General features: G+C 38.4%; 6 protein-coding genes, 6 long non-coding RNA genes, 3 other non-coding genes and 8 pseudogenes across 41 annotated transcripts; 9 read left to right on the top strand and 14 right to left on the bottom strand.

The window, feature by feature from the left end:
• Nucleotides 1–76,562: 76,562 nt before the first annotated feature.
• Nucleotides 76,563–87,808, top strand: LOC143679266 (uncharacterized). The gene is made up of 5 exons (XR_013173620.1): nt 76,563–76,773; nt 82,263–82,686; nt 86,521–86,672; nt 87,415–87,465; nt 87,553–87,808. It is a non-coding gene; the product is annotated as an uncharacterized LOC143679266 (long non-coding RNA).
• LOC143679456 (putative ATP-dependent RNA helicase DDX47) lies at nt 78,387–79,792 on the top strand (annotated as a pseudogene).
• A 49,471-nt stretch (nt 87,809–137,279) lies between the features above and the next one.
• LOC143681939 (U8 small nucleolar RNA) lies at nt 137,280–137,412 on the bottom strand. Its single transcript, XR_013174975.1, has one exon. It is a non-coding gene; the product is annotated as a U8 small nucleolar RNA (small nucleolar RNA).
• Nucleotides 137,413–158,682: 21,270 nt separating this feature from the next.
• On the bottom strand, nt 158,683–244,666 carry LOC143679265 (uncharacterized). Of its 2 annotated transcripts, XR_013173619.1 has the most exons (6): nt 244,428–244,666; nt 215,038–215,354; nt 210,031–210,348; nt 183,351–183,384; nt 180,958–181,059; nt 158,683–159,143 (listed from the first exon to the last, which is right to left on the bottom strand). It is a non-coding gene; the product is annotated as an uncharacterized LOC143679265 (long non-coding RNA). The 2 variants fall into 2 exon arrangements; XR_013173618.1 differs by lacking the exon at nt 183,351–183,384 and having other exon boundaries at nt 244,428–244,664.
• Nucleotides 244,667–257,574: 12,908 nt separating this feature from the next.
• Nucleotides 257,575–292,895, bottom strand: LOC143681305 (uncharacterized). The gene is made up of 3 exons (XR_013174526.1): nt 292,618–292,895; nt 260,513–260,649; nt 257,575–257,750 (listed from the first exon to the last, which is right to left on the bottom strand). It is a non-coding gene; the product is annotated as an uncharacterized LOC143681305 (long non-coding RNA).
• FNDC3A (fibronectin type III domain containing 3A) lies at nt 291,145–545,911 on the top strand. 6 transcript variants are annotated; one of them, XM_077158213.1, is made up of 26 exons: nt 291,145–291,269; nt 371,433–371,570; nt 425,179–425,254; nt 476,302–476,378; nt 488,304–488,541; nt 492,844–493,116; nt 494,885–494,943; nt 499,982–500,139; nt 502,031–502,090; nt 504,632–504,770; nt 508,127–508,180; nt 510,220–510,344; nt 511,126–511,300; nt 512,865–512,951; nt 524,905–525,043; nt 530,710–530,778; nt 531,676–531,794; nt 532,611–532,716; nt 532,803–532,978; nt 534,478–534,591; nt 535,367–535,516; nt 535,607–535,890; nt 535,994–536,206; nt 538,661–538,827; nt 539,752–539,879; nt 545,569–545,911. In XM_077158213.1, exons 2-26 carry the CDS (start codon nt 371,472–371,474, stop codon nt 545,881–545,883), a joined length of 3,600 nt encoding a protein of 1,199 aa, XP_077014328.1. In that variant the 5' UTR covers nt 291,145–291,269; nt 371,433–371,471; the 3' UTR covers nt 545,884–545,911. The 6 variants fall into 6 exon arrangements, with proteins under 6 accessions (XP_077014328.1, XP_077014330.1, XP_077014326.1 ...); XM_077158215.1 differs by lacking the exon at nt 291,145–291,269 and adding an exon at nt 291,801–292,010; XM_077158211.1 differs by lacking the exon at nt 291,145–291,269 and adding an exon at nt 291,801–292,079.
• On the bottom strand, nt 347,676–348,185 carry LOC143681304 (ADP-ribosylation factor 1 pseudogene; annotated as a pseudogene).
• On the bottom strand, nt 506,501–507,957 carry LOC143679445 (26S proteasome non-ATPase regulatory subunit 8 pseudogene; annotated as a pseudogene).
• A 9,456-nt stretch (nt 545,912–555,367) lies between the features above and the next one.
• Nucleotides 555,368–582,532, top strand: LOC143681301 (uncharacterized). Its single transcript, XR_013174525.1, has 3 exons — nt 555,368–555,528; nt 555,831–555,929; nt 581,683–582,532. It is a non-coding gene; the product is annotated as an uncharacterized LOC143681301 (long non-coding RNA).
• Nucleotides 582,533–585,047: 2,515 nt separating this feature from the next.
• On the top strand, nt 585,048–591,450 carry MLNR (motilin receptor). Of its 2 annotated transcripts, XM_077158210.1 has the most exons (4): nt 585,048–585,918; nt 586,684–587,066; nt 587,181–587,644; nt 587,741–591,450. In XM_077158210.1, the coding sequence occupies exons 1-2, from the start codon at nt 585,048–585,050 to the stop codon at nt 586,992–586,994; spliced, it is 1,182 nt and encodes a 393-aa protein (XP_077014325.1). In that variant the 3' UTR covers nt 586,995–587,066; nt 587,181–587,644; nt 587,741–591,450. The 2 variants fall into 2 exon arrangements, with proteins under 2 accessions (XP_077014325.1, XP_077014324.1); XM_077158209.1 differs by having other exon boundaries at nt 587,181–591,450.
• Nucleotides 591,451–617,968: 26,518 nt separating this feature from the next.
• LOC143679263 (uncharacterized) lies at nt 617,969–620,839 on the bottom strand. Its single transcript, XR_013173617.1, has 3 exons — nt 620,650–620,839; nt 619,715–619,952; nt 617,969–618,530 (listed from the first exon to the last, which is right to left on the bottom strand). It is a non-coding gene; the product is annotated as an uncharacterized LOC143679263 (long non-coding RNA).
• A 41-nt stretch (nt 620,840–620,880) lies between these two features.
• CDADC1 (cytidine and dCMP deaminase domain containing 1) lies at nt 620,881–706,969 on the top strand. 5 transcript variants are annotated; one of them, XM_077158207.1, is made up of 10 exons: nt 620,881–621,124; nt 621,830–621,927; nt 633,108–633,182; nt 637,609–637,786; nt 641,734–642,303; nt 647,262–647,311; nt 652,064–652,233; nt 654,138–654,327; nt 706,593–706,676; nt 706,796–706,969. In XM_077158207.1, exons 1-10 carry the CDS (start codon nt 621,034–621,036, stop codon nt 706,811–706,813), a joined length of 1,524 nt encoding a protein of 507 aa, XP_077014322.1. In that variant the 5' UTR covers nt 620,881–621,033; the 3' UTR covers nt 706,814–706,969. The 5 variants fall into 5 exon arrangements, with proteins under 5 accessions (XP_077014322.1, XP_077014320.1, XP_077014321.1 ...); XM_077158205.1 differs by lacking the exons at nt 706,593–706,676; nt 706,796–706,969 and adding exons at nt 664,374–664,434; nt 668,149–668,375; XM_077158206.1 differs by lacking the exons at nt 706,593–706,676; nt 706,796–706,969 and adding exons at nt 664,374–664,434; nt 666,479–666,731.
• LOC143681298 (zinc finger CCCH domain-containing protein 8-like) lies at nt 625,813–628,275 on the top strand (annotated as a pseudogene).
• LOC143681299 (uncharacterized) lies at nt 636,221–648,095 on the bottom strand. 2 transcript variants are annotated; one of them, XR_013174523.1, is made up of 4 exons: nt 647,915–648,095; nt 639,425–639,632; nt 636,505–636,621; nt 636,221–636,425 (listed from the first exon to the last, which is right to left on the bottom strand). It is a non-coding gene; the product is annotated as an uncharacterized LOC143681299 (long non-coding RNA). The 2 variants fall into 2 exon arrangements; XR_013174524.1 differs by having other exon boundaries at nt 639,545–639,632; nt 647,915–648,093.
• Nucleotides 706,970–714,296: 7,327 nt separating the features above from the next.
• LOC143680471 (axin interactor, dorsalization-associated protein pseudogene) lies at nt 714,297–716,054 on the bottom strand (annotated as a pseudogene).
• A 1,217-nt stretch (nt 716,055–717,271) lies between these two features.
• On the bottom strand, nt 717,272–965,087 carry CAB39L (calcium binding protein 39 like). 7 transcript variants are annotated; one of them, XM_077158199.1, is made up of 11 exons: nt 965,011–965,073; nt 857,634–857,751; nt 852,410–852,488; nt 829,291–829,428; nt 821,744–821,908; nt 796,154–796,272; nt 776,741–776,909; nt 759,020–759,079; nt 757,110–757,175; nt 744,659–744,802; nt 717,272–718,387 (listed from the first exon to the last, which is right to left on the bottom strand). In XM_077158199.1, exons 3-11 carry the CDS (start codon nt 852,467–852,469, stop codon nt 718,208–718,210), a joined length of 1,101 nt encoding a protein of 366 aa, XP_077014314.1. In that variant the 5' UTR covers nt 852,470–852,488; nt 857,634–857,751; nt 965,011–965,073; the 3' UTR covers nt 717,272–718,207. The 7 variants fall into 7 exon arrangements, with proteins under 7 accessions (XP_077014314.1, XP_077014313.1, XP_077014315.1 ...); XM_077158198.1 differs by lacking the exon at nt 965,011–965,073 and adding an exon at nt 900,318–900,431; XM_077158200.1 differs by lacking the exon at nt 965,011–965,073 and adding an exon at nt 857,897–858,004.
• LOC143679260 (etoposide-induced protein 2.4 pseudogene) lies at nt 722,233–723,315 on the bottom strand (annotated as a pseudogene).
• On the bottom strand, nt 748,545–753,725 carry LOC143679438 (eukaryotic translation initiation factor 5 pseudogene; annotated as a pseudogene).
• On the bottom strand, nt 891,348–891,484 carry LOC143681955 (small nucleolar RNA SNORA2/SNORA34 family). Its single transcript, XR_013174990.1, has one exon. It is a non-coding gene; the product is annotated as a small nucleolar RNA SNORA2/SNORA34 family (small nucleolar RNA).
• Nucleotides 904,679–904,753, top strand: TRNAS-GCU (transfer RNA serine (anticodon GCU)). The gene has a single exon. It is a non-coding gene; the product is annotated as a tRNA-Ser (tRNA).
• SETDB2 (SET domain bifurcated histone lysine methyltransferase 2) lies at nt 964,400–1,060,330 on the top strand. 2 transcript variants are annotated; one of them, XM_077158188.1, is made up of 22 exons: nt 964,403–964,583; nt 964,920–965,776; nt 973,779–974,127; nt 980,339–980,464; nt 986,544–986,609; nt 990,937–991,033; nt 998,269–998,832; nt 1,001,919–1,002,035; nt 1,002,953–1,003,122; nt 1,004,301–1,004,526; nt 1,005,055–1,005,154; nt 1,006,144–1,006,234; nt 1,032,626–1,032,747; nt 1,038,687–1,038,794; nt 1,041,997–1,042,127; nt 1,043,625–1,043,671; nt 1,045,419–1,045,480; nt 1,046,173–1,046,239; nt 1,054,749–1,054,895; nt 1,056,187–1,056,318; nt 1,057,755–1,057,826; nt 1,058,075–1,060,330. In XM_077158188.1, exons 3-22 carry the CDS (start codon nt 974,112–974,114, stop codon nt 1,058,227–1,058,229), a joined length of 2,616 nt encoding a protein of 871 aa, XP_077014303.1. In that variant the 5' UTR covers nt 964,403–964,583; nt 964,920–965,776; nt 973,779–974,111; the 3' UTR covers nt 1,058,230–1,060,330. The 2 variants fall into 2 exon arrangements, with proteins under 2 accessions (XP_077014302.1, XP_077014303.1); XM_077158187.1 differs by lacking the exons at nt 1,032,626–1,032,747; nt 1,038,687–1,038,794; nt 1,041,997–1,042,127; ... (5 more) ...; nt 1,057,755–1,057,826; nt 1,058,075–1,060,330 and adding exons at nt 1,008,079–1,008,419; nt 1,013,133–1,013,221; nt 1,013,792–1,022,925 and having other exon boundaries at nt 964,400–964,583.
• Nucleotides 1,016,647–1,019,537, bottom strand: LOC143681290 (exportin-2 pseudogene; annotated as a pseudogene).
• RCBTB1 (RCC1 and BTB domain containing protein 1) lies at nt 1,057,118–1,120,315 on the bottom strand. 8 transcript variants are annotated; one of them, XM_077158190.1, is made up of 13 exons: nt 1,120,228–1,120,315; nt 1,119,755–1,119,881; nt 1,100,389–1,100,558; nt 1,099,864–1,100,014; nt 1,090,961–1,091,127; nt 1,087,553–1,087,711; nt 1,086,160–1,086,267; nt 1,085,633–1,085,775; nt 1,083,622–1,083,812; nt 1,071,238–1,071,364; nt 1,069,258–1,069,409; nt 1,068,579–1,068,709; nt 1,057,118–1,062,681 (listed from the first exon to the last, which is right to left on the bottom strand). In XM_077158190.1, the coding sequence occupies exons 3-13, from the start codon at nt 1,100,512–1,100,514 to the stop codon at nt 1,062,541–1,062,543; spliced, it is 1,596 nt and encodes a 531-aa protein (XP_077014305.1). In that variant the 5' UTR covers nt 1,100,515–1,100,558; nt 1,119,755–1,119,881; nt 1,120,228–1,120,315; the 3' UTR covers nt 1,057,118–1,062,540. The 8 variants fall into 8 exon arrangements, with proteins under 8 accessions (XP_077014305.1, XP_077014304.1, XP_077014308.1 ...); XM_077158189.1 differs by having other exon boundaries at nt 1,100,389–1,100,555; XM_077158193.1 differs by having other exon boundaries at nt 1,119,755–1,119,816; nt 1,120,228–1,120,312.
• Between the last annotated feature and the right edge of the window lie 22,340 nt (nt 1,120,316–1,142,655).

Below are 1,142,655 nucleotides of genomic sequence, written 5' to 3'. Positions count from 1 at the left end.
ACACTGGAGACCAGCAGAACTGTCAATATAGTGATTCAGCAGTCATACTCATTTGTTAAACCCTATCTTCTTTGTTATATTCTTCCTTCTCTTTAAATAACATATATACATAAAAGCAACAAATTTCAAAGCACATCACAACAATTACTTGTAGAACAGATTACAGTATTGGGTATGGGTTACAATTCAACAATTTTAGGTTTTTATTTCTAGCTGCAGTATGGTACTGGAGACTAAAAGAAAGATCGGTGTAATGATTCAGCACTCACATCATGTGTTAAACCCGACCTTCTTGGTATAACTCCCCACCATCACCTTTGATCTTTCTATCCCTCTCCCTTTAGGGGTATTTGGGCTATGGCCATTCTAACTTTTTCATATGGGGTAGGGGAATGGAATTAGCTGATGTTCTGGAGAGGCTGGGCCCTCTAGGTTTCAGGACCTATTTGGTCCAGAGACACATTTGGAGGTTGTAGATTTCTGGAAGGTTACCTTAGTGCATGGAAACTGTAGAATCTTATATATTGCTCTAGGTGTTCTTTAGGATTGGCTGGAATGGGTTTTGGTTGGGGTTTGGCAAGTTGTGATAGGTAGCAATGTCTAACTGAAGCTTGCATAAGTGTGACCTACAGAGTAGCCTCTCTACTCTATTTGAACTCTCTCAGTCACTGATACCTTATCTGTTACACTTCTTTTCTTCCTATTTGTTAGAATGGCATTGTTGATCCCATGCGGCCAGGGTCACACTCATCCCTGGGAGTCATCGTCCATGTCACCAGGGAGACTTTCACCCCTGGATCTCATGTCCCATGTAGGGATGAAGGCAATGATTTCACTTGCAGAATTGGGCTTAGAGAGAGTGAGGCCACATTTGAGCAATAAATGAGTTCCTCCTGAATTAACTCTTAGGTAGGCTAAGCTTCTCTGCTACCTACATAAACTTCACAAGAGCAAGCCTCAAGATCAAGGGCATGGCCTATTGATTTGGGTGTCCCTATGGCTTAACACAGTATCAGGGGATTTCTTGATGGTAAAGTTTAATAGTTCCATATTTTTTCTTCCATCCCTCAAGGGACTTTGCCAATCCTTTTTGATTATCTGCTTAATATACTCTAGGATGTATCTAGGCATTACATTAAACTATAAAGGATTAAAGGGCCCTCATTCTTACTCTGGGCTCCCGTGTTTCAGTTTTTCAAATGATCTATCCAGACAGGTTGAGTTAGATTATGTGCTACAGAAAATTTAAGTTTTGGACATAAAAACCTTTCTTCTTTTGGTCTCAAAAAGTAGATGTGGTTCTAGAATACAAACAATGTCTTCCTTACCCTTGTGTTCTGAATTACCTTAATCCCGACCTGATCAGCTTCATTCTGATTTCTAAATACCAGGTTATAAATATATAAAACAGCAACTCAAAATCCAGAAATAATAATTACCACTCTGGACTAAATGTGTCTGCTATAAGAGCTTACAGTCTAGACCTTTGTTTTCTTATAAGCGTTTTCTAAAGGAGACCATACAATGATTGATCTTTTGTTTCTGGCTTATTTCCTCACCAATCATCTCCCAGGTTCATTCCCATCGTTGCATGCCTCATGACTTTGTTCCTTTTTGTTACAGTACAATATTCAGTCATATGTATATATCATGGTTCACCAATCTACTTGTCAGTCAGTGCATCCTTCAGCCACCTCCATTCATTTGACATCATGTATAATGTCCAAAGTCCATCAATACTCTCAATTTTAGATAATTGCATTGTTTCCAAGAGAAAGATAACCAATTAACACACCCTCATCAAATAAAAAATCTAAACCTTTCCTTAACTCTTGCCCCTCTCTCCATTATTTACCCCTGCTGTTACTGTGGTACTGTCAATACCTGTTAAACATAGCCCGTAGCATGTAAAAGCCATTTCCCTCCCATACCCTGAACTTATATACTCTGTACAAGAGTCACACCTTTGCAGTAGTTCATGCAAGAACTTATTTATATTTGTAGTGTTAATTGGTGGAACACATGGCTCTATACAAACCTTTTCAATCATGCTCACCTTCAATATGGTAATATTAGTTATAGACCCACTAGTGAACCACATTCATTTCTATCTATTACATCTGAATTCAACCTCATTAGCTAACTGTTCACCTATTTCTAGCCTCTATGTATTTCTATGTCCCCTATATTCTGTATTATAAGCCTCAGATTTTACCTTTGCTGTAATCATAAAAGTGGAATCATGCTATATCTATCCTTTTATGTCTGGCTTATTTCACTTAACATTATGTCCTAAAGGCGCATTCATCTTGTCATGTGCTTCAGGACATCATTTCATCTTACTGCTGCATAATATTCCATCGTACATATATACCCATTTATTGAAAAGACTATTTTGTCCCAGTTCAATGGATTTGAGAGTCTTGTCAAAGATCAATTGACCATAGATTTGGTGGTCTATTTCTGCACTCTCAATTTGATTCCATTGTTTAATACTTCTATCTTTGTGCCAGTACCATGCCGTTTTGACCACTGTGGCTTTATAATAAGTTTTAAAATCAGGAAGCGTTAATCCTCCCACTTCATTCTTCTTTTTTTTTTAGGGTGCTTTTAGCTATTCACAGTCTCGTACTCTTCCAGATGAATTTGGTAACAAGCTTTTCCAAATCTTGAGAGTAGGTTGTTAGAATTTTGATTGGTACTGCATTGAATCTGTAGATCAGTTTGGGTAGAATTGGCATCTTAAACTACATTTAACCTTCCTATCCATGAACAGGAAATGTCTGCCCACCTATTTAGATCTTCTTTGATCTCTTATGGCAGTGTTACATAGTTTTCTGTGTACAGGTCTTTTATAGCCATAGTTAAGTCCTTAGGTACTTGATTCTTTTGGTTGCTATTTTGAATGGATTTTTTTCCTTACTTGACTCTTCAGTTAGGTCATTGTTTGTGTATAAAAACATCACTGACTTTTTCACATTAATTTTATGTCCCACTACTTTGCTGAACTTGTTATTAGCTCAAGTAACTTAAGGATTTTCTAACTATAGTATCATGTCATCTGCAAACAATGAAAGTTTCACTTTTTCCTTTTCAATTTGGATGCCTTTTATTTCTTTTTCCTGCTTGATTGCTCTAGGTAGAACTTCTAGTACAATATTGGGTAATAGTGGTATCATGGTCAGGTTCATATGTCAACCCAGGTGGTGGTGTCTGGTTGTCTGGTCAGGCAAGTGCTGGCCTGTCTGTTGTTATGAGGACATTTCATGGACTTAAATCATGATCATGTTGGCAGCATCCACAGCTGCTCGCATTTGCAATCAGCTAAGAGGAGTGTCTCCTGCAATGAGTGATCCTTAATCTAATCACCAGAAGGCTTTTAAGGAGGACTCTGAAAGGAAAATCACTCTTCTTGCTTCAGCCAGCCAACCTCTCCTCAGAGTTCTAGGTCAACTGAACAGAAGTCTAAGTCAAATTACAAAAACGAAGAGTCATGTCCCCTTAATCAATTTCCAGACTTGAGACAGTTTACAGACCCAGATCCTCTTGAATGTGCAGGAGGCCAGATCCCTTTGTGGGAGGACCCTCTTACACTGTCACAAAAGATCCCTTTGGGGGAGGACCCTCTTACACTGTCACAAAAGATCCCTTTGGGGGAGGACCCTGTTACACTGTCACAAATTTATACTGTTAATCTTCCTCCAAGCCTTCCCTAAGGAGACCTACAGACTTTTACCAAGTAACTGTATATTGGGGAAAAGGAAATGATCAGATATTTGGGGGATTATTAGACACTGGTTCAGGTGTGACATTAATTGCAGGGGACCCAAAAGGTCACTCTGGTCCAACAGTCAGAGTGGGGGCTTATGGAGGTCAGGTGACTGATGGAGCTTTAGCTCAGGTCCATCTCTCACAGTGGGTCCAATGGGCCCCTGGACCATTCTGTAGTTATTTCCCCAATTCCAGAATGAATAATTTCAATTGACATACTGAGCAACTGGCAGATTCCCATACTGGCACTCTGACTCATGGAGTGAGAGCTATTATGGTAGGAAAGGTTAAGCAGAAGCCACTAGAACTGCCCCTACACAGCAAAATAGTAATTCAGAAGCAATACTCTATTCCTGGAGGGACTGCAGAGATTACTTCCACTCTTAAGGACTTGAAGGATTCAGGGGTGGTGATTCCCACCACATCTCCATTCAACTCTCTTATTTAGCCTGTGCAGAAAACAGATGGGTCTTAGAGGATGATTATCCTCCAAGGAGTGGATTATCGTAAACTCATCCAAGTGGTGACTCCAATTGCAGTTGCTGTTCTGGATGTGGTATCATTGCTTGAACAAAACAACACATCGCCTGGTACCTGGTATGCAGCTATTGATTTGGCAAATGCTTTTTTTTTCTCAATCGCTATTAGTAAGGACCACCACAAATAATTTGCTTTTAGCTGGCAAGGTCAGCAATATTCTTTCACTGTCCTACTCAAACATATATAAACTCTCCAGCCCTATGTCGTAATCTTGTCCACAGGGACCTTGATCATTTCTCCCTCCCACAAGACATCACACTGGTCCATTATATTGCTGATATCATGCTGATTGGACCTAGTGAACAAGACGTAGCAACTACTACTCTAGACTTATTGGTAAGGCATTTGTGTGTCAGAGGATGGGAGATAAATTCAACAAAAACAGAGTGCCCTTGCACCTCAGTGAAATTCCAGTGGTGTGGGGCATGTAGAGATATCCCTTCTAACATAAATAAGTTGCTGTATCTGGCCCCTCCTACAACCAAAAAAGAGGCACAATGCCTAGTTGGTTTCTTTGGATTTGGCCAACAACATGTTTCTCATTTGGGTGTGCTACTCTAGCCCATTTATCAAGTGACCAGAAAAGCAGCTAATTTTGAGTGGGGACCTGAACAAGAGGAGGCTCTGTGACAGGTCCAGGCTGCTGTACCAGCAGCTCTGCCACTTGGACCATATGATCCTGCAAGTGTAATGGTGCTGGAAGTGTCAGTGGCAAATAGAGATGCTGTGTGGAGCCTTTGACAGGCCCTTATAAGAGAATCACAATGTTAGACCATCAGGATTTTGGAGCAAAGCATTACCGTCTGCTGCAGATAACTACTCTTCTTTTGAGAAATAGCTTTTGACCTGCTATTGGGCCTTATTAGAGACTGAACGCTTGACCAGCACTCCATCATAAAATGGAAATGGTATATATGAGATAGGGCCAGAGCAGGTCCTGAAGGCACAAGTTACATGAAGAAGTGACCCAAATGCCCATGGTCTGCACTCTTGCTACATTACCTTCACCTTCCCAGACCAGAGCTATGGCCTCTTGGGGAGTTCCTTACAGTTAGCTGACTGAGGAAGAGAAAACTCAGGCCTGGTTTACAGATGGTTCTGCACAATATGCAGGTACCACCCGAAATGGATAACTGCAGCACCACAACCCCTTTCCAGGGTGCCCCTGAAGGACAGTAGTGAGGGAAATCCTCCCAGGGGGCAGATTCAAGCAGTGCACCTGGTTGTTCATTTTGCTTGGAAGGATAACTGGCCAGAGGTGTGTTTGTATACTGATTCATGGGCTGTTGCTAGTGGTTTGGCTGATGGTCAGGGACTTAGAAAGACCATGATTGGAAAATTGGTGACAAAAGGGTCTGGAGAAGAGGTATGTGGATAGAGATTTCTGAGTGGGCAAAACATGAAGATATTTGTATCCCATGTGAATGCTCAACAGAGGAAGGTTTAAATAATCAAGTGGATAAGGTGACCTGTCCTGTGGACACCAGTCAGCCTCTTTCCGCAGCAACTCCTGCCATTGCCCAATGGGCTCATGAGCAAACAATGAGTGATGCTTAATCTAATCTGTGGAAGGCTTTTAAGGAAGACTCAGAAGAGACCATAACTCTTCTTGCTTCAGCCAGTCAGCCTTTCCTGAGAGTTTATTGAGGACCTTCATTGGAGTTGTCAGCTTGTGGCCTGCCCTACAGATCTTGGACTCTTGCATCCCCATAGTTGCCTAGCCAGCCTCTCCTGAGAGTGTGTTGAGGACCTTCATTGGAGCTGCCAACTTATAGCCTGTCCTACACACCTTGGGTTCTACATCCCCATGGTTAATTGAGACACTTTTATAAATTTTATATTTACAGACATCTCCTGCTGATTCTGTTTCTCTAGAGAACCCTAGCTAATACACGTGGTAACAGAAGGCATCCTTGTCTCATTTCCAATCTTAAGGGGAAGCTTCCAGTCTCTCTCCATTGAATACGATGCTGGCTATGGGTTTTTCATATATGCCTTTTATCATATTGAAGAAATTACCTTTGATTCCTACCTTTTGAAATGTTTTTGTCAGAAAAAGATAATTGAATTTTGACAAATGCTTTTTCAGCATCAATCAAGATGTTCATGTGACTTTTCCCTTTCAATTTGTTAATGTATTATATTATATTAATTAATTTTCTTGAGTCCTGGTATAAACCTCACTTGGTCATGATGAATAATTCTTTTAATGTATTGTTGGATTCAATTTGCTAGTGTTTTGTTGAGAATTTTTTCATCAATGTTCATTAGGGAGATTGGCCTGTAGTTTTCCTTTCTTGTAGCATCTTTACCTGGTTTTGCTGTTAAAGTGATGTTAGCTTCAGAAAATGAGTTAGGTAGTGTTCTTTTTTCTTCAGTTTTTTTTTTGGGGGGGGTACATGGTCTGGGAATCAAACCCGGGTCTCCCACATGGAGGGCGGGCATTTTCACCACTGAACTGCCCATGCATCCGCTCTTCAAGTTTTTAGAAAAGTCTGAGCAAGATTGGTGTTAGTTCTTTTTGGAATGTTTGATAAAATTCCCCTGTGAAGCTGTCTGGCCCTGGGTTTTTCTTTGTAGAAATATTTCTGATGACCGATAGACTCTCTTTACTTGTGATTGGTTTGTTGAGATCTTCTATTTCCTCTTGAGTCAGTATGACTTATTCATGTGTTTCCAGGAATTTGTCTATTTCATCAAAGTTATCTAGTTTGTTGGTCTATAGTTATTCATAGTATCTTCTTCTGATTTTTTTTTTATTCTTTCAGGGTCTGTGTTAATGCACACCCTCTCATTTCTGATTTTGTTTATTTGCATGCTCTCTTTTTTTTCTTTGTCAGCCTTTCTAATGGTCCATTGATTTGATTGTTTTTCTCAAAGAACCAGTTTTTGGTCTTACTGATTCTTTTGTTCTCCCATTCATTTCATTCTGCTTTAATCTTTGTTATTTTTCTTCTTCTATTTGCTTTGCATTTAGTTTGCTGTTCTTTCTCTAGTTCCTCCAAGTAGCAGCTAAGTCCTCAATTTTTGCTCTTTCTTCTTTTCTAATATAAGCATCTAGGGAAATAAATTTCCCTCTCAGCACAGCCATTGCTGCATCCCATAGTTCTGATATGCTGTATTATCATTTTCATTTGTCTACAGGCAGCTACCATTCTTTTGAGTAATTTCTTTTTTGACCCTCTGGTTGTTTAAGAGTATGTTATTTGATCTCCATATATTTGTGGATGTTCTCATTCCTTCTCGGTTACTGATTTCCAGCATCCTTCCGTCGTGATTGGAGGAAGGGCTTTGTATAATTTCAATGTTTTTAAATTTATGAAGACCTGTTTTGTGTCCTGGCATATGATCTATCCTGGAGAATGCCCCATGAGTACTAGAGAAGAATCTATATCTTGGTGTTCTGGAATATAATGACCTGTCTGTGTGTTAGATCTAGTTAACTTATCAAATTACTATCATCTCTATTCCTTACTGATCTTCTGTCTGATTGTTCTATCTATAGAGGAGAGGGGTGTATTGAAATTTCCTATTCTGATTGTTGAAATGTCTATTGCTCCCTTTAGTTTTGCCAATGCGTGTTACATATACTTTGGAGCTCCTTGACTGGGAGCATAAACATTATGATTGTTATTTCTCTTTGGTGAGTTGTTCATTTTATTATATATAGTGTCCTTTTTTTCTCTTATGATGTCTTTACATTTAAAGTCTATTTTGTCTGCCATTAATATAGATACTCCTGCTTTATTTTGGCTACAACTTGCATGGAACATCTTTTTCCATCCTTTCATTTGCAATCTATTTGTATCCCTGTGTCTATGATGAGTCTCTTATAAGCAGCATATAGTCGGATTACGTTTCTTAATCCATTCTGCCAATCGGTATCTTTAAAATTTTTTTTTACATAGGTAGGCACCAGGAAACGAACCTCGGTCTCTGGTATGGCAGGCAAGAGCTATGCCGCTGAGCCACCATTGCCTGCCCAATCTGTATCTTTTAATTAGTGAGTTTAGTCCATTAACATTCAAAGTTATTACTGTAAAGGCATTTCTTGAATTCCCCATCTTATCCTTTGGATTTTATTTGTCAGATCTATATATTCTTTTCCCTCCTTCCCTTTTTATCTTTTATGTTACTGGTACTCTTCAGTTCTGTGCCTTCCTCCAAACCTCCCCCTCCTGTCTTTTTTTCTTTTTTTCAGCCAATAGATCTCCCTTTAGTATTTATTGTAGGATCAGTCTCTTGTTGACTTTCAGCATTTTTTCATCTGTGAAAATTTTAATATCACCCTCAGTTTTGAAGGATAATTTGGCTGGGTACAAGATTCTTGGCTGGAATTTTTCTCTTTCAGGATCTTAAATATGTCATCTTCCCAGAACTCCCAGGCCTGATCTAAAATTAAATTTTTTAATTCAAATTCATTCCTAGTCTTTCAACAAGTGAAGAAAGGAAATGTCACCAGAAATGGAAATTGAATGTCTACAGGAGAAAGGAAAGCAAGAAAGGACTAGACTTACATTTGGGTTCTTGAAGGAAGCCCACCCTGCCCTACCTTAGGAGGGATTCATCTCCTGGGATAAGGGGAATCACTTCCCAGGGTCAAAGTCAGTTTGGTATGTCAGCTAGGGTATTGTTAGTTGCCAGAACAGAAAACTCAACTCCAAGCACCTTAACTATGGAAGGGATTTTACTATCTCATCTAACTGAACTAGGCAGAGAGAGATTGGTCTTCAGGCCATATTCAAGCAGGGCCCCTGTGACATCTTGCTGGCCATGTATTGATTTGGTTCTGTAGCTACTAATAAGCTGGCTGCAAGCAACCTGAGGCAGCATGTGTGCTTCTTTTATCCAGGAGAAGAAAATACACATCTTCTACCCAACCACTCAACAGAAAACCTGGGCTCCGTTTTGGCTGGACCTACCCAGATGGCACACTCACGTCTCAACTGACCTCCCAAGTGAGAAGGGATTGCTCTGACTGGATGAGAAGGACAAGTGTACAACTGGGTTGGGGGTGTGGTGGAGCTAAACCTCAAGTCTCAGGTCTGCTAGCTGAGAGAGGGGTAAAATGGACCTGCAGAGGCATTGAGAGGTGTGGAGGGGAGAGAAGGCTGCCAGTCTACCAGGGATCCTTGCTGAGCTTGGAAGGAAAGGGTGGGCTCTGAGAAGGAAGGGTGAAAGCTGAATTAGGAGCTATATTGTTAAGTCACAGGGGTTTTCAAATGGCAATTAGAAACCTCAACAACTTTCCAAGGGAAAATGGTAAAATAGCCCAGATAAAGTGGCAATAACTGTGAGCAGCTAAGGTCCTTGGGGTGAATGATAACAGCAGGTAGTGAAACAGATCCTGCCAATGATATGAGAATATGAGTTTTGTGTCCTTTAGTGGTCTCTGTGTGTGTGTGTGTGTGTGTGTGTGTGAGAAAGAGAGAGAAAGAGAGAAACAGAGAGACTGTGATTCAGAGAGAGACAAGGAGATAGTGACAGACAGAGACAAAGAGAGAGAGAATGACTTTTTTCAAGAATTTTTCTTTTTTTCGCCAGAGCGAAACCCCTAATTTGGTGAAAAATGTCTTTGGGAAAGGAAACAAACGAACTCTTTATTTATTGAAATGAAACTCAAGAATGTCTCAGGGTTTTAGATATAGCTATTTCTGTTTGAGAGATTAGATATCTCTTTAAACAAGCCGTAAATCATTCAACTGGGAGAAAGGATTTTTATTGTGTAAACCTTGGTAGAATTATGGTACAGGAACTGTGATTTTAAATGGGGCCCTAAGAGGTAAATGCCATTGTATTTTGTAATTATTTTAAAAGACTAATTACATTTACATTTTTACATTTAATTAAGCTTATTTTTTCATTTATTTTCAAATAAAGATGATGATAACAAAAAATGGATCGGAGGGGAGAGCCACAAGACAGATAGCTTTCTATAGAGAATTCTCTCCTGAAATAGAGACCCTCTTGACGTTGAGAGAATAAAAGTAGGGATTGGCATGGGGGTAATCCAGCTGATGTGGTGGTAGGACATTCATACCCAAGGTCATTTCATCTCCCAGTTAAATAGGGACAGATACCAAAGGCTAATAAAGGCCACAGGGAGAAATGTCATGAGAGAGGACTTGTTAAAACGTTAATATGTATTTAAAAGTTCAAATAATTAAAAAGCATATGGTACACTTGAAATTGGTTAAAATGGGAAATTTTGAGTTGTATATATGTTACCACAATTTTAAAAAAGTATATGGCGTGGTCCTTGTATAAGAATCTACAGCAATCAAAGACACAGCTCAAAAACAGAGGTTACTTTGCATGAGGCATTGGAAGGAAAGGCCTCAGAAGGGTTAGCTGCATTAATGTACTGAAGAGGCTGAATTCTAAGCCCAGGGGCCTCCAACTGCTCCAAAGACTCACACACCCCAAGTGTGGCGTAGACATTGCAGAGCCTGTTGGGCATGAAGGGAACATGCAGCCTGGATCACTGATCCGGTGTGGACAGGTGGCTGATGACCAGAAGGGCCTCCCTGATAAGCTGGCTCACACAGGACCTCAAGAATTTTGCATGACTCCCAATTTAGGGGAAATGAAACCAACACATAACTTTTTAACTGGGTAAATTTTACATATCTGTTTAAATCTATTTTAAAAATTTTGTTGTTCATTTTCTCATCATCAGGTTGTGAGAGCTCCTTATCTGTTCTAAATACCAGTTCACAATCAGATATGTGTTGGAAAAACTTTCTCATCAGTGTGACTTGTATTTTCATTTTCTTAAAGTCTTTAAAGGACAGAGTTTAAAATTTTGTTGAAGCCAAATATCTCAATATTTTCTTGAATGATTCATGCTTTTCCTAAGAAATCTTTGCTTAACCTTGAGGTTGCAAGGATTTTCTCCTAGGTTCTTTTTTAGAAGTTAAATAGTTTTGGATTTTACATTTAGGACTATGAGCCATCTTGCATTAGTTTTTGTGAGTGAAGCAATTTAAATGTGAAGGTGTTTTTTGTTGCTATTGTGATTTTGTATATGGAGGGTCAGTTGTTCCAAAAACATTTGTTGAAAACACTTTCCTTTTTTCATCGGATAACTTTGACACTTTTGTCAAAAATCTAACTGGAGGCTTCCAGGAAGATGGTGGAACAGGATAGGTTGAGTTCATCCCTGCTCTGTTAACAACTAGAGAAGTAACAGAAAAATGATTGAGACAGCAGTTTCAGGGTATGAGTAACCAGAGGGACTTCTACACTATATAAGAAGGACCTGGATGAAAAATCAGTGAAATTACAATTGAGAGGATGTGATCTTCAATAGAGTTGTACTCCTGCATGAGGTCCCAGCCTTGGTTTGGCAGGGAATTACTAACAAACCAAGTGCAAAAGGAGACCATCAATGCAAACCCAAGCAACTACAAAATCTTAGATGAGTGAGGGAAATCAACTATCAAAATAACCTTATCAAGATAATCAAATGCCTCAAAGGCAGCAGAAAACCACAAAGCACATGAAGATACAAGAAAATATGGCCCAGCCAAATGACCAAATTAAAACACTGGAGGAGACACAGAATTTAGAACAACTAATCAAAGATGTTCATACAAATCTCCCAAATAAGTTCAGTGGGTGGACTAAAGACATAAAGGAGATCAAGAAGATACTAGAAGAGCAAAAAGAAAAATTTGAAAGAATAAATTGAAAAATGGCAGATCTTATGGAAATAAAAGATAGTAGAGATCGTATTAAAAATATGCTAGAGACACACAACAGCAGATTTGAAGAGGCAGAAGAAAGAACAAGCAAACTAGAGGACAGGAAAACTGAATTCGAATGCACGAAAGAATACATGGTGAAAACAGTGGAAAAATTGGAAGTGGACCTCGGGAAAATGATGAACAACAGGAAGCACACAAATATAAGGATAATTAATGTCCAAGATGGAGAAAGGAAGAATAAAGGGCTAGGAAGATTAGTTGTGGGCATAATGGGGGAAAACTTCCCAAACCTTTTAAAAGACATAAATATGCAAATCAAAGAAGCCCAATGAACTCCAAATAGAATAAATCCAAATAGACTCATTCTGAGACATATACTAATCATACTGTCAAATGCTGAGGAAAGCAGCAAGAGAAAAGTGATTCACCACTTACAATGGAAGCCACTGAAGACTAAGTTTGGACCACTCAACAGGCACTGTGGAGGAAGTTCTGTCAGCTGAAAAAAAAAAAAAGATAGGAGAGAGAGATATGGAGGAGGCTCCAGATTTGAAGATTATTAGTAAAGAGTATTAGTAAGGGTGACTTAAAGGATAAAAAGAGAGAGAAGGAAAAATGTAGATCTGATGAGTAAAAACCAAAGGATAAGATGGTAGATTAAAGAACTGCCTTTACAGTAATAACTTTGAATGTTAATGGACTAAACTTTCAGTTAAAAGATACAGATAGGTAGAATGGATTAAAAAACATGACCCATCTGTGCCAGTTTGAATCTGTTGTGGACCCCAGAAAAGTCATGTCCTTTAATCTTCATTCAATATTGTGGGATGAGAGCTTTTTGATTGTTCCCATGAAAATGTGACTCACCCAATTGTGGGTGGTAACTTTTGATTAGATGACTTCCATGGAGGTATGTCCCCACCCATTCAAACTGTGGTTGCTTACTGTAGCCCTTCAAGAGGGAACTATTTTGGAAAGAGCTACAGAATCCACCAGCCAGGGACCTTTGGAGATGAAGAAGGAGAACACCCCCAGGGGAGCTTCACGAAGCAAGAAGCCTGGAGAGGAAGTTAGTAGTCACCATGTTCACCATGTGCCCTTCCAGTTGAGAGAGAAACACTGAATGTCACTGGCTTTCTGGAACCAAGGTGCCTTTCTCTGGATGCCTTAGATTGAACATTTCTATATCCTTGCTTTAATTTGGACATTTTTGGTGGCCTTAGAACTGTAAACTAGCAACTTATTATATATTCCCCCTTTTAAAAGCCATTCCATTTCTGGTATATTGCATCTTGGCAGCTAGCAAACTAGAACACTATCTATATGCTGTTTACAAGAGATTCATCTTAAACCCAAGGATGCAAATAGATTGAAAGTGAAAGGAAGGAAAAAGATATTCTATGTGTGCTATAACCAAAAGAAAGCAGGAGTAACTATATTAATATCAGACAAAATAGAGTTTAAATACAAAGATCTCATAAGAGACTAGGGAGGACACTACATATTAATAAAAGGAACAATTCACCAATAAATAACAATCATAAATGTTTATGCACCCAATCAAGGGGCTCCAAAGCACACGAGGCAAACATTGGTAAATTGAAGGGAGCAATCGATGTTTCAACAATGATATTCTGAGACTTCAATACATCACTCTCTTCTCTAGATAGAACAACCAAACAGAGAATCAATATGGAAATAGAGAACCTAAACAATGTGATAAACGAATTAGTCCTAACAGCCATATATAGATCTTTACATACCAAAACACCAGGATATACATTTTTCTCTAGTACTCATGGAACATTCTCAAAGATAGATCAAATGCTGGGACACGAAACAGGTCTTAATAAATTTAAAATTGAAATAATTCAAGGAACTTTCTCTGACCATAATGGGATAAAACTGGAAATCAATAACCAGCAAAGAACAAGAACTTTCACAAATATATGGAGAGTAAATAACACACTCTTATATAATCAATGGGTCAAAAAAGAATTGCAAGAGAAACCAGTAAATATTTGGAGATGAATGAAAATAATACAACATAACAGAACTTATGGGATGCAGCAAAGGCAGTGCTGAGAGAAAAATGTATTGTCCTTAGTGCCTATATTTAAAAAAATAAAAGAGCACAATTGAGGACTTAATTGCTTATTGGAGGAACTAGAGAAAGAATAATAAACTAATCCCAAAGTAAATAGAAGGAAATAACAAAGATTTAAGCAGAAATAAACAAACTGGAAAACAATAAAACAATCAAAAGAACCAATAAAATCAAAAGTTGGTTCTTTGAGAAAATCAATGGATCCTAAGCTAGGCTGACAAAGAAAAAAAAAGAGGATACAAATAAGTAAAATAAAAAAAATGAGAGGGGGACATTACCATGGACACTGAAGAAATTTAAAAAATCTTAAGAGGATACTATGAACAACTATATGTCAACAAACTAGACATCTTAGATGAAATGGAAAAATTCCTAGAAACACATGAACAACGCTGATTCAAGAAGAAACACAAGACCTCAACAAACCAATTACTAGTAAAGAGATTCAATCAGTCATCAAAACTTTTCCTACAAAAAAGAAAAATAAAGCCCAGGGCCAGATGGCTTCACAGGAGAATTTTATCAAACATTTCAAAAAGAACTAATACCATTCCTGCTCAAACTGTTCCAAAAAATTGAGGAAAAAGGAACACTACCTCACTCATTGTATAAAGCTAACATTACTCTAATACCAAAACCGGATAAAAAAAGGAAAGCCGCAGGCCAATTTCCATAGTGAATAAAATGCAAAAAATCTCAGTAAAATACTTGCAAACCAAATCCAGTGGCACATTAAAATATTTATACACTATGACCAAGTGGGATTTATTCCAAGCATGCTAGGGTGGTTCAACCAAGAAAATTAATCAACATATTAAGAAGTTGAAAGGGAAAACCACAATTATCTTGATTGACACTGAAAATGCATTTGACAAAATACAGCATCCTTTTCTGATAAAAATATTTCACAAAGTATGAATTAAAGGAAACTTCCTCAATATCATAAAGAGACTATATGAAAAACTCACAACCAGTGTCGTACTCAATGGTGAGAGACTGAAAGCATTCCTCTTTAAGTTCGGGAATGAGACAAGAATGCCCACAGTCACCATTATTATGCAATATTGTGCTAGAAGTTCTAACTAGAGTAATATGGCAATAAAAAGGAATAAGAGCCATCCAAATTGGAAATGAAGTAGTAAAACTTTCTACTATTTGCAGATGACATGATCCTATACTTGGAAAATCCTAAGAAATCTATGATGAAGCTATCTGAGTAAATAAACAAATTCAGCAGAGTGGCAGGATACAAGATTAATGCACAAAAGTCAGTAGTGTTTCTGTACCCAGTTAATGACCTAACTGAGGAAATAATTAAGAAAAAATTCCACTCACAATAGCAACTAAAAGAGTCAAGAACCTAGGAATAAATGCAGCCATGGACATAAAAGACATATAAATAGAAAACTACAAAACATTGCTTAAAGAAATTAATGAAGATCTAAATAAGTGGAAAGACATTCCGTGCTAAAGACAGGAAGGCTAAATATCATTAAGATGTTGATTATACAAATTGATCTACAGATTCAATGCAATACCAATAAAAATTCCAACAACTTACTTTCAAGTCTTCGAATAGCTAGTTATCAAATGCGTTTGTAAAGAAAGGGACCCTGAATAGCCAAAAACATACTAAAAAGTAGAATGAAGTGGAAGAGCTTACACTTCCTGATTATTATAAAGCCATAGTGGTCAAAACAGCATGGTACTGGCACAAAGACAGACATATTGATCAATGGAATCAAATTGATAGTTTAGAAATAGACTCCCAGATCTATGGTCAACTGATCTTCAACAAGGCCCCCCAAATCCACTGAACTTGGGCAGAACAGTCTTTTCAATAAACGCAGCTGGGAGAACTGGATATCCATAGTCAAAGGAATGAAAGAGGACCCCAACCTCACACCATGTACAAAAATTAATTCAAAGTGGATCAAAGACCTAAATATAAAAGCCAGTGCCATAAAAATTCTAGAAGAAAATATAGGGAAACTTATTCAAGACCTAGTAACAGAATATATCTTCTTACATTCAAAGCACAAGCAATGAAAGAAAAAATAGATAAATGGGAACTCCTCAAAATCAAATGCTTCTATGACTCCAGGAACTTTGCCATAAAGCTGAAGAGGCATCCAGCCCAATGGGTAAAATATTTGGAAACCACATATTTGATTAGCATTTCGTAGCCAGTATATATAAAGAAATCATACAACTCTACAACAAAAGAGCAAACAACCCAATTATAAAATGGGCTAAAGATATGAATAGATACATTTCTGAAGAGGAAATACAAATGGCTAAAAAACACATGGTGAGATGTTAATTTTCATTAGCTATAAGAGGAATACAAATCAAAACCACAGTGAGGTATCATCTCACACCTACAAGAATGGCTGCCATTAAACATATAGGAAACTACAAACGTTGGAGAAATTGGGACACTTATGCACTGCTGGTGGGAACGTGTAATGGTACAGTCTCTTTGGAAGGCAGTTTTTCAGTTCCTCAGAAAACTAAATATCAAGTTGCCTTACCACCTGGCAATACCACTGCTCAGTATATATCCAGAAGAGCTGAAAGCAGTGTCATGAACAGGCATTTGTACACTGATGTTCACAGCAGCATTATTCCCAATTTCCAAAAGTCAGAAATAGCCCAACTTCCCATGAACAGAAGAGTGAATAAACAAAATGTGGTATATACATATGTTGAAATATTATGCAGCAGTAAGAAGAAGTAAGGTCCTGAAGCACATGACCACATGGATGAACCTTAAGGACATGATGCTGAGTGAAAAAAGCCAGAAGCAAAAGAATAGATATTGTATGATTTCACTAATATGAGACACTTCAAAAATGTAACCTCAGAGTCTTAAAAATGTAGAATATAGGGAGCCTAAAGATAGATGCTGGAGAAGGGGGAGCAGTTACCTAATATGTCCAGACTAGCTAATGTGCTTGAACTTAAAAGAATGTGAATAGATAGAGGTAATGGGTATTCTTTAGTGGGTTTATAAGTAATTGTGCCATATTGAAGGTAAATATGATTGAAATGGGTTGTACCTCACCAATTAGATCTACAAATACAAAAAAATTCTGGCATGAACTACTTAAAAAGCATGAAACTTTTTACAAAGAGTTAATAATAGAATAGTATTTCATGCTATGGTCCATATTTAATAGGAACACATCACAAGTATCACAGCAATATTGGGGGGGAAGAGTTAAGGGGAGTTTTAGATTTTCTTTGGTGTGGGTGTGTCTGTTATTTTTTTCTTTGGATCAATGAAAATTGTCTAAAATTAAGAGTGATGATGATTGTACAACCAAGGGGGGATACTATGAAACATTGATTGTTTATGTTGGATAAAATTTATGCTATATGACCTTGATCTGCAGATTCAAAATAAATAAACAGAAAGATTCAAGTGGTAGAGAAAATGTAGGGAGAGAGGGATACCTATTCAATGTTGATAGGATAGCAGAACGGGGCAGCCCACCCAGAGGATAATATAGTGGGTTCACAGGAAGCTAACTATAGGGTTACCATGTGATTAGGCAATCCCATTACTGGGGATAGACTCAAAAGAACTAAAAGCAGGGACTTGAATAGACATGTGCACACTGATGTTTATGGTGATATTATTCATGACACCCAATAGAATGAGGTGGCCAAAGAATACACTGACTGAGAAGCAGAAAGGTGAACTGCAGTGTTTATGTATGAAGGAATATTGTGTGGCTATGGAAGGAATGTAGTCATGAGATATGCAACAAGGTGCGTGAAACTTGAGGATATTACATTGAGCAAAATAAGCCAGAAAAAAAAGGACACATACTGTATGGTCTCTTTTACAAAATACTTAAAAAAAAATTGGGGCTTAGTTTGTAAGCTCTTGCAGCAGTCATATTTATTCCTGAGCTTTAAGTGTTATTTCCTAATTCTGCGATGCTTTGATATGTGTGTATAATCTGGTATTTCCCCAGAACTCTGGGTATCTGTGTGACACCTAAGCTGGAGTTCTACAGCTGTGAGAGTCAGCAGTCTTACATACAGGAACTGTTCAAGAAGCTGAAAAGGAGATCTCAATTAGAGATGGGAACAAAGCAAATCTGGTTGGGACTAAGGTAAATCATAATACAGTGTAAAGGATGATATTGTCTGTATTCTAGGATTTTTGAGACCAAAGGAAGAGAGGTTTATTTTGTCCAAAACCTAAATTTTCTGTAGCACACAATTTAACTTAACAAACATGTCTGGCCAGTTAACAGCCTAAACATAGTATCCCCCCTTAGTTGTACAATCATCATCACTCTAGAATTGGGAATGAGGTCTTTCTATTCTGTATAGTTTAATGTAATACCTGGATACATTCCAGAGTATGCTGGGCAGACAATTTAAGAGTATTGGCAAAGTCCCTTGAGAGACTGGGGAAAAAATACAGAACTATTAAACTTTCCCACCTGGGAAATCCCTGATACTCTCTCAACATTAGGGAACCCCAAATTAGTAGGCGAAGCCCTTGATCTTGAGGCTTGCTCTTATGAAACTTATATCTATAATGGAGAAGGTAAGCCTACCTATAATTATGCATAATGGTTACTTCAAGAAAACTTCTTCTGTTGCTCAGATGTGAGGTAAAATCATTACCCTCTCCCCAACATGGAACAAGTCTCCTTGGCAATGTAGGACTCCCAGGGATGAGCCTGGTATTGGCACTGTGGGATTCACAATGCCTACCTAACCGAAAGGTTTGTGATGGTTAGGTTCTGGTGTCAATTTGGCCAAGTGGTGATGCCCAGTTGTCTGGTCAGGCAAGCACTGGCCTAACTGCTGCTGCAAGGATATTTCATGGCTGATTGATAAACCAGAAGGCTGGTGTATTAAACCATCAGTGAGTTGATTGCATTTGTGGCTGATTACATCTGTAACCAACTAAGGCATGTCTCCCACAATGAGATAATACATCAATTGAAGACATTTAAGGAAGGTGAGAGACTCTTTCACTGCTTCTTTAGCCAGTGAGTCACTCCTGTCGAGTTTGTCCAGCCCACTCATTGGAGCTGCCAGCTTCACAGCCTGCCTTACAGACTTTGGACTCTTTCATTCCCACAGTTGTGTGAGACACCTTTATAAATCTCATATTTACAAATCTCTCCTGTTGGTTCTGTTTCTCTAGAGAACCCCGACTAACACAGCTTGCTACTAGGAGTGGTTCTTGAGAAACAAAATCTTAAAGATGGGTTTTTACAATTGGCTTTCTACTCTGGCTAGACTCTGAGGACTAATTACTCTGTTTCCAATGATCAAGATGGCACTGACAGTCCATGGGTGTGAGTTGGCAACAGAGATACTTAAAATATCCCCATTAGATTCTGCTAATTGTACACTCATACGAGGCAAGGCTCTAAGTGAGAGTGTTTTGACACCTTAACGGAGTTTTGTGGAATAATGATATCAGCTGGTTTTTGTTAGATATGCCAGCTACAGTGATGAGGGAAAGGGATGAGTTGAAGGCTTCAAATTTGCAACTTCAGTGCCTTATGAATGATGTAAGAGTTTCCATGTTTGCACTGAAAGAAAAGCTTACTTCCTGTGGTTGCAGACTAGAAAGATCTGAAAACTAGACACAGAGATTCATCATATGAGTAGCAGATTTACAACATAAACTAAAATCTCAGCTTTGCAGGGTGTCTGCTGGTAAAGTAAGGGCTTTGACTGGAAAAGCATAGGATCCCGAAACATGGGATGGAGATATATGACTTGATAATGTTGGCGAAGGGGAGATGGAACTCCCGGAATCTGCTGAGCCTTTGCTGTAGATCTGTAATGCATTTCCCTGGTGAAAATGCTTCCTAACCTCCAGCCTGCCTTGAGGAAACAGATTTGCAGCCATCAGCCTTCCCAGAGGAGTCTGCCATTGAACCTCCACTTAATGCGATTTATCCTTCACTGCCTGTCAACTGCCTGCTAACTCTGTAACCACCTGCCTTGGGGAAACAGCTCTTACTCCTCTGTCTGGACTGACTAATCCTGCTTCACTAGAGGAAAGTGCAATTGATTGACCTGAAGTAACTGGCTTGAAAGACACTTCTATTTCTTTTCATGACCCACCCTACCACCCTTCTTTACTTCAAGACCTATAAGTAGACTAAAGTCCCAACATGTCTCAAGAAGTGAGGTACACAGTATGACCCATGAGGATGTATGCAATACTCCAAAAGAACTGTGTGAGTGTTTCAATCCATATAGACAGAAATCAGAAGACTATGTGTGGGAATGGATATTAGGGGTGTGGGATAATGGTGGATCAAGCAGAATTTATTTATATGGGCCCACTAAGCAGAGATTCTGCATTCAATGTTGTAGTTTGAGGGGTTAGAAAGGGTATTAACAGTTAGTTTGGATGTTTAGCTGAAATATGGGTCCAAAGGTGGCTGACATTACCTGAGGTTGAAATGCCAGAGCTGCCCTGGTATAATGTAGATCAAGGGGATCCAGAGGCTTAGAGAGATTGGAATTTAAAGGTGGATTTATCATAGAAGATCTGCTCACCCACCTTAGGAAAATCTAGAGGACACATCTTTCACCAGAACCTTGAGAAATAAATTCATGAGAATAATAAATAATAAATAAATTCATCCATCATTCTTGAAGAGCACTGTAGTTGTCCTTCTCTGTAGGTCAGATATTATCAAGGGAACTGCTGCCACTGAGCTGGAATCCTTAAACACAATGCAGATGATCAGACCCTGAGTTGAAAGAATCCATGTGGTGACAGTTAATCACCATAGACAAGGTGGGCATGGCTACCATAATGAAGAGCAGACTCAAAGCAGCAGTCAAAATAATCTGACCTGCAGAGACCTGGTGTTAGCTAGTAGATCATGGACAGCATACTGAATTCTTGTTTGAGCTGTGTAAGCAGAATAATTCTAGGTCAAGTGAATAGAAGTCCAATTTGAATTGCAAAAACAGAGAGTCATGGACACTTAATCATTTCCCAGACTTCAGACAGTTTACAGACCCAAATCCCCTCAAATGAGGGGAGGACAGGTATCCTTGGGGAAGGGCCCCTTTATTTTGCCCCAAATTTACACTGTTACCTTCCTCCAAGCCTCCCCAAGGAGACTTATGGCCTTTACCAGTGTGACTGCGCATTGGGGAAAAGGAAATGATCAGTTATTTCAGGGATTATTGAATACTGGCTCAGAAGTGACACTAATTCTGGGAGAACCAAAACATCACTCTGGTCCACCAGAGTAGGGGCTTATGGAGATCAGGTGATTGATGGGGCTTTAGCTCAGGTCCATCTCACAGTGGGTCCCCAGACTCATTCTGTGGTCATTTCCTCAATTCCAGAATGCATAATTGGAATCGACATACTCAACAACTGGCAGAATCTCCACATTGATTTTCTAACTTGTGGAGTGAGGGCATTATCACTCCACGAGTTAGAAAGGCCAAATCAAAGCCACTAGAACTGCTCCTACCTAGCAAAATAGTGATTAAGAAGCAATACTTTTCCTGGAGGGATTGCAGAGATTAATGCCTCTCTTAAGGACTTGAAGGATGCAGGGGTGGTGACTCCCACCACATCCCCTGTTTAGCCTGTGCAGAAAACAGATAGGACTTGGAGGATGGCAGTGAATTATCATAAACTTAACCAGGTGGTGACTCCAGTTGCAGCTGCTGTCCCAGATGTGGTATTATTGCTTGAGCAAATCAACACATCACCTGGTACCTGGTATGCAGCTATTGATCTGGCAAACGTTTTTTTCTCAATAGCTATTAGTAAGGACCACCAGAAACATTTAGTATTCAGCTGGCAAGGCCAGTAGTATAACTTCACTGTCCTGCTCCAGGGGTATACAATTCTCCAGCCCTATGTCACCATCTTGTCCTCAGGGACCTTGATCATTTCTCCCTCCCACAAGACATCACCCTGATTCATTATATTGATGATATCATGTTGATTGGATCTAGTGAACAAGAATTAGCAACTTCTCTAGACTTATTGGTAAGTCATTTGTGGGTCAGGGGATGGGAGATAAATCCAACAAAAATAGAGTGCCCTTGCACCTCAGTGAAATTTCTAGGTGTCCAGTGGTGTAGGGCTATTTTGAGATATCCCTTCTAAGGTGAAGGATAAGCTGTTCCATCTGACCTCTCCTATAATCAAAAAGGAGGTACAATACCTAGTTGGCCTCTTTGGATTTCAGAGACAGCATATTCCTCTTGGGTGTACCACTCCAGCCCATTTACCAAGTGGCCAGAAAAGCTGCTAGTTCTGAGTGGGGGCCCATACAAGAGGAGGCTCTGTGACAGGTCCAGGCTGCTGTGAAAGCTACTCTGTCACTTGGGCTATTTGATCCAGAAGATCCAACAGTGTTGGAAGTGTTAGTGGAAAATCCCTATTTTCTAGATGCTGTCTAGAACCTTTGACAGGTCTCTATAGGAGAATCGCAATGCAGACCCTTAGGATTTTGGAGCAAAGCCTTACCACCCACTGCAGATAACTACTCTCCTTTTGAGAAACAGCTTTTAACCTGCTACTGGAGCTTAGTAGAGACTGTACTTAACCATGGGCCAACAAGTTACATGAGACCTGAGTTGCTTATCATAAGCTGGGTGCTGTCTGACCCACCAAACCATAAAGTTGGACATGCACAGCAGCACTTCATCATAAAATGGAAATGGTATATAAGAGATAGGACTCGAGCAGGTCCTGAAGGCATAAGTAAGTTTCATGAGGAAGTGGCCCAAATGCCATGGTCCCTAACTCCTTCCACATTACCTTCTCTTTCTCAGAACAGAACTATGGCCTCTTGGGGCATTCCTAACAGTGAATTGACTGAGGAAGAGAAAACTCGGGCCTGGTTTGCAGATTGTTCTGCATAATATCAGGGACTACCCAGAAGTGAACAGCTGTAGCATTACACTGCCATTCTGGGATGTCTCAGTGGGTGGAACTTCAAGCAGTGCACTTGTTTGTTCATTTTGCTTGGAAGGAGAACTGGCCACAGGTAGGTTTGTATATTGATTCATGGGCCGTTGCTAATGGTTTGGCTGGATGGTCAAGGACTTCTAAGGAGAATGATTGGAAAATTGGCGACAAGGAGGTCTGGGAAAAAGGTATGTGGATAGACCTTTCTGAGTGGGCAAAGAAATTGAAGATATTTGTGTCCCATGTGAATGCCCACCAGAAGGTAACTTCAGCAAAGGAAGATTTTAATAATCAAGCCATAGTTAGGATTCATGGGTCTAGGAATCAAGGGATGGAAATGGGAGTGGCGCCACTCACTATCACCCCTAGTGATCCAGTAGGACAATTTTTGCTTTCTGTCTCTGAAACTTAAGCTCTGCTGGTCTACAGGTTTTAGTTCCAAAAGGAGGAATGCTCCTTCCAGGAGACACTCAATGATTCCATTGAACTGGAAATTAAGACTACCACCTGGCCACTTTGGGTTCTCATGCCACTGATTCAATAGGCATGAAAGGGGATTGCTATTCTGTCTGGGGTGATTGATCTTTTTTTTCTATCAAGGAGAAATGGGACTGCAACTTCACAGTGGAGGTAAAGAAGAGTTTTCTTGGAAAACAGGAGATCCCCTAGGGCATGTTTTAGTGCTACCATGCCCTGTGATTAAAGTCAATAGAAAACTTCAACAACCCAATCCAGCAGGACTACTAATGTCCCAGAAACTTCAGGAATGAAGGTCTGGGTCACCCCACCTGGAAAGTTGAAGTGCTTGGTGAGGGTAAAGTGAACATGGAATGGGTAGTAGAAGAAGATAGTGATAAATATGAACTATCACCACATGACCAATTACAGAAATGAGGACTGCAATTATATGACTTTCCTCCTTGTTTTATTATGAGCATGTTTGCATTTGTACAAAAGTAAATATCTTTTCTTCTTATCATATAACATAGTTGTATTGTTCATATTATAGTATTTAAGTCATAGGATATGAAGTCTAAGAGTGAATGTTGCCTGAGGACTTGTACCCTATTCTGTAGAGATGTAGTGCATTTTTGGTTGTACACTGGGCAGTTGAGTATTGTTAGGTGAAGCGTATGTCTGTTATTGTGTTCTATTTGGAAATTAAGCATGCTTCATGGTGATGTGTATAGCTGCCAGGTTGACAAAGGGTGGACTGCGATGGTTAGTTTCTCATGTCAACTTGGCCAAATGATTATGCCCAGTTGTCTAGTCAGGCAAGCACTGGCCTGACCATTGTTGCAAGGATATTTCATGGCTGGTTAATAAACCAGAAGAATGGTATATTAAATCATCAGTCAGTTGATTGCATCTGTAGCTGATTACATCTGTGATCACCTAAGGCATGTCTCCCGCAATGATATAATCCAATCAGTTGAAGGTTCTTAAGGGAGAAAAGATACACTTTCATTGTTTTCTTCAGCCAGAAAACCTCTCCTGTGGAGTTCATCCAGCTCCTTCCTTGGAGCTGCCAGCTTCACAGCCTGCCCTACAGATTTTGGATTTTTCCATTCCCACAGTTGTGTGAACTACCTTTATAAATCTCACATTTGCAGTTCTCTCCCATTGGTTGTTTCTCTAGAGTACACAGACTAACACAAGGGGGAAAAGAAATGTAATGAGAGAAGGTATCAGTGACTAAGAGATTCCAAATGGCATCAAGAGGATATTCTGGAGGTTACTTTTACACAAACTTCAGCTAGGTATTATTAATTGTCATTATATGCCAACCCCCAACCAAAAGTATTCCTGTAAACCCTAAATAAATGCAGGACTCTACCTGAGACTTTATAAAAGTCTCATTTATTAAATTTATTTGTAACTTCCAGATAGTTCCTGGGCAACATAATCCCTGAAACCCAGAGTCATCAGTACCTCCAACAGCTTCAAACAGAGCATTTCCCTAGCCAATAATTTTGATACCTCTTTTCAACACGAGGAAGTTGGAACTGCCATTCTGCAAATATCCCTAAAGATTGTGAGAAGGATCAAAGGAGAAGTTGAGGAGTTGTAACAGAGAAGACAGGATTTAACAAATGAGTATGACTGCTGAATCATTATAATGATATTTCTTTTACGTCTCCAGTGTCTTAGAGCAACTAAAAGGAAATACCTGTAATGGTGGAACTGTAACTCATACCATACTTTGAAATTTATTTTAAAACTACTTGTTAAAATGTACTTTGGAATTTATCACTTCTTCATATACATGTTAAGTTTCACAATAAAAATATTTTTAAAATTTCAACTAGAAACAAATATATATGGGTCTCTTTTTGACCAATAAGAGTGGCCTGATGGATTTACTGTTCAAGTAAGTTTCTAAGTCAGGTAGTGTGAGTCCTCCAACTTTGTTTTTCTTCTTTCATATATCTTAATTCCTTTGTTTCTTCATGCTGTATTGTAGATAAATTCTTAATACAATTTTCACCTTCTGTGATTCTCTGCCCTACTGTGTCTGTTTCTGAGCTTATCCAATTAAGAGGTTTTGTTTCTATGACTTTATCCTTTTATCCCCCAAGCTTTCTAATTTGTTCTTTCTCCTATCCAAAAAGTTTTGGCCTCCCCAAATTTTGTTCTATTAAATTAATTTCATTTGAACTTCATTCAGGAGACAATTGTTATCTTCTTGAATGTCTTTCTTTGTTTCAGAGTTGGTCTGCAAACTTATTTCAAGGGGAAGGTGTGTGAGAGAGAGAGAGAGAGAGAGAGAGAGAGAGAGAGAGAGAGAGAGAGAGTGCTTGCTTTGCTTTTTGTTTATGTTGTTTTCTGTCTGTTTTACTCTTTCCTCTATTTGACCCACTCTGTGTAGTCACTACACTCTGTGTAGTGGTTTTACAGTTGAAGTCACGTGGCCTATGGGCTTTCTTTCCACAATCATGTTTTGGAATGACATTTTGGTGAGCATATCCCAAGGCAATATTGGGGATTTTGCAGCTCCAAAAGTCACCAAGGCAGCCAGAGACCAGGCTCTGATTCTGTCTCAAGCTATTTACTGTCTATCACTTCCTGAGGTCCTGACACTACCAGTTCCCTAGCTACAGGCAGTATTGAACAACGTGCTTGAGTTTTAAGTTAATTCTCCTTTTACAAGCTGGAGAAGCATACACATGCAAACATCTATATTGAGCAGTCTTATCCTGTCCACAGCTCAAGTCCCTTTGACCCTACAGGAGTCAAACTCTCAGTTTCCATGATCTATGTCTCCCTTGAGGGATCACTAGTTTGTGTTTCCACTTAATTTCTGGTTTGTAGGGAAGTTTGACTCATTTTTATCCTATTTGTGTCTTTTTGGTTTTCCATTTTTATTTTTGCGTATTAGCATTACAAGTTGGAACAGAAAAGGCCCATTAAAGTCTGATGTTATGGCGCTATTTTGACTAGAAGTTCTTGTCAGTCCTTTATTGGATTGTTAGTCTTCTCTGAGTGCAAGATATTTCATACAAACAAACGTTGTGAATAACACACATGCACAAATTAAATAATAAAATTGTCACTTCTGTCTTACTCCCTATCTTAAGAAACAGAATATCAGTAGTATCAGCATATTATTCTGAATTTTGTTTTAATGACTCTGATTTTATTTATAATTTTACCACTTAAACATATCTCCAAGCAAAAAATTATTTATTTTTGCATGTTTTTCACTTTCTATAAGTGGATTGGTACGGTAACTATTTTTTTCCACTCAGCTTTATGTTTTTTGAGATCTAATCTGATATTGTTGCTTCTAGGAATGTAACACAATTTAATTATTCATACTTGTGTTAATGGAGACATTGTCAGTTTTTTTGCCATTGCAATACTACTATGAATATTCTTGTACAAGTATTTCAGTGCACATAAGTAAAAGCATCCCCAGATTATACATATAGGAATGTGTTCACAATAAACATTTCTAGGTAATGCCCAACTCTTTCCCAAATGTTTTTTTTTCCCCCCAATTCATACCCCCACCTTCAGTATACGGGAACTTCCTGGATCCATCTCTTTGGAAGCAGTTGAGATGGTCAGACTTTTTACCAGTCAACAACTGTGGGTTTCAAGTGAATCTCGTGATTTTCATAAATAAAACTTAAAGAGTCGACCATCAATAAAAAACCTCACTTAAGGACATTCTCAGGTTGTACTTTTGGCAAAACAAAAGTGATAACAGATGGACAGTCTGAAATGTTAGAAGGAATGGTGAGCAAAGATTTGGATAAATATGGACATAAGTCTAGAATTCTCTGTTGATAGCTAGATTGACTGCCTTCTGCATTTGTTTCTGATGAAACTATCCAATTCAGCTATCCAATTGCCATTTCTTTGATAATAAAAGTTATCATCTATTAATGTTAGGCACTCTTCTAGGAAATGAAAGTACCTTTTTCATTTAATGCAAGAAACTGTAAACATTATTAATCCTGTTTTACAGATGTGGCAACTGAGACATAATGAGGTGAAGAAACTTACTGATATAATATGAGCAAAAGACAGAACTGGTATTGAAACCCAGTCAGTACAGTTCCCCAACCCATGCTTTTGTTTACCATGTTTATGCAATACTTGACACTGTACTACATTATACTCTTATCTATTACAGTAAACTATGGTATTATACTGTCTCATTGAAGGGTTCTCTTTTTTTTCTGGTCGACTTTATGATCTTCTCTTGGTCTTTTGTGTTCTGAACTTTTACTCCTGTGTAAAAGTTATGTTGTGCTGAAGTACAGATTTTTTATTTGTCCTGATTTGGATTCATTAAGCTTCAAGGATCTCAGTTTTGATATTTTAACTGTTCTGGAAAATCCTCAATCATCATCTCTTCAAATGTCCCCCTATTATCACCTCTGGCACTTCAATTAGACATATTTTATAACTTCTAATTCTATTACCATATCTTTTAGCTTCATTTATATATTTCCAACTCTTTTTCTCTCTGGGGTGTATTCAGAATAATTTATTCAGATATAAATTTCAGTTTACTAATCTTCTCTTCAGCTGTGTTTAATCCATGCTAAACCCATGTTTTGCAGTTTTCATTTCAATTATTTTAATTTTCATTTCTAGAAAGTATTTTTTTTCAAAGTGACATGGCTGTAATTTATGGTTTCTTACTTTTGATAATATCTTCAAGCCCCCTTTATTTCTTGAAATATACTTATTTTATACTCTGTGTCTGATAATTCTATCATAAACCCTTTGCCAGTCTAATTCTGTGTTTATTCTTTCTATAGACTCTCACCCACAGTGATAAGGGTATTTTTTGAATTCTGGGCCTCTGTTCTTGGGAATTTTAACAATGAGAATTATTCGAATCTTATATTGACTTTCTTGCCAGACTCTTGGGTGAATTATAATCCTGGGACCACATTAAATTAAAGTCACTGCTTGAATTTTTTATATTGCACAGGCTGTGCAAATTTTGACCGAATCTACCTTAAGAATCAGCTTTTAATTCAAAAATTTCAGGCAGACTTCCTTCCCCTGCTACTTGCTACCACAGTCCAGGCAGGCAAGGTTCATTGCTGTTTCTTTCTATATGATAGGTTTGTTGTTCACACACCTTTGTTTTCTTACTGATAGTGGTACCTATAGGGTCCCAGCTTTTTCAGGAGCATATTAGATTGTTTCCAAAAATGGTTACCCTAAACTCTTTCTCACCCTTTAAGTGCATACTGCTGATCATATCAAGAGGTAGACTCTAATTCCCCTCTTCTTGAATAGGGCTGGGTTTAATGATTTGCTTAACCAATAGAATGCAGCAGAATGACATTCTGGGACTTCTGAGGTTAGATTGTAGCAAACCTGTGGCTTCTGCCTCAGCCTGTTAAAATATTGCTCGTGAGATGCTACCTCTTGAAATTCAATACAATACCGTGAGAAGACCAAACTACCTAGAGAGACAACATGAAGATGCTTTGATCAACAGCCTCAGCTGAGGCCAAATGCTAGCTATGTGAGTGAGCCCTCCAGAGTGACAGCCCAGTGAATACTTATATAACTCCAGCTCCAGCCTCTATCTGATCATAATCACAAGTGTCCCCAATAAGAACTGGCCAACTGAGTCTAGTCAACCCATAGAACATGAGAGATAATAGTAAATTGTTCTGAGCTGCTAAGTTTTATGGTGATTTGTTACACAGCAAGGAGTCTTCTGTTAGACTTTCCATCTTGCATGGGATCTAGGTTTTGTTATCACTTTTCCTCACACCAGGAAGGCATCAAAACAGCAACTCACAGTCATGAGAGCTTAGAAAACAAGCAGGGTGAAATTGGTCACCAGTGTTCCCTTACTGCTCAGGGTTCACACTTTTACTTTTTTTTTTTTTTTTAGCCTCTCAGGGTTTTCTTTATTGTGCATTCTGTAGTGCACTTAAAATTAAAATATATACAGTTTTTATCAGTTCAGAATTTGAGGGAATATATTTCTCCATATCATCAAAATTAAAGTCTCTTAGTTTCTTTGTAGAAAGGGAAATGAGGTTCAACATTCTCTGGGATTTTGTATGAAACTGTGGCATGCTTTCCTAGTGAGAATGCCTATCTCTATCCACTCTTCAAACCCTTTCACCTCAGCTTCTGTTTCCAACACTGAACTCAAACTGGCTTTACCAAAGTCATGTGTGATTATGTTATGAAACCTCATGCTGCCCCTCTTAGTCTCATCTTACATGAGCTCGCTAATGCATTAGACCTAAAACACATCCACAAAATACCAAGATATAAGTCAGAAAGCGATGGGCACCATAAGCAAAGGACAGATGAAGTACCATTGGAACACAGAGAATGGAGAACTCCAGTTCAAGTGATAGCTTCATGGAAAAATGGGCTATTTGGCTTGGTTCTTAAAGAACAGGTAGAATTTAGCAAGCAGAGGTTTAAGAAGAAGGACTAGGTAGAGTATTCCATTGGGGGGACATGGCAATGACCCAGATAAAATCTAGTACTTTTCTGAAAATGGTGAGCATTCTGATGTGGACAAGTGGGCTTACAGGCTCCTTCAGGGAGACATGGTGGTATAGAAGGGCTATAAGAGCAGATTGAACTGGATGGTAGAGGATGGCCAGTGACACGCTAAGTACTACAATGAGGAAGCATGGAAGACTCTGAGGGAGTAGTAAAATGTCTGGAGTCATGTGTCAGAGTCACTACTCTGGAAGGAAAGTACTGGCTGGATTTCCAATAAAAATATAGAAGCATGTTCTAAAACGAAACAAAATTTATTCTTGGTTATCTCCACTTGTATATGACTCATTCTCTCTTCCTCTCCACTAGAGGAGATAAGTATAAGTGAATTTTATTAGGGTTACCTGCAAAGAAACGGTGTACATCAATGAGTACCAGAGCCATTCACTGGGAAAAAAATCCGTGACTTTCTTCACTAGTCCTCGGATTGCCTTACTCTGTCTACACTTGAACTTGTGCTTTTCAGTTTGGGCAGAATCAACTCTTCAGTGTACAAAAATAGTCACATCTGAGAATTATTATTGAATATATTTTTGGTCTGGCTTGATGGTCTGTGTTTTCTGAGAGCTTCATTAGTGATTCTGGTGGGGTAGGTTTATATATATATTTATATATATTATATATATTTTTATATATTTTTATATATTTTTTACAAATCTCCACTACCTTCTTTGGAAAAAGATTATTTTTACAAACATTTCTCCATTTCAAATTTAAATATACTTGAAAGCAGCTTTTATCTGTTCTAAGGAAATTATAAAAAAGTATGCTTATACTAGAGAGAGTGTTTCAAAAAGGGATCAAATGAGTAGAAATCTAATCTTTGCTCTGAAATTTTCTGGCCGTCTGACTTTGGGCAAATGACAGCTCTCTTTGCCTTTATTTTTACATCTGTAAAATGGGAATCACAATTCCTGCCTCATCTAGCTTGCAAAGTAGTCATGAGGGCCAAATGATATATTTTAAAAACCCACATCAAATATCTTTGAAATCTATAAAACTCTACAGAAATGAAAGCTATCACATGTTATCAGAAACTTTGTATAGAAAGAGTTTTATCAATCAGATTGCATTTTAAATGCCTTTGGGAAGCTTGATATGCAAGGAAATCATCAGTAAATCTTCATGCAAAAATAATTTTATAATAAGCGTTCTCTAATTTGCCTCTTCTTTACAGTTGAATTTTTTGAGTGTTCTGAAAATAGGACATTCTACTATTCCTACTTAAAAGTTTGCAGCAATTGTAATGAGCCAACACAGGGCTAGACAGAAGGGAGCAGAGAAGTCACATTTGCTCTTGTGATGAGACAGAAGCAACCATCCCTGTACCTCTTTCAAACAGCCCCTTTGGGGTTTCTGTAATAAATGACTACTCCTGTCTGCGTAAGATATGATGTCATGAAAGCCAAATTGGTTATGACTCAGAGCAGATCTGGATCTCTTTAACCTCTTCTTAAATGCAGATATCTATAAAGAGATTCAGTAACTTCTAGTAATATGAATGTAAAGCTATAAATTCCAAAGAGAAAGGCTAGAAATAGGTATGCTAGAAATAGAGTAACCTGAACTTGCATGAACTAAATCCTGGCCACCAACTCTTTAAGGCTGGTTGAAATCCATACCTTCAATGAAAGTTAGGGGTTTCGTTTTGTGTTGGTTTTCATTTTGCCTCAGAGCTGCAAGAAAGAGAGAGCCATAAAATTATGAGAACCAGTTTCTGGTTCGTGATAGTAAGCACAACCAGATCAGGAAAGGAATAGGCAGAGCCAGAGGACGTGGGAGGCTAATTTTAGTGTCATGGAGAGACCTCGGTTTGAACTCTGGCTCCCGAGTTCTTGGCCAAGTAATACAATCTCTCTGAGCCTCAATTTTCTCATCTGTAAAACAAAATATTAGAATCTCCCTTTCAGTGTCATGAAGATGTAATAAGAGAACATTTTAGAACGCTTAGCAAAATGCTGGGCATATATTAGGCACACAATGAATCCGCCTTATTTTAATAGGAGGAACTAGAGGACCCAAAGATTTGAAGTATTATAATAATATAAAATAGCAATGAGAGAGGGCACTAAAAGGCATTCACAGACCAGTGTGTGTGTACCCGTCTGTCTGGCTGGCTGTGGAGGTCCTATTCAGATCAAAAGGGAAATAATATTTCAAACAGTAATCTTGACAACCTCAATAGTCTTTATGAGGTGCTGTGATCTAAATCATCATTTCCATCTGTCCCATCTACACTCAGACAGAGTGACTTTCCAGTAATTTAAAGTTTAGTCCAGTTTGGCTTCCCAGAATGGAAGACTTTGGGTCTATTTGGAGAGTACTACAGAGAAAACTGATCCATATTAATAATTCTATTATTATTATTTTTCTGGTACATTTATAGCTGTAACCCCTGGGTGTGCTGGTTTGAAACTATTATGTTCCCCAGAATAAGTTTCAATTCTGATCCAATCTTGTGGGGCCAGACCTATTGTTGAGGGTGGGAAACTTTGATTGGACTGTTTCCATGGAGATATGACTCACCCGGTGGTGGGTGAGACCTTTTGATTAGATGGAGATGTAACTCCGCCCACTGAAGGCGGGTCTTGATTTGTTTACTGGAGAAATGGGGAAACATTTTGGAGAAATCTCAGAAGCAGACACTTGGAGAGCAGAAGCAACAGAGCCAACACGAGACCCAGAAGTTTGGAGATGAGTTACTAAGTGGGCCAGAACCTGGAGAGAGCCAAGAGAAGCCAAGAAATGAAACCCAGCTCTGAAGAAGCCAAGTGAGGAAGCCTTACAGGAAACAGAGGCTGTAAGCAATGGAGCCCAGGAGCAAGGGCTCAGCAGCTGTCAGCCAGGTGCCTTCCCAGCTGACAGAGGTATTCTGGACAGCATCAGCCTTCCTTGAGTAACAGTAACCTCTTATTGGTCCTTAATTTGAACATTTTCATGGCCGTAGAATTGTAAACTTGTAATGCAATAAATTCCCTTTTAACAGCCATTCCATTTCTGGCATATTGCACTCTGGCAGCTTTAGCAAACCAAACACTGTGTAAACCAGGCATTCTTATAGTCCAGTGATAGTATGGGGTCACATTAAAAAATAACACAGCTTAACAAGCAAAGAGTAATTAGTAACAATTAAAATCTTTATTGCATTCCTTTAAGAAAATGCCCGAGAGACATTTCATTCATAACATGTAGTGAAACTTTTTTCCTGTTGTTTTCCTTTTCATTATCTCAAATACCTGATGTTCTAGTTTGCTAGCTGCCAGAATGCAGCACACCAGAGACAGACTGGCTTTCAATAAAAGGGGATTTATTTAGTTAATGTATAGTTCTTCAGAGGAAAGGCAGCTTTCTTATGTGGGAAGGCACAGGGTGATCTCTGCTGGCCTTCTCTCCAGGCCTCTGGGTTCCAACTTTCCGCAGGGTGATTCCTTTCTGTATCTCCAAAGGCCTGGGCTGAGCTGTGAGTGCTGAGATGAGGTATGCTGAGCTGCTTGGCTGTGCTACGTTGAGCTCTCTCATTTAAGCACCAGCCAATTAAATCAAACATCATTCATTACAGTAGGCACGCCTCCTAGCTGACTGCAGATGTAATCAGCAACAGATGAGGTTCACGTAACATTGGCTCATGGCCCCAGCATTAGAACTAGGCACCTTCACCTGGCCAAGTTGACACCTGAATCTAACTACCACACCTGGCAACTTCTCCAAATCTCCACATGCCTCCCCCTCATCCATAATTTGTTACCCTGAGGTAATGCATAATGCAGGAATCTTATGCATAAATTTATTGAATGGTTAAAATTTCTCGAACATCCAACAACCAACAATCTTCTAAACATTCTCAAACTACTTGTTTAATTAATAAATCAAAATATATACATCTAATAATGGAAAATTCCCCCAAATATTTGAACATTGCAAATGTAATCCAGCACCTTCCAATGTTAATTAAACTCACAAGTAATTATACTAGAGTCTTGTAAATGCTTTAACACCTTAAGAGGGTGCATTTAAAATATTCTAACCTTTATAACCTTATAAAATGATTGGTACATTTACCTTAAACAAGTAACAGATTGTTAATATTATGACCAAAACTCTTCTTTTTAGGGTGTCATGCTCCCAAATGCTTTCACTAATCTTTCACATACATACCTTATTATTTAGAAAGATTTCAGATAAGGGAGACGTACACATTTACCCTTGTATCCTTTTCAGTACAGCACTTTGAGCATTAACGTGCCAGCAAGTATTTATCTAATTGCATTTTACTGTTGGAACTTACCCCAAAGCACTGGCAGTAGCAGTTCCATTGTATAGATGAGGAAATAGTGGAATAAACAAGTTAGAGTGTTTGGAGTGTAGCCACCCCACCCCACCCCACCCCCACTCAGGAATCCTGCAAGCATGGCTGTCCTTCCTAGAAGTCAGAGGGCCCCCGCCTTCCCCGATTTGGTGGCCAGGAAGGCTTTAGCCGGGTCTGCTGGGGCAGTGAGAAACAGCACAGAAAGGAGGCCCTGTAGGGCTGGGTCCCCAGAGCGGCATGGCTCTCCACATCCCCATGGAATGAAGGCAGGAGCCCCTCACCGGGAGGTGCCTGACCTCTCTCGGGCTCTATGGACTCAGAAATTTGGATGTTCCTCAGTGAGAAGCAAGGGAGATGTTGGAAAGCTTTCTCCTTTGTATTCTCCATCTTTTGCACAGCCTTCACTCTGCTTGTTGGGTGGTTTGTAAGTCAACTAATTGAAAACAAGTGTCCATAGAATCCCAGATCCACATCAATTGTGCCCATCTTCAAAACTGGCTCCACTCTTCCGATAACTCTCTAAGAGGCAATGTGAACACAAAGAGCAGTGCCCTCGGAGTCAGAGGTCCTGGCTCAACTTCCAACTGTTTTCCATGGTCCATGAGCTCCCCTGACCTCACTCCTGACCCCCCCCCCCCTTCTCCAGCAACACTGGCTTCCTGTTTCTACTCAAACCCAGCAACCACGCTCCCACCTCAGGGACTTGGCCAGAGCAGCTTCCGCTGCCCGGAATGCTCTCCTCTAGACACTGTACTACACCCTGACTTCATTTAATACTTAACTTTAATGCCACCCCTCCCTGAAAACTCTTCTCTGACCGTCCTACCTGAAATAGCACCTACTCCCACTTCCATCACTGTTTTACTGTTTATCACCCTTTGACATTATTGTGTATATAGATATTTATGGTTTCTTTTCCCTGATAGGTCCTACACTCCACAAGGGTGGGCTTACTTGTTTTGTCTAATGTTATATCCCATATCCAGAACGATGGTCCCTGGAATAAAAGGCACTCCATAGAAATTTTGAATGAACTGAAGACATAATTGAATGGCTGTGAATGAGCGGGGCACTTAGGCTCAGTTTCTCCTTCTTTAACTTGGCTCTTCCTTACTGCTGGCCTGCTTTGGCCATCCTGGCATCTCAGGCTGCTCCGAGGCACCATCACCCTGGAGCATCTGCAGCCGTGCCAGCCATGCCAGCTGGGCCATGCCAGCTGCCACCTTCAGCAGACGATGAGGGGCAGGAATGTTGCCAGGATGTGAAGAGTGCCGGATAGCTCAGCTCCCCAGAAGTGGTGGCTTTTTCATGTGATGGTATATATATACCCCTGCGGGGGCACATGCCCGCTAACATTCTAAAGGCACAGAACAAAACAGGGAGTGGTGGACCAACTGGCCTCCAAAGAGGAGAAGGTGAAAGAGGTTTCCAGAGTCAAAGCACATCTGCTCCAAAAGTCTGCCTAATCCATACCTGCCTCAGGTGAAAGGGTTTCTGGGATCAAAGCAGGAGGCCACAGAAAAACCAAAGGCAACTGAATGGACCCAGATGCCAATGCAGAAAGGAGTTCGAAAGTTCCCTGAGATACGGCTTGCTCACTTCTTTTTCCCCAGGGCCTAGAGCAGTCCCTGACATATCAGAAGAGCTCAGAATATGCGTGATGCATTTAGAGGGCGCAGTGGAGGGCTGTTGTGTGTGTGTGTGTGTGCGTGTGTGTGTGTGTGTGGTGAGACCTAGCAAAGCTGCAAAGGTCATATAGGGGAGGGAGTGAAGCGTTAAATGAAGAGGCCACTCAAGAGATGCCTCTGTGATGGACAGAAAGTCAGACAGCCCAAAGGTCACACACTGGCTATGGGAAACCAGAGAAGTTGCTTAACTCCTTTGTGCCTCATTTTTTTCCATCTGTAAAAATGAGTATAATGCGATTTTCTTTGTAGACTGCATATTATTACTTATAGCCCAGCATGACCCTGGCAGTCGACAGGTATCCAGTGAGTGGTCTCATAACGCACAGAGGAGAGACAATGGAGGCGGGGTCTATGGACAGGTGGGATGGGGGTGCCCAGAGCAGTGAGCCAGCAGGGAAAGGATCAGCTTGTGAGAACAGAAGCTAGAGGAGAAAGGGGGGTTGCAAAAAAAAAAAAAAGAAAAAGAAAAAGAAAAAAAAGCTGGTAGTGTACAAAGGATCAAGGCAAGCGAGCTCTGGAATGCGGGAGGGCCAGCCTCATGGAGAGGAAGGGAGAGGAATCCTGGCCACCTAAATAACAGTCGCTGACTGTGTTACCATGAACACAGCCCCGGATCTGCTGGCCTGAGGGACCCCCCTGCCACCCAACAACACCCAGAGAGGTCTGGGGGGTGGAGGGGCTCCGGGACACAGCAATTCAGCCTCAGAAAGCCCCGAAGGCCCCAGCAGGAGGCAGCGGTTTGTTAACACAAGATTCATCAGGCTCAGGAGACCTGCTGGGGAGGAAATTGAATGAAAAGTAGTAAAGGCATCTCATCCGAAAATCAGGAGGGAAAGGAAACATTTTGGAAGTCATTGAAAGGCAGATCGTATGCTAATTGGAAATAAAATGTTTGGTTAACCAACTGCTCCCAGAGTGACTTCTTGATTTTGGGGTGTTCCAGAGAGGTGTCAACTTGGACTGCGTTAAAATACATAAGGTACAGTAAAACCCATAAAAGGAAGACCTGAGAAGGTGTCATGTGTTTCAATAGTGAGATGCCTGTGCATCACCTGATGGCTAACGGGTTTATCCTCAGTTTTCTCCCCACACTGAGTAAAACCTCTCGGAACCCTAGCTAAGGGCGCAGCCAGAGCTGCAGGCTGGCACCGCTACCCAGAGATCTGGGGTGAGTGTGCTCTTACAGCCTGGCCTCAACTTTCCACTTATAAATCCACAGGAATCAGTGTAATCACGACTGCTTATTAAATGCCCAAGTCAGAACTATTTTCATTAAATACTAAAACGTTATTGCATTTTTCATTCCCATCCTTTTATGAGCATACAGGAAAGCATTCTAGGGGCTACGTGATGTATGATAGCACATCCGATCAAATGCAGAAATGTGACTCTATTTGTTTTCTATTAAGCCAGATATTAAAGAAATTCATAAAGATGTAAAACACTGTTACTCTTCTATTTTTGGGTTTTGAAAATATAATTATTTTTCCTAGAAACATTTTTTCCTTTAACACGTAATAGGCTTATTATTGTTAGAGTGCACTAGCTAATTATATATTTTAATTAGAAATTTTATTGAAAAATGGATTCTAATTTCTAAGGTGGGAAATACTGATAGAACCCACAAGCAAAATCTCTTTCGGATCCTCAATAATTTCTAAGAGCGGAAAGGGGTCTTAAGACTCAGCCAATTGAAAACTGCTGGCTTACTCCAAGCCAGAAAATTTCCTCCCTTCTTACATAATTCATTGTCTTTACTCTCAGAAAAACCTGTAAGAGAGCCCGTCACCCCCACTTTTTTTGAAGGCGTAGTCGTTGGAAAACCCGCACCTCTAATAAGAGACTCAGCTGGGATGCCAGATCTACTTCCCAGTACTGCCTTCTGGCAGCCGCTGTGGCAAAAACAAGTTTTACCTAAGAGAAAGGGAACCACTACAATTAGCGATTTTGCAAGGGGCAAGCTTCACTCTCAGTGTTTTTGGAAAAATATTCTCTATATTACTTTGCCTCAATTTGGTTCAAAAAGAGATTTCCCCATCCCTGTCTCAGCCCCGGGCTGCACTGGCTGTCCCCTATGGAACTTTCTGTGCGTGCTCGGCCAGTTGTTTTTGGAAGATCGGGCCATAAGGGCTGCACAGCGCCCTCTGCTGGCCTCTTCTGTCCAGCCCACTGGTTTTGCAATCCGGCTGTCTCAAGCGCCCCCTTATGGTGATAGTCACTCATGTGCATCTTATAAAGGCTTAGGAATTCCCCCAAGGCAGCAAGTTTTTTGTTTTTGTTTTTTTTTGCATGGGAAGGTACCGGGAATCGAACCTGCCCCGGCATGGCAGACAAGAACTCTGCCTGTTGAGCCACTGTGGCCTGCCCGACAGCCATTCTTTTATCTGAATGTTATTCGGTTGCCTTCAACAGACACTTTCCCTTTGGGCCCTTCCAAGTTCTCAGTTCCAACTTCTCTGCATTATTTCCCACATTCAGAGCTCAGGATGCACTCAAAGAACACCCTCCCCTACTCTTGAGTGTCCTTTGACCAGGAAGCCTGCCATGAGCCTGGCAGTTATGCAAACCTTGAACTGGGTGCTCATTCTTCTACCTGTAATTGGGCAAGTGGCTCAACCTTCCTGACTCCTGTCTTCTCGGTTGTAAAATGGGAATGCTAATAGTTGCCTCATGAGCCTTAAGAGAGAAAATATGGAAGCATGCAAGGTCTAGGCTGGACAATGCTGGTTTTGGGTTCTCCACTTCTGCTCCAAGTGTCAGGACCAGCCCCTCACGGTGCAAGAGGCATCACCCAGGGTGGTCTTAGGTTTCAGGAACCTTCACCACAACCCTGGTTTCCTTCTGGTCTTCAGGTATAGATTCAGCGTCCACCATGCACCAGCCATTTGCATGTTCTCAGAACATAAAACTGGATTAAGTGACAGTCACTTTGGTGAAGGCGCTTATAGTTTACTGCAGTGTTTTCCAACCCTTTTAAGAACTTTTTCCAGATCACTCTTCCCTCAAGGACTTTTGAAAGGTCAAACCGGATCTTTGTACGTGGAGTGCATGTGTCAGACTTCTGATCCATCCCAGGGACTTCAAGACAAGGAGACCTGGTTTGGGTATGCCATAGGGTGCCTCCTGCTTCTCAGCCAGGTGTATTTCTAGTGGAAGAAGTAGGTTCAACAGAGAGTTTTGATAGGCAAAATAATGGCCTCCTGAAGACATCCGCATCCTCATATCTGGAACCTGTGAACAGGTGCTGTCATGTGGCAAAAGGGACTCTGTATTCAGTTAAGGATCTTGAGATGGGTTAGATTATCCTGGATTATTCAGATAGACCTAAGAGACAGAGAGAAGCAGGGGAGTCAGATAAAGAGGAGTGGCAATAGAAGCAGGGCCGTAGACAGGGAGAGATTGGAAGATCCAGTTGTGCAGCTGGCTTTGAAGATGGAGGAAGGGGCTGCAGGCCAAGGAATGCAAGCAGTCTGTAAAGCTCGGAAAGGCAGAGAACAGACTTGCCCCTAGAGTCTCCAGAAGGAACCAGCCTTGTCACCATCTTGTTTTTAGCCCAGTGAGGCTCAATTTGGACTTTGGTCCTCTAGCACTTTAATATAACAATTTTGTGTTTCTTAAAGCCACTCCATTTGTGAAGGTTTGGTACAAGCAGACACAGGAAACTCCTACAGCACAGAGAAGCATAAGCCTCTGGGGCTCAGAGCCCTGCCGGTTGGTCAATAGTGAGGAGAAGCAGAGTCTTTGGGGAGTCGAGGGCCTTGTTGGTCACTGACGGCCTCATCATGGGTGCTTAAGTTGGGGGCGGCTCATGGTCATGTTTGATTAGCTGTGACGGCCACAGACTGAGAAATGAGGTGTCAGCCACCTTGGACTGTGCAAAAGTTCCCAGCTTAGGAAAGGTGTCATGAACGCAGTGAGGCGGCAATGACAGAGATGATGTAATGGAGGGGCCCTGGAGTTCTCAGGATCATAGCAAAGTTTTAGGAGGGAGCAGGCCATTGCCAAATGAGTTGGGTGGGAGGCGGTGGCAGCTGGCATTATGCATCCCAATAAACACACGTTCTTCATCTGGTCCCAGGTCCCTGTGAGTGTGAGTCCACAGTAAATGGGACCTCTTGAAGATGTTGTATTTACTTAAGGTGTGACCCAGTTGAATGCAGGTGGGCTTTAGTCCAGATTACTGGAAGCTTTCCAAAGAGAGCCTGGAAACTAGAAAGGAGATGGGGAGCAGGGATTCAGGCCAAACAAATCCCAAGGACCATCGACAACCAGCAACAGAATGCTAAAGTCTTCCGATGTCTTGATTTTGGGCCACTCCTCACTTTAAAGCCATGAACCAATAAATAGCGGTTGTTAAGCCCAAACCACTGTGCGGTGTTTGTGAAACTGACACTGAGGCACCCTGGTGTCAGAGCAGAGGCAATGATAACATTTATCGAGCATTTTCTGTGTGTCAGGCAAGCACGTACCTTACTGGATCGTCACAGAATTCCAAGAGACAGATATTACTTTAGCCCCACTTTACTTGCGAAGAAACTGCATCTTACAGAGGTTTATTTTTCCCAACAGCAAGTAAAAGATCTTGATTTCTAACCCAGATCTGTCCGCTCAACATTTCCCCCCTCCTCTAACTTCTCTCCCCACCCCACCCCCAAGCAACCGGTACAGAGAACATCAGCTTTAATGAGAACAAGACTTGGGTTCAAATCCTGTTCTACCTCTCTGTGACCTCAGCCTGGTTACTTAACCTCTCTCAACTCTCTCTCTCATTTGAAAATGGAGGAAATAATATTTCTCTTCAGAGGAAGTAGAGAGCAGTAGACAAAAGTCCAGATTGGGAACTTGGCTACAGAATCCTAACTTGGCCTCGTCCAAACCATGTAATGTGAGGCAACAGACTCAATCTCTCCGCATGTTGGTTTGCTCATCTGGAATAAGAGATTAGTATTTTAATATCGTAAGAGGGTTGTGGTGACGGTCAGATGGCATGGTGGGTGGAAAGCGTCCAGTCAGACTTTAGGGCCCTAGTGGGTGGGGTTGGGGTTGTGTCATCTTGCTGGAAAGGGCTAGGGATGCTGGATAACTTGGGGGATCACTGGGAGATGCAAGAGAAGCCGTTGCTTGGAAACTGGGCAGATGCCAGGATCAGGGGCTGCACTTCCGGAAGCCAACAGAAGAGGGAGCTGTGTACACGTCCCCACCACGGCTGGTCCAAGCAGCTTTGGGCAGGGGCACCGGAGACAGTCAGAAGGTCTTGGCCCCCGTCCCTTCCTGGAGTGTGCTGGAGGTAGAGTATCCCTCACACCGTTTGCTAAATCAAGTTGGTATTTTGCATTTCAGCAGTCCTCAAAATGAGGCACCTGTAGCGTCAACGTTATTGTTTTCCTTACGGCAAGGATTAGCACCTTAACCTAAACCTATTTGAAGCGACTGTTCTCATTCATCTAATTTAGTTAATTTTCATCGTTCAAGGGCTTGATAGCTGCTACCTATATCCACTTGGGCAAAAGCTCCATAGAACAATGTCTGTGTTTCCCTCTTGCATTTATTTGCATCCCAAAAGGCTATATTCACTTCTTTTGAGTAAAACTACTCTGTGTATGCCTTGCCATGCTGGCAAATTCTCTGGAGGGAAGAGGAGCCTCTAGCAAAACACGCCCAAGGATTTGTGGCTAATAGATAAACACGAAGAAGACTTTAGTGGATGGGAGAAGGTAGAAGCGCGAAGGCATTTTGTGAAGGAGACAGCACCTTTCCCGTTGGAAAGGCTTCTGACGGTGGGTCTGGGCTGCGGCCCCCCGAGGCCAGGGAACAGGAAGCAGCCCCTACCCTGCCGACAACTACAAGGGCTCTTTCCACTCTGTGGTGCCCATTCCTGAGCTTATTTGTCTGGGAAACCTTGGCAAATGGCTCTTCCGTATTTGTTGTCCGGTGGCCTCAGAGGAAGCCAAGTCTGTGAAGACATTCCTGCCAATTCCAGCTGTTGCAACCCCCCTGTTCAGGGGCACCCCATCTTCAGGACCGACAGTTTGAGGACCCAGCCTGCTGTTTTATTCTTGTACATCAACAAGTCCAGTGATATTTATTCCCAGCCTGCACTGGAGGTTGTGCTAGAAAGTGCTTCAAAACAAAAAGGCAAGCCCTTTGCTGAATTTGTGTGATGTATAATTAGACCCCGATCTATCGCATAATGTATTATTATACATGCCTATAACATTTATGTGTATATTTTCACACATACACACTAATAGACATACATAATTAAGGAGCAATTTCTTTACAACTCTAGAGAAATTTTACTAGCAGCACTGTAATCTGTCATCAGTGCCCTGTTTAGTAATGTTATAATTATAAACTAATACGACTCTGGAATCACCCTGTGCTTTCAAATACCCACCACCCCTGGGTATTGAAGGAGACCCCCCCACACCAGTTTACAAAGCTCTTCCATGCACACTATGTTATTCATTCCTCACACCAGGCTGGTTTTAAAGTGAGGACGTGGAGGCTGAGAGAAAAAATTCAAAATGACAGAAGTATCCAAAAGAGAGCCAGGACTAGCCAGGTCTTCCTAATGAACACTATTTCTTCCATAAGATGTTTAGTCTTTTGGGAGATCTAAAATACTGAGAAATTGTGATGGCCATAAAAAAAAATCACCATTTATTCATTATATACCTTGGGCCTGGCATTAGACTGGCCCCTTCTGTGCATTCCTCATGTAATCTTTAGGCTAAACCCTAAGAGGTGAGGAGCATAATTCTCATGTATCCATGAGGCATCTGAGGTTCAGAGAGGGGAACAAACAAGCCTAAGGCCACACAGCTCACACCCCAAGGAGCCATGTTTGAGCTCAGTTCTATCTGACTCTTTTTGGCTGCTACCTACCTATCAGCCATTTTCACTGTAGTGTGAGTTTAAGTCACTACTGCCACCTTCTGTATAAGTGCTTGCATTTTGCTACATCTCTAATTGCAGAATGAAAGGACTTGTTGCATGTTAATTCCCCGCATCACACCTGCCCCCAAGCATCAGGAAATAATTGTAAGAAAGGTTCTAGAAAGCAATGGACAGCCCATTGCTCTGAAAATCACACCACGGGCTACTGGTGGCAGTGACACAACTTCAAATCTCCACAGAGACCAACCGGCTCACCTCGGAAGTAGCATCAGCAGCACAGTGGAGAAATCAGGAGTTCTAGGAGAAGAACATTTGAGTCCGAGTGGCTCTGTGCTTTAGGGGCTGTGTGACCGTGACCACTTTCTTACCCTCTCTGGGACTCAGCTTCTTTCCTTGGGATGCAGTTAGATAGTTGTGTGTGTTGAATTTCAGGACAAAAAAAGGGAAGCTGTTCTTAGGCATTCTCTTCAAGAAAGTCCAGGCTCCCTTTACCCTTCTCCGAGCGACAATTCTGAGTAACAAACCCATGCTGCTTCTGAAAGGCTTTTGGTACATTGAGGCATCTGCCTCTTCCTACACGAGCTTCCAAGGCTTCAATGGAATGGCTGTTGTTTGCGTTCAGAAATGACAGCTTTTGTCCCACGGGTCCCAATAGCATCAAGAAGGAGACAGGCATCTGGCTGCAGATCCCCAAGGAACTGGGTTATGAGAAACCCTTGGAGTGCATGGGGAGGGTTTTGGGGTTGGATGGAGCTGGACTTGAGGTCCACCTGCCTAGTTTCCCAGCTGTGGTACTGGCCAAGTCCACCTCATCTCTAAGCGTCTCATGAAATGAAGTTCAAAATTTCCACCTCCCAGAGCTCCTAGGAGGATTGCAGACAAAGGGCGTGGTAGACACCGGGTGTTCGGAAAATGTTAGTTCTCCTGTTTGCCTTCCAGTCCTTTCCCTTTCAGGGTCACAGTTAGAGGCATGCCTTTGCAACCCCCCCCTCCCCCGTCCCCCAGGCTGGAGCACATCCATCAAGAGAGGCTGTGTGTGGGTCTCCTTACCGGGCTCTGCCCACTCTGTGCTCACTTTGTTCAGAGACCCCACCCAGACATGCTCTTCCTCTCTGGAATTTACGATCATGCACTAAAAATGGCTGGACCTACACGTATGAATGGGAACAACATCGGGGGCTTCTGTGGCTAAACGAAGGTTCCTGTTTCTTCACCAAGAAGGGACACTGCCCCCGAGGTGTGAAATCCGTACTCCTGGGGGTCCTCGTGTGTCTTAGGCTGTATTTGCCCTCACTGTCTCTGCTGGAATGTCCCCCTTCCTACTTCAGAGCGCTTAATGCCGTTTGCTCATGCAATTGCCGGAGTGCAGTTTTTCTGTTCCACGTCTTTATTAAATTGATTTCAGCCGAAGGCTTTACTTCCCTGGTCTGTGTGCTGCACACGCTGATTGTCAGCATCCCTGCCTGGATGGACACGTAGCTCACTCGGCCACACCTGGCGTTGCCCGAGAAACACTGTTTTAACAATTCCCTGGGGCACAGCCACTAATGGGCATGAGGGCTAAGCAGCTCATATCCAATTTTATATGGCTTCATTAGAGTCTATATGACCTTGGACTGAAGGTTAGAGGCAGAATGAAACATGATGGAACAGTTTGCACCCAGATGGCTTGTCATTCAGGCACCCAAAAGAGCCAGCACAGTCTCCTGAGGTCTGCAGGGTTTGTGCTAGGTAAGGGGGTGGGTACGCATGCATATGCATATATGCATACATATACATGTACACATTCATGTATGTATACACATATGCACACACACACACATATACATATGCATGTACATACATAGACATGTATAGTGAGGTCTCTGCCTTCAGGGAGCCTAGAATGGAGTGGCAGATCCAAGACAAAGTCAGACTGGTCAGTTTTTGCAAGGGGGCAAATAAGAGATAAAGATGCATCAATGTAAGCAATGTAAGCAAAGAAGGTGTGTTAGAACTGAGAAGTAAGTGGGGGGTTTTTCAAAGATCTATAGGAATTGAAGTAGATAGGCTGAACATGGGGGATATTCTAGGCATTAGAAACAGCTCGAGCAAAGCATAGAAGTGGGAATTTGTCCAATGTGTTTTGGGCACTGGGACATGCCAGCCTATTTGGTTGATTCATTTCAGGCCAATAGGGGAAAATAAGTTTGGAAAAATTAATTGTGGGTGGGGGTTGAATTCTAAGCTGAAGAGTAGAGCTTACTTCTTTAGATCGCGAAGTCATTGAAGGTCTTGAGAAGTCAGGCAGTATATTTAAAGTGGTGTTTTCGAGAAATTATTTTGAAGGGGGAGTCATGAAGGAGAAAAGCAGAGACCAGAGAGAGGCAGGGGGGAGTAGTTAGAGGACTATTACAGAGAAGTAGGACATCATAAGAACCTGGAATAGGATTACAGCAGAGGGAAGTGAAACACAAATGGGAAAAAGAGCAGAGAGTGGGCTTACAGGTATAGACAGAAAAAATGATGGTATCATAGGTTGAAGACAGAAAATTAGGAGCCAGTTTGCAGGACCATGTCCTGTCTTCTTAACCAAGTTAAATTTGAGGTCTGGTGAGACAACCAGCAGGTGAAGTGTAAAAATGTCCAGCAAGTCAAGACAGAGCTCATGAAAGAATTCTGTGCAGCAAACACGAGCTAGCATCAGCTGCAGGGAGGGAGAGCTAAAGGTGTGAGGCTTTTCTCTGGACTGTGCGTGCCTGTGTGCAACTTAAGACAGAGGAGAAGACAAGTTGACAAAGTTCTATGAGAGAGCGAAGACCATTGAAGGAGCAGAGTGGGAAAGTCAGGAGGGATGGTGTGCTAGTTTGAAACTGTGATGTACCCCAGAAAAGCCATGTTCTTTTCCTAATCCAAATCTTGTGGGATCAGAACTATTGTTCAGAGTGGAAGCTTTGATTAGTTTGAGTGTGACCTTTTGACTAGATTATCCTCATGGAGATGTGATGCATCAGTTGTGGGTGTGACCTCTTAACTAGATAGACATGGGATCCTGCCCATTTAAGGTGGTTCTTGATTACTTTACTGGAGTCTTTTAAGAAGGGGAACATTTTGGAGACAGCATAGAACCAGGAGACAGCAGAAGCTCAGAGCTGCCACAGACAGAGATGTATGGAGATACAGAAAGAAAACGTCCCCAGGGAAGCTGTTTGAAACCAGAAGCCAAAGACCAGCAGATGCCAGCTGTGTGCCTTCCCAGCTGACAGAGGTGTTTGGACCCATCGGCCTTTCTTGAGTCAAGGTATTTTTCCCTGGATGCCTTAGTTTGGATAGCTTTATGGCCTTAGAACTGTAAACTTGAAACTTAATAAATCCCCTTTATAAAACCAACTTATACTGGCAGCATTAACAAACTAAAACAGATGGAGTGAAGGGAACAGGCCAGGGCATGAATCTTTCAAGGAGGGCTCCACCATAGCAAGGCACCACGGGCCCTTCAGAGGTGGGATAGGCTGGGCTGGGGATGGGGTGGGGGGTAGGTAGGAGAAGGCAGTAAGTAGGGGAAAGGCAGGGTTGCAGAACTATTCCTGCTGTCAAGCTGGCCCCCTAAGAAGGGTGGGCCAAGAGTTGTCGTTTAGGCTGATGCTGACACCGAGTCCTCCAGGGAGGCAGGGTGGCACAGGACTCATATAGTCTGAAGGCTGCATGTGACTTGCCTTCACAGGGTCTTCCCAGGCAGATTGGAGGATGTAGGGGACAGAGTTCAGGGCAGGAGAAGAGCTGTGTGACAGCACAGGGGTCACAAGGCAGTGGCTGTGTACGTTGGTTCTGTAAACCCTAATGGTTCATAGACACAGCTCAGGTGCTGCTCCTGGCTCCCAGCTTCCTCTATCCCATTCAACCTGAGCAGACCCATGCTTTCACGCATTGAATGTTGTGGTAGGATTTCATTTGAGGAAAAATTTCCCCTACTAAAATAAAGCTGGAAAAATCACTGGTGGAAAATCTGACCTACCAGAAATAAAAGCAGCAGCATTCTTCTTGGCAGTGTCAAAAAACTAGAAACACTCTACATGTCTATCAATAAAGAAACAGTTGCATCAGCTGTGATTTAGCTTTGTGCTGGATATTCTGTAGCTGTGAAATGCAAACCATGAGCTTTATGTGTATAAAACTGACCCAAAAGGGACGGATATCTTTGGTCTACGGTCAGAGGGCAGAAGCAAGTTTCAGGATAATGCATGTGGTATAGGTATTTGTAAAACAGTTTTAAAAAAATAAATAAAAAGAATAAAACCACAGAGAAGCAAAAGTCTATGCATTTTTGTATGTGTTGATAGGTAAGATAAGGAAGGTTACATACCAGACTTTTCCTCTTTCCAGGACTGGAGAACAAGAGGTAGATAATTATTACATTTTTTGTAGAGAAACTTCTGCATTGTGCGAATGGTTACTAGGCACCTGCATTTTTCTCTTTCTTCAAATTTTATTTTAAAATAATTATAGATTCCCTGAAAGTTGCAAAAATGGCATGGAGAGGTCCTGTGCTCTCTTTATCCAGCTGCCCTCAGTGGTGGCATCTTACACGACAGCACAGGTTCAAAGCCAGGAAATTGACATTATTCAGACCACACTAATTTTACATGTACTCATTTGGGTGTATGTGCATGTGTATATGTGTGATGGTTAGGTTTATTCGTCAACTTGGCCAGTTACAGTGTCTGGTTGTCTGGTCAAACAAGCACTGGCCTAACTGTTACTGCAAGGACATGTCATGGACTCAAATCATCAGTAAGCTGATTGCATCTATGGCTTATTACATCAACAACCAGCCAAGAAGAGTGTTGTCAGCAATGGAATTGTTGCATCCAATCAGTTGAAGGCTTTAAAAAGAGACAGTGATGACTTCAGTAATTAGAGGAGAAACTTTTCGCCTCTGCTTCAGCCAGCCAGCTTCTCCCGTGGAGTTCATCAAAAACCTTCATCGGAGTTGCCAGCTTGCAGCCTGCCCTATGGAATTTGGACTTGGTGCATCCCCACAGTTGCATGAAAAACTTTGATACAATCTCATAATATTTACAGATATCTCCAGTTGCTTCTGTTTCCCCAGAGAACCCCACTACAGTGTGTATGTGTGCTCACATGGAGTTCTATGCAGTCACCACCACAATCAAGATACACAACAGTTCCATCCCCACAAAGGTGTCCTTGTCTTACCCTCTGCCCTTCTCTCTCCTCACCCCTTTCCCTGCTCCCTAGCAACCAGTAGCTTGTTCACCATTTCTATAATTTTGTCAGTTCAAGAGTGCTATATAAATGGAATCATATAGTATGCAACTTTTTGAGGTTCTACTTTTCTCATTCTGAATAATGCCCTTGAGTTCCAGTCAAGTCGTCGCATATATCAAGAGTTCATTTCTTTTTATTGCTGAGTAGTATATTCTATGGTATGGATGTAATCATCATTTATTGAATCATTAATCCCTCAAAGGACATATGTGTTGTTTCCAATTATTGGTTATTACAAATCAGCTGCTATGAATATTTGTGTACCCATTTTTGTGTGGCCATAAATTTTCATTTCTCGGAAATAAATGCCATGAGTGCGATTGCTGTTCATAAAGCAAGTGTGTGTTCAGTTTTTTTTAAGGAACTGCCAAACTGTTTCCAGGGTGACTGTACCATTTACCTTGATAACTTTTTATATTATCACTATTTTTTATTTTAGCCTTCTAATAGATATGCCATGATGTCTCATTGCGGTTTTAATTTGTGTTTCCGTAACAGCTAATGATGTTGAATGACTTTTCATAGTCTTTTTTACCATCTGTATATCCTCTTCAGTGAAATGTCTGTTCATGTCTTTTTGCCCATTTTTTACTTGGATTTTTTTGGGGGGAGGGGGTGCATGGTCCAGGAATCGAGCTCGGGTTTCCCACATGGAAGGCAAGAATTCTACCACTGAACCACCCGTGCACCCTTAACTGGATTTTTATCATTGACGTTTGAAAGTTCTTTGTATATTCTAGATATGTCTTTTGACAGATATGTGGTTTGCAAGTATTTTCTTCCAGTCTATAATTTTGGGCTTTTGCAGAGCAAAAATGTTTTCATTTTTGATGAAGCCTAATTATCAATTTTTTTCATGTTTTTGGTATAACATAGCCCTAGTTCTTGAAGATTTTCTACTAAACATTTTCTGATTTATACTTAAATCTACAATCCATTTTAAGCTGTTTTTGTACAACATGTGAAGTTTAAGTCAAGATTCCTTTTTTATTTTTCCTTATCTATGGGTGTCCAATTGTTCCAGCACCCGTTTGTTGAAAAGACTATCTTTTTTCCATTAAATTGATTTTGCACCTTTGTCAAAAATAGTTTGGACATATTTGTGTGGGGCTGTCTCTGGGTTATTTATTCTGTTGCATTGATCTGTGCGTCCATCCTTTGCCAACATGGCACTGCCTTAAATACTGTAATGTGTAGTTAGTCTTAAAATTGAGAAGACTGATTCTTTCCTCTTTCCTCTTCTTTTTCAAAGTGGCTTTAGTTATTCTAGTTTCTTTGCTGTTTCATATACATTTTAGAATAAGCTTTTCTATATTTATAAAAAAAATGCTTGGATTTTACAGAATTGCAGTAAAACTACAAATAAGACTGGGGAGAATTGACATCTTTATTATGCTAACTCTCTTTCAATCCATGAACGTGGTATGTCTCTCCATTTATTTAGCTCCTCCTTGAATTAATTTCATTAGCATTTTGTAATTTTCAGGATTCCAGCCCTGTACATGTTTATTATTCCAATAAAATAATTTTTATATCTTTGATGTAGAATATAGATAGATAGAGAGGTTTTTGAAACAGAATCAGATGCCAAAACAAAATGCTATATATTTATCATTTTTACCCAAGGCAGCAAGAAAGAAGGGAAAGAAGTGGGAGTTGCCAAGGCTGAGTCCTGACAGCAGTGACACTGGGTAGCCAGAAACTCCACAGAAGGAGGGAGCCCAGTGTGGAAGGGTCCTGGAAAGGAATGTAGGGAGGTCCCCAGAGGGATTTCACCTACATCAAACAGCTGAAAATGAGGTGTGGAGACCCATGATCTCCCAAGGAAGAGACCCGCAAGTCCTTTTACTGAGTAGATTTCTTGTTTCCTATCCAGTGATCAAAAGTATCCATTGAATAGGGATGCAATCTTGAGATGTATGCTCATGGCAACCTGCTCAGATGTCACCTCCACTGTGCTAAAGTATTCTTCTTAGCCAGACCAGAGTGTCTCTCCCTGCTGTCAAAAAATTGTGGAGGTGAGGAAAGATGAAGAGAGAGTTCAATGACATTCCACTCCCCCAGAGGCAAAGTCACTAAGACACAACATCCAGGTAAATCTGTTGTTGTTCCTTCCACAGGGTGGAGACCCATAGGAGCTAAGATGGGAAGGAGTTATTTGATCTCTCTTACACCTTTGCAAAGATAAAAGTAAAAATGAACTTGAATGTTAAGAGTTTTTGCCTTACATCCTCAGCGTCTCCAGGATCAAACAGAGAGAACTAAACTATCAGAACCTAGAAAAGTATGGATGAAATTGTAATATCCATGAAGAAAAAGACATATCAAATGATATTACACCTGAAAGAAAGAGAATTTTGTTTTCAAGGCAAATATGGTCTTTCATCAGACGGGTATAATTTTCAGTTCTTGTGCCACAAACAGATCACCAAGACGCAATATCGTTTCATTATTGCACAAAGCAATTCCTGTAGAGGAAATGATAGGGTGTGCAGGGCCACATTGGGCTTTTGTTCAGGTTTATGGAATAAGTCAGCATCAAGCGAGCTGACTTTCCAAACTCCAGTGAAAAACCCCTCAAATAAATGGAGTAGACTCTGAGACCAAGAAAGTATAAAATAACACACATCATAAGAGTAAATCACAAGGTTTTACTAGAAAGCTATCTGATACAAATTAGGTAAACCTACATTTGAGACCACTCAAGAGAGTTCAAACATAATATTAGAAGAAACGGGTACACTAACCAGGACAGCCCACAGTTACACACTTGGAAGGGGCCCGGAGGGGACATAGAGTGATTTTGTGGAGTAGGAGAGTGAGCTGGGGGCCACTGGGTGCAGGGTCTTTCTGACTTCCAGTTGGTCTTTCTTAGTTCCCAGGGAAGTCACTGTGAGGAACTGTCCCTAGGCGCATAGTGGGAGAGCAGATGGGCTAGCAGCCCCAAGTTTAATGCGTTCAAGGATTTTAAGGATTTTAGCAATGGGAGATGAGGTCATTTCAAATAGCAAGTTCAAAGCAGAAAAGGAGACAGTGTTATCTTTATCATTTCAATAGGAGAACACAAGTTGAAAGGAGGGGAGGCGCCGCTATCACGTCAGTACTTCAGGTGTGACCCAAAAGGAAGGGAGACAACTTATCTTTCAGTAACAGAATCTAACTGATAAGATTTATAAATGCCCAGGGCTGAAGCTTAGTTAATGACCGACTTCAGATTCTTCCTTAGCATTAGGGCCTTTGCCCGACAAGAAAATGACCAGATAAAATGACTAACAGCTTTTACAGTCACAAAGGCACAAGTTTAGGGCTTTTACAGTCATTTCAGATATCAGGGCAGCTGAATGATAGTTTAGGGATTTCAGATATTCCCCTCTTTCTACTCCAATATCCCAGAAAGCAAAAAGGAATATGATGCAGTAATCAAAATCATCCCTTAAATCCTAATTTCTCAGTTACACTAGGTGTGTAGTAGGAGAGCAGATGACCTAACAGCCCAAAATCTGTCTCCCCAAGCTACAGCAATTCTGATAGTTTTATTAAAGAAACCTATGGGCAAGGTTTAGGATAATGAGCACAGTGGCCCCAAATGATGTAATTAGAGGTGGTCTAGTTATTGAGCATGCGCAGATTGATCGCATGCTTAGTCCTAGAGCGTAGGTACTTGTAAGTTAAAGTCCAAGCTACTGCCCATGTCAGGCAGGCCTACTTCGGTTTGATCCAGTCTTGGTTATCAAGAAAACTGAATGTCGAATGGGTTAGTCCTGCGCTGACCCAAGACCCTTTATTAATAAATATTAGGGGCTGTTTTTAGTGTTTACAAGATTTGATGTCGAAAAACTGGATAACTGGGTACAAATGAAAGTAAGCCACAAGGTTTTTACAGTCACAGGGGCAGAAGATAAGGGCTATACAGTTATTATCAGAGATCAAGGCAGCTGGATTACAATTTGGAGATTTCAGAAATTTCCCTCTTTCTACTCCAATATATCAGAAAGCAAAAAGGAATATCTATAAAAAGATTCAGTAATCAAAAGCATCCCTTAAATCCTGATTTCTCAGTTACACAATGAACTGGAGTTGTACTAGCCCAAGCCTGTAAAAGGGAAGTTATCACAGAGAAACAAAGGGGAATGGAGGCTTCCCAACATCTTATTCTTTAGAGAAGAGCTCCTGATTCCTTTGTACCTGCAAATAATAAGCCTGTTTATCAGATATTTTTTTTAAAAAGAAAGCTTTTGTGTCAAACCAGGTATTCATACAAAACTAAAATTTAGGTTTATCACTGTTAAAATAACATGGGTTGTTTATCTGCCCTTAATGTAAAGTTGTTTTTTTTTTAAAGTTTCTCTTGATCAGTGGAGTACTCTGTCTAGAAAACAAAGATTTTACGTAAGAGTAAGAGCCTTGTTAATGTTTAGGTTGACCTTATCCTTTATTTCAGAAGATGTCTTCTCACTGTTAAGGGAAAAACTGTTACAAAAAATTTGTTCTTTCACCTTGTAAAAGTAAATAGTTCAACCTATTGCTTATGCGGTATTTGGGAAGTTTTGCAGTGGTTAAAAGGAATTTTCTATTCTGTTGCTGGTTAAATTTGTGTAGGTAAAATATATTCCTTAGTCATAGTTTTAGTTATTCTTTAAAAAGATCTTAGAAACAGCCAAATTGTCAGTTGCACTGCTTTGCTCTAATACTTCTGTAAAAGTATATGTAGTCAACTATAGGTCAGAGCTACATCTGTAACAAGGAAATACTTTTAAAGAGGGGCAGGACAAATATATGAATTATATTTTATCTGTCAATTAACATAACTCTGGTAAATGCGTAAAAGTAAATCAGAACAAAATTTCTGCTATGGTGTGTTAATAGAAAACAATTATGTAATGTTTTTATTTCTGAAAGTAGCTTAATTTCAAATGCTTACAAAAATTCAAGCTTAGGTTGTAAGCATTAGTTGTTATCTTTAAATTCTGAGGTGCTTTACTCTCGTATAGCCTAGTAGTTTCCTGAAACTTTAAGGGTGTCTTTGTGACACCGGAGACTCAGATTTGGTTCTCTAGCTCTAGCAGGGCTCCATACAACATCTGCTAAAAAAAAAACTGAAAAAGATCAAACTGATTAAAGAGTTGATGAAACTGATCTGGTTAAAACTAAGGTAAATCAATATACAAGGTTAAAAAAAATGTTGTCTGTATTTTAAAGCTTTAATTTTTGTGTGAGACAAAAAGAAATGTGTTTATTTTGTCCAAAGTTCAAATTTCTGTAATATACTATCTGATTTAATCTGTCTGGTCAGTTAATTTAAACAACATAATCCAGCTTTTTTTTGATACAGACCCTGGAATAAGGAAGAACATCTTAATATTTTGTTCAAGTTAATGTTATAACATAATGCATTTCACAGTCTTTGGGGCAGAAAATGAGGGATGTTTGCAAAGTCCCTTGAGGGACTGGGAAAAATAGAACTATTGAATTTCCCCACCTGGGCAATTCCTGACATTTCCTTAAACAAGAGAGGCTCCCGATTTAATAGGCCAAGACCTCAATCATGAAGTTTGCCCTTATGAAACTTAGTTCTGTAATAGCAAATTGAACATACTTGGAATTAGTGCCTAAGAGTCATCTCCAGAAAATTTCTGCTGTTGCTTAAATGTGGTCTTTCTCTCTAAGCCAAACTCTGACCGCCCCCCCCCCATGGTGTAAGCAAGATATCAGGATTTAAGGGATGATTTTGATTACTGAATCATTATACAGATACTCCTTTTTGCTTCCTGGCATATTGGAGTAGAAGAGAGAAATTCCTGAAATGTCTAAAAATCGTAATCCAGCTGCCTTGATCTCTAGTAATGATTGTATAGCCCTTATCTTCTGTCCCTGAGATTGCAAAAACCTTGTGACTAGCCTTCATTTTTACCCAGTTATCCACTTTTTCAACTGTAGAGTCTGTAATCACTAAAAACAGCCCCTAATGTTTATTAATGAAGGGTCTTGGGTCAGCTCAGAGCTAACCCACCCCAAATCTAAAGTTATCTTGATTACCAAGACTGGGTCTAAGCGAAGTGGGCCTGTCTGACATGTGCAGTAGCTTAAACTTAAACCTACTTCACCAATACCTCATTCTGCCATTTTCTTTCATACGTTCTGTGACGTATGGAACCCATCTGCGCCTGCTCAGTAATCAGATCACTTCTAATGACATCATCTGGGGCCACGGTGCTCATTATCCTAAACTCTGCCCATCTTTTCTCTAAATAAACTACCTGAATTACTGCAGTTTGGGGAGACAGATTTTGGGCCGCTAGGCCATCTCTCCTACTCTGCACCTAGTAATGAACTCTCTCTCTGAGACCCCGGTGTCTCAGGAATTGTGTCATGAGCACACTGGGCAAAAGAATCCATGACCTCTGTCCAGTAATAGAAGGTACCAGCCACCCAACAGAAAGCCTTCTCTTTGCCCCGGGCTATTAAAGCAGTTTCATTTTTCTGTGCCAATACGTTTAATAGGAAAATAAGATCTGTTCCTCCAAATTCGGGCTTTGAGATTGCACCAGAGTAAAACATGCGGTGCTGTGACTTGCCTTGACCATGCAAGGTCAAGCCACCAGGCCCACCCTGCCAGAGCTGGAGCTTTGTAACGTGGCCTTATTATCATATCTTCCATGAGGGGCCAGGTCAGCATTCATTTGTCCATTTCAGAACACAAAAGCGGAAAAAATTATTTTTCTTCGCACCTCCTTCCCAGAACCTCTCTTTTGCAAAGCTGTGTTCTTTTCAGAATAGGGTAGCCAGCATGCTGCCAGGCACAGAAGGAAAAAACAAGCAGCCAAATGAGCCAATTCCTTGGTCTCTCCTGATATGCCCCAGTCCTCAACCCCCACTAGGACCTCTGGTTTCTTATGCCGGCTGCTTATTCTGTCTGAAATGCTCTTCACTGGTCTCTTCCTTCCTTCCACCTCCTAAACTTTCTGTTTTCCCATAAAAATTACCTCAGTCACCTCCTCCAGGAAGTCTACCCTGACTGCCCCAAGGTTACAGAATAAGTTGCTTATATCTATGGGCCCCTGGCATCCTGCGCTCATCCTGCTGTAGCATTTATCAAGCTGTATTGCAATTTCTTGTTTACTCTTCTATTTCCTCCCACTAAGACTATAAGCATCATGAGAGAAGGGTCTGGGTTTGGATCTTGGCTGATAACCAGTGCTGAATTTAGAGCACATTCCTGGCCTGGACAAATGCTGATGCAAGGAGCTGTGGCCGGAAGCTGATGGGTGTAAAGAAGAAAGTTGCATCATTCAGGAGTGGAATGGTCCAGAATTGAGTGGCTGGTGTCAGATAGACTGGGCTAGAACTCCAGATCTGCCACTTACTAGCTAAGTGATTTTAGATCAATGTAAACCTTGTTCCTCTCATTTGTAAAATAACAGCCACAATCATAATAATAAATAATAATTACGATTAGGCAGTTATTGTGATTGTGCCTGCCTCCAGACTGACATCAGGATTAAAGGAGATATTCTAAGTATTTAAAACAGAATTTACATTCTAAAGTCACGATAAATATCGGTCATACACCCTCTCCTCCAATGCCAGCTTTATCCTTCCTCAGATAGGGAGAGTTTTGAAGGGAAAAAACGATTAAAACGTTTAGAAAATCCCGGAACTCCTATTTGATGAAAACAAAATGGACATTTTTTTTTTAAAGGCAGCCTCCGATATGCCGGAAGCAGACAGAGTCACCTTGTTGCAAAGCAGAGTAAAATATGTGTCAGGCTTCCATCCGGAATTACTCACAGAAACGGAAGGTCTCATTTCCAAGGGTGCATTTGAATTGTTTCTTGAGAGTCATTTTTTTAATCAACACAAAAGTGGCCATTAGAGGGCATCAGAGCTGGGGGGTCGATGGAAGCCCCTGGAAGTTTCTTCTGAGGAAAGAGCCTCGGTTCACTGGAAAGCAGAGCTGCTTCCCCCAACAGCTGCTAAAAACACGACGTCTGTCTCAGCTGGGCAGCGTCAGCCCAGAAAATGACAAGGGCTTATGTCAACAACATCTAATTTATAACATCCTTAAGCTCAGTGTAGTACAGGGGATACGGTAGGGCTGAGTGTCACCGTCCAGAAATAAAAAGAATTAAGGTGGTTGGCAAATGAAGACACAGACGTCTATATTTAGGCTCTTGAAATAAATTCGATCCTTAGATAATTAAGTGACATTGCCAGAAGCTTCAGCTGGTTGTGCCCTTCCCGGCTTAAAAGGCTTCACACACCCCTTGGGTTTCTCCTGCAGTGGGGTGGGGGGATGGGAGGGTGGGGGGGTGGGGATGGGGGTTGGGGCTAGGGGGATGGGGGTGGGGGGAGGGAGGTGGGAGTGCTGTCGGATGCCTGGTTTGGAAAAAAAAAATCCAGCCTGTCTACTCTTTTCATTATACAGATTGCAGGAAGTAGAGCTTGAGGAAATCTCTCTAGTGGCCACAAGCAGGAGATAGGGTGACAAAGCCTCCAAGGATTCACGGATTTAAAAAAAAAGACATAGAAACATTGTCATAATAATGATAATGACAATAATAGTTCTTAAAACTCAATGCACACTGAGTTAACTGCCTTATGTACTTTATCACATTTATTCCCTCTATCCTCCCTAAGGGGTAGAAAATATTAGTATTTCTGCTTGACAAATAAGGAAATGGGGGCTCAGAGAGGGCAAGTAATTTGTCTAAAGGTACACAGCTGGAAAATGCTGGAGACAGGAATAGAATCTTCGTTTCCTTGCCTCTCTCACTGGTGTCCAAGAGGACATCTGAGGTGGTTGGCTGGACTCCTGTATGTCCTGGAGTTTTCTTTCTGGTCTCTTCTCCTCCCTGGGAGCAGTTTCCTGGCTGGGCTGGGCTGGACATTCCAGGAGCTGAGGTGTCACGTGAGGCCACACTGAGGTGGGAGAAGGACAGAAGGATAAACAGCAGTAACCCTGGATAAACCAGGCTGGGTCCCCCATGTCTGGTACAAATCAGGGGCATTTGCTATTCCAAGATTGAAGCCTCCAGATTGAAAACTTCCCCAGTCCAAATGGGCTTCCACCTAAGATTGTTAAAATAGAATACTGCTTTTGTGGAAAGCTTTCAGAACCTCTTCCACTCCATCTTTCTCACCGTGCTGAGACTTTGTGAGGGAGACCATAAGACTCTGTCAGGCATTGTGGCAAATTCACCCTTGGAACTCAGATCAAGCAGTGCCTGCCCCATGGAAGCAGCCTGGTGTCTCAGAATTCCGCGCAGCTCTCCTCTCTGCTTTCATAGGATTCTGTCAAAACCAGCACTGGGAAACTTATTTTACTGCATCTTGTCCACTTATCTACCTGCCACACTAGATTATGAGCTCCCTGAGGGCTGGACATGATGTTTTCCTCTTGGGACCCCAGTCCAGCCCAGTGCCTAGCCCAAAAGAGACGCTCAGCGAATGTTTACTGAGTGGACACCAACGTCTTGTTCACTCCCACGTTAGAGAATGGAATGCTTTAAGCCATGCATTGGTTCACATTTGAAAACAGGAGCAAGTTCTACTACTCCCAGTTCTTGGCCCCAGGTCACAGCCCTTCCAAGACAGAGAGAAAGTCTGGTATCACTGGAGCTGCTGAAGAGAAACCTGGGAATAGCATCTGTTTAAGAGCCTCTGGCGCTCCACTGGAGGAACCTGTTCATAGCGGGAGGTTGGGGGAAGTCATCCTTCTGGCCAATTTGTTGCTCAACCTTTGGTTCTAAATAATAGCAAGGGATCCTTCCTGAGAGAGCAGCCCGCAGCTGGTTTGTTTTACTCCTTCATACCTTTTGAGCTATTTGTCTTCCTAAGGCCGCACGGTTTTGGGGTCCCCCCTCTCACATTCCTTTCCCACATGGACTTGGGCATTTATACACCACAGAGACAAAGCATTTCCAAGTCCTGTCAGTGCTCATGGTATCCATTTTGTGCTTTCATGGGCATAAAAATACCAGTCTTATCCAGGTCAGCTTCATTCATATCTCTAGTCTAACTCTGATTCCTTTTTGAACTTTTTAGGAAGTTCCTTTATGCGGTACTGTTGACTTTCATAGTTTCAGAGCTCTAACTCTGAGTCTCAGGTGTCAAATACATACGTGAAGTTTCTGGAAATGACCAGGTTGTATACAAACAGCTCGGTGACATCCCAGGTTATTTTATTTTTTTAAAAACATTTTTTATTGTGAAAAATAACATATATGCAAAAAAGCAATAAATTTCAAAGCATACCGCAACAATTAGTTATAGAACAGATTCCAGCATTTGGTATGGGTTACATTTCCACAATATTAGGTTTTTCCTTCTAGCTGCTCCAAACAGACTGGAGACTACAAGAAATATCATAATAATTCAGCAGTCATACTCATTTGTTAAATCCATAGCTTTTTTTTTTTCCCTTCTTTTTTTGTGAAAAATAACATATATACAAAAAAAGCTATAAATTTCAAAGCACAGCACCACAATTAGTTGTAGAACATATTTCAGAGTTTGGCATGGATTACAATTTCACAATTTTAGGTTTTTACTTCTAGCTGCTCTAAAATGCTGGAGACTGAAAGAGATATCAATTTACTGATTCAGCATTCATATTCGTTTGTTAAATCCTATCTTCTCTGCATAACTCCACCATCACCTTTGATCTTTCCATCCCTCTCTTTAGGGGTATTTGGACTATGGTATTTTTAAATTTTTCATATTGGGACTGTCTGTCACTAATATGGGGTAGGGAGATGGAACTATCTGATGTCCTGGAGAGCTGGGCTAGTTCTAGGACTTATCTGGACCAGGGACCCATATGGAGGGTGTATGTTTCTGGGTCACTCTAGTGCAGGAACCCTTGTGGAATCTTATATAGCCCTAGGTGTTCTTTAGGATTGGCTGAAATGCTCCTGGTTGGGGGTTGGCCCAATAGGTTTGGCCTACTGATTTGGGTATCCCTGATGTTTCACACAGTATCCAGGGTTTCCCCCGTGGTATAAAGTTTAACAGTTCCATAATTTTTCTCCCATCCTTCAAGGGACTTTGCCAATACTTTTTGATTATCTGCTTAATATACTCTAGGATGTATTCCAGGCATTATATTAACTTATACAGGATTAAAGGCTCTCATGCTTATTCTGGGTTCCCTGTGTTTGGATTTAAATGATCGATCCAGATGGGTTGAGTTAGATTATGTGCTACAGAAAACCTAGGTTCTGGACATAATAGAACTTTCTTCCTTTGGTCTCAAAGAGTAGTTGATGTTCTAAAATACAGGCAATGTCTTGCTTACCCCTGTATTCTAATTACCTTGATGCTGACCATTTCAACGTCATTCTTATCGTTAAATACCAGGTTATACATATATAAAACAGCCCTTCAAAATCCAGAAATAGCAATTACCCCTCCGGACTAAATATGACTGTCATAAGAGCTTGCAATCTAGGTCCCAGTGTTCTTATAAGTATTTTCTAAATGAGACCAGACTATATTTGCTCTTTTGTTTCTGGCTTATTTTGTCTCACCAAATGTCCCACGGGAATATATGCTTTTTAAAACATCTATTCTGTTGTTGGTGAACATGTAGGTGTTCCTCAGTTTTTTTCTGTAAACGCAAACTGCAGTGAACTATCTTATTGCACATCTACTTGTACACTTCTGAAAAATGCCTCAACTGGAATTGATGGGTTATTGGCTTGGATCTCTTTGTCTTTACTAGAAATTGCAAAATTGCTATCTAAAGTGGTTGCATCAATTTATACTGCCAATAACAATGGCAATGTTTCCATTTTCTCATGGCCTTGCCTCCTCTTTATGGGAAAAATTTCAAATTTACAGCAAAGTTGCTAAGATAGTACAGTAAACATATGCATATGCCTCATCCAGATTCAACAATTTTTAACATTTAGCTACATTTAACTTTTCCCTGTCTCCAAAATTTTGGCTTTTTACTTTCCCACATTTGAACATGTACATGTATATTGAAATATACATTTCTGAAGAAGAAGGACATTCTATACATAACATATTACAACCCTCTCACTCAGGAAATTGAACACTGATGTAAGTCAGCTATCTAATATACAGTCCAAATTCAAATTTCTCCATTGACCTAATAATGTGCTTTATAGCTTTTATTTCTCCCATTCTAACATCCTGTCAGGGATCATGTATTACTTTTAATTGTCTTGTCTCTTTAGTTTCCTTTAATCTAGGAAGCCCTCTAGTTTATTTTTATTAAAATATTTTTAATTAAAGAAGTTATAGGCTCATAGAAAAAGCATGTGTAAAATATAGTGTTTCCGTATGTACTGCCCCCATTAACACTTTGAATTAGTGTAGTATCTTTATTATAATTAATGAAAGCATATTATAGTTGTACTATTAACTATAGTCCATAATTTACATTAGAGTGTGTTTTTCCCCATATACCACCCTATTATTAATACCTTGCATTAGTGTAGTTCATTTGTTAGAATTCATGAAATAAAATTTTTATAATTGTACTATATACATATAGTCCCACATTTACAATAGGGTTCACTGAATTGTACAGTCCTATGTTTTATATTTAAATTTTTATTCTAGTAACATATACATAACCTACCATTTTTACACTTGCCATGTTGTGCTACCATCACCACCATCCATTTCCAAAACTTTACAATCCATCCAAATAGAAATTCTGTAAAATTTAATTGTTAACTCCCCATTCTTTACCCCAACCCAGCCCCTGGTAACCTATATTCTAGATTCTAACTCTACGAATTTGCTTATGCTAATGATTTCATATCAGTGACATCATACAATATTCACCCTTTTGTGTCTGTCTTATTTCACTAAACATGATGTAAAGGTGCATCCATGTTGTTCCATGAACCAGAACTTCATTCCATTTTAGGGCTGAATGATATTCTATGATATGCATATACCTCATTTTGTTTATCCATTTATTGGTTGATGGACACTTGAGTTGTGTTAAGCTGAAAGCAGACTCTGAAAACCAAGTACAGAAGAAGTTTATTGAGCTAAAGTAGCACGTGTGTGGAGTAGAGCTAAAAAAAAGTTACGCTCAAAGTGTTGTGTTTGGGGAAGCAGTTTCTAAAGGGAGGATGTGGGGGGATGTAGAGGGACAACGCAATTGTGCATTGCAAGGTATGCATGGACTACCTACATGACCTGCTTTGGGGTCATAGTCCATTAATTAGCAGTCTCAAGGTTTGTGGTCATCTAATAAAGATTAGCAGATTGCTGGCATCAGCTTGACTCATTTATCACAGCAAGGGGATCTTTATCAGCACTGCCAGGGATTTTTGGCGTGTCAGCCTGCCTCATTTGCTTTTTTTGTTTCTTCTTTTTAGTTTCCTGGTATTGGTAAAGCTATTTATCATTCCAACTTCACAAGTGCTTCCATCTTTTAGCAATTGTGAATAGTGCTGCTATGAGCAATGGAGGGCAAATATTTGTTTGAGTCCCTGCTTTCAACTCCTTTGGGTATGTACCTTAGAAAGGATTGCTAAGTCATATGGTAATTCTATATTTTGCGTTCAGAGGACCTGCCAGACTGTCTTCCACAGTGGCTGCACCATTTTACATTCCTGCCAGCAATGAAAAAGTCTTCCTATTTCTCCATATCCTCTCCAACACTTGAAATTTTGTGTTTTTGTAGTAGTCATTATAGTGGTTGCGCATTAGCATCTCATGGTTTTGATTTGCATTTCCCTAATAGCTAATGATGTTGAGCATCTCTTGATGTGCTTTTCAGCCATTTGTATGTGCTCTTTGGAGAAATGTTTATTCAAGTCTTTTGCCTATTTTTTAATTGTCATTTTATTGCTGATTAGCAGGATTTCTTTATATATTCTAGATATTGAACCTTTACCAGATATGTGATTTCCAAATATTTTTTCCCATTGAGTAGGTTGTCTTTTCACTTTCTTGATAATGTCCTTTGATGTGCAAATGGTTTTAATTCTGATGAGATCCCATTTATCTATTTTTTTGTTGTTGCCTGTGGTTTGGGTATAATGTCCAAGAAAAACCTTGTCTAACAGAAATCCTGAAGTTCCTTCCCTACATTTTCTTCTAGGATTTTTATAGTCCTGGTTCTTATATTTAGGTTTCTCATTCACTCTGAATTTATTTTTTGTGTATGGTGTGAGATAGGGGTCTTCCTTCATTCCTTTGCTTATGAAATGCAGTTCTCAGCGCCATTCAAATCAGCACAATTCCCAACTGAATGGATTTGGCAGCCTTATCAAAAATCAATTAACTATATACATGAGGGTCTATTTCTGAACTCTCAGTTAGATTCCATCTGTCTATATATTTGTCCTTATACCAGTACCATGCTGTTTTAATCACTGTAGTTTTGTAATAAGCTAGTAGAAAAGATTGAGTCCTCCATCTTAGTTCTTCGTTTTCAAGATAGTTTTTGCTTAGGAGTCCATTAGCCTTCCAAATAAATTTGATAATTGAGTTTTCCATTTCTGCAAAGTAGGCTGTTGGAGTTTTGATTGGAATTGCATTGAATCTGTAAATAATTTGGGGTAGATTTGACATCTTAACAATATTTAATCTTCTAATCCATAAGCATGGTCTTTTCATTTAGTTAGATCTTTGATTTCTTTTAGCAAAGTTTTATAGTTTTCCATGTCTGAGTCCTTTACATCCTACATTAAAGTTATTCATAGATATTTGATTTTTTTAGTTGCTCTTTTAAGTGGAAAATTTTCCTTTATTTCCTCTTCAGATTGCTCATTACTAATGTATAGAAACACTACTGGTTTTGGGGTTTTGATCTTGTACCCTGCCATTTTGCCAAATTTGTTTACTAGCTCTAATAGCTTTGTTGTAGTTTTTTCAGGCTTTCTATATATGGGATCATGTCATCTGCAAATAATGAAAGCTTTAATCCTTCCTTTCCAATTTTGATACTTTTTATTTCTTTACACACACCCCCAGCTCCTCTAGCTAGAAATTCCAGCCCATTGTTGAATAACAGAGGTGAAAGTGGGCATCCTTGCCTTGTTCCAGATCTTGTTCCAGGGGGAAAACTTTCAATCTTTCATCATTGACTATGATAGTAGAAATTGATTTTTCATATATGCCCTTTATCATGCTGAGGAAGTTTTCTTCTACTCTTATTTTTCTAGGTGTTTTTTATCAAGAAAGAATGCTATTGAAAAATGCCTTTTCTGCATCAGTTGAGATGATCATGGGGTTTTACCCATTTGTTTTGTTAATGTGTTGTATTACATTAATTGATTTTCTTATGTTGAAGCAGACTTGCATATCTGGATTAAAATCCACTTGACCATGGTGTATAATTCTTTTAATGTGGTGTTAGACTCAATTTGATAGTATTTTGTTGAGGATTTTTGCATCTATATTAACAAGAAAAAATGGTCTGTAATTCTCTTTCCTTGTAGCATCTTTATTTGGCTTTGTTTTTAGTGTGATTTTGGCTGCACAGAATGAGATAAATAGTGTTCCCTCCTGTTCACTTTTTTGGAAGCATTTGAACAAAATGATATATTTTTTCTTGGATGTTTGTTAGAATTCACATGTGAAGCCATATGATCCTGGGCTTTTTGAGAGTTTTTTGATGACTGATTCAATCTCTTTACTTGTAATTGGGCAATTGAAATACTCCATTCCTTCTAGAGTCAATGTAGATTGTTTTTATGTTTCTGGAAACCCATCTATGTTGTCTAATTTGTTGGCATGTAGTTGTTCATAGTGTCCTCTCATGATCCTTTTCATTTCTGTGGGTTCAGTAATAATGTTCCTCATCTCATTTCTAAGTTTATTTCTTTGCATCTTCTCTTTCCTTTTTCTTTGTTGGTTTAGTTAAGGGTTTGTTGTTGATTTTATTGACCTTTTCAAAGAACCAACTTTTGTTTTTGTTAGTGCTTTCTATTTCATTTACTTCTGTTCTACTCTTTGTTATTTCTTTCCTTTTCCTTGCTTCAGGATTAGTTCGCTGTTATTTTTCTAATTCTTCCAGGTGTAAAGTTAGGTCTTTGATTTTAGCCTTTCTTATTTTTTAATTTAGGGCTATAAATTTCACTCCCAGCACTACCCTTGTTGCAGCCAATAAGTTTTGATATACTGCATTCTTGTTTTCATTTATCTCGAGATATTTACTGATTTCTCTTGTAATTTCTTCTTTGACCTACTTTAAGAGTCTGTAAGCATCCATATATTTGTGGATTTTCCAGTTCTTCCACCTGTTATTGATTTCTTGCTTTATTCCATTATGGTCAGAGAAGATGCTTTGTATAATTTCAATCTTTTGAAATATTGAGACTTGTTTTATAACCCAACATGTGATCTATTCTGGAGAATTATACATGTGTACTTGAAAAGAATGTATATCCTATTGTTCGGGAGTACAGTGGTCTGTGTATGTCTAGTTCATTTATCATATTATTCAAGTTCTCTGTTTCCCCATTGACCTTCTATCTAGATGGTCAATCTATTGATGATAGTAGCACATTGAAGTCTCCAACTATTATTATAGAGTCATCTATTTCTCCCTTCAATTTTGCAGCCTTTGCCCCATGTGTTTTGGGGTACCCTGATTAGGTACATAAATATTTATGATTCTTATTTCTTCTAGGTAGATTGCTTCTTTTATTAAAATATAGTGTCCTTCTTTGTCTCTTGTGACAGCTTTTGACTTAAAGTCTATCGTATCCTATGTTAGTATAGCTACCCTAGCTTTTTTCATTTACTATTTGCATGAAATATCTATTCCCATCCTTTTGCACTCAACCTGTTTGAGTTTTGGGGTCTAAAATGAGTCTCTTGTTGGATTATGCTTTTTCACCCATTCTGCCAATCTGTGTCTTTTGATTGAGAATTTAATCCATTCACATCCAATGTTATTACTGTAAAGACAATACTTACTTCAGTCATCTGTCCTTTGGTTTTTATATGTATATCCTTTTTTGTCTGACTTTTCCTTTATTGCAGTCTTTTTTTTCCTGTTTGGTTGATCTTTTGTGATGTAAATCTAAAACCTATTAGTTTAAAAGGTACCAGCTTAACTTCAATAATATACACATTCTCTGCTCCGCTGTTTCTCTTCTTTGTCCCACATTACCTTTTTGTATTTCCTGTCCATTATGAGGAAATATGATTTTTTCCTTGTTCAATTGTATTCCAACTCTTGTAGAAATTAAAGACTTGTGTATTGAGGATACAGTACTATTGGGTTTTGCATTTACCCTTTTAGTTACCTTTACTGAGGATCTTCACTTCATCACACTCCAAATCACTCTGCCCTGTCTCTTCCCTTCAATCTGAAGAATTCTCTTTAATAATTCTTGTAGAACAGATGTTTTGTTGATGAACTCTTTCAGCTTCTGTTTATCTTTGAATATTTTGAACTCTCCCTCATTTTTGAAGGACAGTTTTGCCATATAAAAAAATCTTGGTTGGTGGTTTTTCTGTTTCAGTACCTTAAATATATCATATGATTGCCTTCTCACCTCTGTGGTTTCTGATGAAAAGTTGGCACTTAGTCTTATGGAAGATCTCTTGTATATGATGAATCACTTTTCTCTTGCTGCTTTCAGAATTCTCTCTTTACCTTTGGTGTTTGACATTCTTATTAGTATGTGTCTCAGAGTAGGTATATTAGGGTTTATTCTGTTTGGAGTACACTGAGCTTCTTGGACATATATATATTTTTGCCTTTCATATAAGTTTGGAAATTTTGGGTCATTATTTCCTCAAATATTCTTTTTGCTCCTTTTCTATTCTTTTCGCCTTCAGGGACACCCATGATGCATATGTTTGTGTTCTTTGTGCTTTCACTCAAATCCCTGAGATATTGCTTAATTTTTTCTATTCTTTTCTCAATTTGTTCTTCTGACTGTATGATTTCAATTGCTCTGTCTTCTAATCCACTGATCCTTTCTTCTGTCTGTTCAAATCTGATCTTCTATACATGTAGTTTATTACTAATCTCCATTATTGTGCCTTTAATCCCCATAATTTCTGTTATATTTCCTTTTAAACTTTGAAATTCTTCTTTATGCTCACACATTGCCTTCTTAATATCTTTTAGCTCTATATCCACATTTTCCTTCATCTCCTTTTATTGGTTTAGGATATTTGTGTGAAATTATGATTAGTTTTTCCAAATTCTTTGTCTTTCTGAAGTTTTAATTTGTTTCCTTATTTGATCATGTCTTCCTGTTTCTTAATACGGCTTGTAATTTTTGCTGATGTCTAGACATCTGATTATCTTGATAAGTTAACTCTAATGATCAGTTTCTTCCTCTTGTCTAGGGCTTCATTTTTGTCTGGTTTTGTGTGAAGGGTCTTCTCTGATGCCTGATCCAATGTCTTGTGTACCTTTAGAGTAGCCTGTATTTCATTGTTCAGATTTTCTCAGCTCTTCTTCGTCTGTTTCTTGCCCTCAATATGTGGTAAATTTTTAAGATTGCACTTTTTGTGTAATTGTTTCACTTCCAGGAGGAAGTTCCCTTTCCCTTGTCCCTTCTTTGGGAATCTTGGTCTGCTCTTTTGTTTTTGTGCCTAATTCTTTTCCCAGCCCCTATAATTTGTTTATATTCCTTTCACTGTGTCCCCTTTTTCTTACACTTTTCAGTTCTGGAACCCATTCTGTCTTCATCATTTCAGTGTCCTCCCCTTTTTATTCCATGAGGCTTTTCTCCCTCTGGTTTCTTTCCTGTTATGGTATCCACTCCAGGGACCCAGGTGGGGTCAATCCAGAAAGGTCTATTTTGCATTTAGATAATCCATTGGACAGAGACTGAATGGAGTGTGCACAGCTCATGCCACAGTTCCACCATGGTATCTCTATTATTTTTCTCCCTGGTGGCACCTTTATATTTGGCACAACTCAGCAGCTTGTGTTCCATCATGGGTCTCTGTGGACTTGGGTCCCTGTGCCACGATATACATGAAGCTTTAATGCACTGCTATGAGTGGCTCTATATTCTGCATCTTTGGCAGGGGGAACCCAAGCTGAGTAGCCTCTGTTTGACTCCCAAACTGCATGGGGCCCCGTGAGGTGGAAGAGTCTGGACTGGTGCATCCAAGATGAAAATCTCCTGCTTGATTTTGGTGACTATTTTTATTTATTTATTTGTTTGTTTGGCATGGGCTGGCTCCAGGAATCGAATCTGGGTTGCTGGCATGGCAGGAGAGAATTCTGCCACTGAACCACCATTGTACCACCCCTGATTTGGGTAATGTATTAGCTAGGGTTCTCTAGAAAAACAGAATCAGCAGGAAATATTTGTAGATAAAAAATGTATAAAAGTGTCTCAGGTAACTGTGAGAACATAAGTCCAAAACCATAGGGCAGGCTGTGAAGCTGACAATTCTGATGAAGGGTCTGGATAAACTCCACAGGAGAGGCTCACTGGCTGAAGCAGGAAGAAGCCTGTCTCTTCTGAATCCTCCTCAAAAGGCTTCCACTGATTAGATTAAGTATCACTCATTGCAGAAGACACTCCCCTTGGCTGATTACAAATGGAATCAGGTGTGGATGCAGCCAACGTGATCATGATTTAATTCTATGAAATATCCTCATAGCAACAAACAGGCCAACACTTGCCCAAGTGGTGCTTGGCACCACCACCTGGCCAAGTTGACACATGAACCTGCCCATGACAGGTGATTTTTTTTTCTTCCATTCAGCACTTGCGGAGGCTTTCTCTAGTCTCTGTTGCCCTTTGGAGTTTCAAGAAAGTGGGATTTGTCCTTTTATTAGTTGATTCTTAGGGGAGACATTTCTAGATGTCTTACATAGTCATGTTTGTGATGTAACTTTCTAGATTTAATTTAATCATGATACTGATATTTTGTATCTTGGCCAACTCTTGAAAATGTCAGAATTTTAAAAAATATTTAATTTTTAGATCAGTTTTTGTTTTACAGAAAGTATAGGGAGTTTCCATATATAAGGCCCTACCTCCACTAACATAGTTTCCCCTTCACTAACATCCTACATTCTTATGGTACAATTGAATCACTTGCCAGTTGTATGATTTAGTTACTTGCCTTCCTGGTGCCTTGATTACCTAGCTATAAACTAGGCACAATAGCAGTGCCTGCCTTGTAGGATTGTTGTGAGAATTGCATAAGCATCTTTTGCACATGGAAAGGACATGTACAATTGTGTTCAAGAAGACGGACTGTTGAAGAGTACACGAATGGCCCAAATTCACCACCTCCTTGTGTTCATACCCATTGGCATGTAACTCTGGAGTTCCTTTCATAGAGATTGTGTCTAAATCCCCACCATTTGATATTAGGCTTTGACCAATAGGATGAGGCAGAAAAGACTTATGCTATGCTAGTGCAAGCCCAGGTCTCAAGGAGTTCTAAATGTTTCCTCTTGTCCTCTTGCAACTCTGCCATCACCAGGAGAACATTCTTGGATGCCCACTGGTCTCAAACAGGGAACACCAAATGTGGAAAAGAGATCATACCTCCTCATCTGGGCCCCAGCTGATTACTGTCATTTCCCCCCACTCAACAGTGGCTAAATATATGCTTATTGATGAATGCTGCCAAGGTTTTGTGATTGCTTGTTATTTAACATTATTATGACCATAGTTAACCGATACTGTATCTTATAAGGATATTATAAAGATTGAATGAACAAATCTCTAAAGTGCTTGGTATATAGTAAGAACTCTGTAAATTTAAGCCATCATTACCAGCTTGAATGATTCAGTGGTGCAGTTAACCGAAATTGTAATGATGGCTTAAATTGCACCACTGAATCATTCAAGCTGGAGACCTGGAACTTGGCACTGAATCTTACATTGTCCCCACTATGTGCAATAATCAAGACCACTAACTCTATTTCCTTGATATTTCTTCCACTTGTTGCTTCTCTCCATCCCTGCTGCCCAGGCTTCTTATTTGGATTACAGCTCCTCTTTTCTTCCTCCGATCCCTTTTCCATGGTACTGCCAGAACAATATTTCTAAAATATTTGATCATGACAGTCTTCATTACCTTTAGAACAATAAACGAATTCTTTAAGATGTTTGACCTTCATGATAGAAGCCCAGTGTACTTCCCCAGCTTTGAGCTTGGTTTCTCACCATCCCCCAAACCATGTTCCTTCCACCACAAACACACATCCATCCAGAAGGCAGTAAAGGGTATAGTTCAAAGCACAGACTTAGGAATTAAAAATGGCTAGAATTAAATCCCAGATCCCCCCACCCACTAGCTGTGTGACTTTAGGCAAGCTCCTTATGCTCCTGTGTCTCAGTTTCTTTATCTCTAAACAGGATAATAATCATCTCTCTTATAACTGTGGAGAACATACATGATAATTCATATATAATGTATGGCTCAAGAAAAGCACTCGGGGCATATTACAGCTAGTCATTAGTTTCTCTTTTCTTTATTTGATAATACATTTGTTGGTTGTGTCTCCAGCATCTTCTTGACTCTTAACAGTGCTGAAATCTCAGCCACAGGGTTTGGGTTGAATTGATCTACCCCAATGGAGGCTCCGCTGACTTAAGCCAGTGAGAGTTTCCCGCTCCCTCAGCCAAGTCAGACAAATGAGAGTCATTTAGGCTTCATTTCAATGGTTCAGTTTGCATTCTTGAAATTCCTTCCTTGCAGATTGTGAAAGAGAATACTTGAAGTCTTGGGAGCCGCGGGCTGGATCTCAGAGGACCTTGGTAAAGCTAGCTCTATGAAGAAGCCTACTGTATGGAGGGCAAAGTGCAGGCATAGAAGGAAACAGAGACTTCCTGATACATGAAGCTCCTAGGTCAAGCCTCACCTGAAGCTAGGACCCTTGACTTCCCATGAGCTCCATTGTTTAGGCCAGTTTTAGATGTTTTGTTTTGTTATTTGCAACATAGAGTACAACATACAGTACCTGAAAATGTAGCCTTGATCTCCTTCTTTTCAGGCCATGCATTGCTCTAAGTGAAGCTGACTCTGTCCTAGGTGGGTAATTAGCATGTCTAGGGCAGTCAACCCTTTAAGACCCTCTTCTCCATGGGCCCCTACTCTATATAGAATTTTTCTAAATGTATTTCTTCAGTGCTCTTTCTCTACAATGATTCTTTCATCTCTATCTGGAACACAGATTTACTCTCCTTATCATCCAGTTTTGAAATTTTATCTAGACAGATTTTTCTCCTTTTTAATCAAAATTCAAGCCAAACGAGGGTGGTCATACGTGCAATGTTGGCTGGGACAGTTCCAGTTTATGCTTTGTTGTCTCAATATTAGTCATATCACCCCTTCACTCTCAAAAGTGTCGTGATTTGGAGAGTAAATTATAGGGTCACCCGAGGTTAAGCTCTTGCTAATGAACTGTCAGCCTCTGCCAAACTCCTTAAGATACCAGCCTTCACCATCGGGCTCACAGTTTCTGAGGGAAAATGCCCAGACCATGGTCCCTCAGAGGCCAGGGCCCCCAAATGCCCATGATGGAAGGGGGTGACCACAGGTGATTTTTGTGAACTGTCTCAAGATGAGCTGCATCTATTACATTTCTCTTTCGGGAACTCAGTATTGGGAAACCAAGCTGCTTGGGTGATGAGGAACATAAAAGAGTGGAACGGCTTGAGGCGAGGTGGCACTCTAGGAACCTGCTCAGGGTCAGCATTCCCCCAGGACAGGGACAGAAAAGGTAGCTCCAGCCAGCACTCCGCACCTGGCTCCCAGAGCTGTGCTGCTGGGGCTGCCACTCACCGTGACACCTTGTGGAGGGCCCCCCTGCAGTGGACAGTGCCCAGCTGACTGTCTTGCTACCTGACATCTTTCCGTTCCAGTTCCAGGAGGTATATATCGCCGTCTGTTCTCAAACTTTGCTGGTTTTTCTCTTTTGATCCTGCGGCCAAGTCACACCTCATGCTGTTTAAATCAGAAACTCTGGGGTGGGCCCTGAATTGCAATATTTTCAAGTGCTCCTGTCAAGTGGACCACCGCGCAGCCAAGTTTGAGAAGCGTGGATTCACCCACCCGTATGTTTGACGTAATTTGAGTGGATCCTGTTGCAACTCAAAGACCCTCAATACATCAATTTTCCCAGTCTTTGACACTTTCCTGTTGTTCTAGATAGCAGAATATGGTCTGCAACAGTCTTTTAATTGACCAGCTGTCATAATTCGCGTCCCGAAAAATCTACTGCACTTTGCCCGATGCTCTAAATAGCAAGGTAGTTAAATTGCTGGCTAATTTAGTGAGCCACTTGAATATCTCTTTGCATGAAAATGAGAATTATGTAAAACAGAATCTTGTTTTTGTTCACCCCTCCTGTATCACTTATCCCCTGCCACCCCTTCCGCCCAAGGCTTCTGTAGCGGGTGAATCATCTCTCAGCTACAACTGGACTGGAGTTTCTTTTAAAAATACACAGTGAAAGTTGATTGTGCATTTTTCTTCTTGTATTTTTTCTTATTGGTTTCAGTCGGCTCATTTTCGACCACGTTTGGCCCCTCTGCCTGAATATAAATATTCCTGTTTCAGCAGCAGCAGCTGGCAGATGCCTGCTGTTTATAAAAGAAGAAAACGGACATAGGAACTGTATCTGGGAAGGGCCATTTTTGAATGACCAATTGATTTGTGCTCTAGAATTTTCTTTACTGAATGGACATGGAAGATCAGACTTCTCTGCCTGCCGGGTGACTTGATCTAATATTCTTCAGAAGGATGGTTGATCATTTGCTGCTCTTAGCAGCATTCCCCAACTCAGAACCTGAGTATGACTTTTAGAAATGAAGTTAAAGGATCTGAATCCAGAGAGTAAAAAAAATCTCTTGTAATCCGCAGTAACAGTTACTTGCATCCAGTCATGGCCTCTGTGATTTGTGTAGTTGTCCCCGTGAAGAGGTAACAGAGAGCAAAGTATGAGCTAAGCATTTTACAGGTGGACTTAAGCCCCTGAGCTCTTTTGTGGAGCTCCTAGCTCCCGTGTGCAATGGACATGAATAAGTCTTGGCTTCTCTAGTGAGTCCGATGCCTGGAGAATTAAGCATGGATGCCAGCCAAAGGACATACTGCGAAAATTCTAGGTCAAGCATTTTAGAGAGGAAAGAGAGATGCTCAGCAGTTTTAGAATACTCCTTGCTCTTTCCACCTGCTCTTTTTGCCTTCTTGGTGAACTCTTCCACATCCTGCAAGATCCAGCCTGAGCAATTCACTATTCATGAAAGCTTCTTTTTCACCTGTGCCCAGAGAAAAACCAACCCCTCCATTGATGGAGGCCTGTACTTAATGTCATCATTGCACTTACCATTCAACTATTGAGGGCACCTGGCTGGGACCTGTCTGTCTTTTTCACTAGGTTGAAAGCTCTTTAAGGATGGCATATTCTCCTTCTGATATGGCCTAAGCAAGTGCCTGCTGGCAAATAGTTGGTGTTCAGTAAATCAAGTGGTGAATTCAGAAGGCCGTGTGACACCACATGGGTAGACAGGAGCTAATATAACTTAAGGCTGAACTCTGCATCCAGCACTTACACACAGTATCTCTTTAAATCTTCCTTTGGACAACCTGATGAAGCAAATAGCAATCTGTAAACACTGAGGCTCCCAGCTTACGAGAGGCAATGCTGGGATTCAACCTTGGGCCTCTCTTACTCCCAATCACACATTCTCTCTCCACACCATGATAGCCTGAATTACACAAAAGTCCTCTTTAAAAATGAAATGATGTATTTCTTTTTCCTTAAATTGAACAAGCGGATGAGCATAATTCACTTCATCCAAAAACTGTCATTCTGAAAATATTAACTGAATTCTAGCTTCTAAGAGGCAAAGCCTTTGAAAAGTGAAGGTATCTTCAAGTGCACAGGCAAGTCGTTTTTTTCAGGAAGAATTTGAGCCTTGCTCGTAGAAGTGTTCCATAGGATCATGAAATTAAAAGCACGGTGGGTTTCTTTAAAAGACTGATTTAGAAATGCAGTCCAGAGTGTGTAGACACCACTGCTCAAAAGCAGACACACCATGCAGTACTACTAATAAAATTATGTCAACCCTGCAAAGTCCATAAAAGAATAACCCCATTGATAGATGAGCTTACAGGGGGGATAGTAGTAGCAGAAAGAGCCACCTTCCTCCAGGGCTTACTGTGTGCAAGACGCAGTGCTAAGCTTACCATGTAGGCCTCTGCTCATTGATTTCCTGCGAGAACCCTGAACCCTCGCATTGCAGATAAAGAAGCAGAGGCTCACGGAGGTTAGGTGACTTTCTCTTGGGTCCACGGCTTGTAAGTGGCTATTTCCATCCCAGCCCGTCTCCGAAACCTCAGTTCTTCCACTAACCCCGAGGGGCAAGCATGGTGGAGGTGTTCACCATGGCAGCCTCTTTAGAGGGCAATTTGTCAGCATCCATTAAAATTTAAATGTGTGTGCCCTTCAACTTGCCAACTCCAATTCTCAGTATCAGCTCCCAAAACATACCTGCACATGGTCACATACAGACACTTCAAAAAGGAAGATTTTTTTTTTTTAATTTGAAGCATTGCATGTGATAGTGAAAAACTGGAACCAGCCTTCAATTTGCTTATGTTCTCTAAAAGGGAAATGGCTTTTTAAAAAATGATAATGTATCCATTCTATGGAATATGGTGCAGCTGTCAAACACTCAAAGTCGTAATGCTGTTATAGTGGTAGCAAGCTGTAGAATGATTCAGTAAAGCACACACCTTAAAACAATAGAATTTATTTTCCAAGTAGATATATATATATAATGCCATGTAAAACACATACCTTAAGATAATAGAATATATTTTATAAGATGTGTGTGTGTACATGTTTATATATGTGTGCAAATGTGTGTTTATATGGAAAATGGATGGAAGAAGAAATGGCCAAAGGATACATATCAACCTGACACCAGTGGTTACCTCTGGGATAAGAATGGGAAAAGGCCAAGATTGGGAAATGGGTGAAGGGGACTTGAGGCTTATTTATAATGCACAGTGGATGCCTGTCCCCCCCGCCTCTCTACCCCCTGGTTCAGTTCCAAATCCAATTCTACCACAACCGCAGCTGATTAGCAGAATCTAAAACCATATCCAGAAGCTTAACTGCAAGGGAGCCTGGGAAATGCTGATATTAGCTTCCCAGCTAATCATGAAATGTTTCTCTTTGACTTTGAAAAGCCCCACTATGAAATAATTTAGATAAACTTTTGGGAACAGAGATATTCATCAGCAAGTTATTTATGACTGTAAAACTGAAAATACTCCAAATATTCAAAATTAGGAGAATAAATAAATTCTGCATGACCTCAAGCTTATGAAAAATAGTGTATATTTATGTACTGAGAAAAAAGTCACAGGCAACATTTCCAAATGTTGCATGTCACTGTTATGGGTATTTTCCCTATAGTTCCTTTCTGAATTTTCTAAATTCTCCACAGAGAGTATGCATTAATTTTATAATCAGAAATAGGGTAAATTTGCTTTTTTAAAAAAATACAAAATAAACACAAAGAACTTCCCTTTCCCATAACCCTCTCTTTCCGGCGCTTTTTATTGAGTTTCATCTCCTTTACAGAACTCATATTCAAGACAGGAAGTTATGTTCTGCTCTGCCTGTTTGCATCTCACTCTCCACATGGGAGAGCATTGTATTCCCGCAGAGGGAAGCTTAACCCTCCCTCCTGCTCCTTGGGGCTCCCTACTCCCAGCTCCCACCCCAACCACCATGAGGGTAAGACTAGGCTATCAGGATTTAGGGCTGGAGAGATTTCATGTGTTGGAGGTTAACTCTCCCAGCAAAGGCATGGGTTCTGGGGGGAACAGGGAAGGGGGGTGGGATACTTGGAGAGGATTGGAAGCAGAGAGCAGCCTGGATCCCACAAATCCCCCTGTTGCTTCCCTAGTCGGGAGGTAGGCAGCTTAGTTTCCTAATTCCTAGCTGCAGAGGCTTTAGGAACCAGATCAAATAGAAGTTGAAAGAGCCTCGGCTATGACATCATAATTATTAGACGCCCATGTCCACCCAACCATAGATTCCTCTGTTACCCACAGAACCCTTCTATCTTCATTCAGGGTCACTAGGCCAGATCCACTGCAACCTGGTAATCCATGCCCAATTGGCCATTGCTAATTTGATCTTTGTGGAGCGAAGATTCATCCGTGGCTGGAGATTCTTGTGATTTTTATGTTTTATTAGAGAAGATGTAGGTTTAAAGAACAATCATGCATGAAATACAAAGTTCCCTTAAACCACCCTATTATGAACACTTTGCATGAGTGTGGTACATTTGCTACCGTTCATGAAAAAACCTATTTCATGATATTCTAGACCCTTGTCTGGGATTTAAAGAGTATCCTGGTACCAGGGGACACAGCCCGGGTCTGAGGGCTGTGTTTCACCCTCAGACAGGAGGTGTTCAGCATCATCCTGAAGAAGGAATTGTTTGTCAAGCACTCACAGAATGCAGCAGCCTCTAGGGGTGTGGAGGATAGGCACACCACACATTAAGGATCTGGAGATCCTGAGATGATAGAGATGCCTGAGATTTAGAAACTAGAACTTGTTGACAAAGAGGCACTGGAAAGGCAAAACAATTTCAGAATGCATTCTGGCAGCAACCCCCATGTAGAATAATGAGCTTGTTGGCTGCCTGTGGGGCTTGCTAGTCCCTGACTGAGCTTAGCCTCTCCAGGTGGTTGTGCAGGAGCCTTGGAGGGTGCCAAGTCTCCAGCCAGCTCGGGCCCCAGAAGGGAAGGTGTGGGGGGAAGATGGAGGCAAGTAACACAGAGGAGCTATGCCATTGCCTGGGGCAGTCAGGGGATCTGAGAGTCGAGCAGCTTAACATCCCCAGCCAGCAAGAAATGGCTACTGTCCAGGAGCCTGGAGGGAGGTGAGAGGCAGGATGAGAGCAGAACAACTGAGCCCTAAGTATTTGTGCTCAACCAGGAGAAAAATCTCAGCAACTCAAGAGAGGGGTACTGCAGAGGTAGAGCGACTGTGACAAGGTACCTGCTCTGTCCATGGACCAACGGAGAGAAAATACTCTTTGCACCAGTCAGGGTTCTCCAGAGAAACAGAACCAATAGGGTGTGTGTGTGTGTGTGTGTGTGTGTGTGTGTCATATAAGAGATTTGTTTTAAGGAATTGTGTGGAATGGCAAGTCTGCGATTCATAGGGCAGGTTGGCAGAAATTCCAGTAAGAATTCCTGTTGAAGTACAGAATTCACAGGGGAAGTCGACAAGCTGGAAATTCCAAGAGCAGTTGATGTTGAAGTCCTGGAGCAGAATTTCCTCATCCTGGAACCCTCAGAACCCTCTTTGTCCTTAAGGCTTCCAAATGATTGGATGGGACCCACCCACAGAGGAGAGAGTATCCTCCTTCATTTAAAAGTCACCTTATTGTCACTGCTAATCCCATCTATGGAAGACCACCACAGTAACATCTAGGCCAGTGTATGACCAAACAACTGAACACATAACCTAGTCAAGTTGACACATAAGATTAACCATCACACTCCCTTACTAACATATCAGGAGCAAAAGGAAGCCCTGTGCTATGGGCTAGAAGGTAAGCTCCACTACCTGCTATTAAGTTCAAGAAAGAGTGACTGTGTATCTTCGCCAATGTGTCTGTAGTCCCAAGACAATGTCTGAATCATCATAGATTCTCAGAAACTATGCATTGACCAAAAGGAGAAACAGATGAAGTAGGAAAACTATAGACATTAAAAGTTAGAAAATCTGCAAGTGGGCATGGTCTGTTTCCTATTTCTCTTTACTCTGCATGATCTGAGTTCCAGGCCCTTTTGAGTATGTGACTTTGAACAACTTATAACTTCTCAGAGCCTGTTTTGTTTTGTTTTCTTCTTCTACTTCATTTGTAAGGTCGAGGTAATAATCCTCCATAGCATTCTTGAACAGATTAAATGAGAAGTGATTTGTAAACTGTAAAGTGCTATACGAATGTTATCTTTAGCTGTTTTTGTGATAATGAAAAGGATGATGATCTTAGGATGATGATCTTAACATTGACATTGATAATGATGGTTTCTTTTAGAAGAAAATGATGTGAAATTGTGATGTGAGCTTTAGAGACGTTCATGTATGGAGCACGGTGGATGTCCTGTTGGAAAGAAAGGTTCTGAGAAGTCAGAGCCCACCAAATGTGAATTTGTTCATGCGTCTTGCATATTTATTTTCTCTGTACGTGTGTTCGTTGTGACCCCTAGATTAGGGGAAGCTCCTTCAAGACAAGGAGTGTCCCTTGCTTCTGTTTGTTCACATACTTTACATGGTACATTGCTTGCAGCAGCAATAAACATTTGTTGGGAAAAAAAAAAGAAAGTATGATTTGATGAAGGTTGGCATAGCTGCAGTGGGCAAAGTGAAATGAGAATATTAGTTGGGCAGAGATTGCTTCCTGAAGGTAATTTGTTCAGGCAGAATCAAAACTGAATTTTGTCACTTCCTGAAATAAACACTCTATTGGCCATCATTGCTCAAAGCAAAGTCCAAGTGTATTATCAGGCACAGGAGGTCCTTCATGAACTGGACCACTGCACCACTAGACTCATCTCCCATAAGTTCCTTCCACACCTGTATATTCTAGTCCTAATTTCTAATGATGCTAAACGTCTTAGAGTCCCTTGGACATGCCAGGTCTTTTCACAGGCTATTTCGTCCCCTGGGCACACATCCTTGGAGATATAGCTTAAACGCTCCCTGTTCTATAAAGTGTTCCCTGATGTTTCCAAGCATTTATTTATTTATAGAGCACATATTTCCTTATCACCTACTATATATCAGTCAGTTTTATGTGCTGGACATAACAGTGAACAAAACAGACAAGGTCTCTGTACTCATGGAGCGTTAATTCTAATGGAAGTATATTAAAAAGAAAATAGATATGTTCTGTTAGGAGGTGATAAATGAGAGTGGCCTGGGGCAGGGGATGAGATTGCCATTTTGTGTAGCATGGTATATCAATGAGGATAGGCTGATAATCCCCCAAACTCTTATTGGTTTATTAATAAATATTTGCTTTTGGCTCATGCTACATAATCAATGAAGGTCACCCTCTGCACTTTGAAGATAGACCCAAATAAATATTTCCAATTGCCATGGTAGAGGCTAAAGAAAATGTGGAGAAGCATGCACCAAGTGTTAAGGCTTTCACTGAAAATGACACATGTAACATCTGTTCACATTGCATTGGTCAAAGCAAGTCAGATGATCACAACTAAGTTAAACAGGACATGGGCAGGTCCGAGGACTTCCCAGCCAATGGTGGAGGAGGAGGAGGAAACTAAAACTTTTAAAGACCTGGGTGTGATAGATGTGTTGTGTGAAGCCTGTGGCCATTTGGGATGGACAGAGCCCACCAAGAAAGACCGAAGCTATTCCTTTGGCCTTACAAGGCTGTGGTATCATTGATCTGGTAGAAAGTGGCTCTGGAAGGCCAGGGGCCTTTACTTTCCCAGTCTGAATGCCCTGCTGGAGATTCCACAGTGTTTTCTGGCCTTAGCTCTCACCCCCATTCGGGAGTTGGCCTTTCAGATCTCTGAGCATGGTGAACACCTGGGGTCCTCTATTGGAGAGTAAAGTGCTGTGATTGTAGGTGGAATTGGTTCAATGTCCCAATCTCTGGCCCTGGTGAAAAAACCATATATAGTCCTCATGACTCCTGGTAAATTGATTGAGCATTTGGAAAATACATAAGATTTCAGCTTGAGAGGTCTCAATACTTGGTCATGGATGAAGCAGACCAAATATTGAATATGGATGTTGAGACTGAGGTTGACAAGATCCGGAAAGTGATTGTCTGAGATCAGAAAACATTTCTCGTCTCTACTACCATGACCAAGTAGGTGCAAAAGCTTTAGGAAACAGCTCTGAAGAACCCCGTGAAATGTGCTGTTTCCTCAAAATACCAGACAGTTGAGAAATTATAGTAATATTATCTTTTTATTCCCTCTACATTCAAGGATACCTGCCTTATTTGTATTCTAAATGAATTGGCTGGAAAATCCTTTATAATATCCTGTAGCACCTGTAAAAATACTCAGAGAACAGCTTTGCTACTATGAAATTTTGGATTCACTGCCGTCCCCTCCATGGACAGATGAGCCAGACCCAGAACCTAGGATCCCTTACTAAGTTCAAGGCAGGGGTTCATTCCTTTCTTCTTGCAACTGGTGTTGCAAACCAAGGTTTAGGTATTCCTCCTTTGGATCATTATCAGCTTTGACTTTCCTACCCATTCTAAGAATTGCATCCATGGAGTAGGTCAAAAGCTCAAGGTGAGCACTCTGGAAAGACTATTACCTTTGTCACATGGTATGATGTGGAACTCTTTCAATGCCTAGAACACTTAATTGGGGAGAAACACCTGCCTTTGCAACACAGGATAAAGCCGTTATCATGCTGACAGAACATGTAACCAAAGCCCAAAGACTGCCCAAATGGAATTAAGGGAGCATGGAGAAAAGAAGAAATGCATGTAGGAGGTTGCTGGGGACAATGATGATACAGAAGGTGTTATTGGTGTCAGTTACAAGCTGGTCGGAGGAAAAATTTTAAAAATGTAAAAGTCATTAATCACTTTTACAGAGACTTGAGTTTAATAGTTTCTGTTCTGTTAAGAAGACTGAAGGAAAAAATGAAACCTTTTCAAACAGAGTTCCTCAGACTGAAATCTCTCAGACTTATGTACAGGATCTGTCCGGCTAATTCAGTAGGAATTCCCCTTTTTCTGTGTGTTGGAATATCATCACTGCAGGACATTTTTTTCTACAGTGGCTGATGTCCACACTATTCATGTTCTTTGGCCTTGATTCCTCATTCATGATGCGAGTAGAACATGTTCTTCTATCACTTCACACAGGTATTTTGCCTTTTTCAGCTACAAGTCAAGGACTAGATTGATGAAGCACATGACCTATAATTATAAAGGAAAGGATCTTCTCCTCCTACCAGATGGTGATGTTAAGCTATCTCAACTTGTGCATTATTAGAGGAGAAGTGAAAAATATTTTTATAAGATTCAAACTCCCTGAGGATCTTGGAGTGGAAGAGAAAGCTCTTATTTAAATAAGTTCTTGCTAATTTATTACAGTGGCAGTTACATGGAAAAATTCATTGATTGCCCTTAATTTAAGATAAACATTATTTATAACTTTAAAAATAAGTAACCAAGAAGTAAGATGGTCTTTGGCTTTGAAAGGGAAGTCCTACTTAAGTGGAAGGAGATTGCTTTTTGTCTTGGGGATGAAGCAAAGCCCATCAGAAAGACTTCAAAGATCTTTTTTGAGATCTCCAAATTAGATCCCAAGATTCACTTCCCTGGCCTCTGGGGATAAGCCTGTGGTTAAGAAGACTGGTTTCTTATGTAGACTCACCTCCCAGATGACTAGAGAAAAGTCAGAATGCATCAGAAGTCTAGGGTAATTTCAAGACCCAATTTCATCCACTTGTCATCAGTGTCCATTGGTTTCAGTCTTCTTTCTTTTGTCCCATTTATTGCATGATTGAACTCAAGAGGTATAGAGCTGGATAGTCACTCAGCGCTTGGGGAGGAGACCTGCATTGACACTGTAGGGGTTGGTTAGGGGAGAGGAGGGCTGGATGGAAACAACTTTGAACAGCCCAGTCTTCTGCTCTGAGGACTTTTGCATATATAAATTGCCTAATAATTTTTGTTAAATGCAACACCTTTATTAGAGGAGAGTGTGTCTGGCATGGCAGGACCAGAGTGAAGAATTTCCAAAGAATTATTAAGATAATTTAAGAAGATTGGGGAGGTTTTTTGGCTGAAGAAAAACTTTTCATATATATCTCAATGGAACATGCATGCTTCAAAGATTGTGCTTCTTAGACGCAAGTATCTGGTGAGAAGTAAAAAGTAGATGTCAGTAAAATTCTTTGTGGTAGTCAGATGTAGACTATTCATTGGAGGATTTTCCTAAATGTAGGAATGATGTGCTTTCCACCACAGATATATCCTAAAAGGGGTACCCATGGATAAGGTATTTACAACTAATTGAAATCTAACACAAGGCTTACTTTATTGTTAATTTGCTCTACATTTGTTTGCTGCTCATTATGATATATGTGAGTGGAGGACAGTTTAGAGGAGCCAGGAGATAATATGATAAAGGAAGGGAGAAAGAAGGTAGAAGAAGAAAGTGGCTAATTGACAAGTGGGGCCATAGTTTTCTGTTGACAGATGATAGGTGATCAATATATGATAGATAAATAGACATAGATGATAGATAGGTATAGATAGATATATAGATAGATATAGATAGATAGATAGATAGATAGATAGATAGATAGATAGATAAATGACAGACAGACAGGCAGACTTCATTCTTAATGGAATATGGCATGTGCTCTGAGATTCTCTAACGTGGTACATATCAGCCTCTAACAGCTGAGGTCATTTGCAAGGAAAGGATGACAGCAGAGGGGCGTCTCTGAGTGTGTTCAGCACTTCTAGTAAGACTATAAAACTATTCATTTTTTTGATGAAGAAAAAAAGACTTGCATGAAGAAAATGACTCCAGATGTGAAACAATTTAGCCTTGCTAGATTAATCAACAGAAATGAGACACAGAGGCTTAGTTGGTAAACCACAAGCCATTTACATACCCCATGGTTTGACTTGAACTTGGAGGGAAGGGGAAAGAAGATGAATTGATGAGGTCATAAAGAAAAAAGTAAAATATTACCCATAATATTGGAGGAGAATATATTAGGGTCCAACATTGAAACTGCTTCCAGGCTCTATTTAAAATTCTTGTACATTTTCTGTCTTAATCTTGTGGCTAAAGCCCTCAAATGTAAATATATACTCTTTCTACCCTTGCCCATATCTATTCCTGAGAACTCAAATTATGTACCAGACACAAATTCATGTAAATTGCAGGTTGTAACTTTTGCTGCTAACAGAAACGATAATATTTAATATCAATCTAGAAAGTTATTCATAGTGAAGGTACCCCCCCCCCCAAATTCTTAATACTATGGAGCTCATTCTTGATTCCTTTCTTTTTTTAGAAAAAAGAAAATTACTCCCTTCTGATGGAAAACAAGACAGCTATGAGGTTTGGTTACATTTCACGGTGATGAGGCTTTTTCTCCTGTCAGCTTCAGCCACGTGGATGAGAAGTTTGCCTTCCTAGTCTTTGTTGAAAGGAAGAAAGGCAGAACCTTTAGCAGGAATGTAGAGAAAATACTAGTCAAGTAAGGAAGTCCTGGGTGTCCCAAGTATGCTGATGCAGAACTCATAGCCAACACAAGCCTGTTTTAGATCTTCAAGTATATTGACAACTGAGGAATTTCTGCACTTTTTCCAAAAAGGAAAGGGTGCAATTTATATCAGGTATCAGCTTCCAGAGACAATTCGGATGTCTTAAAACACATATGGACATGCTTTTATAATTACATTATTTACAATCTTTAGTTGCATCTCACACCCCAGGTAAGTTATAAATTCCTAATTAGAAAGGGTCAACGTGTCTATATTTCAAATACAATTATTGGCATTTAAACAGGGTTAAGTATTTAATAGAAGATTCATATTTGCCTACTGATGTAATTAATTACACCTAGCCTTGTCATATGGAGAGAAGAGCAAAGGTGAAGAACTGCTAAAATACCTTTTATTTGTCCTCTTTAGAGAATGGACAGTAGTTTATGTGCCAGAGAAGCCAGTTTTCTTTTTTTTTTTTGTCTTATTATTCATTTTGTTTTGAAGTGCAACAACATACAAAACCCTGGAAATGTTTCTTGTTTGCTATTCAAAAAGCGAAGTAAGACAAGAAGTCTTTTACATGTCTAAGTTGATGAAAGGGTAGTACAAGCAGTAGGGTCTAAAAATGAAACAGCAATATAAATTATGTGACAATTTCGGTTTAAAAAATAGAGGTGGGTCCTGGAACAGTCAAACGTTGTAAGTCAAAAGCAGACTTTAAAAGGATGAAACCGCATATACGCACAGCATGCAACTGCACAGCCTAGAAGGGTTAGGCTCCTTTTCCCTGAGTACTCAGAAAAAGCCTTTTCAATAAAAGGTATATTTTCATGAGAATTTTGTCCCTGCGGTGATACTTGCGTATGACTACTTGGCATTAAGTCACCTATAAGAAGATGAAAAATTCTCTTACTAGCTGACATTTAAAGTTATCCCAGACTACTGGACCCTTAGAATAACTTCACTGAGATATTAGTCCTAGTATATTTGTGGCGCTTATCACCCAACATTTGGCATCCTCGGCCATGGCAGTGCATCTCGGGGTATAGCTACTTTTTGCTTTCCGGGTATCTATCTCAATTATATAGTGAAATAGCTTGCTGCAAAGGTCCCTGTGCCTATTTTTGACACGAGGCTAGGAATTTGCTACAATTACGAGGCAACACACTGTAGGTACACTGATCTCCCCACTAGGTGAAAGCAAACTACTTCTGGTGTTTTCTGCTTTGGAGGATAGAGATCAATAACTATATACCAGATGCCATGAGCTGTGAATATTTGCTCCAGTAATGAAATATCTGGAAAGGAGTTGTAATTGGAATCACTCCCTGATTTAACTCACAATAAGTTTCTGTCACTATCTGAAACACATCCATTTTTTAAATTTAGAAATGTTCACATACATACGTTCTATATATGATGTACAATCAGTAGCTTACAATATCATCACATAGTTGTATTCCTTACCATGCTCATTTTTAAGAACATTTGCCTGACTCCAGAAAAAGAAATAAAAAGAAAAAATTCATACATAACATACACCTTTCCCCTCCCTTTCATTGACCACTAGTGTTTCCATCTACCCAATTTATTTTGCCCTTTGTACCCCCTATTTATTTGTTTACTTATTCCTTTATTTACTTATTATCCATATGTTTTACTCATCTGTGCATAAAAGGAGCATCAGGCACAAGGTTTTCACAATCACGCAGTCACCTTGTAAACATATCTTTATACAATTGCCTTCAAGAACCTAGGTTACAATACATCCATTTTTAATACTGGCCAAAATGCAAATCAACTAAGAGTATGAAAGTAATCCTATCCTGTGACGGTTAGTTTTACATGTCAACTTGAGTAGGCTGTACTATCCAGTTATTTAATCAAACACTAATTTAGGCTTTGTTGTGAAGGTATTCTGAAGATGTGGGTAACATCTACAATCAGTTGACTAAATAAATAAGATTTCCCTAGATAATGTGGGTGGGCCTCATCCAATCAGTTGAAGGCCTTAAGGGAAAAACTGAAGTTGGCCAAAGAAGGAATATCCTGCTTCGGGACTGCAGCATGAAATCCTGCCTCAGTTGCATATTTGCCAGCCTGTCCTATGGATTTCATACTTGCCAGCCCCTACAACCACTTTAATCCAGTTCTTTGTAATAAATCTCTTAAGATAAATTATCTTATCTCCTGCTGTTTCTGTTTCTCTTGGAGCACCGTGGCTGATGTACTCTTTATATCTTTTCAGGTCCATAATAATGACATTTATCTTTTCAATTTTACCAAGGATGAGGTATTGCTCTTAATTTACTGTGTTGTGAGGGAGAGGAAGAGCCAGGGGCTTCCAAATGACTTTTCCAGCTATAATAATCCTTATTCCATGGCAAGGATCAAATGTGGAGATCACTACAGATTGCAGACTAAATCTGTGCTAATGATACACTCAGAAACTAGGGAAATAGCTGTGGATCTCTGAAATTTGGGTCTCGCTGAGCCCACTGTGAGATGGAACTCAAGTGAAACCCCCATTTATCACATGACCTTCATAAGTCTCAACTCTGATTGTGGATAATATTGGCATTTTGGGTTCCTGGAAACTAGTGTTGCTCAGAGATATTATTCAATACTTCCTGAAAAGATTAAGCATTTCCTTTTCCTCTAGGAAGTGATCACAGGATCCTTTGTAGACGGCAAGCAGGATGATAGAAACAAAGGACATGTGAGATTATTGCATGGTTCTTCCTTACATGGTCCCAACTATCTCCATCCAAGGGCTCTGGGTCTGTAAACTGACAACCTGGGAATCGGATGGGAGTCAGTGACACTGCTGTGGTGATTCAAGCAAGACCTCTGTTCATAATTCCTAGTGTTTTGGGGGTGTTGCAAATTAGGTAGGCTCTTAACAAACTGTTCATTTATATTGATTGTCAAGACCCCAAATCATTAAGATCAAGGGTCCTCAGAGTGTGGTCCCTCAATCAGTAACATTGACATCACCTGGGAACTCCAGATCTACTGTGTAAGAAACTCTGGGAACGGGGTCCAGTCATCTGTGTTTTAGTAATAAACCCTCCAGATGATTCAGCTATCCGTCAAAGTTTGAGAACTATGGAACTGGTCACTTATAAAGACTGTTGCCTGCTAGTTTACCCAGATTTACATCTTGATGCTGGCAATGGAAATTCTGTTTTGTACTTTTCAGATGAACTGACATTTCCCTCACCAATCAATATATTCTCTAATGCATTTGTGAAGGGAGTGCTTTATTGAATTTCTTAGGGAATGTATTTAGAGTGTGGGCGAAGAGGTCACACACTGTAAATCCCCTCCCACATGCCTAATTCTCTCTTTGGTTTTTTTACTGTGTTTTACACTTACCGTGTTTCTGACCTCTTGATTTCAATAAATGAAGGCCATGTTAAATTGAGGTTTTAGTCGCAAACATTTAGAAGCACTTCCCAACTGCTTACACTAGTAGGTTGAATACAGAGTTTCTGCTAAAGGATATTGATTGATAAAATCAGTTGGATCTAAAGTTATGTTTTTCACTCCTTGGTCTAGTCCCCTCAGAATATATTTCTACGAGTATCCACAATATTTGCTTATATAAAGGGGGGAAATTGCATTTGTTTAGTTATGAAAGTATTTTCCTTTTGGGTTGGACTTCATGGGTGGATTCCAGATGCATGCTGGGTTCTCACTCAAGTTTTACATCTGGAGATAATGAGGTATAGGGAAGATGGGATTTAGAAGAATTGTTGACCCTTTCAAGGCAATTACCTTCAACGAAGTCATTTTAAAGTCTTCAAGCAAAATGGGAATGGTGTGATAAGAAAGCAAAGGTTATCTGCTTCTGCTGGCATGGGAGTCTCAGTGGGTCTTGGGGGCTGGATGTGCTCTGAATGAGTGTGCTCCCACATAGCCTCATTCCGGTTTTCAGGGTTGCACTCTTCATATACCGTGACTTCAATTCATGTTATAATTAAAAAGTATTTTAATGTCAAACTTTGAGGGGCTTTGTTTGTTGATTGGTTTGTTGGTTTTTCCTTGTTTGTTTGCCAGATTCCTAATTTTTTGCTCAGCCCTGTGGTTAGAAGAAATGAGATTCGTTTAGCCCCATCATACCTGATCCATGGTCTTCAGAATATGCATTGAGTCAAGAGTTCAGGAATTGGACCTTGCTTTCTCCTTTGAAATTGTCTGGACAATTGGAAGTAAGCTTCCCACCGCTGTACTATTTTTTTTGTGTGTGTGTGTGTGCTTTATGGCGGGGGTCACATTTCATTCTTTTTCCATGTGAGCATCCCGTTTTTGCAGTACCATTTGTTGAATTTTTGTTTGTTTTTTGGAGAAAGTGCATGTGCTGGGAATCAAACCATCTCTCCCACATGGCAGGCAAGAATTCCACCACTGAAGCACCCTTGCATCCCCCTCCCCAGTACTAATTTTTATACCAGTCAGAGTTCTTGCTTGCAAGCAACATCAACCAACTTCAGCAAATTTAAGCAGAAAAATTATTAAGATGTTTCCAGCAGCTGTCCAACTCGTCCAGAGGGCTAAAAAACAAGGTTCAGAGTTACCCAGTCAAGAACAGCAGTCACGGGGTATGAGGGTAGTTCAGTGGTAGAATTCTCGCCTGCCATACAGGAGACCCCATTCGATTCCCAGCCTATGCACTTCCCTAAAAACCAAACAAACAAGCAAACAAACAAAAATTCAACAAATGGTGCTGTGATAATGGGATACTCACACTGAAAAAGAGTGAAAAGTGACCCTGCTATACAGTGTACAAAAAAAAAAAAATCCAAAACACTAACAGTCACGCTTAACAAGGGATCTAGCAAGGGTGCAATAGCAGTGCTTCTGAGCTCAGAATACTGGTGCTGTACCATTGGTATGCCTGGCCCTCTCACTGGGGGCTGCCACTGCTACCTGAGAAAACTGATTCTTTTGCAGATGTTACTGATGCCACCAATGAGGGTTCCCTGTGGTTCCTGTGACTCTGAGGTGGGTACAACCGAGTAGTGGAGCTCAGGTCACATACTTGGTCCCTAGCTGCAAGGGAGGATGGAAATATGAGAATCTGTTTTTCAGCTTTTCAGTAGAAGACGGATTCGTCGAGAAGGTGAATTTCCCCAAGACAGAGATGAGTTTCAGATGCTGGGCAGCCAAAATGTCCACCATAGTGAGCAGCGTGGGATCAAAGCAGAGGAAGTTCAGTTTGAGGATATCAGTTGCCAATGACAGTGGCCTGTGAGGACTAAAGCCTCTATTTCTATCCTCAGAAGGTAGCTACAGTTACGTTGAGGGCATCCCTTGCCCACAACAGTACCGATGGACACTAACAAAGGTCAGTTCTTTGGACTCTTGATTTCTGGGTTTTATGCTATTCATTCATTTTTTCTTTCCTTTTTTTTTTTTTTTGAGTTTAAATATTTATTTTTAAAAATTAGGCAAAACTGAGTATGGAAATTTAATATGGTTTCATAAGCTTTTATAATAATTTTCTGGAGGGAACACTAATGGGGCATGTGTAGGAAAGGCGATGTTTCTATGCTGCAGGTACCAATCCTGGATTTTGAACATCAAATATCATTTCCAGATCATTAAATAAATGGAGGATTACTAATACGAGTAAGAAAGGGAGCCATTTTATTCCCCTCATCTATTTTTTTTTTTTTTTTATTTCTGGCTTTTTTTTTTTTTATTAATTAAAAAAAGAATTAACAAAACAATTAGAAATCATTCCAATCTACATGTACAATCAGTAATTCTTAAACCCCTCATCTATTTTTATTACTTATCTTTATCCTCTTTACTCTTAACTTTGGCAGACTTATGACAACACTCCACATTCATTTTTAATCTATTAGACTAGAGCAGTGTTTCTCACTTGGGGGGCAATTCTGACCCCCGGGGGATATTTGGCATTGTCTGGTGACATTTTTGGTTGTCATAAATGGGGGGATGGTGTCACTGGCATCCGTAGAAGTTACGGATGCTACTAAGCATTCCATAGGACAGGCCTCATGCATGGAATTATCTTAATTATTTAGAATGGATTTTACTTCTTTGACATCCAGGACACCTCACTATCAACTCTATGACTTCCTGTGATGGTGGTTACTATATTGGGCCTTGGAGACCTCTTCTAGTCTTCTCAAATATGATATCAACCCAGATATGTTCAACAGAATAAGAGGAAGTTGTCTACTTAAAAGTTAAAGAGACAGACAATACTTATGAATACAGATGTGAAAATTCTCAACAAAATGCTTGTAAACCAAATCCAACAGTGCAAAACAATTATATACCACAATCAAGTGGGATTTATCCCAGGTATATGAGGGGGCTTCAACCTAACCTAAACAATTAATGTAACACACCACATTAATAGAATTAAGGGGAAAAAATGCATGATCATCTCAATTGATACAGAAAATGCATTTGAAAAGTCCAGCACTGTTTCTTGATAAAAGCACTTAGAAAATTAAGAAGAGAAGGAAATTTCCTCAACATGATAAAGGACATATATGAACAATCCACAGCTAATATCATACTTAATGGTGAAAGATTGAAATCTTTCCCTCCAAGATCAGGAACAAGACAAGGATGCTCACTTTCACTACAATTATTCAACAGTGTACTGGAAGTTCTAACCAGAGCAATTAGGCAAGAAAAAGAAATAAAAGGCATCCAAATTGGAAAAGAAGAAGAAAAAATTTTCCTATTTGCAGATGACAAGATTCTACATAGAGAAAATCCTGAAAAATCCACAACAAGGCTAGATAAGTGGTAATAATTCAGTAAAATGATGGGGTACAAGATCGACATCCCAACATCTGTAATGATTCTATACAGAAGAAGAAATGTTTCTATTCAGAAGAAGAAATCAATACAAATTCCATTTATAATAGCAACTAAAAGAATCAAATATCTAGGTATGAATTTAACCAAGGATGTAAAGATCTTGAACAGAGAAAACTACAAAACATTGCTAAAAGAATCAAAGAAGACCCAAATAAGTTGAAGGATATTTTATGTTCATGGATTGGAAGACCAAAAATTGTTAAGATAAAAGCAATTTTAGATTTAATGTAATACCAACTAAAATTCCAATATTCTTTGCAGAAATAGAAAGGCCAATCATCAATTTATATGGAAGGGTATATACCCAAAATACTGAAAAACAGGGACTAGAACATGTGTTTGTCCACTGATGTTTTTGGCATTATTCACAATTACCAAATGATGGAACCAATCAAAATATCCATTATCTGGTGAATGGATAAACAAAATGTGGTATATACATACCATGGAATATTATTCATCCATAAAATGGAATGAAGTTCTGATACATGCTACAACATGGATGAGCTTTGAAGACATCGTGGTGAGTGAAGTAAGACAGACACAAAAAGGACCAATATTGTATGACCTCACTGATTTGAAACAATTAAAATAAGCAAGCTCATAAAGTCGGAATCTAGAATAAGTTACCTGGTACTGGATGGGATAAGGAATGGGAAGTTAAGGTTTAAAATGTGCAGAGTTCTTATTTGGAATTATGTTTTGATAATGGGTGGTGGTAATGATAGTACAATGTTATGAATGCAATTACGAGCACTGCAATGTATATCTGAATATGATTAAAGGGAGAAATATTAGATTGTATATGTATATAGTAACAGAATAAAATTTTTTTTTAAATCCATGGACCTACACTATACAATGAACCCCAAGTTAAATCATGGACCATTGGTAATATTACAATTATAAACATGTGCTTTCATTAACTGTAACAAATATTCCACACCAATGCAAGGTGTTAATAAAAGAATGGTATATAGAAATCCTATATTTTATACATTGTGTAAACCTACAACTTTGCTAATAAAGAAAAAATAACTATGGAAGGATAGGAATCCTAAATAGCCAAAGCGATCTTGAAAACAATAAGTATGAAGTTGGAGGACTCACACTTCCTGATCTTAAAACTTAATACAGGGCAGGCCACAATGGCTCAGCAGGCAGGGTTCTCACCTGCCATGCCAGAGACCTGGGTTCAATTCCCGGTGCCTGCCCATGAAAAAACAAACAAACAAAAACTTAATACAAATCTACAGCAATCAAAAGAGCATGGTACTGGCAGAAGGACAAACATATAGACCAATGGAATGAAACTGAGAATTCAGAAATTGACCCTCACATTTATGGCTATTTTGGTTTGCTAAAGCTGCCAGAGTCAATATACCAAAAATGGACTGGCTTTTGTTAAGGGGATTTATCAAGTTACAATTCTAAAGCTATGAAAACATCCAAATTAAGGCAACCAAGGAAAGGATACCTTCTTGGGAGAAAGGTTGATTTTCTATGTCTGGGGTTTTTCTGTGTCATTAGAAGGTACATGGTGATGCCTCCTGTCCTCCTCTCCCAATGGTTTCAAATGGCTCTCTCAGCTTCTGGCATCTCCTGGGGCTTCTGGCATCTTCTGCACCTGCAAATGTCTGTCTGCTCTCTGTGTTGGCTCTTTTAAGGATTCCAGTAAAACTAAATAAGACCTATCTTGAATGGGTAGAATCACAACTCCATCTAAACAAAAGGACACACCCACAAATGTGTGGGTTACATGTACATGGAAACAACCTAATCAAAAGATTCCGCCCTACAGTAGGTCTGCCCCATAAACTTGGATTAGGATTAAAAGAACCTAATTTTTCTGGTGTATACGATAGTTTCAAACCAGCACATGGCTAACCACTTTTGGACAAGGGGGAGAAGAATAGTCTTCAATAATTGGTGCTGGGAAAACCAGATCACCATACGCAAAAGAATGACGTGTACCCCATCTCACACCATATGCAAAAACCAACTCAAAATGGATCAAAAACTATAAAACTCCTAGGAGAAAACATAGGGAAGCATCTTTAGGACCTCACATTAGGCAATGGTTTCTTGAACTTTACACCGAAAGCATAAGCAGCCAAAGAAGAAAAAATAGATAAATGGAACATCATCAAAATTAAAAACTTGTTTGCATCGAAGGATATTATTAAGAGAATAAAATAACTTGTGTGTGGGCCATGGTGGCTCAGCAGGCAAGAATGCTTGCCTGCCATGCCAGAGGACCCGGGTTCCATTTCCGGTGCCTGCCTATGTAAAAATAAAATAAAATAAAATAAAAATAATAACAACTTGCGCAATGGGAGAAAATACTTGGAAACCACATATCCAATAAGGATATAATATCCTGAACATATAAAGAAATCCTATAGTGCCACAACAAAAAGACAAACAACCCAATATAAACATGGGCAAAAGACCTCAAAAGACATTTCTCCAAAGAAAATATACAAATGTCCAGGAAGCACATGAAAATATTCTCAACATCATTAGTTATTAGCAAAATGCAAATAAAACCCACAAGATACCATTTCACACCCACTAGAATGGCTACTATTGAAAAAAAGTGTTGGAAAGGATGTGGAGAAATTGGAGCATTCGTGCATGCTGGTGAGCATAATTATGGTGCATTCTCTATCTAGACTGTAGGTTACCAGGGGTTGGGTTGGGGGTAGGGAATGGGGAATTAAGGCTTAAATTACATAGAAGCTCTATTTGGGATGATGGAAATATTTTGGTAATGCATGGTGGTGCTGGTAGCATGACAGTATGAACATAATTAACAGCACTGAATTACATATTTGCATGTGGTTACAAAGGGAAATTTTATGTTACATGTGTGTGACAAGAATACATTTTTTTAAAAAATCCATGGGACAGTATAATACAAACAGCAAACCCTAAGTTAAGCCATAGACTAAAGTTAATAAATATGTTATAAAAATGTTCTTTCATTAATTGTAACAAATGTACCACACTAATGCCAAGTGTTAATGATAGGGCGGTATGCTGGTTTGAATCTATTGTGTACCCAAGAAAAGCCATGTCCTCTAATCCTTATTCAATATTGCTGGGTGGGAGCTTTTTTACTTTTTCATGGAGATATGACCCACCCAATTGTGGGTGGTAACTTTTGATTAGATAGCTTCCATGGAGATGTGTTTCCAACCATTCAAGATGGGGTTTCTTATTGGATCCCTTTAAGAAGGAACCATTTTGGAAAAAGCTACAGAGTCCATACAACCAGAGACCTTTGGAGATGAAGAAGGAAAATGCACTCCCTCACTGGCCCCAGGGAGCTTCATGAAACAAGAAGCCAGGAGAGAAAACTAGCAGATGTCACCATATGCCCTCCCAGCTGAGAGAGAAATCCTGATCTTCACAGGCCTTTCTTGAGTGCAGGTAGCCTCTTCTTGGTGCCTTAATTTGGACATTTTCACATCCTTAGAACCGTAAACTTGCAACTTAATAAATTTCCCTTTTTAAGTGATCAGACATCAAGTCGAGATACGAATGAAACTGATCTGGATAGGACTAAGGCATATCAGAAGACTGGGTAGAGGATGATATCGTCTGTATCTTAAAACTTCAACTTCTGTGTGAGACTAAAGGGAGAATGTTTATTTGGTGCAAAATTTATATTTTGGATAGTGCATTTCCTACTTTAACTTGCATAGTCAGTTTAGTTGAACACTTAAGTACAAGAAATCTTGAATAGGGCATGAAATTTTTTTGGTTTGCCCAGGTTAGTGTGATGCCCCAATAAATCTCAGAGTGATTTGGACAGTGAATAAAGAAGTTTTTGCAAAGTTCCCTTAGGGGAATAGGGAGAAGAGGAGAACGATTCAACTTCTCCATTTGGAGAATTTCTGATACTCCCATAAGCAATAGAGACAACCATATCAATAAGTCAAGCCCCTGATCTTGGGGTTTGCTGCTGTAAAACTTATTCCTGCAAAGGATAGACTAAGCTTACTTAAAATTAGGCCTAAGAGTAACCCCCAGAGAACCTCTTTTGTTGTTCAGATGTGGCCTCTCTCTGTAAGCTGACATGGCAAGTGAACCCACTGTCCTCCCTCTTACGTGGGACATGAGCCCCAGGTGTGTAAATCTCCTTGGCAACATGGGACAGAGATCCCGGGGTGAGCTGGGACCAAGCATCAAGGGATTGAGAAAGCCTTCTTGACCAAAAAGGGGAAGAGAGAAATGAGAAAAAATAAATCAGTGGCTGAGATTTTAAACAGAGTTGAGAGGTTATCCTGGAGGTTATTCTTAGGCATTATATAGATATTCCTTTTCAGTTTATGGTGTATTTGAGTGGCTAAAGGGAAGTACCTGAAACTAGAGAGCTGTGTTCCAGTAGCCTTGTTTCTTGAAGACAATTTTATAAAGATATAATGTTTAAAATGCAACTGTGTGATTGTGAAAACCTTGTGTCTGATGCTCCCTTTATCTAGGGTATAGACAAATGAGTAAAAGCTATGCATAAAAAATATACAAATAATAAGGGGAACAAAAGTTAAAATATATTGGGTAGATGGAAGTACAAATGGTCAATGACAGGGAGATAAGGGGTATGGTATGTATGAGTTTTTTCTTTTTTCATTTCTTTTGCTGGAGTGATGCAAATGTTCTAAAAAATGATCATGGTGATAAATACACAACTATGTGATGCTACTGTGAGCCATTGACTGTACACTATGTATGGAATGTTTGTATATTAAGAATGTTAGTGTTTGCATATTGTTTTATCAATACAAATATTTATATATTTTAAATTGCCCATTTAAAAAACCGTTCTGTTTCTGGTATATCACATTCTGGCAGCTTGCAAACTAGAACAGGTGGTATGTGGGAACCCTGTATTTTATGCGTGATTTTTCTATAAACCCACAACTTCTCTTAAAAAAAAATATCATCAGGAAGAGAAGCTAAAAGATAACTCCATAGTTCTAATTAGAATATGAATTTCATTGTAACTGATTCATTCAGATGAAGGTCCTTTCATTTTCTTATACATTTTTTTACTCTATTTTTAATTGAAGTAGTGCAATGGTAAAAAAAAGAAGAAAAAGTAGTGCTGAGGCTGTACAATGAACATTAATATATATATTTCTAAAGAAAAAAAAAAGCCCGTGAGGATTATCTAGCTCAGCTGTTCTCAACCGGGTACAATCTCCCCCCCTGGGGAATATGTGACAATGTGTAAAACTATTTTTGGTTGTCATATTTGAGGTTGAGGAAGGACAGGTTCAACTGGCATCTTGGGGGTAAGTGGTATGTAGCAAAGAATTTAACCTTGCTGAAAAAAAGGTCTTGTCTTTGCCCTCTGCTTCTCGGAGTTCATGCCTGATAGGACTATTTCTGCCCGGGGGCCTACATCACCAGATACTCTAACGATGTGATTTAGGGTATGTGCGACCATGCCGGGTAGTCTTAGGGTGGGGCTGGCCACACCAGAAAGACCAGCAGTGTGACGTAAGCTGGAAGCTTTGGGCCACGTGTCAAGCTACAGTGGAGGCTGGAGACAGAAATCAGCCACATGGGTAATTAATCACATCCACGTGATGGAGCCCCAGGTAAAACTCTAGACATCTGGGCGCAGGTGAGCTTCCTTAGTGGGGAATACTCTGTGCATGCTGTCACACATCGATGCTGGGAAAATAACATTGTCCTGACATCTCGGGGACGGAACACCAGGATCTCCGCTTTGGTATCTTTCTTGGACTCTGCCCCATGCTCTTTCCCCACTTGGCTGATTTTAATCTGTGTCTTTTCCCTATAATAAACTGTAACTGTGTGAATAACAGCTATCGATGAATTCTGTGAGCCCTTCTAGCAAAGTATCAAACCTGAGAGTGGTTTGGGGAAGTCCCACTCAAACTTCTGATTGGTGTCAGAAGTGGGGATGGTCTAGTGTGGACTCTTCCCCCTAACTTCCTATTTGGCTAACCTTTGCTGGTCATTGTACAATGCACAGTCCAGCTCCACAACAAAGAATTGTCTGATCTGGCCAAAATGTCAGCCAAGTTGAGAAGCACTGATCTAGCCTTACTGAGCTCAGACCGGGGATAGGAGACGAGCCATGTGAAGGGAGAATGGTACCTACAGAACAAGGGGATAAAAACGCAATGCAGGTACTGGTGGGGAGGGAGGGAAGGCAGACTTTGGCCTGGAAATGGTATCCTCACATGGACTCAGAGCCCTATAATCTGAAGGGGATCAGAGGGGTGGGGAAGGCAGCATCAATGAAAAGGGCGAGAGTGCAAAAGTGGATAGGAAAACAGAAGGTCATCCTTACACAACCCATTATTTTGCTCCAGTTTGAAGAAGAGTGGATGGAGGTCTGGAAGCCTGGGAGAGGGCAGAGTTAGGTGAGAAGCCAGCCCTTTGCATGGCAGGTCAGGAAACTCAGTTGACGATGTCCTCTTCTCGGTGACAAAGATGGGGCTGAAATGGTACCTGTGGCATGGATTTCATATTTCTACTCAAGTCAACTCATGCTGATTGAATGTGCACTTGCTTTGTGTCACATGTAATATTAGAGTTGGGGGAATTAAAAACTAAATAAGATATCTCTGCCCCAGGAAGTTCAGGATCCAGAAGAAGAGATAAGGCAAATGTGTATTTCTCAGACACACAGAAATTTTTGCCCCTGAGATACAAAGAGGACCAAGGAGGGCAGGAAAAATGAGGGGGAATACAGTTCTGTGCAGGATAGGCAGAAGGGCAGCTGTGCAAGGAAGGGGAGGTGCTAAGTGAATTCCCTTGCAACTGCATTTGCATAGCAAGCACATGATATTACTTATGTTGTATATTTATTTGGCATAGCTCTATTTGGGATTTAAGAGGATTTTTAAAAGGCTCATACCTCTCTATGGCCCCATCATTGATCTTCCCTGAAGATTCTGTCATGGCTTGTGTGCTGGGCCCAGCCATGACTAGTGGAAGCAACTTACAAGAGCCATATGCAGAAAAGGGGGAGGCTCATCCTCGTAGGAGAAGAAGGGGCTGGGAGGCTCACTTCTTCCACATTGAAAATGACAGCAGGTTTCCGTCACTACTTAGATCACCAGATCAGGGTCACCAGTGTGAAGCTCAGGGATCCTTCTAGATGTCAGAGAGGTGGGGAGGAATCCAAAGTAGACAAGAAACACATGCACCAACGCAGACTCCTACACGTACACACTATTGACCTTTGTCCTGCCTGCATGCCAAGCACTTATCTTCTGAGACACACATTCCCTGGCTCTGAAAGAAGATGGGGTTTGTTAGATTATGTTAGATTATTTTCCAACTTCTTTATTACGTATGAATCCCACTATGAAAACGCAAAAGTCCTTAACCCACAGTTGACAAAACCTTCATCAGTGGGGAGGTCTTCTTCAAAGCAAACTTAGATTTTTGTATTCTGTTTGCATCACGTAGCCTGGGTGAGGCTGCCTTGCTCAGGCTTTCATGCTGTGTAATGCAAAACTCCACGGGTGCTGTTCAAGTTGTGCAATTCAGTGACTTCATCTAACAGAAAGAGCACTTGACGTAGAGAGACGTGGAGAAGGTTTGAGCCTCAGCACTAGCACTTGCCACCTGGGCAGACTAAGACATCTCTTCACTACTCTGTGCCTCAATTTCCTCAGCCAAAAAAAAGGGGGGGGTTCTGTCTACCTCCTACAGGCTTGTTGAGGGACTCAAATAAGGGGAAGCATATGGAAGTGCATTGTAAAATTTAAAGCACTATAGAAAAGTAGGATGGCGTTATTATTATTTTCATAGTGGTCATCTACCAACAGAGTTCTAGCATTTACTTAAAGGCTTACAGGTATTCTGCACCCCACCTCTGGGTCCCGATATTGATGCCACCCAGGTGTTCTCAGACCTCACAAACCTGTGGTTCAAAAGTGATTCCACTAATATGAATTGCATGAGAGCAGGCCCTTATTTCCTCCACTTCTCCCTGACACCACCTCCCCATTTATTTGAGATTGTTCAACTGTATGTCATGTGTGCTCAGTGATGAAGCCCTTCATGCTTGTCCCCTCCCAGCCTCCTCACCAGGGTTTGTGGGCAGCAATGGGGTGCTCTTTAGTCCAGGTTTGGCCAAAACCATCTACTACATTTGATTTAATGAAGTTATAAATAAAAGCACTGGGGAGACTTAAAATTTTGGAACCATCATAGCCAACAATGACTGACTATGGGAGGGGATGAGTGTTTCAATATATCTTATTAGAGTGGTTTGTCATCATGACTCACACTTAGCAAGCCTCTATTTAGCACCACTTCATCATCATATTTTAATCCAGCAAGAAAGTGGACCTTAGTCATTGTTCCAATGTGACGTACATAGATGTATCCTCACTAGCTCAGAGATCAGCTGTTCCTACTGTCAGCAATCCTTGGGAGTTCATCTCAAGGACAATACCCCACCACCATCATCACTCCACTGAAAGTTGGCATCAGGTGCCTGACTCCAGAAGGCATGCCCAGCCTAACCCAAATACCTCTCTCTGAGTTTTCCACACCGAAGTTCCCTCATAACACTGAGACTTGCTTCAGCACAGTGAACATGAGCTTTCTTTTTGTGGCCTGATGATTCCTTGAAGTATACTCACTGATACGAGTGCTAATGAAGAGCTGTGTACTGACAACGTCCTTTGTGATCAGAAACATCATTCCCAAGGCCAGAAATAAAGCTAAATACATAGGGATGACTCCCTTAAAATCACAAAGTTCCCAATAACCTCTTAATAGCCAAGTTCAGTAGATGCTTTCTAATCATCCCACTTGATCTCTCATTTATCTTTGATGGGGTTGAATCAGGGAGGCAGAGAGAGAAGAAAAAACTCTCTTCCCAGACTGGGTTCAAATCTCATCTTACTAGACATGGACCCTGGGCTTGCTACTTAATGTCTCTGAGCCTAACATTTCTTCATCTGTAAAACAGGTAATAAGGGATATTTGAGGAGTATTATAATATATCTAAAGCTACTGGAAAGCAGTGGGTCTTTGATTAAATAATAGTTATTACTTCTATTGACTAGTTTTCATTTTTAGACTCTTTCCTTGGATATTGTGATGCCCCAATACCATGGTTCTCTCTCTACCTCATTCTCCATACCTCATTCACTCACTCAGCAATATTTATTAAATGCCTACTATGTGCCAGGCACTTGAATAGGCACTGGAATTACCAAATTTAATAATACAGGCCCTGCTCTAGAGCAACTCATAGTCTAGAGGGGAGAGAGACACACAAAGAACAATTGGGACTCAACATGAGAACTGCTGTCCTAATGGTCCATTCACGTGATCTGGACACCTTGGCCCAGGGAGTCCTCAGAAGCTGGCAAGACTTGAGGCCTGAGCTGACCCTTGAAAAATGAGTCTAAATCAACCCCACAAACAAAGAGGAATGGGGACTTGTAATCAGAAGGAACACTGTGTACAGCATCACACAGTAAAAATCATCTAGCCAACGGCAAAATTAAATGACTCAGACAGAAAAGATGTTGGGCCATACCAAATTTGATGTGGTCATTTTTGTCCACAAACTTTTGGATATGGAGGTAATCTTACATTTGATCAAAATTATCCTTGAAAATCACTTATAAATCCCGATGCAACAACTCTCAAAAAGTCCAGTGTCAGTGTTGTCTTGGATCTAGGAGGCATGAGTGATATAGCCACACTAGAAAAGGTACATGACAACTCAGACCAACAGAGGAAATGGCATGTTGCTTCCCATCTCAAAACACATGCAATCATTGAGTGGGATGGTAAAAGAATTATTTTCCTCTCTTGCTCCCTACAACTTATGTATAATGTGACTTCCCCTTTGGAGGTCCTTTACCAGAATTAGCTAATATTTCCCTTTTATATACTGGAACATTAACAATTTTCTGCAGCCCATATTTTTATTGCAAAACAATAGAGGTATTCAATGGAGTAAGTTTTAAAAGCCTTTAAAAATAAGTGACTGGATTTGGCTGTCAGAGGGTTGTTTGCATGAGCATCCTCATACATTGATGATGTCATTGAAATCATGCCTCTTTGTAAATCAGTGTAGCTGCATTTATTGAGTCATGATGATGATGATGATGCTAAGGGTAGTAGGTATATTTATTGACTGCTAATTGATTGTCTGTAAGTCACTGTGCAAGTAGTTTACATGAATTAACACCCCCAGCCTATAACAGCAATTATTATTCGTATCCAGGAAACTGTAACACAGAGAGTTTAATAAACCTGCCCAAGGTCACACAACCAGTAAATGCCTGAGCAAGGATCCCAACAAAAACACTCTGACCTCAAAGTAAGAACTACCCACTCTACGACCTTTTATTTTATCAAATGCAACCTTTCTATATAGTTATCGTACTCCTGGGACTCTAACCTTTCTATATAGTTATTGCACTCCTGGAACTCTATCTAGAGCAAAAAATCCTAATCATGGGTGTTAGATGAAAGATGTATATCATGGCTTTATATGTCTTTGGAAGCAGCTCAAATGTCCAAACAGTCAGGGAAAGTTAAAGTTAGGTTGGTTGGATGCATGTATTTGCTAGTATTCTTTCCTTAAATGCCAGTGGAAAGATTATTTTAAAAGGCTTAAACCAACAAGGACTGGAGCAAAAGAAGAGGAAATGGTCATTTTATTTTCAAAGCTTGAAAATAGAGTATCAAGTAGCAAATGCCTTATCAAATCTGAGCAAACTAAATCTGAAACTGACAGTGGGAAAAAGTTTGAACCAATCTCATTTATATCATAGGATTTTTCAAGGGCTCAGAAATTAGTGGCACCAATTTAAAAGTGGAGTGAAGGGAGGGCTGCTAAATAAGGGGGAAGCAGTTAGATACCACATTATCTCCTCTCTTATTTTGCACAACCAGGACACTATCCTACCAACCCCAGAAAAAGGCAGGAGATTTGTTCCTGGAGATGTTAGGACAGAGGGTCTCTGTCCTAATCAGTTAGGACTGGGTGGAACAAAAGATCTCTGAACTAGAAGGGTATTTCAGCAGCACTTGACACAGTTGACCATTCTCTCCTCCTTGAAACATTTCTTCATTTGATTTCCAGATAATCTTCTTGTCATTCTCTCCTTCATCACTGGCCGGTCCTTCTTGGTCACCTTTGCTGGTTCCTCCTCATCGTCTCACCTCTAAATGACAGAGTACCAATAGAACTCCATCCTTGGACCATTTCTTGATCTGCATTATTCCCTAGGCAATCTCACCCAACCTCATGACCTTGAATATCATGCCCTGAATTTCCACCTCCAGCCTCTTCCCTGAACACCAGACTCACATATCCACCCACAACTCTCTACATATACTCCTTAGGTATCTCAAACTTGACATATTAAAAACCAAGTTGTCATGTTCCCTGAAAACCTGCTTCCTCCACAATCCTCCCCACCTCAGTGGATAGCAATTTCATTCTTCAATTATTCAGGCTTGAAGTTATCCTTGATTCCTCAGTTTCTCTGTCACCTCATAACCAATCCATTGATAAATCCAGAAGCTATGTCTAGGATTTAGCTACTACTCAGCACCCATTTAACTTTGACCCTGGTCCAAAACACCACCATGACTTAATTGGATTATCACAGTAGCCTCCTAACTAGACTTCCTGCTTCAACCTTTACCACCACCAAGATTTTTTCATGCAACAATCAGGATGGTTACTCTCTTTCATGCTCATCAGATCACTATGCTATAGCACACCTTTCTTGTTCTCCTCCAAAGACATCAGGTGCAGTCCTGCCTTAGGAACTTTGCCGAATCCTTTCACTAAGGAGCCCCTGTCTTCAAATATCCATATGACTGGCTCCTTATATTCTTCAGGTCTTTGCTTAATGCCAACTTCTCAGTAAGGTCTTCTCTGACCATCTTATTTAAAATAACCTCCCACTCTCACCCTAGCTCTGTCTGTCCTTCTTGCCTATTTTATTTTTATTAATAGCATTTATTTTCTTTCTGACAAATTATCTTTGAAGTAAATTGATTGATTGATTGTCTGCTTTCCCACATGCTTCACAAATCCAGGCATGTTTATCCATTTTATTTACTGTTGCCTCCCCCAGTACTTAAAACAGTTCTTGACATAGGCAGGCACTCAGTAAATAATGAATGGATGTGAAAAATCAGCCACAGCTGACACAGGATTAAGAGAATCCCTGCTGCAGTCCCCAAGCCCAGCCCAAGGATTTCCACAAGGGGTTTTGATCTCGAGACAGGAAACTGGAAGAATGCTCTCTGGGGAATTTGCCAGTTCAAGGGAAAAGAGCTGAAGACACTGACATTGGGTTCCCAGTGAAACTATCCAGACAGATCGCCCTACAGAGATCACATCATCTTAATTTGTCCAAGGGTGAGGGATTTACTGTTACATGGGAATTTGAGTGCTAAACTGAGACAGTCCCAGGTAAACAGGCTGGTTGGTCACCCCACTACAATCAATAAGTCCCTCTCATATACTCAGAGTCCCCCAAACCTCAGGTATGATCAAACTTTCTCACGCATAATCCCAACATCTGAGCAAAGTCACGAACTTGAAAGATTGAGACCCAAACAAATACAAAGTTAAAAACAACTTGGAGAAAATAGAAATTGTGTGTGGAGAAGATTAAAACAACATTTACATCCTTGGACAGATAAGAGAATGTGTTATGACCATATCAAGGAACAGAATGATGTATTTTTTCCATTGAAGAACAAACATAAGCTCTTAGAAACTAAAAGTATGATATCAGAAATACAAAACTCTGTACAAAGATCCAAAGATAAAGATGAGACCATGTCCCTTAAAATAAAGGAAAGAAGTAAAAAAGGTGGAAAATTGGAGACTAAAGATAAGAAAATTAGAGAATTGGTACAGAAGATCTAATGTAGTAGTCTTTGTAAGAGAGAACAGAGGACACAAAGGAGAGGAATCATCAACAAAATAATTGAAAAATATTTACCAAAACTGAAAGATTTGAATTTTGAATCTGTTCGATTTAAAGATTGAAAGTGTCCACTCAGTGACTAGTACATTAGATTAAATTAGATCCTCACAGAGCAAGACACAGCAACATGAAATTTCACTATGTGTGAAGAGAAGCTCTTACAAAGAAGAAAAGACAGCATGTTAACATACACAAAAAAAAATGTAAAAGAAATAGGAATGGTTGCATGTTTTTGAGTATCAATGCAGACAGTCATTAGATAATGAAGCTATGTCTTCCAAATTATGAAGGGAAATTATTTTAAACAGAATTCTATGGCAAGCCAAACCATCAACCAAGTGTGAGAGTAGAATTTAAACATTTGCATGCATGCAAGGCCTTAACATTTTTACTTTAATGTACTTTTTCTGAAAAAGCTACTGAAGGGTGCTCTACTAAAACCAAGGAAATAAAACAAGAAAAGGAAAATTGCATGGAATACGGGAAACAGGAAGCCATCATAGAAGAAGGTGAAGGGAATCTCCAGAATAATTTTGAAGGGAAATCTGAGGATAAGAGCTGTGAACCAGGCATAGAGGGCAACCAGCCCAGTCTGCAGCAAATTACAGGATTCTGGGAGAGATTCCTTTAAGAAGATGAAATTGATAGTTTAACAAATACATCCGATTGCCTTAAAGAAAGATTTAAATAATTGGTGGAGTGTTTGGGATTGAAATTCTCTGAAACCAAGCAAAGCAGACACAAGAGATAAGGAATAACAAAGGTTGTACAGAAAAGAAGAAGTTTTTAAAGTTTACTATGTGGTTTGGCAGTAAGTAGCATTTATATAGAAAATGTCATATAAACACTGACTATTAGTCAAATCTAAATTATGATTAAACCACATTGGAAATATGTAGAGGTGGACAGGATGTGCCTATGGACTGGGAGTGAGGGATTGAGAAGGAGTTACATCTCCATTCTGAAGGGTGGGAAGTCAGTATATAGTGTCTAAAACTGAAAAATAAGGATATGCAATCAAACGTGTTATTTAGAGATCTGAACGTAAACAACATTCTAAAAATCAAAGAAGGCATGTGGTGGGAGAATGGTGAGTGGGAAGCAGCAAAATGCTGCTTTCAAATCTTTGTAGAACTACTTGACTCTTTTAAAGAGTTTTGAATTTGAAAGATGTCCGTGTGAAGTTCATTAATTTTAATTTTTAAGTAAGCTATCTTGTTGAAGTATTACACAAATACGCAAATCATAAGCTCAGTTGTGCTTGTCACGAAGTAAACACATCATATAACATTACCCAAATAAAAACCTAGAATTTTACCAGCAAGCCCTTCTTGTGCTCTCTTCCGATCACACCGAGATAAACCTGCATCCTGATTTGTGATATCATAAATTATTAGTTTCTGCTTTCGAAAGGTATATAAATATAATCATATATGTGTATTGCCTTGTGTCTGGATTCTTTTCCTAGTGTATTTGTGAGCTTTGATCATGTTGTTATGTGTAGGAAGACTTACAATATTGCTGTGTGTGACTATTTGAAGCTGTATCTAATAAAGAATAGACCATGTTCTTTTAATACATTCCTGTGGATGTAGACCTATTATGGATGGGGTTTTTTTGATGAGGTTATTTCGGTTGAGATGTGACCCAACTCATTCCAGGTGGGTCTTAATCCTCTTACTGGAGTTCTTTATAAAAGGATAAAGGACATGCAGAAAACAGAGAAACTCACCAAGAAGCTAAAAAAAAGCCCAAGAGAATCTGAGAGAAGAAGCCACTGAAGCCAGAACCTGGAAGCAACAAAACCTGGGAGAGAAGCACCAACAGGCTGTCACCAACAGGTGACAGAGGAGCTGAGAATCACTAGTAAAAGCCAGTCTTTGGGGAGAAAGGATCTCCTAATGATGCCTTAATTTGGACATTTTTCACAGTCTCAGAACTAAACTTGTAAAGGTAATAAATCCCCATTGTAAAAGCCAACCCATTTCTGGTATATTTTATTTCATCAGCTTTAGCAAACCAAAACACTGCAAATTTCATTGAATGAAAGCACCACAATTTATTTTTCCATTCTCCTGTTGATGTACATCTGGGTTGTTTCCAGTTTGAGCATTCTTACATATTTGTGCACGTACAATTTTTTATAAAAGTAAAAATCATTATGTAATGACATGGAAATATGGATTTAGTATGAAAAAAAAGCAGGCTATAAAATATTATGGGGTAGTTCAGTGGTTAGAATGCCTGCCTTTCATGTGGGAGTCCCGGGTTCGATTCCCTGACCATGCACCCCCCCCCAAAAAAAATGTTATGATACCATGCAACACACATAAAATCATTCAACAACAGGCTTTTTTTTTTTAGCATCTACTATGTGCCACTATTCTAGGCATGGGGAAGTCAATGATGGACAAGACAATTACGGCCTCTGCCTTCCCAGGAGTTAGAGGGTAAGAAAGAGTGTAAACCTGTAACTGCATGTGTGATGAATATTTTAAATCAAAAGTGTAGTTATCCAACTTATTTTCATGTGTGACATTTATGTTGAGGACTGACAGCAGAGATGGGTTTAAGGGGGTGAAAGGGCAGGGAAGAATTGGGAGAGAGACTATACTGAGGAGGAGATTACACACGTATAAAGGGCCTGAGGAGGGAAAGATTACAGTGCCTACAAAGAACGAGTCAAGCCCAGTGTACCAGAAGGCGGAGAAGGAGGAGAAAAATGCTACAGGCTGAGGCTGGAAAGAAGAGCAGAAGACAAAATAAAGAAAAGTCTTAGAAAGTTTGTTAAAGATTTTGGGTTCAATGGTAACCATTCAATGGCTTCAAAGAGGGGGATGCATATTTGAATTGGTATTGTTTTTAAGCATTTCGGCCACATTGTGGAGCATGGGCAAGAGAATGTGGAGAGATGAGAAGGAGCTACTTATGGAGTCCAGGAAAGAGGAAATGAGTTGAAACATGTCAGCAGTAGTCCGATTTGAACATATCCATTAGTTAGAATCAGTGGGTTTGAATTGAAAGGTAAGGGAGAGAGGAAGCAGGTAAGACTCCTGTTCTAGTTTGCTAGCTGCCGGAATGCAACACACCAGAGACGGATTGGCTTTTAATAAAAGGGGATTTATTTCATTAGTTCTTCAGACAAAAGGCAGCTAACTTTCAACTGAGGTTCTTTCTTACGTGGGAAGGCACAGGGTGATCTCTGCTGGCCTTCTCTCCAGGCCTCTGGGTTCCAACAACTTTCCCCAGGGTGACTCCTTTCTGCATCTCCAAAGGCCTGGGCTGAGCTGTGAGTGCTGAGATGAGGTATGCTTAGCTGCTTGGGCTGTGCTACATTGCGCTCCCTCATTTAAGCACCAGCCAATTAAGTCAAACATCATTCATTACAGCAGGCACGCCTCCTAGCCAACTGCAGATGTAATCAGCAACAGATGAGGTTCACGTACCATTGGCTCATGTCCACAGCAACAGAACTAGGTGCCTTCACCTGGCCAAGTTGACAGCTGAATCTAACTACCACAGCTCCCATTTCTGACTTGAGCATCTGAGTGAATTGTGATGCCCTTTAATGAGGTGGGAAACATTAGAAGAGCAACAGGTTTGGGGTATTAGATGATCTGTTCAGTTTCCAATTACATGCAACAAAATGTACAAATCTTAAGTGTTTGGGTTGATGAGAATTAACAATTAAATATACCCATTTAACCACTATTCCAAACAAGAGGTAAAGCATTTTCATCACCACAGACAGTTTTCTCATTCCCCACCCCCATCCCCAGGGGCAACTACTTTCAGAGTTTCTATCACAGGTTAATTTTGCCAGTTCCTGGACTGCATATAAATGGAGTCATATAGTATGCATTTTTTTTCAATCTGGCTTCTCCAGCTCAATACGAGGATTTTGAAATTCATGTAGTTGGCATGTATCAGTGGTTCACCTTTTATTGCTAAGTGGGATTCCATTGCATGACTACCCTACACTTTGTTTTTTCATCTTCCTGTTGATGGTTATTTGGGCTGTCTTCCTTTGGGACATTCATGAACTAAGCTGCTATGAACATTTTTGTATAAGATTTTGTGTGACATGTTTCCATTTCTCTTAGGTGGATATCTAGGAGTAGAATTACTGGGCCATAGGGTAATTTTATGAGAAACTGATAATCGATTCTTCAAGTGATTCCATTCAAAACACCAGAAATGTATGAGATTTCTGGTTGTTTCACAGTCTACCCACCATTTCCTGTCGTCAGTAGGTTTCTTCCTAATCGTGTCTTGTGATTTTATTTAGCATGTCCTAAAAATTGAGCAATGTCATTGGTGCTAATTGGTAATTTGTGTATCTTTTTTTGTGAAGTTTCCATTCAAGATTTTTGCCCACTTAAGAAGTTGGGTTGTCTTTTTATTTTTGGTTCACAGGAGTTCTTTTCATTTTCTGGATATAAGTCTTTTATCAGATAAAAGTACTGAGAATTTTTTTTCTCAGTCAGTGGCTTGTCTGTTTTGTTTTTTATAATTTTTCTTTTTTTTTTTTACATGGGCAGGCACCGGGAAACGAACCCGGGTCCTCTGGCATGGCAGGCAAGCATTCTTGCCTGCTGAGCCACCGTGGTTCTGTTTTGTTTTTTTAATAATATTTTTTAATGAACAGACATTTTAAATTTTAATGAAATGCAATCAATCAGTTTTTCTCTTATTGTTACTTTGTCTCCTGTTTTTTTCCTACAAAATTTCTGGTTCTAGCTTTTACATTTTGGGTTATGATCCATGTTAAATTAATTTTTGTGTATGGAGTGTGCTAAGAATTAAGGTCAGTTTTTTCCTCTCTTTTTTTTACTTGCCATATGGATATCTAGTTGCTCTAGCACCAAATGTTAAAAAGACTTTTCTTTCCCCGCTGAATAGATTTGGTGTCTTGGTCAAAAAACGATTGACAGATTAAGTGTTGATCATATCTGGATCTGTTTGCCTATCCTTATGCCAATACCACATTGTCTTAATTACTGAAGATTTAAAACAAATCTTGAAATCAGGCAGTGTAAGTCCTCCAGCTTTATTCATTTGCTTTTTTCAAAATAATTTTATATGTTCTAGATACTTTGCCTTTTCATATGAGTTGAAAATCAGCTAGTCAATTTCCATACCCAAAAAAAGTCTGCTGGATGTGGGACAGAAATCCTAGAATAAGCTGAGACTCAGCATCAAGGGATTGAGAAAACCTTCTCGATCGAAAGGGAGAAGAGAAAAATGAGACAAAATAAAGTGTCAGTGGCTGAGAGATTTCAAAAAGAGTCGTGAGGTTATCCTGGAAGTTATTCTTAAGCATTATAAGAATATAATTAAACTTATAAGTTTAAGATGTAATGGAGAGGCTGGAGGGAAGTGCCTGAAAATGTAGAGCTGTGTTCCAGTAGCCATGTTTCTTGATGATGATTGTATAATGATATAGTTTTCACAATGTGACTGTGTGATTGTGAAAACCTTGTGTCTGATGCTCCTTTTATCTACGGTATGGACCGATGAGTAAAAAATATGGATTAAAAATAAGTAAATAATAGGGTGAACAAATGTTAAAATAAATTGAGTAGATTGAAATACTAGCGATCAATGAAAGGGAGTGGTAAGGGGTATAGAAAAAAATAGGGGGAACAAAGGTTAAAATATATTGGGTCGATGGAAATACTAGTGGTCAATGACAGGGAGGGGTAAGGGGTATGGTATGTATGAGTTTTTTCTTTTTTCTTCTTATTTCATTTACTGGAGTGATACAAGTGTTCTAAAAATGATCATGGTGATGAATATATTACTATGTGATGATACTGTGGGCCATTTGTACACTATGTATGGAATGTTTGTATGTTAAGAATGTTCCTGTTTGTATGTTGTTTGTTTTGTCAATAAAAAAAGAAGCCTTCTGGTATTCCAGTTGAATACTATTGAATATTTAGATCAAATGCAAAGAATGAATGTCTTAACAATATCAAGTCTTTCAATCTATGAATATGCTATACCTCTCTGTTTATTTAGTACCCCTCAGATTTCTTTCATTGATATTTAGCAATTTTCGGTATAGAGAACTTATACATCTTTCATTATATTTATCCCTAGAAAATGCATAGGTTTTTGGTGCTATCATAAATAGTATTACTTTAAAACCTCATTTTCCAATAATTTTTGTAGTATTTAGCAATATGATTAATTTTTGTTTTTGCCCTTATATATTAAAAATTTACTAAATTCATGTATTTGTTTTAGTACTTAGTAGATTCTTTTGGATTTTCTACATGTAAAGTCATGTCATCTAAGAATAACAATAGTTTTACTTCTTCTTTTCCAATTTTTATGCCTTTTGTACTTTGTCTTTTCTTATAAAATATATGACCTCCAGTACAATGTTGAATAGAAATGGCAAGAAAAGATATCCTTTATTCTCAGCCTTAAAGGAAATGCTTTCAGTGTTTCGCCATTAAGAGTGATGCTAACTTTAGGTTTTTCATAGATGCTCCTTTCCAAGTTGAGGTTGTTCCCTTCTTTCTAATTCTAATTCTTTATCCTATGACAAAGAATTTTATCATGAATGGGTGCTGCATTCTGTCAAATGCTTCTCCACTTTCACTGAAATGATTGTACACATGTTCTGCTTTATTCTGAGATAAATTACAATGATTGATTTTTTTTTTTTTTTAACATGGACAGGCTCCGGGAATCAAACCTGTGTCTCCAGCATAATGATTGCTTTCTGAATGTTAACCAATCTTACATTCCACAGATAAACCATTGGTTTTATAGTATATTGCCTCCTTAATGCAGTCTGTCATCAATTTGGTAATATTTTGTTAAGGAGTTTTGCTTCTATGCCCATGAAGAATATTGGTCTGTAATTTGGGTCTGACATTTTTTATTCAATATGTCAATTTCTTCCTTTCAATTGTGTGTGTTTAACATTGATATGGCTGAATTTTCATCTACTATCTTGTTATTTATTTGTTTTTACCCCATCTCTTCTTGTTCCTGTCCTCCTCCTTTCCAGTTATTTTGGAGTGTATATGAATTATCTATTTTAGTATTCCATTCTGTATTTTCTATGCCTTTCTGTCATTTTTAGTGATTTCTCTAGATATTATAATGTGTATCTTTAATTTATCATGGTTCATTTTCAAATAAATTCAGTTCTTCATGAAAAGTGTAGGCACTTTAAAACCATATAATTTAATTTATGCCTTTCCTTATTCATTTTGCTCCTATTGATACGTGTTTTACTTTTACATGTTATAAACATCGCAATGCATTATTTTTGTTTAGATCATTAATTTCTTCTAGAGAGATTTACATATATTAAATTAAACATTAAATAATTTAAAAATGGATTTTATATTCACTCTTATTTCACCTTTCTGGTGCTTTCCTTCCTGCAGTAATGGAATTCCATTTAGTATCATTTTTCTTCAGCCTGAAAAACTTTAAACATTTCTTGTAGTAAATATCTACTGGGAAAAAATTTTATCATATTCTACATCTGAAATGTCTTTATTTCATCAGCTATTTCCATCTTCCTACCCCATATTAGTGACAGACCCTTCCAATATCAAAAATTTAAAATTGCCATAGCCCAAACAACCCCAATGAGAAGTATGGAAAGATCAAAGGTGATGGTGGAATTATGCATAGAAGATAGGCCTTAACAAATGAATATGAATGCTGAATCATTGAATTGATAACTCTTTTTGTCTCCAGTATTTTAGAGCAGCTAGAAGTAAAAACCTAAAATTGTGAAATTGTAACCCATGTCAAAGTCTGAAATATGCTCTACAACTAATTGTGGTGCTGTGCTTGGAAATTTATAGCTTTTTTGTATATATGTTATTGTTCACAAAAAAAAGAAGGAAAAAAAGTCGATTGTAATGTATTTAAGCCTTCTAGCGTCATATATTCTGGAGCAGCTAGAAGGAAAAATATGAGATGATCATATATAGCCCATGACAAACTCTGGAATCTGTCCTGTAACCACTTGTCGAAGAGTGCTTTGAAAACTATTGCTTTTTTTATTTCTTTGCTTTGTATATATGTTATACTATACAACAGAAAAAGTTTTTTTAAAAAAGTTACTGCAATTAAAAAAAAGTGACTGTTTTATTTTTATTGTGGTGGGGAGGATGGGGCAAGGGTGCATATAAAGTTCTTATTCTTTTCTGGATTATATTCCTATCCTACATTGTGAAAACAAGGTACTCAGTGTATCAGAGACACATTGTCTTCCTTGTATTTCAAAAACACTGGGAGGTGTAGGAATAATAAAGAATGTAGCACATGAGGAGTCCTCATTTTCATTCAAAACAAAAGAAAAACATTAAAAAAAAATACAAAACACATGGTTTGGTCAAGTCAGACAATGGAATGATTCAACTTTGCCCAGTATCAGAGATAGTTAAGCAACTTCACGTTGTAGGATGGAAACAAACTAGAGCTGGTGGCCACAAGCAAGGAGAGTTTATGTTTATGGAAAAGGCCTCTTTCTTCAGGAAATGTATATCTTTGCCACAAACATTCTATACATATTTATTTATGCTAAAATCTGTATTGAAAAGATGGAAGGTTGGTTCTATTTGAAAACCCAAGGCATAAGCAATATTTAGGGAAAGATTCTTCTCCTCATGAATTCCCTTAACGCTTGGATAGTCTTTCTCTCATGGCCCCTAACACTTTCTTTGTTATATGCATAGGTCCCGTCTCCCTTGAGTTAGTAACTCATCTCTACTTTCATTCAACATCAGACTTTGCATATCAAAACAGCTTAATAAGTTGTATGAAATTTATTCACACATACATTCATCCAGGTTGGCAATGGATGAAAGGAAGAAAGCTTTATTTTTTTCCAATTATGTTTGTCTTTCCTCCCAAGTTTGCCTTTGGTTTTCTGTCTCCTTTGGCTACAAGGTCATTGCTATTACTGAATTTACAGAAAATCGACAAACGCCATATTGCATCAAACTTTAGTCTAACATCCCCTGAGTAACAAACAATGGTTTTGTCTACCTAGAATATTGGCCCAAACTTTGAACCAATTGTTAATATTGCATTCCTTTTCCTAGACCAGTTTCATCAACAGCAGCTATGTCTTATAATTAGCATTACAATTATAATAACATAAGCCTTTGTAATTAATTTCACTCATGCACCCTCTATTCCCAAGAAACAGTGACTCATTATCCTTAATTTGCAAAACACACTCTATTTTTTAATTTTTTACTTACCATAATGAGATACAAAATTAATTTATTCAGAGGCTTACAAAACCAGAATTGCTGAGACAGGATTAGAATACAATTACCAAATCCCAGGTCTTAGTGTTATGTCACAGCTATTCTTGTAACCGGCAAAGTCATCCGTCCATCTATCCATCTATCTATCCATTTATTCATTCATTATAACTTTATTATGCCAGGCCCTGGCAGAACTAAAAAATGTGTTCTTCCTGCTCTTAGAGTGTTCAAAGTTTAGTCAATGAATACACACAAGAAAATAGGCAGTTTTTAAAAAAATCTAATAAATGCCTTTATTAGAAATGTGCTGTAGCAAACACCTATGTAGCTTAAATGTGTGTTTAGCAAACACCTACGTAGCTTTTGACAATTTAACTGCTAAAGATTTTATTTATGTTCTATGAGGCCAACTGGAGTTTCCTAAAGACAACCAGCATGCCATCACCCACTTTCAGGCTGGAATACTACCATTATACAAGAATAGTTTTATGATCGATATGTGAGAGTGGTTTTTAATTTTTCTTTTCCTGCATTAAGCCATGTCCTTAGAAGGGAAACTTGCAGATATGTCAACAAATACAAAGAAGTGCCCTATATAAAGCAGAAGTTACATATTGGCACCCCATCCAAGTGGATTGCTTGGGGTTAGAAGGAAACTCCTAAAGCTCCTTGAAACATCATTGAAAACAAATGAAGCAAAGTCACCATCCATTCAAGTTTAAGTCTTAATGTGTCCAGTTAGTCAAATTTTTGTCAACTGGATGGATGGTATTTTAATTTCCTGGCTACTAAGACAAATACCATATGAAGGGCTGCCTTAACAATAGGAATTTACTGGTTCCTGGTTTTGAGGTTAGGAGAAATCTAACTGAAGTTACCATCAAGGGGATGCTCTCTCCCTGACTGCCATCCTGGGGCTGGCTGGTTGTGTGATCCTTGGTCCTTGGCTTTACCAACATATTGTAATGCACATGGCAGCATCCTCTTCTTTCTCTTCCAGGTCCTGTTGCCTTCCAACTTTTCTTCCTCCAAGGGCCTTCTCTTCCTAGAGCCTCCAGTAATCAGAGTAAGGCCTAACCTCATTCATTTGGGCCACATCTTAACTGAAAATAACATTTTCAAAAGGCCCTATTGACAGTAGGTTCACACCCACAGGAATGAATTAAGAATGTTTTTTTTCCTGGGATACATAATTCAATACACTATGGATGTGTGCTGGTTTGAAGCTGTTATGTACCCCAGATAAGCCATGTTCTTCTAATCCAATCTTGTAGGGCAGACCTGTTGTTGGGTGGGAACTTTTGATTAAATTGTGTCCATGGAGATGTGACCTATCTAATTTAAGTGGGTCTTTTACCCTTTCCCTGGGGCTCTGTATGAAGAGAACAAAAGATAGAAAACATAGAGAGAGCTCCGAGCAGATTCACGGAGACAGAATGCCCCAGGAGTTGCTAAGAAAGGGCCCATCAGAACCAAGAGAGCCATTCTGAAACCATGAGGGAAGGACAGCAGATGTCATCATGTTCCTTCCTACGTGACAGAGAAACCCTGGACATGATCGGCCTTTCTTGAGTGAAGGTATCCTCTTATTGAAGCTTTAATTTGGATATTTTCATGGCCTTAAAACTGCAAATTTGTAACCTAATGAATCCCCATTGAAGTCAATCCACTTCTGGTATATTGTATTTAAGTACCTGTAGCAAACTGAAACAGAATGGTACCCTAGAAAATGTAGAAAAATGGAGGAAGAGCAGGTTTGTAGGTCAAATCCAAGTGAAACATCTTAGTGAAGATATCATGAGTTGATTTCCCCTCCCTCTCTCTCTCCTCCCCTTCCTTCCCTCTTTCCCTAGTGCTCAAAGAAAAAAATATATATAAAGGTCCTTTGGGTTCCCCCCTAAAAATGATCATTTTAGTGAGCTTTGCAGGCAGGTCCAGAAAAGTCAGTCTCGTTATGGTGATAACTTTCTTTGGGAAAACTCAGAGGACTTTTAGATATTCTTTTTTGGGAGGAAAGGAGAGAAAGAGAACGAGGAGAGAGAGAGAAAGACAGAGGTGGTGATAGTGGTGATCAATATATAATATCTTCGTTCAGATGTTCCATTTGAATTTGACCCACAAACCTGCTCCTCTTCTGTCTTTCCCAACCAGATAGGTTACCATCCACCCAGCTCTTCATGCTAGGTGTTCTTGACTACACGTTCTCACTGACCACCACACCATATCTAAACTTCACTAGGACTGCAGATTCAACTTGCTAAATACATGCTGAATGCATCCTCTTCTCTCTGTCTTCCATGTCCAAGCACCCCACTTCCTTACATAGTACTTATAGACATTATTATAAATTGATTATCTGCATAATTAATTTGTGGTTTGCTATGTGTCTCTCAAACCATCCCATCCACCACATTCCCCCACTTCAGTTGGAAGCTCCATGAGGCCAATGAGCATGTCTGCCTTGTTCATCCCTGTATCCCCAATCCTTGGAGCAGTGCCTAACACAGAATATGTGCTCAGTGAAGGAAGGGAGGGAAAAAGGAAAAAGGAAGGAGGGAGGGAGAGAAGAAAGGAAGAAGGGAGAGAGGAAGGAAAGAATAAGGGAGGGAGGAGAAAGGAAGGAAGGCAATCAATCAAAACCCAGTAATACTCAGCCCTTCCATTAAACTCACTTGTGTAAACAAAATGTAGACAGAAATGTATGTATATTTTTCTAGTTCACCATAAGACCATATCTTTTTTTTTTCACAGAAACAGTCAACTTCTGGCAATGTCAAATATTCATGCTTACTGTATATTATGATATTCAACTTAAAGATTAAGAAACAGAGCCACATATTCCTTTAGGAGTTGATCCAATGCAGTGATAGAATTCAGTTGTTAAGATTTCAAGACTTTTAATTAACCTGCTGCTCTGTAAACACTGTATGGCTTTTGCAATTGAATTTGCTGCGTTCATATGGCAGCTCTGCCAAACCTCGCGCACATGACTGAGAATACGTAACTGGTCACACGGAGGAGTAAGTCCAAACCTAGCCTCTGTGATATGCGTCATTCAAGTCCTCAGTTTATCCTTATGTTTATTTCATTTGCAAGGAGATAACAACAGCCCCTTGGGTCCACAGTTGGTTTGGGAGCATATCCTCTGCTTATCAATGCTGTTTCATAACAGAGTCACAAGATCTATGTGACTAGTGACAACATTTCCCAAATCAACAGACTTTAAAGCAGAACTCAATTTTAACATTCTTGTTTAAAGGGGGGAAGGGGAGGAGGGGAGGGGGGAAGGGGCCTGCACATCACCTTTCAAAGAGCAGAACATCTGCTATGATTTGGTAAACAGTAACGTTTCATCCTCTGCCTGCCTGCTGCAGAAGGCTGCATATCCCAAAGCTTTAAATACCACTTGAGGATTCAGCCTCCAGGCTGGATGCTCTTTATCTGGTCCAACCCAGTAATTCCCACCAAGCAGAGCCAACCTCATTATGACCCGCTCCATCTGCCTCCAGTCTTAGAAAAGGTTAAAATTTTGCAAAAGCTTAATGAACCATGTCCTGCCCCGAGAAATATAGATTTGTTATTGCTTTGCAAAGAAATGAAACAAGTAGAATAAAAACAGGAGTGGATCCTCTGACTCACAGGATGTGAGTGACGAGTTTGTACTAAATAGAGAGCTGAAATATTAACTCACTGGACTGAAACCCAGAATGTTTGAGGCCATGGGCCTGCTCTGCACCAATGAATTGTGTGACTTTGAGGAAGTTGTCACACGCTGCTGGGCCTCGGTTTCCACACCTCTAAAATGAATTATTTGGGTTTACTAAAGCTGATGAAATGTAATATTCCAGAAATGGGTTGGCTTTTACGTGAGAAATTTATTAACATGCAATTTATCGTTTCTAGGCCATGAAAATGTCCAACGCAAGGCACCAACTGGATGCTACCTGGATTCTGAAGACAGGCTGCTGGCATCCAGGACTCCTGTCACGTGGGAAGGCATATGGCAAGCATCTGCTGGTCCTTTGCTCCTGACTTTTATTGCTTTTTCAGCTTCTGGCGTCAGTGGTTTCCTCTGTTTTCTGTGTGTTTTCTCTCAGCTTCTCCGTGGCTTTTCTGTCTCTTTTATCCTCTTACAAAGGACATGTAAGAGGATTAAGCCCTACCCTGGGGCAGGCCTCAACTGAAACAACCTAATCAAAAGTTTCCACCTACAACTGCATCCACAGGGATGGATTAAAGAAATACGATCTTTTCTGGGGTACATACAGCTTCAAACTACCACACACATAATTTCTGTCCTCACTTTACCATTCCCAGAGTGTGAGTCTATGTTTCAAAAGCAAGAATTTAGAATTGGGAATGTCAGAGGAGGAAACATAGCTCATGATTCAAGTTTTCCAAAAGAAACTCCAAACTGTAGAAAATCGGGTCCATTAATTCATATGTGCACCTGCCCATTCTGTAAGCAGCCATTCAATCCCACAAATGTTTCTTGCGCATCTACTGTTTGCCAGGCCCTGTGCCTGTCACTGTGGGTATAAGGATAAAAGCTCCTCCCCCTCAAAGATCTCAATCTTTCCCAGTGAAGTAGTCCTATCTCTGTATTTATCTCATCATCATCTGAAATAATTAGGTACTCTCTCCTTCTAGAAAAGGAGTCATCCATGTCACTGCAATTTTCCATCTATCTTCTTGGCTGCTAGAGTCTTGTCTACTGGCTCCTCAACCACTTTCAAAACTACATAGAGGTAACTTTTACAATATGACTGTGGGATTGTGAAAGCCTTGTGTCTGATGATCCATTTATTCAGGGTGTGGACAGATAAGTTAAAAAAAATGGGTAAAAATAAATAAATAATAAGGGGGACAAAGGGTAAAATAAATTGGGTAGATGGAAATACTAGTAGTTAATGAGAAGGAAGGGTAAGGGGGTTGGTATGTCTGAGTTTTTCTTTCTTTTTTTTTTTTAATTTCTTTTCCTGGAGTGATACAAATGTTCTAAAAGTGATCCTGGTGACGAATACACAACTAGATGATGATATTGGGAGCTACTGATTGTACACAATGTATGGAATGTATGTGTGTGAAGCTTTATCAATAAAAGTAGTTTTTTAAAAACTGCATAGAGGAATGGCCCTGGGGGTCTGTCTTGGGCTTCCTCCTCCATTTAAATGCTCTCCTTGGGTGACTTAATAAAATCTCATGGCTTTAAATACCATCTATCTGATTTTATCCCAAGGTCTGTGTCCCCAGACATGACTTGCTCCAAAAAAAAAGCCACTACCAATGATCATCAGTTGTAAGCAAGATAATATCTATTTGATGTCCCTGGTTTAGATGGTTTCATTGAAGTGAATATTAGATTTAATAGAAGTTTGGCTCTAGAGTCTGGAGATCTTGAAAAGACCTGGTAAATACTCTGTGTTGATCTATCACATCCTTGTAGGGGCTGCTTGAAGAAGACATGCTTATGCTTCTGGCATCTCTTTCTTAGCTGGCTCACCTTGGTGTTCCCGCTAACATCTGTAGGTTTCACAGTATCTCTGTCTTCCTCAAGCTACATGCAGGATGGTGCCACGGAGAGAGCGTGGGAACATGAATCATGGCCCTGCCACTCGCCAGCAATGGAACTTACTCAACCTCTCAGAGACCCAGATTCTCCATCTTCAAAATAAGAATAATAATACGTACCTTGCAGGGGTAGTTGTAAGGATTAGAGATAATGTTTAGAAAGTGTTGGGCACGTAGTGGTAATAATATTGTATACCATACTATATATACCTGTGTGTGTGTGTAGTACAATTATATAAAATGAGAACTTATCCAGGGTATGTATCTGTAAAAAGAAGCAGAGGAGCCAAATTATCTTATTCATAATAAATATAGTGTAGTAAATTCAGTCTCTGGGGGCCACAAATGTCCATAAATATCATGAGAATATCGGTGCTAAAAGAAGAGTAAGAACATAATCTGGAACTGAGGGGGAAGCAGAGTGGAGAAAAATTCAGAAATAAAACAAAACACTGAAATGTCACTTTCCATTTAAGTGATGGATGCGCGTATGCTATTTTCAACCACTCTAGTAAAATGGTTCTATGAATCACAGATGGGGTGATGGGAGGTCGGAGGTGATTTTAGCCTCCACTTTGTTAGTTTCTATTAGGAGCCATGGGCAATGGTGAGGCCAAAACTCTCTTTCAAATTGGACCCTATTGAAATAGCACAGCTTACCAATTCCACCATGTCCGCATCCTAGACATTTCCCTAGCCCAACAAGTAGACCCAATTTCCCATAAAACCAATGGTAGGGTCCTCAGACCAGAGGAAAACTACCTTGGTGCCTGCCTTCTATGGTGGACATGGGGTGCTATTTTGTCGGGGGTGGGGTGTGTGGATTTTAATGCAACAGGAAGAAAATCAAGCTGTGTCACTTACAGACACAAGGTCCCCGTCAGTCTGATATAGCTGTTATGTAAAAACACATCCATTCCCACCCAGAAATGTTCCTATCCTCTCCAGGACTTGTCTCCATCCATCAGAACCAAGCTATCTGATATTCCAGCAGCAGCATGCTTACAACAGGAAATTATATATGTCCTTTCCAGAAAATATACCATGGGAATAAGCAACCAGAGTGGTTCTCAATTGTATACGATGAATACAAATAATCTCAGAGGCTGTGATTTCAAAATGATGTCTTTGGCTAAGGAAGGAAGCACAACGAGACTCAGCAAATCACTTTGATTTTCAATGGAGACCTCTCTACCTCTCTGCCTAAGAGCTTTCTCTTGTTGTTTGTTAGAGGCTGGACAGAGCTGAGAGTGAATATATCCAAAAGTTCATTCAGAATAAGTCACTGGACCATGGTAGTGTTAATAGCTGGTGAGGCTGTTATATGTTAGTAGAATTATTGTAGGTCAAGACCCAAGTTCAAAGAGACAACTAAGCAAGAGAACATGCACCATACCTCTTCTTGAACTTTTCATGGCTCCAAGCAAGGCAGCCTATAGTTTTTCCGAGTGTTACATTCACTGGTTGACCTAAGAATGTAGAAATGAAAAGCTAAGTGGGAAAGCCCTGTACGGTCATTGATTTTTCACAAGTGGCCATGACCTTGGAATTTGAAAATGTGTTTCAAATCATAGAGTAATAGACTGATAAGAAACTGGGGTAAAGGGTCATTCTCCAGAGAGGGAACACCCCAAAATAGCTTACTCTATTTTGCCTTCTCTGTGATGGATTCTGTGCTGGCCTTCATATCACATTCTAAGACTTCACAGCTTCTCAGTCAAAGGCCCTGCATTGTGTTTAATGTATACCTCCCTTACCACGAGCAAAACCTGTTGGCTCCACATCATAGTGGAGATACAAAAGAGGTGCTCACTCTCCTCCTTAACAAATGCATTTTACCTACTAGAAGGCAATTATTTTATTTTTAATTTATAATTTGTAACTTTTACTTAACTACATGATTTGACGTATTTGCAGACAATTTTTTTTTGGGGGGGTGTTTAGTCCGGGAATTGAACCCAGGTCTCCTTCGTGGAAGGCAAGCATTTTCCCACTGACCCACCTGTGCACTCCTGCAGACAATTTTAATCATACTTTCTCTTCTCTGACAAAATAGATCTGCTCTGTATCAAAAGTTCTTCAATCATTTCTTACATACAAAATCCATTCTCAGCTGCCCTTCTTGACCTGTATGGTCCATGATTGCTTGGCTTCACCCTGCTTTATCCAAACCCATTTCCACGCCCTTCACCCTCTGCTCTAGGGAGATCATAGGTATCTACAGCTCTCCTTTCATGCATGTCTGTAATGTGCTCATTTTCCCTTCTGATATTCCAGGGCACTTTTCCATCTCAGCCCTTACTAGGCTCTCTCTCTGCTTTGGATGCTTCAAGAACTCAGTCTGCACCCCACACTTTCACACTGAAATCACCTTTCACCATAGTTTCATAAGTGATTCTCCTTCACCCTCCATTTTTTAAAAATATTTTTATTTTAGAATAATTTCAGATTTACAGAGAAGTGACAAAGATAGTGTTCTAGTTTGCTAGCTGCCAGAATGCAACACACCAGAGACAGATTGGCTTTTAATAAAAGCAGATTTATTTTGTTAGTTCTTCAGAGGAAAGGCAGCTAACTTTCTTCTTTCTTACATGGGAAGGCTCAGGGTGATCTCTGCTGGCCTTCTCTCCAGGCTCCTGTGTTCCAACAACTTTTCCAGGGTGATTCCTTTCTGCATCTCCAAAGGCCTGGGCTGAGCTGCGAGTGCTGAGATGACATATGCTGAGCTGCTTGGACTGTGCTACGTTGAGCTCTCTCATTTAAGCACCAGCCAATTAAGTCAAACATCATTCACTGCAGCAGGCACACCTCCTAGCCAACTGCAGATGTAATCAGCCACAGATGAGGTTCATGTACCATTGGCTCATGTCCACGGCAACAGAACTAGGTGCCTTCACCTGGCCAAATTGACAGCTGAATCTAACTACCATAGATAGTATGGAGAATTCCCATACACCCCTTGCCCAGTTTCAGTTTCTCCTAATGTTATCTCTTACATTACAATGGCACATTAGTAATATATCAAAACTGGCATCTTACTATTAGGTAAACTACAGATGTTAGCTGACTATCAACAGTTTTTCATTAATGTTCTTTTCCTGTTCCAGGATCCAGTCTGGGACACCACTTTGCATTTAATTGTCATGTTTCCTTAGTGTCTTCTAGCCTGTGGTAGTATCTCAGCTTCTTCTTATTTCTCAATACCTTGGCTGTACAGTTTTGAGGTGTACTGTTCAGGTGTTTTGTATCGTGTGTCCCAATCTGAGAAGGTCTGTTGTTTTTCTTATGGTTAGTCTCAGGTAGTGGAAAGCATATCATATCACAGAGTGGAGGTGCTTTTCTCCTTCTATCACGTTTGTGGTATCCACATGACATCACCACCCCTGTTTCCTATCATTCCCATGTAAAATAGGGAGGTTATTTCAATTGCAATGCTTCTCATTAGAATATATGGCCTACAGTTTACAGCCCTACAGTATTTTTCAGATGAGATGGCATTTCCCTCACTAATCAATGTATTCTCCAATGCATTTATGAAGGGAGTGCTTTCTGGACTTTCTTGGAGATATATTTAGAATGTGGGTGAGGAGGTCACACACTAACCCCCCTCCCATGACTCGTTGGTTTCCTTACTGTATTTTACTTACTCTCTTACTGTATTTTACCAAAGAATTTCTGACCTCTCAATTTTGATAAATGAAGACCACATGAAATGGAGGTTTTAGTCAACCAAAGGAATAAACATTGAGAAACACTTCCAGCTGCTTAAATAGTAGATTGAATACAGAGTCTCTGCTAAGAGATACAGATGGATAAATTCAGTTTGATCTAAAGTTACATTTTTTACTCTTTGGTCTAATCCCCTCAGAATCCATTTCCACAAATATTTACAATATTTGCTGATATAAATTGACAAAATTTTGCAGTTGTTTGGTTATGGTGGTATTTTCCTTCTGGGTTGGAATTTGTAATTAGACCCTGTTCTAGTTTGCTAGCTGCCAGAATGCAACATACCAGAAACTGAATGACTTTTAAAAAGGGGAATTTAATAAGTTGCTTGTTGTTGCAGTTCTAAGGCTGAGAAAATGTCTCAATTAAAACAAGTCTATAGAAATGTCCAATCTAAGGCATCCAGGGAAAGATACCTTGGTTCAAGAAGGCTGATGAAGTTCACAGTTTCTCTCTCAAGTGGAAGGGCACATGGTGAACACAGTCAGAGTTTCTCTCTCATCTGGAAGGGCCCGTGGTGAAAACGGTCAGGGTTCCTCTCTCATCTGGAAGGGCAAGTGGTGAACACAGCATCATCAGCTAGCTTCTTCTCCTGGCTTCCTGTTTCATGAAGCTCCCCAGGAGGCATTTTCCTTCATCTCCAAAGGTCGCTGGCTGGTGGACTCTGCATCTCGTGGCTATGTCGTTCCGCTCTGCTCTCTCTGAATCTCTCATTCTCCAAAATGTTTCCTCTTTTACAGGACTTCAGAAACTAATCAAGACCCACCTAAATGGGTGGAGACATGCCTCTACCTATTCCAATTTAACAACCACTCTTGATTAAATCACATCTCCAGGGAGATGATCTAATTACAGTTTCAAGCAAATGATACTGAACAGGGGTTAGAAGAAACGGCTGCTTTCACAAAATGTTATTAGGATTACAACATGACTTTTCTAGGGTGCATACATCATTTCAAACCAGCACAGACCCTTGGTTAAGGTGAGTGTCTGCCAGGTTTATCCACTGTAAGGTAAGAATTTTTCCCTTTTCACACTCAATTTCACACTCAAACCACCCCTTCCCTCATTTTTAACCTTAAATTGTTTTGACTGCGATTTTAGGGACCTGTCTAACTTCCCCATGTATTTTTCCAAAGTTCAACTCTAAAAGGAATATAATAATTTAATGCAGATTTGATCAACAGGATAAATATTTTTATAACTTCTGTACATTGTACCTGGTCAGTCATTTTTATTCTTATTACAATACCCCACCCTATAACTGTCTTTTGCAGAGCTTCAATACGTTTTTTTCAACGTGTATAAAAATACATAAAAAGGAAACAGTCTTAGATGGATCTTTTAAGAAACATTTCAGAAGAAAAAAAAAAAAACAGTAGGAGAACCAGCTGTGAAATATAAGATTTAGCAATAGAGTATTTTCAACAACACTGAAGCAATGAAGCAATGGAAAGATAAAAATGGAATTTAGTGTCCAGAGTGAGTAGGTTGAAGCAGGGGGCACAGTTGCCCCCTGCTTCAGAACTAAAAAATGAACTAAAAAATGAGTGTGTAGAGCTGGGTTCCTAAAGCTACTTCCCTCCCTGTAGTTGTGCAAAGGAAGAAAGAGAAAGATAAGCTCTCTTTACTGACTGGATCAACATGGGATAGGAGGTTGGGATGAATTTGCCCATGAGATTAATTCATTCTTTAATAATTAATTTTATGAATCTACAGTGTTGAAACTATTTGCAATATTGCAAGATTGATGCTTTTGTTAATACTGTGTCAATCTAGCCCAGGTCAGCGTTTTCAGAGGGCTGATATTGGGAGATATTCTTTTACCAAAGGGTTCTGGGATCAATGTGTTTTGGATACCTGTCATACTAGACAAGGGGTTGGCAAACTTTTTCTGTAAAGGTCTCGATAGTAAATATTTCAGGCTTTGTGAGCCACATATGGTCTCTCTTACACAATTCTTTTCTTTTTCCATTTTTTTAATAACCCTTTAAAAATGTGAACTGTATTCTTAGCTTTAGGGTTGTACAAAAACAGACTTTGGACCTCATTCAGCCTATGGGCTGGTAGTTCTCCCACTGCTCCTATGGATTCTTCTTGAATATTCAAAATGTGGGTTAAAGATTCTGAAAAGATTTGTAGGATAGAAATCTGTTTACCAATGTTAAACCAGATTTAGCCCAGACTAACTTGACCACAGAACGCTTTCCATCTCACAGTCTTCTATGGAGAACACTTAGGGAAATTCGGTTCTTTTTCACATAGAAAGAATAGTAAAGTTTATCTTTACCTTGCCCCATATGCAAAGATACACTCCAGATAGCTTTAAAAGACAGAAATAGAAAAAAAGTGTCAGAGACTGTCTCTGTGACTGCAGAAACCTCCACATCAAATGGACTCTCAAGCAAGACTCCATGGACGTTAAAGTATGGATTTTAAGTCCAAAGTATGGATTTGACTACATCAAAATTAAAGCTATCTGTTTCAACACAAAAGAAAAATTCAACAGTTGAGTGGAAGACTGGGAGAAAATATTTACAAAAACCATATGACTAGTATCTCAAGATACTCTTGCCAGTTAATTAGAAAAAGATTGAGAACCCAATAAAAACAGGGCTTAAATTGTACAGAATTCCTATTTGGAATGATGGAAATGTTTTAGTAAAAGGTGGTGAGGATAGTAGCATAACACTGAGAAATGTAATTAACAGCACTGAAATATGTATCTAAATGTGATTAAAAGCAGAAATGTTACACTATATATGGTACTAGAATTACAATTTTTAAAAAATTTCATGGACTCGCACAACAAAAACTGCTGAGTACAATTATAAATATGTGCTTTCATTAATTTTAACAAATGTACCATACCAAATGCAAGGTGTTAATAATAGGGTAGAATATGAGAACCCTATATTTTTAAACATTTTTTATTGTAAAATATAATGTGTATACATAAAAGCAGTATATTTCAAAGTACATTTTAAAAGTAGCTATAGAACAGATTTCAATGTTTGGTATGGGCTATGGTTTCACAATTTCAGGTTTTTCCTTCTAGCTGCTCCAAGACACTGGAGACTAAATGAAATATCAATATAATGATTCAGTAGTCATACTCGTTTGTTAAATCTAACTTCTCTGTTAGAACGCCTCCTTCTTTAATCCTTCTCCCCACTTTAGGAATATTTGGGCTATGCCCAATCTAACTTTTTTCTTGTTGGAAAGGTTGTCAATAATATGGGAAAGGGAATGGGACAAGTTGATGCTCTTGTAGATGCTAGCCCCTCTGGGTTTCAGTAGTTATCCGGCTGCCTAGGAACTATCTGGAAGTTGTATGTTTCTGAAAAGTAAACTTAATGCATGCAGTTTTTGTAGGATCTCAGATAGAGCCCTAGCTAGAATCCTGTATTTTATACATGATTTTTCTGTAAACCCACAACTTCTCTAATTAAAAAAAATAATAAAGCAATGCGTGAAAGGAAAATCCTGAACAACTAACAAGTATACAAAGACGATCAACCTCATTCATAATCAGAGGAGTGTAAATTGAAAGGACAATACAATACTCCTTATGTTATAAAGAGATCGGCAAAAATTTAAAAACTGTATAATATCCAGTGTTGACAAGGATATGGGAATATAGATTTTCTTCGGCTCTGCTGGTGGGGGTATAAGACTAGTGCAACCATTTTGGAGGAAAAATTGGCAGAACCTAGTGAAATTCATTATATGCATACTCTGGGCATGAAACCAGAGAAAAGCATCCACAGATCCCAAACTACCAAATACAAAGATGTTCACCACAGTATTTTATTTTGCGGTAAGGGAGTGGGAGGCAAACTAGCTGTCCATTATATGGGGAATAGATAAATACAATATGGATGAAGCTCTTTAGGGAATACTACGCAACAGTCATAACCAATATGGTGGAGGCACATAAAGCAACATGGATAGCACTTGAAAAAATAAGGACTAAGAAAAAAAAAAGTAAGAAAGAGAATGAGGCCTATAATGTCAATTGTATTAATTAAAACATATGCAGATGTATATATACATAATGTATAGACATAAGACATATAAATACAAAATAGTATGTTAAAATATTAAAAAATAACATATATTTTTGAAAGATGTTTGCCAAAGTACATATACCAAATGCAAATGAAGGGCAAAATAATGCACAGCTGTATAATGCTGACATGCTATGAAGCGAGCGGTGCAATGAATTCAACTTTTGGCATATGAGGTTAAATCTTAAAAGCCTTAGCTATGTCAATTAAATTCTGATTGCTGTTCTTTTCTTTCAAAGAAAAGATTTGTTCTTGTCAAAGAGAAAATTACGTTGATTTCATTTCTCTACTCCAACCCCCCACATTCCCCTCATGCTGATCTATTGATCTGTACCTAATTGTTTGAGCATATTAAGAAGAGGGTAAAAATGTAAGTTTCACAATAAATTAAGAAATTCATTTTATTTATATGTTCAGATAGCTCTTGAACACTGACACCTTGACTTGTAGTCTTTGTTACAGGAGAAAAAAAGAAAAGAAAAAGAAAATACTGGAACCTTTAACAATGCCCAGAATAGTCAAGCAGCTAATAAGCATTCACAGTCATTTTTCTGAGCAGATATGAATGCTTCTCCAATGTCTTAATTAGAGACTAACTGCAAGAGCAAACCCCAAATCTTAGTAGCTTAACACCCTAAATGATGCCGTTGTTCACATCACAGGCCAATGGGTTCTGCCCCACCCAGGCTTCTTTTGGCTAGTGGTTCTGCCACCCTAGGGGGCCTTGGGGTCTACCAATGGATCTTCTGCATTTGGTCTTCTACTGAAGAAAAGAGAGTGTGCAGGGAATGCACCCCCACTCTGAGCTGCCTCGCCTGGGGGTGGTGGTGGTGGTGAGTCCTATTACTTCTCCTAAAATGCCATTCCTTATACGGCCCCACGAGATGCAAAAGGACTAGGACATATGAACGAGGAAGAAAAGAACTTGGCTTAGAGTGAAAAATTATCCAGTCTTTGCCACAGCCAACAACAAGAGGTTAAAGGAAAAGAAATTTGCGGGCTGGAGAGGATTTTTTTTTAAATACAGATTTCACTTACTGTCAAGACAGCAAAGTATTTACTGGCTATAATTCTTAAATTTTGCATCAGAAGTGTACAGTTTTTCCAGAGAAGACATTCTCCTAAGTACCTGGAGTGATGATTTTGTTAGTGGGGCTCTTGAACTATTCGTATGCCATCTGCAGACAAAACCTCTCCGTAAAAAGGTATTTCACTTTGGGATGTACTGTAACACGTGTGAAAGTATTTGAATGTGTGGAGATAATGTGGATTGATTTTGCCAGATGGAGATGCAGGATGAAGCAAATGCACCTAAGACCTCCGCATTCATTCTGCATTTGCATATATTGTATCAATTTCAATGAGATCCCGAACTATAAGCTGCTAATTACAAGGGCAATGTAAAGTCAAAATGTATTCCCTATCACAATATAATTAAAGTAAAAAAAAGAAAAGACAAATGAACACACAAGGAACTCAGCAAAATGGGCCAAATTAGAGCTTTTCAGCACACACTGTGAAAAACCTAAATACAAAGCTATCACAGGCAGGCGATAAATTGTCCTGAGTCACACAATGGAGTGTGGTGACTGATAAGACAGATAGCTTAGAAAATGTGAGCTGGTAGGGCTGTCTGAGATTAATTAGTTGGCTGCCCTGATGCTCATGGAATAGGAAGCTTCTCAGGTCTGTTCTCCCTATTTCGTCCAGATTTGTTTTCCCTACTGCCTTAAAAATTGGAGGAGACCCTGTCAACTGCATACCTGTAATCACATGGAAGCTCATTTTCTTAGCTTTACTCCAAAATACACAAATCTAATTTTTTTTTTTGGTTCGGCAACACAAAAGAGAGTTCATTTTTACCTAATTTCATCAATACTCACAAATCACAACACATCAACAATCTCACAAAGTTCTTTCTAAGTACTTTTCAATTCCAAATTAAAATTTAAGTTTTAATTCCAAAACACAAAGCACAAAGTCAAGGACGGGACATGAGGATAAGAAAAAGAAGTACTGATCTTAATAGAAGCAAAGAAGAAGCTGGGAGCAAGTTAACAAAATTGAAGATAGATATGAATATGAATTAATCTTGTAGCAAGCAAGCTTCTGGCAGCAAGTAGGCCCCTTCCTGGGAAACCACTCATCCTGTAAAGCACTCATCCTGTAAACTCAGCTTCACAACGCTTCCTGGTTCTAGCCACCAACAAGCAGCCAATCACTTCCCTCCAGTGTAGCCAGTTACCGTATTAGGAAAATGCTAACAACCATTCTGTCTGTAAATATCTTGTATCAGACCCTGATCGGGGCTCAGACTTTCAGAGGCTACTGGGCTGAGTCCTATGGCCATAGACTAATAAAACCTACTTCCTGAAACTTCGGAGCTTCCACCCCGGTTTGTTCTGTTTCCGAGTAGTGTTCCTGGTTTCATGCTACAATCTCCCTACTACAGATTTCACAGGAAAGCTGAAGAGCAAATAATGATCCCCAAACCCATAAAGTAGAGAGCACGAGGGGTGAAAAGTATGACAAGGTACTTCAATGGAAAAGTGAAGTTCAGAGCCAAGTTTTGAGAGTGACTGGAAAAACAAGCAAGCAGATCCATTTAGATGAGATAGCTATGGAAGGACATGACACAGAGGTGACGGTGGCACAGACCAAGGCCAAGCTGAGCAGTGGATTTATGAATTGCAGCATGTAAAAAATTCCTTACATCAAAAGGGATGCTTTAGACAGTCTTCTCTAAACTAAATAGCAAAATTGCTTCTGTTGGGGAGAACTTCAGGAAAATCCAGTCCACAGTTTTCATGTATAGAATTGTGTGGTATCATTGTGAACATTTTGATATCTGATGGGATGTGAGAGCATGGCATTGTGCAGAGATAATACTATTTATAGTTATGGGATTTTAAATTAAATGAGTTTTTGAATTACAAGTTTAAAACCATATGTACTTTAAGGCTTGAGGTTCAACTTTAAAATCTTATTAGGCTATTTATAAACCTGGTAAATTTTGTAAAATGAAAACAAAGGGGACCTTTGATTGGCATCTGATCCATTCGCATTAAACATTTTAAGCTTCTGTAACAGTTAATCCCATCCACAACTTCATTAACCAAATCCCTTGGAATATTTTTAAGCCCTCCGAATGTCTCAATGAGCAGGTTTACAACCAGAAGGAGCAATAGCTCCCTCAATACTTAGAAATGTTTATAAATCTAACAAATTAAAATTTAAGTTCTTTTAAACAGCGTAATACTGCTTATGGGTTAAGTCCATTTTTGTTATGTCTTTTTTGCTTAAATCAGAAGCCTAAAATCAATTATACATTTTAAATCGGATGCACAAAACTAATCTCTGTTTCTATATGCCAACTTGTCTAAGACAGCTCACATACTTTTACTATCAAGCATTCATGAAATAGTCCTACAATTAATATACAAGTATTAATATACTTGTTTGTTATATTTTATCATCTCTATATTTAATTCTTCTTTTCTTATGGTTGCATATCTTAGGTCAGTTGAGGTTGCATCTTTTGAAAGTATATTTGCGTACTATTAGATTGAGGCGCCAATGGTTTGGGATTTCCCAACTAGTTTTTAAGTAATTTCATAATCATCAAAATATTTGATGGATGTGAAAACACATTCAATCACTTGTGCTATAACACGAGTCCAAATGAGACATTACCTCTCCAGGCATTCGCTTAGGATTTTGGGTGTCCGGCAAACATCTGGGATACATAAAGACTTTTTTCTATTAAGCTTCTGGTTTACCAGTCGACAAAACAGCATGTTGTCCACAAAAATGCTCTTAAGATGCATGGTATTTCTCCAGTGAGACAAACATACCAATCCAAAGTCATTACGTATTTACAAAGCAAATCTTTACTTCACTTTTGCTCCAGAGCTCATCAGAAATGGCTGTCAAGTCTTGCTCTTCATTCCAGGCTCTTCCATACTGGCCAAATCACCGTCCCAGGAGTCCTCACCTCAGTTAATCATGAGAATGTCTGCTGTGGTGAATGAAACCATGCTGTTGCACATGGCGGATATTTGGTTCTTTATGCTAGGGCCAAAGTTGATACTTGTAAACAAGTCTGCTGCCTTAAATTCCCCTTAGATCACTTTCCTTATTGCATAACCATTTGGTAAAGGATACTGAGTCCACACAGATGGGTGGTGAGCACAGTGGCAGTTCTCTAAGCCAGCATCAGTCTACAGAATAGGAATGGAGCTCCCACTTCTCTTATTTTGAACCTCAGGCCTACAGGCGCTGACCGTCTTCAGCACACCACTATAAAATGGCTTCTCTCCCTCTTTCCTGAAAACTGAAACTTACACCAGTAACTATCAGCTGCCTTGGATGTCTTATGTAATATTTATTCTGTACTACTTGAGTCATCATGCCATGTTGCATTCTTCTAGAACAGAGAAATCCATAACAAAAGTGCACAAAGTCGCTAAAGGAGGAGGAAGCTGTTGATAACTTTCCTTCCATCATTCTGAGCTGCATCACTGACTTGTCCTGTTACTTTTGGATGTGATTTCATTCCTTGCCACTTGGTCTCTCGTTACTTATCTTATTTGTGCACACTTTGTAAAGACAATGAAGAAGCTGGGCCTCTTTTCCTTATGCCTTATTTGTTTTCCTTGAAATCACAGCACAGCATTCAAATACCACATGGCATCGGACAATTATAAAAACAACAAACAATACCCTCCTCCTCATACACACTCAGTAAATTCTTGTTGATGAACTGCCAAACCCATCCAAAAAGAGAAGAAATTTCAATTATGCAGATTCCCTTTTATAACAAATATGAGGGGTTCATTAGTTTACTCATTTGATTTTTTGAGTTTCTACCACAGCCAGACACCAAGCGTGTTACTGGGGTAAATCAGACATTGTCCCTGATCTTGTGGCATGATGGATATCAATCCAATAATTACACAAAATATGTAAACTGCAATGGTGATCAGCATTAGGAGGAAATGCAAAATGCTATAAAAGTCTATCTTAACGGAATTTGATGTAGTTAAGCAAATCAGGAAGGTCTTCCCTGAAGGGACAATACTTGAGCTGAGATAAAAAAGAAGGGTGGAAGCCATCTAGTTGACAAGGGAGAGAATAGCATCTAGGCAATGAAATAGCTTAGATGAGGGCTGGTGGCAGGAGGGAGCCCTGGGAATGTGTTTGAAGAACTGGAGGGTCTGAGTGGCTAGACAGGGAGTGTAAGGGGGACTTTGTGGACAGGAGCCTGAAAACCTAGCCAAGGCCAGCCAATGCTGAAAGTGGGACATGTTAAGGAGTTTTTCTTAACTATGGAAAGTCATTCAAAGACTTCTTAGGCCTTTGCATATTGAATTTTAGGATGGGGACCATGAAACCTGTGGACACTGACACATATCTCTCAAAAGATTTATGGAGGATCAGAATGGACATGAGAAAAGATTGGATGAAAGTTATCACTGAGGGTGTGAGGTCTTCGAGGCCCATTCTGGTTCTCATGTGTCTTAGGGTGTCAGTAGGGACCAGTGATTTAGCAGGGTTCCCAACCCCTTAAATTTAAAAGGCCCTAAACTGAGGGGTTTGCAGGATTTTATGCCCCCACTTCATGTAAGGCAACAATTCTGCCACTCAGAAGTTCCCATTACCCAAGCCTAACTTCCCAGTTCTGAGTAATGAAGTTCTTGCTGCACTATAGCTACAAATGTTCTGTCTTTGTTGCAGAATCTAAGAATTCTCTCTCCATTTAGGGGCTTTCTATTAGTAAGTTTTAAAGTTGCTGACGAAAAGAGTTGAAGCAGAGGGTTCGTAATTCCAAGAGATCTTTGTGTTCAAAGAATCAGCCTGGCTCCAGTGTATGAAACAGAATAGAGGGGATGACGGTGGAGGTGTACATAGCGAGACCACTTAGGAGGTACGGTGGCATGGATCAGAGGAAATGTAGAGAAGGCAAAGTGGACAGAGTCAATAGCTATTTAGGGATCAACGTAAATAGGACTCAGTGGTAAATGTAGAGATGATTCTAGTTTATAATTCACATAACTAGGTGGATTCCCAGGCTCGTTAAACACTCACCATAATACCTTGTGCTAAGCTAGGGGGCATGGGAAAAGAATCAGATTTGGTCTTGGATATATATGCTATCAAAAGGAAAAAGTTTGTTGGGAATGCAAAGTGGTACAGAGGTATGAGGGTTCCCAGAAAGTTAAACATAGAATTATCATATGATCCAACAATTCCACTCCTTGGTATATACCCAAAGAAACTGAAAGTAGGGACTCAGATACTTATACACCAATGTTCACAGCAGCATGATTCATAAAAGCTAAAAGGTGGGACAACCCAAGCGTCCATCAGTAGATGAATGGAGAAACAAATTGTGGTACCTATGCATGATGGAATAGTATTCTGCCATAGGAAAGCATGAAGTTCTGGGTCATTCTGCAACATGGATGAAACTTGAAACATTGTGCTGAGTAAAATAAGGAAGCCACATAAAGCCGAATACCATGTAAATTTATTTATATGAAATATCTAGGAATAGCCAATTTGTAGAAATAGAAAATAGATTAGAAGCTATGAAGGGGTGGTGTATTAATCAGGACTCTCGAGGGAAACAAAACCTATCTGTATCTGTAAATATGAGTTTTTTAAAAGTGTCTCATGCAAGTGTGCAGATGCACAAGTCCAAATTCCATAGGGCAGATTGCATGTTGGCAACTCCAATGAAGATTTTCAATGAATTCCCCCAGGAGAGCCTGGCTACCTGAAGTAGAGATGAAAATTCTCTCTTCTGACTGAAGAAGTCATCACTTCTCCTTTTAAAGATTTCCACTGATTGGATAAGACTTCTCTTTTGCTGAAGTCAGGCTCCTCAGTTGATTGTAGATAGTATCAACCATAAATGCAATAAATGTACTGATGATTATAGTCCATGAAATGTCCTTGTAGTAACAGGCCAGTGCTTACTTGACCAGACAAATGGGTACCACTGCCTGGCCAAGTTGACACATGAACCTATGTGAGCGTAAGGTGTCTGGAAATTTTGGAAATTTTAAAATAAAATTAATTTTTCAAAATGAAGAAATTTTTAAATGTGAAATATTCTCCATGCTGAGAAGGACCTGTGGGACTCAGGTGAAAAGAAGAGAGAAAGATGTAGGAACTGGATGGAAAAGCAAACTAGGATGAAGTTGGGCTGATGAAAAAAGACACAGCTTCAGTGGACTCCACAGAAAATGATTATTTCCCAGGCAATTTCATTAAGACTACAGAAGTTCCTAAAGCACATACAGAAGCTATGCAGGTAAACATGGAAGAGGCACTATGTGGAAAGAATTTTCCAAGTATTCAATTTAAAATCTTTTATTCTAAGTACAAAAGGCAGAGAAATGAGGTAGATTGTGGAGCTACTGGTGTCCCAAGGTCAGCACTCCTCCTGGTATGGGAGAACAGGTATTTATTTTGTGGGAATGCACAAAATCCCTCCCAGCATCTCTGTGGTCCATTCCATTCCTAAATTTTAGTGACACTGAATTCATTCCAAACGAGACTCAAAACAAAGGTCATGATGGCTTGGGTTTTTTTTTATCTAGCCAAATGTGTACCATCTCTTTCTTCTCAAGGCCACAAGCATAAATTGGTCTAGAACTGTAGTCCTGGGCATGTCCAGTTGGAAGTATCCTAAGAAGCCTCAGCATTCAAGAAGTGATGATAGAGCTATAAAGGGTAGAGAAGGAGGTGATGCTGTAGAAGTACAGGATAAAGTAGGGAGTCGAACAGGTCCCAGTCTAAGATCCTACACTCCTAACTCATTGTTCAGTCAATGTTGGTATTATGTTTGACAACAGAAACACAATTTAAGGTAATTTTGGGGTGCTGATTCAACCCAGTGTTACCAAATTCTTCATTTCTACTAAAATTTATGTGTCAAATGATTGGCATTCAATCTATGTACTAAGATCTCAAATCATTGCTAGAAGCTAAAACTTGGCTTTTGGCTTTAGAGTGATGCTACAATATGAATTCAAATAGTCTTTTACATTAATATGTCTGTTTAAGGTAACAGATAATTAAAACAGTGACACATTTGTTTATATGAAGCGTTTGTATATGCATGTCTACAAAAGAGAAAGAATAAAGCAAACTCATTCACAAAAGAACAGAGGACTGGGTCCTTTCTCCATCTAGCAGTTCAAACCCATGGGTGGACAAGGTTTTGACACCTGCTGCAGTATAGAGGAGGCAGGCATTGAGCTAAGTGAAGTTCCTGGGATATTCATGCTAAGTCTTTCCTTTTCTCACTGTTTACTGCAATGCACCAATGTGAGGGGCAATGCTCTAAATATTACCTAGAGTATAGAGGACTAAACTACAAACCATGCACTCTGGGAACATTTTAGCCAAAAGAGTATATAAGATATTTTATTCCTAATGAGTTAATCAAAAGATGAAATTATGGTCAAATGAAGTTACGGCAGGCATGATTCAAAATTATCATTGGAAATTGGGAGGAAAACCAAGATAGCAGATGACAGAATCAGAAGGCAAAAGGATCTTAGCAAACTGGAATGATGGATTAAATCTATCAAGATGATGTTTCATGAGACAAATAAAAGGAATTTCCCTTGTGTTAAAAAGACAGTTTCACAAGTAGAGGTTCAAAAGATACATGGTTTAGCAATAATACAGGAAAATTTTAAGGTTTTAGTCTATTTTAAAGTCAGTGTGATGTAATTACACAAATAGACTTGGATTGCATTTATAAAATATGATACTATCTGGCAAAAGTGAGACATGTTCTGCTCTAGTGAAGTCACAACATAACCTGATCGTTGCACGCATCTCTGAGGTACACTTTCAAAGGGCCAGTTTTAGTCAATCTAAGCTGCTGGTACAATGAGACCCATTGACACATTGGCTTAAAGAACAAAGGGGTTTGCTTCTCTCTTGTGTAACAGTCCCAGGTGAGTGTTCCAGGCTGGCAGATAGCTCTCTGTTCCACATGGCCATTCAGGGAACCAGGCTCCTTCCATCATCTACCACGGCGTTGTCATCTGCTGTAGGGTTGAAACAGGGTCACCCACTGTGACCAGGTTACAGCTGAGGGGACAGTGGAAGAGCATGCAGAAAACACATCCCAAGGTTATTGCTAGGAACTGGCACCCATCACTTCCACTTAAATTCCACTGTCACCCACAATGAGGTCACATCTAACAGCTGTAAAGCAGAGAAAGGTGGTCGGTTGGGTGTTCTGTCTACCTGCCTATATACGACGCTATAATAATGAAGGAAAAAGAGAGGGGATTTTGGTGGCTAATGGGTAGCATTCCTGAGATTGCAATCGATGTCTGTCTATTGTTTAGCACCATCCTGCTGCCTTCCAGAAAGAAAGTCAAAACTAAATTAAGTGTTCAGTCTTCTGTCCTCTTTCCACCCTCTCCAAATCTATCTTATATAGCTTGTTCCATCCGACTGTCTGGATGGAACGAGCTGTTCTGCAGGATTTAGCACAGCAAGATAGGATCACTTTAACTTCGTGCCCCTTCCCAGCTTTTTCTACTGGGCCAGATAACTGATTTTTCACCCACATCTTCCCCACCCCAGAGGCAAAGCCACCGATTCATTCAGAAGCTTCTGCCTCTCTCATTTCTTCCCTCAGAAAGGATTCTCCTGTAACCTCACAGTGAATCATATCCTGCCTTCCTCTGCCAGTTTGCTTCCTAAACCATTTCCACCCTCATTCTCTGTGTCATGGGAAAAAGTAAGCTTAAATTTGAAATTAATTCCTCAGCCCTTGTTCATTGAAATGGATATCAAAAGTGAATTAATCACCCCTGAAGCTTCCATCATAGAAAATGTACCCAGATTCTCTCCAAAGAGAGGATGAGTCACACAGAGCACCTGTTTTGTCTCCTTAGTAACTGGCTTTCCAATTTCCCTCTTGTGTTTGCATGCAGGAGCGCTCAGCAAATTGACTGGGGGAAGGGAGGAGATTTGCAGCATACAGGATGTGCTCCCAGCACATTGTCACCTGTAACACTGTCTGCCAACTCTTTCGTGCTTTATGTACTCACTTTTGTGTCTCTGTTATAACCCCAGCACTGATTCAACCTCAGGGTATAGAGATAAGTCTGGGAAATTGCTGATGGCCTCAGGGAAGGTTTGGTGACACCTACTGAAATTGATAGCATTGTAATCTCAGGATTGGGAAGATGGATTCCTCTCTGTATCAGAAACGTGTCTTTCTTTACTTTAACCGTGGCTGCAATGAGAGGTAAAGGTACCACTCTCTGAAGTTGTAACTCTGCCATTAGATGTACAACCCTGTCAAGAAGACTCGGGGAGAAGGGAGAGGTTCAATTATACCACATCTCCAGTTTATCTACAAGAAATAATATTCTAAGGATTAGCAAGTAGTCTACATAGTCTCATCTACCTCTCCCATTAAGCCCATCGTTGCTGACATTATAGTATATAAAAAGAGCATTTGGATCAATATCTAGAGTCCCAGGTCCCCGAGTGGTCTCAGCCACACTAGTAAGCTCATGACTGTGAGTTCTGAGCAATCCAACTAGGTGATGCCATTATCCCTTCCAATTCTGAAATGCGGACTCCATTTTCAGGGATCATATTGAGTTTTAAAGTTAGAATCAGGTAGCTTATCTCTTAAATCTAGTGGGTCAGGGGTCATTCAAAATAGAGGGTTATCAGTCCTATCACTCTATTTTAGAAATGATGTCAGAAAGGTTAGGTTATCTGTCCAAGATGACATAAAATTCAAGGCTTTTCATATTTTTATTTTTTTTTTGGTGTCTATTTTTATCAAAATCCAACATGCTTAATGTTGGAGTCAAATAGCTCCATGACGCTTGTTATGAAAAACGATAGTTCACCGTCAGCTTTTCTTTTCCTGTTCCTCTAAGGTAGTCACCTAAAAAGCTTTTTAGCTGATTCTTTTGGTTTATTATTATGTTGTTTCTTCTTGAGTTTTCAGCTTCAGGGATTGCCTCAACCACAAAACACAAATTTCTCATCCCCCTTCTTCTCCTTGCACAGTTGTATCATAAAATTGCACCATAATTTTCTTTGTTCAGTATGTATTTGATGACAGAAATGTTATTCATGGTTGAGCTAGATAGTAGAATATGACAACATTCCCCTTCTGTTTTCTTTTCTCCAGGCCACCTATTCAGTGGTCAGCTTGGGTTCTCCATTGACCATCACCCCGGGAATATCCTTTACTCTCCTCTTGTGTTGGATCTTCACTTTGCTGGGTTTCATGTCTTCCTCTTTCTTAGTTTAATCCCTAATTTTGGCAGAACTCTTCCTCCAGTAACTTCCAAAGAAAAGGTAAAAGGGAGATAATTTTTTTTTTTTTGAGATGTGGCATGTCTGAAATGCTTTTATTTTTCCTTTACAGATTATTGTTAGTCTACCTCTGCATAGAATCCCAGATAGAAGACCATTTCTTCCTCTCAAATTTTTTAAGGCATTTGTATATGTTAGTATGATCCAGTGTTGCTGATGAGATAAGTACTGGTCTTTAATTTTTTTTCTATTTGTTAATTTTATCTTGAAATCTGGATTGCAGTTTATTTTTATTATTTTTTTGGTAGTTCTGGGAACTTAAAGTACTTGGTAAATATTAAATTGATGAATAAACTGATAATATAATGTTGGTTGGCGTTTCCTTCTAAACTTTACCACAACAGAAATTGTGAAGGAATGCTCTCTGACTTTTAGGCAGACCACTAAGCTTCTTTATGAATGTCACCTTGTTCATCTGGGTCTTTTCCTGGACCCACAACTAACTGCATATTTACTGTAGGGTTAGGTTTATAAATCTCCCTTAGTTTCCTTTTTTTTTTTTATTAATTAAAAAAAATTAGCTAACACAACATTTAGAAATCATTCCATTCTACATATGCAATCAGTAATTCTTAATATCATCACATAGATGTATGATCATCATTTCTTAGTACATTTGCATCGATTTAGAAAAAGAAATAGCAAGACAACAGAAAAAGAAATAAAATGATAATATAGAGAAAAAAATAAAAATAAAAAATACAAAAAATATATATAAAAACAAACAAACAACAACAAAAAAAACTATAGCTCAGATGCAGCTTCATTCAGTGTTTTAACATAATTGCATTACAATTAGGTAGTATTGTGCTGTCCATTTTTGAGCTTTTGTATCTAGTCCTGTTGCACAGTCTGTATCCCTTCAGCTCCAATTACCCATTATCTTACCCTGTTTCTAACTCCTGATGGTCTCTGTTACCAATGATATATTCCAAGTTTATTCTCTAATGTCGGTTCACATCAGTGGGACCATACAGTACTTGTCCTTTAGTTTTTGGCTAGTCTCACTCAGCATAATGTTCAACTCCAGTCATCACATATCCAATCTGCCCTCCCGAAGAAGGAACAGGTCAGGATTAACCCTCCTAACGATTCCCTTAGTTTCCTTTTACTTCAACTACAATGAATCCATGAGAAGCACATGGACATATTACTCTTACAGTGATGTAAGTTTGAATGAAATAACTAAATATGCCCTGTGAAAGCATTTGCTTGATAAATAGTATCTAGGTATTCACAAAAATCTGACCAGAAATTTCTTTCCCTTAATGCACACTAATTTCCTTCACAAGAGCTTTAATAGTAAAATTATTTAAATAATATAATACTATATATAATAATAATAAATATTCAATGGTAACCATTCCCAAAGAGAATTCTTATTGAGGATATACAAAGAGTACTAAAGTACTACTGGTTGTAACTTTATACATTCTTTTAATATATAAAAACAGCAGATACCCAGTAATTACTACTTCACTTGCTGCATAGCACCCATTTCATAAGTATACCAAAATTTCTTTGTCCACTGTACCATTGAGGGCATTGTAGTTTTTTCTAGCTTTAGGGTTATTATGAATAATCCTGAAATTAATGTTCTTGTCTCAATATCCAATATCTTGAAATACATATGTATGCATATTTGTTGGGTATAAACCCAGTAGTGGAATTGCTGGGTCACAGAGCATGTAAAACTTTAGTATATACTACTTAACAGTTCTCTAAACTACCAGTTTATATTTTGATCAACAGTGTATATGGTTCCAGTTGTTCCACATCTTTATCAAAGCTTGGAAATATCATTTTTAAAACTGTAGCCATTTTGTAGTACTATCTTATTGTGATTTTAATTTCTATTTCCCTGAGAGTTAATGTTGAGTCATTTTTATATGTTTCTTGACCATTTGGATATCGTCTTTTGTGAAATGCCTGCTCAAAATTTTTGCTCATTTGAGGGGATGGGGAGGACAAGTATTATCGATCTTTACTTATTGATTGTAAGAGCTATTATACATATAATATATAAGCACACACACACACACACACATATATATATATTCCAGATAGGTGTATTACAAATATATTCTCCTTCTATCTAGCTTTCTTTTTCACTCTCTAGTCTCTCTTTTTTTTTTATTAATTAAAGAAAAAAAAAGAAATTAACCCAACATTTAGAAATCATTCCATTCTACATATGCAATCAGTAATTCTTAACATCATCACATAGATGCATGATCATCATTTCTTAGTACATTTACATCGATTTAGAAGAAGAACTAGCAAAACAACAGAAAAAGATATAGAATGTTAATATAGAGAAAAAAATAAAAATAATAATAATACAAAAAAAAAGACAAACAAACAGACAGACAAAAAAAACCCTATAGCTCAGATGCAGCTTCATTCAGTGTTTTAACATGATTACTTTACAATTAGGTATTATTGTGCTGTCCATTTTTGAGTTTTTGTATCTAGTCCTGTTGCACAGTCTGTATCCCTTCAGCTCCAATCACCCGTTATCTTACCCTGTTTTTAACTCCTGCTGGACTCTGTTACCAATGACATATTCCAAGTTTATTCTCGAATGTCGGTTCACATCATTGGGACCATACAGTATTTGTCCTTTAGTTTTTGGCTAGACTCACTCAGCATAATGTTCTCTAGGTCCATCCATGTTATTACATGCTTCATAAGTTTATCCTGTCTTACAGCTGCATAATATTCCATCCTATGTATATACCACAGTTTGTTTAGCCACTCTTCTGTTGATGGACATTTTGGCTGTTTCCATCTCTCTCTAGTCTCTTTTGATTCTAACTCTAATGAAGCCCATTGTGTCAATTTTTTTCTTTATTTTAAATGCATTGGTGGCCCATGAATGATATCTTTGCATATTCAAAAATTATGAAATATTTTCCTGTATTTTCTTCACATTTATATCCACAATCAACGTGGAATTGATTTTAATAAATGTTGTGAAGTGGAAATCAATATTCATTTTTCTCTTACAGATATCTAATTGTCTCCATTCCATTTATTGAAAATACTGTAAGTTCCACCCCTGCTTTGCAGGTACAACTTTTGTCATAGATTAAATCATGTAGTATGATCTATTTCTAAAGTCTCTGTTCCTTTCTACTAACCTATTTATCTCTCTTTGTACTAATACCACCCTACATTAAACACTATATGATTGATATCTAGTGGTATAAGTCTCCAAATTTGTTCTTCTTCAAGATTGTTATGACTATTCATAACACAGACTACAACTATTCTTAGCCATTATCTATTCCATGTAAAATTTAGAAACAACCTGTCAATTTACACACATACACACAAATCTGTGTGGACTTACTTGGAATTGCGGTGAATCTATAGATTAATCTGGGGAGAAGAGACAACTTTTCAATATTGTGTCTTCTAATCCATAAGTATGGTATATTCCTCCATTTATTTCAGTCTCCTTTAATTTTTCTCAGTAATATTTTACAGTTTTCAGCTTTACACATCCTTTATTAGATAAAGATAAAGTTCATTTTCTAATTGTTTGTTCCTAGTACATAGTTAAATTGTTTTGGTTTGCTAAAGCTGTCAGAATGCAATATACCAGCAATGGGTTGGTTATTATAAAGGGAATTTATTAAGTTAAAAGTTTACAGTTCTAAGGCCATAAAAATGTCCAAACTAAGGCATCTAGAGAAAGATACTTTGACTCAAGAAAGGGCCAATGAAATTCAGGATTTCTCTGTCAGCTAGGAAAGCACATGACGACATTTGTTAGCTTTCTTTCCTCACTTCTTGGTTCAAAAGGCTTCCCTAGGGGTGTATTTCTTCTGCATCTCCAAAGGTCTCTTGCCTGTGTCAATTTGAAGCTTTTTCCAAAAATGGTTTCCTCTTAAAGAACTCCAATAAGCAACCCCACCTTTAATGAGTGGAGACACATCTCCATGGAAACCACCTACCTAATCAAAAATCCCACCCACAATTGGGTGGGTCACAAATCCATGAAACAACTTAATAAAACAGATCCCACCCCACAATATTGAATCAGTATTAAAGGACATGCTTTTCTGGGGTACACAACAGTTTCAAACCAGCATAGTTACATAGTTAACTTTTGTATATTTACCTTGTGTCTAGAGACCTTCCTTGTTAAATTCGCTTTTTAAGTATAATAGTTTATCTTTATGGGTTTTTATGTACCCTATTACATTATCTGCAAACAATGATAGTTTTATGCTTCTTCCCCCACCCTTTTTTTTTTTTTTTATCTTTTTGCTTTATTCCATTCCATGGAACCTCTAGTAAAGTGTTAATATCGTCATCAGTTCTAACAATAGAACTGATGGAAAAGACATCTCTGTCTTATTCCTTATCACAGGAGAAAATCTTTTAATATTTCCCCATTAACTATAATGTTTATGTTTCTGCAGAAACTTTTAAATTTTTTAGATTAAGGAAGTCCCCTTTTATTTCTAGCTTTCTATAAGTTCTCAAGGTGCTAAACTTTATCAAATAATTATCCTGCATCTATTGAGATGGTCATAAGATTTTTCTCCTTTATTCAGTTAAGATGGAAAATTACAGTGCTTGATTTTTCTAATATTAAACAACTTTGCGTTCATGGAATAAAATCAACCTGGTTATGATGTATAACTTGGTTATATGTTTTATGTATAATGCTGAATTATGTTTGCTAATATTTTGAATGAGATTTATATTGATACTCATGAACGTGGGTATGCTATAATACTCCTTTCTTATACTATTTTTATCAAGTATTGATATCAAGGGAAGTGTCTGGAATTTTGTCCCTTCAAGTCCTAGCTGCCTTAGTTTCCTCTAATATCTTCAAATAACTGAATTAAAAAAATCTTATTCAGCTTTTATAATTATTCTTAGGGAAGGTTTGTATGCTACAAGCTACTTTTCTAAAGCCACAAGCAAAACTTTCCCCTTGTATAAATTTGGCCCAATAAACAAAATTTCAAACAAATTCCTATTGTTTATGTTATAGTTATCTGTATAACCATTCTCAATTTCCTAAAAATTTTGGGGTTATGAAAAGTGCAGTTTGGGTTTTCAGTATCACGTAGTGCCCACATCTATTAAAACAAAGCAGTGGGAAAATAAGTGAGATTTAATTAGAGTCATAATATTTTGATCCCTGAAAGGGAATGGGAAAAAAGAGTTTAGTTGGAAAATGTTAGTGTTAGTGCAAAGTCTATGATATTTTTCACTTATTGATCCATTATTAAAATCACTAGCAAGCAGAGGATGAGAAAATTCCCAAACATATGGAGGCTAAACAACACACTCTTACACAACTAGTGGGTCAAGGAAGAAATTAGTAAATATCTTGAGGCAAATGAAAATGAAAACACAAGAAATCAAAACATATGGGTTGCAGGAAAAGCAGTGCTGAGAGGGAAATGTATTGCCTTAAATGCCTATATTTAAAGAGAAGAAAGAGTAGGGCGATGCAAGTGCAGCTCAGTGGTAGAATTCTCTTCTGAAATACCCAAGAACTGGTTTCAATTCTCAGAGTCTACACATGCCAAAAAAAAAAAAAAAAAAGAAGAGGAAGAAAGAGCAAAAATCATGAAATTATCTGTTCAAACTTGGAAGAATTAGAGAAAGAACAGCAAACTAACCCCAAAGCAAACAAAAAGAAAGAAATTACGAAGATCAGAACAGAAATAAATGAAAATGGGGACAAGAAAACAATAGAGAAAATCAACAAAACCAGAATTTGGTTCTTTGAGAAACCCAATAAAATCAATGTACTCTTAGGTAAGCTGATCAAAATAAAGAGAGAGAGGGAGAGAGGATGCAAATAAATAAAATCAGAAAAGAAAGAGGGGACATAAGTACTTACCCTGCAGAAATAAGGAGGTGATCAGAGGATACTATAAGCAACTATATGCTAATAAACTAGACAACAAAGATGAAATGGACAACTTCCTAGAAAGGCATTAACAACCAACATTTACTCAAGAAGAAATAGATGACCTCAACAAACCAATCACGAGTAAAGAGGTTGAATCAGTCATCAAGAAGTTCCCAAAAAAGAAAAGTCAAGGACAAGATGGCTTCACATGTGAATTCTACCAAGCATTCAAGAAAGAATTAGGACCAATCCTGCTCAAATTCTTCAAAAAAAATTGAAGAGGAGAAAAAGCTACCTAACTCATTCTATAATGCCAACGTTACCCTAATAGGAAAGCCAGACAAAGAAACTACAGGAAAAGAAAATTACAGACTAATCTCTCTAATGAATATAGATACAAAATTCCTCAACAAAATACTTGCAAACAAATCCAGCAGCACATTACAAGAATTATACATCATAACCAAGTGGGATTTATCCCAGGTATGCAAAACTGGTTCAACACAAGAAAATCAATTAATGTAATATACCTTATCAATAATTCAAGTATTGATCCATTATCATAAAAAGGAGTACTATAGCACCCTCAATAATGGGACTCAAATATTTCAAAGGATGAAATTCAAAGGATGAAAGAGAAGGAAGACTTGACTATTCATATTTGGTAGCAATTTTGAGGAATAGGAAGACAATACCTGGGTGGAAATATCAACAAATTATATCCAATAATTAAAAATAGATGCTAAATAAATTTCTTGGCTAAGGAACATGGAATGTGTCCTACAGTAATGAAATATAGAGGAAAGTCAGTTTGAAATTTTTATGCACATTAAAAAGGGGGAAGGGTGAGATGAGAAGAGATTGTCCCATAGATAACCATTTGTTGAATTCCTACTAGTAGTAGGTGCTCTGCTTGGTGCTTTACTGCCAGTATCTTATCACCACAAAGATAATGTATTTTCATCCCCATTTTATGAGAGAGGAAATTGAGGCTCAGTAAAAACAAATCATTTCCCAAAGGTCTCACAACTGGTAAAAGGCTTTCAAATCTAGTTCTCTTTGACCCCAGAATCCATACTTTATCTACTAAGACAGGCTGAAATTTAAAAGGAGAGAAACCTCTTTTCTTATTGGTAAAAATTGTATTCTCTACAAGTAAGCCCTGCCAAAGAAGGTACTAGAAAGGAATAGTTTAGTTACGTGTTTAATGGTTCATTGGTATGTCTCTGCCATTGTTTCTGGAGTTCTTGGTATATTCTCAAATAAAAACATTTCCTGTTTACTACTGACTGGGCTAACATCCAATAATCAAACAATATAAACAAATACCAACATTTTTCTATCTATGGTTGAATGGCTCAGTGATTTAGAAAATAAGACCATTTAAGGCAAGATCATGAGTTAGAGCCACATTTTCCAAAATATGCTCTACAAAACACACTAGTTCTACATAATATTTACAGCTATTATTTAGAAAAGAAGTAAGTGTGTGGAGGTGGTGCATAAATAACTGCAGTTAATAAATTCTGGTTTAAACAAAGTTATTTTTAGACTTCTCTAAACATTGAAATGTGAATTTGCTCCCTGAATCTTCAAGGGGGAGGAATAGTATAAATGTTTTCCAAGCTCCAGGGCACATTGTTTGAGGCATATCTTTGACAATGGGTGTGAGGTAGATCATACTTTGGGAAAGGATGCGTTAGATGCCAATTAGCATTGCTGTTTTACAGTGACATCCTTCTACATTGTTGGTCACAAGGCAGGAAAGTATAGAAGTGTGAACAAAGTGGCCCCATGGACTGGCCCCCAACTGGTATAGATGCCCTCACAAAAGGATTGGCACAGAGCCTGTATGACTTCTTGAAGGGAGATTATAAATAATCCTGCCTTGGAGGAAGTTGGATTTCTAGTTCTTCTAAGGCTCTCTGTTGCAACAAAACACATAATTCCTTTAGGAAAAAAACAAACAAAAATGACATATTGCAACTGTGTATTAATTAAGGTAAAGTCAGCAGCTGAAACAAAGAGATTCACAACATGGTAGTTGATTAGTTTCCTGTGGCTGCTGTAACAAATTACCATGAGCTAGGCAGCTTAAAGCAACCCAAATTTATTCTCTCTCAGTTCTGGAGGTCAGAAGTCCAAATTCAAGGTGTTAGCCATGCTACCTCCAAAGGCAATGGGAGAGAATCCGTTCCATGCACCTCTCCCAGCTTGACAGCCATCCTTGGCATCCTTTGGCTTAGCAACACATCACTCCAATCTCTGTCTCCATCTTCACATGGTATTTTCTTTGTGTGTCTGTGTCCAAACTTTTCTTTTCTTATAGGGACATCAGCCTTTGGATTTAGTGTCTGCCCTCATCCAGAATGACCTCATCTTAATTTGATTACCTCTTTCCAAATAAGGTCATGTTTCCAGATTTAGGACATGAACCTATCTTTGGGAGGGGGGACACAATTCAACTTACAGCAAGTGGTTAAATAAAATAGACATTTATCTCATGTAAAAGTCCCTAGGTAAGCAGTACAGATTGGCAGGTTGGTCCCACTTGGTGAAATTCTTCAGGGTTCCAAGGTTCCTTCTATCTAAAGCATTGTTCCCTATGACATTATCCTCTCCTACATGCCTACAGCTTGCTTCACCCACCAGCCTACTTTCTACCTCATAATAAAAAGGAGTCCCAGGCAAGCAATGTCCTTTTAATTAGGTAAGGCTGGTGGAAGTTACCTATTTCAATTATGCTCACAAGCCATTGGGGAGAAAGTAATCCATGACCACATACAGCTGCAAAGGAGGTTAGGAAATCCAGTCTCTACCTAGATAGGTCCTGAGCCTAAGAAGATGGAGAAAAGAAATTTTGGGAGAACAATTAAGCCCCTGCTGCACTATATAGTTAAGAAGTTACACTAGTTGGTAATTGCTACTTGGGCACTACTAACATTTACTAATGAACAGCCAATTCAGACTCACCAAATCCTTCCAAAGAAAATATTGAGTTTCTGTCAGTGTGATACTGAAGCATGGAATTTCTCAGAAGAGCTCTGATTATCTGTCCGGGCTAGAGGATTGGTTTAGGAAGTCCAAGGGAGCTGTGAAGGTCAGTAAACAATTCACAATCAATATCCTTTGCAGCCCCACTCCTCAATGTCCTTTAGGTTCCTCAGCTGATTGTTTGGCTCAAGAGGAAAGAAAAATTGGCAAATCTCCTAGAATTTATACAAGCTCAGCAGTGTGTGCCACAGGAACAAGCACATGGGACATAGTAAAATATATAGATAAATAACACCTTAGGTTGGAAACCAATCAATAGCAGGTTATACATAGACAGCCAAGCAAAGAGCCCTGAAAAGCAGGCCTGCTGATCCACCAGCCTTGCATTTCACTTCATCCTTTCCCAAGGGTGCTGCCACATTTCCTAAGTGTTTGATGTTCCATTCCCTTCCTTAGAATCATCCTCATGCTATGGCAGCACTGCTCTTTGCAAAGCCAAGGATACTATCAAGTCTTCAGGGTACCTGGAGCTTGTTATGGAACAATTTAAGGGATGAATCCTTCCTCCCCCAGAAAGGCTTAGCCTACCTATGCCACAAAGACTCCATCTCAGATCCACTTTCTGGGGATTTAAAAGTTTTAGAGGTCTCCAAAAGATCCCTGCTAAGTAAAAATACCTCTGGGAGACAAAAATATCACAAGTTAAATATTCTCCAATTTGGGCATTGGGATCACCTATAGAGCTTTCTCAAATCTACAAATGCTCAGATTCTACTGTCTATTTTACACCTTAGAATCTCTGCAGTGGGAACTGGATTTTCTTCCTGTTTTTTTTTTTTTTTAACTTTCTAGATGATTCTATGTCTAGGTTGGGAACCAGGGACTTAGCCCATTCTTAATAATTTCCAGATTCATCAACAGTATAGAGTTGTTTTGAAGTATGATAATTTAGGTGAGAAGGAAAGAGCAAGAAGGTTCTGGAAACTCCACAGCAAGGCTCCAGAGACAAGCATGGTTCCTTCTCAGTATTTTGGTTAGCTATCCCTAAAAAATGGCCATTTGTAAAGCAACGTACTTTAGGTTTAGGTTGAGAAAGAAGCACTTCATTAGCTCTTTCATTTCAAAGACATGGCAGTGTATCTGTATCCCATTCACTTTCTTATCACCAGGAAATAATACATCACCTTTTAATTTTGTCTTTTCCCCCCTAATTTATAAGATCTATGGAGCATGGGCATTGGGATTGGAACAAATTTCCAAGTTCCTGGGTATTCCTTGCATTTCAGCCTCACTTCCAGGCAGGTCTAAAGGACTTCTGGGAGAGGAGATTGGTTCCCCAGGTAAGAAGATCGAAAGGGAAAGGTCTAAAGGGAGTTTGCAGCTTTCTGCAACTTCCTTTCTCTGTGTTTATTAGACCCTCAGAAAAGGAACTTTTTCCTTGCATCTCACGTCATCATTTCTGGTTGATATGGAAGTCTTATTTTCTCTGAATTTCTACCCTTTGGAAAGATGGGCAACAGCTGGTTTAGGATCCCCTAATCCCCAGAGGCTTAAGAATTCCCCATTAACATTCTTTTTTTTTTCTGACTAAATAATTCTGATTTCCATAACCTCTCTTATGGTCTTAGTTCCTTTCCTTTATTTTCACACCTTTCCTTTGGATGGAGTTCTTCCAACAAGGAATGAATTAATGAGAAATATAACCAAAGAATTATTTTCTGTTTTTTCTATGATGGTCCCCAATTAATATGGTCGTTTTTAAACACAACTTTCCCAGCTATTGCTAATTTAGATTCAATTTGTGATCCACATGTTCTTGTGTTATTGCGGAAAACCACTTGGTATAAAGAAAATTGCTCCAAGCTAGCAATCCACAGATCTGTGTTCTAGACCCAATTTTTTCACAAAATATATAACTTCTTGTTTGGTTGTTTTTTTAAAAACATATTTGGAACTATTTGTTTCATCTGTAAAGCAAACCAGATGGCCTGGGTGACCTTTAATTTCATTCACACTCTAAAATGTTTATTCCTATTTTCTTTTATTTTTATTCATTTTTAATTCTCAATAGCAAAGTATTCAGAACCCCTATACCTTATTTGTACTTTCTTTCCCACTCTACCATAATGTAATCATTCGTATCATGTAATGTGCACCATAGCAGTCTTACTAGACACTCTAATGGAACCCAAGTAATTCTATAACCGGCTTTAACACAGTTCTTTGCCAATAAACAGTTGTTGTGTGAGTCTATGCACGAATACTTAGTGCTCCTTTGTGGGGTCAAAAGCAAGAACTTTCGGAGTAGAAAAAAACGTACTGGCAAATTTGTCCCCTATGTCCCTAGAGCTCTATTTCTGCCACCCAGTGGTGAGTTGCCTCCACAGTTTGTACTGGGACCTCTTGTGGATAATCTGTGACATGTAGATAGGATAATGAAGAGGCAGATAATCATGGATAAACCAGGGTTGTTTTCCCCAAAAGAATTAAGAGACTTTAAAAGATCTGCAGTACAGAAAGAGAACAAAGACCCCAGACACAAATTAGAAAGAAGGAGAGGCTAGAATAGCACACAAAAGTTTAGGTTGAGAAAGAAGTTTCTGAAGAACAGATTTCCTGAGCAGCCCAGAGGCAAGAGATTAAACTCTAGCTGTAACGGTGGGGAGAGAAGTGCTGTATTTGGACTCAGGGAAATTGATAAAACAGTCTCAAAGACTGGATCCTTATCTGCTCTGAGTACCTGTGATTTCCTAACTTGTTGAAACTTTGAACATCTATTGACTCACTGCTGGAAAGAACCCGTGTTGCTGCTGACCAGAGGCTCAAAGAGCACTGGGGTGTTGCTATGGTGACAATTTACCATGAAAAGTGGCACAAATTGGAAAGGGGGATCATGTGAGAGACTGGAATTCTTCCAGCTGAAAGCACAACACAGAGGCCCCCACCTCTGGTGAGGAGACGCATGACTGCTGACTGTTCTGCTACCTGCATCTTAGAAGATGTGCCCAAGGCACAGCTAATCCACTGATAACCATGGTTAGGCCCTCTTTCATCTGGGGAGAAATCCAGTAGGCATAATAAGAGATAGTTTGTGATTTATTTTTATCTTTTCCAGGTCTTTGATTCGGTAGAATCAAACCTGAAAGGGCCTATGATACCAGAACACGACAGAGACACTGTGGACATTTGTGTTCGTGCAGATACTGCTCTTGGGTGCCTTCCACAAGGCAGGGCTTCGGGAATAACCTCCCAGCCAGTCCAGTCAAATACTTAATGTATGCAGTGAAGATGTATTCTGAGCACCAGAACCACCCACCAGTCCATTCCTCATGCCCCTCATTTTTAACTCACATCTAGACAATTTGATGCCACCTTGGGATGAACTGGAGAACAAGGACTCTAGAGAAAAGAACACAGAAAGCATAGTCTTACCTGAAAATTGTGAGATTTTATTACTATAGCTAGAATTGACCTTCTGAAGATGGTATGATTTTGTTACTATAGGTAGAAATGACCTTCCAAGAAAATGATCTTTTTTATTTGGTTATTGGCAGAGAAAATGGTCATCAATTAACTACTCTAAGACCAAGTTCCTTGGAAGCTATCACCAACTTTTCCCAAAAGTACAGCTAGATAAGGAGTATGTAGAACTTCTCCGGAGTACAGTCTCTGGAATCTCCCTGCCAGGGTTTACAGCTTGGCTGCACCCCTCAGTAGTTTGATGACATTTATTTTAACAATTCTTGGTATTGATTTTCTCAGCTGTAAAGTGGGTATAATATTAATAATAATAACTAGCTCATAGGTGGCCATGAGAATCAAATATGTGTACATGTAAAATGCTTAGAATAGGGCTCAGTAAATGATAGCTATTCATATGTAGCTACTAATTTAGTCTACCAATGGTGCCACCCATTATGTAGACAGAGTTGTTAATATTTCAGGGAAACCAAGGAAGTTTGCTTACTCAAAACTGAGCATTCTATCATTGTTATGTTGTTTTGGTTTGGAGCTTTTGTTTGCTTGGATTTTTACTTTGTTTTGTTTTTAATATTCAAGATAAATACTTACTCTGCTTTACAATGCTCCAAAGTTAGACCTATTGTGGCCTCACTCAATGGTGTCAGTCTTGGGAATATCTCTCACCTATTTGTCCGTAAGTTAGTGGGCATCAAAAGGAACTTCCCGAGGATACTCTTGGCCCTGCCTTCAGAACTTCCTTGGCTCAACTCAGAGGGGAGGTGGGGTAGCTTTGTCCTTGTCTGGTTCCTACATTTTTACAGCAATATCTATCAATTCTACCCCAAGCTTGACTAATTTTTAAAACATATGGCTTTACATTGAACTATTAACCTTGGGAAGTCACATTCCAGATATTTGTCAGGGGGTGTAATTTCTAGCAAAAGCCCTGCTGAGAAAAAGAATATTCATGGAGGATTTTCTGTCTTTCCATTCACTTAGGTCAGTAGTTTCCCAAATTTCTATATTTCACAGGCCAGTCAAGATTTGTTTTCAGGTTGGTTACTGATATAGGTTGCTAACTTATTTTACCAAGTAAGGATGTAACAAAAATTAGTATTTTAAGTTAAAGATTTGTAGAGATTTCATTTTATGGAAAATTCATAATTCATTGCATTACCCTTATTTTTTTCTTTTCACCATGAATTCATGAAAACTTCACCTCTGATGCCAGACTAAGCTTGAGAACAAGTAGCTAATTAATAACTTATCTCTGGATGAACTAGGATCACCAGTGACTTTGCACCTGGGATGCACGCATATGGGCACCTACTGAATTGCACTTTGATAGAAAGCCCTTGGCTAAATGAGGAGTGTTATAGGGAAAAGGCCCTCAAAATCTGTTGTTTCATTTAGTCAAAAGATGTTGCAAAGACATTCACGTTACCTAGTGTTCTCTCTTGGAAAACCTACTGGAGGAATCTCACTGTTCTCAATACGGAAATACTTGGCCTTGTCTAAGCAGTGGATTTGTTTTCTTTAACTTAGGTATTACGTGAATTATTTTGCCCTCCCTCTTCATACATTTTGCATGAAATGTTAAAGCCAAAATACATGTCTCACCTATAATAAACATATAGAGTTTAAAGAAATGTAATAGGTATATTAGCCTTGTTCCTGGATCCATCCTATTCTCCTATCATTTACTTTGCCTTATTATTTTATTTTGTGCTTTTACCTATTTGACATCACTGTACTATATATTTCCTTGTAAGCAACCTTAAATCCCTTTCAGAGCTAGCAAGGATAACCTAAGTGCATAAGTTAGTCAATAGAGTCCCACTGGTGATCTATGTCTCACTCCATGAGGACCCCCAGCTGCCCAGGGGTTCCAGTGAAATATTTAAAATTGACCTGTACAGTTTTCCCAGGAGGACCAGACAGAATATCTGCATTATGCATCCCATTCAGATGCTAACTGGATTGCTGACCTGCTTCATATTTTACAAGAGTCATTGAGGCCTGAGCTTGGATTATTGAAGTTGGAATTTCCAGTGGCATAGAAAAGCCAGTAGGAAGATGATTGAAAGGAAAGGGTCTGGGTTTGATTAACTATAGATCCAAACTCTTTAGGGGCTTGTAGATTTAGGGTTATAACTAACATTTTTTCAGAATGAAAAATTTTAGAGTTTTATGGAAAATAAATATACTCTGAAATATCAGAGTGCATTGTGTGTAGTAGGGGTAAGAACTTACTGCTGAAACTTTGGTTTCATGTGTGTCTGTGTGTCTGTGTGTGTGTTTGCCAGGTTGCATCATAAAATATACTTCTCGGTATGGCTTACCATGAAAATTGCCTCAAATGATACCGTATAAGGGGTTACCTGTTCTATCTCTCTCTATATAGCTGTCCCTGAGGCCTAGTCACATCCATTCGCAGCTCAGAAGCTATACCACACAAACAAAATTCCACACAACAAATAACTACTTCTTAGCAAAATGTCATCTCATTAATAAGTCTTCATTTCCTTGGCTGTTCATGCAAATACCATACAATGGGTCTGCTTAAACAATGAGAATTTATTAGCTCACAATTTTGAGGCTCAAAGAAAGACCAAATCGAGGCACCATCCAGGTGATGCTTTCTACCCAAAGACTGGGGAGCTGGCTGCTGGTGATCCTTGGTCTTTGGCTCCTAAGTCACATGGCAGTGTTCATGGTGACTTCTCCTGTTCTCTCCCTTCTCTTCTGGGTTCTGTTGACCTTTGGCTTCTTGCTTCCCATGGCTTTCTCTCTGTGCGTCTGAATTTCACTCTGTTCATAAAGGACTCCCATAATAGAATTAAGAATTATCCTAATTTAGGTGGGCCGCACCTTAACTGAAGTAACTTCATCAAAAGCTCCTACTTCTGATTGGTTCACACCCACAGGAAGGGATTAAGTTTAAGAACATCTTCTGGAGTTCATACAGCTCCAAATCACCAGTCTTCTCACTAAATTTTTACGGATTCACAGAGCAAGAGGAAATTAGCAGGTTTTGCTTACATTCTCCAAGTTATTGTGCCATTTAAGTCCAGACTCTAGATAGGATGTGCTGGTACCTCTTGACTCCTGATAGCATATTGTGTCCCTCTCATCCCAGGTCCACATTCAGTGACATCACGTCGGTAGCTGAAATTGGCCATGTTGAGAGTTCTTACACCATGGGAAATGCTATAAATCTGAGAATTTTTTTTTCCCCAAAGAGCTGGCTTAACAGCACACCACTAATATCAATTCTACCCCAAGCCTGACTAATTTTTGCATTTCATTTCATTTGCTACTGGTTGTATTTTAATGATGGGCACTAATAAGTCTGTAATTTGATTTAGTAGTCATGCTATCAAGACTAAAATGGAATATTTCCAATTCTAATAACAAAATAAAGCCTGAATAGTTCTAAAACATGCAGGTTCTCTAAAGCACAATTCCCAATGATGTAACCCATAATGTTCATTGATAGTAATCCATAATGTCAATTATTCAACATCTGAATAAATTGATCCATGTGGAGTGAGCACAAGTGCAATTTATTTTCTTTAAGAAAGAATCTTTAAACTACTATAAGAATGCAATCAGCAATATCCAGACTGCATATATTTCAAGGGAGAGAGAGAGAGAGAAAGCGAGAGAAGAGCATGTAAACTCCCAGAATAAATCATTCATAGAGTGAATTTTTTTTCATTGAAATCTATGTGCCTAGTGATGTTTATTCTACAATTGGAAACAGAGTTGGAGATGTAATCTATCAATTAGCTCAGCTGAAAATATGTGGCAATTAGAGAGTGTTGGTTCCATTGGGAAATAACGTTGGAAATAACAGCACTTGTGACAAATCAGCCAATAACAACAAGGACAATTACTAATATTTTTTAAGCACTCTGCACTGAAGGCTTTAAATACCTTATCTCACTTCACTCAAATTACATTTCTGCAAGGTAAATTCTACTCTTCTCATTTTATAGATATGGAAACAGAAGCTTGAAGAGGTTAATAAGTTGCCCAAGTTCATAGATCTAGGCTGGATCTAGGGTACCCTTCTTAACTTTCATTGCTAGTACTTCTCCTGGCACTGTTAGGTATAGTTGTACAGATTTTGCTAGGGAAAAGAGCCCAGGTTTGGGGGAAGGAGGGTGGAGCTTTTTACTAAAAACAATCAAACTGTTCATTTACAGTGGGTGGATTTTATGTACGTAAATTACACTTTAATAAAGCTGTTTTAAAACGCCACGATCAGACCAATAATTCCTTAAGTTGTAGTCATTGGCTCTATAAAAATAGAACATGTTAAAAATGAATTAGAGGGCTATGGTGGCACAGCGGCAGAATTCTCATCTGCCATGCTGGAGACCCAAGTTCATTTTCTGGTACTTGCCCATGCAAAAAAAATTAGAGCATAATATAGGATCTAGAGATGTAAAGATCAGGCAGCTACATGGGCTTGGGATGTGTATGGGCCAGCAGAGCCTCCCCCTCAGAAAGATCTCAACCTTGGTTTTGTGCTGTGTGGTTGCCCTCTGGATATGCTTAATGATTTTATCTTTGAACTTGTGTCTTGGAACTAAAGACCAATGGGACAAAAGAAGCATGCATGTAAGCAGACAAGCTACATGGAATGTGTGTATCCATATTTCTTTACCACTCCATTTGCATGTTAGTGTTCAAGATGTCCCATCAGCACAGAATTCTGGTGGACCCACAATGAGTGGGGAGTTCAACAAGACTGGAGTGCAAGTAAATGTATTACCTCCACGATTGAGTAAACAAGGGTTTGAGGGTGGAGGGTGGGATGACAGCCCCTGAGAGGCCTTGCTTTCCATTCAACTGGAACATGCTTGAAACACAGAAAGAAGGCAATGGCTTCCTAAGAAATACAGAAAACCAAGAAATCCTGTCATATACTTTCTTACTTGTGTATAAGTCAACCACATACAGAAAATGATGGCATAGAAGTAAAGAGAAAGACAGGGCAAACTCAAGGCTTCTTTTCCTTTCAATACTTTCTTATTCATCAGTAAACTAAACATAGACAGTGTTGGTAAAATACATATATCAAGAAGTGCAATGAAAACAGTTGACTTAGTTTATGGCAGTTTTTCTACTATTCTGCTAAGAACAAAACATATCTGCAAAATACAAACTAATTTTGGTGATTGCAAGAGTCAAATACTCTTAAATTTGCACTCAAAGCTGATATCCCACAATATAAAGATGAATGGCAAAATTCATGCTACTATTTTAAATTTTTCTTTACTTAGAGTGACATTAGGTAGTGTGCCAGATTGAATCTGCTGTGTACCCCAGAAAAGCCAAGTTCTTTCATTCTTATTCAACATTGCTGGGTGGGATCTCTTTGATTGTTTCCATGGAGATGTGTCACATGCAATTGTGGGTGGTAACTTTTGATTAGATAGTTTCCATGGAGATGTGTCTCCACCCAATCAAGGTGGGGTTGCTTTCTGGAGCCGTTTGAGAGGAATTTTGGGAAAAGCCAGCAACACTGACAGCACCCACACAGCCAGAGACCTTTGGAGTCGCAGAAGGAAAATGCCCCTGGGGAAGCCTTATGAAATAAAGAGAGGAAGCTAGAAGCAACAGATGTCACCATGTGCCCTTCCAGCTGAAAGAAAAACCCCAAAGTTCATCTGCCCTTTCTTTAGTGTGAAGGCGTCTTTCTCCGGATGCCTTAATTTGGACATTTTCATGGCCTTGGAATAGTAAACTTGCAACTTAATAACTTCCCTTTTAAAAAACTGTTCCATTTCTGGTATATTGAATTCCACCATTTCCTTTCTGCATCTCCAAATGTCTGGTTCTGAACCAGCTCTGAAAACTTAGTTAAGGTGTGCTGAGCTGCTGAGATGTTGAGATGCTGTCCAGCTAACCACCCTCTCCCCAGTCCATCTCTGGTGTATTGCATTGTGACAGCCTTGGCAAATGAAACACATAATTAGGAACAGATGTGGCTGTAGGGCACTGGTCTGGCTCCCAGGCCAAGTTTTTTCTACCATCCCATATAGCTGTATAGGTTAAGTCAAAGTTAAATTTAAAAAATTGCCTTCAAATTAGAAATTCCTATAAGTATTTCAATTCAACAAATTCAAAGAGTAAACAAATTAGAGACATTTGCTCCGCATGCCCTTAGAGACTTTGAAGATGGCATGATGACATTTAGTTGGAAGCAAGTAAGCATATTTTCTGAGCCTAGAATTTCCCTGTCATTAGAGATCTTAAATAGATTATAAATACAGCAGAGAGAGTATTCATGGAAACCATTGCTGCTAAATATCTATTTGTAAAGCTGCCTGGTTTTCAGTTAAAATTATTAAAGAGAAATAATATATATATATATATATATTCTTTAAGTACGCAAAGAAGAGGAGCTAAAGCCTTGCACCATGTCCTAGGTATTGAAAGACGAATACCTCAGTCCAGTACAAGGATCAGTTGGCCACACTGGAAAGTCAGAGACAAAAAAAAAGAAAGCAACACTATTACTAAGCAGAAGCAGAGAATTCAGTACAATCTGCTCTCTAGTTTTTGAATTTGCAAGTAGAAATTACTGTAAGCATGCTCTCAACCATATTCAGAGAAATTTGACTTTAAAAGCACAAAAGATGATATGCAAAAATAAATCAAGTAATAAAAAATGAAATCAATCTACTTTGGTTTAAAAAGAATCTTCTTGGATAAGGCACATCGCTGATTATATCTTGGTATATCCCTTGATGTCTGGAGACCCTTATGAATATGGTTTATCCATTACCCAAACTCCAGTTTCTCTTCTTCCTCCCACTCTCTCCCCCTGCAGTCTCAGGAGACCCATTTTCAGCTCCCATAAAGGGGTAGGTAAAGTAAACCTGGGTTAGTTAAGAGGTTAAGAGAGGGGAGTGACAGTCATAATTACAGCTAATATGCATTGAACCCTTATCATCTAGTAGGACACTGCACTAAAGGCTTAAGATTCCTTATCTTGAGGAGTCTTCAAAGCAACTCTATGGATAGGATCATCTGAGTTTAAGACAAGGATGCAAAATCACAGAGAGATAAGTAATTTACTGCTAAATTGCACCAAACCTGGAATTCAAAGCCAATCTATTTTCAGCTATCATACTGTATATATTAAGCTACTGAGCTATCGGTGCATTGATTTTTCCCTTCACCTTCACCCTGTATCCGTTACTGGATAAAGGTGGTGGATGCTTTTGCCCGATGTGGTCAAATGACCAATTCCTGAGACACCAGGATTTCAAAGAGAGAAAAGTTTATTACAAAGTGCATAGCAGATCAGAAGGCCAATCAGCCCAAACTCTGTCTCCCAAAAACTGAGGTAATTCTCATAGTTTTAGAAAATTAAAAGAGGGGCAGGTTTTAGGATAATGAGCACAGTGGCCCCAGATGATGTAATTAGAGCTGACCTAATTATTAAGCGTGTGCAGATTGATTACATGCTTAGTCACAGAATGCATGAATGAAAATGGCAGCCTTAATATGATGATGGGTATGATTTTTAGTATTATAATGAGACATAGGTGACTTGTAGATTGAAGTCTAAGCTACCGCTCATGTCAGGCAGGTCCATTTTGGTTAGATTCAGTTTCGGTTATCAAGATAAGTTTAGGGTGGGCCGCGGTGGCTCAGCGGGCAAAGTGCTTGCCTGCTATGCCGGAGGACCTCGGTTCGATTCCCGGCCCCAGCCCATGTAACAAAAACGGAGAAACAGAATACAATAAAACAAGAAAATGTTTAAAAATGTTTCCCTTTCTTCCTTCCTTCCTTCCTTCTATCCTTCCTTCCTTCTCTCTGTCTTTCCTTAAAAAAAAAAAAAAAAAAAAAAAAAAAAAAAAAAGATAAGTTTAATTTGGGGTGGGTTAATTCTGGGCTGACTCAAGGCCTCTTCATTAATAAACATTAGGGGCTGTCTTTAGTGAATACAAGACTCTAAATTTGAAAAACTAGATAAATGGGTACAAATGAAGGTTAGCCACAAGGTTTTTACAACCACAGGGGCACAAGATAAAGGCTATACAATCATTATCAGAGATCAAGGCAACTGGACTACAATTTAGAGATTTCAGATATTTCCCTCTGTCTACTCCAATATACCAGAAAGCAAAAAGGAATATGTATTATGACTCAGCAGTCATAATCATCTCTTAAATCTTAATGTCTCAGTTATATATCTTCCTATTCTTTCTGCAGAGTGTTCATTATTATAGTGTCTTGTGCAAAGAGGTTCATCCAGGTGGTGAAGTATGGATGGTGATACAGTAAAATCAGTTTACCCAAGGCCACTGTTGGCCAAGGCCTTTATGAGAATGAGGAAGAAAAAGTAGCCCTCTCTGAACTGACTCAGAACGGGGTGGACTTACTGTCATTCCCTGCTGGACACCCTTATGTGCCCACTACTGCTGTAGTGTACGTGGCCCTGTGACTGCCCCAGAACTTTCAAAATGATGGTCATTGGAACATCCAGTTAATTTGAATGACAGTGATATGACTACTCTTCGTGTGTTACACGTGGACTCTCCTGGATTCCACAGAAGATAAATGTGTCCTTAAAAGGGACTATAAGTCTATTCAACACATTATTTCACTTGTTCCTACAGTCCTCTCTTGGAACGGCCAAAGCTCCTGTTGAATAGACTCCTTAAACTCAATAACTGTTAATAAGCAGACATACGGGCAGAGGGTCCCTCTGTCTTGTGCATTAAGGCTCCTGAGAGAAAGCAGAACGCAACCATTAGGGAAATAAATCGAATCAATGGCAGTGTGTCTGAAGGCAATCCAAACCAGTTGGTAAAGATAAGAGCGAGGTCTGCTTTCAGGATGATGACCTGATTCTGACCTTGATGATAACTTTCTTCCCAGCCAATGAAGACCTTCACTGCATTCAGCTCCTCTGAATTGCCACACAGCCATCAATGTAGGAAACTCACTGTTGGGGGTGGGGGGGCAGCTTTTCATCATCATGGAAGTTTCTAGAATTTATACAGTAGGGAATCAAATCTTTGGTTTCACTGAGAGGACAGAAAAAGCAGCCAGTCATTTAGCATGGCTCAGAATTCTATCATTTCCAAGTGGGTACAATATACCTTCTCATTTCAGAGGCAGATTATCAGGTTCACACATTAAATTATATTAGAGCCCTGATCTTTCAAGATGTATTAGCTCAAGCTAGGTTATCACACCAGCAAAATCTGGCTGTGTGTGAAACCAGTGCTTCATATCCACTGTGGACTATAGAAAGTTTCCTACCAGAATTATCCCTGTGAAATTAGGCTTTTTAAGGCTGAATACTAAGGGCCACCATGTTGGATGACATGGACTTCTATGGTGTAAGTCTTAAATTAGGAAAAGACCCCAGCGAACCATCACAGAGTTGCTAGTCTTCAAGAACTGGATAATGGAGCTATTAATTCAGCTTGAAGTATGCGGGGGGTGGGGGAACCCATGGCGGGAATCTTAGTCTCAGAAAATGCCAAGTCAACTCTGCCATTAATAGGAAATCACATCTGTGGCAGCAAATCCTCTGAAGTAGCAAGATTCTTTTGGGATGTATTGTGCTAAGATTAAAGGAAAAAATGTATAAGAAAAGGAAGCAAGTGTCAAACAGATAGATTTATTTTCAGGATTATGTAAAGCACCAAAATGAAAGGACTTTCCACTGGGCAGTGTTGTCATGGTTACCTGATCTCTTATCAAAAAGCAGAATCAAGCAGGGAAAGGAAACCTAGAAAAACAGTAACCAGAGAGGCCGGTAGCTTGACAAGGGCTTTCCATCCAATTGATGTTGTTTATGAGGGTATAAAATGAGGATTGACATTTCGCTGTTCTGGATAATTTTTTAAAAACCTTTCCCTGCCATGCTTTCTAAACCATGAAAACATGATAGCTTAAACATCATTTTTCACAAGTTCTAAATGATGCAACCAAAATGTGCCGTTAAAATTTCCTCTTGATGCGCTTAAGTAAAAAAATATTTTTCCCAAGCTATAAACAAAGAGTGTAGGCCAAGTTATTTTCTTAAGGAAGCTGCATTTTTTTCTCCCCCAAAACATTTTATAGGATTTTATTTGGAGTCTACCAGTTTGAAAAAGAAACTGGCTGCTTCTTTTTGAAGATTACGAGGAAAATCCCTTTGGTTTCTGCTTTGTAATTAGTGTAAAAGCGGATACAATTTGCCATTCTATCCTTCCTCATAAGTCCTGTCTCCACAAATGCCAGTATCTCCCCAGCCATCACCTACACTAACCCTCATAAACCATTGTCCAGAAAACTTTCTCGACTTCGGATTGCTGGGCACAAACCTTCACTTTTCCATTTCTCCAAATCCAAGCCAGTCTTCAATACACACTTAACAACAGCTTGCAAATTGCCCTTTCCTCCAGTGACAGGTAGTTGGACTCTTCATCAGGCTATTAGCATGAAAAGACCCAACCTAGGAAAGAAATGGAAATTTGACCCATATTTATTTGTCTACTTGGGAAAGGTGTCAGAAAGCAGTAAAGATCAGTTGTTTCTTTAACAGCTCAATCTCTGAAGTAGTTTCACTGATTTCCCTTGTTAAAAGAAGCTGGGCCTAACTGAGTAGGCCTTGCAAAGGAGGAAACTACTGACTCACAGTAACTTCAATTTTTTTGATACAGCAAATGACTAGGATTGACATACATGAGCCCCAACTTAGGGCCAGATATTGTACTTTGTGGTTTACATGTAATATTTTATGTAAGACAAATAGCATTGCTATGCAATAGTGTCCTCACTCAAATATGAGGAAACTAAGGTTCCGAAAGTAAATAGCACTCTAAGTCAGGAATTCACTCTGAAACTCATTCATTGCCCCACCCAGTGCCATAGAAAGTAAAATGTTGAGTCTCACCTCAGTGTTAGTTCCTATGAACTGCTTGGGAATTACTTAGAATGTTTATTCCACTTTAGTTATAAATATATTTATATATGTCTTTAAGTTTATTTTGAAATAATTTCAAATTTGCAGGACAGTTGCAACCTCTAGTATGCCCCCATACCCCCAGAGACCCAGATGCAACAGTTTTAACATTTTGCCATCTTTGTTTGCCCTTTGCCTTATCCCCCTGCCCCCCATCTCTCTCTCCTTTTCTCTTTCTTTCTCCTCTCTATCTCTATCTCAATTCTCCAAATATTTGAGAGCTGACTGCACACATCATAATCCTTGAACTCAAACTACTTCCGTATACATTTCCCATGAACAAGGATATCCACTTGTGTAGCCACCTTAAGTGCTGTCATCAAGTTCAAGAAGTTTAACATTGATAGAAAGCTTACATTCTATATTTCAACTTTTCTTATGTTCCCATAATGCCCTTTTGAAACTTTTCTCCTCCATTCTTTAAGTCCCATCCAGTATCATGTATTGCATTCATTGTCACTATTTCTTTAGCTTATCTTTTGTAATTATAGAAATATAAATACAACATAGTCCTCCCATTCCAACCCCCCCAAGCACATCATTCAGTGAGTAAATCATATTCGTACTGTTACAATACCCTTGCCACCATCCATTACTAGAACTTTCTCTTCACCCCAAAGAGAAACCCTATACTCATTTTGCATTAACTCCCCATTTCTCCTGCCCCCCCAACCCCGATATCCTGTACTTTACCTTCTTTTTCTATGAGTTTGCATTTTCTCTAATACCTTCCTTGTGGTTACCATAGAGCTTAAATTTAACATTCTAAATCTATAATAGTTTTATTTGCTTTGATAATAACTTAACTTCAATAGCATAAATGAACTTATATACCCATGTAGTTCACATCACAATTACATATTTCTACATTTTGAGTCCAAAATCATTAATTTTTTATTACATTTTATGTATTTGCCTCATAGACCCTGTAGGAAGTAAAAAGTGGAGTTATGAATAAAAAATACAATAGTACTGGTAATTATATTTGCCCATGTCATCATCTTTACCAGAGATCTTTATTTCATCATGCAGCATAGAACTATTTTCTACTGTATTTCCTGTCAACCTGCAGAACTCCTTTTAGCATCTTTTGTACAATCTGTCTAGTGGTGACAAACTCTCACAGCTTTAGTTTATCTGAGAATGTCTTAATTCCTCTCTCATTTTCAAAATACAGTTTTGCCAGATATAGAATTCTGGTTGGCAGTTTTTTGCTTTCAGCACTTCAAAATATGTCTTCCCTCTGCGTTTTTGCCTCCATGGTTTCTGATGTGAAATTGGCAATTATTCCTATTGAGGATCCCTTGGGTATGACATGTTGCTTTTCTTTTGCAGGTTTCAAAATTCTTTGGCATTTGACAGTTTGATTATAATATGACACAGTATAGGCCTATTTGAGAACTGCTGTTTAGAGTTCATTGAACATCTTAGATTATATCATATATAAGATATATATATAGATATAGATATAGTCTTATATATCATATCGTAGAAAGATATTCATGTCTTTCAGTAAATTTGGGAAGTTTTCAGCATTATTTCTTTGAATATTCAAAGAATATTCGCTCTGCCCTTTCTCTCTCTCTTGCATGCACTGGTACACTTGATGGCATCCCACAGGTTTCTCAGGCTCTGTTTGCTTTTTTTTATTCTTTCCTCTTTCTGCTCTTCAGAATGATTTCGATTGCCTTGTCTTCAAGTTCACTGATTCTTTCTTCTGCAATTCCAATCTGCTATTGATTCTTCTAGGGAATTTTAAATTTCTGTTACTGGTCTTCAGCTCTACTTGGTTCATTTTCTTAATTTCCATCTCTCTATTGCTATTCTCTTTGTGTTCGTCCATTTTTTCCTGATTTCTTTGGTCTTTGTCCATATTTTCCTTTAGCTCTTTCAGCATGTCTAAGACCATCTTTTCAAAGTTTTTCTCTGGAATGTCCCAGGCCTGATCTTCATCACTGATGGTTTCTAATGCTTTAATCTTCTCCTTTACCTGGGCCATTACTTCCTGTTTCTTTCTGTTTTATAATATTTTGTTGAAACTTGGACATGTTGATATTTTAGTATGTTATCACTGAAATTTAGACTCTGCAGTGTCGGTTCAATGGGCTTGTATCAAGCATGTGTTATGACAGAGCTTTCCTTGAATACTAAAAGCCAAAAAAGAAATAACCTTTCCAAGTCTTTGTAAATTGACCTGTGAGAGTGCCATCCTTCACAGCTTATCCATACAATAAGTTTAGAGAATAGCTCCAGGTCAAAGTATAGGGGCTTCCCTGGTCCTTTCTGCATAAGTGTCTTATTTTGGATATGCATGTTTGTTCCTAGGAATTCCCCCATTTATAAAGTTTGTGGAAATGCCCCCCTCTTCCTCAGGAAACAGTTTACTCATAGTCTTGGGCACTGCAACGTATGTCCTATAGCCATCAATCCCTTGCCCCAGGCAGCCACTTGATTACTCTCACACAGCATTATTTGAGCTGCCTTATAATTGCAGAGCAAGTTATGGTCTGTGAGTCCTTCAGACCACCACCAGACAGATACATGCCCCCAGTAGTGCACAAGGGTTACACTGCTCTCTTTGGAGTTGGGATCAAGGGATCCACACTGGGATCCCTGTAAGCAGGCCCACTTCAGTCATTTATATATTGAAATGCATATTATTTTAAGTTATATTTTTTGCCTTTTATATTAAAATTTTTATTTCCCTGTTTTAAAAGTAATTACATGTGCAGTTAGATTATATTACCTTTGAATTTCATCTCAGGATAGTAAAGGGGCATTTCAAAATATGTGTTATATAAAGGGAGGCTTTGTGTCTGAGAAGGCTGAGAACAACTTCACTAAACCATTACTCCCAGGATAATTGAGAGTTGACTCTGATTTTTCTTTAAAACTTGAAGCAGAAGCATTTCCTGAGCCTAAATTGAGAAGTCATTATTACTGGCATAAACTGAAAATTTCTTTAAGGTAAATTTCTGAAAAGTTAGTAACACAAGAAATAAATGAAAACCAGAATACATTTTTATGACGTTATCCCTGCCTTTTCACTGAAAAGTCAACTTCCTCAATACATTAACTACTCATTTCTCAATACTTATTTAGAATCAAGTTCCATGGTGGATTGAATTGTGTACCTGTGCTAGTTTGAAAGTGTTGTGTACCCCAGAAAAGCCATGCCCTTTAATCCTGATTAAACATCATACACTGGAAACTTTTTGATTAGATTATCTTCATGGAGATATGGCATGCTCAACTGTGGGTATGGTCTTTTGATTAGATGGAGATGTGACTTCATTTAGGGTGGGTCTTGATTACTTTACTGTAGTCCTTTAAAAGAGGAAAAATTTTAGAGAAAGCCCAAAGCAGATGCAGAAGCTTAGAGAATAGTTGCATCAGAGCTGACAGAGTTAACATGAGACCCAGACATTTGGAGATGTAGGGCCTAGCAGCCATCACCATGTGTCTTCCCATGAGATGCTAAACAAGCCAGTACCCAGAGCTGTGTCCCAAAGGAGCTAAGTGAAGGCCTACAAATGCCAAGTGAGGAACCCTCACAGGAAACAGAGGCTGAAAGCAATGGAGCCTAGAAGCAAGGTATCAGCAGATGCCAGCTGCATGCCTTCCTAGCATCAGCCTTTTTTGAGTGAAGGTAACTTTTTGTTGGTGCCTTAGTTTGGACATTTTCTCAGCACTAGAACTATAAACTTGTAATTTTTAAAACCCCCTTTTCAAAGGGGTTGCCATTTCATTTCTGCTATATTGCGTTACAGCTGCTTTAAAAACTAATATAGAATTTGGTACCAGAGAAGTAGGGTGCTGCTGTGATTTGCAAATACTAAACATGTTGGAATGGCTTTTTAAATGGATAAGGGAGAAATTCTGGAAGAGTTGTGAGGAGCTTGATAGAGAAGACCTAGAATGATTTGAAATGTAATATTGGAAATGTGATCTCTAAGGATACTTCTGATAAAGCTTTAGACAGAAATGGTGAACATGTCATTGCAAACTGGAAGGAGGGCATTCTTTGTGGATAGAAGGCAGAATTTGAGAGCAATGAACCAGAAAGTGAGATTCCAGAGAATAGTGCCCCACAGGAGGATTTATCCAAACATGGAAGCAGTCAGCCATTAAATGACAAGCAAGGATTTGACATGAAGTTATCCAGAAAGGATTTGTGGAAAGTCCTACTGTCTGATGGTTATGATCCCAGTATACTGCATAGAAAACCATCAAGAGTGTTGTGGGATCTGTATAAATGGAAGTACTGTCAGTCTGGTCTAAAAGGGTGAACTTGGCCAGGTTATGATACCCAGTCATGTGGTCAGGCAAGCACTGGCCTAAATATTGCTGCAAGGATATTTCTTGGCTGGTTGATGAACTGGAAATCTGGCTTATTAAATCATCAGTCCGTTGATCGTAGCTGTGGCTGATTACATCTATTCTCAACTAAGAGATCATGCTCGCAAACAAGATAATCCAATCAGTTGGTTTTTAACCAGTCAGTTGAAGACTTTTTTTTTTTTTTTTTAAACATGGGCAGGCACTGGGAACTGAACCTGGGTCTCCAGCAGGGCAGGCATGAATTCTGCCACTAAGCCACTGTCACACCACCCTCAGTTGACAACTTTTAAGGAAGGAGAGAGAATTTTCACAACTACTTCAGCCAAGGAGTCACTCCTATGGAGTTCATCAGAGTTATCAGCTTCACAGCCTACCCTACAGATTCTGGACTCTTGCATTCCCACAGTTGCATGAGACACCTTTATAATCTCATATTCACAGTATCTCCTGTTGGTTCTGTTTCTGTAAAGAACCCTAACCAATACAGTACCCCACATGTTTTTAGTCTTGGTCCACATTGTGGTGGGTGTGGACATTGTAAATAAAATCTCTTCAAGATGCTACTTTAGTTAAGGTGTGGCCCAACTGAATCAGGTTGGGGTTTAATCTGAATGACTGGAGTCCTTTATGGACAGAGTGAAAATCAGACCAAGAGAGAAACTAGGAGAGGCCACCATGTGCATTTCTATGTAATGGGAAAGCTAAGGAGCAAGGATCACCAGCAGTCGGCCTTGGAATGCCACAGACTTTGAGAAGAAAGCATCCCCTTGCTGATGCTTCAATTCCAGAATTCTCCTGGCCTCAAAACCATGAGCCAATCAATTCCCATGGCTTAAACCAACCCACTGCATGGTATTTATTTTAGTAGCTGGTAATCTAAAACAGCTATCAAGCCTAGGGCCCTGCCCTCAGCCATGAGAGGCATATTGCAAAGGGAAAGAACAAGGCTGGTGCTTTGCAAAGAATTAAAAGTAAGGGATAGTTAAGTCTTCATTTAGCCACAAGGAAAATGAGACAAGGGTAGCTCCTCATTCTCTTGCTTTTAAATCCCATGGCCAAAAAGAAAACAAGGGGATCCCCAGTTTCTTTTACTTGAAGAGTCTCTAGAATTCTAACAGAGAATAATCTCAACATATTCTCTGGGATACACATTCATGTAGGAATTGTTCAGAGAAACCTGGATTTGGGCATCTTCAAAGTAGCAAGTATGCCCACCAACTCACTTATTTGGTTTTATATTTGATTCATAGATGTTGCCCTTTCCTCTGACTCTTATAGAAAGAAGAGTTAAAGGCAATACCAGGACTAATAAATTGTCTTCAGTTTTTGTTTTGGAATTTTGGATCTAATATCTTTCTACAAGTGCCCTTATTCAGCTTCAAGAAGAAACCAGAAGGTAACTTTAAAGCTAAATTGACTTCTCAAAGTTTATTTCTTTTGAATAGAATCCATGTTTTAATGGAGGGAGGAAACTGTATGGTAGGAAGTGGAGGTTTCAAATTTTATTCAAGCTGTATTTTTACTAGAAATGATTTTATTTTTTCTTTGTAGAACACTAAAAGATTAAATTTCATATTTCAATTCCTGCAAAGGCTCAAAGATCAAACTCCAACATAAAAGTTGTACTTGAACCCATATCTTCTTTACAATTAATGTAAAGTTTGTGGATGATGTGTAGGACCTATACCTACATGCTAGGGAAAGTACTCCTTTACTATTCTGAGGATGTCTAAATCAGAGAGAATACAAGATATAAAATACGGACCACAATTCTGTAACAAAATGAGGTTGGTCTTTAATACATTTCTATTTTATGGGATTATAAATTTTAAGCCATCGTTCTGTGTTCTATCCTTAGAGATTAAAATCCAGCTGTTTAAAACTGAAATGTAGATGCTGCATAAATAATTATTCATATTTAGCAGCTTTTTAAAAAACTGCTTTGATAAAAAAAAAAGGCAGCATAACATAATAAATGATGGGCTATGTAATAAAAATCCTGATCTGGTACACTTATATCCAACCCTTTTCCAGGAAAGATTTGAGGTGTTTTATAAGAATATATACAGTAAAAAACATATGAAAATGAGATGGAAGAAGATTGGTATAGAGATAGGGAAGCCATAGGGACCTATACAGTTACTAGAATTGTTCACAAATTAGCTCTGAGACTCCTGGAGATCAAAGCAAAAAAAAGAACTATGATCAGTTACAAAATTCATATTGACTATAAGGAAAAAACATACAAGATCTTCCAATATCCAACATACATAATTACTAATGTACAATATGGTAAAAAGGCATAATTGGAAACATACATAAAATTCTATGAATTATCCATTCATTCATTCAGTAAATATATTGTGTCAGATCTTGGGGAGAGAAAGATAAAAGGATGAAGTCCATGAGTTTGAGGAGTTTTCAGTCTAATGAGTTGGGAGAAAAACATTCAAATAATTAAATCACAATATATTGACTATAGAAGTACTATGAATAAGGTGGGGTGTCTCCATAAATGTTTCTATATAACCAATCCAATATATGTTTCCTTTCTCTTACTATTTTGTGTGTCTCTCAGAATTCATGATCAATATCCAGTATTGATCCAGTGTCCACCGTTTACCATGAAATCAGTGGCACATTATGAGCTATAGGCTGGCCCAAGAAGAGCCCAACTTCTCCCATCCCTGTCCACTCTGCTGGGTACCAAGTCCTCTTCCTGTCTTTCTCTCCTCCATCCCCACCACCCTGGACCCCTGTGCTTGTCCTTTAGCCATATGTAATTGTCCTCTACTCCTTAATTTAAGATGGACTAAAGACCTAAGGATGAGGAAAGTCTGCAACTTTGGGTTTGGGATTATTTTCTGGGATTATCAGCAGGAGTCTCAAGAAGGAGAAAAAAAGGATACTCAGGAAGGAAAGATGGCTCAACAATATCAGCCCCAAATCCATAGACTATGAGGAATCTCAGGTCCAAGTAACAGAAGAGGATGCAATGGGATCACACAAGCAGGTACTCCTATAACAACAATGATAGCAATGCCTGTTGGCTACTTTAAAAAGATAATGTTTAGAACTAAAGCAGGTTTACCTCAGGTGAAAAAGGATTTCAAGGTCAAAAAGAAGACTTCTGTGCCTTCTGGGTAAATCTCAGCCAACCTTCTTAATAATGTATACAATTCCTTTAACCCAGGGACAATTTTTTCCCCACAGAAATGAGAGATAAAAGGCTTAAAAATGTAAATGTGTAGAGAAGGTGACACGCTGGTATTGATTTGTTTGGGTAACCATGCAAATGATGTTATCTGAAGATTTCTCAACTCCTTACCCAGCCCTGATTCCTGAAATAAGAATTCAGTATTTTTTACATCTGTCCTTCCACATCCCATACCCCCTGAACCTCAATAAATCAACTAACCTCAATAAATCAACTAACCCTCTGCTTTCCTTTATTCATTCATTTAAAATCCTAAGTGCCAAGTATTGTCCTAGACATCTGAAATATCACCATGTATAAAACAGACAAAAATCCTTGCCCTAAGAGGAAAGATAAAGCAAGGAAGAGGAAATGAGAATTCTGTAATTTTAAAAAGGGTTGTCATGGAAGGCTTCCCTGAGAAGGTACCATTTAAGCAAAAACTTGAAGGAGAGAGAGTGTGCATTCCAGGCAGAAGGAGAAGCAAGTGCAAAGGCCCTGAGGTGAACATGTGCTCAGAACAGCAGGTATGTGTTTCTGGTACACCTGTGAGGTCAATAAATGGAGGCCAATGACACCTTATAGGTCATGGCAATAGGCTTTTGTTCTGAGGAAGGATGGTATTCTAGTTTTCTAGCTGCTGGAATGCAATATACCAGCAACGGAATGGCTTTTAAAAAGGGGAATTTAATAAGTTGCTAGTTTACAGTTCTAAGGCTGAGATGTCCCAATTAAAACAAGTCTACAGAAATGTCCAATTTAAGGCATCCAAGGAAAGATACCTTGGTTCAAGAAGGCTGATGAAGTTCAAGGTTTCTCTCTCAAGTGGAAGGGCACATGGCGAACACGGTCAGGGTTCCTCTCTCATCTAGAAGGGGAAGTGGTGAACACAGCGTCATCTGCTAGCTTCTTCTCCTGGCTTCATGAAGCTCCCCAGGGGGCATTTTCCTTCTTCATCTCCAAAGGTCACTGGCTGGTGGATTCGCTTCTCGTGGCTATGTCGTTTTGCTCTGCTCTCTCCAAATCTCTTTTATTCTCCCAAATGTTTCCTCTTTTATAGGACTTCAGAAACTAATCAAGACCCACCCAAATGGGTGGAGACATGTCGTCATCTAATCCAGTTTAACAAGCACTCTTGATTAAATCACATCTCCAGGAAGATCATCTAATTACAGTTTCAAACATACAATACTGAATAGGGATTAGAAGAAACATCTGCCTTTACAAAATGGGACTAGGATTAAAAATGGCTTTTCTAGGGTACATACATCATTTCAAACTAGCACATATGGGAAGCCTCTGGAAGTTATTGATCAGAGAAATGACATGATCTGAATTACATTTTAATAGGATCACTTTGGTTTCTGGGTTGAGAATAGATTGAAGGGCCCAAGGATAGAAGGAGGGAGTCCAGTTAGGAGTCTAATGCAGTAAATCTAGGTTAAAGATGATGGTAGCCTGGCCTAGGTCCTAGTCATAGGGGAGTGGAGATGATATGAAGTGATCAGATTGTGGATATTTTTTGAAGGGAGGGATGCAGGATTTACTAAGAAGTCAGATGTAACGTATGAGAAAATGAGAAGAGTAAAGGATAGCTCCAAGGTCTTGGGCCTGAGCAATTAAAAGAATGGAGTTGCTCATTGTTAGAGCAGGGAAGATTGTGGAAGGATCAGGTTAAAGAGGTGGAATATCAGGAGCTCAGTTCTGAATGTTAATTATACATCCAAGTGGAAATGTTTAATAGGCAGATGGATCTACCATCTAGTTATGGGGACAGGTCTAAGCTGGAGATAATACATTTGGGAGTCATCAACATATAGATGGTATTTGAAGTCCTGAGATAGGATAAGATCACCACGGACATGAGTGTAGATAAAACGGAGAAGAGGACCAAGGACCTATGTCTGGGACATTCCAACCCTTAGGGGTTGCAGACATGGAGAAGAACCAGCAAAGAATACTGATAAGGAGCATCCAAAGAAGAAGAAGAGAAAATAGACCATTGTGGGGTCCTGGAAGCCAGGTGAAGAATGTATATCGAGAGAAAAGAGAAAACATATGTGCCAAATGTTGCAGATGGGTCATAGAAAATGAGGTCTGTTCATCGACCTTGGATTTTACCTACCAAAGGTCGTTGATCACTTTGACAGGACAGTTTCAATGGAGTGGTAGGCACATCCCTCCACCACACCACCACCACCATTCACTGGAGTTAATTCAGGAGAGTGTGAGAAATGACACAATTAATATAGAAACCTCTTTCAAAGAATGTTGCTAAGAATGGAAGGGAAGAAACAGGCAATGGCTAGAAAAGGAAAGTAAGTTCAAAAAGGTTTTTGCTTTGGTTTCTGTTTCTAAGATGGGAAAAATATTAGCAGGTTTGCAAACTGATGGAAAAGATCCAATAGCAAGGGAAAAATTCATGGTGCAAAAGAGAAAGAGAAGAAGGCTGGAGCAGAGTCCTTCAATAGGAGAAGTGATGGGATCAAATAGAAGAGAAGGGATTGGCCTTAGCCAGGAGTAGGGACAATAAGCCACCCTTTCCATTGCCTCCTCCTTCCCCTTCAACCACTTTGGGGACCGTTCATCTCCCCCATTGCTAATCTAAACAACTTTTAACTGCATTCAGCTTAGGCAAGCACTTTATCTCTCCTTCCTTCCCTCAATTGTCTTGTGTCTTTAAAACATTGTTCAGGGCCACAGTGGCTCAGCAGGCAAGAGTGCTTGTCTGCCAGGCCTAGAGGACCCAGATTCAGTTCCGGTGCCTACCCATGTAAAAAGAAAAAAAAAAAAAAAAATGTCCACATTTGCTCTGCTTACTTATCTCCCTTTCACTTGGCAACTTGAGACAACCTGGCTTCTGCCTATGAAAGGTTCCTAAATTGCCTATTTTAATGGACTTTTGGTCTCTTTTTCTTTCTGAACCCCTCTGACTATTGACAACCTCTCTTTCTAGGAACCCCCAACCCCTTACTCTATCATATTTCTCTGTTCCTATCTTGACTTAGGCCCTCTCTTCAGACTCCTTTTCCTCTATATGACATTTATTTTGATTTTTTTTTATTCAACATACAAACACAAACATTCTTATCATATGATTATTCCATTTTTGTTATATAATCAATAACTCACAATATCATCACAAAGTTGTATATTCATCATCATGATCATTATTTAAAACATTTGCATTAATTCAGAAAAAGAAAACAGAAAAAAATTCATACATACCAAGCCCCTTACCCCTCCCTTTCATTGATGACTACAATTTCAATCTACTAAATTTACTTTAACATTTATTCCCCCTATTATTTATTTATTCATTTATTTATTTTCAATCTGCTAAAGTTATTTTAATATTTGTTCCCCCTGTTATTTTTATTCCATATCTTTTACTCATCTGTTGATAAGGTAGATAAAAGGAGCATCAGACACAAGGTTTACATAATCACACAGTTACACCGTGAAAGCTATATCATTATACAATCATCTTCAAGAAACATGGCTACTGGAACACAGCTCTACATTTTTCAGGCAGTTCCCTCAAGCCTCTCCATTACACCTTAACTAAAAAGGTGATATCCATTTAATGCGTAAGAATAATCTCCAGGATAACCTCTCGACTCTGCTTTGAATCTCTCAACCATTGATACTTTATTTTGTCTCATTTCGCTCTTCTCCCTTTTGGTCCAGAAGGTTTTCTCAATCCCTTGGTGCTGAGTCCCAGCTCATTCTAGGATTTCTGTCCCACATTGCCAGGAAGGGCCACACTCCTGGGAGTCATGTCCCACGTAGAGAGGGGAAGGGCAGTAAGTTTGCTTGTCATGTTGACTGAGAGAGAGAGGCCACATATGAGCAACAGAAGAGGTTCTTTGGGGGTGACACTCAGGCCTAATTTTAAGTAGGCTTAGCCTATCCTTTGTGGGGTTAAATTTTATATGAATAAACCCCAAGATTGGGGGCTTAGCCTATTGCTTTGGTTGTCCTCACTGCTTGTGAGAATATCAAGAATTCTCCACTTGGGGAAATTGAATTTTCCCCCTTTCTCACCATTTCCCCATGTATTTGCAAATACTTTTTTATTCACTGTTTAAATCACTCTGGGTATTATCGGGGCATTACTCTGGACAAACCTACAAAATCTCATGCTCTCCTCAAGGTTCCAAGAACTAAAGTATTCAATTAAACTGTCCACATAAGTTATATTAGGAATTGCACTTGTCAAAATGTAAATTTTATACTAAATAAACATTTTTTTGCCTTAGTCTCATACATAAGTTAAAGTTTCAAAATATGAATGGCCATCTATTTTCAAACCATGCAGTATTGACATTCCTTTGTTCTTCCTCATACAAAACATTTTTAAATTTGTACATTTAGTCACTGTCATTATATACTCTAGGCATTCCTAGATTATACCATCTCAGTCTTTATTGCTTATCTTTCCTTCTGATTTCATTTGGGCCCCCAGGCCTCCTCCCTCTATCATTCTCACTTTCTGCTTCATTCAGTGTTCTAACATAATTGTATTACAGTTAGGTAGTATTGTGCTATCCACTTATGAATTTTTGCAATCAGTCCTGTTGCACAATCGGTATCCCTTCAGCTCTAATTACACAATATCTACCCTATTTCTATCTTCTGATAGTCTGTGTTACCAACTGAAATTCTCTATGTTCATTCACTAATGTCAGTTCATATTAGTGAGACCATACAGTACTTATCCTTTTGTTTCTGGCTAATCTCACTTAGCATAATGTCCTCAAGGTCCATCCATGTTGTTACATACTTCATAACTTTATTCTTTCCATATGACATTTTAAATTTGGTGTTCTCTTGGGTTTATCACTTACGATAGCCCCAACTCAGGGAAGGTTAGGAGATTTTTCTTGAAGCTGAGCTTGCAAAATAAGCTAACCAATTTTACCAGTAAATTTCCAGGCACTGCCCCAGCACCCTGAGCCAGACCAGCAGATCCAAAGAAGGACAACTCAACAGAGGAGGTTGAAGTGGGCTTGCACCAGAGCCGGGATCATGGGAGACTTTGGTCACCTAGAACCAGAGTTGCAACTTCATCCTGAGGAGCCACAGAGGAAACTTAAGCAGAGGAAGAATGTGATCAGGTTTACATTTTAGAAAAATAACTTTGGCAGCCTTGAGAGGAATAAATTAGGACCAGATTGGAAGTGGAGAGAATCCTAACGGACTATTGCAAACATCCAGAGGAGAGGTGATGAGACTGAATTAAGACAGAAGCAGTGAAGAAAGAAAGGAAGGGAAAGGTAGGAAGGTGTCAAAGGGTGAGAGGTAAACCTCACAGACTGGATGTGGGACAAGAGGGCTCTGGAGACCAGGAAAACCAGGTCTCTGGCTCAGAGGCTCAGCTGATTCTTGAGAGAAGTAAATGAAATCATGTGTGCCTGGTACATGGTAGAAGCTCAATAAGTATTGTTTCCCTTCAGTTTTCTCCTTTTATTGCCACAATTACCCACCCAGTTACTGAAGCCTAGAAATGTGGGAATAATTGTAGACTCCTCTCTCATTTACCCTTTACATCCAGAGTCACTTAGAGCCTAGGCCACTGAATGAGGAAAGAAGAGAGACACTGAAAGAGGGAAACACTTGTCATGGAGTTTACAGTTTTGCCTTTTGGAGCAGGTAAATAGGAGCCCTAGGGTCTTAGTTTCCTAGGACTGCCATAACAAAATATCACAAACTGCATGGCTTAAAACAACAGAAACTTATTGTCTCACAGTTCTAGAGGCTAGAAGTCTGAAATCAAGGTGATGGCAGGGCTGTGCTCTCTCTGATGTCTTTAAAGAAGAATCTGATCCATGCCTCTGTCCTGGCTTCTGGCAGTGGCTTGCCAGAAATCCCTGGTGTTCTCTGACTTAGTTGTCATGTGGCATTCTCCTTTCTGTCTGTCTGTCTGTGTCCAGTTCCCCATTTTTTACAAGGAAACCAGTCATAATGGATTTGCGTCCATCCCAGTCGAGTTAAGGTTCATCTTAACTAATAACATCTCCAAAGTCCCCAATTCCAAATAGGGTCAGATTCATAGGGCTAGGGATTAGGACTTGAACATGTCTTTCTGATGGGCACTGTTCAACCTGTACCACCTGGAAAAGGTGCTTTGTAACTTGTCCACATTTAAGGCTTGCAGACAGACAAGGGCTTGGTAAAGCTATGGTCCTACCCACCTTTATAAACCCCTTCCTCCTCATCTTGCCATGTTCTCTTCCTTTATACCCAGGTCCCAGAAGTTCACTTCTGAATGATCAGGTATTTGACTAGCTGCCAAGACTGGAAATGGTTGAAAAATTTATCCATCCTTGCCCCAAACAAAATCGTTAATAAACTACATTGTACACAGAGCTGAATACAGTTTGGGGTTGTTTTTGAGGAGAGGGTGTTTTATTTTTATAAATAATAAGGGCTGGTAAAGGCAAAGCTATTGGGACAGAAAACATCCATTGTTGCCAGGGACCAGGAATGGGGGCAAGAGTTGACTACAAAGGGAAATGAGGGAATTTTGGAGGTGATAGAAATATTCTCGATCTTGATTATAGAGACAGTTACTTTTATGTTTTTTCAAACTGCATAGAACTGTAGCATGAATTTGACTGTATGTAAATTATACCTCAATAAACCTGAATTTATAATAAATAATAGGTAGTGGAGGTCAGTAAATGCTTGCTCCAATAACAGTGATAGGTGGTGTGATGCTTAATCTCTCGTGTCAACTTGGCTAGGTTATGGTGTCCAGTTCTTTGGTCAGGCAAGCAAATGCCCTTCCTGCAAGGGATATTTCTGGATTTAAACCGAGGGTCAGTTGATTGCATCTATGGTTGATTACTTCTACAATCAACAAAGTAGATTGCCTTCAGCAATGAAAGGAATCTCCTCATCCAATCAGCTGAGATCCTTAAATGGAAGACTGAGGATTTCAGCAGTTAGCAGGAAGGATTTCTACCTCTGCTTGAACCAGCCATCCTCTCCTGAGGAATTTATTATCATCTTCATTGGAGTCCCCAACTTGCAGCTTCTTCTGGGGAATTCAATGTCACCATCAAGTTCCCAACTTCTGCCCTGCCCTATGGGATTCAGACTTGCCAATTCCCAGGGTCTCATGAGTCAATTCCTATAATGAATCTCTTAATATTTATCTTATAAATTTTGATCCTAAAAGTGGTTCTTGAGAACCAAACTCCTAAGGATATGTATGAGTTGATTTTGAGGTTTTTGGTTTGGTTCTCTAATCTGCTTAGATTAATGACTCTATTTCCAATGACCAAATGGCATTGATAGCTCATGGTATGAATTGGCAATAGAGATACCCAAAGTGTCACGCTGGATACCTCGACTTAAATGCTTATAAGATACCAGGCTCTGGGTGACAGTGCATTTGATAACTTAAGAGAGTTTTCTGAACTTATAAAGTATAATGATATTGACTGAGTCTTCCTAAATATTGTGGATAGAATCATAAAAGAAAAAGACAAGCCCAGGGCCTCAAATACAGAGTCCAAGTACCACATGAAAGACATGCAAGTTACTATGTGTGTCCTGAATGAAACCCTTAATTCTTATAAGTGCAGACTTCAGATTTCTGAAAGATGGGGGCTCTCATAATGTAAGTGGCTGCATTACAATACAAGTGAATCCCCAGTCTTGCAGAGCGTCTGCCATTAAGGTTAGGGCATTGATTTGGAAGAATTAAGATACTCAAAATTGGAATGGGGACATATGGGCTGATGACGATGGTAGAGACACTGAAATCTTAGATTCTGCTAAGTCTTCTTTGCCAAATAAACCATAACTGTCTTTCTTGGAATCAGCCATACTGCCTCCATCTGAAGAGATTAACCCCTCTGTCTCTGATGAACCTGTAACTGCCTCTCTTGAAGAAACAGGACATCACAATGGTCCATTATATTGGAACATTATGCTGATTGGACCTGGTGAGCAAGAAACAGCAACTCCTCTAGACTTATCGGTAAGGCATTTGTGAGTCAGAGGGTGGGAGTAAATCCAGCAAAAATACAGGGGCTTCCACCTCAGTGAAATTTCTTGGTACCCAATAGTGTGGGGCTTGTCAAGATACTACTTTCAAGGTGAAGGATAAGCTGTTCCACCTGGACCCTCCTACAACCCAAAAAGAGACACACCTAGTTGGCCTATTTGGACTTGGAGGCAACATATTCCTCTCTTAAGTGTGCTGCTCCATCCTGTTTACTGAGTGACCCACAAAGCTGCTAGGTTTGATTAGGGACAAGAACAAGAGGAGACACTGCTACAGGTCCAGGCTGTTCATGCAAGCTGCTCTGCCACTAAGGCCATATGATCCAGCAGATCCAATGGTGCTTGAAGTTTCAATGGCAAATTGGATGCTGTCTGGAGCCTTTGGCAGGCTCCTATAGGAGAATCAAAATACAGACCCTCAGAATTTTGATCAAGAAAAGGGAGTAATTTTTATAATTGCTGTCAAATTCCCAATTTGTGAACTGCCCTACAGAATTCAGTCTCACCAGTCCTCATGGTTGCACGAATCAATTCCTAAAATAAATCTTTAGTCTTAATATAAACAATGATAATATTAATCTCTTGATGTTTTAAATATTTAATAATCTCAATATTCCCATAATAAATCTAGTATAAAATATGCATATATTTATTATATATAAATTTATACATAAAATACACGTATTTATGTATATGTGTATACATAATATCTCTTGGTTTTGTTTCTCTGCAGAACCCTGACTAGCACAGGAGGTGATGCGCCATTAATGGTCAAAACTAAAGATTTTACTCCTTCTTTGAATGTTTGCATTTTATAGATGATTCTTAGAGCTGGAAAATGTCTTAAGGTCTAAAGACATCAGTCTCTAACACAGTTTTTTTGAATGCAAAGTATTTTACTACATTCTGAAGGGGGAGTTCTAGATGTAATGAAAGGCTGTCTCTAAATTTACAAACCACACAAAAGAGATGCTCTACGTAAAGGCACCCTCTTCTACCATTTCTTCATCATATTCACACAGTTTTGACTGCTCTTAAATTAGTATCCTGCCCCTTGATGTTGGATTCTTTGGGGAAAATGATGTGTGTTTACCAAAGGTGGAATGAGGCTCCATTTAAGTTCAGATTGGAGAGGACAAATCGGTGCCTGCCAGCTGGAGCAGGGGCTATTTAAAATCAGCCCAGACTGCAATCTGACCCTCCTGTTCAGCCCTGTCCCAGATGGCTTCGAGCTGACACCTTTTCTCTTCTCAGGGTGATCTGCTCTTCAGGTACCCATCAGATGGAAACCAACGCAAGCCTCATTTTGCTGCTCAGGTCTGTAAACCAGGGGAACCACCCCCAATGTCTTATGCATTTCTCAAAATCACTCCCCAATCTTGTAATACTTGGAGTTTCTTTTTAATTTAAATTTTCCCATCGGAGGCCTGGACAAGGATTCCCTGTTATAGGCCATTCAGGGAACTAATTGCTTTCTAGGCAATTAAAAGCCCAAAATGTCAAAGTCTTGATTTTTCTTCTGTCACCCTGGACATTTGTCCCTGCCTCATTTTCCCCAGAGTGCATGTGTGCACCTGTTTGAACCAACTAAATAGCATCTGTCACCCTTGGCAGCAAAAAATCTGTCACCCTGGCAAGAACCAGGAAAGTGAGAAGTGTCTGTTTTCCCGTTGCTTGCCCTTCACCATCCACCCTGGTGGCCAGGAGTGGCCTCCCTGTTCCTTGGGTCAAGTTCATCATGTGTTCCAGAAATGGTTATTCCTCAGCCTCCCTGGATCCTGAGCAGGTTCAGGAAAAGGAAGCATTTGACCAGTGACAGCCTCCTCTGGTGTGGCTTGTCCACTGGGCTGAGGCATCTGGGAGGCTCTGGGACTCAGAAGCAGCTGCATCCCTGAACCCCCCCCCCCACCACAATGTCCTCCAGTTGGCTGCCCCTAGGACAACTGTCACCCAGTTCTTTCCACCCTGCCCCCAAACTGCCTTACATAACTGAACTCTCTCCCAACTCTTGACCTGCTGCCTCCAACTCCATATTTCCTTGATGGGGGGGGGGGGGGTAGCGGGAATCATACCTTCTGGTGCTTTCTGAGATCTCCCCACCCCAGCAATAGCAAAATCAACAACAAAATGCAAGACTCAACCTGTTAATTGCTTCCTTCCTACCAAGAAGGGAGCTGCTTGACTACACCTGCTGAGGCTGTTGTAAGCTGCCTGCAGAGTGGATGAAAGGGCTCTACTTCTTTTGAAGTTGAGTAAGAGCTAAACTTTATGGGAATGCTCTCTATGGGGGCCAGACACTGCTAACCTCAGTTATTTCAGTTAATCCACAGAAGGAAACTGCCACACAGAGACGGAGCAGCTAGTGAGAGACCCATGAGGGATTGAAACTCACGTCCCACCCATCACCATAACATTCTAAACGCTGTGCGCTGAACACAGTAATGCCTCCTCCCCTCTCTCACCATGACCAACCCAGGCTGCTTATGTATCTGGAATTAAGTAGAAAGCCATCATGGGGAGATATGGAAGGCATTTTGCCAGTCTGAGCAAGTTAGGACATTCTTCCAGAAAGTTCTATCACCTTCCCAGTCAAATGGTTGTACAGACCTACAAAATCAAGGAAACAGACATATATAGGAAGGGGTCCAGGGCAGGTTAAAGACCCTTGAGTAATGTTGCCCAGATCCTTTATTTTTATTCTTTGAAGTTGATAGAAATCTAATGCTTTCAATATTTCATCATAATGTAAAAAATTGCCAGTGTAATAACTGCAAATTTTATAATAGGCATTTTGAAAGTAGTACTTCTGATTGCAAAATTAAAATATTATCATGGCAAAAAAATTAGAAATACAATACAATTAAAACAAAAATATGTACATTTCATATATATTTCCACTATCCATAATATATTAGGTAATATATTGGTAGGTTCCCTTCCAGCCTCCTTTCCACCTCAATATATGTATTTTCTAAGTAGGATGGCTGTGATAAAAAATATTTCTGTCTGTACCTTCATGGAGAATTGTTTGCCTGTGATTTTTCCATGCAATTAATTTTTAAAACAGATACCATTTTAATGGATGCAAATTATTCAATAAACAGTATTTATTTAACCATCTCCCCAAAGTTGGACCTTTGGGTTTTTTCCAATTTTTCACTAGTATAAGAAATGCCATTTCTCACATGATTTCCTCAAGAATGTTTACTAGAAATGAAATTACTGGGTCAAAGAATTTTTTTAAAACTTTAAAAACATTTTTCCTATATGTAATTTAATGATTCTATTGAGTATTAGTGTAGTTCTTTATATAGTCTACTAAAAGAAAAATGGCATTTATCTTAAAATGTCCCTGGCAGCTTTTTATGGTAAAAGACCCTGTGGTAAAATTATCAACTTGATTGTGTGAACAAATGTTACAAAAAAAAAAAAAAGTAAGAAAAGCAAACAACTGAAAATCATTGCATGGTAGTAGCTATTAGAAGACTTCTGAGAATCTTGAATTTGTTGATGATAATGTCTACAGAAAAAGAAAAAGAAAGTTTTCTCCCTAACAAGAGGAATTTGATAGTAAGAAAAAAATAAAAGCAGGAGAGTTTTAAATCAAAAGTAAAAGGAGATTCTTGACTCCTTGATTCACTATTTTCTAAAAGCTTTTTAAGATGCCAGCTTCCTGAGGTTTTTATTTTCTCATTTAGCAAAGCAAGTCAAGCTTAGATGATAAAGGCTTTGATGAGTCACTACACTTAACCTTCAATGGCTAGGGAGATGCCTTTCTTTCTTTTTCCTAATAGTTACCCACATTTATACTCATTTAACATGTCCTTAGGACTCCAAGCATACGTGGGCAGCAGATGTGAAAGATTATATACCTCAAATCCATTTACTTTCTTATGGTTGACTCCAAATGAAGCAGATTACCTGCATGGCATGGGCAATACTGATTGAGTACCTATGACACTGAAAGGACACTGCAGGGTGCTGGAGAGACAAATCAGCCTGGGCTGCTGCCAATCCACCCTAGGTGGGTGGGCCAGAGAAGGCAATGTATCAGCAGCTTGTGTTGAAAACAGCTGCAATACTAAAATATATATCTTACATTTAAGTAGTGCATTTTACAAGATTCAAAGGGTCTTTGTGTACACATGGTCATATAGACTTTCTAACTCTATAAAGAAATAATCATCCCTTTTCCAGAGACAGGGGCTTCGACCCTCAGAGAGTCCCCATATCACAAAGCCTAAAGCAGCAAGATTAAACACCAAAGCCAGGTGTTCTGATCATAACACTTGCAAACTCCCACACTGACTTCTCCCACACTGAATAAAACAAAATTTTATTGAGTACTATTATGTACCAGATCCTCCACTAGAGAACAGGGTATGAAAAGCTGCAATGAGCCCTTCAAGGAGCTCAAGCTTTGTCAAAGGAGAGAGACATGAATTGAAGCTATAATACAAAATGGTTGAGAGCACAACTGAGATTCATGGTGGGAAACACTGTAGATTTCAAGCGTAGCCAAACTGTCTTATGAGGAAGCAGTCACTCATGTGGTGGTGAGAAGAAGGTTCAGATTTGTCAGTGTTTTTTCCTTTCCAGTTCTGGCCTTAAACTCCATCCCTGCATATTAATTATTTTGAAAAAATAAATATTAGCCTGATGATGATGTGATGATGATGATATACCTTGATTATTGGAAGAGGAGGGAGTTTGGAGAGAAAGAAAGGAAGAACTTACAAGTGATGAGAAATGAAAATAATTGTTACCTAATTCATACTATATTAATCATGGTTCTCTAGGGAAACAGAACTGACAAGAGATATCTGTGAGTACTATGAGATTTTACAAAAATTGTCTCACATGGCTGTGGGAATGCACAAGTCCAAATTCTCTAGGGAAGGCTGCAAGCTGGAAACTCCAATGAAGGTTTTCAGTAAATTCCCCAGGAGTTGGCTGGTTGAAGCAGAAATGGAAACTTTCTCTTCTGACAGCTGAAATCGTCACTTTTCCTTTCAACTGATTGGATGAGCTATGTCTTATTGCTGAAAACAGTCTCCTCAGTTGATTGTAGATGTAATTAACCATAGATGCAATCAACTTACTGATCCTTAAGTCTATAAAATCTCCTCATAGTAACTATCAGGCCAATGCTTGCTTTATCAAACAACTGGACACCATCACCTGACCAGCTCACACATGAACCTAACCATCACACATAACCTGCAGATTCCAGCTGGAATCAAGGAAGTCATCTATAATTACAAATCTCAGACAAAGTCAGGTTTAACATATTTTAGTATCATCTAATAGTTTTTTTCTGTACATTAAACATATGAAAACTTCTTAGACAAAGCAGACTTTATGGCAAAATGCAATGCTACAATAAGGAGGGACATTTCATAATGATAAAGTGTTATAAATCTGTATGCACCCAATAACTAGCTTCAAAATACACAAAGCAGAACTCATCGGAACTGAGAATGAGACTTTAAATACTCCTCTCAATAGCTGAGTAGTTGACTTTTTAATGCAGACAAAAAGTTAGTAAGGATATAGAAGATCTACACAGCACAGTTGAAAACCTTAAACTAATTGACATATATAGAACACTGCACCCAGTAAGGACAGGATTCTTTTCAAGTGCTGTGGGTAGTATGGAGTTAAGTACTTGAGAAAATACATGTTCTTGGACCTGGTCTTTTCCTGTGGGTGTAAACTGTTTTAAATGGGCCCTTTTGATGAGCTTACTTTGGTTGAAGTGTAGCCCAGCTAAGTTGAGTTCTTATTACTGAAGGCTTTATAGGGAAGGTCACAGAGAGGAAGCTGCCAGATGCTGAACATCAACAGAACCTAGAAGAAAAGGGAGAAGCTGACATGTGCATTGCCGTGTAACAGAAAAGCCAAGGACCAGGATTGCCATCAGCCAGCCCCAGAATGCCACGTATTACCTTGATAATACCTTGATTTTGGACTTCTCCTAGTAGAACCAAGAAATTAGGATTTAAAGGATGAATTTGATTACTGAATCATTATGTAGTTATTCCTTTCTGCTTTCTGGTATATTGGAGTAGACAGGAAAATATCTGAAATCTCTAAATTGTAACCTAGCTGCCTTGATCTCTGACGATGATTGTATAGCCTTTATCTTCTGCCCCTGTAATTGTAAAAACCTTGTGACTAACCTTCATTTGTACTCAGTTTTTCAACTTTAGAGTCTTGTAATCACTAAAGACAGCCCCTAATGTTTATTAATGAAGAATCTTGGGTTAGCCCAGAACTAACCCACCCCAAGTTCAAAGTTATCTTGATAACCAAGACTGGATCCAACCAAAATGGGCCCACCTGACAAGTACAGTAGCTTAGACTTTAACTTACAAGTCACTTATACGTCATTCATCCATTTTCTTTCATAGGTTCTGTGACTAAGCATGTAATAACTCTGTGCATGCTCAATAATTAGAAAATCTCTAATTATATCATCTGGGGCTACTGTGCTCATTATCCTATGCCTTGACCATCCTTTTCACTAATAAACTATCAGAATTACTGCAGTTTGGGTGGACAGATTTTGGGCTGCAAGGCCATCTGCTCTTCTACTACGCACCTAATAATAAACTCTTTATCTCTTTGAAACCCCACAGTCTCAGGAATTGGTTATTGAGTATGTCAGGCAAAAAAAATCCACAACTTTTGTCCGGTAACAGTAGCCTCAAAATCATCAGCCAATACATTCCCATTGTTTAAACCAACCCATTTCATGGCATTTGCTTTAGCAATGAGGAAACTCTGTCCACAGAACAATGCACATGGAATGTTTCAAAAATTAATCAAAGAAAGTCTTGGCAAATTTCAAGGGATTAATGTTCTCTGACTAAAGGGAAGTTTAGAGAAATTTAATACCAAAAGTAACTTGGCAACCTTGACTGCTTGGAAACTAAGTCATGTACTTCTAAATAACCCATGCTGTAAACAAGAAATCTCAACAAAAATTAGATAGCATTTTGAACCAAATAATAGTTTGTGCAATATTCTGAACATATAAAAACTTACAGGACATAGCTAAAGCAGTAGTAGAGGGAAACAGATATCCTTAAATACATACATTAGAAAAAAAGAAAAGATGAAAATCAATATTCTAAGCTTCTGTCTCAAGAATCTGGGAAGCAAAATCAATTCAAGTGCAGAGATAGGAAATTCTTAAAAAATGGTAAGAACAGAAATCGGAAATAGAAAAAAAAATGCACTATAGTGAAAACCAACAAAGCCAAAATTAGTTCTTTGAAAAGGTTAATAAAATGAATAAACCTCCAGCATGATTGAGGAGGAAAAAGAGTGAAAACAAGAATGAGTCACTGCAATCATTATAGACTCTATAAACATCAAAATGTATTGAAATGTATTATGTAAAATTTCATGCCGATAAATTTGACCATTTTGATACAATGGAATAATCCTTTAAAACACAAGTTACCAAAAAAAAAAAAAAAAAAAACCCCACAAGTTACCAAAACATACAGAAAAAGAAATAATCTTAATTATCTGACATCTATTAAAGACAGCAAATCAATTTTTAACATTTTTTAATTGTTAAATGTAACATATATGCAAAGAAAAGAAAGAAAAAGCAATCATTTTCAAAATACACTTCAACAAGTAGATGCAGAATAGATTTCAGAGTTTGTTATGGGTTACCATTCCACTATTTCAGATTTTTCCTCTTAGCTGCTCCAAAACACTGGAGGCTAAGAGAAATAGATTTTTTCTTTTTTGTGAAAAATAACCATATTCAAAAAAGCAATAAATTTCAAAGCGTATCACAATAATTAGTCGTAGAACAGATTTCAGAGTTTGGTACGGGTTATAATTCCACCATTTTAGGTTTTTACTTCTAGTTGCTCTAAGATACTGGAGACTAAAAGAAATATCAAATTAATGATTCAGCAATCATACTCATTTGTTAAACCCTACCTTCTCTGTATAATTCCACCATCACCTTTGATCTTTCTCCCACTCTTTAGGTGCATTTGGGCTATGGCCATTCTAACTTTTTCATGTTGGAAGGGGCTGTCAATAATATGGGGTGGGGGGTGGAACTAGTTGATATTCTGGAAGGGCTGGCCCCTCTGCATTTCAGGACTTACCTGGTCCAGGGACCCATCTTGAGGTTGTAGGTTTCTGGAAGAAAGTGAATCATTATTTAAAAACCTTCCCATAAAGAAAAACCTAGGCCTAGATGGCTTTGCCTGTGATTACTTCTAAACATTTAAGTAACAAATAAATCAATCCTGCACCAACTCTTCTAGAAAATAGAAGGACTTTTTGTGAAACCAGTATAACCTGGATTCCAAAGCCTGACAAGGTTTACCAAACTTGCTCACAATAACACAGACTCAAAAATTTAAACAAAATCTTAGCAAATCAAATCCTGTGTTATATAAAAAGAATAATATAGATGACAAACAAGTGGAGTTTATGCCAGGAATGCCAAGGTTGCCTCACATTTTAAAATTAATCAATGTGATTTAGCATATTAACAGAGCACAGCAGAAAAAAATTATGATCATCTTGATGTATGCAGAAAAGGCCTTCAGTAAAATTCAATGCCTGTGCATGGTAAAAGAATTAGCAAATTTGGGATAGAAGGAAATTTCTTTAATTTACAAAGGAATACTTACAAAATCCTCCATCAAATATAAAATTAAACAGTAGAATATTGAAATATTTCCTCTTCCTCCTTCACTTGGGAATGAAACAAAGATGGCTGCTATCATCACTTGCATTCAACATTTTTCTCAAGGTCCTAGCCAGTAAAATTATGAAGTACATAAGAGGCAAAAGCTTCTTAAGGAAAAAAATGCAACTATCATTGTTTTGCAGATGACATGATTATGCACATGGAAATCCCAAAAGAATATGCACATTATTAGAATCAATAAGTGACTTTAATAAAGTGAGGTTAGCATGCAAAATTCAATTATATTTCTATATATCAGGAAAATGATATTAAAACATAAAACCTTTACAGTAGTATCAAATATACATCAAATACTTGGAACAGATCTAAAAAATATGCAAGATATCTAAACTGAAAACTAAAAACATTATTGAAAGAGAATATAAAAGGTATAATAGTACAGGTAAGATATCTTATAATTATGAATTGGAAGACCCAATATTGTGACTATGCCAAGTCTCCCCAAAATTAATTTCTAGAATTAAAACAATCCCATGGCATTTGTTTTTTTTTGTTTTTTTGTGGTTTTTTTTTTTGGAGTGGGGGGTTGGGAGAAGTGTAGAAACTGACAAGCTGATTCTAAAATTTATATGGAAATGCAAAGAATTGATTACAGCAAGATAATCTTGAAGAACAATAATACTAGAAAATATATACCAACAAATATCAAGACCTATTTTAAAGTTCCTGTACCTGGAACTGTGTGGGTATTGGTGAAAGGACAGGTAAATAGATGAAAGGAACAGAATAGAATCCTAAAATATTTAAGATTACCTGATTTATGATCAAAATGAATCCGTACTGCTGTGCAGATATGATGATGTGGTAGCTTCTAGATGCTATGTACCCCAGAAAAGGCCATGTTCTTTTAATCCATTCCTGTGGGTACAGACCTATTGTAGGTGAGACTCTCTGATTAGATTATTTCGACTGAGATGAGACCCACTGTGAATGAGGTAGGTCAATCTGCCTATGGAGTCCTTCATAAGAGGATAGAACACATACAGAACCTAAGAGATGAAATTAAGAGATGATCGCAAAGAAAGAAACATCCTGAGAAGTGTGGAGAAAAAGCCACAGACGGAGAAGCCAAAAGCTGAAGCAATGAACCCCGGGGAGAAAGACCAGCAGATATTGTCACGTGCCTTGCTATTGACACAGGAGCTAAGCTTGCCAGCAACCAGTCTTCAGGGAAGGTAGTCCTGTTGATGTTTTGAGTTGGACATTTTTCATGGCCTAAGAACTGTAAACTGTAAGTTAATAAATCCCCATTATAAAACCCAGCTCATTTCTGGTATACTGCATTTTGTCAGCTTGAGGAAACCAAAACAGATAGTCTGTGTATTAGAAAAAAATAAACAAATAAAGGATGGTGCTGGGTCAATTTTATAAATATGGGGGGAGAAAAGGAAAGTTGACTATCCTCTGACACCATCCACAAAATCAATTCCACATGGATTATAGAACCAAATGTCAAACAATTTAACTTTTAAAAGAAAAGAAAAGAATGGGTGGGCAATGGTGGTTCAGTGGCAGAGTTCTCACCTGCTATACCCGACACCCAGGTTTGGTTCCCAGTGCCTGCCCAGGCAAAAAAACAAAGAAAGAAAGAAAGAAAAGAAAAGAAAATATTATGCTGATAGGTAAAGATTTCTTAAGAACAAATTCTTAAGAAGAAATTTCTTAAGCACGGGAAGCACTAGCCATAAAGGAAAACAGTTGATAAATTGGACAATGGGCCTTTGAGGACTAAAATGTTGGATCAGAGTGGGGATGGCATATTTTATGGCTTAATCAGAGGTAGATTTACTGGGAAACTAATTAAACTTAAGCTTTAGGGCCACTTTTCTGCCTAGGCCTCTTCTGAGGCCCTGGCAATCTGTTCATGTGGTCATATATTTTTATAAGTTGTACACATCTTCGGCCTCATAAAACCTGGTTCCGCTGGGCATGCTGGCTGCATTTCCTTTTCCTGCCCCTGGGCATCCGTCCCATTGAGCCCAGGCACAGCCTCAGAATTCAGTTCACTCTGATCTCCTGGCAACCACCACCAAACAAGCAGAGCTGGCGTCAGCTGAACTATAGCTGCCATCCTTGCAGCTCCTTCTGCCCAAAGTTGGGGTTCGTCCCGGGACTGGGGACAGTCAGCAAGTGTGGGCTAAATGACTTGGAGAGAAGAGAACTGGAACTAGGTATTGGATTTTATCAAGATGGGACATAGGGGTTTAGGCAGGACCTGACACCCACCAGAATTCTAGAAATGCTTGGTTTGGCTGTGATGAAACAAGACATCTATGTCCCATTTTTACCAAATTACCAAGCAGCACACTAACAATTACACATATAACTGTAACAGTCAAACTGACAACCCTAAAGTCAGTTGTGAGGTGCAGCCTCACAACTCTAGATGCACCTTTCCTCCCTAGAAAGATTGGAGGAATATGTAGAAGGATGGCTATTTATTATAAAATCCTGTCCATTCACTTCAGTAAGCCGAATTGAATTTCAAAAAATCAGTTTAGGTGTGAGCATGCTCCATAGTCTTGCTCAGTCAGATTGGTAATCCGATTGTAATTTTAAAAACTGGAAGAGAATGCTGCTTTGAAGCCACAGTAAGGAAGCTCAGTTACGACGTAAAGTTCCCATGGCGTGCTGGAAGTGATTCATTTTCTTGTTAACTTGTGCTAAATATATACTCCACAAAAATGAGTTGGAATTTCTAAGAATACCTGATAGAAAAGAACAGAAGTTTTTCTTTCTCTTCCTGTCATTTGAGACTCTGAAATCGTAGACAAAGTAACATGTAGGGACTAAAATACTATTACTCAGAAGCAGCTGGCACAGCAGGCTGTTTTTTTTTTCTTCCTGGTATCAAACAATTTCTCTAACTCTGAAGGAGTTTGCTTTATGAAAATATAAATACGATTAGTATCCTTCATGTGCAAATCAGCAAAGAACTATTAAATACCTAAAACAAACACAGTTAGTTTCTTTTATCCCTTGAAGCTTGTTTTTGGATCCTTTGATTGAAAACTGAAGCTAGATTAAAAGAAAGCCTAGAACTACAAGTCATCAGCCCCAAAATATTTTATTCTCTTGCCTCACAACTCTAGATGCACCTTTCCTCCCTCGCAAGATTAGAGGAATATGTAGAAGGATGGCTATTTATTATAAAAACCTATTCATTCGCTTCGGTAATCTGAATTGAATTATGAAAGATACATATAAAAAATGCAATTTATATCTGAAAGTGTTCCTTTCGTGGAAACTGGGATTATGGAAGATCAGGGCCTTGATTACAGCTGAGTTCCCAAAATGAAACTGGGTTTGTGGACTAAGTACGAGCAGTATTGTTTGGTTCAAGTTCTCAGTACACCTCTCCTTTCTAGAATAGAGGCAAAAAAACAGGAAGCAGGAAATATCAGAACAGCAAAAATAGATTTTACAAAATATATTCACTAAAGCTGATGTAACGTACTCAAAAGAAATACACTCCATCCCCTACAAGACTCTCTTAGAAGTTTATTTTCATTATAGCTAAACAAGCTTGTAACCCACAGAACACTAGAAAAAGCCAGGGGAAGATCAGGGTAAGAGGGACACTTAAAATCTCAAAAAAGGGAGAACTAATGACCCAACAGGGAGAGAAGACTATGGAAAAACAACAAAAACAGATAGCAGTGCCAGTGCTCAAAACTTATGCTAGTCCTGGTTATTTGGTTGGATTAACTAAGAACATGTTGGGAAACATGGCACAAATTTTTCAAGAAAACATTACATTCTACTTATCAGTCAGGAGCAGAAATAATTTTTTTTTTTAGGAAGATTTGGATCAGACATGGCTGCTGTACACCAAAATTTTGCATTCCTGTCTTTCATAGTGTAAGGCTGTCATTGAGAAGTGACTTCCCAGGCAAGGACTCTATTTCCTGACCCCCTTTGCAGTTAGAAACAGCCATGTAATTAAATCCTAGCCAAAGCAAGGAGAGCAGAAGTAATGTTCAACAATCTGTGGCCCCCAGCCATAACTTTTTTCTTTTCCACTCCTGCTACCTGAATTTTTACATTCCCGGAGACCCTGGAAACCTCGAGTTGAAGACGGCAGAGCCTCCAGCAGGCTGAGTCCCCTAATAACTGTGTAGCTGAGAGCCATGTCTTCCATACCCACCCTCTCCATTTGACCTGCAACCAAATGCATTGGGTTACGACATGAATAAAAATTAAACCTCTATCGTGTTAAGTCCTAAATTTTGGGAGCTCATTTATTCATAACTCGAAGCATTACCCTGGCTAGTACACCACACAAGACAGTTCAAGTAAAAGGAGGTTGCAGCTTTCAGTGGTAAATTGCTATTGGACCTATCCCTCGGATAAGGCAACTGACCTAGCTCTTTTTTGGAACATTCAGCTTTGAAATGCCTGTCTTGAATAAAGATAACCAAAGGAGTCTATGAAAGATGTGGACGAGCTGATACCTTTCAACTGTGATTATCTTATCAGGGAAAGCCCTGACTGGGTTGTCCAAGGCCCCTCGCCCCATAAAAGGCCCTGATTTCAGATTTTTAGAAAACCCATCTTGTTCTCTGGACGTGCCAGGTAAATCATCTGTTCAGTAGATATGTTTATTAATTTTGTAGCTGTTGAAACTCCTCTATCCCTGGGAATCTTGCTGGATCCACATTTGATTCTACCAATGCTGAATGAGTACCCACTATGCGTGCAGGGCTCACAGCTGGGAGAGGTTTTGCTCCAAAGCATCAAATTATCTAATCTCCTTGTGACAGGAGACTTGAGAGCTGCATTCCCCACCTACACTGGGAAGCTAGCTCTGGCATATAGCACCTTTATCCTGCCCCATGGCTCCCCCTCTACCCTCTTTCTCACCTCAGTGACTTGTAGTAGAAAAGTGTAGTCTTTCGAGAACAGTGCCCAGAGCTTCAGATGAGTGGTTCTCAAAGTGTGACCCCAAGACCAGGAGCATCAATAGCACTTGTTAGAAATGTATGTTCCCAGGCCCCAACCCAGGGGTACCAAATCAGAAAGTCTGTGGGGTGGGCCCAGCAATTTGTGTTTCACCAAGTCTCCAGGAGATTCTGTTGCATGCTGAAGTTGGAGAATCACTGCTCCACACCACCCACATCCCTTCTTCCGTTTCTTAGAACATAATCTCCATCTTCTAATTCTACCTGGTCTCTTCTCTCTGCTAAAGTGACCCCTTAATGCTTGATGTTCACTGATGAACACTGACGCTCACTGATGTTCAGTAGATCAAAATACAGATTGGTTTTCTCTCAAAGACCATACACTTAACACATAGGTGAGAATTTCAACCTGGGCCTTTGATTCCCCCCTTGGCTCTCTGAAGTATGAATGGCTATGCCATTCTTAGCCTGTTAGTTCTTAATGCCTGTTAGCTCATTTCCAGCCCCAGCCCGGCCTGCACCTTTACTTGATTCCAGGCACCTCCTCCTGGGGATGGTAGAGTTGCAACCTGATACTGTTCCCAGAGTTGCAGAAGTCAATCACCTGGACTGCAGGTGCTGACAGCCCAAGAACCTTGGGTTGGGGTTGCTGTATCCAGGTGGAGTCTGAATCTCATGTGCTGGCCAAAGCACATTTTAAAAATATATTTTTACTGAGAAATATCCACACACATACAGTCCAATCATATTATAAAATCAGTAGTTGACAATACCATCACATAGTTGTGCATTCTTTACCATTGTCATTTTTTAGAATATTTGCGTCACTCTAGAAAAAGAAAAAAGAACTCACACATCCTATGCCTCTTATCTCGCCCTCTCTTTGACCCACAATATTTTAATCCACCCAATTTTTACCCTTAATCTCCCCTATTGTTTATTTTTTAGCCTTATTTTTTTTTTACTCTTCTGTCCATACCCCAGAAAAAAGGAGCATCAGACACAAGGTTTTCACAATCACACAGTCATATGTAAAAGCTATATCATTATACAATCATCTTCAAGAATCAAGGCTACTAGAACATAGTTCAACAGTTTCAGGTACTTCCCTCCAGCCACTCCAATACACCATAAACTAAAAAGAGATATCTATATAGTGCATAAGAATAACCTCCAGGATAACCTCTCAACTCTGTTTGAAATCTCTCAACCACTGACACTTTATTTTGTCTCATTTCTCTCTTCCCTTTTTTGGTCAAGAAGATTTTCTCATTCCCATGATGCTGGCTCCTGGCTCATACCCGTGAGTCAGGTCCCATGTTGCCAGGGAGGTTTACACCCTTGGGAGTCATGTCCCGTGTAGGTAGGGGAGGGCAGTGAGTTCACCTGCCAAGTTGGCAAATGCACATCTTTAATACAATAGCCCGTGTTGACCTAACAACTAGAAATGTTAAGCTTTAAACAAATGATGTTGATGATGATGATGGTGGTGGTGACGTTAGTAAAAGTAGAAAAATCACCTAGCATTTGTTAAGGGCTTTCTGTGTGCCCAGTATTGAGCTGGAGGCACTGGGTTGCTGGATCTAATTCTCGCAACCACCTTGTGAAACAGGTGTGCTCATTGTCTCCGCTTTTTAAAAAGAGGACACTGAGAGTAAAAGAGATCTACAGGTTGGAATTTTCCTTCCCATTTTGACATACAGAGCCTCCCTTCTGGCTCAGTGCTCAGCAAATGCAAACCTGACCACAGGTAAATCGAGTAGTATGTGAGAAATATCAGCAAAATGAAGCTTAGAGCAAAACTTTTCAGACCCACCTCCTGAGATACACCAGCCCAGGTTCTCTCCTGACATGTGTAGGGCAGGAAATTATATACAGTACAAATAGAGGCCCATATGTCATATGTCAAAATACTTTAAAGTTATAATGAAAGCTAGAAAACTGTTAAATAAAGCATCCTCCTATTTTGGTAAATGTATCTTCATAACAACCAGAAGACCAGGTTCAAATGTAGGATTCTCGGACTCCAGAGAGTTCTGCATTGGAATTTGATGGTGGGGAAAGGGGTGTAAAATTGTTCCCTAGCTATTTCCTTCTCTTCCCATCCTTTGCTCCAGACCACACCAAGAGAGGCCTCGTGTGTACATGTGTGGGTACAGCAGCGTACACATCCCAGCTCTGTCCATAACCCTTACAAATGGCCACCCCTTAGCTAAACCTGAGCTTGAGGGTAAGGTGAATTCACCCTTGAGAAAATAATTGGAATAGAAACTCACACAAGCCCAGAGCATACTGTATATGGGGGAAACAGGATTCTGTGTGAGAATGTCCCCCTAGCCCTATGGGAAGGGGCATAAGCAGAGAAGGCCCAGATTAAGGCTGTCCCTCCAAAGCATAGATCCCAAGGCAAGGGCCTTTTTTACCCCAACTAGAGACAGTCTTGTCCAAACCCTTCCTCAGAAGCTCTGATAAAAAGTTTGAGAATCACTGGGTATTACACGCACATCCTTTAAAAATGTGTAGTAAAGTTTAGCATAGTAAAGGCTCTGAGAAATCTGTGTGACTTTGTTTAGCTCAGTTTCACCTACACATATTTATTTGTGGAATCTTTTTTACTTCTCCAGTATGGTGAATCTATTATTCCAGAAAAAATCCTAGTGTTTACCATTAATCACAAGTACTGCAAATCAGTCACCACCTTTGGCTCTAGCCTGTTGGCCATGCTCTGTTTCACCAAGATGGCGCCTCACTCTGTCCATGGCCTTATATCTGCATAGCATAAGCAGCCATCAATGAATCATGTACCTAGGTGTCCTTATTTGCCATTCTCAGATCTGTCCACCTTTAAATTGTCCAGTGATTGAACATTTCCTTGAGTACCAGTCAATGTACTATTCACATGTACACTACAATAATAGCTCCATCACCCCACCTCAACCACCAAGCAGGTGCTTCTGTGATTGACTTCTACATGAGCTCAATAAACACATGGCTGAGAATCTCACTCCCTAGAACAGGTTCAAACCACTCCTTGAGTTCTTTGTTACTCTCTCTGTAGCATGTTACTTCTTTTAATTGGGAGACCAAGTACAGCCTGGTAGGTAGAATATACATGAAAAATCCAGAAATGCAGAATTGAAAATTAATTAAAACTTAATTTTTTGGTAGCCTGAAAGAAATTCTTCACTCCCCTTGCCCTTTACGTTGGAGGCTGTTCTTACTTAGTGTGTATACATCCAGAAGAGGAAAAGAGTAGAAGCATTGTGTAAATGTCAAGAGAAGTGTTTCATACTGAAATACAATTGCAGTGCTTACTTATGTTTACTAGGAAAAACATAAAGGATTCCCAGCAGGCTAATCCTAAAAGTTAGTCACTATTAATTCCAGTTGAAACCATCCTCCCAACTGCTCTAATTCCTCAGTCGAAAGCTCCCAAGAGTCCCAGCCAAGCCGTTGCTGTGGTGACTGCTGCAACCACTTCTCATTTCAACTAAAAAACATATTCAGGTTGTCAGCCTGGGCCACCAGATGGTTTTGGCTCAGAACATTAAAATCACTGGAATTGCCTGCTCAGAGCATGTTATCAAGTGAACAGGCCAGGAAGAGAAGGTTGGGACCAAGCTGTTGTCTAGTCTGAAAGTCAGGGGTCTCCAGGGATAGCAGTGTCTTTGGCCATCTCATTTAGAGTCCAGTTCTTGACTTTACAGCCAGGAATAGGTTTTTCTGATGTGGCTACAGACAGTTGGACTATCCAGTGTTGACTGACATTATTCAAACTCAAAGAAGAAGAATATTTGTTATTTATTTAGTCTATAAATGTATTTATTATTTTTCATTGAAAAACAGTACTTGGAATTCCCATGGCCACTGGTCAAAAAACAGGAAGGTCACTCAGTTATCTGGGAATCAAAGTCAGAGGAATAAGTGACGTGATTTGGGTGGCGGGTATCATCAAACTCCACAACTCTGCCTCAATCCTTTTATAAGTTCCTTCAAGTGCTTTCCCTGGGTGAACCATCTTCCTTTCAGTGGGGTGAAATTCAACTAAGTCAGCTACATCTTTAGGCAAGTTAGCATGACCAAACTGTCATGGAAGCAGACATTCTGAGTTTATAGCTTGGAGACCTTAAGTTAGCTTTGGGTAGTTCCCTCAAAATTTTAAGCTCCCATTTACAAATTATTGCTGAGGATGTGTGGTTCTACAGATGGCTGATTTGGGGTTGATGCTTCCTAATGACACCTTCTGTCCAGTGTTGTGGTTAGCTAAAGATGTCTGAATGCAGTTTACCAGAATGGACTGGCTTTTGCAATAGGGATTTATTAGATTACAAGTTTACAACTCTAAGCCATGAAAATGTCCATATCAATAATTAACAGCGAGCTTGGGCTCCTCTGTCATATGGCAAAGCACATGGTAGGTGCTTGTGCTTTGATGTCTGCTGGTCCTTCTCTCCCAGGGTTCATTGCTTCTGCTTCTGGCTTGTCCATCTGTGGCTTTTTCTTTAAACTTCTCCGGGTGCTTCTCTGAATTTCATCTCTTCACTTCTGTATATGTTTTATCCTCTTATAAAAGACTCCAGCAAGAGGATTAAAATCCCTCCTGAATGAGGTGGGTCACATCTCAATTGAAAAACTTAATTAGAAGGTCTCACCCACAACAGGTCTGCACCCACAGGAATGGATATAAAGAATATGGCCTTTTCTGGGGGTACATAACAGCTTTAAACGACCACATCCGATTTTGGGGAAGCTTAGACAAAACAATTCAATTCAATATTTAAAATTTTAGAAAGAAAAACAGGAAGGCATTATAGAAGAAAGACTTGGTGCTAGTTTGGTATTTGACACCTGATGTGAGATTTGATTGCTAATATTCATTCCCATATCCTAATGTGTTCTGATAGGTGAAAAACAGTCATCATTTGTAGTAGGCAAAATTCTAAGGTGGCCCCAAATTTCACACCCTTTGATATATAGGCCTGTATAATCCCATCCCACTGAGTGTGGGCAAGACTAATGAATGCGCCAGAATATCACCCCCTAATTAAATTACTGATCAGTTGGCTCTGAGTTAATCAAAAGGGGATTATCCTGGGTGGGCCTTACCTAAATAGGTAAGCCTTTAAAAGAAGCAGCAGGAATGAAATGCTGTCTGCTGTACAATAAGAAAGCAAACATCCATGCTATGAACAGCTTATGGAAAGGGCCATGTGATATTCCATTGCTCCAACAAACATAACTCCTAATATTTCTTCTATATACAATTTCCCAAAGAGCTTATACTTTATATGACCCAAGAAAAACAGTAAGACTCTCTTACCTCATTGGAAAGAGAACACTGAATACAGAGTTGTTCTGAAAAAACATGTACTTCTTCAAACCCTGTATTTTATCACATTTCCTTCCAAACACTATTGAAGCAGAGAAAATTCAGGCCTCACTATCCAGTTGTATCTTTATAAAGAAGTCTAGCTAATACCGTGTTTTTTTAAGTGATACTTCTCCCTGATATTTCCCCTCTTGATAAGTAAGACCCATACAGACATAGGGGATTTTCTAAAGACAAGCAAAGTATCTGTTGACAATGGCTGAATCCACATTGAGCAAAGAGAATGACATACAGCTTACTCTGAGGACCTCTCTAGGTATATCTGTAAACAATGAAGATGAGGAAGTAGATTCTGATATCGACCTCCAGTTCCTGCTATTTGGCTTGAGGAATAGTTTAGTTCAGATCAGATTCCTCTAGCCCTGGGTTCTGTAGTGCATCTCTATGTCCTGTGCCACTTGTGTTGGCTGGAATGCCCGCTACTTAGTTCAGAGATCGTAACACAGGCATGATCCTGAAGTGCTGAGCCTTGTGAGCTAATTTCTGGCCACCTCTTAGTTTCCTATCAATATGTTTTACAAAATGCCAGCTGTCTTCTTTGGATTGTAAAAATGGAAAACTACTTCAGCCTCCTTAGGGGCAGAGAGGGAGCAGAATCATTCCAGAAGGATGATAAATTCCTACTTTCCTGCTCCTTTCTATGGACAGAAACTCAGGAAAACCACACCTAACTCTTTGATCCTGTTAAAATAAGGACTGCAGTGGTGTTTTGAGTTCCAGGACGGATGAATTTAGCTGAGTAGCTCAATGAGTTATTTCTCCCCAGCTCTCTGGCATAAGGCCCAGAGCTGGGTTTTGGGATAGGTACAAGAAAGAGCCAAATTTCTTAGAATAATAAAGTCAGAGGAAAGTTGTGAGTTCAGGGGCGGGGGGGAGCGGTTAGGGTAGAAGAAGAGTTCACCAAGACGGTGAAGTGAGAGATCTTTGAGAAATTCACTTGAGTGTCAATGGCTTAAGAATTACCAAGATCAGGTATCAGCATTTGTTCCAAGTTGTTTGCTGTGATGTCATCCTACTCCACCACCTTGGATCAGCAGTGCTTTATGGGATGAAGGAATCTGATGGTTCTCAGTATGGTGTAATGCTGGGAGTAGGGGGTAGGCAACATACACAGGCAGTCCTGAGAATAATGAGGATCAAGAACTCAGCTGAAGTGGAAACTTTGATTCTGAGATGACTCAAAGAAATCTAAACCCTTAAGACTAATAAGAGATATGTCAAAGCTGCTAGGACACCCACCCTATAATTAAAAATGATAGTGGAGCAGATGAGCCAATGATGCTGGAGGATTTGGGAACTCCCAGAGGGTTGACATCAGCTGCAAGGGCCAATCATGTGATGTTGCAGTTCCTTCCTCCCAACGTCAGCACCTGTGGTTGCGTGCCCCCAGCACAGGAACCACTGTCTCCAAATGCAGTGGCAAGAGGTGGGACGGTCCAGACTGCTTATGGAGGAATGGCTGCTTCTTGCTGAGAATGTGAGCTATAAACAAAGCTGTGGTACAAGATCAAGGATGCGGTATAACACACAATGGACATGACCTTGACCGCAGAAGACCAGAAGCAGCTCAGGTGTTCAAAATCTGTTGTTTAGTTCCTACAGACCCAGACAATCACCATCCAAACTGGACATCATCAGGTAGGTAATGAGAACCCCTTGTTGGGGCAGTACAGAGAGACCACTTTAGTTCTTTGTGGCCTGAAGGTCTGTGCAGGACATTTTAGGATCCTCCTCACACTTCCACTCCAGGTGATGGATGAGGCCAACAAGAACCCATTGCTCCCATCTGACCAGGAGGGTCACGCCCTGAGGTACCACCGCCAAGCATTGCGCTTCTCTTCGTGACTGTTTCAGCAAAACCCATCCAATGTCAGACTCCTCTCCCAAAAGACTTTCAGGGTTGTATTTTTTGAGCAATGACCCTATATGATGCTATACTGGGAGGACAAATACACACACACACAAAAAAAACAAGTGCTTTGTCTATTATATCCAGATAATAAAATAATAGAGCTCTCTCTCTGAATAACCCCGATATTTACAAAATTAACTGGCAATGAACGTCATGAGAACAGAGGCCTTGGGTGTGTCTGGGCTCACCATTATCTCACAGATAAGAAAATCAGGTTCAGTATGACCCGGTCCCTTTATCCTTCCTAAATGTCAAGCTCCATTGGTGTGCTCTGGTCTCTAGTCTTAACCGGGCAGCTGGCTGTCTCTGTCTTTCTGAAGACTGACCAGGACAAGATGTTCCACAGCCTCCCTAAGCCACTGAGTCATCTTCCTATCGGGAAATTGTTTCTGCCTTAGCTAAATAGGTAGGCAATTATGTGCCCACTTCAGACAAAAAAAAAAAAACCTAAGTTTTAAAAGATTAAGTGAAGAGGTTGAACTTCTATGCACACTCTGGCCCCATGAGGACAAGAATCCCCGTGGTTGCTTGCATGAATCCTATGTTACTTTTGTGGAGGAGTCTGTGCCTGAATTTACAGATACTGCCCCCAAATCGCTCCGTGAGAATTCTGCCTAAATATTGAAGGTAAAACAGCTCCATGTATCCAACATAGAGAGCGCATATATTAAGAGAAATTTTTCCCACATGAGGAATGAATCACTGTAAAGAACATTTGTTCAGTTGCTTCATTATAAAATAAGAGCATTCCTCCTGGCTGCTGCAAAATCCAAATGCTCCATTTTGTTACTAAACAATCCGCTTAACACCAAGCCAAAAATAAGTCACAATGTTAATGCAAACATCTTGCAAGCCAAATAAAAAAACTTGTGCCAAATTTATCAGAGTTAAGGGGAAATTATGTCAGATCTGCCTGCCTATAAGAAACTTTTCTATTAGATCACCAGTCAGAGCGTACCAGCATCTGCTGATGCCGACCAAAAGACATGAGTAATAACAGAAGGCTTTAGAAAATACATTTTTCTTCCATAGTTAGCAATGCATGACTCAATAGAACTCTCCAGACACTATACTGCATGAATGACTCAAAATTCTACCAAGGACAGGGCACAATCAGTTCTTTCTTTCTGTGCCAGCATTTCTCATTTAAATTATCACTAATATAGTTAGCTCAATTTGAAGGCAGAAAATCTTGATCCATTCCCCTTCATCTTTTAAAAACAGTGATATATGTTTTAATATAATCATAAAGATTGCTGTGCTATAGGCAAACACAGATTAAACATTATAGTGAACGCTGAAACCTTGAAGTGGCCCAACTCCCACCACTGGGGAGTCTGGGTTGGCCAATGACCATAGTAAATTTCCTTCTGGAAAACTGACCAGTGAGTAGGGATTGTTGCAATATGGTCTGCAGAGAAAAATATTCAAAACCCATAGTGAGTATCAAGAATGTGTTGCAAAATAGTCGAGTAGTTCTGCTCCATAACAGAGATGTCAATTCCTCCTCAATAACTGCAGTTACCTCCCAGCTAAGGTCCACCTTTCCAGGCTCTTTCTTTTCCCTTCCATCTGGCATTCCAAATCCAGACCATCTTTCTGGAGGGATTGCTCTATGATGACATTTGCATAGCATGGTGATGAAGAACATAGGTCTTGAAATTAAACCACCTGGCTTCAAATCCTGGATCCACCACCTTTGTAAGATGCTTGCATAAACATGGTGACTTTTTAACTTTGGGTTAGAAATGAGTCTGTAAGAAAGTGGAGCATTCCTCATTAAGGAGTTAAGCATTCCTCCATAACCTCTGGAGGGAGAACTAGGGTTCAAATCCTGGCTCTGCCATTTAGTTATCTTCAAGATGGTACCAGATATCTAATGCTGTGTACCAAATGGGCCCCAAACTTTCAAGTTTACAACAACAATAATCATTATTTTTCACAATTTCTGTGGGTAAGGAACTTAGGAATGACTTGGTGAGGTGGTTCTTGCACCAGGTCTCCAGTGAAGTTGCCATCAGATGTTGGTTTGGACTGCAGCCATCTGAAACTTCAATCACAGCTAGGAGAGCCACTTCCAAAGTAGTTCACCCCCATGGCACATTGGTTTGGGCTATTGTCAGGGAAATTCTGTTCCTTTCCATGAGGACTCTTCACTGGTTGCTTGAGTTCTCTGATGGCATGGCGACTGGCTTGGCCCAGAGTTAGTGGCCCAAGAGAACAAGACAGAAGCTGCAATGGCTTGACAACCTTGTCTTAGAAGTTAAATGCTATATATGCTATCCTTCAGCCGTATTCCATGGGTCACATGGCCAGCTATGATCCAGTATGAGAGGGAATACACGAGGTTATTAGCACTAGGAAGTGAATACCATTAGTGGCAACAGTGGAATGGGCTACCACAAAGACCTTGAGCAAGCTTCTTAAGCTCATTAATCCTGAGTCTCTTTATTTGCCTAATGCAGACAATAATACCATATCTATTTCATAAGGTCATTATGAAAATTAGGAGATGATGCTTGTAAAGCACTTGATACATAGTAAGTTACTTATTGATCCAATAAGTGCTTGTAAAGCACTTGGTACATACTAAGTTAATTATTGATCCAATAATAGTCAAACTATTCTAGGAAATGTCATTGGGAAGAAGGGGTTATTCTGGGGAACAGGCAGACCTATAAACACTCCCTACCATTCCTACTTCTTCTCGTTAACTTCATTTTATTTCATATACATAAGGCTTCCTTGTAAGATTTTCATTTGAAGTAAGGATTCTTAAGCTTACAAAAAAAAAGGTAAACCACTGCTATAGAACATGATTTATTTTGAATAGTTGGACTTCTAGGCTAGATAAATATGTATACATATTTGCATATAGATAACATGACCTACTAAATAGAGATATAGTGTGGCTGAAAAGCAGAGGAGATCAGTTTGAAAAGCCCATAAGAGATGACCTAGTCCAATGTTAAAAACCTTAAGGCTATTAAACTCCTCATTTTCCATGACAGTTGGATAAAAGCCCTAACTTTTGAGTTTTCTGAATAAATGGATTAAGTAAACTCCTGCACATCCCAAAGGTTCATTCACTTGCCATAGTGTTTTTTCAAGTACCTATTTTGTGCATGTGCACAAAACTGCTGGGAGTATAGCAGGAAGCAAAACAGATAGAGTCCTGCCTCCCATAGAGCTTACATTTTAGTGGTGGAGAAAACAATGAATAAATGAACACACTCATTTCAGGCAGTGATGAATGCTATAATGTCAATTTGGTAAGGTGTCTGTGAAGGGGTAAGTCAACAGAGGTTAGGAGTAGATGATATTGAACTGAAACCTGAAGGACGAAAAGGAGTCAGCCATGCAAGGGGCTGAGAGGAGTTTGTAGACATGTACTGGCATGGTACCATCAGGTAACCTCATTCCAATGGAAGTCTCATTATTTGTGAAAGTCTTTGAAATTTGATTTGAAAGATGTATAGGATAGACATGTTTCCCCTTGATTAGCTATCTTCATAGGGACGTTTGGCTAAAGTTGTAGGTGGGAGCCAAGATTGCTGGCAAAAGATCAATGGAAATTGCCAATTGATGATGTGGCTGAGAACAATCCCACCTACTTAAAATCCAGCTCTGTATCTGGGAAATCCACTCTGATGATAACCTAGAGTATCTGGAAGACCAAATAAAGATGAGAAAAATAGAAGTCAGTAGAATAAAGACTGAAGTACAGAAAAGGTTACTTAAACACTCTTACCTACTTTACCCAAACCCATCAACAGCCCATTTCCACCTCTAAATAATACACTTAGAAAGGTATGGTAGGTTGGGGAGAAAGAAATAAAAGGTACCCAAAAGTCTTAAGTAGGAAAGGATTGGGCTGCCAAGTAATATCAAACTATGTCAAATTTGGAAGAAACCTTAGAAATGGTCTTGTCTAATCCTCTCATATGACATATGAGAAAACCAAGGTTCAAAGACATTAAGCAATTTCCCCAAATTACACAGCACTGGTTGTAGCACCCTTTCACACCTCAGTGTCCCATTAGCAATAACTACCAACTCCACTCATCCCTACAAAATCTATGAATACCTGTAGCAAGGGGAGTTGGGTTTCTATACTTCTTTCAAATAAAGAGACCAAGCACCTTTTCATCTCAAAAAATTCTCCACCTACAGTTCCCCCTCTCAGCTGGTAAGATTCCCTAATCTACAGGAATCTTCTTCTGAAACCTGTTGACTCTGAAATAGCAATAATGATAGCTTCCATTTATCCAACACCTTTTTCATATTATTTTCATTCAATCCTTCTTTCAGTCATTTCCTTTCCTTTCTTCCTTCTTTCCTTTCCTCATCCTTTCTTCCTTCTTCCCACACATATCTATTGCATGCTAGGGTTATAATGAAAAGCAAGATGGATAAGTCCCTGTTTTAAGGAGCTAAGAGTGTAGGAGGAAAATAAACAAGTCTCTGCAATACATTTTTATAAGTGCTGTGCTAGGAAAAATATCAGGCATGGTGAACCTGCTGAGCAGGGTTGCCTAACCTGGTCCAGACAAAGGTGGAGACATGGCCAGAGCATTTCAAGCAAAAAAGAATAGCCATTTCAAAGGTCAAGTGGAAGGCAAACCCATGGCATATTTCAAGGCCTAGGAACAGAGCAGTGAGGCTGAATTATAAAATACAAGAGGATGAAAAGCAGGGAAGAAGAGGTGACTTGAATTAGAGGCAACAGTGGATAGACAGTGGATAACATTGATAGGATATGGTGATGAACTCAAAACAGTAGGGGAAACAGAAGATGGCATCAGGGATACCGCTCAAGTTTTGCGTTTATGGGATTTGCTGGATTGAGTGGGCAAGGGTGGAGGGTGGGCAATGTTTTATTTGATTAGGGCTAGGGATGGAGAGGAGATTGGACTGGGACAAATTGAGTTTGGGTTACCCACACAACACCTCCAGAGAAAGTGTCCAAGAGGTAGGTGGGCTTAAGGGGAGGGGAGCTTAGGAGAGACAGCCAGACTAGAATACTGATCTGTGAGTCCTCGGCACATAAGACAGGTACAATTATTTTTTGTGTGTTTAAATGATGAATAAAAAATGCCAAAATGTGAAGTCACTCACCTAGGGTCCTGCTGGTCCTTGCAGAGTAGGGATTAAAGTCCTAGGCTGCTCAACTCCCTTGTCCATGCCCTTTGCATGGGGGCTTGCCACTGGGCTTTGATGGGAAGTGTTAGTAAGGGGTTGCAGCAGGACCATGCTCTTTGATCTCCATTGCATATTTCAATTTCTCTTTAGAATATATAAAGTCATGTAAATATGCCTGGTGTATGTGGCTGCATTTTGCAGCTTGTGCAGCCACGAAATTGCCTCCTAACAACTAGTCAATCATCCTTGTCCTCTGGATAATTTCCAATAGTGATGGCTTCTGAATGTTCCCTTCCTCAGCTTTTTAAAAATCTTCCCAAAGGAACACAGGCTGCCAGGTGTGCCTTCCTTTTCCTTGTCACTGTAGCCCCTGACTGTTCCCGTGCTACCAAAGGATTCTGTGTGGGAGGAAGTAGCAGCCTTCAGTGAATTAATTGCACCAGGATTGGAAACCCAACCAGTCACTTGTGCAAAGATGAGGTAAAAGTCCCAATTTCTGAGGGAGCTGAGTGAGTGCAATAATGCTTTAGGGCGGGCCACAGTGGCTCAGTAGGCAAGAACGCTTGCCTGCTATGCCAGAGGGCCCGGATTCGATTCCTGGTGCCTGCCCATGTAAAAAAAATAAATAAATAAAGAATAAATGCTTTAAAAATAACTCCATAATGAGTTCCAAACAATGACCAGAAAAGATGTAAGGGTGAATTCGTCCTTCACCTGCATTATTTTATGGTCTGCAGGGCACAACTGAAAACAATAGAGGCTCTGAGCTCTAAATTAGTACTCAGGGGGTACTACAAAGAGTTTTCCAGCCACTTGGAGGTTGGCGCACTATTCAGCCTTCTTTTCTTCAGCAACCATTTCTTAAGCACCTGCTATGATGCCAACCCCTTTCTCCCTAACATTCCTTTTGGTCTTGCTGTTTCTGTTTCTCTACTACAAGCTTAAGGAGTTTCCCCCCATACCCTTCTATATTCTCATTTTGGCTTCTTTATTATTAAGGACAGGCCCCCACTCTGTTTTCTACCCCAATCTGAGACCTCAGAGCCCTGGCTCCTTTTAATCTTCTTATTCTCTGGAGCCCATTGTCTAAAGAATAAAATCTTAAGTCATTAGATGACATTTACAACTCTACACAATCTAGCCTCATCTCTCGCATTTCTCTTCTCCCACCCCTTCTCATCCTTTCGTCTTCTCTCCCACTCTAACTGTAACCTTGATTATGTTATTCCTATTTCCATGTCTTTTCTTATATTGTTCCCTAAAGGCCATTCTCATCACAACCCTAAGCCACAACTGCTAATATAGAGCCCATTCTCAGACCCACCTCAAATACCATATTTCCTGAATATGGCATGTTTGCTCAACCTGTGAGAAACCAGTTGTGCTTTATGTCCATAAACTTTCTCGTTCACTTCCCATATTGAATTCACCACTGATCCTGGAAATTCTATTTCCTCAATATCTCTTGAATCCATCCATTTTTCTTTATCTCCTCTGCTAATACCTTTGCCCAGGTTGCCATTATTTTTTAGGTGGGGGACTAACATGGTCCTCTGGCCTCCAAGAGCCTCTCTTGTCTATCTCCAATTTGTGCTTCACCTTTCACCATGTCCTATTAACCTTCAAAATTCATCTCGCATGTCCCTGCTTCAGAAAAGCCTTTCCAGTTTGCCCTCCCCTGGTTATCAGCATGGCTGTGTGCAGAACTTTCCTTTGAGACACTTCTCCCAGGCATTTTACTATATATTTATAGTGTTTGATTCATATCTGTCTCCCCCATCAGATTACATGCTGTATGAAGAAAAACGTCATGTCTGATTTGCTCACCATTTTACCCCAGGTTCACAACCATACCTATAGTAGTAGATATTCAATAGATGTTTATTAATTGAATGGGTATGTTATTTCTCCTCAGAAAGGAAATCCTTTACATTGAATTGTCTCTGGTACTATTTACTATTGTTTTCTGAAAACAAAAGTGAGAAACTAATCCAGTTTGTTTAATAGGTCTCACCTGTCTAGTAAAAAATAAAATGTTTCACCTTGTCCTTTTTTTTAATGACCAATGAGTACAAAAACTGGCAACAAGAGGAAAAATATAAGTGTGTGTGAATGAGGTTAAGGGAGGTATACCTTGACTCCACAGTAGGCAAACGTAATTTATCTGTCTTTCCTCCACCTCAAAACCCACTAGAATTCAGAAATTGGAACCAACCTAGACACTAATACTGTGATGGTTAGGTCATAATGAAAATTTTAAAAGTGCTTTCTGCCCTAGTCAACCAATTTATTTGTTAAGCTCTTACTGAAAATGTCTTGCACTGGGTTTTCCAATTTAAATGCTTTAAAATCTTTTTATCTCTGACATTTCCATGAAAACTAAAGATGAGGTAACAGTTACATTGCATTGGAAGCAGCATCACAGCAAATGCAAATGTCTTGTCCTTCCTTGGCTCTGGCTCCAATGATTCATGTTCAAAACGCTGCCTGTAAACATGCCTGTTTCCGCTGCTTTGATATGCACTGATAAGGACTGTACGGACTCAAGGTTGTGAAGTATGGGGAAATGGAAAGACTCTTAGATCAGGAGACAGAAAAACTGAATTCTAACGTCCAGCTCCACCACTGACTGGTCACTTGACAAAGCATTTAATCCCTCCTTGCCCAGGTTTCAGGAACCATACAATCACACTGAATAGGGCTTTTGGTCCAGGAAGTTAGTCTAAGTAATGATGCTTATATCACACCTCCCAGAATCCTGTAGACCAAAAACAAGGATGTATGGAAAAGGATAAATGGTTTCATGCAGAGAGAGGAAGTCATAGCCTAAGACTTAGAGAGGAGAAAGTCACAGCAGAGGCAGGAATTGTTCTTCTCAGCAGGACCCAGGCGAGGATCCCAAGCCCAAGGTTAGCAGGTATGAGAACAGCTGTGGGCTAAGGACTACAGTAAGAATGATTGCTTGAACATCTACTATTGGAGCAACTACACCAGGTGGTTTCCCTCTCCATGAACCCAAATATCCAAAAAAGACCGGTGGAAGTGGAAACTCATACCAGCTCCCCATACTCATAATCTAGTACTTTCTACAGAAAAAACTGAAATCCAATGCTTCTTCACATTTGAGTAAAAAAAACAAAGCAAAAGCCCTAAAGAGACCAAGCTGAAGGTAAAATTGTAAAACTCTTCTCAGAAATTACAGCATAAAAATAAAGGGGAAAAAAAGAAAGATAAGAGAACAAGAAGTTAAGAAATATGGAAGAGAGAAATTTAGAAAAGCCATTGTTCATTTAATAGGAATTCTAGAAAGAGAGTAGAGAACACAAATGAGTTTTGATAATTCCGGAAATAATTCAAGTACATTTCCTGGAACTGAAGACAGTCTGGAGTTGTCAGATTGAAAGAGCCCATTGAGTATCCAAATGGCTGAAATTCCAGAAAATCAACAGGAAAAAAACTTCAAAATTTCCAGAGAAATATAGCTTATTTCCTACTCTTACACCCCTCAAAAAAGAATCAGGCTGACATTGGAATTTTCACCAGCAACCTTGGAAACTATAAGATAGTGCAGAATTGCTTTTAACAGGATGAGGGAAAATTACTTTGAAGATAAAATTATATGTTGGCCAAATTATCAATCAAGTACAAAGTGTATATAAATAGATTTTCAGACTTATGACTCAGAAAATTTGTTTCCTATCTACCTTTTTGTGGAAGTTGCTTGAAGTTTTATTATGTGCTGTTAACACAAAAAGGAATCCAAGGAGGAAGATATATGATACAAGTATTAGGGGCTCTTACCCAGGAATGAAGCAATCAACGAAATCTGAATATTTCACATGCATCGCATACCTAGACAACAATGGATCTGAACTTCCTCTGGAAGTCAGTGGATTCCAATAATAATTCATTCTAGGGGGAAAAAATGGATTCTTTAAACATAGCCAGGTAAAAAAAATTACGTAGTCATTAGTGATTGGGTAAAGACACATGGTCTTCTATCAACAGGTGTCTTTGATTGGGTTCTCTAGCAGAGATAAGGATTACTCTGCAAGTCATTTACTGAGGAAGTGCCCCTTAAAGAAGGTGGGAGTGAGGGAAACATGATAGGGCAGGGGAAAAAATCTAAGCAAGAAAGTGACTTAGCTGAAGTTTAGCTGTCCCCTCATTCCTCAAGGCTAGAATACAAATTGTGACAGAGAATGTGTCCTGCAGGTTTGTGTGCAAGAGGTAACGTATCTCGTGTGGCAGCTTTCTTTAGGCAAAGGGCAATTCTCTGTAAAAGTGGCCAACTGTGAGCTGTTAGAAACCAACACTCACTGCAGCTGAGGCATGGTTAAGTGAACCAACGACAACCACTGTCACAAGAATAAAAAGGAAGGCAATTAGAAATTCTAGGAAAAACAGAAAGTTGTACGGTAAAGTCATAGGTACAAATGTAACACAAATTGCAGAACTGCAGCATGATTTTAAGCAACTGATATTGTGTAAGATGTCTCATTTGACCTAGAAACTTGAAACATTTTCCTTCAAATGGAATAGGTTTAATTACAGCACTATATTTGCCCTATACAGCGCTCATTACTAAATTAACAACGAGATTTGTAGTGAATAATGTTTTCATAATCACATTAACCTAATTGTCATGTTTCCATGATTTTAAGAATCAACCTGTAAATAAAACATGTAACTTTGTAACTATAATTTAGCTATAGTTACAGGACAGAAGACAAAAGTTAAAAATCTTAACAATGTAAAAGTGAGTATAGAACTGATAAATGTTAGGAAATAAAAATGGGTGAGATGAGATGATGGGACGTATAAGAGCAAAAATTCTTCATATTCCATAAATAAAGTTAATATATATATCTTCAAATGTTGAGATACCAAGAAATTAAGATGTAAGCTCTACATTATTTAGCATTATAAAGATATTTAATGAAAGATTTAAAAATAAATATATAATTAACAAAAATTTGAAGGGGAGGGGAAGGTAATAAAAATAATTCAAATTTCTTATCTTTCATAGAAAGAAGTCACCAGATTCTACCTAAGGCAGATAAATCAAGAAACGACCGCATATGATTATTTGGAGTTAAAGAAATAAATACCAGAAGAGTGAAAATAGTAGCAGTAGAAAAAGCATTGCCCCTCAGGAGGGGTATGGAGGGGGGTAGAAAAATGGTTAACTTTTCTTTTTAATTTTTGTAACTTTCTGTACTGTTGGAATTTTTTCTGTCCTCCATATGATCACTTTTTAGCACTAATAAAAACGGCAATAAGAATAGTTTCTGGCCTATATCATCAAGTAATTAAGAAAACTCATTAAGGTAATGTGTACGAAAGCACTTTGAATATTTGTAAGTGCTAAGATAAATGTGAGGTATTATTAAGAAGCAGTTTCAGGCAGTTCAAGATGGCAAGGGGAGGGAATGTCTTGCTTTCCTTGATCACACCACTCTTTTAAAAAAGAGTGCCAAGATCCAAATTAAAAAGGAAGCTGTCTCCAAAATGCTGACTATAAAATATCTGAAGGTATAAATGTGCTGAAAGAAAGTATTTGGAGGAAAGACAGGAAGAAAATTTAAATAGTAAGTGTTGAGTTAGAACTATTGGGTTTCAGTCCAATTCTTCCTCTAAACCAAAACACTGTGAGCAACTTAACAGCAGCAGCAGTGCCATAAACTTAGAAAATGCCACCGCACAAACATTTTTGTTAAAATATAGACATATCCTATCCTTGGATCTAAAGCCATTTCCAGAACCTTTTGCGAACAGTCTCATGATTAGCATCCCTACGGTCTTCAGGATGCTGTGTTCTCATAACGTCTTAATTAGACAGGTGGTCCTGATCAGTAGTTCTCTTAGTGCTTTGAAATAAAACTGTTGGTTCATGCATCCATCTCCCTTGCAAGAGTAAGAATTTCTCAGAACAAAGAACCATGTCTTACACCTCTTTCTCTCTCTAGGGCTTGCCTCAGGATCTCCTAGCATAGCATAGCTACTCTATAAAGGTTTGCTGGACAGCTGGCTGGCTGGCTGAAAGAACATAGAAAAATATGCATTTTTGTTTTATTATTATTTTTGTTGTTATCATAATTATTATTTTCCAGAGCAAGCCCTTGACTTGTCCATAATGTGAAACAAAAATCTGGGTTCTGTCCCTGAGCCATTCTGATTCTTTTCTATACAGCAATAGGGAAGTAAATTGACCCGTCACTAAAATACTCGCACTTAAAATTTCTGTTCTTACTTGAGACCTTTCATGAACACGGGCTCTGGCCTCAGATAGAAGTGAATTTAAATCCCAGCTCTGCCAGTGAGACCCAGTGTGAGGTTAGGCAAGTTTCGCAACTTTTGCTCCATCATAACAATCAACACGTACATATAAGGCACATACTTTTCTGTTGGGTGCTTGACTTCTCTGAGCATCATCTGAAAAAAGAAAATAATACTATCTACCCCTGGGAGCTATGGTAACGATTTACTGAAGTAATGTATGCAAAGCTTGCATACACAGTAGATTCAAATAGTTATTATTATTAAAATGCAAATGCTATTTCTGAATAGATGGCTACTTGCAGAGCTGGATCTGTAAAGATAAACAAGACAAGGAACCCAGAGTCTAGAAAGGAAAATAAACAAGCAACTATGGGTCTTTCTCCATGTGCTTTATGTACAAGTTTTCTGAAGAAAGTGTCCCTAGGGGCCAATTTTTCCTTCCCGGATACCTCTTAAGCAACTGACAGTAAGAGAGATGCATATGGCCAGAGGGTGAGTTCCAAAAGTACTTATATGAAATTCTCTGTGAACATCCTTCTCTAATCCCTCTAAATTCCTTAGGAGGAGCCAAGAAAAATGCCTTATTTGCTTCTGCCCTCCCCCCACCCTGTCTCTCACACATGTGTCTTAAATAGTATTAAGTGAATATTTATTTGTTGCATGCCCTGAAATTAATCAAAGCAAGAGACTGAGCAATGGAGAGCATTCCAGCAAGTGGTGGTGAAGGAGATTTTGGTCTCAGATCCACAATGAAGACAGCCTGGAAGTCCCTCTGAGCAGAGCGTGGGACACAGTCCTGGTGCAGCAGGGATCTACAAGGCTCTGATCATAAGGGCCCCAGGCTGCTTCCCAACAAAGAGGCCAGAAAGTTCCTTGTGGAAGCCCTCAGGGTTTGTACCACGTGGCCCTCTCACCCTGGCCACAACTCGCTGGACCTGGGGGTGATGACCAAACCTGAGGACTTGCATTTGATCAGGGAAGTAACTCCTGGGTTTGAGCCTCCGTTAAAGGGACACTTTTCAGGGTCTCTAGAAAAAAAAAAAAAAAAAAAGGCCCGGTTCTACCCCTGTAGCTCTTAAATTCCCCTCTGCCCAAATCCCTCAATCCTAAAATCCTTTGGCAAGTGTGATACGGCACAAAGAATTACTAGATCTCTCTCCCGCAGTAGCGTCAGTGCTATGCTTTTCCTGCCTGCATGCTAAATAGTTTCTCTTTTCACTCGTCTTTTTCTTGAACTCAAATTTTGTTTATTAGAGTCAGGAGAGCAGCACACATACACACACACACACACACACACACACACACAAATTAGCAGCAGACTGACAGCATTTTATACCTAGATTCAGTTTCTTACATCACAAATGTTTCATTTTTAAAATGCTCTTGTTATCTAGAAGAGACAGATCTAAGACTCCATGAGAAAATGAATGTGCAAAATGTTGACTTACAGAAAGTACATCAAAACTTTCTTATCCTCCTGCTCATTTCTGAGCCAGGCTTGGAATTGAACGTGATGGTATTCTCCATGTCTCTGGTTGGCATGCTACACTCAGACCCCTAACATCCAAGTTGAGTATCACTGCTTCCTGATTTTCCAGCACCCCCACTGATGAAACAACACGGATCATTTTTCCCCCCAGCTCTATAATGATTTTGCAGTAAAGGGCAGAATTGATTTCAGAGCTATGACTCAGGGCCTGGTGAAATATTGGCCAAGAAGTAGGAGTGAGCTGCCACTCGCATTCTGGAGATTGCTGTACCTTGTTAGCAGCTAAAAATACTCATCTAAACAATTAGGCTAATTAAAAAATCTAAACCTTTGACTACTTAGAGCTTGTTTCTTTATTAATATTCTCCATGTAGCCATTTTATGGGAAAGAAAGTGGGCTGCTATATCTCTAAGGCTTTTTCTTTGCAAGCCCATAATGTTTCTGTCTCTTATGGGGTGTATATTAGTTTTCTAGGGCTTCCATGTGCCACTAAGGAGTATGACAAAGCGCCACAAATTGGGTATCTTACAACAACAGAAATGTATTGTCTTATGGTTCTGGAAGCCAGAAGTCTGAACTCAAGGTGTTGGCAGGACCATTCTTCCGCTGAAACCTGTAAGGCAGAAATCTTCCTCATCTTTTCTAGCCTCTGGTGTTTGCCATCATCCTTGGCATTCCTTGGCTTATAGGCCATCACTCCAAACCCTGTTTCCGTCTTTAAATGAACATATCCCCCTTCTCTAATCTCTGTCTCCAAACTGCCCTCTTCATAGAAGGATACCAGTTGTACTGGATTAAGCCCTCCTCTTAACTTAATTACATCTTCAAAAACCCTATTTCCAAGTAAGATCATATTCAGAGGCACTGCGAGTTAAGATTTGAACACATCTTTTTGGGGGGCGCAATTCAATTCATAACAGTACGGAAGAAAAAGAAGCTTAAGAACTTACTCATGTTCTTCAGGAATTTATAGATTAGTTCAGGAAGGTGGAAACAGAGCCTTCATAAAGCAGGACACCCCAAAAGACTGGTCAAGGCAGCCAGTGCACAGGGGCTGCGGAATGAAGGTGACGATGTGTCCTGTGGTGTGGGAGGGGCATTGTGGTGACGAAGGGGCATCATGTCAGTCGTGCTGAGACTCTTGCCACTGTCACTGCCAGAGGATGGGAAGAAGGCTCCAGAGAGCTTTCTGCTGTAGAGTCCATTCCCCTGGCATCTTTTTTCTTCTGTCCTGTGGAGTGCATTATCAGATGCTTTTCTGCTTTGGCCTGCAACACAGGATATAATTTAGGAGCAAACTGATTCACCCCCAGACCTCATATTCAGGCATGAAACTCTAACCCTAAACTTTTCCAGCTATTCTTCCCCATAATATCCCTCTCCATCATTGTACACCCAAAAACCAGAGCCTTGAAACATGCCCTGCACTGTCTCAACCCTATACTTGTACATTCATTATCCTCTGTATTCAGAAGGTCTTGTTTGCCATCTTTCCCATTGAAATCCCAATGATCCTTAAAACCCAGTTCAAATACAGTTTCTTTACAAAATCTTCCCTGGCTTGACTCCTGCGCTGCTGTCTGCCTGACTGAAAATAATATCATTTCAATAACATTTTGTTTGTAGATTATATACCATACTTTTCTTTATACTTTGTACTAAATTCCCTATGAAGAACCTTTTCTCCACCACCCTCCAAACTCTTTGAGGGGCCAGGAAATGCCCTTTTCATCTCTGTCTTCACTGTAAGTTTCTAGCATTCTTCTTCAATAATATTGTAAATAAATATTTGTTGCATAGCCCTAAATTAGTAAGGCAAGAGACTGAGCAATGGAACAATTCAGAAAGAGGTGATGAGGAGCCTCTAGTCTTAGTAATCTATAATGAAAACAGCATGGGAAACTCATTGGCCTGAGGGTGGGAGCCATGGGTTGGAATTAGCGATGTTTTTTATTAGCCTCAGTTATTTTCATCAAGTTATTTAAATTCCTTGGACCTTATTTTCTTCCTTGGAAAATACACATGGCATCACCTCCTCAAGTGCTGAGGGGTCCAAATGACTGGGCTGTTTGGGGGAATGGACTCAAGCGTGAACTTTTGTCACACACAGGTGTGTTTTTGGGTCAGTGGGGTGGGGTAATGTGTCCTTTGTGTCCCCCACAACTTGGTGACATGTTTGTTATATGAGATTTCTTATGACTTTTGTTGATTTGAGGGTGGTGGTATTGTTTGGGGTCTCAGGGACAGAGAGGCTGAGCTCATCATACTCTTTAGTACATGGTACATTTGCCATTGGTTTGTCAGGGTTGCCATGACAAATAATACACAACGGGTTAACTTAAACATTAGGGATTTATTGACTCACAGTTTGGAGACTGGAAGAAGTTCAACATCAAGATTTCAGCAAGACTTCCCTCTCCCAGAGTCTGTACATTCTAGTGCTGGCTGAAGGTCCTCTTGGGGTTCCTTAGCTTGCATTTCTGTCCATAGCCCTTACAAATGTCCTCTCCTTTCTGACTTCTGTTGACTTCTCTGTAGAAGTCCTCCTGTAATCCAGGTTGAGGCCACCCTGGTTCCATTGGTCACACCGTAACTGAAAACAGCATCTTCAGAAGGTTCTTTTTTACAACGGGTTCACACCCCCAGGGACATGGGTTAAGATTAACAACATGCGTTCACTGGGGTACATGAGTCATCCTCCCATAGCCACTCTCTTAGTTGGTTAGTTAGTTAGTTAGAGATGTGTTTATTCTCATTTATCCCCATTTCCTACTCAAACTCCTCTCCTTGCCCTGTGTGCTGGTTTGAAGGGAAGTATGCCCCCTAAGAAAAGCCATGTTTTAATATAGATCCCATTTCTTAAAGGTAGAATAGTCTCTATTCAATGCTGTGTATTTGGGACTGTGATGGGATCATCTCCCTGGTTGATGAGATTTAGTTAAGAACAGTTGTTAAACTGGATTAGGGGATTACATGTCTCCACCCATTTGAGTGGGTCTTGATTGGTTTATTGGAGTCCTATAAAGAGGAAACATTTTGGAGAATGAGAGACTCAGAGAGAGCAGAGAATGCTGCAGCACCACGAAGTGGAGAGTCCATTGGAGATGAAGAAGGAAAATGCCTCCCGGGGAGCTTCATGAAACCAGAAGCCAGGAGAGTAAGCTAGCAGATGATGCCATATTTGCCATGTGCCCTTCCAGCTGAGAGAGAAGCCCTGACTGTGTTCGCCATGTGCCTTTCCAGATGAGAGAGAAACCCTGAACTTCATCGGCCTTCTTGAACCAAGGTATCTTTCCCTGGATGCCTTTGATTGGACTTTATTTCTATAGACTTGTTTTAATTCTCGGCCTTAGGTCTGTAAACTAGCAACTCATTAAATTCCCCTTGTTAAAACCCATTCCTTTTCTGGTATATTGCATTCTAGCAGCTAGCAAACTAGAACACCCTGTATTTCATGTACCTTCTTACTAAAGTTGCATTGTTTTGGATTCATGTATTTCCAATTTACATAAGTGTTTCTGTGTGAAGGATTGCACTCTATTTCTTTCTTTTCCCACTTAGTATGGGTTTTAAGATAAACTCACATGTGAAAAATGTATCTTTGTGTACATTTGGTTCACCTTACCCATGCATTCCCCCAGGTATAGACATCTACAGAAGGACTACAGCAGCTTATCATTAATATGACACAGAGTGCATGCCCATACATGTTCTTTAATGAACTGATGTGAAATTTTCTCTGAGATAGACCCAGAACATAGCATCTGGGTTTTAGATAGGGTGATTTTACACCCCAGCTTACCCTAGACATCCCCACTAGTTGTTAATAACACCTCCTATAGATATTGAATTAAATAGCCTCCTAGGCAAAAAGCGTATCTACCAAATTGGACTAAGTACAGCCAGTTGGCTCTTCAGCAATAATTCTCAATCTTGGCTACACATTGAAATCCCTTGGGAAGCCTTAAAAAAATACTGCTGCCTGGGTTCCATAACCAGAGATGCTAGTTTTGTTCTGAGTAGGATCCAGGGTCAGGATTTTAAAAGCATCCAAGTATCCTAACGTGCATCTAAAGTTAAGAACCTCTGCTTCACCAATTGGTCTCTGCAATCTATTCCACCAAGAAGGTTTATAACACCCACATCCCCACCAACACTTGGCATTATCCAGCGGAAAGCACTTTGTAAAATGTAATTCTCTAAACAAGCATAAGATTTTTTACCACAACTTATCAGAAGTGGCCATACCAAGGTTTCAATGATTCACTCTAATTTAAGATGCTGCTTGCCAGTGAGATTTTTCTCATTAACAATGATTCTGTTATATAAGCAAGTGGTAGGTGAGAGCAACAAAGTAAAAAGCGTTTAAAATGCTTTGAACTTTTGTTCGAAATTAAATGTAGAGCTGTTTGGTTAAATATGATGCTTCCTCTTGAAACCTGTCCCACTCCGAGGTGCCACAGCTTGGCTCAGCCGTATCCAACCTTGGGTAGGAACAGAGCGTGGGATGTCTTTTCCTGGTCCTTCTTGCTAACCAGTTGACTTAAGGGGTAAAGGCAATGAGAAGAAGTTAAGTTGAAATAAGAGAGGAGTAAAAAAAAAAAGAAAGAGCAAAGTAATATTGAGTAAAACATAATACCTTACAAGGAATTACTTGATCTAGATATCAAACTTTTCCGAATTAAAGCAGCCCTTTTCAAAGAAAATGTAAACAGCTTTAGATGGCATTCTTTCAAAAATTAATTATAAAACTGCCTTCTAAGATGGAACACACTGAACCAAATTTAATCTCCTCTGTAAATGATCCATTTTCATCATAATGGCCATCAGTGAAATCTGTTTACTGTGCAGAGGCAACCATAGCATGCCAACCTCTTTGCCTTTTCATGTGATGTTCTTGGACTGTTGTGACTGGGAATCCTAACCCCTCCTCAAATCTACTCCTCCCATACTCTTAGAATACCAGCTATCACTTCTCACTGCTCCCGCTAAGTCTGCCTCAGTAGTCCCTGACGCGAACCCCTTTTCCTTCCCCCACCCTATGTGGCAGTCTCCATTTTGCTTTCTTAGAATGATGTCTATACTATTCAGAAAGAGGCTCTGCGCCAGCAGCTGAGTAATTCCTCAATAAGTAGAGAAATGGCACAATAGATCTTGTGGCTACTCGGAGACTCCAGTTCTGTTACTGGTTGTTGCTCAGCTGTGGTCCCAAATGATGGGAATTCACATTAACTGGGTTCTGGATAGAAAAAGCTTTCTTTAACATCTTTGGTACACATCTGATGATAGGTATGGAAGAAAATACTCTCTCTTTGATGATTTATGATGTTCATTTAGTGCTAGGAAATCTTTTTTCAAGAAAAAAAAAATAAGTTTACGTGGTTGTTCCTTCTTCCCTGAAAGGCCTTTCCCTCTTTTTCTCTCGGGCAAAATCCTACTTGTGCTTTGAGACGCAACTCAAAGTGTTCTCTTCTCTGGGGTATCTTTCCTGACCCTCTTCTGGAAAAATTCTCTCTTCTTCCTTCCACATTTCCAAAGAGTTTAAGTTTCTAAATAGTCTGTGAACTACTTGGGAGAAGGAACCTCATCTCATTCATTCTTTGGACAGCCAGGACCTATTTATCACAGGGTCTGACATTCAGTGCCTAAAATGTTTGTGAATAAATGTATATATTTTAGAATATTCCATTCCATTGTGTGGCAATCTCAAGGTGTGAGGAAGATGTATAAATAGCTAAGGATGGTGACCAAGCAAAAACAGATGAGAAAGAAGCAGACAAGAGAGTCAGGGAAGGAAGAGGGGGGGAAGGAGAAGCATGGAAGAGTATGTAAATGGTGGGAAGAATATGTCCAGAAAAGAATGAGACTTGGTATATTGTAGAGTATTGGATTACCCACTCTTACCAATTTCCCCTTGGTTTAAGACATAGATTTGTTTAGCCCAATTCCTTTCTTACCTCTGTCCTGTGAAATAAGTAGCTAGTGTAATAGTTGTTCATGATCTTTAATTTTTCCTTAGCCTTAAAAGTTAAAGCGTCAAGGTTACTTCATCTTCTGTTTCCCTGACTCAGAACTTCAGGTCTCTTAGCCCACTGCCTCTGTGTTCTTATCAGAATTACTGAACAGAAGCATTTCTGTCAACAGAACACTTCAGATGGGGTAAGAGGAAGCAGTTGTTGAAGGGCTCATGACTTATCTTTGATCAGAAGAAAAATTCTGTTGTCATCATCAGAGAAAATGTCTCATACGCTTTGGGCTGCCATTCTGTTCTTTACTGGAAGAAAGAACAGAAAAGGCAAGGATGGAGAGAGGATGAAAAAGAATGTATTGCATATGATCTATAAAATCAAAACGCAAACAGCAAGGTCACCACAGATAGTGATCTAGGATTTAAAGGAAGAAAATACCAAACTTCTGAATTCTGTGGTTTCAAAACTGACTGGTTTTGCAATTCTAATCTTGCAATTCATTTGCTTCACCCCAGAGACAAGATTGAATGTCAGCTATTTTCCTGACCTGTAAATAATAGGTGCCACTTGCTTAGAAACAAAACATAGTTAGAGCATAACAACAAAATAAATCAATATGATTGCTATGAAGCTGAAAAATAACAAGGAAAGTCCTGAATCTTGCAGGAGAGAAGATCTTCAATTCCATGCCTTTTATGAAAAAAGATTTTAAAAAAATATTTATATTGATAAGTCTTCACATTCATACAGTCCATACATGGTGTACAGTCAATGGCTCAAAATATCATTACGTAGTTGTACATTCATCACCATGATCATTTTTAGAACATCTGCATCACTCCAGAAAAAGTGGTGAATAAATAAAAAGATAAATAAGAAAAAAGAAAAAACTCATACGCCCAATACCTCTTACCCCTCCCTCTCATTGACCTCTAGTATTTCAATCAACCCAATTTATTTGACCTCTTATCCTTCTTATTATTTATTTGTTTTTTATCCATTTTTTTTACTCATCTGTCCATACTCTAGATAAAAGGAGCATTAGACACAAGGTTTTCACTATCACACAGTCACAGTGTAAAAGTTATATCATTATACAGTCACCTTCAAGAATCAAGGCTACTAGAACACAGCTCAACAGTTTCAGGTACTTCCCTCTAGCCACTCTATTACACCATATACTAAAAAGGGACATCTCTATAATGCATAAGAATAACCTCCAGGATAACCTCTCAACTCCATTTGAAATCTCTCAGCTACTGAAACTTTATTTTGTCTCATTTCTCTCTTTCCCCTTTTGGTCAAGAAGGCTTTCTCAATCCCATGAGGCCAGGTCCCAGTGAATCCCAGGAGTTCTGTCCCATGTTGCCAGGGAGATTTACTTCCCTGGGAGTCATGTCCCACATAGGCGGGGGAGAACAGTGAGTTCACCTGCTGAGTTGGATTAGAGAAAGAGACCACAACTGAGCAACAAAAGAGGTTCTCTGGGGTAACTCTTAGGCATAATTTTAAGTAAGTTTAGCCTATCCTTTGTAGGAATAAGTTTCATAGGGATAAATGCCAAGATCGAGAGCTCAATCTATGATTTGTTGTCCCCACTGCTTGGGAGAATATCAGAAATTCTCTGTATGGGGAAGATGAATATTTCCTCCAAAAAAAGATTTTTGACATGAAAATTGATAAATTATATTTTAGCAACACTAGGGCTGAACCAAAAAAATAGTCCAAAAGATTAAAAGAAAAAAGACCATATTGTTTAATTACTTGCTTAATCTCAATGAATAGCTGGGATTCAGTGGTATCACCTTGTAGATTAATGATGATGGGGATAAAGATGTGCAGTTAGGTGCAGCAAGGCTGAGTTCTTGTCAATGGAACATGGTTAGAATTCATGCCAGTTTGGGGCCTGACCCTTAAATGTCTCCCATGCATACTGTCCCATGCCCTTTCTTCATTCCTCTGATGGGAATGGAGATGCCCATGGTGACTTGAGAGCTACTTATTAAATACGCTGGAGGCTCTGTTGGCCTGAACAGACTACAGCCATAGACCCACCTGGAACCTACATCTGGGCCTGTTACATGAGCTAGGACTGAAACTCTAGCTCTTGAAGCCACCACATTTTGGAGTTATATTTGTTACAGCAGCCTCTCTTTCTCATATAATATATACCACTTTTATTGCATTTTAATTTTTTTCTAAAATTAATAAAATTAATTTGGAAAAATATTATAAGCACAGATAACCAAAAAATTTAGAAGAAACAAAAATATCCCGTGATTACTCAACCTAATGAGACCCATTGTTAATATTTCCATCTTTTTCCTATTTCTTGTTAAACAAGTCAGGGATCTCCCTTTACTTACTGTTTTATAAGGTGCTTTTTTTCCATTTAAAAAAAGCTGAACGTATTTCCTTCTGTGTCATTAACTATTATACTACCTCATTTTTTAATGATGTATTACAAAAGGCACACATGTCATTGAAAAAATCCCAGTTAAATGAATAACAGTATTTCTGTTCCTAAACTAATGAACCTAGAACAGCTCTATGCAACAATTGTTTTCAGAATGCTTAGATTGTGGACTAACAGCATGGGTGATCATTTGGAAAACTTTAATTGGTTCCGGTACATAATCGTCATACCATTGTATTATGGTAGAAGTTAAACTCTTAATGACGACAACAACAAAACTCTCTCAAATACTTAAAAAAATTAGGCAGGTCCAGACTAGCTTGGCAGCTCTGTTTTATCTGACAGTCAGAATAAAAAAGAATCCTAGAGAGAGCAATATGTTTTAGACAAGGAAAGTAGAAGCTGCAGGCGTCCCTTTTGCTCACATTCCATTGGATAGAGCTTGGTTGCCTGGTCAAATCTCGCTTCAACAGCATGTGGGAAATGACATCCAAAGGGGAATGGTTTTGCATTCACTCCAAATTCCAGGATATGGAAGAAGGAAAGAATACATTTGGGGACCAAATGGCAATCTGCAACATCCTTCAAAGTTCATAGACCACAATATATAAGAATAACAGCTCTACCTCAGTGGCACTCTAATACTTGGCCCTATCTTGGCTATTCAGTGGTTATCTGACATAAGGCTGTTACTTAACCCCAGTTTGCAAAATGGAGACACTAAAGGTCTCCATTGTTGTCATGAGAATTAAGTGATTGTAATTTATATAATGTGCTTATAAGGTATTAACCGTAATTACCTCTATGTCAAGAGCCAACAGAAGATGCATGGTATGGGGCCAGAAAAGAAATAAGAACATAATACACCAAGGAAGCAAACCCTAAAAGATGCTAAGTATGGTTTAGCAGTTGAGAGCGCTACTCTGGAGCCAGACTACCCAGATTTGAATCCTGGTTCTGCCATTTACTAGCCACCTGGCTGGTTAGAGAACCCCTCTGAGCTGTAAGTGGACCTGTGCGTGGAGATTATAGCCAGTATCTCCGTAATAGGGTTGTGCATGTCAATATGGAAAACACGTAGAACCATGCCTGGCACATAGCAAGCAGTATAAATATTAGCTTCTCTCTATCTTAAAGGGGTGCTGCCTGAAAAAATTAACCAGTAATTTTACAAAAATCATAGATTGGCCTAAGTTTTGGCAAATAACTTACATATGCAAACACACTGACACCCACTAAATATTACCCATCTCTTTTTTTCACCATTTCAGTTACTATTTCCAGTACTAAGGTCTCTCTGCTTTCCAAAAATCAATGTATGGTATTCTTTGTATAGGAGGTAGGGAATATACTCCTTCTTCAAATCGGAAAGGAATTGCATTGGTGCCCAGTTTCGTTTCCTTTTGGAGAGTCATACATGTTTTCATACATCTTTACGGGTTCCATAAAACAGGCTCCTGTAATTAATTTGCCCAAAAAATGTTCCTGTTGATTCTGAGACTTTGGGATTGGAAACTCTTCTCAGAATCCAGAGTTGAATTAGGCCATGTCTCTTTTAACCGTTATTTATAATCAATGTATTTGCTCAAAATCTTGAATAATGATATATTACACCAAACCCTTTAGTACAATTGTTGTGTTAAGCTACAAAATATTTTATTTAAATCGATAGCAATTTATAACCAGAAAACGAAAGATGGTAAGAACACCTTCCTGGCAAAATTCTTTCAACCTCTTCATGCTTTCTGATAAAGGTGATACGTTTGTGAGCCATTCTCACTTTTATGGAGGATTGCTTTTCTAGAAAAAATACCAGAAGTCAAAATTATGTAAGCCAAAAATTATCTTTCCACAGACTTAAAACATTAGGCCATTAAATTTCTAATCAAATAATGTCCAACTTATTAAAATGTACCTAAAGACTATATTTAGTTGAATTATATACCCTATATGTGCTATAAAATGTAGAATGTCATATACCGTATACATACTTCTGCATTTCTGCCTATTTCAACTCATAAATAGAAGGTGAAAGAATACCTTTATAGAATTCAGAACGGCTCTTTCTTTTCTTTTCTAACTTTTTATTTTGAAACAATTTTAGACTTAAGAAAAATCTGCAAAAATAGTACATGGCATTTTTATCCCCTTCCCCAGTTCCTCTAATATCAGCATCTTACATAACCATAGTACACTGGTTAATTAACTAATCTATAGATCTTATTTGAATTTCAATAGTTGTTCCCCTAAGGTCTTTTTCTTATCCAGACTTCGTCCAGGACCTGCACTGCCTTCAGTTGTCATGTCTCCTAGTTTCTTCAAATTGGGGTAGCTACTCCGTTTTTCTAAAAGATTATAGGCCAGGTATTTGACAGAATGTCACTTGATTTGGATTTTCTGTTTTTTTCTCATGATTATATTGAGGTTATACATTGTTGGAGAGACCACAGGAGTTTGCATTTCTCAGCACTTTGCACTAGAAAATGAATGGTGTCTATATCTTATTATGGTGATTTTTACTTGAATCAGTTGGTTACGGTGACATTTGCCATATATCTTCATAATAAAGTTACTATTTTTCCTTCTGTAGGTAAGAATACCTCAAGGGGAGAAGGTGGTCTACAATATACAAATATCCTGTTTCTCATCACACTTTCACTCCGTAATTTTAGCATCCACTGATGATGCTCACCTGCAAAAATTATTACTGTGGTGTTTGCCGAACAGTGATTTTCTATTTCTATGTATGTTTTTTCAAATTATTATTATTATTATTATTAGAATTCTACTATAAAGAGGAGCTGTCCCTTCTCTCCCATTTATAATGTATTCAATTATTTACTTACATCAATATGTACTCATGGATACTTAGTTTGCTTTATGGGTTCTAATCTCTTACTATGATGATTTATTTTGTTGCTGAAATTGTTCCAGGTTTGATCACTGGAAGCTCCAGAATGGCTTTCGTTGTCTGTAAGCGAGACCCCCCGGGGAAGTTCTCAAGGGTTTTTGAAAAAAAAAAAATGCTTAAGGAATGTGTTTTGTCATTCTCTTGCAGTAAAATTTCCTGTAGCAAGCACAGATATTACAGATGAAGGTTTTGGATTCTGTTCAAAGTTGCCTGGGGGACAAGCATTCAATTTTGTGGTTATTGCCGTAAGTCCAGGAAGTATTAACATGAGTTAATATTCTTTGGATTTCCTCCGTTCAAACATACAAAATAGTTTTCATCCCTTCTAGGAAAACAAATTCCCCCATAGATCATGAATGTTCGATCACACACTACTTCTCCCCTCCAATGGGTTTTAGGAGAAGGGGCATTGCCAGGCGGATGGCTTAGAGACTAAATACGAATTGATACGTGTTTTACTACTGGGTGGTTTACTGACTCTTAAAAGACATCCAGCCATGGCCTTCTTCCCTCTTCCTTTCTGTGCCTGCCCTTGAGGCTCGCTTCTGGGGCAGCCCAGCTGGGCTCCCTTTCATGACCATTATTTTCTACTTTAGGTAACTACAGACTCAGACATTCTATTTTGAAGCAGAAATGAATAAAAAGCCTTGTTTGGAGCCTCCCAGACTAAGCCACATTCCAGAAGACAGCTTTTATTGGGGAAGCCTGCTTTGGGGACTGTTGGGTGCTTATCCCATTGTGCCACCTATTTCTCATCCCACCACCATCACATGCTGGCTACAGCTCCTCACCAGGATGGACCTCCCCTGTGGTCAGACACCTGTGCCAGTCTGAACAGAGAGGAGGAACTCCCGGTGTGATCTGTGGACCAGCCACATCAGAATTCTCTGCCAGAAATGCAGATTTCTGGACCTCCCCAAGTGTGCTAACTGAGAATCTGCATTTTTAAAACCCAGTTGCCTTCTGCACTGGTTTAAATCTGTTATGTACCTCAGAATAGACAATGCTCTTTTAACCCATTCTTGTGGGGGCAGACCTATTGTTGGTGAGACTTTCTGATTAGGCTATTTGAATTGAGATGTGACCCATCCCATTCAAGGTGGATATTAATCCTTTATTGGAGTCCTTTGGGAAGAGGATAAAAGACAGTCAAAGCCCAGAGAGTTGAGAGAGAAATGGTCCGGGAGAAACAAGCAAGGACCCACAGGAGTAGAGAGAGAAAACCCCTGAAATCAGAAGCTAAGCCCAGAAGAGAATGACCAGCAGACGTTGCCATATACCTTCTCAGATGGCAGCAGCCTTTCCTCAGGGAAGATATCATCTTTTTGATGCCTTAATTTTGTCATTTTCATGGCCTGAGAACTGTAACTTAATAAATCCCCCTTGTTAGAAGTTAACCCGTTTCTGATCTACTGCATTCTGCAGTTTTAGCAAATCAAAACACCTCCTGTGTGCATTAACTTTGAGAATCACAGTTCTGTTGATGGGGCTTACATTTAAATGGACTTCTCCTTTGGAATGGGTGCTCCAGTAAAGGCTGCTAGTTCCTCTGCTTCTCTTCTTTCAGGCTCATCTGTCCCAGGATATTACACATTCTTTATGTAGTTTCCCAATTTATGGTGCTCCCGACCACCAGTGGAAGTTTATGTAAAGGGCTGGCGCTTTCATCAGGACCTTCTCCTCTATAGTATCTCATCTAGCCTTGCTTTAATGCCTGCTCTTTCTAGGATGGGGGCCTCACGCTGAGCCCCACTTTTTCTGCCTAAGTTGCTGAAGCTTATAAACAGATCTCCCAGACTCCTCCTCAACAGGTCCTCTTGCCCCAAAATATTCCACCAATTTTTAAATTTCTCCCTAAGCAGAGACAAACCCATATCTCAATATTCCATGGCACCATTCTAGATCTGGGGCTGGACCTCTTTTTACTTAGTGCACCAGGACTCCCCAGTTTGCTTGCCCTCAAGTAAACCTCCTCGCCCATTCCCTGGCCCCAAACTACCCTGTCTTTGCTTTAACCTTTTTCCTGTCAGCTCCATTTTGCTGAAATCCCAGCATGCCTGGAGTTTTTGTCCACCCTTTTCCTTCTCCCAACATATAACACAGGAAAAAGACCAAACCCTGACTTGTGGGGAGCACACTGAACTCTCTTACTTTCTATCAAGTTTGTTTAGAGCAGGAACCCAAGCTGTATCCATTTTTTTATATCCCCACAGTACTTAGCATTCTGCCTTGAAATTGACCCTACTAAACTTAAGAAGAAAATCCAGTTCTAGGTAAGATGGAATGAGCACATGCCACCCAGTCTCACCCACTACATGCAGCTATAGGACCTGACTAGAATGTTGTCGTAGGAATCTGAGGACTATGGAAAGTGATTGAAGAATATAGAATTTGAAATGGCACTGAACCAGTGGTGAGCTTATTCCCTTTTTCTTCCTCTCCAGTTTTCCCCAACTAGGACTCAAGATGGTCCCAAATCTGGAAGTGGGCATTGATGCCGACAGAGAGAGCCCCAAGAAAGGTTCTGTGGTCTAGGTTCATGAACTTGTCTGGGGTCTCCTGGAAGTGACAGAAGTGGAGGGCCCACAGTGCATGGTGTATAGTTGATACTAAATAATGCTGATGATAATAATAATAATAATGACAACAGTAATATCTAACATTTAATTAAGCTCTTTCTAATTGCCAAGCAACTTTTCTAAGCACTTGGTTTATCCTCATAAATTTGCTATGAGGTGGTAGATACTATGAGGCAAACTTTTTCTGTAAGGGATGAGATAATAAATATTTTCAGCTCTGTGGCCGGTATAGTTCCAGTCATAACCACTCAATTTTGTCGTGGTGGTGCAAAAGCAGCCACAGACAATATGTAAGCAAATGCATGTGGGCTACAGTCCCAAAAGTTTGCAAAAAACAAGTAGCAGGATGGAGGTGGCCCAAAGGCCATAGTTCGCCCACCCCGAAGTATTTGAAGATGGTGAAATTGAAATCCAAGGAGATTAAGTAATTTAGCAAGATCACACAATTGCTAAATGGAAGAGCCAGGCCTCAAACCTAGCTCTTGATCTGACTCTTAATCACTATACTACATGGATGTTTTTGAGTGAATTAATTAAATAATAACACAAAGAAGGACCCAAGTGATACCTTTCATGTGAAATTTTTCAGAGCCCATAGGCTGACTCCAAATGCCAGAATGTGCCAAGAAAAAGATAAAATTACAATCTTTAATATGATCATATTAGTTTATTCTGGCTGTTTAACAAATGACCCCAAGCTTAGTGGCTTAAAATGACACACATTTATTATCTTATGTTCTGGAGGTCAGAGGTCCAAAGTCAATCTCACTGGTCTAAAATTGAGGCACTGGCAGAGCTGTGTTCCTTCTGGAGGCTAGCTGAATATCAGTTTCCTAGCCTTTCCAGCTTTTAGAGGTTGACTGCCTTCCTTGGCTACATTTCTCTATCTTTAAAGTCAGCAGCTCTTATCTCCACATCTCACTTTTCTCCCTGACTTCCCGTAGGACCTTTGTGATGACATAGGTTCACTCAGATAACTCAAGATCTGTGATGGTTTGAAGCTGTTATGGACCCCAGAAAAGATCATGTTCTTGAAGCAAATCTATTCCTGTGGGTGTAGACCTATAATAGGTAGCATTTTTTTCTTTTCTATTTTTGGCCTGGGCAGGCACCAGGAATCGAACCTGAGTCTCCAGCATGGCAGGTGAGAACTCTGCCTGCTGAGCCACTGTGGCCCGCCCTAGTGGGTAGGATTTTGAGTAAGTTATTTCAGTTGAGGCCCACCCCAAGTAGGTCTTGACCTTCTTATTGGAGTCCTTTATAAGAGAGAAAAGGCAGAGGAACTGAGAGAGATGGCCACACAGAGAAAAAGAAAGAAACCACAAAGAGAAGGAAGCCACTGAAGCCAGAAGCTGGAATCAATGAAACTGAGAAGAGAAGGAAGAGACCAGCAGACGTCGCCATGTGCACTGAGGACTGTCAACAGCTCGTCTTCAGAAAGAAAGCATTGACTTGATGATGACTTAATACGGACATTTTCACAGCCTCAAAACTATAAGCTTGTAATTTAATATATTCCCATTTTAAAAACCAATCCATTTCTGGTGTATTGCCTTTTGGCAACTTAGCAAACTAAAACAAGATCCTTAACTTAATCACATCTGCAAAATCCCTTTTGCCTTGTGAGGTCACATATTCACAGGTTCTGGGAATTAGGACATGGCCATCTTTGGGGACCATTATTTAGTTCATCACCAAGAACTGCAGGATAAATCACATCAACCAGCCAGGCTTTCTCCTCTAATGCTGCTTTGTTATACCTCTTGTGATTTTAGTCGCACAACTGAGACCCTGCCCTCTTGCTGGTATGCAAAAGTGTGCACAGCACAAGCCATGGTTAGAGAAAAAAAATCATTAAAACACTTTGGGGCTGCAGATAAGCCACAGATGAAAAGGTGGTGCACCTTTAATTTGCTTCCAGCTCTTCTCTCTTTCAAATAAATGAAACCTTACACCCTTTTTTAACGTAAAAAAAATTGCTCAAGTTTTCATTTTCCCAGCAAAAGCTTCTGCCCTGACATTTTCAAAGCTGATATACAAAGATGTCCATATCAGTTTGGGTTATCTGGGAATCAGATGCAAAGACAGAATTAAGCTTGCAAATATTTATTGGGGATAGGATAAAGGGGTGAGGGAGGAAGAGGGGGTGGGGAGAACCTTCAGATCATCAGTGGGTCTGACACCAGTGAGAGGAGAGGGGGAAGGAGGGAGGATGGAGTAGCAGGAGCCTTAGAGTCCAGCACAGCTGTGGGAAAGTCTCTGCTAGGTCAACAGAGAGCTCCAGAGAAAAGTTTGCCCTTTAGAAGAGTACCCAGGCTCTCCTCTCCCTGGCCTCAGTGTGATTGCTGTGGCGGGTCAAAGGTGCAGCAAGCTGGAGCTGCCTGCTAACTGCTTTTTCCAAGGCAGGTTCTCCCTTGGAGGGAGAGTGAGCAGTGCACCCTCATAACCGCCATGATATGTCACAACCTTAGTGGGTCTGATAATGGTGAAAGGAAATTTCCAAACTTTAACACAAAACAGGCCAACTGTGAGGTGGATCATTTTAGTTTATGTTGTGGATTTTGTTCCATTAAATGCTTGAATTCCTTTTTTCATTTGATGAGCCTGTTCTTCTACAGCCTTCTTTGTGAGTTTCTTTGCAAGTAAATGTATGTCCTTCCTAAATGGTTTTGCCTCTGAATTTTCCTCTGCACATGTTATGGTGACAGTGAGGGAGTAGCCAGAGAAGAAAGTAAGAGGAAGCTATACAGATGTTGCAATAGAATAAGAGTTTTTTCACTTGGCCCAATGTACTTATTTGAGCTGGGCTTGTTATAGCACTACCCCACTACGTCACCCAGACACCATGAGGACAACATGTTCCCTAAAGATCTGTGAGCTGAACAGTGTTCTTTCCTTTATCCCAGGACCCCTGGGGCAGCAAATACACAGGGGTTCCCTGTGCATATGTATTTGAGCCCCCAGTTTATTCTAAAGAGGATCTGAGGACAGAATGAGATCATCAGAACATGAATAATATGTGAATTAAAAATTGTCTGCAAATGTAAAGTTTTATTGAGAATCCATTTAAAATAGTGCCCTTAGAAAATGGCAGCTTGGTAAAGGAGGTGGGACAGAAATATAGCTTGAGGAAACAGGAGAAATGGTCGCTCCCACTTTCTGTATAAGTCTTTCCCATTCTTCTTATAACCTCTCTGTACTTTGTAGACTGGACTGGAGTTGTAGGTGCTCAACACACATTCATCTGCTTGAGTTCTGTAGGACAGCTCCTCTTTTAAAATGCTCATCTTAAAGTGATGAAAAGACTTCAGAGGAAATAGTGAACACACATGAAACATCAGAACAAATCGGGAAACAAACAGGAAAGAGATCAAAGGGTGGGGTCTTTTCTGGTGATTTTCCCATGAACTAACATTGCAGACCTGTCCTCTTCTCCATAATCAAGGCTCTTGGAGTAACTTTGGAGAAGGAGGCAAGCCTGAGGCAGATTGAAGAGCAGCGATGGGGAAGGTGAAAAGTGATAGACTAGCACAGGAATACAAAGTAATTGGGAAAAGGGGGAGGGGGGTGGTTAAGTTCACAGGTAAACTTGGCCAGATGATGGTGTCCAGATGTTTGGTCAAGCAAGTACTGGTTTGATACTGGTTCGGTACTGTGAGGATACTTCATGGATTTAACTCATCAGTCAGCTGATTGTATTTATGGCTGATTATAACTGTAATCAACAAAAGAGATTGCCTTCAGCAATGAGAGAAGTCTCATTTTCTCAGTTGAAGGCCTTAAAGGGAGAACTGATGATTTCTTTCAGCAGACAGAAGAGAGAATTTCCATCTGTTCTTCAGTCAGCCATCTTCTCATGGGGAATTCATCCACAGCCTTCATTGGAGTTCCCAACTTGCAGCCTGTGTACTACAGGATTCAGACTTGCCAATCCTCACTGTCACATGAGCCAATTTCTATTTTAAAATCCCATAAAATTATATGCATATCCTGCTGGTTCTGTTTCCCTAGAGAACCCTGACTAATACAGGGGGTAATAAAGAATATAGAAAAGAAGGGGACAAAGAAATTGCTGACTTGACAATTTTGCCTGAGCACAAAATTCACGACCACTTCCTTTCTTCTCTTGAAATACCCCTTTCATTTGAATGCTGGCTCACCTGAGGTAGCATTACCATAGGCACTTAATCTTTATCAGAGAAATAGGGAAAAAATGAAAAGAATGCAATACAATGACAGTCAGGGTCCAATTAGGAAAATAAAGAATTTTAAATAGAGGAAATTTAAGGCAATAAACTCCTTAACATGTGATGAAGGAGGCTGGGAATCTAATCAAGGAACAGTGGATAAACCAGAGATTAGCAACAAAGGAAGCTGCTACCACCCCAAGATGAAGGAACAAAGAGAGGAGAGCATGTTCCCAGAGCCTGGGGTTGGGAGTTCCCAGTGGAAACCAGGATGATCCTGAGTCTGTCCTGTGGGAGCTGGAGAGATATAACCACAGATGGAGATACTGCCAAGGCAGAGAGAGAGGGGAGAGATATCCTTGCTCCTCCCTTCCTCCTGTTCTTTCCCATCTCCCATCACCACCACACATTGGCCAAACCAGCCAGAAACCAGCTGAAAAGAAAGCCTGGAAAATACAGACTTCAAGGGTCAGTCTCTGCCATAGAGAGTGGGGAAGAGAAAGAGCAGTATGGGTCTGAGGACACACAGGTTTGGGACACACACAGGCATTGTTCCAGTCTCTCTCAAGAGCCATCTAAATAGTTTGTAAGGAAAGGGACTGTCCTGTAGACAGACAAGGACATCAAAGGCTGGAAGTTTCTTTCTCATGTAACATAGCTGCATTTTCAATGAATTGGCCTCAAATGGCATATGTAACCTGTGAGAGAAACTTTACTATTAGCCTTCTCTCTGTATGAACTGGTTATTTTTACAAAGCTTTTTGGAAAGCCACTTGTTCAGGACTGAGGAATCACTCTTCCAAAGGAACAATATTACGCAAGGGTTCATTTGCTAAATAAACAGCCATAGGCCCTTTTAAACCTTAACTAGAATAACCATGTTTCCCATAGCATGGGGTCTTTCCAAGAAGTTTTGTGCCTCTTCACGATTCAAAACAACCTAGGATATTCAAAATATTAGCAGTCTCAAGGATAGTGGGACAAATTATTCAAAAGTTCTAGAAAATTCAAAAGTTTAAGATCCTTGTACCAATATTACGTGTTTCTCTAACTTCTGAGTAGAACATTGTACATTGCGGTTCAACTCAAAACACCTAGACAGGTCTCTGTTTCATAGGAAACTCCATGCAATTGCTTCATCATGAATATTGTTTCCTCTGGAACCGAAAATCTGGGCAGGTAAAGGAACACTTACATTGAAGAAAGCAGCTGTCTTCATGTACGCATGAGAAAACAGTTAAAACTAATAAGAGTTGCATGAGGAGCTTTGCCTTACGTGACAAAGAAATACACCATCATTACGAGACTGCTCAAAAACAAGGTGAGAGGACAGGCAATACCAGTCCCCTCATCAGGTTGCAGCTAGGGGCACTGTCATGAGATTCCCTGCTGTGTCATCAGCCTTAGGTCACCGTTCCTGGGAGTTTTCATCTGGATTTCATGCTCCTCCTCTTCCCCTGGGACTGGATTCAACTGTGGACATACAAGCTTTTCTTACCCATGGGAAACTGAATTCCTTCCCTGCTTTCTTTCTCAGATTCCTTATCTAGTTTGTTTCTTGTTTTGTCTAACCTTTAGTTATGGCATCATATGCTTGATTCATAGCTCTGACTCCCTCTTCTCCCCTCTCCATTCCCAGCCCCGAAGTGGACCCTGACCCCTCTCACCCTATCCTGCTGTCCCCATAACAAGATGTCTTATATCTGCTCAAGTGCCAATAGCTCTTAAAGTCAAAGATGGCAATGGGGGTGCTCTCATGAGATAAAGCCAGCCACTAAGTAGTGGCTGCTCAAAATCCAGTTTTGGAAAGTATTCTGAGGTTAAGCTGCAATGCATACCATGACTGGTTAGCAAGATCTCCCATGGATAAGAGACTTTTAGTAACGATGATACCAGTGAGAACTTCTGATGTTTGAAGGCTAGCTGTGTGTCAAGCCCTCAATTCCTGCCAGTCGCATGCATTCTTATTTAATCCTGATGATGGAGAAAGTGAGGCTGCAAGTAGTTAAGCAACTATCCAAGATCATGGAGTGAGTAAGGGTAAGGTGCAGACTTGAGCCCAGGTCTTTTTCATCAGGAACCTGGTTCTTAGGTCAAACACTTCTAAATATTTTGAATAAGATACTCAAGGACACCTGTCCCTGTACGTTGGGTTGGAAGAAGCTATAGACGTCATCATTCATTAGAACTACCATCATCAGGAAACCACATGCTTGACATTTGAGATCTACTGTTCAGCCCTATAAGGAAAACAGAACCAAACTGGGTGAAAGGTCTTTAGTATATATGCTGGAACTGGAAAAATGTACAGCTGTAAGACTCAACCAATGTGATAGGATGTTTTTCATAAAGGAGTTCAATGGAAGGTCATGGTAAGAAAGACCAAGAGGGTGGAGTGCAAAGGAGGTGGTAGCTGACATGCTTGTTTAAATGCGGTATTGAGGGAAAAGTACATATTTTATTTTCTCAGTCACTGTCCAATATATCGGACACACTAAGGCACTGAAACTTGGAGCCTCCCCATATCAGGTAGAATATTCCTAGGAGAGAAATGCTGCAAAGAAGCCTCAACTCACAGCTAACTTTTCATTCTTCAGTGATTCCTTCAGTCCTATGTAAACTTGTAATTCATCATGTAATGACATCCACACAAGGGGATATTGAGAGGGCCCAGAACAGAAAAAAAGAGGTGTAAAATTCAGGTTTCACACCACTGGACAAGCTGTGTGCTCTGGTCAGGACTCTTAGCCTGGTGAAAACTGGTATTTCCAAAGGGCACATATATTTTGAATTCAGGTGCTAGCTACTACCTTTCTTTGTTTTTTAATTAAAAAAATCTTTTTTAAACATAACGCACAAACATGAACATTCTTACCATATGATCATTCCATTCTTGATATATAATTGAATACTCACAGTATAATCACCATGATCATTTCTTAGAACATTTGCATCAATTCAGAAAAAGAAACAAAAAGAAAAAAAAAACCTCATACACACCATACCCCTTACCCCTCCCTCTCATTGACTGCTAATATTTCCATCTACCTAATACATTTTAGCCTTTGTTTCCCTTATTTTTTTCTATACCCCTTACTACTCCTTTTCATTGATCACTAGCATTTCAATCTACTAAATTTATTTTAACATTTGTTCCCCCTATTATTTATTTTTAATCTGTATGTTTTACTTGACTGTCGATAAGGTAGATAAAAGGAGCCTCAGACACAAGGTTTTCACAATCACACAGTCACATTGAGAAAACTATATTATTTTACAATCATCTTCAAGAAACATGGCTACTGGAACACAGCTCTATATTTTCAGGCACTTCCCTCTAGCCTCTCCAATATACCTTAACTAAAAAGGTGATATATAACACATAAGAAAAACCTCCAGGATAACCTCTTGACTCTGTTTGAAATCTCTCAGTCATTGACACTTTGTCTCATTTCTCTCTTTCCCCTTTTGTCAAGAAGGTTTTCTCAATCCCTTGATGCTGAGTCCCATCTCATTCTAGGATTTCTGTTCCACATTGCCAGGAAGGTTTACACCCCTGAGAGTTATGTCCCATGTAGAGAGGGGGAGGCCATTGGTTTGCTTGTTGTACTGGCTGAGAGAGAGAGGCCACATCTGAGCAACAAAAGAGGTTCATTTGGGGGTAACTCTTAGCCTAATTTAAGTAAGCTTTAGCTACTACCTTTCTTGGAGACTCAATATTTTAGTTCATGGATAAAACAGCTTCCTTTCTTTGCCTTTGCATCCCTTCACCAGGCCAGATTTTGTCTATTCTTCAAATTCTTAGACCTTTCTTTGGGGGTGGAATCAGCTAGAGATATGGTTTGTTTATGTTGTTACTTTGACTACTTTTTAACAGCCCCAGGAAAGCCTCAAAAATCCTATTGATGTCACTGAAAAATACATGCAATAGTTACCAGAAGGTAAAAAGGAAATGCTGGTAGATTTCTAAAAGAATTGCAGAGGAATGGAAAGAAATTTTTGAATGATGGCTTATCTATTCAAGTTTACGAACTCCCAGAGAGAAAGTCTTTCCTAGCTGCAAAATTATGCTTCAATGTCTAAAAGACTCCTACACAGTAGGTAGACAAGAAAATAATTCCGCAAATAATTACAGAGCTTCTACTATGCTGAAGGCTCAAGGCTTGATTTAAGGAATACAAAAAGTCAACTATTGGCTTTTAGGAGTTCCTCACAGTGAGCACTTGTGCTGCATGAGTGAATGAATGAATCCCTGTCATACCCAGGTCCTATTTGAGTCTTTTAGGACATTTACCACATCGCTTCATTCAAGGCAATAGATTTTATTTTGATTGATTCACTCTCTTCTCCCATGATATCCAGACAAGTGCTACTTACCGTACTCTATAGATATTAACTTCCTTAAACTACTGAATTACAACCACATTTCATAATTCAAAAGACCCAAGGACAAGGCACTGAAATGTTTAAAAACAGGGACAGATGGCTCAGCATATTTATTTGATAAGAAGGAGTTACTCAAGCCCCCTCACAAAGAAGATGCCTCACTCACCTTGCTGGTCCTTTCTTCGTCTTATCACCAGAAGAATATGGAAGAGACTGCACTTGGGATCACCCCGATTCCATCCCACTGTGCTACAGTCCAAGTCCTACACATACATACACGCACGCACACACACATACACAAAGTCCTAGCAATCAAACACCTCTAGATTGTGGGAGGAACAATGTTTGGTTCTTCAGGGAGAACTTTTACCCAGTACACACTTATACCTGATGGTGGAGGCCCATCAGGTTTCCCCTGGGCTGGTTTAGTTTTAACCTACAAAAGTTCTGCTTGGCCAGCCTATTACACTTATTTACCCTTGTCCTTAGTTCATTTTGCTGGATTCTAAGTCTCTGGCCACGGCTGAAACAGCTCTTGCCACCGATGTTTCCTGCACGCTGCATTCAGAAGGAACTCCGACACTCTTTGCAATGTCATTGTCTTCCTGAAGGGAATAGATTATTCGTTCAACAAATACTTTTAACATGCTCAATGTGTATCTTGGTTGGAGATAAAACAGTTAATACGAAAGACCAAGTCGTAGCAGAAAGGGGAGTTGGATAACATAAATATAATGTGTAGTAAAGCTACAAACAAATATATGAGAAATAAGAAAAAACAAATATAAAAATAAGATAATGAAGGCAGAAGAGGCTGTCTTAGAAAGGGTTAAGAGGGAATGTTTTCCTCACAATGGGATATTTGAGCAGTGAGAGAATAAGCCATCAAGCTATTTAGTGTAAAAAGTGTTCCAGGCAGAGAATAGCAAATGCAAAGATCCTGAGGCAAGAGCAGGATCTTAGCTGGTCTAGGAGCAACCAGGATACCAATGTAACCAGAGGGGAGTAATTGAGTGAAAGATTTGTAGGAGATAAGGCCAAAGAGATCAAGAAAGGCCAATTACTTTTACTCTGACTGAGATGGGAACCCAATGGGGGATTCAGAACAGAAGAAAGACATAACCTGACTTAGGTTTTAGAAGCATCACTCTGGCTGCTCTGCTGAGCATAGATTGGGATAGGGGGTTGAGGGTGGCTAGCAAGGGTAAGAGCAGGGAAAGTAATGAGAAGATAACCCAGAAAGGAGATAGTGGTGATTTGGACAAGGGTGATGTCAGTTGAGGTGGTGCAAAGTCATCAGATTCTGGATTTGTTTTGTAGGTGGAACCAATGCTGATGAACTGGATGTGGAGTGTGAGGGGAAGAAAGACTCAAGGAGGACTCCACTGTCACCCAAGCAACTGAAAGATGGAGAAAGCTCAAGTTTCAAGGTGGAAATCAGAAGCCAAATTTTGTAGACATTAAGTGTGAAATGTCTATTAGCCACTTACAGGGATGTATTAAATAGGAGAATCAAGAAAATAGCCTGCTGGAAATGACTAAACTTTTTCAAGGAGGAGGAGGAGGTGCTGCTTTCAAATGCTACTGAAAGAGGAAGATCAAAACTGAGAATTGGCTTGCAGATCTGGCAATTTGTGGATAATCAATGGCCTTTACAAGTACTGTTCTGGGGCCAGAGACAAATTGCAGTGGAATTAGGAAAGAATGGGAAGAGAGTGAAGTTGAAACAGTAAGTAGAGACAACTCTGCCAAAGTTTTGCTGAAAATGGGAGCAGATAAATGCAGTGACAGTTGGAGGAGAGTATAGACATTTTGGAAGGATTCTTCAAAGGTGGAAGATACCATAACTTCCTTGCATCTTGTCTTGCTAATGAGAATGACCCAAGAGAGAGGAGAAAATTGATGATGCATGGAAGAAGGAAGGGGAGATTTCTGGAGCAATATCCCAGAGTAGGGTTAAGGAAATGGAGTCTGAATGCAGGTGGTATGTTGCCCTGAGATAGGCATTCCAGAAAGGCTCTTATCTTCCCACTTAAGAATAAATAGAAGTCTCTCACTGACATTCTTTGATCCTCTTCCTTCTCCTACCCATAGCCAAGTGGTTTTTTCCTCTCTGCTAGCAACAATTCAGACCTGTAATCTACTTCGTCTCCATTTTCTTTCTGCTGACCTTGTCGATTTTCTTTGATTTGAACAAGTTTCTCTCTATCACAATTCCCTTCCTTCACTAGTGCAGCCACTCAATAAACATTTCATATGCCAGGCATTGAGCTGGTTGCTACGGATACAGGGATGAGTAAGACTCGGTTCCCACCTTTGAAATTCTCACCACCTAGCTGGGAAAGAAAAGCAAGAAAACAATAATTATGATAGACTGTGATGTGTATCAAAATAGAGCTTTGAGCACAGTGTAATGAGCAGACTATGGAGATTCAGAGGAAGCAGCTGCGAATTCTCTCATCACAGGAGAGTCAAGCATGACCTCACAGAGCGGTGACAGTCCTGGAATTGGGGAAGGTAGGGATAAGTATTGGACCTCGGTTGATGAGGAGATGTGTTGATTGTTCTCTTCAGTTTATGACCCCTTTCCTTAATTGTTTTCCCCCTTTATTCCCACTTTTGAATCCCATTTCCCTCTTCCTCAAAAGCATCCACCCTGTGTTTGCTCTTGTCCTTGAATATGTATATATCCTCTTAAAATTTTGGAGTGTTATTCTATATGTTCATGTGTTTGTAGTTATGAAAATAGTATTATGTTGTGGATCTATTTCTGAATTGTACCTTTTTCACTCAGCTATGTTTTTACACTGTCATCAATGCTGTATCTCAGTTCACTGCTTCTAATTGTTGCATAGCATTTGTCATCCCTATGAACAATAAACTTAGATTCGCCAATAAAAAAAGTTCACTCTGCCTTGACACTAAAATCCAAGAGGAAATATTAAAAGAACCCTAAAAATAGGCTTAGAAACATACTAGAAAGGCAAAAATCCAATTACTGAAAAGTCATTTCCCAGTAATGCTCTGAATAGTAAAACTGCCTAATTTTTTAAAAAGTCACCCTCACCATTGCTAATTAGCTTGGGATGAGCCAGACAGCTCTTGAGTTTGTTTATTAAATAAAAAAACAACAATTCTGAGTTCTGGGTATTTAGGAAAGTTTTGATTGGTTCCCTCTGCCCCCCCCCCACCCCCCGCCAGCCTGAGCTATTCATTCATTCACTCATCCAACATGTATTGCTACCTAGTATGTGTTACACATGGTGCTGGAAAAATAAAGATAAAGGATTCAGGCTCTGTTATCAAGAAGAAACGCAATTACTGTAGCTTGAAAAGTGCCTTGGTAGAGGTGAGTGCAAAATCCTAAATGAAAACACTGGGAAGGCACACAGATCAGTCTATAGGCACATTACCCAGTTTTCCTAAATGAGATGAGGCCAGATTTTAAAAACAATTAGAAGAAAGTAACCAAACTATTATCTAGGGAAGAATGTTCCAGGAAAAAAATTCAAAGCCAGTGAGAACAGAGATTTCATGAAATATTCCATGGTCTGAAAATGGTTCAGTAGGACAAGAACATAAATTTAGGAGGCTCTAAATAGCACGGGAGGAGAAGATCAAGGAGTTTGGTAAGGGTGGGTCTCAAAGGGCCATACTTGCCCTATCCCCAGGAAGGAATCTGGATTTTAACCTGAAGTCATTTGGTGATATCTCCTAAGGTAATAGCATCTATTCAACAGGTATTTGAGCAAATACTACATACCAGACACCCTTCCGCTTTGGGGAACAAGACAGACACAGAGACTCCCTCATGGAGCTCACTATCCAGCAAGCAAACAACACCCTCACCCTTCATTAAAATGCAGAAAATGGTAGGAAAGAGACAAGCAAGTTCCATGAGGGTATAATGGAGTTCAGGATATTTGGGAATCTCCTGGCATGGATATGAACAATGTCTAGGGACAGGGCTGGAAGTTTAGCTGGCAGACATGAGACAGATTTACAGGCTCCAAAGATAACAGAGGTGAGAAATAACCAGGACCCAAAAGAAGGCATAAATACTTGGTCCAGGAAAACTCTGAACCTATAAGTCAGGTCCTCTACTAAGGTTTGTTTCAGAATCTACCATAGATCTTTTCAAAGAATTGTAAACTCCAGGAAGGAGAAGGGGTGGTTTGAAAAAGATGCTACAGATATGCAATAAATTTCTGCCATAGGCAAAAAATTACTAAAGTTGATACTACTTGAATAAAGTGTAAGCTAAAACAAATTTGAACTTTTCAAACAATCAATATGTACAAGAATTGGGGGTCAATTAATTTAACAATGAGTTTTCCATGGGATAAAATATTGTACAGGGTGGTGCAATGGTGACTCAGGGGCAGAATTCTCGCCTGCCATGCCAGAGACCAGGGTTTGATTCTCAGTGCCAGCCCGTGTGAAAAAAAAAAAAAAATATATATATATATATATATATAGTACAGCCATTAATTATTGAGCTATTTACAAACATTTAATCTATAAAAAGAAAAATAGTATTTTGTAATAGTATTTTGTTACAAATACTGTTACAAAAAAGCAGGATATAAAATTTTACATAAAGTGAAATCCCAAGTCTATAAATACCATATTTTCTATCTCATTTCATAGACTCCAAGGCATGTTGATTACAAAACTAAGAATAAATATTGCCAATTAAATTATGACACAATGCAAAGTTCCTCCTGGATCTCCCAAGATGTCCATTTTCCACCTGTCTGATCAAAAATGCTATAAAAGTAAAGGCTTTGACGTCCAGATACTCACATCTCTCATTGCCACAACTAGGGGAATCTCAAACATGGTTCCTAACCTTGGTAAGGCATTGAAATGCCAGTCAGGAAATCCATCTTTGGGGGATAGGGAAGTTATTGGAATTCGGAAGTCACGTAGGCTAACCACTCTACCAAAATCAGCACACTCCTCTTAACTCCCATAGATGGTGGAGCTGAGGCAGTGGATATACTTCCTGCTTCAATCAGGACTGACAAAGGAGATCTAGTTTTTTGGGTTGGGCCAGTATGGGGAACTGGGGATACAAAAATGAAGCAGTATAATTAAATGAAGTGTAAGACCCAAATAAAGTATGAGACTCAACCAGTGGTAGAGTGCCACTGCATATTAGCAAAGCCAAGGGTGAAACAAACAACGTACCCAGGTATCAAAATTTAAGGAGGCATTTACTTTTGGTCCTGTGCAAGTGTGGGATTGATTGCCCCTTAATTAAAGAAAAAAATAGCTTCAGTAAGACGTAATTCACATACCATAAAGTTCATCCCTCTAATGTGCAAAATTCAGTGGTTTTTAATATATTCATACAGTTGTGCATCCATCACCACTGTCTAATTCTAGAGCATTTTAATTACTCCAAAAAGAAACACCATAGCTTTACCAGTCAATCCCCTTTCCCCCTCCCCCAACTCCTGGCGACCACTAATCTGTTTCCTGTTTCTATGGATTTGCTTAATCCTGGGTGTTTATATAAATGGAATCATGTGCTATGCATCTTTCACTTAGTGTGATGTTTACAAAAGTTTGTCTATGTTGTATCATTGATCAGGACTTCATCCCTTTTTATGGCCAAATGATATTCCATTGTACAAATATACCTTTGTTTATCTGTTCATCAGTTGATGGACAAATGGATTATTTCCACTCTTGGCAACTGTGAACACTGCTGCTATGAACATTTAGGTACAAGTTTTTGTATGAACATATGTTTTCAATTCTCTTGGATATATACCTACAAATGAAATTGTTGGGTGATACAGTAACGTTATGTTTAAATCCTTGAGGAAATGTCAGATGGTTTTTGTTATGGAGTTACAGGAGTTCTTTATGTATCCTGGATATGATACCCTTATCAGATATTTGATTGACAATTATTTCCTCCCATTCTTATCACTTACTTGACAATGTCGTTTGATGCGCAAAAGTTCAAAATTTTTATAGAGTCCAATTTATCTGTTTTTTCTTTTGCTGCTGATGTTTTTGTGTCATGTGTAAGAAGGTTTTGCCTTACTCAAAGTTACAAAAGTGTTCCCCTATATTTTCATCTAAGAGTTGTATAACCTTAGATCTTATATTTAGGTCTATGATCTAAATAGGTATGATGTGAGGAAGAGGTCCGACTTTATTATTTTGCATGTGGATATCCAGTCTGAGCTCCATTTGTTTTGTTAAAAAGACTTTTTCTTTTGAATTGCTTTGGCACCCTTGTCAAAAATCAGTTGTCTATAAATCTGAGGGCTTTTTTTTTTTTTGGTCTCTCAATTTTATCCCATTGTTCCATATGCCCATCGTTATGCCAACACCAAACAGTCTTGATTAGTGTAGCTTAGTGTAAAGTTTCAAAATTGGGAATGTGAATCCTCTAATTTTTTCTTTTTCAAGGTTGTTTTGACTATTTTGCGTTCCTTCCATTTCCATATATATTTTAGGGTCAGCTTATCAATTTCTTCCTAGAAGCCCCCTGGATTTTGATAGGGATTGTATTGAATTTGTAGGTCGATTTGGTTAGTAGTGCCATCATAAAAATATTGTTTTCCATTCCATGAACAAGGAATGTCTTTACATTTATTTAAGTCTTCTTTAACTTCTTACTACAATGCTTTGTAGTTTTCGATGCACACATCTTATACATCTTTTTTAAATTTATTCCAAAGTATTTCATTCTTTTTGCTGTTATTTTAAATGGAATTGGGTTTTTAAATTTCATTTTTGGAATATTTGTTTCTACTACATGGAAATACAGAACGAATTTGTATATTGATCTTGAATGCTCCAACTTTGCTGAAGTCATTTATTACTTCTGATTGCTTTTAGTTACTTCCTTAGGATTTTCTATATACAAATCATATAGCAATCAAGCTTCTCAAGTAGAGATAGTTTTGCCTTTTACTTCTCACTTTCCAGTTTTGATGGCTTCTCTCTCTTTGTTTTGCCTATGTGCCCTGGCTAGAACCTCTAGTATAATGTTGAATGGAAGTAGCAAGAAAAGATATCCTTGTCTTGTTTTTTATCTTAGGTGGAAAACATCCAGTCTTTCACCACTAAGTATGATGTTAGCCTCCTTAAATGGTATGCCCTGAACACCTTGCTTGCTTAACTCTAGTCCCAACCCTGTGCATTTATCAGGACTCTTTGGTTATAAATGACAGCAACCTAAATCAAACAAGCCTATGCAAGAAGAAACTTCTCTCTGATCAACTTTCTTCACCGGACATGAAACATGGCTTCCAGCAGTTCCTCTGCTTCACTTATGGCAACTTTGTCTCCAGAAAGAGAGTGACTCTTCTGTTTTTAAAACAGTTTTTAAAGTCCTGGGAAGGAGTCTGATTGGCTTGAGGTCTATCAACTGTGGCTGAAGGCAGGCTCAAAGACCCTAGCTACGGGGGGTGGGGGTGGGGGGGGGGGTGGTATCAGTGCTATTTGCAGAGAAAGGGAATTATGAGTTGAACTGGCTTACCACTGTACTTGCTGTCTGCTACTTGATAGAGGTGAGACACGGTGTGTTCTACCTTTCAGAAGCCTTTTAAATCAGATAAAATATGTGTGCAAGTCAACTTGATTCCTAAGTAAACTAAGAACATTATTTAGCCTCTGGTTTCTTTATTAATCCATAGGTTTGTTATGCAGATTAATGAAATAATACATACAAAGTGCCCATAGGGCCCCTGGCACATAGTAACAGAATAGTTATTTTTCTTTCCAAACTAGCTGTCTTCGCCATCTTCTGCCCTCTCTGTTAATTTGCAAGAGTGCCAGGCTGGGGGTGGGCTTGTTAGGTAGCAGCCTCCTTTCCCCTGCTCTCTTCAAGGACCTTTCTGCCACCTTCCTCTGCCCTCACCCACTCAACATCACCCCAACCATTGCCTTGGAATCTAAAGAAATGAGGAAGATAAAGTATCTCCATCTCAATTAGGTAGGATGCATGTAACTCAGTTCCTCATAGAAGGTGAGCTTCAAATTGTACACATTCCACCAGATTGGATCCAGGCATACTTAGGTTTTGGTCACAGTCCTATGGACAGATCTTGCATCAAAACCAAGCACTCTGTAACTTCATTTAATTTACTTGCTATCAGAAGGGTCAGGATATCTTTAAAAACAGCTTACCTAGCAAACTGTTTAGCAAGGATGCTTCTTGAGCTCCTACAATCACCAGAATTACAGCACCTTTTTTTCTTGCGCAAAGTTTCTCCTGAGACATAGGGGAATCAACTTGGGCTTTTGTTTTTGTTTTTCTAGGTTGTGTTTAAATGTCAAATATTCTCCATGCAGACAAAAGCACTTGCCAGACAATCAGGCTAGCAGAGTTAAACTTAAATGTTCACAGGTGATTTATTTGGTAGCAGAGTAAATTACACAACTTCTTTATATCAGCCTTGTCAACAGCAAAATGAAGCCATTTACCAAAAAGCCATATTGATACAGGATGCTTCTGCAGTGCAGAACTGAAATCTGACAGATAGATATCAAGAAATACCATCTGTGCTATGATTTATTACAATGCTAAAGTAAAAGGCTGTTAGACTGCTTTGAAAATACTAGATGCATTAAAAGCTAAATGCAGCATTTGCTACTGCGTTTTGTTATTTAAATGTATTTTCCATGTATCTGCCTCTAAAATGCATTGTCGTTTCAGGAAAAAAAGGATTTTTCTTAAGTCTGATTTGTTTTGAATCATGGGAAAGTTAGACATCAGGTTATTGAAACTTCAACCAACATTCAGAACAGTTTAATTACAGAGCATCCTTGCAATTAGACCCAGTAGGAAACTTATCCTTGACTAAAACATTTCCTTATTTTGTTCCTTATTTTTAAGGCCAACTTCTTCAGTAATGAGTCAATTGTGAATCACTGCATTGGAACAAATGGATATTAAGTTAAAAAGAAGAAAGCAAAGCCTCTTGTTACTAGTGAGATATCAACTAAATTTGAGCTTGGTCTTTTAAAAAAGCTTTATCAAAGTAAGTGTCAAGATTTTGTAATAGGATACCAGTAGAACATCAAATGCCACCAAAGTATAGAATAAGGATGCAGATAAATTCTATGTTTAAACTAAATTTTAAGTTTTATTTTTCTTTATTATTTTTCCTTTTAATTAAACCGTTCAATCTTACCTTTTTCCGGTTTTCATTATCTCCATAATTTGGGATTTGAATTCCAGTTCTTATGAGCAGGAGATACAATCCTTTAATGGCTTCTGTTTTCTAAACTGAATTTCTGAGTAAATGGTTGCCCTTACAAAGTCATAATTATTTCTAATGGTTTGTAAATAAATGCTTCTTTAATCCTCTTATCACTTTGCTTTGACTCAAAATAATAACAGAATTGGAAGACAGAGAGTCAAACAGGGGTCCGTGCTGTTTGCCCATATCTCCAAACCCACACTTCCATTCTCTTTTGGTAATGCTGAGGCCAGGAGCCTGCAAACTACTTTCTTGCCTTGCCAGCTGGCTCTCTGTCATATTTTATGTAAGTAGCAGTAGAGAGAAACCACAAAGCTGGAGGATGAAAAATGGGACTTGTTCTTCCTGCTTGCTGTTTCTTTGCTTCTTGTCTGCTTCCAGTTCCTGGGAGCATCTGTTCTAGTTTCCTCGTTGCTCAAGCAAACACCATGCAATGGGTCAGCTTAAACAGTGGGGATTTATTGGCTCCTGGTTTTGAGGCTAGGAAAATGTCCAAATCAGGGTATCATCAAGGCAATGCTTTCTTCCCAAAGACTGGCATTCTGAGGCTGACTACAGGCAATCCTTGGTCCCAGGCTCCTCTGTCATGTGGCAATGCCTATGGTGGCCTCTCCTGGCCTCTCCATTCTCTGTTTGGGTTCCATTGACTTTCAGCTTCTGGCTGCTTCCTCTGTGACTTTTTTCTCTTTCTGTGATCTTCCCTATAAAGGCTTCAGTAATAGGTTTAAGATCCATCCTGATTCAGTTATGTGGCACTTTAACTGAAGGAACCCCATTATTAGGACCTACTTATAATGGATTCATACCCTCAGGACTGGATTAAGTTTAAAAGCATGCTTTTCAGGGGGTACTTAGCTACAAACCACCACAGCATCCCCCTATCATCTTGCAATAGCAGTTCCTTCCTAAAGTGTCAGTTGAATATAGTTTGTAATTATCTGACACTTGATGGACCAGCCTCATTACAGTCCTTCAGAGACACCCTTCTAAGAGTGTATGCTGTACTCTTGTTGTAGATGATGAGATTCTGGGGCCCATAGGGCTTCTTCAATCAGCTGTTTTGTGAGGAGCAATCTGTCTACATGATATCCTTCTCTTCTTCTTTCTTTTTTAAAGGTAAAAGGATCTCCCCACCCCCCAAAAAAAGACTAGGGTGAGAAATATGCAAGTAGCCATAATATTGAAAAATTAGAAATTCAACTTGACCCCCAAGTACCTTAATGGTAATTGCTAACATTTATTGAGCTCTTCCTGTGTACCACACTTTGCGGTGAACTTTACACGCATTATCTCATTGAATCTTCACAATAACTCTATGAGTAGATAATATCATTCTCTACATTTTGCAGATACAGAAACGGAGATGTAGAAAGAGTTATTTAACTCAGAGACACACAGCTAGTGTATTAGCATCCTAGGGCTGCTATAACAAAACCCATATATTTGGTGACTTAAAGCAACAGGTATTTATTCCATCACAGTTCTGGCAGCGGAAGTTCAACACTAAGTTGTCAGCAGGATTGGTTCTCCCTATAGGCACTGAGGGAGAGTCTGTTCCATGCCTCTCTTCTGGCTTCTGTGGGCTGCAGCGATCCTTGGGGTTCCTTGGTATGGTAGATTGAAGAGTGTCTCCCAGAAAGACATCTTCAAGTCCTACCCCTGCCCTGTGGGTGTGAACTCATTTGAAAAGCCTATTATGATGAAGCTAAATTGAATCACTATGGGCCTGAATCTAGTATGACTGGAGTCCTTTAAGGAAAGAAAATTTGGACACAGACACAAGCCACAGACAGAGACAGATTGGCCATGTGATGGAGGCAGAGATTGCTTGCCAGCCAGCTACCACCAGAATGCTACAGACTTCAGAGGAGGCATGGCCTGCCAATACCTTGATTCTGGACCCCTAGCTACCAACTGTGAGCCAACCGGTGTGTGTGTTTTTGTTACCACAGTCTTGGAAAACTAAGACACTTGGCTTAGACCTGCATCCCTCCTATCCTTGCCTCCAACATCACATGGCCTTCTTCTCTCTCGGTCTCTGTGCCTTCTCTTTTTCTGTCTCTTATAAGGATATTCATCATCGGGTTTAGGGCCTGCCTTAATGCAGTGTGATCTCATCTTTAGGTCCTTTCCGAAGATCCTTATTCCAATTAAGGTCACATTCTGAGCTTTCAGATGGGCGTATCTTTTGGGGACCGGAATCCAACCCACTAGAGCTAGTAAGTGATAGAACCAGGGATTCTTACACAGGTCTGTTTTGACTTCACTAGTCAATCTTTGATCCACTATCCTATACTGCTCTTTTTAACTAAGCTTTATATATAGTAAATACTCAATAAAAGGTTAATGGCTGAATGAGAATTAATGAATAAATAAAATTCTTGGACAGTCTCTTGGAGTTGATTGTACTTGAGTCTGTTCTAAAGTCGGAGTATTTTCTTTCCGAGTAATTACTCTGCGTGCAGTTACTATTCCTTCTACAAAGATGTCACTAACTTGCCACTTCCTCCTTGTCATTATCCAGTTTCTCTTTGATCTCTCACTATCTGTTGTCTAAAAAAAAGCAGGAACCAAAGTCAAATTACAAATTCGCACAGGAAAGAATTAGAGGGGTATGGTCAGAGTGTCCCACTAATATTGTGAAATCAGTCAATACCAGACTCAACTCTGCTGATCAAAGGACAAAATTAGCCATCGCAGGCCTCTCTCATGTCTCTGTTCTTAAATTCTCAAGTAACCCTAACCCACTTCTCATGCTTTCCAAAAACACCCTAGAAAAATTCCTAGGACAAAACAGTAGAAAGGCCACAGAATTTTCTTTGTCATTTACTGCATGAGCCCCAGGATGTTTCTGAGGTGGTTAGCCTTTCAGTTCTGTGTTCCAGAGGTATAAGGGCAAGAAAAAGAGGAGGCAGAAATCAAGACTTTTGTCCCGAGTATTTTTTTAAATTGTGGTAATATAAATGGTGAATAACATGTATGAGATAAAATATCCGGTCAATGCTGTGAGCTCTTTCTTTTGAAAATTATTTCTAAAAACTGTGCAGTAAAAGCACTGCATACAAAACTATTCATCATAGGGTGCATGCGTGGTTCAGGGGTAGAATGCTCGCCTTCCATGCAGGAGACCTGGACAATGCACCCCCACCAAAAAAAAAAACAACTATTAATCATGTGATATTGCATCTGTTTTTATACACGGAGGATGAATAACATATTTCTACAGTTAAAAATGTAAAAACATTTAAAAGTAAATTCAGAAAATATATGTTGTTGAAATCTTTCTCTCTCTTTCTAATTGTAATATGTCAAATACAATCATGTTCCTAAACAGCAACAGAAGAAGGTTTTTAGATACATTGCATGAAATTAAATGCTTCTCACATTATCTGATTATCCTCATTATTCCCACTAGAGCAGGGCTGGGATAGGGAGTGAGGGGCAGAGTAAGGGGTTGCCTGTTTGTTTTATACATGATGTTCAGCTTTTCTGAACCGTTCTGCCTTCCCCATGGGAAAGTAGATAGTGATACTTCACTTACTGAGAAGTCAATGTCCATGTGTTTTTCAGGACAATTCTAATTTCTAATATTCTGTCCTATTAAAGATCAAACAAATGTGTCCACATATGTTACGATCTTGCCACTTTAGAACACAGAAAATTTACCTTCCTGAACTGATATTTGGTGCATCCTGGGCAAACCCCAGGCTTTACATATCCTAGAAGTTCACTTCTTCCTCCTTCGACCCTTAATCTTCCTCAAATGAACTGGACCCTAGGGTTAGGCTTCAGCCTAGGTGACTCTTGGGAAGATAGGAAGAGGGAGATAGCATGATTACCTATTGTGATGCAGGCCCTAAGATACTGTACCTCATTTCACCTTCACCACAGCCCTGAGAAGGGAATATTATTGCCTTTGTTTGGATAGCTACAGAGCCTGAGATTCAGGGAGGCAAGCAACTGCCAAGCCAGAGTGCTGAGTGAGTAGGTGGCAAAGTCAACATATTAATTCAGGCCCATCCTATTCTTTTCATTACAGGTTTTCCCAGCTGTATTGCCTGGCACACCATCCCCATTCTCTGACTGGAGCCCATGCTGAATCCAGGGTATTTTGGCTGATATTCTGGTAGCCATATTAACTTCTTGGCAGCCTTTTCTCCAGGCCTTGGTCCTGCCCCAGTGGGAGGCTTATTGCCAGCTATTGCCAGATCTGCTGCAATGGCACCATTATCTTTATGACATGCAAGGTCTCCTGTCACCTAGACTTCTTTATGCTCCCCTCCTTGGATTGAAGGTCCTAACACCAACAATTTCCTGAATTACACTTGAGCTGGACATTGCACCTACAACTGCCCGCTCTTCTCCCTGTACTCATCTTGGCTGCACACCCCAGTAAATGAGTCCCTACCGAGTCCCAGCTTTCTCTCCATCCCTGCTGGTCTAACAGTGCCATGGTCTCAGGATGGCTTATGCCCAAGCTCACCCAAATTTCAGCACATCCTACTTCATCTCTGCAGCAACCTATAACGATGGAGAGATACTGCTACTTTAACTTCTAGGACACATCTGTTTCCTAGTTTTCTCCCCACTCCAGTGACTACTCTTTCTCATTCTCCTTCATTATATTCTCTTCTCACGCCAACTCCTTAAAAGCCAATGTTCTTCTGGATTTTGTCCAAAGCTCTGTGGCTTTCTCAGCCTACTATCAGATGTGATCTCATCCATTGCCATGGTTTAAATCAGGCCAAATCTGAATCACTGCCTGTTTTGTAAATAAAATGTATTTACCTATTGCTTACAGCTGTTTTTGTGCTACAACAGCAGAATTGAATAGTTTGACTGACTGTATGGTCTGCAAAACCTAAAATATTTACTCTCTGGCCCTTTACAGAAAAAGTTTGCTGAAGGCTGGTTTGAACGATCACTTCTACATTAAAAATTCCAACATCAGTTATTGCACTTAGCTCAATGGGAGACTGAGCAGAGGCAGAAAGCAAAGTCTGAGGATCAAGTGCAGGATCAAAGTTAGAAATCAATGAGCAGTCAGGGGTTCAGTCCATGACCTAAAAAGCCACGCTTAGGTTGACCAACCAATGTCTACACTGCTAGGAGCCACTCACAAGACTACCAGGTGTCTGTTACAGCTCTTTGTTGATTGGTAATCCCTAATTAAGGAAGGGGATATAAGTGAGGGAACAATTTCAACAGGAATGAAAAGTAGAGAAGATAATGAGTTTGACTTCCAGATCTTTTCAATTGGCTGTTCCAAGGGGACAGCCAGTTTATGTTAACATAGGAGTCAGATATACTAGACTGATGCTCAAGAGGCAACCCTGGGGCTATAGATTTGGGAACTACCACCGTTTAGGGCATAGTTAACACCTGGTTTAAGAATGAGATCAACTAGCAAACATGTTTAGAATGTATTTTAGCACTCTAAATGTAAAGGAGGTCAAGGTAAATTAATATCTTCTCCATTGTAACACTAAGTTCCAAATTTGGTAAATGCTGATATCTGTTTAAGAAAAGAGATAAGGGAATCCACAGAAGAAGACAAAAGAACTATGCCCAAAGTACTCAGTGATGGGGCTCAGATGCTAAAAATCTTTGTGACTGCAGGAACTGCTATGGCTTTAGCCAATCAACCCTGTCACTGTAGATAGTCTGATAGAAAGGAAAGCAATTTGCTGATCCATATAGATCAGAAGTTTAGATCAATTTCAGCACTCATTCTCAATAGTGAATTCTTTTATCTGAAATACCTGTATAACTTTTCCTACACCCAGTAAATTTTTTTCTCTTTAAGTATTTTTTTGTTTTCTTTTGGCAAATAAATATAGTTATATATCAATTGAAATATATCATTTTTGTTTATATGTAATGAGTTTATTAGTTTCAATAAATAAATATTTTATTTTGGAATGATTTTAGATTTACAGAAAAGCCACAAAGATAGCACAGAAACTTCCCATATGCCTCACATAGTGTCCCTACTTTTAGTGTCCTTCCTAACAGTGGTACATTTGTCAACATTAAGAAACTATTATGAGGCATTACTGTTAACTAAACTCTGGATTTTATTTGGATCTCACCAGTTGTCTACTACTGTTCATTTATTCTTCCAGGAGCCTGTGCATCCACTCATCAGGTCCCCTTAGTCTCCTCTTCTCTAAGACAATTTAACAGTCTTTCCTTGTTTTTCATGACAGTGACCGTTTTGAAGAGTACCAGTCAGATATTTGATTGAACGTCCTTCAATAGGTTTATCTGACATTTTCTCATGATTGGACTGAGATTATGGGTTTTGGAGAACACCACCAAGGTGAAGCAGCCTTCTCATCATGTCACATTCAGGGATACATGATGTCAACACGAGTTATTACTGGTGATGTTAACCTTGATCATTTGGTTAAGGTAGGGTTGCCAGGGTTCTCCAATATCAAGTTACTGTATTTCCTCTTTCTATACTCGTCCTCTCTGGAAACAAGTCACTCTGTCCAGTCTACAGTCTGTGTCATTAAGCTACACCTCCTGGAGAAGGGAATATTTATTGATATTACTTGAAATTCTTCTTTAGGGAAGATTTGTCTCTTCTCCCCCATTTATTTATTTATTCAATCATTTATTGATATTAATATGGCCTAAAGGATATTTATTTTATACTTTGGGTTGCAATGCCATACTGTGCTTAATTCCTTTCGTGTTCAAAATATACCAGATTTGGTTATTGGGCAATCTTCCAGGTTGGCTCCTGCATCCTCTTGACATGTCCCCATCCTTTTGTCTTTCTCTCTCTCTTTTTTTTTTTTTAACTACTTTCTTGCTTTCTGGCACTACAGCTGCACCAAGCTCATCTTGTATTTTCTTCACTGGAATCAGTTACTTTGACATTACACCAATATTTTAACTATTAAGAATAAAGAAAAGCATTTGGCAGTTGCTCAAAAGTTAAACATAAAATTACCCTATGACTTAGCAATTTCACTCCTAGGTGTGTAACCAAAAGAACTGAAAACATATATCAACACAAAACATGAATGCTCTTATTAGCATTACTCATGGTATGCAAAAAGCAGAAATGATCCAAACACCCATCAACTGAGGAATGTATAAACAAGATCTGATGTGGTATATCTATACAATGGAATAATATTCATCAATAAAAAAGAACAAAGTGCCATTGCATGCAACAACATGGACAAGCCTTGGAAATGTTATGCCAAGTGAAAGAAACCAGCCACCAAAGGATATAATATTGCCTGATTCCATTTATACAAAATGTCCAGTATAGGCTAATTCATATAGACAAAAATTAGATTTGTGGCTGCCAGGGGCCAGTGGGAGAGAAGAGTAGAGAGCATTTGATGGTAGGGATGGACTTTCTTTTGGGCTGATGAAAACGTCCTAAAATTAGATAGTGGTGATAGTGGCACATTCTATGAATATACTAACAGGCTTGAATTGTGCACTTGAAAGGATCAATTTTATGAAATGTGAATTACATCTCAATAAAGCTGTTATTAAAGAAGAAAAGACCCCCTATATGAGACATGATATTCAGGGGTGTAAGTCTCCCTGGCACCATGGGATTGACAATGTCTACCTGACCAAAAGGAGGGGGTGGGGAAATGTAATAAAATAAGGTATTAGTGGCTAAAAGAGTTCAAATCAAGTTGAGGGGCTATTCTAGAAGTTACTCTTATGCAAGCTTCAGCTAGATATTGCTAATTGCCTTGGTATGACAAGCCCCAACCAACAGTATTTCTATAAACCCTAAAGAATACCAGAGCTTCACCTGAGACTTTGTAAAAGTTTCATCCACTAAGTTTATTTTTCAGAAACCTAAAATCTCCAGATTGTTCTTAGGCCGGATAAGCCCTGAAACCCAGAGTTACCAGTCTCTCCAAGAACATCAACTAGTTGTATCCCCCACCTCATAAGGTCAACACCCCTTTTCAACATGAAAAAGCTAGAATGGTCATTGCCCAAATATCCCTAAAGATTGGGAGAAGGATTAAAGGAGAAGGAAGAGTGTAACAGAGAAGATAGGATTTAACAAATGAGTATGATTGCTGAATCATTATATGGATATTTCTTTTTAGTCTCCAGTATCTTAGAGCAGCTAGAAGGTTATACCTGAAATGGTGGAACTATCATCCATACCATACGTTGAAATTTGTTCTAAAACTACTTGTCAAAATGTACTTTGAAATCCACTATCACTTTTTTGTATATTTCGCAATTTAAAAAATGTAAATAAATAAATACATAAAGTACTTTCTATTATTGCCCTTTGGATGTCTGAGAGCATTTGTCAATATATAAATGCACTGATATTTTCAAGTAAATAAATCTTTAAAATACTGAATAAATATGGCAATAATAATAATAACTTTTGATTGAATACCCACATGAAATTGATGATATTTGACCATCTTTGAGCTGCAAAGTGGCAATGTCATATGGTTCATTCTAACTGTAGGGGAAGTCCTTGAACATATAATTCCCAACAACAGAAAGATCTCCGTTGGCTTGAAAATAGTCTCAGTTTGATTAATTGAGTTGCTTTAGATCACAAAATAAGAACCTGTTAGAGTTAGAATTCAGATTCAAACCTGTCTATGGCACATTCCGTGCTCATTCTGCTGGTCCACACAGTCTCCTATTGGTAAAACGAGACTTGTAAATTTTTTACATAATGATTCTAAGCATTATATTCACGAAAGGTAGCCATATCCAAATGTACTTGCTTAGAAAGGGGCTGGGAGAATTGAACAACTCATATCCAACTTGGAGTAGACTTTTGGTGGAGCTAAACTCAGAGCTTAGTATCCTCTGGTTCAGAATTTTAAGTTAGAGTGTTCCTATACCTCTCTAGTGCTGACAGTATTGTCATTGCTAAGTAGCCGGGACTTTCCAGTTTTAAATCTTTGACTTTTCTATGACAAGAGAGTGAACGAGGGAATCCAGGACTTTAACCAAAATAGAAACAATCAATGATGTACAGATTGGGTAAGACTGTTAACTCTGAAATAACAAGCTGCTTTTAATCTTATTTGATTTGCTTCTAATTTTATGGCAGGGTTTCTCTACCCAATCTGGTCTTGCCAAAATTCCTCAGAGTTTGATATATGAGTGCAAACTTTAAATAACTAGAATTTTTTCTCCTCTGTCTTTTGGCAGTTCCCTCTCTTGCTTGATGCTTCCTTATCTTTCTGTGCCTATTGCTTCCAATTTTCTCCCTTGAACAGTTAGCAACAAGCCTCTTATTAGCGTTCACTGCATTAAATGTCATACAAATGATATGAAAAAATAAAGTCCATGCCATATCAGGAAACGTAGATTTATGTATTTTGTTTTGTTTTGTTTTTGACATTCTTTCAGAGGGGAAAAATTACGAATACAAAGTAAGAAAACCTATGTATTTTAAAGAAACACTTGCATTCCCAACCCATACCCTATTTTATTTTTCTCCTTAGAACCCAACACCATCTGACATAATATATTAGATTGTTTATGATCTTCCCATATTACAATGAAAACTCCACGAAGGCAGGGTTGTTTGCTTGCTGCCACATCCCTAGAGTCTAGAATAGAGTCCGATCTATAGCAGCTGCTCAGTAAATATTTGTCGGATAAACAAACGGATTTATAACTTAATAAAAGCAAATACAAAAGGAAACACTTCTGTTAAGGAGACTTTGGAGCCTTTTGTTCCCCAAAATTGTCTTCCAAATTGTTCCAATATTATACTTGACAGCAAAGAAAAAATACTTCATATTCAACCTGAAAATGCTAAGTCCTGATGCTGACAACCTCTGTAAGAGTGGCTGACTGGTCTGAAACAGGAGAAGAGGGTAGAGATTAAAAGATTTACTGAGGAGAGAGGAGCAACTATGGGCCCCTGGATAAGGGACTGGTAAAGGGCAGTGAAGGAAAGAAAAGAAGCTCATCCGACAAGAGCGGGGAATAAATTTTTCTTTCTTTATTTCCCTCCTCCTCCCTCTCATCTTTGAAGCATAGCTGATTTCTTTGTCTTCAAATTAATTGCAATTGTTAAAAAAGATATTAAGAATAAATTCTATTTTGAACAGTGCGAGTAGAGTACAACCCTTTTTGAAGGAACCTTGGTTTTTGAGTAGGAGAAGTGATTCTGAATGACTACAGAAGTCAGGCCACTGCTCAGAGCCAATTAGATTCAGTGGATGTACAGAATTTAGCAATCTCAAGTGAAATAATGAGCTCCCCCCACACACACTTAAATAGGCTCACTGTCACTTAATGACAAACTCTGTACTATTATGAGTTGGGGTATTTTTTTTTTTAGCAACGTTAGCCTGTCATTCACCCAAATGACATCTTCAAAAGTCAATTTCAAGATCACCTTAGCTGTCACTCAATCTTCTAAATCTTTCTAAATCCATTTAGAGCAAATCCGAAATCATAACAATTTAAGATATAAGTCTACACCTGTTGGCTATAAAATGTGGTTTATTACAACAAATACAATTGTAAACCTGTATGCCCCACTGCTGCTTTTATGGTCAACAGCAGGGACTCCTGACTCTTGATTTGATCCCTAATGTTTGTCTTGAACAGCATGCAACATTCTATTACCCTCAACCTGGGCCCTCTTGATTCTGGTGGATCATAAACTGCACTTTCATAAATCATGGCTGCCCTAAGAGAAACCATATTGTCCATGAAATGATTAAAAAGGAAACAAATCTCTGACAAAATGGTCTCTGAGAAAGCCCTGGCATTTCTCTCAAATGAGAATACAGGGTTCCCCTGCCAGAAATTTCCTGATCAGATTGCAAATCTAGTAATCAAATTCTGACTCCATAAATCTACCCCTTTTCATTTCAAATGAATGCATTTTATACTCATTTTATCTTCAACGCTGTGGAGTTTTGCTGTGAACAGTTAAATTGTAGCCATCCTTTTCCCCAGACAGTAACAATAATTTACACTCGTACAACTCATGACAGTTCGCAAAGTCCTCACACATAAAAATGTACTATTTGAATCCATGATAGAATACCTCTGAGCTAGGTATTATTAGTCCCAGTTTTACAGAGGAGGACATCGAGGCTTGGAAGTGTTCAGTAACTTGCAAAAAATCATACAGTGACCATTCTCCAACTCACTCCAGCCTCAGGCAGTTATGTCTTTGGCCGGCAGTCCTGTACTGTTTCTAATCAATGTATATAGCATGTACATGGATTTGAAACTCCAAGCACAAGAGAGTACAGTTTTGGACTTGGTCTTGCTGCAGACCCTGGTCAGTCAATCCTGGGCATTCTCACGCCCTCTGACCTATCACCCTTCCTTAAGCAATGCCTCAGCCCAGATCTGACAACTGGTGTATGTCTAGATTCTCTGGCACTGGAGCTCTGCCGAGAGTCCATTCCTGTTGATCTTGGCTTAAGATCTGACAAAACACCCAGCCCATGCCAGCTTCATCTCTTTAGGACTCAAGCACAGGATGCTTAATGGCTGGCTGGAAATTTGCCTAACCTGTAGAATTCCCCTACGACTATGATAGGACAGACCTACACCTATCTGGGCCAAGGTATTCTCTGGAGAATCCCATCAAAGTGTTCCAGGCACCAGACAAGATCTTGCCGAGATCAAGCCTTTGGAATGAATGGTTCTTAGAGAGCAAATGCCTACTGAACAAAGCTAAACAAGTTTATCTTGTTTAGTAGTTGTTTACCAAAACCCAAACTTGTTCTCCATCATCTGTTGGCAAAAAAGTGAGCAAATCACAGAACACCATGTTCTCAAGAGATTACTACCTTTTATTGGTATCCTTCAGATTTATATAAACCAAACAAGGAAATCCTCTGAGTCGGTTAGGATTCAGTCAGCTGCAGTCTCAGAAAACCCAAATTAGCAGCAGCCAAAAAACAATACGTTATTCTGTTATGTTAAAAGCTAAGAATCGATAGCAAAAAGTTACTATGAAAAATTCGTAAAAGTTCTTAGGAACATACTCCTAGCTGTTTGCTCTTCCAAACCAAATTATGGCCATGGTCCACCTGGATTGAAATGGCTGTTTGAGCTCCAGGTAACACTTCTATATTCCAGTCAGAATCTAGGAGAAGAAAAAGTTCAACAAAAATATTCCTCATCCCTTTTAAGACTTCCCAGAAGTCTCATATGACAATTTCACTTATATCATCACCATTGGCTAATATTTATATGGCCACAGTGAGCTGCAAGAATGGTAAAGATTTAGTCTTTATTCTGGGTAATGATGTGCCTCACCAAAAATTGAAGTTCTATTACTAAATAATATATACAAATGAATGTTGAGGAGCAACTAGAATTTTTTTGCCATATTCTTCATCCTCAAACGGCAGGGGGAAAAAGTTCACAAAGCAGGGAGTTCTTTCCTCCAGGACTCAATGACTTTCCTCCAGTAGTCAATATGAATCTCTCTCTCTCTATCCATTTCTTGCACACTGGGATTCAAGCCACAGTTCACAAATGCAACTTGGTGCCCAGCTGGCTATGAAAGAACTCCCAAGGAATTTATTTAAAATATAGATTCTTGGGCCTCAAACTTTGAGATTCTGATTCAGAAGATCTGGGGAAGAATTCTGAAAGTACCGTCTTAAAAATAAATACAGAAAACTCTCTGTGCTGGTTTGAAATTATTGTTTATCCCAGAAAAGCCATGCTTTAATCTTTACACAATCATGTGGGGCCAGGCCCATTTTTAGGGCAGAACCTGTTTTGATTAGATTATCTCCACAGAGGTGTGGTGCACCCAGTTGTGGGAGTGAACTTTTGATTAGATGGAGATATGACTCTACCCATTTCAGGTGGGTCTTGATTAGTTCAGCGGAGTCCTTCAAAAGAGGAAACATTTTGTGGAAGCCTCAGATACTGATGCTTAGAGAACTGTTGCTTCATGGCTGACAGAGACACAGATGTTTGGAGATGCTTGGAGTCCCAACAGAGAGAGCAGATGCCTAGTGTGCTGGTTTGAAAGGATGTATGTCCCCTAGAAAAGCCATGTTTTATTCAAAATTCCATTTCATAAAGGCAGAATAATTCCTATTCAATACTGTATGTTTGAAACTGTAATCAGATCATCTCCCTGGAAATGTGATTTAATCAAGAGTGATTGTTAAGCTGGATTAGGCGACAGTATGTCTTCACCCATTTGGGTGGGTCTTGATAAATTTCTGGAGTCCTGTAAAAGAGGAAACATTTTGGAGAATGAGAGATTCAGAGAGAGCAGAGCAGAACAACATAGCCACAAGAAGCAGATTCCACCCGCCAGTAACCTTTGGAGATGAAGAAGGAAAATGCCTCCTGGGGAGCTTCGTGAAACCAGAAGCCAGGAGAGAAAGCTAGCAGATGACACCATGTTCGCCATGTGCCCTTCCAGCTGGGAGAGGAACCCTGACTGTGTTCACCATGTGCCTTCTCACTTGAGAGAGAAACCCTGAACTTCATCGGCCTTCTTGAACCAAGGTATCTTTCCCTGGATGCCTTAGATTGGACATTTCTACAGACTTGTTTTAATTAGGACATTTTCTCAGCCTTGGAACTGTATACTAGCAACTTATTAAATTCCCCTTTTTAAAAGTCATTCCGTTTCTGGAATTCTGGCAGCTAGCAAACTAGAACACCTAGACACAGGCAGAGTCCAGGAGGTATTGCCATGTGCCTTCCCACGAGATGCTAAGCAAACCAGAACCCAGAGTTGTATCTCAGAGGAGCTAAGTGAAGGCCCACAGACCCTTAGAGAGAAAAGTACTGGCATCAAAACCTGGAAGGAACAGGACTGAGAACAAGTACCAGCAGATGCCAAGCACGTGCCTTCCCATGTGACAGACATCAGCCTTTCTTGAGTCAAGGTATCTTTTCCTAGTGCCTTAGTTTGGACATTTTTCTGGCCTTAGAACTGTAAATTTTTAATGTAATAAATTCCCTTTATAAAAACCATTCCATTTCTGGTATATTGCATTCTGGCAGCTTTAGCAAAGCAAAACACTCCCCAAGTGTGCTGGTTAACAACTGTGTTCCACTTATGAAAATTCATCAAAGTTCATACTTATGTATGTTTTCTGAATGTATATTATGCTTCAATAAAAAGTTTCATTTTAATGTTAAAAATAATTCCTATATGGTCCTGTGTAAAGAAAGAATTCTACCAGGGCTTGACTACACACAGTGCCTTGGAGTTAAGTCCCTTGCCTATGCTATTTCCCCTGTCTGAACTGCCATTTTGTTTTCTCTTTACACTACCTTTCCTGAAGGAAGCATCCATTTATTCTCCTATTAACAACTGAATCTAAGCTTGGGACAGGTGACAGGAGGATGTGAGTTGGAATGCTGTCCTGTAATTTTGTTTGGAAAGTCCAAATTCATCTGTGGCAGGTTGAATTATGCACCCCAACAAACACATGCCCTTAATCTTCACCTCATCCCCGAGAGCGTGGACTCATGTATAGATAGGACCTTTTGAAGATGTTATTTTTAGTTAAGTGAGGGCCCACATGTACGAGAATGGGTCTTAATCCATATTACTGGATGCCTTATTAAAAGAAGAAACTGGAAGACAGAAGTCAGAGAGAGGCAGAGGGAGGAGCCAAAAGCAGGAAGCCAGCGGAAACTGGAAGCGCAGACACAAGGGGAGATGGCTGTGTGGCCGAAGGCAGAGATGCAAGTCAAGGACCCCCAAGGACTGCAGCAAGCCAGCTTTAGAATGCCTGGGAAAATGCATCACCTTGCTGATGCCTTGATTTTGGACTTCTGGCCTCCAAACCCACGAGTCAATTAACATTTATTGTTTAAGCCGACCCATTGTGTGATATTTGTCACTGTGACCTGGCAAACCAAGACATCATTTCACCACTTTTCAGCATATGTTTTGTTTATTGTTTCCTCTTGGTTTCCATATATTTCCCCTTTTCTCTAATGCCTTCATTCCTCTCTCTCTCTCTTTGTCTAGAAGAAAAACTGATGTTCATCTTAAAAAGGGGCAGAAATACAGCAAAGATAAGATGACAGAGAAATTAGAGTTATGGAAAAAGACACTCTGGCCACCCGAGCCAGTCCAGCCATGAGAGAGACCAATGCCTTCTTTATTGCTATGTGAGATGACAGGAAAATTCACCAGGGCAGGGCATTACATTAGGAACTCTTCTCCTACCAGACGTGGTGAGCAAGGCACTACAGAAAGATATAGTTGAAAATCTTCTACAACCTCCAGTATATTAAGCAAAGCAAAGAAAATTATCTCACATTCCACTAAGCTTTGCTTTTTCCATTAAAAATTATGGGTGGAGATGTTTTGAAGTACTTGCCTATCTTATCAACCCCAAATAAAACATCATTGCTGTCGTAACAATTTTTACCTTAGACCCATTCTGAAACTTTGCCGATGTTGCAAACGCTCCCTGTTGGAAATATACTTGCTTTTAAAACAATGCCAAATGAAACAATTTTCGGTGCATATAGAACATTTTATTTTGAAAATCCTTGCTGATGTAGGCAGGGTCGATGCAATGTCATGTAACATGTTTAATCAAACATTCCAGGGAGAACACCTTATGACCATTAGCTTCATTATACAGATAAGAACACTGAGATCTAAATAGGTTAACTAGGGGTTACAGAATGTTTTCTAATAGCAGAGTACTCTAAAATACTATGTGTACAGGAAGAAAAATGTAATATTTTGAAGGAAAACTTAAAAAAACAGCTAATAGGCAACGAGAATTTATTTTTGTTTTGAAAGCTGTCATGGCTAACGTCAAAGAACATATTGTTCTCCTGAGCCATGTACAATTTTCTCATGCAGTATTTTGGGAAATCATACTACTTTATATACAGAGTTGAAGCAAATTACATGTATATCTGACGCTTTCCTCTGCTGAGTACAAAGAACTAAGAAAATTCTTGTTACGTTATCCCTATCGATAACGTGCACTATCAGTATATTCCTGAGGGTGCCATATCCCATACACACCTAATAAATAAACTAAAGCAACATATCAACTCTGGTTTCTTCATTAAACTTTTACTGAGTGCCAACTCTGGGCCAGCAATATGCTATGTCTGGTCTCCAGTCACATAGTGTATAGAGGAGAAATACCAAATGTAATCAAATAAATAAAAGAAAATGATTCATTAAATTAGAAATACATACAATGCACCCTGGAATCACAGAGAAGAGTGCAACATATTCTGCTTGGAGAAATGAGCAAAATAAGTAGAGGAGGGGCAGCATCTTAAAGCTGGAGCAAAAGTTCACCATGCAAACAAGATGGAACACATTCCAGGCAAGTGCAGTCATACATGGAAAGCAGAGAAGTACAAAAGGTCCTATCATGTGACTGGGGTGTGTGGAGTAAGGTGGGAAATGAAGATGGGAAGATAGGATGAGGTGAGCTCGTGGGGACTACATTCCATCATCAATGAGGAACCCGTGATGGCTCTAAAACGGGGAAGTGGCCTGATCATATCTGTGTTTTGAAAATGCAGATCTGTGGGGAAGGGACTGAAGAGGAAAGCATTGGAGGGAAAAGGGAGCGGCTAAGGGATTGTGTTGAAGGAGGACAGAGAAGATGAAGACCTGAATCACCACTCAGAAGATGTTTGGGTGGTAGGATCAACAAGCCTTGGGGACAAGTACTCAGGGCAATGGCCTGGCTAGTTAGTGATTCTGGTGTCATCATCTAAGATAGCAGATTCAGGAGAAGATAATGAGTTAGAATTTTATGTGTATATGATTTTCTCACAGAGGAAATTGAGCAGAGGACATATAATTGAATCCTTTATTGTCTTGCAATCCCTGAGAATCATCATCTTGAACTGAAGACCTTTCCAACTCCATTAGTAATGTATAAACCTAAGAGCTCAGAGGCATTTCTTTTGAAGTTTCCTCTTTGCTTGCCTTGAGGAAGAGACTCCCTTCCTGACCCAATGTGAGCTTCATGGACCCATTTCTTCGTTCTGTAATCCCTGTGTTGATGTCAGGTTAGCAAAATGACATGCGAAATGGAAATCGAAAGAGAAAATTAAAGATATGCCTTTCCATTTTTGCATTCCCAGCTGCCTGTCCAGGGTACAGTACAAAGACGATGCTCATTTTTAATAAATGAATAAAGTTTGTATCTCATTATCATCCACAGAGATTTAAGTGTAATAAATCTGTGTGGCAGGTCCAGGTCATGAGGATTAGAACCAGCTAATGATGCAGATTTAGAGATATTGTTACTCAGGTTAGGGCTTTGAGAAAGAAAAGGTTGTTGACACACCAACCTTTTGAGTGGCATTAGTCAAGAAAGGGCTTAAGCAGAAACATCTCTGAGTAGCCACAGTCGTACTTCATAATCTGATGTGGCAGAATAACTCTGCCTAATATTTCTGCCTAAGAGCCTATTCCCGTCATCATTCTACCCATCCCTACAACACAGCAAATCAAGGCAGCTGGGCCAGAGCAATCAGTTTAAAGATGGAAAAGAAAGACAGCCACCCTCAGAAAGCTATTCCCAAGTAATAAATCTTCATTTGTCTATCATAATTGAGAGAACTAACTTCTCTTTACTTATCATTAAAATAACATATTTAAACTCTGAGCAATCACAGAACCAAGAAGTGGGCATTTTTAGCAAAACCAAAAAGTTCAGTCCTAGGACAGAACCATCGTAATTGCTCCTTTGATTAAAATTTTAAGATTAAATGGCACACAAGCTAAAGGCTCTTGCCACCAGGAACCATTCAGTGTCTACTTTAATTAATGGACTGTAGTGCTTATCCATCTACCTTAATTACCCTCACAGGTGTGATCTCATCTACAGGATGCAAAGCACGGCTCTCTACTCTTCAAAGGGGAAAGTATTTCCGCAGAAATTCAAGTTTATCACTTTGTTGGACATTCTGTTAACTGAGGTCTGCTTCCCTTTTAACACACAGCTTTTATGGGTTTCTCAGTACATTATTTTGTGCAATGAACTAAAGCATTCTGATACAATTAGTCATTTATTGATCATTGCCATATAATTTACCTTATGGGGAAATCTGTCAAGAATAGCATAAGCCTATGAACCTTTTTGTTGACTTTACTTTAGATCTGTTTGATAAGAGCTGGTATTGGGCAATGCAAGAGGAAAGCAATTCATATGTTCCTTATATCCAGCTGGCATTTTAATACTATACATCGAATGGAAAGTCCCCTCATAGTTTAGACAAAAATATTCAACTTCCATTTCAATTATTTGAATGCATGGCCTCTATCCCCACCAGACAGTAGGACAAAAAAAAAAAGTATCCTCCTAAAATGCTAATGATATTTTAAATCTGTTTTATTCTAATTATTTACAAGTTTATTTTACTTAAACAAAAACTCTTAGTACCTAACTATCTTCTGAAAAAAAGACCACATTTAGTCTTTTGAAACTTAAATTATCTTTAAAAGATGTCCTCCAAAGGTAATTGGCTTGTATTTCATAACTACAAACAAAACACTAATCCATTTAGTAACTTGAATTGCATTTTGCAATTTCCTGGCGAGTTCACCAGAAAGCTATTGTATTTAAAAAAAAAAAAAAAATTCTGTGGGAGCATTATTGAGATTTTTCTTGGCCAGAATAATTTCAGTCACATTCAATGGGGTAAAACTTGGGGAATTCAATCACCATTTGTTCATGGGCCAAAGAGGGACATACGAAGTCTTTCTTGAGGAAACGTTTCTCTTTGGAAATTGCTTTTGCTACTAAGTCTCTACCATCAGTTTTTCCTGTAATTCGCCTGTCTTTCCTGACAAAAGAGTGCAACAAATGCATTTCAGGTTAACGTGTGTTTCTAGGTAATTAAGCGCTTACTACAATAAAATATTAATAAATTTTCAGGACAGATTCCATTTATTGATTGTGACTTTGAATATGCCTTTTTAAAAATAGTTTGTCTCACTGGGAATGAGTAATATCACTGAAGACTAGCTTGAGTCTTGTACTGAGCCCAAAGGAATGAGTTCCAAGCATAAATGTTTTAATCTTTTAAAAGAAGATCATTATTTGGTCCAATATTAAGCTCACACACATTTACATGTTTTAAGTAATTATACACTGAAAGATTAAGCCTGCAGATTTTACTCTAGGAATACATAGAGGCTGATTTTTAATATTTTTAGTTAGATATTTGACTTGAAGTGAGAAGTAACTGTGGGCTACTCTTAATAAGCATCAATTAAGGAATAAATTATCCTTACTGGAAAAATAGAGAGTGGTAAAAGGAAATGGTTATTATCCTCATTTCCAAATATTCCTAGAAATGTTTTACCTGGACGTCAATGAGATTAAGGGGAAGAAAGGAATGTATCAAGACTTTGTCCAAGAGAAATAGGAGCCTGGTTATTTTGCCCTGGAAATGGAATCATTTTACAGCCATTTAGACACAGAAAATACTCTGCAGTCCGCATCTTTGTTCTCTGTGAAAAGGCAAAACCTTGTCTTTAATAGAAGGAGAGGGATCTTCTGTAACTCAGATCCCTGAACAAAAAGAAGCCATTTATGACTCAGAGTTTATATCAGTCATGTAGTCTTCCGGTAAGCCTCTCTGCTCTTGCTGGACTGTGACATGTGCTGAAATTACGTGAGGTTTATTATCTCTTATAACAAGATTAAAAGAGCTATCTCAAAAATATTATTTGAAATCAGCCACTGTAAAAAATATCTATCCAATAGATATATAAACTTTATATTTTAAATGATTTCTGAACTCACAGATTTAGGACCTTTGAGTCACGAATGCTTTTTTCTTTTCTCGCTTGATATTTTTCTGTCTTAGCATTTATCTGTTCATTCGTTCATCCACAGCAGGGACTGACGTAAGCCCTATCACATGCATGGCTCTGTTAGTACTAGAAAACATCAGAAAGAAATGTGAGAAAAGGTGTACTCCCATGAAATATTTAAATGACACAAAAGGCAAAATAAGATTTAGCCCCAAAATGAGAGGGAAAAGGAGTTCAGAAGAGAAAGGTACCTCTGTGGGCAGGAAGGGTCTACAGTAGCTTCATTTTAGAGATATCTTCAATCAAAAGTTGCCAGGTGACTCCCTTGGAGCACCTCTGACTCCAGGATACCCACTGTCCTCAGATGAACTTCTCTCACCCCCTCAGCCACACGGAAACATATCAGTTGACTTAGGGAACCCCACTATGAACTCATCCTCCCAATCAGGCCAGATAAAGTCTTTTCTCTACTCTCCTTTTCCTTTCACTCATCTGCTCTTCCCTATACTGTAAATTGTCTTCTTCTTGGGGCGGTGGTGGGGGTTCCTTGTTTTCTGCTAAGAAACTCATATATTAATTTAAGGTATAAACTTTCTTACATAGCATATGTTTTCAGGATTAATTCAAAGAAATGGTTTGATGCTGGTGATATTGGCTCCAGCTTAGGGTGATGGGAGTACTATTTTTGTCCCAAGGTCAGTCTATGTGGCCACACATTCTGCCCTGCAGTAGGCCAGCCCATGATGACAATTGGCTTCAATTAGCTTCCCTGGAAACAGACTGTGATATGACGTATGCATTGCAAAAGGTTAACTGGAGAGTGCTTTCGGGAGATCCATCTTTAAGAAAGTGGAGCAGAGGAGCTGTCCCCTAAGGCCTTGCAATTGAGGTTTTAGCCAATCCCACAAGGAGCTCTGAAGCTGGGATGGCCTCTTAAATTGTCCCAAATTGAGGCCAGGGAGCTCATCCTTTTATCCCCTGTCATTGACCACAGCTGCCCCTAAGAGGAAGTGGTTCCTTGGTTGGGGCAGTTCACTGTGGCAGAGGGCAATTTCCAGTGAGAGATCCTGCTATGAGCTCACAGCAGCCACTATATGCCCAGCAGCTGGGGAATGGGAGTGTTATCCTTGCAGAGAGAATATAAGAGGGGACCAAAGTGTGAGGGCAAGATTAGAGGAGTGCCTGTTAGTATTAGGTTGCCCTGAATTTCCAAGTTATTTTTAAGTATAGGTTTCCCACATTAACAGAGTAGTATTCCCTTACACCAACTCTACATTCTCATTCTGGAATCAATAAATAAACTAAGTTAAGTGGCACAAAACACCTGTCCCAATCATCTTAGTGGGGATCCCAAGTGACAATAATGTAGTGTAAAAGACTCCCTGGATGGCCCAAATGATGCCATCTGATTCTTGGTCATCTTTCTTGGGAGATACAATGATACTTATTTGACATTATGCTACAACTGCAAGAATACTAGCACACAATGGGCTGAGGCTTTTAACTTAAATCATGCTTTTTCAGATCTCATACATTCAGAAGGGAATTATATTTTTAATTGAAATTGTTAACTTTGTAGTCAGGCAAGAAGTTTGATCTTTATAGAAACTTAAATTTACACACTTGGACGGAAGCAAAACAGTTCTCTGTGTAACCATGATTTTGCAAACCTTTGGCATCTTGAGTAGAGATGGGATTTCATACCTTCAAATCAGTACAGTCTAAGTTTTAATTCATCATTCTGTATTTGTGAGGGTAATATCATGATGAGAAAGAGGTTCTTATTTCAGTACAGTTAATTTAACATGGTGCCATTTCATTTGAAATACCCAGACTCTACCTTCTATCAAAAATAGCTGGTGTTAAATTCAAAACACATCCCATGAGGCCAAAAATTATATCCTTTAATTATCCAGTCTAAATTGATGAAGGTCTCGGTCAAGTCTCTAATCCATTGAGACGTATTCTTTTTTTGAAATATTATACCTGTGACAGATATTCAAAGCTGTTATTTGGGACTCCTTAACATTGTTTTAAAATTCAAATAGACTCTCTTAAAATAACAATTACTATAAAATTATGAGCTCTTTGGCCAGTTTCAGGCTAGATGACTTTGGAATTGTGACTTGGAAGGTTAAAAAGCTGGGGTGAGAACCAAGCGCGTAAGTCATAAAAATTGACTTCATTCAAAGGGTCCAATAAAGTCGATTACTTTAACTGACAATTTTATTCAAATTGTTGTTGATTTCCTGAAAAAGAGTAAAAACTTCCCAATAACTAATCTCTAAATGTATGTTGATGATTCTTCCAGAAAAGAGTATTACACCCAGGCAAATCTGTACTACTTTATCATGGTTAACGGGCTTGACACAATATGCTTTATGAGATCCCAAACAAAACGGCCAAATCCTTGTATTATTCCACCCATTCTGGGAGACAAGTTGCACTCCTTATGAGAATATTGTTAGCCCTCCTTAGCAGAAGCAAACTGTTGCCTCTAAAGTTGTGTGTACAAACAAACTTGTAAGGAAGTTCCTGTAGTAAATGCATTTATTAGAGATAGAAAGAAAATTAGAGGTTGATGCATGTTTCTTTGCACCTGTAGATTTGACTGAAATTTAGATTCGTGGCGAAGTGAGGGAGGTAGGTAGGGAAGATTAGATGGTTTGGAAATAATTTATCTTTCCCAGTTTAATTTGAAATACTGATAAGGACAGGTTCTTTTGTCTTTCCCTTTGAGTTTTTAAAGGCAGGATGTTCATAAAATGCTTAATACTTAAATAACACCTTTCTTCTTCAAAGAGTTTTAAATACAGTAACTACCTGTTAGGATCTGTTCCCAGCAAGGCAGGAGAGCTGTTCACCTTGAACTTGCTAAATTGTTGAATGCCTCATATTGAAGTACAGTGACAATGGAAAATAGGGACAAAATATTTGGTCCACAATCACCCAAACCCACAAGTTTGTGCAGCGTCTGGTTAAAATAAACCCTTTTATATCCTTTTAAGATCTAGTGTATTTTTTTATAAAATTTGATATTTTTCTTTATTAAAAAATGAATATATGTCCATTGACACACCCTACCCCCCCATCCCCCGGCCAAAAAAAGAGCTTTTAAAATGCGGGCAAGGAGAAAGAACAATTTAGCAAATTACTAATCCACTTTATAGGTAGAAACAGTGACCTCATGGGCTTTATCATTTCCTTGTTTTTAAAGAGTGCAATGAGTTAAGTAAAGTTTTGGAAGCTTAAACCTGAAAGCTGATCTAGCATAACTAGATAAAGACAATGAATCTATGAGAAAACAAGAAATAGCAAGATATGTACAGGGAAAATGATTTTCAAAACATAATTTGAAAAACGATCAACATGATTTTTTAAAAAATAATATGTTTAAAACATTTTAAATATCATCTATTCATAGACAAGGAGGTTTGGTTTCAATTTTAGCAGTCGAAATATTTACTAGAATGTAAATATTAAATAGATCATGCTATTTTTTCTCTGAATCTCCCTTCTTTATTCAAGTGTTTATTCATTCAGTAACTATGTGTTGAGAGTATGAAGTATGAATAGGCTTCTGCTAGAAGCTGAAGGAGGTACCCAACCAAGGAAAAGCCTAAGAATCTGGTTTCTTGTTACCTGAGTTGGATTAAACTGATTTCTAACATCATAAATAATAATCCACATAAGTGAAAGAAAGACTTGAACAAGTACCTAGAAAATAGACCTTCAAGCAACTCAGATGACTCTTATTAAGTTTATAAATGTGGTATTTCACAACAGATTCCAGATCAAGCTAATTTAAGATTTATTTTTCATACCACTTGAGCTCTATCTGAACTACATAGCACTGCTTTCTCTCTTGAGAAGCTAGTTTCAATATCTTACATAAAATACTTCATAGAATGCAAATTTCACTGCTAAGAGAAACAGTGTTTAAATGGGGGGATTGGAGAAAAAAATTAAAGGGTATATTAGATAAAGAATTTCTAGTTCAACAAAGTCCTTTGAAACAGAGAAGGTATTTTTCCCCGTGTGCCTGTAAGACTTGCTCCCAATTTTCAGGATATCACCCTGTAGCACTTGCTGAATCTCCCTGGCCTAAGTGATGATTTTGCATCCTTAAAATCATTATGGTGCATATTGTATATGTATATGACATGCATATAAGACAGAAGTCTTTTATTGGTTATCTTGCTGCCTGGATATATTTGACTTCTCAAGCTAGATTATAAATGCTTGGAGAGAAGATATGTTTTCCCAACATGCCTCCTAGGCCACTGCTATTGTAAAACTGCAGATGGTTCCATATAAATAAAATTTTAAAAACTTGCATTACAGGGTCCCTGGTGATTTTCACAATGATGATTGTACATTTTTGTGATCTATTTTAGTACGTGTCTTCTTTAGAAATATGTTAAATCTTGTATGCTTTAGTAAATGCCCCTTTTCTTTTTCTTAAACATATTAATCATTTCATGGCTTCCTGTGTTTAATAGTAGAAAAATTTTAAGATGAACAGTTGTAAAGTAAGTTGACATCAAAAGAGGTATCATATGGATGAACAATAACCCAATAGCCTTGATTCTTGAAGATGACTGTATAGCTATATAGCTGTCAAGGTGTGACCATGTGAATGTGAAAATCTGTGACTGGTACTCCTTTTATCCACTGTATGGATACAGGACAGAGAAGCCCTGAGAAGGAACTCCCACACTTCCTTGTACACTGTAGAGCAATCCTTGGATGGTAAGGATCAGGTAGGACCACCATCCCAGGAGAGATGAATGCTGAGAATTCAAGATCTTTTATTTTTTCTAACAATAACAATAATCATTTTATTATTTATCATGATGCTATATAGTTTGGGGTTCAGCTGTGTGACCTTCTGTTCCATATGGGGTCGACAGAGGCCATTTGCAGCATTTGGCTGCAAAGGGGGCTGGTCTACTGGGTCCCAGATGACTTCGATCACAGTCTGGTGCCTTGGCTGGGATGGCTGGAAGGCTGTGCTCAGGTAGGACGTGCAGCTTTATGTTGTCTTTCCAGCGTAAGGTTTGAGTCAGACTTTAATGAGGCAATGCGAAGCTCCCAGAGGGAGGAGTCCAAAGGCTCAAATTCTTTCTGATAACTTAAAATCTTGTCCTTTGCTCTCAAGGAGTTGTTTTAATATTCTTAAAAAAAAAAGTTTTGTGTTTAATAAGAATATTCTTACTATTATACTTCATTTTTTAAAAGAAAGTAGTTTTATTATTTGTTAAAGATCATTCATTCACAGTCATATAAGAAATGCAAGCAATATATAAAACTATGAGAATTAAAGTAAAAATCACCTGAAATTTTATCACTATTAATTATTGGGGGCTATGTTAAACATCTTTTGAGGCAGCCCTATATAAGTATAAATACATATGGCCTTTACAAACATGACATTAATATATATGTTGCTTGCTTTATAAACTTTCTTCACTTGCCAGTATGTCATGATAGCTCTTTTATTTTAATGCAACTTTATTGATATATTTATATATTCACATACCATATAATCCTCCAAAGTGTACAATTAATCGTTCACAGTATCATATAGCTGTGCATTTATCACAATAGACTTTCGAACAATTTCGTTACTCCAAAAAAAAAATAAGAAGAATAAAATAAGAAATAAAAGTAAAAAAGAACACCCAAAACATCCCATACCCCCGAAGTTATTGATTGATTTTTTTGTCTTTATTTTCTTATTCATCTGTCTATACACTGGATAGAGGGAGTATCAGTCTCAAGGTTTTCACAATGACACAGGCATACCTTAAAAGCTATATGGCTACACAATCATCTTCAAGAATCAAGGCTATTGGATTACAGTTCAACCATGTGATAGCTCTTTCCGATGTCAATGAATATAGATAAACAGCATCTGTTTAAAGGCTTGCATTTTTTAATGCTTGCATTTTATATCATGTGATATATAATAATTTATTTAATCAATTTCCTATTTACAGATACAAACATATTACTTCTTACTTTTTAATAAAACATCTCCAACTAATCTGGAGAAAGCCAAGTTGACATATAGCCATTCACTGCATTTTATCAGGTAAGTTAGGTGGCCAATTCAAGCATGGGGAAGATTTAGTGAGTGTTTAGGATAAAGAGACCAGATAGAAAACACATTTGTTCTCAATATTGGTCAAATTAGCAACCAAGTAATGGCTAGCTCTTTAGTTAGTTTTCTGCTGCTAACATAGGCTAATATGAACATACCCTAGTCATTGATAAGGCTAGATAACTATCAGTCAGGATTTGCATTCTACTGCAGACAGTCAACAAGAAAGAGAGAGAGAGAAAGAGAGGGAAAGAGGGAGAGGGAAGAGAGGGAAGTGAGACAGAGAGAGAGGAAGGAAGGGAGGGACAGAGGGTAGTTTAAATAAATTAGGGTTTCATTTTTTTCTCTAGTTACAAGAAATCTAGAAGTAGAAAGTCCAGGGCTGGTCTATAGCTCCATGATGCAAGCAGGCCCCAGGCTCCTTGCACCGCTCCACTAAACCATCTTTCGTGTGTTTATCTCTTTGTAGTTCAAAGATGGTTGCCCCATCTCCCAAAACTGTGTCCATGTTCCAGATAGAAAGAAGAGGATAATCAAAGAGAAAAGGGCAAGCCAGCTAACTCTGTTCTTTCAAAAGGTTTTCCTGGAAGTCCCACCTAATAACTTCAGTTCACATCCCAGAATTGGGTAACATGATTGCTATCATCTTCCAGGAAGACTGGGAAATAGAGGTGTTTCGTTTTGTTTTGTTTTTGGATGGCTTGCTGATATGTAAGAAGGAGAATGCACTGGGTAGGCACCGCTACAATAACTAATATAGGGTATTTTTTCATATATGTAGGTTTATCTACACGTATGCATTCCCAAGGAACTTGATATAAGAGGAAAAGACAAAAAAAGATAAAGACATTTTTTTAAAAGGAGAAGCTTGAATCTACAAGAGGTTGATTTTAGAATAAAATAAGTCTATGAGGATGAATGAAAAGAGGCTTTTTTTCATTTTCAATTCAATTTAACAAATATCTAAAATGTGGGAAGAAAATGCATTAAAAACATTAGTCCCTGCCCTCAACTATCTCAGTCTAGTGACACAGTTGTTCAGACAAATAATTCTGATATAATATAGAATCCCTACATCTGAGGAATGCATGAAAGACTATGGAAGGAGTGGGTGGGCTTTGGGAAGGAATAAATGAGAGGAGTCTACCTGTGTCCTAGGCTTAAAAGGTGAGTAAAAGTGCACCAGGGAGCAGAAATAAGGGAATGTCTGAGCAGTGCAAAGGAATGGTAAAATGCAATGCATTTCATTTTTCAAATGATCTCTTTAAAAGATTGTGCAAAATTCATGTGTAACAGATTTCTTAGAGCTTGATCTATGAAGTATATGCATTACAAGTACAATGCCCCACCCGTAGTGATTCAAATTCAGCTGAACTGGGAGAAGACACAAGAATGAGCATTTTGAATAAGCTCTTCAGAATACTCATGCACGTGAAAAAGTGAGAACCTCAGGTCTAGCATGATGAAAGAGAATTTGGGTCAAAGAGACTCTAACCAGCAGCCCATCAATTCCTTCTTGCATTCCTGTCTTGTACCAGTTTAGCCATAGCTCTGAATTACACTGGTCTCCAAGGTAGCAGTCATTCCTTTCTTACCACTTCACCTCTAGGACACTCTCTCACTGAGATCCTAGCTCTCATTCAAGACCATTTCCCTTAAATTTAACCCTATCTCACAAAGCCGACTCAGGCAAAACAATATAAAGATGCTGAAGCCCTAGGTCTTAGTTTTGAGCCATTTTTGTGTGATAGAACCCCTGGACATATAGTAAGTCCTATGGACACCACTTGTCAAAACAACATTTTTAAGTGCCTAATATGAAATACATAAAAAGAAGTAAACCAATTATATTGAAATACAGTTATCAACTGTATTTATACTGTTATACTGAAAAAGAAAATAAATATGTGACTACTACATGCTTCCTTATCAATCCACAAAATAACAAGCCAACATATATAAATTGTAGGAAAAGATATATTAATGTGAAAGACCATAGTTTAATATACTTATTCAAGCTAAGCAAAAAACAACTTTCACATTAATATATCTTTTTCTACAATTTGTGTTATATTATCTATATTTTTTATTTTTTATACATGGGCAGGCACCGGGAATCCAACCTGGGTCCTCTGGCATGGCAGGCAAGTATTCTTGCCTGCTGAACCACCGTGGCCCACCCTGTTTTTTATTTCTTGATGGTAAAGAAGGCATTACAGATACATATTACAAAAAGATGCACCTGGGTCCGATATGGTTAGGAACCATTTGATTTCACTCGAAATTTTCACAAAGGTTCACTAAACAGCGATTAAAGAATATGCTTCATTCTGCAAGAAGAAAAGTGAATCCAGAGAAAGAGTGTGGGATATGAGAATCAACAAGCAGCAGAGACTACAATAAAAATATGTTAGTAAATATAAATAATTGACGGTAAGTTAATAAACATATTTTGTTGTTTAATAAAGAAGTACACCAAAACTTTAGATGGTGGGCGGGCCATGGTGGCTCAGCAGGCAACAATGCTCACCTGCCATGCCAGAGGACCCGGGTTCGATTCTCGTTGCCTGCCCATGTGAAAATAAAAAAACAGAAAACTTTAGATGGCAGTAACCAAATGAGAGCACTGAGGGGTCAGGGAAGTTGTGTACCCTAAAGTCAGTATTGTGCTTAGCCAGAGCATATAAATATAAATAAAGCACACAAAATAGAGCATATAAAATAATAAATAAAGCCATTGAAAGAACAGAAAAGTAATCTATAATTTCCAAATCAGTATAGAAAAAAAAAAAGGAACACATAGAAGATTTATTAATACATCAGAAAGTGGGGAGAAGCAAATGAAAAGCATGATAAAAAGAAAATACATTCCGGAGATGAGTCTGCCCTGGCGCCGTGGAATCGACTACATCCTCCTGACCAAAAAGGAGAAAAGACATGTAATAAAATAAGGAATCAGTGGCCAAGAGAGTTCAAATGGAGTCAAGAGACTATTCTAGAAGCTGCTCTTATGCAAGCTTCAGTTTGTGCTAATTGCCATGGTTTACTAAACCTTGATCAATATCACTCCTGTTGACTCTTACAAATACCTAAGGCTTGAACTGAGACTCTATAAAGGTTTCATTCACTAGGTTGGCCTTCCTGGAACATATAATTCCCGGAGGGTTCCTAAGTCAGATAAATCCTGAAATTCAGAGGAACCAGCCTCTCCGTGATTATCAGTTAATTACATCCCCCTATCCTTTAGTGTGGATACCCCTTCTCAATATGAAAAAGTCAGAACAGACATTACCCAAAGGTTTCCATAGATTGGGAGAAGAATTAAAGGAGAAGGAGGAGGTATAACTGAGAAAATGGAATTTAACAAACTAGCATGGCTGCTGAATCACTATATAAATATTCCATCTAGCTTTCAGTGTTTTGGAGCAGCTAGAAGGGAAAATCTGAGATGACAGAACTGTAGCCCATGACAAACTCTGGGATCTGGTCTATAACTACTTGCTGAAGTGTGGTTTGAAATGGAAAAAAATGATTGCTTTTTCTCTTTCTTTGTTTTGTATAAATATTATATTATACAAAAAAAGTTTAAAAAAATAAAAAAAAGAAATGCAAGTAAGAGTGTGGAAATATGTCTAAATAGATAAGAAATCATTGTATATATAAATGGATTAACTCACCTATTACAAGGTAGATAACTAACATACATGTGGACTAATTGGGACTCTCATACAAAGTAGGTGGGGTGTAAATTGTTAATATAACTTTGGATATCTACTAAAGCTGAGCATACCCATACACTTTCATCTAGCAATGCTACAACTACTGATATAACTACCAGAAATTGGTACCTAAGTGCAACAAACGACACATTCAATAGCATTTATAACAGTATTATTAATAATAACCAAATGTTGATCTACAGTAAAATGGACAACAGATCATGGTATAATCTTTAATGGGAAACTACACAGCAAAGAAAATGAATGAACTACTTCTACGTGCAATCGCAAGGATGAATCTGACAAATACTAAGTTGAGCAACAAAGCCAAACAGAAAAGAACATCCACTGCATGATTCCCTTTATAAAGAGTTCAAAAATAGGTAAAACTAATCTATGATATTAGTAATCAGGAGGGTGGTCATTATTTGGTGGGGAGAAAGAGCATAGTGATTGAGAGGGTGCAAAAGACGGGTTTCTGAGATGCTGGTAATGGGCTATTTCTTGACTTGAAGGGGGATCAACAAGAGAAACAATGGATAAATTGGATCTCATCAAGATTAATAACTTGTGTGCATCAAAGAACATTATTAAGAAAGTGAAAAGACTATCTACACAATGGGAGAAAATAGTTGCCAGTCAGAAATTTGATATGGGTTTAATATCCAGAATATATAAAGAACTCTTACAACTCAACAATAAAAAGACAACCCAATTATAAACAGGCAAAAGACTTAAATGGACATTTCTCCAAAGAAGTTATACAAATGACTGATATGTACATGAAAAGATGCTCAACATCATTAGCTATTAGGAAAATGTGACTGAAAACTACAATGAGAGCAGCTCTGGTGGCAGTGGCCAGCAGCCCAGCTTCATGAAGGCTCTGGGCACACCATGTTTGCGGCACCCCACTTGGGCCTGCTGCATCCTTAAGATGCTTAAGAGCTAGGTCAGCTCAGCCAAAGGGGCAGGGAAGGAGAAGCCCAAGAGGAGGTCAGTGAGGCTGTCAGTTAAACCTGCTCCTGGAAAAGTGGAAAATGAAGCCAAAAATGGCAGCAGGAAAGGCTAAGTGCAACCTAAAAGGAAAAGGAGAGCAAAGGGAAGACAAGCTGAAGTGACTGATCAAGAAACTAAAGATTTACCTGCAGAAAATGGAGAAACTAAAAAAAAAGAAAAAAAAGAGGCAAGTCTAGCCTCTGGTGAAGCAAGAGAGAAAGAAGCCAAATCTGATTAATATCATATACTATGTCTTATCAGTGGTCCCTGTTTATTTATTCTTGTACAATCCAGAGGAATATTTTTATCAACTATTTTGTAAATGCAAGTTTTTAGCAGCTCCAGAAGAAACATTTTTTTAAAAGGACATTGAAATCCCACCTCATTCCATTTCTTCAAGTGTAATTTTTTTTAAAGACAGGAAATCATTTACTGGTTGTTTATTTTTTGGTGCAACCAGAAAATAGTAGGATACTGAATTATGGCAGGCCTTGTCTGTCTTGGATGTCAACTAACATACCATAGGGTGGGGGATGGCGGGTTTTACGCTCTATAATACAATGCATTCTAAATGATGACTTGGAGTCACAGTTGTGCATTTAACATTTTTAATTATTTCTATTCCCATGTTTTTTAGTAGAATTATTGATAAAAACTGCTCCCTTATCTTGGCTCTCCCTGTCAGAACTTTGTGCATGTTATAACATCTTGGGTCACGGTCATCCGGTTTTTCTAATAATTTTGTTATGTACGATGAAAGATGGGAAGTGTGAGTATGTAGTGTGTATGATACTAATTGTGAATTAGTAGGACTTATGATGTAACACCTTATTAACATTTGAAAATATTGGTACTTGATATTCTCTGAGGGAAAACTGGCCTCCAAATTCTAAGCAGGAAAGTCACTGGAATAATTTTAGAAAAGAATTACAATACATGCTTTTTTAGATTTTTGGTACATACATTAAGAGGTGTGTACAAATTGCTCATAATGTCTGTGTGCTGATTTATAGAACAGCCAATAAAATCTCATTTATGAAAGAAAAAAAAACAGTGAGATGTCACATCACACCAACAAGGATGGCAATTATTTAGGAAAACACAAAATAACAAGTGTAGAAGAAGATGATAGAACTGGTGCTCTAGTATGCTATTGCTGGGAATGTAAAATGTTACAGCCACTGTAGAAAGCAATATGGTGGTTCCTCAAAAAGTTAAATATAAATACAGCAATTCCACTTCCAGGTATATACCCAAAGAGAGTGAAATCAGGGTCTCAAACAGATACGTGCACACCAATGTTTATAGCAGCATTATTCAAAATATCCAAAAGGTGGAAACAACCAACTGTCCATCAGCAGACGAATGGATAAACAAAATGTGGTATATGGGCACAACGGAATATTATTTGGCCATAAGAAAATGATATACTGCAACATAGATGAACATTTGTAAACATTATGCTAAGTAAAATAATCAAGGCACATAAAAACAAAACACTGTGATTTCACTTATATGGAATATCTAGAAATAGAGTTTTTAAATTTGGGGGAAAACAACAGAGATTATTATAATAAATTAAAAATCTCTAACTATAAGCAACACAATAAACATAACTATCCAGAAAGACTAAAAATAAAAGGATAGAAAAATGATGTGTGCTAAATCAGACGGATGGAAATTGCAATTGCAATTGCAAAAATTAAATTAGACAAAATAGAATTTAAGACAAAACTATTAAGAAGATAAAGAGAAACATCCACTAACACAATATACTAATTTTCAGCACCATGTATTTAAAAGCATAGCCCCAGAACATAAAAAGCAAAATCTTACTGAATTAGTAGGAGAGAAAGACAAACCACCAATCTCACTGGGAGCTTTTAAACTGAGAACTCAAATAACAAAATAATTAATAAGACTGTTGAACTGAACAACAAAACTAACAAACTTGATTCAATAGAGATGAATAGACTCCTGTACCAAATAGAGAAAATACATTCTTTTCAAGGGCACATTTTACAAAATTGACCACATATCATGTCACCAAAGAGGTCAACAATTTCAAAGAATAGCTGTTTTAGTTTCCTGGGCTGCTCAAGAAAATAGCATGCAATTGTTTGACTTAACCAATGGGAATTTTTTTTTTTTTTTTTTTTTGGCATGGGCAGGCTCCGGGAATCCATCCCGGGTCTCCGGCATGGCAGGTGAGAATTCTGCCACTGAGCCACCGCTGCACCGCCCAACTAATGGGAATTTTCTTGTTCACAGTTTTGAAGCTAAAATAGAAGTTCAAATCTAGGCATCATCAAGGTGATGATGTTTTCTCCCCAAAGACTGTAGTGACCTGGGCCACCAGCGATTCTTGATCCTTAGCTGGTCACATAGTAAGGCACACGGTGGCACCTCCTGGTCTCTTTCCTCTGTTCAGAATTCCCTTAATGTCCAGCCTCTTGCTTCCTGTGGCTTTTCCTCACTCTGAATTTCATTCTGCTTATAAAGGACTCCAGTAAGAGGATTAAGACCCCTCCTGAACGAGGTGGGCCACACTTTAACTGAAGGCACCTCATCAAAAGATCTTACCTATGATGGAGTCACACCCACAGGAATGGACTAAATTAAAGAACATATTTTTCCGGAGTACATACAGCTCCAAACCACAATAGCTGTTATAAAATACATGTTCTCTGACAAGAATATAAAAGGTTAGAATTCAAGAATAAAATGTGTATTTAAAATGTTTGAAAAGAAAAAAAAATGTACTCCTAAATAACTACGGACTATAGAGAAATCTGAAATAGAAATTAAAACACTTTTTAAGCTGAGTGGCAATGAAAGCTGTACATATAAGGCCTTCAGAAGAACTTGACTCCCTGGCCATTGCCTTTGAATTGTCATTATAAGGAACACCAGAATGAAGTAATGAATAATATATCAAAAGAAAGGATCAGGTAAGCTTTAAATAAAGATAATAATTTTCAACCTGTCAGGATGTAGCTTCAAAGATACTTAGGGTATCTAATAGAAGAAATGTTTTTGAGATCTTCACATTTTCTTTGGCATTTAAGTAGTATCTCCAAAATCAGTGTGACAGATGGACCAGAAGGACATCTGGTTTAAAAAATAAGAAAACGAACAAAAATTCCAGAGGTAAAATAACAAATGAGCCTTCATTAAGAACACCAGGGTTCATAAACTTACCTATCTGATAGAAAAGCAGAACTTTCAATAATGTATTTAGAACTTCCCAAACTACCAGCTGTGAATTTAATGAGCTTCAACTAAAGTCTCTTATAAAGTATGAGGTGATAGAAGAGAAATATTTCTTATTATGCTGTAGCAATTTCAATTATTTTCTTGTTAGAAAGGGGGAAATTACTTGAAAGTGTAAAAATAACTGTAAATCCAATTGAGTATTTTATATTCTTTTCCTGATCAATAAGCATTTCATTCTCTTGAAGAGACAGTTCTTAAAACCAGGTAGCATTAAAGGTCTTTGCCGCGTCTTTTTCTTTTTTTTTTTTGCAAGGCTCAATGGAAAATGACTGTAAAATCTTTAAAATTCCAGCCTACAAAATTTCATCTACAATATCCAAATGTCATCAATATGAATAGCACTGGGATGGTATTTTAAGGATAATAACTCAATTCTTTTGCTTTGCATTAACTTCTCATTGTAGAGACAACCATAGGCAAAAAGATAAACAAATGCTGTCAAAGAATCTTATAAATACTCAAGTATTTTTTTCTCTTCATGCATGTCTTTATTTTATTACTTATCTACCCATACTAGATAAAGGGAGTGTCCAACACAAGGTTTTGACAATCACACAGTCACATGATAAAAGCTTTATACTTATACAATCATTATCAAAGATCAAGACTACTGGATTTCAGTGCAGCAATTTCAGGTGTGTCCTTCTAGCTATTCTAATACACTAGAAACTAAAAAGAAATACCTATCTAATGAGTCTGTAGCCATAATCATTTGTTAAATACTAATTTCTCAATTATACCTCCTCCCTTTCATTTGAACCTTCTCTCAAATCTTCAGGGATATCTGGGCAATGACCATTTTAACTTCTTCATGCTGGAAAGGGTTGTTGACTTGCTGGGGCAGAAGAATGAACCTGGTTGATGTTCTGGGAGAGACCGGTACCTCTGGGTTTCAGGGCTTATCTGACAGAGAACAATCTGGGTGCTTTAAGTTTCCGAAAAAAAATAGGCAATAAGTAAAACTTCTATAGAATCTTAGAGCCCAGGGTATTCCTTTGAGTTTTCAGGAATACTGTTGGTTGGGGCTTGGCATACTGTGGCAATTTGCAATATCTGGCTGAACCTCACATACACGTAAATCCAGAATGACCTTTTGACTCTATTTGAAATCACTTAGCTACTAAAATTTTATTTTGTTTCATTTCTTTTCCCCTTATTGGTCAAGAAGGCATTCTCAATCCCATGATACCAGGGACAGGTTCATCTCTGGGAGTCATGTTCCCCTTTGCCAGGGAGACTTATATCTCATGTATTTTTTAAATTCATCATTTTGTTCTTTATTCTTATAGACAAATTGATTGCTCCTTTATAATCAGGCCTTTAATGGAAAAAAAAAAGTTATTAGATTTGCCGTTTCTTCACTCCAGGTGGGTTATTTTTCTTAATTCCCTTTTCCCAGAGAAGGTACTGGATTTGAAAGAAAGGTACTAGCTAATTTGAAATCCTCAGAGATTTGGGTAGTTAAAGCCCTGTTTATAATAGACAAATCTACATTCAAAGCACAGGTAGTTCCCGAGTTGCAAATGAGTTATATTCCAAAAGTTAATTTGAAAGTCTGCTGTTTAGAACTTGCAAAGGTATTTTTCCATGGAAACAAAGTTATAAATGACAGGTGAATTTCCAGGCTAGCCCACAAAAGTCTTTCTAACACATAATGTGTCTGAATCCAATTGCTTCAAGGAGCAGTTTATAACAGAACATAATAGTCCAGTGACAGGCAAATTGGTGGCCTATTTTAGCAGTATCTCTCAATTTAGTGAGGTTGGCTTGTTATTTGAATATTTCTCCATTTTATCCCCTAAAAATGTGCTGGTTAAATAATACTACCTTTTTATAAAAAGAACTTACTTCGTTGCTCATTAACTATGTAGATTATTTTAGGACTTTGATTTTCTTTAAAGCAAGGAATAAATCAATATTCTTTTCTTCTCTGTAGTAAAAATCAGTTTACTTTCATTATGGGTTTTTTTCATTTGGTGTTTGTTTTACACTACTCCTGAAACTCGTGCAACGCGAAAATTCCTTTTCTAATTGCTTGGCTTGATGGCAGTGATTCGTACAGGTTTTTTGTTTTGTTTTGTTTTAAATTGCTGGCTATTTAAAAAGCCTTTGCTAACAGCAACAGCTTGATAAATAGCAATGATGAAATCCCCTGGTGAACGATACCAAATGGCTCTTTCACTTTTGCCATTTCACTTGCCTGTTCCCTGATTAAAAATCAGTGGTTTCTAAATTCCTCATCTGTCAATTGAAGTCCTTAATCTGGCTCCAAACTACATTTTCTGCCCTGTGACTCCATACCTTCTTTGCAGACTTTTACCTTAATTTATTTCTTACCCCCAAGCATGCTTGGTATTTTATCACCTTAATGCCTTTTGTTAGTTATCTTTCCTGCTGGGGTGCCCTGCTCTGATCCTTCTTTTTGAGGCCTATTCTTCAATGTTTGCCTCAAACTCCACCCCTCCTAACTAACAGGGAATAAAGAATGTGCTAGAGTCACCCAGACCTTGGTATGAATCCTAGCTGAGTGACTTTTTTTGGCTGTATAATTGTGAACAGGTTTTTTAAAAATATACAGTCCATCCAAAGTATACAATCAATGGCTCACAATGGCTCACATAGTTGTGTATTCATCACCATGATCATTTTTTTGAACATTTGCATCACTCCAAAAGAAGAAATACAAAGAAAAAAGAAAAAAGAAAATACTCATACATCTCCTACTCCTTACCCCTCCCTCTCATTGACAATTGAAAATTGGGTATTTCAATCTACCCAATTTTTTTTACCCCTTATCCCCCTCCCCCATTATTTATTTATTTTTATCCTTATTTTTTACTCATCTGTCCATATCCAGCATAAAAGCAGAATCAGACACAAGGTTTTCACAATCACACGGTCACATTGTAACAGCTTTATCATTATACAATTGTCTTCAAGAATTAAGGCTACTGGAACACAATTCAACAATTTCCGGTACTTCCCTCTAGTCACTCCAAATAAACCATAAACTAAAAAGGGATAAGAATAATCTCCAGGATAAACTCTTGGCTCTGTTTGAAATTTCTCAACCACTGGAACTTTATTTTGTCTCATTTCTCTCTTCCCCCTTTTGGTCAAGAAGGCTTTCTCAATACCAAGATGCCAGGTCCTGGTTCATCCAGGGAATCCTGTCCCATGTTGTCAGGGAGATTTACACCCCTGGGAGTCATGACCCATGTAGCTAGTAGGGCAATGAGTTGTGAACAGATTTTTAACCTCTCAGAGCTAAGGATTCTCATCTATGGAATTGGAACTTTTTTTTTTTTTCTTTTTTCTGTCCAGCATTTTGGAATTAGAACTTTTGATCATAGTGTTGTTTTGAAGATTAAATAAAAGATATGCAAAGCACCTGTCTTTGATCATCCCATAGCAACTAATTGCTTGCACTTTTGAACTTCTGTAGCTCATTTTATCTGAGCCATTCATTTTAATATCTGGCTGACATCTAGATGTCTTTTTGCATGGGGATATTTTGTCTCCCCAATCAGATATTTAAAATCCATTTGGTTAAAATCTACCCATCAAAGTCCAGTCAGGAAATCAGAAACCATGCTAGGCATTTCAAACAGAGAGACTTAATTCAAGGAATTAGTCAGTTAGGTGTTGGAAGACTGAACATTCACATGGGGAATGCTGGTGAAAGTAGCTACCATCTGCAGGGTTTGGGATTTGGGGAAACACCTAAAGGGAAAACCAAGAAGCATGGGAGGCTCTCATATAGCTTGTACTCAAATCTTGGAGGGAAGTGTCCTAAGGCTGGTACTTAAAGTAACAGAGGAAACAGCTGGTTGGTACTGGTAGCCACAGAGGAGTAAGACCCAGTTAGTGCTAACTATGCCAAAAGACACCAGAAGCATTCCTTCAGCTATCATTATTTGAAGGAAGAGTGCTGACAGGAATTACAAATAGGAAACAAATCCTAGCTTTCTTTTCACACCTTCCAATCTCTCCCTAGATACTACAACCTCCCATTGGCAGATCCTAACAGAAAAGTACCTAGTAAGGGGGCCTGGGGGGAAATGTAGTTTCCAGGCCTAGCCTAGAATCCCAGAGCAGAGTATAAAAGAATGGGTTTAGAGTTGAAAACAAAGATAAATAATCAGCACAAAAAAGTAAATCTGTTATGGTTTCTTAGACACCAAAAGCACAAGCAACAAAAGAAAAAATAACTATGACCTTACAAATATTTAAAATACTTGTGATTCAAATGAATTCATCATGAAATTACATAAAAAGACAACCTACTGAATGGGAGAAAATGTTAGGAAACCACATATCTGATAAGGGTTTATTATCCAGAATTTTAAAATAAATCCCACAACTCAACAATAAAAAAGACAAACAACCCAATAAAAAAAATGGACAAAAGACTTGAATAGACATTTCTCCATAAAAGATATACAAAAGGCCAAAAAGATCATGAAAAGATGCTCAATATCATTAGCCAATAGGGAAATGCAAATCAAAAACACAATAAGATACCATTTTCTACCCACTAGAATGAGTACTAGTTAAAAAAATGAAAAATAAGTGTTGGAGAAGATTTGGAGAAACAGAAAACAGGGGCACTCATTCATTGTTGGTGGGACTATATCATAGTATAGCCACTATGAAAACAGGATTGTGATTCTTCAGAAAGTTAAGTATAGAATTACCATATGACTTGGAAATCCTACTTCTAGCTAATATACTCAAAAGAAGCAAAAGCAGGGACTCAAACAAATATTTGTACACCAATGCTCACAGTGGCATTATTCACAATTACCAAAAGATGGAAGCAACCAAGTGCCCATCAACAGTTGAGTGGGTAAGCAAAACATGATATATACATGCAATGGAATATTATGCAACCATTGAAAGGAATGAAGTTCTGATACATGTGACAACATACATGAACCTTGATAACATCGTATTGAGTGAAATTTGCCAGGCACAAATAGACAAATAATATGTCATCTCATTGATATAAAATACTAAGAATAAACTAATTCATAGAGTTAGAAACTAGAATATAGGTTACCAGGGCTTGGGGAGAGGGTAGGGAATGAGGAATTAAAGCTTAATTGGTACAGAATTTCTGTTGGTGCTGATGGAAAAGTTGTGGTAATGGATAATGGTGATGGTAGCACAATATCAGAAACGTAATTTACACCAGTGAATTACATATTTGAATATGATTAAAGGGAGAAAGTTTAGATTGTATATATGTTACTAAAATAAAAAATTAAAAAGAAACAAAAGAAATTAAAATCAGTTAAGGTCAAGGACTATTTGTTCTTTGTACAGAGCCTTCAGCACAAACTGTATTCTATACATATTTCTTGATTGTTGATTGGTTCTCTCCTTTGTAATGGACCCCTTTCTGAAGCATATTTGGATTATCAATTTAAATTAGATTCTTATTAGAAAGGAATTTGGTCTTGTTCTATGTCGTGTAAGATACCTAGTGTACTATCAATGCTCAATAGACACTGTTATTGAGAAAATCAATATAGTAAATGATTTCATTAACATTCAAGTTCCTCATCTAAAGTATATAATTGTTTTGTAGTTGGGATCACAGCTTGAGCTTAAACTAATTTTTGCTCTAGGATTTGAGCATGTTTGGGCAAGTCTGTAGAGCTGGCAGAGCAGGCCTATTTACAGAGGAAGGAAAAAAAAAACTCATCCTAAGTGAAGAGAAATATGAAAAGTGCACTTCAAGGTCAATCACTCAGCATTAGAGGATTCTAATTATGTTGTCTATTCCATGGATTTATGCCGAAGTCCTTGAGGGACAAACAAATTGCATACTTCTATGCTTTGCTATGATATGTGGGCATTTTGGAGCTCCAGGCAACAGCAACAGGAGGTGGCACCCAGAAAAGCCATACCTTTGTATGGGCATCAGTGCCCTAAAATTATGAGTTGGCAGCCTTAGCACAAGACAATAATGTAGTTGGGAGCTTTCCCGGCTTTGGAGGCAGTAGTTGAAAACACCTCCATGAGCCAGAGGAAGAAGGCAGTGAAGGTCATCAAGCGACTCCGAGGATTAGTAATTCTTAAAGCGCACCTGTGCAAATCCCTGTGGATTCTTAGAATCCTCTGGAAGAAATTCAAGTGTGGATAGGGGAAGAATATGAAAACACTCTTTGAGACTTCTACTTTGCCCCAATTTTCACTGTTAGTAGCTGGGGTAAATGTTAAGTTACCAGTGTTTTAAGTTATTAGCTTCTCTAATTTGAAGCTGAGTGGTTATTTGGTGATCATCAATAATTTTTTTTCAAGGAAGGGTCTATTTAACTTTCTTTCAGTAATAGTGATTACTATTAGTGATTAACTTTAGCTTTGGCTTTTCAAAATAATAGTACCGGGTATATGTCTTCTATGTTCAGTATATAGAGCAAACAGGGTCAAGGTTCAGCTGTGCCTTGATTTTTAAAGCTAAAGATAATAATTTGAAAATGAGAGATAAAATTAGTATGTTTTCTACTTTTTCTTCATTAAAAGTCTTCAATTAATAAATGATTTCCCCAGTTTTTCTGCCATCACTACACATCATTGCCCCTACTTGAGAGGCCTGTTTCATTTACATCTTATATTTTAAAAATTAAAGACAACTTATTGTATGATGATACCTACTTTACTTACCATAAGTAAATAGTTGCTTTATCTGGTAATTCAAAAATGTGACTGAGTTTAAAATTTCACTTTGGAGATTTGAGGAAACGTTTTCTCATGATTGGTGAATTAAAATTGGATTTAGATGATCCGAGTTTTTGTTTCCTTAATCATTTATATTTTACTTTCAGTTTTTCCGGAATAAAAGCTCATTGTTATCTTAGTGAAGTTTTGCTCAGTTTTGACATTTGCTTTTTGATTAAAAAAAAAAAGAAATCCAGGTAGTTTGGGGATAGTTCTTTCAAATCCCAAGTCATCTTCTGGCTCATTATCCTTCTAGATGCCTATCTTCATCTTCTGTCTTTAAAACTGATTCATATGTCATCTGGTTGTACTGGAAAATGATCCTGGTGTGTTCAACCCCAGGCTGCTATCAGAGCCTCCTAAAGCTACACAAAACATCAAAGAGCTGCTGACAGTCTCAAAGACAGATTCAGAAACCTTATTTTCCCAACTTAGAGAAAATCCTTATAATCTGTCTATTATTGTAAAGCCTCTTCCAATCAGGAACCTAGTCCATAAGATATGGCCAGTAACCAGATAAGGCTTTGTCCTTCTTGGAGAAACAGTCTCATGTAAAGCAGCATTTCTTTGAAACCATATCATTAACATTGACAAATTTGATCTATTTACATTATCATTTTGTGATCGAGGAATTCCTCGATCTCTCCTAATTGGTTTCTCTATAAAGAAGAAACAGAATGTAAAAGACTTGAACCATAGATGAGCTGTTTTCTTGAACAACTGAGTCAATCATAGTTAATTCCATGTCACAGAGAGAAAAATAATCTTATTTGTAAAAATCAACTGCTGCTTGCTCTAGCATGCTCAAATTATGGTCCAAATATAACACCCCTCAGAACCTCTTGGAGTGTTTATAAAATGTAGATTACTGAAACTAAATCTTTAGGTGGAGGTACAACACGCAGTGATCCACTGTAATTTAAACAAGCACCCAGATGATTTTTATTTATGCCAAAGTTTGAGACCTACTTCTCTATGACGGAGTTACTCTTTAATTTAGAAAATTACTTTAGTGAAAACCTTTTGATTTTACAAAGAAAGATATGCCTCCTATGCCTAGTTTGTGATGAGATAAGACAAAGAGCTAAATTGCTCCCAGAAATAATACATTAAGAATTTGGGAATTGTCGCCTGGTGACTTCAGAGGGAGAAGATCTGAGGGGTCCCAGAAATTCAGAAAAAAAAATGTGGAGAATGTTATTGTTAGAGTGAGGAATCTAGCATGGTAGATGGTTAAGGAACATGATGGTTAGTGAGAAATTTCCTGTGGTGGGAATGGACAACATTCCATTCAAGTTACTTCCTATTCTGGATATAATGTCTCCCTGGCTTTCAGGGAAAGAACTGTCCTATCCATCAGGTTAAACATGACTGGAAAAGTAAGTACAGTGAGGGATGGAGATTGCAAAAGATCAGGAATTCAAAGCAAAAGTTGACCTAGGCCAAGTCCCTTCCCAAATATTGTTGGAAATGTCAAGGAAGGTTCCAGATTCCCTATGATATATGAGAATAGAAGAAAGCTTAAGACATTTTTAATTCAATATTTTTTTTTTTTTTTTTTATAGAGAGGGAGGAAAGGAAGGAAAGAAAGACAGAGAAGGAAGGAAGGATGGAAGAAAGGGAAACATTTTCTTATTTTATTATATTTTGTTTGTTTGTTTGTTTTTTTACATGGGCTGGGGCCGGGAATCGAACCGGGGTCCTCCGGCATGGCAGGCAAGCGCTCTTGCCCGCTGAGCCACCGCGGCCCGCCCCTCAATATTTTTTAAAAAAGGAGAATTAGGAAAACTACATGATTTATATTCCTGTGATAATTTGCTTTTAACATTATAAATACTCTCAAGGGACTTAATTATTAACTCTGCTATACTTTCTCAAAATTTTTGTTTCATTTTTACCAAAATTGTTCATACTTTTCAGATGAAACTCTCCTTAACTTAGCAATAACATATGTATGACTATTGCTTATCCAACGAGTTTATATTAGTTAGAATCAGGTCCCACAACAGGTGATAGCAAATCCAAAGACAGTAAGGTTTTAAAAAGATAGAAGTTTCTTTCTCCCTCACATAAAAATGCACATTGGCATATTTAGATGGGTTAGAGCTTGAAGGGCAATTCCATGGTCAGCAGGGATCCAGTCTCCTTCTGTCTTTTTGTTCAGACATTCGAAATATGGGACTTCCACCTCAAGGTCCAAGATGGCTGTTACAACTTGAGTGATCATGTTCATATTCCAAATAGCAGACAGAGATTAGAGGAAGGGGAAGAGCATGCACCCTTCTATTAAGGACATATCCCAGCAGTTGCACGCATTTCTGTCTCTATCTTATTGGTCAGATCTTAGTCATATGGCCACATTTAACTACAAACAATGCTGGAAAGATACTCTTTATTCTGGGCTGCCATGTACCCAACTAAGAGTAATTGGGTACATGGAAGGAAGAAGGGGAGAATGGATAATAGGGAGCAGGTAACTAGCATTGCCTCCAATAGAGCTTGATACCATTTCAAAACTTTCATATTTAGAATGAAGTTGGAAATCAATAATAGGCAGAGTGCCAGAAAATTCACAAATATATGGAGGCTAAACAACATACTCTTAAACAACCAGTGGGTCAAGGAAGAAATTACAAGAGAAATCAGTAAATATCTCGAGGCAAATGAAAGTGAAAACATGACATATCAAAATTTATGGGATGCAGCAAAGGCAGTGTTAAGAGGGAAATTTATTGCCCTAAATGTGTATATCAAAAAAGAAGAAAGAACAAAATTAACTATCTACTTGGAAGAACTAGATAAAGAACAGCAAACTAACTCCAAAGCAAGCAAAAGGAAAGAAATAATGAAGATTAGAGCAGAAATAAATGAAATTGAGAACATAAAAACAATTGAGAAAATCAACAAAACCAGAAGTTGGTTCTATGAGAAAATCAATAAGATTGATGGACCCTTAGTGAGGTTGACAAAAAGAAGAAGAGAGGATGCAAATAAATAAAATCAGAAATGGAAGAGGAGACATAACCACTGACCCCACAGAACTAAAGGAAGTAATGATAGGATACTATGAACAACTTCATGCTAATAAACTCAACAATGTAGAGGAAATGGACAACTTCCTAGAAAGGCATGAACAATCAACATTGACTCAAGAAGAAACAGATGACCTCAACAAACCAATCACAAGTAAAGAAATTGAATTACTCATTAAGAAGCTCCCCCAAAAGTCCAGGATGGACCTTAAGGACATAATGCTGAGTGAGATTAGCCAGAAACAAAAGGACAAATACTGTATGGTGTCACTGATATGAACTAATTAATGAATGAACTTGGATAATTTCAGTTAAGAACAGAGGTCATCAGGAGATAGAAATAGCATAGATATTGGGTAATTGGAACTGAAAGGATACAGATTGTACAACGGGACTGACTGTAAAAATTCATAAACGGATAGCACAATACTACTTTACTGTAACACAATCATGTTAGAACACTGAATGAAGCTGAACATGAGAATGGTAGAGGGAGGAGGCCTGGGGGCACAAATGAAATCAGAAGGAAAGATATATGATAGAGACTGAGATATAATCTAGTAATGCCTAGAGTGTATAATGATAGTGACTAACTGTACAAATTTAAAAATGTTTTGCAAGAGGAAGAACAAAGAAATGTCAATAACGCAGGGTGTTGAAAATATATGGTAATTAATATTTTAAAACTTTATGTGTGAGACTAAAGCAAAAAACATTTATTTGGTACAAAATTTATATTTTGACTAGTGCATTTCCTAATATAACATGTGGACAGCTTAATTAAACACCATAAGAACAAGGAACCTTGAGTAGGGTATGAGATTTTGTAGGCTTGTCCAGACTGCTAAATCCCAAAAAAATTTGAACAGTGAATAAAAAAGTACTTGCTAAGTCCCCTTGGGGGAATGCTGAGAAAGGGGGAAAATTCAACTTCCCCAAGTGGAGAATTCTTGATATTCTCACAAGCAGTGGGGACAACCAAAGCAATTGGCTGAGCCCCCAATCTTGGGGTTTGTTCATATGAAACTTAACCCTACAAAGGTAAGCCTACTTAAAATTAGGCCTAAGAGTCACCCCTAGGAGAACCTCTTGTGTTGCTCAGATATGGCCTCTCTCTCTCTCTCTCTCAGCCAATATGACAAGCAAACTCACTGCCCTCCCCCTCTCTACGTGGGACATGACTCCCAGGGGTGTGGACCTTCCTGGCAATGTGGGAAAGAAATCTTAGAATGAGCTGAGACTCCGCACCAAGGGATTGAGAAAATCTTCTCGACCGAAAGGGGGAAGAGAGAAATGAGACAAAATAAAGTGTCAATGGCTGAGAGATTACAGAATCAAGAAGTTATTCTGGAGGTTATTCTAACGCATTAAATAGATATCACCTTTTTAGTTAAGGTGTAATGGAGAGGCTGGAGGGAACGGTTGAAAATGTAGAGCTGTGTTCCAGTAGTCATGTTTCTTGAAGATGATTGTATAATGATATAGCTTTCGCAATGTGACTATGTGATTGTGAAAACCTTGTGTCTGATACTTCTTTTATCTACCTTATGGACAGATGAGTAAAACATACGGATTAAAAATAAATAAATAATAGGGGGAACAAATGTTAAAGTTAAAAAAAAAAAAAAAACCTTCACCTTTATTCTATGATTTTTGGATACAAAGTCACGGGTGGTTTAAACCCATAGAGGAAAGCTGTACTACTTTCCTAGGTCGTGCATAACAAATTACCCAAATCTTGACAGCTTGAAACAACAAAAATTTGTTCACTTACAGTTCCAGGGGCCAGATGTCCAAAAACCACGGTGTCAGCAAGGTTGGTTTCTTTTGGAGACTCTGAAGGAGAATTAATTCCATGCCTCTCTTCTGGTTTCAGGTAATTGCTGGCAATCCTTGCTGTTACTCAGGTTGTAGATGCATCTACTCCAGTCTGCCTCCACCTTTCACATGGCTTTCTTCTCTGTGTGTCTTTTAATGGCCTTCTTATAAAGATTTCAGTCATTGAATTTAGGATCTGTCCTATTCAGTATGATCTCATCTTAATTTAACTACCTCTGCAAAAGCCCTATTTCCAAGTAAGGTCCCATTCTAAGATTTCAGGTGAACATGAATTTTGCGGGACTCTATTTGACCCAGTAAATGCTTTCGCAAGGTTTTAAAGAATATAGGAGAATGTGGTGCTTTATCTTCCAAATCCACTCTTTTCCTATTTCCCCAATCTCACCAGGTGACAATAAGCCAGGTGAGCTTTAATCCTAGTTAAAGCAGTTATGATTTATGTATTGAGCATCAGGCATATACCAGGCATTTTCATGCCATTTAATCCTGCAGAGTAGATATTTTATCCTTAGTTTAACGATGAGGAACTGAAGTTTGGAAGGTTGGATAAAATGCCCAAGATCAATCAGTCAGTAGTGGTGCTGGGATTCCAGCTCAGATTTACCTGATTCCTAAATCTGTCTCTCTGAATTAAACCATACTCCTTCCAGAAACAAGAAGAAGTTCAGTTTCTGGCTGCTTTAACTCATGTTTCTTCAGGTTAGTTGCTTCCATTTACCTCTCCTCTTCCAAATGAGCACTTATTCTCCAAAACAAAGGAAGGAACAATGGAAATAGTGTTCTCACAGCTCTGTTCAGAGTCAGTCCCCTCTACCCCCCCATCAGTGTGGTTCAGAGAATTCAGTTAGGATAACCCCTCCCACCCCTCACCTCAATCTGCTGCCCCAGCCCCATCTCTTTTGTCTTCATCACCAAACTTTGTTTCCAAGCTTCTTAAAAGACAAGTTTCCACATGTTTGACATCTTCATCTCCTCTCTCTTCAACCTCTATACTCTGTCAAGTGCTGGGAAGGACTGAGATTTTATCCTCCTTGCAAGCTGGCAATTTAGCCTGCCATAGTTTCATGAATGCCAGCAATAGACATGAAATTCCTGAATCAAAAACCATATTACTAATAGACAGCAAGCCACAGCAGCTCCATGTCCATGGCAGTTCCCAGTTTTCAAAGGGGCCATAAAGAGCAGCCCTGGTGGATGAGATAGATGCAGTGAGTTTTAGTTACAGCTGAGAAACCCAAGTTTAGGAAATCTCCAATATTTTATAATGGCCTGCAAGCAAATCTACAAGACCTTTGCCCCAGAGGGAAATATTATTCTTATTATATTGGTCAGTAAACAAATCTGCACAGGGAGACACCATCTGTTTCTCCCAAGGCTGTTATACAGACATCCTTGAAAAGACAGCTCTGAGCAAAAACTGCTAGTGCTTACAGACATGTTAACCATGAAAGGACCCTGGAGAACTGTCTCCATCACATCTGTGCATCTCTTCCCAGTAATCTTACAGAAGATTGTGCTCTCAAAATTGATTGGCAATCTCTAATTGCACAATCCAACAGCTTTCTAGAATCCTGGAAGAGACCTCAAAGAACAACATTCAATGATTTAAGAAATATCTATTGGGCACTCTCTTAGTTTTGCTAGGCTGTGATCGCAAATACCACAAATTGGGTTGGTTTAACAACAGAGGCTAGAAGGCTTGCTTCCTTCTGGGGTCAGGAGCATTCTAGTTTGCCAGAAATCCTTGGGTTTCTTGACTTTTCTGGTAAATGGCAGTGTTCTGTTCTAGTTCTGTCGACTTCCAGCTTCTGGCTCTTCCCTGTGGCTTTCTTCATAAGGCCTCCAGTAATAGGATTAAGACCCATCCTGATTCAATTGGTCACACCACAGGAATGGGATTAAGATTTAGAACATGTTTTTTTATGGGGTATATAAATCAATCTGTCATAGGCATCTACTATATACCTGGCATTATGGACAACAGACATGGTCCTTGTCCTCACGGTGGGAACAACAGACATCAATCTAGTGTTCACGAATATCAAAGTGTAATTACAACTGTGGCAAGCCTGAAAAGGGAAAGGTAGATGGTGCTATGAGAGCTGATATCAACAACGGGTCTTGAATTTGTCTGGGAGGTCAGACAAATTTCCCTAAGGGTTTTTTTAAGCTGAGATGTGGATGAGTAAAATTAAGACAGTAAGAAGGAGGTAGAAGGACATGTGCAGAAAGCCTGTGACTTCTGGGCTCATGGCACGTTTGAGAAACTGGAAGAAGGTGGGAAAGTCTTCTGTACAGGAAGCAAGGGTGAGAGTGGTGTGAGAGGAGACTGCAAAAGGCAAGCAAGTCAGATGTCACGTGGTCCTAAAACAGTGGCCTATTTTAGTTTGCTAATGCTACCAGAATGCAAGATACCAAAAAATGGAATGGCCTTTATGAAGGGGGTTTATTAAGTTTCAAGTTTACAGTTCTAAGCAAAAAAAAGAGTCCAAACTAAGGCATACAGATAAAGATAGCTTGACTCTGAAGAAAGGCCAATGTCTGTCACAGGAAGGCACATGGCTGGTCTAAATCCCCTCGTAGCTTCTGGTTTCAAACAGCTCTTTCAGCTCCTGTGGATCCTTCTGGCTTCTGGCTTGCTTAGCATCTCATGGGAAGGCACTTGGCCACATGTACTGGGCTCTGGTTCCTATCTAGTTTCTGTTGGCTCTCTCAGCTCCTGGCATTCTTTGGGGTTTCATTTCCAAACATCTGTCTAAAGTTCCTCCTACATGTTTCCCCCTTTATAGGATTCCAGTTAACTAATCATGACCCACCTTGAATGGGTGGAGTCACATCTCCATCTAATCAAAAAGGTCATACCCATAATTGAGTGTGCCTCATCTCCATGGAAACGACCTAATCAATAGGTCTGGCCCTACACGAATGGATCAGGATTGAAAGAACATGGCTTTTTGGGGTACATAACAGTTTCAAACTAGCATAGCCATCTTTAGGATTCTAATCTTATTCTAGCCTTTAAATACATGAGAAGTGATTCAATCTTATTTGCTCTTCAAAAGATCATTCTGGCCACAGAGTGGAAGTGAATGGAGAGCCCCAGATTGCATGCAGTGACACCAAACCAGAATGGTGCCAATGGTGCTGGAAAGAAGCAGACTTATTTGACAGATTTGGGAGATAAAATTGCAGAGACTTGGTGCTGCATAGAATAAAGAGAATGAAGGAGCAAACATGAGATAATTAGTAAGTGTTTACTTTGAACAATTGGGTAGAAATAATATGAAAACTAGAAGGGCTCACAAACTCAGTTGGACTAAACAGAGTGTGAGGTAATGGTGAGCCACTAAATGGAGATGTGAACCAAGCAGTTGGTATAAGATGTGGAATTTCTGGGAAGGGTCTGGGTTAGAGACATATATGAAAATCATGAGTATATAGATGATAACTAAAGCTATTGCTATGAGCAATGTTGCTTACCCAAACAGATTATAACAAGAACAGAAGAGGAACTGAGACTAAATTTTGAGGTATCCTTATATTTAATGATAGGAAGAGGTACAGGGATCCTCAAAGGAGTTAGTGAAGCAAGAAGAAAATCAACACAGTGTAGTGCCAAAGGAAAAAATAAGCGCTCAGTCGTTTTTGAAAGCTCAAGAAATAGGAGGATTGAAAACAATCCTCATTTTATTGTTAATAAAGCACAGAGGAGTGACTTGTCTAAAGCCAGCACTGGTAGATATATCAAGGTCATTTATATGTGTGTTTCATTCTCTTCACAGAACATAAATTCTTCAGACCTCACTTAACCTTTTAGCATCCTGCATTGTTGACCACAGTCTCTAGGTCTGGTTCAGTGACATTCTTCAATTAGGCTTTAGTCTCTTTCAAAATAGCTGCTCCTCTGCTTTCTACCTATACATGAAGGTATGCGCAAAGAAATCCTTCTTTAAATGCAGGTGTTATAAAATACAATTTCTTATGATACACTCCAGAACAAATAAATCAAAATCTCCAGGGGTGAATCACAGGATCCTCTATTTTAAAAAAGCTTCCCAAGCGGGAAGTCAGACAAAGCTATGGAGAATATACCTAATTAACCCACACTCCAATAAATCCTATTTTAAAATAATATACAGTTATGCTTCAGTCATTCAGAGATCAGCTTTTCAGCCATTTTAATGTCTGGAAGAAGATCAAATCTGAAAGTTAAGAAAAGGAAGCATTTCTCTCTGGGAAAGACCTTTTGATAGTGAACAGCAACGAAAACATCTCAAAATAGCACTTGCTATACAGTCACCATCCCATTTACTGAGTGGGAAGCAAAAGAATCTCTCATTAGCTAGCTATGGATATAAACATCCTATCAATCATCATCGGGAGCCATAGAGAAAAGCAGCAGAGAAAAGAAAGAATAATAATAATAATAATAATAAATAAATAAATATATATATATATATATATATATATATATATATATATATATACACATACAGCAGTAAAGGAAAGAGCAGAGTGGACAGATAGATGAGATGAGCAGCAGCGTCCAGGGAAGGTGACAGATATTAGAAAAGGTGATGAGAACATCCCAGAGAGAGAGAAAAAAAAGAGAGAGCACCAAAGTAGGGTACTCAATCCCCTGGGACTTCGGCGTCTGACCACGACGGGGGCGCATTCGATGGTCAAGCAATCAACAAAAGGTTCCATGAACCGTGGCACACCTTTAAAGGCTTTCCATAAAACGGTCAGAATTTAAAAGTCGCTATTTCAAACGGCAACTCAATTATATGAAGTGAAATTGAGCGAGAACAGGGCGCTTGGTCACATCCATTGTCACTCTGGGGAGGGCAGCTTGTTGTGGCGGGACTCCCCGTCTCAGGTACTGCCCCTTCCCCAAGTCTGCGGGTGGAACCCGCCAGAGGAAGCAGCAGGGGCCTGACGGTAGGCATCGCCGCAGCGCCCCCAGTTGACTGAGGATCCGGCATCGAGGATGAGGAAAAACTCTGCTGCGTTCACTTCTAAGTCTTCGAGCAGCTGTTAAAAATTAAGGTAATGGGGTCTTCACGCCATTTGATTGGCGAGGAGACCAAGCCAAGAAGCCCCCTCCTCATGTTTTGAACTGAAGCAAATAGCTAGGGATCAGATTGCTGGGGAAATCCGGGCTCTCACGGTTTGGGATTGAAAACATCCAAGCCCACTGGAGTTTTGGTTTCCTTTTCCTCAGGGAGTGTGTCTAAAAGCACCTGCCGGCGTTAAGTTCTTGTGCTTTGGGAAAGAGGCTGAGGTGTTTCTCAGAGGGGCGGCGAGGAGTGTGTGTGTGGGGGTCTTTCAAAATTTAGATGAAGAATTGTGCAGGGAGCCCCCAGGCACGTCAAGTAATTCCCGATTTTCTGCTACGACGCCCCCGGGCGCGGCCGGGCCTCGGGAGAAGACCTGGAGCCCCCGGAGGGCCGGGGGCGCCGGGAGGAGGAGGCGGGGGTCTGGCCGGTGCCGCAAGCTCCCGGGAACCCCCCGCAGGGCAGGCGGGCGGGGGTCCGCGTCGGCTCGGGGCGCCGTCGGCTGGGCTCGCGCAGCCGCACTCGGCTCGCCCACTCCGGCTCCTCCTCCCGGCTCCGTAGTAAGCATGGCGGCGACGGCGTTTGTGGTCCCTCGGGGGAAACAGAAAGCGGGAGCTGCGCGAAGAGGGAGCGAGGAGCGGGGCTGAGGCGGCGCCGTCACTGCCGGGAAGCAACCCCAACAGTCCCTGCGTCGGCGGCCGCGGCGGCCCCGAGAGCTGGTTCGGCCGTTGAGGTAGAGAGTCCCCTCAGGAGCCCATCGGGGTGGCCGCCTCCCTTCCCCCCGGAACGGCGCGACTAGGAGGTGAGAGCCGAGCGCTCCCAGGGGAGAGGCGGGCGAGATCGTGCAGTCCCGCCTCGGAGCAGGCGGCCGGGAAACCGTTAGGCCCGGGCTGAGGGACCGGATAGCCGTGGGGTGAGGAGGCCGATCGGGTTCGGTCCCCGTCGAGGGGCCCGGCCCAGCCCCTCCTGGGGGCACGCAGGAGGGCCGGACCCGCCAACTTCCCCGACACCTGCCGCAGCCGGAGTCCGGCCGGGAGAGACTTGCGGGGGGCGCGGCCGGACCCGCGGACCCGCCATTCAAGCCCCGGGGGGCGGTGACGTCTCCTCCCCCTCCTCACTTCCCCACCGCAGCTCCCGCCCCCGCTCCGCGGCTCAAGGCGCCGCCTGCTGAGGGCCGCCGGGGGTCGAGGGCCGAGTGCGCCCGAAGCGGTGGCGTAGACGCGGCCGGCCGCCGCCGAAGTTGAACGCTCTTTCTGAAGAGAGTTTCCCCGCCCCTTCTGTGGTTAAAACCTCGAAAACCCGCCCTTCTGCGTTGGCTCCTGTTCGGCTGGTGCCAGTACCTGGCCGTTCCTCCGCCAGCGAGCTCTCCACCTGTTCCCTCAGAAGGCTGCCCTGAGGGGGCCTGTCCTCGCCCGCCGCCACCACCTGGGTCTTTGAACTTTTGACACCGCCTGGGAAAGACGTCGGGTGTTAGGTAAAGGGAAATGAACAAATACTGTGGTCCGAAAATGGAGAGCGGAATGCGGCGTTTGAATTCACGTAGTCGTTAAGCGTTCTGTTATGACTGTTAGCCTGCCTGAGGATATTTGCCGGGGAAGGTAGGGGCGCTGGGGGTTGAGGCGCGTTTAGGTGTAATGGTTGCTTGGGGGGGGCGGGGAATTAGGAATTAGAGATTTTGAGGGGAGGGGGACTGTTCGTGTTGAGATTTTTTTTTTTTTTTAACTCAGTTGCATTGGACCTCTTTGGCCATCTATTCACGAAAGATAGGCTGAAAAGATTTTTTTATTGTTGTTTTTTACGGTCTCATCTTCGTGTATGTGCTGACTGTGGGCTTGTAAAACTGAGCAACCAAATTTTGCGTCTTGCTGTTGTCTGTTTTTAGTTCTCGAAAGCAAAGTTTGGGTATTTCTGTGCTATGAGAATGAAATACTGACAACTGAACTTTGACGTCTTTTCGCTGTAATGTTTTATAACCCGTGCTATTACCAGCACCAGAAGGAAACATATGCCACTCAGTAGTTTGATCCATATGTTAGGCAGAAACTAATTGAGTTTTGCGGCTGTGATCGTGTATTTGGATAAATATTTAGTGTTTGTGCATTTGCTAAATCTGTAATTCTTGTCATCATGGACGTTTTGCTAAAATCAACTCAAAATGTCCAAGAGAAATGAATCCCCCTGCCATTTTCTTGGTCGAATTAATTTTCCTTAGATAATGAAATAAAGTATTCACTGAGACAGACAGTGGAGCTAGCAGAAAACAGTGATAAAAGGCTTTGATCATATCATCTATAAAATATAACCTACAAATTTGCTTTTGGCTTTTTAGCCCACTGATGATTATCACTAATAAGACCGATTGTGAGAAGGGGTAAAGACAGGAAAAAATTTATATTAAGTTTTATATTAAAATTTTTTTAGCACTATCCCATTAAATGTTCCTATGTTTTTTTTCTTTCCCCTCATAGATTATCTATCAGTTTTGTGTTGGTTAACTCTGAAAAATTTTTTTTTAATCACATACTGGCTACCTTTAGCCACCTGCATGTTTCTAAATGAATTCCGCCTTTTTTACTTTTCCCTTTTGTATGAATCTTCCAAATCATTGAATGTTTAGGAAAAAAATTAACTCCTGGTTAACACTGACTTAAGCATAACTCTAAGGTAATTTCCTTTCCCAAATTATTGATATTCATTTAGAAAAACAGATTTTAAGATTATTTTCTTTTGTTGTCATTTGTGTCATCACTTCTGACTTCTTGTGACTTGGGAGCTGATGTATTTTATTTTACCATGCATTTAATGATGATTGCTTTTTACTTGTAAAATAATACTAAGTATGTTCTATTACTAATTAATTAAGAAAAAATTTCTCCTCTAACCAGCTACGCATAGGTCAAGCTGAAAGACCATATGGAACACCCCCAAAAGAGGGCATGCATGAATAATATTTTCACTGTATCTTTGTATCTTATTTAGGTAAAGGACATGTAAATTATAAGTTGCCCATATTTAGTTTAGATTCAAGGGTAATATTTTTGTTTGTTTTAAAATATGTGTATGTTTTAATACAGTCATGCATCCTGGGTATGTGTGCCTTATGTTTTGCCTATATTTTAAAAATACAATTTGATGAAGTAAACAAAAGGGTTATTTTTGTTGATGTTCTTGGTGCATTTTTTTTTTTTAACAGGAAAATGAGTATAGTTGGTGTCTTTGAAAGTAATAGAATATGCGCATGGTTTCCATTTTTATCAGCCAGGCAGTCATTAAGAGATTGCTTTTTAGCAAACTCTAACAGACTTCTGCAAATTAAGTTACAATACTGTACATCCAAAGACTTGGAATACTATGCATGACTTTCCTTTAAGTATTACAGTTTAGCGCACTGCAGGAAAAAAAGGACCTTGTGTGTGTCAGTGTCAGGAGTTACTTGTTAAAAGAAAATTAATAGCCAATAATGGTGAAAAACACTTATTATTTTTTTACATGTATTGTGAGCTTTTATAAGTTCCCTAGAATTTTGGTCTTATTTCAGCATATTATCTTCCCACTATTACGGTTTTCTTTGTTTTTTATATATACTTTGAAAGTTTGCATGTAGCCTATGGTCTTCCATCAACTTCCTTTATGGATTGCCTTTGATATTTCTAAGCACTTATCAATAGATTAAGACTTGCAGTGTACACCCATTACCAGTCTGTAGACTATTTTCTCCTGAGATTGAGAGATGTACTTAGGAGATGCCAAGTACCTAGAGGATGATGAGATGTTATTAAAGTGGGGTTACAAAAGCAGTGTGATGTTTTTCTTTTGCTAAAGTAGTTTACAAACTAGTTGGGGATTCTAAACTAAGACACAGGAACTCATTAAAAAAATATAAGATGGTATTAAATTGTGCGGCACCTACTGTAATTTAAGGAAAAGTGAGGCCAAGTAAGGGCTGTAACAATACTGAAAGGCATTTGGAAGAAGTAGGATTTGAAGTTTAGGAAAGATTTAGAGAGCAGAGGGAAAGACATTCCAAAAGAGATTGACATCCTAAATTGGAAGTAGTAGCAGGGAGACCAATCTGAGAGCATCCAAGGATAAGAATTGGGAGGAAAAGAATAGAAGGCTAGGTAGAAATTATGATTAAACCTTGGACGTGATCTGAATATAACTAGATGGAGCTAGATGAGATAGTTTGACTATATCGTGGTGAACCCATCACTAGAATAACGAATGCATTCCTACTTTGACATACTAGTAGCTTAAGCTTTGTGTGTAAGGGGTAGTTTATATGTGCTTGTTTATATACCTTAGTTCAGGGGTCAGCAAACTTCTTCTGTAAAGTGCCAGATAGTAAATATTTGCCTTTGCGGCCCACTTAAAGTCTCTGTAGTATGTTCTTTTGTTTGTTTGTTTTTCCAAATCCTTTTTAAAATGTAAAAACATTCTTAGCTCAACAGCTGAACAAAAACAGGCAAGCTATGGGCTGGATTTGGCCAGCAAGCCTATTTTGCTGACTCCTAGCTAATAATTGGCTAGGTAATTGTTCATATAGCACATATTCTAAAACATCTTAAATCATTTGTACATGTAGTTATTTGATGGTATTTTTTTGTTGTTATTGTTAAAACCGTCATTTCCTCTTGTGTTATAGTAAAAATAAAGAAATTATGCAGAAATGACTACGGTTATAATTATTTTGTGGCCAATCTTCTAGCAACCTTGACAGCTTAGAATAGGTTTCAGAACTAGGAAGTGAAAAAAGAAGAGCCTTTAAGCCAGGCCTTAATGCAGTGAAAATAGCTACACAAACCTTATTTATTTAGAATTTGTATAAGGTGAAATATGTCAGACCACCTGGTGTGGTTTTACATTTCTTAAAACTATGCCTGGCATTTTAGAAACCTTGGTTAGGGTGGCTTGTGAGTGATGATTGGGGAGCAGGCGGTAGGGAACCTTTTTTTGTAAAAGTAGTCTAGGGTAAATTAGTGAAGGAATAAACAGTTGGACACCCCTCAGTAACTCCAGGAAGAATCACGGTATCATGGAACAGTCTTACTAGTTGTTGTTTACATTCATGAGCTTGAGTCATCAAGAAAAGGCTATGTTGTGTGTAGTGTGCAAATTAAGACAGAGAAGAAAGACCTAAAAATATTTCCATTAAGATTGTTTAAAGATAGCTTTTGATGAGTTAAAGCTAAGTATTAGTTATTTTAAAAATTCATTTACATGAAACGTCTTTTTCGTGTTTTAAATTTATAGATGTGTATTTCTTTATATTTCGTTCAGAGTATTTGGTTTGCAGTTCATATACTATTACCCAGGTGAATAGTGATGCTGTAGGTTTTAGCTGCATGAATCCATTTGCTACGGTTACTCTGTATTTGGGTCATCAAGAGAGCAAGAATATAGCATAAAAGCATTCTTTCATTCGGCAGACATTAGTAAATATGTTTTGTGTATTAGGGATAGTATTAGGTTCTGGAAAAGTGAAGATGTATAAGATGGGGAGCTCCCTGGCTAAAATCGTTTTTCTGTTAACAATATTAAAATGAAGCAAAACCACAAACTTAAGTGAACTTTTGTACTTTTATTTATTGCTATAATTCTCCTTATTTTTAAGATGCATTTAATAGCATCTTACGTTTTATAGCAGTACAAACCTCCTGACCTATACTTTAGCCATCATATATTGCCACCTTATAAAATTATGCCTCTAAAATTTTTGGTTTATGGAAAACTTAATGATTTTTCCTCTTTCCTATTAACGATTAAAGTGTCATGCTTGAGACAGATTTATCAGTCCAGCTGTTTCAATTTCCTAGATAGGTGAAAAAGTTCCATAGACTGTGACTCAAAATTCTAGATCTTGGGTTAGTTTATTTTCAGTTTCACAATCCTTAAAATAGGGGATAATTAATATCCTGTTTCCTTTACTGAAATATTGTGAGCACCCAAAGAAATATTAGGGACTATGAAAACAATATGTAGTATAAGTGCTTACACTAACACTATATTGAAAGTATATATGTTTGAAAAACAAACCCAAACGAATATTATTATTATTATTGTTATTTAAATAGACCAGGAATCATGAGTTCAAGTTTTATCCTCCTAAATTCTGTAAACATGGTAGAAATCTAGTAAATATGTACTTTACTCAGAATTTTGAACTGCTTTCTTGGCAACGATAATCCATAAAAAAAGCTTTCTTCCCATTCTCATTAATACTCTTAAATACAGTCCATATCCAGTGCCTCTGTCCCTTTTTGCAATGGAATACTGACCTTCTGTTCTAAGCACCTTCACCTATTTTTTGCAAAGTGCAATAAAAATGTTCCAAAAGTGAATAGCCTATGATTCCTTTTTCAAGAGGAAGACTGTCTTTCTTTATCTATAGTAATAAGATCTACTTGCTGAAATCTCAATTGGATTTTAGGTCCTGTACATGACTGTTTTTTAAATCCTTCCAACATTGCCACATAGGTGGCGTGAACTCTCATTTTCAGACAGAAAACCATAATTATTTTTCCTTCCTCACTTTTTTTACAGATATTTTTTAGTTAGAGAAGCTGAAGGTTTACAGAAAAATTTTGTAAAAATACCCCTGTTGTTGAAACTTTGCATTATTATACCATTACCATTGGTGACAGAATATTTAAATGGTACAATTAACTATAGTCCATAATTTACAGTATGTGTATTTTTCCCCGTATTAACACCCTATATTAGTGTGGTACGTTTGTTACAATTCATGAAAGAACATTTTTATACTTGTACTGCTAACTGTAGTCCATTGTTTATAGTAGATTCATTATGGTTATACAGTCTTATACTTTATCTTTTAATTTTTATTCTAGTAACATATATATGACCTAAAAATTCTACTTTTAACCACATTCATATATATATAATTAAGTGTTGTTAACTATGCTCAGAATAATGACAGACCATAACCACTGTCCATTTCCAAAACTTTCTAACCAACTTATATAGAAATTATGTACAAATTAAGCATTAATTCCCTATTCTTTAACTCCAGTATAGTCCATGGTAACCTATGTCCTATATTCTAACTCACTGAGTTTGTGTATTCTCAGTATTTCATATCTGTGAGATCATATGATAATTGTCCTTTTGTGTCTGGCTTATTTCACTCACTATGATGTCTTCAGGGTTCTTCCGTGTTGCATGTTTCTAGACTTCATTCTTTTTATAGCTGAACAGTATTCTATTAGGTATATGCTAGATTTTATTTATCTATTCATCAGTTGATGGACATTTGGATTCCTGCCATCTTTTGGAAGTTGTGAATACCACTGAGAACATTGGTGTGCAAATATCTGTTTGACTCCCTGATTTCAATTCTTATGGGCACGTACCTAGTAGAGGAATTACTGGAATCAGTGTCAGTTCTGTACTTAGCTTTCTGAGGAACTGTCAAATTGTCTACCGCACTGGCTGCACACTTTTACATTTAATCTACTAGCGATGGATGTGTGTTCCAATTTCTCCACATTCTCTCCAACACTTAGAATTTTTTTGTTTTAATAGTCACCATTCTAATGGGTGTGAGATGGTATCTCACTGTGGTTTTGATAATGCATTTCCTTAATAGCTAGTGATGTTGAACATCTTTTCATGGACTTTTTGGTCATTTGTATATCCTCTTTGGAGAAATGTCTTTTCAGGTATTGTGCCAGTTTGAAGCTGTATGTACCCGAGAACAGCCATGTCTTTTTTCCTGATCTAATCTTGTGGAGGTAGCCATGTTACTTTTAATACTTATTCAATATTGTGGGGTGGAAACTGGTTGGATTGTTTCCATGGAGATGTGGCACACCCAGTTGTGGTTGTAGCCTTTTGATTAGATGGAGATGTGACTCCACCCATTCAGGGTGGGTCTTGCTTAGTTACTGGAGTCCTTTAAAAGGGGAAATGTTTGGGAGAAAACATAGTTGCTTCAGAGCCAACACAGACAGAGATGTTTGCCAGCCATGTGCATTCCCAGCTGACAGAGGTGTACTGGACCCATTGGTTATTCTTGAGTCAAGATTATCTTAACCTCAATGCCTTAGTTTGGACATTTTTATGGCCTTAGAACTGTAAACTTGTAAACTTAAATTCCCTTTGAGAAAGCCGTCCCATTTCTGTTATTGCATTCCAGCAGCATTTAACAAACTAATACAATTATTTTGCCCATTTTTAAATTGGGTTCTTCTGTCTTTTTGTTGTTGAGTTGTAAGATTTCTTTATATGTTCTGGATAGTAAACCTTAATCGGATATGTGGTTTCCAAATATTTCTGCTGCTGAGTAGGCTTCCTTTTCACTTTTGTGACAAAATCCTCTGCACAAAAGATTTTAATTTGGTGAGGTCTCATTTATCCTTTATTTTGTTGCTTTTGCTTTGCATGTAAAGTCTAAGAAGCTGTTGCTTATGAAAGATCTTGAAGATTCTTCCCTGTGTTTTCTTCTAGGAATTTTAGTCCATTATATTGATGATATGTTGATTGACCTAGTGAACAAGAAGTAGCAACTACAGTAGACTTATTGGTAAGGCATTTGTGTGTCAGAGAATGGGAGATAAATCCAGCAAAAATACAGGGGTTTTGTATCTCAGTGAACTTTCTAGGTGTCCAGTGGTGTGGGGCATGTTGAGATATCCCTTCTAAGGTGAAGGATAAGTTGCTGCATCTGGCCCCTCCTATAACCAAAAAAAAAAAGGCACAATGCCTAGTTGGTGTCTTTGGATTTTGGAGACAATATATTCCTCATTTGGGTGTGCTACTCTGGCCCATTTATTGAGTGACCAGAAAAACAGCTAGTTTTGAGTGGGGACCTGAACAAGAGGAAACTCTGCCACATGTCCAGTCTGCTGTGCAAGCTGCTCTACCACTTGGACCATAAGATCCAGGATATACTACGGTGCTGGAAGTGTCAGTGGCAAATAGATACACTTTCCAGAGCCTTTAACAGGCCCCTATAGCAGTATCACAACACAGACTCTTAGGATTTTGGAGCAAAGCCTTACCATTTGTTACAGATAACTACTCTCCTTTTGAGAAACAGCTTTTGGCCTGCTACTGGCCCTTAGTAGAGACTGAACACTTAACCATGGGCTACCAAGTTACCATGAGACCTGAGTTGACTATCATGAGTTGGATGTTGTCTGACCCACACATTTATAAAATTGGGTATGTGTAGCAGCACTCCATCATAAAATGGAAGTGGTATATATGAGATAGGGCCAGAGCAGGTCGTGAAGGCACAAGTAAGTTACATGAGGAATTGGCCCAAATGCCCATGGTCTGCACTCTTGCCACATTACCTTCTCTTTCCCAGACTAGAGTTATGGCCTCTTGGGGAGTTCCATGCAGTGAATTGACTGAGGAAGAGAAAACTCAGACCTGGTTTATAGATGTTTCTGCACGTTAGGCAGGTACCACCCGAAAGTGGACAGCTGCAGCGCTACAACTCCTTTCCAGGATGTCCCTGAAGGACAGTGGTGAGGGTAAATCCTCCCAGTGGGCAGAACTTCGAGCAGCGCACCTTGTTGTTCATTTTGTTTGTTAAGAGAACTGGCCAGAGGTGTGTTTGTATACTGACTCATGGGCTGTTGCTTATGATTTGGCTGGATGGTCTGGGACTTGGAAAGATCATAATTAGAAGATTGGTGACAGACATCTGGGGAAATTGTATGTGTATTGACCTTTCTGAGTGGGTTAAAAACATAAAGATACTTGTGTCCCATGTGTATGTGCACCAGAGGGTGACTTCATTAGAAGAAAGTTTTAATAATCAAGTGGATAAGATGACCCATTCTCTGGATACTAGTTAGCCTCTTTCCCTAGCAACTCCTGTCATTGCTTAGGAACAAAGTGGTCATGGTAATAGGGATGGAGGTTATGCATGGGCTTAACAACATGGACTTCCACTCATCAAGGCTGATCTGGCTACAGCCACTACTGAGTACCCAAACTGCCAACAGCAGAGGCCCATGCTCTGTCCCCAGTATGGCACCATTCCCCATGGTGACCAGCCAGCTACATGGTGGCAGGTTGATTACATTGGCCACTCCCTTCATGGAAGGGACAGCAATTTGTTCTGATTGGAACAGACACATACTCTGGGTATGGGTTTGCTTTTTCCCTGTACTCAGTGCTTCTGCCAAAACTACCATCTGTGGACTTAGGACCATCATCATTCCACACAACATTGCTTCTGGTTAAGGAACCCACTTCACAGCAAATGAAGTATGGAAATAGGCACATGCTCATGGAATTCTTTGGTCTTACCGTGTTCCCCATTATCCAGAGGCAGCTGGATTGATAGAACGGTAGAATGGCCTTTTGAAAACTCAGTTGCAGTGCCAAGGTAGCAATACCTTGCAGGGCTGGGGTGATGTTTTCCGGGAGGTTGTGTATGCTCTGAATCAGCATCCACTGTATGGTGCTGTTTCTCCCATAGCAAGGATCCATGGGTCCAGGAACCAAGGGGTGGAAATGGGAGTGGCACCACTCACTATCACCCATAGTGACCCACTAGGAATATTTTTGCTTTCTGTCCCTGAAACCTTAAGTGGTGCTGGTCTACAGTCTCAGTTCCAAAAGGAGGGGTGCTCCTACCAAGAGGTACAACAATGATTCCACTGAAGAAGTTAAGTCAGCCACCTAGACACTTTGGGCTTCTCATGCCACTGAATCAACAGCCATGAAAGGGGATTACTTTTCTGTTTGAGGTGAACTGATCCTAACTATTAAGGGAAAATAGGACTACAACTACAAAATGTAAGTAAAGAAGAGTTTTCCTGAAATGTAGGAGATCCCCTAGGGAGTCTCCTAATACTCATAGGGAACCCTATGATTAAAGTCAATGAAAAATTGCAACAACCCAATCCAGGCAGGACTACCAATGTCCCAGAGACTTCAGGAATGAGGTCTAGGTCACCCCACCTGGCAAAGAACCATGGCCAGCTAAAGTGCTTGCTGAGGGTAAAGGGAACATGGAATGGGTAGTAGAAGAAGGTAGTGATAAATCTGAACTATGACCACATGACCAGTTACAGAAATGAGGACTGTGGTTTATGAATATTTCCTCCCTGTTGTATTATGAGTATGTTTGCATTTGTACATAAACAAGTGTCTGTTTTCCTCTTAACATATGACATAAGTTGTATTCTTAATGTTATAGTGCTTATGTCATAGGATATGAAGTTTAAGACTTGCACTCTATCCTGGAGAGATGTAGTATGGTTCTGGTTGTATGCAAGACAGTTGAGTATTGTTAACTGAAAAATACGTCTGCTATTGTGTTCTATTTGGAAATTAAGTATGGTTTAAGGTGATCTGTATAGCTGCCAAGTTGACAAGGGGTGGACTGTCATGGTCAGGTTCATATGACAACTTGACTGGATGATGGTGCTTGTTTATCTGGTTGGGCAAGTGCTGGCGTGTCTGTTGCTATGAGGACATTTAATAGACTTAAATCATGATTATGTCGGCTGTATTTACAGCTGATTGCATTTGTAATCAGCAAGGGGAGTATCTTCTGTAATGAGCATTGCTTAATATAATCAGTGGAAGTCTTTTAAGGAGGATTCAGAAGAGATAGCTCTCTTCCTCCTTCAGCCAGCAAACCTCTCCTGTGGAGTTTGTCCAGACCCTTCATCGGAGTTGTCAGCTTCACAGCCTGCCCTATTAATTTTGGACTGTTCCATTCCTACTGTTGTCCAGCCAGCCTCTCCTAAGAGTTTATTGAGGAACTTCATTGGAGTTGCCAGCCTGCCCTATAGACCTTGGACTCTATATTCCCATTGTTACATGAGACACTTTTATAAATTTTATATCTACAGATATTTCCTGCTGATTCTGTTTCCCTAGAGAACCCTAGGTAATATAGTGGGTAACAAGTTTTATTAGCAAATAAGAACTCACTCCACAGATTGCTAGTTAGAAGCCCTTGATCTTACTCAGAAATAATAGTTGAAGGAATTGTGAGTCAGTTACTTAGTGTATCTGTGACAAGAATTGCCATTTTTCTTTAGTTTAGGGCATATGAAGAACACATTGACCCCAATTGGTGAGCTCTGAATTTAAAAATCATACTTCTAAAGCATAGCGATTTGAGTCCTACTCCTGATGAATTCACCTTTCTACTGCCTATTGGTACATTAAAATTTAAGTGTAACGAATTCTGTTTCTTGTCAGGTTGTAGTATTAGGAACTGGTGTTCTAGTTTGCTAGCTGCTAGAAAGCAATATTCCAGAAACAGAATGGCTTTAAAAAGAATTTAATAAGTTGCGAGTTTACAGTTCTAAGGCTGAAAAAATGTCCCAGTTACAGCAGGTCTATAGAAATGTCCAATCAAAGGCATCCAGGAAAAGATACCTTGGTTCAAGAAGGCCGATGAAGTTCAGGGTTTCTCTCTCAGGTGAGAAGTCACATGGCAAAAACAGTCACAGTTTCTCTTTTAGCTGGAAGGGCACATGGCGAGCAAGGCATCATCTGCTGGCTTTCTCTCCTGGCCTTCTGCTTCATGAAGCTCCCAGGAAGCATTTTCCTTCTTCATCGCCAAAGGTTGCTGGCTAGTGGACTCTCTGCTTCTCGTGGCTGTGCCATTCTTCTCTGGTTCTCTCTGAATCTCTTTTTCATTCTCCAAAAGTCTTTTATAGGCCTCCAGAAACTTATGAAGTCCCACCCAAATAGATGGAGACATGCTTCTAGCTAATACAGTTTAACAACAACTCTGGATTAAATCTCATCTCCAGGAAGATAATCTAATTACAGTTTCAAACATACAGTGCTGAATAGGTATTAGAAGAAGCAGCTGCCTTTACAAAATGGAATTAGGATTAAAACATGGCTTTTCTAGGGTGCATACATCATTTCACACCAGCAAAACTGGATTTAGTCTTCTGCCTGAAACTACTAAAAAATGTAGACTAAATATGTGAAACAAAGCCATTCAAGGCATTGAACATAAGGAAATTAAAGAGGGCAATGAAGTCCTATGATTGGCCCAGCATGTTGCCCAGAGAGAGTTTTCAGGGTGCAGCATAGGGACATGAACCCAGGTAAGGCTGAGTAGACTCCCTGAGTTGAGGAGATGGAACTGGCCATCCAGGGAATCCAAGGTGTTTAGAGTTCACGGGATAGTAGCAGAGGAGGGAGAGCTGCACAGAAGACAGATGATGTGTAGAGGGTTCCCCTTAAGTATTATGGAAAGGATCTCTTTTACATTTTAAGCAGAGTACTGATAAGTGCATGTATGTGAAAAAACTACCTGAGAGTGGGGGGAAGAGCTGCCTAAAAGGATTACATAGAACAGGATCCAAAGCGCACCCACAACCCGAGGTACAGCATTTTCCCACCAGCCAGAGTAGAAAACTTCATAATTCATAGGTAGTACTCTGGAGTGTCTTGCCTTGGTAGCAGAGAAATAGTAAACCTAGACTAAATATAACTCTGATCTAATCTAGCAAATTTTAAAAGTAAGAACCACAAGGATGAAGCTGTTTCCAAGTGACATAGATCCCAGAACAGAGTTCAAGAATATCCTTAAGAATACAAATATACAGCAGCCTACAAAGTAAAATTTTACATTTGACAATCAAAATTATGAGGCTTGCAAAGAAGCGGGAAACACAAACCATAATGAGAAAAAACATTCACTCAAAACTTACCCATGATGAGTTAATAATCAGTGATATTAAAGTAGTTATGCCTGTATTATGTATGTTGTGGAAGCAATAGGGGGACTGACTATGTTAAGATATATATATATGATATATATGATAGGGAAAATACTCAAATCGAGCTTCCTAGGTTAAAATTACAATTTCAGAGATAAAAATACACTAGATGGGATTAAGAGCAGATTAGACATTGCTGAAGAGAAGATTATTGGACATGAAGACAGCAATATAAAGTACTCAAAATGAAGCATAGAGAGAAAAGATAATTCTTGAAAAGGTAAATAGAAGATTAGTGACCTGATGGACAACTTCAAGTGGCCAGATGCACATGTAATTATAGTTCCCAAAGGAGAGGGATGAGGAACTGAAAGTATATTTGAAGAAATAATGGTAAAAAATTTTCCAAATTTGATAGCAGACTATAAATCCACAGTTCCAGGAAGCTTAGCAAGCATGAGAAACATGAATAAAGTTGAACCAAGACCTATCATAATCAAATTGCTTAAAACAAGTAATAAAGAGGAAAAAAATCTTAAAAACAAAAGAAAAACTATACAGGAACAGTGGTGATAGCAGATTTTTCAACAAAAATTGTGTGTGGAGCAACATCTTTAAATTACCAAAAGAAAAAAGAAGTAACTGTCAACTTAGAGTTCTTTACACAGTGAAAATATTTTTCTGAAATACAGGCAAAATGGACATTTTTTCCAAACATGCAAAAACTGAAAGAATTCACCATCAGACCTGCAGTTAAAGGCATGTTAAAGAGAATTCTTTTTTTTATTAATTAAAGAGAAAAAAGAAATTAACACAACATTTAGAAATCATTCCATTCTACATATGCAATCAGTAATTCTTAACATCATCACATAGATGCATGATCATCATTTCTTAGTACATTTGCATCGATTTAGGAAAAGAACTAGCAAAACAACAGAAAAAGATATAGAATGTTAATATAGAGAAAAAAATAAAAATAATAGTAAAAAAAAGAAAAAGAAAAAGAAAGACACAAACAAACAGACAAACAAACAAAAAAAACCTATAGCTCAGATGCAACTTCATTCAGTGTTTTAACATGATTACTTTACAATTAGGTATTATTCTGCTGTCCATTTTTGAGTTTTGGTAACTAGTCCTGTTGCACAGTCTGTATCCCTTCAGCTCCAATTACCCATTATCTTACCCTGTTTCTAAGTCCTGCTGGTCTCTGTTACCAATGACATATTCCAAGTTTATTCTCGAATGTTGGTTCACATCATTGGGACCATACAGTATTTGTCCTTTAGTTTTTGGCTAGACTCACTCAGCATAATGTTCTCTAGGTCCATCCATGTTATTACATGCTTCATAAGTTTATTGTCTTAAAGCTGCATAATATTCCATCGTATGTATATACCACAGTTTGTTTAGCCACTCGTCTGTTGATGGACATTTTGGCTGTTTCCATCTCTTTGCAATTGTAAATAACGCTGCTATAAACATTGGTGTGCAAATGTCCGTTTGTGTCTTTGCCCTTAAGTCCTTTGAGTAGATACCTAGCAATGGTATTGCTGGGTCGTATGGCAATTCTATATTCAGGTTTTTGAGGAACCGCCAAACTGCCTTCCACAGTGGTTGCACCATTTGACATTCCCACCAACAGTGGATAAGTGTGCCTCTTTCTCCACATCCTCTCCAGCACTTGTCATTTTCTGTTTTGTTGATAATGGCCATTCTGGTGGGTGTGAGATGATATCTCATTGTGGTTTTGATTTGCATTTCTCTAATGGCCAGGGACATTGAGCATCTCTTCATGTGCCTTTTGGCCATTTGTATTTCCTCTTCTGAGAGGTGTCTGTTCAAGTCTTTTTCCCATTTTGTAATTGGGTTGGCTGTCTTTTTGTTGTTGAGTTGGACAATCTCTTTATAAATTCTGGATACTAGACCTTTATCTGATATGTCATTTCCAAATATTGTCTCCCATTGTGTAGGCTGTCTTTCTACTTTCTTGATGAAATTCTTTGATGCACAAAAGTGTTTAATTTTGAGGAGCTCCCATTTGTTTCTTTCTTTTTTCAGTGCTCTTGCTTTAGGTTTAAGGTCCATAAAACCGTCTCCATTGTAAGTTTCATAAGATATCTCCCTACATTTTCCTCTAACTGTTTTATGGTCTTAGACCTAATGTTTAGATCTTTGATCCATTCTGAGTTAACTTTTGTATAGGGTGTGAGATATGGGTCTTCTTTCATTCTTTTGCATATGGATATCCAGTTCTCTAGGCACCATTTATTGAAGAGACTTTTCTGTCCCAGGTGAGTTGGCTTGACTGACTTATCAAAGATCAAATGTCCATAGATGAGAGGGTCTATATCTGAGCACTGTATTCGATTCCATTGGTCGATATATCTATCTTTATGCCAATACCATGCTATTTTGACCACTGTGGCTTCATAATATGCCTTAATCCGGCAGCGTGAGACCTCCAGCTTCTTTTTTTCTCTTCAGGATACTTTTAGCAATTCGGGGCACGCTCCCCTTCCAGATAAATTTGCTTATTGGTTTTTCTGTTTCTGAAAAATAAGTTGTTGGGGTTTTGATTGGTATTGCATTGAATCTGTAAATCAATTTAGGTAGGATTGACATCTTAACTATATTTAGTCTTCCAATTCATGAACACGGTATGCCCTTCCATCTATTTAGGTCTTCTGTGATTTCTGTTAACAGTTTTTTGTAGTTTTCTTTGCATAGGTTTTTTGTCTCTTTAGTTAAATTTATTCCTAGGTATTTTATTCTTTTAGTTGCAATTGTAAATGGGATTCGTTTCTTGATTTCCCCCTCAGCTTGTTCATTACTAGTGTATAGAAATGCTACAGATTTTTGAATGTTGATCTTGTAACCTGCTACTTTGCTGTACTCATTTATTAGCTCTTGTAGTTTTGTTGTGGATTTTTCCGGGATTTCGACATATAGTATCATATCGTCTGCAAACAGTAATAGTTTTACTTCTTCCTTTCCAATTTTGATGCCTTGTATTTCTTTTTCTTGTCTAATTGCTCTGGCTAGAATCTCCAACACGATGTTGAATAATAGTGGTGATAATGGGCATCCTTGTCTTGTTCCTGATCTTAGGGGGAAAGTGTTCAATTTTTCCCCATTGAGGATGATATTAGCTGTGGGTTTTTCATATATTCCCTCTATCATTTTAAGGAAGTTCCCTAGTATTCCTATCTTTTGAAGTGTTTTCAACAGGAAAGGATGTTGAATCTTGTCAAATGCCTTCTCCGCATCAATTGAGATGATCATGTGATTTTTCTGCTTTGATTTGTTGATATGGTGTATTACATTAATTGATTTTCTTATGTTGAACCATCCTTGCATACCTGGAATGAATCCTACTTGGTCATGATGTATAATTCTTTCAATGTGTTGTTGGATGCGATTTGCTAGAATTTTGTTGAGGATTTTTGCATCTGTATTCATTAGAGAGATTGGTCTGTAGTTTTCTTTTTTTGTAATATCTTTGCCTGATTTTGGTATGAGGGTGATGTTGGCTTCATAGAATGAATTAGGTAGCTTTCCCTCCACTTCGATTTTTTTGAAGAGTTTGAGGAGAGTTGGTACTAATTCTTTCTGGAATGTTTGATAGAATTCAGATGTGAAGCCGTCTGGTCCTGGACTTTTCTTTTTAGGAAGCTTTTGAATGACTGATTCAATTTCTTTACTTGTGATTGGTTTGTTGAGGTCATCTATGTCTTCTTGAGTCAAAGTTGGTTGTTCATGTCTTTCCAGGAACCCGTCCATTTCATCTAAATTGTTGTATTTATTAGCATAAAGTTGTTCATAGTATCCTGTTATTACCTCCTTTATTTCTGTGAGGTCAGTAGTTACGTCTCCTCTTCCATTTCTGATCTTATTTATTTGCATCCTCTCTTCTTTTTGTCAATCTTGCTAAGGGCCCATCAATCTTATTGATTTTCTCATAGAACCAATTTCTGGTCTTATTGATTTTCTCTATTGTTTTCATGTTTTCAATTTCATTTATTTCTGCTCTAATCTTTGTTATTTCTTTCCTTTTGCTTGCTTTGGGGTTAGTTTGCTGTTCTTTCTCCAGTTCTTCCAAGTGGACAGTTAATTCCTGAATTTTTGCCTTTTCTTCTTTTCTGATATAGGCATTTAGGGCAATAAATTTCCCTCTTAGCACTGCCTTTGCTGCGTCCCATAGGTTTTGATATGTTGTGTTTTCATTTTCATTCACCACGAGGTATTTACTAATTTCTCTAGCAATTTCTTCTTTGACCCACTCGTTGTTTAAGAGTGTGTTGTTGAGCCTCCACGTATTTGTGAATTTTCTGGTACTCCGCCTATTATTGATTTCCAACTTCATTCCTTTATGATCCAAGAAAGTGTTGTGTATGATTTCAATCTTTTTAAATTTGTTAAGACTTACTTTGTGACCCAGCATATGGTTTATCTTTGAGAATGATCCATGAGCACTTGAGAAAAAGGTGTATCCTTCTGTTGTGTGATGTAATGTCCTATAAATGTCTGTTAAGTCTAGCTCATTTATAGTAATATTCAGATTCTCTATTTCTTTATTGATCCTCTGTCTAGATGTTCTGTTCATTGATGAGAGTGGTGAATTGAAGTCTCCAACTATTATGGTATATGTGTCTATTTCCCTTTTCAGTGTTTGCAGTGTATTCCTCACGTATTTTGGGGTGTTCTGGTTTGGTGCATAAATATTTATGATTGTTATGTCTTCTTGTTTAATTGTTCCTTTTATTAGTATATAGTGTCCTTCTTTGTCTCTTTTAACTGTTTTACATTTGAAGTCTAATTTGTTGGAGATTAGTATAGCCACTCCTGCTCTTTTCTGGTTGTTATTTGCATGAAATATCTTTTCCCAACCTTTCACTTTCAACCTATGTTTATCTTTGGGTCTAAGATGTGTTTCCTGTAGACAGCATATAGACGGATTCTTTTTTTTAACCATTCTGCCAGTCTATATCTTTTGATTGGGGAATTCAGTCCATTAACATTTAGTGTTATTACTGTTTGGATAATATTTTCCTCTACTATTTTGCCTTTTGTATTATATATATCATATCTGATTTTCCTTCTTTCTACACTCTTCTCCATACCTCTCTCTTCTGTCTTTTCGTATCTGACTCTTGTGTTCCCTTTAGTATTTCTTGCAGAGCTGGTCTCTTGGTCACAAATTCTCTCAGTGACTTTTTGTCTGAGAATGTTTTAATTTCTCCCTCATTTTTAAGAACAATTTTGCTGGATATAGAAGTCTTGGTTGGCAGTTTTTCTCTTTTAGTAATTTAAATATATCATCCCACTGTCTTCTAGCTTCCATGGTTTCTGCTGAGAAATCTACACATAGTCTTATTGGGTTTCCCTTGTATGTGATGGATTGTTTTTCTCTTGCTGCTTTCAAGATCCTCTCTTTCTCTTTGACCTCTGACATTCTAACTAGTAAGTGTCTTGGAGAACGCCTATTTGGGTCTATTCTCTTTGGGGTGCGCTGTACTTCTTGGATCTGTAATTTTAGGCCTTTCATAAGAGTTGGGAAATTTTCAGTGATAATTTCTTCCATTAGTTTTTCTCCTCCTTTTCCCTCCTCTTCTCCTTCTGGGAACCCACAACACGTATATTTGTGCGGTTCATATTGTCCTTGAGTTCCCTGACCCCTGCTCAAGTTTTTCCATTCTTTTCCGTATAGTTTCTGTTTCTTTTTTGGAATTCAGATGTTCCATCCTCCAATTCGGTAATTCTAGCTTCTGTCTCTTTAAATCTACCATTGTAGGTATCCATTGTTTTTTCCATCTTTTCTGCTTGGTCCTTCACTCCCATAAGTTCTGTGATTTGTTTTTTCAGTTTTTCTATTTCTTCTTTTTGTTCAGCCCATGTCTTCTTCGTGTCCTCCCTCAATTTATCGATTTGTTTTTTGAAGAGGTTTTCCATTTCTGTTCGTATATTCAGCATTAGTTGTCTCAGCTCCTATATCTCATTTGAACTATTGGTTTGTTCCTTTGACTGGGCCATATTTTCAATTTTCTGAGTGTGATCCGTTATCTTCTGCTGGCGTCTGGACATTTAATCAGATTTCCCTGGGTGTGAGACCCAGCAGGTTGAAAGATTTTTCTGTGAAATCTCTGGGCTCAGTTTTTCTTATCCTGCCCAGTAGGTGGCACTCGTGGCGCTCATCTGTCTGCGGGTCTCACCAGTAAAAGATGCTGTGGCTCCTTTAACTTTGGAAAACTCTCGCTGTAGGGCGGGGTCGCCAGCCAAAGCAGCTTGGGGGAGTGCCAATCCGAATCTCCCTACCGGCCCGGGGATCCGCGCACGGGAAGGTCGCCGGCTTCCGCGGCTTGGGGGAGCGCCTATCCACGGTTCCCAGCCGGACTGGGAAGCCACGTGTTTGGAAGGGACCCCGGTCGCTGTTCTCCACAGCTTGGGGGAGCGCCTGTCCAAATTTCCCAGCTGGTCCGGGAGGCCGTGCTTGGGGGGGGGGGGCGCCAGCTGCCGTGGCTTGAGGGGACCATCTGTCCAGTTCTCCCAGCTGGCCCGGGAAGGAGGGAGGGAGGGGCTCCGGCCGCCTGCCGCCCCGGCCCAGGGAAGCCCGTGCCCCTTGGCGATCTCACCGGAGCGGGTTCTCCCTGCCAGTCAGCCATTCCAGAATTGGGTACGCTGTCTTCTTCGTCTCTGTCATGGCTCCGGAAGCTGTTCTGTATCATTTCTACTTCCCAGTAGCTGTTCTGGAGGAGGAACTAAGACCCGCGCATCTTACTAAGCCACCATCTTCTCCGGAAGCCTAAAGAGAATTCTTTAAGAAATGGTTATTAAGCCATACGAAGGCTAGATCTACACAAAGGAATAAAGAGCACTGGAATTGGTAATCTCATGGGAAAATATGATGTTTTTCTTATTATTTAAATATCTTTAAAAGACAATTGAGTAACACTTAAATAACTGGTTGTGGTTCATAACATTTGTAAACATAAAATATGACAAGAGTAGTATAAAGGCTGGAAGGGGAAAATTGGAGGTATAAGGTTGTGAGTTTCTGTACTTATACTGAAGGTAGACTGTGGTAAATTAAAGATGTTTACTATAAACTAAAACAGCCACTAAAGTAGTACAATGAAGAATTATAGCCTTTAAGCCAACAAAGGGGATAAATGGAATAATAAGAAATAAATAAAAACAAAATAGATAAAGCGGAAAAGGGGACAAAAATAGATGGTGCATATAGAAAATGAATAGCAGAATCATAGAATTAAACACAACCATATCTATTATCACATTACGTGTAAATAGTCTAAGCCCTACAATAGAAAGGCAGAGGTTGTTGGATTAAAATTTAAAAATCAACATATTTAATGTTGATATATGTCAACATTATCAATATATATCTATAACATATTTAAATGTAAGGACACAAATAAGTTAAAAGTAAAAGATATGTCCAACTAAACACTATCCAAAAGAAATTTGGCCTGACTATATTGGATTGTAAGTTAGATTTCAGAGCAAAGGATATTCCTAGGGTTAAAGAGGTTCATTTCATACTAAAAAGGCACTAATTCATCCAGAGGACATAAAAATGCTACATTTCTATGTATTGAATAGAAGAACTTTAAAATATAATTGCTAGAACTGCAAAGAGAAATAGAGGTATAGCATTTTAATGGAGATTCCAATACTTTGTCTCAGAAATTGACAGAAGTAGTAGACAATGTAAAACCTAAAACTAAAATTTCTTGAAGAAAACACAGGAGAAAACCTTTGTGACTTTGAATTGCATAAGTAATTCTTCGATATGTTACCTAAACATTGATAAACTGGACTTCATCATAAATAAAACTCTAAAATACATTGGTAAGAGAATGCAAACACAAGCTACCAAGACGGAGAAAATCTTTGCAAATCACTTAATGATAAAGAATGGGTATCTGGAATATACAAACTATCATCAAAATTCAGTAATAAAAAAAAATAGTAGGGAAAGAGCCCATTAACGAAATGGCAAAATATTTAAACTGATAGGTAACCAAAAAGAATATGTGGATGTTAAATAAGCACATGAAAACATGCTCAACATCATGTTGTTAGAAAAATGTGAAGACTGGGATTACAAATGAGCAGTAGGAAACTAGGGGGGTGATGGATAGGTTCGTTATTTTTATTGTAATAATGATTTTACAGGTGTCTGTATGTGTCAGTTTATCAGTTGTACACTTAAACATATGCAATTTAACATAAACCAGTTGTACCTCAGTAAAGCTGTTTAAAAAATAGAGTAGTTTGTACTTTGTACTTGGTACATGTTTGATAAATTTAATTCATTACTCTCTCAAGAACTTTAGAAATTTTTTGTTTCATTTTTGTTTTTTTAAACATAGAGAATAGCAATTTCATTCTGAGAGTAAAATTTATTTGGATCCTAGTATATTGATTAGGCTGAAATATCAAAGGCCTCATTAATCTTGATTACTTAACAAATCTTTTTATTCTTTTGCAACTTTTTAATCTATTTTTAGTTGAAGGAAAATGAGGTATTATTTCACGTCTGTGATGGGACCTGTAAGAATGAGGTATATCTTATGTTATCAGCTGACATCTTCATCATCAATTAATAGTCATAAAAATAATTAGTTTAATCTTAGATCTGTATAGTTCTGGGACTAGCAGCCTCAGCTTAACCTGTATGCCTGTTAGAAATTATGGTTATTGAGCCTTACCCACAAAAATTGCATCAGAAAGTGAGGTAGGCCTATACTCTGTTTACTAAACCCTGGAGATGATTCAGATGCATGCCAAAGTTTGAAATGAAAACCTGGCCTTAGAGCAGCAATGTGACTTTAGATAATGATAGTAGTAGAATTCATTTTAAAAATTCTCCTGATATACCAAGATGAAAAAATTAGTTGTATCTGTGTGATTTTAGTTAACATCAATTTTGATAGACAGACAAGTTACTGTTTTTAAAATTGTATTATTGAAGTCATAATAAGCAAAGAGCCTTTATTTTATAGTGAAATAGTTGCAGATAAAATTGTATGGTATCCTGGATTTGCTTCAAAATAATACATTTGGAAAAAGTGGATGGTGGGATAGATGAACTACGCTGACCATGAGTTGAAATGGTTGAAAGGGTAATGAGTACATGGGAGTTATTATTCTATCCTGGTTACATTTGGAAAAAGTGGATGGTGGTATAGATGAACTACGCTGGCCATGAGTTGAAATGGTTGAAGCAGGGTAATGAGTACATGGGAGTTATTATACTATCCTGGTTACTTTGGTGTATGTTTGAAATTTTCCATAATCAAAAGATTTTAAGGGAGCTATTGAACAAATTAAAGTGAATTTTTATAGCACAATCTGAAAACCTAACCACCATTTGTAACGTGTTTATATAGGAAAATGTTTTCTAAGTATTTCTGACTTAATGATGTTGGAAGGCAGCCAGTTTAGGACAGCCTCTTTTTTTTTTTTTTTGACTTAATATATTTTGCTGCAGCATTTTCTTACATCACGTCTGTACCAGTGTTCCTTTTGTACTTCCAGTGACAAGAGAAATGAAAAAGTAGGTGTGTCACTTCGAAAGGATTTATGTCTCTAGAAAAGCCATGTTTTAATCCTAATCAGACTTGTTCAAGCAACCATTTCTTCTAATCCCTATTTGGTACTATTAGTTGAAAACTTGATTAGGTTATCTCTATGGAGATTTGACTCAGTCAGTTGTGGGTATTAAACTTAGTAGATGGAGATGTGACTCTCTACCCATTCTATGTGGGTCTTGATTAGTTTACTGGACTCCTATAAAAGAGGAGACATTTTGGAGAGAGTCACTTTTTGAGAATGAGGAGATTGCCGCAGAACCACGACAGAATGATGAGAGAACCGGAGTCCACCAGCCAGTGAAACCATTGGAGATGAAGAAGGAGAAGGCTGCCGGGGAGCTTCATGAAGCAAGAGACCTAGAGTAAAAGCTAGTAGATGTCACCCTGTTCACCACGGGCCTTTCCAGTGAAGAGAGAAACCCTGAACTTCATTGGCTTTCTTGAACAAAGGGATCTTTTCCTGGATGCCTTCGATGAGACGTTCCTATAGACTTGCTTTTGGACATTTCCATGGCCTTAGAATTATAAACTAGGAACTTATTAAATTCCCCTTTTAAAAAGCCATTCCAGTTCTGGTATATCGCATTCTGGCAGCTAGCAAACTAGAACAGTTGGCATAGGTGAAAGAGAGAAAAATAGGAAGCATGGTTTAATCATAAGTCTATTGAATGATCATTGTCTTTTTTCTGTTTGTTATCATTATATAAAATTAATCTTAGTACTCTCTCCTTACCATTCTTCTTTTCTTTTACTTTCTCTATGAATGGAAATAATAAAAGACAAAGCATATGAATTTGCTTGTCCTAATTATTTCATATGTGAGTTATACAATATTTGTCCTTTTGTGTCTGGCATATTTTACTCAACATGATGTTCAAGGTTCATTTATGTTGTAGCACATACCAGAACTTCATTAGTTTTTACAGCTGAGTAACATTCCATTGTATGTATATACCATATTTTGTTTGTCCATTCATCTGTTGATGGACATTTGGGTTGTGTGATAATTAGATTCAGTTGTCAACCTGGTCTGGTGAAGGCAACCTAGTTCTGTTGCTGTGGCCATGAGCCAATGGTACGTGAACCTCATCTGTTGCTAATTACATCCGCAGTCGGCTAGGAGGCGTGCCTGCTGCAGTGAATGACGTTTGAGTTAATTGGCTGGTGCTTAAATGAGAGACTCAACGTAGCACAGCGCAAGCAACTTGGCATGTCTCATCTCAGCACTCGCAGCTCAGCCCAGGCCTTTGGAGATGCAGAAAGGTATCACCCTGGGGAATGTTGTTGGAACCCAGAGGCCTGGAGAGAAGGCCAGCAGAGACCATCTTGTGCCTTCCCACATAAGAAAGAACCTCAGTGGAAAGTTAGCTGCCTTTCCTCTGAAAAACTAACAAAATAAATCCCCTTTTATTAAAAGCCAATCCTTCTCTGGTGTGTAGCATTCTGGCAGCTAACAAACTTGAACAGGTTGCTTCCATCTTTTGGCATTTGTGAATAATGCTGCTATTAACATCAATTGTGAAAATATCTGTTTGAGTCCCTGCTTTCTTGGTTATATACCTAAAAGTGAGCTTAACTTGCCAGATTATATGGGAATGTATACTTAACTTTTTGAGAAACTGCCACAATTTTCTCCACCTTTGCATACCTGAGAAAAATCCCATTTAGCTACGATGTAGACTTTTTAAATGTGCTGTTGGATTCTATTTACTAGTATTTTGTTGCAGGTTTTTGCATCTATATTCATAACAGATTGGTGTGTAGTTTTCTTGTTGTATCTTTCTTGTTTTGTATTAGCTTGATGTTGGCCTCATAGAATCAGTTAGGAAATGTTCCCTCCATTGTTTGAAAGAGTTTGAGCAGAATAGGTGTTAATTCTTCTTGAATTGTTTGATGAAATTCACCAGTGAAGACTTTTCTGGTCCTGGGCACGTCTTTGTTGGGAGTTTTTTGATGATTGATCCAGTCTCTTTATTTGTTATTACTCTGTGGAGATCATTTACTTCTTGAGTGACTTTTGTTATGTTATTAGGAATTTATCCGTTTCATCTAGGTTATCTAAGTTGTTGGCTACAGTTGTTCACAGTGTCCTCTTATCCTTTTTTTATCTTTGGGATCAGTAGTAAGGTCACCCCTTTCATTTCTGATTTTAATTATTTACATCCTCCTTTTTTTTTTCAGGCTAGCAAAAGGCTTCTTGATTTTATTGATGTTTTTGAAGAACCAACTTCTTTTATTATCCTCTCCATAGTTTTTTTTAATTGTCTATTTCATTTATCTTTGCTCTAATCTTTGCTCTTTCCTTTCTCCTTGCTTTGGGTTTATTTTGCTCTTCTTTTTCTGTGCCCTTCACTTATGCGTTTGAGGCGCAGATTTGAGATTTTTTTTTAAATTGTGAAATATAACATATATATAAAAGCAATAAATTTCCATGTACAATTTAACAAGTAGTTATGAAACAGATTTTAAAATTTAGTATGGGTTACCTTTACATAAATTTTCATTTTTTCTTCTAGCTATCCCAAGATACTGGAGACCAACAGAAATATCAGTATAATGATTCAGCAGTCATACTCATTTGTTAAATCCTATCTTCTCTGTTATATTCTTCCTTCTCTTTAAATAACTTATGTACATAAAAGCAATACATTTCAAAGTACACCACAACAATTAGTTGTAGAACAGATTTCAGAGTTTGTTATGGGTTAGAATTCCACAATTTTAGGTTTTTCCTTCTAGCTGCCCTAAGGCACTGGAAGTATCAGCATAATGGCCTAACACACATACTGATTTGTTAAACTCGACCTTCTCTTTATAACTCCACCATCCCTTTGATCTTTCTTGCACTCTTTATGGGTATTTGAACTATGCCCATTCTAATTTTTACAGGTTGAAACGTGCTGTCAACAATATTTGATAGGGAGGTGAAACTAGTTGATGTTCTGGAAAAACTTGCCCCTCTCTGCATTTTAGAATTTATCTGGTCCAGGGACCCACCTGAAGGTTGTTAGGTTTTGAAAAGTTACCCTAGTGCATGGAACCATTGTAGAATCTTACATAGTACCCTAGGTATTTGCCGCTGATAGCTTCAGCCGAGCCGCGCGACCGGTACACTGGGTGGGTTTGGGGCGAGCTCGCGGGAATTAACCTGGGTAAGCTGAAGCCGGCGCTTTCCCCAGCCGGCGGTCGCGAGAAGTCTTCACTGAGGCCAGATTCGGGTTTTAAGCTTTTATTGTTACACTCCAGGATGGGCCACCCGGGAACCCGAGGAGTGAGACGTCTGGGGTCCGAAGACCCCGGGGCTCGGACGACCCAGAGCGGGGTAAGCGTGGGGCTTAAGTACTCTTGGGGAGGGGTGGAGTCTTGGGCGCACACGTCAGGAAGGGACAGCCAATCACACAAGGCGGGAGGCAGTTGCTAGGCTGAGGGCTTAGGTTAGGTATAGAGGAGTGAAGAGAATAACAGGAAGGCTTGCGGTTTAGTGGTGAGTTACGGAAATGGGCGGTTTACAACAAGAGGGGGAAGGGGGGAACAGAGAGGGAGGTTACAGGTACAGAAGGCAGAGAGTGAATGTAGAGAGGGAGAGAAGGATTAAAAAATTTTAAGCATGGCTAGGCTCCAGTCCCTGAGAAATATGCCACAATTCCTCTCCTTTTTCTTTTAAAAGAGCACACTTGTGTGACAAGTGGTGGGCATGAACCTTTGCTGGGAGGGGTAGGGATGAGATTCCCCTTGCACTTGAGGCTCAGAATTTCAGGGGAAGGGTATGTGCTGAGCCGACCCTTATGCAAATCTCATGTGCCCCAGAAGAGCCAGAGGAGGTCTGTTAGAGAGACCCTCTTCTGCGACTACTTTGTGTCGCACCCAGCGGTACCCATCTGGTAGCCGTGCGGCGGCCCCAGATGCACGTACTCTGGTGACGTGCAGCCCCCGTAGGGGAATGGAGAGAGGCAGGGAGTGGCGCAGGCATAGGCAGGCAAGGCTAGAGCCGCAGCAGCGCAGTGCCGACTGCACAAGATGGCCAGTCTTGAGAGCGACACCAACCTCAGGGTGATCAGTCCTGGGGGTGAGCAACACTAGTGAGCCATACCTGAGCCTGCCGACGGTTGTCCGCGTTGGCGAAGGGATTTTGGAGCTCTAGCGTGGCAAGAGCTAAGAGTTTTGTATTTCGTTTGTGACGAGAGATTTTTGAAAAGAGGCACTTAAGTAAGAAAAGGATAACAATTAAAATCAGTAGGAGGACACCGTAGAAGATAAGGCTGGAAGGTTGGAAAAGGGAAGAGAATTTATGGAGGAGGTCCGAAAGGAGAGAGCTAGACAGTTTAGGTACAGATAGGTTTTCTATAGCTAGAATTTGAGTTTGAAGGCTGTGAGTATAGTTCCAGAATGAATTATTGTAAGCAGTAAACATCCAATCGCGCAGGGTGAGGCGAGGACGAGAGGTGTTGACGAGTACAGGGGTGATACAGAGATGAGAGAAAGGGTAGCGTCCATCACAAGTGGCGGTGGCTACTTCATACAGGGCTTCAATATCTAAGGCTAGCAAGTCAATTTGCTGCTGTAGGTTAAACAGGGCTTGGTGGGTTAGGGAATTGAGTCTTGCCTGTAAGGACAGGGCCGAGGCGGTGGAACTGGTAAGGTTATTTATGACAGAAGTGGAGGTGGAGGTCTGGGTGAGCGCGATGGCTGCCGTGACAGAAGCTGCAACTGAGGCAATGATGGCTGCAGAGATGGCGGTGGTGGTGCCGAAGTCTCGCTTCGCGTGTGAGCTGAGCTGAGTGACGGAGCTGTCCATGGGTAGTGCAGGAGCGACCCACCTGGTCGCGTTGAGCGGGATCCACAGGAGTCTAGGTTGAAGTACTATGAAAACTACTGAGAAAGAGGTATTAAGGTAGTTAAGTAGGTGATATATGTCAGGTTGACTATAGTTTGAGCAGGTAAGGAAGTAGAACGGGGGACTTAAGAAGACTGTGGAGGTGAGGTTTTCGCTGCCAAGAACATTGAACGCATAGTAGCCCGAACCGATAACCTTGTTACCTACAGTCGGGGGTTGCTGGGTGCTGTTGAAGGTGACCAGGCACCATTGGGATTTTACTGCTCCGAGGAAGGGGCGTAGGTCTAGGCAGCTGAGGTTTCCACAGAGAGAGAGGTGGGTGAAACCGCTGGTACCATAAAGAAAGGGGGGGGGTTATAGGGAACGAAGAAGTTATATTCGGAAGAGTTGAAAGTTCGAGGGGGAGAATGACACGGAAGCCACGGGATTTCTGTAAAGGAAGTCGAGGGTGTAAAGCTGCCAGGTGAGCAGAGGGGAACTGGGGGCCGTGCTGGTGGGTGTGGGCGAGTTTGGTTATATCCAGGTGCAGTTCCTCTAGCTGGCCAGGTTCCTGTGAAAAGGAGGGCTTTTGGTTTCTTTTCACTGAGTACTCCAGCGCTTATGGTTCGGGAGTAAATAAGGTGGAATCGCTAGAGCTTCAGGAGGCGGGGAGAAATTGGGGAATGATGATAGGTTGAGAGACGCACTAGCAGGGAGGACATTGGGATCGCACGGGAGGTCCAGCAAACAATTATTAACAAAAAGTTGTGGGAATGTGGGGGAATCGGGGGTGAGGAACAGTAATCCTGGGGGATATTGGACTGCGGCCCACACTTCGCTCTCAGGAGGTTTTGCAGAAGTGGCTGTGGAGAAAATTAGAAGTGTTACAGGGAGGAGTCGCCAGGTGGGAATTCTGGAGGGGCGTGCTAGGGAGAACATTTTTACTGAAAATAATAAGCAGGTTAGCACCTAGAGGAAGAAAATGAGCAGGTTAAAACACGTGATGATGCACAGGAAAATTATGGCAAGTAGGATTATTTTGAAGAGGCTCCAATCCTTTGGAGCAACTGTTGCTGGGTAGCGTAGGGACTGGTAAGCCCATCCTCTTTGACTGCTTTGCGTAGCCGCTTTATTTCTTCCTCACTGTGGGGAACCCACGGGAATGGGCGTTGCGGGGATGGGGTGAGATTAATGGGGAAGAGCGCTGCCTGTGTCGGCGGCAGCGGCCGGACCGGGGGCCAGAGCTGCCCTGGACCCGAGGGGGGGTTGCCGCCTGTGGGATTGCAACAGGGCGGCCGGGGTGAACGAGATGGCGATAGCTCTGTGCATGGCCCTGCATAAGATGGTGGCGGGGGTGTGTAAAATGGCGGCTGCGCTTCCGGAAAGAAGGGGTTGGTGTTGCTAAGGGAAGGAGGACAGGCAGCAGGAGGGGGGGTGGAAGGCATGGGGGGTCCGGGGCGCCCCACTTCCTCTCTCTTAGGGAGGGCGGGGTAGAGATCGTGGCTCCCTTCCGGTCTGGGCAGTGGGGAAGAAGGCGGAAGGGTGGAGTTAGTTTTTCCGCCCTGAGGCTTTCCGCCATAGTCCTGTAGGGGCGGATGCCTCTCGAGCCGCTCTTCAAGCTGCTCGAGCAAGGACTTTCCGCATCTGAGACCGACTCGGAGCCCGATGCGGAAACGTCTGCGGCGGCAGCAGTTACCGGTTTAGGGCGCGCACCTGGGGGACCTAGCTTTTAGAGAGAGATTGACCCATAACAAAATTTAGAGGGGACTACTCACTGCTTGTAGAACCTAGGACTGCGTTTATTTAGCAGGAGAGTCTAGTAGGCTTACCTTGGTTCAGAAGAGAGGTCCTAGGATCTCCAGTGTCCAGTCAGCGACGGAAGTGTAGAGGGTCCCTGTTCGGGCGCCACTTGCCGCTGATAGCTTCAGCCGAGCCGCGCGACCGGTACACTGGGTGGGTTTGGGGCGAGCTCGCGGGAATTAACCTGGGTAAGCTGAAGCCGGCGCTTTCCCCAGCCGGCGGTCGCGAGAAGTCTTCACTGAGGCCAGATTCGGGTTTTAAGCTTTTATTGTTACACTCCGGGATGGGCCACCCGGGAACCCGAGGAGTGAGACGTCTGGGGTCCGAAGACCCCGGGGCTCGGACGACCCAGAGTGGGGTAAGCGTGGGGCTTAAGTACTCTCAGGGAGGGGTGGAGTCTTGGGCGCACACGTCAGGAAGGGACAGCCAATCACACAAGGCGGGAGGCAGTTGCTAGGCTGAGGGCTTAGGTTAGGTATAGAGGAGTGAAGAGAATAACAGGAAGGCTTGCGGTTTAGTGGTGAGTTACGGAAATGGGCGGTTTACAACAAGAGGGGGAAGGGGGGAACAGAGAGGGAGGTTACAGGTACAGAAGGCAGAGAGTGAATGTAGAGAGGGAGAGAAGGATTAAAAAATTTTAAGCATGGCTAGGCTCCAGTCCCTGAGAAATATGCCACAGTATTCTTTAGGATTGGTATGAATGGTTTTGGTTGGGGTTTGGCAAGTTATGATAGGTAGCAATGTCTAACTGAAGCTGCACAAGAGTGATCTCCATTGTAGCTTCTTGACTCTATTTGAACTCTCTCAGCCACTGATACCTTATTTGTTACACTTCTCTTCCCCCTTTTGGTCAGGATGGCGTTGTTGAGCCCATGGTGCCAGGTCCAGGCTCATCCCTAAGAGTCCTCTCCCACGCTGCCAGGAAGACTTTCATCCCTGGATTTCATGTCACATGTAGGTAAAAGGGCAGTGGTTTCATTTGCAGAGTTGGGTTTAGAGAGAGAGAGGCCACATCTGAGCAACAAAAGAGGTCTTCCAGAGGTGACTCTTAGGCATATTTATAGGTGAATTAAGCTTCTCTGCTACATACGTAAGCATCATAAGAGCAAGCTTCAAGATCAAGGGCTTGATGTATTGATTTGGGTGTTCCTAATGGTTTGGCATTGTATCCAGGGTTTCCCAGGTGGTGAAGTTTAATAGGGCAACAATTTTTCTCCCGTCCCTCAAGGGACTTTGCCAATAGTTTTTGATTATCTGCCTAATATACTCTGACATGTATCCAGGCATTAGATTCAGCTATACAGGATTAAAGGACCTCTTTCTTATTCTGTGCTTCCTGTGTTTGAATTTCAAATGGTCTTTGCAGACTGGTTGAGTTAGATCATGTGCTGTAGAAAATTTAGGTTCTGGACATAAACCTTTCTTTCTTTGGTCTCAAAGAGTTTTAAAAGATATACAATGTCTTCCTTACCCCTGTGTTCTAAGTTACTTGAACTCCAACCTGATCAGCTTTATTCTTATCTTATTCTGTTAATCTACTCATCTGTTGATGGGCATTTGGCTTGTTTCCATCTTTTGGCGATTATGAATAATGCTGCTATGAATATCGATGTGTAATTGTCTGTGTCATTACTTTCAGCTCTTCTGGGTATATACCATGAAGTGCTATTACTGGGTCATATAGCAATTCCATATGTAGTCTTCTAAAGAACCGCCAGTCTTCCATAGTGGCTGCACCATTATACATTCCCACCAGCAGTGCGTAAGTGTCCAAATTTCTCCACATCCTCTCCAACATTTATAGTTTTGTGTTTGTTTAATAGCAGCCATTCTTACAGGCATGAGGTGGTATCTCATTGTAGTCTTAATCTGCATTTCCCTTATAGCCAATGAGAATGAACATCTCTTCATGTGCTTTTGAACCATCTGTATATGTTCTTCAGAAAAATACCTATTCATATCTTTAGCCCATTTTATAATTGGATTGTTTGTTCCTTTGTTGTTGAATTGTCTGATTTCTTTGTGTATACAAGATATCAAACCGCTGTCCAATACATGATTTCCAAATATTTTCTCTCATTGAGTTGGCTACCTCATTTGACAAAGTCTTTTGAGGTGCAGAAGCATTGATTTTGAGGAGTTTATCTATTTTTTCTTTTGTTGCTTGTGCTTTGAGTGTAAAAGTTTAGGAAGCTACCTCCTATTAGTAGGTCTTGAAGATGTTTCCCTACATTTTTTTCTAGCAGCTTTATGGTGCTAGTTCTTATATTTCGGTGTTTGATCTACTTTAATTTTTGTATAGGATGTAAGGTAGGGATCCTTTTTCATTTTTTTTGGCTATTGATATCCAGTTCTTCCATGCCCATTTATTGAAAAGATTGTTTTGTCCCCGTTCAGAGGATTTGGGGGCCTTGTCAAAAAACAGCTAATTTTGTCCAGTATTAGTATAGCTTCTGCTGCTTCTTTTGGTTACAACTTGTGTGGGAAATCTTTTTCCATTCATTCACTTTCAATCTATTTATATCCTTGTGTCTAGAATGAGTCTCTTGTAAGCAGCATATAGCTAGATTGTGTTTCTTAATCCATTCTGCCAATCTGTATCTTTTAATTGTTAAGTTTGGTCCATTAACATTCAGAGTTATTACTGAAAAGCTATTTCTTGAATCTACTATCTTATCTTCTCATTTTTTTTGTCAGATCTGTATAATATTTTCCCTCTTTCTCTTTTTATCCTTTAAATTAGCCTTACTGGTACTTTTCAGTTCGGTGCCCTCTCTTCCAGACCTTCCTCTACTGCCATTTCATTTTCAACTGGCAGAACTCCCTTTAGTATTTCTTGTAGGGCCAGTCTCTTTTTGACATTCTTTCAGGATTTGTTTGTGAAAATTTTAATCTCTTCTAAGTTTTGAAGGACAATTTGGCTGGGTACAGAATTTTTAGTTTGAAGTCTTTCTCTTTCAAGATCTTAAATATATCATACCACTGCATTCTTGCCTCCACTATGCCAGTTGAGTAGTTTGAACTCAATCTTATGTGGTAGATCGTTTTTCTTTTGCTACTTTCAGAATTTTCTGCTTCTCTTCAGGATTTGACAGGCTGATTAGTATGTGTCCTGGGGAAGGCCTACTTGGACTTCTTCTGTTTGGAATTTGTTGGGCTACTTTGACTCTTCTAATTAGGTCCTTTATAAGGATTGGGAAGTTTTACCCCATTATAGCCTCAGCTACTCTTCATAGCCCTTAAGTCAGCTATCTTGTCCTTCTGGGATACCAGTGATTCTTATACTTGTGCGCTTTGTTTTGTTCATCAATTTCCCAGAGGTCCAATTCAAATTATTCCATCTTTTTTGCCATTTGCTTTTTGAGTATTTGAAATCAGTTATCCTGTCCTCTAGTTTGCTTATTCTTTCTTCTGTCTCTTCACATCTGCTGTTGTGTGCCTCTAGTATGTTTTTTTAATCACATAGTTGTATATACATCATCATGATAATTTCTTAGAACATTTGCATTCATTCAGAAAAAGAAATAAAAAGAAAACAGAAAAAAAATTCATAGATACCATACCCCTTTCGTTGATCACTAGCATTTCAATCTACTAAACTTTTTTAAATTTTTAATTAAAAAAAATAACAAACACAAACATTCTTAACCTATTATCATTCTACTCTACATATATAATCAGTAATTCACAATATCATCACATAGTTGCATATTCATCATCATGATCACCTCTTAGAACATTGGCATCAATTCAGAAAAAGAAGTAAAAAGACAACAGAAAAAAAATTCATACATACCATACCACTACCCCTCCGTTTCGTTGATCACTAGCATTTCAGTCTAAATTTATTTTAACATTTATTCCCCCTATTATTTATTTTTATTCTATATGTTTTACTCGTCTGTTGATAAGGTAGATAAAAGGAGCATCAGACATGAGGTTTTCACAATCACACAGTTACATTGTGAAAGCTATCTTGTTATACAGTCATCTTCAAGAAACATGGCTACTGGAACACAGCTGTACATTTTCAGGCAGTTCCCTCCAGCCTCTCCATTACATCTTGACTAACAAAGTGATATCTATTTAATGCGTAAAAATAACCTCCAGGATAACCTTTCGACTCTGTTTGGAATCTCTCAGCCATTGACACTTTTTTGGTCTCATTTTGCCCTTCCCCCTTTTGGTCGAGAAGGTTTTCTCAATTCCTTGTTGCTGAGTCTCAGTTCATTCTAGGGGTTTTCTCAATCGCTTGATGCTGAGTCTCAGCTCATTCTAGGATTTCTGTCCCACCTTGCCAGTAAGGTCCACATCTCTGGGAATCATGTCCCACATAGATAGGGGAAGGCAGTGAGTTTGCTTGTTGTGTTGACTGGAGAGAAAGGCCACATCTGAGTAGCAAAAGAGGTTCTCTTGGTGGTGATTCTTAGGCCTAATTTTAAGTAGGCTTGACTTATCCTTTGCAGGGTTAAGTTTCATATGAACAAACCCCAAGGTTGGGGGCTCACCCTGTAGCTTTGGTTGTCCTCACTGCTTATGAGAATATCAAGACTTCAACTTGGGGAAGTTGAATTTTCCCCCTTTCTCACCATTCCCTGAGGGGGACTTTGCAAATACTTTTTTATTCACCGTTCAAATTACTGGGATTTATAGGGGCATCACTTTGGATAAAGCAACAAAATCTCATGCCCTACTCAAGGTTCCATGTACTTATGGTATTTAGTTAAGCTGTCTACATAACTTATATTAGGAAATGCACTAGTCAAAATATAAATTTTGTACCAAATAAACATTTTTTGCTTTAGTCTCACACATAAGTTAAAATTTTAAAATATTAATTACCATCTATTTTCAACACCCTGCAATAATGGCATTCCTTTGTTCTTCTTCATGCAGAAACATGTTTTAAATTTGCACATTTAGTCACTATCATTATACACTCTAGGCACTCCTAGATTATTCCATCTCAGTCTTTATCGTCTATCTTTCTTTCTGATTTCATTTGTGCCCCCAGCCCTCCTCCTTCTATCATTGTTACATTCAGCTTCATTCAGTGTTGTAACATAGTTAGTTGTATTATAGTTAGGTAGTATTGTGCTGTCCATTTCTGAGTTTGTACATTCAGTCCTGTTGCACAATCTGTATCCCTTCAGCTCCAATCACCCAATATCTTACTCTGTTTCTGTCTCCTGATGGTCTCTGTTACAAATGAAATTGTCCAAGTTTATTCACTAATGTCAGTTCATATCAGTGAGACAGTATAATATTTGTCCTTTTGTTTCTGGCTAATTTCACTCAGCATAATGTCCTTAAGGTCCATCCATATTGTTACATACTTTGTAACTTTATTCTGTCTTACAGCTCCATAATATTCCATCGTATGTATATACCACAGTTTGTTTAGCCACTTGTCTGTTGATGGACATTTTGGCTGTTTCTATCTCTTGGCAATTGTAAATAATGCTGCTATAAACATTGGTGTGCTAATGACCATTTGTGTCCTTGCCCTCATGTCCTCTGAGTAGATACCTATCAGTGGTGTTGCCGGGTCATATGGCAGTTCTAAATTTAGCTTTTTGAGGAACTGCTAAACTGCCTTCCACTGCAGTTGTACAATTTGACATTCCCACCAACAGTGGATAAGTGTGCCTCTTTCTCCACATCCTCTCTAGCACTTATCATTTTCTGTTTTATTGATAATGGCCATTCTGGTGGGTGTGAGATGATATCTCATTATGGTTTTGATTTGCATTTCTCTAATAGCTGGGGAGTTGAGCATGTTTTCATGTGCCTTTTGGCCATTTCTGTTTCCTCTTCTGAGAAGTGTCTGTTCAAGTCTTTTTTGCCCATTTTGTAATTGGGTTGTCTTTTTGTTGTTGAGTTGAACAATCTCTTTATAAATTCTGGATACTAGACCTTTATCTGATATATCATTTCCAAATATTGTGTCCCCATTGTGTAGGCTGTCTTTTTACTTTCTTGACAAAGTTCTTTGATGCCCAGAAGTGTTTAATTTTGAGGAGTTCCCATTTATTTATTTATTTATTCAATGCTTGTGCTTTGGGTGTCAGGTCTATGAAACCGCCTCCTATTATAAGATTTATAAGATATTTCCCTACATTTTCATCTAACAGTTTTATGGTCTTAGATCTAATGTTTAGGTCTTTGATCCATTTTGAGTTGATTTCTGTACAGGGTGTGAGATATGGATCGTCTCTCATTATTTTGCATGTGGATATGCTGTTCTCTAGGCACCATTTATTGAAGAGACTGTTCTGTCCCAGGTGAGTTGGCTTGACTGCCTTATCAAAGATCATTTGTCCATAGATGAGAGGGTCTGTATCTGAACACTCTATTCAATTCCATTGGTCAACATATCTATCTTTATGCCAGTACCATGCTGTTTTGACCACTGTAGCTTCATAATACGCCTTAAAGTCAGGTAGCACGAGACCTCCGACTTCATTTTTCTTTCTCTGGATACTTTTAGCTATTCAGGGCACCCTGCCATTCTAGATAAATTTGGTTATTGTTTCCTCTATTTTTGAAAAGTAAGTTTTTGGAATTTTAATTGGTATTTCTTTGAATCTGTAAATCAATTTAGGTAGAATTGACATCTTAAGTATATTTAGTCTTCCAGTCCATGAACACGGTATGCCCTTCCATCTATTTAGGTCTTCTGTGATTTCTTTTAACAATTTCTTATAGTTTTCTCTGTATAGATCTTTTGTCTCTTTAGTTAAATTTATTCCTAAATATTTTATTCTTTTGGTTGCAGTTGTGCATGGAATTTTTTTCTTGAATTCCCCCTCAGATTGTTCATTACTAGTGTATAGAAACACTACAGATTTTTGAGTGTTGATCTTGTAACCTGCCACTTTCCTGTACTCATTTATTAGCTCTACTAGTTTTGCTGTGGGTTTTTTGAAGTTTTCAACATATAGTATCATATCATCTGCAAACAGTGAGAGTTTTACTTTTTCCTTTCCAATTTCGATGCCTTGTATTTCTTTTTCTTGTCTAAAATTGCTCCGTCTAGAACTTACAGCACAGTGTTGAATAACAGTGGTGATAGTGGACATCCTTGTCTTGTTCCTCATTTTACGGGGGAAGTTTTCAGTTTTTCCCCATTGAGGATGATGTTAGCTGTGGGTTTTTCATATATTCTCTTTATCATTTGAGGAAGTTCCCTTCTATTCCTATTTTTTGAAGTGTTTTCAACAGAAAAGGATGTTGAATTCTGTCAAATGCCTTTTCTGCATCAATCAAGATGATCATGTGGTTTTCTGCTTTGATTTGTTGATATGGTGTATTACATTAATTGATTTTCTTATGTTGAACCATCCTTGCATACCTGGGATGAATCCTGCTTGGTCATGGTGTATAATTCTTTTAATGTGTTGCTGGATTTGATTTGCTAGAATTTTGTTGAGGTTTTTTGCCCTATATTCATTACAGAGATTGGTGTCTGTAGTTTTCTTTTTTTGTAATATCTTTCTTGCTTTGGTATGAGGGTGATGTTGGCTTCGTAGAATGAGTTTGGTAGCTCTCCTTCCTCTTCAGTTTTTTTGAAGAGTTTGAGCAGGATTGGTACTAATTCTTTCTTGAATGCTTGGTAGAATTCACATGTGAAGCCATCTGGTCCTGGACTTTTCTTTTGGGGGCGCTTCTTAATGACTGATTCAGTTTCTTTACTTGTTATTGGTTTGTTGAGGTCATCTTTTTCTTCTCAAGTCAATGTTGATTGTTTATGCCTTTCTAGGAAGTTGTCCATTTCATCTGCATTGTCGAGTTTATTAGGATAAAGTTGTTCATAGTATCCTATCATTACTTCCTTTATTTCTGTGGGGTCAGTGGTTATGTCTCCTCTTTCATTTCTGATCTTATTTATTTGCATCCTCCCTCTTCTTTTTGTCAATCTTGCTAAGATTTTCTCATTGATTTTCTCATAGAACCAACTTCTGTTTTTTTTTATTTTCTCAATTGTTTTCATATTCTCAATTTCATTTATTTCTGCTCTAATCTTCATTATTTCTTTCCTTTTGCTTACTTTGGGGTTAGTTTGCTGTTCTTTCTCTAGTTCTTCCAAGTGGACAGTTAATGTCTGTTCAAACATTCTGAATTAATTGTTTCAACTCCTGTATCTCATTTGAATTGTTTGTTTGTTCCTTTGACTGGGCCATATCTTCAATTTTCCTAGTGTGATTTGTTGTTTTTTACTGTCGTCTAGGCATTTAATTACCTTAATTAGTTTATTCTGGAGATTGTTTTCACATCTTTTACCTAGGATTTTCTTGCTGGATGAATTGTTCTTTGACATTCAGTTCAGCTTAATCTGGACCACTAGCTTAGGTTTTGTTGAACAGAGCAGAATTTTTCAGTTCTAGTTTTCTTATTTCTTGCCCTGCCTGAATGGTGCCTTTTCCCCCCACCCTTAGGTATTATAGATCCCATCCAGATTTTCCCAGATCAAACTGGCCTCCTGTTGGGAGGAAAGAGTCACCTGCATCAGTTTTCCATGAGAGTGAGACCCAGCACATTGAAAGACTTTTTTATGAAGTCTCTGGACTCTGTTTTTCTTACCCTGCCCAGTATGTGGCACTTGTCTGCCTACAGGTCCCACCAGCATAAGATGATACGGTACCTTTAACTTTGGCAGACTCTCCCAGCTGGGGGTGTCTTGGAGACAGAGAAGAGGTTGGTTGTAGGCTGGCTTTAATGGCTTCAAATTTCCAAGCCCTGAGGTCTGAATTCCTTGAGGGAGGGATTCCACCTGAGTTGGGCCTCACCCCTCATCTGGGGAAGGCACAGGCTCCAGACAAGCTCTCAAACAAGCTTGTTTCTGCCTATGCCTGGGGCAGTTGCAGCCTGAGAAGCCCTGCCACTGTATCCAAAGGCAGTCAAGCCTTTGTAGAAACACAGCCACAAAACCCCGTTTCTTTTTTCTTTTACTGTCAGCCCTGCCCCCTTGGCAACGTGGCAAATATCAGCAACCTCTGCTTTGACCAGTTTCACCTGTGCTGGGGGCCTGTTTTTAGTAGTCAGAATTTTTGAATTAATTCCACACTTGAAGCTTAGTTGCACTCAGCCCCTGCTGCGAAGCAGCCTCTGAGGGATGGGTGCCAGCCACCACAGCTTGGGGAACCCATAGTTCTGTGGGGCTTGCAGCCTGTCCAGCTGGTCCAGACCAGGTTGCGCTGTGTGTCCAGTGACTGACGTGGCCCCAGCAGTTGTTATGTACTGTTCCTGGTTATTTTGTGGTTGTTCTGGAGGATGAACTAAATCCCACACCTTGCTAAGCCACTATCTTGGCACCTCCCATCTAGTATGTTTTTTATTTGGTTAACAGAATCTTTAATCTCTGTGTTATCTGCTGTTTTTCTGTTTATTCTTTCAAATTCCTTTTTGTGCTCTTCTACTGTCTTCTTGATATGCTTTATGTCATTTGCCATCCCACTTATTTTATTAAGTAGCATTATACAAACATCTTTGATTAGTCGTTCCAATGTCTATGTTTCCTCTCGTGTTTTAATTTGGTTGTTTGGCTGGGCTATATCTGTCTGCATTGTGATATGCTTAGTGATCTTCTGTTTTCATTGCATGTAAAAATCTTGATAGATTTACTTTGAGAGTTGATTTCCTTCCGTAGTCTATAGACTTGTGTTTATGCGTTGGATGTGTAGCAGGATGCAAGGTATGGGGCGGGGCACAACAGTGCAGTGGTGCGTATAGGCACAGGTTGGGGATATTACGCTGGTGTTTTTTAATGTGGGCACCCAGTGGCCAGGGAGGATATAGGTTTGTGGGTGCACAGGTCTGTGGGGCATAAACCTGGTGTGCACTGGTTTAGGGCACGGGGACCTTTGTACACATGCACAGAGCAACGGCAGTGGGTCGGTTATGCCTTCGTGGGCTGGGGGCGGATGTGTCCCAGCTGCGCAGGTCAGTACTTTCTCAGAGCTGGGTAGCATGACTGAGGGCCGTTTGCATGTGTGGGTCTAGGGGTGCTGTAAACTGGTGTTCCCAGAGCTGAAGGATGTGATTAGGGGTTGTGCGCATGTGTGGGTTTAAGACTAGGACTCCTGTAAACTGATGCACGGAACTTGGGGTGGGATGAGGTGAGGCTGTGCGACTCTATGGGCAGGGGCTGGTGTAGCCTGGTTGTCGGGGCAAGCTTCTGCAGCCGTTACGCACTGGTGACGGTCTGCAGGGAGCAGGGAGAAGGAGGTAATGCTCTGGTGGGGTGCAGGAAAGGTGGGTTGGGCTGCATTTGGGGTGGGGTGGGGGGCAGGTACGCATACTGGGGGTTGGTGGGGAGGGGGTGCTTGGAGTACAGGGAGTGGGGGTGGGTGACAGAGTTCATGTGCATGGGGTGTGGGGTAAGTCACGGGTCCCAAGGCTGTGCTGATGAGGATAGTGCATTCAAGGAACGCAGTGTGGCTTACTTTTTAGTCCCCGTCTCCCCATCCATCACTCCTGTGGGCTCCAGCTCTCCACCTCTCGTTCATCAGCTTTTACAACCATGGCTGCCCTCTGTGGTGCAGAAGACTCTCAGGTCAGTTGTACTCTTGAATCGCTCTCAGTCACCCTCCTGTCCCTTCTCTAACTTTTCCTTGAATCAGGACTGAACTCTATTACCCTATTTGGCCATCTTCCCAGAATTCCCCTAGGTAATTTACTCTTAAACTTCATAAATTTTGACTTAAATACTATAACATGAACTTGTGTTCGTATTTAAGAGGAAAACAAGATATTTGCTTATGTACAAATATAAGCATACTCATAACAAGACAGGGAGTAAATATTCATGCAGTAACGTTCCTTGTTTTTGTGAGGAACAAAACAACCTTGTTTTATGGTCTTGGATCATAATTCATATTTATCATTACTTTCTTCTGCTACCCATTCCTTGTTCCCTTTATCCTTCACGAGCACTTCAGTTGGCTGTGGTTCTTTTCCTGGTGGGGTGATCCAAACCTTCATTGCTGATGTTTCTGGGCCATTGTTAGGCCTGCCTGTATTGGCTTGTTGCAGTTTTCCATTGACTTTAATCACAGGGTATTTTATATTAAGTGACACCCTAGGGGATCTTCTGTATTCCAGGAAAACTCTTCTTCAGTTCCATTGTGTAGTTACAGTCTTATTTCCCCTTGATAGTCCATCAGAGAGAGCAGTAATCTCCTTTCGTGCCTGTTGATTCAGTGGCATGAGAAGCCCAAAGTGGTCAGTTGGCAGTCTTAACTTCTACTTCAGTGGAATCATTGTTGTGTTCCTGGTAGGAGCACTCCTTCTTTTGGAACTAAGACATATAGACCAGTAGAGCTTGGGTTTCAGGGACAGGAAGTAATAAGTTTCCTAGTAAATCACTAAGGGAAATAGTGAGTGGTGCCACCACATTTCCACCCCTTAATTCCTGGACCCATGAATCCTGACTATGGAAGAAACAACACCACACAATGGATGCTGATTCAGAGTATATGCAGCCTCCTGGAGAACATTGCCCTAGCCCTGCAAAGTATTGCCACCTAGTTAGCAGTGTAATTGGATTTTCAGAAGGCCATTTTACCTCTGGATGTTGGTAAGGCCACCGAATTCCATGAGCATGTGCCCATTCCCACACGTCATTTGCTGTGAGGTGGGTTCCTTGATCAGAAGCAGTGCTGTGTGGAATACCATGACAGTGGATAAGGCATTCCGTAAGTCCACAGATGGTAGTTTTTATGGAAGTGTTATTTGCAGGGAAGGCAGACCTATATCCAGAGTATGTATCTGTTCCAATTAGAACAAATTACTGCCCCTTCCATGATGGAAGTGCTCCAGTGTAATCAGACTGCTACCAGGTAGCAGACTGATCACTTCGGGGGATGGTGTCATATTAGGGACTGAGTGGGTCTCTGCTGCTGACAGATTGGGCATTGTCACACATAGTCAGGTCAGCCTTGGTGAGTGGAAGTCCATGTTGCTGAGCTCATGCATGATCTCCATCCCACCACCATGCCCACTTTGTTCATGATCCCATTGGGCAATGGCAGAGGTAGCTAAGGAAAGAGGATGACTTGTATCTACAGGACAGGTCGAATTATCCACTTGATTATATAAACCTTCCTCTGCTGAGGTCAACCTCTGCTGATCATTCACATGGGACACAAATATCTTCAAGTTCCTTGCCCACTCAGAAAGGTCTATCTACATATCTCTTCCCCAGACTTCCTTGTCACCAGTTTTCCAATCATGCTCTTTCCAAGTCCCTAACCATCCAGACAAACCATTAGCAATAGCCCATGAGTCAGTATACAAACATACCTCTGGCCAGTTCTCCTTCCAAGCCAAAAAAAAACCTAGGTGCATTGCTCGAAGTTACACCCACTGGGAGGATTTCCTCCCACCACTGTCCTTCAAGGACTTCCCAGAAAGAGGTTGTAGTGCTATAGCTCCCCACTTCTGGTGGTTCCTACTTATCATGCAGAACCATCTGTAACAGGCCCATTTTCTCTTCCACCGTCAGCTGTCTGTAAGGAACTCCCCAAGAGGCCATAGCTCTGGTCTGGGAAGCAGAAGGTAATGTGTCAGATGTGGGGGCTGTGGACATTTGGGCCACTTCCTCATGTAACTTGTGCCTTCAAAACTGTGCCTTCAGGACCTGCTTAAGTCCTATCTCTTATATACCATTTCCATTTTATGTTGGAGTGCTGCTGTACACACCCATCTTTATGGCTTGGTGGGTCGGACGACACTCAGCTCATGATAGGCAACTCAGGTCTCATGGTAACGTGGGTAGCCTATAGTTAAATGTTCCATCTCTGCTAATGCCCAGTAGCAAGCTAAAAGCTGAAAAACTGCAGTGAATGATAAGGCTTTACTCCAAAATCCTAAGGGTCTGTGTTGTAATTCTCCTTTAGGGGCCTGCCAGAGAGTCCAGACAGCATTTTAATTTGCCCCTTACACTTCTAGCACCATTGTATCTGCAGGATCATATGACCCAATGGCAGAGAAGCTTGCACAGCAGCTTGCGCTTGTTGCAGAGCCTCCTCTTGTTCCAGTTCCCACTCAAAACTAGCAGCTTTTGTGGTCACTTGGTAAATGGGCCTGAGTAGCACTGCGTTTTCTCCAAAATCCAAAGAGGCCAACTAGTTGTTGTGTTCCTTTTTTGGTCATAGGAGGGACCAGATGCAGCCCCTTATCCTTCACCTTAGAGGGACTAGCTGACATGCCCTGCACCACTGGACACCTAGAAATTTCACTGAGGTGGAAGGCCCTTGTATTTTTGTTGGAGTTGTTTCCCATCTCCTGACATGCAAATGCCTTACCAGTAAGTCTAGAGTAGTTGCTACTTCTTGCTCACTAGGTCGAATCGACACAATACCATCAATATAATGGACTGGTGTGCTGTCTTGTGGGAGGAAGAAATGATCGAGGTCCCTGTGGACAAGATTGTGACATAGGGCTGGAGAGTTGATATACCCCTGAGGCCGACCAGTGGAGTTATACTGCTGGCCTTGTCAGCTGAATGCAGACTCTTTCTCCTGGTCCTGACAGGTACTGAGAAAAAAGAAACATTTGTCAGATCAATAGCTCTTTGACAGGTACCAGGCAATGTGTTGAGTTGCTCAAGCAATGATACCATGTCTGGAACTGCAGCTGCAATTGGAATCATCACCTGTTTAAGTTTATAATAACCCACTGTCATCCTCCAAGACCCATATGTTTTTCTGCACAGGCCATACAGGAGGGTTGAATGGGATTGGTGGGAATCATCACCCCAGCATCCTTCAAGTCTGTAAGAGTGGCACTAATCTCTGCAGTCCCTAGGAATCTAGTATTGCTTCTCATTCACTGTTTTGCTAGGTAGGGACAGTTCCAGTGGCTTCCACTAGCCTATTCCTACCAAAATAGCCTCATTCTATGAGTCAGAGAATGAGTATGGGGATTCTGCCAGTTGCTGAATATGTCGACTCCAATTATGCATTCTGGAACTGGGGAAGTGACCACAGAATGGGTCCGGGATGCACTGGACCCATTGTGAGGTGGACCTGAGCTAAAAACTCCATTGATACCCTGACCTCATAAGTCCCTACTCTGACTGGTGGACCAGAGTGATGTTTTGGGACTCCTGTAATTAGTGTCACTTCTGAGCCAGGGTCTAATAGTCCCAAAAATATCTGATCATTTACTTTTCCCCAGTGCACAGTCATCCTGGAAAGGCCGTAGGTGTTCTAGGGGAAGGCTAGGAAGAAGGTTAAGTGTAAATTTTGGACAGTGTAAAAGTGTCCTTCCCCGAGGATACCCAGCCCTCCCATCATTCAAGGGGTGCAGGGGCTATGACTTTCTGTTTTTGTAATTCAAGTTAGACTTTTGTTAACTTGACCTAGAATTCTTCTGCTTATATAGCTCAAACAAGAATGTAGTAGACTGCCCGTCTGTTTTAGTTCTAGGTACCCCATAACCTACTAGCCAATGCCACAAGTCTCTGTGAGTCAGATTATTTAGACTGCTGCTTTGAGTCTGGTGTCCATTAGTGGCCATGCCCACCTTGTCTGTGTTGAATAACTGTTGCCACATGGCTTCTGCCAACTCAGGATTGAATTATCCCTGTTGTGTTTAAAGATTCCATCTCAGTGATACCAATTTTCACAGTAATATTTGACCTACAGAGAAGGACAACTACAGAACTCTTCAGGGATGATGGGGCTAGTCTCATGAATTTATTTCTCAAGGTTCTGGTGAAAGATGTGTCCTCCGGACATTCCTGGGGTATGTGAACAAGTCTTCCATGGTAAATGCACTTTATTTTATTTATTTGTTTATCTCTGTATTTTTTGATAAACCCACTTTAACATTCTAGTTTTGTTAAACCTCTGGTTCCCCTCATATACATTATACCAGGGCAGTTCTGGCATTTTGACCTCAGGTAATGTTGGCCACCTTTTGATCCATGTTTTGGCCAACCATCCAAACTAACTGTTAATGCCCTTTCTAACCCTTCAAATTACAATATTGAATGCAGAATCTATGCTTAGTGGGCCCATATCAATAAATTCAGCTTGATCCAACTTTATATTCCTTCCACTATTATCCCACAGCCTTAATATCCATTCTTACGCATATCCCCCCTGCCTCTGTAGATTGGAAACTCATGCAGTTCTTTCAGAGTGTAACTTACTCCTCGTGAGTCACATTTTGTACCTCACCTTTTGGGGCTCATTGGAACTTTAATCTTGTTATAGGTCTTGAAGAAAAGAGGTGTGGTGGGGCTGGGCCATGAAAAGAAATAGAAGTGTCTTTCAAACCAATTATCTCAGGGCATTCCATTGCAGTTTTATCTGGTGAAACAGGATTAGTCATTCCCAACAGAAGAGTGAGGGCTGTTTCCCCAGGGGATGTTGTTACAGGGTTAGCAGACACTAATGGGTTAAACTTGTTAGGTTAGGTGGAGTTTGAATGGCAGACTCTTCTGGGCAGACTGGGAAGCTGTTTCTTCAAGGCATTCCTTCACAGACAGGTCTATCTAGCAAAGTCTCAGCAGATTCCAGGGATTCCATTCCCCCATCGCCATCATTATCCAGTCATATATCCCCATCCCATGTTTTAAAATCCCATTCTTTTCCATCAGAGCCCTTACTTTACAGCAGATACCTTGCAAGGTTGAGATTTGAGTTTATATTGTAAATCTGCTACACACACAGTGAGACTCTGTGTCTCATTTTCAGAGATTGCAAGTCTGCAACCGCAGGAAATAAGATTTCTTTTAGGGCAAACATGGAAACTTTTGCATTGTTTGTATGGCGCTCTAGTTGCATATTTGAAGCCTTCAGCCCATCCCTTTCCTTCATCACTGTCTCTAGTGTATCTGACAACAACCAGCCAACATCACTATACCTCTTAATTCCACAAAACTCTGTAAAAGTGTCAAAAACACTCTTACCCAGAGCCTTGCCTTGTATAAGTATACAATTAGAAGAATCTAATGGTGATATTTTGCATATCTCTCTTGCCACCTCACCCCCATGGACTGTCAGTGCTACCTTGGTTATTGGAAACATAGTCATTAGTGCCTTTGTGTTTAATCGGAGTAGAAAACCAATTGTAAAAAACATTTTTGAGATTGTATTCCTCAGTAACCACTCACAGTACCAAGCTGCATTAGTCAAATTCTCTAGAGAAACAATCTCCACAGGAGATGCTGCTGGCTGTAGAAGCCGTGAAAGACTCCCTCTTCTTCCTTAAGAGTCTTCAGCTGATTGAATTATTACCTTGGTGGGTGAAGTGCCTTAGTTAATCGTGGATGTAATTAGTCACAGATGCACTCAACTGACTTATGATTTAATACAGTAGTGTTCCCATTTATCAACCAGCCATGGAATATCCTTGCAGGAATGGTCAGGCCAGTGCTTCCCTGGCTAGACAACTTGCCTAATCACTTGGCCAAGTTGACACCAGAACCTTGCCATCACACCCCTGTAGCATTGCTTGTAGGGCAGGTCTAATGTTGACATACTCCCTCAGCTTTAGTTCATCTGTGAACCTCTCCCCAGTTTTGGGGGAAGTGAGATTCATTGGATACAAATTTTTTGGTTGGCAGTTGTTTTCTTTCAGTACTTTACATATTTTTCCCTCTGCCTTCTTGCTTCCATGATTTTTAATGAGAAATTAGCCATTGATTTAGGGTTCCATCATACCATAGCCCATTGCTTTTCTCTTGGCAGCTTTCAGAACTCTCCTGGTGTCCTTGATATCCAGCAGTTTGACTGTTAAATATCTGGGTGTGATTCTCTTTGATTTTATCCTCTTTGGGGTTTCTTAATTGTATATGTCCATATTTTTCATTACGTTTGGATTTTCTGTTGTTTCTTTGAATATTCCTTCTCGTCCATCCTTCCTTCTCCTTCTGGGTCTTCCACAATGAGTATATTTTATGCTTAATAGTGTCCCACAGGTCTCTTATGCTCTGTTCACTTTTTTTTTCTTTTTTTTTCATCTGTTTCTCAGATGGCATCATTTCACTTGACTTGCCTTCATGTTTTCTGATTTTTTTCTGCCAGCTCCAATCTGCTATTCAGGTCCTTTAGGGGACTTTTAAATTTCGTTGTTGTGGCCTTCAACTCTGGTATTTCTGTTTGGTTCCTTTTTAAAATTCCTTTCTCTTTATTGGGATTCTTGTGTTTATTCATTGTTTTTCTGATATCCTTCAGTTCTTTCTTTGTGTTCTCCTTTATCCCCTTGAACATACTGAAAATGATTTATCAAAAAATCTTGTCCAGAGTCCTCTGAGGGATGGGAGAAAAATATGGAACTATTAAACTTTCCCATCAGGGAATCCCCTGATACTGTGTCAAACTTTAGGGACCCCTAAATCAGTAGGCCATGCCCTCGATCAGGAGGCTTACTCTTGTGAAGCTTATGTGGGTACCGGAGAAGCTTAGATTACCTATAGGCATGCCTAAGATTTTCTTATGGAGGACCTCTTTTGTTGCTCAGATGTGGCCTTGCTCTCTCTAAGTCCAACTCTGTAAGTGAAATCATTGCCCTCCCGGCTACGTGGGACATGACATCCAGGCAGAGAATACTCTCCCTTATGTGGGAGATGACTCCAAGGGATGAATCCAGACCTGGCACCTTAGGACCAACAATTCCATCCTGACCAAAAGGGGGAAAAGAATGGTAACCAATAAAGTATCAGTGGCAGAGAGAATCCAAACAGAATTGAGTGGTTGCTTTGGAGGTTGTTCTCATGCAAGCTTCAGTTGGACCTTGCTACTGATCATAACCTGCCAACCTCCAACCAAGACCATTCCAGCCAATCCTAAAGAATACCTAGGGCGATATATAAGATTCCACAAGGGTTCCAGGCACTAGAGTAACTTTCCAGAAACTACAACCTCCAGATGGGTCCCTGGTCCAGATAAGGCCTGAAACCTAGCCCAGCCTCTCCAGAACATCAGACAGTTCCATCTCCCTACCCCATATTAGTGACATACACTTCCAACATCAAAAATTTAGAATTGCCATAGCCCAAACACCCCTAAAGAGAGGGATGGAAAGATCAAAGGTGATCGTAGAATTATACAGAGAAGATAAGATTTAACAAATGAATATGAATGCTGAATCATTAAATTGATATCTCTTTTAGTCTCCAGTATTTTAGAGCAGCTAGAAGTAAGAACTTAAAATTGTGAAATTGTAACTCACGTCAAACTCTGAAATCTGTTCTACAACTAATTGTGCTTTGCTTTGAAATTTATAGTTTTTTGTATGTATGTTATTTTTCACAAAACAAAGGAAAAAAAGTCAATTGTGATGATGGAGCACCTAGAAGGAAAAATATGAGAGAATTATATGGTATCCCATGACAAACTCTGGGACCTGTCCTGTAACTACTTGTTGATGAGTACTTTGAAAACTATTGCCTTTTTATTTCTGTGCTTTGTATATATGTTATACTATACAGTGAAAAGAAAGTTAAAAAATCTTGTCCAGTATATCCAAAGTCTGGGCTTTACTAATCTTTTTTGAATTCTGTCTTATTCTTTTGGATGGGTTATCATTACTTGTTTGTTTGTCTTTTTATCTTTTATTACACATTGTACATTTTAATATTTTAAGTGTTAGTGCTGGGATTTAGTCTCTGAGCTGTCTGTTTCTCAGGTTGTAACCCAGTGATATGATAGATATCCTTGAATGCCACAAACTAGCCAAACAAACCAACTAATGCAAAAAATACTTTTCCTGATCTTTGCAAATTGGCTCTTTGTTGGGAGTTGATCTTCTTCAGTTTGGCCCCCTATCAATAAGTTCAGCCCAAGGCAAAATGGAAGTAGTAGGTCCAGTCTTTTCTGAGCTTGTGCTTTTTTTTATGAGCTTGTGGTTGCTCTTGGCCCTAGGACTTCCCTTATTTACATAAATGTGAATATGCTCTTACTCCCAGTGAAATAGACCCCACCTCTCCCACTCTCAGGTGCTGTTGTATGTCTTGAAACCTTTAATCTTTTGCCCCAGGCCTTTTTGATTTAATTGTTTTGAACACTATGTGTCAGCAAGCTGCTGCTTTCTGCTAGCCATGGTCTGGCAGGGTAAGCTAGAGATGAGTTTTCCTGGTTCAGTCTTTCAGGCTGCCACTGGATAGATTTCCACAGGCAAATAGCTACATCATATGTGCATAGGGGTTACTACTCTCCTCCCTCCAAAAGAGGGCGGGGGGTTACAGAGGATGCCAGCAAGCTATCCCACCTCTTTCAAACTTGCATTTTCTTGATTGGCACCCATCTAGTTACTACGACTCTTTAACTTTTCCCCAGTTTTCAGGAAGATGGCTTAGCCAGTTTTTGCTAGTTCAGAATTTGTGGGGAAAGAGGACCCTGGAGCACTGCCATCTTTATGTATCAGAAGTCTGACTTATTTTATGAAAGTGGTATAGCTGCATCCACATTAACAAAAAAAAAGGGGGGAAATACTGAAAAGAATAGAATAGGACAAGTCAGAAGTCAAGGAATTCATAAATAATGCAGTTAAGACAAAGCATAGTGTCAACACAGTGGACAAGACAGCAGTGCAAAACATTCACAAGGAGCACATGGCACAGAGATAGCTTCTTTCAGAAGCCTTTTTCTAGGACTCTATCTCGGCTAGAAAGCATTTCTCTGGCCTGAGAACCTAGATAGAAGAATAGTGAGTAAATATGCTTATGGAATTGTGATTCATATTTAACAAGGATATTGTAAGAATGGAAGAAAATTATGTAACCAGTGAGTACAACTTTCCAAAAGTCTGGAATTCCTTTTAATTTTAGTTTGGAAATTTTAACTTGCTTATTCGTTAATTAATGGAAATTTTTATGCCTGTCTTTAAAACTTTCTAAGAATTACTATAATTATGTTATTTAGATTGTGTATCTTTCATGGCAAAAAAATAACTTCTCTAAATAAGCATTTTAACTGCTATTTTGGAACAAAGTTCAAATAACTTGTTCTTTCAGAAATATTTATGTAGTATGGTAAGTCTAAAACATCTTATACTTTAAAAAATGAAAACAAATATGCTTTGGGACCTTTATAATTTTTTAGAAGATTGAATTTTTAAGGAACTTAATGGATACTTTTGATCTATTTTAATATTTCTGTCTTCTATAAAGAACTTTATACTTGGGGATTCCCTTTTTCCTAGTGTTCATTGCTCTCCCCACCCACTATCTAACCCCAAATTTTTTCCAGTGATTTCTGCATCTGAAAGTTCTAATATTTTCCTGTATAGTTAGTGTTAGGTAATAGACTGCACTGATCTTTTTGTTTCCTGGAAGTGAACCTGTCATATAACATTGATTTGGTAATTTATATTAATACTGTAAGAGGAGTTGAGGGAGGATAGATGTAAATAGGTCAGTTCAGCAGCTATTAGTGGATTAACAATCCAACCATGAAACTTTATGATACAATTGAATATTACTATAAAAATAGAAGTATGAAGTTCCATTGATTTTTCTTTCCATAGAGTTGCATATCAGAAAGTAATTTTCTAAACAGAAAACTTTTCTTTTAGGGAGCTGTTTTTCTGTCCTTCATATTAACCCATAACATGATATTATAATTTCATTTTAATTGAGTATTTGGGAGTTAAAATGAAATAGACATTATGTATTTTCTTCCCTTTCCTCATCCTTGTATTTTAAAATGTTCTTTCCAGCTACTTCTTAGAATTAACAGAGCCTGTTTGTTGTTATAGCCCAGGTATCAAATTTCTTTTGGGAATGAATTATGTGGGGTGAGGGAATGGATAGTTAGTTTAAGCGATATACAGGTAGTTTTGAAATTATTAGGTGAGAAAAATGGGAAGGTGAGATGAGTTTACTATCTCAATTTGATTGCATTCCCCTGCACGCACACTTTAAGTATTGGTATTTTATGAAGTTAGCTTTCATTTTGAAATATATACCCAGCCTCATGACGCTTGCTGCCAGTAATTCATAATCACATTAAAAGGTTTTTTTTTCTCTTTATCCTTTCTTGGGGAAATCAGTTTGGTGTGAATAGAGTAAGCGTGATGTGTGAGGGAGATGGGATTAAAGGTGAGCTACAATAGAAAGATAGATTGATTGGGGCAAAATCTGGAGGAATATTAAAGAGTTTGGATCTTATTTCTGGGCAAAGGATTTTTTTTTAGATGCAGAAAGTTTAATGGGATCAATTAGGAAAAAGTACATATAGAAGATGCTTTACACAGAATAATATATCCTTTCCATATTGACTTTTTTTTTTTTTTTCACAATCTCAATAAACTATACCAGCAAGCGTAAGGATCATATTGACTTTTAAAGGGTTTAAAATGAGTGGTTGTTCTTCAGTCTTTTGAATTAAAATTGTTCAGATGGCCATAAAGTCTGGAAACACAGACCAAATACATAATAGTTTACTGATAATACATATTATGTTCAGTGTATTTTTACTCACTAGCAATTCAAACTTCAGTAAGTTGTACAAAATTACAATGAACAATGTGCAGTAAAGCAGCATTTCCATCAATCCTTAAGTATACGTTTACAATGCATTATCTTAGCTGATTTGTGTGTCTCATTTTCACTGAATAAACTAGCACCTTTAGCATACCTGAGAAGCAATCAAGGGAGTTCACTCTATTAAAAAATATACGTTGTGTATGTTTCCAGACTTTGTGACCACCTGTATTTTATTTTTTATGAGTCACCTATTGTAAGTCTTATAAATATTTTTACCATTTATGTATACCAAGAAAACAATGGGTATCCATTATGTGATAACGGAATAAACAGTAACAAAGATATATCTTTTTGGTTTTCAAATAAATTCTATACCAGAACATTTTGCTGAAAATAAGTGATTTTTAATCTATAAATAAAAGATTCTCTGAATGATGTTGAGGATATATTACAAATTTGGTTTAAAAAAAGATTTAAATTTAAAACAGGTGTTACAGTAACCCATGGCCATTTGGATTGTTGCATTTCCCAAACAGTTCAAGTTTTCTTCATTACTCAGAGATTTGCTGTGGAGCTGGTGGCTCGCACTGAAGGAAATGAGGTGGGACACGTGTGCTCGGTTCTTACTGCCCAAGCCCACCGCGCTCATGGTCTTCCAAGCACAGGAGCCTCAGCAGGCCCTCTTCCCAAGTCCCACGGCCAGCGGAAAGAAGTCAGGCAAAGGATTTTTAAGTAGAGAATAAACAGGGTCAAATTGATGCTTTCTGAAGATGTGCTGTCAGTGTAAACGACTAGAAGGGAAGTTTGGAGCCAGGAAAGCTGATATGTTAGCAGATACCTGTCATATGTGCCTGTCAGTCCCATGAGAGAAGCATACTACGCCACTCCACAGAACTGGGACCAGTGTCACAGTCCTTCTCAACTTAATACTTAAGGAAAACACTACTAATCAATCAGGGTGGGTTGTGAAATGAAATATATATTTGTTGTCGACTATAAGTAACAAGGTCCTGAATCTGGCACTGGAAGTGAAAGGAGAGGATACATGAAAGGGGCATTTCAGTGTTAGAATTTCCAGAATTTAAATGCTAGGATCAGCTTGGGTCCTTGGGTGATTTTGTGAAGTAGAACTACCCATCTTCTGCCCTGCCTCTCCCACTGACCTCCATTGGAATTGTAATTTGAGTGAGAACTAAGGTTGTTACCATAGTATTACCTCAGTTATATATAGTTTATCACAGGACATGCAGGATGACAAGCAGGACTGGGTAAAGGATGATAGATTGCTGTTTAGTGGTACCTGAAGGGTACCACTGAAATGTTTAGAAAGCTAAATATCAAATACTGGAAAATTGATTAAAATTAAGCTAAGAGTTGTTTGCAAGTCATATGCATAGATGTGATAGTTTGAAGCCATGGACATACAGGAAATTACCAAAGAACAGAACATTATGTCTAATAGAGGAAGTATAGAAAAAAGATTGAGAAGGATTTGGCAGAGAAAAAAGAAAAAGTTAGTGTTTATGCAAGCAAAAGCAGAAGAAAAGAATTTTAAGGACTGATTTTTTTTACCTTTTTTTGCTTTACTTTTTTTTTTTAAATATGTTTAACCATTTTAAGAGGGAGTCTCTTTACAGATGAGAAAGCTGAAGTTTATATAGGTTAAGTAACTCACCTAAGTTCACACAGCTAATACGTGTTGAAGCTGAAATTTAAACTCAGATGCTCTGATTTCAAAACCCCAGTTTATAACCACTGTGTTTATACTTTTTTGCTACTAATTTTTAAGCAAATGAACTTTGATATCTTTTTTTTTTCTTGGGTGATTTCATAAATGTCAAGACCTTTGCCATTTTGGAGCTTATATTTCTTGGAAGAAGACAGACAACAGCATCAGATGTAATAAAAGGAATTAGATAGTGGTACATAAGGTGGTTAAATGTTTTGGGTAAATGAAAAAGTAAAACAACAGGTCAAGGAAGATCAGGAGTGCCAGGTAGTGGTTGGGGAGTGAGGGAGAAGAAGAAGCAGGTTGCTGTATTAAAGAGTGTAGTCAGGATACACCTCATTGAGAACATGAGATTTAAACAAAAACTTGAAGGATGTGAGGGATTCAGCCAACTTCAGGGTTGAGGTCAAGGCTAGATATATAAACTTAGGGAGTGATCAGATGGTTCTAAAAGACCGGTATAAATGGTCTTTAAAAACAGAGGAGTGAATATAGCTATTGTAAGATTTTAAAGGACTGAGCCCTGTAGAGTTAAATGAGGAGTGTTGATGAGGGACCAGCAAAGTAGACTGAGGAAAAGCCAGTGAGTTAGAAGAATGGAGTAAGTAGGCTGTCTAGAGAACTAATGAAGAAAGTGTTAAAAGCAAGAAGTAAATTAACTGTTTGAAATGATGCTGATAAATCAAGTAAGATGAGGATTGAGAACTGACTATTGAATTTAGCTGTGTGATGCTCTGATTGGATTGGGTTCAAAAGGCAATAAGATGGCAAATGTGGCAAAAATGTTAAAAGTTGGTGGATTGGGTATCTGAGTAGGAAAGTTTGTTATAGTTCTCTGTATAGGTTTTGTATTATGTTTGCAACTGTCCTGTAAGTTTGAAATTACTGCAAAAAAGATTTTTTTTAAAGGCAATAAGAGGAAAGGAATAGGAAGCTACTATACACCTCTCTATGAAGAACTGTTCTGTAAAGGGAGGAAATTCAGAGCTAATTAAGTAGAAATTGGGTTCAAGAAATTTATTTTTTAAAACTTCACTGAAGTATAATTGGCATAAATAAACTACACATAATTACACTTTAATGCATTTTGACAAATGTATAATGGAACCATCAGGAAAATGAACATGTCTAATATACCAAATAGTTTCCTTGAGCCCTTTGTAATTCCTCCTTACCTAGTTTGCATTTACTAAAATTTTATATAAATAGAATTAGAATATGTCCTTGTTTTATTTGGTCTGGCTTATTTTACTTTGCATAATTATATTGAGATCCATCATTCTTCTGCATGTATGAATAGTTCATTTCATTTCTGAGTAATATTCCATTGTATTGATATACCATAATTTGTTTATCCTATACTTGTTGATGGACATCTGGGTTATTTCCATATTTGGCTGTTACAAAGAAAGCTGCTGTAATTATTTGTGTACATGTTGTTTACACACATTTCTCTTGGATAAATACCTGGGAGTCAAATGGCTGGGCCAGGGATATGTTAAATTTTTGAAGTAACATTTTGCTTGCCTACCAACAGGTTAGGCGAGTTCTAATTGCTTCACATCCTTGCCAATACTTGATATGGTCAGTTTTTAAATTTTAAATATTCTTGTTTTTATGTTATGGTATCTCTTTGTGGTTTTAATTTGTATTTTCCTAAAAACAAATATGACTGAATATTTTTTGATGTGCTTAGTTGCTATTCTCCATCTTCCTTAGTGAAGTATTTGTCAGACTCTTCGTGCATTTTTAATTAGGGTTGTGTTCTAACTATTGAGTTTTGAAAGTTCTTTGTGATCCAATTGAGTTAGTTTTTTATAAGCCATGAGATTTATATTGACGTTCATTTTTTTGATGAATCTATAGATGTCTAATTGCTTTGGCACCATTATTGAAAAGAATACCTTTCCTTCCTTAAATTGCTTTTCTACTTTTGCTTAAAATCGGTTGGCTATACTTCTATGGAACTATCTCTGGATTCTCTATTGTTTTGCATAGGTCTGCTTGTCTCACTCTTCACCAATACTACAATTTTTTTTTTTATTATTGATTGTGTATTGAAAGCAGTAAGAGATTCCACAACACCTGTATACCAGTTCTGAGGGTGTTTTCCCCTGAAATAAAGTTGAACAGCTCCGGTTTCTTCAGTGTTTGATCAAAATACAAAAGAAAAAAAGGATAGAGGTCGTCTTTTCCCTATGGCAAATCTGACTGGCAGGAGGAAGGAGTGAAAGCCTTTACATCCTTTACATGAATACAGACAGGGGTGCTCCAAGACAGGATGTGCATTCTAGAATGAAATGACTCTCCAAACTTGCATGTATTTCTGGTGGTGAGACCCTAGGGCCCCAAGAGATCTGCTCTGTGTAAATGCTGGGAAAAACCTAGGCTGTCTGCTCTGGCAAGTGGTTTCAAACAAAAACACCACACACCTGACCAAAATAAAAGGCTGGTGGCTCCTCGCTTTCTTCTAAACTGAGAGCCAGAGGCTGTTGTCATGCCCATGGCCAGAGCACAGGCCCTCCTGTGAGGCCTTGAATGGCCCCAACACCAGTGGCCTGGGCACAGTGGGGAAGTCTAGGGCCTGACACCTGATGCCATGCCTCAGTCTCAAAGCTTGTTTCCTAGGTAACTGTGTGAGCACAAGTACAAGCACAAACTGCAAAATACAGGGTGATCCAAAGACAAAGCGTAATTACAGGGATCTCTATTGTGACCATGCAGAATTTGATCGTGGATTTTATTTTTGTCTCTCGTCCCCAAAGGGAATGAAACGATCAGATGAACTAGTATTCAGGTTGTTACTACAAAACCTACACTAGCCATATTTCTCCCTTCTGTGTAATCAAGTGTTCTCCTTATCTTTTATTTTTAACTATTTAAAAAATGCAGTGAGTTTTTGGGTTAAAGACCAGCCACCAAAATGAATCTCAACACAGACCTAAAGTCAAAAGTAGGTGCCCTCGGGTCTTCTAATACAGTTACCCCTGGAAGCCCAGGTGCCAGTGCTCCTGAAATCCTTACCCAGTACTAAACAGTGAATTTATTTTCCTTCTTTTACAATAATAAAAGCTGAACAATATTGCATGAGAGTACCAGAAACTGCCTCATCGATAATAAAAACTATTTACATTAAATTAAGAAACCTGTTTGCAGGCTGCCTCTGCCACATTCACAGCATGATACAATATGTACTGTGACCAAATCCCGTGGAAACACCTTCTGGCACTTACATGATAGTAAAGCAGAGGGCAAAGAGAAGGAAGTAAGAGAGAGGATGGAGAGACAGGAGGACACGTTCTCAGTTCACTTCTAGTTTTGGAGCTCATTGGACAATGAGTCCAGTCCTTCCTAAAGCTCATCCCCACTGGTGGCACAAGTGGCCTGAATGTACCAGTTTCTGTGGTGCAGAGGATCTGCTTTTAGCAACATTCATGGCATTGGGAAGACCTGCTTGTGAACACTGTTAAGACAGCATCCTGAGCTCATCTTCTGCCAACATCCTCATGTGCTTATTTGCAGGTGCTCTGGGTCATTGCTGTTGACCACAAAGATCAAACCTTGTGTGTTCTGGAGATAGTGGTACCACAGAGGCTGAATCTTTTCCTGGCCATCCATGTCCCACACAGTGAAGCTGATGTTTTTGTATTCTACGGTTTCCATGTTGAAATTTACAGTGGGAATAGTAGTTACTGTTTCATCAAGTTTCAATTTGTATAAAATAGTAGTCTTTCCTGCAGTGTCCAGGCCAACCATGAGAATGTGCATTTCTTTTTTGCCAAAAAAAAAGTCCTTGAAGAGGTTAGCAAAAATATTCCCCATGCTTGTAGAGTGATATAATCAACGCTGGCCAGAGAAACCCCTTGGCGGCTGTAGTGGATCAGAGCCAGGCGTTGGTTTCCAATACCACAATTACTGATTACTGCAGTGTATTAGTGTTGAGTAGAGTGATTTCTTGCATTTTATTTTTTTCCTAAACTATTCTAGCTGTTTTAGTACCTTAGCCGCTCTGTCTATGTTTTCTAAGTATATATAGACCAAAAAATCTTGCTGGGATTTTGATTGTGGGTTGTGATAAACCTATAGATGAATTTTGGGGGAATTAGCATCTCTACTATATTGAGCCTTCCATACCATGAATATGGCATGTCTCCTCCCAAATTTTTAGCATTCTAGTCCTGGCTTGCCAGCAATTCTTGAAGTCCCTTGACTTTTATCTCTGCTTCGCATCACTTAAAGATGTCTTCTCCTTTTTCCACTTTTGCGACTTCATGCTCCTCTTTATAAGGCAGTCATCCAGATCAAGACCCACCCTCAGTAATTGGGCCATACTTTAATTAGAAATAACTTCTTCAACAGGCATTATTTACAGTGCGTTCAACCCCACAGGAATGTCTATTAAGATTGCAAGCAGATCTTAATTGAGGTACATAATTCAGTCTACCACAGATACAGAAATATCATTGATTTTTATATGTTTATCTTATATTCTGTGACCTTGCTGAACTCACAAATTCTGGAAGGTTTTGGTATAGTCATTGGAATTTTCTACACACACAATCATCTCATCTGCAAATTGGTACAGTTTTATTTCTTCCTTTCCAACCTATGTGCCTTTTATTCACTGGCTAGGAAGCCAGGACTTCCAGTACTTTGCTGAATAAGAGTAATGAAAGTAATGAAAACTCAGTCTTTCACCATTAAGTATATTGGCTATAGGGTTTTTGTATATGCTCTTTATCAAATTGAGGAAGTTCCCCTCTGTTTCTTTTTTTCTGATAGTTTTTTATCATGAATGGCTGCTGAATTTTGTGAAATGCTTTTTCTACATCAATTGATATGATCATGTGATTTTTTTTCTTCTTTAGCTTTGTTAATATGGTGGATTACATTGAATTATTTTTGAAGATAGAGCCAGCCCTAAAATTAGCCCTCCTTGGTCATAGGGTATAATTCTTTTTATATGTTTCTGAATTCTATTTGCTAGTATTTTGTTGAAGATATTTCCACTTACGTTCTTGGGGGTTTTGGTATCTGTTTTCTTTTTTTGTATTCTCTGTGTCTGGTTTGGGTGTCAGATTAATACTGGCATCATAAAATGAGTTGGAAAGTGTTCCTTCCTCTTCTGTTTTCTGGAAGGGATTATTTAGAATTGGTGCTAATCCTTCTTTAAATGTTTAACAGAATTCTTCAGTGAAACCATTTGGTCCTGAAGATTTCTTTCATGAAAGTGTTTTTAAACTATGTATCTATATTTTTATAGTTATAAGGTTATTTTGATTTCTGTTTCATATTGAGGAGTTTTGGTAGTTTGTGCATTTAGAGGAATTGGTCCATTACATACGTCTAGGTTATAGAATTTATATTTGTAGAATTGTCCACAGTATTCTCTTATTATCCTTTTAATGTCTAGGTTCAGTAGTGAGATACTTTGATAATTTCTGTTTTATCTTTTATTGAAAATCTTGCTAGAGCTTTATCGCTTTCATAGATCTACTCAAAGAGCCATCTATTTCATTGATTTCCTGTTATTTTTCTGCTCTTAGCATCATTGAATTCAACTCTCTTGCCTTTACTGTTTTTTTTCTTCTGCTTTGGGTTCATTTTGTCTCTTTTTCTAGTTTCTTGAGGTAGAAACTTGCTATTGATTTGAGAATTTTTCTTTTTTCTAAGCAAGCATTTGGTGCAATAAATTTCCCTTACACCACTGATTTAGTCACACTCCACGTATTCTTATTTATTGTCTTTTAATCTTCACTCAGTTCAGTATTGTTGGTTTGTTTGCTCTTATTTAATTTTCAAGTGTTTGAAGATTTTCCTGCTATTCTTGTGTTATTGATTCCTAATTTAATTCCATTATGGTCAGAGAAGTAATTTGTAAGTCTTCAATTATTTTAAATGTTTTGAGATTTATGACCCAGAATGTGCTCTATTGTGGTGAATATCTATGGGTGTTTGAAAAACTGTGTATTCTGTTGTTGTTGGGTGGATGCTCTGTAAATAACGATGTGATTGTGTTCTTCAGCTCCTTTAAATCCTTACTGATTTTACATCTAGTGGTTCTATCAATTGTTGAGAGAGAGGTGTTGGTCACTGACTATGTTTATGGGGTTGTCTACATTTTCTTTCACTTATATCAGTTTTTGCCTCATATGTTTTGCAGCTCTGTTGTTTAGTGCATACACACTTAAAATTATGCGTTTTTGTGAATTGGCATCTTCATCCTTTTGTGTAATCTCTCTCTTTGCCATTTCTTTTGATTAATGGAATAGTATATCTTTTTCCAATCTTTTACTTTCAATTGTATCATTATATTTGAAGGGAGTTTCTTTTAGACAGCATGTCATTAAGCTATGTTTTTTTAATCCATCTTGCAAATCTCTGTTTAGGTTTGTTTGTTTAGACCATTTACCTTTAATGTAATTATTGGTATGTTAGAGCTTAAGTTTGCCACTTTATTTTTTATTTTTTGTTTGTTCCCTCTGTTTTTCATTCCTCTGTTTCCCTGCTCCTGTCTTCCTGTGTGTTCCTTGAACATTTTTCAGGATTCCATTTTGATTCATTTATAGTGTTTTTGATGTCTTAGTGATTGCTCTAGATTTTAAATTATACTTATTAGTTTACTGGTGTCAACATTTTACCACTGTCAGTGAATATAGAAACCTCATATCCATTCGAGTTCTGTTGTCCTTCCCATTTTGTAAATAGTTGTCTTAACTCCTTTTCTATGTATTTTGAGAACTGCGTCAGAACATGTTACAGTTTTTGCCTCAGTCTTCAAATGCAGTTTTAAAGATTCAAGAGGAAACAGTATATATCTTTACCTTTTTTGTTCCTGATGTTCCAGGTTTCTACATTTATCCTTCCTTTCTGTTTGAAGGGCTTTCTTTTTTTGAAAAAATTAATTTATTTATTAAATGTAACATACAAACACAGACATTCTTACCATATGATCATTAATACTTGATATATAATCAGTACTCAGAATATCATCACATAGTTGTATATTCATCATCATGATCATTTCTTAGAACATTTGCATCAATTCAAAAAAAGAAAACGGAAAAAAATTCATACATAACATACCCCATACCCCTCACTTTCATTGATCACTAGCATTTCAATCTACTAAATTTATTTTAACATTTGTTCCCCCTATTATTTATTTATTTTTAATCCATATGTTTTACTTGTTTGTCGATAAGGTAGGTAAAAGGAGCCTCAGACACAAGGTTTTCACAATTACAGAGTCACATTGCAAAAGCTATATCATTATACAATCATCTTCAAGAAACGTGGCTACTGGAGCACAGCTCTACATTTTCAGGCAGTTCCCTCCAGCCTCTCCATTACACCTTAACTAAAAATGTGATATCTATATAATAAAAATAACCTCCAAGATAACCTCTCGACTCTGGAATCTCTCAGCCATTCACACTTTATTTTGTCTCGTTTCTCTCTTCCCCTTTTTGGTCGAGAAGGTTTTCTCAATCCCTTGATGCTGAGTCCCAGCTCATTCTGAGATTTCTGTCCCACGTTTCCAGGAAGGTCCACACCCCTGGGAGTCATGTCCCACATAGAGAGGGGGAGGGCAGTGAGTTTGCTTGTCGTGTTGGCTGAGAGAGAGAGGCCATATCTGAGCAACAAAAGAGGTTCTCTGGGGGTGACTGTTAGGCCTAATTTTAAGTAGGCTGAGCCTATCCTTTGCAGGGTTAAGTTTCATATGAACAAACCCCAAGATTGAGGCTCAGCCTATTGCTTTGGTTGTCCCCACTGCTTGTGTGAATATCAAGAATTCTCCACTTGGGGAAGTTGAATTTTCCTCCTTTTTCACCATTCCCCCATGGGGACTTTGCAAATACTATTTTATTTACTGTTCATATCACTCTGAGATTTACTGGGGCATCACTCTGGACAAGCCTATACAATCTCATGCCCTACTCAAGGTTCCATGTCCTTATGGTGTTCAATTAAGCTGTCCACATAAGTTATATTAGGAAGTGCACTAGTCAAAATATAAATTTCGTACCAAATAAACATTTTTTGCTTTAGTCTCACACATATGTTAGAGTTTTAATATAATAATTACCATCTATTTTCATCACCCTGCAGTATTGACATTCCTTTGTTCTTCCTCATGTAAAAACATTGTTGAATTTGTACGTTCAGTCACTATCATTATACACTCTAGGCATTCCTAGACTATACCATCTCAGTCTTTATCGTATATCTTCCTGAAGGGCTTTCTTTAGCCTTCTTTTTTTTTTTTTTTTGAGTAGGACTGCTGGTAACAAATTCCCTAAGTATTTCTTCATCTGAGAATATTTTCATTTCACCTTCATTCCTAAGAATATCTTCACCAGATATAGGACAATTCTTTTCTTTCAGTGCTTGAAAATGTGCCACTTCCTTCTGATCTCCAGGAAATCCACTGACAGAAATCCGTTGTCATTTCAGTTGCTGTTCCTTCATAATCATCATTTTTCTGTCTTACTGCTTTCAAGAGTTTTTTTGTATATTTAGTTTTCAAAAGTTTGATTGTGATACGCTTTGATCTACATTTCTTTGAGCTTTCTTTTTGAGGTTTGCTCTCTTTCTTGAATCTGTTTTTGCCCTTTACCAAATTTTTGCCCTTAGCCAAATTTGGAAATATTCAACCTTTAATTCTTTGAATATTCTTTCAGCCTCACACTTTTCTTCTCTCTCTCTCTGGGACTCTGGTAACACAAAAGTTATTAGCTCTTTTGTTAATGTCCCACAGGAGGTCTTGTTCTTTCAGTTTTTTTGTTTATTTTCTTTCTCTTGTTTAGACTGTGTAATTTCTGTTTTCAGGTTCACTGATATTCTTTCCTTTGTTATGTCTTTTCTGCTAATGAGCCCATCTTGAGTTTTTTTAAATTTTCAGTTCTAAAATTCACATTTACCACTTCTTTATGTTTTCTATTTCTTTGGTAAGACTTAATTTTTTCACTTTTAAAAATAGACTCCTAAAAAAAATAGACTTCTCAGTAATTTTCATTCAAGAATTTCTATAATGGCTGTTACCAAATTCTTGTTAGATAATTCCAACATCTTTCTCATCTCGGTGTTGTTATCTTTCAGTTGCCTGAAGTGAAACCAGTCAGCAAGTTTTTTTTTTTTTTTTTTATTAATCTGGAGCACATTCAGTAGCACAGCTGCAGGTGCAGAGTTTAATCAGGGTTGTGGTTATACCAGGCAAAATCAGAGAAGATAGAAAGTAGCAAACCAGTATTATATGCAAAGGAAAGGAGTGAAGACTTCTTTGGGATTAGTCTTAAGGAACAGGAAACGGTAGTAAAATCAATGAGTTTTATATCTTCCTACTAAGTATTGGAGTCAGAGTACAAATGGTGCGAACTCTTGATTATTACAAAATTGGATGATTGAAGGTAAGATTTGGAAAATTTCTAGTAATTAACAATGATAGGGTCAGAGATATAAACATGAGAGTGAGATACTAAGGTAGAAGGAAGGACAAGATTGTTGGAGAAAGTGAGATAAGATACCTAGGGTATTAGGAAGTTTCAACTATGGGAATATTACATATCACTAAAAATTATGACAGCAATGGTTTTGGAAAAATGACAGCAAGCCTGGAACTAAAATTTAAATTTTCTAAGAATGGGGATAAGTGGTAGAATTTAGATGACTATAATAAGAAGGGTAAATGAGTGTTGTAATTTGGAGACCTGAGATTCAAACTGGATTTTAGGGAGAAGTGTGGGAGAATGGTATGAAAGTGGCAACAAGGAGCATGGGGGGAACCTACTCCATCTCCAAGCTCAGAGATATAAGGGTAGTAGAAGGAAAAAAGAAATCACCACTTGATGTATTTCCATTCCATGGAAAGCAGTGTTTTCAGGGGAGAGTCAGATCTCTGTTAAATTAAGAACCTGAAAGGCCAATTCAGTGAAGAGAATAAAGGAGATTTTAATGACTGAGCAGCTCTATCCCAATATATTTGTTGTTTTAGAGGATATTGCCTTAAGTGCCCTATATCTATTAAATAAATTGAAGCGATAGATTAAAATCTTGCCACACAAACACACACAAATCCAAAAACCAGTTTTAGATGATTTTTTAAATAAAAGAGTTAAACACTTAAAGGAACAGATCATTCGAATGGTAAACTAAGTCTTCTGAAGTAAAAAAGGGAATGCTCTCTAACCCATTTTATGAAGCTGTATAATTTTAGTATCAAAACTAAAAGAATAGTATGAGAAATGAATACTACAGGCTTATTTAAACTGTGAGTATAGGTGAAAAAATTCTAGCAAGTAGTAACAAATTATATCTGTAATGTGTAAAAAAGATGATATCAACCTGGGTTTATCCATAGTGTTAAAGAGGGGTTTAATATTAGAAAGTTAGGAATTTTAATTATAAAATATGTTTATTTGCAGAATTTGGCTTGGGGAGAGAGAGGCCACATTTTAGTAACAAAAGAAGTTCTCTGGGGGTGATTCTTAGGAATAGTTATAAGTAGGTTTAGCTTTGCCATTACAGAAATAAGTTTCATAAGTGCAAATTTGAGGGCTTAGCTTATTAAATTGAAAGTTCTTAATGCTTGAGAGAATTAGGAATTTCCCGGGTCGAAAAGTTTAATAGTTCATTTTTCCTCTAGTCCTTCAAGGAACTTTACAAATACATTTTTCATTTTCTGCCCCAAATACTTTAGAATGTATCATGGCATTACAATAATATCATGAATACCAAGATCTCATTTCCTATTCTGGGGTTGCATGTAATTAGGCTGTTTAAATAATCTGGCCAGAGAGGTTAAATTAGATAGGGTACCATAGAAAATTTAAACTTTGCACAAAAGAAATATCTCTCCTTTGGCCTCACACAGAAGTTGGAGTTTTAAAATAGAGATAATATTATCCTTTACCTTGTATTCTGATTTACCTTATTCCTAACCAGTTCATCTTCATTTGTATCTCTAATTGAAGTCTGATCTTTTTTTTGGCTTTTTTAACTGTTGCTGTATGGAGAAATGCTGGTTTTCAGAGCTGCAGAGCTCTAACTGAGTCTCTATGTCACACAGATAGCCAAAGTTCGAGGTAACTACCAGGTTACACATGAAGAGTGAGGCATCTCAGAATTTACAGATAAGAGTTAAAATTTAGGAATAAATGTGTCTGCTGTAAGAGTTTACAATCTGGGAGTCTTTATAAGAAGACTTAAAGAACATTCCTTTCTTCCTAATCATTGATTGCCCAATCTCTGCCCACTTTCTGTCTCCTGATAACCTGTGCTCTCAAATTTAATTCTCAGAATTTGCTCATTATAGTTAGTTTATACTGATGAGACCATACAGTATTTGTCCTTTAGTTTCTGGCTTTTTTATTCAACATATTGTCCTCAAATTTCATTCACTTCATTGCATGTCTCATGCCTTTATTCCTTTCTGTAGTCTCACAATATTCCATCTTATGTATATACCACAGTGTCTCCTGCTTATCAGTCAGTGTACCCTTAGGTCATGTCCATCCATTGGCAGTCATGAATACATCTGTGGTAAACACCAGTATGCAAATATCTCTTCATGTCCCTGCTTTCAGTTCTTCCAAGTAGATACCAAGTAACTGGATAGCAAAATCAAATAGCAACCATATAGTTACTTAGTCCCTGTGGAACTGCCACACTGCCTTCCAGGGAGGCTGTACCAGTCTGCTTCCTTACCAGCAGTGAATAGGTATATCACTCTCTCCACATCTTCTCCAGCACTTGTAGTTTTCTGTTGATTAATTTTTATAACTTAAAAAAATATCTAATTATTCTTGAATCTACAGATTTTATTCAGATACATTCTCATATCATATATTCTATCCAGCAAATACAGTCTGCCTCACAGTATCCTCACTTAGTTGTGCAATCATCATCACATTCAATTTTAGACGATTTTCATTGCTCCAAAGAGAAAAATAACAAAGACCCACATATGTTCACAAAAGGAGAATCCATAACACCCATATCCCTTATTCCCCCCCCACCCCACGTATTTACCCCACTCTTGGTATGTTATACATGTTAACTGTTGATGAAAGAATATTAAGGTATTACTGTTAAATGGAGTCCATAACATATAATAGTTAATTTTCCGCATATACCACTCTATTATTAACTTTCTGTATGTGTCATACCTTAGTAGTAGTTCATGCAAGAACTTCTTTTTATTTTTAGTGTTAACTGGTGATATGCATGACTTTAAACAACCGTTTTCAATAAAATTTACCTCCAATAAAGCACTGTTATTTATAATCCCAATAGCAGACTTCTGTTGTATCTGTCCATTCTGAAACAAGTTCAACCTCGTTAACAGTTCTATACATATTATGTAACCTCTTCACCTTTTCCAACTTCTGTTTATCTCTAGGTTCTCTATCTTCTACCTTTTAGACTGAATTTACATTCTTTAGGTAGTTCATGTTAGTTAAATCATACAATACCTGTCGTTTTGTGTCTGGCTTATTTCACTCAGCATTATGTTTTCAAGGTTCATCTATGTTGTCACATGCTTCTGGATCTCATTCGTTCTTATTGCTGCATAATATTCCATCATATGTATATACCACATTTTGTTTATCCACTCATCTGTTAATGGACACATGAATTGTTCCCTTCTTTTGGCAGTTGTAAAAAAAAAATGCCGCTTTGAGTGTTGGTGTGCAAATATCTGTTTGTGACACTGCTTTCTGATCTTCTGTGTATATTCCGAGTAGCAAAATTGCCAGGTTATACGGCAACTCAGTATTTAGTTTTCTGAGGAGACACCACACTGTCTGCCTCAGCGGCTCTACCATTTTACATTCTCACCAGCAATCTATAAGTGTTCCTATTTCTCCACACCCTCTTCCACATTTGTAATTTCCTGTTGTTTTATAGCAGCCATTCTTATAGGTTTGAGATGATACGTTGTTGTGGTTTTGATTTGCATTTCTCTGCTGGCTAATGATGTTAAGTATCTTTTCAAATGCTTTCTGACCATTTGTATATATCTTTGAAGAAATGTCTGTTCAAGTCTTTTACCAACTTTTAAATTGGAATCTTTGTTGTTTTGTTTGTTTAAATTGAAGGATTTCTTTTTGTATTCTGGATATTAAACCTTTATCAGATATATGGTTTCAAAATATGTTCTCCCATTGTATAGGTTGTGGTTTTAGTTTCATGATAGGTTGAGGAGCCGAAGTTTTTAATTTTGGAAGAGACATATTTATTTTATCTTTTGTTGCTTCTGATTTGGCTATAAAATCTAAGAAACCATTGCTTAATGCAAGATCCTACTCAGACATTTTCTTGTAGAAGTTTGATAGTTCTAGATCTTATCTTAAGGTATTTGGCCCATTTTGAGTTGGTTTTTCTATATGATGTGAGGTAGGGGTACTCCGTTTTCTTTCAAAAGGAGATATAGTTTTCCCAACATCATCTGTAGAAGAGATTGTTCTTTTCCAAGTGAGAGGTCTTTGCCATTTTGTCAAGAAAAATCACTTAGATTAATAAAATCAACAAACCCTTTGCTGGACTGACAAAGACAAAAAGAGAGAAGATGCAAATAAAATCAGAAGTGAGAGGGAGATCATTACTGTGAATCCTGAAGAAACAATAAAGGTCATAAGATGTTAACGATGAACAGTTTTATACCAACGAACTAAATACTTGGTTGAAATGAACAGTTTCGTAGAAATACACAAATAGCCTACACTGACTCAAGAATAAATAGAAGACCTCAACAAACAAAGGAGATTGAATCAGTGTCATCAAAAACTTCCCAACAAAGAAAAGGCCAGAACCAGATGGTTTCACAGGCAAATTTTACTAGACATTCCAAGAAGAGTTAACCCTGTTCAAATTCTTCCAAAAAATTGAAGAGGGAATACTACCTAACTCTTTCTGTGAAGCCAATATCACTATAATGACAAAGCCTGATAAAGCTCTGCAACAAGAAAAGAAAATTACAGATCAACCTCTCTAATGAATATAGATGCAAAAATGCTCAATAAAATACCTACAAATCGAATTCAACAGCACATTAAAAGTATTATACTCCATGACCAAGTGGGTTTTATTCCAGGTAACCAAAGGTGGTTCAACATAAGAAAATCAATTAATGTACTATATCGCATTAACAAATCGAAAGGGAAAAATCATGTGATTGTCTCAGTTGACCAGAAAAATTTGACTGCATTCAGCTTTCTTTCCTGATAAAGGCACTTCGAAAACTAGGAATCGAAGGTAACTTCCGCAACATATTAAAAGGCATAATCAAATTATGAACTCGAAAATAGACTGTCACATCTGTGGTCAACACAGTTAACGTTGTCCTTAACAGTTAGAGACTGACAGCTTTCCCTCTAAGATCGGAGCAAGTTAAGGATGCTCATGACCACCACTATTATTAAACATTGTGCTGAAAGTTCTAGCTAGAGCAATTAGGCAAGAAAAAAAAATAAAAAGCATGCAGATCAGAAAAGAATTAAAACTTACACTGTTTTGCAGATGACGTGATCCTCTATTTAGAACGTCCCAAAGAATGTATGGCAAAACTACTAGTACTAATAAAAGAGTTTAAGCAAAGTAGCAGGATACGTGATCAGCATGCAGAAACCAGTGGTGTTTCTCTGCACCATTAATGAGGTATGTGAAGAGATAATAAAAAATTCCATTTACAATAGCAACTAAAATAATCATATATCTAGGAGTAAACTTAACCAAGAATGTAAAGGACCTGTACTGGGAAAACTACAAAACATTTGCAAAAGAAGTCATAAAAGACCTATGTAAATGGAAATACATTCCGTGTTCATGGATTGGAAGGCTAATATTGTTAAGGTGTCAGTTCTACACAAAACAATCTATAGATTCAATGCAATATCAATCAAAATACCAACATCTTACTTTGCTGAAATGGAAAAGTTAATTATAAAATTTTTCTTCAAAGGCTAAGAGGCCGCAAATAGCCAAGAATATCTTGAAAAAGAAAAATGATTTTGGAGGACTCATACTTCCTGATCTTAGAGCATATTGTAAAGCCACACTGGTCAAAACAACATGGTACTGGTATAAAAATAGACATATTAATCAATGGGAATCAAATTATGAACTCAGAAATAGACTGTCAAATCTATGGTCAATTGATTTTTGACAAAATTCCTAAGCCCATTCTCTTCAATAAATGGTATACGGAGAACTGGATATCTATATACAGAAGAATGAAAGATGACCCTTAGTTCACACCCTATACAAAAATTAACTCAAAGTGGATCAAAGACCTAAATATAAGAGCTATTATCGTAAAACTCCTAGAAGAAAATGTAGGGAATCCTCTTTAAGATCTAGTGATAGGCAGTAGTTATTAGACTTTACACTTACAGCACAAGCATTGAAAGAAAAAATAGGTAGGTGGGACCTTTTCAAAATTATATGGTTTTCTGCTTCAAAGGACTTAGTCAAAAAGATGAAATGGCAGCTGACTCAATGGGACAATATATTTGGAAACCACTTATTGATAAGGGTTTGATATCCAGAATATATAAAAAATCCTACAACTCAGCAATAAAAATAACATATAATCTAATTAAAAAATGGACAAAAGTATGAATAGGCATTCTTCCAGATGAAATACTAATGACTAAAAAGCACATGAAAAGATGCTTCACTTCACTAGCTATTAGGGAAATGCATATCAAAAACCACAATGCGATAACATTTCACAACTACTGGAATGACTGGCATTAAACTAACAGGAAACTACAAGTTGTTGGAGTGAATGTGGAGAAATAAGAACACTTATTCTCTGCTGGTGGGAATGTAAAATCATACAGCCATTGTTGATGACAGTTTGCTACTTCCTCAGAAAGCTTTCTGTGGAGTTCCCTTATGACCTGGCAGTCCCTCTACTGCGAAGATCAGAAAGCAGGAACAGGAACATTCACTTGCACACCAATGTTCATAGCAGCATTATTCACAATTGCCAAAAGATGGAAACAACCCAGGTGTCCATGAACAGGTGAGTGGATAAATAACATGTGGTACATACATATGATGGAATATTATTCATCAGTAAGAAGGAATGAAAGTCTTGAAACATGTGACAACATGGATGAACCTTGAGGACATTATGTTGAGTGAAATAAGTCACACAAAAGGACAAATAGAATTTTGTTTAATTTCCACATATTTGTGAATTTTCCATTTCTCTCTGTTATTGATTTCTAGCTTTATCCTGTATGGTCAGAGAATATAAATTGTATTCATTTTTTAAAATTTATTGTGACTGTTTTGTGATCTAAGATGTAGCCTGTCTTGGAGAATAATCCATGTGCATGCAGAAAGAATGTGTATTCTGTTTTGTGTGTGTAGTATGTGTGAAGTGTTTATATATATATATATATATCTGTTAGGTACAGTTGGTTTATTGTATCATTCAAGTCCTGTACTTCCTTATTGATGTTTTGACTAGATATTCTATCCATTATTCAGAGTAGTATATTAAAGTCTCCTACTGTTAATGTAGAACCATCAGTTTTTCCTTTCATGTCTGTCAATGTTTGCTTCATATATTTTGGGGCTCTGCTTTAAGGTGCAGAATTAGTATTTAATGACCAACTGTTTTTTATTTAAACCTATTTTATATGATATTAGTATGGCCACCCTACCTCTTCTTTTGTTAATATTTGCGTGGTATATATTTTTTCCATGTTTTCACCCTCACCCTACTTGTATCTTTGACTCAGACAGCAAGTACTTGGGTTATGCTTTTTTTTAAATTCATTCTGCTGATCTCTGCCTTTTGACTGGAGAGTTTAGTCCACTTACATTTAAAGTCATTATTGATATAAGACTTTCTTCTGCAGTTTTGTTATTTAGCCTTTGTAAATTTTATTCCTCTTTTGTCTGTCACTTCCATTAAAGCCTACTATTGTATTTATTTGTTTATTGTTTTGAGTGCCTTCTTATTTCTATCTGCATTTATTTTTCATCTATTTTCTTTGTGGTTACCCTAGGGTTAAAATTTAACATTTTAAATATATAAGTCACATATGAGTTGATACCAACATAACTTCAATAGCAAGCTCACATACTCTTCCTATACCTTCTGTCCTCCCATCACTTTTTGTACTTGTTACTGCTTATATCTTTGTGCATTGTATGTGCAAAACCTAGATTGTTAACTTTTTATGCATTTGCATATGAGTACCTGTAGGAAGTAAGAAGTGGAGTTACATACTAAACAATATGATGCAAATAATGCTGACATTTATAATTACCCAAATAGTTAACTTTACTTTAGGTCTTTATTTGTTTATGCTGCTTTGATCCACTGTCTAGTACCCTTTCCATTCAGTCTGAAGAACTCCCTTTAGCCTTGCTTGTAGGGCATATCTAGTATTGATGAACTCCCTCAGCTTTTGTTTATATGAGAATGTCTTAATGTCCCTCATTTTTGGAAGAGTCTCAGTGAATATTTAATTCTTTTCTTTAACTTAATATTTTTATTGACAGATATTCACAGACATACAGCCCATATATGGTTTATAATCAGTGGCTCACAATATCATCATATAGTTATATGTTTATCACCATGATCATTTTTAGAATAGAAAAAGAAATAAGAAAAAATAAAAAACTCATACAACCCCCAACCCTTACCCCTTCCTCTCATTAACCACTAGTATTTCAATCTACCCAATTTATTTTACCCCTTATTTATCCCCTCTAATGCTTAGGACAATATCAGGAATTCTGCTGGTAGAGAAGTTTAAATCTCCACATTTTCCCCCCAATCCCTCAAAGGGAATTTGCCAATATTTTAAAATTTTCTACCCAAAATACTCTGAAATATAGGAGTATTATATTATCCTGTACAGAATAGCAAGATCTCATTGCCTATTTTAGGTTCCATGTAATTATATTGTTTAGTTAAAGGGACCAGACTAGTTAGATTAGATAGCATGCTACAGAAAGTTTAAATTTTGGACTAAATAAACATCCTTCCTTTTGTCTCACACAGAAGTTGAAGTTTTAAATATAGTTAATATCTATTACCCTGTATTCTGATATCCCTTAGTCCTAACTTGTTTAGTTTCATTCAGACCTCTAATTGAAGTCTGATCTCTTTTTCAGCTCCTTTAACAGTTGCTGTATGGAGTAATGCTGACTCTCAGAGCTGCAGAGCTCCAACTCTTAGGCTCAGGTGTCACACAGCCGCATAAAGTTACAGGACACTACCAGATTATATACATAGAGCACAGCATCTCAGAATTAGAAATAACAGTTAAAGCTCAGGAATAGATGTGACTGCTGTAAGATTTTACAACCTAGGAACCTTGATTTTACGTTCAATGCATGTTATTGAACATTCTGTACTCTTTAATCATCGATTGCCCAATTTCTGTCCCCTGGCAACCCATGCTCGGATTCTTAGAGTTTTCTCATAGTTCGTTCACATTAGTGAAACCATCAGTATGTGACCCTTTGTTTCTGATTTTCTTCACTCAACATAACGGTCCTCGATATTCATTAATGTCATAGTATGCCTTGCAACTTTGTTCCTTCCTGCAGCCATTCAATATTCCATTGTCTGTATACAGCCAAGTTTGCCCTTCCTTTCATCAGTCATATGCCCTTAGGCCACCTCCAGCCATTCCAAATTGAAAAGAATTCTGCCATAAACACCACTGTGCAAATGTGTATTTGTGTTCCTGCTTTCAGTTCTCCAATTATATACCTAATAACAGGATTGCAGGATCATATGGCAACCCTAAGTTAGCCTCTGGAACCACCACGCTGTTCCCCAGAGATGCTGCACCATTCTACTTACCTATCAACAGCGAATAGGTTTCTCTCTCTCTCCACATCTTCTGCAGCACTTGTAACTCTCTGTTTATCTTTTAAAGTCTTATTCATATTCCATACAATTGTTGCTACAGGTGCAATCAGTGGCTCCTGGTATAATCACATAAGTATGCATTCACCACCACAGTCTAAATGAGGACATTTCCATTTCTTCTGCAAAGGAAGAGTAAAACAATATAAAGGAGAAAGAACAACAAAGAATCCCATACCCCTCCCTTGTATCCCTCTCTTACTGACATTTAGCTTTGGTATATTGCCTTTCTTACTATTAATGAAAGAATTTTACACTGTTACTGTTAACTGTAGACTTTAGTTTGCATTGATGGTATTTTTTTCCATATACCATCACATTTTTCACACCTTGCAATAGTGACATTCATTTGTTTTCCCTCATGTAGAAATTTTCTTATTTGTACATGTAATCACCATCATTGTCCACTCTAGGATTTGCTTAGTTGTGCAGTTCCAGTTATTATCTGTCTTTCCTTCTCATGTCATCATGACCCTAGCCTTCCTCTTCAGTCATAGTCACCCTCAGGTTTGTTCATCATGCTTATAATATTGTGCTACCTTCACACAGTGTTGTACTATCCGTCTCTGAATCTTTACAATCAAGTCCTTTTGAACATTCTGTACTCCTTCAACATCAACTGCCCAGTCTCTACCCTTTTTCTATGCCTAATAACGTGTTCTCAACTGTAACTTCAGAATTTTCTCAATGTAGTTTGTTCATATTAGTGATACCACACAGTATTTGTCATTTTCTTTCTGGCTGATTTTACTCAACATATTGTCCTCTAGGTTCATCCATGTTGTTGCATGCATCATGACTTTATTCTGGCTTACAGCTGTGTAATATTCCAGCATATGTATATATCACATTTGTTTATCTACTTGTCCACTGATGGACTTTTGGGCTGTTTCCCTCTTTTGGCAGTCGTGAAGAATGCTGCTGTAAACATTGGTGTGCAAATGTCCATTTGTTTCCCTGCTTTTCAGTTCCTCTGAGTATATTCCTAGTAATATTGCTGGTTATATGGTTCCTGAGGAACTGCCACACTCTTCTGAGGGGTTACACCATTCTTCATTTCCACCAACAGTGAATAAGTATACCTCTTCCTCCAAATCCTCTCTAGCACTTGTAGTTTTCTGTTTTTATGGCCATTCTAGTAGGTGTGAGATATTGGTATCTCAGTGTGGTCTGATTTGCCTTTCCCTGGTAGCTAGTGAAGTTGAACTTCTTTTCATATGTTTTTGTGCCATTTGTATTTCCTCTTTGTAAAAGTGTCTATTTATGTCTTCTGCCCAGTTTTTAATTGGGTTGCTTGTCTTTTTGTTCTTGAGTTGTAGGATCTCTTTATATATTCTGGATATTAAACCTTAATCAGATATGTGTTTTCCAGTATTGTTTCCCATTTTGTAGGTTGCCTTTTTATTTGCCTGACAAAGTCCTTTGATGCACAAGAGCATTCAGTTTTGAGGAGATACTATTTATCAGTTTTTTTCTTTCATTATTTGCTCTTTGTGTGTAAGGTCTAGGAAACCACCTGCTACTACCAGATCTTTAAGATATATCCTTACATTTTCTCTGTTGTTTGGTCTTTGATCAATTTTAAGTTAATTTTTGTATAAGGTGTGAGATAGGGGTCCTTTTTCATTCTTCTGGATATGGATATGCAGTTTTCCAAGCACCATTTTTTGAAGAGGCTATTCTGTCCCAATTAAATCTACTTGATTGCCTTATCAAAGGTCAGTTGTAATTTTTATGTTGTTTTTGTTTCACTAATATTGCTTACACCAAGTCTCTTGCTTCTTTTCTTTTACTTTTTATATGAGTGATACGCTACAGTTAATGATTTTTAAACTTAGGTGTTAGTTTGTTGTGAAGTAAATGCCGCTTAGAAAAGAATGATAGAATAACTAATGTTAGAGCTTAAAACTTGAAATTAAAGATAGAAGACTCTTCTCCTAATCCTGAACAAATTTTCCTACCTTTTTCCTGATCAGAGGAGTCGCTGATAAATTTTAATTCTTATATAGTCCCAAAAGAGTGATAGGATGATGGGGATTGTTTTGTTTTGTTTTGTTTTAACTTTTTTTAACTGTGAAATATAACATATAAACAAAGAAAAGAAAGGAAAAGCACTAATTTTCAAAGTATACTTTAACATGTAGTTACAGAACAGGTTTCACAGTTTCTTATGGGTTGCCATTCTATTATTTCAGATTTTTCCTTCTAACTGATCCATAACACTGGAGGCCAGAAGAAAAATCAGTATAGTAGTTCCGTGTTATAACTCCTCTTTCTCCTTTGTTCCTTCTCCCAATTTATGGGGATTTTTAGGCAAAACCCATTCTGACTTTTTCATGTCGAGAAGGGATGTCAACACTAAAGGATAGGGTGATATAATTAGTTGATAATCTTGGAGAGGCTGATCCCTTTGGGTTTTAGAGTTTATCTGGCCTAGGAACCCTTTGGAAATTATAGGTTCCAGGAAAGCAAACCTAGTGCATGAAACTATAGAGTCTCAGTTCAAGCCCTAGGTTTTCTCAAGAATTAACAGAAGTGGTGTTTGTTGGGATTTAGTAAACCATTGCAGTTAGCACTATCTAACTGAAGCTTGTGTAATACTACCCTCCAGAATAGCCTGTTGACTCTGTTTGATGTCACTTAGCCACTGATGCCATATTTTGTTACACTTCTTTCCTCACTTTTGGTCAGGAAGGCGACCTTGTCAGACCCAGGGTGCTGGGGTCATACTCATCCCAGGGAGCCACTCCCCATGTTGTGAGGGAGATTTTCATCCCTGAATGTCATGTCCCTCATAGGTAACAATTTTCCTTGCAGAGTTGAGCTTAGAGAGAGAGAAGCCACATCTGAGCACCAAAAGAGGTTTCCTAGAAGCAGCTCTAAGGTTTGCTATAGATGGTCTCAGCTTGTCCACTACAGAAATAAGTTTCATTAGAACAAGCCTCAAAATCAAGAGCTTGGCCTGTTTTCTTAGCAGTTCCCAATGGTTGAGAAGATTCCCGGGGTTTCCCAGATGGAGAAGTTTAATAATTTCAATTTTTTTTTTTCCTCCAGACCCTCCACGGACTCTGCCAATACTTTTAGATTATCAGGCCACCATAGTCTGAGTATTACATTAAGCTATACAGTATTACAAGGCCTCGTTCCCGTTCTGGACTCCAGTAGCTTGGTTTGCTGAAATGAGCTATCCAGACAAATTGATTTAGATTGTATGTGACAGAAAATTTAGGTTCTAGATATAATAAATCTGTCTTTGACCTCATATAATAGGTGGAGGTCTAGAGTATGTGCATTTTCATCCTTTACCCTGTATTCTGATTTACCTTAGTTCCAGCCATATTGGCTTCACTTTTATCTCTAATTGAGGCCTGATCTCATTTTAAGTTACTTTAACTGTTATTGTATATGGCTATGCTATCTTACAGGCCTGCAGCACTCCATTTCTGAGTCTTAGGTAGCATAGTTATTCAAAGTTCCCAGGAAATACCAGCTGATAAACATACAGCTTAGTGTCTCAGAATCTAGAAATACAGTTACAACTTCAGACTAAGTGTGGCTCCTATAAGGGCTTACAATCTAGGCTCCAATTTTCTTATATTTTCTGAAGGAGACCTTGGCATATTTGTTCTTTTGTTTCTATCTTATTTTGCACACCATATTGTCCAAGGTTTGTTCACTTCATTGCATGCCTCTCGGCATTCTTCCTTTTTGTATCCACACCATATTCCATCATAGAAATGTATCATTGTTTCTCAGTCATTGTACTCTTTGGCTCCCTCCATCTATATGTTGTGTTCCTTATCTGTTATCTCCAGATATTTACCAGTTTCTCTAGCAATTTCTTCTCTGGTGCACTGATCATTAAGACTGTGTTTAATCTCCATACACTTTTGAAAGCTCTTGTTTTTCAGTGACTTTTTTCAGCTTCATTTTGTTGTGGTCTTTGGTTAATTTCATTCTTAGTAAATTTATAAAGACTTGCTTGTGTCCCAGCATATGATCTATTCTAGAGAACATTCTGTTTGTACTTCAGAAATGTGTATATCTTGGTGTTTTGGGGTGTAATGGTCTATGTCTGTCTCTTAGGTCTGATTCTTTTATCACAATGTATAGGTGCTCTGTTTTTTTATTGATCCTCTGTCTGATTGTTTTTTCAATAGAGGAGATTAGTGTATTGAAGTCTCCCACCATTATTGTTGAAACGTCTATAACTCCCTTCAGTTTTGCTAGTGTTTGCCTCATGTACTTTGGAGGTCCTTGATTGGAAGTATAAACATATATGATTGTTATTTACTCTTGGTGAATCATTCCTTTTATTAATATGTAATGTCTTTGTCTCTTATGATACATTTACATTTTAAATCTATTTTATCTGATATTAATATAGCTATTTTTACTTTCTTTTAGTTACAGCTTGCATAGAACATCTTTTTCCATCCTTTCACTTTCAGCCTATTTGCGTCCTTATGTCTAAGATGCTTATCTTGTAAACAGCATATAGATGGATTATATTTTTTTAGTCCATTCTACCAATCTGTATCTTTTAATTGGTGAATTTAGTCCTTTAACCTTTAACGTTATTACTGTAAAAGCAGTTCTTGAATCTACCATCTTATCCTTTAGTTTTTGTCAGATCTATATATTCTTCATGCTGTCCTTCCTTTTGAAGGTTTAAATTACTGGTACTCTTCAATTCTGTGCTCTCCTCAGACCTTCCTCTGCTGTCTTTTTTTTTTTTCATTGGACAGGACTACCTTTAGTATTTCTTGTTGGGTAGGTCTCTTGCTGAGGAGTTCTTTCAGTCTTTGTCTTTGAAAGTTTTAATCTCTCCCTCAATTTTGAAGGGCAGTTTGGCTGGATACAGAATTCTTGCCTGGAAGTCTTTATTAATCAGAATCTTAAATATATCATACCACTGCCTTCTTGCCTTATTTGTGCCTGTTGAGTAGTTCAAACTCAGTCTCATGTGTTTTCCTTTGTATGTAGTAGATTGCTATTCTTGTGCTTCTTTCAGGACTTTCTCCTTCTCTTCAACATTTAACAATTTGATTATCATATGTCTTGGGATAGGCCTATTTGCATTTATTCTATTTGATGTTTGTTGGACATCTTTGACTTGCATATTTATGTCTTTTATAAGGTTTGGGAAATTTTCGCAGATATATGTTTTGGGGTGGGCCTGTTTGCATTTATTTGGTTTGTTGTTTGTGGAGCCTCTTTGATTCACATATTTATATCTTTTATAAGATTTGGGAAATTTTCCCAGATTATATCCTCAGCTAGTCTCGCCAGCCCTTTACTCTTCTCCTTTTGGGACACCACTGATTTTTACATTTGTGCTCCTTTCCCTAGGATCTAGCTTCTTTTTTCCATCTTTCTTACCATTTGTTGTTCTGTACACTCTAGTTCAATTGTTTTGTCTTCTAGCTTACTTATTTTCCTTCTGCTTCTTCAAATCTGCTATCATGTGTCTCTGTTATATTTCTACTTTGGTCTACTCTGTCTTTCATCTTATACCTGCCATTTTTGTATTAATCTTTTGAATTCTTTATGCTCTTCTAGAATCTTCCTGATATCCTGCATTTCTTTATAAATATTCCTTAGTAGTTGTTTCATATTTTATCTCCCCTTAAGTGTTTTGATTTGATCCTTGGGAAGGCCATTTATGTTTGAATTCTCACATGCTTTCTGATTTTCTGTTGCATTTGTGGCATTTCATTACATTAATAAGGTTATTTTGCTTGTTGGTTTCCTTCACTCATCTAAAGTTTTGTATTTACTTGGTTTTGCATTGAAGGTTCCCTTTTTCACTTGTTTTGTCAGTAATTCCCCCCACCTTCCCCCCGCCCCCATCAAGGTCCGAATCTCATGTAAGGTGGGTCATTTCTACTTGAGTGTCTATTAAAAGTTAGGCAGAAGAAACTAGGGCAATATATAAAATTCCACAAAGGTTCAGTGCACTAGAGTAACTTTCCAGAAACCTCTGACCTCCAGATGGGTCCCTTGTTCAGATAAGTCCTGAAACCTAGAGGGCCCAGCCTCTCCAGAACATCAGATAGTTTCATCTCCCTACCCCATATTAGTGACAGACCCTTCCAGTATGAAAAAGTTAGAATGACCATGGCCCAAACACCCCTAAAGAGAGGGATGGAAAGATCAAAGTGATATTGGAGTTATACAGAAAGATAGGATTTAATAAATGAATGTGAATGCTGAATCATTAAATTGGAGTCTCTTTTAGTCTCCATTATCTTAAAGAAGCTAGAAATAAAAACCTAAAATTGTGGAATTGTAACCCATGTCAGACTTTGAAATCTGTTCCACAGCTAATTGTGGTGCTGTGCTTTGAAATTTATTGCTTTTTGGTATAAATGTTTTTCACACACACACACACACACACGCACACACACACGCACACACACACACACACACAAGGAGAAAATGTCGATTGTGGTGATGATAAAATACTTAGGCCTTTCTAGTTTCCTATGTTCTGGAGCAGCTATAAGGAAAAATCTGAGAGGATCATATGGTAGCCCATGACAAACTATGGGATCTGTCCTGTAACTGCTTGTTGAAGAGTGCTGTGAAAACCATTGCTTTTTTATTTCTTTGCTTTGTATATGTGTTAAACTATAGAATAAAAAAGTTAAAAAAAAAAAAAAGTTAGTCAGGGGTGCCCAGGTAGTTCAGTGGCAGAATACCTGCCTGCCATGTGGGAGACCCAGGCTCAATTCTTTACCCTTGTACCCCTAACAAATATATAAATATGAAAAATATATAAATGAATAAATAATTAAACACACTTCAACAGTAGTAGGCCCCAACGTCAGAAGGAGTCACCCCAAGTTATATTGGGGATAAACTCAGAGTGTCCACAGAAAGGAAAGAAAATTAAAAAAAAAAATTTAATGAGAAATACAAAATCAGTAAAATTATAAATATATAAAATATATATGTACAAATAAAATAAAAATATATAGAAAAAATATTAAAAAGGAAACAACTCTAGGTAAATAGTTTGCCAGACTGCACTTATCACTTCTTCCCAGCAAGTGGCACTCCTGAGGCACCTCCTCCCCTCAGTTCCCCCCCTCTGCCACTGTAGCAGTCAGCTGGGAAGATGGAGTGTGCCATGGAGGGGCAGCTCCTGACCCACAGCAGCAAGATGGCTGATCCCAGCACTTGGGATGAGGGAACCAACAGCAGCAGCCAGGGAGCAGTGGATGCAGCTGATTTGCAGTACCCTGAGCCTGGTGGATCTACCGTCCACTGGACCCTGCAAATAGGTATTTGCAGTGCCCCGAACCTGGCGGATCCACCATCAACTTTGCCCTGTGGAATGGATATTTGCAGTGCCAGTCTGGGTAACAACTCCTAGCATCTGAGGGGACACGAGTTTTCGTGGTTGGCATCCAGGCATGCCTCCAGGGTCCCCATGGGTCAAGCTAGCTATGGATCCCCACAGAGAGGCCTTCCCAGCCAGCAGTTGGAAAGTGGAGGAACAGCTGATCTGCACTTCCCCTTGCTCTGCAGCCTTCCCCCAGTTGGGATCACAACTGATCATACCCACCCTGCTCTCACCATCCTGATTCCCCTCCTCTTTCCTCCCCAAGAAGCCTTGGAGACTGTCTTTGATCATTCACCCTTTGGAACAATAGTCCCAGTCATTCTCTCTCTGTCCTCTATCTTATCCAATGGAGCAGGCATGAATTCAGTCCACCCCACTCCACCATCTTTCTGGAAGTCATGATTTGGTTTTTATAAATCACCTCTGCTTGTGAAAAAACAACAAAAAACAGTGATACATTTGCCTCACTCAGTCATTGTTTTTTAAGGTCTGTCCCAGTGTTTAGCTAAAGTAGTGTATAAGTTAAATAAATATTGTACAGAAATACATAGAAAGAAAATGAAATAGTGGCTGCTGATATAATTTTTAATATATCTTCATTTACTGTGTACATTGAAAGACGGTTAGGTTATAACAAATAAAAGTGGTCTGTTGACTGAAAAAGTAATCAACAAGGAGAGTATTGTAGAATTTCCTTTGACAGTATTTGTTGAGGTTAAAGATTGAAACAGATCTTGAATGCTATGTTGCATTTTAATATAATTTGAGGTTTTACATACAAATGGGTATGTACATTTCTGTTTTTCAGAGTTGGAGGGTTATCCGGTATATTAATGCCTTATTGATAATGGCAGAACATCCACCACTACTGGATACAGCTCAGATTTTAAGTAGTGATATTTCTCTTCTGTCAGCTCCTATTGTAAGTGCAGATGGAACACAACAGGTAAGGAAATTTCAATGCTTATTTCCTCATATCTGGTACACCTGTATTTCTTTTGAAACAATGCAAATTTTAAAACACAACCAAACTTTACAATAGTGAGTTCTTGTTAATTCATGTTTTTAAACTCTAGTTCAAGATGTTTGGGTTTTATAAGATGAGAAACAAATGAGACTGCTTTCAGTATCATTTCTAAATGTCTTATTAACGAGTCATCATATTTCTTGTTTGTATTTCATTGTCACTAAAGTTGTTTTTGTTTGTTTAGACAACAATGTATTAGTCCCTGAGTATTTTCTTAAATTAAGTTTAACCTTGTCCTCTAATGATTATATTCATTACTTTAAAACATTATGAAATCATGGCTCTTTAAGTAATAAAATGAATGCCTTATTACATAATAATAGTGCTCCATATTTTTTTCTCCAGTCCTTACCTGACTCTCCACTCCCCAAAACTAATATATAGTTTCTGAAAACCTGGTATGTTTTTCCCCCAACCCAGGGCTTTAAAAATGTAGTTCTCTGGTACCATTGACTCATCATTCCCCTAGTAATCCTGAAAGAATGGGAATAATGGATTCTTGTAAGTACCTATAATGTGCCAGGCAGTGACCTTAATTCTCAGAACTGTTCTGTATGGTTGTTGTTGTAATATTGTAGGTGAGTTAACATAGAATAAACACATAATAAATAATGAAAAGGAGCATTTAGGGTGCTTACTATTTAACAAACTGTGCTAAGAACTTTTTAATGTAGGATCTTATTTAATTCTCAGGGCAATCCTATGGGGTAGGTACACCTGTCCCTATATTACAGATGAAACAAAAATTTCAGAAAGGCTATATAATTTTCTCAAGGTCACACGGAGTTTGTGCTCCTAATCACTATTCATATAGCTTCCTTGGGAAACTATTTAAAATAAAAAGGTCATATTTGCATTAAAGTTTAGCATCTATAATGAACAATTATGATTTGCTTACAATATAATGGGCTACTTTCTTAACTGTGTTATTGAAAAACCAATAGCTTGGTTTCCAAATTTTTCCATTTTGGTGTAGATTGGGGAATAAATAGTGTATCCTCATTTTAATTTTCACATATGTTCAGATAGCTCTAGCAGCAACTTCATTTCAGTAACTTGCTTTTTATGGTCAAATTTAAGTCTGTTAAGACATCTCACACAAAATTAGTAGATGCAGCACATATTCATTTAATTTATAATACTCTGGAAGTGTCTTCAGTTATCCTTGTTGCCTCAGGCTGGTCACTGGCTTCAAGTTGTTTATAGTCTAATGCATAAAAGAATCTGTTAAGCCATTAATTACAGTTCACTGATTTGTTTGTTACAGGGGATATAACAGGCTGAAACGATTAGACCAGGATGCCCTCTAAAGTCTTATCTCTCCTTTCCTCCCCAAAAGTAGGTTCTGTTGGCAGAATTTTCTTGACCTTTTGAGGGTGCCATGGGTAGTATGTAGCATTAGTGGTGTAGGTGGATATAGAGCAAGGAGCTGAAAATAGAAAAACCTACTAGACCAAAATTTGAAGGATTAGTCAGTGGGACTAGAGGATAGTTTCTGTAGATGGAGTTTGAGAAACAGATTTCATAAATTGGAGCAAAGCCTTGAATTTTGACTAGCAGAGTGCCTTGTAGTTTGAAAGTGAGAGAGAAAGATCAGTGGAAAAAACACTGGAGTTGGTTGATAGATTTAAATGACCTAGGACAGATTATTTAACTTCTCTAAACATGTTTGCTTATAATATGGAGATAATAACTTCTTAGAATGGCTATAGCGATGACAGTGAAATGAGCTTGAAGAAACTCAGTAAATGTTTGCTGAGTTGAAGCACTCAATACATGTTTAAAAGACTGAAGGAAAAAAAAAAGACTAAAGACCTCCATAGATATGCCAAAGTCAGGATAGGTATAGTAAGCATTAGATCAGAAAATTAGCAAATATTTATGAAGAATAATTCTAAAAATGTAAACATAAGATAGAGTTTTATCTTATGATAAGATAGTTTTAACAGAATGTAAGCAACTGAACAAAGGTAGATAACAATTAGAGGTAATGAAAAGCTTAATGGGACTCCATTGTCTCTAGTCAGGAACTTTTTGGCATGTTAATGATGAATAATTTAAGAAATATTAAGGAGGTAGAACTGACAGAAATTTGTGAACAACTAGGCATGGAACAAAAGAGTAAGAGAGAAAGGGGATACAAATTTCTCCAGGTTTCTCTTTGAATATTTGGATGGATGGCAGGGCCCAATGCCAAGATAAGTCTTATTAGAATATGCAAGGTTATATTATGGTAGCAGTCTCTAAATCCCAATAATTTACCAAAGGTTTATTACTCATACTCTATATTTATAATCACAGGTTAGCTGTGGTTCTACCCTGCATAATCTTCATTTAAGGTGAGACTGATAAAACAGCCTCTATGTAGAATGTTTATTGTGTCATGTCAGAGATCATCGTGAACTACATGCTAATCTCCACTTTTACATTTTATTGACCAGAGTAAGTTACTTGGCCACTGTCTTTGGATTAGAGAGAATTTTGTTAATCCTTCGGAAGAGACAGCAACTATCTGGGAAATTAATAGTCTACAGTAAGAAAAAATCAGAAGAAATTGCAGTTTTGGGGTTTGAATATGAGTTCAATTGAATTTGAGATGTTTGGAATGTATAAGTAGAGATAATTAAAAATAATAGCTACTATTTGGACATTTAATATGTATCAGATGCTGAGTCAAGCCGTTTACATGCATTATCTCATTTAAGCTTCATGACAGTAGGTAGGTAAAATTCCCATTTTATAAAACTAAGAATTAGAGATGTATAAAGTTACATATTACTAGATTAGCTAACATTGCTTCTAAAAAGCAAAAACCTGTATTCAAAACCAAGTTTGTAGGACTCCTAATCATGTATGATGCTCTTCATCAGTATGATAATAGATAAAAGAATAGGATTAGCATTCAGAAGAAAGTCTGATTTGAGCCAGAGATATGGAAGTCATTAGAGTTCTATGGGTATTGAAGTTATAGGAATGAATGAGGTTCTTTATACTGAGGAAGTTTTGATTGGGGTTGGGGGTTGGATATTAGGAATTTCTGACAGAACATTCTAGTGAGTAAGTTATACTATACCTTGACTTTATGACTAGTCCTATGAAATACAAGGAAATGGTGTTGAGAAATCATTCACTTACATTCTTAGAAATTAGGTGTTCTCATTTCTGGATTGGTTTATTAAAGTCTGTTGGATAATAATTTTTCCAGAACCAAATGTTATCAAATTTTGAATTTAAACTTAACTTCCTTTGTTACTCCAAAATGGCATAGACTGGAAATAGAAAAACCTAGATTCTAATCTTAACTCAGCTACTTGATATGTAACCTAATATGAGCACCTAAATGTGAGCTTTAGTTTTTCCATCTGTGAAAGTGTGGAATTGGATTATTTTCTCTGTATTCCTATTGAGTTTTGAAATTCTATAATCTTATCATATGCGTTCTTTCTATTGCAGATTCCCAGATTTCTCCCTTTATTTCCATTTCCACAGTTAGTATCCCGTATATCCTTGTTACTTTATGCTTGGTTGGGTACATAGGTAGTTAATCTGTCCTTCTTTCAGTATCTCCCATTCCATTCCCCTTGATTATATAGTTAACCAGAATAATTTTTCTCAAGGGTTATTCTCATGATTTCAGTGATTTAATTTTCAGATTTTATTGAATACCTATTACTTATTCTCTCAAATCCCAAACTTTGAATATAACATTCAAAACTTTTTTTATCAGCTACCCTGTCTGTAACATTTAATCTTACACCTTTAATTTTTGAATTATAAAACGTTACAAACATACAGAAAAGTAGGGAGTGTTGTATCATTTTCTAGGATCAACAGAATTATAATGTTGCCAAATTGGCATCAGATGCTCTTTTTTCCAAATATATTTAAATTCTTTTATTGTGGAAACATAAATATAACATAAAATTTGTCTAAATCCATTTTTTAACATTTTTATTGTGAAAAATAACATATATGCAAAAAAAGCAATAAATTTCAAAGTACATTTTAAAAAGTAGCCATAGAAACATTTCAAAGTTTGGTATGGGTTTAAGTTCCATAATAACAGGTTCTTCCTTCTAGCTGCTCCAAGATACTGGTTACTAAAAAGAAATATCAATATGATTAAGTAGTCATACTCATTTGTTAAATTCTAACTTCTCTTTTATAACTCCTCCTTCTCCTTTGATCCTTCTTGCACTCTTAATGAATATCTGGATTATGCCCACGCTCACTTTTTTCATGTTGAAAAGGAGTATCAGCAATATGGAATAGGGGGGTGGTACTGGTTGATGTTTTCAGAGGGACAGGTACCTTGGGGTTTCAGGACTTAAGTGGGCTGAGAACCATCTGAAGGTTTTAAGATTCTGAAAAGTAAACTTAGCATGTGCAACTTTTATAGGATCTCAGATAGAGTCTTGGGTGTTCTTTAGTGTTAACAGTAATGATGTTGTTTGGAGTTTAGTAAAACCCATGGCAATTAGCAATATCTAGCTGAAGCTTGCCCCAAGAATAGCCTCTCAACTCTATTTGAATTCTCTTAGCCACTGATACCTTATTTTGTTACAAATCTTTTCCCTCTTTGGTCAGAAAGGTATTGTTGATCCCATGGAGCCAGTGCCAGGCTCATCCCTGGGAATTATGTCTCACGTTGTCAGGGAGGTTCACACCCCTAGATGTCATGTCCCACATAGGGAGAAAGGTAAGGATTTTACTTGCATAGTTGGGCTTAGAGAGAGAGAGGCCACATCTGAGCAACAAAAGAAGTTCTCTGGAAGTAAGTCATGGGTATAATTATAAGTAGGCTTAGCGTCTCCACTAGAGAAATGAGTTTCATAAGAGCAAGCCTGAAGATCAGGGACTTGGCCTATTTTTGGGGGAGTCCCTAGTGTTTGAGTGTGTATGAGGGGTTTCACAGGTGGGAAAGTTTAATAGTCCTATGTTTTTTCAGGTACTCTTTTGAAAAAGGAATCCAGATTTATAGATCATTTCTTCTCAAGTTAGAATAAATCTTTCCTTTCTTTGTTTTAATGTTCTTAATATACATGATTTTATATACCCATTATTAGCAGATACTATTCTGTGAGTTTTACAGTTTGTATCAGTGGTGTCACTCCTTATATATTCCTTTCCAACTTCCTATTTTACTCAGTACTGTATTTTTGATATTTATCCACACTATAGATTCATACAACAAAATGCTAATATGCAGTATTCCAGTATTCCATTGTATGAAAGAGCAAAGTTTATCCATTTTCCTGTTTTGGAACATTTATATTGTTTCCATTTTTTTATTATTACAAAATTCTGCAATGTGTACATGTACCCTTATATACTTGTAAAAGCGTTTCTGTAGGATAAATACCTAGAAGCATTTCTGTTAGATTTGGGGTATGCATATTTTTAGCTTTATTAAATATTGTCATATAGTATGACCCAAAATGGTTATACTAGCTGTATATGAGAGACCACATTGCTTCACAGCTAGACTGTATTGTCAGGGCTCTTCATTTTTACTAAATAGATGTAAAATGATTTTCCTCATTGAAATTTTAATTTGCATTTCTCTCCTTCAAAATATTTGTCCAAACTCCTTTCCTTCCCAAACCTTTGATTAGGTTTATGAATCATCCCAAGAAGATAGTGTCTGTGTATAGGTACTTTGTGGCCAACTTTGCAGCTAATGTAAAATTATTTCTATATACTACAGGCAGTCATTAATGTGCTGTTTAATTTTACCAGCTGTTTTAGCCTTGAAAGACGAGTTTCTGGATTATATATACATATCACTATTAAGTGGTCATTAACATGTTTACAGATACATATGAGACATTGGTATTTATCCTTAACTATTTAATGAATAGTTATTTCATTCAGACGTTACCTAAGAGGAAGACGTAATAACTATTTGGCACTAAGCTTCATAGCCAAGCAGTTTAAAATCTAATAGTTTATTATTTGTCACATACTCATGATTCCTGCCTGTCTCTGTGGAGCCTATACCAGCAAGATATTTAAATTATTGAAGAAAATATCAGTAGTGACAATAAAAAATTTTTTCTAATTACATTTTTAGGCAGAGGGAAAATATAAAGTACTACTACTTTAAAATAAGGACTGTTAAACAACATTGTCAATGAGGTAGCTAATTGTGAATTCATCAAAACCAATTATTTTCAAAGTTGTGTCCAAAAAAGAACGCCTGAGAAGATGACACTTTCTTCTCCATCCCACACACACAGACTTAGAAATGTTTTTCTGTGCCTTCACTCTTTCACATTTGTTTTTGTTCATATAGGGGGTGTGTGAATATTCCCTCTTAGTTTCATACAGTATATACATCCACCGTAATAGCTAAAATTAAAAACTGACAATCCCAGATATTGCTTTGACTGTAGAGCAGCTGCCAACATATAATGCTGATAAGAAAGTAAATTGTTTTAGGCTCTGTAGAAAACTTTTTTTTTTTTTGGCATGGGCAGCACTGGGAAGTGAACTTGGGTCTCTGGCATGGCTTGCAGGAATTCTGCCACTGAGCCACTGTTGCACCACCTGTAGAAAACCTTTTTTGGCCAGTGTGGAAAAATAATCTCACCTTCAAGAAAGGCAGCAAATATTTGGGGAAAGTAATACGGTTTTCTACGGTAAGGTAGACAGAAGTAGTACCAAGTTTGGGGGTTGACGGAATATGAAAGAAGTTCAAGTGAATTTGAGGTGTTTGGAGGATGTGTAAGTAGAGATAACAAAAATAATGGCAGCTACCTTTTTTTTTTTTTGCACGGGCAGCCACTGGGAATTGAACCCACGTCTCTAGTATGTTAGGTGAGAACTCTGTCTGCTGAGCCAGCATGGCCTGCCCGGCAGCTACATTTTTAATACACATATTCCCAATGACCCATGCATTTCCCCTCTAAGTATATATTCAAAAGAAAGACATGCAAATGTATAACAAAAGCCATGTACAATAATGTCCTTGAAAAATTAATTGTAGTAGTCAAAAACTAGAAGCTCAAATTTCCATCAGCAAATACAGAAATTAAGGTTATTTTTTATACAGTAGACTATTGATTCAGCAAAGATTATGGTATGGTCAATAACCTGAATAAATATCACACATATAATGTTGAGCAGAAAAAGCCAGATAATTTGGGGCCTATATAAAGTTTCCTAAATTGTAAGGTCTTACAGCAGTCATATCTATTCCAGAGTTGTAACTGTTATTTCTAAATTCTGAGATACTGAGCTGTTTGTGTACAACCTAGTCATTCCCTTGAACTTAGGGTATCCATGGGAAACCTAAGACTCAGAGGTAAGCTCTGAAGCTATGAAAGTTAGCATTACCCCATATAGCAACAGTTAAAAAGAGATCAGACTTTGACTAGAGTTATGAACAAAGGTGATCTGGATAGGACTAAGGTAAATCAAAATACAGGATAATGGATAATATGATCTGTATTTTAATGATTCAACTTCTGTGTGAGATGAAAGGAAGAGATGTTTGGTTGGTACAAAATTTATATTTTGGGTAGAGCATTATCTAATTTAACTTGTGTGGTTAGTGTTTTTGAACACCATAATTGACATGGAATCTTGTGAAATCTTGATGGTTTGTACAGGTTAGTGTGACACCCCAATATATGCCAGGGTAATTTGGGCAGAGAATAAAAAAAAAAATACTTGCAAAGATCCATTGGGAGACTGGGGAGAAAGGAGGAAATATTAAACTTCCTCATCTGGGGAATTCCTGATATTCTTGCAAGTAGTGGGAATAACCAATTCAATAGGCTGAGCCCTCGATCTTGGGGATTGTCCCTATCAAACTTATTCCTGCACAGGATAGGCTAAGCCTACTTAAAATTAGGCCTAAGAGTCCCCCCCGCTCCCCCAGAGAACCTCTTTTGTTGCTCTGTTATGGCCTCTCTGAGCCAACTCGGCCAGTGAACTCACTACCCTCTCCACCTACTTGGGACATGACTCCCAAGGTATAAACCTCTTTGGCAGTGTGAGGCGGAACTCCCAGGATTCGCCAGGGCCTGACATCATGGAATTGAGAAAGCCTTCTCAAACAAAAGAGGGAAGAGAGAAATGGACAAAATAAATTTCAGTAGCTGAGAGAGATATCAAACAGAGTTGAGAGGTTATCCTGGAGGTTATTCTTCTGCATTATTATATAGATATCCCTTTTTAGTTTATGGTATATTGGAGTGGCTAGAGGGAAGAACCTGAAACTGTTAAGCTGTGTTCAGTAGCCTAGATTTTTGAAGACAATTGTATAAAGATACAGTATTTACAGTGTGACTGTGTGATTGTGAAAACCTTGTGTCTGATACTTCTTATATCCAGGGTATGGACAGATGAGTATAAAAAATAAATAAATAATAGGGGGGACAAAGGATAAAATAAATTGGGTAGATGGAAACACTAGGGGTCAATGAAAGGGAAGGGTAAGTTGTATGGTATGTATGAGTGTTTTCTTTTTATTTCTTTTTCTGGAGTGATGCAAATGTTCTGAAGAACTATCATGGTAATGAATTCATAACTCTGTGATGATATTGTGAGCCATTTATTGTACACCATGTATAGAATGTACGTTTGTGAAGATTTCTCAAAACAAAAAAGATTTAAAAAATAGAAGAAAGGCTGTTGGATTTCGTCAAATGCCTTTTCTACATCAATTAGGAAGATCAGGCATTTTTTTCCCTTCTATTTTTTTTTTATGTGACATATTACATTAATTTATTTTCTTGAGTTGATCCACCCTTGCATTCCTGGTATAAAACCCACTTCTTCATGGTATATAATTTTTTAGTTGCTGTTGGATTTGATTTGCAAGTGCTCTATTGAGGATTTTTGCATCTATATTCATTAGAGAGATTAGTCTGTAGTTTTCTTTCCTTGTAGTATTTTTATCTGGCTTTAGTATCAGGCTAATGTTGGCATCATAGAATGATTTAGGGAGTATTCCCTCCTCTTCAATTTTTTGGAAGTCTTTGAACAGGATTGGTATTAATTCTTCTAGGAATGCGAAGCTATCTAGTCATGGCCTTTTCTTTTTCCTTGTACTTTTCTTTTTTTATTATTTATTTATTTAGCATTTTTTTAGCTTTGTAAATTGTATCATATAACATATATACAAAGCAAAGAAAGAAAAAAGCAATAGTTTTCAAAGTACTCTTTAACAAGTAGTTACAGGACACATCCCAGAGTTTGTCATGGGCTACCATATGATCCTCTCAGATTTTTCCTTCTAGCTGCTCCAGAATATAGGAGGCTAGAGGGAATAAATATTTTTTTTATCATCACAATCGACTTTTTTTTTCTTTTTTGTGAAAAATAACATATATACAAAAAAAGCAATAAATTTCAAAGCTCAGCACCACAATTAGATTTTAGAACAGATTTCAGAGTTTGGTGTGGGTTACAATTCCACAATTTTAGGTTTTTACTTCTAGCTGCTCTAAGTTATTAGAGATTAAAAGAAATATCAATTTAATGATTCAGCAGTCATATTTGTTTGTTAAACCCTACCTTCTCTGTATAACTCCACCATCACCTTTGATCTTTCTTTCCCTCTCTTTAGGGGTATTTGGGCTATGGCCATTCTAATTTTTTCATGTTGAAAGGGGTTGTCAGTAATATGGGGTAGGGAGGTGGAACTAGCTGATGTTCTGGAGAGGTGGGACCCTCTAGGCTTCAGGATTTATCTGGTCCCGGGACCTATATGGAGGTTGTAGATTTCTGGAAAGTTTCCCATGTGCGTGGAACCTATGTAAAGTCTTGTATATTACCTTAGATGATCTTTAGGTTTGATTAGAATGGTTTTTATAGGGGGTTGGCAAGTTATGATAGGTAGCAATGTCTAACTGAAGCTTGCATAAGATTGACCTCCAGAGTAGGCTCTTCATTCTATTTGATCTCTTTCAGCCACTGACAGTTTATTGGTTACACTTCTTTCCCCCTTTTTTGGTCAAGATGGAATTGTTGGTCCACGATGCCAGGGCCGGATTCGTCTTTGAGAGTCATCTCCCATGCCACCAGAGTGACTTTCACTACTGGATGTTATGTCCCACATAGTGGGGAGGGCAGTGGTTTCATTTGTGGAGTTGGGCTAAGAGAGAGTGAGGTCACATCTGAGCAAAAAAGAGGTCCTCCTGAAGTAACTCTTAGGCATACCTATAGGTACATACATAAGCTTCTCAAGAGTAATTCTCAAGATCAAGGGCTTCCCCAGTGCTAAAGTTTAATAGTTCCATATTTTTTCTCCCATCCCTCAAGGAACTTTGCCAGTACTTTTTGATTATCTGCTTGATATATTCTAGGTTGTATCCAGGCATATTACATTAAGCTATGCAGGATTAAAGACCCTCATTCTTATTCTGGGCTCCCTGTGTTTTGCTTATTGAAATTAGCTATCCAGACAGGTTGAGTTAGATTATGTGCTGTAGAAAATATAGGTTCCAGACAAAATAAGCTTTTCTTCCTTTGGTCTCAAAGAGTAGGTGTGGTTCTAAAATATTGACAATGTCTTCCTTACCCCTGTGTTCTGAATTACCTTAATCCCAAACTGATTGGCTTCATTCTTATCTCTGAATACCAAGTTATACATATTTAAAATAGCCTCTCAAAATCCAGAAATAATAATTACTCCTCCGGACTAAATGTGTCTGCTAGAAGAGCTTACAGTCTAGGCCCCTGTTTTCTTATAAGCGTTTTCTAAAGAAGACCATACAATAATTGTTCTTTCGTTTCTGGCTTATTTTGCCTCACTAACTATCCCACAGTTTCAGTCACATGGTTACATGCCTCACAACTTTGTTCCTTTTTGTAGCTGCACAATAATCAATCATAAGTATATACCATTGTTCACCAATCTACTTCTCAGTCAGTACATCCTTCAGCCCCCTGCATTCATTAGGCATCATATAGAATGCCCAAAGTCCACAGTCCATCAACACTCTCAATTTTAGATAATTTCATTGTTCACAAGAGAAAGATAACCAATAAACACAACTTCACCAAATAGGATATCTAAACCTCCTCTTAACTAGTCCCTCCCCCTATTATTTACCGTTGGTGTTGCTGTGGTACGACTGAAGTTTTCCTGTTAAACATTGCATATAGCACGCAATAGCAGTTTTCCCCCTGTATCCTGGACTTTTTGTATACAAATCATACCCTTGAAGTAGTTCTTGCAAGAACTTATTTATATTTCAGGTGTTAATCAGTGGCACACATAGGCCTATACAACCCCTTTCAATCATGTTCACCTTCAATATGGTAATATTACTTATAGACCCACTAGAGAACCACCTATGCTTCTATCTGTTTCCTTACATTTTAGTTTAACCTCAGTAGCTAACTGAGGCTTTACCCATCTCTAGCTTCTATGTATCTCTAAGTCTCTGGGCTTTTCTTTGTTGGAAGGTTTTTGATGAGTGATTTATCTATATTTGTAATTAGTCTGTTGATGTCTTCTCTATCATTACCACTGCCTTCTTACTTCCATGGTTTCTGATGAGAAATCAACTGTTAGTCTTGCTTGGTATCCCTTGTATATGACAAATTACTTTTCTCTTGCTGTTTTGGGGAATTTTCTCTTTATTTTTTTCATTTTATAGTGATTATATGTGTCTTCGAGTGTCTGATTAGTATGTGTCTTGGAGTGGGTTTGTTTGGATTTATTGTTTGGAGTCTGTTGTGCATCATGGATATACATATTTATGTCTTTCTCATGGTAAGTGGAAAATTTGTGGCTATTATTTCCTAAAATATGCTTTCGGTCCCTTTTCACTTCTCTTCTTCTTCTGGGACACTCACGATACATATGTTTGTATGCTTCATATTGTCAGTAATTTCCCTGAGACCGTGATGAAATTTTTCTATTCTTTTGTCTGTCTGCTCTTCTGAATCTTCTAATTTGGGTGCTCTGTCTTCTAGCTCACTGATACGGTCTCTTCAGATCTGCTGTTGTATGCCTTCTGTGTGTTTTTAATTTTATCTCATATGCTTTTCATTTCCATAAGATCTGTTATTTCTTTTTTGCATGCTTTTAAGTTCTTCCTGCTGATATAGTGTATTTCTTCATATCCTTTATCTCTTTAGACATCTCCTTGAATGATGTTCTATTTTGCTAGCTGCCAGAATGCAATATACGAGGAATGGAATGGCTTTTTAAAAGGGGAATTTAGTAAGTTGCTAGTTTACACTTCTAAGGCTGAGAAAGTATCCCAATTAAAACAAGTTTATAGAAGTGTCTAATCAGAAGTATCCAGGGAAAGATACCTTGGTTTAAGAAGGCTGATGAAGTTCTGGGTTTCTCTCTCAAGTGAGAAGGCACATGGTGAACATAGTCAGGGCTTCTCTCTCAGCTGGAAGGGCACATAGTGAACAAGGTATCATCTGATAGCTTTCTCTCCTGGCTTCCAGTTTCATGAAGCTCCCCGGGAAGCGTTTTCCTTTTTCATCTCCAAAGGTAGCTGGCTCGTGGACTCTCTGCTTCCTGGTGCTGCAGCATTCTCTGCTCTCTGACTCTCTCATTCTCCAAAATGTTTCCTGTTTTATAGGACTTCACAAACTAATCAAGACCCACCCAGATGGGTGGAGACATGCCTCTACCTAATCCGGCTTAACAACCACTCTTGATTAAATCATATTTCCAGGGAGATAATCTGATTACAATTTTAAACATGCAGTATTGAGTAGGGATTATTCTACCTATATGAAATGGGATTTTGATTAAAACATAGCTTTTCTAGGGTACATGCGTCCTTTCAAAGTAGCACAAATGATTTAGGAAATTTTTTTGAACATATGTTATTAGTTGTTGCAAATTCTGCATCTCCTCTGACTTATTAATTTTTTCCTTGGCCTGGGTCATATCTCCCTGTTTCTTAGTATAGCTTATAAGTTTTTGCTGATATCTGGGCATCTGATTATCCTGATGGGTGTATTCTAAAGGTTGGCTTCTCTCTGTTGTCTAGGTTTTTCTTGTTTATTAAGTTTGTGCCAAAGTTCTTCTTTGATAGTTGATTTGTTCATATTTCTCAACTAAAAGAGGTCCTGGTACCCACACAGGAGGCGCAGTCAAGATGCAGTGAGCCCTGGGGAGAAGGTCAGAAAAGACTCCAAAAAGCCTTTTTTTTTTCCTTCCACTACCCAAGGCTGCAGTTTTCTGGCCTGCCTGGCAGATGGTGCTCTTCTGCAGTCTATATCCATTAGTGCTATAAAAACAGACTATTTTTGGCCCTTTGCCATGTCTGTCCCTGCCACAGTTGAAACAATTGTATATCAGTGTCTGACTGGAACAGGCTATAACAGCAGGATCCATCTGTTGAAATTCACTGGCAGTTAGCTGACTCAGTAGTGGACTGTGTCTACCTCTGTACATAGGGCAGAGGACTCCCTTGGCCTTCTCAGTCCGCAGCAGCCCACCAGATGGGGATTGGGCTGCTTGCTTCCAGAGTGAGGGATATGCAACAGGCTCTGTAGACAGAATTATTCAGACTGTCTTTCTCAGTGCCTTCATCTGCACTTACATGGATCTTGAACATAACTCCCCTAGTCTCTGGAGTCTCAGAACAGTTGATTTGGACAGTTTCTGCCTGTCCAGTCACTGTTTTGAAGAAAAGAGTGACCCCTGCAGCTGCATCCCTATTCTTCCATTTTCCTTGAAGTCCAGCTATATAGCATTTTTCTTTTTCTTTTCTTTTCTTTTTTTTTTGGCATGGGCAGGCACTGGGAATTGAACCCGGGTCTCTGGCATAGCAGGAAAGAACTCTGCCTGCTGAGCCAGTGTGGCCTGCCCTATATAGCATTTTGAATATATCATCACTATTGTTTGTTCATGAAAGGTGGATGTATAAAAATTGGCAGCAAAACTCAACCTTTGTAGAAATATGCATGCAGTTGGTAGCAAAATTAATATTTTTGCTTTATATTAATATCACAAAAATCAGAACATCATCTTTGTAAAGAACCTCCATCTGATTTAATATCTTATTACAGAAGTTTATCATCATATTCACTTTATAGAATTTTCAGTTTTCTGTGTATAATTTTTCTAGATTCTGTTATTTAGTTTAGCTTACAGGTTATTACTTCAGTACTTCCTCTCTTCAACCCAAAACATTTATCTTAAAAGTCAACAATTTCTGCAATATTCTACTGTATGAGAGCTAACTTACTAAAGTCACCTTATTAGACAATTTCAAATAAATTCTCACTGTAGAATATCTCAGAGTTAATTTAATAAAACAGCAATGAATTTTCTTAGTACTCTTGCATTAGACAATAGTTTTCTAGGTACGACATTGAAAGCATGAGCAAGGAAAGTTTGAGTAAATTGGACTGCATGAAAATTGAAAAACTTTTGTATTTCCAAGGATACTATCAAGAAAGTGAGAGACCACCCATAGAAAGAGAGAAAATATTTGTAAATCATGTATCTGAAAAGAGACTTGTGTCCAGAATATATATTTTTAGGAAACCTTCTACAAGTGAACAATAGAACCCAATTTAATTAGAATTCCCAATATAAAAATGGACAAAGGACTTGAAAAGACATTTCTCCAAAGAAGATCTGCAGATGTCTAATAAATTAGTCCATGAAAACATTAGCCATTAGATAAATGCAAATAAAAGTCAATGAAATACTACTTCATACTCTCTAGGATAACTAGAAACATAATAACAAGTGTTGGCCACTCTATGAAGAAATTGGAGCCCTTATATATCACTGAAGGAAATGTAAAATGGTGTGACTGCTCTGGAAGACAGTTTGATGGTTCCTCAAAAAATCAAACAGAATTATCACATGACCCTGCATTTCTACTTCTGGGAAGACAACTGAAAGCATGTCTTCAAAAAAACTTGTATACAGATTTTCATAGTATCATTCATAATAGCTAAAAGGTGTGAACAACCAAAATGTTCATCACTGATGGATGGATAAACTAAATACGATATATCCGCACAATTATTCAGGCATAAGAAATAATGAAGAGCTGTTATATGCTACAACATGAGTGGACCGTGATTACATTAATGCTCACTGAAAGAAGCAGAATATAACAGCTGGCATGTTTATGATTCCATTTACATTAAGTGTCCAGAAGAGACAAATCTATAGGAATAGAAATTAGATTCACTGTTGCCAGTGGTTGTGGGGAGGGGAAATGGAGTTTCTTTTTGGGGTGATGAAAATATTCTAGAATTAGAATAGTATTGACGTTTGTACACTCCATGTATATACTCAAAACCACTGAATTATATACTGTAAAAGGACTAATTTTATGGAATATGGATTGTACTTTAATAAAAAACTTGCATTTTTGTATGTGTTCAGTAAATTAAATGTGATTGTTCATAATTCAGGAATAAATTATTGTTGTGACTAAGTATTATCAAGCTTTCTTTGATAAATGTGTTACATTTGTGGAGTTGATTCCACAATTAAAACAATAGATCATCATTTTTAGGTTTATGATGTTAAATTGTTAGTACATTGGTACATATATCAGTGTGTGAACTTCCTAACAAATATAACTACATATTGTATATATATATACTGTAAATATACTGAAATATTCTGGGATCAGAGAGCAAAAATTTAAAAATCTGGGTTTAAAATGGAATATATTTGGAAATAGTATCCTGTTAATTTCTAATCTGTTGACTTGACATTTGATGATCCAGAAGCACATGCTTCTGCAGGTCTTTATTGATTTTATTGATTTAGTTGTCATGGTGACATGATACATTCATATAAAGCAGGAAGCTTACTATACATTGGCCAGTTTGATAGCAAAGTTTGGGGGTCAGTATCGATGCATATACTGGTAATTGATTGTGCTTTTACATCCTGGGCCTCTGCATATATTTTCACCAGATAGTTGCAAAAAGAAATAAAATGCTACCCAAAATGGGGTTTGTAAATGTTTCTGAGGTCCAACTTGGCAATGAAGAAGACCTCAGAATTTAGTGAACCAAACTAATTTGGAACATCTGGAGTGGAAACTGTGCAATCTTAACAGCAACATTTGAAGCTGTGGTAGCAACTGTTGTAAGAGAAATTTAAGAGAATACAAGCAACTGTAAGTAAAGTGCTTAGGTTTTGAAAGTGGCTTTACTAGGTAAGCATATTAATGATTGAGCAAATCAAATTACTTTCAAAATTTACATCTGAAGTATATATGCTTATACGTACTTTAAAAAATAGTCTAATAGCAAATAGAAGCTACGCATTTTAGGTTATATTTAAAATTAAATTTACTGGCTATTTTTACTCTAGAATAGTTATAAAATCTGTAGTTAACCTGTAATTTGATAAAATACCATGATTTAAACAAAAACAAAAGAATCTTAAAACCTACGTTGTAGTTAAAACTCTTAGAAGAATAATACTTTAGATATGTAAATAGATATTTTCGCTTATTGCTTACATTTATTACTGAGATAATTATATTTTAGCATTTTACTATGAAGCTAAAATTTGTAGTCTTGATAACTGCTATGTTTTACTAGTCTAATTAAAGTCTTTATAAAATTTCAGCTTAGAATCTCAGAGTTTTTGAAGCTATTAAAATGATTGGTTCCTTTCTTTGTGAGATTGTACAAGTCAAGATTTCCTGAAGCTGTATTTTCTTATAGACCATTGTAAAACACCTGAAAGAAACCTAACTCTTACAGGAGGTAATTCACTATTCATCCTTAAAGAGTGTTTTTAGTAATTATATTTTAGTTGGGGTATTTGTTAATATGATTAAATCTTTGTGTTTCGTACATAAACAGACTTACAGTTTGGATAATGTATTGAAAATTTTAAAATAACTTGACAGTATCTGTCATCCATATAACTTTTGAAACTTAGAATGAAGTGAAAATAACTTCTTTTTTGTTGAGCCTATCATATTGTGAAATGTTAAATCTAGTCTCAATATTTTTTGTTTGAATTCTCAATTACAGTATAAAAACTAATGAGCCTGAGTTTTAACAGTATAATGAATTGACTTAGACACCTTAGAATGATTTATGTAAGAAAGCTTGTTCTGAAAGTTGTTAAAAGGGGAAATGTTAGAAATGTTATATTGTATATATATAGTAATAGGATAAAACTTTTTTTAAAAATCCATGAAATTTGATGATGAATACACAACTATGTGATGATATTGTGAGCCATTGTTTGTATGCTTTGGATGGACTGTTTGGTGCATTAATTATTTCAATGAAAATATTAAATAATGCCATGCGGGAGATCTGGCTTTGATTCCCCAAAATCAAACAAGCAAAACAAATAAAACAAAACAAAAAAATTGAACAAACGGTGCTGCAATAATGGGAAACTCACATGGAAAAATAATGAAATGTGACCCTGCCATATAGCATACAAAAAAAAATAAAACCTGTAAGTTAAACCATGTACTCTTGTTAATGGTACATTTATAAAAATATACTTTTACCAGTTGTAACAAATGTACCACACCAGTGCAAGGTGTTAATAATAGTGTGGTATATTAGCACTTATGTAGATAGTTTGATTGAACGCCATAAGTACTTGGAATCTCAGGTAGGACATGAGATTTTGTTGGTTTGTCCAGAGTGATGCCCCAATGAATCCCAGAGTGATTCAGTCAGTGAGTGGAAAAGTATTTGCAAAGCCCCCTTCGGGTGAGAACAGGGAGAAATTGAACTTCCCCAAGTTGAATTCTTGATATTCTGACAAGCAGTGTGGACAACCAAAGCTATAGGCTGAGCCCCCAATCTTGGGGTTTGTTCATATGAAACTTAACCCCACAAAGGATAGGTCAAGTCTACTTAAAATTTAGGCCTAAGAGTCACCCCCAAGAGAGCCTCTTTTGTTGCTCAGATGTGGCCTTTCTCTCCAGCCAACACGACTAGCAGTCTCACCACCCTCCCCCTCTCTGCATGGGACATGACTCCCAGGGGTGTGGACCTTCCTGGCAATGTGGGACAGAGATCCTGGAATGAGCTGAGACTCAGCATCAAGGGACTGAGAAAAACCCTAGAATGAGCTGAGAATTAACATCAAGGGATTGAGAGAACCTTCTCGACCAAAAGGGGGAAGAGTGAAATGAGACTAAGTGTCAATGGCTGAGAGATTCTGAACAGAGTCAAGAGGTTATCCTGGAGGTTATTCTTACGCATTAAGTAGACATCACCTTGTTGTTCAAGATGTAGGGGAGAGGCTGGAGGGAACTGCCTGAAAATGTAGAGCTGTGTTCCAGTAGCCATGTTTCTGGATGATGCTTGAACAATGATATAGCTTTCACAGTGTGACTCTGTGATTGTGAAAACCTTGTGTCTGATGCTCTTTTTATGTACCATATCAACAGACGAGTAGAACATATGGAATAAAAATAAATAATAGGGGGAACAAATGTTAAAATAAATTTAGTTTGAAATGCTAGTGATAAATGAAAGTGAGGGCTAAGGGGTATGGTATGTATAATCTTTTTTTTTCTGTTATTTTATTTCTTTTTCTATTGTCTTTTATTTTTTTCTAAATCGATGCAAATGTTCTAAGAAATGATGAATATGCAACTATGTGATGATATTACGAATTACTGATTATTTATGTAGAATGGAATGATATGTTAACGTTTTTGTTTGTTGTTAATTTTTTTAATTAATAAAAAAAGTTATGAGAGTAAAAAAAAATAGCGTGGTATATTAGAATCCTGTCTTTTATACATAATTTTTCTTTACACCTACAATTTCTCTAATAATTTTTTTTAAAGAAAGCTTATTCTTCCATCAGGGAACTGTCAGCATTTAAAGCAAACTATTTCTTTTGTATTTTTTAACACAAGGGAGTGGTTTTATTAAAAAGCAAGTAATTCAGTATCATATGTAGGCAGTTCATACTGAAAGTTTTACATCTTAAAGGGGTATGTATTATTATTTAAGTGTATTTTATATGAACAGTGATTTAGTATTGTAAACTCAATATTAAAATGAGCAAAATAAATGATGTGTATGAAAATGCTTTGTTAACAGTAAAGTAAAACACAACTTTAAGGTGGTGTTATTACAGTCATTACCTTGAGTAATCTTGATACCCTGGACTTCCCAGAATGAAAGAAAAGAAAAATGGTTGAAAATATATGTACACGCAAACCCAAATAATGACATCTGGAAATCTGAATTGACAGTGACATTCTAATTATTGTAAAGTCCATAAAGTTTTTCTTTGAGATAATTTTATTTTATTTTAAATGAAAAAAATGATTTTTAAAACTTTAATTTATGACCTTTTAATAGAAGAGGTTTTAGAAACTAAAGATTTAATTGCTACAAACCTTTTCAGTGGCTTACATAACCCACTTGTGCATGTGTGACTTTTTCTAGTAGGATTAAGAACAGATCTACTGGGGCCCACAGTTGCTCAGTGGCAGAATTCTTGCCTGCCATACCAGAGACCCAGGCTTGATTTCTGGTGCCTGCCCATGATAAAAAAGAAAAGAACAGATCCACTTATAAACAATTCTGAAAAGTGAGGTTGCATATCCTTAGTTGTGTACACACACAGATATATAGGCATGAACACACATAGATGCCTACACATATGCATATGCTGCCTATGTATTTGTATATATGTGAAATTATTTCGTTTATCTAACATTGTCAGTAATTGAAGTATTCCACATAGTCTAGATGATTAATTAGGATTCTCTTACTACTGGGTTTCAAAGAAATATAATAGTTTTTGAAAGTCTGCTGTATGTTAAGTACAGCACAGAGCTTTTATATATACTTACCTTAGTCTTGCAAAAATACTATTGTTATTTCCATTTTAGGAAAAAAAAGACACTAAAATTCACAGTTAAATGATTTGCCCGAAATCACACACTTACTGAATAGGTGTGATATTGAATAACAGAGTAGGATTTGAACATGGAATTATCTGACTTCAAATCCATGTTGTTTCTTTTATGTCACAATGTTTTTATCTCTCTAAAGAAATTATGACGACAAATACGCCTAAACAGAAAAACAGTTTATAGTAAATTTCTCATTATCACATACTCTTTACTCTTTTATTTTGGTATTTTTTGTAATTGGCTGTAATTGTCTCTCTCAAGAAGGTAAGGGCAACATTTGTCTGACTTATCATTGTATCTCCAACTTCTCAGAGAGTATCTGGGATATAACTACTCAGTAATTATTTGTCAAATAAATGAATTGAATTGGTGGGTGGTTGACAGATCTTATTTGTCTATATACTGTTACCAACAATATATTGGTAATAAATTCACAAAAATAATTATCCTTTATGGGTCTAAAACAAAATCCATTGGGTTTGATAATTGTCTTTTATTTATAAACATTTCTTTCTATCTGGATTTCAGGTGAAATGTAAATATCAGGCAACCCCTCTGCAGATTGACAGGATCTGCCAAGTACAGATAAAGCTTGATTCAAAATTCATATGATCAAATCAATTCAATAACACTAATAATTTGTAAATAATTTATACTTGTTGAATTTACAGCATATTCAAACAAAATTAAAGTGCTCAGTAGCTACATGTAGCTAGAGGCTACCATATTGAAAAGTGCAAATGTAAAACATTTTCATCATCACAGAATGTTTTCTGTCAGCACTGCTCTAGAAGACAGGAAAAAAGATTTAGTAGAGGTAGACAATAGTTCAGCAAATATTTATTCAGCTTCTGTTTCTGCAAATGTATGCTCTAGCTCCCATTACTATAAAAATAAATATATCGAAAGTCTTTGATTATGTAGGACTTACATTGTAATTGAGGTGACAGCCTGTATCCAGTTAAGTACAGTTATGTGCTGAGTGTTACAATAGAAGTAGATACAAAGTACTAAGGACCCAAGAAGAAGAGTAATCTGACTCTGCTTTATAGTGTTAGACTCCTGGAGAATGAGTAGACCTGAAGAGGTTCTTCATTCAGAGGCTAAATCCTCAGTCATAAACCAGATGGTGAGAAGCCTTATTCAGCATAGGAAAATGTTGAGAATCAAGTCCATATGAAATGTCATGCTAGAGAATAGTAGCCAAGTCACAAACCAATAGACGAATGTGACGTTATTGGCCATTGGAACCCTAGATTGAAAGGACTACAGCAGAAGAGCTGAAAACTAAAGGATCAGTAGAGGGAAAGTATAGAAATTAAAGGAAGGTCCAGGACCAGTTCAGGACAAATCTCATTAACATTGAGTTCTCGAGGGTATCATCTTTCTGATGTGTTAGTTGGTCCATTTCTGTCAGGTTAAGAACAAGTCCTTAAAGCAACAGATGGGAATATGAGCTATACGTATGCACATCACAATAATGGCTAACATGTATATAGTTAGTGCTTACTATATGCCAGTTACTGTTCCAAGAATTTTATATATGTTAAGTCCTTTAATTATCAAAACAACCTCATGAGTATTGGATTAATTTGAAGGCCTTCAACCATGGGTTAGGGAACTATGTTGCTAAAAATATATTATTATCAACTGTTACTCAAGACTGTGAGGCCAAAAAGATTTTCCCTTTTATTATTGCTCTCAACCTCTTAGCACCCTCAAAAAAGTAGCAAGAAACAGTTGCATAAAGCCAGGATAGGTGTTGGGGGTGGGAGGTGGAAGATTAGGCATTCCAGATGATTTTGTTTATGTCTTTTAGGTAATTTTGGGGTAGCCAAGATAATCTGTTTGTTAGTGGATAATCCTCTACTGAGTTTCAGAATAGAACTGTGAAGTACTTAATTTGTTCTCCTCAGACTTAATGTCACATTGAAGAATGTGAGTTATGTATGCTTTGGATATGGGGTGGGCGGCGGGGTGCAGAGAGGAGAAAAAAGTTATCTCTGCAAAATGATGCCATCTGTAAACATTTATCTTTTTAATTTTTTCAATGATGATTTTTATTTTTGTAGATTTTTTCCAAAACTAATGGTTGAACATTTTTAAGAATTAAGACATTATGTATTTTAAAATTAGGTAAATATTATGTAAATACCTGTCAAAGAAATCAATTTAAACTGTTAGCATTTTGTTGAAACAAACCTTTATTTCCTAAATACAAAAGGTAACATTTTGTTAACTGTACAGAAAAAATAACTTAAAATGATTCAGTTTTTTTCCTACTTTTTTCCTTTGGATGTTTAAAAACACAATCACCAGCCCTGTATCTTTTTGTTTAAAATTGTACGACAATATTGGTATCTTTTTTTGTTCTATTTTTAATTGATATATATTCACATACCATGTAGCCATCCGAAGTATACAGTCATGATATCATACAGCTTGTGCATTTATCATCACAATCGACTTTTTTTGTGAAAAATAGCACGTATACAAAAAAGCAGTAAATTTCCAAGCACATCACCACTATTGTTGTAGAACAGATTTCAGAGTTTGGTATGGGTTACGATTCCACAGTTTTAGATTTTTACTTTTAGCTACTCTAAGATACTGGAGACTATAAGAAGTATCAATATAATGATCCAGTAATCATACTCATTTGTAAGCTCTACCTTCTCTGAATGACTCCACCATCACCTTTGACTTTTCTCCCACTCTAGGGCTATTTGGGCTATGCCCATACTAACTTTTTCATGTTAGAAGGGACTGTCAATGATAAGGGATAGGGGGATGGAACTAGTTGATGTTCTGGAGATGGTAGCCTCTCTTTATTTCAAGACTTATCTGGTCCAGGGACCAATCTGGAGGTTGTGGGTTTCTAGAAAGTTACCATAGTGCATGGAACCTTTGTAGAATCATATAGTGCCCTAGGTGTTCTTTAGGATTGGCATAAATGGTTTTGGTTGGGATTTGACAAGCTATATAGGTAGCAGTGTCTAACTGCAGCTTGTGTAAGAGTAAACTCTAGAGTAGCCTCGACTCTATTTGAACTGTCTCAGCCACTGATACCTTATTTGTTACACTTCTTTTCCCCCTTTTGGTCAGGATTGTTGATCCCATGCTGGCAGAGCCAGATTCACCACTGGGAGTCATCTTTCACACTGCCAGGGAGACTCTCATCCCTAGATCTCCCACGTAGGGGGGAGGGCAATGATTGTATTTGAAGAGTTGAGCTTAGAAAGAGAGACAGCCTTGTATCTTTTACTGAATTCTTTAGCATTTAGAATAGTGTTGCTTTTTGAAGGAGTTAATAAGAGCATGGTTTTTCTGATGGCCCATCTTCACAACTTATAAGTAATGCATTTGAAAGAATAATTGTTTCCCTGAGATCCAGGTTAGACAAAAAAATACCAGCCCCCTTAGTTACCCTTGGGTCTAAATATGTATGCAGTATTTCGGAAAAGTCCCAGAGTGGCTCTAAGATAACTTCTATCTGGCACACGTTTTCTCATCCGATTCAGTTTAGTGGTGCTGTGAGGCAGATATGTTTGTTGCTTTTCTTATTCTCATTTTATACGTAAGGAACTTAGGCTGACAGCAGTTAAGTAAAGGTGAAGCAAGTAACCAAGAAATTACATGTTATCTTTGGAATGCAAAATAAAATAAGTAAAACCAAGTTATTTTAACAGTGATTAGTAGCAGTTGAAAATTAGATAGCGTGTAACTTATATCTAGTTTTCTTTGTTTTTTAAATATTGTTCACTCATTGTTGAATTTCCTTTAAAATACATGCAAATATTATTAATAAATTGTTATACCCTGACATTTGACTCAAGTTTATTTGTATAGACAAAGCATAAATACCTAAATCTTAATGCTTTTTTCGATGATCTACTCTATTTGTTAAGAGGTTTTCTTTATTAGGTTTGCTGATCTATGGTATCTCTACCCCTAGCTCTTCTCTTCCTCACTTCCAGGGACCTTGTTTTCTGCTCTCCTGGTTTTTGTGAAACTTATATTCTTCCATGAGTAAATAATTTTTTATTTGATATTCTTAAGTTTTGCCTGTTCTTTTCTTTAACTTCTCTAAGCAATTTTAAGTATATTTTTTATTGTTTACTAAGGATTTATCATTAAGTTTTAGTTAGCTTTTTCTAGGTGGTCATCTTCATTAATGTATGTACTAGGGCTATATTTATATAGCTTTATCAGTGATGAATATTTGCATAGTTCTGTCACCTTTTGTTGTGTTTCTTCTTAAAAGTAAAATTTCTGTGCAAATATTTCCATACATCGTTATAGTCCCCTTGTAACAATAAAAAAATTCTTCGGAGGCGGGGCCAAGATGGCGGCTTAGTAAGGTACGTGCGTCTTAGTTCCTCCTCCAAAGCAACTACTAGGTGAACTGAAACAGTGCAGAACAGCTCCCGGGGCCACGCCAGGGAATGGACACACAGCGTACCCCAGTCTGGACTGGCTAGTCTAACTGCGAGACTCGGCTGCGGTGAGATCCCCGAACGGTGCGCGATTTCCCGAGCAGCGGCAGCTGTGGCGGCCGGAGCTCCTCCCTCCCTCCTTCCCAGGCCGGCTGAGAGTCTTGGAGAGGCAAGTTTCCCAAGCCGAGGCGGCCGGCGTCCCTCTTTTGTGGGCGGCTTCCTGGTCCGGATAGGAGTCTCAGATCAGAGGGCTACCCAAGCTGCGGTGGCCCTCCCCTGCGGGCGGCTTCCTGGTCCGGTGGAGAATTCCGCAGGCCGCGGCGGCCGGTGACCAACGCCCCTCGCCCGCGGGCGACTTCCTAGTCAAGTGACGAATTCCCCAGGCCCGCTGCGGCCGGCGACCAGCCACAGGGTCCCCTCAAGCCGCGGCGGCTGACGCCCCCACCACGCGCGGCCCCCCCGAACCAACAGAGAGAATTGGATCGGAAACCCCAAGCCGCAGAGATCGGTGACCGGGGGGATCTCTTCCAAACACGTGAGACAAACGTGTGCCACGAGCGCCACCTACTGGGCAGGATAAGAAAAACAGAACCCAGAGATTTTGCAGAAAAATCTTACAACCTTGTTGGGTCCAACACCCAGGGAAATCTGTCTAAATGCCCAGACGCCAGCAGCAGAAGATAACGGTCCACGCTCAGAAGATTGAGAATATGGCCCAGTCAAAGGAACAAACCAATAGTTCAAATGAGATACAAGAGCTGAGACAACTAATGCTGAATATACGAACAGAAATGGAAAACCTCTTCAAAAATGAAATCGATAAATTGAGGGAGGACATGAAGAAGACATGGGCTGAACATAAAGAAGAAATAGAAAAATTGAAAAAACAAATCACAGAACTTATGGCAGTGAAGGATAAAGTAGAAAAGATGGAAAAAACAATGGATACCTACAATGATAGATTTAAAGAGACAGAAGATAGAATTAGTGATTTGGAGGATGGAACATCTGAATTCCAAAAAGAAACAGAAACTATCGGGAAAAGAATGGAAAAATTTGAACAGGGTATCAGGGAACTCAAGGACCATATGAACCGCACAAATATACGTGTTGTGGGTGTCCCAGAAGGAGAAGAGAAGGGAAAAGGAGGAGAAAAACTAATGGAAGAAATTATCACTGAAAATTTCCCAACTCTTATGAAAGACCTAAAATTACAGATCCAAGAAGTGCAGCGCACCCCAAAGAGATTAGACCCAAATAGGCATTCTCCAAGACACTTACTAGTTAGAATGTCAGAGGTCAAAGAGAAAGAGAGGATCTTGAAAGCAGCAAGAGAAAAACAATCCATCACATACAAGGGAAACCCAATAAGACTATGTGTAGATTTCTCAGCAGAAACCATGGAAGCTAGAAGACAGTGGGATGATATATTTAAATTACTAAAAGAGAAAAACTGCCAACCAAGACTCCTATATCCAGCAAAATTATCCTTCAAAAATGAGGGAGAAATTGAAACATTCTCAGACAAAAAGTCACCGAGAGAATTTGTGATCAAGAGACCAGCTCTACAAGAAATACTAAAGGGAGCACTAGAGTCAGATACAAAAAGACAGAAGAGAGAGGTATGGAGAAGAGTGTAGAAAGAAGGAAAATCAGATATGATATATATAATACAAAAGACAAAATGTTAGAGGAAAATATTATCCAAACAGTAATAACACTAAATGTTAATGAACTGAATTCCCCAGTCAAAAAACATAGATTGGCAGAATGGATTAAAAAACAGGATCCTTCTATATGCTGTCTACAGGAAACACATCTTAGACCCAAAGATAAACATAGGTTGAAAGTGAAAGGTTGGGAAAAGATATTTCATGCAAATAACAACCAGAAAAGAGCAGGAGTGGCTATACTAATATCCAACAAATTAGACTTCAAATGTAAAACAGTTAAAAGAGACAAAGAAGGACACTATATACTAATAAAAGGAACAACTAAACAAGAAGACATACCAATCATAAATATTTACACACCGAACCAGAATGCCCCAAAATACGTGAGGAATACACTGCAAACACTGAAAAGGGAAATAGACTCATATACCATAATAGTTGGAGACTTCAACTCACCACTCTCATCAATGGACAGAACATCTAGACAGAGGATCAATAAAGAAATAGAGAATCTGAATATTACTATAAATGAGCTAGACTTAACAGACATTTATAGGACATTACATCCCACAACAGCAGGATACACCTTCTTCTCAAGTGCTCATGGATCATTCTCAAAGATAGACCATATGCTGGGTCACAAAGCAAGTCTTAACAAATTTAAAAAGATTGAAATCATACACAACACTTTCTCGGATCATAAAGGAATGAAGTTGGAAATCAATAATAGGCGGAGTGCCAGAAAATTCACAAATAAGTGGAGGCTCAACAACACACTCCTAAACAACGAGTGGGTCAAAGAAGAAATTGCTAGAGAAATTAGCAAATACCTCGAGGTGAATGAAAATGAAAACACAGCATATCAAAACTTATGGGACACAGCAAAGGCAGTGCTAAGAGGGAAATTTATTGCCCTAAATGCCTATATCAGAAAAGAAGAAAAGGCAAAAATGCAGGAATTAACTGTCCACTTGGAAGAACTGGAGAAAGAACAGCAACCTAATCCCAAAGCAAGCAAAAGGAAAGAAATAACAAAGATTAGAGCAGAAATAAATGAAATTGAAAACATGAAAACAATAGAGAAAATTAGTAAGGCCAGAAGTTGGTTCTATGAGAAAATCAATAAGATTGATGGGCCCTTATCAAGATTGACAAAAAGAAGAAGAGAGAGGATGCAAATAAATAAGATCAGAAATGGAAGAGGAGACATAACTACTGACCTCACAGAAATAAAGGAGGTAATAACAGGATACTATGAACAACTTTACGCTAATAAATACAACAATTTAGATGAAATGGACGGGTTCCTGGAAAGACATGAACAACCAACTTTGACTCAAGAAGACATAGATGACCTCAACAAACCAATCACAAGTAAAGAAATTGAATTAGTCATTCAAAAGCTTCCTAAAAAGAAAAGTCCAGGACCAGACGGCTTCACATCTGAATTCTATCAAACATTCCAGAAAGAATTAGTACCAACTCTCCTCAAACTCTTCAAAGAAATCGAAGTGGAGGGAAAACTACCTAATTCATTCTATGAAGCCAACATCACCCTCATACCAAAACCAGGCAAAGATATTACAAAAAAAGAAAACTACAGGCCAATCTCTTTAATGAATATAGATGCAAAAATCCTCAATAAAATTCTAGCAAATCGTATCCAACAACACATTAAAAGAATTATACATCATGACCAAGTAGGATTCATCCCAGGTATGCAAGGATGGTTCAACATAAGAAAATCAATTAATGTAATACACCATATCAGCAAATCAAAGCAGAAAAATCACATGATCATCTCAATTGATGCAGAGAAGGCATTTGACAAGATTCAGCATCCTTTCCTGTTGAAAACACTTCAAAGGATAGGAATACTAGGGAACTTCCTTAAAATGATAGAGGGAATATATGAAAAACCCACAGTTAATATCATCCTCAATGGGGAAAAATTGAAAACTTTCCCCCTAAGATCAGGAACAAGACAAGGATGTCCACTATCACCACTATTATTCAACATTGTGTTGGAGGTTCTAGCCAGAGCAATTAGACAAGAAAAAGAAATACAAGGCATCAGAATCGGAAAGGAAGAAGTAAAACTATCACTGTTTGCAGACGATATGATACTATACGTCGAAAACCCGGAAAAATCCACAACAAAACTACTAGAGCTAATAAATGAGTACAGCAAAGTAGCAGGTTACAAGATCAACATTCAAAAATCTGTAGCATTTCTATACACTAGCAGTGAACAAGCGGAGGGGGAAATCAAGAAATGAATCCCATTTACAATTGCAATTAAAAGAATAAAATACCTAGGAATAAATTTAACTAAAGAGACAAAAACCCTATATAAAGAAAACTACAAAAAACTGCTAAAAGAAATCACAGAAGACCTAAATAGATGAAAGGGCATACCGTGTTCATGGATTGGAAGACTAAATATAGTTAAGATGTCAATCCTACCTAAATTGATTTACAGATTCAATGTAATACCAATCAAAATCCCAGCAACTTATTTTTCAGAAATAGAAAAACCAATAAGCAAATTTATCTGGAAGGGCAGGGTGCCCCGAATTGCTAAAAACATCTTGAGGAAAAAAAACGAAGCTGGAGGTCTTTCACTGCCTGACTTTAAGGCATATTATGAAGCCACAGTGGTCAAAACAGCATGGTATTGGCATGAAGATAGATATATCGACCAATGGAATCGAATAGAGTGCTCAGATATAGACCCTCTCATCTATGGACATTTGATCTTTGATAAGTCAGTCAAACCAACTCACCTGGGACAGAACAGTCTCTTCAACAAATGGTGCCTAGAGAACTGGATATCCATATGCAAAAGAATGAAAGAAGACCCATATCTCACACCCTACACAAAAGTTAACTCAAAATGGATCAAAGATCTAAGCATTAGGTCCAAGACCATAAAACAGTTAGAGGAAAATGTAGGGAGATATCTTATGAATCTTACAATTGGTGGCAGTTTTATGGACCTTAAACCTAAAGCAAGAGCACTGAAGAAGGAAATAAATAAATGGGAACTCCTCATAATTAAACACTTTTGTGCATCAAAGAACTTCATCAAGAAAGTAGAAAGACAGCCTACAGAATGGGAAACAATATTTGGAAACGACATATCAGATAAAGGTCTAGTATCCAGAATTTATAAAGAGATTGTTCAACTCAACAACAAAAAGACAGCCAACCCAATTACAAAATGGGAAAAAGACTTGAATAGACACCTCTCAGAGGAGGAAATACAAATGGCCAAAAGGCACATGAAGAGATGCTCAATGTCCCTGGCCATTAGAGAAATGCAAATCAAAACCACAATGAGATATCATCTCACACCCACCAGAATGGCCATTATCAACAAAACAGAAAATGACAAGTGCTGGAGAGGATGCGGTGAAAGAGGCACACTTATCCACTGTTGGTGGGAATGTCAAATGGTGCAACCACTGTGGAAGGCAGTTTGGCGGTTCCTCAAAAAGCTGAATATAGAATTGCCATACGACCCAGCAATACCATTGCTGGGAATCTACTCAAAGGAATTAAGGGCAAAAACTCAAACGGACATTTGCACACCAATGTTTATAGCAGCGTTATTTACAATTGCAAAGAGATGGAAACAGCCAAAATGTCCATCAACAGACGAGTGGCTAAAGAAAGTGTGGTATATACGTACGATGGAATATTATACAGCTTTAAGACAGGATAAAATTATGAAGCATGTAATAACATGGATGGACCTAGAGAACATTATGCTGAGTGAGTCTAGCCAAAAACTAAAAGACAAATACTGTATGGTCCCAGTGATGTGAATGGACATTCGAGAATAAACTTGGAATATGTCATTGGTAACAGAGTTCAGTAGGAGTTAGAAACAGGGTAAGATAATGGGTAATTGGAGCTGATGGGATACAGACTGTGCAACAGGACTAGATGCAAAAACTCAAAAATGGACAGCACAATAATACCTAATTGGAAAGTCATCATGTTAAAACACTGAATGAAGCTGTATCCGAGCTATAGGTTTTTGTTTTGTTTTGTTCTTACTATTATTGCTTTTATTTTTTTTCTCTATATTAACATTCTATATCCTTTTCGGTTGTGTTGCTAGTTCTTCTAAACCGATGCAAATGTACTAAGAAAAGATGATCATGCATCTATGTGATGATGTTAAGAATTAGTGATTGCTTATGTAGAATGGTATGATTTCTAAATGTTGGGTTAATTTCTTTTTTCCGTTAATTAATAAAAAAAAAAATTCTTCATGGTAAACCGTTATTTTCATCGTAAATGCCAATCTGCCCTTTGTTGGTAGCCACCTTTTAACCCATAACGTATCTTTCAAGCATATGCTCATCCATTATTCAAGAAATTAATGTAAATATTTGTAGTGCTGAATACTTAAGTGCAGAATATATTTAAAATGTCCACTGTCTTTAACTATCTATGTTGAGAACTTTTGAAATTGAACTACTGGTAGATATTCAGATATTGCTTTTATCAACTGTCTGCTCACTTTTTTTTTTTTACGTTTTATGAGTAATTACACTGTTTTTGATTAAAAGCATAACTTACAATGTAGATATACATGAAAACAATATTCAGATATTTGGAGACATAACATAGATATTTTCTTTGTGACTCCATAGGCTGTATATAAAAGTATTATAACTTCCAAGTAGTATATTATACTTGTAATAATTACCAGTATTTTCATTTTGAAAATGCAGATTTTCAAATTTTCATCACAATTTATGGGACATAAACATCCAATGTTAAAACATATTAAGATTCTAGAAAAATAAATGATGACAAAAATCCTCTAAATAAGAGCTTTTTGGAGTTGACATGTAGCTCTCTAGCAATATATAGTGAAACCACAGTGTACATTCAACTTAAAAAGTTTTCTAAACAAATTTTTACAATTTCCTTTAAAAATATATACTGATCATATTTTAAATATATCTTAAATACCTAAAGCAAATATTTTTTCCCTTACAAAAAAAAAAAAAGGAATTCTAGTGAAATTGATAGTGGGTGTGTGGTGACAAGATGTTCTGAATATGGGCTATTTGAAAGGTATTCCATTTGCCACATTTTATTCTACTAAGCAATCTGGATGAAAACATGTGAACTACACCCTGTTTAATTTGCAGCATTTTGCAGCTTGTTATATAAGAATATGTCCCTCATATAATTTTTTTAAATGTTTTTATTGAGAAATCTTCATACACATACATTCCACACATGCATGGTGTACAATTAATGGCTCATAATATCATCACATAGTGTATTCACGACCATGATCATTTTTAGAACATTTAGATCACTCCAGAAAAAGAAGTTAAAAAATAAAGAAAAACTCATACATATACCTTACCCTTACCTCTCATTGACCATTAGTATATCCCATCTACCCTATTTATTTTACACTTTGTTCCCCCATTACTTATTTTTTTATCCTTATTTTTTTACTAATCCATCGTTACCCTAGATAAAAGGAACATCAGACACAAGGTTTTCACAATTACACAGTCACATTATAAACATATCTTTATACAGTTGTCTTCAAGAATCAAGTCTACTGCAACACAGTTCAACAGATGGGTACTTCCTTCCACTTACTCCAGTACACCATAAACTAAAAAGGGGTATCTGTATAATACATAAGAATAACCTCCAGGATAACCTCTCTACTCTGTTTGAAATCTCTCAGCCACTGAAACTTTATTTTATCTCATTTCTTTCTTCTTACTTTGATCAAGAATACTTTCTCAATCCCTTGATGCTGGGTCCCAGCTCATCCTGGGATTTCTCTCCCACATTTCCAGGGAGATCTGCACCCCTGTAAGTCATGTCCCACGTACAAGAAATGGCAGTGAGTTCACCAGCCAAGTTGGCTTAAAGCGAGAGGCCACATCTGAGCAACAAAAGAGGTTCTCTAGGAGTGACTCTTAGGCCTAATTTTCAGTAGGCTTAGCCTATCCTTTGCAGGAATAAGTTTTGTAGGGGCGAATCTCAAGATCGAAGCCTTGGCCTATTGATTTGGTTGTCCCCACTGGTTGTGAGAATGTCAGATATTCTCCAAGTGGGATAGTTAACTAATTTCTCCTTTCTCCCCATTCCCCCAAGGGGATTTTGCAAATACTTCTTTATTCACTGCCCACATTACTCTGGAACTTATGGGAACATTACACTAACCTGGACAAACCAACAAAATCTCACACCCTATTCAAGATTCCATGTCCTTATGGGTTCAACTAAAATGACCATACAAATTCAATTAGGAAATATACTACCCAAAATATAAATTTTGCACCCAATAAACATTTCCCCTTTTAGTCTTACACAGAAGTTGAAGTTTTAAAATATGAATGATATCATCCTTTACCCTGTATTCTGATATACTTTAGTCCTATCCAGATCTACTTCATTCATGTCTCTCCTCAAAGTCTGATCACTTTCAACTTTTAAACAGTTCCTGTATGGGGTACTGCTGAATTTCATAGTTCAAGAGGTCTAACTCTGAGTCTCAGGTGTCATATAAATACCCAAAGTTTCTGGGAATGACCATGTTATATATGAACAGCTCAGTATGTCAGAATTTAGAATTAGCACTTACACATCCTGAATATGTGTGACTGCTGTAAGAGTTTACGGTCTAGGACCCTTTACAATAGGTCCCACCCTGAATACGTATGCTCTCAACTTTAGTTCACCTGGTTTTTATATTATAGTTAGTCCGTATGATTGAAACATGATATTATTTGTCTTTTTATTCCTGACATTTCATTCAACATCCAGTCCTTAAGGTTCATTCACCTAGTTGCATGCCTCACAACTTCATTCCTTCTTGGGGCCCCTCAGTAGTCCATTGTAATGGATTGGGAATACTTACTACCATGACATCAGTGTGCAAAAGTCCATTCCTATCCCCACATTCAGTTCCTCCAGTATATACTGAGCAATGGCATTTCAGGATCGTATAGCAAATCCACCCCTAGCCTCCTATGGAACCACCACACTACTTCCAAGGTGCTGCACCTGTCAGTTTCTCTCAGTGAATAGGTACATCTCTCTCTGCATTTCCTCTAGCACTTTTTTCTCTCTGCTCATTTTTAAACAGTTTTATTCACATATCATACAATCCAACCAAAGTGTATAGACATGCCTTCACCAGCACAGTCTCTCTGAAGACATTTCCTTTCCTTCTACAAAGAATCTATACCCTTTTCCCATGCCCCCACCAGTTGACATTCGGTTTGGCATATTAGAATGCTACTTTTGACTATAGACCATAGCTTGCATTGATTGTACTTTTTCCCAAATACCATTTATTTTCTGTCTAATTTCACTCATCATAATGTCCTCAGGGATCATCCACGTTGTTACATCCTTCATGACTTTATTCTGTCTTACAGCTTCATAATATTCCATCATATGTTTATACCACAGCTTGCTTAGCCATTCATATTTGGTGGACATTTTGGCTATTTCCATCTCTTGGCAATCATAAATAATGCTGCTATAAACATTAGTGTGCTAATGTCCATTTGTGTTCTTGCCCTCATGTCCCCTGAATACATACCTAGCAGTGGGATTGCTGGATCATGTGGCCATTCTCTACATGGCTTCTTGAGGAATTGCCAAACTGCCTTCCAGAGGAGTTGTACCATTTTACATTCCCACCAACAGTGGATAAGTGTGCCTCTTTCTTCACATCCTCTCCAGCACTGTCATTTTATGTTTTGTTCTTTTTTTATAATAGCCATTCTAGTGGGTGTCAGATGCTATTTCATTGTGGTTTACATTTGTATTTCCCTAATAGTCAGTGAGTTGAGCATCTTTTATTGTGCCTTGTAGCCATTTGTATTTCCTCATCAGAGAAGTGTCTGTTCATATCTTTTGCCCATTTTTAAATTGGGTTGTTTGTCTTTTTGTTGTTGAGTTGAAGAATCTCTTTCTGAATATTAGACCCTTCTCTGATCTGTGGTTTCCAAATATTGTCCTCATCTGTCACACTTCTGAGAGTTACTTTGTTTGTTTACAAGAGTTCTGTGGTCACTAAGTTAGATAATATATATATATATATATATATATCAAGATTCCCCACTCATCTATGATTATGACCACGTTTTTTCATTTCAAGCAATCCTTACTCATTATTACTCATTATTCTTGTATCTGTGTGGTCTTATTTTTATAGTTTCTTATTTTCTCATATTTTAAATTCCTTTTTATGTCTTCAAACATTTTAAAATTTTAAGCATCTTTATTTTATTGCCTCTTGAATAATTCTGTTACCTGATTTCTTAGGGTCAAATCCTACTCTTTATTTTTTCTGCTTATTGATTTATGGTTGGTTAATTCTTTATGTTTTGTATTTTGAGATTGGGTGTTCATTGTCACAAGTCTTTATCTGTGAAATTTCTCAAAAGCCTATTTATTATTTATAAATGGTTTGTCTCTACAAAGACATTTGTATTTGCTTTAGCCATAAACTAACTTGGTGATTAATTTTTCTTGTTGGGAATCCCTAGAACATATGGGTAATTTAAGTTTAATCCCCAGGTCCACTTGAAGGTATATATTAAGAGTCTTGAATTCTTGGAAGAGAATGTTTTCCAAGGCCAATACATACAGGCTTCCTTATTGCCTTCCTTGAGGGTAGAAATTTTCTAATGTACTCTTTCATTGAATTATACATTCAATACAGTCTTCAGGGGATCTGGCTTTACTGGGAGCTTCTTTGTGTAAATTTACTGCTTTGTTTGGGACTGTTGACCTTATCTCCTATTCCCTAATGGCTTTTGAAACTTCAGCACCCCTCTTAAGCCCTATAAACTCTGAACTTCTACTTAGCGCTCTCATTTTTTCATTTCCTCTTTGTTCTTAGTCCAACTTACGTTACAAGCTGATCTATAAGTTATCTTTATTTTCTCTTACCTTATATTTTTGGGTGTTTTGTAGTGGGGTGACTTTTAGGCTATCCAATGTGCATGTTGCCAAAAGAAAAGTCCAAATAGCTCACTAACATGTTACAACATTTTTAATATTAGATTATTTTTCTTTCATCTTATTTAGTGTACTAATGGATTTTGTAATAACAAGATACTGTTCTTCCAAATGTTAAAATAAATTTAGTTTGAGATGCTAGTGATCAGTGAAAGCGAGGGATAAGGGGTATGGTAGGTATAATTTTTTTTTCTGTTTTTGTTTTATTTCTTTTTCTGAATGGATGCAAATGTTCTAAGAAATGATGAATATGCAACAAAGTGATGATATTGTGAATTACTGATTATCTATGTTAATTTTTATTTCATTTGTTAATTTTTTAATTAATAAATAAATTTTTAAAAAAAGATACTGTTCTTCACCAGTAGTGGACTAATTATATTTGTTAACTTACATTGTATTAATTAAAGCATATTATTGAAAATTTGGTGTCCACTCAATTTTGATTTGGGTAACCAGCAGCCTTCTGATTAACAGTTCTCTCCATTCACTGCAAAACAACAAAGAAACAGGACTTTTGGTAAGATAATCTTTTTCCCAAATGCAAGTATCTGCTAACAGAATTTATCTGTCAGTGGATTTTCTTTGGCTTTCACTTAACTGTCTGCTCAAGCTGATGATATTTTATATATTTTACCCTATTCAGGTTATTGGAATAATCTTCTAGCCTGGTAGCTTTGTTCTTTTATCATTCTCCCATTTTTTTCATTTGCTGCCAGAGTAATCTTTGTAAATTCAAATTTGCACCTAGCTCCCAACTTTTGATTTTTAAATACCATTCCCCACAAAATGAAACAAGGTAAGTACAAAGTAAGTCAAGAACAGTTTGTCATATCAGAAAGTCAGAGAAGTACTTACAGATTGATAGGGACATGTTAGAAGGACACAGAAACCTGCTTGAAGGGGCTTCCACTGGCCAAATATGGGACATTTTTAATATCAAAATTAATCATGACAGGACATCATGAAAAATGGCCAAGTAGGGAGCTACAAGAACCAAACCCTCCATTGCAGAAACTGTTAAGCTTATAAAACCTGACAGAATCAACATTTTTGCAACTCTAGAGTCTAATTAAAAATTTAGAACAACCAGGTTAGAACTTAGAGTCAGAAGAAGATGCTAACCTTTGGTGTTTAAAGAAATCTGTCAGGTCTGGCTGACTATTGAGATAATAGAACAGAGAGATTTAAAAGACCACACTTGACAAGGAATGTAATCTACAAAAATATCTGAAAAAGTCACTAAACAGACAGTTGAAACCTTCAGTGAACTTTGGGAAGGGGAAAGAATCTGATTTTCAGAGTTACTGCATTATGCTATTCAAAATGTCCAATTTTTCAACAAGAAATTAACACGCCTTATAAAGAAATGAGAAAATATGGCCCAGTCAAAGGAAACAAAGAAGAAATTGACAAACTGTCCTAGAGGAAACCCACACATTGAACTTACTAGATAGACTTTAAATCAACATTCTTAACTATTGGAATGTACATTTTCCTGGGGTAGATTGTATGTTTGGCCACAAAAATATCTCAATAAATTGAAAAAGATTGAAATCATGCAAAATGTCTTCTCTGGCCACAAAAAAATGAAACTAAATGACATGAACCAAAATGAAAGCACAACATGCCAAAACTTATGGGATGCAGTGAAAGCAGTGCTTGAGAAAATTTATAGCTGTAAATGATTGTATTAGATCTCAAATTAATAACCTTTCTTTATATCTTAAGGAACTAGAAGAAAAAGAGCAAATTAAACCCACAGCTAGCTGAAGGCAGGAAAAAATATATTATAGCATGGAAAAATTAGAGAATATGGAAACAGTTGAGGGAGTCAACAAAGCCGAAAGTTGTTTTTTTGGAAAGATCAACATAATTGACAAATCTTTAGACTGAACAAGAAAAAAAGTGAAGATGCAACTAATTAAAATCAGAAATGAAAATGGGGACATTATTCCTTATCTTACAGAAATAAAAAGGGTTATAAGAACATACTGTGAACTATTGTGTGGTGGCAAATTAATAACCTAGATGAAAGACAAATTCCAAAAACAGACACACTACCTACACTGACTCAGAAAAAGTAGAAACTCTCAAGAGATCTGTAAAAATAGATCAGAGACTTCCAGGAAGTTGATGGAGTTGAATAGGTCAAGTTCAACTATGCTCAAAGGAACATCTAGAGAAGTGACAGAAAAATGATCAGGTCAGTGATTCCAGGGTGTAAGTAACCTGTAAGGGTCTTCTACACCACATAGGGAAGTCTTGGTTGCAAAAGCTGGGAAATTGAGATGCAAACAACTGAAGACCATCCAGCTAGTGCAAACAGCCTAACACACCCCTTTCCAAATGGAGGCTGGAGCCCTCAGGAATGCATAGACAGGGACTAGGAAGTGAGAAAGCTGCATTCCTTGAGCACACCCCAACCACACTAGCCACAGCCACCACACCCGTAAGGTTCCCCATGCCCCATACACCTGAATCACATACCCAAGCCCCTGACCCCGGCGTGCCAAACACTCCCACCCTGAACTCTTCACCCTACCCACCAGCCTCTTGCTCTGGCCCAGCCACCCTTGGGACCTGTACAGCTGTGTCTTCCCCTCAACCCCCACTTCTCTCTCCCACTCCCCTACATGCTAACCTCAGCAACTGTGCCATATTCGCCCCCAGACCACATAGTTATCCAATGCCGCACCCCACCCCAAGCCCTGTACAAGCACACACCAGAGCCCTGCTCCCTGACCCACGCATGCACACATCCAAGGCCTGCCCACTCCGGCACCCATGCTTTCACATCCTACCCCCTCCACTCCTGCAGTCCGCCCCACTTGCACTACACACATATACACCCCTAATCTGCTCCCAAGTGCTGTCCAAGTGCTCACCAGCAAATCCAGGCCACATCCACCCCTTAGCCCATGCAAGAGCTCAACCCAGACTTGCCCACCCTGAGTTCTGCACACATGCACACCAGGTCCCAGGACCCCCAGATCAGTGGACGCACATCCCCATATCCAGCCCACCCCAACAACCACACATCTGTGCCCTGACCCCACTACCCCGGCACCCTTACACCACATGCACACACACACGCACAGCACCCCCCCAGCTCTCTGCAGGTGCTCACCCGCACATCTGGGCCATACCTGACACCAGCCCATGCAGGTGATCAACCCCGTGTTGACTCCCCTGACCTTTGTGCACACCAGGGCCCTGCCCCCCAACATCCACACACGCTCATACCGGTGTAATGCCTACCCTGGCACCCACACACTGGTGTGCCAACCCCTCAACTCCTGGTACCCCACTCTTAAACAACCAGTGGGTCAAAGAAGACATTGCTTCACAAATCAGTAACTATCTGGAGACTAATAAAAATGAGAATACAGCATATCAGAACTTATGGGATATGGCAAAGGCATTGCTGAGGGAAATTTATTGACCTAAACACCTATATCAAAAAGGAAAAAAGCAAAAATTGAGGACTGAACTGCTCACCTGGAGGACCTAGAGGAGGAACAGCAAACTAAGCCAAAGCAAATATAAGAAGAGAAACAACAAAGGTTAGAACAGAGGTAAATGAATGGGAGAACAAAAGAACAATAGAATCAGTAAAACTCAACGTGTTTCTTTAAAAAAATCAGTAAAATCTATGGACCCCTAGCAAGGCTGACAAAGAAAAAAAAAGAGGATGCAAATAAAATCAGAGATGAGAATGGGGGTCATTATGATGGACACTGAACAAATAAAAAATCATGAGAGGATACTATTGAACAACTATATGCCAACAAACTAGACAACTTAGGTGAAATGGACAAATTCCTAGAATCACACGAATGATCTACACTGACGCAAGAAGAAATAGATCTCAGCGAACTGATCACAGGTAAAAAATATTCTATCAGTCATCAAAAATCTTCCTATAAAGAAAAGTCCAGGGCCAGATGGATTCACAGAGGAATTTCATCAAACGTTCTAAAAAGAACTAACACCATCCTGCTCAGACTTTTCCCAAAAAATGAGAAAAAGGAAAACTACCTAACACATTTTATGAAGCAAATATCACTCTGATACCAAAACTAGGTAAAGATGCTGTAAGAAAGGAAACCTGCAAGTCAATCTCCCTAGTGAATATAGATGCAAAAAATGTCAACAGAATACTAGCAAATCAAATCCAATAACACATTAAAAGAGTTATACACCACAACCAAGTCGGGTTTTATATCAGGAATGCAAGGGTGGGTCAACACAAGAAAATCAGTATAATACAGCACATTAACAGATCAAAAGGGAAAACTCGCATTATCATCTCTTGATGCTGAAAAAGCATTCGACAAAATTCAACACCCTTTTCTGATAAAAACACTTCAAAGGGTAGGAATCAAAGGTAACTTCCTCAATATGATAAAAGGCATATATGAAAACCCCATAGCTGGCATTGTACTCAATGGTGGGAGACTGAAAACCTTTCCCCTAAGATCAGGAATGAGACAAGGATGCCCTCTGTAAGCACTATTATTTAACACTGTACTAGAAGTTTTAGCTAGAGGAGTCAGGCAGGAAAAAGAAGTTAAAGGAATCCAAATTGAAAAGGAAGAAGTGAAACTTTCATTATTTACAGCTGACATAATACTATACTTGGAAAATACAGCAAAATCTACAACAGAGTTACTTGAGCTAATAGTTCAGCAAGGTGGTGAGATATAAAAATAATGTGCAGAAATCAGTAATGTTTCTATACACAAGCAATGACTTAACTGAGGAATCATTAAGGAAAAAATTCCATTCAAAGTAGCAACTAAAAGAATCAAGTATCTAGAAATGAATTTAACTAGGAAAACTAGGAATGTAAAGGGCTTGTTCACAGAAAATTACATAACATAGCTAAAAGAAATCAAGGAAGACCTAAATAGGTAGGAAGATATTTCCTGTTCATAGATTTGAAGATAAATATAGTTGTCAGCACTTCCATAGAGGAACTGTTTAAAAATTTGAAAAAGGGATCTGACTTTGAGTAATGATATAAATGAATATGAATGAAGCTTATCTGAATAGGACTAAGGTAAATAGGAAAAAGGGTAAAGGATGATATTGTCCATATTTTAAAACTTCAATTTCTGTGTGAAACCAAAGGGAGAGATAGATATTTATTTGGTGCAGAATTTATATTTTGGGTAGTGCATTTCTTAATTTAACTTACATGATCAGTTTAGTTGAACACCCTAAGTATGTAGACTTTTGAATGGGACATGAGACTTTGTTGGTTTGTCCAGGTTAGTATGATGCCCCGTTATATCCCAGAGTAATTTGGGCAGTGAACAAAGAAGTATTTGCAAGGTCACCTTGAGGCACTGGTGAGAAGGGAGGAAGTGTTCAACTTCCCCGTTTGAAGAATTTCTAATATTCTCACAGGCAGTGGAGACAACCAAGGCATTAGACCAAGCCCTCGATCTTGGGATCGATCTTGCCCCTGTGGGACTTATTCCTGCAAAGGATAGTCTAGGCCTACTTAAAATTGGGCCTAAGAGTTACCCCCACAGAACTTCTGTTGTTTCTCAGATATGGCCTCTCTCTCTAATCTGATAGGGCAGGTGAGTTCACTGCCTTCCCTGCCATACATAGGGCATGACTCCCAGGGGTGCCGATCTCCCTGGCAGTGTGGGACAGAAATCGCGGGATGAACCAGGCCTGGCATTAAGGGATTGAGAGAACCTTCTTGACCAAAAGCAGGAAGAGAAAAATGAGACAAAATAAAGTTTCAGTGGCTGAGAGATTTCAAACAGAGTCAAGAGGTTATCCTTACGCATTATATAGATATCCCTTTTTGGATTATGGTGTATTAGATTGGCTAGAGGAAAGTACTTGAAATTTGAGCTATGTTCCAGTAGCCTAGATTCTTGAAGACGATTGTATAACAATATAACTTTTATAGTGTGACTGTGTGATTGTGAAAACCTTATGAATGATGCTCCTTTTATGTAGGGTGTGGACAGATGAGTAGTGAATATAGATGGAGAATGAACAAAAAATAGGGGGTCAAAGATTAAAATAAATTGGGTAGATGGAAATACTAGTAGTCAGTGAGTGGGAGGGGTAAAGGGTATGGAATGTATGAGTCTTTTTGTCTTTTGATTTGTTTTTCTGGAATGATGTAAATGTTCTGAAAACTCATCATGGTGATGAATGCACAGTTATGTGATGATATTGTGAGCGATGATTTTAAACCATGTATGGAATATTTGTATGTTAAGATTTATCAATTAAAAATAAAAGGATGTCTGTACCACCAAAATTGATCTGCAGTTTCAACATAGTACCAATCAAAATTCTAACAACCTGCTTTGAAGACTTAGAAAAGCGAGTTATCAAATTCATTTGGAAGGGAAAGAGACCCTGAATAGCTAAAAGCATCCTGAAAAACAAGAACAAAGTGGGAGGATTAACACTTCCTGATTTCAAAGCTTATTATAAAGCCATAGTGGTCAAAACAGCATGGTGCTGGCACAAACATAGAAGTATTGACCAGTGGAATTGAATTGAGAACACAGAAATAGACCACCAAATCTGTGGTCAACTGATCTTTGACAAGGCCCCCAAATCCAATGAACTGGGACAGAATAGTTTTTTTCAATAAATGGGCATTAGAGAACTGGATATCAATAGCCAAATGAGTGAAAGAGGACCTTTACCTTATACCCTATACAAAAAATAGTACAAAGTGGATCAAACACCTAAATATAGGTACCAGCACCATAAAACTTCTAGAAGAAAATGCAGGGAAACATCCTCAGGATCTAGTAAAAAGAGGTAGCCTCCTAAACTTCATACCCAAAGCACAAGATCTGAAAGAAAAAATAGATACGTGGAAAGTTCTAAAAATCACATGCTTTTGTGCCTCAAAAGACTTTGTCAAAAAAGATGAAGAGGCAGCCAATTCAATAGGAGAAACTATTTGGAAATCACATATTGAATAAAAATTTGATAACCTGTATACATAAAGAAACCATATAACTCAACAACAAAAGAACAATCCAATTATAAAATGGGCTAAAGATTTGAATAGGCATTTTTCTGAAGAAGAAATACAGATGGCTCAAAAGTACATGAAGATGATGGGCCATGGTAGCTCAGCAGGCAGCGTTCTCACCTGCTATACTAGAGACCCAGGTTCAATTCCCAGTACCTGCCCATGAAAAAAAAAAAAAAAAAGCATGTGAAGAGATGCTCGTTTTCATTAGCTATAAGGGAAATGCAGATTACGACTACAATGAATTACCACCTCACACATATAAGAATGGCTGCTATTAAACAGGAAACTAGAAATGTTGGAGCGGATGTGAAGAAATTGGGACACTTACTCACTGCTGGTGGGAATGTACAATGGTACAGCTGCTATGGAAGACAGTCTGGCAGTTCCTCAGAAAACTAAATATCGAGTTTCCCTATGACCCAGCAATACCGTTACTCAGTATATACCCAGAAGAGCCGAAAGTAGAGACACAGAGACTTGCACACCGATGTTCATAGCAGCAGCATTCACAATTGCCAAAAGATGTAGAAAGTCCAAGTGTCCATCAACAGATGAGTGGATTAACAAAATGTGGTGTATATATACAATGGAATATTATGCAGCAGTAAGATGAAATGATGTCCTAAAGCACATGACAAGATGGATAAACCTTGAGGACATAATGCTAAGTGAGATAAGCCAGATAAAAAAGGATAGATACTGTGTGATTTCAGTTTTATGACCATGGTAAAGGTAAAGTCAGAGGCTTATAATACGTAATATAGGGGACTTAGCAATTCGCAGAAACTAGAGATGGGCAACTCAGCTAATGAGGTTGAACTTAAATGTAAGGTAATAAATAGAAGTGAAGACAGTTCATTAGTGGGTCTATAACTAATATTACCATATTGATGATGAACATGATTGAGAAGAGTTGTATAGACCCATGTGTTCCACCGATCAGCATTGCAAATATAAATAAGTTCTCACATTGGGGAGGACAAGGGTTAAGGGGAGGTTTGGATTTTCTGTTTAGTAAGAATGTGTTTATTGGTTATTTTTCTCTTGTATTCAGTGAAATTATCTAAAATTGTGAGTGTTGATGGACTGTTAACTTTTGATGTTAGACATGATGCCCAGTGAATTGAGGTGGCAGAAGAATACACTGATTGAGAAATAGAGTGGCAAACGGTGGTGTATACATATCATAGAATATTTTGCTGCTACAGAAAGGAATGAAGTTGTAAGGCATACAGTGTTGTGAATAAACCAGTGGGACATTTCATGAGACAAAATAAGCCAGAAACAAAAGATCAAATATTATATGTTCTCATTTAGGAAATACTTATAAGAAAATTGGGGCCTAGATTATAAGCTCTTACAGCAGTAAGTAATATTTAGTCCAGAGCTGTAATTGTTTCTACATTTTGAGAGGTTGTGCTATATATGTATAACCTGGCCTTTGGAGATAAGAATGAACCTAATCAGGTCAGGATTAAGGTAATTCATAATACAGGGGTAAGGAAGACATTGTTTTTTAGAACTTCACCTATTCTTTGAGACCAAAGGAAGAGGTTTTTTTGTTGAGAACCTAAATTTTCTGTAGCACACAATCTAATTCAGCCTGTCTGGATAGATCATTTAAACAACCCAAACATGGGGAGTCCAGAATGGGAATGAGGGTCTGTAATCCAGTATAGCTTAATATAATGCTCAGATACATCCCAGAGTATGTTAAGCAGATAATCAAAAAGTATTGTCTGGGTAACGGTGGCTCAATGGCAGAGTTCTCGCCTGCCATGCCAGAGATCCAGGTTCAGTTCCCGGTGCCTGCCCATGTTTAAAAAAAAAAAAGTATTGGCAAAGACCCTTGAGGGATGGGAGAAAAAATATGGAACTATTTAATTTTACCACTAGGGAAAACCCTCATACTGTATCAAATAGTAGGGACCCCAAGTTAATAGGCCAAGCCTTTGGTCTTGAGGATTGCTCTTGTGAAGTTTATGTATTTAGCAGAGAAGCTTAGCCTACTATAGTTATGCCTGATAGTTATTTCCAGAGGGCCTCTTTTGTTGCTCAGATGTGGCCTCTGTCTCTCTAAACCCAACTCTGCAAGTACAATAATTAACCTCCACCCCACCCCCAAATTGGGACAAGACATCCAGGGGTGAAAGGCTCCCTGGCAATGTGGGATATGACTCCCAGGGACGAGCCTGGTCCCTGACACTGTGGGATCAACAATATCATCCCAACCAAAAGAGAAAAAATAGTATAACAAATAAGGTGTCAGTGGCAGAGAGTTCAAATAAAGTCGAGAGGGCACACTGGAGGCTACTCTTACATCTTCAGCTAGATATTCTACCTGTCATAGTTTGCCAGTCCCCAACCAAAACCATTTCTGCCAACCCTAAAGAACACCTAGGGTTTATATGACATCTACAAAGGTTCCTTGTACTTGAATTACTTTCCAGAAACCTCCAACCTCCAGATGGTTTCCTAGGCTAGATAAGTCCTGAAATGCAGAGGGGCCACCCTCTCCAAGACATCAGCTAGTTTCATCCTCTTATCCCATATGACAGCTCTTTCCAACGTGAAAAAGTTAAAATGGACTTGGCCTAAATACCTCTGAAGAGTGAAAGAAAGATCAAAGGAGATGGAGTTATACAGAAAAAGTAGGATTTAACAAATGAGTATGAATGCTGAATCATTATATTGATATTTCTTTTCGTGTCCAGTGTCTTGGAGCAGCTAGTAGTAAAACCCTAAAATTACAGAATTGTAACCCATACCATGCTCTGAAATGTGCTCTACAACTATCTGTTGTAATATACTTTGAAATTTATTGCTTTTTTGTGTATGTTATTTTTCACACAAAAAAGAGCAGATTATGATGAATGCACACCTGTATGATGATACTGTGAACCATAGACTATACACTTTGGATGATGACATGGTTTGTGAATATAAAATATCAATAAAATTGCATTAAAATAAAAAAATGAGCACCTGAAAAAGAAAAAAAATGTAAATAGATTGATTAAAAAATGTCCCATCAAAGAAAAGTCCAGGCTTCACTGGTGAACTTTACCAAACATTTAAAGAAGAATGAGTACAAATCCTCAGACTGTTGTAAAAAATAGAAATGGTAGTGCTTCCTAATTCATCCTATGAAGCCAGCATTGTCCAGATATCAAAGCCAAGCAAGACACCACAAGAAAGGAAAACTGTGATCGATCAGTATCTCTTGTTAATACAGATGCATCCTCATCAAAGTACTACCATTCTGAATGCAACAGCATAGTAGAATGATTATACACCTTTCACAGGTGGGATTTACACCAAGAATTCAAGAATGTCATAAGAATGACAGGAAATATAATATACCACATTAATAAGACAAAGAAAAAGATGCACATTCATCTTAGTTGGTATAAAGTAAGTATATGACAAAATCCAGCACCCTTTTATGATTTAAAAAAAACACCAAAGAACAGTCAGCAAACTAAAGTTAGAAAGGGCCTTCCTCAACATGATAATGGGCATTTAGAGAAAATTCTCGGGTAAAGCAACCTAGTTAATGGTGAATGTCTGAAAGACTTCCCCCTGAGATCAAGAACAAGATAAATAGCTTTCTTTACTGCTATTTAAAATTGTATTTGAAGGTCTAGCCAGAGAAATTAGGCAAGAAAAAGAAAAGGCATTTACATTGTAAATGTAGAAGTAAAGCTGTCTCTATTTGTAGATGACATGATCTTACTATAGAAAACCCCAAATAATCCACAGAGTAGTACTAGATAGAGCTAATAACCTAATTCAGCAAAGATTCTAGCCACAACATAAACACAAGAAGTAGCTGTGTTTCTATAAGCAAGTAAGGAAAAAAAATCTGAAAAGGACATTCAGAAAGCAGTTCAATCTACATTAACATCCAAAAGAATGGAATACTTAGGAATAAATTTATCACAGGAGATAAATTTTTGCACATGGAAAACTGACTCATTGCTGAAATAAAGACCTAAATAAATGGAAAGGCATTTCGTGTTTGTAGGTTAGAAAATTTAAGTTTAGAAAGATGCCAGTATTATCTTAAGTGATACACTTCAGTGTAATCCCTGTTGGGATTTCAGTGGTCTTTATGTTTTTTGCAGAAATAGAACAATCAATTTTCGAATTTACTTGGAATTAAAAGGGGCCCTAAATATCCAAAATAATTTTGAAAGAGAACATAGTATGAGGACATGCATTCTTGATTTCAAAACTCACCACAAAGCAACAGTAAATCAAAACAGTGTGGTAATAGCATAAGGATAGGCTTATAAATCAGTGGAAGAGAATTGGCAGCCCAGAATTTAACCCTCACGTCTGTGGTTGTTTGATTTTTGAAACGGATGCCAAGACCATTCATTGGGAAATATATAGTCTCTTTTGAGCAAAAGGTTCTAGGACAACTTGATAACCATATGCAAAGGAATAAAGTTGGATCCCTACCTCCCACCATAGTTAAACCATACAACACGTGGAAGAAAACATAATGGTAAATCTTCATGACCTTGAATTTGACAGTGGATCTTGAGATATGACAGGAAAAGCACAAGCATCAATAAAAGAATAGATGCATTGGACTTCATCAAAATTTTTTAACTTTCATGGAAACAAACCAAATGCCTATCAACAGATGAGTGGATCAACAAACGTGGTATATACATGCGATGGAATTTTATGCAGCAGTAGGACAAAATGATGTCCTGAAGCATATGACAAGATGGATGAGCCTTGAGAACATAATGCTGAGTGAAGTTAGCCATACACAAAAGGATAGATGCTGTATGATTCCACCTTTATAACCAGCATAAAGTTATAATCAGAGGCTTGTAATACAGAATATAGGGGACTTAGAGGTACATAGAAGCTAGAGGGTGCACCATTAGCTAATGAGATTGAATTCCAATGTAAGGGAATAGATAGGAGTGAAGGTGGTTCTCTAGTGGGTCTATAAGTAATATTACTATATGGAAGATGAACAAGATTGAAAGGGGTGGTATAGACTTATGTATCCCACTGATTAACACTAGAAATACGAATTCGTTCTGCAAGAATTACTTCAAAATGTGATTTTTGTACAAAGAGTGTTTAAGTCCAGGGTACAGGGGGAGAACTGCTATTGCATGTTATGAGCTGAGTTCAAAAGGAAACCATCAGCACTACCCCAGCAACAGCAGAGGTAAATAAAGGGGGGGAGGGACAAGAGTTAGGAGGAGGTTTAGATTTCCTGTTTGGCGAGGGTGTGTTTTCTTTCTTTTGGGAGCAATGAAATTATCTAAAATTGAGAATGTTGATGGACTGTGGACTTCGGGCCCTATACATGATGCCCAATGAATGTAGATGGCTGAAGGATGCACTGATGAAGGAGGTACATTGGCGAACGATGGTGTATACTTATGATCGAAGGTTGTACTGCTACAAAAAGAAACAATGTCGTGAGGCATGCAACAATGTGAATGAATATGTTGTACATGTGGTGAGACAAAATAAACCAGAAACAAAAGTACAAGAAGGGTATGGTCACGTTTAGAAAATACTTATAAGAAAACAGGGGCCTGGGTTGTAAGCTTTTAGAGCAGACACATTAAGTCCAGAGTGGTGATTATTATTTCTGTATTTTGGGAGGCTGTTTTATATATATAGCCTGATATTTACAGAGAAGAACCAAGCCAAACAGGTTGGGGTTAAAGTGTTTCAGAACATAGGGGTAAGGAAGACAGTGTTCATATTTTAGAATCACACATACTCTTTGAGACCAGTGGAAGAAAGGTTTATCTGGTCTGGAACTGAAATTTTCTGTAGTGCATAATCTAATTTAACCTATCTGTATAAGCTCTTTTGAACACTTGAAACACAGGGAGCCCAGAATAAGAAAGAGGTCCTTTAATCCTATTTAGAGTATTGTAATGCCTGGAAACATCCTAGAGCATATTAAGAAAATAATCAAAAAGTATTGGCAAAGTTCCCTGAGGGGTGGGAGAAGGATTATGAAACTATTAAACCTTACCATTAGGGAATCCCCTGATACTGTGTCAACCTTTAGGGACACCCAAATCAATAGGCCATGCCCTTGATCATGAAGCTTACTCTTGTGAAGCTTATTTAGGTAGCAGAGAAGCTTAGACTACCTGTAGGCGTGCCTAAGAGTTACTTTTGGAGGACCTCTTTTTGTTGCTCAGATGTGGCCTCACTCTCTCTAAGCCCAGCTCTGCAAGTGAAATCTTTGCCTTCCCCCCTACATGGGCCATGACATCCAGGGGTGAAAGTTTCCCTGGCAACACAGGAGATGACTCACAGGCATGAATCCAGACCTGGCACCATGGAATCAACAATTCCATGTTGACCAAAAGGGGGAAGAAAGGGTAACTAATAAAGTATCAGTGGCAGAGAGAGTTCAAACAGAGTTGAGAGCTACTCTGGAGGTTCCTCTTAGGTAGTCTTTAGTCAGACCTTGCTACCTATCATAACCTGCCAGCCCCCAGTCAGGACCATTCCAACTAATCCTAAAGAACACCTAGGGCAATATATAAGATTCTACAAGGGTTCCATGCACTAGAGTAACTTTCCAGAAACCAACAACTTCCAGATGGGTCCTTGATCCTGATGAGTCCTAGTGACAGACACTTCCAATATGAAAAGTTTAGAATGGCCATAGGCCAAATATCCCTAAAGAGAAGGATAGAAAGATCGAAGGTGATGGTGGAGTTATACATAGAAGATAGGATTTAACAAATGAATATGAATGCTGAATGATTAAATTGATAACTCTTTTAGTCTCCAGTATTTTAGAGCAGCTAGAAGTAAAAACCTAAAATTTGGGGGTTGTAACCCATGTCAAAGTCTGAAATATGTTCTACAACTAATTGTGGTGCTATATTTTGAAATTTATAGCTTTTTTGTATATATGTTATTTTTCATAAAAAAAGGGGGGGGAAGTCTATTGTGATGATAAAAAGTATTTAAGCCCTCTAACCCCCTATATTCTGAAGAAGCTAGAAGGCAAAATAGGAGATCATATGGTAGCCCAGGACAAACTCTTGGGATCTGTCCTGTAATTACTTTTTGAAGAGTGCTTTGAAAACTATTGATTTTTTATTTCTTTGCTTTGTATATATGTTTATGCTATAGAATAAAAAAAGTTAAAAATTAAAAAAAAAAATTTAACTTTCTTGAGTCAAAGGACGTTATCAAAATTGTGATAAGAAAGCCTGTAGAAATGGGAGAGATTATTTCTGAATCTCTTATCTGTTAAGGGTCCAGTATCCAGAGTATATAAAGAACTTTTACAACCCAATTAGAAATGGACAAATGATTTAAATAGATTTTTCTACAAAGAAGATGTACAGATGGCCAACAAGTACAAGTAAGATGCTCAACATCATTAGTCATTAAGGAAATGCAAATAAAAACAGAAAAATACTACTTTACACCCACATGAATGACATTTTTATAAACAGAAAATAATGAATGTTGGCAAGAATGTGCTGAAATTGGAACCCTTGTACATTGTTGGTGGAAATATAAAATGATGCAGTAGCTCTAGAAAACAATTGGTTGTTCCTCAGAAAAACTAAAACAAGGAAGTATCTTTTGACCCAGCAGTTCTCCTAGATATTTATCCGAAAAAATAGAAAACAAGCATCCAAACAGATGCTTGTATATGGCCATTATTAGCAGCCCCATTTACGAGAGCTAAATGGTGGCAACAACCCAAATGTTCATCAGCAGATGAGTGGGTAAACAAATTGTGGTATATCAATATGGTGGATTGTTATTTAGCTATATAAAGGAATGAAACACTGATATGTGCTGCATTGTGGTTGAACCTCCAAAACATTAAGCTAAGTGAAAGACACCAGACACAGAAGTTCATGTTTTATGATTCTATTTTATGAAATATTAAAAATAGATAAGTCTGTAGAGATAGAAAGCAGTTTGGTGTTTGTCAGGGATTGGGAGAAGAGGAAAACTGCAAGTGACTCATTAATGTATATCGGTGTCCGTAGCCGTCTCGCTCGGTGTCAGGTCCCCGGCCGGCGAGGGAGACAGGGGGAGAGAGACGGGCACAAACAAAACGACTCGGGCGGTAAAAACGGGTTCGAGACACACGGCGGTCGTAAGCACAGGCTTTTACTGGAGTCAAGCTTGCATACTCTCAGGCAGATTCCGCGCGGGACAGAATACCCCGCGGGGGGACAACCTCTATGCGGCCGTCAGGTACGGCTCCCTGTGGGTCGTCTCCACCCACCCTGTCCGGGTAACCTCTTATATACTGTGCCCAAACCCAATAGGTTAGTGCCACGTATACAGAGGTGATTGGAAGATAGGGTTGGTGGGCGCGTACGTCATACGCGGAAACAGGATGCGGGCGCCATCTTGACTCACTCGATGGGCGGGGGGAACTCTAGAGCAGGCCGCAGCGTGTCCACTAGGCCAGACCCGGGAGGCGGCTCTCCACATATCGGGTGTTGTTTGGGAGAAATGAAAATATTTTGGAACCAGATAGAAATGATCGCACATCATGAATGTACTCCACATCACTGAATTGTACAGTTTGAAATGGTTATTTATATGTTAAATCAATTCCACTTTGATAGAGTTACAGAAATGGATTATAATGATGATTTTAAAAAATATCCCCGAGTCCATTTTGATACTAAAAAAAAAAAATTAAATTAAAGTAGAGACAGTGCAAGGAGAAGAGTGTACAAAAGAAAGCTCTTCTTGGTATAGGAATCCAACTAAGAAGTGTAGAAAATTATTGTTTTCTTCAAAAATTACCGTTTTATAATCACAGTAATAATTGATTTAGTAATCATTGCTAAAGCCAGTGGTTGAAAAGCTGATGGAGGACAAAATATTCACACCTCTCAAAAGTATCAGCACATAGTTATTTATGAATTTCAAACAAAAAAAATGCTTTCTTTAAACTGGAAACATCTGACTAAACATGTGATCAAACTTAAACACCACTTAGTTATTCTGAAATGGTTAGCAAAAAGAGAGAGAAGCATGAGGGTAAGAAGATGTGGAAACGTTGACAGTTAACAAATGTAGATGAAGAGAATTATGGGTGTTCATTGAACTACTCTTGCCAGTATTCTGTTTGGGTTTTAAATTTTCAAAATAGAAAGTGCGGGGAAAGATGAAATTTTATTATGATGCTTAAGGATAATGATTGAATTCTTTAGCCTGATATTTAAGGACCTTCATGATCCAGCCTCTGCTTATCTTTCCAATCTTACCTCTTTCCATTGCATTTCTCAAACTAGTTTAACCCCTTGTATATCAAACTATGTCCCCTTGTTCAAATTGTCCGTGTTTTCCTTCTGCCTTGTGACTTTGTACATGCTATGTGTGCTCCCTTCTTGAAATGTCCTCTCCCAGTCTTTACCTTCTGGAGGAGATTCAGAAGAGCCTCCTGGACTGAGTGGATGTCTGTAGTGCATCGTGCATATCCCTACGGGAGCATGTGCCACATAGTGGGTGTTTAATAAATGATTTTTAAATAAATGAATCCATTTTCTCTTATTTACCTGAACATCTTGTTATTACTTAAAGTAGGCCTGTCTATCCTCCTTTTGTTTAATATCAGAGTGTATTAGTTGGGTCTATATCATGGTTGGTTTTCTCAATTTTATTACTTTTCTCAATTTTATAGTGAATTAATTCATTAAAGAACTATTTGTATTTTATGGAACGCCACAATAAAATCAGTATATGTTAATCAATGCGTTTTGATCCAGCAAATATAAACAGTTATGTGCTTACCGTACTACATTGCTAGGCACTACCAGGGGATATAATAGATATGATACCTTTGACAGATGGTATTTAGACAACTGGCTGCTGTTTTGGAAAAATTAAAGCCTAATCTTTAACTCACTTTTCATCCAAATAAAACCTCAGGTTTAATCAGAGATTTACATACTTCAAAAAGAAAAAGAAACCATAAGTATACTATAATACAGGGTTGGGGTTTTAAAATAATTTTTTATTAAAATGTCTTTTTCAAAGCGGTGCAATGGTGGCTCAGTGGCAGAATTCTCACCTGCCATACCACAGACCCAGGTTTGATTCCCAGAGCCTGCCCATGCCAAAAAAAAAAAAAAGTCTTTTTCAGCATGAAATAAAAGCTAGAAACTTTAAAGAGAAGATATTGATATGATAATTTCTTTACATAGAAATCAAGTGCCTGATTATCACATGTGGCTAATGTCTAGCATATTGGACAACACGATTATAGATAAATTAAGAAGTAATAGAGTCTATCACAAAGGAAAAACTGAATAGCATTGACTACAGGAAAATAAACAGCTATGTTAAAAAATAAAGAGGAAATATTTGCAGTGTAGCTAGTACAGTAGTATTTTTAAAATGCAAAAAATTCATTCAAATCACTAAGAATGTTAAGTCCACAAAAGTGAAATGGGTAAAATGACATAGAAAGGCAATTTACAAAAGGGCTGATAACAAACATAAAGATGGCATATAACCCCTTTAATAATCAAAGAAATGCAAATTAAAACAGTTGTGATCTACTCTGTGCATTTTTCAAGGTAGCAAACATCTTAAAACTATCATTTCCAGAGTTGCAGAGAAGGTAGTAAAAGGGTGTGCTCAAAGACTATGAGGGGAAATTAAATTAGTAAAATCCTTTTAAAAACCAGTTTAGCAACAGTCATCATAATTCCATTTCTGGGAATCTTTCATAAAGAAATAATACTAATTGTAGAGAGCAAAAATCGAGATACTAAATGTTCACTTCAGCATTGTTTATAAAAAATGAAAAGTTGAAAGTCACTTAAACTTCTTGCATTAAGGGATGCTTAAGTAGTTTGTAGTATAGTCATTTAATGGAATACATTGATCTGATAACATGGAAAAATCTTTTTTTAATAATGTTAAAAGGATACAAAATTGAATATGAAATGAACTCTAAGGAAAAAATTAAAATCAAACTTAGTATAAAAAAGAATACTAAAACATTTATCAAAATGTTAACAATATTTAACATTTTCTATGTTTTCTATTGTTCAAATGTCATAAAATAAGTATGTTAACCTTTCTGAGGGTACAAAAACCTACTTAAAATGATGGGATTAATTTAGCACATTCTCAAAAATAACTTGAAATAGCATAATAATGTAACTGTGCCCTACTCATGCCCCATCTGTCAATTTATAGTTTATCTTTAGAAAACACAGTACTTAGCAACTGATGAGCTAAGGATAGACGATCCAAATATTGTGTGGTTTGATGCCATTTACTGACTTTCTAATAAAACTTTGCCGCTATCTTTTTTTATTCCCCACTTTCGACTTAGCCCACATTATAAGTGTGTAATCCCCATTTTTCTCCCAGTTTTATTAAATAGCACACATCTGCTTTCTTTTTTTTTTTTTTTCACATCTGCTTTCTTACTGGCAACATTTACTATTTTGATATAGTGATTCACTCTATTCTTTTGATTAATACGCCTCTCCTCATTTTAAGGTTATTCTGGTACAAGTTAACCCAGGGGAGGCCTTTACAATAAGAAGAGAAGATGGACAGTTCCAGTGCATTACAGGTAAGAATAATTTATTGTTTGAGACAAGACAGAAACACATGAGGTATAAATTTAAAGCATAAACACTTGTGGTTTCTTCCTTTCTTTCTCACTGCCATGAGACTAAAAGCATAAACCGAATTTGCACTAGTGTCTCTGTCCTGATAAGTCTTTCTCCTGGTTTCATGATTAAATTTTACTGTAATATATTGTTCATGTCACTTTTCTTTTCAAGAATGTTCAGTGAATATAGTTCAGCTTCCTTAGTCTCTAAAAATCTTTTTTTATCTTTTTAGTCTTGCTTCTCAGTACTCTTCAATACTGTTTCCCTTAATATTGTTAAATTGCCTTATTCATTGTCTGTTGAACTTGTCTTGTGCTTTCTTTCCCCTGTGCTTCTCCTCATCTAAAATTCACCCCCATCACCACCATGCCCAGTCTATCCAGATCCTTCCAATGCTTCAAGACTGAGCTTAGGTCTTACCTTTAAAAGTTTTTCTGTAAAGTTTTTAGTGAACATCTCCTTAACACCGTTGACATTTTCAGTTGGGAAGTTCTTTTTTCGGTGGGGCTGTCTTGTGACTTGTTAGATGTTTAGCAGAATCTCTCCCCAAGAGCTATGTCCCTTCTTCAATTGTGACAAACAAAAATGTCTCCAGACATTTCCAAATACCTCTAAGGGGCAGACTCCTCAGTTGAGAACCACCATTCCACATGAAAAGGATAGCTGTAGAAAGATAACTGGTTTTGGAATTAGAGAGAGAAATTGGGTGTAAATCTAGCTCTGCCACTCCACTTACTGACTGTATGATCTTGGGCATATTATGTAACCCCTCTGTAAGCAAATTTCTCCTCATTAAAAAGGGAATCAACAAGGATAATTGGGAGGAGTGACTGATATTTATGTAATGCATTGTAAACCACAACTGGCACATGCATGTTAGGCACTCGGTAAATGTGGTGGTAAGTATTGTGGTGTTAATGTTAAAGAAAGTAATTCTGGTCTCCTTATGAAACCATGTAACATCAGATATTGTGCTGTTCATTTAGCCAATAATTATATTTTTTCTTGTGATATGTCTTCTGTTTTTATTTATCAAAGTTTATCTGAATTTTGTATTGTTTAACTTGAAATGTTTATTCAGTGTCTCCAATTTAGTTCCAAGCATTTGGAGGGCAGATCCCGTTTCTTACATTTCAACACACATCTGCATATCGGGTACCTAACTAATAGTTGTTTCTTTAACTTGAAAGGAGAGCATTAGAGATAGGGTGACCAATATACTTTCATCATCCAAACTGGGATACTTCTGAGAGTGAAAGAAGGCCCTACCAATTACTGCAAGATAACTGGTATAAATCAGACAATGTAATAAACTTAGGCCTGGTCTTTACTCATCAATTAGATTTCATGAAAATAATTTTATTTTTCTGATGGGTGCCTCCTAGACTATAAGTTTCTAATGGAGCACACCTCTTAAGTTTATTTGTGTACTTGTTTTTAACAAATACTGTCTGATTTAAGTATTTTAACTGATATGAGTTTGATCTTTTCAAACATCTGCAAATGAAGTACTCATTACTGTTTTAGTGTGACTTGAAAAATCTGCTAATCTCAGTTGGATAACTAGATTCTGAATTATAAACAGCTTATATTTCAGAATTTAGTATGTAACTATAATCTGTAAATCTCCTCCATAAAATCAATTAAAATTATTTTTATATGGCAATTGTCTTTTATTCAAGCCCAAAAACCTACCAGATTTATAGTAAAGTTGTAGAACTAACAGAATCCTAAGAGTTATAAATGACTTCCATGTGAAGATGTTTTGGAGCAGGTACACATTTCTCTGCCTCAGTGGAAAAGGGAGATTCCTTTCTCTCTCTGAAATATTGTAAGAATAGAGGCTTCCTCACTTTGAAATTACTAGACAGAATTTTTTTAAAACACTGGGAAGGGAAAACGAAATCATATAAAAAGTTAAAAGGAAAGTTTACCAATCCAAACACAGGGACCCCAAATAAGAATGAGGGCCTTCAATCCAGTATAGCTAATGTAATAACCTGGATAAATCCCTGAGTATATTAAGCAGTTAATCAAAAAGTATTGGCATGGACAGGCCATGGTGGCTCAGTGGCACAGTTTTCGCCTGCCATGCTGGAGACCTGGATTTGATACCTGGTACTTACCCATGTAAAATAAATGTATATTGGCAGAGTCCCTAGAGGGATAAAAGAAAAAATATGGAACTATTAAGCCTTACCACCTGAAAAACCTCTGATACTGTGTCAGACATTAGGTACACCCAAATCAGTAGACCAAGTCTTGATCTTGATGTCTGCTCTTGTGAAGCTTATGTATATAGCAAAAGAGCTTAGCCTAACTATAGCTATGCCCGAGAGTTCCTTCCAGAGGACCTCTTTTGTTGCTCAGATGTAGACTCTCTCTCTCTCAGCCCAACACTGCAAGTGAAATCGTTGCCCTCCCCTCTATGTGGGACATGACATCCAGGAGTGAAAGTCTACCTGGCAAAGTCATATCCCATATGACTCCCAGGGATAAGCCTGGCCTTGGTGCCATGGGATCAACAATGCCATCTTGATCAAAAAGGGGGTAAAAATATTGTAACCAATATAGTATCAGTGGCTGAGAGGGTTCAAATAGAGTTGAGAGGCTACTCTACAGGTCACTCTTACACAAGCTTCAGTTAGACATTGCTACCTATCATAACTTGCCAACCCCCAACCAAAATCATTCCTGCCAATCCTAAAGAACACCTAGAGCACTATATAAGATTATACAAAGGTTCCATGCACTAGATTAACTTTCCAGAAACCTACAACCTCCAGATGGGTCCCTGGACCAAATAAGTCCTGAAATTCAGAGGGGCCAGCTACTCTCCAGAACATCAACTAGTTCCAGCCCCCTAATCCCATACTGTCAACAGCCCCTTCCAACATGAAAAAGTTAGAATAGGCATGGCCCAAATGCCCCTAAAGAGTGGTAAAAGATCATAGGTGATGGTAGAGTGTTTCAGGTCAGGGAGTGTTTAACAAATGCGTATGATTGCTGAATTATTATATTGATATTTCTTTTAATAAACTTCAGTATCTTAAAGTAGCTAGAAGGAAAAACCTAAAATTATGGAATTGTAACACCCTTCCACCCCCAACCCCCACCAAAAAGAGGGAGACTTCACATTTTTTATTTCTCCAAAATTAATAAAGATGAAATTGGTGGAAGGAGTTGAAGGAGTGAGAGACTGGAGTTAATGTCTTTGTAAAGACCAGTGTACCCCCACTTCAAGCAAGAGAAAAAGACAAGAAGAGAAAAGTCTAATGACTACTATTGATCCTCCTCTCCTCTCTTTTCTTCCTGTTTACCATCACTAATTTCTGTCACATGATACTCCCTATCCTGGGCAAGTTCTAAAGCTAGGTGAAAAGTGAGAGTAGGAATAGAAGTTGAGGCAACAGAAAACAAGGAGAAAGAGCAAGTCTCAAGGGAGGAAAATTATATGTCAGAAGAGCTGAAAGAAAAAAAGGATCCTTCTTCCCACAGGCCATCAGGTTATGAAAGTTGTTCTCTGATAGGCAGTACTTGTAAAGGAAAACTTCTGCTGTAAATACTAAAGAATTGAGATAAACCCAGTGTAAATTGAAGAGGATTTTTATTTAAAGACTTTCTTTTTAAGAGTAATTTTATTACCTGCCACAATTTATAGAAATAGAAATTTTTTACCTGCCAGAGTTTATAGAAATAAAAACTGATGTTAACAAAATTACAGAAAAATTTAAAAATCTAAATAACCCCTTTATTTTACTGGAGGTTCTGAATTTGTGGAGTTATGGCTGGTTTCAGTACTTTTTCTACATCTTACAGTCTAGAGAGACAAATTCCTAATCATTTTTTAAGTGAATGTACTGAATTCACTACTGAGGTACACTGCTAGCTTCTGGGGATTCAGGGAAAACTGTGATATATTTTCTGATGTTCAAGAACACAGTATAGTAAAGAAGAAAAGGGGAAATTGAACAATTATATTAAGGTTTTAAAAAGAACTATTAGGTAGATGGTCGTTCATATTTTAAAACTTCAACTTCTGTATGAGACTAAAGCAAGAAATGTTTATTTGTTACAAAATTTATATTTTGACTAGTGCATTTCCTAATTTAATTTATATGGACAGTTTAATTGAACACCATAAGTGCATGGAACCTTGAATAGGGCATGAGATTTTGTAGGTTTGTCAAGTGTGATGCCCCGATAAATCCCAGAGTGATTTGAACAGTGAATAAAGAAATATTTGCAGTCCCCTTGAGGGAATGGGGAGAAAGGGGAAAAATTCACCTTCCCCATTTTGAGACTTCCTAATATTCTTGCAAGCAGTGGGGACAACCAAATCAATAGGCCAAGCCCTCAGTCTTCATATGAAACTTATACCTGCAAAGGATAGTCTAAGCCTACTTGAAATTAGGCCTAAGAGTCACCCCCAGAGAACCTCTTTTGTTGCTCAGATGTGGCCTCTTTCTTTCCCAGCCAACGCATCAAGCAAAGTCATGCCCTCCGCCTCTCTACATGGGACATGACTCCCAGGGGTGGAAACCACCCTGGCACCATGGGTCAGAAATCCTAGAATTAGGTGGAACTCAGCGTCAAGGGATCAAGAAAACCTTCTTGACTAAAAGGGGGAAGAGAGAAATGAGACAAATTTAAGTGTCAGTGGTTGAGAGATTCAGAGTTGAGAAGTTGTCCTGGAGGTTGTCATTATGCATTATATAGATATCCTCCCTTTTTAATTTAAGGTATATTAGAGTGGCTACAGGGAAGTGCCTGAAACTGTAGAGCTGTGTCCCAGTAGCCATGTTTCTTGAAGATGATTGTATAACGATAGAGTTTTTACAGTGTGACTTTGAAAACCTTGTGTCTGATGCTCCTTTTATCTATGGTATGGACAGATAGATGAATAAAAAATATAGATAAACAATAAACAATAGGGGGAGCAACAGCAAAAAAAGAACTATTAGAGATATGTACAGGGGATCATGAAAGCATAGAAGAGGAATATTATAGCACAGTGTTATGTCAGAGAAAATGCTCTTCTAAAAGGAAGTGACACAGGAGCTATCTTTAAGGAGAATAGTCTACCAAATGGTGATAAGGTCTTGGAAAAGAATTTTATAGACAAAGGGAACAAAATGAACCAATGCAACAGAAGGAAAGAATAACTTGATTTATCTGAATAACTGCAAATAGATTGGAACTGAGAAAAAGTTGTATGAAGGGGATGTGGTTGAAGAGGAGTATGAAATCATAGACAGATATTGAAATGACTTGACTGTCATATTAATAACTTCAACTTTATTGTTAAAGTGAAGATGAGCCATTGAAGGAGTGTATGCACGAGAGTTAGCATCCCATTTACAGGTTGGAAAGCGCAACAACATCTTTATGTTCTGCTAAGAAGTGGTACCTGATAACCCAAAAGTCTTCCTACAACAAACATCTAGACATTCTCAATAAAATACAGCAAATATTCTTTTAAATGCATTGCTGAGCTACTCTCTCTCTTCCCCTCCCCTACAAAAACAAGGGGAATCAGAAATTGAAGATGGCGGCTTAGTAAGGTACGTGCGTCTTAGTTCCTCCTCCAAAGCAACTACTAGGTGAACTGAAACAGTGCAGAACAGCTCCCGGGGCCACGCCAGGGAATGGACACACAGCGTACCCCAGTCTGGACTGGCTAGTCTAACTGCGAGACTCGGCTGCGGTGAGATCCTCAAGCGGCGCGCGATTTCCCGAGCAGCGGCAGCTGTGGCGGCCGGAGCTCCTCCCTCCCTCCTTCCCGGGCCGGCTGAGAGTATCGGAGAGGCAAGTTTCCCAAGCCGAGGCGGCCGGCGCCCCTCTTTTGCGGGCGGCTTCTTGGTCCGGCTAGGAGTCTCAGATCAGAGGGCTACCCAAGCCGTGGTGGCCCTCCCCCGCGGGCGGCTTCCTGGTCCGGTGGGGAATTCACCAGGCCGCGGCGGCCGGTGACCGACGCCCCTCCCCCGCGGGTGACTTCCTGGTCCGGTGGTGAATTTCCTGGGCCCGCTGCAGGCGGCGACCAGCCACAGGGTCCCCTCAAGCCACGGCGGCTGACGCCCCCACCACGCGCGGCCCCCCCGAACCAACAGAGAGAATTGGATCGGAAACCCCAAGCCGCAGAGATCGGTGACCGGGGGGATCTCTTCCAAACACGTGAGACAAACGTGTGCCACGAGCGCCACCTACTGGGCAGGATAAGAAAAACAGAACCCAGAGATTTCACAGAAAAATCTTACAACCTTGTTGGGTCCAACACCCAGGGAAATCTGTCTAAATGCCCAGACGCCAGCAGCAGAAGATAACGGTCCACGCTCAGAAGATTGAGAATATGGCCCAGTCAAAGGAACAAACCAATAGTTCAAATGAGATACAAGAGCTGAGACAACTAATGCTGAATATACGAACAGAAATGGAAAACCTCTTCAAAAATGAAATCGATAAATTGAGGGAGGACATGAAGAAGACATGGGCTGAACATAAAGAAGAAATAGAAAAATTGAAAAAACAAATCACAGAACTTATGGCAGTGAAGGATAAAGTAGAAAAGATGGAAAAAACAATGGATACCTACAATGATAGATTTAAAGAGACAGAAGATAGAATTAGTGATTTGGAGGATGGAACATCTGAATTCCAAAAAGAAACAGAAACTATCGGGAAAAGAATGGAAAAATTTGAACAGGGTATCAGGGAACTCAAGGACAATATGAAGCGCACAAATATACGTGTTGTGGGTGTCCCAGAAGGAGAAGAGAAGGGAAAAGGAGGAGAAAAACTAATGGAAGAAATTATCACTGAAAATTTCCCAACTCTCATGAAAGACCTAAAATTACAGATCCAAGAAGTGCAGCGCACCCCAAAGAGATTAGACCCAAATAGGCATTCTCCAAGACACTTACTAGTTAGAATGTCAGAGGTCAAAGAGAAAGAGAGGATCTTGAAAGCAGCAAGAGAAAAACAATCCATCACATACAAGGGAAACCCAATAAGACTATGTGTAGATTTCTCAGCAGAAACCATGGAAGCTAGAAGACAGTGGGATGATATATTTAAATTACTAAAAGAGAAAAACTGCCAACCAAGACTCCTATATCCAGCAAAATTATCCTTCAAAAATGAGGGAGAAATTGAAACATTCTCAGACAAAAAGTCACCGAGAGAATTTGTGATCAAGAGACCAGCTCTGCAAGAAATACTAAAGGGAGCACTAGAGTCAGATACAAAAAGACAGAAGAGAGAGGTATGGAGAAGAGTGTAGAAAGAAGGAAAATCAGATATGATATATATAATACAAAAGACAAAATGTTAGAGGAAAATATTATCCAAACAGTAATAACACTAAATGTTAATGAACTGAATTCCCCAGTCAAAAAACATAGATTGGCAGAATGGATTAAAAAACAGGATCCTTCTATATGCTGTCTACAGGAAACACATCTTAGACCCAAAGATAAACATAGGTTGAAAGTGAAAGGTTGGGAAAAGATATTTCATGCAAATAACAACCAGAAAAGAGCAGGAGTGGCTATACTAATATCCAACAAATTAGACTTCAAATGTAAAACAGTTAAAAGAGACAAAGAAGGACACTATATACTAATAAAAGGAACAACTAAACAAGAAGACATACCAATCATAAATATTTACACACCGAACCAGAATGCCCCAAAATACGTGAGGAATACACTGCAAACACTGAAAAGGGAAATAGACTCATATACCATAATAGTTGGAGACTTCAACTCACCACTCTCATCAATGGACAGAACATCTAGACAGAGGATCAATAAAGAAATAGAGAATCTGAATATTACTATAAATGAGCTAGACTTAACAGACATTTATAGGACATTACATCCCACAACAGCAGGATACACCTTCTTCTCAAGTGCTCATGGATCATTCTCAAAGATAGACCATATGCTGGGTCACAAAGCAAGTCTTAACAAATTTAAAAAGATTGAAATCATACACAACACTTTCTCGGATCATAAAGGAATGAAGTTGGAAATCAATAATAGGCGGAGTGCCAGAAAATTCACAAATAAGTGGAGGCTCAACAACACACTCCTAAACAACGAGTGGGTCAAAGAAGAAATTGCTAGAGAAATTAGCAAATACCTCGAGGTGAATGAAAATGAAAACACAGCATATCAAAACTTATGGGACACAGCAAAGGCAGTGCTAAGAGGGAAATTTATTGCCCTAAATGCCTATATCAGAAAAGAAGAAAAGGCAAAAATGCAGGAATTAACTGTCCACTTGGAAGAACTGGAGAAAGAACAGCAACCTAATCCCAAAGCAAGCAAAAGGAAAGAAATAACAAAGATTAGAGCAGAAATAAATGAAATTGAAAACATGAAAACAATAGAGAAAATTAGTAAGGCCAGAAGTTGGTTCTATGAGAAAATCAATAAGATTGATGGGCCCTTATCAAGATTGACAAAAAGAAGAAGAGAGAGGATGCAAATAAATAAGATCAGAAATGGAAGAGGAGACATAACTACTGACCTCACAGAAATAAAGGAGGTAATAACAGGATACTATGAACAACTTTACGCTAATAAATACAACAATTTAGATGAAATGGACGGGTTCCTGGAAAGACATGAACAACCAACTTTGACTCAAGAAGACATAGATGACCTCAACAAACCAATCACAAGTAAAGAAATTGAATTAGTCATTCAAAAGCTTCCTAAAAAGAAAAGTCCAGGACCAGACGGCTTCACATCTGAATTCTATCAAACATTCCAGAAAGAATTAGTACCAACTCTCCTCAAACTCTTCAAAGAAATCGAAGTGGAGGGAAAACTACCTAATTCATTCTATGAAGCCAACATCACCCTCATACCAAAACCAGGCAAAGATATTACAAAAAAAGAAAACTACAGGCCAATCTCTTTAATGAATATAGATGCAAAAATCCTCAATAAAATTCTAGCAAATCGTATCCAACAACACATTAAAAGAATTATACATCATGACCAAGTAGGATTCATCCCAGGTATGCAAGGATGGTTCAACATAAGAAAATCAATTAATGTAATACACCATATCAGCAAATCAAAGCAGAAAAATCACATGATCATCTCAATTGATGCAGAGAAGGCATTTGACAAGATTCAGCATCCTTTCCTGTTGAAAACACTTCAAAGGATAGGAATACTAGGGAACTTCCTTAAAATGATAGAGGGAATATATGAAAAACCCACAGTTAATATCATCCTCAATGGGGAAAAATTGAAAACTTTCCCCCTAAGATCAGGAACAAGACAAGGATGTCCACTATCACCACTATTATTCAACATTGTGTTGGAGGTTCTAGCCAGAGCAATTAGACAAGAAAAAGAAATACAAGGCATCAGAATCGGAAAGGAAGAAGTAAAACTATCACTGTTTGCAGACGATATGATACTATACGTCGAAAACCCGGAAAAATCCACAACAAAACTACTAGAGCTAATAAATGAGTACAGCAAAGTAGCAGGTTACAAGATCAACATTCAAAAATCTGTAGCATTTCTATACACTAGCAGTGAACAAGCGGAGGGGGAAATCAAGAAATGAATCCCATTTACAATTGCAATTAAAAGAATAAAATACCTAGGAATAAATTTAACTAAAGAGACAAAAACCCTATATAAAGAAAACTACAAAAAACTGCTAAAAGAAATCACAGAAGACCTAAATAGATGAAAGGGCATACCGTGTTCATGGATTGGAAGACTAAATATAGTTAAGATGTCAATCCTACCTAAATTGATTTACAGATTCAATGTAATACCAATCAAAATCCCAGCAACTTATTTTTCAGAAATAGAAAAACCAATAAGCAAATTTATCTGGAAGGGCAGGGTGCCCCGAATTGCTAAAAACATCTTGAGGAAAAAAAACGAAGCTGGAGGTCTTTCACTGCCTGACTTTAAGGCATATTATGAAGCCACAGTGGTCAAAACAGCATGGTATTGGCATGAAGATAGATATATCGACCAATGGAATCGAATAGAGTGCTCAGATATAGACCCTCTCATCTATGGACATTTGATCTTTGATAAGTCAGTCAAACCAACTCACCTGGGACAGAACAGTCTCTTCAACAAATGGTGCCTAGAGAACTGGATATCCATATGCAAAAGAATGAAAGAAGACCCATATCTCACACCCTACACAAAAGTTAACTCAAAATGGATCAAAGATCTAAGCATTAGGTCCAAGACCATAAAACAGTTAGAGGAAAATGTAGGGAGATATCTTATGAATCTTACAATTGGTGGCAGTTTTATGGACCTTAAACCTAAAGCAAGAGCACTGAAGAAGGAAATAAATAAATGGGAACTCCTCATAATTAAACACTTTTGTGCATCAAAGAACTTCATCAAGAAAGTAGAAAGACAGCCTACAGAATGGGAAACAATATTTGGAAACGACATATCAGATAAAGGTCTAGTATCCAGAATTTATAAAGAGATTGTTCAACTCAACAACAAAAAGACAGCCAACCCAATTACAAAATGGGAAAAAGACTTGAATAGACACCTCTCAGAGGAGGAAATACAAATGGCCAAAAGGAACATGAAGAGATGCTCAATGTCCCTGGCCATTAGAGAAATGCAAATCAAAACCACAATGAGATATCATCTCACACCCACCAGAATGGCCATTATCAACAAAACAGAAAATGACAAGTGCTGGAGAGGATGCGGTGAAAGAGGCACACTTATCCACTGTTGGTGGGAATGTCAAATGGTGCAACCACTGTGGAAGGCAGTTTGGCGGTTCCTCAAAAAGCTGAATATAGAATTGCCATACGACCCAGCAATACCATTGCTGGGAATCTACTCAAAGGAATTAAGGGCAAAAACTCAAACGGACATTTCCACACCAATGTTTATAGCAGTGTTATTTACAATTGCAAAGAGATGGGAACAGCCAAAATGTCCATCAACAGACGAGTGGCTAAACAAACTGTGGTATATACGTACGATGGAATATTATGCAGCTTTAAGGCAGGATAAACTTATGAAGCATGTAATAACATGGATGGACCTAGAGAACATTATGCTGAGTGAGTCTAGCCAAAAACTAAAAGACAAATACTGTATGGTCCCAATGATGTGAATCAACATTTGAGAATAAACTTGGAATATGTCATTGGTAACAGAGTTCAGCAGGAGTTAGAAACAGGGTAAGATAATGGGTAATTGGAGCTGATGGGATACAGACTGTGCAATAGGACTAGATACAAAAACTCAAAAATGGACAGCACAATAATACCTAATTGGAAAGTCATCATGTTAAAACACTGAATGAAGCTGCATCCGAGCTATAGGTTTTTGTTTTGTTTTGTTTTGTTCTTACTATTATTGCTTTTATTTTTTTTCTCTATATTAACATTCTATGTCTTTTTCGGTTGTGTTGCTAGTTCTTCTAAACCGATGCAAATGTACTAAGAAAAGATGATCATGCATCTATGTGATGATGTTAAGAATTACTGATTGCATATGTAGAATGGTATGATTTCTAAATGTTGGGTTAATTTATTTTTGTCCGTTAATTAATATAAAAAAAAAAACACAGGGAAAAAGAAATAAAACAAACAATGGAACAGAAAAAATGGGACAGAAACAATGATTTTTCAGTATTTGTTTTTTAAAATATATATTTCACATTAGAATGAAAAAAATCAAAAATATGTACTGTTTATTTGATCCAATCATCTTTGACTGTTGTGTACTGCATCCTCTATAGGATGTGGTGTTTGTCTTCTCTTGGTTCTTTACTATATTACATATCCTTTTGGATCTTGTAATGCTTGGGTTCTTAAATATCTGAAAATATAGTTACCACCTTCCAGGTTGTCATTCTCCTCATTAGGTACTGCCTAATTCTGACCCACACCTCATTTTTGGCCATCTTAAACCAGTATCCATTGGTTTTAGTACAAATACATGATTACTACTTTTGAAGTCAGAGTAATGTCCCATATCTTTCTGTTGTTTTTGTTTTTTATTTTTCTCTCCCTTACGAGCTATTTTGAAACTAACTTACGACTTAATGAGTTTGTTTTTTTTTTTTTTTTTGGTTATTTAGAGAAATGTATTTATAGCATGTCAAAAAATTGTCTTGTACAATAAGATATTATTGAAAATTAAGCCATTTTTGCCTTGTAATATGCATAAGAATGTAAAATTTCTTGAATGAGTAAATTTTGAGGAATAATATTAATGTATTTTTGTAACATATGCTAAAAATGCCCTCCTTAGTTTATTTTTTTGGGGGGATAGGTTTGCAGAATAGGGAATTAGACAAGGTTTCTAAATTTGGATTACTGCAAAAGTAAAAGAAGCATATTTAATAGAAAATCTTTTGGCAAACTCTCTCGTGTTGTAGAGTTGGCTCTCCTCATCATAAATTGGTATCGATCCTTCACACATCATCTATTCTGTAAAGCCTTTCCAGAACATTTTTTCCTATAGTTTCTCTCCTACCCCTGAACACGCACACACAAATAATTGAGGGCAGAAATTAAGTCTCACATAGGTTTAGTAGCCCTGGTTCTTTACATAGCACTCAACACAGAGAGTTCTCAGTAAATTAATTAAAATGATTGAGGAGAAGAAAAAACTTTTAACATTTCTTGAACATTTCTCCTTATTGTGAGAGGCATACGTGGCTTTGTTTTTTTCCCTTTCCTTCCCTGACACCTCAAAATTAATTATGTATTTTCAGAATCAACAAGCAAAAATACTGTTGATTGTTTAATAGGACAGTAATGAAGCACATGTTACCTGGGTTTGCATTCCAACTCTACCACTTACTGTATCTGTCAGATTTTATTAAGCAAGTTAGTGATATTTTTTTATTTTCTGTTCTACACTTGATGGCATAAATTATGTGTGTGTGTGTCCATGATGTAGGACTGGAGCATAGTTTGTCATAAAGATTATTATTAAACCATACCTTTTTTGACTTATTGTTTACATCTGTGGAGTGATGAAACCAAGAACTAAGACCTACATCAGATGTATAACCCCTTATGTTGCTCAGGGAGAAACTCGATTGGTATTAGAATGATTGCTTTGTGACATGGTTTCAGCAGTCACATTGCAACAAAAATGAAGATCTTATATTTTTCATCCATTCCTTCATTCAGTATTTAGTGAGGGCCAGAAATGAATAAACAACACTCTTTATTTTCTGAAGCTCCTTTAACTGATGTTCTTATGTATCTTTATGCAAAGATGAAATAACATGTGATCACTGAACCATTGCCAATATAAAGCCTTTCCTCCTGTTTTAGTATCCAGGTCTTTGTTCTCTAGGGCTTTCTTTCTGAGCATTTTTAATCAGTAGCTTTGACAAAAATAAATGACATGTTCATAATATTTGGTGTCAGGAAATTAACAAAGAACAGCTAATAATAACGTTAGAGAAATGTCAAAATCAAGAAGGTTGAAAACATTGAAATAATAGGTCAAAATCAATAGAATGAAATTTAGTAGAAATAAATATAAAGATGTACGTTTTTATTTGAAAAATCAACTCCACAGGTACTCTGTAGGTGTGTATTGTTCAGGGTTCCTTTTTGAAATGACTCTGGTTGATTAAATAAAAAAGGAGTTTAATAAGATGTGTTGAGACTCTTCTTCCCAATTTGCTAATAGTTCAGTCATGAAGCAGTTAGGTGGGTGTGCTGGTTTGAAACTGTTATGTACCCCAGATAATCTTGTAATCCAGTCTTGTGAGTCTAGACTTATTGTTGGTAGGACCTTTTAATTAGATTGTTTCCATGAAGATGTGACCCCACCCATTCAAGATGGGTCTTAATTAGTTTACCAGAGTTCTTAAAAGAGCTGATACAGAGAGCAGAGTAATGAAACCACGTGATAGATGTTTGTAGATGCTTGGAGAGAGAAGCTCAGAGAAGAGGCCATGGGAACCAGGAACTGAAAGCAATGAAACCCAGGAGCAAAAGGGCAAGCAGATGTCACCATGTGCCTTCCCATGTGACAGAGAAACCCCAGACACAATCAGCCTGTCTTCAGTGAAGGTGTCCTCTTGTTGGTGCCTTAATTTGTAACTTAATAAATCACCTTTATAAAAGCCAATCCAAATTCTTGCCTGCCGTGCTGGAGACTCAGGTTCGATTTCCAGAGCCTGCCCATGCCAAATAAAAAAGCAATCTATTTCTGGTATATTGCATTATGGCTACATCAGGAAGCCAAAACAGTGGGGCAGAATAATATAGGCACTGCAGTGGTGAGAGTGGGGAAGATAAACTGCGATGCCTCAGAGTGGAATGTCATAGCCCAAATTGGGTAAAGACTGTACCACTTAAAACAGCCTAGTGTAGGCAGTCAGAGCCTGGCCAGGATGAGAGGGGTATCCTTGAGAAAGGGTGGCCTGGGATGGCCCAGCATGGGGCACCAGTCCCCAGCAAGTTGAGAGCAAAGAATCATTGTTGAAGCATGGTGAAGAGGCCATCTGTTTAGAGGGGTAGCCTGACATTGTTCTGTTGGCGCTCCAGTAGGTGGAGAGTCAGAGCTGAAGTAGGGTAGAAAAGGCTTCCACACAGAGGCTTTTCTGGTACCAAGTACCAAGACTCAAGAGGTAGAGAGGGTCAGCCTGAATAGGGTATCAGAACCCAGCAGGGTGATGAAGATGTCTCTGTAGTGGAGGTAGTCATCATGAGAAGTCAGGTTCCAGGCAGGGTGTCAAGGGTATTCATGGAAGGTGAGATGGCCTAATTTGTGTTGTCAAAATACAATTGAGGGAAGGAACACGGGACCCAGCAAGAAGAATGAGATACTGAGTGTGGTGAGGAAGAGTTTTCCCTGACAGGGCAGGCTGGCAGAAAGTATAGAGCCCAAGAAAGATCTGTCCACTCATGGAGTGGGGTCTCATGTAGACTCTCAGTGCACATGCAGGGATGGCTTGGTGTGGGAGGAGTCAGACTGATGGGGAGTCAGACTGATAGCATCTGTGCAGAAGGGGAATAGGTAGCCTAGCTCAAGATATTAGCACTTGAGGAATGTGGCCATGTGAAACCAGGGAGAACCAGAGAACAGGGCATCCACATGGGTGCAATTCAAGGTGGGAAGTCAGAACCTGATCAGGATGAGGCCAGTGTCCAGTATAGAAAACCAAAGACAGTGGGGTTAGGAAAGCATCTGCCAGGGGAGAGAATGGTAACAAAGATGGGACACAGGATATAAGCAGTTATATTAAGGATTGTGAGAGCCAACTTTCTTACTATCAGAGAAAGAATTATAAATGCAGAATGAAGAAAACTAGAACAAACCCTGTGATAGTTAGCATTGGAAGCTTCAGTATGAACTTCTTATGGTTTTAAATATATAAAGATAAATAAACATTTTATAAAAACATATATATACATACATACATTTCCAAGCCTTGTCCATTGAGACGACCTGGAAACAGCGACATTCCAATAGACTGAGCACATCTAGTACCCAGATCTTGGCTTTTAGCAGGCACTTTTTTTTTTACACTGGCTGACTCCAGGAATCGAACCTGGGTCCCTGGCATGACAAGCAACAGTTCTGCCACTGAGCCACCTTTGCTTGCCCTAGATCTTGGCTTTTAAATACCATTTTTCCACTAAAAGGCATTTGGACTTCTTGGAGAAACAACTGGTTCTAGGTCTAAAAGAGAGATGTGCGAAATGAGACAAGAACGTTTTTATTTTAGAAAGAAGTGCTCCTGAGGTAACAGTTGTCAGCACCTCTGTTCCACTTTTTCTTGTCTTCACTGCTACTGCTCTTCATCCCTCTTATCTGTTCTCACTTTGTCTACTCATATACCTGATCGTCTCTCTTCCTGTTTTTAAAGTTAAGAGAAGGTTAATCCCAACCAATAGGTGCCACTTTCTCCTTTCTGAGTTCTGGGGCCATGGCAAGTATAACCACATACCTTTCCCTCCCCCACAGCTAGTCTACTCCTCCAGGGTGCCCACCTGCTTAGCAGAACACTTTTTAGCAATGTCCCCTGGACTAAACCAGGTTCCTTCTGAGATCTGTAATACATATAGTACTTGGTTAGATACTTAAAAGCCCTGATCCTGTAGCCTATTCGTCCCAGCTCTATTACTTCAGAGAAATTTTCTGCCCACCAAAAGTTAGAGCTCCTAGCTCCCTCTGTCTCTGTTCTTGTGTGAATCCTTATTCCAATCCTTTAAGAGCTGATCAGTTCCCAAAGACATCTTCTCCTAGAATGTCTTCATCAAGGAGGGGGAAAAAAGGAAGGAGTTTGTTACACACAAGAGATTCCTAGTGACCTCCTCCATTATACTAGATTCCCTGAGCTATGTGTACAAATTATACCTCAGCCCGTCAGTCTTGTTAGCTCTGTCAGGGCTTAAATATTAAAAAATGCCTCTGAACTTTATTAGAAGTTGTATGTTGCTTTATATATCATGACTGCTACAGTCTGCTGCTGTAGTTACTATAGCAAGCAATATAAAATATTATGTATGTATAACTTTTCTTCCTAAATTCAAACAATCAGAGTTGGAAGAGAATACATGAATGAATGAACAGTCTGTTGTTAAGGCACAGGTCTGGGAGTAAGTCAGTCTGGGTGGAAGTTACAGGAAAACAGATTCTGGGCTCAGCATCAAGAAAAGCTTTCTAATAAATAGAGCTATCATAGAAGGTTTCAGGAGTTGATCTGTTCCACATCCATGTTATAATGCGTATGCTGGCTATTCAATTAATGATGCCATTAGAGGTAATGGTTAATATCATCTGAGTGATTGGTTGGAGCTGATAGCTTTTTTTCTTCACAAACCTAATAGTTTATGATTCTAACTCCTTTGGGTATATTGCTTAACTTCTGACCACAATTTTACGCATGTGTGAAATGAGGATGGGATAGTGTAAATTCTACAAGTATCCACCAGCTCTCAAAATTTTAGGAATTCATAACTGCTAATTTTTCAATAATTTAAATTTGTTTTAATTACAGGGAGATGAAATTTCTAAGAATTTTTAACAAAATCAGTGTTATCTTTGGCCTACTAACTCTCCATTACTGTAAATCTGACTGAATTTAACCAAGTTCTTTAAGTTCTACTGAAATGTAGTAGATTGCTATTCCTATATGACTAAGTGTTCTAGCTTGCTAGCTGCCAGAATGCAATATACCAGAAACTCAATGGCTTTTAAAAAGGGGAATTTAATAAGTTGCAAGTTAACAGTTTTTAGGCCATGGAAATGTCCCAATTAAAGCAAGTCTATAGAAATGTCCAATCTAAGGCATCCAGGGAAAGATACCTTGATTCAAGAAGGCCGATGAAGTTCAGGGTTTCTCTCTCAAATGGAAAGACACATTACAAACACGGCATCATCTGCTAGCTTCCTCTCCAGCGCCCTGGGAGTTTTCCTTCTTCATCTCCAAAAGTCACTGGCTGGTGGACTGTCTGCTTCGTGGTTCTGCAGCATTCTATCATCCTTCTCTGCTCTCTCCGAATCTCCAGCTTTCTCCAAAATGTTGCCTCTTTCATAGGATTCCAGTAAAGTAATCAAGACCCACCTGCAATGTCCCCACCTAATCCAATTTAACACCCACTCTTCAGCAAGCCACAATTCCGCTGAGATAATCCAGTCAAGGTTTCCATTGTGCTGTGCTGAATAGGGATTAGTAGAAGTGGCTGCCTTCACAGATGGGATTAGGATTAAAACATGGCTTTTCTAGGGTACATAAACCTTTTGAAACTGGCACACTAAGCGCTCTATTTTTAAATAATATAGCAAACTAAACCATGGAGAAGTTATAACCTTTATACAATATTTAGAAAGCTTTAATTGCCTTAAGAAAATACTCATAAAACATAGGTAACTATTTTTCATACTGGTGAAAATCTCATTGGATCAATTGACATTTACAGATTTTCCCCCTTTTAAGATGAAAACATCAGTTTCCATTAGAGTATTTCAGAATACTGGTTTTTAAACACTGATGAGACCTTTTTGGGAACATGAGTCATAATAGATCATCTATTCATAAATTCAGCCCATTCAGGTTAAGTGAATGACTATGACTCATCCTAAGTATATTGTGTAATAATTCCCAGGTTGTCCTAAAAGCCATTAAATGTTACTTTTCAAGATAAACCATGTTATATATAACTTTGTTAAGAGAAAAATGCAACATTTATGCTAAAAAGGAACATAAAAGCAAATTCAGAAGAATTGTCATCAATTCTTCAAGTTTCTGATGAATAAAAAAAAAATATCACTGTTAATGGTCATTCTCTTTAACGTATAAGATCTAAACTAGCTTTAGTTTAGATTTTTAGTTTAGATTTAACTTCTGTTAAAGTATTTGACAAAAATATCAGTTAAAAAAATTACAATGAATGATGGCCAAAGAAAGTTAAGTCCCCAACATATAAATATGTGAAATAGCTTGTGTTAGCTTTTCCGTACATGTTGATGAGCCTATTGCATTTTGCCAATTTTTATTTTGGTTAGTGACTGCTAAATGGACATGTCAGGATCTGAACCTTCTATTGAATTGATCTCACAATATTATATCTTATCAAATTGGCAGAAATGGGAATATAAAACATGTATTTTAGGTGTAATTCTATCTTCCTTTCAAGTTACCTTGTTTTTCCCTTTTACGAAAGAAGCCACTTAGAAAAGGTAAGCAAGAGCTGGGAAATGAGGCAGGTAATTACGAAAGCAGATTGATTTAAAATGGAGAAAATAGATCATTTTAAAGGCAAGAGAGAAAAATGAATTTATATGTTTTAATTTATTAGGGGAGTCAAAAGAAAAAGAAGAATTAGAGAGGGTCTTTATTTTAAGCAGATTCAAAACCAGTAATTCTTAGGAATTGTGTTCCTAGGGCAGTGTCTGTTTAGTTCTTTCTCAGAGCTGCCTTTTGAATATCTATACTAAGCAATTATAAAATAAGTATATGTAAATCAAAGAAGCAGTAACTAATTTTTATGAGGGATGGTTTGTTTTTAAAGTTATACATATGTTCGACTGTGTTTGTTTAAAAGTAGTTATTTATAAATATCCCATATTTTCTATAGAAGAAAGATTTTGCTTTCTTTTCTGGATTTCTCAGAAGTTTACTGTTCCCTAGATAGCAATTATCAAATTCTTATTAGAATCAAATTTTCTAAAGGCCACTGATCGGAGTTAGGATCATTTATTGTTTGCTTAAATTAAGGTTAGCCCAATAGATGTAATTGTCTCTTTTTTTAGAGTTAGTAATATTTATTTACTACTAACCATAGTTAATATTCTTTTTTTTTTTAACTTTTTTTACTGTATAGTGTAACATATATACAAAGCAAAGAAAGAAAAAACAATAGTTTTCAGAGCACTCTTCACCAAGTAGTTACAGGACAAATCCCATAGGTTGACATGGGCTACCATACGATCCACTCATATTTTTACTTCTAGCTGCTCCAGAATATTATAAGAGGCTAGAGGGCTTAAATTTTTTTTATCTTCACAACTGACTTTTTTTCCTTCTTTTTTTTGTGAAAAATAACATATATACAAAACTATAAATTTCGAAGCACAGCACCACATTTAGTTGTAGAACAGATTTCATGATTTGACATGGGTTACAATTCCATAATTTTAGGTTTTTACTTCTAGCCATTCCAAAATACTGGAGACTAAAAGAGTTTTCAATTTAATAATTCAGCATTCATATTCATTTGTTAAATCCTATCTTCTCTGTATAACTCCACCATCATCTTTGATCTTTCCATCCCTCTCTTTAGGGGTGTTTGGGCTATGGCCATTCTAAGTTTTTCATATTGGAAGGGTCTGTCACTAATATGGGGTAGGGAGATGGAACGGTCTGGTGTTCTGGAGAGGCTGGGCTAGGTTTCAGGACTTATCTGGACCAGGGACCCATCTGGAGGTTGTAGGCTTCTGGAAAGTTACTCTAGTGCATGGAACCCTTGTGGAACCTTATGTATCGCCCTAGGTATTCTTTAGGATTAGCTGGAATGGTCCTGGTTGGGGTTGGCAGGTAGCAAGGTCTAACTGAAGCTTGTGTAAGAACAGCCTCCAGAGTAGCCTCTCAACTCTGTTTGAACTCTCTCTGCCACTGATACTTTATTGGTTACCCTTCTTTTCGCCCTTTTGATCAGGATGGAATTTTTGATCCCACAATGCCAGATCTGGATTCATCCCTGGTAGTCATGTCCCATGTCACCAGGAAGACTTTCACCCCTGGATGTCATGTTCCAAGTAGGGCAGAGGGCAATAATTTCACTTGCAGAGCTGGGTTTAGAGAGAGAAAAAGGCCACATCTGAGCAACAAGAGAGGTCCTCCAGAATTAATTCTTAGGCGTATTTGTAGGTAGTCTCAGCTTCTCTGCTACCTACATAAGCTTCACAAGAGTAAGCCTCATGATCGAGGGCATGTCCTATTGATTTGGGTGTCCCTAAAGTTTGACACAGTATTGGGGGATTCCCTGATGGTAAGGTTGAATAGTTCCATAATCTTTCTCCCATCCCTCAGGGGACTTTGCCAATACTTTTTAATTATCTGCTTAATATATTACTAGAATGTATCAAGGCATTACAATAATCTGTACAGATTAAAGGACCTCTTTCTTATTCTGTGCTTCCTCTGTTTCATTTGTTCAAATGAGCTATACAGATAAGCTGAATTAGATTATGCACTGCAGAAAATTTCAGTTCCAGACCAAACAAACCTTTCTTCCATTGGTCTCAAAGAGTATGTGTGGTTCTGAAATATAGACGCTGTCTTTCCTACCCTTAAATTCTGAATTACTTTAACCCCAACATGTTTGGTTTCATTCTTATCTCTAAATATCAGGTTATATATATAAAACAGCCTCTCAGAGTCCAGAAATAATAATCATCATTCCGGACTTTATGTGTCTGCTCTAAAAGCTTACAATCCAGGCCCCTGTTTTTTTATAAGCATTTTTTAAACGTGACCATACCCTTCTTGTTCTTTTGTTTCTGGTTTAGTTTGTCTCACCAAATGTCCCACACGTTCATTCACATCGTTGCATGCCTCACAACATTGTTCCTTTTTGTAGCAGCACAACCTTTGTTCATAAGTATACGCCATCGTTCTCCAATTTACTTCTCCGTCGGTGCATCCTTCAGCTACCTGCATTCCTTGGGCATCATGTATAGGCCCCAAGTCCACAATCCAATAAACACACCCTTACCAAATAAGAAATCTAAACCTCCTCTTACCTCTTGTCTCTACCCCCATTATTTACCTCTGCTGTTGCTGGGGTAGTGCTGATGGTTTCCTTTTGAACATAGCTCAGCATGCAATAGCAGTTTCCCCCCTGTACGCTGGACTTAAACACTCTGTGCAGTAATGATATCTTCGAAGTAATTCTTGCAAAACGAATACATATTTCTAGTGTTAATCAGTGGGATACATAGGTCTATACAACTCCTTTCAATCTTGTTCATCTTCCATATGGTAATATTACTTATTTACCCATTGGAGAAACACCTTCACTCCTATATATTCCCTTACATTGGAGTTCAACCTCATTAGCTAATGGTTCACCCATCTCTAGCGTCTATGTTTCTCTAAGTCCCCTATTTCTGTATTATAAGCCTCTGATTATACCTTTATGCTGGTATAAAAGTGGAATCATACAGCATCTATTCTTTTGTTTATGGCTAACTTCACTCAGCATTATGTCCTCAAGGTTAGTCCCTCTTGTCATGTGCTTCAGGACATCATTTTGTCCTACTGTTGCATAATATTCCGTCGTGTGTTTATACCACATTTTGTTGATCCAGTCATCTGTTGATGGGCATTTGGTTTGTTTTCATCTTTTGGCGATTGTGAATAATACTGCTATAAATATCAGTGTGCAAATGACTGTTGGTGTCATTGCTTTAGCCCTTCTGTTTATATACCAAGTAGTGCTGTTGCTGGGTCATCGGGAAACTCGATATTTAATTTCCTAAAGAACTACTAGACAGCCTTCCATAGTGGCTGCAGCAGTATACATTCCCACCAGCAGTGCATAAGTGTCCCAGTCTCCACATCCTCTCCAATATTTAAGTTTCTTGTTTATTTAATGGCAGCCATTCTTACAGGTGTGAGGTAGTATCTCATTGTTTTCTTGGTTTACATTTCCCTTATAGCCAATGAAAATGAGCATCTCTTCATGTGCTTTTGAGCCATCTGTATTGGTTCTTCAGAAAAATGCCTATGCATATCTTCAGCCCTTTTTATAATTCAGTTGTTTGTTCTTTTGTTGTTGAGTTGTATGATTTCTTTGTAATATACAGAGAAGTCAAACCTTTGTTCAATATGTGATTTCCAAATATTTTCTCACATTGAGTTGGCTGCCTCTTCACCTTTTTAACAGTCTTTTGAGATGCAGAAGCATTTGATTTTGAGGAGTTCCTATTTATCTGTTTTTTCTTTTGCTGCTTGTGCTTTGGGTATAAAGTTTAGGAAGCTACCTCCTATTGCTAGGTCTTGAAGATGTTTCCCTACATTTTCTTCTAGAGCTTTATGGTGCTAGTTCTTATATTTAGGTGTTTGATCTGCTTTGAATTAACTTTTGTGTAATGTGTAAAATAGGGGTCCTCTTTCATTCTTTTGGCTATTGATATCCAGTTCTTCCATGCCCAATTATTGAAATGATTATTTTGTCGCTATAGAATTTGTGGGCCTTGTCAAAAATCGGTTGTCTGTAGATTTGGTGGTCTGTTTCTGCACTCTCGATTCAATTCCATTGGTCACTGCTTCTATCTTTGTACCAGTACCATGCTATTTTGACCACTGTGGCTGTATGATAGGTTTTGAAGTCAGAAAGTGTTAATCCTCCCACTTGTTTCTTCTTTTTTTAGGATGCTTTTAGCCATTCAGGGTCTCTTTCCCTTCCTGATGAATTTGGTAATTTATTTTTCCAAATCTTCAGTTTAGTTTGTTGGAATTTTGATTGGCACTGTGTTGCTGTGTAGATCAATTTAGGAGAATTGACATCTTAACTATATATTTAGTCTTCCTATACATGAACAGAGGATTCCTTTCCACCTATTTAGATCTCCTTTAATTTCTTTTAGCAATGTTATGTAGTTTTCTGTGTATGAGTCCTTTACATCTCTAGTTAAGTTCAGTACTAAGTACTTGATTCTTTTAATTGTTATTTTGAATGGAATTTTTTCCTTAACTGACTCCTCAGATCATTGCTTGTGTATGGAAATGTTACTGATTTTTGCACATTACTTTTATATCCTGCCACCTTGCTGACTTTATTAGCCCAGGTAACTTTGCTTAGATTTATCCGGATCTTCCAAGTATAGTATCATATCATCTGCAAATAATGAGATTCTTCCTTTCCAGTTTGGTTGCATTTTATTTCTTTGTCCTGCCTGATTGCTCTAGCTAGAACTTCTAGCACAATGTTGAATAATAATGGTGACAGTGGGCATCCTTGTCTTCTTCCTGTTCTTAGGGGGAAAGCTTTCAGTCTCTCTCCCTTGAGTACAATGCTAGCTATATATTCCCTTTATCATATTGAGTTAGTTACATTTGATTCCTATTTTTTGGAATGTTTTTATCAGAAAAGGATGCTGAATTTTGTCAAATGCTTTTTCAGCATCCATCGAGATGATAATGTGATTTTTCCCTTTTGATTTGTTAATGTGCTGTGTTACATTAATTGATTTTCTTGTGTTGACCTATCTTTGCATTCCTGGTATAAACCCCATTTGGTCATGGTGTATAATTCTTTTAATGTGTTGTTGGATTCAATTTTCTAATATTTCTTTGAGAATTTTTGCACCTGTGTTCATTAGGGAGCTTGGCCTGTGTTTTCCTTTCTTATGATATCTTTACCCGATATTGGTATTAAAATGATTTTAGCTTCATGAAGTGAGTTTGCTAGTTTCCTTCCTCTTCAATTTTTTGGAAAAGTTTGAGCAGGATTGATGTTAGTTCTTTTTGGAATGTTTGATAAGATTCCCCTGTGAAGCTCTCTGGCCCTGTGCTTTTCTTTGTTGGAATATTTTTGATGAGTGATTGAATCTCTTTAGTTGTGATTAGTTTGTTGAGATATTCTATTTCTTTCTGAGTCAGTGTAGCTTGTTTGTGTGTTTCCAGGAATTTGTCCATTTCTTTAAGTTGTCCAGTTTGTTGGAGTATAGTTGTTCATAATGTCCTCTTATGATTTCTTTTATTTCTTCAGGGTCCGTGTAACGCACCCCTTCTCATTTCTCATTTTGTTTATTAGCATCCACTCCCTTTTTTACTTTGTCAATCTTGCTAGTGGCCCATCGATTTTATTTATTTTCTCAAAGAACCAACTTTTGGTTTTATTGATTCTTTCTCTTGTTCTTTTGTTCTCCCATTCATTTATCTCTGCTTTAATCCTTGTTATTTCTCTTCTTCTATTTGCTTTGGGGTTAGTTTGCTACTCTTTCTCAAGTTTCTCCAGGCGTGCTGTTAAGTCCTCAGTTTTTCCTCTTTCTTGTTGCTTAGTATCGGCATTTAGGGCAGTAAATTTCCCTCTCAGCACAGCCTTTGCCACATCCTGTAAGTTCTGATAAGTTGTATTCTCATTTTCATCCCTCTCCAGATAGCTACTAATTTCTCCAGCAATTTCTTCTTTGACCCACTGGTTGTGTAAGAGTGTGTTATTTAATCTCCAAATATTCGTGAATGTTCTTGTTCTTTGGTGGTTATTGAGATCCAGCTTCATTCCATTGTGATCAGAGAAAGTGCTTTGAATAATTTAAATGTTTTTAAATTTATAAAGGCTTTTTTTGTGCCCCAGCATATGATCTATCCTGGAGAATGTTCCATGAGCACTAGAGAAGAATGTATATCCTTGTGCTTTGAAGTGCAATGGACCTATATATGTCTGTTAGATCTAATTCATTGATCAAGTTATTTAACTGCTCTGTTTTCCAGTTGATCTTCTGTCTGGTTGTTCTGTTTGTAGAGGAGAGTGGTGTTTTGAAGTCTCCTAATATTATTGTTGAAACATCTGTCGCTCCTTCAGTTTTGCCAATGCCTGTCTCATGTACTTTGGAGCTCCTTGATTGGGAGCATAAACATTTATGATTGTCCTATCTTCTTGGTTAATTGACCTTTAATTAGTGTCCTTCTTTGTTTCTTATGATGTGTTTACATTTAAAGTCTATTTTGTCCGATATTAGTATAGCTATTCCTGTTTCTTTTGGTTACAACTTTAAAATCTTTTTCCATCGTTTCACTTTCAATCTATTTGTATCCTTGTGCCTAAGATGCATCTCTTGTAAGCAGCATACAGCTGGATTGAAAGGGATTTCCCTGAGATCCAATTCAGATTTTTTCATCTATTTTACCATTTGCTGTTTTGAGTCTTCAAAGCCAGTTATCTTGTCTTCTATATCACTTATTCTTTATTCTGTCTCTTCAAATCTGGTGTTGTGTGCCTCTAGTATGTTTTTTATTTGGTTAGAGTCTTTAATCTCTGATACCTGCTATTTTTCTATTTATTCTTTCACATTCCTCTTTATGCTCTTCTACTGTCTTCTTGATCTCCTTTATGTCATTTGCTGTCCCACTTATTTTATTAAGTAGAGTTATATGAGCATCTTTGATTAGTTGTTCCTACATCCGTGTCTCCTCTGGTGTTTTAATTTGGTCATTAAGCAGGGCTGTATCTTTCTGCATTGCGGTATGCTTAGTGATTTTCTGCTCTCTTTGTGCCATAAAAATATCTTGATTGATTTACTTTGAAAGTTGATTTGTTTCAGTAGTCTAAGGCCTTGTGTTTGTGGGATGGTTCTTTAGCAGGGAGTTGGGTACAGGGTGGGGCACATAGTGCAGTGATTTGTTTCAGGGCATGCATGGGCGCAAGTTGGTGATGTTACGCTGATGCTTGTGAATGTGGGCGCCCAACGGCCAGGGAGGATGTATCTGTGCAGGTGCACTGCTCTGGGGGCTGTTACCCTGGTATACGCTGGTCTAAGGCACAGGGCCCTTTGTACATATGCATAGAGCTGTGGCAGCAGGTTGGCGTTGTGTCTTCATGGATTGGGGAGCTAGTGCAACTCAGCTGCACAGGTCAGCACTTTCTCAGAGCTGGGAATTTTGGCTGAGGGCTGTGTGCATGCATGGCTCTACGACTGCTGTAAATTAAGCTTCCCAGAACTGAATGACATGATTGGGGGCCCATGTGCATGTGTGGGTCTAAGATTGCTGTTCTAGTTTGCTAGCTGCCAGAATGCAATATACCAAAAATGGAACGGCTTTTAAAAAGGGGAATTTACTGAATTGCAAGTTAACAGTTTTTAGGCCATGGAAATGTCCCAATTAAAACAAATCTATATAAATGTCTAATGTAAGGCATCCAGGGAAAGATACCTTGATTCAAGAAGGCTGATGAAGTTCAAGGTTTCTCTCTCAAGTGGAAAGGTACCTGGCGAACACTATTCTCTCTTGGCTGGAAGGGCACGTGGGGAACACAACGTCATCTTCTAGCTTCTTCACCACCTCCCCAGGAAATGTTTTCCTTCTTCATCTCCAAAGGTAGCTGGTTGGTGGACTTTCTGCTTCATGCTTCCATGGCATTCTCTAGTGTGGCTTTATGGCTCTGTCGTTTTTCTCTGCGCTCTCCAAATCTCCAGCTTTCTCCAAAATGTTTCCTCTTTTATAGGAACCCAGTAAAATAATAACGATTCACCTGGAATGGGAATTAGGACATGTCTCCACCTAATCTAATTTAACACCCACTCCTGAGTTCGTCACATCTCCATGGTGGTAATCTGAAGTTTCAAACATACAATACTGAATAGGGATTAGAAGAAACAGCTGCCTTTTTTGTAAACGGCTGATTTTATAAAATGGGATTAGGATTAAAACTAACATGGCTTTTCTAGGGTACATACATCCTTTTAAACCGGCATAAGTGCCGTAAACTGATGCACAGAGCTTGGGGGTGGGGGCAGGTGGGGCGGAGTGAGGCTGTGTGACACTGTGGGCAGGGGGGCAGGGGTAGCCTGGGTATGGAAGTTAGTGTCTGCAGCCTTTATGCGCTGACAACAGTCTGCAGGGAACAGGGAGGGGGAGGTAGTGCTTGAGAGGGAAGAGGTGGGTTGGGCTGCACTTAGGTTTGGGGTGTGGGGCAGGTACATGCACTGGGTTCTGGTGGAGTGGGGGCATGGAGCACAGGGAATGGGAGCAGGTGATAGAGTCGGGTGCATGGGGTGTGGGGTGAGTTGCCAGTCACAGGGCTGTGCTGGTGAGGGTAGCACGCCCAAGGAACGAGGCCTGGCTTACTTCCTAGTCCCTGCCTCTCTTCCACGCACTCCTGTGAACTCCACATCTCTGCACCAGGCTCCAGCTTTCTGCCTCTCAGTTCCTGAGCCTGTGTATAGAGCTGCCCTCTGTGGGGCATAGGCTCTTCCAAGTCTCCCAAGACTCTCCCAAGTCACCCACACTCCCAGATATAATTGTCTTTACTGCCAATTGCAAATTTCTTTAAGTAACTTAACATTTTTAACCTTTTATATATTAATTCAGGAAATGTACAGTTTTAGTGAATTTAATTATATGTAGCATATGATATGTTATTTTTTTCCACAACCCATGTTTTTCCCTGAAATATTTCTCTTAGTATCCCATTTTCTCATGAAGTGACTTAGAAGTTAAGGCCAAAGAGAGAGTTGTGTTCAGCCTACTTTGGATTTTACTCAGCTTTTTACCACTCAACCTGACTGCAGAATTTCCATTCCATGGGGAAATAATCCATAATCCATAGAGTGATAGCATGTAATACTCCTCCTTCTTGAAAACAGAAATAATCATTCATGTTTTATTGTGCCCCACTCTTATCAAGAGTATGATCTGTATTGCCAAAATGAATGGTCAATTCTCAGTTCTCTTCTTGACCTTTACAACAGCGTTTAGCATAGTCTATTATTCCTTCTTCTTGAAACACTATTCTCTTGACTTCCCTTCTATAGTTTACATATTCTTAGGTTTTTTTCTCCTATCTCACTAGCAACTCCTCACTCTGTTTTTGCTGTGTAGATTCAGGAGTATTTTCCAGCGTATGTAAAAAAGAGTATCTAACAGACACCTGAAACTTGGGTTTAAATAATGTGGTAGGCAGAATTCCAAGATAGCCCTCAAGATTGTGAGGGCCTTTATGTATATTGTATATATAACAGACATGTACAACCACAATATATATATATATATATATAATGACACAGTTTACTTTAAGAAGGAGAAATTGTTTGGAGTAAACCTGACTTAATCAAGTGAGCCCTTGAAAGGAACTAGGCACTTCCAGAAATCAGAGAATTGAAAAAACTGAAGGGGAGTGTGGTAGTTAGATTCAGTTGTCAACTTGACCAGGTGAAGGCACCTAGTTCTGTTGCTGTGGACATGAGCCAATGGTACGTGAACCTCATCTGTTGCTGATTTACATCTGCAGTTGGCTAGGAGGTGTGCCTGCTGCAATGAATGATGTTTGACTTAATTGGCTTGTGCTTAAATGAGAGAGCGCACGGACGGTAGCACAGCCAAAGCAGCTCAGCATTCCTCATCTCAGCACTCGCAGCTCAGCCCAGGCCTTTGGAGATGCAGAAAGAAGTCGTCCTGGGGAAAGTTGTTGGAACCCAGAGACCTGGAGAGAAGGCCAGTAGAGACCATCCTGTACCTTCCCACATAAGAAAGAACCTCAGTGGAAAGTTAGCTGCCTTTCCTCTGAAGAACTAACAAAATAAATCCCCTTTTATTAAAAGCCAATCCATTTCTGGTGTGTTGCATTCCGGCAGCTGGCAAACTGGAACAGGGAGGAAGATTTTACTTGAAGTCTTTGAAGATGGAAGGGACCATTGGATGTGGAAAGGAATGTGGGTGGCCTCTATGAGCTTCCAGCCAGCAAGAAAATGGGTAGCTCAGTCCTACAGCCTCAAGAATCTGAATTCTGCGACAATCACATGAACCTGGAAGTGGACCTTAACCTCTGGAAGAGAATATACCCTGGCTGACACCTTGATTTTAGCCTTGTAAGATCCTGAGTAGAGAACACAGTCATACCATGCCTGGACTTCAATTTTAAGCTAATAAATGGATGGTTTGTTGTTGTTTTTTTAAAGCCACTATGACTTTGGTCATTTGTTAGGCATCAATAGAAAGCTAATACAAATAATCTCTCATGCATTATAGTTCAGAGATAGGCATTTAGTACTTGTGTGGAATCTCTGTTCTTTGGATCATTCTTCTATCTTTACCATCCCTTTGCTTTTGCCTTCAACTGCATGATACAGGATGGATGTCCATGTTCTGAAGAGAACAGAAAAGGGGAAGGGAAGAAGAGATGTAAAATGTGCCCTCTTTCTTTAAGGAAATACCCTGGAAATTGTACAGATCATGTTCCCTCACATTCCCATTACCAATGGCTTAGTTGCTCACTTATAGCTGGAGAAGAAGGTAAAGGAATGCCTTTCATTGGGGTACCATGTGTCCAACTTGGAAATTCAGAGGGTTAAAATTCAAGGGGATTATTACTGTGGAAGAACAGAAGAGTGAATACTGGGAGGCAACCAATAAATACTGTTTATGTTTAAAATAAAAATCTAGAAAGATCTTCCCAAAGTAATTACACCTATTACTGGTACATAAAATAGGGAACAGGGCTGGAGGGTGAGGAATGTTTATACTTTTTTATTTTCTTGATTTTTGAACCTTGCAGATGTACTTCCTATTAAAAATAATTCTTTTAATAACTAAGTAAAAAAAAGTACTGTTATACAAGCTCTCTCCTCTCTGCTCCTTTTTACCCAAAAGATAACTTATCTATGTGTCTTCTGTCACATTTTACTTGTCCTTTTGTGATTAGTGTTTTTTTCCAGTCTTCCTCTTTACCCAACCTGAGATAAATATGGCCCAATGGAGGCCACATTAGGTATATCAAGGGTTAAGTATATTGGGTATTTTAAGTGCTAGATATTTTCAAATATATTTTATAATAATAGGAAAAGTAGTGTACAGTTATTTTAACAACATTTGTACCCTAACAGTTTTTATTGGTGAGCAGAAGAACCCTACCATCAATTATAAAATTGAGGGTGGATTTGAAATACCCATCTTGCCAATTTATTTGCTAGTAAGTTTAGAACTACTTAATGCGAATTTAGCAACTTTCGCTGGTTAGATTGAGGAAAACAAGGCCATACAGAGATAATATGATTTGATCAAATTCACCTAACTAGTTATATAAATTAGAAATATTTTTACAGATTAACTACATTAGAGAGCTAACTAGACTTGGTAAAAACTTGTCATGAATATTTGTTTACGCATATAGTACCCCTAGCTTAATAGTTTTATGGCCTTTTAAGAACATTAGTCCCTAAACACATTCAGGAAAATAGTGGGCCATACATGTATTTTGGTACAGGTAAATGGATTTCTAAACTAGTAAAAATTTCAGTATGGGGCATACCAAACTTAAGTATATCCTAAATAGCCAGTCAATTTTCTAATAATCAAGAGGTAAAGAAAAGAAGAAATATATAAGCTTGATATAATATTGAACTGGCTTAAAGAAATTTGACACTCAGGACAATTAAAAGCCCTACACCAAAAAATAAATAAATAAATAAAATGTGGACATTGAGGATTGTATCAATGCAAGAAAAGTGTCAGTATAAGCCAGGCTATATTTAGGAAAGAAAATGTATGTTTCTCCATTTAACCAAATCATTAGGAAGGAATACTGTGGAAAGAAACCAGTACTTATTACAAACTTACCTTGTACTTTATATACATTTTCTTAACCCTATGGAAAAAGTGTAGAAAGATTATATTCCTTATTAAAACTAAAACCCAGACTTTTCAGGGTTAGCTTTAGTAGAAGAATCTTATGGTGAGAAAGGCATCTGAATCACAGAGATTTACCTTGCATCATAGTAACTGCAACCACATTTTTGGCTGCAGGGAATCACTAATTAAGCATTCTAGCCCAGACATAGACCTCTTTTTTTCCCCAAAAGCATAGCTGGAATAAGGCTAATGTGTTCAGAGAACATTCATATAAAATTCTGAAGAGACTACCATGAATTTACGTAATCTGATTTACTACTCTTGTACCATCTGCAGAGTGTCCCAGGAAGCAGAAAAGATCTTCCCTGGCTCCCCTTTCCCATACAGCAACAATGTTGAAACTGATTTTTAGTACCTACTTAGATATATAGAAATGGCAAAATCATTTTTTCTCAAACTTGTCTAGGATGCATCTTCATAGCTTTCATTCTGCAATCCTATTTGGATACAGTTAATTCAAGAAGAAGGTATTTTGAAATCTTACATATGGTTATGCATAATAAGCCTTCATCAGAAATGCTACATTAAAATATTAAAGTCCAAAGATTGTGACAGTGGAAAGTAGACGCGGAGATAGCAGTTAACAAACAACACCGTACATTCTGAGGCCACTGAGCCTATTGTGTAGCGCTTCAGATCTCAATCTAAATATTACTTCTCAATCATGAAGTGTTACAGAAAATGCTAATTAAATAGTAACATATTCTCCAAAAGGCTTATCTAGAGAGCCTGGTTATAGAGGCCATATTCCAGAGAGTCCATATTTCTGGAGAACCTTAAGACATATTTTTTAAAGTCCAAACCTTAAACTTTAAGAGTTGTGAGGAAAACTTAAAAAGGTAGAATCTCTAATGTGGGAAATCTAGAATTAAAATTTTAAATGTTCAGCTATTGTGTAAAAAGAGCCCCACACAACCCACTTCAACATTGGGAGTACTCACTTAATGTGCATGTCTGGTGACTGGTCTGCCCTGTCATTTTTGCTTTTTTTTTTTTTTTTTCAGGCACTGTAGCCTTAATGTTTGATCCTGTCAGGATTTGCGTCATTGATCCATATCACTGCCTATGTGATGTCAATGTGTGGGTGTTTAGTTATTGAGACATAGTTAACTTAATGTGCTGCAGTAAATTCCGAGCACTATTTCCTACTACAATAACAAAGAATGATGCATCATTGTACAATTAGACTGCTACTAAAAATAGTAATGTTCACAACCTGCTGCCTCCATGCACATTAATATCACAGCCTCTGCAGCTTTCTAAGCAAGAGCACTAAAAATACATTCTTGCTTAGAAACAGGTACTTGATAAACACAGCTCCTACTTCAAGTTTTCCATCTCTGTGCAGTTCAGTTCAGTGCTAAAGGTAGGTTCCGACCATAATATGATAGCCATTCTTCAAACTTATTCCCATTACTGTATTTATATGAAATATCTATATGCTAAACAAATTTAATTATCGAATTTTCACGAATCTATACACAGAGAAATAAAATTATCCATAATTCTGAACCATATTTAAGCTCCTAATTTAAGCAATTTATTTTGTTCAGTCTTCCAAGAAAAGAAAGTCCTAAGCAGTAAATGATGACTTTGATCTTTTCTCTTTTTTTCTGTAGCTTCCTGCCTCTTTATGGTCACCAATTTGTTAAATTCTTGGTCTCTAGACCTGTGCTAATTAGTTGTCTTGTATGAATAAATGTTGTCCAGTGTTTTGCAGCCTTAATAAATAAAGCATCTTCTATTAATAGGGTGACCTTATATCCCAATTTGTCTAACACAGTCTTGGTTTATGCCTCTCATCTTGGTATCTAACCGATTTAACATTTGTCCCAGAATTTCATTTAATAGAGTATTCACTTTAACATATGGCTAAATCTTAAAGACAATCAGAATAAGCCATTTCTCCTTTCTGGACCCTCGTTTTAGAAGCATAGATAGCAGTCAAGGTATTTTAGCAATAAAATATAGTGTGCTTAGAAATAAAGGACCATGAACAGCCTAACTCCTTCTGGTCTCCGGGTGGTAGCAGAAGAAGTATTTGATGTTGCTGCTCTTACTGGCTGCTTATCACTAGGCCACTAGTTGGAGAGATCACTGGGAAGGAGGAAAATAACAGGTTAGATGACTGAGAGATATATATGCAGGAAAGAGTTTAAACATTCCTGCCACAGAGTATATAAAAATTATTCTGACTCTTTTACCACTGTAAAATAGTCAGAATTTATTGTATTTATTTCAATATGTATGTATTGTATTGTATTTCAATATGTATTTCAATATGTATGTATGTAATATGTATTGTATTAATTCAATTGTATGTATGTATTTCAATTGTATTTATTGTATGTCATTTATTGTATTGTGCAAATCTACAAATATTTATTTTTGGTAATGCTTTTTTATTTTGTGGTAAACCCCTTCAACGATGAGCTCAAAGGAAAAAGCTTAAATTTGATGAAACATTCAATGAGTTTTGTTTGTGAAAATATTTGAAGGAAGATATTGTAGTTGCTGTGAACATGTTTGGACTGGAAATTTACACATTTCAGTAAGAAAAAATAAAATAAAATTCAGAATAAATTAAAAATAAAATAAAATTCTTCTACTTAGCAAACCAGCACCCAAGAATTAGAGTATTTTCTAATTTGAAATATTATAGTCTTAAAGCATTAGACAAAAAGAATCAAATGACACTATCAAGAGCTTTAACTTTATTAGCCATAAATTATAAAAGTTACAGTTTTATAAAAACATTAAAAAGAAAGCATAGCCTTGATGAAGCCTTAATTTGGACATCCTGGACTCTGACCATGAGCAGATAAATTCCCATTGCTTAAGCTGAACCATTTCCTGGTATTTTCTCGGAACAGCCTAGGAAACTAACAGATTTTGATAGCAGGAGAGTGGGGGGTTGTTATTGCAAATATAAGAAATGTAGAAATGGCTTTGAAATCATATAATGGGTAAAAGTGGAAGAATTGTGAGGTGCTTGAAAGAAAAGGCCTAGATTTCTATGAAAAAACTGTTGGTAGAAATATGGATGCAAATGGTACTTCAGATGATGGCTCAGGAAGAAATGATTTATTTATTATTGGAAACTGGAGGAAAGGTGATCCTTGTTTTTTTTTTTTTTCAACTTTTTTATTATATAGTATAACATATACAAAGCATAGAAATAAAAAAGCAATCTTTTTCATAGCACTCTTCAACAAATAGTTATAGGACAGATCCCAGAGTTTGTCATGGGCTACCATACGATCCTTTCATATTTTTACTTCTAGCTGCTCCAGAATATAGAAGGCTAGAGGGCTTAAATATATTTTTATCATCACAATCGACTTCTTTTTTTTTTTTGTGAAAAATAACATATATACAAAAAAGCTATAAATTTCAAAGCACAGCACCAAAGTTAGTTATCGAACTTATTTCAGAGTTTGCTATGGGTTACAATTCCACAATTTTATATTTTTACTTCTAGCTGCACTAAGATGCTGGAGACTAAAAGAGATATCAACTTAATGATTCAGCATTCATATTCATTTGTTAAATCCTATCTTCTCTGTATAACTCCACCATCACCTTTGATCTTTCCAACTCTCTCTTTAAGGGGTGTTTGGGCTACGGCCATTCTAAATTTTTCATGTTGGAAGGGTCTGTCACCAATATGGGGTAGGGAGATGGAACTATCTGATGTTCTGGAGAGGCTGGGCCCTCTAGGTTTCAGAACTTATTTGGACCAGGGACCCATCTGGAGGTTGTACATTTCTGGAAAGTTACTCTAGTGCATAGAATCTTATAGAATCTTATATATTGTCCTAGTTGTTCTTTAGGATTGGCTGGAAGGGTCATGGTTGGGGTTTGGCAGGTTATGATAGGTAGCATTGTCTAACTGAAGCTTGTGGAAAAGCAACCTCCAGAATATCCTCTTGACTCTCTTCGAACTCTGCCACTGATACCATATTTGTTACACTATTTTTACCCCTTCTGGTCAGGATGGATCCCATGGTGCCAGGGCCAGATTCATCCCTGGGAGTCATTTCCCACATCACCAGGGAGACTTGCACGCCTCTGATCCTTGTTTTAAAGTGGCAGATAACTTGACAAAATTGAGTTCTGATGTCAGATGGAAAGCAGAATTTGAGGGTAGTGAACTTGGGATATTAAGCTGAGGAGATTTCCGAGCTAAGTGTGGAAACTGCAGCCTGATTTCTCCTTGCAGTTTATAGTAAAATCCAAGAGGAAAGGGATAAGCTGAAAACTGAACTCCTGGGCACATAGAAACCAGAAATTGATGGTATGGAAGATTCTGAGCTCCAAAAAGTGAGCCCCCAAAGTATAGTGCTCCATTTGAGGATTTAATTGAACATGATCCAGGTAACCATTTCAGTACAATTCAGGACTGGAAATGCAATTATTCAGAAAGGATCTGAGGACAGTTCTTTTGTCTGATGATTTAGACCCCTGTGTACTACATGCTAAACTGACAAGTTTTTTGCAAGATCTATGAGTAGAATTACTGCTAGCCTGGACTAAAAGGGACACATTGAAGGAAAAATCATTTAAAGGGAGAGCCGTGGAAGCTGAGGTCTTGACTTAGGACATCTTAGACCAAGGGAGCGGGCCTACCCATGTGTATGGAAATATCCACACTTGGAGGGCAGTTGTTCAGCAAGAGTGCTGCCCACCCCAGTATTCTGGTACACCACAGATTGCAGAGAGTCTGGTTACCACCCCAGTGCTTGATGAGAGTGAAACTGTGCCCCAGCATCCAAGAGTCTGGCTGCCATCCCTATGCTTTGAAGAGTTTGGAGACTTCTCCCCAGTGTTTAGAGAGAACATGGCCACTCTAAAGCACTTGGAAGGGTTAGGGCTACCGCTTCATCAACATGGGGAACAAAACGTTGTTCCATGTGTGATTCTCAGATCTTGGAATCTAATAGAATATGCCCTAAAGGGTTTTGGAATTTTTTGAGACCCGTGACCCCTGTTTTCCTTCTAGTTTCTCTCTGTGTGAATGGGAATGTTTACCCATCCTGTCCCTCCTTTGTATATTGGAATTAGATGACTTGTTCTCTAGGTTTCATAGGTTCACAGGCAAGGGGAGTTCTGCTCCAGGACAGACCACATCCATATCCCATTTTGATGAGACTTTGTACTAAGCATTGTTTCTGAGATGACTTAAGACTTTTGGAATGTTGTGATGGAATGAATATATTTTTGATATAGAAAGAATATGTCTTTGTGGGGTCCAGAGAGTGGTGTGTGGTGGTTTGAACTGTATGTACCCCAGAAAAATATGTTTTTAAATCTAATCCATGCCTATGGGAAAAGCCTAGGAAACAGAGTTACCATGTGATCTATTCCCTTAAATTTCTTTCACCTTCTCTGCCAAACAGAAATAACCAGGGAGGCACAAACAGTTCAAGTTAGTGTAGAAATTATGAATTAGTGGATCAATGTTAAGATATCCACAAAGCTATTTGGGGAAAAACATAAAGTTGAATCTTTCCCTACTACCTTTTACTAAAAAATATTCCAAATGAATTAAAGATTTAAATGTAAATAAATAGTTTGAAAATACAGATAAATAGTGTTTTTAGATTTGGGCATAGATAAAGCCTTTTTAAACATGACATCAAAAAGAGAAACCTCGAATGAAAAGATTGATAGATTTGCCTTTTTCTGATAAAAATGCCACAGACACAAGACAAACTAGAAGAAATACTTGTAATATTTATGACAAAATTTTACTATCCCAATTGTAAAGTAGTATAGATGTTATAATCAGATTGGGTGAAAAAACATTCATTTGTCCCAAATCATAACATAGTCTTCTCATTTTCCTGTCAGCAAATACAAAGGCACTCTCATGCACTCTTGATGGAAATTTATATTAGATTATTTCTAGAGGGCAGTTTTGCAATATGAAGTGGAATTTTATAGGTACATGCCCAGTACACATCTAAGAATTTACCCTAACGAGGTCATTGCTTAAGTGTGCAAAGATATATAGAACATTTCTTACAGTTAAACAGGTTTTTAATGATTGGAAACAATGCAGATGACCTTCAGTAGGAGAATAGGTATATTATTTTGCAGTGATACAGTAGAATTTTAGGCAGTTATTAAAAATAAGGATTTGGTTTTTTATTTTCTGCCATAGGAAAATGTTTATGACATATTGAGTAATATTGTATATAACAGTATAACCCCTATTTTGAAAAATTTCATGCATGTGCCCTCATGCATACATGCACACACATGCACACACACACAAACCCCAAAATGTCAGGGATGTTATTAACCGAAATATTCACAGTAATTTATTTTTGAGTGGTAGAATTTTGGGTTATTAGGGTTATTATTTTCTACTTACAGTTATTTGTATTCCAGGCTTTTAAAATTAGTTGATTTATTTTTTAACATTTTTTATTTGAAGTATAACATACATACAAAAAAAACCCCAATAAATTTGCAAGTAGTACATTTAAACAAGTAGTTATAGGACAGATTTTAAAGTCTGGTATGGGTTATAGTTCCACGATTTTTTGTTTTTCTCATCTAGCTGCTGTAAGATACTGGAGATCAAAAGAAATATAATGATTCAGCAGTCATACTCATTTGTTAAATCCTATCTTCTCTGTTGTACTACTTCTCTTTTTTTTCTGTTTTTTGAAAAATAACATATATTTTAAAAAGCAATAAATTTCAAAGTACATTGCAACAGTTAGTTGTAGAACAGATTTCAGAGTTTGGTATGGGTTACGGTTCCACAATTTTAGGTTTTTACTTCTAGCTGCTCTCAGGTAATGGAGACTAAAATAAATAACAATTTAATAATTCATAACTCTACTCATTTATTAAACCCTACCATCTCTGTATAACTCCACCATCACCTTTAATCTTTCTCCCACTTTTTAGGGGTATCTGGGCTGTGCCCATTCTAACTTTTTCATGTTGGAAGGGGCTGTTGATAATATGTATTCCAGGCTTTTTAAAACATTATTTTTAGAAGGAATTACATTATAAATTCAATTTTTATTAACTTGTTTTCAGTGCACGAAAGAGAGCAGCATTTCTCTCTTATCCTTAATTTGTAGATAGATTCAAACCTATTCTATACATACTCTGTTCGAGTAAACAGTGGACTTGGCCTCCTACTCTGACATTTGCTAAGCATTATCAGTAGAAAAGAGGAAGAGATGAAATCCTAATACAAGTGGAACTTTGTTATACATGGTGGGTGGTGGGAAGAAGGAAAATCAGTAGAGACTGTACTGAATTTTACCAAATAGCCTACTAAAAATGTCTCACTGTCTTATTAAAACTCAAGTTTAACATATCCCTATGGTTCATTAGATTGCTGATGGTTCTGGAACACCATGATCCAAATTTATTTAGTTCACTTCTCAATCTTTGAAAGTCCCAGACTACTCTCTAATTATATCCTGATAACCTTTCCTTGTTTGAGTTAAAGCCTCCATGGGCTTAGCATATTTGGATACTTTATAGTAGTTCCTTGACTTAAAGGACTCTAATGCTTATGAACTTATCATTTATATAGATATATCCGGACTTATCCAGGAAAAATAAAACTCTCATCTCATTTTTAAGAAATAATTTGAGGTGAAATCCACAAAATATAAAATTAGCCATTTTAAAGTGAATAATTCCATGACATTTACTACATTCACAAACTTGTGTGACCATCACCGCTGTCTATTTTCAGAATTTTTTATCACTCAAAAGAAATTCTGTGCCCATTCAACAGCCACTCACTGTTTCCCCTCCTCTCCAGCTCTATGAACCACCAATCTAATTTCTGTCTCTATAGATTTGCCTGTTTTGGATATTTCATTTAAGTGAATATGTGTCTTTTGTGTCTGTCTTCTTTCACTTCAGGGTTCTTCCATGTTATCACATACCAGCACTTCACTTCTTTTAACAGCTGAATAGTTGTCTGTTGTATGGATATCCACTTTTTATTTATCCATTCATCTGTGGATGGACACTTGGGATAATTTCTACCGTTTGGCTATTGTGAATAATGCTACGATGAACACTGATATGCAAGTATCTGTCCAAATCCCTGCTTTCAACTTGTTTGGTATATACCTAGGAGTAGAATTGCCAAGTTATTTGGTAATTCTGTGTTTAACTGAGGAACCACCTAACTGTTTTCCACAGTGGCTGCACCATTTTACATTCCCACCCACAGCCTACATCCTCTTCAACACTTACTATTTTCAGTTTTTAATAATAGCCATCCTAGTGAAATGGTATATCATTATAGCTTTAATTTGCATTTCTCTAAAGGCTAATAATGTTAAGCATGCTTTCATATATTCACTGGTCATTTGAATATCTTCTTCAAAGAAATGTCTATTCAGTTCTTGGCCCATTTTTAAATTGGGTTGTTTGTCCTTTTGTTGTTAAGTTGTAGGAGTTCTTTATATATGCTGTATGTCAAGCCTTTATCAGATACATGGTTTTCAATTTTTTTCTCACATTCTGTATGTTCTTTTCCGTTTCTTGCTAATGTCCTTTGATGCACAAAAGTGTTTAATTTTGATGAGCTTCATTTTATGTATTTCTTTTGCTGCTTTGCTTTAGGTTTAAAATCTTAAAATCAATTGCCTGTTACAAGTTCCTGAAGAAAATTCTGTATGTTTTCTGTTAAGATTTTTCTACTACAGCACTTATATTGATCCACTTTGAATTAATTTTTTATATGGTGAGGAGGATGGGATGACATTCTTTCAAACATTTTAACACATTAACATTCCTGAATGATTTTCAGGTAGGGTTGTCAATGCAAACACAAACACTATACTTAAACCAAACAGAATAATTGTTTGTAAGCATTATTGTGTAACAGGCATTGTTTTAATTGCTTTACAAATATTAACTCACTTAATCTGCATAATATAAAGCCTATAAAATGAAATAACTATCATTCCCATTTTCTAAGTTATTTCACTAAGATACAGAGAGGTAATAACTAGCTATGTCATATAGCTAATGATCACCACATACCAGTAGGTTAGAACTATGTATGCAAGAAAAACATATCTTAATCCATAACTGTGGGTATGAACTAATTCACTGTAAATAGGACCTTTTGATGAGGTTACTTCAGTTAAGGTGCAACCATTTGAATCAGGATGGGTGTTAATCCTATTACTGGAGTCCTTTATAAGCAGAATGAAATTTAGTCACAGAAAATCATGGAAGAAGCAAGGAGTTAGTGGAACCCACATACATTAGAAAGGGTCACTCTGAGCATTGCCATGTGACAGAAAAAGCAAGGATCAAGGATCACTAGCAGCCAGCCCTAGAACACCATAGTTTCGTGGCAGGAAGCATCATGTTGATGATTTTGTACTTCTCCAGGCCTCAAAAGGATGAGCCAGTAAATTCTAGGTGATTAAGCTGACTCACTGCATGGCATTTGTTTTAGGAGCCATGAAATTAAAATTGCTAGAAAGCCATGATTACAATTTAGATGATCTAGCTCTGACAACCATGTTTTTAACCACTACATTATCCTGCTGAGGTTGTTTAGGATATAAAACTCTGTATACATTATGACAAGATGCTGACACAATAATACCAAAATTCATTTGAATATATTTTGATACAAGTGGGAAAAAGTTGTGATTCATGCAGTATTGAAAAGGATAGGCCAGTTTTTTATCCTCTTAAATGGCACCACCCAGTGGTAACATCATATATTAACTTTTAATTTACTTGGCTTGCCAGCTTTTAAATGACATGATTTTTTTGAGGGGAGGGGATTTGTATTATTCAAAATTAGTATAAAATAAATTTTTATTATTATGTTTATATAACACTATTTCAAATTTGCAAAATTCAAATTTACATAAAATGCAGCCATCTATATATAAATAGGTAAGGTATAATGAAGCATGACTGCTATTATTAAAGACTATATCAGGATTTAAGAAGGGAGTGGTCAGTTGAACCTGAAAAGGCTAAAAAGTCTTCAAAGAGAAGTGGAAGATACATTTCTAAGGAATGTGTAAATGCTTGCCAGGTTGGTACACATTGAGGAAGGGCTTTCCAAGTAGAGGTAAACTTCATGTTCCAGGAACTGCAAATATTTTAGTATTCTGGAATGAGGGGTGAAATAGAGGAGAAGATGTGGTATCCCACCAGAGCTAAAACTGGAGAAGCTGATAGGAACCAGATTTATGGTGAGCACAGTAGACCATGCTAACAAAACTTGGACTTTATCTCGTAAGTAATAAAGAATTATTTATGGGTTTACAAGGGAATAAAGCAAGGAGATTTGGTTTTTAGATGATATTAGCATTAGTGTGAAAGATGTATTGATTGCTGGGTCCAAGGGTAATTAGACAATTAGGGAATTAATCGAATAGTTCTACAAAGATATCAACGACTAAGCAATAGTGGTAGAAAAGAAGAAAATATGGATTTGAGAGATATTGGGAGAATAAAACTGACCAGACTGCTAACTGGCTGATGTAGGAGATGAGAGCAAAAATAGAGTCTAGGATGACTCTCAAGTTTCTACATTGGCAGAACCATATATTTGTCATGGGAAATACAGGAGAGGGTGCTGAATATTGAAGGAAAAATTACTCTGTTTCTTGTGGATTGAGTAGTAAAGGCCTGTAGCTCCAGAGAATGCTCTGGATGAGACAGAATTTTGAGCTTTTACGAGAGTAATAAGGGGAGAATTTGGGAGATAAGGTAGAGCAAGCAAGAGAGGCAAAGAGCCCACCTCCAGGAAAACCAGCATTTAAAGAAAGAAGATAAGAAGTCTTGAAGGAAACTGAAAAGATATGATCAGGGGTAGAGCGGTAACCAGAAGAGACTAATATTGCAGAAGCTAAGGAAGAATAATTAGAAAGTTATCAGGAATATTAGTTGGATTTGGCAAATAAGAATGATCTTACTAACTTTTGTCTGAACAGTCTGGTAGAGTAGCCTGGAAAAAGCTGATTGCAGTGGGTGACATGTGATTTTGAAGATTCGCATATTCAGCCATGTGGTAAGCTGTATGCTCTGGGGAACCTTCCTCCTATAAAACAGGATCCTCCATAAAACAATTTAAATTGTATTGCTGCACCCACAAGAAGTAAGAAAAATATCCTAGGGTAGTGAAGGAGCAGGAAACAATTGTTGGAACATTTGTCATCCATTTGGATTAAAATGAAATTAGATCCTTTCTTTGTACCCAAAAATTAATTCTTAAAGGCTCAAAGACTTAAATGTGAAAGAGTAAAATTAAAAATAATAATAAAGGAGATGATCTTTATTTATGACTGTGGAGTAGTCATAAATACACACACACGTGCAAAATGCTAAATATCAAAAGATTGGTAAGTTTGATTCCACTACAATTAAGAACCTCTATATAGTATAAACACTGTAAAATAGATTAAAAGACAAGTCACAGTGGTGAAGAGGATATTTGCACCAATTTAAGCTTAAGAAAGTAGTATACAGAATATACAAAGAACTCTTACTGATCTATAAGAAAAAGACAACCCAATGGAAAAATGGGTGAAAAGCATGAATTCCAGAATTGTAAAATCAACTGACTACATGAAATCTCCATTTAGATGCCTAGCAGACATTGCAAATGAAGTATATCCAAATCTGAACACTTCATCTTCCCAAGTCTGCTCCATTCACTGCGTTCCCCCTCTCAGATAAAGATAACTTCATCCTTCCAGTTGCTCAAGCCCAAAAGTTTTGGAGTCCTCGTTGATGCTTCCCTTTACTCATACTACACATCCAATCTATCAGAAAATCCTGTTGACTACCTTCAGAATATATCCAGAACTAAAGCACTTCTCATCATTTCCCTTGCTATAGCTCTACCTGGTATAAGTCACTCACCTTCTAACTAGTCTCCCCATTTGAACCTACTGCCCCCCTGTAGTGTAACCAGCAGGATATTTTTAAAAAACATCTTTTTATTGAGGTATTATACTGTATTAGTTTCCCGGCTGCTAAAACAAATACCATACAATGGGTTGGTTTAAACAACAGGAATTAATTGGCTCACAGTTTTGAGGCTAGGAGAAGTCCAAAATTGAGGTATCAGCAAAGTGATACCTTCTCCCTGGAGACTTTGATGTTCTGGGGCTTTTCTGTCACATATCAGCATACATAGTAATGTCTTCTCCTTTCTCTTCCACTTTCCGTTGATTTCCTGTTTCTGATTCCTCCCTGTGGCTTCTCTTCCAGTGTCCAATTTCCTTTGCTTATTGGATTAAGGCCCACCCTCACTAAGTTTGGGCACACCTTAACTAATAGCATCTTCAAAGGTCCTATTTAAAAATGGGTTTACACCCACAAGACCAGGGACTGGGACCTGAACATGGCTGTTTTGGGGATACAATTCAATCCCCCACAAACGTATATATAGAAAAGTAAATATATGTGTAGCTTAATGATTTTCACAAACTGAACACATCCATGTATCCAGTGCTCCCATCAAGAACCAGAATAAAGAATAACTTTTGTATTCCCTTCAACTCCTTTACATTCATTCCCAAGGATGGTCACCATCCAGACTTTCTACAACACAGTTTTGCCTGTTTTTATACTTCACAGAACTGGATTGCACAGTATGTTCTCTTTTGTGTGGCTTCTTTTGTTCAGCAGTATGTTGGTGAGATTCTTTGTTGCTTGCGATTGTAACTCATTCATTCTTACTGCTGTATATTCTATTATGTAAATACACTTCAGTTTATTCATTTATTCAGCTGTTATGGACACCTGAAGAGTTTCCACATTAGGATTATTACAGATAGTGCTGCTATGAACATTCTAATGCATATCCTTTGGTGAATATATGTAAGCATTTCCAATGCCCAAATACTTAGGAGTGGCATTATTAGATCTTAGGGTGCGCAAACGCTCAACTTCAGTGGATGTTGCTAGTTTTCCATAGTGGCTGTGCCACATTTACACAAGCAATATATAGGAGTAAGCAGAATCCCATGCTCTCCTTGCTCAGAATCCAGCAATGGCTCCTCATTTCACTCAAAGCAGAACTAAAGTTGTTAGGGTTAGCAACAACACCAGAGAAGAGAATTCATTTCCACCAGTTACTCTGACCTCACTCTTGCTGCTTTGGCTACACTGGCATCCTTGCTTTGTCTTAAACATAACAAGCTTGTTCTTACCTTAGGGCTTTGCACTGGTTGCTCATTCCGTGAAGAATGCTTTTCCCCCAGATATCCATATAGCTCATTTCCATGCTTTTTTCAAGTCTTTGTTCACATGTCAGCACATTGAAGCCTTCATTGATCTCCGTATTTAGAAATGCAGTTCTCAGTCTCTCCTTCCTACCAGTCCACCTTAGTACTCACATCCTTTTAACTTGCTCAGTTTTCTTTTTGTCATAGCATCACCTTCAAACACACAATATGATTTACTTATTTATCATGGTATTGTTTATTTTCCTCCCGCAATGTGAAGTTTGCAGGATCAAGGCTATTTGTTCATTTTTGCTCACTGATATATCCTAAGTAACTAGAACAGTATCAGCACTTTGTAGATAGTCAATACATGTTTGTTGAGTGAGTGGTAAGAGAATAAAAAAAAACCCAAAAGTTTTTTTGGTAACCCAAAAGTCACTATGTTAGATTGAAGTATGTACTCCTACATAGACACATTCTTAATCCACATTCCTATGGGTGTGAACCTATTGTAAACCCATTGTTAGTTAAAAGCATGGCCCAACTGAATGAGGTTGGGTCTTAACCCATATTACTGGAGGCCTTCTAAAGACAAGAAACTGGATGCCAGATATAAGAAAAAGCCACAGGGAGAAGCCAGAAATCAACGGAAACCAGAAGAACAGACAAAAGGAGAAGACATCACCATGTGACAGGAGGCAGAGATACAAGCCAAGGAAGCCAAAAATTGTCAGCAGTCAACATGAAAAAGCTAGTCTCAGGGAGAAAGCAATATCTTGGTTTTGGACAACTTCGAGCCTCAAAACCAAAACCCATGAGTTCCTGTTGTTAAGCAAAAACCAATTTGTAGTATTTGTGGTAGGAGCTCTGGCAAATTAAGACAGTTAGTGACAGAATAAACAATTTATAATATAGTTACACGAAGGAATAAATATAAGTGAGGAAACCACAGCTATGTGAAACTATATGGGTGAATTGTAGAAATACATTACATAAAAAGCAAGTAAAGAGAAGGAGGAATATAACAGAGAAGATAGGATTTGACAAATGAGTATGACTGCTGAATCATTATAATGATATTTCTGTTGGTCTCCAGTGTCTTGAAGCAGCTAGAAGAAAAAACAAAAAATCGTGGAACTGTAACCTGTAGCCAACTTCAAAATCTGTTCTATAACTGCTTGTTAAATGTATCTGGAAATTTATTGCTTTTCTGTATATATGTTATACTTCAAAATTAAAAACAGTTAAAAAGAATCAAGTACAGAAGACTATATAGTATATAATTTTTTAGAGAAACGTGAATTTTTCAATAAGCTTTTTTAAAAAGAATGAGAATAATAAATTCAAAATTCAGGATGGCAGAGATATAAGTGGCAAAGGATGGGAAAGGAGCGAACATGAATGCAGCAGTTTGATATGGTCTATATTTTAATTGAAGGCACTTACTTTAATATGTTTAATGGCTTGTGATTTTCCTTTCTGTGTATCAAATACTGCATAATAAATTTGTATTAAAATATAAAAGTGAATGGAAGGTCAGGAAATAGACTCTGAATGTTAGCTTATTTTGAGAAATTAATTGAAAAATTACTAATTAGATGGTGTCAAAAGGCAGAGGAGAGGTGTTATGTTTGTTGGAGAGATGGGTAGTGTGTGTGTGTGTATGTTTGTGTGTGGTTATATCATGTATGTAGGCTTTCCAGAAGAAATAGTTTAGAAAGGCTGAGTAGAGGGAGAGATTAAAAATGTACAAGAAGAAAATGACCAATAGAGCAGAGTCCCAGTGAAGGAGGAAAGGGAGATCAGATCGAGAATAGAAAAAGAGAAAGCCCTGATCTGATGAAAGAAAACTGCTTCTTCTGAATGTGAAGGAAGGGTGAGATGTTTGTAAATGATATTGAAAAGTTCGATTTCATACTGAGAGATGTGGTTGAAGTCAGGTTGACCTTTAAAGAGTAGCAAGAATCTCTAATAATCACTGTAAAAACAACAGGATAGTTATTGATGAGGGACAGATTCCTGAAAGGATTCCTGAGCAATGCTAAAGGCCAAGTTAAAAGTGGAGATACTAAATTTATAAGGATAACCAGAGTACCATTGATTTTTACATTTCAGGCCTAAAAGAAAAAAAGGTAATTATCTGGATTGGTTTAAGGTGGGGATTTTCAGGAGAAAAGACGCAAAAGGAAGGCACTGATGGATAAGGAAATGAGGCTGTTTTGGATCAGGAGAAAAAGGTGATCATTATGAGAGAGAAGAACAAATCTAGTAGAAGAAAGACAGTTGGAGAAATGAGAGAGTTGTAGCCAGAGACTGAAACGTGAAATTTTTAAGATTTCAGAAATGAAATAGTGGAGTTCTAAGTGACGGTTTCCAGGATGTGTCTGTGAATATGGGTTGCTAAAAATAGAATGCCAAAGAAGAGTTCAAGAAAATTTGGGGTTGGGTTTTGAACCTTGATGTCATTGTGCTGATAGGCAAGGTAAAAGAAAAATCTGTGAGCACAGCACCACAGTTCTTAGTAAATTAGGACTGCATGTGACAGCAGTGAGAAAGGGTAGAGGATGATAATCCTATATAGCACGACTTCAAAGGAAAAGAAACTTTCAAGCTTGAAACAGGAATATAATAATACTATTGGGAACCAATCTTTGGGTTTCTGGAGACCATCAATACTGCCTCAGGAGAGGATGGGAAGTCTCTGCTCATCGGGGCTGCTGGAAAAGTGTCCTGTGGAAGAGCCAGGTTTCATTTAAGGGAAGCACGAAAACATATTCTGTGGGAAAAAAAGAGGAAATAGAGGGATTTATTTATAATGAAAAAAGGTTCTAGTGAGCAAAATGGAAAGGACTGGGAAAGTCATCATTTAAAGAAAGTTGGGAAATATGAACATAATAGTGCAAAGATCTAGAGATAAAATGAAGTAAGCTGTTGGGTATTGCTTTTTGTTTAAAGGTTGATGATCAGAGGTATGGTTGGATTTACTGGATGGCTGAGTAACATTTACTAGCAGATTGTGTTGAGACCAGGATAGTTCTTTGGTCTTAAGTCTTTTTCTTTAGGACAGCCCTGCCTTTTAGTTAAACACTTAAAAGTTAACAGTTACCATGTCCCATTTGTAAGAATGGTCCGTTAGTATCTTCAGTCCTCTGGGATCTTCACATCCTCTGGGATGTCTGGCATGAATTTATTGAGACCTACTGTTGTAGCTTATCCCTTGCCAGTTCATTTCCACCCTTTTGGGAGACAGTGCCCTTGAACATTGTTTATATATATTCTTTAATACAGCCTTACTATACAATCCTGACTTTGCCTTTTACTGTATTCCCTTGACAAGTTACTTAACTGCTTTGTACTTCATTTTCATTACATATAAATGGTCCCTTCTTCAGTGTTATTGTGAGGATTGAGATAACATGTAAAAACACTCCGAATGGTGCCTAGTACATAGTAAACACTATATAACTCTCTTTTTCATTTTTTGCATGGGCAGGCACCAGGAATCGAACCCGGGTCTCTGGCGTGGCAGGTTCTGCCTGCTGAGCCACCATGGCCCGCCCATAACTGTCTTCTTAAAAAACACTGAGTGATAATATATTTACTTATAATAATAGCTATTATTTATTGATTGCTCTCAGCCAGTGTACTCAGTGCTTTAATTTGATTCTCATAATAGTGCTATGAGGTTGATTATTTGATCCTTTTTATAGAAGGAAACTGAGACTCAAAAGTAAACTGTCTTGTTAGTAAATATTAAAGTAGTTATTAAAACTTACATCTTCTGAGTTACCAAGTCCATTTCTATTCCATCATAAAACTTGTTACAAATCATTACCATTATCCGTATATTGTCAGTTATTAATAAATTTCCTCTGAATTTACATAGCACTAAAGCAATGAAAAAAACCTCTAAAAGTTCTTCTTCTCCTCTTCCTCTCCTTATATTGTTATTGAAACTCATCTTTGGTCTCTTCCTATTTTCTACTTTTGCTTAAGTAGAAATCTCTGAACTTCGGGAAGGTGTCCATACTCACCTGCTTGTCCTGCCTTTTCCTTTTTGCCGCCTGAACTAGATCTCATGGACGTGAGTGAGAATGCCATCTATCATGCATTTGTATTAGCGTCCAGGTTAAATCTAGAGGAAAAAAAAAAAGTAAGCCCGGCAATTAAAGTAGTAGTCTTTATTGATTTGAGAGGCATACGCCTTGATCAAGCTTGTATGCTAGTCAGTTTTTTGTACGTTGTGGGCATTCCTTCAGGATTGTGTATGGAGAGTGAATCACGTAAAATATTGATATTTCAATCCTAGTCTTTTAAATGAATAAATATTATATTTATCCCAAACGGTTAAAATTAAAAAGGCGGGCTCAATAAATAAAATATCAATAAGAAGATAGTGTTCGGGGTGTTACCGGAAGAAAGTGAATACAAGGAGAATCATTTTAAATCAAATATATATTTTTAGCACATATATTTTGTTGAGCTTTTAAATTGGTTCATGAGGAAGTCTGAGAGATGGTCAAATTCAGGGCAGTGACAGTAGAAAACATTTTCTCTCTCAGAAACGCTGCAGCCCAGAACGTTTCCCTGCTTTCTCCGCTTTCCTCGGGTCTCCGCAGGTCATGTGATCCTATCACGTGACTCGGTCAAAGGATCTTTTCCTCTTACAGCGTTGCAAAAAAAAACCCGAAACCATTCTCCAATTAAAGCTGTTAACGTGTACTAGGCTGTTTCCTTGTTGGATTTTCGTGTTCTCTGCTGCTGCTCTAAAAACAAAATGAGTGGTAAGATTTGCTGACTGTTTTGAACGTTCTGCTTTTATTTTGAAACATAGAAAGCATTGTGTTAATCTAAAATCATGTTGTGTGTGTTTTTTTAAAATAGAATCCATGCCAAATATAATTGCTGCAAAAATATTTTAAGTTTTTTGCCATTTAGTTTTCAAAAGGTTAGACTTTATTTAGAGTTGGGCTATATTTATATTACGCAGACTATACCTTTGCAGCACCTTTGTTTTACTAGGTTTTTCTTTTTAAACTAAATTCTGAAAATTGGCATCAGAATATTTGGAAGCCATTGTGAAAGCTTGCTTAGAAAACATACGTTGTACTTCATCAGCCCTGTTGCATTTTAAGAATTTAAACTCTTGGACAAATTCATAGTTTTATTTCTAAAAATCCGTTTAAATGTGAATATATGCTTATAAAGGAAGAAAGACAGTTTTTACTTATGAAATATATTCCAAGTTATTGATGGCACTTTTTAAGGAATTGGGGTGGGGGTCTTCTAAATTTCTCCTCTGGATAATTGGTGGATTGTTTTCTCTTCTGCAGGATGTTGTTTTGAATTAGAAAGTATGCCCACAAAAATAGTCAGTAGCTTTATGATTTTGGATAGATTTTGCTCAAACAAGTAGATTATTATGGGGACAAAGATACTCTTTGCCAGGTAATGCATTTAATGGTACAGTCTGTAACTGATGTGGCTTATTCCTTGTAACACAGTCCCCCCACTCAACTGCCTGTGAATTTGTTAGAGCTAGTTGTTAATCTTTCAGTACTTCCTAAATTGAAAAGTATTGTTAGAACTAAGGAAATAATCATACATTTGCATTATTAAATATACAAAGCTTTTCCACTTCCCTGAACCCATGAAAAGCAACAAAAAGGGTGCTGTAAACGCTTTAGTTCTAAACATCAATACTTGATTTTACTTTATTTATACTGAAGGGATTTTATGTCTTTGGTGTTGAATGTTACTTTATATCAAAATTTAGATGTTAAATATGACTAATTAATTGTCTTTAAAAATCTAAATGTACCATTTCTGCTTTAGCATATGAAATTTTGTTTGCAAGAGTGAAATCATTACTTTGCAGGGAAGTGAGTTAATCATTATTATTCCTGGATTATAGCTAGTAATATATTTACTGTTGGTTTATCTTAGATTAGGTTTGTTTTGTTGGTTTTTTCAGTAGTACACTTAAGTACAACTAAAGGATAAAGTAGAACAATAGAACTTTGTTCCACTAAATTATAAACTATTTTAGTGGCTGTCAGAAGAGAATATGATTAGAATTATAACTGCATAGTATTTATGTGTTGCTAGTTCTAGAAAAAGAGCAACTCAAAGCAGTTACATAGTTTTGCATTTTTAAACGTAATCAGCAATAATTTTTTAAATTTACTTACTCTAGCTAAAAAAAAAAAAAACAACCTGCCCTAATGACTTGATGTGAGGATTTAATTTGACAATATGTAAAGGAACCCACAGTCCCTGGCACTTACAGTTGAAGCTTAATAAATGTTTATTTCCTTTGTTAAGCTTACAAATAAAAATTTCAGGGACTTCTTTTTGGTCTTCAACTAAACTTCTTATTCATCAATACTAAGACACCTATTAAGATCAAGAAAGCTAGAGACAATTAAATTACTAATCGAAGTAAGCTAGCATTAGTTTAAAACTGGTCTTATTTTTCTTGAGCCCAGAATATAGAATTCAAAAGGTGTGTGTTTGAATGAAACCTTTTGTACCTTTCATTGATTTTATATTCAGTTTACTTTTCCTCTAGGTCAGTGTTTCTAAGCTTGTAGCATCATGATTATCACCTTGGATGTTTGTAAAGTAAAATATATTGATGACCCCATTGTAAACATACTCAAAAAGAACCTCTAGGAAACCCTGAAAATAGATGTGCTTAAAAAGCTCCTTAGGTGACTGTGATAATCACCAGGCAAGTTTGAAAATTACACCTGTAGGTAAAAGGTAATCCATGCACTGTTTCGTAGCAGGTGAGTAATCTGAATTTGTTTTCATGGTAATACAGTCGCTGTTATCTTGAGTGTTTAGTTTAGATGAACTATTCTAAGTGTAATTCAGATTAGCTTGCTAAGCAATCTTGAATTTATACATCATTTCTGTAACCCATTCAGGTCCTGCTCAGGTTCCAATGATGTCCCCAAATGGTTCTGTACCTCCTATTTATGTACCTCCTGGATATGCCCCACAGGTATGTTTTTATGTTATTTTCTGTTTTATATCTATATAAAAGTGTTAGTAAAGTTATTCTGTTTAACTTTAATTCTAATGCATAGGTACCATTTAAGTGCTTCTAGATTACCAGAGATATGTCCAGTATAGTATATCTTTAGTAAATCTGTTTTAATTATTTTAGTGTATTTGGAAAGAAGGAAAAAAATTAGATTGGTAGCACTCATCATTTGGCCTTGTCTTTGAATTTTGAATTATAAAAGGGAATTCATTATAGAGCTTTATCTCCTTGAAAATGTGAATAATGTAAGTAAAATCTTAAGTTGTAAAGGTACTTACATTAACATATTTTTTAAATTATTCGTGGTATAGAAACAACCCAAGACAGTGCTTTCAACTTAATTCAGACACTGGCACACAGAAACTGCCAGTAATTCTATGGCAAGTTGATGAAGTACAGGAGAATGTAAATGTATACTTGCAACTTTAAGGGCTAAGGTGATCAAAATCACTTCACACCTGTTGGGAAGCTCTGACTTAAAGAATAAAGTATGGCTGATTTACTTGAACAAGCAAACTGAATTAAGCTATAAGATCTATAGGTGTTTGGCTTCTTCCCCTATTGAGATTCTTTGTAGTGTGCACTCATTGCCTCAAGTTCTTTTTAGCCTATTTCTTTTCCTGGCACCTGATTTGCACTTGAAGCTCTCATCAAGCCCTCTTTTAATTCCTCTCTGATTATGCTGGAATATTTATTGTGGCCTGCATTCTTCCCTTACTACCCTTCTAAAACTACTACCTGCTAAGTACCAAATCCAAAAATTTTCTCTCCAACCTAATCCATCCTGCTTGACTTCTGAACATTTGATGCCTTTGATCTGATTTACCCCAGGACTTCCTTAAAATAATGCTATCGTGATTCCTTCTTCTGGCTGCTTCTTTACAGACCTTTCTTCACATAAAGTTCATACCTGGTTCTCTTTCACTCTGGCATAGTTTAGTTCAACAAACATTTATTGAAGGGCACCATGTACTAAGCTCTCTATTTGGTGCTAGTGATATAAGGACAATCAAGACAAATCTCATTTCACTCAGTCATGATCTAGAAGTAACTTTCCTGAACCTTTCCAGGTGCCTCTCCCACAAGCTGACATAGCATCTTAAATATATCCCTCTTTTTAATGTATTTATAACACTGTATAACTAATTTTCTTTTCTGAGAAGATTATGGATTCTTACAGTTTCTGTATTCAATAGTGTTCAGCAAATACTTATTGAGTGCTCACAAATGCCAGGTACTGTTCTAGGTGCTTGGGATATCTCCGTGAACAAAAGAAGCAAAGACCCCTGTCCCTGTGAAATCTACATTCTCGTGGGTAGAAGTGAACAATAAACATAATAAATGAGTAAATTATATAGGTTTTAGATGGTGAATGATACTGAGGAAAAACAGTAAGTAGAGTTGGTTTCATTTTAAACAGTGTGGTCAAATTAGGCTTCATTGAAAAGGTGATATTTGAGCGAAGTCTTGAAGGACCGGTGGGTCAATTAGCCATGCACATATTTGAGGAAAGAGGGTTCTGGGAACAGAAGCAGCCAGTGCAAGTGACCTAAAATGAGAGTGTGCCTGGGCACAGCAAGGAGGCCTGGGTGCCTGGACTGAGTTCTAGTAGAGAATGAGGTCAGAGAGGTAACAGTCCTGTCATCTTTTAGGGACTCCATACATATTTGTAAATCAAATCATTTAAGTTGAAGTCCTGTATCTATAGACCAACAGTCACCAAAATTATCATGGTACTGCTTTTCACTTTTGTGCTTCTAAAGAGCCATTAGTTGGTTCTTGTCCATTGAATGAAGTCTAGATTTCTTAAGCTTAAGGCCTACACAGTTCTGTGCTAGTTTGCCTTTGTAAAACCCTTTTATTGATACTTGGAATTACATGCCATTTTTGCAGCCAGACATGACTTCTCACATGCTGTCTTGGTGTTTTCTTTTCTCCATGGTTTATCAATGTTGTTATCACTACCTGAAATGCTTTCCCCCATCTTAGCCTTTTAAAGTTCTACCATTCTGAAGGCCTAGATCAAGTACTTTGCACCACATCTTGGTAGTGCACTAATATTATAATTGTATGTTTGTATATATATTTTACCTACAGAATTTTGAGTTCATTGAGAATAAGAGTTGCCTTTTCATTATTTTTGTATATTGTGGTAATTGTCATGTCCCATAAGTAATGCTCAAAAAAAGGAATCAACTTTAACAGCAGTTTTACTGAAAGTATTAAGTGAGGTTACTGGGCTGCTGCTATCAGTCTTAACTTAAGATCAATATGATCCCCAAGAAATATATCATTTGCAAGCATATGGGGCAATAAGGAGACAGAAATTAGTTTCATAATTATCGGAGTAATTTAAATACACACTACGCAAGACTATATTCTAGTTTTTTCGTATCACTGTCAAAACCACCCCCACCCCAACACACAATTTCTGATATTAGAAAATACTTAACCATTAAGAGCCAGGTTCTAGGCACAGCTAAGTACTTGATAATTGTCCAGAACTTGACACATAAGCAACAGTTTTTGCAAATCTCTAAGCTGGAAGTTGAGTCAAATATTAAGATACATAATGGCTATGATAAGTGCAGCTGGTATTTAGCTCGGCAGGCATCAAGGAGCACACACACACACACACACACACGTACATGCACACATGCACACTAAACCCACAGATAGCTACCATCTGTAGTCATCATTTAAACTTTTGTGCCCTGATCTCATCTTGTAGCAACAAGTTTATCATTTTCATCCCTTGCTTAATTATGTGTATCTGTTGTTTAAGCCCATTGATCCCAGAAGGGTCAAATGATGTGTTTGCTATTTCATCATGTTTATGATAACTTCGTACAGACTAACCAGATTCAGCAAATTTATATATCCTAAAAAGGTTAGTTACATGCAGGGACTATAAAAATAAAAACCCAGTGTTGTGGCTGCTTAGATCCATCACTGAGGAAATAACTAATACTACTACATACCTAGAAACATATTTGGACAGAAAAATGAAAGGCCTAAAAGGTGACATGGATACTTAGATCATAATTTAAGGTTAAGATCAAGATTTAATGAAAGTACTCAATAGGAGAAACATATGAAGAAAATATGATTTACCCAGGATGTGTTAACATTCAAATTTGTCATTTTCATACCAATTTCATGTCCCTGTTAAGTAGCGAAGCACTTCAAATGTGAACTTATCATCTCATATCTATTTTAACTTCATTTTTGAGAATAACATTAAGTAACTTCAGGAATTGTTGGTTCTCTTTTTCCTGTTTGAAATTTGCAAAGTCCATACCTGCTATTAAAATTGCCTGCTGCATTGTACTCCCCTTCTCTTCTTGATCAAGAGCTTTGTAGTATTGTTAATTTCACAATTTTTGTACTTTATTGCTCTGATACTTTAGCATTCTATTCAACAATAATGGAGATGTGAACTATTTTATTCTGTTGATCTTAAGTTTTGAAGAGAAAGTTCATATTATATAGGTATAAAATTTCTCTGTCAAAAGAAGGGTAAATGGGAAAAATAGACTGAATTTTTCAGTTATACACATAACTTTTATCATTGGATCAGAAATATCGATCATTTTAAAACATCACTTTTTAAAAAGTCCGTTACTAACTGACAATAGAAAATGCTGCCCAATATGATATACAGAGACTAAAGCTAAAATAATATGCAAATAGCAGAATGAAATTACTCCCCATAAACTTAAACATAAAGAAGGAATATTAATTATATTGTGAACAGGACATTGGAAAATATATTTAGTAATAAAGAACACTTTTTTTTAATCACTAAAATTTTTTAAATCCTGGTTGTTGTAGAAAACTTAAAGTATAGAAAAGGGCAAGGAAAATAATTTGCACTGAATGTTACAACCCAGAGGTACTCTCTGTGAATATTTAACATATTTCCTTTAGCTTGTTTATCTAATTACAAAACTGTATTCGGTATATTTATAGAATTTAATGTAACTGGTTCCCTGTAAAATTAAATATATTTCAAAAATACATACGTTTTAAAACATATGTATATATTTTTAAATATATACATATTTAAATATATACATATTTAAATAACTTTAAAAAGCTGTATAATCTGTGGTATCAGTAGGTTGAGATTTATATCATTCTTATCTTGTGATTGTTTAAGCTCTTTTCAACTTTTCTTTTACAATTGCAAGGGCACATTGAATATCTTGAATATTTGCACAAATCTTATTATATCTTATTTCCTTAGGAAAATTTAAGTGAAAAGACTCACTTTAACAAATACTGAATATATATATATATGTATGTATGTATGTATGTATATATTATAGGATATAGATTACTATTTCTTTTATGCATCTTCTCTTTTTCACTTTTTTATTATGGAAATTTTCAAAGTTATACACTAGTAGAACAAGCAATGTAATTAACTCCCATGTACCCATAATCCAGTTCAACAATTAGGAACATGTTGGCAATCTTGTTTTATCACACATGCCTTCCCTTTTTTTTTTGCATGGGCAGGCACCAGGTCTCTTGCATGGCAGATGAGAACTCTGCCTGCTGAGCCACCATGGCCCGCCTACTACCTTTTTTTTTAATTGCTGGAATATTTTTAAACAATTCTCAAACATCATTCGCAAATATCACCTATAACTAATGCTTTGTCTCTGCCTCTACTTATACTTAACCAACAACCTCAGTTGTTGCATACCAGACAGAAAATACAAAAAAGCCTCAGAGCTTTTGAAAAGATAATAATATATGGTCCGTATACCAAGATTATTCATTTTACTCATAGATAAGCACAATAGCCATTTTGGGGATCTGTTCCCTCTTATTGAGCCTTATTATTGCAGTTTTAACAAAAAAGGTAGATTGTGAGATATTGATATACTGTATTAAATGAAGACAGAAATATGTTTCAACTGAACTAAGGTATCAAATGGGGAAACAGAAAAACAGCAAATGAGGACATGGAAAGAAATGGTAACAGGAGTAGAAGGAACTTAATTCACTGACAAATAATACTAACTTAGTAGTCCTTAAGAATATCAGTTGTAGAACAGGGAAGAGTAACAGTTATATATTAGTGATGAAGTGAGTGATTTGTGAAGAAAAAATTATAGACTACCTGAATATGACTCTCCTGAAAGGGAACATCAAAAGTTTCCTCCATCTGCCTTTCTTGTAATGGCTCCCCTAACTTTTTTTATGGAATGTGAGTTGTTTTGGTGATGAAAGGGGATCTAACAGGGAAAGTATTATAGATCTCATAATATGGGGGAAAGGCCTATATGAACTTTAGGACAAGTTTCAAGTTTCTCTTTTGAGCTTGGCCTAATATTTCACTTCACCTTTACGTTCAGCATGCAGCATTGAGGTCAGTAAATTTTTCAAAGATTCTGAAAACCAGTCTTAATCTCAAGGGAGGGGGGTTTGGGGGCTGGAAGGTAGCAGGACTTAGAGGTTTATATGAGGATAAAGAGGTGTGGTATAGTCAGAGTAACAGGAAGAACTGGAGAAAATGAGGTTGTGGTCACTTAACTGACATTGTATATATGTGTGTGATTATCTATCTATCTATCTATATATATGTATGTGCATATATATATGTATGTATGTATGTATTTGTGGTGTTATATATGTATTTGTTGAATGAATGGTCAGAAATATATTTCTGACCAATATAACCAATATATTGTTAGTTTGTAATCTGCCAGAATGCAAATACAAGGAATTGAATGGCTTTTAAAAAGAGAATTTAATAAATTACAAGTTTACAGTTCTAAGCTTTATGAAAGTGTCCAAACTAAGGCATCCAGGGAAAGATACCTTAATTCAAGGAAGGCCCATATGTCTGGAACAGCTCTGTCATCTGGGAAGTCACATGGCTAGCATCTGCTAGTCCCTTGCTCCTGGACTCCATTGCTTTCTGCCTCTGTTCCTGTGGGGGCTCCTCATTTTGCTGCTCTGGGGCTGACTTTCTTCTCTTGGCTTCCCTTGGCTCTCTGCAGGTCTGGCTTGCTTAACATTTCATGGAGATGTCTGCTGGGCTCCAAGCATCTCTAAACCTCCATGTCTCTGTTCTCTGAGTGTCAGCATCTGTCAGCTCTGCTGCTAGCTGTGTCGTTTCTGAGGTTTCTCCAAAATGTTTCCCCTTTTAAAGACTCTAGTAAACTAGTCAAGACCCACCTGGAATGGGTAGAGTCACATCTCCATTTAATCAAAAGGTTGCATCCACAATTGGTTCTGTCACATTTCTGTGGAGATAATCTAATCAAAAGTTTCCAGCCTACAGTGATGAGAAATCAAGATTAAAAGAAATGACTGCCTTCACAAGATTGGATTAGAATTAAAACATAGCTTTTCCTGGAGTACATAATACTTTCAAACTGTTACACATATATATTATTTTTTAAGAACTTGAAGTTGAGTAGTAGTTCTGTATTCAGAATGAAACCTTAAAAGTAGGTTACATGATGCTATTGTGAATGTTATTATTTTAATTTCAATTTATGATTGTTGCTAAACTCACTTATTAGTTCTAGTACCTTGTTTGTAGAGTCCATCAGATGTTTTAGATAGATAATCATGTCATCTGCAAATAAAGACAATTTTAATTCTTAAAAAAAAAATAAGTTGCAGAAAGTAACAGGGGGGCAAAGGTTGTAGAAATTGAGTTTGTCACAGAATCCTAAAAGCTTGGTGTTAAAGCATTCCAGTAAGACTAAAAGAATACATGTATTTCTGATGATATTCATTCAGTGAATATTTTTTGAGCGTTTGCCGTGTTCTAGGTACTGTTCCAGGGATTGGAGATAATAAAACAAATTTGTTGAGGAATTTATATTCTGGTGGAGAAGACACACCAGTATGAAGTGTCAGATAGCAAACGCAGTCTCCTTTCTCTGCAGCCCTTCTTAGTTATGTCTATGTTCAAGAAAGAAAAGAAAACAGGGTTTTCCCTAATAAGAAAGAAATTGGTTGGCATATGTGGTTAGGTTATCAGGCTATTCTGAGAACCCCACTTACTTATATTTCTCTTCTTTGTGTTTTAATTTTTTGTCAACATAGATTAATTTAGTTATATTCTATATTTGCATTTTAAATGTTCTTTCTCAGCAAAAAAGTGGTTTTAATTTCATAAGTAATTGAGACATTTCTTTTTTTGTTTTTATCCAAATGATATCTCAATTATGTTGTGAAACAAGATACTAGAAAACAAATACCTGTGGGTTCTATACCTACAAAGTAGATAAGAGCTTGGAATCTGAAGTAGATTGCCTGAGTTCAAAGACTAATTCTCTACTACTAAACCTCAGTTTCGCCTCTGAAAAATGGTGAGAATAATAGTAGCTGTTTTTAGCATTCTTAAAAGAATTAAGTAAGTTAATATGTCACTTGAGAAACTTAATTTGAGTTTTAGAGTAAGATATATGAATTTGAAGCAAATACTGCATGACTGCAAATACCAAAACAAATGATTCAGAATAAATACAATACAAAATTAGAGGAAGGAGAGATGAGGTTGTTGTGACCAGGAAAAAGTTCATGGAGGAGTAACTAGAAGAAACCTTCCACAAACTTCTAGCTCCACATCTCTACCAGTATCTGCAGCAGAATGCTCTTGCTTCTCATCTTTACCCACATACTCTGCTTCCCCATCTGTAAGAGGAAGAGACAGACTTTCTGGTTCCTGTCTAGATGCCGTACCCCCATTGGGGTACTAGATCCCATCCCCATTTGCTTACTCCAGTATATCACGCTAGCATTTTTCCTCTGTCGTCCACATCATCAATTTCTTACTCCCTTTTGGATTGTTCTCATTAGTACATCAGCACGTTATAATTGCTCTCACCAAAAAACAAAAAAAAATGTTTCTCAACTCTGCTATTCCTACCAGCAACCATCCTATTTCTCTGTTCCCTTTGCAGTGAAACTTCCCAAAGTTGTGCTTTCTATTAGATATTTCCAATTTTTCTCCCTATTTTCTCTTTTAAACTCACTTTAATCAGGCTTTTGCCCTTGTGATTACACCGAAAAGCTCTTGTCAAGGTCATAAAGATGTCTATGTTGCTAAGTCTGGTGGTCAGTTCTTCATATTACTTGATCTGTCTCCAGCACTTGACAAAGTGGATCTTTCCTCTTTAATACAATTCATCAGACTTCATGATACTACAGCCTCATTTGTTTGTCCCTTCCCAATCTATATGGAACTTCAGACTAGATCTAACGACCTATTCAGCATTTTCACATAAATGTCTTATAGGCACTTCCAAAACCGAAACTCCAGCCTTCCTTGTTAAAATTGATGAACTGTCATCCGTGACTTTTCCTCACTTCCCACATGTAGTCATCAGCTAATCTTGTTCTGTCTTTAAATATAATCAGAATGTTGACCATTTCTCACCACCTCCACTGCTAACACCTCGGTGCAAGCCACCATCATCTCTTGCCTAGATTACTGAAATAACTTCCATAAATGTTTTCCCTACGTTTGTCCTACAACGTATTCGCAACTCAGAGGCCAGAGTGATTATATCAATTATAAGGTTATATCATGATTTCTCAATCTTGACATTTTGAGCCAAGTTAGTTTTATTGTAGGGGATTGTCCTGTGAATTGTGGAATGTTGTGCAGCATTCTTGGCCAGCAGCATCCCCCTAGTTAGGATAACAAAAATGTTTACAGACGCTGTCAATAACCCCCACGGAGGCAAAATGTCCCCTATTTAGGAATCACTGGTTTATATCACTCCTCTGCTCAAGACTCTGTGGTGGTTCCCTGTCTCTCTGTGAGTAAACATTGAATTTAAAGTCTTTAATCACCTGTACAGCTCTATAAATCCTGACTACCACCACCTTCGGTTATCTCTGAGACCTCATCTGCTTCTATCCTTTCTCCTCCTCTACTCTAATCCAGTTATACTGGCTTCCTTCCATCCCTTTGGCGTACTCAGCCCCACTTCTGCCTTAGGAGCTTTGTTCTGTTAGTTCCTTCTGCCTGAAGCAATTTCTCTTACTTCAAGTTTTTGCTTAAATTTCATAGTTTGGAGTAATAAGGCCTACCCTGATCACCCAGTTTTATACTGCAGCCTGTCTCCCTCCCACAGTACTTCTACTTGCTTTTTGTTTTCATAGAATTTTTCACCTTGCAACATGCTAAATAATTTACTTATGTTGTTTATTGTTAGTCTACCTCTGTTGGTATGGTGCCCTGCAGTGGCATCACTGTAATATTTTTCCACTTCTGCGTCATAACTTTCTTTGTTTTGTTCACTACAGCAGTGCCTGGAATGTAGTAGGTGTCAATAACTTTTTTTTTTAACGCATGGAGGAGATAAAGTTATGCTAGATTTGAAAGGAATGATAGGATTCAAATAGTTATAAATTAAAGGGGAAAGCAAATTGAAAGGAAAGAGAATGAACACAGATACAAAATAAGAAAGTGCAGAGATCAGTGTGAAAATGGTGCTTTGATATTATGAACCTGGCCAGAATTAAGGAATTGGGATTTGGTATACAGTAAGTGTATGGCTAAAAATATAGGTTGTAACCAAATCGAATGCCAAGTTGAAGACTGTGGCTGTAATCCTGTCAAAATTGGGGAGACATTTACAATTTCTAAGTTGGAGTATGATAAATGTGAGAGTGATGTTGTGAGAGATTTTGTGGTTTGGCTCACTCATAATCTATTCCAGTCTTCTTCTAATGTATCTTTCTGCAGAGCAGAGGCTGAAAAGCTAGAAACAGTTCCCAGATTTCCTGCCGCTAGGGTTCCAGATCTGGTTTCATTTCTCCCACTCTTAGACACTTGACTGGGATTTAAATTCAAAACTGCGTTAAGTAAGGAGACGAGAAGTGAGGCATTCATTTTGTTGGAAGCAGGGATGATGGTTCTAGATCCAGCATTAAAACAAATTTTAAAAAGACAGTAAATTCATTTGGTCTTCTAGTCCAAGTCATATCTTACTCAAATACAAAAGGATAATTTAATAGCAGCTGAGGAGGGTTGTATTAGTCAGGGTTCTCTAGAGAAACAGAACCAACAGCAGGTTTATAAAGGTGCTCATGCAACCATGGGAATGGAAGAGTCCAAATCCATAGAGCAGGCTGTGAAGCTGGCAGTTCTGATGAAGGGTCTGGACGAACTCCACAGGAGAGGCTCAGTAGCTGAGGAAGCAGTGAAAAAAGTCTCTCTTTTTCCTTAAAAGCTACTGATTGGCTATCTCATTGATGGGCGGCATGCCTTAGTTAATTGCAGATGTAATCAACCACAGCTGCAATCAACTGACTGATGATTTAATACACCAACCTTCCAGTTGATCAGCCGCCACAAAATATCTTTGCAGCATAAGTCAGGGCACTGCCTGCCTGACCAGACAACTGGGCCTAATCTCTTGGCCAAGTTGACACCAGAACCTAACTATCACAATAGTTTAATAAACTATTTAAGAGCAACAATTTTTTTTAATAGAACAGTCAATTTGTCACCTATTGCAAAACCATATATTTGTAATATAGGCTTATTTGTACACAAATAAGTGTGTTTTCTAGTATGCCTATATTTATCAAGTTATGTATACATATGTATAAATTTTACTATCCTTAAACATAGTAAAACTTTTCTTTCCAGAAAATGTTACCAGCATTTCCTTTAAATTAGCACTTTGTATTTTAATCATTTCTGTTTCATGAGGAAAGATATTATTAACTATTCGTTATATCTTGATAATCATTTAAGCCTCAAAGAGAAAAGGCCATATTGTAGTGGAGTAACTAGGGAATCCTGATTTTGAGATAAAATCTTATAGCCTTTTAGGTTTCACTGTATATACTAAGCACTTACAGCTCCAGTAAGTTCAAAGGGAATGAATTGTTCTCTATTTTTAAATCAGTTTGCCAGAACCGTAAATATTTTTTCTTAACTAGGAATTGATATATTTGATATTTATCTCTCTACAAATAATCTTCAGCTGTTCAAGTTGTCCTGGTAATTTTTGTACCTAAAAATTCTAATACATGGTTGATCTTTAGCAATCTGAATCCAGTTTTATGGAGTACTGCCCCCCCACCCCCATTTTTATTTCATCTTTTAACAACTAGTTTTCTACTACCCCTACCCACAATGCAGAAAATGAAAGTATTTGCTTAATCCTACTAAGTCTAAACCAAAAACTCCTCGAGTCTCTCTTCACTTTTATTACATCACTAAATGCACTTAACACATAGGGTAAATACCTAATATCACTGCTTACTGTTTGTTTATACTATCATTTAATCAGTTTTAACATTTGGATTGCATTTTTTAGGGTTTTTTACTGAGAAATCTTCACACACATACATTCTATACATAGTACACAATCATTGGCTCACAGTATCATCACATAGTTCTGTATTTATCACCATAATCATCTTTTAGAACATTTGCATCCCTCCAGAAAAAGAAATAAAAAGAAAAAACTCATGCATACCATATATCTTACCCCGTTATTGACCACTAGTGTTTCCATCTACCCAATTTATTTTATCCTTGACCCCACTATTATTTATTTTTTAATTTATGTCCATATTTTTTACTCATCTGTCCATATCCCGAATATAAGGCACATCAGATACAAGATTCTCACAGTCAGTCACCTTGTAAATGTTATATCTTGATACAATCGTGTTCAGGAATCTAAGCTACTAAATCAACTTTGTATCATTTAATGCTAATTAAGAAGTACCTAATGTATTTAATAAATTCTTTTCATGCTGATTCTTTGCATTTTTTAAATTAACTTCAAATGGTATAAAATTCTTATGTACTCTCATCTATTTCACAAGAATGGCTCACATCTTATGTAAGAATCTTTTGATGTAATTTTCCATTTGTAGGTCATTGAAGACAATGGTGTTCGCCGAGTTGTTGTGGTTCCCCAGGCACCAGAGTTCCATCCTGGAGGTCATCCAGTGATACACCGTTCTCCCCATCCTCCTCTGCCTGGCTTCATTCCTGTCCCAACCATGATGCCTCCTCCACCACGCCATATGTACTCACCAGTGACTGGAGCTGGAGACATGACAGCACAGTATATGCCACAGTACCAATCTTCTCAAGTATACGGAGATGTAGGTAAGGCATCCTGCAAGACTCCTGTTCACCGAAGTAGTTACTTGTTGCTTATTAATAGATGCTGTCACGGTATTATATAAAAGAATCAACAAATAGTAATGATGTTGCAATCATTTTCTTTACTCCAAGTATTGTTAGTTTCCATCCTCAGGATTACCCTTCAGGCGAATGGGTAAACAGGAAATCAAAAGGGGAAGTAACTTACATCACTAAGCAATATTTAGTGAGACCACATTCAAACAAAACACCAGGTTTTTTCCTCTGTCCTGTGTTCTAGGCTCTGAGGAGACTTACAGCTGGGAATAATTGTGCTTTTGGTAATTCTGAGGGCTATGATTCCCCTGCATAAAGTAGTTTCTAGGTGCTTTAAGAGATTTTAAAAACAGTATCAAACTCAAATTTTATCTTCAGCCAAGACCTCTTCTCTGAGCCCAAAACTTACACCTTGATGTTTTCTCTTGGATGATATATCCTGAAACTTAGTCATAACACTCTAAAACATAAATCTCAATTTTGGATCCCCAGAACCTTCTTTTTGTTGTTGTCATTTTGGTACCATAATCCACTCAGTTTGTTCAATCAAGAACCAGACAGTCAAACTTGATTCCTCCTCTTTCAGCCTTGCACAATTGGTATGAACTTTATTTTCATGTTTCCCAAATTTATCCATTTCCTTTCCCACTGCTACTCAAATCTGGTCCATATTCAGCTCTTGCCAAGATAACTGCAAGAGCAGTTTGGTTTTTCTACTTCCATTCTTGCCCCTAACAGTCTGTTCTCAGCTAGAGTAATCATTTATCAATATAAATCTTTCTCCTATTTAAGATTTCATTGATTTCCCTCTGCATTTAGAATAAAACCCCAGCCGTTCCCCTAACACACACATCCTAACAACCCCAGTTGTGACAACCAGAACTCTCCAGACATTGCCAAATGACCTCCAGGAGGCAAATTCAGTCCTGGTTCCAGACCATTGCCCTAGACAAAGACCTGCCGCTTGTGGCCCTGACAGATTCCACATCCCCTCTTCCAGCAGTTTCTCAAGACTTCCAATCTTTTTCTTGCCTCAGGGCCTCTGCTCACCGTGTTCATTCCTCCTTTTCCATGATAAACTTCTGTTTATTTAGATTTCAGCTTTCAGAGGGAAGTTCCCTGAACCTGCCTTATCAGTCTGTAGTGCTGAAACCTGTTCGCTCTTTCATGTAATTTAATGCAATTTGATTTTGAGGGGTGTTTATTCGTATGTCTTTCTCCCTTATTTGACTATGAACTCCCTGAGAACTGAAACTGTTTTATTCATCACTGTTTCCCTTACACCTATCACATGATAGGTGCTTAGTAAATTTGTAGAATTAATAAATACTGAAATTAATAGGTATTTTTCAAACATTTCTTTTGCCCAAGTAATACATTTTTATTCTAACAAAATTATAAAATACAGGGCGGGCCGCGGTGGCTCAGCGGGCAAAGTGCTTGCCTGCTATGCCGGAGGACCTCGGTTCGATTCCCGGCCCCAGCCCATGTAACAAAAACAAAGAAACAAAATACAATAAAACAAGAAAATGTTTAAAAATGTTTCCCTTTCTTCCTTCCTTCCTTCCTTCTATCCTTCCTTCCTTCTCTCTGTCTTTCCTTTAAAAAAAAAAAAAAAAAAAATTATAAAATACAATAAGCAAACATTTCCCATAAACATGCCACCCAGAGTACTTAACTAGTAACATTTTATGTATGTTTTTGCAGACTTTTTCATTCATAAATATCTTTTTCTTAAAGGGGATTGTAAATCATATTTTTGACCTTCATTTTTTTTAATGAATGAAACATTATAAAATTTAATGCCAAATGAATTACCTATACATTCCTGTACAGGAAGAACCTATAAAGTTCAGATAAAATCTGTAGCAAATCTGGTACTTTTCACGAGAGTTGAGTTGGTAAGTGTTTTCTAGAGCAGTACTTCTCAAACTAATCTATATCCACACCTGGGTATCTTGTAAAAATGAGGATTGATTCAGTAGGTCTGGGATGGGTCTTGAGATTCTGCCTCCCTAGGAAGCTCCCATATGATGCCTGTGCAGCAGACCAAGGAACACACTTTTCAGTAGCCTTATTCTTCTGTTTTGTTTACTGCTAGTTGTATCTTAATTTTTTTAAATGTACTTGAGAAAATTGTAAGAAAAAACTAGATGAGACAAATACTATTTTGCATTAACAAAACCAATTGTCATTGAGTGGGGATATGCATTTCTTTAAATACATGGATATGCTTCACGATGACATAAAGGAAAGTGAAGGGCACAGATCCACAAGCCTGCTATCTAGCAATGGAGGACGAGAGTCATACTGTACTGGAGGTGCCATAAACAAGGCATCTATCACTGAATCCCAACAACTGATAATGTCAGTGTTCCGACCAGCAGTTGATTTCATGACCCTTTTCCCAGAGTGGGACGTGATCCCAGCATTTCACTGTCAGCCACTACCATTATTAAGCCTGAACTTTGCTAGACACCATGCTTCTATATGTATTGTCTCACTTAATCCACAGTAAAACCTGCAAAATACAGATGAAGAAATTGAGGCTCAGAAATATTAAATATTTCCACAAAGTAACACTGCTAGATAGTTGTTCTCAAATCTATTTGATAATAAAACTCCTGTTCTTTTTCCTATAATATTTTCTTTTTTTCTGCCATAATTGCTTTTATTTTATCTTGAGTAATAGATAAAATACAAAAACATTTGGATAACTACATTTAAAAGTATATTAATTCATTCATTTCCCAGTGTCTGCCCATGTAAAAAAAAAAAGTGTATTAATTCATTATAGTCCTTCCATATTTTTCTTTTACTGAGATATAATTGACATAACATAAAATTCACCATTTTAAAGTATACAATTCAGTGGTTTTTAGTGTATTGACTATGTTGTGCAGCCATCACCCCTGTCTAATTTTAGAACTTACCTATCACCCTATAGAGAAACCCTGTGCCTAAAACCCCTAATCTACTTTCTGTCTCATTAGATGTCCTTATGCTGGACATATTTCATATAGATGAAATAAAATAATATATGGCCTTTTGTGTATAGTGTTTTTCACTTGGCATAATGTTTTCAAGGTTCATCCAACTTGTAGCATGTAGCAGTAGGTTGTTCCTTCTTATGGTTAGACAATATTGCATTGTATAGGTGCTCTACCTTCATTTATCCATTCATCAGTTGATGGACATTTGGGTGGTTTCCACAATTTGGCTCTTAGACATATGCTTTCACTTCTCTTTGAGTATGTATCTAGGAGTGCAGTTGCTATAGTATTATACTATTGTTTAACTTTTTGAGAAACTGTGACTGGACCATTTTACATTCCCCCAGCAATGTGTGAGGGTTCCAGTTTCTCCACATCCTTGCGAACACTTCTCATAGCCATCTTAATGAGTGTAAAGTGTTACCTCATTATGGTTTTTATTTTCATTTCCTTGGTGATGTTGAGTATCTTTTCATATGCTTATTGGCAATTTGTCTATCTTTGAATAAAATAGCTATTCATAGCCTTCGCTGTTTTTTTAATTTTGTTTATTTGTCTTTTTATTGAGTTGTAAAAGTTCTTTATATGTTTTGTATACAAGTCCCTCATCAGAGATATAAGTTGCAAACATTTTCCCCCATTTTGCATTGGTAATTGCACACTCACTTTCTTCTGCGTGTCCTTTGATGCAGGAAAGTCTTAAATTTTGATAACATCCAATTTATGTTTTGTCTGGTTGCTTATGCTTTTGCTGTCATTTCTAAGAAACCATTTACTAATCCAAGGCCACACAATTTACACCTATGTTTCCTTCTAAGAGTTTTGTAGTATTAGCCCTTACATTTAGGTTTTTGATCCATTTTCAGGTAGGAGCCCAAATCACAACTCTGATTTACAATAACTAGAGATGTAAGTTTGTGCCTAGAATTCTACTATTAGTAAATAATCCCACTCAGTTCAGATCTCATTCACCACCTCTAATAATCATAGCATACCACCAAGCTGTTTCTTTGGGAAATCAGTAGTTAATTGGGAAAAGATAAAGGAAAAAAATGCCTCTGTAGATTTATTTGGTATATATAAAATTATGGTCACAAAGCTTGGTACTCTGTTGGTAGAGACACGGAAATAACTTTGTTTTGCAGAATTACTGTGAAATATTTTTTAATAAATTCTGTTTAGGGTAATGATAGATTTATTATCTATTTTTTCTTCAAGCCATAAACATATTTGCAAAATGTGATCTTTTTCACATTTTTAATTTTTTTCTTTCTAGATGCTCACACTACACATGGAAGGTCTAACTTTAGAGATGAAAGATCTAGTAAAACATATGAACGACTACAGAAAAAATTAAAGGATCGCCAAGGAACACAGAAAGATAAAATGAGCAGTCCACCGTCATCACCCAAGAAATGCCCTTCTCCCACCAGTGAACATAATAATGGACTTATAAAGGGGCAGAATGCTGGTGCTACAAATACAGGATCAGCAAAGAACAGGTCAGGGAAAGGGAAAGTTGGTGCACAAGTTGATACAGAAATAGAAGGTAACTATTTAAAATCCTATATTATTCTTATTGAAACTTTCCCTTAGTCATTCCTTTTCATAGTTATTTAACCTGCTAAAAGTATGCTCTAATCCTTTAATCATTTCTTCCCAGTTCAAATAAATTGTAGATTAAATAGCCTAACACTACTTAAAAAAGAGAAAAAAGTTTAGGAACTAAATTGTTACCAGTGGCCTTCATTTTATCCATCTGGGGAAACTCAGTAATAATCACCTGTTTACTAAATTTTATTGACCTAGAGAAAATTCTGTTTGATGGGAAAACTCAGATAAAGTTAATCCAGATTCCTTTTCTTCTCTTTCCAGGCCTTTTTTTTTTTTTTTTAACTGTGCTGGTTTTTATCAAAACTTATTTCTCCCAGTTTCTTTATGTGCAAACCCCTCGTAACAACTACTTAATGTCATTCAACAGTCTTTATACTGTATAGATCAGGAGAAAGTATTATTCATCCTTCCTTTCAAAAGTTCTTTTCTCTTGAAGTCCCCTTGTTTTCCTTGAATCCTTTCCCTTACCTGTGATTTCTGCCATGTGAACTCTGAACACTACTCTTTGTACATGATGGACTAGGTGTCTGTATATGATAAACATTTAAGCAGGATTAATAGCCCACAGTGTGGACTATAAGTACCCATGTACTTTTCACTGTAATGTTAAAACTCTTACTACTGCTTATATTGACTTCTGTAGCTTCTCTGTGTACCTTTTAGGTTTCTGGGATACTGACTATATCTGTTTTAACCTCTGTGGTTGGACTATGTCAGATTTACTTGTGGCTTCAGAATCTAGAACAAAATGTGCATTTTTGCAAATTCTATAAAATAAACTGTATCAAGATGTTATTAGGAAGTTTTTTTCAATACCCATTTTTGTTATTATGCTTTAAGTTTTCTTAAGGCCATTTTAAAATACAGTTTCACCGCCAATGACTGTAAAGCATGTTAACATACCATTTAACAAACACCAATAACCACAACTCTGTCTTTGACTATATTTACCTAAATTGATACTCCTAATTCTTAATTGAATTAGCAAATAGTGTAGCTCATTAACATGTGACTGGGGACTGAGAATGTTTACAAACTTTGAAGGAAGTATAATAATGTAGGCTATCTTACATCTCCCCACCTTCCTCTTTCTTAAAGTTTCCATTTCCACCAGTAAATTTTAAATATGCTTTAACAACTTCATGGCATAAATATTAACAGTATTTACAAAAATTTTCTCCCAGATTTTTGAGACTTCCTGATCATTCTTTTCAGCACTGATGTTTCAGAAGATTTAGGCTTAAGTTTCAGATATCACGGTGGCAGCTATAAATCAAAGTCAAGCCAGTTATACTCCTGTTTTGGGAAACTACAATTAAGACATGTTATAAACAAATACTCAGTTAGTTGACTTATCATTAAGAGGTATGAGATTGGTAAATGAGAATTTTCCAGAGAAAGAGTTTTGTTTACAACTATTACTAAAAATACACATTCCTAGAAGGAAAAATAAGGATCATTTATTGACTGATTCAGATCTATGTGGTGGTGGTGTAATTAGTAGTCACGGTTATGATGGAAATGAAACTGAAGCAAAAGAATGCTGAAGAGCCGCCAACTGCTAATTTTGAACTGAGTGTGAAGTAAGGAACAGAAACTAGAAAACAAGTCTCATCCTAGCTTCAGGAGACATGGGTGTGGGAGGAAGCAGGTTACATTTAAGTTCATTTTGTTAATAATCAAAAAAAAAATTTATTTTTAAGAAAAAGATGAAGAAACTAAAGCATTTGAAGCACTTCTTTCCAGCATTCTCAAACCAATGGTAAGTAGTTTATATGTTTCCTTAACATTCATATTTAATATTTCTATGTAAGATGTAGGGATATTTTAATTCAGGCTTTCTTTAAAATTTAACTATATATTAAGAATATAAAGTTAACCTGTGATTCGTTATAGATCTGACATAAGGAGAGAACAGAATATTCAGTTAAGAATCTATTATTTAAATAGGGATTTAATATGTGCTGCATGGCATTGGAAATCATTGAAGCAGGCAAAGATGTTCGCTAACAAATAATGTGGGTGCAACTGATAAGTTTTTAAAGTCCATTTATATTATTTCCTCATAAAATATACCCAATTAATTCCAGATGCCAAAAATTACATAAAATCAAACTATAGACAATTAGTATTTTCCAACCCCTTATAAGGGGTAATAGAAGAAATCAGAAAAGGATATGGCAGCAGAATTAGCTTTATTAAAGTTTCTGCATATTTTTAAAACAACTTAAAGGCTTGCATCCTACGGGGAAAAATGTTTGCATCAGATATGACAAAAGACTATTAAGTAAAAAGTTCGTACAAATTCAATTTTTAAACCCTTTAAGACCCCAAAAGGTTCTATACTGGTAATCAAAAGAAATATAAACTAAACTGTGAGGTCCCATTCCTCAATTGCAAAGCAAAATATGCAAAAATGTTGGTTGCAGCATTAATGTTCAACAAAAAGTGAAAAACAAAAGGGATACAAAGATAAATTCTGATTATTTTACCATATAAATGATATAGCCATTAAAAATATGTTTTTTGCAGGCTGCAGAAAAATGCAAAGATAGTTTTGACAGAAGCAGGGGGTGGAAACTGGAGACCAAACTATTGTTACGCTGTGATTACAACCTTATATATAAAAGGCTTTAGAAAAAATAGGAAAGGACTAAAAGGAAAAACAAATTTAACAAAATAATTGTTAGTTAGTCTTTCTCTGTTCTTTTCTAAGAGCTATAACTTGATTCCATTTTTAAAGGAAGCTAACAGAAGTGTCAGTGATTAAGATTGAATCCTGAATGTTCTTATTATTAATATGTGATCTCTTATGATTAAAGTATTTAAGTAATGCATAGAGTAAAAATAAACCTCCTTTTACCCATTCCTCCAAATTAATCAGTTTGTTTCCAGTCCTATTTCAGTTCAGAAGTGTGTATATGTGTAAATTTATTTTTTGTCTTTTTATGAAAATTGGGGGCATACTGTTCTCTGTTATGCTTTGGTTTTACTGCTTTCAGTTTTGTCCTATGGCTTTGCCAATCTTTTTGTTATTATTCCTTGAAGAGCAACACAGTCTATTCATTGTTAGTCAATGAGACAATATTTATTGAGCTCTTAGTATATGCTAATAGATAAAAAGCAAATGTACAAAAAATTATGTTTGAGTGACAAGTGCTGTTACAGAAATAGGGTTATGTGATGAGAATTACTGAAGATAGGGGAGTTGTATTAAGTAAAGCGATCTTCTCTGAGCAGAAAAGAGTAAGAAAAAATGCAGAACTAGGAAGGAATGGGAGATGTAGAGCAGGGATATATACATGACGTAGTTGATAGATAGGACCATTATCGCTGCAGGATAGTAAACGGGGCAAAAAGAAGTACAGGTTGTGCAGGAGAAAGTAGGTCAGGACCATAAGGTTCTTTATTAACACCAAAATAAATGTTTCTTGCTTTATAAAACAAAAACTCTATTTCCCCCTTCCTTCCCCTCAAAATAAGTCCATGATCAAATATTTTCTGTTAAATTACCTGAAATAGAACTTGCTCAGTTTTTGGTGCAAAAAACAGAGGAAGTTGTTGTTATCCCTTCTCCACAAAGGCCCTGCATTAGAAAGTTGAGTAAGCCAGCCCCTCATAGGCTGCTTTTTCTGAAGACTCTAAATAATAAACTTCAATGCTCTTAGCTTTATTTAATTTGTTTTCTCTAAGAATTGAGCATATAAATTAATGTGAACATAGAATTATTTCATAATACCTAACATGAATTAACTAGTGCCAAGCTCTGTTCAAAGCACTCTGAATGCTTACATGTATTGTTTTCTTTAATCCCTACAAAAATCTTCTGCATACTGTTTTCCCTGTTTTACAGATGAGGACACTGAAGCAGAGTGAGGTTTAATTAGTACTGGAGCTGAGATAGAAACTGAGACATTGTCCTTCCAAAATCTATGTATATCCCAGTGTCTTATCTCTAGGTGTACTAAAAAAGGAATTTAGTAGCCTTAATAGATTTGATAATTTGAATAGCATAATAACTAATGCTATCAGCATTTATTTGTTACAGTTTATAATATTAAAAGGTATAATTTTCAACCACAAAAAGTAAGGCTTGAAACAGTTCTTTTAAAGAATCTTTTGCACAGCATTATGGGAAAGATATAATTTAGTAAGATAATTAGCCCTGTGTCACAATACTTAAGTAATGCTGATGATTTTTGTTTTGTGTTGTTTTGTTTTAGTTTGTTTTTTTACAGTTTGAGGACTATGTCTCTTTATTTGTGAGCTGTAAAGTACAGGTCAGAGTTTTGTTTTGCTGTGTGATTGTTTTTGCATGTTCTAGTTCATTTAGAGCACTAAATTAAATGTATTCATTCACCTATTTTTTCTATAAATATTTGGCCATTATCAAAATGTCAGATACTATGCTAGAAGCTGGAGGTAGAATGAAAAGCAAAGAACAGACATGGTACCTGCCCTTAGAGCTTAGCTCAGTAGATAAAGCATCATACAGTAAATGTCTGTGCCAGATTAGAGTTATAGTGCTCTAAGAGCATAATAAGGGGTTTAAATCTTGACAGGGTTATCAGGGAAATTTCCGTAAGGAATTATTGAACTGAAATTTTAAGAAAAAGTAGTGGTTAAGCACTGGGGCTAAGGGAAGGAGATTGTGGGGACAGTATTCCTAGCAGAGTGGCCAGCATTTGAGAAGCACTGCGATGATATAAAAGAAGAAAGAAAAAAGCTCAGGTGGCTCATGGCACATGCTGTAGTCTCAGTTGTGCACTCGTGTAGAGTGACCTTGGACAAGTCACTTTACCTTTCTGAATCTGCTTATTCTTCCGCAACATGAAGTATGACAGTGTTGTAAATCTGTATGTTTGAAATAGTTAATCTGTATTGGAAGTGTTTGTCCTATCATTTGGGCTAACATGCAGATAAGCAACAAGAACTCTATTTCTTCTACTTTAATATTTCTGGAAATCCAGAAATGAGACATTCTCATTTCTGATGTCTATAATCTTTATCAAAATCCATACCATATATATGATTCTGAACTTTTTCACAGTAGCTTCCTAGCTAGACTTAATATAACACATCAGACAGCCAGTCTCTCAGGATGGTTTCAGTTGTTACCTGACAAAGATCTTGATGTATATTAAAAATTAAGATAGACTGTACATAATCCATCTACCTTAATTAGCAGCTAGTTTTATTTTGTCTGCTATCATCTAGTCATTTGTCAGTACGCATCCATAGGTTCACATGGTTGTGTTTGTTTCCCTCCCTCCCCTTTCTCCTGCCGACCACCCTCCACTGCTGCCTAGAAGATTTGGAATGGGAGAATTGTGTAGTAGAAACATTAACTGGAATGGATACTAGTTACTATTTGAGTGACTTCAGACTAGTCACTTAACCTTTCTGAATGTTTCTTTTTTATAAAATAAAGATAGTTAGGCTTGTTTTGCTTACTTTAGTAAGAATCAAGTGAGGTGAATGTAAAAGCAAATTTTAATTCTAAAGTCTGCTTTAATCAAGATGGGGTGAACCTCATCCTCGCGGTTAGGGGGTTTATTTTGTTTTATGTTCACTAACACAGAGATAGTTAAACATTAAATGCAGGTGACTTTAAAACAAACTTTCACAGAAATAAATGTGTACATATAGTCTGATATCTTTCTTACGAATCTTGAATTTAAACTTTATCTAGTTCCTAGACTTGTTTTTTCTTTAAGTTTTAATTATAAAAATAATACATACTCATAACTATTCCAGTAGTACAGAAATATATACAACATGATTAAAATTTCCTGTTTTTCTCTTACAACTCATCCTATACACATATGTATGCACACACACACACAATCCCCAAAGGTAACAATCGGTACATTAGTATAGTACATTTTCTGATGTTTTTAATGCATTTCTTTAATTTTTTAACAGAACTGAGATCATACCATGTATACTGCTTTGCACTTTCCTTTTTTTCCATTATGACGTAGCACCAGTATTTTGAGAACATCTTTAAATGTCAGTATATTTCTGTCTGCCTCATTCTTTTTTTGAGAGCTGCATAATATGTTAAAAGGCGGTACCATTATTTAAATAGTCTGATATAGTGTTTTGCCATTTTTAACAGTGCTGTATTGAACATTCTTAAATGCATATATGCAAGGTATATAGGATATTATCCTGAAAGAAAAGTTCCTAGAAGTGGAATTGCTGAATCAAAGGGTAAACACATTTAAACTTTTTGTAATCATTCCCGAGGTGCTCTATACAAGGATTCTACCAATGCATGTGCCCATCTACATTGAAGAGAGTGCCCATCTGTCCAGACCCTTAACACTAGATATTATTAGCTTTTTCATCTTCCCATATCCAATGGATGAAAAATTTATACTCATTTTATTATGAATGCAGTTGGACATCATTTTACATATTGCCCAGTTGTCATTACTCTCTTGAGTTTTTGTCTTTTTCTTGTCTTATTGTAAGACAGTTTCTAAATTGAGGAAATTAAAACTCTTTCAAATATGCTACAAGTATTTTTTTCCTCCTGTTTTGTCTTTTGACTGTTTATGACTGCTTGCATAAGTAGTTTTAAACATCCCAAAATGGTCTTTAAACTTGGTGAATCCGTCTGTTGTTTCACAACAAATTATATCACATCTCCAAATGGGCAGGTTGCTATTTGTGAGCCATTGTATGTAAGTATATACATACTTATTTAATCTTGAATCCCCATCAGATAATCTGTAGCTCATTTTGCAGATCACAGTTTTTTCAAAGAGCTTTTGAATGTTATGTTTTTACAGGCTTCAGACATTCAGGCAAGGACAGTAGTACTTACCTGGACACCTCCTTCCCACTTCATTAATGGCGAAACAGATGAGACTACTGTACCAGAGCTCTATGGTTATGAAATTCTGATTTCAAGTACTGGAAAAGATGGGAAATATAAAAGTGTATATGCGTAGGTATTTATGTTCTGGTCCCTCCATTATGTAAGTTAAAGGCATATCGTAATTTTGCTCTATTTTTCCCTCACTGATGCAGTTATTTTAAATCTATAAGTTCACCACTGATAGTGATTTTAATGCATATAGTCCAAAGGCAGGCTGGTGCAACATTTATGTGTGTATTTCTTCAGAATAACTGTTTTCATTGGTCAGTGAACTATTGGCAGTTTAGTAGGTTCCTTGATAGATGTTCCAGCACTAAAATACTCTCAGGGCAAAAACATAAATTGTGATGTATAGCAACCAGGACTAGAAATGGAGAACTCTTGATCATGAATTCCTGAAGTGATATGGTTCCTCTAAGGACTTGGATTTACAGTAGGTATAAGTCCATGTCCTGTTATAAGTGAATTTAGTGCTAGTGCTCCTCATTTGTATATTGATATGTGAATAATCATATTTGAAAAATCTATCATAGTTTGTTTCCTTGGTCCAAAAGGGTATTGTTATACATCATATAGCTTTATTAAACTCATTGGCTAAAATTGTGGCATTTATGACTGACAGTTGTAAAATAACTTCTTTTTTGTCTTTATTCATACAGAATATTCTGATGAAAAAATAAAGGGTGAATGTCAATGATCAGTTAGCATTTAAGCACAGGAAGATTGTAAAGGGAGGTGACTAGTCATTTGAATGATCATCGTAAACACTAACACTGGGTTCTCTGGTTTTCTAGCCATCTTTCCCCACCCCCCACAAAATAGCTAGTATGGGAAAGAAAGGAAAGTGAAACTGCACCAGTGACTATCCTCTAGTAATGTAAATTATAAAAATTTCCTTCCTCATCTCTGTTGAGATTATTTTATGTTTTTTGTTTGTTTTTTTTAAAAGGAGACAAAACTACGGAGTTTTTTTAAAACTAAGGAGATAAAGGAGCATAAACATAAAGGTTTATTTTTAAATTAACGTCTATTTCCACTTAGATATAGGAGCTTGTTAGGAGAAAGATTTATTTCCATGTCAGCCAGACCCAAGACCACAGGAAGAACATGAGTTACTTTCTCTCCCCTACTCCAACTGAGGTCTCACTGAAGATGCTCTTTCAGTTGCCCTCTTGAAGTGTACATTCTCAAAACATGTTCTTTTTTCCATAATATTTGCTGGCTTTAATTTGAGATAGAAGATAGCTAACAGGCAAGAGAGGTAAGCAAAAAAGTTCATTAAGAGGAGAGAAGAGGAACTTCTTTGAAAAGGAACAGGGAAAGATCATTAAAAAAGAAATAGAGAATAGGCTGGTCTGTGGCTACATGCCCAAATAATTGTTGTATAAAATGGTATCTGATTATTTTTATATGACATATGCTGATATATTTGAAAACTAAGTAGTGGGCATGGGAAATGCTTTCCTTTAAATGATTTACTTTTTTTCATATCTACTTATTAATCTACACTGTAACATTTTAAGTAAATTTTAGTGTGATGTTCGAGTAAAACAAAACAGTGGCAAACCATATGTAGAACTATGTCAGTTTTGCTTTCAATAGATGTTTTATTTAGCATTTTAATTCTTTACAAAATAGGTTTTTAATAATTGAAAAATGGCTCATTTCTTTAGTAAGCTAAGTATCTTCCCCAACTTAAAAAAAAAAGGTCAGGCTTATGCATTTGATTTCCTTAGCACACCTTTTTGTTTGTAGTGTTATATCAGTGCATGCTTAAGTTTGATATATATCCTATTTGCACAAATTCCATTTTGATGGTCTCTGAATTAGTTTACAGTTGGGAAAGTAAGGAGTGGTATAGTTTTATAAACTGATACACAAACTGATAATGAACATAATGCACAGCCTCTGTGACTGCTTAATTTACCTGACAAAGAAATATTACCCTTTTTTCCCTTAGTGGAGAAGAAACAGGTGTCACTGTGAGTGATCTCAAGCCAGCTACAGATTACCACGCCAAGTAAGGAATGCCAATATGTTGCTCTTCTATAGCATAGCACTGGGCTTTCTTTTTTTTTTTTTTTAATGATGTCCTTAAAAATCTAGAGTATAATGTAAGTACTAATTTTGGATTAAAAAGGTAGACTTTGTAGACTCTGATTTCCCTACTGGTACAATTCCCAGCTTTTTCCAAAATAAAATTTTAACCCATGTTATAATGAAATATTAATCGCTTTGTTTGTAGGGTCTAGGGATTAGAATAAATCTGTGAATATTTCTACAATATCTGATTTAACACTGGAAATGTGTCAAAGCTTTTGAAGACACAAATCAGAATCATGAATAAAATTTGGCTTATACTGTTTTGGAAAGAGTTTTGGGATAGTGGGCTAACTTAAACACTGTTTTACTATACACAGTTCCTCTTTTGTATTGCTATCTTTTTTTAATACGATTTCATTGAGTTACATTCACACACCATACAGACCATCTGAAGTATACAATCACTGGCTCACAGTATCATCTTGTAGTTGTGTATACATCCCCATGATCAATTTGGAACATTTTCATTACTCCAGAAAGGAAATAAAAATAAAAAATAAAACCCAAATCCTCCCATACCCCTTATCCCTCCCACGCACTCACCCATTGACTGATAGTATTGGTGTGGTGCATTTGTTAACTGTTAATGAAATATTACTGTTAACCATAGTCCATAATTTGCAATAGCTACATTTTTCATCATGTACTATTATTTTTTTAACATTTGTTCTCCCTATTATTTATTTATTTTTAATCCATACATTTTACTCATCTGTCCATGCTGTAGATAACAGAAGCATCACACACAAGGTTTTCACAATCACGCAGTCATATTGTGAAAGCTATACCATTATACAATCATCTTCAAGAAACATGGTTACTGGAACACAGTTCCACAGCTTCAGACACTTCCCCCCAACCTCTCCAAGACACCTTAGACAAAAAGGGGATATCTATATAATGCATAAGAATAACCACCAAGAAAACCTCTCAACTCTGTTTGAAATCTCTCAGCCACTGACACTTTATTTTCTCTCATTCCTCTCTTCCCCCTTTCGGTCAAGAAGGTTTTTTCAATCCCTTGATGCTGAGTCCCAGCTCATTCCAGGATTTCTGTCCCACGCCTCCAGGGAGGCTTAAACCCCCAGGAGTCATGTCCCACACAGAGAGGGGTCGGGCAGTGAGTTTGCTTGCATGTTGGCTGAGAGAGGCCACATCTGAGCAACAAAAGAGGTTCTCAGGGGGTGACTCTGAGGCCTAATTTTAAGTAGGCTTAGCCTATCCTTTGCAGGGATAAGTTTCATATGGACAAACCCCAAGATTGAGGGCTTGACCTATTGATTTGAATGTCCCCATTGCTTGTGAGAATATCAGGAATTCTCCAAATGTGGAAGTTGGATTTCCCCCCCACACCATTCCCCCAAGGGAACTTTGCAAGTACTTCTTTATTCACTGTTCAAGTCGCTCTGGGATTTATTGGGGCATCACACTGGACAAACCTACAAAATCTCATGCCCTATTCAAGGTTCCAGGTACTTAATTAATCTGTCCATATAAGCTATATTAGCAAATGCACTAGTCAAAATATAAATTTTGCACCAAATAAACATTTTTTGCTTTAGTCTCACACAGAATTTTGAAGTTTTAAAATATGAAGGACCATCTGTTTTTAATACCCTGCAACATTGACATTCCTTTGTTCTTCCTCCTGCATAAAAATTTTTTCATTTGTACATTTAGTTATTATCATTGTACTCTCTAGGCATTCCTAGATTATGCCATCTCAGTCTTTTCTGGTTTCAAATGTGCCTCCAGCCCTCCTCCCTCTATCCTTCTCACATTCAGCTTTATTCAGTGTGCTTACATTATTGTGCTACAATCAGGTAGTATTGTGCTATCCATTTCTAAATTTGTACAATCAGTCCCATACAGTTTTTCTTTTAATATAATTCACTAAAATTTTATAGATTCTAAGATCTCTTCCGCTGGGCATCAATATAACACAGTTAATCACCTCTATTTTTTTAAAAAGGATTTGTATTGTGCTTATTCCTATTAAACTATTAAGTCTTCAAGTATAGATTAACTCAAACCATTACCTAACCTATTCTTATTCAAACTGCAGATCACAACCATTAGTGAATCATAAAATTAACTTAAGGTTTATAATCAACATTTTTTAAATGAAAAAGAATCAAATAGAATACAGAGTATCAGTGTAATATATCTCTAGTTAAGAATTTGCTTCAGGAAACTTGCTTCCTCTCTGTGTGTTAAAGTAAATATATATATATATATATATATATATATATATATATATACACAGACACACAATGTGCTTCTTACTTTGGGTTGCAGTCAAGGTATGAAAACCACTGGTCTATCCATTTTTTCCTATTTTACGAACATCTTTGTTGTAATATATTTTCTAGATAGCACCTTATTAACTTGCAAGTAATTAAGGGTGTTACTGTTGGATGTTTCCACGGGGTAAGACTGTTTATTTTATCACAAATAGAGTTCAAGCAGAATACAATTCTATAAAGGGAAGTCCTTCAGAAGCTGAAGCCTTTACCACCTTGAGCTGTGAACCTGATATACCTAATCCACCAAGGATAGCCAATCGGACCAAAAATTCACTTACTTTGCAATGGAAGGTAAGAATATTGTTTATGCCAACTTACACTTGCTCTTTATATTAAATAGGCATTTGTTTCTCATATCGTAAAATAATACTAGTTTTTCTTATTATATGTAAATATAGCAGAAAATATTGATTTATAACTAACTGTCCTAACTAAACCACAAATGTAATATTGAGATTCGTAGCAGTGATTCTTAAGGTCATCACTCCATTTTGTATTATTTTATGATGATGTCTTTACTATACTGAATTTTATCCTATAATGAAATTCATGATAACTTAATTAGACTAAAGTTTTTCTTAGAAGTCTTAACACTCTTAAAGGCTTTTAGTATCACTTATCCCACACCCTAATCATCAGCCCCTCTCCCCCAGTGTGATGGTCTAAAACCATTCCCCCAAATTTTCAAAACAGCCCCTAGAAAGGCGTACCACCCCTGTTAGCAACTGTTGATTTATAGGGAAAAAATAGTATCTTGCTTTATTTTTCTACTCTTACCTAAAGAGCAAAACTCAGGGCTAACATCTTTGGATGTTAGCATCTTCTACATCTTTGGAAAATTTGTGGCTTATTAATTGCTCAGCAGCATGTCAGTCCCTAATTCTTCTGAGTATATTACATGCTATGTGTATTTTAAAAAATGTATTAGTACATGTAAATTATGCAAATAAATTTGGTATATATACATTTTCATTGTTATGAAAGTATGACTAATATCATGTCACTTGTAGTAGCATTTTATTTATGAATATGCTCAGATCTTTTGCTTTGGTTGGAGAGTTAGGATAAAAGTTCAGTGTCCTTCATGTAGATTGGGTCTTCTAAAGAACACTTGCTCTTTATTCTGAAAATTAATTAAAATTTAATTCTGAAATTTCTATCTTTAACAGTAACCCAGTAAGCCTATAAAAGATGCCAACAGTGCTTTCTCTTCAAGTTGCCCATACTGATTGCCCAGGCATGCACCTTTCTAAAAATGTCCCTATATATACACATAATCAGCATGGTTGATACATATATATCATTGTTAATGGTTAGTGGTGGTTTTTTCCCCTATAGACCCAAGAATCACTGAAAATGAATAATAGTAAATGTCTGTGTTCTAGTTGGAAGAATATAATGTAATAATAATTGCTTTTAGCAGCAATTCCTTAAAAATAAAACATTCTGGTGTTTCTTTGTGAAAACTATATGAGATGCTTTTTTGCCAGGACAGATGGGAGTTTTTCTCTATCAAATAAGGTGTTAAAAAGGACTTTTTTGCACATGCCAATGTAGCTTTTTTTTTTTCATTTCAAAAGCTTGTTTAATCAGTTGCCAACATTTTAAGAATCAAAATGTTTCATACCCTTCTCTGAAAAAAAAACGTGATGCCCTGGCCCAGTGTCCCTGAATGTCCACATCTGGAAGAGTCCTTCAACCCATAGGTCCCTATCTCACTGGGCACCTGTAAGCATCTATGTTTGAGACCTGAGAAATGGCTGCTGGATAGAAGCCAATTCAGATGAGGGGTTATATTGCAGACTCTTCAGTGTGCCCAAAGTTATAAATTCTTCAGATATAAGAAAACCCTATAATGAAATCACTGTCTCCCACCATCCCACCCAAGGGCTTAGACAAGGGTCTAGAAGAGAGAATGCCAAGCCTTGTTTATGAGAGGAATCCCTTTACTGCAACTACATTAAATAATGCATGTCCTGTCCCTCTCCAATGCAGGGGGTGAGGGGGAAGAGGCAAGGGGCTCAGACTGTCATCTCCACCTGCTGGGCAAACTCTGTGACCTGTTTGGCCAGCTCCATGGAGGGAATGGTCATCTCTTCCAGCTTCTGCTGCTGGGTCACAAAGTTATTGCAGCTGTGGGGTCCAGGACCCACTCTTACTTCTTGGCATATTCTGTCAACTTTTGGGGTGTGTCCAAGAAGAGGATCCAGGCCTCAACAATGAAGATTTTCTTCTAGGCCTTTTCTGTGCCCCCAGCAATCTGATCCCAGATAGCATCAAGCAGAATGTCAGTGAAGAAGGTGTTGCCCTTGTCCAGGAACACTTGCTGTGGCTGCCCTCCATCAGTTGCTACTTGAGGCACACAGTGTGCTTGATGTAGATGTTGGTCAGGATGTCTTGTCAGGAAGCCATTCCAACTCTGGGTAGAACTCAGCCACCAGTTCTGAGGCAGCAGGAAGAGGAGGTTGAAGCCTGAGAGCTTATATGTGGGCTGACTCAGGGAGCTGCTCTTTGTAATCAAAGTAGGCCGTATGGTGCTCTCAGGAGGGTATGTCCTTGTATAGAATATTCTGCTGTCTCCAAATTGCAGTATGTCATCAGTGAGAGTCAGCTGCTGTTTGGTCAGCCTGGTTCCTGTGTGGGCAGGAAGCTGAACTTCAGCAGAACCAGCTTGAGGCAGCCCAGTCTTCCCCACACTTGCTAAGGTTGGGGCTTTTACAGAATCTACTCACTCTTGTGCTGCTCATACATCCTGGCTGCAGCTTGTAGTACTTCTCCAGAGGCTACAATGGGTCCCAAACTCTAACCCCACCACCCCATTCACCACCATGACTGCATCTTCCATGATATAACAGAGCTCCTGCCCAACATGGCATTATAATAAATTTCACTGAGTTCCTGTGTTATATTTAAGTGGGGTTGAGATATTTCCCAGCAAGTAACTTTTCCTGATAATTTAAGTTGGCCATTTAAGTACTAATATTTTGTACATTTTGATATTTTTAAGTAAATATTTCTAAAAAATTTCCTAGTTAAAACTTCATGTATTATGTCATCTTCTTAGAGTATTTGAAGTCAAGACCCAGGAGAAAAGATGCTAATTAACTGAAATAGGAACCACAAAATCCAAAGCAGTAAACCATTCATTCATTCATTCAATAAATATTTATTGTACACCTATAATGTGCCAAATATACAGTGAATTACATTTATTTTGCTTCTTTTGTACTTAAAGCATGCACATTTATAGATCATCTCATTTTAATCCCCATGACAACGATTGAGATAGGTTACTGTGTATTTGTTATTTAATAGCTATGGCAGTCAGTCTACAGCCTTGACTTCAATTCTAACTTGTAGTTATTAGCTCTGTGATCTTGGGTAGTGCTCTAGAACTCCATTTTCTTCATCTGTTTAATGAGAACAGTATTACACCAGACTTGGTGGAAGGATTAAATATGTGTGTTATATGAGACATACTTATATTTTTAATTCTTAATACACATTTTTCTAGAATTATGTCAGAGAGCACCTGCAACACAAATATCTTTAGATTAGATAGATCATCACATTAACATTTGCGGAAGTACTAATTGTATTCATTTTGTTTGTTTTTGTGTCTTTGTTTTTTTTTTTTTTTTTTTTAGGCACCTTGTGACAATGGTTCTAAAATTCAAAGCTTTATTTTAGAATGGGATGAGGTAAGTACTATGAATCTTTTTTTATATTTAATTCCTCAGAATGGTTTAAATTGTGTGTGTTTCCCCAGGCAGAAAGAACTATTTGTTGTAATGGTTTTTTTTCCTCTTTAAAATAATATTCCTAGACCATGCGACTCCCCCCCACAAAAACAACAACAAAGAACACCTCTTAGGGAGTACAAGGGTAGAATTCTCGCCTGCCATGCAAGACCTGGGCTGATTCCCAGCCCATGCACTTTCAAAAAAACAAACAAAAATTCAACAACTGATGCTGCATAATGGGGTACTTACATAGAAAAATAAAAACTATGAATGATTTCCATGTGGTATTAGAATAAATTAGTGTTCTTTAAAAAAATGACTAAATATCTGTTTCATTTCGTTTTTTCAACTAAACCATCATCAAAGCTGTCACTGAGATAATTACCTTGAGGATGGTAACCATTTTTTCAAATCAGCCTTAAAGGCAAATATATTTAGTTCCTATGGCTGCTGTTACAAAAAAATCACAAACTAGGTGGCTTAAAACAATACACATTATCTCTCATAGTTCTGGAAATGAGACATCCAAAATGAGTTTCACTGGGTTGCAAGCACGGTGTCCACATGACCATGTTCTCCTGGATTCTCTAGGGAAGAATCCACTTCCTTGCCTTTTCCAGGTCCCAGAAGCTGTCCTCATGCCTTGGCTCATGAATCTGCATCATATCACCTCTTCTCCCCCTGCTTCCATTGTCACATCACCACCTTCCTCTTCTGTCTTCAAATTTCCCACTGCCTCACTTTTAAGACATGATTACCTTTAGAGCTCATTTGCATAATGCTGGATAATCTCCCCATCCCAATATCCTTGGTTTAATCATATCTGCATAGTCCCCCTTACCTTTTAAGATACTGTTCACAGATTCCAGGGAATACAACCTAGATATACCTGGGGGGCCATTATTCAGCCTACCACAGCAAGGATATTGGGCTTATGGTTTAGTTCATTGTTTTGCTTTCAGTTATCGTGTTCTTTCCTGCCTTGATGCTTTACATCGTGGCTTAGAGGAGGGACTATAGAGAGTGGAAGAAATCCCTTTAATAATTTGGGGTTCAGCAGTATATGTAAAGGCATAAAGAGGTACAACTAAGATTTTATTCTCAAAGTGCTGAGAGAGTTCAGAATTAGGAAATATATTAATATACCACATTACCACATTAATGTAGAAGAAAAAAACCATATCATCTTGATAAATGATAGATATTTGATAAAACTTACTACCTATCCCAATTAAAACTAGAAGCAAATTAGAAAGATAATTCCTTATTTTATAAAAATAACCACCATTACTAAACAGTATTAGTGATAACAGCATTTTCTACTTAAACAACTATTAAAACTAATGGGAATTCAGTAAGATGGCCAGATACAGACTTAAGTTTTTCTTTAAAGCAGAAGACACCCCAATCAGTCTTTACCTCTACCAACACAATAAAGGAAAGTGAGGGGGAAGGAGAAACTTGTCCATTTTACTTAGAACCTTAAGTTTCTAAAACAGGTAATTATCCTGAGCTTCAGTGTTAAACCTAAGAAGTACCAGCTCCAGAGTTTTTACTTCATTGATACTTATCAGCTGTCTAGGTGAAGGGTTGGGGTAGAGACATTGTCTTAAAACTGTTTGTGTGGAACTTTTTATAGGTTGAAAAACCATAATTTTCCCTATCAAATATCACCTTATTTCTGACACTACTAGTCCCCCATAGAGATTGCAAGGTCCATACCTGGGAAGTGTTTATTTTGCTAAAACCAGAGGCTTAGCATTTGCTGAAACACAGCACATAATTCAAGAGGGTTTTCAAAGATACGTACTACGTACTCAATAGTTTCTGAATTCTGCATTTGATGAACTAAATTATATAAAGATGTAAGGTATCTCAGCCTTAAAGATGACTTTTAATATATACTAGCTAATATGTTACTATCAAGTAGGCATTGATGTACATTTATCTTTTTACAATAATGTACATGATACATAGTAATCAGCCATTTATTTTAGGGAAAAGGAAATGGAGAATTTTGTCAGTGTTACATGGGCCCACAGAAGCAATTTAAGATTACTAAACTGTCACCAGCCTTGGGTTGTAAATTTAGACTCTCGGCCAAAAATGACTATGGTACAAGGTAAGGTATATTTTATAAAGTAATAATAGATATTTTAGATTATCCAGTCAACTTCATTTGTATAAATTATTCATAGTCCGAATTATTTAGTAAAAACTCTGCTTAGTTTATCATTTTGTTGATATAGTGCTGTTATACTTAAAACATGTTATTAGCCTAGCAAAAGCTATAAGAGAATGCCTTAATTACACAGGGACCACTGGAAGGGCAAAAACTGGCAACTTTACCAAGATTTTCAAATAATATTGTAAATTATATCTTTATATATGACCAAGAGGTTTTTCTATTGATCCTCAACATGTGATTTCATTATATCATTAAAAATCCAGTGAACTCTAAGAACATCAGAGATAACCAATTTAAATAGAAATGCCAAGTCTGAGTTGTGTTGAAATTATTTTTTTTAAGTAGCTTTCTCTGCTCCCGTTTAAGGAGACAGATAGGTTTAATTATACAACTGAGAATTGAGGTTTCTGTTTCATATAAACACATTATATGAAAGTATATTTTAGTAGAAGAGTGTTAGGGTGCTCATTCTTTTTCTATAAACTAATCTTAAATTTTTTTCACTGGATAAATTAAGATAAAGGTTTAAAAATCTGAACATAACAGCATTTTTTAAAAGAATACTAATGCACTGTAGGTATCTGATCTAGTTACCATAAAGGTACTGTCAAATCCAAGATATATTATTTGGATTGTAATTAGTTATCAAACATCAATTCTTTAGTTATAAAAATATATTTTTTCATTCCTTGTTCAAAACCATTTGTTTCAACAGTGGTTTTAGTGAAGAAGTCTTATATTACACCTCAGGCTGTGCCCCTTCTATGCCACCAAGTCCTGTATTAACTAAGGCTGGAGTTACTTGGCTGTCCTTACAGTGGAGTAAACCCTCAGGAACACCGTCAGATGAAGGAATTTCTTACATTTTAGAGATGGAGGAGGAGACTTCAGTAAGTATGAATTATAATAGGGCATTTAAAATATATTTTAGTGTGGCATTATTCTTATATATATGTAATCCATTATACCACAGTAGTTAGCTTTTCCCCAGATCCTTTGAAGTCTTGGTTTGTTTTTGTTTGGGAGGGATAAGGAGTTTCTGTTTCCTTGACATATAGGAAATGGTTCTCTTTTTTGCATCTTTGCATGTATGTTTGTGTCAGATAACAGCATGGACTCATTTTAAATATATGGATATGTGCTGGTAAAAATAGAGGAGAATAGCACCATACCCTCTAGGCTAAGCAGCTTTAAAATATAAGGGAATTATGTGTCTGCTTTCTCCCTTTTCACACTGCTTCCCGCAGTGCCACAGAATATTTTTAAAGCCCCACATGCATCTCTGTAGTGCAAATGAATATAGTTCTATACTAGGGGCTCCTCTCCTATGATACAGAATCCAGCTGAATGAGAGTTAGGATGTATCTTATTAGTTCTGGGTATAGTTTCATGACTTTACAGAGCTACTTTGAGGCAGTAGACTCAAATATAGCATTGGTCCATTCCTAGATACATGCCCAGAAGAATTCAAAACACATGTTCCACAAAAATTTGGACATGAATAGCAGTACTATTCACACACAGTAGCCAAAAAGTGGGGACAACTCAAATGTCCTTCAACTGATAAATAGATAAACAAAATGTGGTCTAACCATACAGCAGAATATTGTTCAGAGATAAAAAGGAATGACATACTATTCATGCCGCAACATGAAAACATTATGCCAAAGAAAGAAGCCAGTTACCGAAGACCATGTATTTATTATACAATTCTGTTTAGATGAAATGTCCAGAATAGGTAACGTGATAAAGACAGAAAAGGGTATTAGTGGGTGGGCTGATAAAATATCCACAACAGGTGTGGCCTTTCTCTTTAGGTGATGAAAATCTTCTGGAATTAGATAGTGGTGTTGGTTGCACAGCCTTGTAAATATGCTAAAAACCAGTGAATTGTACACTTCAAAATGGTACATTTTATGATAGGTGATTTATGTCTCAATGTAAAAAAAATTTAAAAAGCTTCAGTAAAATAATGACAGCATTGCATTGTCTCTGGGGCTAAAAATAGTAATTCCAAACTGAATTGACATAACCAACCAGTTATTTATTCATCTAAACACAACTCTGTTCAGGGCATGTTAAATAGTTAATAATTCTATTAAGCTCCTGCAGTATCTCTCTGAGAAATCCCTATTGGTTCTAGGGATAAGCTAACTGATGATGAATTTACCATCAGCTCTGACTCTTTCCAAACCTACTTACTCCCTCAACACAAAGATTTTCTTTTGTTTACTCTATTTACTGACAAGTGGTTTCCTTCATCCTCCCACAAGTGTTTAGTAACAGTTCTGGGTCCATCCATTCAAGATAAGTGTCCAAGTGAAGATTACACCCAACGGCTTGAACCATATTGCACATGGGAGATGATAAAGGTCCTGGGTCTTCTCACAAATACTTGCTCTCTCCTGTTTCTGCTGTCAGGCATCTTGTGAAGTCTTTGTTTTCCCTTTCCAGGGATATGGTTTTAAACCTAAATATGATGGAGAAGATCTTGCTTACACAGTGAAAAATCTCAGACGTAGTACAAAGTATAAATTTAAGGTAAGCTTTGAAAGCTGTTAAAAGACTTGCTTCCTGTTCTTAGTCTTATTGTTCTCCTTTCATTTTAAAGCCATATGTATACCTCACTCCTTTGGTTTTAAGTCTTAAGTATTTTTGGCCTTTTCTAATGAGCTTTACTGTTTTACTGTCTTATAACAGTGTTACAACAATGCTTCTTAAACTTTACATATTTAAATTCAAAACCAGTTTTAATGTTTTGCTGGACTTTTACTTACATAAAGTAAGCAGACATCTTTTAAAAAAAAGATAGAGCATATCCACTCTGTTTTTGGCAGGGATATCTCAGAAAACAATACCATGTTTTTTTAATACAAAGTAATACTATGGTTTCAGTGCATTATACCAAGTGATGCACAGTGTCAATCCTTTCCCATTACTAGTAGCCATTAGATAAAGCTGATACCTGGTGTTTCTTCACTGTAGATATCATGTACTGTGTAAATATCTTGTTCCTCAGCTAACTTTTCTCTCATAAGTTTTAATACCCATTGACAATTTTTGCCTGAATGAAGTGATTGATGGTTGCCAAATGATGATTTTTTAATTTTATCATTTCTTCTCCACTTGTTAGTTGTCATTCTACTCTAAGAAGAAGCTTTCTCTTCTCCCCATTTATTTATATCAGTTTGGTTTCATGGATTCCTATTCATTCAATGGTTACATTTTATTTACTATTATTATTGGTTTTGAAGCTCAAATTGCCTCATATTTAGGAGGAGCTTCTTCAAGATGGCTTCTGAATCTTCTAGACATGTCCCCATCATTCTTTCTGGCCCAAGATATTCCAGCCCATCTTGTTCTTTCCTTGCTTGAGCCCTGGAACTGGCCATTTCTTGAAGCACCGTGATTCCTTTTAGTGGGCAATAGTATTTAGAAGCCAAGTTCAGTCAGGACTTGGGTTTATTTACTACTATAGGGGTATTGCTGCTCCCGGCACCCTCTCAGTGGACAGAGCTAGGAACAATATAGATATGTTTTGTTTGTGCACACATACACATAATAAACACACGTATATAATTTTTGTATACAAACACATTGACTTCTGTGTTTCTATACTGAGGTATTTTGAAAATCACGAGTTCATACCAGAATCCTCTAATGTTAACACCACAACCGAATTGTAGTTTTCTCCCTTTCTGTATTTCTAACTCTGTCATCAGCGAGAAACTTTGACCCAGTTATGTTCAGTATATTTATTAAATCAAACTCTTCCCTTTCCCCCCACACTCTTCACTAAGGTCCTGTTCAGGGTACTTGAATTCCTCTTAGGCAACTAAAACAAATGCTCATCTTGTTCAGCCTGTCTTTTGGTCTTTGGACTGAAAAGTTCCATTAGGAGGGTGGGGAGATTCTACATTTCATTCTAGCTTGCTTGAGGCAGTAGCAGACTTTGAAGATTCTTATACTATGGAGACTCCTGAAATTCTGTTGTCTTCCCTAGTATAGGATTATTCTAGGAAATTTTTTAGCCCCATGACTTTATTGGCTACATACACTGCTACTTCTTAGCAGACAATGATTTCTTTGCTTGAATTAGTTAATATACCAGTTAATATAAGCCAGTTTACATATTTATACAGAAGTTTTCCCAAGAATATAAAGGATGCCTTCTAGTTGTAAATTCAATATTTACGTTCTTACTAGTGCTTGTTTAATCAAATAATTTTAAATAAATAGTAGAAACCACTACAAATTCTTTTAACTTATTAAAGATACATTTTAATCCTTCTCTTAAGTATACCTTAGAAAGAAAATTTTAATAGTGGGGAATTTTATTATACAGTACATAATTTTATTTGTTAGGATTTATTTTATGCCATTCACTTCATTTTTTAAATTTCTGATAACTCTGGGTCATCTTAATTTCCAGATACAGTTTTATTATTTACAAAACTTGTAAAATATATAAGAAGTATCTATGTTAATTTCTAGTTTTCCTCATGTTGCACTGTACTTTTGCTTCAGTGATGATGATAATATCAACAGGTTTTCTAAAAGTTGTTAATGTCTTTATAATTCATTAAGTTTATATAATGTCTTTATAATTCTAATTCTGAGGATTAGAATTCTGCTACAGCAGGACTAAATGCACACATGCACACACACAAATGTGTTACGTTACTTAGTGATTCACTGTAAACAAATCACATAACAGTTTTTAATTAAGACTGAAATTACAGGGTAGGAGAGGTATACAATCAAAATCGGCATGGAAACAGTCAGTTACTTCAAAAGACACCCCTAAGAAACTGAAGTAGAAGTTGGAAAACAGTATGCCCCTAAGCTACTGCTTTGCAAATCACTGAATTAGAGGAAGGGGTTTTATGCTGTTTTATTTATATTGAATAAAAATTAAAATTTTAGTAAGATGTAGAGCAGTGGTTCTCAAACTGTAGTCACCAGACCATCATATAACATCACCTGGGAACTTGTTATAAATGTAAATTCACTAGCCCTATCCCAAATCTGTTGCCTCAAAAATTCTTGGGGTAGAGCTCAGCAGTTTTCTTTTTTAGCAGGCCCTCCAGATGATTATGAAGCTTGCCAAAATTTGAGAACCCTAATCTAGAGGGGGAAAAAAGAATAATAGGAAATTTTAAAAATGATTGTATAAAAGTTCTAGGAACTCAAACATTTATTTATTTATTTATGTGCTGGGGGATTTGAATCATTAAATCCTATTGCCTTGTCTCAGTCTTCCATTTCTAGCTTGACATTTCAGACTTCTCTTTCAAACAAGCATACCAAAATAGAATCTTAACACTCTAAAGAAATCTTTGAATACTAAACAAAAACATAAAAATATTAAAATATTTTTAAAAAGCATAATCCGGAAAATAATGACTAGTTATTATTATATTATATCCTACTAGATAGGATAGTATTTGCAAAAAATAAATAAATAAGCACCCTGTCATGCTGGAGACCCGGGTTTGATTCCTGGAGCCTGCATATACCAAAAAAAAAAAACTTCCTTTTTTCAATAATTTCGATAAAAGATAAGTTTTTTTTTAATGACCACATGATTAACATAAAACATAATTCTAATATGACCACATTTAAGAAATGCCAGAGTGCCAAGTTCTGAGAACAACCTAAGATACTCAAAACTAGAACAAAATGGAACAGTAAAAAAGTTGAAGGACAAAAAAAAGAGAGAAAATTTTAAAGCATAAGAAAGTAGTCAAATTCTTAAAATCATTTAAAGTTGAGGGGAATAAACAAGCAATTCTAATTCCCGTCAGAAACTACATTGGAAGCTAGGGTAGACCCTTGTGTCCAATTAAAAAAAAAATAGGATTAAAGGTTTCAGACTCCAGTGGCCAGTCCCTATAACTTTGGGCTACAGAAAACTGATGCCTTGCTTCCTGAAGTTTCTGAGAAATAGCTTTGTAAGAAGCAAGGCTTCTAAAGGTCAAGATATGACCACTTTGAACTGGGAACCATTAGACACTTTTTCCTCAGCTGGTTCCTCATTTTTGAGGTCATTTCATAGATGGAGAGAAATCAAAACAGTTAGTATCTGAATCTGTCCACTTCTTTTATGTTCTGTCCTTGTAATTCGCTGTATATCAGCATCTCTGACAGTACATAGTCATCTCCCTTTCCTACTTCTCATCTTACCTAGTGTCATTTTATGATATGCCTTCCTTTCTCCTCTGCTCTAAATCTAAGTTTGTCCAAATTTAGTCTTTAGCTCTTCTTGGTAGTATATCCTTTTGCCTCTTAGATACATCATCTCTCTGCCTTCTCAGCTGTCACTTCTGTTCTAGAGAATACTAAATCTGAGAAACTATTCTGTATCTAACTGCATTCAGAGTGTCATCTCATCTTCCAATCTGAATTATATTCTTTTTTTTTCTTTAATTTTGTTTTATAAGCATTCCCCCTACCCCTATCCCCCGTTTCTCCTGGTAACCTCTAATCTTTCTAGCTCTGCTGGTTTGCTACTTCTGGATATCTCTTATAAGTGATAAACATTTTTTGTCCTTATGTGCCTTGTCTGTTTCACTGAGCATAATGTTTTCAAGTTTCTTCCATGTTGTAGCATGTCTTATAATTCATCCTTTCTTATGGCTGATAATATTCCACTGTGTGTTTGTACCACTTTTTGTGAACACGCTTGGATATTTTCCACCTTTTGGCTATTGTAAATTATGGTGCTATAAACATGGGTGTACAAGAATCTGTTTGAGACTCTGATTTCACTCTCTTGTGATATATACCTAGAAGTGGAATTGCTAGATCATATGGTAATTCTGTATTTAATTTTCTGAGGAATTGCCATAATGCATTCCACAGTGGCTGTTACCATTTTACATTCCCACCAACAGTGCGCTGGAGTCCAATTTCTCCACATCCTCTCCGGCATTTATTTCTAGCCATCCTTGTGGATGTGAAGTGGCATCTCATTGTGGTTTTTGATTTGCACTTGCCTAATGGCTAATGATGTTGAGCATCGTTTCATCAGCCAATTGTATTGTTGTCTTTGGAGAAATATCTATTCAAGTCCTGTGCCTATTTTTTTAGTTGTGTGGTTTGTTTTTTTGCTATTGCATTGTAAAAGTTCTTTATATGTGCTGGATCTTCAGCTCTTATCTAGTATATGGTGTGCAACTATTTTCTCCCATACTGTAGGTTGTCCTTTTACTTTCTTGATAATTTCCTTCAGTGCACAGAAGTTTTTCATTTTGATGAAGTCAGATTTATCATTTCTTATGTTGCTCATGCATTTGGTGTCATATCTAAGAATCCATTGCCAAATCCCAAGCCATGAAAATTTGCCCGTTACTGTCTTCTAAGAGTTTTATACTTCCAGCTTATTTTTAGGTCCTTGATCGATTTTGAGTTGATTTTTTTTTTATGTGTTGTAAGGTAAAAGTGTCTTAACTTCATTCTCCTGATTATGTATAAGCAATTTTCTAAACACCATTTCTTAAAGAGACTGTTCTTTCCTCACTGCATGTATTTTGCACTCTAGTCAGAAATTTCTCTTTGATCTGGGTATGTTTCTTTTTGAAACAGTGAAAATTGTTTAAAATCATGATTGTACAACTTAGTGAGGATACTATGAGACATTGTTTATTTGGGATAGAATATATGTTATGTGAATATATTGCAACAAAATCTGCAGATTCAAAATAAATAAATAAACTAATAAGCAGAAAAACTCAAGTGCTAAAGAAAATGTTGGTAGATTACCAGAATGGTGCAGCCCTTCCGAAGGGTAATGTAACAGATCCACAGGAGGCTAAATATTTCATCATCATATGATTAGACAACCCCATTACTGGGAATATGCTCAAAATAACAGAAAGCAGAAACTCAAATAGACATTTGCACACTGATGTTTAATGGCTATGTTAATCATAATACCGAATGAATGGAGGAGGCTGAAGGGTACATCTACTGAGAAGCAGAAGGACAAACTGTGGTGTATACGTACAATGGAATATTGTGCAACTACAGAAAGGAATGAAGTTGTTAGGCATGCAGTGAGGGGAATGAACATTGAGAACATCGGTTGAGCAAAATAAGCCAGGAACAAAAGGACAAATCTTGTATGGTCTTTTTTAGAAAATACTTTAAAGAAAATTAGGGCCTAGATTGTAAGCTCTTACAGCAGTAACATTTATTCCTGAGCTTTACGTCTTATTTCTAAATGTTGAGATGCTGTGCTCTGTGTATAACCCAGTATTTCCCTGGAACTTTCTATCTGTGTGACACCTAAGACTCAGAGTACTGCAGCTCTGAAAGTCAGCATTACTCCATATAGCAACTGTTGAAGAAGTCTAAAATGAAATCAGACTTCAGTTAGAGATGATAAATACAGGAGGTCTTTTTTTTGTTTTTATTGTTCAATCTATTTGCTTCTTGTCTGAAACAATTAGATTCCTTAATCTGACAGAACTTTGTAAATATAGATTGTCCAACCTCAGAATAACACGTAATTTGCAATTCTTATTAATTTTTTATTCCCTAGTGACTGTTCACTTATTGTAATAGTAACTAATATGCGTAATTTGTCACAGTGAAACCCACAAAATTTTTACACCATTCACGAAAGAAGAGTTGACCTTGACGCATAGTGCCGTGTCTCCTACATTCTTAGAATTCTTTCTAAGCTGATCTGGTTTAGAACAAAGGTAAATCAGAATGCAGCGTAAAGGATTGTATTGTCTGTATTTTAGAACTTCACCTACTGTATAAGATGAAAGGAAGAGATGTTTGTTTAGTCCCAAACTAAAAATTTTATGTAGCACACAATCTAATTTAATCTGTCTGGCCAGTTAATTTAAACAGCCTAAATACATGGAACCTAGAATTGGGAGTGAAATCTTGTAATTTTGTATAGCTTAATGTAATACCCTGATACATTCCATAGTATGTTGAGCCAATAATTAAAAAGTATTGCCAAAGTCACTTGAGAGACTAGAGAAAAAATATGGCACTATTAAACTTCCCCACCTGGGAAATTCTCAAACATTGGGGACTCCCAAGTTCATAGTCCAAGCCCTTGATCTTGAGGCTTGTTCTTATGAAACTTATTTCTGTAATGTGGAAGCTACGTTTACCTATAATTATGCTCAAGGGTCACTTCCAGAGAACCTCTTGTTGCTCAGATATTGCCCCTCTCCCTAAGCCCAATACTGCAAATAAACTCATTACTGTACCCCTATGTGGAACATGACTTCCAGGGGTATAAATTTCCCTGGCAACACGGGACATGACTCCCAGAGATGAGTCATGGAATTGACAATGCCTGCCTGACCAAAAGGGGAACAGAAATGTCACAAAATAAGGTATCAATGGTTAAGAGATTTCAAATAGAGTCAAAAAGTGATTCTGAAGGCTACTCTTATATGTGTTTCACTAAGTTTATTTTTCAGAAACTTAAAACTTTCAGATGGTTCCTATTTCAGATAAACCCTGAAACACAGAGACACCAGTCTTTCCAAGAACATCAACTGGTTGTATCCCCCTACCACATAATATCAACACTCCTTTTCAACATGAAGAAGTTAGAACAGTCAGTGCCCAAATATTCCTGAAGATTGGGAGAAGGATCAAATGAGAGGGAGGCATTTTAATGAGAAGATAGGATTTAACAAATGTTGTGACTACTGAATCACTATACTGATATTTCTTGTTAGTCTCTAGTGTATATTTGAACAACTAGAAGGAGATACCTGAAATTTTGTTACTGTAACCCATACCATACTTTGAAATTTGCTCTTAACCACTTGTTAGGTAATACTTTGAGATTTATCACTTTTCTTCATATGTTACATTTTATAATAAAAATGCCTTTTTAAAAAAATCAACTTGCCATAGATTAATAGGTCTGTTTCTGAACTTTAAATTCTATGCATTGATCTATTGGTGTATCTTTATGCTTATGCCATATTGCTTTGATTACTATAGCTTTGTATAGTACATTTTCAAGTGTCAGTCCTACAACCTTGTTCTTCTCTTTGAAGATTGTTTTGGCTGCTCAGATACCCTTGCAGTTCCATATGAATTTGAAGATCAGTCTCTCCTTTTCTGGAAGAAAAAAAAAAAAAGGCTGCTGAAATATTTATAGGGATTACAATGAATTTATATATTGCTTTGGGTAATGTTGACATATAAACGGTATTAACTCTTCCAATCCATAAATATGGGAGGGTTTTTTTTATTGTTTTCTTGTCTGAAACAATTAGATTCCTTAATCTGACAGAACTTTGTAAATATAGATTGTCCAACCTCAGAATAACATGTAATTTGCAATTCTCATTAATTTTTCTTTCCCTGGTAACTGTTCACTTATTGTAATAGTAACTAATATGTGTAATTTGTCACAGTGAAACCCACAAAATTTTTACATCATTCACGAAAGAAGAGTTGACCTTGACACATAGTGCCCTATCTCCTACATTCTTAGAATTCTTTCTCAAGTTTATTCTTTAGTTAACTCATCTCAGACATGGTGGGCAGTAGTTATGAATGGACATTATTCAAGGAAGAGATCTCCCAGGAAAATTTATGTCACAAACAAAATGATCTCTATGATCTACTGATCACCTGTTTTTCTGTTAATAAACCACACAAAGCTTGTCTAAGTAAAACTAAATAGTACAGTGGTGGCTCAGTGGCAGAATTCTCACCTGCCATGCTGGAGACCTGGGTTCATTTCCCAATATCTGCCCATGCAAAAAACAAACAAAAATATCTGCTGCCAAAACCAAGGACAAAATCAAAGAATACAAAAACCAGTAAACCAGATAAACCATTCTGTATTTCATACAGAACACACAGGAATAAATTTTTGAATATGGGAGGTCTTGCCATTTATTTGGGTCTTCTTTAATTTCTTTCAGCAGTGTTTTGTAGTTTTCAGAATACAAGTTAAATTTATTCCTAGATATTTCACTTTTTTAGATGCTATTGTAAATGGAATTTTCATAATTTCCTCTTCAGATTTTTCATTGCTAATATAGGTACACAGTTGATTTTTGTGTGTTGAAAAAACACAATTGCCACTTTGCTGGACTCATTTATTAGTTCTAATAGTTTTCTTGTGAATTTTTTTAGTTTCTTATATCTAAGATCACATTGTCTACAAACGGAGATAGTTTTACTTCTTCCTTTGCAATTTAGATACCTTTTGTTTATTTTTCTTACATAATTGATCTGGCAATAACTTTAGTGCGATATTGAATTGTAGTAGTAAAACAGCCATCCTTTCCTCATCCCTGAATTTAGGATGATTATTTTTGACGACTCTTAAATGTAGAAGGTTTAAGCAAATATTGTCCATGTTGAAAAGTGTTTTGAAACCCTTTGTTGTCTAATATAACCCCTTTGTTGTCTAATTTGTAAATCAGCAGAGTGAGAAAACATTTGGAAAATCCATATGAATATGTGGAAGAAATGAGGAAACCTGAGTAAAATTGAACAATTAGACTTAATTTTACAGAGTTCTGATGGGATGCATGAATTATTTGGCATAGTACATAACTCAGATCCCTATCTATATCATATCATTCATGTAGTAGCATAGCAGTCCCCATTTATGAGCCATTCATTCAGCCAATAATTATTAAACATCTACTCTATGCTAAGCACTGCTCGAAGCACTGAGAATGTAGCATATTAAAAATGTAATACAGAATATTAGAAAACAGCTAATATTCTCCTGGGGAAAATAGAAAAACACATAGGAAAACAAATATCAGATAGTGATAAGTGCTGGGCATGTTAATTAAAATAGGTGAGGTGGTAGAGCATGACTTGTTAGTCAAAGAAGTCTTCTTTGAAGTGACATTTAAACAAATTTGAATAACAAGGAGGTAGGCATGTCAAGATTAGAAGGAAGAACATTCCAGGCAGAGGAAATAACTGCCATTGCAAAGACCCTAAAGTCAGGTAAGTGGAATTATATAGACTTAATGGGCCATGATAAGGAATTTGGATTGCAGTTTAAGTAAGATGGAAAGTCATTGGAGAGTTGTGAGCAGAGAGTTGTTAAGGTCCCTCTGGCTGCTGTGTAGAAAGTAGATAGTGTAGAGGGTAGAATGGAAGGTGGTAAACTAGTTAGTGCATTCTATCAGGAATGCAGATCCCTTGAGCATTAGTTGTACTTAATGACTGGGATATGGGAGGCTTTGATGAAGGTGGTAGTTGTGGTGGTAGACTTGGCAGGATTTACTAACAGATTTGAAGTGGAAGTTTAGAGGAAGAAAAATCAAGGCTGTCTCCTAGATATTTGGCTTACGTTACTGGGTAGATGGTAGTACTTTTTTACCAAGGGAAGGGGCAGGTTTTGAAAAGAGAAGATCATGGCTTGATTTTGGACTTGGGGAGGTTTAAGTTCAGTAGGGGAGACACAGTAAATAATAAGTAAATATATAATATGAAAAATTATAATACCCAGATGCTTGATCATCTGTAGCTGAATAACATTACCCCAAAACTTAGTGGCTTAAAATTATGAACATTTATTAACTCCCAGTTTCCGTGTGGGTCATGAATTCAGGACCTGCTTAGCTAGGTGGTTCTCATGCAGGGTCTCTGTGAGGTTGCAGTGAAGATGTCAGCTGGACTTGCAGCCACCTGAAGTCTTGCCTGGTACTGGAGGGGCTACTTCAAGCTCACTCAAATAGTAATTGCCAGGAGCTCTCAGTTACCCTCTGTTGGCTGGAAGCCTCAGTTCTAGGCTTCTCCACAGGAAAGTTACACACCATCATTTCTGCTACATTTTATTCAGTTAAAAAAAAAAAGATAAGTCATTCACCTGAGACTCAGTTAAAAGAGTTCTCCAGCTCTGAAAGTCAGCATTACTCCGTTCAATAACTGTTAAAGAAGCTGAAAAAGAGATCAAACTTCAGTTAGAGGTATGAATAAAACAGACTTGGTTAGGACTAAAGTAGATCCGAATATAGGGTAAAGGATGATAGTGCCTGTATTTCAACTCCTGTGTGAGACCAAAAGAAGAGATGTTTATTTGGTACAAAATTTGTATTTTCTGTAACACACTGTCTAATCTATATGGTCAGTTGATTTAAACAACATAGTTACATGAAATTTAAAATAGGGAATGAGACCTTGTTATTCTCTACAGTTTAATGAAATACCCCAATACATCCCAGAGCATCTTGAGCAAGAAATAAAAAAAGTATTAGCAAAGTCCTCCTGAGGGACTGGGGAACAGTATGGAAATATTAAACTTCCCCATCTCGGGAATTCCTGATATACTTACAAGCATTTGGGGCTCCCAGTTAGTAAGTCAAGCCCTCGATCTTGGGGCTTGCCCTTATGAAGCTTACTCCTGAAAAGAAGCAGCTAAGACTACTTCTAATTATGCCTAAGAATTATACCCCAGAGAATCTCTTTTGTTGCTCAGATGTGACCTCTCTCTCAGCCAACTCTGGCAAATAAACTCATTACTCTCCACCTCCCAGGGTGAGGCCCTGGCATCATGGAATTGAGAATGCCTTCTAAACCAAAAGGAAGAAAAGAAATTAAAATAAGATTTCAGTGGCAAAGAGATTTCAGATAGAGCTCAGAGATCATTCTGGAGTTTATTCTTACGCAGTATACAGATATTCCTTTTTAGCTTCTAGTGCATTAGATAGCTAGAAGGAAATACATGAAGCTGTGATTGTAATCCAATAGACTTGCTTCTTGATGATGATTGTATAACTATATAGTTTTTACAGTGTAACCATGTGATTGTGAAAACTTTGTGATTGACACTCTATGGTACATAGTAATAGAATAATGATTAGACAGGTAAACAGGTAGGTAGACAGATAAGCCAGACAGGTAGATGAAGGGATAAGGGATATGGGACGTTTGGGGTGTTCTTTATTTTTTTTGTTTAATTTTTTAGAGTAATGAAAGTATTCTAAAATTGATTGTGGTGATGAATCCACAACTATATGATGATACTGTGAGCCACTGTATACTTTGGATGAGTTATGGTTTTTTAATACATCTCAATAAAATTTCATTTAAAATAAAACAGATGCAGTTTATGAAAAAAAAACCAAGTCATTAAGTACAACTCATGCTCAAGGGATTTGACATGTATCATCTTTTATGAACATGCTTTTAAACCCCCAAAGAATAGTAAAAGAATAGGTATAGCAAGCCTAAAATCTCTCCCAAACTGTCAGATTCTAGCTTGTTCCTGTAATGGCTCTCCTGTTCAGTATCAAAATGTTAGAGTTATACGTTTATTCCCAGGACTAACTCTAATAGGGGACTATTCCTGAGTACTTTTCATATATGCTGAATCTCGTTGAAGACAAGTTCTCACGTAAGTCTTCATAGTCTGAAAACTTATTACTGTATCGTTTGATGGAATCTGTCTCTCATCACTTTATTCATTAAGCCAATATCTTTTAAGTATCAAACTTACTATTTTATGTCTGTATTCTCATCATAGGTTATTGCTTACAACTCAGAAGGTAAAAGTAATCCAAGTGATGTCGTGGAATTTTCTACATGCCCTGATAAACCAGGAGTACCTGTAAAGCCTTCCATTAAAGGGAAGATACATTCACACAGTTTTAAAATTACTTGGGGTAAGATATACATCTTGTGCATTATTAGTTTTGAATTTGATTAAAGTAATTTCAATATGAAGATAATTTTAAGATATTTGAGTAAATTTGTTAGCCCAAACCAGTACAGTAAGAAATATGAATCATTGATTGTTTAGGAATCTTTCTGTAGAAAGCTGTCTACTTATACATTGTGAATTCAGACAGGAGACACTTAAGAGGCACAATAGGGTTATGAGCAGTGGTAGCACTGTGTGATGTCAGATAACTGATTTTTTTAGCCAGTTATCTGGGTTTCTCCTGGCTTTGATGAGAAATGAGAATCATTTAAAATGAACATTAATCAAGTGCCTGTTTATGTATTAGTTACTTTATTAGTTATTGGAAAAACAACGAATGGATGATCTTGGTTCTTGCCTAAAGATTCAGGCCAATAAAAATATTTTGGTGATATTTATAAAATATGCAAAAAATCTAAACATCCTTGAAGTCTGAACTGAGTGATTGGTTTTAGAAATTGATACTATCCATACAATGGAATATTGTGCAGCCATGAAAAATACTGTAGAGACTCCACAAAGGCGTAACACCGACCTGCTGCTACAGCTGTACGCATGCACACAAAGGGCCCCATGGCTTAGACCAGCACACACCAAGATTATGTCCCCCAGACCAGTGCACCCACACAGCTGCATCCTCCCTGGCCACTGGGCATCCATATTCACAAGTACCAGCATAACATCCCCAACCTGTGCTGAAACAAATCACCATACTGAGTGTTCGTGCCCTGCTCCCTGCTGTACAACCATCCCACAAACACAAAGCCTTAGACTACTGAAAGAAATCAACTTCCAAAGTAAATCAATCAAGATATCTACATGCAGCAAAGGCAGTGAAAGATCACTTATGCATGTCACAATGCAGACTCATATACTCTGCCTAATGACCACATTAAAACACCTGAGGAGACAGACGTTGAAACAACTAACCAAAGATATTCATACAACCCTACTTAATAAAATAAGTGGGATAGCAAATGACATAAAGGCGATCAAGAAGACAGTAGACGAGCACTAAGAGAAATTTGAAACAATAAATAGAAAAATAGCCCAAATCACAAAGATTAAAGACTCTGTTAACCAAATAAAAAACATACTAGAGGCACATAACACCAGATTTGAAGAGACAGAAGAAAGAGTAAGTGATATAGAGGACAGGATAATTGACTTCGAAGACTCAAAATTGCAAAAAAGATGGAAAAATTGAATGAGAACACAGGGAAATGATAGACAAAACAAAGCACACAAATGTAAGAATCATTGGTGTCCCAGAAAGAAGAGAGAAGAGTAAAGGGCTAGGAAGAATAGTTGAGGATATAATGGGGGAAAACTTCCTAACCTTCATAAAGGACATAAATATACAAGTCAGAGAAACCCAAAGAACTCCAAACAGAATAAATCCAAATAGGCCTTCCCCAAGGCACATATACTAATCAGTTTGTCTTATGTTGAAGAGAAGCAGAAAATCCTGAAAGCGGCAAGAGAAAAACAATCTACTACATACAAGGGAAATCAAATAAGACTGAGTTCAGACTACTCACCTAGCACACTGGAGGTGAGAAGGCAGTGGTATGATATATTCAAGATCCTAAAAGAGAAAGAATTCTGTACCCAGCCAAATTGTCCTTTAAAACTGAAGGAAGATTAAAGCGTTCACAGACAAAGAAGTCCTGAAAGAATTTGTCAATAAGAAACCGGCCCTACAAGAAATAGTAAAAGGAGTTCTGCCAGCTGAGGAGAGGGAGGTCTGGAGATGGGCACGGAATTCAAGAGTATCACTAAGGGTAATTAAAGAATACAAAGAGAAAGAGAGAAAAGAATATATAGATCTGTCAAATAAAATTGAAAAGATAAGATGTTGCAAAGAGATGGAAACAGCCAAAATCTCCATCAACAGAAGAGTGGCTAAACAAACTGTGGTATATACATACGATGGAATATTATGCAGCTTTAAGACAAGATAAACTTATGAACCATGTAATAACATGGATGGACCTAGAGAATATTATGCTTAGTGAATCCAGCCAAAAACTAAAGGACAAATACTGTATGGTTCCACTGATGTGAACGGACATTCGAGAATAAACTTGAAATATGTCATTGGTAACAGAGTTCAGCAGGAGTTAGAAACAGGGTAAGACAATGGGTAATTGAAGCTGAAGGGATACAGACTGTGCAACAGGACTAGATACAAAAACTCAAAAATGGACAGCACAATAATACCTAATTGTAAAGTAATCATGTTAAAACACTGAATGAAGCTGCATCTGAGCTATAGGTTTTTGTTTTGTTTTGTTTTGTTTTGTTTTGATTTTACTATTATTACTTTTATTTTTTTCTCTATATTAACATTCTATATCTTTTTCGGTTATGTTGCTAGTTCTTCTAAACCAATGCAAATGTACTAAGAAATGATGATCATGCATCTATGTGATGATGTTAAGAATTAATGATTGCATGTGTAGAATGGTATGATCTCTAAATGTTGGGTTAATTTCTTTTTTTCCGTTAATTAAAAAAAAAAAAAAAGAGAAGGGATAATTGGAGATGAAGGGATACAGACTGTACAACGGGACTGGATATAAAAACTCAGAAATGGACAGCACAATACTACCCAATTGTAATGCAATTATGTTAAAACACTGAATGAAGCTGCATGTGAGGTATAGGTTTTTTGTTTTTGTTTTTTTTGTTTTTTTTTCTTTCTATTATTGTTTTAATTCTTATTCTGTTGTCTTTTTATTTCTTTTTCTAAATCGATGCAAATGTACTAAGAAATGATGAATATGCAACTATGTGATGTTATTAAGAATTACTGATTGTACATGTAGATTGGAATGATTTCTAATTGTTTTGTTAATTCTTTTTTTAATTAATAAAAAAAAAAATATTAAAACCAAAAAAAAAAAAAAAAAAAGATAAGATGGTGGAATCAAGAAATGCCTTTTCAGTAATAACTTTGAATGTTAACAGACTAAACTTTACCAGTTAAAAGATACAGACTGGCAGAATGGATTAAGAAACATAATCTAGCTATGTGCTGTTTACGAGAGACTCATCTTAGACACAGGATACGAATAGATTGAAAGTGAAAGAATGGAAAAAGATCTTCCATGCAAGTTGTAACCAAAAGAAAGCAGGAGTATCTATACTAATAGCAGACAAAATAGACTTTAAATGTAAAGACATCATCAGAGACAAAAAAGAACACTGTATTCTTAATTACAGGATCAATTCACCAAGAAGATATAACAATCAAATGTTTATGCTCCCAATCAAGGAGCTCCAAAGTACCACGAGTCAGACATTGGCAAAACTGAAGGGAGTGATATATGTTTCAATAATAATAATAGGAGACTTACGCCACTCTCCTCTATAGATAGAACAACCAAAGAGAAGATCAGCAAGAAAATAGAGGTGTTGATTGGTTTTCTGTCTCTTGGGAACAGGTTAGGCATGCCTATAGGTAGTCTAAGCTTCTACGTTGCTTATATAAGCTTCACAAGAGTAAGCCTCATGATTGAGGGCATGGCCTATTGATTTGGGTGTCCCTAAAGTTTGACACATTATCAGGGGATTCCCTGATGGTAAGGTTTAATAGTTACACAGTCTTTCTCCCCTCCCTCAGGGGACTTTGCCAATACTTTTTGATTATCTGGTTAATATACTCTAGGATGCTTCCAGGCATTACAATAATCTATACAGGATTAAAAGACCTCTTTCTCATTCTGTGCTCTCTGTATTTCAGTTGTTCAAATGAGCTACACAGATAGGTTGAATTAGATTATGCACTACAGAAAATTTCAGTCCTAGATCAAATAAACCTTTCTTCCATTGGTCTCAAAGAGTATATGTGGTTCTAAAATACAGACGCTGTCTTCCTTACCCCTATATTCTGAATTACTTTAACCCCAACCTGTTCGGCTTCATTCTCTTAGATATCTAAATAGCAGGTTTTATATAACAGCCTCTCAAAATCCAGAAATAATAATCATCACTCTGGACTTAATGTGTCTGCTCTAAAAGCTTACAATCCAGGTCCCTGTTTTCTTATAAGCATTTTCTAAAGGTGACTATACCATTGTTATTTTTGTTTCTGAATTATTTTGTCTCACCAAATATCCCACATGTTCATTCACATCATTGCATGCCTCACGACAATGCTCCTTCTCATAGCAGCACAGCCTTCGTTTATAAGTATACACCATTGTTCGCCATTCTATTTCTCTGTCAGTGCATCCTTCAGCCACCTGCATTCATCAGGCATCATGTAGAGGGTCCAAAATTCACAGTCCATCAACATTCTCAATTTTAGATAATTTCATTGTTCCCAATGTTCATTGTTGCTCAGATGTGGCCACAGTCTCCCTAAGCCCAGCTCTGCAAGTGAAATCATTTACCTCCCTGCTACATGGGACATGACATTCAGGGGTGAAAGTCTCCCTGGCAATGTGGGAGAGGACTCCCAGGGTTGAATTCAGACCTGGCATCGTGGGATCAACAATTCCATCCTGACTAAACAGGGGAAACGAAGTGTAATTAATTCAGTGTCAGTGGCAGGGAGAGTTCAGATAGAGTCCAGAGGCTACTCTGGAGGTTGCTCTTATGCAAGCTTCACGTAGACTTTGCTACCTATCATAACCTGCCAGCCCCCAATGAGGACCATTCCAGGCAATCCTAAAGAACACCTAGGGCAATTTATAAGAGTCCACAAGTGCTCGTTACTAGAGTAACTTTCTAGAAACCTACAACCTCTAGATGGGTCCCTGGTCCAGATAAGTCCTGAAACCTAGCCCAGCCTCTCCAGAACATCAGATAGTTCCATTTCCCTACCCCATTTTAGTGACAGACCCTTCTAGTATCAAAAATTTAGAATTGCCATAGCCCAAACAACCCCAGTGAGAGGTATGGTAAAATCAAAGGTCATGGTGGAATTATACATAGGAGATCGGACTTAACAAATGAATATGAATGCTGAATCATTAAATCAATACCTCTTTTAGTCTCTAGTATTTTAGAGCAGCTAGCAGTAAAAACTTAAAATTGTGAAATTGTAACCCATGTCAAAGTCTGAAACATTCTACAACTAATTGTGATGCTGTGCTTGGAAATTTATAGTTTTTTGTATATATGTTATTGTCCACAAAAAAAAATGTCGATTGTGTTGATAAAAAAGTATTTAAGCCCACTAGCCTCCTATATTCTAGAGCAGCAAGAAGGAAAAATATGAGAGGATCGTATGGTATAGCCCGTGACAAACTCTGGGATCTATCCTGTAACTTTTTGAAGAGTGCTTTGAAAACTATTGCTTTTTTATTTCTTTGTTTTGTTTATATGTTGTACTTTTTTATTTCTTTACTTTGTATATATGTTGTACTATACAATAAAAAGTTTTTTTTAAATATTATAGAGAGCCATATTTATAAACATGGAAAAATATGGTAAATTATATAAAAAGCAGTGACATAACAGCATAAAGTAATGAAGTGCTGACACTAAAAATAAAGCTTTGCAGGTGATGCAATGCTTTTTAAAATAATCCACCATTCTGTATTCTTTTTATTATGATTTTCTATCGTTTAAAAATTGTATGTACTTTTCCTAATACTATTTTTGTTTCTTGGATAGACCCACCAAAAGACAGTGGAGGAGCGGTCATCAATAAATATGTAGTGGAGATGGCAGAAGGTTCAAATGGTAAGAATAACTTAAAAAGGGTTTTGATTAATGTAAATAAATACCAGTCATTCTGTCCTAGCTTCATGATTTACAGTTTATCTGTTTTCTCTCTTTTTGCTTTTTGTCCTATGGTAAAAAGGTTTTTACTTCACTTTTGGCTGTCCTTTATTTCCTCCTTTGTAGCAGTTAGGATTTTGTCTGTTATGGCCCACTTTAAATTATGATCTCCAGAAATATACTGAATCAAATATGACTGCTTGTATGTCTATATTATTACCTTTATATTTTCTTGTTTCTTCTCATTTGTTTACATTATACTTAGTGTCAGCATCCTAGACTAAAGTCATTAGATACTATGAAGTCTTCTGAAGGTTGGTTAGTTTGTTCAGTTAGATTTATATCCAGATGTGTGAGAAAAATTTATCTTTCAGTGTTTAGTTCAAATTATACTAGTTTTGTTTTTATGCCTAGTGAACTTTATTCTTGAATCACACACATTAAGCAGTCTTTATTTCTATGAAATTATCTATTTCCTTCAAAAAATAAGGATATCTTTTAATTAAGATTAAGCTTCCTATGCTATTTGTTCTTTCTACACTGTGTGTTATAATGTTATTACTGGACCAGTAAACACATTTAAAATGTTTAATTAAAAGCAAATTATCAATCTAAGCCAAAGTCTGTACAGAGTTACAGAGATATTTCACTCCAACAGAGCCCTGCAAATTTGTCTAGGAAGCTGCACATATAAAGAAAATTAGATCATTTCCAGGAAACTAGAAACAAGCTTACGTTGTTTCTGACAAATTACATAAAAACACTTATTTAGGGGAGCTAGGATACCTGCCGTGTCTGTGATACCAAAATGTTAAACATTACCCTGTATCTGATTGCACATAATTCTTCACCTTTCAGGAAACAAATGGGACATGATATACAGTGGAGCTACTAGGGAACATCTTTGTGATCGATTGAATCCAGGCTGCTTCTATCGTTTACGAGTTTACTGCATCAGTGATGGAGGACAGAGTGCGGTAATACTGATGTGTAGATTCTTCTTCTTTTTTAAGTTTGACCAAATGGGATTGATCAATCACCAGGTGCCCCCCCTCAAATACTGAAGTATATCCACAAATATATAAAAGTAATAGCTATAATCTAAGTGGTTTATTTTATATAACCAAGATATCCTAACATAGTATTTAGCTCATAATAAGGATACAGTGAATACCTATTGTCTGGTTTAGCTTTGGAAAAACAAATATAAGAAAACATTGAAGAAGTTTTATGATGATAAATGTAATACTGTTCAATAATCATAACACTACTCAATAACTGTAACTGGCAGAAATAGAGATAAAATAATTATATACTGATGTACTGTTCCACAAATTATATGTGTCAGGACAAACCATAAAAATGTTAAAAGATAAAAGTATATAGCAAAGGAACTAAAATAGTCTGAACCTCCTGGAAACGAGGTAAACAGCACTTACTGAATATTAAAACACCGTCTTTATCAAGAAAGAGATTTGAGGTGAATTAGTTTGGACAGGATCAAAACTAATGTCTGTCAGGTTGTATTAGAGGTTATTTTTTTAATTATGAAAAGAAGCAAAGGGTGCTTTTTCCCCCAGTAATTTGCTTTATGTGTATTAGTTACATAGTACATGTCTATTTTCTTTGTATAAAATTTGAGTTTTAATGAATTAATTGGGTTTTATTTTATTCAAAATTTTGCTTTTCACTTGATAACCAAGTTATTGTACAGTCTTTGTGTTGATATTATTTTCCTTCAACAAAAGGAATCTGATTATTTGCTTTGGGACATTTTTGTTTTATTTTGGCAGGTATCTGAATCTTTACTTGTGCAGACTCCAGCTGTACCTCCTGGCCCATGCCTTCCTCCCAGATTACAGGGTAGACCCAAAGCAAAAGAAATACTGTTACGATGGGGTAATTTCCATTTTGATAATAAATTATAATTAACTTTGTACTAAATGTATTCATCTTGTTAAATTGCATAAATCTTTTTACTTTAGGACCCCCTCAGGTTGATGGTGGAGCACCCATTTCCTGTTATGGTGTGGAAATGTTTCCTGTAGAAAAAGATGAACCCAGAGAAGTTTACCAGGGCTCTGAAGTAGAATGTACAGTGAGCAACCTTCTTCCTGGAAAGACATACAGCTTCAGACTGCGTGCAGCTAACAAAATGGGGGTAGGAAGAGACTGCTAATTGAATTATAATCACAGTGCTGTTTCATTTTATTATTAAACCCATTATTTAGTCGTTTTGCTTTCAATATGTGACTCTAAATCTTAAGATTTATAATAAGCCAACATTGATAAATAAGAAGTAATTAGTAATTATTGTGGGATCTCAGTATTTCAAACCCCTCTTACAGCTGAACACTTTGGACTTAAGGTGAGCTGAAGTTTGCCTTTCAGGTTTTGCTAATGTGGTTTACTTAGCAAATTTGAGAGTAGATGGTGAAATACTTGCAGTTCTTAAGTCATTTTAGGCTAGTTTTTAACTGAATTTTCTTTGAGTTGGCAACTAATTATTCATTTTTTGCCTAAGGAAGAAAATTTAACTTTTGCTTAAGCATTTCTGTTTTTATAGGGTTGTCTTATAAACTGTCTTTTCAACTGTCCTTTAAACTACTATCTTTGTATCTGTTCAGTTCCATAAAGTAGCCAAAATAGATGTTAGCTTCCTTTTACAGGTAAGAAAACTGAGGCTTAGAAGAGTTAAGTATCTTGCCCACAGTCATACAGACTAATAAATGAAAGAGAAACCACAAACCCGGTTTTGTCAGACTCCAAAGCCAAAGCTCTTTCCAGTCTGCTATGGTGTTTCTCATCTTACTGCAATAAAGCATTTTCCCTAAGGACAAGGCAGTAATTTCTTAACCAATCGAATAACACTGTTTCTGTAACTTATTCTATAATTAAGGTTTTACAAAATTAAACTGTAACAAGTATTTTCCCTCCCTGTTATTTCAGATTTGAGTGGCCTGTACTATATTTCTTGACCTGTTTCCACCTGAGCTCTCTGTTTATATCTGTAAACTTATTTTTAAATTTCTTATATCAATCAAATTCATATACTTTGTTTGCACTCCTTACCAAAGATACTCCTTTTTGTCTGGAGTTAACTTTTCAGCCTCACATGATTGCAGTACCTTGGGATAGCATCTTTAATGCTAATGTCCCTAATCTCTATTGTTGGGTTTATAAGCATGTGTCATAATCGCCTTATGTAAATATCTGCTTTCTATATTCCCATAGAATATATGTTTTGGACCCTTTTGAAGCAATTCTAAATTTTAAGATATAATTTATTCCCACCTTTTCCTATTGCTTTCAATTGGTGTTCATTTCTTCACTCCTTACATATTTCTTCCGACTTATCCCACCTACCTGATTACTTGGCACCTTGACCTTCGTACCAAAACAAGTCCATGAAGGAATAAGGAGCAAAAGAGTGAAAGTACAATAAATGAAACTTAAAAATTGCCCCCATCTTTACCTCCATGATCAATAAATCTTTTTACCTTGTGTGATTGATTATAAAGTTCTGTTATGACTTGTTAATCTTGGAAGACCAGGATGATGTACTTAATTACTAGTGAATTTTTAAATGATATAGTACTGTGCAGTCGGTGGGCATTTAAGGGTGAAAAATGAAAGAATTGGTTATATTTGTTTTTCTAGTTTGGACCATTTTCAGAAAAATGTGATGTTACCACAGCCCCTGGGCCACCAGATCAATGTAAACCCCCTCAAGTGACATGTAGATCTGCAACTTGTGCACAAGTGAATTGGGAGGTATCATAATTTTCATTAACTTGTGTTTATCTTCTTATATAAATAGAATATTTTATATAAAAGCTATATAAAATATGAATTTGTATAAATTTATATTGAAATTTACATAAAAGAATAAAGCAGCTATTCATTTTTGTCTCTTAAGTTATACAGAAAGTAAGTCCTAATTAAATCACATGGTATAAAGTGAATTAATTTTCTTCTTTCAACCTTTTAAGTAAGATATATTTGTATTACATGTATTCAGACTCTTGTTTGTGATATCCTTTGTATTTTATCCAAGGCTTTTGTCTCTCATTACTGATATATTTCAACCACTGGTGAGCTTTAATGTCAGAACAAACATTCTCAGGAATTAGTATTATACTGTTTTTCTCTTACATTAATTAACTGCAGTGCTTTTATTGTATACGGTTATAATCAGTAGCGATGATTACATTTTCAGTTTCCTTTGAAATTTAACAAAGAAAATGCCCTTGTATGGTTTAACATTATATATTACTTAATAGAATTATTTTGAAGTATATTTACTTTAAATTCTCTTTCTGTAATGATACTCATAGTCAGTCCTACTTCTAATTTCAAACAAAGTTGTATTTTTTGACCAATCTTAAATTCATAAGGCCTCAGTGAGTAAGAATGTAGACCTGAATAGTTAAATGTTTTAAAGAAATTCAAAAGCAGTCCACTTTTTGGTGTGCTCAAGAACATTTTTGCCCACAAGCTACTTAATAAAATCAAGACATAATGCCTTTGTCCTTTTCTTAATTTGAAGGTCCCACTGAGTAATGGAACTGATGTGACCGAGTATCGATTGGAGTGGGGAGGAGTTGAAGGAAGTATGCAGATATGTTACTGTGGGCCTGGTCTCAGTTATGAATTAAAAGGACTTTCTCCAGCAACTACCTATTATTGCAGGGTTCAGGTAAATCAGTGCCTTGTCACTTGGTTTGCACATGAGTTTTGTGTGTCCTTAGCATTTTCAAAGTTCTGTCTTTGTTAACTTTGTTAACAGGCTTTAAGTGCTGTGGGTGCAGGCCCATTCAGTGAAGTGGTAGCCTGTATGACTCCACCATCAGTTCCTGCCATTGTCACATGTCTTCAAGAAATAAGTGATGATGATGTAGAAAGTCCCCATTATTCACCTTCTACATGCCTTGCAATCAGCTGGGAAAGGCCTTGTGATCATGGTTCTGAAATCTTTGCCTACAGCATAGACTTTGGAGATAAACAGCCCTTAACAGTGGGAAAGGTTACAAGCTATATTGTAGACAAATTGCAACCAGATACAACATACAGGTACACTCTAAAACCTATATGTTAATTTTTGCCTAGATTAGAGACGTTTTAGATAAAGTAATCATAATCTAAAAAACTCTCTTTTCTTTCATGTGGCACTTAGAATACGAATTCAAGCCTTGAATAGCCTTGGAGCTGGTCCTTTCAGCCACATGATAAAATTAAAAACTAAGCCCCTTCCTCCCGATCCACCTCGTCTGGAATGTGTTGCCTTTAGCCACCAGAACCTTAAACTGAAATGGGGAGAAGGAACCCCAAAGACATTGTCAACAGATTCTATTCAGTACCACCTTCAGATGGAAGATAAGAATGGAAGGTGGGTTTTTAAAATTACTTCTCTATATGGTTTCTTACGTTTCAAGTGTACACTTTTTTTTAATCAAAAACATTTATTTTGGAAGAATGGTCTTTCAGACATCCCAAATCCTTTACCTGTTTCAGCCTGAAATAATCTTTCCCCTGCTCTTCATCAAGTATATAAAGTTTTATAAGCTGTACAAATAAATAAAGTAAATTTTTAAAAACAGTTGAAATTGTAAGAAACACTTTTAAGTGTGCTTTTTTAAAACCTCAGAAGAGTTATGAGGATTTACTGGTAATAGTAAGTGGAATGTCAAGAGAAAAAAATTAGGAGCTAGTTTTTGGCTCTCTAACCTGTTCACTCACTTTATGCTGGTAAAAAATGTTGGCTATAAAATAAGCTCTTTTCAATGTTTATTCCAGCAGGAGGCAATTTTTATAGTAAATGATTGATTGGTTTAAGACCTCTGAGGTCTTGTAGGGCAGAAATAAGCTCTCTTTCTCCTCCATATCTCTGTCATAGCCCTGTGTAATAATTGGATATATTTCAGTTCTTCACCATCAGATCTTCCTTGGATTTTGTGACTTAATATGCAATTCCCTTGTGGCTTTCCTTTTCACTTAGGTTATTATCTATGCTGCCATCTTTTTCAGTTTCAATATTTACCTCCTACAGTTACCTTCATACCATACACATATACTACCACACTAAATCCTGCTAAAATGGAGCTGTTTATTCATATTATGTACCATATAAACACGGCCATGTACCCTCGACAGCTATTAAGCTTTAATATTTTAAGAATTTTTAGTTTTACTTTTCTACTTCTCACTCAATTTATTAAGCATATTTGCATAGCTGATAGGTACAGAATACTAGTAACAGTTTTTTGTGTTAGGTTTACATCTCAGCCAACTATTTGATAATAGCATATTCATGCTTGTACCTAAGTACTCTCTATCAGAAATATTTACACATGTAAAATAGCATATTAATTTGCATACTGTATCACCAGTAATAGCATTACATAGTAGAATAAGTAATTTGGCCACTTTCTGAAATCTGTGCTTCTTTGAACTCTACCGTTGTTCCTGGCAGAATTTTACATATTCATTGTAGCCTTATTTAAAAGGAAGTTCTTTGCCTTGCCATGGATTTTCGTCTTAAATAACATGTTTATCTTTATCTTTAATATATCTAACATTTGCTAGGTGAATTTTTTTAATTCTTTTCATTCCCTTCCTAGCATTTACATTTGGGGCAGTATATGAAGGTTTACTGGAGACAGTTCTAATTAATTGTTGGTTGAAAGATAATAGAATAAAGATTTTATTAAATATGGACTCTATTATATTCTTTATTCTCTATTCCATTGTGGAACACCAAACTTAATTAATATTCAGCTGGCATGTGGAGAATTGTAGATTATGAATATGGCTCATGGCCCTTGACTTTCTTTGGAAAACAAAGAAATTCAAACTTTTATATGATATTGCAAATCTAATACATACAAATTTAATATCGCTGTTTACTTTCCTTCACTTTGATTTTTTTCCCAACTATTTACACTTATAATGGGCTGGTGTCAAAATGCTACTTTAGCTGTTACTTGGCCACAGGTTCTGTCATTGTTCAGTTCTTTTTTCACCAATGGTATTACCACTGGTTTTTTTTTTTCCTACCATATAAGAAGATATATATATATATATCTTATATATATTTTATCTTATATATATAAAAAATTAAATATTTTGTCATTTTTAACCTGGCTACAGTTTTCAGACTTCTAGAGCCATATGAGCATTCATTATTCATATCTCAATTTCCTAAAATTAAAAACAACCAATTAAAAATACTTGGAAACATTCAAATACGGATAATGTATCAGGAGAAGGGTGTATTTCCCATTTAACAGTCCAAGTTGGATAATTTATTAGAAACTATTTTCTTGCATACTGCTCTGTGTAAATCTCTAGTAAACATCACCAGTACAGGTGAAAATTTTGTCTGGGAACTGAGAATTAGCTTCTTTCCAGATAAAAGCAAGGAAGATTAAAATAGAAACTTAATCCTCATAGCTCAGGTCCCATCCTGTGGTTGACAGATTGTATGTGTATGACTTAAGTTAGAAATAATTTTAAATGAAAATTAAGTTTGATACTCTGAATATCTCTAAAATATATATATTAAAATACAAGAGCCTGAGAAAAAATAGTTACTATGGTTGGACATGAAATATAGCAACAAATTTTGAGGGAACCATGTCAAATTAGAAAATTTGCTGACTCTAGTTTTCAGTATCTAATGAAAACATATACAGATGTACTTGGAGTGGCCAAATGTTCCTGACATTAAATTGTAGGAATAACTTAGTTCTTCTAAGTAATGTCCCCAGCTGTACTGTTATACTCGTAAAAACATTTGTCATAAAGTAGTCTAAGGTTTATTTAATAGTTTTTTCCATTTTAGGTTTGTATCCTTATACAGAGGACCATGTCATACATACAAAGTACAAAGACTCAACGAGTCAACATCCTATAAATTCTGTATTCAAGCATGCAATGAAGCTGGGGAGGGCCGCCTCTCCCAAGAATATATTTTCACTACTCCAAAATCTGTCCCAGCTGCCTTGAAAGGTAAATTATACGTCCTCCAGTTGTTCTTTATAAATTATTTTAAGTGCATTTTCATAAAGTGCTTTATTTTTATTAACATTGAGCATTCAGTGTGTGTCCACTATAAATTAATAATTTATAAATTACTATATATATAAAAAAATGTATAGTAATTTTTTATACTTACTATAAAAAAGAAATTATGCAGGCAAACCCATATGGAAGTTTCACACAGTAACAAAAGCTGTTTTATCTGGCTTATTTGTTCTCATATAAGTCCAATTTTTGTCACTGATCTTTCTAATCTAGCATGAAAAAACTTAGTTGAATAGACAAGCCAGCTCTTTTTATACAGTCTTTTACCTTTTCTGCTATTGTTATTTAAAGAAAAAAGTCACAACCTCTTAGCAGGACTGTTCTTGTTTAATTTTTCTACAATGTTGTTGAGTTTCACTGAGTCATTTTTCTTTTCCCTTATGGGGTTCAGTGTCCCTAGCCTTAAGATGACAGTGATTTTAATTAACCCTTTGTGCTCACTATTAAGTCAGGCAGTCATAAATACTCAAACTATGAAAGTATTTCAACTCATTCTGTTAAGAGAGTACTTAAATTTAAAAATTCTCCATCTAGTTATGCACTTAGAAGTACCATAGAAGCTGTTTTACAACTTCCATCTCCCTCCATTGGCTCTTAGCTTAATGAAAGCAGCATGAACCTTGACAAATGTTTTACCCAGTCTGGCTGTAATAGTATGTGTAGGTTGTACAGCTTGGAGACAATAAGAGTGCATTTTTTCTGTGCAAATTTCAAAAATTCACTGATCTTTATTTCAAGTTTATAACTGTATGTTTTAAAAGATTTGTTGACTTGGGCATAAACAAGTGTCTGTGTGAGGTACCAAGTTAAAAATCAAGTATAGATTTTATTTATATTTATCCCTTGCAGCCCCCAAAATAGAAAAAGTAAATGATCACATTTGTGATATTACATGGGAGTGTTTTCAGCCGATGAAAGGTGATCCAGTTATCTATAGTCTTCAAGTTATGGTGGGAAAAGATTCAGAATTCAAACAGGTATGTGCTAATGTAATTCTATGGTTACATATTTTTACTTTCTTTCATTTTTATGTATTTTCAGTGCAAGATTTGGCATCTTTACCTTTGTAATTCAAAAACATTCATTCAGTACTTACTGTTGCAAAGATTAGTAATCATATAGCATCTAAGGATTCAAAATCTTTTGGAGGTGAAAGACATTTAAACAGATTATTCATTCATCTGGCAGTTATCTATTAACAGCTGGCTCCACTGTGCCAGGCCTTCAGTAGCACTGAACAAAGTCGTTTGTCCCCATGGAGCTTATATTCTAGTGGAGGAAGAGACACTAAAAGCACATGAACACGTCAATATATGTTATGTTGAGTGATAAGTGAACTGGAGAAAAAAGCTGGGTAATAGAAATAGGGAGTGCTGAGAGCAAAATGGGGGGCAGGGATGGCAAGTTCTGTTTTACAGAGGGCAGTCTGCTGATTTTTTAACAGAGACCCCAAGGAAGTGAATATGGGGGGAAGAGGGTTCCAGGAAGGAAGCACAATAGTTGCAAAGGCCTTGAGGCAGGAATGTATTTAATAAATGTGATGAACAGCTAGAAGGGCGGGCAGCATGGGGGCAGAGTGAGCGAGAGAGAGAGCTGTAGAAGCAGACAGGTAGTTCATGGTGGTGGGTTTATGGGTGGTGTGGAGGGCATGTAGGGCATTAGAGGCTATCCTGTGGCTTTTACTCTGTTCAAAATGAAAAGCTAGTGGAGGATTTTAAACAGAGTGGTCATATGATCAGACACAGGTCAATTTGGCTAGTGTTGAAACTTGACCAGGGTAGGACAGGAGTCTTTGCAATAATAATAATAGTGAAATATATATAAGAATCAAATATTATAATACGGTGTTGTAAATATGACAGTAGACAGTTATTTTGGAAGCCTAGAGGAAGTGTCACCTTCCGGGCTAGAGATTTCAGAGAAAGCTTCGCAAAAGAGGGGGGTTGCATGAGCTGAGTCTGAAGCATGACGAGCACTCAAATGAAGTAGGGAGTTGTCAGTGTTCATTATAGTTTTTATAAAGAATAAGCTTTTATACAACTCAGAAGCCAAGTTTCTGTAAACATTTCATTTAGTTTTTCCTTTTTTTGCTATCAGCTTTTGATTTGAGGGTTTTTCAGCTGGGTTTTTTTTTCCATTTTCATATCTCATCTTGTATTTTCTTTTTCCACTAGAAAATGTTAACATTTACCTGTTTTATTCCAGTCATGTGCTGTTATAAATATTAGTAATCGGATTTTTTCAGTATACTCAACATATACAATTTTTTACTTTCAAGTTTTGTTAAATATGGAAATGTAATTTCTTAACTGAAATTACAGAAGACCCCAAAGATGCAGATTAAGTTTGTCTTTGGATTGTTTTTCTTTACTAGACTATCTGCAAATTGACTAATGATAATTAGATTTGAAATATAATTTAAAGATAAGCAGGTTTCCTTCTAAGGAAGCAGCAAAATTAATATTAAAGAAAATGTAATTACATTGCATGTTTAAAGGAAATAAGAGCCCCACATTTTAGTAGCGTATGAATTTTGATAAGTTTTTTTCACTACATGAAACAGCAATGCTAATTCTAATTTAACTAACCATATCATCACTGTTCTAGTTTGCTAGCTGCCGGAATGCAACACACCAGAGACGGATTGGCTTTTAATAAAAGGGGATTTATTTTGTTGGTTCTTCAGAGGAAAGGCAGCTAACTTTCCACTGAGGTTCTTTCTTACATGGAAGGCACAAGATGGTCTCTGCTGGCCTTCTCTCCAGGCCCTTGGGCTCCAACAACTTTCCCCAGGGTGACTTCTTTCTGCATCTCCAAAGGCCTGGGCTGAGCTGCTAGTGCTGAGATGAGGAATGCCGAGCTGCTAGGCTGTGCTACGTTGCGTTCTCTCATTTAAGCACCAGCCAATTAAGTCAAACCAGTCACTCACTGCAGCAGACACGCCTCCTAGCCGACTGCAGATGTAATTAGCAACAGATGAGGTTCAAGTACCATTGGCTTATGTCCACAGCAACAAGACTAGGTGTGCTCACCTGGCCAAGTTGACAACTGAATCTAACTAATACGATCACTTTCACTTACTTTGGATTATAAGCATGCTGTAAAACTTAAAATATTGAATTCCTTAGAATTTCATCCTATATATGTTCATATAAAGCTCTTACATCTTTTTAAATTCTATGACTTATTTGCAAGTTATACTACAAAATGATTTGGAGATCTTTTTTTTTTTTTTAAGAATTCCATTTCACTCCTGGATTGTACTATTTTATTTGCAGTTTATTGGATATTCAACACATCTTAAATACTGCGTATAAAGAATGATGGGGGGGCTATAATATTAATAAGTTAGTGTTCTGTTTCCATGGAAGTTGTTTAGAGTCTGGTAAGCGAGGGGGAATCAAACATCAGGTTACTATTGGCAGTGTCAGGGAATGAGTGCCTGGACAAGAGCCCACTGGACCTACACAATATACTTCTTCCCTCCTTAAACGTCTGAACTCAGAACTCAAGTTCTCAAAAACGGTTTCTCAGAGTGACTTGCAGACCTAATGAATCTGAATATCTGGAGTGGGACCCACAATTGTGTTTATTTTTTGAAGTCCTAAATGGTTCTTCTGTACACTAACTTTAAAAATACTGCTCTCGAAGTGTCACGTTTTCATATCTCCCTCAGCACTCAGCAATAATGGAGAGGAAGAAGGGTAGAGACAAGAGCTTTGTGGTTACTTATGTTCAGGTATTTGTGAGGATTGAGTAACACTTTGGTATTTGCTGTTCTCTTTATGTGTTACTTATTACAAAAAGTTATTTGCAATAATATATATAAATTACAGAAGGATCAGATTATGTGACTATATGTGCCAAATTATATGGCAATATATGTCTTATTACATGTAATAATATTTTTTAATGTAATCCAACATTTTTAAATTTTAAATTTTTGCATTCCCTCAAGGCAATGTATTGCTGAAATCAATGTCTTATACTGACTGCTGAGAATAATAAGTACTGTCCATATTAAACAGTACAAAATCAGATTATGGGTATGTGTTGCACATAGAAAGTAATAATAATTAAATAAAACTTGTTCCTCTGTAATGATATCTTCAAAGGTGGATATGTTTGACAGTAAACACATATGCTTATCCTTGAATGGTAACAAGAACTATTTTGAATTTTAGTAGGAACACTTGGTAAATTAAATTCATCTAGCAATTAAATGGGTTTTTAAGACTTAGAAGTAGATACAAATAGATAAGATACTGTTTTCATTTTTATTGTCTTCAATTCTACAATTGGTATTTTCTCCATGTAGTGAAGTAATCACAGAGGTAAAATAAGGACAAAAACATTTTATGAAACTAAATTTTCTTTACAAATTTTACTGTAAATTTCTTTTGCAGTTAAGATGCTATTTGAAAGTTCTTCGCCATCTGGAAATGCCCAGGCTTCACCATCTTAAATTTTAATCTGCATTTCTCAGTTCAGATGTAAAGCAAAAACAGTAATCTATCATTCTCTTAACATGCTCTGCATTAATTGCTGCTTGCTATATGCTGCCTTTAAATGGATAATTGATTAGCAGCAAAGGGGCTATTTTAATCATATGTGAATAATAGTTAAAGGCAAAAAAATTCTGTTTAGATTCTTTACTTGCTCTTTGTTAAGGTCACAACAGTGTTACTTTGACAATAATCAGTACTGTGAAAATGGCATCCTTCATTTTAAATCTTTTTTTTCACATTCTAAGACATAAGCCAGCTCATCTCAAATATAAGGTTTATCTGAATAGCTCTCTTAAATATGTATACCTTGTCAAATAGCTTTAGCAAGTTCATCTGTTTTCCAAAGTCCCTTTATCTACAGTTGCCTATAAGACATCTTCCTCTAGGACTTAGAGCCTCCCAACATTTGACACACAAAATGGAAAACTTGATCTTAATCATCTTCCTTTCCAGTTTCTCCCCTCCAACTTCTTCCTTACTTCATCAGTGTCATGTTGGTCCACAAGCTTAAGATCCTTAAAAGAAATTTTTTTTTTTTTTTGCCTCCCAACTCTTATTCCAAAATCATTTCAAGACCCATAAAAATTCTATCAGGGCCTCATAACCTCATGCTTACATACTGCAAGTGCCACTCTCCTACCCAACTTCCTTTAGTTCCTCACACAGCCTTATGATTGGGGTTCCTGAAACACACCTGAAGGCGCTCCCTGGGAAATCAAATCTAAACTCTTGCAGCTAGTGTATTTACTAATTCCTTCTCTTTCTGCCAAATGTCTTCGTCTGTCACCCTCGTGCTATTTGCTGGATTTTTTTTTTCCCTTACCCATACATAGCATTACCATCTCATTTGGAGATGAAAGGAAAGAAAATTTTAAAGATAAAAATAAAAGTAAAAATCTCCCTTTAGATTCATAAGACAAATAACGCTTTTTTTTTTTTTTTTACGAAATTGGCTTCATTGCATATGTACTATTTTACATTCTTTTCTAATATAACCATCTATTATACTGCAGTTAATCCTTTTACCATCGTCTTTAAGATTCATTTTAAGGCTTCTTTCATGAAATGTTCCTTTTTCTCTGTATCCATTAATATAAATTTTGACTTACAAGTCAATCTGATTTAGTGGTCTTTAAGTATCTATTATGTGCTGGATTCTGGAGACACAGTAATAAATAGATAAAAATCTTTCTTTGTTCCTTTGTAGCAAACCAGTATGTAAAAATTTAGATTTTCCACACAGATACAGTTGAGGCAGCTGAAAGTGCTTGAGAATATGCTAGCCCAGATGTTAGCTGATCTGACTTACAGCTAACCGGGGGGACTCAATTGAGTGAGTCACAGACTCTGAACCTTCATTTTCTCATTTATAGAATGACTAAAAGTCATTTGTGGAAATAGGCACTATGCTAATAAGCTTTAACAAATATAATTCATTTCATCCTCATAATTACCCTACAAGATAGCTACTGTTATACCACTTTAAGGTAGCTGATTGATGTTACATGGATTGTGAAGTGGTAGAAGAGGACTTAAACCCTAGGGTAACTAATTCCAACACTAGCACACTGCTTTGAAAATCCTTGGGATTCCATTCTTGTTATTTCTGTTCTAAGGGATAGGCAGAGGAGTTGGGTTTTAAGGTACTATTGTGTGATTCTAAGTGATCTCTCTGAAGTTAATAAAATGATTTGCCATAAACACTTAAAAAGAGCTTCCCTTATTTATTCCTTCCTTGTCTTGTTCAACAACATGTTGCAATGAAAATTTTACCAGTTATGCCAGACATAGTAGAGAACAAGATTAGACATTGCCCCTGCTTTCACAGAATGAGTTCCTAAAAATCCTGTAATTGAGGAAGGCAAGAAAATGCCTGTGAGCTGATTTTGCTTTTTTCTAAATGCTTTGGGGGCATGTCTTTACTTCTTGACTGGACTGTAAGTTCTGTGAAGGTAGATCTCACATCAGTTTTCAAATTTATACAGCAGACAGAGAAATACTTCAGTGGATAGGTATTTTTTAAATGTCATTTCAAAAGATAAAATGAATGGCACTCACTAGCTTTCCAATCAAAAATAGTTCTAAAACTGACCAATTCTAACACCGCTTTCTGCCTGCCTTGTACACATAATCCTTCCTTTTCGTATTTTATTAACAGATTTACAAAGGCCCTGACTCTTCATTCCGGTATTCAAGCCTTCAGCTGAACTGTGAATATCGTTTCCGTGCGTGTGCCATTCGCCAATGCCAAGACACCATGGGGCATCAAGACCTCGTAGGTCCCTACAGCAGCACCGCGTTCTTCATCTCCCAGAGGACTGAGCCGCCAGTCGGCACCATCAGAGACACTGTGAAAAGCAGCAGGAGCCCACGGGCAATCAGTGATGAACAGTGTGCTGCTCTTATCCTTGTGCTGTTTGCTTTCTTTTCCATCTTGATTGCCTTTATCATTCAGTACTTTGTAATCAAGTGAAAATATAACTTTATTTTTCAACACTTTATTACATTTTATTTTGTCATGTACTAAAATTGTTTCTATATTGCTTTTACAAAAACAGTGGCATTTGGCACTGGCATTGAGGCTACAGCAAATCATTTTTGCCATGACAATGCTTATATTGTTAGGTAGGGGCTGGCACTTTATCAGAATGCAAGCCACAGAAATATCAAAGTTTGTTTTGTTTGTTTGGTTCAGGTTCCCCCCCCCCCCCTTCCTTTTTCTCTTACTTTTCTTTCTTTTTTTTTTTTTTTACATGCCTTCTGTAGAGAACAAACTTTCTAAGAGGCAACAAGAGTAGGTAATTGATATTTTGACCAGTCAGCATGAGTGTAACAATGAAAACCTGATTTGCTTGTTTTAAAGATTATTACCAAGTGAAAAATTCAAAATGAAAAATCTTACACTAACATGCTATATGAAAATGTTAAAAGTCTGATGCTGTGAAAGCAATCTAGTGCTATATTTCTACCTCCTCATTTGTCTTAATTATTTGGTAAGTGGGATTATGATGAATAACTGGAGGGCCTTAGCAAACAAAAATCTGAATGAAAGAATTTGCATGAAAAAAAGCTTCCTGTTTGATAAATGTGGAGTTCTTCATCACAAATATATATTCATAAATTCATGGATAAGACACTTAAAGGAAAGCACAGACAGTTTACTTGGCCTAAAAATATTTCAGTATTTACTCATAAAGTACCTCTTCAGATCTTGAAAACATGGGAAAGAAGAGAGAGGACATCTGGATTGTTGTTTTTTAAGAAAGAGTAATCATAAAAACCATTTGAAATTTCAGAGCTATTTAATTCTGTTTTGTGAGCCCTTTGAGCTACATCTGTCTGTGGAAGGGCAAATATATAAACCATATGTAGCAAATGTATAAATAAGTGAATACACCCATAGACACACATTCATACTTAGATCTGTCTGATGTAGGCCAGTTTTGAAGAACTTCCACAGTTTTGCTGCTTCTCCTATAACTACTGCCATCACCATCAGAATTCCTAATCAAACCTAACTTTTTTGTTTGGGGCACCAAATCCGAAGACAAATTAATTTGCACCAGTAAACTTCGAGCTGCTTTCTTTCTTGAAAATCTAATGTTTAATGTAATGTCTGTTTGGATACTGTTCCAAATTGTTGATTGCATGTGGTTAATGTTGCATTAGAGCACTTTGCAGTTGCATACTTCACTAATGTTTTGTGAGCTTGAGTTTGTGAGTTACTGGATGATCAGACTGAATTTTGTCAAGTACTCCATTGTACATCTTGCCTAGATGTCAATGACTGCCAGTAATATGCAGTTTGAAATGAAATTATCGAAAATTCTTGTCTTTTCACACCTGTTATCTGTAAAACACTTGTAACTAGCTTTTTTTAATTTATTACTTGAATTTTAGGATAGTGAATCACTAATTTTTAGTTGCTGAGGTTAGCATTTTAGTGATTACTAAGCATTCTGTCAGTCTTTGGAAAAAATATATGTTTTGTGCTTTGAAGATCTCTGAAGAATCCCTTATTATAATGGGCATGTATTGTAATTGTTTTACATCACATGATTCGTGCTGTAGAAGAAACATTAATTTTGTTCAAAAAGACGTGGATAAACTTGGCCTTTCCAAGTGGTAAGAATGATCTGTCAATATAATATACTATATGTTTACATTTTATTTAAATTCAGTCTCTTGTGCATAGGCTGATAAACTTCCCACGGAACACCAGTGATTATAATTGTTTTCTAAAAATTTCTTAAAAGTGCCACATTTGGCAGTAAAAATGCATTTAAGTGTAATAGCCCAGAGATTTCTATATAGTTAAATGTCTAAAAACAGTGTAATGTGCCACTGCAGCAAGTTACAGTGGCTTATGTTTTTCATAGTAAACTCAAATGAACTCCTATTTTTGATAGTAAATGTCACTTAATAGTGTATTTGCCATTTGAACCTCACTGTAAAATTAATGCAGAGGAGAAAATTTTTAATGTAATCTTGATTTTACCTCATATATTGTACATTCCAAAAACTCTAAACTTTTTAAAGATTATAGATACACTACCAAACATATCACCTTAAAATTGTATAAGGTTGAAATTCATACAAATGAAAAAGTATACTCTCATAAAAAATACATGAACTGTGTAGCGAAAGTATCTTTAAAATCCAATGAAAATAAAAGTTGTATCATTCTTTTTTGAGATAACGTTTATTGTATTCATATATGTTCTTATTTGCTCCCTGTTTCAGAAAATGCAATGTTAAGGTCTCTTCTTTTGCAATGGGCTTAAAATTTTTGCAACAGTATTCAAAATCTTCAATATGGGAGGACCCATATTTATTATAGAAGATTAGAAGATAAAGTCCAATTAACTAAGGAGTGAAATTACAAGTAAGGAGTTTTATTGTAGTCACTTGATTTTGTATGATTCATTAAATGTCTTGCTTCCTTTACATATATTAGGAGTAAGGATGGGTCTGAGGTAAAATTCCCACTAGGCAGAAAATCTCTGACCTCTCCTCACCTTTCCTGCATTCCTCACCCATTTTCCAGAACCTTCTAACTCCCATTTCCAGGGGCCCAGCATCTTGCACTTACTGGGACTGCCGTCTGCCCCAGCGTCTGCCTTCCACCAGAAAGTTCAGCATTCCTTCTCATTCATCCTATGGACTTCCTCCTGGGAATATGCTTTTTAAAATCCAGCTGAATCTCTCATTGCCACAACTGCAGGTATACCACAAAGTTTCCAATGTTAAGATGGGGAAGTAGAAAGATTCTGGGTATAGATGCATTATTCCACAAAGGAAACCAAGTATGAGTTCAGCCTTGAATAGATATGATAATATAATATTGTACATGTTACCTCCATAATTTTTTTCTGTAGATTGAAAGTTTTACATGTGGTTAAGCATTGATTGCTTAAATTAATTAAGGGATTGCTTTCCAACACTCTAATGCCTTGCCATCAGGAACATATTCTCTTACTGCAGGAGGGTCCCGTGTGTATTTTGGTACCAGAAGGCAAACAAACAAAAATAAACAATTCCCAAAAACTTAAAATAAGCAGGCATCCTGCCAGCAAAGTAGATGATGCTGCCTACTTTCAAAGAGTTTTTAAATATTCTATTTTTGTATACATTTTTTAAGATAATGCATGTCCCCAAAAGTACCCCTTTTGTCTCTATCATTTTCTCCCTAGGGCTCTTAAAAGGGAGAAAAGAGAGACTCAGAGCAAAAAGGAATTTGACAGAGGCACCAAAATTTTAATAGTTGTGTTCATCAAATCTTGTGTCCTGAGTGGTGCCTTCACATGTTATAAATAGCTGTTTTCATCTCATAATATGATTTTCCTGTTTCTGCTTGCTCTGGCAAATTTGCCAACAGAAAGGGGTTACAAAACTGGATAGATTTTGAAGCCACATTCATTCAAATCATAATCACTGACATCTATAACCACCTAATATGTGCTAGGCTTTGTTTTCAGCGAGTAGGAGTACTTGTCCCTTGTAATCTTTTTTCTTTATACATGGGCAGGCACTGGGAATCAAACCCAGGTCCTCTGGCACGACAGGCAAGTGTTCTTGCCTGCTGAACCACCATGGCCCACCCTGTCTCTTGTAATCTTAAATGTACTATTAACTGTAAAGAAACAGAGAAGTCAAACACTGTCGGAGGTTGTGTGGCTAATAAATGACTAATGGATTTGAATCTCCACATTTGATTCAATTCAGCTATCCTCAGCTGTCCTAAAAGTCCTGACTTCTAGGAAGGAAGTAAAAATTAACATTGATTTTAATATTATATTTCCTGGTAACATTTATTGAGTCCTTCCTGTGTGCCAGGCATTGTTGCTAAGCACCTCTACATATCCAGAGCATCCCACAGTCCCTCTACAGGTTGAGCAGAAGGAAATCTGACAAGGAGAATTTCCAGGTCAGGAAGGGTATTGGACTTCCATGAGAAGCCCTAATTTCTTTCACCTTGAGTTTCATTCTTTGATCCTTTGACTTCCATTTTGAACCCACCCTCAGCCCTCGGGATGACCTGTTCTCTTACTCCTCATTCATCAAGAGATAATACTTTTACTGCCCCTTACCACAGATGAGACAGACTAATGTGTCCAAGAAGGGGATACAGCTACAACGGCAAAGGACCCTCAAAAACAGGCTGAGTGAAATAAGCCATACACAAGGTCACATGTTATATGATTCCATTTATGTGACTTGTTCAGAATAGGTAAATCCATTGAAACAGAAAGAAGCCTGTTGATAACTGGAGCTGGGAAGGAGGGGTGGGGCCCTGAGCAGTCTACTTAGTGGGTACAAGGTTTTATTTGGGAGGCAGAAAATGTTTTGGAACTTTGAGGGAGATAGTGATGGTGTGACATGAATGAACTAAATAGCGCTGACTTGTTCAACTTTAAAACAGTTAATTTTATGTTAATGTGTGTTTCATATCAAATTAAAAACATAAACAGCGTGAGACTAGAGAACCCTGGGCATTGCGTCAATAAGTGCATTTTACTGAGGACACAGGACAACTTCTCACTTTTCAAACATTACAGACCTCCTTCGGTTTCCTACCCCTTTCACTTTTCTAGACTGCAGAATATTCCTGGTTTACAATTGAACTTTTTATGGTTATTCTTGCTAGCTGTTGATTGATTTGGTCTGCCCAGGCCTATGTTTTCAGCCCTATCTCATTCTTAATATTTTTAGGGTAACCCAGTGGTCTTAGACAAGAAATTATCTTTTACAGCTTCACAGTTAAAAAATACAGCTATTCAATAAGAAAGCTTCATATACAGTAGCCTCAGAGTTCTTACAGCCTTTATTCTGAAAAGTAATCTTGGAGTAAAAACCTTTTGAGAAACATTCATTTATTAGGTGCTCAAGTAATAATGCTAATTGAATTATGATTCTCTAAATTTTTATACTGACCCATTTAAACCACGATGAAGTTCAGTGTGTCAGTCACTGTGGCTCAAAATGATCTCAGAGTTGATGACAAGGGGAAACTGCAAAAGGTCCAGGGGGTACACAATATAAATAGGTAGGAATATTTTTTTAAAAAGGGGCCACTCAATTGTAAATGCTACTATAAACGCAACATAAATAAGAATTTACTACTTGCCATTCACCTGGAAATAAAAGGTAAGAAAACTGAAAAAGCACGGAGCTAGCTCCACTAGATTATAAGTAAAGCCTCAGTAATTTAAAAATATAATACTAGCACAGAAAAACCAAAGAACTGAATAGAAAGCCCATGGTCCCAAGTACATAGAGGAATTTAGTGTTTGATAAAGCCAGTACTTCACATCAGTGGAGTAAAAATGAAACAGTTCATTAATGATGTTGGGACAAAGGGATAGCCTTCTTAAAAAAAAAATTGGGCCCCTATTCATACCTTACACCATGATGAATCCCAAATGAGTCAAACATTTAATTGTAAAACATGGAAGTAAATAAACTGGAAGATGTGAGAGAGAGAATTCCTTTATCATCTAGGGATGATGACGGCCTTTTAAAAATGCCTCAAGATAAAGAAGCCATAAAAGGACAGCTTTATCATTTCAATGCAAAAAAAATAAAAACTGGGCGGGCCGCGGTGGCTCAGCGGGCAAAGTGCTTGCCTGCTATGCCGGAGGACCTCGGTTCGATTCCCGGCCCCAGCCCATGTAACAAAAACGGAGAAACAGAATACAATAAAAACAAGAAAATGTTTAAAGATGTTTCCCTTTCTTCCTTCCTTCCTTCCTTCTATCCTTCCTTCCTTCTCTCTGTCTTTCCTTTAAAAAAAAAAAAATAAAAATAAAAAAAAATAAAAAAAAATAAAAACTGCCTGGCAGTGAGGATCATAACCAAAGTCAAGGCAAACAGCAATCCAGGAAAAAAATATTTGAACTCATATCCCAGAAAAGGACTGATCTCTCTTTAATAAAGGAAAATGTAATGCGGTCCTAAATATGGAGACTAAATTACCAATGACCCAGTACAAAACAGGCAAAGGTACAGACAGTTCACAGAAAAGGAAATCAGAAGAACTCAAAGTACATGACGAGATGCTCAATATCCTAAAACGCTGGAAACCCATTTTTACTGTTATTGGCAGAAATGCAAAACTTTGTTACACACTCTGTGAAGAACACTGTAGAAAAATAAATACATTAGGTGGAGTTTAAGCTGTCCAGCCCCTATTGAGGGAAGCTTCACATTGCATATACCCTTTGATAGGCAGTTCCACTGTCATGAATTTATCCTTTAGACATATTCATCCACTTAAGACATAGGGATAACAGCATTCAATGCAGAACTGTAAAGAAAAATTGGAAATTAAGCAGACAACAATGGAGGACTGGTTAAATAAATTACCATACATCCAAGCAATGGAACTTTGCAGCTGCAGCAAAAAGAACAAGACATTTATCCTCTATTTATTGATATAAAAAGAACTCCAAGAACATAAGTAAAAAAGCAAAGTGCAAAATAAAACACAGGCACTCCAGCCAGGAGTACTAGTCTTCAGAGTCGCTCCAGCCCAGGCACCAGCCTGGGGATGAATAATGAATGATTCCAGTCCTTTGCATTTGCAACGACTGAGGCCCCAGAAACAGAGACCAGCCGTCCCTGAATTCCTGACCCATGGAATTATCAAGCAATAAAATGAGGTTTTAACCCATTGCGGTTTTGGATAATTTGTTAGCAATAGTTACTGGAACACATAGCTTTTCAAATTTCAAAATATAGTCCTTGTGGCCAATATTAGTGCCAAATATTGGTTCTCCTTAGGGTATTTCCCTCTTCTCTCACCCCTCACCCCACTCAGATTACTGAAGTTAGAAGAGGCCATGTGAGTTCTTTTGGCAAATGAAATGTAAGCAGTAAAGATGCATGTCCCTGTATCCAGTAGGGTTTGATCAGGAAAACAGACATCATGCCAGGTTTTTAACAAATCATTTAATATTGGAAATTGGTTTAACAAGTGTTGGGGAACTATAAAAAATAAAGCAGGAAGGCCAGTAATAACTGCAAAAGAAAGCTACCAGTCTTTGGGTTGGGAGAGCAGAGGAAGGTGCTAAGGTTTCAAACCTAAGAAGACTAGAGGAAGGACCCTGGGGCTGGGACTCAGACCTCTGAGGAGCGCTGCCACCTGGCTGCTGCTGCTGCTGCTGCTGCTGCTGCTGCTGCTACTACTACTGCTTGGTGTTTCTGTTTGTGTGGAAAGAACTAGAGACTGGAGCCAGTGCTCCAGGACAGCAGGCGAAGCAGAGAGGAAGGTCCCCTGTGCATCGGAGGCTCTCTCTAGGACCCCACTGACAGAGCCTAGCAGGGAGCCAGCAGACAAAGCAGATGAGCAGTTTGGCAGAGTCCCAGCCACAAAGTCCCAAAACACAGCACAGAAAGGTGGGATTGGAGCCCAGAGACAACAGTTTAAAACTGTCGCGGTGGCTTGCAGTAGAAGGATTTAAGAGGTGGTGTATAATTCTCCATATTCTCTCTACCCTCCGTGCCCCCCCCCCCACCGCCCCACTGCCTTAGATATTAGGGGAGTATGTGCTGCTATGGAGATGCCATGTGACCAGAGCAACCTAGAACAGAGAGACGCCCACTGGAGGCAACTGCTCTGGACCATCACCTAGCCTTGAGGCAGACTTTACGGGAGCAAGAAGGGGACCTACGAGGTGTGGGGCCACTGCCATTTGGAAGTTATTGGTCTGGACAGCCTAAAGCAGCCTCCCTTCACTGACAATGAACTCCACAGGCAGAGCAGGGCCTGGTTAGAGAAGACATCCTCCACTGCAGGAGCCACATGGGCAGACGTGAGGAAGAGGCCAGAGCAGCAGGGGCACTGCTGCTGTCTCTACATGAAGCTAAGATAAGAAGCAAGAGTCTACTTAGCGATGCCTATGCCCAAAAGGTAAGGGTCACAAGAGTCAAAAGGCAGAAAGACTCTAAGTGTCCCTCAACAAACGAAGGGATGAACACAAAGCAGTACATGCTCATACCATGGAATATTATTCAGCCATGAAAAGGGATGAAATTCTGATTCACACAACAACATGGATAAACCATGAGGACATTATGCTGAGTGGAATAACTCACACAAAAGGACAGATAATGTATGAAATACCAAGATACGTAAAATCATAGAGACAAAAGTAGAGTGAACGTTATCAGGTGCTGGAAACAGGGAGAGAATAAGGAACTAAAAAAGGATGCAGAGTTTCTGTTGGGGTGAGGAAAAGGTTTTGGTAATGGATGGTAGGGGTGGTGGCACAACATTGTGTGATGAATGCCACTGAAATGGACACAGGAATGTGGTTAAAATGGGAAATTGCATGTTGTATGGAATGTACTGTGATAAAAAAAATTAAATAAAAATGTAAGGGGTATTAGGGCAGGAAACAAAGGCTCTGGGCACACTAGACAAGGCACACATCCAGCCGAGGGGCTCGGGAAACATCACCTGGACAAAGAATGTTTTAGATGCCTTTGAGAGGCAAACGGTTTTGGATCTTGACAGACAGAGATGGAAAGAGAGATGCAGGAGAACCAGCATGGGGACCAGAAAGTATAAGACTTGACTGAAGAACAGATAGGTGGCATCTAGTTTACATACAAGGAAATCTTTCTTTTGTTATTAATAATAATAATAATACAAGCTTAAAGTTACAGAGGTTTTGCACCACGCCAGGCAATGGACTAAGAACCTTACGTTTACTCATTGCAACAGCCCAGTGGGGTGGGTCCTGGTATTATCTCCCCTTTTTATAGATGGGGTTTTGAGCTCAAGGACCTTAAGTAGTTTGCCTAAGACCACATAGCAAGGGGTGGAATTGTGCCCCTGGCTGCAGCTTCCACCGCCTAACCACCCTGCTCTCCTTCCTGAGGAAAGCTCACCCCCAGTCCCCACCCCCACACATAAGGCTTAAGAAGACAAGCAACCTTCAATCCCCCTGCTGTTCCCCAGAAATGGGGTGGGAACGTCCATATTCCTAACTCCTGAGACATAAAGCCACACCTACAGGAAAAGAGGGCGGAGTGGGATGGATTGGATTCACCCCTGCTCCGTGGGACAAGATTGGGGATGGAGAGAGAATGACCAGAACAGCGGTCCCAGGGGCGGGGTGGTGGGGAGGGGTGATCGTAGGGGTCTGCACTGATTCCAGGGGAAGAGGGGTGGGTCGGATTGGCCAGGACCCACCCCCAATGCTGGTGGACGGAAGCGCGCGGAGAGGTGCGGATCTGAAGGAACTGAATGTCCCTCCACTGCAGCCCGCCGCAGCTGCTGGTAGGGAAAGTCCCCAGTCGTGGGGAGCCCAGAGGCGGGCCCGGCCGTCCACCGCCAAAAGTCCTGCTGCCCGGGCGCTGGCAGCGGTTCCCAGGCCGGGTGCTGCAAATAGCCGTTACGTCGGGCGCGGCGGGTGGCGACCCCATCGTGCGCCAGGCACTGCGGGTCGCTGCTCCCCCTGGCGCTGCTGTGGGCTCCCTCATCCCGCAGCTGGTGTCCCGCGGCTGCAGGCAAGAGCAGTGCCCGGACCGTCCAAGCCATCCACCAGTCGCCGCTGCCGTCAGGGAAGGGCGAGCCTGAGAGGAGGAGGTGCCTCAGGCGCGCCAACTGCTGGTGAGAAGCAGTAAATGCAGGCTGGCAAACTCCCTATCTACCTAGGATTGTTGTTTTTTTTTATTTTTTTAACATGAGCAGGCATCAGGAACGGAACCCAGGTCTCTGGCACGGCAGGCGAGAACTCTGCCATTCAGCCACCGTTGCCCAGGGTTTTTTTTTTGTTTGCTTGTTTTTCTTCATTCTAAAATATTTTTCTATATATATTTCTATTCCTAGTATTACTATTTTTATTTATACATATTTACATACTCGTTTTTATTTATTTTTTATTTTGCTGTATTTTATTTCTTTTGTTTTAGTGGGTTTTTCCCCTCTACTTTCTATGGGCACCAGTTTGAGTTCATCTCCAATATATCTTAGTCTGTCTCCACCTGAGTTTGGGGCCTACTACTGTTGAGGTGAGTTCTTTGTTAAGTTTGTTTTTCATATTTTTATTTTATTATTATTATTATTATTATTATTATTATTTTGGGGGATGATGAACGGACCAGAGTCGAGCCCAGGTCTCCTGTAGAAAAGGCAGGCATTCTGCTACTGAACTACCTGTGGACCCTGCCTAGATTTTTTTTTTATTATTATTAATTAACAGAAAAAAAGAAATTAACACAACATTTAGAAATCATACCATTCTACATATGCAATCACTAATTCTTAACATCATCACATAGATGCATGATCATCGTTTCTTAGTACATTTGCATCGGTTTAGAAGAACTAGCAACACAACAGAAAAAGATATAGAATGTTAATATAGAGAAAAAAATAAAAGTAATAATAATAGTAAAAAAAACAAACAAAAAAAACCCTATAGCTCAGATGCAGCTTCATTCAGTGTTTTAACATGATTACTTTACAATTAGGTATTATTGTGCTGTCCATTTTTGAGTTTTTATATCTAGTCCTGTTGCACAGTGTGTATCCCTTCAGCTCCAATTACCCATTATCTTACCCTGTTTCTAACTCCTGCTGGACTCTGTTACCAATGACATATTCCAAGTTTATTCTCGAATGTCGGTTCACATCAGTGGAACCATACAGTATTTGTCCTTTAGTTTTTGGCTAGACTCACTCAGCATAATGCTCTCTAGGTCCATCCATGTTATTACATGCTTCATAAGTTTATTCTGCCTTAAAGCTGCATAATATTCCATCGTAGGTATATACCACAGTTTCTTAAGCCACCTGTCTGTTGATGGACATTTTTTGGCTGTTTCCATCTCTTTGCAATTGTAAATAACGCTGCTATAAACATTGGTGTGCAAATGTCCGTTTGTGTCTTTGCCCTTAAGTCCTTTGAGTAGATACCCAGCAATGGTATTGCTGGGTCGTATGGCAATTCTATATTCAGCTTTTTGAGGAACCGCCAAACTGCCTTCCACAGTGGTTGCACCATTTGACATTCCCACCAACAGTGGATAAGTGTGCCTCTTTCTCCGCATCCTCTCCAGCACTTGTCATTTTCTGTTTTGTTGATAATGGCCATTCTGGTGGGTGTGAGATGATATCTCATTGTGGTTTTGATTTGCATTTCTCTAATGGCCAGGGACATTGAGCATCTCTTCATGTGCCTTTTGGCCATTTGTATTTCCTCTTCTGAGAGGTGTCTGTTCAAGTCTTTTTCCCATTTTGTAATTGGGTTGGCTGTCTTTTTGTTGTTGTTGAGTTGAACAATCTCTTTATAAATTCTGGATACTAGACCTTTATCTGATATGTCATTTCCAAATATTGTCTCCCATTGTGTAAGCTGTCTTTCTACTTTCTTGATGAAGTTCTTTGATGCACAAAAGTATTTAATTTTGAGGAGCTCCCATTTATTTATTTCCTTCTTCAGTGCTCTTGCTTTAGGTTTAAGGTCCATAAAACCGCCTCCAATTATAAGTTTCATAAGATATCTCCCTACATTTTCCTCTAACTGTTTTATGGTCTTAGACCTAATGTTTAGATCTTTGATCCATTTTGAGTTAACTTTTGTATAGGGTGTGAGATATGGGTCTTCTTTCATTCTTTTGCATATGGATATCCAGTTCTCTAGGCACCATTTATTGAAGAGATTGTTCTGTCCCAGGTGAGTTGGCTTGACTGCCTTATCAAAGATCAAATGTCCATGGATGAGAGGGTCTATATCTGAGCACTCTATTCGATTCCATTGGTCGATATATCTATCTGTATGCCAATACCATGCTGTTTTGACCACTGTGGCTTCATAATATGCCTTAAAGTCAGGCAGTGTGAGACCTCCAGCTTTGTTTTTTTTCCTCAAGATGCTTTTAGCAATTCGGGGCACCCTGCCCTTCCAGATAAATTTGCTTATTGGTTTTTCTATTTCTGAAAAATAAGTTGTTGGGATTTTGATTGGTATTGCATTGAATCTGTAAATCAATTTAGGTAGGATTGACATCTTAACTATATTTAGTCTTCCAATCCATGAACACGGTATGCCCTTCCATCTATTTAGGTCTTCTGTGATTTCCTTTAGCAGTTTTTTGTAGTTTTCTTTATATAGGTTTTTTGTCTCTTTAGTTAAATTTATTCCTAGGTATTTTATTCTTTTAATTGCAATTGTAAATGGGATTCATTTCTTGATTTCCCCCTCCGCTTGTTCACTGCTAGTGTATAGAAATGCTACAGATTTTTGAATGTTGATCTTGTAACCTGCTACTTTGCTGTACTCATTTATTAGCTCTAGTAGTTTTGTTGTGGATTTTTCCGGGTTTTCGACGTATAGTATCATATCGTCTGCAAACAGTGATAGTTTTACTTCTTTCTTTCCAATTTTGATGCCTTGTATTTCTTTTTCTTGTCTAATTGCTCTGGCTAGAACCTCCAACACAATGTTGAATAATAGTGGTGATAGTGGACATCCTTGTCTTGTTCCTGATCTTAGGGGGAAAGTTTTCAATTTTTCCCCATTGAGGATGATATTAGCTGTGGGTTTTTCATATATTCCCTCTATCATTTCAAGGAAGTTCCCTTGTATTCCTATCTTTTGAAGTGTTTTCAACAGGAAAGGATGCTGAATCTTGTCAAATGCCTTCTCTGCATCAATTGAGATGATCATGTGATTTTTCTGCTTTGATTTGTTGATATGGTGTATTACATTAATTGATTTTCTTATGTTGAACCATTCTTGCATACCTGGGATGAATCCTACTTGGTCATGATGTATAATTCTTTTAATGTGTTGTTGGATACGATTTGCTAGAATTTTATTGAGGATTTTTGCATTTATGTTCATTAGAGAGATTGGTCTGTAGTTTTCTTTTTTTGTAATATCTTTGCCTGGTTTTGGTATGAGGGTGATGTTGGCTTCATAGAATGAATTAGGTAGTTTTCCCTCCACTTCGATTTTTTTGAAGAGTTTGAGGAGAATTGGTACTAATTCTTTCTGGAACGTTTGGTAGAATTCACATGTGAAGCCATCTGGTCCTGGACTTTTCTTTTTAGGAAGCTTTTGAATGACTAATTCAATTTCTTTACTTGTGATTGGTTTGTTGAGGTCATCTATGTCTTCTTGAGTCAAAGTTGGTTGTTCATGTCTTTCCAGGAACCTGTCCATTTCATCTAAATTGTTGTATTTATTAGCGTAAAGTTGTTCATAGTATCCTGTTATTACCTCCTTTATTTCTGTGAGGTCAGTAGTTATGTCTCCTCTCCCATTTCTGATCATATTTATTTGCATCCTCTCTCTTCTTCTTTTTGTCAATCTTGCTAAGGGCCCATCAATCTTATTGATTTTCTCATAGAACCAACTTCTGGCCTTATTGATTTTCTCTATTGTTTTCATGTTTTCAATTTCATTTATTTCTGCTCTAATCTTTGTTATTTCTTTCCTTTTGCTTGCTTTGGGATTAGTTTGCTGTTCTTTCTCCAGTTCTTCCAAGTGGACAGTTAATTCCTGCATTTTTGCCTTTTCTTCTTTTCTGATATAGGCATTTAGGGCAATAAATTTCCCTCTTAGCACTGCCTTTGCTGCGTCCCATAAGTTTTGATATGTTGTGTTTTCATTTTCATTCGCCTTGAGGTATTTACTAATTTCTCTTGTAATTTCTTCTTTGACCCACTCGTTGTTTAAGAGTGTGTTGTTGAGCCTCCACATACTTGTGAATTTTCTGGCACTCCGCCTATTATTGATTTCCAACTTCATTCCTTTATGATCCAAGAAAGTGTTGTGTATGATTTCAGTCTTTTTAAATTTGTTAAGACTTGCTTTGTGACCCAGCATATGGTCTATCTTTGAGAATGATCCATGAGCACTTGAGAAAAAGGTGTATCCTGCTGTTGTGGGATGTAATGTCCTATAAATGTCTGTTAAGTCTAGCTCATTTATAGTAATATTCAGATTCTCTATTTCTTTATTGATCCTCTGTCTAGATGTTCTGTCCATTGATGAGAGTGGTGAATTGAAGTCTCCAACTATTATGGTATATGAGTCTATTTCCCTTTTCAGTGTTTGCAGTGTATTCCTCACGTATTTTGGGGCATTCTGGTTCGGTGCGTAAATATTTATGATTGTTATGTCTTCTTGTTTAATTGTTCCTTTTATTAGTATATAGTGTCCTTCTTTGTTTCTTTTAACTGTTTTACATTTGAAGTCTATTTTGTTGGATATTAGTATAGCCACTCCTGCTCTTTTCTGGTTGTTATTTGCATGAAATATCTTTTCCCAACCTTTCACTTTCAACCTATGTTTATCTTTGGGTCTAAGATGTGTTTCCTGTAGACAGCATATGGAAGGATCCTGTTTTTTAATCCATTCTGCCAATCTATGTCTTTTGATTGGGGAATTCAGTCCATTGACATTTAGTGTTATTACTGTTTGGATAATATTTTCCTCTACCATTTTGCCTTTTGTATTATATATATCATATCTGATTTTCCTTCTTTCTACACTTTTCTCCATACCTCTCTCTTCTCTCTTTTTGTATCTGACTCTAGTGCTCCCTTTAGTATTTCTTGCAGAGCTGTTCTCTTGGTCACAAATTCTCTCAGTGACTTTTTGTCTGAGAATGTTTTAATTTCTCCCTCATTTTTGAAGGATAATTTTGCTGGATATAGGAGTCTTGGTTGGAAGTTTTTCTCTTTTAGTAATTTAAATATATCATCCCACTGTCTTCTAGCTTCCATGGTTTCTGCTGAGAAATCTACACATAGTCTTATTGGGTTTCCCTTGTATGTGATGGATTGTTTTTCTCTTGCTGCTTTCAAGATCCTCTCTTTCTCTTTGACCTCTGACATTCTAACTAGTAAGTGTCTTGGAGAATGCCTATTTGGGTCTAATCTCTTTGGGGTGCGCTGCACTTCTTGGATCTGTAATTTTAGGTCTTTCATAAGAGTTGGGAAATTTTCCGTGATAATTTCTTCCATTAGTTTTTCTCCTCCTTTTCCCTTCTCTTCTCCTTCTGGGACACCCACAACACGTATATATATATGGGTTCATATTGTCCTTGAGTTCCCTGATACCCTGTTCAAATTTTTCCATTCTTTTCCCGATAGTTTCTCTTTCTTTTTGGAATTCAGATGTTCCATCCTCCAAATCACTAATTCTATCTTCTGTCTCTTTAAATCTATCATTGTAGATATCTATTGTTTTTTCCATCTTTTCTACTTTATCCTTCACTTCCATAAGTTCTGAGATTTGTTTTTTCAGATTTTCTATTTCTTCTTTTTGTTCAGCCCATGTCTTCTTCATGTCCTCGCTCCATTTATCGATTTCGTTTTTGAAGAGGTTTTCCATTTCTGTTCATATATTCAGCATTAGTTGTCTCAGCTCCTGTATCTCATTTGAACTATTGGTTTGTTCCTTTGACTGGGCCATATTTTCAATTTTCTGAGTGTGATCTGTTATCTTCTGCTGGCGTCTGGGCATTTAGTCAGATTTCCCTGGGTGTTGGACCCAACAGGTTGAAAGATTTTTCTGAGAAAACTCTGGGTTCTGTTTTTCTTATCCTGCCCAGTAGGTGGCGCTCGTGGCACACGTTGGTCTGCGGGTAAAAGGTGCTGTGGGTCCTTTAACTTTTGAAAACTCTCGCCGTGGGGGAGGTTCGCCAGCCGAAGCAGCTTGGAAGAGTGCCAGCTGGCCCGGGGGTCCGAACGCGGGGAGGGTCGCCGGCCGCCGCAGCCCGTGAGAGCGCCCGTCCGAATTTCCTAGTCGGCCCGGGGCGCCAAGCATGGCGGGAGGGTGCCAGCCACCGTGGCCCGGGAGAGTGCACCGTTCCCAGCCGGACCGGGAAGTCACATTTTGGAAGGGACCCCCCTGGTCACCGTTCTCCACGGCCTGGGGATTTCCGATCCAATTCTCTCAGTTGGTCCGGGGGGCCTCACGTGGTGGGGGCGCCAGTCGCCGCAGCTTGAGGGGACTGCCTGCCCAATTCTGCCAGCTGGCCCGGGAAGGAGGAAGGGAGGGACTCCGGCCGCTTGCCGCCCCACCCGGGAAAGCCCGCGCCCCTTGGCGATCTCACCGGAGCGGGTTCTCTCAGCCAGTCAGCCGTTCCAGGATGGGGTACGCTGTCTTTTTTATCTCTGTTGTGGCTCCGGGAGCTGTTCTGTGTCGTTTCTACTCCCCTAGTAGCTGTTCTGGAGGAGGAACTAAGATCCGCGCGTCTTACTAAGCTGCCATCTTCTCCAGAAGTCCCCTGCCTAGATTTTAATAGACACTCAAGTAGAATTGTACCCCCTGCCTGAGATCTGGACTTTAGTTTGGCAGGGAATTACTGACACAACCAAGTGCAAGAGGAAACCTTAATACAGACTCAAATAAATACAAAATTTAGACAAGTGAAAGAAACCAACTTGCAGAATAACCTTATTAAGATAATCAAATGCCCCAAACCCAAAAGAAAATCACAAAACATGTAAAGATCCAAACAGAAATGTCCCAGCCAAATAACCAAATTAAAACTCCAAAGTGAACACAAAATATGGAACAACCACTCAAGGGTATTTATAAAGAAATAAAAGATAGAACTCCGGGCCAAGATGGTGGCTTAGAAACGTGCATGTTTTAGTTCATCCTCCAGAACGACTAGTAAATAACCAGAAACAATACTGAACAGCTCCTGGGGCCATGTCAGTGACCAGACACGCAGCGTACCCCAGTCTGGGCCAGCTGGACCGCCTGCGAGCCCCCACAGAACTGTGAGTTCCCCAAGCCGTGGTGGCCGGTGCCTCTCCCCCACAGCTGCTTCACAGAGGGGAAAGGAAAGACGCTTTACCAGCAGCAGGGCCTGAGCCCAACCGAATGCCAATTGTGGAATTAATTAACAAATTCTGACTACTAAAAATAGGCCCCCCAGCTCAGGTGAACCTGGTCAAAGCGGAGGTTGCTCATTTTTGCCCCGGCGCCAAGGGGGCAGGGCTGACGGAAAAAGGAAAAAAAGAGAAGGAAACAGAGGTTTTTGTGGCTGTGTTTCTACAAAGGCTTGACTGCCTTTGGATACAGCGACAGGGCTCCTCAGGCTGAAACTGCCCCAGGCATAGGCAGAAACAAGCTCGTTTTGAGGGCTTGTCTGGAGCCTACGCCTTTCCCAGGGGAGGGGTGAAGCCCAACTCAGGTGGAATCCCTCTCTCAAGGAATTCAGAAACCAGGGCTTGGTAATTTGAAGCCATTAAAACCAGCCTACAAACTCTCCTCTGTCTCCACCATGCCCCCAGCAGGGAGAGTCTGCCAAAGTTAAAGGTACCGAATCATCTTATGCTGGTGGGACCTGCAGGCAGACAAGCACCACATACTGGGAAGGATAAGAAAAACAGAGTCCAGAGACTTCACAGGAAAGCCTTTCAACCTGCTGCGTCTCACCCTCAGGGAAAACTGATGCAGGTGACTCTTTCCTCCTGATAGGAGGCCGGTTTGGTCTGGGAAAATCCAGCTGGGGTCTATAATACCTATGTAGACCCTCCTCTGGGTGGGGAGGAAAAAGGCACCGTACAAGCAGGGCAAGAAACAAGAAAACAAGAGCTGAAAAATTCTCCTCTGTTAAACAAAACCTAAGCTAGAGGTCCAGAAAAAGCTGAACTGAATGTCAAAGATCAGAGAGAGACAACAAATTCATCCAGCAAGAAAACCCTAGGTAAAAGAAGTGCAAGCAATCTCCAGAATAAACTAATTAAGGTAATTAAATGCCTAGATGGCAGCAAAAAATAACAAATCACGCTGGGAAAATTGAAGATATGGCCCAGTCAAAGGAACAAACCAACAATTCAAATGACATACAGGAGCTGAAACTTTTAATTCAGAATATAAGAACAGACATGGAAAACATCATCAAAAACCAAATCAATGAATTGAGGGAGTATATAAGGAAGGCAAGGAAAGAACGAAAAGAAGAAATCAAAAGTCTGAAAAAACAAATCACAGAACTTATGGGAATGAAAGACATGGCAGAAGAGATTAAAAAAACAATGGAAACCTACAATGGTAGATTATGAGAGACAGAACATAGGATTTCTGAACTGGAGGATGGAACATCTGAAATCCGGCAAGAAAAAGAAAATATAGGGAAAAAATGGAAAAATATGAGCAGGGACTCAGGGAATTGAAGGACAATATGAAGCACATGAATATACGTGTTGTGGGTGTCCCAGAAGGAGAAGAGAAGGGAAAAGGAGGAGAAAAACTAATGGAGGAAATTATCACTGAAAATTTCCCAACTCTTATGAAGGACTTAAAATTTCAAATCCAAGAAGTGCAGCGTACCCCAAAGAGAATAGATCCAAATAGATGTACTCCAAGACATTTACTAATCAGAATGTCAGAGGTCAAAGAGAAAGAGAGAATCTTGAAAGCAGCAAGAGAAAAGCAATCCATCACATACAAGGAAAGCCCAATAAGACTATGCATAGATTTCTCAACAAAAACCATGGGGCGAGAAGACAGTGGGATGATATATTTAAATTATTAAAAGAGAAAAACTGCCAACCAAGAATTCTATATCTAGCAAAATTGTCCCTCAAAATGAGGGAGAAATTAAAACATTTTCAGACAAAAAAATCACTGAGAGAATTCGTGACCAAGAGACCAGCTCTGCAAGAAATACTAAAGGGAGCACTAGAGACAGATATGAAGGCAGAAGAGAGAGGTGTGGAGAAGAGTGTAGAAAGGAAGACCATGAGTAAAGGTAAAAAGAAGAAAAATTAGAAGGACATATAAAAGCCAAAAGGCAAAAGGCCTGGGCAGTAAGAAACTGATGTTGATGGATTAAGCTTCCCAATCGGGGGACATGGACTGGCAGAATGAATTAGGGAACGGGACCCATCTATATGCTGTCTCTACTCAAAGGCAAGGACACAAACGGACATTTGCACACCAATGTTTATAGCAGCATTATTTACAATTACCAAGAGATGGAAACAGTCAAAATGTCCATCAACAGACGGGTGGCTAATCAACTGTGGTATATATATATATGATGGAATATTATGCAGCTGTAAGACAGAATACAGTTATGAAGTATGTAAAAACGTGGATGGACCTTAAGGTCATTATGCTGAGTGACATTAGCCAGGAACAAAAGGATAAATACTGTATAGTCTCACTGATATGAACTGACATTAGTGAATAAATTTGGAGAATTTCATTGGTAACAGAGACCATCAGGAGATAGAAATAGGGTGAGATATTGGGTAATTGGAGCTGAAGGGATACAGACTGTGCAACAGGATTGAATGCAAAAGCTCAGAAATAGACAGCACAATGCTACCTAACTGTAATACAATTATGTTAAAACACTGAATGAAGCTGAATGTGAGAATGATAGAGGGAGGAGGGCTGGAGATACAAATGAAATCAGAAAGAAAGATAGATGACAAAGATTGAGATGGTATAATCTAGGAATGCCTAGAGTGTATAATGACAGTGACTAAATATACAAATTTTAAAAATGTTTTTGCATGAGGAAGAACAAAGAAATGTCATTACTGCAGGGTGCTGAAAATAGATGGTAATTAATATTTTAAAATCTCAACTTATGTGTGAGACTAAAGCAAAAAATGTTTATTTTGTACAAAATTTATATTTTGACTAGTGCATTTCCTAATATAACTTATGTAGATAGCTTGGTTGAACAACATAAGTACATGGAACCTTGGGTAAGACATGAGATTTTGTTGGTTTGTCCAGGTGATGCCCTGATGAATCCCTAGAGTGATTTGATCAGTGAGTGGAAAAGTATTTGCAAAGTCCCCTTTGGGGAATGGTGAGAACCGGGGAAAACTCTCAACTTCCCCGAGTTGAATTCTTGATATTCTCACAAGGAGTGTGGACAACCAAAGCTATAGGCTGAGCCTCCAGTCTTGGTGTTTGTTCATATGAAACTTAACCCCACAAAGGATAGGTCAAGCCTACTTAAAATTAGGCCTAAGAGTCACCCCCAGGAGAACCTCTTTTGTGGCTCAGATGTGGCCTCTCTCTCCAGCCAAAACAACAAGCAAACTCACCACCCTCCCCCTGTCTGTGTGGGACATGACTCCCAGGGGTGTGGACCTTCCTGGCAACGTGGGACAGAAATCCAAGAATGAACCCGGACTCAGCATCAAGGGATTGAGAAAAACCCTAGAATGGGCTGAGACCCAGCATCAAGGGATTGAGAAAATCCTCTCGACCAAAAGGGGAAGAGTGAAATGAGACAAAGTGTCGATGGCTGAGAGATTCCAAACAGAGTCGAGAGGTTATCCTGGAGGTTATTCTTATGCATTAAGTAGATATCACCTTGTTATCTAAGAGGAAATGGAGAGGCTGGCGGGAACTGCCTGAAAATGTAGAGTTGTGTTCCAGTAGCCATGTTTCTTGATGATGATTGTATAATGGTGTAGCTTTCACAGTGTGACTGTGTGATTGTGAAAACCTTGTGCTTATGCTCCTTTTATCTACCTTGTCAACAGATGAGTCGAACATATGGAATGAAAAAAAATGATAGGGGGAACAAATGTTAGAATGAATTTGGTTTGAAATGCTAGTGATCAATGAAGGGAAGAAGTAAGGGGTATGGTGTGTATGTTTTTTTCTTTCTGTTGTCTTTTTGTTTCTTTTTCTGAATTGATGAAAATGTTCTAAGAAATAATCAGGATGATGAATCTGCAGCTATGTGATGATATTGTGAATTACTGATTATATATATAGAATGGAATGACCACATATTGAGAATGTATGTGTTTCTTTCTGTAATTTTTCTTAATTAATAATAAAATTTAAAAAAAGAAATAAAAGATATCAGGAAGACACTAGAAGAGCATAAAGAAGAATTTGAAAGAATAAACAGAAAACTGGCAGATCTCACAGAGATGCAAGATACAGTAGACCAAATTAGAAATATACTAGAGACACAGGACAGCAGATCCATAGAAGCAGAAGGAAGAATAAGTGAGCTAGAAGACAGAACAATTAACCAGAGCACACAAAAGAACAGATGACAAGAAAGATGGAAAAATGAAACTGGATCTTGGGGAAATGATGGACAACAAGAAATGCACAAATATAAGAATCACTGGTGTCCCGAAGGAGAAGAGAAGAGTAAAGGGCTGGGAAACCTAGTTGAAGATACAGTCAGAGGAAACTTCCCAACCCTTATGAAAGATGTAAATATGAAAATTAAAGAGTCCCAACAAACCCTAAATAGAGTATCTCTAAATAGGCATACTCCAAGACACATACTAATAAAACTGCCAAATGTTGAAGAGAAACAGAAAGTCCTGACAGCTGCAAGAGAAAAGCAGTTTACCACGTGTAAGACTAATTTCAGACTACTCAACATGCAACATGGAGGCAAGAAGGCAGTGGTAGGATATATTTAAGTACGTGAATGAGAAAGGCTCCCAGCCAAGAATTCTTTACCCAACCAAGTTGCCCTCCAAATTTGAGGGAGAGATTAAATCTTCAAAGACTGAGAGGACTAGTCAACAAGAGACCTGCCCTACAAGAAATACTAAAGGGAGTCCTGTCAGCTGGAGAAAAAAAGACAAGACTCTCAGCACCTCTAGAGGAGGGCACAGAATTGAAGAATACCAGTAACAGTAATTTAAAGGATAAAAGGAAAGGGCGGGAGAGGAATATATAGATCTGACAGATAAAAACTAAAGGATAAGATGGTAGATCCAAGAACTGCTTTTACAGAAGTAAATTTGAACATTAATGGACTGAACTTACCAATTAAAAGATACAAATTGACTGAATGGATTTAAAAATATAACCTATCTATATGCTGTTTACAAGAGATGCATCTTAGACCCAAGGAAACAATTAGATTGAAAGTGAAGGATAAGAAAATATGTTCTATGCATGTTGTAAACAAAGAAAGCAGGAGTGGCTATACTAAAATCAGATAAAATAGACTTTAAATGTAAAGACAACATAAGCTGACAAAGGAAAAATGTAAGAAGATGCAAATTAAGAAAATCAGAAATGAGAGGGGGTCATTAGCAGTGATCCTGGAGAAGTTTAAAAACTCATAAGAGAATACTATGAACAACTATATACCATCAAACTAGACAACTTAGATGAAATGCATAAATTCCTAAAAATACACAAATTACGTATTCTGACTAGAGAATAAATAGAGGATTTCAACAAATCAATTACAAGTAAAGAGATTCAATCAGTCATCAAAAATTTTCCCACAAAGAAACCCCAGGACCAGATGGCTTTACAAGGGAATTTTATCAAACATTCCAAAAAGAACCAACACCAATCCTCAAACTCTTCCAAAAAAATAAGGAAAAAAGAGTGACTCCTAACTCCTTTTATGATGCTAACATCACTCCACTATCAAAGGCAAATAAAGACAATATAAGAAAAGAAAACTATAAACTGATCCCCCTAATGAACATAGATGCAAAAATTATCAACAAAATATATCATGACCAAGTAGTGTTTATACCAAGAATGCAAGGGTGATTCAACGCAAGAAAATCAATCAATGTAATATAGCTCATGAACAAATCGAAAGAGAAAACTCACAAGACCATATAAATTGCTGTAGAAAAAGCATTCAACAAATTAAGCATCCTTTCCTGATAAAAACATTTCCAAAAGTAGTGCCCTCAATATCATAAAAGGCATATATGAAAAACCCATAGCCAGCATCAAACTTAATGATAAGAAACTGAAAGCATTCCCCCTAAGATTGGGAATGAGACAAGGATACCCATTCTCACCACTATTATTCATTATTTTACTAGAAGTCCTAGCTGGAGCAATTAGACAGGAGAAAGAAATAAATAGCATTTAAATCAGAAAGGAAAAAGTAAAACTTTCATTTTTTACAGATGAGATGATCCTGTACCTAGAAAATCTGAGAAATCTATGACAAAGTTACTTGAGCTAATAAACAAATTCAGCAAAGTGGTGGGATACAAGATTAATGTGCAATATTCAGTGATGTTTCTACACACAAGCAGTGACCCACCTGAGGAGATAATTAAGGGGAAAAAATCCATTCAGAATAGTGACCAAAAAATGAGGTATCTAAGAATAAGCTTAACCAGGGATGTCAAGGACTTGTGCACAGAAAACTATAGAACATTGCTAAAAGAAATGAAAGAAGACCTAAACAGATGGAAAGACATTCCATACTCATGGATAGGATGAGTCATTAAAGATGTGAATTCTACCCAAACTGATCTATAGCTTCAATGCAGTACCAGTCAAAACTCCAACAACCTACTCTGAAGACTTGGAAAAGCTAGTTATCAAATTGTTTTGAAGGGAAAGAGACCCTAAATAGATAAAGATAGCCTTAAAAAGAAGACCAAAATGGGAGAACTAATACTTCCTGACTTTAAAGCTTATTATACACCTACAGTGGTCAAAACAGCATGGAACTAGAACAAAGAAGTATTAACTAATGGAATCAAATTGAGAGTGCAGAGATAGACCACCAAATCTATGGACAATCAATCTTTGATAAGGGCCCCCAATCCACTGAACTAAGACAGAATAGTCTTTTCAATTAATGAGCATGGTAGAATTGGATATCAATAGCCAAAAAGAATTAAAGAGAACCCCTACCTTACAGCCTATATAAAAATTAATTTAGCCAGAAGAATAAAAGAGGACCCTTACTTCACAGCCTGTGATGGTCAGGTTCATGTGTCAACTTGGCCAGTGGTGGTGCCCAGATGTCTGGTTGGGCAAGTGCTGGCCTGTCTGTTGCTGTGAGGACATTTCATGGACTTAAATCATGATCAAGTTGGCTGCATCCACAGCTGATCGCATTTGCAATCAGCTAAGGGGAGTGTCTTTTGCAATGAGTCATGCTTAATTTAATCATCAGAAGGCTTTTAAGGAGGATTCAGAAAAGAAAATCACTCTGCTTTAGCCAATCAGCCTCTCCTGAGAGTTCATTGAGGACCTTCATTGGAGCTGCCAGTTCTTGGCCTGCCCTGTAGATCTGGTACTCTTACATTCCCACTGGGATATAAATATTTATATTTGCAGGTATATCCTGCTGATTCTGTTTCAGAGAACCCTAGCTACTACACACCATATACAAAAATTAACTCGGATTAAACACCAAAACATAAGAACCAGTACCATAAACCTCCTAGAAGAAAATGTAGGGAAACATCTTCAAGACCTAGTAAAAGGAGATAACTCCCTAAACTTTACACCCAAAGCACAAGCAACAAAAGAAAAAATACACAGATGGGAACTCCTTAAAATCAAATGCTTTTTTTCCTCAAAAGACTTTGTCAAGAAGTTGAAGAGGCAGCCATGAGAGATGAGAGAAAATGAGAGAAAATATTTGGAAATCACATATCAGATAAAGGCTGGATATCCTATACACACAAAGAAATCATACAACTCAACAACAAAAGAACAAGCAACCCAATTATAAAGTGAGCTAAAGATATGAGTAGATATTTTTTTGAAGAGCAAATACAGATGGTTCAAAAGCACATGAAGAGATACTATAAGGGAAATGCAGATCAAGACTACAATGAGATACCACTTCACACCTGTAAGAATGGTTGTTTAACAAACAGGAAACTACAAACGTTGGAGAGGATGTGAAGAAATTGGGACACTATGCACTGTTGGTTGGAATGTATAATGGGACAGCCACTATGGAAGACCATCTGGCAGTTTCTCAGAAAACTAAATATCGAGTTGCCCTATGACCCAGGAATACCACTGATCGGTATATACCCAGAAGATCTGAAAGCAGTGACATAAAACAGACATTTTCACACTGATGTCATGGCAGCATTATTCACAATCTCTAAAAGATGGAAATAATCCAAGTTCCCATCAACAGATGAGTGGATTAACAAAATGTGGTATATACATATGATGGAATATTATGCAACAGTAAGATGAAATGAAGTCCAAAACCACAAGACAAAAGAGATGAGCCTTGAGACATAATGCTGAGCGAAAGAAGCCAGATACTGTATGATTCCACTTTTACGACCACGATAAAGGTAAAATCAGAGGCTTAAATACAATATAGGGGACCTAGAGCTACACAGAAGCTTGAGATAGGGGAACAGTTTGCTAATGAAGTTGAACTTAATTGTAAGGGAATAGATAGAAGTAAAGGTGGTTCACTAGTGGGTCTATAAGTAATATTACCATACTGAAGGTGAACATGATTGAAAGGGGTTCTATAAACCCATGTGTCCCACCAATTAACACTACAAATATCAATAAGTTCTTGCACGAACAACTGCAAAGGTATGAATTTTGTACAAAGAGTGTATAATTTCAGGGTATATGGGGAAAAATGATATTGCTTAAGGAAAACATCAACAGTACTGCAGCAATACCAGGGATACATAATGGGGAGAGGGATAAGACTTAGGGAGAAGTATTGATTTTCTGTTTGTTGAGGGAGTGTTTATTGGCAATCTTTCTCTTGGGAATAATGAAATTATCTGAAATTGAGAGGGTTGATGGACTGTTGACTTTGGACATTATACATGAGGCCCAGTAGCTAGAGGTGGCTGAAAGATGTACTGACTGAGAAGTAAATTGGTGAATGATGGTGTAAAGATATGATCAAGCATAATGCTGCTACAAAAAGGAATGGAGTTAGACATCCAACAATGTGAATGAACCTGTGGGACATTTGGTGAGGGAAAATAACCCAGAAACAAAGGAGTAAATATTGTATGGAGTCATTTAGAAAATGCTTATAAGAAAACTGGGGCCTAGATTGTGAGTTCATAGAGCAGTCACATTTAGCCCAGACTGGTAGTTGTTATTTCTGGATTTTGAGGAGCTCTTTTGTATATGGATAACCTGCTATTTAGAGATAAGAATGAAACCAATTGGGTAGGAGTCAAGGTAATTCAGAATACAGGGGTAAGGAAGACATTGCCTGTATTTTAGAACCACATCTACTCTTTGAGACCAAAGGAAGAAAGGCTTATTTTGTCCAGAGCCTAAGTTTTCTGTAGCACATAATCTAACTCAGCCTGTTTGGATAGATCATTTAAACAATCCAAACACAGGGAACCCAGAATAAGAATGAAAGCCTTTAATCTTGTGTAGATTAATGAAATGCCTGGATACATCTCAGAGTAAATTAAGCAGATAATCAAAAAGCACTGGCAAAGTCCCTTGAGGTTTGGGAGAAAAACTATGGAACTGTTAAACTTTACCATCGGGGAAATTCCAGATACTGTGCCAAACATTAGGGACACACAGATCAATAGGCTAAGCCCTTGATATTGGTCTTGCTCTTGTGAAGCTTATGTATGTAGCAGAGCTTAGCCTACCTATAGGTTTGCCTAAGAGTAATCTCCAGAGGACCTCTTTTGTTGCTCAGATGTGGCTTCTCTCTCTAACCCCAGCTCTGCAAGTGAAACCATTGCCCTCCCCCCTACATGGGACATGACATCCAGGAATGAAAGCCTCCCTGGTGGGGTGGGAGATGACTCCCGGGGATGAGCCTGGCCCTGGCACCATGGGATCATCAATGCCATCCTGACCAAAAACTGAGAAAGAGGTGTACCATGTAAGCTAGCAGTGGCTGACAGAGTTCAAATAGAGTTGAGAGGCTACACTGGAGGTCACTCTTACACAAGCTTCAGTTAGACCTTCCTACCTATCACAACTTGTTAAACCCCAACCACAACCATTCCTGCCTATCCTAAAGAATACCTAGGGCATTATATAAGATTCTACAAAGCTTCCATGCACTAGGGTAACTCTCCCAAACCTAGAACCTCTAGATGGGTCCCTGGACCAGAGAAGTCCCAAAATTTAGAGAAGCCAGCCCTTCCAGAACATAAACTAGTTCCATTACCCCATCCCATATTATCGACAGACCCTTCCAACATGAAAACTTTAGAATGAGCATAGTTCAAAGACCCCTAAAGAGTGGGAGAAAGATCAAATGTCATAGTAGAATTATACAGAGAAGGTCAGATTTAACAAATGAATATGTGTGTTCATCATACTGATATTTCTTTTAGCCTCCAGTACCTTAGAGCAACTACAAATTAAACCCTAAGATTATGGAATTGTAACCCATACCAAACTCTGAGATCCTTTACTACAACTAAGTGTTGCAATGTACTTTGAAATTTATTGCTTTTATGTATTTACATTATTTAAAGAGAAGGAATAGTATAACAGAGAAGATAGAATTTAACAAATGAGTATGAGTGTTGAATTGTTATATTGATATTTGTTCTCCAGTGTCTTGGAGTAGCTAGAAGAAAAAGCAAAAAATAATGGAACTGTAACTCATATCAAACTTTAAAATCTGTTCTATAAACACTTGTTAAAATGTACTCTGAAATTTATTGCTTTTTTTGTATTTATATTTCACAATAAAAAATGTTAAAAATTAATTCAAAATGGATTAAAGACCTCAGTGTAAGAGCCAGTATCATAAAACCTCTAGAAAAATAATGCAGAGAAACACCTTCCATGTCTAATAATAGGAGGTAACTTCTTAAACTTTATACCTAAAGCACAAGCAGTGAAAGAAAAAAATAAACAAATGGAAATTCCTTAAGATCAAGATTTTCTGTGCCTCAAAGGACTTTGTCAAAAAGGTAAAGAGGCAGCTGAGGTCAATGGAAGAAAATATTTGGAAATCACATATTGGGTAAAGGCTTGATATCCTGCGTACAACTCAACAACAAAAGAACAAACCACCCAATTATAAAATGGGGAGCGGATATGAATAGACACTTTTCTGAAAACCAGATACGGATGGCTAAAAAGTACATAAAGAGATGCTCATTTTCATTAGCTGTAAGGGAAGTGCAGATCAAGACTACAATGAGATACCATCTCACACCTATAAGAATGGCTACAATTAAACAAACAGAAAACTACAAATATTGGAGAGGCTGTGGAGAAATTGGGACACTTACGCACCACTGGTGGGAATATATAATGGTGCAGCCACTATGGAAGACTGTCTGGCAGTTCCTCAGAAAACTAAACATCAAGTTGCCCTATGACCCGGCAATCCAATGCTCATTATACACCCAGAAGAGCTGGAAGCAGTGACACAGACAGACATAGCAGCACTATTCACAACTGTCAAAAGATGGAAAGAATCCAAATGCCAACAACAGACGAATGGATAAACAAAATGTGGTTTAGACATATGATGGAATATTATGCAACAGTAAGATGAAATGAGGTCACAAAGTATATGACAACCTGGATGAACCTTGAAGACCTAATGCTGACTGAAATAAGCCATACACAAAAGGACAGATGCTGTATTATTTCATTATTATGACTCTGGTAAAGGTAATCTCAGGGGTTACACTGTAGAATATAGGAGACCTAAAGGTACACAAAGGCTAGGATGGGGCAAAGGCTACCCAATGAGGTTGAACCTAAATTCAAGGGAATGAATAAAAGTGATGATAACTAATTAGATGGTAACAATATGGGAATGTAAGTAACATTCAATATTGAAGGTAAATATGATTAAAAGGGGATATATATAGTACCATGTATCCCGCTGATTAAATCTACAATTATAAATAAATTCTCGCATGAACTATTTCAAAAGTTTGATAGTGGACAAAGATTCAATGGTAGCGGGGTGTCATGGTCAGGTTCATGTGTTGACTTGGCTGGGTGGTGGTGCCCAGTTATCTGGTCAGGCAAGTGCTGGCCTATCTGTGGCTATGAGAATATTTCATGGACTTAAATCATGACCACATTGGCTGCATCCACAACTGAGTGCATTTGCAGTCAGCTAAGGGGAGTGTCTTCTACATGAGGGATGCTTAATCTAATCACCAGAAAAGTTTTAAGGAGGATTCAGAAGAGAAAGTCTTTCTGCTTAAGCCAGCCAACCTCTCCTGAGAGTACTGAGGACCTTCATTGGAGCTGCTAGCTTGCAGCCTGCCCTACAGATCTTGGACTCTTACATACCCACAGTTGAGTGAGACACTTGCTTGGAAGGAGACCTGAGCAGAGGTGCATTTGTATATTGACTCATGGGCTTTTGCTAATGGTTTACCTGGATGGTCAGGGACTTGGAATGAACATGATTGGAAGATTGGTGACAAGGATATCTGGAGAAGAGGTATGTGGATAGACCTTTCTTAATGGGCAAAAAACATGAAGATATTTGTGTCCCATGTGAATGTTCACCAGGGGGTGACTTCAGCAGAGGAATATTTTAATAATCAAGTGGCTAAGATAACCACTTAGCTGTGGATACCAGTCAGCTTCTTTGCCCAGCATCTCCTGTTATGGCGCAATGGACTCATGAACAAAGTGGTCATGGTGGTAGGGATGGAGGTTATACATGGGCTCAGCAACATGGTCTTCCACTCACCAAGGCTGACCTGGCTATAGCCACTGCCTAGTGCCCAATCTGCCAGCAGCAGAGACCCACATTCAGCCCCTGATAAGGCACCATTCCCTGAGGTGATCATCTGGCTTGGTGGTGCAGGTTGATTACACTGGATCACTTCCATCATGGGAAGGGCAGCAATTTGTTCTAACTGGAATAGACACATACTCTGGATATGGGTTTGCTTTCCCTACATGCAATACTTCTGTCAAAACTACCATCTGTGGACTTACGGAATGCCTTATCCATTATCACGGTATTCCACACAGCATTGCTTCTGATCAAGGAACACACTTCACAGCAAATGAAGTGTGGGAATGGGCACGTGCTCATTGAATTCTCTGGTATTACCACGTTCCCCATCATCCAGAGGCAGCTGGATGATGATGGAATGGCCTTTTGAAAACTCAATTACAGTGCTAACTAGGTGGCAATACTTTGAAGGGCTGGGGTAATGTGCTCCAGGAAGCCGTGTATGTTCTGAATCAGCATCCACTGTATGGTGTTGTTTCTCCCATAGCCAGGATCCATGGGACCAGGAATCAAGGGGTGGAAATGGGAATGGCACCACTCACTATTACCCCTGGTGATCCACTAGGAAAATTTTTGCTTGCTGTCCCTGCTCCTTAACTCTGCTCGTCTACGGATTTTAGTTCCAGAAAGGGGACTGCTTCCACCAAGAGAGACAACAATGATTCCATTGAACTAGAATCTAAGGCTGCCACCTGATCACTTTGGGCTACTCATGCCCCTGGATCAACAACATCCCTGGCTGGGATAATTGGCCATGACTATCAGGGGGAAATAAGACTGTAATTACAAAATGGAGGAGTTTTCCTGGGATATGAGAGATCCCCATTGGACGTTTCTTGGTACTACCGTGCTCTGTGATTAAAAATCAATGGAAAACTGCAACAACCCTATCCAGGCAGGACTACCAATGCCTCTGAAACTTCAGGAATGAAGGTTTGGGTCACCCAACCAGGCAAAGAAACAGCCAGCTGAGGTGCTTGCTGAGAGTAAAGAGAATATAGAATGGGTAGTGGAAGAAGGTAGTGATAAATATGAACTACGACCATGTGATCAGTTACAGAAATATTTCTTCCTCACTTTGTAATTATCATTTATGTATTTATACGTAAATCAAATATCTTTGTTTTCCTCTTTATTTTAGTCCCTTTATTACATAACATGAGCTATTTTATTTAAGTTGCAGGATATCAAGTTTAAGAATGAATATTACCCAAGGACTTGCACACTATTCTGGAAAGTTTTAATGCATTTCTGGTTGTACACAGGACAGTTGAGTATTATTAGGTGAGGAAAAAATGGGTCTGTTATTGTTTTCTATTTAGAAATGAAGTATGGTTTAAGGTGATGTGTGTGGCTGCCAAGTTGACAAGGGACAGACTGTTATGATCAGGTTCATGTGTCAACTTGGCCAGGTGGTGGTGCCCAGTTGTCTGGTTGGGGAAGCACTGGCCTGTCTGTGGCTGTGAGGACATTTCATGGACTTCATTATAACCATGTTGGCTGCATCCACCACTGATTACATTTGCAATTAGCTACGGGAAGTGTCTTCTGCAATGAGTGGTGCTTCATCTAATCACCAGAAGGCTTTTAAGATGGATTCAGAAGAGACAATCTCTCTTTCTGCTTCAGCCATCCAGCCTCTCCTGAGAGTTCACTGAGGACCTTCATTGGAGCTATGAGCTCACAGCCTGCCCTACAGATCTTGGACTCTTACATCGCCACAGTTGAGTGAGACACTTTTATAAATTTTATATTTACAGATATCTCCTGTTGATTTTGTTTCTCTATAGAACCTTAGCTAATACAGGGGGCATAAAGGGAAAACTAAAAATGTATGCTATGGTTGATAGTTAACAGGAAGACATCAACAATACCACAACACTTACAGGGGCAACTAATTAGGGGAGAGGGACAAGTGATAAGAGGTACTTTTGATTTGATAGTTGATGACACTTATTTGTTGGTTCTTTATCACTATGGACCAGTGAAAACTGTCTAAAATTAAGAGTGCTGCTGATTGTACACTGAGGTGAGGATACTGTAAGACATGGTTCGTTTATTTTAGACATTATCCATGATGCCCAATAGATGGAAGGAGCCAAAGGGTACAATGACTGAGAAGCAGAATGTTGCACTGGGATACATTATTATGATGGAATATAGTGCGGCTGCACAAAGGAAGGATGCTGAGAGGCACTCAACGAACTTAAATCTTGGGACAACATGCTGTGCAAAATAAGCAAAAGAACAAATATGCTAAGGTCTCTTTCAGAAAATATGTATAAGAAAATTGGAACCTAGATTGTAAACCCTTATGGCAGCCACACCTAGTCTGAAGCTGTAAATTATTCCTAGATTCTGAGACACTGGAGCTATATTTCTATCAGCTAGTATTTCTCTAGAACTTTGAAGAACTCTGTGACACCTAAGACCCAGAAATAGAGTGCCCTAAAGGTTATCATAGCTATATATAATAATAGTTAAACTAACCAAAAAAAGAGACCAGGCCTCATCAGAGTTAAAAGCAGAGCCAATCTGGCTGGCCATAAAGTAAATCAGAATACAGGGTAAACAAGATAGTGCACGTACTTTAGACCTTCACCAATTGTATGAGACCAAAACCCAAGTGGTTTATTGTGTGTAGAGCTTAAATTTTCTATAATACATAATCTAAATCAACCTGTCTGGATAGCTCATTTAAACCACCCAAACCCCTGGAATACAGAATAAGAATGAGGCCTTGTCATACTTATAGCTTAATGTAATACCAAGATACATATCAGCCCACTATGGTGGGCTGATAATTAAAAAGTAATGGTAAAGAGCTTCTGGAGAAGATGGCGGCTTAGTAAGACGTGCGGGTCTTAGTTCCTCCTCCAGAACAGCAACTAAAGAAACAGAAACGATACAAAACAGGTCCCGGAGCCACGACAGAGACCAAAAAGACAGCGTACCCCATTCTGGAACGGCTGAACGGGCAGGGAGAATCCGCTGCGGTGAGATCACCGAGGGGCGCGCGCTTCCCCGGGCCAGGGCGGCTGGCGACCGGGGTCCCTTCCACACTCGTGGCTTCCCAGTCCGACTGGGAACGTTGGATAGCGGGGCCCTCCTGCCACGCTTGGAGTCTTGGGCCGGCTGGGCAATTTGGACCGGCACTCCCCCAAGCCATCGTGGCCGGCACCCCCCCCTCCACGCGCAGTTCCCCGGGCCGACTGTGAGATTCGGATTGGCATTCCCCAAGCCACTTCGGCTGGTGACCTGCCCCCACAGCGAGAGTTTTCCAACGTTAAAGGAGCCACAGCAGCTTTTACTGGTGGGACCCGCAGACAGACGAGCGCCACAAGCGCCACCTACTGGGCAGGATAAGAAAAACAGAGCCCAGAGATTTCACAGAAAAATCTTTCAACCAGCTGGGTCCCACACCCAGGGAAATCTGATTAAATGCCCAGACACCAGCAGAAAATAACGGATCATGCTCGGAAAATTGAAGATATGGCCCAGTCAAAGGAACAAACCAATAGTTCAAATGAGATACAGGAGCTGAGACAACTAATGCTGAATATACGAACAGAAATGGAAAACCTCTTCAAAAACGAAATTGATAAATTGAGGGAGGAGGACATGAAGAAGACATGGGCTGAACAAAAGGAAGAAATAGAAAATCTGAAAAAAAAAATCACAGAACTTATGGGAGTGAAGGACCAAGCAGAAAAGATGGAAAAAACAATGGATACCTACAATGGTAGATTTAAAGAGACAGAAGCTACAATTAATGAACTGGAGGATGGAACATCTGAATTCCAAAAAGAAACAGAAACTATAGGGAAAAGAATGAAAAAACTTGAGCAGGGTATCAGGGAATTGAATGACAATATGAAGTGCACAAATATTCGTGTTGTGGGTGTCCCAGAAGGAGAAGAGAAGGGAAAAGGAGGAGAAAAACTAATGGAAGAAATTATCACGGAAAATTTCCCAACTCTTATGAAAGACCTAAAATTACAGATCCAAGAAGTGCAGCGCACCCCAAAGAGAATAGACCCAAATAGGCATTCTCCAAGACACTTACTAGTTAGAATGTCAGAGGTCAAAGAGAAAGAGAGGATCTTGAAAGCAGCAAGAGAAAAACAATCCATCACATACAAGGGAAACCCAATAAGACTATGTGTAGATTTCTCAGCAGAAACCATGGAAGCTAGAAGACAGTGGGATGATATATTTAAATTACTAAAAGAGAAAAACTGCCAACCAAGACTCCTATATCCAGCAAAATTGTCCTTCAAAAATGAGGGAGAAATTAAAACATTCTCAGACAAAAAGTCACTGAGAGAATTTGTGACCAAGAGACCAGCTCTGCAAGAAATACTAAAGGGAGCACTAGAGTCAGATACGAAAAGACAGAAGAGAGAGGTATGGAGAAAAGTGTAGAAAGAAGGAAAATCAGATATGATATATATATAATACAAAAGGCAAAATGGTAGAGGAAAATATTATCCAAACAGTAATAACACTAAATGTTAATGGACTGAATTCCCCAATCAAAAGACATAGACTGGCAGAATGGATTACGACCCAGCAATACCACTGCTAGGTATCTACTCAAAGGACTTAAGGGCAAAGAAACAAACGGACATTTGCACACCAATGTTTATAGCAGCATTATTTACAATTGCAAAGAGATGGAAACAGCCAAAATGTCCATCAACAGACGAGTGGCTAAACAAACTGTGGTATATACCTACGATGGAATATTATGCAGCTTTAAGACAGAATAAACTTATGAAGCATGTAATAACATGGATGGACCTAGAGAACATTATGCTGAGTGAGTCTAGCCAAAAACTAAAGGACAAATACTGTATGGTCCCACTGATGTGAACCGACATTCGAGAATAAACTTGGAATATGTCATTGGTAACAGAGTCCAGCAGGAGTTAGAAACAGGGTAAGATAATGGGTAATTGGAGCTGAAGGGATACAGACTGTGCAGCAGGACTAGATACAAAAACTCTAAAATGGACAACACAATAATACCTAATTGTAATGTAACTATGTTAAAACACTGAATGAAGCTGCATCTGAACTATAGTTTTGTTTTGATGTTGTTGTTTGTTTGTTTGTTTGTATCTTTTGTTTTTTTTCTTCTTTTTCCTTTATATATATATTTTTTATTATTATTATTATTGTAATTTTCTTCTCTATATTAACATTCTATATCTTTTTCTGCTGTTTTGCTAGTTCTTTTCCTAAATCGATGCAAATGTACTAAGAAAGGATGATCATACATCTATGTGATGATATTAAGAATTACTGAGTGCATATGTAGAATGGAATGATTTCTAAATGTTGTGTTAATTTCTTTTCTTTTTTTAATTAATAAAAAAAAAAGTAATGGTAAAGTTCCTTGTGGGTCTGAAGGTGGGTGGTAGGGGGGAGGAATATATATATATTCCATATATATATATATGGAACTATTAAACTTTCCCATCTGGGAAACCCAGGGTACCTTCTCAAACACCAGGAACTCCCAAGAAAATAAGCCAAGCCCTTGATTTTGAGCCTTGCCCTCATGAAACTTATTTCTGTAGGGGAGAAGCTAAGAGTACTCATAACGATGCCTAAGAATTGCTTCCAGGAAACCTCTTCTGTTGCTCAGACGTGTCCTCTTGCAGAGTATCTAAGCCCAACTCTGCAAGGAAAATTATTATCTTCCCCCCACCCCCACCCCTTCATGGGACATGACATTCAGGGGTGAAAATCTCGACAACATGAGGCATGACTCCTGGGGTTGAGTCTGGCCCTGGCACCGTGGAATGGAGAACACCTTCTGGACCAAAAGAGGGAAAAGAAGTGTAATAAAATAAGGCATCAGTGGATAGAAAAGATCAAAGAGAATCAAGAGGCTATTCTAGAGGTTACTCTTATGCAAGCTTCAGTTGGATAGTGCTAATTGCCATCATTTGCTAAACCCCAATCAATATCACTTCTGTTGACTCTAATACTGAGAATATATAAAGGTTTCATGTATTAGGTTTGCCTTCCTGGAACCTATAATTCCAGGAGGGTTCCTAGATCAGATCAATCCTGAAACCTTGAGGGACCAGCCTCTTCAAGATTATCAATTAATAACACTCAAGTACCAATCTCTGGAGGGCTGTGGTAGATCGAACCATGGACTCCAATAACAGGCGTATTCTAAATCTCAGCCCACAATGCTGGGGCTGTGCACCCACTGTAAATAGGAACCTCTGAGGATGTATTATCAGTGAAGGGTGGACTCATTTGTGAACGGGATCGTCTAAGATTGAATGAGGGTGGGCCTTAATTCTCATTACTGGTGGCCTTATAGAAAGGAGTCAGAGAAGGCCATAGCTGGAAAACTGCAGAAATCAGAAGAGCGGACCAAAAAACAGAACATCACCATGTACTGGGAAGTGGACATGCAAGCCAAGAAACCCTACAGATTGCTGTGGCAAGCTAGCACCCAAACACTACAGACTTTGAGGAGAAGACATAGGACCTTGCCAACACCTTGCTTTGGGGACCTCTGGCCTCTAAAACCATGAGCCAGTAAATTGTTGTTTAAACCAATCCTCTGTGTGGTATTTGTCACAGTGTCTGGAAAACCAAAACAAGGGCCCCTTCATAGGGTAGAAGGAGAAAGGTGGCCGCACGCCTGGTCCACTGAGACCTTCTTCTGATGAAACATGAAGGCAGTAAGCTGGTGGGTGACCAGAGAAGTACAAAGTCGAAAGCAAATTAAGTCACTTCTTCAGCTCTCTGGTCCCACTTCGTCCTTAAAAAAGACGAAGTTTTAAGGCCAAACCATTGTAATGAGCCAAGACACACTGGCATCTGAACGAAATAATATTAAAGGAAAAGGCTGCTGCACCTCCTCCTCTCCAAGCACCCATCGTAAGTTGAGTACTGCACTTAATTTCTGGGAATTGTACAGAAAATAATGGTATCTGGCTCTGAGAAACCTATTCATTCATTCCCTGAGTTAACTAATATTTATGAAGCTCTCGTGCATGCCAGCTACTGGTTGTGGCAGTAGGGAAAGAGCACAAACAAAACCAATTAAAGCCCTGCCTTCTGGAGCATGTTAGGGAGGCAGAGGGGAACAAAAAATAAACAAATAACTAAAGAAACTACAGTATGTCCATTGTAATATGTTCTACAGAGAGAAATACAACAGAGAAGGGAATAGGGAGTGTCTGAACAGAGGGTGAGTCTGAAAAGCCAGAGGAGGAGACGGTAGAGTTGGTGCTGGCAAACACAGGTGGCACTGATCTGAGAGCTAGTTAGAGCCCCTTGGAGCCTGCCATCGTGGGTAGGGGATAGAGAAAGGGGCCCTTCGGCCAGGCCGTGGTAAACCATGAATCATGTACAGAATAGAAATCATGAAGAGGCTTGGGTCGGGGTGGGGATTGCAGCCAGTGACAGCCACAGGGAAGCTGTCCTGTGCCCCTGGGAGTCAAAAGAAGGGACCCTTAGGATGCTTTGTGTGGTGTGTGAATATATCTCAATCAAATTGCATTAAAAAAATAAAAGGAGGGACCCAGATTCAGTAGCCACAGACTTCTGGCTCCAAGGTCAGCCAGACAACTGGCGACCAGGCAGGAAGGGTACAGGGCACCCCAGAAAGCAGTATGGAGCTAGGTGCTGCTCCCCATTCTCAGTCCATAAGGACAGGTAAGTCAGCTGACCTCCCCTCCCCATCCACCTGGACTCTCTTCAGGGAAAGAAGTAGGAAAGTGAGGGGAACTTGAAAGAGAGAATATGCAGTTTATCCAGGAGAAACTGAAGTCCACCTAGAGGAACTAAGTTATCAGACTGGACTAATCTGTATTGAGAATATGATTATTAATCGTAACTTGCTTCCTAGCAGGTGAGAGCTTGGGGGGAAATCAGATCAGCTGTAGATGAAGAAATTACATTTCCTCTGCTGGGGAAAATGGAATAGGGAAGGAGAAAAATGATGACAGTGTATACAGAAAGTCTTTGGAGGAGTTTTCTAGAAGAGAGGGGGAAAAGGTGACCAAGGGATGGAGGGAGGACAGAGGAGGGAGTGGAGAGAATGGTGGGGAGAGAGATGCTAAACTGCAAATGGAACACTTTCGGTGCAGAGCAGGTTCAGTCACCATGTCCCCAGTTCACTCATCTGTACAGAAATAAAAATACAGTAAGGCGAGTGAATGTAGTAGTTGTAGTAGGAACATGAAAAAGTTCTCTCCCGATTGCTTCTATTTTATTTCTTAAAGAAATAGGGTGGAAGGTAGCCAACAGAGAGGGAGGCTGGACAGGAGGTGTTGGGTTTTTGGGAGAAAGTAGTCTGGAGGCTGGGAAAGCGAATGGAGTGGGGTGAACGTTAGGACGGGGGTAAAAGAAGGGTACGGGGTCACGGTTCCCGGTGAGAGGCTGTGAATTTCAAGGGAAACAACTCATCAGCTCTTCCAGAGCAGGCGTGGAGTAAGCAGAGGATTCCATTTAACCAGAGCTGTAGTTTTGCTTGTCTCCATTTGCCTGACTAATGGGGGAAAGAGCAGGGGAGGAGAGGGCGTAGGCCTGCAAGCTTGGCTAGCCGATAGAGTTGAAGTTGGGCTAGGGAGGGAAGTGAGAATAGGAGGTGGTGAGCGACAAGGAAAAGCCAGGAGGAAGAGCCAGTGGGAGGCCCGGAGGGGCGGGGGGCGGGGGCGTTGGTGCGTTAAGAATTACTAGACTAGAGATATTAGTTAAGTAGCTAGAAAGAGAAGCAAAACCCATCGGGCTAGGTGGCCGTTGTGGGGGGCGGGATATGGAACCTACCGGTTCCGACCCGCGTGCAAACCCCAGCCCCACCCTTACTCCCCGCGTGGCCTCAAGCGAGTCCCACTCTCCTCGCGGGTGAAATGAACTCACAAGGGCGTGAGGACGGAATGAAAAGCACAGGGCCAGCCACCTCCTCAGCCACCTCCTCCACAATCACCAGCTCTTGTCACTCAGCCCACCAGGAACTGATTGACAAATCGGCTTTAGTCCCAGTTCCCAAATTTCCTGGTGTTTGTTTGTTTGTTTGTTTGTTTTCCTGATTGTCGACTAATAAGTTGGATTTTGCAAATTGATAGAATAGTTTCACTGGACCAATTCACCGCCTATGAAAGAACTCAAATGTCCAGGTGAAGATCAAAGAGCGGTTCTTTCATGTGGGCAAACATCATCCTGAGAGCAACAGTTCAGAGTTGCCAAGGGTGGCTGAAATTCTTTGAGTCCAATATCGTGCAGCACTCGGGAGTTTACGCTGGGACCCACCCGGCACCCAAGCCCCTCCCGCGCTTCAGGACTGGACCGGACTAGAACCCAAAGCGCCCCTGGACTCGGTGTCGACTCCCCTCCATCCCCTTGGTATTCCGGGCAAGCACTCGCCAGCCTTCCCCGGCCGCGGGGAGCCCACCCCACTGGGGCCGGGCAATCGCTTCCTGCGCCGAGCGCAGCTGCCAAGTCCCCAGAGCTCCAGCGGGTGGGGAGGGACTTGCCGCAGGGGGCCCCGGCCCGGCCGGGGGGCGGGCATTAGCAGGGGGTGGGGGGTGGGCGGAGACTGCGCGCGCCCGGGTCCCCACGGCCCGCAGAGCCGCCTTCCCCGCGCCGGGCGGCAGCAGACGGGCGGAGCAGTACGGCCGGGGCTCGGGGCTGTGAGGGAGCCGCCCGGCGGGGCGGACGCGCGGCGGTGCGCCCATGGGCAGCCCCTGGAACCGCAGCCACGGCCCCGAAGGCGCGCGGGAGCCGCCGTGGCCCGCGCTGCCGCCGTGCGACGAGCGCCGCTGCTCGCCATTCCCGCTGGGCGCGCTGGTGCCGGTGACGGTAGTGTGCCTGGGCCTCTTCGCCGTCGGGGTGAGCGGCAACGTGGTGACCCTGCTGCTCGTGTGCCGCCACCGCGACCTGCGCACCACCACCAACCTGTACCTGGGCAGCATGGCCGTGTCCGACCTGCTCATCCTGCTCGGCCTCCCCTTCGACCTGTACCGCCTCTGGCGCTCGCGGCCCTGGGTCTTCGGGTCGCTGCTCTGCCGCCTGTCGCTGTACCTGGGCGAGGGCGGCACCTACGCCACGCTGCTGCACGTGACGGCGCTCAGCGTCGAGCGCTACCTGGCCATCTGTCGCCCGCTGCGGGCCCGCGTCCTGGTCACTCGCCGCCGCGTCCGGGCGCTCATCGCCGCGCTTTGGGCGGTGGCGCTGCTCTCGGCCGGGCCCTTCTTCTTTCTGGTGGACGTCGAGCAGGACCCCGGCGCCTCCGCGGTCCCGGCCCCGAATGGCACGGCGCGGGCCACCCCGTCGCTCCCCGCCTCGCGGGCGCCGTTTCCGACCCCGCCGTCGAGGTCCGAGGCCGCCGCGCTCTTCAGCCGCGAGTGCCGGCCGAGCCGCGCGCAGCTGGGCGCCCTGCGCGTCATGCTGTGGGTCACCACCGCCTACTTCTTCTTGCCCTTCTTGTGCCTCACCGTCCTCTACGGGCTCATCGGGCGCGAGCTGTGGACCAGCCGGGGGCCGCTGCGAGGCTCGGCCGCCTCGGGGCGGGAGAGGGGCCATCGGCAGACCGTCCGCGTCCTCCGTAAGTGGCGCCACCTCCCGCTCCAAGCCCACCCCGGGCTCTTGCATCACCTGCCTCGGCGCCGCTGCTACCCACATTTCCTGTCCCGTTTCTACCCCAGCCTCCATCTGTCTCCAGAAAAAAAACCGTCTCCTGTCCCGCCCCTCCTCCTCCACTCCCGGAGCTCTGGGTGGCCCCAGGACGCCTCTAAGGGCGTATCTGCGAAACTGCGCTCACTGTATCTGCGAAACTGCGCTCATTGTCCAAAGGCGCTGTGACCAGTGAGCCGGGCTGACCCGGGCTGGGTAACTGGAGGCTCTTAATCCCGCCGCTCTCAGACCGGGCAATTAAGCTAATTGTTTTTTCTTTTCCCTTAATGTTCAATTACCCTGAAGGCTAAAGTGAACCATGCCCATACCAAAAAGTAAACAAACATCAACATCAGCAAAAACACTGCAGACCTGTTGCAGAATTCTTTTCAACGGAGAACCGACAGCATGCCTCTGAAGTGGGTTTGTGGAAGGAAGCCTGCCAAAAGAGCTCATTAGTAGAGCTTGCTCCTTCTGGCTTATGTCCAGAAGGATAACACGTATGTGGGACTATGATGCAGTTTTCAAGCAAACATTGACACCCTCTGCAGCCTGGTAGTTTTTCTGGGCTGGGGATTGGGCTAGGTCAAGTCCCATCTCTTTTGTTGCTCACTCATTCCTTCTGATACTTTCCGGGGGACTGTTGTGTGTTTTCCCTGGCTTTTGCTAATTCTGGTGCCTGTGTCTTCTTTTGCAGTGGTGGTGGTTCTGGCCTTTATAGTTTGCTGGTTGCCTTTCCACGTTGGCAGGATCATTTACATAAATACAGAAGACTCCCGGATGATGTATTTCTCCCAGTATTTTAACATCGTTGCTCTGCAACTTTTCTATCTGAGTGCATCCATCAACCCAATCCTCTACAACCTTATTTCAAAGAGGTACAGAGCAGCAGCCTGCAAACTGCTGCTTGCCAAACCTTCTGGAGGAAGAGGTCTCTGCAGAAGCAGGGACCCTAGAGGAGCCACTGGGGGTGACAACTGGCTGGACGTAGACCAGCAGCTAACGTGAAGACGAGGACACGAAAGGGTCTGCCGGGAAAGTCACCATGTCTCACAGTTCTGGGGACTTCAGGGAAAACAGGTCTGTAGGGAAATAAGGACTGGAGTGGGGGGGGGGGGGAAGGGTGGTGCTATTAAGAAAAATGGAGGGAGTGGTTGGTTAAGAAATCATCAGTCTTTATTTTTTTTCACCAAGGAATGAAATACAGCTGTACCCATCTTCCTTTTCCCTCTGGCATGTACTTCGTAAGGGATGTTCATTTTAGCATTGTGATTGGATGAATCACACAAAATGTGTGTATTTTGGTTTCATGTTGTCGATAGAAATACCAGACTGTATATACAAGGAACCCATGACAAGGAGAATGTCCATCCAAGAAATTGTTTAATGCCTATATGTGACAGCAGGAACTTTTAGAAGTAAAGAGAATTCTGGGTAGGTTCTGTTATTCAGGGGTTCCACCTTTCTCAAGGCTTGGAGCAATTGTAGAGATTAGGCACAGTACCCTCCTTTCAGAGCTGCTATGCACAAACGACCGTGTTGCATCCTGCTTCTCCCTGAGACTGCCCATGAGATCCTCAGTGCCCTTGGCCAGGACACAGCAAACCCGAGAGCTGAAGCCTGAGGATGCAGAGCTCCAGCAGAACTTGGCTACCAACGTGAGTGCCACTGATATTTGTAAAGACCTGTGATATGCCTTATCTCACTTCAGCTCGGTGCGTGGGTAGTTATTAGCGTCATTTCTGTTTTGCTAGCAATGAATCGGAGTCTCAGAGCTTTCCGAGGCCATGCAAACAGGAACCAGTGGATCTAATGTAAGAACCTGACACCCTCCCACACCCAGATGCTGCTGCAAGAGCACGTTGGACATTCTGACCAATGACTCAGTCATTTTATTTTGTTTTTGACAGTTTTAATCCCAAAGGACTCCTTCATGCCAGTCTGTGAATGGTAGGCAGGCGAGGACTTGCACGGTTAGATGGGGGGACCCTGGTTTTCAGGTTGATGAAGTTCACATCTAAATTACAGTAGATTCTTGATATTTATGAGGAATTTGTCCTGAGATCTTCTGGAATCTTCAAACCCACAAACACCAATAAAACAGACAATTCTATAAAATATGACTTTTTCAGTGTTCTCATCCTTCCAGTGACAGATAAGTCAGGGCACAATAAAATTTGGAAGCTGGAGAGTCAACCAAGTTTACTCACTGGCTCAGTTGGTCTCTTTTGCTTCAGAGCTCGTAGTTGGAGCCTTATCAAGTTTCCAAATTATTTCACATCCCAAACCACCACGGTCTCTTTTGATTTGACAGAACTGCAAATAGTGACTACAGAAACAGCAAGGGTCTCCCCCCATGCTGATGATAGTATATTGCTTCTGCAAACACAAATCCAAGTACACGATGCCTCGTCCCAGTTGCCTTCAAGCATTCTCATTCCCTGGCTCCGTCTTCAGCCTGTACCAGAACCAACAGGTCTCCAGTCTTCCATTCTGTTTTCTCCCACTAGTGTTTTGAGGGTGAACTTTTAAAAGGTTTTGCTTAAACATAGATCGATCTGTTGCAATTTTTAATTGGGAGCCAACTTTCTAAAGATTGCAAACTCTAAATATGACGTCCATCCCAGTCAGCTCTGAGCAGCCTTGGAAATTGGCTTTTCCTTCCTTGAGAGCACAGAAGCATCCTCTCCTCGCTGGCGTGCACTCCACGGGGACTCTTTGTGGCCTGTCCCAGGAGGTGAGAGGGGCAGACTGTCCTCACCGCCTCCTTAGGAAAGCAATGCACTGTGTTTAGGGAGTGATGACACCTGGGTATTGAGAGCTGAAAAGTGTCAGCTACACCAGGGCAATTAGGTGTGGCAGGTGATCAGGGACACCCTCGGTGAATCAGTTTCACAGCACTGAACACCTTCCGTTGCAGGTGTCCCTTTCCCCCCTGGCTGATCCAAACTCCCTGAAGACAGACCCTGTGTATTATTCAGCTTTGCATCCCTTGTCTGGCAGACAGTGCGTGTTGACCCAACTGCCCACAAGTGAGCAGATGGTGAGCTTCACCTGGCTGGCCGGATAGCCAGAGAGACTGAAAAAGCAGACGTTTGGGGTGTTTGTCTGAACCACCTGGTAGCAACAAGAATTCTCCCCCAGCATGTAGAAGGTTTGATTTCTGGCCCATGCAACAAAAAATAATAATAATAATTCAACAAGTGTATAATCAGAGGCTTATAATACAGAAGGCTTAGAGATACATAGAAGCTTGAGACGGGTGAACTGTTAGCTAATGAGGTTGAACTCCAATGTAAGGGAATAGATAGGAGCAAAGGTGATTCTCTAGTGGGTCTGGAAGTAATATAACCATATTGAAGATGAACTAGATTGAAAGGGGTTGTGTAGACCTACGTGTCCCACGGATTCACACTAGAAATATGAATTGGTTCTCGTAAGAATTACTTCAAAGATATGATTCTTGTGTAAAGAGTGTTTAAGTCTGGGATACAGGGGGGGAAATGCTGTTGCATGCTATGAGCTATGTTCAAAAGGAAACCATCAGTATTACGACAGCAACAGCAGAGGTAAATAATGGGGGGGAGGGACAGGAGTTAAAAGGGGGTTTAGATTTCCTATTTGGTGGGGGTGTGTTTATTGGTTTCATTGTGTTTATTGTGTTTATTTGGCAAACGATGATGTATGCTTATGAACCATGGTTGTGCTGCTACAAAAAGAAACATTGTCTTGAGGCATGCAACGATGTGCATGAACATGTGTGACATTTGGGAAGACAAAATAAGCCAGAATCAAAAAACAACAGTGGTATGGTCACATTTAGAAAATGCTTATAAGAAAACGGGCCTAGATTGTAAGCTTTTAGAACAGACACATAAAAGTCCAGAGTGGTGATTATTATTTCAGGATTCTGAGAGGCTGTTTTATATATATGACCTGATATCTAGAGATAAGAATGAAGATGAACAGGTTGGGGTTAAAGTAATTCAGAACATAGGGGTAAGGAAAGCAGTGTCTATATTTTAGAACCACACATATTCCTTGAGACCAATGGAAGAAAGGTTTATTTGATCTGGGACTGAAATTTCCTGTAGTGCATAATCCAATTAAACCTATTTGTACAGCTCATTTGAGCAATTGAAACACAGGAAACACAAAATAAGAAAGAGGTCCTTTAATCCTGTATAGATAATACAGGATTGTATGCCTGGAAACATCCTAGAGTATATTAAGCAGATAATCAAAAAGTATTGGCAAAGTCCCCTGAGGGAGGGGAGAAAAGATATGGAACTATTACACTTTACCATCAGGAAATCTCTACTGTGTCAAACTTTAGGGACACCCAAATCAATAGGCCATGCCCTCGATCACGAGGCTTACTCTTGTGAAGCTTATGTAGGTAGCGGAGAAGCTTAGATTATCTATAGGTATGCCTATGGGTTACTTCTGGAGGACCTCTGTTGCTGCTCAGATGTGGCCTCAGTCTCTCTAAGTCCGACTCTGTAAGTGAAATCATTGCCCTCCCCTCTACGTGGGACATAACATCCAGGGGTGAAAGTCTCCCTGACGGCATGGGAGATGATTCCCAGGGATGAATCCAACTCTGGCACTGTAGGATCAACAATTCCATCCTGACCAAAAGAGAGGAAAGAAGTGTAACTAATAAAATATCAGTGGCAGAGAGAGTTCAAATAGGGTCGAGAGACTACTCTGGAGGTTGCTCTTATACAAGCTTCAGTTAGACCTTGCTACCTGTCATAACCTGCCAACCCCCAACCAGGACCATTCCAGCCAATCCTAAAGAACACCTAGGGCAATATATAAGATTCCACAAGGGTTCCATGCACTAGAGTAACTTTCCAGCAACCTCCAACCTCCAAATGGGTCCCTGGTCCAGATAAATCCTGAAACCTAGAGGGCCCAGCCTCTCCAGAACATCAGATAGTTCCATCTTCCTACCCCATATTAGTAACAGACCTTTCCAATAGCAAAAATTTAGAATCACCATAGCCCAGACAACCCCAAAGAGAAGTATGGAAAGATCAAAGGTGATGGTGGAATTATACATAGAAGATAGGATTTAACAAATGAATACGAATGCTGAATCATTAAATTGATATCTCTTTTAGTCTCCAGTATTTTAGAGCAGCTAGAAGTAAAAACTCAAAATTGTAAAATTGTAAGCGTGCAAAGTCTGAAATATGTTCTACAACTAATTGTGGTTTGCAAATTGTGCTTTTAAATTTATAGCTTTTTTGTATATTTATTATTGTTCACCAAAAAAGAGAGCAAAAAAGTCGATTGTGATGATAAAAAAGTATTTAAGCCCTCTAGGCTCCTATATTATGGAGCAACTAGAAAAATCTGAAAAGATCATATGGTAGCCTATGACAAACTCTGGGGTCTGTACTGTAACCACTTGTGGAAGAGTGCTTTGAAAACTATTGCTTTTTTATTTCTTTGCTTTGTATATATGTTATACTATACAATAAAAAAGTTTTAAAAAATCCAACAAGTGTAATCACATGGAAAAGAATGAAATGAGACCCCTCCCCACCACCACCACCACAAAGCATACAAGAAAGAGAAACAGGACTGGAGGTGGCATGCACTGGGAGGGGAGCTGAATGGAAGAGGGAAAGAGGAGGAAGGGGAGGGGGGAAGAGAGAGAGAGGATGGGGAGGTCGCAGGAGGAGGAGAAAGAGGGATGCAAGGGCACTGATGGACGCTGGAGCTGGAGTCTGTAAAACAGTGGTAGCTGGATCGGGGAGGGCAGTCTGGGAGCACTACTGGGCCCAGGTGCTTGTTATAACCAGGCACGAGGCTCTCTGGGGCAGAGTGGCGATGGTGGAGAAGTCATCAGTGCCAGGTTTGAAATGGCCCATCCTGAGATCCTAAGCAGGCCGTCAGACTCAGAGCAGCTCCTGTTCCCGGTCCTTGAGCCCCCACCCCCAGCACAGCCCACCTTATTTTACTATATCGGCACCACTCTGCATCTCCCCAGCCGCAGGGAGAGCCAAAGTGGGATGGGTCACTGTTTTACACCTGCTTTCCATCTCTTCTCAGCTTGGAAGAAAGTGATGGGTCTGGAACCGTCTAAGATTTCTATTACTGTGATAAGGGCTTAGAATAAGATAAAAAATAGTGAATGTGCCCAGGTCTCAAAGTTGTGACAAGTCTTTGCAGTGCTACAGTCATAGTGATGCCTGTTGATAACTTGAACCCAAACAGAGATACACCCACTCTTTCTTTGCTTTTGTCCCACTCCCACAATAACTCATCGCTTTGTCTCTACCATGGCTATCAGCCCCCTTCCCTCGGGTTTTTTATTCCCACTCAAACTCTCTAGGTCAGAGGTTCTCAAACTTCAGCATGCTTCAAAATCACTTGGAGAGGCCTGGGCCCCAACCACAGGGGGTCTGATTCTGTAGATCTGGGCTGGGGCCCGAGAATTTGCATTTCTATCAAGCTCCAGGTGATAACTGATTTTTCTGGGCTGGGGACCCCACTTTGACAATCACTGTTGTGGTCCACAGACTAGCAGTACCCAGGCCTCCACCACATCTCCTGGTCTCCAAAACATGTTTGGTTTTCCTTTTACCTTGATACTGGTTCAGTTATTTGCCCTGTTCCTCCATTCCTCCAGGAGAGGTCCTACTTTGTTTTTTGTTGCCCTCTGGAGGCTTGACTCCGTGTCACCTGCAGCCAACTGCTGGTAAGCCTTGGCGTCATCTATCTGCCGTCCTTAACTTCTGCCTGGTGAGATCAAACCAAATTGTCTTTGGGGTGGATGGGCTGGTCTCCAGGCCCCAGTGAAGGGACCACCTCCCAAGCCTTGACTCTGATAGACCACAAAAATAGCTTGCTTGAACCACAGACGTCACCTTGGGTCTCCCTTTCAGCACTCCAGTGATTGAACCCCTAACATTTGAAGCTTGACACATACTTCAGTTTGTTAAAGATGTCAGAATACAATATACTAGAAATGGGTTGGTTTTTTCAATGGAAAGTTATTAGGTCACAAATTAACAGTCTAAAGGACATGCAAATGTCCAAATTAAGGCTTCAAGAGGAAGATACCTTCTCTTAGGAAAGGCTGCTGGCATCTGTGGTTCCTCTGTCATGTGGGAAGGCATATAGTGCTTGTCTGCTGGTCCTTCTCTCCAAAATATCTCTGGGTTCTTTGAGTCCTTGCTTGTTTCTCCCAGGGTGTTTCTGTCTCTGAGATCTCTCCAAAATGTCTCTGCCTTTTATCCCCTCATAGAGAACTTCAGCAAAGGATTAAGACCCACCTTGAATGGGCTGGGTCACATCTCCGTAGAAACAAACTAAGCAAAAGGTCCCACCCACAATAGGTCTGCACCCACAGGGATGGAGCAAAAGTACATAGGCTTTTCTGGGGTGCCTGACAGATTCAAACCAGCACAACACAGGAGAAAAAAGCTCATGATTCCAATATTTTATTATCAGAACTAGGGAAAGGATGGTGCTATTCAAAAGAAATAGACTGTCAGAGGTAGAGTTGATTTATAAGAGAAGGTAACGAATTGCATCTTTATGACATTTCTGATGAAGCCACACAGCTGGAAATGTTCTGTTGTTTTCCACAGTCTCATGGAAACAGATCTCAATAGTTAAATAATTTTAAGAAATGCTGCAATACTATATAAATCCCTTTTGACCACAGAACCATTTTTCCCACATTTTAACATTCCCTGGAACATTCTTGCTTGAAATACAAGAGAGACATTTGGGTCTGAAGTCAGGGTAGAGGTAAAGATTTGGGAGTCAATGATACTGAACTAAACACTGGTCCTCAAACTTTAGCTTGCATCAAAAACACACGGAGGAAAAAAAAAACACATAGAGGGCTTCTTAAAACATAGATTGCTGGGCCCCACCCCAGAAGTTCTGATTCTGTAGGTCTGAGTTGAGGTGGGAGAATTTGTGTTTCCATCTAGTTCCCAGGCCATGCTGATGCTGGTCTAGGGACCACACTTTGAGAACAGGTTAGAGTGACAAGGATAGATAACCTCACCAGAGAAAACTTATAGATGTAAAAGGACATACTTCCAGATATACTCTAATGATCCCAGCACTGGCTATAGAAGTCACTGAAGCAGCAGTAGGAGTAGAAAAAGGAAAAGCAGACACATGTAGGTGATACCATTCAAAGGAAGAGAGTCTCAAAGAGATTGAGGAACATGAGGTCAAATTCCAGAGAGAACACAAGGAGAATGAGGTAGGGTGGCCAGATTACAGCACAGGACACCCACTTAAGTATGAATTTCAGATAACCAACCAATGATTTTCTAGTGTAAACTTAGTAAGTATGACATACTAAAAAAAAAAATCGTTTGCTGTTTAGCCAAAATTCAAATGTAACTGGGCATCCTGTATTTGCATTTGCTAAATCTGACAATCTTAGAATGTGGGCACTGGAAAAGCCACGAAATTTGGCAAAAGGAAGTAGCTTCAAGAACGCCTTTCAGTGGAGTGCTGAGAGCAGAAATTGGCAGATGGAAAGTTGGAGAATTGGCTGCTGAATATCAGGGGCTCAGCTCCTGAACAAGGTTTTGTACCTCCTTCCATGAGCCAGCCTCGCCTGCGTTGGCCTCCCCACAAGCCCCCTTAATGAAGAAAGCACCCCCTGTGCTGCATATGTGCAACCCAGACTCTATGTCCATAACGATGGTTTTTAAAATCATAAAATTGAAAAAATAAATGTCAGATTCAGACCCTCCTAGAACATATCAAGTAATCAAAATTTGTTGAACTGAATACACTTAATTTACATGTAGTCCTTTCCTGATGGTTTATGAAGACTTGGGCTCAGGCAATGTTTTGAAGGTTTTATTTAATCTTTCCTTGCTGTAAAAGAGGTTTACTTTTGTTAAATGACTAGTTGGTTCACAATGTGTGTATGTGGGATTCCCAATGAACTTTGTGTGACAGCTGAGACCATAGAGAATAATGAAATAATATTTAAATGTGTGCAAAGCATTTAGCGCTCTGTCTGGCACATAGTAGATCCCAATAAGTATATTTATATGCACGTGGAATATACTACACATTTTGAGTAGGTAGAAAGACTGATTTCTTTAAAACTAAGGACATCGCGTGATTATAAAATGCATCATGGTATATATAATTGTATAATTATTGTAACAAATATATGCTATATAATAGCACCGGGTACTTAGCACACTGTCTGGTGTTTTGGTTTACTAGCTGCTAAAACAAATACCATATGGGTTTCCTTAAACCATGGGAATTTATTGGCTCATGGTTTTGAGGTTACAAGTCCAAAATTGCGGTAGCAGGGTGATGGTTTCTGCCCAAAGACCATGGCATTCTGGGCTGGCTGCCGGCCATCCTTGGTCCTTGGCATGGTGGCCTCTCCTAGCTTCTCTCTCCATCTGACTTTCACCCTCCCTATAAAGGACTCATCCACATTAAAGCCCAACCTGATTCAGAGGGGCCACACCTGAAGCGAAGTGACATCATGAAGAGCTCTTATTGCCAATGGGCCCACACCCACCAGAATGCAGACAGAGACCAAGAACCTGTCCAGACACACAGTTCAATCCACCACAACCAGCAGGCAGTAGTGCTATGTAAAAGCGAGCTGGCTTTAGCATCTTCCGTTCGTAACCTGTTATCTTCCATTTGTTAGCTTTTAAGATTCCAACATCGGTGGTATCCTCCATACGTATGGGGTGGAAGATGATCATAGAGTAGTGTCATCTCAGGTATATGTTGTGCTGGGTGGATTTCCCTCCCCAAAGTCATAGCTACTGGGGCTTTTCAAGGAATATCCCCAAGGTATCTACACACTCCCACTCTTCTTAAAAGGTCAAGGCTTCTTGTGGGAGTGTCTTGCATTGGCAACAACTGAGAAAGAATGTTCTTTTTCTAGCATTCACCACAACTGCTTTTCAAAGTAGGCAATTTAAAAGTATCTGCCTTTTTTCAGAGCAGTGAAGAAAGGCATAATAACCAAAGGAAGTGTGCATTCCCGGTAGGCAGGCAGGCCAGATGCTTTTGAAATGTTAAGTGGAGCCTTGCAAGCATTTGTTTATATGTAGAATGACACAAGCGATAGATGCGATAGCTTCATAGCTAGACAAGCATTTGAGCTCTTGTGGTGCATGGACACATTTTTATTTCATTTGGTTCCATTTGTTGTTCTTAAAAATGTGCTATCTTTAACGAGAGCCTTTTGAAAAAAATATTCAGCAGCAAACTTCTGATGTCTTCTCAGCAGCCAGCAGCTTGACTGTAGTATAACATTCACAAATGAAATGATGGATAATATTGAATTTTATTAATTTTTGGTGTGAGGAAACTATAAATGTGGCAACTGGACTTGATATTCTAATGAAACTTCCTAGGAAATCCTTTAGCACTCATCAAATTTGGGTGCAAAAAAAAAATTTTTTTTTTTCTTTGAAGGAATATAAAGAGTTTATTCGGTGCGTATTTGGGTATACAACAACAAATATTAAACAATTTTTTTTTTTACTTTTTTGTGCACAGGACAGAAAACTGCCTGTACGTGCTATGTCCATTTTTGGAACACAGATTTTAACAATTATTAATGCACAAAATCTTACATATCATGCAACTCTATGCCAAGATTCCAACTTTCTTCCATGCAACAGATATGAAGATATAAATGGAAACGTAGCTAAGTCAAAGTAACCTAGAATCTCAACTAACCTTTGAGTTATTATAAACACTCAATGGTAGAGCATGTTACTCAGTGACTTAGATATTCTCAGAGCAGCACTGCAAAGCTCTTACACAAAGATTTGGGGCACGGGGCAGCTACAGCTCAAAATTCAGAGGAACGCCATGCCGATGTGTGCAGAGTGCTTTACCAGTCTCTATACACCCTGTGGAGCCTCCTTGTTGGAGAACCAAGTGAAAACACTGCAAGCAGAGATAAGAGATTTTGTCCACAATTTATCAATTTATGATGTTCTAAATTTTCCTAGCAAAGGTTTTCCTAGTGTTTATATATTGCTTAAGACCCTGTGGATTCTCTCTGGGATAAAGACTGAGAAGGAGTGTAATGAAAATGAGTGCAAGTACCACCCGGCAGACACTGCCACAACAAACGTCAAATCACATGGCTTTGTTAACATAACGTTCACTATAAAACATGATCTGCATTTAATGACAGTCACAGGTAGCAAGTTCAATACAGGTCAATCAGTGCTTCTGAAAGTCATTCAGAAATCATGGCAAAGAGCTGAGAGAATGTTTTAAATGGGGTTCCTCCTCCTATTCGATTTGAAGACGTAAAGCTGTAAGGTATTTGTAGGATACTTAATCCCCGAGGGTATAATTTGTTCACATTAGTCATTGGCCTGAACGCAAATGCTTTGAAAACATTTGTGTTCTCCGAGATGATGGCACTGAAAAATGCTATTTCATTTCTATGTGATTCCTGCTGGTAGGGCGCTATGGAGGTGTTTAAGTTATTTTGGGTGTGACATCTATCATTGATCAAATGACCAGAATTTGAGTTATCAGTTCTTTAAAGAAGTAAAAAGTTTAAAGATGGGCGGGCAGGGTGGGGCAGGCAAAGAAAAAAAATCATAAAATGCTGCGGAGCTTTAACTCACCATTGACTAGTACGCGTGTTACGAACATTGTGAAAAATCCATCATAGATGGTTCTGGAAATTATCAGGAAATGCCAAGAAGTATCTGCTCCCCTCAAAAAGGCTTGAGTGTAGATTTGGTCTTCCTTGAAGGAATGTAAGTAAACAATTTACAGCTAGTTTGAGTGGAAGATCCTGCCAAGGACTCCTCAAAGGTTTTTGTTTCCACTGACTTCCCCTGTGCCACTCCAGCTTCTTAGCAGAAGTACACTGAATGCTCCTGTTTCCTGGGCAAGACAGAACCTGAGTCCACAGATACTGGCAGCTGGCCTTCTCGGTTTCGTCTGTTTCCTTCGGGATTTTCCCCTCACCATAGCTTGCTGCCTCATCTTGCTTTATATGCACAATCAAGAAAACTGGCAAAAAAAAAAAATCAGAGTCTTCTGCTCTATCTAGGAACAATATAGAAAATACTCTTTGGGGTGTGGAAAAGGGATTTTATGCAGTCGATGTTAATCAACTAAAATGTGAATTTTGTTTGGAAAAATAAAACAAAAAGAACCACCGCATAGTAACATAGCAGTATTTTGGCCCCGCCAGATGACTATGTTTGATAGACATGCCAAGTAAGAACATCCAACTTGGTCATCTGAGAGATGACATAAATATAAATTATGTTTAATTATGTTGTATCTTTTGTCTTCTAAGTACACAAATATCAACTTTATTTTCTTCTTCCTCTTTAAGGCACATTGAACTAAAGAACCCTCAAGCTTAAATGTTCCCTTTATTTAAATAAATCTGTGTTCCAAAGAGCATCTGAGGCAATTTATAAAGCTGCTCAAAATAAGATAAAAATGAAATAAATAGGAAAAGTAGAAATTAAGTAAAAATTAGAGTAGGTAAAATAAGATTATGCCAGGGGAAAGCGAGGACTCAAAATTCATTCCCTGGGGTCTGGTTAGGACATTTATAAGATGCACAGGAGACAGAGAATTCGTCTGGCTAATGCTCCAAGACAATGCATGTAAGCTGGAAAGGAATGTCTTCAACCACAATCTTTACAGCAAATAACAGTTATGCATGTCATAGGGCTTTTTCTCACAATGCCAGTGAAAAAGGAAAAAAAAAATCCTATACTTGGAAAATAATAAAACGGTGATTACTAAATTTTTGTTGTTGTTGTTAACACATTTTCTATTATTAGAAAGTAACACACCTGCTTGAATAACAAGACCATGTTAGGTGAGACTCTTATTTGATACTCTGCGGAAATGTGAGTTTGTTGTCACCATTTTGTTTTGTTTTTAAATTAATAACCCACAAGCAATGGCAATTCACAGCCCTGTAGATGAGAGGTTGCTTGCAGAAAGTGATAAAATGTTAGTATTTTATAGCCCCATAGAAAACAACCCCAAAGCCTTAATTACCCTGAAGAAGGTTAAGCAGGCATATCATATTAAGCTAATTTACTACACTTTTCCTCCCTGAATATTTAACTCCCTATTCCTGAACTCCATCTCACAGCGGTCACTGGGGGCTTCCCTCAGTCACGTGTTAAATGAGGGGTCGGCAGGAAATAGTTTTAATGGAAGACACTCACACTCCTTTATTGACATGTTGTGCATGGCTACTTTTGCAGCAGGCTTGAGTAGTTGCAAGAGAGAGCCAATGGCCCACAAGCCATAAAATAGTTGCTATCTAGGCCCTCACACAAAAAGTTTACTGGTCCCTGACTTAGACTAGACTCTGACACCTGCTCATTACTTTGTATGAAAATTTCGCTTTCTAACATCAGTCAGGTGGATGACATTGTATCAAAGGGTAGTTAGTTGCTAGAATGGATTCTACCCAGTGTCAAACTATTGCTAAATGTCTGACTCAGAATCTCTGGGGCTGGAATCCAGGAATCCATGCTTTCACATAGCCTCCAGTGATGCTTATACAACTTTGGGAACCTGAGAACCTCTGAGAATAGCCCAGATTCTGTTTTTTGTTTGTTTGTTTGTTTTAACACTTTTTATTATAAATATAATATACATACAAAACATAGAAAGAAAAAGCAATAATTTTCAAAGCACACTCCAAAAGTATTTACAGAACAGATCCTAGAGTTTGTCATGGGCTACCGTTCCACAATCTCAGATTTTTCCTTCTAGCTACTTCAAAATACTAGAGACTAGAAGGAATATTAATGTAGTGATTCAGCAGTCATGCCCATTTGTTAAATCTTGTGTTCTCTCTTATACCTCGTTTTCCTTTGATCCTTCTCCCACTCTATAGGGATCTTTGGGCAATGCCCATTCTGGCTTTTTCATGTTGAGAAGGGGTGTCGACACAAAGGGTAGGAGGATGTATTTAATCGATAATCTTGGAGAGGCTGGTCCCTCCGGGTTTCAGGATTGATCTGACCTAGGACCTCTCTGGGAAATGTAGATTCCAGAAAAACACTTAGTGCATGACACCCTTATAGAGTCACAGTTTGAGCTTAGGTGTTCTTAAAAATCAACAGGACTGATATAGATTGGGGAATAGCAAACCAGGGCAAGGAGTACGCTCTAACTGGAGCTTGCATAAGAACAGCCTCCAGAATAGCCTCTTGATTCTCTTTGATCTCTCTGGGTAGTCTTAGCTTCTCCCCTACAGAATTAAGTTTCATAAGGGCAAAACTCAAAATCAAGAGCTTGGCCTATTTTCTTAGGGGTCTCCAGTGGTTGAGAAGGTACCTGGGTTTTCCCAGATGGAAAATTTCAATAGTTTCATATACATATATTTTTTTCCTTTATACACACAAAGGACTTTACCATTACTTTTTAAAAAAAAAAAAAAAACTTATTATTGTATAATATAACATATATATAAAGCAAAGAAATAAAAAAGCAATAGTTTTCAAAGCACTCTTCAACAAGTAGTTACAGGACAGATCCCAGAGTTTGTCATGCGCTACCATAGAATCCTCTCAGATTTTTCCTTCTAGCTGCTCCAGAATATAGGAGGCTAGAAGGTTTAAATATTTTTTATTACCACAATAAATTTCTTTTCTTTCTTTTTTTTTTGAAAAATAACATATATTAAAAAGCAATGATTTCAAAGCACAGTACCACAATTAATTGTAGAATATATGACTTTGACATGGGTTACAATTTCACAATTTTAGGTTTTTGCTTCTAGCTGTTCTAGGATACTGGAGACAAAAAAAGGTATCAATTTAATGATTCAGCCATCATATTCATTTGTTAAATCCTATCTTCTCTGTATAACTCCACCATCACCTTTGATCTTTCTATTCCTCTCTTTAGGGATGTTTGGGCTATGGCCATTCTAACTTTTCCATGCTGGAAAGGTTTGTCACTAATATGGGGTAGGGAGATGGAACTATCTGATGTTCTGGAAAGACTGGGCCATCTAGGTTTCAGGACTTATCTGGTCCAAGGACTCATTTGGAGGTTGTAAGGTTTCTGGAAAGTTACTCTAGTGCATGGAACCCTTGTGGAATCTTATATATTGCCCTAGGTGTTCTTTAGGATTGGCTGGAATGGTCCTGGTTGGGGGTTGGCAGGTTATGATAGGTAGCAAGGTCTACCTGAAGCTTGCATAAGAGCAACCTCTAGAGTAGCTTCTCGACTGTATTTGAACTCTCTCTGCCACTGATACTTTATTAGTGACACTTCTTTTCCCCTTTTTGGTCAGGATGGAATTGTTGATCCCATGGTACCAGGGCTGGATTCATACCTGGGAGTCATCTTCCACATTGCCAGGGAGACTTTCACCCCTTGATGTCATGTCTCATTTAGGGGGGAGGGCAATGATTTCACTTGCAGAGTTGGGCATAGAGAGAGTGAAGCCACATCGGAGCAACAAAAGAGGTCCTCCAAAAGTAACTCTTAAGCATATCTATAGGTTGGCTAGATTCTCCGCTACCTACATAAGCTTCTCTAGAATTAGCCTCAAGATCAAGGGTATGGCCTATTGATTTGGGTGTCCCTAAAGTTTGACACAGTATCAGGGAATTCCCTGATGGTAAAGTTTAATAGTTCCATATTTTTTCTCCCATCCCTCAAGGGACATTGCCAATACTTTGGGATTATCTGCTTAATATACTCTAGGATGTATCCAGGCCTTACATTAAGCTATACAGGATTAAAGGACCTCTTTCTTATTCTGGACTCTTGTGTTCCAATTTTTCAAATGAGCTATACAGATAGGTTGAGTTAGAATATCTGCTACAGAAAATTTCAGTTCCAGACCAAATAAACTTTTCTTCGTTTGATCTCAAAGAGTATGTGTGTTCAACATTAAAAAAAAAAAAAAAGAACAACAACAAAGAGTACGTGTGGTTCTAAAATACAGACATTGTCTTCCTTACCCCTGTGTTCTGAATTAATTTAACCCCAACCTGATCAGCTTCATTCTTATCTCTACATGTCAGGTTGTATATATATAACAGCCCCTTGAAATTCAGAAATAATAATTACCACTCTGGACTAAATGTGTCTGCTATAAAAGCTTACAATCTAGGCCGCTGCTTTCTTGTAAGCATTTTCTAAACGGGACCATACCACTGTTGTTCTTTTGTTTCGGCTTATTTTACCTCAACAAATGTCCTACATGTTCATTCACATCGTTGCTTGCCTCATGACTTCGTTCCCTTTCTGTAGCTGCACAATATTTGTTTGTAAGTATGCATCAGTGTTCACCAATCTACTTCTCAGTCAGTGCATCCTTCAGCCACCTGCATTCATCGGGCATCATGTATGGCGCCCAAAGTCCACAGTCCATCAACACTCTCAATTTTAGATATTTTCATTGTTCCCAGGAGACAGAAAACTAATAAACACACCCTCACCAAATACGAAATCTAAACTTCCTCTTAACTCTTGTTCACCCCCATTATTTACCTCTGCTGTTGCTGTGGTAATGCTGATGTTTTCCTTTCATACATAGCCCATAGCATGCAACAGCAGATAATCCCCCCATACCCTGGACTTAAACTCTCTTTGTACTCAAATCATACCTTCGAAATAGTTCTTGCAAGAACGAATTTATATTTACAGTGTGAGTCAGTGGGACACATAGGTCTATACAACCCCTTTCACTCTAGTTCATCTTCAATATGGTAATATTACTTCTAGACCCACTAGAGAACCACCTTCACTTCCATCTATTCCCTTACATTGGAGTTCAACCTCATTTGCTAACTGTTCACTCATCTCTAGTTTCTATGTATCTCTAAGTCCCCTATGTTCTGTACTATAAGCCTCTGATTTTACTTTTTCTATCGTCATAAAAGTGGAATCATACAGTATCTCTCCTTTTGTGTCTGGCTTATTTCACTCAGCACTGTGTCCTCAAAGCTCATCCATCTTGTCATTGCTTCAGGACAATATTTTGTCTTACTGCTGCATGACCTTCCATTGTGTATATATATATATATATATATAATTATATTTCTTAATCCATTCTGCCAATCTGTATCTTTTAATTGTAAGTTTAGCCAGTTAACATTCAAAGTTATTACTGAAAAGGCATTTCTTGAATCCACAATCTTATCTTTTTTATTTTATTTGTCAGATCTATGTATTCTTTTCCCTCTATCTCTTTTTATTGTTTAAGTTACCTTTACTGGTACTCTTCAATTCTGTGCCTTCCTCCAGACCTCCCTCTCCTGCCTTTTTTTTTTTTCTTCCATTAGCAGAACTTTCTTTAGTATTTCTTGTAGGGTCAGTTTCTTGTTGACAAATTCTATCAGGACTCGTTTGTCTGTAAAAATTTTAATGTCTCCCTCAGTTTTGAAGAACAGTTTGGCTGGGTAAAAAATTCTTGGCTCGAAGTCTTCCTCTTTCAGGATCTTAAGAATATCATACCACTGCCTTCTCACCTCAATGGCGCTTGTTGAGTAGTCTGAACTCAGTCTTATGTGATTTCCCTTGTATGTAGTAGATTGTTTTTCTCTTGCCAGTTTCAGAGTTTTCTGCTTCTCTTCAACATTTAACAGACTGATTAGTATGTGTCTTGGGGAAGGCCTATTTGGATTTATTCTGTTTGGAGTTCATCAGGTATCTTTGACTTGCATATTTATATCCTTTATAAGGGTTGGGAAGTTCCCCCCTTTATATCCTCAACTACTCTTCCTAGCCCTTTACTTCTCTCTTCTCCTTCTGGGATACCAATGATTCTTATATTTGTGCACTTTGTTTTGTCTATCATTTCCCTGAGATCCAATTCAAATTTTTCCAACTTTTTTTTGCCATTTGCTGTTCTGGGTGTTCAAAATCAGTTATCCCGTCCTCTACATCACTTATTCTTTCTTCTGCCTCTTCAACTCTCCTATTGTGTGCCTCTAGTGTTTTCTTTATTTGGTCAACAGACCCTAATCTCTGTGATACCTGCTGTTTTTCTATTTATTCTTTCAAATTCCTCTTTATGCTCTTCTACTGTCTTCTCGATATCCTTTAAGTCATTTGCCATCCCACTTATTTTCTGAAGTAGAGTTGTACGAACATCTTTGATTAGTTGTTCCAACATCTGTGTCTCCTCTGGTGTTTTAATTTGGTCATTAGGCAGGGCTGTATCTGTCTGCATTGTAATATGCTTAATGATCTTCTGTTGTTTTCATCGCATGTAAATATCTTGATTGATTAACTTTTGGGTTTGGTTTCTTTCAGTAGTCTAAGGCCTTATATGTGTGGATGGATGTGTAGCAGGGTGCCGGGTATAGGGCAGGGCACAACAGTGCAGTGATGCATTGTAGCGTAGGTGTAGGTGCAGGTTGGGGATGTTATGCTAGTCTTGTGGGTGCCCAGCAGCCAGCGAGGATGTACCTGGGCGGGTGCACAGGTCTGGGGAGCATAACCCTGAGGTGTGCTGGTGTAGGGCGCGAGGACCTTTGTGCACATGCACAGAGCCATGGCTGCATTCATGGGCTGGGGGCAGATGTGACCCTACCGTGCAGTTCAGCATTTTCTCAGAGCTGGGAAGCGTGGCTGAGGGCCGTGCACATGCACAAGTCTAGGAGTGCTGTAAACTGATGCGCAGAGCTCAGTGGGGTGGGGGGGCAGAGTGAGATTGTGCAAAACTATGGGTGCAGTGGAGGGAAGCCTGGGTATGGAGGTGAGCACCCACAGCCTTTATGCATTGGGGACGGCCTGCAGGAAACAGGGAGGGGAGGTAGTGCTTGGGAGGGGTGCAGGAGAGGTGGGTTGGGCTGCACTTGGGGTGGAGGTATGGGGTGAGTACCATTGGGGCCTGGTGGGGTGGGGGCCCTTGGAGTGCAGGGAGTGGGGGCGGGTAATGGGGTTCAGGTGCATGGGGTGTGGGGTGAGTCACGGGTCACAGGGCTGTGCTGGTGAGGGACATTCAAAGAATGCAGCCTGGCTTACTTCTTAGTCCCCATCTCCCCAGGCTCTGCACCTCCGAGCCAGGCTCCAGCTTTCTGCCTCTCAGTTCCTTGGCCTCTGCAACCGGGGCTCTCCCAGGTCAGCTGCACTCTCGAATTACCATCTCAGTTGCCTTCCCATCCTTTCTCTAACTTTCCCATGGAGCAGAGCTGAACTCGAGCTACCCTATTCGGCCATCTTCCCAGAACTCCCCATTATTATTTTTTTTGGTGGGGGGAGGCGGTACAGGGTCCAGGAATCAAACCCAGGTCTCCCGCATGTAAGGCGAGCATTCTACCACTGAACCACCATGCATCCTCCCCATTACTTTTTAATTATCAGCTCACTAGAGTCTGAGATGTATCCTGGTATTATATTAAGCTATACAGTATTACATTAAGCTATACAGTATTACAAGGCCTCGTTTCCATTCTGAATTCCAGGAGTTTGAGTCATTTAAATGAACTACCCAGACAGTTTGATATAGATTTTTTTTTTACAGAAAATTTAGGTTCTAGACATAGTAAACTTCTTTGGCTTTGGTCTCATGCAGTAGGTGAAGGTCTAGAGTACACACACTATCACCTTTTACCTTGTATTCTGATTTACCTTAGGCATAGCCAGATTGGTTTCACTTTTAACTCTAATTGAGGACTGATCTCTTTTTTGGTTACTTGAACTGCTATTATATATAGCTGTGCTAACTTTCAGGGCTGCAGCATTCTATTTCTGGTCTTATGTGTCACAGAGTTACTCAAAGTTCTAGGGAAATACCAGCTGATACAAATACAGCTCAATGTCTCAGAATCTAGGAGTACATTTACAGCTTCAGACTAAGTGTGGCTGCTATAAGGATTTACAATCTAGCCTCCAATTTTCTTATATGTATTTCCTGAAAGAGACCTTAGCCTATTTGTTCTTTCATTTCTGGCTTATTTTGCATAGCATGTTGTCCCAAGATTTAGTAAGTTTATTGAGTGCCTCTCAGCATCCTTCCTTTGTGCAACCACACTATAATCCACCATATAAATGTATCACAGCTCAACATTCTGCTTCTCAGTCATTGTACCCTTTGGCTCCTTCCATCTATTGGGCATCATGGATAATGTCTAAAATAAACAAACCATGTCTTCCAGTATCCTCACCTCATTGTACAATCAACAGCACTCTTAATTTTAGACAGTTTTCATTGGTCCAGAGTCATAATAGTGAAATCATACAGTATCTGTCCTTTTGTGTCTGGCTAATTACACTCATTATGTCATCAAGGCTCATCCATCTTGTCATATGCTTTAGGACATCATTTTGTCTTACTGTTGCATAATGTTCCATCATGTGTATATAACACATTTTGTTTATCCACTCATCCGTTTATGGTATTTGGATAGTTTCTTCTTTTGGTGGTTGTGAATAGTGTCATTATGAACATCAGTGTGCAATTGTCTGCTCATGTCATTGCTTTCAACTCTTCTGGGTATACACTGAGTATTGCTGGGTCATAGGGCAGCTCAATATTTCATTTTCTGAGGAATCATCAAACTGTTTTCCACAGCATCTGTAGTATTATGTATTCCCACGTAGAGTGCATAATTGTTCCAATTTCTCCATATCCTCTCCAACATTTGTAGTTTTCTCTTTGTTTACAGATGTGAGGTATATCTCACTGTAGTCTTGATTTGCATTTCTCTTGTAGCTAATGAAAATGAGCATCTCTTCATGTGTTTTTTAGTTATCTGTATATGCTCTTCAGAAATGTGTCTATTCATATGCTCTCCCGACTTTAAAATTGGGGTGTTTCTTCTTTTGTTGGTGAGCTGTATAATTTCTTTGTGTACATAGGATATCAAACCTTTACCAGATTCTGTTTTGAGAGATCTGGGTGGGTCCCAAGGTTCTGTCTTCCTAACCAGCTCCCACGTGGTGCCGATGCTGCAGGTCCAAGGACATTGGTTGCTTCACCTAGAAAACGGAAATGATAGAAGGACTCACTGCCAACATGCACAGACGTCAATGCCATGTATTGGGATTTAGCAAAAAGAAAGCTGTAAGCTAAGGTCAACTGGTATGAACTCCAGAACCCCAACCAGCTCAAATTTCTCTCTGAGTCTAAAGATCTTCCTGTTTTTTGGGATGCAAACATAGGGAGGTGGAGATAGTGACATAAAGTTGGTATACATTGAGTGGTTGTGTCTTAGGTGCAATTAATAGGCGGGGTGCAAGCCCTGACTTTATGACAACCAGCTGGGGCAAGTCTTCAGTTACAGGTTACAACAGTGTTGGAAATCAGAATTAACATGAGATTGCAAGTCAAGGAATGGAAATAAGCTAAAATAACTTTACAATTACAAGTAAAACCACTGAAGCCAGCAGTTATAGTTGAATGGAGCAGTGTACATTTATATTTCCTTTCGATCAATATTTTTTGAGGAAGTTACTTTGTCTTGGTTCCAGTAATATTACCCATTTCATAAGGCTGGGGGGGATGGTTTCATGAGATCGTTTATGTACAAAATTTTGAGCAGAACCTGGAACAAAGCAAATGCTCAGTAACGTAAGATGTTGTTAATACTGCCACCGTCATTTTCATTACATAAAGTGTCTGGCACATCTATGGCTCATTCTTACTCTTATCCATCCTCTCATTCCACTATCTCCCTCTGCTCCCTGCTGTTTGGTTTATATCACGTCCAATTACAGAACCTCTTTAGGGATGCTGTTTCAGAAACACCAGAATCCAGGTGGGCCCACCTGATAGTGCAGACGGCGCCACACAAATGGTGACCCAGCAGGAGTGGGGACCCCAGCTGTGCTGCCCAGCCCCCTCCACGGCCATGGTCGAGAGCCTCTGAAGAGCACAGGGCAGTGGCTTCACCAGTTCCTCTCACTTCGTGGGAGGACAAAGGCTCCCATGTTCCCTGCACATTCTTAGTCTGTGGCACATTAATCAACATGGCACCAAGTTTACTTTTCTGAGGACACCATTTGGGAGCAATACATGGAAAGCCTGAGAAGTCATTTCTCTTTGGCAGCATCGTCCTCTGTAACAAAGTGAACGTTCCAGGAAGGGCATCTGGATTTTGTTTTGGATGTCTCTTTCTCTCCTCAAAGTTTAAGAGCTGCATGGAAATGCCTTCTGAGAGTTCTGTTTAGGAAACCTTGATTTCTGAATTCTCCTTTTTACCAAAAAGAAGGGCCACTCCCATCTGCAAAGGTGCACTGGCCACTGAGAGCCCCCCAGATGCCCTCTGTTCTCCAGTCAGAAGACATGGGCACGGGTCATGGAGAGGTCCATGTAAGGATGAAATTGAGTGTGAGGCACATATTCCTCTCCAAGGCAGGTATTCAGTCTCTACTAAACACCACCAGTATCAGTAAACCCAGCTATAGACAAAATGCCTTTGCGATCAACTCCAGTGGGACCTCCAGCTTCTTTCACTGTGAGAAGATTCTATCCAAACAACTACACAGCTAGGACTACACTCCCAGCAAATAGGACCTAGAACAAAAGGCTAAGTATGGAGAAAAAAGAAAAAAAAGAAAGAATGCAGTGGGATGAGGGGGGTGGGCAATAATAATGGTACCAAGCAAATAATCTGTGACAGGAGCTCTGTGATTTGGAACCATTTAGTGTGCATGACAATTTCTGATAAGCATGTGCTTTGGTTTGCTAATGCTGCTGCAATGCAATATGCCAGAAATGTACTGGCTTTTACAATGGGGATTTATCAAGTTACACGTTACAATTCTAAGGCCATGAAAATGTCCAAATTAAGGTACCAACAAGAAAGTTTCTTTTCCCTCAAGAAAGGCTAATTGTGTCTGGGTTCCTCTGTCACAGGGAAAGGCACATGGTGATGTCTGCTGGCTGTCACTCAAGGCTTCTGATTTCTTTGGAATCTCTCAGCTCCTGTTTCCAGTGACTTTCTCTCCGAGCATCTGCGAGTCCTCATTTAGTTTCTCTGGGGCAGACTCTGGATTTCATCTCTTGGCTTAGCATCTTCGGAAATCTTTTTGTGGTTTCATCTCCAGTAGATTAATTAAGACTCACTTTGAATGGGGGTGTGTGTGTCACATCTCCATGGAAACAACATAATTAAAAGCTCCCACCCAACAATAGGTCTACTCCCATGAGATCGGATTAGGATGAAAGGAACATGGCTTTTCTGGGGTATAGAACAGTTTCAAACCAACAGAACATGTTATGTCCTTCCTGCCTGCCTGCCTTCTGTCTCCCCCTATCTCCCTTCTTCTATCCCTGAATAATTCACTCAGAAGCCGTTTGACAGTCCTTGCCTTCCCTTGGAGGCAGAAAGGACTGTGGAGACAGCAGCAGGGAGGCTGGGGAGCCCAGGAAGCCACCAGGATACTAGGAGATTAGTCACGTACAGGGGATTTGAAGGAAAAAAAAAAACTATATTGAAGATCGAAGGATCCAGGTTTCTTGCTGTTGGAGATTGCAAAGTTGGCAAATATATATATATATGTGTGTGTGTGTGTGTGTGTGTGTGTGTGTGTGTATGTATATAAATACAAATATATATGTATATAAATATATAAGAGAGAAGAGAGGGAGAGACAGAGAGACAAACACACGAACAGAGAAAGATAGTTTTATATGTATTTATTTATATGTGTATGCATTTATATGCATATATACATGTACATATATTTTCTAGATCTATTTACTCAGAGGGCCAGGTAGTAATGACACACTAATAGCAATGAGCACACCTAGTGACTAATTCTCAGTTTCTCGATTCTAAAAGGAATCAGTACTCCTGAGGGAAATGATTGGATCCAGGGCTGGAGGCAGGGAATATTCCTGATGGGTCTAGGACAACTTTCTGAATCAGAATGTAAGGAAGTGTTCAACAAATGATAGGGACATGTCAAAAGAATAAAGAAGACAAAATATGAAGGGGCTTTCCTGACCAAATGTGAGAAAGTTTTAGCATTAAAATAAATGATAGAACAGCTTACAACCCACTGAAGAGAACAGAAATTCACAAATCCATACTGATATAAGTGAGTGAATGGGGAAGAAGGGAAAGCTCTTCCTTATAGCAGAATTACAACTAATATTTATAGAAGGGATGATGGAAATTAGAAATCACAACTAGGCAACCATAAGAATGGTGGTTAATTCATGTGGGAATCACCAACAGATGCTAAAGTTGGTGGGTGGAGGTCTAACGAGGTTCAAAGTATTGGCATAATTTTGGAGTATCTCCCCACAAAATACTTCTCAATTGCAAAAAGAAAAATAATGACTTTATGGCAGTAATTTGGCCAACAGTTAATGCTGGCATTGCCAGTGGGAGGTATTCACACTATTGCCTGGTGTGACCAAAAGAAAGAGCACAGCATCATTCTGTAGCCCTCCTGCCAACAATGGAGGTCTGGGTTTGACTATAAGGCAATCCTGACTGACACTGGTTGAGGGACATCCTACAGAAGGAAAGGCCTATGCCCTTTAAAACTGGTCACGTTATGGAACACACGGAAAGACTAAGGAATTATTCCAGGTTGAAGGAAACTAAAATTAAACATGCAACAAATCAATTATCCTGGATCTGATCCTGAACCAGAAAGGAAAGAGATGCTTTTTTGGAAGAGTTTGTGAAATTTGAACGGGGTCTGTTCCAGTTTCCTGGGCTGCTCAAAGCACAGACCATGAAATGGTTCAGCTTTAATAATGGGAATTCATTAGCTTACAATTGAGTCCAGAAAATGTCCAAATCAAGGCATCATCAAAATAATGCTTTCTTCCTTAAGGACTGGCTGCCAGCAATCCTGGACTCTTTTATCCAGGAAAGGCACATGGTGGTATCTGTTGGCCTCTCCCTTCTTTTTCAGTTTCCATTGATTTCAGCTTCTTGCTTCGATGGTGTTCTAGTTTGCCAGCTGCCGGAATGCAATATACCAGAAACAGAATGGCTTTTAAAAAGGGGAATTTAATAGGTTGCTAGTTTACAGTTCTAAGGCCGAGAAAATGTCCCAGTTAAAGCAAGTTTATAGAAATGTCCAATCTAAGGCATCCAGAAAAAGATACCTTGATTCAAGAAGGCCAATGAAGTTCAGGGTTTCTCTCTCAAGTGGAAGGGCACATGGTGAACATGGTATCATCTGCTAGCTTCTCCTCCTGGCTTCCTGTTTCATGAAGCTCCCTGGGAGGCATTTTCCTTCTTCATCTCCAAAGGTCGCTGGCTGGTGGACTCTGCTTCTCATGGCTATGTCATTCTGCTCTGCTCTCTCTGAATCTCTTTCTTTCTCCAAAATGTTTCCTCTTTTATAGGACTCCAGAAAATTATCAAGACCCACCCAAGTGGGTAGAGACATACTGTCACCTAATCCAGCTTAACAACCACTCTTGATTGGGTTACATCTCCAGGGAGATGATCTAATTACAGATTCAAGCATACAGTATTGAATAGGGATTATTCTGCCTTTACGAAATGGGATTTTGATTAAAACTGGCTTTTCTAGGGGACGTACATCCTTTCAAACCAGCACAGATGGCTTTCTTTCTGTATGAATGCCATTCCCTTTATTAAGTACTCTAGTAAGAGGATTAAGATCCATCCTGATGGAGGTGGGGCACACCATATCTGAAGAAGCCTCATCAAAAGTCCTACTTACAAAGGAGTCATACCTACAGGAGTGGATTAGATTTAAGAACATGTTTTTCTGGGGTATATACAGCTTCAAGCCACCACAGGATCTGTGGCTTTGGTAGTGTTGTAGCATGTTAACTTCTCATTTTGGGTGGTTGCATCAGCATATGTTGGAGAGTGCTCTTGTTTTTTGGGAAAGGCACATGGGTGTGTTTTTAGGATGATTTAGGCATAGTGTCCATAACTTGCTTTCAAATGTTTCAGGAAAATAATAATGAGGAAGTTAGCAGAGTAGGGTGGCCTGGTTTCACCCAAGCTTTGTGGGGCAACAAAAGAGGGGACAGAAAAAATGCCGAGGACTGCAGTCATGAGGGCTCAGTGATCAAAGAGTATCCTTGGTGTTTCATGGGGAGGTCCTGGTACAGAGAGGCAGGGAGATTGGGACAGGGAGAGCAGGGTGAATCTGTTCAGACACAGCCCCACCGATGGCAGGTGGTGGTGCATGGGGAAGTGTGGATTCAAGGGAGTTGACTGTCCCTCCAATCCACCCTGCCTCAGAAGTTAGCTGGGGAGACTTTCCTGTGTGGCTCCACAACCAGCAGCACCTGTGGGGGGCCCAGAGGCATGCCTAGCTGCCTACAGAAAAAGGCATGCCCACCAGGCATTGGGATCAGTCACTCTGCTGGGCACCATGAATAGCTATCCCATTGGGAGCCATGGGCAGCGGATCTACCAGGTGCTGCAAGCAGCAGCATTGTGATCAGCTGCCCAGTCCCTTGCTGGAACTGGCTGTCCTGCTGCCATGCATCAGGATGGCCCCCACCACCGTGCATGCCATCTTGTGGTTGAAGAGTGGTGCTCCTGAGAAGAGGAGGTAGATCAAGATCACCAGCTTCTGGGAAGAAGCAGTAAATGCAGTCTGGAAAACCATCTGCACAATTTTTAATTTTTAATTTTTTGTATTTTTTTCTTAACACAGGCAGGCACCTGGAATCGAACCCGAGTCTCTGGCATGGCAGGTGAGAACTCCGCTACTGAATCACCATTGCACCACCCTTTTCTTGGTATTTTTAATTTTAATTTTATTTAAAATTTTCTTCTCTTTCTCTTCTGTGGGCACCAACTGAGTTCATTTCCAATATATCTTAGGATATCTCCTTCTGGCTTCAGGGTCTACTATTGTTGAGTTGTTTTTTTTTCTTTTGGGGGGTATAGGCCAGGAGTCGAACCCAGGTCTCCCACCTGAAAGGCAGGCGTTCTGCCACTGAATTACCACTGAATTACCTGTCTAGCTTTTAATAGACCTTCAAGTAGAATAGCACACCTTAAATGAGGCCTGGGGCTTGGTTTGGCAGGGAATTACTGACAAACCCAGTGCAAAAGGGGACCTTCAATGCAAATCCAAGTAAATACAAAACTTTAGATGAATGAGGGAAACCAACTTGCAAAATCACTTTATTAAGATAATCAAAAAAAAACACAACAGAAAATCACAAAGGATTTGAAGATCCAGGCAGAAGTGGACCAGCTAAATACCAAATTAAACACTTGAGGGGGCAAAGAATATGGAACAACTAATCAAAGATATTTATAAAGAAATAAAGGGTATCAAGTAGACCTAGGAGAGCATAAAGAAAAATTCAAAGGATTAAATAGAAAAATAGCAGATCTCACAGAGATGAAAAATAATGTAGATCAAATTAGAAATATACTAGAGATACATGATAGTAGATTCAAAGAAGTGGAAAGAAGAATGAATGAGCTAGAAAACAGAACAATTGAACTAGAGTATACAAAAGAGCAAATGGCAAGGAAGATGGAAAAGGTAGTTACCAAATTTATTTGTTAGGGAAAGAGGCCTCAAATAACTAAAGATATCCTAAAAAAATGAAGAGCAAAATGTGAGGACTAACATTTCCTGACTCTTAAACTTACTATGTCAAAACAGCATGGTACGGCACAGAGATAGATGTATTAATCAATGGAATCGAATCAAGAGTACTGAGCTAGATCACCAAATCTATTATCAATTGATCTTCGATAAGGCCCCCAGATCCACTGAATTGTGACAAGATAGTCTTTTCAATAAATGGGCATGGGAGAACTGGATATCAATAGCCAAAAGAATGAAAGAGGATCCCTGCCTTATACCCTATACAAAAATTAATTCAAAATGGATTAAAGGCCTAAATATAAGACTCAGTACCAGAAAAATAATGAGAGCAAGAAAGAGACATGCAAATATGTGTGTGTGAGAGAGAATAATGAGAAAGACAGTACAAATATGGCAAAACGCTGAAAACTGTAGATTCTGGGAGAAGGCACTATGAAAGCTCTTTGTACTGTTCTGTACATTTTTTGTAAGTAAGTGTGAATTTTTTTTAATTACCATCATTTTACTAACAATAGGTTAAATAGTTGGCCAAGGATCCATTTCTGGTAGGCTGACTTACAAGTATTGGGAGACTGCATTACCTTCAGAATATCTGCCACCCTGTCTTTCTGGCAGGTCCCCAAAGGAAGATTGTACATCCTGTACATCCTCCTTCACTGATGTTGGGCTTAGCTATGCAACTTGCTTTAAGAGCCATCTCTTAGTTCTCCCATCTCTTTTCCTTCCGCCATGAGAAAAGAATGTCTCAGAAGCTGTTCCTTCAGCCCAGATCCTCGAGCTAATCCACAGGAGCAGAGCTGCAGGTACGTAATAAGAGTCAGAAATCAACCTCTGTGTGGCAGAGTCACTGGGATTTGGGGGTCATTTGTTACCCATGCTAAAGTTAGCATAAGCCGAGTGATACACTTAACTAGTAAATAACTTGTGGTTAGAGTATGAATATAGGTTGTCTATCTGACATCAAAGCCCATGCTTTTTCCACTCGCTATGAAGAACTATTTATTAATTGTAAAACCATTTTATTTATCAAATGGGCCTTTCTTTGTAGGACTCAGATGCTCTGAGCTTGTCCACTTCTTAGCATTTAGTTTGCATCTTGTCTACAATCCTTTTTAGTCCTTTGATTCTTCTTTCAGTAGAACCCTCATTTTCAGAAATATTGTGGATCAAGGAGTCCCCAAAACATTTCTGCTTAAAGATACCTAAAAATATGGCCAAGCTAGCAAGAAAGTAGTGGAAGCTGAATGTGGCCTGCCATCTATCCCTGGGACCTACCCTGAGCTTCTCTGTCTGGCTGGACTCTCAAGAAATGTTGGGGGGAAGGCTGTGGTAGCTGAGTACAGCCTACTCCTTTTGAGCCCCAAAAGTAAACCCTGCACTCGGGACCAGGTGTGTTGTCCTGGCTCCTGGAATGGGATGGTAAATGTGGGCTGACTTGCATCTCTGGAGTGCCTGGGGGTAAAACTCATCCCCTGGCAGAATGGCCTCATTCCCAGACTAAGTATATGAGTGCCGTGACACCGGGCCCACCTTTCCCCATCTGTGTCTGATTTCTGGGCTGGAGCAATTCTGCCACAACCACAACCACAAGCACAAGATATGTATGGACCACCCCACTGCATCTACAGCAGATGGAGACCTGCCAGCCATGGGGGGCCGATGCCCATGGGTGAAGCTGGCCTGGCTCTGTCTCTCTCTATGTGAGTAAACATGTTTCTATCCAGTGCCTGTGTGAGCCATGCTTTTGTGGGTGACCCTGACACCTGCAAACCACGGGGTGGGTTGGGACCCAGTGCGGTTCCTGGCGGCAGGCCTTGTTAGGCCGTCTGTTACCCTTCAGCAAGCAGGACCAAAGCACTGGGGGCATGGTAGAGGCTAAGGATGGGGTCTAAGGGATGGCCAGTTCAGTTCTCCCAGGGGTGTGGCTGACAGGTGCTGGCCTCCCTCTGGCCACATGGGGATAACTTGGAGTCAAGAATCCCACAGGGTCTCAAGGGTCTCAGAGGACTGCAGGGGAGTCTGGGGCCTGGAGAAGGGAGCAGGGCCTGGTCCAGGGTATTTGGGGGGCAATTCTGGGTGTTCTGGCAGAGGCCGCAGGGCATTCTTGGGGAATGCTAGTGGATTGGAGTTCTCAAAAGGGCACTGGTTATTCTCTCCAGCCCTCTGGAGTCCCTGACAGGGAGGATCAGATTAGAGATGCAGCAGGGAGGTCTGAGGAAGGCAAGGGGGGCAGCCCCCAGCTTGGGGTTCTCGTTGGGCATTCAGCGATGGGCGGGAAGGCCCATAAGCTAAGAAACTTCCAGTGGGCCCCCAGCACACCCTGAGGCACAGCGAGTTGTTGGAGCTCCTGGATAAAAGAAAGACTGCTGAAACTGGAGGCCTCATTAGGGCAGCTCTGAGGAGATTCCAGGGACTAAAGGAGGTCATGGGGGTGGAAGTGAGAGAAAAGCCATCTCCAGGGGGGTGACCCACACTGCCCGCTTCAGGACTCCAGGCCCTCCAGAGAGGGGAAGGAGAGGGGGGAGGGGGACACCCCAAGGCACTCGGAGCTGGGCCCATAGCTTTCTGGGCTGCCCTCACTCCCAGGGAGGCCTGAGCCTGAGTCTTCTGGGACTGTGCCCAGAAGAGCAACTCTGCAGGGACCTTGCCCTGCCTTGGGGGGTGTTCTAGTTTGCTAACTGCCGGAATGCAATATACCAGAAACAGAATGGCTTTCAAAAAGGGAAATTTAATAAGTTGCAAGTTAACAGTTTATAGGCCGTGGAAATGTCCAATCAAAGGCATCCAGGGGAAGATACCTTGGTTGAAGAAGACCAATGAAGTTTGGGGTTTCTCTCTCAAGTGGGAAGGCACATGGCGAACACAGAGTTTTCCTCTCATCTGGAAAGGCACATGGCGAATACAGCATCATCTGCTAGCTTTCTCTCCTGGCTTCCTGTTTCATGAAGCTCCCCAGGAGGCTTTTTCCTTCATCTCCAAAGGTCGCTGGCTAGCAGACTCTCTGCTTCTCATGGCTATGTCATTCTGCTCTGCTCTCTCTGAATCTCTCTCATTCTCCAAAATGTTTCCTCTTTTATAGGATTCCAGTTAACCAATCAAGACCCACCCAAATATGTGGAGACATGCCTCCACCTAATCCAGTTTAACAACCAGACTCTTGATTAAATTACATCTCCAGGGAGATGATCTGATTACAGTTTCAAACATACAATGCTGAATAAGGATTAGAATGGCTGCCTTTACAAAATGGGGTTAGGATTAAAACATGGCTTTTCTATGGTACATACATCCTTTCAAACCAGCATAGTGGGGTTGGAGGGCTCCTGCAGCCTCATCATTGAGATCTTTCCACTGAGGTCCCTCTGAACCCAGGAGGGAGGGAAGGCCTGGGCTGAAGCTGTGGTTGGGTGGGGAGATGGGAGAGGATTGCAGTGCTTCAGCCTTTGGATGCTGTGATTCTGGCAGCCCCTGGTGCTGGAATGGGGTAGGGGATGAGGGGAGGGAAGAACAAATGATGCTTTTTGGTTTGGGGGCTGAGGCCACCTCTGTGGGACTCTTGCACAAAGTGACTATGGATGGGTCCCTATGGGCCCCTATAAACCTCCAGTGTACTACTGAATGAATCACTGATGCACTGTCCACGTGTACATGTCCACCAGCCCTGATGGAATTGCTCCACTTAGGGCCATTTTTAGTGGGGCATTTGAAAAACTCTGAGCCATATAGACCCGGGATGAGATATTCAGATAAAGATCAGTTCCACTCCTCACAAGCTTTTTTTCACCTGTGTGGTTGATGAGGGGTAACAGAACCAACAAGCAGACCAGGTTGTCAACTATACGTGGTGACTGACCTGTCCTCCACCCCCAAGCAAGTGGATATGCCTGGACTGGGCTTGTCCACACAGACTGCCATTGTGTCACTGGAAGATGCTGGAACAGCATGGAAAGCTGTCCTGCCTGCCAGACCCTGGCCAAGGGTAAGGCTGCAACACTGGGACAGATTCGCAAGCCAGCAGGCCAGGACATCCTGAGCAGGGAGAGGTCAACTGTGGGACCTCTGATGGACTCGCCATGCTCCACATCAACCTAAGCCGCAAGGGTGATTGAATGTTTTGATGGACAATTAAAGGACAGGATTAGCTGCTGAAGGGAGGAGACAAGCCTGGATCACACAACTCAGCTGGGCAGTCTGGGGTCTCAGTGCAGCAATTCCCTAAAAGGGCACTTCCCATTTGCACCATCTTTTGATAGAAACAGCAAACTGGCACGTGGGAGTTCTTCCTGAGAAAAATTTCCCACCTGCGGGAAATCCTGTGGTTTTGACTGAGTGTCGACCTACTATCACATCCAGACAGCAAGAGATGGCTTCAGCTGCACTGTCCACACAGGACACCTCCAGATGTTGTCCACATGGGTGAGACAAACGAACTGCCACTGTGGGCCAATGAAGCCTTTTGTAACAGACTGCCTCAGACGGTCCCTCTGAAACCAAGGACTGGAACTGGAACTATACATGCAGCAGGAGGCTGCATGATGAGAGGCCATGGGTCTCTGTTAAGCTGAGGGCTTGATGGGGTTTCCCTGGCAGGTCTCATGGAGGGAAGCTGCCTGCCCCACATGCACCGCTGTCTCTGAAGGGAGTTCCATCAAGGACTCAGTGTTCCCCACCCCACCCCCATCTGGTCACACTCTTACTCCTGTCTGCATTCCCAGACCAAGTCCTGCTGAGCACACATAAACATTCCCAGAGTAAGTTTTATGGCCCCGTGGCCCACCCTTCCCCTGCTTTATCTGTTCCCGACAGGGAGGGAGCAGAGTTCTTTCACTATGACACAAACACAACAGGGTGTGCGTAGACCATCTCCTTGCATCTGCTGTAGAGCGAAACCTGCTGGTATGGCAGATCGGTGTCCATTAGTAAAACCAGCCTTGCTCTGTATCTGAGCATTTGGAGTAAATGTTTTTCCTCCAGTGCTCATGTGAGTTGTGCATTTGTTGGTGGGCGAACACCTGTATTGGAGTAGATTGGCACTTCTTTGTGTCTCTCCTGACAGACAAAAGTAAAGGAAATAGTCTGAGTATTTAAAAACTCTGGAATATTAAAGGTCCAAAAATGAAGTGAGAACAGGACTCTGGAGAGAAGTGGGCAAAAAAATTAATGGTTGTTCTAAGGACACATTTTGACTCCTGGGGACTTAAAGGTAAAGATAGATGTAGATATTCTTTTATTCTTAAGAAGTTTAAGACTCACAAGAAGTTGCAAAAACACTACAGACAGTTCCCATGTATCCTTCACCCAACTTTTCCAATAACACCTTACATAATCACAGTACATTGTGAAAACTAGGAAATTGGTGTTGATACAATACTATGAAATTGGGTATACACCTTACTCAGACTTCACTAGCTCTTACGTGCACTATTTTTGTTTTGGGGTATATAGTTTCATGAAATTTGATCATGTGTCGAAACGAATAAATATCAAAGCAAAGAAACTTCCTCATTTCCCCTTCACAGTCATGTCCATCTCCTGATCATCACCCTTGGCAACCATGCATCAGTCCTTCATCATCATAATTTCCCTACTTTGAGAAAGTTAGGTAAATGAATTATACAATAGGTAATCCTCTGAGACTGGCTTTCTTCACTCAGCACTATACCCTCGATATTCATCTAAGTTGCTCCATGGATCAATAGTTCACTTGTACTTCTAATTAGTGTTCCATTGCATGGACTTGCCATAGCCTGTTTCTCCATTCACAAATGGAAGGTCATCTGGCTTGTGTCCAGTTTTTGACCACTACTAACAAAGCTGCTATAGATATTCACGTACAGGGTTTGTGGGCTTCAAGTTTCATTTTACTAGGATCAATATCCAGGACTTCAGTTGCTGAGTGGTAAATTAAGCATATGTTTAACTTTATAAGAAACTATCATATTGTTTTCCCTAGTGACTGTACTATTTTATATTCCACACCCCCCCCCCCCCCCGCAATGTATGAGTAGTTGGGCAGCATCCTCACTAGCATTTGGTATGGTCAGTATTTTTTATTTTAGCCTTTCCAATAGGTGTGCAGTCGTATCCCATTATGGTTTTAGTTTGCATTTCCCTAATGGCTAATGATGTTGAACATCTTTTCACATGCTTATCTGCCATCTGTATATCTTCTCTGGTGATGTGACTGCCCAAGGCTTTTATCCATTTTCTAATTGGATTGTTTGTTTACTTACTCTAGAGTTTAGAGGGTATTTTATTCTGGATATGAGTCCTTTGTTGGATATGTGCTTTACAAATATCTTTAGCATCTCTTTAAAACCTTCGTGTTAATGGCCATGAAAGGACTGTGGAGAGTCACAACGGTGTTCCCTGAAGAGAGTGAGGCCAACGGAAGCACTGCACCCTTGAATGGATGAACCAGGAAAACTTCAACACAGCCAAAAGAGATACGTAGCAAGCTAGAAGACAGATCTGAAAGAATCGGCCAGAACGTGGCCCAGAGAAACAAAGAGGTGGAAAATGAAAAAGAAACCTTAGTTGGTTGAACCTACATCAGAATTTCAGGAGAGTCTAGCGCTACACTGTCCAATACAGTAGCTACTAGCCACATGTGGCTATTTAAATTTTTAATTTTAATTAAGTAAAACTAAGCAAGCTTAAAAGTTCTGTTCCTCAGTCCCATTACCCACATTTCAGGTGCTCGACACCACGAGCAGCTAAGGCCACTATAGCACACAACGCAGCTACAGAACATTTGGTTCAGCAGAGAAAAGTTCTGTTGGACAGGGTTATTCTACGCCATTCAACAAAGTCTGAACAAATTGCAAATAACTGGTATCATATATCCTATATTCCCTGACCAAAACCTTGCCCTTAGAAATCAGTAGCAAAATAATATTTTCATATAAATTATAGGTCAAAGAAAAAACTCACTGGGCGTTTATAAATGCTGAATGATAATGAATTTACGGACTGCTACTAAAACAAAAGTACTACCCTGGGGTAGTACCTGGCACTGTTTCCCCAAGACCAGCCAATCTCTAGTAACAACCACTTGGCCTGCCCACCGACCCTCCCCATTTCGCACAGCCCACCCCTCGCCCCGCTTTTCTAAGACCTAGGCTCTGACAGAAAGGGGAAGCTTCCACTCGAATTCTCTTCCGCGCACCGAGCCAAACTCTCAACTCTGCGCGGTCTCCAAAACCTCATCAGAATCTGCGCAACCTGAGACCTCCCGCCAGGACATCCTCAAGCGACCCGACTTCGGCAAAACCCAGAAAAGGCCAAAACAGATGCCTAAAGTGCCTGAGGCGCGAACCCTCCCATCCATCCCGTCTTCCCTGGGGCCGCGGGGTGCTTCCGCGGCTGCGCCCGCCGTGACGTCACCACGAGCGCCGGGACGCGGCCGTCGGGCTTTGTGTGTCATCTGGCTGCGACCAGGTGGCGGCGGCTTTCACCGTTGCTGCGAGGAGGCGGCAAGGGCAGCCGCCCGGGCCGACATCATGACTGACAGAGGGAGGTTTCCTGGGCAGCAGAGGCCGCTAGAGCTGGGATGAAAGAAGCGGGGCGAGGGGTGCAGATGCAACATCTGGAGAATGCCGGGACGGCTCGGTCAGTCAGCACCCAGACTGGCAGTATGACCGGTGAGTGCCTGGGACCCTCGACCCTTCGCTCTACCCTGGGCGTCTCCCGCCATTTAACACGGACTCTCCTACCTTTCCTGGCCTGCCCTGCCGCTCCTGGCTGGCTCTTCCCAGTTTCTTCTCTCCTGGTTCACCGGGACCCCTCGGCCGGCCTCAGCTGCTCTGAAAGTCGCCTCATGGCCCCCTTTTCTTTCTCTTTCCGGGCCCTAGAGCCCGGCTCTTGGGGATTGGCGACTCTGAGGGAATGCCCCAAACCTTACTTTGGCTTTGATTTTCAAATGAACTGCTGAGGACGCTTTCCGATCTTTCAACTGCTATACCTTCGGAGGGCGCTGCAGTTTTACTGATAGTTCCACTCACCGCTCCTAACAGCAAAGCCTCATCCCAGGCCAAAGAAAAACATGCTCCACTTCGACGTAAGGCACAAGGACTTTCCCATAGTTTCCTTTGTTTTTCTCCCATAGTTACGTTGATGAGTTTTACCAATTTTTTTTCCCCCTTCCGGATAAGGGCTGTAAAAAGGGGCTGAACTTCGGAAAAGAACCGCGAGGTCACCGCCTCCTGGTAAGAAGTCTCAGATTTGTCCTCTAATCCTTTTTCTCTGCCCCTTGTTAGAACACCTGAGCTAAGACTGCAGCACCCAAATGGTATTGTGCAAAGAATGAAATTTTAAAGCGTTTGCCTTCTCTTTTGTGTTTGTCTTAGGTCAAACACCAAGGCTTTCCAAAGTCAACCTTTTCACACTCTTCAGTCTCTGGATGGAGCTCTTCCCAGCTACAGAAGCACAAAGACAAAAATATCAGGTATAATTTGTTTCCTTAGATAGTTTTTCTCCTGAGAAAACAATTAAAATTCAATTTTATCGCTCTGATTTCTGTCACGCAAACAAATTCAGCTGACCTTAAGATTTGAAAATTATCTTTAAAGATTAGAGTGTACTTCTAACTCAGTAGTTACTCTTAGGCCGGGCCAAGTTTATCAGCTATTACTTGTATTTATATGTTGCTACGGCCACTAAGATTATTGTCTATCCCACATAATTTAGCATTCAGTTGTATACTGTTGGTGTTTCATTGAGGTAGTTTTTTCCTCTCCTGCCAAATTGTAAATGTGTCTTATGTTATTCAGTAAACCCCTTAGCATTTACTATTTTATTAGGTAGTCCATAAATGTGAATGCATTTCTTATTCCATGTAATTAATCTCTTCTTTATATCTGGAAAGAGATGAACAAAACAAGTTAGTAATGTTTAGTAAGAATAATCATTTAGAAGCCAATGTATTGGAAGTATGTACATCCTACATCTTTTCTTTCTCCCACCGTTGGGTCAGCAATATAATAGGTTCACATCATTGTCCCACACACTTGCAGTGCCATGGCCCTAGATCCTTATTATGTCGATTTGGTAGATTTGAAAGCTTAGAGTGTTGTCATTAACTTTTTATGGGGCCAAAGGTCATATTATGGAAGTAATGTTAGGCCAACTTAGCATTGAAAACAGGAAAAAGTAGGAAAATGGCTTCTCACCGTTCTAGCAATGTCACTGTTAACGTTTTGATTCTTTCCTTCCAATCTGTTTTTTTTAAAGCCTGTTTTATTGAGATATAATATATATTCACATACCATATAATCAATCAGATTGTACATTGTTCAATCGTATAACTGCATTTGTCATTACAGTTGGTTTTTGAACATTTTCATCACCCCCCCAAAAAAGAATAAAAGTAAAAATAAGAACACCTAAAACATCTCATATCCCCCCTCCCTCCTATTTAGTATTAATTTATTTTATTTCTTTTTTTCTTACTCCTCTGTTCATATACTGGCTAAATGAAATGTCAGTCACAAGGTTTTCACAATCATATGGTTGTACTTAAAAGCTCTGGTTGTTCAGTCATCTTCAAGAATCAAGGCTATTGGATTATAGTTCAACAGTTTCAGGTTTTTATCTCTAGCTACTCCAGTACATCAAAAACTGAAAAGGAATATCTATATATATTACATAAGAATAACCTCCAGAATGACTTCTTGACTCTATTTGAAATCTCTTGGCTACTGAACCTTTATTTTGTTTCATTTATCTTCCCCCTTTTGGTCAAGAAGGCTTTTTCACTCCCATGATGCCAGGGTCAGGGTCTTTCCCTGGACTTAGTCTCATGTTGCCAGGGAGATTTATACCCCCCGGGAGTCATGTCCCACATAGTGGGGGGAGGTCAGTAAGTTTACTTGCAGAGTTGACTTAGAGAGAGAGGTCACATTTGAGCAATAAAAGATGTTCTTTGGGGTGACTCTTAGGCATAATCATTAGAGGGCCAATCTGTTTTTTTAATAACGTTTTTTGTGTGTAAAATATAACCTATATACAAAGCAAAGAAAAAAGGAATAATTTTCAAAATATAGTTCAACAAATAGTTATAGAATAGATTTCAGAGTTTTGTTATGGGTTACTGGTCCACTAGTTCAAGTTTTTCCTTCTAGCTGCTCCAAATCACTGGAGGCTAGAAGAAATATTGATATAGTTATTCAGCAGTCATACTTGTTTGTTAAATCCTGTTTTCTCTGTTATATCTCCTCCTCCTTTGATCCTTTTCCTAATCTGTAGGGATCTTTGGGCAATGTGTACTCTGACTTTATCATGTTGAGAGGGGGTGTCGACACTAAAGGGTAGGGTGATGTTCTTAATTGATAATCTTGGAGAGGCTGGTTCATCTGGGTTTCAGGATTGATCTGACCTAGGAACCCTCTGGGAATTATAGGTTCCAGGGAAGCAAACTTAGTGCACAAATCTTTTATAGAGTCTCAGTTGTTTGAACCCTATGTTTTCTTAAGAATCAGGGTGGGCCACGGTGGCTCCAGCAGGTAAGAGTGCTTGCCTGCCATGCCCGAGGACCCGGGTTTGATTCCCGGTGCCTGCCCATGTTAAAAAAAAAAAAAAAAAAAAAGGAATCAACAGGAGTGATGTTGGTTGGGATTTAGCAGATCATGGCAATTATCTAACTGAAGCTTGCATAAGAACAGCTTCCAGAATAGCCTCTTGACTTTATTTGATCTCTCTGGGCCACTGATGCCTTATTTTATTACACTTTTTTTCCCTTTTTTCTTCCAGAAGGTTTTGTCAATCTCAGGGTGCCAGGGCCAGACTCATTCCCGGAGTTCCCACCCCACGTTGTCAGGGAGATTTTCACCCTGAGTGTCATGTCCTGAGTAGGGGGGAGGATAATGATTTTCTTTGCATATTTGGGCTTAGAGAGAGGTCACATCTGAGCAACAAAAGAGATTTCCTAGAAGCAACTCTTAGGCCTTGTATTGGGTAGTCTTAGCTTCTCCCCTACAGAAATAAGTTTCATAAGGCAAGCCTCAAAATCAAGGGCTTGGACCCATTTACTTAGGGGTCCCCAGTGGTTGAGAGAGTACCCGGAGTTTTCCAGATGGGAAAGTTTAATAGTTCCATACGTATATATGGAATATATATATATTCCCCCCACCTCCTGCTTCGGACCATCAAGGGACTCTACCAATACTTTTTAATTATCGGTTTACCATATTGTGAGATACATCCTGGTATCACATCAAGTTACAGAATTACAAGGCCTCGTTCTTGTTCAGGTCCATTCTGTTTTTAACCATAGGGATTTCTTTTTCCCTCTTAAAAATTATAATTCTATTTTTCTGCAGTGCTTATTGAGGTTTCTCACTTATCAATAATCTGCTGAAAGATTGCTTTAGACTTCTGTGGAAATACTTTATGTAAATTCGTTAAGTTCCCACAGTACTCTTACAAACTCACTCAACCACCTTGTTCATTTTGGATGCCTTCTTCTGTACTGTGGATGAGGATGTGTGTTTGGCACTGGAGAGACAAAGGGGAAATGATGTGGTCCTTGTTCTCCAGTGTGGGGGAAATCTAGGCATTTAAGCAGTTAAGATAAAATTAGATGGTGGAGTCTAATACAAAGTAAGAGAACACAAACAGAGATGCTACCAAGACTTTACATGAGAAAGTGAGGGAGGTTTCACAGTGGAGGTAGCATTTGCACTGAGACATGAAGGATGTGTAGCCATTTGCCATGCCAGGGCACCACATGTGGAAATGCTTGTGGGCCTCAAACCCAAGGAGGAAGGTGAGGTGGGGGGTGGGAGGAGACTGGAAATGAGCTTGGAAAATTGGATGGGACAAATCACAGAAGGACATTGTATGCCTTGTAAAGGAGTTTAGATTTTATTTTATAAGTAGGAGGATTGCATTGAGGAATTTTATAGGGAGTGAGGGAATTCACATTCCACGGTAAAAATAACTCTCAAGGATAGCTTTCTCTGATAATTCCTATGTGAAATATTTTATAAATAGTAAAGTACTAAAAGTGTTATGCATCATTTTTCCCCATTTTTGACACCTCCATTTCCCTACCCCAGTTTCACATTTTGTTATTGGCTTTCTTCATTTCCTTCAAGAATTTTGAAGTTCCTTTATTCCTTCTGTAGCTTTATATTTATAAAAGTAGAAGATATCCAAGCTGTCAGGGAGAAGGGAGAGAGGTTGTTTGTTTTATTTTTGTAGAAGCAAATTGTTTATAGAATTTTAAGGTTTTTTTTAAAATGCATTATAAAAACTGGGTTTTGCTCACGCTTGAGCTATTACCCTGCGGCTGACAGAGTTGCGGCTTGGGAGATGAGATCCCTTTTGGGTGATGGATTTTGAGAATCTTTTCTCCAAACAAAAGATCGACGATGGATTCTGATGAAAGGTTACCATCAAACACTTGACCACGTATTGGGTATGAAGTATTTCATCAGTTCCTCACAACAACCTCTGTAAAAGAATAGGTCGTGTCCTTATTTTACAGAGTCAGTGATGAAATAGGGACTCAGAATTTGAAGAAACACGAGAAGAGAACCAAACAGGGGAAGTAAATATGGAATGTGAGCAAATTCGCCCAAAATTTAGGCCCTTAAGAAACTCTGCAGTGTCACAAAAGAGCTTGCTACGTAGAGAGTCACGAAGGAAAGACTATAATATATATAGTGATGATGATTTCTGCAGAATCAGAGGATAATTTTGCTGGAGAACTTAAATAGTTCATGCAAGCTAAAGAAATGGCAAACACTGCAACTTCCTGAAAGGTCTGTGAAGAAAAGGGGGATGAAAGATATCCAGCAAGCTGCTAAACAGAAAAGTAGAAATCTTAAAGGTGGTCACAAGAATGGGAAACAGAAAAAAATGGAACGAAAATGGGCTGTCACTGGAAACAAAGATCGAGTGCTTTCCTAAGGAAAAGGATGATAAACCTAAGGGGCAGCATGTGAAAATGAGCCAGGGATTCATCACCCAACAGACAGTAGAATGCAAAGGAAACAAATTTGTAAATATTTTCTTGAAAGGAAATGTGTTAAGGGTGACCAGTGTAACTTTGACCATGATGCAGAGCTAGAGAAGAAAAATGAAATGTATAAATTTTATGTACAGAGGTTTTGTACGAGAGGTAAAAACTGGTCTGTATTTGTATACTGAATATCCATACAAGTTTTACCATACAGGAACAAAATGTTATCAGGGAGAATACTGCAAGTTTTTTCACGTTCCACTGACAGCTGAAACACAAGAACTGCTGGCTAGAGTTTTGGATACTGAAAAGAAATCATCATGTAAATAAAAAGACCTCAAGAGCAATGAAAATTATCTAAAAATAAGAGTGTTGATGATTGTACAATGAGGTGACTGTGATACATGGATTGTTGACTTTGGCCATTATACATGATGCCCAGTGAATGGAGGTGTTAGGATACATTGACTGAGAAGTAGAATGACAAGCTGTGATATTTACATATGATGGAATATCGTCCGTCCACAGAAAGAAATGAAGTCGTGAGGCATGCAACAAGGTGAATGAACCTTGGAGACATGATGTGGTGCAGGATAAGCCAGAAACAAAAGAACAAATATTGTATGGTCTCTTAGAAAATACCTATAAGAAAATTGGGGCCTAGATTGTAAGCTCTTGTAGCGGTCATATTTAGTCCAGAGGTATAAATGTTATTTCTAGGTTTTGAGGTGTTGTACTATATGTATATGTATAACCTGGTATTTCCCTAGAACTTTGGGTACCTGTGTGACATTTAAGACTTAGAATTGCCGTTCTGCAGCTCTGAAAGTCAGCATTGTTACATACAAAAGCTATTAAAGAAATCAGGTTTCTATTAGAGATGAGAATGAAGTTGATCTGGTTGGGACTAAGGTCCCCGAATCAGAATACTGGAGTAAGGATGACATTGCATTTTAGAACTTTACCTACTGTATGAGACCAAAAGGAGAGGTTTATTTCTTCCAAAACCAGAATTTTCTGTAGCACATAATCTACAGATTGATCTGTCTGGATAGCTCATTTAAACAACCCAAACCTATGGAGCGCAGAATGAGAATGAGAGTTGATAGTTTTGATTAGCTTAAGGTAATACCCAGATACATCCTAGGTATGCTGTGTAGTTAATTAAAAGATATTGGCAAAGTCCTGTGAGGAACGGGAGAAAAAATATGGAGCTATTAAGCTTTACCATCGGGGAAACTCCTGATACTATCTTAAATTTTAGGGACTCCCAAGTCAATAGGCCAAGCCCTGGTTCTTGACGCTCACTTTTGTGAAGCTATTTCTGTAGCAGAAAACCTAAGCCTACCTATAGTTATGCCTAAGAGTTACTTCTATAAAACCTTTTCTGTTCCTCAGATGTGTGTCTTTCTCTCCCTCTAAGTCCAACTCTGCAACTAAAATCATTACCCTCCCCCCTGCATGGGACATGACATCCAGGAATGAAAGTCTCCCTGGCAGCATGGACAGGACTCCCAGGGACAAGCCTGGCCCTGGTACCATGGGATCAACAATGTCTTACTGACCAAAAGGGGAAAAGAAATGTAGCACAATAAAGTATCATTGGCTAAGAGTGACCAAACAGAGTTGAGAGGCTATTCTAGAGGCTACTCTTAAACACAAGCTTTAGCTAGATATTGCTGATTATCACAGTTTGCCAAACCCCAACCAAAACCATTCTTGTTAACCCTAAAGAATACGTAGGGCTCTATCTGATTCTACAAAAGTTTCACACACTAAGATTACTTTCCAGGAATCTACAACCTCCATGTGGGTTCCTAGGCCAGATGAGTCCTGAAACCCAGAGGGGCCAGCCTCTCCAAGAACGTCAACTAATTCCATATCCCCTATCCCATATACTCAAAACCCATTTCCAACATGAAAAGTTAGAAAGGGTACAACCTAAATACCCCTAATGATTGGGAGAAGGATTAAAGGAGAAGGAGGAGTTAGAGAAGATAGGATTTAACAAATGAGTATGACTGCTGAATCATTATGTTGGTATTTCTTTTAGTCTCCAGTGTCTTTGGGCAGCTAAAAGCAAAAACCTAAAATTGTGGAACAGTATCCCATACCAAACTCTGAAATCTGCTCTGTAACTATTTGGTACAAGGTATTTGAAATTTATTGCTTTTTAAATACACATTTCATAGTAAGGAATGTTTAAAATAAAAGGAGTGTTTGTTAACAAAAAAAAAAAAACAAAAAACCTGGGCATGTTAGAGATTGGGTACTAATTTCAAAGAAGCCTTTTAAAAAAAAAAAAAAATCCAGATTTGATCTCAATTTATTTCTGTTTATGCGCACACACACACACACACACACACACACATCCCAACTAAGAATTAAGCCTGTGCTAAAATTTAAGTTCTTTTTAGATAGACAGGCTTAGACTATATTTAGTGAACAATGTTCTTTAAATTCTAATGAAGTCAGGGCCAACTAATTAACTGAAATCTGTTTGCAAATAACATATACCCTATTTTTGTATCATGTTTTATGGAAAAAACTATCTGGACTGAGACAAGGCTTTCAATTAGCATTAAGGAAAAAAAATGGGCCAAGTAAATTTCAGAGTTATAAAACTATATTTGTAACAAGATTTTATGCAACTTTATATCTTGCTCAACAGAAGACCAGGTTGATGACTCAGTGTTTTCCCTGAATGACTCACAGATTATCTGGCATCATGTTCTTTCATCTGGCAGGTACCATGGAAGCTTTAAAAATGAAAGAAATCAGTCTTTGTTTTGTTTTATATTTTATTTGGAATCTTATTTAGAAATCTGAGTACCCATATGTATTGGAAGATTTTAACTTAAAAAGTTATAACACACAGAAATAAGTATGAAGAGCATCACAACTCGACAAAACAAAAATCCGTATTTTAGAAATGCCGGAGACCTGGAAATAACAGTCAATCTGTACATATGAAAGGTTATCACTCTTATATCCTTGTCCTGAAGCGAACTTCACTGAGTTAGTGTCTTCCAGCTGCTTTCCCACAACCGTATCTTGATAGGACCACATCTGTCAAGCCACAGCTTGGTTAGGCTTCTACTTCCGTTGCTTACCCACAGGCCTTCGGACTCAGAGACACTTGGGCTGAGAGTTCCTTAGCAATGATCTTATGGGTTAAGATCATTTAACTGTTTTTAACGTTTTTAACATTGTTTCTATGAGAAAATGTGTTTTAAATTCCAAAAAAAGCAAAATTTTCAATTATTTAGAACATAGTTAATTGTAGGGTGTCAACTATTTCTATATCTAATGTCAATAAAGCAAAAGTATATGATAATTTCATTAATTCTTCTGATATGACCATCGCAAAGATACCATACCAATGACAATGTGGAGGTGCAACACAAAATACAAGGGAACATATTGTGTTCTACTTTTATATTAATATTTTTTGTGCAAGCATTATCACTGACATTGAAGAAGATTTAACCTGTATTACCTACCTGCCTGAAAATAAAAAAAATCATATTATTTATGCCCTCCCCTGTCCCAGTTTCTCTTTTGATACTAGTTAATATGCACTATAATTTTGCAGATAGCTATAATCATAGCAGAAATACACTTTTGTATTTGACGTTTCTTATACTATTACAAACTTTTAATGTTAATTTTTAATTCTACAATAAGATATATGTCTGTATTTCATCTGTAGTTTGTGTTGCTATTTGTTTTAGTTTCTGGGGCTACTCAATCAAATACCATGTAATGGTTTGGTTTAAAAAATGGGAATTTGTTTGCTTATGGTTTTGAGGTTAAAAGAAAGTCCAAATCAGAGTATCATGAAGGTGATGCTTTCTCCCCAAAGACTGAGACGTTCTAAGGGCTGGCTGCTGGCAATTTTTGGTTCTTAGCTGGTCACATGGCAAGGCATGTGGTGTGTCCTGGTCTCTCCCTTCTTTTCTGGATTCCCTCAGTGTCCACCTTTTGTGTTGTGGCTTTCTCTGTCTGAACTTCACTTTGCTTATAAAGGACTCCAGTAATAGGATTAAGACCCATTCTAATTGAGGTGGTTCACACCATAACTGAAGTCACTTCATCAAAAGGTCCTACTTTACAATGGATTTATACTCATGGGAATGGATTAACTTTAAATTTAAGAATGTGTTTTTCTAGGGTACATACTGCTTCAAATCACCACACCATTATTTTATACTGTGGTAATATTAAATTCCTTAAAATGATACCCTATTTTTGAGCCTAATATTTCTTTACCATTTTCTGTAGCATAATTTTTTTTCCTACTTTTTCTATACAAAGTAAGCACAGATGCTCTAAGGATGTAATTGACATGCAATCATATTGGAAATTTGCTTTTGACACTTCACTGACCTTTTGTTCTTTCCAAGTGAAATATTTTCATGGGTTACTGTGATGGCTTGAAACTGTATGTACCCTAGAAAATCATATTAAGATATGACCCACCGGGCAGGTCTTAATCCTTTTACTGGAATCCTTTGTAAGGGAATGTAATTCAGACAAAGAGGGAGAAAGCCACAGAAGCAACAAGTTGAAAGCAAGGAAACCCAGAAGAGAAGGAATAGACTAGTAGATGTTGCCATGTGCCTTGCCATGTGACAGAGGAGCCCAGGATTGCTGGCAGCCAGTCTTCAGGAAGAAAGCGTCCCCAATGTTGCCTTTATTTGAACATATTTCTCAGCCTAAAAACTGTAAGCTTATAAACCAACAAATTCCCATTGTTGAAGCCAGTACATTTCACAGTGTCTGCTTTGAACAGCTTAGCAAAGTAAAAGAGTTATCAAAGTAATATATATGCACAATTCATGAAATGGACAGAAGCAAAATAATTCCTCATAATTCCACTATCTACAGACTACTGACATATTTATATTGTTCCTTTCCATCTTTGTTCTCTGTTTCTTTTACTTATTTGAGATCATTTAGTTCTGAATCATGCCCTCTTCACAGGAAGATCCTTATACTGTGATGCAAGTGCAGACATAGGAAGGGCAGCTTAATCTAGTGCTCTAAGAGTAGCCAATGGTTTTGTAGTTGTACAACCTGGGTTCAAATCCTGACTGTTTGTTACTAGTTGTATAACCTTGAGGAAGTTACTTTAACTCTGGACATCAAATTCCTTATCTGTAAAATGGAATGTTACTAGAACATACTGCATGGGGCTTTTATAAGACTTCAATGAGCTAATGTTTGTAAAACTCTTAGAATAGTGCCTGGCACATGCTATGTACTATGTGGGTGCTTGTTATCATTTTAATGATTGCATCATAATCCATTGTGTGGGTACACCATATCCCCTTATTATTGGACATTTAGATTGTCTGCACTTTTTACCAGTCTTAGTGTATTAACTTACAACCACCTCCAAATATATCTGATGTCTAAGTTTTTCAATGTTGCCATATATTTACACTATATGGGTGCTTCTTATGGATTATTCAACCAGGTAAGCTCTGTGAAAATGTCTATCACTTAAGAATAATTCTCTATCCTACTGAGTTGTAGTTTTTCATTTTTGTTAAAATTAGATTTATATAAATTGCTTAAATATTACTTTGGAATTAGAATAACTGCATTATCCCTTTTTTTCTCAACATTCTCATGATGTTCTACTCTTCCAGTTTTTACTATTGTGCTCTCTGGTACCTTATTTTCATGCTGAACCTCCTCACTTTACTTTTCCTGAACAGAAGCAATGAGGCAAAGTTCTTAAAACAGTGGATTTTGGGCTCAGATGCTGGTTTACCTGTTTATTAGCTGTGTGGCTATGATCGAGTTAATTAATCTATCTCAGTCATAGTTTCCTCATTTGTAAAATGGAAACAACAATGGCAGCTACTTTATAATGCTAGAGAATTCAATGAAATTAAGATGCTGTTATTTTTCACTCATAGAATTATCATCATTACTACTACTATAAGAAACAACACCATTTCATTACCATTACTCCCTTCTCTTCCTGTTCTTGTTCCTACAACCAGACATTTCTCATAAACCTTTCCTTGAAAGTTGCTCCTTTTCTAGCATCCAGCACTTGTTCCATATGAATAAGAAGTCAACATTCATCAAGTTTCCCATTACACCAATTTATTAAATAACTTTGCTCATTTGGGGCTTGCAGAATTCTGCTGCCTCACCCATAACCCCTCCCTGTTTGAATCATCTACTGGCTTCATAGTCACGTGAATTGGGACATAGACATCTTTGTGGGAACATTCTGCCTACCACAATCCATGCCTTTGCTATATAGTTCCTTGATTTTCTCAATTCCAATTAATTTACCCCTATTCTACTTTAGTTATTCATAACTATGGCTTCACTCTGGACTTTTTCATTGCTCAAGACTGCACCCAACTCTGAAATTTTAAACTACAGAACTTTATTTTCTTATCACAATTTCAGTTCTTCTACCCTTTTTCTTGGAAAGATGTGAGGGAGCAGATTGTAAAGATCTTAAAGTAATCAGAACTTGATCTTAAACAAAGTGTCAAGTCAATGCAGGATTTCATCAAGTTAAAAATAAATATGTCCAAAGCCAAGGAAACCATTTCTATATCGAAATATTGAATATGTATCAGGCACTAATTTTTTTTTTGTTTTTGTTTTTCTTAATCTACTTTTAACAGAAAAAGGAAGAAGGAAAGCATGGACCCTTAGGAGATAATGAAGACATGGCCAGAGTACCTGTTGACAAAAAACAGGTAAATTTTTACTTCTTTTTAAAGATATGCTGATATTGACAATCAAAACAAATGGAATGGTGTTAAATAGAATATGTCTCTCATTCCTACTTCCAAGGAGTTTCTTCTAAAACTCTGCTATAGTTTTTTTTTGTGTCTGTGTATTTACAAGACTATGCATGTCTGTCTTATTTTAAAATAAAGAAGGAAAGAAAAAAATGTAGATGGTGCTCCTGCAACATTTTTTCTTTAATTTTCACATGTAACTCTTTTTTTTTAATTTAATTTATTTTGTATTATCAAACCGAAACAACATAAAACATGAACATTCTTAACATACAAACATTCTGTGTATGGTGTGCAATCATTGGCTCTCTATATCCTCACATAGTAGTATATTCATCACCATGGTCATTTTTTTAGAACATTTGCATCAATTCAGAAAAAGAAATAAAAAGAAAAAGAAAAAACTCACACACCTTACCTCTTACCCCTCCCTCTCATTAACCACTAACATTTCCATCTACTCAATAGATTTTATCCTTTGTTCCCCCTATTTTTTTTCTATACCCCTTACCACTTCATTATTCACTAGTTTTCAATCTACTCAATTTATTTTAACCTTTGTTCCCCCTATTATTTATTTATTTTTAATCCATATGTTTTACTCATCTGTCAATTTCATAGATAAAAGGAGCATCAGACACAAGGTTTTTACAATAACATAGTCACATTGCAAAAGCTGTATCATTATACATTCATCTTCAAGAAACATGGCTACTGGGACATAGCTCTACAGTTTCAGGCACTTTCCTCTAGCCTCTCTAATACACCTTAAACTAAAAAGGAAATATCTAAAAAATGTGTAAGAATAACCTCCAGGATAACCTCTTAACTCTGTTTGAAATCTCTCAGCCACTGATACTTTATTTTTTCATATTTCTCTCTTCCCCTTTTTGGTCGAGAAGGTTTCCTCATTTCCTTGATGTTGAGTCCCAGCTCATTCTAGGATTTCTGTTCCATGTTTCCAGGGAGGTTTACACCCCCGGGAGTCATGTCCCACATAGAAAGGGGGAGGGCGGTAAGTTTGCTTGCCGTGTTGGCTGAGAGAGAGAGAGAGAGGCCACATCTGAGCAACAAAAGAGGTTCTTTGGGGGTGACTATTAGCCTAATTTTAAGTAAGCTTAGCCTATCCTTTGTGGATATAAGATTCGTATGAACAAACCCCAAGATTGAGGGCTTGGCCTATTGATTTGGTTATCCCCACTGCTAGCGAGAATATCAGGAATTCTCCAAATGGGGAAGTTAAATTTTCCCTCTTGCTTGCCATTCCCCCAAGAGGACTTTGCAAATACTCTTTTATTCACTGTTCAAATCACTCTGGGATTTTTCAGGGCATCAAACTAACCTGGAAAACCCACAAAATCTCATACCTTATTCAAGGTTCCATGTACTTGTGTTCAATTAAACACTTGACCTTTCAGTGTTAATTCACATAGATGAGAAAAGAAACATTCCATGGCATGTGCACGTTCCTGCCTGTCTTGTTTGGTAGGCCAAGAATCCAAGGCCCTGACTACCTTCAACCTGGGCCATTTCTCAGAGTTGGATTTGCAGCACGCAACCCTCAGAATATGAAGTCGTGTCTCCCTCTGGACAAAGGGCAGATTTTTTTTTTTACTGCTTGCTATGAAACAGCAGGATCCCCATGCTTGATGTTCCTCTACCATAATACAACACACCGGGTGTGCAGGCATCCACCTGGGCCTATCTGACTGTCCCGATAGGACCTACAGATAAAGGCAACCATCACAAACAAGATGCTTGTTGTGTCTGGAATAATAAAGCCATTTGTCTTTGGCCCAGGACCCTCATGCCTTCTGCCAGCACCCATGAAAGAATGATAAGCTAACTTAATAGCCGTCAGTAGGGTAAAACTCTTAAATCCAGACTTCACAAGATGAACCTTGCTCTTTTTAGTATTGAATATCACTTCCTTGTTACTTTTAACCTTGAATTTTCCCAAGATTCTAATTCAGTGAGCCTGGAGTGGCATCTAACCAAGTGTATTTTGAGAGAGGTCAGCTTGATAATACTGATAAAAATTCTTGACGATTTCCTAATTAGTTCTGAGACTGAGTCTCTGAAATGCTCAACAAGAATATGGTAATAATTTGTCTCAGAATATTTAGGTGATTTCATTATAAGAAAGTCAGGAAGAAAAAAGCAGTGAATCACCATTTAAGTAAATGTACTAGTTCATATACAAAACAGAATATCCTATTTTGCCCATGTTTGTATGTAAAACTCTGTGTCTAGGATTACATGGATGATTTGCCAATGTACTAGTGAAATGAAGCAAAGTCAGAGTCCAAAACAGGGGAGTCTGATCTGAAGACTGAAAAGACAGTCTTCTGGGAGCTGCACTTAAGTGGACATGCCAAAACGGAATGCGACTTAGGCTTTTCTTTGTTTTGTTTTAAGGTTGGGATGGAAAAATCTTTGTCTCTCAAACTTAATATTCTGCTTTAGCTAGAAGGAAAGTGAAAAACATTACAAGTTAGTTATTCTCCAAGATAAAAAAAAAAATTCGTGTTAAGATGATATATGAACTTGACCCAAAAGATTGAACTACTAAAAAATAAATTGAGGAGAATGCTGCTCATTTGTGGTTTCATTTCTTCTCTCTGCTTACTTATAAAATCTAAACCTAAAATCCAGTTGCAGGGCAGACATCGGTGGCTCAGTGGCAGAATTCTCACCTGCCATTCCAGAGATCTGTGTTTGATTCCCGGAGCCTGCCTGTGCCAAAAAAAAAAAAAAAAAAAAAAAATCCAATTGCAACCATTTCCACCTGTCACAAATGATTCATTTTAATAAAATGGGCTCTAGTGCTATTTTGATAAGGCCACATCAGTTATTTTTCAAAGTGACTTTTATAACTAACTTTGCATTTGAGGTACGTGAAACTAAGAAATTTTGGGATAGGGAGGGGAAAGGGAGAAAAGAGTTCACAAATCTAAGGAAATTTAAAAACTTATTTTTAAACTTAAGGTACATAGATTTTTCGTATGCTAGATACATTCTTTAATTCATATTTTGTAAAGGAAAGATTTTCTTCCTTTTAAACATCCTTACAATTATGAGATGGCTGGTTGACTTAGAAAGGGAATTCCATAAAACCTTCTCTTTTCCATCTGTTTAGGCATTTCACAAAGGATTATTCTCCATAGTTTCCAACATATTTTATACTGACATCTGAAACTGAGAGATGAGTATTTTAGTTAATATTGCTTTAGTCTAATCTGTAAAATGATTTCAAATATGTTTTATTGTAGATTACCATAGAGCAGTAGGAAGGGGATGAGGTACTTTTTCCTCAGCCCAGGTTTTCCTCATATTACAACAGTCAGTGCCGGACCTAAGGATTAGGTTTATGTTCTTTGCTTCAGTCGTTCACCTGCAAAAACAGTATAGACTATTTTGTACCTTACTTAGAATTGATCTTTACCTTAATCTGTTTTATCTGATATTACTATTTCTATATAAACTTTTTTAAAATTAGTTTTTGTATAAGTTAGGATGTTCAAAGTAATAGAAAACCTTGACTTAAGGAGTCAGTAGAGCTCTGTAGAATCCCAGCCTCTAGGGCTTAAATCTGGGTCAGACCAATGCCCTACCTATAGAGTACTACTAAGATAGCTCAAGCTTATTGCTCTGGCTTTGAGTTCTCTTTTTCTTTCTGACACCTAAGAATCTGCCTTCCTTCCTTTTGAATTCAATTGTTCATTTAAAACATTTTTTTAATATAATTTATCTAGCATTTCTATATACTTGCAGTAGGTGGGACCCAACCACAATTAGTCTAGACTACCATATTGCTAAAAATTGGTATAGCCAGTTTTTAGAAAGGAATTAAGAAATATCGTATAGTCAATGTTTTAAATATTTTAAAATTTAAGATGACCTCTTCTTTTACCATCTGTGGATCTTTCAGAAAGTCACGTAAACACTCTGGCCTTTACTTATCCATGTGTCAAATCAGAGGTTTTCGAAGTTCGTCCTTATTATCACCTAGAAACTTAACACCAGGTAGTCCTAGACTACATGCTACAGGTAACAAGTCAAATCGACTTGGTCCTTACCCTTTATTAGGCTGAAATGTACTCATTATTCACAAGACAAATGAATAGTAATTGCATGCTTAATTGTTTGGTAAAGAAAGCCTCGGACTAGAACATTTCTGGTATGAAATCCACACTATCAGAAATTTTTTTGAATCTTAGGAGATACATGCTTTTATTCACACATGCTTTTGTTCAAAGAAGTTTTGTTTAGTTCAGATAAAGGACTAAATAAAACTTCATTTTGTTTATAAATCAAGTATAATCTGTGATATGATCTTAAGTATTTTAACTAATGAATTATTGTTTTGTGTTTAACGTAGGTGAAGAGAACTGGTCTTGTGGTGGTGAAAAACATGAAAATTGTTGGTCTCCACTGTTCTAGTGAAGATTTACATGCTGGGCAAATTGCTCTAATTAAACATGGGTCAAGGCTGAAAAGCTGTGATCTTTATTTTTCCAGAAAACCATGTTCTGCTTGTTTGAAAATGATTGTAAATGGTAAGTTTATTAGTTTCCTAGGGTTTCCATAATAAAGTACCACAAACCGTGTAACTTAAAACAAATATATATTCTTTCACAATTCTAGAGGCTGGAAATCCAGAATCAAGGTCAAGCTCCCTCTGAAGCCTGCAGGGGAAAATCCTTCCTTGCCCCTTCTAGTTTCTGGTGGCTCCTGGAAAGCCGTGGCATGCCCTTGGCTTGTAGATGCATCCCTCCAGTCTCTGCCTCTATCATCATATGGCATTTTCCCTGTGTGTGTCTGTATCCAAATTTCCCTCTAATAAGGATACCAGTCATTAGCTCAGACCTCACCTTAATCTAATACGACCTCATCTTAACTTGATTATATCTGCAAAGACCCTTTTTGCAAAAAGGTTACATTCACAGGTACTGGAGATTAGAATTTGAATATATCTTTTGGGGGGAACACAATTCAACCCACAACAGTAAGTGTGGATAAGGCTTTATTGGGAATTTATAGTATTTGTCTGAGAACAGTTTTATAATAAGGGTTGGAAGACGTGTATTCTGACCTCAGTTGTATCACTAGTGAAATAACTTCCAATGTAGCTCTGTAATAAATAAATCCCAAAATTTCAGTGGCTTAATATACCAGATATTTTTTGTGGTGTAATCCCATGATGGTAGTTACTTGATCTCATACTAAAGTATCATGGTATAGATACTTTATGGACAGTCACTATTATTGTTACTTCACCACAAAGCAGACATTTCTGTGGCACAGTGGTGGAAACTATGTTCATGATAATACCACATTTACACAAGGGCTACTCCAACAACGGTGGGTGAACTCTTGATGATACAGCATGAATCATGGCAGTGGGGCCAGAGTGCACCTGCAACCCCTGCATGCATGCAGAGAAAAACCACCTGCACTTAAGAATGGCCTTGGTGAAAGAGTGAAAACAACTAATTTTATTAAATCCCATCTTCTTAATATTCTGTGTGAAGCAATAGGATGTGTACATAAAGCACCAAAGTGTGGCAGTTGCCTTAAGGAAATGTTCTTGTGTGATTGGATTGTGAACTGACTTAGCCATTTCTTTTCATGGAATGCCATGAACTGGCAAACTATAGTTAATTTAGACTTGATATTTGACAGACATTTTCTTAAAAATGAAGTAAAGTTGTCATGTCAAGGAAAAATGACTATTTTTTTGTAAATTATAAAATTTCCACTTTCAAGTGAGAATTAGAATTTTGGAAAACTTGTATCCACTGTCTTCTGCTTGTCAGTTTCTGAATACTTAGACTCTTGTGATGAGATTAGTGGTGAGATTAATGGATATGATTTCTCTTTTTTTTTAATATTTGTATTATAAACAATGAACTGACATACCAACATTCTTGACATACAATCATTCTTGACATGCGAACATTTTTGACATGGTTACAATCAGTGGCTCTCAATATCATCACATAGTTGTGCATTTATCACTGTGATCATTTTTTGGAATATTTGAATCTCTCCAGAAAAGAAAAGAGAAAAGAAAAAACTCGTACATGCCATAATATGATTTTTCTTAATATTGTAAAATCAGTAAACCAATATTTTCCAGATGAAACAGAACAAAAAGTTCATTGATATGGTTTCAGAACCACGTTGCAACTAACCTTTAAGAAACTGTCCCTCATTGAATATTTGTGTAGTGTCAAAGAAGAAAATGTACTATTATCTGAAATGGCTGTTAAAATAGCCTTTTCTTTCAAACATATCTGATAATTTTCACATACTTCAATAAAAACATTATCTCAGGAGATTGCAAGCAGAAGCAGATTCGAAAATCCAGCTGTCTTCCTTTTAGCCAGATATTAAAGAGATCTGCAAAAAATTTAAAGCAATGTCATTTTTCTCACTAATTTTTATAGCTGTTTTAGAAAATACAGTAAATTTTCTTAAAAATGTGGTATGTTAATATGTAATAGGTTTTTTATTATTTTTGAAATAATAAAATCAATATTTTAAAAATTTGTTTTAATTTTCAAATATAGTATATATTGATAGATATAATCCACATAAAGCAAAGAGAGTTGTAAAGCGGTCCTGAGACCAGAAAATTTGATAAATTTTTGCTGCTGTTAAAAAACATCTGCTAATGGTGTGTGAACATTTGACTAAAGATTATTCCTTTCCTGCTCTCCTGGATCAGGATTACTAGGAGCAACCAAGATGCTTAGAATTGCCCTCACCACTGATTCGGAAATGGACTGTGAGAACTCCAAAAGAAGGGAGATGAAATGCAGCCAGAGGAAACATTCTTATAGAAGCTTTGAGGCCTTCAAAGTTGTTTTGCCGTTCAAGCTGTAATGAATTAGAAGTAGCAGGGAAGAAATGCCAGTGCACATTGGGTCCGCTCAGACCTTTTAGTTTGTAGAACACTCTTGGGCCTTCTATCTATCTCTTCACTTCTGGGCACTATCACACACAAAAAAATTGCTCCTTTGCTGAAATTAGATAATAGCAAAGTCTCTTTGTTGTTAAAATACCCATTAATTTGATGAACACTTGAATACTTAACTATGCTTAAGGCACTGGTGATGAGGGTATCAAATTGAACCCCAAACATGGTTCATTCCTAGGAGCTCACATTCCTTCATGGGAATATGTATATGTAATCAAATAGAGTGCCAGGGCCTGAAAGACCTCTTTTTTCTGTAAATTCAACTTGCTTATTAAATATGTTTTAACAAATGGTCTCTTGATATTCTCAAATTTATTTCTAACTACCACTTTATACCTTCTCTGTACCCACCCCTTCCCTTCTGACAGCATATGACACTACCCCATTTTACCTTGTCCTCTTCAGCATGGTAGTGCTGAAATTTTTTCTGATTTGATAGGTGAAAATATGTTATTGTTCAACCTCAAATGTAAATTAAAATATTTTTCATATATTGTCCAGTTTTCTCTTTTGTAAACTCCATATTTTTTTACTCTTGAGGTATTGTTGTTTTGTCAATATGTGCTCTTAATAAATTGAAAACTTCTCTGTATATTAAAGATTACTAACCTTTCCTTGGTCACATTGAAAAATGTTTCCTCTAGTTTGTTTCGTTTTTAATTGTGTAGGCTTAAAATAAATTTACTTTTACCCAACTTTGCCCCCACATCACATGACGAGACTTTTTCTACATTATAAATTCTTTGAACATTTTTGATAACTAATATTTTATTATGAGGAGGACCATAATTTAAGTATTACCCAGTTTTGGTCATTCAGGTTTTCTATAATTTTACTATTATAATGCTGCACTAAACATATGCATGCATAAACTTTTTGTTTGTTTAGAATTTTCTATTAATGTCACAGAAGAATGCTTAACACAGGAACATTTTTAATACATGGATGAATTGTTTATTCAAAATATAAAATTCTGAACACCACCAGTTGTAGACTAAGCAATCGTTAAAGCAGCGATTTGGTCTCTTGTAGGGTTCAGCTGCAGTCCCAGTAGCTTTGGGAACACTCTTATAACCAGGGTGATTTCATGGTGCCTTCCCATAGGCTATGTTGGGGGTCTGCAAATTTCTTCTGCAAAAGGGTGGACAGTAACTATTTTAGGCTTTGCAATCATATAGCATCTGTTGCAGCTGTGTGACTACTGTGGTGCAAAAGCAGCCACAGACAATACATAAACAATAGGCCTCGTGTGTCCCAATAAAACTTTATTTATGGACATAATAATTTGCACATCACAAAATAATGGTTGTGTTTTTCAACCATTTAAAAGTGTAAAAACTTCTCGTAAGTTGCGCAAAAACAGTGGCTGCATTTGGTCCATGGGCCATTTTACAGGTGACCTGATAATGAACATTTGTTATGTTAAGCCATCCAAATCTGCAGTGATATGATGGATTTATTTAAAAAAAACAAAATTTCAGCTTGTATCAGATAATTTACTTTTCATATTTTGTATTTCAGCTGGAGTTAACCGAATTTCTTATTGGCCTGCTGATCCAGAAATAAGTTTGCTTACTGAGGCTTCCAGTTCTGAAGATGCAAAGTTAGATGCCAAAGCAGTGGAAAGATTGAAGTCAAACAGTCGAGCCCATGTGTGTGTTTTACTTCAACCTTTGGTGTGTTATATGGTGCAGTTTGTAGAGGAAACCTCTTACAAATGTGACTTTATTCAAAAAATTACAAAATCACTGCCGGATGCTAATACTGACTTTTATTCTGAATGTAAACAAGAAAGAATAAAAGAATATGAAATGTTATTTTTGGTTTCAAATGAAGAAATGCATAAGCAGATACTGATGACTATAGGTTTGGAGAACTTGTGTGAAAACCCATACTTTAGCAATCTAAGACAAAACATGAAAGACCTCATTCTACTTTTGGCCACAGTAGCTTCCAGTGTGCCCAACTTTAAGCACTTCGGATTTTATTGTAGCAATCCAGAACAGATTAATGAAATTCACAATCAGAGTTTGCCACAAGAAATTGCAAGGCACTGCATGGTTCAGGCCAGGTTATTGGCATATCGAACTGGTGAGTTAAATGCTTAGTTCATAAACGGGGACTGCCTGGTTGGGTTGTGTTTGTCTTAGAAGTAAAGTGTCCGTCTCATCTGCAGTAGAGTTCACTTACTGTTCATACAAGATAGAGAAATTTGTGAGACCCTCAAATAGATAATGCTTTCCTTATAGCAATGCTAGGATTTGTGGCATTGTATCCAGCAGTGCATTTACAAATCAGAGCCTGTTATGTCGACCCTTCTTTTTGCCTCTTGCTTTTATCATTTTACTGCTCATTGAGCCTTTCACTAGAGAGGGTATTAAAAAAAGGAAGGAGAGAGAACAAAATCATTTTTCTTTTGCATTTTTCAATATTTAACGAAAACATAAAAATGAGTGCAAAATAACTATAACATAGTCAAAGGAATGATGGTTATCGCAGGTTTTTCCAATTGCTGGTATGTCTTCAAAACATTTGCATTATTAAGTTGTATATAAATGTGTATGTGAAAATGGAAAATATTAATTGGAATTCTCTTTATTGTGATAAAAAAACGACATCTATATTTCCAATTATGGAACTGTATTTTTACATGTAATTTTTTTCAAAATGTAATCATAATCACTGTTTAAAGTGCAACTTTGAAATGAGGGGAAAAAAATGTTGACAGGGAAACAGTAAGAAGCAGGCTATAAGCAGGATTTTTGAATTAGTTCAAGAAAGAAGGGGAAAGAGAACTTTTCAGAAAAGGTCCATAAGATGCCAACTGTCTGCAGTATATTTTAATCAAAGACTACAGACTGTAGTTAATTCTGTAGAATGGAGGCTCACAATTGACATCATATCAGGATCACTGTTAAAACTTGTAGAAAATACAGATATCTGACCCCAACCTAGTGCTACTAAATTAAAATCTCTAAGGGTGTAGTGTAGGCCTATGTTCTTAAAAAATTCTGCATGTGATTCTTACATTCAACAACGTTAATCATACAATTCTTTTTTTTTTTTTTTAACATGGGCAGGCACCAGGAATCGAACCTGGGTCCTCGGGCATGGCAGGCAAGCATTCTTACCTGCTGAGCCACCGTGGCCCGCCCAATCATACAATTCTTATTAAAGAATTTGACTCTACTACAGGATCAGACTTTATGCCTCAAACAGCTGTATTGTGTGTAGAAGTCTGATTTAATGTAATTACTCTGTATCATGGGTTTGATGTTGGTCTATTTGCTCTACCAGCATTATAAAGTATTTTTCTCTACACCATTTTAGAAGGACAAAAAAATGAGAGCCCCTATTGTAGCTATAATGTACTCCTACTCCTTTGCTGGTTAGGATTCAGGGGATCCCTGCTGATGTGCCAGAATGCACATGTAAATATAAATGTTCATATATATTCTGTATTAGGTATTCTACATGACTTCATGTATTTGTATTATAAGTGCATTTGCTGTGCTGAGTTTTATATATAAAGCTTATGCACTTGCTAGGAAATATAAAAGATTTTTCAAGGTTAATTTTGCCTGTGGATGACTTTGGGGAGCCTAGAACCCAAATGTACAGGATGTGACTTTCCTGTCATGCATTCCATTACACTGCAAGCTCTTTCAGGGAAGACACCATGTTTTATCATCAATTCAAGCAACATGTGTATTGAATGGATAAAAGGAATCTCATACAAAGATAAATGATTCGCAGTCCCTTATCCTTATCCTACATCCTTGGAGACAGATGAAAAGAAATTCAGAATTTTTCAGATTTTGTAAGAATACGGTGCATGTACTGCATATTTCTCAACACTCCTGATGGGGTGTGCGAAAGTACCCTGTCATCAAACACACTAATAACATGGAGTGAAATGTATGATGAATTAAGGGCTAGCAAAATTCAGGTCAGGTTTTGCCCCCAAATAAGTTTGTACCAAACTGTTGAGAAAACTTGATATGAGGGATTCTGGAGCTGCATTGTGCAATGGTGATAAATAATAATAGCATTTATTTGTTGATCATGTATCAGGCAGTGAACTAGGCGATCTATATTTACCATTGAAAATAATCAAGGTAGATATACCCATGATGTAGTGTGCTTCTAATTACTGAAGCTTTTAATTTCACATTATTCAGTTCTGACAACTTTATTTCTCTCTAATTGGAAGATGAAGGAACATTTCATTAAAAAATATACATATGATTAAAATGAGTTTAGAAACCTCTTAATGGAGTTTTAAGACTAATTGAAAATATGTGTTTCATATTTGCTTTTCGAATGATAAATACATGGGGTTCACAGAAATGTCATTAAAAATATGTTTTTAGGATGCTTTGGGGGTAGCAAAAAAAAAAGTGACAAAATTTGAAGATACTTTTTGGAAAAAAGTAGAAGGACTTCTCATCTTCTCTACCTGATTTAGGTATTGATGTTTGATCTCTTTTTGTGTCCTGTTATACCATTGACTGGGTGTTTTCCAAAGCGAGGGGTTATGTCTTCCTTGTGGACCACAGTGTTGATGATGAGATTAAGTTCGAGTAGCCAAGATCAAGTTAACTTTCCAATCATAACACCCTGATTTCCAAATGTTAGTATGCCTAAGAATCACGTGGGACACTTAGTAGAAAGAAATATAGATTTCCAAGCCCTGCTCCTCTTCCCTCAGAGAGGTTGATTGATTGGGAGACAGGGTACATTTTTAACAGGCATCCCAATGCTTCTGAAGCAAGTGTTCTCACTCAGAAAAACACATAACCCCAAATTCAGGGGCTCAGATAACCAGGCCTGTGCTCCAGAATCATAGGGCAAACACTTATCCTCTGACTTTCAGTGACCCAAGAATGTGGCTCAGTGATTGTAAGTTGACATCTCTTCAGAACTGTACAGAGAAAGCCTTATAATGACTAGATCATGGGGAGCAATGTCTGTAAAAATTATAGAAATGAAAAGATTTTTGAGAAGTTACCTCACCTAGAATAGCCAAAATCTGATCCGTTTCATATGAATGAAAAGGTATTCCGCATTTTAAAGATACATAGTAAAGAATATTCTCACGGTGTAACCAACCTTTGCTAGCCAGTAGAGCTGCATGCTAATGGAAAATCATATTGTTTTCCTCCTGACAAGGTTTAGCCTGTCCCCAGGCTGAAACTAAAAAAGTGGCTCCTGACACTAAAAACAGAGCATATGACAAAACACTAGTGTTGATGGTAGAAAAAGTAGATTCTTAATATGAAGAATTTCTGTTTCAGTTTTTCACTTTCTGCATATATTAAGTACAATTTTACTTACTATAAAGGTTTTGGTTGTGCAGGGAAATATCTTATGCACTTGTTTTAGGTGTGGGCATAAAGTCATGGATTTCTATTCTTTCCCTTCATGTTAAACTCTGAAGGAACCCAGTTCTGCGCACATCACAGTCCATTTCATGACCATCTCCACTCTCTAGAAATCAATTTTCCCATGTAGTCTGTATCTCAGCATCATGCTCCTTTCCTGTACCATGCAGCATACATATGTTCTAAGCGCCTGCTTGTGTCTGTTACTGTCCTTCCCACCAGATTGTGCCCTTTATCCGGGCACTTCCTGGTCCCTCACTGCTATCACAGTACTTGGCACATATTAGGCACTCAATAAAAATTTGTTGAGTATATAGATGAAAATCTTGATTTTGAAACTTTTAGTGTCAAATGGAGAGGTGGAGGAAAGACAAATAGGTTGGTTCTGGAGGACTAAATTTTGAGGACTAAATTAATTTCTCTGTGTCTCTTTTCTCATCTAGAATGGGAGATTTTATCTGCTTTACCTTTAGGGTAAAAAGGAGATAACGGTTTTTTAAAAAGTACTTAAAATAAATTTACGAATGCTTCATATATAATTTTTGCAAACCTGAGCTTTGTGTAAGAATATTTTAAAAGTTAACTTATTTTACTTGTAAAAATGAGTAGTGGCACAAGTTTGTTTTTTTTGTACTTTTCCTAGTAAAAGTAAAATTTGTTATCTTTGTAAGGATTAACTTTTAGGAAATTTTAGGGTGAAGCCACAGTTTCATTTAATCCTTACCACCATGTAATGCCCTAAGGTAAATTCATAGAGAGTTTTTTTCCTGTGTAAATGTACCTCCTTAAGATTGTGATAAATAATGTGATTTTCATAATTAATGTGTATTAGTCTAAGAAATTTAAAATTCATACTTGTGTGAATAGAAGGAAAAGTAGATGCTTAATATGTTGAGTTTCTATTTTCTTTTCAGATTAATGCTTTTAGGGAGAACAGCTTTCCTTGTTGCAAAGGCTATGATTTTACAGGGACATTAAAAGCTTATGTTTATAACTTCTGCCAGTTGCTTTAGAAATGAGCATGATATCACTAAAGTTAGCATTCTGGCTCCCCTACCCACCAAAGGAAACTTTGAAGGCCAGGGAAGAAATAAAAATTTTTTTGAACCAAAATCCCTTTCACATATACTTTCCAGAAATATATGTAAAAGCCTATATAAATTTGTACATGTTTGTGTTATGAATGTGAACATTTTTCTTAGCAGGAACATTTTCACAAAATGTATTTTCCATGATTTGAATGTATAGAATGCAAGAAGTCAAATTTGATCATTGTGTAAATGGTTATTACACTAAATCTTTTAGTTTAGAAACTTCCATTATCATCGATTTCATCTGTTAGAAGGTGTGATTTAGAAACTGACTTATTAGTGGAGAATCAGTGAAGTTGCACTCAGTTGTGGTTACAGCTTTGCAGTGCCCTCACCATGATCATTTGTACCTGGGTCATTGGGGACACTGTCTAGTTCTTCGGTATCTAGTTTCCATATTCCAAACTTTACAGCATGTATTTAAATACTTTTCTGTAATCAGTGATGCTGTCAACAATTGCTGCTACATTTATGAAGTATATAGAAAAAAATGTTTTTATTATTTCTGGAAAAATGTTTTTTTGCAACTAAGGACTCTTGATTTTTACTAAGTTTAATGTCATGTCTCTTTCAGAGGATCATAAGACAGGAGTTGGAGCAGTCATTTGGGCAGAAGGGAAATCTGTAAGTATGAAAACAATTTTTAAACATTTAACCTTGATTTTGCTTAAACATGGTTCAGTCTTAGGGGAATTACATTTTACTGACTCATTGGGATGAATATTTTTATATCGGTCCTTTATTAAATTCTATAGACATGCTCTCATTCCCCTGACAATTTTCTAGATAGATTCACTCATTTAGCAAACGTTTATTAAACACCTTCGTGAGGGTAGGCTCTGGGGTACAATGAGTATTGGGGATTTAAGGACCACATTTGCCGTTTTTCGTGGCCTTGTGGTCTAGTTGTGGAGACAGAGGAGTGAAAAGGAGACTGATATATAAGTGTATATATAACATGACTCCAGGAGAGCCGAGAGGCAGAACTTTGCCTCTGTTTGGAGGGATGAGGTAGAGGTAACTTGGTACAGGTAACTCTTGAAGATTGAGGAGGAGTTCATCAGGCAAGCAAGTTAGTGGGTCTAGAAGGATGTTTTGGTTTGTTAAAGCTGCTGGAATGCAATGTACCAGAAATGGGATGGCTCTTCTATGGGAATTTATTAAGTTCCAAGTTTACAGTTCTAAGATCATAAAAATGTTCAAATTAAGGAATCCAGAGAAAGATACCTTGACTCAAGAAAGGCTGATGTCTGTCACAAGGGAAGGCACGTGACTGGCTCTGCTTGTCCTTGTTGCCAGTTCCATGTTGCCAGTTCCATTGCTTTCAGCTTCTGATTCCAGAGCTTTCCTCTCTAAGCAACTGTGGACCTTCATGTAATTTCTCTGGGGCAAAACTGTGGGTTCTTGCTTGCTTGACATCTCATGGGAAGGCACATAGCGATGTCTGCTGGGCTCTACATTTCCAAACATCTGTGTCTAGGCATCTGCTTTTTCTGTCAACTCTCTTGGCTCTGAACACTCTCCAAAATATTTTCCCTTTTAAAGGACTCCAGTAAACTAATCAAGACACACATTAAACGGGCAGAGTCATAGCTCCATCTAATCAAAAGGTCATGCCCGGCGGGCCACGGTGGCTCAGCAGGCAAGAATGAATGCTTGCCTGCCGTGCCAGAGGACCCGGCTTCGATTCCCAGTGCCTGCCCATGTGAAAAAAAAAAGACCATGCCCACAGTTGAGTGTATTGTATCTCCGTGGAAACAATCTAATCAAAAGTTCCCACCCACAACTGGGTGTGTCATATCTCCATGGAAACATTCCGATCAAAGTTTCCGCCCTACGCAATTTAATCAGTGTTAAAAGAAACACAAGGCTGCCTCCACAAGATTGGATCAGGAAGAAGGGTGTGGCTATTCTGGGTACATAATAGCTACAAACTGGCACAGAGTGTAACATACAAAGATAGCGGGTGAGAGAAAGGGGTACAATGCCAAAATGCATTGTCGGAGGCCACCTTCCTTATGTATGGTAGAGAGGCAAAAACTTGGGCTGGGCTGTGAAGGACTTTGTGCACCATGTAAAGAGTTTGGACTTTATCCTTTAGACAGTAGGATATCCTAGCACAGCTCTAACCAGTAGAAATATAAGGCAAACGACATATAATTTAAATTTTCCAGGAGCCACATTAAAAAATAGAAAGGAACAGGTGAATTAATTTTAATATATTTTATTTGATCCAATATATCCAAAATTTACATCATTTCAACATGGAATCAATACAAACCATTACTAATGAACTGTTTTGCATTATTTGGGGGAATACTAAATAATCAAAATCCTCTATGTTTTACTCTCAGTTGTACTAACCACATTTCAAGTGTTCAATTGCCACATGTGACTAGTGACTGCTGTATTGGACAATGCAGTCCGAAAGTATCTTAAGCAAGAGAATGATCAGATTTACATTATAAAAAGATTGAAGTGGAGTTAGATAAGAAATATGGAGAACAATAAAAATGAATGAGGCTGTGGATTATGGGGCTGGGTTAGCAGGGCATGAAATCAAGAAATATTTAGTAAGTATGTAACTGATTGAAATATGAATAGGGAGTTTGCTTTTGCTTCTGTGGAATTTATAGCAAGTAATTTGTTTCCTTGGCTGATTCAGAGGTCCCTTAAGTTGAACCTAGTCAACACATCCAGGATCTTCCCCACTAACCTACTCCTTCATCAGTGCATCTCTTTCCCTGTTACATCACACATGCAATCAATCACCAAGTCTTATGGATTCTAGTTTCAAAATACCTCTTGACACTACTAATATCTCCCCAAACTGTTAACTTCTACTGGGATATTTTCCTTTGCTAGTAGATCCTATTGCATTCTCATTTGTAGCACTCATTCCAGTTAAAATATGTGTTCAGGTTCTTGCCATCTCTAGATTGTAAGTTTTGTGAGATCAGGGACTCTGTCTTGTTTACAATTGTATTGCCAGCATCTAGCACAGTGCCTGGCCAAGGGTAGAAATTCTCATTTATGTTTATATGAATGTTCTGCAGACTTTTGGCTTAACATCTTGTTCTCAACTAACTTTGTTTCCAGTTAAGTTATCTCTAGGGTAGGTAACATGATAAAGTGGAAAGAAATATAGATTTGCAGTTAAGCAACCTAAGTTTGAATTCTGACTATGTTACTGTCTATTGTGACTCTGGGTAAGTTATTCAGTCTTTCTCAGACTCATTTTACCTACCTGTAGGATGGAGGTAAAAATAGTACAACTCTCTAGATTGTCATCAGGGTTGACTAAATGAAATTATGCATATAAACTCAACCCATAACACTATGATTTTTATCAAGCTTCTACAGTAAGAGTCTTGATACCATCACTTGAGTAATTATAATATAATGAAATTTAGTGAGAGCTATGGCATATTCCAAACTGTTATAAACACTTGTGATTGATAAACTCTAATTCATATTAACGAAGAATATGCCATTGACCAAGAGAAATAAAAAAGAGCCACTGAAAGAAGGAGTCCTATGATATAATATATATATATATACAATAGACTCAGTAAATATTGGAGATTAGAGAAAAGTGGATTTTTTATTTTTCAACTAAATCATATTTTTAGGCCGATAAAGGAAATTATCTGTTCGAAGTCTTAAAAATTCCTGGCTTCTCAACAAGTAACACCACATGGACATATAAAAAGTAAACTGATCAACAGTCTTTTACTGAGCATTCTGTTATGTACTTAATGCTTTAATAGATGAAAATATTAGTTTGTTAAGATGCCAGATGCAATATTCCAGAAATGGAATGGCTTTTAAGAAAGAAATTTAATAAATTACAAGTTTACAGTTGTAAGGCCATGATAATGTCCAAAATAAGGTACCAATAAGGGGTTACCTTCACTTAAGAAGGGCTGATGCCATCCAGAACACCTTTGTCAGCTGGGAAGGCATGTGACTGGCATTTCCTGGTCCTTTTATCCTGTGCTCTTTTGCTTTCAGCTTCTGTTTCCAGTGGGATTCCTCACTTGGCTTCTATGGTCTTCACTTAGTTCCTCCAGGACACAACTCTGAGTTCTGGCTTGCTTAGCATCTCATGGGAAGGCACATGTCAACATCTGCTGGGCTCAGCCTGTGTCTATGCATTTGCTCTCGCTGTTGGCACTCTAAGCATCTCCAAATATCCATGTCTCTGTCGGTTCTGAAGCAATTGTTCTCTAAGCATCTGCATCTGAGGTTTCTTCAGAATCTTTCCCCTTTTAAAGAACTCCAGTAAGCTAATCACGAACCATTGTAAATGGGCAGAGTCACATCTCCATCTAATCAAAAGGCCACACCCACAATTAGGCATGTCACATCTCTGTGGATATATAATCTAACCAAATGTTTCCATCCTACAGTGCTGAATCAGAATTTTAAAAATGGCTGCCCCCACAAGATTGGATAGGATTAAAGCGTGTCTATTGTGGGGTACATAATAGTTTCAAACTGGCGTGGTATACTTAAGGGAATAGAAAAGAAGTATAAAACATGGTTTCTACTCTCCAGGGTCTTATAATCTGTTTGGGGAGGGATGTCTGAATCAAGTGAAACAATTTGTGAATTCAACAAGGTATTATTTAACTCACTGCTAAAACCAAGGACTGCCTGTGCTAGTTGGCTAGCTGCCAGAATACAATATACCAGAAACAAAATGGCTTTTAAAAAGGGGAATTTAATAAGTTACTGGTTTACAGTTCTAAGGCTGAGAAAATGTCCCAAATAAAACAAGGCTATAGAAATGTCCAACTTAAGGCATCTGGGGAATGATACCTTGGTTCAAGAAGACCGATGACGTTCAGCATCTCTCTCAGCTGGAAGAGCACATGGCGAACATGGTGGTGCCTGCTGGCTTTCTTAAGGCTCTACCAAAAAGGGACTCTCTCCAGAATGTTTCCTCTTTTAAAGGATTCCAGTAAGCAACTCCACCTTCAGTAGGTGGAGACACCTCTATGGAAATCATCAAAAGTTATCACCCACAACTGGGTGGATCACATCTTCATGGAAGCAATCAAAATTCTCCCACCCAGCAATATTGAATAAGAATTAAAGGGTATGGGTTTTCTGGAGTCCACCACAGATATAAGCCGGCACACTGCCTCAAGATTAAAGATTAGGAGGACCCCAGCCTTCATGAAACTTGTCTTTGACAAGACCATATTGGAGTGTGTAAATTGAATATTGTATTTTTTGATGGCTCAGTTTGTCATAGAAAATTTATTGAATATTCAGTATACACGGTGATATTCAGCTTTGAGAATGTATTGTAATGTGCCTTTGCTGTATGCTGAAAGCTAAGCTTTGTTGGTTTTCTCATATTCGTAGAGAAATTGTGATGGCACAGGAGCAATGTACTTCCTAGGATGTGGCTATAATGCTTTTCCTGTTGGATCCGAGTATGCTGACTTTCCCCACATGGATGACAAGCAGAAAGACAGAGAGATCAGGAAATTCAGATACATTATACATGCAGAGCAGAATGCCTTGACATTCAGGTATGGAATTCTCTTGCAGGTATTTTTCTTTCAAATGCAGCAAGGGCTAGTAGAAATTCATTTTCTTTCATTTATGATTTATCTCATCTTTGCAAATTCCAAGAAATAGTCTTGTATGACTTTGATGGAATTTGGTCCTTGATTCCTGACCCAGGCCATTATCAGGGATTCTTCAAGCTTTCAAATTTATGGAGCAAGTAATTTTTTTTCTTCTTCTCTCGCTCTCCAATTTAAAAGTGCTTGAAGTTTGTCCTTAGGGTCTTTTATGGCCTCTTGTGTTTCTGAACGTTAATCCCTAGTTATCTAGATCAGGAGCACATGTATTTATGTATATGAGTGTATAGTTTTTGTTATGAACCAGATTGCTTTAAAATAGTTTTTTATTGGGGATTATAACTGGCATTACTTCCTTCTAACATTAATTTTGATCGTAAACAGTTTCCAGCATTTATTGAGGGGATGGTGTTGGGGGATTAAAAGTTGAATAAGACATGGCTCTTGCCCTTGGGGAGCTTATACTGTAGTAGAAGGTATAAGCAGCATCCACCTAAACTGCTCAATTCCAAAGCACTGTGAAAATTCAGGGGCTGCTACAGACTGGGAGGGGTAGTGCAAGGGAAAAGTTTCATGGAAGAACTAGTGTTTGGACTGAGTTTTAAGGTATTGGCAGATTTATGGCAATTGGAGATGCTCACTTGAAGGGAAGACCATTCTTGCTTCCAGCACAAACAGTGGTCTATAAGTTGGAAAATGCAATGTGTGTTTGGGAACTTGAGCAATTCAGTTGGGCTAGAATGAAGAGTACATGAGAATCAAAGCTCAGAAAGATGGGTTGAGACAGGGCAATAGATTTGAGTTTAGACTTTACTTGTTAGGCAGTGGAGGAGATGAAATGGCCTTGACAGGGCCACACTGCACACGTGGGTCAGGTAGCAGGTATATTGTTTGAACAGATTCGGTACACAGAGTTCAGTTGTCCTTGTTCAGGTGAAGAGTAATGAGAGATGGGTACAGGAGGCTGGGCCTGGGGGAGAAGACGACTGAAGGAGAACAGTGTGAAACACGGAACCTGGAGCCACCATGGCTGTTGCCTCAGAAGAGAGCACTCCTCAGACCAGAACTACTGTCAGCGTGCAAAATGTCACCCAGACTTCTGTATTCTTTTGCTTGTACTCTTCATTACAGATTTATTTGCTTCATTTGTAAAATGAAGTTGTGAATATATCCGATCCAAAACCTTGTTAAATAAAATTATCCTATTTTAAGGAAGGGGTAAGGGAACTATAACTCAAAACAGAATTTTATTATTAACTTATCATTTAGTAAACGTTTATTAAATACCCATTAGGTTCAAGATAGGCGACAGATACTTTGCCATCATGTTGAGTTAATGTCTAATCATACATGATCAGATCTTAAGAGGGAATTTTTTCTTATTCCTATTTCTAACATTATAAAGAGGTTCTTACCTCAAAAGCATTGTTTTCCCCTTTTTATCTCTCTCTTTTTTGCTGTCTGCCTCTTTTTTCATTTACTCTATAATCTAATACCAAACATTTTTTTCCAAATATTTAGATTCGAATTAATTTTAAGTATAAAAATTTCCATGTTCAGGTTGTTTGCAACATTTTGTGAGTTTATATATTTTAAATTTTCACTAATTCTTCAAGAATAAGACTTGGTTATTGTTTATAATGTTATAAATTGGTTTTTTTTGGGGGGGTGCATGGTCCAGGAATCAAACCCATGTCTCCCACATGCAAGGCGAGCATTCTACCACTGAACCACCTGCGCACCCTTAAGTTGTTTTTTAAAGCAGCTCAATTCTCATGTTTAAAGATTTCTCTAAAAACTAATTTATCCTTTTAGAAACTAACTTCCTAATATTTAAAACTATTTTGTAGGTGTCAAGAAATAAAACCAGAAGAAAGAAGTATGATTTTTGTGACAAAGTGCCCATGTGATGAATGTGTACCTTTAATTAAAGGCGCAGGCATAAAACAAATCTATGCAGGAGATGTAGATGTTGGAAAGAAGAAGGCAGACATCTCTTACATGAGGTTTGAGGAACTTGAGGGCGTTAGCAAGTTTACAGTAAGTAGATAAACATTTTTTCAAGATATACTTTCTATTATGTTATTAGATAGCCTGCTGCATGTTTTAACTTTGTTATTCCCACCTTTTCAAGAGTTTCAGCAAACTTTTATTGAGTTTATTTTAGGTACAAGAGTTACAAATACTCTGCTTAGGATCTCTGCATTATGAATATACATTTCTATTGAGAGAGTTGTGTATTGACCTCACGTATTTGAAACTCTGGACCCTTTTGGTGCCATCTGGTGGCTGATGAAAGAAAATCTCTAACTCAGCCTCTCTTTCCTTACCCTCCCTTCTGGCTTGGAGTGGTGGAAAGAGGTATAAATAGTTTCAGATTATTTACAAGACAGGGAGATACGCGCGCATACACGCATTCACATGCATTTGCTCATGAGATAAATCTGAAAACATTTATAAGGAATTTCATACTTGTTATTTCAAAAAAAGAACTGAGGTCGTTCATGGAAAACACTGAAATTTAACTCTTAATTGTCTTTCTATTTGGACTTTTTTTTTTCTTATTGGTTCTAACAATTTGTGGACTCATTTAGATTTTCTATGGACACAGTTACAATAATGGTAGACATTATATACTAGAATTTGTAGTGAGTTAAAAAGGTCTAAATTTCAGCTTTACATTTCTGCTTTACACATACATCTCTGTGAGTCCAGGGTGCCTGGAGCATATGGAGGCACCTAATAAATGTTAAACTGTATATATATTCTTTTTAAAGTGATTTTATTGAGATATACTCACATATCATATAATCATCCAAAGTATTGGTTCACAGTATCATCATATAGTTATGCATTCATCATCACAATCAATTTTTTAATATTTTCATTGCTCCAAAAAAATAAAAAATAAAAAAGAACACCCAGAACATCCCATACCCCTTATCTCTCCCTATTATTTATGTATTTTTTGTCTTTATTTTTTTATTCATCTGTCCATACACTAAATAAAGAAAGTGTCAGTCACAAGGTTTTTACAATCACACAGTCACACCATAAAAGCTATATAGTTATGCAATCATCTTCAGGAATCAGGGCAATTGGATTACAGTTCAACAGTTTCAGGTATTGCCTTCTAGCTATTCTAATAACACTAAAAATTAAAAAGGGATATCTATATAATGTATAAGAATAACCTCCAGCATGACCTCTTGACTCTATTTGAAATCTCTCAGCCACAGAGACTTTATTTTGTTTCATTTCTCATCCCCCTTTTAGTCAAGAAGTCTTTCTCAGTCCCATGATGCCAGGGTCAGGCTCATCCCGGGGAGTCATGTACCCTGTTGCCAGGGAGATTTACATTCCTGGGAATTATGTCCCACGTAGAGGGGAGGTCAGAGAGAGAGAGACCACATCTGGGCAACAAAAGAGTTCTCTGGGGGTGACTTAGTAGGCTTAGCTTCTGCTTTGCAGGAGTAAATTTCATAAGGGCAAGCCCCAAGATTAAGGGCTTGGCTTATTAAATTAGATTCCCTGATGCTTGCAAGAATATCAAGAATTTCCAAGGTGAAGAAGTTTAATATTTTCACCTTTTTTCCCCAGCCCCTCTAGGGGTCCTTGTAAATATTTTTTAATCTAATCTGCCCAGATTACTCTGGGATATATTGCGGTATCGTACCAACCCATACAAACCAATGACATCTCATTCCTTATTCAAGGTTCCATGTGATTATGGTGTTCAAAGAAGCTGAGTCTAATTATATATTGTGCTACCAAATATATAAATTTTGTACCAAATAAACATCTCTTCCTTTGGTCTCCCTCAGAAGATGAAGTTTTATTTTGTTTTTTTTTTTTTATTAATTAAAGAAAAAAAAGAAATTAACACAACATTTAGAAATCATTCCATTTGTTTTGTTTTTAATTATTTATTTTTATTGATATATATTCACATACCATGTAATCATCCAAAGTGTACTATCTATCAGTGGTTCACAATATCATCGTATAACTTTGCATTTATCATCATAATTGACTTTTTTCTCTTTTTTGTGATAAATAGCATATGCAACAAAGCAATAAATTTCAAAGCACATCATGACAATTAGTTGTAGAACAGATTTCAGAGTTTGATATGGCTGACAATTCCACAATTTTAGGTTTTCTACTTCTAGCTGCCCTAACATGCTGGAAACTAAAAGAAATACCAATATAATGATTCAGCAATCATACTCATTTGTTAGACCCTACCTTCTCTGTATAATTCCACCATCACCTTTGATCTTTCTCCCAGTCTTTAGGGGTATTTGGGCTATGCCCAGTCTTTTTCATGTTGGAAGGGATTATTGATAATATGGGATAGGGGAAGTGAACTAGTTGATGTTCTGGAGAGTCTGGCCCCTCTGCATTTCAGGACTTATCTGGTCCAGGGACCTATCTGGAGGTTGTAGGTTTCTGAAAAGTTACCTGAGTTATGGAACCTTTGTAGAATCTTATATAATGCCCTAGGTGCTCTATAGGATTGGCTGGAATGGTTTTGGTTGGGGTTTGGCAAGTTATGGTAGATAGCCATGTCTAACTAAAGCTTGTATGAGAGTGACCTCCAGAGTGGCCTCTTGACTCTATTAGAACTCTCTTAGCCACTGATATCTTGTTTGTTATACTTCTTTTTTCCCTTTTGGTCAGAATGGCATTGTTGATCCACAGTACCAGGGTAATGCTCATCCCTGGGAGTTATTTCCCAGACCACCAGGGAGAATTTCATCCCTGAATGTCATGTCCGACATAGGGGGTGGCCAATGATTTCACTTGCAGAGTTGGACTTGGAGAGAGAGAGAGGCCACATCTGAGCAACAAAAGAGGTTCTCTGGGGGTGACTCTTAGGCATATCTACAGGTAGTCTAAGCTTCTCTGCTACATGTATATAAGCTTCACAAAAGCAAGCCTCATGATCAAGGGCTTGGCCTATAGATTTGGATGTCCCTAATGTTTGGCATAGTATCCAGAGTTTTCCCAGTGGTAAAGTTTAACATTTCCATATTTTTTCCTCCAGTCCCTCAAGAGACTTTGCCAATACTTTTGATTATCCACTTAATATACTCTGGGATGTATCCACGCATTACATTAAACTATACAGATTAAAGGCTCATTCTTATTCTGGGCTCCCTGTGTTTGGATTGTTTAAATGATCTATCCAGGTTGAGTTAGATTATGTGCTACAAAAATTTAGGCTCTGGACAAAATAAACCTTTCTTCCTTTGGTCTCAAAGAGTAGAATGAGGTTCTAAAATATAGATAATGTCGTCCTTATGCCTGTATTTTGAATTACCTTAATCCTGATCTGATTGGTTTCATTCTTATCTCTAAATACCAGATTATACATATATAAAACAGCCCCTTAAAATCCAGAAATAACAATTACCACTCTGGACTAAATGTAACTGCTATAGGAGCTTACAATCTAAGCCTCTGTTTTCTTATAAGTATTTTATAAATGAGACCATACAATATTTGGTCTTTTGTTTTTGGCTTATTTTTCTTCACCAAATGTGTCCCACAGGTTCATTCTCAACGTTGCTTGCCTCACTTCTTTCCTTTTTGTAGCAGCACAATATTCGATCATATGTATATTTTACCATCATTCTCCAATCTGCTTTTCAGTCAGCGCATCCTTCAGCCACCTCCATTCATTGGGCATCCTGTATAGTGTCCAAAGTCAACAGTCCAATGACACTCAGTTTTGATAATTTCATTCTTCCCAAGAGAAAGATAACCAATAAACACACCCGCACCAAATAGAAAATCTAAACCTCCCCTTAACTCTTGTCCCTCCCAGAAGGTGAAGTTTTAAAATACGGTTAGTATCATCCTTTACCCTTTAGTCTGATTTACCTTAGTCCTACCCAAATCAGCTTCATCCTTATCTCTAACTGAAGGCTGTCTGATCACTTTTTCAGTGTTTGTAACAGTTGCTCTCTGGGGTACTGTAGCTGCATAACTGTCTCAGGAACACAAAAACTTGAAGTTCCAGGGAACAGCCTGTTTATACACAAACAGCTCAATATCTCAGAATTTAGTTATCACAGTTACAACTCCAGAATAGATGTGACTGTTGTAAGACGTACAATCTAGGAACCTTTATAACAGGTCTTCATCTGATAACCTGTGTTCTCAAATTCAGTTCTCAGAGTTTGTACATTATAGTTAGTTCATATCAGTGAAGCATTACAGTATTTGTATTTTTGTTTCTGGCTTATTTCAGTCAACATACTGTCCCCAAAGTTCATTCATCTAGTTGCGTGCTTCACAACTTTATTCCTTTTTGCAGCCGCTCAGTATTCCATTGGTGTATGCACCACAGTTGATCCTTCTGTTCGTCAATTTGAATGCTGCCACCATAAACACTAGTGTACAATGTCCATTTGTGTCCCTGCTTTCAATTCTTCCAAGTATATACCTAATAACATTGCAGGATCATATGGCAACCCTATACTTAGCCTCCTGTGGAACAACCACACTGCCCTCCAGAGGGGCTGTGCCATTCTATTTCCTTACCAACGGTGAATAGGTACATCTCTTCCCACATTTTCTCCGGCGCTTTTATCTTTCTGTTTATTATTGAAGCAGTTTTATTTCATATGTCATACAATCCATCCTAAATAAATGATCATTAGTTCCCATTACAATCACATAGTTATGCATTCACCACTACAGTCTATATGAGTACATTTCTATTTCTTCTGCAAAGAAGAGGGAAAAAAAGAGAAGAACAAAAAATAAAATAAAATAAAAAGGAGAAAACGCTACCACCACCAAGAATCCCATACTCCTCCCTTATATCCCCCTCTTATTGATATTTAGCTTTGGTATATTGTCTTTGTTACATTTAATGGAAATATATTACAATGTTACTGTTAACTGTAGACCCTAGTAAGCACTGATTGTATTTTTTTCATTTACCATTTCATTTTCAACACATTGCAATGGTGACGTTCATTTGTTCTCCCTCATGTAGAAAGTTTCTTATATTTGTATATGTAATCACCATCATTGTCCACTCATCATTGTCTAAGTTATACAGTCTTTATCTTCTATCTTTCCTTCTGTTGTCATACATACCTCTAGCCTTCCTTTTTCAACTGTAACCATGACCAGCTTTGTTCTGTGTACATACAATATTGTTCTTCCATCATATAGTATTGTGCTATCCATCTCTGGATCTTTATAATCAATTATCTTGAACATTCTGTACTCTTTCAGTATCAAATGTCCACCCTCTACCTCCTGATGACCTGTGCTCTCAACTTTAACTCTCAAAGTTCACTCATTAATGTTAGTTCATATTAACGAGACCATACAGTATTTGTCTTTCTGTTTGGGCTGATTTTACTGAGCATAATGTCCTCAAGCTCTGTCCACACTTGTTACATGCTTCATGACTTTATTCTGTCTTACAGCTGCATAATATCCCATTGTATGTATATACCACAGTTTGTTTATCCACTCATCCATTGATGGACATTTAGGCTGTTTCCATCTCTTGGCAGTTGTGAATAATGCTGCTTTAAATATTGGGGTGCAAATGTCCATTGGTGTACTTGTGTTCAGTTCCTCTGAATATATACATAGTAATGGGATTGCTGGATTCATATGACAGTTCTATACTTAGCTTCCTGAGGAACCATGAAACTGTCTTTCAGAGTGGTTGCACCAATCTACATTCCCACCAACAGTGAATAAGTGTACCTTTCTCAGCATCCTATACAGCACTGGTAGTTTTCTGTTTTTGTTTGTTTGTTTGATAATGGCCATTCTAGTAGGTGTGAGATGATTTGCATTCCCCTAATAGCCAGTGAATTTCATATGTTTTTGAGCCACTTGTATTTCCTCTTCAGAAAAATGTCTGTCCATGTTTTTTGCCCATTTTTTATTAGGTTGTCATCTTTTTTGTTGTTGAGTTGTAGGATCTCTTTATATATTATGGATATTAAACCTTATCTGAAGCATGGTTTCAAAATATTGTCTCCCATTATGTAGGCTGCCTTTTTACTTTCCTGACAAAGTCCTCTAATGCACCGAAGTGTTCAGTTTTTTTCAAAATCCCATTTATCTATTTCTTTAAGATATTCCCATACATTTTCTTCTAAAAGTTTTATGTTCTTAGCTCTAATGTTTAGGTCTTTGATCCATTTTGAGTTAATTTTTGTACAAGTGTGAGACAGCGGTCCTCTTTCATTCTTTTGGATATAGATATACAGTTCTCCAAGCACCATTTATTGAAGAGGCTTCTCTGTCCCAATTTGAATGCCTTATCAAAGATCAACTGTCCTAGATGAGAGGATCTATTTCTAAACACTCAATTTGATTCCATTAGTCAATATTTCTGTCTTTATGCCAATATCATGCTGTTTTAACTACTGTAGCTTCATAATTGCTTTAAAGTCAGGTAGTGTGAGACCTTGCACTTCATTCCTCTTTCTCAAGATATTTTTTAGCTACTTGGGGCACCCTGCCCTTACAAATGCATTTGGTTATTAGTTTTCTGTTTCTACAGAGTAAGTTGTTGGTATTTTAATTGGTATTGCATTGAATCTATAAATCAGTTTGGGTAAAATTAACATCTTAACTATATTTAGGTCTCCAATCCATGAATATGGTATATCCTTCCAGTTATTTAGGTCTTCTTTGATTTCTCTTATCGATTTCTTGTAGTTCTGTGTATAGGTCTTTTGCGGCCTTGGTTAAATTTATTCTATAAATGTTTAATATTTTAAATGTAAGAATAAAGTATCCAGCTTCTGCATCTGAATGTTTATACAAATAATTACCATTTTAATTTTTGTCATTTTTTTTGTTTTTTAATTTTTAATTGTTTCATATGAAGTTTATCACAGTTTAAAAGAGAAGGGCTTGTATGGCACGTAAAGAAATGAGACCTGAAGAAGATGCGTTTCTTTTGTAGAAAATCAAAAAGGCTTGATCCAATGAATCAAAGAGAAATCTCTAGTTCTGTAATTCCCTTTATAAACGTTAAGTGACCTACATCTCCAGGACTGTAAGTGATGTGTTATAGTAAATACTGAAATACCTTGCTGTTAGTAGCTGTTCGATTGTAAGGAGAATGTAATCTCAAAAGAACATAACATTGTACAAGAGAAGCTGAAGAGAGCAGGAAGACAGAGGAAAGCTTTTCAGGCAAAGAGGGTATCCAGAATTGCCTAGTTGGTCTGAGACCTACCAGGAGTCCCCTCATTCAGGTGCACATTCATGAGAAAAGACGTTTTCCTTAGAATAGATTCTTAGAAGTGGAACTTCTAGGTTAAAGGATGCTTTTAGAGTATTGATATGTATTTGGCTAAATTGCTTTCCATGAGGGTATACCAATTTTAATGCAACAATTTTTATTTCACTGTCTTCTGTTTCAACACTAAGGTTGTAGATTATTTTTCATCTTTTAAAACATTTAAATTTGATAGGTTAAAAATTGGTATGTTACTGCTCTTCTTTCTCTTTCTTTTTTTTTATGACTTAAAACATTTTTTGTTTTCCTTTTTTTTAAGCCATTTGTATTCCAGTACCCAATTGTATGCTGTTTGCTCATTTTAGTGTTTATTACAGATATGTAATAGTTTTATCTTTTTCATAATTGTTACAAAGATATTTTCTTGATTTTTGTTTTTGTTTTTTTTTACATGGGCAGGCACCGGTAATCGAACCCGGGTCCTTGGGCTTGGCAGGCAAGCATTCTTACCTGCTGAGCCACTGTGGCCTGCCCTTTTCTTGATTTTTTATTTGATATACAGAAATTTAATATTTTATGTGATTCAACCTATTGATCTTTTCCTTTTTAACATCTACCATTTTTATTATTTACCATTATACTTAGGTGCCTTCTTTTTTTGGAGGTGGTTTTCTTCCAATTTTTGGTTGAGTTTCATGTACCACATTTAACCTTTTAACTCAGTTTGAGGCTGGGTGGTGTGGGAGATTCCACACTATATAAGGCCTCCTCTTAACCTTGGAAATTCTGATGTACTTCACTTTGATGGTCATTTCATTATTGAAAAATGCTACTGATGATTATATGTTGTGACTGTGAATATTGTAGAGAGAGAAAACAAGATTGAAACAATCTGGAATTAATTTGATGTTTTAAGTGTGGTTTTAACTTAATTTAAAAAAATTAATAAATTTTCTCAGCTCTGTTTATTTAGTAATCCTTCCCTTCTCCCTTGAGATCTGTCGCTGGGTTATTTATTCTCTTCCATTGATTAATTGGTTCACTGAATTCATTTTATTGAATTTCTACTAAAATATCAAGCCATATTGCTAGGGAGATAGTGGTTTATAAGGTTGCTTATAAACCTTTGGCTATAAAAACTTTGGCTATCTTCGAGAGCACATCCTCACTCAATGCTTAGCCATTTTATAAGTTTTTGAATCCAGAGTCTCAGACTCAGCTCAATCAATGTAAATCCTACTAGAATACTACAAAAGTTTCTCAGACCTGTAAGCTAAACTAGATAGGTAGTATATATTTTTTGAAAAGGTAATGTTATGGAAACATACATTTCTAGAAATAAATTTCAAAGGAATCAAAGGCTAAAAAGATCAATGTAATTTTCCATTTTGTCCTTGATGACCTAAAAGGGTTCCGTGTTTTCTGCAGTAACTTTAAACTTTGTTTTTACTTTAAAGGTAATCTAAAAAAATATTTCTTATCTCTTATAGATTAGAAAATTACTTTCTTTAGAGATAACTAAAAAGTCAAAACACAATTTGCATAAGGCATTAATTTTTAAAGTCAGTGTTCTCAGATGCAATTCCATAGACATATTATTAGAGTTCAGGAGACTTGCTTGTTTTTGTTTTTTTGAGAATTGTTTTTAAAGGCAGTATGTATATTATTATTTAAGCTTGAGAAATACAGATGTAAAAGAAATAGCCTTGAAGTATCTGTTAATATGGCTTTTTTGATGCTCAAATTGTTTTTGTGTTCTAAAATTCAGGGTTGTTTGTGTGCCCAAATTAACAGATTTTAGTGGTTTAAAACATACTCTCTTGGAGAAGGTGTAATTTATAAATCCCCTTCTCCTTTCCTAGTGCTGACCCTGGCCATCCTGTTTCTATAGGCAACCAGCTGCTTCTCAATGTCCTCCCTTTCCAAGTCCTGTTTGTACATGGTAAAAAGCTTGACTTATAGCTCACCTCCCCTCAGGGCCCAAGATGGTAGCTAGTTCATCTGATGAACTAACTGAGGTTTATGGAAAAGGCTCCAAGATAATGAGCATTTCATTGTGTCTTTCTGGATATGGTGCCAGGGTTCTTTTGGATCAGTCATTAGACTCTAATGCAGGTAGTCAAGCAGGGCTATGCCATGAGCTATTAATTACACGTGTCTGCTGTTCCAGTCTTCTCTGTAATATCTGAGAATCTTTCGGCTTCCCTATCTATTTCCAAATGACGGAGATGGGATTATAATCAGAATATGTCATAGCATGAAATGATGTAAATAGTAGTAAATATTGTGTAATATATAATAACTATATTAAAAGAAAAGGGAACTTTGATTATATTTTCATTGTTTTATATCCAGGCCTTCTCTAGCTATTATAAAATTCTTTAGAACCTAGAGATATAATAAAATGTAGTAGAAATTCCACTGGACCTGGGCATTAGAAGACTTGGGTTCCAATTCTTTTGCTGACTTTAATTATGTGTAGCTTAGACAAGTGACCACCCTTCTCTGGCCTTCCACTTCCTTACCTAAAAAACAGATATGAAGGATCTTGAAAGCCCCTTCTTTTCAGAGTATTGATCCTGATGCCAGGAATCAAAGAATGCAGGATCACTGAGTGGCCTCAATAGGGCTTTGTTGGTATGGATGTGCTTTTCTTTTTAACGATGTTTTGATATTTTAAAAAGCGGGGTCTGAAGGCTGCACAGGTGGTTCAGTAGTAGAATGCTGACCTTCTATGCAAGAGACCCGTGTTCGATTCCCAGATCATGCACCCTCCAAAAAAAGCAGAGTCTGAAATCTACTTACTGAATCCTTTTTCAACATATAAAATATTTGTACCCTCTTACAGTGGCAACTGAATCCATCAGCAACTTATGATCTTAAACACAATGAACCTGAAAGAAGAGAGAGTAAGTATTTACAAGTCTCGTACTGATGTTGACTTTACTGCCAAGATGAAAGGACATGCAGTGCATTTTAGTGGTCAGGTGATGGGCGCTGCTGGGGTAATAGATGGGGTGTGTTCCTTTTGCAGGTTAGACTTTGCTATTCAATGTGTTCATAAATCTTTTTTCATCTGCTACATGCTAGGTACTGCGGAAAGTGTGGACTAATAAGTATTCTTATAGAATCTACAGTTTAATATAAATAATCTTGGACTAATTGAATTTATAAATTAATGACACGAAACAATAAACAATAAAGCTCTTCTATACCAAAATGAAAGCTTCTTGGCCAGCTGGAAAGTAGGAATCTGTAGAATTTGTACAAATAGATTTAGGGCCAAATTATGAGGATAAACAAATTCTTTCTAGCATAAAGCCATATTTGCCAGAATTGTTTAGAGAATAAAAAACATTCCAGTTATTTGAATACTCTAAAAGTAATTGCCGTTATCATAAATGAATTACCAGTCTTCAAAACCATTGTTTGGGGCAGTGCGACAGTGGCTCAGTGACAGAATTCAGATTCCCAATGCCTGCCTATCCAAAAAAAAAAACTATATTATTTGAATATTAACGCAGGTATTTTGAATGAAAGTAATCTTTGGGAGACCTGTAGGCATGTCATGTGTAGCATTAGTTACCAGTGTAACTGATGTTTTATCAGTTGCACAATTTTATTAAAAATTAGCTATATTATCTTTCTGACTGTTTGGATTCTAGGTAAATGGAAATTTAATATAAGTAGAGTTTACTTGATAATAATGATTCCATTATCTTGAACAGTTAGGTAACATAAGGTCTCTAGAAAAATAATTTCTATGTGAATATCTTGATTTTTCTATGTTCTGAATAACCTTTATTTTATTCAAATAGTTAATTTATTATTTACAATCTGGAAAAATACATTTGCATTGTATATTTATTTTTAAATCTTCATCAGAAAAAAAAAGAAAAGAAATATATGAATCTGATTAAAGAATGTGTACTCAATAACAGTGTTTGAGGGAGGTCAATTAATAATTCCCTGTTGTTAGGAAAAGGATATAAAAAGCATTGACTTCAAAAAACTATTAAAAAATTAATTTGTCTATGCCAAAGATGGTTACAAAAAGAGTTCTGCGACCATTACCACCATCTAAATTTAGAACATTTTCATCATCTGAAAAAAAGCCCCATATTGATTAGCAGTCATTCCCCATTTCCTCCTACCCATAGCAAAGGCAACCACTAATCTACTTTTTGTTTTACTGGATTTATCTGTTTGGGGAATTTCATAGAAATGGAATCATACAATATATGGTTCCTTTCCAATTTGGGATTCATTTGAGAAATAGACACATGAATCAAGCAGAAGAAAATTAAAATACCAGCTTTATTGCCAGACTGAGGCTTGGTATTTGACCGGATTACTCTCTACGATGTCTGTCCTTCTTTACCTCCTCTATCTGCACCACCCTCCCCTTCTAAAAAGTGCGTGTGTGTCTGTACCATTCAGCCTCATGGCAGAAAGCAACCTACAGAGAGGGAGAAAATAGTCACAAACCTTGCGTCATAATATATAATACTATATTTAATATATAAAGTCTTGTACAGGGTACTCAGGGGAGAGTCTGGCCAGCTCCAAGGGGACTTATGCTTCATGTCCTTTGCTTCCAATAGCAAGAACAAGAAGAGAAGGGAGGCAGGTAGTGTGACTGAGTGTACTTCCACTCAATTTAAGTGGAATACAAATAAATCATAAATGTTTTTATTTAAAGAATTGTTGGGCTTTGAAGAAAATGAAGGAAATATCCCTTCCCTATTCCTTTCCAACCTATATACATAGAGAAAGAAAAAAAAAAATAAGAGGAACCCTTCGTCGAAATCTGAATAGTGGCAATAAGCAAATACAAAAGCCAGAGTTACCTTGGGAACATATGTCCATATAAGCTCGGATCTTAAAGTCTGAAGGGGAGTGACAGCACCAAGATGGCAGAGTAAGAACTCTCTATAGTTCTGTCCCGCACAGAAGTTTCAAACACAGGTAAAATCATCTTTCCCAGAGCTCAAGAAAGCAGTTAAAGGGGGAGCACCAAATCAAGAAAAAGACAACTTAAGCAAGGCATGTAAGGACAAAAATTGCATATTACTTAGATGAACATAAATAACAAATTCACTGACATAGAAAGCAGATTAGAGGTTACCAGGGGATGGTGGAAAGAGGAGAGTTTGTTCAAAAAAATTTTTTTAATGAAATTTTAAAAAGAAAGGAAATGTCAGAAAATGAATATAGAGACAGCTAGACTTTCGTCAAAAGCTACTATCTATGGTTTCAAATCAGTGAATCAAGAAAATTAGTCTACTTTGATAATAATAATAATAATAGCTCGACCTCGGTAGTAGTCAGAGAAATGCAAATTAAGATCACATTGAAACCACATTTTACACCCATTGGATTTGTAAGTTAGAGTTTGCCAGTACCAACGGCTGGTGACAATGTGGAATATTAGAAAATTTTACTTATTGCTGGTTGGACTATAAATTTATATATCTACCTTGGAAAATAATTTGATATTATCTTGCAAAGTGAACAAGTCATGTATCCTATAACCCAGCAATTGTGCTTATTGAATGAGAGACAGAGGCAGATAATTCATAGTATAATTGTTTTTTAAAGCAAAATCCTTGAAATAATACAAATGTTTTTGCAGGAAATTGAATACAAATATTATAGTATATTCCCACAATGGGGATATATAGCAGTGACAATAAATAAGCTACAGTGACCTTAAACATGGATGAACCTTAGAGATATAATATTGAATGAGAAAAGCAAATTGCAGAAGGTGATATGCATTACAATACCATTTCTATTTCTATAGAAAGTTCAAGCAGAAGCCAAGTAATGTATTGTTTAGAATGTTTGATTAAAATCATTGTTCAGAAGCAATGGACAGTGGTTACCCCTGAGGGGGTTGAGATAAGGTGGCATCAGAAGGGAGGACCCAGGAATCAGTGATGTTTAGTTTTTAGGTATGGTAGTAGGTTCTCAAGTGGTTGTTTTATTATTAGGATTTAGACCAATCTAAATATAATATTATACATTATATTCTTCTTTTATGTTTCACATTTTACATAATAAGACTTTTAAGAGAGGAGAGGTGACTTTCTAGCTCTGCCTGTGGAAGGCAGGCTTAGGCGTCCTAGTAACCAGGACATTAGAGCAGAGCAGAACTCACATGCTGGGAGGGGGAGCAGATCCCCCAAAAGATGGGAGTCGAAGGGCAGAGAAAACTTGGGGAAGTGATGGGTATGATCATTATCTTGGCTGGTGGTGGCTTCGTGGATATATATGTATGTCAGAACTCGTCAAATTATATACTTTCAACACATACAGTTAACTGTACATCAGTTATATCCCAATAAAGCTTTTCAGAACAAGAGACAGGAAGAGGTTGAAACCAATTTTATGATGTGTTCATTTGCCATACACTGCTGAGTGGATCCAGTTTTTAAAAGGTCAGGTACTGTAGGACCCAAGAGTGAATTATCTAGAACCTGTTATTCAACTGCTGAGGGTTTGAAGAGAAAATAAATATACCTCTAACTTGAGCAATATTTTGATCTTAAAATTAATATTGCTGAAATAAATACCCAAAATTAAAGTGACATTTCCTGGTATTTCCTCTTGCACCCTAGATGGTGTGTTGAACCCCAAACCTCTGGAGGAACAGCACCAGAACAAGAAGCTGTGTCTTGGAAACCACTAAGAAGTCCCGATTAAATTGGAGTGAAGGCTTCAACAATTTTTATTGCACTTTCAAAATTTATTGCACTCAGAAAATAAGGATGGATTTTGTGAATAATTGAAAAGATTTTTAAGGAATTAATTTATTGCTAGGATATAAATGATGTTAATGAGAATATTTTAGATTTATTTGTGTGTTTTCCAGAATGTCATAGTGTGTTCTTTTATTACACTAAATGGGATATCCATAATTTAATGAGACTAATTTAATCACCCAACAGGATGATTAATTTCTATTTATCTTGACTTTATATTATCTAATTTGAAATGGGCTGGTCATTGAAGGTTACGTCTCAGCAAGGAATGATGCACGTTTTTAGAAATATTGACTTCCTTGGGTTACGAGGGTGCCAATTAACTGCTCCAGAGAAATAAATAACAACCTTGCCATCTTTTAAAGGTCAGTGTATGGATAACCAAAAGCCACATTTATACTCACAGCTTTTTGATAATCAGAATGTACTCAATTAGTTTTATAAAAATAAAATCGGTAGACCTGATCTCCATTTTAAAAGTATATTTCTGAAAGATTATGAATGTTTCTTAAATCTTTCAATATGCAGAAATCACAGTGATTTGTTGGGCTTTAGATTACTGATTTTGGATAGCAATAGAGACTATTATTCTGAAACAGTACTGCTATTTGATGTCACTGACTCTTGAATCCATTAAAAAATGAACCTCAAATATGAGTGTAATTTTAACAGAGAAGAAATATTTTAGTCTGGAATATTGAAACTATCCTTTTTAGGAAATCATTTACAAATGCTAGTTTTCCCTCAGTGTAACACTCCTGGAGTGTTTGAACACTTTGACCTTAAAAAGGATGGCCTTTTAAATAAACATTACAAACTTCAAAAATACTGGAAGTCTTGTAGGTAAACATTGTAGTCGGTTCAGTTACATTCCTGATTGCTCTTTGTGATGCCTCTCATTTTTATTTGCTGAGAAACTCTCAGAAAATTTGTCCTGAGTTGAATGTGCAAGCTTTGTTCTTTCCTAGGAAGTTTCAATGGCCCATAGACCACTGGCTTAGGGTATGGCATCATGAGAAGTGACATCCCTGGCTGTGTGGAGATAATCGGCTTTTCCTTTGGCCTCAACCTTTCTGTGGTCTCCCATGGCCTCTTGGGGCCTCCCAACGAGTTTCTCAGAATTGCACATAGGATACCCCCAGGATTAAATGCACATGTTGGCTTAATGTTCCCTGCTTGTCCACAGTTTGCTTAGGTCCATTGGAAGTTCAGAGTCCTCATACAAAGAGTTGAGAACTACCGTCAGTGTGTTAACAGAAGATGTAGGTCATGGAACGGGGGTGGGGTGGGGAGGAGTTCCCTGATACTTAACTAATGCCAATTGGGGAAACACTACTTAAGTGACTCTTTAATATTTATTGATATAAAAATACTGAGATTGTTTATTCCCAGATTGCTTTAATGTGTTGTACATGCTTACGTTCTTGGATTTATTGCTTTTTTGCTCATATGTTGACTGCACCAACTATTTCACAAATCAATCAGCAAACATTTTATAATTCTTTCTGATATGCTGCCAGGTTTATTGATTTATATGTTAGATGTCAGGGGATATAAGAAGAGTAAACATACAAATGGGAAAAGCTGTAATTAAGAAGTGAAAAATTGTTATTTCCATAATCTTATTAAAATGGTCATGATAATTTTTTTCTTCTGTACTGTTGACCAGATTTCAACAAACAATTATTGATGATTTTATTTTGTCGCACCAGAAAATAAGCTCTATGGGGGCAAGGATGTCCTTATATGCATATATTTTTAACTCCTGACTCCCAAGTTCTGGAATAATGCCTGGCATGTGACAGGCCGTCAATAAATATTTGTTGATTGATTGATTGAATGACTGCTAGACCCTGGGAATGCAAAGATGTGTAAGAAATGCTCCCTCATTTCCAGAAGCTCAGTTTATGGAAGGTAAAATCATGGAATCGAGTAATTAAGAGAAATTCTGAGTGGGGTCCCTGGATAGGATCAGCTGGGGACTTGTTAGAAATGTATATTCTTAGGGTCCACCCCATACTCATGGAATCAGAAGCTCTGGCATTGAGATCGAGCAATCACAAACCCTATTTTTGCATGAATAGTTTTTTTTTGAGTATCTGCCACAACAGTCTGCTTTTGACATATTTAAGAGCAAGTGGCATTAAATACCATTAAAAGAAAATTCGTGGTATTGCCAGAATCACCTCCAGGTGATTCTGATGATTTCCCGAGAGGGAATCATGCTGTGGGTGTAACTACGGGAATGGAGGTGGCCAGAAGAGGACACATAAAGGCTGTCAAGTCATGAAGAGGTGGCCATGCCCGAGGTGGGTGCTGAAGTAGGTACTATGCTTTGCCGGGTGAACTGTAGGGGAAGATGAACTTCTAAGAGAAAGTAATGGGGATAAGTAGCCACATCAGGAAATGGGAAATGGATGTGACTGGGGACCCTAGAGCCCACCCAAATTTAGAGAAGCTGTGTGTAGCAATATCGAATAAGCTCTAACAGTGCAAGAAACTTCATCGCTTAGTCCAAGAGGTCAGAATTTAAAAATGAACAAAAAATTGAGTGCCTTCCTTAATTTACGATTAGGAGTATAATAGTAAATTCACATTTTGTAAATAGTCCTATGATTCATTTACTTAAGTGACAATGGCATAAGCAGACATGAAGTGGGATTAGTATTAGGCTGGTCTACTCCGTATCAGTAGTGGACAGTACCCATAGGTGTATGCATACGGTTTCATTGTGTGGCATTTTTTTCTATGCCTTTACATCCTCACTAAATAATGGGATTTGAAAACGTACCATTCACTTGCAAGTCTTCCTCATTTTTGCATGAATAACTTTTTTTTGAGGATCTGCCACAACAGTCTGCTTTTGACATATTTAAGAGCAAGTGGCATTAAATACCATTAAAAGAAAATTCGTGGTATTGCCAATAGCAACCTCTTGGCATTTAGCTGAAGCTTTTTTTTTTTTAGGATTAAGCATCAATTTATACCTTCATATTCTGTGCAACATTTCTGAAATCTTTTTGCTGTCATTTTAATTACAAAGTATAAGTTTTAACAATACACATGTACCTATTATGCAGAACCTATTATTGTTCATTAATGTGAAATCTTAATAATATGTAATTTAGTTCTCTTGAGAACTGGGTTAGCATTTTATTTTGCATCTTTTTGATGTTTGCTTTCAAGGGTGTATTCTGGATTTCTGAAAGAATATCCTTTTGAGGACTGCAAGGTTTTTAAGTCCAACCATGAGTCACTCAGAGCTGTCACCAAGAGATCTGTAACTGCCTCCATCTAAGTGACGCTCTCTAGCCAGTCTATTTCATTTACTTTATTACCTTTAGCTTGTCAAATTTTACAATTCTCTTTAACCTATAATGATTATCATCATAGGAAAAGAGAACCGGCTGCTGTTATATGGGGCACCCATGGCTGGGCCAGAGTTTTTGAGGTTTCCTAGCTTCTTTGTAGCTGAACATGCCTCTTCCCAGTTGCACTGTGGTCTGTTATGCAACATAGGTCAGGACTTGTTCTCCCCCGGGTGATGGAGGACGGCCGAAGCTACTCTCAGGAGCCCGTCTGAGCTATGGCTTTGCCCAACTTCATAACTTACTGCCCATGGATAATAGTAGTAATTACCATATAATAATAGTAATTATTACTATTACATGTAGATTCTGAGTACCTACATGCCAAACACTGTGCAAGACTGAGATTGAAATGGAAATGGTGTAATTATCTTTGGACCATTTTCTTTTTTTGGGGGGGGGTGCATGGTTCTGGAATTGAACCCGGGTTTTCCGCATGGAAGGCGAGCATCTTACCACTGACCCACCTGTATACCTTGGACAATATTTTTTAAAAGCAGTTTTATTCACATACCATATAATCCGTCCAACCTGTACAATTAGTGGCTCTCAGCTTAATCACACAATTGTGTTTTCATCACCGCAGTCAATTTTAGGACATTTTTATTGTTCCAAATACAAAAACCCCACACCCCTATCATCTCCTATAGACACATCATTGGTGAGGTACTTTTGTCATAACTGACAGAAGAATATTATATTACTGTTAACTATAGTCTGTGGTTTTCATTAGGTGTATTTTTCCACGTACCACCCTATTATTAACACCTTGTAATAGTGACATACAGTTGTAGTTCAAGGAAGAACATTCTTGTATCTGTACTATTAACTACCTTCATCATCCACAAGAGGGTGCACTATGTTATACAGACCATGTTTTATCCTCCGGCTCTCCTTTTAGTGACATCCATGACTTCCCCTTCCAACCACAATCACACACATGATTCAGCATTGTTAGATGCACTCAAAATAATGTTCTACCATCACTTCAATCCATTTCCAAACATTTACAGTCAACCTTATCAAAACTGCACAAATTAAATATCAGCTCCCCATTCTCCACCCTCATTCTAGTTTCTGGTAACCTGTATTCTAGATATCAATGCTGTGAGTTTGCTCATTATAATTAGTTCATCTTAGCGAGATAATATGATATTTATCTTTTTGTGTTTGGCTTATTTCACTCAACATGCTGTCCTCAAGGTTCATCCATGTTTGTTGCATGCTTCAGGACTTCACTCCTTCTTACAGCTGAATTAATATTCCATTGTGTGTATAGCACATTTTATCCATTCATCAGTTGATGGACACTTGGATTGTTTCCACCTTTTGGCAATTGTGAATAATGCCAGTATGAACATCGGTGTGTGAATGTCTGTTTGAGTCCCTGCTTTCAGATCTTCTGGGTATTTACCTAGCAGTGGGATTGCTGGATCATATGGCAGTTCTATACTTAGCTTCCTAAAGAACTGCCAAACTGTCTTCCACAGTAGTTGTACCATTTTACATTCCCATCAGGAGTAAATAAGTGTATCTTTTCCAACACTTGTAGTTTTCTGTTTGTCTAGTAGTGGTCATTCTAGTAGATGTGAAATAATATCTCATTGTAGTTTTGATTTGCATTTCCCTAATAGCTACTAATGTTGATCATCTTTTCATGTACTTTTTAGACATAGGAAAACAAACATTTGCTCATTTTTAATTGGGTTGTTTGTCTTTTTACTGTTGAGTTGTAGGATTTCCTTATATGTTCTGGATATTAAGCCTTTATCAGATATGTAGTTTCCAAATATTTTCTCCCATTAAGCCAGCTGCCTTTTCACCTTTTTTTTACAAAGTCCATTGAAACATAGAGTCTTAAGTTTTGAGGAGTTCCCATTTATCTATTTTTTAAAATTTCATTGCTTGTGCTTTGGGTATAAAGTCTAAGAAACCACCATCTGACACAAGACCTTGAAGAGGCTTCCTATATTTTCTTCTAGGAGTTTTATGATCCTGGCTCTTATATTTAGGTCATCGATCCATTTTCAGTTAATTTTTGTATGTGTGTAATATGGGGCCCTTTTTCATTCTTGTGGATATGGATGTCCAGTTCTCCCTGTTGAAGAGATTGTTTTGTCCTGGTTGAGTAGACTTGGCAGCCTTGTCAAAAATCAGTTAACTGTAGATGTGAGATGTGTTCCATTGGTCAATATGTTATCTTTATGCCAATACCATGCTGTTTTGACAACTGTAGCTTTGTAATACTCTTTAAAGCCAGGAAATAAGAGTCCTCTGAATTCATTCTTCCTTCTCAAGATGTTTTTGGCTAACTGGGGCCCCTTACCCTTCCAAATAAATTTGATAATTGACTTTGCAATTTCTGCAAAGTAGGCTGCTGGAATTTTGAATGGGATTGCTTTGAATCTATAAATCAATTTGGGTAGAATTGACATCTTAATAATATTTAGTCTTCCAATCCACATAATACAATGTCCTTACATTTATTTAGATCTTCTTTGATTCTTTTAGCAATGTTTTGGAGTTCTGAATACAGATTCTTTACATTCCTTTGTTAAGTTTATTCCTAGATATGTGTTGTTGGGGAAATGCAAATCAAAACCACAATGAGATATCATTTCACATCTATTAGAATGGCCACTATTAAAGAAACAGAAAACTACAAGTGTTGGAGAAGATATGGAGAAATAGGAACACTTATTCACTGCTGATGGGAATGTAAAATGGTACAGCCAATGTGGAAGAGAATTTGACAGTTCCTCAGGAAGCTAAGAATAAAATTGCCGGTCTTATCCCCTTCTATTTGTTTATGTGATGTATTATATTAATTGATTTTTTTGTGTTGAACCACCCTTGCATACATGGGATAAAATCTGCTTCATCACGGTATATAATTCTTTTGGATTGTGCTTTTTGGATGGTGCTTTTGGATTCAATTTGCAATATTTTCTTCAGGGTATTTACATCTATATTCATTAGAGAGATTGATGTGTAATTTTCTTTCTCTTTTTTTTTTTTTGGTAGTATCTTTATCTGACTTTGGTATTAGGTTGAAGTGGGCTTCATAGAATGAGTTAGGTATGTTCCCTCCTCTTTGGTTTTGGAAGAATTTGAGCAGGATTGTTGTTCTTCTTGGAATGCTTGGTAGAATTCAACTGTGAAGTCCTCTGGTCCTGGACTTTTCTTCGTTGGGAGGTTTTTAATGACTGACTCTATCAGCCTATCATTAGCAGCACACCCATCCAGCCCTGCAAACTGTCATTGGCTTATTGAGGTCTTCTGCTTCTTCTAGATTCAGTGTAGGTGCTTGTGTGTTTCTAGGAATTTATCCATTTCATCCAAATTGTCTAATTTGTTGGCATACAGTTGTTCTTAGTATCCTATTATGATCTTTTTATTTCTATGGGGTCAGTAATAAGGTTCCCCTTCTCATTTCTGATTTTATCTATTTTCATCTTTTTTTTTCATGTTATACTATTTTTAAAAATTTATTAATTAAAAAACAAGAAACAAAATAAAACAACATACATAATCAGGAATTCACAATATCATCACCTAGTTGCATATTCATTTCTTAGAACATTTGCATTAATTCAGAAAAAGAAACAAAAAGACAATAGAAAAAGAAATAAAACGAACACAGGAAAGAAAAAAAATAGATTATACCTATCATACCCCTTACCCCTTGCCTTCATTGATCACTAGCATTTCAAACTAAATTTATTTTAACATTTGTTCCCCCTATTATTTATTTTTATTCCATATGTTCTACTCGTCTGTTGACAAGGTAGATAAAAGGAGCATCAGACACAAGGTTTTCACAATCACACAGTCACATTGTTACAGCTGTATCATTATTCAATCTTCCTCAAGAAACATGGCTACTGGAACACAGCTCTACATTTTCAGGCAGTTCCCTCCAGCCTCTCCATTACATCTTGAATAACAAGATGATATCTACTTAATGCATAAGAATAACCTCCAGGATAACCTCTCGACTCTGTTTGGAATCTCTCAGCTATTGACACTTTGTCTCATTTCCCTCTTCCCCCTTTTGGTGGAGAAGGTTTTCTCAACCCCTTCGTGCTAAATCTCAGCTCATTCTAGGGTTTTTCTCAATCCCTTGATGCTGAGTCTCCACTCATTCCAAGATCTCTGTCCCACGTTGCCAGGAAGGTCCACACCCCTGGGAGTCATGTCCCATGTAGAGAGGGGTAGGGTGGTAAGACTGCTCGTTGTGTTGGCTGGAGAGAGGGGCCACATCTGAGCAACAAAAGAGGCTTTCTTGGGGGTGACTCTTAGACCTGAATTTTTTTTTTATTGTTAAATTACTTGTTTCTTTTTTTTTTATTAATTAATGGAAAAAAACAAATTAACCCAACATTTAGAAATCATACCATTCTACATATGCAATCACTAATTCTTAACATCATCACATAGATGCATGATCATCGTTTCTTAGTACTTTTGCATCGGTTTAGAAGAACTAGCAACACAACAGAAAAAGATATAGAATGTTAATATAGAGGAAAAAAATTAAAAGTAATAATAATAGTAAAAAAAAACGAAAAAAAAACCTATAGCTCAGATGCAGCTTCATTCAGTGTTTTAACATGATTACTTTACAATTAGGTATTATTGTGCTGTCCATTTTTGAGTTTTTGTATCTAGTCCTGTTGCACAGTCTGTATCCCTTCAGCTCTAATTACCCATTATCTTACCCTGTTTCTAACTCCTGCTGGGCTCCATTACCAAAGACATATTCTAAGTTTATTCTCGAATGTCCGTTCACATCAGTGGGACCATACAGTATTTGTCCTTTAGTTTTTGGCTAGACTCACTCAGCATAATGTTCTCTAGGTCCATCCATGTTATTACATGCTTCATAAGTTTATCCTGTCTTAAAGCTGAATAATATTCCATCGTATGTATATACCACAGTTTGTTTAGCCACTCTTCTGTTGATGGACGTTTTGGCTGTTTCCATCTCTTTGCAATTGTAAATAATGCTGCTATAAGCATTGGTGTGCAAATGTCCGTTTGTGTCTTTGCCCTTAAGTCCTTTGAGTAGATACCCAGCAATGGTATTGCTGGGTAGTATGGCACTTCTATATTCAGCTTTTTGAGGAACTGCCAAACTGCCTTCCACAGTGGTTGCACCATTTGACATTCCCACCAACAGTGGATAAGTGTGCCTCTTTCTCTGCCTCCTCTCCAGCACTTGTCATTTTCTGTTTTGTTGATAATGGCCATTCTGGTGGGTGTGAGATGATATCTCATTGTGGTTTTGATTTGCATTTCTCTAATGGCCAGGGACATTGAGCATCTCTTCATGTGCCTTTTGGCCATTTGTATTTCCTCTTCTGAGAGGTGTCTGTTCAAGTCTTTTTCCCATTTTGTAATTGGGTTGGCTGTCTTTTTGTTGTTCTTCAGTTGAACAATCTCTTTATAAATTCTGGATACTAGACCTTTATCTGATATGTCATTTCCAAATATTGTCTCCCATTGTGTAGGCTGTCTTTCTACTTTCTTGATGAAATTCTTTGATGCACAACAAGTTTAATTTTGAGGAGCTCCCATTTATTTATTTCCTTCTTCAGTGCTCTTGCTTTAGGTTTAAGGTCCATAAAACCGCCTCCAATTGTAAGTTTCATAAGATATCTCCCTACATTTTCCTCTGTTTTATGGTCTTAGACCTAATGCTTAGATCTTTGATCCATTTTGAGTTAACTTTTGTATAGGGTGTGAGATATGGGTCTTCTTTCATTCTTTTGCATATGGATATCCAGTTCTCTAGGCACCATTTATTGAAGAGACTGTTCTGTCCCAGGTGAGTTGGCTTGACTGCCTTATCAAAGATCAAATGTCCATAGATGAGAGGGTCTATATCTGAGCACTCTATTCGATTCCATTGGTCGATATATCTATCTTTATGCCAATACCATGCTGTTTTGACCACTGTGGCTTCATAATATGCCTTAAAGTCCGGCAGCGCGAGACCTCCAGCTTCGTTTTTTTTTCCCTCAAGATGTTTTTAGCAATTCGGGGCACCCTGCCCTTCCAGATAAATTTGCTTATTGGTTTTTCTATTTCTGAAAAATAAGTTGTTGGGATTTTGATTGGTATTGCATTGAATCTGTAAATCAATTTAGGTAGGATTGACATCTTAACTATATTTAGTCCTCCAAATCCATGAACACGGTATGCCCTTCCATCTATTTAGATCTTCTGTGATTTCTTTTAACAGTTTTTTGTAGTTTTCTTTATATAGGTTTTTTGTCTCTTTAGTTAAATTTATTCCTAGGTATTTTATTCTTTTTGTTGCAATTGTAAATGGGATTCGTTTCTTGATTTCCCCCTCAGCTTGTTCATTACTAGTGTATAGAAAAGCTACAGATTTTTGAATGTTGATCTTGTAGCCTGCTATTTTGCTGTACTCATTTATTAGCTCTAGTAGTTTTGTTGTGGATTTTTCTGGGTTTTCGACGTATAGTATCATATCGTCTGCAAACAGTGATAGTTTTACTTCTTCCTTTCCAATTTTGATGCCTTGTATTTCTTTTTATTGTCTAATTGCTTTGGCTAGAACTTCCACCACAATGTTGAATAATAGTGGTGATAGTTAGCTGTTCTTTCTCCAGTTCTTCCAAGTGGACAGTTAATTCCTGCATTTTTGCCTTTTCTTCATTTCTGATATAGGCATTTAGGGCAATAAATTTCCCTCTTAGCACTGCCTTTGCTGCGTCCCATAAGTTTTGATATGTTGTGTTTTCATTTTCATTCGCCTCTAGGTATTTACTAATTTCTCTTGCAATTTCTTCTTTGACCCACTTGTTGTTTAAGACTGTGTTGTTGAGCCTCCACATATTTGTGAATTTTCTGGCACTCCGCCTATTATTGATTTCCAACTTCATTCCTTTGTGATCCGAGAAAGTGTTGTGTATGATTTCAATCTTTTTAAATTTGTAAAGACTTGCTTTGTGACCCAGCATATGGTCTATCTTTGAGAATAATCCATGAGCACTTGAGAAGAAGGTGTATCCTGCTGTTGTGGGATGTAATGTCCTATAAATGTCTGTTAAGTCTAGCTCATTTATAGTAATATTCAGATTCTCTATTTCTTTATTGATCCTCTGTCTAGATGTTCTGTCCATTGATGAGAGTGGTGAATTGAAGTCTGCAACTATTATGGTATATGTGTCTATTTCCCTTTTCAGTGTTTGCAGTGTATTCCTCACGTATTTTGGGGCATTCTGGTTCGGTGCATAAATATTTATGATTGTTATGTCTTCTTGTTTAATTGTTTCTTTTATTAGTATATAGTGTCCTTCTTTGTCTCTTTTAACTGTTTTACATTTGAAGTCTAATTTGTTGGATATTAGTATAGCTACTCCTGCTCTTTTCTGGTTGTTATTTGCATGAAATATCTTTTCCCAACCTTTCACTTTCAACCTATGTTTATCTTTGGGTCTAAGATGTGTTTCCTGTAGACAGCATATAGAAGGATCCTGTTTTTTAATCCATTCTGCCAGTCTATGTCTTTTGATTGGGGAATTCAGTCCATTAACATTTAGTGTTATTACTGTTTGGATAGTATTTTCCTCTACCATCTTGCCTTTTGTATTATATATATCATATCTGACTTTCCTTCTTTCTACACTCTTCTCCGTGTCTCTCTCTTCTGTCTTTTTGTATCTGACTCTAGTGCTCCCTTTAGTATTTCTTGCAGAGCTGGTCTCTTGGTCACAAATTCTCTCGGTGACTTTTTGTCAAAAGTCAAAAAGACAAAAAGTCACCGAGAGAATTTGTGACCAAGAGACCAGCTCTGCAAGAAATACTAACAGGATCCTTCTATATGCTGTCTACAGGAAACACATCTTAGACCCAAAGATAAACATAGGTTGAAAGTGAAAGGTTGGGAAAAGATATTTCATGCAAATAACAACCAGAAAAGAGCAGGAGTAGCTATACTAATATCCAACAAATTAGACTTCAAATGTAAAACAGTTAAAAGAGACAAAGAAGGACACTATATACTAATAAAAGAAACAATTAAACAAGAAGACATAACAATCATAATTTCTCCCTCATTTTTGAAGGACAATTTTGCTGAATATAGGAGTCTTGGTTGGCTGTTTTTCTCTTTTAGTAGTTTAAATATATCATCCCACTGTCTTCTAGCTTCCATGGTTTCTGCTGAAAAATCTACACATAGTCTTATTGGGTTTCCCTTGTATGTGATGGATTGTTTTTCTCTTGCTGCTTTCAAGATCCTCTCTTTCTCTTTGACCTCTGACATTCTAACTAGTAAGTGTCTTGGAGAACGCCTATTTGGGTCTAATCTCTTTGGGGTGCGCTGCACTTCTTGGATCTGTAATTTTAGGTCTTTCATAAGAGTTGGGAACTTTTCAGTGATAATTTCTTCCATTAGTTTTTCTCCTCCTTTTCCCTTCTCTTCTCCTTCTGGGACACCCACAACACGTATATATATATGGGTTCATATTGTCCTTGAGTTCCCTGATACCCTGTTCGAATTTTTCCATTCTTTTCCCGATAGTTTCTGTTTCTTTTTGGAATTCAGATGTTCCATCCTCCAAATCACTGATTCTATCTTCTGTCTCTTTAAATCTATCATTGTAGGTATCCATTGTTTTTTCCATCTTTTCTACTTTATCCTTCACTTCCATAAGTTCTGTGATTTTTTTTTCAGTTCTTCTATTTCTTCTTTTTGTTCAGCCCATGTCTTCTTCATGTCCTCCCTCAATTTATCGATTTCATTTTTGAAGAGATTTTCCATTTCTGTTTGTATATTCAGCATTAGTTGTCTCAGCTCCTGTATCTCATTTGAGCTATTCATTTGTTCCTTTGACTGGGCCATATTTTCAATTTTCTGAGTGTGATCCGTTATCTTCTGCTGGCGTCTGGGCATTTAGTCAGATTTCCCTGGGTGTTGGACAGAACAGGTTGAAAGATTTTTCTGTGAAATCTCTGGGTTCTGTTTTTCTTATCCTGCCCAGTAGGTGGCGCTCGTGGCACACGTTTGTCTGCGGGTCCCACCAGTAAAAGGTGCTGTGGGTCCTTTAACTTTGGAAAACTCTCACCATGGGGGAGTTTTGCCAGCCGAAGCGGCTTGGAAGAGTGCCAGCTGGCCCGGGGGTCCGAACGCGGGAAGGGTTGCTGGCCGCCGCAGGCCGGGAGAGCGCCCGTCCGAATTTCCTAGTCGGCCCGGGGTGCCAAGCGTGGCGGGAGGGCGCCAGCCGCTGCAGCCCGGGTGAGTGTACCGTTCCCAGCCGGACCGGGGAGTCACGTCTTTGGAAGGGACCCCCCCGTCACCGTTCTCCGCGGCCTGGGGATTTCCGATCCAATTCTCTCAGTTGGTCCAGGGGGCCACGTGTGGTGGGGGCGCCAGCTGCCGCGGCTTGAGGGGACCGCCTGCCCAATTCTGCCAGCTGGCCCGGGAAGGAGGAAGGGAGGGACTCTGGCTGCTTGCCGCCCCACCCCAGGAAGCCCGCGCCCCTCGGCGATCTCACCAGAGCGGGTCTCTCAGCCAGTCAGCCGTTCCAGTATGCAGTACGCTGTCTTTTTGATCTCTGTCGTGGCTCCAGGAGCTGTTCTGTATCGTTTCTACCCCCCAGTAGCTGTTCTGGAAGAGGAACTAAGATCCGCGCATCTTACTAAGCTGACATCTTCTCCGGAAGTCTCTCTATTTTCATCTTATCTCTTTTTTCTTTGTCAGTATATCTAAGGATCTTTCAATTTCACTGACTTCTCAAAGAACCACCTTGGATTTGTTGATTGTATTTTTTTACTCTCAATTTATTTCAGCACTAACATTTGTTATTTCTTTCCTTCTGTTTGCTTTGGGATTAGTTTGCTGTTATTTTTTAGTTCCTCCAGGTATGAAATTAGGTCTTTGATTTTAGTTCTTTTTTCTTTTTTGATGTAGGTGTTTAGGGCTATAAATTTCCCTCTCAGCACTGCCTTCAGCGAATCCCGTAAGTTTTTATATGCTGTGTTCTCATTTTCATTCATCTTGAGATATTTACTGATTTCTCTTGCAATTTCTTCTTTGAACCACTGATTAAGAGTTTGTTGTTTAACCTCCATATATTTGTGCCTTTTCCAGTCCTCTGCCATTTAATGATTACCAACTTCATTCTATTATGATTAGATAAAATGCTTTGCATAATTTCAATCTTTTCAAATTTGTTGAGACGTGCTTTGTGGCCCAACATGTGGTCTAGTCTAGAGAAGGATCCATGAGCACTTTAGAAGAATGCATATCCTACTGTTTTGGAGGGCAGTGTTCTGTATATGTCTGTTAGTTCTAGTCCATTTATCATATTATTCAAATTATCTGTTTCTTTATTGATCGTCTATCTAGATGTTCTATCTGTTGATGGAGTGGTTTATTGAAGTCTCCAACTATTGTGGAGTCATCTATTATTGCCTTCAGTTTTGCCAGTGTTTGTCTCATATGTTTTGAGGCCCTGTCACCATGGTTAGGAGGCATAAATATTTGTGATTGTTATTTCTTCTTGATAGAGTGCACTTTTTATTAATGTATAATGTCCTTCTTAATCTCATAACATTTTTGCATTTAAAGTCTGTTTTGTCTTATATTAGTTACAAATGACCCTGGGGAGAGGGTCAAGAAAAACACCAAAAAGCCTTTTTCAGACTCCTCAAGGTTGCACTTTCCTGGCCTGCTTAGCAGATGGCACTTTTTGCCAAGAAGCCTTTTTGATAGCTCCCTGAAAGTGCGTTTGCCTGGCCTTCCCAGCAGATGCTGCTTTTCAGCAACCTATTTCCCACAGCTCTAAGAAGGCAGATTATTTTTAGGCCTCTGGCAGCTCCACCACTAATGTGAGTCAAAACAATGACATGACAGTACCCATGGGATGGGCTAAATCAGTGGGACCCACTGTCTAAATTGACAGGCTAATACCTGGATCAGTACTGGGCTGTGTCCCCTCTGTTCTTGGAGACGAAGACTTCCATGACCCTTCTAGTCTTCAGCAGCCTGCCAGGCAGGTATTGGACTGACCCAAAGCTGTTTGTCCTGAGAGGGGGAATGGATGCCAGGAACTGTGGCTGAGCAAATTATTCAGTTTTTCACCACAGTTTCTTAGTCTTTTTGTCGTGCTGTTCCCTGGATGCTGGGCTGTACTCCCCTGGTCTTCAGGGCCCCAAAAGAGTTGTTTCAGAACATTTCTGCATATCCAATAGCTGCTTTTAAAAAAGAAGTGAGCCCGGCAGCTGCTTATTCTTCCATCTTCCCAAACTCTCCTGTTGGATACTTTTTAAAGAGGAAATTGAATTCTTAATGCCAAATTTCACAAAGTTGGATTTTGAAAAATGTAATAAATTTTTCCAATAGCAGTCTGAAAAAAATCATCTTCCAGAATTATAATGTACATTTACCTCCTAGCACAATTTAAAGCTATGAGGTATTCAAAATTCCATCTGAATAAGGTAATAGAAAAACCCTTTATTGATTCTGGAGTAGTTGCAATAACTTTGCCTTTTATTTTTATAAGACAAGAAAGTATCTCCAAGGTTTCTCACACTTTGGCACTATTGATGTTTTGGGCCAGATGATTCTTTGTCTATGGGGGGCTGTCCTGTCCATTGTAGGATGTTTAGCCACTTTCTGGCCTCTGCCCTGTAGATGCCAGTAGACATATTCCCCAGTATGACAGCCAAAAATATCCCCTTATGTCATTGAAATCTACTGATTTAAACCATTAAACAAGTACACGTAAGAATTCAACAACAAATCCTATATTCTGTCCGAACTAAGGACCATCTGTCTCATCTAGTATAACTATGGCACCAAAGACTTTCTTATGGCCAGGTATCAGAATTTGTGGATGAGGTATTCCATTTATCAACCTCAAAGTTAGGTTTAGGGTGAAATGGGTAAAAAGCACTTCTCCAATTCTAATTTTGGAGGTAAAAACGTTATAACCTATAGTTTTTGTGTTTTTCAGGTAACTTATACACATGAATCAGACCACTTTGTTAACATGCTTCACCTGCAATAGTTTTCCTCTCTGTTTCTAAAGAGTGTAAAGTTATAAAGTTGTTACACTTAATGGGGCCATTCCTAAAGCAGCCCAAAGTTCATTTGTGTGATGAGGGTTGGTCACAGCTAGATATCCTGCAGACACCAGCCTTACTCGCTTCTCTCTGGGGCAGAGGATGGAATGTATTATATTTGATTCCCAGCACAGAAAAGTGGAATCTGGACCATGTGCCCCTGTGAGCATATGCACTGTGGTTTCTTTGCAAGGGTGGAGCCACTGTTCAACAGGACCTAAATTTCTCTTACTGCTTCACCAGGTAGGCCTTTATGTTACCTCCGAGGTCACTGCTATTGTTAATGCAATTATCTTGACCAATAAAAATTTATTGCATCGGTTTTTTGATCCTTTAGACCAATTTATTGAATATTCTGTAAGGAAAGCAAGCCCTATTAATGAGGACCAGTTGAAAATGAGGCCCATTTAAAATGGGACACTCTATGTCTAATTGGATTTAGAAACTAGTCAATAAAAAACCTGTGTTCAATGAAATATATTTAAATAGAGTTAGATTTGAAGAGCTCATCTGGTTTGCACAAATTCTTTTTTTAAACTTTTTTATTGTATAGTATAACATATATACTATACAATAAATATATAATAAATAAATATATAATAAATAAATAAAGCAAAGAAAGAAAGAAGCAATTGTTTTCAAAGCACTCTTCAACAAGTAGTTACAGGACAGATCCCAAAGTTTGTCATGGGCTCCATACCATCCCCTCAAGTTTTTCCTTCTAGCTGCTCCAGTATATAGGAGACTAGAAGAAATAAATATATATTTTTTTATCATCACCATTGACTTTTTTATTCTTTTTTGTGAAAAATAGCATATATACAAAAAAGCAAAAAGTTTCAAAGCACAGCACAGCGATTAGTTGTAGAACAGATTGTAGGGGGTGGTATAGGTTACAATTCCACAATTATAAGTTTTTACTTCTAGCTGCTCTAAAAAGATACTGGAGACTAAAAGAAATATCAATTTAATGATTCAGCAATCATATTCATTTGTTAAACCCTACTTTTTCTGTATAACTCCACCATCACCTTTGATCTTTCTGTTCCACACTTTAGGGGTATTTGGGCCACGGCCATTCTTTTTCACGTTGGAAGGGGCTGTCAATGATATGGAGTAGGGAGATGGAACTAGTTGATGTTCTGGAGAAGCTGCGCCCTCTAGGTTTCATGACTTATCTAGTCCAGGGACCTATCTGGAGGTTGCAGGTTTCTGGGAAGTTGCCCTAGTACATGGAACCTTTATAGAATCTTATATATTGCCCTAGATGTTCTTTAGTATTGGCTGGAATGGTTTTGATCAAGATTTGGCAAATTATGATAGGTGGCAATGTGTAACTGAAGCTTGTATAAGAGTGACCTCCAGAGTAGCCTCTCTACTCTGTTTGAACTCTCTCAGCCACTAATACTTTATGAGTTACACTTCTTTTCCCCCTTTTGGTCAGGATGAAATTGTTGATCCCACAGTGCCAGGGCTGGACTCATCCGTGAAAGTCATCTCCCATGCCACCAGGGAGACTTTCACCCCTGGATGTCATGTCCCACGTTGTGGAGAGGGCAGTGATTTCACTTGCAGAGTTGGGCTTAGAGAGGATGAGGCCACGTCTGAACAACTAAAGAGGTCCTCCAGAAGCAACTCTTAGGTATGGCTATGGGTAGTCTAGGCTTCTCTGCTACCTACATAAGCTCCACAGGAGTAAGCCTCAAGATCCAGGGCTTGGCCTATTAATTTTGGTGTCCTTAATGTTTAACACAGTATCAGGGGATCCCCTGATGGTAAAGTTTAATAGTTCCATATTTTTTTCTCCCATCCCTCAAGGGACTTTGCCAATACTTTTTAATTATCTGCTTAATATATTTGCACAACTTCTTTTTCAGGTCTAGAAACAGAAGGGTCCAGAAAGGTGAAATGACTTCTTTAATAACCAGCAGTCTTATTTGATCTTCTGATTTACCAGTGTCCTTTCACCTTTTCTTCCTCTGATGATGTTCATGAAATATTGAAAATACTAGTTCAAAGTGTTCAAGGGCTAAATCAAGCAGCAGCAGAGATTTATTTTCAGCTGTGTTTTTAATGTAACTGTATATGTGTTCTATACACATAAATGTGCTTGTTGGTTTAAACAGGCTTGTTACAAGAATAAATTATTGGACTGCCATTATTTTAAATTTAGCCACTTTCAAGCAGAATTCTGTCTATACACTTTAAAAATAGTTTATAAACCTTACTTCACAAAACTAGTATATCACTCTCCTGGGAGGTATCCAGGCTCAACTCTTCTAGCTGATTCTTCTGTATATATTTCCAAATCTCCAAATAATGTGCTTATATAATCCATTAATAATTTTTCATTTTTAGGTATAATCATCTTTTGCAAGTATAAATGTCTTTTTATATTATTTTTGTACAAATACTAACTTATAAACATGATATTTTCACCGAACAGTATTCTACCCTCCCATTTAAGTTTGGTTGGTGTCTTAATTGCCAGGGGTGCTAAATAGGAATTTATGTTGGATTGAACAACAGAAGTACATTGTCTCGTGGTGTTAGAGGCTAGAAGTCCAAATCAGGGTGTTGGCGGGCTCTGCCTTCTCCAAAGTCTGCAGCATTCTGGTGCTGGTTTGCCCACAGTCTGCCTCCATCGCATAGTGATCTGTTTCCTTTGGTTTTCTCCTGTGGCTTCTATTTCTGTGTCCAAGTCTTTGGTTATAAGTGCTCCAGTCACATTGGATTATGGCCCACCCCGATTCACTTCGATGTCCTATAACTTAAATACTATGACATGAACAATGCAACTTATGTCATATGATAAGAAGAAGAGATATTTACTTTATGTACAAATACATACGCATAAAAAATCAGGAAATATTCATACCATTGCAGCCCTTGTTTCAGTAACTGGTCATGTGGTTGTAGTTCACATTATCACTACCTTCTACTACCCTGTCCTAGTTTGCTAGCTGCCAGAATGCAATACACCAAAAATGGAATGGCTTTTACAAAGGGGAATTTAACCAGATGTTAGTTTACAGTTCCACGGCCAAAAAAATGTCCCAATTAAAACAAGTCTAAATTCTCGCCTGCCATGCCAGGGACCCGGGTTCAATTACCAGTGCTTGCCCAGGCAAAAAAAAAACAAACACAACAACAACTTAGGCATTGGGTGGACCACGGTGGCTCAGCAGGCAGAGTTCTTGCCTGCCATGCCGGAGACCTGGATTAGATTCCCGGTGCCCGCCCAAGCCAAAAAAAATCTATAGAAACATCCAGTCTAAGACATCCAGGGAAAGATACCTTGGTTCAAGAAGACTGATCAAGTTCAGGGTTTCTCTCTGAAGTGAGACAGCACATGGTGAACATAGTCAGAGTTTCTCTCTCATCCGGAAAGTCACATGGTGAACACAGTCAGGGTTCCTCTCTCATCTGGAAGGGTGCATGGGGAACATGGCATCATCTGTTAGCTTCTTCTCCTGACTTCCTGTTTCATGAAGTTCCCTGGGAGACATATTCCTTCTTCATCTCCAGAGATTGCTGCCTGGTGGACTCTGCTTCTCATGGTAATGTCGTTCTGCTCTGCTCTCTCTGAATCTCTTTCTCCCAAATGTTTCCTCTTTTATAGGACTTCAGAAACCAAACAAGACCCACCCAAATGGGTGGAGACATGTCATCACCTAATCCAGTTTAACAACCATTCTCGATTAAATCACATCTCCAGGGAGATGATCTAATTACAGATTCAAACATACGGTATTGAATAGGGATTGTTCTGCCTTTACAAAATGGAATTTTGATTAAAGCATGGCTTTTCTAGGGGACGTACATCATTTTGAATCAGCACATACCCATTCTATGTCCCCTTTACCCTCTGCAAGCACTTCAGTTGGCCATGGTTCTTTGCCTGGTGGGGTAATCCAAACCATCAATCCTTAAGTTTCTTGGCCATTGGTAGTCCTGCCTGGATTGGGTTGTTGCAACTTTCCATTGACTTTAGTCACAGGGCATGGTAGTAATAAGAGATGCCCAAGGGGATCTCCTATATCCCAGAAAACTTTTCTTTACTTCCATTGTGTAGTTGCAGTCCTATTTCCCCTTGATAGGATCAATCACCCCAGACAGAACAGTAATCCCTTTCCTTGCTTATTGAGTCAGAAACATGAGAAGCCCAAAGAGGCCAGGTGACAGTCTTAATTTCCAGCTCAGTGGAATAGTTTATTGTGTCTCCTGGTGGAAGCATTCCTCCTTATGGAACTAAGACCTGTAGACCAGCAGAACTCAAGGTTGCAGGGTCAGGAAGCAAAAATTTTCCTAGTGGATCACAGGGGTAATAGTAAGTGGTGCCACTCCCATTTCCACCCCTTGGTTCCTGGACCCATGAATCCTGACTATGGGAGACATAGCCCCATAAAGTGGGCACTGATTCAGAACATACACAGTCTCTTGGAAAACATCGCCCCAGCCCTGCAAGGTATTGCCACCTAGTTGGTGCCATATTTGAGTCTTCAAAAGGCCAATGCACTATTCTATCAATCCAGCTGCTTCAGGATGATGGGGAGAATAGTAAGACCAGAGAATTTCATAAGCATTTGCCCATTGCCACTTATTTTTGCTGTGAAGTGGGTTCCTTGATCACTCCAAGTGTCTAAGGAAGGGAAAAATATATATTTTCCAGAGAATTTCATGAGCATTTGCCCATTCCCACACTTCATTTGCTGTGAACTGGGTTCCTTGATTAGAAGCAATGCTGTGTAGAATACCATAATGGTGAATAAAGCATTCCATAAGTCCATGATGGTATTTTTGGCAGAAGTGTGGTGTGCAGGGAAGGCAAACCCATATCTGGAGTATGTATCTATTCTAGTTAGAACAAATCACTGCCCTTTCCATGACGGAGGTGATTCAATGTAATAAGTGTGTCACCACATAGCAGGCTGATCACCTCAGGGAATGGTGCCATATTGGGGAACAAGTGTGGGTCTCTTCTGCTGGAAGATTGGGCACTCAGTAGTGGCTGTAGCCAGTCTGTCTTGGTGAGTAGAAGTCCATGTTGCTGAGCCCATGTATAAACTCCAGCCCTACCACCGTGACCACTTTGTTCATGAGCCCATTATGCAGTGGCAGGAATGGCTGGGAAAAGAGGCTGACTGATAGCCAGAGAATGGGTCATCTTATCCACTTGATTATTAAAACTTCCTGTGCTGAAGTCACCCTCTGGTCATCATTCATAAAGGACACAAATATCCTCATGATTTTTATCCACATACCTCTTCCCCAGATCACTTTGTTTCCAATTTTCCAATCAAGCTCATTCCAAGTCCCTGACCATTCAGCCAAACTATTAGTAACAGCTCATAAGAGTATAAAACCAACACAACTCTAGCCAGTTCTTCCAAGCAAAATAACCAACCATGTGTACTGCTCAAAGTTCTGCCCACTGTGGGGATCTCCTCTCATCACTGTCTTTCAATGACATCCCAGAAGGGAACCGCTGTGCTGTAGCTGTTCACTCTTGGGTGCTCCCTGCATATCATGAAGAACCATCTGTAAACCAGGCCTGAGTTTTCTCTTCCTCAGTCAATTGAAGTTATGAACTCCCAAAGAGGCCATAGCCCTGGGTTGAGAAAGAGAAGAATGTGGCAGGAGTGGGGACCATGGGCATTTAGGTCACTTCCTCATGTAACTTATTTGTGCCTTCAGGACCTGCTTGAGCCCTGGCTTGTATTTACCATTTCCATTCAATGATGGAGTGCTGCTGTGCATGCCCAACTTTATGACTTGGTGGGTCAGACAACACCCAGCTCATGATAGGCAACTCAGATCTCATGTAACTTGGTGGTCCTTGGTTAAGCATTTGGTTCTACTAAGGCGCAGTAGCAGGCCAAAACTTATTTCTCAAGATAGTAGTTATCTGCAGAGGACGGCAAGGCTTTACTCCAAAATCCTAAGGGCCTGAATTATGATTCTTCTATAAGGGTCTGCCAAAGGCTCCAGACAGCAACTCTATTTGCCTGGAAAACATTGCCTCAGCCCTGCAAGGTATTGCCACCTAGTTGGTGCCATATTTGAGTCTTCAAAAGGCCAATGCACTATTCTATCAATCCAGCTGCTTCAGGATGATGGGGAGAATAGTAAGACCGGAGAATTTCATAAGCATTTGCCCATTGCCACACTTATTTTTGCTTTTAAGTGGGTTCCTGGATCAGAGTTTTCTCTTCCTTAGACACTCCCAGCACCATTGAATCTGCTGGATCATATGGCCCAAATGGTGGTCAGCTTGCACAGCAGCCTGGACTTGTCACAGAGCCTCCTCTTGTTCCAGTCCCCACTCAAAACTAGCAGCTTTTCTGGTCATTTGTTAAATTGGCCAGAGTAGCACACCTAAATTAGGAATATGTTGTCACCCAAATTCAAAGAAGCTGACTAGCTATTGTGCCTCTTTTTTGGTCATAAGAGAGGCCAAATGCAACAGTTCATCCTTTACCTTAGAAGGGATATCTTGTCATGCCCCACACCACTGGACATCTAGATTTCACTGAAGTGAAAGGCCCCTGTATTTTTGTTGGAGATATCTCCCATCCTCTGACACACAAATGGCTTACCAAAAAGACTAGATTAGTTACTAATCCTTGCTCACTAGGTCCAATAAGCATGATATCATCAGTATAATGGACCAGTGTGATATCTTGTGTGTGGGGGGGACATGATCAAGTTCCCTGAGGACAAGATTGTGACGTAGGGATGAAGAGTTGATACACCCTTGAGGTAGGACAGTGATGGTATACTGCTGGCCTTGCCAGCTGAATACAAACTATTCCTGATGGTCCTTACTAATGGCTATTGAGAAAAGGGCATTTGCCAGATCAATAGCTACATACCAAGTGCCAGGAGATGTGCTGATTTGCTCAAGCAAAGATACCACATCCAGAACAGCAGCTGCTATTGGAATCATCACCTAGTTAAGTTTATGATATTTCACTGACATCCTCCAAGACCCATCTGTTTCTTCACAGGCCAAATAGGAGAGTGAATGAGGATGTGGTGGGAATTACCACCCCTGAATCCTTCAAGTCCTTAAGAATGGCAGTAATCTCTGCATTCCCTCCAGCAATATGGTATTGCTTCTGATTTACTATTTTTCTAGGTAGGGGCAGTTCTAGTGGCTTCCACTTGGCCTTTCCTACCATAATAGCCCTCACTTCACAAATCAGGGAAGCAATGTGGGAATTCTGCCAGTTGCTGAGTATGCCTATTCCAATTATGCATTCAGAAACTTGGGAAATTAACCACAGAATAGGTCCAGGGACTCACTGGGTCCCTGTGAGATGGACTGAGCTAAAACTCTATTGATCACCTGACCTCCATAAGCCCCTACTCTGACTGATGGACTAAAGTGACATTTTGGTTTCCCAGGAATTAATGTCACTAATTCCCTGAAATATCTAATCATTTACTTTTCCCCAGTGCATGGTTAACTCTGGTAAAAGTCTGTAGGTCTCCTTGGGGAAGGCCGGGAGGAAGATTAACAGTATAAATTTTTGGCAGTATAACAGAATCCTCTCCAAGTGTACCTGGCCTTCCCTCATTCAAGGGGTTCTAGGTCTGTAAACTGTCTCATCTGGGACTTAAGAGACCATGACTCTCTGATTTTGAAATTCAAGTTAGACTTTTGTTCATTTGCCCTAGAACACTTTGGTTTATACAGCTCAAACAAGAGTTTAGTAGACTGCCCATCTATTTTACTTCTAGGTACCCCATGATCTACTAGCCAATGCCATAAGTCCCTGTGAGTCAGATTATTTTGACTGTTGCTTTGAGTCTGCTGTCCATTATGGTGGCCATGCCCACCTTGTCTATGGCAATTAATTGTTGCCATGTGGTTTCTTCCAACTCAGGATCCAGTTATCCCCATTGTGTTTAAGGATTTCAACTAAGTTACATGAATCCCCCAAGTAATATCTGACCTACTGAGAAGAGTGACTACAGAGCTCTTCAGGGATGATGGAGCTAGTCTCACAAATTTATTCTCTCAGTCCTGATAAAAGGTGTGTCCTCTGGAAATACTTGCGGTGTTTGAGGAGGTCTTCCCTGATAAACCCACTCTAACATTCCAATCTCTCTAAGCCTTTGGATCCACTCCACATTATACCAGGGCATTCTGGCATTCGACCTCAAGTGACGTTGGCTACCTTTTGATCTATGTTTCGCCCAACCACCCAAACACACTGTTAATTGCCCTTTCTAACCTCTCTCATTGCAACATTGAATCTATGCTTAGTGGGCCCATATCAATAAATTCAGCCTGATCCACCTTTATATTCCTTCCACCATTATCCCACACCCTTAATATCAATTCTCACACATATTCCCCTGATTTCTGTCTATATAAATTGGAAAACTCATGCAATTATTTTGGAATATAATGTACCGTCTCATGGGTCACACTTTGTACCTCACCTTTCAGAGCCCATTGGGACTTTAGTTATAGGTCTGGAAGAAAAGAAGGGTAATGGGGCGGCGGGGGGGGGGGGGGTCGTGAAAAGAATTAGAAGTGCCTTTCAAGCCAATTACCTCAGTGAATTCCCTTGTAGTTTCATCTGGTGAAACAGGATTAATTTCTCCAGACAGAGGAAGGAGGGCTGTTTCTCTAGGGGAGGTGGTTACAGGTTAGTAAGCACTGAAGTACTAATCTCTTCAGGTGGAGATTGGATGGCGGACTTTTCAGGGCAGACAGGAGGTTGATTGTATGGCTGTTCTCTCAGAGCAGGCTGGAGGTGGGGCAGCTGTTTCCTCTGGGCAGACCAATACAGGTTTATCTAGCAAAGACTCATAAGAATCTAGGGTTTCAATGTCCCCATTGCCATCCTATCAACCCATATGGCTCCATCCCAATTTTCAGGATCCCATTCCTTCCCAATCAATGCCTTCACTTTAATAGCAGACACTCTGCAAGGCTGAGATTTTAGTTTATGTTCTAAATCTGCTATTCACACAATGAGACTCTGGGTCTTGTTTTCAAAACTTTTACATCTTTTATATTGGATTAAGCTGCAAATTTGAAACCTTCAGCTCATCCCTTTCTTTTATAACCATATGCAGCATATCTTGAAACAACTAACCAACATCATTATACCTTTAAACTCCACAAAACACTGTCACCCAGAGCCTTGCTTCATAAAAGCATGCAATTAGCAGAATCAAATGGTGATTTTTGTGTATCTTTATTTCTAACTCACACTGTGGACTGTCAGTGCCATTTTGATTATTGAAAATAGAGTCATTAGTCCCTTTGAGTTTAATCAGAGTAGAAAACCAATTGCAAAAATCCATTTTAAAGATTCTGTTTCTCAAGAACCACCGCTGGTACCAAAGCTGTATTAGGCAGGAAACAGAACCAACAAGAGATATCAGTAATATGAGAATTTAAAGTGTTTTATGCAAACAGTGGCTGCACAAATCCAAATTCCATAGAGCAGGCTGCATGCTGGCAACTCCGATGGCGGTTTTTGATGACTTCTCCAGGAGAGACTGGCTGCCTGAAGTAGAGATGAAAGTTCTCTCTTCTGACTGCTGAACTTGTCATCTCCCCCTTACAAACATTCAACTGATTGGATTAAACATATCTCATTGCAGAAGAGATGTCCTTCAGTTGATCATAAGCGTTATCAGCCATAGATGCAATCAACTGGCTGATGATTTAAGTCCACAAAATGTCCTTGCAGTAATGGTAAGGCCAGTGCTTGCTTGACCAGATAACTGGACACCATCACCTGGCCAAATTGACACATGAACCTAACCATCACACCCCCTTATTATCAACTCCTTGCATTCGTGTGGTATATTTGTTACAATTCATGAAGGAACATTTTTACAATTGTACTATTAATTAATGTCAATAGTTTAACTTAGGTTCAGTGTTCTTGTTGTGAATTCCATGGATTTTAAAAGAAAATTTTATTCTGAGTAACAAATATACAACCTAATATTTCTCCATTTAACCATATTTAAATATATAATTCAGTGCTGTAAGGTAAAGGATGATCTGGTTCACATATTTTTCTTGTAAGAACTTATTTATATTTCTAGTGTTAATCATTGGGACATTGGGATAAGTCTATACAGCCCCTTTCAATCGTGTTCACCTTCAATATGATAATATTACCTATGTGGTTCATATTTTAAAACTTCAACTTCTATGTGAGACCAAAAAGATGTTTATTTGGTACAAAAGTTTATTTTGGGTGGAGCATTATCTAATTTAACGTGTATGGTCAGTTTATTCGAACACCATACTTACATGGAATCCCTAATAGGGCCTGAGATTTTGTTGGTTTGCACAGGTTAGTGTGATGCCCTGAAAATTTCCAAAGTAATTTGGGCAGAGAATAGGAAAGTATTTGCAAATTCCTTTGTGGGGCTGGGGAGAAAGGAAGAAATATTAAACTTCCCCATCTGGGAAATTCGTGATATTCTCACAAGCACTAGGGACAACTAATTCGATAGGCTGAGCCCTCAATCTAGGGATTCACCCTAAGAAACTTATTCTTGCAAAGAAGTTAAGCCTACTTATAATTGTGCCTTAGAGTCACCCCCAAAGAACCTCTTTTGTTGCTCTGATGTGGTCTCCTTCTCCAAGCCAGATCAGCAGATTAACTCATTGCCTTTATCCCCTATGTGGGACATAACTCCCAGGGGTGTAAATATCCATAGCAGTGTTGAGAAGGACTCCTGAGATGTGCTAGGACCTGGCAATGTGGGATTGAGAAAGCTTCTAAACCAAAAGGGGGAAGAGAGAAATGAGACAAAATAAAGTTTCAGTACTGAGAGATTTCAAGCAGATTTGAGAGGTTATCCTGAGGAGTTTTCTTATGCTTTATATTGATATCCCTTTTTAGTTTATGGCTCATTGGAGTGGCTAGAGGGAAGTACCTGAAACTGTTGAACTGTGTTAATTCTTGAAGATGGCTGTATAATGATACAACTTTTACAATGTGACTGTGATTGTGAAAACCTTGTGTCTGATGCTCCTTTTATCCAGGGTATGGACAGAGGAGTAAAAATATAAGGATAAAAAATAAACAAATAATAGGGGGGATTAAGGGTTAAAAATTGGGCAGATTGCAATACTAATGGTCAGTGAGGGGGGGGGTAAGGGATATAGGATGTATGAGTCCTTTCTTTTTATTTCTTTTTCTGGAGTGATGCAAATGTTCTAAAAATGATCATGTGATAAATACACAACTGTGTGATCATATTGTGAGCCATTACACCCCTGGGAAGTATGTCCCATGTATGTATGGACTGTATGAGTGTGAAGGCCATCACCACCATCCATCACTAAACCTTTTTCATCATCCCCAATAGAAACTTTGTACAATTTAAGTATTAACACCCCATTCCCTGTCCCAGTAACCTGTGTTCTAGATCCTGAGTCTACGAGTTTGCTTTTTCTAATTATTTCATATCAGTATTTGTGCTTTTGTGTCTTGCTTATTTCCTGCAACATGATGCACTCCAGGTTTATCCACGTTGTCATATTCCTCCTTACAGCTGAATAATATGGGCACATGGGGTGCTTCCATCTTTGGCAATTGTAATAATGCTGCTACAAACATTCGTGTGCAAATATCTGTTCCGGTCCCTGCTTTCACTTCCTTTGGGTATATACCTAGCAGTGGGATTGCCAGGTCATATGGTAGTTCTGGACTTAGCTTTCTGAAGAACTGCCAAGCCATCTTCCATAGCAGCTTCACCATTTTACATTCCAACCAGCAGTGAATGTGTTCCTATTTCTCCATATCCTCTCGAACACTTGTAATTTTTTTTTTTCATATTAACCATTCTAGTGGGTGTGAAGTGGTTATCTGATTGTGGTTTCGATGTGTATTTCCCCAGTGGCTAATCTCTTCATATGCTTTTTGGCCATTTGCATATCCTCGTGAAGAGACTTGAAACATCTATTCACATCTTTTGCCCATTTTTAATGCCCCATAGCCATTATTAACTTAATATTTTATTAATATATTTTAATACAAATATGCATTTTTTTCTTACCCCCTTCCCCAAAGATATTGTGTCTGAGGAGTACATATTCTCTTTCCAAAGGCTATTTTTGATGGATTTGAGGTACATCTGAAAACACAGATTTTCTTAAAAGCAGCCTATGGATAAAGAGTTAAGTGCACTGTACATCTCTTTATCATTTGGGTGGCTTCCCATTTGTCACTTCTGATTGTATATTTTAAAAGGCTTTAGAATGGAAACCCTTTGGCTGGCTGACAATCTACTTTGGTTCCAGTGTTTCACCCTGACCTCGACTGGAGTTAGCTCACTGGGTGGCTTCAGCGCCAGTGTTATTAAGACCTAGCATTAAACATGGGCTGGCTGACTCATTTGGACCCTCCCATCCATTTACCTTGGTTATTATCTGCTCAACTTCCCATGAGACCTAACCTTTTATTTTATGAACATCTCTGGCAGATACTAGAAATATGAGACTGGAATAAAGCAGGCTTCCACTTTACACTTAGTATCATTGGCAAGGGATTGATATAATATTTTTGTAATCTTTTATGACACATTAAAGAATAGTTTTAGTGTGCAACAATGAAACTCATGGAATTTTAATGTTTTTTTGTGATTGTGTAAAATGACAATATAGTTTATGTTTTCTAATCTTGTATAGAGAACGTTAGTGAAGAAATATTGTCTACTTTTATAGTGGTACCATCAAACCTCTATTTCTTATTGCTAGTAGAAATAACTCATTAGTAAAGGACCAGTGAGTATAAATACTGACTAATAGATATGCAGCAATTTTTAAATTTAATTTACCCCTTAGAAGTATAGCTTTTATTTCTATAAGGAAACTATAAACCAGCAAATTACTACTCCTGCAGTCCCCTTCCCCTCCTAGCCTTTCATCAGCTTTATTTCTGGCTCAGTGAATGGCGCTTGTGCTCTTCTTTGTAAGCATGAACTCTATCTTTAATGACATCAGGATACATCTGTGAAACTTATGGTGACATTGTCCATAATTTTCCTGGATGTGTATTTCTAAACCACATAACCTTTTGGGGAGAAGAAAGAAAGAAGGGAATCCAAGTTGGAAAGGGACTGCCTTGGTGAGTGTATCACAGTCATTTTTTAGGGAAAGCATATGTCCTTCCAGAAATTCATTAGCCAGAACTTTCCTGGAATACTTGCCCACCCCTCCCACCTCCCATCCTCCAGCCATGCTAGGAGGTTAAGCCAGTGTGTTTCCACAAACTTTCACCTTCAGAAACTGGCATCCAGGCCAAGCCAAACGAAGGAGAAGCCATGGCTCATTCCACTCCACACCCACACCCACACCCACAGATTTTCTGGCAAAAGATGGAGAAGGGGACTGCTCTTTCTACAGAGCACATGGAAACAGAGTCAGTGTTTCTGATGAGTGCGGGGTGTGGTGGTGATTTGAACAGCCTGAGGTGCAGTGTCCCCATTTCCAGGGGTCCAAAGTCCCACGGGGCTGTGATGCTGCTCAAGTCTCAAGAAAGCTGAGCTCCCTAGTATGGAGCCTACTACTCAGCACAGCCCATCTGCTCGCCAACTTTGTTTCATCAGTGATGATGACCAGTGGTTGTTCCTTATGGGATTTGAAAACCCACAACTTGTTAAAAAATATATTTATGAGTGATGACTAAATGCCAGGTACTCTGCTAGGACGTAGAGACAGCAGTGAGCAAACCAGACATGAGCCCTGCCCTTGGGGAGCTTACGATCCAGTAGGGGAGTCAGACATAGGCCAAGTATTCATGAAAGAAGCCATGCCGGGAAGACCCAGCCTCTTCCTTACACAGGAAAGATTTTGGAAGCCATTTGGAAAGAGAGAAAACAATGCTCTTCCAAATGCAAACAGTTGCACTCCTTAGACACAAGGGTTCTGCTGACCAGGAGTTTTGCTGTCGTGAAGTAATGTGGTCCGGAGCAAGGACAACAGGCTTTTGCAGATGGGGACACATTGCAGAGTGAACTCAGGAAGACCTCATGATGCTGGATGAGGTATTGGGTGGAAAGAAGTGTTTCATTTTACAAAAAAAGAGAAAGTTTCCACAGAGGGACAAAGGGGTGGCTATTTCAGTTCTCTGTTAGTGAGTGGTAAACTGTCTTCCAAAGCTTAGTGGCTTCAAACAACATCCAAAATATTCTCAACTCTGCAGACCAGGAATTTGGACACGACTCAGCCGGGCAGTCTTGCTTCTTGTGGGACCAGCCAGAATCACTCACAGCTGCCTGCCACTGGCAGGGCGACTGAACCCAGGACTCCTGGGGGGCTCCGTTCCCATTCCTGGGACCTGGGCTGGCAAGGGGACTGGTCAGGTGCCCCCTGTGACCCTCCAGCAGGGCAGACACCTTGGAATTCTGAGAAAACTGCCCCAGCATGCAGGCGTTCATCGGGCAGAGACCCGAGCAGGGTCTACTCAGGGCTGGAAGTTGGGGCCACTGAGAGATAGCCTCCCGCGGGGCTGAGCACATGGCCAGCTGAGAACTGAGCCACCCACCTGGCCCTTGGGAAGAGTTCTGTACCCAAAACCATTGCTTTTAGCAGAACTCTTCCCCCCCCCTTACTGCTGCAGCCGTGAAAACAGTCCAAGCACCTTCACAATGAAGCTTTGACAGAGTTTCCTAAGAAGATGCCATTGTTCATATCCACAAACCCAAATTTTAGGTGGTAAATCTGAGTGTCTAGATAACTGTGTTTTGCTGCACAAGAGCATTCCTGAAAATTTATTTTAGAAGGTATCTTAAGGGAGGGCCACAGTGGCTCAGCAGGCAGAGCTCTCACCTGCCGGGCCAGAGACCTGGGTTCAATTCCCAGTGCCTGTCCATGCAAAAAAAAAAAAAAAAAAGTATCTTAATACTCAATATATCCCAAGTAATTTAGGTAGAAGATTAAAAAATATTTGCAAAGTCCCCTTGAAGGGCTGGGGGAAATGAGGAAATATTGACCTTTCCTACCTGAGGAATTCTTGATAGTCTCACAAGCACTAGGGACTGTCAATTTAATAGGCCAAGCTTGAGCTCGGAACTTGCCATTATGAAACTTATCCCTGCAAAGTAGTAGAAGCTAAGCCTACTTATAATTATACCTAAGAGCCACCCCCAGAGAACCTCTTTTGTTGCTCAGATGTGGTCTCTCTCTCTCAGCCAACTTGGCAGGTGAACTCACTGCCCTTCCCCCTACATGGGACATGACTCCTGGGGATAAACCTGGCCCTGGCATCATGGGGTTGAGAAGGCCTTCTTGACCAAAACTGGGGAAAAGAGAAATGAGGCAAAATAACATTTCAGTGGCTGAGAGATTTCAAATGGAGATGAGAAGTTATCTTGGAGGTTATTTTTATGCATTATATAGATATCCCTTTTTAGTTTTTAGTGTGTTAGTATAGTTAGAAGGAAATACCTGAAACTGTTGAATTGTAATCCCATTGCCTTGATTTTTTTAAATGTTTTCTTTATTGTGAAATATAACATAGATGTGAAAAAGCAATTGTTTTGAAAATATATTTCACCAAATAGTTTACGAACAGATTTCAAAGTTTGGACTACCGTTCCACAGTTTTAAGAGGTTTTTCCTCTTGGCTGCTCCAAATACTGGAGACTAAAAGAAATATCAATATAATGATTCAGCAGTCATACTCATTTGTTAAATCCTAACTTCTCTGTTATAGTTCCTTCTTCTCCTTTGATTCTTTTCCCAATCTTTAGGGATATTTGGGCTATGCCCAGGCTACTTCTTGTATGTTGAAAAGGGAGGTCAGCAGTATGGGATGGGGGATGGAACTGATTGATGTTTTCGGAGAGGCTGTCCCCTGTGGGTTTCACAATAGCCTTGATTCTTGAAGACGATTGTATAACTATTGAGCTTTTATTGTGTGACCGTGTGACAGAAAACCTTGTGACTGACACCTCCTTTATCCAGGGTATGGGCAGATGAGTAAGAAAATGAAGACAAAAAATAAATAATAAGGGGGATAAGGGTCATGGGATGTTTGGGGCCTTCTTTTTTGCTTTTATTTATTTATTTTTGAGTAATGGAAATGTTCTAAAATTGATTGTGATGATGATGCACAACTATGTGATGATACTGTGAGCCACGGATTGTACTTTTTGCATGATTATATGGTATGAATATATCTCAATAAAACTGCATTTAAAAAACATACCTATTATAAGGATTTAAAAAAAGGTATCTAAAATATGCTAGGGAAAGCCACCGTAACTGCTCTCATGGTACCTAAGCCACCCCCGACCGATGGATGAAGCTTGCATTTTAAGAGGAGTCCAGGCATGGGGGAGTCCTCCTTTTGGGGTGGAGGGCACGGCCCCAGTGACCTGTGACCCTCGGTTCTCCCTGCCCCCTGTTTCCTGTGGACCAGCTGCCAGCCGGGCCACTACAGATAGTGCGTTTTCTAAAAGCTCCTGTAAAAGTCTTTGCTGTGACTTGGCCACACCTGACCCAGCTTCGAGGAAGGAGGAAAGGCTGTGCAGCCGTCCTCCAGCCACCACTCCCCCCACCTGCTCGAGGACAGATTCGTATGGGCTGAGCAGGAGGCAGGTGGCCCGGAGGGGAGGACAGGGCGGCCCCTGGGAAAATGTTTCCCATCAGCAGCAAATACTTCCAAACCTCCTGCCCTGATCCCAGCCCCAAATCAGGAAGCCGTGAATGCTGATGGAAAAGAAGGCAGGCACCAGTTCAAACTGCCTGGCCAGATTTTTAAGAAAACAGACACCTCCCAAGAGCCTCTGTGCACTCTAAGGGACAAGCAGGATAAGAGCTCACTGAATGCCGGCTGTGTCCCTCAGCTGGCAGGTTGACTGTGCCGGTTCACTGGGCACCTGCAAGCAGGCAGTCTGCTCTCTTTACACGGCAGAATCATAGAGTTCTGCACCTGGCAATTTTTTAATAGCCTTGTACACAATCACCATGTGCAGCTATGTTTTATAGAGGGAATAGAATTTTACTCTGCGAGGGAACTGCGGTAGTGTGTTGCAGGACTTGGCTTATTTAATCCCATCTGAGATGCTTCTGGAGCCACATACTTGCTCAGCTCAGAGTGAGGCACTGTGCAAAAAGAGGGAACTTGCTGGGTTACTTTTGCTAACAGCAGGGCATGTATCTGGACTCTCAAGGATAGAGCTCTGAAGCCACCTGGCCCAGCGTTTATCAACAGGACACTGATGGCATTTTGAGAGGGCTGTTTTCCATTGTTTGGGACAGTGCCAGCATAAAAAAAATGTTGTGTACCTCAGAAAAGCCCTGTTCTTCCATCTTGATTCAGTATTGTTGGGTGGAACCTTTTTGATTAAGTTGTTTCCATGGAGATGTGTGTCCACCTATGCAAGGTGTGTCTTAATCTGCCTGTTGGAGTCCTTAAAGAGGGAGACACTTTGAAAAAAATCTTCAGAGTTGAAAGAGAGATGTTTGGAGATGCAGAAAGAAAACGTCCCCAAGGAAGCTGTTTGAAACCAGGAGCCAAAGGACCAGCAGATGCCAGGCATGTGCTGGCAGATGTGTTCCAGACCCATCGTCTTTCTTGAGTCAAGGTATCTGTGATAGGTTTGGGGGTCGGCTTGGCCAGGTGAAGGTGCCCCATGGTTCTGCTGCTGGGACGTGAATCATTAGCATGTGAAGTCCGTCCATGGCTGACTACAGCTGCAGTCGGCTGAGGGGGTGCCTTCTTCAATGAGTGGTTTAATTTAATTAGTTGGCAGCTTAAAAGAGCTCAGCGCAGCACAGCCCAAGCAGCTCAGCATACCTCATCTCAGCACTCGCAGCTCAGTCCAGATGTTTGTTTCCAGAGGCAGAAAGGAATCACCCCGGGGAAAGCTATTGGAGCCAAGAAACCAGGAGAGAAGGCCAGCAGACGTCACCATGCCTTCCCATGAGACAGAGAACCTCAGATGAAAGTTAGCTGCCTTTCCTCTGAAGAATTACTCATTTTTAACTAAATAAATCCCCTTATTAAAAGCTGATCCATCTCTGGTATGTTGCATTCTGGCAGTTTTAGCGGACGAAAACATCTTTCTCTAGATGCCTTCATTCTGGACATTTTTTATGGCCTTAAAACTGTAAACTTGTAACTTATTAAATTCCCTTCATAAAAGCCAGCGCACCTCTGGTATACTGTATTCCGGCAGCTTTGGCAGACTAAACAGAGACCATTTAGGCCCCTGCCCACACTGACCAGAGGCCAACTGAGTCACCCAGACATCCGTGGCCGCCCCAGAATGCCCCCTGGGTGGGGCGCAGGACTACCTCTGGTCGAGCCCCCCCTTCCGTCCAACCACCCCCCAGGATGGCACCTCCTCAGGTCTCCTTAAAGGGGGTGGGACAGCTGGCTCTGGTCTATGTGCCAGAAATGCAGAGATCACTCTGGAACCACCCCCATGGTGACAGGGCTATTTTGGGGGAATAAAAGCCCACCTTCCAGCCCCTCACCATGTCTGCCACCAGTCTCTGGTCAGCAACACAAACCCCTTTGGTGTCATGCCCTCCACACGGACGCCCCAGGCCTTGAGAGCAGCCTCTGGGCCCTGTGTGCCGCGTGCGGGAGCCTCTGTGTCACCGCGCACAGGTCTGTCTGTGCTTCACGGTAAAGCCCTTTTTACAGGACCACATTTCATTTTCACACCATGATGCAGGAGTCTTCTTCACTTTATAGGGAACAAAGTGGAGTCTCAGAGAGGTAGGATGACTCACCCAAAGTCGAGCTTCTAGAAATTGGCAGAGCCATACACATCTGCCCAAATTCAGGCCTTGTCGCGGTTTTTCCAGTATTTGCAAAATTTTCTCAAGCCTCTCCCTCTCCAATGTCTTCTTTCTTTCCACCTACCACCTTGCTGTAGAATCTGTCAATGGTCCCAGTACTTCACCCTTTCCTGTACTCACATCCTCTCCCTCAGGACTTTGCAGATTTGTCCCATTAAGAGGCGGAGTCTATCTCTGCCCCCTGGACTCTGGGTTTGGTGGCATTGGTCAGAAATGTCACTTGCTGTTTTCCATTTCTGTCATCATCAGACTCATGGAGCAGAGCCAGACCAACCCATTCACAGACCTGGGAGAAAAAGCCACTGATTTTATTCAGGTTACTGAGTTTTGGGGGATTTCTTAAGCAGCAATTACTGATTTCCTGGCCTGCAAAACTGAGGTCTTCCTTCACCCATTGTTTTCCTTTCCCTTCGTTACTTGATGAAGCCTCTTCTAGCTTTCTCAGCGTCCTCCTCCTCATCTACTCCACAAACCGCTAGTCTCTTCCCTCGTCACGGTCCCCATGGGAAGGTGTTCCCATTTCCAGGTGGCCAAATTCCCTGTCGTCCTGTCCTCTGAAACCCTGTTTCAGAAGTTTGCAAGCTGCCGGAGTGCGATAGACCAGAACTGAAACTGCTTTTATAAAGGGGAATTTAATAAGCTACAAGTTCAAAGAATGTGAAAGTGTCCGAATTAAGGCACCAAAAAGAGGTGACCTTCACTCAACAAAGGCTGATGGGTCAGGAACCCCTCTGTCGGCTGGGAAGGCACGTGGCTGGTCTGCTGGTCCCTTGCTCCTGGGCTCTGTTGCTTTCAGCCTCTGTTCCTGTGGGGGCTCCTTGCTTTGCTTCTCTGGGGCTGGCTGTATTCTCTTGGCTTCCCTTGGCTCTCTCCAGGTCTGGCTTGCTTAATATCTTATGAGAAGATCTGCTGAGCTCCAAGCATCTCCAAGCCTCCATGACTCTGTTCTCCAAGTGTCAGCTCTGCTGTGAAGTTTTTGTCTGCTCTGAGAAACTTTCTTTCTCTCTCCAAAATGCTTCTTTTAAAAGGATTCCAGTAAACTAATCAAGACCCACCTGGGATGGGTGGGGTCACATCTCCATCTAATCAAAAGTCACACCCACAATTGGGCGTGTCACACCTCCATGGAGGTACTCTAATCACAAGAGTCCAACCTACAGTATTGAATCAGGATTAAAAGAAACAGTTGCTCCACAAGATTGAATCCAGGTTAAGACATGACTTTTCTGGGGTACATAATACTTTCTAACTGGCACACCCTCCTTCCTCAGCTTTCATGGCACTTCCCTCTTCAGGTTTGTTTGCCCCAGTCAATGTCCCTTGTTTCTCATCTCTCCCCTCTCCTCCCAGGGGGGCCCCTGGGGTCTCTTTGCCTCTTGCTTTGCTTCTCTCTCCCCAGAAGAGGAGGAGGAGGTGATGAGGGAGAGAGAAACCAGGAAGGGCCTTGGAGCAGTCCCCACCTTCTCCCAGACCACGTGCCACCCCCCTCTCTGTGAGGTTTCAGATTGTGTGTGTACATGTGGCCACCCGACGGGGCTACCAGGGGGTCCTGATGGTTTTCAGCAGGAGTCTTTGCAGCGATGGAGGAGACTCCAGCACGGGTGAGGTGGATGGCTGGGACTCCAGACGGGAAGCCACGGCCACAGTCCGGGCCGGAGATGACACGGCCGATGCAGGGCTTCAGTCAGGTCAGCCCCCGTCTGCGGGCCCCTGCTTCTGTGACGCCGTCTGTCGCCATGGGGCTGGACTTCTGCCTTTGGACTGAGGTGTAGGGCTCCACATTTCTCCTTATTCTAGTCAGGGGCTCCTTGTTCTGTTTTAACATATGCACTAATTAGGCACTCCCGGCACTCACCCAGTCTTTCGGTCGATGTGCTCTTTCTGTCCCATCCAAGTCACCAATACGGCTGATAGGGCCCTGCAGAAAGGACACAGCCAAGACCATTACCTATTTCAGCCACCAGAGGGCTGCATGCCCCAGAAATTGGTGCAGGTGCAGCTTGGAAAGGAATTTGAAGCTTGTCGTGTCCTATGGGGTTGGGATTTGGTGGGGTGGGGTGGGGAGGAGGGGCGTAGAAGAAGAGAAGGACACATCTGGGGACTGTAAGCAGCTGTAGCATCGGCCAGCCAGGACCCAGAGGAGCTGGGGAGGGAGAGAGAAACCAGGAAGGGTCTTGGAGCGGTTCCAAGGGGCACTAGGGAGCCACGGAAGACTTTAAGCAGAGGGGCAGCAGGTCAGATCTGTCCCTTGAAGCAGCCACTGCAACCTCAGCATGGAGAATCCAGCAGTGTGGACTGACGGCTGGCAGTGGATTCAGGCTAAGAAATGAGAGTCTGAGCAAAAGTGACATCGTGGGGTATGAAAGGAGGGGACAAAAGCAGGTAACTGCATTACGCAGAGAGGGCTGGGGGTGCAGGTGTTGAGCAGGTTTAGAATCGACCCAGGGATAGGGTCAGGGCGAGAGGCAGTGAGCACAGGCTGGAGGCCTGGCTGGACCACCCAGATGCCCCGTGGGGCCGCGGGAAAGACACACGTGCACTTTGGATTGATAGAGCAGGTCATCTGTCCATCTGGAAATGTTGACTGGGCGTCTATTGTGACCCGGGCTCTTGGCTGGGCGGGGCTCAGTCCCTGAATACAACAGACTATCATCTCCTGGCCCCCGGGGGCTTGCGGCCAGTAGCATGGGTGGGAGGCTCCTTTCTGAGATGACTTGGTACCAGAAATCAAGGAGGGGATATTTGAACGTAGATGAGAACAAGACCCAGGGTTACGAAGGATGTTAAGGAGACGGTTCCAGGCAGAAGGAAGAGTGAGGGGGGAGGACCGCCAGTGGAAACAGGAAGGCAGCTGGATTTGCGGGGACGTATGGTTATGGGGGGTCGGGGTAAGTGGGGTGGAGGGAACAAAATAAGGTTGCTGGGGGAGGTTTGAGCCAGGTCCCATCGTCAGGGCTTTGGGTTCGATTTGGGGGGTTAAGGGGAAGCCTTTGGAGGGATTTAGGCAGGGGCGAGCCACAACCAGGGGAACCTATTAACAGACCACTCTGGAGGCACGTGTTTTGGAGGTGGGGATGCTGAGGGGGTGGGTGCAAGCGAGAGGGAAGGAGGACTCAGCATGAAGAGCTGGGTGGGTCTCAGGGCCCCTCGTGGAGGTGTCCGGAGATTTCACAAGTGGAAGATGTCTCTCTTCCTTTTCCATCATGTTCCCTAAGTGGGGTGGCTTGGAAACATCAGTGGACACCTTCTCACCAGGTGGACATGGAACCCCATACAGAGGGCAGTGGAGAGACAGAGAGAGCTCACTGATGCTGTGGTTTGCATCCCTGGATCCAGCCATGCCTGAAACTGGCCCTACCTTTGGAGTTTCCAGTTACATGAACAATTTTATTTATCTTGTGTAACTTCATTTGAGGTGTGTTTTTATCACTTGAAACACACAGAAAGGGTTCTGACTAATAGAGGTCCCTTCCAATCCTGTGATTTTGTCATCCTGAGCCAAGAGCAGAAATCGTTTAAAGTATAAGCCATTCGGAGGCTGTAAAAGGCTGGCAGCAAAAGGACGGTGGCTAGTAAGAGTCACAAAGTCAAATTATGGGTTCCTTAAGGTAGGGACCTGCCCAGGTTTGATGTTAGAGCCAGAAAGAAGGTGGTGAAGAGAGAGCAATGGAAGATGGTAGATTCTGATGAACCGGAGAGTAACTTACGTATGAAAGAGATGAAGGAAAGGCGTCAGGGCAAAGGCAGATGGGTAGCCTGGGCACTGGACTGTGCATCTCTACTCAGCTTAGAGAAGAGAGGGGAGACGAAGACAGCAATGTCTAAGGTCTCAACCCTGTCGGTATTTGTACATGTTATGGGCTGAGCTGAACGGTGTCCTCCCTGTCAAGAGACATATTTGAGTCCTGCCCCCCAAAATGTGCCCCTACTTGGAAATAGGGTCTTTAAAGAGGTGATTAGTTAAGATCAGGTCAGAATGGATAGGGGGTGCTGACCCAACAACGCTGGTGTCTTTATAGGAGGGATGCTTGGACGCAGTCACAGGGGAGAAGCCGTGCCACATGGAGGCAGGCGCTGAAGCCAGGACTGTGGCCTCACCAGAAGTGAGGAGGGGGCAGGAAGGACCCTCCCCTCGAGCCTGGACAAGGCGCACGGCCCCCAGCACCGTGGGCTCTGATTTCTGGCTTCCAGAACTGTGAGCATGGATTTCTGTTGCTTTCAGCTGCCCAGTTTGTGGTAAACCCCGGAAAACGAATACACATACAGAAACCACATCCACCATCCAAAGTGAGGGGGTCTGAAGTGAAGAAAGATGGGAGGTTTTAGGAGGATGAATGGCAAGTATGCAAGGGGATCTGCTATACCTAAATAAGAATCCTCCCAACAAATGGTTTAACGTGCTAAATTGTCCTTGCTCTGATTCAAGTCTGTTACTTTTTGTTCTGACTTCGCTGTCACTCCTCTGATGGCTCAGAATGTCTGCCTCCGGGCAGCGCGGCCGAAGCTGAGCTGGGTTCTGAGTGATTTAAGCCGAGGGGCCCCACGGAGCCCACGGAGCTCGGCCGTGCTTCTTTAGGCAGCTCAGCCCGGCTTCTGGCTCCACTGCTCAAGGTGGGGCCCCCGCTGGGCCTTTCCTAGCAGCAAAGAAGGGGAGAGCCTGGCCCCCCTCCTGGTCCCACACGGGCCCTTGGCCATCAGTCAGGGAGCTAAGCCGGGGCTCAGAGGGGGCTGCGCTTGGACAGCGAGCGCCACTGCGGCCTGGCCGGGGCCCGGGAAGGTGAAGGGCACGCCTGGTGCTGCCAGGCGCCGCGGCCGGCTTCCTCCCACACCCTCAGCTGCACAGTCTCATTCAGAGAGGCTGCCAGGTCCTCGTCATGCGGATGTCACACCCAGGGCCCGGGAAAGGGCAGAAGGGACCAGGGTCTCTCCCCTCTCCCCAGGACCCGGAGGGGGCCGCCTGCTGCTGAGGCTGGGGTCTTGCTCACGTCTGCCTGGCGGGGGGGGGGGGGGGGGACCTGGCTGTGTCCTCGGGGGACACAGCCAGGCCCCGAGAGCCACCCTCTGTCCCGGTGGCACTATTTAGAAATGAGTCGGCCTCGGGTGCACGAGTGGTTCAGTGCTCGCGGTAGAATGCCCGCCTTCGTCTGCGAGACCGGGGTTTGATTCCCGAACCATGCACGCCCCAAAACAAACAAACAAACAAAAAAACCGAGTCAGCCTCGTCTTCGGGGAGGGGGTTTCCCAAATCTGTGACATCACTGGGAAGAACAAAGCCTTTGGCCTGGGTCCTGGAAGGAAAATGGGGCCGGGGCTCTCACACCTGGACTGAACACAGGGCAGAGGTGGCGGAGCGACAGCAGAGGGGAGGACAGCTTCGGGTGGGTGACAGCTACAGATGAGGCTAAAGCGCAAAGGAAAACAGGTAGATGGGGAGAGGGGCATCCTGAGGCTCCAGTCAGAGAGGACAGGTCCTTCCCTCCTGGCTCAGGTGTGGCTGCTCCCTACCTCAGGGACCCAGGCCCATGGCTCCGGCCCACACCTGCCTGGGGTCCCAGCCTCGCTCACCCGCTGCTGCCCAGGCATCTCCCTGCAAGCGCCTCTGGACTCAGTACACTTGATCTGTCCAAAATCGAGCTCTTTCTTTCTTGTTCTCTTACTCCCGCCGTGGCTGTTCCGACACCCAGTCTGGACTCACCTGCTTGGGTGCCTCGTGCCGTGAGGTGGCCCTTCTGTGCCCAGCCTGGGAGCCGACTTGGTCCTGAGTGGCTTGGAGATGCTGGCCCATTTCCATGGCTCCGGCCTCTGGGCTCGGGACCTGCCTCCTGCCCTGCCATCCGCTCTCTGCCAGTGTGGCCAAGCCACCCTCTCCATGCCTTGTCCCGTGTCTGTGAAACGGGGATGAAGACAGGTCACAGTGCCGTTCTGAGGCCTGGGGTGAGTGGTGTGGTGCATCAGTGCAGGCCCGAGGCCCGGCAGCCACCAAACGAGCAGGGTTTGCTAGGAGACGGGCCTCGTCAGCGCCTCTGCCACCTGGACCCCAGCAGCCTTCTCTACTGTCTCCAGAAGCTTCTTGCCCAGACGTGCAATTTCTCCTCTCACTTCCTGCTTCAAGTCCAGCTCCCAGATGAGGGTGAGAGCTCAGTGCAGGTTTCCAGGCTCTGAGCCCCTCCCCATCTGCTGACCACGCCATGCTCCATATCCTGTTGCTTTCTGTCTGGAATGCCCCTCTCCTCTAACTGGAGATGCACAGTCTCTCCCAAGCTCAGTGACCAAGTCCCTGCCTGCTCAAGGCCTTCCCTCAAAGCCCACGTCCAGGCTGGAGTGGGGTCTTTCTCTCTTCCTCCCACTAGCCAGGTGGCCCCTTGGAGTGGTGGGGCACTAACACACGGGTACCGCATGTGCTTCGTGCCTGCTGGTTCCCACACAACCCCACGCAGGCCTTTTTCTCCTCCTCGTTTTACAGGTGGGAAAGGAAACCAGTGACTTTCAAGATCTAAGAGCCAGCTAAGAGCACACCAGGGTTTCATCCAGGTCCCCCACGTCCGTGCCTCTCCACTTACTCTGCACAGCTTGCGCATGAGTGGATGGAAGCTGAGAGGGATAAGAGCCAAAGGTCTGGGGCGGGGGGGAGGACACTAGGCGGCTGAGGAGACCCCACCTCAGGACAGAGCACACGCACACAGGGGGATTCGAATGTGTCAACGGAGCTGGGCTGGGACATGGTTCCTGAAGTCCCTTTACAGCACGACAAGGCATCAGGGCCGATCGCAAGGGGAGGTGGCATGGCGGCCACCCTGAGGCGGGGAGGGCTGGTGTGGGGTCCCCCGGTCACCAGGGGTGGTCCCTGTGGGCTGCTCGTTCGGCCTCCAGGAATCTGGGCTTCGTCTGCAGGGATTGCAGCCCTCCCTCCCGGGCTCCCCCATGTCAGGCCACCTCCGGCGCAGCTCCCACAACCACGTCCCCTCTGATCCTGGCAGGGAACCCGGGTCTCGCCCAGCAGGTCTCTTCCTCGGATTCAGCCCTTGCTGGCACCGAGGGTGAGTGCGGCAAAGGTTGGATGAATGCACAGATGAGGGGCTGAATAAGTAAATATCTTAGCCACCTTTTGGTTTTAAATTTCAGAATTCAAGCAACGTGAACTCATCATTTTTAAGCTTCCCTAAAGAATGAAGTATTAAAGCATAGTACAACGATATGCTCTTCCAAAGGGAAGCTGTGCTTGTGGCTTTTAAAAATGGCCACCGAGCAGTGATTAAACTACCACTGACATTGACTAAGTGGTGCTAAAGGGGTTGTGGCCTTTTGTGTGCACGGGTGCTTTATGGGGACTTTATCTTAGGTATTTCCTGGGGAAGAGGCCATCCAGAACACGTGGCATAGTTGCTGAGGAGTGAGCAACTGGCTGGTGGTAGTTTCTCCTAGCAGGAAATCTAAGCTAATGCTATGTCCACTGAGAAAGCGGGACAAGATACAAAAGTAGGTGCAGAAAGTCCCCTTTGGGAAATGGTGAGAACGGGGAGAAATTCAACTTCCTCAAGTTGAATTCTTGATATTCTCACAAGCAGTGGGGACAACCAAAGCTATAGGCTGAGCCCCCAGTCTTGGGGTTTGTTCATATGGAACTTAACCCCACAAAGGATAGGTCAAGTCTACTTAAAATTTAGGCCTAAGAGTCACCCCCAAGAGAGCTTCTTTTGTGGCTCAGATGTGGCCTCTCTCTCCAGCCAACACAACAAGCAAACTCACCACCCTCCCCCTGTCTATGTGGGACCTGACTCCCAGGGGTGTGGACCTTCCTGGCAATGTGGGACAGAAATCGTAGTGTGAGCTGAGACTCAGCATCAAGGGATTGAGGAAACCTTCTTGACCAAAAGGGGGAAGAGTGAAATGAGACAGTGTCAATGGCTGAGAGATTCCAAACAGAGTCAGAGGTTATCCTGGAAGTTATTCTTACGCATTAAGTAGATATCAACTTGTTATCCAAGATGTAATGGAGAGGCTGGAGGGAAATGCTTGAGAATATAGAGCTGTGTTCCAGTAGCCACGTTTCTTGAGGATGATTGTATAATGACATAGCTTTCACAATGTGACTGTGTGATTGTGAAAACCTTGTGTCTGATGCTCCTTTTATCTACCTTATCAACAGACGAGTAGAACATATGGAATAAAAATAAATAATAGGGGGAACAAATGTTAAAATAAATTTAGTTTGAAATGCTAATGATCAATGAAAGCAAGGGATAAGGGGTATGGTATGTATAATCTTTTCTTTTTCTGTTTTCATTTTATTTATTTTTCTGTTGTCTTTTTATTTCTTTTTCTGAATTGATGCAAATGTTCTAAGAAATGGTGACTATGCAACTATGTGATGATATTGTGAATTACTGATTATATATGTAGAACAGAATGATCATATGTTAATGTTTCTGTCAGTTTGCTGTTAATTAAATTTTTTTAATTGATAAATAAATAAATTTTTAAAAAAAGCAGGTGGCAGAGTTTCGGTCTCTAATTAAAACCTGTGTAGAGTCAAGGGATGGTTCAGAAGTCTGGAAAATTCACCGTTGCATGCACCCACCCTACTCAGGGGTCTAATTTAGCTTCCAAACTTCAGATGATCAAGAGGAGTCATTAAATGAGCCTAACTTTTGAAATCCTCCAGCTGAGCTATCCTGTGCCCTGGAAGCCAGGACTTGCTGCTTTTCCTGGTGGCCATGTCACGGTGAGGAAGAGCTGAAGAGCATGGCCTTGCAGGAGGTGGCCTGGGTTTGCAGCCTGGGTTTCCTGCCCATGAGTCCCGGGACACGGACTCTGGGGCCAGGCAGACCTGGCCTGGCTCCGGCTCTGCTGCCGCTTGTCTGTCCTTAGGGCACTGCTCCACCTTCCTGTGAGTCCACATTCTCCTCTGAAAAGTGTAGACTCGGGTGCGGTTCATGCGACGCCAGTTTCTGCTCAGTGGTGGCCAGGCTTACAGCTTTGCTTTGCTTTAATTATGGCAGTTACCTAACAGCGCTCTGCAAATCTCAAAAATGGAACCGTGTCCTCTTTCACATCCATCGTCAATCATTTCAGTTCTAGTTTTTCAAGGTCTCCTTTTATGCTCCCCAGTCCTTTACCCAACTACAGACCCTCATTAAAGCATTTCAAAACATTCCTGAAAGAACATGCATGAAAAGATGTCAAATATTTATGCCTTGTGCACAATATGATTTTGGATAAAACAACAAGATTAAAAATCTGATTTCGGGCGGGCCGCGGTGGCTCAGCGGGCAAGAGTGCTTGCCTGCCATGCCGGAGGACCTCGGTTCGATTCCCGGCCCCAGCCCATGTAAAAAAAAAATAAACAAACAAAATATAATAAAACAAGAAAATGTTTAAAGATGTTTCCCTTTCTTCCTCCCTTCCTTCCTTCCATCCTTCCTTCCTTCTCTCTGTCTTTCCTTCCCTTCCTCCCTCTCTCTTTAAAAAAAAAAAAAAAAAAAAAAAAAAAAAATCTGATTTCCTCTAATAGTGGTAATCTAGCAAGATCTGTAAATCTATTTTGAAGCAACTATCTCCTGCCAATTAAAAAGGTTTCAAGTGGTGTTTGCATTTCATTTCCCTTTCACATTATCACAATCATTTTCAAATCTTGTCTAATTCCCAGACAGTGCGATGGCTTGGAGCAGCTGCGCCTCGTGGGAAATGCACAGACCCACCGGTGCGGCTAGTGAGGGGGGCATCGGAAGCTTGTCCCCGGGCCCGCCATCCATCGCTGACCCACGTGAGAGGACGGTAACTTCTGGGCACTGGTGCCCTGCTGGGCCCACCGGCGAAGAGTGATCCTAACATTTGGGCGAATGCCCGGCTTTCACCCGGAGCCTCATCCAAGAACATTATGGTCTCAGCCCCAAGCTGGCTTCACTCTGTGCCACGGCCCCACGGAGCTGCCCAGATTGCACACAGGAGAGCACACGACACTTCCTGCCCCCACCCCCGCCTTCTCCAGTTCACTGCCTTGAGGATGAACAGGGCAGAAAAGCAGGGGTTTGGGTCCCAGACCTCATCATACCTCTCAGAGCCTCAGTTTCCTCACCAAGCCGTGGTGAGGCCTCAGTTATGGGACGGGCATCGGTGCCTGGTGCCAGCATCATGTGACGGCTGCAGGGTGAGGGGTGGATGCCCGCGGAGAGGCCGAGCCCCCCCACCCAGGCCCACTCTTTCCAGGGAGGTGATGGGGACACGGACACGCGAAGTCCCAGCTGGGGCTGCGGAGGAATGAAACTGGGCAAGGGAAGCGAGTAGGCGGCACCTTCTTATTTTGTCAGCCTTTATTTAAACAATTTTGCTACATTTTAAGTTTTTTTAAGGGAGTATTTTTTAGGTCTCTTCAGCTACATCAAATAAAAGGTGCTGAGTACTCCCCAAGGGTCAGAGTGCTGCCAAGCTCCTTAGAAACTTTACATGACACAGAGAAAATATGGTTCTTGCTTCTTGAGGAGCTTTACAGTCTACGGCCCTGACAACTGACGGTGTAAATGGTGCATGGACCATAGACTGATTTATTAAGGCAGGTTCTTCATTCTCTAGTGCTAGTGTGGATTGAACCATTTTAGAATTTGGAATTAATCCAACCAAGATAAGAGACAAGACTAGATCTAGTTGAGAACCTTTCAGGCACATATAGTTTTTATTAACATCTATCTAGTAAACAGACAACTGAAAGTAAAGTCTAGATGTCTTGACATGTGAGGGCTAAAACAACTTACCATGGTTCCTTAATTTAAAAAGCAAACATATTGAATTGTATAACTAGGGTTACACTAATTTAAAAATAGGCCAAGTATTGACACTGCATTCCCCTCATGCTAGCATTGTTTGTTTAAAACAGTGAATAATAAAATATGTGGGTTCCAGCTCTAACTCACAGAAAGCCCACCACAGGTCAAAGCTGTGTAAAACAATGTCCACCTCATGTGTACCATGGAAGTTTTAGTTATGTCCCATTATTTAGTCAAAAGTAATGCAAATAGTCAAATTATAAGCTAATGACTTATATAAGTTCCTACAGTTGGATGTCAATGTATCTAAATAGGAAATAAATGGCAAGTATCTACCTAAATCAGAAAATAAAACAGAGTATCTTTCCGGATACGCATAGTCTTCGCTATAGGACAAGGTGTGCAGGTTTTAAGGTTTCACAACCAGATGTCAGAAAAACTACAGTTATTCCTGTAGTATCTTGTTAGCATCTGACCCATTATTTTTAGATTACATGATTTAATAGACTTTATAAAACCACCTGTCAGCTATTTTATGGGTGCTGAATGCTCATAAAAATTTATAATTATTCTGAGACGATTCCAACATTGACCCTAGAATCATTATCAGAAAGAACAATGTGATATAGAAGAACAGCTAATAAACATAAACTAAAAAAATGCTCACTTTTCACAAAACAATCCAGTCGCCTGGACTCGCCCTGCTACAATGTGGGGCACGGTCCCACAGGGGATGCTGGTCTGACCAAGGCACACGACTTTCAGGCAGGAGCACTCAGATCAGGACGAGTTTAAACCACCTCTGAGGACAGCTTATACATTTACTGACTGACCTTCTTGGGCAGCATATCTGGTCCAATTAATTCTTCTCAAAGTAGCTTCATATTATCCTACCCATATCAACCCAAAGCTTGCAGTGAACTCAAAACCAAAACAGCACACTGGTGCAGAAGTGAGCAGATGTGTAAACTAGCACATTTTTATTGCTGTATTAAGTTTGAGGAGGAACACGCCCTACTCACAACAGTGTTGTTCTAAGAGGCAGGGTAGGAATCGTGGTAAATTAGAAATAGACTATTCATTGCACAATTAATAGAAAAGTAAAAACATGTCTCCAAATCTATATTAACCCCATATCCAAAGGAGCCTTCTATGTCAGTGCGGTGCTGCATTGAAATTCTGTGATATGTCTGAGTATCAGACTTACTCGGGCCTGCTGGCATGGGTAGAGCTCACGTCCTGCTTGCTGAAGGGTGAATGTGCTACACAGAGCTGTGATGGTTCCTACTGAGTGGTAACGTTGACAGAAATTCCAGGACATTCATGTCAGAATCATCCCTTGTGCAAAGTTTGATGTAGATGAAGATCAAGTGGTTTTTAGGTCAATAACTGCAATTTCTTTCTTTTAAAGTCAGTGGGTTTCTTGTATAGTTCTATTACAATGGGCCCAGGTTTAATTTCATCCATCTCCATGAATGCAGAACACTTGGTGCTGGTAAACCTTTTCTTAGGCTCATAGTATTTGAATTCGAAGAAGAGAGCTGCACCTTTGGCTAATTTTTCAACATGCTTCTGGAGCTCAATGCCCACATTAAAATGAACATATCTCTATTTTCTTTCCTTGAAGCCACAGGAGTTCCTTGCCTAGAAGTTAAATCCAAGCCATTCAGCTCCTAACCACTAACTGTAATGTAGGGATCGAGGCACTCACTGCCCCGCGTCTTTCAGCCCCATCTTCTCAATTCTCACAGTGGGTAGCATCGGTTCTGAGGGCAACCTTGGTAACCAAGTACCAGGAACTCCAGCAGGAAAGGAATCAGGAGACCAAGGTCCAGCACCAACCTCCTCTTCATGTGCTTTACATTCCAAATTCTCTTCTTTACCAAGTGCCAAAATCCTTCTTAATGGGACAGGCTGAACATCAAATGGGAATTCTTTATTATATGTAAGAAAATTCTTTAGGGTTGTGTTTTTAGTTTGCTAGCTGCTGGAATGTAATACACCAGAGACGGATTGGCTTTTAATAAAAGGAATTTATTTTGTTAGTTCTTCAGAGGAAAGGCAGCTAACTTTCCACTGAGCTTCTTTCTTAAGTGGGAAGGCACAGGATGGTCTCTGCTGGCCTTCTCTCCAGGCCTCTGGGTTCCAACAACTTTCCCTGGGATGATTCCTTTCTGCATCTCCAAAGGCCTGGGCTGAGCTGCGAGTGCTGAGGTGAGGAATGCCGAGCTGCTAGGCTGTGCTACATTGAGTCTCTCATTTAAGCACCAGCCAATTAACTCAAACATCATTCATTGCAGCAGGCACGCCTCCTAGCCGACTGCAGATGTAATCAGCAACAGATGAGGTTAATGTACCATTGGCTCATGTCCACAGCAACAGAACTAGGGGCCTTCACCTGGTCAAGCTGACAACTGAATCTAACTACCACAGGTTGATTCTAGCTTCTTCAAGTCCTCCAGTTTAAATTCTTCTTGGGTCTGTGTGGACTGTAGAGCTGTGCTTCATAATTCCAAGCATGCTGCAATTTTGTCTATTATTTTCTCTTGTTCATCTGTGAATTCGGAATTATTGTTAAACTTGGACCTCTTTTTGTAGATGTCTTGCTAATATCTGATACTCGTCTATCGTCTCCCCCAGCTCGCCCCAAGAGTCTAAGTTGACACCTCTCCTGTAGCTGGCAACCCAGCGCTGCAGGAGAGCCCTGGTCACTTCCGGCATGGTCGGTGCCCACCCTGCACCCCCACCCCCCCACCCAGCAGGGCCGGGCTCTAGGGCGCCACCTCCCCCCGGGTTTGACCCTGAACTAACAGATCTGCGAGGATCAGCTATGGTCACCTCCGCCACCCAGTGAGGGCTGCCCAAGCCCATTTTAAATGTGTGCTTTTGAAAAGCCTATTCAATATGACCTTTTCAAAATTCAGTTCCCACAATATTTACAGTGAACTTTGTGCAAACATATTTTGACTGTGCACTTCCTGCTTTTCCTCTTACATTGATAATCCACAAATTTGTATCACAGTGCAACCCCAGCTGCTTCTTTTCTTGACTCTTAGACCCTAGCTTTCTGTTGGGCGGATACTAAGCTAGGATAAAGGGCTGCTAAGAAAGAGCTAATTCAAGCCCAGAGGAAATAAAGTATGCTTTCTTTATCAAAAAAGATGCACTTTGCTTTGCAATAGAAAACACATGTCCCCTGGTGCTGTGGAAGACTATTAGGCAATCAAATAATTTCAAATGGTTATTTTGCCTTCACTTTCAAAATAGGTATACTCTTCTGTTTTCATCAAATAAGCAAAATCAGAAAAGTCAAATTCTAAGGGACTCTGGATGGTCAGGAGATGTTATAAAGTGAACCTGATTCCTGGTTATGAAGTGGTTGGGGTGCGTGGTCTGCAGTAGCTGTGTGCTGACCTCCCCTGTGGGCACTAGCTGCCAAGCCGCCAAGGGACGCCATGTACCCCCTGCGAGAGGGAGGGGGACCCCTGCCACGTGATTCTTCAGATACAAAATCTACAAGTGGCTCCTGTCCTGGAGAACATGCTTCTCCTTCCCTCCCTGCATGGAGAGATATGTGGTTGAAGAAAAATAAGGAGAACAGCACCCGGGTATTCTAACAGCAAGTGTACTTATGGAAGGCAAGAGCATGTGATTTAAAAACAGAATTATGAAAACATACGGATTAGCAATTGTGCTTTTTAGTGCCTTGTAAATATAGCTTTAAAATTCTATTTATAACCTGATGTCTGAAAACAAACTATGCGTGCCCTGCTCTCTTTTTTTTTTATTTTGGTTCCACGCCTATTTGAAAGGATACAAATTAACTCCTTAATTATTTTAGTATGCAAAAATTTGGGAGCAAAGTTTTACATTTTCTGCCTTTTGACTGAGCAACAGCTTACTAGAAAACAGAGAAGAAAGAATTTTTAGCCATTCGGTGTTTTTCCAAGCATTTAATCATCTCCCCTTCCAAGACAACGGCCCCTCTTTTAAACAGTGGCCAAAAGACCTGTGCAGCTCTCTGGACACGTGGATTTTGGGGTTCAGGGCATCCCGATGACAGGCTCCCCACTCTAAAACTCTTACCACAACACATTTTCCCCATACTGACAATGCCGAAAGAAATATTCTGAACACTGGGTCGATGTGCACCAGCAGCGGCTGCAGGGGACTGTGCTCCCTGCCCCATGCCTGCAGCCCCTCTGTGGGCCCCCTGTGCCCGGGACGGCCGCCCATCCCTCCCAGTTTTGCTCGCTGCTCCCAGGCTCACCGATGGCGGGTGCCAGGCTCAGGGGCGCTTAGGGGGTCTCGGGGAGGAATGACGGTGGTGAGCCCAGAGGTGGGGCACTGGGTCCCAGGAAGGCAGGAACCAGCAATCAGAGTCAAAAGACAAGAGAACAAAGGGACACCGATGACCGAAAACATCAGCTGTGCTTTCTTGGCTCTCTGAGAGCCTTATTTAAGAAATGCATTTGTCTGAGCGCAGGGAAGCAAGGTGAGTCTGCGCCTCCTCGCCCTGTCCCAAGCTCCCCCAGCCTCAGCAGAGCCCACCAGCTGGCCTCCATGGGGCGGAGGCTCCTGCCATAGCCCTGCCGCGGTTTCTCCACATAGGGACAAAATTGATTTTATCAGCGTCTACTACAAGAGCTCTGATTTCATGTAAATAATCTCAGATTTGACTAAAGTGAATATATTATTCTAGATTAAATCTGTTTTCCATTTGAACATTTATATTCCATCTACCCTGAAGAACGAATAGAGAAAGAAAAAAGGCACCTGCACAACCTTCCCAAGCCCCATCGCTTCCTGCAATGACACTGAACATGCAGGTGAGAGGGAGACGGGGACTGCGGTGGGGGACCGGCCGGGTGTTTTCAGGGGGCTGGTTTTTTCAAGTCTCGAATCTGTTTAATCAAGTAGTTCTTCTCGTCAGTGAACTGCTCGTCGTCCGTCCTTTCCTTCTGGAAGGTGCTCAGAAACTCAATGAGTTTGGGCTGATTTTTTAACAGGATCTCCATGACAGGCAGTGTTTTGTGAGGACTGGCCACGAACACCTGAAACACAAACACACACACGCCTAGAGCAGGCAGTGCCAGGGCCAGGGATGCTGCCCCTGCCCCTGCCCCTGTACTGCCCGTGCTGTTACTGTGTACCAAGCCCCTTCCCTATAGTATTCCCTCCGGGAGAAAAGTCAGTAATTCACCTTCCATAGCAGTTTCCTGGTGGCTTGCCAGGAGTTCTGGGAACTGTTTTTTAACTTTTGCTTTTTTATTTTTAATCATGGTGTGGTGGTTCGGAGCTGTTTGTACCCCAGAAAAGCATGTTCTCAAATCTAATCCACTCTGTGGGTGGGAGCCATTGTAAGGAGGACCATTTAGCTACTTCAGTTAACATGTGGCCTCACTGAGTCAGGACAGGTCCTAACCCTACTACTGGAGTCCTCTATAAGCAGGATCAATACACAGAGAGAGAACAGAAGGCCACGGAAGCAAGAAGCTGAAAGCAATGAAACCTGGAAGAGGAGGGGGCGGCCAGCACAGGCTGCCAGGTGCCTTGCCGTGTGTCAGAGAAGCCGGGATCACCAGCAGCCCGTCTCCAGGAAGAAAACATCGCCCTGATTTGGACATTTTTTTGGCCTCCAAAATAGAAGCTAATAAGTTCAAGTTGAACCATCTCATGGTATTTGCTTTATGCAGCCTAGGAAACTAAAACGTGCAGTAACATATACATGAAATGAACTTTGCTGTTTTATCCATTTTAGATAAAAAATTCTGGGGCATTAATTACATTCACAATTTGTGCTATCATCTCCACCATTCATTAACAAAACTTTTCCATCCCCCCACACAGAAACTCTGTACCCCTTAGGCAATAGCTCCACACTTCCCCTCCCTTCCAGTTCCTGGAAACCAGAAAACCAAAGTAGTCAGAAGTCTGCTTTGACTCTATAAATTTGCTTATTCTAGGTATTTTATATAAGAAGAATCAAATGTATGTTTGTCCTTTGATGTCTGGCTTATTTCACTTAGCCTGATGTCTTCAGGGTTCATCCACTATTGTCACACGCATCACAATTTCCTTCCTTTTTATGGTTGAATTCCATCCTATTGTGTGCACACACCACATTTTGTTCATTCGTCTGTTGATGGACACTTGGGATGCTTCCACCTTTTGGCAATTATGAATAATGCCACTGTGAGCACTGGCACAAGTATCTACTGGAGTGTCTGTTTTCAACGCTTTTGGGTCTATATCTAGGAATGGAGTTGCAGGGTCATGTGGTAACTTTCTGAGGAATCACTTTTACTTTTAAATTTTTGTTTAACATTTTTAAGTGGTAACATATACAACCTAAAATTCCCAATTTAGCCACCTTTAAGTATACCATTCAACAGTGTCAATCACATCCATGTTTTTTTTTAATTTCAGGGATTTATTTTATCTAATATTACTATCACTGCCTACAGTTTTTTTATAAAACCATTGTTTAGTTGTAAAATATAACATATAAACAAAGAAAAGAAAGAAAAAATCTTTCAAACAGAAAATAATATGCAAATGCTATTATACTCACCACATAAATTGAAAAGATTTTGCCATTTTGCTTCAAATCTCTCTTCAGTGGAATCAAACATTACAAATAGAACCAAACCCTAACCTTTCCATCTCTCTTCCCTCTTCCTCCTCAGCAGCAATTTTTTTAACCTGTTCCTGCTACTACATAGCTATGTAAACATAAACAGCATATGGTGTTTCAGTGTGCTTCTGGTTTCTTTTTTAATAATTTATTTTCTGCACAGGTAAATGACAATCCCAACAGTGGGTTACGTTCACAGCATCAACAACGGCTGCCAGGTACTGAGCAGCTCTCTGCCAAGCACTAGCCAAAGGGCTTCACGCTCACGAGAACATTTAATCCTTACAGTGGCCCTCGGGTATAATTGTCATTATCCCCAGTTTATAAATAAAGAAGTTGAGGTTTAGTGAGGAAGAAACTTGCACACAGCATCAAGGTTCACAGCATAACTTTGGAACCCGGCTGCCTGGGTCCGAATCCCAGCACCAGCCCTTATGAGCTGTGTAGCTGCCTCTCTGTGCCTCAGCTTCTCCGCCTGTAAAATGGGGATGACGGCAACCTACGCCACGTCAGCCATGCACCACAGGTCCAAACAGGTTCTAGGAAAGCTTCTGGCCTGTAACAGGCACGCAGGAGGCATTAGCTGTCTCCAGGGCCACAGGGCTCGTGGGTGCAGAGGCTGGAGGAAGCCACCAAGGAGTGTCCGCATTTGTGAGAACGAGATAATATGACCTTCTGCCAGAGGAGATTCAGAATTGCAAACAGAAGCCCACAGATGTCTGGTACTCGGCTCATTTGGCCAATTTGTTTCCATCAATGGACTTGGGGATTCCATTCACTCAGCACAGAGCACACACCAGGAAACAACCTCCTGGCAGCCCTTGTCTTCCTGGTGAGCCCACGCTCAGCCCCTGCGAGGCCGGGCACAGGGAGGCTGAGGCAGCCATGTGGTGACGAGGCCACGGGCCTCTACACCTGTGGGCTTGCTCGATTAGAGGACATGTCTGATGTCCCTACAATAGCTATTGGTATGTTCGGAAATTGCATGCCTGGGCTAAAATGTGGGGCTCCTCTGCTTACCAGTTGTTTACATGGGGGTTGCTGTGGAGTTTCAGCTAAAAATTGTCTGGTATTTTGTGATTACTATATAAATAACTGATGTAAAAGTCATTCGTTCTTGAAAAAAAACAGATGAACTATATTGGACAAACTAAGCTTCTCTGTCTTGACCCAGAACAAATGTAAAATGTACTGCACTTGCTCTACCATAAATATGAGAAAAAGGTTAAGTTTGTTTTCAAGTTTTAGAAAATGTCTTATTTTTATTTTGCAAACTGCCTGGACTCTGCTGCCTCTGAAGATGGCAGCTAAAGCCAACGCAGTGGTGTGTGGTTCTCTGAAGGTGCCAGGGCAGGGCAGGTGCCTGTCAAGGCGTGCAGTGAGCCTTTTCTCCTCAGGAACTCGCTTCAAATCCAAGCTGTGCGGAACCAAATGTTTAGAATATTATGTCCAGTACAGAGATTTTCTTGCTTCTGTCACTGCTGTAAACACTTTTTTTTTTTTTGGTGGGAAGTTTAATTGTGATATTTTTAAAGTGTACAATTGTTTTGACACCCTGCCCACTCTATCTCCCACATTCATAATACGTTTACCGCGTCATTTCCTCTTCGCAGCACCCAATTTTCCTCTGAAATACTAGAGAGACATGGCAGTGGCCATCAGTACCTTTCAGACCTCTCAGACTTTCAGAGTTTCGGATCTCTGACCATTCTGTTATTGTACTGGCATTTGTCCAGAATTGGAACCTCCCCACACTTGGGGGACTTTAAATGTACCAGTGAAAACAGCTTCTTTCCCATTAAGGGGAAGAAAGAAAATCACTCCTCAAAACCCAGCAGCTCCTGTCCCATGTCTTCAGGCACTTTTTTTTTTTTTTTTTTTTGCAGTGGAGCAAGAGACCAAACCTAACCTGAGTCACAAGCAACAAGACAGTGATGGCTATAAAGGGAGTGACAAGGAACAATTCCTTTACTCCCACATCCGATGCATGTGCTTCACAGAAAAAGAAACCAAAATAACAAGTTCACAAATTACAACAGCTAGATTTACAAAATCCATTCATTCAAGGGTGGAGGAAGAGGAATGGGAGGTAGGAATGTAAATGGCACAGGGATAAAAATAAAGTACTCAAATCAATCCAGACACAGGGGCTGGCAATGCTAGAAAATAACTGCAGAAAAACCAGTGGTCCTTTCAGACTCATGGTGGTGTTAAAAATCCACATACTGTTGTCAGGAGATTCTGCCTTGTGTGCACAAAAATTCCAGTTCCTCAGAGAGAAGAGGATATGCAGAGGGCTCCGTGGCAGAGTGGGTCCTGCCCTCCTGGGTAGGGGAGGGTGAACAGGCAAAAGGTCTGCCGCAACCCTCCTTCTAATCCCTCGCACACCCTTCAGCTGGCGGGAGGTGCCAGGCCTGTAGCAGCCTGCAGTCTGGCAGGCGATGGATGTGGTGCAGAGAACGTCTCTGCAGAGGCTGAGCTCCCCAGGGCAGATGGCAGGTAGACCATTTCGTGGAAGAGGCTGTTGCCTGAGAACCGCCAAGGAGAAGAGGCACAACAGGAAAAGGTATGCTTTGCGTTGATAGTGAATAAAGGAAAGAAGAGAGAGAAGAGGCAGCTGCTGATAATGTATGAGGACTGCACTGCTGTGAGAAAGGCCAGGGGCAAACCGAATCCAAAGTAGTAAGGCCAGTTCCTTTCTATATTTGACAACCACCAGGGCATTTCAATTTCTTTACTGAACCAGCACTATTTGAAGCAGTAAAGAGAGGAGAGAAGGGATGTATGCAAGAGACTAACCAGCGGGCTAATGAGATGGATGGAAAGAGACTCAAACACATCCCCGTATGAGGAAAAGAGCCTGCAGCAACAGGCATGTCAACAATTATTCTGCTGACACTAAGGAATGATGAGGCTTCCTGCCTGATACATCAAATGCCAGATCAGCTACAACCTGAAACCAAATGGCATTGACAACTCTGCTATGCACAAACGGGGGGCACCAAACGAGCACTGAGAATTGACGTAAGGAAGAATCCAGCCATGACCAAACATCTCCAAGCAGCAATGGACCACCAATAATTTGTGCTGTTACTGACTGAAGCACAGGAATAAACACTTGATAAAACAAGAGGAGACTGAACCAGACTCTGCCATTCCAATTGTGGCACTGGAAAATTCTACTAACAATACGTGTCCACACTCCTGCTTCTGCCCTATGCTCGGGGCTCTGCTGGGGCAAGACACCACTTGCTCTTTGCCGCCACAGCTCCTCTCTCCTTCGCTGGATTCGAGTCTGATTCCCCCGCCAAGCTCCCCGAGAAAGGCTTTGACACTATCAGCCATTTCTTCACCCGCAAACTACCAACTACGCAGAGGAGGGAGGAGCATCCCAAAATGTCTCATCGTGAAGGACCTGGCCACACGCTCCTGCCAGGGCTCTCCCAGGGCTGGAGCTGCTGCACCCACACTCTCCATGCCAAGGCCGCATGGGGGAACCCCCCAAATTTTTTTAAATGCATTTTCAAGCCACCCCAAAACAGGTTAAACAAATGAAACTATCTGTAATTTCCCCTTTCAAGAAAGTAGTCCTTTTGTCTGTATCCCTTAATTTACATAGAAAAATGTGATTTATGGAGCACACAATCATGGTTTGAGAAAGATAAAAACCATAGCCACAACTCAAGTATCTTTAACTCGGAAATTAAAAATATTTTAATTTCCATTGAGACCTGAGTGCCTTTAAGAAAAATGAAATGTAGAAAAGCCATACATTCATATTCAGGAATTTGACTCAAATTCTATTTTGCCAAGTAGGATCTGAGCCAAACAAGGCTGGGGAAGGGGAGTCTTCTGCATTGCTGACCTCGTCTTGGGAGCTTGCTCTAAGCATACTCTGTGTATGGATTTGGAATTGGCTCCCATTAGAGTCACATGGAAGTTACCTACAGCAAACTTCCGTTCCCTGAAAGTGTAAAATAAGAACACTGTACGCTAAAGTTTGCCATCCCAAATGAATAAAATCTGAGGAGTAAACCAGGTAGAATATTTTAACTTAATGCTTGTTTGTGCTCATCAGAAACCTACGTTAACTTTTTCTCCTGTTTGGGAAGGGATACAGGTCCCTGTGTCTGCAAGGTGGTTGGATGTCTGGGCACTGAGGGGCCCTCAGCAGGACGGGGGCAGGCCTGGAGCACCTGGGGGTGGGGGTGGAATAAGAGCCTTGGAAGAGGGAGCCAGGGAGAAGGAGAGTGGGATGGAGGTTCAGGATGCTCTCAGAGTATCGAGACTTCCCTGAAACCCTTCCCCTCTGGGCCACCACCCTTAGCATCATTTCTGATTACAAAAGGGACACAAAGGAAACTCAGGAGACACTGAAAGCACAAAGAATAAAGTAGAAAGTCATGTACATAACTACACCACCCAAAGGTAATCACTGTATTTGCTGTACATCCAGCTTCTTTTTTTTCTGTGCTTATGGCTACATGTATTCATTCTGTACACAGTGGTTTATTAACTTATGCTTTCAGTTGGTAACCTAGTTTAACATTTATAGGTTCTTCATACATTAGACGTATTTAAGTTATGTCTATAGTCGTGGACTTTGTCTGCTGAGTCCTAGCTGTACACTGAGTACTGCACTAAGTATTCTACACATCTTGCATCCTTTTCACCCTTACCACAGCCCTGGGTGATGTGTAGAGAAGTCAACAGTCATCCAGGACAGCAACTGCCCCCAGGGCTGTGTTCCCAGCTCAAACTGCAGTGTGGCAATCCCCCTCCCCAGACTCCCCTTTGGAGGCAGGGATATACTTTTGGTTCAAATCGAGATGAAAGGGACGAGGGATGAAGCTGTACATCATACATGCCGCATTTCCAAAACGTTTATTTCAAGCACACTTGTGGGTCTAAGAAACAGAACCTGTCTTTGCCTTCATTCTAAACTTTTCCTGACATTTTCATATTGCCTTCAGACAGCTCAACACAGAATGGATGTCTGGAAACATCCCTAAATAATTTATTAATCTGAGTTGAATGATTCAAGTCTTTTAGGCAGTTTAGTAGGAGGAATATTGCCTAGGGATGAAATGTTTCACTGAGTTTTTAAAAAGGTTTTTCTTTAATGGCTCTAGGGAGATATAGTGCACATACCATATAACCAACCCATTTAAAGTATACAATTCAATGGTTGTTAGGTATATTCACAGTTATGTGCAACCATTATCACAGTCAATTTGAACATTTTTCATCACCCCAAAAGAAATCCCACAGCAATTAGCAGCCATTCCCCATTTCTCCTTCCCCCTGAGTCCCCGGCCTTGAGAGGTTTGACTTTTCTGGACATTTTATATAATGGAATCATACAAAATACAGTCCTTTGTGATGTGATGGATAAAGTTTTCAAGGTCTTCCCATGTTGAAGCTTATGTCAGTACTTCATTCCTTTTTTTTTTTTTTTAACATGGACAGGCACCAGGAATCGAACCCAGGTCTCCAGCATGGCAGGTGAGAACTCTGCCACTGAGCCACCATTGCCTGCCCTTCATTCCTTTTAATTGTCAAAACTTCATTGGGTTTTGAAAGAATTAAATGAGAGAATGCATATAAAGTGTTTAGCAGAGTTCCTGGCACAGAGTAACTGCTCATTAAATTATAAAGTTAACTTATAAATCACAATTGCTATTCTCTTCAACAACAAATCACCACTATCGTCACATATGACAGTTAATTGCTTCCCCAAATATCTGCTTTCGTAATTGAATCTAATAGGTCATATTCACTATTTTGAAATTTTATTCTGGTTTAAAAGACATTCTTTGCTTGTTAATTATTATTTGCAATTGTATTTTATGGTAAAAATGGTTTTCCTCCATTATACTGTTACTATAGTACAGAAACCAATGCAAGGTGAGAAAATGCAAACAATTAAATGTAATATCAGGGGTACAATGTTAAAAAAATGGAATTAACCTCTACACAAAGAAAGAGTGTCTTGGGATATCCCTTGGTGGACTGAAAGAGATGTATTCATGTTTCTAAAGTGCTTTGTCATAACTGATCATAGAGAGAATAGACTCTTAAAACTGAGAGGGACTTCAAGAATTTAGCTAATGTACCCTCTTACTTCACAGGTAATCTGGAGCAGGTAAGAATCCTTTTCTATTAGATCACCTGGAAAGGTGATTCTATAATCATCCCTAATAAACTGTTCTAACGTATGTAACTCCCACTTTCTATTTATATATAGTCTAATTCTCTCCCCTCCGTATCGAGAAAGTTGTTTTTGGTTCTGACCCGCCAGGTGACAAAAAGCAAAAAGGTTCTAATAGTTTATGAATGGTGAGTTCCTGCCCTCAAGCACCACTATGAAATGTCCTGGGCTTTTCTTTTTCTGGTGTATTAGTATTTGAAGTCTCTCCAGGTAGGTCTTATTCTTCAAATAACTCACATTTCTCTGTGTCTTTTCCCTTTTAGCCTCTCTGTGGTTCTCTGTGCCCTACTGCAGCTGCTAAAGCACTCAGGGGTAGAAGGCAATGCGTTGCCTAGGGACCCTTAAACGAAAGCCATTTATCTGTCCCGAGGTTCAGTCAGGGTGACCTCGCAAGAGCCCCTGGCTTATGAGTAGAAGCTTTGCTCTACTCATAAATTGCACTAGAGTTGAGAGAAATACTCTGAGAGGTTAGAATTTAACAGATGATTATGATTACTGAATTCTTATACAGATATTTCTTTTTACTTTCTAGTATATTAGAATAGACAAAGGGAAATAGCTGAAATTTCTGAACTGTAATGCAGCTGCCTTGACATCTGATAATGATGCTATAACTATCTAGCCTTTATCTTGTGATTATAAAAACCTTGTGACTGGCTCCCATTTGTACTCCCAAATCCTGTTTTTCAACCTCAGAGTCTTATGATCACTAAAGACAGCCCCTAATATTTATTAATGAAGGGTCAGTGCAGAATGAATCCATCCCAATTCCTAAACTATCTTGGTTTTGGATCTAACCCAAATTGGCCTGCCTGATATGAGCAGTGGCTTAAACGCTAACCTGTGTGTGACCTATGCCTCTTTATAATACTAAAAATCATGCCCACATCTTACTAAGGATGCCATTTTCTTACATACATTCTGTGACTAAGGATGTAATCAACCTGTGCATGCTCAGTAATTCATCATCTCTAACCTCGGCATCTTGAGCCACTGTGTTCATTATCTCAAAGCCTGCCCATGTTTTGATACTATAAAACTATCAGCATTACAGTTTGGAGAGACAGACTGACTCCTGCTTTATGCCTAGCAATAAATTCTTTCTCTCTTTGAAACCCCAGTGTCTCGGGAATTGGCCATTTGAACGCACTGGGCAGAGAACTCATTACTTTTGATTGGGATCAATTTGGCGACCCCAGATGGGTCCAGGTTCCTAAGAAGCAAGAAGTCCGATTGCCCAAAGCTCTAGAGCCCCAGCAGGACAGGTAATCTGGTAATTGGTCCTTTTGAGGCTCCTACACTCTTTTAGCCTAGAGGCTCAGTAACCCGGTTTTCCTCAGCTATGCTGGTACTTCAGATGCTTGGGTGCCCTAAAGCTTCAAAGAAAGAAACAGTCTCCAGCTCTAGGTCTGGACATCTGACTGGTGGTGGATCACCAAGATAAAAGTGGATCAGGGAGTTCATGTGGAGGCTCGAGTCCCTGGACCAGGTCCTGCTTCCAGAACGATCCCTCTTGCTCTGACCTCTACATCTTTTTTTTTCCCCCGTTTTCTATAAAAATAAATAATGCAGCAATTAATTGGCATTTAATGAAATTAAGTGGTGAATGTCCTTTTAATTATTAACTGGTGTGTTGCTTAAATACAAAGTAAGTGTTAAGTGTCTGTATAAATTGTTGGTTGGTGTGTTCCTACATTTGTGCTGTTCGGTGTTCCTGACTGGTTAGTGATTACTGATATTCTTTTAAAAAAAATAGAAACTCTGATTCTAATAGCATTCTGAATGTACTCCTTTGGGCTGTATTTTGAAAAATTGGAAAGATTTCAGTTACGGATCTATGGAAAAGAGTTTATTTCCATAACACAGTCTGGCCTCATCAGGAAAGAAATGGTCTGAAAATGGTTCAATAGAAAAAAAACATTATTACAGCTAAGATTTGTTCTGCAAAAGAGAGCAGAAATGAGGGGAGATAATGTATATCCAATCCTTTATTTGTGTCTTGCAAAAGTATATGTCTATGTTTTTGTTTTTTGTTGTCTAACTTCTATTTGTGTCTGTCTGCCTGTTCAATGTATATTTTTATACTTCCAGATGGTAGCACTAAATTAACAAAAAGTTCTTAAAGAGCTCTATTCAAATTGCTTAAAGATAAATAAGTGCTTATACACATAAATTTATATATATTCATATATTCCTTTTTCCCAGAAAAAAGGGGAAAAAACCCCTTAGGCATCATAGTTCAAGGCCTTAGTACTTGTAATTACTATAAACAAGCCTGGACTTTGGAAAGAAACAACCACGTGGATTTCCCAAGGGCAGCAGAGGGATATCCTTTGCCTCAGGATATGGCAAAGACTTTTCCAGCTGTCCAGGTCACACAGCATTAGGTGAAATAGATCTAATAACTGGAAACAATTCAAAGGGCATAGGAACTCTCATCAACGCTAAGGCCACGTTAAAGGTCTTAGATCCCACCCCCCTCATTTAAAAGGTTTAAAACAAACCAGGCCTCATTCTTTCTGTCTCACCTCATTCCTTCTATCCCTGCCCCCACGGCCTAGAAACCTTGGTGGATTACGAATGAACCAGTTACGGCAGCTATAGAAGGGCGGGCTACAGAAAAGATGAGAGAGATGTAGGTTTGACTTAAAAATTCTTTCTACTGGGTCCAGAGATTACATGATAAGGGCAAAAAGAATGTTACAGAATAGGCCATGCTTGTCCTGAAAGAATTTCCCATTTAAAATTATTTTTTCTAGTGATACCTTTGCAATGGTAACTGTAATAAATCATTATTAAAGCATAAATAGCCTTGGGATAGGGATAATAATATCACAACAAATCATTATTAAAGCATAAATAGCCTTGGGATAGTGAAAATCAAATAACATCTAATTGCTAAATTTCAGTAAGTAAAGGAAAATGTCCTTGAGAGCTATGAAAAAGTTTTCCTGGATTTACGCTTAAGACGAAATTAACAATTGCAGTTTATTTTCCAGAGCTTGTTGGTCAATATGCTTTTAAGGTTGCTCATAATTATAGGATGTTGTGAAAATAAAGATATTTTTTAACCTCAATTGAAAAAACAAAAGCAAATAAATCTCTAAAAAATGCAGTGATAAAATCTGGTCCTAATCCTGTTTTTATGATGACTTTTGAACAAATACAATGTTATCCTAGTTAGGTATGTTCTCCCTAAATTTCTAAAAGTTTACCGATAAAATAAGCCAGCATTGTATTGATAAGATTTTTGCTATAAAAAACGTTAGTTTAATGAAATTGAGTTATTATTTTGACAAATTTTATTTAAAAAATAATTACATTTTGTAGGATGTTTAAAGACAATATCAAAATTTTTTTAGTAATGTAAAGTATGCATGGATATAAAGTATACAAGATGTGCTTGGAAAGTTGTAGAAGGTTTGTCAAAGTGAACTCTGTTTGTTGTAGTCAATGCTGAGCAAAAATTTGATAGGTTTGTTTATAATATTTTTAATGAGTTTTTTGTCAAACTGGGTATTCATATAAAACTAGGGTTTAGTTTTCTCTCAGTTAAAATAATGTGGATTGTTGGTCTGCTCTTAATAGTTATAAAAAGTTTTTCGGAACCATTTGTATATTCTGCCTAGAAGAGAAAGATACTATGCCATATCAGAATAATACCCTTGTTGAGGATTATGTTGATCTTATCATCCTTTATTTTTGAAGACAAGTTTTCTCACTTTTAAAGGAATTAAGTCAAATTTAACAACTTTTGTCATTTTGCCCTCCCTAAAATCAAATCTAAAGACATCTTTTTATTTCAAACTACTGCAAATGATTCAATTTTTGACTTTATAAAAGTGAGGTGCTAAAAATAGTTAAAAATATTTACATGGAAAGTATTTGGAAAGTGTTATAATAATTAAAGGGGACTTTCTCATCTTCTGTTAGTTCAATTTATATGGGCAAAATGTTATTCATAAAAACTTGAAGTTGTTCTCACTGTCCGCGTTATGTCCTGACACTGATATGCATGATGTTATACAACGGTAGGATGTTACCGGTCAGGGTTTTAGAAGAATCCTTAGAAGAATGTTACATGCCAGGAAACATCCAAATTCCCTTGTCAGTTACACTGTTTTGCTCTGATGCTTCTCTAAAAATGCATGCAGTCAGCCACAGATCAGAGCTTCATCATCAGCAAAAAGGTACCATAAAAGAGTAGCAGGGCTGGGGGCGGGTGTGGCCCAAGCATGAAGAACAGCTACTGGGGGAGTGGAGACAATACAGAGCAGCTCCTGGAGTCACGACGGAGATCAAAGGGACGGTGTACCCCATCCTGGAATGGCTGACTGTCTGGGAGAATCAGCTCCAGTGAGATCACCAAGGGGCACGGGCTTTCCTGGGTGGGACGGCAAGCGGCCGGAGTCCCTCCCTTCCTCCTTCCCAGGCCAGCTGGTAGAATTGGGCAGGCGGTCCCCTTGGGCTGCGGCGGCTGGCGCCCCCACCACGCGAGGCCCCCCGGACCAACTGATAGAGTTGGGTCGGAAATCCCCAGACTGCGGAGAACGGTGACCGGGGGTCCCTTCCAAACACATGACTCCCAGGTCCGGCTGGGAACAGTGCACTCTCCCGGGCTGCGACAGCTGGCGCCCTCCCTCCACGCTTGGCGCCCCGGGCCGACTAGGAAATTCGGTCGGGCGCTCTCCCGTGCTGCGGCGGCCGGTGACCCTCCCCACGTTCGGACCCCCGGGCCGGCTGGCACTCTTCCAAGACGCTTCGGCTGCCGAACCTCTCCTACGGTGAGAGTTTTCCAGAGTTAAAGGACCCACAGTAACTTTTACTGGTGGATCCCGTAGACAAACGTGTGCCACGAGTGCCACCTACTGGGCAGGATAAGAGAAACAGAACCCAGAGATTTCACAGAAAAATCTTTCAATCTGTGGGGTCCAACAACCAGGAAAATCTGACTAAATGCCCAGACGCCAGCAGAAGATAATGGATCACGCTCAGACAATTGAAAATATGGCCCAGTCAAAGGAACAAACCAATAGTTCAAATGAGATACAGGAGCTGAAACAATTAATGCTGAATATACGAACAGAAATGGAAAATCTCTTCAAAAACGGAATCGATAAATTGAGGGAGGACATGAAGAAGACATGGGCTGATCAAAAAGAAGAAATAGAAAAACTGAAAAAACAAATCACAGAGCTTATGGAAGTGAAGGATAAAGTAGAAAAGATGGAAAAAACAATGGATACCTACAATGATAGATTTAAAGAGACAGAAGATAGAATTAGTGATTTGGAGAATGGAACATCTGAATTCCAAAAAGAAACAGAAACTATCCGGAAAAGAATGGAAAAATTCGAACAGGTATCAGGGAACTCAAGGACAATATGAACCGCACAAATATACGTGTTGTGGGTGTCCCAGAAGGAGAAGAGAAGGGAAAAGGAGGAGAAAAACTAATGGAAGAAATTATCACTGAAAATTTCCCAACTCTTATGAAAGACCTAAAATTACAGATCCAAGAAGTGCAGTGCACCCCAAAGAGGTTAGACCCAAATAGGCGTTCCCCAAGACACTTATTAGTTAGAATGTCAGAGGTCAAAGAGAAAGAGAGGATCTTGAAAGCAGCGAGAGAGAAGCAATCCATCACATACAAGGGACACCCAATAAGACTATGTGTAGATTTTTCAGCAGAAACCATGGAAGCTAGAAGACAGTGGGATGATATATTTAAACTACTAAAAGAGAAAAACTGCCAACCAAGACTCCTATATTCAGCAAAATTGTCCTTCAAAAATGAGGGAGAAATTAAAACATTCTCAGACAAAAAGTCACTGAGAGAATTTGTGACCAAGAGACCAGCTCTGCAAGAAATACTAAAGGGAGCACTAGAGTCAGTTACGAAAAGACAGAAGAGAGAGACACGGAGAAGAGTGTAGAAAGAAGGAAAGTCAGATATGATATATATAATACAAAAGGCAAAATGGTAGAGGAAAATATTATCCAAACAGTACTAACTCTAAATGTTAATGGACTGAATTCCCCAATCAAAAGACATAGACTGGCAGAATGGATTAAAAAACAGGATCCTTCTATATGCTGTCTACAGGAAACACATCTTAGACCCAAAGATAAACATACGTTGAAAGTGAAAGGTTGGGAAAAGATATTTCATGCAAATAACAGCCAGAAAAGAGCAGGAGTGGCTATACTAATATCCAACAAATTAGACTTCAAATGTAAAACAGTTAAAAGAGACAAAGAAGGACACTATATACTAATAAAAGGAACAATTAAACAAGAAGACATAACAATCATAAATATTTACGCACCGAACCAGAATGCCCCAAAATACGTGAGGAATACACTGCAAACACTGAAAAGGGAAATAGACACATATACCATAATAGTTGGAGACTTCAATTCACCACTCTCATCAATGGACAGAACATCTAGACAGAGGATCAATAAAGAAATAGAGAATCTGAATATTACTATAAATGAGCTAGACCTAACAGACATTTATAGGACATTACATCCCACAACAGCAGGATACACCTTTTTTTCAAGTGCTCATGGATCATTCTCAAAGATAGACCACATGCTGGGTCACAAAGCAAGTCTCAACAACTTTAAAAAGATTGAAATCACACACAACACTTTCTCGGATCATAAAGGAATGAAGTTGGAAATCAATAATAGGCGGAGTGCCAGAAAATTCACAATACATGGAGGCTCAACAACACACTCTTAAACAACAAGTGGGTCAAAGAAGAAATTGCTAGAGAAATTAGTAAATACCTAGAGGCGAATGAAAATGAAAACACAACATATCAAAACTTATGGGACGCAGCAAAGGCAGTGCTAAGAGGGAAATTTATTGCCCTAAATGCCTATATCAGAAAAGAAGAAAAGGCAAAAATGCAGGAATTAACTGTCCACTTGGAAGAACTGGAGAAAGAACAGCAAACTAATCCCAAAGCAAGCAAAAGGAAAGAAATAACAAAGATTAGAGCAGAAATAAATGAAATTGAAAACATGAAAACAATAGAGAAAATCAATAAGGCCAGAAGTTGGTTCTATGAGAAAATCAATAAGATTGATGGGCCCTTAGCAAGATTGACAAAAAGAAGAAGAGAGAGGATGCAAATAAATAAGATCAGAAATGGGAGAGGAGACATAACTACTGACCTCACAGAAATAAAGGAGGTAATAACAGGACACTATGAACAACTTTACGCTAATAAATACAACAATTTAGATGAAATGGATGGGTCCCTGGAAAGACATAAACAACCAACTTTGACTCAAGAAGAAATAGATGACCTCAACAAACCAATCACAAGTAAAAAGATTGAATTAGTCATTCAAAAGCTCCCTAAAAAGAAAAGTCTAGGACCAGACGGCTTCACATGTGAATTCTATCAAACATTCCAGAAAGAATTAGTACCAACTCTCCTCAAACTCTTCAAAAAAATCGAAGTGGAGGGAAAACTACCTAATTCATTCTATGAAGCCAACATCACCCTCATACCAAAACCAGGCAAAGATATTACAAAAAAAGAAAACTACAGACCAATCTCTCTAATGAACACAGATGCAAAAATCCTCAATAAAATTCTAGCAAATCGTATCCAACAACACATTAAAAGAATTATACATCATGACCAAGTAGAATTCATCCCAGGTATGCAAGGATGGTTCAACATAAGAAAATCAATTAATGTAATACACCATATCAACAAATCAAAGCAGAAAAATCACATGATCATCTCAATTGATGCAGAGAAGGCATTTGACAAGATTCAACATCCTTTCCTGTTGAAAACACTTCAAAAGATAGGAATACAAGGGAACTTCCTTAAAATGATAGAGGGAATATATGAAAAACCCACAGCTAATATCATCCTCAATGGGGAAAAATTGAAAACTTTCCCCCTAAGATCAGGAACAAGACAAGGATGTCCACTATCACCACTATTATTCAACATTGTGGTGGAAGTTCTAGCCAAAGCAATTAGACAAGAAAAAGAAATACAAGGCATCAAAATTGGAAAGGAAGAAGTAAAACTATCACTGTTTGCAGACGATATGATACTATACGTCGAAAACCCAGAAAAATCCACAACAAAACTACTAGAGCTAATAAATGAGTACAGCAAAATAGCAGGCTACAAGATCAACATTCAAAAATCTGTAGCTTTTCTATATACTAGTAATGAACAAGCTGAGGGGAAATCAAGAAACAAATCCCATTTACAATCGCAACTAAAAGAATAAAATACCTAGGAATAAATTTAACCAAAGAGACAAAAAAACTATATAAAGAAAACTACAAAAAAACTGCTAAAAGAAATCACAGAAGACCTAAATAGATGGAAGGGCATACCGTGTTCATGGATTGGAAGACTAAATATAATTAAGATGTCAATCCTACCTAAACTGATCTACAGATTCAATGCAATACCAATCAAAATCCCAACAACTTATTTTTCAGAATTAGAAAAACCAATAAGCAAATTTATCTGGAAGGGCAGGTTGCCCCGAATTGCTAAAAACATCTTGAGGGAAAAAAACGAAGCTGGAGGTCTTGCGATGCCGGACTTTAAGGCATATTATGAAGCCACAGTGGTCAAAACAGCATGGTATTGGCATAAAGATAGATATATCGACCAATGGAATCGAATAGAGTGCTCAGATATAGACCCTCTCATCTATGGACATTTGATCTTTGATAAGGCAGTCAAGCCAACTCACCTGGGACAGAACAGTCTCTTCAATAAATGGTGCCTAGAGAACTGGATATCCATATGTAAAAGAATGAAAGAAGACCCGCATCTCACACCTTATACAAAAGTTAACTCAAAATGGATCAAAGATCTAAACATTAGGTCTAAGACCATAAAACAGTTAGAGGAAAATGTAGGGAGATATCTTATGAATCTTACAACTGGAGGTGGTTTTATGGACCTTAAACCTAAAGCAAAAAGCACTGAAGAAAGAAATAAATAAATGGGAGCTCCTCAAAATTAAACACTTTTGTGCATCAAAGAACTTCATCAAGAAAGTAGAAAGACAGCCTGCACAATGGGAGATAATATTTGGAAACGACATATCAGATAAAGGTCTAGTATCCAGAATATATAAAGAGATTGTTCAACTCAACAACAAAAAGACAGTCAACCCAATTACAAAATGGGAAAAAGACTTGAACAGACACCTATCAGAAGAGGAAATACGGATGGCCAAAAGGCACATGAAGAGATGCTCAATGTCCCTGGCCATTAGAGAAATGCAAATCAAAACCACAATGAGATATCATCTCACACCCACCAGAATGGCCATTATCAACAAAACAGAAAATGACAAGTGCTGGAGATGATGCGGAGAAAGAGGCACACTTATCCACTGTTGGTGGGAATGTCAAATGGTGCAACCACTGTGGAAGGCAGTTTGGCGGTTCCTCAAAAAGCTGAATATAGAATTGCCATATGACCCAGCAATACCATTGCTAGGTATCTACTCAAAGGACTTAAGGGCAAAGACACAAATGGACATTTGCACACCAATGTTTATAGCAGCGTTATTTACAATTGCAAAGAGATGGAAACAGCCAAAATGTCCATCAACAGAAGAATGGCTAAATAAACTGTGGTATATACATACGATGGAATATTATGCAGCTTTAAGACAAGATAAACTTATGAAGCATGTAATAACATGGATGGACCTAGAGAACATTATGCTGAGTGAGTCTAGCCAAAAACTAAAGGACAAATACTGTATGGTCCCACTGATGTGAACGGACATTCGAGAATAAACTTGAAATATGTCATTGGTAACAGAGTCCAGCAGGAGTTAGAAACAGGGTAAGATAATGGGTAATTGGAGCTGAAGGGATACAGACTGTGCAACAGGACTAGATACAAAAACTCAAAAATGGACAGCACAATAATACCTAATTGTAAAGTAATCATGTTAAAACACTGAATGAAGCTGCATCTGAGCTATAGGGTTTTTTTGTTTGTTTGTTTTTTACTATTATTACTACTTTTATTTCTTTTCTCTATATTAACATTTTATATCTTTTTCTGTTGTGTTGCTAGTTCCTCTAAACCGATGCAAATGTACTAAGGAATGATGATCATGCATCTATGTGATGATGTTAAGAATTACTGAGTGCATATGTAGAACAGTATGATTTCTAAATGTTGTGTTAATTTCTTTCTTTTTTCTTTCTTTCCGTTAATAAAAAAAAAAAAAGAGTAGCAAGGCAAGTATATAAATTATGTTCTACCTGTTAACATAACCCTGATAAACGTGTAAAGGTGAGACAGGATAAAACTTCTGCTGTGGTTTGTGGTTGATGACCATTTCCTGAGTCAAGGTATCTTTATGTGGATGCCTTAATTTAGACATTTTTATAGCTTTAGGACTATAGAGTTGCAACTTAATAAAGCCCCTTTTAAAAAGCCATTCCATTTCTGGCATAATGCAGTCTGGCAGCTTTAGTAAACCAAAACAACATGCAATTGTAGAAATCATGTAGGCAACTGCATATTCCAAAGTAACATGGAAAAGCAACTTAAAAATCTTTTCTTATTCTATAATGTTTTTTTCACTAACACTAAATAAATGCTTCATCTTCCTCGCATATTACTGAGAAATATTTGTATAGTAAGTAATAATAACATTTAAATATACAGCAATAGAGCCATGAGTAATATATTTATATACTTGTGTGATGATGTTGCGAAAGTTGGTTGGAAATACCCATTGCAAACCTTTCTATAAACACAGAGCTGATTACTTGATGAATTTTAAAAGACAGTATTTTTGAAAGCAGAAAGGAGAAGGGAAGACTTAATTAAGGCTTTTACTTTTTCTCTTCTGTTGATTAAGCAAACGGGGCAAAATCAGCTCAAATGAGGACATGGTAAAGAAGTTGAACATTCTACCTTATCTAAAAGTGGTTGATGAAACATTAAGTTGGCAAATGATCCACACTGATTTTCCACTGTGCCATTAAAATGTGGGAGGAGATTAAGAGAGAAAGAAAAGGGAAGTGATTAGCTCAGGTGATTCCCTACGTCTCAATCACTTTCTCCAGTGGGAGACTGGGACTTGGCAAGCCATGACTGGAGTGGCTGGTTTCCAGAAGATGGGCCCTTAAGGAAGTGAATAAGTCATGGCTAGTCTTTCACCAGATTAATCTCTTTGCTCAGTTTTGTGGTTCTATTTCTTCCTCTCTCAGTGCCAATACAATACTGTCTTCAATTTAATATAAATCTATAATTTCTTAATATCTGGTAGGGTGGGTTCCTCTACCTTGTTCTTCTTCAAAATTGTCATAAATATTCAAGGCCATTGCTCTGTCATATACATTTTAGAATCATATTGTCAAGTTCCAGGAAAAGTACTGATGGGATTGTGAATAGAACTGAATGGAATTTATAAATCAATTTGGGCTTTGACTTGCTCTAATGGCTTTTTGTATAATAAAGAATCTCGTGGCTGAAAGATCAACTATTTTTAATCACTCAAAGCAACAATTATGTACCTTATAAATGGCCATATTTGTCATTTTAGAGACTTTTACATTTTACCCTTCAATATAAATTACAAAAGACACATGCCCATACTTAGAATTTTTTGAAGCCTTAATTTTACTTTAGAGAGCTATCTTAAGTAAATATTCCTAAATATGGAAAAAGCTACCTGGGGGCATAAAAAGCTCACTGCAAGTACTTATAGTTGGACAAAATGGATACAATCTAAATATCAATGATAGGAATATTTATGTAGACTAGGATAAATATATTTTAGGATAAAATATGATGCCAAAAATACTTGTTGGCTTTCAAAACTATACAATGACATTGAAAATGTTTACTTATGGTACAGCATTATGTGATAAAATCAGGAAGTCAATTGTTTGTATGGTAAAAAAAAAAAAAAAAACCAAAACAGAAAACTTAAAATATGTGCATAGGAAGGCAAAATTTACTAAAATGTTCACTGTAGTTAGGTTAGGAGGATGGAATTACATTTCTTTCCCATTAAAAAAAAACTATTTTCTAATATTTCTGGAAGATGATATTATTTCTCTTCTATCAAAGAAAAATATTAGAAAGAAAAAAGTGTTATAGTACTTGTTTTCATAATAGCAAAATGCTTTTAAAAATAATATTTCTAAACAAGTAATAAGAGTGAGTAGTACAAAGTGATGTCAGTAAAATGTCAAAGTTAGCAGCTTCAAAACCCATCCCTAAATGGGGACTTCAGAAAAACAAGCAGAACTGTCAGAACCAACTTTTTTAGAACACAGTCAAAGGTTTACAGCAAACAAGTAGATGCTGAATCAAGTAAAAAGGCAACCTTTTGTGTTGTTTTTTTAATTCTGGCATTCAAGGAAATCTCTGTCAAAACACAGGTGGAATAGAAACTTCAGTAGCCACACATGATAAAGCATACAGTGTTTGCAAAAGTCTGGGCAAGTTACTAAATAGACAATCAAGTAAGCAAACTCTGTGGGAGGTGGAAAATCTGATTTCCAGAGCTATCACATATTCAAATGTGACACAATATAAAACAAACAAAAACCCACAAAGCATATGCAGAAACAGGAGACTATGGCCCACTCAAAGGAAAAAAAATTGACAAACGCTATCTTTGAGGAAGCCTAGACATCGGACTTACTAGACAAAGACTTTAAATCAACTGTCCTTTTTTTTATATATGCTCAAAGAGCTAAAGGAAACCATGGAAACAATGTACAAACAAAATGAGGGTATCGATCAAAACAAAGAACTTATAAAAAGGAACCAAACAGAAATTACGGAGCAGAAAGTATAACAACAGAAATGAAAAACTCACTAGAAGGATTCAATTATAGACGTGAGCAGGCAGAAAAAAGAATCAGCAGACACGGGGATGAGTCGACTGAAATTATCCTGTCTGAGGAGCAGAAAGAAGAAAAGAAGGAAGAAAAGTAGACAGATCCTAAGGGACCTGTGGGAAACTACCAAGCGGAGCAACATAACAATTATCTGAGTCCTAGAATGAGTCAAGAGAGAGAAAGCATCAGAAAAATATCTGAAGAAATAATGGTGAAATTCCCTAAATTGATCAAACACATGAATATACACATACAAGAAGTTCAACGAACTCCAGGGAGGTTAAACTCAAAAATATCCAAACTGAGACATATTATTACTAAACTGTTGAAAGACAAAGATAACAAGAGAATTGTGAAAGCAACAAGAGAGAAGCAAGTAACTTATTGTGTAAAAGGAATCCTCAATACAGTTAATAGCTGGTGTCTTATATAGAAACCATGGATTCCAGAAGAGGGTAGGTTGATGTATTTAAAGTGCTGAAAAAAACAAAAACTGTCAGCCAAGAATTCTATATCTGGCAAAAGTATCCTTAAAGAATGAAGGAGAAATAAAGACTTTCTCAGAGACAAAAGATACTGGTAGTCCTGCCCTGGAGGAAATGCTAAGGGGAGTCCTTCAGGCTGAAATGACGAGACACTAGAAAGCAACTTGAAGTCATGTATAGAAATAAACAACACTGGTAAGGGTTACTACATAGGCAAATATAAAAGCTAGAATTATTATACTTTTGGCTCATAATTTCTTTTTTCCTATATGATTTAAAAGACAAATGCATAAAAACAATAATTATAAATCTATGTTAGTAGGCACACAATCAATAAAGATGTAATCTGTTACAATGATAATATAAAGAGGGAAAGACAGAGATATATATAGGAGCAGTGCTTGCATAGTATTGAAAATAGGCTGGTATTATATAAAGTAGATTGTATAAGTTTAAGACGGTAATTGTAATCACCAAGGTAATCATTAAAAAAATAACTTGAAAATATGTAGAAAAGGAAAGAAGGGAATCAAAATGGTACAACACAAAAAATAAACTAAATATAAAAAGGCAGTAATGGAGGAACTGAGGACCAAAAAACATATAAGTTATATAGAAAAGAAACAACAAAATGGCAGGAGTCTTCCTTATAGTAATTACTTTAAATGTAAATGGTTAAACTCTCCAATTAAAAGGCAGAGGTTGTTAGAAGGCATTAAAAAAAGACCATGTTCCATCTATATGCTGTGTATAAGAGACTCACTTTAGATACAAAGACACAAAGAGGCTGAAAGTAAAAGAATGGAAAATATATTCCATATAAATAATAGTCAAAAGGGAGCTGGGGTGGCTATATTATTATCAGACAAAATAGATTTTAAGTAAAAAAAGTATGTGACAAAGAAGGAGATTATATAATTACAAAAGGTTCAATCCATTAAGAAGATAAAACAATTAGAGACATCTGTGCACCTAACAACAGAGCCCTTAAATACATAAAGCAAAAATTGACAGAATTGAAGGGAAAAAGAGTTCTAAAATAATAGTTGAAGATGTCAATATCCCATTTCAAATAACTGATTGAACAATGACACAGAAAATCAGTAAGGAAATAGAGGACTTGAACACCATTATAAACCAATTAAATGTAGCCAACATATACAGAACACTCTATCAAGTAAAAGCAGCAGAATATACATTATTCCCAGTTTACATGGTACATTCTCAGGATAGGGTATATATTAGGCCACAAAAAGTCATATTAAATTTAAGAAGATTTAAATCATATAAAGTACCTTATCCAATCACAATGGAATGAAACTAGAAATCAGTTATAACAGTAAGAAAAATAGAATACCTACAAATCTGTAGAAATTAACATCCTCTTAACCAGTGGGTCAAAGAAGAAATCACAAGTAAAACGAGAAAATATCTGGATATAAGTGAAAATGAAAACACAACATATCAAAACTAATCAGAGAAAGCATTGCTCAGAGGGAAATTTATAGCTATAAAGCCTACACTAAAATGGAAGAAAGATCTTAAATAAATAGTATAACTATACATCTTAAGGAACTGAAAAGAAGTGCAAACCTAAAGTTAGCAGAAGGTGGGAAATAATAAAGATCAGAATGGCAATAAATGAAATACAGAATAGAAAAACAATAGAGAAAATCAATGAAAACAAAGTTGGTTCTTCGAAAAGAGCCACAAAAATCTTTAGCTTTGATTGGCTAAGATAAACAGAGAAAAGGTTCAAATTACAAAAATAAAAAACAAAAGCGGAGACATTACTGTTTACTTTATAGATACAAAAAGGGTTTATAAGAGTATATTATGAACAATTGTGCACCAACAAATTGGATAACCTAGATGAAATGGACAAATACTTAGAAACATACACCTTACTGACAATGGATAAAGAAGAAACAGAAAATCTGAGTTGAGCTATAATAAGAGAAGGAGATTGGATCAGTAATCAAAAAAGTTTCAACAAAGAAAAGGCCAGGACTAAATGACTTCACTGGTAAATTCTAAAACATTTAAATAAGAAGCAACACAAACCCTTCTCAAATGCTTCCAAAAATTGTACAGAACACTTCCTAACTCATTCTATGAAGTCAGCATTACCCTGATGCAAAAACCAGATAAAGATACCACAAGAGAAGGAAACTACAGACCAATATTCCTTCCTAATATAGATGCAAAAATCCTCAGGAAAATACTGGCAAACTGAACCCAACAGGCACAGTAAAAGGATCACACAACATGACCAAGTGGGATTTATCCCAAGAACGCAGGGGTGATTCAACATAAGAAAATCAATCAATGTAATACATTAATAGAATCCAAAAGGTTGGGGGTAAACCACATGATCATCTCAATTATGGGAAAAAAAAGCTTTTGACTAAATTCAATGCCCACTAATGATAGAACACTCAGGAAACGAGAAATAGAAGGGAATTTCCTTAGTATGATAAAGAGGATTTATGAAAAACCCATAGCTAACATAATACTCAATGGTGAGAGAGTTTCCTTGTGAGATCAGAAACAAGACAGAAATGTTCACTGTCACCACTTCTACTCAGCACAGTACCGGGAGTTCTCACAAGAGCAATTAGGCAAGAAAAGCAATAAAAGGCATCCAAATTGGAAAGGAAGAAGTAAAACGCTCTCTATTCATAGATGTCATGATCTTATTTCTAGAAAACCCTATAGGATGAAAAAATACTGCTAGAGCTAAAAAATCAATTCGGGGGCAGTGCGATGGATCCTTAGTGGAAGAATTCTCACCAGCCATGCTGGAGACCCAGGTTCCATTCCCACTGCCTGCCCATGCAAAAAAATAAAATAAAATAAAAAACAATTCAGCAAAGTTGCAGGATACAAAATCAACACACAAAAATCAGTTATATTTTTAAACACTAGCAATGAACAACCTGAAAGGGTAATTTTAAAAAAAATCCCATTTATAATAGCATCAAGAAGAATAAAATATTTTTGAATAAATCTAACCAAAAGGGTATAAGACTTGTACACTGAAAACTATGAAATATTGCTAAAAGAAACTAAAGAAGACCTAAGTACACGTTCATGAATTGGAAAATGTAATATTGTCAAGATTTATCACCCAAAGCGATACACAGTTTCACTGCAATCCCTATCAAAATTCCCATACATGCTTTTTCACAGAAATGAAAAGACCCATTCAAAAATTAATAGGGAATTTCAAGGGACCCAGAATATCCAATATAATTTTGTCAAAAAAGAACAAAATTGGAGGACTCATACCTCCAGATTACAAGACTTACCGTAAAGATTCAGTAATCAAATATTGTGGTACTGGCATAAGGTTAGACATACAGACCAATGGAATGGAATTGAAAATCCATAAATAAATCCCCGCATCTATTGATTTTCAAAAAGAGTGCCAAAACTAATCAATGGGCAAAGAACAGTCTTTTTAGCAAATGGTGATGGGAAAACTGGATATATACCTGCAAAAGAATGAAACTGGACCCTTGCCTTATACCACATGCAGAAATTAAATAAAAATGTATCAAAGATTTAAATTTAAGAGGTAAAACTATAAAAGTCCTGGAAGAAAACATAAGGAAGAATCTTCTTGATCTTGGATTTGGCAATGAATTCTTAGATGATACCAAAAGCTCAGACCAAAAAAAAGAAAAAAGAAAGATAAACTGGGCTTCATTAAAATGAAAAACTTTTGTCATTAAAGGACACTCTTAAGAGAATGAAAAGACAACTCTCCGAATAGGAAAGGATATTTGTAAATCATATATCTGATAAGGGTTTAATATTTAGAATATATAAAGAACTCCCAAAAGTAATAACAAAAAAGATAAACAACCCAGTTTGAAAACGAGCAAAGGACTTGAATAGACATTTCTCCCAATGTCTAAGATACACAAATGGCCAATAAGCACATGAAAAGATACTCAACATCACTAGTCATTAGGGAAATATAAAACTAAAGCACAACTAGATAGTCCTTCATTAGCCACTAGGATGCCTATATTACAAATAAAAAATAGAAAATAACCAGTACTACCCTAGGATATGGAAAAATTGGAACCTAAATTCATTGCTGGTAGAAATTTAATATGGTAGAGAACAGTTTGACAATTCCTCAAAAAGTTAAAAGGAATGACTATATGCACCAGCAATTCCACATTAGGTATCTACTGAAATGCATTGAAAACAGGAACTCAAATAGATACATCAGTATTTATAAAGCTCTATTCACAATAGCCTAATGGTGGGAACAACCCATGTACCCATCAACAGACAATGGATTAAAAAAATACATGTAATGGTATGCTATACAGCTATAAAAAGGAATGACGTCTGGTACATACTACAACATGAGTGATCCTTGAAAATATCATGCCAAGTGAAATAAGCCAGACACAAAAGGACAAATATTGATTCCCTTACATGAAAACTGTCTAGAATAGGCAAATTCATAGAGATGGAGAGTAGATTAGAGGTTACCAGGGGCTGAGGAGAGGGCAAACAGGAGTCATTATTTAATAGGTACAGACTTTCTGTTTGGGGTGATGAAAAAAATTTTGAAAAAAGATGGTGGTGATGGTGGCACAGCATTGCATATGTAATTAATGCCACTGAACTGTATGCTTAAAAGTGGTCAAAAGGGTGACTTTTATGTGAAAAATATTTACCACAACTAAACAAAGAATATTGTGAACCACTTTATCCCAATAACAAAAAGGAGTGTGTGGTCCCATAGTGCTTCTTCAGTGCTTCACTTAAAGTTCAAACAGAGTCTGATTTGCAGGGTTGGGTTTGAGCACGATCACATATGGTTTCAGTAGCTTTGGGGAAACTAGGATTATGTATTTTTCTCCGTGAGAAAAATGAAAATATTTAGAGATGTAGATTAGGTGGCAGACAAGCTCCTTAGATTCAAATGGAAATTCAGTAATGACTCTAAAGTCACTTCAATCATGCAAAAGAGAAACTAATTTTCTCTCAGGTAGGAAAGAGCGTAGGGAGTTTCCATTATGAACTTGGAAAACAAACGCCCACAGCCTCATTTCTGCAGCCTGCATGTACCTTGAAGACATGGAAGGCCTCAAACTGAATGTTGGGGCTCTTGTCGCGAAGGAGGTTCATCATCAGCTTCAGGTTCTCGGGTTTGCTGACGAACTTCGTCATGACCGGGAAGTTGTGTCGGTCCAGGATCAGCTCCCCCAGCAGCTGCAAGAAAATGCAAGAGCAAAATGACCACTGGTCTGAGAATCACTTTCTGCGATACATAACTTCCTTCTCAGTGAAAAACAAAATGTAAATGTGGATAAGAATGTTATCTTTAAAAGTGAGAGTCCCTTACATGTGTCTTAAAGCACAGGTTTAACAGCAATAGCTCAAGTTATTTTAAGTATTTCACACTGTTTTGCTAAAGTCGGTGTTTCATGCACTGATGAATCTTTCTTATTTTTCTTTCAGCCTGTCATTACTATTTTTAAAAAATATTTATATTGACAAATCTTCAAACACATACAGTCCATACGTGGTGTACAAACAGTGGCTCACAATATCATCACATAGTTGTGAATTCATCATTTTTAGAACATTTGCATCACTCCAGAAAAAGAAATAGAAAGAAAAAAGAGAAAACTCATACGTACCATGCCCCTTACCCGTTCCTCTCACTGACCACTAGTATCTCAATCTGCAATTTATTTTACCTCTTATCATCCCTATTATTTATTTATTTATTCATTATCCATATTTTTTCACTTATCTGTCCATACTCTGAATAAAAGGTGCATCAGACAAGGTTTTCACAATCACATAGTCACACAGTAAAAGTTGTATCGTTATACAAGAATCAGAGCTACTGGAACACAGCTCAACAGTTTCAGGTACTTCCCTCCAACCACTCCAACACTATAAACTAAAAAGGGATATCTATATAATGCATAAGAATAACCTCCAGGATAACCTCTTGACTGTTTGAAATCTCTCAGCCACTGACACTTTATTTTGTCTCACTTCTGTGTTCTCCTTTTTGGTCCCCACCCATGATGCCAGATGCTGGCCCATCCCAGGAGTCCTGTCCCACATTGCCAGGGAGATTTACACCCCTGGGATTCATGTCCCTTGTCGGGAGGGAGGAGGGGAGAGTAGTGAGTTCACCTGCCGAGTTGGCTTAGAGAGGGAAGCCACATCTGAGCAACAAAAGTGGTTCTCTGGGGGTGACTCTTGGGCATAATTAACAGTAGGCTTAGCTTATCCTTTGCAGGATTAAGTTTCATATTGTTGTCTCCACTGCTTGAGAGAATATCAGAAATTCTCCAAATGGGGAAGTCGAATATTTCCTCTTTTCTTCCCAGTCCCCCAAGGGGACTTGGCAAATACTTGTTTATTCATTGCCCAAATTACTTTGGATATATTGGGGCATCACACTAACCTGGACAAACCAACAAGATCTCATGCTCTATTCAAGATTCATGCACTTATGGTGTTCAACCAAACTGACTATAAAAGTCAAATTAGTTAACACACTACCCAAAGTATAAATTTTGCACCAACTAAACATCTCTCCCTTTGGTCTCACACAGAAGATGAAGTTTTAAAATATGGATGATATTATCCTTGACCCTGTATTCTGGCCTACCCCAGTTCTATCCAGATCAGTTTCATTCTTATCTCTAGTCAAAGTCTGGTCCCTTTTTCAACTTTTAAAGCAGCTCCTATATGGGGTACTGCTGACTTTCACAGCTTCAGAGCTCTAATTCTGAGACTCAGGTATCACATAAATACCCAAGGTTTCTGGGAATGACCAGATTATACAAAAAGCTCAGTATCTCAGAATTTAGAAATAAGCTACAACTCTTGAAAATATGTGACTGTTGTAAGAGGTTACAATCTAGGACCCTTTACAATATGACTCAACCTGATAATCCATTCTCCTGACTTCAGTTCACCAAGTTTTTATATTATAGTTAGTCCATATGAGTGAGGCATGATAATATTTGTCTTTTTGTTTCTGATCCTTAAGGTTCATTCACCTAGTTGCATGTTTCACAACTTCATTCCTTCCTGTGGCCGCTCATTAGTCCATTGCCTGTACACACGCTAGTTTCCCCTTCCATTCCTCAGTTGTTGCACTTAGGCCACCTCCATCCATTGTGAATCACGAACCCTGCACTATAAACACCAGTTTATAGTGTCAGCCAGTCATTATTGTAGCTTACCAAGTGTTAGCCAGAACCAAATTTATTTTCATCATTTACTTTATCATATTTCCCATGAATGTATTTTGCTCCTCTGGCATTCAGGTAGTATAGGACAAACAAAATTGATGCTACAATTATACCTCACTTAATGAAATAAATGTAGTCTAGCAATTTACAGGAAAGATGGTTTATGTTAAGTAACTCTTACCTTCCCTCTTATTTTTCTTATAAAACCTGAAAAATAAACCCGACATAGCCTGAAAAGATCATCGACCCAGAATTCATATGAAGTTTAATAAGTACAAAAAGTTTTTTATTAAAAAATAAAAGCAAAACATTTTCTGATAACAAATTACTAGTTTCCAAAGTGTGGCATTACTCCAAAACAAGAAATAAGTTATAAAATAACATCAAGAGTCGTAATGGTAGAAGACCCTCTGGCAGCATAACAAGGTATTGCTACTTAACCTCATACTGGTAGCAACTCCTAAAGCTTCAGCAACCAGGCAATTTTTTCCACTACCTGAAACACAGCCTAGCAAAATTTTATGCATAATATATATTTATTTTCCAATCTTCCTACTTATTTTGGACAACTCAGGATGCATAACTGTAATACGTTGTATAGATAGTTAAGAAATCTGGTGAGAAGAGAAGGCATATCAAGCTGAGGGCTAGCTGTCTACTCCAACAGATTCCAGCAACAGAATTTCAAATATGTGTGTCTGCTATATAGGTGTGTGTAAGTAAACAACCAGCCTGCCTACTATGCAAAAAATGGACAAAAAAAAATCTTTTGTCCATTTAACAAATAAAAAGTACACACCTTAAGGTTACTTTAGTGCACAAAAACAAGGTTTGTTAAACCTGAAAAATAATGACCATTGTTGGAAGTTAGCTGGTCACCAGTTCATCCCATTCATACGGGATAGTCCTGGTGTGTTAAAGTTGTTAATCTTCATCCTTTTTAATCTCTCTACAGCATCTAATGCTGATGGAACACCCTTTTTTCTGGAAACTTTCTTTGCTCTTGGCTTTTAGATTTCTGTATTCTGATTTCTTATGTCTCGTTGCTTGCACCTTTGCAGCCTGATTTATTGGACTCTCTCTGTTCTGCAGTACCTAGGTAAGAATTTTCTAAGCTGTATACTTGGATATCCTACCTTTTATCTATCAACAATATCATTTATGCCCATAACTCCAACCAAACATGTAGGAGATATCTCCCAAAACTATATTTCTAGTTCAACATCTTTCTAACTGTCCACTGGGTGGCCCCTCTTGAACATTTTGCAAGCCTATCAAACTTACCATTTCTAAAACCAATTCCCAATTTTTCTTTGTTAATAATATCACTATCTACCAGGTCCTTAGAGCAGAGACTCAAAATCTTTCTCTTGCTCTCCATATCAAATCTGCATCCAACATCTGCCAATTCTTTTTTTTTTTTGAAGAATGACCAAAAATAAATCTTTATTTGTTATAACTGTATAAATGTGACCCATGTGTCCACCATTAGTTTCTTCAAAAAGAAACATGCTATGAATAAGCAAACTACATTTGCCCACTGATGTGTAGGGACTCCATAGATGTGTCGCTGGGCTTAATTACAGACCACTCACAGTAAAACACTTTTAGTATAAAGTGTAAGCATGATGTTAAGTCATTTTAGCTCTTGCGATTACATGTTGCGCTTCTGGTTGATAATGCAGAACAATTTGCAGTATTACACTGCTAAGCTGGGTGCATCCATCATCTTAAATAGCATCAATGTCAATTTTCTGACTTCAGAGTTTCAACTTTAGGTACACTGGTAGTCTCTGAATATACCACCTCAACGTTCTTTCTCATCTTCATCTTCCTCCTCTCCACTAGAAGACTCCTCCTCTGCTTCCTTCAACCATTTAATAAATGGTTCCACTTTGACATGAATCCCTTTGGGTTCCTTTGAGACATATTTTTTAGAGGCCTTTTCTGACCAGCTGATGATGACTTCTTCTTCCAAAAGGTCTGTGTCATACATCTCCTTCAAGATATGTGGAATCTTTGAGATGAGCTGAGCTTGGTGCATGGCTACCACACACTCCAAACCATGAAGAAGGTACCATTGAGCCTCCTTGTTGTTATGACAAAATTGGAGGAAATGGCACTTGTAATTCTTAATATGCTCCCCAATCTTCTCATTAAAAAGAACTTCAGTCAAAACAAGAGGGCCCATGGCTTTTACATCCAGTGTCTCTGCTTCAGCCACAATTTCTTTGTCAGATGAGTTAATATTACTCTCTTCTTTCTTTTTCTTAACAAAAATCAAATAGGATGCTGACTTGCTCTTCAACAGTCCTTTCCAAATTTTCACTAAGCATCAAAACTTTTGCATGGTCACTGATTTCATCCATTCTGTGCCTTTGAGCTTCCTCAGTTGTATCTTCTCTCCAACATCATCCTCTTCTTCTTTATTAGCATGTGGAGGAGAACTGATTTCATTTGGTGGTGGTGGTGGTGTCTCACTGCTGGATACAGAGGCATTTTCCTTGTCTTGGCCTTCCCTATTCTTCTTTTCCTTTTCTTTCTTTCCTGTACCACTAGCACTATTCTCAGGTGGGTTTTTGAGAATGAATATACAGAGTTTATGATGTGTCAAGCATGCCTGAATAGCCACAGGCTTTACAAGAATTCTCTATTGTTTGCTTCTGTGCATTGACATGCAGATCTGTTTCAGAATTCTCACACTCAGGACAGAGAACAATTTTTTTAAATGAATCCATCCAAAATGTCTTGCACCTTATGAATTCTCACACTCAGGACAGAGAACAATTTTTTTAAATGAATCCATCCAAAATGTCTTGCACCTTATTCATCTCATGAGATCTACTGGCAATGTAACGGTCATTCTTAACATCAAACTGAGTCTGTGCTCCCAGTTCACAACCAAAATATTTGGTGGCCAATTAAGTGCCTTTGCAACATCAACCATGTTGCCTATAACTGTTTCGATTCCATTTCCTTTGCCCTCACTCTTAGTGCTCAGACAGTGCACCTTGTAGTGATAAAACTGGTCTGACACACTGTGACTGACACTGACAGACACTTTGGCTTATTAGTGGCTTTATCAATAAGATGAAGAGATCTCTGATTGCAACTTTTTGGTATGTTCTATCTGGAGAAGGGATGACATAAATGACTGCAAGAGTTCTCAGTCTCTGATATGAAAAAATTTTCGCCACTGAGGCTGCAAGCTTCTTGCTCATATGCTATGTTTCCCCAATACAGGTACCAATGGCTGCGCAACAGCTCTCTGGAATGTTCTTGCTCTGTCTGACCCAATGCTCTTTTAAATGTCTCTTGAACATACTTTGTTCCATGTTTACAGCCAATGCCCTCATTCAAACCCTCACTGTCTTTCCTCTCGCATGCAAAATGGTCTCTCCTTCATTCTTCATCCACTCCAATCCTTTTTGTACAACATGTCAAATTAATCTTTCTGAAAATCAGGTCTATTTGTGTTGCAAACTCCACTTATAAATTGAATGAACAAACAAACAAATCCCCCACAGTCCCACTGACCTTCAAAAAAATTAAACCCCTAGAATGACATACCAAGCCCTCTATGATCTGGTGTCATTTCCACTGGTTCCCTTGACCCAGCTCCCTTCCTCTGTCTTCCTCATTCTTTCTCTGGGGCTTCACTCCCTTGGTCCCAACCATTTGAGAAACTTAATCTCATTTTGTCTTCCAAGACTGACTCAGATGCCATGTGTTTAAGGCGGCCTTCCCTCGTCTCCTCTGTTGCCTCTGAGCACTTTGGTTTTTTTCCAGATGTAGATGTATCAAATCTAGATTTGTGAGATGTGTCAAGTCTTGCTCATTTCATCCTCCTACAACCTACCTGTATGGTGTGTGTGTGTGTGTATGTGTGTGCTGCTGGGGGAAATAAAAAAACCTACCAACCTCTCCACAAAACAAAGAAAAGAAAGCAATTTTATTTCTGAATAAGCATATCTAGAGTACCATAGTGCAAGTAACACGAAAAAGGGAGTATAAAGTCTTCAATTCCACCTCATTTATACAGGCAAGCATATATATAATCCATTACATACATATGTTATCAAGATGCAGGGAAGCTGTTGTGCCTGAAGTGGACTTGCCAGTGCTGTGTGCTGTGCACCTTCACAGCACACCTACCCGGGCACCGAGGCAGCCCTCTGCCTTAGGTAACTGCCTTTACCCTAACAGCAAAGAGAGTAAACAACACTCTCATCTCTCTGACAAGCAAGCACCTATAGCTTGGAGACAGGAGCCTAGGTTAAACTCCCCTGGTAACACAACGCTATCATCCTAGATGTGTATATTTCAAAGGGATGGCTCCCAGACTCTAAAAAAAATGTCTGGGTTATAAAGCTGATAGGTTTATTTACCTTCGAAATACACACACATGTGTTTGGATATTTATATATGTACATATATGGATAGAAGTTGTATTAGTTAGGGTTCTCTAGAGAAACAGAATCAACAGGGAACACTTGCAAATATAAAATTTATGAAAGTGTCTCTCACGTGACCGTAGGAACGCAGAGTCCAAAATCCACAGGGCAGGCTGCGAAGCCTACGACTCTGATGGATGGCCTGGATGAACTCCACAGGAGAGGCTCAACCAGCCAAAGCAGGAATGCTACCTGTCTCCTCTGAGTCCTCCTTAAAAGGCTTCCCATGATTGGATTTAGCATCACTAATTGCAGAAGACACTCCCCTTTGGCTGATTACAAATGGAATCAGCTGTGGATGTAGCTGACGTGATCATGACCTAATCCTATGAAATGTCCTCATTGCAACAGACAGGCCAGTGCTTGCCCAATCAGATGAACAGGTACCACAACTTGGCCAAGTTGACACCTGTCCCTAACCATGACAGAAGTACACACACATCAGTAGGTTAGAGAAGGGATTCAAAATCACAAGGTTTCTCACAAATATGCTCTTAAAGGGGAAAACGTCTCTTTCCCTTTTAGCAACAGTGAAAATGCATTTTTAAAAAATTTACTTTGAAAATTTATTAACCCCCACACACAATCTATAATTCATTCAGTAGTTTTGTTCACAATTAAGTCACTTCAATTTTTATTACATAGGGACACCTACACAAATAAATTCTATTCAATCTACCCTCTGCTAATACACTTTAATATACTTTCACTAATTTTCTGAAACAATTTTGATAAATCACTTGGCTAACACTACTGAATTTTTCAGTCATTAAATTTTAATCTATTTTAATACTAGCAATAACAGAATTCTGCATTCCATTATAATACAAAGCTTTTAAAATACTATACTAAATAAATGGGAAAAAATCATATTTATTTCATTAATTTCCACACTTCATATGCTTCATAGTACATAGTAAAGCCATGTATGGCAAGTGGAAATAATAAGAGTTTTTTTAAATTTTAGTTTTCATTAAAAAATTCCACCAAGCTTCTTTTGAACTATAATTTTTCTTAATAGTAATTAAATGCCAGGCCTCTGAAGATGATAAGAAATAAATTCCTAAACTCTGTCAACATGAGAAAAAGGAATTTTTCTGTTAATTACTTATTTTTATTTTTTTATTTTATTATTTTTTTATTAATTAAAAAAAATTAACTAACACAACATTTAGAAATCATTCCATTCTACATATGCTAGAAATATGTAGCTACTAAGAAATGATGATCATACATCTATGTGATGATATTAAGAATTACTGATTGCATATGTCAATTATTTTTTATTGACACCAGGAATCTAAGCACCCCAAGTTAATGCAGGAAAATTTAGAATATGATTAACAAAGGCAACAGTCAGCAACTGTTTGAAATCAGAAAATAGCCTAGTCTTAAGGTAGTAGTAGTCTTACTACTTAGAGATAATTGTTAAAGTTGTTCAGTGTTATAATAACTTAAACTCTCTTGCTTCTCCAAATTATGGAACATCTACATATAAAATATTACATAATCCAGACATACAAAGGTGATTATATAAATATAGAACATACTGCTACCACAGATCTAGCTCCCAAATGGAAAAAGAAAATGTAGCACAGCAGAGCTCTCTAAACCAACCTTCTATAGAAAAGAGTAAGTGACATAATTGTGCCAATTTGAAAGGATGTATGTACCCTAGAAAAGCCATGTTTTAATCGTAATCCTACTTTGTAAAGGCAGCCGTTTCTTCTAATCCCTATTCAGTACTGTATGTTTGAAACTGTAACTAGATCATCTCCCTGGAGATGTGACTCAGTCAAGAGCGATTGGGTAAACTGGATTAGGTGGAGACATGTCTTCATAGTTTACTGAATCCTACAGAAGAGGAAACATTTTGGAGAATGAGAGTGATTCTGAGAGAGCAGAGCAGAATGACATAGCCACGAGAAGCAGAGAGTCTACCAGCCAGTGACCTTTGGAGATGAAGAAGGAAAATGCCTCCTGGGGAGCTTCATGAAACAGGAAGCCAGGAGAGAAAGCTAAGCAGATGATGCTGTGTTCGCCATGTGCCCGTCCAGCCGAGAGAGAAACTCAGTCCAGGGACTATGTTTGCCATGTGCCTTCTCACTTGAGAGAGAAACCCTGAATTTCATCAGCCTTCTTGAACCAAGGTATCTTTCCCTGGATGCCTCTAATTGGACATTTCTATAGACTTGTTTTAATTGGGACATTTTCTCGGCCTTAAAACTGTAAACTAGCAACTTATTAAATTTCCCTTTTTAAAAGCCATTCTGTTTCTGGTATACTGCATTTCGGCAGCTAGCAAACTAGAACAATAATGAACTCAATGTTTATATGTAAATGCATTTCACAGTCACTTTCCTGTTTCATTCCTTGAGCAGAGTGATACAGGACCATTTTAGCAATGCCTTTGCTCATGAACTTGAGTCCAAAAAGAGTCATTTCCTCAGACATCATTTTGACAATTTCTGCATTCTTAGATGTGCTTTATCTAACCTGTATTTTATTGTTTTTTTTTTTTTCAATCTCCAACCAGTGCTTGGCTTTACCATACTGTGATGCAAATATTTCCAAGAAACACAACTATGGAGGATTTTAGACAGAAATAGCAATCAGCGAGTATGTCTGGGTGAATTAACAGAGAACAGGAAAGATGCCCTCTGGATAGGCTGGGCATTCGAAAAGGGTGAGTTTAAAGGATGGTTTCAGTGTCTGATACAAATAAGGTCTGCTATTTGCCCATGTCATTGGGAGAAGGGGAAGGGAGGGTGGAGCAGGAGAGAGTGGGGGAGCAGGGAGCAGTGAGGAAGGAGTCCTCTCCTCTCCCCTTTGCAGCTCTTCCAGTCTGTTTGCATATTGTACCAGCCACATATTCCCTGGCTTAGCAGGCTTCTATTTCAAAATGCAGATACATCCTGGTAGGATAAGTCTTTTTGTTCCCTAGTCCCAACCATTCACGTAGAATAGAAGACACCTTCAGAGATGGAACTCTAGGGATACTAACTAGAAGAGGACTATGTATAGGATTTATTTTTATTTTATTTAACAAGCGTATATGGGTTCTTACTATGGGCCTGGCTCTGCTCTGACCACTTTACAGACATCGACAAGAGAACAGGATGCAGCGGAGCTGAGGACATCCTGAGAAGAGAAGGTGGGCAATGGGAGAATGGATAGAAGGGGATGATAGGAAAGTAGGAAAGGAAAAGCAAGAAGAGGGTCCAGAAAAGGAAACATTTGGATAAAAAAGGAACTGTCAGTTTTGTGAGTTTGCTTAAGGGCCTGGAGACTGTCAGTCACAGAAAAAAACTGTCATGAGTTCTTGTCACTGCTGAAAATGCTCATCGTAAGGGCTATGGTCTTCAGTTTTCTGTGTTTCCCTGCGTGCACACCAAGCTCCCTCCTCTGGCCCAGTACAAATCCCCACTGAGGAGGGGGGTTTCCCACATGCTGCTCCTTCAGAGCACTGTCTCTCTGCTTTGCTGTACTCATTCCCACTGCTCCTTCAGAGCCACTGTCCCCCGTAACATGGGCAGGCACCCCCCCCCCCCATTAGAGAGTCTTTGAGGAGCCCTTGGCAAATAAAGAACTCTGCTCCTTAGGAATACTGCTTTGGCCTTAGGCTGATCTTTATCTCCAGCTGCCCTTCACCAGCCTTCTGGAGCTCAGGTCTCTGTATAGCTTGTATGCCAGCTCCCATGCAGAAAGCAGCACACCAGGGTTCTTTCTAGTCAGGTCACCTTGTATGGTTTTCTACACAAAAGGGAAACTCAATAAAGAGTGTTGAATGACTAGCTGAAAATTGTGCCTTTGCTGTCTCTGTGGACCAGGGTGAAGCTACGCAGTGAGGGCACAACTCAAAGGCCAAGCAGTTCATGGCTAACGCAAAAAAAAAGTCAATTTGCAAAACTATGGCACCAAACAGACAAAACTCATTGCCTTGGCTTATAATTGTGTCCAGTGCTTAGAAACAAAGGCTTTGTTTAACCGATGTCATCAACCCAATATGCGAAACCAATACAAGGTTGGTATTTAGCAATCTTGAACATCACATACATTGAGGAGAAACATTCGATATGTTATCATCAGTCAAAAACCTTTTCCCTCTTCTGCATACCCAAGAAGAACCTCTAAAGCACCCTAGCCAATGCTCCACCCCTTGGGGGTTCACCCGCCTCCCCAAGGGCACCTTTACCTGAGGGAGGGGCTGTCCTCGGTCAGCCTGTATGGGGAGGCAGAGAGACATGCCCACAGGTATTTCATAGCAAGCATAATTGCAAATAGCGAATACCACAGGGGACAAACACACACACACACACCCACACAAACACGCACACACACAACTGTCTTAGAGCAATTTTAATTTTTCAGAGGTCAAAATCAAATTTAGATATAGGCCTCTGCTCAAAGGTCCACTTACGGGAGGGACTTTCCCTGAGCTCCAGTTAAAGTGGCACACACACCACCCCTCACCCTGGTCACCATTTTCTGCCCTCTTAACTCTGCTCAACTTTTCTTTTCAGCACTTATAACCAACCTGAAAATAATATATTTACATGTTAATTGGTCTATTTTCTGTTCTCCCCCAACAGAACACAAGGTCACTAGAGGTGGGGCTCCACTTTGTTCTGTGCTGTAAGGATCACGTCTGGAGTGCAGGATTGTAAGCATCGGATGACTGACTGGCAGCCCCTCTAACCCCTCGCAGGACGCACCCCAACAGCTCACCCAGCGATTGAGACTTGACTCAAAAGTTTCTTTCCCAGCTAGTTATATCACTTTTCCAGATTCTCTTTCAGTGTAATCTTGGTAGTTTTTAGAAAAAGCAGTTTTGTATATTTGATCATGTAGTCTTTTCTTGTATCTGTCAGAGCTGTTTTTTTTTTTAAGGATTATTCTTTTAACTCTTCAGGAACGGTCATGTTTCGTATTTCAGATTCTTGTTTGTAAATGTAACTTGAAGATGTCATTTTAAATGGTGGAGATATCAGAAATGACCAACAGTAAAACCTTGATGCACTAGAACACTCAGGAAATGGAACTCAGTAATGCAATTTGATAAAAAATATATTCTTCAGAAAAAATGTTACAAATCTGTGAGATAAGCACATCACAGAAAGCGGACATCCCATAACATTTCAGCTCTATAAACACCGTGTCAGGGTTGAAAATCATTTCCCTACTCAATTAAAAAGAAAGACATTAGGAATTTGTTAATTACAAATTAACAAAGTAGCTTACAACTTACAGGGAATGTTTTATTTTTGTATTTTATGTGCTGGATTTTGTCATTATTAATTTTTCCTCTCCCCTTCTCTACAAAATACTAAGTCTAGCTTATGGGAGATGTACAAAAGATATAAATAAGGTCATTTCTTTCTGCTTATTCTGTTTCAAGATATACTGAAAGAGAACTGTAGGAAAACCTCATGATTCTTCTTCATGAAAAAGCGCTTCATATATATATTCATATTTTAATTTCACTCTTAGTATATATATTTTTTCTAACTTGTTTCAACTCTAGAAAATATCTCCTAGGAGAGAACTGTGTTTTTCTTCCTTAGCAGTAATATATTAAATTCTACTTTATCATTTACTTGTTATTCATATTGTTACTTCAAAAAATATTGAGGCTATTAAAGGACACTTACATTATTTTGCTACAAAGAACAATCATAACATAAAAATACTTCTTAAGTTACAAAAAGAAGGATGCTTTAATTTCTCTGTATTTACTTGTCCGATAACAGATCAATCAATCATTTACAAGAATTTTTCAGATGTTAACCTATGGGGATTTCAGTTTAAGAATTAATATATATTCAGGATATTTAATATTACCTTTAAAGATTGTCTCTTAGTCACATAATTCTCAGACTGAAGCAATTTCTCATAGTCTTCAAAAATCTAATAGAAACAAAAAAAATATTAAAGTGGAAAACCACATGATTTCTCTCATATTTCTCTGTTTTAGCTTGGCTTGCTCTTTTGATTTGGGAGTAAATGCCCAGCCTCTAGCTGAGCAGAGTTGGATGCCATAGCTTGCACTCCTCTATATTTAACCCAAGGCTGATTAACAGGGTCATAGGTATGTTTCACCATTTATCATCTGGGGAGTAGGGATACTGGGGGTTAGGAAGATCAAGGGACACAAAAGACATACTGCTCCCACTTTATTTTAGTTCTGAAAATTAGAAATTGAGTGGAAAAACGGAGAGTCATGAGTTCTCCTGATAAATTATTTTGGACAAAACGTCTTTTAAAAGTTGCAAGATGACTTGTTTTATGCTATTGTAAAGGAATCTGTTTATTCATCCTTGCTGTACAATGAATCCATGACAAATGTGGGAAAAGATTAAATGTGCTGCGTTTCATGTGGCAACCCACAAAAACTCAGAACCCTCAAATTCAGAGTGCACAAATGGCAGGAATGAGACCGCCTCGGTGGCTTGACAGCCATGCTCTGAGCCCTTGGCCGTTCTGAGCACACGCTCTCCCCAGAAGTGGGGGACACTGGTGCATGGGGCCCCCCTGTTCCCACTGTGGTCTGTAGTCATTAGCCAGGCTGCAAGGCCCAGCCCTCTGCACCCATCACGGTGGACACACTGCTCACAGGCCACCAGGATGGGAGAAGCAGCCCAGCAGGGCAGTGAAGGCGACGGAGAGCAGGAAACCAGGAGTGCGGAAAGCAGCCCTGGTCCCCTGAGAGCCACGTGGGAGGGGTGCATGCGCATGATGATGGCAAGCCATGCACGCTCACGATAATTACCAATGGAGAATGTAAGAGCGTGAAAAGTAAAAAAAAAAAAAAACACAAAAATGTGTAGCTCACATTAGAGAAATTATATTATTTTACATGAATTATTTATTATTTATCTTGATTGCCATGAAGCACAAGAAAGATTTAATGGATCAATTAAATTTATCAGATACACCTTGTAATAAGTGGCATTGAGTGTTTGCCATGCTACTAGGGTAAAAAGTTTAAATCCTGTCAAGTCTCCATAGCAAACCTATGAGGTAGGCATTATTATCATCTGCGTTTTGCAGTAGGTGCAGTAACTTGCCCACAGTCACACAATTAGAAAAAGGCAGAGCTGGAACTTGAAACCAAGCAAGCAGACTCTGAAATTTGTACTCTTGGTTCTACATATCAGGTTCCTTTTTCTCAGGGAGCTCAAGGGCCAGCCAGAGAGACAGACATCCTGCACTAACGTAATGTGAAAAACAAGAGAGAGGAAGAGAGAGAATGTATATGTGTGCGTGCGTGCATGTGTGTTTTTGGGAGGGAGTGGTGGGGTCAGGGAAGGCTTCTTACAATATTGTAACCTCAATATTGTAAGGCTGAGCTGGGCTCACCATTACAGAAAGGAGTTGGTAGAAAGACCTATTTTGGTAGTTTTACCTAAGTAAAATGATTTATAACAGTAGGTGCTCTTTCCTTAGGGTCACTACTGCCTCTTAGGGCAACACGGATGCTCAGAATCCAAGATCAAAGCAAGCAGGCAGCAGTGGTTTCTTGGAATTCCAGAAGACAACAGGAAGAGATGTAAGAACCGAGAAAGCCCCGACCTCCTGCCATCTCAGTTTTCCATAAGGTTTCCCAATGGCTTGAATTCAAGGTAAACAGGTGAACTGAGGGTACAGCTGCATATGGTTGGTTTCTAAACTGAGATAAGTGCTCATAGATCTAAGAGGGAGTGAGTGAGAGGAAGAACAAAGGTCAAGTTTTAAAAATGATTTCTACTTACAGTGTCATAATTTTGTTCTAAGAAGTCTGCTACCAATACTTTATGTCTGGTTAGTAAATCCTAGAAAAGAACAGCCAAATGAAACAAATTATTATAACTAATCACTTTTGTTGTTATTTTCAGCATAATGACTTTATTTTATTGATGGTAAATTTCTCTTGCCATTGGTCCTCTTAATCTTTTAAATTTTCCTCCATCATCTTTTTCATCAACCAAATACACTACAAGAAGCCACACAGGACAATGGTTATTAATTTTTTTACTTCAGCAAGTCTTATATTCTTTTTTTTTCGCATGGGTAGGTACCCTTATATTCTTTTTTAAAAAATATTCTTATTGAGAAATATCCACATGCATACAGTCCAACCATATTTTACAATCAATGGCTCACAATATCATCACAGTTGTTTATTCTTCACTATGATTATTTTTAGAACATTTGCATCACTCCAAAAAAGAAATAAAAAGAAGAAAAAGGAGCTCACACATCTCATACCCCTTACTCCTCCCTCTCATTGACCCAGAGTATTTCCGTCTACCCAATTTTTACCCTTTATTGCCCCCTATTATTTATTCATTTTTTAATCTTTTTTTAAAAATTGCATTAGGGAAATGTAAATCAAAATCACAATGAGATATACCTCATATCAACTAGAATGGTTATTATTAAAACAAACAAACAAAAGTGGGAAATCACAAGGGCTGGGGAGGATGAAGAGAATTAGGAACCCTACTGCATTGTGGATGGGAATGTAAAATGGTGCAGCTGCTGTGGGAAATAGTGGTGGTTACTTAAAAGTTAAACATAGAACCAGTATATGATCTGGCAATGATACAAGCAGATATTTGTACATTAATGTTCACAGCAGCATTATTCACAGCAGCCAAAATGTGGAAGCCAACTGTCTATTAGCAGATGAATGAATAAACAGAATGTGGTATAAATATACAATAGAATATTACTCAGCCTTAAAAAGAACAAGGTTCTGATACTTGCCACTATATGCAGGAACTTGAAGACACCATATGGAGTAAAATAAGCCAGATACAAAGGGACAGATATTGTATGATTCTACTTTTATGAAATAGCTAGAATATGCATATTCATGAGACAGAAGTAGAGTACAGTTTACCGGGGAAGGGGGTAAATAGGAAGGGTAGCAAATAGGAAGTTAATGCATAGCGAGTGCAGGCTCTCTGTTTGGGGTGATAGGAAAGTTCTGGTAATGTATGATGGTGAAAGTAGCACAAAATTGTGAACGTGATTAATCCCATGAATGATACGCTTGGGAGTAACTGAGGTGGGAAAGTTTATGTTACATATATGCAATTTAAAAAAGCAAGGGAGGCAGGATGGTGGAGTGAGACACTTTAGGGCTCTATCCACCCACAAAAGCTTTGAACAATAAGCAAGAACTGGCAGAAAACATCTTTCTCAAAGCTCCAGAAAACAAATAAAGGATTGCAGTAACAGGGAGAGCACCAAATCTAGAAAAAGGCTACTTAAAAGTGGTAGGATCTCATGATGAGCTGGCTGGCCCCTTTCCATCCCCTCACTGGCTCAGCACAGAGCCTGCCTGCACTCCCAGTGAGGATCCCTGGTCCCAGCTCCAGATGGAGCCGAGTGGCCCTCATGCACGTACTGTGAGCATGTCTGTCTGGCCCAATCTGTCGACCTCAGGACTCACCATCCTAGAGCTTGCCCTGCATGTAGAAGATGGCTCAATGACTGCTCCAGAACACTGTGGGAGAGCAGTGAAGTGGTGCACCTACGGCCAGAGATGGCTGGTTGTAGGACACACAGGGCCATGCCTGGGACAGCATGTACACAGGAGAATGCCCAGACCCCATGTACATCTGCAGAAAGGACCAGTGAGGCCTCACATTTGGCCTGTTGCTATGTTCCACACTCATATGGATAAAACCCGAAGGAGAGCATACCCCCAGGTCAAACTGCCAAGACTGAGAAACATATTTTCTTTTTCTGTTTTCTTCCTCCTCCTCCTCCTTCTTTCCTTCCTCTTTCCCCTCCTCCTTCTCCTCTTCTTTCTTGTTAACTCCTGGCATTGAAGGAAAGCTCTGTCATAATACTAGCTGGAAACAAGCTTAAGAAACAGACGACACAGAGTCACGACACAGAGTCTAAATTCCAGCAATAACACATTGAAGTATCAAAACGTCCAAGTTTCAATAAAAGGTCACAAAACATACAAAGAAACAGGCAAATGGTGCAGGCAAAGGAGAAAATTAAAGTATTAGAAATCATCAAGGACCAGATTTGGGACACATAAGAGACTTCTTAGAATAAAAATGGTCCTAAATATGCTCAAAGAGCTAAAGGAAAACATGGACAAAAAAAAAAAAAAAACTGAAGGAAATCAGGATAATGATAGATGCACAAAAATAGTATCAGTAAAAAGGTGGAAATTATGAAAAGGATACAAACAGAGTTAAAAACCGCAGTAACAGAAATTTAAAATTCTCTAGAAGGGTTCAACATCAGATTTGAGATGCCAGAAAAATCAGTGAATCTGAAGATAAAGCCACTGACATCACCCTGTCTGCAGAGTTTAAAGAAGTAGGAATGAAGAAAAGTGAGGACAGACTGAGAAGCTTGTGGGATACCATCAAGTGTACCAATATATGCATTGTGGGAATCCCAGAAGGAGGAGAAGAAAAGAGCAGAGAGAATATTCAAAGAAATAATGGCTGAACGCTTTCCAAGTTTAACAAAAGACATGAATATACATACCCAAGATGTTCCACAAATTCCAACCAGGATAAACTCAGATGGACACACACAGCTCACCATGTTATAATTAAACTGTTATGGCCAAAGATAGAGAATTCTGTAAGCGGCAAAAGAGAGGCAGCACATCACATAAAAGGGACCCTCACTACTTATTGGAAACCATGGAGGCAAGAAGGCAGGGGCAGACATACTTCTATATCTGGCAAAACAGTCTTTCAGAAATGAGGGAGGGATTAAGACATCCCAGATAAATAAAAGCTGAGGGACTTTATCACTACAAGACCAGCCCTATAAGACATGGTAAAGGGAGTTCTGCAGGTTAAAAGGAAAGAATAGACAATTAACAGATGTCCCCTGAAGAAATAAAGATCTCCAGTAACGATGATGAGATGGGTAAATATAAATACCAGTACTACTGTCTTTTTTATTTGTAACTTCACCTTTTTACTTCCTACAGGATTTAAAAGGCAAATGTAAATGATTCCCAGGGGTGTAATACTTGCTGGCCACCTGGGACAGAAATCCTAGAATGAGCTGGGACTCAGCACCAAAGGAGTGAGAAAACTTTCTCGACCGAAAGGGGGAAGAGAGAAATGAGACAAAATAAAGTGTCAGTGGCTGAGAGATTCCAAACAGAGTTGAGAGGTTATCCTGGAGGTTATTCTTATGTATTATATAGATATCACCTTTTTAGTTAAGGTATATTGGAGAGGCTGGAGGGAAGTGCCTGAAAATGTAGAGCTGTGTTCCAGTAGCCATGTTTCTTGAAGATGACTGGATAATGATGTAGCTTTCACAGTGTGACTGTGTGATTGTGAAAACCTTGCGTCTAATGATCCTTTTATCTACAGTATGGACAGATGAATAAAACATATGGATTAAAAAATAAATAAATAATAGGGGGAACAAATGTTAAAATAAATTTAGTAGATTGAAATGTTAGTGATCAATGAAAGGGAGGGGTAAGGGGTATGGTATGTATGAATTTTTTTTCTTTTTCTGAATTGATGCAAATGATCTAACAAATGATCATGGTGATGAATATACAACTATGCGATATTGTGAGTTATTGATTATATACCAAGAATGGAATGATCATATGGTAAGAATGTTCGTGTTTGTATGTTGCTATGTTTAAAAAAATTTTTTTTTAAAGGCAAATGTACAAAATGTATTAATAAGTGAGTGGTTTGGGACTCATAATGAATAAACATGTAATTTGTACCAAGAACTATGTAAATGTAGGGGAAGAGAAGGGTATAGGAGCATAGGGTGTATATATTATTAAAATTAAGTTGGTATTAAAACAAACAAGATTGTTTCAGATTTAGGATGCTAAATTTAAGCCCCATGGTAACCACACACACACACAAAAATCAGAGAATATGCAAATTTATAAACACAGAAAGTAGAGCACAAGTTTCCGGTATTCTACTAGGGACAAGGGAGAGTTAGTGCATTGTATGGTTTCTATTTGGGGTGAAGGGAAAGTTCTAGTAATGGATGGTGTAAGTGTATTGCAACATTGTGAATATGATTGGTCCCACTGAATGGTATGCTCGGGAGGGACTGAGATGGGAAGATTTATGGTGCACATACGTTCCCATATTTGAAAATTATAATAAAGAGATAATGAAAATTAAATAGAATACATGATACTAGATGAGATCTAAGAACAGAGGGAAAAATGCCTAAAAGGACAATACTGGGACATATGACAAAAAATGAGAACATAGACTATAAGCAATGTAAAATTTCTTGAACTTGATTACTGCACTTAAGTTTGTTCCATTAGTAAATATTCTTGTCCTCAGGAAATGAGCATGGCAGTATTAAGTGTTCAGGGAGCATGATGTATACAATCTATTCTCAAATATCTAGGAAACAGATAAAGAGATGAATAGATAAATGGATGGATACAATTATACTGCAAATGTAGGAAAATATTAAAAGGTGCTGGATCTGGGTATCTGGGTAGGGGTATGCTGACATTCTCTTTTTGTAACTGTCAAAAAAAAATCCAACCCTAGTGTTTCAAATTCATGTCATTGTTAGATTTATGGTAGAAATAATTTCAGTGGTGAAACAAATGGTACCTAAGAGATGCCTTTATAGTATATTTCTTCATGCCATAATTCCACATTGTGATACAATATAATAAATATCCAAATAAAGTTAATGATCTTTAAAAATGTCATTGAGCACTAATCATGTTTCAAAAACAATTTCAAATGGCCTAAAACCATATCTCACACGTTAACAGATTCTGGAGGCTTTTAACCTCTCGGTTTTTTTCTGGCCCTCTTTTAAAGGGAAGGTGTCGAGGACATTAGGCAGCACAGGAGGGAACATGTCCATTCATCAGTATCATCGTGCACTCAGGCTGGGGCTGAAGCTCGAGTGTCTGAGCACAATGTGCCCTTTCACAGCTGAAGACAAGTAGCCCTATCTTATTACAGACACGAACTTGCAGAAACTGAACAAAAGCAGAAAGAAACGTTTGTCTTCACCTCAGACCTAAATTATATCCTTAATTTACCTTAATGTTCAAAGGATACAAGCCTCACCTAATCTCTTTTATCTGGGCTTTGAGGCCAAATACTCTGCCCATGTACTATGCAGAATTTAATTAAAAACATCACAAGAATTTTAAACTTTTCCAAAATAAATTATTTATTTTATAAAATAAATACTTTAATACTTATTTAATTAAAACCTCCTAAAAGCACTGGAAGATACACAAAGGAAAAAAAACCTCACAGAGAAAAACGTGGCAGCAGCAATGGCAAAACCAGCTTTATTTATTAATAAAAAGAATTAATAAAAAGAGCAGTGCGACAGTGGCTCAGTGGCAGAATTCTCACCTGCCATGCTGGAGACCCGGGTTCGACTCCCAGTGCCTGCCCATTCAAATAAACTTACAAGGATCAATTTGAAAAAGAAAAGGCAAAACACTGAAAGCTTTTCCACAACAATTTTCATGAAATGAGACTGGCTATTAATTTCCTATTACTTATCATCACACGACGTGATTGGCTCTGAACATCTCAGTGGAAACAAGGTACTTCTTTTCCCGTGGATTGCTCAGTACCATGCTGGAACGGGAATTTTAAAATGGAAAAACCCTTTACGGGCGTTCATTTCATTCTAGAACTGTTCAATATCCTGAGTCAACTATGCCCCATTATCAGGGTCCCCCTGAGAGAGGAAGGTAGAGCTACAACAGCCTTTGGGCCCCTGATCTTACTTAAGGCGTCCCCCCCCCGCCTCATCTCGTAGGACTCCCCAGGCAGGATCAGCGATTTTCTCAGAAGGGGCTTCCTTCAGGGGCTGCGGTGGACACTGGGGGTTGCTGCCCGCTGTGCCCCACCTGGGGGAGTTCTCCTGCTGATGACACTGTCAGCTTCGACCCTGGGGCCTGGGCTCCCACGCGCTGCAGGCCCTGCTCAGGCACTGAGCGATCTGCCACGAGGGCTGCCTGCCAAGGTTTTCCTCTAGCTAGGATCCTACCCCAAAAAGGTAAAAGCCAGAAACTGCAAAGAAAAATAATTTCAAATTTTAAAGAATTTAAAATTAAAAAAAGACATTTGAAATAGTGTACTCTTTCTTCCTATCTCCTAACAATTCTGTTAATAAATGTGCTATGGATATTGTTAGTGAATTCTGCACAGTCTGGGAGAAGCTTGGTACGACTTTCAGCAGATGTGCTCTGTGGCAGGGACGAGGTAATAAGGGCAGCCAGCATGGCCATCATTTACTGATGGCTCACTAAGTGCCTGTAGTGGGCTGGGCACTATGCATGTGTTATTTCTAACTGTCATGGTCAGGTTCATGTGTCAACTTTGCTAAGTGACGGTACTTGTTTGTCTAGTTGGGCAAGTGCTGGCCTGTCTGTTGCAATGAGGACATTTCATAGAATTAAATCATGATCATGTCAGCTGCATCCACAGCTGTGTTCATTACACAGCAGTGTTATCCCAAGGAACAAGGAATCAGGAGGGAGTTCTGTTAGCAGCAGCACTTTCAAATGCCAATGGAGAAAAAAACCTCCAAATAATTTAAATATCCAACAATATGAGAATATAGTATGGTAGGATATAATTCCTCCAGCATGTATGTGATGAATACAGCCAGCAAATCCTGCCTTCCTACCCCCCACTGCACATACACACACTACACTTGAGTGTGTAAACATTATATGTTCATAGACATATCCTCAAATTTATGTGATAAAAAATGTATGCACAAAACTGAAGGAATTGTACTGTATATCTACACCCCCCACACACACTTACCCACATACTTAAGTACACACATACACTACACACAAACAAATAAAACTGCTGCATTATTATAGATTGTATAATTGAATGAAAAAAGGAAAACAAAAAGAAACTCTAGCTAGGATCCTACCCCAAAAAGGTAAAAGCCAGAAACTGCAAAGAAAAATAATTTCAAATTTTAAAGAATTTAAAATAAAAAAAAGACATTTGAAATAGTGTACTCTTTCTTCCTATCTTCTAACAATTCTGTTAATAAATGTGCTATGGATATTGTTAGTGAATTCTGCACAGTCTGGGAGAAGCTTGGTACGACTTTCAGCAGATGTGCTCTGTGGCAGGGACGAGGTAATAAGGGCAGCCAGCGTGGCCGTCATTTACTGATGGCTCACTAAGTGCCTGTAGTGGGCTGGGCACTATGCATGTGTTATTTCTAACTGTCATGGTCAGGTTCATGTGTCAACTTTGCTAAGTGACGGTACTTGTTTGTCTAGTTGGGCAAGTGCTGGCCTGTCTGTTGCAATGAGGACATTTCATAGAATTAAATCATGATCATGTCAGCTGCATCCACAGCTGATTCCATTTGTAATCAGCCAAGGGGAGTGTCTTCTGCAATGAGTGATGGTTAATCTAATCACTGGAAGCCTTTTAAGGAGGATTCAGAAGAAACAGGCTCTCTTCCTGCTTTGGCTGGCAAGCCTCTCCTGGGGCGTTTGTCCAGACCCTCCATCAGAATCGTCGGCTTCACAGCCTGCCCTGCAAATTTTGGACTCTGCATTCCCATGGTTACGAGAGACACTTTATGAATTTTATATTTGCGAGGGTTTCCTGTTGATTCTGTTTCTCTAGAGAACCCTAACTAATACACTAACCTTCACAGAAACTCTGCAAAGCAGGTATTTTCTTCCTTTTCCAGACAAGGAAAATGTAACTCTCAGGTTAAGCTTGCTCAAGGACATAGATAATTAGGTGGCAGGCAGAGATGGAAATCAAACCACTTTTATTAATTAGCTTCTTAGAGGAAGAGGTGAGAGAGATTATGAGTGCAAGGAATCTTGATTGGAAAGGACTATTTGTTGTCAATACCATGAAAAAACGTAAACTTACAATGTTAAAACATTAATGAGGTTAAACTGGGTAAAAGTCATCTTGGAGCTCAAAACAAAAAAAAGGTGAATCTAAGCGGTTAAGAAAAAACAAACAAACCAGAAACAAGTGAACAAAAAAATCCCACTTAAAGGTGGGCAGAGTTCTCGCCTGCCATGCTGGAGACCCGGGTTCGATTCCCGGCACCTGCCCATGAAAAACAAAAAAATCCCACTTGAAAACAGTTACTTAAAAAAAAAAAGTCATTGCTACATTGAATCACTGAATTAACCAAAAACATTTTTGTAAAATATGGAAAATGGGTATTTCCAATTTTGGTAGCAAACTAGAAAACTCTTTATGATTATTTAAGTTTTCAAGTAATTGACTTAAGTTCAATGGGAATTAACCTTAAGACAGATTTAACACTGGAACTTAATTTTGTGATTCAGTAATTTGAAAATGAAATTGGGCTGAATACATGATAGCAAGAAATTGTTATCATGCATATTTTATTCTATTAAACGATGAAAAATCTTTGGGAAATTTTTCAAAATAAATCACTAAGTACTGCTTTCCCCTCCATTAGCGTTTGTTCTTTGTTTATAATTATTTTAGAGTCTTATTTTTTTTTCAAAAAGGAACTTGTGTGTTTCCATGACAGCAAAGAGTCATCTGATAGAAACGGGGGAAAAATGGGACAACAGTATCTATTATTAGAAAACTCCTCCTGAGTTGTTTAAGGCACTGACATTTTGCCAGAAAGAAATCGAAGCATCCTTTGAATTAAATGTTACTCTTTATATATCTGTATCACCATGTGGTCCAGACTCGCCCCTTTTGGAGGCTCATCTGTAGTCACCATATATTTTTTTGTGATGTTGGGTGAAACTGGGTGGCCTGTGAAACAGAGAAGCTCTGGGATCCCACAACCTACCCTGACTATATTTCCCTCGCTCCCCTCTCTCCATCCACCGCCCAGCTCTCCTGAGGGTCTGCTCGCTGGCCTTTCTGCCCTTTCTTTTCCTTCCTAACCCCTTGCTCTTTGCTGCTCTTGCTAGTTTTCTTTATGCTGAACTCCAGGTCTTTGTCTTAATATGCTCTTTCTTTAATTCTCTTTCTTCCGTTCTCTTTCTTTCCCTTGCCCTTTTCTGTCTAGCCCAGATTTGGCAGTACTGGCTCTTTCTCTCCTGTCTGTTCTCAGGGAGAATCTAGGAGGCAGGCAGTACTGGATGCAGACGTGGAAAACCTGAGCAGACTGGTGACCTCCACTCTTTCACCCCCACATTCTTGACTCAGCCCCTGTTTATTTCAGGCGTGGCTGACGCACTTGGGGAAAGATGGCACAACAGTTCTTTCCCTCTATCCTCTCAGGCAATTCAGTTCTATTCTCAAATCTGCATACCCCGTTTGTTAAACAAAAGTCTCACAGTTAACTGGGCTCACCCTCCTCACTGGGCAGCTTAACAACCATCTGCTGTCACTTAAGCCTATCCCTGGGGCGTACCATCTGCCCCACCCCTAATGGCTCCCAAATATCCCCACCATCCTCTGAGAACTCACTCTCACAGGAGTTCCTTCCAGTTCAACTTTCCTCATTCCATTCTATTCACAGAGAGGTTTTGGCTCCCTTTATAGACTGGGTCCCAGGCAGCTGCCCAGCCTTGCTTGCCCCTTGCAGAGGCACTGTTCAGGGCAGAGCCCACTCACCCCATCCAGCTTTCTTGGTCATAGCAAGTGCCACTATGTGCTGGCTTGCAGCCTCATTTCCCTTAGGACCACCCTACTGCCCTTCCCTTTGCTTGGCCCTATTTTCTCCCTAGGTCTCCCTACTTTCCCCTCATTCTCCCCCATTCTAATTTCTGACCAATATATTGACTCCATCTATTCCCTGACACTCTCTCATACGTCTTGGGTCCATGTAAGCTAATAGCACTTTCAGTAGATTTACGGAATCTCTTCAGAATAGGCAGGGTCAATTCCTAGTCGATACATTAAAGGCAGTTTTCATCACAGCAAATCACTGCTTTCCCCTTTTCTCCACCTTTGGAAAGTTATTACAAAAGAACTTATCATTCAGTTCACAGGCAAATTTCAAGCTGGGCCCATAAAGCAATTAACTTAAATGTATTTTTAATAATAATGTATGAACTATGTTAATATCATTGAAATAGGTATTTAATGAATATGAATATGAACTTTATAATCAACTTGAAAACCAATTTTTTCCAATGATGCTATCAACAGAATAAAATATTTTTAGAATTTCTCTTCTGGAATGGCCCTCAGAGCCAATTGGTAGATACTGAAGAAAATGAGCCTCTATTTTGTTTCTTTTATTTGTATTATAATTATTATCACCATAATACAGTTCTAACTTCTTAGTCACTACTTTATACACCAATTCTAATGTCAAATAGCTTTTCAGTTTCCAAAACTTTCATCTGCCCTCAAAGGATAAAGATTTGCCATCATTGAGAAAGAAACATGCTGCAGACACTGATACCGAATCTAAAACATATTAAATAATGGCAGGAACCTAAGAATAAGTGAATAGTTTACTAAATTAGAAACTTTGAAGTTTATCTCACTTACCAGATTCATTATAAGTTGTGTTTTTATTTTCAAACTAGCTCCTCTATTTTCTGTTACACTCTCAGAATATATTTTTGATTGTTTTATTAACAATCTTGAGAGTCCTTAAAATTAAGTTAAAGGAGAACTTCAGGTTGAATCACATGGTCATGTAAGATGCTCCAGGGTCCTGCTTCCCAACAGAATCTTTCAACAACTAATAAAAAACTAGCAGAGCCTGTTTCTCACCAGTGAAAAACAGCTAAAGCGTACAGTAACTGGGCGAGTTGCTATTCAACAAAAGGTACCTTTTAACCAGAAGCAGAAGCTCCTATTGCCCTTACTGTGCCCTTCTTTTCCCCTCCCCAGCATGATGTGCAGCCAGCCTGTGCTCCCATTGTGGGTCCCTGACTCTGTTTCAGAGACCACAGAATAACCCCAATGTGCATAAAGGGGTGCCTGAAGTTAGATGCCAATCTTTTGGGTGGCTGTGTGAAAGATTGAACCAGGAAACTCATCTCTGGCTCACCTCCCAGAACTTTCCCTGAAGGCAGAAGCAGTTTGCAAACAGCTAAAGCAGTATAAGAGGCAGTTAAGTCAAAGTGAGCTGGGAAAATGGATTACCTGCTTTAAATCATACAGTAGAGCACTGAGGAGGGGGACAAAGGGTATTTCATAGGGAATACAGAGGACATTTGAATTTCCATAAACAAGGAAATCCATAGGGCCCTGAGCAAGTATAAGCCCAGGACAAGAGGCAAGCTCTATGAAGGCTCAGATGAAAGAGAAAAGATAATACAGTTCGCATGTATCTTGGGTTGATCTTCTTGGTAGGAGAACTAAATTCTGAAGAAGAGCACCAGCTGATACAGAGCCAATTTGCAAAGATGTTGAAGGGTGTTTTTTTCATTGGTTGGTTTGTTTTTGCTAACACCTAGCACAACATTTAAGGAAATCTCAGTCTTATCACTAGATGGATATAAACTTAAGGAACAGACAGTTCAGGGACTAAAGCACATGGTTAACACTTCACAATATTAAACTGTACAGTGTGCAACAGAAGATTACAAGACAAAGAAATGGGAAATGATGGCCCATCCATTATTATCAATGAAAAAGTAATTACAATGAAGACCATATTTTCACCAGGCTAAGACTTCCAAAAAAAAAAAGATTCCAAATATGCTCAAGAAGATAAAGGAAAACATGGAAGAAGAACTAAAAGATAACAGGCACACAATGAAGGAACATATGAGACTATCAATAAAAACTGTAAAAAATGAACCTACAGCATATCAGAGCTGGAAGAAGAAAGAATCAGTGAACTTGAAAACAAGACAATTTAAATGACTGAGGTTGAGAAGGACAGGAAAAAAAAAAAAACATAAAAGAAGCAAACAAAGCCTAAAAGACCCATGGAACATAATCAAGCATACCAATATATGCATTATGGGAGTCCCAGAATGAAAAGAAGAGAGAAAGAGGCAGAAGGAATATTCAACAAAGAAACAATGGCAAAAAAATTCCTAAATTTAATGAAAGATGAATATGTAAGTCCAAGAAGCCCAATGAACCCAAAACCAGGATAAACTCAATAGAACCAGGTCTTTACCAAGGAAAAGGAGAGAATTCTGAAAGCTGCAAGAGAAAAGCAACAAGTTATGTTCAAAAGAGTCTCAATAAGATTAAGGAATCTGATTTCTCATAAGAAACGTTGGAGGTAAGAAGGCAGTGGAAGGAAATATGCATGTACTGAACGAAAACAATTGCCAATCAAGTATTTACTATCCTGCGAGACTGCCTTTCAAAACTGAGGACAAGATGAAAGTATTCCCATATAAACAAGCCTGAGGCGGTTCATCCCTACTAGACCTGTCCTACAAATAAGGTTAGAGGAGAGTTCTTCAGACTGAAAGAAAGGGATGCTAGACAGCAGAATGAAACAGCATAAAGAAATAAACACCTCCGGAAAGGTAACTTATATGGGTGGTTATAAATGCCAGTACTGTTGTACTGTACTTCTTGGTAGGAACTCCACTTTTTACTTCTTACAGGTTCTAAAATGTGAATGTATAAAAGTAATGATAAATGTATGGTTTTGGACATATAATGTATAAAAATATCATCTGTAAGAAGTACAATAAAAAGGTGGAGGGCAGAGGGGCTTAGGAACAATATATGTATATGCTATTGAAGTTCAGTTGTTATCAAATCAAATATGAGTGTTATAAATTTAGGATGCTAAATTTAAGCCCCATGGTAATATACAAAGAAAATAACTGGAAATATGCGTGCACAATGAAACTGGTAAATCAAAATGGCACAATACAAAAATATCAAATAAATATGAATGTAGGTATTAATGGAAGAATGAAGTGTCAAAAAAGGTATAAGACTTTAAAAATCTAATAGCCATTTGGCAGAAGAAAGTAATGCATTATCAGTAGTTATTTTAAATATAAGTGGGTTAAATTCTCAAATCAAAAAGCAGAGACAAGAATGGATTAAAAAGCATGTTCTGGGGGTAGGGCAAGATGGCAGCATAGTGAGGTGTGGAATTTAGTTCATCCTCCAGAGCAACTAGTAAACAGCCAAGAATTATATGGAAAAACTGTTGGGAGGACATTTATAAATATAAATGTAGGTGGTTCCCTAGATCTTACACTGAAACATAAGCAATGTAAAAAGAAATAGATTAATGGGATCTCCTCAAAATAAAACAATTTTGTGCATCAAAGAACTTTGCCAGGAAAAGAAAAAATGCAGCCTATGCAATGGGAGACAATATTTAAAAACCACATGCCAGATAAGGGTTTAATATCCAGAATATATAAAGAGATTCCACAACTCAACAACATAAAGACCAACAACCCAATTAAAAACTGGCCAAAAGACATGAACAGACATTTCTCAGAAGAGGAAATACAAATGGCTAAACGGCATGTGAAAAGATGCTTGGCTTCACTGGCTGTTAAGGAAACACAAATCAAAACTACAACGTGCTACCATCTGACACCCACTAGAATGGCCATAATAAAAAAAAAAACAGAAAATGACAAGTGTTGTAGGGGATGTGAAGAAAGAGGCACACTTATCCACTGTTGCTGTTTGTACCATAATTACATGGAAACTTGAATAGGGCAGGAGATCTTGTTGGTTTGTCCAGGTTAGTGTGATGCCCCAATATATTCCAGAGCAATGTGGGAAGTGAATAAAAAAGTATTTGCAAAGTCCTCTTGGGGGACAGGGGAGAAAAGAAGAAATAGGAGATATTAAATTTCCCATCTGGGGAATTCCTGATAGTCTCACAAGCAGTGGGATTCAACCCTATGCAACTTATTCTTCTTTTGTTGCTCAGATGTGGCCTCTTTCTCTAAGCCAACTCAGCAGGTGAACTCACTGTCTTCCCCTCTATGTGGGACATGACTCCCAGCAGCGTGAATCTCCCTGGAATTGTGGGACAGGTCTCTAGGGGATGAGCCAGGACCTGGCATCATGGGATTGAGAAAGTCTTTTGGACCAAAAAGGGGAAGAGATAAACGAGACAAAATAAAGTTTCAGTGGCTGAGAGATTTCAAACAGAATCAAGAGGTTATCTAGAGGTTATTCTTATGCATTATATAGAAATTCCTTTTTAGTTTATGATATATCGGAGTGGCTAGATGGAAGTACCTGAAACTGTTGAACTGTATTACAGTAGCCTTGATTCTTGAAGACAATTGTAGATTATATAACTTTTATAATGTGACCATGTGATTGTGAAAACCTTGTGTCTGATATTCCCTTTTTCAGGGAATGGACAGATGAGTAAAAAAAAGTAAATAATGGGGGGTAGGGTGGGATAAGGGGTAAAAAAAATTGGGTAGATGGAAATACTAGTGGTCAATGAGAGGGAAGGGTATGGGGTATGGTATGTGTGCTAGTTTGAAATAATGTATGTACCCTAGAAAAGCCATGTTTTAATCCTTATCCCATTTTGTAAAGGCAGCCGTTTCTTCTAATCCCTATTCAGTACTGTATGTTTGAAACTGTAATTAGATCATCTCCCTGGAGCTGTGATTTACTCAAGAGTGGTTGTTAAGACGGATTAGGCAGAGGCGTGTCTCCACCCATCTGGGTGGGTCTTGATTAGTTTCTGAAGTCCTTTATAGGACTTTATAAGAGGAAACATTTTGGAGAACAAGAGATTCTGAGAGAGCAGAGAATGATGCAGCCACGAGAAGCAGAGTCCAGCAGCAAGCAACCTTTGGAGATGAAGAATGAAAATGCCTCCCAGGGAGCTTCATGAAACAGGAAGCCAGGAGAAGAAGCTAGCAGATGATGCCGTGTTCACCATGTGCCCTTCCAGATGAGAGAGGAATCCTAACCATGTTCACCATGTGCCTTTCCAGATGAAAGAGAAACTCTGAACTTCATCAGCCTTCTTGAACCAAGGTATCTTTCCCTGAATGCCTTATATTGGACATTTCTGTAGACTTGTTTAGTTGGGACATTTTCTTGGCCTTAGAACTGTAAACTAGCAACTTTTTAAATTCCCCTTTTTAAAAACCATTCTGTTTCTGGTATATTGCATTCTGGCAGCTAGCAAATTAGAACAGTATGTATGAGTTTTTTCTTTATTCTTTCTATTTCTTTTTCTGGAGTGATGCAAATGTTCTAAAAAATGATAATGGTGATGAATACACAACTATGTGATGATATTGTGAGCCACTGATTGTACACCATATATGGAATGTATATGTGTGAAGATTTGTCAATAAAAAATATTATTTAAAAAATGGATCAGAGGGCAGGCCACGGTGGCTCAGCAGGCAGGCCACGGTGGCTCAGCAGGCAAGAACGCTTCCCTGCCATGCCAGAGGACCCAGGTTCGGTTCTCAGTGCCTGCCCATGTAAAAAAAAAAAAAATGGATCAGAGTAAATATAAGAAACTAAACTATAAAACTCCTAGAAGTAAATATAGGAAGAATCATTAGGACTTTGTGCTAGGAAAAATGCTTTCTTAACCTTTACCCCAAAAGCATGAGCAATGAAAGAAAAAATAGATAAATGGGACTTCATCAAAATTAAAACTTTTGTGCATCAAAGTGTTAGGTCGGGGGAATAAGGGAGGACTCTATGGCTGGACTCATGAAGTCACTTCGGAACCAGAGGTGAATTGTTACAACCAAGGTCTCTACGCAGCAAACATCGGCCCACTCATTGCTCAGTGGACATCTGACCACCCGCTGCTCAACCCACTAGCATAATAATCCTTTGTTTAATATGCTGCCCCTTTCATGCCATCACCTAACCTCTGCCCTTAAAAACTGCACTCACCAAAGCCCGTGCGTGGACTCACCTCACTCCATCTTGGGTTCGGTGTGCTCTGCCCGGGGGTGCAACCAATAAAGCACACTCACTTAAAATCATTTCGTCTACTTTCCTTTCTCTCAAATACCTCATATCTTAAAACCTTTCACAAAGGACTTCATCAAGAAAGTGAAAAAACAATCTGACAATTCAACCACAAAGAGACAAACAACCCAATTATAAATGGGCAAAAGATCTGAATATGGATTTTCTCCAAAGAAGATATACAAATGGCCAATAAGCACATGAAACGATGCTCTACATCATCAACCATTAGGAAATGCAAACAAACCACAATATAACACCATTTCACTAGGATGGCTAGAAAATAAAAGTATGGAGAGGATGTGAAGAAATAGGAATATTTGCTCATCATTGGTGGAAATGTAAAAATGGTGCAAATGCAGTAGAAAACATTCTGGCAAGCCCTCAGAAAGTTAAATGCAGAATTACCATTGAACCTGGCAATTCCATTTAGATATCTATGCTTCAAAGAATAGAAATTAGGGATGCAAGAAGATATTTTCACACTGATGTTCATAGTGGCACTATTTACAATTGCCAAAGGTGGAAGCAACCCAAGCGTCCATCAACAGGTGAATGGTTAAACAAAATGAGATGTATACATAGAATGGAATATTATTCAGTCATAAAAAGAAATGAAATTCTGATATATGTGACAAGATGGATGAACCTTGAAGACATCCTGTTGAATAAAATAAGCCAGACACAAAAAGACAAATGTTGTATGATCTCACAGAACTGACATAATTACAATAAGCAAATTTACAGATTCAAAAGCTAGAATACAGGTTACCAGGGACTGGGGTGGGGCTAGGAAATGGGCAGTTAATATTTAATCAGTATAGAGTTTCTGTTTGGGGTGATGGAAAAATTTTGGTAATGAAGGATGGTGATGGTTGCATAACATTGTAAATGTAATTTAACACAACTGAATTATATATTTGAACGTGGTTAAAGGGGAATTTCAGGTTGTATATATGTTTCTAGAATAAAAAGTTAAACAAACCATAGGACTGTAAAAACAATTAGGTTAAGTGAAATTTATTCCCTACATAATAACAAAGTAGATAACAAATTTGTAAAAAATGTAAATGGTTACTAAAAAAACAATATAAGATATTAGAACTTTATTTCCCTCTGTGGGAATTTGAACATTACACTGATAAAATGATTTGATGTCCCTATGTTCAAAGATGCATTCCTCTCTTTCCCTCCACTACCCAGCTCTTTTCCTTGGAGGTAACCGTCGTAATTGTTTCTTATATGTCTTTCCAGAGGAATTCAGTGCATATACAACTTACACGGCAGCTTAGGCCCTTTAAGTTGTTTGAACATAAATGGTAACATGCTATACACAAGTTCCTTTTTTCCTTTAACCATATACAATCGAATTCATTCCATTTGAGCTCATAATAAGTATTTTGATTTGTATCTTCCACAATGTATTGGATGCTTATAAGATTATCACCTTCTCTTCACTGATGCCTTGTATGATCTACATTATACATGGCTGACCATATTCAGGCCTTAGGAATGAATAGAATTTTTCTTTGTAAATTAAATTTCTTCTCCAAAGACCAACTGACTTTAAGTAAATGCTGAAACTAAATAACCTGGCTGATTTCAGGAAAAAAAACAAGAAGAATAATTTACCTTAAACGTTGCAAAGGCATCTGAAGCAATATCAAACGTTGACAACTCCACATACTTAAAGAAATCTCTGAATTGATTAGAAAAGAGGATGATTTTGGCAAGTGGTTCATGTCGAATACATTCTCTCAACATAATCCCACAACGTAAGGCAATCTGTGGGGTTTCATACCTAAAGCATAAACAAGAGAAATGGAGTACTGTGTTATCCCATTAGCAGTCCTGTCATTATTAACGGTATCAAAAGAACCATTTCAATACTGTTGTTAATGGAAACAGAGATACCATTACTCTGAATTCATTCAAACCTTATTCATTCAGTACCCCACGGAATATCTGCTCTGTACATGCACTATTCCAGATGCTAGGAATACAGAAGTAAACATGACAAGGTCTCTTCCTTCACAGCATTTACTTTTCAGTGAGTGTGTATCTGGTTAGGGGAGAAGACAGTCGTTTCATTTATTATGGAAAGTGCTGTGAAACCTGAAGACAATAAGATAGGTAAGACTGCAGAATGAGACTGGGGGCCTAATTTCGATTAAGTGGTCAGGGAAGGAACAAAGTGTTCTGAGCAAGAGGAACCACTGTGCAAAGGCCCCCAGGCAAGAACAAGGTTGGTGGGCTAGAGGAAGAGAAAGGAGATGGTATGGCTGAAATGTGGAGGAAGAGGAGTGAGTGGTGGGCAGTCAAGCCGGAGTGGAGAGACGGGAAGGGGCCAGACTATACATGACTTTGTAAACCAAGGCGAGGAGTTCAGTTTTTAAGGATGATAGGAAGCTATTATCTTGTTAAGCAAGACAGTTGTATAGCTAAGTTTATGTTTTAAAAAGTTCACTCTGACTACTTGTAGAGAACCCATCGTAAAGGCGGAAGGAACAGGCTTGGGAACCAAGATGGAGGCAGGGAAACCAGCTATGAAAAGGAGGAGAAGTCCAGCCAGAGAGGGTGGTAGCTTGGACAGGGGTGTGGAAGAGAGAGGACTAGGGACACAGTGTGTGGAGGAAGGTCAATGAACTTGCTGATATCAGAGGAGGTTAGTGTAGGAAATAAACTCAGGGTGAGGGAAATTGAGAGTTCAGGAATGACTCCTATGTTTTCAGCTTGAATAATTTGGTTATTGATTAAAATGAATAAACAAGTTAGTGAAGAAATCAAGAATCAAGAGTTTGTTTTTGACCACATTAGTTTTGAGATGCCTGCTATCTAAGTACAGATGTCTCCCAGATACTAAAAGATACCCATTTGAAGTCTTGGGAAAAATAGGGACCAGAAATGTAAATGATTTATATACAAAAGAGGACTGATAAATTTATATGCAAAAGAGGACTGAATAAATCATTCAGGGCTAGCATATCAGATCTGTTTCATTTCTAATTTAACAACAATATCTCAAATGTCAAATTCAACATCAAAATAAATCTGGGTTTATTAGACATTCAAGTGTTTAATAAGATTTCAAGAAATGTGAACAATGTTTAGCCCAAGTAAGACAAGTCCTGTATTGAAATAATACAGTTCACAATTGCACAGTAAACAGTAGAAGAAAGAACAAAGGAAGATATAGTTGTTAAAAACTGGGAAATGAAAAGAGCATAGGTAATATATACATAACCAAGTTTTAAAAAATACTGTATCATTTAACATTTCAGTTGACTAAAATACTTGTTTTTATAGTTCTAATCCAAAGCCCTTAAAAAAAAAAAAAAAACATGACTTTAAATGCCTCATTTGTTGAAAAAATGCTTTCTTCTAATGTGTTTGGAATAGGGGGGAAAATAAGTTCCTTTGCAATATATCAAAGTTACAAATACAGTAGGGGAGACAGCAAACAAAGGTGTTTGAGCAAATTTATTAAACCAGAGTGATATTGATTCATTTATGTCCTGTTTTATGATTAATAATATTCACAAATATTATTCGGCTATTCATTGAGTAACTGGTATTAATCAAATGCTAATAATATATTTGGACCTGACTTTTTGTAGAATATATAGAAAACCAATTTATAGTACATGTTAGCAATTTCTCTTAAGAGAACGTAAAAATCATCCTAATAGCACATACAGAAGAGTTATAAGACGGGGTATTGCTAAAATTTTGTAAAGAGAAATATGTTTTCTGAAATGTGAAGAACAACACTGTGATTTACAATTTACTGATAGAGTATAGAGTATAAACAAAGATGTTGGGCTAGTGAAGGAACCTAAGGAACAGATATTTAAAATTCAGGCTTAGTAGTAAGATATTTATAGACATTAATAATTTGGCCCTATGCTTAACTTTACAAATTAGTTTCCTTTTACATTCCCCAAGTAAAATATGCCTCCAGTCCTTGGAGTATGCCGTTTCTTCAACCCAGAATAATGCCTTTTTTCTTACTTTTCACCTCTAAGGCTTGCACTCACTCATCTTTCAAGGCTTAGCTCAAATGCCACCTCCTTGGGTAAGAACAGACTCTGCAACAAATTTTGCTGGTATAACTGGATGTCTATCTACATGTAAAAGATTGAAATTGAGCCCTTACCTCAAACTGCATACAAATATTAACTCAAGATGGACCAACTATCTAAATGTAAGAGCTGAAACTATAAAATCCTTTAAGGAATATAAAATGGCACATCCTCATGACCTTGGATTTGGCAGTAATCTCTTAAATATGATGCTAAAGTACAGCAACCAAGGAAAAGAGATAAATTGAACTTCATCAAAATTAAAAACTTTTGTGCATCAAAGGATACTATCAGAAAGTGAAAAGACAACCATGGGATGGAAGAAAATATTTGCAGATCATGTATCTGATAAAGGTTTAATATTCAAAATATATAAATACCATTTAAAACTAAACAACAAAAAACGAAACAGCCCAATTTAAAAATGAGCAAAGGATTTGAATATTCATTTCTGCAAAGATACATAAATGGCCAAGATACACATGAAATGATAATTTATGTCATTAGTCTTTAGAGTAATACAAATCAAAACCACAATGAGATATCATTTCATACCTAAAAGGATGGTTATTACCCAAAATAGGAGTGGACAGAAGGATGGACAGATGGATGGATGGGCAGAAGGAAGAAAGGAGTCAAGGAAGGAAGGAGGGGAAATGTTTGTGAGGATGTGGAGAAATTAGAACCCTTGTATAAGTCTGGTGAGAATATAAAATAGTACAGCACTGTGGAAAACAATTTGGCAGTTCCTCAATAAGTTGAACATAGAATTACAATATGACCCAGCATTTTACTCCTAGGTGTGTTCCCCACTGTCAAATTGAAAACAGGTATTTACTCCCCAAATCAAAATCAATTACTTGTACATAAAGGTTCAGAGCAGCTCTTCACAATAACCATAAGGTATAAATAAGCCAATTGGCTCATCAATGGATGAACTGTGGTATATCCATAAAATGGAATCTTATTCAGGCATTAAAAAGAATGAAGTTCTGATACATTTCAGAATGAGCTTTGAAAACATCAGCTAAGTGAAGCCAGACACAGAGGTTACATATTGTATGGTCCCATTTCTGTGAAATATCCAGAATAGAGAAGTCCATGGAGACAGAAAGAAGAGTGGTTGGCAGAGGCTGGGGGAAGGGAGAATGAAGATTAGCTGGTTAAAGAGCTTGGGGTTTCCATTTGGGGTGATGAAAATGTTCCGGAACTTTAGTGGTGATGATTGTACAACATTGTGAATGGACGTAATGCCAATGAATTGTGCAATTAAAAATGGACAAAATGGTAAATTTGTTATGTGTATTTTACCACAATTTTAAAAATTAAAAAGTCTGCTCCTCCTTTAAGTCTTTCTTAACCACCCAGTCAAGATTATTCTCTCAGTCCTTAACACTCCTAAAACTCCATTTTAGCACTTTTTTCATTATTATGTTACATTGTAGTAAGTTGTTATAAATCTTGTTTTCTTTACCTCATTATAAACAACTGAATTGCTGGGGATATGGTTCTCACTTTCTCCTCTCCTCCCCCACCCCATCTCCACATGCTATCTATATATTATTTATTGTGCTCCCAATCTCCAAAAAATGCTTAGTGTAATGTTTTTCACGAGCTAGGCATATGATGAAATAAACGAATCTCAAACTTGGACATTCTTAATAACACAGGACACTAACGAGACAATTTTTGGCATAGTCAAAAAGCTGTATGATCTCTAGCCAGTATTTTCTCATTTCTTAGCTCAACTTCCAAAACTTTTTCTATAAAAAAGTTTCCCTTCCATCTTTTGGGTATAATTAGTTTTTATTCCTTTCATTTGGTCAAGTTTATTGGTACCATCTGTGATGCACTGACTGATGATTTATTCCTGAGAACCAAGAGACCATTCTAAAAAATACTCCTCTGGGTCAGGACAATGGTCATCCCATCCCAGTAATTTGCCCTTACAATTACAGTAGTGTAAATGTCATGCTCTGAGATAACAACTTCTAATAGTTAATGGGGAAACTCCTGGTTTTTTCTCAGCACCCTTTAAAGGATCTGTAATTCATATATATTGTACATATCAGCCTGATTGCCCTCTAGATTATTGACTTTGATAGCTTTTTGCCTTCCATATAGGGAAATGCTACCCAAATTAAGCCTGTCTTAAAGGCTAACATGAATAGCCTTTGGTTTGGTAAATAATCTGTATTTATTTCAGTGATTCTATTCTACCAATGGATAAGCTTCAAGAGGGCAGGAACCACACATGACTAATCCCTCATGATTCTCCACAATGACTAATCTACGTCAGGCTCTCCAGCTAAAGATTAGTCCAACGAATGCCGAATTGCTATTTTATGGAATTGAACCATATCTTCCTACAGTTCTACCTTCAGGAGTACTAAGATATTTAAAAATGAATATTTTAAAATGCATTCAAGTTAGCACATTGATTCCATTTAGCAAATGGGTTATTGCTGTTTTGTAATAGAGATGGCATTTCTGCACTAACGTTATTGGAACAACTGCTGACAGTTAAAGGTGACAGAAAAAAGATGAGTCATTGTCAACGTTGAATAAAAAAAAAGCAAAAACAAAATAAAAGGACTTTAAAAAGGAAAAAAAAAGTCATTCACAAATCCTCATTATTCCTTTTTTCTACATTACCTTCTAGCTTTTATAAATACCTATAGTTTTACATAGTTATAACTGATGAGATAGTTTTGCATTCTGTTTTCTTCACTTGGCATCTCTAACTTTTTAAATGTTTATTTGGTACAAAACTTATAATTTGACTAGTGCATTTCCTAATATAACTTATGTGGACAGCTTAACTGAATACCATAAGTACATGGAACCTTGAGTAGGGCATGAGATTTGTAAGTTTGTCCAGAATGATGCCCTGATAAATCTCAGAGTGATTTGAACAGTGAATAAAAAAGTATTTGCAAAGTCCCCTTGGGGGAATGATGAGAAAAGGGAAAATTCAACTTCCCCATGTGGAAAATTTCTGATATTCTCACAAGCAGTGGGGACAACGAAAGCAATAGGCCGAGCCCTCAATCTTGGGGTTTGTTCATATGAAACTTATCCCCACAAAGGACAGGCTAAGCCTACTTAAAATTAGGCCTGTCACCCCCAGAGAACCGCTTTTATTGCTCAGATGTGGCCTCTCTCTCTCAGCCAATATGACAAGCAAACTCATTGCCCTCTCCTCTCTATGTGGGACATGACTCCCAGGGGTGTAAACCTTCCTGGCAACGTGGGACAGAAATCCTAGAATGAGCTGGGACTCAGCATCAAGGGATTGAGGAAACCTTCTCTACAAAAAGCGGGAAGAGAGAAATGAGACAAAACAAAGTGTCAATGGCTGAGAGATTTCAAACAGAGTCGAGAGGTTATCCTGGAGGTTATTCTTATGCATCATATAGATATCACCTTTTAAATTAAGGTACAATGGAGAGGCTGGAGGGAACTGCCTGAAAATGTAGAGCTGTGTACCAGTAGTCATGTTTCTTGAAGATGATTGTAAATGATATATCCTTTGCAATGTGATTGTGTGATTGTGAAAACCTTGTGTCTGATACTCCTTTTATCTACAGTATGGACAGATGAGTAAAACATATGGATTAAAAATAAATAAATAACAGAGGGAACAAATGTTCAAATAAATTTAGTAGATTGAAATGCTAGTGATCAATGAAAGGGACTGATAAGGGGTATAGAAAAAAATAGGGGAAATAAAGGCTAAAATATACTGGGTAGATGGAAATATTAGCAGTCAATGAGAGGGAGGGCTAAGGGGTATGGTATGTATGCATTTTTTTCTTTTGATTTCTTTTTCTGAACTGATGCACATGTTCTAAGAAATGATCATGGTGATGAATATACAACTATGTGATGATATTGTGGGTTATTGATTATATACCAAGAATGGAATTATTATATAGTAAGAATGTTCATGTTTGTATGTCGTTACAGTTAAAAAAAAATTAAAAACAAAGCAAAAAAATACCTTTTTAAAAAACTACACAGATAACACTTTAGCATCTATTTTAGCAAAAGTAACACATATTAAATAATATGCTTTGATTACTTTTAAGTATCCTCTCTAATATCCTTAATAGATTACTTTAATAAACTATCACTCTAGTGCTACTTATTATGTGAAACTGACACTTAATATACATGAATTTTATCAGGCCACTATCATGATGAGAGATTGCACTAAGGCAGTGGCAGTGGAGTAAGGTTTAAGAGCTATTTAAGAGAAGAACAGAGGGTGAAGGAGAAATTGACCATCAGCACCAGGGCCATATTCTCTGTTTCCACAGAACTTGAAAACTGGAAGGAAATATACATCTCTTAGGGAGCGCACATATGGTGACATTTACTATACTATATTTTTCTATATTTTCTAAGTTATATACTATATTCATGTATTGATTTACAATAAAAAGCAAATTTCCTTTGCATACATTAGTTGCTCTGTGGGAACTATGGATGGAAGCTGAAGGGGAGCAGAAGATAAAGAGAGATTTTCGTTTCAGATGGAGAAGAGACTTGAATATTTGCTTATGTTGAGGGCAAGAAGCCTGGAGTGAGGGAGTTGGGAGGATGGAGAAGAAAAAGTGAGATGGGAGAGGAGGGGTCACAGAGGCCAAGGGCTTTGCAGGGGAAAGAGAGAGAGAAACTCTTCTCTCATTCAAATAAAATGAAAGCTCTGTGTACAGAGGCATAAACAGATTCACTTGTAGGCATAAGGCAGAGAATTGAAGGAGTTTCTGGTTAACAACGGATCTCTTACCTGGAGAGGAGAAAAGCTGGATTGCTCAGCATAAGAGGGGAGATTAAGTCACGGTCTTGGGAACAAAGTGAAAGTTTTGAATAATCACAATCTTTGTTACTTAATTTAGTTAATATGCCATTGTTTATTTATATAGTGCCACTACTATTAAGCATTTTGGTTGATGCGCATTTTTTTATATTACAAATAAGGTACTATAGCCCTATTCTTTAATACTGTTTGTGGTGCTATTATTTAAAGATGAAACACTTAATTTAGGAAATATAATAACAGAGTAAAGAAACTGCAGTGGACTTCAGAATTTTAGAGGTTCTGGACTTACAGCATGTTCTCTAGGATAAAATCCAGCCATTTCTAAGTAACTTGATACCTTCAACTAGAATTAATAGATTACAGGATCAACGTGCATTTTTTTTTAAAAAAGGAAAAAAATGTTGAAAACATTATAGTCCTTTAGCCATTTTGGTGAATTCCCAAACATATTATCTGTTCCTAGTGGAGGCAATTTTGTCACCCAAACATCTTACCAATTTTTCTTAATTTATAATAAACTACCAGTATACTTTCCTTATCTCAAGTCAACTCAAAAATTCATGTTTAAATCAGAGTAAATGAAAACTTTAGAGCCACAACCAATTTTAGAGGTTCCATTAGAACCCATCATTTTACAAATCAGGTTGGGCACATTAGCCAGAAATACAGTTATTGTATAAAATTCTTGATTTACAGCATAGCTCATATAGCCTGCACTATAATTATGTTAGCATGGAGAAGGCATGCTCATTCAATTAAAGACCATGTATCATAAGAGCACTTTCAAATCTTAATGAAAGCCAAAATGTGAGAACAATTGTCTTATCTAGCAGTGAGCTAAAACACAAAGAAAATGGCTAAAGGAGAAATCCTGCACAACAATCTCCCTCTTAAGAACAAAAATTTTATTACAAAGAAGGGGAAGAATGACTTTTTCCTATCATTGCTGGAAACAAACAATGTTAGTCAATACTTGGAAAACTTTTAGTAACATCCCATTCAACAAACACAGAGCCTCAAGATAGTCAAGAATTTTTATTTCTAATCTAGAAACATTTGCTTACATAAAAAATAATTAATTATAATCTTCTGGGGAAAACGACGGAGTACGGAGCCAAAGGACATACTCCTCTAAAACCAGCTAGTGGATAGGCAAAAAGTATCTTTAATAATATTACTGGGGCTCCACAGGCCAGGGGGGTACTGGATAGCATCCAGGAAAGAGCAAGATAGGGAGACTGAGAAGCTACAGCACAAAAACTGTGAGTGAATTGAGCCGCAGTAGTGGCTGGTGCCCATCCTCTACCCTGATGGTAAGCAGCCTCGGTATGGTCTGTGGCTGGCTGCTGTGGACAAAGAGGCACATGGATACTTGCCTCTCTGGGAACAAAATGTGTGTGTGTGTGTGTGTGCACACGCGTGCACACACAAAAATACGAGTGCTTAGCTTGGCTTCTGACTGGCAACTTTGGAACACTGACCCCAGCTCTAGATTGTAAATCTAGACTGCCAGGATAGGGAACCCCATGGCTACTGTTTCAACATTGCCCATACTAGGGGTAGAAACTGGGTAAATTATAAGAACACACTCTCTCCTTAGGGCTTCAGGGAATTGGGTGTCAAAGACGGCCATCTGCTGGTCAGGCCGGAAAAGCGCAGCTTCAGGGGGCCAACAAAAAGTTTGGACATCTTTTTTTTTAATCTCTCCCCAGAGCCCTTTGTCATTCTACGCACCCTGTGTGGGCTGGGCACCTAGCCCTGTTAAACATGGGCAATTCTAAAGGTCTAGAATAAGCTGAACCAGTGTCAAAGAAGAGCCTTAAATGATTTTTTTCTTCTTTATACAACTTTATTGTGATATATTCATTCAAAGTATACAATTAATGGCTCACAGTATTATCATATAGTGTGTGTTCATCACAATTAATTTTAGAACACTTTCATTACTCCCCCAAAATATAAAAATAAAAAAGAACACCCAAAACATCTCATACCTCTTATCTCCCCCTATTATTTATTTATTTTTTGTCTTTATTTTCTTACTCAGAAATAGATTATTTTAACACTAGACTTTTGTAACATCTTCCATGGACCATGATTCTTCATGAATCATTGGGAGCAGTCCTCAAGTTCTTTCAGTACCCTGGAATGTCATTTGGGCCGGGAAATAAATTCATTTAGAGTGAGAAAGTGCTTATTTATAATCTTTTCATAGACCTTGGGTTCCAAATCTTTCATACCATGCTTTGGATCCCATATACATATCCAGATGATTCTCCTTGATGGACAAGTATGAATTTCTTCCTGTCTTTCATTTTTTATGATTATAAACATAGGTTAAATATAGCAATTATTAACAGAGCTCCAAATAACATTTTTGTCTGACACGCATATTAATGCATCAATCAAATAATGATCCAAGTTTCAAAGTAACAACATAAGATGATCCAGTAAAAATGCTGACCTCTAACAAAGGGCAAAATCCCTAGTATTCACATGCTAAACTGGAAAATGGTAATAGATAAAGCTGATTATGGCACAGATGGTCCAGTTAGAGCATGTTGTTTTCTACCCTATTCTTAAAATCATCAATAATCCCTCTCCTTTCAGACCTGAACGGTCCTCAAATCTAATTAAGGAGATCTTAATAGTAAAGAAATATGAGATTTAGAATCAGATCTGGAATAGAGTCTTGGCTCTGTGACTTATTAGCTGCAAAACCTTGAGCAATATCCAATATCCTTACTACCGCTGAGCTTCAATTTCCTCATCTGGAAAATGGTAACAATAATACCTAGTCCTCATGGTTTTATCGGGAGGATGAAATTAACATAAGTATAAAGTCATTGAGTGCAGTATCTGGTATATACCAAGCAATAACAAATGGTAGCTATAAAATAGGATGGTAAAAAACAAAAGAATCATCATAACAGCGAATAAAAACCAGAGGAGCAGTCACCAAATTGTTCATAACAGTTTCTTTGGGAAGGATCATGGGGTTTACTTACTTTCTCTATTATACATTTCGAAAATGTTTGGATTTTGCAATAATAAGCATGCTATTTGAATGTATTATTTGAAATGTTTTCAAATATTTGCTCTCTTCATTTCCATTACACTGCTACAGTTCTGGCCCTAACCATTTCTTGCTTTGATGCATCAAAGCTGGAATCTCAGTCTCCTACCTTCCAAGCCATTTTCCACATGACCACCAGAACTCATCATCTCCTCATTGCCTACAGACGGCATTCTCACGCATTGGTGGAGAATGCGGGCTCTTCATCGTCTGGCCTCAGACTTCCAGCTTCATCTGTCATCACTCCCTTCCAGTCTTACTGGGCTCCTGCTACATCAGAATTCTCGTCACTCCCAAAAATATCGTGCACTTTCATGTCTTGGGGCCTTTGCACAGGAGATACCCAATCCCTTCACCCTCTGCCTATTTGGTACTCTCCCACTTCAAGATCTGCTTGATTTCTGATCTCTACATCCCAAGTAGAGGTCACGACTCCTTTAGCTGAGCTCCCACGGAATATAGTAGAATAGTGACCACACTGAGTTGTAATGAGTTGCCTCTATTCTCACAGTAAACCATAGCTGCTTGGGGGCTAGGAAGCTGAATAGCACAGTCCTGAGAGCACAGGCTCTGAGGCCAGACCACCTGGGTCTGAACCTTGCTAGCCATGTGACTTCAGGTAAGTTAGTTAACCTCCCTGTGCTGCAGTGTCCCCACCTAGCGAATGGTATAATAAAAACACCTACAGAACTATTTTGTTAAGTAAATTAAATGTAAAAGTAGATGGACCTAAAATGCAGTAATTTCTGTTAACAGCTATTACCACTATTACTATCACTATTATTGTAGGGATTTCATAAATGAGTTAATAAGCAGTTCTAGCTGTACAAAGTAAATATTAATTTTTCAGAAGAAATAGAAAGGCAAAGATGTTTTATAAAACTTTCCTAATGAATCAAATTGAGCACATTATGATTACAGAATTCCTGTTGTTCTATTGTTTGCTAAAATTACATGAAAATGGAGTCTATCTTAGACTTAAAATCTGTATATTAAGAAGGTGGCTTTTCAGGCAAACAATTCAAAATTATTTTTCCCACATAATATTAGGAAAATGGAAGCTATTTACAGCTTTTCTTAACACAGAAAAAAATAGCTTTTGACATATAAATATTGCAAATGATCCATGAAAATAGCATCACTGGTAAATAAATATGAATAGAATCAAGAGTTCATGTTTTAAATATAAGGAAGAGCTCTAGTTCAAGCTCACATTTGTTTAGAAGGTGAATAATTTGTAAACACATTTTAAATGATAAAGATAATAATATATTGTTCACAGTCCATAAACTTTATATGTAATCCTAATTTGAAGAGTAATTCAAGGCCCCACAAGGTTTACAAAGTCACAAACAAAGATGCATAAACCAGTATCAAAAATGCTCACCTGGGACAGAACAGTCTCTTCAATAAATGGTGCCTAGAGAACTGGATATCCATATGCAAAAGAATGAAAGAAGACCCATCTCTCACACCCTATACAAAAGTTAACTCAAAATGGATCAAAGATCTAAACATTAGGTCTAAGACCATAAAACAGTTAGAGGAAAATGTTGGGAGATATCTTATGGATCTTACAACTGGAGGTGGTTTTATGGACCTTAAACCTAAAGCAAGAACACTGAAGAAGGAAATAAATAAATGGGAGCTCCTCAAAATTAAACACTTTTGTGCATCAAAGAACTTCATCAAGAAAGTAGAAAGACAGCCTACACAATGGGAGACAATATTTGGAAATGACATATCAGATAAAGGTCTAGTATCCAGAATTTATAAAGAGATTGTCCAACTCAACAACAACAAAAAGACAGCCAACCCAATTACAAAATGGGAAAAAGACTTGAACAGACACCTACCAGAAGAAGAAATACGGATGGCCAAGAGGCACATGAAGAGATGCTCAATGTCCCTGGCCATTAGAGAAATGCAAATCAAAACCACAATGAGATATCATCTCACACCCACCAGAATGGCCATTATCAACAAAACAGAAAATGACAAGTGCTGGAGAGGATGTGGAGAAAGAGGCACACTTATCCACTGTTGGTGGGAATGTCAAAGGGTGCAACCACTGTGGAAGGCAGTTTGGCGGTTCCTCAAAAAGCTGAATATAGAATTGCCATACGACCCAGCAATACCATTGCTAGGTATCTACTCAAAGGACTTAAGGGCAAAGACACAAACGGACATTTGCACACCAATATTTATAGCAGGGTTATTTACAATTGCAAAGAGATGGAAACAGCCAAAATCTCCATCAACAGAAGAGTGGCTAAACAAACTGTGGTACATACATACGATGGAATATTATGCAGCTTTAAGACAAGATAAACTTATGAACCATGTAATAACATGGATGGACCTAGAGAATATTATGCTGAGTGAATCCAGCCAAAAACTAAAGGACAAATACTGTATGGTCCCACTGATGTGAACGGACATTCGAGAATAAACTTGAAATATGTCATTGGTAACAGAGTCCAACAGGAGTTAGAAACAGGGTAAGACAATGGGTAATTGAAGCTGAAGGGATACAGACTGTGCAACAGGACTAGATACAAAAACTCAAAAATGGACAGCACAATAATACCTAATTGTAAAGTAATCATGTTAAAATACTGAATGAAGCTGCATCTGAGCTATAGGGTTTTTTTTGTTTTTGTTTGCTTGTTGGTTTGTTTGTTGTTGTTGTTTTTTTACTATTATTACTACTTTTATTTCTTTTCTTTATATTAACATTTTATATCTTTTTCTGTTGTGTTGCTAGTTCCTCTAAACCAATACAAATGTACTAAGAAACAATGATCATGCATCTATGTGATGATGTTAAGAATTACTGAGTGCATATGTAGAATGGTATGATTTCTAAATGTTGTATTAATTTCTTTTTTTTTTCTTTCCATTAATAAAAAAAATAAAAAAATAAAAAAAAATGTTCTTAAGAGGTTTCAGTTTTAATATGTCCAAAACTATCTATTCATAACCTACAGAATTGCATCTCAAATTCCCTTCCTTTTCTCAACCCACTCTGTAGCTACTCCGAGGCCTCCCCGCTTCAAGGGAAAATAAAATAGAAAATAAAATTAAGGACCTCTTTCAACAAGTAAAACAGAAAACAAAGAGATAGCAAATAGAAGAGATAAGAAATCAACCCAGGACATTCAACTTTGAGTAAGAGGAGACTTCCAGGAAGATGGCAGAATAGGATAGGCTGAGTTTACCCCTGCTTCATAGAACAACTAGAGAAATGACAAAAAAATGACTGTGACAGCAGTTCCAGGGTGCAAGTGACCAGAGAAGGTCGTCTACAATATTCAGGGAGGTGATGGATGAAAAAGGGGAGCAATTAAGATGGAGAGAACGGGTCAGTGTTCTCAATCATGACTCCACCTGGGGCGAGTGATGGCACGCAGGAAGGAGTGTGTCCCAAAGGCATGGAATGCCCCTGCAGTCCAGCCTGCCTCTGCAGCTAGCTTGGGCGATCTTCCCTCTTAGCTTCATAGCCAGAAGTTCCTATAGGGAACCTGGAAGCCAGTAGATTTGGTTTGTATGCACACAGAAACCTTCCAGCCACTGCACAGTGCCTATTTCTGACCCCTGAGACAGGGGGCTGTGGACTCATGGTGTTTTGGCAGAGACTGGGGATCCTCCTTTTGGAAGGAGGAGAGACACAGAGTGGAGCCAGTCTGACAACTGGCTGGCAAAAGAGACTAGTTTGGTCCTGCTACTGCTCCCTTTCCCCATCGGGCCTACAAGTGGATTCACCGCTGAGGTGCACATTGCCTACCTACCTGCCCCAAGGTTAGTGGTTTTCAGTGTGCACCAAGACCAGTGGCCTTGGTTGGAATTCCACTGGGTCTCCATTCTGCTCAGCTGGTTGCCATGGTAGGGGAGACGTGGACCTGAGGAGAAGAGGTGGCCCAAGGGCACCATCTTCTGGGAAGACATGGAAAGCACAGTCTGGCAAACTGTCTAGCTTTCAACAGATCTTCAAGCAGAGCTGCATCTCCTGCACGAGATTCAGGCCTTGGTTTGGTCGGGAATTACAAATCAAGAGAAAAAGTGACCTTCAACACAAAGTGAAGGAAATACAAAACCCTGGATGAGCAAGGGAAATTAACTTTCAAAATAACCTAATCAGGATAATCAAATGCCCTGAAGCCAACAGAAAATCACAAAGCATGTAAAAATGCAGGCAGATATGGCCCAACCAAATGACCAAATTAAAGCACCAGAGGAGACACAGAATTTGGAACAACTAATCAAAGATGTTCATACAAATCTCCTAAAGAAATGCAATGGGTTGGCTGATGACATAAAGGATATCAAGAAGACTTAAGAAGAGCATAAAGAAGAATTTGAAAGAATAAATAGAAAAATAGCAGATCTCACAGAGATGCAAGATACTGTATTAAACATATACTAGAATTAAACATATACTAGAGGGTCACGGTGGCTCAGCAGGCAGAGTTCTCACCTGCCATGCCAGAGACCCAGGTTTGGTTCCTGGTGCCTGCCCATGTTAAAAAAAAAATATATATATATATATATATACTAGAGACACACAACAGCAGATTTAAAGAGGCAGAAGAAAGAATATGCAAACAGGACCACTGAATTCAAAGGCACAAAAGAACAAATGACAAAAAGGATAGAAAAATGGGAAGTGGATTTCAGGGAAATGATGGACAACATGAAACACATGAATATAAGAATAGTAAGTGTCCTAGAAGGAGAAGGGAAAAGTAAAGGGCTAGGAAAATTAGCTCAGGAGATATTGGGGGAAACTTCCCAACCCTTATAAAAGACACAAATGTGCAAATCAAAGACGCCCAATGAACCCCAAATAGAATAAATTCATATAGACCCCTTCTAAGACACATACAAATCAGACTCCCAAATGCTGAAGAGAAATAGAAAGTCTTGAAAGCAGCAAGAGAAAAACAATTCACCACATACAAGGGGAGCCACATAAGACTAAGTTCGGACTACCCAACAGGCACAATGGAGGTGAGAAGGCAGTAGAAAGATTCTGAAAGAGAAAGACTTCCAGTCAAGAATTCTTTATCCAGCAAAGTTGTCCTTCAAAAGTGAAGGAGAGAGTGGGCCATGGTCGCTTAGCAGGCAAAGTACTCACTGCCATGCCAGAGACCGGGATTCAATTCCCAGTGCCTGCCCACGCAGAAAAAAAAAAAAGTGAAGGAGAGATCAGATGGATCCCTGGACCAGATAAGTCCTGAAATGCAGAGGGGTCAGCCTCTCCAGAACGTCAACTAGTTCCAACCCCAAATCCCATTTTATCAACAGCCCCTTCCAACATGAAAAAGCTGGAATGCGCATAGCCCAAATACCCTTAAAGAGTAGGAGAGAGATCAAAGGTGATGGTAGAGTTATACAGAGAAGGTAGGGTTTAACAAATGAATATGAGTGCTGAATCATTATATTGATATTTATTTCAGTCTCCAGTATCTTAGAGCAGCTAGAAGTAAAAATCTAAAATTGTGGAACTGTAACCCATGTCAAATTCTGAAATGTGTTTTATAACTAATTGCTACAATGTGCTCTAAAATTTATTGTTTTTTTGTATATATGTTGTTTCTCACACACACAGACAAAAAGTTGATTGTGATGATAAATGCACTGCTATTTGTTGATACTATGAACCACTGAGTGTACACTTTGTATGATTACATAGTTTGTGAATACATATAAAAAATTAAAAATTTTAAATTTAAATTAAAAAAAGAGGGAGAAATTTAAAATTTCACAGATAAACATGCTAAGAGAATTTGTTAACAAGAAATATTAAAGGAAGTCCTGTTAGCTGGAAAAAAGACAGCAGAGAGAGGTCTGGAGGAGGGCACAGAGTTGAAGAGTACCAGTAAAGGTAACTTAAAGGATAAAAAAAGAGAAACAGAAAAGAATATATTGATCTGTCAAATAAAATCCAAAGGATAAGATGGTAGATTCAAGAACTGCCTTTACAGTAATAACTTTGAATGTTAATGGACTAAATTACCAATTAAAAGATACAGATTGGCAGAAGGGATTCAAAAATATGATCCATCTATATGTAGCTTACAAAAAGACTCATCTTATACTCAAATATGCAAACAGACTGAAGGTGAAAGGATGGAAAAGATGTTCCATGCAAGCCATAATCAAAACAAATATCAGACAAAATAGACTTTATACTAATATCAGACTAACTAAACTTTAAATGTAAAGATGTCATAAAAGACAAGGAAGGACACTACATATTAGTAAAAGGGACAATTCACCACGAAGAAATAACAATCATTAATTGTTCATATTCCCAATCAAGGAGCTCCAAAGTACATGAGACAGACATTGGCAAAACTGAAGGGAGCAATAGACGTTTCAACAATAATAGTGGGAGATGTCAATACACCACCCACCTCTACAGATAGAACAACCAGACAGAGGATCAATAAAGAAATAGAGAACCTAAACAATGTGATAAATAAATCAGACCTAACAGACGTATAGATCATTATACCCCAAAACTTTTAATAAGAGGAGTTCTGGAAGTCAGAACAGAAAATGGAAAGGTGGAAACTATAAAAGAAACAATAAGTGAGCTGTTCACCAAAAAAAATCCATTCTCCCTTCTTCTGGGGCACATAAGCAGTCTACATTTCCCAGATTCCCTTAAGAATTAGGGGGCCATGTGACTAAGTGCTACATATGAAATGCGTGTGGGAGTAATGTGGGGCACTTTCAGGCCTGATTAAAAAACCTGCATGCACTTTCACCTTCTTGTGGCTGAAATGGCAGTGAATGACCAATGTGATCTTAGAAATGACATGACGAACATGGTAGAGCCCTATCAGTTGGATTCCTGGATGACTGATGTGGCAGAGACATACACCTAACACCACATGAAGTGAGAAATAAATTTACTTTGTGGTTGAGCTATTCCATTTTGGGGTCTGTTTGTTCGAGCAGTTTAGTCAGCCCCAATACATAATACAAGTATCTTTCCCATCCTGAAATGAAAAGACACACTTCCCCAGCAGAAACAGTATTGTGCACCAAAAAACAGTAATCACAGTAACCTAATATAAAAAAGGAACAGAGTTCTGATACATATAACATGGATGAAGCTTGAAGACATCATGTTGAGAGAAGTAAGCCAGACACAAAAGGACAAATAGCGTATGAACTCACAGAAGGAAATAATTAGAATAAGCAGTTCAAAGAGCCAGAAACTAGAATATAGGTTACCAGGGGGTGGAGTGGGGGTAAAGAATGGGGAGTCAATGCTTAATTAGTGCAGAATTTCTGTTTGGGTAATGGAAAAATTTTGGTAATGCATAATGTGATGGCAATGCAACGCTGTGAATGTAATTAACATCACTGAATTATATATCTGAAAGTGGTTGTACTGGTTGAAAGGATGTATGTACCCTAGAAAAGCCATGTTTTAATCAAAATCCACTTTGTAAAAACAGAATAATCCCTATTCAAGACTGTATGTAATTAGATCATCTCCCTGGAGACGTAACCCAATCAAGAGTGGTTATTAAACTGGATTAGGGGAGGCGTGTCTCCACCCATTTGGGTGGGTCTTGATTAGTTTCATAAGTCCTATAAAAGAGGAAACATTTTTGGAGAATGAGAGATTCAGAGAGAGCAGAGCAGAACGACATAGCCACGTGAAGCAGAGTCCACCAGCCAGCAACCTTTGGAGATGAAGAAGGAAAATGCCTCCTGGGGAGCTTCAAGAAACAGGAAGCCAGGAGAGAAAGCTAGCAGGTGACGCTGTGTTCGCCATGTGTCCTTCCAGATGAGAGAGGAACCCTGACCATGTTCGCCATGTGCCTTTCCAGATGAGAGAGAAGCTCTGACTGTGTTCGCCATGTGCCCTTACACTTGAGAGAGAAACCGTGAACTTTATAGGTCTTCTTGAACCAAGGCATCTTTCCCTGGATGCCTTAGATTGGATATTTCTATAGACTTGTTTGAGGATTGTACAACACAACAGTGAACCCCAATGTAAACTATGGACTATAGTAATAGTATAATTATAATAAAGTTCTCTCGTCAATTCTAACAAAGTTCCCACACTAATGCAAAATGTTAAAAACTGGGACAGGTAAATGGGAACTCTGTATTTTCTGCATGATCTTTAAATCTACAATGTCTCTAACTAAAAAAAAAATTATCATCTAGCATATGAAAATTTCAAAAATAATGTTTAAAACTGCTAAATCAAAGGAATAGTATAAATTTGCTATTTAATAACGTAGTGGTAAATATCAAATGAATAAATAAAGGAAATGAAAGTGGTTGCCTTTGGGTGAATGGTATTTCTAAATTACAGTGGAGGAATTGGGAATTGGATACAGATGAGCTGGATGAGGTACAAAACAAAAAGAAGAGCATTGCAGAATAGAAAGAGCCATTCTGGGTTTAACAGGTGGAGTGAAAAGGCAGGAAAGGAGAAGACAGTCTGCTTTAGCAAAGCCTTGCTACACTTCAATGTCTGGTCTCGTGAATTAAAAGAGCCTCAAATGCCCAAAAAACATTTGTAAATAAGTATATGTGAAAAATAACACAGAGATTCTGCTACCCTAAGCGTGACTTTAATTTCTTGGCTCCCTAATGGCCCATGTGAATACAGTAGTATTTACCCTATCCCAAGGAGAAGGATGTCACTTTGGCAGATGCAAGCCCCTGGAATAATTCCTATATCTGTATTTAGGTCCTTCAGAGTGGAATAATTGTGTGTGTGTGCACACAATTATGTGTAGTAAGGGAGTCAGTCTCATGAAACGGCAGCTAGGAAAAGGAAAAGCTGGGAAGCATAGCAATCCAATAATGGAAAGAGACAGAAATAACAGAAAAGTGGAGGAAAGATAGTCAATAAGTGCTTTATTTAGAAATAAAAAGGCGCTAAGAAAGGATTTGGCTGCAGCCTAAGTGAACAGAGATCTGGAGGGCTGACCTCAAACACGGCAAATATCTTTACCATTCACAGCTCAAGTGCGGCTAAGGCTGCTTACTTTTAACAACTATTCTAAGCTTGGACCTACCCTCTGAGGAGCATAAACAGGATATGAGGATGCGCACTGATGTACTCCACTGTTGGACTCCGAGTACCTATCTGTCTTCTCAGGATGTTGTTAAATATCTGGGTCACATCTTTTTTTCCCTGTTAAAGAAACAAACAACCATTGAATTGCACATTTCCCCCCCAGTTACCTTGGAGTTTTTTTTAAACTAAGAGAAGAATCCATAATGTTTTCAGGCAATACATATTTGGTTCTTCAAATAACAATTGCGACAAATAAAAGAAGTAAGGAATGCCGCACTGTGATCCATGCCAAACACCAACCTTTTGGGTTGTACCTAATAAAAGAAATATCTCAAACACTTTTCAAAGTTGCAGTACATTGAGGCATGTTTTAGGTGGCCATAGGAGTGCAAGTTAGGAAAGAAGAAAAAAAAATCACACTGGAACTACTAGATTTCTTTAAAATCACTGAGCAAGAAAAGTAGCGGTGAAGTTCACATTCTGACTTTACACAGCTTCTCTACAGCACCTTGACTTTAATGCAAGGACCAAAGTCACGACTTTCCTCCTCTATTTTTGGTAAGCAACTCCAAAATAAACTTAGATGACTTTTCCCCTGAATTTTACCTGGGAATAGCCTTCTTAATTTCTTTATGTAAAAGACAGCAGGTGTGTCAAAAAAAAAAAAGAGGGCAGGTATGGCATTTCTAAATTGATGTCATCACTGTTAATAATCGGGTAGCTCAGGAAGATTCATATGCTTTACAGCATATACAGTATAAGCTGTAGCTCCTCCTAAGCCAGCTTCAGATTTTTCTAGTTTATTTTATGAGCCAATTTGTGGAAGAATCTTGTTCATGTTGGTATCCTGAATTGTAAACCTTTAATGGGAAAATTGCCTGGTATGTGTAGGTCAATAAAGCTGACATATATGTCAGAAATAGCACTATTCTTTTTTAGCAAAAACATTACATAATTTACTCTTTTCATATATCTTTATAATGAGTTGTGCTTTCAATTCAACAAAGACTCTACAAAACGGATGCAGGACTTTCCCAAAGGATTTGTACAGCAGGAAATTTGACCAACTGGAGGTCCATTTCTCACAGTAATAAACAAAAAGGCACAAAAGGATATAAAATACTAGTGGATGTGACAAAACTGAAGTCAAGAAAAAAATGAACACTTTCAAACCTGCATAAATGAGGGAAAATAGACAAAGAAAATAAAGTTACAATTTTAGTAAAATTATGTAGGTTAGAATCAAATTCCTTTTTCATATACATTGGTAACTTTCTCCCTTCATTTTACCAACCTCCTTTCCTCTTGGTACCTTAATTTTTTTTTCTTAAGTGAGCTTTCTATTAGGAGGATATGTTTGACTTAGGGGCTGGTAAGAAATCACATCTAGCCTAAAGGAATAGAAGGGACCATTCAGTGTTAGTAGCCTCAGTCAGAGGAATCAGAGTCAGCCTCAGAGAGGGCTTCTTAGAGCCCTCAGGGAGCGTCCACTCTTATGCAGCTGACAACCTGAGTCTGGATTGGTTCTACAAAAGAAGCTCTGGCCTGGAAGTGTATTTTATGGAAGAAAAAGACAAGAATGGCATTCCACTCTCTTATCACTATTTGCTCTGCTTCTGGTCTTCATAGTGCAACAAAACTATTGAAGAGCTTCCTCCAGTTACGCTCTCCATTTCAAACCATCCCTCACACTGAAGGGTAAGCTAGCTAAAAATGTCAAGCAGTCTAGGCCATTCTGTCCCCTTAAACTTCTCTGTGCTTCCCCTTTGCTTAGGAAAAAATTCAAAGCCTTCCATGACCTTGTCTTTACAGCTATCCGTCCCTTTCCAATTCCTACTTCAAGTTCTATTAATACCAAAATTGCTGTACTAATGGTTCTCATATCCTGTTTCCTCCTTTGTCCATGCTATTCTCTTTGCCCTGAATACTTTTCTTTCTATTCTTTTTCTAGCTAACTTTTACTCTTCCTTTAAGTCCCAGTTCAGGAGTATTCTCTTCTGGTATAATATCCCTCTCTGTACTACAGCATCTTGTGTTTACATCAGTCAGGACCTTCTCTTCTTCTACTACCTCCACCTCCACCTCCACCACTTTCATAGAAGCTAACAGTTATTGAGTGCCCATTCTGTGCCAGGCACTTATGCTTTGAGTGTACATTCTGTCCAGTCCTCACAACAACCCTGTAGTGCACATGGTATAAATAAGGAAATCAAGAATTAGTGAGTCTATCTTACCCCGATGGGTTATAGAGGAGCCAGGACTCCATCCCAGGCTGAGGTAATCCAGAGCTTGGGTTCTGACTCATCATACTAAACTGACTCAAAATCTTTAGCACGGTGCATTGAAATGAATGAGTTTTGGCTCTATCATCACACCATAGCTCTCAAGTACCCAGGCCAGGTGTTAATGCCATATTAGGGTTCAGAATATAGTATATACTTTGTAAGTATTTACTGGACTGATTTATCACTTTACAGGAACAGCGATTTCATAAATCCCTTATCACAAACATGGGATGCTGATCTCTCTTATCTATTAATGTGGCATTTTTTAACACTACAGGGACAGTCAAAGAACTAAAATCCCAAATGAAGAGAAGACACATGTGATTATTTAATTAATTATTCAATGAAACTACTAGTCACATAAAATATGGACTAGTACCAATTAAGAATAATAATACAGAGAAAAAATGTTAAAGGCTATCATTCACCTTATTAAAAATTAACTCAAAATAGATCACAAACTTTAATGTGAAATATGAAACTTTAAGTAAAAAATATAGAAGAAAATCTTCAGGAACTAGGGCTATACAATGAGTTCTCGGATATGACAGCAAACCACAATCCATAAAGGGAAAAATTTATAAATTGGATTTCATCAAAATTTATACCTTTTTTCTACAAAAGACTATTAAGAAGATGAAAAGACAAGCTACAGACTGGGAGAAAATGTTGCAAACCAAATATCTAACAAAAGACTAGAATTTAAGATAGGCAAAGAACTCTCAAATTTCAAAACTAAAAAAAGAAAAATCCAATTAGAAACTGGACAAAAGATATTTCACCAAAGAGGATAGACATAAGCACATGAAAAGAGATTCACAATCGCACACCATTAGGGATATGTAAATCAAAACCACAATGAGATATCACTACTCATCTATAAGAATGACTAAAAGAAAAAATAGCATCAACAACAAATGCTGGTGAGGATGCAGAGAAATTGGACCACTTATATATTGCCGGTGGAGCGTAAAATGGTAGTCAATTTGGAAAACAGCTGGGCAGCTTCTTAAAAAATTAAAAACTTAAAAAACTAAAAACCATACAACTCACCAACTGTACTCTTGGCACTTATCACAGAGAAATGAAAACTTCTATTCATGTAATAACTACACATGATGTTCATAGAAGCTTTATTCATAATAGACAAATGCTGGAAACAACTCATATGCCCTTCAACAGGAGAATGGTTAAACAAACTGTTTGGCATATCCATGCCATGGTTTATTATTCAAAAATAATAACTCAGCAAAAAAGAACAAATCATCAATATATACAACAATTTGGATAAGTCTCAAGGGAATTATGCTGAGTGAAAAAGAGCCAGTCCCCAAAGATTACATGCTATAAGTTTCCATTTACATAACATTCTTGACATGAGAAAATTAGCGAAATGAAGAACAGGTTAGCAGTTGCCAGGGTTCAGGGATGGGGTAAAGATGGGTGTAAGAGAGGTGGTTGGATGTGGCTATAAAAGAACAACCAAGAGATTTTTACAGAAATATTTTATATCTTGTCTGTATCAATTTCAAGATCCTGATGGTGATATTGTAACACAGTTCTGCAAGATGTTAATACTGAGGGGAACTGGGTAAAAGGTACCTGGTCTCTCTCTGTACTTTTTCTTACAGCCACATACCAATCTACATTTATTTCAAAATAAAAAGGTTGATTTAAAAAACTTCACTTTTTTTATTCAGAATTTTTTTTTAAATAATAAAATTCAATACTGATTCAGTGAAATGAAGAATTTCCTTATCATTGATTGCTGGGGATATAAAGCAATGTAGCAATACAATTCTAGGATTGATTTCCTACAATTCCACTAAAATGTAGCCTAAGAAAATAATTCTAAATAAAAATCCTGAATACAGAAAATAGTTTCAGGCACAAAGATCTTTATAATAGCTGTAGTAATAAAGAGTTAGAAACAATCAACATGTCCAGAGTGAGGAATCATTAAGGAAATTATGGTATACCTCACTGATAGAAATTAGAAACTGGAATATCAAAATTATGGCAATGATATAAATGTAAGAAATACAAATAGATATCCACCGTTTTCACTTTATTTCATGAAAAGAAATAAAGATGGGTGGAAACAAGAGAAAAATGGAGAGAAAGAGAAAGGACAAAGGGAACAGTAGGATAAAAATTAGGTACATGGGAAACTAAACTATATATCTTCCTGTTAGGCGTATACTTGGAGGAATTAAGAGCTGGAACAGGAATGGACATTTGCACACTGGTGTTTACGGTGGCAGTGTTCACAATTTACAATGGATGGAGGAGTTCTAAAGGTACATCAGTTGAGGAATGGAAGGGGGAACTGTGGGGTATATATACAATGGACTACTGAGCATCTGCAAGAAGGAATGAAGGTATGAGGCTTGCAATGAGGTGAATGAAACTTGAGGACAGTATGTTGAGTAAAATAAGCCAGAAGCAAAAAGAAAAAAATATTATAATGCCTCATTAATATGGGCCAAGTATAATGTGCAAAATCTGATAAATGAATTTGAGCGCATAGGTTATCAGGGGAAGGCTTATTGTAAAAGTTCTTAGATTGTAAGCTCTTACAGCAGTCACATCTATTCCTGAGTTGTAACTGTTATTTCTAAATTCTGAGATGTTGAACTTTTTGTGTATAACCTCATCATTCATCCTCTGGAACTTTGGGTATCTGTGTGATACCTGAGACCTCTGAGAGTTCTGCAGCTCTGAGAGTCAGCATTATCCCATACGTCAACTGTTAAAGAAGCTGAAAAAGTGATCAGACTTCAATTAGAGATATGAATGAAGGTGGTCTAGGTAGGACTAAGGTAAATCAGACTAAAGGGCAAAGGCTGATACTGGCTGTATTTTAAAACTTCAACTTCTGTGTAGGGCCAAATGAAGAGATGTTTATTTGATGCAAAATTTATATTTTCAGTAACACACTATCTAGTCTAACTTGTATGGTCAGCTTAGTTGAACACCATAATCACATGGGCAAAAGATTAAAAAGTATTTACAAAGTCCCCTTGAAGGATTGGAAAAAGGTAGAAATATTAAACTTCCCCACCTGGAGAAAGCCTAACATTCTTGCAATCTTTGGGAAATGCCAATTTGATGGGCCAGGCCCTCAATCCTGGGGCTTGCCCTTGTGAAACTTAGTTCTGAAGAGGAGAAGCTAAGCCTACTTATGAATATGCCTAAGAGTTACCCCAGAGAACCTCTTTTGTTGCTCAGATGTGATATCTCTCTCTATGACAACTGTGCAGGTGAACCCACTGTCCTCCCCATTACAGACATGACTCCCAGGAATGAATCTGGCTTTGGCAACATGTGATAGAAAGCCTTCTTGACCGAAAGGGGAAAGAGAAATGAAACAAAATAAAGTTTCAGTGGCTTAGAGATTTCAACTAGAGTCATGAGGTCATTTTGGAGGTTATTCTTATGCAATACATTGATATTCCTGTTCAGGTTTTGTTGTATTGGAGTAGCAAGAGGGAAATACTTGAAACTGTTGAACTGAAATCCAATAGCCTTGCTTCCTGAAGATGACTGAATAGCTATAGAGCTGCTAAGGTGTGTCTGTGTGATTGTGAAACCTTGTGACTTTATCCAGTATATGAACAAATGAATAAGAAAAAAAAGGACAAAAAATTAATAAACAATAGGGGATTGGACGATATGGTATGTTTTGAGTGTTCTTTTTTACTTTTATCTTTATTCTGACTTAAAAAAATTTTTTTGGAGTAATGAAAATGTTCAAAAATAGATTGTGAAGAATGCATAGCAATATGCAAACCACTGATTGTACACTTTGGATGATTATATGGTATATGAATACATAATCTATCCCAATAAAAAGGAAATAAAATTCAATATAAAATTGAAATTTTAACAGAAAAGTAAAAGGCAAATCTTCAGTTTAAAAGGATACTTCCGAAATAGTTGCTCTTATAAATTTAAAGTACTAAAAAATGTTCATACCACATGGAGGTTATTTATATAGATGTTAAAGAATATATTTATTGTACAAAAGAGGTAGAGCTGTAAATACAAATGAAATTTAAAATGAAATCATCTGCTTTATTCAAATCTTTCTAGATGCCAGTGTGATACTGCAGAATAAATACCAGCCCTCTTTTAAATGTCAGAGCATGTTTTTCATACTTTCCAGTAAAATGCCACAAGAAGATTTCCATAAGGCATTCCAGTGAACAGGAGAAATGAGGCACCACAGAACTCTGTCCAACTTCTACACAGAGGAAAGCATTCTTCTAGTTCATTAGCAAATGTGTGCAAAGGCAAGGAAGTCCCCTGTGGATAAGAAAACCACTTTCTCTTACCAAGGACAGCTTCCCAAAGAGAAGAAAGAACTAGGATGAAAAAGATTAAAGAAAAATGAAACAGGTACAAGATGATGAATAGTGGTCTCCACATTATATGCAGTCTTTATCTACTCATTATACTAAATTTAACTGGCGTAAACCCTTAATTATTTCAAAACCAGTCTTCTGGAACCCTCAGCCTGCCAGATCTCAAGCTGGACTCAGAAGTAGCCAGAAAACAAAAGAAAGACTTTTGAAACACCTTTAACGACAAAGAAACAACATCCAGAAATGACCAAAATGTCTGCAATTAGCCAGCAATTCCAAGGTGATCAGATCTCAAATCTGAAGAAGTACTTGTGTTAGCTGCAAGATTCAAAAGGTCAGTCCTGACATGAGATGCACAGCAATTATTTATTGAATGAATGAATGAGATAACTGGAATCAAATAAGAGAAGAGAAAAGAGGGAAGAAGTAAGTGATGGCTACAATCACAGCAATCAGAAGGAGTTACTGGTACGGGATGTTCCTTACTCAAAACAGAAAGGACAGGAGGCAAAGGCATCCACTTTAAAATTGCAGCCATTGGCTTGCATCCGGAATATATAAAGATGTCTCAGAATTAACAGCCTCATAAAAGAAGGCAAAACATTTCAATTAACACTTCACAAAAGAAGATATATTGGTGGGCAATAAGCACACTTAAAGATACTCAATATCACTGGCCATCTCGGCAATGTAAATCAAAACCACAACAAGAAACCACATCACACCCACTAGGATGGTTATCATTAAAAAAAAAACAGAAAATGGCAAGTGTTGGTGAGGATGTGGAGAAGCTGGAACCCTTATACACTGTTAGTGGGATTGTAAAATGGTACAAGACAGCACTGTGGAAATCAGTTTGGCAGTTCCTCTGAAAGTTGAATAGAATTATCTTATGACCTCACAATCCCACTTCTAGTACACTCAAAAAAGTGAAAGGAAGGACCTAAAAAGATATTTGCAAACCAATGTTTACAGCAGCAATGCTCACAATACCCAATGGTGGAAGCAACCCAAGTGTCCATCGAAAGATGAATGGATAAATAAAATGTGGTATATACACACAATGGAATATTGTTCAGCTGAAAAAAAAAAGAATAAAGTTCTGATTCATTCTACAGCATGGATGAATCTGAAGAAAACATGTTGAGTAAAATAAGCCAGAGACAAAAAAGATACATATAGTATGATCTCACTTACATGAAATACCTAGAATAAGGAAATTCATAGAGACAGATAGTAGATCACAGGTTACCAAAAGCCAGAAAGGGGAAAGGGGGCATTATTGTGTAATGGGTGCACAGTTTCTATTTGAGGTGATGAAAAGGTTTGGGTAATGGATGTTTGTGATGGTAGCTCAATATTACGTGTGTAATTTTTTTTTTTTTTCATGGGCAGGCACCGGGAACCAAACCCAAGTCTCTGGGCATAGCAGGCGAGCACTCTACCACTGAGCCACCGTGGCCTGCCCTATGTATGTAATTTATACCATTGAATTGTACATGTGAAAGTGGCAAAAATGGGAGATTTTGAATTACATAAATATTGCCACTAAAAAAGTTAAAAAAAAAAAAAAGATGCTGAACATCATTAGCCCTTGAGGAAACACCAATAAAACCACAACGAGATACCACACACACAATAAGAACGGCTAAAATTAAAAAAAAAAAGAAAAAAACTGTCATAATCTAACAATCCCACTCCTACGTATTTACCTAGATGAAATGAAAACCTATGTTCACACAAACAATTGGGCACAAATAGTTATAGTGGCTTTATTTATAATTGCTAAAAACTGAACTTGCCCCAAATATCCCTCAGCTGGTGGATGGATCAATGATCTCTGGTATACCCATGCAATGAAATACCACTTGGCAATAAAAAGAAACAAATTCCTGATACTTGCAACAAACATAGATGAGTCTCAACTGCATTATGCTAAGTGGAAGAAGCCAGACTGTTATCTATTCGATTGCACTTACACGACATTTTTGCAAAGCCAAACTACAAGACAGATAACATATCAGGGGTTGCTAGTAGTAGCAGGGGATAGGAAAAGGGGTTGTTAAAAAGGGGCATGGGAGAACTTTGGGGTGTGATGGAATTGTTTTATATCACAGACCGGTATATCAAAAGAGTGTTTTGATACTCATTGTTAGTGTTCGCAAATTAGACCTTAATTTCTTTTTAATGGACAAAAACTGTAGTAGTTGGAGTCATGGCCCTTTCTGTTTTGCTGGTGTTAGGAGGGGGGTTGTGGTGGGGAAGGTAAACATATCCTGAATTTCAGAAGCAGAACCAGATGAATAGAGCTTTCTGAAGGAGAGGTCACTGGATGGATTAGCAAGATTTCTTTTGCAGAGAACTGAAATTCAAATTAAACTAATTTACAGATACTGGAAAGTCTCAGAGAACCTAAGCACAGTCTAACTCAGAATTAGTTGCTTTAAATTTTTTTTTTAAAAGAACGAAATCCACATATTACATAAATTTCATTCAGAGCTCTCTCTGTTTCTCTCTGTGTACCTTTTTCACTCTTCTCTCCTCCTCTGGAGGCTGCTTCCTCTAACTTCTTTAGTCTACGTGGGGTGGGGGGTGGGGTAAAGTGGCCACTGATGGTGAATGATTGGTTTTATGCATCAACTTGGCTAGGCTACAGAAGCAAGTTATTTAAGTGAATACTAATCTAGGTGTTGCTGTAAAGATGTTTTGTGCATGTGCTTAACTCTAAGGAGATTACTCTCAGTAAAGTAGGTGGGCCTTATCTAAGCAGCTGAAGGCCTTTAAAGCAAAAGCAGGTTTCCTGGAGAAGAAAGCCTGCCTGGCCTTCCCCAGCATCAACTCCTACCCCAGTTCCCAGCCTGCTGGCCTTCCCCACAGACTTCAGCCAATTCCCTGAAATAAATGGAGTATCTATACAGTGTGAGCGTGTGTGTGTGTGTGTGTGTGTGTACACCTAATACATATATGCATAGCCTTTTTTTTTTGGCATGGGCAGGCATTGGGAATCAAACCCAGCTCTCCAGCATGGCAGGCAAGAACTGCCTGCTGAGCCACTGTGGCCCGCCCAACAGAGCCTTTTATATAATATAATATAGAGATATGGTTCACACACGCACATATCTCCTATTGGTTTGTTTCTCGAGAGAACCATGACTGGTACAGATGGAGCATCTCTAGCTAACACTTTTCACCTGCTATAAGCGAGTGTAGTTCTGTCTCAGTTCTAGTTCCAGAATTCTGGCAGATCTACCTTGGCCCTGCTTTGATGAGAGGTCCACTGCTGGGGGTAGGAGTGAGGATTGCCAAGTTGACAGTATGTTTCCTTCCACACAACCATGTGGAAGGGGAAGGAGGAAGAAACTCTGGAAAGCAAAGGGGCTGAGCAGACAAAACATTTTGTACATTATACCTGTCGTGAGCAGTCTTTATCTTTACAGCAGGTTACATTTCTTAAACACTGTGGTAAGGTCAAGCTAAAACGGTCATTGTCCTAATTTTTATGGTGGGAATACAAACAATTAACAACAGTTTACACCTCCGATTAAAAGCCCGATGCCAAATACCATTTTTTAACCACTTATAAATTATAGGATAAATATTTCTAAAGTTTATATTCATTGATTTAAAAGGGTAGTTTATTTTATATGATACCGAGCAATTTATTTTATATGATACCGAGACAGTAAATTCTTTGACTTAATTTGTCTACGACTGACCCAAAATATATAAACAATCAAACAAAACAGAATCAAGACCAAATAGAATCTAGCCCTATACACAAAGTAAACTTTTAAAAGTGTTAAATGCATGAAGCACAGTCAATATTTTTACCATAAGGCTTCATGATTTCTGTCTCATTTTTGCCATAATAAAACCAAATGTGAATGATCCATTCAGTCAGGGCCAGGGCACAAAACAGATTTGGGCAGAGAAGGAAATTCTCAAAAACACAGGACCATAAAATGGCTTATGAGAAGCTGATCCTGAAGTGTTTGTTTTTCTGATTTTTTTTTTTAACATAGCAAGAAATAATCATTAGAGATTAAGTTACCACAGTAGAAGGCTTTCTGTTTCTTTGAGCTACCGTCTTATTCAGGTCAAACTGCTGACTTTGTATTCACCCCAGTTATGCAAGGCACATACGCTTTTAAAATGAAGGCATTGACTCTTAAATGCAGTAAAACTTCATCCTTTGAGCGCTTATCACATGGCGTTTCAAAACATCAAAGAGTCTAAAGCTGTGTCTTGAATGGTGGCCAAACCTCAAAAACCACAGCTCTGAGTTTGATCACGAGCCTACAAAATCAGAAGCCTTGCAACTCCAGCCACGAATTATTTTTTTAATCTCGTAATAAGATGCCGAAGTGGTCCTTTTCAGTTAATAACTTTAAGGCTTAAAGGATTAGATGAAATTTATGACTATAAAGTAATGAGATTGGTTTTATTATTATTTTTAAAACAATTTTAACCTCAAAGTCTGCCTCCGAACTTGCCCTTATATACCTAAAAGCAGTATCCTCAAGTACTCTCCCCACCCCAAGGGGCCACCTTTCTCTGGATTCCTGAAGTGGAAATAGGATTGTCACATGGATTCCTGAGTTAGTCCAGGCTACCCAAGCTAAGCTATCACCTCTGGCGACCACCACTATCATCCCTGGATTCCAAATCCCTGCTCCCAGCTATTCTCAACCCCTGTTTATTGTCAGGCTTCCTGAAACTGGTTATTTTCTCAGTACCCTGTTCTATCCCAAGTGTGGAAAACCACTCCTCTTTCATTTTTCAAAGTCTAGTAATAATACCTAATTGGTGTATTGAAGGTTTAAAGGTAACAAAGGGTGATTATAGCACACTGTAGAAAACAACTTCAAAGTGAGTTCTACATAACATTATTAAAAGTTTCTCAGGCTTCCTGATCACCCTATCCTTAAGCCTCTTTCTTCTACCAAGATTTTGGAGCCTTCTCTCTCCCTCAACTCCAAACCCTCTCCTATCTCTCTTCTATTACCCACTATTATCAACCTTAGCCAAAAACAGGGCATTTCTCAAATTTCTGTCACTTTATTTTTCTTTCAGTCTTTTCCTTCTAGACACTGCCTACAGTCTTTACCTCTCATAACTGGAAACAAACAACCAACCAAACAAAAACCTGTTAAGGTGTTTTCCAAGCAAAAGTTCCATCTTTCTGGATTACTTGGCAAAAGCTATAGCATTTCCCTAAAATAATATTTTTTCTTCCTATTATGAAAGCATGCCAGAAATTTTACAGATGATTATGATATTCTTCAAAAAAACCCCATGAGAAATTATTCACTTACTAAAATGACATATCACTCAAAGCAGTTTGAATTATCTTTTAGACAATGTCCTAACTCCCCAAGAAAAGTGACATACTATTGTATAATCTCAGGACACCCTCCTTTTCTTCAATTCCTTTACTTGTCTATCATCTGCTTTCATCTCTCATTCCATCATTCCTATATACATTTGTTCATTCAACCAACCAACCAATTGACATGGTGCTGGGTATGGGAAACACTTTCCTTGTACTCAAAGGACTCAATCCAGAAGGGGCTGTACCAGTGCTATTTATGAACCAAGGGGCCAAGAGACAAAAAAGATAGGTGAGGGGTAGGGAGGAAGAGTAGGGGGAGGAGAGAGGGAAGAATTCTATGATTAGACTGAGTTTTGAAGTCAGGAGATTTTTATCAGGCTGTCACTAGTTACATGCAGACTTCAGGCTTGAGAAGGAAAGTTGCTGCCAGCCCATACAGATTCATGACACCTTTCTGCAAAAACTAATAATGCCACTAATACCTGCTTCCATCGTGAAAATACTGTAAATCTGTAGTTGGTGGAATGCTTAAAACAGAATTATCTTATAGTTGAATTGTCTATGATTGTCTATAATATATATTACAACATTATACACGGCAACAATGTCAAAATTACTGATGCAGTTTACGATGGCCACATTTGGGAACTGGGGAATGGGAAGTGGAAAGTGTCAGGTACGAAGTGGGACACGGTACCATATTGATGCTAAATTACTTGAATGTACAAATGTACTTCCCTCAACAGATAGAACACATTCAGAAGTTTCTAATGGAGAAGAACTCATTCACAGAAGGGTAAAAAGCCTGCAAAGAAACCCTCCATCACAAGAGAGAAAGCAGATAATGAATTTCACACCCAAGGAATTACAAATAACAGGACTATCCAAAACAACTTCATAATATGGGTCTTAAGATGTTCAGAAAAATGAAAGTACATATATATATATTTTTTACTTTTTTATTGTATAATATAACATATATACAAAGCAAAGAAAGAAAAAAGCAATAGTTTCAAAGCACTCTTCAACAAGTAGTTACAGGACAGATCCCAGAGTTTGTCATGGGCTGCCATACCAACATCACAGATTTTTCCTTCTAACTGCTCCAGAACATTGGAGGCTAGAAGGAATACTTTTTTATCATCACAATCAACTTTTTCTGAAAAATAACGTATATACAAAAAAGCAAAAAATTTCAAAGCACCTCACAGTAGAACAGATTTCAGAGTTTGGTATGGCTTACAATTTCACATTTTTATCTCTAACTGCTGTAAGATACTGGACACTAAAAGGTTTCAGGACTTACGTGATTCAGGGACCCTTCTGGAGATTATAGGTTTCTAGAAAGTTACCCTAGTGCATATAATCTTTTATATATTGCGTTAGGTGCTCTTTAGGATTGGCTGCAATGGTTTTAGTTGGGGTTTGGCAAGTTATGATGGGTAGCAATGTCTAACTTAGCTTGCTCTCCAGAATAGCCTCTCAACTCTACTTGAACTCTCTCAGCCACTGATACCTTATTTGTTACACTTGTTTTCCCCATTTTGGTCAGGGTAGCATTGTTAATCCCATGGTGCGAGGGCCAGATTCATCCCTGGGAGTCATCTTCCATGCCATCAGGGAGACTTTTACCCATGGATGTCATGTCCCATGTAGCAGCGAAAGCAGTTATTTCACTTGTACAATTGGGCTTAGAGAGACTGAGGCCACATCTGAGCAACAAAAGAGGTCCTTCAGAAGTAACTCTTAGGCATACCTATAGGTAGGTTAAGCTTTTCCACTATACACATAAGCGTCACAAGAGCAAGCCTCAAGATCTAGGGCTTGGCCTATTGATTTGGGTGTCCCTGATGTTTGACACAGTATCACAGGTTTCTCTGGTGGTAAAGCTTAATAGTTCCATATTTTTTCTCTTATTCCTCAAGGGACTTTGCCAATACTTGTTGATTATCTGCTTCATATATTCTAGGAGGTATCCAGACATTACATTAAGCTATACAGGATTAAAGGGCCTCAATCTTATTTGGGGGTCCCTGTGTTCTGATTGTTTAAATGAACCATGCAGACAGGTTGAGTTAGATCATGTGCTACAGAAAATTTCAGTTCCAGACCAAATAAACCTTTCTTTCTTTGTTCTCAAAGAGAAGGTGAGTTTCTAAAATACAGACAATGCCTTCCTTACTCCTGTGTCCTAAATTACCTTAATCCTGGCCCGATTGCTTCATTCTTATCTTTAAATACCAGGTTATACATATATAAAACAGCCTCTCAAAATCCAGAAATAATAATTATCACTCTGGATGAAATGTGACTGCTATAAGAGCTTACAATCTAGGCCCCTGTTTTCTTATAAGAAAGAACATATTTTTAAAAACTTAAACTGTCCAAAATTTGAATTGTTTTTCATTTGTTCACTCATTCTTTTTGTTCATACAACCAAGAAATACTTACAACTATTTATTTACTATGTGCTAGAGGAGATCAACTTGCATTATACCTGTAACTCAATTGTTGTCTACTGAATTTCACAAACACGACTATGTGCGGGGAATATGCTACATCAACTGAATTCAATTGTTATATCAATTGAGTTCAAAGTCAAGAACTACCTGCTGTTTTATTATTACAATAAGAGATCTTCATAATGACAATTTTGAGTAATCAAGAAAACCTTACTGGTGGGAAGATGGCTGAATAGAGCAGCTCAAGATTTGCCCTCCTCCATGGAAAAGTCAGAGAAGGGATAGGAGGGTGACTGAGGTGGTGATTTGGGAGTGCGGCTGACCTGGGAGAGCCTTCTGCACCACATGTGGCAGCCCTGGTTGCAGAGGTTGAAGAACTGAGAGGCAGAAGGTTGGGGTCTGGTGTGGAGGCGCGGAGCTGTAGAGCCTGTGGGAGTCTGCAGATGGGAGCCTGGGACTGGGAGGTATAGCCAGGACGAATTCCTTGGGTACGCTACCCTCACCAGCACAGCCCTATTGCCAGCAACTCACCCCACACCCCACACACCCGAACCCTGTCATCGGCTCCCATTCTCCATACTCCAGGCACTCCTACCCCACGAGACCCTGGGGCACGTGCCTGCTGCACACCCCCACCCCAGGTGCAGCCCAACCCATCTCTCCTGTACCCCTCCCAAGCACTACCTCCCCCTTTGGGCTTCCTGCAGACTGTTGCCAGCACATGAAGGCTGTGGGTACTAACCTCATACCTAGGCTACCCCTGCCCCCCACTACCACCCATAGTGTCATACAGCTTCACCCCGCCATCCCTGAGCTCAGTGTATCAATTTACAGCACTCCCAGGACCATGTATGCATATGGGCCCCCAATCACATCATTCAGCTCTGAGAACCACACTTTACAGCAGTCCTAGAACCACGCATGTGAATGGACCTCAGCCACACTTCCCAGCTCTGAAAAAGTGCCGACCTGCACAGCTGGGTCACATCTATCCCAATCCACAAAGGCATAATTCCGACCTGCTGCCACAAGTCTATGTATGTGCACAAAGGGCCCTGAGCTTAGACCACCACACACCACAGTTATGCCCCCAAGACTTGTGCACCTGCACAGCTACATCCTCCCTGGCCAATGGGCACCCACATTCACAAGCATCAGTGTAACATCCCCAACCTGTGACTATACCTGCCCTGAAACAAATCACTGCACTGAGTGCCCCACCCCATACCCTGCTCCCTGCTGTACAACCATCCCACAAACACAAGGCCTTAGACTAATAAAAGAAACCAACTCCCATAGTAAATCAATCAAGATATTTACATGCAACAAAGACAGCAGATCACTAAGCATATCACAATGCAGACAGATATAGCCCTGCCTAATGACCAAATTAAAACACCAGAGGTGACACAGATGTTGGAACAACTAATCAAAGAGGTTCATACAGCTCTACCTAATAAAATAAGTGGGAAAGCAAACGATATAAAGGAGATCAAGAAGACAGTAGAAAAGCATAAAGAGGAATTTGAAAGAATAAATAGAAAAATAGCAGAAATCACAGAGGTTAAAGACTCTGGTGCCTGCCCATGGAAAAAAAGAAAGACTGTTGACCAAATGAAAAACATACTAGAGGCACACAACACCAGATTTGAAGAGACAGAAGAAAGAATAAGTGATATAGAGGACAGGATAATTGACTTCGAAGACTCAAAACAGCAAATGGCAAAAAAAGATGGAAAAAATTGAGTGGGAACTCAGGGAAATGATACACAAAACAAAGCGCACAAATATAACAATCATTGGTGTTCCAGAAAAAGAAGAGAGAAGTAAAGGGCTAGGAAGAATAGTTGAGGATATAATGGGGGAAACTTCTCAACCCTCATAAAGGACATAAATATACAAGTCAAAGAAGCCCAAAGAACTCCAAACAGAATGGATTCCAATCGGCCTTTCCCAAGGCACATACTAATCAGTCTGTCAAATGTTGAAGAGAAGCAGAATATGCTGAAAGCGGCAAGAGAAAAACAATCTACTACATACAAGGGAAATCAAATAAGACTGAGTTCAGGCTACTCAACTAGCACCCCGGAGGCAAGATAGCAGTAGTATGATACATTCAAGATCCTAAAAGAGAAAGACTTCTAGCCAAGAATTCTGTAGCCAGCCAAATTGTCCTTCAAAACTGAGGGACAGATTAAAGCTTTCACAGACGAAGAAGTCCTGAAAGAATCTGTCAACAAAAGACCAGCCCTATAAGAAATACTAAAAGGAGTTCTGCCAGCTGAATAAAAAAAACAGGAGAGGGAGGTCTGGAGGACAGTACAGAACTGAAGAGTACCACTAAGGGTATTTTAAAGAATACAAAGGGAAAAAGGGAAAAGAACATATAGAGCTGACAAATGAAATTTAAAAAAGATAAGGTGGTGGAATCAAGAAATGCCTTTTCAGTAATAACTTTGAATGTTAATGAACTAAATTTAAAAATTAAAAGATGCAGATTAGCAGAATGGATTAAGAAAGATAATCCAGTCATATGCTGCTTATAAGAGACTCATCCTTGACACAAGGATACAAATAGATTGAAAGTGAAAGATGGAAAAAGATTTTCCATGCAAGTTGTAACCAAAAGAAAGCTGGAGTAAAAAAAAAAAAAAAAGAGAAAGCTGGAGTAGCTATACTAACATCAAACAAAATAGACTTTAAATGTAAAGACATCATAAGAGACAAAGAAGGACACTGTATACTAATTACAGGGTCAATTCACCAAGAAGCTATAACAATCATAAATGTTTACACTCTGTGCTGGTTTGAGGGGATGTATGTCCCCTAGAAAAGCCATGTTTTAATCAAAATCCCATTTCGTTGACAAGTGCTGGAGAGGATGTGGAGAAAGAGGCACACTTATCCACTGCTGGTGGGAATGTCAAATGGTGCAACCACTGTGGAAGGCAGTTTGGCGGTTCCTCAAAAAGCTGAATATAGAATTGCCATATGACCCAGCAATACCATTGCTAGGTATCTACTCAGAGGACTTAAGGGCAAAGACACAAATGGACATTTGCACACCAATGTTTATAGCAGCATTATTTACAATTGCAAAGAGATGGAAACAGTCAAAATGTCCATCAGCAGACGAGTGGCTAAACAAACTGTGGTATATACATACAATGGAATATTATGCAGCTCTAAGACAGAATAAACTTATGAACCATGTAATAACATGGATGGACCTAGAGAACATTATGCTGAGTGAGACTAGCCAAAAACTAAAGGACAAATACTGTATGGTCTCATTGATATGAACCGACATTAGTGAATAAACTTGGAATATGTCACTGGTAACAGAGACCATCAGGAGATAGAAATAGGGTAAGATAATGGGTAATTGGAGCTGAAGGGATACAGACTGTGCAGCAACAGGACTGGATACAAAAACTCAGAAATGAACAGCACAATACTACCTAATTGTAGTGTAATTATGTTAAAACATTGAATGAAGATGCATGTGAGATATAGGTTTTGTTTTGTTTTGTTTTCTCTCTATTATCGTTTTATTTCTTATTCTGTTGTCTTTTTATTTCTTTTTCTAAATCGATGCAAATGTACTAAGAAATGATGAATATGCAACTATGTGATGATATTAAGAATTACTGATTGTATATGTAGAATGGAATGATTTCTAAATGTTTTGTTAATTTTTTTTAATTAATAAAAAAAAATCCCATTTCGTAAAGGCAGAATAATCCCTATTCAATACTGTGTGAGTCTGTGATTAGATCATCTTCAGTGGTTGATAAACTGGATTAGGTGATGACATGTCTCCACCCATTTGGTGGGTCTTGATTAGTTTATGAAGTCCTATAAAAGAGAAAACATTTTGGAGAATGAAAGAGATTCAGAGACAGCAGAGAAGAACGACATAGCCATGAAAAGAAGAGAGCCCACAAGTCAGCGACCTTTGGTGAGGAAGAAGGAAAATGCCTCCTGGGGAGCTTCATGAAACAGGAAGATAGGAGAGAAAGCTAGCAGATGACACCTTGCTTGCCATGTGCCCTTCCAGCCAAGAGAGAAACCTTGAACTTCATTGGCCTTCTTGAACCAAGGCATCTTTCCCTGGATGCCTTTGACTGGACATTTCTATAGACTTGTTTTGATTGGGACATTTTCTCAGCCTTAGAACTGTGGACTAGCAACTCACTAAATTCCCCTTTTTAAAAGCCATTCCACTTCTGGTATATTGCATTTCAGCAGCTAGCAAACTAGAACATGCTCCAAATCAAGAAGCTCCAAAGTACATGAGACAGACATTGACAAAACTGAAGGGAGGCATAGATGTTTCAGCAATAATAATAGGGAACTTCAATACGCCACTCTCCTCTATAGATAGAACAACCAGAAAGAAGATTAACAAGGAAATAGAGAAGCTAAATACGTGATAAATGAGTTAGACCTAACAGATATATATAGGTCTTTGCATTCCAAAGCACAAGGTTATACATTTTTCTCTAGTGCTCATGGAACATTCTCCAGGATAGATCATATGCTGGGGCACAAAACAGGTCTTTATAAATTTTTAAATATTGAAGTTATTCAAAGCACTTTCTCTGATCACAATGGGATGAAGCTGGATCTCAATAACCACCAAAGAATGAGAACATTCACAAATATATGGAGATTAAATAAAACGCTCTTAAACAACCAGTGGGTCAAAGAAGAAATGGCTAGAGATATAAGTAGCTATCTGGAGATGAATGAAAATGAGAATACAACTACTCAGGACTTATGGGATACAACAAAGGCTGTGCTGAGAGGGAAATTTATTGCCTTAAATGCCTGTATTAAAAACAAGAAAGAGTAAAAATTGTTTCTTTGAGAAAATCAATAAAAGTGATGGGCTGCTAGCAAGACTGACAAAGAAAAAAAGAGGGAGGATGCAAATAAACAAATTCAGAAATGAGAAGAGTGTGTTACCACAGACCCTGAAGAAATGAAAGAAATCATAAGAGGATACTATGAACAACTATACGCCAACAAGCTAGACTATTTAGATGAAATGGACAAATTCCTGGAAACACACAAACAAGCTATACTGACTCAGGAAGAAATAGAAGATCTCAACAAACCAATCACAAAAGATTGAAAGAGATTCAATCAGTCATCAAAAATCTTCCAACAAAGGAAAGCTCAGGGCCAGATGGCTTCACAGGGGAATTTTATCAAACATTCCATAAAGAATTAACACCAATCCTGCTGAAACTTTTCCAAAAAATTGAGGAAAAGGAACTCTACCTAACTCATTTTGTGAAGCTAATAATATTTTAATACCAAAACTGGGTAAAGATGCTATAAGAAAGGAAAACTACAGGCCAATCTCCCTAATGAACATAGATGCAAAAATTCTCAATAAAATATTAGCATATCGAATCCAACAGCAGGTTAAAAGAATTATACACCATGATAAGTGGGGTTTATACCAGGAATGCAAGGATGGTTTAACCCAAGAAACTCCATTAATGCAATACAGCACATTAACAAATCGAAAGGGAAAAATCACATGATCATCTTGATTGAAGCTGAAAAAGCATTCAACGAAATTCAGTGTTTCTGATAAAAACACTCCCAAAGACAGGAATCAAAGGTAACTACCTCAATATGATAAAGGGAATATATGAAAAACTGATAGCCAGCATCATATTCAATGGAGAGAGACTGAAGGCTTTTCCCCTAAGATCAGGTACAAGACAAGGATGCCCACCGTCACCACTATTATTCAACATTTTGCTAGAAGTTCTAGCCAGAGCAATCAGGCAGGACAAAGAAATAAAAGGTACCCAAATTGGAAAAGAACTCTCAATATTTGCAGATGATATGATACTATACTTGGAAGGTCCTGAGAAATCTATAGCAAAGTTACTTGAGCTAATAAACAAATTCAGCAAGGTGACGGGATATAAAATGGATGTTTAAATATCAGTAACATTTCTATACACAAGCAATGACCTAGCTGAGGAGTCAGTTAAGGAAGAAATTCCATTCAAAATACCAACTAAAAGAATTAAATACTTAGGAATGAATTTAACTAGGGTTGTAAAGGATTTGTACACGGAAAACTACATAACATTGCTAAAAGAAATCAAAGGAGATCTAAACAGGTGGAAGGACATTCCCTGCTCATGGATAGGAAGGCTAAATATAGTTAAGATGTCAATTCTCCCCAAATTGATCTACAGATTCAGCACAGTACCAATTAAAATTCCAACAACCTCAGTGCAGTGAAGGATGCATTGACAGAGAAGTAGATCAGCGAACAATGGTGTATACTTATGAACAAAGGATGTGCTGCTATAAAAAGGAACATGTGAGGCATGCAACGATGTGAACAAACATGTGGAACATTTGGTGAGGCAAAATAAGCCAGAAACAAAAGAACAACAATGGTATGGTCACCTTTAGAAAAAGCTTATAAGAAAACAGGGGCCTAGATTGTAAGCTTTTAGAGCAGACACATTAAGTCCACAGTGGTGATTATTATTTCTGGATTTCAGAGGCTGTTTTACATATATGTATATAACCTGATATTTAGAGACAGGAACAAAGCCAAACAGATTGGGATTAAAGTAATTCAGAACATAGGGGTAAGGAAGACAGTGTCTATATTTTAGAACCACACATACTCTGAGACCAATGGAAGAAAGGTTTATTTGATCTGGAACTGAAATTTTCTGGAGTACATAATCTAATTCAACCTATCTGTATAGCTCATTTGAACAAGTGAAACACAGGAAGCACAGAATAAGAAAGAGGTCCTTTGATCCTGTATTGATTATTGTAGTGCCTGGAAACATCCTAGAGTATATTAAGCAGATAATCAAGAAGTACTGGCAGAGTCCCCTGAGGGAGGGGAGAAAGAATATGGAACTATTAAACCTTACCATCAGGGAATTCCCTGATACTGTGTCAAACTTTAGGGACACCCAAATCAATAGGCCATGCCCTCAATCATGAGGCTTACTCTTGTGAATCTTACATAGGTACCGGAGAAGCTTAGAGTACCTATAGGCATGCCTAAGAGTTACTTCCGGAAGACCTCTTTTGTTGCTCAGATGTGGCCTCAGTCTCTCTAAGCCCAACTCTGCAAGTGAAATCATTGCCTTCCCTGCTACATGGAACATGATATTCAGGGATGAAAATCTCCCTGGCAACATGTGAGATGATTCCAAGGGATGAATCCAGACCTGGTACCGTGGGGTCAACAATTACATGCTGACTGAAAGGGGGAAAAGAAGTATAACTAATAAAATATCAGTGGCAGAGAGTTCAAATAGAGTCCAGAGGCTACTCTGGAGGTTGCTCTCATGCAAGCTTCAGGCAGACCTTGCTTCCTATCATAACCTGCTAACCCCCAACCAGGACCATTCCAGCCAATCCTAAAGAACACCTAAGACAATACATAAGATTCCACAAGGGTTCCATGCACTAAAGTAACCTTCCAGAAACCTACAACCTCCAGATGGGTCCCTGTTTCAGATAAGTCCTGAAACCTAGCCCAGCCTATCCAGACCATCAGACAGTTCCATCTCCCTTTCCCATACTAGTGACAGATGCCTCCAATATGAAAAATTTAGAATTGTCATAGCCCAAACAGCCCTAAAGAGAGGTATGGAAAGATCAAAGGTGATGGTGGAGTTATACATAGAAGATAGGATTTAACAAATGAATATGAATCCTGAATCATTAAATTGATATCTCTTTTTAGTCACCAGTATTTTAGAGCAACTAGAACAAAAACCTAAAATTGTGAAATCATAACCCATGTCAAAGTCTGAAATATGTTCTACAACTAATTGTGGTGCTGTACTTTGAAATTTATTGCTTTTTCGTATATATGTTATTTTTCACAAAAAGGAAGGAAAAAAAGTCGGTTGTGATGATAAAAAATATTTAAGCCCTCTAGCCTCCTAAATTCTGGAGCAGCTAGAAGTAAAAATATGAGCAGATCATGTGGTAGCCCATGACAAACTCTGGGATCTGTCCTGTAACCACTTGTTGAAGAGTGCTTTGAAAACTATTGCTTTTTAATTTCTTTGCTTTGTATATATATGCTATACTATACAATAAAAAAGTTTAAAAAATAAAATAAATAGAAGAAATACAAAAGAAAAGAAAAGAAAAGAAAAGAAAGCCTTACTGTGGTAGTTAGATTCAGTTGTCAACTTGGCCAGGTGAAAGTACCTAGTTCTGTTGCTGTGGAGATGAGCCAATGGTATGTGAACCTCATCTGTTGCTCATTACCTCTGCAGTCGGCTAGGAGGTGTGCCTGCTATAATGAATGATGCTTGATTTAATTGGCTGGTGCTTAAATGAGAGAGCTCAACATAGCACAGCCCAAGCAGCTCAGCATACCTCATCTCAGCACTCTCAGCAGAAAGAAATCACCCCAGGGAAAGTTGTTGGAACCCAGAGGCCAGCAGAGATCACCCTGTGCCTTCCCATGTAAGAAACAACCTCAGTTGAAAGTTAGCTTCTTTCCTCTGAAGAATTAATGAAATAAATCCCCTTTTATTAAAAGCCAATCCATCTCTGGTGTGTTGCATTCCAGTAGCTAGCAAACTAGAACACTTACTGTACTAGTAAATTATTTGGAGGGAAGGCAAGAATAAATATAGTGCATTTCATAACGACTTCTAGAAAAGTGAACAATTTAACTCTCTTCATTTGAAGAGATAATTTGATATAGAAAATTCAAATATCCAGAAAGGGATACCTCTTTGTCCCAAGGAGTCCAGAGAGTTTACTCTACTTGATCATATATGAGCCAATTTTTAACAATTGAATGTTTTAACTCCAAAAAAATTTTTTTTAATAAATTTCTTCTCAATATTTCTAGTTTATTTTCATCACATCATGTAAAATAAGGGAACCATGCATAACTTTCTTACTGCTCCTCTTTTGTTATGCTACACAAATGCTATACAAAGTTAATGCTATACAAAGTTGCAGAAGGGACAAAGTACTACTTTAGTATACTGCTATTTCTCAATCTTGTAGACCACTTTATACCCATCGCTATTCCGTGGTCGCTCAAAGTTTCTCCAGGTCACTGACTACATCTCAGCCCTAACTCATTCTTCAAAACAAAACTATTCTTCCAGTACTCTACTGCAAGTATCTCAAGCTAATGTATGAACTAATGATAACAACTTAATATATTGCTGTTCTCAGGGAAATGTATAAAACAATAAGAGACAGAGAAATGTAGAATCTTTTTCCTATGGAGGGCCACTGACCAAGTAAAACTTAAAAACAAAATCAATGGTTATAAAAAGTGCCCCCAAATCAAGGATTGTGACAAGTACAAACCAGCTAGCATTTAACTTTAGTTTGAGGAAGAGAGGAAATGAAAATAAAATTGGCCTGACATTTGTATATAGTTTGCATTTGTATTTAGAGCTCTTCTGTAATCTGAAACAATGCTGTAAGTTCATATTATTTCTAGTGAAGAGATGAGAAAACTTAGGCTCAAAAAGATTAAGTTACTGATTACCAAATGGCAGAACGGGGACTCTAAACAATCCTAATTCCGAGCTGAGTGTTTTCCCACTATGCCACAGCTTCTATAAATACAAACATGCACAGCATCTAATTTTAAACTAAATAAAAGAAACATAAAAGTATATAAACAGAAAGGATAAAACTGCTTTATTTCCACATATGGCCACTGTAAAAAGAAGATGGGGTGGTAGTGGGAGGAAATGGAACAAGCTAAGGAGGAAAAAGAAGTAGAAAAACAGGACACAAAACATAAAAAAAAAAAGTGACCAACAGAAGAAAGGAGGGAAAGAAAGAAAAAGACAGGCTGGTATATCTGAAGGGAGGGACATCAGAGCCGATGTCTGGGCCCTCCAGGGCCCTCCCTGGGCCTCTGCGCTTAGCTTGCAGCCCTGCATCCCCTCCCGACCCTGCACCCCCTCCCGACCCTGCAGCCCCCTCCCGACCCTGCAGCCCCCTCCCGACCCTGCTCTACGAGCCTCCTCGCCCACCTCAGCCAGGCAGAGTTCCAGTATTTCCACAGAACCCAGAGTCCTGACCTGGTCTCATAGTCACTGCCAATTAGTCCTATTTCCACTTGCTTAGGGATAAAACTAAAAGCAAATTACTTCAGAAATCTGCACATCTCCTCCGTCTCTGAAATTAAAGGAGGGCAAGCAGTTGTCAGACACTATCAAAAGCCTTTGGGTATGATGGTAGAAACAGAACAAAAAACAAATCAAAAGCAGGGCTTTGGTCACTTAAATAGCCAATGCCTCAAATTACCTTAGGTACACATTTTTCACTTAAAATTATCATTCTATGTTAGATATACCATAGATACCAAATGCCTACATATAATCTACACATATTTCTAGCTTTTTGTTTTATTTAGTTAATTTATTATTTAGGAAAATTAGGTATATCTATATATATATTTTTACTTTATACTGTGATAAAATACATGTAACATAAAATTTGCCATTTTAACCATTTTTAAATGTACAATTTCGGGGCATCAACGGCACTCATGACATTGTGCACCTGTCACCGCTACCTATTTCCAAAACGATATAAGCTCTTTTTAAATGGCATAAACATCTCATATTACTAGTACTTAAAAAACTCCCTATTTCTTGGTATAGTGTTTTAATTAAAAGAACCAACTTGGGAGGCATGGCCTGGGTTTGACTCTCAGTTTAAGCTCTTAGTAACTAAGTGACTTTGGGCAAATTCCTTAACTTCTTTGAACCTTAGTTTCCTCATCTATAAAATGGGACGAGTAATACAGTAACAACCACATAACGTTGTTTTCATAGTTAAATGGGTTAGATGTTTGGGACTGTACCTGGCATGTAATGTGTACTCAATGTATGCCAGCTATGATCAGTATCACAATTATTATTATTAGCCGCTGCCACTGCTACCTAACAGCACAAAACTCAATGATATCTTCTTGCTTTTTCAAAAAAAAGATTAACATGACATCAGAAGTTTTAGAAAAACCTTTTCTTAGAATATCTGAACAGCAATCATAAGAAGACAGAAGTTAAATATTGAGGGCCACACCTATTAAAACGGCAGAGCAGAAGTGCGCTCTGACGGACAGCTCACCTCGAAGTCTATCAGGGGCAGGTCGGCGACCAGCGTCACAAGCAGCCCAGTGCTGTACAGCTCTTGGGCAAGCTGGGCCACCGCTTCTGTTGGGGGCTCCTTGTCACTTGTACCACACAGAATTTCTTTCATCGCTTGCAGTGATTTTGACACTTCTTCTGAAGCCTAAAAGTTAAAAGGAATAAGAAATTTCAGGGCGTAAAAAAAAACAAAGCCTCATTTATCAGTACCTGTTTAAATTTATCATCAAACAACACTGAACAGCTACAAGCAAACAAAAACAGAAACAATTTAGTAGGCACTGGTTTTTTTTTCATATTGGGATATATTACTAAGATAATATAAAAATAATCTCTAGTATTTCGACTTAGGCAACATATTTGAAACAAGCTTTCTTCAAACTGTACCCAGATATGGTTTAGCTTAGCTAGCAAATACCAATTTCACACATGGAAATTACACTGACTGTTTTGAAGACGAAGCAGCAGTGACTACAGCAACTAGTCTTCAATTAAAAGTCGTGTTAGAGTGTGTTTTTTTAAACAAATCTTTAGTTTCCTGATTTAACAGACTTATAAAATCATAAATTGGCAAAGCCTATAAACTTTCTTAATCCACTTATCCATCATATATAATCATTGAATTCTTTGCTATCTATCAAACCTGAAGACAAAAAACAAAAACAACTCATTAATTTTGAAGAACAACGGGCAGGGCAGGCCACGGTGGCTTAGCAGGCAGGAACACTCACCTGCCACGCCAGAGGACCTGGGTTCGATTCCTGGTGCCTGCCCATGTGAAAAAAACAACAGGCAAATCCAAAGAGGCAGAAAGTAGATTAATAGTTTGAAAGGACTAGGGAGAAGGTAGGGATGGGAAATGACTGCTAACAGGTATAGGGTTTCTTTCTGGGGTGATGAAACTATTCTGGAATTAGTGATGATGGCTGCACAAACTCTGAAAATACAAAAAAACACTTAAGTGTGTGATTTTAAATGGTGGATTTTGTGGGATGTGAATTATATCACAATTAAAAAAATCTTAAATGATGGCAAGAGGATGGGAAAGAAGAACAGGCTAATTTAGTTAAGAATTTTATTTGCTGAATATTTTTAAAGAAATGTAGTTTGATTACTTTCCAGTATAGAATTATAATTATTATAAATGAAGAAAGGAAGAAGCACAATAAGGCAAATTACATAGCGATAATTCATAGCAGCATGACATTACTTTTAAAAAGTAATTTCCAGATATATTTTTATGGTCTGACTGAAGTAATACTTATTTTACTAAAAGCTGGAATTCATTGAAGATTTTTAAATTGGAAGGTCTACCCACACAGGAAGACAAACACATATTTGGGATTATGAATGATTATAAAGCAAACACCTCTTATGACCATTCCCCAGGTCAGGAAAATACTAGGCGCTCCAGAAGTCACCCGAATGCCCTCTTTCTAGCCTAGAAAAAAACCTTATTACAGCTTTTGTGACAATCATTTCTTTATCCTTCTTTACAGTTTTATTAATTGTGTTTATATCACAAGACAATATGGTTTAGTTCTGCTGACTTTTAATTTCATAGAATGGTGCATGTGTCCTTTTGTGATTTGCTTCTTTCACTCGACATTATAATGTGAGATTCATCCAGGTGTCCCAGGAAGACAGCTTGCAAATTTTCATGGCCCCAGAGTATTCCACTGATGGCTGTGCCACATCTCTTTAGTTCTGCTGTTGATGGACATTTAAGTTGTTTCCAATGAGGGGTTAGTACAAGCAAATAATGTGATGAACATTCTTGTATAAATATCCTGGTGGATATGTGCAAAAATATTTCTAGAGTTTATGCCTAGGGGTGGAACTGCAGGGTTTTAATACATGTACATCTTCATATTTGACAGAGAATAGCAGATCAATTTCCAAAATGATTACATGAATTTATACTTTCACCAGAAATGTATGGAAGTTTCCATTGACCTCCACCTTTGTCAACACTTAACGTTATTTCTGTCAATTTGGTAGGTAGGTATTGTAATGTAAAATTATTGTGGCTTTAATTGGTCTTTTCTGATTACTAACGCAAATGAGTATTTTTATGATTTTTCACTTTTCTCTCTTTTTTTTTTTTGCCATGTAGATTTACTCTTTTATGAAGGTTATCTTTTTTCTGTTGTAGCCCAAATTTGGCTCAATATTACCAAATACACTAGAATTAAAAACAGATAATTCATATGAAAAACCCACAGCTAACATCATTCTCAATGGGGAAAGAGTGAAAACTTTCCCTATAAGATTAGGAACAAGACAAGGATGTCCACTGTCACCACTGTTATTCAACATTGTGCTGGAAGTTCTAGCCAGAGCAACTGGATAAGAAAAAGAAAGAAAAGGCACCCAAATTGGAAAGAAGTAAAACGCTCATTGTTTGCAGATGATATGATACTATATGCTGAAAATCTTGAAAAATCTATAGCAAAGCTACCAGAGCTAATAAATGAGTACAGCAAAGTGGAAGGGCACACTCTCTACGTGGGACATGGTTCCCAGGGGTGTGGGCCTTCCTGACAATGTGGGACAGAAATCCTAGAATGAGCTGAGACTCAGCATCAAGGGATTGAGAAAACCTTCTTGACCAAAAGGGGGAAGAGCAAAATGAGACAAAGTGTCAATGGCTGAGAGATTCCAAACAGAGTTGAGAGGTTATCTTGGAGGTTATTCTTATGCATTAAATAGCTATCAACTGTTTAGTTAAGGTGTGATGGAGAGGCTGGAGGGAGCTGCCTGAAAATGTAGAGCTGTGCTCCAGTAGCCATGTTTCTTAAGGATGACTGAATAATGATACAGCTGTCACAATGTGACTGTGTGATTTGTGAAAACCTTGTGTCTGATGCTCCTTTTATCTACCTTATCAACAGACAAGTAAAACATTTAGATTAAAAATAAATAAATAATAGGGGGAACAAATGTTAAAATAAATTTAATAGATTGAAATGCTAGCAATCAATGAAAAGGGAGGGGTAAGAAGTATGGTGTGTATGAATTTTTTTCTGTTTTTTAATTTCTTTTTCTGAATTGATGCAAATGTTCTAAGATGATCATGATGATGAATATACAACTATGTGATGATATTTTGAGTTATTGATTATATAACAAGAATGGAATGATCATATGGTAAGAACGTTTGTGTTTGTGTGTGGTTATGTAACATAAATTAAAAAAAAATTTTTTTTTTAAAGTGGAAGGGTACAAGATCAACACCCAAAAATCAGTAGTGTTTCTATACACTAGTAATGAGCAATCTGTGAAGGAAAGGAAGAAAAAAATTCCATTTACAATAGCAACCAAAAGAATAAAATATTTAGGAATAAATTGAACTAAGGATACAAAAGCCCTATATACAGAAAATGACAAGAAATTACTAAAAAAAATCATGGAAGACCTAAACATGGAAGGGAATACCGTGTTCATGGGTTGGAAGACTAAATATAGTTAAGATGTCAATTCTACCCAAATTGATTTATAGATTCAATGCAATACCAATTAAAATCCCCAAAACTTACTTTTCAGAAATAGAAAAAATCAACCAAATTTATTTGGAAGGGCAGGATGCCCTGAATAGCTAAAACTATCTTGAGAAAGAAAAAAGAAGTGGGAGGTCTCACACTACCTGACTTTAAAGCATATTACTAAGCTATAGTGGTCAGGACAACATGGTACTGGCATAAAAACAGATATACTAACCAATGGAATCAAATGGAGTATTCAGATATAGACCCTCACATCTATGGACAACTCATCTTTGATAAGGCAGTCAAGCCAACCACGTGGGACAAAGCAGCCTCTTCAATACATAGTGCTTGGATAACTGGATATCCAGATGCAAAAGAGAAAGAAAGGATCCATGTCTCACACCCTACACAAAAATTAACTCAAAATGGATCAAAGACCTAAACATTAGCACTAAGACTATAAAATTTTTAGAAGAAAATGTAGGGAAATATATTATCTTGTAATAGGAGGTGACTTCTTAGACCTTATACCCAAGGCCTGAGATCTGAAAAAAGAAACAGATAAATGGGAATTCCTCAAAATTAAATACTTTTGTGCATTAAAGAACTTTGTCAGGAAAACAAAAAGGCAGCCTACACAATGGGAGACAATATTTGGAAACCACATATCAGATAAGGGTTTAGTATCCAAAACATATAAAGTGATTGTTCAACTGAACTACAAAAAGATAAACAACCCAATTAAAAAATGGGCAAAAGACATTAATAGACACTTCTCAGAAAAGAAAATACAAATGGCTAAAAGGCACATAAAAAGATGCACAACTTCACTGGCTATTAGCCCATATGCAAATCAAAGCCACATTGAGATATCATCTGACATCCACTAGGATGGCCATTATCAAAAAAGCAAAAAATGACAAGTGCTAGTGAGGATGTGGAGAAAGAGGCACACTTATCCACTGTTGGTGGGAATGTAAATTGGTACAACTGCTCTGGAAGGCATTTGGCAGTTCCTCAGGAAGCTAAGTATAGAATTGCATGTGATCCAGAAATTTCATTACTAGGTACATAGTCAGAGGAACTGAAGGCAAGGACACAAACAGACATTTGCACACCGATGTTTACAGCAGCATTTTTTATGATTGCAAAGAGATGGAAACAGCCCAACTGTCAGTCAACAGATGAGTGGCTCAACAAGCTGTGGTATATACATAGGATGGAATATTACACAGCTGTAAGACAGAATAGTCATGAAGCATGTAACAATGTAGATGGACCTTGAAGATATTACACTGAGTGAAATTAGCCAGAGACAAAAGGATAAATACTCTATGGTCTCAATAATATGACCTACCATTAGTGAGTGAACTTTGAGAGTTAAAGTTAAGAACACAGGTTACCAGCAGGTAGAAATAGAGTAGAGATTGGGCCTTTGGTGCTGAAGGACTACAGATTGTACAAGACTGACTGTAAAAATTCAGAAATACTATCTGATTGTAGCACAATAATATAAATACACCGAATGAAGCTGAATGTGAATCTGATTGAGGGAGAAGGGCTGGGGCACATATGAAACCAGAAGGAAAGATAGAGGATAAAGACTAAGACAGCATAACTTAGGAATGCCTGGAGTGGACAATGATGGTGATTAAATGTACAAATAAAAAACGTTTTTGCATGAGGGACAACAAATGAATGTCAACACTGCAAGGTGTTGAAAATGGATAGTATACAGGAAAAAGTACAATCAATGCAAACTAGGGTTTATAGTCAACAGTAACATTGTAATATACTTCCACTGAATGTAACAAAGGCATTATGCCAAAACTAAATGTCAATAGGCGGAGGCTACCGGAGAAGAGTATGGATTTTTTGTAGAAGAAAAGGAAATGTTTTCATATAGATTATGGTGGCGACGTCATGTCTATATACTTAGGCTGGATTGTATGATTTGTGAATAAAACTGTTTAAAAATGAGAGAGAAACAAGCACTAGAGAAAATACAGAGAAAGAGATGTACCTATACACGGTTGGTAGGAAAACTGAGAGGAGCAGCCCCTTGGAGGGCAGTGTGGGGGTTCCACAGGAGGCTAGGGGTAGGGTTGCCATATGATCCTGCATCTGCATTGCTCAGTGTATACCTGGAGGAACTGAGTGTGGGGACACACATGGATATTGGCTCACTGGTGTTTATGGCATCAGTGTTCGAGATTCACAATGGAAAGAGGTGGCCTAAGGGTACAAGGACTGAGGAATGGAAGGGGGAACAATGGTGTATGCATACAATGGACTACTGAGGGGCCACAAGAAGGAATGAAGTTGTGATGCATGCAACTAGGTGAATGAACCTTAAGGACTATATATCAAATGAAATGTCAGGAACAAAAAAAAGACAAATATTATCATGCCTTACTCACTCATATAGACTAACTATAATATAAAAACTTGGTGAACTGAAGTCAAGAGCATTACCCTATTGTAAAGGGTCCTAGATTGTAAGTTCTTACAGCACTTACACAAATTCAGGAGTTGTAAATGTTAATTGTAAATTCTGAGATAATGAGCTATTTGTATCTAACCTGGTCATTCCTAGAAACTTTGGGTATTTATGTGACAACTGAGACTCAGAGTTGGAACTCTTGAAGCTATGAAAGTCAGCAGCACCCCATAGAAACTGTTCAAAAGTTGACAAAGGGATCAGACTTAGACTAGAGATACAAAGGAAGCAGATCTGGATAGGACTAGGGTAAATCAGAAACACAGGGTAAAGGATGATAGCGTCCTATTTTAAAACTTCAACTTCCGTATGAGACCAAGGGGAGAGATTTTTATTTGGTGCAAAATTTAAATTTTGGGTCTCACATTACCTAATTTAACTTGTAAGTTAAGTTACAAACAGAGAAATGAGACAAAATAAAGTTTTAGTAACTGAGAGATTTCAGAGTCGAAAGTAACTTTGGAGGTTATTCTTATATGTTATAAAGATATCCCTTTTTAGCTTATAGTATATTGGAATGGTTGGAGGGAAGTACCTGAAACTGTTGAGCTGTGCTCCAGTAGCCTAGATTCTTGGAAACGATTGTATGATATAGGTTTTACAGTGTGACTGTATGATTGTGAAAACCTGTGTCTGATGTCCCTTGTATCCAAGGTATGGACAGATGAGTAAAAAATTTGGATAAAAATAAACAAATAATAGGGGAGATAAAGGGAAAAATAAATTGATTAGATGGAAATACTAGTGATCAATGACAGAGAGGGGTAAGGGGTATGTTATATGTGAGTTTTTTCTTTGTTCTTTTTATTTCTTTTTCTGGAGTGAAGCAAATGTTCTAAAAGATGATCATGGTGTGAATATATAACTATGTGACAATATTGTGAGCCACTCGTATACCATGTGTGGAGTGTATGTGTGCAAAGACGTCAATAAAAAATATTAAAAAAAAAAAACCAAATAATCCTATGTCCCTTATAGAATCCATGATTTGATCACATACCAAGATAGAAAGACAACTTTTTATTCAAGAGTATTTATTTTACAGATATCTTGAATCTTGTGTAAACTAGTCACCTTAGAAGGATTCTAATATGTAGGATCCCACATCCCTTCCAAGCAGTAAACAGCATATTAAAAGTTCCTTCCTGTAAGGTAGTCCTGATCACCAGAACCTCAAAAAAATGATAATCAACCTCATTGGTTGCAGTAGAGCAAAATTTATGATCAATTTTTAGATAAAATGTTTTTGCCTTTCATGTTAGTATGACATTATGTACCAATGCATCCCTTAAGTCTTTAAGCTGTATAGTGTGGAAGGACCCAAGATCAGTCAGAGGCTCTAGATAGTGAACCAAGAGTTAAAGGCAACAGATGCAACAACTTCCAGTTAAGCTTGAAATTAATTTAAAAATTTATTTATAGAGATCCTATGTGCCCATTATCAACCAGATTTGGGGTTCTTCATTGAGCTTTTACATTGGTTTTGGTTTTGGTCTTGGAATATGTGTATTTTAATAATGCTACTGCTTTGATTCATACCTTGTCTGTCTTCTTGTCTTGCTTTTCCAAAATGGCCAAGTTGTCTTTCAGTGTTTTCACAATTTCTGCCGGATTTTTGTGTGATTTACTAAATAAAGGCATTTTTTTAATGGAAATTTCTTCTTCCAATATGGAATGCTAAAAACAAATAAACAAAAATGATAAACAGAACTCAATATGCTTAAATTGTTACATAAAAACATCTTATACATTTTCAATTATATCAATTCAGTAATTTGAAACACCAAAAGCTGTCAAGCTAAAATGAGTCATGTTTTATGCCAAAGTTAAATATTTCTTAAATATTTTAAGATAATCAAAAATTTTTAAAGAAAAGTTTTTGCTCTGTTTAAAATTTCCCCCGCAGTAAAATTATAAGGATTATGCAAGAATGGAATAAAAAGAGAACTTTCAGACCATAAGCTGAAATTTAAAACTTGATCTTTCAACTGTTTAACTATTAGGTGAAAAAATTGTAACGGAAGGCCCCAATTAGTAGAGGCATATATTTTACATTTATTAACAAAAATATTTCAAACATTACAGAAATAGGATGAAGTAAATCAAAAGCTCCCATGACCCAACCCCCACAGATGACAAACACTATCAGTTTGGCATACAGTCCCCCTGAATTTTTATATATATGTTTTATATGTTATATATATATATATATGTATGTTATATATATGTTTTATATATATATAACACAAATACATATGTTTTTAAAATAAAAATAGAGTTATATTAAATACAGCATTGTGCAACTTTCCCCTCTATTTTTTATATCTTGGATATCATTTTATGCAATATTTGTAGAGCACTATGGTATTCCATTATATAGATACAACATAATTTATTTCACCTACTGATGGACATTTGGGTCATTTCCATTTTTCCCTAATATGTTTCTAATTAATAATTGCACAATCAGTGAAGAAACAATATTATATGCACACACAGACACACCAGTCAATAGCAGCACCCTGCCATGGTAGAACTCTGGCTATGGTTCTGAGGTCTTCATTCTCTTAGTTTCCCATAGAGTTCTCAAATCTGGCTCTCTCTTTTTTGCAATAATTCCTTCTCTGTTTAAGGTAACAAAAGTCAGTATCTGTTGTTTGTCATCAAGAATCCCCAATCCAATACATATGAAGTAGACATCAAAACTTGGTGTGAATGTTGATGACGATACACAAGACTTTAAAAATTAATTCCTGGACCACGGTGGCTCAGCAGGCAAGAATGCTTGCCTACCATGCCAGAGGACCCAGGTTCGTTTCCCGGTGTCTGCCCATGTATTAAAAAAAAAAAAAAAAAAAAAAAATCAATTCCTGTTTTCATCAGGGTTAAGCACTGCAGAAAGCCTGGAAAGCTGGAGTTGATTTCAGTTGACAGTGAAAGTTGACACAACATTCAAAGATAAAATGTGTGTAGATCACGCTGTGATTCTCAGTGGGGAGGTGGCAGGTGTAAAAAAAATAAAAAGAATATCAGCAGAACATGGGGTCTTGCCTTTTTATAAAATTCAAGGATAAAAGTACAAAGACGTACTAGACTTTTCTTTAATAACCTGACCTAAACATAAATAAGTGAAAGTAGAATGCATTTAAAAGTTTTAGTCCTGGGGGCCAGAAAGAGTGAGATGGGGAGGTGCTAAGATTGAAACAGGCATTGGCTAGCTGGGCAGATATAGCAATCTGCTGCTTGCTTCTGTGTGACCCAGGGCACACCATGTGATCTTAGACCCTGTAAGTTCTTCTTATCTGTAAACTAGGGGTGATAACACCTTCCTCCTAAGGCTGTTATGAGGAGTAAAGGGCCTTGCCCGGGGCCTCCTATAAGTTAAGGACTGTAATTTTCAGGTGCTATTATTGCAAAATGTTCCATGACATAGTTAATGAACTATTTCACTTAAGAGTAAGGCATGGTCATCGAGATATTATTCTGTCTTAATTAAATGTCCTAGACACTCTGGTTCCTTGAATCAATTATATATTTTTCTCATTATATGTTTTTTAAATATAAATATACTTTTTGAATGTTTAATATTCAATGTTCAAATGTTTAGAATTCAAAGTTGTTATTTTTAAAGGAGGCGAATGCATTTGTATATTTGTTCTCTTTCTCCATGTTATAATTATAGTGTACTACAGGGAAGATTTTTATTTTAACTGTAGGAATTTCAACTAAATACTCTCCGGTATCAAAACAGAGCACAAGTTATGCAACAGTGTGTTTTTGTCTATTATCTATCGCTCTGCTTGGTTCTCATTGTACAAATGCTAATTCTGCTGAAATCACAAGCATCTTCAGGACTTCCAGGTGAATATGGTAGAGAGTCAGCATTTCCTGATTCACTGTCTCTCAACTTTTCATTTGCCTGTTGGCTTGTTCATTCATTCATTGAACAAATCATCTGAATATGTATAAGCACAGGCACCTTGCTCAGTACAAGGGACAGAGCCACAAATAAGAAAAACCCAATCTCTGCTCTTTGGAGCTTATTGTTAAGTGGGAAAAGCAAATGTTTTAGGGAGAAGGGGGAATATATAACAAGGGGATATAAAACACATTACTGGGCCTTTAATACAGTATTACTCTTTTGAATTTCATTATTTCCATATTGTATGGAAATGTGGCTATTTACTGTAATACTGATAATATAAAATTAGTTTAACAGTGTTTTACAATTTCACAGGATCATTATTTTTCAATTCTGAGACTCATCTTTTGAAGGAAATCAAAATCCATACTTTCAAACTATGCTCTTCCAGGCTCCATATCCCTGCAAGTTAAAGTGGAACTCTCCTGCCTGCCCATTCCTCCTCAGGCCATGGACAGCCCCAGCCCCACCCCACCCCCAAGAGAACACCTCCCCAGCTATCCTCAAACTCTACCCTGCCCCTACCACAGTCTGGGCACCCCTGCTGGTCACTGCCACGGGGACATCTGCCCCCTCATATCATTTACCCCACTGGTCATTTGGGAAATGAACCAAGTGGCACTCAAAACTGTCCGCTCAACAAACACAGGTATTCAAACCTTAGTCCTGATTTGGAAACTTATCCACCACATGAATCAGGTCAAGTTGTCAGCCCTGCCTGAGTGCTGTGCATTCTATCCGTAAGATGAGGGTGGTCTTGAAGCTCGACAGAGCCTCATCTTTAGAAATTAGGCCATGTATTGCAGGCTCCGTGTTGTTTCTTGCTGCCCATATCCACTTCACATCTTAGCTTTCAGTATTCATCATGGCCAGAGACACATTGCTTCAGGTGGGGACAAAAGGAATAGAGGAGTCCAGACATGAAGTCTTTTGAGGATAGGGGAAGAAGAGGTAATTTTTCCATAAAGTTCACTTCAGAGTTTTTAGAATATATGTTATATTTCATCAAAACAGGCAATAGGGACAGGAGATGACACATATTGTCCCACAGATTGATACTAGATGAATTTCCTTGCATAGAAATTTTGTGAAAACTGGGGCTCTGCACATCAACCTGCCCTCCAGTGTTAGCTCTGAGAGAGAACCTCATACCACACAAATGTCAATGGACTGACACTGGCCAAGGGGTACCTTTACACTTTCAAGGATGATTAAACCAGATAAAGAACAAATAAAGTAGGCTCTATTTAAAAACAAACAAACAACCACAGCACAAGAAAAGGGGAATAATGCCTTGTGGACTTGGACAGGAAAGGCTACTTCTGAAATTAATTCTCTGTAGGAGACAGAACAGATATGATCGAAAATAAGAGAAAGGGACTTAGACAAACTGTGACTTGGGCAAGACAGGAAACTGAAAACACATACATGTATGCACGCACATGCATGCACGCACATACCCCAAACACAACATGGTATTCCAAATCTATACAGAGGAGAGATACATGATAGAAAACTGAGGGCAACTGGAAGATACCCAGTTAGTCAGCCCACATTTATTCATTCAAAAAGCATCTACTCCATGCGGGCCACAGTGGCTCAGCAGGCAGAGTTCTTGCCTGCAATGCTGGAGACCTGGGTTCGTTTCCTGGTGCCTGCTTATACAAAACAAACAAAATAAAAACCATCTACTGAGTACCTATAATCTGCTAGGCATTGAAATGCAAAATGAGTATACCTCAAAGTGTCTACAATGTTACAGAAGACACAGAAATACAAGAGGTTCTTCTAGAATGTCAGAAAAGGTCAAAGGAACTAAAACGATGCAGAGGGAGAGGCAGTACGTATAGGTAGCGATATGTCAATACACTTCAGAGAGAAGGAGAAGATGGAGTATATATCATCCCTTAAGACACAGGATTTACAACAACTGGGGGCAGGGGGCAAGTAGAGGGAGTCAACAACAACAAACTGAACTAAAAATGCAGCAGACAATAATCAGACGTAAAAGAAAAAGAACATTTTCTTAAGCAGAAAAAGGATCTAAATATGATCATTGAAAGGTTTTCCTCTAGTTGAGATTAATTCTGTATGTTTTGTGGCTTTCTAAAAGAAACAAATATTTCTCTCTCAAAGCACATTCCAACAAAAAATGACCAAAAATAAAAGAACAGGAAAAAAAATGGTTGTCTTCAGACTCAAAAAACTAAACGCTATAAATTACAGAGTTCTGAGAGGGGAAGACTGTAAGAATTAAATCTCTATCAAACATATCATTTATTTTTGAACAGATTGTATACACTTACTAAAAATTTTACCAGAAAGTTGTGATGTAATCAAGCCCACAAAGAGCCGAAGAAAATAAAAGCTAAAACTCAGGAACAGTTCTTGAAAGGAGACCTTTATAATGTTGACCAGGCATATGAGAGAGTGAGAATCTATACGAAATTGCCCAAAAAACCTCAAGAAAAGAAGAAAGGAAATAATAAGGATAGAAGTAGAAATAACTGAATCTGAAAAATAAAAGAAAATCTCTGACTTATGTGGACCCTGCTTCTTCTAGTGATAGACCCATCTGCCTTGGCTATAGTGACTGGGTCACAGAAGAGCTGACACAGTCAAGCTAGTCAAAATCCTTTGGGTTTGTCCCCATGGTATTTTAATTTAAGTAAAATACTTTAGGTACATAGAAGAAATAGAGAAAAATGTTGATACTAATTAAAAGCAAAGGGTCCTCTGCTCAATGCACTCAAATAGCCAATTCTGAGACACCACGGTTTCAAAGAGAGAAAAGGTTTATTGCTAAGTGTGAAGCAGGGGATCAGATGACCTATTGGCCTAGAAATTTGTCTCCCCAAACTGCAGTAACTGATAGTTTATAATATCAAAAGATGGGCAGGTTTTAGGATAATGAACAAAAGGCCTCAAGATGATGAGTTTAGAGATGATCTAATTATTGAGCATAAGTAGATTAATTACATGCTTAATCACAGAACACATGTAAGAAAATCATTGCTTTAATATGATGATGGACACGATTTTTAGCATTTGTAATGAGGAACAAGTTATCTAAGGTCAAGGTTTAAGCTACTGCACTTGTCAGGCAGGCCAGTTTTAGTTAGTTCCAGCTCTGTCTAGTAAGAGAATTTTGGAATTGGAGTCGGTTAGTTTTGGGCTGACTGAAGTTCCTTCATTAATAAACATTAGGGACTATCTTTAGGGATCCATAAGACTCTAAAGTTGGAAAATAGGATAAGGGGTTACAAGTAGGGTCAGTCACAAGGTTTTTACAATGACAAGATAAAGGCTAAATAGTTGTACAATCATTATCAGAGATCAAGGCAGCTGAGCTACAGTTTAGAAATTTCAGGTTTATTTCCCTCTGGCTATTGCAATAAAAAGAAAAAAGAAACATCTATATACCTATTCAAAAATCATAATCATTATGATTATGATAATCTTCTTGGTTACAAAAATGTACCAAGTTCCTATATATTTACACCCAGTTTAAAAAATTTATAAAAAAAATTTGAAACAAAATCCTTGATTCATCTTCTGTCCCTATTCCCCTGTCTCATTCTATGCATGTTCATCATTTATCCTTCCTATACATGGTTTCACACTTTGACTATTTATAGACAAAATATGGTATTAGAGTGTATCCTTTAAAACTTTACAAAAAATGGTATCACACTGTAAGTTGCTTTTTTTGCTCAACTCTATTTTATGGATTTATTCATGTCATTACATGTATCTCTAGCTTCTTCATCTTCACTGCTGTATAGCATCTCCATCGTCTGACTATACCACAATTTATTTACCAATTCTCTGATTTCCAATTATTTTCAGTTGTTTACTATTAAACATTATTATAATACAGATTCTTTTGAAAATCTCCTTCTTTATTATATGAGAGTTTCTCTAGAGAAGTGGTTTCAACATTTCTTTTTACAGTGAATTGCAGCAAGAAATGCATTTTACATCGTGACCCAGTACAGAGAAATGTATAATCGCCTGTTTCATGAAAGAATACCTGCTCTTTGATGTTTTCCATCCTACTCTATTTACTTTATTCTCCATCATACAAAAATCACTATGCATTAAATTGACTTCACTATCTGTTAATTAATAACAATCTAAAGTGTGAAAATCACTACTCTAAAGTGGATTCAGCAGGGTCAAAAGGCAGGCACATCTTTACTAAATATGGCCAGCCTGCTTTCCAAAGTTGTCAGACCAATTTGCTCTTTCCCACCCGCAATGCATGAGCCCTAGTTGTGTTCTATCTTCTCCCACAGTTGAAACTGCCAGAATTTTAATTTTTTTTCAATATGATGGATATAAAAAATCATATCTCCTTACGGTTTTAATTTGTGGTTCTCAAATAACTACCAAGATGAACACTTTTTCATGCCCTTATTGGCTTTTCAGCTTACTTGTTCTGTAAATTTCCTATTCCTATACTTTGCCCATTTCTTTTAGGTGGCTGGAAAAAAGTCATACCAGCTGCTAATACTAATCAATATAGTACCTGACTTATAAATCACAACCAAGAATCACGAGGCATTTGAGGAAAATTTTCATTTTCAAGAAAATGAAAGAGAAATAAAAAAATTAAAAAAAAAAAAAAGCAAAGGCCTGTGGATGGGGAGGTATTAAAAGAAGAAACTAGAAAAATATTCATATTCATATATTATTTCCCAAGATATGATATGCCTATGAATTAAAAACAAGCTGCTACGAAACCAAAACCATAATGAGATATCGTCTCACACCCACCAGAATGACCATTATCAATAAAACAGAAAACGACAAGTGCTGGAGAGGATGTGGTGAATGAAGCACACTTATCCACTGTTGGTGGAAATGTCAAATGGTACAACTGCTATGGAAGGCAGTGTGGTGGTTCCTCAGGAAGCTAAGTATAGAATTACCATATGACCTGGCAATACCATTGCTAGGTATCTACTCAGAGGACATGAGAGCAAGGGCACAAACAGACATTTGCACACCAATGTTTATGCAGCATTACTTAAAACTGCAAAGAGATGGAAACAGACCAAATGTCATCAAGAGACAAGTGGCTAAACAAGCTGTGGTACATACATACAATGGAATACTATGCAGCTTTAAGACAGAATAAAGTTATGAAGTATGTAACAACATGGATGGACCTTAAGGATATTATGCTGAGTGAGATTAGCCAAGTACTAAGAAAGAAGGAAAAGGACAAGTACTGTATGGTCAATGAATGAACTTAGATAATTTCAGTTAAGAACAGAGGTCATCAGGAGATAGAAATAGGGTAGATATGGGTAACTGGAGTTGAAGGGATACAGATTGTGCAACGGGATTGATTGTAAAAATTCAGAAACAGATAGCACAATACTACCTAACTATAATGCAATAATGTTAGAACACTGAATGAAGCCGAACATGAGAATGACAGAGAGAGGAGGCCTGGGGACAAAAATGAAATCAGAAGGAAAGATACACGATAAAGACTGAGATGGTATAATCTAGGAATGCCTGGAGTGTATAATGATAGTAACTAAATGTACAAATTTAAAAACGTTTTTGCACGAGGAAGAACAAAGGAATGTCAATACTGCAGGGTGTTGAAAATAGATGGTAATTAATATTTTAAAACTTTAATCTATGTGTGAGACTAAAGCAAAAAAATGTTTATTGTGTACAAAATTTATATTTGACTAGTGAATTTCCTAATATAGCTTATGTGGACAGCTTAATTGAATACCAAAAGTACATGGAACGTTGAGTAGGGCATGAGATTTTGAAGGTTTGTCCAGAGTGATGCCCTGATAAATTCCAGAGTGATTTGAACAGTGAATAAAAAAGTATTTGCAAAGTTCCCTTGGGGGAATGGTGAGAAAGGGGGAAAATTCAACTTCCTTAAGTGGCATATTCTTGATATTCTCACGAGCAGTGGGGACAACCAAAGCAATAGGCTGAGCCCCCAATCTTGGAGTTGGTACATATGAAACTTAGCCCCAGAAAGGATAGACTAAACCTACTTAAAATTAGGCCTAGGAGTCACCCCCAAGAGAACCTCTTTTGTTGCTCAGATGTGGCCTCTCTCTCTCAGCCAAACGACAAGCAAACTCACTGCCCTCCCCATCTCTACGTAGAACATGACTCCCAGGGGTGTGGATCTTCCCAGCAACGTGAGACAGAAATTCTAGAATGAGCTGGGACTCAACATCAAGGGATTGAGAAAATGTTCTCGACTGAAAGGGTGAAGAGAGAAATGAGACAAAATAAAGTGTCAATGGCTCAGAGATTCCAAACAGAATCGAGAGGTAACCTGGAGGTTATTTTTATGCATTAAATAGATATCACCTGTTTAGTTAAGGTGTAATGGAGAGGCTGGAGGGAAGTGCATGAAAATGTAGAGCTGTGCTCCAGTAGCCATGTTTCTTGAAGATGATTGTATAATGATATAGCTTTTGCAATGTGACTGTGTGATTGAAACCTTGTGTCTGATACTTCTTTTATCTACCTTATGGACAGATTAGTAAAATATATGGATTACAAATAAAAAAATAATAGGGGAAACAAATGTTAAAATAAATTTAGTACATTGAAATGCTAGTGAGCAATGAAAGGGAAGGGTAAGAGGTATGGTATGTACGAAATTTTTTCTGTATTCTTTTTATTTCTTTTTCTGAATTGATGCAAATGTTCTAAGAAATGATCGCAATGATGAATGTACACCTATGTGATGATATTGTGAATTACTGATTATATATGTAAAATGGAATAATCATATGGTAAGCATGTTTGTGTTTGTATGCTGGTATGTTTGATAAATAAAATAAATTTAAAAAACAAAAATTTTAAAAAACAAGCTGCTATGAAAAAGAAATAAATAGTGAAAAAGAAAACATTCTTAGGGCAAAAATCAGCATGAATAAAAATGCAGTAGAAATGGCACAGGTTTGAAAAATAAATTAACAATTTGAAGACCTAGCCATTGAAATCTCCTGGAATAAAGAGAAAAATGAATGCAAAAACAAAGAAGACCCCAATGAATTCCAGAGAGATTCGATCAGTGAGTGGAAGAGTATTTGCAAAGTCCCCTTCAGAGAACGGTGAGAACGGGGAGAAATTCAACTTCCCCGAGTTGAATTCTTGATATTCTCACAAGCAGTGTGGACAACCAAAGCTATAGGCTGAGCCCCCAGTCTTGGGGTTTGTTCATATGAAACTTAACCCCACAAAGGATAGGTCAAGTCTACTTAAAATTTAGGCCCAAGAGTCACCCCCAAAAGAGCCTCTTTTGTTGCTCAGATGTGTCTCTCTCTCTAGTCAACACAACAAGCAAACTCACCACCCTCCCCCCGTCTACGTGGAACATGACTTCCAGGGGTGTGGATCTTCCTGGCAATGTGGGACAGAAATCCTGGAATGAGCTGAAACTCAGCATCAAGGGATTGAGAAAAACCCTAGAATGAGCTGAGACTCAGCATCAAGGGATTGAGAAAACCTTCTCCATCAAAAGGGGGAAGAGGGAAATGGGACAAAGTGTCAATGGCTGAGAGATTCCAAACAGAGTCGAGAGGTTATCCTGGAGGTTATTCTTACGCATTAAGTAGATATCACTTTGTTATTCAAGATGTAATGGAGAGGCTGGAGGGAACTGCCTGAAAATGTAGAGCTGTGTTCCAGTAGCCATGTTTCTTGATGATGATTGAATAATGACATAGCTTTCACAATGTGACTGTGTGATTGTGAAAACCTTGTGTCTGATGCTCCTTTTATCTACCTTGTCAACAGAATAGTAGAACATATGGAATAAAAATAAATAATAGGGGGAACAAATATTTAAAAAAAAAAAACAAAGAAGAAATAATTCAGAGAAATATGTACGATAGACCTAGGAGAGCCATTATTGACAACAGAGGTATTCTTAAAGAAAAAACAGGAGATAACTGAACAAAGAGAATAACAAAGAAGACAACAGACAGTAACTTCCTTGGCTGAAGAAAGGCACAGTCTTCAGATTAAATAAAACAATGCTTATCATACAAAGGGAATGCAAAAAAAGCCCAGTCCAAGATAGATTCTGAAATTTCTGAACTCAAACACTAAAGACAAATCCTACAAACTTCCATGGGGGGTGGAGGGACCCATAATGGCTCTTAAAGACCAGTCTCTAGGAGTGGAAGTAGGATTTATAATTTGACACCAAATGCTAAAGACAAAGAAACACTGTTTACAGTTCCCAGGGTAGAAGCATCTGAACCCAGAATTCTCTACTTAACCAAACTATTAGGCAAGTGTGAGGGTGTAACTGAGAAGTTAGTATTAAATGATTATGAATACTGAATCGTTATATAGCTATTTCTTTTTATTTTCTAGTATATTAGAATAGACTCAGGAAAATACCTGAAATTTCTGAACTGTAACCCAACTGTCTTGATCTCTGATAGTGGTTGTATAACTATATAGCCTCCATCTTAGATTGTAAAAAAACTTGTGATTGACCCTCACTTGTACACTTCTTATCCTGTTTTTCAACTTCAGAGTCTGTGATAGTTAGGTTCAGGTGTCGCTTGGCCAGGTGATGGTACCCTGTTGTTCTGTTGCTGGGGACTTAAATCATCAGCATGTGAATTTCGTCCATGGCTGACTACATCTGCAGTTGGCTAAGGGGAGTGCCTCCTGCAATGAGTGACATTTAATTTAATTAGCTGGAGGCTGAAAAGAACACACATGGTGATGACTGCTGGCCTTCTCTCCTGGCTTCTGGGTTCCAGCAGCTTTCCCTGGGGCAATCCTTTCTGCATCTCCAAACACCTGGACTGAGCTGCAAAGTGCGGAGATGAGGTATGCTGAGCTGCCAAACTCTCTTTTGACCTCTCTCTTTTAAGCCTTCAGCTAATTAAATTAAATGTCATTCATTGCAGAAGGCACTCCCCTAAGCCGACTGCAGTTGTAAACAAATCATTATTAAATTATAAATAGCCTTCAGATAAGAATAATTGAATAAGATTTAACTGCCAAATTTTGGTAAGAAAAGAAGTTGTCCTAGAGACCTATGGAAAAGCTTTCCTGGATTTATGCTTGGGACAAGTTAAACAACTGTAATATATTTTCCAGAGCTTTTTTCCAACCTTTGAGTTTGTTCATAATTTTAGTATATTATGCAAACAAAGAGGTTTTTTTAAACCTCTAATAGAAGGAGTAAAAAATCAAATACAGAACAAAAAAATGCAGTTACAGTTTATTCCTATTCCTGCTTTTATGATCACTTTTTGAATCAAACAAATGCAATTTTATTCTACTTAAGTATGTTCTCCCTAAATTTATACAAGTTTACCAATAAAATAATCTAGCATCATATCTATTAGATTTTTATTATGGTAAAAACATTCAAGTCTGTGTTTAATGAAATTATTATTCCCACAAACTTTATTTAAAACATAAATATATTTTGTAACATATAAAAGACACTGTTTAAAGATAGTATCAAAGATCTTTTTTGGTAACTTAAAGTATGCGGGTATATAAAATATACAAGATGTACTTTGATAAAGAAAGCACATCCTGCTTCATACAGGATGTAACAAACTCTTTCTCTTTGAAACCTAACCGTCTCAGAAACTGGTCATTTGAGTGCATTGGGCAGAGAATCCACTGCTTTTGATCAGTATCGAGGGCAAAGTAAAATTTCATAAGGATAGAGATGAAGAAGGAGTAGGGCAAAGAGAAAGGAAGGAGAACAGGAAAACAAGACACTAGTGCAAACAAGATACAAAACTGAGTAAGGAAATTCATAGTTAAGTCTAAATGAAGGCTGATAATGTGTCTATGAATACAATTGTTTTAAAAAAAGCTGCTTTTCTAGTGTATCTTGACAGAAGTAAAAAATAACAACAATCTGGAAAAAATACAAATAAGCAAACTCTTTCTTAGTCTTTGTACTTTGAAAATTTAAGTATATTTGCTTGTCAGGTATTTACCCATTTTGTCAAATTCTTTTAGGTTAAGTCTCTGGGATTTCTAAAATCACACTGTTCACAAAATAAGATATTGTCTCCTGTATCTTTGTTAAAATTTTAATGTTGAGTACTAGAAGAATAGAAGATGGTTGCAGAACTTTCAATCATCAGAGAGGGGGAAAGGAATAAAAATAATTTGACCAAATCAGCCAGAATCAGGAATGGAAGGGGGAAGGGATGTTAAATAATATGGAAGGAATAAGAGAAAATACCAGTAATTATAACATATACAAATACATACCTGTAAGTTACACTACTAAAAAAATTAAGACTCCCAAATTAGTTCACACGTGCGTGCGCACGCGCGCACACACACACACACACACACACACACAGTTCAGCTCCAACTTGGCAAGGGACATAACTGAAACAAAATGACATAAAAATTTCCTGGACCATGCGCCGCCCCCCCACTAAAAAAAAAAAATAAATAAAGACACAAAAATGTAGAGAATAAAGGGATATATAACTATATACCAAGTAATAGTAATATTATACCATGAACATAAAACAAAGGGATATATAACTATATACCAAGCAATATTAATATTATACTATGAACATAAAACAAAGAAGAATTCAAGTCCAAAAGATATAATACATATATGTAGGATAATTACCTTCATAAACTGAATAATATTTATATATATATTACATAAAATGTACACGCATTAAAATATAAGACAGTACTTACAATATAAATTCAAGTTTGGGGAAAGATGTGACAATACACACTATGCCCAAAAAGCTAAGATGAAAAACTTTTTAAAAACTCGAGTTAATAGGAATTGGGTAAAGTTGTCAACTGCATGATAAACATAAACCAATAGCTTTCATACATAAGCAATAACCAAATAGAAAATAGAAAAAACATATCCCAATCACTCTGACAATTAATACACAAAATATCTACAACAAAAGAAAAAACGTATCTCAATCACACTGACAATTAAAGACACAAAATATCTATACCAGATGCATACGTGAAAAAATGACAAGGCTTTACATTTCAAACCCACAGAACCAACACATACCCAGCAAAGGATTTATATCTAAAATAAAGAGCACCAATAATCCAATTAGAAAATGGGTAAAAGATGTGATTGGGCATTTTACTGGAGGACATATAGTAGGCAAATAAGCACACACAAAATATGCACAGATGCACAAATGAAAGTATGTAAAACCAGTAAGTCTGAATAAGATCCATGGATTATATCATTGTCGATTCTCTGGTTGTGATTCTGTGCTACAGGTCTGCAAAATATCACTACTGTGGAAAAGTGGAGGAGGGATTTTTCCATATTCTTTCAACTGCATGTGAAACTATAATGATCTCAAAATAAAAAGTCAGAAATAAAGAATCTAATCATTATGGAAAACTGAGAATGATGATAAAACACAAAACTAATTAAAATACTTGAAGTAGAAAACTAACAAATGGAACTGAAGACATACTTAAAGATATCTAAAGTGTATCTATTTATCTTTTCATCCCCTCAGCCAGCCATCCTTTTAATGGTATATGTCCATAGATAGATTTTCTCAATGTGGTTTTTCTAATCTTAATAGTATTAACTGAACTACTGGATTTAAATTCTTTCACACTGTTATTTTCTGTATTACTTGGCCTCTTCACAATGAGTACATTTCTTTTTTTCTGAAAATAGGAAGGATCTTGAAGGAAAAAATATATATAATCAAGAAAGGAATAATCTATTTGTTGTTGAATAGAAAGACTGAATATAACTTTATTAAAATGTTAATTATTCCTGAAGTCCATCATTTGATACAACTCAAATTAAAAAGTCCCAGAAAATATTTTTGGTAACTCAATTAAGTGAAGAATACCAAATAAGCAAGGATAAGAAATTTAGAAAAGGAAGATTAGTTAGAGAGAATGAAATTAAAAGTGTTCTAAAGCATCCTGTAAGTTAAGCAGTGGCACAGTATAGACAGACAGATCAACGGAACAAAACTGCCCAGATACAGACTTTATTAATAAGTAACCTTTAGAAGTTCCACTTCTGGCAATTTTTCCTAAGAAAATAAACTAAAATAAGGAGGTATCTTTATAAGCAAAAATGTTTATTGCAACATTTATTATAATACTAAAAAATTGTGAACAATCTAAATGCCTAACATGGAGGAATAACTAAGCAAATTATTATATAGCCACTTGATGGAATATTAGTGTATTTCACAAATCTTTATACGTTTTAAAAAACATTTTAACATCTCTAAAATTTAGGTGTGTCTTACAATTGATGGGATCTTACATTAATTGACCATATTTCGTTTATTCCTTACATGATAGTACATAAATTAACAATACACCTTACAACCAATGCATCTTAGACTTGATGAAATATGGCAAATGGCTATGAAAATGCTCATAAAGGATGTCAAATAACATGGATATTTTAATGATAAAAACCATCATCCCACCTAATAGAGTATAACTACAAGAACATAAAAGCAAAGAAAAACACAAACAAAACCTATGTATAGAAAAATAACAATGGTTACCTCTAAGTGATGGGATTATAGATGCTTAATTTTCTTCTTCTCCCAACTCTTGTTTTTTCTAAATTTTGTATAATGGAGCAAATGCTTTTATGATGCGAACACCCTCTCTTAAATGATATTTTTTAGTGAATAAAGAAATAACTGTTTTTTATAGTTCAAACTGTGGGATATCTGATCTTCATGTCTCTTCAAAGTATTAGTTAGGCACATACGATTTCTGTTACTTTGGCTATGAAGTTTCATAAAATGTGGTACTTGGCTCAGATTCTGGAGAGAAAGCCAAAAAAGATTGTTCAGCTCTGCTCCCAAAGAACTAAGGCAGAGATTTGGCAGCATTCCCTTTCCTAATACACAGTATAAAAATCTCATATTCCCAATTTATGAGTGAGTGTCTTTGAAGATGGCTCAAATTCAATCACCCAAGCGAGTCATCTGAACATGTTCAGTGACTTAAATAGAGAGGAGTGTGGAGAGAGGAAAAAACTAGAGGAAGAGGTCATTTGGGGCATTGAATGAGCCCTCATCATTTTTCTAGCTAAAATATTTTAAAGGGGAATAAATAAGTCTGTCGGCAAGTAGCTGATAATGTATTTCAAAGGCCCTTTATGTCTAACCTCTGTGCTCTTGAGTAATATCTCTAATTTCAAAGTTTTCTTGGAAAAGCTTGTGGGAATGGGAAATATATCTCTTAAGCTAGAAGAGAAGTCTCAAGCATCCCATAAGTAAAAAACAAATAAAATAATCAAGCTGCTCATTCATTATAAGAAAGTAAACTCAAAAATAAGGCTTCCTTCCTTTTAAGTAAGTTTATTTGCCAATGGACAATGACAGTGGGAGGAGCCTTTCTGAAATCCTTTCTTAGAGCTTGCGAATTTAAAATTTAGGTGCAAATACATTTTCTTAAACTGAAAACAAATTAAACATACCTGCATGTTAAAAAAAAAAGTCAGAAAAGTTCAGGGATTACCATTATTTTATCTGCATTCTTAACAGGACTCACAGATAGAAATAAATGTAATAAAAAAGCATCTGAATAGATACGAGTAGACATTTTTCCAAAGAGCAAATACAAACGGCTAAAAAAACCCATGAGAAGATGTTCATCTTCATTAGCTATGAGGGGAATGCAAATCAAAACCACCATGAGATATCATCTCACACCTATAAGAATGGCTGCTATTAAACAGGAAAGTACAAATGTTGGAGAGAATAAGGAGAAATTGGAATACTTGTGCATTGCTGGTGGGAATGTATAATGGTACAATTGCTGTAGAAGACAGCTTGGTGGTTTCTCATAAAACTAAATATCAAGTTGCCCTATGAGCTGGCAATGCCTCTATACACCCAGAAGGGCTGAAAGCAGTGACACAAACAGAAATTTGCACACCGATGTTCATAGCTGCATTATTCCCAATGACCAAAAGACAGACACAATCCAAGTGCCCATCAACAGACGAGTGGATAAACAAAATTTGGTGTCTGTATGTGTGTGTGTGTGTGTGTGTGTGTGTGTAAAATTATGCAGCAGTAAATAAAATGAGGTCCTGAAGCAAATGACAACATGAATAAACCTTGGGAACATAATGCTGAGTCAAACAAGCCAGACACAAAAGGATAAATGCTGTATGATTTCCCTAATACGACCCTGGTAAAGACAAACTCAGAACCTTATAATGTAGAATACAGGAGACCTACAGATACACAGAACTAGGTGGGAATGGATAGAAGTCATGGTAGTTCATTAGTGGGTTTAAAAGTAACAGCGTCATATTGAAGGGGAATATGATTGAAAGGGATGTCACCAATTAAAACTACAAATAATAAAGTTTTTGCATGAACCACTTCCTAAGGTATGAGTCTTGTACAAAGAGTCAATAATAGAGAGGTATGTGAGAAAACTACTATTGCAAGCTATGGTCTATGTTTAGCAGGATGGACAAGAGTTAAGGGGAGTTTGGGCTTTTCTCTTTGGTAAGGGTTTATTTATCTGTTATTTTTCTCTTTGAAGTGATGAAATTGTCTAAAAGTGAGAGTAATAATGATAATACAACTAAGTGAGGATACTGTGAGACATTGGTTATTTTGGACACAATCCATGCCCAATGGATGGAGATGGCTGAAGGGTACAATGACTGAGAAGCAGAAAGGCAAACTGTAGCATATACATATAATGGAATATTGTGCGGCTACAGAAAGGAATGAAGTCGTGAGGCATGCAACGAGGTGAACAAACCTTGAGGACATTATGATGTGCAAAATAAGACAGAAACAAAAGGATATATATAGTATATATTTATAGTATGGTCTCTTTTAGAAAATACTTGTAAGAAAATTAGGGCCTAAATTGTAAGCTCTTATAGCAGTCACATTTATTCCTGAGCAGTAAGTGTTATTTCTAGATTCTGACATGCTGTGCTATATGTATATAACCTGGTATTTTCCTGGGACTTTGGGTACCAGTGTGACACCTAAGAATCAGAGTTGGAGTTCTGCAGCTCTGAAAGTCAGCACTGCTACAAACAGGAACTGTTAAAGAAACTAAAAAAGATCCGGCTTCAATTAGAGATAAGAATGAACACAATCTGGTTGGGACTAAGGTAAATCAGAATACAGGGCAAAGAATGACCCTGTCTGTATTTTAGAACTTCACCTACAAAGGAAAGAGAGTTTTATGTCCAGAAGCAAAAGTTTCTGTAGCAACAATCTAACTCAACCTGTCTGGATAGTTCATTTAAACAACCCGAATACATCGAGCATGGAATGGGAACAATGGCTTGTAATTTTGTATAATGTAATGTAATACCCAGATACATCCCAGAGTATGCTGGACAGATTATTAAAAAGTCTTGGCAAAGTCCCTTGAAGGACTGGAGAAAAAACAGGGAACTATTAAACTTTCCCACCTGGAAAACACTAGAGACTACCAAATCGATAGGCCAAGCCCTTGATCTTGAGGCTTGCTCTTATGAGGTTTTTTTTAAGCCCAAATCTGAAAGTAAAATCATTACCCTCCCTGCTACGTGGGATGTAACATTCAGGGATGTCAGTCTCCCCGGCATGATGGGACATGACTCTCAGGGATGAATATGGCCCTGTCACCAAGGGATTGACAATGCCTACCTGACCAAAAGGGGGAAAAGAAATGTAACAAGATAGGGTATCAGGGGATAAGAGAGTTCAAATAGCTGAGAGGCTATTCTGGAGGCTACTCTTATGGAAGCTTCAGGTAGATACTGCTAATTGCCAGTATGCCAAATCCCAAACAACACCATTCCTATTAACCCTAAAGAACACCCAGGGCTCTATATGAGATCCTACAAAACTTGCACGCACTAAATTTACTTTACAGAAACCTAAAACCTTCAGATTGTTCCTAGGCCAGATAAGTCTTGAAGCCCAGAGGTACCAGTTTCTCCAAGAACGTGAACCACTTCCACACTCCTATCCCATGAAAAAAATTAGAACAGGCATAACCCCCCAAAAAATTTGGGAGAAGGATCAAAGTAGAAGGAGGAGGTATAACAGATAAATTAGTATTTAACAAATGAGTATGAGTGCTGAATCATTATATTGATATTTCCTTTTAGTCTCCAGTGTCTTAAAATAACTAAAAGGAAAAAACCTGAAATTGTGGAACTGTAACCCATATCAAACTTTGAAACCTGTTCTATAACTACTTGTCAAAATGTACTTTGAGATTTATTGCTTTTTTTGTAAATGTTGTAATTCACAATAAAAAATGTCTTTAGACTTCCGGATCAAGATGGCGGCTTAGCAACGTGCACATTTTAGTTTGTCCTCCAGAACAACTACTAAATAACCAGAAACAGAACAGAACAGCTCCTGGGGCCACGTTAGTGACCAGACACACAGCGTACCCCAGTCTGGACCAGCTGGACCAGGTGAGAGCCCCCCCCCAGAAACATGAATTCTCAAAGATGCGGTGGCTGGAGCCCCTCCCCCACAGGCCGCTTCCCAGAGGGGAAAGGAAAGAGACTTTTACCAGCAGCAGGGACTGAGCCCAACCAAACGCCAATTGTGGAACTAATTAACAAATTCTGACTACTAAAAATAGGCCCCCAGCTTAGGTGAACCTGGTCAAAGCGGAGGTTGCTCATTTTTGCCCCAGTGCCAAGGGGGCAGGGCTGACAGAAAAAGGGGGAAAAAAAAAAGAAGGAAACAGAGGTTTTTGTGGCTGTATATCTACAAAGGCTTGACTGCCTTTGGATACAGCGGCAGGACTTCTCAGGCTGCAACTGCCCCAGGCATAGGCAGAAGTGAGTTCCTTTGGGGGCTTGTCTGGAGCCTGTGCCTTCCCCAGGGAAGGGGGGAAGCCCAACTCAGGTGGAATCCCTCCATCAAGGAATTCAGACCCCAGGGCTTCGTAATTTGAAGCCATTAAAACCAGCCTACAACCTCTTCTCCGTCTCCACCATGCCCCCAGCAGGGAGAGTCCACCAAAGTTAAAGGTACCGCATCATCTTATGCTGGTGGGACCTGCAGTCAGACAAGCACCACATACTGGGCAGGATGAGAAAAACAGAGTCCAGAGACTTCACAGGAAAATCTGTCAACCTGGTGGGTCTCACCCTCAGGGAAAACTGACGCAGGTGACTCTTTCCTCCTGATAGGAGGCCAATTTGGTCTGGGAAAATCCAGCTGCGGTCTATAATACCTATGTAGACCCTCCTAAGTGTGGGGGGGAAGGCACCACACAAGCAGGGCAAGAAACAAGAAAAGAAGAACTGAAAAATTCTCCTCTGTCAAACAAAACTTAAGTTAGAGGTCCAGATAGAGCTGAATTGAATGTCAAAGAACAAATAGACAACAAATTTATCCAGCAAGAAAACCCTGGGTAAAAGAAGTGAAAGCAATCTCCAGAATAAACTAATTAACGTAATTAAATGCCTAGACGCCAGCAGAAAATAACAAATCACACTAGGAAAATTGAAGATATGGCCCAGTCAAAGGAACAAACCAACAATTCAAATGACATACAGGAGATGAAACAATTAATTCAGAATGTACGAACAGACATGGAAAACCTCATCAAAAACCAAATCAATGAATTGAAGGAGGATATAAAGAAGGCAAGGAAAGAACAAAAAGAAGAAATCGAAAGTCTGAAAAAACAAATCACAGAACTTATGGGAATGAAAGACATAGTAGAAGAGATGAAAAAAACAATGGAAACCTACAATGGTAGATTTCGAGAGACAGAACATAGGATTTCTGAACTGGAGGATGGAACATCTGAAATCCGACAAGAAACAGAAACTATAGGAAAAAAAAGTGTAAAAATATGAGCAGGGACTCAGGGAATTGAAAGACAATATGAAGCTCATGAATATACGTGTTGTGGGTGTCCCAGAAGGAAAGGAGAAGGGAAAAGGAGGAGAAAAACTAATGGAGGAAATTATCACTGAAAATTTCCCAACTCTTATGAAAGACCTAAAATTACAGATCCAAGAAGTGCAGTGTACCCCAAAGAGAACAGATCCAAATAGACATACTCTAAGACATTTAATAATCAGAATGTCAGAGGTCAAAGAGAAAGAGAGGATCTTGAAAGCAGCAAGAGAAAAGCAATCTATCACATACAAGGGAAGCCCAATAAGACTATGCACAGACCTCTCAGCAGAAACCATGGAGGTGAGAAGACAGTGGAATAATATATTTCAATAACTAAAAGAGAAAAACTGCCAACCAAGAATTCTATATCCAGCAAAACTATCCTTCAAAAATGAGGGAGAAAAAAAAACATTTTCAGACAAAAAATCACTGAGAGAATTTGTGACCGAGAGACCAGCTCTGCAAGAAATACTAAAAGGAACACTAGAGACAGATACGAAGACAGAAGAGAGAGGTGTGGAGAAGAGTGTAGAAAGGAAGACTATGAGTAAAGGTAAAAAGAAGGAAAATTAGATATGACATATAAAATCCAGAAGGCAAAATAGTAGAAGAAAGTACTACCCATGCAGTAATAACACTGAATGTTCATGGATTAAACTCTCCAATCAAAAGACATAGTCTGGCAGAATGGATTAAAAAACAGGACCCATCTATATGCTGTCTCTACTCAAAGGACACGAGGCCAAGGACACAAATGGACATTTGCACACCAATGTTTATAGCAGCATTATTTACAATTACCAAGAGATGGAAACAGCCAAAATGTCCATCAACAAACGGTTGGCTAAACAAACTGTGACATTTACATAAGATGGAATATTATGCAGCTGTAAGACAGAAATAAAGTTATGAAGTATGTAACAACATGAATGGACCTTAAGGACATTAGGCTGAGTGTGATTAGCTAGAAACAAAAGCACAAATACTGTATGGTCTCACTGATATGAACTGACATTAGTGAATAAAGTTGGAATATTTCGTTGGTAACAGAGACCATCAGGAGATAGAAATAGGGTAAGATATTGGGTAATTGGAGCTGAAGGGATACAGATTGTGCAACAGGACTGAATACAAAAACTCAGAAATGGACAGTACAATATTACCTAACTGTAATATAATTATGTTAAAACACTGAATGAAGCTGCATATGAGAATGATAGAGGGAGGAGGACTGGGGCATAAATGAAATCACAAAGAAAGACAGACGATAAAGATTGAGATGGTATAATCTAGGAATGCCTAGAGTGTATAATGATAGTGACTAAATGTACAAATTTAAAAAATGTTTTTGCATGAGGAAGAACAAAAGAATGTCATTACAGCAGTGTGCTGAAAATAGATGGTAATTAATATTTTAAAATTTCAACTTATGTATGAGACTAAAGCAAAAAATGTTTATTTGGTACAAATTTATACTTTGACTAGTGCATCTCCTAATATAACTTATGTAGATAGTTGATTGAACACCTTAAGTACATGGAACTTTGTATGGGACATGAGATTTTGTTGGTTTGTCCAGGTGATGCCCTGATGAATCCCAGAGTAATTTGATCAGTGAGTGGAAAAGTATTTGCAAAGTCCCCTTCAGGGAATGGTGAGAATGGGGGAAAACTCACCTTCCCCAAGTTGAATTCTTGATATTCTCACAAGCAGTGTGGACAACCAAAGCTATAGGCTGAGTCCCCAGTCTTGAGGTTTGTTCATATGAAACTTAACCCCACAGGGGATAGGTCAAGCCTTCTTAAAATTAGGCCTAAGAGTCACCCCCAAGAGAACCTCTTTTGTGGCTCAGATGTGGCCTCTCTCTCCAGCCAACACAGCAAGCAGACTCACCACCCTCCCCCTTTCTGCGTGGGACATGACTCCCAGGAGTGTGGATCTTCCTGGCAGCGTGGGACAGAAATCCCATAATGAGATGAGACCCAGCATCAAGGGATTGAGAAAACCTTCTCTACCAAAAGGGGGAAGAGGGAAATGAGACAAAGTGTCAATGGCTGAGAGATTACAAACAGAGTTGAGAGGTTATCCTGGAGGTTATTCTTATGCATTAAGTAGATATCACCTCGTTATCCAAGATGTAATGGAGAGGCTGGAAGGAACTGCCTGAAAATGTAGAGCTGTGTTCCAGTAGCCATGTTTCTTGATGATGATTGTATAATGATATAGCTTTCACAATGCAACTGTGTGATTGTGAAAACCTTGTGTCTGATGCGCCTTTTATCTACCTTGTCAACAGATGAGAGGAACATGTGGAATAAAAATAAATAATAGGGGGAACAAATGTTAAAATAAATTTAGTTTGTTGTCTTTTTATTTCTTTTTCTGAATGGATGCTAATGTTCTGGGAAATGATCATGATGATGAATATGCAACTATGTGATGATATTGTGAATTGCTGAGCGTATGTGTTGGGAATTTTTGTGTTTCTTGTAATTTTTTTTAATTCATAAAAAATTTAAAAAAAAAAAGAAGGAAAAAACTAGACAACATAGGGTGAACGCTAACGTAAACTATGGGCTTTAGCTAATAATAATATATCAATACTGGTTCCTCAATTATAACAAATGTACCACACTAATGCAAGATGTTAACAATAGAGGAAACTGTAGGGATGAGGAATGGGCTATATGGGAACTTGGTACATCCTGCACTATGTTTCTATAATTGTAAATCTGCGCTAAAAATAAAGACTATCATTTAAAAAAAAAAAAGATGTTTTTAAAAAGTACATCCAGGATGGACAATGGTGGCGCAGCGACAGAGTTCTCACCTGCCATGCCGGAGACTCAGGTTTGATTCCCAGTGCCTGTCCATGCAAGAAAAAAGTCATCTGTGGCCAATAACTGGGCCTATAAGATTCATTTTTAAAAAATGAGTAGGTTACATGAGCATATAGATTTGTTAATACTCATCGAACCGTTTTCTTAAAATGGTTGAATCTTATTGTATGTAAATTTTAAAATAAAAACGTACAGCTAAAAGTTCTACTACAGCTGCTTTTTCTAAGAAGTCCTCCCCCTGCCCAGAAAGAAACATTATTTATAATTACCTTCACAGAGGATAATAAATCACAAAGCATATAATTTGTTATGTTTTATGACATCAGTATATGTTAAAGGATCTTCCAATCAATATATTCCATTCTTAAAATTTCCCATTTTAAATATATTTCTAACTGTAATTAGAAAGTGCCACAACTGAATTTTGTACCTAAAAATCTGAGTAAAAACCAGCAAAGTATAAATGAGGACTTTCACCGATAATCCTTTTTCTCAGTTCAAAATGACTACAAATGACTTTAAGTTTTATTTTGTAAGAGTTTGAGGGACAGATATTTTCTAAAAATAGACAATTTATACAGAAATGGAAAACTTGTGAGAAGTTTTTTATGCGCCCTCATTCACCTGGAAGTGTTTTTCAGACTTACATAACAATAAAAACCTTTATGTTCTTTGAGACTTGATCTTTAATTCTAAAACATTATAACCACTGACATAAATTTTAATATAGGAAGACATGCGACTACTATATTTACTGTTATCTCAGGACCCTACTAGACTAATATTCAAGGAAAAAGAAACTAGTAACTTCATTTATTAGGTTCACAGCAAAGTTTCTGCTAACAGCTCCAGTTGCTTTTCGGAAAATTTTCTGTATTTATTAGTTACTAGTGACTGTTAATGAGTGATAATTTCATATTAGAGTTTAACAATCTTACATGTATACCAGAGTTCTGAAGCTAAGCCAATATTCTAAAAAAAAAACTGAACTGTAATCAAAGCATCAGATCTCACTGAAATTCACAAATGGTTATGCTTCAGAATAGAATTATCAGAGGAAAACTTACAATAAATTTTTAGTAAGGCTTTCCTGAAAGCAATTTTGGTTAGATACTGTCACTGGTATTAAGATAAGGTTCATAGTTGTAGTGTGGTAGCTTTGCTAAGCCCCACACCTGTCTATGAACTATAAAAACATTAACATAGCAGAACAGAACTGAAAACAATTCTGGTGAAATCCTTCATCCTATGTACTTGCAGGGTTAATTCCATTTTTCTTCCTGGGTAGATTTAATATATCCTTTCACCCTTCCAAAATTGGAAGACACCAGGTGAGTCTTCTGCTAGCAATTTAGACATATAAATTTCAAACTGGGAAATATATTATTCCATTTCTAAGCAGTAAAGTCTTCAGTTTAAGCCAATTATTTTAGTAGCCAATGGAAAAATAAATACAACCACAATGAATAAATATGCTAATGTACTTTTTTTTTCTTTTACTCTAGGGTGTATCCAGGCATTACATTAATCTATACAGGATTAAAGGACCTCTTTCTTATTCTGGGCTCCCTGTGTTTCAGTTGTTCAAATGAGCTATCCAGACAGGTTGAGTAAGATTATGTGGTACAAAAAATTTGTTTCAGACCAAATAAACCTTTCTTCCTTTGGTCTCAAAGAGTATGTGTGGTTCTAAAATACAGACAATGTCTTCCTTACCCCTGTGTTCTGAGTTACTTTAACCCCAATCTGATTGGCTTCATTCTTATCCTAATGTACTTTTAATAGATTTTTTCCTTCTAGGGGAATATCAGTTAATATCATCTTTAAGCACATTATAAATACATACCTACATATCTAAACATAGACATACCTACCACAGAAATGGAAAATTGTCCAAGCTATTTTATCATCATTCATTCAACAAATATTTATTAATTACCTATTCTATGCCATTTAGGACTATTCAAAATAACTAAGATTTATAAATATGATATGAAGTAGAATGAAGAAAATTTGTTGATCAAATACAAAAACCATTCAAGATGAGTAGGACCTGCATTCATTGTATTATTTCATTAGTTATTTTTTCATTACATATGTTTATTGCATAGATTTTTCTAATTAATTTTTTAAAATTTTAAAAATATAACAACAAACACATTCTTAACTCATCATTCCGTTCTACATATATAATCAATAATTCACATTATCATGACATAGTTGCATATTCATCATCATGATCATTTCTTAGAACATTTGTCTCAATTCAGAAAAAGAAATAAAAAGACAATAGAAAAAAAATTCATACATTCCATACCCCTTACCCCTCCCTTTCATTGATCACTAGCATTTCAATCCAAATTTATTTTAACATTTGTTCCCCCTATTATTTGTTTTTATTCCGTATGTTCTACTTGTCTGTTGATAAGGTAGATAAAAGGAGCATGCGACACAAGGTTTTCACAATCACACAGTCACATTGTGAAAGTTATATCATTGTACAATCATCTTCAAGAAACATGGCTACTGGATCACAGCTCTATATTTTCAGGCAGTTCCTTCCAGCCTCTCTACTACACCTTGACTAACAAGGTGATATCTACTTAATGCATAAGAATAACCTCCAGGATAACCTCTCGACTCTGTTTGGAATCTCTCAGCTACTGACACTTTATTTCGTCTCATTTCTCTCTTCCCCCTTTTGGTAGTGAAGGTTTTCTCAATCCCTTGATGCTGAGTCTCAGCTCATTCTAGGATTTCTGTCCCATATTATTGCATAGATTTTTATATCTTGGCTCTTCAGAGAAACTATTAGGGTCGGTCTAATAAAATTTAATGGGAATAGACTTAATCTGAACGTTTCAAATATGCCGCATTTCCTCATCTGGGTCCTAGCACACACAGGCAGAGTTAAAACTGACAACTGACTTCAGGATATCCCATACACTCCAGAGCCCCAGCTGCTACACTGCTGCCCGTCATCACCATCCCTGCTCACTCAGGAGTGCACCGAACTCTATCACAGCCTCTTCTTTGTCTTGTAAAAGTCAGGCTTATTCTGTACTACTTTTGCTTTGTTCACTTCTCACAGATGATTTAATTCTATGCCAGGCCATCTCTTTCTTGTAGGAAAATGTAGGAAACGTAGGAAAAATGTATACTCCTAAATCTATCTCCTTTTTTTTTGATCCCTTGGAAAAACTAACCAGCTCCATTTTGTAAATGAAAGAGCTTAATCATCAGTAACTCAGTAACTATTTATTAGGTGCCTACTATGTGCTAAACGCCAGGCTAGACCTCAGGAATAGCTGCAAAATATAAAAGAATGACTAGAAATAGTGCTGTAGCAAGGAAAGAAAACCACACGTTATGAGATCTCATAGACAGTGCAAGCAACCTTGAAAACAGTTGAAAGTACCTAGAAATCCTCTTTATATAAGCATCCTTCCCCTTATTAGACTTGCTTTTCTTCAAGCATTAATGTTTAGGATAAATAAAAATAATGTCTTATTCAACATAATTGTTTTTATATTTCATTCTATCACTAGAATTGATTTTCCAATATTTTTTAATGTGGCACGGTTTTGCTACAGGGTGAGTAAAATATATTCTTAGGCCATAATAAAAGCCAAACCACATTTGTTAAATTGCTCCTCAGGGAAAATGGGATCCAAATTCCCAACTTACAGATAAACTCCTGAAATACAACACATTTATAAATTAAGGATGACTTATTCTGTATGTCTCTATTTGCATTCCTATCGACTTAAGAAATTGTACATCACTAAGGTTAACACCTGTGAATTAGTAGTTTTAAAAAATATATTATGATTACGATTATGAAGCTGAATGCAAATTTTCCATCAGTCCAAAAAAGGACTGGAGGTGGGAAATTCTACAAAGAAGTGTAAGTTGCTCTGTAATATTATCTCTATTGCAATCACTTTGGACTTTAAGTGCAAGAAAATGGTTCAAAACATGTTTTTCACAAATGAGCTAAGTTTCTTCTCATACATAGGTCAACAGAATAAACACACACACACACACACACACACACAAACTCATAAAACAAAACCTGTTCTACAGGCTTCTGTACACATAGAGGAAATATTAGAGAAAGTACAGCCATTTTACATTATGTCTAGGGTACAAACCCTTTTAATTTGTTTAATGACACTCTGCTGAAGCTTTCATTTCAGCTAAGTTGTTCTGTCTTAAAGGACTCACATGAATTTATAACTAAGAAAAATTTTCTTGAGGTTGCCAGGGAGCAGATTAGAAACTTGGCTCAGCATGGTATGTCTTTATGCAATGACTCAGTTTAGCAGCTAACAATATACACTTCCTCCCTCCCACAGAAGAATGATCACATGCCTTCCATCCATGCCTTAAAAGAGATACATAAAATTACCATACAATCTCCTATGCTAAGACTTCACAAATAAGATTTTTATTAGAATGTGAAATGATAGCTTAAAAATTTACCTTACATATACTTATGCAACTGGTCATAACATTTCTTCAACAGAATAACAATAAATGTGACAGTTTGTTATCAACTCTAAGAACAAAATAACTGCTTCCTTCTTTAACTTAGAAATCCACATGTATTAAGTGTGTATCAAATGGTACATGTGATAGGTAAATTGCCTAATTTTTATTTTCATTACAGGACTTTAAAAAATCGGGTGTCACTTACTGGATCTAACAAAAGAATTCAACATTTAAGTTACATATTAATTAATGGTATCATTAAGACTACGTACTGGAACTATGAGGGTATGTTGCCAATTCATAACAAGTTATAATCCCAACCATCAAAATGATAATTTTAAATTAGTTGACAGTAGTCAGAAAGAAATAACTTCTTAATTTTCATGCAGTTGCAAGAGAAACATAAAAAAATGGTATACTGCCATTATTTTATTTTTGGAAACTCTTTGTAAATAAAAACCCATTTCCAAAATAAGATATTCCATGGACACAGAATAGTTGGTCATGGTTCAAGTGCTTCAGGCAACAGAGAAGTATTGTTTTGTAGTTGTTTTTTCAACCTCCCTAGTAACAGCAGTTAGTCATGCACAAAACAACAAGGTAACGACATGGTTTAAAATGAATATATGAGCAATAACTGTAAAATCTCAGCTAAAATGAAAGTTTGCCATCTGAATTCCATTCACAGGAACTGGTAAGGGAAACCAGGTTGCTACTCACCAAACGTTGCCGAAACACCCAGCTTATCTAAGCCACAAAAAGTAGACACATACTGAGGTGCTGAAGACAGCTCTCTCTTGGTTTCAAAGCACTTGGACTGAAGTAGCCTCTATCCTCCCTGTAACAGAGGTTGCCTCCAATTACCAAAGCAGGGCAGAGAAAAAGAGTTTCCACAACCCTGTCTTGACTTTCTGTCTCTTTCTTTGAAGAGTAACAGTTACCACCGGAAAACGTTAGCAGAAAATGATCACTGGAACACTCACACAGAGCAGCTGTAAATTTCCACTCTCCTTGCTTGCTCTCAGATTCCAAGCCTTGCTTGTCTTTTAATCTGTCATAGGCAGTTCTGTTTCTGGTCAAACCAGCTTGCTTATATGTGCTCCCTCCCTCTCTAACAGTCTTTCAGATACATACCACACAGGAACATAACTTAGTTCCCTCATTTTTTTCTTCCTTCCTTCCAATAATGCAACATCACAAGAATGTGTGTAAAGCAGTTAAGCTGAGACAAAATTAATTCTCGGGTCAAAAAAATATAAATCTAGGGATAAATGACTTTTTTCCTCATCATATTGCCCCCTTAAGTCCTATACTTCTTTACACATCGGGCTTTGGTAGCTGATTAAGCCCCACTCAGCATCTAGTTTAAAGGTTTCTATCAAAGGCAAGATGATAATACATTCAGCTGCTAATGTGTTAACTCCTCAGGGAAGATGCTATTTCTAATCATAATCAAGAAGTGTAGCAAGTAAAAACTCCAGGACTATGAATTTACCCTTGAGATTTAAAAGGCAAGAGAGATTTTCGAATTAGAATATTCGTTATTTATATTTCATTTGGAAAGATTTCTCCCCACAAGCATTATCGGCCAGGATACATAATACATCTTTAATGAGAATTTAAAAAGTTAAAGGCCCCAGGAAGCTTATTTTCTCATTATTTTATGCATATGATTATGGAGTAGAATCTTGCAATTATGGATTTCTGCAAGGTTTGAGGATGAGGGATCAGGTGGAAAGTGGAGTGGGAAAATTTCTGACAAACTTGGATGGCATTTGTGCGATTATTTTGGACATTTAGGAGACAAGGTTCCCAGTTTAGAATATATGCTGACTCTGTGACAGTGTTCATCAGAGCCTGCTATAGAGTTCCATTTCGGTTTCTTAGCCCCAAAGACTTTCAGGTTCTCTATCTCCAACAATATGTTTCTAATAAAAACTCTTGGGCCCATCTTGCTGACAGACCCCCCTCCCCCAATTAAAGAACTGACAGAAGTTATAAAGTTACACAATCTTACTCCCTGCAGAACTAAAATATCTCTAAGAATATGAGTTTAAATGAAGTAAACGGTAAATATATATAAATAGTTGCTTATAAATCCTTTAGAGAAATAGTTAAGCAAATAAAGCTTGGCATTAAAATATACATATTTCTTAGCCTGGTTCATTTAAAGTAGATTTTTTAAAAATTGAATATATTATATGGCGATTTAGTTCTTCATACCTAGAGAGATAGGCATTAAAGACTAGTCTGACTATTATTGATTCAATTAGTGGTTCATTAAAATCAGAAATTTATTACCTATTTTAAAAGACAGGTTAAGTGGAAATTATCCTAAATCATTAAGGGGTATTATGTGCACAGCAGCCCCCTGGGTCAGAGATTATCCCAACAGTGAGTGATGAAATAACTGAAGGAATTCAGAATTTCTAAGGTTAGCTCTTAGAATAACCAAAAGTTTAATTTTTTTTGAAGTTACCTTAGAGACTATGGATTAACCTACAGTGGATTCAAAGGCATAAAATAAAGACAAAACTTTAAATATATAAATAATAAGACAGACAATATATGATAGCATGTATATTTATATTTGAATCATACTAAACACCATTAAAAGAATTCCAGTAATACATACATACCCCTAAACACCAATTTTATAGAGGCACACAAATAAATTGCAAAAAAGTAACCTTACATTAAACCACACAAAAAAAACTTTATGAATTTCAAAAAAGGAGGACTTTCATTTTCTGACCACAAGATAATAAAACTGGATCTTAATTTTTTTAACAAATTTCAGTAGATAAGCAAATGTTCCTGTTTTTCAAACTTATTAATACTTGACATTTTAATTTAAAGAGAACATTAGAATTTATTTCGACAGAGAAGAATTAGAAGTACAGTTACAGAAACTTCTGCTTCAGGATATGATGGGACTGGATTTACCCTCCTGTTCACATAACTAAACAACTGGACAAAATATTAAAAACAATGGTTCTCAGACATTGTAGGACAGGGAGGGCATCCCAAAAATCCCTGAGAGAAGGGAAACAAACAAGGTAAACCCTGCAATTTTTAGGCTGCAAAACAGGGAGTGGGACACAAAACAGATCCCAGAAATCTCCCTGAGTTAAGGAAAGAGAACTGAGAATTCAGAAAAGCCACATATTCCTAGAATTCATAAGGCAGAGTCTGAGAGGAGAGATTTGCAAGGAGAGCCTGGAGATCTGCAGGGAATTCTCCTCAAGTCTTCAACTGAGAACCAGGCTGTGCACATGTGTGAGAACAGTCTTCAAGGCTAAGGAAAAACCACCGGAAATAAGCAGGTAAAAGAATTCCCAGTACTCGTACGGGATTTAAAATGGTTCATGTTCCCAATAGCAGGGTGGAGAAACTTCATTAGACAGGGCACTGGATTGAGTACTCAGAAGTGGAGGCAAATTAGCCCTAAAGGGTTTCTGGTCTCACATAAGAGAGTTTAAAAGCAATATTTGAAAGGATCAAACCCTTCCAAGTATCTTAACTGCATTTCAGAGTGAAGTTCAAAAATTAAAAAACTTTGGCATAACAACAATTCACAATGTTTGGCATACAGTCCAAAATTACCCGGCACGCAGGGACCTCAGGAAAAATGGTGGAATAGGGAGGGAGCTGCGGGGCTCACTCCTCTCCCCAAAACACCAAGCGGGCAGGCATCAACTGTTCTAATCAACTGTTCGGGGGCTCTGGAGACCTGGGGAGTTTTGTGCACCACCCAGGGAAATGTGGGAGGAAGAAACTGAGAAATCTTGGTCAGAGACTATGAGTAATTCCGTCTGTGCCCACCCCACCCTGGAGGGAAGCAGCCTCAGGCAGCTGGATCATTGCCTGGGGGGGCTGTTGTGGACTGGGATGGCCATGGGAATCCCCCCCCCCTAAGTACAGAGGGGGACACTACTCAGCACAGATGCAGCTTTTGGCTGACAAATTTACACTGCTGGATCCCACTGTTCTAGCCTGACCTGGTCAGGTGCTACATGCCACTGTTTCCACCATGTCAGAAACAAAGCTGCAAAAGTCCAAAAATACCCAGCTTTCCTAGGGCTAAGGGGACTAACTTGCAGAAGAGTGCCATCTGCTGGGTAGGTTATGTAAGCACACTTTCAGGGAAACATCAAAAAGGGGTTCTGGAGAAGAGCGCCATCTTCTGGGAAGGCCAGGAAAATGTAGCCTTGGGAAGCAGAATGAAAATAAAAAGGCTTTTTGGAGTCTTTCCTGATTCTCTCCCCAGGGCCCTCTGGATCCGGTGTGTGCCCCCTGCATGGGTACCTGGCCCTATTTTGGCTGGGAAATACTAAGAAACAGACGGTCCAGTCAAAGGATCAAATTTAAAAGTCAGAGGAGATATAGAATTTGGAACTAATAAAAGATGTTCAAACAAATCTAAAATCAATTCAAGGAGACGAAGGAAAACATGACAACAGAAATAAGATATTAAGAAGACACTGGGTGAAAGAAAAGAATAATTTGAAAGAATGCAAAGGAAAATAACAGATCTTATGAGAATGAAAGGCACAATAGATGAGATTTAATATACACTAGAGGCATGCAATAGGAGATTTGAACAAGCAGAAGAGAGGATCAGTGAGCAAGAAGAGGAGAAACCCAAATTCAGGCAGACAAAAGAACAGGTAGAGAAAAATTACCAGGCATGCAAAGAAACAGGAAAATACAATACACAAGAAGAAGAAAACTCAATCAATATAAACTCTCAGAAATAACACAAATAATAGAATTAGTACACAAAGACATTAAAACAACTATTATGAATATAGTCTATAGGTTCAAGAAAGTATAAAAAAGCATAAATATGTTAAGGAGAAATATGGAAGATATTTATAAAACACAAATAAAATTTCTAGAGATTAAAATTATAATTTCTGAGATTAAAATTATACCAAATAGAATGAACAGGAGGTTGGACACTACAGGAAAAAAAAGATCAGTAAAGTTGAAGACATAGTAATAGAACTTATCAAATGAAACAGAATGAAAAAAGAGCAAAGAAAAAATAACAGAATGTCACTGAACTCTGGGAAACTTTAAGTAGCCTAATATACGTATCATTTGAGCCCCAGAAGTAGTGGAGAGAGAAGGAAGAATAAAAATAAATGTTTGAAGAAATAATGGCTGAATCCTTTACAGATTTGATTAAAATTATAAACCCGGTGATCTAAGAAGCTTAATAAATCCCAATCAAAAGAAAACTACACCAAGACACATGAAAATCAAATTGCTTAAAGCCAATGATAAGAGTATTCTAAAATCAGCTTGAAAAAAAAAAAAGACACATTTCATACAGGGGAACAAAGATAAAAATGAGAGCAAACTTCTCATCAGAAACAATGCAAGTCAAACAATATCCTCAAAATACTGAAAGAAAAAAGGGTCAGTTTTTCTTTCAAAAACCTGAAAGAATCAATCACCAATCGATGAGCACTAAAGAAATGTTAGAGAAGGTCCTTTCTTCCGGCAGAAAAAAAATTATAGTAGATGGAAATCTTCAAAAAGGATTGAAGAGCACCAAAATAATAAACATGAAGATAAGTATAAAATATTTCTTTCTTACTTTTAAAATCCCTTTAAAACGTAATTTACTTTTTTTTTAAACAAAAATTTACTTTTAAAGCAAAAAAAAAACCTATGTGTTTTGGGGTTTGTGACATATGTAGAAGCAAAATACATTATAAGAGTACAAAGTCCAGGAGAGGGAAAATGGAATTATGTGATTAAAGGTAGCCTGTGATAAGTTAAACATGTGTTTTATACACCTAGATAAAAAAATGAAATCATAAAAAAATCCAGTTCAAAAGAAGGCAGAAAAAGAGGAAAAGAGGAGCAAAATACAGAAGAGATAACTAGAAAATAAATAGCAAGATGGTAGATTTAAATCTAACATTCTCAATAATCCCATTAAATATAAATTGTTTAAACAACCTGTTTTGGTTTCCCAGCTACTATAATAAATACCACACCATGGGTTGGCTTAACAACAGGAATTTTATTTGTTCATGGCTTCAGAGACTAGAAGGCTCCCTCCTCCCAGGGTTGGCATCTTCTGGCTGGCCAGCATCTTTGGGACTACTTGGTTTTTCCATCACACGGCAATATAAATGGTGGTTTCTTCTCCCTTTTCTTGTGACTTCCAGTTTCTGGCTGCTCCCTGGGGCTTCTCTTCCAAGTGCCCAATTTCCTTAGCTTATAAGCACTTTAGCTATCTTGGATTAAGGCCCGCTCTCATACTCTTGAACTAATAACATCTTCAAAAGTCCTATTTACTCAGGGTACACATTCACACAACCAGGGGCTGGGACCTGAACATGTATTTTGTGGGGAACATGATTCAAACTCTAACACACCCCAATTAAAAGCAGATATATCAGACTGGACAAAAAAACACAAGACTCAATTACACATTTATATGAGAAAAACCCAGTTTAACAAATAAGTTAAAAATAAATGGATGGAAAAAGATATACCTTGCAAACACTATTCAAAGAAGGCCTTTCTCTGTTTTGAATATATCATTATGAGTTTATAAGTTTTTATATATTCATTGTATTTCAGTCAATTATAGATTTCTTCTTGATGCTGTACTAGCCTAGGTTCCCCAGAAAGCAGGGTTTGAGGCAGAAGGCTGATGGGATATTATTTCAACAAGAAATCAAATCACCAGACGCAGGAAAGGAATGAATTACAAGTGGAGTAAGGCAGAGAAGGAGGGAAAACCCAAATGACAATGTATAATTGTCATTAATCTGTTGGAAAGACTCTCCCACAAGCCATGTAAACTGCATTTCAGGACCATCTCTGGGGTGAGGGGAAGGAGAAAAAAAAGGGAGAAAGAATTTATCCACTGGTTCCCATTTCCCATTGATCAAAGGCTTGCCCAACATTAAAAATTTTGGTTCTACATGACTCCCAGAGGTGTAAACCTTCCTGGTAACATGGGACAGAAATCCTAGAATGAGCTGGGACTCAGCATCTCAGCATCAAGGGATTGAGAAGACCTTCTAGACTGAAAGGGGGAAGAGAGAAATGAGACAAAATAAAGTGTCAGTGGCTCAGAAATTTCAAATAGAGTTGAGAAGTTATCCTGGAGATTATTCTTATATATTATATAGATAACTTCACTTTTAGTTTAAAGTGTATTAGAGAGGCTAGAGGGAAGTGTGGGAAACTGTAGAGCTGTGTTCCAGTAGCCATGTTTCTTTAAGATGATCATATGACATAACTTTCGCAAAGTGACTGTGTGATTGTGAAAACATATTCTGATGCTCCTTTTATCTACGGTATGGACAGATGAGTAAAAAATACGGATTAAAAATAAATAGTAGGAAAAAGCGGCCGGAGTCCATCCCTTCCTCCTTCCCGGGCCAGCTGGCAGAATTGGGCAGGCGGTCCCCTCAAGCCGCGGCGGCTGGCGCCCCCACCACGCGCAGCACCCCGGACCAACTGAGAGAATTGGATCGGAAATCCCCAGGCCGTGGAGAACGGTGATGGGGGGGGGTCCCTTCCAAACACGTGACTCCCCGGTCCGGCTGGGAACAGTGCACTTTCCCAGGCCGCGGCGTGGCACCCTCCCGCCACACTTGGCGCCCTGGGCCGACTAGGAAATTTGGACGGGCACCCTCACGGGCTGCGAGGCCGGCGACCCTCCCCGTGTTCGGACCCCCGGACTGGCTGGCACTCTTCCAAGCCGCTTCGGCTGGCAAACCCCCCCCATGGCGAAAGTTTTCCAAAGTTAAAGGACCCACAGCACCTTTTACTGGTGGGAACCGCAGACAAACGTGCGCCACGAGCGCCACCTACTGGGCAGGAGAAGAAAAACAGAACCCAGAGATTTCACAGAAAAATCTTTCAACCTGTTCTGTCCAACACCCAGGGAAATCTGACTAAATGCCCAGACGCCAGCAGAAGATAACGGATCACGCTCAAAAAATTGAAAATATGGCCCAGTCAAAGGAACAAACCAATAGTTCAAATGAGATACAGGAGCTGAGACAACTAATGCTGAATATACAAACAGAAATGGAAAACCTCTTCAAAAACCAAATCGATAAATTGAGGGAGGACATGAAGAAGACATGGGCTGAACAAAAAGAAGAAATAGAAAAACTGAAAAAAAAAATCACAGAGCTTATGGAAGTGAAGGATAAAGTAGAAAAGATGGAAAAAACAAGGGATACCTACAATGATAGATTTAAAGAGACAGAAGATAGAATTAGTGATTTGGAGGATGGAACATCTGAATTCCAAAAGCAAACAGAAACTATCAGGAAAAGAATGGAAAAATTTGAACAGGGTATCAGGGAACTCAAGGACAATATGAACCGCACAAATATATGTGTTGTGGGTGTCCCAGAAGGAGAGGAGAAGGGAAAAGGAGGAGAAAAACTAATGGAAGAAATTATCACTGAAAATTTCCCAACTCTTATGAAAGACCTAAAATTACAGATCCAAGAAGTGCAGTGCACCCCAAAGAGATTAGACCCAAATAGGCGTCCTCCAAGACACTTACTAGTTAGAATGTCACAAGTCAAAGAGAAAGAGAGGATCTTGAAAGCAGCAAGAGAAAAACAATCCATCACATACAAGGGAAACCCAATAAGACTATGTGTAGATTTCTCAGCAGAAACCATGGAGGCTAGAAGACAGTGGGATGATATATTTAAATTACTAAAAGAGAAAAACTGCCAACCAAGACTCCTATATCCAGCAAAATTGTCCTTCAAAAATGAAGGAGAAATTAAAACATTCTCAGACAAAGAGTCACTGAGAGAATTTGTGACCAAGAGACCAGCTCTGCAAGAAATACTAAAGGGAGCACTAGAGTCAGATACGAAAAGACAGAAGAGAGAGGTATGGAGAAGAGTGTAGAAAGAAGGAAAGTCAGATATGATATATATAATACAAAAGGCAAAATGGTAGAGGAAAATATTATCCAAACAGTAATAACACTAAATGTTAATGGACTAAATTCCCCAATCAAAAGACATAGACTGGCAGAATGGATTAAAAAACAGGATCCTTCCATATGCTGTCTACAGGAAACACATCTTAGACCCAAAGATAAACATAGGTTGAAAGTGAAAGGTTGGGAAAAGATATTTCATGCAAATAACAACCAGAAAAGAGCAGGAGTGCCTATACTAATATCCAACAAATTAGACTTCAAATGTAAAACAGTTAAAAGAGACAAAGAAGGACACTATATACTAATAAAAGGAACAATTAAACAAGAAGACATAACAATCATAAATATTTATGCACCGAACCAGAATGCCCCAAAATACGTGAGGAATACACTGCAAACACTGAAAAGGGAAATAGACACATATACCATAATAGTTGCAGACTTCAATTCACCACTCTCATCAATGGACAGAACATCTAGACAGAGGATCAATAAAGAAATAGAGGATCTGAATATTACTATAAATGAGCTAGACTTAACAGACATTTATAGGACATTACATCCCACAACAGCAGGATACAACTTTTTCTCAAAGTGCTCATGGATCATTCTCAAAGATAGACCATACGCTGGGTCACAAAGCAAGTCTTAACAAATTTAAAAAGATTGAAATCATACACAACACTTTCTCGGATCATAAAGGAATGAAGTTGGAAATCAATAATAGGCGGAGTGCCAGAAAATTCACAAATACGTGGAGGCTCAACAACACACTCTTAAACAACGAGTGGGTCAAAGAAGAAATTGCAAGAGAAATTAGTAAATACCTCGAGGCGAATGAAAATGAAAACACAACATATCAAAACTTATGGAACGCAGCAAAGGCAGTGCTAAGAGGGAAATTTATTGCCCTAAATGCCTATATCAGAAAAGAAGAACAGGCAAAAATGCAGGAATTAACTGTCCACTTGGAAGAACTGGAGAAAGAACAGCAAACTAATCCCAAAGCAAGCAAAAGGAAAGAAATAACAAAGATTAGAGCAGAAATAAATGAAATTGAAAACAATAGAGAAAATCAATAAGACCAGAAGTTGGTTCTATGAGAAAATCAATAAGATTGATGGGCCCTTAGCAAGATTGACAAAAAGAAGAAGAGAGAGGATGCAAATAAATAAGATCAGAAATGGAAGAGGAGACATAACTACTGACCTCACAGAAATAAAGGAGGTAATAACAGGATACTATGAACAACTTTACGCTAATAAATACAACAATTTAGAGGAAATGGACGGGTTCCTGGAAAGACATGAACAACCAACTTTGACTCAAGAAGAGATAGATGATCTCAACAAACCAATCACAAGTAAAGAAATTGAATTAGTCATTCAAAAGCTTCCTAAAAAGAAATGTCCAGGACCAGACGGCTTCACATGTGAATTCTATCAAACATTCCAGAAAGAATTAGTACCAACTCTCCTCAAACTCTTCAAAAAAATCGAAGTGGAGGGAAAACTACCTAATTCATTCTATGAAGCCAACATCACCCTCATACCAAAACCAGGCAAAGATATTACAAAAAAAGAAAACTACAGACCAATCTCTCTAATGAACATAGATGCAAAAATCCTCAATAAAATTCTAGCAAATCGTATCCAACAACACATTAAAAGAATTATACATCATGACCAATGACCAAGTAGGATTCATCCCAGGTATGCAAGGATGGTTCAACATAAGAAAATCAATTAATGTAATACACCATATCAACAAATCAAAGCAGAAAAATCACATGATCATCTCAATTGATGCAGAGAAGGCATTTGACAAGATTCAACATCCTTTCCTGTTGAAAACACTTCAAAAGATAGGAATACAAGGGAACTTCCTTAAAATGATAGAGGGAATATATGAAAAACCCACAGCTAATATCATCCTCAATGGGGAAAAATTGAAAACTTTCCCCCTAAGATCAGGAACAAGACAAGGATGTCCACTATCACCACTATTATTCAACATTGTGTTGGAGGTTCTAGCCAGAGCAATTAGACAAGAAAAAGAAATACAAGGCATCAAAATTGGAGAGGAAGAAGTAAAACTATCACTGTTTGCAGATGATATATTATATGTCGAAAACCTGGAAAAATCCACAACAAAACTACTAGAGCTAATAAATGAGTACAGCAAAGTAGCAGGTTACAAGATCAACATTCAAAAATCTGTAGCATTTCTATACACTAGCAATGAACAAGCTGAGGGGGAAATCAAGAAACGAATCCCATTTACAACTGCAACTAAAAGAATAAAATACCTAGGAATAAATTTAACTAAAGAGACAAAAGACCTATACAAAGAAAACTACAAAAAACTGTTAAAAGAAATCACAGAAGACCTAAATAGATGGAAGGGCATACCGTGTTCATGGATTGGAAGACTAAATATAGTTAAGATGTCAATCCTACCTAAATTGATTTACAGATTCAAAATCCCAACAACTTATTTTTCAGAAATAGAAAACCCAATAAGCAAATTTATCTGGAAGGGCAGGGTGCCCCGAATTGCAAAAAACATCTTGAGGAAAAAAAACGAAGCTGGAGGTCTCACCCTGCCTGACTTTAAGGCATATTATGAAGCCACAGTAGTCAAAACAGCATGGTATTGGCATAAAGATAGATATATCGACCAATGGAATCAAATAGAGTGCTCAGATATAGACCCTCTCATCTATGGACATTTGATCTTTGATAAGGCAGTCAAGCCAACTCACCTGGGACAGAACAGTCTCTTCAATAAATGGTGCCTAGAGAACTGGATATCCATATGCAAAAGAATGAAAGAAGACCCATATCTCACACCCTATACAAAAGTTAACTCAAATGGATCAAAGATCTAAACATTAGGTCTAAGACCATAAAACAGTTAGAGGAAAATGTTGGGAGATATCTTATGAAACTTATAATTGGAGGCGGTTTTATGGACCTTAAACCTAAAGCAAGAGCACTGAAGAAGGAAATAAATAAATGGGAGTTCCTCAAAATTAAACACTTTTGTGCATCAAAGAACTTTATCAAGAAAGTAGAAAGACAGCCTACACAATGGGAGACAATATTTGGAAATGACATATCAGATAAAGGTCTAGTATCCAGAATTTATAAAGAGATTGTTCAACTCAACAACAAAAAGACAGCCAACCCAATTACAAAATGGGAAAAAGACTTGAACAGACACCTATCAGAAGAGGAAATACAAATGGCCAAAAGGCACATGAAGAGATGCTCAATGTCCCTGGCCATTAGAGAAATGCAAATCAAAACCACAATGAGATATCATCTCACACCCACCAGAATGGCCATTATCAACAAAACAGAAAATGACAAGTGCTGGAGAGGATGCGGAGAAAGAGGCACACTTATCCACTGCTGGTGGGAATGTCAAATGGTGCAACCACTGTGGAAGGCAGTTTGGCGGTTCCTCAAAAAGCTGAATATAGAATTGCCATACGACCCAGCAATACCATTGCTGGGTATCTACTCAAAGGACTTAAGGGCAAAGACACAAACGGACATTTGCACACCAATGTTTATAGCAGCATTATTTACAATTGCAAAGAGATGGAAACAGCCAAAATGTCCATCAACAGACGAGTGGCTAAACAAACTGTGGTATATACATACGATGGAATATTATGCAGCTTTAAGACAGGATAAACTTATGAAGCATGTAATAACATGGATGGACCTAGAGAACATTATGCTGAGTGAGTCTAGCCAAAAACTAAAGGACAAATACTGTATGGTCCCACTGATGTGAACAAACATTCGAGAATAAACTTGGAATATGTCATTGGTAACAGAGTCCAGCAGGAGTTAGAAACAGGGTAAGATAATGGGTAATTGGAGCTGAAGGGATACAGACTGTGCAGCAGGACTAGATACAAAAACTCAAAAATGGACAGCACAATAATACCTAATTGTAAAGTAATCATGTTAAAACACTGAATGAAGCTACATCTGAGCTATAGGTTTTTTTTTTTTTACTATTATTATTACTTTTATTTTTTTTCTCTACATTAACATTCTATATCTTTTTCTGTTGTGTTGCTAGTTCTTCTAAACCGATGCAAATGTACTAAGAAATGATGATCATGCATCTATGTGATGATGTTGAGAATTACTGATTGCATATGTAGAATGGTATGATTTCTATATGTTGGGTTAATTTCTTTTTTTCCGTTAATTAATAAAAAAACAAATAGATAAATAAATAAATAGTAGGGGGAACAAATGTTAAAATAAATTGAGTAGAGGGAAATATTAGTGGTTAATGAGAGGGAGGGGTAAGGGGTATGTTATACATGAGTTTTTTTCTTTTTTCTTTTTATTTATTTCTCTGGAGTGATATAAGTGTTCTGAGAAATGATCATGGTGATAAATATACAACTATGTGATGATATTGTGAGCCATTGATCGTACACCAAGTATGGAATGTTCATACGTTAAGAATGTTCACGTTGTATGCTGATCGGTTTTATTAATAAAATTTTTTTTAAATCCTGGTTCTAATAAAACATTAAAATGGTGATGTATTTATCTTTCAATATACCTAATATATTTTCAAATAATAATACCAAAATTACTAACACTAAAGTTACTGAATAAAGTTTAAAGAGTCCTTTGGAATTAACTTCTAATTTAGCTTTCAATGTACGACCTGCCATTAGGCTAGTAACGCCTATGGTTAAACTGTTGAATTATTTTACCTGTTAGAAAACAAAAACTAAAAAAAAACTTCTATTTGGCATTGAAAAATGAAAACACAATGAAAAGAATTCTTCCATAAATGGAAGAAGACTTTAATTTCTTTATTCCTACGCAGAGATTTTAATTTAACATGCTATAATGAAGAAGTTCAATGGAGTTCATCGTCTCAGCTATCGAGAAAAGTATAGAGGAAGAGTTAACAATGTGTATCACACATTCAGATCAAATTTAGTCAAATGAAATCATGGCAGACTAAATAAGCCTAAATAAACAGTGCACTCACCCTTGCTCAAACTCGTTTACTTGAATCCAGCTCAAGATCTGTGCTGGTTACTTGACTCTGAATTGAGTGGAAGGGAACTCCTTATGGTCTGGCCGCCTAGGGCTCAACTCTAAATGTAGCCACCCCCAACACATCTAATAAACAAGGCCAAGGGGAAACAGGATGCCAGCAACAAATACTCCCACGTGAAAATGGGGAGATGAAGAAACCTCAATCCAGAATAGAAACTATCACCTGCTGGTTAAGAAGAGTAAGCTAATTACCAGACCCATGGCCCTTGGTTCTAATCTCTGGGAGAATCTTCCTGACCACAGTCTTCCAAAGCCAAATTTGAGAGGAGCGTTGTGGCTGGTTTCCTGATGGGGAGCTTTACTCCTGAAGCAGCCCCCTTATTTCAGGGTCAGATTTAGGGGCCTGGGAAGTTGTCAGGGGTTGGCAAGTCATAGGCCCTTATTTTTCAGGGTTAGATTTGACAATACAACTGCCTTAGATTGTCAGTTGGCTTTTAATCCAGTTACCATTTGTCTACTACTAAACAAAGCCAGAAATAGTTGAATCTTGACCTACTGTTGAGATTTTTTTTCCCTAACAAGCCTCTTTGCACTGCCTGTTACTCAAGACTGCACAATAAACTGCTTCCTTCTGGACCCTTCCTTCCAAACTAATCTGCCCTTTCCACCCAGGCTGTACCCTTGTACACTGCTCTTTTTGTGGGGCTGATGGTTATTTCTGGCAGACAGGAGATGCTGGGTAGATCAGCCTCCTGCTAGGTTGTAGTCATACTTCCTCACATTTTCTGCCTCTCTGTTTTTGCTCACATTTATTAGCTCAGGGACTGTGACCACATCTGAGAGACAAATAGGCAGGTCCAGTGCCTAAGAAATTCTTAAGCTCTTAAGCTCTGCATTTCCCTTTTTAGTTAGCCTTTGCCCTATCAGCCCATTCTTTGTTTTCTACTCAAAATTTCTTGACTCAAATTCTGCTCAGGAAGAGCTTTGCAAAAGCACTTCTGATCACTATTTTCGCTTACCTATGACTTTGTTCATTGACAACAAAATCCTCAGAGGATAGTATAAAATCTGGCAACTGGAAGTGACTGCTATCCGGAGAGTCGTAACTGAGACTTCTGTTTCCCCTGATCACACCTTACTCACATCCTTGAATCACTCAGCATGTTTTATTGCAAGAAGGCAGGAATTTTATAGTTTCCTTGCTCTACATCTTGCCTGCCTCTTTTGTAAAATCTATAGCCAAGTATATTTGTTTATTTATCAGTTCCGCCCATCCTTCCATTTCCCACTGAATGTCTCCTCTTTCTTTCATTTTTTTAATTTTTTTATTGTGAAATATATACAAAAAGAGCAATAAATTAAAATGTACATTTTAACAAGTAATTATGAAACAGATTTCACAGTTTGGTATGGGTTACGGTTCCACAATTTCAGGTTTTTCCTTCTATCTCCTCCAAGGCACTGGAGACTGACAGAAATGTCAATATATTGATTGAGCAGTCATACCCATTTGTTAAATCCTATCTTCTCTGTTATACTCCTTCTCTTTAAATAACATATATACCTAAAAGCAATACATTCCAAAGTACATCGCAACAAATAGTTGTAGAACAGATTTCAGTTTGGTATGAGTTACAGTTTCAAAATATTAGGTTTTTATTTCTAGCTGCTCAAAGGTACTGGAGGCTAAAAGAAATATCAGTAAAATGATTCAGCACTCATTTGTTAAACCCAAGTTTCTCTGTATAACTCCACCATCACCTCTGATCTCTCTCACATTCTGTAGGGGTATTTTGGCTATGCCCATTCTAACTTTTTTTTTTAACTTTTTTTGTTGTACAGTATAACATATACACAAAGCAAAGAAATCAAAAAGCAATCGTTTTCAAAGTACTCTTCAAAAAGTGGATACAGGAGAGATTCAGAGTTTGTCATGGGCTACCATACGATCCTCTCATATGTTTCCTTCTAGCTACTTCAGAACATGGGAGGTTAGAGGGCTTAAATACTTTTTTATCATCACAATTGACTTTTTTTTCCTTCTTTTTTTTGTGAATGATAACATATATACAAAACAGCAATAAATTTCAAAGCACAGCACCACAATTAGTTGCAGAACATATTTCAGACTTTGACATGGGTTGCAATTTCACAATTTTAGGTTTTTACTTCTAGTTGCTCTAAAATATTGGAGACAAAAAGATATATCAATTTAATACTTCAGCATTCATATTCATTTGTTAAGTCCTATCTTCTATGTATAACTTCACCATCACCTTTGATCTTTCCATACCTCTCTTTGGGGTTGTTTGGGCTATGGCAATTCTAAATTTTTGATATTGGAACGGTCTGTCACTAACATGGGGTAAGGAGATGGAACTATCTGATGTTCTGGAGAGGCTGGGCTAGGTTTTAGGACTTATCTGGACCAGGGACCCATCCGGAGGCTGTAGGTTTCTGGAAAGTTACTCTAGTGCCTGGAACCTTTGTGGAATCTTATATATTGCCCTAGGTGTTCTTTAGGATTGGCTGGAATGGTCCTGGTTGGGGGTTGGCAGGTTATGACAGGTAACCAGGTCTACCTGAAGCTTGCGTAAGAGCAACCTCCAGAGTAGCCTCTCGACCCTATTTGAACTCTCTCTGCCACTGATACTTTATTAGTTACACTTCTTTTTCCCCCTTTTGGTTAGCATGCAATTGTTGAGCCCATGGTGCCAGGTCTAGATTCATCCCTGGGAGTCCTCTTCCACATCACCAGGGAGACTTTCACCCCTGGATGTCATGTCCCATGTAGGGGGGAGGGCAGTGATTTCACTTGCAGAGTTGGACTTAAAGAGACAGACCACATCTGAGCAACAACAGAGGTCCTCCAGAAGTAACTCTTAGGCAAGCCTATAGGTAGTCTAAGCTTCTCTGCTACCTATATAAGCTTCACAAGAGTAAGCCTCATGATCGAGGGCATGGCCTATTGATTTGGGTGTCCCTAAAGTTTGACACAATTTCAGGGGATTCCCTGATGGTAAGGTTTAATAGTTCCATAGTCTTTCTTCCCTCCCTCAGGGGACTCTGTCAATACTTCTTGATTATCTGCTTAATATACTCTAGGATGTTTACAGGCATTAAACATCCTTTCTTATCAAAGGACCTCTTTCTTATTGTGTGCTTCCTGTTTCAGTTGTTCAGATGAGCTATACAGATAGGTTGAATTAGATTATGCACTACAGAAAATTTCAGTTCCAGACCAAATAAACCTTTCTTCCATTGGTCTAAAAGACTATGTGTGGTTCTAAAATATAGACACTGTCTTCCTTACCCCTATGTTCTGAATTACTTTAACCCCAATCTGTTTGGCTTGGTTCTTATCTCTAAATATCAGGTTATATATATAAAACAGCCTCTCAAAATCCAGAAATAATAGTCACCACTCCAGACTTACTATGTCTGCTCTAAAAGCTTTCAGTCTAGGCCCCTGTTTTCTTATAAGCATTTTCTAAAGGTGAACATACCATTGTTGTTTTTTGTTTCCAGCTTATTTTGTCTCATCAAATGTCCCACATGTTCATTCACATGGTTGCATGCCTCACAACATTGTTCCTTTTTGTAGCAGCCTTCTTTGTCTCTTATGATGTCTTTACATTTAAAGTCTATTTTGTCTAATATCAGTATAGCTACTCCAGCTTTCTTTTGGTTACAACTCACATGGAAAATCTTTTTCCATCCTTTCACTTTCAATCTATTTGTATCCTTGTGTCTAAAATGAGTCTCTTGTGAACAGCATATAGCTGGATTATGTTTCTTAATCCATTCTGCCAATCTGTATCTTTTAATTGGTAAATTTAGTTGGTTAACATTCAAAGTTATTACTGAAAAGGTGTTTCTTGAGTCTACCTTCTTATCTGTTTTATTTTATTTGTCAGATCTAAATATTCTTTTCCCTCTTTCTCTTTGTATTCTTTAAGTTACCCTTAGTGGTACTCTTCAATTCTGTGCCCTCCTCCAGACCTCCCTGTCTTTTTTTTTTTCAGCAGGCAGAACTCCTTTTAGTATTTCTTGTAGGGCTGGTCATTTGACAAATTCTTTCAGGACTTTTTTGTCTGTGAAAATTTTAATCTCTCCCTCAATTCTGAAGGTGCTAGTTGAGTAGTCTGAACTCAGTCTTACTTGATTTCCCTTGTATGTAATAGATTGTTTTTCTCTTGCCACTTTCAGGATTTTCTGCTTCTCCTGAACATTTGACAGACTGATCAGTATTTGCCTTGGGGAAGGCCTATCTGGATTTATTCTGTTTGGAGTTTGTTGGGCTTCTTTGACGCGTATATTTATGTCCTTTATGAGGGTTGGGAAGTTTTCCCCCATTATATCTTCAACTACTTTTCCTAGCCCTTTACTCCTCTCTTTTCCTTCTGGTACATCAATGATTCTTATATTGTGTGCTTTGTTTTGTCTATCATTTCCCTGAGTTCCCATTCAATTTTTTCCAGCTTTTTTGCCATTCGCTGTTTTGAGTCTTCAAAGTCAATTATCCTATCCTCTCTATCACGTATTCTTTCTTTGGTCCCTTCAAATCTGGTGTTGTGTGTGTCTAGTATATTTTTTATTTGGTCAACAGAGTCTTTAATCTTTGTGATTTTGGCTATTTTTCTATTTATTCTTTCAAATTTCTCTTTGTGCTCTTCTACTGTCTTCTTCTTCTTCATCTCCTTTATGTCATTTGCCATCCCACCCATTTTACTAAGTAGAGTTGTATGAACATCTTTGATTAGTTCTTTCAATGTCTGTGTCTCCTCTGGCGTTTTAATTTGGTCATTAGGCAGGGCTGTATCTGTCTGCATTGTGATATGCTTAGCGATCTTCTGCTGTGTTTGCCACATGCAAATATCTTGATTGATTTACTTTAGGAGTTGATTTCTTTCAGTAGTCTAAGGCCTTGTGTTTGCAGGATGGTTGTCCAGCAGGGAGCAGAGTATGGGGTGGAGCACTCAGTATGATGATTTTTTTCAGGGCAGGTATGGGCACAGGTTGGGAATGTTACACTGATGTTTGTGAATGTGGGCGCCCAGTGGCCAAGGACAATGTAGCTGTGTGGGTGTACTGGTCTGAGGGGCGTAACCCTGGTGTGCGCTGGTCTAAGGCACAGGGCCCTGACATGACATCTGGGGGTGAAAGTCTCCCTGGGGACGTTGGGAGATTACTCCCAGAGATGAATCCAGCCCTGGCACCGTGGAATCAATAATGTCATCCTGAACAGGAAGGGGGAAAAGAAGTGTAACTAATAAAGTATCAGTGGCAAAGAGTTCAAATGGAGTCGAGAGACTACTCTGGATGGAGGTTGCTTTTAAGCAAGCTTCAGGTAGACCCTGCTACCTAACATAACCTGCAACCCCCAACCAGAACCATCCCAGCCAATCCTAAAGAACACCTAAGGCCAATTTATAAGATTCCACAAGGGTCCTGGGCACTAGAGCAACTTTCCAGAAATCTGCAATCTGCAGATGGGTCCCTAGTCCAGGTAAGTCCTGAAACCTAGAGGGCCCAGCCTCTCCAGAACAACAGATAGTTCCATCTCCCTACTCCATATTAGTGACAGACCCTTCCAATATAAAAAATTTAGAATTGCCATAGCCCAAACACCCCTAAAGAGAGGGATGGAAAAATCAAAGGTGATGGTGGAGTTTTATAGTGAAGATAGGATTTAACAAATGAATATGAATGCTGGATCATTAAATTGATATCTTTTTTATTCTCCAGTATCTTAGAGCAGCTAGAAGTAAAAACCTAAAATTGTGAAATTGTAAACTCTGAAATCTGTTTTACAACTAATTGTGATGCTGTGCTTTGAAATTTATTGCTTTTTTGTATATATGTTATATATCAAAAAAAAAGAAGGAAAAAAGTCAACTTGATGATAAAAAAATATTTAAGCCCTCTAACCTCCTATATTCTGGATCAGTTCGAAGGAAAAATATGAGAGGATCGTATGGTAGCCCATGACAAACTCTGGGATCAGTCCTGTAACTACTTGTTGAAGAGTGCTTTAAAAACCATTGCTTCTTTATTTTTTTGCTTTGTATATATATATATGTTATATTATTCAATAAAAAAGTTTTTTTAAAAAGTTAATCAAAAAGGAAGCCCCCCAAAATATTTTTTTTTAAAAAGGAAACCCTACAGCAGACAAGAATCTGTTTCCTGTCGTCTCTCCTAGGAGATGAGAATACTACCAGTGTGCCATAGATGACATAGGTGACTCTAGCTCCTCCTTCTCATCATTTCCATTTCAGGCAGAATTAATGCTGTGATCCTGGATTTGCTGAAAGATATTTGTTTTAATTTCCTGGCTGCTAAAACAAATACCATGCAATGAGTTGGTATAAACAACAGGAGTTAATTGGCTCACAGTTTTGAGGCTACGAGAAATCCACAATCAAGTTGGAACCAAGATGATGCTTTCAACCAGGAAACTGCGGCATTCTGCACAGTCAGTGATCCGTGGTCCCCAGCTTTTCTGTCACATGGAAATAGTCATGGTAGCTTTTCTTGGCTTCTGTGGGTTCCACTGACTTCCAGTTTCTTCCTGTGGCTTCCTCTTTGCATGTTTGAATTTTATTCTGCTTATACCGAATTCCAGTCACAGGATTAAGACCAAATCTGATTCAGCTGGGTCACACTTTCACTGAAGTAACCACATCAAAAGGTCCTATTTACACTGAATTCACACCCACAGTAGTGGATGAAGATTAAGAACATGATGTCCTGGAGTATATAGCTCCAACCCAGCACAATATTCATATTGCTTTTATAAAAGCAGAATATAGAAGAAATGCTTCTGTTTTGTTTTGTTTTGTTTTTTTCAGAAAAGAGGAAAGCTGAATAACGCAAAGCAGGTGAAACCCGCCACTCCCATCACAGCAGGGTGGCGGGTAAAAGTTTTGATATTGGCAATATTTCCAGAAACTCTATAGTAGTCACTTAAAACAGAAGGTCTCAGGACAACAAAATCAATAAGCCAAAACCTCAATCTTGGGGTTTGTTCCTATGAAACTTATCCCCACAAACGACAGACTAAGCCTATTTAAAAATTAGGCCTAAGAGTCACCTCCAGAGAACCTCTTTTGTTGCTCAGATGTGGCATATCTCTCTCAACCAACATGGCAGACAAACTCACTGCCCTCCCCCTCTTTACATGGGACATGACTCCCAGGGGTGTAAACCTCCCAGCAACATGGGACAGAAATCCTAGAATGAGCTGGGACTCAGCATCAGGGATTGAGAAAGCCCTCTCGGCCAAAAGGGGGAAAAGAGAAATGAGACAAAATAAAGTGCCAGTGGCTAAGAGATTTCAGACCAGAGTTGGGAGGTTATCCTGGAGGTTATTTTTATGCATTACATAGATATCCCCCTTTTAGATTAAGATGTATTTAGATTAAGGTATATTAGGCTGAAACTGTAGAGCTGTGTTCCAGTAGCCATGTTTCTTGAAGATGATTATATAATGATACAGCTTTCGTAGTGTGACTGTGTGATTGTGAAAACCTTGTGTCTGATGCTCCTTTTAATTATGGTATGGACAGATGAATAAAACATATGGATTAAAAATAAAATAATGGGGAAACAAATGTTAAAATTAAAAAATATATATATATATATATTGGATAGATGGAAATACTAGTGGTCAATGAGAGGGAGGAGTAAGGGGTATGGTATGTATGAGTTTTTTCTTTTTTCTTTTTATTTCTTTTTCTGGGGTGATGCAAATTTTCTAAAAAATGATCATAGCGATGAATATACAACTATGTGATGACATTGTGAGCCTCTGATTGTACACCATGTATGGAATATTTGCATGTTAAGAATGTATGTGCTTCAATGGCTGAGAGATTCCAAACAGAGTCGAGAGGTTATCCTGGAGGTTATTCTTATGCATTAAGTAGATATCAGCTTGTTATCCAAGATGTAATGGAGAGGCTGGAGGGAACTGCCTGAAAATGTAGAGCTGTGTTCCAGTAGCCATGTTTCTTGATGATGATTGTATAATGATATAGCTTTCACAATGTGACTGTGTGATTGTGAAAACATTGTGTCTGATGCTCCTTTTATCTACCTTGTCAACAGATGAGTAGAACATATGGAATAAAAATAAATAACAGGGGGAACAAATGTTAAAATAAATTTAGTTTGAAATGCTAGTGATCAATGAAAGGGAGGAGTAAGGGGTATGATATGTAAAATTTTTTCCTGTATTTGTTTTATTTTTCTGTTATCTTTTTATTTCTTTTTCTGAAATGATGCAAATGCTCTGGGAAATGATCATGATGATGAATATGCAACTATGTGATGATATTGTGAACTGCTGAGTGCATGTGTTGGGAATGTTTGTGTTTCTTGTAATTTTTTTAATTAATAAAAAATTAAAAAAAAAAGAATTTATGTGCTTGTATGTTGTTGTATCCATAAAAATTAACAAAACAACCCGAAAAACAGAAAGTCATCTTCTCACTTTCCAACACCGCTCAGACCCACTGCTGGTACTTGACTGTAATGACAAGTGTAATATTTTGCGTTCAGCCATGAGAACTATTATGCCAGTCCTAGGACTGACTTCCTTGTCTTCCTAATGTAAAGTTAGCAACAATTAGGTACAGATATACAGCCTCGAAGGCCTTTATGTTGTAAACTTATCAAAACATTCTTTACATGTCAAATGGCTAGTATCACAGGCTACAGAGTCTTTGGAATTACAAAGACCCAGATTTGAATGCACACTGCCTAAGCACAAGAAAAGACATCTTTAAATTGGAGCCTGTAGCATTGGTTTTGATGATCAAATGAAGAAATGAAAATAATATATTGCCTGGTGTGCTGGTTTGAAAGGATGTATGCAACCTAGAAAAGCCATGTGTTAATCGTAATCCCATTTTGTAAAGGCAACTGTTTCTTCTAATCCCTATTCAGTACTGTATATTTGAATCTGTAATTAGATCATCTCCCTGGAGATGTGACTCATTCAAGAGTGATTGTTAACTGGATTAGGTGAGGACATGTCTCCACCCATTCAGGTGGGTCTTCATTGGTTTATTGGAAGCCTATGAATGAGGAAATATTTTGGGAATGAGAGCAATTCAAAGAGGGCACAGAAAATGACATAGCCATGGGAAACAGAGTCCACCAGCCAGCCACCTTTGGAAATGAAGAAGGAAAATGCCTCCTGGGGAGCTTCCTGAAAGGAAGCCAGGAGAGAAAGCTAGCAGATGATGCCGTGCTCACCACACGCCTTTCCAGATGAGAGAGAAACTCTGTGTTCACCATGTGCCTTCTCATTTGAGAATGAAACTCTGAACTTCACCAGCCTTCTCGAACTAAGGTATCTTTCCCTGGATGCTTTAGATTGGACATTTCTATAGACTTGTTTTAATTGGGACATTCTCTCAGCCTTAGAACTGTAAACCAGCAAATTATTAAATTCTCATTTTTAAAATTCTATTCTGTTTCTGATATATTGCATTCTGGAAGCTAGCAAACTAGCACACCTGGTAAGTAGTAATTGCTAAATGTGAATCACTGACCCATTCCTATTGAAATAGAAAACCAACTCAACCACATATTAGAAGTATGAAAGTGCACTTGTGGTTGTGTTGTCACTACTCTTAATGGAGAAGATCCATTGAAGGAGTTACAGGCAGCATGGAATCAACTTCAGTTAGCAAACATTTAGCAGACACAAAGTGCTATACTAAATATGCCAGAGATATATACACACCACACACCACCACGATAACCACCAACACCACTAAACCCTTATGTGTGTGTTTAAGGATGTTTTAATTTCCCACTATGTCAATGAGACCAGAATAATGCCATTAAAAAAAGTGTCACCCACAATGGATGCAGCATTAAAAAAAATAGTATAGGAATATACAAACCATGGATTTTAGTCATAGCTTCATCAATTGTTTTCTATTTCACCTTGGAGAAGAAAAAATCTCTAAGCTTTGGTTTTCACACATTTAAGGAGAAATTTGCTTTAGTTTGTTAAAGCTGTTGGAATGCAATATACCAGAAATGGAATGGCTTTTAAAAAGGGAATTTATTAAATTGCAAGTTTACAGTTCTAAGGCTATAAAAATGTCCAAACTAAGGCATCCAGAGGTACATATCTTGATTCAAGTAGTTAAGCCTACTTAAAATTAGGCTTAGGAGTCACCCCCAGAGAACTTCTTTTGTTGCTTAGATGTGGCCTCTCTCTCTCAGCCAACACGACAAGCAAACTCACTGCCATCCCCCTCTCTACGTGGGACCGAGATTCTGGAATGAGTTGGGAATCAACATCAGGGGATTGAGAAAACCTTCTAGACCAAAAGGGGAAGAGAGAAATGAGATAAAATGAAGTATCAATGGCTGAGAAACTATCCTTACACATAATATAGATACCATATTTTTAGTTAAGGTATATTGGAGAGGCTGGAGGGAAGTGCCTGAAAATGTAGCCATGTTTCTTGAAAATGATTGTATAATGATATAGCTTTCGCAATGTGACTGTGTGATTGTGAAAACCTTGTGTCTGATGCTCCTTTTATCTACAGTACAGACAGATGAGTAAAACATACGGATTAAAAATAAATAATATGGGAAACAAATGTTAAAATAAATTTAGTAGATTGAAATGCTAGTGATCAGTGAAAGGGAGTGGTAAGGAGTATAGAAAAAAATAGGGGAAACAACACTGAAATATATTGGGTAGATGGAAATACTAGCAGTCAATGAGAAGTGGGGTAAGGGGTATGGTATGTATGAGGCTTTTTCCTTTTTCTTTTTATTTCTTTTTCTGAATTGATGCAAATGTTCTAAGAAATGATCATGGTGATGAATATACAACTATGGGATGATATTGTGAGTTATTGATTATATACCAAGGATGGAATGATCACATGGTAAAAATGCTCATGTTTGTACATTGCTATGTTTAAAGAAAAATTTTTTTTATAAAAAGAAAGGCTGATAGGTCCAGAACACCTCTGTCAGCTGGTAAGTCACATGGCGATGTCTGCTAGCTTTCTCTTCTGGCTTCTCATTTCATAAGGATCCTCTAGGGCCATTTTCCTTTTGTATCTCCAAATCTGGCTATGTAGGCTCTGTGAACACTGAAGCTTTTTCCAAAATAGTTTCCTCTTAAATGGCTCCAGTAAGTGACCCCACTTTGAATGGGTAGAGACACATCTTACAGGGAAACCACCTAATCAAAAGGTACCATCCACAACTGGGTGTGTCACATTTCCATGGAAACAATCAAAAAGGTCCCACACAGCAATACTGAATGAGGAGTAAAGAACATGGTTCTCCTGGGGTATGCAAGTTTCAAATCAGCACAGAGGAATACTTCAACTGTCCTCTGAATTATAGAAATGATGGATATATAGTATATATCCATCCTTTCTATAGAGGATTTATATCCTATAATACATCATTTGTGATATATATATATCACAAATTAATAAACCAGAAAATTAGTACAGTGGAATGGCCTTAAAAATAAATATATTCTTTTTTATATTAAAGAAGTTATAGGTTTAGAGAATAATCATGCAGAAAATATAGAATTCAATAAACCACCCCTCACATGCAGTTTTTCCATATTATTAACACTTTAATTAGTGTGGCATTTTGTGGCATTAGTACTAGTATTAGCATAGTAATTAGTATTATTAATTATTATTTGTATTAATATTAGCATACTAATTAATGTTGGTATTAGCATACTAATTAGAATTAGTATTAGTATGGCATTAGTATTAATACTTTAATTAGTGTGGCATTTTGTTATAATTAATGAAATAATATTATTATAATTATACTATAAACTATGGCCTATAGTTCATATTAGTTGACTATTTGTGTTGTATAATTGTTTGAGTTTTCTTTTTTACGAGATGTTGTAAGTATTGAGAAAAATCATGCATAAAATACACAGTCCCCATATACCACCTATTATTAACTCCTTGCATTAGTGGACTACATTAGTTACATTTGATATAGGAACATCTTTATAATTCCACTATTAACTATAGTTCATAGTTGACCTTAAGATTCACTGTTTGTGTTGTACAGTCCTAAGGGTTTTTATTTAATTGTAGCAACATAGATACAAACTAAAATTTCTCCTTTTTAAACACATTCAAGTATATGATTTGATAGCATTAATTACATTCACAATTTTCCACTACCATCACCACCAAACATTACCAAAACTTTCTATCACCGCAAACAAAAACTCTATACCAAATAAGTGTTAACTCCCCATTCCTTATCCCCACCCCAGCCTCTAGGAATTTGTATTCTAGTTTATGACTGTATGATAACTTGCTTATTCTAATCATTTCATATCAGTGAGATCATACAGTATTTGTCCTTTTGTGTGACTTATTTCACTCAACATGTCTTCGGGGATCATCTATGTTGTTGTATGTATCAGAAATTCATTCCTTTCTACGGCTGAATAATACTCTATTATAAGTATATACTACATTTCATTTATCTATTCATCATTTGATGGACACTTGGGTTGCTTCCATTGTTTGGCTGTTGTGAACAATAATAATACACTATGAACCACAATGTGCAAATACCTGTTTGAGTCCCTGCTTTCAATTCTTTAGGGTATATATCTAGAAGAGGGATTGCCAGGTCATATGGTAATTCTATACTTTCTGAGAAACCATCAAACTGTTTTCCACAGTGGTTGCACCATTCTATATTTATCAAATTTGAATGAGTATTCCTATTTCTCCACGTCCTCTCCAACACTATTTTTTTTTTAACATTTTCCATTTTTAAAATATAGTAGCCATTCTAGTGGGTGTGAAATGGTATCTGGTGGCTTTGATTTGCATTTCCCTAATACCTAATGACTTTGAGCATCTTTTCAAGTGCTCTTTCGCCTTCTGTATATTTTCTTTAGAAAAACGTCTATTGTCAAAGAAACCATTGACTCACATAGGGTGCTAAAGATGTTTCCTTCTAGGAGTTTTGTAGTGTTGGTTCTCTATTTAGGCCATTGATCCATTTTGAATTAATTTTGCATAGGTGAGGTAGGGGTCCAACTTCATTCTTTCCCCCATGGATATCTAGTTTTCCTAGCACCATTTGCTTGAGATTGTTCTTTTCTAAATGAGTGCACTTGGCAGCTTTGGCAGGCAAAAATCAACTGGCCATAGATGTGAGGGTTGATTTCTGAACTCTCAACTCTCAACTTTATTCCATTGGCCTATATATCTGTCCTTGTGCTAGCACTATGTTGTTTTAAATATTGTGTCTTTGCAATAAATTTTTCTTTTTTTTCTTTCTTTCTTTTTCTTTTTGCATGGGCAGACACCAGAAACTGAACCTGGGTCTCCAGCATTGTAATAAGTCTTAAAATCAGAAAAAGAGTCCCCTAACTTCATTCTATGTTTTCAAGATGGCTAGGTTATTTGGGAACCCTTACCTTTCTATATTAATTTGATAATTGGCTTTCCATTTCTGCAAAGAAGGCTGTTGGACGAGAGACATGACTCCTGGAGATGAGCCGGGACCTGGCATCATGGCAATGAGAAACCCTTCTTGACCAAAAGGGCACAGAGAGAAAAGAGACAAGATAAAGTTCCAGTGGCTGAGTGATTTCCAACAGAGTCAAGAGGTTATCCTGGAGGTTATTCATATGCATTATATAGACATACATTTTAGTTTATGGTATATTGGAGTGGCTAGAGGGAAATACCTTGATTCTTGAAGATGGTTTTATAATAGCTTTTACAGTGTGACCATGTGATTGTTAAAATCGTGGTTTCACAAAAGTGAAAAAGTGGCTGATGTTCCCTTTATCCAGGCTATGGACAGATAAGTAAAAATAAGAACAAACAAAAATAAATAAATAAATAAACAAACAAATAAATAAATAAATAAATAATGGGGGAAGATACAGGTTTAAAAAAGGGATAAATTGCAACACCAGTGGTCAAAGAGAGGGGAGGGGTAAGGGGTATTGGATGTATAGTTTCTTTCTTTTCTATTTCTTTTTCTGGAATAAGCAAATGTTCTAAAAATGATCATGGTGATGAATACACAACTGCATGATGATATTGTGAACCACTGACTGTTTACTGTGGATGGACTATATGGTTCATGAAGATATGTCAGTAAAAATATTTAAAAATAAAGAAGATTGAGTTTTGTGTGCTGCTTTTGAATCCTGTGACTTCACTGAATTCATTTCTCAGCTTTAGTAGCTTTGTTTTTTTTTTCAGGAATTTCTATACATAGGATCATGTCATCCACAAATGGGGAAAGTTTTACTTCTTCCTTTCTGATTTGGATGCCTTTTATTTCTTTTTCTTGCTTGACTGCTCTAGGGAGAATTTATAGTTCAATGTTGAAATAACAATTGTGACAGTGGGCATCCTTGTCTTGTTCCAGACCTTAGAGGGAAAGCTTTGAGTCTTTTCACCTTATTTAGCTATAGGCTTTTCATATATATCCTTTGTCACGTTGATGAAGTTTCCTTCTATCCCTACCTTTTTCTGGCAGGAGCAGGCACCGGTAATTGAACCCGGATCTCCAGCATGGCAGGCAAGACCTCTGCCTGCTAAGCCACCATGGCCCACCTATTTCTGTCTTTTCTGCTAAGCCACCATGGCCCACCTATTTCTGTCTATTTCTGTCTTTAAAGTGTTTTTATCAAGAAAGATTGCTGGGCGACTTCTAGGCCAAGATGGCGGCTTAGCACAATGTGCATGTTTTAGTTCGTACTCCAAAACAACTACTAAATAACCAGAAACAATACAGAACAGCTCCTGGGGCCACGTCAGTGACTGGACACACAGCTGGACCAGCTGGACCGGCTGTGAGCCCCCCCAGAACCGTGAGTTCCCCAAGCCACGGCGGCCAGCACCCCAGGCTGCTTCCCAGAGGGGAAAGGAAAGAGACTTTACTAGGAGCAGGGGCTGAGCCCAACCAAACACCAATTGTGGAATTAATTAACAAATTCTGACTACTAAAAATAGGCCCACAGCTCAGGTAAACCTGGTCAAGTGGAGGTCGCTCATTTTTGCCCCAGCTCCAAGGGGGCAGGATTTCTACACAGGCTTGACTGCCTTTGGATACAGTGGCAGGGCTTCTCAGGCTGCAACCACCCCAGGCATAGGCAGAAGTGAGTTCCTTTGGGGGCTTGTCTGGAGCCTGTGCCTTCCCCAGGGGAGGGGTGAAGACCAACTCAGGCGGAATCACTCTCTCAAGGAATTCAGACACCAGGGCTTGGTAATTTGAAGCCATTAAAACCAGCCTACATCCTCTCCTCTGTCTCCACCACACCCCCAGCAGGGAGAGTCTGCCAAAGTTAAAGGCACTGCATCATCTTATGCTGGTGAGACCTGCAGGCAGACAAGCGCCACATATTGGGCAGGATAAGAAAAACAGAGCCCAGAGACTTCACAGGGAAGTCTTTCAATCTGCGGGGTCTCGCCCTCAGGGAAAACCAACACAGGTGACTCTTTCCTCCTGACAGGAGGACAGTTTGGTCTGGGAAAATCCGGCTGCGGTCTATAATACCTAAGTAGACTCTCCTAAGGGTGGGGGGGGAGGGCAGGGAAGGCACCATACAAGCAGGGCAAGAAACAAGAAAACAAGAACTGAAAAATTCTCCTCTGTTTAACAAAACCTAAGCTAGAGGTCCAGATAAAGCTGAACTGAATATCAAAGAACAGATAGACAACAAATTCATCCAGCAAGAAAACCCTAGGTAAAAGAAGTGAAAGCAATCTCCAGAATAAACTGATTAAGGTAATTAAATGCTAGAAGCCAGCAAAAAATAACAAATCACACTAGGAAAATTGAAGATATGGCCCAGTCAAAGGAACAAACCAACAATTCAAATGACATACAAGAACTGAAACAATTAATTCAGAATATACGAACAGACATGGAAAACCTCATCAAATATCAAATCAATGAATTGAGGGAGGATATAAAGAAGGCAAGGAATGAACAAAAAGAAGAAATCAAAAGTCTGAAAAAACAAATCACAGAACTTATGGGAATGAAAGGCATGGTAAAAGAGATGGAAAAAACAATGGAAACCTACAATGGTAGATTTCAAGAGGCAGAACATAGGATTAGTGAATTGGAGGACGGAACATCTGAAATCAGATGAGAAAAAGAAAATACAGGGAAAAAATGGAAAAATATGAGCACGGACTCAGGGAATTGAATGACAATAAGAAGCGCATGAATATACGTGTCGTGGGTGTCCCAAAAGGAGAAGAGAAGGGAAAAGGAGGAGAAAAACGAATGGAAGAAATTATCACTGAAAATTTCCCAACTCTTATGAAAGACTTAAAATTACAGATCCAAGAAGTGCAGCATACCCCAAAGAGAATAGATCCAAATAGACGTACTCCAAGACATTTACTAATCAGAATGTCAAAGGTCAAAGAGAAAGAGAGGATCTTGAAAGCAGCAAGAGAAAAGCAATCCATCACATACAAGGGAAGCCCAATAAGACTATGCATAGATTTCTCATCAGAAACCATGGAGGCAAGAAGACAGTGGGATGATATATTTAAATTATTAAAAGAGAAAAACTGCCAACAAAGAATTCTATATCCAGCAAAATTGTCCTTCAAAAATGAGGGAGAAATTACAACATTCTCAGACAAAAAAATCACTGAGAGAATTTGTGGCCAAGAGACCAGCTCTGCAAGAAATACTAAAGGGAGCAATAGAGACAGATACGAAAAGACAAAAGAGAGAGGTGTGGAGAAGAGTGTAGAAAGAAAGACTATGAGTAAAGGTAAAAAGAAGGAAAATTAGATATGACATATAAAATCCAAAAGGCAAAATGGTAGAAGAAAGTACTACCCATGCAGTAATAACACTAAATGTAATGGATTAAACTCCCCAATCAAAAGACATAGACTGGCAGAATGGATTAAAAAAACAGGACCCATCTATATGCTGTCTTTACTCAAAGGACATAAGGGCAAGGACACAAACGGACATTTGCACACCAATGTTTATAGTAGCATTATTTACAATTACCAAGAGATGGAAATGGCCAGAATGTCCATCAACAGACGGGTGGCTAAACAAACTGTAGCATATACATGCGATGGAATATTATGCGGCTGTAAGACAGAATAAAGTTATGAAGTATGTAACAATATGGATGGACCTTGAGGACATTATGCTGAGTGAGATTGGCCAGATACAGAAGGACAAATACTGTATGGTCTCACTGATATGAACTGACATTGGTGAATAAACTTGGAATATTTCGTTGGTAGCGGGGACCATCAAGAGATAGAAATAGGGTAAGATATTGGGTAACTGGAGCTGAAGGGATACAGACTGTGCAACAGGACTGAATATAAAAACTCAGAAATAGCACAATACTACCTAACTGTAATACAATTATGTTAAAACACTGAATGAAGCTGAATGTGAGAATGATAGAGGGAGGAGGGCTGGGGGCACAAATGAAATCACAAAGAAAGATCGATGACAAAGACTGAGATGGTATAATCAAGGAATGCCTAGAGTGTATAATGATAGTCACCAAATGTACAAATTTAAAAAAATGTTTTTGCATGAGGAAAAACAAAGGAATATCATAACTACAGGGTGCTGAAAATAGATGGTAATCAATATTTTAAAATTTCACCTTATGTGTGAGACTAAAGCAAAAAATGTTTATTTGGTACAAAATTTATATTTTGAGTAGTGCATCTCCTAATACAACTTATGTAGATAGTTGGTTGAACAACTTAAGTACATGGAATCTTGGGTAGGCCATGAGATTTTGTTGGTTTGTGTGATGCCCGATGAATCCCAGAGTGATTTGATCAGTGAGTGGAAAGTATTTGCAAAGTCCCCTTCGGGGAATGGTGGGAATGGGGGAAAATTCAACTTCCCCAAGTGGAGAATTCCTGATATTCTCACAAGCAGTAGGGACAACCAAAGCAATAGGCCAAACCCTCAATCTTGGGGTTTGCTCATATGAAACTTAACCCCACAAAGGATAGGTCAAGCCTACTTAAAATGAGGCCTAAGAGCCTAATTTTAGACTCAACAAAGAACCTCTTTTGTTGCTCAGATGTGGCCTCTCTCTCCACCCAACACAACAAGCAAACTCACCACCCTCCCCCATCTACGTGGGACCTGACTCCCAGGGGTGTGGAGCTTCCCAGCAATGTGGGACAGAGATCCTAGTATGAGCTGAGACTCAGCATCAAGGGATTGAGAAAAACTCTAGAATGAGCTGAGACCCAGCATCAAGAGATTGAGAAAAACTTCTCGACCAAAAGGGGGAAGACTGAAATGAGACAAAGTATCAATGGCTGAGAGATTCCAAACAGAGCCGAGAGGTTATCCTGGAGGTTATTCTTATGCATTAAGTAGATATCACCTTGTTATCCAAAATGTAATGGAGAGGCTGGAGGGAACTGCCTGAAAATGTTCAGCTGTGTTCCAGTAGCCATGTTTCTAGATGATGATTGGATAATGATACAGCTTTCACAATGTGACTGTGTGATTGTGAAAACCTTGTGTCTGATGCTCCTTTTGTCTACCTTGTCAACAGATGAGTAGAACATATGGAATAAAAATAAATAATAGGGGGAACAAATGTTAAAATAAATTTAGTTTGAAATGCTAGTGATCAATGAAAGGAAGGGGTAAGGGGTAATGTTTTTTTTCTCTGTTTTCGTTTTATTTTTTGTTGTCTTTTTATTTCTTTTCTGAATTGATGCAAATGTTCTAAGAAATGATCATGATGATGAATATGCAACTATGTGATGATATTGGAATTACTGATTATATATGTAGAACAGAATGAGCATTTGTTAAGAATGTTTGTTTCTTTCTTGTAATATATTTTTTTAATTAATTAAAAATAAAAAGAAAGATTGCTGGACTTTGTCAAATGCCTTTTCTGCATCAATCCAGATGATGACCTTTGATTTGTTAATGTGGTGTATTGCATTGATTGGTTTTCTTGTGTTGGATCAATAAAACCCACTTAATCATGGTGCACATTCCTTTTAATATGCTCTTGGATGCAATTTGTAAGTATTTTTTTTTGAGGGCTTTATTTCTTTTTTTTTTTTTTTTTTTGCCTTATGCTCTGCCTAAAACGTCCAGCACAATGATGAATAACCCTGGTGACAGTAGGCTTCCTTGTGTTGCCCCTGATCTTAGGAGAGCTTTCAGTCTTTCACCATTAAGTAGGATTTTAACCGTGGGCTTTTCACATATTTCTTTAATCATTTTGAGTAAACTTTCTTCTATTCTTATCTTTTGAAGTGTTTTACCAAGAAAGGATGTAAACTTTTGCCAAATGCCTCTTCTATGTCAATAGAGATGATCATGTGGTTTTTCCCCTTTGATTTGTTAATGTGCTATATTACATTAACTGTTTTCCTTATGTTGAACCACTCTTGCATAACTGGGATAAACTGCATTTGATCATGGTGTATAATTCTTTTAATGTGCTGTATGATGTGTTTTGCTAGTATTTTCCTGAGGTATTTTGCATCTTTAGTCATAAGGACATTGGTCTGTAATTTTATTTCTTGCGATATCTTTATCTGTCTTTGTTATTAGAACAATTTTTGACCTCACGAAATGAGTTAGTTTTCCTTCCTCTTCAATTTTTTGAAGAGTATGAGCAGGATTGCTGTTAATTCTTCTTGGAACATTTGGCACAACATTCTTCAGTGAGGACATCCAACCCTGGAATTTTCTTTGCAGGGAGTGATTTGATTATTCAATCTATTTAATGTCGGTCTGCTGCAATCTTCTATTTCTTCTTGAGTCAGCATAGGTAGTTGTGTGTTTCTAGGAATTTGTCTATTTTGTCTAGATTTTCTCATTTATTGGCATGCAGATATTCTTAGTATCCTCTTATAAGCCTTTTTATTTCTAAGAGGTTGGTAGTAATGTCCTTCCTATCATTTCAGTTTAGTTATTTGTATCCTTTCTTTCTACATCAGTTTAGGGTGTCAATTTTATTGATCTTTTCAAAGAACCAGCTCTTGGTTCTGTTGATTCTCTCTATTGCTTTTTTTTTTTAATGATAAATGCACAGCTATACGTTGATACTGTGAACCACTGATTGTACATATTGGATGATAACGTGATATGTGAATATGTACCAATAAAACAAAAATAAAAATAAAAATAGTTAGGGCCTGACCATACAATAAGGTACAAAACTCAAAGGAAGGTCACAGTCCAGAACTATTCTGTTTTGGATGGAAAATCTTTCCACAGGGGTTATTGTTAATAGTTAAATTTAACTGCATTATAATTCTAATGAACAAGTCAAGGATCCATATATTTTGGATTCCCAGCTTTTATAAAGGCTACAAATAAATATTAGGTCACATTTGTTAGCAATGACTCAGATGTTTCTTTCTAATGAATTGACCATAGCATTTCCAAAGTTCTGCAATGGCCAACAGACCATAGGAAGACATTTCTTTAGGCTCCTGCTTGAAACCAACAGCTCCATCAAACTGCTAGCTTTGATTCAGGGCCAATCTCTCTATTGCTTTTTAATTCTCTATTTTGTTTGTCTCTGTTCTAATCTTTGCTGTTTCCTTCCAGCTGCTCTCTTTGCCTTATGCTTTCTCGTCCCTCAAGTCTTAAGTTAATCCCTAGTTTCATAATTACTTATTTTTTGGTAGTTTATTATTTGAGTCACTTATTTCCTTCTGTATATATTTTTCAGACATTTTCTTTGTGGTTATGATGGTGCTTAAATTTAACCTTTAAATCTGTAATAATCATGTTTGATTTGATAGGAACTTAATTTCAATAGCATATACTCTTTCTATACCCCTTTGTCCCTCATGTTTTTGTTGTACTTGTTACAAATTGTATATCCAGATTATCATTGCCTTTAATGCATTTGCATTTTAGAAACTATAAGCCATAAAAAGTGAAGTTACATATCAAAAAATACAAAACAATAGTTCTGGAATTTATAATTACCGTATGTTTACTTTTACCAGAGATCTTTATTTCTTTATGCCACTTTGATCCACTGGCTGGTGTACTTTCCTTTCATCTGAGAAATCTCTTTAGCATTGCTCTTAGGGTAGGACTTGTGGTGATGAACTCTGTCAGCTTTAGTTTATCTGGGAATTTCTTAATCTCCCCTGATTTTTGAATGACAGTCTTCACTGGCAAAAAAACAGAAAGCAATTGTTTTCCTTTCAGCATTTTAAATAGTTTGTCTCATTCCCATTTGCCATCACGTTTTCTGGTGAGAAATTTGGTGCCTAATTTTATTGGGGTTCCCTTGGACATTTTCTTGCAGCTTTCTGATCTCTCCTAGTCCTTAACATTTGATAGTCTGACTGCTATGTGTCTGAGGTGGCTCTCGTTGACTTTATCCTGTTGGGGATTGTTGGGCTTCTTCGAATGTGTATATTCATGTCTTTGGTTAAATTTGGGAAATTTTCTGCCATTATTTCTTTGAATATTCCTTCTGTTCCTTTTTTCATTCTCCTCTCTTTGGGGCTTCATTTATGCATATACTGGCTTGTTTGATGGTGTCCAACAGTCTCCTAGGCTCTACTCACTCTTTTTATTCAATTTTTTCTGCTCCTCAACCTGAATAATTTCAGTTGTCTTGCCTTCAAGTTCACTGATTCTTCTACAAGCTCCAATCTGCTCTTATAAACCTCTAGGGAATTTTTCATTTCAGTCACTACAGTCTTCAACTGCAGTATTTATTTGGTTTCTTTAACAATTTTTTCTTTATTGAGATCTTCATATTGTTCATTCACCATTTTCCTGATATCTTTAGCTCGTCTACATGTTCCCTTTATCTCCTTGAACATATTAAAGATGATATTTTTAAAGTCTTTGTATGGTATATCCAAAGTCTAGTCCTTTTCATTGATGGTTTCTGAATTTTTATTTTGTTCCTTTGGAGGGGCCATCATTTCCTGTTTCTGTTTTTCTTGTCATCTTTTGTTACACATTGTACATCTTAATATTTTAGTTTGGCAACTATGAGATTTCTGTTCCTTAAGTTTGTATCCAGATAATAATATAATACTGATTTCCTTTAGTGCCAGAAGCTAACAAAAACAAAGCAACCAACACAAAAAAACAATATTCATAATTCTTGCAAATTGGCTCTGCATTGCCTGGTGTTCTCCTTCAGAGTTTAGCCCTCCTACCAAGAAGACAAGCCTGAAGTGAAATACAGGGTCCCTGCTGGTTTGAAAGGATGTATGTACCCTAGAAAAGCGATGTTTTAATCAAAATCCCATTTCATAAATGTAGAATAATCTCTATTCAATACTGCATACTTGTAATCAGGTCATCTCCCTGGAGATGTGGTTTAATCAAGAGTGGTTGTTAAGCCGGATTAGGTGATGACATGTCTCCACCCATTTGGTTGGGTCTTGATAAGTTTCTGGGTTCCTATTAAAGAGGAAACATTTTGGAGAATGAAAGAGATTCAGAGAGAGCAGAGCAGAATGACATAGCCATGAGAAGCAGAGTCCACCAGTCAGTGACCTTTGGAGATAAAGAAGGAAAATGCCTCCTGGGGAGCTTCATGAGACAGGAAGCCAGGAGAGAAAGCTAAGCAGATGATGCTGTGTTCGCCATGTGCCCATCCAGCTGAGAGAGAAACTCAGTCCAGGGACTATGTTTGCCATGTGCCTTCTCACTTGAGAGAGAAACCCTGAACTTCATCAGCCTTCTTGAACTAAAGTATCTTTCCCTGGATGCCTTAGATTGGATATTTCTATAGACTTGTTTTAATTGGGACATTTTCTCGGCCTTAGAACTGTAAACTAGCAACTTATTAAATTCTCCTTTTTAAAAGCCATTCCATTTCTGGTATATTGCATTCCAGCAGCTAGCAAACTAGAACAGGGTCCTAGTCATCTTTTCTTTGAGTCAGCATCCTGTCTAGGGCTTGTGCTCACTCATGGTTTTTAGAATTCTGCAATTATAGGAATTCAAAGGGCCCCTCTACTTCCTATGAAGTAGACTTGCCCCTTGTATTAGTTTGCTAAAGCTGCCAGAATGCAGTATACCAGAAATAGAACAGCTTTTAAAAAGGGAATTTATCAGGTTGCAAGTTTACAGTTCTAAGGCCATGGAAATGTCCAAATTAAGGCACCAACAAGAGGTTACCTTCATTTGAGAAAGGCTGATGCCATCCAGAACACATCTGTCAGCTGGGAAGGCACCTGGGTGGCATCTGCTGGTCCCTTGTTCCTGGGGTCCATTGCTTTCAGATTCTGTTTCCTATGGGAGTTCCTCACTTGGCTTCTCCAGAGTTGGGTTTCATCTTTAGGCTTCCCTTGGTGTTCTCCAGTTCTGGCTTGTTTAGCATCTCATGGTGATGTCTGCTGGGCTCTGCCTGTGTCTGCTCTCTATGTCTCAAAAATCCATATCTCTGTCAGCTCTGAAGCAACTGTTCTCTGAATGTCTGCATCTGAGATTTCTCCAAAATGTTTCCTCTTTCAAAGGACTCTAGTAAACTAATCAAGACCCACTTGAATGGGCAGTCATATCTCCATCTAATCAAAAGGCCACACGCGGGAGGGCCGCGGTGGCTCAGCGGGCAAAGTGCTTGCCTGCTATGCCGGAGGACCTCGGTTCGATTCCCGGCCCCAGCCCATGTAACAAAAACGGAGAAACAGAATACAATAAAACAAGAAAATGTTTAAAAAAAAAATGTTTCCCTTTCTTCCTTCCTTCCTTCCTTCTATCCTTCCTTCCTTCTCTCTGTCTTTCCTTTAAAAAAAAAAAAAAAAAAAAAAAAAAAAAAAAAAGGCCACACGCACAACTGGGTGTGTCACATCTCCATGGAAACAATCCAACCAAGTCTCCCACCCTAAACAACAGGTCTGGCCCTAAAAGATTAGATCAGGATTAAAATATGTTTTTTCTGAGGCACATAATAGTTTCAAACTGGCACACCCCATTTCCTCGGTGCTCTATTTTATGTTTGATAACCCTTTCCCCTGGTCCACTTTAATTGTTTTTATACTGTTTTAGAGGTCTTACAAGCTGTTTCTCTCTGTAGGGCAAGTTCTGGAAGGGTGAACCAGAGATTAGTATCTAGAACACGGGATAAGAGGGTGCTACCAGACACACAAGAAACAGGTAAGGATTATAAAAGTTTAAGAATGAGGTTATCGAGGCAGGAGCATATACTACTGTTTCCAAGTTTGATAAGAAGGGCTAATTAAAGGAGGTTTTGTTTGTTTTCTTTTTAATTTTAACTGTAGGTAGACTGAGTGGGACAGATACAGAGAAGATGCAAGATAAAAAGGGGATAATTAATTGGGCAAGATTCTCAAGCCCAAAGTGGAAGAAGGTATCAAGAACACAAAGAAGAATGATAACTTATTTTTCTAAAATGAAAAACATGAATAGGAGTGAAGAATGAGAGGAGAATGAATGTTGAGTTTGAGGAGAGTGGAAATTGGTCTTATCTAAAACAACTGAATACAATAAGAAGAAAAGCTAAAGGGGATAATTCAGGTACACCAAATCCTAAATTTAATACTTCCAATTCCATTTACATCCAATCAACTTAACAATACTAACTGAAAGACAGGCTATGGTTTCCTCCAACTTCCCCGTTTAAGGAATAACAAAGAGCGAGGGGAAGGAAGAAGTCATTGTGTCCTGAGCTACAATAAACGACTAGCATCATAGCCACAAAAAATAGATGTGGGGCTGTAACCATAGTCAGATGGCAATAATTCTCGTATTTCTCTGTCCTCTTTTGCAGGATCTATTTTTAGTTTTCTCCATAGTTGGTACTTTTATGAAAAGTTCTTCTCTGAATCAGCTAAGAATACAACAAACCTTTTACTAAGGAACTCCCACCCAATTCAAAACTCTTTTTTTAAGATATACGTCAATTTTCCTAGTTTGTAAAAACTTTCACTTTTCAACAAATTATTGAAATCAGAACTACATAAAAAATTTATGTTGGAAATTTACATTGTTAGTATTATAAAATATTAAAAGTACAATTTGTGAGTTGGTACTCTGGAACCAAGAAGAAAAATAGGCTTTTAAAAAAACATTGAATGAAAGGACAAAGAAAGAAGTAAGGCTGAGTGAAGGGGGAGAAAACCTGGAGTTATAAATAATTTAAGAAGAAAATAGGCTTTTAAAAAAGCATAGGTCCTGGGGCCTGGGCTCCTCTGTTCTTGAAAAAAAAAGGCTGAATGAAGTAACAGAAAACCTTGAGTTATAAATAATTTGCTTTAAAATGTCAAAGGAAACTAGTTTCAAAGTATTGCTTTTTAAATGCTTATGAACTTATTAATAATGGAAAGTACTTCAGATGTGACATTTAACTTTCAGATTCAAACAAAACCATTTATAACAAAAAACACATAGCATTTGCCATAAAACTTACTCAACTACAGTAATTTATCGAATGGAAAAATGCCTATGGAATTAGTTTTGTAATTACAGTGAATTCTATTAAAATTATAAAACACAATTTACCATAATTCTGAAGACTTATTAAAACATAATCATAAATGCAATCATTGACATAAACACAAAAGGAGAAATTGTTTCAGTCTTTTAGTAACTATTCATCACAGAAAAACATCTTTAATAATTCAATCACAGAATGGCATCCCAAAGTTAATCACTGTTAATAGTTTAGTTCTATCCTTCCAGACTTTTTTTCAGTGTATACAGACAAATATGAATTTGTTTCAATACACTCACGCTTTGTAAAAATAGGATCACACAATACACATTATTTTGCAACTTGTTTTTATTTCTTAATAGTATATACTGGATTTATTTACATTCCAGATTTATTTATCTATTTATTTCTTTGTTAAGAACTACATAGTGTTTCTTAATATTAGCATACTGCAAGCTATTTAACGATTTTTTATATGTAGTTATTTAGGTTACTTCCCTTTGCTTGTATGTAGCTATTTTATAATCTATTTTTAACTTATTGGCTGTTAATGTAAGAAAATAATAGGGTTAAAAATCATGATTCTTGTTTTCCTTTGAAAGAGGAAGTAGTAAAAAGATCATCTAATAGTTAAAACTTTTTTTTTCATTTTAAAGATTTTAGTGTCTCATAAGCTGGTAAACATATGCAAAAGTTGTCATTGTTTTCAAGACAGTGCTATCAATAATTCTGAAGACTTAAACACACTGATTTTCAAACTATCTACACGTTATGACCATTGGATATGCTTTAGATACCCAGTGTGATTTCAGAGAACTGATTCTCACTAATTCTCCACTCTTGTTCAAGCACATTTAAGAACTCTTTTTTGGTCTATTTTTACAACCCTAATGTTCTCCAAGGAATTCAAATTCTCCTGGCTTCTAAGGAATTCAAAAGAAGCCTATGACAAAGCATCTGCCTTCAAGGACCTTACAATATTTCGGGGGAGGGGGGAACTTACATATCTATATGAAATAATTATACTGGAATATAAAAATTGAAGAAAGTGTAAAAGGAAGAAGAAATAATCAATGGCACCAAGTGTCATAAAGTAGATCATCTACTGAGGAGAGAAAAGGTAAAGAATTAATAGAAGAGATGGAAATTTACATTAATTTTGAAAAAGTACTAGCATTTGGATAAATATGGAAAAAGTGTAAGAAACTTCCTTCAAGGGGAAAGAAAGCTTTAGCAAAAAGGGAAAAAGCTTTAGCCAAAGAAAAAAAAGACAAGAGTGAAAGAAAAATGGGGAAAAAGGAAGAAAGGGCAATAAAAAAGAGCTAAGGGAAAAGAAAAGAAAATCATGGTCAAGAGGGAAAACATAGAGAAATGTTTTTGAAAAGGGCAAGTGGTGGGCAGGGAGGGATTGTTTATTTCACAGGCACATAAAGGTGTTGTTAGAGGAAGGAACCTGTGGAGAAGTAAAACTGAAAGAGCAAAAGGAGAAAAGAAGTCAGCAGTAAGGGAAAGAGTTAAAACTGGGAGACCCTTAGAGAAACCCTAGGTGTAGAGGGCAACCCAGATGTTAGCTATTCTCTATGCACTTGACCAAACATGTTTTGGTCCTGTATCAACCAGCACTCAGAACTCAACCTCTTCACTGGCTTCTACAAGATGTCCAGGTACACCAAATATTTTCTTATTTTTATAGGTTTTTATTTGTGGGGTCATGGGGAAAAGTCATCACTCAATATGTTATTTCACTTGAAAAGCATCATCCAGAATTCCTATTCACTTTCTGTTGGATTTTCCCCATGCATCTCAATTTTTAATTCCCTTTACTGTACAGGGCAATTGAGCTCTTGCTAAGCGTCTGCTTTCAAATCTGTATACCTAACCAATCCTGGACCTCAGTAAACAGAGATCTTTCCAATGGACTGGACACAATCTCTTGAGGAAGCATTTAATAATCATATTCTGTTACTTGACCAAGCCCTTGTGAACTCAACATTCCTCACAAATGAATTATCATTGTACTTCCTCTAAGCAAATTCAGCATTTTCTTCAAGAACAACGGTTGTGCCAACTACTAAAAGATTTAAATTTTCTCCATCTCAATACAGAATCAGAAATATAGGTAAAAGGTTTATCCTTAGCAAAAAGATGCATAAATGCTAAAAGAAATATAATCTATCTTTCTAAGAAATAGAAACAAAGATTTTTCTCAATAAACCACCACTGGCAAGAATGTAGGAAGACAGAATATTATACAATCCTAGGTAAAGTCCATTAGAACGTTTTTAGAAAACAATTTGCCATAATAATCATATTCTTTAATATAATAATTATACTGATAGATATCTACCTTATGAAAACAATCAGTGATATAGTCAGATATTCAAGAATGTTATTGCAATGTTATTTACAGTAGTAAAGACTGGAATATCTACAAAAGGAAAATGACTACATAAATTAATGCTATGCTACATCATAGAATATTATAAAGCTATCAAAAATACTACTTAAGAAACCATATATACATATAAGAAGAAAATTAACATGCTGTTAAGTCAGGATATAGAATTAAGGTGTGCAAGTATTTCAAATTCAGTTTTAAAATTATAAACATCTAGGGAGTGTGAGGGTAGTTCAGTGATAGAATTTTCACCTGCCTTGTGGGAGACCCAGGTTCGATTCCTGGCCCATGCACTTCCCAAACAAACAAAGAAACCAACAAAAACAAACAAATTCAACAAATGGTGCTGCAATAACAGGATACTCACATGAAAAAAGAATGAAATATGACCCCACCATACAGCATACAAAAAAATTATAAATATATATATTTATATACCTACAGTCATGTATGTGTGTGTACGTATATATATACAATTTTATGTAGACAAAAGACTAGAAAGAAATACAACAAACTGTTAACAGCAATTTTCTTTGGGTGTTAGGATTATGGACTATTTTTCTTTTCTTTATACTTTCCTGCAATAATCAACTTTTCTACTACAGCATTCAAAAGTGAAATAAATGCTTTTCTATAAATAGGCATTTTTTAAATGGTGGGCTCTAATATATTTACAATGTACACACTCTACGCTATTGATACATATACATATTGGTAAAATGTGCAGACTTTTAATTTTCTATTATGCCCATATTAAGAAAAGTTTTCAGTGCACAGGAAGGGATGGTTTATGCTGCTGTGATTTGGAACTCGTGGCTCATAATTTAATGACACTAGATCTAAGCTTTGTGAGGGAATGGCCTTTATGTATTTTATCCACTACTTTATTCTCAGCTTAGAATAACTCTTGGCCATCTAGTAGGTACTCAACAAATATTTGTGACTAAATCTCCAATTGTTCATTTAATAAAATTATAAATCACATTCTTGTTTTGCTTCTATATTCTTTGCCTCTAATCAAAAGGAAAGTTAGGGAGTCCAGTGAAACGGGACCATTTGAGTGGTAGAAACCTGAACCTCAAGCCTTTTGCAGAATTAGATGAAGAGCTGTGCTTGAGGGCAATGTTCCAAGTTTTGGGGGTGCACCATTTGAAACCTCTCAGAGGGTGAGAGGTTTTCTGTATGTCAGCTGATTTCAAAGCATGGTTCCAAAATAGTCCCCTTAAGCAAAAACAGTTTATGGCTAGAGCAATTGCTCAGACCTCAGATCTCAGATTGGTATCAAACACTGATCCAAAGATGGATTTGTCTTCACACACGGAATTTTCTTTTAAATCCTGCAAGACCAATTCGGCTTGGCAATGTGTTCTTGCTGTCGTTTCTAGAGACAAACTTCAGTGTGCTGGGAGAGGAGATAATGAGAGCCATTTTGCAAAGAAAAGAATGTTGCAGATGCTGTGTCCAAGGCCAGCCAGAGTATGGCTACAGTTAACTAACTATCTTTGAGCCTGAGAATGGTTTGAATTGGGGAACTTACCAAAAAAGAGCATGTATTTTTCTTCTGAGTGTGGAATCCGGAGGAGAATACCACCTCTGAGAGAAATTCTTCAAACTGGATGGCTATGTCTCTTTTTCTTCTTTTGCATTCAACTCTTACAAAGCATGTACTACATAAAAAAGCAAGGAGAAAGTGAACAAGGAAAAAGGAAGATCAGCATTTCTGGGTGCCAACCACACACAAGTCACGGTGATGAGAATTCTCATTTAATGCAGTGTGATCCTGAGCAGTACACATTACTGTCACCATTCTACAGATGAGGAGACTGAGACTCAGAGAGTGTAAAACATTTGCCGTAGTAGTGTAGCTAACTTGAGTAGGGCACAATCAAGTGGCCTGAGTCTTTGTCCAGTAATCTCTCAAGAATCCCACTAAGTTCACCCAAAAAAGACTCTTTTGATCATCTCTAAGCAGATCATTGCATCTGCGCTCTTTAACCAACACTTCAATGCTGAAGGAAAAAGTCTCCTCTTAGGTAGACAGACAGAAAGACAGGAGATGGATGGACGGAAGGATGGATAGATAGAATGATGACACAAATGTGACAAAGTGTTAGAAGTTGGTGGATCTGGGTATCTGGGTGAGGGGTGTATTGGAGTTTTCTGTATGGATTCTGTATTATTCTTGCAAGTATCTGGTAAGTTTGACGTTGTTTCACATTAAATAGTGAAAACAAAAAGAATCAATGGAATTCTCTTGGCCACTGCAGAATTTGCGTATTTTTGAAATTAAAATTAATGCATATATTAACGTAAAAAAAAAAAAAGGAAAGTTAGGAAATGTTGTGTTTGAAGTGATGAATTGAAAATACAACTGGAGATTGTGGTGATGAATGCAAAAGTATGTGATGATACTGTGAGCCACTGGTTATATATTTTTGATAGATGCATGGTGTGTGAATATATCTCAGTAAAGTTGCTTTAAAAGATACAATTCCTCCTACCTGGGACATGATTCCCAGGGGTGTAAATCTCTCTGGCAACATGGCACAGAAAGCCTGGGATAAGCCATGACCTGGCATCAAGAGACCGAGAAAGCCTTCTCGACCAAAAGGGGGAAGAGAGAAATGAGACAATATAAAGTGTCAGTGGCTGAGAGATTTTCAAACAGATTTGAGAGGTTCTCCTGGAGGTTATTCTTATGCACTATATAGATATCCCCTTTTTAGTTTATGGTGTATTGGAGTGGCTGGAGGGAAGTACCTGGAACTGTTGAACTGTGTTCCAGTAGCTTAGATTCTTGAAGAACACTGTATAAGGATATAATGTTTACAATGTGACTATGTGTGAGAACCTTGTCTCTGATGCTCCTTATATTCAGGGTATGGACAGATTAGTAAAAAAATATGGATAAAAATAAATAAATAATAGGGAGAACAAAGGGTAAAATTGAGTAGATGGAAACACTAGTGGTCAATGACAGGGAGGGATGAGGGGTATGGATGAGTTTTCTCTTTTTATTTCTTTTGCTGGAGTAATCAAATGTTCAAAAAATGATCATGGTGATGAATACACCATTATGTGATGATACTTTGAGCCCTTGATTGCACACCATGTATGGAATGTTTTTATGTCAAGAATGTATGTGCGTATGTTAAGTTTTTACAATAAAAAATATTAAAAACAAAAAAACAAAAACAACTGGAGGAGGCTTCCGGGAAGTTGGCAAACCTGAGTGGAGTGAGTTCACTCCAGCTCCGTGAAACAAGATAGGCGACGGGTAGAAAATGCCCAGGACCGCAGGTCCCGAGCTGTCAGTAGTCTGGGGGGGTCTTTAGGTAATTTGGGGGGGGAGGGGGATCCGGGGAGAGTGAGTGGGTCAGGGCAGGGTGATTCCCACCGGACAAGCTGCAGTGCACTGGGGAGGTGTGACTGGAGGGAACCGACCTCCGGCCTCAGCCCCAGGCTGCCAGCTGGGGGACCGCCCCACGTGGTTGCCATGGGCAGCACCTGCAGGAGGCCAGCGTCCACAGGCCAGTGGGCCGCAGGGTGGGGGAGTGATCAGGCAGTAGGATGCGGGAATAGCCAACCCGCACTCAGGGTGTCTGACACACCCACCAGCTGCGGACCAGCTCATCAGCTGATCCCCCACGCAGCGGTCAGCTCTCCGGCCCGACAGAGACCCACTAGCCGGCTGCCCCTGACAGAGAAGACCGCGTTCAGCATTCTGACCTCCAGTAGCTCTGGCCAGGAAGGGCAGGGGGCGGGGCTGAGAGAGGAGGAGACTCAAGTGCCATCTGCTGGCCAGATCCGGTAAGTGCAGTTCGACTGCACCAGACAGGAACTGGAGAGTAGAGGGCGGAGTACCCTCACGGTCGCCACCTGCTGGGCAGGAGGGGTAAGTGCAGGGAAGATAACTGCCTAGGTTTTTTGTTTTTTATTGTTGTTTTAAAGCTATACATTTTTTTTTTTACATTTATTTTCAAAATCTTGCCTTTACTTCCTGAAGCTAGCATAACATAGAACATGTCTATACCTATGGGGAAAAAAACACATGCAACGTGGCAAGCTTTTGTTTTAACTTTTTTTATTGTATAGTATATATATACAAAGCAAAGAAATAAAAAGCAATCGTTTTCAAAACAAAAAAAGTGATTGCAGGATACATCTCAGAGTTTTTCATGGGCTACCATACAATCCTCTCAGATTTTTCCTTCTAGCTGCCCCAGAATATATGAGGCTAGAGGGTTTAAATACTTTTTTATCATCACATTTGACTTTTTATTCCATCTTTTTTGTGAACAGTAACATATATACAAAAAAGCTATAAATTTCAGAGCACAGCACCACAATTAGTTGTAGAACATATTTCAGACTTTGACATGGGTTATTACAATTTCACAATTTTAGGTTTTTACTTCTAGTTGCTCTAAAATATTGGAGACTAAAAGATATATCAATTTAATACTTCAGCATTCATATTCATTTGTTAAGTCCTATCTTCTATGTATAAATCCACCTTTGATCTTTCCATACCTCTCTTTGGGGTTGTTTGGGCTATGGCAATTCTTAATTTTTGTACTGGAAGGGTCTGTCACTAATATGGGGTAGGGAGATGGAACTATCTGATGTTCTGGAAGGCTGGGCTAGGTTTCAGGACTTATCTGGACCAGGGACCCATCTGGAAGTTGTAGGTTGCTGGAAAGTTACTCTAGTACCTGGAACCCTTGTGGAATCTAATAAATTGCCCTAGGTGTTCTTTAGGATTCGCTGGAATGGTCCCGGTTGGGGGTTGGCAGGTTATGACAGGTAGTAAGGTCTACCTGAAGCTTGCATAAGAAGCAACCTCCAGAGTAGCCTCTCAACTCTATCTGAACTCTCTCTACCACTGATACTTCATTAATTACACTTCTTTTCCCCCTTGTGGTCAGCATGTAATTGTTGATCCCATGGTACCAGGTCTGGATTCATCCCTGAAAGTCATCTACCACATCGCCAGGGAGACTTTCACCCCTGGATGTCATGTCCCATGTAGAGGGGAGGGCAACAATTTCACTTGCAGAGTTGGGCTTAGAGAGACTGAGTATCTGCCTAGGTTCTAATTTTTATTTTTTTCTTCCTAATATTTTTTTTCTTCCCCCTTTTAATACATACTTTACATTTTTGTTACTAATAATTGTCCTTTTCATTATTTTTAAAAATTTTTATAGATATATTATATTTTAGTCATTTCCCATTTTTTATTTCCCATATTATTTCTTATTATTCCATTGCATTTATTTTTATGTTACTGTTATTATTTTGCTCTTAAATTTTCTCTCCCTATGGTGGGCACCAGTCTGACTTCACTCCCAATATGTCCTTTTGATTCTGGTGCCTGTCAAGGTGTATTTTGTTGTGGTTCCTGTTTTTGTGTTCATATTTTTATTATATTATTATTTTACCATATTATTATTATTATTTTGTGTGTGTGTGTGTGTGTGTGCACATGGGTCTCCTGCTTGGTAGTCAGCCCTATGCCACTGGAGTACCCGCGTACCCCAGCCTACCTTATAACAGACCCTTAAGTTGAGCTGTATCCCTTACATGAGATCCGGACCTTGATTTGGCAGAGAATAACCGACAAAGTGGAAAAGGAAACATTCAGCAAAAACAAGGTAAATACAAAACTTTAGAAGATTGAAAGAAACCAACTTGCATAACCATATCAAGATAATCAAATGCCCAGAACACAACAAAAAACACACAAACACATGAAGGTCCAAGCAGCAATGGCCCAGCCAAACGACCCAAACAAAATTCCAGAGGAGGTACAGAATATGAAACAACTACTAAAGGATATGTATAAAGAAATAAAGGATCTCAGGAAGACACTAGAAGAGCATAACAAAGAATTCGGGGGCGGGCAATTGTGGCTCAGTGGCAGAGTTCTCGCCTGCTGTGCCAGAGACCCGGGTTCGATTCCCGGTGCCTGCCGATACAGGATTCTGGATCAGAAAAAGAATCAAAGCAAAAACTATGAAAATATGAATAAAGTATAGATAATAGTTAATATATCAATACTGGCTCATTAACTGGAATATGCTAATGGAGAACCTGGTTATAGAACATATGGGATGCTCTGTATTACCATCACAATTTTTCCATATATCTAAAATTGTTCAAATGATACTTTATTAAAACATTAAAATTTGAGAACTGATTTATTAGGGTATCAGTTTTTAAAATTACAAAACTCCAGTGATGAAAATGAAGGAATAATTGAATACACAGGGATTTACTCTTTACTGGAATCACTAAGTAAGTTCAAAGTATACTTTTAATAAGAAAATGAGAATATCAAAATACATATTTTTAAGTTGATGATAGAGGATTCATTTCAGCAGAATTAGATTATTGTAACACTACAATTGTCAAAATACACAATACATTAAGCAGAAAACTTGATTAAAAAATTTTCAAAAGTGAAATGAATTTAAAATATAACAAACACAAAGCAATTCCAATTAAATAAATATTTTAAAATAGGATGTCAATATAGAATTAACCTAAACTGGTATTTCATAATGCATGTAGCAATACATTTCAGGAAGTGAATCAATATAGGAGACATAACGACCAAATGTAACTGTGGTATCTTGAATAGGGGACTCTAGAATAGAAAAAGAACATCAGGTAAAAAACATATGTAAATCCGAATAACATCTGGACATTTTAAAAATCAGTTTTATTGATATTCACATATTATACAACCCATTCAAAGTATACAATCAATGGGTTTTAGTATAATCACAGTTTTACAATCATCACCACAATCAATTTTAGAACATTTTCAGTATTCCAAAAAGAAAACCCCATACACTTTAGCAGTCACCTTTCAATATCTCTATCCTTCCCCAGCCCTACAGAAACACTAATCTAGTTGCCTCTATAAATTTATTCATATTTACATTTTATATAAATGTAATCATATGCTATATATTACATTGTGTCTGGAATTATTCAATTAGCATGATGTGCTTTTAAATTATTATCATTAATTTTTTTTTTTTTTAACATGGGCAGGCACCGGGGAAACGAACCTGAGTCCTCTGGCATGGCAGGCAAGCATTCTTGACTGCTGAGCCACCGTGGCCCGCCCATATTATCATTAATTTTTAATTAGGTTGTACATTTACCAAAAGTCATGTAAAACTACAGTGTATCCAAAATATCCAACTATAGTTTACACACTGCATTAGTGTGATGCCTATGCTACAACTGATGAAATAATATTAAAATATTAGTGTTAGCTATAGTATAGCTCACATTAAGTATATTTTCCCGTATAACTACCCTATTACTTTTTTGGAGGGAGAAGACGGGGGGTGCATGGTCTGGGAATCAGGCCTGGGTCTCCCACATGGAAGGCAAGCATTCTACCACTGAACCACCCCATGCATCCTGCCTTATCTTATTACTTTTTTTTTCTTATTACTTTTTAAAGCAATTTTATTCAGGCACCATGCAATCCATCCAACATAAACAATTTGTTTATAATCTTTGTATAATCACAGAGTGGTGCTTTGATCACTACATTCAATTTTAGAACATTATCACTGCTCCAAAAAGAAAAACCCTGTAACACTTGTACCCTTCTATTACTGAAACATAGCATTGGTCTGGTACCTTTGTTATAATTGATGGAAGAATATTGTTTCTGTTAACTATATGCCATAGTATGCATTAGGTATATTTTTCCCATATATCACCTTATTTTTAAAACCTTGAAATAGTGGCATATATTTGTTCTAGTTCATGGTGAACATTCCTCCATTGCACTATTAACCACCTTCGATGTCCACAACAGGAATCTTTGTGTTATATACTCCCATGTTAAATCCTCTAGCTTTCCTTCTAGTAACATACACAACACTAAGCTTCTCCTTTCAAACACATATGCACAATCCAACACTTTTCATTACACTCACAATGATGTACTACCGTCACCTCTATCCATTTTCAAACATTACAATCAACCTTATTAAAAATTATGCACAAATTGAGCATCACCTCCCCTTTCTCTACTCACATTCTATGTTATCCCCTGGTAACCTATATTCTAGATTCTAGATTCTAGCTCTATGGCTTTGCTTATTATAAGTATTTCATATCAGTGAGATTTAAAATATTTACCCTTCTGTATCTGGTTTATTTCATTCAACATAATGTCTTCAAGGAACATCCAAATCATTACATGCAATCAGGACTTCCTTCTTACAGCTGAATATTGCATCATATGTATATACCATATTTTGCTTATCCATTCATTGGTTGATGAACACTTTGGTTACTTCCATCTTTGAGCAATTGTGAATTATGCTGCTACGCACATCAGTGTGCGAATGTCTGCTCATGCTCATGCTTTCAGTTCTTCTGGTTATATACCTGGTAGAAGGAATGCTGGATCGTATGGTAATTCTATACTTAGCTTCCCGAAGAACTTCTTGTCTTCCACAGTGGCTGCACCATTTTATCTTTCCTCCAGCAGTGAATGAATGTCCTACTTCTCCACATCCTCTCCAACACTTATGGTTTTCTACTGTTTTAATAGTGGCCATTCTAGTAGGTGTGAAATGATATCTCACTGTGGTTTTGATTTGCATTTCCCTAGGAGCTAGTGATGTTGAGCATCTTTTCATGTGCTTTTTAGCCATTTGTATTTCATTTCCTCTTTGAATAATGTCTATTCATGTCTTTTACCTATTTTTTAATTGGGTTGTTTGTCTTTTTAATGCTGAGTTAAAAACATTCATATTCTGGATAAATCTTATCACATGTGTGGTTTCCAAATATTTTCTCACATTGAATAGGTTACTTTTTCACTTTCTTGAGAAAGTCCTTTGAAGCTCAAAAGTTTTTAATTTTGAGAAGGTCCCGTTTTATCTATTTCTTTTGTTGCTTGTGCTTTTTGTGTATGGTCTAAGATAACACTATCTATCACAAGATCTTAAAGATGCTTCCCTACATTTTATTCTAGAAGTTTTAAGATCCAGGTTCTCATATTTAAGTCATTGAATCATTTTGAGTTAAATTTTTGCATAAGTGTGAGATAGGGGTCCTCTTTCCTTCGATTACATATGGATTTTCTGTCCTCCCAGCCACCACTTGTTGAAAAGAATATTCTGTTTCAATTGAGTAGACTTGTCAGCCTTGTTGAATATCAACTGGCCATAGAAATGAGGGTCTATTTCTGTAAGCTCTACTCAATTCCATTAGGCAATATATCTTTCATTAAACTTTATGATCATGATGTATGGCCACTGTAGTTTTGTGATATACTTTTAAATCAGGAAGTGTGTTTAACGTCCTTCTTTTTATTCAAGATGTTTTTTGCTATTCAGGGCCCCTTACCATTCCAAATAAAATTGATAATTGGCTTCGCCATCTCTGCAAAGTATATATGCTGGTTTGAAAGTGTTGTGTACCTTAGAAAAGCCATGTCCTTAACTCCTGATACAGTATCGTAGGGTGGAAGCCCTTTTAATTAGATTACCTCCGTGGAGGTGTGGTATGCTCGATTGTGGGTGTGGCCTTTTGGTTAGATGGAGGTGTGGCTCCACTCATTCAAGGTGAGTCTTGATTAGTTTACAGGAGTTCTTTAAAAGGGGAAACATTTTGGAGAAACCTTAGATGCAAATGCTTGGAGAGCCAGCAGAGCCAACAAAGCCAACAGAGCTGACAAAGCCAAAAGAGCTAACAGAGCCAACATGAGACCCAGATGAGTGGAGATGCAGGAAGAAAATGCCCCCAAGAAAGCTGTTTGAAACAAGAAGCCAAAAATCCCAGTAGATGCCAGCCACATGCTTTCCCACCTGATAGGGGTATTTCCCACCGATTGGCCTTTCTTGAGCCAAGGTATCTTTCCCATGTTGTCTTAGCTTGGACATTTTTATAGCCTTAGAACTGTAAACTTGCAACTTAATAAATTCCCTTTAAAAAACCCACTCAATTTCTGGCATATTACACTGTGGCAGCTTTAACAAAATAATAGAGTATGCTGTCAGAATTTTGATTGTTAGTCCACTGAATCTGTAAATCAATGTGGATAGAGCTGAAGTCTTAACAACATATAGTTGTATAACATGGAATATTATTCCATTTATTTAGGTCTTCTTTGACTTCTTTTAGCAATATTTTGTAGTTTTTTTATGTATAACCCCTTTGCATCCTTGGTTAAATTTATTACTAGATAATTGATTCTTTCGGGTGCTATTGCAAATGAATTTTTTTTCCTTTTCTCCTCCTCAGATTTCTCATTATTTTTGTATAGAAACACAACTGATTTTTACAGGTTGATGCTGTGTCCTGCCACTTTGCTGAACTCAATTATTAGTTCTGGTACTTTGATGTAGATTTTTCAGAATTCTATATAGGATCATGTCATCTGCAAATAGTGAACGTTTTACATCTTCTTTTTTAATTTGGATGCCTTTTATTTCTTTCTCTTGCCTAACTGCTCTAGCTAGAACTTCTAGCACAATGTTGAATAATAGTGGTGACAGTAGGCATCCTTGTCTTGTTCCTGATCTCAACGGGAAAGTTTTCAGTCTTTCGCCATTGATTGTGATGGTAGCTGAGGATTTTTCATATATACCTTTTATTGTATTGAGAAAGTGACTATCTATTCCTATCTTTCAAAGTGTTTTATCATGAGAGATGTTGGATTTTGTTAAATGCTCTTTTTGTATCAATTGAGAGGGTCATGTGGTATTTTCCTTTGATCTGTTAATGTAGCTTATTGCATTAATTGATTCGTTTGTGTTACCCTTGCAAACCTGGGACAAAACCACTTGATCATGGTGTATAATCCTTTTAATGAGCAGTTGGATTCAATTTGCAAGTATTTTGTTGAGGATCTTTGCATCTAAATTCATTAGAGGGATTTATGCTGTAATTTTCCTTTCTTGTAGTAACTTTATTTGGTATGGGCATTAGGGTGAAATTGGCTTTATAGAATGAGTTAGATAGCATTCCATCCTCTTCAGTTATTTGGAAGACTTTGAGAAGGATTGGTTTTAATTCTTCTTCGAATGCCTGGTAGAATTAACCTGTGAAACCATTTTAGGAAATGTGCTTTTCTTTGATGGGAGGTTGCTGATAGTTATTTCAATCTCTTTAGTTGTGATTGGTTTGTTGAGATCTTCTATTTCTTCTGGAATAAGACTAAGTTGTTCTTGTGATTCTAAAAAAATGTCCATCTCATTTAAGTTGACTAGTTTTTTGGTATAAACAGCTCTTCATAATATCCTCTTATGATCTTTATTATTTCTGTGGGGCCAGCAGTAATGTCACCTCTTTCTCATTTATATTTATCTGTGGAAATTTTAAACTCTCACTCATTTCTGAAGGACAGCTTTGCAAAAAAAGAAATCTTAGCTGACAGTTTTTCTCTTTCAATACCTTAAATATATCATATCATTGCCTTTTCACCTCTGTGGTTTCTGATGAGAAATGGGCATTTAATTGTGTTATGGTTCCCTTGTATGTGACAAATCGCTTTTCTCTTGCTGCTTTCAAGATTCTCTATCTTTGGCATTTGACGTTCTGATTAGTATTTTGGAGAAGGTCTATTTGGATTTATTCTGTTTGGAGTACACAGCACTTCTTGGACATAGATATTTATGTCTTTCATTAGAGTTGGGAAAGTTTCAGCCATTATTTCCTAAAATGTTTTTTCTGTCCATTTTTTCTTTTCTTCTCTTTCTGGAACACCCATGAATGATATATTTTTGCACTTTTTGCTGTCATTCAATTCCCTGAGGTCCTGCTCACTTTTTTCCCAATAATTTCACTATCTGTTCTCTGTAAGATTTCAATTTGTTGTGTCTTCTTGTTTGCTGATTATTTTTTCTGCTTGTTCAAATCTGCTATTGTATTCCACTAGTGTATTTTTTTCTCTACTACTGTGTTTTCATGCCCATAAGTTCTGTTATATACATTTTTACTTTCAAATATTTCTTTATGCTCACCTAATGACTTCTTAATCTTTATCTCTTTAGCTATATATTCTTTCATCTCCTTGAACTGATTTAGGAGATTTGTTTGATCTTTGACTGGTTATTCCAAATTTTGTGTTTCCTCCAAATGTTCCTATGATTGGGTCATATCTTCATGTTTCTTGGTATGGCTTGGTTTTGCTGCTAAGTATCTGATTATCATGATAAGTTTACTGTGAAGGTCTGTTTTTCTCTCTTGCCTAGGGTTTTATTGTTGATTGGCTTTGTGGTAAGGCTCTTCTAGATCTTTAGAATTACCTGTGTTTAATCATATTTCTTCAGCTTTTCTTCATTTGAATTTTGCCCTGGGTATGCAGTGCAATTTTAAAAATCACACGATTTCTGCAATTGGTTCAACCCCAAAGAAAAGCTTTCTTTCCTCTATTCCTTCTCCATAAATTTTAATCTGTTCTGCTTGTTTATGTTTTTCACAATAATTTTTTTCACTCTCTTTTCATTGCTTCAAGCTGCTTTTGCTTGGACGGCAAATTCAGAGACAAGGATTATCCCAGAGAGGATTTTCCCGAGTTAATATTCCCAGCTAAAACAGGGCCAGGGACCAAAAAAAGGTACAGTTCCAGAATACCCTGGGGAGAGGGTCAGGCAAAATTCCCAAAAGCATTTTTGATGGTTTGCTGAAGCTGTGCTTTCCTGGCCTGCCCAACAGATGGCGCTCTTCAGAAAACATTTCCCTGCAGCCCAAAGGAGGCCCTGCTACTTTGAACTTCCACCGCCTTCCCCCTTGTTGGGTGTAGGGTTGAAACAACAGCCACTGTGGTCCCTGACTGGGGTGGGACAAATACATGGTTTAAAGCTAGAACCATAGAGAATCAAACTGGCTAATCAAAAACTGTGGTCAATACTTGGCTGTGCCCTCCATCACAGTTCTTGGGGAAGAAGACTTCTACATTCCTTTTCATCCACAGCCGCGTGCCAGGAAACGGAACTGAAACTCAAGAGGAGGGGACAGCTGCTGGTTGCCTCCTTGGAGGAAATTACTCACCGATTTTTACTGTAGTCTCAGCGTCTTCGTCCCATACTTCCCTGGATGCTATACAATTCCCTAGTGCCCAGCCTCCAGAACCCCAGAACAGTTGTTTCAGACAATTTCAGCCCATCTCTTATGTGTTTTTTGAGGAGGAATGAGCACTGTAGTGCCCTACTCCACCATCTACCCCAGAAGTTCAGCAAACATATGGACTTTAGTTAATAATATATCAATATGCATTAATTAATTGTGACAAATGTGCCATATTAATTTAAGAAGTGCATAATAGGGGAAACTGGATGGGGGCGTATATGGAAACTACAATTTTTGCAATTTTCTGTAAATCTAAAACCATTCTATACAATATGTTTTATTTTTCAAAAAGAAGTAAAAGGATTTGCAAGGGTATACATCCAATGTTTTATGTTCTTTTCTTCTTAAAGCAGGAATTATGGCTTTAATATTAGAGTATAATTTGAGCCAAAAAGCAAGGTTACTTATAGCTAAAGCATGCAACTGGCAATGAAGATATAACAATTACAAATATTGGTTATCAAATAACATAGAAGCAACCTTCATAAATCAGAAAATAAAAGATATGTAAACAGAAACATGCTAGTAAAAAGAGGTTTTACCTTGTTTCAGTCCAAGACAAAAAATAAGTAAAATTGAAAGGACCTCAACAACACAATGAACAAAGAAGATCTTAGTGATATATATTAAACTTTGCATTCTGAAACACACCATACTTTCAAGTGCCCATTAAAAAACCTAAATATGGGCGGGCCGCGGTGGCTCAGCGGGCAAAGTGCTTGCCTGCCATGCCGGAGGACCTCGGTTCGATTCCCGGCCCCAGCCCATGTAAAAAACAAAACAAAACAAACAAAATACAATAAAAACAAGAAAATGTTTAAAGATGTTTCCCTTTCTTCCTCCCTTCCTTCCTTCCATCCTTCCTTCCTTCTCTCTGTCTTTCCTTCCCTTCCTCCCTCTCTCTTAAAAAAAAAAAAAAAAAAAAAAAAAAACCTAAATAAATATAAGAAAATCCCCAAAACAGCTAGGATAAAGCAGAATAATTTTCTATTATTATTTTAAATAGCAGAAAACCGTATGAGTCCTGAAGAAAAAGACAAATGAACTAAAAATTTTTGAAAAACAAAACCTTTGCGCAGTCAAAACAAAAATTAGAGGAAGAGGGAGACTTCCAGGAAGATGGTGGTGCGGGTGGACTGAATTCACCCCTGCTCCAAGGGACAAGATAGGGCGCGGAGAGAGAATGAATGGGAATGCGGTCTCGGGGGTGAGTGATTTAAACGGGCCTTCGGGGTTTTGGGAAAGGAGAGGAGCAGGGAGATTGGGACACAGAGAGTACGGTGAGTCGAACCGTAACCCCAAACGAGGGTGGGCAGTGGTGTCTGGAGAAGTGCGGATCCGCGGGAACTCACTGTCCCTCTGTTCCAGCCTGCCCCAGCTACTGGCTGGAAAGGCCCACCTCAGCAGTTCCGCAGCCAGCAGCACCGCAAGGAGCCAAGGGCTGTGCCTTACCATCCACCGTAAAAAGACAGGCCCCCAGCTGCTATAAGCAATTGCCCAGTCAGGCACTGTGAACAGTCATCCTGCCAGGTGCTACAGTTTCAGTGGCTCCCTGAGGCACTGCCGCATGACGGAAGCAGCCCCCCAAGCCACACACAACATCTTCCCAGCTGCAGTGGGGGAGGGGTGGGCCTGAGGGAAGGCGGTGCCTCAGGAACGCCACATGCTGGAAAGAAACAGTAAGTGCAGTCTGGCAAACTGCCTATCTGCCCAGTTTTTTTCTAACATATTTTTAATATATTTGTTCATTACTATTACTTTTATTTGTATATATTTTATATATTTACATTTTATTAATTTTTTATTTTTAAATTTTTCTTCCTTCTATGGACACCAGTCTGAGTTCATTCCCAATATATCATGAGGTGTCTTCTTCTGACTTTAGGACCTACTACTACTATTGAGGTGTCTATTTTTTCAAATTTATTTTACTTTATTTTATTATTATTATTTATTTTGGGGGGATACATGGGCCAAGAATTGAGCCCAGGTCTCCCATGGGGTTGGCAGGGATTCTGCCACTGAACTATCCATGTACACTGCCTAACTTACACTAGAGTCTCAAGTAGAACATCGCCCCCTACAGGAGATCCAGGTCTTTGCCTGGCAGGGAATTACTGACAAAACAAGTACAAAAGGGAACCTTCAATGCAAAACCAAGTAAATACAAAACTTCAGACAAGTGAGGAAAACAACTTCGCAAAATAATCACATGCCCCAAACACAACACAAAATCACAAAGCATGTAAAGAACCAAGTAGAAATGGCCCAGCCAAATGGCCAAATCAAAACACTGGAGGAGCACAGGATATGGAACAACTATTTAAGATATTTATAAAGAAATAAAGGATAACAGGAAGACACTAGAAGAGTATAAAGAAAAATTCAAAAGATTAAATAGAAAAAACGGCAGATCTCACAAAGAGAAAGATACAGTAGACCAAATCAGAAATAAACTAGAGACACACAATAGCAGATATGAAGAAGTAGAGGGAAGAGTAAGTGAGATAGAAGATAGAACCGTTGAACTAGAGCAAACAAAAGAAGAAATGGTAAGAAAGATGGAAAAAATGAAACTGGATCTTAGGAAAATGATGGACAACAAAAGGTGCACAAATAGAAGAAACATTGGTGTCTCAGAAGGAGAGGAGAAGAGAAAAGAGTTGGGAAGGTTAGGTGAAGATATGATTGGGGAAAACATCACAACCCTTATAAAAGACATAAATATGCAAATCAAAGAGGCCCCACAAGCCCCAAACAGAATAAATCCAAATAGACCTACTCCAAGACACATTCTAATCAGACTGTCAAATGTTGAGGAGAAGGAGAGAGTCCTGAAAGCTGCACGAGAAAAGCAATCTACTACATACAAGGGAAACCACATAAGATTGAGTTCAGACTACTCAACAGGCACCATGAAGACAAGAAGCAATGGTAAGATATATTAAAGATCCTGAACAAGAAATGCTTCCAGACAAGAATTTCTTATCTAGCAAAGTTATCCTTCAAAACTGAGAGAGAGATTAAAATCTTCAAAGACAAAAAAGACTGAGAGGACTAGTCAACAAGAGACTTGCCCCACAAGAAATAATAAAGGGAGTCCTGTCAGCTGAAATTAAAAAAAAGACAGGAGAGGGAGGTCTCAGAATCAAACAGTACCAGAAAGGGCAATTTAAAGTATAAAAAGAGAAAGAGGGAAAAGAACATAGAGATCTGACAAATAAAAACTAAATGTAGATTCAAGAACTACTTTTAGAATAATGACTTTGAACATTAATGGACTAAACTCACAAATTAAAAGACAGATTGGCAGAATGGATAAAAAATATAATCCATCTATATGCTGTTTACAAGAGATGCATCTCAGAACCAAGGACACAAATCAATTGAAAGTGGAAGGCTGGAAAATGATATTCTATATAAACTGTAACCAAAAGAAAGCAGGGATAGCTACACTAATAGCAGATAAAATAGATTTTAAAGTAAAGATGTCATAAGAAACAAAGAATGACAGTATATATTAATAAAAGGGATGATTCACCAAGAGAAAATAACAATCATAAATGTTTACAAGCAAACACTGGCAAATTGAAGGGAGCTATAGACATTTCAACAATAATAGTGGGAAACTTCAATACAACTCTCTCCACCATAGGTAGAACAACAAGACAGAGGATCAACAAGAAAATAGAGAACCTAAACAATGTGATAAAAGAATGAGACCTAATAGACATATATAGATTATTACACCCCCAAAACACCAAAACTACACATTCTTGTCTAGTACACATGGAACATTCTCTAGAATAGATTATTTGCTTGGACAGAAAATAAATCTTTATAAATTTAATAAGACTGAAACTACTCAAAGCACATTCTCTAACCCCAATGGAATGAAGCTGGAAAGTAATAATCACCAAAGAATCAGAGCTTTCACAAATATATAGAGATTAAAAAGCACATTCATAAATAATCAGTGGATCAAAGAAGAAATTTCTAGAGAAATTGGTAAATATCTGGAGATGAATGATGAGAATACAACATACCAGAACTTATGAGATGTGGCAAAAGTAGTGCTGGGAAGGAAATTTATTGCCCCAAATATCGATATTAAAAAACAAGAAAGAGCCAAAATCAAGGACTTAACTGCTTGCCTGCAGAATCTAGAGAAAGTACAGCAAACTAACCCTAAAGCAAATAAAAGAAGAAAAATAACAAAGATTAAAGCAGAAATTTAAAAACTAGAGAAAAAAAAACAACAGAAAGAACGAACAAAACCAAAAGTTGGTTCTTTGAGAAAATCAATACAATTGATGGACCCCTAGCTAGACTGACAAAAAAAAGAAAAAAAGAGAAAGAGAGAGGACACAAATAAACAAAATCAGAAATGAAACAGGGGTTGTTACCATGGATCCCAAAGAAATTTAAAGATCTTAAGAGAATACTATGAACTATTACAAAGAAACTAGACAACTTAGATGAAACAGACAAATTCCTAGAAACACACAAACTACATATACTGACTCGAGAAGAAAGAGATCTCAACAAACCAATTACAAGTAAAGAGAGTCTATCAATTATCAAAAATCTTCCCACAAGAAAAGCACAGGACCACCCACTTCACGGGAATTTTATCAAACATTCCAAAAGGAACCAACACCAATTCTGCTCAAACTCTTCCAAAAGTAACACTTCCTAACTCATTTTATGTAGCTAATTCACTCTAACACCAAAACTGGATAAAGATGTTGCAAGAAAGGTAATTACATACAAATTTCCCTAATGAATACAGACGTAAAAATTCTCCACAAAATACTAGCAAATCAAATCCAATGACACATTAAAAAATTACACAGCATGACCAAGTGGAATTTATACCAGGATTACAAGGGGGATTTAACAAAAGAAAATCAATCAATGTAATACAACATATTAACAAATTAAAAGGGAAAATCACATGACCATATTGATTGATGCTGAATAAGCATTCAACAAAATCCAACATCCTTTCCTGATAAAACACTTCAAAAGCTAGGAATCAGGGCAGTGTGATGGTGGCTCAGCAAGCAGAATTCTTGCCTGCCATGCCAGAGACCTGGGTTCAATTCCCGGTGCCTGTCCATGCAAATTAAAAAAAAAAGGTAGAACTCATAGGAAACTTCCTCAATATGATAAAGGACATATATGAAAAACCCCCAAAGCCAATATCACACTTAACAGTAAGAGATTGAAAGCATTCCCCCAAAGATCAGGAAAGAGACAAAGACGCCCATTATCACAACTATTATTCAATATTGTACTAGATGTCCTAGCTGAAGCAATAACAGGAAAAATAAATAAAAGTGATCCAAATAGGAAAGATAAAAGTAAAATTTTCGGGCGGGCCATGGTGGCTCAGCAGGCAGGAATGCTTGCCTGCAATGCCAGAGGACCTGGGTTCGATTCCCGGTGCCTGCCCATGTTAAAAAAAAAAAAGTAAACATTTCATTATGTGCAGATGACATGATCCTACACCTAGAAAATCCTGAGAAATCTACGACAAGGGTCCTTGAGTTAATAAATTCAGCAAAGTGGTGGGATACAAGATTAATGTATAAAAACCTGTAATGTTTCTATACACAGGTAATGACCTATCTGAAAAGATGAAGAGACAATTAAGGAAAAAAATCCAATCAAAATACTGACCAAAGGAATCAGATATCTAAGAATAAGCCTAACTAGTGATGTCAAGGACTTGCACACCCAAAACTACAAAACACTGCTAAAAAAATGACATAATAGATGGAAAGACATTCCATGCTCATGAATAGGAATGTCATTAAGATGTCAATTCTACCCAAACTGAAGTACAGATTCAATGCAATATTAATCAAAATCCCACCAACCTACTTTGAAAACTTGGAAAAGATAGTTATTAAATTATTTGGTAGGGAAAAAGACCCTAATAGCTAAAGATATTCCAAAAAGGAAGAGCAAAGTGGGAGGACTAACACTTCCTGACTTCAAAAATTATTATAAAGCCACAGCAGTCAAAACAACATGGTACTGGCACAAAGATGGAAGTATCAATCAATGGAAATGAATCAAGAGTATAGAGATAGACCACAAAATCCATGGACAATTGATCTTTGATAATACACAAAATCCACTGAACTGGGATGGAATAGTCTTTTCAATAAATGGGCATGGGACAATTGGATATCAATAGCCAAAAGAATGAAAGAGGACCCCCTACCTTACACCCTGTACTGGTTTGAATGCTTTATGGACCCCAGAAAAGCCACCTACTTTAGTCTTCATTCAATATTACTGGGTGGGAGCTTTTTTATTGTTCCCATGGAAATGTGACCCACCCAATTGTGGGTGGTAACTTTTGATTAGATGACTTCCATGGAGGTGTGTCTCCACCCATTCAAGGTAGGGTTGCTTATTGGAGCCCTTTAAGAGGGAACTATTTTGGAAAAATCTACAGAGCCCGCACAGCCAGAGACCTTTGGAGATGAAGAAGGAAAATGCCCCTGGGGGAGCTTCATGAAATAAAAAGCTTGGAGAAAAGTTAGTGGATACCGCCATGTTTGCCATGTGCCTATCCAGTTGAGAGAGAAATCCTGAACGTCACTGGCCTTCTTGAACCAAGGTATGTTTCCTTGGATGCCTTAGGTTGGACATTTCTATAGACTCGCTTTAATTTGGACATTTTCACGGCCTTGGAACATGTAAATTTGCAACTCAATAAATTCCCCCTTTTAAAAGCCATTCTGTTTCTGGTATATCACATTCTGGCAGCAAGCAAACTAGAACACACCCTATACAAAAATTAATTCAAAATGGAATAAAGACCTAAATGCAAGGGCCAGTACCACAAAACTTCTAGAAGAAAATGGAGAGAAATATTTTCAAGATCTAGTAATAGGAAATAGCTTCTTAAACTTTAAAACTAAAGCACAAGCAGCAAAAGAAAAAAAAGAGATAAATGGAAACTCTTGAGATCAAGAGCTTTTATTCCTCAAAAGACTGTCAAAAAGTGAAGAGGCAGCCAACTCAAGGGGAGAAAATGCTTGGAAACCACATATCAGACAAAGGCTTGATACCCTGTGTACATAAAGAAATTACACAGCTCAATAACAAAAGAAGAAACAACCCAATTATAAATCAGGCAGAGGATATAAATAGACACTTTTCTAAAGAGCAAATACAAATGGCTAAAAAGCACATGAAGCTATAAGGGAAATGCAAATCAAGATGATAATGACATATCACCTCACACCTATAAGAATGGCTGCTATTAAACAAACAGAAAAACTACAAATGTTGGAGAGGATGTAGAGAAATTGGGACATTTATTCACTGTTGGTGGGGATGTATAATGGTACAACTGCTGTGGAAAACATTTTGGTGATTTCTCAGCAAAGTAAATACTGAGTTGCCCTATGATCCCGCAATACAAGTACTTCAAAGGATGCCTTAGATTGGACATGTCTATAGCATTACTTTAATTTGGAGATTTTCATGGTTTTAGAACTGTAAACTTGCAACTTAATAAAGTCCCCTTTTTAAAAACTGTTCTGTTTCTGGTATATCGCATTCTGGTAACTAGCAAACTAACTAGAACAGTGGCTAAGAGATTTCAAAGAGTCAAGAAGTTATCCTGGAGGTTATTCTTATGCATTATATAGATTTCCAATTGTAGTTTATGGTGTATTAGAGTGGCTGGAGGGAAGTAATCTAACACTGCTGACCTGTGTTCCAGTAGCCTTGATTCTTAAAGACAATTTCATAATGATATAGTTTTTACAGTGTGACTGTGATTGTGAAAACCTTGTGTCTTATACTCCTTTTATCCAGGGCATAGATGAGTAAAAACTATGGATTAAAAAATAAATAAATAATAGGGGGATAAGGGATAAAATAAATTGAGTAAATGAAAATACTAGTGGTCAATGAGAGGGAAGGTTAAGGGGTATGGGATATATGAGTTTTTATTTTATCTTTACATTTATTTTTCTGGGGTGATACAAATGTTCTAAAATGATCATGGTGATTAATACAAAACTATGTGATGATTTTGTACACCATGTATGGACTGCATGTGTGTGAAGATTTGTCAATAAAAATATTAATAAATAAATAAAAATGTATTGGTAGAGTACCTTGTAGATCTGAAGGAGAAAAAAAAGGAACCCTGGCTACCCTCTCAAATACTGGGGACTCTCAAGAAAATAAGCCAAACCCTTGATTTTGAGGCTTGCCCTTTTGAAACCTGTTTCTGTAGTGGAGAAGCTAAGACTACTTATAATGAGGCCTAAGAGTTGCTTTCTGGAAACCTCTTTTATTGCTCAGATATGGCCTCTCTCTCTCTCTCTCTCCCTCTAAGCTCACCTCTGCAAGGAAAATCAGTACCCTTCCCACCAGCACAGGATCTGACCTTCAGGGGTGATAGTCTCCCTGACAACGAAAGGCTGACTCCCAGGGATGAGTGTGGCCTTGGTATGATGGGAACAACAGTACCTTCTTGACCAAAAGGGAGAAAAGAAGTGTAACAAAATAAGGCATCAGTGGCTAAGAGAGATCAGATAGAGTCAAAAGGCTATTCTGGAAGCTAGTCTTATGCAAGCTTCAGTGAGATAGTACTAATTGTCATAGTTTGTTAAACCCCAACCAATATCACTCTTGTGAAATCTTTTTTGTGTGTGTGTGGACAATAACATATACAAAAAAGCAATAAATTTCAAAGCACACCACAACAATTAGTTATAGAGCAGGTTTCAGAGTTTGGAATGGGTTACTGTTCCACAATTTTAGGTTTTTCCTTTGAGCTGCTCCAGGATACTGGAGACTAAAAGAAATACCAATATAATAATCCAGAAGTCATACTCATTTGTTAAGTCCTATCTTCTCTTTCATAATGTCACCTTCTCCTTTGATCTTTCTCCCAATCTTTAGGGTATTTGAGTTATGCCCATTCTAACTTTTTCATGTTGCAAAGTACTGTCAATAATATGGGATAGGGGATGGAATTCATTGATGCTCTAGAGAGGAAGGCCCCTCTTGGGCCTTGTTCTAGTTTGCTAGCTGCTGGAATGCAACACATCAGAGACAGATTGGCTTTTAATAAAAGGGGATTTATTTTGTTAGTTCTTCAGAGGAAAGGCAGCTAACTTTCCACTGAGGTTCTTTCTTACGTGGAAGGCACAGGATGGTCTCTGCTGGCCTTTTCTCCACGCCCCTGGGTTCCAACAACTTTCCCCGGGGTGATTTCTTTCTGCATCTCCAAAGGCCTGGGCTGAGCTGCAAGTGCTGAGATGAGGAATGCCAAGCTGCTTAGGCTGTACTACATTGCGATCTCTCATTTAAGCACCAGCCAATTAAGTCAAACGTCACTCATTGCAGCAGACACGCCTCCTAGCTGACTGCAGATGTAATTAGCAACAGATGAGGTTCACTTACCATTGGCTTATGTCCGCAGCAACAAGACTAGGTATGCTCACCTGGCCAAGTTGACAACTGAATCTAATTAACACAGGCCTAGAAACTCATCTGGAGATTGTAGGTTTCTGAAAAGTTATCATATGCATGGAACCATTGTAGAATCTCAGATTGAGACCTAGGTGTTCTTCAGGGTTGGCAGGAATGGTTTTGGTTGGGGTTTGGCAAACCATGTAAATAGCAATATCCAGCTGAAGCTTGCATAAGAGTAGCCTCCAGAATAGCCTCTTGACTCTGTTGGAAATCTCTCAGCCACTGATACTTCATTTTGTTATAATTCTCTCCCCCCATTTGGTGAGGAAGGCGCTGTCGATCACAGTGCCAGGCCCATGCTCATCCCTGGGAGTCATATCCCATTTTGCCAGGGAGACTTTCACACCTGGATATCCTGTCCCACTGTAAAGGGAAGAGTAATTATTTTACTTGCAAAATTAGGCTTAGAGAGAGAGAGAAGCAGCCACATCTGAGCAACAAAAGAGGTCCTCTGGACATAACTCTTAAACATAACTATAGGTAGGCTAAGCTTCTCTGCTACATAAATAAGCTTCAAAACAGCAAGCCTCAAAATTAAGGGCTTGGATTTTTGAATTGGCAGTCCCTAATGTTTGAAACAGTATCAGAGGTTTTCCCAGTGGTAAAGTTTAATAGTTTCATATTTTTTCTCCCATCCCTCAAGGGATTTTGCCAAATCTTTTGATATCTGCTCAATATACTCTGGGATGTATCAGGGCATTACATTAAGCTATACAGAATGACAAATGTTCGTTCCTCTTCTGGACTCCATGTGTTTGGATTGTTTAAAAGGTCCATCCAGACAAGCTGAGTTAGAATATGTGCTACAAAAATTTAGATTTTGGATAAAATAATGCTCTTTTCCTTTTGTCTCATAGAGTAGGTAAAATTCTAAAATACAGACATGACCTCCTTACCCCTGAATTCTGATTTACCTTAGCCCCAACCTGACTGGCTTCATTCTTACCTCTAATCGAATGCTACTTTTTTTCCATTTCTTTAATATTTGTTGAGTGTGGCAATGCTGAGTTTTAGACCTACAGAACTAGTCTTACGTGTCACACAGGTACCCAGAGTTGTAGGGAAATACCAAGTAATACATATATAGCATAGTTTCTCAAAATCTAAAAATAACAATTACAGCTCCAGACTAAATGTGACAGCTATAAGAGCTTACAATCTAGGCCCCAATTTTCTTTTAAGTATTTTCTAAATGCAACCATATAATATTCACTCTTTTGTTTCAGGCTTATTTGGCATAACAATGTCTCACAGCTTCATTCACATCGTTGCATGAGTCGTGACTTCATTTCTTTCTGTAGCAATATTTGATCATGTGTATACACCATAGTTCGCCGTCCTATCTCTAATCAGTGTATCCTTCAGCCACGTCCATCTGCTAGGCATAATGTAAAATGTCCAAAGTCAACACTCCATGTCTCACATTCTCCTCACTTAATTGTATAATCATCAACACTCTCAATTTTAGGCAATTTTCATTGCTCCCAAAAGAAAAATAACCAATAACCACACCCTCACCAAATAGAAAATCTAAACCTCCCCTAAACTCTTGTCCTTTCCCCCCACACTCCACCAATTGTTTACTCCTGGTATTGTTGAGGTACTACTGCTATCCCCTGTTAAACACAGCCCAGAGCATGCAATAGACGTTTCCCCCATACCACTCTATTACTGACTCTTTGTACAAGATTCATACCTTTGAAGTAGTTCATGCAAGAATTTATTTACATTTGTAGTGTTAATTGGTGGGATACACAGCTCTATCAAACTCTGTTAATGTTGAAGAAGAACACTTAGGGCTCGAAATGAGACTCTATAAATGTTTCATGCACTAAGTATGCTTTCCTGGAACCTATAATCTCAGAGGGTTTCTAGACCAGATAAATCCTGAAATCCAAAATTTCAGGATTTCCAAGATTATCTCTCCAAGATTATCAACTAATTACATCCCCCTCTCCTTTAGTGTTGACACTCCTTCTCAACATGAAAAAGTCAGAATAGGTTTTGCCTAAATATCCATACAGACTGGGAGAAGGATCAAAGGAGAAGAAGTTATAACAGAAAAAATAGGATTTCACAAATGAGTATGACTGCTGAATCACTATACCAATATTTCTTCTAGCTTCCAGTGTTTGGGAGTAGCTAGAAGGAAAAATCTGAAATAGGAGAATGGTAACTCATAACAAACTTTGAAATCTATTCTGTAACTACTTGTTGAAGTGTACTTCGAAAATTATTCATTTTTCTTTGTATCTATGCTATATGTCACAACTTAAAAAGTAAAAAAAAAAAATAGGAAGAAATATAATAGACTAGGAGAAGCATGACAAAACCAGTTACCCACACATGTATGCAACTTTAGAAATATATATGTATAAATATACACATATGCACACACATATACATACATACATATATAATTAATGTTTACATTCATTTGTGCATTGTTAAAGGAAATAGTTTCCAAGGAGGAAGACAATAAGTGAATCAAAACAACAGAAGAATGCATAGCTACCTTAGCAAAATTATTTGGTAAACTATGAAAAAACAAGTAGATTTACTGGAAATCATAGCATATGTAACTTTCTGGATAATTATAATAGTTATGAATGAGTTCAATACCTTTTACCCAAAAACTGTAATTTAGGAAATATACCTAAAGACATAACCCTTAAAGAGAAAAGTAGGTAATCTCCACAAAAAATGGTCAAAGCAATGTGACTTATAATTAAGAAAAAATCAGAAACAATTCAAAAGCCCAAGAGCAAGGAACTATTTAAACCAATTATGATAAGGCAATAAATTGGATATGATATAACTATTAAGAAAGCAAGCATGTGAACTAGATCAATATTCAGAAATTATTAAAAACATTTTAGTATCAGTTATTATTTTTATCTGTAAGTAACAGAACATCTATACAAAAGGGATTTTAATAAAAAGGACATTTAAGTAACTCACATACCAAATATGGAAGGGAGACAGTTCTCAGGTTGGTACAAGAGCTTGGTATGTCACTAAGGGCCTGTCTATTTATACCCCTGTCCCTAACCATCATCAGGTTTTTATTCTCAGGCTTGAGGCCTCATGGTACTAAGATGGCATATTAGTTATTTATTTCTAATTAAAAATTATTCCAAATTTAATGGTTTAAAACAACAAACAGGTACTATCTCATACAGTTTCTGAGGGTGAGGAGTTCAGGAGTGGTTTAGCAAGGTGATTCTGCCTCCAAGTTTCTCATGAGGTTGTAGCCAAGAGTCCAGCCATGGCTGCAGTCATCTGAATGTGGACTGGGACAGGAGGATCCTCTTGTAAGAAGGCTCACTCAAATCTCTATTGGCTAAAGGCCTCAATTCCATGCCTCTCTCAATAGGGCTGCTTGCAACATTGCACCTAACTTCTCCCAGATTAAGTGATTCAAGAGAAAGAAAAAAAGAGAGCTACAAGATGGAAGCTACTATGCCCTTTATATAATCTCAGAAGTGGCAAACCATCACTTCTACCATATTCTCTTAAAGACATGGAATAGCCCTGGGACAATGTGGCAAGGGACCACACAAGAGTATGGATACCAAGCAAGCAGGGTTCACTGGAGGCAGTCTTTAAGGCTGGCTATTACAGTCCATCCTCTAATCCTCAGTGATTTACATCCTTCCCACATATAAAAGACCCCAAAACCTCATCCCATTATAACATCAGCTCAAAGTCTGATATCTTATCATTTAGGTGATGATAAGGCTCTGTGGGTGCAATTCCTTAGCTACTTTCCTGAATAAATTGCCCTTAATTCTGTGAACTACATCAGGAATTGGAAAACTATGACTTGTGGACAAAATCTGCCTATACTCACAAATTTACATATTGTCTATAGGTGTTCCCACACTACAAAGGCAGAGTTAAACAGTTGCAGTGGAGACCACATAGTCCAAAAAGCCTAAAATATCTCCTATTTGGCTTCTTACCAAAAAGGTTTAATGACCCCTAAGCAAAGAAACAAGCTATTTTGTCCCTTACAAACCCAATTTTCGGTCAGGAATAGGTAACCACTATAGATATTCCTGTTCAAAAGGGAAGTAATGGGAGATACGTAGAGGCCTCTGAAATCTAGTTGGACAAATGTTGGAAGTTACTTATTAGGACTTAGTACAACTTCTATAAGGAAACAAGGTTCAGCATTTTGAGTCATTTTTCCTTCCAACCTTCCATGCTTTCAGCCAAGTTGTTTTTTCAGCCTGCTTCATGCTCATAGAAGTTAGGGGGTCCAAAGGCCTCTTTTCACTGTATACCATCTCTTTCCCCCCCTGTTTTTGAGGGGGGGGTGGCTCCAGGAATATCTCTTTCCCTTTTAATCCATGCTGGTAGTGCCTGTCCAAATAGAATTCTCTTAAATCTTTGTTGGTCTGCTATGAATCTTATTAATATCCATTAAACAAAAGCAACATGCAGAAATCTCTTTCACATAAGCCCTTCTCTATCTTGATGTTCTACTGCGATGGCTGAGAGATAAGGATGATATCTATAAGCTACTTAGAAGCCCTATTGTTTGATGAAGAGGACATGTGAATTACACTATTAATGTTTTAGAGGGCCTTTCATCTGACTGAAAATACACTGAAGCTCTACCTTAGATCTTTTTCTGGTGTTAACAAAGGAATTTAAAGCCACCATTGGCTTCATATTTAGATTGTCTTCCTGACAGTGTCCTGGATGTGATACTTGATCAGAAGCCATTTCTTAATTGTATCATCACTTGCTGTCTGGAAAGGCAAAGAATGGTCAAAAGCCAGCACCTTTGTGTTCAACAGTCCATCTTTAGTATATGTTGCTTCTCTCAAATTTTACTTAAAGTAGCAAGAAATAGGTGGCATCTTCAACGCTCTGGTTGAAAATCTCCTTAGCTAGGTCACCAAGTTCACTAGGCATGTTTTACACTTTACTGCAAGTGACAATGTTGCTGAATGTTATGCTATTACATAACAAAGATCTCCTTTCCTCCAGTTTCCAGTAACTCCAGTGAGTTCTCCTCATATTCTTTTAAGTTCTCACTAGCAGCCTAATCAAAGGACATAATGCTTCTACTGTTTCTTCGAGACTCAGGTGCTCTCTCACCCCATCATCCAAGTCTGTCCAGCTTTCACTTATTGCCATGTTCCAATGCCATTCCCATATTTTAAATATTTGTTATGACATCATCCCACACCTGGTACCAGTAACTGTATTAGTTATCTATTACATAACAAATTATCCAAAACTTAAAATAAGAATCATTTGTTATCTCATATAATTTCTGAGTCTGTAATCCAGTAGTAGAAGCTTAATATAGCAATCATATATTATCTCACATAGTTTCTGAGAGTCAGTAATCCAGTAGTAGCCAGCCAGGGTTTTCTAGCTCAGATATCAGCTTCAGGCAGTGCTTGAGTGGAGCTGAAGGGTCTACTTCCAATAAGTCACATGTCTACTAGCTAATGGTCTGGGATCTTCATTACATGGACTTCTCCACAAGGTGCTCAAAACATGGCTAGTTTCCCCCAGAACAAGTAATCAGAAAGAGAGTGAGAGTGTCCAAGATGGAAGCCTCAATGTCATTTTAATTAATTAATTTATTTATTTATATCTATCTATTTATTTATTTTCAAAGGGGATTTATTCAGTTTTAAATTCACAGTTCTAAGGCCAAGAAAACGTCTAAACTAAGGAATGAACAAGAAGATACCTTCACTCAAGAAAGGCCAATCATGTCCGGGGTTTCTCTGTCACATGGGAAGGCACATGGTGATGATGCTGACCCTTCTCTTCTGGGTTGGTTTCCAAATGGCTCTCCCAGCTCTTGTGGGTCCTCTGGCTTCTGCTTGGGGTGTTTTTTCCTTCAAGCATCTGTGCTTTTCTCCAAAATGTCTGTCTCTTAAAGGACTCCAGTAAGTGGATTAAGATCCACCTTGAATGGGCAGGGTGACATTCTCATAGAAACAACCTAATTAAAAGTTCCCACCCAACAATAGGTCTGCCTCCACAAGACTGAATTAAAAGAACGTGTCTTTTCTGGGGTACATAACAATTTCTAACCAGCACAGGTACCTAACCTACATTGTCTCTTGAATTCCATTAAAGGAAGTAGACATTATTTCCCTGATTTTTAAAATAAGGAAATAATAACTCTAAGAAGTGTAAGTATTTTTCCTGCTTATCTGTTGAGATATTTATGTTACTTGGGAAAAGATTGCTCAGACAATGTCTGAATGTGCTTTTATAGTTTTCTTTTTACATTTTTAAGCTAATTTAATTCCTTTTCAGAATTTTTTAAGTTAGATCACTTTGCATAATCATCTAAAACAGGGAACTCTGTTCTCTAAATAGGTATAAAGCATCCTGGTCTACTGGTCTTATCACTTTTCCAAATCCTCTAAGAATCTCCAAGTCCTTTGAGTTGTTTTCTTCTTCTTTTTCTGACAATCTTCTCAGACATCAGGCTGGATCTTTGAGGCTTGTTTCACTGCTTGGATGATATTGGGTATATGAAATGTCAGGCACTCAAGTTTTCTGAGTTAAAAAACACCTGCTTACTTAAAGTAGAAACATGGTGTGGGTGGGGTGGGGAGAGAGACTGAGACCAGGGCAATGGGGGGCGGGGTATGAGGTGAGGGCGGTTAATTACTTACTCCTGACTTTTATATGTTGCATATTAAAACCATTATCTCAACACTCAGAGTATTTCTCTAATAGAATTTTATTTGCTAGAAAATAATTTTGACATATAAATCCACAAATTGGGAGAAATATATAGATGCAGTTGTCTTTATGCATCCAGCTTGTTGAAATAGTGGCTTGTCTCTCTAGATAAGAATTTTTTCTATGAAGTTAGTTTAAATGTCATGTTCAGATTATAATTCCTTATAATACAAGCAATAGAATTTATTTTGAAAGTATATTATGGAATCAGACTAAAAACAAGAAAACAGGGTGGGAGGGTGGTAAGAATCCACAGGTAATGCCTTTGAATATTGGTATTTTGGAATCAGAGGGGAGCAAGCCAAAAGAGCTAGAAAAAGACAATCTATTACACTAATTTTATAGAAGCTTATTTTTGAAGTTTGTTTTTGATCTGCCTTCTCCAGGGGATGTCTGTGGGACTTTACCTTCTAAGTAATCTGAAGAAAAATAAAGAGTAAGGTAGACCCCTCAAAATATTCTTAGGTCTGTCCTCTATTCCAGATTTTTAAAGGTTCTTTCTTCTCAATTTATTCAGTAGGAAGGAGAGAGAGGAAGAATGTCCTTTTTTTTTTTTCAACTCCAGTTGTCAGTAGCAAAGAAGGAAGAAGAAATGTACAAGAAAAAAGGAAATAAGAGTGTTGGGTGATTGAAAATAATGTTTTCTTCCTTCAGCAATAATATTAGTTGGATTGCCTTGAGGAAGAAGAATCATGAGAAGTTTTTAATAGAAACCATATATAGAAAATTGAGAAGCTTTGGGTTCTGTTTGAAAAAAAAAGTCAATTGAAAAATTGAACCAGTTTTCTATCAGTACACATGGACTATTTAACTTCATAACCATAGGAAGCTGAAGAAGGCATATTTAGCCAGTTTTGCCTTGGAAATTCTTCCAAAAAGCAAAATCAAAAGAGAGCTGTTGAATTGACATTATGATTTTGATGATACACTATGAAGCAGCTCTAGTGTTGGGTGCAAATATGATCTTAGTATTGGCACATCTATAGATACTGATCAGCTTTGCATTCAATCAAGTGATCACATGACCAGTCACCACTTTCCATTAAGTAACTGATGATGTGATAGCGCCCTTCAACACTGTATTATTTTAGAATAATTGTATTATGCTTTATATTATCTAGGAAAGCAATAAGATATCCAGAAGGAATGTATATATTGAATGACAACCAGGAATCTTAAACCACATCTTCACCCATCCTTTTTGTATTGAAATTCTTTTTGGCTTTAATGCAAGTGTCTGCAAGTTCAATTCAAATCTCCTTTCTTCTGTGAGTTCTGCGCTTTGGTACTTGTGTATTTCACAAAGTTCTTTTTATTGCCAGGGATTCATATTCCAGAGTCCTAGTACAGTTTCTATTGTTGGAAGTATACGGAATTGTAATTGCAGAAAGTTTGTTTTTGGATTGAAACACCACTCCCATTCCATGTAGTGTGCTCTGTTTCTCTTCTCTTAGGGTACTTTTTCCTGCTCTCAAAACCCTCAGCCATCTGATCTCCTTTTTTTCACCACCATTCTCCTATCAAATCAGCTCTGAGGCCAAATAAAGATATCAACAGGCAATGCTTTCTGCCTGAAGACTGGCGACCTGCAATCCTCAGTGTCTCTGTCATGTGGCCAGGCACATGATGATTTCTCTGTTTTTGGTGTGTCCTTTCTCACCTTCGCTGGCTTTTCTCTCTCAATGTCTTTTTATAAATTAATTTTGAAAGTGACTATACTGGTCACACAGGCCAACCCTGGTACAATGTGGGAGTGGACTGACTACAAAAGGGCAGGAATATCAGAAAGTGGAGATCACTGGGCCATTGTAGAGGCTGGCTTTGCAATCCAAGGCATCTCATTTAACACCATCCAAATAAGGAGGGAAAGAGCAAGGAAAGGGTGACTTTCTTCACACATTATTCATTAACCAGGGGAAAAAGGTTTTTCAGGAAGCCCTCCACACATTACCCTGGTCTAAACTGATTAAAATGGCCATTCTTAAGTGCAAAAGAGTCTAGAAAAATGAGGATCTAGAATTTTGAGCCCCAATCATGGGAAGAAGGCAAGGAAGCAGAGTTATCTTCAGTACAATCAACAGGGTCTGCCACAGAAGTTAAATAAACAACATTGCAAAGATACACAAATCAGTGATTACAACTACACAATGTTTTAAATACACATTACCAAATTCCAGATATTAAATGGTTTACCTCAAAGTTGTTTGGAAAAAAAAGTGTCCTTAAATTGATAAAAATTCAAACAATAATGGAGAGGATGGAGGGAACTGCCTGAAAACGTAGAGCTGTGTTCCAGTAGCCATGTTTCTTGAGGATGATTGTATGATATACTTTCACAATGTGACTGTGTGATTGTGAAAACCTTGTGTCTGATGCTCATTTTATCTACCTTGTCAACAAATGAGTGGAACATATGGAATAAAAATAAATAATGGGGGGAACAAGTGTTAAAATGAATTTGGTTTGAAATGCTACTGATCAATGGTGGCGAGGGGTAAGGGGTATGGTATGTATAATTTTCTTTTTCTGTTTTTGTTTTATTTCTTTTTCTATTGTCTTTTTATTTCTTTTTCTGAATTGATGCAAATGTTCTAAGAAATGATGAATGTGCAACTAAGTGATGATGTTGTGAATTACTGATTATATATGTTAATGTTTTAAAAAAACATATTTAAATAAACACATAATTACTAAAAAAAAAATTCAAACAAAAATCCTAAATTATCATCTGTATAACAGTTTATGACATCCAAAGCACGTGCATACATTATAGTCGGTGCCTTTTATATACACTTGGGAGGAACATAAAGCTATTGGTATTATAGCAGCTTCAGATAAGTAAATTAAAACTCAGAGAGGCTTCATTAGATGACACAATTTGTAATTAAGGTAAAGTTGCATACTGTTACTGTAATTTTGTGAAATGAATATGCATATTAAATAGAAATAGGACATAGTTTGACATAAAAATAGATTTTTTAAATACTTTTTTATTGTATAATATAACATATATACAAAACAAAGAAAGAAAAAAGCAATAGTTTTCAAAACATTCTTCAATAAGAAGTTACCGGACAGATACCAGGACATGTCCTTTGTTCTAGTTTGCCAGCTGCCAGAATCCAATATACCAGAAACAGAATGGCTTTTAAAAAGGGGAATTTAATAAGTTGCTAGTTTACACTTCTAAGGCTGAGAAAATGTCCCAGTTAAAGCAAGTCTATAGAAATGCCCAATCTAAGGCATACAGGGAAAGATACCATGGTTCAAGAAGGCCAATGAAGTTCAGGGTTTCTCTCTCATCTGGAAAGGAATGTGGCAAACACGGAATCATCTGCTAGCTTTCTCTCCTGGCATCCCTTCACGAAGCTCCCCAGGAGGCATTCTCCTTCTTCATTTCCAAAGGCTGCTGGCTGATGGACTCTGCTTCTTGTGGCTATGTCGTTCTGCTCTCTCCAAATCTCCCATTCTCCAAAATGTTTCTTCTTTTATAGGACTCCAGTAAACCAATCAAGACCCACCCAAATGGATGGAGACATGTCATCACCTAATCCAGTTTAACAACCACTCTTTGACTAAATCACATCATCCAGGGAGATGATCTGATTACAGTTTCAAACATACAGTATTGAATAGGGATTATTCTACCTTTATGAAATGGGATTTTGATTAAAATATGGCTTTTCTAGGGTCCATACATCCTTTCAAACCAGCACATCCCTCTGTTCACTATTTTTATTTTGTCTCATTTCTTTAAAAAGAATTTTTTTGAGAAAGAGTTGACATAGCAATAAATGGCACCTATTTGAAATATACAATTTTTTTTTTTTTTTATTACATGGGCAGGCACCGGGAATCAAACCCAGGTCCTCGGGCATGGCAGGTAAGTATTCTTACCTGCTGAGCCACCGTGGCCCGCCCTGAAATATACAATTTGATACACTTGACATATGTATATGTGCCCATGAAATCATCACCCATGATCAATATATTGAACATAATAATCACCCCAAAAATTTCCTCTTGTTCTTCTGCCATTTCTTCCTTCTGCCCTTTGTTGCATCTCTTCCCCTCATTTTATACGTAGATTAGTCACATTCCCTAGAATTTTTTTGTTTTGTTTTGTTTGCATGGGCAGGCACTGGGAATTGAACCCAGGTTACTGGCATGGCAGGCAAGAACTCTGCCTGCTAAGCCACTGTGGACCACCCTCCTAGAACTTTTAATAAGAACAATCAAATGGTACCTAGTCTTCTTTGTCTGGTTTCTTTCACGCAGCATAATTATTTGGAGACTCATCCACTTTGTTAGGAATATTGCTGAGCAGAATTCCATTGGATAGATACATCACAACTTGTTAACTACTTTGGAAAACAGTCTGGGTAGTTCCTTAGAAGGCTAAATATCCACCTAGCATACGATGCATCTATTCTACTCCTAGGTATTTGCCCCAGAGAAAAGAAAGCACATGTCTATATAAAGACTTGTACAGGAATATTCATAGCAGCTTTATCTGAAATAGCTAAAAGCTAAAAAGAAGCCATTTCCTTCAACATGTGAATGGGTAAACAAATTGTAATCATCCAAAGGGAATATTACTCAACAATAAAAAGGAATGAACTACTGATACCTGGAATAATATGGATGAATCTATAATTCAGCTGTGTAAAAAAGCACCACAGAAAATGATATAATAGGGCATTTAAAGAATCAGTTCCTCCAATGAAACAACCACAAATTGGCAAAGATTGACAAAATCAACCTTTTAACTGAACACTGGAATCTAATCAGAAATTTAACCAAACATGGGTATGCTTAATGAAAGAAATGGCAACCAAATATGAGTAAGAAAAACAAAAAGAGTATAGAAAATGGTAACTAAGAATAAATGTAAACCAACATTGGTAGAAGGAAACAGTAATAATGCTTAATTTGTGGTTAATAATCAAGGTAGAATTATAGTATCGCTCTGGACTACAGTGGCATATAAGCCAGGAGGTACTTACTAGAATTTCAGTATTTAAGATTCATGTATTATATGAACTAAAGGTAAAGGTAGATTTCTTGGGTAACCACTAAAAGAAGATAGGAGGAGGGTTCCTTTTTTAAACTAATAAAAGAAAACAGTGAATGAGAAAAAAACCTGAACTGTCAATGACAAAGAAGGCAAAAAATGAGCACTCATTTTTTGTCTTGTTTTTTTCAGTAAGAAAGCATTGTAGCATTTATGCCCACTGGACTGCCACCTCCCACTCTCCATCACAGCAATGGTGGCAGCTCTTGTGGGGAAGGCAGCCCACCTTCTTGGTACAGTCCATTGGTGCCAAGAAGTCTCATACAGACTTCGTTTTTAAAATACTGTGTTTGCAAATCAATAGGCTGAGCCCTCGATCTTGGGAGAAAAGAGGAAATGTTAAACTTCCCATCTGGGGAATTTCTGATAGTTTCACAAACAGTGGAGACAAACAATTCAATAGGCTGAATCCTGGTTCTTGAGGTATAACCATATGAAACTTATCCTCACAAAGGATAGGCTAAGCCTACTCAAAATTAGGCCTAAGAGTCACCCCCAGAAAACCTCTTTTGTTGCTCAGATTTGGCCTCTCTCTCAGCCAATATGGCAAGCGAACTTACTGGCCACCCCCTCAATGTGGGACATGATTCCCAGGGGTGTAAACCTTCCTGGCAACATGGAACAGTAATCCTAGAATAAACTGGGACTCAGCATCAAGGGATTAAGAAAACCTTCTCAACCAAAAGCGGGAAGAGAGAAATGAGACAAAATAAGGTGTCAGTGGCTGAGAGATTCAAACAGATTCAAGAGGTTACCCTGGAGGTTATTCTTAAGCATTATATAGATATCTCTTTTTTAGTTCATGGTGTATTAGAGTGGCTAGAGCGAAGTGCTTGAAACTGTAGAGCTGTGTTCCAGTAGCCATGTTCCTTGAAGATGATTGTATAATGATATAGCTTTTGCAATGTGACCATGTGACTATGAAAACCTTATGTCTGATACTCATTTTATCTACGGTATGGACAGATGAGTAAAAAATATGGATAAAAAATAAACAAATAAGGGGAACAAAGGTTAAAATAAATTGAGTAGATTAAAATACTAGTCAATGAAAGGGAGTGGTAAGGGGTATGGCATGTATGAGTTTTCTCATTTTTCTTTTTCTTTTCACTGGAGAGATGCAAATGTTCAAAAAAATTATCATGGTGATGAATATACAACTATGTGATGACATCATGAGCAATTGATTGTAACCATGACAAAAATGTTTGTATGTCAAGAATGTTTATATGTTTGTTCTTGTTTAAAATAAAAATATTAAAAGAAAAAGAATATTTGTATGTCAAGAATGCTTGTCTGTTTGTTGTTTATAATGAAAATATTTTTAAAAAATAATAAAATAAGTCTCATCAAGAATAGACTGGAAAAAAATACTGTGTTTATACCATAATTACATGGAAACTAGAATAGGGCAGGAAATCTTGTTGATTTGTCCAGCTTAGTGTGACACCCCGATGTATTCCAGAGTAATTTGGGGCAGTGAATAAAAAAGTAGTTGTAAAGTACCCTTGGGGGACTGGGGAGAAAAGAGGAAATGTTAAACTTCCCATCTGGGGAATTTCTGATAGTCTCACAAGCAGTGGAGACAAACAATTCCATAGGCTGAATCCTCAGTCTTGAGGTATAACCATATGAAACTTATTCTTCTTTTGTTGCTCAGATGTGGCCTCTCTCTTTAAGCCAACTCGGCAAGTGAACTCACTGCCCTCCCTGTTATGTGGGACATGACTCCCAGGGGTGTAAATCTCGCTGGTAATGTGGGACAGGACCTCAGGGGATGAGCCAGGACTTGGCATCATGGGATTGAGAAAGTTTTCTTGACCAAAAGGGGCAAGAGACAAAATAAAGTTTCAGTGGCTGAGAGATTTCAAACAAAGTCAAGAGGTTATCCTGGAGATTATTCTTAAGCACTATCTAGATATCCTTTTGTAGTTTATGGTATATTGGAGTGGCTAGAGGGAAATATCTGAAACTGTTTAACTGCATTCCAGTACCCTTGATTCTTGAAGATGACTGTATAACTACATAGCTTTTACAGTGTAACCATATGATTGTGATCCCTTTATACAGGGTATGGACAGATGAGTAAAAAAATTAAGGATAAAACATAAAAAAATAAAAGGGGGGCTATAAGGGGAAAAAATGTGGTGGATTGAAATACTAGTGGTCAATGAGAGGGAAGGGTAAGGGGTATGGGATGTATGAGTTTTTTTCTTTTTATTTCTTTTTCTGGAGTGATGCAAATGTTCTAAAAATGATCATGGTGATGAATACACAACTATGTTATGATATTATTGATTTTATACTTTGGATGGAATGTATGTGTGTGAAGATATCTCAATAAAAATATTTAAAAAAAATAATAACTGTGGTTGCACATTTTGACCAATCTGGTGGTTCCCAGAGGAACAAGGGGAATAAAAATATTGCTTGAAAGTATTAAAGTCATACATATCACATGCCCACCTGGAACTAGGAAAGTGGATGGGATAGGCATTTATTTACCAGAACCCAAAAGCCTGAGAGAGAGGAGGTTACTACAGGAAAAAGAGTTAAGAAGGGCCACTGCGCAAACTGGGGAAATGAGAACATGATAAGCATGCCTCAGACTGAGCACATACTCAGAAAGGACCTGAGCAGTTTCTAGGCTTGCACCTGTGGGCTCCACACAATCTGATGGCTCTGTGGGCTCCACACAATCTGGAGGTGAAGGCTAAAGCAGAGTTATAGGCAGTCTGGTCTGCATTGGTGAGGATATGGAGAAATCTGAATGCTTGTACACTGCTGGCGGGACTATAAAATGGTACAGACACTATGGAAAATAGTTTGAGAGTTCCTAAAAAAAAAAAAACATGGAATTACCATGTAGCAATTCCACTCCTAGGTATATACCCAAAAGAATTGAAAACAGGAATTTAAAGGCATTATTTGTATACCTATGTTCATAGCAGCAGTATCTGCAATAGCCAAAAGGCAAAAACAATTCAAGTGTCTATCAACAGATGAATGGATAAACAAAATGTGATATCACATATAATGGAATATTACTTAAGTCACAAAAGGAATGACATTCTGATATATGCTACTACATGGATGAACCTTAAAACATTATGCTAATGAAGATATTTGTGAGATGTTTCTACTTGATATTTTTGTTTTGTTTTGTTTTTTTTGCATGGGCAGGCACCAAGAATCGAACTCAGGTCTCCCGTATGGCAGACAAGAACTCTGCCTGCTGAGTCACTGTGGCCCATTCTCTGCTTGATATTTTGAGAACATTCAGAGTTTTGACAGCTGATCAACTGGTATCTAAGTTAGTGTTTAATATTTAGAATTTAAGAACTCTGCTATCCAAATATGTAGATTTTTTCCCTATTGCCTTCATTTTAAATTGGTTTATGAAACTTACTGCGCAAATACAGGATTTACAGTTATTCTATGGATACTTTATTTAAATATGCCTATGGTTAAGCTAACTATGATATCCATTCTTGGTGGTTCTAAATGTATTGTTTGTTTCCTTAAAAAAAATTAACAAAAGTCAAAAACACGATTAAATCAATAGGTAGCTCTTAGAGGTATGGTGTTAAGCCCACAGGCTCTGACACCAGGATATCCTATTCACTGCCTGTGGTCTGTGTGACCTGGGCACTCATGGGGAAAACAAAGCTAAACATCACAGATGATTGTTTTGGGAACTAACTGCAATAATAAATTTAATTTAATTGTTACAATTCCAAGTGCACAATAAATGCATTGCAAATGTTAGCTATTATTGTTACCTAACACATGCAATCCTTAATACAGACTTGTGTTTGTTTGTTTGAGAAGCAACCTACTTGGTAAAAGTAGCTTTTGCTTACAAATTGTTTTCTCCTCCATCAAAGACATGGGGACTGAGGACAGGAAATACAACAAACCTAACGTGCTAGTACTTACTGGTAACAAATAGTCAACATACATGTTGATAAAATGCCTCTAAAATGATAATGTAAGTCACTGAGAACTAAGAGAATAAAAACTTTACTTTCTGCAAAACAAAACATTATGCTAAATGAAATATGCCAGACCCAATAGGACAAATATTGTATGATTACACTGAAATGAAATATTCAGAGTAGGAAAATTCAGAGTAGGAAATTATAGGTTACCAGGGGCAGAGGAAAGGGAGAATGGGAAATTATTAATGGGTTCAGAATTTCTGTTTGGGGTGATGAAAACCCCAAAGGGGGAAATAAATAGTGGTGATGGATGCACAAATTTCAAGGTAATTAACGCCACTGAATTTACACTTAAAATGCTAAAAATGTTATATATATTATGCTATATACATACTTTACTGCAATAAAATGTTTAATATAGGATATTATCTATTTATTCCTGATAAATTTCATTTTAGTGTGCATTCAGTGTAGTCTACAAGTCTATCTAAGGGCACTTAGTATTGTGAGCTAGTCATTATATTGCTTACCTTGGAAATTGTGTATCATCTACAAATTTGTTTAAACTTTCTCAGTCTCCACCCAAGTGTCATGGTCAGGTTCATGTGTCAACTTGACCAAGTGGTAGTATCCATTTGTCTGGTTGGGCAAGTGCTGGCCTGTCTGTTGCTATGAGAACATTTAATAGAATTAAATTATGATCACATCGACTGCATCCACAGCTGATTCCATTTGTAATCAGCCAAGGGGGGTGTCTTCTCCAATAAGTGATGCTTAATCTAATCAGTGGAAGCCTTTTGAGGAGGATTCAGAAGAGAAAGACTCTCTTCCTGCTTCAGCCAGCAAGCCTCTCCTGTGGAGTTTGTCCAGACCCTCCACTGGAATCGTCAGCTTCACAGCCTACCTACAGATTTCAGGCTCTATGTTCCCGTGGTTAAATGATACACTTTCATAAAAAAATTTATATTTACAAATATTTCCTGTTGATTCTGTTTCTCTAGAGAACCCTAACTAATACAACTTGGTACCAGGAGTGGTTCTTAAGAAATAGAATCTTAAAAATGGGTTTTTACACCATAAGTACATGGAACCTTGAGTAGAGCATGAGATTTTGTAGGTTTGTCCAGAGTGATGCCTCAATAAATCCCAGAAGGATCTGAACAGTGAATAAAAAAGTACTTGCAAAGTCCCCTTGGGGGAATAGTGAGAAAGGGGGAAAAATTCAACTTCCCCAAGAGGAGAATTCTTGATATTCTCACAAGCAGTGGTGAAAACCAAAGCAACAGGCTGAGCCCCCAATCTTGGGTTTGTTCATATGAAACTTAACCCTGCAAAGGATAGGCCTAACAGTTACCCCCAAGAGAACCTCTTTTGTTGCTTAGATGTGGCCTCTCTCTCTCAGCCAATACAATAAGCAAACTACTGCCTTCCCCCCTCTATGTGGGACATGACTTCCAGGGGTGTAAACCTTCCTGAAAATGTGGGACAGAAATCCTAGAATGAGCTGGGATTCAGTACCAAGGGATTGAGAAAATCTTCTCGACTGAAAGGGGGAAGAGAAGAATGAGACAAAATAAAGTGTGAATGGCTGAGAGATTCCAAACAGAGTTGAGAGGTTACCCTGGAGGTTATTCTTACACATTAAATAGATATCACCTTTTTAGTTAAGGTATAATGGAGAGGCTGGAGGGAACTGCCTGAAAATGGGGGGCTGTGTTCCAGTAGCCATGTTTCTTGAAGATGACTGTATGATATAGCTTTTGCAATGTGACTGTGTGACTGGGAAAACCCTGGGTTTGATGCTTCTTTTATCTACCTTATGGACAGATGAGTGAAACATATGAACTAAAAATAAATAAATAATAAGGGGGAAAAAATGGGTTTTTATGAATGGTTTTCTACTCTGACTGGACTCAAAGGCACTAAGGACCCTGATTTCCATAATCAGAATGACACCGCCAATCCACAGAGTGAGTTGACAAAAAAGATAGTCAAAATACCACCATTCGATTCTTCTATTGCTTCACTTATACAAAGCCAGGCTCTGAGGGATAATGTTTTTGACACCTTTACAGAGTTTTGTGGAAACAGTGTGGAGGGCCAGGAGCAATCAATCAGGCCCAAGCAGGGAAAGTCCCCACAACATTGGGGCGGAATGTCCCCAAGAGTTAAACAATAACCAATGTTAGGAAACTGAGAGAACTGTATATGTTTTGGCAACAGCTAACAGCATTTTTCTGCTTCTATGATACGCTTGCTTGCTAGCAACTGCAAAACCACAACATAATTTTAGCCTTTATAAGCACACTTTGAAAATCTCTGGGGATTGCTCTCTGAATCTGCCTTCTTGAAGGTTTCTGAGGCAGTTGCTGGCTGCTTAATAAAGACTCCAAATTGGCTTGTAGTTTTGAATTATGTGGTCTCTCTTTCGGTGCACCCCACAACAACAGGAGGTATAGAGACATTGGCAGGTTGTTGTTAGATACACTGTATACATTACTGAGTGAAAGGGATGGGCTTAAGGCTTCAAACGAGAGGTGTACGTGCTGTCTGACAGATGTAAACGTTTTTATGAGTGTCCTGAAAGAAAATCTTACTTCCTGTAGCCATAGACTTGAGATCTCTGAAAATCAGACTCAGAATCTTATTGTTAGAGTAGCAACTTTACAACGTAAACTGAAATTTCAATCTTGCATGATGTCTGCCGTTAAAGTGAGGGCATTGATTGGAAAGGAGTGGGACCTGGAAAAATGGGATGGTGACATATGGTTTGATAATGATGTCGGTGACAAGGTTGAAACCCTAGGTCATGCTGAGTAATAGTCTGCCCTGAGGACATAACTGCCTCACCTCTAGCTTGCCATGATGAGTTGGCCACCCAACCTCCACCTGAAGGGATTAGCCCTAGAGTAATTAATCCTGTTTCACAAGATGGAACTGTAAATGAATGCCCTGAAGCAAATGGCTTGGAAGATACTTTTCATGACCCATCCCTACCACCCCTCATTTCTTCCAGACCTATAACTAGACTAAAGTTCCAACAGGACCCTAAAGTATCACACATACTTTTAGGTACAAAGTATCACACATGAGGAGGTATGTTATGCTACAAAAGAACTACGTGAGTTTTCCAATTTATATAGACAGAAATCAGGGGAATATGTGTGGCAATAGATTTTAAGGGTGTGGGATAATGGTGGGAGGAATATAAGGCTGGGACAGGCTGAATTTATTGATATGGGCCCATTAAGCAGAGATTCTGCATTCAATATTATAGCTCGAGGGGTTAGAAAAGGCATTAACAGTTTGTTTGGATGGTTGGCTGAAACATGGATCAAAAGGTGGCTGACATTACCTGAGGTTGAAATGCCAGAACTGTCCTGGTATACTGTAGATGAGGGGATCCAGAGGCTTAGAGAGATTGGAATGTTAAGAGTGGATTTATCATGCAAAACCTGGTCTTACACCCCAGGAATGTCTGGAGGATGCACCTTTCACCAGAACAGTGAGAAATAAACTGTGAGACTAGTACCATCATCCCTGAAGAGCTCTATAGTTGCACTTCTCTGTAGGTTAGATATTACTGTGGGAACTGCTGTTACTGAGCTGAAACCCTTAAACACAATGGGGATGAATGGATCCTGAGTTGGCAGAAGCCAGGCTGCAACACCTAATTGCCAAAGACAGGGTGGACGTGGCAAACTCAAAGCAAGAGTCAAAATAATCTAACTCCCTTCATGAAAGGGGCAGTGATTTGTTCTAACTGGAACAGACACATACTCTGGATATGGGTTTGCTTTCCCTGCATGCAATGCTTCTGCCAAAACTACCATCTGTGGGCTTACAGAATGCCTTATCCATCATCATGGTATTCTACACAGCATTGCTTCTGATAAGGGAACACACTTCACAGCAAATGAAGTGCAGGAATGAGCACATGCTCATGAAATTCTCTGGCCTTACCATGTTCCCCATTATTCTGAAGCAGCTGGTTTAATAGAATGGTGGAATGGCCTTTTGAAAACTCAATTACAGTGCCAACTAGGTGGCAATACTTTGAAGGGCTGGGGTAACGTTCTCCAGGAAGTTCTGTATGCTCTGAATCACCATCTGCTGTATGGTGCTGTTTCTCCCATAGCCAGGATCCATGGGTCGAGGACCCAAGGGATGGAAATGGGAGTGGTGCCACTCACTATTACCCCTATTGATCTATTATGAAAATTTTTGCATCCTGTCACTGCAACCCTGACCTCTGCTGGTCTACAGGTTTTAGTTACAAAAGGGGGAGTGCTTCCACCACGAGAAACAACGATTCCATTGAACTAGAATCTAAGACTGCCACCTGGTCACTTTGGGCTACTCTTGCCCCTGGATCAACAAGCCAAGAAGAGGATTACATTACTGGTTGGGGTGATTGACCCTGACTATCAGGGGGAAATAGGACTGCAACTACATAATGGAGGAAAAGAAGAGTTTTCCTGGAATATAGGAGAACCCCTAGGGCGTCTTTTAGTACTACCATGCCCTGTAATTAAAATCAATGGAAAACTGCAACAACCCAATCCAGGCAGGACTACCAATGGCTCTGAAACTCCAGGAATGAAGGTTTGGGTCATCCCACCAGGCAAAGAACCATGGACAGCTGAAGTGCTTGATGAGGGTAAAGGGAACATGGAATGGGTAATGGAAGAAGGTAGTGATAAATATGAACTATGACCACATGATCAGTTACAGAAACAAGGACTGTAATGCTGTTTTGCTCATGTTATACTATTTGAGTTGTAAGATATCAAGTTTAAGAATGAATGTTACCCAAGGATTTGCACTGTGTTCTGGAGAGAGTTAATGTGCTTCCAGGTATATGCAGGACAATTGAGTACTGGTTGGTGAAAGAAAAAATGCGTATTTTATTGTTTTCATTTAGAAATTAGGTATGGTTTAAGGTGACGTGCATAGGTGCCAAGTTGACAAAGGGTGGACTGTCATGGTCAGGTTCATTCACCAACTTGGTCAAGTGGTGGTACCTGTTTGTCTGCTTGGGCAACTGCTGGCCTGTCTATTGATATGTTATGAATATTTCCTGTTGATTCTGTTTCTTTAGAGAACCCTAACTAATACACTCAAGTCACTGAGCAACACAGCTTCTGATAAAAAAAAAAAAAGACTTAAAACTTAATTTTAAAATGCAGAAAATCCATCTTTTCTTATTGCTATCAGATATATAGAATCACTAAATAAAATTTCCATCATATTCAAATACAACTAAATCAAGTTAAAATAGGAAAAACCCTCTACCCAAATTACAAGTGGTAGAACTTTTGAAAAGTAGTATTTAACAGACTGATCATATATTTATCATCAAGGGAAACCAGCAGAAGAATGAAGAGATGTCTTTTGGTGAAGAGGCTGGCTTTAGCACCTCCAAAACCTCCATCAGTCCCTATCCCCACTGGGGGAAATATAGCTTATTGAAACTAGTATTTTAAAGGCCACTGGACATTAAAAGGCTGTGGAAAAATCCTCTATTCTTGTTAGATCATTAGATAAAATTTTAGCTCTTTCATCTTTGCCTTGTTTAATAGCACAAAGCTTAGAACAGCCTTGAAGCATTACAAAGGAAAACCTTGAGGGTTTTTGCTTTTAACAGCATCCATGCCTGCTAGTATTTTTTTTTCTTTTCTGCTTTACCATACTTTTAATTTACATTTTTTACTAATCTCAGCTATCAATGACAAAATTTGTAAAATTTTTATCTCTATCATCAATATAAGGGCAGTTGTATGTTTGTGTGCACATATGCTTCCAAGTGGGTGTTTACACTGGAAATAAGAGAAAACCTACAATTCTCTCCTTTAGAACACTGCACTTGCATGAAGAATGTATAAACCACTGACTTTGGATCTGCATGTTTACTTTCTGAACAGCAACTAAAGGTTTAAATAGAATTCCTAGCTCCTGCTATTCTTACTTTTCTATATTTGATGTATATCCTATAATAATGCAGTAGAAACAGGACTGGCTTTGGAGTCACATAGATCTGAGTTTGAATTGCATTGTCCCATTTAGTACCTGCCTAATCTAAAGCAAATTACTAAAAAAGAACCAAAAACAGAATGGAAAATAAAAATAAAAACAAATTAATGAAATAAATAAATAAAGCAAATTACTAAACCTCACTGAACCTGTCAGGGAAAAAACACCATGGGTTTCAAGAGGGAGCTGGAAGAACCCAATAACACAGCATTTTAGAGGGCATTGTACAATGCCTGCCATATAATGTGCATTCTACTACATTAGCTCTCCTTCTGTGTAATTTTGTACTTTTTCACTCTCCTCAGTCTGTCAAAGGAGTTCTTAGACTAAATTTTCTTAAGTTAACAGTCTTGATAAAAGTCCTGTGGCTTAACAGCTATGAACTTTTCACAACATTTATTTTATCCAGCAATATACCAATGTTAGTACCATATGCTACTAAGAAGGTACGATAGAAAACCTATGTCTTAAAGTCATAAGAAACAGTTCCTTTTCCTGTGTGGCTATGTCACCAAAATGCTACATAGTTACATACACTTGTTTCAGTTCCTTTTCAGATTTTTCTTTTCTCTTCTTTAATTATATTTTTGAATATGCAAACATATATGATTCCAAGGTGAAAACTATAAAAACAAGTTATATCTAAAGAAACCTTTCTTTCTTCTTTAGCACCCTTCTCCTCCCCTTCCCTACATATGTTACTATATATACTGTTTCATGCTTTTTTTTTCCCTACTCACGATATATCCTCAAGGTCATTCTCCATTGGTACCTACAGTCTTTCCACATTCTCTTTTATGACTGCATAAAGATCCATTGTTTGGATATACTTTGGTTTATCCAGTCAGTCCCTTATTAATGGGTATGCTCATTGTTTCCAATCTTTTGCTAATACATAATGCTGTTGTAACTAATCTTATGCAAATAGTAGGTCATATTTTATGCCAATGTGTCTTTGGAATAGATTACTAAAGTTGAATGTATAAGTCAAAGGGTGTAATTTTGCTATTTATTGCAAATTTCTTCCCACAGGCTTTGTGCTTTTGTATCCATACTGCCAACAAATGAAACTATTTCTCCATGGTATAGAATACATTATATAACTTTTAGGTTTTGGAATTGTTTACCTTGATTTTTAGGAGGATGTTTCCATTAACACTTTGTGATTTAAGTTCCAAATATATTTCCCCACTTAATCACTTGCTTTTTACTTTTTTAAATGACATTTCTACTGTGTGAATATTATACTTTGACATAATGGAATTTGCCATGTTTTTAATTTTTTTCTGAGGCTGAGTCACAGTTATCAAATCCTTATAACAGTTTTAAAATAATTTTCTGCATGGCTGTTTCACCTTATACATTGCTGTTGAACAATCTGTTGCTAACCTCATTTTCTTTCCTGGAAGGCTGTAGGAGGAATTTTTCCTTGAAAGTTAAACAGTTTTATTAAGACATGAAGTTAAACATGCTGGATCAATTTTCCTTGTGATTTCTTCTTTGACTAATTGGTTGCAAGAGTGTATTATTAAATTTTCACATATTTGTGATTTTCCAGTTCTTCTGTCACTGATTACTAACTTCATTCTATTGTGGTAACAGAAGACACTTTGTATGGTTTCAATCTTTTTTAATTATTGAGACTTGTTTTGAGAACTCATATGATCTATTCTTGAGAATGATCCATGTGCAATTAAGAATGTGTATTCTCCAGACTGTGCAACAGGACTGGATACAAAAACTCAGAAATGGACAGCACAATACTACCTAACTGTAATATAATTATGTTAAAACACTGAATGAAGCTGCATGTGAGAATGATAGAGGGAGGAGGGCTGGGGACATAAATGAAATCAGAAAGAAAGACAGATGTTAAAGATTGAGATCGTATAATCTAGGAATGCCTAGAGTGTATAATAATAGTGAAATGTACAATGTAAAAATTTTAAAAATGTTTTTGTATAAGGAAGAACAAAGGAATGTCATTATTACAGAGTGCTGAAATAGATGGTAATTAATATTTTAAAATGTCACCTTATGTATGAGACTAAAGCAAAAAAATGTTTGTTACAAAATTTATATTTTGACTAGTGCATTTCCTAATATAACTTATGTAGATAGTTTGACTGAACGCCCTAAGTACTTGGAATCTCAGATAGGACATGAGATTTTGTTGGTTTGTCCAGAGTGATGATCGATGAATCCCAGAGTGATTCGATCAGTGAGTGGAAAAGTATTTGCAAAGCCCCCTTTGGGGAATGGTGAGAACGGGGAGAAATTCAACTTCCCCAAGTTGAATTCTCGATATTTTCACAAGCAGTGTGGACAACCAGTTATAGGCTGAGCCCCCAGTCTTGGGGTTTGTTCATATGAAACTTAACCCCACAAAGGATAGATAGGTCAAGTCTACTTAAAATTTAGGCCTAAGAGACACCCCCAAGAGAACCTCTTTTGTTGCTCAGATGTGGCCTCTCTCTCCAGCCAACATGACGAGTAGTCTCATCACCCTCCCCCTCTCTGTGTGGGACATGACTCCCAGGGGTGTGGACCTTCCTGGCAACGTGGGACAGAGATCCTGGAATGAGCTGAGACTCAGCATCAAGGGACTGAGAAAAACCCTAGAATGAGCTGAGAATTAACATCAAGGGATTGAGAGAACCTTCTCGACCAAAGGGGGAAGAGTGAAATGAGACTAAGTGTCAATGGCTGAGAGATTCCAAACAGAGTCGAGAGGTTATCCTGGAGGTTATTCTTATGCATTAAGTAGATATCAACTTGTTATCCAAGATGTAATGGAGAGGCTGGAGGGAACTGCCTGAAAATGTACAGCTGTGTTCCAGTAGCCATGTTTCTAGATGATGATTGTATAATGATATAGCTTTCACAATGTGACTGTATGATTGTGAAAACCTTGTGTCTGATGCTCCTTTTATCTACCTTGTCAACAGACGCATGGAACATATGGAATAAAAATAAATAATAGGGGGAACAAATGTTAAAATAAATTTAGTTTGAAATGCTAGTGATCTATGAAAGGAAGGGGTAAGGGGTATGGTATGTATGAATTCTTTTCTTTTTATTTCTTTTTCTGAATTGATGCAAATGTTCTAAGAAATGGTCACGATGATGAATATAAAAAAAATACAGAGGTTTTTGTATGAACATAGGTTCTCATTATACTTTTCATAATAAGAGTTTAAAATACTTACTGGGTCATCTGACAACCACTAGAATTTCCATTATGAAAAAAAAAACAGAAAACAACAAGTGCTGGAGAGGATGTGCAGAACGGAGGCATGCTTATCCACTGCTGGTCGGAATATAAAATGATGCAACTGATCTGGAAGACAGTTTGGCAGATCCTCAGGAAGCCAAGTATAAAACTGCCATATAATCTAGCAATCCCATTACTAGGTAAATATTCACTGATATTTCTAGCATCATTACTTATGAGTGCCAAGAGATGGAAACACCCAAAATGTCCATGAACAGACAAGTGGCTAAATGAGCTGTGCTATATACACATGATGGAATGTTATGCAGCTGTTAAGACAGAATGAAGTCATGAAGCAGGTAACAATGTGGATGAACCTTGAGGATATTATGCTAACTAAAATTAGCCAAACACAAAAGGACCAGTACTATATGGTCTCACTAATAGGAAATAACATTACTGAGTGAATTTTAAGAGTTAAAGTTAAGGTTTAACTTTATTAGGTTATAACTTTAATTAATAGGTTATTAGGGGATAGAGGGTAGAGGATGGGCACTTGGTGCTGAAAGATTACAGAATGTGCAACAGAACTGATTGTAAAAATTCAGAAATGGATAGAACAATACTACCTGATGGTAGCACAATAAGTACACTGAATAAAGCTGCATCTGAGTATAGTTGAGGGAGAATGGCTAGGGGCCCATATAATACCAGAATGAAAGATAGAGGATAAAGACTGATATGGTATAACATAGGAATGTCTAGAGTGCATGAGGGGGATTTAGTGTGCAGATATAAAAACATTTTTGCATGGAGGAGAACAGATGAATGTCAACATTGCAAGGTATTGAAAATGGATAGTATCATGGTCAGGTTCATGTGTCAACTTGGCCAAGTTGTGGTACCTGTTTGTCTGGTTGGGCAAGTCCTGGCCTGTCTGTTGCAATGATGACATTTCATAGAATTAGATCATGAGCACGTCGGCTGCATCCACAGCTGATTCCATTTGTAATCAACCAAAGGGGAGTGTCTTCTGCAATGAGTGATGCTTAATCTAACCATAAGAAGCCTTTTAAGGAGGATTCAGAAGAGACAGGCTCTATTCCTGCTTCAGCTGGTGAGCCTCTCCTGTGGAGTTCATGCAGACCCTCCATTGGAGTAGTCGGCTTCACAGTCTGCCCAGCGGATTTTGGACTCTGCATTCCCGCGGTCACGTGAGACACTTTTTGTTTGTTTGTTTTGTTTTGTTTTCCTTTTTTTATTAATTAAAAAAAATGAACAACAAACAAAACATTAAGATATCATTCCATTCTACATATACAATCAGCAATTCTCAATATCATCACAGTTGCATATTCATCATTTCTTAGAACATTTGCATCGATTTAGAAAAAGAAATAAAAAGACAACAGAAGAAGAAATAAAATAACAGAGAAAAAAACGATTATACATACCATACCCCTTACCCCTCGCTTTCATTTACCACTAGCATTTCAAACTAAATTTATTTTAACATTTGTTCTCCCTATTATTTATTTTTATTGCATATGTTCCACGCATCTGTTGACAAGGTAGATAAAAGGAGCATCAGACACAAGGTTTTCACATTCACAGAGTCTCATTGTGAAAGCTATATCATTGTTCAATCATCATCCAGAAACATGGCTACTGGAACACAGCTCTACATTTTCAGGCAGTTCCCTCCAGCCTCTCCACTACACCTTGAACAACAAGGTGATATCTACTTAATGCATAAGAATAACCTCCAGGATAACCTCTCGACTCTGTTTGGAATCTCTCAGCCATTGACACTTAGTCTCATTTCACTCTTCCCCCTTTGGTCGAGATGGTTCTCTCAATCCCTTGATGTTAATGCGTGAGACACTTTTATAAATTTTATATTTGTGAGTGTTCCCTGTTGGTTCTATTTCTCTAGAGAACCCTAACTAATACAGATGGTACATGGGAAAAAAATAAAACAATGCAGGCTAGGGTCTACAGTCAACACTAACACTGTAATATACTTCCACTGAATGTAACAAAGATATTATGCCAAAACTAAACATTAGCAAGTAGGGCATATGGGGGAGGGGAATGGATTCTTTGTAGAAGTAAAGGAAATATCTCCCTAAAGACTATGGTGGTGAAGGCATGGCTATTTACATAGGTTGGAGTGCTGGTCTGAAAGGATTACATGCCTTAGAAAGCCCATGTTTTAATCTTGATCCATCCTGTGGACCTTTTAATCCCTATTCAGTACTATAGGTTGGAAGCATGATTAGGTTACCTCCACAGAGATGTGATCCAACCAATTGTGGGTATTAAGTTTTCATTAGAAGGAAATGTGACTCTACCCATTCCAAACGTGTCTTGATTAGTTTACTGGAATCCTTTAAAAGAGGAAACATTTTGGAGAGAGCCACAGGAGACCACTAGCTCCACAAGAGACGAGCAAGCCTATGCAGCCAGAGACCTTTGGAGATGAATGCCCCTGGGGTGCTTCATGAAACAAGAAGCCTGGAGGGAAAGCTAGCAGATGTCGCCATGTTTGCCATGTGCCTTTCCAGCTGAGAACAAAACCCTGTTGGCCTTTCTTAAAGTGAAGGTAGCCTCTTGTTGGTGGCTTAATTGAACACTTTCATAGATTTGCTTTAATTAGGACATTTTCACAGCCTTAGAACTGTAAACTTGCAACTTAATAAGTTCCCCTTTTTAAAAGCTGTTCTAGTGCTGTTATATCGCATTCCAGCAGCTAGCAAACCAGAACAGCTTGACTGAATGATGCGCAAATAAAATTGTTTAAAAGTGAACAGAAAGAGAGACTTTCGGGAAGATGGCCAACTAGAGTAGCTCGAAATTAGCCCTGCTCCATAGAAAAGTTAGAGAAGGGACAAGAGGGTGACTGAGGTGGCAATTCAGGAGCACCGCTGACCTGGGAGAGCCTTCTGTACCACACATAGCAGGCCTAGATACAGAGGCCAAGAAACTAAGAGGCAGAAAGCTGGAGCCTGGCGCAGAGGCCTGGAGCTGTTGAATCCGTGGGAGTGCACAGACGGGAACATGAGACTAGGAAGTAAGTAGGCCGCGTTCCTTGTATGCGCTACCCTCACCAGCGCAGCCCTGTGACTGGTGACTCACCCCACACCCCATGCACCTGAACCCCATCACCTGCTCCCATTCCCCACACTATAGGCGCCCCCACCCCTCCAGCCCCCAGTGCATGTACCTGCCCCACACCGCCACCCCAAGTACAGCCCAACCCATCTCTCTTGCACCTCTCCTAAACACTACCTTTCCTTCCCTGTTCCCTGAAGGCTGTTGCCAGTGCATAAAGGTTGCCGGCATTAACCTCCACACCTAGCCTACCCCCACCCCCTGCCCATAGTGTCACACAACCTCAACCTGCCCTCAGCACATCCGTTTACAGCACGCCCAGGCCCATACATACACTTGGGGCCCCAAATACTTCATTCAGCTCTGGGAACTGCACTTCACAGCAGTCCTAGAATCCCACATGGACACTGCCCTCAGCCTCGCTTCCCAGCTCTGAGAAAGTGCTTTTCACAACACCAGATGTGAAAAGACAGAAGAAAGAATAAGTGATACAGAGGACAGGATAACTGACTTTGAAGACTCAAAACACCAAAAGGCAAAAAAGCTGGAAAAAATTCAATGGGAATCCTGGGAAATGATAGACAAAACAAGGTGCACAAATATAAGAATCATTGGTGTCCCAGAAGAGAAGAGAGGAGTAAAGCGCTAGGAAATTAGTTGAGGATATAATGGAGGAAACTTCCCAACCCACATTGAGGACATAAATATAAAAGTCACAGAAGCCCAATGAACTCCAAACAGAATAAACCCAAATAGGCCTTTCCCAAAGCACATACTAATCAGTCTTTCAAATGCTGAAGAGAAGCAGAAAATCCTGAAAGTGGCAAGAGAAAAACAATCTACTACATACAAGGGAAATCAAATAAGACTGAGTTCAGAACTCAACTAGTACCCTAAAGGTGAGAAGGCAGTGGTATGACATATTCACGATCCTGAAAGAGAAAGACTTCCAGCTAAGAATACTGTACCCAGACAAACTGAGGGAGACATTTAAAGTTTTCACAGACAAAGAAGTACTGAAACAATTTGTCAACAAGAGACTGGCCCTACAAGAAATACTAAAAGGAGTTCTGCCAGCTGATAAAGAAAGACAGGAGAGGGAGGACTGGAGGAGAGCACAGAATTGAAGAGTACCACTAAGGGTAATTTAAAGAATATAAAGAGAAAGAGGGAAAAGAATATATAGATCTGACAAATAAAGTTAAAAAGATAAGATGGTGGAATCAAGAAACGTTTTTTCAGTAATAACTTTGAATGTTAACAGATTAAATTTACCAATTAAAAGATACAGATTCATAGAATGGATTGAGAAACATAATCCAGCTATATGCTGCTTGCAAGAGACTCATCTTAGACACAAGGATACAAATAGGTTGAAAGCGAAAGGATGGAAAAAGATTTTCCAAGCAAGTTGTAACCAAAAGAAAGCAGGAGTAGCTATACTAATATCAGACAAAATAGACTTTACATGTAAAGACATCATAAGAGACAAAGAAGGACACTATATATGAATTAAATGATCAATTCACCAAGAAGCTATAACAATCATAAATGCTTATGCTCCCAATCAAGGAGCTCCAAAGTACACGTGACAGACAACAGCAAAACTGAAGGGAGTGAAAGATGTTTCAACAATAATAGTAGGAGACTTCAATATACTACTCTCCTCTATAGATAGAACAACCAGACAGAAGGCCAACAAGGAAATAGAGGAGTTAAATAACTTGATGAATGAATTAGGCCTAATGGACATATAAAAGTCATTACACCCCAAAGAACAAGGTTATACGTTCTTCTCTACTGCTCATGGAACATTCTCCAGGATAGCGCATATGCTGGGGCACAAAACAGGTCATTATAAATTTAAAAATACTGAAATTATTCAAAGCACTTTGTCTGATCACAATGGGATGAAGCTGGATCTCAATTACCACCAAAGAACAAGAAGTTCACAAATATATGGAGATTAAATAACACACTCTTAGACCACAAGTGGGTCAAAGAAGAAATTGCTAGAGAAATCAATAGCTATGTGGAGATGGATGAAAATGAGAATACAACTCATCAGAATTTATGGGATGTGGCAAAGGCTGTGCTGAGAGGGAAATTTATTGCCCCAAATGCCTATATTAAAAAACAAGAGAGAGCTCTTTCTCCACCAGCGCTCCCGCCGCCATCTGGCCCTCCTCTTCCTCTTTCTCCGCTGGTGCTCCCGCCGCAATCTACCCCTCCTCTTCCTCTTTCTCCGCCGGCGCTCCCGCCGCCATCTAGCCCTCCTCTTTCCCCTTCTCCGCCAGGGCTCCCGCCGCCATCTACCCCTCCTCTTCCTCTTTCTCCACCGGTGGCGCTCCCGCCGCCATCTTGCCCTTCTCTTTCCCCTTCTGCTCCGGCGGCGTTCCATCCGCCATCTTATCCTTCCCTTTCTCCTCCTACTCCAGCGGCTCTCCAACCACCACCATGCCCTCTTCCGCCTTCACCGGCTCCTCCACCACCGTCCTCGACAGCCTTGCCATCCTCACCTTTCCTCCTCCAGAATAGCTACAACGGGAGTAAAAACGATACAGAACAGCTCCCGGAGCCACGACAGCGATCAAAAAGACAGCGTACCCCATCCTGGAACGGCTGACTGGCTGGGAGAACCCACTCCGGTGAGATCGCCGAAGGGCGCGGGCTTCCCCGGGGGGGGGAGGCAAGCGGCCGGAGTCCCTCCCTTCCTCCTTCCCGGGCCAGCTGGCAGAATTGGGCAGGAGGTCCCCTCAAGCCGTGGCGGCTGGCGCCCCCACAACGCGCGGCCCCCCGGACCAAATGAGAGAATTGTATCAGAAATCCCCAGGCCACGGAGAACAGTGACCTGGGGGGGTCCCTTCCAAACACGTGACTCCACGGTCCAGCTGGGAACGGTGCACTCTTCCGGGCCGCGGCGGCTGGCGCCCTCCCGCCACGCTTGGCGCCCCGGGCCGACTAGGAAATTCGGACGGGCGGTTTCCCAGGCTGCGGTGGCCGGCGACCCTCCCCGGGTTCAGAGCCCCGGGCCGGCTGGCACTCTTCCAAGCCGCTTCGGCTGGCGAACCTCCTCCATGGCGAGAGTTTTCCAAAGTTAAAGGACCCACAGCACCTTTTACTAGTGGGACCCGCAGACAAACGTGTGCCACGAGCGCCACCTACTGGGCAGGATAAGAAAAACAGAACCCAGAGATTTCACAGAAAACTCTTTCAACCTGTTGGGTCCAACACCCAGGGAAATCTGACTAAATGCCCAGACGCCAACAGAAGATAACGGATCACGCTCAGAAAATTGAAAATACGGCCCAATCAAAGGAACAAACCGATAGTTCAAATGAGATACAGGAGCTGAGACAACTAATGCTGAATATACGAACAGAAATGGAAAACCTCTTCAAAAACCAAATCGATAAATTGAGGGAGGACATGAAGAAGACATGGGCTGAACAAAAAGAAGATAGAAAAACTGAAAAAACAAATCACAGAACTTATGGAAGTGAAGGATAAAGTAGAAAAGATGGAAAAAACAATGGATACCTACAATGATACATTTAAAGAGACAGAAGATAGAATTAGTGATTTGGAGGATGGAACATCTGAATTCCAAAAGGAAACAGAAACTATCGGGAATAGAATGGAAAAATTTGAACAGGGTATCGGGAAACTCAAGGACAATATGAACCGCACAAATATACGTGTTGTGGGTGTCCCAGAAGGAGAGGAGAAGGGAAAAGGAGGAGAAAAACTAATGGAAGAAATTATCACTGAAAATTTCCCAACTCTTATGAAAGACCTAAATTTACAGATCCAAGAAGTGCAGCGCACCCCAAAGAGAATAGACCCAAATAGGCGTTCTCCAAGACACTTACTAGTTAGAATGTCACAGGTCAAAGAGAAAGAGAGGATCTTGAAAGCAGCAAGAGAAAAACAATCCATCACATACAAGGGAAACCCAATAAGACTATGTGTAGATTTCTCAGCAGAAACCATGGAGGCTAGAAGACAGTGGGATGATATATTTAAATTACTAAAAGAGAAAAACTGCCAACCAAGACTCCTATATCCAGCAAAATTGTCCTTCAAAAATGAGGGAGAAATTAAAACATTCTCAGACAAAAAGTCACTGAGAGAATTTGTGACCAAGAGACCAGCTCTGCAAGAAATACTAAAGGGAGCACTAGAGTCAGATGCAAAAAGACAGAAGAGAGAGGTATGGAGAAGAGTGTAGAAAGAAGGAAAGTCAGATATGATATATATAATACAAAAGGCAAAATGGTAGAGGAAAATATTATCCAAACAGTAATAACTCTAAATGTTAATGGACTGAATTCCCCAATCAAAAGACACAGACTGGCAGAATGGATTAAAAAACAGGATCCTTCTATATGCTGTCTACAGGAAACACATCTTAGACGCAAAGATAAACATAGGTTGAAAGTGAAAGGTTGGGAAAAGATATTTCATGCAAATAACAACCAGAAAAGAGCAGGAGTGCCTATACTAATATCCAACAAATTAGACTTCAAATGTAAAACAGTTAAAAGAGACAAAGAAGGACACTATATACTAATAAAAGGAACAATTAAACAAGAAGACATCACAATCATAAATATTTACGCACCAAACCAGAATGCCCCAAAATACGTGAGGAATACACTGCAAACACTGAAAAGGGAAATAGACACATATACCATAATAGTTGGAGACTTCAATTCCCCACTCTCATCAATGGACAGAACATCTAGACAGAGGATCAATAAAGAAATAGAGAATCTGAATATTACTATAAATGAGCTAGACTTAACAGACATTTATAGGACATTACATCCCACAACAGCAGGATACACCTTCTTCTCAAGTGCTCATGGATCATTCTCAAAGATAGACCATATGCTGGGTCACAAAGCAAGTCTTTACAAATTTAAAAAGATTGAAATCATACACAACACTTTCTCGGATCATAAAGGAATGAAGTTGGAAATCAATAATAGGCGGAGTGCCAGAAAATTCACAAATACGTGGAGGCTCAACAACACATTCTTAAACAACAAGTGGGTCAAAGAAGAAATTGCAAGAGAAATTAGTAAATACCTCGAGGCGAATGAAAATGAAAACACAACATATCAAAACTTATGGGACGCAGCAAAGGCAGTGCTAAGAGGGAAATTTATTGCCCCAAATGCCTATATTAGAAAAGAAGAAAAGGCAAAAATGCAGGAATTAACTGTCCACTTGGAAGAACTGGAGAAAGAACAGCAAACTAATCCCAAAGCAAGCAAAAGGAAAGAAATAACAAAGATTAGAGCAGAAATAAATGAAATTGAAAACATGAAAACAATAGAGAAAATCAATAAGACCAGAAGTTGGTTCTATGAGAAAATCAATAAGATTGATGGGCCCTTAGCAAGATTGACAAAAAGAAGAAGAGAGAGGATGCAAATAAATAAGATCAGAAATGGAAGAGGAGACATAACTACTGACCGCACAGAAATTAAGGAGGTAATAACAGGATACTATGAACAACTTTACACTAATAAATACAACAATTCAGATGAAATGGACGGGTTCCTGGAAAGACATGAACAACAAACTTTGACTCAAGAAGAAATAGAGGACCTCAACAAACCAATCACAAGTAAAGAAATTGAATTAGTCATTCAAAAGCTTCCTAAAAAGAAAAGTCCAGGACCAGATGGCTTCACATGTGAATTCTATCAAACATTCCAGAAAGAATTAGTTCCAACTCTCCTCAAACTCTTCAAAAAAATCGATGTGGAGGGAAAACTACCTAATCCATTCTATGAAGCCAACATCACCCAAATACCAAAACCAGGCAAAGATATTACAAAAAAAGAAAACTACAGACCAATCTCTCTAATGAACATAGATGCAAAAATCCTCAATAAAATTCTAGCAAATCGTATCCAACAACACATTAAAAGAATTATACATCATGACCAAGTAGGATTCATCCCAGGTATGCAAGGATGGTTCAACATAATCAATTAATGTAATACACCATATCAACAAATCAAAGCAGAAAAATCACATGATCATCTCAATTGATGCAGAGAAGGCATTTGACAAGATTCAACATCCTTTCCTGTTGAAAACACTTCAAAAGATAGGAATACAAGGGAACTTCCTTAAAATGATAGAGGGAATATATGAAAAACCCACAGCTAATATCATCCTCAATGGGGGAAAATTGAAAACCTTCCCCCTAAGATCAGGAACAAGACAAGGATGTCCACTATCACCACTATTATTCAACATCGTGTTGGAGGTTCTAGCCAGAGCAATTAGACAAGAAAAAGAAATACAAGGCATCAAAATTGGAAAGGAAGAAGTAAAACTATCACTGTTTGCAGACGATATGATACTATATGTAGAAAACCCAGAAAAATCCACAATGAAACTACTAGAGCTAATAAATGAGTACAGCAAAGTAGCAGGTTACAAGATCAACATTCAAAAATCTGTAGCATTTCTATACACTAGTAATGGACAAGCTGAAGGGGAAATCAAGAAACGAATCCCATTTACAACTGCAACTAAAAGAATAAAATACCTAGGAATAAATTTAACTAAAGAGACAAAAAACCTATATAAAGAAAACTACAAAAAACTGTTAAAAGAAATCACAGAAGACCTAAATAGATGGAAGGGCATACCGTGTTCATGGATTGGAAGACTAAATATAGTTAAGATGTCAATCCTACCTAAATTCATTTACAGATTCAATGCAATACCAATCAAAATCCCAACAACTTATTTTTCAGAAATAGAAAAACCAATAGGCAAATTTATCTGGAAGGGCAGGGTGTCCTGAATTGCTAAAAACATCTTGAGGAAAAAAAACGAAGCTGGAGGTCTCGCGCTGCCTGACTTTAAGGCATATTATGAAGCCACAGTGGTCAAAACAGCATGGTATTGGCATAAAGATAGATATATCGACCAATGGAATTGAACAGAGTGCTCAGATATAGACCCTCTCATCTATGGACATTTGATCTTTGATAAGGCAGTCAAGCCAACTCACCTGGGACAGAACAGTCTCTTCAATAAACGGTGCCTAGAGAACTGGATATCCATATGCAAAAGAATGAAAGAAGACCCATATCTCACACCCTATACAAAAGTTAACTCAAAATGGATCAAAGATCTAAACATTGGGTCTAAGACCATAAAACAGTTAGAGGAAAATGTAGGGAGATATCTTATGAAACTTACAATTGGAGGCGGTTTTATGGACCTTAAACCTAAAGCAAGAGCACTGAAGAAGGAAATAAATAAATGGGAGCTCCTCAAAATTAAACACTTTTTTGCATCAAAGAACTTCATCAAGAAAGTAGAAAGACAGCCTACACAATGGGAGACAATATTTGGAAATGACATATCAGATAAAGGTCTAGTATCCAGAATTTATAAAGAGATTGTTCAACTCAACAACAAAAAGACAGCCAACCCAATTACAAAATGGGAAAAAGACTTGGACAGACACCTACCAGAAGAGGAAATACAAATGGCCAAAAGGCACATGAAGAGATGCTCAATGTCCCTGGCCATCAGAGAAATGCAAATCAAAACCACAATGAGATATCATCTCACACCCACCAGAATGGCCATTATCAACAAAACAGAAAATGACAAGTGCTGGAGAGGATGCGGAGAAAGAGGCACACTTATCCACTGTTGGTGGGAATGTCAAATGGTGCAACCACTGTGGAAGGCAGTTTGGCGGTTCCTCAAAAAGCTGAATATAGAACTGCCATACGACCCAGCAATACCATTGCTGGGTATCTACTCAAAGGACTTAAGGGCAAAGGCACAAACGGACATTTGCACACCAATGTTTATAGCAGCGTTATTTACAATTGCAAAGAGATGGAAACAGCCAAAATGTCCATCAACAGACGAGTGGCTAAACACACTGTGGTATATACATACGATGGAATATTATGCAGCTTTAAGACAGGATAAACTTATGAAGCATGTAATAACATGGATGGACCTAGAGAACATTATGCTGAGTGAGTCTAGCCAAAAACTAAAGGACAAATACTGTATGGTCCCACTGATTTGAACCGACATTCGAGAATAAACTTGGAATATGTCATTGGTAACAGAGTCCAGCAGGAGTTAGAAACAGGGTAAGATAATGGGTAATTGGAGCTGAAGGGATACAGACTGTGCAACAGGACTAGATACAAAAACTCAAAAATGGACAGCACAATAATACCTAATTGTAAAGTAATCATGTTAAAACACTGAATGAAGCTGCATCTGAGCTATATTTTTTTTTGTTTTTTTTTACTATTATTATTACTTTTATTTTTTTTCTCTATATTAACATTCTATATCTTTTTCTGTTGTGTTGCTAGTTCTTCTAAACCGATGCAAATGTACCAAGAAAGAATGATCATGCATCTATGTGATGATGTTAAGAATTACTGATTGCATATGTAGAATGGTATGATTTCTAAATGTTGGGTTAATTTCTTTTTTTCCGTTAATTAATAAAAAAAAAAAAAAAAAACAAGAGAGAGCAAAAATCGAGGTCTTAACAGCAAACCTGGAGAAACTTGAGAAAGAAAAGCAATCTAACCCGAAAGTAAATAGAAGAAGAGAAATAACAAAGATTAAAAGCAGAGATAAATGAATGGGAGAACAAAAGAACAACAGAAAGAATCAATAAAACCAAAAGTTGGTTCTTTGAGTAAATCAATAAAAAAGATGGGCCACTAGCAACATTGATAAAGGAAAAAAAAGAGGGAGGATGCAAATAAACAAAATCAGAAATGAGAAGGGGTGTGTTACCATAGACCCTGAAAATAAAAGAAATCATAAAAGGATACTATGAACAACTATATGCCAACAAACTAAACAACTTAGATGAAATGGACAAATTCCTGGAAACACACAAACAACTACACTGACTCAGAAAGAAATAGAAGATCTCAACAAACCAATCACAAGTAAAGAGATTCAATCAGTCATCAAAAATCTTCCTACAAAGAAAAGCTCAAGAACAGATAGCTTCAGAGGGGAATTTTATCAAACATTCCATAAAGAACTAACACCAATCCTGCTGAAACTTTTCCAAAAAGTTGAGGAGAAAGGAACTCTACCAAACTAATTTTATGAAGCTAGTATCATTTTAATACCAAAACCGGATAAAGATGCTATAAGAAAGGAAAACTACAGGTCAATGTCCCTAATCAACACAGATGCAAAAATCTCAATAAAATATAAGCATATCGAATTCAACAGCACATTAAAAGAATTATACATACAACCATGTGATGATATTGTGATTTACTGATTATAGAACAAGAATGGAATGATCATATGGTAAGAATGTCTGTGTTTGTATGTGGTTATGTTTCATTAAAAAAAAAAAGAATTATATACCATGATCAAGTGAGGTTTATACCAGCAATGCAAGGATGGTTGAACACAAGAAAATCAATTATGTAATACAGCACATTAACAAATCAAAAGGGAAATATCACGTGATCATCTGGATTGATATTGAAAAAGCATTTGACAAAATTCAGCATCCTTTTCTGATAAAAACACCCCAAAAGATAGGAATCAAAGGTAACTACCTCAATATGATAAAGGGGATATATATGAACAACTGATGGTCAGCATCATATTCAATGGAGAGAGAATGAAAGCCTTCCCCCTAAGATCAGGTACAAGACAAGGATGCCCACTGACACAACTATTATTCAATATTGTGCTAGAAGTTCTAGCTAGAGCAATCAGGCAGGACAAAGAAATAAAACACATCCAAACTGGAAAGGAAGAAGTAAAATTCTCATTATTTGCAGATGATATGATATTATACTTGGAAGATCCTGGAAAACCTATAACAAAGTTACTTGAGCTAATAAACAAATTCATTAAAATTAATGTGCAAAAATGAGTAACATTTCTATACACAAGCAAGGACTTAGCTGAGGAGTCAGTTAAGGGAAAAATTCCATACAACATAGCAACTAAAAGAATCAAATACTTAAGAATGAACTTAATTAGGGATGTAAAGGATTTGTACACAGAAAACTACATAGCATTGCTAAAAGAAATCAAAGGAGACCCAAATATGTGGAAAGACATTCCCTGCTCATGGATAGGAAGGCTAAATATGGTTAAGATGTCACTTCTCCCCAAACTGATCCACAGATGCAACAAAGTACCAATTAAAATTCCAAGAACCTACCTTGAAGATTTGGAAAAGCTAACTTTCAGACCAATGGAAGAAACGTTTATTTGGTCTGGAACTGAAATTTTCTGTAGTGCATAATCCAATTCAACCTATCTGGATAGCTCATTTGAACAACTGAAACACAGAGCGCACAGAATGAGAAAGAGGTCCTTTGATCCTGTATAGATTATTATAATGCCTGGAAACATCCTAGAGTATATTAAGCAGATAATCAAGAAGTATTGGCAAAGTCCCCGAGAGAGGGGAGAAAGACTATGGAACTATTAAACCTTACCATCAGGGAATCCCCTGATACTGTGTCAAACTTTAGGGACACCCAAATCAATAGGCCATGTTCTCGACCATGAGGCTTACTTTTGTGAAGCTTATGTAGGTAGCATAGAAGCTTAGACTACCTGTAGGCATGCCTAAGAGTTACTTCTGGAGGACCTGTGTTGTTGTTCAGATGTGGCCTCAGTCTCTCTAAGCCCAACTTTGCAAGTGAAATCATTGCCCTCCCCTCTACATGGGACATGACACCCCGGGGTGAAAGTCTCCCTGGTGACATGGGAGAGGACTCCCAGGGATGAATCCAGACCTGGTACCGTGGGATCAACAACTAAATTCTGACCAAATGGAGGAAAAGAAGTGTAATTAATAAAGTATCAGTGGCAGAGAGAGTTCAAATAGTCAAGAGGCTACTCTGGAGACTGCTCTTATGCAAGCTACAGGTAGACCTTGCTACATATGATAACCTGCCAACCCCCTACTGGGACCATTCCAGCCAATCCTAAAGAACACCTAGAGCAATACATAAGATTCCACAAGGGTTCCAGGTACTAGAGTAACTTTCCAGAAACCTACAACCTTCAGATGGGTCCCTGGTCCAGATAAGTCCTGAAACCTAGCCTAGCCTCTCCAGAACATCAGATAGTTCTATCTCCCTACCTGGTATCAGTGACAAACCCTTCCAATATCAAAAATTTAGAATTGCCATAGCCCAAACAACCCCAATGAGAGGTATGGGAATATCAAAGGTGATGGTGGAACCATACATAGAAGACAGGACTTAACAAATAAATATGAATGCTGAAGCATTAAATTGATATCTCTTTTAGTCTCCAGTATTTTAGAGCAGACAGACGTAAAAACCTAAAATTGTGAAATTATAACCCCTGTCAAAGTCTGAAATATGTCCTACAACAAATTGTGGTGCTGTGCTTGGAAGTTTACAGCTTTTTTGTACATATGTTATTGTCCACAAAAAAAGAAGGAAAAAAAAGTCGATCGTGATGATAAAAAAGTATTTAAGCCCTCTTGCCTCCTATATTCTGGAGTAGCTAGAAGGAAACATATGAGAGGATCATATGGTAACCCATGACAATCTCTGGGATCTATCCCATAATCACTTTTTGAAGAGTGCTTTGAAAACTATTGCTTTTTTATTTCTTTGCTTTGTATATATATTATACTATAAAATAAAAAAAAGTTTTAAAAAATTACTTATAGTTCGCACCAAAATGACATTTTAAAACATTTCTAGGGCTCTTCAGATTATAGTGTATGAAATCTAGGGGACCCAGTATGCAAAGAAAAACCTGAAAATATTTACCCCATTTACTATTTTAAAATAATTATATAAAAGTGCAGAATAAGGATTTCTGGGAAGACAGTGGACTAAGATATGCTGAGTTTACCCTTGCTCCATGGAACAACTAGAGAAGTGACAGACAAACAACTGAGACAGCAATTCCAGGGTACACATGACCAGAGAGGGACTTCTACATTATCTAGGGATTATCTGAATGAAAAAGTGGAAAAGTTTATGAGTGAGAGGACAGGTGAGTTTAACCACATCTGGAGTATGCTACGACGCACAGACCGGAGCAGGAGCTGAAAGAATGGCATCTTCCCGCACTCCCACCACTGTATCAGCTTGAGGGGTCTTCCCTCTCAGCTCTGCAGCCAGGAGCTTCCATCATGAATCTGGAAGCCAGCAGACTTGGTACACCTACACACATAGAGACCTTGTGGAGCACAGTGCCCATCCTCACCCCGGAGGCAGGCTACTGTGGGCACCTGGTTTTGGCTGAGACTTAAGGAGGGGTCCTCTCCTCAGGAGGAGGGGTCACACAGAGCTGACCTTGACAACTGGACAGCAAAAGAGACTCCCTGGGTCCCACTGCTTCTAACCTTTCTCCAGAGGCTCAGAGTGCTCAAGGCGTGCACAGGAGAGGCGGGGACGAGGGAGTGAGCCAAGCTGCACAGAACTATCAGGCACTCCTCGGCTGCCTGTGGGCAGAGGTAGTTGAACTACTCGGCCCCACAGACCAAGGTTATTCCACACAGGAGCCTGGGGAACACCAGACCCATTATCCCCAGAAGCAGATTCTCCTCTGAAAGTGCACACTGTCCACCTCCCAGCCCCGGGGTTGGTGGCTTTCGGTACACCAAGAGCTGTGGCTTTAACTGGCTTTGCACCTGGTTGGGTCCCTGCCCAGCAAGCTTAGTTGGAGAGATGCAGGCCTGAGGGGAAGAGGTGGCCCAAGACCGCCATCTGCTGGGAATAGGTAGAAAGAGCAGAGTGGAAAACTGCCTATCTGCCTAACTTTTAACAGATCTTCAAATACAGTTGTATTTCCTGCATTGGTGGGGAATTACTGACAAACCAAGTGCAAAAGGAGACCTTCAACGCAAACCCAAGCAACTACAAAATCTTAGATGAGCAAGGGAAGTCAACTTTCAAAATAACCTTATCAAGATAAACAAATGCCTCAAAAGTAGCAGAAAATCACAAAGCACATGAAGATGCAAGAAAATACCGTCTAACTAAATGACCAAACTAAAACACTGAAGACAGAATTTGGAACTAATCAAAGTTGTTAATACAAATCTCCCAAATAAGTTCAATTGGTTGGCTAAAGACACTTGTATATGGGGAAATCTATGTATTGCACGCTATGATCTGTATTTAACTGGAATACATCACTAGTGCCACAACAATACTAGAGGGGAGGACAAGAGTTCAGGGGAGTTTGGGATTTTTTCTTTGGTGTGGGTGTGTCACTTTTTCTCTTTGGAACAATGAAAATTCTCTAAAATTTGAGAGCGATGATTGTACAACTAACAGAGAATACTGTGAAACACTGATTATTTTGGATAGAATATACGGTATATAAATAGATTTCAACAAAATCTACAGATACAAAATAAACAAAGATTCAATGCTAGAGAAAATGTGAGAGATACACCTCTTCAATGTTAGACAGGTAGCAGTATGGGGCAGCCCCCTTGAAGAATAATGTAGTAGATCCACAAGAGGCTAGACATAGATCATATGAAAAGGCAACCTGATTGCTGGGAACATACTCAAAAGAACTGAAACCAGGGACTCAAATACACATTAGCACACTGATGTTCATGGCGACATTATTCATGGTACCCAATGGCCAGAGCTGGTTCAAGGGTACACTGAGAAACAGAAAGGTGAACTGTGGTGTATACATATAATGGAATATCGTGCAGTTACAGAAAAGAATGAAGTCATGAGGCATGCAACAAAGTGAATGAACTATGGGAACACTATGTTGAGCAAAATAAACCAGAAGCAAAAGGACAAATATTGTAGCCTCTTTTAGAAAATTCTTATAAGGAAAATTGGGGCCTAGGTTGTAAGCTCTTACAACAGTCACATTTATTTCTGAGTTTTAAGTCTTATTTCTAAATTCAGAGATGCTGTGCTTTGTGTGTACAATCCAGTATTTCCCTGGAACTTTGGGTACTTATATGACACCTAAAACTTGGAACTAGAGTTCTGCAGCTCTGAAAGTCAGCATTTCACATACAAAGAACTGTGAAAGAAGCCCAAAATGAGATTAGGCTTCAATTAGAGATCAGAACCAAGGTGATCTGGTTACGACTAAAGTAAATCAGAAATCAGGGTAAAGGATGGCAGTTTCTGTATGTTAGAACTTCAACTACTATAATGAGACCAAAGGAAAACAGCTTTATTTCATCCAAAACCTATGTAGCACACAATCTAACTTAACCTATCTAGCCTGTTCAGTTAAACAACCTAAACGCATGGAGCCTAGAACTGGGAAAGAGGTCTTGCAATTCTGTACAGCTTAAGGTAATACCTTAGCTACAGCTTAGAATGGGCATAGCCCAAATACCCCTAAAGAGTGGGATAGAAAGATCAAAGGTGATGGTGAAGTTATACAGAAAAGGTTAGGGTTTAACAAACGAACATGATTGCTGAATCATTAACGTGATATTTCTTTTAGTCTTCAGTATCTTAGAGCAGCTAGAAGTAAGAACTAAAATGGGATTATGAACCATACCAAACTCTGAAATCTGTTCTATAACTACTTGTTACAATGTACTTTGAAATTTATTGTTTTTGTATATATGTTATATTCCATAACAAAAAATGTTTTAAAAAGTTTTAGTAGCCACAATAAATTAATTTTTAAAAAAAGAACAAGGGCTTGCTTGCCTTTTTACAAAAGCCTCACTCCGGTCCCATAAGGAGGCAACCAAAGCATACCCTGGCGGACCTAGAGTTAAACATCTTCAAGAGATCACAATCAGAAAAATAAAAGCATTAACACCAATCGCCCTTCACTTCCCTGGTTTCTCCAGTCTTCCGCGTACCGCCACTTTGCAGCTTTTAACAAAAGGAAGCTGCAGGAAGGATGGACGCACGGAAGGTAGTCTGCCCAATCGCAGACGCAGACGCTCTAGCGACCCAAGGAGTGACAGACGGGAAGCCGGACTAGAAGAGCAGACCCTCCCCGGCACACGAAGGCGAGGACGAAGTGCCTTTCGACGCCGAGACTCGTGTGAGAAATCCCCCTCTGCCCGTCCACTCCCAGCCTGGCTTCTCTGTGAGTCAGATGGCCCCTCAGCCAACCTCCTTTGTCAGTAGAGGGGCTAGATGTGAGGCTCTCTCTGAGACCAATATGACTGGAATAATTACCTTGAAGTCAAGGAATCGATGCTAAAGCTTGAGAGCCAAGGCCGACAAACCAAAGCCCGGGCTCCCCACCCACACCACTGTCCCTCACACTCGCAAGCCAGGGCTCACGCGCAAGTGAGGGAAACCTTTTCTCTTAAGCAAGCGAGAAGGCGCTGGGTCTCCTCCCGCAGCACCCTTCTCTTCCCCACTTTCCCTCCAGGATCCCTTTCACGCCCTCCAGCCGACGGGTAAGCGCTCTACCCTCAAGAAGGCCAGTCCAGCCACACACAAGATGGCAGCTACACACTTACCGGAGGAAACGGCTGCGCCACCACTCCAGCAATGCCGGCCTCTCGACTGTGGGCGATCCCATTGGTTCAGCCAAAGATCGCGAGATAATCCGAGAGCACAGGCAGCCAATGGGATGGTGGCGCGCTCGGACCGCGCCGGGTGTGAGCGCTGCGCGCGCGGGGCCTCAGAGGCGGGGACGCGGCGAGGTGTGCAGCCAATAGGCTCCGGGCCAAGAGGTTGCGGCCGGGGGAGCTTTGGCGTACGGTTCTTCTCACTGAGGGGGCACGCTCAACTGACCTGGGTGTAGGGCTTGCGTGCTTCCCCCTCCGTCAGCCGAGGTGAGGGCTTGTAAATGGTGAGGTGCTTACTGCCCAGGTTGAGTCCCGGGCCGTGGGGTGTCCGTTGGCGTGTAGTGAGGAAGGATCCCGACCCCCGGGGGAACCCGGCCTCGCCCTCGGAACGTCGGGCGGCGTGGGGCAGGCAGTGGAGCCGGTGCAGCCGGTCCCTCGACGGCTCCCCGGGACCAAGGCTCCGGTCACCTGGGGACGACGCGAGCCCTGTGCCGTATGAGCGGTGGCCGTACCCGGTCTGGCTGCCTTCTTCTCGGCAGCAGCGTGCCGTGCCAGGCTGGAGAAGGGCTGCGGGCGCCCCGAATTCTCATCCCTCTTCCCAGCCCTAACGAAAGGAGATTCCTAAGCACCCGGGAACGTGAGGCTGCGGGAAGTGCACCGCAGTTAGAAAGCCACATGCAGAACTTGAAGGTTAAGTCACAGACCCATTTCGCAGGTAAGACTACACGTGCCCCTTGATCTGTGAAATCATGGCGTCACGATCAACCACTTAATAAGTGATTAAGTAAACCGAGGAACCGTATGTAATTGACTGTGCTCTTCGGCAGTGGACACCTGCAAGAATTCTATATAGATAATGAATCAGGCCCGAGAGGTAACTTGGACAAAGGGGGAATGGAGTCCTCAAGAAAATAGGCTCTGAAGCCTGGCTGCCTGGTTCCTTCGTCTGTCACTTGCTATGACTTGCTTTAGTTCCCTTATCCGAAAAATAGGCAGGCTAATTCAGCGCATGCATCTTATGCAGATTAAATAAGAGCATGTGAAGTGTCTTGAAGCCTGCCTGACTCATGGCTTATACTCAATAAATGTTAATTATCACAGTTATTTCAGATATAAGGAGTTAAGTGGAAATATCACGGTTCCTTAAGAACCTATTTTTGAAAACGAACCCTAACTATAAATTGAAACGAAACAGCTAAGTGAGTTTTCTGCCAAAATGAAAAACAAAGAATGAGCAGGGTAGAAAATGAACGCATTTCTTAATCCCAGTTCCACACCAAAATATGAATACTGTTTATCTCTGGATGATGAAGTTGTGGGTGATTAGATTTTCTTCCTTATGTTTTTACTATATCTTGCAAATTCCCTTCAGGAAACGTCTTTTACTTTTATAAATTGTTACTTTTAAATTTTTGGAAGGTGTTAACAACACTGTGTTCTGTAAATGAAGCTGTTACTGAGGTTGCTAGCACTGTAGGTGGAAGTATAAATTCCTAGAACCTTTTCTGGAAGGCAAAAAAAGAAAAATAGTGTGCTCCAGAAGGCTTTATAATGGACCATCTCCTTTTGAAAAGCATATATCCAATTTTAAAATTAAGTACGCTTTTATATTCTTTTCACTAAATTAAAATTTTGTAGATTAAATACAATCCGCAATCCTTCAACCCTCCCCTTCTTCCACCCCCCCACACACATAAGACTGAGGAGAGCCTTCAAGTCCTTTTTTATATTTACATATTTTCTGTAGGTGCATGTATGTATTTGTCATTTTTTTAATGAAAATGGTGTCAGACTGTATCATTCCGTAACTTGATTTCTTCATTTGATAATATTTTTACAATTTATTCACATTAGATCTGGTTCATTTCTTTTACATGCTCCGTGGTGTTTCATGGCACTTTTTTTTAATTAAAAAAATATGTTTATTTGATCAATATTCTACAGCAGTTTAGAAAGTCAGTTCTATATATAAAATACAAAGTGAAGTTGTAGCTATAATTTTACTTTGCTATTACTACCATGCTGATGTCCTCTCTTTAGAAGTAATTCTTGCTTCCATGAATTTCCTAAAAAAAATTTTTAACTTTTAAAATCGTATAATATAACATATATACAAAACAAAGGAAGAAAAAAAGCAATAGTTTTCAAAACACTCTTCAACAAGTAGTTACCGTGGCACATTTTATTTGCCATTTTCCTCTTGATGGATTTTAGGTTGTTTGCAGTCTTTCACCTTACAAACAATATTGCAGGAACAATCCTTGGACATTTTTTCTGTCCACTGTGCTATTTTCTCAAGGATATATGCATCTTTGAGATGTGGAATTGCTTGGTTTTGAGTTCCAATCATTAATAGTTTTAATAGATAATGCCAAATTTGCCTTCAAAATAGCTCTACTAAATTTTACCTTGGACCAGTAATTTAAGCTCAGTTTCCTTATGGTCTAACCAACACTAGATATTATCTTAATTTTTGCCCATCTTTGGATAAAAACAATATTCATTTCTAATTTTCATTCTGATTACTAGGGAGGTTTGAGCATCTATTCATATGCTATCATTTATATGGGTTTTTGTATTTTCCTTAAAATTTTTTTCCTGTTTTTCTCTTGGGTCATCTTTTTCTTAAAGATTTACAGAGTTCTTTGTGTGTCTTGAGACATTTTTTCCTATCTCTTCTTCTCCTATGGCTATGTTCCTTTTTTGTGTGTGTGTTTTTGTTTTTGTTTTTAAATTCTATATTCTTTTTTTTTAACTTTTTTATTAATTAAAAAATTAACAAACAAAACATTTAGAAATCATTCCATTCTACATGTATAATCAATAATTCTTAATATCATCACATATTTGCATATTCATCATTTCTCAGTACATTTGCATCGATTTAGAAAAAGAAATAAAAAGACAACAGAAAAAGAAATAAAATGATAATAGAGAAAAAAAAAACTATATGTACCATACCCCTTACCCCTTGCTTTCATTTACCACTATTTCAAACTGAATTTATTTTAACATTTGTTCCCCCTATTATTTATTTTTATTCCATATGTTCTACTCTTCTGTTGATATAGTAGCTGAAAGGAGCATCAGACATAAGGTTTTCACATTCACAGGGTCTCATTGTGAAAGCTATATCATTGTTCAGTCATCATCAAGAAACATGGCTACTGGAACACAGCTCTACATTTTCAGGCAGTTCCCTCCAGCCTCTCCACTACATCTTGAACAACAAGGTGATATCTACTTAATGCAATAACCTCCAGGATAACCTCTCGACTCTGTTCAGAATCTCTCAGCCATTGACACTTTGCCTCATTTTACTCTTCCCCCTTTGGTCGAGAAGGTTCTCTCAGTCTCTTGATGTTAATTCTCAGCTCATTCTAGGGTTTTTCTCAGTCCTTTGATGCTGAGTCTCAGCTCATTCCAGGATCTTTGTCCCACATTGCCAGGAAGGTCCACACACACCCCTGGGAGTCATGTCCCACGCAGAGAAGGGGAGGGTGGTGAGACTGCTCATCATATTGGCTGGACAGAGAGGCCACATCTGAGCAACAAAAGAGGCTCTCTTGGGGGTGACTCTTAGGCCTAAATTTTAAGTAGACTTGACCTATCTTTTGTGGGGTTAAGTTTCATGTGAACAAACCCCAAGACTGGGGGCTCAGCCTATAGGCTATGTTCCTTTTTATTGCTATTGTTAAAATATTTTTGCAAATATTTTTTCCCAACATGTTGCTTGGCTTTTAACTTTATTTTATTTTTCTTAGTTTTTGTTTGTACTCCCAATAGATTTTCTCTTTTTACCAAACTTTAGTCCTTCATTTCTCATATTTCATTGTGTTTCTCCAGGACCTTGGGAACAGTTTTGAATAAGAGCAGTGATGCATGTGTCCTCCTTCCTTTCCTGACTTTAGAAAAACTCTTCTAGTGTTTCATCATTGAGAATGACGTTTACTGCTAGATTTTGGTAGTCTTTATCCAGATTAAGGAATTCTCTTTTATTCCTAGTTTCTAAGGGTCCTTCTCTACCCCTTCCCTACTGCCCCCAACAAGTTGTTGACTTCTATTGAATTGTTTTGTTTTTCTGAATCTATTAAGAGTCTCAGTTTTTCCCTGTTAGTGTAGGTAATTACGAAAAGTTTGCAATATTAAACTGTTTGGGCATTCCTAGGATAAAGTCTGCTGCTGGAGCCGATTTGCTATTATTCATTTCGTTTTTGGCCTTGGGCTTTTTTTCTTCTGTATCAAAATGATACTAATCTTATAAGAACACTTGAGTAGATTCATATTTTTCCTGCTCTGGAATACTTTGTATATGTATAAAAGACGTTATCCGTGCCTTCAAAGTTTTGTAGAATTTGTCTTTAAAATTGTTTGTACGTGGTATTTGGGGAGTGAGAGGTGGAGTTGTGTGGCATGCAGTACTGATGAGCTTTAACTGTTGTAATTTCTTTTTATATTTATTGATTTACTTGGGATTTTTTTCTTCTTGAGCCTATTTGATAACTATATATTCCTAGAAAATTGCTCATCTGTGCTTTCAAATTTATTAGTATGAAGTTCTTCAGTTTAAACATTTAAGTGTTTAAAATTCTCTCCAGCTATGATTTTTTGTTACTTTTATTGGTTTTGCTGCTCTTTTTCCATCTTCTCTAAGTGAAAATGTAAGTTAATAATTTAAATTTTCACATTTTCTGAAGAAATTTAATTTAAGGCTGAACTATTTCTGTCCTTGCTATTTAGCAGAATTCTTCAAGTTTTGATATGTTTCAGCTACTCATGTCTAAGTATTTTTAAATTTCCACCTTGATTTCCTCTGTAACCCATATACTATTTGAAAACTTGTTTTTAAAATTTCCGTAGGTAATAGGAGGGTTAGTCACCATTAATGTTGTTAATTTTTATTTCACTACATTTTGGTCCATGTGATCTATATGCATCATTCTTTTGAATTTAAGAATTCCTTTTAGGTCTAGAACAGTCAATTTTTTGTAAATTTCATATTTGTTTACAAAAAAAGTGTTTTCTATTGAGTATGAGTTTTGTACATCTAAGTCAAGCATTTAATGTATCTATCATTAAGTCCTTTATATCCTGATTTTTTGCCTATTTTATTGCTGAAAAATTTTTGAATTTGGGCATATTCCTTGTAGTTCTAAGTTTTGCCTTATATATTTCAGAGTGATGTTGTTTGTACATAGAAGTTCATGGATATTAGATCTTTGTGGTGAATTGTTCTATCTGCATTAAATATTTGTCTCTTTCATTGGCTATCATATTAAAGAAACTGTTTTGTTTGATATGAGTGTTAATGTGTCAGCTTTCTTCTATCTGTTGGTATATCTCTTTTCACACCCCTTCATTCTCAACCTCTCTGTGATGCTTAGTGTGATTTAGGTGTGTCTCAGATAAAAAAATCATAGGTTTTGTGTAAAAAAAAATAATAATCATAGGTTCTGTCTATAATCCGATCTGAGAGTCTGTTCCTTAATAGGTAAGGTTAGCACATTCACCTTTGTTGTGATTATTGACATGCTTGGCATTATTTTTGTCACCTTATATGCTGTGCTTTTGTATCTTTTATAACTTACTTTTCCAATTCCATGCTCTCCTCTCCAGGAAAAACCCAAATCGCCCATGGTGATATCTTCTAGCATTTTTGTTTCATTCTATTATTAAACCCCATTTTAATCCCTATTTAGTATTAATATGCTTTATTGATTTATTGACCTTTGCTTCTGGTGCCTTCTTCTAGGTTTATTATTCTTCATAAAGTATTATTTACTTTAGAGAGTCTCTGAGTGGTATACCATTTGTGTCTGTAAAAGTTATTTCTTTCAATCTCACTATTGAAAGGTTGGCTGAATTCTGGGTCCAGACTTACTTCTTCACACTTTGTACCTGACATTTCTGATGAGAGGTCAAATTACCAGTCTGACACACATTCCTTCATAGATAATCTAGATTTTCTCTCTGGAAGCTTCTAAGACTGTTTTTATCCTTAAATATTCTGAAGTTTATCCACAGTTTGTCTAGGGGTATGTATTATGAATTTTATCCTGCTTGGCACTCAGTAGGCTCTTTAGTCTGAGGGCTTATGTGTTTTACAGTTCTGAGAAATTCTTGGTCATCTTTATCTCTTTCCCACTCTATTTTCTCCTTTATTTTGTTATTTCTTTGCCCTATGTTCTGGATGAATTTCTCACCTCAGTCTTCCAGCTCACTAATTGGCTAGCTCTTCAGGTGAGTCCATTCCCTTATTCAGTCATCTGTTTATTTCAACAACTGTATTTGTATGTCTGAGATATCCAGTTGGTTGTTTTTTCAGAATTGTATGTTATTTCATGTTAAGGTGTCCTTGTTTAGCTTTTTGAGGATATTAAACACAAAAACAGTTGTTTTAAAGTTACTTTTAGGATGCTCTGGTGATTCTCTGGATCTTCAGTTTGGTGAACTTGTTACATGTCTTTCTTGGCATTGCCTTTCTCAGGTGTTTGGTGACTCTCAGCCATGCAGCCTTCTTCTCTGAGCAGGCTCTCCATCTGTGTACTGTGTCGTGATGGTAGTGGCAGTGGCAGTTTACCTCTGCGGCTTCCCATCTGTTTCCTTTCCCCAGAGAGGCCTCACAGAATTGGCCTGTAGAGAGTTTCCTTTTTTGTTTTCAGTATGTTTATATCTTTTTATTTTCTTAAAGATCTAGCATTTCTATGTTGGCATGGAAATGAGAGAATAAATGATTCACCATATGCTTGACTAACATCTTGAGACTGAAAATTGTGGGCCCTTTTGACCTATTAGTTCCATTTCTATATGGATATCCTAAGGAAATAATCGTAGCTATGTATAACACATGTTTTTCCCCAGCATTATTTATAAAACTGAAAAGAAAAAACGCCTAAATGCCCAGTGTAGGAGTTTATTTATACTACTAATTAATAGTTTATAAATTTTTTTTTTTGCATGGGCAGGCACCAGGCAGGAATCGAACCTGGGTCTCCAACATGGCAGATGAGAATTCTGCCACTGAATTCAGCCATAATCGCACCACCCTATAGAATTTTATTATTAAAATTCTTTAGTGTAAAAATTTATATTTTGACTAGAATATTTCCTAATACAAGTTATGTAGACAGCTTAATTGAACAGCATGAGTACATGGAACCTTGAGTAGGACATGATTTGAGCAGTGAATAAAAAAGTATTTGCAAAGTCCCCTTCGGGGAATGGTGAGAAAGGGGGGATATTCAACTTCCCCAAGTTGAATTCTTGATGTTCTCACTAGCAGTGTGGACAACCAAAGCTGAGCCCCCAATCTTGGGGGGATTGTTCATATGAAACTTAACCCCACAAAGGATAGATCAAGCGTACTTAAAACTAGGCCTAAGAGTCACCCCCAAGAGAACCTCTTTTCTTGCTCAGATGTGGCCTCTCTCTCCAGCCAACACAACAAGCAAACTCACCACCCTCCCCCTGTCTACGTGGTACATGACTCCCAGGGGTATGGACCTTCCTGGCAACATGGGACAGAAATCTTAGAGTGAGCTGAGACTCAGCATCAAGGGATTGAGAAAGCCTTCTCGACCAAAAGGGATAAGAGTGAAATGAGACAAAAGAAAGTGTCAATGGCTGAGAGATTCCAAACACAGTCGAGAGGTTATCCTGCAGGTTATTCTTACGCAATAAATAGATATCACCTTGTTAGTCAAGATGTAATGGAAAGGCTGGAGGGAACTGCCTGCAAATGTAGAGCTGTGTTCCAATAGCCATGTTTCTTGAAGATGATTATATAATAATAATCACTTTCACAATGTGACTGAGTGATTGTGAAAACCTTGTGTCTGATGCTCCTTATATCTGCCTTATCAACAGACGAGTAAACATATGGAATAAAAATAAATGATGGGAACAAATGTTAAAATAAATTTATATTGAAATGCTAGTGATCAGTGAAGGGGAGGGGTAAGGGTTTTGGTATGTATGAATTTTTAGCTGTTGTCTTTTTCTGAACAGATGTAAATGTTCTAAGAAATGATCATGGTGCAACTATGTGATGATATTGTGAATTATTGATTATATATGTAGAATGGAACCATCAAAAGTTAAAAATGTTTGCATTTGGTGTTTTTTGGTATTTTAAAAAAATTTTAAAAATTCTTTAGTATATCTTAATATATGGATTATTGGCCATAAAAGATACATTATGCAGCCACTTAAAAATTATGTTATAATAACAAGGAAGAAACTACAGTATCTATTCAGTGAAAGATTATAAAATATTATACCTACTAAAATACAAATTGTGTTCTAAAATTGTATGCTGAAAGAAGAATAATTACTAGTATTTATTGAGTGCTTACTGTGTGCTATACATTAATCTAAGTTATTGTCTTAGCTGCACAAGAGCTCTATTAGGTAGTTAATATTTGTTATCCCCATTTTAAAAGTTTTTAATAAAGTGTTTATAAGATGGGGATAGTTTGTTAAAAAATGTTATCTAAATGGTAACACATGTTAAATATGGATGATAGGATTATGGGTGAGTACGAACTGTTTCTCCTTGATAATTTACTGAATTTTGATGTTTTACAAATTTTCTCCAGTTAATATGTATTTGTTTTGTAATGGTTCATGCTATTTTAAGATATAGAGTTGTTATAACAATTTTCTTATATACCTTATTCTTTACAAATGTACACTATTCTTTATTGTTTTCCTTATAGAATGTTTCATGCATTTATGGACCAAAAGTTGGAGTTGTTTTTTACTTTAAAAAGATGTCAGTGATCTGATGCAACAATGAATATTCACTTGAAGAAGATGCATGAACTCTTGGTCATTTCTGAAAATTTCTTCAACCACAGTTTCCATTTGAAAATTCAAGTATCAGAAAATATTGAGTTTAGGGTTGTATAAATGATGTATTTTGTATGAGGACTTCAACTTCTATAGAGACTACAGTTGGATTCTAGTTACATTCTCCAGTCAAAGTGATTCATGCGGTTCAGTCTTTTGATGATTTTGAAGAACTTTACATTTATAAACAACACCAAAAAATGGGAGAAAAAAATGGTATGTTGAAGAACGCGTTATTAAACTTTTTATTTAAAAGTGTGTAGAATTATTGTAACTGAATTGTAGAATTTTCAATATTTTTCATTCAAAGTGGCTTTTCTGAATTAGAGGGAATTAAGGGTTTATTTGACATAGCCACCAAGTCTATCTTTATAATTGTGTATCAGTACTCTTTAGTTAGTTCTTAAATGTACATTTTATTTTATTTATTTATTTTTGGTTGGGCAAGCACCAGGAATCGAACCCAGGTCTCCAGCATGGCAGGCAAGAATTCTGTCTGCTGAGCCACCATGGCCTGCCTTTTTTTTTTTTTAATGTACATTTTTAAAATAGGTTTTTTAAGAAAGTACACAGAGTTCCTACATACCCCCTTCCAGTTTCCCGTATGATTAACATCTTACATTAGTATGGTTTATTTGTTAGAATGAATGAACCAAATATTGACATATTCTTAACTAAAATCTGTAATTCAATCAGACTTTCTTATTTTTTACCAAATGTCTTTTTCTGTTCCAGAATCCCATGTAGTAGGATGCCACCTTAGATTTGTCATTTCTCCTTAGGCACCTCTCAGCTGTGACAGTTTCACAGACCTTCCTTATTTTTGGCAACCTTGACAGCTTTAAGTGTTAACTGGTTGTTGTTGCTAAAGCTGCTAAAATATATAGATACCATAAAATTGGTTGGCTTTTACACTGGAAATGTCTTAACTTATAAGCTTGCAGTTCTGAGGCCTTGAAAATGTCCAGATTAAGGCATCAATAGGCAATGCTTTATCTTCTGTCAGGTGGCAAGGCATATGGTGATGTCTGCTGGCCTCTACCTTCTCTTCTGGACTTTGTTGCTTTCAGTTTCTTGCTTCAGTGGCTTCCTCTTTGTTTCCGTGGCTTTCTCAGCTTCCATGCTTTTTTTTTTTTTTTTTTGCTTCTCTGAATTTCATCCTCTTATAAAGGACTCCAGTAAGAGGGTTAAGACCCACTGGGGCATGCCTTAACAGACATAAACTAGTCAAAAGTTCCCACCCACAAATGGATCAGCTTTAAGAACATGATCTTCTGGGGTACATAGAGGTTTAAACCATCACATTGGTCAAGTATTTTATAGTATACCCTCTGTTGGAATTTATATGATGTTTTTCTCATGGTTAGACTAGGGTTATGAGTTTTGATAAGATCACAGAGGTAAAGTGCCATTTCCAATCACATCTCTCCAGGATACATGATATCAACATGATTTACCACTGTTGAAATTGATCACCTGGCTAACATAGTGTTGCCAGGTTTCTTTTTTCCTCCCTTTCTATACTGTACTCTGGAAGGATTTCACCATGCACAGCCCACACTTAAGGAGTGGGGATTTATGCATCCCCTCCTTGCATGAGGAATAACTATATGAATTATTTGGAATTCTTCTGTAAAGGAGATTTGTCTCTACTACATTTGTTTATTTATTTATTTATTTATATCAGCATGGACTCATGGATATTTATTTATGCTTTGAGTTATAATCCAGTAGAACTTTATTTTCTTGCTCAGATTGTTCAAGCTTTGGCCATTGGAAGTCTCTTTCAGTTGCCTCCTTGTGTCTGTTTGACAAACCCATCAATTTAGGGTATTTGTGTTTGTTTGTTTTAGCTCTTATTTTCTGGCACTATAAAATGTTCCAGGATCATCTGAACAAGTGCTACAGTCCTACAACCAGTCATTTCTTTAATGAAGCCTGGTTCCTTTAATTGGAGTATAGTGATAGAAACAAAGAACTACTTATTACTACAGAGGTGTTGTTGCTTTTAGGCTCTCAGCTGACAGAGCAAGGAAATATATGTGTGCATACTAATCTGTATATATATAACGTATCTATTTCTACATGTAACCATCTAAGCCTATATTAAGCTAAACATGAGTGCATTGGTATTTTCAACTCTATCCATTGCTACATGGATCATTTTTAGCCTGTGATCCTTGCTTTTATGTAAAATCCAATGCAGTGAGAAGCCTGCCTCCCACCGTCCTTCATCGAAATATGTATTTGTTCAATTCTGATATGCTTGTACAGCAATATCAAAATTGTTAACCCATACATCCATGGAAAACAACTCTTATCAGCTGGAGTACAGTACTTATGGGTAGTTCCTTTTGCCTTTAGTCTTACAGACTCCACTTATTTCCGAAGGTCAGCCATACCTTTTCCTCCCAACCAATCAATTAGATTGTTTTCTTATGTTTGTAATACCTTTGGATTTGTTGGTCATTGTCTGCATTCCTTACTGTGATCCCCAAACCTTATGAATTATTTTTTTTAGTTGTATACATTAAGGTTCACTCTTTGTGATTTAAAGCCTTATGGGTTTTGGTAAAAATTGTAGTATTTTTCTTTAATAGTACTCCAGAATTCAACAAGTGGCTGTTTCTTATAGATTATCTACAATGTGGAATTTGACCCATATCAATGAACTTGTTTCACTCTGTTACATTAAAATCCATTGGTCTGTCTTATATTTTGAATGACCTTTTACCTCTGTATGATTTTATAACACTGTGCAGTGGTCCTTGGAAAATCTTGGTTCATTGAATCATACAGATCGTGACAGATACAAAATCTCTGAAATTCTCATTTTTACTTGGAAGCTTGAATTTCATCATTTGCAACAAATACTGTCAGTTTTGTCTTTCAAGTGATAGGTTCATACATTTTGTTCATTTTTGAGAATATGTGTGCCAGATACCCAAGTTGGCAAACCATCATTTGTCTGTGTTTCCTTCAGGTAAAAGTGGTTTTCCATGAATAAAATAAAAGTGGCTAGTTTAGCTTGCGGCTCACAATCCTTGAGGCAGCCATTGTACTTTAGTAATCATTTTTGTTGCTTCATCAAGGACATGCTCAAGTGAAATTGGTGGTGAAAAATACAGTGACTTGCTGGTAGTTTGGTGCCACTGCTTTGATTCATGCTAAGATACCAATAATTTTATTCTCCAATAGTTTTGCTACTGGTGAATTCATCAGTTCAAATGTCAGTACAGTGAAAAAGGCAAATTCTTAATATTTTTATGAAAATGGTTTGGCAATCACAGATTCCCTGAAAGGGTTTGGGGACCCTTAAATGTTCATAGGCCACATTTTGCTGATCGTGAACTCAAAGATACCTTAGAATTATTTTAGATGAATGATCTGAAGCTCCTCAAGGGAAATACATATACAAACATGCACATGCACACACACAGTCTGAGGTCATTATCAATGTATTTGGTAAATATTCCCTGATGTCTAGTAAATGAAATCAGATCAGTGTTATTTATGAGCATTGCCTATATTCAAAGACTGTCTATTGCAAGTGAGATTGGGAGATGCATAGTGTAACTGTATCATTTAATTGGCTTCCTTATTTACAAAGCACTATACTTTGTGCTTCATGGCTATGTTCTTGTAATAAAGAGTCATATTTGCCTAAGTAAGAGTAAGTTTGGACAATCAGTACAGTTCTCAGATGGTATTCTTCAATTCTGGAGACAAGTAACAGCAGCTATAATTTATCTTATAAATATTTTCTATAGAAATATTAATAGTTTTCTATTGTAGAACTAAACATGCATACAGTACACAAGAAGAAAAGATCTGAGCAAGAAAATAAAATTGTTTATATGGTAGATACCATCTATACAATGTACAGTTGAAGTGAAAGTTGCATGTTTCTTATGATACTCATTTAGCTTCTTTGTTCACAAAAGTTATTAACTAGATCTATTTTGGTTTTCTGAAAGGAGGATTACCTCTTTTCTTAGTAATATTATTGTGGCTAAAGGGTTCCATAGCAAGAAGGTAAGGAAAAATCAGGGAGAAGAGATGAGGAGCAAGTGCCATTTTAATATGAAAATTAAACCAAGCAAGAGTTATTATCTGAGATAATAAGACTGGCATAAGGGACAGTGTATTTTAATGCTACCAAAAGCTATTTCTGTATACATTCAAAATCTTTCCTGTCTAAATGTCCATCTCAAATAAAGATACATCTCTGATATGGAGTGTTGACTCATGTCCCGTGAAAGGAAAGATGGTAACAGTGATCAATGAAGTGTTTTGAAAAATGGTTTTGCCTGACTTTTGTTATTTACCTATTAGTGAAAAACATAATGATTTTGAGAACACTGAGAAAGCCCTGCTTCATAAATTATTTTCCCCACTAAGCTGAATGATCCCTAAAATTCCACAGAGATTAATTCCTTTCACCTAAGACTATTTCCTGTTAAATGACATATAGAAATGTTTTGCTAATTGCTGTGTGTTACTTGTCCTATGTGAATTAATCTGACTGTTATTCCCATTTACAGAGATGGTTACACAGTAAGTGGCAGTGCTGGGATTAAAATCAGAGTACAACTAAACTCCAAAGTCCAGACTGTTAATCACTACTCCTGTACTTTCTTTGATTCCCAAGATCCTCCCCTCCTGGTTTTTCCTTTCACCTGTTTGTTCTTTCTCAGCTTCCATGGTTTTTTTTCTTTTTGTGCTCATCCCTTACATATTGGTATTCTACAGAAGACCCTCTCATTCTAAACATTCTGCCTAAAAAATCATGTCTACTCTGTAGCTCTGATAAGCACTTGTGCTATTGACTCCAAAATTTGTATCTCTGGACCTGTTCTCTCTTTGGAGCCTTTGTATCTAGTTTGTTCATTGAGCTTTTACGTACTTGAATTTTACACCTGTCCCGCTACCATTATTCCCTCTTTCAGTAAATAACATTTCTATCCGTATGGTTGCCTGAGTCTGAAACTTGGAAATCATTCTTGGCTCTCTTCATCCACTGTCACCTCAGTGAGCTTTCTGTGAAACATCATGAAATACTTAAACCTTTCAAGTGGTACTCTATAGCCTTCACTATAAAAATAAAGTTGCTCAAACTAACACACAGGTCCTATGTGTACCAGCCCCACCAATGCCTCTTAAGCACCATTTCTCATCTCTTTTTCTTTTCATACCTCATTTGTTTCAAATATTGAAATCTTGTCTCAGCTGTGCTATAGGGAATTAGAAATAAGCTTAGGCCTGTATAGTAGGCCGTGGACCTGCATTAACAGGAAAACAGCACCCCTCCTGGGGCCATTTTGGTGGCAGCAGTTATAATTAGCCAGAGATCCTCTTTGGTTAAGAGAACTTTCCCAGTAGAATTGGAAACTCTGAAGACTAGGCCTTTGTCCTTAGGAAGATTTTTTGCTTGGTTGTCAAACTTGGAGGTACTAGATTTAGTTTATATTAAGAAGAATAGATTCCTGGAAACTAATTCCCTCCCTCCCCCAAACCTGGACGCTTCTTAAGAGACCTTTCTAAAATGCAGTTATCATGCCTCTCTTTTGCTTAAGTCCCTATTTCATGTTTTATAAATAATTTTACATGTGAATTTTAACATTTTATAAATTGTGCTTAAAATTTTAGGTATTTTTATGACTTTGAACATGGTGAGTATAAGATTTGGCTTTTGCCCATTTGTTGTTTTTTTCTTGGGGGGGGGGGTTGTTGGGAGTTGTGTGTGGGCCATGAATCAATCCAAGTCTCCCTCATGGCAGGCAAGAATTCTCCCACTGAACTACCCATGCCCATTTGTTTTAATTACTTTTCTAATATTTCTGTTTTCCAGTCTGAGAGGATTATTTCTTGGAAAATTTTGATTAAGGTGTTAGCTTGCTGGAATGTTGGCTCATCTCTATAACTTGATCTGTAAAAACTTTAAACATTATTTTGTGTGTGTAAATTATTAAAAAGTATACCTAAAAGACTTATTACAAGGTAATATTGTTGGACATTTAATTATTTCAACACTGTTAAGATGTTTCATTCTGAAGCCGTCCACTCCTATACTCAGTGGAAGTTATATCCCTGAAACTTTAAAAATGCTGGTATAGTTATATGTATGCCCCACTATCACCCTAGAATGAAACCATGCCTTCTGTTTTCCAGTCGAGACTCAATGTCACAGACATTTTCAATATATTTTTTGAATAAGCAGAAATAAGTGAGATACTTAGATCATAGTCTTTATTTCTAGTTCTTTGAAAACAAACAGGACCAACATTTTTTTCCTCAAGGAGAGTGATAGACCAATTGAATCTTGATTTTGTTTAGAAGCCAAGTAGATTTTATGTAACATGTACCTTAGGGAAATTACAGTGTGTTTTTATTAAGCTCTTGGGATATTCATTTATTTTTATTTTAGGTGATGCAAAAACGTTCTGGATGGAGCTGGAAGATGATGGGAAAGTAGATATCATATTTGAACAAGTGCAAAATGTGCTACAGTCCCTGAAACAAAAGATCAAAGATGGGTCTGCCACAAACAAAGGTATGAAGCAGTAAAAGCTCTGAATACATTTAAGGTCAAGCATTGCCTCCTGGCAGCACAGTTTAATCATCTGTTTTAAAAGACAAAACATTTCATTTATATTCTAAGGACCTGATATCAGCTCTGTTTGCTGATAAATAAAAGTTATTTGCATCTATAAAAACTTGCTTTTAATGTATCATGCACATTTTGTAAAAGTAAAGAGTAAAGGTCCTTTGTGATTCCCAGTGCTGCAGCCTGAGGCCAGCAATGCCATGGGCACCGCAACCCCACTGCTGCCTGGCCCCTGTTTGGTAGGGACTGTCTCCTGCCCCATGTTTCGGGCCCCACCATGGGAAGAAAGGCAGGTTGGCTGCTTCAGAACTTGGTATTTTGCCGCCTCTTCTTATGGGTTATTTTTATTTCTTTATTTCCTTTTTTGACAGGAAAAAAAAAATGAGGTGAGCTAAGCCTCCATTTGATTACTTCATAGAAAGTCACAGAATTCAGCAATGGCATGGTGAGAGAGGCAAAGGCCAAGGAGGTGAGGGAGAGTCCCAAAAACTAAAAAACAAACCCCTCTTTCCCCCAAACCCCCCAATTAAAGCCCCAGACAGTTTGTAAAGCTGGGCATCGAATTGGTCGTAATAAACAATGTTTATGTTTTTAAAGCCCTAACTGAAAACTTTCAGCAGTGCCTGAGAACTTGAATTGGAAACATTGGAAAAGATTTTTCCCTTATTTCGAAGTCTCCCCACCCCCCCTCCACCTCCCCTTCACATAAGCATCTGAGTGTTTTTTAATAAAGAGGACATGGAATGTGACAGCAGTTGTTTCTTTGAAATGTCCTTGCTTCCAGAATTTGCCCCCGTTGGGGTAACGGAGCCCTGGGTAATCAGGGGAAGGGCACAGAAGGGAGAGGATAAGGTGCTAGAAAGGGGCATGTGTGGAAAGAGGGTGCTAGTTGGGAAAGGTTAAATGGTCACAAACTGTTTGCAAAATATTAACAATTAAGCAAGCATCTCGCAGGTTGATTATGGTAGGTCTCATGGACCTCAGCAACCCTGAGGAGGTGAGATTTTCACAAACCACCATTGCAGAATTTTTCCAGTGATATAAGGCAGAAATCAATGTTTTTCCTTTAATACGGCAATTAACCTTATAGGCAAAGCAAAACTTCCATCAGTGACCTAATACATTTTATTTTCCATTTGCCAATTACATGATTGCTCTGTGAATTTAAAGGAAATCAGTGTCCTATGAGGTGGTTCAAAACATTAAAAAATAGGGTGTTTTCTTCCTGTCACCAGGTATTGGAGAGAATTACGATGCCAGCGCAGGGTTGCTTGTGAATTTGGGTACTTGTAACCAAGTCACTCTGAGAATCAAAGGTTGAGGAAAAATGGGAAACACTTGAGAGTTGAGTGAGAAAAAAAAAAAGGAAAGTGTTTGCCTCTTTTAAAAACAATAAATGCTATACTTTCCATTCCCCCCACCCCCATTTAATCCTTTTATTATTATTTTTAAGAAGGAGGAAACGATGTAAAGCCTTCTAAATCTAAAAACCCAGGCTTCACTGGTAACTTCTGTAAAACCGCTATCATGAAACAGATAATTGAAAGAATAATTTGAAGATCTAAAAGTAAGAATCAGTTCTTGAGTTATCTGTATTTCTCTAACGATTGAAGAGTCAGTTATAGCAAGCTGCCTTGGCCTCTGAGGAAAAATGGAGCAGAAGAGACTGATGAAGGGAGAAGCAGCTTATTCTTTTCTTTGCCCCCTTTGTCTGCCCTCTGACCCTCCCTTTCATTCATTCAGCAAACATGTGATAAGTGCCTCTGTCAGGGCACCTGGCCCCAAGGGTTGACTTCAGTAGTTCTGAAGATATTAAGTATAACCAAACTTGGTCATGTTCGGAAAGCATTTGTGCGTCTGAAATTTAAAACAAAACAAAACTCGCATCTCAACTGAACAAGTTCTGTTATCCTAAAAATGGAATGAGCCCGCTTACTCCCCACCTAGTACCTCTCTGATCCTGGAAATACAACCTGGCTCAGTTCTGACTAGAATCCAGTCCCAACCCAAGGGCAGAGCAGGTTCTATCCTGTTTGCTCCAGGAACTGCCCTGCCCTTGGGTGCCTCAAGAGCCCATTGACTGTGCTTCTTGGAATGGACTCCAATTTCCAAATAATTGAGTACTGGCCTCCCAGTAGTGATTTCCTCTCCCTGGACTGACTGTGTTCCAAATTCTGCCAATTCCATAATTTTCCCAGTAATACTGAATCTTGGGCTCTTGAATCTTGATTAAATAATACCTTGCTCCTGCCTGTCTTTTGGGGGGCGTAGGGGCACAGGGGGACAGCAGTCACTAGACCAATTATAGATGCCTAGAAAAGAGGAGTTGGGAAACTTTGGTAGACTCCTCCTTGGGGGGAGACAGACCTGGAGTCTTCACCCACCTTGTAGGTCAGATGAGTCACCCAATTGACGTCTTCCTTACTGTGGTTACCATCTGAATGCTATTTAAGAGTATAAAAAAATGAATGTTTCATCTACTCTAACCCCTTTCACCTGAGAATACCCAGAGAGATTGGAGTCCTCAGAAGGACCATAGATCATCAAAGTGATCCTATGCTTAAACATGCCTGAAACATACCAATCAAATGAATAAGTATCTTGAAGCAGATAATTAAAAGCATTCAAAATGTGGATCATTGTTGTCAAACATCTCAGAGAAGATGCACCTGAGCTGCAATAAATGTCATTAATATAAGATAAAAGAAATACCATGCCTTGACTTTTACCATAAGTGAACTCTGTTTAATTCAGTGTGCAACTGGCTCTCCAAAATAAAATAAATCCCTGACCTGGCCCTGGAAGCAGCATGTGTGTAGACTAAGAGACACCAAACCCTTGGGAAGGTGTTGAGGACACAGCCTTGCCCAGAAATCTTAGTCTTGAGAGAAGCCAGTGAAGAATTTTAAGCAGGAAAGTGATATGAGTAGATCTATATTTTAATAAGTGCACTCTGGCTGCAACAGGAAGAATGTAATGGGGAGGGTACCCATAAGACCAAAGGCAGCTGCTGCAGAAATCCACATGAAAGGAAAAAGAAATGAATCACTACAGAAGTTATTTAGGGGAGCAAAGGTATTTAGGATTTTAATTCTAAAAAAATTTAGGTGCCTCACTTTTCTGAAGTTAATTTAAATGTCATTTCAAAGTCCATTTTTTTCCAGCTAGATAAACATAAGCCATATTTTACTGTGATACTCTACATACTCAATATATTTATTCTAGGGCTCACATAATTCCCTTCCATCACAGAGAAAAAGTATTTGATATAGAATGAATCGATTATATTCCACATTTGCAACTACCTAGTACTTCTTTTTGTACGCTTAAATATATATATCTGAAGACAAGGTTAGGATAAACTGTCATTCTCATATTGTATACACATTCTCTGATTTAGCTTAGCAACTTCTGGGAGTGAAAATACCCTGACGTTTGATTGTTTAACGGTAGTGGAAGTAGACAGTAGATCAGCCTTTTCAAATTGGCCACAACAGGATCTGCCATCTGCATATCACAGAGAGGGCTGTATTATATTTGCAGAAATGCAATGTTTGTATATTAGTGGTGTATAAGAGGTACACAGTGCATTTGAGAGATGAAAATCACCTTAGTTATTGACTCACACTCACGTACATGGCTATAATGCTAAGTATTTGGATGTCTTTGCAGTTAATTTGTTAATTAGCAGAGTCAAGCTCTACACACAAGAGTCTTGAAATTTCTTTTAATTTGGTTGTTAAATCTTTTTTCCCCGTTTGATAAATGAATACACCTCTTGGATTGTGTGCAATAAATTCAAAGAAATGATTCTTATTTTATGGCTGTAAAACTGTATCTTTTATTCAGTGGTCAAATTGCCAACAACCTCAGTCCTCTATAGTATTTATTGCAGCCTAGAAATGAACAAAAGAAGTCCACTGCACCTGCAAATAATTGTTATAAGCCACATGCTTGGATTCCCACTAGAACCCACATGGCATTATTTTACATCTGATTTGTCATGAGCTTTGCATTCTGAGTTCCTGGTTCACAGCAGGTGAGGGGAAGCATGTTCAGTAAGGAGGTCCACCTCAGATTCAGTGTGTGGCTACCATGATAAGTGTGAAATACAGTCACATCCAGCTGCTGGGCAGTAAAGACAACATAGTGAAGGTTGTCTGTGATTAAAACCTAAGTCTACAAGAAATAGACTTATAAATGGAACTGTCTGTTAATAAGGAAATAAGTACCGCATTTTAGGAAAATATACCTTTAATCCTTTTTAGAATTGGAAAAGAACTTTGAAAGTAACTTAGTCTAACCTTCTCAATTTAAAGAGAAGGGAAGAGATTCGGTAAATAATTTTAAAAAATTATTCAGGGATAACTAGTGTGAATAGCTAGTTGTTTGTTTTTTCCCTTATAGTATCTTTTTTTTTTAATTGAGTAAATTAGAGGTAAATAATTTGTCAGGGCCGTTGAAAAACTGCCAGAACCAAGATCCCAATTCCCAGTTCAGTCATTTTCCCACTACTGACTGAAATGTGCAAATTTATTTTATATTAAAGAACTTTTCCCCCAAATAAATAAATAAAAGGGTAGAGATGGTAACTTGTAAATAATAGCTAATGAATTTATGTCTGTTATCTCAGTCTACCTTTTTTCTTCCCACATCTTTCTCGTCATTCTTTTGTATCTTTGTTTTTGTTGGGGAAAGTGGGAGTTACAGGAATAATGCCTGCTTATTTTACAACATTTGGTATGTACAAAAAAAAGAATTAATTACCCCATTATTCAGGGATAACTGGTATGAATAGCTAGTTGTTTGTTTTTTCCCTTATAGTGTCTTTTTTTTTAATTGAGTAATCTTCAAACACATACATTCTATGCATGTTGTACAATCAGTGACTCATAGTATCATTGCATAGTTGTGGGTTCATTACCATGATCATTTTTTAGAATATCTGCATCACTCCACAAAAAGAAATGAAAAGAAAAAACTCATATATACCATACACCTTAACCCCTCCCCTTCATTGACCACTCGTGTTTCCCCTAGTGTGTTTTTATTTTAATATAAGCATACATGGAACTATGCTTTAGACAACTTGTATTACTAGTCTTTTGAAAGTTGGTAAAAGGAAAACTTTCCTACCATTTAGGATTTCACAGCATTATTGAGTTTCATCCCATTCAGAAAGAAAGAGGTCTGCTGAGGAAGTGGAAAGGGGAAAGGAAGCTTTTATAGAGAGAGCAAACATGGAAACAAATGAGGAAATCTTGTGATTGGCTGTCATTAAGTTTCCGTTTTACTTGGGGGTGGTGGCAGCATCTTACAAAGTGGAGAGCAGATAAGCATTCATTAATATGGTACTGGATGTAAACTATTTTTATCTCCAGTTATGGCTTATCAGCAGTTCTGTGGGTGCTTTCCATTTTATCTGAAAGTTCCTGCAGGTAAATTGTTTTTGTGTTCAAGAACAGCCCTTTTAGGAAAGGGGTCCCCTCCCAGCCAGGCTTAATGCAGGTGACTGTTTTATTTTATTTAACCAAGTAAAACTTGTGTTCTACATAAGCTGTCAGTTCAGTTATCCAGAATTTTACTTTTCCTATTTCTTTTCCTTCAATTCTGGTTGTTTTGAGAATCTAAGACTGTTTTGTGGAAACCTCCTTCAGTATATCAGGAAACATAGTTTTGACACACAACTTACTCCAGAATTAATTCTTAATTTTGAATAATCGTATGACATTAACCTATTAGGTGATTGTCAAAAAATTAGTACTGTTTTTACATCTCATTATGCATGAGTCAGATATATCTAAGTTTAATCCAGTTCTAATATTCCTCATTGAATGACCTTGAATAAGTAGCTTAACTTCTGAGCCTCAGTTTCTTTATCTTTAATGCAGATAATCATAGGAACCTCACAAGGGAGTTGTGGATATTAAAGGAGAAAAAGTGTGTAAATTGCTTAGCCTACACCATGAATAAAGGGTCATGGTAGTTGTTAACTGTTTTTATTATTTTTTTCTTTCCTTAACAGAATACATCCAAGCAATGATTCTGGTGAATGAAGCAATCATTGGTAACAAGTCAACATTGATAAAGGGTATGTACATCTCTAATTATAGCCTAAGGTATTCTCTGGTGTTTTCCTAGCATGAAACAAGTCAGCCTTAATAAATCAGATTAACTAAAGATAATTTAAAATATAAAATACATATTGCTAAGTTATATAACTCACAGTTCCCTCTATTAAATGAAATGTCTGACCCATCCACAAATAGAAAATACATACCCTATAAAGCCTCCTAGGAAAAGAATGAAAAAATATCTCTGTCTTCTCCAAAAAACCTTCTCATATAAGGAAGACAAATAGAATTCTAACACTTCAAACCACTATAAACCCCTGTTTCAATTTGGTAAAGCTGCTGGAATGCAGTATACCAAAAATGCATTGGCTTTTTCAGTGAGAATTTATTAGATTACAAATATGCAGTTCTAAGGCCATGAAAATGTCCAAATTAAGGCATCAAGAGGAATATGCCTTCTCTGAGGAAAGGTTGCTGGCTTCTGGGGTTTCTCTGTCCCACGGGAAGGCACATGGCAACATCTGCTGGTCCTTCTCTCCTGGTTCTGATTTCAGTGGCTATCTCCAAATGTCTCTGGGCATTTCTCTTTCAGCTTCTCTAGAGTTTCATCTTTTATACTCTCATAAAGGACTCCAATAAGGGAATTAAGACCCACCTTGAATGGGCTGGGTCACATCTCCATGGAAACAAACTAATCAAAAGTTCCCACCCACAATAGATCTGCCCCCACAGGGATGAATTAAGGAACATGGTTTTTTATGATATATAACGTCTTCAAACCAGCACAGTTCCTTTTGGGTAAAAGAAAAGAAAGTACTAGGAAGGTCTGTTCTGGATAGTACTAGAAGGTTATTTTATCAGAATCCCCATTTCATAAATTTTAACATATTGCTAATTTGCTAAAGTGTTGAAAAAGTGCATCTACTAGATTTAAATTAATCTGGTTAGATGTTGTCAGCAAAGCTTTAGTAATTTTTGTTTTACTGTCATGGTTTGGAGCTTTAAGGCATCTTTAGTCTATTTTAAAGAAGGCTTTTATTATTCAACATATTCTCAATTCTAACTGTAAATTTAGAAGAATAGTTTCTTAAAGAAAATACTCAATAGCAGTTGAAATCAGTTCACCCTGAAGTGATTGTATTAGTTTTGCAAGCAAAAGTGTTTAAATGCAGGAGTTGGTAACAAGGAACTAATTTTTTGTGTGTGCAAAATATAACATAGCAGAAAAGTGATAAATTTCAAAGTACATTTTAACAAGTAGCTATAGAGCAAATTTCAAAATATGTTATGTTACAGTTCCACAATTTCAGGTATTTCCTTTTAGCTGTTCTAATACACTAGAGCATTCTAGTTCTAACATTCTGTTCTTGTACTAGAGTAACAAATATCAATATGGTGAGTAGTAGCCACAGTAATTTGTTAAATTCTATCTTCTTGGTTACAACTCCTCCCTCTCATTTGATCCTTCTCCCTCTCTTCCAGAGTAATTGGGCAATGACCATTCTAACTTTTTCATGTTGAAAAGGGGTGCTGACATTATGGGGTGAATGCAACTAGTCAGTATTTTTGGAGAAACTCGTGCCTCTGGGTTTCAAGGTTTATCTGGCATAAGAACATCTGAAAGTTTGTTTCTGAAAAATAAACTTAGTGAGTGAAACTTTATAGGGCCTCAGATAGAGCCCTGGTATTTAGGGTTTTCAGGAATACTGTTGGTTAGGGCTTGGCTTACTGTGGCAATTTGCAAAATCTAGCTGAAGCATCCATAAGAGTAGCCTCCAGAATACCCTCTTGACTCTATATGAACTCTCTTAACCACTGATATCTTGTTTTGTTATATTTCTTTCCCTTTTTCTGGTCAGGAAGGCGCTGTTGATCCCAGGATGCCAGGGCGAGGCTTATCCCTGGGAGTCATGTCCCACATATAGTGGAGGGTAATGACTTTACTTGCAGAATTGAGCTTGAAGATAGAGATGCCACATCTGAGCCACAAAAGAGGTTCTGTGGAAGTAACTCTTAGGCATAATTGTAGATAGGTTTTTCTCCCCCATTACAGAAATAAGTTTCATAATAAGATCAGGGGCGTCCCTCCTGTTTGAGAGAGTGTCAGGGATTTACCAGATGGGAAATTTAATAGTTCCATATTTTTTCTCCAGTCCTTCAAGAGACTTTGCCAGTACTTTTTAATTATCTGTCCAGTGTGCTCTGGAATGTATCAGAGTATTACATTAAGCTATACAGAATTACAAGATCTGATTCCTAATTCTAGGCTCTACATGTTTAGGTTGTTTAACTGAACTGACCAGACAGTTTAAGTTAGATTGTATGCTACAGAAAATTTAAGTTTTGAACAAAATAAACATCTCTTCCTTTAGTCACACACAGGAGGTGAAATTCTAAAATACAGACAGTATCATCCTTTACCCTGTATTCTGATTTACCTTAGTCCCAACCAGATCGGTTTCGTCCTTATCTGTAATTGAGCTGGATGTCTTTTTCAGTTTCTTTAACAGTTTCTGTATGTAACCGTGTTGACTTTCAGAGCTATAGAACTCTAACTCTGTGAGCCTTAGATGTCACACAGGTACCCAGAGTTCCAGGGAAATACCAGATTATGCACATGGAGCATAGCATCTCAGAATTTAGAAATAAGACTTAAAGCTCAGTGACTGCTGTAAGAGCTTACAATTTAGCCCTAAATTTCTAATAAGTATTTTCTAAAAGAGACCATACAATATTTTCCTTTTGTTTCAGGCTTTGTTTACTCAACATAATGTCCTCATTGCATACCTCAACAACTTTGTTCTCAAGGAACTAATTTTAAACAACTTTTAATTTTCAAAATAAAGTAGCTTGGATTTTTGTTTTGGCTTTCTAAAGTATCAATTTCCGCAATAGAAATGCTGAATATTATAATTTCATAGTTTTATATGGGTTTGTTTTCTTTATCTCAAATGTAATGAGTTTATCAAAATAAAGTATATCTGTTTGCTAATAATAAAGAAATGTTTTAAAGTAAATAATTGGGGAAAGATATTATTAGCAAATATGAAAATTAAAACTTACTAATAATAGTTTCAAGTTAGCACTTAATTTAAAAACAGTATTGAGACTGGAAGATAAAAAAAGGACTTGGGGGTGGGCCACAGTGGCTCAGCAGGTAAGAGTGCTTGCCTGCCATGCCCGAGGACCTGGGTTCAATTCCGGGTGCCTGCCCATGTAAAAAAAAAAAAAAAAAAGGACTTGGTGTTAAGAAGAAGGAAGCAATCACAGATCCAGCCTGGCCTTCCCAGGCTATGACCAAACCACTAATTACCTTTATTTTCTTAGCTTATTTGTAATTCTAAATATTTGCTGTGTCACCACACAAAGGATTGGAACTATTCACAGAAGTAATTATTATTTCCTCTTTCCCCCTTTAGGATTAATTTTAAATCTCCATGTTTTCCAGTAAATAATATTTCTAACTATGCCTGTATACATTTGTCAATATGGATTTATATGACTCAGGCAAAAAATTTTCTCTTGGGAAAAGGGGAAAATTCTTAATTTGTAGCACATTTAATTTTTAATCAATTATTATAGCTCTTTAAATCTGGTCTAACTAAAGAAATTATCTAAAACAAGATGAGAATCACTTTTTTTCTTAATGTCCATCAGTGCATAGGAAATAAGTCATCACATTAAATATTTTTTAAGTCAGACAGAATATTCCACATAGCTAATTTTCAAAATAAGAACAAGAGATCTGTAACTCTCTTAATAAATACAACGGCTTTATTTCTATATTGTGATCATGTTAGAGAATAAGAAAAGATTAAGTAGAAAAAGGAGAGAAAAAATAAGGCTAGATTAAGTTCAGAAGGATATAGGAGAGGAGAGACTGAGAATTGTGAAAAGACCTTACACACAAAAAAAGATACCCAAACACTTCCCCCTCTACCCATGAAAACAGGGCCAGGGAGACACAAAAACTTTCTGTTGTGTGGCCTTTCATAGAACCTTTAAGAACTGTGTTATTTTTCTATAAAGTACTGGCAGAAGTAGGAACACCTAATGTTCACTTTCAGGGTTGATTAAAGTTCAGGTAAAGTTCCTGCCAAATTAGAAGTGTTCTAGTAGAACCCTCCTCTATCCTAATTCTTTATATTATCCTGTCTTTTCTTAATGTTTTTTAAAATAAAGACACCTAATCTTTTGGTTCAATCTTGAAATTTTAATGCTTGCAAATTTTAGGACTTCCTATGGGAAGAATCTCTATACAATGAAAATATTATTTGGAGATTACAGTTAATGATTTTTAACTTGGTTTACCTGTTACATTTATATACTTTTTTTTTTATATAGATGGTAGACCTGTGACCCAGAATGAGCAGGAAAGCAAATCAAATGCATTGCCCTCTACATCATATGATGACTCCTCTCCAGAAGACTGTACATTTCTGTGTGTATCTAAATTAAATTTATTTGTATTGTTAATACCTTTTTGCCTAGAAAGAGTTATGATCAGTTATTTGACATTAGGATATATATAAAAGATTTCTTCCCATCAAAAACTTTAAAAGTTGTAAATTTTAGTATTTTATGTAGAAGATAAAGGTTCATGAGTCCCTTAATATTCCCAAGATACCATTTTTTTATATAATTTAACTTGATATCTTTGTATAAATGATTAACACACTAAAATCTACCAACATGGCTATGTATTTTTTTAGCTAGGGAACTTATGTTTTCTGGGTTAACAAAAAAGGGCAAGAAGTGTTTCATTCAGTATCAGTTCAGTTTTGTTTTTGTTTTTGTTTTTTGAAAGAAGTTATGGCAGGCAACAGTGGCTCAGTGGCAGAGCTCTCATCTGCTGTGCTGGAGACCCGGGTTTGATTCTTGGAGCGTGCCCTAGCAGAAAAAAAAAGTTAGCTTCTTTGGGCAGGCCACGGTGGTTCAGCAGGCAGAGTTTTCGCCTGCCATGCCAGAGACCCAGGTTCGATTCCCAGTGCCTGCCCATGTAAAAAAAAAAAAAAAAAAAAATTTATGGGTTATAGAACAATCATGCACAAAATACAGGGTTCCTGTTTATCACCCTATCATTAACAACTTGTGTTGGTATGGAACATTTATTATAACTGATGAAAGCACATTTTTATAATTGTATGATTAACTGTAGCCCATGATTTAACTTAGGGTTCACTATTTGTGTTGTGCAGTTCCATGGATTTCAGTTCAGTTTTGAAAATACGTAACAGCTCTAAAGTAGTTTTAGAAAATTTATAAAAGTAAGCTAGTTTTCTTTTGTTTTTTGACTTTTCCTTTCTACTTTTTCCACTAATTTCAGTAAGAATTCTTCAGCATAAAGGAGAATTTTACAAGAGGGAATTTGACATTCTGACCTTAATCTTTATTTATTTTTAATAGGAAATATCTGTACCAAAACCTTGAACTGTTAGGTTTCTAAAAGTATTTTGTGTTAGAAGAGAAAACATAGTTTCAAAAAACCAAGTGTCTACAAAGTTCTTAAGTTGCTTCCTATTTCATTTGCCCTTTCAGCTAAATATATAAACTGATAAAAATAATTCTCAATGTAGAAATCTTTTCCCTTTTTCTTTTTAGTCTGAGAAATGTAGGTAGATGCTGTTTAGATATAATATTCATTTACAAATATTATAGATGTCATTACAGTTTGAGACTAAAAGATGCATAAAACTTATTTTAAAATTCTCTCAGAGAAAACTCCTTATCTAATCATTTCAGTAGCTCACGAAACAAATATGTTCTAGAAATTCTGGCCTTCTAATCTATAGCCTAAAATTTCATTTGCTTTTTAAGAACACATTTGATCTAAACCACTAAATATAAGATTACTTTTTGTTTAAATCACCACCAAATAAGTTCTCTCCCATCTTATTTAGACTGTTGTATATTAAACCTAAATTCAGGAGTAACTCTTTTTGGTTTAAGTTCATTATTCCAGCCTGTCAGTCTTTGTGAGTTTTGAATCTATTATGTTCTCTTTTCTGTCTTTTCTAAAAGCTTTGCATTTTATATGCATATATTAAATATGCTTTCTAGTCTCCATATTGTCACTGAAAACAGTATTGCATAGGATAGAACACTACTAGTGGCCTCCTTTCATTACTCTTCAGAAAGAACTATTCAGCCAGAAGTGAATTTATTTAACTCCACTATTGTCCCACCTTCAATTCTGTTACTCACAATGGAGAAATCAAGACTCACTGCTTCTGTGGCATACTATAGCAGTATAGTATCTTATCAAAAAGGAAAGTGAAGTTTCCTTTTCTTATCAGAAAGGAAAAAACTTTTCTCACCTAGTCCATTTTGGCTTCTTAAATTGTTTTCTAAGTATTCAATACTTAGAAATGTTTTAGAGATCATTAATGTTATCTTTAGAAATGTTTTAGAGATCGTTTGTAAGCTAACCATTCTGTACTTCTGGAATCAGCCTTTTCTCTTTTGAAAAATCATTTACCCATTTTTTATTCTTCAGTATTTGGAAGATTTTCAAGACCTTGAGATATAATCTGTTTGGGGCTCAGTTTTAAATATGCCTTAAGTCATCTTTCCTCTTTCTTGTTCCAAACATAGCTTTCTGTTGGCGGTGGTGCTGGTCTTGGTTTAATTAGCATTTTTTAGAAGCCTGGATTCTTTCTGGATTTTAGCATTTATGACACTTATAGGTTTATGTCAGTATTTTGTATTTATAATTGGTTATGTACCCTCTTCTGTTTCCTTTTTTTTTTTAATCCAGAGAAATTAAATTGGTTTCTCTAACTGCTTTCCCATCTCATTAGGATTATTTATGATCTTATAATCAGAACATCAGTTCCTTAGAACCTTCTGTCCCTCTTGTGCTGTGCTCCCATCAGATCCTTTGTTCAGGAGTTCATATCTGACTTTCAGCAGAACATTCTGAGATCTCTTGAGGAGACACATGTCTAATTAGGTCCAGGATTTCCTTCCCTTTGCCATTAAGAATCCTAAGGCAACATATTCATTCTTAACCGGAATTATGTTTAGATAATTCCTTTTGTGTTTCCTCTGCAGATCATGAATTTATGGCTTATTTTTCTTTCAGTAGTTAAATCCGTAGCGGGTCAATCATCACACAGGCAGACTGGCAAGCTAAATGGTGAATGAGAAGCCAGGGGTATTCAACCCCAGCTGAATTGCTCAAGATCGTACAGTCTGTTAATGATGAAACCAGGGATGAAAGACTTAAATCTAACAGGAATCAGGCTTTCCATGTTTTATTCTTGAGTTGAATTGAATTTCCATTTCATATAAGTGAGCAATGACATAGGTAAATGTAAAAAACAAAATTTTTATTCCAATGATAATTCCGTTAATAAGGGATTTAATTTTACAATGTTAGGAAACCTGCTTTATTTCTTAGTCAATGACTTTGATTTGCCACAGTCTGCTAGTTTAAGTAATGAAATTTGTGAGCGCTGTAACAGGGGCACACTCCCTATTAACTGGAGGAAAACAAATTAAGTAATAAAATGGGCAGGCCAGGTGACTCAGCAGGCAGGGTTCTTGCCTGCCATGCGGAGACCCAGGTTAGATTCCGGTGCCTGCCCATGTGAAGAAAAAAAAAAAAAGTAGTAGTAATAAAATGCTGTTTTTCATCTATGAAATTGATTAAACATTTATAAATAATACTCAGCATTAGCAAGAATATGTTCATTTAATATTCATACTGGCTCTTGAGACTGTAAATTGTTCCAACCTTTTTGGAAAGCAATTTGGCCATCTATATCTATTAAATCGTGTGCACCTCCTAGTACCATGATTAGGATTGCTAAAAGTCATTTCTTATTTAATAGAACCATGGTTCCTTAGAGAAATGGCTGATTCCAGACCTGGTACAATGTGAACCTGGAATATCTTATGACAGAAGATAAAGAAGCTTTGAAAGACTACTAGTTGGAAAGGTTCAGGAGCAAACTTGAAGCTTCCACTGACCAAAACTGGAACAGTTTGAACATCAGAAAGAATAGTCACTGTGATTGATTTAAAACATGTCAAATCTATAAAACTCTGTGAGTTCATAATTATAATTTAAGAAGTCAGTCAGTTTCACAGTTGCTAAGATACAACTCATTCTGAATATTTGTAAATAAAAGGAAAGAATCATTTATCTTGCCTTTTCTATACTACCTGTATTTCAGGACATCCCAAGAGTACTTGAGGGGCGTTTCCTCATTATAAAAGAATTCTAGCCAGAAAATGCAGTAGGAATGGTAGAATTAGAAGATTGTTATTTTGCAGCTTCCCATATCCCCAAGAAATGATAACTTTAGGCCTATGCTTTTTTTTTTTACTTTTTTTTTCCACTTTCCTTCTTCATTCAATCCTTTATTTATTCAAAAAACATTTTTTGAGCACCTACTAAGTGCCAGGATCGAAGAAACAATGGTGAAAGGATTAAGCAAAGTAACTGCCTTCCTGGAACTTACAGTCTAGCAGAAGTTTGGGTTTATATTGCAGAGGTGTTGGGTCTCTCATAATCAGAAAATCCAAACTTACACGTTCAATTTTTGTTTACACAAACAATTATGAAATAATTATGCATCACAATTGCCTAGCTTATAATACGTACTAGAAATATGAAAAGAGGTTTGAATAAAATTCAACAAATTAGAGCAGAAGCATATTTGACTATTAATCTAAACCATTCTTTTTTTTTTTTTCCTCATGGGCAGACACCGGAAATTGAACCCAGGTCTCCAGTATGGCAGGTGAGAATTCTGCCACTGAGCCACTGTCGCACCACCCTAAACTTTTTTTTTTTAATAATATAACATATATATAAGCAATGAAAGGAAAAGGTAATAATTTTCAAAGCACTCTTCAACAAGTAGTTATAGGACAGATCTCAGAGTTTGTCATGGGATACCATACCATCATCTCAGATTTTTCCTTCTAGCTACTCCAGAATATAGGAGGCCAGAAGAAATAAATATTTTTTTATTATCAAAATGACTTTTTTTTTCTTTTTTTTGTGAAAAATAACGTATATACAAGAAAACAATAAATTACAAAGACCATCGCCGTATTAGTGGTAGAACAGATTTCAGAGTTTGGCATGGGTTATAATTCCACAATTTTAGGTTTTTACTTCTAGCTGCACTAGGATATTGGAGACTAAAAGAAATATCAATATAATTATTCAACGGTCATACTCATTTGTTAAACCCTACCTTTTCTGTTTAAGTCCAACATCACCTTTGATCTTTCTATCCCACTCTTCAGGGGTATTTGGGCTATGACCATTCTAACTTTTTCCTTTTGGAAGGGGCTGTCAGTAATATGGGGTAGTGAAATAGAACTAGCTGAGGTTCTAGAGAGGCTGACCCCTCTGCATTTCAGGGCTTATCTGATCCAGGGACCCATCCAGAGATTGTAGGTTTCTAGAAAGTTACTCTAGTGATAAGGTATAAGTTTCTAAATATAACTCAATTTCTGTACTTCACAAACAGGTAGCAAACCACTGGGGACTGGCACCACCATACCTTGATTAGCAATGACTTGGGCAGTGATCATTAGTGAATGCTAAAACTTTAGGTGAAAGATGCACATGGAATTTTAAAGTGAACGGATTCGGCTGAAAACAGCCAAAAGTGCTGATCAATTTTAGCATCACTAAAAGTGAAACACCCAGATGTTAAGTATCTTCTGCTGTGATGCAGCAGGAAATACCACTACCTAGGAATTATTTTTGTCCATCTCCCCCACCAAAAAATTTGAACCTGAATCTAAGCAAGCTTCTAGAACTCCTTACCATTTTACAGATCTGTTAAGAATAGAGGCGCAAGTTAAATGATAGCATCACAGAATGGCATCAACCAAGTTCCAGAATGTGGGAGATGCTATAGAACAAATGACTCAGTTTATTCAACCTCTACATATAAATGTCATTTAAATAAAAAAGAATGTAATGCTGTAAGATTATAAAAAATGTATATCCTATAAAATGTATGGAACTTGTTTGAATTCTGATTCAAACAAATTTTAAGACAGTCAGAGCAGGGAAATGTGAAGATGGGTCATTGAGAGTCTATTTTTTAAAGGTTTACCTGTTACCGATATATACTGAGTTATTTCAGGTTAAAAGTTGTGGTGTCTGTTTTAAAGTGCACAAGAAATAAAATGTAGGGGAGGGAGTAGGGCAAGGCAGAAGAAAGGAGAACACATGAAGTAAAATAGGCAAAATGGTGATAATTATTAAGGCTTGGTAACAAGTACATGGTGAGAGTTCATTGTATTAGTCTCTTGATGAGAAAAACACACTTTCATGTGTGAAAGTTTTCTTAAAAAAGTTTGTTCTTATGTACATTTCTCTTGACCTAGTAATTGCTCTTAAAGGAGTGTATCCTAAGGTGATAATCAAGTATTTGGTCAGAAATTTATGTTTGAGAATGTTCGTCACAATATTGACATTGAGAAAAATAGGAAAAAATCGAAAGTGTCCAACATTGAAAATTTTCTAAATAAATTAGAGTATACCCTTTCAAAAGCATCAAGACCCACTTGATGGATGAGGATCTTGGGAAATCAGGCATACTCATAAATTGCTGAGAAGGTACAGATCTCATGGAGGGCAATTTGGCAAAACAATATTAACAAAATTACTAATCTGTTTATCCTGTGAGCATTCCCACTTCTGGGAATGTAGTCTACAGTGATATCTTTACATGCATGAAATGGTTATTTGCAGAGTTATTCATTGCATCATGATTTGTAAGTCCAAAAGATTAGAAACAGTAGGGGACTAATTAAATGTATTCTGGAATGTCTATGCAGAAGATTACTCTACAGCTGAAAAAAGGATGAAGACGCTCCATGTCCATACATCCAGCATGGTAACCACTACATGTGGCTCTTTAAATTTGAATTAATTAAAATTAAGTAGCATTTAAAATTCACTTTGATCACACTAGCCACATATAAAAGCACTCAGTAGTACATGTGGTTATAGTGGCCATGTTGGATAGCACAGATATAGACCATTCCCGTCAATGCAGAGAGTTCTATTGGACAGTGAATATTAGAGTATCTCTAAAATGAGTAACACACACTAAAGGGAGATAAAAATTAGTATGTAAAACAAAACTCGGATTCTTTGTGTAAGTTTAAAACCTGAGTTATACACATGGAATCCTTTCACATAATTCTTGAAGTCAATAGCCACCCCATTTCTTCCATCATTTTCAGATGTGTCGATATGATGCATATTTATGGGGAAAATTCAGTCAGTACGATTGCTGAAGGCAAACAAGCAATGCAAACTTCTTGATGAGCTGATTATTTGTTTACTAGCTTTTTTATTCCAGGCAAAAAGCTGAACCAAGCATGCTTAAATACATAACCTTCCCCAGGTCTTTATTGAGGGAATGTTCTAAATAAGCTCTAAATTTTCTAGGTGCTCTAAAGTACCTAGCAAAAAGTTATTTATTAACAGGTTTCTGGAGTGTTTATTCTGAAATTAGATATATTCTTTGTATGTCCACAGAATATAGTAAAATGTTTGTTTCAAAGTCTGGCTTATTTTAGGGTTATCTAATAACAGGAAATAATTACATTAATTCATTGTGTAGTTTTTTTTTTTCTAATGGAGAATAGTACTATGAATTTGAAATACTAATAAATAATAAATGTTAACAGATCTACAGAAAATAAGGAAGTTCTCCCTTTGGAAAAGGAAGTTACAGATTTTAGAGAAAAAGAACCACCTTCAAATATATCCTACCAAAGGCATGAGTGCTCTGGTGCTTGTCTGATGAAAGTTCCACTAACCTCCAAGGGGGAGAACCCTCTGCAGCTGCCCATCAAATGCCAGTTCCAGAGGCGACATGCAAAGACAAACTCTCGTTCTTCAGCACTCCACGTGAGTTATAAAGCCCCTTGTGGAAGGAGTCTGCGAAACATGGAGGAAGTTTTTCGTTACCTGCTTGAGACAGAGTGTAACTTTTTATTCACAGATAATTTTTCTTTCAATACCTACGTTCAGTTGACTCGGAATTACCCAAAGCAAGAAGAAATTGTTTCTGATATGGATATTAGCAATGGAGTGGAATCAGTGCCCATTTCTTTCTGTAATGAAATTGATAATAGAAAGCTTCCACCCTTTAAGTACAGAAGGACTATATGGCCACGAGCATATTATCTAGACAACTTTTCCATCATGTTTACTGATTCATGTGACTGTTCTGAGGGCTGCATAGACATGTGAGTAGAAAAACACTACCTTTCAGAAACTCTGCTGAAATATAGGCATTCTTTTCAAGAAGTCCTGCTATGTATCAGTTTGTCTGTCTGTCTGTCTATCTATATAACCTATTCATCAAGAATCTAAAAATGGAAGGATGCACCCTTACTAATAATAGGAAAGAAAACTCTACCAAATATTATAATAATTTGAAAATTATTTCCTCTAAGGATATTTCCTTTAATCTAGTCCCATAATTAAATAATAACAATCATAAGAAATAACATTTTTGAACGTTTACCACAGCTAGACACTGTGCTAAATGCGTTACATACATTTTCTTATATAATCCTCACAAAACTCATGAGGAGGTAACATTATCTTCAGGTTGCCTCTGAAGACATTGAGATTGAGAGAAGACAATTATAATATTGTCTTAAGGTAAACAAATTGTTGAGCCAGGATTGAATCCACCTTCTAAACCACTATAATGTTGTATTTTACATTTACAAATCATTTAAAAATTATTTCCTAGCTAATTAATAGTGCTTATAACTAGTAATCTCTTGATCATAGCGTCAATATCCCATAACAAAATGAAAACATGTTCTAATATAATAAGACTTTGAAAAACATTTTGCTTTAAGGTTGTGTAATGCACATTTATTTGCAGCTATGCTTGTATGGAGTGGATTTGCATTATTTGTATGTTTAATTTAATGCAAAACCAACTACTTATACTAGTCAAAAGAAAAAGAATAAGAAAGAAATAATTTAAGAGTGTGGGTGATATTTTTCACCATTCTCTCAGGTGGAGTGAGATGGGATAAATTAATTTGCTAATACCTCAGTTTGGCTCAGTTCCTTTTGGCATTTCATAGAGGCAACCTCTCACTATGCTGAGTTTGTTTCCATTTAAAAATGTGTATTTTTTTTTGTAAACATTTCCTCTAAATGTAACCTAACTACTTCATCTGGCCAAGCCCAATCTGTTTCAGGGTTATAGAGCAAAAACTGACTATTGAATAATGTTTAGTATACTTTAGGGTTAGTTTAAGGGGCTTTTTAAATAGTAACTTTGTATGTGATTTTTGCCTTTAGACTGTAGAAACTAATCCCTCAAGTAACTTGCACCACCACTGTACGTTTTTTCGTCCATGGGTCAGAAATTACAGGAGAACTCACAAAGGTAAACAAAGGCTGACTGGGATTTGGAAATGGACATGAACAGTGTTGCCAGGGATTCTAATCCTTACAGAAGTGGAAACTCAACATGTCCCTTCATGGCAGAGAGCAGAAACTGAGCTATCCGGGAGGATAGGAACAGAGGCAGCTGCACAAGACTGGGAACTAGGCTAGTATCTCACAGGGAACTGTACTGTGTACTAATGCAAACCTGATTTAGAGCTGTGAAATCCTCAGGGTAGAGCCGAAGCCTAACCACCTAACACAGAGGTGTGCAGAAGCAAATCCCACTGAAGACGGTTTCAGCAAACGTTAAAGCACACACACGCACAACCACACAAAGCCATTTAGGACCATAAAAAAGGCAGTGTGAGTCCCAACAGATGGGAGAATTCACACCTTAGGAATCAAGAGATAAACCACAGTCTGGCTGTTAGGGATTTCTTACAAAGGAAAAACAGTCATATGATGTACTTTTCATCAGAAACAATGAAATACAAGGAAGAGGCATATTAGCTTAAAATGCTAAAGGAAAATAAATGTAAAACTAAAATTCTGTATCTAGCTAGGCAGTCATTTGCCTGCAAAGTATCTAGAGCATTGTTTTCTAAACTACGAGTTCAGTGGAATGTAAAATCATTGTAATGGGTTGTAGCTAGCATTTTTTTAAGTAATACAGAAATACCTCAGGGCATCATCAGACATAAAAGTAAAATTTCATGAAACTTGTTTCAGTTTATATACATAGACACATATGATATGCATGCATGTACAAGATCATGAATGAAATGTTTTTCTTACTGTGGGCCATGGTAGAAATTGTTGACATATTTGAAAGCACTGCTAGTGACATCACACGTGCATAAGAATAAAGATGCTTGTTATATTGAAAAACTTGAAGCAGCTTAATTATCTATTGGATAATAAATGCTGTATGAGCGTTAACCAGATTTGTATATAATGAATTAAAGGAATTGACTAGATTTCTGTATAATGACAGATTTTAAACAAAAACAAGTTGTAAAATTATACAGTAAATTTTTTAAAAGTTGAAAAACAATACAATATATTATGGACATATGTATATGTAAAACTATAAAGGACATCACACCAAACCTCTTGAAAGTTTAGTTTTATCTGTTGTGTTTTATTTTTTTAGGAAGTCTGTATGTATGGTGTGTAAACTCTGCTAACAAATCAGATGATAAAACACCACTTCAGGTTTTTACATCTGAAAACAATTCAAATTATGAATTTATGGATTGTGGGCTCTGTTTCAAACAGTAGACACCGCTCTATAACATGTTCTATGTATATACAGAAGTGAATAATAGAGGAAAAGACTTTAAAGTCACTTGTTCAACAAAGGAGTCAAAAAAGACCCAGAGAACTATCAAGGTCACCACTCATCACCAATCTAATTTATAGTTGAGATGCCCAGGCATCTCAAGTTTTATGCACATGAATTTTTTTTTTTTTTTTTTTTTACGTGGGCAGGCACCGGGAATCGAACATGGGTCCTCGGGCATGGCAGGCAAGCACTCTTACCTGCTGAGCCACTGTGGCCTGCCCTATGCACATGAATTTATACACTGTAGGAGAGCTGAACTAGAACCTTCACAAATAAACTTCTGTTGAATAGAAAATGATAAGACCTCATTTTGAAAAGTTAAAGAAAACTTATATAATTAAGTATATCATGAACAAATAGAGATATAGTGTAGTTTATAATTAGTTATAAGCTTTTGGTAAATGTCCCTCTTTAAAAGGGGTCTTTTCCATGTAGAAAAGATGTCCATACAAGTTCTAAGTACAAATACGTCTTTATTATATCATCTGCACTTTTATCAAGACTGTTGCTTTCCTTTGTTAACTTGGTGCTTTTTTATTCTGACTTCTCTATTCATTGCCTTCCTTTTAGAACAAAGTGTGCATGTCTTCAACTGACAGCAAGGAATGCTGAGATTTGTACCTTGTCAAGTAATAATATAACCACTGGATATAAATATAAAAGACTCCAGAGACAAATACCTACTGGGTAAGATACACTGAGAATTTGTTGCAGGGTGTTTGTATCTTTGAGGGTAGAAAATTTTTCATTGTGGCCTACGGGGTTACAAATGTCTTTATTACCAAATTTTGAAATTTAAGGAATAAAGAAACAACCTATATCTTGTTCTGGGATATGGAAGTCAGACCACATACATATATCATGTACAGGACTTGAACACTTACCTGTTGAGTCTGGCTCTTGCCTATCTAGGGTTAGCCTACTCTGGGCAGCTTTTTCCCCATTAAAAATGTGAGGGGTGGGGGCAGGTATGTGAGCGAATAGTTCAGTGGTAGAATTCTCACCTACCGTGCGGGAGACCTGGGTTTGCTTTCTGGTCCATGCACTTCCCAAAACAAACAAAGAAGAAATTCGACAAATGGTGCTGCAATAACAGGGATACTCACATGGAAAAATAATGAAACATGACCCTGCCATAGAGCATACAGAAAAAAAGAAATATATGATACATAGTTCTCCTGAAAATTGGAAATGTTCCATCTTTCAAGGTTCTAACAAATAACACCTTTAGAAAGAGAAGTAGAAAGTTTTTCTTTCTAGATATTATCCTTTAAAAGAGCTTACATTTACTATTTTGCCAGACATTGTCCCAAGCACTTTGAAAATATTGACTCATTTAGTCTTCACTATCTTCTGTGAGGTAGGTACTACCAAATATCCCCCATTTTAGAAATGAAAAATTGAGGTGCTGAGTACTCTAATGTCCCCCAACTAGTACATGCTGGGACTAAGATGGGAATCCAAGCATTCTGGCTTTAGGAGCCATCACTCTTAGTCTGCTTCTCTTTCTACCAGCCAGTCCCAGCAAAGTAACAATATAAATTCCTTTTGTTTTTGATTTGGGGGTCTGATTGCCTTTCCTCTTTTTTGTATTTTATTGACAGCATTTATGAGTGCAATCTGTTGTGCAAGTGTAATCGACAAATGTGTCAGAACCGAGTTGTCCAGCATGGTCCTCAAGTGAGGCTACAGGTGTTCAAAACTGAGAAGAAGGGATGGGGGGTACGCTGCCTAGATGACATTGACAGAGGGACATTTGTTTGCATATATTCAGGTAAAATTTTTTCAGAATTCTATAGTTGGAGCTACGTTTCTGAATTCCCATTTTACTAGCCAGGACCATTGATATCTCTGAGCAAGGCCAAGAGCGATAAGATAGGAGGATTACCAGAAGGCACGCTTTAGAGCAAGGGTTCACTACCGGTGTGTTACAGTTGTACAGTTACTGATTCTTTCAGGCCAGACACATCGGTCTCTAACCATCTTGTCCATGTACCCCACATTGCCAGGCAAAAAATCTAATTTTTTGGCTGTGCTGTGAAGTAAAAAAGGTTGAGAAACATGGCTCTAGAACCAGTCTAAAGGAAATATGCCAAACAGAACCTTGGTAGGTAAGCAGCTAGAACCAGAAAGCCTTCCTCACCTGAGATGCCAGGTGTACTCCAGTCAGGGCAGGGAGAAGCTCAGAGAGTTAGCAGAATTCAAAGTAGTAATGCTTGGCTTCCTGCTATGTGCCATGTACATACACGTAACCTGGGCTGCCTCGACATATCTCATATTTCTCAAAAAATTCTTTGATGATAATCAACTCCTTATAAAAATGCCAAATGGTAGCCAGGAGTATCACTGGCTTTGTCTGCATTGCTAAAAAAAATGCCCTTAAGATATTTTTCTCTGATCTAATGATGAGTGAGAATATTCAGTTGATAATTTTGACTTGGTAACTGTAGTTTTGAGAACCTTGAAAGAAAATGCCTCAATTTCAGATGAAGATTTGGTTACTCCAGAACTTAATATGAGAACAGTAGGCACATATCACCATACATTAAATAGGTCTCTTTATAAAAAAGAGTATAGATTTCATATGATAAGGCGTTTTTAACTAGACATGAAACTAGAATTCACCCTACTAATTTTCTACAGTGCTTTCTGATGTATATTTTTGTTTTATATTATTATAGCTAAATCTCTACTTTTTCATGTTATACCAAAACAAATGCTCCTTTTAAATGCTCTGTATTCTTTTGTATACTGGAAGACATTCAGTCCCTATTTGGACTTATATTTATCATTTCTTGTAACAGTTTTCTAAGATTAAATAATGTGTTCATCTTCATTCTAGAAGTAAGGAGCAGAGCACAGAGTTCTTTAGTCATAGAACAGAAACAGATGTTTGTTTGCTGCTTAGCAATTATCTTTCTTCTTGTTCAAGCTCTTACCTTTTTCTTTTAGGAAGATTACTAAGTAGAGCTAACCCTGGAAAACTTGATGCCGCTGATGAAAATGGGAAAGAGGAGAATACTATGAAAAATATATTTTCAAAAAAGAGGAAAATGGATGTAACGTGTTCAGACTGTGAAGTTGAAATTATCCCATTAGAATTGGAAACACAGCCTGACAGTGCTGAGGCTGAGATATGTCTACCTAAATTCAATAATGATCTAAAAGAGCCAATTATGTAAGTAAGATCTTGGGATCCCAATCAAGATTAAGCTACTTACTACTGATCAAAAGTGGTTCTTCTTCTTTTCTTCTCTTGCTTTCCCACTGACCTTCGCTCTCCTCTCTCTATATATCATCTTGTGTCAAGGTTGTATATTGAACACTTTTAGGAATCTAGGATACTTAAATTTAAAAATCTAGCCAAAATACTTTATTTCTTCAGTTTTCCCATTTTGGAGTTTTACTTTGTATGACTTTAATAAAGTTTTCTATGGATAATCATAATTTTTGCTTTTCTTTATATTTATTGTCACCATTTCATTTGCAAAGTTTTCATAGATTTTCCTCATCTTTTTACATCAAAAATGATAGACTTTAAAATACTGTATTTCCTTTTTCCAGTGAGGGGTAGGCATAGGTGTTGTTAAGTTAGATTAATTTCTAAAAATAATAGATATTTAGATAATAATATTATCTATTTTTCAAGGTGCAGTAAAGAGAATTTTTAATGATATACGGAATAACAATTTTTGTTCCTTTTCAGGAAAATGAAGTGTGACAGTATTTCAAGAATTCAACATCATTCAGTCATTAGAAGTCCTCAAACTAAGACAGCTGTTTTTCAACACAATGGGGAAAAGATGGTAAAAACTGCAAAAAGTAGATTGGGCCTGGGGGAAAACATCAGCTATCATTTCACCTTTTCTGTCCTTTACTTAGTTCAGATTGTCACTTGATAATGTTATTTTTTCTAATGTTGTAGAACAGAGGCCGAATAATGATGGTTCACAGTAGGGCTTGCTGATGAAAGATAAAAACTGTGCTCTAGGTATTGTGCAAATACTTGTTCTCTGCCTAGAGACTGTGCAGTAGGCGTCTCCTCAGTGTTACATAATGATGAACAGACCAGGCCAGGGAGTTAAGTAAAATTGGGTTTGACCTGTTTGTTTGCTAACTGGGTGATGTCTCTAGGTCTGTGTTTCTTTATCTATGAAATGAAGTTGATAATATCCATCTGGCAAAATTAGAATTAAATGAGATAAATCTCATAAAACTTCCTTAGCAGGATGCTTGGCACCCAACTAAATAATAAATATTGAGCATTCAGTTACTGAGTACTTGAATAATTATAATAATAATCCACATTCATTGAGCAGTTAGTTGGGTGCCTAGCATTGTACTAAGCATATACCCTCCTTCAAAAGTCATTATTATTTAAAGTGACTGCAGGGTCTATAACATACAAAGACAGGCAGCCTCTTTAACCTTTACTCTGAAGTAAAAGCCAGCCAAAGGGTGTTTTTCTCTTTGCATATATAGTTGAATCCAAATTTATAATCTGACATCAATACTTTCTTAGTGCTAATGTCAATTAGAACTGAGAGGTGTCTAAAGAATGTCTTGACAGTCTTGATAGCTTGGCTTGATGATGCACCTAAAAGGAGGACACTGTCAGAGGGGTCTTGCATATATTGGCTCCTTTGGTCCAAAAATTTATGTCAACTTTGACACTTTTCGAAACTGACTTAGTACTTTCAGCCTATAAACGTTGAAACTTGATAAAAGAGGCCTAAATGCCAAATAATTTTTCCTGACCTGCAAAGTAAAGACATCCTTGTTGTTCTCTCTTAAGGGGTTTCCTTCCTTGAAGTATGTCACCTCAGAAGATGATAGATTTGAACCACCTGTAGTACATCTGAACTCTAAAGCCAAGGAATCACAAAGTAGGCTATTTCACTCTAATTGCCTGTGTCTTTTATTCTGCCTTTTTGTCTCTGATGCTCAATACCTGTGACTCTTTTTCTCAGAATCTATAATGAATTCTTCGTTTCTCTTGCCTAATCAGAGGTCAGCAAACCATGGCTTGCAGGCCAAATGTGGCCTACTGCCAGTTTTAGTATGGCCCATGAACTAAAATGTTCTTTTCATTTTTAAATGGTTTAAAAATCAAAAGAATAATATTTTATTATACTTAAATTACATGAAATTATAATTTTGTGTCCATAAAGTTTTATTGCAACATAGCCACATATTTATTCATATATTGTCTACAAATGCTTTCACATTATAGCAGCAAAGTTAAATGGTTGTTACAGAAACTCCATGGCCTGCAAAATTGAAAATATTTACAGAAAAGATTTGCTGACCCCTGGTCTAGATGCCAACAGTGACATGGTGCAAGGTGGGAAGGGGAGGGTTGAACATCTTTGACTCTATAAAGTCCACAGATGTTATCGTGGCTTTGGAAGCTTTAGCCTAAGCAGCCATCTTCTTGCTCTTTGTGTTGGACACCCTTAAAATAAAGACATACCACTTTCTTGCAGTTGTCCAGCCCCTCCTGCTACAGAGGATGCTCACTAGCAAGGAGCTTGAATGGTGCTTCTTTCAGTGCTTATTCTTCAGAGTTCCCAATCCTGCAGTTATGTTTGTTGCTTAGTTAATATTAAAGCAGGGAAAACCTGATTTTTGGTACTTTGGCATTTCATTATTTCCCTCAGCAGGGAGATTTGCTAAGAGATCTCCCTTTTTGAGGGACTGAACAGCCATTGCTGCCACTTCTCCCTTTGAGCCTCCTTGCATCTGTACCCCCAACTCCACACCAGGTCTTAAAAGATAGAGATTGAGAGAGGTAGGGCATCCTCTATTAAAGAAAGGGCATTTTATATACAAGCCCATATTATAATTATTTCACCATTTGGTACATGTGAAGGAGTACTGTTGCTTTTAGCTCTTTTACCTTTTTGTTGACTGCTGCAATGTATATACAGGCACTCCAAAACCAGTTAACGCCTGTTTATAATATAGCTACATTTAGGAACAGCAACAGTAATGGTTAAAACAAGAGCTTTAATTTTAAAGAAATATAGTTCCTTTGTTTCACTGAGTTGTGTGGCCATAATTTTATTTATTCCATTTTACGTGCATTCAGTAGCTTTGAATATTCTCAGAAAAATGTTTATCTTATTGGGTACCAAAAGTGATTTTTCTTCTACTTCTAAAGTATCACTTATTATAAAAGTGTAATTAAATGAGTATCTAGCAAAAACACCAAACGCTGATGTATATAATCGTAGCAATACCATTGTTGTTCCTGGGACTTGTGGAGCGTGACTGTGACAGGGGCTCTTCAGGCTTTTCCATGGTATCTTGGAGACCTAGAGCCCCTCTCTAAATGACCACTTGTGTTATAGTTACTTTGAATTCACACTAAGGCAGATTTCAGAGTTGAAGAGAAGAAAATAAATTTGTAGGGAGTGCAGATTAAATATAAGGAGAAAGAAGCAACATGCAGATTCATAAAAAGGCATTATGTTGTAGTAGAAAGATAGCAGACTTTGGAGCCAGTGGCTTCCGGGTTTGTTACCCCAGTTCTCATTGTGGGGCAGACAAATCCCTTAACCCTCAGAGACTCACAGTTTTCATTTGTAAAATTGGAGTAATATTACTTAAGCATATTGTAAGGATTAGTGATAAATAAAGCAAATAGCATTGAATTAGTATTGTTAATCTCAACACTGTCGCTCAACCAAGTATATTTCATGACAAATACTTCCAAAATTTCTTTTAGAGGACTTAAAGTCAGACCATGTTGAAAATGCTGGCAACCATCTGCTGATCGAATCAAATGTGGTAGATATAACAAAATGCAGAGGAGAAACTCAAACAGAGGACAGGGGTAAGCAGCCATCCACATTGGATAATCTGAGTGGTAGAAAAGAATTTAAGGTTCAAATACGAAAGCCCCAAGAGGAAAAAGTTCTAGCATGTCAAAACCAGCAGGTCTTCAGTGGTGAAGAGTTGCCAATTGAAACCAAGAATCATTCACCTGCTTCTCTGAAGAAGTTACATAATGGGAATGTATTTTTACTGGATGCCACAAGAGAAGGCAATGTGGGCCGCTTCCTTAACGTGAGTATATGGGCTAAGAATCATGTTTCTAAACAACTATTTTACTTTGCTTCTTAGCAAAATTGTGAAGAAAGTATTAGCAGACTCCAGCCAGACAGCCTAGGTTAGATTTCAAGCTCCTTCTCTTATTAGCTATAACCCTGGGCATGTTAACAAACCTCACTATCCTCAGTTCCCACCTCGATGATGTGGAAATAATAGTAACTGTCCCATAGGGTGCTGTGAGGATTAAATGAATTATTATATGTGTAAGTTTATCAAATATGTTCACATTTTTTTACTCCAGAATAATCTGTCTCTTTTAAGTCTTATGTAACACAGTAGGTCTCATGTAATAACAGTAGGTCTTATTCAGAAATGTTTCTTAACTGTTAAAATCAGTTTGAGATTTTTGTTTACCAATCCTCTCTAAATTTTGAATGATTGAGTGGCTTAATACAGAAAATCAGTACATTTGTAAGAATACTTCTTTTTACTATCTTATGCCTTTTTTTAATTCTCAAACTATAGCCATTTTGTTTGTGGTTTTTTTTTTCCCATTTGTATAGAAAGATGTTTATGATTCTTCTGATTTTAAGGTCATTTAAAACTTAAGACCCATGCCATATCAATGATAAAAGGGTTAATTGCACTGTTGGTCATATGTCTTGTGTAGGGGTAGAGTTGTGGTTACCTTGTGAGTTTTCTGTTAGACTCCTATCCAGTCTTGCCTCTTGCCATCATACTTTGTTATCGAAGAATATATGATCCTAGGAATCCTCCACGAAAAAGATCCCCTCCCCCCTATGGTTCCAGGGTCCCTGTGCTCTCTCCTACCTTGGTATATTGGACCCTTTGAAAACCCTGAACCACCTGGGTGACCACTGAGCCAGGCCTTCTGCATGCCTCCTACTCTCACAGCTCTCCCTTGTCCTTGCTTGTCACACCTTGAGAATGAAAAGTGAGTCATGTAGGGAGATGAGAACTGGAACCCCTGCACATATCCTTTGAAAAGTTCCACTCTAGCATACTCACACATGGATATGGCCTTAATTTTTCTTTTTGATCTTTATCAGAGTTCTTCCTTCATATGGAGTGGAATTTGTTGGACAGGCAGCCTTGACTTTTTCCCTTGAGAGGAAGGTGAAGGAAGGGAAGCATGTGTGGCCCATGTTTTTGTTTTTGTTTTGTTTTTAATAGAACTTCCTTTGCATTCAGTGTATTTTTTCCCATTTTACCACCCTGTTTTTAACACCTTGTAATAGTGATGTGCATTTGTTCTAGTTCATGTAAGAACTTTCTTATATTTGTATAATTAACCAATCATCATCCACTGTAGGTTTCCCTGAATTACACAGACCCATGTTTTATCCTCCAGCTTTCCTTCTAGTGACATACACAACCCTGGCCTTCCCCTTTCAACCACAGTCACACTCAGCATTGCTGATTACACTTAAAGTATTATGCTACCATCACATAGTATTGGTCCATGATTCTTATTGGTATTCCCTCTGTTTAGACACCTTCAAGGAAGCTCAACACCTCTCTTTACATTGTGACCTTTGATTGGTGTGGCATTTATGCACAGGGTGATAATTTTACATGTAATTTTGTCGCATTAGGAAAGAAAGTATTCTAAGATCAGAAAATCTTTAAAACCAAAGCACTTTTTCCTTCCTAGATAAATCTGCTTATTGAGCGTTTCTTTTTCTCTCTTCTAGTTAGGAAAATACTTGATTAATAAGGAGTAGAATCCTCTCACTCCCTTCCCCTGCACTCTAATTGATGTTTCTACTCTGCTCTAACTACTGCTATAGTTAAGGAAACAAGTCAGGGAGCCACGAAGGAAGGGACCCCAGCACAGGACCATTGTGACCCATTTTCCAGCAGTTAGTTAGTTAATAGTGGTTAGGAGAACATTAGGGGTGGCTTTACCTCTCGGTCAGCACACCAGCCAGGTCCCTCCTGTGTTTCTTGGGGAAAGAAAACTAAGGTTTTCTTTAATTTTCTGCATAGATAATACATTCACACAGCTCAAAAATTGAAATGAAATAAAAAGGCATACTTTGAGAAGTACTGTGTCCCACTGACCTTGCCTCAAGTCTACCTCTCTGATGATAATTTTTTTTTTTTTTACTACTCTCTGTGTTCTTCCAGGGCTTCTTGATACAAATGTAAACAAATATAAATATGTGTTATTTCTCTCCCTTTTGTACATAAAAAATAGCATATTATATTTATTGTTCTACACCTTGCCTTTTTTTTTACATTTTTATTGTGAAAAATATCATATATACAAGAAAGCAATAAATTTCCAAGTACATTGTTTGTATATTCATCACCTTGATCATTTCCTAGAAAATTTGCATCAATTCAGAAAAGAAATAAAAAGAAAACAGAAAAAAATTCATACATACCATATCCCTTACCCCTCCCTTTCATTGGTCACTAGCATTTCAATCTACTAAGTTTATGTTAACATTTGTTCCCCCTATTATTTATTTTTGATCCATATGTTTTACTCGTCCGTTAATAAGGTAGATAAAAGGAGCATCAGACGCAAGGTTTTCACAACCACACAGTCACACTGCAAAAGCTATATCATTATACAGTTATCTTCAAGAAACATCGCTACTGGAATACAGCTGTACATTTTTAAGCAGTTCCCTTCAGCCTCTCCATTATACCTTAACTTAAAAGGTGATAGTGCTATAATGCATAAGAATAATCTCCAGGCTAACCTTTCGACTCTGGAATCCCTCAGCCATGACACTTTATTTTGTATCATTTCGCTTTTCCCCCTTTTGGTCGAGAAGTTTTTCTCAGTCCCTTGATGCTAGTCCCAGCTTATTCTGGGATTTCTGTCCCACATTGCCAGGAAGTTCCACACCCCTGGGAGTCATGTCCCACGTAGAGAGGGGAAGGACAGTGAGTTTGCTTGTCGTGTTGGCTGAGAGAGAGAGGCCACATCTGAGCAACAAAAGTGGTTCTCTGGGGGTGACTCTTAAGCATAATTTTGAGTAGGCTTAGCCTATCCTTTGTGGGGTTAAGTTTCATATGAACAAACCCCAAGGTTGAGGGCTCCGCCTATTGCTTTGGTTGCACTGCTAGTGAGAATATCAAGAATTCTCCACTTGGAGAAGTTGAGTTTTCCCCCTTTCTCGCCATTACCCCAAGGGGGCTTTGCAAATACTTTTTTATTCACTGTTCAAATCACTCTAGGATTTATCATGGCATCGCTCTGGACAAACCTACAAAATCTCATACCCTACTCAAGGTTCCATGTACTTATAGTGTTCAGTTAAGCTGCTGACAGCAGTTATATTAGGAAATGCACTAGTCAAAATATAAATTTTGAACCAAATAAACATTTTTTACTTTAGTCTCACACATAAGTTAAAGTTTTAAAATATTAATTACCATCTATTTTTTGCAGTATTGATATACCTTTATTCTTCCTCATGCAAAAACATTTTTAAATTTGTACATTTAGTCCCTTTCATTATAAACTAGGCATTCCTAGATTTTACCATCTCTGTCTTTATTGTATATCTTTCCTTCTGATTTCATTTGTGCCCCCAGGCCTCCTCTCTCTATCGTTCTCGCATTCAGTTTCATTCAGTGTTTTAACATTACTGTGCTACAATCAGGTAGTATTGTACTATGCATTTCTGAATTTTTGCAGTCAGCCCCATTGCACAATCTGTATCCCTTCGGCTCCAATTATCCAATATCTACCCTATTTCTATCTCCTGATGACCTCTGTTCTTAACTGAAATTCTCCAAGTTCATTCATTCATGTTAGTTCATATCAGTGAGACCATACAGTATTTGTCCTTTTGTTTCTGGCTAATCTCACTCAGCATAATGTCCTTAAGGTCCATCCATGTTGTTATATACTCCATGACTTTATTCTGTCTTACTGCTGCATAATATTCCATTGTATGTATATGCCACAGCTTGTTTAGCCACTCTTCTGTTGATGGACATTTTGGCTGTTTCTATCTCTTGGCAATTGTAAATAATGCTGCTGTAAACATTAATGTGCAAATGTCTATTTGTGTCCTTGCCCTCATGTCCTCTGAGTAGATACCTAGCAATGGTATTGCTGGCTCATATGGCAATTCTATACTTAGCTTCCTGAGGAACCGCCAAACTGCCTTCCACAAAAGTTATATCATTTGACATTCCCACCAACAGTTATTAAGTGTACCTTTTTCTCCATATCCTCTCCAGCACTTGTCGTTTGTCTTATACCTTGCTTTTTAAATTAACAATATATCTGGAAGATCTTCCCATAGCAGTACACAGAGTGAGCTCCTCATTCTTAATGTTTGTAGTTGCAAAGATATCTTGTTCTGTGGATATACCAAAGTTTATTTAACCAGTCCTCTTTCTGTAGGTGGAAATTTGGGTTGTTTCTAAACTTTTTATTAAAAACAGTGTTCAGTGAATAATCTTGTATATCAATTACTTCATGCATATGCAGCTATATCTGTGGGAATCATTCCTAGATGTGGAATTGCTTAATTAAAGGGTAAATACATTTATAGTAATGATAAATATTGAAAATTTACCTGTTGTAGGAATTTGTGCTATTTTGCATTTCTCCCAGCTAGATTGTATTAGTAAAAGGAAATTGTTTATATTAGTAAAAAGAAATAAGCAAAAATCAGTGAGATATGCTACAATATCTAACCTCTGTGGTTTTTTTGTTTGTTTGTTTTTTAACAGCATAGCTGTTGCCCAAATCTCTTGGTACAAAATGTTTTTGTAGAAACACATGACAGGAATTTTCCATTGGTGGCATTCTTCACCAACAGGTTTGAAATTGAATTTCCTTATATGGTTTAATTCTGAAACTGTGACTTTAAAAATAACAGTAGAAAAATATATAAAGTAGATGAATACCATAGCCCTCAAACTATCTGTTTCCCTCATTTACCTCAACTGATCTTAGTCAATAAAAGTTTGAGTAGCTTACATTTCAATTCTTATTCCTGTTTAGAATTAATGTCTGAAAGGTCTAAGGTTGTCACGTCTTGCCTAGTTCAATTCAAAGGATAAATTATGCAGAGTGCTGTGTCTTTGCCAGGATTATCTCCTCCCTACTTTTATACTGGGGAGTATAATGCATTACTGTTAGTTACCCTTTTTTAAAACATACTTCCATCCTCTTGGATAATGACAAGTTCCTTCTTACTTAGGATTTTAGTAGGTTTGAAATGAAACGTGATTGTTCTTAGTAAAACATCATTCCTCATTGGTAGGGAGAGGGAATAGATCGTGCTTTGAGGATGGCTTATGATTTTGATATTAAAACTGATCTAATCAAGTTTGGTTCGTCTGGTAATTGTTCAGTGTGATTTTGTTTTTGTTTTTGTTTTTTCTAGACATGTAAAAGCAAGAACAGAACTAACATGGGATTATGGTTATGAAGCTGGAAGTATGCCTGAGAAAGAAATCCTCTGCCAATGTGGGGTTAATAAATGTAGGAAAAAAATATTATAAATATATAATAATGCCTATTGGTGAAATTAGTTTATCAAGCTGGTGTTAGAGTCTTGTAAAAGAGCCCTCAGTTAATGGGATTAATTTAGATGTTGGTCCATTGAGGTAATTTCTCTCAGTTTACCTTCTTCAAAGGTTCATATTTATTTCTAATTTCATTTGTGTGACTCAGAAATGATAGGAACAAAATAAGGAAATTTGCATATCTATAGGATATCACTTTATTCCTACTGTTATTCAGCTTTACATGAATGGGATGAAAGTGTATACTTTATTTGAAATACCACTGTACAATTTATAACTTATTTGTAAATTGTATATTAAGAGAAACAAATGTTACAACAGAATCCTGCTGTTTCTTTTCTTGCTTTTGTGATTATTATCTTTTAGTTTATGCCCCAAAAGGGCCAAATTTCACACCTTTGCCTGTAAAATTAAGTTATATTTCATTCCTGGCAAATCATTTGCTATCATGTGAACTATGTTGTATCAATTGCCACTTATTTTGTTTTGTTTTGTTTTTTTGTCTGATAGCATTGATATATTATCTTCATTGTTTTCTGATCTTTCTTTCATCTTCTCTTACATTTAACTTTGTCTGCAATCATTCCCAGCCTCTATCTTCTATGATGTGCTTTTTTAAATTGGAGCAATATCCTTAAGTCAAAGTTTTCTTTGACAATTTTTATAAAGACCCTCTGTTGGTGGTTTGTTTAAAAGTAGACACCTATCCTGGTAATTATAGTAGTGAAGTAAGAAAACTGATTACCATCTTCAACAAAGCTGGTAACAGAGTATCCTAAAAACCCTAAATATGGATGGTTAAAGACAAATCACCACCAACAGCAGGATTCACACAGGATTGCTGGGCATATATCAGTTATGTGAAGAAATCAGAGGGAAAAAAAAAAAGAAACAGGGATTTTCAGGGTCCTAAGAGCTCTATAGAATTGTAACGAATACTCAACTATGAAATTAGAGTTCCCCACCCAGAAGGAAATCCTCAACAAAATTAGGTCTGAGAATAACCAACAAAACTGGGAGACAACTCAACGAGGCACCTGTTTTAGGTAACGACAAGAAAGTTCACAAAAACTCACTAAAGAGCCAGAGGGTGATCAGAGGACTTTCAGGAATTCCCAGTAAAACTCTGTTCCAATCGAACACAGGCCCATCCTGAGGAAAATGTAAGTGTGTATGTATGTGTATAATTCTTCTCAGTAATAACAGAGAAGGGGACCCTTGAAACATGAAGCTAGGGAAACTACCCTGGCCCACCTCCATCCTCTACTCAGAAATCTCAAAGTACTGAAAACCCGTCTCATTGAAACACAACAGACAAGGCTTGTGATCAAACACTCAACAAATATAAATATATCATTACTGTGAGACACTGATTGCTTATTTTGGATAGAATATATGCTATGTGAATATATTTCAACAAAATCTGCAGATTCAAAATAAATAAAAAGGCATTATGAGAAAAAAGATAAAATAAGAAAAAAATAAAAATTTAAAAAACAAAAAAAGATATGAGAAAAAAAGAAAATGAATAATAAACCAATAAGATAATGGAGGCATATTGGAAAATTCTGACCATAAATCAAATGAAAACTATAGCCTGTTTTATAAAATAAGATACAAAATATTTTTTAGAAAACTACTGAAGCTATGAAAGAGCAGCATAAACCAGAAATGGAAAAATCAATATAGCATGCCATATTAATATTAAAGGAGAATTAGATTCAGAAAGTCCTTGGTAAAATTCAATATCTATTTATGGAAAAAAAAGATAATGAAAGTAGGAATAGAAAGAAACTCCCTTTATTTGATTAAAAAAAAGTTATCTTTAGAAAATCAGCAGTCATGTTTAGTAACGAAATATTCACTGCTTTCTTGTTATATATGGGAATGATACTAATGTGCCTTCTGACCCCAATTCTTTCAATATTGTACTTAATATCCTAGCTAGCAAGTAAGGTAAGAAAAAAATTAAAAGAACAAGGATTGGAAATACAGGACATATGGGTTGACTATGTAGAAAGAACCTACAGATAAATTTCTAGAATTAAAAATTAATGGGTGGGGCGGGCCACAGTGGCTCAGCAGGCAGAGTTATTGCCTGCCACGCCAGAGACCCGGGTTCGATTCCTGGTACCTGCCCATGCCAAAAGAGAAAAAAAAAAGAATTAATAAGGTTATAGGATACAATATATATAGAAATCAGTTGCATTTCTATAAACCAATAATAGTTGCAAAACATTTTATATAAGGACGATGCCATTTACAAAAATATGAGCAAATATAAAGTACTTTGGAAAAAACTAGCAAAAAAAAATGAAAGACCTTTAAGTAGAAAATTATAAAACTTTGTTGAAAAATGTATTCAAACTCTTTTATTACAAAAGATCTGGATAAATGGAGAGATGTACATGGATTGAAAAGCTTAATAAATGTATTAATTCTCCCAAAATTAATGTATACATTCAGTGCAGTTCTAATCAGAATCACAAGAAGCTTGTGTATGTGTGTTGTAATAGACTTGACAAGGTGATTCTAAAGTTTATATGGAAGTGCAAAAGACCAGGAAGAGCCTAGATACTCCCAAAGAACAGGATGGAAAACTTGCTTTATCAGATTTCTTTTTTTTTTTTAAATTAAACTCACTTTCTTTTAATGTAGCTCTGCCCAGAAGTCTACAGTATTTCCTTAGAAACCATCCTGGGCTTAACCAGTTAGAAAAATGGGTTCAAAGCAGGGTCACACTGGCTGCCTGAAGGTGTCCTTGGAGATAGTGAAGGGCTCCCACATTGAGGCTGGTGCTCACCATCGATGGAACCCTTCCAGGACAGGCAGTGGACAATTTGTGAAGTGACTGTGCCAGGCAAATTTTGGGGTTGTTCACCATTTGACCTAAAGGATCATGCTTTTTTCTCCAGCAAATGCCAGTTGTGAGGAGGCAGTTTGGTATCCTGGTGTATCTTCTATGTCAATAAAATGCTTTTCATCAGGAATAGTATCATCTTCAGGTAACTGAAAAAAGATCAGAGATAGCAATAAAGGAGTCCATAGCTTAGTATACTCTGTCCATCATTGGGGGACATTCAGTTAGTAATTTGGTTATGCCAAGTGCACAGGTCTTTTTCTCCACATTTCCAGATACCTTCTGAATTTCAGGAATAATGATTTTCTCCAAAACCAATCCAAACATTTTTGGTTGTATACCATCAGATATTTCTTGTAGTGCTAGGGCCCCATATTTTGTGCAATACGAGTTCATAAAGACTAAGAAACTCTTGATAAACTTGGTTGTTTTGGAATGCTGAAGTCTTTGGAATAGCAGAATGAAGATTTGCATTCTATATTGATCAACTGACTCCAGAGATATGTGCCCTACTATACTGTTTAGAAGATAAAAACCTTGGCGGTCATTTGCTTTGGATGCTATCAGCTTCTAGAAGACACCTAGTAACCCAGGAGTTTGTCAGCTGCAGCACTTGCTATAGTATTTGAGCCACGTTGTAAGAACAGGAAAAACCTCACTACAACAGGAATATTTCCTGTTCTTTCCCAAAACACTGGTTGAAGGAGATAAGGAAATAAGGATGACCCTTTCAGCATCCCAAGGAAGAAGGGATGTTGTTTTTGTGTGTTTACAGAAGCAAAGACATCGCTTGAAAGACGGATAAATTATTGCACATCATTTTGTAAAATTTCAATAAACACCAGAAACAAAGCCTCAAAATTGACAACAGCAGCAGGGTTAGCTTTGCAAGTTATTCTTATGGATAAACATGTTGCTTCAAACATGTAGTGATTAAAGCAAGGTTTGCTTGGGTTCTTAATAGCAGCTAATAACTTCTGTATAAGCTGAGTGATGACAATAGGGATGTAGGGAATTGTGGCTCCTTGTAGGAGGGGGAAACTCAAGATAGCTTTCATAATACATTCATTTTCTGAAGAGCCAGGAAATATGAGAGCTTTGAAACAGTTTGTTAGCAGAATCTCAACAAATGCTGCTATTTCTAAAGCTATAAAGAGAGTAGCATTGTTAGGTCCTCTCATTGTGAACAGTCTTTCAAGAACGTGTGCTGCATAAGTATGAACAACAATACTTTCAACTTGATGATTAATCAGGAGAGGAATCGAGACTAAAAGAATGTCTTTTGGACCTTGATTCCTAAAAATCATAATATATTTGATACTATTAGCTTTAAGAACAGGAAATTAATTCACTTAGCTGACTAAATCAGGCCAAATATAATTCATAAAGAACTCAGGTTTGCAAGTTCATTTGCTTGTGTAATTTCATGCTTCTGTGTTTGGGCTTTCAATGCTAAAGATGTCACTAGATAAATGGCTGCATCTTTGTGTTTCCAGTTGATAGATGTATCATCTGCATGTTCCTGCAGCATGGAATTAACCAGAGAAGATTCCTGTTGTGGGTCCCTCAAAAAACTTGCGTAATCCTCATACTAGATCACAAGCAGCATGTACTATCAATGTTACATCCTTCTAAATCTCTTCTTATGTACTCCTCAGAATTAACATCAAATGCTTCAGCAGCAGCAGCTCTTAATTCCATGGTAGGCACAGTAGCCTTTTCACAGGTACTTGTCAGTGTGTTCTGGTCCTCAAGCAGATTCTTATAATGAGGTCCCTCACAAACTGAAGCCAGAAACTAATTTTAGTACTTACAACATGTCATATTTAACCTCTTGGCCTGTTGTAACTAATAAATTCCAGATAGCTGTGACAAAACAGGGCAGGTACCATTGAAATTCTTCATACTTCTGGCATAGAGTGCAGCGTTATCAGAAATCTGGGATTTTAAGAGCTCCAGTAAGACTGCTTCATCATTAATTTGTAGAAACTTACTGTCTAGTGTCAGAAGTGTATGAAAATTATTCATCCATGTTCCCATATTATCTTCAAAAAATTTGGGGAGATCCTGAATTTTATAGTTCTGTAGTTTAAAAACTATAGAACAGTTTTGAGATCAGAATCTTCAGGGCAAAGAGGCATCATTTGCATAGGTACTGCAGAGTTCAGTTTTGGCCTTAAATAGATTAAAGGCAAAGCAAAGGCATCCAGAACAAGTTTGATTTCAGTTCATAACTCATTTGACTTAAATTCATGGTGATATCTTTAAAGTAATGAGTGTGCTGTAAAAAGGACCTCATTAATAACATGGAAATCACTCTGAAAGCAATTCACTATTTCTGTCAACAGGCCATTTCTGAGGGAAGTTTTCTCTGCTAATAATGCTAATGGATTCACTTAACTGCTTCTGAATTTGCTCTGGACTGTTAAGCATCAAGTGTACTGTGTTGGCTTTAATAGCTACTCGGTCGGCTTTGCAAATTATATTTGATTCATCTTCAACAATTCTCCAGTTCCTTTTAGGTTCTTGAACATTACTGAGGCACATACTTTAATGACATTATCTTGAGACATCCAGTTATGTTAAAAGCAACAGCTGTGATTCTGGTTTCCTTCTACAGATTCAAAAAACTTCTCAGGTGGATATCTAATGGCAGGATCAGGATCAAGAGTTTTCTTTAGATACTCTGTAGCGTTTGCAAACAGAGAAGGGAATCCCATCCACGGAAAGTTGCTGGCAGTACTTGCACTGGCTGCCATTCCACTACACATTGGAACCATGGCAAAATGGCCTTATATCAGATTTCTAGAACTATTACAAAGCTGTAATAAAGATGATGTGGTATTAGGAGTAGACAGGCTGATTAGTACAACAAAATAAAGCACCCTAAAACACCTATTTTTTTTTATATGTATAACAGAACTGGCATTGAGAAACTGAGGGAAAGATTCTTTTCAATGGATAGAGGTATAAGAATCAGTTATCCTTTTGCGGGGGAGAAAGAGAGGAGGAAAAGAAATGGGACCTATATCTCAATCCGTACACAAAAATCAGTTCCAGGTTGATTAAAAAATTTAATGTGAAAAGGCAAAGCTAAATCTTTTTTAAATCAATTTATAAGAGAATATGATGTTGAAGTAGCAGAAGATTTCTTAAAACATGACACAAAAATGACATTAAGGAAAAAGTGTAAGTATATACATTAAGGTAAAAGCATCCATTATTTAAAAGACATTGAAAAGATAACTGGAAAAGATATTGGCCAATGAATTTGCCGAAGGATTGGTGTCTAAATTTATTTTTAGATCTCTTAAAAATTTTGAAGGCAAATAATCTCTGGTTTATAGAAAAATGGGGAAAAGCAAAATGGGAAAAAGATATAAATAGGCACTTTGTTGATGGCCAGTAAGTATATGAAAAGATGCTAGACTTCGTTAGTACTCAGAAACAAAAAATATAAGAACACCATAAGATAACCATTACATACTCAACGTCTTGGCAAATTTAGAAATCTGGGTATTGAGAATGCTTTAGAAAACAATTGTGTTATAGAATTAGAATCTGCTTATTTCCTGTTTTGGTTTGCTAATGCTGCTGGAATGCAATATCAGAGATGGATTGGCTTTTATAAAGGGGATTTATTAAGTTACAATTCTAAGGCCATGAAAATACCCAAATTAAGGCACCAATAAGAGGATACCTTCTCTCAAGACAGACTGATAGCATCCAGCGTTTCTCTTTCACATGGAAAGGCACATGGTGACATCTGCGGCCCTTCTCTTCCAGCTTCTGGGTTCAAACAGCTCTCTCCTGCATCTCAGCCGTCTATGTCTTGGTTCCATCTTTCTGTGAGTTCTGAGTTCCCCAGGAAAGAACTGAGCCCCACCTTGAATGGGAAGGTCACATCTCTGTAGAAACAACCTAATCAAAAGATCCCACCCACAATAGTTCTGCCCCTATAAGACTGGATTAAAAGGACATGGCTTTTCTGGGATACATACCAACTTCACAGCAGCACACTCCTTAATCTAGCAGTTTTACTCCTGAATGTAGATAGAGGAAAAACTCTGAACTTTATATATGTGAAACATGTACCATAATATTCTTTCAGTGTTTAAAACAAGACCATTGAGGTGGAAACAATTCAAATATCAACATGGACGAGTAGTGGTAAATTCTAACAATAAAATACTATTCAGCAGTAGAATAAACTACACATACATAAACAACCAGAATGTTGAGCCTAAAGAGTAATTTGCAAATAAATACTTAAATTCTTCATGTGAAGTTCAAAACAAAAAACACAGTATACAGTTTACATATATGAACATATATGATAAACTAGTACAGAAAAGGGGAATGGCAGGTGCAGAATTCAGGGTGGTTGTTACCTCTGTGGCAAGGAATGAGGGGGAAGGTGCACACAGGAACTCGAAGCCATCTTAGTGTGCCAGGGCTGCAATCAAACACCAAAAACTGGGTTTGGCTTAACAACAGGAATATATTGGCTCATGATTTCAGAGGCCAGAAACGCACATCATGACATGGATGAGAGCTTGCTTTCTCAGGGAATCAGTGGTCTGGTACTGGCTACTGACAATCTTTAGAGCTCCTTGGCTGAGACCCCAGCTTCCTGTCACGTGATAATGTGCTTTCCTTTATCTTCCCAGTTCCTGCTGATTTCAGGGTCCTCCTTAAAAAGAGACCAGTAAGTAATCCAGATTAATTCTCACCCTCACTCAATTGGGCCACACTTTAACTAAAGAGAACATCTTAAAGAGATCCTGTTTACAGTGGGTTCACAGCCACAGGAGTGAGGGTTATGATTAAGGAAATGTTTAAATTGGGGTACATAAAAGAACCTGCCACAAAAGGAAATGGTGTTCTTTAACTGGGTGATGGGTATATGAAAGATTTACAATTTATATATACATTATGAACAATTTTAATATAAATATTGAATAAGCATTTTTCAAAACCAGGTTAAAGTGAACACTGGCAATAGCCTTGAAGACAAAAGCCATAAAATGGGCAACAGCCTGAATTATGTGAGGATTAATTTTATACATATTACTTCCATGTATATCAACACTAGTTGGAGAAACTTCCTGGCTCCACAAACACTGTCCCATCAACCTATGAGGAGAGTTCTGGCAAACTCTTTGAAATGAAACTTCTTTTCCAAAGATTTCCTTCATTCTTTCAATAAAAACACAGATGAGAATAGAAACCTGAAGGAACTTGAATATCTTTATTCTAGGCAGAATGGAGCAATAAGAAAAGGAAACCTAGAAATTAGTAAAATGTGGCTTATTTAGGCCAGAAAGAATTGTGCTAAGAGGTTCACTTTAAGAACAAGAAAACAACATCTTTTAGTGAATGGCAAAGTCTGAAACAACCCTTGGAATCTCCTGGACATGATTTGCAGATTGTGTTTCTAGATCAAAATAGGTAGTTACTTTGCTAGCCCTGGATATTTAGTGAGAAAGGAGACCAGGAATCGCTGAATCAAAACTAATTTTATCCAGTAACAAAGATAAATATTTGGCTGTCAGGAACTTCCCTTTGGAACCAGGATGGAAATAACTTTTGAAACCGAATAAAATTAGTTCTGCTTTTGAGGAGTTATAGGTGGTCTGTTTGTTTCCTTTTTTCTGGACTTCTGGGTTTCATTTGGTTATCTTTCAAAAAAAAATTTAATTTGGAGCGAATTTAATTTTTAAGAAATATTGACCTAGGTGAATATTTGACTTGAAATTACTTTAAAGAATGGGGAACCAAAGGACAAGGAAAAGGAAGTTATAACACAATAGCCTATGGATTGATGAGGGAAATTGAGAAGTCCACTTATTAACAAGAAAGAAAAAGGTAATCTCTTGAAATCTTGACCTGCTCCAGTCTGAACTGTTCTCATCAGTCACCTTTCCCCTGTACTTCCTTTGTCTCTTGTGTCAGATCTCCTGTCTCCAGTTAAATCTCATTATTTCTTGTTGCCCTGATCAGAGGCCTGGGCCCAGAAGATTCCCTTGTTTGGAGGCTGGGCAATGAGATCATGCTTGGCCCAAGTCCTTCTTCCTTGTAGGTGACCTTCCCCGTTCCGGTGCAGCGGGAACTTGTATATATCACCTGAGCATGTACATCATACGACACCTGGCCAACCCCTCTGGTATATCTGCTCTGGTGTCTCACATTGTGCCACAAGAAGAGTGTGTGCAAATCACCCTACATAGCTGTCAGCAGGGACCTGCTGGCCATGGGAGACAGCTGTCCACTACTGAGGCTGAATCTGCTGCATCTCTTCTCTACATGAGCAAAGTATTGTTCCAACCAATGCTTGTGTGTGTTGTATCTTCCTTGGCAACTATGATACCATGGTGTCATGAACTCCTGGTAACCTGCCTATCTTTGCTGTTTCCCCTGTGGTGGACCTTCTTCCCTGGTGATAGCCCAGAGTCTTGGCTCAATATTTTTCTTTCCGTTGGTTTACTCTCATATATTCATGAAGTATGTCATCCAATAACTTTTTTTTTTAATTTAGAGAACACTTTATTAGTTTCTGTAATCAAACCCATGTAGTTAAGACCTTACATATTTAATACAGTGCGTTACCCCTGTACAAATGGAAAAAAATTTAAGTTTAATGTTTCTAGACCAATATGGCTGTTAATTTCTGTATAATGGTACAACCGGGATACATTTTACAAAGTTGACAGCACAGCTAAAGTTTCCAAAAATTCAAATTTATTTATCTACCTATGTATTTATTTATTTATGTATGTAAAAAGACCAATAGCAGTGTGTTTCCATTAAGAGCAGCAACGGCTTTTCCAGGTTCAGCAGTCATACGAATAAAATTATAGAGATAGCCAGCATACTCCATTAAAAAAAAGTTAATCTCTACCCTATTTCTATCTCCTAATAACTTGTGTTGTTAGGAGAGTGAACTCAAAGTTCACTCATTAATGTTAGTTCATATTAATGAGACCATGCAGCTTTTTCCTTTTGTTTCTGTCTAATTTCACTCTGCATAATATCCTCAAGGTTCATCCACGTTGTTACATGCTTCATGCCTTTATTCTCTCTCAAAGCTGCATAATAATCCATCATATGTATATACCAAAGCTTGTTTAGCCACTTGACTGTTGATGGACATTTGGGCTATTTCCATCTCTTGGCAAACAGAAATATGCTGCAATAAACATAGGTATGCATGTATCTGTTTCTGTCCTTGCCTTAAGTTCCTCTGAAGGTATACCTAGTAATGGGATTGCTGGATCATACGGCAATTCTATACTTAGCTTCCTGAGGAACTGCCAAACTGCCTTCCAGAGCAGTTGTTCCATTTACATTGCTGGCAACAGTGGATAAGTATGCCTCTTTCTCCACATCCTCTCCAGCAATGGTCATTTTCTGTTTTTTTGATAATGGCTATTCTAGTGGATGTGAGATGATATCTCATTGAGGTTTTGATTTGCATTTCCTAATAGCCAGTGAAGTTGAATGTGCCTTTTAGCCATTTGTATTTCCTCTTCTGAGAAATGTCTTTTGCCCATTTTGTAAATTGGGTTGTTTGTGTTTTTTTCTTGAATTGAAGAATATAAAGACATTTATATATTATTTATATATTCTGGATATTAAGCCCTTATCTGATATATGATTTCCAAATATTGTCTCCCATTGTGTAGGCTGCCTTTTTACTTTCCTGACAAAGTTCTTTGATGCACAAAAGTGTTTACTTTTGAGGAGCTCCCATTTATCTATTTCTTTTTTCAGATCTCATGCTTTGGGTGTAAAATCTAGGAAACCACCTCCTATTACAAGTTTTATAAGATATTTCCCTACATTTTCTTCTAAATGTTTTATGGTTTTAGCTCTAATATCTAGGTCTTCGATCCATTTTGGTTAATTTTTTGCATAGGGTATGAGATATGGATCCTTTTTCATTCTTTTGCATATGCATATCCAGTTCTCTAAACAACATTTATTGAAGAGACTGCTCTGTCCCAGGTGGGTTGGCTTGATCACTTTATCAGAGATCAGTTGTCCATAGATGAGAAGATCTATTTCTGAACACTCAATTCCATTCCATTGGTCAGTATATCTTTATGTCAGTACCATGCTGTTTTGACCACTGTAGCTTCATAATATGCTTTAGAGTCAAGTAGTGTGAGACCTCCCACTTCATTTTTCTTTCTCAAGATATTTTTAGCTATTCAGGGAACCATACTCTTCCAAATAAATTTGGTTATTGATTTTTCTGTTTCTACAATATTAGTTGTCGGGATTTAAATTGGTATTGCATTGAATCTATAAATCAATTGGGTAGAATCGACATCTTAACTATGTTTAGTCTTCTAATCCATGAACACGGTATGCCCTTCCATTTATTTAGGTCATCCATGATTTCTTTTAGCAATTTCTTGTAGTTTTCTCTGTATAGGTCTTTTGTATTCAATTGTAAATGGAATTTTTCTTGATTTCCTCCTCAGATTGCTCATCACTAGTGTATAGAAACACCACTGATCTGATTTTTGAGTGTTGATCGTGTGCCCTGCCACTTTGCTGTACTCATTTATTAACTCTAGTAGCTTTCCTGTAGATTTTTTGGCATAATGTATCATGTGCAAACAGTGAGAGTTTTACTTCTTCCTTTCCAATTTGGATGCCTTTTATTTCTTTTTCTTGTCTTATTGCTCTGGCTAGAACTTCCAGCACAATACTGAGTAACAGTGGTGAGCATCCTTGTCTTGTTCCTGATCTTAGAGGGAAAGCTTTCAATCTTTCCTCATTGAGGATGATGTTAGCTGTTGGTTTTTCATATATTCCCTTTATCATGTTGAGAAGTTCCCTTCTATTCCTATCCTTTGAAGTGTTTTCATCAAGAAAGGATGTTGAATTTTGTCAAATGCCTTTTCTGCATCAATCGAGATGGTCATATGATTTTTTCCTCCAATAGCTTTTGAGGAAGGAAAAATGAGTGGTAATTTATTTGAGACCTTGCATTTTTAAAAATATCTTTTACATTTATCTTTGATATTTTGGCAAGGTATAGAATTCTTGAGTGACCTCCATATTCAATTAAAAAAAAAACTAACCCCAAATTTACAGGAAAATTTCAAAAATAAAACACAAACAATACATAGAACTCCAATATAACCCTTTATCCGAATACCCAGATTTACTAACTTTTAGCATTTTGTGACATTTATTATGTCATTCTTTATCTATCATCCAAACATCTGAGATTAGGTTGCATACATCATACTCCTCTAACATTTAATATTTCCAGATACATTTCCTGAGAACAAGGACACTTACTGTGTAACCACCTTAAGTACAACTATCAAGTTTAAGAAATTTAGCAATGATATAATACTCACAGTCCATATTCCAATTTTTTCAGTTGTCCCAATGATGTCCTTTTTTTTAACTTATCTAAAATTTCCCCTTTAACCACATTCAGATATATAATTCCATGTTGTTAATTATGTTCACAATGTTGTGCTATGATCACCTTACCAAAACTTTTCCATCACCCCCAACAGAAATTCTGTACCAGTTAAGCTTTAACAACCCATTCCCTATCCCCTCCCCAGCCCCTATAATTCATGGGCTGTATTTCTGTATTTCTGAATAAGACAAGAATTTCCGTATTTCTGAAAACAGAAACCTATATTCAGGTTTCTGACTCTATGAATTTACTTATTCTAATTATTTCATATCAGTGATATCATACAATATATATTCTTCTGTGTCGGGCTTCTCTCACTGGATATGATGTCTTCAAGTTTCATCCATGTTGTCACATGTATCCAAACTTTGTTCCTTCCCATGGCTGTATTCCATTATGTGTATACCATATTTTGTTTATCCATTCATCTTTTGCTGTACACTTGTGTTGTTTACAGTCCCATATTCAATTTTGAAGGCATCTGCTAGCTTCCAGTGTTGTCATTCTAAAATCTGAAACCTTTCTTTGTGCACGTTTCCCGGATGAAAATTGGAAGTCAGATAAAATTTCCTTATCTTTTATTATATAACTATTTGTATCTCGTTTGAAGCCTACAAGATTATCTTTGTCCCAGCATTCTGAAACTTCACAGTGATATGTCCCTGGTATGGGTCCATTTTCATCCCTTATACTTGGGTGCTTGGAAGACCTTTTCAATCTGAAACCTTTGTCCTTCAGTTCTGGGAAATTTTCTTGAACTTTTTCTTTAATAACTTCTCATCTGTTCTTTCCTTCTAGAATTTTTGCTACCTAGATGTTAGACCTCCAAGATTGGTTCTTTAATTTTCTTATTTTCTAATTTCTAGCTCATTGTCTATTTATTCTACTTTCTAGCAAAGTCTGCCTATTGCATTTTTATTTCTGGTCTCATATTCTTAATTTCTAAAACCTCTCTTTTGCTCTCTGAATAGTCTTGTCTTTAATAACATCCTATTTTTGGTTCCTGGCTGCAGTATCTTATCTCTTTGAAGATACTTAACCACTCCCCAGTTACATTCATACCTATATCTTCTTCTCTTTTCATATTCTTTGTCTTCCAAGGTCTGTTTGGTTTTCCTTTATATTTGCTTGGGTCTTTATCTTTCATGTTAGGCTTTCCTCAAAGTTCTAGTGATCTTGGGGGTCTAGTGATATGTAAGAGTCGGATTATCAACTGTGGAGGTGAGGAGGCTCTTGGACTCACGACCTAGCTGCTACCTTTAGGGTTTTCCTTAAACCTTTAAGAATTCCTTAAGGTAAGGAATTCTCTTCCATCCTCCTGTCTGGAGAGCAAAACACTTGGCTACCAGCCTCTGCTCATTTCCTCTGTAGTGTAGCCTCACACTCTCGCTTCAGCAACATATCTGCCCGTTGTCAAGACTACCCAAGTTGTCCTCTGTAATATTATTTTTCTCCTTCTGCCACCAATTTGCTTTTTTTTCTCCCTTTAAAACCTCAAAGTGCAAATTCTTTAGACGTTTCCCTCTGAGTAATTCCTCTAGCAAACAATTACATGCTTCTTTTCCAGAATTATTTTTCTAACCATAATTTAATGATATACATTTATGTTTTCTGCATTTATAGTTGTTATGTGCACTGAAAACTCCCTCCTGTACATGCTTTTGAACCCCGTGGATGCTAAATAAAGGTTTGCTACTGGCAACCGGCTAAAGCTGGGTTGGTTAACTCTATGCGGGTTTAAGATACACCTATTTAGACCAAACTTGGAGTAAAATTGTGACGCAAATTTTAGAGGGAAAAGCTCAAACTCTCATAAGAGTGATGATTTCTCCAGCTGAACCCAGGGGCTTCTCCATCTTTCCTCCGATCTCCAACCCCTGGAAAAGGACAAGGGACAGCGGGAAAGGAGCTTCTAACCGTTTTTGTTTAAATTTAAATTAAGATTCGGACCTGGAGACATCCGCCCTACTTTAGAACGAACACCCCCTCCCTGCAAACCTGGCTTCCTCCTTTCTCGTTGTGGAATGACCCCACCCCCACCCCAGCCGCAGGCTCCGGGTACTGAGTCCTCGATTTTAAGAAAACGAAACTCACAGCCTTCCGCGCTAGTCCGGAAGAGCTGGCCAAGCGCGCAGTCTTTGCCTCTCCGCCACCCGGAGCGTAGCCATGGCCCAGGCGACCCCTGCCCGGCTTGAGGACGACCCCCTGCCACCCACGGATTCGGACCCCCCAGGTGAGTGCGCCCAGGGGGCGGTCCGGGGCAAGGGCCTGGGGCCGGAGACCTGCTCTGCGGTCGCGGCTGCCTGGGGACCCCGACCTGCCCCAGCAGAAACCCCTGGCAGAACCCTGCTGTGTGCCCAGAACCCCAAGCGTGTTCCGCAGGCGGCGCGGGATCCTCAGCCAGGGCCGGGCGCGGGACTAGGGCGTGTCTTCGCTGTCGCGCTCCCACTGCGATGGAACTGCCGGTTCCTGCCTGGGCGGTGCGCCCTTACAACTAGAAGCACCAAGACGCTCGTAGCGCAGAAACATGACTGCTGGGCGATCATCGTGAGCTGGACGGATAACCTGTTCCACCCATCGGTTGCCTACTAGCCGGTCTTCCCAGACACACACATCTTTATTCCTGTTCATACATTCCGAAAATGTTCCCAATAATTCATTTGGGCTGGCCCAAATCTTAATCCCACATAGTTAGAGCCAACTATGTCATCCGGAGACCACGTGGTGGAGCTGTTCATTCTCCGAGACCACAGCCTGTGGGCAATGGCCCTCCTCTTCCGTTTGGTCTTTATCCAGTTCAAGTGTGCAGTCATGGGCTCTGATTAATTTGGTTTCCCACACATCCGGTATACAATGGAAGAACTGAAATAGTAAACTGCAGTTACAACTCCTTATCAAAGGGGAAAAGAGGAAGAAATCTCCCAGCCAGACAAGAGCAAAACCATACCCTACTGAGAGGGACTTGGGATGAACTCGGAAGGCTGCCGAATCTCATTCCAGCGGCTTCTCGCTTCTCTTTAGTTAGTGGTGGGATGAGCTCCTTGGCTACGCTGTCTGGCTGCCCAAGATTCTGTTCTCTGGGGAACTGCCCTGGCCTGGCAGCCCTAAATCCGTGTCTGGGGAAAGGAGCCTTGGGGAGGTGCCCGTAAGGGAGCTTGCAGCGTTGCTGATCCGTTCCCCGCGAGGAGGAGGGATTGGGCCTGGAGATTACCTGCGAGTTGGTAATTGGTGGTTCGCCGTGTTGGTTTGATTTAGTCATGGTTCTTGGTTTCTAAGCTTGTGCTTTTCCTGTGATTTCATTCTGTAGACCCGTACATGGTTGCCAACTTCATTTTTTGAGAACTGTGATTTCTAAAAGCCTATCCTCTTGCTAGGTCAATCTCAGTTAAACTCAGGACTTGAGGGAGGCTGGATGATCTTTCTGTTCTCACTCAGCCATTAAAGGGTGGAGAGCGCCGCGCTCCAGAGCCCGCGGCCGTCGCGTCACAGCTACAGGTAGGAGGTTACAGGTAGGAGGCTCCAGGAAGCGGGCCGCGGGGCGGAACCCTGGCCGCCTCGGCGAGCCTCATGGGACTTAGTTAGCTAACAGCCAGTCGAAATATAGCGGGAAATGCAACACAGCGAAATTATAAAACCTGCCAAATAACCTGAGAATTGGAAAAGAGCCTCTTGCTTGTTTTAGTAGAAAAGTACAAATATGTGCTTGAATCCAAAAAAATGTGATGCGCCAAATGTTGCCTCACAACATACATGGCAAGCACTTGCCCGCAAACAACTCTCAGCCAAGTGCCCCAGCGGAATTTCAAACAGGTAAAGTGGTAGGAGAACATCCAGACTCGGATCATGAGAGGATAAACATTCAGGCTCATCCCCATGAGAGGATAAAGTGAAAGTGAGTGTTACTTCCGAGTACTCGCGTCCTGGGAGAGGGGAAGAGCGTCCTGGGAGAGCGTGCTGCCTGAGCAGCTCTACTTCCAGCAGAGCCCCCTAAGAGCTCTGATGCTGCCGCCCAAGAATCATCTGCTGTTTGCAAATAGAGATTTGTGCAATGTTGAGAAAGCGCTCATACGGTTTCCCATATGTGACAGACCTCTCAACTTGAGCCCGGTGTTCTGCTGTTTTATTAGAGTTAGAGTAACAGCCAATAAAAACTACAGGAGCCGTATGCCAAGCCCCAACCAACAGCATTCCTGAAAATTTAAAGAATACCCAAGGCTCTATCTGAGACGCTATAATAGTTTCACTCAGTTTATTTTTCAGAAACCTATAACCTCCAGAGGGTTCCTAGGCCAGATAAGCCCTGAAACCCAGAGGTGCCAGTCTCTCCAAGAACATCAACCAAAAAAAAAAAAAAAAAGTTAACGAGTTACATCAATCAGTTGCAACCCCTACCCCATAATGTCAGCACCCCTTCTCTCATGAAGAAGTTAGAATGTTCATTGCCCAAAGATCCGTAAAGACTGAAAATGTTCAAATGAGAGGGAGGAGATATATCAGAGAAGATAGGGTTTAAATGAGTATGACTCCTGAATCGTATTGCTATTTCTCGTGAGTCTCCAATGTCTTAGAGCAGCTAGAAGGAAATACCTGAAATTATGGAACTATAACCCGTACCATACTTTGAAATTTATTCTATAACTACTTATTAAAATGTACTTTGAAATTTATCGCTTTATATATATATATATATATATATATGTTATATATATACATATATATATATGTTATCTTTCATAATAAAAATGTTTTATTTAAAAAAACAAACAAACAAAAAAACCCCTACAGGAGTAAAACTTCCCAGGAAGGGGTTTTTAAAAAGATGCATGAGGAAGAACACCGTCAACAAATGCCTGTCTGACAACTGCAGCTTATAAAAAGGAGCGACGTGCACGTGGCCAGCGTCACCCACGTAAAGCAAAAGTGAAATGGCAGAGGAGGAGCAGACGTATTGGGGAAGAAAGCTACAAACTTTTACCCAGGAAAGTCCTGCTGCCTCAGTTAACCGAGCCTTTCCCAATTTACCCTGAAACTTCGGGGATGGCCCCCTTGTAATTAATCTGCGTTTGGCAAAGGAAGTCCTGGATGCAGGCATGTCATAGAAGCCCGTAACAGAGCTATGTAACTAGGAAAATGGAAGTGGTTGTCATTATTGGTTTAAGAACACATTTAGGTAAACAACTGTACCCTCTGTTCCCCTTAAGTGGCAAAGCAGCTGATAGGGTTCTCTAAAAATTATCACTCAGAGTACTATTCTGAATGTAATGTCTCTTTAATTAAAATTCATTCAAGAACCATGAAAAAAGGATGGAGGGCAATGAGCTTGTCTTGGAGTCTTTCTCCACTTGCCCCAACCCCTGTGATAAGATTTAATTGAATACGTGACATATTTGATGGTGGAAGATTTAGAAGTCTTTGGGGAGATCAGATTTCCCTATTCTTCTGACCCTTCCCAGAAATACTCTCTATGCTGGCATCATCTCCTGCTTTTCCAGTCATGGCCTTCCTCTTATCCATTGAAGTAGGCACGAGCCAGATAATTTGGCTCTTACAGACCATGCAGGTACAGCCCTGCGCTTGGACTTGTCTGCCTTGCATTTGACTGAGAGCCACAGGGAAACCAAGTCCCTCACTCGCCCTCAAGGAGTACTTGGTCTGAATTCCAAGAAACAAGTGACGAGTGTTTAACCAATGGCTTATTGCCACGTAATGTACACTTCTAGCTTTCCATCCCAGGCTCGAGAAACTTCATGTCCCAGACTCACCCCAGTTTAACCAGTTCATTTTTCCCTCGAATAAAGCTTTTCCTCATTTTTAGGCATTTTGAAAGTGAATTCCCAGTATTTTAGAGCAGCTAGGAGTAAAAACCTAAAATGGTGGAATTGTAACCCATATCAAACTCTGAAATCTGTTCCACAACTAATTGTGGGGCTGTGCTTTGAAATTTATAGCTTTTTTGTACATATGTTAATTTTCACAAAAAAAGAAGGAAAAATCTGAGGATCATATGGTAGCCCGTGAGAAACTCTGGGATCTGTCCTGTAACCACTTATTGAAGAGTGCTTTGAAAACTTGCTTTTTTCTTTCTTTGCTTTGTATATATGTTATACTATACAATAAAAAAGTTAAAAATCTAGAAAGAAAAGTGAATTCATTATATTCCTTTTCTTTCATTAGCCCATTTTTTAAAAATACAAAATAAGATGCTTTTCCAGTTGGGTCTCAATGATGGTGGCGATGATGATTATGATAATTTTTCCCCAGGAGTTGAGAATCTCTCATAAAATGAAACAAGCACCCCATCTCCACTTGAAGACTGGGGGAGGAGTTACCAAGTCAAAGTATTTCCACTTTTCTGTTTCTCACCAGGGATGTTACCTACAGGTGTCTCTCATGTTGTAGAAAAGATGAAAAAAATGACATGCGCGCTCTGCCCTGAAGACCTGGAGCACAGTGTACTGTACTTTGCAGAAAAAGAGAATATAGTTGCGCACGAAAGTTGTTTGGTAAGTTATCTGAGATCACATCAGTACTTTTAGAGAAGGGCATACCAGATTAGAAAAATGGGACTTTGGGCACAAACACTGACTAGTTGGCCAGGGTTGGGGCTTAAAAATGAGGAACAGAGGACCATATTTTCCTAACTTTTTGTTTGTTTGCTTAATTGCAAATTTTGAGATATATTCACACACCATGTAATCCATCCAAAGTATACAATCAGTGTCTCACATATCATCACCTAGTTGTGGAATCATCATCAGAATCAATTTTAGAGAATTTTCACTACTTTTCTAACTTTTTAAAGTCTTTCAGATCTTATATTATGATTACTTTTTAATTTGTTTATAACTGATCCAACACACAGAGAGGAAGAATTACAGTGAGAAAAAAAAAAACTTCTTTAGAGATATTTTAATGAAGCATTTCAAATATAGCAGAAAACCCAACAGATCTTGCACCCAGATTTATAAATTCATAACATTATATGATATTTGCTTCAACTTGAGTTTTTTGTTTTTAAGAAATAAAACATTACAGATTGTTAAAGAACCCTTCCTCTACCTCTCTCTAGTTTTATCTTCACCCTCCCCTTCACAGGTAATCACTGTCACACATTTGATGCTTATCATTATTTGTGTTTTTTTAAATTTATTTATCAATTAAAAAAATTTAACAAACCAAATAAAACATTAACATATATAATCAGTAATTCACAATATCATCACTTAGTTGCATATTCATCATTTCTTAGAACATTTGCATCAATTCAGAAAAAGAAATAAAAAAGACAATAGAAAAAGAAATAAAACAAAAACAGAAAAGAAAAAAAAAGATTATACCTACCATACCCCTTACCCCTCTCTTTCATTGATCACTAGCATTTCAAACTAAATTTATTTTGGCATTTGTTCCCCCTATTATTTATTTTTATTCCATATGTTCTACTCGTCTGTTGACAAGGTAGATAAAAGGAGCATCAGACACAAGGTTTTTACAATCACACAGTCACATTGTGAAAGCTATATCATTATTCAATCATCCTCAAGAAGCATGGCTACTGGAACACAGCTCTACATTTTCAGGCAGTTCCCTCCAGCCTCTCCATTACATGTTGAATAACAAGGTGATATCTACTTAATGTGTAAGAATAACCTCCAGGATAACCTCTCAACTCTGTTTGGAATCTCTCAGCCATTTACACTTTGTCTCATTTCACTCTTCCCCCTTTTGATCCAGAAGGTTTTCTCAATCCCTTGATGCTAAGTCTCAGCTCATTCTAGGATTTCTGTCCCACTTTGCCAGGAAGGTCCACACCCCTGGGAGTCATGTCCCACATAGACAGGGGGAGGATAGTGAGTTTGCTTGTTGTGTTGGCTGGAGAGAGAGGCCACATCTGAGCAACAAAAGAGGTTCTCTTGGGGGTGACTTAGGCCTAAATTTTAAGTAGACTTGACCTATCCTTTGTGGGGTTAAGCTTCATATGAACAAACCCCAAGACTGGGGCTCAGGCTATAGCTTTGGTTGTCATTATTTGTGTTTTTATACTTCCTCCACACATATATGAATATTTATAACCAAGATATGATATTGTTTTACATGCTCTTGAACCTTATATAATTTCTTTCAAACACTGTAGGTTTTCACAATATATGCATGTCGATCCACAAAGCTCTAGTTTCTTCTTGTTAAATACGATACAGTCTTCCATCTCATGATATCACTTGTTAATTTTGTTTATTTTGTAAATGGACATTTAGGCTTTTCCCATTGTTGTTATATGTATATATATATATTTGCAACTAACAAGCTGGCCTGGCAATTCTTATGTAGTTCTCCTCATTTTAGAACTCCTCTGGTCTAGAGTATAGAGAGAGATAAAGCAGAATTGCTGGGGCACACGGTGGAAGTGTTTTATACTTCACTTAAAGGCCAGATTGCTCACCAAAAAGAACGTTGTACCACATCCGACTTCCACCAGCTGTCTCAGAGTTTCTTTTTCTCTTCACCTTGGCCACACTTGGTATTGTGAGATTTTCCTTCTTTCCCTCGGATGGATGTGAACAGCGTGTCCTAGTGTCACAGGCCTCTCTCCCTTCACTGGCGGGGTTGGCCATTGCTTCATGCGCTTCTGTACCGTCTGCTGTCCACACCTGTGAATTGCATGTCCATAGGTTTTATACTTGTCTCTTTGAGAGGTTTATATTCAGACGCATTTATTTATTTATATAGAGATAGATTCTAATGCTTTATTATTTATGTTGGCTTTTAATTTTATCTGTAATGTTTTCCATAGGACAGAAGTGTTTATTGTTGTTAAATTTATCTTTATTTTCCTTTATAATCTGTGCTTTCCTGCTCCTCCACTAAAAAAACATGCTCTTCTGTTCTAAGGTTCTATCGTTTTTTTTCCCAAAAGTGTAAAATTTTTGCTTTCTCATTTAGTTTCCTAATCCGACTGGAATTTACTTTTGACTACCAGGTATCTCAGGAATCTAATTTTTTTTTCATATTTTTCCCAGTCCTGTTTATTGAAATCTATTCTTTCCTCACTGGTTTGTAGTGATAATGATGGGGATGGCGACAGTGATGATGATTTGGTTTTCCCTGTGGGTAAGGTAATGCGCTGGGAGCTTAGACCATAGTAACTGTCGATCCTCAGAATATCCCTAAAAGTAGGTATTTTTTTCATCCCCAAAGTAAAGCTGCAACAACCAAGTCCCAGAGAGATGAATCCTTCTGTGAAGGAAATATGGCTAGTGAGCGGTTCAGGGGCCTGCCCAGGAGCCTCACAGGCAGCTGCTGCTATGATGTCTCATGAGCACACAGGTCCATTTCCAGCTCTCTGTCCCTTTTCATGGGTCCGTGGTTATGCCTCAGCTAGTACAACCGGGTCTTCATTACCATGGCTTTATAATAAGCCTTGCTTATTTTTGGCACTTTGAATTTTGGAATCAGCTTGTCAACTTTCACACACACAAAAATCTCTATTGCAATTTCAACTGGAATGAATTTATAGACGTATTTGGGGATATAGGTGTCCTTATAATACATGGCTTTTTCCATCCACAAACAGGGTCTGCCTCCCCAGGTACTCAAGGCTTCTATTATGAATTTCAAAAATGTCCTTTTTTTTTCTCTATAGCAGTCTAGAACTTTGATTTAGGCTTATTTTTAAGTTTGTTATCTTTCTGTTTTGTTATTTTTCCTAATATATACAAATACTGTTAATTTCTATTTATTGACCTTCTCCGCCAACTTTACCAAACTCTTACTAGTTTTAAATGTCCCTAGGTTCACATAGATATAGTATTTGCATGATCCTCATCTGTAAATAAGGACGGTTTTATGTTTTCCTTCAATATATGGGCCTCAATTTCTTTTCCTTGTTTTATTGCGTTTGTCTAGAACATTGTGTTACAATGAAGAATAGAAGCAGTGAAAGTGGAAGGCTTGTTTCTCCTCTTCAGCCAGATGCTTTTCAAGTCTCAGTCAATTTGTGTATACTTTCGGGTTTAGTGGTTTCCCTTTATTAAGATTAGGAAGTTCCCTTTTATTTTTGGTTTGCTGAAAGCTAAATGAATATAGAGTTGCATGAAATCCTTTTTTCTGCATCTATTGAAATGTTCTTCTGGGTTCTCTTTTTTTTCTTTCTTTCTCTGTTTGGCAGATGCTTATTGTTGTTGTTGTCATTAAGGTATGCAATTTGAAGTTTGTTTTGTTTTGTTTTGTTTTGTTTTGTTTTGTTTTGCATGGGCAGCACCAGGAATGGAACCCACGTCTGGCCATGGCAGGTGAGAATTCTGCCACTGAGCCACCATTGCACCGCCCTGAAGTTTTTTTTTTAACTCTCAAACTTACAGAAAAGTTGCACATACAGTACAAATAACTTTTTTTTTCAGAACCTTTTGAAAGCAAGGTTGGAACATAATGCACCATCATCCCTAAGTACTTTAGCATTTACTTCCTACAAACAAGGACATTCTCTCACATAATCACTATCTCACCATCAAAATCTGGAATATCTCACTGATACAGTGCTACCATCTAATCATCAAGCCAGTCGCTTCTCCTGTTACCTGAAAAATATTCTTTGTAAGGAAAGGTTCCAGTTTACATGCTGCATTTGGTTTTCATGTCTTGAGAGTTCTCCTTTTAATCTTTTTTTTTTAACTTTTTATTGTATAATATAACATATATACAAAACAAAGAGCTAAAAAAGCATTAGTTTTCAAAGCACTCTTCAACAAATAGTTACAGGACAGATCCCAGAGTTTGTCATGGGCTACACACGATCCTCTCATATGTTCCTTTCTAGCTGCTCCAGAATATAGGAGGCTAGAGGGCTTAAATATTTTTTTTTGTCCCAATCAACTTTTTTTCCCTTCTTTCTTTGTGAACAAAAACATATAAACAAAAAAGCTATAAATGTAAAGCAAAGCACCACAATTAGTTATAGAACATATTTTAGACTTTAACATGGGTTACACTTTCACAATTTTGGGTTTTTACTTCTAGCTGCTCTAAAATACTGGAGACTAAATGAGATATCAATTTAATGCTTCAGCATTCATATTCATTGACGTCCTATCTTCTATTTATAATTCCATCATCACCTTTGATCTTTCCATACCTGTCTTTGGGGTTGTTTGGGCTATGGCAATTCTAAATTTTTTATATTGGAAGGGTCTGTCACTAATATGGGGTAGGGAGATGGAACTATCTGATGTTCTGGAGAGGCTGGGCTAGGTTTCAGGATTTATCTGGACCAGGGACCCATCTGGAGGTTGTAGGTTTCTGGAAAGTTACTCTAGTGCCTGGAACCCTTGTGGAATCTTATATATTGCCCTAGGTGTTCTTTAGGATTGGCTGGAATGGTCCTGGTTGGGGGTTGGCAGGTTATTATAGGTAGCAAGGTCTACCTGAAGCTTGTGTAAGAGCAACCTTCAAAAGTAGCCTCTTGGCTCTATTTGAACTCTCTCTGCCACTGATACTTTATTAGTTACACTTCTTTTTCCTCCGGTCAGGATGGAATTTGTTGATCCCATGGTGCTATGGCCAAATTCATCCTTGGGAGACATCTCCCACATCACTACGGAGACTTTCACCCCTGGATGTCATGTCGGGGAGGGCAATTGTTTTACTTGCAGACTTGGGCCTAGAGAGACTGAGGCCACATCTGAACAACAAAAGAGGTCCTTCAGAAGTAATTCTTAGGCATACCTATAGGTAGGCTAAGGTTCTCTGCTACCCACAAAAGCTTCACAAGAGTAAGCCTCAAGATCAAAGGTATGGACTATTGATTTGGGTGTCCCTAAAGTTTGTCACAGTATCAAGGAATTTCCTGATGGTAAAGTTTAGTAGTTCCATATTTTTTCTCCCCTCCCTCAGGGGACTTTGCCAATACTTTTTTGATTATCTGCTTAATATACTCTAGGATATATCCAGGCCTTACATTAAGCTATACAGGATTAAAGGACCTCTTTCTTATTGTGGGCTCCTTGTGTTTCAATTGTTCAAATGAGCTATACAGATAGGTTGAGTTAGATTATGTGCTACAGAAAATTTCAGTTTCAGACCAAATGAACCTTTTTTCCTTTGGTCTGAAAGAGTATGTGTGGTTCTAAAATATAGACGTTGTCTTCCTTACCCCTGTGTTCTGAATTACTTTAACCCCAACCTGATTGACTTCATCCTTATCTCTAAATATCAAGTTATATATATATATAGCCTCTCAAAATCCAGAATAATAATTACATTCTGCTTATAAAGGACTCCAGTAATAGGATTGAGACCCATCCCGATTGAGGTAGCCTCATTGAAAGGGTCTACATACAGTGGGTTCACAGCCACAGAAATGGATTATCTTTAGGAACATGTTTTTTCTGGGGTACATACAGCTCCAAACCACCACTATACTTTTCTCCCCCCCCCCCCCAATCTGTAGCTATACTCTTCAGGACTTGTGGAATGTGACGATCATGATACATCTAATCATGATAGAAATTTTGATTTGGAATCAGTAAAGAAAGAAATCAAGAGAGGAAATAAGTTGGTAAGTATACATGACTTTATATTACCTATACAAGATAAAGAGATCCTTGGGGTGCTGTCAAAAGAAAGTCAGTCTGATGGGAGGTCAAGGGTAGAGAAGCATCTCAGAAAGTTGAAAGAAGTAGGACCTGTATTGAAAGCTTTGATTCGACTGAGATGCTAATATTTAAAAATAGCATGCTTTATCAATAAAGTGGACATCCATTAGAATGCTTTGGGTTGGAAGTAGAAGGAACCCCCAATTCAAACTGGTTCATACAAAAAGGGTACCCAGGCTCCTGCTCATTGCCTCCTGTCTGCAACAGCAGGTCCCCCCTTGGCCCTAGGGTGGCTGCAGGCAGCAGCTGGAGCGGCAGCATCAGGCATCCTTTCCTTCTCTCCCTCCCACCCTTCTTTGTTTTTCTTCCTTCTTCCTTTCCTTCCTCCTTCCCTTTTCTTCCCTCCCTTCCTCCCTTCTTTCTTTATTTCATTTCATTCTCTCTTTCCTTCCTCCCTCTGTTTTTTCCTTTCTTCCTTCCTAACAGCAAACACTCTCCCACCCCACCTCCTTCCCATCCCTCTCCCAACCCCAACCTCTAATCTGTCTTCTGTCTCTGTGAATCTGCTGTTTCTCCTGTAAGTGGTATATAATATCTGTCCTTATGTGCTTGGCTTCTTTCACTGAGCATATTTCCATGATTTTTCCATGTCTCAGGGCTTTGTTCTTTCTTATGCCCAAATAACATTTCACTGTGTATATGCACCACATTTTGTATATCCTTTCACCTGTGGATCCACACCTGGGTTCCACCTTTTGGCTATTGTGAATGATGTGACTATAAACATTGGTGCATAAGTGTCTGTTTGAGACCCTGTTTTCACTTTGGGTAGATATAGAAGTAGAATCACCAAGTCATATAATAATTCTGTATTTAACTTTTTGAGCAGTTGCCATATTGCTTTCCACGGTGGCTGCACCATTTTACATTCCCACCAACAATGCCCTAGAGTTCCAGTTTCCCCACATCCTCTCCAATACTTATTTTCCATTTTTTAATAGTCATTATTGTAGTTTTGATTTGCATTTCCCTAGTGGCTAATGATACTGAGTATCTTCCCATATGTTTCTTGGCCATTTGTATATCTTCTTTGGAGAACTGTCTATTCAAGTCCTTTACTCACTTTTCATTTGGGTTGTTTATCTTTTTTGTTGTTGTGTTCTAAAAGTTCTTTATGTATGCTGGATAGTAAGCCCTTAAATAATATATGGTTTGCAAGAATTTTCTCCCATTCTGTAGGTTTTTACTTCTTTTTTAATAATTTCTTTTGATGTATAAAAGTTTTAAATTTTGATGAAAACAAATTTATCTATTGTTTCTTTTGATGTCATATCTAAGAATCACTTGCCAAACTCCAGATCATAAAGATGTGCTCTGTTATCATCTAAGAATTTTATAGTTTTAGTTCATATGTTTAAGTCCTGGATCCATTTTTAGTTGATTTGTGTATATGGTGTTAGGTAAGGCTTTTAACTTTTTTTTTTCAACCCTTCACTTGATTTTTAACTTTTAAAATGCTGTCTGCCACAATAAATGGACGTTTTAAATTTTTACATATGGCCTCAGGGTTTCCTGCCTTGCTTAGAATGCCTTTCCTGCCTCAATACCACAGATTTTTTTTCTCCTATATTTTCCAATACTTTGATCGGTTTTTATTGTTTGTTTGTTATATAGCTGGTATATGGTGTGAGGTAGGGATCTACCCACACATATAACCAGTTGCCTCTTCCCCCAAATTAATTTTTTGTCCTTTGATTTAAATTTCACCTTTATCATAATCTACTTTCTCGCCTGTATTTGACTTTTCTTTAACTCTGTATATTGTTGCCTGTGCTGAACTTGGAGTATTGTGTGAACTCCATCCTGTTTTCCAAGGTAATTAATTGTGCTTCCAGTTCACGCAGGCAGCATTTGATGCCAGTCAGCCTTGGACATGGCTCTGATGCCCCTAAACCCATCAGGCTTCTTCCAGTCTTTGGCCACATACTGTCGTCCTATACATCTCCGAACCACCTTCAAATATAAAAGCAAAAGCAAAGGATTAAATAAGTTGAACTAAAGAAAATCGGCCATTGCTGAAGTGTTTTTGAAATCTAATGGGGTTTACTTACTTCATCTTGTGATTCTGTGGGACAACTATTGTTATCCCCAGCAAGGAATCTGAGTCTAAGAGTGGGAGTGACTGGCTCAAGGCCACACAGCTGTTCATGGCACACCCAGGATGCACATCCAGTCCTGACCCTGGGGCTCACTCTCCTACACAGCTGCCAGGCACTAATAATTATAACAGCCAAGGCCCCAGATGCTCAGGCTTAACCCCTGTTTAGCACGGTTTCCTGCACTGCTGCATGCTGGTGCTGGGAGGGAAGGCTCAGGGGCTCCAAGACCCTCGGACATCTGAGAAAGATCAGCACTGCCGAAGCTGCACCCAGCTTCAAATAGGTGCATCGCTGAGGAAGGGCAGGGCAGACACGCTGTCTTCAACGTATCCAACGCTTTCCTTCCTGGGTTCTGGACAGGTGTGTTCTGACTTGCTTGTCCTGCAGCCTCCCCTGCTTCCTAACCTCCTCTGCCCACCTTTTCGGCACTATGCAACCTGCATCCAAGGATCCGCTTGCTTACCTTTGGCGCTTACCCTTTTGCTCTTCTCCTGTTCAGGCTGAACCTCACCTCTTCCAGCTTCCTTCATGCATCTCTTGGCCTGGAGCTGTTCTCCCCTCAGGCTCAGGCCTCCGCACAGGACCCCTTGCCCAGAGGTTGGTGATTTTGCCATTGCTGCTTTTTAGAAACTTTTCTTTTTTAAGAGCAGTTGTTTTTTTTAAAATAAAAAGAGTTTTCTGCTTTTAACCAGCTCACTCCAAGACTACGTGCATTCTAATTAACCGAGTTTTTGCTGCAATTTCAAAATTGCAAAGTACCTAGTGTTTGCAGCTGATTTTTGCTAATGGAATCCATGATAAAAAGGGCTGGGCAGGCCACAGTGCCTCAGCAGGCAGAGTTCTTGCCTGCCATGCAGAGACCTGGGTTCACTTCCCAGTGCCTGCCCATGTAAAAAAAAAAAAAAAGGTAGGGTTGCTGATTTAAATAATACTGAATAACAAAGGTTTAAAATTTAAGAAATTATAAAAAAGAGGTGTTTACTCAGGAAAATCTGTTCTTCCATAGAAATGCAAATTTTGTGGTAAAAAAGGAGCTACCGTGGGATGTGATGTAAAATCCTGCACCAAGAATTACCACTTCTTCTGTGCCAAGAGGGACCTCGCATCTCTTCACACCGATGCTCATGGCGCTTATAAGTAAGAAACCAAATTTAAAACCGCATTTGGGGAACTGGGAGAAGGAATGGTGAGATTACATAAAGAGACTTTTAAAGCTAATTTTACTCAAGTGATTTTCAAGTAAGGACATGGTTTGGAGGCCACACAGTTGGGAACCTGACTTCACAACTTCTTTAAATTTTGTAGGGAATTGTTTACAAGGAAGTTTGTTATATAATTTTAAATCTGATCTTGAGCACGTTCCATTAGTATTTCACATCAGGAGACATTAGGATCATTTTGTGCTGTACTTCTTTTTATATCTGATTTGCTGAGAATCTCATAGGTTGTAATATTCTCAGAGTTTCACTTTTATTTACCTTCCCAAAGAGCTCATTTTGTGATGACGTTTACAATGACTTCAAACACTCACTCGAAAGACTGTGAGTAGTGAAGCTCCAAGAATAAACGAAAAGAAGTCAGGTCCTTGCTGTGTCTTAAAACATATTTGGAAAAATACTGAGCACATTGAACTAATAAATAGGGACACAATAAAATAGTCATTTTTTCCATCATTTCAAGTACCAGGTGAATTTCTACACATTTATAAATTGAATGTAAAATATTTGGTGTGTCCAGGCTCGAGGCATCCTGGAAGCAGGAAGAGGGTTCACTGGAAACAAGCTTGGCCTTGAGCTGATAATTGTTGAAACTGGGTGACCAGTAGAGGCATGGGGGTCCATTATATATTCACAACTTTTGTATATGTTCAAAATTTTCCATAATAAAAAATTTGCACCTGACAAAAGTGCTGAGAGATAACAGAATCCAAAGGGGTGGGGGGGGAGGTGTTGTTCCTGGGAAGGCTCTGTGTGGGAGGTGGAAATTAGTGTAAAATGGGAAGAATTCTTGCATTCCCATTGGCAAGGAGGGAGATGTAGCTGGGGGCTAAGGAGGAAGAAAGGATGGAAGGAAAAATGGGGGCTGAGCAGTTCCTTAAAATTCACTCTCTCCATTTCTTACTTATAGCCTCTATGCTACTCTCTTCTCTTCTAGGGCATTGATCAATTCTAGGGTCTCTGTCAGTCATATCTAAGATCTGGGGGAAATGCCTTGACTTGGAAAATTATTTTTCCCCCAAGTCGATGCATGCAATTTTTTGGCAATTTATTGTCAAAAATCAGCAGAATTTGGTGAACTTGTGGGACATTTGCATGTTTTAGAAGATGTTTGATCTTTAGGCAATTTTATGCAATAAAATCCCACATATCAATTAGTTTTGTTTAAACAATTTAATTAGCAGTCATACCTAATAGAATATATTGATCTTCCTGAGGTTCAGAGAACACAGAAGACATCTGGCAAAACCTCCATCTACACCCAGCGTGGGTCAGTAATTTTACACAGATTTGAACAGCATTTTTCTTTAACAACAAATAGATTAGTTCCATTTTAGAGTTCTTGAAAAAAGACATAATATCTGAAAACTGACATCAAAAAAATATCTAAGTATTCTTTGAAACTGCCTATTTTCAGAGTATTCTGCCGACAACACACTGAATCAGTGATTGACACTTCAAGTGGTAAGTTTCTAAAATTTAGTTTTGCAGATTAAAGAAAGGTAAGCATTTTAGTAAGACATGCAATAGTTTGATTAACAGCCTCACTGATTAAAAACCTGTTTTAGGGTGGGCCACGGTGGCTCAGCAGGCAAGGACGCTTGCCTGCCATGCCAGAGGACCCGGGTTCGATTCCCGGTGCCTGCCCATGTGAAAAAAAAAAAGAAAAAAAAAACCTGTTTTAGAGTTAAGATTTTTTTTTTCTTTTTTGTTTTTGCATGAGCAGGCACTGGGAATCGAACCCAGATCTCCAGCATGGCAGGCGAGAACTCTGCCACTGAGCCACCGTGGCCCACCCTTAGAGTTAAAATTTTATCTGTTTATAAAATTCAGTGGGTAATTTCTTTGCACAGCTGTGTGATATAATTGACTAATTTTTGTTCTTTGTGAACAAGATCTACACTTAGTAAAGCCATTCTCTGGTATCTTCTATCCCCATTACAACCCCAGGACCAAACAGAGATACTGTAAAACGCTTTGACCAAACAAAGATACTGTAAAACGTTACTTCTCTTCTAAAAGAATATCAGAATTTTCTGTAGATGAAATCGGTAAGTTCCCTGAGTGAAAATTTCCTTCGAATGCATTTCAGTTCTATTCAGAGAAAACCAGACCCTGGCTACTTGGAGTGTTGGGTGTATATTGATTTGTGAGGGACCTCAATGTACTGCCAGAAGAGCAGCGTCTTAGTAAAGTCTGAGACGTGCCCTGTGACCTGGAGGTGGTACCTGGCCAGGTTAGTTCTGTGTCATGCTAACCGCATTTTGGGGTGCTAAATGGTGCTCTCTAAACAATAGCTAGACCCTCATTTTTCAGTCATTACCATTCTAGTTTATCAAGAAATAACTGTTAAAATATTGCTGTCCATCAGGTTTACTGACAGAAGATAACGATAACATATTAGGTCAAAAAGCAAATTATAACTGTTTATAATGAACCTCTTCCCAGAGGAAACCATTAGGTTTTGTACGAATTTTTCCAAAATTTTTCTATGTGTATACAGACATACCTACCACTTGACTCTGCTTTTTCCCCTTACTATATCTGAGAGATCAAAATTGGACATAAGTGAATTGGCCTCACTGTTAAAGGCTGTGTAATATTCCATCATAGAGCTGTCCCACAATTTAGTCTCCTGCTTGGTGGAAATTTAGGTTATTTCTATTTTTTTTACTATTAAATTTACTGCGGTTGTTAACATTGTTCTCCATACATCTTTGTGCCTTTATGCCAAGTTTTATGAGGGGAAAAAATATCCTATTAGTAGGATTGCTGGATCAAAGAGAATAAGCAACGAAACGCTGGACAACTGTTGGCTAATTACTTTTCAAAGAGGCAGTGTCAGCAGTACACAGTTACCCAAATATTTGCAAATGTTATATATTAAATGTCTTCATTTTTGTCAACTTGATGGGTGAAAAGTGTGTCTCTGTTAAACTGAGTGAATTTCCCTATCTTTTTGGCTAATTTTATGTGTTTCCCTATGACCCAGTCTGTTCATGGCCTTTTCCCATCTTCCTACTCAATTATTTGTCTCTCTTGTACTGATTTATAAGATCTCTTTATGTGTAAAAATGAATCCTTTATCATATGTTTCAAACAGTTTAAGTTGTACATATCTTTTGACTTGTTCATAACTCTTGGCATATGAGGAGTTTTATATCAGTCTTCGCCTTGATGATTCTAGTTTTTAAAAGATATATATTTTTAGGTAATTCTTCAGGATTGAAAAGAAAAAGAGGAAGGAACAAACATTTCTCAGCAGATATTAAGGTGATTAGAAAGTCCTTATTTTTGCCATTCTGAATTTCTGACTTGTCCTTATGAAATTATTTGAACAGAGAGCATTTGTACACCATCCTTCATTTGTGTTCTCAGCCTAGTGGAGTGGAGACTGATGCCTTTTTAAGGAGAATCCCATAATCAGGAAACTCTTAGATAATTCCTGGTTGACAGAACGATGAGTATTTAGGAAAAGGTGGAAGTGTCTTTGAAATCTAGGCACTTCACTTTCAGAATGTGACGTTCCCCATTCGGAAGCATCTGCTACCAAATGGGAGAGGGTCTGCCCCCACACATGAGGTCTTAGAATGCGTAGAGGGGGCAGCCAAGCATTCTCATGTAACCAAATATTTCTGAAAGTTCTGGTGTATTTTCTAGTGGCAATATCCACACCCGACCTAATTTGTAGCTCAATTTTCCAGATTACTATTACATGTAGTGTATGAACATGTCTTTGGGATTTGAAACAGTGCTTTATACATTAGCTCTTTGAACATAAATAGGAGCCAGCAATGTTTGCTTCATAAATACTCTTGACGTTTGCATCTACAGATGAATATTGAGCATGGCTATCACTATAAACATATTGAATTACATGCAACTAGAGATTGGCTTTCATCTTAAGCAATTTTAAATGCCAGTAGTAAAATCAATATAAAGTAATCTTGATTTTCTCATTCTAGCAGAATGAAGCACTGCCATTCACTGGGTCTGAAGGACAACTGAAGGAAGAGCGTGGCAAGCATGCAGGTTTGCTCTAAGTGCTGTATATAACAAATACGGCCTGCAGTATTTTTCAAAATGATAATCCATGTATTTCAAAGTTAATATCCCTTGTTTTCTTTTAATGGAATTGTATCTATAGTCTTGTATAGTGAAAAGATATACCTGGATAGTCTTGTACAATGGAAAGATATAACTGGATTGATTTGGAGCTAGTCCTTCCTTTGCCCCACATTCCCCCAATGTAGATTTTTTTTTTTAAGGAAACAAACAATACACTTAAAACCACCAAAAATGGATATCTTAGTTAGCTTAACCACAGGCATATTTAAATAAAGTATCCACATAAGCATTGTAAAGCCTGTGTTTGCACAGTAAGTTTCATAAGCCAATTTAAAATTAAGGCAACAAGGAAAAAAATCCCCAAATTCACATAGCAAAGGTCTTAAATTCTACGTATAAAAAACTAATTTAGATACCATTGGATCAGCTGTCAAAACTGTGAATATTCTCAAAATATCAGGTAGAAAGTTCTTATAAGTATCTGCATTGCTACAGTAATGACTTATGTTACTAAGTGTTTTCCTGATTTCAGGAAAATGTAAAAATACAAATATTTTTACAATTAACATATGGAAATCTTAACCACCTAAAATGGATTTGGTTAGCTTATCCATAGGCATATTAAAAAATATCTAGAGGAATATGCAACTATGTGATGATATTGTGAATTGCTGAGTGTATGTGTTGGGAATGTTTGTGTTTCTTGTAATTTTTTTTTCTACACTTTTCTCCATGCCTCTCTCTTCTTTTTGTATCTGACTCTAGTGCTTCCTTTAGTATTTCTTGCAGAGCTGGTCTCTTGGTCACAAATTCTCTCAGTGACTTTTTGTCTGAGAATGTTTTAATTTCTCCCTCATTTTTGAAGGACAATTTTGCTGGATATAGGAGTCTTGGCTGGCAGTTTTTCTCTTTTAGTAATTTAAATATATCATCCCACTGTCTTCTAGCTTCCATGGTTTCTGCTGAGAAATCTACACATAGTCTTATTGGGTTTCCCTTGTATGTGATAGATTGTTTTTCTCTCGCTGCTTTCAAGATCCTCTCTTTCTCTTTGACCTCTGACATTCTAACTAGTAAGTGTCTTGGGGAACGCTTATTTGTGTCTAATCTCTTTGGGGTGCGCTGCACTTCTTGGATCTGTAATTTTAGGTCTTTCATAAGAGTTGGGAAATTTTCAGTGATAATTTCTTCCATTAGTTTTTCTCCTCCTTTTCCCTTCTCTTCTCCTTCTGGGATACCCACTACACGTATATTTGTACGGTTCACATTGTCCTTGAGTTCCCTGATACCTTGTTCAAATTTTTCCATTCTTTTCCAGATAGTTTCTGTTTCTTTTTGGAATTCAGATGTTTCATCCTCCAAATCACTAATTCTATCTTCTGTCTCTTTAAATCTGTCATTGTAGGTATCCATTGTTTTTTCCATCTTTTCTACTTTATCTTTCACTTCCATAAGTTCTGTGATTTGTTTTTTCAGTTTTTCTATTTCTTCTTTATGTTCAGCCCATGTCTTCTTCATGTCCTCCCTCAATTTATTGATTTCGTTTTTGAAGAGGTTTTCCATTTCTGTTCGTATATTCAGCATTAGTTGTTTCAGCTCCTGTATCTCATTTGAACTATTGGTTTCTTCGTTTGACTGGGCCATATGTTCAATTTTCTGAGCGTGATCCGTTATCTTCTGCTGGCGTCTGGGCATTTAGTCAGATTTCCCTGGGTGTTCGACCCCACAGGTTGAAAGATTTTTCTGTGCAATCTCTGGGTTCTGTTTTTCTTATCCTGCCCAGTAGGTGGCGCTCGTGGCACACGTTTGTCTACGGGTTCCACCAGTGAAAGTTGCTGTGGGTCCTTTAACTCTGGAAAATTCTCGCCGTAGGGAGGTTCGGCAGCCGAAGCGTCTTGGAAGAATGCCAGCCGGCCTGGGGTTCTGAATGCGGGGAGGGTCGCTGGCTGCCGCAGCATGGAAGAGCGTCCAGCCGAATTAGCTAGTCGGCCCGGGGCGCCAAGCGTGGCGGGAGGGCGCCAGCTGTCGCAGCCCGGGAGAGTGCACTGTTCCCAGCTGGACGGGGGAGTCACGTGTTTGGAAGGGATCCCCCGGTCACTGTTCTCCGCAGTCTGGGGATTTCCGACCCAACTATCTCAGTTGTTCCGGGGGGCCTCGCGTGGTGGGGGCACCAGCCGCCGCGGCCTAAGGGGACCGCCTGTCCAATTCTACCAGCTGGCCTGGGAAGGTGGAAGGGAGGGACTCTGGTCGCTTGCCGTCCCACCCAGGAAAGCCCGTGCCCCTTGGTGATCTCACCGGAGCTGGTTCTCCCAGATAGTCAGCCGTTCCAGGATGGGGTACGCCGTCCCTTTGATCTCCCTCGTGGCTCCGGGAGCTGCTCTGTATTATCTCCACTCCCCCAGTAGCTGTTCTGGAGGAGGAAAGGTGAGGGCGGCAAGGCTGTCGAGGCTGGTGGCGGAGGAGCCGGTGAAGGCGGGGGAAGAGGGCACCGTGCTGGTTGGAGAGCCGCTGGAGCAGGAGGGGAAAGAGGGGGGAGAAGGAGGGCGGGCAGGTCGGCTGCTGCGGGGCCTCTTGTAATTTTTTTTAATTAATAAAAAATTAAAAAAATATATATATCTAAGTTATCTAATCATCATAAAACCTGTTTGTACAAAATGTTTCATAAACCAATTTAAAATTAAAGCAAGGAAGGAAAAAAATCTATAAATACAGCTATCCGAGTTACTTGAATTCTAAATATTAAATAGTATCTTAAATGCATTTGATTAACTATCAGTCCACATGTGTTCTCAAAATATCAACTAAAAAGTTATTACAAATATCAACTTTGCTATCGTAGTGAGCTATGTTACTAAGTATTTTCAAACTGTTAATTTCAGGAATTTATTTTATCTAATATTACTATAACTGCCTATAGGTTTTTTTTTAACCTTTTTTGTTGTAAAATATAACATAGATATACAAAGAAAAGAAAGAAAGACAGCAATAATTTTCAAAGCACACTTCAACAAGCAGCTACAGAACAGTTTCCAGAGTCTGTCATGGGCTACCATGCCCTCTCAGATTTTTCCTTCTAGCTGCTCCAAAACACTGGCAGCTTTATCAGAGTCATAATAATGGAGTCATACAGTATCTGTCCTTTTGTATCTGACTTATTTCACTCAGCAGTGTGTCCTCAGGGTTCATCCATGTTGCCATGTTTTGGGACATCATTTTGTTTAAATGCCACATAATATTTCATCATATGTATATACCACATTTTGTTTATCCGCTCTTCTGTTGAAGGGCACCTGGATTGTTTCCATCCTTTGGCAACTGTGAACAGTGCCGCTCTGAACATTGGTGTACAGAAGTCTGTTCACCTCACTGCCCTCAACTCTTCTGGGTATATACCAAGTACTGGTATTGTCAGGTCATTGGGCAACTCAATATTTAGTTTTTTGAGTCTGAGGAATCTCCATACTGATTTCCACAGTGGCTGAACCATTCTACATTCCCACCAACAGTGAATAAGTGTTCCTATTTCTCCACATCCTCTCCAACACTAGTAGTTTCCTGTTTGTTTAATAGCAGCCATTCTTCCAGGTGTGAGATGATATCTTATTGTTGTCTTGATTTGCATTTCCTTTATAGCCAGTGAAGATGAGCAGCTCTTCATGTGCTTTTTAGCCACCTGTATTTGCTCTTCAGAAAAGCGCCTATTCATTTCCTCCACCCATTTTATAATTGGTTGGTTTGTTCTTTTGTTGGTGAGCTGTATAATTTCTTTATGTACACAAGATATCAAGCCTTTATCTGATATGTGGTTTCCAAATATTTTCTCCCATTGAGTTGACTGCCTCTTCACCTTTTTAACAAAGTCCTTTGAGACACAGAAGCTCTTCATGTTAAAGAGTTCCTATTTGTCTATTTTTTCTTTCATAGTTTGTGCTTTAGGTGTAAAGTTTAAGAAGCTACTTCCTATTACTAGATCTTGAAGATATTTCCCTACATTTTTTTTTCAAGAAGTTTTATGGTACTGGCTCTTATTTATGTCTTTGATCTATTTTGAATTAATTTTGGGGTAGGCGTAAGGTAGGGGTCCTCTTTCATTCTTTTGGTGATTGAAATCCAGTTCTCCCATGCCCATTTATTGAAAAGACTATTCTGTCCCAATTCAGTGGATTTGGGGGCCTTATCAAAGATCAAATGTCCATAAATTTGGTGGTCAATCTCTGCACTCTTGATTCTATTCCACTGGTCACTCCTTTTGTCTTTGTGCCAGTGCCATGCTGTTTTGACAACTGGGGCTTTAGTATAAGCTTTAAAGTCAGGAAGTGATAGGCCTCCCAGTTCATTCTTCTTTTTTAGGATATCTTTAGCTGTTCAAGGTCTCTTTCCCTTCCATATAAATTTGGTAACCAGTTTTTCCAAGTCTTTAAAGTAGGTTGTTGGAATTATTATTGGTATTGCATTGAATCTATAGATCAGTTTGGGTAGAACTGTCATCTTGATGATAGTCAACCTTCCTATCCATGACCATGGATTTATCTTTCCATCTATTTTGGTCATTTTTTATTTCTTTTAACAATTTTTAAAGTTTTCTGTGTATAAGTCCTTGACATCCCCGAGTAGGCTTATTCCTAGATACCTAATTCTTCTGGTTGCTATACTGAATGGAATTTTTTCCTTAGTTGTTACCTCAGATATATCATTGCTTATGTACAGAAACATTATTGATTTTTGTACATTAATCTTGTATCCTGCCACTTTGCTGAATTTGTTGTTAGCTCAAGTAGTTTTGCTGTAGATTTCTTAGCAATTAAGAAATTGCTTAGAAATTTTTCTAATTATAGGATCATGTCATCTGCAAATAATGAAAGTTTTACTTATTTCTTTCCTATTTGGATGCCTTTTTTTCTTTCTCCTAATTGTTCCAGCTGGTGGTTCTAATACAATATTGAATAATAGTGGTGACAATGGGCATCCTTGTCTCATCCCAGAGCTCAAGGGGAATGCTTTCAATTCCTCACCATTAAGCATGATGCTGGCTATGGGTTTTTCATATATGCCCTTTATGATATTGAGAAAGTTTCCTACGATGCCTAACTTTTGGGGTGTTTTTATCAGGAAAGGATGCTGGATTTTGCCGAATGCTTTTTCAGTATTGATCAATATGATCATGTGATTTTTCCCTTTTGATTCGTTAATGTGCTGTATTACATTGATTGATTTTCTTATGTTGAACCATCCTTGTGTTCCTGGTATGAATCCTACTTGATCGTCATGTATAATTCTTTTAATGTGGTGTTGGATATGATTGCTAGTATTTTGTTAAGAATTTTCGCATCTATGTTCATTAGGGAGATTGGTCCATAGTTTTTTTTCTTTTATCATGTTTATCCAATTTTGGTATTAGAGTGATGTTAGCTTAATAAAGTGAATTAGATAGCATTCCTTTTTCTTCAGTTTTTTGGTAGCGTTTGAGCAGGATTGGTGTTATACTTTTGGGGGGGGGGGGGTTGTTTGTTTGTTTTGGCATGGGCAGGCTCCGGAAAATGAACCTGGGTCTCTGGCATGGCAGGTGAGAATCTGCCACTGAGCCACCGTTGCCCACCCAGTGTTAGTACTTTTTGAAATGTTTGATAAAATTCTCCTGTGAAGCCATCATGTCCTGGGCTTTTTTGTGTGGTAAGATTTTTTATATATAACTTTTTTTTTTTGCATGAGCGGACACCAGGAATCGAATGCAGGTCTCCAGCATGGCAGGCGAGACTTCTGCCTGCTGAGCCACTGTTGCACTGCCCTATATATAACTTTTTTTATTGTATAATATAACATATATAAAAGCAAAGAAGGGCAGGCAACGGTGGTTCAGTAGCAGAGTTCTCACCTGCCATGCTGAAGACCCAGGTTCAGTTCCTGGTGCCTCCCCATGTAAAAAAAAAACAAAAAAAGACAATAGTTTTCAAAGTACAGTTCAATAAGTAGTTACAGGACAAATCTCAGAATTTGTCATGGGCTATCATACGATCCGCTCAGATTTTTCCTTCTAGCTGCTCCAGAATATAGGAGGCTAGAAGGCATATTTTTTTTATCATCACCACTGACATTTTTTTCTTTTTTGTGAAAAATAACATATATAGAAAAAAGCAATAAATTTCAAAGCACAGCACCACAATTAGTTGTAGAACATATCTCAGAGTTTGACATGGGTTACAATTCCACAATTTTAGGTTTTTATTTCTAGCTGCTCTAAGACATTGGAGACTAAGAGATACCAATTTAATGATTCAGCAATCATGTTCATTTGTTAAATCCTATCTTCTCTGTTTAACTCCATCATCACCTTTGATCTTTCTGTCCTTTCTTTAGGGGTGTTTGGGCTATGGCCATTCTAACCTGTTCATGTTGGAAGGGGCTGTCAGTAATGTGGTAGGGAGATGGAACTAACTGATGTTCTGGAGAGTCTGGGTTAGGTTTCAGGACTTATCTGGACCAGGGACCCATCTGGAGGTTGTAGGTTTCTGGACAGTTACTCTAGTGCATGGAACCCTTGTGAAATCTTATATAGTGCCCTAGGTGTTCTTTAGGATTGGCTGGAATGGTCCTGGTTGGGGGTTGGCAGGTTATGATAGGTAGCAAGGTCTAACTGAAGCTTGCATAAGAGCAACCTCCAAAGTAGCCTCTTGACTCTATCTGAACTCTCTCTGCTACTGATACTTTATTAGTTACACTCCTTTCCCCCTTTTTGGTCAGGATGAAATAGTTGATCCCACGGTGCCAGGGCCAGATTCATCCCTGCTCTCCCATGCTGCCAGGGAGACTTTCACCTCTGGATGTCATGTCTGTGGAAGTTTTTTGATGGCTGAATCCGTCTCTTGTCTTTCTTATCAGCTGACAGGACCCCCTTTAGTATTTCTTGTAGAGCTGGTCTCTTTTTTACCAGTTCTCTCAATCTTTGTCTTTGAAGATTTTAATCTCTCCCTCAATTTTGAAGGGTAACTTGGCTAGATAAAGAATTCTTGGTTGAGAGCCTTTCTCATTCAGGATCTTAAAAATATCAATACCCCTATTGCATGGGTATGGTGCCTGTTGAGTAGTCTGAAGTCAGTCTGATATATTTCCCCTCATATGTAGTAGATCGCTTTTCTTGTGCTGCTTTCAGGACTTCGTTTCTATTCAACACCTGACAGTCTGATTAGTATGTGTCTAGGACTGAGCCTGTTCAGATTTATTCTATTTGGAGTTTGCTGGGCCTCTTTGATTTGCATATCTGCATCTTTTATAGGGATTGGGAAGTTTTCTCCAACTATTATCTTCAACTAACTTTCCCAACTCTTTACTCTTCTCTTCTCTTTCTGGGGCAGCAATAATTCTTATTTTGTGCGCCTCTTGTCCATCATTTCCCTAAGATCCAGTTGCATTTTCCATCTTTCTTGCCATTTGTTCTTTTGTGTGCTCTAGTTCTATTGTTCTATCTTCCAGCTCACTTATTCTTCCTTCTGCTTCTTCGAATCTGCTATCGTATGTCTCCAATATATTATTTATTTGGTCTATTGTGTCTTTCACCTCTGTGAGATCTGCCATTTTTCTCTTTAACCTCCTGAAGTCTACTTTATGCTCTCTATTGTCTTTTTGATAGCCTTTATTTCTTTACAAATATCCTAGAGTGGTTGTTCCATATTCTGTGTCCCCTCTGGAGTTATGAGTTGGTCATTTGGCTGGGCCATTTCCACTTGGATTTTTGTGTGCTTTGTGATTTTTTTTGTTGTGTTCGGGGCATTTGATTATCTTGATATGGTTATTATGCAAATTGGCTTCCTTCACTTTTCTAAAGTTTTTGTATTTACTTAGCTTTTGCTAAATGTTTCCTTTGGCACTTTGTTGGTTATTCTCTGCCAAATCAAGATTCAAATCTCATGGAGGGGGTACAATTCAATCGAAGCATCTATTATAAAGTAGATCAGGGTGCATGGGCACTCTGGTGGCAGAATGGCTGACCACCATGCAGGAAACCCATGCTAAACTCCCAGCCTATGCACCAAAAAAAAAAAAATAATGGGGAAAAAGAGATAGTAAAATAATATAATAAAAATATGAAACAAAAACAGGAGCCACAACAAAACACACCTCAACAATAATGGGCACCAGAATCAAAAGGAGATACCCCAGGATGGGAGTGAAGTCAGGCTGTTACCCACCAGAGGGAGATAAAATTTAAGAGAAAAATAGTAATAAAAATAAATGAAATGGAATAATAAAAAGTAATATGTGGAATAGAAGGTAGAAAATGAGTAAAAATAAAATATAAAATATCTATAAAAAATTTAAAGTGAAAAAGGATAATTATATTACTAATAAAAATGAACAGAAAGAATATGTTTTAAAAGGGGGTGAATAAAAAAGAATATTAAGAAAAGAATTAAAAAATAAATATAAAGACCTAGGCAGATAGGGAGTTAGCTTGCCTGCACTTACCCATTCTCCCCAGCAGGTGGCGATAGTGAGGCGCCTTCTCCCTCAAGATCTCCCCCCTGTCTTGTGCAGCCGACCTGCACGTCTACCACCTCCGGCCAGCAGATGGCGCGTGGGCCTCCTCTCCCCTCAGCCCCGCCCCTCCTGGCTGGGACCACCGCAGGTTGGTGTGCTCCGCAGGGGGCTGCTCAGCAGGGGGGGCTACTCCGCCTGGGCCGGCAGGCCTGCACATGCACTGGTGGGCCCGCCACACACCGTGACTGGGGGCAGATTTTCCCACATCGGACCAGGTGATCACTCCCCCCACCCTGCGGTGGACATTTGCTGGCCTCTGGGTTCCCGGCGGGCACTGCCCACCACGGCGACGTGGGGCGGTCCCCCAGCCGGCAGCCTGGGGCTAGGGCCGGGAGGTCAGTTCCCTTCAGTCGCACCTCCCCAGTGCACCGCAGCTCGTCCGGTGGGGATCACCCTGCCCTGACCCACTCACTCTCCTCCGATCTTCCTCCCCCCAAAAACTGCATAAGGACCCCCCAGATTACTCACAGCCCGGGACCTGTGGTCCTGGGCATTTTCTCCCCGTCGCCTATCTTGTTTCACGGAGCAGAAAAGAATTCACTCCAGTCTGGCCCACCATCTTCTCGGAGACTCCCCACAATGTAGATTTCAACAAAGTTTTGCCAGTCCTGAATTAATTTTGTAGAACTATTGCTTACTTCTGGATGTAAAATCCTGTCTCTTCTTCAGTCTTTGAAAATTCTTGGTTTTCGCCCCCCCCCCCCCCCTTTTGTGGACAAAGTTGTAAATATTGAGTGTATTTTACACTACCTTCTGTGAAGGAGAAATAAAATATCATGGCTCGTGCCTTTAAGACTGTAGTAGGAAGAGTAAAAATCTTTTATCATATCTATCCTCTCCCATAGTCCTCACTATCAAAATAACTGGGGTTGGGATGGTCCATTTGCCCTTCAATGTTTAAAAAAAGAGGAGGTACTTGCTAATCCAGAAGACTGGGGTTGCCCAAACTCAGAATCCAGGGAAACACCACCCCTGCACACATGACCCTCCAGCACGCAGAAACCAGCAAACTGTAGCTTCCTGTTCTTTAAGGAAATGGACGTTCCATGGCAACTCATAGTAACTGAGACACAAGACAGTGACAGAGATCTGGCAGCTCAAAGATTTGAGGCTAACATGAACATCCTCTTGATTCAAAAAGTTACTCCACAGTCATTTTTATTCTTCTCTTCACTTCTTGTAACATTTCATTCATTGTGTCAACTGGCAAAAATGGACTGTGAGGAAAGTACAATTAATTGAAGATAGACAGATGCTGTATTATTTTATTAATTAGACTCATTCACATCTAGGCAAGATGTGAAGGGGCCTTTAAGTGATTCATGACAGGTGACCTAAGGCAGGCCATTTCCTTCAGAAATGTTTTTTCTTGTTCCTAGAGACAATTATGAAAGCTGCTTTTCTCAAGAAATGTAAAGAAGCGGGACTTCTGAACGACTTAATTGAAGAATTATTAGACAAACTTGTTTTCATTCAGGAAAGACTCATGGATGACATCACTTCGGAAGAAGGTACTGGAAGACCAGAATCTCTTCCTACAGAGATTTCTCACAGGCCTGAGTGTAAAACAAAACAAAACCCCCCCCAAAAGTCATTTCTTTTCATTCTATTTCTTTTCCTTCTTTATCTCTTTAAAAATCATTGTATGAGCTCTGCAGTCTTTCATAAGTCAACAGAATGTGAGTAATTCATAAACTTGATAATTTAATAAAAAGTACCCAATGCCCTGAAAGTTGTGGTAAGTTTTCTAGAGTGCATAACTGAAGCTGAACACTAAGAGAATGGGTGCGTTCTCAACTGGATTCAACCACACGTCTCCCCCACCCTACTCCCAGCCTCACACACGTGTTAACATCTGAGAATGGTGCTGTTGGTTTTCATTTAACTCACACTCTGTTCCTTAAAAGGCTAAGTGTCTTTTCTCATAATGTTAAAGTTTAATGTATGTTGCTGGCAGCCATCTTCAGGAGGAAGCAGTGCCTTGATGATGCCTTGATTTGTACATTTTCCTAGACTCAAAATTTTAAGCTAATAAATCCCCATTGTTTAAGCTGAACCATTTCATGGTATTTGCTGAAGCCGCCTGGGAAACTAAACAGAAAGGAACCTAATATTGTAACTTTCATTTCCTCAAAATATATTTTGGTATTTTTATGTAAATTCATATTAGAAAGGACTGATTTTTCTTAACCACATTGGTTATTTTTCTGATTAAAGCACTCATACTGAAAAAAAAAGTTTAATGTACAGAAGAGAAAAGCAATCTTAATGATTGGCTTGACATTTGGTTTATATATATATATATATATATATATATATATTTTTTTTTTTTTTTTTTTTTTTTTTTTTTTTACATGGGCAGGCTCTGGGAATCGAACCCAGGTCTTCAGCACAGCAGGCGAGAACTCTGCCACTGAGCCACTGTTGCCTGCCCAACATTTGGATTAAATATGAACTTTCATAAAGAGCTCTATGGGGTGCCTTCACCTTCTAATAAGCTGTATCATGATCTTAACTAATTCATAAGGAATATTTTGGCAGTCTGTATTGTAGGCAACAGTGTAAAACACACATTGTGTGAGAGATCATTTTCTATAGGTCAAAACTGAGAAGTGAAGAGTAAACATGCCCCAAAGCTCAGTCATTACATTCTTTAGTTTGCTTATTCTTTTCTATAGACCTGCACTTCTTAAACTTGAGCTTGTTAAAGCAGAGATGGCTGGGCCCCACCTCTGGAGGTTCTGGTTCAGCAGATCTGCAATCAGGGTGAAGACGTTGCATTTCTAATAATTCCCTGGTAATGCTGCTAACGCTGTAGAATCACAATAGATGACTGCTTTGTTGACTTTTCTTATTTTGGGTTATTTTCTGAGGTGTTTTATTATACATTTATTTTAAATATGTAATTTAAACTAAAATTAATGCTGAAATGTTTTTCTCTCTCCAGACTATGAAGAAATTGGGACTTCGCTTTTTGACTGTAGACTGTTTGAAGACACATTTGTAAAATTTCAAAGAGGTATGCGAGTTATAAAATTACCTTAGTTTAGAAATACTTATCATATACTGAAATATACTATACAGCTGATAAAATCATAATTTAGAAGAGCATGCACTGTATTATTAAATGAAAAAAAGGTCACTGCAATATGGGGTTGTCAGTCATTTGGGGTACAGCATTTGCATGTGAAATGGACTAGAAAGGGTATATTATTTGTAATAAAACTACTGAGTAATCTGAAATCACTTGATTTCTTCTTCTCATAGCAATAGAGAATAAAATTGATCAGTATGAAAAACAGCAGCAGGAGCTGAAGAAAGAGATCAAGTTACTTCAGGACTTGAAACAAACCTTGGGTCCTCTTCAGGAAAACCGAGGCCTCGGGTCAAGTTCCACATCAGTATCTTTCCTGTCTTCTTAAGGATTTCCATTCCCTAACCCAGGGACCCAGGCAAAACTGCCAGCAGGCTTAAAACCAGAGGCCTGCCTATGAAAGCCACAGTCTTTGGAATAGGCTTCTCATCCTCTCTGTTCTGCAAACTGCTGCCCAAGCAGCTCTGATCGGTTCTTGCAGACTGACATCTGATGCCTGCCCGGTGTTCCATGCCTTTCCCTTATGAACATCTCACTTCTTCCCCTATTGCTCCTCTCCAATAAAATGCTTCTGAGGCTCCTATCTCCCCTAGCGTCTGCACTTCAGACCCATAGGGGCTTTGCAAATCCTCCTCTGGATTCTCAATAGCTCTTTCACCTTTCTCTCCCTGCTCCTCCTGGCAGAGCTCATTTTAACAGTTCCCCCACCCGGCCCACGTTAGAGTGCCTTCCTTCATATCACTTAACACACAACTGGCTGAATTGTGCATGACATCATTAGCAAATAGCTCTTCTAGGACAAAACCTCCCTATCTGCTTTTGGCTCAACAGTGTTCTTCTGTTTTGCTTGCTCTCACATCCCCAGCACCAGTTATAACACGCTCAATAGATGTTTGCTGGATAAATGCAGATGCTTATGTTGAGGGACTAGTCCCTGCCTCTGATTTCTCTGGGGTATAAATTAGTTGAATGTACTCCTTTACTTCTGCCAGATTTGCCTGTCTTCAGGTCACAGAAAGTCTGCTTTTTAAAGTTCTTTTCAGCTGCAGATATCACCCGGGCATCTGTCGTCTTCAAAACAAACACTGACATTTAAAACTGGACTCCTGACTAAAACCAGCAGTGGGAATGTACAAGATGGAAAAGAATCAATAGTTAAGATTTCTTCAACCTAACAATATAAAAATCAAAATTTTATGCCTGCAGCTCCATATCTGATCTCTGAAAATGTCATATTCTCACTTCTGATTTATCATAGCTCTTCGATTAATTAAAATGTTGCCTTTTCAAATGGGTTTGAGCTGAGTCCCCAGCATGGCATCTGGCACATAATAACTACTCACAAGTTATTTGTTGAAGGAACATGAAATAGACTGAAAGAACAGTCCATTACTGTAGTTGTGGCAGTTTCACCTGAGGGACAAACCTAACTCTGTGGGTTTCACCTGCACATCAGAACCAGGTGGGGCACTTTGAAAAAAAGTACAGACCCACTGAATACAGATTTCCACAGGTCTATGATTATTATAATTTCAACTTCCTCCCCTAATGTTACATTTGATGACAAACTTATCTAGGTAATAGTTTTGATATCATGATTTTTATTAAAAATTTGTTTCCCACTTTACTTTCAAACTTTATACACACAGCAAGTAACTTGGAACGAGGCAGCAACACGTGTCTGGGAATCACAAAGTAGGCAAGTGTTGGGCCAACTGTTAAAACAGATCTGGGTTTCAACTTTGGCTTTGTCACTTACTACTGGAAAACTTTAATAAAATCATTTAGTCTACCTGAGCCTAACTTTGTTGATTTTATGGGATAAAATGTGGCCACTAAATGAGAAAATACATGCAAAGCACAGGATGCAATGCCTGACGCTGGGGAAAGCTCCATTAACTACGCACATGCATGCACAAGTGTGCCCTCACCAACATCTTCTAACAGGCCCTGGCTTATTTTCTCCACTGTAACCAAACAAACGTGCTGACAGTGAGTTACCCCCCATCTCTAAGCTTTTATTCAAGCTACTTATCCGGTGTTTTGGCAATGAGAGGATGCGTTATGTCCTCCCTACATGCACAAACATTATCTTCAGAATTTCTCCTCATATTAACCTTATTGGTTTTTTTTTTCTCATTACCTATTATGAAAGGCTGTTTATATTGTGTTGTTGGTTCCTTAGCCTGTCTCTCCTCTCTCCTGTTAGTCTATATGTTCCTTGAGGATAGGGATTACATCTTCCCCTAAGCTCATATGTATCCCAAAGAATCCAGGTACATCTTTCTGCTATCACAATTCAACTGTACTATATCTTTCAACAAGAATAAAATCAAAGGATTTCTGTGAAGTAGTATGTATGTGTATGTGTGTGTGTGTGTGTGTGTGTGTGTGTGTGTGAGCACATGTGTAAGCCATGGTGGTACCTGTTTTTAGCCTGTTATCTAAGAATTGCATTGGGTGGGGGAAAGGGGTGAGGGAGAAACTACATGCTTTTTTAACAGATTTCTTTATTAATAGTCATTCTAAACATTACATAAATACAGTCTGTGTATGGACTAGAGTATCAAACATTGATCCAGTAAGAAGTTCAAGAGTACATTTAAGGGCTTTTTTAAGAAATGTGAATACTTTGGATTCCATTATTACATCAGACAAAAAAAAATCTATTTGAAAAATAGCCTTCATTTCCTGCTTTGAGGAACAACAAAACCAGAAAAACAAGAGAGCGTACTTAAAAAAAAAAGATACTTGGGGACTTTTTGAAGGACTTAGTCCTCTTCTTTCCACTATCATACGCACACAGAGTGCTCAGTAATCTAGTATGAGAAGTGGTCCTTCACCTTTATTAGGAACTCAAATATTTGTTGAACGAATCGACTAATCTATGGAAATGGATCTACTACTTCAAGTTGTGCTTTTTTGAAGAACTTTGTTTTTTTCAAGTAAGAGCGATAGTAAACATATGAAGGCCTCATTTTATTCAGATCATAAGCCAACAGTAACTGGTACAAACACAAGCCATCATCATAGTGCTACTAATCAAGTTAATGTGCCTTTATCAACCTGGTGAGGAAACGTCTATCACGCTGCAGGACAAACTCTGACCTAATAGTTCACTGGGCTTCAATCACTTACAATATTAAGTCAAGAGAGGCTGGGACTTCCAGGTTGTATTTATTTTGCCTATGCATGAATTCCTATGTTTAGGGCCTCATTCCTGCAACCCCACAATTAAAATCACCGCTGGTAAGTAGTAGCTGCAGCGTCTCCCACCCCCTTGTTAGTTTGGCTGTGAAAATGGGTTTAGACTCCAAATTTAGGGAAGGGGCTTCCAAGCAGGAAATAAAAATCACTAAGAGAACTCACAAACAGAAATGGGTTGGTGGACCAAAAAAAATAAAATAAAACTATTCTTAAAGCAAATCCAATGGGATACATAAGATAGAACTCCAAGCTGAAAACTCCTAAATCCCAAAGTCACGTTTCATAATCTGACCGGAAATGACAGAGCAGCTGTTTCTTTAAATTGAATCCTTCCAGGAAATCCTTATCTTCGATGCTTTTTCTAAGTTAATTTTTACTAAATATTATACCTAAAGCAATCAAAAGTGAAAGTTGGTGAGTCTTCAACTAAGCAAATCTGTGATGGTATCTGGCTTAGATAAAATAGGTAAAGCAAATTTCACTAAATCCTATAAGAAAGTTGGTTTCAAGAACCACTTCTTCAACTCATGTGTAGCAGATCTGATGATCAAGCAGCTGAAGTCTAGGAAGGCAAGAGTATATTGAACATGTCATTTTTCCTTTCCTGAGTCAGCACTTATAGACGAAGAGGTAGGGGCGGGAGGGCAATTTCAACTTAAATTCTCAAATCTTTCCTTAATAAATTAAAACAACATTGGGGAAGGGGTGGAGAGTCTACTTTATAAAATGCCCCCCTCTCTCCAAAGATTCATTATCAACTTTTAAATGGATAGTTCTAAATGACTACTTTTTATGTGCACTTAAATCTTTGCTAACCTAGGAATTTATCTTTACATAATTCTCATTTCAACAGGTTTAACTCAGGTTATGCTGAGTAATACTTTGATGTCATGAAGTTAACAACAAGTCGCCAGAGCAGAAGCGCACCGACAAAAGCCTCCATCTAACTCTGCCCTCACAGTGACGTTACTGAACTACCCGCAGCCCGTTCAAAAGCCCCTGGGTCAGCATCTCTAATTCACATGAAGTTTATATCTCATAATGCATGAAATATTACAACTCCTGGCATCAAAAGGGTTGACGAGATGAGACCCCTGAGAGTCGCTTCCAATACCCCCTTTCCAAGGCTCAGAAGTTCCTCCAATAAAAAACAAACAAACAAACAAAAAACCCAGATAACTTTCACCCTTTTAAAAGGTGCCAGCCCAAATGTAAGTAAGGTCACATTTGAAATACACATATCTGGAAGCAAGGTGTATAAACGGGTTCCAGAAGAGCTAGACGTCCTTCGCATGGTCCCACACAGAGAACTGTGTCTCAAGTGGAAAAGCAACCTGACTTCTTTTTTACCTGCAGAATCAGACCACTGGCAGAACACCAACCAGACACACGACCACCAGTGCCCAGGGCACAAAACTCACAGCCTCAGGCTTCAGTTCTTAAAGGCTCCACATTTACTGGCTTTAGCAATGAACTCCTTCAGCAGAGGGCCGTCCATTTGCCAAAACGCTGCAGTCTGTGTGACTTCTGTCAAATGATTGATGCAAAACTTAAAGCAGAATTCTTCTAAATCCTGGACACACATGACAAAAATAAAAACAAGAAGAGGCCTTTTTAAGTTTGCTTTGGTAGAAGGACTTCTCTCCAAACCCCTCACCCCTACGATCTTGCCCTTCCCTAGAAAAGACATTTGAGAGCCTGCAAACCTCCAACTGGGCAAACAGGCATGAAGGTGGCAGAAGACACACACTATTTGCTCCACCACACAGGAAAAGCTGGGGTTCCCCTGACTCAAGTCTGACTCTGCAAAATACACACACACCCAATGGGGGGGGGGGAGGTGCTGAGGGAGTCCCTCCCTGGTTATCAGTAGCCTAGCATACTCCAAAACTTGGTTAAGAAAGCAAAGAGTGCTTTAGCCCACATCACAGGTTTTGTCACATTCAAGCAATTTAGGGAAAAGAATTAAGATGTGGGTTATTCCATTTAAAGAAGAGAGGCTTTAAGAAATAGAAAAGTGATGAAGATGAAGTGATGAGATGTGGTTAACCAAAAGTGACATATTTTAAAAAATTTCAAAAATCATTTTCATGCTCTTCTAAAAAACAAGCTTTCATTTTCAAAGCCATATGGAATAAGGAATGACAACTTCCACCACACTAATTCCTCAGGTAACTGACCAGATGGAAGTATATTCACAGACTGGACGTTTTGGTCAGATAAATGGAAGTTCCAACTACTAACATTTAGAATTAACATGTACAAGTGGTAAACCAAACAAATTTTAAAATCTATTTCTGTCTACACTAATGTAAACTTTCATCTCCAGCAAAACTCGACTATAATATTGTTTGTTCCTTCCAATGTTGGAACACATTATCTATAAAATCAATTATGTGGCCTGGGATATACAAAAACTAAAGATATAAAAGCAAATCACAAGCTCTTATAGCAAATAGCTTGCTTTTTTTTTTTTAATCACTTGGCCAGATGGTGAGTCCCACACCAAAGGTTAGTGCTCAGGGTTCCACTGAAACAGGAGCTCAACAAAATCTGAACTGCAGGGTCCCGACTTCAAGTTTCCTGCCACCATGAAGTGGGAAGTTAGGGCAGAGCAGACAGAGCCGACACAAACATACAGAGACCTGCCACCTCTGCTTTCTCAGCACAGGCCTCTGCAAGTAAACGTTCCTTATTCTCAGGGCCCATCTGTCCTGGTTGGATGATGCCCTAGGATTTACTCAGGAAACTCACCCAGTCATTTATCCACAAAAGAGAGAAATCACACCTAATGTGTATCAGCCTGCTGCTACCATAAATTTTGCTTTTTTAGATAATTCAAAATGCACTTTAAATGTTAAAACAATCTCTGGACCCACGTTTTTAGTATGAGATTTCCAGGTCTCTGCCCACCAGTGTGCCAAGTGGACAGCTGAACACTTTTGTGTTGTGTGTATTATAATAAATTAAAAGATGAAATGAGAGGAAACATACTGTCTTGGATCATTATTAAAGAAAATGCACTGCTTTGTCTTAATAATTAATAAATAGCTCTTGGGACTCAATTATATTCCACAGGGAGATGAAAGTTATTTAGTTACCAGGAATAGAAAACTAGTTTATCTAGACAGAGCTTAGAAAGAATGATAAGATCCTCCTTAGCCAGGCAGGAGCACAAGAAGTTTTCAACCATATAATGTTTCAGATAAAGACCTTTAAAAATGAAGACTTTTAATTATATAATTTCAAATTCACCAAAAAGAAGAATGCACTACACTCTGGCATCGTAAAACCTTTATCACTTCTGTATCTATCAATTTGGAATTCAAGATCATTAAAGCACACATGAAAGAGTTTATTTAGCTTACTAATTTTGCAGAGGTTATCTGGAGTATAAGCTTTAAGAACTTTTTTCATGGTACAGGTACACAAGCAGTGCTTCAAATTATGGATCACCTCCGTCCATTTATGAAAACAATTCTATCACACTAGTCTTCCCTTTCCCTCCAATTATTTTGAGTGGTGGGATATCTCAGCATGTAAAAATATTTAACAGTTTTAAACATTAGAAGTCTAAAGGACACTGAAAATAATCTAAATCTGTGTTTTTAAAATAACTAATTGAATCTTGGTGAAGGCGGATCAATAGAGAAGGAAGCAGAGGATGCACTTGGGGAGATAAAAACTGAACTTTGGAAAGTGTGATTTACATGACTCAGAGCCATGTGCCTCTGGTGAGTGAACTGTAGAACCACCCTTCTGAGAAGTAACTCTAATACTCTAAGACCTCATAAGACCTGTTCACCTCAATTTGCAAATGACATCTTCAATTACCTAGACAAAAAATAGAACTCTTAACCCAGTAATAAGTTAACTGGAACAAGATTGCTGGGCTAAAATAAAGCATTTCCAAGGAAGATAAGAAGTTCCAGCAGATGAAAAAAGTTTACAGAAAAAAAGTCTTTTCAAGGTCAATAAAACAGGAAGGTAGTAGGAGGGTGTGAAATCAGGGGATCTAATATGGGCTTCTTGAAACAAATCTCCACGTTTATGAGATTCTGTGGTGAAAACTTTTATTACATAGTTCTGAGACAAAACAGATAAAATATCAGATTTATTGTAATTAGCAAGGAAGACCAATGTAAAAATTTGCTAATTGTGAAATAATTTATAAATTCCAAATCTTTCAATGTTTAAATTAGATTATTCTAATCATTACATACACTCTGAATTAAGTTGTTTTCTTTCCATGATTGTCTTTAGTAACAAAACACAACACAGAATATTGATGGTCTTAATATTTACAATTAAAACAAATGCTAATTCAGCCTTTAACAGAGTTTACAGCCAGCTGGAATTCCAGAGCTGAGAACACTGAGTGCTGGGACTTACTACAGAATACTATTTGACCAGGGTGTGTGGAGGCCCACCTGAAAGTTGTCTCACAAGCTGCCCGAGATGCACTGCAGATGGCAAGAGGTGGCAAACCACCCCAAACCTTCCGTGAAAGTAATTACAGAAACACCCCTGCCCAAGACCCACAGCTATCATTCACGTTACAGTATGCCAAGAGAAAAATATTCCACATCAAAGAGATTTTTGGTTTTGTTTTTTAGAATCTACTCAAATGTCTTACCATGTAGGGAAAAATACATATTTTTCTCTGACTACACAAAAAAGACATTTTACAGCCTAACTGATCATGGAAAACCTATTCTGGCCCTCTGAAAGGAGAAAAAATTCTGACCTGCTAGCTTTAATGCAGGTAATATCCCAAATCCATCTTGGATTTATATTCCTGGGCTCATATTTATTACTTCCCACTAAAAGCAAAAGCATAAGAAAAAGGCTGCTCAGTTGACAGGATTTCCTAGAAATTTTTTTACTCTGGTTAAACAAATAATACTTCCTAGCTGGTTCTCCCAGTGTTCCAACACAGAAGACAAAAATCTCCTGATTCTATAGGAACAGTAGAAACAGGAGCATTTCAATATTTTTACAATATGATACTGGATTATTTCTCTATTTTTATTCACATTTTCTCCCTTGATGTCAATATTTACTCAGGTCTTCAGGGAAGAGAGTAAGTGTTCCTTTTTCAAGTCTTTCTTTAATTTTATAAAACTTGTAGAGAGTTAAACCATGTATTCATAAAGTAAGGGCTCCACAATGATCAGTTCACGTCTTAAAATCCTAATAACTCTGGAGCCAATACATTTTTGGGGGTGGGGGTGGGGTGCACAGTCCAGGAATTGAACTGGGTCCCCTGCACCATGGGCGAGCATTCTACCACTGTGTATCCTAAGTCGGTAAAGTTTTGTTTTTATCTTTGTAAACTTCCTTCATAATTATTTTGTCAAAAGGGGATCTGGAGGAACTGCAACAACTTTTACAGAAAAGAAAAGAAATATGAGAAGCAGGTGGCCCCCATCTTCCTAGCTTTACAAGCCACAGAGTGGAGGAAAAGTAGTCTAGCATCCCAAACCTGCGCCTCTGAAAACACTTTTTGAAGTTAATTTCCAATCTGACTTAGTAGTAGCTTCCCATCAACTAACAGATACAGTAAGTAGGTTTTAGTTTTGTACTCAAAATACCTCATTAATTTATTTACTACATACTACAGCATTAAGGAAATAAAACGTAAAAGTGCATTAGTCAATTTTATAGCTACTAGTAGAAACCAAAAACATACCCCTACACCAGGAAAGAAAGAAATAACAGTGATTATTTTTCTTTCTGCTTCTCTGTATCTTCTAATTTTTCTATATTGAAGGTGTAATAATTGTGGGTTTTGGATTTTTTTCAATGTTTTTAAAAAAGCACATGTTCAAGATGAGGTGTCTCACATCTATTTATCATTCATTTCATTCAATGTATGTTTTTGAGTGCCAACTATGTGCCTGCCCTGGGACAGATGCTGGGGGTCTCCCACATGTGCTGCCTCTCTAAAGGACAGCTTTAATTTGTTATTATTTAGGATGAGAAAAATAGGGGAGAGAATCAACTGGCATGGGTAGACGAGGCAGAGACTTTTCTACAAACTCTACAGAGCAGGTTTTAGCTGAAGGCTGAGGAAGAACTTTTTAGCAACTAGATTTGAGACGTCTGCCCAGGTTTCCTTACTCTAAATCCCAGCGGAGGCCTAGAGCTCATCTGCGGAAAGGAGGTGGACAGATTGCAAAGGTTCTGGAATCAACCACCAAGTATAGAGAAAAGGCTTCAATCCAATTTAAAATTTTCTCACTCAGCGAAAACGGAAAATAGCACTTCTAATAACGAAGTTTATGACGTCACAGGAAGGGTGGTCAAAAAAGAAACAAAACTCCATTTGCTGTTAGAAATCATTTTACTTTGATTGACCCATCTATTGTCAGGCTGCAGAGAAAGTCAGCTATGCTTGACCTTATCAAATATTTATAATCATAATAAAATTTCAAACATAAAAATAGGACGTTTTGAGAATACAAGACACAAGGTCAATTTCAATCTCTGTGATAAATTTGAAGTTATGTCTTCTGCTGCATTTCCAAAGCACCAGCTGCAGATTTTTGTGGGAATCTGATAGAGTTCTCTTGCTAGGTATTCTGCCTTGTCAAGTGACTGACAAAATACCTCTAAGAAGAGACTAACTAACTACCAATTGAGGTATATACCTTAGCTGGGAATTTTGAACCTCTAAGGCTATCCCTTTCTCCCTTTAATTCTCTTCGAATTTGTCAAGTCGACTTGCTCACTCATTATATTCTGAATGCAGTTCAAATATTTATCACCAAATGCCTAAAATATGTCAAGCACTACGGGGTACAGAGATGAACAAAAGTAAAATTCCCAGTAGTGAGGCACTTACAGCTCAATGCTTTGGTTCTTCACCTCAAGAAAATATATTTTAAAACAGAAACACATAATTTCAGACTTCTAGAAGTCCATTCATTCCTAGATCTGCCAGAAAGCCATAAACCCCAGATTAAGAACGCAATACAGTGCAAAAAGAAAGAAAAAACAAAAGAGAGTCCACAGCAGGTTAACACGGGTAATTGTGAGTTATAATTAGGCAATGACAGAATGTCACAGCGCACACACAGAACTCATACAGCAAGCATCCTGGCGTACGGCCGGGTCGAGTCGCGGAGACAGCCTGGTGGGTCCTGAAAAAAATAGATGCTAAAATATGTTTTATTAGTCCAACTGGGTATTTGTTTTCCAAGCTGCAGTACAGCTGCTAGGACCTCAGTCAGTCAGTTTCTTTTCTGAGTTTAAAACAGAAGGAGAGGAAGAACCATTTTGAAACTATGAGCAGAGAACAAAGAAGCAATGCCAGATTTTATTTTCCAAGGATCTATCAGCTTGTAGATTCCTTGAACAAAGGTGGCCTACTCAGTATGTTCCTCTATTTTATGCAAGAGAAAGGGGGGAATGAGCACTAAGTGAGCTAAGGGTGGTTTCAGTTTTCAGCCGGCTGTTTTATGTTACCTCTGCATCATATCGGACTGCAGCAGAGAATAAGGAAAAGGCATTCTCCACAGTGATTCCTCGCTTGATGATGTGCTGGCAGAGTTTTTTCAGTCTGTTTTCACAATAAGACGTCGCCAAGTCCAAAAGACCTACAAGTAAACAGCATGGAAAGGTTTCATCAAATTTACAGTAATTCCATAATTTTTAAACATATATATTTCATTTTGGTGAATGCAGTTACTTAGATAAGCCAGAAGTTTCTTAGTTACACTCCGAATTCTATTAAATATGTTCTCTTTTTTACTCCCTACATCCTCCCACCTCCAAAACATACCTCCCTGCGACTCACTTTTTGCGATTTCTTCTACAGTACAAATGAGAGAGAAAAGGCATTGCCCCCTTCATTCTGTTTATAAGTTCAAGATAAACTGTCTTGCCACAACAATGATATGCTAAATCCTAATTCGCAACAGACACTAGAGCATTAAAAGACTAAAATAAGCCCACAGTCATAAACTGTGTTCACAATTATTAATCATGCCAATTGGACAATACTATTTTTTTTTTTTTTTGACAATACTATTTTAAAGACATTCACTTCAAATCTTAAAATCCTGAAAAGGCCAAGAGCACTGGAGAAGCACGAGGAGGTGCGTTCTGGCCACACGGCTGGGCGACCCCGCGGGAGCTGAAGTACCTATGGCATCTTCAGGCGGCAGATCAACCGTGTCTGTGTACAGGTACTGGAGAAAGGCACGGTACACTGGGTAAGAAAACTGGTCTATTTCTATCACCTCCTTCATGTCCTCATTCCAATAAGACTGGAACATAGATCGAAAGTGCTCACACCTAAAACAGAATAACGAAAAGGCATTCTCCACAGTGATTCCACAGAGAACAAGCTACCTGGTCAAGCAGATGAAATCAGGAAAAAAACAATGTTTGCTCACTGCACTCAAGCCTGTGCACACTAGGGCCAAGAATCTTCCAAGAATCTTCCACAGGCACCTGATGGCATTCTACCTGCAAGGGTTTTCACAGATGCCCTTTATATGCACTAACTTTCATTTTTTGGTGTACACCACCTATTAAATACTAAGGATTATGCATAGAGTCTACAAGTACTTAGCATTTCAACAGTTTAAGTGTTTCCATATGACAGTCTATTCAAACCAGGGCCCTGTCCCTTTGTAGTAGATTTTTAAAGATGTTGTACAGAAATGCATCTTAAAGTAATGACACGAAAAGAGTTTCAGAAATGAGAGTCAGAACTTCAAACCTATATATTAAAATCATTTAGATGATTCATTTATTTTTGTTTTATATAACCAGCGTATTCTTAAAATTATTTTAAATGTTAAGTGAACTAAGTTCGGCTGATTATTGTCATGTTGACTTACAGAACAATTTTTTCTTCCTTTCTGATCATCTTCAAAACAACATTCCCTGATTTTGCATCTCTACATTCCCTGCCCTCTTTCCTCTCCTCCCAAGCCTATCATCTACTTCCTTTGAAAACTATGAAAACACTGGAATAGTCAGGTATTTCAAGAGAACCTAAGAGGTTCTATTTGTATTGTATTTACATGGACAAATTCACCTGTACGAGGAACTGGTTTCTGAGTTCTGGATTTTCTTAAAGGAGAATACGCTTTATGTTTTTAAATAAACCATCTTCTTATATCCTTTTAAAATGAGATACAGTATAAAGAAATACAAAATATTTTCAAAATCCATTTAAAATACTAAAGGAATGGCTCCACTTACTCCATCTGAGAATTAAGAAATAGTTGCCTAACAAAGGAAAATAAGATGTAAGGGTCAGAAAACAATGCAAATATGTCTGAATTTTACTAATATGTGATCCTGGGCCAGTAAGATGCCCTTTTGAACCATACATTTAAGGAGTAGATTGGTTGGCCACAGATTTACAGCAAAGGCATCCCCAGTTCATCTTTTCAAGCCATGCTGTAGTTTGGAGAATTGAACCAAGCAATGAATGACACAGGGACTTTCTCCTTTAAGACACAGGTTATTTTGTAAATAGGTTGTTAACTATGTTTCCAAAACAATTTGTAAATGGCCCAGTTGAACCCTTGATGGTCTGAATTTTTGTGCCTCTTTCTCTGGGTGGGAACTTCAGTGAGGCACAGCCCAAACAGTTGTTAACATGTGTGCTGTTTCTCACATTTATACCAAGGAAGTCCTGTCATTTATACCAAAGAATGCTTCTTCTACTAGAAATTAGAGGGCCTGCAGAGCCAGAGGCCAGTGTCTTTGACTACGAATGTTTCCAACTTGGGGAAAATGAATCTTTCAATTAAGAGAAGAAAAAGACATAAACACTTTTCACTGATATTCTTTTGTTATTTTTTTTAACCAGATAAATAAATTTTTCAATGGAAGTATTCAGAAAAAACTTCATCTAAAACATAACAGATAAATACTTATACTTCCATTTATACTTTTCCTAAAAGGAACATATACACAAAACTCTTTAACAATATTTGTGGAAAAGTTATTAAAACAGCTGATTGCAACTGCAAAATATTAAGTTATAATATTTCTCTCTACTAACGAGGGAATTACTTCATCCTCATTTTGTTGAATATCAAAGAATTAGAGATGGCAAAAAGAAAGTCAGCTTACTAACGCCCCAAAGCTTACGCAAAAGTACCTGATTTTTAAAACAGCTTTATGCACGTGAATAAATTTCCCATCAATGTGAAACTTCAGATCAGCGGTTTCTGGACTATCAAATTCTTTCTTCAGGGACTCCGCAACTGTTAAAAAGTCTTCATGCTCTGCAGGTAATAAGTACAAGGTTAATGAGGAAAGCTGAGAAAACATATTCAGGATTCAAAAGACTTCAGCAAGATAATCATTAGTGTGGCAGTTAATTCTGTCCATTTTTTTTTTTTTCAAAAAAGTTCATGCCTTATTTGACAAATCAATCTCACAGTATTAAAATAAACATCCTGAGTTTATAAACAATCAAAAAAAAAAATAAAGGTACTTGGAAAGGCCAAGTACCAGTTTTACACACTAAGTTAGACATCAGAAATGTATATTTGAAAAAAATAAAAAGCTGTTTGTAGTCCATGATGAACCACTTGAGTGGTTCTCTTCTAGAGCTAAGAATTTACAAATTTTCTTCCTTTACACAGTTTCTTCCACTGAACTCAGACATCTCTGCTCTGCTTTGGGGTAATCACCGGGTTGGCAGAGTCCCAAGAAACAAACCTATCACTGAAGTTGTCTTGCTCCTAAGTACAGAAACTCTTTTTCCTAAGGGCCTAGAATCTAAACATTCTTCTTAATCCTAAAAACCAATGCACAAACAATAATCTTTACACACCACCTAAAAACAAAGCAAACGTCCTTAGTTATACCGTGAGCACAAAGGGAACAGCTTTACAAAGGCATGTGACCACGTTACCTGACAAGAAGGAGAACTTCTAGGGAAGTAGAGCTGTGTTTTACAAGTCTACTGTAAACAGCAGACAGGGATGATTATGCAGAACAGTAAAGGTACTAGTTTGAATTCCTGAAATACATTCTGGTGCTTTGTATGCAGAAAAGAATGAAATAAGTAGAAGTCTCATGGGGCATGGAACAAAGCTGCTAAGGACACGGGAGATGGGTCCCAACTCTCTGCAAGAACTGCAGTTCCAAGTCTGGGCAGAATCCTGGGCTGTAACTTTACAAACAGGCTTATTCACAAGTTTTACTGGAATCCCAAGGAAACACCATTTGCCCAGTTCCTGCTGACACTGAAGGTCAGTCTTCTAATGCATGCTTGCTTGCTGTGCTGGAAGCTGGGAGTCCCACCACCAGTACCCTGCAGCCCTTCCCGAGACCCTACACAAACAGAGCTCCCTGAGATGGAGGAAAAACCTTCCAGAAATCAGGCACTTCCTGTAACCTTGATCACCACTGAATAAAACAAAGAAAATGATTAAGTTGGGGGAACAAGTCCAGGGATCTAGAATGGACCCCGAAATAGTTTCTCAGCAGTGCCTCAACTTCTGCCTCTTGTTATAAAAGTTGAAATGACCCTTTCCCCTCTCTCTACATTTCTGGCAATAAATACTGAACCTCCTTTCAGAGAAGAAATATTCCTTAAAAGTGTGAATTCATCGAATAATTTTCTTCTTACCACTCAGCTGAGATCATAAACTAAGAGAAAAAAATCATTTCTGACTTTTGATAAGTGGACATGAAAGTTATCTGGGAGAAATATCCAGTGACCAGAGTTTCCCAAACTTAATTTTAAAAACTGTTAAGATTGGGATACATGGGTGGTGCAGTGGTTAGAATGCCCGCCTTCCATGCAGGAGACCTGGGTTCAATTCCCGGACCATGCACCCTGCCCTCCCCCCCCAAAAAAAAAACCTGTTAAGATTACAACAAAGGAAACAGCAACTATTGATTGTAAAATAAAAACGGCCACACAAGTAACATTTGCCACAACTGAAGATGCTATGATACCATCCAAAATAGAGAAAAAAAGAGATGAAAACCACCTGATTAATAATGACTACCAGCTTTAAGACATCTTAACATTTTCAATCAATGATGGACTCTTTTTAAAAAAAATTTTTTTTATTAGAGAAATTGTGGGTTTACAGAAAAGTCATGTATAAAATACAGTATTCCCATATACTACCCTATTATTAATACTTTGCATGTTTTACAATTGGTGAAAGAACATTATTATAATTGTACTCTTAACTATAGTCCATAGTTTAACTTAGAGTTCACTGTTTGTACAGTGCAGTTTCAAGGATTTTTTAAAAATTGTTACCCTATTATCTTATAAACAATATAACATTTCCTCCTTTTAACCACATTCAGATATATATTTTAGTGCTGTTAACTATGTTCACAATGTTGTGTTACCATCACTACCATCCATTTATACATATATTTCCATCTTCCGAATAGGAGCTCCGTACGTTCTTTTTAAGAAAATAAAAATACAAGTAAAAAGAATACCCAGAATATCCCATTCCCCCTTTCCCCATTATTTATTTTTTGTCTTTTTTTTCGTACTCACTGTCCTTACACAGGACAAAGGGAGAGTGCTAGCCACAAGGTTTTCACTGTCACCCAGCCACACCTTAAGGCTCTATAGTTATTCAATCATTTTCAAAAATCAAGGCTATTTGATTACAGCTCAACAGTTTCAGGTATTTCCCTCTAGCTACTCCAATACCCCCAAAACTGAAAAGGATACCTATATATTGCATAAGAGTAATCTCCAGAATGACCTCTCGACTCTATTTGAAAGCTCTAAGCCACTGAAACTTTGTTTAATTTCTCTTACCCCTTTTGGTCAAGAAGGCTTTCTCACTCCCATGCTGCCATGGCCAGACTCATGCCAGGGAGACTGACATCCCCTGGGCATCATGTCCCACATTAGGGGGAGGGCAGTAGGTTCACCTGTGGAGCTGCCTTGAGAGAGAGGCCACATATGAGTAGTAAGAGAGGTTCCCTGGGGGTGACTCTTAGGCACAATCATAAGCAGGCTTAGCTTCCTTTCGGCAGGAATGTGTTTCACAAGGGCAAGCCCCAAGATCGAGGGTCTGGCCCATCAAATTGGCAGGTCTCAATGACTGTGAGAGTGTTAGGTCTTACTCAGGTGAGGAAGTTTAATATTTCCACCTTTTTCCCAGGCCCTCAAGGGGACTTTGTAAATACTTTTTTTTTTAATTTTTTTTTATTAATCAAAAAAAAGAAAAGAAATTAACACAACATTTAGAAATCATTCCATTCTACACATGCACTCAGTAATTCTTAGTATCATCACATAGATGTATGATCATCATTTCTTAGTACATTTGCATCGATTTAGGAAAAGAACTAGCAAAACAGCAGAAAAAGATACAGAATGTTAGTATAGAGAAGAGAATTAAAATAATAATACTAATAAAAAAAATATATATATATAAAAAAAGGAAAAAGAAAAAACAAAAACAAAAGATACAAACAAACAAAAAACTATATTTCAGGTGCAGTTTCATTCAGTGTTCCAACATAGTTACATTACACTTAGGTATTATTGTGCTGTCCATTTTTGAGTTTTTGTATCTAGTCCTGTTGCACAGTCTGTATCCCTTCAGCTCCAATTACCCATTATCTTACCCTGTTTCTAACTCCTGCTGGTCTCTGTTACCAATGATATATTCCAAGCTGATTCTCGAATGTCGGTTCACATCAGTGGGACCATACAGTATTTGTCCTTTAGTTTTTGGCTAGACTCACTCAGCATAATGTTCTCTAGGTCCATCCATGTTATTACATGCTTCATAAGTTTAGTCTGTCTTAAAGCTGCATAATATTCCATCGTAGGTATACGCCACAGTTTGTTTAGCTACTCGTCTGTTGATGGACATTTTGGCTGTTTCCATCTCTTTGCAATTGTAGATAATGCTGCTATAAACACTGGTGTGCAAATGTCCGTCTGTGTCTTTGCCCTTAAGTCCTTTGAGTAGATACCTAGCAGTGGTATTGCTGGGTCGTAATCCATTCTGCCAGTCTATGTCTTTTGATTGGGAAATTCAGTCCATTAACTTTTAGTGTTATTACTGTTTGGATAATATTTTCCTCTACGATTTTGCCTTTTGTATTATATATATCATATCTTATTTTCCTTCTTTCTACACTTTACTCCATACCTCTCTCTTCTGTCTTTTCATATCTGATTCTAGTGCTCCCTTTAGTATTTCTTGCAGAGCTGGTCTCTTGGTCACAAATTCTCTCAGTGACTTTTTGTCTATAAATGTTTTAATTTCTCCTTCATTTTTGAAGGACAATTTTGCTGGATATAGGAGTCTTGGTTGGCAGTTTTTCTCTTTTAGTAATTTAAATATATCATCCCACTGTCTTCTAGCTTCCATGGTTTCTGCTGAGAAATCTACACATAGTCTTATTGGGTTTCCCTTGTATGTGACAGATTGTTTTTCTCTTGCTGCTTTCAAGATCCTCTCTTTCTTTTTGACCTCTGACATTCTAACTAGTAAGTGTCTTGGAGAACGCCTATTTGGGTCTGTTCTCTTTGGGGTGTGCTGCACTTCTTGGATCTGTAAATTTAGGTCTTTCATAAGAGTTGGGAAATTTTCAGTGATAATTTCTTCCATTAGTTTTTCTCCTCCTTTTCCCTTTTCTTCTCCTTCTGGGACACCCACAACACGTATATTTGTGCGCTTCATATTGTCATTCAGTTCCCTGATCCCCTGCTCAAGTTTTTCCATTCTTTTCCCTATAGTTTCTGTTTCTTTTTGGAATTCAGATGTTCCATCCTCCAGTTCACTAATTGTAGCTTCTGTCTCTTTAGATCTACCATTGTAGGTATCCATTGTTTTTTCCATTTTTTCTTCTTTGTCCTTCACTCCCATAAGTTCTGTGATTTGTTTTTTCAGATTTTCTATTTCTTCTTTTTGTTCAGCCCATGTCTTCTTCATGTCCTCCCTCAATTTATTGATTTGGCTTTTGAAGAGTTTTTCCATTTCTGTTCATATATTCAGCATTAGTTGTCTCAGCTCCTGTATCTCATTTGAACTATTGGTTTGTTCCTTTGACTGGGCCATATCTTCAATTTTCCGAGCGTGATCCATTATTTTCTGCTGGTGTCTGGGCATTTGATCAGATTTCCCTGGGTGTGGGACCCGGCTGGTTGAAAGGTTTTTCTGTGAAATCCCTGGGCTCTCTTTTTCTTTTCCTGCCCAGTAGGTGGCGCTCGTGGCGCTCGTCTGTCTGCGGGTCCCACCAGTAAAAGATGCTGTGGCTCCTTTAACTTGCCAATCCGAATCTCGCAGTCGGCCCGGGAAACTGCGTGTGGAAGGGGGGTCGCCGGCAGCCGCGGCTTGGGGGAGTGCCGGTCCAAATTGCCCAGCTGGCCCGAGACGCCAAGCGTGGCGGGAGGGCCCCGCTATCCAACGTTCCCAGTCAGACCGGGGAGCCACGTGCGTGGAGGGGACCCCAGTCGCCAGCCGCCCCGGCCGGGAAAACGTGCGCCCCTCAGGTATCTCACCGCAGCGGATTCTCCCTGCCCGTTCAGCCGTTCCAGAATGGGGTACGCTGTCTTTTTGGTCTCTGTCGTGGCTCCGGGAGCTGTTTCATATTGTTTCTGTTTCTTTAGTTGCTGTTCTGGAGGAGGAACTAAGACCTGCGCGTCTCACTAAGCCACCATCTTCTCCGGAAGTTGTAAATACTTTTTAATCTTCTGCCCAGATTACTGTGGGATGTATCGTGGCATCACACCAACCTAAACAAACCAACAAGATCTCACTCCCTATTCAGGATTCCATGTGATTATGGTGTTGGAATAAGCTTACCAAAAAGTCAAATTATTTCATTTTCGACCGAATATGTAAATTTTGCACCTAATAAACATCTCTTCTTTTGGTCTCCAACAGAGGATGAAGTTTTGAAATCAGTCAATATTATCCTTTACCCTTTAGTCTGACTTCCCTTAGTCCTACCCAAATCAGCTTCATTTCATATCTCTAACTAAAGTCTGATCACTTTTTCACTCTTTTTAACAGCTGCTGTACGGGGTAATAGCTGACTTGTGTAGCTGCAGAACTCTGGCTCTGAGTCTCAGGAGTTACATGAATACCCGAGGTTCCAGGGAATGACCAGTACACAAAGAGCTCAGCACCTCAGAATTCAGTTATCAATTATCACCATCCAGAACAGTTGTGACTGTTGTAAGAGCTTATAATCTAGGAACCTTTATAATAGGACTTCATCTGATAACCTATGACCTCAAATTCAATTCTCAGAGTTTGTACATTATAGTTAGTCCATCTTAGTGAGGCATTACTATATGTATCTTTCCATTTCTGGCTTGTTTCACTCAACATACTGCCCTCAAGGTTCATTCACCTTGATGCATGCCTCACAACTTCATTCCTTCTTCCAGACGCTCAAAAGTCCATCCAGCCCCTCAATAGTCCATTTTATGTATATACCACAGTTCCAGCTTCCATTCCTCAGTTGATGTTTGAACACTGCCACCATAAACACTACTGTGCAACTGTCAATTCATTTCCCTGCTCTCAGTTCCTCCAAGTATATACCTAACTACGGGGTTGTAGGCTCATACGGCAGCACCACCCCTAGCCTCTGTGGAGTTACCACACTGCCCTCCAAAGGGGCTGTACCACTCTGCTTCCCTACCAACACAGTGAATAGGTACATCTCTCTCTCCACATTTTCCCCAGCACTTGTACTTAATTTTTAGATAATTTTATTCACACATAACATAATGCAAACTAATTAAAATATCAATACTTCCCAGTATAATCACATAGCTATGCCAAGACCATCAAAATCCATATGAGGCCAATTCTATTTCTATTACAAAGAATCCCATAACACTTCCCCATACCCCCACTTATTGATATTTAGCTTTGGCATATTGCCTTTTTACATTCAATGGAAGCATATTACAATATTACTATTAACTAAAGACCCTAGCTTGTATTGACTCTGTTTTTTCCTGTAAACCATCCCATTTTCAACACCTTGCAAAGCTGATATTCATTTGTTCTCCCTCATGCAAAAACTTTTTTTTTTTTTGAAAACTTTTTATTTTGAAATACTGTTACACTTAATAGGGAAATTGCAAAAATAATACAGAATCACTACACAGGACTCCCCCACCAGGATACCTACATTTACCACTGCTATCAGCTCACTTTGTTGCTGTTTGGGCAAGGGAACATGGTACCTTATCCATTTTTTTTTAACTTTTTTTATTAATTAAAAAAAATTAACAAACAAAACATTAAGATATCATTCCATTCTACATATACAATCAGTAATTCTTAATATCATCACATAGTTGCATATTCATCATTTCTTAGAACATTTGCATCAATTTAGAAAAAGAAATAAAAAGACAACAGAAAAAGAAATAAAACGATAACAGAGGGAAAAAAAGATTATACATACCATACCCCTTACCCCTCGCTTTCATTTACCACTAGCATTTTAAACTAAATTTATTTTAACATTTGTTCCCCCTATTATTTATTTTTATTCCATGTGGTCTACTCTTCTGTTGATATAGTAGCTAAAAGGAGCATCAGACACAAGGTTTTCACATTCACAGAGTCTCATTGTGAAAGCTATATCATTGTTCAAACATCATCAAGAAACATGGCTACTGGAACACAGTTCTACATTTTCAGGCAGTTCCCTCCAGCCTCTCCGCTACATCTTGAACAACAAGGTGATATCTACTTAATGCATAAGAATAACCTCCAGAATAACCTCTCAACTCTGTTTGGAATCTCTCAGTCATTGACACTTAGTCTCATTTCACTCTTTCCCCTTTGGTCGAGAAGGTTCTCTCAATCCCTTGATATTAATTCTCAGCTCATTCTAGGGTTTTTCTCAGTTCCTTGATGCTGAGTCTCAGCTCATTCCAGGATCTCTGTCCCATGTTGCCAGGAAGGTCCACACCCCTGGGAGTCATGTCCCATGCAGAGAGGGGGAGGGTGGTGAGACTGCTCGTCATGTTGGCTGGAGGAAGAGGCCACAACTGAGCAACAAAAGAGCTCTCTTGGGGGTGACTCTTAGGACTAAATTTTAAGTAGACTTGACCTATCCTTTGCGGGGTTAAGTTTCATATGAACAAACCCCAAGACTGGGGGCTCAGCCGATAGCTTTGGTTGTCCACACTGCTTGTGAGAATATCAAGAATTCAACTTGGGGAAGTTGAATTTCTCCCCACTCTCACCATTCCCTGAAGGGGGCTTGCAAATACTTTTCCAGTCACTGATCAAATCACTCTGGGATTCATCGGGGCATCACTCTGGACAAACCAACAAAATCTCATGTCCTACCTGAGATTCCAAGTACTTACGACATTCAATCAAACTATCTACATGAGTTATATTAGGAAATGCTCTAGTCAAAATATAAATTTTGTAACAAATAAACATTTTTTGCTTTAGTCTCACACATAAGGTGACATTTTAAAGTATTAATTATCATCTGTTTTCAGCACCCTGCAATAATGACATTCCTTTGTTCTTCCTCATGCAAAAACATTCTTAAAATTTGTACATTCTACATTTCACTATTATTATACACTCTAGGCATTCCTAGATTATACCATCTCGATCTTTACTATCTATCTTTCTTTCTGATTTCATTTATGTCCCCAGCCCTCCTCCCTCTATCATTCTCACATGCAGCTTCATTCAGTGTTTTAACATAATTACATTACAGTTAGGTAGTATTGTGCTGTCCATTTCTGAGTTTTTATATTCAGTCCTGTTGCACAATCTGTATCCCTTCAGCTCTAATTACCCAATATCTCACCCTATTTCTATCCAAAAACATTCTTATACTTGTACACTTAATCACCATCATTGTCCACTCTAAGTTATAGAGTCACAGTCTTTCTCCTCTATCTTTCCTTCTGGTATATCTGCCCCCAGCCCTCCTCCTCAACCATACTCACACTCAGCTTCAATATTGCGGTACCATCAGATAGTACTGTGTTCTCCATTTCTGGATCTTTACATACTCAATCTTGTTGAACATTCTGTACTACATCAGCAGCAAATGCCCAATCTCTACCCTTCTTCTATCTCCTGATAATCTGTGTTCTCAACTTGAACTCTCAAAATTCACTCATTATGTTAGTTCACATAAGTGAGACCATACAGTATTTATCCTTTGGTTTCTGGCTGATCTCACTCAACATAATGTCCTCAAGGTTCATCCATGTTGTTACATGCTATAAAGTCTTAAAGCTGTGTAATATTCCATCATATGCTTAGCCACTCATCCACTGATGGGCACTTGGGCTGCTTCCGAATATATACCTAGTAATGGAATTGCTGAATCATATGGCAATTCTACACTTAGCTTCCTGAGGAACTGCCAAACTGCCTCCAGAGCTACTGTACCATTCTACACCCCACCAATAGTATGCAAGCGTGCCTCTTTCTCCACATCCTCTCCAGCACTTGTAGTTCCCTGTTTTCTTTATAATGGTCATTCTAGTAGGTGTGAGAGGATATCTCATGGTTTTTATTTGCATTTCCCTAATAGCTAATGAGTTTGAGTACCTTTTCATATGTTTTTGAGCCATCTGTATTTCCTCTTTGGAAAACTGTCCATGTCTTTTGCCATTTTTTAACTGGGTTGTCTTTTTTGTTGTTGAGTTGTAGAATCTCTATATATTCTGGATATTAAACTGTTATTTGATATGTGCTTTCCAAATATTGTCTACCATTGTGCAGGCTACCCTTTTACTTTCCTGACAAAGTCCTTTGATGCACAAAAGTGTTTAATTTTATGTTTCTTTTTTCATTGCCCACACTTTCGTTGTAAGGTCTAAGAAACCAGATCCTATCAGAAGATTTATAAGACATTTCCCTACATTTTCTTCCAAAAGTTTTATGGGCTAAACTCTAATATTTAGGCCTTTGATCCATTTTGAGTTAATTTTGATATAAGGTGTTAGATATGGGACCTCTTTCATTCTTTTGAAGATGGATATGCAGTTCTCCAAACACCATTTATTAAAGAGGCTTCTCTGTTCCAGTTGAGCTGGCTTGATGGCCTTATCAAAGATCAACTGTCCAAAGATGAGAGGGTCTATTTCTGAATACTGAATTTGATTCCACTGCTCAGTATATATATCTTCATGCCAGTACCAAGCTGTTTTGACCACTGTAGCTTTATACAATGCATTTAAGTCAGGTATGGGAGATCTCCCACTTCATTCCTCTTGTTCAAGATATTTTTTACCTATTCAGGGTGCCCCTGCCCTTCCAAATAAATCTAGTTATTGGTTTTTCTACTTCTGCAAAGTAAGCTGTTCGGATTTTTTTTTTTTATATTTTTATTGAGAAATCTTCACACACACACACAGTCCATCCACAGCATACAGTCAATGGCTCATAGTATCATCACATAGTTGTATATGCATCACCATGATTATTTTTAAAACATCTGCATCACTCCAGGAAAAGAAACTAAGAAGTTAAAAAGCTCATAATCCCATACCTGTTACCACTCCCTCTCACTGACCACTAGTATTTCAATCTACCCAATTTTCTTTAGCCTATATCGTCCCTATTATTGATTTATTTGTTGTTCCTTATTTCTTTACTCATCTTTCCTGGATAAAAGGAGCAACAAACTTTTTACAATCACTCGGTCACACTGTAACAGCTATATAATTATAACAATAGTCTTCAAGAGTCAAGGCTACTGTAACACAGCTCAATGGTTTCAGGTACTTCCCTCCAGCCACTCCAATACATCATAAACTAAAAATGGATGTCTATATAACGTGTTAGAATAACCTCCAGGAAAACCTGTCAACTCCATCTGAAATCTCTCAGCCACTGAAACTTTGTCTCATTCCTCTCTTCCCCGTTTTCATCGATAAGGCTTTCCCTGCCTCTATGGATCCTTTTTTTGAGGAGGGTCTCCCCAGACATGATCGACCGCAATCAGACTTTCCCAGACAAGGCAGGCCCAGGTCTCAGGAGGGGGTGTTAACAGCACCAGTCTTCCCTGAGGGTGAGACCCAGTGGATTATCTGGCTTTGCTGTGGAACCTCTAGACTCTGTGTGTTTCCTCTCCTGCCTGGCAGGTGCCACCTGTCACCCCGCAGCTGCCCACTGGCTTACAGTGGTGCAGAGCCTTCAATTCTCACCCTGCCAGGGCCATGGTTGAGACAGGCTGAGGTGGAAGGCAAGCTTAAGCTGTTTCTTGTTCACAGTCCCTGGGATGCGAATTCTCTGAATGAGGGCCAGGGCTTGTGTTGGCTCCCCCACTCCCTTTTCCTGGGGAAGAAATGCCCTCTAGGGAATTATCTCTTTCACTTTACTTGCTACTCTGAGTGTCCAAGCTATTTTAACTCTGCTCTTGCCTGGGTCTGGGGCTGAAAATTAAAAATGCTTGACGCTTTTTCTAATGAGGTACTTACAATACTTGAGGAAAAAAAAAAGGGAGAGAAGAAAAAAATAAATCAGCTAAAATCCCTTTTGAGAGCTAGTCCCCAGTCCCCAAAGGTCCCCCAGTCATGAGCCGGAGTTGTTACCAACTGGAGTTGGCTCCACAAAGGGCACAGCCTTTTTCCAGTGTTCTGAGCTTGACCAAGTCCAGAAATCTCTGTTTGTTTCTTTTTCTTTGTCAATCCCTTTTCCCCTCTTCTGGGAGGGAGCAACCTCAAGGTTCCTTTCCTGCCTTCTCTAAATTTACCTGTGCTCAGAGCTTGTATTCAGAAGTCCAAATTTGTTCATTAAAACTGTAATTGGAGCTTGGCTGAGCTACCTTCTCTTGCTCCTGGTGGAGTCTGCCTTTCTCCCTACCGGGAAATGTCTCCAGCAGCCTGCCGTGCAGCAGGATGGGACCAGCCTCCGTGGTTCGAGGCTTTACTCACAGTTCTGTGGTGTGACCTTGGCCCTTCCACCCATTCCCAATTGGCAGTATATGACTGTGTCCAGTCACAGATGGTCACCAAACAGTTGTTCCATTCAGTTCCTGGCTATTTACTAGCTGTTCTAGAGGATTAACTAAATTTCACACCTCCCTTCGCCACCATCTCGCCCTACCTAACAAGGGACTCTTAGAGAAGACAATATTCAGAAAAAGCACAGATTATGTGACCAAAGATCACCCTGAATCTTGCTCCCTGTATAATACCTCTTTTTTTCCGATGCCCTTTGCAATAAAAGTATTTGGCATTAGATGAAAGCAAAAGAGAGAGCAAAAGAAGGCAAGGTTACCTCAGCACCTTACAGAAAAACACAGGTTCTTCACTTTTTTTTAAGCTCATTTTTCATTAGCATTATATTAAATATAATGTAATAAATAAATTTAGTACAACAAAAGCACTTAAGACAGAGAAAATACCAAGTCCATGGGATTAATTAATAATATATGAATAAAACCTATCGCACAAACCTAATTCGGGGAAAGGTATTAAACATCCCAGAACCTAACAGCCCACCACCAACAAATGCAAAGAAAAAGTGGTTAGTTCTTTGTCGGTGGCTGTTGCTTTGAGCTTTCTTACCCACGGTCAGGAGGCGCCACGTGACGGCGGGAGTGGCAAAGCAGGCGAACACGTCGTCGGTGCAGGAGAAGTGGGTGAGGTGGGGCAGGGTCACCGACTGGCCCCGGCACTGGCCCCACATGTACACGTTGCCCCCCTGGGTCTTGGCAGCAGACGCGTGGGCAGAGTGACAAGCGGCGATCTCTACCACCCTGCAACGTTTTAGGAGAAACGCACATTATTTCTTTACCGCAGGCATCCACAGCACAGCACAAGGTAATTAAAAAACTCAGGCTAAGAACAGCTCAAAAAACAACCCAAGTTCCAGGGACGTTAGCCATCAAGTCACACTGACCAAAGCAAAAGAGAAGGCCCGGCCACTGTGTGTCTCCCTTCCTGACCGCCCCACTTCTCATCCTAAACTCTTTCTCAGTTAGGACAAATAACATATACTGTCGGGGAGAACTTGAAGAAAAGGACTAGAGACCAAAATAAATGAGGAACATAGACCCTGGCAAAATGACCACACAGTTCTAGGGGCTTGGACTGTAGCAAAAAATACCACGTTTTGAGTCAGAATCTAGAATATCCCCATCTAGAATGGGGATAGGAATGGGAAGTTAAGGCTCAAAATGTACAGGGTCCCTATCTGGAGTGATGGAAACGCTTTGGTAATGGATGGTGGTGATGGTAGCATAACACTGTGAATGCAATTAACAGCAATGAAATGCACGTTTGTAAATATGATTAAAAAGGAAAATGTCAGGTTGTATTAAAGTAACACCAAATAATTTTTTTTTAAATCCATGGAACTATACTACAAAACAGTGAACACTAAGTTAAACCATGGAATATACTTAATAGTACAATTATAAAAATGTGCCTTCATCCATTATAACAAATATACCACCCCAATGCAAGGTACTGATAATAGGGTGATATAAGGGAATCCTGTATTGTATACATGATTGTTCTGTAAACCCACAACATCACTAATAAAAAATATATATTATGTCTTCAATATACTTATAAACACAACTCTTTCCCTCATCTCCTACCAGAGCTCGTATCAGCTCAAACAACTGAAAAATACTAGTCCAGACGGTCACGGACAGACATAAGCCAAACTAACTACATTTCCAAAGTTTGCTTCCTAGGCAGGTGCCAGAATCAGAAGCCAACACTCCAAGTCTTAGTGGGTAAGGCATGATGATTTGGTTGAACAAACATTAAACAACTATTCCCGTAACATGTATTAAATCAAATCAATACTTAAATAGAAATTCTTTCTTTCAAGAGCAGATTTTATTTCATCGTTGTTTTAGGTGGTTCACAGAAAAAGACTGTACTACACCATGAATTTGAACATGGTCATAGACCCTATTTTACTTTCCTACTAGATGGGCAACAGATTTGTAGGAATTATACCAAGATGCATTCACGCCTATCAATCATAGCTGGAAAGCGGCATAAGAATCCTATCAACTTCACATTCAGTCAGACTAGTGCTCAAACTCTTTTGCACAAAGTAAGAATGTAATTATGGTGTTTTGGAGCTATGTAACCATGTTCCTAAACAGTCCATTCCTGTGGGTGTGAACCCACTGTAAGGAGGACCTTTCAGCGAGGCTACTTCAGTTAAGGTGTGGTCCACTCAATCAGGATAGGTCTTAATCCTACTACTGGAGTCCTTTATAAGCAGAATGAAATTCAGCCAGGTAGAGAGAAAGCCACAGAGGGAGCAGCCAGAAACTGAAAGTGAACAGAATCCAGAAAAGAAAGGAGAGACCAGGAGAGGTCACCATATGCATTGTGGAGTAACACAGGAGCCCAGGACTGAGGATCACCAGCAGCCAGCCCCAGAGCACCAGTGTGCAGGGAGAAAGCATCGCTGTGATGACATCCATTTCGTGGTATTTGCTTGAGCAATTAGGAAACTACAAGTTATCAAGAGAAGGGTCACAGAATCACAGCTCCAGCACATAGGCCCACAATGCACGCACAGTCACGAGACACACTACAGCCACATTACCTTTCTTTCTCCACCATGACGTGTGCTGGGCTTAGCAGGTTACTTTTATTGCCAGTTCCCAGCTGCCCGTACGTGTTAGCTCCCCAGGCATAGAGCAAGCCCTCATCTGTTAGTGCTAGAGTGTGTGCGTAGCCACAGACAATCTGCAAGTAAATTTAAATGGTTACTACAAACAGAAGAACGAGAAGGACAGGGAAAACATCTACTTAAAAATCACAGCCAGCTCCTGCAGAATGTCAATTTATCATCAGATGCGGAACGACATTCTCTGGAAGATTAAATAAGCACCAGAAAAGCCTAAATCTTATCACTGCAGGATTTTTCCATTGGTTTTCTGACTTCTCAAGGCTGCTATACCAGCACAGCACCATGGTCTTTCTTCTGGTCATGAAGGCTTATGGAAGACATCCTACTATATGTGGATGGCAAAGGCTCAGGATATTTCCCAAAAAGATGTACAGAAGAGTGACTCTCCAGCACATCCCGAGTTCCATCAGGGCAAGAAAGATGGAATCCGCCACACTTACTTGATTCACGCATACACTGTGCAAAGCTGCCACTCTCACAGGGGTCAGCTGGTTGCCATTATTTCCCAGTCCCAGCTGGCCATTGCCGTTGTAACCCCAGCCATATACCTTAGTGGAGAGAGAAGTGGAGAGAACACGGTTTTAAAACTGTTAATAAGAGGGAAGAGAGAAAATTGTATTCTACTAATTAAATCAGACGCTTCCTTCACTTCCAACACTCACGTTCTATCCCATGTGGTCCTACAACTGAGCACCAAATGCAAGGTGTGTTGGGGACAGGGGTGGGAAAAACAGAATTTACATAAGTCCCTACTCCATATCTTACTCGTTGTATAACCTATTGACAAGTCATTCATTTCTCTCTTATAGAAATGAGGAAGCTGAGGCTCATATCATCCACTCACTGAACATGTATTAAGCACCTACTGTATGTCAGCACACTATGGAAGGTGCTAGGAATAAAAGTCTCTGGTCATGGTTTAACAGGAGACAGAGACACATAAACTTCTGTGGCAAGGTGGCAAGTGCTATAAGAGAGATATGGTTAAGGCTATAGGAGTAGAAAGGAGAAAGGATTTAGCTCTAAGGAGAAAGTTAAGGAAAGACTTTTCAGAAAATAGATATCTGAGCAGGGTTGAAGAGTGAAGGTTACATGGCTGTCTAAAGTCAGTGAAGATGCTCAGGATTTGATTCAAAAACAAGGGAACACAGTAGAGCATTCTGTAAACACTAAGGCACCCTGGTACCCCAATGTGTGAAACCATTATTAACACCTGGGTGCAAAGAAGTATCTACAGATAATTACTGAATCTTTATATCTTTTTAACCTTCAAACAATTATAACATACACAGGTGATAATAGGTCCATTTAAGTAGATGCTGCCTCCAGAAATCATTTCACAGAAACCACCATCAGATCAAAGGTGGCCAACATAAAGGATGGGTTTCAAAAGTAGTTAATAACTAATAGGACAAATAATTCTGCTTTTGCAAGTGGCTTCTTGCTCATCAAAGTTCCTGACTGTTCATAAACATCATCTGTTAACTTCAAACAAGTGCTTGGTTGACTTTTTTTCACTGGAAGAAAAAAAGATGGTTTCAAAATTTTTTAACCCATTCCACTAAACTGCAAACAAAAACCTCTAAGCATTAGGCTATATGGGTTTTACAAAAAATAAAAGTAAGACACACCAAATAGTCACTTGCAGATAAATTCTGTGATTTCAAAACTTCACCTTGGTGCACAGACACAGCCTCCAGCTATCCCTCTGCCTGCAGCAGGTGGCCACCAACGGAGCTATCAAAACAAAGCCCTCTTCTTTCTGCTGTCTAATGCTTATTAAAGAGGCCGGCATTTCACTGAAAGGGAAAGGTGAATGGAGAGAGGGCTCACCTCACCATTGTCCAGAACAGCCATGGACGAGGTCTGACCACAGGCGATGCCAACCACCCTCTTAATGTGTAGGCAGTTCGTGACTTTTCGAGGGGTTGGTTGATTTGCTGTAGACCCTGACCCCACCTGGCCACAGTTGTTGTAGCCCCAAGCAAACACCTACACAGGGTTGGGAAACAGAAAGTGAAAACCGGAGAGGGTGAAAATTTTAACTTAATCGCACAGTGGTAGTCATGAAATAAAAATTAAGCTGCTTTGGGAGTACTAATGCTGTGTTCAGTGGGTCCAGGTGCTTTGTGCATTACCTTATTTAATCCTCACGGTAACCTGAAAGGGAATCCGAGGGTAGGTACTGCTGTCAGCCCCCTGTTTTATGTACAGAAACCTAAATACAGAGGCCACATGGCATGTTCGGGTTTCCAGTCAGTAAGGAGTAGAGGAATTTGAACTGAAGCAGGCCAGCTGTATGCCCTTAATCATGATGCCAGCTTGCCTCAAAAATTATGGTAATTTTTTTTTAATATAGCATTAATAGGAAATGAGGTATATACCACATAAGTATCAGTGATATGAAAATCTGCTTAATGCTTTGGGCACAAATGTTCAGTGTTTCTTCATGGAACTCTTTCTAAGTCATAGTATGCATTTCCATGTCTTATAATCAGTAATACTCAACATTACACAACTTTTCCTTAGTAACTCAAGACCATTATGATTATAACTATTCATGATAACTCTGTGTCAAAACAGTAATGCTCACAAGTGCTAAAGAGAGACTTGCCCCTACAGAAATGACACCAGCCCAGGAGGCTGTTCTGAGTTCTGCTTTGCTGTCTGCCCATCTGTCAACTTCAAGCGGCTCCCCTCCTTCTCAGCTGTATCCTGCGCTTACTTTTGGCTTGTTTTCTGCCATAACCTGAAAACCAAAGATTTCTAAGGGAGAGGGATGCAAATAGATCTCTAAGCCAGTTAAAAACTAGCAACAAAGATGAAAAATATAACATAAAATAACTCCAAAGAAATTACCTACTGATTCTACCAAACAAGAGTGTGACTAAAGAAAAAATGGGCGGCGATAGGGCAGGGGTGGTTGGCAGTGAGGGAAATAACTTCTTCCAGCCCTAGAAGAATTTCTAGGGATCATCTCCTCACACCCCATCATTTGCCTGTAGGAAGGGGCCCTCATGAGTCCTGAGTTCTGGCTTCCACAATTAATTGTTCTTTCTTTCCTCCGTCAGCACTTCTACCTCAGTTAACATATCTGACACTGCCCCAAAGCCAGTAATAGTAAAACCCACTGCTGCTGCCTTACAAAAATACATGCTATAGGTCTATTCCAAAGGTAGAAAAGAAAAATAACCGGCACCACTTCCTGAACGTGTAGTCACAGAAATATCTATATAACAATGAAAAACTTTAGTCCAGCTATCCAAAGTAGCATATGTTTAAGGTTAAAATAAACCAGGAATTCAGCCTGTAAGAATTAGCAAGCTCCAACTAACTTCAACAATTTTTCTTCTGACACTTCTTCCCAAATATCCTAAGCTACCTTGTTAACACAGCTGCCTTTTATTTAAAATTGGGGACTGGTTCCATTAACCAAGAAGTGGACTAGGAAAGGGTAGGTTCCAGGTCATAAGGACGGTGGACCTGTTTCTGGCACATTCCAGCCATGAGACCCTGGGCAAGCCACTTGATCCCTCTGACTTCTGTGGTCTCTTAGTCTATAAACTGTCAAACTTAGTAAGATCACTGTAACACCATCAAAGGACTCTGAAAAAGGGTGTGACAGGATCTGATTTGTGTTTTAGAGATTGTACAGAGAAAGAGATGTAACACCGAACAAGCAGACCTATTAAAAAGCTGTGGGGGGCAGGCCACAGTGGCTCAGCAGGCAAAGTTCATGCCTGCCATGCCACAGACCCAGGTTCAATTCCCAGTGCCTACCCAAGCAAAAAAAAAAAAAAGCTATGGGGACAAAACAAAAAAGACAAAAACAAACAAACAAACAAAACCACTAAAAAAAAGCTATGGGGGAAGACTATGTAATAGTTTAGGCAGGAGATGACAAGACCTGATCTAAGGTTATGGAGGTGGAGAAGCACAGAATGACACAACGTATGGGAAGGTAAAACCAACAGGGTGAGTGACCTGTTAAGCATGGGGTGAGCAGGCAAACAGGTGGTGGGGGTGCCTACTAGAAGGTGGTGACGTTGTTTTCTATGTCTTTAAATTTACTGGAAAAAAGAGAGACCTTAAGGGATGGCATCATAAAAAAAAAAAAAAAGTCAAAGTATAGAACACTGTCTTATCAAAGAGTATACATGAGACTCCTCTGCCTTCAGCTTGAATTCTACTGTCATTAAGCATTGTGCTGGCCACGTGACAGAGGCTACAGCAGAGAAAGAGCCTGTTCCAAAATGCTTTTAAGCTACATTTCCAGGGCTACTATGCTCAAACTAAACCAAATGCACACACGGTCCTTTTTTTTTTAATAGGCTGACAGTCGTACATTTTTTTGACAACTTATGCAAGCTTTAGATTTTTAAATAGAAATATGCCACAGTAGTTCTTTGATTATCCTAAGATTTAAAAAATATCACTTATAATTAATCAGATATGCACCACATGAAATAGAAAATAAGAGGGATAAAAATTTGCACCTGTATTATACATATTTACTTCATTAAATATGTTATTGTTTATTTCATTTCAGTAATGAAAATGTCTGTGAAGTAGCTAAATTATAGAAAGGTTTGAGGAAAATAAACCAAAAGATTTGGTAATTTTATAATGTGCTCACAGTCAAGCAATAAAATGTCAGGGATTAAACACAGGTCCTTAATGGCAGTCAAGCATGAGCTCCAGTTAAAAAAAAATGCACTTGTGTGTTTAATAGATTCGGAGCAGCACATTCAAATATATGATGCAACATACTGATAGGCTACTCAGTACAACATTCTAACCGCTCTCCACAAATACTTGGATAACCATAATTTAAGGAGTTGATGAGCAAACCCTTTTGAGTCAGATAAACACAGATTTGAAGCAAGGATCTATAATTTATTTATTATATGACTTTGTCCAAGTCATTTAGTAAATTTTCCAGTATCACACATCAACTAAGAAGCAGAAACATAGTATGAACCCACTTCCCTTACCTAACACCCTTGATTTTCCATTAAGACCACTAAATCAGCACATAATTGTATAACCACTTCTGTGATTATAAAAAATACCATTTTAAATAAAAGCATCTTTTATTCATTTTTCCTACAAATATACCTGATGCATAATCAAAGTCTATTATGCTTGCTAAACTTTCTATTGTTGTTGTTATGTGTTTTTAAGATTATATATATCCCAGTGTACACATGGTCTTTAAAAAAAAAAAAGGAAGGCACTCACCTCTCCATCAGATGCCAGAGCCATTGAATGATGGGAGCCACAAGCTACTTCTACCACTTGCTTGATCAAGAGATTGGTACAGATCTGGATGGGAGCGACGCCTGGATTGGTTGTTCCATTCCCAAGTTGGCTGTACCCATTGTGGCCCCAGGCGTACACAACTCCATCTGCACAAGACAGCCACACACAGAGAATCAGCACCAAGAAGATGGTAAACCTGGTCCTTTCCTCCCCAGAACACTGTGCAGTTTGTTTTCCAACGTTTATGTCACTCGCATTGCTCCCTCCAGTCTATAAAGTAACCACTGATAGGTGTTGGGGGTGGGGGTTGGGGAGAAAAGGGTTAGGTGAGAGAACAGGGGAGATGAATGCAAACATTTGATTAAAGGACTTGGTACTGACACAGGAAGAAGACCAGCTTTTTGTCAGAAGTCAAAGTTTATATCTATAAAAATGAGACCTTCTAGACACTTGGTTCATCTCAATAGTTTCTGTGTTAGGTAGCCAAGCAAAAGGCAGGAAAGATCAGCACAAATTTTAGCATTAATTTATCAAATACAGCCCCTCAGGGACCTCTTGGGGAACATGTCTGCATGGAGGAAAGAGGTATACTCTCACAAGAGAAGCAGATCATGGAGCCCCTCCCAAGCAGACCACTGAATTGGCATGAAACCTAGTTCCATTTCTGTTATTGACCTAATCTTTTAGAGATTCCGAGAGAAGTAACTTCTCTCTGTTTGGGTCCTCTTTTGAAGTATAGTTGTTCTGAACATCACCACCCACCACCCCAAAGTCTGAGTATCAAGAGCAGGTCTCCCAGAGTTATAGTATCTTCTCCTGTCTTACCCATGGTAATGAAACACCCTGATCTATTAAGGACAACACAGACCCGGCAACAACAGACATCCAAGGACAAAAGCTAGGCTCACTGACATAGGCTCCAAGCAACCCAGGGAAAGGTACTGATACTTTGATTGGCTTCTAATCATTTACCCTAGACTGATAACAGACTTCGCAAAGTTAGAGCTCTCCTCCATGCACAGCCATCTAAAGAACCTCCTACGTGTGTCACACATTTGTTTCCCGGTTACAGAAATCAGGACAGAAACAAAAATGGGAAATTTCATCCTAAGAACATCCGAGATTGAAAGTGAACAAGAATTTAAAACCTTGCAAGGTGACCCACAATGTCATGTTAAAGTTGTATCAGGTGTAAGAAATGTCCAAAACCTATAAGTGTTTTAACTCCTGAAAGACAGAAAAATAGACTTGAAGAGGTGGAAATACAACTCTGAAGCTAGACAAATTGATTAAAAAGTTCACTGGGAAGAACAAACAAACAAAAATAAATAGGAATAAATAGGAAAACTCTAAATTTAAGTAGCAGAGGGATAGCTAGCTGTACCATATATTAAAAGACATGCAAAAAATCTCCAATAATTAAGTTTAATTTTAGGACATGAACAGATAGGCCCATGAATGGAACTAACAGACTAGAAACAGACCAATTACATATGCAACTGTGGTGCTATCCTCATCACCATCTGTGCTGGTTTGAAAGGATATATGCCTCCTAAGAAAGCCATGCTTTAATATAAATCCCATTTCATAAAGGTAGAATAATCTCTATTCAATACTGTATGTTTGAAACTGTAATGAGATCATCTCCCTGGTTGATGTGATTTAGTTAAGAATGGTTGTTAAACTGGATTAGGGATGACATGTCTCCACCCATTTGAGTGGGTCTTGATTAGTTTCTGAAGTCCTATAAAAGAGGAAACATTTTGGAGAATGAGAGATTCAGAGAGATTCAGAGAGAGCAGAACAATGTAGCCATGAGATGCAGAGAGTCCACAAGCCAGCAACCTTTGGTGATGAAGAAGGAAAACGCCTCCCGGGGAGCTTCATGAAACCAGAAGCTAGGAGAGAAAACTAGCAGATGATGATGCCATGTTTGCCATGTGCCCTTCCAGTCAAGAGAGAAGCCCTGACTTGTTTACCACGTGCCTTCTCACTTGAGAGAGAAACCCTGAACTTCATCGGCCTTCTTGAACCAAGGTATCTTTCCCTGGATGTCTTTGACTGGACATTTCTATAGACTTGCTTTAATTGGGACATTTTCTTGATCTTAGAACTGTAAACTTGCAACTGATTAAATTCCCCTTTTTAAAAGCCATTCCGTTCCTGGTATATTGCATTCCAGCAGCTAGCAAACTAGAACACCATCCATTACTAGAACTTTCCCCTCACCCCAAACAGAAACCCTGTACCCATTATGCATTAACTCCACCTTCTCCCTACTCCCCACACCTGGTAAGCTTTAATCTACTTTCCATCTCTATGAATTTGCAAAGTAGTATTTCATATGCATGAAAACATAAATATTTATCCCTTTGTATCTGACATTTTACTCAATATGACATCTTCAAGATGCAGTCAGATTATTGCATGTACCAGTACTTCATTCCTTTCTATGGCAGAATAATATCCTATCATGTTTATATACCATATGTTGTTTATCCATTCCCTGGTTGATGAACACTTGGGTTTTTTCCACTTCTTGGCAATTCTGAATTATGCTACTAAGAACAGTGGAGTACTAATATCTGTTCGAGACCCTTGCTTTCAATTCTTTAGGGTAAATACCTAGAAGTGGGATTGCCAGTTCACATGGGACTGTTTAACCTTTTAAGGAACTTCTAAAAGTTGTAGCTATAGCAGCTGCATCATTTTATATTCCCACAATAAAAAATGTTCCTATTTCTCTGCATCCTTATCAGCACTTGTTATTTTCTGTTTTTTATTAATAGCTTCTAGTGGGTATGAGATAGTATCTTGTGGTTTTGATTTGCATTTCTCTAATGGATCAGGATATTGAGAAACTTTTCATGTACAAATCATCCATTTGCATATCTTCTTTGGAGAAATGCCTACTCAAGTTTTTTTGCCTTCTTTTTTTTTTCTTAATTGATTTGCCTTTTTTGTCGTTGAGCTGTAGGATACTAAGCCCTTACCACATACACAGTTTCCAAATACCTTCTCCCATTCTGTTTGTTGTCTTTTCACTTTCTTGGTAAAACTATTTGATGCACAAGAGTTTTTACCTTCAACAATGTTTTATTTATTTATTTTTATTGTTGCTTGTGCTTTTGGTGTCACATTTAAGAATTCATTGCGTACTGCGAGGTCCTGAAGATAGTTTCCTATGTTTCTTCTAAGCAAGTAACACCTCAGTACAGTGTAAGCCTGGGCTCCTGATCACCTAAGCTGTTTTAGCTGCCACGACTGCCAAAAGTCCCAAATGCCAGTAATGAGGACCACTGCTAAGCCCCTATATGGCACCAACCCTCAAGGAGACCAATTAGCCATCCAAGAGCAAGTGGCTACCTTGGATCCATTCCACCCTAGAAGGGGCAGCCACTCACTCTGACAGGAACTGACATATATTCCTGCACAGAGAGCCTCAACCAGCACCACTGAAGACTTAGAGGAACCCCCCCCAAAAAAACATCTCATCAGACTCACTCTATAACAAAGTAGGGGTCACAGTACACACATGACCATGGGGTATGCTGGGCGTATCACAAATTGCAACCCTTAACCTTGTCGGCCAGGCAGTGATGGATAAGTCTGCTGAAGGCACAGGGGAGGCACCAGCTTGAAGATGGCACATGAGGATAGGACACCATCCTCCAAGGTGAAGCACATGGCAATCTCCGCCACATGGAGCTGGGCCCCTTCTAGGAATAATATGTGGGTCCAGGAGTCAAACATGGGGATGCGCATCACTACCAGCATCGACTCAAGGAACTGGTGCTTTCAGTCCCTGCAATTTAGAAGGCCTGGTTCCCAAAGGTTTGGAATGCTTCCACTACAGGATACAGCAAGAACTTGAAGCTGTGGCTGCCACAGGCACACTGTGCTCCTCTGGCCAAAGAACAAACAGGCTGGGAGAGAAGTCACCACTCTGGGGGCGAGTTACTGGCTCATCAAGAAGAGGCAGCACTGCAGCAACATAGGGAATGGGGAAATACGCTTGGTACGAGGTGAACAATTTGCCTGGACATAATGGTACAAGGTTACACGCAGCAGCGGCCTGAGGACAACCTGGTGAGCAGGACCTCAGACCCCCCGAGATAAAGCTCACCCACCCAGTCAGGAGAGCCACCCCAACCAGAAAAGGTGTTGGCCAGGGCGGCGGGGGGGGGGGGGGGGGGGAGGCACCTAGAACAGGTCCTAAAGGAAGGAGTAGATGAGTGTCAGTGGTATCCACGAGCCCAAGTGCAGTTCTGCGCTGCAGTTCACCCCACTCAGGCTCGACTTATGCATTTTCCCCAAGGAGATTCACCAGGACCTGACATCATGAGATGTCTTGAGAAAGACTTCATGATCAAAAGAGGAAGGAAAAATATGATAAAATAAAGTGTCAGTGGCTGAGAGATTTCAAACAGAATCAAGTGGTTTTTCTGGAGGTTATTCTTATGCATTATATAGAAATTCCTTTTTAGTTTATGGTGCATTAGAGCACGGCAGAGGGAAGTACCTGAAACTGTTGAGCTGTGTTCCAGTAGCCTTGATACATAAAGACAACTGTATAATAATGTAGCTTTTCCAAAGTGATTATGGGATTGTAAAAACCTTGTGTCTGTCCATGGTATGGACAAATGAGTGAAAAAATATGGATAAAAATAAATAATAGGGGTGGTACAACAGTGGCTCAGTGGTAGAATTCTTGACTGCCATGGCAGAGACCCAGGTTCATTTCCCAGTGTCGGCCCATGCAAAAAAAATAAAATAATAAAATACAAATAAATAAATAATAGGGGGTAAGGGGTAAAATAAATTGGGTAGATTGAAATACTAGTGATCAGTGAAAGGGAGTGGTAACACGTATGGGATGTATGAGTTTTTCTTTTATCTTTTCATTTATTTTTCTGAGTGATACAAATGTTCTAAAAATGATCATGGTGATGAATACAAAACTATGTGATGATATTGTGAGCCACTGATTATACACCATGTATAGACTGTATGTGTATGAAGATTTGTAATAAAAATGTTTAAAAACATACATTCTCCCAAGGAAAGTGGTTCCCAAGAATCCTAGAGGAACAACACCCAAAACACACAGGAAGAAGTGGATCTGAGCTGCACACAGGAGTCTACTGTGAATATAGCCCTGTACCCCCAGGTGCCTTGGGGACCAAAGGACCTAATGCCCCAGATGCTGGGAGCATGCCAGCTGCCCCTTCTCAGCTACCTGCCATCTCCAGAACTGCCCTTGGCTGAAGCAAAATAGCAGGTAGTTACTTTCTTGTTAATATAGGATTTTCCTACATAAATATATTCTTAGGCATCTCTCTTTCCTTAGGATCTTCAGATCCTTTTTAGTTGATGGACAGGAAAAGTTAACTCTGCACAAGATGGCTCTTAGTCCCAAATCCTGGGGAACCTTCAAAGCAGCTCAGTCCAACTGGACGCCAGCAGCCACCTCCCTAGCCCTGCTGCTGCTGTGCCATCACTAACACACCACAGATGAAACTTCAGGTCACTTGAGGCTTAGGATATAGGCAAAATTATCCAAGGATATGACAATGAAACACTATCAGGCTAGAAGCTGGGGTGAAGTAGAAGATGGAGGGAGGCAAAAAAGCACCCCGTAATTTTCTAACCTTCAAGGAAAACTCAGGGTATTGGACAACGAGTTGGAGAAGCAGCTATAAACAATTAATTTTATAATAAATAACCTAATTTTCTATTGCTTCAGAGGAGAAAAAGTAAATCCACAAGCCCTACATCTATTGTGAAATGATAATACCGAACAAATATTGTCCTTCAAAATATTCACCAGGCAGAGCAAGACGTTTGGTTTAATAACATGGCACTGAAGTATTTAAACTATTCCTAAAACACCCTGTGGTGGTTAGAGTCAGTTGTCAACTTGGCCAAGTGAAGGCACCTAGTTCTGCTGCAGTGGACCTGAGCCAATAGTACGTGAACCTCATCTGTTGCTAATTACACCTGCAGTTGGCTAGGAGGCATACCTGCTACAATGAATGATGTTTGACTTAATTGGCGGGTGCTTAAATGAGAGACCGCAACGTAGCACAGCCCAAGCAGCTCAGCATACCTCATCTCAGCACTCGCAGCTGAGCCCAGGCCTCTGGAGATGCAGAAAGAAGACACCCCGGGGAAAGTTGTTGGAACCCGGGGGCCTGGAGAGAAGGCCATCACCCTGAGACTTCCCACCAAAGAAAGACCCTCAGATGGAAGTTAGCTGCCTTTCCTCTGAAGAACTAATGAAATAAATCCCCTTTTATTAAAAGCCAATCTGTTTCTGGTGTGTTGCATTCTGGCAGCTAGCAAACTAGAACACAACCCTTTAAAAAAATAGTCCACAAGCTGGTAAGACGTGGAGAACTGAACACATGCTTTTTATCTTCAACACTTCCCCAAATACTGCCGAGATAAGGAAAGGGGGGGAAGGGCATAAACACTCAAAAACAAGGAGAACATGAAAGAAAACAGAACGTGAGAGATGTTAACAGAATTTGGAAGATGGCAAGCAGATGGATTGTCTGAGGATCTGACAAAAGCAGACCAGAAAAGCTGACACCAAGATCTTCAAATGGGAAAGCCACTGAGAAGCCAGTCCCAGCGCCAGCACCCCAGAGAGGCCCGGGAACTGGCAGGACCAGTGACCCCAGGAGCTGCAAGTTCAGGGCACAGCCCAAAACAGAAGTAGTTAGATTTTACCTGGTATGCGCAGATATGCTCAAAGAAGTTTTAAGTTCTGTAGAAGAGTCGGGACATTCATTAACAATAGGTATACTCAAGGTAACAACAGACAAATGAAAACACTTGAGGCAATTATCAACTGCAGGAAAATAAACAATTGTATGAGAAAGGAGATGGCTCAGCTACAAACAACATGTAAACACTGAATACAGATTTGGTCAAAATGTGGATATCACAATACTGAGAGGCTAAAAGGAGGGAAAGCAGGGGAAAGAGAACTGAATTCCATTTACTATTATAAAAAGTCAAAGGATATCTTAAAATTGGAAATTCAGAAATTGTGTTACTTTAAAATGAGATTAAATATCAGAAGAAACACCTGAAAGAGTTAAAAGTAACACCTTCTAAAGAACAGTTGCTAACAATGAAAAGGGGTGAGGCAGAGGAACCATTTTTCAGGAAATACCTTATCCTATTTGATGAGAAAGTATCTGTTAAACCATTTTTAACTATTTGATTATTTATAATACATATATAATACACACGAATATATAAACTATATTATGTGATATGTATGTGCTTAATGTATATTCTATAAAATGCATTCTAAAAATAAAAATTGAATTAACAGCAGAAAGAATATTCCCACAAGAAATTCAGTTATTTATAGTTTAATCTATAGTTTAACTTACAGTTTAATTGTAACATTCCCGCAATATTCAAAATTGTATTATCTGGACTCTGAAAAAAAGGAGTTATAATTCCGATAGGTCACCACTCTGAAGACAACCAAAATTTTGAAGGTACAAATTTTAGTTGTTTGCTTTAAAAAACTGCCTCAGCATCAAGGGATTGAGAAAACCTTCTAGACCAAAAGGGGAAAGAGAGAAATGATAGAAAATAAAGTGTCAGTGTCTGAGAGATTTCAAACAGAGTCGAGAGGTTATCCTGGAGATTATTCTTACACATTATATAGATAACCCCTTTTCAGTTTTCAGTGTATTAGAGAGGTCAGAGGGAAGTGCCTGAAACTGTAGAGCTGTGTTTCAGTAGCCACGTTCCTTGAAGATGACTGTACAATGATACAGCTTTCACAATGTGACTGTGTAATTGTGAAAACCTTGTGTCTGATGCTCCTTTTATCTATGGTATGGACAGATTAGTAAAAAATATGGATAAGAAATAAACAAATAACGGGGGAACAAAGATTAAGATAAATTGAGTAGTTTGAAATACTAGCGATCAATAAGAGGGAGTGGTAAGGGGTATGGCATGTATGAATTTTTTCTTTCTACTTTTGCTGGAGAGATGTAAATGTTTAAAAAAATGATCCTGGTGATGATATTGTGAGCCACTGACTGCAACCATGTCAAGAGTGTTTGTATGTTTGTTTGTTATTTACAATAAAAATAAACTTCCTCAGCATTTTATGGTCAGATTTTTTAAAATGTGAGAAATCAATGACTAGTTAAAATAGAAATATGTGAGGAAAAAACTGAATGCTTAGGTGACAGTGGACAACAAGCTGAACCAGCCAGTGATGCGGCAACAGTTGGAAAGAGCCAGGAGGATACCAAAAAGAAGATGTCACATTGCAGGCGTGAGATAATCACCTCCCTATGCTCAGTTACTTCCTTCAGCTGACTGTGATCAGATCTGGATCTTGCAGCTCGAGAAAGATGCAGAGCACATGGAAAAGATTCAGGGATGGTTGCAGACAACAAAAATGCTAGAAACTAAGACCTAGGGCAGCCTCCACGGGTGAGCTCCCTCCCAAATGCCACTCTAGAGAACTGCACAACAGAGAGCTGAGGCCTGTACTAAACAGAGAACAAATTCCAACATGCTTGAAATGCTGTGGATCTTGCACCACAAATCTACTGAAAGGTCAGGCTAGAAAGGACCACTTACCTATTTGCTGTATCTAATCTTCTACAACTTTACAAGGGTAGACTAAAACCTCAGAAGCTGGCCTAAACTGAAAAATCTCCCATGGCTTAAGTGTTAGCCTGAAATGTTTAACTTTTTACCTGCTTTGTATACTTACCCTCAGAAGTTTAGAAACAAAAAAAATCTAACATTAATTGTCTGATAAAGCCCCAACTCCTAGTGTGCAATTAGCTCACATGTCCACAAGTGCAAAGCTGGATTTGTTCTCCTTTTACCTTCAGTGCTGAGAAGAACATGTGGTCCACTCCCATAGCTAAGGCTTTTAATCTTCTTCCCACATAAGGCTTCTAGCTTTCTGGGTACAAGTGTACTCTGATTATCTCCAGTTCCCAAACAGTTACTATAGTTCAGTCCTAATACAAAGACCTAGAAAACAAATAGTTTTGTCTGAGTCATTTGGCCTAAAGTTATATTAAAGATTCCATTCTGAAAATAAGACAGATTCAAATTCAGTTTGATAATTTAGTAGGTAGGAAGAGACTGATAAAATGAGGGTATTTAGAAAATGCAGTCTCTGCTGACATTACTTCAATTTCAGAACCACTTGGCTATACCATGAAATATAAAGAGCAGTAGGAGGTAGAAGGTATTAAATCAAGAAACTGAAAAAAGTGACAAGTTATATCAATTACTGAATTGACAAATTCCTTTTATTGTCCACATTTTCTCAGTCTTCAAAGGACGTGGCCAACGTCAAAATAAACCCTTAAACTTAATTCTAAGTTTTGAGAGCTTCTTACCTCATCATTGTCAGTAACATATAGTGCTTCGTTGGCTGAGGTGCCAAAGACACATGCTTTCCGAATCGAGGCAATTTCTTGAGAGGAGAGCAGAGTGAAGACTGGCCACTTTCCTACATCCACCATGACTCTGGTTTCAAGCAACTCCTACAAATAAGGCAGCATCTCTGCTGGAACAACAAGAAGGATTCCAAGGGGGGAAAATACCATTAAACTAACTAAAAAAGACACTATTAATAAAAACCCACTAAAGTTAACTCCAAACCAAACTACCTACTTTCCGTTAAATGGACCCCTCACTCCCCCAGCCATGTGCCCGATCCTTCCTCCATCTTCAAACCTGGCCTTTTCCTCAAAGGAGAGGAACTGGCTAGAACCAGTTGTTGGTTTGCCCAGTTGCAAGTCAGGCTCATGTGTTACATGCATGCATGCAGGCCACCAGACAGCAGGTCATGGAGAGAAGACACCCTCTTCGCTACATGAAACTAGGCTCTCTCCTCTTGTGTTCCCCTACTCCACCCCAGAGGGGGATTTAGATAAAATTAAAGGCTACAATACAAGTGTATCTAAGACAGTTAATTCTCAACTAAGAATATGTTACACATGTATGTGTTATGCATAAAAAGCAGTTACTGCCCGACAGTGAGAAAAATATTAGGAAGCACTAGTGTAAGACTTATTGGATGAAACTATAAAAGAACTATATTTTCTACAGAAAGACCATATTTCATTTCACACTGAGAAATGTTAACATATGAAACAAAGATAAGGCAATTCACCCTAATCTTGATGTTTACGCTCAGGACTGCAGTCTTCCTTCAAGCCATAATAAGCCTAAACAGCACCCACTAAAAGAGAGGCCTGTAAATTTCCTTGAAGCCCCAGATTTTCCTTGGCATAAGGAGCTATTTTTTTTTCTTTTTTTTTTGCATGGGCAGGCACTGGGAAACGAACCCGGGTCTCCGGCATGACAGGCGAGAATTCTGCCACTGAGCCACCATGGCCCGGTGTAAGGAGTTTTATGCAAAGAATCCTGGTCACAGCTCCAATTATTCTAAGGTTAACAAGAATTTCTACAAACTCTAGGAGGTTCCACAAGTACAAAACTCTGTACTGCAAAGTGCATTTCCATTCTGGCTCTCACCTCTGGAAACTGAAATAGACCCAAAAGTATAAATACCACTGGGGTCTCTTAAGGAGGTACAGAATTCTCAGAGTTCCTTTCTACTCAGCTTCTTCTTGGACTTAAGGTGAGAGTCCTTCTGGCTCCAGCCACTATAGCATCTACGGAGAGAGAGCCTCTGAGCTTGAGCATACCTAGCCAAGGCCTCAGCCTCTACCATGCTCCCAGCCCGGGATCATTCCACCTGTCCAACAAGCATCAAACAACCAGCAGGTCAGCCTGTGCCCTCCCTCCTACCACACAGACAGACTCCTGGCACCACAACGGAATGTTCTGACAAGTGTGCGCGTTTTGGTGGGAATAGGTAAAGGATCTGGGAGAGGGTATATGAGCAATACATAAACAGGGTAAAAAAATTATTTTAAATGGTACAAAAGGGTATAGGAAAGTAAGTCTCTTTACCATCCTTCCATGACTCTCTCCTCAAAGACAACCACTGTTATTAGCTGTCTGGTTTCCCACCTGAGACAGTACATACTTATATATGCATTATATATATGTGTGTAAATATCTTTTAAAAACAAAAACCCAAGTGGAAGCTTCCCCCCACTCAACAGTACATCTTGGAAAGCATTTTACATTAGCACATGTAGGTCTAATTCATTTCTTTTCAAGTGTATCATGGCATTCCACCACCTGGATTTAAGCATTCACCTGTTTTCTACCAAGAGACATTTTCAGCCTTTTGCTAACATAAATAACACTGCAGTGGATACCCTTGTATATAGGAATATATATTTAAATTGCATTGTAGTAACCTGTATATAACATAAAATTTGCCATATTTTTACCATTAATAAGTACAACTCACTGGCAATAATTATATTCACAGAGTGCTACCATCACTATCATCTATTACCAAAATCTGTTTATCCCTCAAAAGAGAAACTCTATGCTTTAAGCAGTAACTCCCTATTTGTCTTTTTTTTTTTTTTCCTTCACACATAAGCTAAGAGAAATTCCTAGAATTGGAATTGCTGGGTCAAAGTCTAATATCAGTTTTAAACTTGAATAGCTATTTCAAATGGCCCTCTAATGAAGTACCACCAATTGACAAAACTACGATCAAAGTTCACCAGTACAGGTTTACTCCCACTCTTGCCACACAGGGAGTTTAAAATCATGTTTCACTTTATTTAAACTTGTATTTCTCTTATTAGGAGTAAGACTGGGCATTACTTAAAAAAACAGCAACAATGACAACTGACATTTACTGAGTGCTCAATATGTGCCAAGCACGGCGCTGGGGAATTTTGCATTTGTTCATTCATTTAATCCTCACTTTACAGATAAGGAAATGGAGGCAGAGAGATTTTAAAAACTCACTCAGGGTGGTAAGGAATAATGTCAGGATTTGAAAACAGGTAACCTGGAGCCAGAAGTCTGCACTCTTACCCACTCTCTCCAATGTTTTTGTAAAGTGCCTATTTTTTTCTACTGGGCCCCTGTGTGCCTTCCTGTTTTTGATTTATAAGTGGTCTTTGTATGGAAAGAAGATGACCTTAAACGCTTTTAGAACTAACAAAAAAGATGCCCCCCAATGTGCCACGTGCCTTTTCCATACACAATATATAATCAATTTAGCCAAAAATATAAAATTTACCACCTTTAAAGTCACAACACAAAAGGATACTATTAGGGTGCATGGGTGGTTCAGTGGTAGAATGCTCGCCTTCAGTGCAGGCGGGGGTTCAGTTTCTGGACCATGCACCAAAAAAAGAGGACACTATTACCACTCAGTGGCTCTTAACTACTTGTAGCCCCAATGCCACCTTACTGCTTATCAAATAACCCCTGAAATATGAACTGTGGACTTTAAAAAAAAAAAGAAAAGAAAACCAAAAAACTCAGGGGTCCTTTTATAAGGTTTTACTCTTTAAGTTTTTCTTTTTTTGTTGTTGTTGTTTTTGTGGGTACCTAATCTGGGAAGCAAACCCAGGTCTCCTGCATGGAAGGTGAGCATTCTACCACTGAACCACCTGTGCACCCTACTCTTAAGTTTTTAAATCATCGAATTTCCAAGCTAGAAGTAAATTTAGAAGTCATTGGATCCAATTCTCTTATTTTACAAATGTATAAACCAGAGTCAAGAGATGAAGAGATCTGTCACCATCCCCAGATCATTAGGGATAGACACTAGCAATTTCCTGACTACAGTACAATTATTCTGAAAGAAACAAGACACGAGGATGTCTGCTTTCACCACTGTTATTCAACACTGTACTAGTTCAAGCCAGGGCAATTAGGTAAGAAAAAGAAAAGGCATACAAATTAGAAAAGGAGTAAAACTCTCTTTGCAGGTGACAGTCCTATACATAAAGAAAATTCCAGAAAATTCACAAGAAAGTCACCACAGCTAATAACCAAATTTGGAAAAGTTGTGAGTAAAAGAAGAACATTCAAAACATTTTGTGCTTCTATACCAGCAATTAACAATCTGAAAAAGAAATTAAAAAAAAAACAAAAAACGTTCCTTTTATGATAATATCTGAAAGAATAAAATATCTAGGCAGGCCGCGGTGGCTCAGCGGGCAAGAGTGCTTGCCTGCCGTGCCGGAGGACCTCGGTTCGATTCCCGGCCCCAGCCCATGTAAAAAACAAACAAACAAACAAAATATAATAAAACAAGAAAATGTTTAAAGATGTTTCCCTTTCTTCCTTCCATCCTTCCTTCCTTCTCTGTCTTTCCTTCCCTTCCTCCTTCTCTCTTTAAAAAAAAAAAAAAAAAAAAAAAAAAAAAATATCTAGGAGCAGATTTAGCCAAGGAAGTAAAAGACTTGTACATTAAAGAAATTTAAGACCTATTAAATAAATAGAAAGATATCCCACGGACAAGGTTCTCCTAGAGGTTTTGTGGGAGTATTAAAAACCCACAGGACGCACTCTACGCTGTATAGAAGGACAGATGAGAGACCTTAACTTACGCACGTGGTATATTCTTACTAAGGCAGCACTCTATAATTATAAATACCACCCTAATTTTCTAATTAACTCAAAATTACCATCATCACAGACAGAATTAGAGTTTGGCAGTGAGCTGTTTAATTTTCCATTTTCCCAGAGGCAGTACAGTAGCACCTTTGTTAGTATTAAGACAACCATACTAAATGTCATAACTCTGTCAACTTCAAGGAGAATGTGTGTGACCTATCACAAAATAATCAAGTGGTTAGACTACCACTCCAGGAAGCTAGAGCAGGTGGAACCACTAAAAATTAACTAGTATTTAATCTTTAATGAACTCTGCACTGGACTTGAGAATTCCCAAGACTCAGAAATAATGAGAATCCATCCCAGTAAGAGCAATACTAGTTAGAATAGCTCTGATGTCTTACAGTGTCTATTAAATTGGCTTAAACACAAAATAAAAGTATTAACGGTTTCATTCTAATTTTATGGATTTCATTTAAAGGAACATAAATACAGGTCAATTAAATTCCACTTGAACTAGCATTCCAGAGTCTGCAAAGTAACTTAGAGACTTCCAACAGTAAGATGCGCGGTTATTTCATTGACATAAAGAGGCGGCACTGACAACAGGGAGGAGCTTCAACCGACCTACTCCAGCAGCCTACCCCTGATAAGTACGTGCCATGTAAGTACTTAGCAGAACTAAACTACACATCCTAAGCAAGGCAGCCCAAAGCCTTTCCTTACTGTTTCTAGGCACTCTCTATGGAAAGCATCCTCAGGGGGATGCTAACAATAAATATAATACAGCTGAACTATGTGTTTATCCCCAAGTTAAAACTAACAAGCAAGTTTTATGTACATGAGGTCAAAAAAGGCTGAGCCTTCAAAGGGTAATATGCTAAAGCATTTGGCTCACCCTACCTTCCTTGGCACTTGAAGTCTCCATTAGACTTATTCCACATCCATTAGTACTATCAATCAATAAACCCATTCCCTAGGATGGCTTTTCCTGGCACTGGCACTGTCCCTCGGAAAGCTTGTGGTATAGGGAGAAGAGGTTACTTTATTTTGTTTTACATCCTAAAAGCAAATTCAGAGGACAAGCACAGATCTTCTAATTTTAGAACTGGGAAGCAGAAAGAGTAATACAGCACCAATCTCTTCATTTCTCCAGAGCACAAATCTTCTCCCTAGAACCAAGTATGGGGGGCGGGGGGGGGGATTGTTTTACTGATCTAACAAAAATTTATTTTAATTTATGTTCACACGGTTTGAAAAATAACAGGAGAAGGAGTGAAACAATGCAGGAAAACTTTGGTTTCGATTAAATAATGGTCTCAAAGTTAAACACTGGGAATTTAAAGTTGACCTATAAGCATTGGCTTCTGCTGAGCCCTCAACCCCCAACTCTAACCAGAATATTTTTTGGCAAAGGAGACCGAGGCCACTGACAGGACTTCATCCTTCCTACCCGCCTTCTGCTGACCTAGAAGCTCTCTAAGAAAAAAAGAAGAGAACAAAGGAAACAATCTTCAGAGCTGGTTGGCACCAAGGTTCTGACTCGTCTTCTGGAATGAGTCCTTGGGCCTGAAGTAAGTCGATGCCAGCCTTTATCATGGAAGCTGATACCTCACAGGAAAGAGGAAGGACTCCGAACGTTGGGACAATCCAGCCAGATGGACTACACATGCTCTTCATACAAGCCACAGCCTGGTCACCTCACATTTAGACTATGTGAAAAGCAAATCTGCAAAATGATTTTTGATTGCAAAATATAAAATTAAATTAAAGCACTGACACCCGCACTGGAGATTCCTGATAGAGGTTTCTCTATTTCCATAAACTGGATGGATGATGATTTTAGCTATCAGCTTAAAATTGCTAAGCTGCCTTTTATTTATAGTTGATGAGCTGTTCATGAAGGCTATGATGTCTTACAGAAAAGCACTATGAGAAAGCAGTATGATAACATGAACACAATAATAGTATACTTTAACTCTTCTTCTGACTTGGGTCCCAAATGCCAAGGATACTGGAGCCATCCTAAAGAACAATGTAGTCACGGTCTCTGTCCCTGAGGAGCTTAGGCTCTAACAGAAAGTCAGCTCCTAAGTAACTGGAAACCCAGAAAGCAAATATAAGTGGACTAACTAAGTAAAGCATGGAATACGACATGGAAGTATACAGTACAGGTGACACATGCTGATGTGCAAATGAAAAAACAATTACATTAAAAAGTTACAACTATATAAAACTTAGACACACCAGAAAACTATTTTCTGAAATACCAAAAACCAAATTCTCAGTATTCCAGCAGATTATAAAATGTAAGCATTTCCTCAGTGAAGTTCATCCTGTTTCCTGCAAAAAGTGTTTTTCAGAGCCTACTTCCATTTTTAAGAAATGGAGTTCCCACTGGAGCACAAAAGATTTAAGGGTGTGGTCATCCTACCTCTTTTTTTTTTACTACGTTATGATGCAATTCTAGGAAAAACTTTCAAACCGAACAGTTACAGAATTTTAGGCAAACTTTTAAGAGGCACAATTTTACAACATGCTGTGTTGTACATCTGTGCTACAACAAAAGCAATTTTTAAAAAAACTTCTCAGGTTACAGAAGAGCCAAATGTTTTTTCAATCTTCCATACTTATTCTGTTGAGCTTTTTGAGAATGAGCAAATGTTATCCCTCTGACTTAGTCCCCAGGCCCAGACAAGCATCTAAGATAGGCTCAAAAACGTTTTAATAAAACCACATCTTAAAACTATTTCACTGTAGCCCTGCCCCAAACAGGATGGTGAAGTGAGATGCTTCAGAGCTGTTTCCCTAAAGAAGCTTTGAACATCCAGCAAGAACTGGCAGTAACATCTTTCTCAAAGCTCTGGAAAACAGTTAAAGGACCGAAGTATCAGGGTGAATGCTAAACCAAGAAAAAGCCTACTGAAAGCAGTAGGGTCTTCTGGTACCCTGGCTGGGCCCTCCCCGCCAGTTCAGTGAAGAGCCCGCCCAGGCTCCCAATGTGGATCCCTGGTTTCAGTTCCTGGGGAAGCACAGTTACCCTCGTGCACATATTGGGAGCATGTATGCCTGGCCCCACCTAACTGGTGGTGGCCTGAGTGCACGTACTGGGAGCATGTATGCCTGGCCCCATCTGACTGGTGGTGGCCCCAGGGACTGTACCAGGACACTGGTCACATCCTAGAATCTACACATGTAAAAAGCAAGCCACAGAGCTCTCCAACAGAATGCTGGGGGAGAACCATCAAGTGGCTTCCTGGCACAAGGGATTGTTGGCTGTAGGACATACAATGCAGGGCCCGAGACCATGAAGAAACTGTTGCCTGGTGAAGAGGACACATTCATATCCATGTAAACAGGGGATTCCTGGGACTCAAGATAAGATGCATGCACAAAAAGGTTCAGGGGAGTCCCATGCTTTGGCCTGGAGATATTCTCTAAGACTCATAGTAGTATATGCTCTGGAGGAGAGCACTAACACATGTCAATCTGAAAAGACTGGGAAAGGTGTTTTCTTTTTTTGTTAGCTCCTAGCATTCAAGGGAAACTCTGACATAATACTACCTGGATACAAGCTTAAGGAACAGAGCCACAGAGTCTAAATTCCAGCAATGACACTTAAAATATCAAAACGTCCCAGTTTCAGCAAAAGATTAGAAAACAAACAAAGAAACAGGAAGTTATGCCCAGGCAAAGTAGAAAATTTAAAGCATTAGAAACCACCAAGGAGGACCAGACCTGGGACACACAAGACAAAGACTTTTTAAAAATGGTCCTATTTGCTCAAAGACCTAAAGGAAAACACAGACAAAGAATTAAAGGAAATCAGGAAAACAAGAGTTGAACATAAAGAAAGTATCAGTAGAGAGATGGAAATTACAAAACAAAATCAATTGGAACTGAGGCCCACAGTTACAGCAATTAAAAATCCCCTAAAGAGGCTCAACAGCAAACTGGAGCTGACAGAAGAAAGAATCAGAGAACCTGAAGATAGGAGAATTGAAATGACCATTTGAGGAACAGAAGGAAAAATAACGAAGACAAGTGAACAGAGCCTGAGGAATCAGTGGAACACCATCAAGCAAACCAAAACACATACTGTTGGAGTTCCAGAAGAAGAAGAGAGAAAGGGGCACAAAAAGCATTCAAAGAAATAACGGCTGAAAACTTCTGAAATTTAATAAAAGACATGAATATACATGCCCACATCACTAAACAAACGCCAAACAAGATAAACCTTAAAAGACCCAGGCTGCTCAACACATCATAATCAAACTAATGAATGCCAAAGATAAGGAAATTCTGAAAGTTACAAGAGAAGCAACATGCCATAAACAAGGGAGCCTCAATAAGACTAAGGACTGATTTCTCATCAGAGATCATGGAGGCAAGAAGGCAGGGGTAGGAAATATTAAAGGGCTGAAAGCAAAAAAAAAAAACCACCCAAGTATTCCATATCTGGCAAAACTGACCTCCAAAAATGAGAACAGGATAGGTTTCTGTGTGACACCTAAGACACAGAGAAGGATCTGCAGTTCTGAAGGTCAGCACTGCCACAGAACAACTGGTAACGAAACTGAAAAAGAGATCAGGCTTCAATTAGAGATAAGAATGAAGCCGACAGGGTCAGGACTACGGTAAGTCAGAATACAGTGTTATGGTGAGGGATGCAAATAGATGAATGAAACTTAAGGAGTGTATGTTGAATGAAATGTCAGAAACAAAAGACAAATATTATCATGTCTCACTCAGAAGGACTACCTATAATATAAAAACTTGGTGAACTTAAGTTGAGAGCATGGGTTATCCAGGTTGGAGCCTTTCGCAAAGTGTCTGAGATTGTAAACTCTTACAACAGTCACATATATTCAGGAGCTGTAACTGCTATTTCTAAATTCTGAGATACTGAGCTGTTTGTATACAACTGGTCGTTTCCAGAAACTTTGGGTATTTATGTGACAAGACCTCTGAAGCTATGAAAGTCAGTAGTATCCCACACAGGAACTGTTTAAAAAGTTGAAAAAGGGATCATATTTCAAGTAGAGATATGAATGAAGCTGACCTGGATAGGACTGATGATACTGTCCATATTTTAAAACTTCAACTTCTGTGTGAGACAAAGAGAGAGATGTTTAGTTGGTGCGAAATTTATGTTTTGGTTAGTGCATTATCTAATTTAACTTGTATGGTCAGTTTATTTGAACACCATAACTACATGGAATCTTGAAGAGGGCATGAGACTTTGTTGGTTTACACAGGTTAGTGTGATGCCCCAATATGTCCCAGAGTAATTTGGGCAGTGAATTAAGAAATATTTGCAATGTTCCCCTGAGGGACTTGGGAGAAAGGAGGAAATACTCAACTTTCCCATTCGGAGAATTTCTGATATTATCACAAGCAGTGGAGACAATCAAATCAATAGACCCAGCTCTCAATCTTGGAATTCACCCCTATGAAATTTATTCCTGCAAAGGATAGGCTAAGCCTACTTAAAATTAGGCATAACCGAAAAGTCACTCCCAGAGAACCTCTTTTGTTGCTCAGATGTGGCCTTTCTCTCTCTCTCTCTCTCAATCTCTCTCAGCCAACATGGCAAGCAAACTCACTGCCCTCCCCCTCTCTATATGGGACATGACTCCCAGGGGTGTAAACCTCGCTGGCAGTATGGGACAGAAATCCTAGAAATCCTGGGACTCAGCATCAAGGGATTGAGAAAATCTTCTCAACTAAAAGGGGGAAAGAGAGAAATGAGACAAAATAAAGTGTCAGTGGCTAAGAGTTTCAAATAGAGTCGAGAGGTTATTCTGGAGGTTATTTTTACACATTATATAGATAATCCCTTTTTAGTTTAAGGTGTATTAGAGAGGCTAGAGAGAAGTACTTGAAACTGTAGAGCTGTGTTCCAGTAGCCATGTTCTTTAAGATGATTGTATAATGATACAGCTTTCATAAATGACTGTGTGGTTGTAAAAATCTTGTTCTGATGCTCCTTTTATCTATGGTATGGACAGATGAGTAAAAAATATGGACTAAAAATAAATAAATAATAGGGGGAACAAACGTAAAAATAAACTGGGTAGAGGGAAGTACTAGTGGTCAATGAGAGGGAGAGTTAAGGAGTATGGTACGCATGAGTTTTTTTTTCTTTTTCTGGATTGATGCAAATGTTCTAAAAATAATCTTGGTGATGAATATACAACTAAGTGATGATACTGTGCGCCAATGATCATATATAATGTAAGTGTAAAGATTTGTCAATAAAAAACATTTTCAAAATTGATAATTAAAAAAAAAAGAAAAGAATATAGGGGTAAGGAAGACATTGTCTGTATTTTAGAACTTTACCTACTCTATGAGACCAAAGGAAGAGAGGTTTATTTTCTCCAGAAACTAAATTTTTGGTAGCACATAATCTAACTCAACCTGTCTGGACAGGTCATTTAAACAACCCAAACATAAGGAGCCCAGAATGGGAATGAAGGCTTGTAATTCTGTAATTAATGTTAATCCCTGGATACATCCCAGAGTATGCTGAGGAGATAATTAAAAAGTATTGACAAAGTCCCTTGAGGAATAGGAGAAAAAATATAGAACTATTAAACTTTACCACCAGGGAAACCCCTGATACTATGTCAAACAGTAGGAATCCCAAGTGAATAGGGCTTGGTCTTGAGGCTAGCTCTTGTGAAGCTTATTCATATAATAGAGAAGCTTAGCCTACCTATAGTTATGCCTAAGAGTTACTTCCAGAAGAACTCCTTTGTTGCTCAGCGTGGCCCCTCTCTCTAAGCCAAACTCTGCAAGTGAAATCATTACCCTTCCCCCTAAGTGTGACATGACATCCAGGGGCAAAAAGTCTTCTTGGTAATGTGGATACAATTCCCACGTATGAGCCTGGTCCTAGTATAATGGGATTGACAATGCCTTCCTGACCAAAAAGAGGGAGAGAATTGTGACAAATAAGGTATCAGTGGCTGAAAGAGTTCAAATAGAGTCAAGAGGCTACTCTGGAGGCTACTCTTATGCAAGCTTCAGCTAGATATTGCTACTATCATGGTTTGCCAAATCCCAACCAAAACCATCCCTGTCAACCCTCAAGAATACCTAGGGCTTTATATGAGATTCTACAAAGGTTCCAAGCACTATAATTACTTCCCAGAAACCTACAAGCTCCAGATGGGTTCCTAGGGCAGGTAAGTCCTGAAATCCAGAGGGACCAATCTCTCCAGAATACCAACTAGTTCTACTCCCCTATCCCATATTATTGCTAGCCCTTTCCAACATGAAAACATTAGAATGGGCACAGCCCAAATAACCCTAAAGAATGGGCGAAAGATCAAAGGAGAAGGTAGAGTTATAACTGAGAAGATAGGATTTAACAAATGAGTATGACTGTTGAATCATTATATTCATATTTCTTTTAGTCTCCAGTGTCTCGGGGTAGCTAGAAGGAAAAACCTAAAATTATTTAGGTCAGTTTCATAACAAACTCTGAAATTTGTTCTACAACCAATTGTTGCAATGTGCTTTGAAATTTATTGCTGTTTTGCATATATGCTATTTTTCACAATTAAAAAAAAGCAAGTAAAAAAAAATTAGAGCAAGATCAAGACATTCCAACATATACAAAAGCTGAGGGACTCCATCACCATTAGACCAGCCCCACAATCGATGCTAAAGAGAGTTCTACAGGTTAAAGAAAAGGATGCTGCGCAAGAGACTGAAGCTGCATGAAGAAATAAGCATGTCTAGTGAGGGTAATGATATGGGTAAATATAAATCCCAGTTCTATTGTATTTTTGCTTCAAGAATCTAAAAGGCAAATGCATAATGCATAAGATGTAATTAGAAATCAGTGCTTTTGGATTCATAATGTATAAGCACGCAATCTGTGACAAGAAAGATGGGGGGACAGAGGAGTATGGGAACATACTTTAGGTATACCACAGAAGTTAAGTTGGTATCTAAGGAGAATGCAATTGATTAGGGTGCTGAATTTAAGCTACATGGTAACTACAAGGAAAATATCAGAGAATATGCAAGCTCATAGAGACAGAAATTAGAGTACAGGTTGCCAGGGACATGGGGCAGGGGGGACGGGAGTTAATACCTAATGCGCACAGAGTTACTGTGTGGGGAGATGGGCAAGTTTTGTAGTGGAAGGTGGCAGGTACCACAACATGGTGAATGTCCCTCTGAATGGTACACTTGGGGGGGTTTAAATTGGAAAAGTTCATGTCGTATCTAAGTTCCACAGTTAAAAAAAAAAAAAAGAGTGTGCAACTAAAAACAAAACCAACTATTTCACCCATTCTACGATGTGAGCACTGCAAACAGGAAGCAAAGCTTCAGATTTGCTGAGATGCTGATGCTGTCACTGAAGCAGCTGCAAGAACAGCTGTCATGAACTCTTCTGTTCGGCAAGTTCACCGCACTGAAAGAATAAAAGGGAAAGAATGTCCTGAATGCTTGACAAGTTCAACAAGGACTAAGGTGCTCTGAGAAAGTGGTCTTCTCCAGTTTATTGCCATCCTTCATAAAGATGCAGCTGAAGCCACCTGGGCAGGTAACTGAAGATAATCCCATCTTCATTTAGAGGGCAGCACGACTACTGACATAGAATTTCCCAACACTGACTGTCACTGCTCTTTTTCCTTCTCAGTTCTGTTAAAATACATACTCATTTAAGAGGCAAAAATATGTCCTACAACTGTCACTCTCCAACTGCCACTGTGTTTTTATCACTGAAGCATGACTTGGAACAATGGCCTGTGGAAGTATTTCTCTAGCTTTTCATCTAAGGGGTCTTTTTTTTTTTTTTTCCAAATGAACTGCAAACATTTGTAGTTTCAACAACTGACGTCCAGACTTTCTTACTAAATTGTTGAAACCCTTAGCCAGGGGGGGCTTAGGAGGACTGCCTCTGTTCTAATTCAGTCCATAGCTTCTGTCTCTGAGGGGCCTTGTTCCTGCACAGAAACTTTAGGCAGTTCTAGGACACAAGGAATCAGATCGCTCAATATAAGTGAAGAAATAAGCCTGAGGTCACATGCTCGGGATACAAAAGCAAACAACTCAATGGCAAAAATATCGGCAACAAAAAGAACAGAACATATTCAGGACTGTAAAGCTGACCATGATTTTATAAAAATATAGCTTTTACAGGATACTTTCATTTTCAAAAGAAAGCCAGAAAAGAAACTTTCTCAATAAGAAATAATGTCCTTCTACAGTTTTGTGCTGTTGCAACAAATATGCAGGTTTCACCAAATAGTACAGATGAATCAAAGGCTAAAAAAGCAGATAGAACATAATACTTCATTTTTGTTTTTCTAATGAGTTCAAGGCTGCAACTGAGTCCCCAAATACAAATCTACAGTATCATGAATCCCGTATGTCTCAAAAGTGATTTTGTCTACTACTCTCTGCCTGTATGAAAAATATGCACTGCAGCCTATACCCTGCAATGACCCACAGCCAAGCTAAAATTCCAGGAATGGAAAGCCAGAACCATAGTTTTGTTCATTCAACAAATGTATTTCTCTAGGTAAACAGGGCACAGAGCCAACAGTACTACCCTCAATAAGAACTTACGGGGGAGGTGGAGACATCTAGACACACGTAAACAGATGCTATGACAGTGTGTTTAGCCAGCACTGCGAGGCAAGGTTCAGCTGCTTTGGAGGCACCAGTTTGGGAAGTGTCAACTACCTGACCAGAAGGCAGGCCCCCGGGACAGTGGGCACATGACAGGTGGAGGAAATGATAGAAATGGGGAATGGCTGGAGCTCACAAGGAAAGGGCAAGAGGTGACACTGACAGACACAGAAAGGATAGCTAGGGCCAGATCACGTATCCACACTAAAAAGGTTAGACTTAATCCTAACAGCAACATGCAGTCACTGAAGGGTCTTAAACAGGGAAGGACAAGCCCAGATTTATGTCTATGAACGATTACTCTGGCTGAATATAGAGACAAGATGGGGGTGAATAAGCAGGGCTTAGAGGGAGTCTAAGGTGGTTACAGTAATCCAGGAAAGAAAGGATAGGAACCTGTGCCAGGAGGAATGGAGAAAAATGGACAGAGATTTACTCAGGAGGATTCTTTAATTGGCTGAAGGAAGGAGGGAGCTGGGATGAGGGAAAAGGCCATACCAAGTATTATACTGAAATGCTCAGCTTGAGTGAGTGAGGGAACTGTAATAGCACACACTCAACAGAGAACACGGCAAGTTTTAAGGGAGATGAGTTCCAGTTTGGACGTTTTAAGTTTTCAGTATTTATGGGCAAAGTGGATATGTCCAACAGACAAATGTATAAACCTGAACCTTAAGAGAGAGATCTGGACTGGAATTTGGAACTAGGCACGGACGAGATCACCCAGGGAAAAGTGGACCTTGGACAAAAACCCTAAGACACTCCAATAGTAAAGGGACAGAGTACCCTATAGAAGAGAAGGTAAAGGAATAGAGAAGTAGAAAGAAAACCAGAATCAGTGTCATGGAAGCCTAGGGCTGTGCGCTTTACAAGAAGGGAGCTAACAGTAAAGAAGAGAAAGATGGAAAGGGAGAATGAGAGGGGAAAAGAGAAAGGTAAAGCGAGGATATAATCAACTAAATGAGATTCCTCAGCAAGTAGCAGGAAGTGGGATCTTCCGCTATTAACATAAAGGAAGGAAGAAAGGCATGAATTATGCAACCAGAATTTGGAAGCATTCTCTCTCTCTCTCTCTTTAATAAAGACCTAACTCACACACCATAAAATTCACTGTTTTAGAATGTACAATTTTGGTATAGTCACAACGTTGTACAACCATCGTCACTATTTCCAAAATATTTTCATCACCCCAAAAAGAAATTCTGCACCCAATGGCAATATCACTCTCCATTCCCCACTCCCGAACCCCAACCACTGGCAACCACTAATCTACTTTCTGTTTCTATGGATTTGTCTAGCCTGGACATACCACATAAATGGAATCAAATAACATGATTTTTAGTATCTGTTTTTTTTTTTTCACTTACCAAGATGTCTTCAAAGTTCATCCATGTTGTAGCATGTATCAGAACTTCATTCCTTTTTATGACCGAGTAACTTTCCATTGAATGGATACACATTCTATTTATCTGCTAATCAGTTAGTGAATATTTGGATTGTTTACCTTTTTTGGCTATTATGAACAATGTTTTTGAGTAGACATATGCTTTCATTTCTCTTGGATATATACCTATGAGTGGAACTGCTGGGTCACATGTAACTTCCTGAGGAGCTGTCAAACCGTTTTCCCAGTGGCTGTACTATTTTACATTCACACCAATGGTGTATGAGGATTTAAATTTCTCCACATGCTCATCAACATTTTTTATTGCCTGTCTTTTTAATTATCGCCAGGCTACAGGATGTGAAGTGATGTCTCACTGTGGTTTTGATTTGCATTTGGGAACATTCTGTTCTGGAGTCTCTATTTTACCCTGTGTAGAAAGAGGTAAGGTTTTTTGATGTGAGTGAGCAGGGAATTAGCAATAAAAGGTAAGACATTTAAGAGTGGAGAAGTTTGAAGCAGCCACCTGGGAGAACAGGAAAGAGCACTGACCAGGGAAACACAGTAATAGGATACAGCAGAGCCCAGAGGAAGCTGGAGACCATAAGTTTACCCAGGTACCCACCTGACCTGATCTGTGAGATTTTCTTCTCTATGAAAGAGGTTTTGTTTTTTGGTTTAGTTTTTTCAAAGTTGACCTAGGGTGGGCCATGGTGGCTCAGCAGGTAGAGTTCTCACCTGCCATGCCAGATACCCGGGTTCAACTTCTGATGCCTGCCCAGGTGAAGAAAAAAAAAAAAGCTGATCTAACCACAAGTGGAATGGAAAGTTACTAAGAGGACTTTTCCACTTATAGGCAATGACAGAAAAGGACCTAAGAATCCATTTATTGTGGTTGTTTAAAGTCCTCTAACAGAACATATACATTAAAAAGAACAGTTTTCTTAATATTCACCCTCCTTGACCCCTGGAAACAAAGGATCTCTGATACGTGAGCTCACTCCAGCTCCTCTACATTATCATCAATGCAGTAAATAACTGCGATCATCACACTAACAAGTGACAAGCTGAAAGCGGCATCACACATCCATTTGTTCAGTAAAGAGTCATTCCTTTGAAAGGTTTCAGATAATCATACCACAAGCTGCTAACTTAAAACCAACAATCACACATACAAACAATAACAAATTATGTAAAAGAAAATAATTTTTTATTTAATAAGTTACCTTGGAGAATATGAGCTCCAGCCAATCCTTGGTTTAACTAATTCAGTAAGTGCATTTACAAAGATCTCATTTAGAGATTTATCATTAAATCATGCTACTGCTTGGACTGACCATAATTTTGTGCCCATGGTTCACATCTTGGCACTGACTACCAAGGCTTGATGGAGCAACGGCTATGTTGTTGTTTTCATCTGTCTACCTCTGAATAACTTATCATCTCAAAACTTAGTGGCTTTCAAACAACAGCAATTTATCATCTCCCTTGATGTGATGTTTTGGCTGGACTCAGCTGGCACTTCTGCCCACTCAGCGAGGGTTACTGTGAGGCTGCAGGGACTGGGAGCCTGACTAGGACTGCGGCAAGCTTTGCTCACATATATGGGACACTCCTTCAAGCAGGCTCTCTTTAGCTCAAGCCTCTGTACATGCTGAAGGCCATCTTAAGATAGTGAAAGCTAAAACTGCCATGCACCTTAAAGATCCTGCCCAAAACTGACACAGAATCCCTTCATTCCCAAGGCCAGTACAGAGCAGAAGGAGACTCTCTTGAAGATCTATTGAAGGAAGGGATGGCAGTTAAGTCCAAGGCTGGGAGGAATTCTAGATGGCCACCTTTGGAAGCAATCTACCCCAGCTGGAAACGATACTAATGGACGTTTCCACGATTCCATTTGAGTTCAAGACTGAAGCCCTTGAGAGATCACAGACTTTGTCTATTTCCAACAAGCAAACTCTTTCAAAAGCCTCAAAATGAATAGTCCAGCAAATAACTGACCCTATGGTAGCTAATCTCAGGAAAGTCATAGAAACTTCTTTTCTGGGGTTATGGGATCCTTCAGGGATGGTTTGAATAGTCTTCCCTGGAGAGATGAATCTCCTGGAATCAGTTCACACCTTACATTATACATGTACGAATAGGACCTCATTTTTTAAAAAGTATACCTAATACTCAAAAATATAGAGAATATAGAGGCATCCCTAAGCTATTTGAATTCTTGCTACCAAAGTCTCTCTGCACTCAAGAATCAAACAGATTTGGATAAATTCTTCACGATCAAACCCTTGCTACTTTCTCTCCTAAATTCAGGAATGAACTAGAGCTGGATGTCACAGTATCCCTTACAATCTGTGTGCTGGTTTGAATTTGTGGACCCCAGAAAAGCCATGTCCTTTAATCTTCCTTCAATGTCGCTGGGTGGGAGCTTTTTTATTGTTCCCATGGATATGTGACCCACCCAATTGTGGATAGTAACTTTTGATTAGATGGTTTCCACGGAGATGTGTCTCCACCCATTCAAGGTGGGATTGCTTATGGGAGCCCTTTAAGAGGGAACCATTTTGGAAAGAGCTACAGAGCCCACAGCAGCCAGAGACCTTTGCAGATGCAGAAGGAATATGACCCCAGGGAAGCCTCATGAAACGAGAAGCCTGGAGATACAGCTAGCAGACTTTGCCATGTTCACCATGCGCCTTTCAGTTGAGAGAGAAACCCTGAACGTCTTCGGCCTTTCTTGAGTGAAGGTAACCTCTTATTGGTGCCTTAATTTGGATATTTTTATAGACTTGATTTAATTAGGACATTTTCACAGCCTTAGGACTATAAACTTGCAACTTTATATATAAATTCCCCCTATAAAAGCCATTCTGTTCTAGTATATCCCATTCTGGCAGCTTGCAAACTAAAACAATCTGAAACGGCACTCTCTGAACACCAGAACCTGGCAGAATTCTTGCCTGCCATGCCAGAGACCCAGGTTCAATTTCCGGAGCCTGTCCGTGCCAAGAAAAAAAAAAAATCACATTTGAACACAGGAACCTAATTAATTTGTACAGCAAAGAGTACTTATACTGCAAAATATTAACTATTATGTTTATATGTATTATTACAGGTGATATACATGCTCCTTTATGCTTATTTGCATTTTCCAGATTTTCTTCCATGCTTTGCTTATAAATTTAAAATAAAGTCTATATTGTAGATTTAATGTAATACTTGGAAGATTTTTTAAAATCAAGTCCATATTGTGGGACAAATAACCTCACTTTAGATAATGTCAATTAGCTGATCTCTATTTACTCTGCTCTAGTTCAATTCCACGGAATTTATTAAATTCACTATAATATGTAATATTTTTAGAATGTTTTGAACCACAGAATATAAAACATGTGTTGTAATACCCTGCCTGGACTCTAGACCCCCAAACCTTGTTTCCTGTGGACAACTGAAACATAGTACAAGCAGGAGTATTATAATAAAAGTTCTCTTACTTCCTTTCAATTTCATTTTCCCACTCAGGCTCTCAAATAATGGAGAATGTCTCTGACTTCCTGGCTTGAACTATTTATTGTTAAGACAGGGCCAAGCTCTTACTAGAACAAATGGGCACGGATTAATTTAAAAAATAAATAAATAACTTATTTTAAGCTACCAGCTTGATAACTTTGGCTTTTATGGCTGTTTGTTCTCTGCAGTTCCCAGAACTTGATCATTTGGATCCCACACATTAAAGTCACTGGAGAAGAAATTTCTTTAAGGTTACCACCTTCCCTCTTCAGACAGACTAGTGCGATAGAAGAAAAAGGACCTGTCCAGAGTACTAATAAATAGACTGGTATTTACAGAATGGATTAAAAGATTTCCATTCCACAGATGAACAGCTTTATTAACAGAATCTAAATATATAATTACAAGCTCAAGGAGTTTAAAGGGGTGAAATTCACCCGATGCTCACTTCTGATTGACACTAAATTTTAAAGCACACTATAAACTGCCTTCGGTATTAAATCATTTTCTCGTTTCCTCCGGCATTATATACCGTGATATTCTGATGTTACTACCCCGCAGTAGTAGTACCCGCCTCAGAGCTCCCGTTTTGGTCCTCCAAGGACTTTAAACCCACCCCCGGAAAAAGAGTTGGGCAAAGGCAAATAAAACCACTAATCTTTTTTCATTTTTTTCTTTTTCAAGCATAAGGACAAGCTTACTTGATAAAATCGTAATCCTCAGCTGCAAAGAATCCTGCAGCAGGTGTCTTCGGGGTATCTCACTGCAAATAAGTAAATTCACATCATAGGCCACTTATAGCAGGACACAGAGCGCCTCGACGGTCACCTTCGATGGAACAGAAGGGGGTCCTGAAGAAGAGGCCGGGCCGGGCTCACAGCGCTCCCGTGTAAGCGTCCCGACTGGGAAGACAGTGCCCCGTAGAGGCCTGGGGGTCGTGGGGCAGAGGAAGGCAGCTGAGTCCGCGGACTGCGACTCCCCCGCCACCCGGAGGCCACCGAGCGGATGCCGGGTGCCGGGCGGGCCGGGATGCGAAGGGCCAGAGGCCAGGGCCGCCCTTAGCAGGCGGCGCCGCGAGCAGCGACAGCACCAGCGCTCCCACGGGGGAAGCGGGTGCCCCCCCCGCGCCCACCGCCCCGCTCCCGGCGCCCACCGCCCCGCGCCCACCAGCTACCTGGAAGCCCGCCTCGGGCGCGCGCAGGGCAAACCGGGCCCGCCACGGGGACCTGGGACTGGGCGCGCGGGAGAGTCGGGCCGGGGGCGGGGCGCCAGCGGGGGGCGGGGCCCGGGCGGTACGCTGGGGCCGCCCCCACGTGACCCGGGCCGCCGCACGTGACCTCGCCGCCGCACGCGCCTCGCCCGCGCTCCTGTTGTATCCCACTCTCCTAAAGCACGTCTGCGGCCGACCTTTACCCTGTGCCGACTGGCCGTCGCGGCGGCGCGTGGTGGCTGTCGGGAGCGCCCCGGCTCCTCTCCGGGCAGGCGAGGACGCGCCACGCGAGGACCTCGGGGGCGGAAAAGCAACCGGAAACGCCGCTCTCCGGCCCCGAGGCACTGTCCAGGTGCGCAGCCAGGGTAGGAGCGGCTGCCGTGACCCTAGAGACGATCCCCGCGTACCTGCGGCGGAAGAGCCCCTAATCCCGGCCAAAGGATGGGGAGGGTGACAGCCGGCCCGGAAGCAGGAGGAAGGAGGCGAGGCGGTAGGGCCCGAAGTCACGTTTGGGAAGGACTTATTTTCTTATAGTAAACGAGTAAACTGAGGCCGGGAGAGGGAAACCTTTGCCTCTTCAGCCCGTCCCATGTTGAGACGGCAGTCATCAAATACATCCAGCTCTTTGAGAATTATCAGTTGGCTCTGCCGGATAAAGCTCAAACTTAATAGCAGTACGTTCCAGGCAAACTTGTTCAAACTGATTTCCCCATTTATGCTCCCATGAATAAGCAGAAAAACATGCTATTTTCTAAGTATTACCAAGTCACTCAGGTTACTTTTCCTCATCTGAGACTTTCCCAGCAATGCGCTAGACTCTTGCTTTGGGAAATTCCTGTTTTCCCTTGACTATTTCCTTGACTCAATTCTTTTTGAAGCCCTGTTTTCCTAAGTTGCTTTACTTGTGTTTGCGTTTGTTCAGTTTTTGATTCTGCCTGCGGTGTACTGAATCACCACCCAACCGCCCTCAAAATGTAAACATCAGTCTCCTACACACCTTTCAAATTCTGGTCGAATGCTTCCTACTCTTGATTCTTTTCCTTCTCCGTAAACTCCGTATTTAAGCAATTGAAGATGGTTCAAAAGGCTTCAGCTGCAGCTTCTTCCTAATAGAGCCTCCTGTGCCTATACTGATACGTAAATCCCAAATTACGTGGAGATGTATACTGAATTATCTGTCTTCTCCCCTAGATTATAAACTCTTGAGCCTCTGTCTGGCATGTGGCAGACCGTCAATATTCACTAAGTGGCTTGACCCTTATCTCAGAGATACTTATTTAGCGGCAAAGAAAGACAAGAACCAGTGTTGATGGACTCATGTTCTGGAACTCTGGTAGTTCTGGTGTAGTTATGAGTCAGTTCAGTGGATTTACTAAAAAGAGGCCTACTCGGCATAGGAAACTGAAGTACTTTTTTTTAGGCAACAACCTGATCAGAAGACCTCCAGGAAAACAGGCTTGCTTGAGATAAATGTGGGTTTGGGTAGGAGTTATAAAATATTTCCTGAGTGTCCACTGCTTATTGTGTGTCAGAGCCCATTCTTGGAGCATCTCAGAGCTTAAAAAGTTGAGTAAGACATAATTGCCCAAGGAATGTGCAGTCTGATTCATTATTCCAGCGCAGGATGAGAAGTATTGTCCAGAGTGTGAAGTGAACAGTGAATGCGAGTGAGGGACCACAAACTGACAGGGGAACAGAAAAACAACTTCTTGGGTGGGTGTGTTTGGAGGACAAGTAGTAGTTAGATGAAGAATGGAGGGAGGAACATTCCAAAAGATAAAACAATATGTGCATAGGTTGGGGAGCATGAAACAATATTATTTGTTTAGGGAAAAAAAGCAAGTAATCATATATTGCCAGATTTTGGCCTCTGGGACAAAGGAAATCTAATTGACTCCTGATCAGAAGCAGTTGTTACTCAATTTTCCTTGCCAAGAAAATCTTCTGAAGGACTTTAAGAAGTACACTTATTTTTCATTAAGCCAGTGGACAATTCTTGATATTGGACAGGAGAATTAAAAGGGATTTCAGTAATATACTTCCACAAAGGCTTGAAGACTATTTCTTCTGAGAGAACAAAAACAGCCGGCACCCAGATTTTCTCCACAATTTCCTCTTGGCTCCTTCCCTCCTTTAAGGGTTGGTTGGGATTGAGAAAAGGGAAGAGGTAGTGGAAAATTGGAAAATAGTTATTCAAATTCCTTTTTCCACCGCCTCAAGAACCAGATAAATTCCCCTTTCTCATCATGTAAACATACTAAATAAACAAGTAAATATCCTAACTCTGGCTAACGTGGACTCCTCGGCTGGGCTGACCCATATCTGCACCTGTGCCTAGGCACATACTGACCTGAACATGTTCCATAAGAGATAAGCATGCACTGTTCCTGCAACAAGGCACAAAACCCTCTAGGTACAGCTCATCCTGTGGTATTTCTGTGACTCCCTGGTAAGATCACCTTTACTCACAAAAGTGATGCAATCTCCTCTGTTTAAAATCCCACCTTGGCCTGTAAGGTGAAAGAGCTTTTTAAATATGGAATTCTTGCACTGTCCATGTAAGCTAAAAATGGCCCATTTTTTAATTCCTCAGGAGTGGTCCTGGGTCCAGCTGCTTTTAGCTGGGACAGCACCACCAGAAGCCCAGGACTCCTCAGAAAGTCACCAGCTCCTGGCAGGAGTTGTGGGGTCTTTAGTCTCCCAGGAAGCGGGTGTTCTGACTGTGGTTGACTGTGAATGAGGACCCGTCCCCTGGGTGTTAATATGCATCATGAAGACTCCTTGGGATGTAGTAAAAATATTCTCAGATGGGGGCTTGACTCACTGATTTGGAATATTAGAGGACAAAGTTTCCTGGGACAAATTAAACGACACTGTTAGGAAACAGACAAATCCAGAATGGGAGATAAAAGCACTATTAGCCTTGGTCTTCTCAAAAAATTAAGTTTATGGGAAAAAAATAGGGGGACTATTTACGTTTCCTTGGCTCTCAAGCAAATACCATGCAGTGCACTGGCTTAAACCATGAGAATTTAATGGCTTATGGTTTTGAGGCTAGAAGAAGTCGAAATCAAACCCTCCTCAAGGCGATACTTTTTCCTGGAACTGGTGTTCTGGGACTGGCTACCAGTGATCCTAGGTCCTAGACTTCTCTGTCACATGGCAATGCACATGGCGGCCATTCTTGGCCTCTCCCTTCTCTTCTGGGTTCTGTTCACTTTCAGCTTCTTGCTTTCAATGACTTTCTACCTGCCTGAATTTCATTCTATTTAAAAGGACTCCAAAACCAGGGTTAAGCACCATCCTGACTGAGCTAGGTCACACATTAACTGAACTAAGCTCGTCAAAAGGTCCTACTTAGAGTGAGTTCACACCCACAGGAATGTATTAAGTTTAAAAACATGTTTTTCATCCTGGGGACTCTAGATTGCATGTTTAAAGTCTTGGTTCCCCAGTGAATAAAAACAAGTATTTGCAAAGTCCCATTGGGGGAATGATGAGAAAGGGGGAAAATTCAACTTCTCCAAGTGGAGAATTCTTGATATTCTCGCAAGCAGTGGGGACAATCAAAGCAATAGGCTGAGCCCCCAATCTTGGGGTTTGTTTATATGAAACTTAACCCCGCAAAGGATAGGGTAAGCCTACTTAAAATTAGGCCTAACAGTCACCCCCTAGAGAACCTCTTTTGTTGCTTAGATGTGGCCTCTCTGTTTCTCAGCCAACATGACAAGCAAATTTACTGCCCTCCCACTTCCTGGTAACATGGGACAGAAATCCTAGAATGAGCTAAGACTCAGCATCAAGGGATTGAGAAAACCTTGACCAAAAGGGGGAAGAGCTAAATGCGACAAAATAAAGTGTCAATGGCTGAGAGATTTCAAACAGAGTTGAGAGGTTATCCTCGAGGTTATTCTTGCACATAATATAGATATCACCTTTTTAGTTAAGGTAAAATGGAGAGGCTGGAGGGAACTGCCTGAAAATGTAGAGCTGTGTTCCAGTAGCCATGTTTCTTAAAGATGATTGTATAATGATAATAGCTTTTGCAATGTGACTGTGTGATTTTGAGAACCTTGTATCTGATGCTCCTTTTATCTACCTTATCGACAGACAAGTAAAACATATGGATTAAAAATAAATAAATAATAGGGGACGAATGTTAAAATAAATTTAGTAGACTGAAATGCTAGTGATCAATGAAAGGGAGGGGCAAGGGGTATGGTATATAGGAACTTTTTTCTGTTTTCTTTTTATTTCTTTTTCTGAATTGATGCAAGTGTTCTATGAAATGATCATGCTGAATATACAACTATAGGATGATATTGTGAGTTACTGATTATATATTTAGAATGGAATGATCATATGATAAGAATGTTTGTGTTTATATGTTGGTATGTTTAATAAAAAAGATAAAAATATATAAATAAAGTCTTGTTTCCCAAAGGGGGAATATTTCCACCAGGAGCTACTTTAAGCTACATCACCTAAGTACTTTGTACCCCTCATGCCCGAGACCAGCAGACAAGAAAAGTATCCCAGTTTGGGTAATTGGCCCTGGTCACCAGAAGAAGGTAGAGCTACAATTTCACAGTGGAGGTGGGGAGGCACATTTTGACCCCCAAGCAATTGATGTGGGCATCTTTTAGTTTTGCTTTGTTTTTTGATACTGTCTTGTCCAATTCTGATGGCGAATGGACATCTGCAGCAGCTATGGTCTTAGGAACTGGGGCTCATAGCTCCAAACCACAACAAGGAAGTTTCCTGGTTAAAAGAGACTAAAAACTGCAGAAATGTGACATTCCAAGGCAATGCTTGAACCTTGGATGGAATTCTGGATTTAAAAAAAAGACAAAGCCATTTTGTGGAGACTGCGAAAATTTGAATATGGACTAGATATAAGATGATATTAGGGATTTAGTATTTATTTACATATGATAATAATATAGATAATGTCCTAATTTTTAGAAGCTGCATAGTATACTATTGTGGTAGTTAGATCCAGTTGTCAACTTGACCAAGTGAACATGGCTAGATCTATTGCTGTGGAGATGAGCCAATGGCATGTGAGCCTCATCTCTTGCTGATTACATCTGCAATCGGCTAGGAGGTGTGCCTGCTGCAATGAATGACATTTGACTTAATTGGCTGGTGCTTAAATGAGAGAGCGCAATGTAGCACAGCCCAAGCAGCTCAGCCTAGGCCTTTGGAGATGCAGAAAGAAATTACCCCGGGGAAAGTTGTTGGAACCCAGAGACCTGGAGAGATGGCCAGCAGAGATTACCCTGAGCCTTCCCACGTAAGAAAGAACCTCAGATGAAAGTTAGCTGCCTTTCCTCTGAAGAACTAACAAAATAAATCCCCTTTTATTAAAAGCCAATCCATCTCTGGTGTTGGATGGATTGCATTCCGGCAGCTAGCAAACCAGAACACCTAGGTACTTTGGACCCCTCATGCCAAAGGCAGGAAGACAAGAAAAGTATCTTGGTTGGGGTAATTGACCCTGGTCACCAGGAGAAGATAGACCTACGGTTTCACAGTGAAGGTAGGGAGGCATATGTTTGACACCCAAGCAATTGACTTGGGCATCTTTTAGGTGTGCGTGTGTTGAATACTGTCTTGTCCAATTCTAATAGCAAATGGACATCTGCAGCAGCTATGGTCTTAGAAACTGGGACTCATCCAATTTGAGAGTCTGGGTCACCCCACTAGATAAATCACCTAAACCTTCAGAGGTGCTAATCCACAGTGAGAAGAACGGAGGTGAAAAAGGACAAGGATCAGTTGAGCCTCCAGACCAGCTGCAGCCTCAGGGGGACCTGCATTCATCCTACCAACCTTCCTTCTATAAGTTTCCCCCAAGTAAAAACACCTCCCAGCATCCTGGAGTAGCTGCTGCCAGAACTCATGTGAAGAAAGTGGATGGGCCATCTTTGGTGCCACACTACACTAGTCAGCCATCTTAGGAACTGTTTCAGGTGAAGAGAGCTTCTCACTCAAAGTCAAGTCCCCTTCTGGGCAGCTAACTTCCACTCACTGGTTGATGCCCAACCCTACCTCCTTCTGTTCCCTGTAGTAAACTTCCTATGTGCTAATTTCCATCTCTGAGTATGCTTCCTAGGATATCTTACCCGTGACAGTCTCTCTGTAGTGTAGATTACCGTTTGGAGGAGAAAACAACAAACAAGTAAAATAAATTTGTAATTTGTCCTCTGGAGTAAATGAACAAGATGGAGTGGTGGCAAATAGCCAGGGATGTGTACTTGAGTAGGAGGTGACATTTAAGCCCAGAACTGTAGGACAGACAGATGTCAGCAATGTGAAGCGCAGGTAGGAAGGAGTGTTCCAGAAAGAGCAAACATCCTGGATAAAAGCTGTTCCAAAGAGCATGGCAGGTTGAAGTACCACTCAGAGCTTTGCAAATCCTTTTAAAGGATTCTATTTCAAATGTAATTGGAAGCTTTTAAGGGATTTTAAACAAAAGAATAAAAAACTGTAGTTTACATTTTTAAAAAAATTCTCTCTGGATATGGGGGGAGAACGGACCGGATGGGAGGAAACTATTAAGGCGCTTACTATAGGATGAAGGAATCATGTTTAACAACAGTCTGTCTCCTCCCCTCAAACCATGTTCCAGGTGCCCAGGACCTTGAAATTCCCTCCCCAGACAGCCCCTGCCCACTTCCGGGGCCTGCGTGGGCCTCTTCCCCAGATCCATCTCCACTAGGACAGAATGTACCAACAGTGTGCACCACCCTAAAGCCAAAGTCTCCCAAACTGGCTGCTCGTGGAGAATGTGGACAGAACTTGGAGGTGCAGGATGGGGCGTCCACAAGCATGCGTTTGAACCCTCTTGTTGGGCATGATGGAATCTGTTTGAAAAAGCAGAAGGCTGAGCAGTTGGGCAGGGTTCGGGGTGGTAAACTCCGTCTACCCTGCCAGTTTTCAAGATGGGCCTCCAAGTAGTCCAAGAATCCTAAATTTTGAGGCTTAGCTATCCAGGTCATTAAAAAGCTATATTTTAGAAGGTAGGGGAATAGAACATATTTTATTTAACAAATTGTTATCTTGGTTTTTAACTTATAAAATTGGAGACATATGGTATGTGGGCATCCATTTGTAATTTGGGCCTGAGTCCTGCAAAGGATAGAAATGTACCTGAGAAATCACAATAGTAAACTTTAAGTTGTTTTTCTTTATTCACATGATGAGGAAAAATATCTGTTAATCTATAATTCTCTATCCACTTAAACTACTGTTCAAATGTGAGGATAAAATAAAGACATTTTCAAACCAAGACTAAGACAATTTACTTTCACAGAACCTTGCAAAAGGAAGTTCTAGGGTGGTGCAGCGGTGGCTCAGCAGGCAGAACTCTTGCCTGCCATGTCAGAGACTCAGGTTCGATTCCCGGTGCCTGCCCATGCAAAAACAAAACAAAACAAGAAAAACAAAAAGAAAGTTCTAAAGGATGTAGTTCAGAAAAAAGAAAATTCAACCCAGCAGGAAAGATTAGGATACAAAAGTCAAGGGTGATCAAAGAAATTGGTCAACATATTGGTAAGTCTAAATAAATACTGATTATACAACATAAACTAATTTGTAGAGGATAAGCACAAGGTGGAACTAAAATACTATATAGCAACCAAACTGAACACGCAAGGCAAGATTCAGAGTTAAAATATTCTAAGGTCCTTATGATTTAAGTCAAGCATACAGTCTTAAAGTTTTCAGCTCTGTCTATAACTGCAATATTTTTAAGGTAAAAAGTTAAGCAAATATGCAAAAAAAGAAGGAAAGAAAAAAGCAAGTAGTTTAAATGCAGGGTGAAACATTGTTTTAACTGGAAGTCCATAGTAAATATTCTTCATTTCAATATGTAAAAAGAGGCAATATATTATTCTTTGTAAAATAACCAATGACCATAAAATACCACTTCTGCCGTTATTGTCCACAAGCTATAAATTTTTATTCATCTATGAAGGAAACTACATGAGAGGTATTGTTCCTCATTCATTCATTCTTATAAAACTCCATGAGATTTAGATATTCAAATGTTAGGGGAAATCATATATTTGGGGCTTTTAAACCATTGAGACAATTGTCAATAACTATTTGTACTGAACACTACTAATTTTCTATTGGGTAATGTAATGAAAAAAATGTACAATCCCTGTCATCAGGTAGCTTATAGTCTGATTGGGGAGAAGCATTCTAACCCTAACCCTAACCCTAACCCTGAAATAGAAGACAGCAAATGACTAAAGCCTTGAATTGGTGTAAGTATTACAGTTCAGCCTACCCTTTCAGCTAGGCTGCTTTGGAAGGCTTTGACCGAATACATGAAATTTGACCTGGACTTTAAGAGATGTAGAATTTCCTTACGCAGAGAAAATTGGAGGTGAGCCTGAGAGAATATGCTGGAACCACTAGAGGTGTTGGAGCCAAGAAATAAGACATTTTTCAAGAAGGGATAATCATTGTGTGAAATGTTAAACCATCAAGTGGATCATAACACGGTGTGATGGTTAATTTCATGTGTCAACGTGACAAAACTCTGGTGTCCAGTTTTTGGTCAAGTGAGCAGTGGACTGACTGTTATTACGAGGGTATTTCAGAAATCAGTTTGCATCAGTAGTCAGTTTATTGTGGCTACAGCAACTACAGTCAACAGAGGAGACCACCCTCAGCAATGAAGAGAGTCTCTTCATGCAATGTTTTACATTGCAATGTTTTACATTTTATATTAGTCAATGCTAGCTGCCATAAGAAATAAAGCCCAGAAATAGCTACTTTAGTCAATGAATTAGTCAATGCTAGCTACTATAAGAAATAAAGCAATCTGTTGGATATCTTAAAGCCAGAACTGAGGATTTCAGGAGTCAGAATAATTTCTGCCTCTTCACCAGCCAGCTTCTCCTGGGAAATACAACTCTGCTATCATTGTCGTTTCCAGCTTGTGGCCTGTCCTACAGAATTAGACAATCCTCATGGTGGCATAAGCTGATTCCTCTAGTAAATATCTGTATATACATATATGCATACACACACATACACATCTATAAACACATACCTGTACATATCCATGCATGCATACATACATACACACATACTTACATACAAACATACATACACATACATATGTATCCTGTTGATTCTGTTTCTCTGGAAAACTGACTAATTCACATGGGCTGAAATAATCACAAAGGAGAAATAACTTAAAATATTATTTTAAAGATGGCCCCAGTTTGAATTTTTAATTGTTATCCCTCTTTTCTATTCAATTAAAGTTTTTTTTAAATGTAGCAGACATAAATACAAAATATTGACTTTCTGCAAGTTACATACATGAATAGCTAGATTTTACTGCTTCCACATGCAACTTTATTTTTTAGAATTCTTCAGCTTAAAAACAGGCAAAATGCAAAATCTCCATACTTTTGCCTATGTTTTAAGTTTTAGGCTCTTGGTCTGTAATAATAGTAATATTAATAACAACTAACATTTTTAAGCAGGTTATTTTGTCAAGTACTGTGCTAGATGTTTCACATTCTGTATTAGTCAATGCTAGCTGCTATAAGAAATAAAGCCCAGAATTTCAGTGGCTTAATAGAACAGAAAGTTTATTTCCCACTCCCATGAAGCCCCAAACAATTGTTTCTAATATGAAGAAAGCTCCTCCGAGTGATGATTTGCGGACTGTGTCCTTCCATTTTACAATTCTCCTATTGTTAATAAGTGGTTTCTGGGTATTTGCAGAAGGGTAAAGAATAAGGAAGATTACAATGGGAGAGTTTTGTGAGCTGAGCTGAGAGGTACCATGCATCTCTTTCTCTCACATTCCTTTGACCAGAATTCCTTCACTTGGCCACAATTAACTGCAAGTGAAAATAGTAAATGTGGCCTAGCTATTTGCTCAGGAAGAAAGAAAAACGGGTTGGTGAATAGTTAACCAGTCTCTTCTACACATATAGATTTTTCCATTTAATCCTAACAACCCTATATGATATGTACTATAATTGATACCCATGTTGCAGGTGAGGAAACTGAAATTTTTATAGGCTACATATCTTACCTAATATCTCACAGGTAATAATGACAGAACTCAAACTCAAACCTAGGCAGTCTAACTCCAGGTTGCACACTCCTCACAAAGCAAACTACAATAAGATGGAAATTCTTGTTGCTGACTAATAGTTAACAATTTTAATCATAAGAGAGGTATGAAAATTGTGGAAGTGTAAGTAATCCAGAGCTGTCATTTTACAGGTGGAGAAATTGAGATCAGCAGGTAGGATGTCCGATGGAAGATCAAATCATTGCTACTCAAGTACTGTACAACAGAAAGGAACATTTTTATAAGAAAAACCCAATCTTGACAAAATAACAACTTGTGTCATCTTTTCTAAAAGTCAATTTCCCAAAAGATGTGCTCAATGTAGTTAAATCAGAGCGTATGATTTATTTCTTGCTGAAGTTGTTTTCCCCATGTTTAGGTTTAGTTTTGTCCTCTAGAGGAAGAAGAGTAAGCCTGCCACCATGTGGCCCGAGCCAAAACCCAGTATTGGTTAAGAGTTTATTCCTTACAAAAAAAAAATTATGTGGTAACATACTTATAAAGTAAAACGTCCCATGTTAACCATTTTTTTAATTAAAAAAATTTTTTTTAAATACCAAAAAACACGAAACAAACACAAATGTTCTTAACTTTTTATTGTTCCATTCTACGTATATAATCAGTAATTCACAATATCATCACATAGTTGCATATTCATCATCATGATCATTTCTTGGAACATTTGCATCTATTCAGAAAAAGAAATAAGAAGAAAACAGAAAAAATCCATATATACCATACTCCTTACCCCTCCCCTTCATTGATCACTAGCATTTCAATCTAAATTTATTTTAACATTTGTTCCCCCTATTATTTATTTATTTTTATTCCATATCTTTTACTCGTCTGTTGATAAGGTAGATAAAAGGAGCATCAGACACAAGGTTTTCACAATTACACAGTCACATTGTGAAAGCTGTATCATTATACAATCATCTTCAAGAAACATGGTTACTGGAACACAGCTCCACATTTTCAGGCAGTTCCCTCCAGCTTCTCCATTTCATCTTGACTAACAAGGTGATATCTATTTAATGCGTAAGAATAACCTCTAGGATAACCTCTCAACTCTGTTTGGAATCTTTCAGCCATTGACACTTTATTTTGTCTCATTTTGCTCTTCCCCCTTTTGGCCAAGAAGGTTTTCTCAATCCCTTGATGCTGCGTCCCAGCTCATTCTAGGATTTCTGTCCTACGTTGCCAGGAAGGTCCACACCCCTGGGAGTCATGTCCCACATAGCATATTAACCATTTTTAAGTGTAGAATTCCACGGCGTTAAGTATATTCACAATGTTGTGCTATCATCACCACTATCCATTACCGAAACTGTTTCCTTACCCCAAACAGAATCTCTGTACCCATTAAGCAATAATTCCCCCTCCCCCCAGCCCCTGGTAACCTCTAAGCTAACTTTCTGTCTCCGTGAATTTGCCTAGTCTAGATGTTTCTTATAAACGGGTTCTCACAGTACTTACTTATCTTTTCGTGTGTAGCTTATTTCACTCAGCAGAATGCATTCAAGATTAATCCATGTTGACATGTATCAGAACTTTATCCCTTTTTATGGTGCAGTAATGTTCCAATGTATATGTACACCACATTTTGTTTATATATTCATCTGTTAATGGAGATTTTGTGTTCTTTCCACCCTTTCGCTATTGTGAATAGTGCTGTGTGACCACTGATGTACAGGTATATGTCTGAGTCTCTGTTGTCAATTCTTGTGGGCATATATCTAGAAGTAGAATCGCCAGGTTATATCATAATTCTATGTTTAACTTTTGGAGGAACCATCAAACTGTTTTCTAAAGCTACCATATCAATTTACATTCCCACCAACAATGTGCAAGGGTTCCTATTTTTCCACAAGCTTGCCAACACTTGTTATTTTATTTTATTATTATTTTTTAATAATGGCCATCCTAGTGAGTGTGAAGTGGTACTTCATTCTGGTTTTTATTTCATTTCCCTAATGACCCTTGATTTTGAGCATACTTTCATGTGCTTCTTGGGCATCCATTTTTTTTGTTGTTCTTCTTGTTGTTTACTGTTAGATTGGATACTGCCTTGATAAATTGGATACTGCCTTGATAAATTGGATACTGCCTTGATAAGAAATTCATACTCAGCTATGTATATTCTTGAGGCTTAAGTTTTTTTTTAATTTCAAGATAGATTTCCTCATCCAATTCTGAATAATTACAATATTTCCAAATCTGCCTTAGTGGGACCAACTTTTAAAAAGTGACCCAGGTACTTCCTCTAGAGGATTATTTCATCTCCACTCAAATCTATTAGGATTTTTCTCAGTCCACTCAAAAGATCATCAACAAACCTGATTAGAAGGCAGAGTTTCCAGTCATGCAATAGATAGTGCAAAAGACTGTTCACCTATGGATAAAACAAACTCACTGAAGGCAGAGAGTCAGAATATATGAATGATACAGATTTCGCCATTTCCAAGAGTTTTAAGAATATATAAGTGTTTTAGTATGCAAGCTGCCAGAATGCGATATACCAGAAACAGAACAGTTTTTAAAAAGGGAAATTTTATTAAGTTGCAAGTTTACAGTTTTAAGGCCGTGAAAATGTCTAAATTAAGGCAAGACTATGAAAATGTCCAAGTTAAAGCATCCAGGAAAAGATACCTTGGTTCAAGAGGGCCGATGACATTCAGGGTTTCTCTCACAGCTGGAAAGGCACATGGTGACATCTGCTAGCTTCTCTCTAGGAATCTTCAATGGCTTCCCAGGGGCTCTGTCTGTTCTGTTGGCTCTGTCGGTTCTGGTGGCTTTAAAGCTTTTTCCAAAATAGTCCCTCTTACAGGGCTCCAGTAAGCAACCCCACCTTGATTGAGTGGGTCACATCTCCATGGACACAATAAAAAAGCTCCCACCCAGCAATATTGAATGAGGATTAAAGGACATGGTTTTTCTGGGGCACACAATAGATTCAAACCGGCACAATAAGCTTAATAGATTCTTACATCTAGGCAAAGACATTTTCCGGCCCTCTCCCTGTGTTTAGCAAAACAAGATTGGGACATCTAAAATTACTGAAAAGGCAAGAGATCTAGCAGGTCGCTAAATGGAAATCTGGGATTGCTGCTGCTTCTAAGATTTGCTACTAAGATTGGGTCTCTTATCCTGATACAGTTTTTAAATGTCCCTTCTTTTCTTGGGTCCTATTCCCATCTCTTTCTTTGTCTACCACTGCAAACTTTGAAATATCCTTCTTACAGACGATATCTGATTAAGTCAGCCAGTGTCATGGGGAAAGTAATTGAATAATAAAGAAAAGTTTCTTAATGCTAAAGTGAAAAAAAAATCCCTGTGTCATCTTTTCTCTTTTCTTTTTTAGGATGGAGGATTCATGAGTGCATTGGTATGTAAACATGTGATACTTATCCTGAATAAGAACATAAATTTAATCTAACGACAACAAGTCAATATTTCTCTAGGAAAAATGGGGTGTCAGTAGAAGCCCAAGCTTCTTTACACTCCAGCTTTGTTCCCACAAGCTCCCTCCACTGCCACATCATTCCCAAGCAATGGTATGAACCAAGGACAAGAATGTCTCTTGGGCTGTGTTTTTCAGGGGCTGACAGCATATATATAAGTCCATATTGTGGAAACACTCCTTCATTCTTTGGGGGTATGCGCTCCCTTCCCTTTAGAGCAGCTGTTCATCTCTCCCCATCTCTCTGCCTGTGTAGCCAGATAAGATGGGCACAGGGACAGCTTCCTTGGTCACTGCACCATCCCCTGTTCTAGAAAGTTCTGTGGCAGGTAGCCTAAGTCAGCTCAGCTCTAGAGATTGGAGTGCATATTCTCCTGTCCATTGGCCTATGAGCTTCAGTTAGCCTTTCCTTGTCTTTGAAGTATTGGGTTTAGGGAAAGAGGCCATTTATTATTGCCTAAAGAGCTCACTACATGTTCTAATGTAATCTAGTTCAGCAGGATTCTACAGTGGGATTTGGTGCCTTAGTGAAATTAAATGTATTATTTAGCTGACCTTTGTCCAGACTCTATTTAAAGGAGAAATGGTCCCTTACCTTGAAAAAAATAAATTGATAAATTTCTATAAGAAATTTCTCACATTTTAAAAAGCATCTCTTTCTCTACTAATTAATCTCTTTGCAATATGTGGTGGATATTGCTAACTCTTATCAGCCAAATTATAATTCATAAAGAATAAGATGTCACTTGGGTTGTTAAATACCCCAAAGATTTAATATGCAAAGTTAAACATTTAAATATTATTTAAATATACATTTCATCTGTGTAGCCAGGTTTCACAATTCTGGTAATATAGATTTACCCTTCGAAATTATTCTCTATCAAGTCTATTCATTTGTCTATGAGAAGCAAATGGCAACTGCTTCCACCCCCATTTGTCCATAATCTATTCTGAGGAGTCCTCAAGTTTGTAAAGGATATCTGTCAAAATGTCAAAAACCTACAAAAAATACTAAAACATTAAGTATAATCACTAAATACAGTATGTATTTTTTTAACCTTTTTTTGTTTTATAACATAACATATATGCAAAACAAAGAAAGAAAAAAGCAATAGCTTTCAAAGGACTCTTCAACAAGTAGTTACAGGGCAGATCCCAGAATTTGTCATGGGCTACCATACCATCATCTCAGATTTTTACTTCTAGCTGTTCCAGAACATTGGAGGCTAGAAGCGATAAATATATTTTTATCATCACAATCAACTTTTTTTCTTTTTTTGTGAAAAATAGCATATATACCAAAAAAAATGATGAATTTCAAAGCACAGCACGACAATTAGTTGTAGAATAGATTTCCGAGTTTGGTATGGGTTACCACTATTTTAGGTTTTTACTTCTAGCTGCTCTAAGATACTGGAGACTAAAAGAAATCTCAATTTAATGATTCAGCAATCATACTTGTTTGTTAAACCCCTTCCTTCTCTGTATAACTCCACCAGGGTCTTTGATCATTCTGTCCCACTCTTTAGGAGTATTTGAGCTATGCCTATTCTAACTTTTTCAGGTTGGAAGGGGATGTCAATAATATGAGGTAGGGAGATGGAACTATCTGATGTTCTGGAGAGGCTGGGCCCTCTAGGTTTCAGGACTGATCTGGTCCAGGGACCCATCTGGAGGTTGTAGGATTCTGGAAAGTTACTTTAGCTCACGAAGCAGTTGTGGAATCTTATATATTGCCCTAGGTGTTCTTTAGGATTGGCTGGAATGGTTTTGGTTGAGTTTGGCAAGTTATGATAGGTAGCAATGTCTAACTGAAGCTTGCATAAGAGTGACCTCCAGAGTAGGCTTTCAACTCTATTTGAACTCTCTCAGCCACTGATACCTTATTTGTTACACTTATTTTCTCCTTTTTGGTCAGGATGGCATTGTTGATCCCACAGTGCCAACGCTAGACTCATCCCTGGGAGTCATCTCCCATGTCTCCCAGCAGAATTTTACCCCTGGATGTCAGGTCCACTGGACCTCTTTTGTTGCTCATATGTGGCCTCGCTCTCTCTAAGCCCAACTCTGCAAGTGAAATCATTGCCCTCCCCTCTACATGGGACATGACATCCAGGGGTGATATAATCACAGAGTTATGCATTCACCACCACAATCTATATGAGGACATTTCCATTTCTTCCACAAAGAAAGAAGAGGAAAAAAGGGTAAAATAAAGAAAGAAAACGAGAGAGAGAAAAAAGAGAGAGAGAAAGAGAATAAAAAATAAAATGGAGAAAAAACAACAACAAGAGTCTTATACACCTCTCACATATCCCCCTCCTATTTACATTTAGCTTTGGTATGTTACCTTTGTTACATCATCCAAAATATTTTAGCATTATGCTTGTATTTTCTTGCGGCCTTCTCAGCATTTAATAAGTTCTTTTTAAAAACAACTTTAAAACAACAATTAAGAATTAAATGGACTCATATATACTAATGTAGAAAGATCTCACAAACATATTGTTAAATGAAATGAGTGTTTCATCGCAGTTACGTTCATAAAACCCAACCAAACAAAAACAAACCATAAAATATACATGTGTAGCTTCTGGAATATGTAAATATATTATGGAAAGATAATTGTAAAGGTGTCCCCAAACTGGTGATGCTGATTACTTCTGAGGAGGGGAGTTGTCATGGGGGGTGAAAGGAAACTTGCCCTCCTATGTCATTTAATTCTTGGACAGAAAAATGGATCCATCATTACTTGATAATTAATATAAAGAGAAATATATTATATTATATATATAATATAATATAAATACTTTGCTCATTGCTGCACATGTTGACTAACTCATCTGGGGCGCGTAGAAAAATCTCAGGTGCTGATCTGAGTTTCTAAACAGTCAGTGTCCTTCTGACCTCCTTACCAATGAGGTTTTTTGCTTGGCTGGATTTTTTTTTTTTTTTCCAGCTCAAAATATGCTGCCCAGTTCAGGAAATGTAGCTGATTGAACAGCAGCTGCACAGAGGAACCACTTTGCATAGATCTTTCTGTTCTTAGAAAAAAATGCCCCAAACTCAGTGTTTTAAGGCTGGGGATTGTGGCACAGATTTGTCTTGGGCTCCTGCATGTTTTTACAGGAAAGTCTCTGGCTACTGTTTTTCCCCCCTTAGTGACAGGAAACTTCCTGCAAACACTGTGAAAGCAGAAGGCAAAGGTACCTTAGTGCAAAGCTGACATTCTTCAGTTGTTTCCATCACTGTTTCAGAAAGTAAATCATCCACTGCTGTTTCCTTTTCCTGTTTTCTTTAGAGAGAAGATCGATTGCCCAGATATGATTTCTGTTCAGAGCGGGGGATAGATGAGAAAGAGACATGTACAAAAATTCCCCCCAGTTTGGACACGTTCCTCATTCAGTTATAAAATAAATGGGGTCTCTCTTAGAATAGAAAATAGAAATAGCAGGAAAGTCCCAGAAAATAATATGGTGCTTTAAATGTAAAACACTGACAAGCCATTTAAAGTGATAATAATTCAAAGTACAATCTGTAATGTGAAATAAAGACATTCTGATGGAGTCTGCAATCTAAAGTCACATGAGCGTATGTCTTTATATACAAGAATAATTGACTTCCCCCTCATTCATAAGGGACACAGGTCCATTTCAAGCAGTTTTTCAAAATTAATAGAAGACTATGCAGAGCATGGCTCCTAGCTACTCAATAGAAATTGCATTATACCCATAGAATATTGAGCTGAATTTTAGATTTACCTAGTCCAACCTTCTCTCTTTACAGATAAGAAAACTGGAGGGTAAGAAAGATAAAGTCATTTTCTGCGTGTAACAGACAGAAAGCAGCAGACTCAGGGCTAGAAGCCAGATCTCATCCTTCAACCCATGTTCCTCCTAATTGACCACCGTGCCTCACTGATCCAGCCACTCTGCCTTGCCCTGCCTCTTGCTTGCAAGATAGCAAGCAAGAATTATTGCATTTTGCCTCTAATTTCTTTACTTGTGCTACCAAAGTAATAAATTCTGAGCACCTGGTATACACAAACACATAACAGACTTTTAACACCTGTTCAAAGGCCAGGGTCTTAGAAGACAGCTTTGTATTGTGAGAAGGGCACTTTCTATCATGGAATGTCGGGGATATTTGGCAGATATTTTTACCCTTTTGTGTTAGTTTGAAGCTCTTATGTACCCCAGAAAGGGCCATGTCCTTGTAATCCATTCCTGTGGGTGCAGGCCCATTGTGGGTGGGACCTTTTGGTTAGGTTGTTTCAATTTGAGATGTGACCCACCCCATTCAAGGTGGGTCTTAATCCTTTTACAAGAATTCTTTATGAGAGGATAAAAGAGATAAAGCCAAAACAGCTCAGAGAAGCCCCGAGAGAAGCCGAAAGGAAGCCACAGAAGCTAGAAGCTGAAGCAATGAAATCCAGGAGAGAAGGACCATCAGACGTCGCCATGTGCTTTCCCATGTGACAGAGGTGTCCTGGATGCCAGTGGCCTGTCTTCAGAGTCCAGGTATCATTCTGTTGTTGCCTTAATTGGGGCAATTTTACATCCTTAGACCTGTAAATTGCAAGTTAATGAAATCCCATTGTAATAGCCATTGCATTCCAGCAACTTTAGCAAAGCAAAACACCACTCAATAACATTCCTTCTTTCTTTGTGCTGAGAGTAGACTTATGTTTTTCAATTCGGGGAGGGGGTGGGCAATATGCTCAGAGAGTTTATAAACCCAGTTTAGGCAGTGCAAGTGATTTCATTCTTTTGGCTAATGAGTTATCAGGGGATATTGGCTGAAAGGCTTCTAAAAAATATTTCCCTCCTATTTAAATAAACACACACCTAAGAGGCTACCACTTTCCTCCTTGTTTTTGAGTTCACTTGTGTGGGGTTGAGATGCTTGGTGCTGCTACAGCCATCTTGGGGCAGGAAGGAAAATGTCACCCATTTATCAATGAAGCCAGAAGAGAAAGGTAGAAAGGAATTAGCTCCTCAATGACACTGTTGAGCTGCCAAACCAACCTGGAACGACCCACCTCCAGACTTATTGTCACAAAAGATAATAAGAAAATGTTATTGTTTGAGCCACTTGCAGTTGGATGTTCTGTAACTTGCACCTGAAAGTATAGTTACTTCGTTTCTCCTAGGCACAGCTTTTTCTTTCATAAAATAGTAATAAAGAGATGAACCTGATAGAGTGCTTGTAAGAAAGAAATGAGATAAAAAAAAAAAAAAAAACACCATACATGAAGGAACTCGATAAGTGCTATAGCTACCAATATCATAGTCATTGTAACCGCTCTATCAGAATCCTTGGTGGTGGGAAGGTTTCCCCACCATGCCGATCTCCTTGGCACCTGGGACTTTCTCCCCACGGCAGTGACCTGGGGACAATACCCCTAACCCCTGCCCTTCCTCAGAGTGCTGAGCAGCTCGAGACATTATGTGCTTTGGGTCTGGGAGCCAAGGAGGTCCAGTCTATGAGAGAACGAAGGGAAAAGGATGAGACAACATGGAAAATCCAAAGCCCAATCTGGAGTACAACACATTGACATACTAGACAATCTTAGCAAGCCATTAGCTGTTTATTTCCTCTGTCTCAGAAGTCCCAGCTCTGGCCATCTAACTAAGTGACATAATCCAAATGAAGGGAAAAAACTTTATGTACAAAATCTTTAATTCAGCATGATTTTCCTCAGACTTTGGAAGTAACTCATAATATTTCCCTTGATGTAATGTAATTATGGCGCCAAGACAATCATTTTATTGAAGACTTGGTAGGAGTTGAGGCCATGTGATTTTTGATACAAACTTAAATGAAAAATCAGGACACAAGTGTATGTACAAGACAATTGCAACCACGTGTAACAGCTGTAATCAGGTGGGCTGTAATTGCCAAAGTGATTGCTGAATAAATGCAATGGACCCAAAGGAAATAGGGGCCAGTGGATTGTTGAAGAAACGTTGGCCTAAAAAGAGAGGGAAGGTGAGAAAAAATGACAGCATGACACACAAAGAGTGATGTTAATTTGCCTCTTTTCTCTCCTCCAGGGCTATTAGGTAGATTTCAAAATCATCCAGGTAGCCAGGCACAGAGCTGAAGGCTCCGGGAAGAGCAGAGGTGCAGATGTCCACACAGCTGTGCCCCAGGCAGGCGTTAGAGACTGATGAACCAGGAGACGGACTTCCCAGCTCTTCAGACACGGTGAGGGAGGAGAAAAGCACAGCAAACCTGGGATTTGGGGAACACGCGGAAAGAGCTTCCATATGCCAAGTGCTGGATAAACATTTCTGGTAGGATGTGTTCTATTGCTTCATCCTCTATTCTGAGAGCCTCGTTTGTGGTCAGATTACTGAAAGCACAGGCAGACAAATTTCTGTCCTCGGGAGTTCTGGGGAGACAAGCAAACTTCCATGAAACCAGTTACTTAGGAAAAGGATGAAAGGACTCACTAATGCATATAGATTTGTATATGTACACATGCATAGGCATATCTCATTTCATTGTGCTTTGCTTTATTGAACTTCACAAATACTGCATTTTTTTTATGAATTCAAAGAGTTGCAGCAACCCTATGTAAGGGCAAGTGTATTGGTGCCATTTATCCAACAGCATGTGCTCACCTCGTGGCTTTGTATCACATTTTTGAAAAAATATTTTTATTGACAAATCTTCACGTATATATCCATACATGGTTTACAATCAATGGCTCACAATATCATTACATAGTTGTGTATTCATCACCATGATCATTTTTTAAATATTTGCATCACCCTAGAAAAAGAAATAAAAAGAAAAAACTCATATATCCCATACCCCTTACCTCTCCCTCTCATTGACCACTAGCATTTCAATTCTACCCAATTCTTTTTACCCCCTTTCCCCCTATTATTTATTTATTTTTTATCTGTATTTTTTTTTTAGAGATCATACCATTCTACATATGCAATCATTAATTCTTAACATCATCACATAGATGCATGATCATCATTTCTTAGTACATTTGCATTGGTTTAGAAGAGCTAGCAACATAACCGAAAAAGATATAGAATGTTAATACAGAGAAAAAAATAAAAGTAATAATAGTAAAATCAAAACAAAACAAAACAAAACAAAACAAAAACCTATAGCTCAGATGCAGCTTCATTCAGTGTTTTAACATGATTACTTTACAATTAGGTATTATTGTGCTGTCCATTTTTGAGTTTTTGTATCTAGTCCTGTTGCACCGTCTGTATCCCTTCAACTCCAATTGCCCATTATCTTACCCTGTTTCTACCTCCTGCTGGACTCTGTTATCAAGGACATATTCCAAATTTATTCTCGAATGTCTGTTCACATCAGTGGGACCATACAGTATTTGTCCTTTAGTTTTTGGCTAGACTCATTCAGCATAATGTTCTCTAGGTCCATCCATGTTATTACATGCTTCATAAGTTTATCCTGTCTTAAAGCTGCATAGTATTCCATCGTATGTATATACCACAGTTTGTTTAGCCACTCTTCTGTTGATGGAGATTTCAGCTGTTTCCATCTCTTTGCAATTGTAAATAACGCTGCTATAAACATTGGTGTGCAAATGTCCGTTTGTGTCTTTGCCCTTAAGTCCTTTGAGTATATTCCCAGCAATGGTATTGCTGGGTCGTATGGCAATTCTATATTCAGCTTTTTGAGGAACCGCCAAACTGCCTTCCACAGTGGTTGCACCCTTTGACATTCCCACCAACAGTGGATAAGTGTGCCTCTTTCTCCGCATCCTCTCCAGCACTTGTCATTTTCTGTTTTGTTGATAATGGCCATTCTGGTGGGTGTGAGATGATATCTCATTGTGGTTTTGATTTGCATTTCTCTAATGGCCAGGGACATTGAGCATCTCTTCATGTGCCTTTTGGCCATTTGTATTTCCTCTTCTGAGAGGTGTCTGTTCAAGTCTTTTTCCCATTTTGTAATTGGGTTGGCTGTCTTTTTGTTGTTGAGATGAACAATCTCTTTATAAATTCTGGATACTAGACCTTTATCTGATATATCATTTCCAAATATTGTCTCCCATTGTGAAGGCTGTCTTTCTACTTTCTTGATGAAGTTCTTTGATGCACAAAAGTGTTTAATTTTGAGGATTTCCCATTTATTTATTTCCTTCTTCAGTGCTCTTGCTTTAGATTTAAGGTCCATAAAACCGCCTCCAGTTGTAAGATCCATAAGATATCTCCCAACATTTTCCTCTAACTGTTTTATGGTCTTAGACCTAATGTTTAGATCTTTGATCCATTTTGAGTTAACTTTTGTATAGGGTGTGAGATATGGGTCTTCTTTCATTCTTTTGCATATGGATATCCAGTTCTCTAGGCACCATTTATTGAAGAGACTGCTCTGTCCCAGGTGAGTTGGCTTGACTGCCTTATCAAAGATCAAATGTCCATAGATGAGAGGGTCTATATCTGAACACTCTATTCGATTCCATTGGTCGATATATCTATCTTTATGCCAATACCATGCTGTTTTGACCACTGTGGCTTCATAATATGCCTTAAAGTCAGGCAGCGCGAGACCTCCAGCTTCGTTTTTTTTCCTCAAGATGTTTTTAGCAATTCGGGGCACCCTGCCCTTCCAGATAAATTTGCTTATTGGTTTTTCTATTTCTGAAAAATAAGTTGTTGGGATTTTGATTGGTATTGCATTGAATCTGTAAATCAATTTAGGTAGGATTGACATCTTAACTATATTTAGTCTTCCAATCCATGAACACGGTATGCCCTTCCATCTGTTTAGGTCTTCTGTGATTTCTTTTAACAGTTTTTTGTAGTTTTCTTTA

Source organism: Tamandua tetradactyla, chromosome 4 (genome assembly GCF_023851605.1).
Source record: "Tamandua tetradactyla isolate mTamTet1 chromosome 4, mTamTet1.pri, whole genome shotgun sequence".
NCBI classification, from domain to species: domain Eukaryota; kingdom Metazoa; phylum Chordata; class Mammalia; order Pilosa; family Myrmecophagidae; genus Tamandua; species Tamandua tetradactyla.
The sequence above is the reverse complement of the archived record's forward strand: the minus strand, read 5'-3'. Positions and strand labels throughout refer to the sequence as shown.

Coding starts and splice junctions, on each gene's coding strand:
- FNDC3A (XM_077158213.1), top strand. CDS start 371,472: ATGGCAGAACATCCACCACTACTGGATACAGCTCAGATTTTAAGTAGT. Junction 511,301..512,864: donor AGATGGAGGAGGAGACTTCA/GTAAGTATGAAT, acceptor TTCCCTTTCCAG/GGATATGGTTTTAAACCTAA. Junction 531,795..532,610: donor GTGATGGAGGACAGAGTGCG/GTAATACTGATG, acceptor TTATTTTGGCAG/GTATCTGAATCTTTACTTGT.
- MLNR (XM_077158210.1), top strand. CDS start 585,048: ATGGGCAGCCCCTGGAACCGCAGCCACGGCCCCGAAGGCGCGCGGGAG. Junction 585,919..586,683: donor GCAGACCGTCCGCGTCCTCC/GTAAGTGGCGCC, acceptor CTTCTTTTGCAG/TGGTGGTGGTTCTGGCCTTT.
- CDADC1 (XM_077158204.1), top strand. CDS start 621,034: ATGAAAGAAGCGGGGCGAGGGGTGCAGATGCAACATCTGGAGAATGCC. Junction 633,183..637,608: donor TACCTGTTGACAAAAAACAG/GTAAATTTTTAC, acceptor TGTTTAACGTAG/GTGAAGAGAACTGGTCTTGT. Junction 642,304..647,261: donor GTTATTGGCATATCGAACTG/GTGAGTTAAATG, acceptor TGTCTCTTTCAG/AGGATCATAAGACAGGAGTT.
- CAB39L (XM_077158197.1), bottom strand. CDS start 965,072: ATGGGATCGCCCACAGTCGAGAGGCCGGCATTGCTGGAGTGGTGGCGC. Junction 759,080..776,740: donor ATGCCTTTGCAACGTTTAAG/GTAAATTATTCT, acceptor GTTCTTTTCTAG/GATTTACTAACCAGACATAA. Junction 757,176..759,019: donor TAGAACAAAATTATGACACT/GTAAGTAGAAAT, acceptor TGTTTCTATTAG/ATTTTTGAAGACTATGAGAA.
- SETDB2 (XM_077158188.1), top strand. Junction 991,034..998,268: donor CCAGAAGACTGTACATTTCT/GTGTGTATCTAA, acceptor AAATGTTAACAG/ATCTACAGAAAATAAGGAAG. Junction 1,056,319..1,057,754: donor TGACATCACTTCGGAAGAAG/GTACTGGAAGAC, acceptor TTCTCTCTCCAG/ACTATGAAGAAATTGGGACT.
- RCBTB1 (XM_077158190.1), bottom strand. CDS start 1,100,514: ATGGTGGATGTAGGAAAGTGGCCAGTCTTCACTCTGCTCTCCTCTCAA. Junction 1,087,712..1,090,960: donor CTCTGGCATCTGATGGAGAG/GTGAGTGCCTTC, acceptor AACCCTGTGTAG/GTGTTTGCTTGGGGCTACAA. Junction 1,062,682..1,068,578: donor CAGTCCGATATGATGCAGAG/GTAACATAAAAC, acceptor ATGTGTGTCCAG/GATTTAGAAGAATTCTGCTT.